The sequence below is a fragment of the Capra hircus genome, chromosome 28 (genome assembly GCF_001704415.2).
Source record: "Capra hircus breed San Clemente chromosome 28, ASM170441v1, whole genome shotgun sequence".
Taxonomy (NCBI): domain Eukaryota; kingdom Metazoa; phylum Chordata; class Mammalia; order Artiodactyla; family Bovidae; genus Capra; species Capra hircus.
In genome coordinates, this window is record NC_030835.1 from 34,808,323 (window position 1) to 35,845,974 (window position 1,037,652).

Below are 1,037,652 nucleotides of genomic sequence, written 5' to 3' on the forward strand. Positions count from 1 at the left end.
GAGAGGCAAGACAAAATCAGAGCAGAGTTGGGGCTGGGCAGTCAGGGCAGAGGGTTTGCTGACCAGGAAAGGAGGGAGGGAGGGAGTCAGAAGAAGACCTGGGGTTGAGACTCGTCACCTCTCAACTCACTCAGGCTCAAAATTTATTCCTGCTTGCTGAGAAGGAAAACCATGCAGTACTTACAGTACATTGTCTAATGTCCTCCTTCAGAAGCAAAGTGTCCTAATTTCCACCACACACCAAGAACAGCTGGTGCCCCCTACTGATTGGCACACAGAGTGGTCTAATTGGTCCTCCATATTTGAGGGGTAATTTTGATTATTGCCTTCCCACACTTGGCAAGGGCTTTGCTTATATGATACCCCACCCTCCAGCCAGGAGGGCACACTCCAGTCACAGCAAGGAAACTGCTGTCTGAAGCCAATCTGAAAAGAAATCATTGTGTGTGCCCATTTTCGATCAGGAACATAATAGTTAACCTGGCACAGCTTGTTCTTTAGTTTAAATTGAAACATTCATATGTAACTCAAAAAAGATAAGCCCAGACTTGATGCCGAAAGCTCAGTTCTCTATGCACTGGTGCTGGGTCAATTCTCAGAGACAGAGTTTTGGGTGAACTAGAAAAGGATAGCTTTGTTGTTTTGCTGGGAAAAGGGAGAGGGATATAGTAGGCTCTTGCCCTCAAAACCGTGTGTCCCCACTTGGGGAAAATATTGAGAGGTTTTATAGTAATAATTGTTCAAAGAAGACATGATCAGCTCATGGACATTCTTCTGATGGGTTGATAGTGAAGTAAGTGAGAGTCAGCATCATTAACCTTCAGATCCAACTGGTCTGGTCTACATGCTTGTGGGCAGCCTACCATCCTTAGTCACTAACTTCCCCACCTGAAGGGGGCTTCAGTATCTGCAGAATAACTCAAAGATATTGTTGTGTGTATCCCTTGATGGGAAACAGGACCTTGTCTGAAGCCTACTCTTGCCTGTTTCTCTTAGTCTCACATCCCCTCTCTCCCCTAATTAACAACTTCTTGAATCTGCCCATTGAAACTCAGAGAAGGTCATGGAGGCCGAATGAAGGCTGTTTCCTAAAGTTAAAGAAATGGGGGACACAGAAAGTCTCTGTGCCCAGGAACCCCAGAGGTCCCTGCATGGTATCATTCTGACCGAGATTTTTGGAAATCAGAGGTTGCTTTTCCATAGTGGTGAAGGTGCTGCCTAAAAACCTGGCTTCTGTTCACCAGAGCCAAGTAAAATGTGGAGACAGTGCTTTGGAGAAGTAGAAATGAGTAGCTTTATTAGTTTACTGGGGAATGGGGGACACAGTGGGCCCCTGCCTTGAAAAACTGTGTCCTGTGTCTCCACTTGAAGAGGACAGTGGGAAGTTTTATAGTAATGGTTTGAAGAGGGTTATCAGCTTGTGGACATTGTTCTGTTTGGGTGGTGGTGAGGTGAGTAGGAGTCAGCATCATCAATCTTCAGGTTCCAATTGGTCTAGGGTGGTCTTCGTGCTTATAAGTAGCATGCCATCATTAATCGTAAACTTCTCCCACCTGGAGGCATTTTCAATATCTGTGCAACATTCAAAGATATTGTTATGTGTATCCATTGATACGGAACTAGGACCTTGTCCCAAGGTTGCACTATTTCTCTTGACCATTTGTTTCTCCCTGGTCTCACATCCTCTCCTTTCCCTAATTAACAACTGTTTGATTCTGCCCACGGGGACCCAGGGAAGCTCATGAATGCTGAACGAAGGCTGTTTCCTGTAATCATAAAATGGGGGACACAGGAAGGCTTTGTGCCCAGGAGTCCCACAGGGCCCTGCTTGGTATCACAGGCTGTTCTTATCCTCCCATCTCTTGGGAACTCGCAGGGGCAAGACCAGTGAATGAGGAATGAGCAGTGTTTGTGTTAGGGTTCTCCAGAGAAACAGAACAAGTAGGGGATAGAGATATGTATTTATTACGAAGAATTTGCTCACGTGTTTATGGAGACTGAGAAATCCCATGAACTGCTGTCTACAAGCTAAAGACCCTGGATAGTCAGGGGTATAATCCAGTCCTCTGGTAGGTGACACAAAGTGGATCTAGATGAGTGTACCTAGAACATGCAAAGTGATGATGGGGCTTTCCATAAGTCTGCAATTTATGGTAATTTATATTCTACTTGTATGTAAGTGCCAAGTCACTTCAGTTGTGTCTGACTCTGTGCGACCCTCTGGACTGTAGCCTGCCAGGCTCCTCTGCCCATGGGATTCTCCAGGTAAGAATACTGGGTTGGGTTGCCACGCCCCTCTCCAGGAATCTTCCCGCCCCAGGGATTGAACCCAAGTCTCTTACATTTCCTGCATTGGCAGACAGCTTCTTCACCACTTGTGCCACCCGGGAAGACCATTCTACCTGTAGTCCTACTGAAATTATTTTCAAACGATTGGATGATTCTAGCAAAAGGAAAGACTAAGAACAGCATTTGCCCTTCCAGATCCCAAGGGCAGAGAGTTACTTTGGAAGTGATAGGGACTTCTCGAAGGGGATCACACACTATTAGTGCATTTTCTCTCAGGAAACCGAATCATGTCATTGAATAAAGATGTCCTTAGAGGATTTAGCACAGAAGTAAGTGTGAAATCACCTCATCTCAGCCCTGCTGGTGTATCTTAGGATTCACTGTTCATCATCAGGGTAGATGATTTACAATTTTCAAAAGTTTCATACCAATGATTTCATATATTTTCATAATAACCCTTTTCCCCCTACCCGTATGTTGTCCCTCTCCTTCCTCTCCCCACTGGTAACCACTAGCTTGTTCTCTATATCTGTGAGTCTGCTTCTTTTTTTGTTTTATTCACTAGTTTGTTGTATTCCTCTTTATTCTTATACTTAGAATCACATGTATAATGACTTGAAGAAAGAACACCTAAAGATTGTTATGAGTTTGAGACCGTCACAAAGTGAATCTATACCAATGAGGTTGGGAAACCACATTTTCAAGGGAGCTAGCCTTAGGACATGGCTACTAATGAAAGTGTGTTCATTGATCCATTCTTTCCTCAGGGAACACTGAGTACACACAGTCTAATGCGTTCAGGATGCAGTGAAAAATAAAACACAGTCCCTGCCCTCAAGTGCTTCTAATAGGGACACTGAGTCCATAAGAGGCCATTAAAATCCAATGTGGTAAGTCCTGTGAACAAGTAAATGGGATGTGATGGACTAGTGGCCAAACCCAATCCAGATGTTGGAAAGTCAGGTCCCATCCCTGAGGGCAGAGGCCAGCATTCCCTCAGTGTTGTTTGTCAGCCTGTGGTTAAATGAGTCATGCAGTTTCACTGGGAAGACACGTGCTTATTTGTTCTCTTTTATTGCTGTTGTTGTTAAGTTGCTCAGTTGTATCCAGCTCTTTGTAACCCATGGACTGCAGCACACCAGGCTTCCTTGTCCTTCACCATCTCCTAGAATTTGCTCAAACTCATGTCGATTGAGTTGGTGATGCCATCCAACCATCTCATCTTCTGCCGTCCCCTTCTCCTGCCTTCAATCTTTCCTAGTATCAGGGTCTTTTCTGATGAGTTGAAGAGAATTAAGAGACACCTGGTTATAAGTCCTCGATGCTTTGATTAAGATTCTTAGTCAACTTGGGAAAATTGTTCACATGATAAATATTAGGTTGAATACAATCAGATGAACATTCCTGCCAGGTGTGTGAGCACTCAGTCAGTTGTGTCTGGTTCTTTATGACCCCATGGACTGTAGCCTGCCAGCCTCCCTTGTCTGTGGAGTTTTCCAGGCCAAAATACTGGAGGGGGTTGCTATTTCCTATTCGAGGGGATCTTCCCGACCCAGGGATCTAACCTGCATTTCCTGTGTCTCCTGCATTGGTAGGCGAATCCTTTATCACTGCAACACCTGTGATGCCCTCTCCTGCTGGGAGATATTCCCAATTCACAGATGAGAAGACTGAGTTTCTGAGAGGTAGTGATTCACCAGTTCATACAACTTGTAAGTGGCAGAGCTATACCCAAATATGCAAGATTCTAAAGGAAAGTCATTAAACTAGTAAGATAGTGAGCAACTGTGAGGAAACCTATTTTAGCTAAAAAGCACCACATTGTTCCTGGCCTCTGAAGACTGCCTGATTTCAATATTAAAGTGGTGCAGCTGAAGACTGTGGCCTAAAGTGAGTGATGCTGGAGGACTCACCCTTTCCAAAGGAGTCCCACCTGCATACTACACAGACGTGCACCTGAAACCAGCTTTCTCTCTGTATTTAAGGGGCATAGGGAGCACAGGCTCTTGGGAAAGGAAGTGTAGGACCAGAGGAGTAGTCAGTAAGACTCCTAGCAGCACCATGTGGCTGCTGCTGCAATTTGTCTGGCTCTGTTTTCTCTTGTCTCTTGGTCTGAATAGCCAGTATGAGTCCGAGGTACCTGAGTATCCTGACGAACTACGCTGTGGGCTAAGGAGCTTTCAATTCACCATAAACCTTCTCAGTCAGGAGATGGAGACTCCTCCTGTGCTAGTAGCATGGGGTAAGTTTGAAGGCTGAGCTAGGCAATGGCATGTCTCCTCTACTGTGTAAAATTGGCCTCTGCTTTCTGTCCGAATGCCTCCCCATCTTTACTAAACTCTGCTCCTTCTCTATAGAAGTACTCTGAAGTATAACTTCACCTCTAAACCTGATTTCCCTGTTATTTCTCCTTTCTTGGCAGCTGCTCTTGAGTCTAAGGCAAAGCTGGCTGTCCCTTCCCAGCACTGGTGACTTGCATGACTGACCATATGTGTTTTCTCCCCCATCCCCACTCCTAGATAACCATGGGCTGCCACACAGCCTGCAGAATGACTCTGACTGTGGCACCTGGGTCAGTGAGGGCCCTGGCAGCTCCCTGGTGATGGAAGCCTCCTACAGTGGCTGCTATGTCACTGAGTGGGTAAGTATGACCTGTCCTTAGGAAGGCCGAGATGCGTGTGCCGCCATCCAGGCTGACTCCTTGGGCCTGTCTCTCCAGGACTCCTACTACATCATGACTGTTGGAATTGAAAGAGCAGGTGTGAGTGGACCTGGAATGGTTATGGAGACAAAGCTATTCAAGTGTCCTGTGAATTTCGCAGGTAAGGGCTGGATACTTCTGGGTTCTGGGTGGTGTGGAGCTGCCTGAAGTGTGTCCTTGGGTACTTTTTACCCATTCTGTGCAGTGATACCAGGCACCCATCGAGAACTGTGTTCCAGCTCTTCACAGGCGACCCTAGGATCAACACCACCTGAGCGATTACTCGGGGCTCAAGAACTGTGAGGGGTACTTCACATGTTACCTGTAATCCCAGCCCAGCGCTACTGCTAGCCCCAGCAGGGAGCTTTCCAAGCACCCCTGACTGGTAGGTGGCAGAGCTGAGATTCAACCAAGAGTTATCCCAGGACCAGAGATCTCCCTCTTGAAGGGTCCAGAAGGAAGCTGAAGTTATCAATGAGACTCAGCAAACACCTTCAAGAAGCAGACTGCATTGAGAACAGGGCTCAGTCCCTTCAGCTGGGGCTACTCGACTGCTTAGCTTGGTATTTAACTGGGTGATTAACAGGAAGGTACAATGCCAGCTCAACTCCAGTGAGTCTTGCCTTGCCCCTCAAGAGCCCTACCTCAGTCATGAAGAGTCAAACTTCTGTTCTTAAACTTTTAACCATACTGTGCAGCATGTGAGATCTTAGGTCCCAACCAGAGATCAAACCCAAAACCCCTGCAGTGGAAGCACACAGTCTTAACCACTGGACTCCAGAGAGGTCCCAAGACTTGAACCTACAATTCTTCACATCTGCATTGTTATGTGTTAGCCCAGTGGAGCAATACTGATAAAATACATAATCATAGGCCCCGCTCCCCGCTTACTGAACTGCATTCCAAAATGATGGTAATTTAGAGTACACGAAGATTTAACTACTTTTGAAAGAACAGAAGGAAGAATTCTTCAATAAAGTCTCACTGCTTCTACCAATCTTGTTCGTATTTCCTCTTCCCAAGAGTACTCATTTCAGGGCACTCTTAGAAGGTAACCAAATAGTGAACTTGATAATCCAGACTTAATTTCTAGTATGTAAATCTCTTCCAATCTCATGGCTATCTATGGGAACTTAATGTTTCTTAATGAAAATACCTCTTAAAGACTAGACTTTGTTACCTAGTTCAAGTTACTCTTCAATACCTATTCTAGATGTCCCAAATGCTGGCTTTTGTGACTCTGTCCCAGTGTGGGACAGACTGCCGTGTGCTCCTTCACCCACCACTCAAGGAGACTGCGAACAGCTAGGCTGCTGCTACAACTCTGAAGAGGTCATTTCCTGTTACTATGGAAATACAGGTGAGTCGCTATATTTTTGAAATCAGCTGAAGAGTACCTGCAATTACCATTAACTAAACCCAAAGGAGGGTTTTCTCCTTCACCCCCCCATCCGGAAGGCAAATACTGAAAGATGACCAAAGGTTAATGTATAAGATAATACCTCCTTAGGACACTTGACCTTCAGTGACACAGCTTACTATAGTCTTCCATTGCGTATTCTCCTAGAACCCAACAGAAAGCAAATAACATTCAATGAACTCAGGAAGCTAAGTCTATATGCAGGATGCTAATTGATAGAAACTTAACCAGTTTCAAGAAATAGCCAATCTGGCGGCTGATTGTGTGTATAAAGAGCTTTACTTCAGAAGATGAGCCTTATTTCAAAAGAACACTGTCCCAAATCATGCTCCAAGTCTTTCTCATGTAAAAATGACCTTCATGAAACAAGATGCTACATAATTCTAAGCTCTTAATCCTAGCTGATGAGTGAAAACAGCGGGTATGGCTATCTTCTTTCTACAGGTGAAGCTGATACAAGGAGGTTAAATACACAGTAAGTAGTGGAGGCAAGATTCAAACCCAAGTGCCCATCCAAAGCCCCATTTAAACTCCGGATGGCTGAACCTGCCTCAAGGTCATTAGCTGGAATGCCAGCTTTTCTAGCGGGAGAAGAGGAGGGTGGGGAATTTAAAATAATGAAACCATAATTTTTAGACTCTTGTCTGGCTGCATCAATCACTTGAGGTGACCTGCCTTCAGCACAGTTGCTCTGGTGTTTCAGTGACCTCACACTGTACCCAAGATGGCCACTTCTCTATTGCCGTGTCCCGGAATGTGACCTCGCCCCCACTGCTCTTGAATTCTCTACACTTGGCCTTCAGGAATGACAGTGAATGTAAACCTGTGATGGCAACACACACTTTTGTTCTGTTCCGGTTTCCATTTACTACCTGTGGTACTACAAAACAGGTGAGAAGAGCTGACCTTGGGCTCTGCTTAAGTTGGTCAGGAATGCCCTAGTGACTGGGGGAGAACTGGACTACCTTAGCTGTGAAAAATATACCTGACTTACTGCTTGTCATGTAGGATGGTCTCTAAGACAGAGGGGCCTTCACTAGTGAGAAAGCAGAAACCTCTGCTGGATACTTGGCTCTCATCCCACCTGCCCACTAGTGAGGAGCTAGTCCCCATTACCAAGGTGTAGAAGAACAAATAACAGGTTCCTCCCACCACACTGCCCTGGGAAAGGACCAGGAAAATCAGCTGAGATAAGTGGTGTTTCTGGTTTCCTCATTACTCAAAGCCCCTTCCTGTTCCTTTGCCCTGAAAGTAAGGTGAAGTGATAATTTCCCTGCTAGTCAATGGGCATCCTTTCTGAGTGCTGGATGAAAGCAAAATTGCGTGAAGCAGCATCTGGCTTGCAGGAGTGACAGGAATTCTTTACCTGCCCTTACAGATGACTGGGAAGCAGGCAGTATATGAAAATGAGCTAGTTGCAGCTCGGGATGTGAGAACTTGGAGCCGTGGTACTATTACCCGAGACAGTATCTTCAGGTAAAGGTCTTAGTTAACCTGACCTTGCTTGACCAGAATGCCTGAATTTCCTTCCATAAACAGGAGTTCTAGAGAAAACAGTCATAAATGACCATAAACAACCATCTTCTTCCGCATGATGGCAGAATCTCTTTTGCCTTGACTATCCAATCTCACAGACCATTATTGGATCTAGTAGCCCTGCATTATTACCACCAACTTGATCTAAGCCTCAGACTCGACCTGACTTCAATTTCGTTTCACTGGGTCTTTGTTTCTCACTCTAGTCTCTTCCTTCTACCTTCAATATCTAAGCTGTAGTAAAATGAATCTTTTTAAAAACCTTAGCTAGTATACTTAAAGTTTTATCTTTTGTCTTCCAGAGCTTAAACCTTATGAACATAACTTGCAGGGTCCTCCATGAAACCGCTGCTACTTCTTAAGCCAAAACTTTCCCAATGTTCTCAATCCTTCCCTAAATGTTCCCTAACCCCAGATTGTGCTTCCATAGAGTATTTAATGGACCTCAAACTTCTTGCTTCCATGCATTACCCTTCTCTCCTCTACTTCTCAGTTACTACTTTTCATTTTCCCTTATCAAATTACCTGCAACATCTTCCCTGACTACTGCCTCCAGAGAACACACATGTTTTGTCATAAAACCATATCTATCTCTTAAAATCTACTGAAGTATAGTTGGTTGATAATGTGTTAACTTCTGCTGTACAAAGTGACTTCAGTTACACATCTTTTTCATATTTCCATTATGGTTTATGACAGGATATTGAATAGACTCCTGTCCTATACGGTAGGTCTTTGTTTATCAATTCAGTATATAATAGTCTGTGCTTCCCTGGTGGCTCAGTGTTATATCAAACTCTCTAACATGGATCTTGTTTACCTGTTGGTCTCCCCAATGATAGCTTTCACAAGGCCAGAACCAAACTCCACTTTTTTATAAACTTGTTCCAACACCTGATACTTAAATGATTCCTCCAAACCTTAAAGAGAAGACATGGTCTACCCACTTAAGATAGTAGCTAAAATCTTTATTTTCTGCAGGCTCCAAGTCCGTTGTAGCTACTCTGCAAGTAGCAGTGCTCTCCCAGTTAATGTCCAGGTTCTTACTCCCCCACCACCCCTTCCGGAGACCCAGTCTGGAAACCTCACTCTGGAACTTAAGATTGCCAAAGGTAGGACCCTCTTGGGTAGACTATCTGGCCTCTAGTTTTAAGTCTTCTTCTGGGCAGAAAGACCCTAACTTGGTAACAAGATATTATTCCTTTCAAAGGCTGTTTATGTGGGTGGTGGTTTAATCCAAGCCACCTAGAGGTTCCAAGCTCTTTACTGCTTCAACTTGTTTTGGCCTGTTGCAGATAAACGCTATCGCTCCTACTACATGGCTAGTGACTACCCAGTGGTGAAGCTGCTTCGGGATCCCATCTATGTGGAAGTCTCCATCCATCAGAGAACAGACCCCAGTCTTGAGTTGCGCCTGGACCAGTGTTGGGCAACACCCAGCGCAGATGCCCTGCTCCAGCCCCAGTGGCCCTTGCTGGTGAATGGGTGAGTGTCTTTCCTTCACCTGTGTTACAGTCCCTCTAAGAAGCCCATCTTGACTGCTGGATATCCTTGCTTTAGGTGCCCCTACACAGGAGACAACTATCAGACAAAACTGATCCCTGTCTGGGAAGCCTCAGACCTGCTGTTTCCTTCTCACTACCAGCGCTTCAGCATTTCCACCTTCGGTTTTGTGGACTTGGCGGCAAAGCAGGCCCTCAAGGGACCGGTATGGTGCTGCCTCCTGTGCTCTTCAGCTGGGCTCTAAATACCCCCGGCTCAGTGTTTCCACACGGTGCCACTTTTCAGCTGAAGTGGCCCTGTGACACTGGCCTTTGGTATTGCCTCAGAGCCATCAAGGGATGCCTGTGGCATGTGTGACATGAGTCAGCCAGAGTCTGGTATCTTAGTGCTTCTGTGATGTCAGTTTGGTTTATGAATTTTCTGATAATACTTTGACTTCTTCCTGGGGTAGATAAAGCAGGTTTGAAGACTTAGGATGTGCTAGACCATGATCCCAATTCTTTTGGCTCCCAGGTTTATCTGCACTGCAGTGCATCAATCTGCCAGCCTGCCGGGACACCATCCTGTGTGACACCCTGTCCTGCCAGACGTGAGTATCCAACCTATCTATGCCAGAGGCCAAATTGAAGTGTTATTTGGAATCCAGTGCTAACCTTTGTCTGTGGCACATGAATCAAACTGAAGATTCATCTAATTAACGAGGCTTCTTTAAGTACTTTCATGATGCAATAGAATAGAAATATAACTAGTCTTCTAGAATTCCAGGCCTTCTAAATATTTCAGGATTAATAGCTTATATTTTCAGCTTAGTTTTTCCCCTTATAAATTTTTACTTAGCGGGGAGTCAAGTGCGTTCACAGCCTATAATCTAATAAAACACTTCTGTGGTATCGGATATAAATGTAGACTTTTATACTTAGATGGCAGGTCTGGCAACATGGCCTCAAGACTTATAGATGGCATAGGATTGCAGACTTTGTATGTGTTAATTGGTCAGGCCCTGTGCTCATACAGTCATATTCCACCTGATCCCACAACACTTACCTGGCTCCTGAATTAATTGGGAGTCATGACTCTTAATGATCCCTGGTTGGGAAGATCCCCTGGAAGAGGTCTTAGCAAACCACTCCAGTATTCTAGCCTGGAGAATCCACAGGAGCCTGGTGGACTACAGTCCATGGGGGTCACAATGAACTGGACACGACTGAGCGACTAAGCACAGCCCAGCATGACCCCTGAAGGTTTAAGCCTGTTCTGGTAGAAAAGACCTCATACTACTTTTCAAAACTATCATTTAGTAAACTAAATACTCAACATCTAACTGCAATGATTATTTATATATATAATTTTGAGAAGTATAGAGACCCTACAGTTAGCAATAGAAATAGGATTGTCTCAGTATTAAGACATTATTATTCAAGTACCTGTATTTAGGAAGGGTGACAGTTTGGGGATAGTCTAAAATCATAATTTCTCAAACCGCTAGCGTTAATACAAATGAGCAAGTCTGAGACTTTGTGTCTAATGCATTAAGGTTTTTCTTGAAGAAAAACTTAATGGAGCAGAGCTATCTGACAAGGGACCTAGCCCTGTTTTAGTACTCCACAACCACTCACATGTACAAAACTAACAAATCCTTAACTCTTCTCTCCAACAGGAAGAAGAAGCTCTGACATCCATTTTCAGAACAACACTGCTAGCATTTCTAGCAAGGGTCCCTTGATTCTACTCCAAGCCATTCAAGACTCTTCAGAAAAGCTCCACAAATACGCAAGTGAGTGGAAGGAGAATGATATCTGAACCACTGGTCAAACCAAAACTACTTGCACATCCCTACTTCTTAATTTTTACTGGTTTAGTCAATATGAACCTCAAAAGGAATTACCTAGCAATTTTCCCCCTATAGCTCAAGACTAGCAGTCTTTATTAGGATGTAATATCACTCGGCTTCAGCATACTAACCTACGTTTCCATCCTGCAGGGTCTCCTGTAGATTCTCAAGCTTTCTGGGTGGCTGGCCTATCTGGAGTCTTAATCGTTGGAGCCTTGTTCATGTCCTACCTGGCCATTAGGAAATGGAGATGAGTTGCTCAGACCAAATGTATTAATAAAACCAGATTGCACTACTAGTCTCCTCAGCTCCTCATTTGACAAGTAATTTCTTTAGACTAGTTCATCTCCTATTGGCCTCCCCTCCTTCCAACTTGTAATCTTCTTCAGCTCTTCCATCTTCTGAATAGAACATTTCAGTAGAATTTCCAAGTTGGTTAACAACTCAAGCAGAACCTACAAAAATAAATATCTCAGGCTTAGCAGACATATTTAGAAGCTCATGAGGTGTAAAACAGAACTCTTCCAGAAAATCAAACTAAGGAAGAACTAGTTTAGAGCTAGTCATGAATCTCCTAGACCATTGGTATTCTGACTTCAGTGTGCATCAGGGTCAAAGGAGAGCAGGTATAATCAGATTACCATCTCCACTCCTGGATGTGACATCTTCAAAGAAGTTTAAAGACTATTTGTCTTGCCTGTTATGCCTTAAAATCTCCCTAAACTGCAGTGGCCTAACATTAATCATTAAGTTGGTCTGGGCTGAGGCTTATGAAATTGCATTTGTAACTATTCCGCAGGTGATACTTAACTTTCTATTCAAGCGCCACACTTCAAAAACTAATGTCTAGGACAATGCCTAAAAAGCAGCATCTGATCATGGATTGATCAATTGGAAGTATCTTGCTCAGAAGAAGCTTGGTTTGAGCTAGAACCAACAAGTAATTTCCCAGTTTAGTTCCTAAGACTAATAGAACAAGACAGGGGGAGAATGAATTATTGTGAGTTCTTTATGTAAACATCCTACCCAAAGGACTCCAACAACTCAGCAGTCCCCAAACTTTGTTTTTAATTGGGATAATTGCTTTACAGTGTTGTGTTCCTCTCTGCCATACATCAACGTGAATTAGCCGTAGGTGTACATCTGTCCCCTCCCTTCCAGCCCCCACCCATCCCGCCCCTCTCGGTTGTCACAGAGCACCGGTTTGTGCTCCCTGTGTCATACAGCACATCCCCTCTGGCTGTCTACATGCGGCAGTGTATGTTCCAATGCTACTCATTTTCTCCCACCTTGTCCTTACCCCATTGTGTCCCCAAGTTTCCATTTTGTCTCTGTTGCTGCCCTGCAAAGAGATTCATCAGTACCATTTTTCCAGATTCTGTATATAAAAATACAGTATTTTCTTTTTGACTTCACTCTGTGTTTAGTTCAGTAACTCAGTTGTGTCTGATTCTTTGTGACCCCATGGATTGCAGCATACCAGGCTTCCCTCTCCATTACCAACTCCCAGGGCTTACTCAAACGTATGCCCATCAAGTCAGTGACACCATCCAACCATCTCATCCTCTGTCATCCCCTTCTCTTTCCTTCAGTCTTTCCCAGCATCAGGGTCTTTTCCAATGAGTCAGTTCTTCGCATAAGGTAGTTAAAGTACTGGAGCTCCAGCTTCAGCATCAATCCTTCCAGTGAATATTCAGGGTTGATTTTCTTTAGAGTTGACTGGCTTGATCTTCCTGAAATCCAAGGGACTCTCAAGAGTCTTCTCCAACACCACAGTTCAAAAGCATCAATTCACTGGCGCTCAGCTTTCTTTATAGTCCAACTATCGCATCCATACATGACTACTGAAAAAACCATGGCTTTGACTAGATGGACCTTTGTTGGCAAAGTAATGTCTCTGCTTTTTAATATGCTGTCTAGGTTGGTCATAACTTTTCTTCCAAGGAGCAAGCATCTTTTAATTTCATGGCTGCAGTCACCGTCTGCAGTGATTTTGAAGCCCACACAGGCTCTATATCTTTAACCTTTTTGGTACCAGAGACCATTTCAATGAAAGACAATTTTTCCACAGACTGGCATCAGAGGATTGTTTTGAGATGATTCAAGTGCATTATGTTTATTGTGCACTTTATTTCTGTTACATCAGTTCCAACTCATATCACCAGGTATTAGATCCTAGAGGTTGAGGATCCCTGCTATAACTAACACTGCTGGCCAAAGTCTGTGTATCTCCTCTCTTCCCAGAAGGAGGCTCTGAAAGTATGCCTCCATTAAATAAGATGCCACCATTTATCTTCCTGGAGCAACTTCCAGGTCTTTCTGAAATATGTTGTTGAGCATCGGAGTTGTTTCTAGCCTGGGGTGGTTGGTAATAAAGCTTCTATGAACATTGGGGAGTTCATCTTTCAGTGTGCTATTTTTTGCCTTTTCATTCTGTTCAAGGGGTTCTCAAGGCAAGAATACTGAAGTGGTTTGCCATTCGCTTCTCCAGTGGACACCTTTCGTCAGAAGAGGTGGCAAGAATACACAGAAGAACTATACAAAAAGATCTTCATGATCCAGATAATCATGGTGTGATCACTCACCTAGAGCCAGACATCCTGGAATGTGAAGTCAAGTGAGCCTCAGGAAGCATCACTACAAACAAAGCTAGTGGAGGTAATAGAATTCCAGTTGGGCTATTTCAAATCCTAAAAGATGATGCTGTGAAAGTGCTGCACTCAATATGCCAGCAAATTTGGAAAACTCAGCAGTGGCCACAGGACTGGAAAACGTCAGTTTTCTTTCCAATCCCAAATGAAGGGTTAATGCGGCCACAATAGGGAAAGTGGAGATGTGCTGCTTGCAAACAAGATGTTCTGCCAAGGAGACGGACACAGCCTTGAGATTGATGGTCCCTTGCAAATAAGGGAACATTCCCTTCTTGTGATAAGGGCTCTGGACAGACTCTGCAGAAGGCCGGAATTTCACTCCCCTTTGCTGGACGATAACATGTATGCACCTGTGCTGTACTGAAAAGGCTTATTCATGCAGTCTGGAATTCTGCCTAGGGGGGCTTTATAATAATAAAGCCCAAATAGTTTGGGCAGTTCTGTTCCGTTCCTCCAGCCAGAGTGTGTGTGTGTGTGGTCTGTCTCGTGTGTCTTGTTCTGTGTCATTTCACTTGTAATCTCCAACACCAAAGAAAGCCAGTGCCAAAGAATGTTCAAACTACTGCACAATTGCAATCATCTCACATGCTAGTAAAGTAATGCTCAAAATTCTCCAAGCCAGGCTTCAACAATACATGACCGTGAACTTCCTGATGTTCAAGCTGGTTCTAGAAAAAGCAGAGGAACCAGAGATCAAATTGCCAACATCCACTGGATTATCAAAAAAGCAAGAGAGTTCCAGAAAAACATCTATTTTTGCTTTATTGATTATGTCAAAGCCTTTGACTGTGTGGATCACAATAAACTATAGAAAATTCTGAAAGAGCTGGGAATACCAGACCACCTGACCTGCCTCTTAAGAAACCTGTATGAGGGTCAGGAAGCAACAGTTAGAACTGGACATGGAACAACAGACTGGTTCCAAATTGGGAAAGGAGTAGGTCAAGGCTGTATATTGTGACTCTGCTTATTTAACTTATATGCAGAGTACATCATGAGAAATGCTGGGCGGGAAGAAGCACAAGCTGGAATCATGACTGCCAGGAGAAATATCAATAACCTCAGATAAGCAGATGATACCACCCTTATGGCAGAAAGTGAAGAACTAAAGAGCCTCTTGATGAAAGTGAAAGAGGAGAGTGAAAAAGTTGGTTTAAAGCTCAACATTCAGAAAACGAAGATCATGGCATCCGGTCCCATCACTTCATGACAAATAGATGGAGAAACAGTGGAAACAGTGTCAGACTTTATTTTTTTGGGCTCCAAAATCACTGCAGATGGTGACTGCAGCCATGAAATTAAAAGAGTTGCTCCTTGGAAGAAAAGCTGTGACCAACATAGACAGCATATTAAAAAGCAGAGATATTACTTACCCAACAAAGGTCTGTCTCGTCAAGGCTATGGTTTTTCCTGTGGTCATGTATGGATGTGAGAAATAAGTAATAAAGAAAGCTTAATGCTGAAGAACTGATGCTTTTGAACTGTGTTAGAGAAGACTCTTGAGAGTCCCTTGGACTGCAAGGAGATCCAACCAGTCCATCCTAAAGGAGACCATTCCTGGGTGTTCATTGTAAGGACTGTTGAGGCTGAAACTCCAATACTTTGGCCACCTGATGTGAAGAGCTGACTCATTTGAAAAGACCCTGATGCTGGGAAAGATTGAAGATGGGAGGAGAAGTGGATGACAGAGGATGAGATGGTTGGATAGCATCACCGACTGGTTGAGCATGAGTTTCAGTAAACTCCGGGAGTTGGTGATGGACAGGGAGGCCTGGTGTGCTGCAGCCCATGGGGTTACAAAGAGTCGGACACGACTCAGCAACTGAACTGAACTGATGAACATTGGTAGCCAGCCTCCTCCTTGTGTACAACAAGCTTGTGCCATATCCTGCTTGCAATCAGAATGGCCTTGAATTACAATTACCATGGTAAGCATGATGTATTGCTGGCACTGGGTTATAAGAGATGTCACAGCTTCTGCCTTGGATCACTTTCTCTAGACAAGCTAGCTGTTATGCCACAGTAAGGATACAGAAGCTGCCCTGTGGAGAGGGTCTGAGGCTCCCTGGTTAACAGCCATGTCAACAGCCATGTGAATCTCCAGTGGCAGTCCACATCTAATCAAAACCTTAGGAAAGACTGCACCAGAACCACCCAGCTGAACCATTTCTGAATACCTGGTCCACCACAGCTGACGAAAGATGAATGTTGTTATGCCATCACAGTTTGGGATTTTAAGATAACTAAGACCAAGTCTTTAAACTTCTTAGATGTCCATCTAGTCAAGGCTATGGTTTTTCCTGTGGTCATGTATGGATGTGAGAGTTGGACTGTGAAGAAGGCTGAGCACCGAAGAATTGATGCTTTTGAACTGTGGTGTTGGAGAAGACTCTTCAGAGTCCCTTGGACTGCTAGGAGATCCAACCAGTCCATTCTGCAGGAGATCAACCCTGGGATTTCTTTGGAAGGAATGATGCTAAAGCTGAAGCTCCAGTACTTTGGCCACCTCACGCGAAGAGTTGACTCATTGGAAAAGACTCTGATGCTGGGAGAGATTGGGGGCAGGAGGAGAAGGGGACGACCGAGGATGAGATGGCTGGATGGCATCACTGACTCAATGGACGTGAGTCTGAGTGAACTCCGGGATATGGTGATGAACAGGGAGGCCTGGTGTGCTGCGATTCATGGGGTTGCAAAGAGTCGGACACGACTGAGTGATTGAACTGAAGACAAAGTCTTTAAACTTCTTAGATGTCATGTCATCTCTTGAATACCAAGGAGTAGAAGTGCTCAAAGCATGTTAACTTTATAAGCAACTGCCAAACCATTTTCCAAAGTATTTCTAATGTCTTTACATTCTTACTAGGTTTGTAAAGAGTTCTCGTAATTCTAAATCCCTTAAGGATAGGCTTAAGATTCCCTCTCAACTTCTTGTTGGGAGGAAAAACTTGCTAGAGTCAGGTATTGGCTCCTCCTTAGCTTTTACCTAGTTCAACCTATGGGGGCCCAGAGCTGTCTCACTTCCCCTGTGTCATTGCTCTAGTTTCTAACACTGCAAGTTTAACTGCATATTTTGTTAAGACTGTTTCCTTCTCTTCAGCGTTTGCAAGCTGAGGGGTGGGGGGTTACTGCTTATGTCTAAATGGCCAGCAAGCAAGGGAGCGTTTAAGCCAATGAGATATACTAGAATTCACAAAAATTACACGGCTGAGAGACAAAATTAATATGTTCAGTCATACGGATGAAAATCTACTAGTCATCAATCGTTTAGAGACTAAAGAAGTATCAAGTTTCCTTCAATTTCCAGGAGGACAGTTTTCTTAGGGTGAGTCTAAGAAAACCCAAAGCAGCTGGCAGCAGGCTAAAAACAATATCTTGACATCAGTCCCATAAATTGAAACATGACTTTATGTTCCTGTATCAAGAAGCATTTAACAGGAGGCTTCCTTAGTGCTGTTTTGGACCTATCAGGAATCCTCTGTTCCTTATTAATTCCTGAATATTCAGGGGTGGTAAACCATTCTCAGGGCTGAGAAATGCGTGCATTTCCTTTGTTAGTTTTTCCATACAGTGATAAGTAACTATTTACGACCCTCTTCCTTTTTATGAACCATATGGTAAAAGTGATTATTTACAACCCTCTGTTTTTGATATGGATTGCCTTATGTTTCCTTGATAATTTGTAAGTCTGGACTTTTGATCTTTATCTTTGCTGAAAATAGCTACCTTGTAAGACAGTATATATACCCACACTATGTTGAATAAAACACCCTTGTTCCATCAGAGCTTGGGTGCCTGTGTCTGTCTTTCTTTCTTTCTCTCTCTCTCCCCAGCTAATTATCTGGAGCGTAGAAACCCATCGTGCCTACTTCCTGCCCGGGCTTCTAAGAGCCTCTCGAGAAGGCGCACTGTGCCTTCACCCCCTCAAGAGGGTGCCCAGTGCCTTCACGAGCGACACAAGCTCTGTGTCAAGAGCTTTATTGGTTTTCTGCTTAAACTGAAGAATATCAGCCTCTTTCTCTCTCTCTTTTACTTTCTTATCATCGACTCTGGACCACCAGGTTCTGGTCCATTAAAGGACCTCAACATTCATGTTCTCAATATTCAGTGAAATAAGCTCCCTTTCATACTAGGAATTGACAGTAGAGGACTCTATTTTAGCAAACAGGAAACTTATGGATGTGGCCTGGGAACAGGAGAAGCAATAGGAAACCAGAAGTTTGATATCACAGTAGCTATTCAGGTGGAATCCTATGATTTTAATAGAGAATCTCAGCCTTCTGCTACTTCCATCTTCACCTGGAATATTTAGAACAGAAACGGCATGACTGCCAGACATTTAATCTCTACAGATTCAACCATCTCACTTCTGAAATAAGGACTAAATTATTTCTTTCTACCTTTAAATTCTTCATTCTTAGAATATTCTTAATCTCCAGTAATTTTCGGTCAGACCTTATTCCTAGCTCTTCCTTGGAAATTCTACTTCCCTGACTCCTTGCTCAGAATTTTCATGCTGTGAGCTGGTGATGTGCTTTTGTGTTTTAGACCATAGCATACTTCTGTCTTCAGAAAGCTAAAACTTAGCTTTTATTTAATATTAATAAAAGTCTCTACATGCCTTACTGCAATAGCCATCGGCCAGAGGGAGCAGAAATTAAGTAGTTCTGCCACTTACCAACTTCTCACTTTTTCCAAGAAGTATTGCTTTTTCACCCTTGCTAATATGAGACTGAGGACATTGCCACAGAAAAATAAATCACCTTCAAGCACACCCCAGTAGCCCAGTTCAGGTGTTGAAAAGTGGCCAAATCAAGTGAAGGCTCTCATTTTAAGCAAAGTGGTTAGGAAGGGAGGGGGCAGAGGAGAAAGGACTGCCTATATGAAGATTTATGGCTGTAAAATAAATAGGTTTCAATGAAACTGGATAAAAATATTATATGTACAGAATTTTGTCTTTTCATCTCAGTAAAGAGTTGGATCATAATAGCTGCTTCTTCTGGAGAAGGCAATGGCACCCACTCCAGTACTCTTGCCTGGAAAATCCCATGGATGGAGGAGCCTGGTAGGCTGCAGTCCATGGGGTCACTAAGAGTCAGACACGACTGAGTGACTTCACTTTTGCTTTTCACTTTCATGCATTGGAGAAGGGAATGGCAACCCACGCCAGTGTTCTTGCCTGGAAAATCCCAGGGATGGGGGAGCCTGGTGGGCTGCCATCTGTGGGGTCACACAGAGTCGGACACGACTGAAGCTACTTAGCAGCAGCTGCTGCTTCTTCAAGCGTACCAAGTGTTCGTATTATGTCCCTGGTCAGTTAACTTGTCCCCTCATAGCATAGAATTGCTGCTGTCTCAGAAGGCTAAATTTGTTTTACATGTGTCAGAAAAGCCTATGAGGTTAGTTTCAAATAAGGCATCTGCTTTTTACCCTTGGCCTTATTGTCCTCTGTGGGGTAATGGTAGGGATTAGGGGACAAGGAGTGGATGGAGGAAAATGAGAGAGGTGCCAACCTAGGGAGAGAGACCCATGTGTCCACCAGACACTGATTCCTCACCATGGTGAAGGTGTACATGAAAAGCAGTCCTGAGACTGAGGAGGTGGTTGTTGGGAGGTCTGGTTGTGTTGCCAGTGGCCTTCAGAGCTGGTTGTGCTACCTAAACTTCATCAAATTCAGACTTTCATCCAAAAAATTCCCTTGTCCTTGTCCAGGACAAAAGCCCTGGCACAGACCAGGAACTGAATGAATCACACCAAACTATGTCATAATTTAACCAGATTTAAAGGAGTCTTGAAAATTCCCAGAAATTGGATGGCCAGATATTAACGAGAACACACTGATCTCCCAGCACAAAAATCCTGACCTGGCAGGCCTTTTAGGGCATGCAGACTGTCTGCCTCTTCAGCAGCCCCTGGTGGTTCACAGAAATGTCAAAAGCTTCATGATAACTAAGGACTGTCCCTTTGCACATACTTAAATGTCTTTATTTTATAATAATTGGGAAAGCCACAGACTTCAGATTTCTCATTAAAACACTCACAACTCTTTTCTCCCCTTGAGGCAAAGTACTTAAGCAAGAAATAAAACTGCCACAACAAAACAAAAACACAAATCCAGTGAAAACTGTATCATGCTTTTCTCTTCAGAATCCTAGCCTTCATTTCTCATAGTTTAACAGCTTTCAGTTCAGTTCAGTCGCTCAGTCGTGTCCGACTCTTTGCGACCCTATGAATCACAGCATGCTAGGCCTCCCTGTCCATCACCAACTCCTGGAGTTCACCCAAACCCATGTCCATCAAGTCGGTGATGCCATCCAGCTATCTCATCCTCTGTCGTCCCCTTTTCTTCCTGCCCCCAATCCCTCCCAGCATCAGAGTCTTTTCCAATGAGTCAACGCTTCACATTCCAAAGTATTGGAATTTCAGCTCAGCATCAGTCCTTACAATGAATACCCAGGACTGATCTCCTTTAGGATGGACTGGTTGGATCTCCTTGCAGTCCAAGGGACTCTCAAGAGTCTTCTCCAACACCACAGTTCAAAAGCGTCAATTCTTCAGCGCTCAGCTTTCTTTATAGTCCAACTCTCACATGCATACATGACCACTGGAAAAACCATAGCCTTGATTAGATGGACCTTTGTTGGCAAAGTAATGTCTCTGCTTTTGAATATGCTATCTAGGTTGGTCATAACTTTCCTTCCAAGGAGTAAGTGTCTTTTAATTTCATGGTGGCAATAAACATCTGCAGTGATTTTGGAGCCCCCCAAAATAAAGTCTGACCCTGTTTCCACTGTTTCCCCATCTATTTTCCATGAAGTAGTGGGACCAGATGCCACGATCTTAGCATCATTTTTCAGGATTTGAAATAGCTCAACTGGAATTCCATCACCTCCACTAGCTTTAGTGACATATAACTCACATTAAATTCATCCATTTAAATTGTATAATTATTCAGTGGTTTTTTTTCTGGATAGTCAGAGTTATGCAACTATCACTACACTCAATTTTAGGACATTTTCTTCACCATCCTCAAAGAAACCCTATTAGAAGTCACTGCCAATTCCCATCTCTCCCCAGTCCCTGACATCCACTATCTATCTCTGTAGATCTGCCTGATTTGGAGCATCTCACATAAATGAAAGCATATAATATGTCGGCTTTTGTGAGTCACTTATTTCATTGCATGATACTTTCAAGATTCGTTTATGCTGTGAGGTGCGTCTGTACTTCAGTCTTTTAGGGTTGGATAATCACGATGGTGTAATCACTCACCTAGAGCCAGACATCCTGGAATGTGAAGTCAAGTGGGCCTTAGGAAGCATCACTACGAACAAAGCTAGTGGAGGTGATGGAATACCAGTTGAGCTATTTCAAATCCTGAAAGATGATGCTGTGAAAGTGCTGCACTCAATATGCCAGCAAATTTGGAAAACTCAGCAGTGGCCACAGAACTGGAAAAGGTCAGTTTTCATTCCAATCCCAAAGAAAGGCAATGCCAAAGAATGCTCAAACTACCACACAACTGCATTCATCTCACATGCTAGTAAAGTAAAGCTCAAAATTCTCCAAGCAAGGCTTCAGCAATACATGAACCATGAGCTTCCAGATGTTCAAGCTGGTTTTAGAAAAGGCAGAAGAACCAAAGATCAAATTGCCAACATCCACTGGATCATCAAAAAAACAAGAGGTTTTCAGAAAAACATCTATTTCTGCTTTATTGACTGTGCCAAAGCCTTTGACTATGTGGATCACAATAAACTGTAGAAAATTCTGAAAGAGATGGGAATACCAGACCACCTGACCCGCCTCTTGATAAACCTATATGCAGGTCAGAAAGCAACAGTTAGAACTGGACATGGAACAACAGACTGGTTCCAAATAGGAAAAGGAGTAGGTCAAGGCTGTATATTGTCACCCTGCTTATTTAATTTATATGCAGAGTACATCATGAGAAACACTGGGACGGAGGAAGCACAAGCTGGTATCAAGACTGCCAGGAGAAATATCAATAACCTCAGATGTGCTGAGGACACCACCTTTATGGCAGAAAGTGAAGAAAACTAAAAAGCCTCTTGATGAAAGTGAAAGAGGAGAGTGAAAAAGTTGGCTTAAAGCTCAACATTCAGAACAACTAAGATCATGGCATCTGGTCCCATCACTTCATGGGAAATAGATGGGGAAACAGTGAAAACAGTGGCAGACTTTATTTTGGGCGGGCTCCAAAATCACTGCAGATGGTGACTGCATCCATGAAATCAAAAGACACTTACTCCTTGGAAGGAAAGTTATGACCAACCTAGAAAGCATATTTAAAAGCAGAGACATTGCTTTGCCAACAAAGGTCCGTCTAGTCAAGGCTATGGTTTTTCCAGTGGTCATGTATGCATGTGAGAGTTGGACTATAAAGAAAGCTGAGTATTGAAGAATTGATGCTTTTGAACTGTGGTGTTGGAGAAGACTCTTGAGAGTCTCTTGGACTGCAAGGAGATCCAATCAATCCATCCTAAAGATCAGTCCTGGGTATTCATTGTAAAGACTGATGTTGAAGCTGAAACTCCAACACTTTGTCCACCTGATGTGAAGAGCTGACTCATTGGAAAAGACCCTGATGCTGGGAAAGATTGAGGGCAGGAGGAGAAGGGGATGACAGAGGATGAGATGGTTGGTTGGTATCACTGACTTGATGGACATGGGTTTGGGTGAACTCCAGGAGTTGGTGACGGACAGGGAGGACTGGAGTGCTGTGTTTCATGGGGTTGCAAAGAATTGGACACGACTGAGTGACTGAACTGAACTGAATGTCCCATTGTTACTTTTTGTGTGTCCATTTATCATGGGCATTTGCGTTGTTTCTACCTTTGATTATTAAGAATAATGCTGCTATAAAGTTGTATACAAGTCGTTGTATGAAAATATGTTTCTCTCTAGGTTATAGACCCAGGAGTAGAATTTCTGGGTCATGCAGTAACTTTATGTTTACAATTTTGAGAAACTTTGGAATCACTTTTTAAATTGTTCCACCATTTTACATTCCCACCCACAATGTATGTGTCCCAATTTCTCCGCATCTTCACCAACACTTACTATTTGCCTTTTTGTCTCATATTGCGAAGTAAGATAAAAATGATTTTTAAACATGAAAAAGGGGAAAATAAAGGCACCCATAGTTCTACCAGTAAAAATATTAATATGTATGACCAAATTAGAAAAAATTCAATGTGTGTAGAAAAGCACAAATAAAAGTTACTCCCATTTCCATTCCCAGTGAGTATGTCAAGCCAGAAGAAACAAGCCTTGTGTGTACATGGTATGCTTTTTATTTGGTATCAGTTTGATTTTGTTAGTGGTGTTCAGGCACTTAGTAATGCCTGACTCTTTGAAACCCCATATAGTGCAACACACCAGGGCTCCCTGTCCTGCACCATCTCCTGGAGCTTGCTCAGACTCATGTCCATTGAGTTGGTGATGTCAGCCGCTTCTCCTCCTGCCTTCAATGTTTCCCAGCATCAGGGTCTTTTCTAATGAGTAGACTCTTCGCATCAGGTGGCGAAAGTATTGGAACTTCAGCTTTAGCATCAGTACTTCAAATGAATATTCAGGAATGATTTCCTTTGGGATTGACTGGTTTGATCTCCTTGCAGCCCAAGGGACTCTCAATAGTCTTCTCTAACACAACACTTCAAAAGCATCAATTCTCCAGTGCTCAGCTTTCTTTATGGTCGTAGTCTCAAATCCATACATGACTACTGCAAAAACCATAGCTTTGACTAGATGGATCTTTGTTGGCAAAGTAATGTCTCTGCTTTTTAATACGCTATCTGGCTTTTCTTCCAAGGAGGAAGCATCTTTGAATTTCAAGGCTTCAGTCACCATATGCAGTGGTTTTGGAGCCCCCCAAAATAAAGTCTCTCTGTTTCCATTGTTTCCCCATCTATTTGCCATAAGATGATGGGACTGGATGCCATGATCTTAGTTTACTGATCTTAGTTTACTGAATGCTGAGATTTAAGCCAACTTTTTCACCCTCCTCTTTCACTTTCATCAAGAGGCTCTTTAGTTCTTCTTCGCTTTCTGCCATAAGGGGCGTGCCTTCTGCATATTTGAAGTTATTGATATTTCTCCTAGCAATCTTGATTCCAGTGTGTGCTTCATCCATATGGCATTTCACATGATGTACTCTGCATATAAGTTAAATAAGCAGGGTGACAATATACAGCCTTGACGTACTCCTTTCACAATTTGGAACCAGTCTGTTGTTCCATGTCCAGTTCTAACTGTTGTTTCTTGACCTGCATACAGCTTTATCAGGAGGTAGGTAAGGTGGTCTGGTATTCCCATCTCTTTAAGAATTTTCCACTGTTTGTTGTAATGGACACAGTCAACCAGGACTTTCCTGGTGGCTCAGACGGTAAAGCATCTGCCTACAATGTGGGAGATGCAGGTTCAAGCCATGGGTCAGGAAGATCCCCTGAAGAAGGAAATGGAATCCACTCCAGTACTCTTGACTGGAAAATCCCATGGACGGAGAAGCATGGTGGGCTACAGTCCATGGGGTCACAAAGAGTCAGACACAACTGAGTGTTTTCTGGAACTCTCTTGCTTTTTCAAGGATCCAATGGATGTTGGCAATTTGATCTCTGATGCCTCTGCCTTTTTGAAATCCAGCTTGAATATCTGGAATTTCACAGTTCATGTACTGTAGAACCTTGCTTGGAGAATTTTAAGCATTACTTTGCAAGCTTGTGACATGATTGCAATTGTGCAGTAGTTTGAACATTCTCTGGCATTGCCTTTCTTTGGAATTGGAATGAAAACTGACCATTTCCAGTCCTGTGGCCACTTCTGAGTTTTCCAAATTTGCTGGCATATGGAGTGCAGCACTTTCACAGCATCATCTTTTAGGATTTGAAATAGCTCAACTGGAATTCCATCACCTCACTAGCTTTGTTCATAGTGATGCTTCCAAAGACTCACTTGACTTCACATTCCAAGATGTCAGGCTCTAGGTCAGTGATTACACCATCGTGGTTTTCTGCATCATAAAGATCTTTTTTGTACAGTTCTGCTATGTATTCTTGCCACCTCTTCTTAATATCTTCTGCTTCTGTTAGGTCCATACCACTTCTGTCCTTTATTGTGCCCATCTTTGCATGAAATATCCCCTTGGTATCTCTAATTTTCTTGAAGAGATCTCTAGTCTTTCCCATTCTATTGTTTCCCTCTATTTCTTTGCATTGATCACTAAGGAAGGCTTTCTTATCTCTCTGCATTATTCTTTAGAGCCCTGCACTCAAATTGGTATATCATTCCTTTTCTCCTTTGCCTTTAGCTTCTCTTCTTTCTCAGCTATTTGTAAGGCCTCCTCAGACAATCATTATGCCTTTTTGCATTTCTTTTTCTTGGGGATGATCTTGATCCCTGCCTCCTATACAATGTCACAAACCTCCATCCATAGTTCTTCAGGCACTCTGTCTATCAGATCGAATCCCTTGAATCTATTTGTCACTTCCACTGTATAATCATAAGGAATTTGATTTAGTTCATACCTGAATGATCTAGTGGTTTTCCCTACTTTCTTCAATTTAAGTCTGAATTTGGCAATAAGGAGTTGGTTATCAGGGTCACAGTCAGTTCCCAGTCTTGTTTTTACTGACTGTATAGAGCTTCTCCATCTTTGGCTGCAAAGAATATAATCAATCTGATTTTGGTGTTGGCCATCTGGTGATGTCCATGTGTAGAGTCTTTTCTTGTGTTGTTGGAAGAGAGTGTTTGCTATGACCAATGTGTTCTCTTGGCAAAACTCTATTAACCTTTGCCCTGCTTCATTTTGTAGTCCAAGGCCAAACTTGCCTGTTACTCCAGGTATATCTTGACTTTCTGTTTTGAATTCCAGTCCCCTATAATGAAAAGGACATTTTGGGGGGTGTTAGTTCTAGATGGTTTTGTAAGTCTTCGTAGAACCATTCAACTTTAGCTTCTTCAGCATTACTGGTCGGGGCATAGATTGGATTTCTGTGATATTGAATGGTTTGCCTTAGAAACAGAGATCATTCTGTCATTTTTGAGATTGCACCCAAGAACTGCATTTCAGACTTTTGTTGCCTATGAGGGCTACTCCCATTTCTTCTAAAGGATTCTTACCCACAGTAGTAGATATAATGGTCATCTGAGTTAAATTCGCCCATTCCAGTCCATTTTAGTTCACTGATTACTAAAATGTCAAAGTTCACTCTTGCTCTCTCCTGTTTGACCACTTCCTATTTACCTTGATTCATGGACCTAACATTCCGGGTTCCTATGCAATATTGTTCTTTACAGCATCAGACTTTACTTCCAACACCAGTCTCATCCACAGCTGGGCATTGTTTCTGCTTTGGCTCTGTGTCTTCATTCTTTCTGGAGTTATTTCTCCACTCTTCTCCAGCAGCATATTGGGCACCTACTAACCTGGGGAGTTCATCTTTCAGTGTCCTATATTTTTGCCTTTTATACTGTTCATGGGGTTCTCAATGCAAGAATAATTAAGTGGGTTGCCATTCCCTTCTCTAGTGGGCCACATTTTGTCAGAACTCTCCACCCTATGAATCTTTGTGGGCAAAGTAATGTCTGTGCTTTTTAATACACTGTCTAGGTTTGTCATTGGAGAAGGCAATGGCACCCCACTCCAATGCTCTTGCCTGGAAAATCCCATGGATGGAGGAGCCTGGTGGGCTCCAGTCCATGGGGTCGCTAAGAGTCGGACACGACTGAGCGACTTCACTTTCACTTTTCACTTTCATGCACTGGAGAAGGAAATGGCAACCCACTCCTGTGTTCTTGCCTGGAGAATCCCAGGGACAGGGGAGCCTGGTGGGCTGCTGTCTCTGGGGTCACACAGAGTCGGACATGACTGACGCCACTTAGCAGCAGCAGCAGGTTGGTCGTAGCTTTTTTTCCAAGGAGCAAGTGTCTTTTAATTTCATGGTTGCAGTCACCATATGCAGTGATTTTGGAGCTCATGAAAATAAGTCTGTCACCGTTTTGATTGTTTCCCCATCTATTTGCCATGAAGTGATGGGACCGGATGTCATGGTCTTTGTTTTTTGAATGTTGAGTTTTAAGCAAGATTTTTCACTCTTCCCTTTTACCTTCATCAAGAAGCTCATTAGTTCTTCACTTTCTGCCATAAAGTTTGTGTCATCTGCATAACTGAGGTTATTGATATTTTTCTACGCAATCTTGATTCCAGCCTGGCATTTCACAAGATGTACTCTGCATTTATGTTAAATAAGCAGGGTGACATACAGACTTGATATATTATTTCCCCATTTTGAATCTGTCCACTGCTCCTTGTCTGGTTCTAACTTGCTTTTTGACCTGTATGCATGTTTCACAGAAGGCAGATGAGGTGGTCTGGGATTCTTAACTCTTTAAGAATTTTCCACAGTTTGTTGTGATTCTCAGAGTAAAAGGCTTTAGCACAGTCAGTGAAGCTAAAGTGTATGTTTTTCTGGAATTCTGCTTTTTCTATGATCCAACAAATGTTGGCAATTTGATCTCTGGTTCCTCTGCCTTTTCTAAATCTAACTTGAACATCTTTAAGTTCTTGGTTCGCATACTGATGAAGGTTAGCTTAGAGAATTTTGAGCATTACTTTGCTAACATGTGAAATGAGTGCAATCGTGTGGTAGTTTGAACAGTCTTTGGCATTGCTCTTCTTTAGGATTTGAGTGAAAACTGACCTTTTCCAGTCCCATGGCTACTGCTGAGTTTTCCAAATTTTCTGGCATATTGAATGCCACACTTTCACAGCATCATATTCTAGGATTTGAAATAGCTCATGTGGAATTCCATCACCTCTACTAGCTATACAGTTATATACCTGTATATGGTATCACTGTCATTTCTTGCTATACATGTATGTTATCCGTCTCTTGTCCAGAAGGCCTGTAGTCTCCAAAGAATAAGGACATGTCGGCTCAGGATAACCAGCCAGCCTTCAGGAGTCCTGGAGGGCAGAGCGGTGCCTTTTCCCTTTGTGTCTTCCCATGGGCTTACCGAAGTACTCTGTATGTAAGAAAAAACATTTTTACAAGCTGGCTTTTTATTTGGCTATGGCAGGAAGAAGACCCTAGTGTATGTGCTGGCTTTCTTTTTTTTTCTGAGTTTCCCAAAGTAAAGCCCAAGGGATGGGGAAGCTGAGGCCAGGGAAGCTGAGCCCAGCTGAGCCCAGGGCTGAGCCTCTTATGTGCCTGCATTGTACTCTGCACTAGGCGATTAGATCAGGCTCCATGCTCTTGATAACGCCGGCCTGCTCTCAACTGTATCTCCTTCAAATGGATTTTCCTGCAAGCATGCTGTTTCTGGCATTTGCTGTTGCCCAGGAAGCTACAGGGACAGGTGATGGGAAAGTATTCATAATTAAGTTTATTCATAATGATGGCTAGGGAAGAAGCTTTCTGTCAAAGTCACATTTAAATTCGATGAGTCAACCCTTTTTGCAATTACCATGCAGAAAAGCTTAATATAATCTATTGAAGTGGCCTCCGTAAAATGACACAGAAACCCGTAGACACCTCCGGGATGACTCGATGCCCTTGGTTTGGAACAATCAACTTAATGTTCTGTGTTTCCTGGGAATGAACTTTCCCTCATTTCACCCCATAGTCTACATTATAAGATTCCCTATGCTGTCTTTTGGCCAAACTATGGAAACAATTGAAATAGTGTAGCACAATGAAAATACTTCCCCAGCTCAGATATGATAAAAAAAATTTACTAGAATATATTAATGGAAAAGTGGAAAGAGCATAAAAGCAGTGGTATTTAAATATTATGATTATAATAAATATTTATTTCATGCTAATGATGCATTGGGTAAAATAAAAAACAAAATGAGATGCAGAATTAATCATGTGTCTACCCTGGTGAACTTAGCTAAGTGAAAGGTTATTCTATGAAACAGATGGTGTGGAAAGGAAAAGATTAATTTGTGCATTTTAACCTCTGAAATAAGTGTTTAGAAAGCATAAAATAATAAACATTTTTAGCATATATAACATTCCAGACACTGTGTGAGTGATTTCTATGGATTATTTAATGCTTACAATGCCAAAGAAGTGTATGTTTAATAAATGATGATGACCATGGTAATAATGGGGCTTCCAAGGTGTCACTACTGGCAAAGATTCTGCCTGCCAATGCAGGAGAAGCAAGAGATTGGGGTTTGACCCCTGAGTTGGGAAGATCCCCTGGAGGAGGAAATGGCAATCCACTCCAGTATTCTTGCCTGGAAAATTCCACACACAGAGGAGCCTGGCTGGCTACAATCTAGAGGTCACAAAGAGTCGGGCACTACTGAGCAACCAAGCACATGGTAATAGTAATAATAATGTTAATATAGAGAATATCTACCATTTTGTGCGCACTGTGCTAAGCTCATTAAATATATCATCATATTTAGTTCTCATAACTTTTCTACATATTGATGTAATTTGTGATATGACAGTTGTTAAATATATAGACACAGACAAAAATAGCAAAACTTGCTATTTCTAGTATGCTATATCCTACAAAAGAGAAAAACTCTTACTTATCTACATAAAGGTCTCTTTTTAATTTATCATGGGAGGTTGACAAAGATCGTTTTGGTTTCTCATCCATCTGAATGAGAGACAAACTCACTTGTGAAAGCAAAAGTAAAATTCATTGCTCACCTATATTTTCTTAAACACACTGTGCTGGGCTCTGTGCGAGGGAGATACTAAGGATCAGAACTCAGTGTCTAAAGAACAAAAACATATTAACTGTGGTACAAAGATAGAGACAAGAAAGGGCATTGACTATGGCCACATATAGGTACCAAAGTATGAAGAAATTGTGTAAGCCTGGGCTGTCTCTTCCACCAGCCATGAGGAGAGTTTAAATGCCAATTTATTGAAATAAAATTAAAAATACAGTTTCTCATTTACACTTGCTACCTTTCCAGTGCACAAAGCACACCTCCCTCCTCACCATCGGGCTGGGTGTATAGCCTAAACTAAAAGAAATGATCTCATTCTTCTGGACAGGGGCAGATTTGGGGTCATTGTTTGACTCAGGAAGGGTCACTTTTCCATGATTGATCTAGGTGCACACAGAGAGCTGTTTTGTCTTCGGAGAGCAGAAGCTCTGAGAATCATATTAGCCTAAATCTGCTACAGGCCATCACTACAACCAAGCGGAGAGAACACGACAGAGAACTGTGTCAAATCTCAAAACAGCAGAGAAAGGGAGAGAGAGGAGGCAGAAGAGAAAGAAGAAGTGAAAAGAAGCTTTAAGGTGATTTTTGTTTGTACTTCTGGGCTCACCTGTACATGAAGTGCCAGCCTCATAAACAGTCAGTATGCATCTACTTTGCTGGAAGGAGTCTAAGTTAGTTTATTTCATTTTCAGCCAAAGGACTTGGCTGAAATTCATTTTCTCCACATCCTGAAGCCAACTAAGTACAGGGAAGAAAATTAGCTGATAATGTAGTTTATGCTAAGCTGCAAGTTACTCATGGCTCAGTTTTCCATCTGCTGACAAAAACATCAGATTTTGAAAGGATCCTGAAGGAATGATGCCCTCTTTCCACAGTACTCTATGTTACCTGCTTCTTTCTTTTCTTCATACTCTGTTTTTTATTAGGAATTGGTTTTTTAGAACAGTTTAGGTTTATAGAAAAATTGAGGAGAAAGTATCCAGAATACCCCTATACTCCCTCCCTCCCCAACAATTTCCCCACTTATTAACATCTTGTATTAGTGTGGGGCATTTATTACAATTGATGAACACATATTGATACATTATTATTAACTTCTTGACAAATAGATGGGGAAAAAGGGAAAACAGTGTCAGATTTCATTTCCTCAGGCTCCAAAATCACTGTGGACATTGACTGCAGCCACAAATTTGAAAGACACTTGCTCCTTGGAAGAAAGTTATGACAAACATAGACACTGTAATAAAAAGCAGAGATATTACTCTGCTAACAAAAGTTACATCTAGTCAAAGCTATGGTTTTTCCAATAGTTGTGTATGGATATGAGAGTTGGACCGAAAAGAAGGCTGAGCACTGAAGAATTGATGCTTTCAAACTGTGGTGCTGGAAGAAAACTGAAAGTCCCTTGGACAGCAAGGAGCTCAAATCGGTCAATCATAAAGGAAAACAACCCTGTATATTCATTGAAACAATTGGTGCTGAAGCTGAAGCTCCAATACTTTGGCCACCTAATGTGAAAAGCCACCTCATTGGAAAAGACCCTGATGCTGGGAAAGATTGAGGGCAAGAGGAGAAGCGGGTTACAGAGGATGAGATGGTTGGATGGCAGCACTGACTCAATGAACGTTAGTTCAAGCAAACTCAGGGAGATGCTGAAGGACAGGGAAGCCTGGCATGCTGCAGTCCATGGGGTTGGAAAGAGTCGGAAATGACTTAGCAACTGAACAATAACAATGATAATTTACATTAGGGCTTCCCAGGTGGCACAGTGGTAAAGAATCCACCTGCCAACGCAGGACACTCAAGACTCGGGTTTGATCCCTGGGTAGGGAGGATCCCCTGGAGGAGGTTCATGGGGTCACAAAGAATCAGACATGACTGGGCAACTGAGCATCACAAGCATAATTTTTATTATGGGTCACTCTTATTCCACACCCTAAGGATTTTGAGAAATGCATCACAAGCATAATTTTTATTATGGGTCACTCTTATTGTTCCACACCCTAAGGATTTTGAGAAATGCATGGTATTGTGTATCCACAATTACAATATCACACAGAATTAATTTCACTGCCCTAAAAATCCCTTGCTTCACTTATTTATCCCTTTCTTCACTCAAATCCCTGGTAACCAGTGATCTTTCTACTGTCTCCATAGTTTTGCTTCTCCAGGATGTCATGTGGTTGAAGTCATGAAGTACAAAGAGTTTTCATGTTGGTTTCATTCACTGAGTAATAGTCATTAAAGTTTCCCCATGTCTTCTTGTGGCTTGTTAGTGCCTGTTTTAAGCAGTGAATAGTATTCTATTGTCTGGATGTACCACAGTTTCTTTATCCATCCAGCACTAAAGAACATCTTGGAAAGCTGTTGTAGATATATGACCTCTTTCTGTTATGGCTGCCTATTTTATTTTGAAAGCTGCTTCTCTTATTTCAAGGGCAACTCAAATGTCAGCTGCTTGACGAAAATTTCCAACTCCCCTGGATGATATAAATCACAGCAAATACTCTACCTATAACATTTCTTACATGCTTCTATAATAACTCTATTATCATATTATTGGATAGTTTCTTTGTCTCTCTACTCTTTATCAAGTGATCTCTTTTGTGATGTCTTACTCTCTACTGAATTACTTAATCTTTACTTCAGTTTCCTTGTCTGTAAAATAAAAATTGTCAGAATTAAATACATAGATACAATATATACTTGATATGTATTTATACATTTTGAATATATATTTAGAATAATATCTGACACAGAGTGTACACTATATAGTTCTTCCCTGTAGCTCTAATGGTAAGGAATCTGCTGGGTTTTATCAGACCCCAGTTTGATCCTTGGGTTGGGAAGATCCTTCGGAGAATGGCATGACAACCCACTCCAGTATTCTTGCCTGGAGAGTCCCATGGACAGAGGAGCCTGGCAGGCTATAGTCCATGGGATCACAAAGAGTCAGACACTACTGAGCAACTAACACGACTACGTACACTATATAAATTTTATTTCATTTATTTTTTACTACATTTGGGGCATGCAGGATCTTGATTCCATGCCCAGAATTGAGACTGTGTCCACTGCAGTGGAAGCACAGAATCTTAACCACTGGATCACAGGAAAGTCCCTGCAGTATATAAATTTTAACTGCTACTAGAGCAATCATCGGAGAAGGCAATGGCAACCCATTCCAGTATTCTTGCCTGGAAAGTCCCATCGACAGAGGAGCCTGGTAGGCTGCAGTCCATGGGGTCGCTAAGTCAAGACACAACTGAGCGGCTTCACTTTCACTTTTCACTTTCTTGCATTGGAGAAGGAAATGGCAACCCACTCCAGTGTTCTTGCCTGGAGAATCCCAGGGAGAGGGGAGCCTTGTAGGCTGCTGTCTATGGGGTCCCACAGAGTCGGACACGACTGACAGGACTTAGCAGCAGCAGCAGAGCAGCCATATCTGTTCACTTCAGTCACTCAGTCATGCCTGACACTTTGGTACCCCATGGACTGCAGCACACCAATCTCCCTGTCCATCACCATCTTCCGGAGCATGCTCAAACACACGTCCATCGAGTTGGTCATGCCATCCAACCATCTCATCCTCTGTTGTCCCCTTCTCCTCCTGCCTTCAATTTTTCTCAGCATCAGGGTCTTTTCCAATGAGTCAGGCTATTTCCTTCACATCAGGTGGCCAAAATATTGGACCTTCAGCTTTAGCATCAGTCCTTCCAATGAACCTTCAGGACTGATTTCCTTTAGGACTGACTGGTTTGATCTCCAAGGGATCCTGAACTCTCCAACAACACAGTTCAAAAGCATCAATTATTTGCTGCTCAGCTTTCTTTATAGTCCACATCTCACATGAATACATGACTACTGGAAAAACCATAGTTTTGACTAGACCTTTCTCAGCAATGTAATGTCTCTGCTTTTGAATATGCTATCTAGGTTGGTCATAACTTTTCTTCCAAGAAGCAAGTGTCTTTTAATTTTGTGGCTGTAGTCACCATCTGCAGTGATTTTGGAGTCCAAGAAAATAAAGTCTCTCACTGATTCCATTGTTTCCCCATCAATTTGCCATGAAATAATGATCTTAGTTTTTTGAATGTTGAGTTTTCAAACAGCTTTCGTGCTCCTCTTTCACTTTCATCAAGAGGCTCTTTAGTTCCTCATCACTTTCTGCTATAAGGGTGGTGTCATCTGAATATCTGAGGTTACTGATATTTCTCCTGGCAATTTTGATTCCAGTTTGGTCTTCATCCAGCCTGGCATTTCACATGATGTACTCTGCATATGAGTTACATAAGCAGGGTGACAACATACAGCCCTGACCTACTCCTTTCCCAATTTGGAACCAATCCATTGTTCCATGTCTCTTTCTAACTGTTACCTCTTGACCTGCTACAGATTTCTCAGGAGGCAGGCATGGTGGTCTGGTATTCCCATCTCTTTAAAAATTTTCCACAGTTTCTTGTGATCCACACAGTCAAAGGCTTTGGGGTAGTCCAAAAAGCAGAAGTAGGTGTTTTTCTGGAACTCTCTTGCTTTTTTGATGATCCAACAGATGTTGACAATTTGATCTCTCATTCCTCTGCCTTTTCTAAATCCAGCTTGAACATCTAAAGTTCACAGTTGGCAAACTGCTGAAGCCTGGCTTGGAGAATTTTGACCATTACTTTGCTAGTGTGTGAGATGAGTGCAATTGTGCAGTAGTCTGAACATTCTTTGGTATTGCCTTTCTTTGGGATTGGAATGAAAACTGACCTTTTCCAGTCCTATGGCCATTGCTGAGTTTTCCAAATTTGCTAGCATATGAAGTGCAGCACTTTCACAGCATCATCTTTTAGGACTTGAAATAGCTCAACTGGAATTTCATCACCTCCACTAGCTTTGTTCGTAGTGATGATTCCTAAGACCCACATGACTTCACATTCCAGGATGTCTGGCTCCAGGTGAGTGATCATACCATTGTGATTATCTGGGTCATGAAGATCTTTTTTGTACTGTTCTTCTGTGTATTCTTGACACCTCTTCTTAATATCTTCTGCTTCTGTTAGGTCCATACCATTTCTGTCCTTTATTGTGCCCATCTTTGCATGAAATGTTCCCTTGGTATCTGTAATTTTCTTGAAGAGATCTCTAGTCTTTGCCATTCTATTGTTTTCCTCTATTTCTTTGCACTGATCACAGAGGAAAGCTTTCTTATCTCTCCCTGCTATTCTTTGGAACTCTGCATTCAAATGGGTATATCATTCCTTTTCTCCTTTGCCTTTTACTCCTCTTCTTTCACAGCTATTTGTAAGGCCTCCTTAGACAATCATTTTGCCTTTTTGCATTTCTTTTATTGGGGATGGTCTTGATCACTGCCTCCTGTACAGTGTCATGAACCTCTGTGCATAGTTCTTCAAGCACTCTATCAGATAGAATCCCTTGAATCTATTTGTCACTTCCACTGTATAATCATAAGGGATTTGACTTAGGTTATACCTGAATGGTCTCGTGGTTCGTTATTGTTCAGTCACTGGCAAATGCTCTTGGCCAGTACCAATTTGTAGTTGACAGGCAAGTGGAAATTTGTAGTTGACAGTGTTAATCCCAACCTCCTAGTTTATGCCCCACTGCTTTCCCCTTTGGTAACCATAATCTTGTTTTTTATGTCTGTGCTTCTATTTCTGTTTTGTAAATAAGTTCATTTGTATCTCTTTATTTTTTGGATCCTGCATGTAAGTGCTGAGAAGGAAATGGCAACCCACTCCAATACTCTTGCCTGGAAAATCCCATTGAAGAAGGAGCCTGGTGGGCTGCAGTCCATGGGTCACTAAGGGTCAGACACAACTGAGCGACTTCACTTTCCCTTTTCACTTTCATGCATTGGTGAAGGAAATGGCAGCCTGCTCCAGTGTTCTTGCCTGGAGAATCCCAGGGACAGGGGAACCTGGTGGGCTACCATCTACAGGGTCGCACAGAGTCAGACAGGACTGAAGCGACTTAGCAGCAGCAGCAGCAGCATATGAGTGATACCATATGATATTTATTTCTATGTCTGACTTACTTCACTTAGTATAATAATCTTTAGGTCCATCTATGTGGCTGCAAATGGCATTGTTTCAATCTTTTGATGGCTGAGTAGTATTCCATTGTATATACGTACCACATCTTTTTCTAATCCATTCATCTTTTTTACCACGCCTTTTTTATGATGGACATTTAAGTTGTCTCTGTACATTGGCTTCTATTAATAGTGCTGCTGTGAACATTGCGGAGCATGTATCTTTTTGAATTAGAGGTTTTTTTCTGGATATATGCCCAGGAGTGGGATTGCTGGATATAGTAACTCTGTTTTTAGTTTTTTAAGGGATAGCTATTTCTAAGGGTTCTTGTGGAGTTAAAGGAGGAAGCACCAGGCAGAGAGCTGGCCACAAGTTCCCTTTCTTTTCCTTGTCCACCTGATTTGCCAGGACAGGAACATTCTGAGGATGCAAATACAGCTCTTGCTTCTAAGAACCCACTCACCAGTCCAGCTGGATTTCCAAGTATACCTCTGCCTCGTTCACAGCTGACTTGCCTTAAAGCTTGCTGCTGCCAGGTCACTTTAGCCATGTCTGACTCTGTGCGACCCCATAGACAGCAGCCTACAAGGCTCCCCCATCCCTGAGATTCTCCAGGCAAGAACACTGGAGTGGATTGCCATTTCCTTCTCCAATGCATGAAAGTGAAAAGTGAAAGTGAAGTCGCTCAGTCGTGTCCAACCCTCAGCGACCCCATGGACTGCAGCCCACCAGGCTCCTCTGTCCATGGGATTTTCCAGGCAAGAGTACTGGAGTGGGGTGCCATTGCCTTCTCCATACCTTAAGGCTTAGATATAACCAATTCTCAAAACTTGAGTCAAAGATTAAAATTTTAGAAAGATTAAATTCCTTTGAGCCAGAATAGCAATTGAAACTTACTTTATAAATGAGTTTTGATTCCTCAGTAGTGACAGTCTCTCCATCGTCCTTCCCTCCCACAGTTCAGTAGATGATGTCTAACTATCTGATCTTGCAAAGTTATTAAATATGCATTTGCTAAAGTCATTCCCTTATACCCCCACTCTCCCTGGAGATTTTGTCCTAATTACTGACTTGCTTTCCTTCATTAGACTATGATTTGTTTGTGAATTTTTTGTTCTGCTAACATGTCTAAATAGCTGGAGGGCTCTGGGAATTTTGTGTCTGGATGTCAGTTGTTTTTCCCCTCTTTCCCTCCAAAGGGATGAATTGCAAATACCTGCCATCTCTTCTCAGCCTTCATGGATTGGGCCCAATGTCAACCAGCAGTCTTATCAGTAAGGAGGTTTGTGCCATGAAGCAATGTTTGCTGCACCTAGATAGGGGAGATGAAGGGGAACACCAGGTTTGCCAATCTGTAGCTCAGATCATGCTTTGTTCTTTTGTAGGAAGTACCTGTGAGCACTTGAGACTTGTCCCCTCAACTGTTCTCTTCATGTTGGTTCTCAGGGATCAGCAGGCTGCTCTGAGAATGGACATTTGGAGGGAGTGCACTTGAGCAAGCAGGTAGAAGAGGGGTCACAACTATAATTGGTCTCAATGAGGATTTTGGAACTTCATAAGCAATTTATGCCTTGGCCTGAGTTCTCCTGAAAGCAAAGACTGAGACAACATCCTCTGGGCAGGTAGTTTGCTTGTTGGCAGGGCATGGAAACCTAGGAAGAGGAGCAAGGGACCAAGAGGAGAGAAACAGAAAGAGCAAGAGGTGATGCAAGAGGGTGGTGCCATGTTAGCAACTATTCCAACAGATGGGCTCCATGTCCTGGAATTATCTGAGGAGCTTTCTGACATGTGACTTCAAGCTTTCCCCTGGGGTGTAAGAAAAGGACATTATTTATCCATTGGCTCTGATTTCCCTATCAGTCAAGGTGAGATCCCTTAGGACAAAACTCCTTGAGTTGTACTTTTGGGCAACACATGCATGAGTAACCTCAAAGGTGATAGGAAACCTCAGGCATGGCCCACTGCAGCCCCAGAGAAACCGAGGATGGAGACAAGGGATGCACAGCACCAGCCAGACCCAGCACTGTTGGGGCAGCAGTCCAGAGCTGGCCAAAGGCCTACATGGAAGTATAGGGACCCACTAGTCCTTTCAATTGTCTACTCTCAATCTCATTTCACAAATGGCACAATGCTTTCTCAAATCCTGTATCTGATGTTACTCATTTCCAACTGAAGGTTAGAAGGCAAATTAAAGGTGATTCCCAGCATGGTTCAATGATACTCTGGGTGCTGTTAATTATTTTGAAGCACATTGTAAAACTCTCCAAAATAATTCAAATCTGCATATTAACATACCATAGAATATATTTCAGAGGAGTACTGAAGTGGGAAGGGCTGCATATTGTTAAGTCAAGCCATGGGGAGATGTCCCTGCTCATAAAACTTTAGAAGAGTTTTAAGGGCAACACTCATCTTAACACTGGAGCTGAGTGACTTCAAGTCCTCAAAGGTGTAGGCGGTGATGATTCAGGATGTATTCAGCAAAATAATTTCCTCCAGTAATAGAGGAAACCATTGTCTGATCCTGAAGTGTCTCAAATGTGATTCAAATGGAGCATCTTTATATCTTTTCTGTGTAACAAAAGTAAATTAGAGTCTAAATTTGAATGTGCAAAGTCCTAGAGGGCAGGGAGTTGATTTATATACTTATCACATTGTGACCAATCACATATTTGAAGGGCATGGGGAAATTATGCTAAGACAGGCAGGATGTAAAGGCCAGGGCGTCCTCAGAAATCAATTACTTGAGTCTGGTTCAAAATCACACCCATGGTAACTGACAGCAGGAGGTTTCTATTCAGACCTGTAGGGAAGCCATGTCCTTCACCATTTAAGTAGGGAAGCCATGTCCTTCACTATTTAAGTTAAGGAAAGAGCACTATGCATTACCTTGAGGAGCAGAACCAGCCCTCTAGCTGGTAGTAAGGTGAGCTACTTGGTTCACATGACTGTAGTCTTTGACTGTAATTTCTCATTCTGAGGATGTTTTCAGGAAGAAAGCATGACATTGGGACAACATGGCAGGATATTTGCCTAAAGAGTGGGTCTAAAGCCTTAAAAAATACATATATTTCAAATGTGTTACAATTTTTGGAGAACATGGGCTTATGGTATTTGTCTATGCTATTTCTAATTCAGAGCAATGGGAATTTGGGCAAAGTCACTATCCCAGACATCACTGTGGAGTATCAGTGGAGGCATGAGAAAGAGAAAGGGGGAAAGGAGATCCAATGGGAGAATGTTCCAGTGAAGTAAGTTGGTGTGGGTTAAAGATAATGTTGGAGACGGGACAGAAACTAGGAAGGACCGTTTATAAGCCTAGTTATCTTTAGACTGTGTGGGAAGTGAAGACAAAGTATTTTGAGAGGGACAGACAAGGTCAAGGCATTAAGAAACAATGGCAATTTATGAAGTTGATTTTAGAGGCTGAAGCAATATATTGAAAAGGTTATGTTAAAGGCACATTGGTATGAGTGAGGGATTTAGCTGCAAGCTATGGATATATTTGGCTGCAACTCAATAAAAATTATTAAGGATAAGAAAAGAAAGCCATGATTTGACTCTTCTGTTCCAATAATGACTGAAAAGTTTAACCTTTGCAGTTCTGGAATTGAAGACACAGCAAAAGTTCAAGGCTGAGCTTGACAATAACACAAAGAGATGGGGGAAGGAGAGAGAGGAAGAGAAAGAGCAATGCTCTGGAAGGCATCCACATGAAAGCAGCCTGCCAATGTGTTTATAAATGTGATCAACTTCCTTCTCTAAATTCTCATCAAGCCAGATTAAAACATTTTTAACATAAGATACTTTATAATTGGCTTGGGAAAATTAAGTGGAAGGCAAATGCAAATCAGATAGGAGACAAATTCCAGTTAAAGAACACAAGAGAAACGTTTAGATGTGATCAGCTTCCAGTAAGCAAATGAAATGGTAAATGAACAGAAAAGATCATAATCTTTCTCTTAAATGCCAAAGGAAAGTGTCATCTTGAGGCTTATCCAATTTATTGCAATCCCATTGTGAAGATTGCTATAATGCAGAAATCTTTGCCACAATTATATTCTGCAGTATTCTAAACTACTCAAGTAACTGAAAACACTAAAGAGAATTCAATGTATTTGATTTACCACACCCCTTAAGCATGGATGCAGAATATTAACAAATACGATAAAGACTAATAATATTTGCTGAGCACTGTTCAGACACACAGTAATGTTGGGTGCTTTATCTCATTTGATTCTCCTGACAGTGCAATGAGGTATGAAACTGTTATCCTCATTCTACAAGGGGAAAAACTGAGATTTAAAAGGGTTAGAAAATGTGCCATATTTGGTTTTGTTCAACCCTGTATTCATAGTACCTCCTAGCCTAGTGACTGGCAAATAAAGAGAGGCATTTAGTAACTATGAGTGATGAGTGAATGGATGAAAAAATGAATTGGTGATGCCTAAACTCATATCCTGAGCTGCCTAAGGCCAAATCTTTAAGAGTTCTGCTCTATTGTTTATTACTAATATGACTGTGAAATACGGTTTCAAATTGGTTTGATAATATTAATAACCTTCAGCAACCACCAAGACAAGTAAATCACATCCTTTCTTTGGCATTTTGATGGCTAATCTGATGGGATATCTACCAAAACAATTTAAACACCCCTGGAGACGGTAAACAAAAGTTGCAATTTAGCCCTTTCCTCATTTTCCAAACCAAAAATTTATCCCTAATTTCAGAGTAGGCTAAAAAAAATTCCAAAAAAATAAAATATACATTAACAAAAAAGTGAAGTAGCTGCCAAAAAACACCTATGCTTACAAGTAAATTCCAAAGTACTCAATAATCAGGTAGATATCACAGTGATTTTTTAAGAGCCTAAAAAGAGAGAGAGAGAGTTGGAGGGAAAGAAGGAAGGAAGGAAAGAGAGAGAAAAAGAGAAATCATGCTTACAGGAGACAACAGTGAAGACCTTTCAGAGAAGTTTCAAAACACTGAGAAGAAACAAAATCAAATTTGGGCAACATAGGTGATCCATGTCATGTTCACCGCAGCAAAGAGAAACCTTGTCCCACATCTACTTGTGAATCTCCTTCAATTCAGTAGTCGAGTTGTCTCAGCCTGATGCAACATGATTGTACAATAATTATATTAGGAGCAGAACACGCTGTGCTGATTCAAACTAGCGGCGGCATCAAACACACCTAGCAAGAGTGTTTTGCTGATGCTCCTCACTTGTCTCCTCTGTTAGTGATCCCCAGGGAGACATCCAGCCTGAAACTTGGTGCTAATATAAAAGCTGAGTATGTTTAGCTCAATTCAATTGCTTTTTCCCGGCTCTGATTATACCTTGCCTTCTCTGGTGGTATTAATTAGATTGCAAAGTTACACTGCCACGGCTGAAACAATTTCAGTATGATGGAAAGTTCCACCAGAATCTTGATCCAGCATAAAAAGTTGGGTCTGACAGTGAAAAGCCCCCCAGATCCAAAGCCTCGGTGAGATTAAACCAAGGCCTATTCAGTTGGGTGCTATGCAAAAATGTCGGAAGACTTAAATCAGTCAAAAAGTATTTTTGTAAAGGTGGAGCATAAAATTCCTCTCACAGCACTAACTCAAGAGGCAAACATTCATATAACAAACATTTACTGAAAAGCTGTAACTTACGGAAAATTGTTCTAGGCACTGGTGAATACAAGCAGAGTAAGGCAGCAAAGCTGACCTTCAAGAGTTCACCATCTAATAAAACAATAGAGATTTGCTTTTTAAAAAAGCATTTCAGTAAAGTGATATTTAAAAATCCATACAAATTACAGTAAGAAGAGACTTTGTTTCTTGTGGGCTATCATGATCCTCCTCTCCACTGGAAAATAAATAAAAACACTAAATGAGATACAAAAGCTGACTTTGGTTAAAAAAATTTTTTTATTAAAGCACAACATGCTTAGAGAAAAATGTGCTAATAACTACATAGTTGAATAAGCGCAGAGTGACACAGTAACCTCCCAGATCAACAAATGTAATCCTGTGTACATTTCAAAAGCAAGCCTGTGCCCTTTCTTAGCCACAGACCGCATGTTCTTCCCTCAAGTGGACTTTAAAACCATAGGTTACTTTTGCATATTTGTTATCATGCCGTATTTTTTGCTTTTGGATCTGACTTCTTTCATTCAACTGTGAGATTCATCCATATTGTTGCTTGTGTGGTAGCTCATTCATTTTCATTGGTGTATAGTAGGTCATTGCATAAATATGGCATATCAGTATAGAGTTTGTTCACTGAATTATTGAGGGGTATTTTCCTACTCTTTGGTCAGGCCACTCAAGGTGGCTGTTCTCTTGATCTCTGCACATCCCTGGCAGACCAATGCCTGCTTCACCTATACCTACTCACCTGACTGACCTTCCTAATCAGTAAACGCCTACCTACTTACTTAACCCAGCTGTTGATTGTTCTTGTCAAAGGGGTGTTGAAAGGTGAGCGCCTCTTCTGGTTTCCCTGGTAACTGATGGCCCAGCTTGATATCAATACGACCTGTAATTGGCAATCTCCCCTTCCCGCTGGAGCAGAGATTGCTGTAGTGTCCTGCCTGTGGTCTGCCACACACACAGTGGGGTGTTGCTCCAAGACCCTGCTTCAGACTGTCGAGCTCCGCCTCCTCATTAAGGCAGTGACATCTCTGTCACTGACTCTGGGTTCTTTCTTCAGCCTTGAAGTTGGTTGAGCACAGGACCTGCAGTCCTTCCATTGAAGCCCAACAGCTGGTGGACCAGCCAGGAGACGGAGGAAACTCCCGTGAGCGCCAAGATGTCAAGAAGTAAGGACGGGAATGAAAAGTTACAGGGGTCTCCACTAACATTTGGGGCCTGAAAGTTTGCAGGGATTAGCCCAGAGTGACTGTCCACTAATATGTGGGACCCCCAAAGTCACAGGAGTAACTGCAGCGTGGCCGTCCACTAACATGGTGCCAAAATGTTCCAGTGAAAGTGATATAAAAGTGAAAGTCGCTTAGTCCTGTCTGACTCTTTACAACCCCCAGGCCAGAATACTGGCGTGGGTAGCCTTTCCCTTCTCCAAGAGATCTTCCCAACCCAAGGATTGTACCCAGGTCTCCCACATTGCAGGCACATTCTTTACCAGCTGAGCCACAAGGGAAGCCCAAAATTTCCAGAGGTGATCCCAAAAGTTGCTGGGGTAACCCCGTGGCTGTCCATTAGTATGGGGGCCCTGTGGTGGCTGTCCTTGATAAATGGGGGCTGCCAAGAGATTTAAAGAGCAGCATTCCCCCAGTGTCTCTGCTGTTGAATCAAAGTGAGCCTTTTTATATTTAGTTAAGCTAGATTCTAGGGGAAATGGGTCTTTCTTTTCTTGTGCTTTTGAGATGTAAATGATCCACCTGGGCTTTCAGAAACTTTAATCAAATGTGATCTCTAAAAGTGGGGGAAAGAGAACCTCTAGGTAAACTCTATAGGAATGATTGTTTGGGGGACTATCTAAAATAATCTCTCCAGATTTGGGTAACTTGAAACTAAGTGAAATGAAGAGAACTCATTGACTATCTGGATCATTTCAAGTAGAATAAAATATTGGAACATTAATTGCTGGGCAGTCTGTTTACCTACCTTACCTTCTTGGGAGAGTTAGACTAAAGCATAAGTTTTCCAATCAGGAAGTGTTGGTATGACAAACAGTTTACAGTTACTTACTTCTTGGTTTTTGCCTGAGATTAAAGTTTTTAAGGGTTATAAGATTATAACCAGTCATAATTCTGGTTATTATAACCAAGTTTCTTTATTAAGTAAGTTGTAATTAGGTATTTAACTCTGTTGCTTTTGCAAATGTGCTTCATCTTCAAGAAGATTCATATGAAGGACCTTGACCAGTATGGGTCTCTGATAAATTTCAGATTACGCCACTGAACTGGGTAAAAAATTTAAAAGTCCTACTGGAAAACCTGATGCCTTCGTAAAAAGTTAACAAAAGGATTGTTCACCGAGTGAACTGGTGAATATGGTTATAATTTGTATGGTTTTAGTCTGGAGTGTTACTGATTTTGATCTGTGTTTTCCCCTTCCCTTCACGTTAATTGTGATTTACAGCAATTTGATAAACCACACCTGTGGGTAGAATTGAATCTCTCTCTCTGCCTGGTCCCTACATAGATTTGAGACTCGTTTTCTGAGCAGCCTTAGCAGGTAAGTAGGAAAGCATGTTTCCTGACACGTACAGAAATCTTGATATTTTTGAGAACTCCAGAGGTGGACCTGATGGCAGGCCTTTGGCACGGCTTTCCTGGCCTCCAGAGCCCTTTGCGGAATTCAGTCTGAGATTCCTTCTGAAGAATTCCTCCACAGCCAGTTTGGAGCCAATTGACCAGGCATGTTTTAAAGACAAATTAGTCTTGATTTGCTGGGTTTGGTAGAGAGTAAGGTAGCTTTAGAGAGGAAAGTATTGTTTCAGTGGATATTAAATTCTGGTTTTGCTAATTGAGATGTTTATTTATGAAAGTTTCTGCTTAACCATACTTTTACCCTGATGATCAGGAGGGGAAAAGTAATTATCTAGTGAAGTTGTCAGAGTATAACTACGCATGAAGTGTGATACAGCTTGCTTTTTGTCTGCTGTTAAAAGCACATGTACAATGCTTGTGTGACAACTGTCTATAGACGATAAGATGCATGATCACCATATCTGATTAGTTTTCCCCAGTGTGGATGAGTAGGTAAATATAAAGGAGGCCTAGTACTGAGGGACATGAGCTATACCCAGAGCAGGTAGCTGAACCACCCCAGCTTCTAGGGACAAATATTTTCATCATCAGTGCTTTCTATTAAATATTTGGAATCAAAAGGGGAAATGATGGGGGAAATCTGCATATATGGAGGTATGGGGAAGTCAGAGGGTTTGTGCATTGTTTAAGGTAAATTTTAGTGATCAGAGCAGCCTATTTAGACATGCACTGTGTATAGGCTTTGTCCACTAAGGAAGGGAACGCATTTGAAAGTCAAAACTGAATAGCTCTGGTTTCAGACATCCATGGTCAAACAAGATGGACCTTGCAGTTGTGATTTTTGGTTCATTTGTTTTTGACTTGATTCACTGTCTTTATTTTTTAATCAAAGCACAATTGATTGACAATGGTGTGCTAGTTTCAAGTCTACTGCACAGCGGCTCAATCATATAAATAACCTTTTGCAGATTTTTTTCCCTTATAGGTCATTATAGTTCCCTGTGCTACACAGAAGGTCCTTGTTGGTAATCTGTTTTATATATGGTAGTGTGTATATGTTAATCATAAACTCTTAATTTATCCCTCCCCGCTTTCTCATTTGGTAACCATACATTTGCTTTCTGTGTCTGTGGGTCTTTTTCTGTTTTGTATATTAAGTTCATTAGTATCTTTTTTTTTTTTTAAGATTCCACAAAAAAGTGTTTTCATGTGATATCAACTTTTCTCTCTCTGGCTTAGTACACTAATCTCTAGGTCTGTTCGTGTTGCTGAAAATGACAGTACTTCATTCTTTCTTATGGCTGAGTAATACTCTATTGTTTAAACATGTACATCTCCTTTTTCCATTCCTCTGTCGATGAACATTTAGGTTACTTCTATGTCTTGGCTGATGTAAATCTTGCAGCAGTGAACACTGGGGTGCAGGTATCTTTTTATTGGGATATAAGTAGTTTACAGTATTGTGTTGTTTCTGTTGTACAACATTGTGAATTGGCCATAGGTATACATATAGCCTCTCCCTCTTAAGCCTCCCTCCCACTCTTTCATTCCACCTGTCTAGGTCATCACAGAGCAACAAGCTAAGTTCCCTGTGCTATATACAGCAGCTTCCCAGTGAGCTATCTGTTTTACACGCGGTAGTGTATACTCCGGAGAAGGCAACAGCACCCCACTCCAGTACTCTTGCCTGGAGAATCCCAGGGACGGGGGAGCCTGGTGGGCTGCCATCTATGGGGTCACACGGAGTCAGACACGGCTGGAGCGACTTAGCAGCAGCAGCAGGGTATACTCTCAATTCATTGCCCCATCTCCTCTGTGTCCACAAGTCCATTTTCAACGTCTCTGCCTCTATTCCTGTGCTCTAAAAGGTTCAGTACCATTTTTCTAGATTCTATAGGTATGCATTAATATACAATATTTTATATGATATTTTTCTCTTTTCGGCTTCACTCAATATGACAGGCTCTAGATTCATTCACATCACTTTGACTCGATTTCATTCCTTTTTATGGCTGAGTAATATTCCATTGTATATGTGCACCACAACTTTTTTACCCGTTTTATCTCTCAGTGGACATCTAGGTTGATTCCATGTCCTGGCTATTGTAAGTTTTGCTACAGTGAACATTGGGATACATGTGTCTTTTTGAGTTATGGTTTTCTCAGGATATATGCCTAGTAGTGGGACTGCCGGGTCATTCTATGTTTAGTGCTTTAAGGAACACCCACACTGTTCTTCACAGTGGCTGTACAAAGTACATTCTGATGAGCAGTGTAATGTGATTCCCTTTTCTCCACTCCATGTCCAATATGTGTTGTTTGTAGATTTTTTGATGATTGATGGCCATTCTGGCTGGTGTGAGGTGATACCTCATTGCAGTTCTGATTTGCATTTCTCTAATAGTTAGTGATGTTGAGCATCTTTTCATGTGCCTCTTGGCCATTTGTTGTCTTCTTTGGAGAGATATCTATTTAGGTCTTCCATCCATTTTTTGATTGGGTTGTTTGTTGTTTTGATATTGAGCTCCATGAGCTGTTTGCATATTTTGTAGATTAATCCTTTGTCTGTTGCTTCATTTGCAAATATTTTCTCCCATTCTGAGGGTTGTCTTTTTGTCTTGTTTATGGTTTCTTTTGCTGGGCAAAAGCTTGTAAGTTTAATTAGGTCTTAATTATTTATTTTTGGTTTTGTTTTCATTATTTTAGTAGATGAATTACAAAAGATCTTGCTATGACTTATGTCAGAGAGTGTTTTTCCTATGTTTTCCTCTAAGAGTTTTATACCTTTTGGTCTTATATTTAGGTCTTTAATCCATTTTGAGTTTATTTTTGTGTATGGTGCTATGTAGTACTCTAGTTTCATTCTTTTACATATAGCTGTCCATGTAGCTGTCCAGATTTCCCAGCACCACCTACTGAAGAGGCTGTCTTTTTTCTATTTTATAATCTTGCTTCCTTTGTCACACATAGATTGTGACCATAGGTGTGTGAGTTTATCTCTGGGCTTTCTATCCTGTACCATTGGTCTATATTTCTGTTCTTGTACCAGTACCATTCTGTTTTGATTAGTGTAGTTTTAGAGTATGGTTTGAAGAAAGGAAGCCTGATTCCTCCTGCTTCATTTTTCTTTTTCAAGATTGCTTTGTCTATTTGGAACCTTTTGTATTTCCATACAAAGTAAAAAACATTTTTTTCTAGTTCTGTGAAAAATGCCATTGGGGATTTAATAGGAATTGCACTGAATCTGTAGATTGCCTTGGGTAGTATGGTCATTTTGATAACATTAATTTTTCCAGTCCAAGAACATAGTATATTTTTCCATCTGTGTGTGTCATCTCTGATTTCTTTCATCAGTGTCTTACAGTTTTCAGAGCATAGTTTTGCCTCCTTAGGTAGGTTTTTGCCTAGGTATTTTATTCTTTTTGATGTGATGGTAAACAGGAGTATTTCCTTATTTTCTCTTTCTATTCTTTTTATCATGAGTGTATAGAAATGCAACAGATTTCTGCATATTAATTCTGTATCCTGCAAACTTACTGAATTCATAAGCTTTGGAATTCATCCAAAACTCTAGAATCTTTGGATTCTTTTATTTCTTCTCTTATTGCTGTGGCTCAGACAAACAAAACTATGTTTGCTGGAAGTGGTGAGAGCAGGCATCCCTGTCTTGCTCCTGATCTTAGAGGAAATGCTTTCAGCTTTTCGCCATTGAGTCTGATGTTCCCTGTGGATTTGCCATATGTTGCCTTTATTCTGTTGAAGTAGGTTCCCTCTTTGACCACTTTCTGAAGAGTTTTTATCATAAATAGGTGTTGAATTCTATCAAAAGATTTTCTTGCATCTGTTGAGATGATCAATTTTTTTTTTAAACTCAGTTTGTTGAAGTGGTATATCACACTGACTGATTTGTGGATGGTGATACCATCCAACCATCTAATCCTCTGTTGTCCCCTTCACCTCCTGCCATCAGTCTTTCCCAGCATCAGGGTCTTTTCCAATGAGGCACAGTCTTTTCTTCACATCAGGTAGCCAAAGTATTGGAGCTTCAGCTTTAGCATCAGTCCTTCTGATGAATATTCAGGATTGATTTCCTTTAGGATTGACTGATTTGATCTCCTTGCAGTCCAAGGGACTCTCAAGAGCCTTCTCCAACACCACAGTTCAAAAGCATCAATTCTTTGGCATTCAGCCTTCTTTTCAGTCCAACTCTCACATCCATACATGACTACTGGAAAAACCATAGCTTTGACTAGATGGACCTTTGTTGGCAAACTAATGTCTCTGCTTTTTAATATGCTGTCTAGGTGGGTCATAGCTTTTCTTCCAAGGAGCAAGCATCATTTAATTTCATGGCTGCAGTCACCATCTGCAGTAATTTTGAAGCCCAAGAAAATAAAGTCTGTCACTGTTTCTATTGTTTCTCCATCTATTTCCCATAAAGTGATGGGACCAGAAGACATGATCTTAGTTTTTTGAATGTTGAGTTTTAAGCCAACTTTTTCAATTTTCCTTTTTCACCCTCATCAAGAAGCTCTTTAGTTGGAAAGTTGAAAGTGAAGTAGCTCAGTTGTGTCCAACTCTTTGCCACCCCAGGGACTATAGCCTACCACACTCCTCCATCCATGGGATTCTCCAGGCAACAGTACTAGAATGGGTTGTCATTTCCTTCTCCAGAGGATCTTCCTGATGCAGGGATCGAACCCAGGTCTCCCACATTGTAGGCAGACACTTTACCATCTGAGCCACCAGGGAAGCTGGACTTGATACTAGTTACCCAAGCAAGAAATCTACCTCCAATAAAAGTTAAAGTAGGTGAGCACATCCTGATATTTCTGCCACTAGCTTTGATGACCCCAGAGAGAGCCACAGTCACTCCTCATCTCCCCAGGAGACCATCAAGCAGACAGATTTGACACAGGCTCCTAGGAAGTCACTACTTTAGACTTGAGTCTTGTCACACTTGAGATCTTGTGTATGCCCTCCAAGTGTGGAGTCTCTATTCTTTCAGTTCAGTGAAGCTCTTGCATTCAAGCCCTGATGGCTTTCAAAACCAAATGCTCTGAGGGCTCCTCCTTCCAATGCCTGACCCCAAAGCTGGAGGTCCTGACATGGGGTTTAGAACTCTCACTCCTGTGAGAGAACTTATGCAATATAATTATTCTCCAATTTGTAGGTCACCCACTTGGTGAAGGGTGGTGTGGGATTTGATTGTATTGTGAGTGCACCCCTCCTGCCATCTCATTGAGGTTTCTTCTTGGTATTTGGATGTGGTATTGTTGGTTCCAGTCTTTTTAAAATCAGTATTGTTCAGCAATTCATTGTAATTTTTTGATGTATTCCTGGCAGAAGGTGAGCTCAAAGTCCTTTTACTTTGCCATCATGTCTGCAGTCTAGTAGATGTGCATTTTTTAGACACATTGTTTTGTATAAATGAAAAATTGGGTTTTCTACACTATATTGCCAGAGAAGGCAATGGCACCCCACTCCAGTACTCTTGCCTGGAAAATCTCATGGATGGAGGAGCCTGGTAGGCTGCAGTCCATGGGCTAAGAGTCGGGCACAACTAAGCTACTTCCCTTTCACTTTTCACTTTCATGCATTGGAGAAGGAAATGGCAACCCACTCCAGTGTTCTTACCTGGAGAATCACAGGGATGGGGGGAGCCTGGTGGGCTGCTGTCTACGGGGTCGCACAGAGTTGGACACGACAAGCAACTTAGCAGCAGCAGCAGCAGCATACTATATTGCAGACCTCAAAATCACAAGGAGCTGTGATACTATCTCGGAATGTGACTACTGCTTGTATTTTGCTTAATTGTCATGATCTCCCCTGTGTTGTGCCTGTTGGATGTCTTACATTTCGTCTCTGGCAGGAGGGAGGAAATCTATTTGGGGACTGAGTAGCAACACTGGTCTCACTACAGTGAATCTAATTGCTGGGTCTACAGCAAGATGCTGTAATCCTCTGGACTTCCATGAAAAATTGACCTGGCTAATGACTAATGACTATGTGAGGCAGCTGACCATGGGGAGAAAAGACCTCCACCATCTTCCTGTCCCACATGCCAATACATCAGAAAGACTCCTGTTGGTAGGTGTTTCTCTACAGCTGACTACACATAGCGCCTATGGGCTATGCTGTGTGGGATGGACTAGACTGACTTCTGGACACACCAGTCCAACTAGTGGGATTAACTGTTTTTGTTGTTGTTGTTTAGAAAGACCTAATCAGTCCACCCCTAATGGCATGCAACATAACTTGGGGTGGCAGACCTGTACTGTGACTGCTGACTTGTGCCTAGGCCACCAGAATGTTTCTTTTGGAACCAGAGCCTTCTCCCCATGGGGGTGGCTCTGCCCAACCAGTGCCTGCTTCACCTACGCCCTACTCACATGAATGAACTTCCTGTGTGCTTGCCCTCAGCCCCAGCTAAAGATTGCCCTTATGAAAGGGGCAGTGAGGGGTGTGCCCCTCAGCTAATCTCCTTGGTAACTGATGAGCCAACCTGACATCAATTCCCTGCATAAATGGCAATCTACCCTGCACCAGGAGCAGACTACCTCTATACTCTGCCCATCATGTGCCACACATGAAGGGGCATTGTTCCAGGGCCTTACTTGAGACACGTAAAACTCCCCATCCATTAAACTGTTGACATTTCTCTTGCTGACTACAGACTCTTTGTTTGGTTTTGAAGCTGGGGATGCACAGGGCTTAGTCTTAGTCATACATAGTTCAGACCAATAGCCACGGTGCTTAGCTATTATGGAAAATTTTTCTATGAAAATTACTGTACTTACTTTCTGGTGTACACATGTCACAATTGGATGAATACCAAGCAGTGGGATTTCTGGTTCACATAGTATGTATCTGATTACCTTTAGTAGATATCACTACACAGAAAATTATCTTATTAAACACCCTTTATGAATTAGCAAGGACATAAAGAATAGTCAAGGGACAAAGTTTCCCCTTTCCCATCCTGTCCTCCTCCTTCCCTTCCTTAAAAATTCAGCCTAAAAACCAGTAGGTGGGGCATCTGACAGGAAATGGCAATGGTAACAATCTGGTCTATGGAGTAGGAATCTCAGAGGAGTGAGGAGCACAGCTTCATGGGAGAGTGAGAGTGAACCTGGAAGGGAAGCCAGGAGAGGGCTGCTGAGGGATGAGAAGGGTGTCCAGATTGCAAGGAAGTGACCGAGCTGGTGGCAAAAGGGACTGGGTGTAGGTGGCTGCACAGTAGGAGCAGCCCAATGAAGATATCAAAGGCTAAGTGAGATACGGAGAAGGGACCAGATGCAGAATGATGTGGAAAAGGCAGTTTAGTTACATAGATGGAGTAATGGTCCAATGAGTAAACTTGTTTAAGATAAAGGGACCCAGGTTTCTAACTATTGGAGAAAGGAGTTACAAATATGGAAGAGGAAAAACTAGAATGAACTCTATGGTGTTGAAATGGACTTGGAGATATCAGTATGTATGGTCTCAATACATAGAAATAGGTATAAAACAGATATAGATGTAAGTGTGTATATATGGAAACATATATTCCCCAGCTCAGTGCACTGTGACTAGGGATAATTTTATACCTTGTTTGTCTCTCTGGGTGCCTTTTACTTTTTCTTGCCTAGTTTTCTTAGCCAGGACCTCTTAAATAAAGTTGAATAGAAATGGTGAGAGCAGAGTTTTATTGTTGTTCCTAATGTTAGAGGGGAAAACTTTCACCAATAATTATGATATTAGATGAATTTTTTTTTGGTAGATGCTATTATCAGGTTGAGGAAATTTCTCTCTTTCTTGTCCATTGAAAGTCTTTATCATGAAAAGGTATTGGGTTTTGTTAAGTATGTTTTTTTTGCCTCTGTTGAGATGATCATGTATACTTTGTGCTTTAATCAGTTAAAAAATTAACTCTATTTTCAGTCTTTTTTCTCTTTGTTTTATTTTGGGCAGTTTTGTGGGTTTTTTTTGTTTGTTTGTTTGTTTGCTATTTCTTCAAGTTCACTTTTCTCATGCATTCGAAACTTCTGTTAAAGTTAATCCCATCTCACATACCTGTCATCTCAGATACTGTGCTGTTGTATTATTTTGTCTCTACTGGTATTTGTTATCTATTACTGTCAAAACAAATTACCACAAATGTGGCATCTAGAACAAACAGTTGCTTATTACATCACAGTTCTGTAGGTCAGAAGTCTGTGTTCCATGTGACTTGGTTAATTCTATGCTTTGTGTTGTATAAGGTTGAACTCAAGGTGGCAGCAAGGCAGTTTCCTTCCTGGAGGCTCTGGGGATGAACACATGTCCAGGCTCATTCAGGTCATTGACAGGAAGTTCTGTGCTGCTGTAGATCAGAACTTCCTGTTCCCTCACTTGAGTGATTCTCGGCTTCTAGAGGCCACCCACATCCCCTGTCCCCTTTCCTCCATATTTAAAGCTAGCAACAGTGGTTCAAGTTCCTATCACACTTTCAATCTCTCTTACATTGCATTCTGACTCATGTCTTTTTTGCCTTCAGCCTGAGAAATTTTTTTTCAGGTACTTCCTTCTGTAGCTTCAGAGTTTCCTCACCTGCTTGTGTTGATCTATACTCAGCTGAATTTGAGAAGGGTACCTTTCTCACACTTGTAGAGCTCTCCAGTTCTCCCTCTCTTTGTGTATATTTCTTTTTTTCTGCTTCTCCTTCCACAGAACACCAACCAACTTTGGCCTCCCCAGAGTCCTAGCAATGTCTTGTTAACTTGGACAAGGTGTGGTGGTGGTTGTTTCAAGTCAGAGAAATTAACCAGCATTACCTTAAATAGTGGATTGATATTTACTTTGAAAGGAAATACAAAAAAACTTAAATTTTTATCACATAATTTTTAAATTGAGGTATAATATACATATAATAAATTGACAAATCCTAAAAATATAAGTTGATGAATTTTTACATATGTATATACCTATATAACCACAACCTTAATCAAGTTATAGAACAGTTTTAGTATCTTTTAATATGCTTGTTTCACAACTGTTTGTTTCCTTTTGCTACCCATAAGATAGCTGTCTGCCCAATTTTAAATTTTATTTTTATTTTATATTATTATATAGTATATTTATACTATTGTTTTAATTTCAGGTATACAGCAAAGAGATTGTTATACATATGTCCATCCATTATTTTTTCAGATTCTTTTCCCATATAGGTGATTACAGATTATTGAGTAGAGTTTCCTGTGCTATACAGTAGGTCCCTGTTGATTATCTATTTTTTATATAGTTATGTGTACATGCTAATCCTAAACTCTTGATTGTCCCTCTCCCTGCCTTTCTCCTTTTCATATCATGTTTGTTTCTGTTTGTTTTGTAGATAAGTTCTATTGTATCATTTTTTTTTAGATTCCACATGTAAGTGATAAATACATTTGTCTTTCTCTGACTTACTACACTTAGTATGATTAAACTCTAGGGCCAACCATGTTGCTGCAATGGAATTATTTCATTCTTATCTATGGCTGAGTAATATTTCATTGTATATATGTAATATATCTTATTTATCCATTCCTCTGTTGAATTTAAACTGCTTCCATGTCTTGGATATTTTAAGCAGTGTAGCAGTGAACATTGAGATAAATGTATCTTTTTGAATTATGGCTTTCTGCAGGTAATATGCCCAGGAGTGGGATCATATGGTAGTTCTATTTTAATTTTCTTAAGGAACCTCCATACTGTTCTCCATAAAAGTTGTACCAATTTACATTTCCACCAACAGTGTAGGAGGATTCTTTTTTCTCCACACCTTCTCCAGCATTTATGTTTGTGGGCATTTTGATAATGGCCCTTATGACTGGTATGAGGTAATAGTACCTCATTGTAGTTTTCATTTCCTTTTCTCTAATAGTGATGTTGAACAACTTTTCATGTGCTATTTGACCATCTGGATGTCTTCTTTTGACAAATGTCTATTTGTATGGATTTTATATATATATATATATATATATATATATATATATATATATATTAAGCTACTTGAGCTGTTTACATATTTTGGTGATTAATCCCTTATCAGTCACATGCTTTACAAATATTTTCTCCCATTCTGTGGTTTTGTTTATGCTTTTGCTATGCAAAAGCTTGCAAGTTTAATGAGGTCCTGTTTGGTTATTTTTGCTTTTGTTTTCATTATTCTAGAAAATGGATCCAAAAAGATATTACTGTGACTTATGTTTCTCTAAAGGTTTTGTAGTATCTGATCTTAGGTCTTTAATCCCTTTTGAATTTATTTTTGGGTATGGTGTTGGAGAATGTTCTGATTTCATTCTTCTACATGAAGCCTTCCATTTTTCCCAGCACCACTTATTGAAGAGACTGTCTTTTTTCCATTGTGTATTCTTGCCTCCTTTATTGTGGATTGGGTGACCAAAGGTGCATGGGCTTATCTCGAGTTTCTATCCTCTTCCATATCCTGTTACTCTCTGTGTCTATTCTTGTGCTAGTGTCATATTGCTATGTAGTAGAGTCTGAATTCAGGGAGCCTGATTCCTCCAGCTCCTTTTTTCTTTCCCTGGGTTGCTTTGGCTATTTGGGATTTTTGTGTTTCCATATAAATTTTTAAAACTTTTTGTTCTAGTCCTGTGAAAAACACCATTGGTGATTTGATAGGAGTTGCACTGAATCTGTAGATTGCCTTGGGTAGTAAAATCATTTTGACAATATAAATTTTTGTAGTCCAGGAATGTGGTATATTTTTCCACCTGTTTGTGTCATCTTTGATTTTTCTCATCAGCATCTTACAGTTTTCAGAATACAAGTTTTTGCCTCCCTAGGTACTTTTATACCTAAGTATTTGATACTTTCCAATGTGATGATAAATGGGATTGTTTCCTTAATTTATCTTTCTGATCTTTTCTTGCGAATGTATAGAAATGTAATAGATTTCTGTATATTAATTTTGTATCCTGCAACCTAGCTGAATTCACTGATGGGCTCTAGCAGTTTCCGGTAGCATCTTTAGAATCTTCTATGTATAGTATCACATCGTCTACAAATAGTGACGGTTTTGCTTCTTGTTTTCTAATTTCGATTTTTTAATTTCTTTTTCCTCTCTGTGTGGCTGTGGCTCAGACATACAAAACTATGTTGAAAGTACCAAGAGTAGACATCCTTTTCTTTTTCCTCATTGTAGAGGAAATGCTTTCAGCTTTCACCATCAAATATGTTGTTAGCTGTGGATTTGTCATATGTTGCCTTTATTATGTTGAGGTAGATTCTCTCTATACACACTTTCTGAGGATATTTAACAAATGGTGTTGATGTATATTTATGGCTGATTCATGTTGATGTATGGCAGAAACTAACACAATATTGTAAAGCAATTATCCTCTGATTAAAAATAAATTTATTTAAAAAACACTTTTTCTGCATCTATTGAGATGATCATATAGTTTTCATTCAATTTGTTAAAAGCTTTTCTGCATCTATTGAGATGATCATATAGCTTTTGTTCTTCAGTTTATTGATTTGGTGTATCATACTGACTGATCTACTTGATCATGGGGTATGGTCCTTTTAATGTATTATTGGATTCAGTTCACTCATATTTTGTTGAGGACTTTTGTGTCTGTATTCATCAGTGATATTGGGCTGTAATTTTCTTTGTGTGTGTGTGTGTGGTATTATTTTGGTACCAATACAAATACCAGACTTTGGTATCAAGGTGATGGTGATTTTGGTATCAGAGTGATTGATGGTGGGCTAATAGAATGTGTTTGGAAGTAGTGTTCCTTCAATTTTTTAGAATAGTTTCAGAAGGACAGGTGTGAACACTTCTCTAAATATTCGGTAGAATTCACCTGTGAAGCCATCTGGTCCTGGATTTTGTTTAGGAATTTTAAAATCACAGATTCATTTTCAGTGCATGACATTGGTCTGTTCATATTTCCTATTTCTTCCTGGTTTAGTCTTGGGAGATTGTACTTTTCTAATAGGTTGTACATTTTATTGATGTATAGTTGCTTGTAGTAATCTCTTAAGATCCCTTGTTTCTGTGATTCCAATTATAACTTTTTATTTCTAATTTATTGATTTCAGTTCTCTCCCTTTTTTCTTGATGAATCTGTGTAAAGGTATATCAATTGTGTGTATCTTTTCAGTGAATCAGCTTTTAGTTTCATTGATCTTTTCTATTGTGTTCTTCATCCCTGTTTCACTTATTTCTGCTTTGATTTTCATGATTTCTTTCCTTCCTCTCTGTTTAGGGGTTTTTGTTCTTCTCTCTAGTTGGTTCTAAGTGTAAGTTTAGGGTATTTATGGTTTTTCTTTTTTCCTGAGGTAAGATTGTTTCGCTATTAACATCCCTATTATAACTGCTTTGGCTGTGTCCCATAGGTTTTAGATTGTTGTCGTTTGTTCACTTATCTTTCAGTATTTTTTCATTTCCTCTGATTTCTTGATTGTTTAATAACATATTGGTTCACCTGCATGTTTGTCCCTTTTTGCAGTTTTTCTGGTAGTTGGTTTCTGATTTCATCGTGTGGTGTAAGAAGATGCTTGATTTGATTTCAATATTCTTAAATTTACCAAAGCTTGCTTTGTGGCCCAGCAAACCACAAGTGATCTGTCTTGGAGAATATTCCATGTGCACTTGAATGTGTATTCCACTGCTTTCAGATGGAATGTTCTATAAATATCAATTAAGTTCATTGGTCTAATGTGTCATTTAAGTCCCGATTTCCTGTCTGGATGATCTGTCCATTGATGCAAGTGGGGTGTTAAGGTCCCCATTATTATTGTTACTGTCCATTTCCCCTTTTATGGTGATTAGCAGTGCCTTATATATTGAGTTCCTCCTGTGTAGGATGCATATATTTATAACTGATATATCTTTTTCTTGTATTGATCTCTTGATTATTATGTAACGTTCTTCTCTGTCCCCTGTAACAGTCTTTATTTTAAAGGCTATTTTGTCTGTAATGAGTGTTTCTGCCTCAGCTTTCTTTTGATTTGTATTTACATGGAATACCTTTTTTCATCCCATCACTTTCAGTTTATATGTGTTCCTAGATCTGAAGTGGATCTCTCGTAGAGAGCCTATATTCAGGTCATGTTTTTGTATCCATTCAGTTGGTCTGTGTCATTTGGTTGGAGCATTTAATTCATTTCTGTTCAAGGTAATTATCAACGTGTACGTTCTTACTTTTATCTTGTTACTTATTTTACATTCATTTTTGTAAGTCTTTTTACTTCCCTTCCTCTGTTATTCTCCTGTGATTTGGTGGTATCTTTAGTGTTGTATTTAGATGCTTTTTATTTTCTTTATGTGTATCTATTGTAGATTTTTGATCTGCAAGTACATGAGGTTTTGATATAACAGTCTATATATCTACAAGATTGTTCTAAATTTCTGGTCTTTAGTTTCAAATACAATTTCAGTATCCTACATTTGTACTCTGTTCTCATGATTTCTGGTTAAGGTGTTGTATTTGTGTGTGGATGATTTTCTACCATTATGCATGATATGCTTTTACTGGTGAGCTTTTCCATTTCATAATTTTCTAGTTTCTAGTTGTGGCCTTTTCTTTTTTGCCAAGAGAATTTCCTTTAGCATCTGTTGTAAAGCTGACATGGTACTAAATTCTCTTAGCTTTTGCCTGTCTGTAAGGCTTTTGTTTTCTCTATCAAATCTGAACAAGAGCCTTGCTGAGTAGATTATTCTTGGTTATAGGCTTTTCCCTTTTATTACTTTATATATATCTTGCCACTCCCTTTTTGCTTACAGACATAACTGACATTTGCTTACAGATAGTCTTATGGGGAATCCCTTGTATGTTAGTTGTTGCTTTTCCTTTGTTGGTTTTAATATTTTTTCTGTCTTTAATTTTTGTCTATTTGAGTAGTATATGCTTTAGTGTGTTCCTCCTGGTGTTTATCCTTACTGGCACTCTGTGCTTCCTGTAATTTAGTTGAGTGTTTCCTTTGCCATGTTAGGGAATCTTTTGGCTCTTATCTCTTTAAATATTTTCTCTGGCCCTTTCTCTCTCTCCCCTCCTTCTAGGACTCCAATAATGTGAATGTTGGTGCATGTAATATTGTTCCAGAGGTCTCTTAGACCATCTTCATTTTTTTTCATTCTTGTTTCTTTCTTCTGTCCCATGGCAGTGTTTTCCACTGCTCTTGTCTTTCATCTCACTTATTCATTCTTCTACCTCATTTATTCTGCTATTGATTCCTTCCAGAGTACTTTTCATTTATTACATTGTTCATCTCTGCTCTTTAAAGCTTCTGTCTCTATTCAGCATTTCTTGTATCTTCTCAGTCTGTACCTCCATTCTTTTTCTGAGATCTTGGATCACCTTTTCTATTGTCTTTACCCTGAATTCTTTTTCAGTAGATTGCCTATATCCACTTCACTTAGTTGTTCTTACAGGGATTTATCTTGTTCCTTCTTCTGTAACAAGTCTCTGCCACCTCCTTTTGTCTAACTTTCTGTGTTTATGGTCTCTGCTCCTCAGGCTGCAGGATTGTAATTCTTCCTGGTTCTGGTGTCTGCTTCCTGATGGCTTAGGCTGGTCCAGGGGCTTGTGCAGGCTTTCTGTTATGATGCACAGGTGCCTGCCCACTGGTGGGTGGAGCTGGGTCTTTTCCTACTGGTGGACAGAGCTGTGTCAAAGGGTGTGTCTGTAGGCAGCTGTGGGCTCAGGATGACTTTAGGCATTGTGTCCACTGATAGGTGGGACTGTCTTCCTGCTCTATTGATTGATTGGCCTGAGGCACTTGAGCCTGTAGGCTGATGGGTGGGGCCAGTTCTCTGTGTCAAAACAACCACCTCCAGGAGAGCTGATGCCAGTGAGTTTCCCCTGGGGTGTCCACCAGCAGTGTCCTTGCACCCACAGTGAACTGTAGAAGACCCCTGCCTACCCCGGAGACCCTGAAAGACCTGCAGGTAGTTCTGATCCAGGCCCTTATGGAACCATTGCTTTGCCCTGGGTCCCATTGCACATGAAACCTTGCGTGTGCCCTCCAAGTGTGGAGTCTCTGTTTCCCTCTATCCTGTGGATCTCCTGCTCTCAATCCCTGTTGACATTCAAAGCCAAATGCTCTGGGGGTTCCTCCTCCTGATGCCAGAACCCCAGGTGGGTGAGCCTGACATCAGGCTCAGAACTGTCACTCCTGTGGGAGAACCTGTGTGATAGAATTATTTTCCAGTCTGTGGGTTGCCAACCCACCAGGCATGGGACTTGATTGTATCCTGAATGCTTCCCTCCTACTATCTTTTCATGGCATGACTTCTTATTTGAGTGCACAATATCTTATCTGGTATGCCCAAGTCTTTTTGGTTGACGATTGCTCAGCAGTTGTGAATTTTGATGTGCTCCTGAGAGGAGGTGAGCTCAAGTCCTTCTACTTCACCATCTTGTCTCTTTGTCTAAAATTTTAAATTCTTCTAGATAATTCCTTGATACTAAAGATTATACCCTTGAACATTAGTTTAAGAAATACTGATCTCTAGGAACAAATTCAAAGTCATCACCTCAGGACAGTTATGGATTGAGTTGTATCTTTAGCTCCCCATCTCTAACCTGAGAATGTGGTCTTAATTGAAGAGAGTCTTTACAGTGGTAATCAAGTTAAACTGAGGTCATTGGGGTGGGCCATAATCCAATATGACTGACTGCTTTATAAAAATGAGAAATATAGCCAAAGACACACACCCAGGGAGAATGCCACATAAAGGTTAGAGTTACTTTGCCGTAGTGAAGGATCTCCAAAGGTTACCAGAAAACATCAGAGTCGAGGAGAAAGGCATAGGACAGATCTCCCTTACAGCATCCTCTAGGACTAAGACAATAGATTTCTTTAAGCCACTCAATTTGTGGTGGTTTGTAACAGAACATAATATGAATAAATAGGCATTCAACTGGGCTTCACTCATAGCTCAGTCAGTGAAGAATCTTCCTACAATGCAGGAGAACCCTGGTTCGATTCCTGGGTTAGGAAGATTCCCTGGAGAAGGAAATGACAACCCACTCCAGGATTCTTGCCTGGAGAATCCCATGCCAGAGAAGACTTGTAGGCTACAGTCCATGAGGTCACAAGAGTTGGACATGACTTAGTGACTAACCCACAAGGCATTCAACAAGTTTCTAAATCAACAAACTATAAATATGTCCATTTTCTACAAATTAATCGATAATTTAACAAAATTATAACCAAAACCTCAAAGGATATTTTTTGGAACTTGAAGTGAAGTGAAGTCGCTCAGTCGTGTCTGACTCTTTGCGACCCCGTGGACTGTAGCCTATCAGGCTCCACCATCTATGGGATTTTCCAGGCAAGAGTGCTGGAGTGCATTGCCATTTCCTTCTCCAGAGGATCTTCCCGACCCAGGAATCGAACCCGGGTCTCCCACATTGCAGGCAGACACTTTACAGTCTGAGCCACCAGGGATGATTTAAAGTGGTATCTGAAAATAATTAAAGCATTAGAAATACAGTGAGGTTCAGTTCAGTTCAGTTCAGTCACTCAGTCGTGTCCTACTCTTTGCGACCCCATGAATTGCAGCACGCCAGGCCTCCCTGTCCATCACCATCTCCCAGAGTTCACTCAGACTCACGTCCATTGAGTCGGTGATGCCATCCAGCCATCTTATCCTCGGTCATCCCCTTCTCCTTCTGCCCCCAATCTCTCCCAGCATCAGAGTCTTTTCAAATGAGTCAACTCTTCACATGAGGTGGCCAAAGTACTGGAGCTTCAGCTTTAGCATCATTCCTTCCAAAGAAATCCCAGGGCTGATCTTCAGAATGGACTGGTTGGATCTCCTTGTGCCCAAGGGACCTTCAAGAGTCTTCTCCAACACCACAGTTCAAAAGCATCAATTCTTCAGCGCTCAGCCTTTTTCACAGTCCAACTCTCACTGAGGCGGACCTTAGTTAGCAAAGTAATGTCTCTGCTTTTGAATATACTATCTAGGTTGGTCATAACTTTTCTTCCAAGGAGTAAGCGCCTTTTAATTTAATGGCTGCAGTCACCATCTGCAGTGATTTTGGAGCCCAAGAAAATAAAGTCTGACACTGTTTCCACTGTTTCCCCATCTATTTCCCATGAAGTGATGGGACCAGATGCCATGATCTTCATTTTCTGAATATTGAGCTTTAAGCCAACTTTTTCACTCTCCTCTTTCACTTTCATCAAGAGGCTTTTTAGTTCCTCTTCACTTTCTGCCATAAGGGTGGTGTCATCTGCATATCTGAGGTTATTGATATTTCTCCCAGCAATCTTGATTCTAGCTTGTGTTTCTTCCAGTCCAGCGTTTCTCATGATGTACTCTGCATAGAAGTTAAATAAGCAGGGTGACAATATACAGTCTTGATGTACTCCTTTTCCTATTTGGAACCAGTCTGTTGTTCCATGTCCAGTTCTAACTGTTGCTGCCTGACCTGCATACAGATTTCTCAAGAGGCAGGTTAGGTGGTCTGGTATTCCCATCTCTTTTAGAATTTTCCACAGTTTATTGTGATCCACACAGTCAAAGGCTTTGGCATAGTCAATAAAGCAGAAATAGATGATTTTCTGGAACTCTTTTGCTTTTTCCATCATCCAGCGGATGTTGGCAATTTGATCTCTGGTTCCTCTGCCTGTCTAAAACCAGCTTGAACAGGGAGGTTAGAGAGGAAAAATAAGTTATGATAGAGGGCTGACTTTATTATTATTGAAACATACTTTAAAGTTAAGTACAGTGCTAAGGTAGAATTTGTTCAAATACTTATTATTGCCAGTAACAGAAAGCTACTTCAAATTAGTTTAAACAGTAATGTCATTGTTTAATATAAATGAAAAGTTGTATGGCAGGCTTCCTGTGATGGTTTAATTTGGAAGCTCATAATGACATCCAGGATTACAGCTCTGTTTCCCTGTTATTCTTTCTTCTGCCTTTCTCCTTCTGTCAACTTTATTTTCAGACTGTCTTCTCTACAGTAGTAAAATGAATATCTGACCTGCTAAAGCTTAATGCTTGTCATTCAAATCCAACAGGATAGATAGATTGATACATATATATAACTATCAAAAAAGAAAGTCCCAAGATTACTGCCTTTAACCACCTACCCTGTAACAATCACAAGGTCAGTAATATAATTACTTCATTGCTGACTGTCTTTGAACCATATGAAAAAGTTCTTCAGTTCAGTTCAGTTCAGTCACTCAGTCATGCCCGACTCTTTGCGACCCCATGAATCGCATCACGCCAGGCCTCCCTGTCCATCACCAAATCCCGGAGTTCACTCAAACTCATGTCCATCGAGTCGGTGATGCCATCCAGCCATCTCATCCTCTGTCGTCCCCTTCTCCTCCTGCCCACAATCCCTCCCAGCATCAGAGTCTTTTCCAATGAGTCAACTCTTCACATGAGGTGGCCAAAGTACTGGAGTTTCAGCTTTAGCATCATTCTTTCCAGAGATCACCCAGGGCTGATCTCCTTTAGAATGGACTGGTTGGATCTCCTTGCAGTCCAAGGGGACTTAGGCAATGAGAATTAGAATCAGAACAAAAGGACACTTGAAAATAATAGGGAAGAAACAAAATTTGTTAGAATTCACTAGTGAAATCACCTTTAAAGGAATGTTTTTAATAACAAATTCAATTACTTTGGTAAATTAAGGGCTTACTGACATTTTCAATTCATCTTTTCAATGTGGTATAGTGTTTTTCAGGAATCTGTCCATTTCATTTTAGAAAAAGGCTAAATTATCAAATTTATTGCTCTACAGTTGTTAATGTTCATTATGTGTTTAATATCTGTAGAATCTTTAATGATATCTTCTTTTATTCCTGAAATTAATAAGTTGTGCTTTTATTTCGTGCTCAAGTAATAATACTATAGATTTGTCAACTTTTTTAAGTTGTCAACTTCTTTTCAAGAACCAATCTTGACTTCATTAATCTTTTCTATTTGTCCACTTCTTTTCAAGAACCAATTTTGACTTCATTAATCTTTTCTATTTTTCTGTTTTCACTTTGTTGATTTTAGCTCTTATCTTATTTCATTTACTTTGGATTTAGTTCTCTTTTTTAAATGCTAGTTTCAAATATAGAAACCTGCACAATTGATTTTAAACCTTTCCTTTTTATTAATAAAAGAATTTTAAGCTAAACATTTAGCTACATCCCATAAACTTTGTTTAACTTTAATTATCATCTTTTCTTGAAATACTCTGTAATTTCTTTTTTCCTTTTAAAAGTTTTAATTTCAGCTATTAAAAGGGGAGCAGGACTAAAAAAGAGGGAGCAGCACTAACAACAAAAAAGAGAAAGTGGTGATGTCCTTATGTTAATAATTTTGGTCCCTGGTCACTAGTTATAACTGGCTTTTAGTCTTTGATTTTTATATTAGGCTTGGGAAGAAAGGGGTCATCAATCCCATCTCATCTTCCTCCCAACTTAGACCTTTAACCAAGACCTTGCTGTTTCCTTTTTTCATGATGGTTCCTTACCCAGTGCTACAGCCAAAGATAACTTTCAAAGCAAGTGATCACTGATTGACTTCCATCTGAACCTTAAACCTGAATGGATTCAGTCATCCTTACCCTTTCTGGTTCTCCCTTGGAAGAGCAATGTGTGTGCATGCTGTTGCCTCAATCATGACTGACTCTGTGTTTGTGGTCTCTGTAGTCTGCCAGGCCCTTCTGTCCATGGGATTCTCCAGGCAAGAATACTGGAGTGGGTTGCCATTTCTTTCTCCAGGCAGAAGAGCAATAGGAACCCTAGAAAAACCAAGCATGAAATTTACATGAAATAGTAAATATACAATCTAAATATTCTCTATTACAACCACAGAAAATGAAGTAGAAACAATCAGAATTACAGAAAAAAATAGACTATTTTAGATTTGCCTAATTATTCAAAAGTTTAAAGCACTGAATTTTACAATTATGAATACACTGAATTGATTAAAAATTTTTTCCTTGACCTTGGAAAATCTTTAGATTTGGGAGTGCTGATTATCTCCTGTGAAATATCATTTCATTATTTCAGGAAAATTTATAACATAAAATCCCTTTCTTCGAATTGTATTTTTCAGTTCTTAGCATTTACTTTGAGTTTTAGAATTCTGTCTTTAAGCATCAAGTAAAGTAATCTAGTCTTAGCCAGTTTAAATGACATCATCAATGCAGATTAAATGTGTATCACTAGCAAGTGCTAGAGCTGTGGCTGGAATCCAGGTTTCCTGACTCCTAGGCTAGTACACACTACGCTTGAAGACCAGTACATCACAACATCATAACATCATCAAATAATCTTAGGCTCTCAGGGGCCTCAAAATCATGTAAACTCCCTTAAATTATAATCTGTGAACCACTTGTATCAAAACACTGTGCATTGGCAGAGATTGGGTGCTGATTTTAAAAGCAGATTCCCTGACCTTATCAGACCTTCCAAATCAGAATACTTTGGGGTATGGCTGAGGAATTTGATAGATTTGTAAACTTACAGATTCTCAGATGATTGTTATATATCTATATTGAGCATACTTTTCTAGGAATGCTGAAAAATTATAGTCGCTACTTAAAATCTTATGATAGGCGCTCCCCTGGTGGCTCAGTGGTAAAGAATCCACCTGCCAGTGCAGAAGATACAGGTTCGATCCCTGATCCAGAAAGTTACCACATGCCTCTGCACCACAACTGTTGAGCCTGTGCTCTAGACCCCGGGAGCCAACTACTGAGCCCACATGCCCTAAAGTCCATGGTCTGCAGCAAGAGAGTAGCCCCCAGTCACCACAAGTAGAGAAAAGTCCCTGCAGCAATGTAGACCCAGCACAGGCAAAACTAAAATTTTTTTAAATTTTCACAGGAAGCACTTTACTTCTGAAATTATCACAGCCCACTGTTGGGGAAAAGCATTAAAAAGCCATTGGAAAGATGAACAAAATCCCTGTTTTTATTACTTCTAACAGTTGGTTCTAGCTTCCTGAAACAAAACAGAATAGATTTCTCCTTTTTTTTTTTTCCCTGGAACTTAAAATTTTCAAATTCAGTAAACAGACTCTGTACTTTCATTCAAGCAATCGATCATACCATTCTGCTTGTAGGAGAAAATGGAAGTAAATTAAATGTTAAGAAAATTTTGCACATTCCCCTACGATTTGAAGCTATTTTTTCTCATTCATTTTTGATTATTATATATTTCAAATGTATAATATTCCAACAAAAAAGTTACAGGATGGACACTTGTATCAGACCCAGATCTCATTTGCTTCCTTGGATCTCTTCCATGCCTCCTACTTCCTGGCCTCCAGGCACTGGCTATCCCTTAGCCTCCCCCACCAGACAATTTTGTTCATGTCCTTGTGGTTCTACTGCCTGGGGCTGTAGCACCCAGAGAATGTTGGCTCCTTTTCCTATTTACAGACTTGGACCACCCACCCATTGAGAGTATGGATCTGTTACCCAGAGTGTCCTCTTAGAGAAACCCTGGTGATTCAGTGGAGCAGGTGTTAGGAGGAGTTGATATGTCCCAGGGTGAACTCTGACCAAGGAGGACTGGGGATAGAAGAAAAGTAACAGATTCACTGCCTGCTCTATCTTCTCTCATCAACTATTACAAGACACAATTTCCTTTATAGAATGTCTTGTGAAGTCCTGGTGGGCCAACTACACAGCACCTGCCCAGCTGCTGTCTCACTCTTTGTGACTCATGGCAGAGTGGAGCCAGCGCATACATGGATTGATTTGCATTGCTGCGCAGCCTTCCTTGACTCACTCGTACTGCTTGACTGCCACAAGAAAGCATAATCACTTAATATCCTGTCTCAAGCTACATTCTAAGACAATGCCATGTTGGTGCAAGCCAAGATGAACAGGAAATAGTTCCTTTCATAATATTGGACTTAATGAATGACAGTGTGTATAGCATTTGGCCTCTGCTCATTTAAGTTGAACTTTCATGACAATTTCATACGCAGACAGTCATTTCATGATTTATACTTTTTAAGCAAAATGATAGAGTTTCTACCATTTACCTCTCTGGTGAGAAAACTTCTTGAATAATTGTGTTTCTTCTGTATATAATAAAAGATGAATAAGCTGTCAATCTATACATTTTTATTAATTGACATCTTGCCAAACCTTCTGCTCAATTCATCTTTTTAAATTTTATCAAAGTACAGTTGATTTACAGTGTGTTAATTTCTACTGTACAGCAAATGATTCAGTTACATAAATATATGCATTCTTTTTCTCATATTCTTTTCTATTATGGTTTATCAAAGGATATGGTATATGGTCTCCTGTGCTATACAGTAAAACTTTGTTATTGATTCAATATATAATATTTTGCACCTGCTAATCCCAAACTACCCACTTCAAGGATCACTGCCTTGTGGCAAAAGAGGCTTGCATAATTCAATGAAGCTATGAGAATAGAAGGATAGGAAGGCCTAGCGTGCTGCAGTCCATTGGACTGCAAAGAGTTGGACAGGATTGGGCAACTGATCAGCAACAACAACAATCCCAAACACCAAATCCATCCCTGCCCTACCCATCCTCCTCCAACCACATGTCTGTTCTCTGTGAATCTGTTTCTGTTTCACAGGTAAGTTTGTTTGTGCCATGTTTTAAATTCTACCTGTGAATGATATCATATGACATTTGTCTTTCTAACTTACTTAGCGCATTAATCTCTAGGTCCATCCATGTTGCTGCAAATGGCATTATTTTATCCTTTTTGTGGCTGAGTAATATTCCATTGTATATATGCACCACATCTTCATCTTCTTTATCCATTCATCTGTTAATGGACATTTATGTTGCTTCCAAGTCTTGGCTATTATAAATTGTGCTGCAGTGAACATTGGGGTGCATGTATCTTTGTGAATTATGGTTTTCTCTGGATATATGCCCAGAAGTGGGATTGCTAGATTCTAGATGGCACCTCTATATTTAGTTTTTTGAGGAATCTCCTTGCTGTTTTCCACAGTAGGGGCACCAATTTACATTCCCACCAACAGTGTAGGAGGATCCCTTTTTCTCCACACCCTCTCCAGCATTTGTTATTTGCACACTTTTAAATGATGGCCATTTTGACCAGTGTGAAATTGTACCTCATTTTAGGTTTGATTTTCGTTTCTCTAATAAATAGTGATGTTGAGCATCTTTTCATATGCCTGTTGGCCATGTATATGTTTTTTTTGGAGAAATGTCTATTTCAGTCTTCTGCCCATTTTTCAATTGGGTTGTTTGTTTTTCTGTTGTGTCATATGAGCTGTTTATTTATTTTGAAAATTAAGCCCTTATTGGTTGCATCATTTGCAAATATTTTCCCCCATTCTGTAGGTTGTCTTTTCATTTTGTTTATGGTTTCCTTTGCTATGCAAAAGCTTTTAATTTTGATTGTTTCTCATTTGTTTATTTCTGCTTTTATTTTTATTGACTTGGTAGAATAACCTCAGAAAATATTGGTACGATTGTCAGAGAATATTTTGCCTATGATGTCTTCTAGCAGTTTTATGTTATAATATTTTATGTTTAAGTCTTTCAGCCATTTTGCATTTATTCTTGTACAGGGTGTAAGGGTGTTTTCTAGCTTCATCGATTTACATGCAGCTGTCCAACTTTCCCAGCACCACTTGCAGAACAGACTCTTTTTCTCATATTGAACTGTTTCGGTTACTGTAGATTTGTAGTATTGTCAAGTCTAGGAAAGTTATTCCTTCTGTCTGTTTCGCCTCTACCCCTCAGGATTACTTCGGCAATTCTTGATATTTGTTCTAGTTCTTGGAAAAATGTCATGGGGTAATTTAATAAGGCTTGCATTAAATCTGTAGATTGCTTTGTGTAGTGTTGCCATTTTAATAATAGTAATGTACTTTCTATTTTTTTGAATCAACTTTAGTTTTATGTATTAATGTTTTATACTTCTAAGCATATGTCTTTCACCTCCTTGGTGAGGTTTATTCCTAAGTATTTTTTTGATGAAATTTTTAAAGGGATTGTTTACATTCCCTTTTTGATATTTTATTTTCAGTATAAAATTTTCTTTTTTGATAGTTTCTTTGTCTGATTTTGGTATCAGGGAGATGGTGGCTTCATAGAATGTCTCTGGGAGTGTTCCTTCCTCTAAAGTCTTTTGGAAGAGTTTGAGAAGGATGGGTATGGGTTCTTCATTGTATGCTTGGTGTAATCTGTGTACCAAACATTGTATGTGAAGCTATCTGGCCTTGGATTTTTGTCTGTAGGGAGGTTTTGTTTTTTGTCTTTTGGTTTTTTTTAATAACAGATTCTATTTCACTGCTAGTGACCAGTCTATTCAAATTATCTATTTCTTCTTGATTCAGTGTTGGTGGGTTGTGTTTCTAGAAACTTGTCCATTTCTTCTAGCTTGTCCAATTAGTATATAATTATTGATAACATTCTCTTATGGTGTTTTGTATTGCTGTAATATTGGTTGCTATGTTTCCTTTTTCATTTCTTATTTTGTTTATTGGGGCCCTCTCTTTTCTTCTTGATGAGTCTGGCCAGAGGCTTGTCAATTTTGTTTATCCTTTCATAGAACCACCTCTTAGTTTTACCATTTTTTTCTATTTTTTAATCTTTTATTTATTTCTTCTCTGATCTTTATTATTTTCTTCCTTCTGCTGACTTCTGATCTTTTTAAATTCTCTTAGGTGGTATGTTAGGTTGTTTATTTAAGAGTTTTGTTCTTGAAGAAAGTCTGTATTGCTATGAACTTTCTTCTACGAACTGCTTTTTTTGCATCCCATAGATTTTTGCGTGGTTGTGTTTTTATTGTCACTTGTATCAAAATACTTTTAAATTTCCTCTTTGATTTCACTGTTGACCTATTAATTTTTTCATAGCATGTTGCTTGTTGTCCTTGTGGTCATGTTTTTCTCATTTCTTTTTCTGTGGCTGATTTCTAGTTTTATGCCATTGTGGTCAGAAAAGATGCTTGAAATAATTTCTATACTCTTAAATTTGTTGAGTCTTGTTTCTGTGCCCTTATATATGGTCATTCCTAGAGAATGTTCCATGTGCACTTGAAAAGAATGTTTATTCTAGTTTTGGAGGGGAGGATGTAAGACCCTGAAAGTACCAATTAAGTCTAACTGTCCTATTGTATAATTTAGGATCTCCATTGCCTTATTGATTCACTGTCTTGAAAAATCTGCCCATTGATGTAAGTGCAGTGTTAAAATATCCTACTATTTTGTATTCCCATCGATTTCTTCCTTTATGTCTGTTAGTATTTGTTTTATATATGTGGATGTTCCTATATTGGGTACATATATGTTGACAAGTGTAATAGCCTCTTCTTGTATTGATCCTTTTAACACATTATTGACCAGAGACACATTAATATGTCTTTTGCTATCCAAATGCTATTGACTGGAGGATTTAAATATTCACTTACATAACAAATGGCTGGCCACAGACATTAGTTTCTGCAAAAATCCCCCAGTCAATAATGTGTTAACATTATATAGTATCTTGTCTTACGTTTCTTTATGGCCTATGTTCTAAAGTCTATTTTGTCTGAGTATTGTGACCCCCTACTTTCTTGTCATTTCCATTTACATGAAATATCTTTTTTTAACCCTCACCTTCATTCTATGTGTGTCCATTGTCCTAAGTGGGCCTCTTCTACACAGCATATTGTAGGCTTGTTGTTGTTGTTGTTAACCAATCTGTCACTCTGTCTTCTAACTGGAGCATTTAGTCCACTGACATTTAAGGTAGTTATTGATAGATTTATTGCCACTTAAATCTCTCTTTTTTTTTCCCATTGACTTTGTATTTCTTCTTTGTTCCTTCCTTTTTGTTTTTCCTTTTATGGTTTTCTTTTCTTTCATACTATGCTTGCATTATCTTCTTTTGTTCTTTTGTGAATCTGTTGTATGTTGTTGATTAGTGATTATCCTATTTTTCAAGTATGTTAACCCATTGCTGTATTTACTTGCTTTAAGCTGATAGTCATATAGGTTCAAACACATAAGAAAAAAGTCTACATTTCTTACTCTCCTCCCCAACATTTTATACTTTTGATGTCCTTCTTTGCCTCTTCATGCTTTTCTTTTTGCTGTTCATTTCAGTTATCATCACTTTTACAATTTTTTATTTTAATTTTTTAGTCTGTGTACTGTCTTATTTAAGTGATTTACTTTTTCATCCTATTGTTAAACATTCTTGCTTATCTTCTATTTTTTTCATTTCTTTTAGGATATTTTTAGTATCTCTGTAGCCTTTAATTTTTTGCTTGTCAGAGAAATTCTTTCTCCTTCTGTTGTAAATGATAAGCTTGCTGCATAGAGTATTCTAGGTTGCAGATTTTTCCCTTTCAGGATTTTGAATATATCTTGTCATTCCCTTCTGGTATGCAGTGTTTCTGTAGAGAAACCAACTGATGGCCTTATGGTGGTTACCTTGCGGTTAACTCCGATTTCTATTGTTGGACCTATAAAACTATGTTGGAAAAAAGTGGAGAGTGGACATCCTTGTCTTCTTTCTGATCTTAGAGGAAATGTTTTTAGTTTTTCACCACTGAGAATGGATTTGTCATATATGGCCTCCATTATGTTGATATAGTTTCCCTCTATGCCCACTTGCTGGAGAATTTTTATCATAAATGGACATTGAATTTTGTAAAACTATTTTTATGCATGTTTTTGAGATGATCATATGATTTCTAGTCTTTAATTTATTAATGTGGTGTATCATCTATTGATTTGGGGATGTTGAAAAGCCCTGTCATAGCTGGGCTAAATCACTTTAGATCATGGTGTATGATACTTTTAATGTATTTTTGGATTTGGTTTGCTAGTATTTTGTTTCAGATTTTTGCATCTGTGCTCATCAGTGATATTGGCCTGCAATTTGTGTGTGTGTGTGTGTGTGTGGGTGTGTGGGTGTGTGGGTGTGTGTGTGTGTGTGTGTGAGACATCTTTGGTTTTGGTGTCAGGTTGTTTGTGGCTTCATAGAATGAACTTAGGGGTGTTCCTTCCTCTGCAGGTTTTTGAAATAGTTTGAGAAGAGTAGGAGTTAACTCTCCTCTAACTGTTTCAGTTCAGTTCAGTTCAGTCACTCAGTCATGTCCGACTCTTTGCGACCCCATGAATTGCAGCACGCCAGGCCTCCCTGTCCATCACCAACTCCCGGAGTTCACTCAGACTCACGTCCATTGTGTCGGTGATGCCATCCAGCCATCTCATCCTCTGTCGTCCCCTTCTCTTCCTGCCCCCAATCCCTCCCAGCATCAGAGTCTTTTCCAATGAGTCAACTCTTCACATGAGGTGGCCAAAGTACTGGAGTTTCAGCTTCAGCATCATTCCTTCTAAAGAAATCCCAGGGTTGATCTCCTTCACAATGGACTGGTTGGATCTCCTTGCAGTCCAAGGGACTCTCAAGAGTCTTCTCCAACACCACACTTCAAAAGCATCAATTCTTCGGTGCTCAGCTTTCTTCACAGTCCAACTCTCACATCCATACATGACCACTGGAAAAACCATAGCCTTGACTAGATGGTTTAGTATAATAGAATTTGCCTATGAAGCCATCTGGTCCTGGACTTTGTCTGTTGGAAGTTTTTTAAATCATAGTTTTAATTTTAGTCTTGTGATTGATCTGTTCATATGTTCTATTTCTTCCTGGTTTAGTCTTGAAAGGTTGTACCTTTCTAAGAATTTGTCTATTTCTTTTTGTTTGTCCATTTTATTGGCATATAATTGCTCATTGTAGTCTCTTGTGATCCTTGATATTTCTGTGAAGTCAGTTGTATTTTCTCCTTTTCCATTTCTAATTTTATTGATTTAAGTTCTCTCAGTTTTTTTCTTAATGAGTCTGGATAAACATTTATCAATTTTGTTTATCTTCTCAGAGAAGCAGCTTTTAGTTTCGCTGATCTTTTCTATTGTTTTCTTCATCTCTATTTCATTTATTTCTGCTCTGATCTTTATGATTTCTTTCCTTTTACTAATTTTGGATTGTGTTTGTTTTTCTTTCTCTAATCACTTTAGGCATAAGGTATTTACTTGATATTTTTCTGGTTTCTTGAAGTAAGATTGTATTGCTATAAACTTCCCCCTCAGAACTATTTTTGCTGTGTCCCATAGGTTTTAGATTCTTGTTTTTGTTCATTTGTCTCGAGGTATTTTTTATTTCCTCTTTGAGTTCTTCAGTGATCCACTGGTTGTTTAGTAACATTGTTTATACTTCATGGGTTTGTGATTTTTACCATTTTTTCCCTATAATTGATTTCTAATGTCATAGAATTGTGGTTGGAAAAGGTACTTGATATTACTTCAGTTTTCCTAAATTTACTGAGACTTGAATTTTCACTCAAGATGTGATCTAACCTGAAGAATGTTCCATATGCTCTTGAGTAGAAAAGTGTACTTTGTTACTTTTGGATGGATTGTCCCATAAATATCAATTAAGAACACAACACTGCTAAGTAATTATCCTCCAATTAATAATAAAAATATCAATTAAGTCTGTCTGGTCTAATGTGTCTTTTACAGCTTTCATTTCCTTACTGACTTTCTGTTTGGATATCTGTCCATTGGTGTAAGTGGTTGTTAAAGTCCCCCACTTTTCTCCCCTTTTATGGCTCTTAGCATTTGCCTTATATGTTGAGGTGCTTCTATGTTGAGTGCATATATATTTATAATTACTATGTCTCCTTCTTGGATTGATCCCTTGGTCATTAGGTAGTGTCCTTTCTTGTCTCTTATTAAAATCTTTAAAGTCTATTTTGTTTGATATGAGTATTGCTACTCAAGCTTTATCTTGATTTCCATTTGTATGGAATATGTTTTTCCATCCCATTGCTTTCAGTCAGTATGTGTCTCCAGGTTTCAAGTAGATCTCCTATTAGAAAGAGCATATATACAGGTTTTTTGTATCCATTCAGCTAGTCACTGTCTTTTGGTGGAGCATTTAATTCATTTACATTTAAGGTAGCTATCAATATGTATGTTCCTATTGCATTGTTTTCAGTGTTTTGGGTGGTTTTCTCCTTTTGTTCTCTTATATTTTGATGAACATCTTTAGTGTTATGTTTGGGTTGCTTTTTCTTTTGTGTGCTTGTGTCTCTTGTAGTTTTTGGTTTGCATTTCCCATGAGGTTTTGGTAAAGCAGTCTATACATATGCAAGATTGTTTCAAGTTGCTGGTCTATTAATTTCAAATGCAGTTCTCATTCCCTGCATTTGTACTCTCCTCACGGTGGCTGGTTTTGATACCATATTTATGCGTGGATGATTTCTTATGCGTGGATGATTTCCTGCTTTTGCTGTAACAGTGAGCTTTCCCATTTGTTATTTTTTTGTTTCTAGTTATGGCCTCTTTTTTCCGCCATTCCTAGAGAAGTTTTTTAACATTTCCTGTAAAGCTGGTTTGATGGTGCTGAATTCTCTTAGGTTTGGGTTTTCTGTAAAACTTTTGATTTCTCCATTGAAGCTGAATGAAAGCCTTGCTGGGTAGAGTATTCTTGGTTGTAGATTTTTCTGTTTCATCACTTTAAAGATATCATGCCACTTCCTTCTGTCTGCAGAATTTCTGCTGAAAAATCAGCTGATAACATTATAGAGATTCCCTTGTATGTTATTTGTTGCCTTAAAAAAATGTACTTATTTTTGGTTGTGCTGGGTGTCTGTTGCTGCATGCAGGCTTTCTCTAGTTGTGGTGAGTAGAGACTACTCTGTGTTGCCGTGCACAGGCTTGTCATTGAGGTGGCTTCTCTTGTAGTGGAACACAGACTCTATGCACATGAACTTCAGTAGTTGCAGTATGGGGGCTCAGTAGTCATGTCTTGTGGGCCCTAGAGTTCAAGGGCTTCAGTCATGGTGCAAAGGCTCAGTTGTTGCAGCTTGTGGGCTCTAGAGCCTGGGCTCAGTTGTGGTACTTGGGTTTAGTTGCCCCACAGCATGTGGAATCTTTCTGGACTGGGGATCAAATCCATGCCCCCTGAACCCATATCCCCTGCATTGCAGGCAGATTCTTATTCAGTGTACCACCAGGAAAGTTCTCTTGTTGGTTTCAATCTACTTTTTATTAGTTTGATTAATTTGTATCTCAGCATGTTCCTCCTTGGCTCAGATGATAAAGAATTGCTAGCAAGGCAGCAAACCTGGGTTTGGTCCCTGGGTTGGGAAGATCCCCTGGAGAAGGGAATGGCCACCTGCTCCAGTATTCTTGCCTGGAAAATCCCATGGACAGATGCTACATGCGGGCTACAGTCCATGAGGTCGCAAAGAGATGGACACAACTAAGCAACTGAGTGTGCACACACATACACATATAATTCTTATTAAAAAGTATTGATCGTAATTCTCTGAACTATCCAGTAGGTCCTACTTGGTTATCTATTTTAAATATAGTAGTGTGTTTATGTTAATCCCAAACTTTTGTTAATCCCAAATTATTGCTCCTGCCTGCTTTCCCTTTTGGTAGTTATAAGTATGTTTTCTATGTCTATGGATCTATTTCTCTTTGGATATTAAGTACATTTGTATCTTAGAAAAATAAAAGGTTCCACATATAAGTGATAACCTATAATACCTGTCTTTCTCTCTGGCTTACTTGATATAGTAATTTCTAGGCCCATCCATGTTGCTGCAAATGGCATTATTTCATTCTTTTTTTATTGCTGAGTAATATTCCCTTGTATATATGTGCCACGTCTTTAACTATTCACCTGTTGATGGAGACTTTTTAGGTTGTTTTCATGTCTTGGCTAATGTGAATAGTGCTGCAATAAACACTGGAGTATGTATCTTTTTGTATGGTTTTCTCCAGGTATATGTCCAGGAGTGGGATTGCAGGATCATATGGTAGTTGCATTTTTAGTTTATCAAGGAACCTCCATTGTGTTCTCCAATTGCTGTACCAATTTGCATTCCTACAAAGATTGTAGGTGGGTTCATTTTTCTCCACACCCTCTCTAATATTTGTTATTTGTAGCCTTTCTATAATGGCCATTCTGACCAATGTAAGGTGATACCTCATTGGAGGTTTGATTTGCATTGCTCTAATAATTAGCAATGTTGAGCATCTTTTCATGTGCCTTTTCACTATCTTTATGTCTTCTTTGGAGCAATGTCTATTTAGGTCTTCTGCCCATTTTTTCATTGGATTTTTTAAAATTGATCTGAATAACTGTATATTTTGGAGATTAATCCCATGTCAGTCACATCATTTGCAAATATTTTATTCCATTGCATATGTTGTCTTTTTGTTTTGTTTATGGCTGCCTTTGCTGTGCAAAACTTATAAATTTAATTAGGTCCTATTTATTTTTTGAAAGAAATTGAAAAGATGACACAAATATGTGAAAATACATAGTGTTCTTATGTTGGAAGAATCTATATTGTCAAAATGACTAAAGTGCCCATGGCAATCTACAGATTTGATGCAATCTCTATCAAATCATCAATGCCATTTCTCACAGAATGAAGAAAAAAAAATTTATAGAAACACAGAAAGACCCCAAATAGCCAAAGCAATCATGAGAAAGAAAAATGGAGCTGGAAGAATCAGGATCCCTAAATTCAGACTATGCTACAAAGCTACATTAATCAAAACATTACCAACCTGGCATAAAAAAAAAAAAAAAAAACAGAAATATAGATCAGTGGAATAGGATAGAAAACCACAAATAAGCCACATATCTATGATCAATAAATCTACAACCAAGGAGGCAAGAATATACAGTGGAGAAAAGAGTCTCTTTAATAAGTAGTGCTTGGAAAACTAGACAGCTACATGTAAAATACTGAAATTAAAACATTCTCAATCACCACACACAAAAATAAACCCAAAGTGGATTGAAGATGTAAATATAAGACCAGACACTACAAAACTCCTAGAGGAAAACTTAGACAGAATTATTTTTAAAATAGATTTGTCCTTTCTCCTTTTCCCACTGATTAAGGCCTTCAGCTAGCATGGAGGTGGTAGCAAATGCCTAGGGCACTAGAGATTTGTTATATGACCTTAGCCACAAAAGAGGGGCAATTATCACTTTGTAAAAACTGTAGGATCTGAACTGAGGAATTATTTTCTTTCATAATGCCATTGTTACTTCCTGAGCTCGCTGAGTCCATGTTGGAAAGGCTTCACCAACCTATTAACTCTTTAACAACCAGGAAGTATTTATATCTCTGAGAATGGCATCTGTGAAAATTCTGCTTGTCAGTTTTCTATCAGATAAATTCCTCTTCTTTGGAAGGACTGGAGGAGGGGTGGAGACCTAAGTTTTCCCCTGGGTTGTTATGGTAGTATATATTACAGGCCTTTGTGATTTCTGAGACAGTCTGAGAAAGCCTATGCTGGAAAAACTTCTTCTACCAGGTTAGTCAAATTGTCCCTCCCCAGATGAGAGGAGTCATAGAGTGCCTTTAAAATTGTCCATGTAATGCTCTGGGCAGCATTATTGTTTGTTCCTCAGTCCACCATTCACTGGAGCTGTTTTGATATCCCCCAGTTCTGGCCTACTTTATTTCCTCGTTTGTATGCTGGGATGGTGAAAGCAGGTTAGTACATGAAAGAGTAAGGTGGCCCAAGTTGAAGGGATTTTAAGAGCTGCACTCTACTGTCTTGTCAGCCAGGTTACTTCCTGATACTGTAAATTTCCCTTCTGGTGTCTCTTACAGTGGATAACCAACACTTTCTTAGGGTCTTGTGCTGCCTCTAGGAGTTCTAGGAGAACTCCTGGCAGTGCCGGAGGGGAGAGCCCCATGCAGTCAGAGTCCTCTATGTTTTCAGATGGCAGCATGAGCATGTAACACAAAAAATGCAGACTTGGAATTTGTCTAATGTTGATCACAGCAGATGGTGATTGCAGCCATGAAATTAAAAGACGCTTACTCCTTGGGAGGAAAGTTATGACCAACCTAGATAGCATATTCAAAAGCAGAGACATTACTTTGCCAGCAAAGGTCCGTCTAGTCAAGGCTATGGTTTTTCCAGTAGTCATGTATGGATGTGAGAGTTGGACTGTGAAGAAAGCTGAGCACCGAAGAATTGATGCTTTTGAACTGTGGTGTTGGAGATGACTCTTGAGAGTCCCTTGGACTGCAAGGAGATCCAACCAGTCCATTCTAAAGATCAGCCCTGGGATTTCTTTGGAGGGAATGATGCTGAAGCTGAAACTCCAGTACTTTGGCCACCTCATGTGAAGAGTTGACTCATTGGAAAAGACTCTGATGCTGAGAGGGATTGGGGGCAGGAAGAGAAGGGGACGACAGAGGATGAGATGGCTGGATGGCATCACCAACTCGATGGACGTGAGTCTGAGTGAACTCCGGGATTTGGTGATGGACCAGGAGGCCTGGTGTGCTGCAGTCCATGGGGTCGCAGAGTCGGACACGACTGAGCGACTGAGCTAACTAATGTTGATCCTCTTGTCTTTTCCTAGGTTTTGAGCTAGAACTAGAGCTATAAGCTTGGGTTGTTTGTGTGTGTGTGTGTTTGTGCCAAGGTTTGAGTTGGCAGGGCATCAGTCTCTGTGAGCTTGTAGAAATCTACTCTGGCATACCTGGATTTCTGGATGCCATCATGTATGTAGCTAACTTCCATCAATAAACCAGAGAGCATCAGGGTCCTCCAGGGGCTGGTCCCTAAGATCAGGTCTGCTGGAATATTGTTCGATGGTCTCAGTACAAGAATGAGACCGCTCCCTTGGGCTTTCTACTTGCATAAATATAGCTGGATTTAAGGCATGTCATACTGTAAGGGTCACCTCACAAGAGTCAAGAAGGAGGGCTTGATATTTTGTGAGGCAGCCTCCAGTCAGCTCTTGTTGTCCTTCAATTTCTAATATTCCCTGTACCTGTGTGGGGTGGAAACCTCAGGGCTTGACCCTCTTGGGGCCTCTTCAACTAGCACAGCTGTGGCTGCTATGACTCAGACAGCCTGGCCATCTGGGGGCCACTGGGTCCAATTCCCTGGAGAGATGCTACTGGCCACAGAATTGGCCCTACTTTTTGGGTGAGAATTCTTAGTGTTATTCTGCTTTGAGGTCAATAGAGGGCTTGTTAAGATCTGGGATCCCTAGGGCTGGGGCACTAGTCAGGGATGTCTTAATATAATCACATGTTCTTTTATAAATTCCTTGTCTAATCTAGAGGTTCTATGTCTTGTCCCTTCAAGGCCTTATTGTGGATTTTGATTTCATTTTTTTGACTGCACTGGGTCTTCATTTTGGGATGCAGGCTTCTCTAGTTGCAGAGCACAGCAGTATGTGGGATCTTACTTCCCTGACCAGGGATTGAACTCAGGTCCTCTGCATTGGGAGTGAAGAGTGTTGTCCACTGGACCACCAGGAAAATACCCTCAGACAATGGTTTTTCCTTGAGACCAAATCCAGGGATCCAAATCTCTTAAAACCCAGCCATTCCTAAGAAGGGTCTAAGCTGTTTCTTTTTTTGTGGTGATTGTAAATGGACGGTTGCTTCCTTATGCTGGGTTGTAAGGGTGCACTTCCCTGGGCTTAGATCATGTCCCAATGAGGTGACTGTCTAGGGGGAAGTTTGGGCTTTTATTGGGGATACTTATACCCCTTGGAGCCCAGAAAATTGAGGATACAGAATGCAGTGTTTTGGCTTAGAGGGTAAAGTGTCTGCCTGCAATGCAGGAGACCTGGGTTCAATCCCTGGGTCGGGAAGATCCCCTGGAGAAGGAAATGGCAACCCACTCCAGTATTCTTGCCTGGAGAATCCCATGGGTGGAGGAGCCTGGTAGGCTACAGTCCATGGCATCACAAAGAGTCGGACATGACTGAGCAACTGAACTGAACTGATCTAACTTTAGTTCCCTTAATTCCAAGACACAACTAAGCGACTTCACTTTACACTTTACACAGTGTTTTAGTCTGAAGCTTTCTTTGAAGGGATACAGATAAGGACACTATCTACATATGATGATAATGGCCCTGTAATGGAAAAGACTCTGATGCTGGGAGGGATTGGGGGCAGGAGGAGAAGGGGATGACAGAGGATGAGATGGCTGGATGGCATCACTGACCTGATGGACGTGAGTCTGAGTGAACTCCGGGAGTTGGTGATGGACAGGGAGGCCTGGTGTGCTGTGATTCATGGGGCCGCAAAGAGTCGGACACGACTGAGCAACTGAACTGAACTGGTCTAACTTTAGTTCCCTTAATTCCAAGACCTTGCCAGGCAGGTGTGGACTATCCTGGAATCCATGAGGAAGGACATTATAGGTATATTGTTGGGTTTCCTCAATGTCTCTGTCAGTCCATTCAAAAGAGAAAAGGGGGTACTTTCCTGGTGGTCTCATGGTTGAGAATCTGCCTTCCAATGCAGGGGACATAGGTTTGATCCCAGATCCTGGTCCAGAAACTAAGATCCCACACGCCAAGGGGCAACTTAGCCCATGTGCCACAACTACTGACTGCCACAAGTACTGAGCCTGTGTGCTCTAGAGCCCGAGCTCTACAAGAGAAGCCACCACACTGAGAAGTCTGCTCAGCACAACTCGAGGGTATCCCTTCCCCTGCTGCAACTAGTGAAAGCCCACAAGCAGCAAGAGCCCATGAACTATAACAAAGACCCAGCACAGCCAAAAATAAGTAAAAATTTTAAAAATGGCATTTGGGCTTTCCTGATGGTCCAGAAATTAAGACTCTGCACTTCAAATGCAAGGGGCATGAGTTTGATCCCTGATCAAGGACTAACATCTCAAGTGTTGCAAGGTGTGGCCAAAAAAGAAAAAGAGTATTGAGAATCAGGGTGAGCTGGTTTGCAGAATGCATCTTTACGATCAAGGACTGTAAAGCAGGGTGTATCCTTGGGTATCTGAGAAGGGTTGTCTATGGATTGGGAACAACTGGATGGAGAGGTTACCGCCTCACTCAACATTCAGAGACCTTGAACCATTCTTTATTCCCCACTAGGTTTGAAGACAGGTAGAATTGAAGTATTGCAGGGAGATTGACATGGCACCAAAAGCCTATACTGAATCAGTTTTGAGATCAGGGGTTGAAGGCCTTGTTGAGCCTCTGGTTCTATGGAATATCGGTGCCTGGAGGAGAAGTTACTAGATTTTTTCAAGGTGATTTTTATAGGGATGACAAACTTAAACATCCCTGGGATTCTCTGATCCCAGTTTTTCAATTTCTTGGGGAATATTTTGGGGTGGACTGTCCATGTCTTGTATAATACATAGCACAGAGGAAAACATTTCTTGCTTTTGGTCTTCGTGGATAATAAGAGTCACCCTCAGGCTGAGAGAAAGTCCCTTCCTAATAGTGGGCTGGGACAGTCAGGTGTAACAAGAACTTGTGAGTTATAAGGGTCTTTGACCAGGTGCAAGATAGAGGGGTAATGAAGTGTTTTAGCTTTTATCTTCCTCCTACCCCAACAATAGAACAAGTTTTGGGAGCAAGGGGTCCAGTGTGAGAAGTCAGGACAGAGTAAGTGGCTCCTTTGTCCCCTGGAAACTGGATAGACTTACCTGCCATTTCATTGTTGTTCATTCGCTAAGTTGTGTCCAGTTCTTTGTAACCCCATGGACTGCAGCATGCCATGCTTCCATGTCCTTAACTAGCTCCTGGAGATTGCTCAAATTCATGTCCAGTGAGTTGATGATACCATCCAACCATCTCATCCTCTGTTGTTCCCTTCTCCTCCTGCCCTCAGTCTTGCCCAACATCAGGGTCTTTTCTAGTGATTTCACTCTGCATCAGATGGTCAAAGTATTGGAGCTTCAACATCAGTCCTTCCAATGAATATTCAAGGTTATTTCCTTTAGGATTGACTGGTTTGATATCCTTGCAGTCCAGGGGACTCTCAAGAGTCCTCTCTAGCACTACAGTTCGAAAACATCCATTTTTTGGTGCTCTGCCTTCTTTATGGTCCAACTTTCACATCCATACATGACTACTGGAAAAACCATAGCTTTGACTAGCTGGACCTTTGTCAGCAGAATTATATCTCTGCTTTTTAATATGCTGTCTAAGTTTATCATAGCTTTCCTTCCAAGGAGCAAGTGTCTTTTAATTTCATGGCTGCAGTCACTATCTGCACTGATTTTGGAGCCTAAGAAAATGTCACTGTTCCATATTTTTCTGCATCTATTTGCCATGAAGTGATGGAACTGGATGCCATGATCTTAGTTTTTTGAATGTTGAGTTTTAAGCCAGCATTTTCACTCTTCTCTTTCACCTTCGTCTCATTCTTCAGTTCCTCTTCCATTTCTTCCATTAGAATGGTATTATCTGCATATCTGAGGTTGTTGATAGTTCTCTCAGCAATATAAATTCCAGTTTGTGATTCATCAGTCCCAGCATTTCTCATGATGTATTCTGCATATAAGTTAAATAAATAAGCAAGGTGAAAATATACACCCTTGTTGTACTCCTCTTCTTATTTTGAACCAGCCTGTTGTTCCATGTTTGATTCTGACTGTTGCCTCTTGACTTGCATACAGGTTTCTCAGGAGATGGGTAAAGTGGTCTGGTATTCCCATCTCTTAAATAATTTTCCACAGTTTGTTGTTATCCACATAGCCAAAGGCTTTCGCATAGTCACCGAAGCAGCAGCAGATGTTTTCCTAGAATTCCCTTGCCTTCTCAAATGTTGGTAATTTGATCTCTGGTTCCTCTGCCATTTTTAAACCCAGCTTGTACATCTGGAAGTTCTCAATTCATGTGCTGCTTAAGCCTAGCTTGAGGGATTTTGAGCTAGCTTGTGAAATGAGTGCAATTGTACAGTAGTTTGAACATTCTTTGGTATTGTCCTTCTTAAGGGATTGAAAAGTGACCTTCCCCAGTACTGTGGCCACTGCTGAGTTTTCCAAATTTGCTGGCATACTGAGTGCAGCACTTTAACAGCATCATCTTTTAGGATTTTAAATAGCCATTTCAGTGGTATCCTGTAATTGTTCCTGTGTGAGAATGACTGTATTCTCAGGAGCATTGGGAGGTCCTGGGTCCTATCAACAACCATCACTAGCTTGGGGGAATTTCCTTCCTTCAGAGCTGGGGGCATTTCCTCCTCCAGTGGCCCACCTTCTTACAGTGTGGATGATGTCTGGGTGTATGCTGTGACCTGTTTCCTGGGCTCTAGGGTTAGGGCTCCCACAGTTTAACAAGGCTTCCTTTCCTGGCAACAGTCTCCTGGAAGTACTTTTAGGGTTTCCAGGGAGATGGGTGAGGCTTTGTTATGAGGGCTGCAGCCCTTCCTTTCATAAGTCACACTGTACCTTCCTTTCCTCCTCATCCTGGTCTCTGTTGTTAAAGATAGTGAAAGCTGTGTCAGTAAGAAGGTCACAAGGCATTTGGGGCCCCATAGCAAACTTTTGAAGCTCCCTACTAATGTGAGGGTCTGATTTGCTAATGAAGTGAGTTGCAAATAAAGGGAATCCTTCCAAAGATCTCGGTCTACATCTGTATAGTTTCTGATGGCATCTCCCAGTGAGGCCTGAAATAGGGCTGGATTTTCATCTTGATCTTGGGTGATCTCTTTAACCTTAGTATGGTTAACAGGTTTAGTTATGCATTGTTTCTTCCCTTCTATGAAGGATCATGGAAGGATCATGTGGTCCCTTCTCTTGATTCCAGGCTGGCCTGGCTGATAGTCCTATTGGGATCCATCAGAGGCACTACTGTCATGCCCATAGGGCATTGGTGAGGTTGGGTGAAGTGTCATCCATAAGCATATATTTGAGCCTGTGCCCAAATATAGGTCTTTCCTCTGGCACAGCAGTGGGAAGGGACAATATCTAGGTCCTCCAGGTAAAGTCAAAGGATAGAGTTAGTTCCCGGAGTTTGCCAGTGAGCCAACTGGGGTCCTCTGAGAATCAGCCTAAAAGATTGCTGCACTAGTTGGACAGAAAAAAAGGGGTGTCATCCTTGGGAATTCCCTGAGGCCCAGCTGCTACTTCCTGAAGGGGGCAGGGAAGCTCTGGCTGCACTTTTGGTTCCAAAGAGTGAAGAGGCTTATAGAGCAGGGAGGATATGAAATTGGTGGAAGAGTGTTGGGGCATGGGTCTTCTCTCTGGGGCTCGTGTTCCTCTGGAGATGCCACTAGAGAGGGCTTTTTTTGTAGCATGCATGGGTCCCAGGTGGCAGGTGGGCTGTCTAACATAGGACTTGCAGAGCTCTGGGTTCTCTCTTAGGGCTATAAAAGCCTGAATATGGAAAGTTCTGTCCATTTCCCCTGCCTTTTACAATAGATGTCTAACTGTAGGGTGATATTATAATCGAGGCTTTCATGTTCTGGCCAGGCTTCATTATCTTCAAGATTATATTCAGCCAAGCTATGTTACAAAAGAAAGTGAGCTTTTCTTATTTTAAAGAATCTAGATAAAACTTGTCCCAGGGACTCAGAACCACCTGAGGGGTGAGTCCTTGGGGATGGAAGAAGTGTTTCCCATTGTTCCTTCAGGGAGAAGGTGCTCCCATTACAGAGGAGCACTAACGTTAGGAGATCCAGAGGGCATTTCTGAAGACAGGACTGGCTCCCAATGTCCCCGTCCACTTAGTCCCATTGACACTGGCCACACCGGGGGTTAGCTTCTCCCCCATGTGGTCGTCCTACTCGCCCTAGCATCCTGAGGTCTCTGTCCTACCCTGGCACCTTCAGCATCCAAGATGAGTGATCTTCTTGAAGACTTCTCTATACTGGATCCTATGGCCATTTATTAACCTCTGTGTTCTGGGGGATGTTCTTCTAGAATTGCTGTTGTTGTTCCATTGCCCAGTCATGTCCAACTCTTTGCAACCCTATAGACTGCTGCACACCAGGCTTCCTTGTCCCTCACTATCTCCTGAAGTTTTCCCAAGTTCACTTCCATTGCACTGGTGACGCCACCCAGTCTTCTCATCCTCTGACGCCCTCTTCTCCTGTCCTCAATCTTTCCCAGCATCAGGGACTTTTCCAGTGAGTCGGCTATTCAAAAAGATGACCAAAATATTGGAGCTTTAGCTTCAGCATCAGTCCTTCCAACGAGTAGTCAGGGTTGATTTCCTTTAAGATTGACTGGTTTGATCTCCTTGCTGTCCAAGGGACTTTCAGGAATTTTCTCCAGCACTACAGTTTGAAGACATCAATTGTTTGGTGGTGTTCTGACTTCTTAATGGTCCAGCTTTCACAACCATATATGATCACTGGGAAGACCATAGCCTTGACTATATGTACCTTTGTCGGCAGAGTAATGTCTCTGCTTTTCAACACCCTGCCTAGGTTTGTCATAGCTTTCCTGCCAAGAAGCAGTCGTCTTCTGATTTCATGGCTGCAGTCACTGTCCACAGTGACTTTAGAGCCCAAGAAGAGGAAATCTGTCACTATTTCCACCTTTTACCCTTCTATTTGCCATGAAGTCATGGAGCCGGATGCCATGATCTTGATTTTTTTAATATTTAGTTTTAAGCCAGCTCTTTCACCCTCCTCCTTCACCCTTATCAAGAGGCTCTTTAGATTCTCTTTGCTTTCTGCCATTAGAGTGGTATCATCCACATATCTGAGGTTGTTGATGTTTCTCCTTCCTATCTTGATTCCAGCTCAAGATAGGAGCTCATCCAGCCCAGCATTTCTCATGATGTGCTCAGCATATTGGTTAAACAAACAGGGTAACAGCAGACAGCCCTGTCCTGCTTCTTTCTCGATCTTGAACCAATCAGTTGTTATATATTGGGTTCTAACTGTTGCTTCTTGATCTGCATACCAGTTTCTCAGGAGACAGATAAGATGGTCTGGCATTCCCATCTCTTTAAGAGCTTTTCACAATTTGTCATGATCCACACAGCCAAAGGCTTCAGCATAGTCAATGAAACAAAGGTAGATGTTTTTCTGGAATTCCCTAGCTTTCTCTATGATCCAGCAATGTTGGCAATTTGATCTCTGGTTCCTTTTCCTTTTTGAAACCCAGCTTGGACATCTGAAAATTCTTGGCTCACATAATGCTAAAGTCCAGCATGTAAGATTTTATGCATGACCTTCCTAGCATGGGAGATGAGGGCAACTGTCCGATAGTTAGCGCATTCTTTACATTCTTCAGTACTACCCTTCTTGGGACCTGGCCTTTTCCAGTCCTGTGGCCACTGCTGGGTCTTCCATACTTGCTGACATATTGAATGCAACACCTTAATGGCGTCATCCTTTAGCGCTTGAATAGTTCTACATGGAAGTCCATCGCATCCACTAGCTTTATTAACAGCAGCGCTTCCTAAGGCCTGCTTGACTTCACTCTCCAGAATATCTGGCCCTGGTGGCTGACCTCACCATAGTAGCGATTGGTTCCTTTGGATCTCTATTATACAGTTCTTCCATGCATCCTTTCCATGTTTTTTTGATCTCTTCAGTGTCTACTAGGTTGCTACTGTTGCTGTCCTTTATTGTGTCCATCTTTTGGAGGAATGTTCCCTTGATATCTCCAATCTTCCTGAAGAGATCTCTAGTCTTTCCCCAGGCTCCTATGGTTTAGGTCCTTCACTGCCTGTGAGAATGGTTGGAAACCTTTCCTGACATGCCTTGCACACAATGAGAGGTATAAGACCGAGTGGCAAGGTTAGGAAATGCCTGGTAGATTTTTCCCCATTTCCAGTGCAGTAAGGCATGAAATAAGAGTGGAAAGTAAGAGTGAGATAGAGACACAGAGAGAAGACAAGGATGTTCAGGCATAGGGAACCAGGAATAAGCTGCAAGGAGGAGGCAGTGTTATGCTTTTTACTGTGTGCCTAAAACCATTGCGTGGAAATTGCCTTGGGGTGGGTGGACAGACATCGTCTCTCTAGTCCGTCCCATGACCCAGTCATCTGGATCAGAGTGATCCATTGATGAGTGCCCTGATGGTCTTAAATGCTTGACTCACGCCTGCATATTTGCAGCAACAGGTCTGAAAATGGGAAATTAGAAAGTGAGGGGCAGGGAGAGGAGTGGGGTGGTGGGAGGTAGGGAGGAGAAATGAATGAATGGCAGGAAGTAAGACAGCCCCTGTCAAGTGCAAGGAAGGCAAGAGGCTAGTTTCTTGTCTCGAAGAAAAAATTCAGAGACAAAGCAGGCAGGTCAAGAAAGTAAAGTGAGGATTAATTTACGTGATAGTATGCCCTCAAGGGGCTTCCCAGGTGGGTCAGTGGCCAATGCAGGAGCCACAGGAGATGCGAGTTCAATCCCTGGGTCAGGAATTTCCCCTAGAGGAGGAAACGGCAACCCGCTCTAGTATTCTTGCCTAGAGAATCCCATGGACAGAGGAGCCTGGCAGGCTGCAGTCCATAGAGTCGCAGAGAGTCAGATGTGACTGAGCCTGCATGCTCATCTCTCAAGGGGAGAGCAGGCTGGCTCAGCTGAGTGGCTGCCATGTTTCTCTGGCAAACTGGTTATGTGGAGCATAGAAATGAAGAAGTGGACTATTCATTCAGGAGGGAGGGTTTTGGGGTTTGTTTTTACTGATTTTCATCCCAGCTCCACCTGTCTGAGGGGAGGAAGGATTTTTGATTTGACCTTGATCGGAAGTGTCATGGCATTGGTGCATGATGGGAACTTTTTATCTGCAAGGCTAATTTTATTATAATAAGGGCATAGTGAACAAAAGGTTGTATTTGGCCACCAGAAACTCCTGCCGTTTCCTACCTTTCTTTGTCTGCCTTCAGGACACTCAGGACAGGCCACACACCCCAAAATGTATGGTTTCCTGTCATTCTGGAAGTTCCTGCTTTTCATCAACCTAAGGATACTTGTTGTTTACAAAACGTGTGGTTTCCTGCCGTTTGGCCCATGGTCCCCTATTCTCTGCTCATAGCTAGCGAAGTGCTTGCTTTAGCACTACAACTATTTATTTTATGGAGTAGGATCAAGAGATGTTTCCCAAAGAAAGAGTGGTGGGAGTAGATAGGAAAGGGAGAAAAATGTTGAGAGTAGAAGTGGAGATGTGAAGATATGATATTACAGCACTCTTGGTGATTTTTTTGAATATTTGAAAATTCCTAAAGGGATTACATTTCTTGAGTTTGAGTCAGGCAGCCCTGAGTTTAATCAGAGAAATAAGAGAGTCTCGGTGTGTTTGTAATTCATGCAACATTTCCTGGGAGAATTAATAATGCTAAGGAAGAAAAGCCACCCTCCCTCCCTTTGAGGCCTTGAGAAGGGAGTAGAGAGATGCCCTCCTCTAAAGGTAGGCTACTGACACCACCAGAGACAGTTTCTAAAGTGAACGATTCAACTACTCTCCTCTTCTTCCAACCCTGATGCCAAGAGTCCACTAGTGGGAGGAAGCTGTTTCCTGAATTTAACCTTTCTCTGTTTCTCCCTGAGTACTTGTCACCTGCTAGGGATCTAAAGCCAGGAGCAGTCAACAAGGGGAATCTATAAGAATCTGCAGAATCCAGGTAACAGCTAGGAATTTGTTCACTCACCTCTCACCTGTACTATTGTTTCATGTAAATGCTTTGACATTATAAACAAAAGATCTGAATCTATCAGATTTTATATCCCAGAAAAACATTTATTCCTCTCCACTGTGTACTTACTTCCTCTGAAGTGTTTTGTGGCAAAGGAAACGTGGTCTTGGATGTTTCGCAGAGCTGATGTCATTTATTTTTATCCAAATTCCTCATTACATGGGGTCACCTCCCTAAGCAGGATTGGGGATGCAGACAGTACAAATTGACTCCCTCTCTTTAATGAAAATGTTACTGAGAGGTTTAGTATGAGCTTCTCCAGAATGTGTCACTATGATGTGTGAATTACTTTGAGCTAAAGTCAACCAAGCCTCAAAATACACAGGAAGAGCTTTTTACCTTCCCCTTAAGAGTCTAAAACAATTCAGACTGAAGACCTGGTCTTGGAAGAGAACTCACACCAGGCATAACTATAAAGAGTGTGGGCTGGTGTGGGAAGCTGTGGGCAGGACCCGTTTGTTCACTCCCCTTTGTGTCCCATTGTCTATACCTAGTGTGACAATCCATAAGTTTACCAAATATTTATGCACCAAATATTTGCTCTTCCCACTTTCCTGTGAATTATTTTCTTTCCCTTTGAGGGTCCAGACCCCTCCACACCCCTTCTAAGCTCAGGAAGGTATATAAGCCTCAATTGCCTTTCATGTCTTTTGTGGGGCTCATATACAATACACAGTTTGTTTTTTCTCCTGTGAATCTGTCTTATGTCAATTTAACAGCCAAAGAACCTAGAAAGGAAGAAGGGCAAAGTTTTCCTCCCTTACAGTATCAGAAAAGAAATGCAAAATCTAAGTACTACAACTCTGATGCTATGAGAGCTCCAATGAGGTGAAAAATGACAGCTGATACCCAGCACCATGCTTCCCACATGGCAAACGTTCAATCAACAACTGAATGTTGGAATACATCACTAACTTGTGGGCCAATCCTCTTTCAGATTAAGACACAAAATGAGTCCCTGGTTACAATATGGAAACAAATTTGCCCTGAACAGGAAGAGCTTTCTAAAATGAAAGAAAGTTGGATAAAAATTAAAATGATTTGGGAGACGATGGCATCCAGTCCCATCACTTCACGGGAAATAGATGGGGAAACAGTGGAAACAGGGTCAGACTTTATTTTTCTGGGCTCCAAAATCAGTGCAGATGGTGATTGCAGCCATGAAATTAAAAGACGCTTACTCCTTGGGAGTAAAGTTATGACCAACCTAGACAGCATATTGGAAAGCAGAGACATTACTTTGTAAACAAAGGTCCATCTAGTCAAGGTTATGGTTTTTCCAGTAGTCATGTATGGATGTGAGACTTGGACTGTGAAGAAAGCTGAGCGCCGAAGAATTGATGCTTTTGAACTGTGGTGTTGGAGAAGACTCTTGAGAGTCCCTTGGACTGCAAGGAGATCCAACCAGTCCATCCTATAGGAGATCAGTCCTTGGTTTTCATTGGAATGACAGATGTTGAAACTGAAACTCCAGTACTTTGGCCACCTGATGCGAAGAGCTGACTCATTTGAAAGGACCCTGATGTTGGGAAAGATTGAGGGCAGGAGGAGAAGGGGACGACAGAGGATAAGATAGTTGGATGGCATCACTGACTCAATGGACATGGGTTTGGGTAGACTCCAGGAGTTGGTGATGGACAGGAAGGCCTGGTGTGCTGTGGTTCATGGGGTCACAAAGAATTGAACACAACTGAGCAACTGAACTGAACTGATTTTTCTGTCATTGGTGGTTTCTAAGAAATCTGGATGACCCCAAAATAAAGAAATGATAGAGATGGGGATAGGTGATTCAAAATGCTAGATAGCTCTGAGGTTCCATAATCGTATGTGATGAAAACCTGCTTAGTTACAGGCAAGTATGATGGGCTTTAAGGCAGTGTTTAGATTGACCTAGACACACTCAACTGAAAGTTCAAGGCTTTTAGGATGAATCCCAGTTTATAAGTGAAATGGAAAAAGAAGGTGAGAAAGTTAGTTAAATAGTTTAATCAGAGCAGTTTTACAACTCTAAAATTAACAAGCAGACTTGTAATAAAAGAGCGCCAATATTTGCAAAATGACCTTGCTTCCATTCTGAATCTTTTTATTTGTAAAGATTCACATCACATTTAAAAGGACTCAAAATGGAGTGATTGATATTATCATCCATGTTTTTTGATGCAACTGGTGAAATCCCTGAATGGATATTGCTTCAGCTTTGATATTAAAAAAATGGCCTGAAAAGAAGTCCTTAATTCACAACTGATCACAGGTGGCTGAAAGAAAGAGAAAAACCCAAAACTACTGTCAAGTTCATAATGTATCATATTGTTAGTGGATGACACTGGCTCCAAATACACAATTAAGCCCACAACACTTTATTACTATGAATATAATTATCATGAAAATTCTCTCACGTGGATCAATTTGCTTCTGAAAGTTTTCTTGGTTTGTTTAAACTTGCATAATAAACATGCAATAAATTATTTCTTTTGAAAGTGTATTTTTTGCAGTCTTTTTGTTTTCATACAAAGATTTCATAAAGTTGCAATATTGCATCAGAGCATTACCAAAATAAGAGCAGGCGCACAGGGGGAGGGGAAGTGGGAATTTGGATGAATGAGAAGAACCTCCTCTCGTCCTGAGACAGGCCACCCGTCTTTTTCAAAAGGTGCACACAAACTGCTTTTCTTACCCTCCCCCACCGAAGAAAAGCATGAAAGAAAAAAAAAAACCTCACAAAAGTCACTCTAACTAAGAAAAAAAGTTGACATAAAGAAAATAAAGATTTTTTTTTTCATGCACATATCTTCTGCATAGCTCAACCCACATATAGTAAGGCACTATTTCCCTTCGTAAGTGGTGTCCACAGCAATCTGGTAAGTGCTACAGTGCTCTGTGACCATTAGAGAGTTCCTTTCCGGATGGTGAAATAAAGAAGCTGAATGAGTGTGGCTGCCACGCTTCCCTGTGAATGTCCAGAGTGCAAGCAGATTTCCAGGAGTCTCAGAAGGAAATCTGTCTGTATAATAATGATTGAGAATCTCCAAAATGTTTTTCTTTTCAAAATTCCCATTTTTTTCTGTGTATGAATTTAGATTATTCTTCAGTCATTATTCTTAAAGAAAATACCCTAGGTGGGGGGAAAAGCAGAGTCAGGTCTTCAGAAACACAGCTCCCAACGCTGGCAGTTCACAACATCAGCAAGATGTTTCCAAGAGAACAGAGAAAGACAGTCTAGAAACAGAAGGACAGAGACAAAGAGTGTGTGTGTGTGTGTGCATGTGTGTGTGTGTTGGTTTTTGGAGGTGATCTGGGACTGAGATTAATTTAGCTGGTCTTCATACTGTTTCCGGAAACAGTCTCCGGCTGGGAAAAATTCCCAGCACCTTTCTTGATACATCTTCCAAACATAAGATTCCTGTAAAAGAAAGGCAATGTGTTAACAACTTATCTTTCCTTAGGATCTGTGTGTTACCACAAAATACAAGATAGAAAGAAACTCAAATTTGTTATTAGATATATAACAAAGTATCATGGTGTATTATATATAGTTATTTAACTAGAGAGTTTCAGATTCATTTAGATGGTGCCTAAATACTCCAGGTTGTTTCTACCAATAATGGATCTTCATCCTGACCATAATAATGATAAAAAACTATTTGTGATATACAATTTTGAGAATTCCTTAAAATTAGTATTATTAATTTCACCATTCAAACTATTAACAGCAGGAGGTGAATATTTGAGGAGGGAGAATTTCAAGTAGCTTGATCAGAACCTTAAACATTTCACATGCAATTATTTCTTTTTTGTTTTTTTACTTGAAATATAGTTGACTTACAGTGTTGAGATAGTTTCAGGTGAATAGCAAAGTGATTCAGTTACACACACACATATGTGTGTGTATATATGTCTGTGTATTGTTTCCAGATTCATTTCCTTATAGGTTATTAGAAAATGTTGAGTACAGTTTCCTGTGTTGTACAATAGGCCCTTTTTGATTGTTTTACATATGGTAGTGTGTATATATTAATCCCCAAATCCTAATGTATCCTTCACCCCTCTCCCCTTGGGTAATTATAGATATGTTTTCTATGTATGTGGGTCAATTTCTGTTTTATATATAAATTTATATCATTTTTATAGATTCCTCATATAGGAGATATCATATGATATTTGTTCTTTCTGACTTCACTTAGTATGATCATCTCTAGGTTCATCCATGTTGCTGCAGATGGCATTAGTTCATTGTTTTTTTTTTAAGGCTGAGTAATAGTCCATTGTGTTTGTATGTGTGTGATATACATACAAAGGTTGTTTTCATTCTTGGCTATTGTAAATAGTGCTGTAATGAACACTGGGGTGCATGTATTTTTTCAAATTAATGGTTCTCTCGATATGCCCAGGAACAGAACTGCTGGATCACAGAGTAGCTCTAGTTTTAGTATTTTAAGAAACCCCCATACTGTTCTCCATCGTGGCTGGATGCATTGACAATCCCAACAACAGTGAAGGAGGGTTCCTTGGTCTCCACACCCTCCTAGCATTTATTTGTAGACTTTCTGATAGTCACTCTAACCAGTATGAGGTGATACCTCCAATGAGGTATCATTGATTTGCATTTCTCTAATACTTATCAATGTTGGGCATTTTTCATGTGCTTTTGGGCTATCTGTATGTCCTCTCTGGAGAAATGTCTATTTGGGTCTTCTGCCCATTCTTTGGTTGGGTTGTTTGTTTTTATAATATTGAGGTATATGAGCTGTTGAGTTTTTTGGAAATTAACTCCTTGCTGGTTGCATCATTTGCAAATATTTTCTCCCAGTCCACAGGTCATTTATTCATTTTGTTTATGGATCCTCTGCTGTCCAAAAATTTAATAAGGTTCAACTTATTTATTTTTGTTTTTACTTCCATTATACTAGGAAGCTGATCCAGAAAGACACTCCTGCAATTTATATCAAAGAGTGTTTGGCCCATTTCCTCCCCTAGAGATTTATAATATCAGGTCTTACATTTAGGTCTTGAATCGATTTTAGGTTTATTTTTGTGTGCAATGTTAATGTTCTGAATTCATTCTTTGACATGGAGCTCTCCAGTTTTCCCAGCACCACTTACTGAAGAGAATCTTTCTCCATCATGTATTGTGCCTTTCTGTAGATTAATTGACCATAGGTATGTGGGTTTATCTGTGTTTCCTATCTTGTTCCATCTGTATTTCTATTCTCGCACCAATAGCACTCTGTTTTATTGTAGCTTTGCAGTATAATCTGAAGTCAGGGAGTCTGATTCCTCTAATTCCATCTTTTTGTCTCCAGATTGCTTTGACTATGCGGGGTCTTTTGTGTTTTCACACAAATTAAAATTTTTATTGTTGTAGTTCTTTGAAAAATGCCACTGATAATTTCATAGGGATTACATTGCCTTGGGTGGTGTAGTCATTTTGACAATACTGATTCTTTCAATCTAAGAACATGATACATCTTTCCATCTGTTTGTGTCATCTTTGATTTCTTTCATCAGCATCTCATAGTTTTTAGAATAAAGGTCTTTGCCTCCTTAGGTAGGTTTATTCCTAGCTACTTTTATTCTTTTTGATGCAATGGTAAGTGGAGTTCTTTCCTTTTATTTTTTGTCTTTATGAAATTTTTATTTTTCTTTATTAGAGCTGATTTACAGTATTGTGTTAGGTTCTGCTGTACAGCAAAGTGAGTCAGTTTTATATATGTTCTGTATGCTCAGTAGCTTCTGACTCTCTTGCTACCCTGTGAATGCCTGCCAGGCTCCTCTGTCCATGGGATTATCCCAGCAAGAATATTGGAGTGGGTTGCCATTTCCTCCTCTAGGGGATCTTCCCGATCCAGGGATCAAAGCTTCATCTCTTCTATCTCCTGCATTGGCAGTCAGATTCTTTACCACTGAGCCACTGGGGAAGCCCTCATTTTACATACACATATATTCATTCTTTTTAGATTCTTTTCCCATATATTAGAGAGTTTCAGGTAGACTTCCCTGTGCTATACAGTAGGTATTTGTTGATTATCTATTTTATTTATAGTAATGTATATATGTCAACCCCAATCTCCCAATTTATCCCACCCCCCTTCTCCCTACTTGGTAGGGAGACTGTTCTCTACATTTGTGACAGTATTTCTATTTTGTAAATACTTTCATTTGTACCATTCTTTAGGTTCCATATATAAGTGATATCATATATTTGTCTTTCTCTGGCATATTTCACCCAGGATGACAATCTTTAGGTCCATCCATGTTGCTACGAATGTCATTATTTCATTATTTTTTTAAATAGCTGAGTCATATTCCATTGTATGTATGTACCCCGTCTCCTTTATCCATTTCTCTGTAGATGGACATTTAGGTTACTTCCATGTCCTGATGATTGAGACAGTACTGCAATGAACACTGGGGTACATGGATGCTTTCGAGTTGTTTTCTCTGCATATAAGCCCAGGCAATGGATTGCTGGATCATATGGTAGATGTATTTTTAGTTTTTTAAAGAAACATCCATAGTGTCCTGTACAACAGCTACACTAATTTACATTCCCATCAGTGTAGGAGGGTTCTATTTCTGCACACCCTCTCCTGCATTTGTTATTTGAAGATTTTTTGATGGCTGTTCCAAATGGTGTGAGTTAATACCTTGTTGTAGTTTTGATTTGCATTTCTCTATTAATTAGTGATGTTGATCATGTTTTCAAGAACCTCTTGTGCATCTTATGTCTTCTTTGGAGAAACATCTATTTAGATCTGCCACCCATTTTTTGATTGGGCTTTTTTTTCCTTTAGATTGAACCTCATGAGCTGAATCCCAGGATGGGGGAGCCTGGTGGGCTGCTGTCTATGGGGTCGCACAGAGTCGGATACAACTGAAGCGACTTAGCAGCAGCAGCAGCATGAGCTGTTTGTGTATTTAGGAGATTACTCCCTTGTCAGTTGCTTCATTTGCAAATAGTTGCTCCCATTCTGTGGGTTACCTTTTCATTTTTATTATGGTTTCCTTTGCTGTGCAAAAGCTTTTAAGATTAATAAGGCAATGGCACCCTACTCCAGTACTCTTGCCTGGAAAATCCCATGGACGGAGGAGCCTGGTGGGCTGCAGTCCATGGGGTCGCTAAGAGTCAGACACGATTGAGCGACTTCACTTTCACTTTTCACTTTCATGCACTGCAGAAGGAAATGGCAACCCACTCCAGTATTCCTGCCTAGAGAATCCCAGAGATGGGGGAGCCTGGCGGGCTGCCGTTTATGGGGTCGCACAGAGTCAGACACGACTGAAGCGACTTAGCAGCAGCAGCAGCAGGTCCTGATTGTTACTCTAGCAGGAGGACCAAAAAATACTTCCTGTGATTTTTGTCAGCAAGTGTGGTTCCTGTGCTTCCCTCTAAGGGTTTTACAGTATCTGGCCTTACATGTACATTTTTAACCCACTTTGAGTTTATTTTTAAGTGTGGTGTTAGAGAATGTTTTAATTTCATTCTTTTGCAGCAGTTCAGTCTTTTGCAGTTCTGTTCAGTCTTCCCAGCACCACGTATTGAAGAGACTGTCTTTTCTCCACTGTAGATTTTTGCCTCCTTTGTCATAGATTAGGTGACCATAGGTGCACGCTGTTTTGTTTTTTCCATTGGAATATAGCTGCTTTACAATGTTGTGTTAGTTTCTACTGTACAGCAAAGTGAATCAGCTATATATAGCTCTTTTTGGATTTCCCTCCCATTTAATTCACCTCAGAGCACTGAGTGGAGTTCCCTCTGCTAAACAGTAGGGTCTCATTAGATATAACTAATGTAACTAATTTTATACACAGTATCAGTGGAGTATATATGTCAATCCCAAGCTCCCAATTCATCCTACTCCCCCTTTCACCTTTGGTATCCATACATTTATTCTCTATATCTGTGTCTCTATTTCTGCTTTGTAAATAAGATCATTGATACCATTTTTTTCAGATTCCATATATATGCATTAATATAGAGTATTTGTTCTTCTCTTTCTGACCTACCTTACTCTGCATGACAGTCTCTAGGTCCATCCATGTCTCTACAAATGACCCAGTTTCATTCCCTTCTATGGCTGAGTAATATTCCATTGTATATACATACCACATCTTCTTTATCCATTCTTCTGCTGGTGGACATTTAGTGTCCTGTCTATTATAAATGGTGCTGCAGTGAACATTTGGGGACATGTATCTTTTCGAATTATGGCTTTTTGTGTATATGCCCAGTAATGAGATTACTGGTTAACATGGCAGTTTTCCTTTTAGTTTTTAAGGAACCTCCATACTATTCTCCATAGTGGCTGTATCAGTTTATATTCCCACCAACAGCGCAAGAGGGTTCTCTTTTTTCCATTCCCTCGCCAGCATTTATTGTTTATAGATTTTTCAATGATGCCCATGCCAACTGGTGTGAGGTTATGCCTCATCGTAGTTTTGATTTGCATTTCGCTAATAATTCGTGATGTTCAGCATCCTTTCTCGTGTCTGTTGGCCATCTGTATGTCTTTGAGAAATGTCTGTTTAGGCCTTATGTCAATTTTTTGATTGGGTGTTTTAAAAAATATATATATTGAGCTGCATGAGCTGCTTGTATATTTTAGAGTTTAATCCTTTGTCAGTTGCTTTGTTTTCAAATGTTTTCTCCCATTCTGAGAGTTATCTTTCCAACTTGTTTATAGTTTCCTTTGCTGTACAAAAGGTTTTGTGTTTAATTACGTCTCATTTGTTTATTTTTGTTTTTCTTTTCTTACTGTAGGAGGTGGGTCAGAAAGGATCTGCTGCAATTTACGTCAAAGAGTGTTCTGTTTGTTTTCCTCTAAGCGTTTTCTAGTTTCTGGTCTTACATTCTTTAACTTTATTAGAGCTGATTCACAATATTGTGTTAGGTTCTGCTGTAAGCAAAGTGAGTCAGTTTTATATTTGCTCTGTGAACTCAGTAGCATCTGACTCTTCTGCTGCCCCATGAACGCCTGCCAGGCTCTCCTGTCCATGAAATTTCCCAGGTAAGAATACTGGCGTGGGTTGCCATTTCCTTCTCCAGGGGATCTTCCTGACCCAGGGACTGAACCCATGTCTTCGGCATTACAAGCAGATTCTTTACCACTAAGCCACCAGGGAAGCCCTTTGTACCGGCAGCACACTGTTTATTGTAGCTTTGTAGCACAATTTGAAGTCAGGGAGCCTGATTCTTCCAGTTCCATTTTTCTTTTTTAAGATTTCTTTGGCTATTTGGGGTCTTTTGTGTTTCCATACAAATTGTAACATTTTTTTTCTAGTTCTGTGAAAAATGCTATTGGTATTTTGATAGAGATTGCATTGAATCTGAAGATTGCTTTGGGTAGTATAGTCAATTGCACAATATTGCTTCTTCCAGTCCAAGAAAAAGGTATATCTCTCTGTTTGTGTCATCTTTAATGTCTTTTATCAATATCTTACAGTTTTCTACATACAGCTCTTTTGCTTTCTTAAGTAGGTTTATTCCTAGGTATTTTATTTTTTCTGATGCAATGGTAAATGTGATTGTTTCCTTAATTTCTATTTCTCACCTTACTTTGTTAGTGTATAAGACTGCAAGAGATTTCTGTGTGCTAATTTGGCATCCTGCAAGTTTACCAAATTCATTGATGAGCTCTAGTAGTTTTCTGGTAGCAACTTTGGAATTTTCTATGCATAGTATCATGTCATCTGCAAACAGTGACAGTTTTATGTCTTTTCCAATTTGGATTCATTTTATTTATTTTTTTTCTTCACTGATTGTCATGGCTAAGATTTCCAAATCTATGTTGAATGAAAGTGGGGAGAGTGGACATCCTTATCTTCTTCATGATGTTGGAGGAAATACTTAGTTTTTCACCATAGAGAAAGATGTTTGCTGTGTTTGTTGCATATGGCCTTTATTATGTTGAGGTACCTTTCCCCTATGCCCACTTTCTAGGGAGTTTTTATCATAAATGAGTGTTGAATTTTGTCAAAAGATTTTTCTACATCTATTGAGATGATTACATGGTTTCTGTTCTTAAATCTGTTAACGTAGTGTATCACAGTGACTGCTTTGTGGATACCGAAAAACCACTGACATCACTGGGATAAATCCCTTTGGATCATGGTGTATGATCCTTTTAATGTATTGTTGGATTCAGTTTGCTAGTGTTTTGCTGAGAATTTTTGCATCTATGTTCATCAGTGATACTGGCCTGTAATTTCCTTTTTTATTCTATCTTTGAATGGTTTTGGTATCAGGGTGATTGTGTCCCTATAGAAGGTGCTTGGGACTGTTCCCTCCTATGTAGTTTTTTTTTTTTTTTTTTTTGGAATAGTTTGAGAAGAATAGGTATTAACTCTTCTGTAAATGTTAGATAGAATTTGCCTGTGAAGCCATCTTGCCTTGGACTTTTGTTTATTAGAAGTTTTTTAATCACAGTTTTAATTTCAGTACTTGTGATTTGTCTGTTCATATTTTCTATGTCTTCCTAGTCCAGGTTGGAAGGTTGTACTTTTCTAAGAATTTGTCCGTTTCTTCTAACTTTTCCATTTTATTGGTGTAAAGCTGCTTGTAGTCTCTTGTGATCCTTTGTATTTCTATGGTATCAGTTATAAGTTCTCCTTTTCTCACTTCTAATTTTATTGATTTGAGTTCTATCCCTTCTTTTATGAATCTCCCTAAAGGTTTATCAGTTTTATTTTCTGAAAGCAGCAGCTTTTAGTTTCATTGATTTTTGCTATTGTTTTCATCATCTCTTTTTCAATAAATTTTGCTCTAGGCATTGTGCCTTCTTTCCTTCCTCTAACTTTAGGTTTGTTTGTTCTTCTTTCTGGGGTTACTTTCGGTGTAATGTCAGGTTCTTTATTTCAAATTTTTGTTTCCTGAGGTAAAATCTTATTGCTATAAACCTCCCTCTTAGAATTGTTTCTGCTCCTTCCCACAGGTTTTGGATTGTCTGTTTTCATTTGTCTCTAGTATGTTTTTATTTCCTCATTGATCCATTGGTTGTTTAGTAAGGTATTGTTTACTTTTCATGTGTTTTTGTCTTTTACAGTTATATTCATATAATTTATTTTTAATCTCATAACCTTGTTGTCAGAAAAGATGCTTGACATGATTTCAATTTTCTTAAATTTACCAAGGCTTTCTTTGTGGCACAGAATGTGATCTATCCTGGAGAATATTGCATGTGCACCTAAAAAGAATGTGTGTTCTGCTGCTTTTGGATGAAATACTCATATTATCAATGAACTACATCTGGTCTAATATGTCATTTAAGGCCTATGTTTTCTTATTGATTTTCTGTCTGGATGATCTATCAATTGATGTAAGTGGGGTTTATATCATAATTATTGTGTTACTGTCAATTTCTGTCTGTTAACATTTATCTTCTATAGCGAGGTGCTCCCATGTTGGGTGCATAAATATTTATAATTGATCATAGGTAGTGTCATTCTTGGTCTCTTGTAATAGTCTCTATTTTGAAGTCTTTTTTGTCTGATGTAAGTATTGCTACTCCAGCTTTCTTTTGATTTTCATTTGCATGGAATTTTCCGTCCCCTCATTTTCAGTCTATATGTGTCCCAATTTCTCAAGTGGGTCTCTTGTAGACAACCTATATAGGCATCTTGTTTTTGTATCCATTCAGCTAGTCTGTCTTGGCTGGAGCATTTAACCCATTCATAGTCGTGTCAGACTCTTTGCAACCCTATGGATTGTAGCCTGCCAGGCTCCTCTCTTTGTGGGATCCTCCTGGCAAGAATACCGGAGTGGGTTGCCATTATCTTCTCTAAGGGATCTTCCCATCCCAGGGATTGAAACCGAGTCTCTTATTTCTCCTGCATTGGCAGGCAGGTTCTTTACCAGTAGTGCCACCTGGGAAGCCCCATTAATATGGTATTCTTATTACCATTTTGTTAATTGTTTTGAGTTTATTTTTATACATCTTTTCTTCCTTTCCTCTTCTGTTCTCTTTGATTTGATGATCATCTTTGGTGTTGTGTTTGGATTCCATTTTCTGTGTGTGTGTATCAATTATAGATTTGATTTGAGGTTGGCATGGTATTTTGATATAGCAGTCTGTGTGTATACTTGATTAGATTGGTGATCTCTTAATTTCAAATATCCTGCATTTGTACTCTCCTCCTCCCACAATTACTGACTTAGATATCATATATGTGTGAGAAGTATTTCCTACCTTTATTATATGTTTGCCTTATTTGTGAGCTTTCCCATTTTGTAATTTTGTTCCTAGTTTTGGCCTTTTCTTTTCCACCTAGAAAAGTTCCTTTAGCATCTATTGTAAAGTTGGTTTGGTGATGCTGAATTCTTTTAGCTTTTGCTTGTCGGTAAAGCTTTGATTTCTCCATCAAATCTGAATGACAGCCTTTCTGGGTAGAGTATTCTTGATTGTAGGGTTTAACTTTGCATCACTTAAAATATATCACACCACTCCCTTCTGGCCTGCAGAGTTTCTGCTGAGAAATCAGCTGTTAGTACTATTATATAGAACCCCTTTTATGTAACTTCTTGGTTTCCCATTGTTGCTTTTAATATTTACCCGCCTCCTGAGGAGACCCTCCAAAACTAGCAGGTAGGTCTGGCCCCGGCTCCTACGAAGTCACTGCTTTTGCCTTGGGTCTGAGGCACATGAGACCTTGTGTGCACCCACCAGCAATGGTGTCCTTGTTTCTTTCAGTTCTTTGGATCTCCTGCACTCAATCCCTGCTGGCCTTTAAAGTCAAATGCTCTGGGGGCTCTTCTTTCTGATGCTAGATCCTCAGGCTAGGAAACCTGACATCAGTTCAGAAGTCTCACTCCTGTGGGAGAACTTCTGTGATATAATTGTTCTCCAGTTCGTGGGTTGCTCACCTAGGGGTTACGGTATTTAATTATATTGCAAGTGCCCCCTTTATACCATCTCACTGTGGTTTCTTCTTTGTCTTTGGATATAGAATATCTTTTTTGGTAGGGTCCAGGCTGTTTCATCAGTGGTTGTTTAGCAGTTAGTTGTGATATTCGTGTGCTCCTGAGAGGATGTGAGCTCAGGGTCCATCTTCTCTGCCATCTTGTCCCAGGATATGCAATTATTTTCAAATGACAGTAATACTGTTGGATGAAGTTCATTTGAAATAATCTGCTATCTTATTAAGCAATCAAGTACATTATAATTATCAAAACTCAAGCTCCACATTTTCAGCTAATAAATGTTCAATTCTAATTTTACTTTTTTCTACTATGGCAATCTTTGTATACTCATCCAGAACAAAAGGAATTTTTATACTAAGATACCATGACCAATATCTGAGAGTAATTCTGATATTAATGTTTAATGTACACGTTTATTCCAGCAAGAAGATTCTTTTATCAATGTTTTCAGATGATGTAGGTCAGTGTTTACGTACCTGTCCTGTGTGCTCCGTTTCGTCTTTGTTTATGAGATACATCAGAAAAAACCTACAGATACAGAGAGAGTAATCAGAACTGGATTGTATGGAAATAGCATAAACAGATACCTCTGATCTTGCTATGGGCTATGGCAGAGCATAGAAATGTGTCAAACATGCAGGGCAAAAAAGAAACAAGAAATGCCATGGGGACCAAGAGCTTATCTTCTTTGAAAATATTTTTTCAAAAGAGCTAAAATGTATGCACCGGTCAAGTTATACTTCTTGGGAGCTGCTTTATGCCAGGTTTAGTGCCAGACCCTGCCTGCAACTATATCCTATTTATTCACTTATGGGGCAGGAACTGCAATCCTCATTTGGAAAATCAAGGATTAAAAAGGTTAAATAACTTCTAATAGCACATACTTTTGAATCCCAAAGTCCACTTCAATGCTATTCTGTATCTCTTCTTTTAGATATTAAAATCAGGTTAGAAACAGATTAAGAATTAATATTGTACCAAAGTACAGTTTCTGGCTAGTCTTGAATAATAGCTAGATTTCTATTTATTAAAAAAATGTCACTTTTATCTGCGTTTTCCAATAGTGCCTAAAGTGCTCTGTATTTTCTCAGGAAAGAAAAATGAAGATTCACATATCTCTAGGGAGCAGATGGAACATTCCTGTTCGAAATAGGAAACACAGACAAAGCTCTCTGAGAGGCTTGGTACACACTCTGCTCATCCTTTCCACCTTTTCATTTCATGTTCTAGAAGGTACCATTCACGTGGAGCATTGCAACTTCATTTCCTAAGTTAACCTACTCTTGAGGAAAAAGAACCACTAGCTGTGGGTGTTTCCCTCAGGGCAGCTTATAAGAAACCTGAGTCTGGTGATAATGAGAGGGGTTCTCTCTCCAGTTTCTCCAGCATGCTGAGTTGAGGGATGCCTGGGTATTGGGAGAGGCAAGGGAGTGAGTCAGGAATACTCACAGATAATTGGCCAAGTTGTGTTCCTGTAAAGTGTGGGTTTCAAAGCCATGTGGCACGGTGTCAAAGTAATCATTGCCTATCCCACAGATGAAGCACTTGGTCTAGAAGACAAAGGCAAATATTCAAAGGTCAGAGTTGAGAAAGGAAAACATAACTCACCACTCGGGGCAATTACTTGATTTACTCAGTCTACATAAAAGATCATCCCAGAAGGCTGCACCAAGTATTTGAATACCAGTTTAACCGCTGCCACAACTTTATCTTATTGTGGAGTTTCAGTGACACAGGAACCAGCAGCAAGAAGCAACAGAGACAGAAAGAGTACAGGGTGATGATGGCTGAAAAGCAATGTCTTCTTTTTTTCTCCAGGCTGAGCAAGCACACCCAGGCTTGGTGATCACTCTTGTTTATGACACTGGCTCAAGTTTATGTCACTGGCTCTAGCTAGGCATGACTAACTGTGTCCTCAGTGGAAACCACAAACTTGGTACCTATCCTAGCCATGTCTGATGACCAAGTTTGGTTTGGTGTCCCCCGCCCACCCAACTATGAGGTATAGTGGCAGATTCATGTTGCTGTATGGCAAAACCAATACAGTATTGTAAAGTAAAATAATAATAATTAAAAAAAGAATCAACAATTCAGAGAAGGTCGACCACGTGCCAGGTACACAATTAACCAGTGGCCATGTGTTGGGATGACAATCTACTCCAGAAATAGGATATGCCTTCTCTCCCTGCTTCCCTCCTGTCCCACCCCTCTCGTCACTTGCTAGGTCTGCCATCTGCAGGCCCAAAACCCAGGGAGAAGCAGGCTTTCCATTTTACCATTAGCACTGCCTATGTATCAACTCAAATGAGTTCAATAACTATTGTCCTCATGCAGCTCCAGATGCTCATCATCCCTGCAAATTAGAAGCTATTTTGTACCACTAGAGGCATGTTTCTGATGCCCTAGATGCTAGAGCCTAGAATCAAGATTATTAAGATATTTTATAATTCTCTTTGCCTTACTGATCAACAGCTGCTGATGACAGAAAGGCTCCATTCAGCGGTCCAGTCTTGGACACAATTCAATGTTTCTTATATAAATAGGTTCATGCTTAACAGCTTTCTCCAGGAACCTGCCCTTTGTTACCTCCCTTGGTCACTCTATGTTCAACTGAGCCAACATGCTTCTTTCTAGAGGCTCATGCTGGAACCTTGGTATCATTTCTGCTTGCTCCAAACTTCATCCTCTGCATATGGCCAATCACCAAGTTCTTTCCATGCCAGCTCCAAAGTACTCCTTGAGTCCATCTGGTTCCTGCCTCCTCAGTGGCACTTCTTTAGCAAGAGCCTCATCATCTCCTACCTAGAAAATGCTAACAGCTGCTTCCCTGTTCCTGGTCATGCCTTCATACCCATTTTAATCAATATATTTTTTTTAATTGTAAATCTGATCATGTCACTGCCCTGCTTAAAACCCTTTTCTTGTTTCCTAGCTTGTAAGTTATACTGTAAATTTCTCAAATGCATTTTTAGGCTCTTAATTAGTTGGCCTTCCTTGCCAGTCCTATTATTAGAATGTAATACTTCATCCTGCACCAATTATGCTTCCAAGGGAAAAATCTGCATATCAAATTCCTGAAAACCAGAGTCTTGGTATACAGAACCTCAGGCAGTGACATTCTCACAGAACCCAGTGGGCATAGTGGGGCACACAGTGGGGGTGAGAAGGTTCCCTAAACTATCCTGTGCGTTCTCTCTCTCACATCCACACCTCTGCAATCTTCAGGCCTCAGTTTGTGCATCTCTTCTTTTAAGAACTTCCCTGGTCATCCAAGATGAAATGAGACACAAGCCTCAAGGACCCCAGTACTCAGGGTTTCCTCCCGTAAGTGCTCATCACACTGCTCTGTGATTGCTTGTTTACTAATCTGTCAGTGAATCCGTCATTTAGAATGGATGGTCTTCCCACTCCGGGAGGGGTGGATGGTGCCATATTACTGTCTGTATGTACCTGGAGCCCACCACCTTGCTCAACTATACTTATTGCCTGAACCAAAAACAGGCCAATGAAGTTACGCATTGTTCATGTTCTTCCCCCTTCCTCCCACTGCCATAATTCTTTGATGAAGGCAGTGAAGACAGAGAGTGTCCACAACAAAAACGTAGAGTGAGAAACAGACTTACCTCCATGTCTTCTTTGACCTGTTCCTGTTGGTCTCTTAGTTCCCCAAAAGCATCGATGATTAAACCTAGTGTTAAATAAAGACAGGATTTAATCTTTAGCAACCAGAAAATGATAATGAAATTCACAGCCCTTTGGCTAATCCTCCTAAGGGACGGGACCATGTACAGCTACACTGGGAAATGTATACACTGGATACTCCTATGAAGGCAGTAGCGATATCTCCTTGGGGTGGGGGGTAGAAACACACGCAGTTACCAGGCCACACACTATCCAAAAAGGGGTTTAAAAATGAAGCAACAGAGCAGGGAAAACTGGTTACCTTGGCATCAATAAATGGTATGTTCATGCTAAGAAAGAGCAATTGAGATTTATGGTTGTAAAGTACAGAAAATGCCACCAATAAGTTTTCAAGTGCTAATTTGCAAATCAAACATGCTTATATTCATTGTGAGGAATTTGCCCCAAATCTTTTTTTTCCCACAAATTCCTTATCAATAAACTTCCCATAACGTTATTAACTGTGGCAATCAGCCAACTAACGGCTTCTTTCGGCTCTGTCCCCTTCTCTCCTGTGACTTGCCTGACTGTACACTGTCTTCCAAGTGTTTTATGACTTTCCCTTCTTATAAAACACATTGTTGTTGCACTCAAGAAAGACATAAAGGGGAAGATCATGAATCCTTTAAATGTGTTCCTGTGCTTTACTGAAAAAAAAAAAAAAAAGGTACCATTTTTGCCTGTGGAATTTAGAGGATAATGTGTCATTTATAGACATTTACTTCAAGGTAGGAAATATGTAAGCAGAAAAAGACAACATAAGTGATTTCTCTAAGGGGAAAAAAAAGTTACCTTGGAATAAAAGGAGGGGAGAAAAACCACCCACTCCAAGTTACCTTGGGGTGAAAGAAGGAACAAGTGGGTCAGCACGGTGCTGTGGTGGCATGTGAGGGGTTGGTTTCCAGCCCTGTGGGTTTGGATTCCAGCCCTGACACTTTGCAGCTGTGCACTTCAGCTGAATTACTTGACTTATTATGGCTCAGTTTCTTCAAAGGTACAGAACAATACTCTGTTCACGGGGCACATGGAACAGACATCATTTTTAAAGAAATATTTTCTATAATCCATGGCTTAGAGCTTTATGTAATTTCCATGTGATAGACCCAAAGATGTTAAATGGCTCACCCACTGTTAGTTGTAAAGGATGTCAGTGGCAGGGCTGGAAATCAGACCTGGGAAAGTGCTCTTTCCATTATGTTATTTGAAAGGAGTTCAAAGAAACCTGTATTCATCTCTTCCCCCAGCCCTAGACCAAGGTCCACTACTCTTTGTTTTTCCTTCTACAGATTTCCAATGAAGAAACACTGAAAGGAAGAGTTCTATTTGGCTTTTCTAGGAAACACTTGACAGTCTGACCCCATCTGTAATGTCAGCTTCAACAATAAGTAGGTCAGATTCTGGATCTTCTTGACCTTCAGTGGGCTTACCTTGTATTATGGCCAAGAGAATGACAATCACAAAAAAGAAGAAGGTGATGTCAAAGATGATTCGATATATCTCATACTCATCACCTGCTGGATCTTCAATTTCATCACCGATACCCCCTCCGGCACGTACTCCAACATACATGTGGAACATATAGCACTGGAAAAGAAAGGAATGGTATCACCTCCTGGAGGATCATTGCCCATTTTTATACTCACCACACCTAAGGTTCTCTCTAGCTCCTAATCTTCACTCTGGAAATGATGAGAATCTTTGCCTTCTACATCATCTCTCTTTGTTTCAATACTTGTAACTGTCATGCAAACACTTGACTCTGCTGTCTTTCAAACAAAACTCTGTACTGCATTCTCTGCTTAGCACCTGCTGACACACTTTGCAGGAAATGCATCTGGCATTAAGATCATACTAGGGGGCACAGAACTATATTTAATTGCATTGTTCAATTTTTTTTTGAGCATAACAGACAAAGGAATGGGGAAGTAAAAGTCCAATGTATAACTGGATAGAATGTTGGAAATAAAGCAAGGAAAAAAATCAGACTTAACACTTATCATCCCCTCATCTCTCATATGTGGAATATAATGCAAAAAGGTTTTTAACTTTAATTTCTAGAATAAGGAAAAATGAGAGAGGCAGGCAAGAAATAGCAGCTCATCATTAACATGCTGAAATTTTAAAGTAACCAACAATATGTACTGCTGCAAATGTCCACTGTCGGAAAAAGGGTGCAGTAAAATGCTTTGGGGTGGGGTTTCTCAGCCTCATCACTATTAACATTTCAGACCAGATAATTCTTGGTTGTGGGGTTTCCCCCCCTCCCCCATATTTCTGGTCATTCCTTCTCAGACCAGTCGGCTACTTCTTCCTCATCTCCCTATCTCTTCATAAACTAATCCCCAGGATTGGGTTCTCTGACGTTTTTTTTCTTTTAGGACATTCCCTTAGGAAACTTTTCTAGTTTCATACTTAAGCATCATCTGCGGTAATTATAAAATCTTTCTGTTTACACCCCAGGTCTCTTTCCTGAATCCCAGACTCGTATCTCCAACTTATTTTTCATTTGCTGTTTTATGACCTCATTTTATTATAATTAGTCCCATTGTAAGAAGAATTTCTTGGGTTGCTTCTTTGTCATCTTGCATGAGCCCTCAGTCGTGCCCAACTCTTTGTGGCCCTGGGGACTGTAGCCCACCAGGCTCCTCTGTCCATGGGATTTCCCAGGCAAGAGTGCTGGAGTGGGTTGCCATTTCCTTCTCCAGGGGATCTTCCTGAGCCAGGGATCAAACCCACGTATCTTGCATTTCCTGCCCTGGCAGGCAGATTCCTCTATCATCAGTGCCTAAACAATGTTCAGCACGTGATAGGCCCTTAAAACTCACTTGGGATGACTGAAGAGTGAAAAACTATGACTAGTCAGTTGTTTCCTGGAGAACAGCTCAGATACACCTCAAATTCTCAAGTAGTTTTACAGAGCACCAAATTCAAGCAAAGATTACAAGATAACACCAAAATGCTCATACAGACAGCCTGTGAGACCAGTGGTGTCTAAACTTAATTCCACATCCACATCTCCCAGAGGCTTAAACATTCTGAATTCCTAGTATCACCTACTGAATTAGTCTCTGGAAGTAAGATTTGAAGACACTTTAAAAAAGCCTTTCGGGAGATGCTCCAAGAGGCTCCTCAGTGTGGGTGAATATGCCCTGGATGTGAGAAACAGGCCCAGGCCATCTTGGCTGTGTGTTCAGATGTCCATGTATTTCTTCTAAGTTGATCAAAGTTGTTTTGGAACTATCAAGTATCTCAAAGAAATGTACTTCACTGAATAACTGTCAATCATGCATAAAAAGAAAGAACTGTTTTTTGGTGCAGCAAAGGAAAGGCTTGCAAAAACAACTGTTCTCCAGATTCCAAGTGTCCTGTCTGTTGTTCATTTTGGTTAAACAGTCAAGAGCTCTCCTGTTGTTGTTCAGTAGCTCAGCTGTGTCTGACTCTTTGTGACCCCATGGACTGCAGCACACCAGGCTTCCCTGTTGTTCACCAACTCCTAGAGCTTGCTCAAACTCAGAACTCAAGTCTATATTGATGTAAGAACACACACAATTTGCATTCTTGATGGTAGTGGTCCTGTATATAATGAATAGACAACTGAAAATCTGGATCACCCAGAGAGAGAAGAAGGAAGCTTCTTTAATGATTTTTGAAATCTACATGACAAATTTTAACCTTCTTTAAAAAGGATGTTCAATGCCTTTTTGGAATAAGGCAGTATTTTCCACAGTCAAGTTGCTGCCTGGCCAAATCCACCAACAGGGGTGTCATTAAAGAAAGTCCTCATTGGACTGTAGGTTTTAGAACACAAAATAACGGACCCCTGGTCAGTTAGTACAAGAGCACTGATATGGTTGTCAAGACAAGGAACTGTAATTAAGTGGGGGAGAGAGAGCAAGACGGCAGAGGAGCAAGTGGATGTGGAGTACATCTCTCTCCACGGATACCAGGAATACACCTTCAGACACAGAAGTGCATGCAGAACACCAGCTGAGAGCAGAGGAGGAGTACCTGACCAGTGGGAAAGAATATACAGAGCCACGCAAAACTCAGTAGGATGAAGAAACTAGGGGGGGAAACAGGAGTGTTAGTAGGATTGGACCTGCCCTCAGCGGGTGGGGGAACTGAAGCAGGGGTCCAATCCCCACATCAGGGCAACTGTCTGAGTCACAGGAGAAACATTTAACGCTGAGAGTGAAACAAATAATCTGTGGCAGCCTAAATGGAATGAGACTCACACAGTCCTTGCTGCAGCCATACATACCCTGGACAGGAACACTGGTCCCCTGGAAGGCACGGAGGCTGGGAGGTGGAGTTTAGGGATTGTGGAGTAATCCCAGTGTTAGGGCTGCTGGTGACTGCAGAGAGATGGATGGAGGGGATGTGAAGGAGGAGATCGTGGCAGGAAATGCCGGTGGAGGAAAGCCAGGCAGCCATGGAAGCAAGGGGATATTGCTGAGTCATGCATAGGGGGTGGAACCAGCACCAGCAGCTGAACAATAGAGAGGATGGCCCATCAGTCGCCTGATGCACTGAACTACAGAGCAGGACCCCACCCAGGGTGCCCCTTTAAGTGCCTGATGCTCCATTCTACACAGCAGGACCCCAGCCAGGGGGGCCCCCCTCTATATGCCGATGTGCCGAACAACAGAGAAGGACCCCAGGCAAGGGAGCCCGCTAAGCACCTGAATGGGCAGAGCTACAGAGAGACTGGCCAAAGAGGCCTTCTGATTGCCAGCTACAGGAGGCTCAAAAAAAGACTGACTGGGCGAAAAGTCCTGCAGGGGAGGCAGTCCATGTCCCTGCACACTTGGTGCCCCCAGGGTCCCCACAAGCCAAGCAACTGCGCCACCTCCACGCTCAATGGGGCAGAGCTGCCACAGACAAAAAAAGTCTTGCCTCTAAGCTTGAAGGGTCACTTTGGTCATGCCTGACTCTGCGACCCTGTAGACTGTGGCCTGCCAGGCTTCTCTGTCAGGGAGGGGGCTTCTCCAGGCAAGAATACTGGAGCGTATTGACCAATACTGGTTGCTATACCCTTCTAGAGCACTATATTTCCTGCTGCCCTAGCTTCCAATACCCCTGAGTACCTGGTGCTGCCAGAGCCCCTGCAACTCAAGCAGCTGCACCACCTCCACACCTGGCCCTCACAGGGCTAAACCCATGTCCTCCAGGGCAGCCTCAGGAGCAAAGCCCAGTGGATGACTCACACATAGAGTTAAAAATAAGACCACAGTTGAAACCCAGGGGCAGTGTGGCTAAGGAATAAGACCCAAAACCTTCCCATCAGCTGTACAACCTGCAGATTAAATCCACAAGATCAACTAGGCAGACTCTGTGTCCATGGAATATATAAAAGGCCATTGAGAGCTCCCACGAAAGAAAACACACTAGTTCTGATAGCTGTGGACATTGGAGGCAAGAACACACAGGAGTAGGACCAGATTAGAATCTGAACTGCCCCCACAACAGGTCCAGAGATCAGCACAGTGTGGAATGGCATCCTAGGGAGGTGAGGTGGACTGTGACTCCTAGTGAGGTCAAGGTCTCTGACAACACTGACTCAAGTAAAACATTCATTATTCTAAGTTTTTTATTTGTTCTGTGGATTCTTTTGGATTTTTTTTTTCATTTCTTATTTTCCTTTTGTCCCCCATATGTTGTAGTTGTCGATTTTATTGGCACCAAGAAATCCAATTAAGCTTTTTGAGCTTTTATTTTCTCAGTCACTTTTTTATTGTTATAAACCTCTGCCTCTATGTTGGGCTTTTGCAGTTCTGTGGAGTTTTTCTGTTTTTTTTTTTTTTTAAGTTTTTAAACCTATTATTTTTCTCTACATTTATTCCTTTGTTTGCTTTTCCTACTATTCTGTTCCCCCTGCGGTTCATCTTTAACATATATAAATCTTCTTTATCTACCTCTATTTAACTTTGCATTTCTATTCTTTCTTTCCTTTCTTGCCTATCCTCTTAACATATTTGTTAGTTCTCTTTTTATTGCTTTATTTCCCACTTAGCACCATGCTTTAGTTTTCCAGTTTGTGCTTTAGTTCTTAACTGGTAAATATAATTTTTTATATCCTTTGTTTGCTGGGTCAATCTACTGTACTTTATTTTTGTTGCACTATTTTGACTTTGCTCATGGGTGCATATGTATATATTCCATTATTTTAAATATTATTTGCCTGATTTTGTAACTGCCATTTGTCTGGGGTTCACCTTTGGTTTCTCGAATTGGATATTTCTTTTAATCTCACTAAATGCCATAACAAACCACTTGTGGAATCTTGTTCCTGACCAGAGATCAAGCCCTGAGCATTTGCAGTGGGAGCACTGACTCCAAGACCCTAGACTGCCAGAGAACTAACCCCAGGGAGCATCAAATAGTGAGAACTCACACAAAGGAAACCACGTGAATATAGGACCTGGCATCACCCAACCACCAGTAGCACCCTGTGCAGGATGCCTCGTGTAAACAACAAACAAAACAAAAATACAAACTCAATCATCAGCAGACAGGATTACCACCTCACTCAGCCTTTCCCATCAGAGGAAAAACAAACAAATAAACAAAAAATCACCAAAAATCTCACCTTATATGAAGCTTACACAAACCACTGGATCAACCTTAGGAGGGCAGAAACCAAAAGGAAGAAAGAATTCAACCTTCTTCAAGGAAATAATTCAACTTTCCTTGAAGTCTGGAAAAGGAGACCTCAAACAAAATCAGTAAAAAAAAAAAAAAAAACAACGAAAAGGCAGAGAAATACGACACAAATGAAGGAACAAACTAGAAACACATAAGTCCAAATAAATGAAGAGGAAATAGGCAAACTACCTGAAAAAGAATTCAGAATAATGATAGTAAAGATGATCAAAAACCTTGAAAAAAAATGGTGAAATGCAAGACTTAATCAACGAAGACCTAGAAGAATTAAAGAATAAACATAAAGAGAAAAACAACACAATTACTGAAATTAAAAATATTCTAGAAAGAATAAATAGCAGAATATCTGAAGCAGAAGAATGAATCAGTTAGCTGGAAGATGATAACATGGAGGAAATAACTTTTGAAGAGCAGAATAAAGTAAAAATAAAAGAACTGAGGACAGTCTCAGAGACTTCTGCTGCTGCTGCTAAGTCGCTTCAGTCGTGTCCAACTCTGTGCGACCCCATAGACGGCAGCCCACCAGGCTCACCCGTCCCTGAGATTCTCCAGGTAAGAACATTGGAGTGGGTTGCCATTTCCTTCTCCAATGCATGAAACCGAAAAGTGAAAGTGAAGTCGCTCAGTCGTGTCCAACTCATTGCGACCCCATGGACTGTAGCCTACCAGGCTCCTCTGTCAATGGGATTTTCCAGGCAAGAGTACTGGAGTGGGGTGCCATTGCCTTCTACCAGAGACCTCTGGGACCATATCAAATGTACCAACATTCGAATTATAGGGGTCCCAGAAGAAGAGCAATGGCACCCCACTCCAGTACTCTTGCCTGGAAAATCCCATGGACACAGGAGCCTGGCAGACTGCAGTCCATGGGGTCGTTAGGACTTGGACACGACTGAGCGACTTCACTTGCACTTTTCACTTTCATGCATTGGAGAAGGAAATGGCAACCCACTCCAGTGTTCTTGCCTGGAGAATCCCAGGGACGGGGGAGCCTGGTGGGCTGCCGTCAATGGGGTCGCACAGAGTCGGACATGACTGAAGCAACTTAGCAGCAGCAGCAGCAGAAGAAGAAGAGAAAAAGAAAGGGCATGAGAAAATTTTTGAAGAGATTATAGTTGAAAATTTCCCCAACATGGAAAAGGAAATAGTCAATCACGTCCAAGAGGCACAAAGAGTCCCATACAGGATAAACCCAAGGAGAAACACACCAAGACACATACAAATCAAACTAAGAAATACTAAACACAAAGAAAGAATATTAAAAGTGGCAAGGGAGGGAGAAGCAACAAGTAACATACAAGGGAAACCCCATATGCTTAACAGCTGGTCTTTCAGCAGAAACTCTGCAGGCCAGAAGGGAATGGCAGGATGTATTTAAAGTATTGAAAGGGAAAAATCTACAGCCAAGATTATTGTACCTGGCAAGGATCTCATTCAAAATTCATGCAGAAATAAAAAGCTTTTCAGACAAGCAAAAGTTAAGAGATTTCAGTACCGCAAAACCAGCTTTACAACAAATGTTAAAGGGACTTATGTAGTCAAGAAACACAAGAGAAGAAAAAAGATCTACAAAATCAACCCCAAACAATTAAGAAAATGGCAATAGGAACAAGTATATCAATAATTACTTTAAATGTAAATGGACTAAATGCTCCAACCAAAATACACAGACTGGCTGAATGGATAGAAAATCAAGGCCCACATAAATGCTGCTTACAAGAAGCCCACTTCAGACCTAAACACACATATAGACTGAAAGAGGATGGAAAAACATATTCCCTGCAAATGGGAAGCAAAAGAAAGCTGGAGTAGCAATCCTCATATCAGACAAAATAGACTTTAAAATAAAGAAGATTACAAGAGATAAGGAAGGACACTACATAATGGTCAAGGGATCAATCCAAGAGGAAGACATAACAATTGTAAATATCTATGCACCCAACATAGGAGCACCTCAATACATAAGACAAACACTAACAGACATAAAAGGAGAAACGGACAGTAACACAATAACAGGAGGCTTTACACCCCACTCACACCAATGGACAGATCATCAAAAGAAAATTAATAAGGAAACACAAGTCTTGAATGATACATTAGATGAGATGGATCTCATTGATATCTTCAGGACATTCCATCCAAATGCAGAAGCATACACCTTCTTCTCAAGTGCACATAGAACATTCTCCAGGATAGACCACATCTTGGGTCACAAATCAAACCTCAGTAAATTTAAGAAAACTGAAATACTATCAAGCATATTCTCTGACTACAACGCTATGAGACTAGATATCAATTAGAAGAAAAAACTGTAAGAAACACAAACACATGGAGATTAAGCAATGCATTTCTAAATAACCAAGAGGTTACTGAAGAAATCAAAAGGAAAATCAAAAAGTTTCTAGAAACAAATGACAATGAAAACATGACAACTCAAAACCTATGGGATGCAGCAAAAGTAGTTTTAAGAGGAAAGTTTATAGCGATACAATCCTACCTCAAGAAACAAGAAAAACATCAAAGAGACAACCTAACTTTACACCTAAAACAACTGGAAAAAGAAGAAGAAAAACCCAAAAGTTAGTAGAAGGAAAGAAATCATAAAGGTCTGAGCAGACATAAATGAAAAAGAAATGAAAGAAACAATAGTAAAGACTAATAAAACTAAAAGCTTATTTTTTGAGAAGATAAAGAAAATTGACAAACCTTTAGCCAGACTCATCAAGAAAAAAAGAATCAAATTAACAGTTAGAAATGAAAAAGGAGAGGTTATAACAGACAATGCAGAAATACAAAGGATTATAAGAAACTATTATGAACAACTATATGACAATAAAATGTATAACCTGGAAGAAATGGACAGATTCTTAGAAAAGTTCAATTTCCAAGACTGAACCAGGAAGAAATAGAAATTATGAACACCCAATTACAAGCACTGAAATTGAAGGTGTGATAAAAAATCTCCCAAAAAAACAAAACCCCAGGATCAGATACCTTCTCAGGAGAATTCTATCAAACATTCAGAGAAGAGCTAATGCCTATCCTTCTAAAACTCTTTCAAAAATTACAGAAGAAGGAACACTTCCAAACTCATTCTACGAGGCCACCATCACCCTGATAACAAAACCAGACAAAGACGACACACAAAAAGAGAAAACTACAGGCCAGCATCACTAATGAATGCAGATGCAAAAATCCTCAACAAAATTTTAGCAAACAGAATTCAGCAACACATCAAAAAGCTCATATACCATGTTCAAGTTTGGTTTATTCCAGGGATGCAAGGATTCTTCAATATAGACAAATCAATCAATGTGATAAAGCATATTAACAAATTGAAAGATAAAAACCATATGATAATCTCAATAGATGCCAAAAAAAGCCTTTGACAAAATTCAGCACCCATTTATGACTAAAACTCTTCAAAAAATGGGCATAGAAGGAACCTACCTCAACATAGTAATGGCCATATATGATGAGCCTACAGCAAACATTATTCTCAATGGTGAAAAACTGAAAGCATCCCTCCTAAGATTAGGAATGAGACAAGGGTATCCACTTTTATTGAATAATCCACTATTATTCAACATAGTTCTGGAAATCCTAGCTACAGTAATCAGAAGATAAAGAAATAAAAGTACTCCAGATCAGAAAAGAAGTAAAGCTCTCACTATTTGCAGATGACATAATACTGTACATAGAAAACCCTAAAGATAGTATCAGAAAATTACTAGAACTAATCAGTGAATTTAGCAAAGTTGCAGGATACAAAATCAATACACAGAAATCACTTATATTTCTATATACTAACAATGAAAAATCAGAAGGAAAAATTAAGGAATCAATCCCATTCACCACTGCAACAAAAAGAATTAAATATTTACGAATAAATTTACCTAAGGAGACCAAAGAACTGTACACATCGAAGATGACATAAACGGATGGAGAGATATTCCATATTCCTGGGTAGGAAGAATCAATATTGTGAAAATGACTATACTACCAAACCAAATCTACAGATTCAATGCAATCCCTTTCAGATTACCAATGGTATTTTTCACTGAACTAGAACAAAATATTTCACAATTCATATAGAAACACAAAAGACCCTGAATAGCCAAAGAAGCCCTGAGAAAGAAGAATGGAGCTGGAGGAATCGATCTTCTTGACGTCAGATTATACTACAAAGCTATAGTCATCAAGACAGTATGGTATTGGCACAAAAAACAGAAATATAGACCAACGGAACAAGATAGAAAGCCCAGAAATAAACCCATGCACCTATGGGTACCTTATTTTTGACAAAGGAGGCAAGAATATACAATGGGGCACAGATAGCCTCTTCAATAAATGGTGCTGGGCAAACTGGACAGCTACATGTAAAAGAATGAAATTAGAACACTTCCTAACACTATACACAAAGATAAACTCAAAATGGATTAAAGACCTAAATGGAAGACCAGAAACTATAAAACTCTTGGAGGAAAACATAGGCAGAACACTCGAGGACATAAATCAAAGCAACCTCCTCTGTGACCCACCTCCTAGACTAATGGAAATAAAAACAAAAGTAAACAAGTGGGAGATGATTAAATTTAAAAGCTTTTTCACAGCAAAGGAAACTCTAAGCAAGGTGAAAAGGCAACCCTCAGAATGGGAGAAAATAATAGCAAATGAAACAACTGACAAAGGATTAATTTCCAAAACATACAAGCAGCTCATACAACTCAATACCAGAAAAGCAAACAACCCAATCAAAAAGTGGGAAAAAGACCTAAAAAGACATTTCTCCAAAGAAGACATACAGATGGTTAACAAACAGATGCAAAGATGCTCAACATTGCTCATTATTAGAGAAATGCAAATCAAAATTACAATGAGATATTACCTTACACCAGTCAGAATGACCATCATCAAAAAGTCTACAAACAATAAATGCTGGAGAGAGTGTGGAGAAGAGGAAACACTCTTGCACTGTTGGTGGGAATGTAAACTGATACAGCCCCTATGGAAGATGGTATGGAGATTCCTTAAAAAACTAGGGATAAAACTACCATATGACCCAGCAATCCCACTCCCAGGCATATACCCTGAGGAAACCAAAATTGAAAGAGACACATGTATCCCATTGATCATTGCAGCACTATTTACAATAGCTGGAACATGGAAACAACCTAGATGTCCATCAACCAATGAACGGATAAAGAAGTTGTGGTACATATACACAATGGAACATTACTCAGCCATAAAAAGGAATGCATTTGTGTCAGTTCTAATGAAGTGGATGAACCTAGAACCTACTATACAGAGTGAAGTAAGTCAGAAAGAAAAAGATAAATATTGTGTTATAATGTGTATATACGGAATCTAGTAAAATGGTACTGAAGAACTTATTTACAGGGCAACAATGGAGAAACAGACATCGAGAATAGACTTATGGACATGGGGAGAGGGAAGGAGATGTATGGAAAGAGTAACATGGAAACTTACATTACCATATGTAAAATAGATAGCCAACAGGAATTTGCTGTGTGGCTCATGAAACTCAGACAGAGGTCTGTATCAACCTAGAGGGGTGAGGTGGGGAGGGAGATGGGAGGAAGGTTGAAACGGGAGGAGATATATGTATACCTATGGCTGAATCATGTTGAGGTTTGATGGAAAACAGCAAAATTCTGTAAAGCAATTATCCTTCAATAAAAAATTAATTTAAAAAACCCTTTGGATACTACATTAATTTCTTATAACTATGTGTCTAAAACAGTGCTTGAAACTGTTAACAGTGGATATGTGGGAAGAGAAAGTTTTATTTTCTCTTATATACTCTTACAGACTATCGGAATTATTTTTACCATATGAATTTCTTGCCTTTATTGAGAAAAACTGGGGGCTATATGTTTTTCTCCAAGTCTGTCTTCACATGTGCTCAACTGTGGCCACATGAAACAGAATTATTATTGCAGCTGCTCACTATTTACTTAATGAACTAGCACAGTCCTCCATTTCTGGCTTTTCCATCCTTGGGTTTGTTTGTAATGCATCCCTCCCCCTTGGGCTGGGGACTTAATTTGGACAATCTACCTGCCTATTGTCTGGCACTTCTCTGTGTCCAATTCTGGCCCTTTAACTCCTCACACTAATACCTATTGTGAGTCAACAGTGGATCAACTGCAGTTCCCCAGTCAGGTCCTAGAGTCCCAGCTCTCCAAGTCCTGCCTGTTTGACATGTATGTGACTAAGATTGAGAGGGTAACAGGCAGGAAGGCCAGGGGTCTCCAAATGGAGGAAATAGCCTGCAAGTGTCAGACATTTTTATCTCTCTTACGTGGCAGGAGGAAACTAGTGATATTTTTTCCTTCTCTATACAAATTTAAAAGGAGGTTTCTATTAAAATACCGTGTTGCCATAATGACACCTGGTTTCACCTGAAGTTAACTATTCTCAAACCCTGAGATAACCAATGCATCTTTCTTATGGAAATGTTTGTCTTAAGCTATGCTAATGTGCGATGCATTTACATCAAACTCTGTCTTCAAGTCAATCGCTCAGAACCTACTTGACAAACCAGTATGTTATACTCAGATATTGTTTCCCTAATGTATGTAAACAAAACTATTTGTATGGTAATCTGTCCTTCTACAAGATTCAAGTTAATCATTTTATGGCCCAGGATGAATCATCTGGTGCCAAGATTATCCCAAAATACATCTTATGGGTGAGGGGCATGGTGCCATTCTGAGTTTTAAGACATTGCTTTCTTTCATTAACAGACTGCTAGTGACTATATAACATCCAGCTGAAGACTAGCAGGGGGGTACTCTTTCTGCCCCCTTCTGATGCCTATGTCAGAAGCTTTCTCTATCTCCTTTATAGTTTAATAAAACTTTATTATACAAAAGCTCTAAGCAATCAAGCCTCGTTTCTGGCCCTGGATTGAATTCTCCTCCGGAGGCCAAGAATCCTGGGGTGTCTTTTCGTTCAACAACAACCTTTCAAGATCATCCAGCTAATTCCTGCTGATGAAGATTCTGGATTACAATTTGGCTCCCCAAATAGAGTTTTTCTATGGGAAAAAGACTATCAGCTTGTTATCTGAACTCTTAATGAGTGGAATGTGAGTACCCTGACTCATATGTCTGACTCAGGAGTCTGGTTAATGTGAGTCTGTCTTCAGGCGAATGATCCACTTCTACTTTCTAGATATTGAAGTTGAAAACAAGACCATGGGATGAGGCTAAATTACTGAGGTAAATATCTTCTTCTTTTTAGATTACTCTTCAGCCTCTCCAGCAGTATCCTTACCTCACTGCTCACCTTCATTCTATAATAGCACTAAGAATTTTAAGGAGGGAATTCTACCATATTTCATTAAAATGAAATATGGCCATTTTGTGAAGAGACAGGTAAGAGTTTTGTGGATGTGATCAGTTAGACTCAATAAGATACCACAGTTCTTAATAGGAAAACAAGTAAAATGCACAATTCAGCAATGGGATTTTGATACAGATTTTCCCAGCATTCTCCTTCATTATCAGCAGTTATCAACAGAAATATCAGAGAGATGGCTGCTGTGGTAGAATAGAAGGGAATGTGATCACCCACTCATATGGGGTGACAGGCTTTCAGCTATCAGATTATCATTCTGCTCCTGAAAAGGGAAATTCTTTCATTTACCTTCCTTCTCAGAGAATCACACTCATACGGGGTGACAGGCCTTCAGCTATCAGATTATCATTCTGCTCCTGAAAAGGGAAATTCTTTCATTTACCTTCCTGCTCAGAGAATCAGCTTCAACCTGATGATAACAGGAGCTGGAGGGGCAATGCTGGGCAGCAAAAAGATTTACTACTTCAGAAAATCTGAGTAATGAGGAAGGAAGATGTCTGGTGCTACACAAACCAGGCCAGGGCAGTTGTTAATTCTCAAGATTCAATGTTCAGTGACTTTCCCCCTTGATCTACCTCCTAAACTGATACATTCTGGGGTTAATCATTGTTTATGTTGCCTTTAGGGAACACTGAAAGAGTAGCAGTTTCTAGTGAACTGGTGGCTTGATCCCTGGATGGGGAAGATGCCCTGGAGGAGGGCATGGCAACCCACTCCAGTATTCTTGCCTGGAGGATCCCAAGGAGAGAGGAGCCTGGCAGGCTACAGTCCATAGGGTTGCAGACTCAGACATCACTGAAGCAAGCGACTAAGCACGTCCACACACACACATGCAAGAAAGATCCTTATAAGATCTTTATTTTGGAAAAAGAAAAAAAAGAAGGGCTAGGGATGAGCAATAGACACAGGGAGAGAAAATGAGAGACTGACTCTAGAGAAAAACAAATTATTCGTTGAGAAGATAAGGTAAAATAAGTAACTTAGAACAATCATCTAAGCAGGTTACTTCCCTAGGAGTATACTTTTTATCTCAACCACCTTGAAAGCTTTTTCTAAAATACATGGGTCTTTATATCTTCCCTGCAGTTTCTGACTCAAGGGATCTGGGGTTGGTCTTGAAGATCTGTGGAGTTACAAAGATTTTTCCTGGTGATTCCTCTAGGCATTTGAGGCTGAAAACCACTTCTTTTGTGATGAATGCCCTCATATATGACATGTCAGTCTCCCTAGCTACAATCTGCTTTTTGCTCTGAATTTAAAACTTTAGATTACTTTTCACTTTCTCCTCCTGCATTCATGGCAAAGAGGTTCAAATTCTATCAGGTTACTCCTGGTTTAATTAGATTCCTTGGCTCAAAACACCATGATCCTAAATAAATAAATAAAGAAGTAAAGAAAGAAGGCAAGAAATTTAAGTATGAATCATCACTAAACTCTGCAAAATTGCAGCCACAGTGCCACCTGCTGTAAGTTATGAAACACTGATGGGTGAATTAAATCCTTGGGAAAACCTGCAGTGTTCCTTGAGACCCAAAGAAGGGACCTGAAACAACAAAGGAGATGAAAACTCAGGGTGACAGCAATAAAGCAGGCTGTGAGTGAGGAAAATCTATCTCAGATGAGAATGCTAGATTCTACCTGTTGAAAAAGAAATGCGAAGGAGACAGGCGTAAAAAAAGGATTCTCTAGGGGAATTACAATAATTAAATCCAACTACTTCCTACTCTGTAGATATTTGGTTTTACTAAGCCTCCACTTTTAATAAACTCTACGGCTGTTGGCTTCTTCAAAATCTACCTGCACAAGCATTTGTAAGAGGCAAATTAAAAGGGGTTTTCAGATCTAAACAGTTCCCCTCTTAGCTCAGCTGGTAAAGAATTCACCTATAATGCAGGAGCCCCTGGTGTGATTCCTGCATTGGGAAGATCCCCTAGAGAAGGGAACGGCCCTGGAAAATGGAATGGCCCTGGAGAAGGGAACGGCTACTCACTCCAGTATTCTTGCCTGGAGAAGCCCATGGACAGCTGAGCCTGGCAGGTTATAGCCCATGGGGTTGCAAACAGTCAGACACAACTGAGCGACTTTCACTTTTCAGATCTAAAACTGAAAGGTTACTCTAGATAATGTGGCCTCTGACACAATAGTTATTAAGACCAGTCAGCTGGATTTGAACGTGTGCAAAACTACTCAGACTCTGGTCTGGTTCAACTGATTGACAGCAGTATGTAGTTATAAGACAGGTAGGAACTGAGGTATGGTTTGTATCTTGGAACTGAGTTTTCTTCTATAAGAAAGAAACACCTGAGATGAAAACTATGATGCCTCCAACCTCACCTCAGTCAAAGGCAAGGTACGTTTACTGTTAACATGTAGAGACAGAAATACCTACAACAGAGTTGGTCAGGGGTAGTCTATATGGACAGAAATTCTTCAAAATGAACAAAATCCAGGCTGTAGCTCAGTTCCAAGCCCATAGTTGAAAAGATCAACAAGCCTATTTCCTCATCTGCAGGTGAGGCAAACCCCTCTACCTTCTTTACACATATGTCATGTCATTGGGTAAAATCAGTCAAATAAAGGCAGTGGTCTTCCTAACCCAACTCTTATTCAAATAGTGCATGGATTCTTCTCATAATGAGTCCATTGACAAAATTTACAAAAGCAATGGAAATTCATTCCAAGAGCAAAATTCAAAATGTGGTCATCTAAGGATACCATTGACTTCCCTGGTGGCTCAGACGGTAAAGTCTCTGTCTACAATGAGAGCGACCCGGGTTCGATCCCTGGGTCGGCAAGATCCCCTGGAGAAGGAAATGGCAATCCACTCCAGTACTATCGCCTGGAAAATCCCATGGACAGAGGAGCTTGGTAGGCTACAGCCCATGGGGTTACAAAGAGTCGGACACGACTGAGCGACTTCACTTCAAGGACACCATTAGCACAACTTGAATAGGGTCAGATATGACTCATGATGTGACAAGGAGAGTCCAGGATATTTGGCAGCAGGGGTGGGAGGTGGTCTTCCTGTGGCGGGAGAGGGGAATCTAAGTCACATATTGTTCCCACTCTGTGACACGGGCCACTGCATATCCCCGTCTGAAACCATTCCTCCTTTCCATCAATCTTGAGGGGTTCACCAAGCATCACACCCGCTGGGACTGAATGACTCCAGAAAAACTTTATGACCCGAGGCTTGTGAATTTTGAGATTTAGAACCACTGTGGCGTTTCTCTTGGAATATTAATGAATCTCCCCTGGGTTAGTGTAGGCACAAATGCCTGCCCTTGATACTTATCCTCTGTGTCTTGTTGACTCCATCAGTCCTCCGCTTCCCTGCCTGCCTCTGGTCAGCCACTACCCCAAGTCTTCAGGGTCATGGGATACAGACACCAATGTGGTTTTAAAGGCAGCACACAGAAGAGGTGTTGTAGGATCTTTAAAGCACTTTCCTCCCTGGGCTTGGAATGGCAGGGTAGGGATGTGGAGAAGCAGGAAGGAGGTATTAGCGACTCTGGTGAAGGTTATTACTAGTGACTAGCCAGTACTTTGGCCACCTCATGCGAAGAGCTGACTGACTGGAAAAGACTCTGATGCTGGGAGAGACTGGGGGCAGGAGGAGAAGGGGACGACAGAGGATGGGACGGCTGGATGGCATCACTGATTCGATGGACGTGAGTCTGAGTGAACTCCGGGAGTTGGTGATGGACAGGGAGGCCTGGCGTGCTGCGATTCATGGGGTCGCAAAGAGTCGGACACGACTGAGCGACTGAAATGAACTGAGGCAGTCTACCAGCACCTAAGTTTTCTCTCTCCTTTATCTGTGTCCCTAATTCCTGTAAGAACCCTTGTTAACAGATTCTTATGTATCCTTCCAGAAAAATCATATACATAGTCCAACATATCTAATATATACATTTGTGTGAGTGGGTGATGTTGTATGTTAGGATTCTATCACAATACCGTTCAGGATCTTGCTTTTTTCCCCCACTTAAGTATAATTTGTATGTCTTTGCATATTAGCATATTCAAACTTATCTATTATTTGAAAAAGCTACATACTTTTCCATTATATGGATCTATCATAATATATTTAATTAGGACCCTATAGATGATAATTTATATTATTTTCAATTTGTGACAGCAACTAATATCCTTGGATATACAGACATATTTATGAATGAAATTAGATCAGTTAATACCAGTGGGACATAAGTACAAGTCAAAGATTAATACACTTAAAAATCTGATAGTCATTATAAAATTTCTCTAAAATTGTTAATTTAACTTCCTACTAGGAGAAGGCAATGGCAACCCACTCCAGTACTCTTGCCTGGAAAATCCCATGGACAGAGGAGCCTGGTGGGCTGCAATCCATGGGGTCACGACTGAGTGACTTCACTTTCACTTTTCACTTTCATGCATTGGAGAAGGAAATGGCAACCCACTCCAGTGTTCATGCCTGGAGAATCCCAGGGACGGCAGAGCCTGGTGGGCTGCCGTCTATGGAGTCGCATAGAGTCAGACACGACTGAAGCAAGTTAGCAGCACCAGCAGTGTTCATGAAGATGCCAGTTTTTCAATCAATTCAATAACTCTAGGTATTAACAGTTTTCAGGTGGCAACTGATTGTTTTGATTTGCATTCTTAATCTTTTCATAGAGCTGAGCATCTTTCCATATTTACAACCCCAATTTATTTTACAGTGAATTATCTAGTCATATAATTTGCTTGTTTTTCTTCTTCTGGATGTGATTAAGACCTTATAAATGAAGGAAACTGGCTCTTTGTTACAGTGTTGTGCTTTTCTTAGCTTGTCATCTGCCTTTGGAAAGAAACAACTATAAGGAAAATCTTAAAGTAATTTTCTATGCTTGCATGAGTCCTAGGTTTTATGTCATACAAACCCCTTTCCCCATTTAAAAATTGTTATTATTTCAAAAGTCAAATTCTGCTTTAACTTTCACTCATTTTTTCTTTCTTTTGCATTGAAGTTTATTTACTGATATGTCATTTGGGATTTATTTTGATGTAAAGAATTTGGCTGGCATTCATTTTTATCAATTTTTCCCCAAAAGCATATCCATGGTACTTACTTCTACCATTTATTGAATTATTTTTCACTTTATAATTTCTAAAGCCCCTTTTATCATTCTTTTAATTTCCATGTGTATCTAAATCTATTTCTAGACTATGCCATTGTTCTGTCATTCTCTAGTAAGAAAATTGTCTTCATACTAGTAAAGTAATGCTTAAAATTCTCCAAGCCAGGCTTCAGCAATATGTGAACCGTGAACTTACAGATGTTCAAGCTGGTTTTAGAAAAGGCAGAGGAACCAGAGATCAAATTGCTAACATCCGCTGGATCATCGAAAAAGCAAGAGAGTTCCAGAAAAACATCTATTTCTGCTTTTGTGACTATGCCAAAGCCTTTGATTGTGTGGATCACAATAAACTGTGGAACATTCTTCAAGAGATGGGAATACCAGAGCACCTGACCTGCCTCTTGAGAAACCTGTATGCAGGTCAGGAAGCAACAGTTAGAACTGGACATGGAACAACAGACTGGTTCCAAATAGGAAAGGAGTACATCAAGGCTGTATACTGTCACCCTGCTTATTTAACTTCTATGCAGAGTACATCATGAGAAACGCTGGACTGGAAGAAGCACAAGCTGGAATCAAGATTGCCGGGAGAAATATCAATAACCTCAGATATGCAGATGACACCCTTATGGCACAAAGTGAAGAAGAACTAAAGAACCTCTTGATGAAAGTGAAAGAGGAGAGTGAAAAAGTTGGCTTAAAGCTCAACACTCAGAAAACTAAGATCATGGCATCTAGTCCCATCACTTCATGGCAAATAGATGGGGAAACAGTGGAAACAATGGCTGACTTTTTTGGGGAGGGCTCCAGAATCAATGCAGATGGTGACTGCAGCCATGAAATTAAAAGACACTTACTCCTTGGAAGGAAAGTTAAGACCAACCTAGATAGCATACTGAAAAGCAGAGACATTACTTTGCCAACAAAGGTCCATCTAGTCAAAGCTATGGTTTTTCCAGTGGTCATGTATGGATGTGAGACTTGGACTGTGAAGAAAGCTGAGTGCCAAAGAATTGATGCTTTTGAACTGTGGTGTTGGAGAAGACTCTTGAGAGTCCCTTGGACTGCAAGGAGATCCAACCAGTCCATCCTAAAGGAGATCAGTCCTGGGTGTTCATTGGAAGGACTGACGTTGAAGCTGAAACTCCAATACTTTGGCCACCTGATGCAAAGAGCTGACTCATTTGAAAAGACCCTAATGCTGGGAAAGATTGGAGGTGGGAGGAGAAGGGGAAGACAGAGGATGAGATGGTTGGATGGCATCACCGACTCGATGGACATGGATTTGGGTGGATTCTGGGAGTTGGTGATGGACAGGGAGGCCTGGCATGCTGCGGTTCATGGGTCGTAAAGAGTCAGACACGACTGAGCTACTGAACTGAACTAGTCTTTTATATAATAAAAGACTAGTTCATAATAATTCTCATTATTCCTTTGAGATGTTTATTTTTTCCTAGAGTAATTTTAGCATCATTATATCTATCTCTAACTTATACCACCTCAGTGGTATAGGTGCTCAACTTGGAGCTCATTTACGGATTCATCTATTTCCAGGTAAAGGTTAATATTTTGTCTAATTTTTACTTCCTAGTCTAGGGTCCCATGTACGGTAATTTCTGATTTGCCAGTATCCGAAATGCAGGTTACAAAAGAGTGATAAAACCATATAAAAGCTTTAACATCTGTTGATTTTAAAATCAAGAGTAGGAGTAATTTAAGCCAGGATATTCAATATAAAAAGTATTTTTGGACATCAGTAATTTCAGCTAACATCATTAAGGTGAACAAATACCTAAGCTTTCAACATGTTCTACAAGGAAATAACTTTACCTGCTGTCCTAGAATATATGAACCTCAGGTTAAAGGGTTTGCATTAATTCTTCCAGTTCTAAGGACTTTGCTTGATATTCTATTAATTATCAGGCTGATGCAGATGTGCAAAGCTGGCAGAAATGCTTCATGTTCCACAAAACATGAGAATCTTTAAAAAGCCACACAGCTGTTTGCTGTGTACACTACTTTATATTACGCACTCTTAAGGAATAAGCATAGAATTCTTTGAACTGAATAAGCAGGAGAATTTTTTTCATTCATATGAGATCAAAGTGTGAACTTACTGTTAGCATGTCATCACACTTCATGTCTGGTGTATCGCCATCTTCACTTTTATTGTAGAATTTTCGGAAAAAATTGAATGCCACGACAGTATATAGGTATACAACGACAGCCAATAAGCCAACAGTTAATACAAGCTGGAAAGCAATGTGACATTGAACATATATTAGAAATACAAGTCAGTGGATTTACTGACTAAAAGCTAACGGAATCCACTCCTTATAATCATCCTTTACTTATACCCTCAGTGGGGAAATCTATTGTCATGGTCTGTTTATTTTATCAAGTTGTCAGATTACTTTATGTAAAACTTGACTGCTTGATTGAATAATAAATGCATACTATTGCTGGAATACGAGTAATTGCTGATTTAGTTTCCTATCCAAATTCAATTTGGATAATTATTAATTAATATTTATTTAAATAAAATTTATTCAAAATGATTAATTTAATAATATTAATAAGCAGCTTAATTCATTTTCTATTATCTAAATATTTGGTGGTAGATACTATACTAGATACTTCCTTTTCATAAGGTCAATTCCCTTTAAATAATTTACATGCCTAATAAAAACTATCTCATTTTTGTTATGATAGTAAGAGGGGTTGTAAATCATGTTTTCCTTCAATAACATCCTAAATTAAAATAGGAATTTCTTTTAACACCTGGAAATGCATAACTGTTAGTAGTATGTAATATAAAAAAAAATAAAACTAAGAAGTCTGGCTTTGTTACTATAAAGCAGTGATCAAAGGGAAAGACTCCTTTAATAATATATTTACTTTTTTGGCTGTGCCATGTAGCATGTAGGATCTTAATTTCTGCAGGGATTGAACCCACGCCCCTGCATTGGAAGATCAGAGTCTTAATCACTGGACTGCCAAGGAAGTACTGGGAAACACACTTCAAAATAGTGTTAGTTATTTGGTATTAAAGGCTAATTTTCTCATTGTATAAATAAAATTCACAGTTTGAAAGGTCTTCTTTCAGCTGTATGTAATTTTTAATTCCAAACTATACACTATATATATATGCATGTATATATAAACACATTTTATAGAATGTGTATACATATGAATATACACATAATTTGTATATGAATATTTTGGGGGCTACCCTGGGGGCTCAGATGGTAAAGATCTGCCTGTACTGCGGGAGACCCGGGTTCAATCCCTGGTTTGGGAAGATGCCCTGGAGAAGGGAAAGGCTACTCACTCCAGTATTCTTGCCTGGGGAATTCCACAGAGAGAGGAGCCTGGCGGGGTTGCAAAGAGTCGGACATGACTGAGCAACTAACACTTTCACTTTCATGTATATTTTTTAAATGTGCTTTCCACCAAGCTGGTGAAAATACTTTTCTGGTTCCATCACAGAAATTCTAAACACACTAAAATACATTATTTTTTATGTCAACTTCCTCTGATTACAACATACCCCTTATGTTGTGGTGGCATATATTAAGTCTTTTAAAATTCATTTTATAATTATCTGGAAAAAAACATGTCTTAATAGAGGGCTTAATTCACTCCTACCAATTAAGTACAAAGCCACTGTAAATTTTACATGTTTACTATAAGACTAAGCTCTCTATATCTCTGCAAATGGAAATGTGATACCTCAAGAAGAGAGGGAATGGAATTTAGAAACAAGGAAAAGTTTAGCAATTGAGAATAGTGCTAGATTTTTTGTGTGAAAATACTCCACAGATTTACCATCTCCAATTCTTTGAATATGCTTGGAGCTCAAAATTAATCCACTAACTGATCAACGAATAAGCACAGTATAGTTTTTGTCACTGGATTTATGCTGTGCCGTGCACACCATACTCATATGCAGAAACTAGAGTGACATATATAAGAACAGCATGCTGAAACTTAGAAAACTGAAGGTCATGATAATGTGAATTTAACTGTGGACATAGTTCAAGGTTTTAGGAAGGGTACCAATTTTAAAATATGCTGGATTATAAAATTCTGGAAAAAGAAGAACTCTTTTACTCCAAGTAAATAACATAGAATGTGTTACCTCTCAGTGGACACTTGATAAATAGAGAATGATTGATAAGTTTATTAATAATGAAAGTTTTAACATTACAAGTGTGTTGCATTAGAACATAAGCTGATTATCTGAAATTAAGCCAACTTTCCTCTAAGCAAGCATGACCTTGTCAAGTGTGAAAATTATTACTCTTTTTGCCTAATATAAAAGTGGAGAAGAGAGCCCAAGAATATCCGGTTTAAAATACTGTATTAAATTACAGATGCAGCATCTGTTTTGTTACTAATGCAACCAGTGTGTTAGGATGTTGCAGCTTACTTTGGTTTCCCCACAGTATCAAAAAAAGCAAATATTAGGAATAAAACAATAACTATTTTTCCTGAGAATTTACTGTGCCAGGGCCTGTGCTAAGACCTCCATATTTATGTTTTTATTTTAAATTCTCACAAAACCCTGGTATGGTAGGTACTTTTGTTGTTTTCATTCAAAATGAGGGAGTTGAGATTTAGGAATGGTAAATAATTTATCCAGGGTCACAAAGCTAAATCAGTCAAACCAAGACTTGAACGTAGGTCTAGGGGACTCTCAAACTACAAATCCTTATGGTTTCCAGGAGAAAAAGTACAGCTCCTCTATCCATAAAAGCTTTAAAACTGTACACTGTCATTTGAGGTTTGGTTTTACTTCTGTTGGAATATTTGTTAATTTTTTCAGTTTGTGCAGGGGAAAGAAAAGATAAACGTTTACCTGTTTGCCATTGTGAGTTACTGATGACAAGATGGTTCTTAACGTCTTGAATCCCATAGCGATGTCCAGAAGATGAGCAGCAAAAAAAAAGTTGTTGTAGTGTCCAAGAATGGACATGGTCATATACCAGGCAAGGTAGAGGAAGGACTATTAAGATGAAATCAGAGAAAAGAATGTCAGAAAATAGAATATATATTATGGTCAAAAGCAACTCTGATCTCATTCTAAATGCTCCATTGACTTTATCTTTTGATTATATATTCATATAATTCCAATTAGTTATATGAGTTTGTGTATTTTATTTTTATTTAGTTCATTCTGCAGAGTTCAATGCCACCCATTCTCTCCTTTATACCAGAGTGGTTGTTTTTATTTATCCTCCCACAGAGAAAAATGAATTGACTCACTATTCAGGAGCAGCTTATATCAGCCTCAGCGCTACTGATAGTTTGGGCCAGTTAACTCTTTGTCACGGGTGCCATCATGTGCATTGTAGGATGGTTTGCAAGCAGCATTCCTGGTCTCTACTCCCCAGCTGCCACCGGCATTCCCTTCTCCCAGTCATGACAACCCAAAATATCCTTATATGTTGCCATGTGTGGCTGAGCTGAGTGACCTTCTTTTTTTCAGGGAAGCTGCTTCCACTGTTAGATGAGAAGCTAGCTGAAAGACACCGTACTAGCAGTTGGCAAAAGATATTTCAGGACGAGTTTGAGCTCTTTGGAGGGTTCCCTAAGACACCCAGGATTCTGGGCCATGACTGGATGAGGCAGGGGTGGAGACAGAGGTTAAGAGTACGCGGGAGAAGGGTGTCACAGGTCTTTAGGAAAATGGAAGTAAGGTTCACTCTAAAAGTCAGTGCTAAGATTGGAGTGAGATTTTTTGAAACTAAATGAGATGTCCAAGGAAGAAAGCACAGAAGAGAGAACAGCAGAAGGCCTTAGGGGATATTCTTACATTCCTTTCTGAGTGGATGTGAGAAGATGGCAAAAAAATTAAGAAGCAAGAATGAGGGGATGAGCTGAGATCTACAGAAAAAATTGTAGTCAATGTGTTCAGCCATGTTTCAAGATTCTCTCTCACAACTCCCCAGCAGCAAATAGTAGCATTAAAAACAATGGACAGTAACAGTTATTTGAACTGAAAATTCTAAGATTCAAAAATGTCAAGCTATTGAACCAATGAGGTACTATAATGCGATTGTCTGCCTTGACAGCTGGTGGCTTTTAGTCATGGGTGATATTTTTCATAATATTTGTATATATATGTGGGTCCTATAGTTTAACTCATAGGCTCTTTGATAAAAGGAAGATCCATCAACAAAAAGAACACAATAATGTACTTAACTTGGCAGAAACAAATGGATTGCAATCAATGTTAAGAAAAACTTTAAACAACTTATTTAGAAGTTTCTAACATCTGTAAAAATTTTGAAGAATGCCATTGTTTAACTAAAACCTGAATGAAAATACACATGAATTTTCATGTTTCATTTTCTTATATAAATATATTTTCATTTTAATCTTTCAGCTATTGAAAGAAATGGAATGAAAGATGGGCTGATGAATCATGTATTTCTGTGGGGTTTTCTCAGATATGGTCAGTATTAAATGAACCGATATTTGAGTAACTTTCTTAAGCAGCCATCTTTCCACCGGCTGAAGCCCAGCAAACTCATCTAATCAGAGTGTGTTTTACTTTGTGGTATTGAAGGTAGCTTACGTTGTCAGTGAAAACGACTCCTAGTTTCCACATCTGATACTTCACATCAATAGAGTTCAGTCTGGAAAAACAAAAGAATTTGTAGATAGGTACATGAAGCAAAGGCTCACAGGCTTGCAAGAGCCTGCTGGCGTTCACTCCCCATGGGATGGGGTAGGGCTGGCAACCATCTCAGAAGATCAGTTCTAGCTCAGGCGCCCAGGGAAGAGGTTGAGAGCTCCGTTGGACAATGTATTCCAGAATTTTGTGATTTTTTTTAGAGGAATCTTAGAAAACGAAACAAAGCATCATTATATCTTCTATTATTTAAAAATAGGTTTTTTTGACCTTTTCTTTTCTCTACATTAAATGTAAGATAAACACTTTATGTCTATTCCTGAAAATTGTACAAATTAACCAACATAGGTATATCAAGACTTTCCTCCCTAACTTTTAGCTATACATTTGTAATTGCATACCAACAGAATTATTTTTAGTTTAATTAATAAAAACCTGCATAAATATCCACATTTACTTTATAACTGTACTGATTTTGCCAGTGAAAGGGCTTACTGGTTCTGTTTTTGTTTCCTTTTAATTTCAGAAATGCCCCTTCTCACATCCTTCTCTATCCATAAAGGAATTTAACCCTTCCCCTGCTTGGTTCCCACAGCACTTCGTAGTCACCTCCCTTTATAATCATTTCCCAGTTTTGTAGCTGTAGGTGTGTATGTATGTACATGTATTTACACCTCTCTCAGTAGTCTCTAAAATCCCCATCACCAAGCACATTATATGATACAGTCAGTGTATCATATAATATTGACTAATGTTGAATGAATGAATTGAAACATAAATATTTTTGATCTTTGCAGAATAAAATAGACATGTATTGAAATATACTTTTCAGCTTTCTTTTTTCAGAACTTGCATTGGTTTATAGGGCTAGAAATTATAATTTTGTTAGCCTTCCCATAATTCTAGGAATTGATATAATAATAAGATGTAATTTTTAGTGCTATTTTTAAAAGGGCTTCTCTAGAGATGATGTTTTAGTCTTTTTTGTTTGTTTTAGTCTTTAATTACTTTTTTAATCATTTCTTTAATTAGGCCAATCTTAAGTTATAAGTGCAGTGATAAATAGTTTATCATCTAAAGTTGATTTTTTTTTTAAGTTGATTTCACAGGAGGTTTTTCCCCTTGGAGTTAGGTTTAATTTACTTTAGCCTAGAATCTTTTACTTTTAAGGAAATAAAACTGTCTTTGAGTTGTAATTTTGTTATTTTAAGTAATCATTTTTAAAGTTTCATGAATATTTACAATAGGTTTCAATATAACAATACTTTTTCTTGAAAAGATCAACACACTGGGACAGTTTGCATGAGAGCATAATTGTATTCCATGAAACCAATCCAAAATAAAATAAAGGTTTTATCAGGATGTCTGAATTTCCCATGGTACTTTCGTGATTCAAAAATTTATTCTTATGATTAGTTCTTTTCCATCCCTATCATTATTTAGGGTAGCAAGTCCTACCAACTGCATGAAAAGCATTTTGCAGTACACAGTGCTCTCTTCTCACTAATGGTGGCAAGAATGCTCTTTGGGCAGAGCTGACGCCACCCTCAGGGATGGAGCACAGCTGATCTAGACCAGTCACAGCCTCCCCAGCCACAGGGTTTGGTTCCGAGGTAAACTAGAAGCCCGAGAGCTCTGAGATATAAGCGCCCCTCTCACTCCATGAAGACACAGTGAAGAAGCATGCAGGCTGTCTGGCTGTTGGAGGCCATTCTACCCCAGGAGGGCGGGTGGCCACCTATTTAAATGCGCATGTTTGTCGCTGCTGTTGTTTGGTCGCTAAGTCACTTCCAACTCTTTTGCTACCTCACGGACTAGCCCGCCAGGCTCCTCTGTCCATGGAATTTCCCAGGCAAGAATTCTGGAGCAGGTTGCCACTTCCTTCTTCAGGGGATCTTCCTGACCCAGGGATTGGACCCAGGTCTCCTGCATTAGCAGGTGGATTCTTTACCACTGAGCCACCAGGGAATCCCAAATGTGCACATACCAAGCCCTCTATATTTGATTGATAAATACATGCACACACAGATACATGAATCATCCTGCATGCAAATGTTCTCATTAAGATAATATTCATATAGAAACCAGATCATCTTTTAAAACTCCATCTTTTTAAACACTTTAATAAAGGAACACTACATGTAAATTTTTTCCTAGTGATGTGTGTTATTCACTAGCAAACTGTAATTTTATTATCCCTATTTAATGGTATTAATAAAATCCACATTAGTTTCTTGGTACTTTTCTAGCGGTCAAACCTGCAAATATTTACCATGTAAAACAGTGGAAAATTCCACTAATTTACAACTGTTCATAGTAAAACAGTAGTCTAAACTTTTCTGTTTTTTCAGACTTATTTTCCAGTCACAAATATGACCATGTAAAATGCATAATTCAGTGAAAGTGAAAGTTGCTCAGTTGTGTCCGACTCTGCAACCCCAAGGACTGTATAATCCATGGAATTCTCTAGGCCAGAATTCTGGAGTGGGTAGCCTTTCCCTTATCCAGGAGATCTTCCCAACCCAGGGATCGAACCCAGGTGTCCTGCATTGCAGGCACATTCTTTACCAGCTGAGCCACAAGGGAAGCCCATGTAAAATGCATAATTCAGTAAAACTATTTAATTCTACCTTGCTTATCAGGGATCTGAAAATGTTGGTGGGAAACTCAGCATACTTTTCACCACTGTCCTTGTTTCACATGATATTCTAACATAAAGGTCTTAATGCCTAAGGGTTATCAACTGTGTTTCTTCTTATATATAGTGATTTGGTCTTTAGGAAACGTATTTGTTTTCTTAAAGTACCAGATAATACTTTAAACTTAAGTTCATAATTTCTGTTACATATTTGCTTATTGAACTACTTTAAACTGGGTTCACATTATTTTTAGACTCAACTAGTTCTAACCAAGGCTTCAGAGAGAAAAAAAAAAAATGACCAAAAAGATAGGTCAGCCAAAGTGTCTTTTTTAATGCTAACTAAAATATTTATCTAAGACAATCTAACACTGCTCTACAGAACCTTAAATATTTATGTTTTCAAAGAAATCATCACATACCTAGTTGACTGACACCTTAAATGCACCTAAATAAGGGACAGTAACCACTGCTTTTTTCTAAAATTGTTGTGACTACAATAAGAAATTACTTTTTAAAAGCATGTGGGCTTTACATTTATTTTCAGATTATAGTTGATTAAATTTGTAAAATAGAAATAGATGTATATATACATATACTCACACTACACGTGTGTGTGAAAGTCAGTTTCTGGTGAAGTCAACCAGTTTACATTCTCCTAGTTATATCATAACATTCCATGCAAATACTATATAAGGGTGCCTCATTTTAATGTAAACTTTCTAAGTAATAGTATGATAACATGGTACCAAGTCTTTGCTATTTAAATAAAATAGAACAATTATAATAAAAGGATATGAACTTTGAACATTTCTAATAAAAGGCTTACATGACTCCCTTTTCCAAAATAAGAAAATTAACTTCTTTTCAAGTAGGAAGCTTTAAGAAAACATAGTCAAATATTATATTTTTGTACCTCTGACTTCGACTTAAGTGGCATTTAGGGGTAAAAAGGCAAATCAAATTAAGAACATAAATCTTTTTTTCTTGCTTTATATAAATAATAAAAAAAGACATGTTCAAAAGTTATAGATTAAATCTAATGATTCCAGAGCTCAGAAGTACAAAAGCAGATTTTGTGTATATACTGTTTCGCTCATCTCTCTGTTCTTCTGACATTGAAGGAAAGGAAATCAATGCACTAACAAATTTAGAAGTGTATTCATTTTTCCTCCTTTCTACCTACATCTTGAATAGAGCAGAATTAACACTCACACAGCTGACAGGGAGCTGTCTTTCTTTGGCTTCTTCTTTTCCCGGGCATCACTGAAGTCCAAGGCAGCTTTGTCCATGCCAAGTAACTCGCTGATTCTGTCTCGGCCATAGAACTCTCCATATTTATCCATAACCTGGGGCAAGAATAAAAGCATTTTACAGACCTCCACCATTAAGTAGTCTCATCTCTGTACACACATACAAGCATCAGAGGATTTTAACACATAATATATGTATTACTTTCAAGTTCACTTAAAAATCTAACTTACAGCTCATGTTCTATGATCATACTATTAAGGTCTAAGTGAATTTAACAGCATTTATTTATTTAGGGCAGGCTGCACCGCATGTGGGATCTTAGTTCCTCAACCAGGGATCGAACTTGCACCCCCTGCATTGGAAATGTGGGGTCTAAGCACTGGACTGCCAGGCAAGTCTACTTAAAGCATTTTAAATAATACCTAGCTGAAGAACATGATTTCCAAGGCAAGAGGAAGGCATGCAAATAGAAGATGGGCTGAAGGAAATGGGTAAAGGGGTGGTGGGAGGTAATGGAATAAGGTAACTTCAACCAAATTCATACTTTATGCCGGGAATTATGCTAAGAATTTTGACTTGTTTTCCATCATGGGGCTCTTATTAGCATCCTGCTCTGCAGACAAAGAAACTGTATCTTAGAGAATGTAACGTGCCCAGGGTTGGTAGGCCTGGCAAAAGAGCAGATGAGGAAGCATCCAGGAAAGGCTGACTCAGCAAAGGTCTCCTGCATAGAGCACAGCACGCCACTGGGACGGTCACGACATGCTGGTATTCCCTCTGTGGTCTCCACCTGAACCTGAAACCTCGTCACCATCCTCAGGTCTTCAGTTAATTCTAGTATAGATGTTTTATCCATCACTAGAATCACTTCTTAGCAACCCCCTTGATTTCCTTGCCCCTCTGTCCTGTCACATTGGCCTGGCTTTGCCCAAGTACTGGGTTTTTAAATCAATGCCTAGACATGGGCTCACAGATCACCTGTGAGCTCAGTACCTCTGTCTCTTATATAGCAACACTTGGCCTAGGGTTTATATACCATGAGGATCCTGCACATCAGTGAAAATGGAGGCAACAGCAAAAGTAATGAAAGAAGCCCAGAAGCAGAGAGAACTGGCAGCAAAGAGGGGTAAGAAAGCAAGAAAAAGGGATGCAGGAGAAACAAAGGCACTGGGAGCCAGAGAGAAAGGAGGGGGATTGTTAAATAAAAGATTAGAGTAGGTGATGGAAAAATATCTAAACAGAAAGAAATTTAGCAGAAATTAGCAGAAATTAAAATAAGCATTTCTGGAATGTGTACAAACAGGTAGAGTGAAATAAAACATAAAAGAGCAATGGTAGTTTAAAATCCTATGAATGTATACTATTCAGGTTCATTAGAACAATTTGTTTTGCATTATTCTCCCAGTACTGAAAAGGGGCTGGGCTGATCTGAGTGGGAGTTCTTTAGGGGTTATATTCTCACCCAGGAGCACAAATTGGATCCCAGAGCAGGAACGCCATGAAGAGTCTTAGCCGCAATTACAATTTGTCTACTTATTTGACTCTAGATATATCATTTCCTTTGGAGACAACTTAACGTTGCTTCTTTATACTGTTAAATAATTAATATGAATAAAATATTCAAATCATCTATTTTAAATTACTTAAAAATTATTCTTTCAAAGCTCTGGCCTAATTTGGATGACTCATTAGTGCAATGCTACTGCTTTGTGGTCACAAGGAGACAAAAAACTTGCACCGAAACGAAAATCAGCACACATTCCGCTCCTTCCAACTAGAAAGTCTTGAGGGTTTTTTGTGTTGTTCTGTTTTCTTTAATGCGCTTCATTTGAAATGATGTACTTGATTTAAATTCTTGGCAAACTCTCTTTCTCCCCTCAGACTGGTAACAAAAAATTTGCAGCTGCTAATCACCAAACACCCTCTGAGTCCCCCTAAACTGGTGGAATCAAAGGGGGAAAAGATCACTTCATTCAGCAGATATTTGTGGCCATTCTACCTCAGACCATATATATACATGAGAGCTACAACTCATTATGGTACATGGCATGAGTTGATTCAGCTTGGCAACTGGAGGGTTCAAGGAATAAGGAGGAGCTGCAAAATAATGTTGACTGTATTTTACAATACACAAGTACTATGTATGCATTATTATATTTTCTTTAAAAAGTGATCTACATTTGAAAATATGTGGTAGGAAGAGCATAGATAATGCTTGACTCTCAAAATCAGAGCTGATAGTCTTATTATCTGTCTTCTTTTTACCATCCTATGATGCATTGTGCATCAGAAGAAAAAAACTATCAAAATAAAAAGGTCTTTGAAGTTTATATAAAGTAAATAAAATTTAGTCATCTGTTGTTATACAACTTTACTTCTTTATTGTAAGGGAGGATCCCAGCCCTGGTAACTTAGCTGTCTTATCAGAAAAGAACCTTCAGTCAGTCACCCAATCTCAGAGAAAATTCTTACCAGTTCTTTTTAATGTACAGGCTGAGCATGTTTAATCGTCTGAGTCAGAGGATGGGTGGATGAGCAATGCTTCTTTAATTTTTAGCTGCAGAGTATGGATTTCTTGTGAAATTTTTGAAACTCATATTCAATCCTATTTCCATTTTGAAATGACACTGACAGATAAAGCATACCTCAATATCTCATTCTACATATGAGCCACAGCAAATTAAAATCTGAATTGCATTTTAGGAAAAAATAGAAAATTTAAAGTGCTCTAATTAGTATTACCTTTCTTTTAACAAATTTGTCCCAGTAGTTGTTGGGAAATGACCTAAAAGATACAAAAGCACAGAAGTAAAATATAGTATCATTTAAAAAAATGATAAATAACAATATATTGTTTGGAATAAACAAAATACTAAAAATAATATGTAAACATGTTTTTTCCACAGAAATTACAGTGTATTTTTCCCATCTTATTCCATAATTTTCTATAAGAATATTAAATATTATTTTAAATGTTAATATATCCATGTAAATCACAAAACATATGGACTAATATTGTTATGGATAAACATATGAACATGTTTATTAATAAGGAGTTATATTTTTATTTGTGTACAATATGTCAATATATACATTTCTTTGTCAATTGTCCTTAAAACATTAAAGTATCTAAAAATCTGTCCTTGTTTCTCTTATGAAGTTTAAAAAAAAAACTCATTCCCACCTTGAGAAAACTCAAGGAAACTGAGCATAGTATCATCACATGATGCTGGCATCTTGAGAATTCACCTAAGGGGACACACTTGATTGGATTTAGTATTAGTAAATAGAGTTGCTAAACAAAATATTGGGCTTCCCTGGTAGCTCAGAGGTTAAAGCGTCTGCCTGCAATGTGGGAGACCCAGGTTCAATCCCTGGGTTGGGAAGATCCCCTGGAGAAGGAAATGGCAACCCACTCCAGTATTCTTGCCTGGAGAATCCCATGGACTGTGGGCTACAGTCCACAGGGTTGCAAAGAGTCAGACGCAACTGAGTGACTTCACTTTCAAACAAAATACTGAGCATTTAGAGTAACTGTTTATATGGCTATGTGCTATGGCTGGTCGCTCAGTCGTGTCTGACTCTTTGCGACCCCGTGGACTGTGGCTCATCAGGCTCCTCTGTCCATGGGATTCTCCAGGCAAGAATACTGGAGTGGGTTGCCATTCCCTCCTCCAGAGGATCTTCCCAACCAAGGGATCGAACCTGGGTCTCCTGTATTGCAGACAGATTCTTTACCGTCTGAGCTACAGGGCTGCCCTTCAAATGTTAATAACACACATATAAATCATCCCCATTTGAACTTACTAGAAATCATAACTTTTTAAGAATAAAAAAAATAATTACAATTAAAAAGAATTTATTTCACTAAAGTAGTACAAACTACTAAAAAATATTGTATCATTAATACCTCTAATAGTGTATATTAGACTTCAATGATGGATTTATATCTGAAGCAACAGCTAGTCATTTGGATTTTGATCTTGTAAGGCTAAATAATTAGCACACAGAAAAAGCACTTGTTTTTTCCGTCATATTTTACATGTCATAATGCTTAGCTAGGTATATACCAGACTGCTGGATGATACCAATTAAAAACTTCCAACTCAGATTAAACAGGTGAAATTCAATATTCTTGCCTTTAATGCTACAACCCTTTCCTTAATGAATAATTTTGGCTTTCTCTATGCTTTTCTGTGAGATAACCTTGCATTGCAGGTTGTGTACACACTTCCCTGAACACTGAGTAATGGACGTTAAGTTCCATTACTGCTGTGGAAATGGACTTAAAGCCATTTTTGATGGAGGAAATCAGAACACACAGGGCAAAAATTGATGGCATCCATTAACAGGATGATGGAGCTCAGTCATTTGGTTTTCTTGGCTGAATATATAACTATTATTCACTTCTGCTAAACTTTTGACAAATCTGCAGGAACTCTGGCAACGTATTTTACGTCCTGAAATTTTCTGAGCACAGAAATGTCTCATCTAATTCTTTACTCACTGTGTGTTGATTACGAGTCTATCCCACTGGCCTTTAATATCATCTTCTGAAGGCTGTTCTGTAATATAAAGCCCATCAAATTCCAATTTTCGAGCTACTTCCTTTTCTCGCTTAAAAATAACCAGTGGGACCTACATTTGAAAAATAAACATGTTAAAATTAGTTTACATTAACTGGGATCTCTTGTGGTCACTATCTATACAAAACAGCTTTTGGAAAGAAATATTTCCCATGTTACTTCCAGGAAAGTAAAAAATGAGTGAAAATGAACCAGCTATATTTAGGCAGAAAGAAGCATCTAGAGGTTTCAGAAAAACAGAAGATAGTGTAGGTATATGTATGCATATGCTTTTAAACATAGAGAGGTTCATAGATAATTTGCATTAATGAAATAAATTTTAAATATTGAGAAAAAGATTATACAAAATTTCTTTTCTTTTGCATATAATATACACATATATATATATGGATGCAGTAAAAGATAGCACTTATAATGTTCCAAAATGCATACTTTAAAAAAATTTTAGAGCTTTGAAAAATCTCTTTAATAACTGCATGCTCAGCATGCTTATATGTTATTTTGAAATCAATTTTAATTTCAACATCAGCAAAAATGTTTGTCAATTTGCCAAAATGTCTCCAGAATTTACTGACACTCTTTTCATATGCACAGAGTTTACACACGACACAGATGCAAAAAAGATGCAAACACTGTGGAAATATCTAAGAACACCCCCCGTTCCCTCTCATAAAACAAGGGAAGGAAAGGGAGGTAGAGGTGTTTCTGAAGAAAACGTTACATTCTAATAATTTACTCTGGACCCTAGTTTTTCAAAAGTCTTGTATAAGCTTCCCAATCAGAAGCAGGGAACAGTGAAACAAAAGCCCTGCAGCGTAACAGTGCCATGTTAGGAAAAGATAAAAGAGGTTTGCAAAGTTACTGTGAAGCTCTGAGCACTTAGAGAGACAACCTTGAGTCCTGTTCACCAAACTACACTACTCCCTTCAACAAGGGTCTAGGGATGAAGCTACACTGTTTCCTGGGTGATGTGCGACAAACTGTGAAGCATTTCTGCCAAGGATGGTGAGAAATATGTGCCTAATATTATTGCAGAATAACTGAAACGACTTAGAGATTGAATATGATATATTTCTAGAAATTTTACTACATTGAACATTGCTAGTACATAGTGGGCTGGTCACTGCTGTGCTGTCAAGATATAGGTGAAATTCTCCATATGTGAATAATTACTGTGGGGGGAAAAAAAAAAATACAATGTGACAGCCACATCCCCCTTCCCAGGGCAGCCTGTAGCCAGTGACTGGTCAACACAGAGCTCTAAAGGCCAGGCTCCAATGTCCCCAGCCCAGCACCACCCTGAAGGGGTGTCTCAACCTCAGAACAGAGGCTGTGACATGCCCTGTTGGGTCTGTACTGTAGCCCCACTGTTCTCTCTTCCCCATGCTGCTTCTTCCCTTTGCCCCTCAGGTACTGATGGAACAGTCCCTAATAAACTAGGTGTCTGCAGTTTTCATCTCAGAATCTGCTGCCCCAGAACAACATGCACAAGTTCCTCAGTGGCTTACTATCTTACTTTCAAGCAGTAGTATCCAATGATGCAGAAGAAAGAGATGACCGTGTGCAGAATGGCTAATATCCGCAGTGTGGGCTCCATGTAGCCACTGCTCTCCTCCAGCACATAGTGCACTGCGATGATTCTAGGCGAGCTGCTGTCCAAGCTGCTAACTCTGGCATTTTCACTTGAACTGCGAGTGGGTAGTTCCTTTCCTTCAACCACAGAAGAAGTGGAGACCTGATTCAAACCATTTAGAGAACAGTCAGTTCATTTTCTCTAAGAGATGAGGGTAAACGAGAAACAATGGAAACTCTGCCTTATCAACAAAGAGCTGGATGCGAAGCCACTGCATGATGAAAAGAATAAAAGCATAGGCTGAAAGGATAGCTTTTTAAAAACCCAGCACAGGGAACTATATTCAATATCTTATAATAACCTATAATGAAAAAGAATCTAAGAAAGAAAATATATGTGTAGGCACACACACATAAATGAATTACTTTGCCATACAACTGAAACTTAGACAACATTATAAATCAACTAAAATTCAATAGAAAAAAAAAAAGGCAAACAATGACCATATTTTAAAAATTCCCTCTAGTCTAACCAGTTACCAGGGTTAAAATGCATGTAGGGGAAAATTAGATGGCTAAGCTGTCTTCTCAATGATCAAAAGCATTTAATGGAATACAAGTATGCCATACCAAGATACATGTGACATGTTCATACATGTGATATATCCAGCCAAATCAGGCTATAAGTACTGGGGGCAAACACTCTAAAATCCCATATTCTTCAGTGGGGGCATTTCTCAATGCGAAGGAGCTAATCTAGTCTTGCTGTCCTAGACAGTCAGCGATGTGCCTGAGATTCAGGTTTTCTCTTTCATCAAAATCCATTTCAGAAAAGGTGTTCATGTGCTTACTAGTGGATCCGTCAAATCATTACATTCAATTCAGTCAACTTGTGGTTTCATATTGGTTATTAAAAGACTAAGACATACATACCTTATAAAAGAGCAAGATGAAATTGATCGCAAATGCGACAAATAAGGCTAACATTCTCATATTGTAGAAGTTGCGAGCAAAATAGTTCTGAAGGTGAAAAAAATTATTAAAAGGTCATTGAATCAAGAGATTTGAAATTTGCAGGCAATTGAAATAAAGCATTCATACATTTACCAAAAACTGTTTCTTGAGGGCCTCCCATTTATTAAGTCCCATGATTGGTGCTGTCAACATAATAGTGAATAAGAAAACTTAAACCATCACAGAGTAGACAGATATAAAGAAGCACACTCACAGATAAAAAAATAGCCTAATTTCTGGGAATGGTAAACGCTATGAAGAAAAATCCATCAGACTAAGGACTTAGAGAAGGGGGTACTATCTGGATGGGTGGTCAGGGAAGGCTCTTAGGAGGTGACATTTGAGCTGAGGCCTAGATGCCACAGGACAATAATCAAGTGAACAGTGTGGGAAGGGAACGTCATAGAAAGAGCTTGGAGGGCAAAGGTCCTGAATTCTGAGTGATGCTGGTGTGTTTGATGGATAGTGAGGTGGTACCATAGTGAGAGGAAGAGAGAGTGAGAAGGAATGAGGTCAGAGAGGTGAGAGGGGGACACCGTTCTGTAGGCCTTTGATAAAAAGTCTGTGCTTTGTGCTGTGGATATTGGTCACTACACAGATGTTATGTGTGTGAACATTTATCCAGCTGAGCTGTACAATTGAAGTCTGCAGACTTAACTGTTGCTTGTAAGGTGTATCTCCAAAAACACAAAAGAAACGTTAGAAAAAGAAAAAGTGTTGCCCCTTAGAGTGCAGTGGTTCAGTATCTGATTGCTGGGACCATACTGCCTGGGTATGAAGCCTGATCCCACCACTTCCTCACTGCAGGATGTGGACAAGAGACTTAATCACTCTTGTAAGCATCACTTTTCTTACTTGTAAAGTGGGGATCCCTGGTGGCTCAGAGGTTAAAGCGTCTGCCTCCAATGCGGGAGACCTGGGTTTGATCCCTGGGTCGGGAAGATCCCCTGGAGAAGGAAATGGCAACCCACTCCAGTATTCTTGCCTGGAGAATCCCATGGACGGAGGAGCCTGGTGGGCTACAGTCCACGGGGTTGCAAAGAGTCGGACACGACTGAGCAACTTCACCACCACCACCACCAAAGTGGGGATAACAACAAAATCTGTCTCATAAGTTTGTTATGAGGATTAGATAAGTTACTATAGGGGAAGGTCATCATTAATCTTATTATTATAACTGGAATTACTACTTTACTGTAAATGAGATGGCAAGCTCTTGAAGGAGCTGAAGAGGGCTTGATGCGATCAGATAATGATTTGGGAAGATGATCCCAGCTACTGTGTACAGAGTAGACTGGAGGCATGGAAGGCAGGGGACCAGTTAGAAAGTTACTGCAGGATGCAGAAAGAGGATGTTGATGGTGGTGGTTTGAACCAGCGGTGACTGTGGGAACTGGGAAGATTCTGGATATATTTGAAAGAGAGAGAGCTGAGAATTATTCTTGGATTTATCTGAGGTAGGAAAGAGGAAAGGACTCAAGAGATGGAAACTTCTGGATTCTGGGGTCTGAGCAAGTAAGTAAATGCTTGGTGTCATTTATTGAGCTATGGGGGAAAAGTACAAAACACTTATTGGAGCAGAAGTGGGTTTAAGTGAAAAGATTTTGGGACATACCAAGAATTTGTTTTAATATTAAGTGCGAGATGACTGCTGCTGCTGCTAAGTCACTTCAGTCGTGTCTGACTCTGTGCGACCCTATAGACGGCAGCCCACCAGGCTCCCCTGTCCCTGGGATTCTCCAGGCAAGAACACTGAAATGGGTTGCCATTTCCTTCTCCAATGGGTGAAAGTGAAAAGTGAAAGGGAAGTTGCTCAGTCGTGCCCGACTCTTCGTGATCCCATGGACTGCAGCCCACCAGGCTCCTCCATCCATGGGACTTTCCAGGCAAGAGTACTGGAGTGGGGTGCCATTGCCTTCTCCGTGAGATTACTAGAAAGTATCTATCTGGATATATCAGGGGCTTTAGGATTCTAAGGCCAAATCAGAATGATACTTCATTAGTTATCCCTCTCCACGGCACACCCGACTTGGATGGTGTCATCTCCCCACATATGATCCTGACTGTTCTGCCACCATTTATAGGACCAAAGTTGGCCACCATGTCCAAACTGGGTCAGTCACACTGGTTCTCCTTAGAAGGTGGGACTGGGTTACAGGGGCTGGGTTAGTGACTTTGGTTATCTGAGCTGGAAGGTCACGAAGACTGGGGTCATGAGAGGCACTGTGGCACCTGATGTGGCCATGATTAGGCTTGTGCATGCAAACAGGTGAGCAAAGAAAGGGATGGTGCAAAGAGAAACAGGAAAGAAGGCACCTCTGGGACAGAAGGAAGGGGGAAAAAACCTCCACTACTTGTTTTGTTCAACTGTGGTTACACCAAGTCTTCAGGAACCCACTGGGGCTGCTACAGCTTATCATAGCACCTGTACAACTTCACACCCTAGCCAGACCACACCTGCCGCCATAGCTACGGTGACAGCAAACCAAACCGTGGATTATCCAGAGTTGCCTCAGAAACATTTGCATTCAGTCTACTCTGTATTAAATAATGCAGGAAACAGACAATGTAGTTTAAGAAAACATAGTTCTAACTATTAATAAAATATATATCTGTAAATTATTTAAAATATGTCATATATATCCATTTATGTACAAGCAGTTAGAATATATCATGACTGAGAACAATCCATTTTCCTTATAGGTGAAGTTCTATACTATATGAGTTTTTGGTCTTTTTTTTCCTCAAAGGTTAAATATGATTTTGCCTTTCAAATGGCTTTATTATGGAGTGCTGTTCTTAATTTCTAGGTCTGACATTTTTGGTCAGTACCTCATGTAGGTTTATTTGAGACATTAATCTCCTAATCTTTTCCTATTTATATGATACAAATATATAATATTTATACACATATACATACATACTTATATAAAGGGTCTTTCAGACAAAATTTTTAACAATTCCATCCTGTATGAATAGGAATATAGAACTACATCTTCCTTGTTTTCCACATTTAAGCAGATGTTTTATTAACTAAAGGAACATTTCTGAAAAATGTTTAGGATACTACATAAAGAACTATCTTCTCCCTCATCTTTCACTTTTTTACTTATTTCCATTTTAAGAAAAATTTTGAATAGATCTTCTTATCACTGGAGAGTTGGCTCACTGCATTAATATTTTTATAACTGGATTTTTAATAAAAGGGCAATTCAAGAAAGATTGACTACCCCCACTCTGAAACATCAAGATGAACTGCTTGTCCCCTAGAAGGTTTGTTTTGCTATCATGTATTGCAGAGCCTTACATAGCATCCTGCAAAGAGGGAGCCTTGGGGTATGTTAATTAACTTACCCTTAAAATGTCCTTTTGGGAAGATGCTGGCAGTCACTAAATCACATGGTCTCAGGTCACGGGAATGTGTGCAGAGATTATGGGTTTGACAATAGGGAGCCATGGACCAAGACATTGATTTCAACATATAAACACTAAGATGGGCAAATACAATATACGTTCAGGGCTGACTTGGTTCCCTGATTACCACCCGAGGGAAGGTCAGTGGATATTTACTGCACCCGAATGATTATGGTCTTACAATATATCAAAAACAATATGCATTTTAAAACATCTTACTAGAAGTTTCTGTTGATAGGCTATGATTTTCTTCCAGAATGCTGACTCAGGAACTTCTGGCTCTCCGTATCTGTGTGTGTGGAGCTGCCTCAGTTTTTGTTTACCCTTGTCTTCTTTGGCTTTTTCTTCTTTTTCTCCATCTTCTCCTCTATGAACGCAAATGAGGGAAATATAAACCATCCAGAAACCAAAGAACTGAACAAGTTTTATGCCAAAATATATAAACATACAAGTATTTAAATCATAGTATCAGTTTTAATAACTGAAACCTCTAATTTTAGAATTAGAGGTAGAATTTCTGGCTTATCATAGCCTCCTATATATGGATAATTCTGTGAAGTTCAGCTCTATAGGACATCTTACAGGCTTTAATTTTCTTTGAATCTCTGCCCAGCATATTCCTTTCCAAGTGTACAATGAAATAGTTAACTGAAAAAGGAATAATGGAGACTTTCTTTTGGTTGTGACTTTCAATATACAGAATTTACCAGCTGAGTTACCAGGGAAGCCCTTGTTAAAACTAGGTGATGGGTTTATGGGTGTACATTATAACCTTCTCTTTTTTGCATATGTTTGAAAATTTTACAGGCTTCAAGTATCTTTGTGTCTATATATTGCATATTCCTTTCAACGTGTATGATAAAATATTTAACTGAAAACAGAGTAATAATGATGACTTTTTTTGGCTGTGACTTTTCAACATACCTTGTTTTTAAATTCTGATTTTAATGTTCAGTCCTTAACAATGACTAGCTGTTAGGGCTTAAAACGCTTCTAAATTTTCTCAAATATCCTGGAAATTTAAAAATTTGTTTTTCCCTGCAAAAGTGTTAAATTACTCAAGAGGTTAACTCTAGCAATGTCAAGCATGCATGTGAGAAAGTTAAATAAAACTGTTTCCCCATGAAAATATTAGAAATAAGAATTCTTTCTGAATTATTCACTTTAATATTATTTTAATTTTATTAACACAATTCTAAACCAACATTTGTCTACTCTAGGGGGGAAAAAACAGACAATGAAAACAGGCCAAAGAAAATAACAGAACAGAGGAGAAAAGTAAAGTGCCATGTGAGAACAGTGGCACTATATACAGTTAAAAATTTGCTTTCCCCAATTTTAGAAAATATGCATATAAAACTGTGCAAACTGGGGGAATGATGTAGGTTTCCATTGTTAACAGGAAGCCAGTTTTATGGGAAATTACACATTTTCATTGTTTCATATCCAGCTCTTTATGTCTTAGTAATGCATTTATAACTGTGCTCTCGATAGCACCAAGACTGTTGGTGAAAATGAAGCTTCCTGGGCCCCACACCAGCCCTGCTGACTCAGTATCTGTGCGGGGGCCCAGGAAACTGTGTCTTTAACAGACTTTCCAGGTGGTTGATGTTGGAGAAGGCAATGGCAACCCACTCCAGTACTCTTGCCTGGAAAATCCCATGGACGGAGGAGCCTGGTAGGCTGCAGTCCATGGGGTAGCTAAGAGTCGGACATGACTGAGCGACTTCACTTTCACTTTTCACTTTCATGCACTGGAGAAGGAAATGGCAACCCATTCCAGTGTTCTTGCCTGGAGAATCCCAGGGATGGGGAGCCTGGTGGGCTGCCGTCTCTGGGGTCACACAGAGTCGGACACGACTGAAGTGACTTAGCAGCAGCAGCAGGAGCAGCAGCCAGGTGATTTTTCAGCAGGTGGCCCTGGGACAGTGCGTCGAGGACCACCACTCCCTAAGAGTCTATGCAATGGCATTCAGAATGCCTGTCCCCTCCCTTCTTTACAAGGACAGAATAGATGCTCAATTAAAAAAAAAATACAACAGTCATCTTGCAGAGAACATCACATGGAATTATAAAGTCGTTTCTGCTGAGAAACACACAAACAAAATCCTCATGGAACCAGAAAGAGATAGGAATACCCCCCACATCCCCCCAGGGAGGTGTTTACACTGATCCCCACCCACTGAGGATGGGGCCTTCCATTGAGATGACAGGTGTCACCTTGCAACCTGAGATTCTCCCCACAGCGTCCCCGGAGGGAGAGGATGAGTGAAAAACAGTGAAACAAAGGAAAGGGCGCAGAAATGACACATACTCAGCTTTCTCGGGTTCAGATTTGCTTTCTTCTTTTTCTTCCTTTTCTTCTTCGTTTGCCTTCTGTTCCTTCGATGAGTCCATGGGAAAAGAGAAGTGAGAAAACACGTCACCTTTGAATGAGTTCAGGAAGCTCTGTGACCCTGTGTCAAATTGTAACCTATAAATGATACCCTCCTGCCTCAATCGAGGGGATAAAACTGCCACGTGAGCCCTTCCTTCTGCTGGTTCATGCATTTCCCCTTCCCCACACTCACCTTCCAGGCCAGCAGGGAGCACCAACTTTCTAAGCTCCTTCCCGCTTATTTCACAACCATCTTCTTTCTCTCATTCACCTACTCAAATCTTACCCATCCTCCAAACCAACCTAAGTCCCACTTCTTCAGTCTCAACCAGCTACTCCAAGCCATACTGAGCTTTCCATTTTCTCACATAATCAACAGTCTGCGGCCTATGCTACTTACCACTTAATGATTTTCTAATTTTTTTCATGAGCGGTTTATCTTTCTAATAAACTCTTTAAGGCAACTTGAGAGCAATGATTACATATTACATTTCTTTAAATTCTGTATGATACCCAGGGGGACTAGACACATGGCCAATCCTTATAAAATACTTGTGGATGGAATGATTATTGATCAACTGCCTAATGTCTTGAGAGTGAGTACCAGAGTTTGTACCTTCACAGTTCAATGAAATAATTTGTAAAGGACCTTCAAAAGGCTGGCTGGCTCTGCCTTCTAAAAAACCATTACTCTTTGGAAAGTCAAGTCATCTACTGAACACCACTCTGGCACAAGCTAAACAGCTGATGTCAAGTTCACCTATCATGCCCACCTGAAGTCCAGAGAGCTGCTGTGACTGGAGGTAAGTTACCTGGAACTTTTCTTGCACCTCTGGGATAGGGACGGGGTTGCTCATGAGGTCACTCAGGCCAGCATTGGGATTGTGAGGAATCAGTTTGTACTGCCCCCCTTCTCGCTTCAGGTCCAAACCAAAGATATCGGAAAGCAGGTCACTCTCCTCTGTCAGTTCCTTCAAGTCCGTCAGATCTTCAGAGGGCAGGGCCCCTTCCAGGGTCTTCCTCTCCCCCTCCTCCCCGTCTCCTCGAACCTCATCTTGCGTGGGGTCTGGCATGTTGGCCAAGAGCTCCGCCACTTTGATCTTCTTTGCACCTTCGACCAGGCTTCCTCCCAGCAGGAGGCTGCCGATGATGCGAGAGAAGCCTCTGAAAACGCTGGCTACAAAGTGCAGGAGGCTCATCAAAATACTCCAGTAGGATGTGAAGAAGGCTGTGATCATGTCCTTCACTGTCATCTTCTTCACCTTCTTCACCTGCTTCTTCAAGCTTTTCAGGCTGAGCATCCGCATAAGGGTCAAGATATTGTACCTGAGGGCAAACAGGGCGGACTTGACCGTCATGATGGAAAAGAAACCCATCCTCGGACCCTGCTCCTCCGGCTTCTCCTTCTCACTCTCCTCTTTATTCGCTGACCTCTCATTCAGATCTGACTCTGATATCTGAGCCGCCAGCTGCATCTCAAAGATGGTATCCTCGCAGAAGTTCACGAAGAGCTCCATCTTCTCTTTCTCTCCCCCTTCATTGACCACGTCAAATATAAATTGCCTTTTGGATTCCTTGACCTGGGGCTTCTCCCACTGGGTTCGGCTGGACTCACTGATTTCAAAATACACCCTCTCGATGCGCTTGGCACTGCCCATGATCTCAATGCGGCCCAGGAAGGGCTGGAAGTAATTGAGCACGCTCTCGGCCAATTCCAGAAAAGTCTGCAGCCGGGTGTCATTGGGCATGTGTTCGGAGAGGTTTGTCAGAAGCACTGCCACGTTGAAGCCAATGTCTTTGGCAGGCTCGTGGAACCGTTTGACAAATTCTTCATAGTCCAGGGTTTCATTTTCATCTGTCTCTGCACAAGACAGGAGAAACTCAGTCTCGGACTGGGTGTAGTGTTTATGGCTCTCCATGGCTTTGTGAAAGTCCCTCTTGGAAATAACTCCCTTACCATCGGGGTCATACTCTTTGAAAGTATCAGAAGACGTCAAGTCCTTGAGCTTTAAGAACATGTCAAAAAACTTGAGAATCATCTCCACGTTGTTGGAAGATTCCACGAGCATATCCACCATCTGTTTGCCAATGGTGCCATTAACAACATTGCCTGGGGATAAAGAATTGCATTGGCTCAAAATGAACATTCCCAATAAAACCAGTGTTGATGGCAGATAGAAACCAATGTACGTTGAGTGTGTGTGCTTAGTTGTTGTACCCTGGTCCAACTGTGCAAGTTGCTGCTAACTTGTGCAAGTAAATAGTAAACATCTTAAAATGTCTTTAAAAAAAGTATCTATAGAGAAAATAACAATATAAATCTTTTATGACATCTGAATCAAAGATAGCTCTTTTCTCTTCCAATGTGTGAAGGAAAAGATGGATAATTACTTGTAAACTCTAATTTTAGAAAGTGATTACATGAACACATACAAAAGCATATTTACAAAGTAATTGGACTAATGCATGTAAAACAATATGTGATGAAAGGCTGACATTTTTTCCCTTTACTTGATCCTAGAAGCAACATGCTTTAGGATTTTTTTTAAAAAGAAAAAAGGCAGATATTTATATTATCCTAAGGCCTGAAACAGAAATCCAGCCTCATATCAATAATAAAAATGAGTGTATGCATAGCCCTTTGGGGATGAAAAATCACTGCTCACAGACATTACACCTAATTTCATGTTCATACCTGAAAATACCTGTGAGACAGGTACTTTTTATTATTAATTATGATTTTACTATTGAGGAAACTGTGTTTAGCAAGGTTAAATTAAAGTGCATGCTGTAACATGATTATTGAGAGCTAGGGCCAGGACTTCAAACGGAACCACTGAGGGCAAATTAGATGCTCTTTCTGATGTAAAATGTAAAAGACCTCCTTACATTTCTTCATGGTTCAGAATGTTTATAGCTAGAAAATGGCATATTATGAATAAGCCTAAGAAAATGAGATATTACCCTAAATTATAGAGTCATCATCCCTTAAACAGAATGTGACATGTAACACAGGCATCAGAAGAAAGATACATGATGATGGGTTTCTGGAGTTCATCTATGAGGCAGTAAACACCAGAGTTAAGAGCATGGGCCCAAGGGCTTTCCTGGCGGTCCAGTGGTTAAGATTCTGCCTGCTAATGAAGGGAACACGGGTTTGATCCCTGGCCCAGGAAGATCCCACCTGCCTCGGGGCAGCTAAGCCCATAGGCCACAACTACTGAAGTGGTACACCTAGAGCCCATGTTCGGCAAAGAGAGAAGCCCCCACAATGAGAAGCCTGAGCACTTCAACTCGAGAGTCGCCCCCACTCACCCCAATTAGAGAAAGCTCACACACAGCAGTGAAGACCTTGCACAGCCAAACAAACAAACAAACAAAAAAGGCATTGGCTCAGGAGCCATGCTGTTGGGGTTTGAATCCAGATCCCACCATCTGCTGGCACAGCAACCTGGACAGATTTCTTAGCCTCTCTGCAAAAGAGAGATAACGATACTATCCAATTCACAAACCTGGTATTCAGATGAAAAAGTACTTAAACGAGGTTAATTTTAACTCGTTATTCCTTCAGTTATTATGTCTGTGTTGCTACTGTTTAGACTAAAACTTGAATTGAGGTCCTGGGAAAAGGATCTGTGCTTGGAGGATATAGAGTGGCTGCCAACTAAGGGTTTCAAGCAAACACTGCATCTTTAAAGTCCTAGGGCAAGGCGTGTCTACTACCTTAGTTAGTTAACGCAGGGCAGACTAAGTGAGAGAGAGGAATTAGGAAGGACTTGAGAAAACAAGGATAGGGAACATGATAGCAAACATGGTGGCTCTGGTTGCAGTCACATGATTTCACAGAAATGCTCGCAGAAGCTGTTCTGAGCTCCGTCTCACAGAGGAGGGAAGTGAGAAACGGAGACGTTACTCACGGCAGGGTCACACTGCCTGGGTCAGAACGGGATAGGTGGGTGCTCGTGGCGGATCTCAGAACCCAATCTCTTACCCACTATATTTACTGCCTGAGATAGAAAGAAAACACAGTAGCAAAGGAAAATGAGGTGGAAAGAGAGAGAATGAAAACCCAAGAAACAGACATGTAGCAGGTAGAACTTAGGCTACCACCAGCCGTGGTGGGTGGGGTGCTCTCTACTGCCTTCTCCACCTGCAGAAATGTTAAGGACCCACAGGAGCTATAAGGCAGTCAGCTCAAAGCAGCAATTTACGCATTTGGAGTGTCCCCAAACATCTGTAATCCTTACTGCTTACAAACAAACAAAATGACAACAAACAAAACCCTCGTTAAGGTACTCTCCGAAGAGCATACCCTTTAAGATATCAGTGTGAAATGAAAAATACCACTATAAAATGAGGTACTACTGGTTTCGCTCCATAGCTTTGTGACCTGCGATTGGCAGGATTTCTTTTTTTTTAAATTAAAAAACAAAACAACAACAACAAAAAACTAACTTGGCAAAACCAATACAGTATTGTAAAGTAAAATAAAGTAAAAATAAAAATTTTTTAAAAAAATCCAAAATAAAAAAAAGAAAAGAGTAGTCAAGCCAGCAATAAGCCTGAGGTATCTGTCCCTTTTCAGCACTGATATTTTATCCTTTGCAGCAGGCTGATTCCCAGAACAAGCATATACGGAATCCTTCAAAGAATAAAGGGGATTCGAAGATATAAATCAAAACTACCTTCCAACATGGACAGCAACATGACCACCATGTCCTTCTGAAGATCCATCAATTCTTTTAGTAGCTCAATTTGACTGGAGTCCTGAAAGTATTAACACAGTGCATTTGAGATAACATGAGAAAATTATGCAGCAAGAATGTCATACTTATTCTCACAAAAGAATACCTTTTTACCAATAGCAGACTTTACAGCATTATACAGCTAGAAAGAAGCCAAATAAAAATCTGCAGCTTATTAAAAATACACACTTCAGAATGAAAGAGTATTTACTATTGACTCCAACTCATATTTTTTAAAGTATTCATAAGGACAATGAATAAATCTGACAAGAGTATGGAAGAGCTAAAGCAATGGTGGAGACCCTCGGGTCAGGTAGGCAAGACTCAGGTACTTTTGAACGCTGGGCGTCTTTCTTCTCCTTGAAAACACTAGACTTGTCTTTTCTTCTTTCTAACTTACTACACTGAGATGCTATACACGTTGTAAAAATTAACTTATTCTGGAAAACACAGGCATAACAGTGATATGAGATGAACTTACCCTACATAAATCTGGCCAAAAAATGTGCACACAGAATCTTATTTACCAACTTAGGCTCTTGGATATTTCTCTGTTTAAAATTTTCTGGGTTTTCTGTCTTTGATTTATCACCATGAAAAAAAAAATTTTATATAGATATGTTGTGTACAAACATCACTATGCTTAGATTCAGTGCCTGAAAACATGGAATATTGATATCTACATTATAACCCCATGCATCATCAGAGTCTTATTTTACAACTATACTTTTTTTCAAAAAAAAATACATACATATATATATATGTATATATATATATATACACACACACAAGGTAATGTTTTATTCACATGAATTTTTCTACACAGGAAGCCAAATTTCAACACTGTATGAAAGATGAGATTTATTTCTTTCTAAATAGTTGGTACCTCAACTAGGTCTACAAACTATGAACAACTGCTAGGTAGCACTGCTAGATGTTAACAAAATGATGGAAATACATCCAAGTAAGAACTCTCTTGTGATAAATTTGGTTCATGTTGATTTTCTTTATTTACTAAAATGTCACTAGCAATTAGATGAAAGCAATCACTGTATTTCCTTATTTGGTAGAAGTTACCAATAACTAGATACTGACAAAGATTCTCTCCTTGACCAATCCTCTGGGCCCTCTTCCCAAGTAGGTTTTAATCTTGGTTTATAAAGCCTTGAACAACTGGGAGATGGGATGAGCAGATGCAAACTATAGGATGGATAAACAAGATTCTACTGTGTAGCACAGGGAACTATATTCAATATCCTGTGATAAACCATAATGAAAAAGAATATTAAAAAGGAATGCCCATATGTATATAACTGAGCCATTTTACTGTATAGCAGAGATTGATACAACACTGAAAATCAACTATTTGTTGTTGTTCAATTGTGTCCAACTCTTTGTGACCCCAAGGACTGTAGCCTGCCAGATTCCCTTATTCTTCACTATCTCCAGGAGTTTGTTCAAATTCAAGTCCACTGAGTCAGTGATGCTATCTAACTGTCTCATCAGCAAATCAACTATACTTCAGTTAAAAAAAAAGAAAAAGAAAAAAAGACTAGAACAAAACACAACCATGGTTTCTAACAGCTCAAAGCTACTTCACTAGGAAGACCCCAAGCCCTCTTAGGGTGCTTGCCTGAGAAAACTCTAGGCTGCCAAAAAAATTTATTATTTGTTCCAGCCAACACCTGAGGATGCTAGAATCTGTCTTCCAGGCTCTGCAGGAGGTAGAATCCTAATGTCAATGCTTGCCAGCTAGCAGACACAGCTGGCCCATCATGTTTACACTGACCAACCTTTTATAGTTTTTCTCTTCCCTGAGCCCTGATCATCTGCCCCTCCTCCTCCCATCATCTCTGTACAAGTCCAAGTTGAGTTCAGCTCACACTAGATTTTTCTCCCTACAGTGACAGTTATCACTGATTAAATCTGTTCTTGCCACTTTAACCTGCACCTGGCTCTATCTGACAGTATTTTCCAGCTTGGAGAGCAGGGTGGACGTGTGAGTTTCCTCACTTTGCTACAGGCAAGGAGACTCAAGGAGGAGATGGACACATGAATGAAATTGTAGGGGCTGGAGTGGTGGTCCTTTGACTTTTAATCTAGCATTTTCTCCTCTCTTGACACCTGACAGATATCCACACTCCACAGGTATGTCAGGTCTCAGGACATCCCAGTAAAATTCCCTACATCAAAGGGACACATTTATTCAAGATTTATATTTAGAGTTCTTCTATTCATGTATCTCTGACTCCACATGCAATACAGGGGTGAGAAAACAGCATGCTCATGTTTCCAAGATTAACATTAAGCATGGTGAAAAATCTGTTTCTTCGCCGTTTGCCTAACTGTACTGCTATTTTTTTCTCTTTGACTTTCATGAAGTTAAATGTCCGCTTAATTGGTGAATGTCATCTTTTGAGAACAACTGCTTGTTTATGACCCTATAAGAAAACTCTCTCTCCTTAACCAGGGATTTGGAGCATATTACAAATCCTCTTCCAATTATATGCATGGATGAGAAAAATTCCAGCAAGTAATCATTGAGGTGTGGGTCTATGAAGGACTGTAAAATGCACAGTGTGTGGCAACTATACTGTTTTATTTCTCCACTAGAGTCAGTTCCTTTACCTTTTATTATCAAATTTGAATAATGGCTCCCACCTATTGTCAGTTTGCATACAATTCTTTTATTAAAAAAAAGGATTTTTTAAAAAATGCCATGTAAAAGATGTATAAAGAAGTCATCTAAGAAAAATAATATTCTGATATGGGAAAGTGTGTTTAATTTGCCAATGATCACAGTGTACAGCGTCTCACCTAGGCTGACAGAGGACAGTGACTTTACCTGAGACAGCTTCATCTGCATGTGGGCAAATACGTGAAGAAAACCCACCACAGCATCCCAGAGCCTGCTGTGAGCCAAACTCTGCTGGTTGCCAGTGCAAGGACCCTGGGCCAGAAACAGACAAACAACAGTCATTCCTGATAAATTAACTGCCAAATTAAACTTTACAATAATAGATTTTACTTCAGCAACAAGTGACTGGAAGAGAGGACTGCACTGAAGATACAAGATGTCAAAATGGAAGCTTCACTTAAGGACCTAGAGGTGAGGATAAAAGATATAACTGAGCAGGACCCTATGCTGCTGCTGCTGCTGCTGCTGCTGCTAAGTCACTTCAGTCGAGTTCGACTCTGTGCAACTCCATAGATGGCAGCCCACCAGGCTCCCCCATTCCTGGGATTCTCCAGGCAAGAACACTGGAGTGGGTTGCCATTTCCTTCTCCAAGCCATGAAAGTGAAAAGTGAAAGTGAAGTCGCTCAGTTGTGTCCGACTCTTAGAGACCCCATGGACTACAGCCTTCCAGGCTCCTCTGGGATTTTCCAGGCAAGAGTACTGGAGTGGGCTGCCATTGCCTTCTCCAAGGACCCTATGAGGCCCTCCCAAAACAGATCTCCACCTTCCTCGGCCTTCCTTTTGTCTGTAGGAAAACTTTAGTCAAAGAATAAATTTAATCAAAGAAGGGGAAAAATGCAGAAAGAAAGGAAAACAGGCAAGACAAAATAATAATACTTTAGCCATTAAACAAAGTCAAAGACCTTTAGTTCCTTCTCAAGGACAACAGCTAATACTCTGAAACATGTCCTCTGAGCTGTTTGGCAGAGACTGAAACTCCTACCAGGTGGGTGAAGTTAACTGTATACTGCCCACCAACATGTGGACCCAGACAGGTTGATAATGTTGACTCCCAATGACCTCACCACTAGCCCATCAGAAGAACATCCATCAGCTGATCACACACCCCACAAGCCCCCTCTCACAATCTGTCCATGAGTTGATCACACACCCCTCAAGCCCCTCTCTCAACCTGCCCACAAGCTGATCACACACCCCACAAGTCCCCTCTCTCAACCTGTCCATGAGCTGATCACACACCCCAAAAGACCCCTCCCTCATCCTGTCTTCCTAAACCTTTACCAGAAAGCCTTCAGGGACTTCAGGCCTTTTAAGTTCTAGCCGTCACAGACTCCTTATTTGGTGCCTGCAATAAATGCTGCACTCTCCTTCACCGGCACCAGGTGTCAGCTGATTGGCTTTATTGCACACAGACAACCAGACCCTAATTTGGTTCAGTAACAAAGCAGTAAGTGCCAAATATCTTCATATTCCACAAGTAAGGCGCTAGATTCAGTACCTGCGAAAGGAAACTAAATAGATCTTTCTAGCCTTAAGACATAAAGGTTTGGAAGCTGAAAAGGGACAGACTTTGCAAAGTGCTCTCCAACCTCCACGCCTGCAGCAGTGGGTGAGGACAGGGCCACCCTTGCCTTCCTTTACACCAAGAGAGAGACGAGGCCTCAAGAGAGCCATCAGGAGTGCTTGACTTCTGTCTTCTGAAGTAGGGCAGCAATATGATTTTGTAATCACATAGGTTAGGGGGTCCCCAGAGAAAGAGAACCAGGAATATCTTTTTTGACATAAGAGACGCCATTTTGGCCTGAGCCATTTTTGTGACCTCAGCCTGGTCACAATGCTTACCCTTGGAGAGATCTCAGTAATCAATGATCTTAGGGAAACAAAGGAACACGGGAATAGAGAAAGGGCAGTCAAATGATAGTGCAGTGAAAATAGAGTTTCAGTTCCTCCTCAAAGGAGGTACGTAATCTGATACAGTCCTTGAGTTTTGCTGGTGAGCGCTAAGGCCTTCACCCAGGTGGGGGACAGAATGAGGACATCCCTCCTGACTTCAGTCAACTCTGTCAACCTCTGTCTGAATTCTTCACTGCTGAAGCCTCTTCATGAATATGCATGTACCCTTAGCTTAAAACTTTCCCAATTTTGCTGTTTGGAGAGACACTGCTTTGGGAAAGAACCCTAGTGTTCTCCTTACTTGCTGCAAGTAATAATAAATCCTTCCTTCCCCCAATCTTTGGTTGTATCTATTGGCTCAACATCCATCAAGAGAAGAACCTAGTTTTTGGGTAGCAGCTTGCTATTAGAAAGTGTAAAAGATGGAAAGTGACAAAAAATTGATTTCTTAAGTGGGAGCTATTCTGTCCAAAAGGACTTTGAAATATTGCCAAGCAAACTTCTGAAAGGGTAATGTGATTTTCAGAGGTGGATGGGGGCCACCAGATGAACAGAGATTGTGGAATAATTTGAAACTGGAAGGGAAAAGACACCTTTCCAGGCACTGGAAGCAGTAGGAGAGTCAAGCCCCCTCACCAGAGGAAGAATATAATATACCACCCGGGTGGCCAGGCCACAGTGCAGTCCTGAATTCCATGTGCCTGGAGGAAAACCTCCCTCCCCTTACTCTTCCTCTTCACAGTTCCAACCCTGAGAAGGCCTAGGCTGGCTTGCAGCGGGAGGAGGAAGAACAGACGCCCCTTGGAGAGAAGGCAGAGAAGCCCAGAGCCTACTTCTTGCCCTCCACCCTCAGCCCACAAGGCCTTTCCAGCATAAAATCAGGCATGAGGGGAAGTGTTTCTTTGAGGGGGAGTTTTAAAGTGGGTAAGAGTTTAGTGGATGGTGTCACCATACAATGACTGAAGTGACACAATTCTTGTGACAAAGTGACTGAAGGAATTTTATTTATCTGAGAGTGGCTGGTGCACAAGATCCATTCAAAGAGGGGTAAAGAAATGGGCTACGGAGCAAGTTTGAAGAGACGGTGGGGAGAAGGAATCACTTAACTTAGAGGTTAACACGTTCAGTGTACCTGGCCAAACTGATTTTACAGTGTACATCAATCCTGTCTGGCTTCTGGGTCAAAGCAACAGATTCTCAGGATTTCACTGCGGTCCATTGTCGGCAATGTGCCCTGTGTGCTTGCTGTAGAGAGGAAGCCAATTCTGACTCCATGCTGGAACTGTGTCTTTGACTTGCTTTTTGTTGCTTTTGTTATTACTATCATGCATAATAGCCTGCCTAAAAGGATCCTGACCCTCTGCCTGACAGTAAAGTAAAATGCCTTTGTTCAACTCGAAAAGAGTTGAATGGAAGAGATCAGCACATCCCTTTCAAAGGCTGAACCTTCCTGGAGCTGTTGCCCAAGACTGAAGACCCTTTTTCTTTACTTCCTCACTGCCTCTCCCTCTCTGTTCTGCCCTTTGACTTCAGTTCCTCATTGCTTCTTTCTCTCTCTCTGATTCTATAAAAGAACCTGTCACCTGACCACAATAAGATGGTTACTTTGAGAAATTAGTCTGACATCTTCTTAGTCAGCTGGCTTTCCTGAAGGAGGAAACAGAACAGGCTGTATCTTGAAAGCAGGGCTCCATCTTGGGCCGGACTGTGGACTTTGAGCTATATGCCCAGTATCTATGAAAATGACATACCAACGGAAAACCAGACCCCCTCATTTATTCAGTGCCCGTAACATAAAATCCTTGCTACTATTATATAGAGAATGGATCAACAAGGTCCTACTATATATAGCACAGGGCACCATATTCAATATACTGTGTTAAATCATAATGGAAAAGAATATGAAAGAGTATATTTATACATACATATATGTGTCTATATGCGTGCACATATATGTACACATATGCATAAACATGTACACATGTATATACATATGCACACATGTACACGTATACATATGTACATGTATACACATGCACATATATACATATATACACATATTATATATGTGTGTATATATATATAAAATGCTGAAGAAGCTGAAGTTGAAGTTGAATGGTTCTATGAAGACCTACAAAAGCTTCTAGAACTAACACCCTTTTCATTATAGGAGACTGGAATGAAAAAGTAGGAATTCAATAAATACCTGGAGTAACAGGCAAATTTGGCCTTGGAGTACAGAATGAAGTAGGGCAAAACATAACAGAGTTTTGCCAAGAGAACGCACTGGTCATAGCAAACACCCTCTTCTAACAACACAAGAGAAGACTCTACACATGGACATCAACAGATGGTCAATACCAAAGTCAGACTGATCTTATTCTTCACAGCCAAAGATGGAGAAGCTATATACAGTCAGCAAAAACCAGACTGGGAGCTGACTGTGGCTCAGGTCATGATCTCCTTATTGCTGAATTCAGACTTAAATCGAAGAAAGTAGGGAAAACCACTAGACCATTCAGGTATGACTTAAATCAAATCCCTTATGATTATACACTGGACGTGACAAATAGATTCAAGGGATTAGATCTGATAGACAGAGTGCCTGAAAAATTATGGATGGAGTTTCATGACATTGTACCAGGAGGCAGTGATCAAAACCATACCCAAGAAAAAGAAATGCAAAAAGGCAAAATGGTTGTTGACAAGGCCTTACAAACAGCTAGAAAAGAAGAGAAACTAAAGGCAAAGGAAAAAAAGAAAGACACACCCATTTGAATTCAGAGTTCCAAAGAATAGCAAGGAGAGATAAGAAAGCCTTCCTCAGTGATCAGTGCAAAGAAATAGAGGAAAAAAATAAAATGGGAAGACTAGAGATCTCTTCAAGAAAATTAGACATACCAAGGGAATATTTCATGCAAAGATGGGCACAATAAATGACAGAAATGGTATGGACATAACAGAAGCAGAAAATATTAAGAATAGGGGGCAAGAATACACAGAGCTATACAAAAAAGATCTTCATGACCCAGATTATCATGATGGCGTGATCACTCACCTAGAGCCAGACATCCTGGAATGCAAAGTCAAGTGGGCCTTAGGAAGCATTACTGCGAACAAAGCTAGTGGAGGTAATGGAATTCCAGCTGAGCTAAATCCTAAAAAATGATGCTGTGAAAGTGCTGCACTCAATATGCCAGCAAATTTGGAAAACTCAGCAGTGACTGCAGGACTGGAAAAGGCCAGTTTTCATTTGAATCCCAAAGAAAGGCAATGCCCAAGAATGCTCAATTGCACTCATCTCACACACTAGCAAAGCAGCCAGGCTTCAACAGTATGTAAACTGTGAATTTCCAGATGCTCACGCTGGATTCCGAAAAGGCAGAGGAACCAAAGATCAAATTGTCAATATTTGTTGGATCATCGAAAAAGCAAAAGAGTGCCATAAAAACATCTATTTCTGCTTTATTGACTATGTCAAAGCCTTTGACTGTGTGGATCACAATAAACTGTGGGAAATTCTGAAAGAGATGGGAATACCAGACCACCTGACCTGCCTCTTGAAAAACCTGTATGCAGGTCAGGAAGCAACAGTTAAGAGCTGGACATGGAACAACAGACTTGTTCCAAATTGGGAAAGGAGTATGTCACCCTGCTTATTTAACTTATATGCAGAGTCCGTCATGAGAAACGCTGAGCTGGAGGAACAACAAGCTGGAATCAAGACTGCTGGGAGAAATATCAATAACCTCAGATATGCAGATGACACCACCCTTATGGCAGAAAGGGAAGAGGAACTAAAAAGCCTCCGGGTGAAAGTGGAGAGTGAAAAAAGTTGGCTTAAAGCTCAACATTCAGAAAATGAAAATCATGGCATCCGGTCCCATCACTTCATGGGAAATAGATGGGGAAACAGTGAAAAAAGTGGCAGACTTTATTTTTTGGGGCTCCAAAATCACTGCAGATGGTGATTGCAGCCATGAAATTAAAAGATGCTTACTCCTTGGAAGGAAAGTTATGACCAACCTAGATAGCATATTCAAAAGCAGAGACATTACTTTGCCAACAAAGGTCCGTCTAGTCAAGGCTACGGTGCTCAAAAGGCATTTATGTTTTAGTTCTTTTAAGAAGCCATTTGCTGTTTCTATAAAATTCACTTGCTTGTGAATGTCAATCAATAAGATCAATCAATCTTATTATTTAATCAGGACAGTTCACATCAAATGTGATATTGCTCTCTTTCTAGACACTGATGAGAATATTAAGGCAATAATGGAAGCCAAGAAGATAAGGAAATAGGAACACGAATGGTCTGGACTGGATTTAAAACTTCACTTGTGTTTGAATAAAGAAAAGTTATAAGAATTATCAAGTGTGGCTTTCCCATTTTGAAATGCTAAAATAAGAATCCTCTTCCCTGCCCAAGGAGAAAAGAGAAAAAGTGAGATCCTTCCAAGGCATGAATACAGAGGAGAGAGTGAACCTACGGGAGGTAAGGAGTAGCATGCTTCCATCTCTCCTCGGCACCACTCAGCCCTGGTGGCTTCACTTGGCCATGAAGAGTTCTCTCATTCAGTCATTCTACAGATACCTGCAAGTATGCCAGGCTTTAGAGACACAGTCTGTTATTTTTACTTAACCCTTTCCCCCTTAAGACTATGTTTTGCCTGACAAAACAAACTGCAAGTTTCTTCCTCCTATTTTACTTTTGTACATGACACTTCAATCACAGTGATGGAGTCAGAGTAATATTAGCCATGGACACAAGTCTTCTAGAAAATGGCAAAGTCTTGCTTGCTGAAGAAAGAAGCATTTTATAAACTCTCTTAAGAATCTGCAGGTCAAAACTAGAAGTCTACCCCAAGAAGAATATAAAGCAAATCAATGTAAAAAATGTATATTATTCATGGGACTTGAAAATTTTACCTATATTATAGTTATCACATTGTATTACTATATAATATATTCATATATACACACATATATGTACACACACACATACTGCATGGACAGAGAATGCAGCCTGCCATTTAATTAAACAAAGGATGCTGTTGCCATCAAGCCAGCAACCACTGCAGCCACCCAAACGATGTACCTGAGGGGATTCAGGATGGAGAAAAGCAAGATCCAGGCCCTGAGAGTTAAGGTGCGTATCAAAGGAATGATTTCAGGGAGACCAGACTCATGCATCTTCCCATACATAGAAAAGCACAAAATTCACTAACTTCAGATTTTAATGGTTTTCTTTAATTGTAATCTTTTGATGTTCTGACTACTTTATTTATTTATTGCAAAAAAAACTACATATCCTGGCTCCTCCCTTACCTTTTAGAACAGTTGCCCAGAACTGAGAGGCTGCTCCTGGGTTTAAGTCCTAAGTAAGTCCACCAAATAAAACACAACTTCCAACTTTTAGATTGTGCAATATTTTTTTTTTTCAGTTGACAACACACACACACATTAAAGTGAAGTTTTTAAATGCTCTTTCCCTTTTTATAAGGTTTCTAAAAAACTCCCTCCTCATTTTCACAAGAATACTGTAAAAAGTGGTTTAAAGTTCTGCCCTTTCTCCTTCACTTCTCTCTCCTTCTTCGTTAATATTTATTGAGTGCTTATTATATACACTAGGTATTGGAGATATGATGCATTCAACCTCATGGTTCATGCCTTGGTATCTTATGATAGATATCTCAATCCTGCCGGTGGTAAAGCAAGTTCATTCCATAAAACTTTACATCTCATTTTAAATGACCCATTGGCTAAGATTCTACAGAAGGGGTCATTAGGAAATGTGGCTGAGAGCAGGAAAATAGCCATGCTGCATTTTTCCAAGGAATTTAATGCTAACCAGTTGACTCTTTCTTCTCATTCTTTTTCAAATAACAGAAATGTTTAGAAGTTTACCTGAATGTACTCTGTAAGAGTGTTAAAGACTTGTTTTGCCACTTGAATAGCTTTGGAGAAATTCCTTTGTCCTTGTTCATCAATGACATCTTTCCCAGAGTAATACCAATAGAAATCACTAATTGATTCCTGAAAAAAAAGAGATGATAGGATTTAGGATTAAGGCACATTCAGAAACTATCAAAGACCTGTCCAGTTTTGGACTCTTTAAAGGAAATCATTTTAAATAACAGATTGGAAGCAAACAAAAATATCTGTGAAATAAACACTATTCTCAATGATTTTCCTAAGCACAAAATACAGCAAATCCTCCCTAGACACAAACAACATCTGGAGAGAAAACAAGCAGAAAACTTAGCTTTAAAAATGACTTTCTGTCCCTGATGACTTTGAAATTCGCAAACATAAGGATCCATAACACTAATGTGTATTTATCCATAGAGCAGTTAAATATTACTATGTGAACACAGAAATTAGATAAATCATAGAATATAAACATCTAGTCTACCTTTTCTCCAGTAAAGCCAGTAACATTTCTTTAATGAGAATTTCAGAATGTTCTTGACTTGTATTAAGGCCCTGGAAGAAACTGGTTAGATTCCTTATAAATACTGACAACAACTGTTAAATAAACATCTAAATATGATCGATCTGTCCAAACAGGATGTTTTCAACAATAGCTCACATTTTAAAGGAATTTTAGTTGCCTAAAAGAATAATATAATTTGGGCTACTGTGTAAACCACATTCAGGTCTTGAGATATGATTTTGAAAGTTACAGATACATTTTCAGCAAAGCTTCTTGATATATTTGCTTCAGAACTAGCCTTTTCTCCATTAGTTTTAGGTGAGAGTGTTGTGCTTTTACATATTCAAAGATTAAGCAAGAAACAGAGAGCTTGTGATTTTAAAAGTACTACACCTGATTTCCTTCTAAATGAAATGAAAATTAAAAGTATAAAATTTTATTAAGAGACCTACACCTTCAGATTCAGTTCTAGTAACATGGAGAACATTACTACAGTATTGAAGATATTTTTAAGTGATGGAGTGTTAGGCTGGATTTTTTCATCAGACATTTGGAGAGCTGCAAATAACTGACCTTAGGCTCTTATATTTAAGTGTGTGTTAGGTATTTTGAAAGCCTTTCTTTTGCATTTTTAGTAATATTTCAAATATTCTTCTCCCATTTATTTATCAGCCACAGAGGAAAGAAAAGAGCATGTTCATGCTTTACAAATTGAAAAGGAATTAAAAATGCCATCCAGCTAAAAACTGCAGGGAAAAAATATTCCCATTTATAGAAAGAAAATAAAGTAAGAGCCAGAATCAGAGGTAAAGACAATAGTGGCAGTTTCAGTCTAATATTTGGGGAAAGACTGCGACCAAAGACAAAATACCTCAATAAGTTTTGACCTCATAAGTCAAAACACATTATACCATGTCAGTTTCACAACTGCCATATCATGCCAACTAGCCAACGTTTTAATTGCTACTAATATAAAGCAACGTACCTGAACTCTCAGAAGGTAGTCTACAGTAGAGATGATTATGTTGACAGTTGTATTATTGCCAGTCTGAGTTCTCAGATAATTTTGAAAATCTACAGATCAAAAGATGTTATTAAAGTGCATTCAAAAATTTAAAATGAATTCTTTGAAATTCTAAGAGCAAATGAGGTCTACACCAAAATCACTGCAGCTTCTGTAGTGTTATATCTGATAGTTTGAATTATTTATATATTCCATAAAAAGTGAGCACGTCAAAAACAAACCCAGGTGCTTCACAGAATATCAATATTTAAATTTCACCTAAGAATTCACCTGTTTCCTGATTCCTTGTTCTAGAGCTCTGCGCATGTGAATGACTGAAAAGGACTTCCATCCTGGAGGGTGGAGTAATTAAATGATTTATTCCATAATCTCTTGTTCTTCAATACCGTGTTAAATGTTGGGGAAAGAAAAACTAAATCAAAATAAAGCTGCTGCCTTCACAGATGCACAAGCCTGATGGAAAGCTCAATAAATACGATACATAAACAACGAATGGAAATACACCGTGGCAAGTTACATAGTGAAGTAGCTTCCCCAGTTAAAGATAAGAGGTAAAAAAGAAATAAACCTACATATGTCTCCACAGCTATTTATTGTATTTAATCTACATCTTTCTTCACAATCTGAATCTTTCTATCAGCTGTCTGCTCCAGCATGAGCACAACTACTAAGAATTATGAAATTCATGTTTTGAAAGTCTACATTGTGAACAAAATTTCCTGAGATTTTCTTTATATCAAACATGCACACTACATTTTTAAAACCTAAAAATTGTCTTCAGGCAAGTCAATTTTAATTAAAAAAGAGCATATATGTGTAAAATGTACAAATCAATGCTATTCTAGAGCTTTGCTTTTCAAATTATTGATTGTACCCATATGCTATTCAAATGGGCTCCCTGGTGACTCAGATGGTAAAGAATCTGCCTGCAATGCCATTCAAGCAATAGTATATTAATTATTCCTTTAGAAAATTCAGCATTACCGTAGTTTTATCACTAAAAAAAATCTCTCTTTAGAATATCAACACCTTAAAAGGTTTTATTTAGAGGGGGAAAAAAAAGAAGTGAAATCACTAGCAAAGCAGAGGCTCCTGTTATTACTGGCTTCAAAATGCTTATTGCTGGGTACCATGAATGGTCTGGGGTCTCACAAACCTGAGTTGTGTCCCTCACAAAGCAGTTGCAAGAAGCGGAAGAGGTCACAGGTGAATTCGTCATCCTGCAGAACCTTTTCTCCTGCAGGAAGTCCAGAGGGACCCAATGTTATCAACCACTTTAGCCTCAACCTCCCTTTGTATCCCCACCTCCATCAAACTTGCATGTTCATCTAGCATCGTCTGAACCAAAAACAGTCACAAATCATAGCCACTTTTCTATCTGAAGCTCTTAAGATCATGCGCTTGACAGATAGATGCACTTTTTCTTGGTAAGAAAAGAACATTTGACTCTTAAAAACTCAGATCTCTCTCTGTTAAAAGTAGCAGCATGGGTTTGGCAACATTTTAGAAACAACCTGAAGAGGTTTATAGAGATTTGAACTTTTCCCCCCTTTCTTTCTATCTTTCTTTTTGTGTAGAATCTCTGCATCTCTTACAAATGTGGAAGTTAAATCTGCTTTGTTCCTAGAGTCTGACCAAATGTTTCAATACAAAGGCGTTCGGTATATACATAAAACAGGGCTATAAGTTTCTTGTATTCACATATTAATTAAGGGATTTCTGTGAAAATTCCAAATGACTAGAAAATGTTTCTTAACTCATTTCAATGAATTCTCTCATGAGCTTGTCCAAATAGAGCGCTCATTGGTTGCAGCATTCCTTCCAGAGGAGGAAGAACTGGTAAGCGGACCTAACTCCAAATACCAAACCAAAAGAAAGACTTTGCTGACTCTGGCTAAGAGAGCTAACCCTAACAAAGCAACGTGCAAAGGAGGACATCTCAGCCATTGGAGGTGTTCTGCATCATTCAACACTACCTACACGTGTGGGGGGCCAGGATGAAGCCTTAGGAAAGGGCTCAGATATTTCAGCTCTATTTCAATATAAATGTACCTTGATCACAAGTTACTCTGAAAGCAAAAACACAGAGAAGGAAACAAACAAAAAACCAGCACCACACAAATGAAAGCTGAGTTTAAAAGCATAGAGTATCCATGAAAAAAACACTGTCAACATTATGAGTGTATGCTCTGGAATCTCAATTTGTTTAGAAAGCAAAATGACAAAAAACATACAAATGTTGTTTGGCAAGTGAATGAATATACTCATGTATTTAAAAAATGATAATAATAACTTTTCAGACTGGAAATGCTTTGGGCTAGGAAAGAAAACTATGCAATGATCATGTGTTTACTAGAACTGAAATTATGAATGACCATAATGATAGAGAATTGATGGACTTACCAGTCTGCAGTCTGTGACTTTCAAAGTGAGAGGCTTCATATAATGGGAGGGTTAGGAAGCAAAACCATTTTGAAAACTAATATAAACATTAAAAAAAGTACATAAAATCACTGTACTGGTTTCCCTATGAGCCTGCAAGATATGATATTTGGTGACCAAACTAAGATCACCATGTCTATAAATGTGACACGGCAAATCTAAAGGTTTAAATGTGTGTTGTTTTGAATCTCGACACATGGCTGATAAGCCCATTTCTCAGTGTTTACATTCATGACAGGATAGGAAAAAAGGAACGGTCTAGACTAATAAACAAACTAAACTCTTCACTGATGACACTTTGTATCATTTCATACAGATACTTTAAAATGATATTTAAATCAAAATATTATGAGTTACGCAGACTTATTGACTTTTTCCTTGTTGAACCCATCTAAAATGTTTTGTTTTTTGATTTTCAGAAAATTGAATCAATAAAACCAAGGACATACTATCAATCTTCATAACTTCAATGTGGAATAAGTAACCCCTGGTAGAAAGTATTCAGAAAAGTTAAGACTGAAATAAATTAACGTGTAGTCTACCAGTGTACCTAGACATGCTCTGTACAATGCACATTAATTTATAACGCAACATTTTATTTTTTGTTGGCATGCACAGTATCTTTTAGACTGTACACCAAAACACACACAAGTGACTTCACTTACGGTGGACACGCTGCACACAGCAGAACAAGAGAGAGAAGGGAGGGGAAAGGGGGCAGGTCAAGCCTTCATTTGCCATCAGGCGGTACCAGGTTATTGACTAGGGTACTGCTGGTTAATGAATACATTCCTATCTGATTAAAATGCTGCCATTGCCCATGCTGCCTGTAGGTGGTGCAGGAACAAAGATGGAGGATGGCTTTATGTCTGCAGAAGGTACAGGAGCACCAGTCTATTTTGGGATGTGCGCAAAAGAAATTCCATTGTAAGATGGAAACTAAGGTTAATAAGAAATAACGAAATGGAGTAAAATGTAGTTGAAAGTGCTCTTACATTTTCAATATCTTATTTGCAATAGCTGCATGATGGCCAAATGTAGCTATTGTGAAGGGCACTCCTTTGGTTTTGTTTTCAATTATAAAGGGCTTATCATGTCTAACTCTGTAATAAAGGGGAAAGTTATTTCAATACTGTTGTGATGATGAGTTTGTTCCTAGTGCTTTAGGTTTCTCATCTATAAAATGAATGGAAAATGAATACTGTATACCTCACTGGCTCTACGTAATCTATCTGACCCCTTTTTTTTTTATCAATTGTAGAAAGGTTAATATTATTAGGAACAGTGGCAATGACACTAAATAAAGATGGGAACAACATCCCTATGTGATAAATACAGTTACGTGAACTTAGGTGTTAAGAATGTTTATATTTTCAAAAAGTTGCCTTAATTTTAATGGACCAAATATTATAAAAAATATAAATTTTCACCTGAAAATAATATTAGGGAGAGTTTATTTATTCAAGCTACCAATAAAAAGTGATTCCTCTTTTAGAGATTTAATAAAATTAAAATACTTTAAAAGGCTTTTCTACTCCCAAATAGTTTATCAATTAATAAAAAAGTACACAAAGCTTTGCTTAAGTTCAATTAGAACAAAGTTGTTTTTACTTAGACTGTCCATAGATATAGCTCAACATTTGCAGACCTAGCTCCAGAAAAGATTTAATTGTTAATAATTAATTATCAATAACTGTTACTAAAATTAGTGAAATAAATAAAAAGACTATTAAATATATAAACAATTGCATAAACATCAATAGACTCCAGAAGACTAAGATCTCCAGTGTTGTAGGGTCTTGCTATGTCAATATCTCTATAATGTGGAGATAAAAAAGTGAATAGTATGAAACATGGGACTGGCTGCATTGAACAATTCCCTAAAATCTACTATTAAGTGGATCTCAAGAGCCCCCATTGTCATGGGGGAAATAATTCTGATCACAGATCTTTAGAGAACTTAAGTATTTACCTTGTATATGGAAAAACTAAAGGATAAAGGCTAAAAATACTTTAAAATGGTGAAAAGTTAGGTATTTAATTCCATATGTGTAGGTTTAGTATCATTGCTTAAATGATCTAAATATAGCTGCTTAAATAATATTACAACTCAAATAGTAAAGAATAAAAAATTTATGATTTATTCATTTGGTCATGTTTTGTGGCTTTGGGGATCTTAATTCCCTGATCAGGGATCAAACTCCTGCCCCTTGTAGTGGGAGCACAGAGTCCTAACTACCGGGTCACCAGGGAATTCCCCAAGAATAAAAAACTTGAAACTGGATTTATAGCTAGCATTTAGTTAGTGACTATAGTGTGCTAGGCATTGTGCTAGACATAGTTTCTCATCATTTCATTTCATGTTTGCAATAATCCTAAAATGAGGTGATATGACCCCATTTTGTGGTTTGGGAAACAACTGAGAAATTAAGTAACTTGACTACTGTCGTAGAGCTATTAACAAGTAAAAGACTTGAATTCAGTAAACTTCAAGAAACACTCATTACATGTCCCCTGTGTGCTAGGCACTTTGTGAGATGCTGGGGATAAAAAAGACTAATGGACACAATTCCTAACCTCAAGAAGGTCACAGTCAGGCAGCAAACAGGTAATTTCTACACTGGATGGTCTCTCTAAATGCAGGGTGTCATAGTCCCTCCACTTCATAAGGTTCACAGCAGTAATCAATCTTTGACTAACAATCATTTTGCCTATTGTTTATCTTAAATTGTGGACTCCTAACTTGTTTTCAATTTTAGAACCCAGGGAAAACCATATTTTAGACATGTGGCTTTGGAAAAATCAATTCACCTTTCTGACTCTTTTTTCATTATTTTGAAATGAGACTTAACAATCTCCTGACTTCCATAATTCATAGGGCTGCTGCGAGAATCAAATTGGTTCAAACAAGTTCAACTGCTTTGAAATATGCAAAGCACAATAGGAATCAATGTGAAGTTTTAATGGCTTGAAGTAATTCCAGTGGGTTGTGAATATAATAAATCAGTTATAATTTGATTAAATGCATTTATTTAAACTAAGGTAACAACCTAATACCATGTATAAAATGCATTCCTAGATAATAAAAATGACCACTGTATGAAATAAATTAGATAATAGATAATATGGATAATAAAATTAAAGGCTAGCAGTGGAGAAAAAAATTTTTTGCTTTCAAACATGATTTTAGATTGTTTTTCTTACAGCCTTCTCTCTTCATTTTTTTCCTTTTTTTTAGCTGAAATATATATATATATATATATATATATATATATATATAGTCTATTTGGTATGCTAGCACTACTGAGAACGAGAAATCTGTGAATTTTAGTTAGTAGATTCTACTGGAAGCATTTTGAAGAGTGAATGTGGGAATTTAAATTCCAAGTGAATCAACACACAAACATAATATCACAGAAGTGTTACTTATATAATGGCTCTCCAAGGTCTCAGAAAGAAAGTGCAAGTTCCCTGTCAGGGTAAAGAAGGTCCTTTAGGGTCTCCCACAAACTACCTTTCCAACCTCTAGTGAGTTCATTTCTTTTCAATGACACCAGGTTACTGTTCTCCCATATGCTCTGTACCTTAAACTTGGCATATGGGGATCTCTTTCACTGGGATGCTTTTCTTTGCCTTCTTATCTACCAGATAAACTTCTACTTCAGGCTGTGTGTTACATCTATGATGATATATTTCCCCCAGCTCCGGCAGCTAAGTATCAGCTCAGTTTTCTTTTAAACAGAGGGCATTGCTCTGAAGTTGCTTATTTACAAGTCTCTCTACACAATACTCTGGATTTCCTATATAAATCCCATGTCTAGGACAGTATCTAGCACGTAATAGCCACTCAAATTTAAATGAGTGCTTCAAAGTTTAAAAACTATGCAAGGATGTTAAAAAAAAATCTATTTAGTGCCATGAACCATAGGCTTTCCTTGAAGAGAATATTTACACAGGAATGGAAGAGTAATATAGTTAGGATCCAGATGGATACCAGGGTCTACTGGATCCCATGTGGGAAAGTACCCTTGGGACAATCTGGGGTGGAAGATAGCCAATAAATAATTAAGCATGAAAAACACTAAAAAAAATTAGGGTGGGCAATATTTAAAGATTGCTACAATTATCTTTTTGATTAATTAATTAAAAGGAAACCTTTTCACTCAACTTCACATAGACTTCATGAGGTCACTATAAATATACAGGCAAGAACCTCCACGCAACACATTACCAAATACAGGTGGAAATGGAAGAAGCTTAACTTGTATTAATGTTTTATATAACATTTTAGAAAATCAAACAATTTCTGAGGAATCAGATCAGCTTCCAAATTTTAACTTGTTTATGAAGTCAAGGATCCCTGCAAAATGATTAAAAATATAATGCAGTGTCTTCAACTATATTCCAAGAAAATGTTTGAAAGAAGAAAAATTGCACTTTCAAGCTCATCATGAATTTGTAATGAGGATAAATGTTACTGAGGAGAAACAAATCAAAAATCCAAGGATGGAATGAAATTTCAAAAATTCATAGAAGTTTTTGGTTTTGAACTTCATTTCATATAGTAAAATAAAACACATAGGACTAAAAAATATACAGAGAAGACAACACTGAGCACATCACAAAATCTAAACACATCTGAAGACTTTTTTTTTTTTTTAACAAGCGGCAAGTCCAGACTTTTGTATTGAGTGGGCCAAAAAGTTCCTTCAGGTTTTTCTGTGAGATGTTATGGAAAAACCAGGTAGGACTTTTTGCCAACCCAAGGGAAATTTAATAAGGTGGGATAAGGATACATGGCAAACTTACATGACAATGACAGTATAGAAAAAGGAATATCAACAATTAGTCCGATAGTCTTATACAGCTGTCCTGTATTTGTGGAACAGAGGTATGACCATGCTATGCTGTTTTATATAAGGGTCTTGAGCATCTGTGGGCAGGAAGAGGGTCCTAGAACCAATCCCTCATGGATATCGAGGGACAGCTGTATACAAACCTTGAAGGAGCATGTATTTCCTAATGTTATCTCAACCCAGATGGGGAATATCATGTGTAATCATAAAAAGCTTAAAAGTGGTATTTAAACTTAACAGTGGATTCAAAAATTGGCAACAGAAGGGTTCCTTTGAAGGGAGACATTAGGGAGCCAATAATTTTAACCTAAGCCAATGTACTGGACACAAAATAAGTCCCCCAAAGACTACTAGAGATGGGAAGGAAAGGGGATTGGCTTGTGGAATTGGCAAATTAAAGACAGAAAGAATGCCTGCATTTTAGCCTTGATCCTGCCACATTGCTATGTGACCCTGGACAAGCCATAGAATCTCACTTTGCCTCACTCTATTTATAAAACAGGGAAAACACCATGGGAAAGTCATAGGTATGAAAAAGTTCATGTATTTAAGTAACACATTTTCCATAGTGATATAATTTATGGTCATTTCATCATCAGGAACAGATTTAGCTTAATAAAGACAATTGATTAGGATGGCGATTTGGCTCTATCAGATTATTTTCTCAGTCCTGAGCTTATACTGAGTAAGCCTCAAGCTCTGAAGCAATGAGATCACTAAGGGATTCAGATTTTTCAGTCTTTTCTACATTTTCCAAGAGGGATGACCTAGGTTCTTTCTCCTATAAGGGTATATACTTTTCTTAACAGTTGCAGAATCTTTAAAAGAAGGGCCACATAACAAAAATTTTTTAAATATGCCAAAGATAGAGTCAGTGTAGGTGTTCTCAATCTGGGAAATAGTATCGTAATCATTAAAGCCAATGAGTTGTCATTGCACGCTCTTGTAAGAGGCCTCTTGATGCAGGCAGCAGTGTGTATTGAGAAAGCACAACCTAATCTCTGAAGCAGTGCTGACACACAAAATACTGTTCAAGAAAATCTCATCCCTTCTTTATCACCATCATATGTCATGCCTTTTAGAGACTACCTTGCAATATCAATGCCATCTTTGTTATTATGCTAGCCTGAAGAGTAAATACTTGCTACTGTTACTAGTGTTCTTTAAATTTGATCTCAAGAATGAAAGTTCATTTCATGTTAGAAGGTTTTTAATATACGATATTTTCAAAGGCATAGAGAAAAACTGTAAATCTCTTAATAGTTGGAAGTGAACTGGAAGAGTCCAATGGCTAAAAGGAGACTCTACCATTCACCACCCACACTGGATCAGCTTTGATTTTCCCATGCACCACTTGGTGCAGCCATAAAGCCACAGTATGTCCAAAACAGAAACGCCACAGGGAAACTATTGCACACATTCAATCATTTACACAATAGTTGCAAACACTGGGTCCACCAGAACTTCTTTTAAATGAAAGAACAGAACCAAACAAATCCAAAACCATCATTTAAATGCTTGTTGCCCCTTCATGTCTACTATGTTAATAACTACACATCCTCATAGGAAGGGAAAAAAAAAAAGGAAAGCTTGATACATAAGTTTTAAAAGTAAAAGGATGCATAATGATGAAAAGTAAATAATTTACTTGCTAAAATGGTCTGGAAAAGGAAAAACACACAAAAACTGTCACTATCAAGACTATACATCAAGCTAACAACAAATAAAGGAGCAAATAAAGAAAAGGCAGTTGATTTTTAATAATTACCACGCTCATGAGTGATGACTGAGGAAGGGAGAATATACATGGACAGTTGTTGAAAGGAAAGGAAATGGGGAAAAAGAAAAGAAGTTGAGACATTGTTTTTGTTTTGCTGTTTGTAAGGAAATAAAATATAAACGTGTTAATCTATTTGGGCAATAACTTTTGTGTGCATCTTTAAAAAGAATAAACTAATCAAACCAATCTCATATTGAGAGACAGAACTAATTCTTACATCAGGGTGGCTGTTCTTATCAAGTTATTTCTGAATTGGGACTCAAGGTGTTATTCCAATCCAAATCTGGTTGATAAAAGTCTAGGAGGCCAGGAAAATACATCTGTGTGGTCACTATTTCTTTGTGGGAGCTGATATAAAGAGTGACACAGAACGATGAATAGAATTATGTTCAGAACCTCTGGTACATTAGGTAAAAACTGCAGGGGAAAATAAAATTGATTTCTAATTCCAAAACAAGGAAGTCAGACTTTACATAGAGAACTGACTCATTTTTAGGCACTTTATAGCTGGAAAAACCCTAGGACTTCTGTGAGACCTTAAAGGCAATGCAGTTAATGGGATGTGGGCTTTGTAGTGGCTCTGAATTCTCCAGACAGGTCCAATAGGCCAGGAGTTGTAACTGGTGACACAAATGTTAGTAATGAAGATATTTAGCTTGATGTTCCTTTTCAGAATATCTAAGTAAGTTCAGAATTCTGCTGGTGATTTTTCCTGAAGGTAGCTAACCCAATTAAATAACCAATAATAATCAAGTATTAACTTGATGTCTGAACTTCTACATTCAAATGCCAAGCAGAAAATAAAATTACACAGGTGATATAGAAGCAGCAGCATTAGAATATGTATAAATGATCATCTTTAAAATACAGGAAGAAAAATGCAACTAAATTATTTTTCCTATTGTGAGAACAAAAATATACAGAGATAATTAGAAAGATTTGTTAATTCTAAAATATTTCAGAAAGGCAAGCAGACTACCAATGGCAAAGGGGAGAAAATTTATTTTTTTTGCAGTAAGTGTAGTTTTTTAGAAGACCCAATGTTCTAAAACTAATAATACATTGATAAGATGACAACTCCAAACCAGACAAAACAAACAAAAACAGATAAACACACGGGGCCTTACTCAAACTAAAATAATTTAAAAATCAAACACAAAATAATAAAAACAAATCAAAACCAAAAATAGAGAAGATACTTTTTTCTTAATAGATACCAAAATGAATGTGAAGGAACAATTATTTCTGCTTTAAATGCACAGTGTCCTAAATTTTCTAGTTTATACATCTATTTAAAGAGAGAAAAACTCTATTATGTGGGTTATTTTTATGCACATGTATATTAAATGATCAGATTATTTAAACACAAAAATTACTTTTTAATTTATTTTCTTAAACAATTCGTACTTGCAAAGACATACGGATTTATCAAATAGAAGAATAACTGAGCTAAAAGGGATAGTGAAGTAAGAATACTGATGGCCTGAAGGCTCTGAAAGCATTACTATCCTAAGGAAACAGAATCTAGAAACTTGACAGTTTGCTAAAATGGCCAAAGGAAGTCAAACATTTTCTAATTTGGCTCATCCATGCACCTTATAATTTTAGATATAATTCTCTGATAAGGGTTCTTTATCTACTACCCAGCTAGGGGAAAAGTCACAGACAGTGGGTCTGGAATAAAAAGGAGTCAATTACCAACATGGAAGGTTAGGTCTGGGGTCTTGGATGTGACCTACGTGGGTGTCTAACTATGAACTTTTAAATGAGTCACATAAGCACGGTGTCCATTTAGATAACCTCACATCTCTCTGTACTGGAAAGGTAATTTCAGGGAAGAAGTGGGGACAGGTGATCTTTTTAATTTAAGTGAGCAGTACCTGATCCTTCCTCAGTCACCATCCCAAGTCCTTCAGCTTTGTTTTGCCGCTCAAATGCATTTAGGTCGAGGACGCTGCAATAACAGGGAGAAAAACATTTAGAGGACTAACAGAACCTTTCCTTTCTTCAGAAGGGCAAATGTATATCATGAAGTGTGAACCAAATGTTATTATGCATTGAAAACATACCCTGACTCAATGTCTACCAATAGTGTTTTTTCGTAGCAGACTACCTCTCCAGGGACCACACTGAAATGATCCATGTGAAAGTCAAGCATATGGCATAAATGGGTTTCAACTTGGTAGAACATTACAGAGTCAGCAGGCATACTGAAATATAATTATAATAATCATGTTCTTCCAGTTGGAATAGCTTCTCACACTAAGTATGTGTCAGGTTCTTTAGTCAAATGCTATCTGAATGATTTTAAATCCTGTAAAAACTACAAAATGATCATAAATTAGTTGGTTAAGGATCATTGTAGGGAAGATGAGATGTGATCTCAAAGCTCACAGATAAAATGAAATGGAATTTTATGGTTTTCAAAAATCATATAGTATTCATTTTCAAATATGGAGAATATACATTAATTCTCCAAGGTCCCTATTTAAGCACAAGGAAGACTATTTTAAAACATTATTAACATGATACAAGTTAGTAATGAAGACATTACTATCATTTAACAGCAAGATAGAATATAAGACACTTGCACATTTTTGCCCCACTTGAAAGTGTGCTTGACCATTAAAAAATCTTCTGTGAACACAACATTCTAAAACAACTATGTTCTCCAATAAAAATTAAATTTAAAAAGTTGTTTCAATAAAAAAATTTTCTGTGTATAAGTACTGTCAGTAATGTAAAACAAGTACTTTTGAAGATACAACCACTGAGTGGAACGAAAGCAAGGAGAGCAGGTGCTTACCTGCATGACTGCATCAGGCCAGCCAGGCTCTGAAAGAAGCCCACGTCCTTTTTCTCCTTGAGGTAGTCAAGCATTTTCTGCAGAAAATAGATAAACCACATGGTCACTGAACATAAATCTTATTTTTTGTCAAATAAGAAACAACAAAACATTCTTTCTATGCTAAAATAAAGATAAAAAATATCAGTCCATACAAACATGACCATGAAATAGTGACACGCATGTCACATCAAGAGGCTTGCACGTTTCTGTGCCTGTGCAGCAGGACATACCCATGGCTTGGAACAAGGGAGCTGCCTTACAAAACACCGGGAGCGGCATAAATATCGGGGAAAATAGTACCCTTAGTTCTCTTCAAGTCACTCTGTAAGTATTTGGAGATTCAGATAGTTCAAGTTTACTGGGAAGAAGGCCCATCTGAATGCTACTCACAGATTTCACTATGAAAGTGAGCTCCAGTGCAAGTCTGATGCATGACGCAGGGCACTCAAAGCTGGTGCTCTGGGACAACCCAGAGGGAGGGGTGGGGAGGGCGGTGGGAGGGGGGTTCAGGATGGTGGGACACATGTATACCCATGGCTGATTCATGTTGATGTATGGCAAAAATCACAATATTATAAAGTAATTAGCCTCCAATTAAAATAAACAGATTAATTTTAAAAAAAAGTGAGCTCCTTAAAAAGTAGTCATCCAAGAGCTCTAACTACCATATGCTGCTAAGACAGAAATTCAGTTTCCATTACCATGGTCTCTAAACTCAAGGAATGGTGGGAATCATTTGACTATTAATTTTTCTCCTCTGTTCTCAGAATGATGTTCAGATTCTGTAGTCAACATATTGGCTAAACATAAATGTAAAAAATACTAACGCAATGCATTGCTGTGAGTATATTGTTACATGCCATAGGGAAACAGCTACTTCGAATGTGAATAGGATGTGCTGGAGGTTTCAAATAAGAAGTACATTCAAGATGATAAGAGAAACACTAAGAAAATAAAGTCACTGCTCTTCTCTGCATCTTAAATAGTGGGGAACAATTCCTACTATCAGTGCTATTTAGACAGGGCTCAGCTAAGCAGTTAAAATGGTGGTAAGTAATCTTTTTCCAGAAATTGAGTTAAAGGTAATATAAAACTAAATATGTGAAGGCTGCATACACACGCACAAAGAGTAGTGTGTGTGTGTGCACACATATGGATACACCTAAACATGCGTAGATACATACAAATACAGACACATAACAACATAGCTGTTTTGGGGGTGTATGTGTGTGTGTGATAACTTACTGGTATAATTAACATGAAGCAGTTATTAATCATTGGTCTTTTAAAACAAAATGAACATGGCTTATATGACAAAGGAAGCTATATCTGAAGGTTTAGAGAGAAAATGAAAACATCTATACATACAGTGAGTATATTTATTACATGATATCATTATATCATTTAATTATTAATCATGTAATTATCATGGAATAATTATAATTATTACATGATATTTATCACATCATCTCTCCTTTTGACTCAAAGGATTCTGGAGAGAGATATATATATATATATATAATTAAGATCTTTTGAAGTAATACATAAGCTAAGGGAAACTATTTCTTGATCAGTATTGTGGAGAGATTAGGTAAGTTTTCTTTATTTTTCCTTACATTTTAAAAAAGTCATATAGTCTTTAACCATGGAAATCAAAAAAGAAAATCTGTAAATTGGATAGGAAAAAAATTCACTTTTATTTTTATTAAATTCTAACTGAAATTTAGCATTCCTTTCAACAAGTGATCTAAGCAACAAACACAAGTAGGATTAATAATGGCTATGATTTTGTTACCAATAAAGATTTTGGATACTTTCCTATCACATTACAGTTGTTATAGCTACTTAAAAGTATTTAATCTTTTCTTCTCAATAATTATTAGACTAAGCACTAGATCTTTTGCTTAATGAATTCATAAGGAAATACACAACTTAAAAAAAACCCTGTTACATAACATTTTGATAACCACATTTCAAAATACTTTATTTCTTTTGTCAACCTGTGTAATTTTACTTCGTGCACTTATAAACATTACACCAAGAAGAGGCCAGAGATTTCAGTCCAATTATAACATGGTATGATTATATTTACAGTAAAAAAGCACACAATTTGAGAACAAGGTAAAGATGAATTTTTCAGTTCTTCTACTACTAGTTTGGCCAAAAATATTGTTCATATTTTCCTATAAGAAATTACAGAAAATCCCAAATGAACTTTTTGGCCACCTCAATACTTCACCTAGTTCAAAACTTAGCCAATCCAAAAGAGGCCGTCAAAATCTTCTGTTTTTCTTTTCTTAGACTCCAAGGTCTTCTTGGGGCATATTCATGGCTTTGCCCCACCGTAGTGATTCCCACCTTAGTGATTCTGAGGTTCACAACAACTTGAAGTCAAACATTCTAAGGTTCTCACTAGCCTTCCTTTCCTTCAATGAGAGAAGCCCTTTAACCTGCCTCACTAATACTTAGCCAAGAAAGAATAGTTATTAGTTCTCTGTTCATCAACTGTTCTTTCTCATACAGAAGCCAAGATATAAAAATAAGAGGTCTTAGTTTTAGAATAACACAATCTGAAGTTTATGTTATATTTTTGGTTTTCAATGAGCATAAGAAGCTTTTCTGTGCTCAGAGCCACACTGTCAGGTGTGCCCCCAGAGTCATGCAGTACATGATTGTCAGTCTGTTCCTGGTTTTTTTTTCTTTCTAAGTCACTCAAAAAAAAATATATATATATATATATATATAAATATTTTAGTGAAGTAAACTTGATTTACAGTGTTGTATTAATTTTTGCTATATAGCAAAGAGACCCAGTTATACATACACATACCTTTGTTTTATATTCTTTTCCATTATGGTTTATTGCAGGATAGTGAATACAGTCCCCTGTGCTATAGAGTAGGATGGTGTTGGTTATCCACTCTGTATATGGTAGACTGCATCTTCTAATCCCAATTTCTATTTCCTCCCCTACTCTCCTCCCCCTTGGTAACCACAAGTCTCTACATCTGTGAGTCTGTTTTCACTCCGTTTGTGGAATATTTTAGATTTCGTATATAAGTGAAATATGGTGTTTGTCTTTCTCTTTCTGAGGTGCTTCACTTCTTATGGAAACCTCTAGTTGTATCCATGCTGATGTGAGTATCATGGCATTATTTCATTCTTTTTAATGGCTGAGTATTATTCCATTGTGTATATGTACCACTTCTTATTTATCCATTCATATGTCAAGGGGCATTTAAGTTGTTTCCATGTTTTAGCTATTGTAAATTGTGCTGCTATGAACACAGTAATACATGTTTCTTTTTCAAGTACAGTTTGCTCTGAATATATGTCCAGGAGTAGGATTGCTGGATTTTATCTTAATCCTATTTTTAGTTCTCTGAAGAATCTCCATACTGTACATACTTTTCATAGTGGTTGTACCAATTTACATTCCTACCAACAGTGTAGGAGGGTTCCTTTCACACACTCTCTCGCATTTATTATTTATAGTAAGTCACTCAGATACTCTTATTCTAACAAACTTACAGATCTTTGCATTCAGTTGTATAGAGACATTGCATTATCAAATCCCCAGTCCTGATAACGTCTAACTTTCAAACTGAATATAGTTATAAAACTTGGTTGGGAAGTGATTTTACCTTATTTTAGGAGAATGGAAAGATTTATAACTAGAAAAAATTCTGAACAGTGCATCCTATTTACATGTTAACCCAGGAGCCAGCTTCATACTAACAAAATCTCAAGCGTCAATTTATAGGAGGTATAACACTATAAGACGTGTTCCCAAACTAGGCTGCCTAGGTAAGGATATTTATATTTCACTGTTAAAACCAAACAGCTGCTTTATGCTGACTTAGCCACATGAAATGCAGCATTGCAAATAACACCATATGACATGACTTCAGACTTCTAAAGAGAAATATTATCTATTGTTGCACCTAGAAGCTGTGTTTATTGTGCTAACTAGAAGATATCTGGATACTAGGAGAAGACCATAAAATAAAGACATATTTTACATAGAAAGTGAAACAAATGTACAACCAATTGTTCTTTTAGGATGATTGTTCAACAGGATGACTATATGGTCCATCTATTTGAAAAGCACGTCATGTGAAAGGCTTCATGACATACCTGCTGTACTGTAGAGTTTCCTCCATTTAAGATAGCAATTCCAAGTTTCAAAGTAGCAGCCACCATGGGTCCAGTTTCACCTTAAAAATACAAAATATAGTGTTCCTTGTATCTCTTCACTTGCTACATTAACCAATTATATCTCAAAATGTGCACTTTTAAAGTCCTTATCAGCTTCCTACAAATGTGTGTCATGGTGGAGGAGGACAGATTGACTTATATACCAAAACAAAATTAAAGAGTCATAATGCATATTTTGCCATCAATGTTTTTACTAAATTCTGTGTAATATGTCCACGAACCGAAATTACATGAGAAAACAGAAAAAAAGAACAGGTAGAAACAAATGATTTTGAAATACTGATACTTAAAATTATTAAAATTTAAAACTATTCATGTGTAATAAAATAATATTGAAATGAACATAAGCCACTTAAAATTTTCTCCTTCCTCCCTCAAGTATGTTTGAACAACTTTTATGATCTCCATTTCATCACTTTTATCTTCATGTGTTTGTAGTATTGCTTTATTAAGATGACTAGTCATAATTTTAAGTTATTCAAGCAATAATGACCAAATTTAAAATCCAACTTGTTGTCTATAATTTAGCATACTGTGCTTTATTTTTAATGTAATTCACCTCCACTTATCTTAGAAATGAAACAATCCTTATATTTGGAGAGGAGTGTTTAATATCCACTATTACTTTTCCATTCCATTCAAATTAGAATAAAAAGTTTTCATAAAGAAGATGTTACTAATGGAAGAAAAAGCAGCTTGAATTGGCCGGCTTTTGAAAAATGTAATAGCACTTGAACTGCTAAAAATGACTCACTTTAAAAATCTAAACGTTTATATCAAGGGTCCTGGGGCCACATCCTGCTTGGCACCTATTTTTGTAAATAAAATGTTACTGAAACAAGGCCACACTGTTTATGTGTTGTCTCTAGATGGCAGACACTATGGCAGAGTTGAAGAGTTCCCCCTGAGACCCCAACGGCTTGAAAAACTGAAAATATTTACTACCTGGCCTCTCACAGAAAGTGTTTGCCCACCCCTGATTTACCTGATCAGTTTGTTAGCATTGTGTCCCAAAATAATTTCCAAAATGTAATGAACAGAGAAAAAATAGACCTTTCAGTAGGACTCTGATTGAAAATAATTAACATTGGATCTGGCAAAGAGAGTTGGCGACTTCATCATAAACATGAAATTCAGGGACTGAATAAATCAGTATAATACAAATAAGGGAGCTCCCAGGAGAGTCTGAAGAATCAACCCTTCCAAGGTAGGTAATGAGCCTCACCTTTGCTGGCACTGATGGTCTGCAGCACCATCTCAGCAGCACCGCGGTCGTGCAGCCTGGCTTGTTGGTATAGAAGCTTTTGCTTTTCCATTTCTTTTTCCTGAACACAAATCCCAACCATTTATGTTGCGACTATCATTAAGCAGAGTAGTTTTCTATAAACCATATTTTCATCATCTCTTCATGTATGGGCTCTATGACAACATTATGGACCATTTCAACACCAACAATGTTATTCAACAGATGTTAACATAGTCAGCTCTTGATTTTTTCCCTTTATATTTCTTGTGATAGACTTTTGGTACTTGTTTATCAGGATGAATTTTCTTAATTTTAATGACTGGATTAGTCCAAAGCCTGTATCATATTTTTGAAGTACTATACTTCATCATTACACTTGCACTTTCTGAATGATACATTTGTGCATCAGTTTGTCATGTTTTAATCATCTCCCAAGTCATGGCCATAACTTGATACTGCTCAGCAAATGGCTTGAGTTGCAAGTTATCACTGAGTAACAGAAAACCATCAACTGAGGACATGTTAGAGTTTAAGCAAAATTGAAAGCTGATATGGATAAAAAGGTAGGCTTCAACTAAGTAGTGAACTTATGATAACAGATCTCCCCAGTTCCCCCCAAAGAATAAAAGAAGCAATGTGCCTTTATATTTTGTATTCTCAGGTGGTAACAAACGATGCTGCATGGTACTGCTAGAGCAATGGCTGGAGATTATTCTTTTCTACTCAAACTACCACTGAAAATATACAGAAGGAAATCAAAATAAAATATAAAGGCACAGCAAGTTCAAGACTGGTAGGATCATTCACTTGAGCTATTCAGTTCGCTGGAGAATTGAGACGGAACCAAGCAGTATAAGTTGCAGAATGAAAGTTGCATAGAGCCCTATGACAGCGCGTCCATCAAATGGCGTGGTAGAGAAGCTTAGTCAATGGGACATGAAACAGTCAATTAGTATCATGTCCATAAACACAACGGCCAAAACATATATGACCTAAGAGCAGGAAGAGCTGCAGCAGAAGTAGCCAGAGTGACAGCTTTGCTGCCGTAAACTTTCCATCCAAAGTACGGAAAATAGACACTGGAAGATGGAAGAGGTTTAAAAAATGAAGGCTTGCTAGTTACAGAATATGAAAAAGAAAGTAAACTAAAAGGAGGGGGGGAAGAAATGGGCTCAAACAAATGAAAAAAGAAACCTTTAAATCAAAAGCAACCAACACAGACATTTATGCTGTTACCAGAGAGTTCTCGCCGAGGCTGGCAAATTTGTCTCTTAAATCTTTGATAATATCGTGCTGCGAAAACAAAATTGATCAGGGTTTTTTTCACACTATATAAGAGCTCCTGTGATTAAATTTTATTTTTTCTTAAATTATGTGATAGGCCTAAATGGAAGCAGAGAAAAGAAAAAAAAAAAGGCAGCTTTGCTTTATATGTAGCCATGCTAACATCTAAAAGGTTTGCCTTCATGTTTAAACCTCTTCCTGTGAAGTCAAAAACGAAACGAAAACAAAACCACACAGACACACAAAATCATACTGTCATTACAACACAGTTTGAGAAAAACTGAAAGAAGACCCTTTTGTCTGCTCTTCAGGTGTTTTATAAAATTAGTGAGCAACATTTGATTCTTCCTTTTAGACCCAACAATCTTTGACTTTCCTCCCATTGCCAGAGCTATTTATGGAACTTTTACTTCCCAGTTTTCCCTTTGTGAAAGACTTTGCCCATAAAACAATGATAAGAAATTATTGGCTTAAGGAACTGCACTATAATTTTTATCAACTAAAGAAGCAAGGGAGCTAGAAAGAGTGATTCTTCTATCGACTCAGTAGAACATACAAAGAAAGATAGTCATCAAGACATCCAAGAAGATGGAAGATGCCAGCATGCTGTATATTCTTGAGGAAACACAGCAACAAAAAACACAGGCCATTGCTGCTCCAAAAGTAGCTAGACCAACTCAAAGATCTGCCAGGGTCACTTGCACAACAGATTCTAAAGTCACAACATCCTCTTCAGTAACTGAATCACTCATGATGGATAGACCTCACGAGCACCAAGAAAGACAAGGTATCAAATGGCCTTCTTTACAAACTTAACTCCCTGAGCAAAGATTACTCATTTTTCTCACATAATATATAAAATCCAATAATAATACTTTGGGGGAGATGATGAGACTCATTTGAAAAAAAAAAAATGTTGAGCAAAAAAGATATGCTGATCTAGAAGTGGGAAAACTATTTCATAAAGAGGGATCGACCACCGTTTGAAGGCGTGCTGCGATTCATGGGGTCGCAAAGAGTCGGATACGACTAAGCGACTGAACTGAACTGAACTGAGATTGAATTGGAAGCTCTCTCTTCAGAATGTCTTTAATATTATTTATTTTTGTACTTTGTTGTCCTTTGAGGATTGCTTCTGGGTATATAAAGCTCCAGGAGTTGGTGATGGACAGGGAAGCCTGGAGTGCTGCACTCATGGGGTCGCAAAGAGTTGGACATGACTGAGCGACTGAACTGAACTGAACTCTGGATGTATAATTTAATCTCCTCATTAGAAATTTGATTACAACATAAAAAAAACTTTAAAAGGGAAAATAGAAAGTTTTCATACAATAAAATAATGGACTATGTGGAAAAAATCTTCCATCTTATATCTACTGCAGATTGGCTTTTCTAAGCATACTGGAGACAGATCTTTAAAAAGTATCTTACTTGGGGAAAACAGCAAGTATTTACTACAGCATTTCCCCAAGTAAGATATTTTTAAAAGGTCTATCTCCAAGGAAGTTTTAAAAAGTAGGGTTCCTTGTCCCTTTCCACTTCAAATTCCATTTGAACTGCCTAAGGGTGTTATACATGCACTATACCTTCAACCTGTAGTTTCAGTCTTTAGATTATTCCAAGGTCACAAAGAAAGGTTAAGGGGAAAAAAAAATAAACAGGAACAGCTCTACAATTTGAAGTTTCCCTTAGGCAAAAAGTGCTGATCACCAAAAACAACCAAGTATTATCATCTGTTTCCTAAATAAGATTGATATGAGTCTTTCAAGGTCAAGGGTGATCATATCTCAGACCTATGATAAAATCACAGTCATTGAATGGAAGCATTCAACATCATGATTTGCTTCTAATATAACTGAAGTCTGTAATAAAATTGCTAATAATCCTCCACTTTGTCTAAGAGTGGCTCAAGTCTTTAGCACTTGATGGAGGGGAGGGAGGGAGGAAGGAAGGAAGGAGAAAGATCTGAAGAAAAGAAAGCCATTTGATTCTTCAGAAATTTGCCTTATATGAGAAAAAATATTGAGATAAGAATAAATTATACCGTCCCTTGTTTCTTGATGGAGAAAACAGTTTATCCCCAAAATAGAGATGAAAATATGATGACAGCAAAGAAATTCACACTGTTTCTGAAGGACCCTCCTGATATCATGGACATTTGGAACATCACAGTTTGAGGACAACAATTCTATAGCCTACGCATGCTACTGGCTTGCATTTTGTTGCATATTCAAGTCTTCAGCAACTGGTGAAAAGGTTTTCACATGTTTTTCTCTTAAACTGAATGTGAAAGCTGATTACAAGTGAAGAGAAATTTCCAGGAGATGAACCCTCTCTAAAAAAGCCATAATGTAGTACTGGTACAAGTCAATACTAAATCATCTTATTTGGCATCTTAAATGTAGTCATAATCTACAAGGTGATGTCGAGACTTAGTATTTCAAGAAGAAAACATCAAAATACAGAAGATTTAATTAAATAACTAAGAGGACAAAATTGAAAGGCAGTGAAATAGTACTAACAGTTTGGTTTACAGCATAAACAGGCCAACTCAGAGTAACGAAAAAACAAAAGTGACAGATAACAGTCACATTTCCAGAGATTCATCTAATTCTGTTCTGTATTCCAGCTTCCAAAACTATGGATTAGCCATATTCATATATGGATGACTCCCAGTGCTAGGGAAACACTTATAAGATTATAATTTTACTCAACAATGGATGGTTCCCCAAATTTTTAAATTTTAACTTTTAAAAAAACCAAATGTACATGGAGGTTTCTAGAAGTAAAGCTTCATGAGGAAAAGGATCACTGCTCGCTTCTTTATATTAAACACGAACCAGTACACATACACTGTATAGCCAGTAGCTGCCTGCACATTAAAGATGTTCAAGAATGCATAAATGAATGATGGAACTGAATAATGTGATATCATTTAGTATGCAAAATTAATCTGAAACTTAACAAACATTTCCTTTCATCTGAAGAGCTACTAAGTTAGTGACATGTGAAAAGTTTAGTTTCCTTTTAGTACATGGTCTATGAAGTTGAATGATACACACACAAAAAAAGAATAATTCTCAAATTATAGTTTTTATTCATTTAGCAGCTTAATTTTTTCCCTGTACTACACTTCCTCTTTGTTGCTGAACTATCGAATGGTACAGTAATCTTCCAGAGTTGTTCTCAATAGGATGGTAAAAGTTTGTAATGTTCTCTTTAATTAAAAAAAGTGTCTTTACCCAAAATAAACTTTGTTTAAATGCCAAAAATTTACTAATATGTGATCAGCGACAACAAAATCACTAAACCAGAAAAATTTAGTTCAGATAATGTGTTGGAGGCTCTGAAAGTCAGACTTTATGTTTTACTTCTTCCTGTATCAGATATACTTGCATTTGTTAGAGTACCATTTTCACTAGATTTGGCATATTTAGAACTAATTAATACTACCGTGAACTTCCAGATGTTCAAGCTGGTTTTAGAAAAGGCAGAGCAACCAGAGATCAAATTGCCAACATCTGCTAGATCACTAAAAAAGCAAGAGAGTTCCAGAAAAACTACTGCTGCTTTGTTGACTATGCCAAAATCTCTGGCTGTGTGAATCACAATAAACTGTAGAAAACTCTGAAAGAGATGGGAATATCAGATCACTGGACCTGCCTCTTGAGAAATCTGTACGCAGGTTAGGAAGCAACAGTTAGAACTGGATATGGAACAACAGACTGGTTCCAAATAGGAAAAGGAGTACGTCAAGGCTGTATATTGTCACCTTGCTTATTTAACTTATATGCAAGAGTATATCATGAGAAATGCTGGGCTGGATGAAGCACAGCTGGTATCAAGATTGCCAGGAGAAATATCAATAACCTGATATGCAGATGACACCACCCTTACGGCAGAAAGTGAAGAAGAACGAAAGAGTCTCTTGATGAAACGGAAAGAGGAGAGTGAAGAAGTTGGCTTAAAACTCAACATTCAGAAAACGAAGATCATGGCACCTGGTCCCATCAGTTCATGGCAAATAGAGAAACAGGGGAAACAGTGGCAGACTTTATCTTTTTGGGCTCCACAATCACTACAGGTGGTGGCTGCAGCCATGGAATAAAAAGACGCTTGCTTCTTGGAAGAAAAGTTATGACCAACCTAGACAGCATGTTAAAAAGCAGAGACATTACTTCACCAACAAAGGTCTGTCTACTCAAAGCGATGGTTTTTCCAGTAGTCATGTGTGGATGTGAGAGGTGGACTATAAAAAAAAGCTGAGTGCTGAAGAATTGATGCTTTTGAACTGTGGTGTTGGAGAAGACTCTTGAGAGTCCCTTGGACTGCAAGGAGATCCAACCAGTCCCTCCTAAAGGAAATCAGTCCTGAATATTCATTGGAAGGACTGATGTTGAAGCTGAAACTCCAGTACTTTGGCCACCTGATGTGAAGAGCTGATTCATTTGAAAAGACCCTGATGCTGGGAAAGACTGAAGGCGAGAAAAGGGGACGACAGAGGATGAGATGGTTGGATGGCATCACCAACTCAATGGACATGAGTTTGAGTAAACTCCGAGAGCTAGTTATGGACAGGGAAGCCTGGCGTGCTGCAGTCTATGGGGTCACTAAGAGTCAGACATGACTGAGCGACTGAACTGAATACTATGCTGGGCTCAGTTGGTAAAGAATCTGCCTGCAATGCAGAAGATCTCGGTTGGATTCCTGGGTTGGGAAGATAAGGCTGGAGAAGGGATAGGCTACCCACTCCAGTATTCTTGGGCTTCCCTGGTGGCTCAGCTGGTAAAGAATCTGCCTACAATGCAGAAGGCCTGTATTTCATCCCTGGGTTGGGAAGATACCCTGGAGAAGGGAAAGGCTACCCACTCCAGTATTCTGGCCTGGAGAATTCCATGGACTGTCTAGTCCATCGGGTCACAAAGAGTTGGACATGACTGAGTGACTTTTACTACTATGCTAAAGCAATAAACCCAGCTGAGTTAAAATGATTTTCTAATTCAAGATCCTATTGACAAATTTATAATATGCAACAAAAAGCTCCAGTAACCAAGTACAAAATGAAAGGAAAGAATGAGTAACTCTAAAATCAGAGGTTATCAAATTAGCAATGTTACGCTGATTTATCATTAGAGGGCATGTAGTTTGTCCTGAGTACAATGTTGACTTAAAACAGGCTTCATCTACCTATTTGTTTAAGCCTTAAAAGCACTGGATACTGCCTTGACTACAGAGAATAAGTGTCTATGCAGTCTACTAAGATAGTCTGACAAAGGAGAGAATAAGGACAATAAGGTGATTTATGATCTCCCATAAATGCAAACAGCTGACCCATTGGAAAAGACCCTGATGTTGGGAAAGACTGAAGGCAGAGGGAGAAGAGGGTGACAGAGGATGAGATAGTTGGATGGCATCACTGATTCAATGGACATGAACTTGGGCAAATCTGGGGAGGTGGTGAAGGACAGGGAAGCCTAGCGTGCTGCAGTCCACGGGGTCACAAAGAGTTGGACACAACTTGGCAACTGAACAACAATATGACCTCCAATCATGGGAAGGAATGGTTAGATGAGAAGGTGCCAGAGGTTGGAATAATTAGAGAGAAGAAGCAGTTGGAAGAAATTGTATCATAGAATGATCACAGCAACTCATTATTTGGATTTTGAGCTCTCCTGATTCTAGTGGTTCAAGTACTAATATTTACAATTCTAAGTTTTCACAAATGGTTATTAATCCCACCCCAGACTAACTCTTAGCTGCACTTTAAGTACTTGACACAGTCTCAAATTCCCTTCCAGGTGTTCCCTGTTTAGCTGAGAGAAGGATTCTTGAGACTGTCTTGAGGATTCACAGACCTTCCATTCTTCAAGACACCTCGTGCTTATTCTACCTAAAACTCTATCATGATGGCATCTATACACCTGGACTTTATTGTATTAATTCTCAAATAATTACATTTACTAAATTACCAAGGACCTTTTTCATTATATCACACATTGTTATTCCCACAAAGATCCTCAGGAAGAAAAATGCTTCAGGTATTCTTTTTTTTTCCTGAAATAAGAAGATTGTCTCTGTATTTTATTGCTATAGCAAATTTTTACATTTATATGGTTTTATGTTAACTCCTAGAAACCTTGGAATCAGTAGTACTAACAACCTGCAGCAAATTAGCAACACTGTGGCATAAACTTCTGGATTACTCATATTCTTGGAAGACCCCTAAATGCTTTCCATCTCTCAATACATTTTTTTCCTTTATCTAACTGTATTATGTATAATTGTGTGGTATTTTAAATAACAAGCGAGGAAGTGACAGAGATACATATACATGTACAGAAGCTAGACATTTTCTATAAATCATTTTTATTGTGAAATCCCTACACTAAAAAAAATGGAGTTTTTCTTTTTCATTCCTTCAAAAAAGATCAGAAGAAAAATAATTAAAATTTGCATGCTTCTAATTGTTATTTATGTACCTAGAAATCTATAAGAGTTTTGAAATTGTCCTGAAAAATGAAAAAGAACTGCATAACCAGCAAATCAGACAGTTTTAAAGGTGGATATTACCCCTGAGAAAACAGCTCAAAGCTTTCAGTCCAAAGATGAAAATGCTGAGGTACCGGGCAATCAAATATGACCTGCTGGAGGTCATCCGGTTAGCACCCAGGTGAGAACCCAGATTTCCTACCTTGTGAGGTTCTGTGCTCACTATGCTGAAAAATTTCCTCTGTGGACTTCTCTGACTTGATTTTAGTAAAGAAGGGAAATTGATTAAATATAATGATAATAGCAAATACTTAGAGCTTGCTATGTGATATGCAATGTTCTGAGTGGAATATATATGACTCTGATGCTGGGAGGGATTGGGGGCAGGAGGAGAAGGGGACGACAGAGGATGAGATGGCTGGATGGCATCACTGACTCGATGGACGTGAATCTGAGTGAACTCTGGGAGTTGGTGATGGACAGGGAAGCCTGGCGTGCTGCGATCCATGGGGTCACAAAGAGTCGGACACGACTGAGTGACTGAACTGAACTGAAACATACATATATGTATATAAATTAATTTAACCCTCGTCACAATCCTATGAAGTAGAGACCTAATTAGCTCCATTTTATAGATAGGCAAATTGAGACTTAAGATTACATATCCATAAGGTGGAGCTGGGATTCAAACACAGGTGGTCCATTCAAGTGTCTATGTTCTTAATGATTCTGCTGTATCTCATTTCCTGTACATAATGTGGTCAAGCATAAGCTTCAACTGAGATTATTATTATTATTACTTTATTTTTATTTGATATTAGAGCATAGTTGATTAATGATGTTGTGTTAGTTTCAGGTATACAGCAAAGTGATTCAGTTATCTATTCTTTTTAAAATTCTTTTTTTCATTTAGGTTATTACAGAATATTGAGCAGAGTTCCCTGTGCTATATAGTAGGTCCTCGTTGGTTATCTATTTTAAATATAGCGGTGTACACATGTCAATCTCAACTGGGATTATTTTTAAAAACAATAGCACTGAAGTCAAATTATTGTGCATATCAAATGCACAATTAGATGCATAATTAATGTTTAAATATGTGTTGTCTACATATCATATGCTATTTAGGGCCACACATTTGTGTGTATAAATTGCTATATACAATATAGAGGACTGTACTTTTGGGGAATCTTCCTTGTATCAGGACCAGTACTCTAGCCTACCCTAAACCCCCTTCTCTCTAAGTCTTAGCAACATGTCTTGCTTCTGAAGTACAGTGGCCCTAGAGACGGTTTGTACCAGTTATTTGGTTATGAAAGCTAACTCTTAGCACCATGACCACTGTCTAAGGAGACCCCATACTGATGGAAATGGAGAGACAGCAGTGCCTGGACATTCAAGAGGCTGAACCCAAGTTGGTTCTGGTTTCCCCAGGGGTCTGCCTTCTGGAAGAGCTGATTAATATCAGCAGATATATGAACAAATTAACACCCGGTGACCAGAAGTGCCCCCCTTTCCCCAGGAAGTACCATTCCATGAGGCATATGGCTTCTTCGGGGCCATCTAACACAACCAGGCAAACAGCTATACTGCTGGTTTGCTGTGGTTAGCCAGTCAGCTCATGAATGCATTACTGTGCTCTCTCTGCCTCCAAGTATCAGTTCTCTCTTTCCTCACTCTTACTTCCCTAAGACAGTAACAACTCCAACAAAGTGCTAGCAAATAACCTCTCTGCGCTGTTTTCTACAGAACCTGGGCTAAGATGGGAGGGTGCTACTTGAGATCAACAATTTCAGTATATAAAAATGGAGTTGGCAGATTGCAACAATAAGCATGAGTGTTAGAGAACACTGGGCGTGAAAAGTCCTTCCCCCTTCCCCTTCAATCATTCAACAGGATGACAGCAACTCAACACACTAGAGTCCATATGTTGATACCACAGAGCTTCTGAGGAAGAAACTAGAGAAGTATACATTTTCTTAATAAAAGAGATAATTATTTCCATGTTTTATAACCATAGATGTATCTCAGTTTTTAAATATTTAGTGCTTCTCTTTGGTTAAGATTCATGAAGTTATTATAATTTAAATTACTGTGCTCTTATAAACAGAAGTAAATAAGCCCTTCAGAGATCAAATTATGAGTAGCTATTGGAAAGGGAACATCTTATAGTCAATTCATTACCAAAAAAATAAAAGTGTTTTTATCATGGTGTTTAGCTATAAAACATCAGTCCTTAAGACATTTTAGACCTAAATTGATTCCTCCACATGTAATCAAACATTCTTTGGAATGTGAGCTGGGTATTGCTCTAAGTATTGGGCGGGTATGATGTCACTTTAGTTATGTCTGAAGCCCATCAGGGAGAAACACAGATTAATCTAAATTTTTATTACAGAATATCAACTCTGCCACAGCCATATTTGGCACTGAAGACACAAGGAATTCTCCTTAATCAATAGTACAGAGTAATAGGACCTCGGGGACTCACCAGAGAATTCATCTGTGAAGTAGAAACTGGGCATTTGCCAAAAGATGATGCAACTTGCTTAATATTGTACTTGAGAAAGATGGTCTAGAAAGCAAGTTAATGGTCCATTCCTCTAGATTACTTAAGCTTCACTGTCATTAATTTAGGGTTTTCCATAAGTAATAAATCTATATTATAGCACTTAACATTCCACAGAAATGCTTTCATTGAATTATCACTGAACGCTGCACCCTCAGATTTGAAAGACTGGTACTAGGAGAAGTAAGCATTGGAACAATGTTTCTGTATGTTTTGAAAAATCTTAATTTAAAAATGTGGTCTGCTTTTGTTGTTCTAGGTGAGAAAAACCTGTCATGCTCAGAAAAGTTACTTGACTTGAAACATTATGATTTATTTCTTGTTATTATGTGTTTTGCTTATGAAAAATGCAAAGGCCAGAAAAGCACTGGACTGTAGTAATTAACACTCTGGGTCACTGCTAAAACATTTCTTTCCTTTCAGTTAATACTGGCTTCTTTAAAAGATTTAACTATCCCTTTTTTATAGTTTTAATATTAAAGTAGCCTGAAGTCAAATAAATATATAACTACTAATTATGCAATATAATTTTTAATAAGTAGTTGTAGGTAAATATACATATATTACAGATTAAGCTGGGAATTAAATTATCAACTTAAACCAGGCAAGTTTTAACAGAATCTCATCAGTAAAACACACATGTGACAGAAGAAAAGGGCTGGCTAATACCAGGCACTTTAGCCTCTACTCCTTGTTTTCCATATTTCTTGAGCTTTATTTAGTTTACTTTATTCCTCATGGAAATTTTCCTTATAATGCTACCTTTTTAATCTACTTCTTTCTTCTTCTCAGTATCTTTATAGACAGAGAATTTAAGTAGAAAGTACAGCAAATATTAATAATCAGCCAGTTATTGGGATAAAATTCAATAATCACACACACTATGTTATTCCCAAATTTATTTAATATAATTTGTTTAAAGAATTACTGAAACTGCCAAATGACCTTTCAAATTCATTAAAACTTGGATGAAAAATTCCACTATCAGACTATAGCTAAATGATGTTAGCCAACCAGACATCTCAAAGTCTAGTACGTTACTAAATTTATAAAGAGAAAGTAGTAATTCAGTTGTCTGGCCAAATTTTTTCAGTTGTGTTATTGGTATCAGAGAGTCAATTTCAGACAAAATTATCTTCATAGGTTGCTGACTCTGTCAACTCTCTGAAAACCATGGTTCTCTTTTTTCAACTTGGGAAGAGTTCAGGTTGTTTACTTACATAGTATATATTTTACAAATAGATTGTTACACCTATTAGGCATAAATGATTAGTTACAGTACAAAATTACATGAAGAATGAGTAAAGCACTGGTTAAGAAGTGAAAGTTTCCAAATCTTGTCTATTGTGTTATGTATACGAATAAAGGGCAACCATTAGTAACTTTAAACTCCTCTCCTGCTCAGACAGTCATATCTGGTGGCCTCTAGCCCCTCTGGGGGGATTAATTACCAGGTTTCACCACCATGTGAGCGTCTCTCCCAACATCCTAAATCCATGGCCTGCAGCCCATTCTCCCAGGTGGGGCTCCACAGTCTCCTGATTTCCTGTTCTCAGTATGACCTGAATCCTACACTCTAAATGCTAAGATTCCACTACTAGTTATTTCCATACTTTTTTTTTTTTTCTGAATAGGGAACCTTTCTAATGTCAGCAAATTCGATCCTATTTACCAAATTGTATTTGCCTTTAGTCCTTCCTGAAACTACATTCCTCTTCAGAGTAAAATGGTTTTCTTAACCAGCAACTTTCTTATCGCAGCCTTCCTTATCCACCCCCATTCCATGGATGTCAATATATACTCTGCGGCATGAACTGCAATGGTGTCTAACGAAGTCAAATCTTTGGAGAATGTTAGGAGGTCCCTTCATATTTTCCAACCCTCAACAAGCCACAGGAATTCTATCTGAGCTCATCAGTGATAAAACTATAAAATTTCACCAAATCAGGATTATATTCATTATACCTACTGATAATTATAATTTATAAATTTTATGCATATTATATGCCATTAAATTATATCCATCTGATTGGAGCTAAATCTAGTAGCATCTGCATGAAGTCAAATTTTAAAAAGACATAAGAAAAATATATTTCTCCAAATATGTGAGTAAAAAACATTATAATTTATTTCTTAAAAGTAGATTCTTTATGACATTTTAAATTCACTTTAACAGCAATAGTTCACTTTATAAAATAGAAGGCAAAAAAGGATACTCTACACTCAGAAAAGTTTTTTTTTTTTCTTTTCTTTAACTAAAGTCATTATAGGCATTTTATTTTGGGGATGTTTATGACTGTTTTTCGGAGAAGGCAATGGCAACCCACTCCAGTACTCTTGCCTGGAGAATCCCAAGGACAGAGGTGCCTGGTAGGCTACAGTCCATGGGGTCGCTAAGAGTCGGACAAGACTGAGCGACTGCATTTTCACTTTTCACTTTCATGCATTGGAGAAGGAAATGGCAACCCACTCCAGTATTCTTGCCTGGAGAATCCCAGGCACAGAGGAGCCTGTTGGGCTGCCGTCTATGGGGTCGCACAGAGTTAGACACGACTGATGCGACTTAGCAGCAGCAGCAGCAGCATGACCAATTTTCTGACTAAACAGTCTTATGAAAATAAAATGTAAGCTTAACAGGGTTCAAATGAAAGGCAAATTTGTGTGATTCTAAAGTATTTTCTCTTAGCAAACTTTCCACACACTTAGCTCTTCAGAATATTCAGAGATAGAAAAGGTCATCTAGCTCTTCCCTATAAGAAATACTAAATCAACACTGAAATCATGGAATATCCTCTCTAATTACCAGTTGAAGGTATTTCTAGCACAAAGGAAAAGAAGATTATTTCTAATTCCACCAGCAATACCATATATCATATCTCTTTTCTAGAAATGAGACCAGTATAAAAACTCTCAAGAGGGATAAGGCATGAAATGTTAACAATGAAAAGTCACCAGCTAAAATTTAATCACCTAAAGGGTAGACTTTTTCATCTCAGCACAGTACTCAGTTCAAATGCAACATGGAGGATAAAATGTCAAATTATGAGTCATTTAAATTGCAAGAAGAATAAACTTATGTCAAGGAAGGGATACGGAAGAGACCAATTGCACTGGAGCTACAAACTTGGTACAAAGATTGTAAGATCTTTTTTTTTTTAAACAAAAGAATCCAAGATGTTGGGTCTAACAAAGGTAAATGTCACAAGAAACTGAAACTCAGACCCAGACAAATACACACATATATATAGTTTTACCTTGCTGCGTTGGGATCCTGTGACCTTAAGGAAGGATGAGGACAAGAAGCAAAATTGCAATAAACAATTGCTCGGAAGACAACCGATAGAGTATATATGGTGTGCACTTCAGAAAAATAGTATGACTTGCCGCTCACAGCTCATTCTAACTTAGCTCACTTTCTTATCTTATGGAGACTAGAACACACATACATTAGAAAAGATTATAGTGTTATCCAGGAAATGAATCTTAAGGGATTTTTTTATCAGCCAGCAATAGTCATGGGTTATTCTCAAATTAGCCTGTTCCGGCATTTTTTTTTAACACAATGACTTCAGGGACACAATGCCACAGGGACGCTCTCTTTAAGTTGTTCCAGAAAGGGGTCCTATTCAGTATCTACTCCTCACCTACACGTTTTTTGTGGGTCCACTTTAATTAAAGACTTACAGCTGGCTACTAATGTATTTCCAAACTTTCAGCTCAAAGCAGACATGTAAATTAAAAGCAGGAAAGAAAAAAAAAGAGTCTAACCTATTTCATTTAATTTCTTTCTGAAAATTAAAAAAAAAAACAAACAATAAATAAGGATAGAGGTAGTTAGCAACAGCTAGTCTTTCTTAGATATATATATTAAAAAAAAGTGCAGCCTAAGCCAAGAGGGGAAATAATATTTGCTTTCTTTTGGCTAAAGAATATTTAGCAATATTTCAAATTATAAGGAAATTTAAAAGCTGAGAAGGTCTGAGGGAATAATCATATAATAGAACATAATTCTAGGAATATGCAATCCTGCCTCATGCAAGCAAAAGGTATGCCACCATTTACATATGTACAGGGAATGAGTGACCTAATTGGGCAGAAGTCGAAAGAGGCCAAATCTTTCGGACTTCATTGATTCAGAAAAAAATTCAAACCAAGGCTTTAATTAGAAACTTGATGTTGGGTTGCTCTTCCATAAATATTTTTCTCCCATGTCTGCTGGAAATTTCAGACCCCATCCTTCACCGAGATGAGAACAATGTGAAGCAACCTCATCTCCAAGGGCTCTCAGGAACACTCATCCTGAACATATGGGCTTTATTTAATTCTTTAACTAATCTATGTTCCTTGGCCTTAACTTCAGCAAATGTTAGGACTCAAATTTGTCCATCCAGCTTCTGACATGCAGTTCCTTGACACAATAAGCTGCAATAAGCCATGAAGCAAGAAACATAAATGTCAGTTATAAGCTATGAAACAATGTTTCAACATAGATAAAAGACAAATAGTGAAAGATCCATCTTACTTCAAAACTCTTCACTTCCTCTTCCCCATCATCATCTTCCTCATCATGACAACTCTGATACATGTAAAAAAAAAAATTGAGAAAAGGTCAACAGGATAAGAATATGCTGAGACAGAAAATATAAGTGAATTAGCACAGAATAATAAATCACAAATATTATTTGAATATATTCATTATACATAATAAGCTTATATGACATGATCAATGAATTTGTGAACTAAAAGAAAACTATACTGTGCAAATACTAAATTACCAATTTTATATATATCATAGAGATATTTATGAGGTCTGTATCATACTGTACATACTACTTATTCATGCATTTTCCTTGTTGAAATCAAGTTACAAACCTTAGAAAAGATCACTGTTTTCTCCTCTTTTATGCTTCCATTACAATGTGTTAATACAAACATATTTAATAGCTATGAATTAAAATTAACAGAAAGCAGTGTCTATTAATTAAAGTGAATCTTCCAATCTATTCTTTTTTGATAAATTCATGTTTTGTTATATTTGGTCTATAGGAGGAAGTAAAATTCCAACTGCTAGCAATATCCTTCTTTTACAGAAAAATTATAAAACTGACCATTGAATTATTTTATTTTTCCAGAAATAATAAAGGAGCTGTGCATATATTCTTAATTCATTCCCACAGCTGAGAGTTCTGGTTACTAAGGAAGAAGAGCTGTGAGGTGGTTAGGAACATGCCCTGAGGATGCAGAGTGCCCAATTCAAAAGTCTAGGGCAAATTCCTTAACCTTTCTGAGTCTCTGTTTTCTCATATTTAAAGTGGAAATAATAAAAACAGTAACAAGATTCCTAACAGGATCACATGATTTAACATATGGACAGAAGTTCCTAACACTGTACAGGAGGCAGTGATCAAGACCACCCCCAAGAAAAAGAAATGCAAATAAGGAAAATAGTTGTCTGAGAAGGACTTACAAATAGCTATGAAAAGAAGAGAAGCTAAAGGCAAAGGAAAAAAGGACAGATATATGCATTTGAATGCAGAGTTTCAAAGAAAAGCAAGGAGAGATAAGAAAGCTTTCCTCAGTGATCAGTGCAAAGAAATAGAGGAAAACAATAGAATGGGAAGGACTAGAGATCTCTTTAAGATAATTAGAGATATTTGGGAACTTTTCATGCAAAGTGAAAGTGAAGTCGCTCAGTCCTGTCTGACTCTTTGCCGACCCCGTGGACTGTAGCCCACCAGGCTCCTCCGTCCATGGGATTCTTCAGGCAAGAATACTGGAGTGGGTTGCCATTTCCTTCTCCAGGGGATCTTCCCGACCCAGGGATCAAACCCAGGTCTCCTGCACTGCGGGCAGACACTTTAACCTCTGAGCCACCAGGGAAGCCCAAAGATGGGCACAATAAAGGACAGAAATGGTATGCACCTAACAGAAGCAGAAGCTATTAAGAAGATGTTACAAGAATACACAGAAGAACTATATGAAAAAGATCTTCACGACCTAGATAATCATGATGGTGTGATCACTCACCTAGAGCCAGACATCCTGGAATGCGAAGAAGACAAATGAGCCTTAGGAAGCATCACTATGAACAAAGCTAGTGGAGGTGATGGAATTCCAGTTGAACTATTTCAAATCCTAAAAGATGATGCTGTGAAAGTGCTACACCTAATATGCCAGCAAATTTGGAAAACTCAGCAGCGGCCACAGGACTGGAAAAGGTCAGTTTTCATTCTAATCCCAAAGAAAGGCAATGCCAAAGAAGGCTCAAACTACACAACTACACTCATCTCACATGCTAGCAAAGTAATGCTCAAAATTCTCCAAGCCAGGCTTCAAACAGTACCTGAACAGTGAACTTCCAGATGTTCACTCAGGATTTAGAAAAGGCACAGGAACCAGAGATCAAATTGCCAACATCTGTTGGATCATCAAAAAAGCAAAAGAGTTCCAGAAAAACATTTACCTCTGCTTTATTAACTATGCCAAAGTCTTTGACTGTGTGGATCACAGCAAACTGTGGAAAATTCTTCAAGAGATAGGAATACCAGACCACTTAATCTGCCTCCTGAGAAATCTGTATGCAGGTCAGGAAGCAACAGTTAGAACTGGATATGGAACAACAGACTGGTTCCAAATAGGAAAAGGAGTATGTCAAGGCTGAATATTGTCACCCTGCTTATTTAACCTATATGCAGAGTACATCATGAGAAACGTTGGACTGGATGAAGCACAAGCTGGAATCAAGAGTGCCGGGAGAAATATCAGTAACCTCAGATATGCAGATGACACCACCCTTATGGCAGAAAGCAAAGAAGAACTAAAGAGCCTCTTGATGAAAGTGAAAGAGGAAAGTGAAGAAGTTGGCTTAAAACTCAACATTCAGAAAACTAAGATCATGGCATCTGGTCCCATTACTTCATGGCAAATAGATGGGAAAACAGCGGAAACAGTGACAGACTTTATTTTTCTGGGCTCCAAAATCACTGCAGATAGTGACTGCAGCCATGAAATCAGAAAACACCTGCTCCTTGGAAGAAAAGTTATGACCAACCTAGACAGCATATTAAAAAGCAGAGACATTACTTCACCAACAAAGGTCTGTCTACTCAAAGCGATGGTTTTTCCAGTAGTCATGTGTGGATGTGAGAGTTAGACTATAAAGAAAGCTGAGCACCGAAGAATTGATGCTTTTGAACTGTGGTGTTGGCGAAGACTCTTGAGAGTCCCTTGGACTGCAAGGAGATCCAACCAGTTCATCCTAAAGGAGACCAGTCCTGGATGTTCATTGGAAGGACTGATGCTGAGGCTGAAACTCCAATACTTTGATGTGAAGTTCTGAACACCAGATGTGAAGAACTTACTCATTGGAAAAGACCCTGATGCTGGGAAAGATAGAAGGTGGGAGGAGAAGGGGACGACAGAGGATGAGATGGTTGGATGGGATCACCGACTCAATGGACATGAGTTTGAGTAAACTCCAGGAGTTGGTGATGGACAGGGAGGCCTGGCATGCTGCAGTCCATGGGGTCACAAAGTTAGACACAACTGAGCAACTGAACTGAACTGAACAAACATGAATACTATTTATGCAAATGAGAATATGAATACAAAATGTCTCTTAGGATATAAAGTTGTACCTTTTCTCAAACACATCATCTCCTGTATGTATTTTGTTACCTTCAGAAACAATGGGTATGAACTAGGTTTGAGTTGAAGAATACATTTAGAGAAGTTGGCATTTAGTAAAAGATGTGCTTGCTCTTATATACAGGAATTTGGGACTCTTATCTGACAGGTATTTCAAAACAATCCTTTTTTTTTTTTCTTAAGAAAATATAGTGAGATTTGCTTCTAAAAAGGTTAAAATTTGTAATTTAAAAAAATCTATTAAGCTTGAACTACAGAATTCAACAAATCCATTAGCTAAACTTGTACTGATTGGCATGGGAAATGCTGGGGCCACAAGAAAACTATAGCAGATGTCTAGCCCTTTTTAATGTACTTAAGAGAAACTGAAAGATTTATAGGTATAGGAGATAAGTTTTTCAACAGCAAATTATATCCATGTAATATGATAATGCTAGATAAACAGTAGGTTGTATTAGATGGTCCTAAAATACAGAACTCAATTTTCTGGATCAAACTGATCATTTCTAGTCAAGGAAGAGTGATACTGTATGCCAGAAAGAAAAAAAAGTGAATAAAATCCATACATAATGGGGCAGAAGCATGACACAGAGAATTTGAAGAAAAAAATTAGAACCAAAGTAGAGGATACTTCTTCAGACCATGCAGATATCCAGAGCAAAACTCAAAACTAGCAATGAGGATTCATAAGCATAAAGTTTACATGGGATACTTCTCACCACCACCATCTGCTGGAAATTTCATTCTGCAAAACAAGTACATTGCATATCTTTTTCACTTGCCTTGCTGATTATGTCACTCCTCAGAAGACAGAGGATGCAAAAAGAAATTTTCAGGTTGAATTTCAAACTGAAATCCATTTTGGATGGATTTGGATGAGGCAGAAGAGAGAAATTTCATAACGAAGTGACCATTGCATTTTATAATTTTAACCAATGAAGAATGAAACACTGGGTATAACTTAATGTGTACCTTTCAATAAATTAGTAAGAGCAAGAAGAGAAAAAGTTTTTGTTAGCCAGAAACTCAAAAGAGTGTTTACTTTATGATGGTATTATTCTAGATACTTCTACGTGGTTATCTTATTTAAATTGGTAAAACCATTCCATTTGGACAGAACGGCTTGACAGTTTAGAAGGAATGATGGGATATAAAGAGACATTCTGAGAATCAAGCATGAGTGATCACAATGAGGAGAAAATGAAAGGGCAACAGCAAACCAACACGGATGAACTGGAAATTTTCTAAAATGTTCACAAGAAGAGATATATATGATAGAAGGAGGGTGCTGGGAAGATTCAAAAAAACCACACACATTAACCCAAGGTTTAAAATAAAGTGTGGCTTGAAGAATACAAAGATTTAAAATGAATTTTAAACATGCAGCCAAAGGAAGGAGAACAAGGAATACTAAGTTATGACTTAGTGCAGAAACTGTAGTAATAGTAAGAGAAAGTGAAGAACTCATCAGCTTAACCCTCACTGCTCATTAACTCATTAACTCATTGCTTCAGACTTAACCCCCAAAGAGAAGTGATTTTTAAATGTGAAAATTACCTACCCAAGAGAAATGAAAACTAAGACCCCAATGAAATGTCATGCCACATCCACCTGGTTGACAAAAATTAGTGACGCATAAAATATCAGATATTGGAGAAGATATGTATCACCAGAATCTCTCTTAAATGTAGCAAGGAGGAATGTAATTTGGGGCAGTAACTTTGGAAAATGGTTGGGCATCTCAAATTTAACATTCATACATCCTATGACCCATGGCTTTTGGACGTGAATAAGAATAGGCATTTCAAGCCCATTTTCACATAAGCAAAAAAAAAGAGATTCAACAGAAAAGGTTACACACAAAAAGGTAAATGGATAAGCTATGGTGTAGTTGCACAAGGGAATATAAGTCAAATCAAATGATCTCCAGTACACACAAGAGTATAGATGTATCTTGGAAAACAACAGTAAAACTATTAAGTACCCAAACTTTATACATAGCATCATGCCCTTTTGTTTTCTTTTTTTAATTTATTATTATTATTATTTTTTTACTTTACAATATTATATTGGTTTTGCCACACATCAACATGGAAGCAACCTAGCAGATTGCTTCCATCAGCAGATGAATGGATAAGAAAGCTGTGGCACACATCATGCCCTTTTAAAAGTTAAAACAACTAAAATCTTTAAAAATACATAATTATATATATATATTTATATGCACACATATATATAAAATGCATGTTTACATGTAATAGGGCTTTCTCAGGTGGCTCAAGGATAAAGAATCTACTTGCCAGTGCCAGAGACTCAGGAGATGTGGGTTCAGTCCCTGGGTTGGGAAGATCCTTTGGAGGAGGAAATGTCTACTCACTCCAGTATTCTTGCCTGGAGAATCCCATGGACAGAGCAGCCTGGTGGGCTTCAGTCCATAGGGTCTCAAAGAGTCGGACACAACTGAGTAACTGACAATGCACACATATATCATATATATAGTAATAAATCCATATAACTAATGAAAACTGTGTAAAGCTCCTTTGTCCATGGAATTCTCCAGGCAAGAATACTGGAATGGGTAGTCATTTCCTTTCCAGGGAATCTTCCCAACCCAAGGATCAAACCTGAATCTCCCACATTGCAGGTAAATTCTTTACTGTCTGAGTCTCCATGGAAGCCCCCAAAGGAAGCAAGGTTATCTTGAACAAGGGATACAAGATGATGATTTCCTCATATGGGGAGGCAGGGTATGGGTTAAAGAGAGAACCATTTTAATTAAGGTAGGTAATTATCAAGGTCTTAGCTTTTCTTGTGAGTAGGGAGTTTATGGGTATTTACTACATTATTAGAAATTGCTAAGTAACTACCAATAATGGGAACTTCCCTGGTATTCTAGTGTTTCCAATGCAGGGGGCGTGGGTTCAACCCCTATTCAGGGAACTAAGACTCACATACCATGCAGTGCTGAGGGGTAGAGAGGGATTAAAAAAAAAAGGAGTCAATAATGGGAGTGTATCATGGATCCAGAGTTCTAGTTAACCCAATTCTGGGCTTCAATTAAAAAAAAAAAAGAAAACTGAAATTTTAGAAAAACCAATTAAGATGTGAATGCTGCCGTCTTCCTACAATACTGAAGAAAGATAGGATGACATAAGTCTTTTGAATAGAGTTCAAGTGTCAAATTCAAGTCAAAAATCATCATACATGAATGTAAAATGACCACTAGTAAATTCTGAGAAACCATGATGTCCAAGAGAAATTTTCAGACTCCTGGGATGCTGGCTATCAAAGTGAAGAAAGGCAGCCTCCTGAAACTACTAACTCAATAGTTTGATGTGAATCACCAAAACTAGCAACTTAGGGAGACACTGGGATAGCACACTTACCAAGTCTGTGGGTAACATAAATGTAAAGAGATACTTAACACTGGATGAAAGAACTGAACTTTAAAACTATTTTGGCCTTGCACAATGAATGGTTCAGCTCCAATTAGAGAACAGATGACTTAACTAAAGCCTACAACAACTGCCAAAATAGAGATATGTATGATGAACCTCAGAAGAAATTCATAAATGACCTGGAATTGAGGTGAAAAGGCAAGCTCACAATGAGAGAAAAAATGCAACCTGGCTGTCAAAAAACTAGTGAGTTCTTATAATTTCTTGTAAATGTATAGAATCCCAGGGCAGAATAAGCCAGGATAAAGTCCCACTGTGCTCTCCACAGGTAAACTGATAGCCTGCAGAGTGTGTTCAAATAATTTCTAGGGGCACACATCTTGATTACTGATTGAGAGAAGAATGAAGTGATTAAAGCTGGCATTCCTGGGATACATTAAACAATAAATGGAAAGAGATTAATTTTGATGGGAAAATCTTGAAGAAAAGTGAGCATCAACAAATATGTGATCATTTCTCAAAAGAGATAAGATTTAACTGTAGGATGCAACCAGGACAAGTGTGGGGGCTGACTCTTCTCCCATCACAAGGAAGAATTTGAAGTTATCAGGAATCTTCTACTCTCAAAACAGGAGCCTTTCCCTTTCCAGACCTCTTGCTCATTGCTTCTTCAGCTGAAAGGAAAACAATCCATGGACTACTTTACAATCCCCTTACTTATCAGTTCCCTCTTGTCTCATTTCCTTATTTGTCTTATTCAGAATCCAAGATCGAACGCCTCAGCCACTCTCATAATGACAGAAAAAAACCCTATGATCCTCTGTCCTTCAGCAACAGTCTGGTAAAAATTGCCATCCTTGACGAATCTAACTTCTTGCCTTCTCTGACTCTGCATTTGGTTCTGGAACTGCTAGGGAAAAGCCACACAACCAGGAAGACTGGTACTGCCCAAATTCATAAAAACCGACATCAATGAGGCTTTGCACACTGTCTGGGGGTTCCATTTTAGTTTCTAGTCAATACTCAGTACCAATTTCCATAGAAGAAAATATCTTTCCTCTTTCATCTTTTAATCAAGTGTTTTTAAAAAATTTATCTTATTGAAGGATAGTTGATTTACAATGTTGTGTTAGTTTCTGGTGTATAGCAAAGCGATTCAGTTATACACACATGGCTCCCCAGGTGGTGCTAGTGGTAAAGAACCTGCCTGCCAGTGCAGCAGACATAAGAGACAAGGATTCGATCCCTGGGTGGGGAAGATCCCCTAGAGAAGGGCATGGCAGCCCACTCCAGTATTCTTGCCTGGAGCATCCCATGGACAGAGGAGCTTGGCATGCTACAGTCCACAGGGTCGCAAAGAGCTGGACATGACTCAAGTGACTTAATACAACTATCCCAAACTCCCAATCCATCCTTCTACTTTCCTGAAAACCACAAGTCTGTTTACTATGTCTGTGAATCTGTTTCTGTTTTATAGATAAGTTCTCTGTGTCATATTTTAGATTCCATACATAAGCAATATCATACAGTATTTGCGTTTCTCTTTCTGACTTACTAAGTATGATAATCTCTAATTCTATCTTATAATTCCATCTAGATGTTTATGACCTTGTATCTTTCGCCCCCTTCTCAGTCTTCTCAATAAAGAGACTTACGCCACATCTACTCACATGGAAATCTCTACTTCCCCACAATACACACTTGGACCATCCATGCTCCCTCAAAATTCTCTGCAATTATTCTCATCATGGTCACATGATGTCCATGGAATAAATCCTGGGGAATCTTCAATCCTTATGTTCAGTCCCTCAGCAGAGTAAGACCTTGTTGACCACACATTTCAACAGTTTCTATGTATGCTCACACTTGAGATTCTCTCCTATTTTTCCGGGGAGAAGTCCTTTTGTTCTAGCCATCTCTTAAGCATTCATGTCTTTAAAGGCTTGGTCCTCTGCTGACTGTTCTTCTCATGCTTCCTTTTCTGCCTAAGCAAGATTATGTACTACTGTGGCTTCAGTTTCCTTCTAATGCTGACAAATAACAAAGCTATATTTATAAGCCTTCCATGAGATACAGAATGTCAGAAATGACTATCTTACCACACACTGGACATTTCCGCTTAGATGTCTCACAGGCTTCTTTAACGAACATGTAGAAAATTTAATTTGCCATCTTGCCTCTTCACTCTAGGCCTGCATTGATTCTGGTGCTCCCCACCTTAGCATATGGTACTGCTGTCAACTCAGATGCCCAAGTCAGAAGCCTCAGAGAAACCTGACTCCTTTTTTATACTCATCGCCTCATTCATCTCCTTGTTCTAAGATTAAATGAAATAAGCACCCAGTAAATACTTAGCTATTACTATTTTTGCACGGTCAACTCATCATTCAACAGTCAAGGACTTCCTTAAAACTCAGTGCTATGCAGCCTGCTCCATATACTTCTAATTGCTCCTCTACCATTAAACTTGTCAGCATCTTTTGGGTAATCATTTGTTCAGAGTTTGCCCTTTCCATCAGATGATGAACTCTAAGAAGAGAGGATGTGTGTATTTCTCTCTGATTCACCATGTTATCTCCAGTATCTTGATGCCCAGTGAATATTTGTTGAATGAATGAATGTTTGGAAAATTAGTGAGATGCCCATAAATAAAATGTTAAATGAAGAAACAATGATTATCTGTCAAAAAAGTTAGAACAGATATTCAAGCAACAAGTGAAAAGTTGAGATTAATGCCCTTAAGTTTTCTAAAATTTAACAATATTTTATTTTAATTGAAAAATATGTATTTTTATATTTTACCATTAAAATCAAGACATTTATTTACCTTTGCCATAATATCTGCATAAGCCATATATAAAAAATCTTCCTCCAGTTTGCTATGAAAAATAAGAAAAAAAACAAGTTTTTAAGTAGGTTACATGAAAAATTACCATCACTATATAAAATAACCTTCTTTCAACAAGCGTGTCTTTTTCTAAATGAAACAAACACAAAACTTAGAGCAATCATTCAAAAATATTGTAGAATCAGAAAGCAAAGATATTAGACTTCCTCAAGAGTTGGCCCCATCTTACCTTACAGTCTAATATAATAAATATGTTTGTGTATAAATAAACAATTTACTGATTTACACACAAATGTAGTAACATTAATATTTTCTTAAAAATACAAACATTGAAACAAGAAAATTTACGTGATGTCAGGTATCTTGACAGCAGAAGTGATATCTGACATTTTTTGGAAAGACTCCCCAAATTATTACATGACTACATAGTGAAAAAATATTATGGTCATAAAGATTCTTAAAAATTAAAACAGGTTAAAATCTATTTATTATCTTCTTTTGAAAAAGCATGAAAATCACTAATTCACTGAAGAAAGACTTCCATCAAAAAATTCCTGATGTTTGCAAAATTATCTTAGCAGTTTTAAACTTACAGCCATCAGAAAAGTCCACTTATGAGAAATACCTCATTACCTGACAATGCCAGACAGGGAGCTGCTCTATGCTTAGGGATGAGATGGTTTTGTTAGTTAGGAAATAATAAGAGAGAGAGAGAGAGAGAGAGAAATAGTGAGAGAAAGATGGATCACATTAGCTAACAGGGAGAAATGTACATTATTATGACATGCACAGAGGTCAGATGAACTCATCAAGACTCATGTGAACAGGGATTTTTAATTAAATTCTTTTCCTGCTTTGCCTAGGGCAAAGCTGGCTTTCTTTCCCAAGACAGGGAAGCTGATGAGGGTTTAGAAACCTCTTCAAGGTCTCATCTGCGGAATGAATCTACGCCGTGCCCCTATAATGGGCAGATGCTGGCACACTTTAATTAGCAAGCCTATGAATGCATTTCTTATTTAATTCCATAGAGGTTTTGCCCTCTGTGGTTTCAATGAATTCAAAAGAACAAGAACCAAGAAAAATGGAGAAGGCCTGTAAAACAGATCTCAAAGAAACTTTGCATCGAGGGGATGGCTTAGCCATCTCCTCAAGTTTCCTAACACTCACTGCACACTGGAGATAATCAATCCAGGAAATTTGGGGTTACTGGTGGTCTCCAACACATTTGGTATTGAAATTTACTTTGGGCTCTTTTGTTTTAATTTCTAAAGGACATTTGTGATAAAGAGAAGATTATAAGAAGATTCAGAATCAACGCAACCAGCTAATTACAATATTGTTCAAAGAATTAGAGCTAGGTAAATATTAATATTTGATAGGTAAATATTAAAGCCTGAAGTTGAACGAGTGTTGGTTCATACATGTATACCAGACTGGTCCTGTGAAGTAAGTGAAATGAAACTCGTTCAGTCATGTCCAACTGTTTGCAACCCCATGGACTATAGTCCATGGAATTCTGCAGGCCAGAATACTGGAATAGGTAGCCGTTTCCTTCTCCAGGGGATCTTCCCAACCAACTTTGAACAATTTTCTCTCCTCTCAAGAAGAAGATGAAATTGAAACATGAACATGTGACGAACAGAACACTCAGACATGGGTTTCTGTTTGTTCCTCCTAGGTCTCCTGTGAACTCCCCAACCATACCATTTCTCCGTTAAAGCTGTTCGACTAAACAGAAGGATCAGCTGATGAAGAGGATCAACCCTCTTAGTTCCTTCATCTTCTTCTGGAGGTTCTGCTCCAGGTTTCTACAAAAAAGTCAAATTCATAAAATTTCACATTAAGGTGAAATGTTCACTCAAACCCAGGAGCTCTATGAAGGCTTGGAATAGCAAATAAAAAGAAAGCCATTTTCTTCCTATTGTGGTGCATGTCTGTGTCTATGTTATATGCATTGTACCTGGACATGTGTATTATATTATCAGTGCAAAAGTATACAGTTTTAAAGAAGAAAGTTGGCACTTCTATGGTAGTCCAGTGGTTAAGGCTCTGCACTCCCAATACAGGGGACGTGAGTTTGATCCCCGGTTAGGGTACTAAGATCTCACACGCCACACAGCACAGCCAAATAAAACAAAAAAATAAAATTAAACTTTAATTTAAAAAGTTGTTGAATAATGGGACAAAAAACACTGTGGGCAAGGATGATTTACACCATTTAAAAATTCTGAATACTATTCTCACAAGCAGCATCATAACTAACTGAAAAGTAAACTGCTACATGGATTTCAGCAGCTCTAGGGAGATCTCAAATACCAAAAAATTGCAATAAAATGCTGTCACTCCATGTATAAAAATTCAGTGCACCTAGCAAGGCAAACTGTTTTATCAAATGAAACATTTTTGTTGCCTATGTAGAGAGAGATAGGTAAAGAATGCTGAATGGGTTAATATTTGAACCACTTACACGTTGAAAACTTAAAAAAGTAATTTCATTTATTGAACATTTACCATAAAGAAAATTATTAAGCATATTTTACTGACTCAAGAATGAATTAATCCTGTTTGTTGAATGACTGATGAATTTTGTAGCTCTATTAGACTTACGAATTCAAACTGATATTCTTTCTATGTAAGTGATGGTCTTTCTTGGATTTAAGGCTTAATGTTGCAGCTAGTATGGTAAATCTGCAAGGTTAAAATATTCTAATATTCTAACGGTTTGATTCTAAAGAAAAATGAAACTCACTTACAATATATAGGATCATTGCACAGCAAAAACTAACACAACAGTGTAAATCAACTATACTCCAATAAAAATAATAACTAAATAAAATATATGGGAATAATCAGGGTTAAGGTTTTATGAATTAGATTAGTTTGTCCATTACATTCCCTGATTATTTGTGTGTTTTTTCAAAAAAAACTTTAGACCAAAGTTTTAACTTTGGAATTATGGAGCCTCTCAGTCTACAAAATGCAGTGGAACTACATGCTTGTAAATTTTCCTGAGAAGGTGGTTCTTGATCAAATTTTTAAATAGATCCACAGCTTATAAAAAATTGAGACAATGGCTCCCTGAGTGAAGCTTTCTCAGTAGCACAAGCCTCCTTATCGGCATGGTTGGATGAAAAATTCTACTTCTCCGTTTATTCTATATCTGCTGTGACTTTCTGCTCTTCCTGCATCCAATCCCTGCATACGTCTAACAACCAGCCACTTTTCATTGGCATTTGTTAAGCCTCAACTTATTTTTGGTGAATCATTCTTTATGGTTCAGCTTTGATAGTTCTATCCTGGTTCTGTGGTGTTTGAAGTTCCTTTGAGGAATAATTTAAAAGAACAATAGAGTCAAATTTTACTTAAATTCTGAATTACTAGCTGTTGATGAGATCTCTTTGAAATAAGAAGAGTGAATTTTCCCTAAACATTGCACGCAGTAATAATTCAGAATAAAGTTTCCTAAGCCCCATAGGCTGCAATAATGTTTCCTCTTTAATGCTATAAGATAAATGGCTCACACCAATGTTATTCCACCAAGCCCAGACCTTCTTTCATCTTTTAACCCAGTAAAAACATACCGCTAAGTCTTCTATCAATTTATCTTCAAAGTAATGTTCTTCTGTTTCAATCCAAGACTTTTCATATCCCTGAAGAAAGAGATTGACAGCCCGATGCCTAAAAGGTAAGCATAATTTCAAGAGCTTTTTAAAAAATAAATTGAAAAGGCACTCAGTAGCACTTAATCACTGGATTATCTGTGCACTAAAAGAACAAATAGAAATAAACTTTCCAATCTCGACTGGAGAGGCAAGACATTGCAGTAGATAGAGAAAGCTTTCTCAGATCACACACTGACCTGGATTCAGTTATTTCTAAGTTTTGTAACACTGGTCAAGATATCCAGCTTTGTCAACTTCTCTCATTTATAAAACTAGGATAACCCCATCTATGCTTCAGTTTTGTGAGACTCAAACTGAGATAAAGAAGATAAAACATGTTGGATAGATGCTCATTACATGGTAGCTCTTATGACATAAAGTGGCTCTGGATAAACAGTTGTGAGCATCAAGAGAGGAATTATTCAGTCTCCCTGTTAACATCAGATACAGCCTCTGAGGATTACAAAACTAAACGTATTAAGGGAACTTTATGGGCGTATATATCCAAAGATTAAATCCTAGAATACTGATGAAAATAGTTGCCTATGAAATAAAGAAGACTAGTAAAGACTAAAAGAATAAGTAGACTCATCTTGAAATTGATGCGATATATGGCTAAGGTTCCACTCTAAGAAAGTCACATCAATAAGGGAACACAAGAGCATATCAGATGTGTTAAAATGAGATGGTGCCACTGTAGAGTGGAATGCTACAACATTAACAGTATCAAAGGTAGACTAAGGAATCATGAGACATAAACTTCTGTTTATGAAGGGCCTTGAAATCCAGGGAGAAGAACTGACCAGGCACCTGGAATGGCCAGAACTCACCATCAATTCTTGTACAAGAGAGAAGCTCAACTCTACTGGTACATCAGAATCCCCTGGGGAGCTTTTACACAGTACATATGCTAAGCCCTCAGATATTCTGATTCAACAGGTTGAGGCTTGGATATTCCTCTAATGAATCTGAGTGTATTTCCTTAAAGTACCAGGTCTGAGAACCACTGGAATAAGGAATACAATTTTGAACAGGGTTATATCAGAGAAAGTGGAATAGCAGACTCTGTTGTATTGTAGAAACTAACTTGTAATTTGCTAGTTGATGGAACTGGATGTTGAGTCAATAAAGTGAGTTGAAGAGGTACCATGAAGGGTAATGCATCTGCATTATTCCCGTAAGTTAGTTCCCTATCAATTCTTTTCCCCAAAGATGAAATAATCACAAAAGTAACAATGATTAACATTATGTTATGTTCAGTTCTAAGCATTCTGTCTACCTCGACCCATTAAATAATCTAAACAACTCTATGAGCCAAACCTTATGGTACAGTTGAGAAAACTACAACAAAGTCAGGAAAGAACCTTGACCAAAATCATGCACTCAGAAGCTGTGAGGTCAGGATTCAAATCAAGGCAGTCTGACCCCAAAGACTGGTTCCTGATTACTCTGAAAGTGCAAGTTGCTTAGTTGTGTCCAATTCTTTGCAACCCCATGGACTAGACAGTCCATGGAATTCTCCAGGCCAGAATACTGGAGTGGGTAGCCTTTCTCTTCTTCAGGGGATCTTCTCAACCCCGGGATGGAACCCAGGTCTCCTGCATTGCAGGTGGATTCTTTACCAGCTGAGCCACAAGGGAAGCCCAAGAATACTGGAGTGGATATCCTATCCCTTCTCCAGAGGAACTTCCCAACCCAGGAATCGAACCAGGGTCTCCTGCATTGCAGGCAGCTTCTTTACCAGCTGAGCTATTAGGGAAGCTGATTTCTCTGTCCTGCCTCAAATATGTGAGCAGATCCTCCTAATTATGTAAAAGTAACAGATAACAAACTTATAGTTACCAAAGGGGAAAGGCTGGGGAGGGATAAGTTAGGAGTCTGAAATCAACATATATATGCTATTATATAGAAAACAGATAACCAGCAAGGACCTACTGTATAGCACAGCATCTATCTACTCAATACTTTCATAACCTATATAGGAAAAAAATCTGAAAAAGAAAAGATAAATGTATAAATCATTTTATTGTACATCTAAAGCTCAACTATACTTCAATAAAAAAGTAAACTCTATTCAATAATGACATTACAGGCCAATGAGAATAACCAACAAGGAAAAATGAAGTTAAGTATTACACAGAAGAGGCAATGAATCTCCTTCATCCTTCCTTGGACTACTATAACCATGTCAAGGTATATGTTAGCCTCCTATCACATCTTAGAGGAAGAGTGATTTTAATCTATTACCAACATTAAAGAAATTCTGACCTCGGCAGATTATATAAAGGAGCCATCCGGAAGCAGGCAACCACAGCACGTTTCCTCTGCTTAGAGAGCAGCTTGTGCCACACGGCCTTTTTCGATCTCTGAGGATGCTCAACCTGAGGTAGAAAGACAGAGACATACGTATTTAACCCCCCAAACATCTTCAGGAACATAGTACTAAACAGCTGTACCTTTTAGCTAATAACTTTCAGATTTTCAATTTTCCAAAAGTATCTTACAATTATTATGAAAATGTCTTCAAGTTACCCAATGCTACATTTGAAATAGTTTCAGATGTTATGTATTTTCCTTAGAAAAAACATCATATTTTCCCAACAATGTGTACTTTTGAAGCTATATCATTTTTAAAAACCAAAGAAATATGAAGCGATCCTATACGAAATAATTTTGCATCCTTTTTAAAATTCAGTTTTGGTGCCAAAACATAAGTAAAGAAAAATTAACCTATCCTGGCTTATGCATTTTCACTAATTTTATCCTAAGAGCTACAACAGTAAATATAAATAGATGCAGTTAAAGAAAATTCTAACAAAGTCTACTGTTTCTTAATATATTTAATAAGATGGAGAGAAGATGACAAGTCTTCGTGAACACATTAGTAGAAGTGAGTAAAAGAATTTAATTTTACAAAAATGTTAAACTATGTAATTATTTTGTTAGATAGGGACAAATAAGAATTTATAAGTTGCAGTAAATGATGCAAGCAAGCTATGTGTTTAGCTAATGGCATTTGGAATTTCAAGGAAGAGATTAATCATAAGTATTAGAGAGAAAAAAATCCCAACATGGAATTCTACATTCATTAGTAATTTCTAGGCAATTGAACACTGTACTTCCCAGATTGTAATATCTCCGGCGCATACATGTAGATTTCTGGAAGAAATAAAAATGTTATGTTAGCTAAAAAAAAGTAAAACTAAAGGCATTATCCTTTGCAGTAGAGAGTCAAAATATGAATGTAATACTAATGCCTGAAGAAAACATTTAGAATGTTTGGATAACAGTGGTTTGGAAATTTTAACAAAGCAATTTGTGTAATTTTAAAGCACTTATTTCTGTGATCCTCTTTCCTCTATAAGATCAAGAAACACTTTCTGATAACTATCCAGTTAGTTCAGTTTTCTTCTTGGTTATGTTAAGCAAAACAAAACATTGTTAAGACAGTGTAGGTGAAAACAGAATCAAGGATAATGCTATTCACCGAGAATAAGGCATTGTGATCAACATGGGAAACACTCAACAAACATAATTAAGTACCTAAGCACTGATGAACGTGCTAGAAAAGGTCTCCACTGTCATGAAGGCTGCCATTTGACAGAGCATTTTAATACCCAAAGGAAAGACCTTAAATAGTGAATTTTCCTATAAATGAAGCAAATAGATGTTGGTAAGATCTGTGATCCGAAAGTGAACATCAAGTTGTGTCTTGCAACCGTTTGAATGTCTGGCTGTGCTGATGCGTTAGCTTGTCTCGTGTTTGAGCATTAGAAAATCCCAAGGAGACAGCTCACTCTTCTGAGAAAGATGACCAGACGTACAGCACAAAAAGTCACTTGCATAGGTCACTGGCATTTGAGATAAATTAAGTCTTTCCTGTGCACCCACTGCTTTTGCAAGTGAAAATATTGTTTAGCAAGTGAAAATATTCTTAGCCAACTATTCTATGATTCACAAATTAACATAAGAATAGAGATGAAAGGAATGGATTCTGCACACAGATATTTCCCACTCTGTTCTGTTTTTTGATAATTCATGAGTTCTTTTATTCATATTCTTGACACTTTGAAGAATACTTGGCCATTAAAATCTGACCTGCGTACCTTTTCCTAGATATTCACACATCTTAAAGATTTACACAGGGATCACCCTCATCACAGCTAGAGAAAGTCAGGGTTCCTTTTAGTCCCTCTTCAGTAATTCTGTATCCTAGCACATCTAAACCATTACTTAGTTATCTATGAGTCTATATCTGCTCCTAGAGCACCAGCCACTTGAGTTGAGCGACAGAAGTCAAGCCCCAGGACCTGCAGAGTACAATGCTGTCGCACGGTAGTGCACACAACATTCATGGGGTCGATAGTTGCTCAGTAAAGTGAATCTCATTACTGTGCAAACGATATCATTCATTATTTCACATGTGTTTATGAATATATAACAGACTATAATAAAACATAGTTAGAGTTCAATAAATTTCATTTAATGTATCTAAAAGTCATTCAAGCAAACTTAGATATGTGCAGGAAAACCAGGAAGAATTAAAAACTCATGAGAGAGTAATGCCATTTAATTGGTGATGCTAGTGGTAAAGAACCCGCCTGCCAATGCAGGAGAGACAAGAGATGCAGGTTCAATCCCTGGGTCAGGAAGATCCCCTGGAGAAGGGAATGGCTACCCACTTCAGTATTCTTGCCTGGAGAATCCCAAGGACAGAGAAGCCTGGCCGGCTACAGTCCAAAGGGTCACAAAGAGTCAGACACAACTGAAGCGACTTAGCATGCACAGGCATATGTAGCACAATCTTCTTTAATATGCATATCATTTCAGATATACAATTCTATGACTTTCTTTTAGCTTTTCTATTTTTAAAAATTTTTGGTCAAGCTGCGTGGCATGTGGGATCCTGGTTCCCCAACCAGGAACAGAGCCTGTGCCCCTTCAAATGGAAGTACAGTGTCTCAACCACTGGACCACCAGGGAATCCTCTGTGACCTTATATATCACTTAACATTTCATTACTTCAGATCTTGTCATCTGCTGATATGATTATTTATATTTAATATTTCATGACAATATTTAGGGAAACATTGTCTAAATAATATTAAATAAGTCTTGAACTGAACTGAATATTTAATATTAATAAAGAAATAAAGTTGCCTAAATAATATTCTATTATCATATTATTAATATTACAGTGTTACACAGTGTGAATACATATTGACAGTCATATGGCATAAGAGTATCTTAGCCTAATTTCATCAGGTATAGTGATAAATTGCATGGCTTTTGAGAAGTTATTTGATTTCAGTAAACAAGAAGGAAATTAACAGATACTGCATTAGATGATATCTTTAGTTATTTAACTGGCTAGGGCAGAGATAGGAGATCATGAGATAAAATAGGAATCAAAGAAATATATTTATTATTGCAGGAACTGGGGGAGCCTGGTGGGCTGCCGTCTATGGGGTCGCACAGAGTTGGACACGACTGAAGCGACTTAGCAGCAGCAGCAGCCGTAGCAGCCGTGTGTTCTACAAAACATTCAGATAACAATATCCTGAGATGATACAGGGCATTTTATTATTTTATGTTTAATGTAAAATAACTGCCCCTCCATGTCAGGCAGGTACTGTCATGGAGACCCAGTGACAGTGCACTTTTGAGTTTGCACTAAACACCTTCAGTCTGGTGTTGGTTGGTTGAATGGGTCTCATGAGAAACAGAGAAAGTCTCTGTGTTGCAGATATTGTATGTAAGCTAGAAGATTCCTTATACAAAAACACAATCCACCAACTGATAACATTTCAGATATTATTGGTTTGGGAATTCTTGAGCAAAGGTAATAAATAAGAAAATAAGACACACAGTAAGCTTTGTAGTTTAAAATAGAAAACAACTGAAAAATGACATAAAACATTATTCTCACATGGTTTTAATATCAATGCATTGCTGCTGCTGCTGCTGCTGCTGCTGCTGCTGCTGCTGCTGCATCGCTTCAGTCGTGTCCAACTCTGTACGACCCCAGATTCGGCAGCCCACCAGGCTCGGCTGTCCCTGGGATTCTCCAGGCAAGAACACTGGAGTGGGTTGCCATTTCCTTCTCCAGTGTATGAAAGTGAAAAGTGAAAGTGAAGTCGCTCAGTCGTGTCCGACTCTTAGCAGCCCCATGGTCTGCAGCCTACCAGGCTCCTCCGTCCATGGGATTTCCCTTTTTGCTCTTCTCTAAATGTAATGTATTGCTGATCCTGAGAAAAATCAGCTCAAAAATATTAAAATGAAGGGTTAAACAAGTGACCTTAAATTCAAATATGAGACCAGGGAAAGACAGTATCTCAAATATGTTGCTTTGAGCAGTAATACAGGTAAAAAACATTTAAAGTCAGGAGTAACTCCTCAAATTTTTGTTAGAATGGTTTAAAATTAAGTATATAATCCTAATTATCTGTTTAATTTTAGAAATATTTTGGAAAAGACAATAAAACAGAGGCCTTGATCTCCCTCAATACATTATCTATCGATGGTTACAAAAATTATAAGCTTGGAAATAGTGTTGATTATATACTAAGCACTCCCCAGTCACAGATTATTTTTAACGAACATGCTGAACATGTATGCTTTTTGGCTCACAAGTTAGCACACGTCCTTTAAAAAAACATTCTTACAAGGTTAATGCAACTGTGACTGAATCAACACAAAAGCTAACCTGTTCAAGATGAAAGAGTACATTTGCTATATCCAAGACCCTTTCCACTGTCTTCTCAGGATCTGAAGTGTCTTCTGTCCTATTGGGTAAGTCTTTGTAAAGAGCCATTTGCCATCTAATAGCAGGATCCTCCAACTGCAGAAAAAAGAAAACCGTTCAAAAAATAGAGGAAAGAGAGGAACACCCACTTCTGAAGAGTCAATCTATAGCTACGTATAAAGCACAGGCACGGGGTGAAAACATGATGCAGAGATCAAGACAGAAGTATCTTGTACTCATGAAACCTGTTATCTGGTGAGACAGACAGACATCAAATAAATGTTTACAATGGTACAGGGCTGCTAGGAAGAAATATAAGGTACCCTGGGGACTTAACCTAATCTGTTGTGGTTAGGAAGATTTCTCTAAACAAGTGCAGTTTCAACTAGGATTTAAGGATGAACTGGAGATCATCAGGGAAAGAAAACAGGCAAAAGCTATTTTTTTTCTTTTCCTTTCACTCAAATCAGTGAAAGAGCTACTTTAGAGGCAATGATATAGGATCACATTCAATGTGACCCTATAAATATGAGTCCTATAAATAAAAGGACTCAACAACAGAGCCTAGACTCACTGAAATTAAGATACCAATGAATATAAATCAATGAAGGCATATTGAACCATATTCTGAGAAAGTAATCTACGGACTCTACTTTTTAATACTGTCAAATTTCTTGAGTTAAAGATATAACCAAATTCTGAAGGCTTTTTAAGAAAGATTATTTTAAACCATAGAAATGGACAAATATAAGCATCTTTCCAGGGACAGATCACTTCAAAGAAATAATTTAGAATAACTATGTCATTAAAAACAGGCAAAGCAATACTTTTATGTTTCTCCTCCCATCAAATATTTCCTTTGAACATGGGAGATGGAGAATAATGAAGCAGAATTGGATCAACAACATCCAAAGCTTTACAACTCCTAGCCAGAGAAAGCAGAGCCTGAATGTTTCAAAAAAAATAAACTCTTATCTAGTTGGAGACAGAATTTCGTACACTGAATGACTTGTCAACACCTACTTGTCCTTTGATAAAACAAAATGCTTTTTCTTCATATACTCCTTTCATTTGCGGACTATTGGACTTACAGATTCTTTTAATATAAAATTACCCCCTGTTGTCCCAGGATTACCAGTCCTACAATTTTAAGACAATGTGTTCAAGAAGGAGCTGAGAACAAAAGAACTCATTGCTTGTAAGTCCATATATATGGGGGCCCAACCCTTAGTATAAAAAGTATATAATGAAATGTCACAACGAATAAGTATTCATTATGTCTTTACTTTCAGGCTTCATTCATTGCAAGATGAAATGCTGATTATACATGTTCATCCTTCTCAGCTCTTCTCTTTCTTCCTGATACCACAATATACAGCATACATTGTCCAAAGTATTCCTATAAGTAACCGCTAGAATATAATGGAAGGATTTCCTCCTGCTTATTCAAGACATAACTTTTCATTTGCTGTTTCCTGAGAGTGGTATAAATACCTATATGAGAGGTACTGAATATTTCCTGTCTCTATTTGGGACCATGGTTCTCAAAGCATGGGCCCAAATTTCCTAGAAATCTTGAGATCCTTGCAGAGACCTATGATCTCCTCAAACACCCATGTATAAACTTGAGGTTAAGCAGGAGGCTTTATGAATATTTTGAATAATGTTCAAAATCTTTTTTATTTTGTCTGCAAAGACATCATGCTTGTATGGGAATTAACCTCCTACTCTGTTAAAATTAAATGAATGATGGACTTCATAAACATGTGCACATGAAATCTGTCCTAAATAATTTCTGTGCATTGCAAATACAGTAAAAGCATGTCACACCTTTATCACATTATAATCTGAAGTGTTAAAAAAATGAATATGGTTTGGATCGTTGGAAATAAACATTTTAATACCCAGAAAGGGACACACTATACTATAATCAATCCTTTTTGACATCTGGACATTTTCATAATTTAAAAAATCCTCAGGAAGGACATCTGAATAGAAGCAAATAGTTGAATCAAAATAATTAACTGCAAGACTTTTCATATTAAATAACTGGTCCAGTAAACAATGAGCGGCTTCACTCTGACTTTTCACTTTCATGCATTGGAGAAGGAAATGGCAACCCACTCCAGTATTCTTGCCTAGAGAATCCCAGGGATCGGGGAGCCTGGTGGGCTGCCATCTATGGGGTCACACAGAGTTGGACACGACTGAAGCGACTTAGCAGCAGCAGCAGCAAACAATTGAATACTTTATCCACTACTATGAAAGCATTTCCAAATAATGGAAAATACTTTGACTACAAAAACTACTTACAGCAAACATTTAACCCACAGTTAAAAAATAGATGTTATAATGGTATTCATTCATGTTTCTCTTCTAAATGTACACTGGCTTTCCTACTACAGTAATTCTTACTATCTCCTATGTGCTAATGACCCTTAAACTTATTTCATTTCTGAGAACTAGGTGTAAAATATCAAATTTTCATAGACAACTGTCTCCATGTCACAAAAGTCCTCAAATTCAGCTGTATGAAGGAAATTCCCAACCTTTATTTCAACTGGTGCCACCTTTTTTTTTTGTTTTTACAAAGTTTGACAGTCTTTGGTGATCTACTTTAGAAATATATCATTTGTTATCTTGAGAGTCATTAATTCATAAGGATTTGCAAGCAGAATAATGAATTATTAAAATGATATATTTTCACTACCTTGTTAAAGTAACATTATATGTAATATTTCTTCTAAAGAGAGATTAACTATATAGTTTATAGGTGCTAAGTATCCTTTTGAATATTGGGCTTACCTTGCCTTGTAAGTGAATATTACTGCGGATTATATCTCGAACTTCATCCTCAGTGTCTTTCTGTCAAGAAATAAATGTTAGCTAAAAGAAGTCTTACTTAAGTAAGTCATCCACGGTCACAAGTGAATAGAAATAATTCCAACTTCTTTTGAAATTGTCTGAACAAACATCTTTATAGGATTCAATACATGCCGTAAATCTGGGGGATTATCGCTCAGGTAGTGCTTTGATATTGCTGGGACCTGAAACAAGTCCATCACCTAACTGGACTTCACTGAAAGTTCACTAGATTTAATGCAACTGAATTTCCAGGTCACTAGAAGCAGAACAGAGGCAAAGTCCTTTAGGTTCAAACAGAAGGAGGTCTCCAGCATTCTCTAAAATCTCCATGAAGTCATTTTAGCCAATAACATCTACAAATGTCCAGTAATCATGAGGAGCATACCCTGAGAAGCAAATATTAAACAATACCCAGTGGGCCTGCATCCCTGTAGCCCCCTTGGCCCCAACCTCCCCTCAACTTGCTCACAGTAGGGCCTCAAACTGTGGATATATAGAGAGGTTCCTCAGTGTGGGAGGGAGAATATACCTTTTATTTTACATGTATATAACATAGCATGCCTATTTTCAAAAAACTGCATTCTCTCTGTATAGCCACAGAGGAAAGTTGAAGGCATCAAGAAATCTTGAAGAACTTCAATATTGATGCTCACAAAGGAGAAAAACTGATTTAAAAGTCAACATCCTATCCACCCACAATCAGCATAACACATTATGCAGCTAACCTTACACATTATGCATTTATGAAAAAATACCCATCATAAATCTGCAGATACCTCTCATCACAAATTTGATATAGGAGTTCATATGAAAACCATTTTTTTTCCCCACTACTAGTGACTTGTTGCCATCTTTCCATTTGGTGTGTGAATATACCCTTGAGGTGATTAACATAATTTAGAAATAAAAACAGCCTCCAAAAAAAATATTAGGCCATCTCTGTGTCTAAGTCTTAGGGCCTGTATACAAAAACTGGTTAATAAAGCCTTCAATGAAAAGAAGCACTGACACAGAACAGTGAGACAAAGGATTCCAAACGCCTGAGGAGCTGGAGGTCAAATGATCTTTCCCAATGGGAGGAACAGGAGCCTTACCAGACTAAAGCGATTTTTGGCCAGAGCAATGAGCTCCTGGTCCCCAGGGGCACAGATGTTCAACCCAATGGGCAGTAACCGCTTCAGAGCAGCCACAATAAGAGATGTCTGCATGGAATATCGGTCCCCTTTGCGCTTCATTTTCTTCCTTTCCTGATCAGAAACAGCTGCCTATGGAACAAAGATCAACATTGGAATCTGCAACAATTTCTTGTCTCAGGATTCATGAGCCTTTTCTAACTGACTGTTCCATCTAACAGATGAACTGACTGTTCATCTTCCTCATTTTTTGCTGGTCCCTGTTTTTGAAAATCCTAAGAATACCTCTTCTCTTTCTTTTCAGCATCTCTTGCTGATTTTAAGTCCTACTTCTCAGATTCCCAAGTCACTATAATTCCCTCGTAGGCATTTCTATATTTTTTAAGAAAAAAAAAAAAGGGTTATTATTTTGTTGGTTTGTTTTTGTTTTTAGTCTGGCCACATCATATAGCTTGAAGAATATTAGTTCCCTGGCCAGAGACTGAACTAAGCCCCTGCCGGTGGAAGCGTGGAGTCCTAACCACTGGACCAACAGGGAATTCGTCTATATAATTTCAGAAGGAAATTGCACATTGTGATTTTAGAGAGGCATATGGATGCATGAAAACTTCATGGTAATTTCAGATACTGTGTGTTATACAATTATCAATGCTTAAAAGGAAAAAAATGTAAGAATAAATGGTTTTTGCTTTGACAAATGCTTGCTTTGTCTCTCTCTCTCTCTCTCTCACACACACACACACACACACACACAGCATATATACAACTCTCAAAGATTTATTTGCCTTTTACATAGGCTGAACACTTGTCTCCCCAAGGCCTTAATCCCCATCTAACAGAAAGAGATATATTAATAATATACTAATCAGTGTTACTTAAATATTTAGGATTATCTCTGGATGACTTGCTTACAACCGAGCCCAGCCATGATACTTAAGTTCCCTTGTAATTCTGTTGAAAACCATGTCTGTGCTAGGGTTACCTCAAATTACAGAGTCTAATTTTCACTGGGTAGTGAGGATCCTTTTTTCTATTTAGAGGGCACATTCAAAGACTAAAATTAAAACTGTCCCATATACCTTTGTTCGTATATGTTAAATTTCTTTGTAGCAACAAATCAAACATTGAAGATACTTTTATGATAATGATATGGTGTATTAGTTTTGAGCTGAGAAAAAACAGAAGAGAATTTAATGCACAAATGATTTGTCTTCCCCAAAAGAAGGCAAAATATATCACAACATGATACTGAAAGAAGTTTTTTGCATAGTGAAAGTTTTGAAATAACTGAAATCATGTAGTGACAGTAGTTGATATGTTAATAATATCATATATATTATATAATGTATTATATCATTACATATATAGCATATATTGATATATATATATATCAAATCTATTAAATCTGAACCATAGTAATAAGAATCACATTCCCTTTCCAAAGAGATGTACTTATAGCTTCAGTCATGTCCAACTCTTTGTGACCCTGCAGACTATAACCCGCCAGGCTCCTCTGTCCATGGGGATTCTCCAGGCAAGAATACTAGAGTGGGTTGCCATTTCCTGCTCCAGGGATCTTTCTGGTCCAGGGATCAAACCTGTGTCTCTTACGTCTTTTGCATTGGCAGGCAGATTCTTTATCACTAATGCCACTTGGGAAGCCCACTTATTGCACAGATCCCACCTTCATCTGTACCAATTTGTAAGAGATTATTCTCATTAAGTTTCATTTAAAAAGTACCATGAATAGTTATTTGTACTCTTAAATTCATTAATCTAGAAAAATAATGAATTAGTGGTTTTGAATGAGCTCTTTGCTAAAAGGAAATATAGCCACAGTGATTAAAATCATCAACCCATATGAGGAACCACCATCCTAAAAAGCAAACGAATTATGCACACATATTTCAACCCAACACTGGTAATTCAGTCTTAGAAAAACAGTATTACTAAATATTAATACATTAAAACCTACATTGTATTGGTGTTGAAATTTTCTTTGATTTTAACTTCTAAAGCTCTTTCAGCTTTATGGTTGCATAAGTAAATGGAACTTAACCTTGGTTTGATATTTATAAATATTTAGGTGACCTTATAATAAAAATAATTTAAATCAACCCTAAAGGCAACTCTACATTGTTCAATTTTGAGAAATATTAGAAAAATTAATTCCACCTATGCTCAAAATATTATGTAAGCTTGTTTTCTATACCACAGAAAATCTGTAAACTGAAAAGAATAGTTAATATATCTTTGGACATCTATGGCTGATAATAGTCCACTATTGGTATGAAGAAATTAAATATACGCAAAACCAAATATCCTCATGGACATCTGTATGTGTTGGTTTTGCTTGTTCAATGCCTGTTTCCTCTCCAGACTTTGGAGCTCCATTAGGGAACTGGTCAAACCTATTTTGTTCCTTTCTGTATATAGAACTAAGCACTGTGCCTGACTCATAGGAGCTGTTCAATAATTTGAACAGAACTGCTACAGTTAATGAATGTGCATATTTTATTTTCAATCCATTACCTAACATTTGAATCAGACATGAATACACAATAACATGGTCAATATGTAGGTAATGATGGAAGAAAATTTCAGATATTGAGATCTGGGGAAGTCATTCTTGGGTCATACATTATTTAACTGAAATTTTACGCTAACCAGAACAGCCTGTTTTGTGACCCACCAAACACTCATTGCACATCTACTCTAACCACTAAAGAAAATAATACATTTAAAAAATTAAAATAGAGTAACAATCATTCAAGCATCCAAAATGGAGCTCAGTGGCCACTGTGACTGTGGTTGGAGGCACGATCCTGCATTACTGAGAACCTGAATTTTCTGAACTCTACCAGACTCAAGGACACTACCAGCCACCCTCAAAACAAGATCTGCTAGCAGCTTCCAGCTATAACCTTATAGTCTCAAGATCTCCTCTAGTAACTATGCAACTATTTCAGATTCCAATCAATCCTTACTTAACAAGCACACTTACTTCTTGCCAGTTCCAATCATAATTCTTGACAAACAACTTAAGTAATTTTCTGGTGTTTGCCTTTATTAGTCTCCCGCATTTTGCAGTATGGCAGAACATACCTCTGACAAGTGCTTCTTGAATCTGTGTCTCCCAGGTTACAGTTCTGTTTGGCTCTGTTTATTCCTATTAGTAGACTGTTTATTGATTATTCTGTCGACAGCATAGTTAAGGAGGAAACTAGGATAAACAAACTCTATCTTAAATAAATCTGTGTGTGTGTGTATTTCTATCTTTCTCTCAGACACACCACAAATATAGCTCCAACAAATTCACCTAAAGTGATCTAAAATTTAATAGAGGACCAAGAAAAAGGGAAGAATTTTCTAATATTCCCCCAATGAAAGGGCCTACAACTCTCCCAAAGTAGACACAAATAAAATCATAGATGATTTAAACAGTTTTAGATATACAAAGTATAAAAGTGACCCTATACGTCAAAAAGACAAAAGATACAAGTTTTGGTGACAAAGTGGAAGAAAGGGAACCCTTGTGCACTATTAGTGGGAATGCAAATTGGTTCAACCACTGTGGAAGTGCATGGAGGTTCCTCAAAAAATAAGAAAACTAGAACTACCCAAGTATTATGGCCAATTATCTATACACTGGCCTCCCTCTAGGCTACAGATATTTTGCTTTAGGTCAAACTGAGCTTCCCTATCCCAGATTACCTTACTCCACATTGGTCTGCTGGCCCACTTACAGTCTTCTTCTAATTTTAGAAATGATACTCCATATACATAGTGATTATCCCTGCTTGAGGGACTAGCTGAAGACTTGATATGTGACAATTTGTCTCTTGATTGGTGTTTGTATTGGTCTCAATCTCTGTTCAGAAGGAGTTCCTGACAATCTATTTCACATATGATAATATACATGTTTCAATGCTATTCTCTCAAATCATCCCACCTTCACCTTCTCCCACAGAGTCCAAAAGTCTGTTCTTTATCTCTGTATCTCTTTTGCTGTCTTGCATATAAGGTCATCGTTACCATCTTTCTAAATACCATATATATGCATTAATATACTGTATTGGTGTTTTTCTTTCTGACTTCCTTCACTCTGTATAATAGGCTCCAGTTTCATCCACCTCATTAGAACGGATTCAAATGCATTTTTTTAATAGCTGAGTAATACTCCACTGTGTATATGCACCACAGCTTTCTTATCCATTTGTCTACCGATGGACATCTAGGTTGCTTCCATGTCCTGGCTATTGTAAACAGTGCTGCGATGAACATTGGGGTACATGTGTCTCTTTCAATTCTGATTTCCTCGGTGTGTATGCCCAGCAGTGGGATTGCTGGGTCATAAGGCAGTTCTATTTCCAGTTTTTTAAGGAATCTCCACTCTGTTCTCCATAGTGGCTGTACTAGTTTTGCATCCCCATCAACAGTGTTACAGGGTTCCTTTTTTTCCATACCCTCTCTAGCATTTATTGTTTGTAGACTTTTTGATAGCAGCCATTCTGACCAGCGTGAGATGGTACTTCATTGTGGTTTTGACTTGCATTTCTCTGATAATGAGTGATGTTGAGCATCTTTTCATGTGTTTGTTAGCCATCTGTATGTCTTCTTTGGAGAAATGTCTGTTTAGTTCTTTGGCCCATTTTTTGATTGGGTCACTTATTTTTCTGGAATTGAACTGCAGGAATTGCTTGTATATTTTTAGATTAATTCTTTGTCAGTTGCTTCATTTGCTATTATTTCTCCCATTCTGAAGGCTGTCTTTTCACCTTGCTTGTAGTTTCCTTCATTGTGCAAAAGCTTTTAAGTTTAATTAGGTCCCATTTGTTTATTTTTGCTTTTATTTTCATTACTCTGGGAGGTGGGTCATAGAAGATCCTGCTATGATTTACGTCAGAGTGTTTTGCCTATGTTTTCCTCTAGGAGTTTTATAGTTTCTGGTCTTACATTTAGATTTTTAATCCAATTTGAGTTTATTTTTGTGTATGGTGTTAGAAAGTGTTCTAGTTTTATTCTTTTACAAGTGGTTGACCTGTTTTCCCAGCACCACTTTTTAAAGAGATTGACTTTTCTTCATTGTATATTCTTGCCTCCTTCGTCAAAGATAAGGGTGTCCATAGGTGCATGGATTTATCTCTGGGCTTTCTATTTTGTTCCATTGATCTATGTTTCTTTCTTTGTGGCAGTACCATACTGTCTTCATGACTGTTGCTTTGTATTATAGCCTGAAGCCAAGCAGGTTGATTCCTCCAGTTCCATTCTTCTTTCTCAAGATTGCTTTGGCTATTTGAGGTTTTTTGTATTTCCATACAAATTGTGAAATTCTTTATTCTAGTTCTCTGAAAAATACCGTCAGTAGCTGGATAGGGATTGCATTGAATCTATAGATTGCTTTGGGTAGTATCCTCATTTTCATTATATTGATTCTTCTGATCCTTGAACATGGTACATTTCTCCATCTATCTGTGTCATCTTTGATTTCTTTCACCAGTGTTTTATAGTTTTCTATATATAGGTCTTCTGTTTCTTTAGTAGATTTATTCCTAAGTATAGAGACTCCCCTGGTGGCTAAGATGGTAAAGCATCTGCCTACAATGCAGGAGATCCAGCTTCAATCCCTGGGGAGGGAAGATCTCCTGGAGAAGGAAATGGCAACCCACTCCAGTATTCTTGCCTGGAAAATCCCATGGATGGTGTAACCTGGTAGGCTACAGTCCATGGGGCTGCAAAGAGTCAGACACAACTGAGCAACTTCACTTTATTCCTAAGTATTTTATTCTTTTCATTGCAATGGTGAATGGAATTGTTTCCTTAATTTCTCTTTCTTTTTTCTCATTAATGTATAGGAATGCAAGGGATTTCTGTGTGTTAATTTTATATCCTGCAACTTGACTATACTCATTGATTAGCTCTAGTAATTTTCTGGTGGGGCGTTTAGGGTTTTCTATGTAGAGGATCATGTCATCTGCAAACAGGGAGAGTTTTACTTCTTCTTTTCCAATCTGGATTCCTTTTATCTCTTTTTCTTCTTTGATTGCTGTGGCTAAAACTTCCAAAACTATTTTGAATAGTAGTGGTGAGAGTGGGCATCATTGTCTTGTTCCTGACTTTAGGGGAAATGCTTTCAATTTTTCACCATTGAGGATAATGTTTGCTGTGAGTTTATCATATATGGCTTTTATTATGCTGAGGTATGTTCCTTCTATGCCTGCTTTCTGGAGGGTTTTTATCATAAATGGATGTTGAGTTTCGTCAAAGGATTTCTCTGCCTCTATTGAGATAATCATGATTTTATGTTTCAATTTGTCAATGTGGTGTATCACATTGATTGATTTGCAAATACTGAAGAATCCCTGACCTCTGATGGCCTCTCTCTATGCCTCTGTTAACACTGGTCTAAACTGACAACATAATGACAAAGCAAAGTGATTCACTAACAGTTTTCAGTCCAAAATACCCCTGTGAAATGTATACTCTTAGTACACCATCTTCCAAAGGAGCAACTCCTCACTCTTCAGGCTTATTGTCTTCCCAGAGAAAATAAAATTTATCATCGTTTTTGAGAGTTTCAATAACATAGACACACAAAATAATAGGCCATAGCAGTCAGACAACTAGGGATACAAAGCTTCAGCTAGCATTAGTTTCAAGTTCATGTCTAGTAGTGTCAAATACATGGCATTTACAACTCTAAACAGGACTAGAGTATTGGGTGATGCTGTTTTATTTTCCCAGTGATCATCAGCGAAACAAATTAGATGCACTCTTGGGGTTCAGTGGGGTACCATCTCCCTTCTACCAAGGCATCTCTCTTCAGTAATTTGTTGAGTTGGTAGAGATTGATATCCTTGGCTAGAGTGTCATACTATTTTGCATATTTGACCATTCTCTAGCATACCTTGTGTGCTATCCCATGTAATATATTCATCTTCTTATTTAGTGGTAATACAAATAATAAAAGCACATATTTTTCAGTGTTTTGAAAGGTCCTCTGCAGAGCTGGACATGACTGAGCATCTATGTGCACATGCCAGTCCTCAACTTGAGTGATAGAGAAAGCAAAAATTTCCATTTCATGTGTGAGAATTTGGAATTTCTCCATGTGGTTCTTTCTTAAACAACGCAGCTAATTATTTTGAGGTGTATATACGTACATATATTTACTCTTGATGAATATATATCATTGACTAATTATATGTACATCATACTGACTGGCAATCTTATGAATGTGTATGCCTATTAAGCATGTCTTATTATTCTGATGCTTTGACATCTTGGGCCTTGCTTATCTTTGATTGCTCCTCCCAGAGCTAGTCAATTCCTAGAGATACAAAATTACTTGCCTGTAAGCACATCTTTCACAGACAAACCAGTCAATCCAAAGTCCTTGTCCTCCAGTCACCTCCTTTACCTGAACCTCAGGCCACCTGCACTCATCACCAAGGACCAGGCACCAGACAACTAGGAACAGTCCCTACACCCCAGAGCCCGCTGAAATTATTCAAATCATCCAATTCTAAACCTTTTTACCCTACGTTGCCTGCTCCTTCCCACAGAAACCGTAATAAAGGTTCCTGTTCACATTCTCCCCTTCCTCCCTCTGCCTCATGACTTACCCTTCTGCTTCCAGGGAACAGTGAATAAAATCTTCTTCCTTCGTGATAGTCATTTCCATGTCTATATATCTTACCACACCTGATTACAAGTCCTGCTGCTGCTGCTAAGTCACGTCAGTCGTGTCCAACTCTGTGGGACCCCATAGATGGCAGCCCACCAGCCTCTTCCATCCCTGGGATTCTCCAGGTAAGAACACTGGAGTGGGTTGCCATTTCCTTCTCCAGTGCAAGAAAGTGAAAGTGAAAGTGAAGTTGCTCAGTCATGTCCGACTCTTCACGACCCCATGGACTGTAGCCTACCAGGCTCCTCCATCCATGGAATTTCCCAAGCAAGAGTACTGGAGTGGGTTGCCATTGCCTTCTTACAAGTCCTAGGTATCCTTAAATCTGTGTGGGTGTGTGTTTAGTCAGCAAACAATATTATCAAATCTATCAAATTCCAGGTATAAACCTTCAAAAGATCTAAAAGCCATTAACCTATTCAATTAATGGACATTATATTCAAACATTTTCTAGAACATAAAATGGATTATAGTCATACCTTTGACATCTTTGACTTGGTGTCCATAATAAGGAAAGACATATTGTTGATTTCATTCTGCACCACGAAGTTCTGTTCCTCCCTTTTGAAATTCTGAGAAGTTCCAAAGGAAGTTTCAATTAAAACCACAGAGATAAGAAGTTCAAATAACTAGAGATTACATAGGACCCCAAAGTTTCTACCAAGATAAGTAGTAATTTAATATATAAGACATAAAGAAAGGAAACAAATAGTTGTTGAATATCCAGTGAGGATGCCTGGCTGGGAACAACAATTTTGGGAACTAAGATAGAAACATGAATGCTTTAAAGATGGGAAAACTAATATTTAGGAAATTTAAGTAATCAAGTCACACAGCTACCAGGGGATAAAATGAATACTCGAACTCCAAATACCTGATGAGAAGCATATGCGCTGCTTTTGGAATAAACACAGATTTACTAAGGGCATGCACAACTATAACACAACATTCTGTCAGATATTTTAACTGCTTTTTCATGTACCCTAACATTATTTTATTCAATTTAAATTTAGGGACATAAAAACACTAGCAAAGTCAAGTGATTAAGCACTGGTAGTAGTTAAAGCAAATACAGAATAAAAGCAGAAGCCACAGAGTTTTAAAAGAGAGACTAACAATGTAACTGTATGTCCTTCTTTTTTAAAGAAGCATAACCTGAACAAAACAACTTCATAGTAAGCATCTACATATATTAATAATTGATAAGTAATTAAAGATTTCTATTGAGGACAGAGAATAGACTAAGCCTCAATTTTCATACAGCTCATATTAATATTCTAATTTTACTATTAATCTTATGGATACTTCTATAGTTTCACTTTTAAAAATCTGGGTTAGAATATATATGGGGAAACAAATAATGAGACTTTATTTTGGGGGGCTCCAAAATCACTGCAGGTTGACTGCAGCCATGAAATTAAAAGATGCTTGTACCTTGGGGAAAGAAAAAAAAAACTTTGACCAATTTAGACAGCATATTAAAAAGCAGAGATATTACTTTGCAAACAAAGGTCCATCTAGTCCAAGCTATGGTTTTTCCAGTAGTCATGTATGGATGTGAGAGTTGGACTATAAAAAAAAGCCGAGTGCCGAAGAATTGATGCTTTTGAACTGTGGTGTTGGAGAAGACTCTTGAGAGTCCCTTGGACTACAAGGAGATCCAACCAGTCCATCCTAAAGGAAATCAGTCCTGAATATTCATTGGAAGGACTAATGCCGAAGCTGAAACTCCAATACTTTGGCCACCTGATGCAAAGAACTGACTCATTGGAAAAGACCCTGATGCTGGGAAAGATTGAAGGCAGGAGGAGAAGGGGACAACAGAGGATGAGATGGTTGGATGGCATCACTGACTCTATGGACATGAGTTTGAGTAAGCTCTGGGAGTTGGTGATGGACAGGGAAGCCTGGTGTGCTGCAGTCCATGGGGTCACAGTCAGACACGACTGAGCAACTGAACTGAACAGATTCGTGTTTTAAATATATTCATGAAATTCAAAAGCACATGTTCAGATTTTTTCTTATTCTTAAAAGTATCATTGGGCATTCATCTAAAAACCTACTGATTACGATAAATCAGTATGATAACTCAGGGCAATTAAAAATCTCTGTGACTGAGGATAAGTTAAAAAAGTCAACAGAAGGCTTACACTGCCTCAAACTCCCCAGGGAAACCTTGTCTCTCTCCTCACCAGTTTAATGATACTTATGAGATAAGCTTAAGAAACTGTAATAGGTATTAACTAAGGGGAGTGGAAAATTGATTAAATTTTGTAAGTCCTTAACATATAAGAAACAGTAAGCATTGTCAGTATTTTTTCTACTTACATGGGATTTTGACCAGTAGATAAACACCTCAGCAACCATGCGGAAAAGATCTTCTGCTTCTTGGTTAGGCTCTTTCAGCCACTTTGCCCTGGATCATATAATAAAGTGGTGCCTCAGTTACTCTTAAAGTTAATTAAATAAAAAAAAATCACCTCTCAAAGTTTGAAACCAAGCAAACTGAGGGCAATTGTGCTTGCTCACAGAGCTCATAAATTGTTCAGTGTACAGTTGTAACCTTTAAAATAATTTAAACATTGTAACTGACAAACTGCTAGCTTTCAGGTGTGAGACATGGACTGCTCCAGAATGGAATCTCCAACTGTAATTTTTGCTTGGTGAAATTCACTTATCTACAAATAGCTGGTAATGTAATCCTCATGCAAAATCTCATTGCTAAGTAGTGAATGAAGCAATTCCACTGGGACATATGAACCCAGTAAAGTTATGACTGAATTACAGACATTAAATCACTTTTGAACATTCTACCTCAGGGGTCCCCAATCCACGGACTGTTACCAGTCCATGGCCTGTTAGGAACCAGGCTGCAAAGGAGGAGGTGAGCTGCAGGCAAGCGAGCAAAGATTCATCTGTATTTACAGTTGTTCCGCATCTTTATCGCCTGAGCTCTGCCTCCTGTCACAGCATGAGTGGCATTAGAACTCGACTGTAAACTGCACATACGAGAGATCTGTGTTGTGTTCTCCTTTTATGTTGTTGTTGTTTAGTCACTCAGTTGTGTCTGACTCTTTTGCGACCCCATGGACTGTAGCCCACCAGGATCCTCTGTCCATGGGATTTCCCAGGCAAGAATACTAGAGTGAATCGCCATTTCCTTTTCTAGGGGATATTCCCAACTCGTGGATCAAATCCATGTCTCCTGCATTAGCAGGCAGATTCTTCACCATGGGAAGTACCCCTTATTTGCAGAAAAACAAACTCAAGGCTCCCACTGATTGTGCATCATGGTGAGTTTCATAATTATTTCATTATATATCACAAAGCAATAGAAATAAAGTACACAATAAATGTAATGTGCTTGAATCATCCCAAAACCATCACCCTCAACCCAACCCCGGTCCATGGAAAAATTATTTCCTATGAAACCAGTCCCTGGTGCCAAAAAGGTTGGGGACTGCTGGTCTACCTGTTATAGTCCACAAATCTAATCAGGAGTGGATAGAAGGCATAGAGATCTCTGGCCAGGGTGGTGAACTCATCTAGGATGAGAAGTTCGGCTTCAGACATATCTCCCCTGGCCTCAGATTTCAGATGGTCCTCTTCTGATACCACCATCGCTGCCTTTTTCTTGAGCTTCTCCATTAATGGCAAGAAATGAGTTTTCAAAAGCTGAGGTTTCACTTTATTTATAATAGGCTGGGAAAACACTGTTTGAAGAAAGACATTAATATGCTGTTCTGCATAAACATTCATTAAATGAGGATTAGATGGTCATTTTAATTGTAGCATGATTAAGCCTCCCTCTCCTCCAGCACATGGCTTCCTTCAGAATTCAGCCCATGCCTCAGCCCCTTTTCTAGTCCCAAACCTAATTACATAGCTGCTGCTCAAAAATGATTACTGAATTGAATTTGATGTGCTTCCTTGTTTTCAAAAAAGAAACTGGTAGCTAACTGAGAATTAAAAAGAGACATTCATTCACTTTGGAAATCAATTACTTTCCCACAAAGAAGAAAAGTCCCCCAATGGAAAAAGTCCCCTGGGCCCCTCTTTTTTTTTTTTTTTTAAAGAAGAGAAACACACTGAATAATCCTATGAGACCACATGGCTACTACTACATAACCACTATGCCATTAGACTTTAACTATCTTCATCTTTGTTCCAAAGGAAGAGTTAGATTACATATAATATTGCCTTTTTATTTAATAAGAGTTGAAGCTGTTAACAACAGTTGTAAGCTTGATTAGGCCATTTTTTTAATCTAATTTTTATCTTCTATTGGAGTATAGTTGATTTACAATGTTGTATTAGTTTCAGGTGTACAGCAAAGTGATTCAGCTATACATATACATATATCCATCCTTTATCAGACTCCTTTCCTATATAGGTCATTACAGAATACTGTAGAGTTCCCTCTGCTATATAGTAGGTACTTATTGACTGTCTATTTTATATATAGTAGTATGTACACGTTAATCCCAAACTCCTGATTTATTCCTACCTCCCCCCACCCTGCCCCAAACCCCAGCAACCTTTCCCATTTGGTAATCATAAGCTTGTTTTTTAAGCCTTTTTTAAAATGAACTTTTTTTCCTGTAAGTGTAATATAGATGCATTGGGGGAATGTATAAAAGAGAAATGTTAAAAATGAACCAAAATCACCCTATCCAAATTAATAAGACATTGGTATATTTGGGGGGGGGGGGGCGAAATTCTGTCAATAAACAACTTTATACTTCCTAATTCAAGTTTTTAAAACTCTTCTTTTAATCCTCCATGATATTCTAAATATTCTGTAAGTCATGAAATATTGAAATCTTAACATTTAAAGAAAGCGTAATATTCTGGAATATGGATATACACAACCTATTTAACCATTCTCTAGTTCCTGGTCACTCAGATTGCTTCCAATTACTAAATATAAATAGCGCAATCCTCCCTGACTCCTGCAAAGATAGATTACTAAAAGTGGGTGAGTTCGAAATCCAGTGAGTTCAAAATTTTTGTCTCTGTCTACAGAATCATTAATTTTGATTGCTGTGTTATAATTAATCTTAGCAAGATTAATCTTCACAAGATTGGTCAAATTAAGAAAATGTTTTCTAACTTAAATGTACTAACTATATGGAAAGTTAAACAATGTCTGATTAAATCTAGTGTTTTTTTTTTTTTGAGAACAGCAAACAGCATGAAAGAAATAAGAATATTTTTGAGTACAGAAGCAAATATTAATCAAGACTGAGAGAGGAAGATTCTAGTCTTCTGCACTTCGAACCTTTCTGAAAACAAAACATAAATGGCACATTCCTTCTCAGTCTTACCTGCTAACCTCTTCATCCAGGCTCCCTCATCAATACCCAAGTTATTATATATGATTTTCAGGATATTGCCCAGCAGTGTGTTCATGTGCTCTGAGTTCAGAGCAGTACAGCACATCTCAGCCCTTCCTGGATTATTCTCAGGTCCATGCTCCCACCAACGAGACATGTAGCTACAAAGCATGGGCAGGATAACTTCCATCACGTGTGGCATCTGTGTGTAGCGAATACCGGACTCAGCCAAGTCCACAATTTCTTCCATGAGCTTCTCCAAAGACGGTATATTTGGACAAACATCTTCCACATTAGTAGGCAAATTAAGAGCTAGAGAAACATACAAATGACACGTGTTCGGTCAAAGAAGTGACCTGCAAGCCACGTGGGCCACTGTTAATAACAGACATGAGCAACCATTTCATGCTGAGCTTCAAAACTCAGCCAGACCTGGCATGTCTTCAGCTGGATCCCACTCCCTCTTTTCATGGTAGCTATTTCAAACTTTCTTTGCCCCCAAGTCCCGATTCCACCACCTGAAGATCAGCAAATGACCATCCCTTGTACTTCAGAGCAAACACGAGTATCAGATGTCTCTCCCTCCAACTGCCTGCTCTCATGTGGCCAGGATTTATGCATCTGGTTTCACATTCACCGTTATTCCCCTTTTCAGAGGAAGGAGTTCTGAGGTTCACTGTTCCACCTGTGACCTAATGTCAAGCCTACACTCCAGCAGATGCCTTGCTCAGGATTGCATCTTCAGCTCCTTCTCCACTGTCTCCTCCCTAGCAGCCTGTATATATGCTTAAGTCTCTCCCAGACCGTTCACTCTTCAGGTGCACTCCTAGCCACAGATGTGAATGCTCTGCTTTCTACCACTAAACAATTTTATTTTTTTAATCCTTATCTAAAGTAAAACTTCACATCACTGACCAAAATTCCCTTTTCCTAAAGTCCCCCTTTCCTTACCTTCAATGCATTCAGTCTTTCTGGACTCTTTTCTAAATTTTGCCAGTCTCTTTTTACTAAATCTTTTCACCTTGCTGAACTTTTATACGTGGGTTTTCTTTCGAGATTTGTGTTGACCTCACTTCTCTTAGCTTGTATGTTTGCCTAGGCAATTCTGGCCATTCCTATGAGATTCTGTTCAGGCAAATTAACTCTAAATCCCATATTTCCTAAAGCTTTGTGTGAGTGTGTGCTTCATAAGGAATGTGTTAAAAAGCCAACTGTAAATGGGTCTAAATTTAAACTTGACCTTTCCTCTCCAATCTACCTCTTCAGCCTGTACTAGTAATATCGCGGTGAGGACAACGTTGTCTGGTGAGTCACCCAGGCTAGAAACCTGGGAGAAATTCTAGGCCGGGAGGCTCCTTCATCTCCTATAGGGGATGCTTCTATCTCGAGGATTTCTCATAACCTCTGCACTACAAGCTTCATCCAAGGGGCCTTATCCAATCAGATCTCTTCTGAATCACCACAATCATTTTCTAATTGGTGACACACACTACTCCACCTCTCTTTCTTCTAGCATGATGGACTTCCACAATACAAACCTACTCATGTCACTCATGTCACTTTTCAAAGCCAGTGAAAGGGTCCGATTGCACTGGTACAGTCCCCGTTCCTTACCTGACCTGGAAAGCCTACCTCACCTCTTCTTGGTTTTCCAATACTTACCTCATCTTTTCTCTTTCTTCCTTGAAAGCTATCGCCACCTCAAAGTACTTAAAGTTTCCCCTAAGTACGACCGTTGCAGTGTCCCTAATTTCAAGGCTCATATTGTACCAACTTTGCTAAGTCTTCCCAGGTGCTCTTAGCTCAAACTGCTTTTTCACACCCCCAGTGTTCTTTATTGTGAATTCTATCACATATATTCATCAGTTTCTCTCCCTCAGTGCATCTAGAACCTCCCAGAGGAAAAGAACCAAGTCATATTCATCTTTGTATTCTGTCTCCTTCACCTACCAACAATCATATGCTGAATGGCTTGAGTAAAAAGTGAATGAAGGAGAATCATTAAATGCAGTTCCTTTGCTTTGTTATGAAAATGATGTATTATAAAAAATAAGCAGGTAAATTATTGGCTCTGGTTATTTGCTTATCTGTAATGAAACAGCAATGTGCTTCATTGCAAAAATATGAAAGGATCAAAAATCCTTAATAAGACAACTTAACAAGACATGCTTACACAGAAAATAATACAAATTTAACTGTGTTTTACTGTTTACAAATATATTGTGCAACTATCTAGAAAAATATTGCTAATTTATAGTCATCATATTTTCTTTTAGCTTCCTCTCTGTGATATGAAATTAGAATTACAAACTAGGTAAAGTAAATGATAATTATTCAACTTTTAAAAAGCATTCTTACTTGAAAAATTCACTATAAAATTAGTGTAACCAGTAACTCCCATACAAACATGAATTACACAAAATGATCTCATTAACTAAATGATCTCATTAATTAAATGCATACGTCTCATTAACAGAGACATATGCCTTTGTGAACAGCAAATATTCTTGTCCAAGTTTGGGGAGCTCAACATCTACTTCTGTTTAATTGACTATGCCAAAGTCTTTGACTGTGTGGATCACAACAAATTGGACAATTCTGAAAGATGGGAATAGCAGACCACATGACCTGCCTCTTGAGAAATCTGTATGCAGATCAGGAAGCAACAGTTAGAACTGGACATAGAACAACGGACTGGTTCAAAATAGGGAAAGGAGTACATCAAGGCTGTATATTGTCACCCTGCTTATTTAACTTCTATGCAGAGTACGTCATAAGAAACTTTGGGCTGGATGAGGAACAAGATGGAATCAAGACTGCTGGGAGAAATACCAATAACCTCAGATCTGCAGATGACACTACCCTTATGGCAGAAAGTGAAGAAGAACTAAAGAGGCTCTTCATGAAAGTGAAAGAGGAGAGGGGAAAAGTTGGCTTAAAAGTCAACATTGAGAAAACTAAGATCATGGCCTCTGGCCCATCACTTCATGGCAAATAGATGGAGAAACAGTGGAAACAGTGACCGACTTTATTTTTGGGTGCTCAAAAATCACTGCAGGTGGTGACTGCAGCCATGGAATTAAAAGACGCTTGTTCCTTGGAAGAAAAGTTATGACCAACCTAGACAACATTATTAAAAAGTAGAGACATTACCAACAAAGGTCTGTCTACTTATAGCTATGGTTTTTCCAGTAGTCATGTTTGGATGTGAGAGGTGGACTATAAAGAAAGCTGAGTGCCAAAGAATTGATGCTTTTGAGCCATGGTATTGGAGAAGACTCTTGAGAGTCCCTTGGACTGCAAGGAGATCCAACCAGTCCATCCTAAAGGAAATCAGTCTTGAACATTCGTTGGAAGGACTGATACTGAAGCTGAAACTCCAATACTTTGGCCACCTGATGTGAAGAACTGATTCATTTGAAAAGACCCCGGTGCTGGGAGAGATTGAAGGTGGGAGGATAAGGGGATCACATAGGATGAAATGGTTGGATGGCATCACAGACTCTATGGACATGAGTTTGAGTAAGCTCTGAGAGTTGGTGATGGACAGGGAGGCCTGGCATGCTGTAGTCCATGTTAGGTCGCAAAGAGTTGGACACGACTGAGTGACTGATTGCAAGGCTTTTTGGAAAACAACTAATATACAATATAGTTTATCAGACTTAGAGGACAATACTATTAGAAAAAATCACATGGAATAAAACTGTCCCAATAAGATGGATCTATCAAGTGAACTGAGAAAAAAGCAAAGTATGAATCCATGCTGCTGCTGCTAAGTCACCTCAGTCACGTTCAACTCTGCGAGACCCCATGGATGGCAGCCCACCTGGCTCCTCCATCCTGGGGATTTTCCAGGCAAGAACACTGGAGTGGGTTGCCATTTCCTTCTCCAATGCATGCATGCATGCTAAGCCGCTTCAGTCATGTCCAACTCTGTATTACCCCATGGAGAGCAGCCCACCAGGCTCCTCTGTCCACAGGATTCTCCATGCAAGAATACTGAAGTGGGTTGCCATTTCCTTCTCCAATGAATCCATAATCATAACAAATAAGAATAGTGTACATGTGCTGACTACCTATAAGAGATAACTGAATTAGAGCGACCTATTTTTTCCATACTGTTGATTATTCTGTCTTATTATTAAGAGGGTTAACTTGTCTGTGGTTCATTCATTTAAAAGAAACTAATTTTCTTTCATAAAAACAATGGAGATAGTATACAACACTCCAAAAACTTCCAAATAATAAGACTTAAGAACAAATAGCATTGGAGATAATAAATTAAAATAGCCCATTAAAAAAATCATGGTTGTAAAATACTACAAATATCACTCATTTTTAGCTTCAAATATCAAGTACCACACATGCTTCTTTGCTACCTGCTCTCTCTCTCGAAGACTTTGTATTGTAGATGGAGTAAATATTGTGCTTGTCCAGGTGAGTTTCCAAAAATGCTACAGGAAAGGCACCAGCAAAAGCAGCCAGACATTCTCCCAGTGCAGAACGTTGCCTGTAAATGGAAACTTTACATTTTTAAAGTCTTCTAAGTGAATAACTGAAGCAGTTAGATTAAAATTGGCAGTCAACCTACAAGAAGGACAATCATAGAGCTACTGATAAAAACTACCCCTCGGATCCAACCTCTATATTGTAAAATATCATATGCTTTCCATAGCAAGTTCCCTACCATTTTTTTAAAAGCTAAATTACCTGTCAGCTACAGAGAAGTTAAAAACGGTACAGCCAAAAATACCAGCAACAACAACAAACACACTTGTAAATGCCTCCACTAGTTTGGACATTTCATTTGGTTTCCTTTTCTTTCTTTTTTAACACAGTGCTCTAAGGAACAATTTTTGCCATATGAATAAATGGATTTTGGTAAAAAAATTTAAAAAAATAAAGTACTAATACTAACACACATATAACTTTCTGAAAATGTGCCATATATAATTAATTTCAGGGTTATATAAGTAATTTCAGGTTATTACTCAGTTATGAAATAGTAAGATACACTAGATGCTAAAGACTATTGATAACACTTAAAACTGATTTATCATTTTCAAGAGAAGGAGGTGCCTTGGGAATCAAACTGTGATCAATTTATTTAAGAATTCTCCTGCCACTGATATATTTAAATTCTCTCTCTCCCCAAGTTTTCTGGTTAATCCAAGGCTTTACTGGCACCTTAAAAGTTTATTAAATATAGAATAATATGAGAGTTCAGCAAATTATGAACTCTTTAAACGACTTTGTATATATATTTAATTTAAAAGTCAATAAAATGTATTGAGTTAAGACAAGATAACATAATTCTCTTGGGTAGTTTTAAATTTCTTACTAAGAAATAATAAATAATGCTTGATTATTTAATATTTTAATTAAAACGACTAGATACGTACTCTGCTAGGAGAAAATATCCCTTCACAGAAAGAAACTGAATAAGGTAAACTTCAGTTTAAACATTTAATAACATTGCATTACTAAAAATAAGACATCAAGAAGTTACAAAGAGCACAGGCTTTTATTCATACAGATCCAAGACCTGATCTTACTCCTAATGCTGTGTCACTCACTGCAGGAAAACTACTTATAGTTTTCAAGTTTTTCTTTCCTTACCTAAAAACGAGGACAGAATTGCAAAATATCTGGTATACGATATGGGTTCAATAAATGTTTTAAAATAATGAGACATACTTTAAGAAGTTAATAGCCTAAAATGTTTCATGTATGACCCTAAGGTAGGTATTCTATTTCCTGACATCTGATTCAAAGCGTGAAAGCAGTAGTTGTTCAGTTGTGTCTGACTCTTTGCAATCCCATCCATGGACTGTAGTCCACCAGGCTCCTCTGTCCATGGGATTCTCCAGGCAAGAATACTGGAGTGGGTTGCCATTCCCTTCTCCAGGGATCTTCCCAATCCAGGGATTGAACACTGGTCTCCCGCATTGCTGGCAGAATTTTTACCATCTGAGCCACCAGGATATTGAGCTAGTCCTTTTATTTCATTAATAATTCCTCTGAATTATTTAATGATTCACGTCAAAATACCAATTCAAATAATAATTCTCAGATTAATTTTGATCATTCGTATTGTTTTCTGGAAATAGTAACATTTCTTTAAATGATTTGTATAAAAACAACTACATTTTTTAGTATGCCATCATTTTTTCAAAATACCTTTTATTCACCTTCAAATTTTTATTTTTATATTCTCCCAGAATCACTTTACAATTGTGAAGTTAACTGAATAAAATGCACATATACTTTTTTTTTAGACTTTAAGAGAATGATCCAAATTTTATCAAGAAAAATATCCAGGCAAGAACAGCAAAAAACAATAACAGTAACTGCTGAGGTATAAGATAATTTTGACTACCAGATATTAAAATAAATTACAAAATATTGATAATTTAGGCTAAACGGTACTGCTCTTATCATTCAAAAAATCAAATAATAGAACAGAATTCTAGAAATATATATTCTAGAACACATTCTAGAAATATAACCTATCATATTTAGTGCATGACTGAGTTTATTTCAAATCAGTGAATGAAAGAAACATTTAATAAATCATTATGTTAGACATGATGGATGATTTAAAAATTGAATTTAAATTCTACATAACAAACGCCAAACAGACACATGAAATTCAGATGCATTTCTAGTAAATTCTCTTCTTAGCCCTGAGATAATCATTTCAGAAGAGGGCAACAGAGGATTAGATGTTTAGACACCATCACCAACTCAATGGACATGAATTTGAGCAAACTCCGGGAGGTAGTGAAGGACAGAGAAGCCTGGTGTGCTGCAGTCCATGGAGTCACAAAGAGACACAACTTAGCAACTGAAGAACAACAAACGATTTTGGACATTGCCTTACTCAAGCTTCTCACGCGTGTGTTTTCCACCATGAGTTGGCTAAAGACTTCAATCATACTTCACTGAGACAACAAAAGTTATTAGACACAAACCTAGACTTACCTTCTATTTATTTCCTATTGAGTAAAGAAAGTTTTGAGTCCAAAGAACCATGTTTTAAAAAATACATTCCTGATGACCCCATGTAATTCCCTGTATTATGTGCTCCTCACACACAATAACTTGCCACTATAACATTGATCAGCTTACTTGTTCTGTTTCGTTTCTTCCACTTGACATAAGCTCTTTGAGAGCAGGGATCTATCTGTTTACTGTTGTATCCCAGAATCTGACATTTAATAAATATTTACTGAATGAACAAAAGAATTAAAAAGTAAATCTAGACAAATGAAAATATGAAAAATCTAGGAGAGCAAATATTTTAATTTCTAGTTGTTAAGGTATAGTACAAACGTTTTAAAATCATGAAAATAAGAGGAAGACGCACATGATGTAATTGGTAGGTTTGATTATATAAAAGTTCAAAACTCTCATGACATAAAAACTATCTGTACATTATATCTTATATATAAGCACTATAAAGGTATAAAAATGTGAAAAAATCATAAAAACAGGAGAAATAACAGACAAGAGGTTAATTATTAATAAAAAGAAAGGTAAACTGATGAGTAACACAATAAACTAATAGAAAAATGGACAAAAAATGAGAAAAGGTAATTTATCAAATAAATAAAAATGGCAAAGTAAACATAACAAAGTAGCCCATATCAAGTAATCAGAGAAATGCATCTGAAAATAAAAATGATATCCCATTTTAACTATTAAATTTATAAATAGTGAAAAGGAATAATCAGAAATAAGAAACATGTGAGGAAGTAAGAATCCTCTTGCAAACTTTATAGTATAAAGTGAATCAGTTCTTATAAAGACAGTAAAATGTGTATCATAAACCTTTAATATATGCATACTTTTTAACCCAGATCTCCAAATTCTGATAAAGGAAAAGAAAATAAATACACAAAGAAAACTGTGAACATAGATTTAGCATTTTACATTTTTCATTCATAAATTGACATTTATTATATCAATAAATATCATATCAGTCAAATTTAGCATTTAGCTTAAAGACTGGCTAATTCCTCCCAAGGAATTCAACACATCAATTTGGTTGTTTAGTTTATAACTAAGGAAAAAGTTATAAAGTGAAACCCTTGAAATGAATAATTATAACATGTAATAAAACTATTAGTAAGATGTTAAACTCTTAAAATCTTACCTTTCCACATAAATACTCTTGCTGGTTCCCAAAGCATACAAGCTAGTCAGAATTCTATAACATGACACCTGTACATCTTCCACTAAGGAAAAAGAGAATTTCATTTAAAACACTTGTTATCAATACACTGTCCTGAGAAAGTTTAGGCTAAAAACAAAACTCTATATCAAAGACATACTAATATTTTAATATTTGACAAAATATAAGAACATATAAAACTGTTTAAATTCATGATTATATTTTAAAATACAAAATTTTAAAATTATATTTAAATTACATTTAAAACTTTTTTCTCAAATAAAAGTCTTTTCTTGAAGGAGCTAAAAGCATTCTAAAGACTCATGCTCTGATTATACAGACAGAATATTATCAGGAACAATTTATCATTTTTATTTAGGCATAAGAATAAGGATTTCTTCAAGAATAAAACTAAGCACAAGAATATCTGGGAGGACAGGTCCATTTTGACTCGGGTTTCAAAGGTATATAAAGGCAGTATCTTTTATTTTAACTCTCAAATGAATAAGAATGAGAATGCTGGAGAATGGGGTGTATCATTTATTTCTAAAACAACCTGCAATTCAAAGCATAAGAAAGTTACTCTTGTGGTTTCTAAAGCTAGAAAATAAAACTTCTAAGATGATCTCTGATTCAATAAACATGTTCAACAGGCAAAGAAATATAAGAACCTTGCATTTCTAATGCCAACTCTGTTGCCACTTTCTGGAGGACACACCATATCATGAATGGAGAAATCATTATCCTCTCCCATACTTGTTTCTATGTCAATATGGGATGGGAAGTAATGGTCCCACTGGTTCAAGTAGTGTCAATATTTTGAAACTAGTCTTTGCGTCATTCTCTGATTACAATGGTTTTTACCGAACTTTACCTGGGAGACCTACACCATTTGAGAGTCTGAGTGGGTGGGTCAGTGGGCAAGACCCACTTGACTGCTAGATACGGGCTTTTAGCTTCCTTCATGTTCATATAGGCAGAAGGGGAAGGAACTTAGGTCATGTGGCTCTCTTTCCACTCAAGCTTGGGCATTCTGTGGATATCTTTAATAACTACAGAATTCCAGAGAAAAGCAGCAGATGAAATCCCCTATGAAAACAGACTGAAATCTATAAACCAAAGACATTTGCGCCACCCTGGTAGATCAATTATTTAGACACAGACTTTGTCTCAGCAGTCTTCACATTTCGGTAGGAGAGCTTGCAGAAACAATTTGCATCAACTCAGAAATAATTTGAACACACTTAATGCTTTCCTATGGTGAAACTGCATTAGAAAATTTCCATGGAAAAAGACAACAATACAAAGAGTAAAATCTGTAACTTGGATGTCAACAGTGTGGGAGTGACTATCTATAACCACTACCTTACTGGTCCCTCCTGTGAATTCACGATCTATCTCTATAATAATGGTTTTGTAACTCAAATGTCAACCTAAAGTGTTCTGCCAAAAAAAAAAAAAAATTAATTAAGCAGTGTTTGAGTAATCTCTATGATGTGGCTGTTACAATTTCTGATTGTACTATTTAGATAATGAAACTGTAATAGATTTACATACATATTAGATCTTCTCCGAATTGATGCTGGCCAATATGCTCAAATAATGATGACAGCATTGGCAACAGTGCCACCGTGGTATAATTGATAATCTGAGTAACACCTTTGGGTTGGTTTCGGGTGTGGGTGAACTGGCCCTGCTTGAGATTCTCCATCGTCTTCTCCAGATCCTCTGCGGCATTGTCCAGGAAGGCTCTGAGCGCGCTTTTAACACTCTCCAGGCCAGTCTTCATCACAGTCCTAGGGAGGAAAGAAGGGACAACTTACATCTTGTGGTAGGAGCACGTGAAATATAAATAAAACATGCTTTTACATCATGTTTATTTGTTCATGACGATATTCAGTCAACTTAATTTTTTTAATCCACTTTCATATAATTTTTTTCTTATATACTTGAAGTTATAGTAATATCATTCCATAGATGCATAACCTTTCCTAAATGCCTTTAAAGTCAACTTAATTAGGATCTTGAAGCAAAATGTAGGTTGTTTTTTTTTTTTTAACATCCTCCCTACTCTCCCGACCCTCCCTGTGGCCGCACAAATGAGGAACCTTAATCCCCCAACCAGGGATCAAACCCCAAACCTGCCCTCTATGTTGGGAGCTCTGAGTCAACCACTGGACTTTTAGGGAAATCCCAAATGGCTCCCAAAGTTCTAATGATTTATGCTTTTCAACTGTCGTCTCAAATTTTGAGAATACTTATTTCATGACTAACAAAACTTAGGTCCTGAGCCAGTTTAGTTCATCTCAAATCCAACAAAACTAGACTGTTTTGTGAGGCAATGGGTGTGAAAGAAACATTTAATGGCGGTTAAACCAAGTTACCAACTTATACAGACTTTTTTTTTTTACTTTTAACAGTAGAAAATCAGTTTTTTTATAAATAAGTCTCTGAAGATTGAACTCTGTATGAAAGTGACATGCTAAAAGCCACTATTTCACATAGAAAATCAAGGTGCATAATTGTATCTTTTTTCTTCATTTATTATACAAAACATCTCAAATAAAATTTTAAACATTAAAAAGAATAATTCAAGGTATCACTGAATATTGTCTGTGGAAGACTTCTAGGAACTTTTATTTAGATATATCCTGGATAATTAATGAATTAAATGAATGGCTTAAAGGCTGAATCAAGCTAACCAAATTGGTTTTGTATTTGGATTTCTGGTCATGGTGATATTGGGGCAGGGTAGAAAGTGTATGTATTTGGAAATTGGCCTACTTCCACACTTGTTATGGAATTTTGAGCTTCACTTTACTCAACTGTAAAATGAGAATAAAACCCTCATGTTTCCTATAAAACTAAATATTATAACAAAATGGAGTACACTACCGTGCTTTGAAGTTAATAAGCTGTCTAGAGTTGTAGCTCGTTATTTTCATGTCACATGATACAGTCCCAATGCAACTCTCAATTATATACCTAGCCACTACAGAAATTACTTGAAATTTAAATAACAATCTGTATCTGATTATATATAAAAATAACATAATGCTCTTGTATTATTGGGCTTCCCTTGTAGCTCAGTTGGTAAAGAATCTGCCTGCAGTGCAGGAGACCTGGGTTCGATCCCTGGGTTAGAAAGATCCTTTGGAGAAGAAAATGGCGACCCACTCCAGTATCGTTGCCTGGAAAGTCTCATGGACAGAGGAGCCTGGTGGGCTGCAGTCCATGGGGTCACAAAGAGCTGGACATGACTGAGCGACTAACACTTACTTACTTGTATTAGTAATTTATAAAATATTTTCTTTTTCACCTGAAGTCTTCATTACAATTCCAACGAAAACACTAGCTTTTTCTTCAGATTCCTATATATCATTTTTACACTCATTGACTGAGATAAAAAACATATCCATTTACCTTGCATCCAAAGTCTGACCCAAAATATGAAGACAGTTGACAATTGATGTTGCATCATTCCCTAAAGAGGAAACAAATAGCTGTATAAACTGCTCTGAGAAATTCTCAATGTTCCTCTTTCTATTGACGCTTGTGTTCCAAAAAATTAGTCAAGGCACAACTCAATCAGGATAACTCAATTCAAGGGACTTTTTGATAATTAAGTTTAAAATCATGCAGTTTTTCTGCTTAAAAGTGGTTATGCAAATGTAAGTAGAAAAGCAATAAAGCATGTTTCATCAAATAGCTGACATACTCAAGAAGCATTCAAAGCACTGCACCATCCAAAGAATTTTAACTGGATTCTTCAAACGTATCCCCCTCCCAATACCAGTTCACATTATTTTTAAATCATACTGTATGTCAACTTTTATTAAAGTCAGCTGATATCCTCTGTGAAATGAGGTGAATTAAAGTCTAATAAATTTAATTCCCTTTTAATTACCCCAAGTATGTCTGCTTTCTTCTTGCATTCAACTGCATTAAGATGAGTTATTTTGCCTGAATTTAACTGCATTCGCATGAACTAACATGCCTGAATGTTGCTGGTCTTTGGTGGAAAAGAAGTACCAAACCATCATGTAAGAAAGTATCAGAGGCCGAAGAAGTTAGACATTACTTATGAGATATCTAAAATGGGGCAACTCCTCTTGAAAAATCAGATGAAACTCAGCCATTCTGATAGGAATGTACATCACTAAGTACAGAAATATGAATCATATAATACATGTATTTTACTTTATGATAAGGATAAAATAAAGACAATATGAATCCAAAGTAACACAGTGGCCACTCACAATATAGTCTGACACTCATCACTTCTTCATTTCATGCTTTCCTACATATAATATATACAGTAATTTCCTGGTCCTTAGGTTAACAACTCTTATTTGAATGTGAGGTTTTAAAACATTTGAGTATACTATATTCTTTACATACAAAGGTACCCTAAAATGAATGAATTAAACATACATGGAAATTAATAATTTCCTTAGTATGTGGGCATTCCAGTTTAGTGCTATAACACAAATACGAAAAAAATTAGGTATTCATTGCTGAGACTCTTGAGTTCTTTCAGTAAATGTTCCATTAATCTCATGCTTTGAATCTCAGAACTTCCAATAATAATGATGACAAAATCAGCAGAAAGGCAGAATTTGTCATGCCCCTGTCTATTGACTGGGGGCAGTGCTAGGGCTTCTGCTATGGCCCTTAGAAGTAGTATTCATTTAGTTATTCATTCACCCAATAAATACATGACAAATACCAGGTACTCTTAAACTTCCAGTAATAAGCTAGAGTTATGGTACTTGCATTTTAATGGGGGACACATAATGAACTATTAAGCTAAAAAAAATCAATATGTTACATAATATATAGCCAAGGTAAAAGTATATATAGCAAGGAATGGGGATTAGAGCAACTGGATAGAGTAACAGGGGGAATGGTCATTGGGTCCTCCCCAAGAAGATGGCATTTGAGCAGAGATTTAAATGAAGTGAAAGGACAAACCACGCATATATATGGGAGAAGAGCCCAGGTGGTACAAACAGATGTGCAAAGGCTCTGGGGCAGAAAATGAACCTAGTGTTCTTGGCAAGGAAGTGAAGATGGCTGCTGTGGACAAATTCAGGAGAAAGGAGGAGAATATATGGTGGAGACAAGGGAACCAGGTTCCAGAGTATCACAACCAGAGCAAGCACTTTGGACTTTTTTGCTAAGTGCAATAGGAAGACATTCTGAACACTAGATTAATTCCAGTGTGCCAAATTCTGGGAGGGCAAGAGTAGAAGAGAGTTAGGAAGCCCTTGCAGTAGTCTAGAACCAGTAGATTGAAGATGGCAGATTTGGCCCAGGATATTATTGGTGAAGCAATTAAGAATGTGTGTTCAGTTTTTGCTTGTGTGTTGCATGTTGGTGAGAGGGAAAGGAGACAAAGATAACTCCGCAACTGTTTCAGTGAGCAATTGTCTGAGCAGTTGGGTGAATGGTGGTAGGATTCAATGATGCGCAGAGAGCACAAGGTGGGGGTCAGAGAATGCAAGGGGAGGGGAGAGGTGGGAGTTGGGTATTTTGCTTTCAACAGGTGAAGTGCAATGGGCCTATTCGTCTCAGCTTGAGATATGGAATAGGCAACTGATACAAAAACCCGGAGTGCAGAAATGAGATCTAAGTTGGAGCTGTAATTCGGGGTCTCCTAAGTATATTGACATTTATTTGAATCACGGGGCTGAACGAAATGTTAGCATGAACATAAATATAGAAGCAGGAAGGTCCAATACCTCTAATGTTTAGAGGTAAAAACAATAAGGAGGATGGAGCACAGAAAATGACAGAGGGAAGGCCCGGGAGGCAGAGGGGATACAAAGCGATGCCTATGAATCTCATGCAACCAAAGTCAGCACCAATTCAGAGAGGCTGGCCTCTAACTCTTCCTAAAACTCACAGTTATATTGTCCCTTTATACAGATGATCAGTATTTGTACTTCACACTGAGCCTAGCAATGCCTTTTTACAAAACGAGGCTCAGGGCATTTTAAACTTCTATTTGTATAAGCTTGTGAGGTGTGATGTTCGTTTGCTTTGTGCCCTGATGTAGCCCAGCACCTAGACTAGTGCCTGACACATAGCAGGAGCTCAATTAGTATCTGCGGGATGACAAAGGGATGCTAGACAAGTTCTGTGGGTCAAGTGAACATTTGTATGGTGAATGTGAGATTTCTGTGATTATCAAAGTCACAAAACTATAAGCTCAGGCAGAATACACATTTTCGCACACTCCAGATCAGATAGAGTACAACTTTAAATGGAAACAGCCCTCTGTAAAAAATGGTGGGGAAAAGATCCTAAGGAATGAAAGAAAGTACTAACTGAACTTTAGTGTTATGGACCAAGCAAAAGAATCAATTTCATTGGCATGTATAGATGCCTAAACTAATGGTTAATTGTGAAGAGATAGAGTATGTAGTCAGACTTTTAAATAAAATAGCAACCTGGATATTGTCCTTCTGAAGGGGATCTAGATCACCATCATCAGCAATGTCAATCACACTATTAGTAAGAATCAGAAGGGCTAGTTCAGAACATAGTGAGATGTTAAAATTTTAGGTTGATGGCTGTATTTTTATGTACTTAACTGTATGCAATTTCTTAACTGCTCTAAGTAGTATAAAAACCAAAAGTTTGATACTTTCAACTCATGTTTTTTCAAAGTTCAAGCTACTTCCTCTGTCTTCAAACATAACTCTCATACCTCTAAACACTTAGGACAATACTTAAGGATTACCTATTATTTTTAAGATTGTGTGTTTGTGTATGTGTGTGTGTGTGTAACATCAAAGATACAAAGGTACAAAATTAAAATTACAGCTCATAGAATCTAATGACAACATACAGCAAGCATAGGGTTTTTGAAAACACTGTTAGCAGCTCATAAAATAAAACAACTCCCTAAATAATAATAATAACAAAGCTAAAGCTGTTAGAGTCAAAATATCATTTTTGCATTTTAATCTCAAACTGTTTTGTGGTTTTAAATATAAGGTTTCTATAGTTCAGGAGTTTTCAATGGTATCCAAAATTTGATACATGTAACTGCTGCTGTTTTATAAACTGATATACTGAGAATTCTCAGAATGTTGACTTTCTCTTAGGAAAACAGTCAACAGTTAATTCTAATTTTTATTCTTCTTTACTTTCCTAACATGGCTCCTGATACAATATCTCATTATACTATCTTCTCTGAAGAGATGATTAACCTTAGAAAAATCTTAATTAATAAGATGATATAAAATTATGCTAAAAGGTAAAAATTTCTCTCCAAATTATGAGTAGGTAGAAACTGAAGCATGCTGAAGATTCCATTACTTCTGAAGTCTGTGATATTGAAAAGATTAAAATTACTGAGTCTCTAACTTGGTGAAAAGTTTCAATTCAACTGAGAACACATATTATACATGCTATTCTTTTGCTCAAAGTCAGGAAATTCTCTCAGAGTGGCATTTTGAAATGAAAGAAGTATCTATCTATCTTCTGATATTATGTTCATTGAAATTTCTGAGTCTGATATTTACCCTCTATAAGAATTGGGCTATTTTTAATATAGCAAGTTTCCTTTATACAATGAAACTCTTGCTTTTCTCATACATACTGTCCGAAAACTACAGAATCTTTCAGTCATAGGAGTTAGACACAACTTAGTGACTAAACCACCATTCTTCATCAAGAGGATCCTTAAGGTCTTAATGCGACTGATTCTGTAGTTTTAGGACAGTATGTATGAGAAAAGCAAGAGTCTCCTAATGTATAAAGGAAACTTGCTCTATATTCAAAATAGATAACCAACAAGGACCCTACTATAGCACAGGGAACTCTGCTTAATATCCTCTAACAACCTAAAGGAGAAAATAACTTTAAAAAGAATAGATGCATGTGTATGACTGAATCACTTTGCTGCAGACATCAAACCAGTACAACACTGTTAACCAATTATACTCCAATAGAAAACTGAACTTTTTAAAAAGCAGCAGATTGTGCTACTTTTAAATTTTAATTTAAACCATTATATTCTTAGCATAATGACATAGTCAGTTCTCCCAGAGGCACTATCCTCAGGGATTCTTAGTGCTTCAAATGGCTTTCATTTCATTATATGGGGTCCAAACATGTTCCCTTAAACTTTTTTTAGAAACAAGGTGCCCCAGGCTTCAGAGCACTTCAATCTGTCCCTGGTCAGCTCCTTTCATAAAAAGTGAAAAAAAGAGGTACGGTGGCTCAGCTGGTAAAGAATCCTATTAAACAAACACATACACAATCTGAACCTTTTTAGGGACAATACAAACATTAACAGTCGTTCCTCAGTATCCGCAGGGGACTGGTCCAAGACCCTCCCCCAACACCAAAATTCAAGGATGCTTGAGTCCCTTGCATAAAATAGCATAGTATTTGCATATAGCATACACATCCTCCTTTATACATTAAATCATCTCTAGATTATTAATAATACAGAATATAATGTAAAAGTTATGCACAAATTTGTTGAGGTATGGTGAATTCGAGTGCTACTTTTGGGAACCTTCTGGAATTTTTTTTTTTAGTATTTTTGATCCCTGATTGGTTGAAATCATAGATGCAGAGCCTGCGGATATGGAAGGATGACTGTAACATTTCCTAATATCTCCTGATACAAGAAAACTCTTCATTTAAATACATGAGCAGGGTTTGGGGTGAGGGGGGTCACAGGGGAATCAACATAAACTTAATCCACTAATTTTTTATTCAGAGAAAGATACCAATGGATAGAATTCACAATATTACTCTATTTACTATTAAAACTCTTTTAAAAACAATATTAAGATTTTGGCACCAGTTTAAATCAGTCATACTCACCTAGAGGGAGAAAACAAGTATTTTAACAAAACCTGTTGTTTCATTTAAACATGTGATAATACTTGTCCAATACTCCTGAAGCTAATATTGGAGCTGTATTAATGATGTGAAAATGTTGAGTTCTAGGGTTATTGAGGTCAACCAGAAGAAATATTGCTGATAAGAAATATGTTGATTATGCTGCAAAATGCTTGCTCTACTCCAGGCATTCCTAGAAACCTGTCTGTCATCAAAGCTGGAAATTCTCCAGTAAATCCTAGGACTCTCTAGGCTGTCTTGCTAATTCACTATCTTGCTAAAGTGTTAAAAACTCAGCAGAAAACAGCAAAGTAGACAAACCCTCTAAATGGTAACTATTTTGTGCCAGCCTTCTGGAATACTTAACTTGAACTGAATAGATCATTGTTAGTAGAGTTTAATGATCTTGTTTTTTCAAGAGTCATTAGTTACAGTGTTACTTCCTTTCCAATGTAAGAGCTCTAAGTGGAAAGCTTTAAGAATTTTTTAAAAATGTGATTCTCACCGATTGTGAGATAAGTGGATACTATATTTTTCTTATTCTCAAGGGGAAAAAAATCTAAAGTTTGGGCTCTTTGTGAATGTAAGAAAATTCCAAACTGATAGCACTTATCTCATTGCTAAAAGCATCTGCTTACTTATCTACTCTTTAGACTGTAGTCTTCTTAAAGGTAAGACCTGGTTGGTTGATTCATTCCATCATAAGATATTTATAAAACAGCCACTATGTCCCAGACTTCCTCCTGGGCTCTGAGGATATAAAAATAAGCCTTCAAAGAGCTGAGTTTTGCACCAGAGAGAGAAGTTAATCTAGTAACTCACCAGTGAGATGAAGGAAAAGTACATAGAGCTAAGAGAATTTATAATAGTAGAGATAGTATAATCAAAGAGGTCAGCTATGAATTTCCAGAGAGAATACTACTTACGTTGAAATCTGAAAGGTGGGTAGTTCATCCCATTATAGGTATGAGGGACTGGAGAGGGGCGTATATAGGATCCCATTACAGACAGTAGTCACGGATGGTGCAAATGGCCTGAGCAGATATGAAAATGACACTTTCAAGAAGTAGAGGGAAGACCACTTAAGCTGAGGCATCGTGAGGAAGCAAGAATTCTCTGGGAAACAGGGATGGAGGGGTACACGGGGGGCAGACTATGAAACACTAACCAGATTAAATGGCCAGATTAAGAATTCTGATCTTAATTCTAGAGAAATGGGAAGCCACTGGCTACACAAGAGTATATTCAGTTTTGAGATCACTTTTTGCTTTGTCCTGTTTTTTGGAGGGGAAGCAAGAGATATGGTTCTGGAACACAGTTTAGAAAGGCAGGAGGGAGTTCAGAGAGCAGGGTTAGTATGTTCTTAGAGGCATACAGGTGAAAGATACCTGTAGATTGGCTCAGGTTGGGAGTAGTAAAGAGGTTAAGAAATCTTCATTTTTCTATCCTCAGAGCCTGAGAGAAGGCCTCACACACAGAAAATATTTACTGAATGAATGCATAAAATAAATGTCATTAAGGCATCTGATTTATTTCCACATGGAAAAAGAAAGCCGTTAAGAAGTCCTGCATCACCACTGCTATTCCTGTTGGAGTTATGGTTACCAGATTCCACTTCCTCTAAAAATAACTGAGAGCCTTAAATAGGCTATAATAGCAGAAGTTGAGTATTCTCTGCTGCTGCTGCTGCTAAGTCGCTTCAGTCGTGTCCAACTCTGTGCGACCCCATAGACGGTGGCCCACCAGGCTCCCCCATCCCTGGGATTCTTCAGGCAAGAACACTGGAGTGGGTTGCCATTTCCTTCTCCAATGCATGAAAGTGAAAAGTGAAAGTGAAGTTGCTCTCTAATTGCCTTAAAACTAGGCAGTTAAACATTCAGAATTTCCACTTAGCATAAGTGAGGGAAGATGGAGGCATTAAAAACAGTATTTCGTTAGTCAACAATATGTCCCTGAAAATGGCACATGGGGTCCTTATACCTTGTCAACCTGCCTGGGTCTTAGCCAGTTCTAACTGATTTTCCAAAGTACAAGAATTTATTTGTTCCAAAATACACCAACTTATAATTACTAGCAAGCATTTCAGAAGTCAAAAGGGAAGACTACATATAAAACTATTGCTGTTTAGTCGCTAAATTGTGTGCAACTCTTTGTGATCCTATGGACTGTAGCCCACCAGGCTCCTCTGTCCATGGGACTTCCCAGAAAAGAATACAGGAGTGGATTGCCTTTCTCTTCTCCAGGGATCTTCCCTACCCATGTATTGAACCCACATCTCCTGCCTTGGCAGGTGGATTCTTTACCACTGAGCCACCAGGGAAGCCCTGTATATAAAACAGATGCCACTGTACTTACTATTTTTTCCATAAAGTATTTTACAGGTATACCAGAACTACTGTTATGCTGGGAACATGGCTTGTTCCCCTTTTTTAAAATCCTACCTTTTTCTAAGATAAAATGAAGCGGTTTAAACACCTTCAAAAGCATATATGAGGCATAAAAACATGACTCATCTCTTTAATTCTTAGTGTGCTTCAATGTAGAGAAAATATTTTAAAGTGGGTAAAAGATAAAGCAAATATAGAAGTTTAAATCTGGGGAATCCTTACTTTATACATCATAAAAATTTCTGAACTAGAGATGAAGTTTTAGAGATATCATCATAATCTGGCAGCCACCTTGGAATAAATATTCCATTGCTGATCAAACTTAGCTCCCCGCAATTACCACCGTCATGACAAGAGTTTCGCCTCCTGGTGTTTTTTAATGCTAATCCCACCTTCCTGACATGTTTCGGGTTAATGTATTTCTTTCTATATTTTTTGCTACTTGACACAAGCCCAAGTATTTCTTTGTTAAACTCAACTTCCGTCTCACTTTATTCTTAAGTTAGGCGGTGAACAATTTTTTGAACTAAGTACAGGAAAAACATTTTGATCGTCAGTTGGTGTCTCCCAGAACACAGGAAAAAATAATGTAAAGATAGGGTGAAAGAAAAAAGTAAGAGATTAACATGTCCATATACAAAAGACCACTGTATCTATGCTGCTAGGTCTCTTTCCCTTTAGGAAAATCCACAGTGGTATAATTGATACATCAAATGGTCCTTACTTGGGACTTCCCAGATAGTTCAGTGGTTAAAACTCCATGCTATCACTGCAGGGGGCACAGGTTGATCCCTGGTTGGGTAACAAAGATCCCGCATGCCCCATGATATGGCCAAAAGATAATAAAAGTTAATTTTTTTTGAAGTAAATACTCGAATTATACCACTTCTGCTTTGATGTGAAAATGCCTAGATTTTAAAGACTTCATGGTCTTTAAATAGCTAACTGCCCTAGTTTAGTCTGTATGTAATTTGATTCATAGCTGTACAAATAAGACTAAGAATACCTTAGACTTGAAAGCGGTATGATTACAGTTTACAAAGCACTTTCACATTCATCATCTCATATGAGATTTTATATATACAATGGATCTCTAAAGTTAGTAGTTATTTTCATCTAGTTTCAAAATGAAAAACAAAAAATCATGCTCAAGAGAAGTTAAGTCCCTTGTCCAGATCATTCAACTGGTTCAGTTACAAAGAGGGGACTTACATACAGGTTTTCTGATCAAAGTCCATTATTTTCTTCAGGACATCATGTTAATGTCTAAAACCAAGCTATAGCTGTAATACGTAAAGTTTACAAGTCTAAGAACTAACATGCTAAAATGTTGACAAAATATATTAGAGTATTGTTGAATAATAAAGACTTCTTGACTTTGGTATTGTTTTACAAGCAAATGCCAAAGCAAATTTGAAAAAATAATGTGACATTAATAAAATGCACATTAAAATATGCTTTCCAGATAAAGACACACAGTTCTCCAATAAATTCCTGTTAAAAATAAAAATAGTTATATTTAAAGGCAAAGAGATATAATATACAATGCCTAGATGAAATATTAGAATCACAGATGAAATGAATGTTAAAATCCAGTTCTTCTCCTCTGATTACTACAACAAGCTACAGTATGCATTTATCTTCCACTACTGAGCCCTTAATATATTCAAAGGGAAAACAGAAGATTAAACAACAGGCAAAATTAATACATGGTAATGAAAGTCTATGTTAGTAGACCACTAGATTAGTTTAAATATAGTTCCTTTGCAGAGGGTTATAAATTGCAAAATGGCACGAGGTAGGCTTCTGGGATGCTGAAAATGTTCTATGCCTTGAACTGAGAAAATGGGCAAATACATGTAAAATTCCATCAAGCTATGTCATCATGCTGCTCTTAAGATTTGTGTACTTCACTGTATATATGGAATACCTCAAAAAATTTAAAATGTGAAGTTATAGAAAAATGTCACATAGGAAACCAAGAGGTTAAAATATGTAAGAAGCTAGAGATAAACAATAGAAAGTATTATGGGGTCCCCACCAGAGGGAGATATAATTAGACAGTATTCTCTGAAGACAGGTGGAGAATTTTTGAATACATAATTATTATGAGAAGGTTAAAGAGTACATGAAAGTTCTGTCTGAATAATTTACATGAAAGTTTTTCTAAGTTGAAGAGAAGTCAAAACAAAAGGCAGTCAACTGGAGATCATTCTGAAGGCAATTTCCCCATTAATTTTGGATAACTGAAACATTAATGAAAGAATCTAGGCAAGTTATGAGAACCATATATTAACAGTACCCAAATGTTGGATATAATAATATTAGAAACCAAATGTAGCATTAAGTAGTCATATCCAGAAGCTATCATTTCTCAAAAAAGTGTAAAGAATGTAAAAATTACTTGCATATATATATATATATATATATATATATACACACACACACACACATATACATGTGTACGTGTACCTATTTCTCAGTTTATCCTTTGTGGCTTTTACAGAAATAACATAATCCTTAGGTTTTTTTGGTGAATGGACTAGGACTTATAAATCTCTAAACACACTCAATGTTTTCTTACTGAAGTCACCACAACACTGTCTCAAAATCTAGAGAGCCCTGGGCTAAAATTTGCCTTGGAAGTTTATGAAAGCAGATGCAGGAAAGTGTAAAAAATAAACTCTGCCAACTGCTATAGAGTCTTAAAGCCCCACTGCAAGGAGAGTCTATGAAAAGTGAGTGACTGCCCTGCACGGCTATTGGAAAGCAGTGTTTGGGAACATGAACTTCAGCTACATGAATTCTCAGAAATGAACAAAAACTGACTGCTGTGGGGTTTGGAGGTACCAGAGAAGTTGCTTTTGGCAAATCCAGGCCTATCTCTATTATGAAGTTCCAATGTCTGAAATACAGTCAACATGCAAATTTGTAGTCAAGGGCACTGAAAAAGTAAGTGCAATTACAAACTGTGGATGGGTATTTAATCTATCAGAGATAACCAAACACAAACTCAGAGGCCCAGTTTCGCTTCACCCCTCTGAAATAAAATAAGGTAGAAACTGCCGTTTTCATTCATTTGATCTTTAATAATATAAGTTTGTGACTTTCAAGTGTGCTTTGGACTGGTATACAAAGTCACGGTCTTCAATTTTACTATCGGTAATGCTACTTATAAACAACCTTGAGGACCTTACCTTGGCCTATGACGACCATGCATGCAGCCATGCAAACATGCATTCATGCAACATAGCAGCTCACAACACAGTGCAAAGTGGCAAAGAAAACCAAGTGACGGCCATGCTAGTATTTGTTTAAGGGTCTCCTTACCAAATAGTGAAATCCTATGCCTGACAAGAACTCCAAGTTTGCAGAATAGGCTGAAGACAAAAGAAAAACAAAAGAGAAAAGGGAAAGGGGGAAGGGAAGGTAGAAAAAACAGGGAGAAATTAAATTCAAATGAAATAAAACCAAAAAAAAAAAAAGAAGAAGAAAAAAAGAAAAATAAACAGCTGATATATGAGCCGGAAAAAAGCAACATGATGTCACGCAGAAAGAATCAATTCTCTGAGCAGAATGTGGAGTAAAGGTATTAAATAAAGAGTCTTTGAGTGCATATCTTTAACAAACACGGTTAAAAAAGCACATATTATAAGTAAAGGAACCAAAAAAAATCAAAAGCAAAGCTAATTAATATAAAAGCAATCTATACAAACCCCACAAAAATATAACTACAGAAAACCATAAGGAAAAAATGTAATTTTATCTGTACCAAAGTACTACTGAAATTCTAGAATGTTGTTGTTGTTGTTGTTGTTATGGGCTTTATTTAACAATGGAAGTATGGTGCTTTGTGCACAAAATGCTACTTTTAGTATGTTTTCTCATTTGAACTTTCCTTCTTCTCGACCTTGACCATTACCCCATACACATATACAAAAGCATCCAGTGAATTTCACACAATGAACTAGAAAGAGAATTTAAACCATTTATAATCACTCAAAGAAAAACATTAGAGCTGCTATAACTTAAAGGACTTTGAATGCTGATGCACGAGTCAAAAATACATCTCCTCTACAGTGAGTTCCCAGGTCTTTGTGCCCTTCCTGGCACTCACCAACAGAAGACTCCAAATAAGGGTGCCCAGCACTCAGCATGGCATTGCTGAGCACTAATGCTCACATCAGAACCCAGAATCTGGGCAGTACCTGGTCTTGTCCTGTCTTGTCACCAGGCAGTCTGGTGACTTTCTTGTTGGGTCCTATTTTTAAGAACATCTCACTTCCATGTTACAACCCCTTTAAACATCCCTCAGGATTCAGCTCTGGACATGTTTACTCCAAGAAGCCTTTTCTAACACCTGGTGCTCCTTTAGCACTCCCAACCCAAGCTCACAGAAGTCCCCTCCCAGCCAGGGGCCATTTGCAAATATCTGTCATGACACTTAACCTCCCATCTTATACCTGCCATTTTCACATCTATCCACACTCTTCTGAACTCTCAGACACACAGCTGTTCCATAGCTAGAACTTGCCAAAGCTCTAATTTTGAAAATCCACTTGTATAGCAGCACCTACACTCAGCCTGATTTTTCCAGGCATGGTAGCAGCTATGTTCTGACAGCCCTGTCCTCTCTTGCCATCTTTGCCATCACTACCAGGGTACAGATATACATGCTCAGTACTGGGGATATAGACTACGCCATGGAATCCAGTGCTGGCAACTGCTCATGGCAGAATGGGAAAACGGAGACAGAATCACCTTTTTGATGTTGACCGCTTTCACAGTAAGTTTTGCCCATTATTTCTCACTTTAGTAACAATGTGATATAGTTTATTGGTGAAAAGTCATTATATAGGGAATAGGGTGGCTTTTCCAAGAAAATATTCATCCACAAGTGCTTAAATGACTTTGAAGTCTTAGGAAATCTCTTACCAGTGCTCTTTTTTTTTTTTTTTTCAAACAATGATCTTGCCAAGTAGACATTAGACACAAGATTCAACCTTAGTCCACTGAGCTGCATTATCTGTCTTTAGGCTCTAACTGAAACGAACAAAGACAATAAAACAAAAGCACCTTTCTCCAGGTATCCTCATTCACTGAGCTTTCTCTGTGTTAAGTCAATAAGGATCTGTCTCTGGGACTTCCCTTGCGGTCCAGCGGTTAAGACTCCAAGCTTCCACTGTAGGAGGCATGGGTCTGATCCCTAGTTGGGGAACTAAGGCTCCATATGCCAAGTCTCATGGCCAGGAAAAAAAAAAAAAAAAACCCACAAAGATATGTCTCCATCTGAAGAGAGTGTTTACAGCTTAGAACTGCATACATTTTGGGTTACTGGAAACTACTCTATTTTAAGCGGTATCTTTTACCTGTTACTCACCCTCTCTAGTATTAGGGTGAAGCATTCTGAGACGATGTTGAATTTGTAATACATGGATTATGTTGTAACCTGATTAATCTAAACCTGGGATGTTTTGTGATGATGGGAAACAGAATTGCTCTGTATCCCATCCCATCAGATCACATTCATGTCTGAGAATCTGTCACAGAAAAATGACTTCTTACGATATCAGCTGTTTCCTAACCCTGTTGTTAGCTGCTCACTCATGTCCAATTCTTTGCAACCCTGTGGACTGAAGTCTGCCAGGCTCCTCTGTCCATGGGGATTCTCCAGGCAAGAACACTGGAGTGGGTTGCCATGCCCTCCTCCATTCCTAGTAACCTAGTTAACCCTAGTTATTCCTAATTAGTAACAGATGTGTCACCAGAGAGACATACAGATATACGTTGCATTGGCCAAAAAGTTCATTCATTTTCCAGGACACATCATATAGATGGGAAAACCTGAATGAACTCTTTGGTAAACTCAATGGAAAGCTAGGTCCTCAAAAAAGACAAATCATCTCTCTCCCTTTCTGTGCTATCCCATTTCAGGGTGTAGTTCCCCTGCAAACTCTAGGTCTATTATCAGTGCTAACCAGTAGTTTCTTTAAAGCACTTTCCATAATCCTGTTACGCCCTTTCCCAGCACCTTTCACTACTAACATACTTAAGAAATCAAAATGCATCTGCAGCTTCCTCCCTGACTCTCTTGCCTTGTGAGTGTCCTTTCCACCCCTCATGGCTTCTCCTTGAAGTTCTCAACACCCTCCAAATAGTTCATCTAATAACCTCTTTTTCAGCCTCCATCCTGCAGAGCTCTCCACAGTACTTGGCATCATTAATTACTCACCTCTGTGAAACTCTGGCCTCTGTTTTATAGTATTATTTCCCACTTCTTTGCTAATGAATTGTTCTCTCTGTTCTTCAAATATCCACTTCTGAAAACCCTCCAAGTGTAACACTTCTCCAAGTTTTGGTGTTCAGCCTTTTCAGCTTCTCCATGCTTCTCCCTTGGTTTCCTCTTGCTTTCCAAGCTTCAAGCATTAGATGGGTCTAGATGGTCCCCAAATATGTCATTTCTTACCCTGATCTCTCCAATACCAAACACCTATTTCTCTCTTCCTGCTGTACACTTCCAGCTAAAATGACCTGTTAGTACTTACTACTTCTTCCAGAAGCACCAGTTTAACCAAACTCAACCTCTTCTCAAAACTGTGTTGTGCTGTGCTAAGTTGCTTCATTCATGTCCGACTCTTTGCAACCCCAACGACAGAAGCCCACCAGGCTCCTCAGTCCATGAGATTCTCCAGGCAAGAACACTGGAGTGGGTTGCCATTTCCTCCTCCAGGGGATCTTCCCCACCCAGGGACTGAACCCATCCCTCTTACATCTCCTTCTTTGGCAGACGGGTTCCTTACCACTAGCGCCACCTCAGTTCAGTCACTTAGTCATGTCCGACTCTGCGACCCCATGGACTGCAGCATGCCAGGCTTCCCTGTCCATCACCAACTCCTGGAGCTTACCCAAACTCATGTCCATAGAGTCGGTGCCATCCAACTATCTCATCCTCTATTATCCCCTTCTTCTCCTGCCGTCAATTTTTCCCAGCAACAGGGTCTTTTCAAATGAGTCAGCTTTTTGCATCAGGTGGCCAAAATATCGGAGCTTTAGTTTCAGCATCAGTCCTTCCAATGAACATTCAGGACTGATTTCCTTTAAGATGGACTGGCTGGATCTCCTTGCAATCCAAGAGACTCTCAAGAGTCTTCTCTAACACCACAGTTCAAAAGCATCAATTCTTCAGCGCTCAGCTTTCTTTATAGTCCAACTCTCACATCCATACATGACCACTGGAAAAACCATAGCCTTGACTAGATGGACCTTTGTTGGCAAAGTAATGTCTCTGCTTTTGAATATCCTGTCTAGGTTGGTCATAGCTTTTCTTCCAAGGAGCAAGTGTCTTTGAATTTCATGGCTGCAGTCACCATCTGCAGTGAGTTTGGAGCTCCCCCCTCAAAATAAAATGTCACTGTTTCCATTGTTTCCTCAAAACTAGTTCTTCTGAAGTATCTTGCTTTCATTAGTGACACCAGCATTGTTCCAACAACTCAGTACAGAAACTGCAGCCCCACATTGGCCTTGTCTTGTTTCCCTGCCACAAGACTCATTACTGAGGCACACCGGTCTCCTCCTCCTGTGCTTCTCACACCCAGCCTCTTTCTGTATTAATGTCTCCTCTGCATTCCCAGCACTTTATATTTTGCTCCACGGACACTCATCACAACGTAGTATATGGCCCATCTCTATGTGTATGTGTCTACTCAGCTGTACTTCTAAGTCCATTAAAGCTAGGAACTTGTGCCCTCGTACCTGTGTGTTTGTCCTCAGACCTAGGATAGCATCTGGTACCCAGTGGGCATTCAGAACACTTGCTGAACAAACCCAAGGGGAGCACCACCTACTGGAGGCATCACTTCTGTTACAACAGCCTGCATCCTTGTCATAGCTCTGAATGGCTGCTGTGGTCTCCTAGCCATGCTACTCTTTATCAATGCCACTTTGCTGCCAGGCTGTTCTCAATTCTTCTATTTAAAAAGCATTAATGTCTTCTTAGTGCTCATGAATTATTTAAAAAAAAATTTTTTTAAAGCAAAATCAAATTTTATTCTGGCAGTTACTATCAATTACAGTGTTCCATGCTGCTGGTAAGTTGCTTCGGTTGTGTCCGACTCTGTGCGACCCCATAGACGGCAGCCCACCAGGCTGCCCTGTCCCTGGGATTCTCCAGGCAAGAACACTGGAGTGGGTTGCCATTTCCTTCTCCAATGCATCAAAGTGAAAAGTGAAAGTGAAGTTGCTCAGTCGTGTCTGACTCTGTGTGACCCCATGGACAGTAGCCCACCAGGCTCCTCTGTCCCTGGGATTCTCCAGAAAAGAATACTGGAGTGGGTTGCCATTTCCTTCTCCAATGCATACATGCATGCTAAGTTGCTTCAGTCGTGTCCGACTCTGTGCGACCCTATGGACAGCAACCCACCAGGGTCCTCTGTCTACAGGATTCTCTAGGCAAGAATACCAGAGCGAGTTGCCATTTCCTTCTCCAACAGTGTTCCATAAGGAATCTATATAACCTACATTTCCCCTAACTGACCTAGCTTCTACTCTTTATGTTGTTTTCTAGAAAATATCTCCCTTTCTTAATCTCTGATCTGCATGTTTCTAAGATCATCTTTGACTGCCATGACTTCCATACATCTCTACGCCCATCCACACCCATCCAAAGCAGTATTACTTTATTTGGAATCCCATAGCACTGTTTGGCTTTCTGCTATTGGAACTGTCTGTATTCCCATACCCTTAGCCACTGCCATGTACACTCCTGGGGTACAGAGACTGTCGTCTAACACATCTTTGTGGATAGCAGAGCAAGAAATGCTCGATGTATAATTTCTAGTGCCAGAAGGTATCCAAACAACTAATGGGAACAACTTGGTTTCAACTGTGGAAAAGTTAACTTAGACCCACTCAACTACAGCTACATACAGCTATTAAATCATGACAGTGCTTACTGTATGTATAAAGCTATGCTCGTATGTTCACAGTAGCAGGGTCAGTTTTTTTTAATCTATTTTCTTCTTCTTTTTTTTTTATTTTACTTATTTTAGTCACTAAAGTAATACTTAGCTGAAGTGGTACAAAATCAGATTTATAAATTTCACTGATTCCACTTCAACATGCCAAACAAATTGTTTGTTTTCATTAATGTGGTAGTGATGTTGGTTATTTTAAAACATAGTTTTATGATTATTAAGGTAAGATTTTTTTTATTTTAAAAACTTAGAAAACACAGAAAAATAGTAATACAAAATCTACATGTACTACATAAAGAAAACTACCATTAACATTAAATTTATCCCTTACCACTACTTTTCTATACCTAAAAATTTAGTTAAAAAAAAATCCAGATCAATACTATTTGGACATGTATTTTATTTTTAAATAATTTCCCTAAGTTGTCACATAGTTATATCCATCATCATTTTAATGACTGGACAACATGTATCATAATTTGCTTATCATCACCTTATTCATTTTTGCACTCTTGATTTTTTTTCTCTCTGAGGTTAAGTTTGACCTATGTTTGGCACAAAAGTACTGTGAAGAAATCAGTTACTTTTCCTATTATGTCTCTCATTTCTGTGTGTTTGAATTTTAATGGCATATATTCCTTTTGGACGTGCTCACTGGAGAAGTAAAACTTAACCCTCTTTCCAAGAGGTGAAGAAAAATTTGAAGATGAAATCATTAAAAACTGGGGAAGTATTACTATAAGGACCCCAAACTACATCAATGGAGGCTAGCACAGATTCATGCTGTTCTTCTGATTTATTATATGAGGGATATATTTGTAAAGGAAAATTAGTTACTTCTATAGTTAGTGAATTATTCTCAGAGTAAGACTAAAACTGAAATGGTGATAACAAAACACAAAAAGGGAGGGGAAAGAGCAGAATTCACACATTTTTCCCCCTATATTCTCTAATTATATTGTGTTGACTTATGTAATGAATGTCATTAAATTAACACCACCTGTAAGAACAAAGCTTCTGTTACAAAAGGCTCACTGGCCAGAGGAGCTTGGTGACTGTGCAGTTGCCTTGGTTTCAGCGTTTAAGGGGAACTTGGTGCACTGGCGTTTCTCCAGCTACTGTGTGCACTCAAGTGTCCACAGGGGGACGTGGGGCCAGCGACATGGACAAGTGCATGTATGAAAAGAGGCGGGAAGGGTCCCTCTCTCTCCCAGAGAAGACCGAAAGAAGGCCAGGCCCAAGTGGGCAAGGGATGAAATTTGCATCCTGGAAGATAGTCCTTCCTTCTCTTTTCTTCCCGTAACAGAGTTGGGGGAAACAAAGAAAGCCACCAGGGTGCTCTGTTATCTTTATCAACTTTACAAGAATCTTATTATTTGAAGAAGTTTGGAAACATTTTTAATGCTGCTGCAATCCTACATCACATAACTGGCTACTTACTGGTTGGTAAAACAGACAATAAACAAACTCAAGAGATGAGCTTAAAATCCCACCCCCAGCGTTATGTAACAAAGGAATCTTATTTATTCTTTACCCTCTGGTGGCAGGCTATAGTCAATCTCATTTCATTCTGTTCAATAGGCTGATACTGCACTGCCATTCGGCACATTGTTAAAGTCAAGTCCATGCTATGACTCTAAAACTGCTCTAAAATGTCTTAAAAAAAAAAAAAAAAAGAGGCTTGTTTTCCAAGCAAGGTACTGTTTACAGATACACAGACACTGTGAGATAAATACATATTCTTTTAAAACATTAAACCTGTGATAACTTTGCTAAACAGCAATAGACAGATAAAAAGAAAGTGAAGTCCAAGGAAACCCTGTATTCTGCTTTATACAGCGTACTCATTTTCACAGAAATTTTTATTCAGTACAATCTAAAAGCTTGGTAGAGACTCCTGAGCAATGTAACACAGAGGCAGACTTTCTCAGGAATCGATTCTCATGCATCCTAACTTCTGGCAGAATTTTGAGGACCCAGACTTGAAATTGCCAGCAGAATCACAAAGCTAAAGAATACTTAGGTTTAAACATAAATGAGAAAGCACTGCTAGGATGTGGCTTGAGTGGTGTGAATGGAAAACCTCAGAAAGTATATATGTTTACATCATTTTATTCCAGGATTGGTCATAATTTCTTTCATTTAAAATTATAATTACTGTAAATGAGATCTTGCCCTCCTGAAAAATACAGGCTGGCAAAAATATTAGATTTGAAAAAAATTTAATGAAACTAATGTTAAGAGCATCATTTATCAAAAATTCTAATATGCTGATGTATCTCTAGCCTCTACTTGTGGATTCTGAACTGTGTATTTTATTCCCTCAACTCAGTATTATATTTAGCAGTAAAATATAAGAAAATTCAATACCTAGAACACATGTATTAACTTGCCTAAACCACCACCTTTGTAGTATTTGATTCCCAAGGGCCAAGGAAGATGGGTGAACACTCTGCATGCTCCTACTTCAAGATCCTGAGATACTCTTTCTCAAATGCAAATACACTTAAACAATAGTCTTTATTTTTATAGCTGTTTACCTAGTCACCATTTCTTTCTCTTTGTTTGATGCATGTCCTCCAGAACAGAGAGGTCTGCTTGCTGCAGATAAGAAGTATAAACGGTGGTTTTTGAAATACTGATCAATTAAAGGAAGAACGACCTGAAAGAAAGGAAAAGAAAACAGATCTACACAGTGGAATCTTTTGGGGGACCAATGCATGCTGAGTCTTTGGTGCAGCCAGAGCTCTGTTCACATGCAATGAGTCCCCAACATTCACAGCCATGCCAGTCAGCACCATTCAGATTATCCCTCTCTGCTCTCTCCAGTCCGTGCATGTGTGTGTGTGGAGGGGGGACGCAGGGGTAGGGTGGGGTGGGGTGTCATTTTGAAAAACACACTGAATTTTCAGTGTTTGAAATTAGTCTCAATACTTTCTCAAAATGAAATAGTCTTAATATTTTCACACACTGCAGTTCAGTGCCCGAAAGATTCAAAGGCAACCAAGGATGACCTTCTATGGGATCTCTACTATGTCTGAGGACTGTATCTGACATGCTATAATTTCATGTGTCCCAGTGACCACTTTGTACGGTAGGTGTTATCAACTCTGTTTTTGAGATTGAAGATGGAGATGAAGATAAATTGAGATGAAGACAGTGAATGATTTACTCAGCCACACCGCTGCTTACCGATTTACAAAGTTCTTCATCCCTGGCCTTGATCAAAGCCTACCTCTCAATTCTGCACTCTAATCCTGCTGGCCTTTGTCCAATCCTCCCCTCCCCCATTCACAGGCTGTATACATGCCACGCCCTCTGTCTGAAATGACCTTCCCACACCCTGAGTCACTCCACGCCTCCTGCAGGCCTCTCGCAGTAGCACTCCATCAGGTAAGCCTTTGCTGGCCTATCAACAACAGAAACTCCCCATATCCTCTGGTCCTCTAACATCATTTGCAATTTTATATTTTATTTGTGTGATTTTGGATTAGTCTGTCTCCCTAAGAGTCTATAAGGTGCATGAGAGATAAAAACATTTGGGGGATTGTTTAAACCCCTCTCTTTTCCCCTATGACTCCTGCTTGCTCTGTTTTATTTATCACTGATTTACTTGTGCCTAGGACTTTGCTGCAAGCCTGCAGCAAGCACTAGATATATATTCATTGAATAAATAAATGAAAAAGGTGATGATAATAATAGGCATTATCAGTATTTAGCCTCTAGTCTAAATCTAGTTTTTTCCTACATGGTATATTTTAAATAATATATTTATTATTTTTTAATAATAGGAATACACAAGTTTCCAGTGATCTGCCTAAAAAGTTGTGACTTTGCCTGAACTTAGTGATTGACATATAATAGGTGCTGAGTAAATATGTGAATGAATGAATCACAGAGTAAGTAGAAATTAAGCCTCTTTAGGCATCTGCAAACAAAATCACTAGGAGTGCTTAGCACGCTGGCAATGGTATACAAGAATGTATTCTAAATGCGTGATTAGAGGTCATGAATACATCATCTCTTGATCACTGGTTATCAAGGAAGATTACACCCTAGAAGAATAGATACCTAGCAATGTGCAGCCTAAGACAAACTTCAGATGACTGATACAGACTTTGGGTGCTATACTGAATGGAAAGAACAGACAAGAGAAATTTCCCTTATAATAAAGAATACAATTCTGAAAACATAATAGAAGCCAAATATTAATCAATCAAAATAACATGCCATTTTACAAATGACCACATACAAGTACTTTGAAAGGAACCTGACAGAAATAATCAGGTCTTCAGGTTAACTAAAACATGTTGTAAATAGGAAGGCTTCCCAAGGGAATTCTGTCTTTGTGACACTGAATCTACATCCTTGTAGGCTAATGCATGACACAGACCAGACACACATTAAACACCGAGTAAGTGAATGGACCCAACGTGGAGACTCTGCAACTCTTCATCTCTTTCCTGTACTGGCTGAAAGGGAGTCAGGAATGTTTCAGACACAGAGCAAAGTTTTGCTGAATTCATAGTAAGTGGAATAAATAAAAATGATAGGCTATACTCTAACTCTGAACAACTGATCCTGTCTGAGCTTCAGTTTTCCTTTTCTGAGTAGGACTCGGGCTTCACAATAAAGATTCTATAAGTTATAACATAATCATTAAAAATTAACTCAGGCTTTTCCTCTTTAATGAAGAAATATGCAGCTAAAATTTTAAAGTCAGATCAATATTCAAATGTTAGGAAGTAGCTATTTCTCTTTTATGTCATATGATGAAGCCAAAAAAAGAGAACTTTGAGTCAAACTTCATAGAGAACAAAGTCATTTGAGGAATACCGTATGGAGAGCAGAACAAGTTATTTTAAGTATGACCAAGGATGCTGGGAGCAAATTTATCCCACATGATTCATGCAGTTATTTTCGTGCCACAGAATATTTACTTAGAAGAGAATTCATATTTGTAGACAAGTGCATTCTGCAAAGAGGCGACTATCTAAAGAGTATATTTGGTAAACAAACATATTGAAGGAAAAACAAGACAGATTGTATACTGTACTTTAGCAAAGAACTTGATTTCTTGTTCATAAGGGAAATGTTCTCCTTTGCTTCTGCTGCCACCATCTGTAGACATGAAGAGTTTTTTAGGTACATGTTGCACTTCAAACACTGCAAAATATTCACCCAAAACGCAAAGTTTAGAACACACTGCTAAATGTGTTACCCTCCTAAACTGAACACAAAGAGAGAAAGGTTAACCTCAGCAGCGTCATTAACGGAAAAAAAAAAAAAAGATGAAAAATGTACCCAAGTCAAAATAAAAAGGCTTTTGAGACAGCCCACACATGTGGTTACAATCACAAACTTCTGATATAACTCTGAGATCTTATTAACATGTACTGAGAAAACTGGAATAAAGTAAAAAGTCCACATTTTAGCAGTAAAATCCCACATTTTCTTTCAGTGAGAAAGAAGCTCACAGGGGTAAGAAAAGTGAGTAGAAAATAAGTGAACAAAACCCTTTAGATTTTAACACTAGTCTCCAATAAAGATAGTTACTTCTTGGTGTGACAAAGCTAAAGCTATTAATATTAATATACCAATGGAAAAATTGCAGGAAGCCAGTGCCTGTGATGAGGGGGAGGACTACAGTTATAATACTAGGTTGGAAAATTAACATTCTGCTAAAGAACAAAGAAGTTCACCAAGGTCAAAAGATAACCTCCATAAGCAAAGCAAAAGTCCCCAAAGTTTCCCCATGGTATAGAAAATGAGTTCAAGGTTAAGAACTGATTAACCTAATGCATTTCGCTTAAAAGGTGGCCTTTCCTCATTCCCTCATGCATACAGAAGAGATTTCATGCATACTGAAGAGGTAGTAATAAACTATAATATTCACGATGATATGCAGAACAGATTGGAGAGCTAAGAATTTCAGAACTGGATATAAGGATTTAGTAAAATTTGTAAGCAGAGTTTCCATATTTTATAAGAATCAAACTGACTTTTCCTTGAAAAAGTTCTTTTGCAAACAGAAATAAAAATAATTGGAAATAGGCTTTTAAATTTTTAAAGATACAAATTTGGCATAAGTTTTAGATAACCTAGGTAATATTTTGTAAAATGAGACAATGATCTTCCCATGAATAGGTAAAAGAAAATTATGTATTTTTAACATTTAAGAATTTCATTTTTTAAATCAACTTGGCACTAAATCTCTCTCAAACATTTGCAGAATGGTTGGATCTACCTAAGGGGCTTCTCAAATAAATGTTATTCAGACAGAATGTTGTACCTATCTAAATCTTACCATATTTCAAAGCATTAAATAGGAAATATTTTTCCATTAATTATACATTTTAATAAAAATGCTTACACAGAAACTGTGAAAAGATTTGGAGGGAGTACGATCTATGACACAAAAATTAGAAAAGGCACACGCATATTCTTATCGGCATCATGAGTCTATGTTTAAGAACAGCTATATTAATGATGTGTTGCAAAGGCAATAAAGTGAAAAATCAAAGGAGGTATAAAAATCTGGGATTTTAGTAATGGTGGAAAATGAAAATAAATGACTGTACAGATAATCTCAGTTATGTCTGATCCTCTAACAGCGTTCTTATACATAACTTGCTTTGCAGTTACCTGAAAAACGAATGACTAACATCAGCAATTGTAAACAAACAAACAAACAAACAACTAATTTTGTTGGGCTCTATATTAATCTGACCTTGTTTCTCCCCAGAAGCCTATTTATAAGACCTTCTCCAATAGAAAAAAAGAAATGTGTGAAGTAGGTGAACTTGCCCTGTAGTAAGCTTCTCACCACTTCTTATACAGAAACACTATCCTAGGATGTTTCGTCAGAAACTTGAATATAGCATGATTAAAGTCTAAACAAATTTCATCCCTCAAAGTTCTATTTCTGTTATCCATAGGGAGGCAAAAGAAAAGTTTGCTTTTCTTGTTCCCTTCTCCAAATGATCACTCTTTTTTCCCCTCTTCCCCTTTCTCTGATCAAAAAGAAGGCTGGATGCCAGAATTGCTTTTCATTCATATACTCTTAAATGTGGATTAGAAATGTCAACATTTAAGTTTGTGCATAAAAGCTTCAAAAATTCACCATGGCCTCATACTTGTTCTTTGGTGAAGTACCATTGAGAGTAATTTGGCTGTTAGTCAGGAAGACTACCATATTTTTAAAAAATACTGATGGATGACATATAAAGAGATTGCACATTATGGATTAGTTTATATAATTGGTCTTTATGAAAAAGTTGGTTAAGAGGTCAAAAATATAGCATTTGTACCGTAGATAAGGAGGCAGGTTGAAAGACAGGAAGGTTCTCTAAGAGACTGATGCTCAAACTGAATATCTCTAATCACATGTGGGATCCATGGACCCAGGAACAAGAAAATATCAGAGGTCAAATTTCTGTAAACTTTAATCTGATGCTGTGCTGAAAACTAAGCATAAATCCTAAAATAACAGCAGCAAAAAGAGCCCCTGGTTAGGAGGGATCTTTTGCTGATGTATTGCTATGAGACCTAGGACTATGGACCCCAAGGAAAGGGGATGAAAACCGAAAGAATGTGGGTTAAAAAAAGTAAAATAAATAAAAACAGAAATACAACCTTAAAAGTGGAAAAGAAAATAAGATGACCACCAGCAGAGCACACAGTTTTTCAAAAAGGACAAAACTCTACTCTTAATACCTAATACCAACCAGTGGCTGGTAGGGGATCTGACACCAGGGTAAGTCATTAACAACTTGAATTGTAATTCAACAATGCTGAGGACAAACACACGTAAGAGAAGTGAGAGGAGGCTGTGTTGATGATTTGATCCAAATCTACGATTTAGATTAAGGAGTTCTTTTTGTATTCAAATGTCACTGAGCCAGATGGGGAAGAGGTCTTTCCTTTCACCCTAAGGGGATACTAAAGTATTCCGCATTGCTGATACTCTAGTATAAATGTGTGTTCCTGCAAAGGCTAAACTTGAGGGCTTTCCATTGTCTAGAAATTTGGAGAATCCATAGAGTTTTAGTTCCTTTTTTTAAAAGAGCAGAGCAGTTAATTTCATAAGGAAGGATTTAACTGTACCTTAAAATTTGATGTCCATCCAATGTATCTTTCAAAATGAAAAATCAATGCCAATATACATTTTAAGGAGAAAAGAATTGCATGTTAAAATTTTTTTAAAGTTCTCAAAATTTACCCATCCTTAAAAAAATGAGTTTTCCTATTGACTTTTAGACTCAAGTTAGTATTAGGATGGATATAAAAATGTTCACACCATCAGGGAACAGACCATAAGCATCCCAGTGGTCTATGCTGTTTTATATACTGATGTTGTAAATAACAAACATAACAAAAACTGGGCTGTTAGTAACAGGACCATGGTACCTACCAAACTCCAGGATATACTGATGGGCCTCGTCTACATAGCGAATGAGTTGCTGAAGGAAACTATAGGCAAATCGTTTCTCAATAGAAGGTGTATCCAGTTCCAGGTCTTTGAACCCTCTAGGATGGCAAAAACAAAAAATGGAAACCAACATCTAAAAAGACTATTAGAAGGCAAGGTAAAAACAAAATATATTTTGTTAAATATCTATATACAGAGAGGTATCTTAACATTTTACATATAGCAATATATACATTTATACACAGATATAGATACATTTGCAAAGTTAGCTAGTATTTTATAGCTAAAAATAAATTATAAAAAATACTTTGCATCTGATAAGAAGCTGTACTTAATAAATATTACTACACAATAAAATCTTGCAATTAAAAATACAGAGTGTCATTTCTGCCCAGAGATTTTGCCTAAATGATGAATGGGGACTTAACATAAAAAGTGTAGGGAACTCAGTTATATGGCAGCTAAGGGCATTAATGTTTCCAACATGTATATTTTGAGCACACTAAATAGTAGCTCTGACATTTAAAGAGGCCACGGAGCTCATTTTCAGCATTAAATCTGACACGGCTGTTTGAATCTTCAGTCTTATAACAAGAATGTGTAACTGGAGTAGGTGTGCTTTTACCTGGACACAGCATAGCCATTGATCTGCAGGAACTTGAGGATGTCCTGTGCTTTTTCCCTATCCTTGGCTTTCTCTTTGGCCGTCAGCGTATCATAAGGTACCAGCAGGGGATGGTTTCCACCTCCTAGGATGTCGAGAATACAGCATAGTATTTAGAAAATAATCTGAAATGAGACATGGGTGAATTTGGGCTTCCCTAGTAGTTGAGATGTAAAGAATCTGCCTGCAATTCAGGAGACCCAGGTTCAATCCCTGGGCTGGGAAGAATCCCCTAGAGAAGGGAATGGCTACCCACTCCAGTTCTCTTGGCTGAAAAAGGACAAGAGGAGCCTGGCAGGCTACAGTCCACAGGGTTGCAAAGAGTCAGACACAGCTGAGCGACTAACACTTTCACTACTTTGACAATAGAATTTTCATTTTCACTACAGAATTCCTGGTATCCTCTAATTATACATAGGATACATAGGACTCATCCAAGACTCTTTCCTCTCTAGTGCCTTTAATGCTCCAATTAATTTAGGAAACCTGTTCAAGAAAGACTATGCATATGCCTTCTAAGATGCAATTAAAACGAACATAAAGACAACTGTAGTATCAAGTGCCAAAGACATCTACAGTCACACAAGGAAGAAAAAGAGGCCGTGCTTTCCTTCCTACTCAAATGAACTCTGGATGCAGAGTGTACTATGCACTAAAATTTGCACAGCTGGATCCAGTAAAATTACAAGGTAGGTTTCAAGCAAAATGCTTCATTTTCTCATGCACAGAGAAAAGAGAAACAATTGTCCTAAATACGTAATTTTCACTATGCCTCCCAGATCAGAAAGTACTTTATTGTCTTTGTTGTTGTTTAGTCACAAAGTCTGACTCTTTTGTGCCCCATGGACTACAGCCCTGCAGGCTCCACTGTCTATGGAATTCTCCAGGCAAGAATACTGGAGTGGGTTGCCATTTCCTTCTTCAGGGGATCTTCCCGGTCCAGGGATCAAACCTGGGTCTTCTTCATTGCAGGCAGAGTCTGCCACGGAGCCACATGGAGCCTACTTTGCAGTCACATATTTCTAAACACACAAAACTCAGATTGTTAAGGTACGAGTTGATTGCTGTTAATTATCTAATAGAAGTAGCATATGTAATTGATTCACTTAGAATTCTGGCAAGAATCTAAGTTTCTAGCATACCTCTTCAGATAAATACTAAAATCATTCTTTTAGATTTAAAAATTCTGGGAAGCATTTAAATTTTAAAAATCCTGACCAAGAGAAAACCATTTATAAAATTATAAATTTTGTAAAAACGTTTGCAAAAATTATAAAAATTTCAAAAGATCGTAAAGATGTAAAGATCCGGTACAAGGAGCACTATTAACGTAGCAGCAAAAAGAATAGCTTGGTATGTCCCAGATTCAAAGTTTACCAAACACATAAAGGAATATATTTTATGTGGGATGCTGAAATTCCTTGAAATATCACTGCTAAGGAAACTCCAGAATAAAAATAACTGAAACGACTATTTTGTTTGAATTACAATGAAACATAAAGCCTATGAAGAGTCCAGTGGGGTTAAGTCAGGAGTTCCAGAACAATCAAAAATGTTGAATTGGCCCTCAAAAAAGAAATAAGCAAACAAAAGGACAAAGGAAAATATGCCATGCTCTCCTAGAGCTTGCTTGGACTGAGAGTGCCATCTAGAGAAATGTAATCACGCAATGAACCTTCTGACCATTAGGTGACACTATGTGATCGCAAATGCAGTCAGGTGCTACTACACTGATATGAAGCATATTAAGAAGCCATCAGTTATTTTACAGTCTGATATAATTATAACTGTCAATAGACTATAACTGTCATATGATAACACTAATAAACATTTTGGGACCAGCAAGAAGGATATGGAATAAATTACTAAGCCCGCTGAGAACAAATCTGACTTTTAGCATATTTTATGAAAAAAATTATAAAGCAAATATTTAATTTAATCACCCTGCAGTTATGACCTATTTTTGAATCTAGTTCTTTATTCCTAGGGAAACTGACAACTTAATTTGTAATCCCCAATGATTTAGGGATCAGACAGTAACAGATCATTTTGGGAAAGGTAGGGGGAAGGGGGAAAGAGAAAGAGAGAGACAGAGACAGGGAAAAAGAGAAAAAACTTAAATTTTAAAAATTCTAAGGACACAAAGGGATTCCATTGCAGCTCAATTGGTAAAGAATCTGCCTACAATGCAGGAGTCTGGGGTTCAATCCCTGGGTCAGAAAGATCCCCTGGAGAGGGAAATGGCAACCCACTCTAGTATTCTTGCCTGGAGAATCCCATGGAAAGAGGAGCCTGGTGGGCTACAGTCCATGGGGTCGCAAGAGTCTGACACAACTTAGCAACTAAACCACCACCAAAGACACAAAGAACCTTTGGCCTTAGATATGGCAGATACTTCAAAGTCAGCCAGCAGACTTGAAATTATGTCCTTTGCTGTGCCACTCAGCTAAAGGGAGTGGACTACCTTGATCTGGCCCATTTATAACAGATACTGTATGGAAGGGAAGTAAAGAAACTAGCTACACTTGAGAGGTGAATAGATGTTTAGTAATTTCTAGGACTCTGCCTCAAACATACAGCACCGGCCGAGTGCATTCATTCATGCTAAAGGGTCAAAACTGCTTGATACCTCTGCTTTTCTTGGCTTCACGACAGATCATCAGAGCTCAAAATACGTGTTAGTAGGAAACAAAGAATAAAAAGGAATGCCAGCTGTTTCCATTTTTCACTAATTGGGGAGCACAGATAAAATTTCTTGGACTTTCACTCCTTTATTCTATTCATGATATACTCCTTAAACTGCCTGGTTTCCCCAAACTCTGCTAGATTCTTCAAGGAGGTTGGGAAAGCACTAAGGAACAGACAGCCTGGGAGAGCAGAAGAGGAAACTTTCTCCAGATTTCTCTAAAGTGGATTCGTCTTCTGTGCATAGATGTAGGGATGATAAAAAGGGCCCTGGATGGGGCCGAAAGAAAAGTGGGCGGCTTCAACACTGATTTTCCTAATTGCCCCGGTATCTGAAAGACTAAAGGGGTATTTCAAGTTGTTTCCTTATTATCTCTCTCTCAATCACACACACAGACACACACACACACACACACACACACACACACACACACACACACTCACTTTAGAGAAATTTGGAGAATCCACTTTAGAGACCTCACGGACTATATAGTCCATGGAATTCTCCAGGACAGAATACTGGAGTGGGTAGCCTTTCCCTTCTCCAGGGAATCTTCCCAACGCAGGGACTGAACCCAGGTCTTCCACAAAGAATCTGAGGGCAGATTCTTTACCAGCTGAGCCACAAGGGAAGCCCAGCTATCTATTTTACATGTGGTCTGATTAATTACTTTTAATGATAATCAAACCATAGTGATAGAAACATACTTAGAATAGAATAAATTTATCCTGTAATTTGCTCATGGAACAAATACTAACTTTGTTAACTAGTTATGTGGACAATGCCCCTATAAGAACTTTACTAAGTGAAAATACTGTGACTCTGTGACTCTGCTCTCCATCCATCCTTCTGTCTATTCATACATCAGTCAACCAAAGAGCTGATCATTCATTTTACAAACATTTATAAGATGTTTCTGGAAAAATAGGCCTAGCCCTAAGCCAAATTCTGGAAGAGGCAATTTTGGTATATGAAATTCTCTCTGTTCATTCCTATGACCAATTCTAATTTGTGTGATTCTGTTTCCCAGTGCTTAGTACCCGGTACTATCCTCCAATGAAATCTATTCCTTTCATTATGAAATAGTCTCACTCTTCAAAATGATCTTCCTCCATACTTTTTCCTAGAGCTTCCTGGTATCCAGAACTATACAATAAGGATGACAAAAATCATAAAAGTTACATTGAATTATATTTTCATTGGGGAAAAGAAACGCACATAGAAGATAATAAGAGAACACACACAAATATAAACAACATGTGTATAACCTAATGCTGAATAAATAACAGTGAAAGAGATGATCAGTACAAGATGCATGTAACTGAACAAAAGATTTATGCAAATATTACATACTTATTTTCAGAAATATAATTTTCTTAACACATTAAGAAAAGATTTTAGAAATGACTAAGGGAATATTAGGTCATTTTAGTATTCAACAAAAACAGCAGGAAAGGGCAAGCAAAAGCATGTAACAGACAGTATACAACTGGACTGAAGTAAACAAGGAGGCTGAGGACAGGAGATACAATGAAATAAGAGAAACATTTAGCTAGGGGCGGAAGTCATTCAAGGAGGTCTAATTAATTAAAAGGATGAGGAATAAAGATATCTACGGGCTAAAAGGAGCAAAGAGACCATTTGATGGGCCATCAAAATTCTGGGACATGAGGAACTATATACTAGCAATAAGGAAATCAGGGAATAGCATTTCTACCTTGAAACTATTATAACTATATTTGAACCATTCTAATAAACTAAAGATATAATGAGCTCTTGTGTCAAAAAGACTACTTTATCCTTATCGTGTGTTCATGGACTCAACCTCTGGTCATTTTTTAATAAGGATTTTTAAAAATATTACCTTTGGCCTCTAGTTCCAGTTTCTTTTTCTTTGCCCATATATTATGGTAGTTTTCAGCCATCATTTCTGCCATAGCCTTAAACAAACAAAATATTTTGCAACTAAGTTACACTTTAAAAGGATACTAGAAAAAGATAATTTTGGTTTCCAATATGTAATATCAAACATGCTTTAAATGAATAAATTATAGTGTTAGTGCTAAAATATATCTAAAAGAAAATTATTTATAATTTCTTATTTATAACCTGAAATTTCAAAGGTTTCTAATGATCTGTGAAATTATAAAGTAGTAAATAGCCAGAGATGATTTGATGGGAAAGGTTATTGTTCTTTGACATGTTTAAAGACACGTGTTTTATTAATTTAATAATGAAACCTCAAACTAGCAATGGACTTTAAAAATATGTCTGTTTATAAGTTCTTATTTCAATTTCTAAAGCTTTACAAGATGATTAAACCTTACTGAATAAACAGTGAACACAGGGAACATCAAATGAACAGACTGAATAAATGTCTGTCCCAAACTAGGTGAGAGACCTTGGAGGCTCATTAACTTTTTCTGTGGCCTTTGGACTTTGACAAGATTACCTCTAAGATTCCTTTCACTTAAGACAAGTTTACTATGTCATTTTAACACATTCATACCAGAAAATGACAAAAGGGAAGCCCAAGATTTAATAATCTTAGATTTTTATCTTTATATACTTACTTCTCTTAGAATGATACTAACAATGCCAATATCATTGTGTGATCATTATATTGACTTATGTCAATATATGTCAACTTATGTCCTGTGGTAACAAATTTTATCTTTTCACTCAAATCAGGCATTTCACAGTAGGCTCCTTATTGACAAAAGAGAACCATGGCAGGAGCAAGCAAAATGTTGTCAGTTTGGTTAAATAAACAACTTATGGAGAAGACTCTTGAGAGTCCCTTGGACTGCAAGGAGATCCAACCAGTCCATCCTAAAGGAGATCAGTCCTGGGTGTTCATTGGAAGGACTGATGTTGAAGCTGAAAACTCCAATACTTTGGCCACCTGATGCGAAAAGCTGACTCATTGGAAAAGACCCTGATGCTGGGAAAGATTGAGGGCAGGAGGAGAAGGGGATGACAGAGGACGAGGACGGCATCACTGATTCAATGGACATGGGTTTGGGTGGACTCCGGGAGTTGGTGATGGACAGGGAGGCCTAGCATGCTGCAGTTCATGGGGTCCCAAAGAGTCGGACACGACTGAGCGACTGAACTGAACTGAACGGCAGTCTCCAGCCTTTTTGGCACCAGGGACTGGTTTCATGGAAGAAATTTTTCCATAGACTCTGGGGGTTCAGGATGATTTAAGCTCAATACATTTACTGTGCACTTTATTTCTATTATTATTATATCAGCTCCACCTCTGATCATCAGGCATCAGATCCCACAGGATAGAGACCCCTGACTTCTAACACATATTTTTTCATGAGTAATTAAAGTGATCTTTGAGTAGAGCATTATAAATCACTGATTTAGTTTCTTCTTCTTCTATATAATTACATAATTATATTAGGGTTTTAAAAAATAGATATGATCTTTAAAGAAAATATATTATTTGGAGAAAACACCCTGAAAAAGTTCTATCAACTTTCACCGCATTAAAAGCTTAGAGCAGATAATCAATAAATTCCATGGACCTTCTCTATGATCAGTACATTCAATAATTCATGCTGTAAAACACATGCAGGAAACGCATGCAACTCTTTAAAAATGAAATCTGCAGAGCATTTTCAAGAGCACTTACATGCAGATCTCTGGAGAGCGTGACGTTGCTCATGTCAATGGCTCGAGGGCTGTACCCATGGGCGGCATCTACAGAAACCTAGACAATTTGCAAAAAAATAACATCTCGTGAGAAAACCCAGGGGAGAGAGATTTAAGAGTTACTTTGAAGATATAAGGCAAGTGAATTCTCAAAACGTACCATCTCCTCAGATAAAATGGGCTAGCAGCTAAACAAGCTGATTTTGCAAATGTTATCTAGCAGATTACATTATATTTGGGTGTCTGAGAATTATTTCTGGTTGAATAATACATCCCAATATCCTAGGGTCTGCCGATCCAGAGAGCTAATGCTCAGGATATGCCCGATTCTGAAATATTACCCAAGTCAAAGGATAATTGATTTCTTGAGTTTCTTACAAATTCTTATCAGTTGGTAGTGAAATTTACTTCTCCTCACACAAATACTAGCTAATCATAGGTCAGATTTATAAATGTCTTTATAGGCCAAATAGCAAAGCCCCAGGAAAGCAACCATTCCAAAGAGGATGGTGACTGGGGATCATCTTTGGAAACCAAAATTGTGCCTAACACAAAATCTAAAATCAAAAGTATTACCTGCTCCTTGCTGGAGAATCCCAGGGATTCTCCCAGGGGGAGCCTGGTGGGCTGCCATCTATGGGGTCGCACAGAGTCGGACATGATGAAGCGACTTAGTAGTAGTAGTAGCTACCACCCCGCCCAGTACTAACCTCATTTTGCATCCATACCCAACCTGGTAGCCCAGCCCAGACCCATGGCAACCACCTCTGATTATTCCTCCTCAACTGCTATTATGGATCAGCCACAAAATTCTCTCCCTTCTACCACAAAAACATCTCTGCTATACAACTGCTTCCCTCCATATCCACTGTCTTTGCTCTAACTTAGATATTTAATGTTTTTGTTTTGTTTTGTGGGATGTATACAACCTCTTCTAAGGAGTTTCTTTCAGCCTTCTATCTCCCCCTTCTCTGACTCCTTCTCTACTCTGTTGTCAGAAATATACTTCCAAAATATTTACAGTGTTATTAAGCCTTTCCACAGCACAGTAAAAATCTGCAGGCCTGGACTAAGTCATATTTGTCTTAGTATTCCCAGAGTCTGGCACAGGCCATCTTTCATAAAATTAGGATTATAAAATGATTGCCAATCTCACAGATATTGAGATATAGCAATCATATGTCTTACAACTAATAAAAAAGTATTAGACTCTCTGAAACTTTTGTTGAATAAATGAATAAAATACAGCTGATGTCGATAACGTTAGTTGTTCCTAAAATAAAATTCTCAGTATTTAATATCCTCTTAGACCATGTTGCTTATATAACTGAAACGTATATCCTCTTGGTTTTACATTGAATTATTGAGACTGATTTAAAGAACTCAAGAAGACATCTCTTTATTCAGAGAGAGATTCTTTGAAAAGTTTTCATCACCTGTTTCTCCTCTTTATATATGCAGAAATCAGAAGACTGGCCAATTTCTTCTATAATCTCAAGTTACCTGGAATACATACCCTTTCAGAATTTAATTAACTCTAGTCTTCTTAGCAATAATAATAACAACAAATAACACTCACCATGTGAATGGCTATATGTAAAGCATATAGATTACCTCATTGAAGTTTTAGAACAACTTTGAAAAGGAGATATTGCTATTTGCCATTTTAAAATGAGAAAGAAAGTGATTCAAAATAATTAAATAATTTTAATGACCATCATGTGAATAGTAAACAGAAGAATCAAGGTTTTAAATTAATTATATCTGATTCCAAAGCACTTCTCAAATACCTTAAAACGGCCCGCAGTGTCCTGCCTGATTTGGCTCCTGAGACCTCTCCTCCCATCTTGTTAGGCCCCAGCTCCAACTTTATTGCATTCCTTGTTGTTTCTCACAAACGTCAGGCTACTCCCACACCTCAGAGCATGCGCATAACTCGTCACATTCTTCCCCTGGATGTGTCTAACTCTCCCAGCTCTATTCAATTTATCTTCTCCATGAAATCTATTCTAATATCACCATATAAAATTGCAAATCATCCCCACAGGTTGTTCAGCTCCTTCCTCTACACGCACAATCTGCCTTTCCATGCTGGTTTTTCTTTCCATAATATTGATCATATTGTGATATAACATGTAATTCACTTAAATCTATTGTTTACTTTCCCCATAAGCAGGAAACTCCATGAGAGCAGAGGTGTTTGTCTATTTTGCTCAGGGAACTATCTGAAAAGCTTAGGACAGTGCATGGAACATAGAAGGTGCTCAGGAAATATCTACTGAAAGAATGAATGAATCATTCCTCTATCTTAGCCTATATTTTAGTTCAATATAGGTAACAAAGCACAAGCTGGAATCAAGACTGCCAGGAGAAATATCAATAACCTCAGATATGCAGATGACACCACCCTTATGGCAGAAAGCGAAGAACTAAAGAGCCTCTTCATGAAAGTGAAAGAGGAGAGTGAAACGTTTGCTTAAAACTCAACATTCAGAAAACTAAGATCACGGCATCCAATCCCATCATTTCATGGCAAATAGATGGGTAAACAATGGAAACAGTGACAGACTTTATTTTCAGGGGCTCCAAACTCACTGCAGATGGTGACTGCAGCCATGAAATTCAAAGACACTTGCTCCTTGGAAGAAAAGTTATGACCAACCTAGATAGCATATTAAAAAGCAGAGACATTACTTTGCCAACAAAGGTCTGTCTAGTCAAAGCTATGGTTTTCCAATAGTCATGTATGGATGTGAGAGTTGGACTGTGAAGAAAGCTGAGCACCGAGGAATTGATGCTTTTGAACTGTGGTGTTGGAGAAGACTCTTGAGAGTCCCTTGGACTGCAAGGAGATCCAACCAGTCCATCCTAAAGGAGATCAGTCCTGAATATTCATTGAAAGGACTGATGGGTGCTGAAGCTAAAACTCTAATACCTTGGCCACCTGATGTGAAGAACTGACTCACTTGAAAAGACCCTGATGCTGGGAAAGATTGAAGGCAGGAGAAGGGGATGACAGAGGATGAGATGATTGGATGGCATCACTGACTCAATGGATACGAGTTTGAGTAAACTCCAGGGGTTGGTGATGGACAGGGAGGCCTGGCATGCTGCAATCCATGGGGTCACAAAGAGTCGGATATGACTGAGTGACTGAACTGAACTGAGGTAACAAATTTCACCCATCCTCTTCTCCTTCTTAGGTTAGAAGCATATTTTAAAAATTTGTTTAAATAATGTATATTTTACATGCGTGATAAAAACTAGATACAAGAAAATAAAATTGGGGGTAAAAAAGTAACAATTAAGAACCTGTGGGATACACCTTAAATTGCCAGAAATGTCCTCTTTCTCTGCTGACGTGCCTATTAAGTCAAATTTCACCAGTTTAGCCCCTCAAATCAGATCTCCCCACTTCCAATTCTGTCAGCATTGTTACACTCATTCCTTTTTATTTCATTAAAGTAGAGTTGATTTACACTGTTGCACTAATTTTTGCTGTTCAGCAGTGATTCAGTTACACACACACATTTATATATATTCTTTGTTCACATTCTTTTCCATTACAGCTTATCCCAGGATACTGAGTACAGTTCCCGTGCTGTAGAGTAGGACTGTGCTGTTTATCCATCCCCTCTATGTATAATAGTTTGCATCTGTTAGTGCAAACTCGCAGTCCTTCCCTTTCCCACTCCTTCCCCTTGGCAACCACAAATCTATTCTCTATGTTTGCACGGCTGTTTCCGTTTAATAGATAAGTTGATTTGTGTCATATTTTATTGATAGATTCTCCATTTAGGTATACACTCTATTCGATATTCTATCAAGTTATTGGCTTTGTCTATGCCCATATATTATGTTAATATGCAAATTATCTTAATATGCAAATTATAAAACTGCAATTGAGTAGTAAATTTCCTGAAATCATGCTTACAATGATCATAAGGTCCACTGTTGACTGCAATATATGCTCACCACACTCTTAAGTGATTTGTAAGCATTACGATGCAATCCTCACAATAACCTTGTAAATTAGATGCTCTTTGCTGTTTTATTTTTAAAAGGAGAAAACTGCAGCATAGAAAGGTTAAGCAGTGTGCCCAAGCTCATAAAAAAGCTATCTACTCCACGGCGAGGCCAGGATTTCAAACCCAGATCTTGCTGAGTTAAATACAGGCCACTTCTGCCTTGCAGATAGAGTGCTGAATCCCAGCAGAAGGAAATGAAGAGTACCGGCTCAGAATCATGTCAACAAGTGATCTCAATTCATCCAAGGATATAATCCTTAATATAAAGTGATGCCATCAAAAGTGTTCCTTAATTTATTCAAGAGTGTACCTATCACATAATAGAGGATATCTTTATAATCACAAGGGAAATCAACACTGGAGAGAAGAACAACATTAAGAAGTTCGGCAAGACGATAACTGAAAAAGATGATAATACTGTAAGGTTAGTAATTAAGAATGATAATCCATTTTAACATTTCAAATTATATTGGATTATGTTTCAGTAATGTTAGGGTGAAAATAATGACAAGGGTTATAAATATATTTGCAGCATTTGCTGCTTTCTGTTTCTGACACTGATAGAAATATTCTTTCTTTACTAAAAGTCAAAGTACCACAAACACAAACAAGCTCTTTTATTTACCTTTGAAAAAATGCTTCTTGGCATTAAAAATATATAAATAATAATGGTAATCATGTGTTACCATCTACTGAGGTAAATAGACTAAGTAATGTGCCCAGCAGTTTATTTCTACAGAGTGGAGGTCCCAGGATTGGGATGACCCTAGGGCTGTCCCTCTTAATCCATACATCTAGCATGGGCACCTCCTAAGATTTTTGAATGACACGGGGTTTAATAATACATGTCATATATCACACATGTCACTGAAAATCAGTAAGACTTGAGTGATGGTTATATGGGTATCATATAAAGTCATATTTATTGAGGGCTTAATGGGCACTGAAAACTACATTATGAGCTAAAGGGGAAGAAAGGAAAAAAGGAAATAAACACAACATTTTTTAGCACTCTCGAGAAAAGTTTAATTCAGCAAAACAATGAATTTTCCTGGGGTTAAAGAAAAAGGTAATCCTTTTCTGACAATGGATTGGTTATAGTTTACACCTTATAATTTACAGAGTCTGTAATGACTTTCAATGTTTTAGAATCAGTTTCTTAAATCTGGGGTAAGATTTTATATCTAACATGACCCAGAACCATTTTGGAGCTTGTTATGTTTCATCGTCAGTTACCTTTTTTTTTTTTCTTTTTCAGGGGTGTTTGCAAAAGTATGCAACCCATCAGTTACTTTAATCTTCAGGTGAGCATGGCTAAAACCATAGAATGACCCTTTGCTCCTCTTCCTTTGCTGGTACTCGAGAAATATTCTAGAGACAGGACAGGGAGAGGCTACTTAGCAGTCGGCCCTACCCACTCTGACAGCAGTGACGAGAAAGCATCTGGCAAAGGCAGCAACAAGGGAATGGAGTACCCCTCATTCTGCTGCAGCCCCTCCCCTGCCTTCTCTGGGCTGTGCTCCAGCATGCTATATAGGCCCAGTTTTTTCTGGCTAAGAGAAGGTCTTTTTCCTTATCTGCCTTCTACCATTTCTACTATTTAGTACTGACTCACAGAACTGGGACCATTATTATTTCAATGGGCATGCTCTCATTCAACACAAGCAGTTTTAAATTGCTGCTAATGCTGCTGCTAAGCCGCTTCAGTCGTGTCCAACTCTGTGCGACCCCATAGACAGCAGCCCATCAGGTTCCCCCGTCCCTGGGATTCTCCAGGCAAGAACACTGGAGTGGGCTGCCATTTCCTTCTCCAATGCATGAAAGTGAAAAGTCAAAGTGAAGTCGCTCAAGTCGTGCCCGACTCTTCGCGACTCCATGGACTGCAGCCTACCAGGCTCCTCCGTCCACGGGGTTTTCCAGGCAAGAGTACTGGAGTGGGTTGCCATTGCCTTCTCCAGTTTTTAGAGCCCATAATTTTTGCTATCAAGAGTGGGGGAGAATCTATGTTTCCTGGCAAAGCTTCACGTCACTTCCATTATGTAATAATTTCCTTATTTCCTATACAATTTAGAGGGAAAAAAAGAAAAACCCAGATAATTCCATTCTCTGCATTCTGAGTACCTTGTATGTATCACTAGCCTAAATCTTATCATTGGAGTAGGTTTAACCTGACTGTCTCTAACGCTTGTGAGTCTTTTGGAACAGAATCAGATTTTAATATCTTTATATTCCTATGGCCCAGGACTCAGTTTGTGCTCAATATTTGCTTAAACAGATTAAAACAAAATGGAATTTAGTTAGAAATATGTGCAATCATGGTAACAGGAAGAGCATGCTTTTACAAACTTCTATGTTCATGATACTTAAGAGAATTTGATGTAAAATATGCACCTGGCTACCAGATGGTGCTAGTTGTGGAGAATCTGCCTGCCAATGCAGGAGACAAAGAGACCCAGGTTCGATCCCTGGGTCAGGAAGATCCCCTAGAGCTGGAAATGGCACCCCACTCCAGTATTCTTGCCTGGAAAATTGCACGGGCAGAGGAGTCTGTTGGGCTGCATTCCACAGGGCCAGAAACAGTCGAACACGACTGAGTGGCTGAGCAGAGTAGGCCCAAATCAGAACTTAAATCTATTTAACAGTATATTGCAAATGTGCAGCATGCGAAACACATGCTTTGAGTGTCTTCATTTTCTTTTGTCAAAAATGTTATCCATATAAATGGCAACAAAAAACACAATATTTTGGCTAAACCAAATATAGTGACCCAAACAGTTTGAAAGGGACAAGGTCAGGTTTAGCGCCTAGGAGAAATCAAAAAGCCAGCTGGTATCTCGTCAAGGCTAGGTTCTCTTCCAACAACAAAGAGACAGCTCTACACACGGACATCACCAGATGGTCAAGACCAAAATAAGATTGATTAAATTCTTTGCAGAAGATGGAGAAGCTCTATATAGTCAACAAAAACAAGACCTGGAGCTAACTGTGGCTCATATCATGAGACCTTATTTAAAAATTCAGACTTAAATTGAAGAAAGTAGGGAAAATCACTCAGGCCATTCAGGTATCACCTAAATCAAATCCCTTAAGATTATACAGTAGAAGTGACAAACAGATTCAAAGGATTAGATCTGGTAGACAGAGCACCTGAAAAACTATGGATGGAGGTTCATGACACTGTACAGGAGGCAGTGACCAAAACCATTCCAAAGAAAAAGAAATTCAAGAAGGCAAAGTGTTTGGTACTTTGCCAACAAAGGTCCATATAATCAAAGCTATGGTTTTTCCAGTAGTCATGTATGGATGTGAGAGCTGGACCATAAAGAAGGTTGAGCGCAGAAGAATTGATGCTCTTAAACTATGGTGCTGGAGAAGACTCTTGAAAGTCCCCTGGACAGCAAGGAAATCAACCCAGAAGATTCACTGGAAGGACTGAGGCTGAAGCTGAAGCTCCAATACTCTGGCCACCTGAGGCAAAGAGCTGACTCACTGGGAAAGACCCTGATGCTGTGAAAGATTGAGGGCAGCAGGAGAAGTGGGAGACACAGGATAAGATGGTTGGATGGCATCACTGACTCAACGGACATGACTTTGAGCAAACTCTGGAATATAGTGAAGGACAAGGAAGCCATGGTGCAGTCCATGGGATTGCAAAGAGTCGGACACAACCTAGCAACTGAACAACAACAAAGGTTCTCAAGGTCAAGGCTGTCCTTACTGTGCCTCTTGAGCACAGAAGCCCCACAGCCACGCTCTGCTCAGTTGACTGACTTCCTTGACTTGGCCCACTAACAGTGTGCTCTTTCATGCCTGCTCTGCCTGTCCAGTTGTGTATCTTCCCTTTGCAAGTACATCCATGGACGTTTTAGATCCATACCACTACTGTCTGACCACTCCACTAGCCCCTAAGAACCAACCTGCAGTTCTTATTGGCAAGGAGACAAAATCTCTATAGACAACCTAATTGTAGGTAAGGAATACATTTATTAATATACCTTCAAGACTTTATCATCAGGTACTCCTTTATATACCATCAGGAGCAGTCCAACCTGACAGATAAACTCCAAGGCCTAAGCATACTTAAAGAAAAAGTAGACTTTCTGAACTTTATATTAGTCTTCAGAATTTTCACATTAGTTATTGTGAAAAACACAATAATTAAATGAAATACCCAAATTATTTTAAAGTGACACAAACATCACTGTGATATTTACCTGACTTGTCTGAGAAATACGACGAGTACGGTTATAAAGGGCCATGCTGTCTCCCTCTCGGGTCCTTTCAATTCTCCATCCCCAAGCCAGCATAGTTTTTAAAGATTCTTTGATTGGCCAGCGATAAATTTCTTTTTCCTAGAAAAAAAAAAAAGGATAGCATATTATGAACCTAAATAAAAGTTTAAAATATTGAATGCTTTGTTCTGAAATATTCTATCTTCACCTAAACATTTTTGATTAGCACTGTTTATTTAAAAATTAAAAAGGAAAGTAAAAATTCTGAAGAGCAGAGTGTGAGTTGAAATCTAGTTTGACTAATGCTGCTAAGAGGGATCCTGGCTTACTATAGCATGAGGTTAATTTTCTTTAGTTTCCCTAGAAAGCAGCAACACTATTAGGAAAAAGTTCCAGATTATATGACATGTGCTTGATGGCTTTTCTACAATCTGAATAAACAGAGAAGTAACTTATTCTATAAGCAGAGAGCCAGAAAATCCTTTACAGTTCATTTGTCAAGATACTGCTTTTCCCCCAAAAGAAGTAAAGCACATGAAAACATAAATAATAAAAATATTAAAATATATTACTTCATTATAACAACAAAAGACTCTTTAGATTGATAAGAATATTTTCTAAAGTTCTTAAAAATATGAGAGGCATAAAATTTTTTCTAATACAGAAAAATATTACATAGAAAGGAGAATAACCAGTTAAATACTGACAGAATATGGGATTATGAAGAAGAAGACAAAAAAATGTAAAAAGGAGACCTCTGAGAAAGGGTAAAAATAGTATGTATAAAGAAGACATTTTAATAAGAAATTTACATAGCAAAAACTTCCACCCCCAAATTAAAGCTACGTAAACTTAAAAAAAAGTCACCTTTTCAGATAATAGTTTATATGGCTTCATTAATGGTTGAACTTTAGATGAGTCTGAATATATTTCTCCATAAATCCATCCATTTGCCAACTAAAAAAAATCAAAATGGTTTTACATGCATTAATTTCAGAGTGTAGGTGCGCATGTGTTTAAGTATGTACTCGATAAATCTAAAATCAACCAAGATAAGCATTAAGGTTTGAAATTTTATCCAGTATAAGTCAATATAAAGATTTTCATCCTAGTCAATATTATTCTGAGTAATCACCCGGAACAATTTTTTGTTTGTTTGTTTCTCAGACCAATTTTGTTTGTTTGTTTTCCCGTAGCCTCTATAGGGAAAGTGGTGAGTTATAACAACTGCACCACCAGGGAATTTCCTGGAATACATTTTTTTTTATGCAGAGATGAATAGCATCTAGCCTTCCTTAGACAGATCTGTAATTATATCAATCGCCCTCCCCTAGGAGGAAGCTACAGGCTGCACAGCCAATGTGATATTCATTTTAGCTCATCCTGTTTAACTAAGGACCTCAACCTGTGACATGTGTATGTGAGACACTCATTTTAATCTGAAGTAGCTGTTTAATTTGGAAGCCTCCCTAAATAGTGCTATTTGTTTCGCTATTCCTATGTTCAGTGACCTATCAACACATTTGTCCCACATGCTTCTGCCCATGTAATTTGGCACACTTCACTGTTTCCCTGTATGTCTATGGAATCTGAGTAACTAAGCTGAAGCAGCTCAGGACTGCTTTCCTGTAAACTTCCTCTCCATCACCACCCCTCAACAGCTTAGTACCTTTAAATAGGGCAGACACTTTACTCTTACTGACTTACCTACTAACATGGTTAAATTACTGAACAAAGATAAGTCACATGCTTAACAAAACAAAAATGGGATTTCTGTACATGAGCTCCCAATCATGGAATTCATGTCAATGTATGGCAAAACCAAAACAGTATTGTAAAGTAAAATAAAGTAAAAATAAAAATTAAAAACAAAAAACAAAAAAACAAAAATGGGGTTTCTTAGAGGAAGGAAGGGACTGGTTGGCCAGGGCAAAGATTGAAACTGGGTAATACTGAATTGCCACATAACACAAGCATCTTTTGGAACCAATGCTGTTTGATTTTCCCTTCAGCAAAGCACTATATCCTCATTTTAGATTCCTGCATCATCTCAACTTAATTTCTCTGACAAACCTATTTTAACCATCTTCTCTCAAGTTTTACTAGGCTCAACTGAAATGCGACAACTGTGCATGATATTTCCTCTCAAAAAATCTCATAAAAGTATGTAGGACTTATGTCACACATTGGGACCACTTAGTTATCTCATTCGAGTTGCTCCTCTTTTATCGACAATGCAAATAAAACATGCCATCCTGCCCTGTAAGGGAACTGAAGATCTACTTAGTGATAAGAGATGCAACTGAAGACGAGAAGATGTAAATAATTACTAAATTCTGATTAAAAATTTTCAAGATCTTTTTGTAATGTAAAATTACACATAAAAGGTAAATTTTTCTTAAAAGATTTCTGGATGCAGAGTCACTATGTCTTACTGAATTTGTCTTCCCGAGTTTATTTTTGTGTATGACGTTAGGAAGTGTTCTAATATTATTCGTTTACATGTAGCCATCCAGTTTTCCCAGCACCATTTATTGAAAAGGCTGTCTCTGCCCCATTGTATTCTTGCCTCTATTGCCAAAAACAAGGTACCCATAGGTGCATGGATTTCTGGGCTTTCTATCTTGTTCCATTGGTTTATATTTCTGGTTTTGTGCCAGTACCATATTGTCTTGATGACTGTAGCTTTGTGGTATAATCGGAAATCAGGAAGGTTGATTTTCCTAGCTCCATTCTTCTTTCTCAACACTGCTTTGGCTATTGGGGTATTTTGTGTTTCCATATGAATTGTGAAATTTTTTGTTCTAGTTCTGTGAAAAATACCATTGGTAATTTGACAGGGATTGCATTGAATCTGTAGAGTGCATTTGGTAGTACAGTCATTTTCACAGCATTTATTCTTCCTACCCAAGAACATGGAATATCTCTCCATCTGTTTATGTCATCTTTGATTTCTTTCATTAGTGTCTTATACTTTTCTGTGTACAGTTCTTTTGTCTCCTTACATAAGTTTATTCCTAGATATTTAATTCTATTTGTTGCAATGGTGTGGGATTTACTCCTTAATTTTTCCTTCTGATTTTTCATGGTTAGTATATAGAAATGCAAGTCATTTCTGTGTATTCATTCTGCAACTTTGCTAAATTCACTGATTAGCTCTAGTAATTTTTTGATACTATCTTTAGAATCTTCTTCTTCTCTTGGCTTCCCTGGTGGCTCAGATGGTAAAGTGTCTGTCTACAATGCGGGAGACCTGGGTTCGATCGCTGGCTCGAGAAGATCCTCTGGAGAAGGAAATGGCAACCCACTCTAGTACTCTTGCCTGGAGAATCCCATGGACGGAGGAGTGTGGTAGGCTATAGTCCATGGGGTTGCAAAAAGTCAGACATGACTGAGCTACCTCACTTTCTTTAGAGTTTTCTATGTATAGAATCATGTCATCTGCAAACAGTGAGAGCTTTACTTCTTTTCTGATCTAGATTCCTTTCATTTTTCTTTGACTGCTGTAGCTAGGACTTCCAGACCTATGTTGCATAATAGTGGTGAAAGTGGACACCCTTGATCTTAGAGGGAATGCTTTCAGTTTTTCACCACTGAGAATAATGTTTGCCATAGGCTTATCATATATGGCCTTTACTATGTTGAGGTAGGTTCCTTCTATGCCCATTTTTTGAAGTTTTCATTATACATGGGTGCTGAATTTTGTCAAAGGCTTTTTTCTGCATCTATTGAGATTATCATAGGGTTTTTATCTTCAATCTGTCAATATGGTGTATCACACTGACCGATTTGCATATATTGAAGAATCTTTGCATCCCTGGAATAAACCAACTTGATCGTGGTGTATGAGCTTTTTGATGTGTTGCTGAATTCTGTTTGCAAAAATTTTGTTGAGGACTTTTGCACCTATGTTCATTAGTGATATTGGTAGTTTTCTTTTTTTGCGTTGTCTTTGTCTGGCTTTGGTTATCAGAGTGATGGTTACCTTGTAGAGCGAGTTTGGAAGTGTTCCTTCCCCTATAATTTATTGAAAGAGTTTTAGAAGAATAAGCATTAGCTATTCTCTACATGTTTGACAGAATTATCCTGTGAAGTCATCTGGTCCCAGGCTTTTGTTCTTTGGGAGATTTTTGATCATAGCTTCCATTTCAGTGCTTATAATTGGGTTGTTCATAATTTCTATTTCTTCTTGGTTCAGTCCTGGAAGACTGACCATTCCTAAGAATCTATCCATTTCTTCCAGGTTATCCATTCTATTGCCATATAGTTGTTCATAATAGTCTCTTAAAATCCTTTCTATTTCTGCACTGTCTGTTCTAACCTCTCCTTTTTCATTTCTAATTTTGTTGATCTTATTTCTTCTCTCTTCTTTTCTTGTTGAGTCTGGATAAGGCTTCTTCTTTGGTTCTTCTCAAAGAACTAGCTTTTAGTTTTATTAATCTTCAGTATACTTTAATTTCTTTTCCATTTATTTCTGCTCTGATCTTTATGATTTCTTTCCTTCTACTAATTTTGGGGGCTTTTTTGTTCTTATTTTCCCAGTTGTTTTAGGTGTAAAGTTAGGTTGTCTATTTGAAGCTTTGCTTGTTTCTTGAGGTAGGGTTGTATTGCTATAAACCTCCCTCTTAGAACTGCTTTTGCAGAATCCCATAGGTTTTGAGTTGTGTTTTCATTGTCATTTGTTTCTAGAAATTTTTTTATTTCCCCTTTGATTTCTTCAGTAACCTGTTGGTTACTTAGAAACATGTTGTTTGTGTCTCTTACAAGTTTTTTTTTTCTTATAATTTGTATCTAGTCTCACAGTGTTTTGGTTGGAGATGATGCTTGATACAACTTCAATCTTCTTAAATTTACTGAGGTTTGATTTGTGACCCAAGATGTGGTTAATCCTGGAGAATGTTCTATGTGCACTTGAGAAGAAGGTGTATTCTTCTGCATTTGGATGGAATGTCCTGATCCATCTCATCTAATGTATCATTTAAGACTTGTGTTTCCTTGTTAATTTTCTGTTTTGATGCTCTATCCATTGGTGTGAGTGGGGTGTTAATGTCTCCTACTGTTATTGTGTTAATCTCAATTTCTCCTTTTACGTCTGTTAGTATTTGCCTTATGTATTGAGGTGCTCCTATGTTGGGTTCATAGATATTTACAATTATTATGTCTTCCTCTTGGATTGATCCCTTGATCATTATGTAGTGTCCTTCCTTATCTCTTGTAATCTTCTTTACTTTAAGGTCTATTTTGTCTGATATGAGGATTGCTACTCCAGTTTTCTTTTGCTTCCCATTTGCAGGAAATATATTTTTCTATCCTCTCACTTTCAGCCTACATGTGTCTTTAGGTCTGAAGTGGGTTTCTTGTAGACAGCATATATTTATATGGGTCTTGATTTTGTATCCATTCAGCCAGCCTGTGTCTTTTGGTTGGAGCATTTAGTCCATTTACATTTAAAGTAATTATTGATATACATGTCCCTATTGGCATTTTCTTAATTGTTTGGGTGATTTTGTAGATCTTTTTTTCTTCTCTTGTATTTCTTGACTATATAAGTCCCTTTAACATTTGTTGTAAAGCTGGTTTGCTGGTACTGAATTCTCTTAGCTTTTGTTTGTCTGAAAAGCTTTTTATTCCTGCATCAATTTTGAATGAGATCCTTGCCAGGTACAGTAATCTTGGCTGTAGATTTTTCCCTTTCCGTACTTTAAATACTTCCTGCCATTCCCTTCTGGCCTACAGAGTTTCTGCTGAAAGATCAGTTGTTAAGAGTATGGGGTTTCCCTTGTATGTTACTTGTTGCTTCTCCCTTGCTGTTTTTAATATTCTTTCTTTGCATTTGGTCTTTGTTAGTTTGATTAGATTGTATGTCTCTTGGCATGTTTCTCCTTGTGTTTATCCTGTATGGGACTCTTTGTGCCTCTTGGACTTGATTTGACTGTTTGCTTTTCCATGTTGGGGATATTTTCAACTATAATCTCTTCAAAAATTTTCTCATACCCTTTCTTTTTCTCTTCATCTGTTGCGACCCCTATAATAGGTGTGTTTGATATTGTTTGATATTGTCCCAGAGGTTTCTGAGACTGCCCTCAGTTCTTTTCATTCTTTTCACTTTATTCTGCTCTTCAGAAGCTATTTTCACCATTTGATCTTCCAGCTCACTGATTTGTTCTTCTGCTTCAGATATTCTGCTACTGATTCCTTCCAGAGTATTTTTAATTTCAGTAATTGTGTTGTTTGTCTCTGTATGTTTATTTTTTAATTCTTCCGGGTCTTTGTTAATTGATTTTTGCATTTTCTCCATTTCGTTTTTGAGGGTTTCTTTTAACCATTTTTACTATCACTATTTTGAATTGTTTTTCAGGTAGTTTGCCTATTTCCTCTTCATTTATTTGGACTTCTGTGTTTCTAGTTTGTTCCTTCATTTGTATATTTCTCTGACTTTTCATTATTTTTTTTTTTAACTTATTGTGTTTGAGGTCTCCTTTTCCCAGGCTTCAAGGTTGAATTCTTTCTTCTTTTTTGTTTCTACCCTGCTAAGGTTGGCCCAAGGGTTTGTGTAAGCCACTTAGGGTGAGATTTGTGCTGATCTTTTGTTTGTTTGTTTTTCCTCTGATGGGCAAGGCTGAGTGAGGGGGTAATCCTGTCTGCCGATGACTTGGTTTACGTTTTGTTTGTTGTTTAGATGAGGGGTCCTACACAGGGTGCTAATGGTGGTTGGGTGATGCCAGGTCTTGTATTCAAGCAGTTTCCTTTGTGTGAGTTTTCCCTATTTGATACTCCCTAGGGCTACTTCTGGAGAAGGCGATGGCACCCTACTCCAGTACTCTTGCCTGGAAAATCCCATGGACGGAGAAGCCTGGTGGGCTGCAGTCCATGGGGTTGCTGAGTCAGACACAACTGAGCGACTTCACTTTCACTTTTCACTTTCATGCACTGGAGAAGGAAATGGCAACCCACTCCAGTGTTCTTGCCTGGAGAATCCCAGGGACGGGGGAGCCCAGTGGGCTGCCGTCTATGGGGTCGCACAGAGCCGGACACGGCTGAAGCGACTCAGCAGCAGCAGCAGCAGTGCTACTTCTCTGGCAGTCTAGAGTCCTGGAGTCAGTGCTCCCACTCCAAAGGCTCAGGGCTTGATCTCGAGTTTGCGTGGGTCTATATATTCTTTTCCTCTGGTCAAGTACTCCTGTCTGCTCTCAGCTGGTGTTCTTTATGTGCTTCTGTGTTTGAAGGTGTATTCCTGATGTATCCGTGGAGAGATGTACTCCACATCCACCTACTCCTTCATCATCTTATTCTCTCTAACACTGTGCTTTTTATGAACACAAATACTCTTATTCATAGGTGTATCCTACGTACATCAGTGGTAGAGCTAAATATTATATTAGCAAATCATAAGTAAATGTTCTTTCCTAATCTAATGCTCTTACTTGAAAGTAGAAGATCGGCATAGTCAGAAATATGTGAGCCAGAATCAGTCATTAGGCACATTCATTAATGATTTAGAATGTGATGTTCTGACTGTTACCTTATCCATTGACCACTTGTCATGTGCATGTTCTGCATATTTGTTAATGAAGTATTCCAACTTCTCAGGAATTGTAATACTATGAGAAAAACAAAGAAAAGAGGTTTGATTTTCATAGGATTTTCAGGGAATCATTCATAATTTATTCCACAGCTTATGACTGTTCATATTTCATTCAATGCAAAACTGTTAAAAAATTGGTTTAACAAGGTATTACTTTTCCATATGGTAGAAACAGTATGAGAAAAGTCAAGTGAATAAGGTTCTATCTGTTCATCTTATATTTATTCATACTTTATATCTTAATATAAATTATACACAATAAAAATTTTACATAGTATGAGAAAAATAATTTAAATGTATGCAAGAAAAGGACAATAGATGCACCAATTTTTTTTAATTTGAATAAAGATATAGTTAGATAACGAGCTTAAAGATATACTTTACTCTCACATTGGTTCTTTGAAGTTATTCTTTTTTGATTTTAATCTCTTCTGCAACAACTATAAATGGGTAAAAGTCTGCTGAAATCTGATCTGTTACATTTTTTAAATGTACTAAAATTAATTTTAAGTTAATTGAATACAACCAGTGATGTGTTAATGAGTTTAAATAATAATCATCTATATATAAATTCTAAAATATGAACTATCAGTTCAGTTCAGTTCAGTCACTCAGTCGTGTCCAGGGAAAAGCATTTAATCAATTCATGCTTTATGATTTTGATAACATTTCTTCTTGAGTTCATTCATGTTTAAATAAATATTTAATCTCTCAAACAGACATGAAGTCCATGCAGTTGGTGACCAAGTCTTATGGTAAATGAAAGACTTGGTACTACCACATATATCTATTAATGAAAAACTAAGTATGTACATAATTCGATTCACTGATGAAAATAACTTATTAATGCAGTTAACTTTGAGAATAGAATTATAAGTAAAACCTGATATAATGAGGTTTATGGTTCTTTTCTCGTATGTTATTAGTTAGTAATTGAACTTTATGACACACACATATTTAAAAAACAGTATGTAAAAATCATAGAGATGTAGACACTATTGACATCACTATGCAAACCTAATCTGTTACCCCCAAAGGGGTAAACTGAGGTAAATTAATATACATGCTCAGCATTTACTCATTAATTGGATTCAATTAATCAACATCAAAGCCATGACACAGTTCTGATGTTATTTGAAAATTCTGGATTACATTGTACGTTAGCAAACCACAAACTTACCCACGTAGGAATGTGAACATGTGACATTTTGGTCTACTTACTTTAGAAGAGATACAAAGGATCAATCAATCACATAAGCCAAATACTGGGGGGTAGAGTCTTTTCTCACAGGACTGTCATCAAATACCAAACATGCAAATTTAAGGCATTATCAAACTAACAGCATACCACTTGGGTCAAAATTTTGATCTGGTTATGGAAGCTAAACCAGCTGCGGGGACACAAGAGGCCTGAAAGTTGAACACCCAAGCAAATTCAGATGCTGTGGATGATAACTACCAAGTGACTACCTTGCTAATACTGATCTTGCTGAGTGACTACAGAATGGATAAGACAATGTGGCATGAAGAGCAGCCTCTTTGCAAGTGGAAAACCATGATTCTATTTAAAGATGGTAACAAAAACAAAAGTGCTAAGACCTCAAACACCTAACATACTCAAATACCTGATCTGCAGAACAATTTATGCAACCAGGTCCATGGAAGAACTTTCATAATGTTAGGTAACATTGTATCTGTAGTTGAGATTGTCACTCTGCACCCTCACTGCACGCTAAATTTTGCAAAGCTATTCTCATTTGATATTCCCTTCACTCTCATGCTGTACTTTATGAGGCTGAACACTGACTGCTAACCCCAGGCCTGGCTGAGATGTAGTGATGAAGGAGTGATGCCCCACTGCTCGTAGAAATAGCCTTGCCTGCATGCTGGAAGCATCCCAGTCAAAGACCCTACACAGAGGTTGACTGCAATTACTGATTTAACATTTAGGGTAGAACTTCAACTGAAAAGATAACTGATATCCTTTCTTGATTCTCATGATTATAGATATAACCATGTGGTTACATACAGAGAATCCTGGTGATGTTAAGAGCATATCTCTTAGGAGGTACATCTTATCTATTTCTGGTATTCATGTAACCATTATTATTACTACTATCATTTCATCACGTAAAGGGACCCCTATTAAAAGGATACCAATTCAAAGGGGGCATGGATGAGAGAAAGTTCACTTTAGTACCTTATTCAATTTCAGACTTCACACATCATTTACAATAAAAATCTGCTGCAATAGAAAGAGTCCATACTTTGAGGTATCAACAGGTTGTGGATTAAAGTTCCCTTCAGAATCCATTGATGACTGTTTTTCCATCATACTGACATAATTTGACTCCATGTAGTCTGGAGGCAAAGCTCCCGCAACTGCACTCAGGCAAGGCAGTGCCAGTTTGAAAAGTTCTTGTTCATATTTCTGGGAAGAAATGGAGGACCAAAGAAATAAATATCCCATTACAAGTTAGCAAAAGTTGTCAACATGAGCACTGCAACTGTCAGGATGTTGCAGGAGAAAATCTGAATTATCTTCAGCTAACTCAGTTCCCCCAAAGATTCTTTTTCTAGAAAATGGAAAATAAGGCCTTAAATCCCACCAAACATAAGAGAAACTAAAGCTTTTTACTGAAGTTGTATCATAAAACAAATAAAATATTCGTTTCTCTAAAAGTTTGTTTTCCAATATGTGAAGTGAGGTGAACTTGAATATTCAAAGTGTACTGTATGCTTTCACAACATAAAAATGATTTCAGTCGAGGACTACATTAATTATAGTTTATTACAGCTAGTTATAGATTATTGTTGTACCACACTATAAAGATTATATATAAAAAACACCCAAAGGATAACACCCAGAGAGTAAGAAATTTTAATTTTATACCTTGTATTTCAAAGTACCAAAAAAATTCTGAACAGAGAAGGAACTTTTACAGGAAAAATGCATCACCAAAACTTCCAGGAAAAGTATATTAGTTACATAGTTAAACTGTATTTACAGATTGTTTAAAAAATAAAAAATAATAATTATTTTAAAGTTATCTCAAAGTGCTAACTTTTAAAGTTGCAAATTCTTCTAAAAATACGTTCTACATATTGTTTTAAAAGGACTCAGTTTCCCAAACACAATTCAACAAGAAAAAGCATTCAGATGTAGCTACCACATGTTATCACAGATAAACTTCCTTTATTATGTAGCAAACTTCTGTTATACTATTTCAGTCATCTGATAATGTCTGTCTGGGAATTCAAACTGATTTTGATCAACGATTTAAGCATGAGAAGAGCAAGCATGTTCTGATTTTCACTGAAATACTATGCTTCAGTTTCCTGAAAAGTGTGCAAAACCATTCACTGCAAATATGGCAAATATTAGAGGATGTCATGCACATAAAGCAAGAGCGAATGCAGACACTTAAATCACCACAGCAGCAAAGTGTGAAAAGTCAATAAGGCTACTGGAATATTATAATTTTATGAGCTTTAACATTTAACATTTTTACATTTGACAAGATTTCTTCAGGCTTTATAAGATTGGGGAGGTGACTGATGAGGGAGGGTCTGAGTCCAAATAAGTCCGAAAATACCAGAAACTAATCAATCCATATGAACCATTTGCTACAATGCTTAGCCATTTTCAAGTCAAACAGTGTTGTAATTACAAGAAGCATGTTACCATCATGATTATGAAAAGTCAATATAAATTGCATTCTCAACATTTGTTATAAAGAGAAAAAAACAAAACTATGTCAAGTCTTGATAAGTAAAGGCAGCATTTCACTATTCTTCTAGGAACACTTTCTTACCAAGAATCTATGGTTTTTCAATAATTTTATGATACAAAGAAATCCACAAAAGATGAAATTACCTTTTGAGACAGGGTAAATTACCTTTTGAGACAGGGCATCAAAGATGCCCCAGAACAGCTTTCTTGATAAATGAAGTTCTTCTTCTGAGGCAGCTCCAAAGTTGCCCCACCCTCCAGGCAGGCAGTAATATTTCCAGCATCTTTCATAATGATTTGTCAGCAGCTAGGTAGGAAAACACTTATAAGAGCACTGAACTAAAGATACTTCAATTTTTTTTTTTTCCATTTCCTCCCAATGGCATTCTAATGCCATGTAACAAGGCCAAGTGAAAGGAAACTACTCAATTCCATATGAATTCTTTTGGAAAATACTATTACCTTACATAGGATATCTCTTTAAGATTTAACACTGATTACACGATAAAGACCAAACACCCAATTTCACAAATTATCTCGAAAAGAATTCTTTAGGAGGTTGTTGGGCTATCTGTGTACTGAGATCTACTTTAGTTGCTATCATTTACTTATAATTTTATGACTTGCTATCTCCTGGAATCCATGCATTTAACAAAGTGATTGATGTCAGGGTGACCCAGAGGATACAGCACCTAAGATGTGCATTCTCAGGGGACAATAACTCTGGATATTTTTGCTTCCTCTCTGCCTATCCTTAATCATTACACTTTATGATTCCATTATTTAGTAACTCTTTGGATAATGTATTCGTGATTAATATACTAGGAAATAATCACAACTAATTGCCAAATTAATAAAATAATCTTTATAAAGCAACTATACATTTTGGACTCTTACCTATATCTAACAAGGAAAATAAACTGATAAGAGTTACTCTTATTAAAACTAACTGCATATCTTACTGTAGACATATTTTTCTCACTTAGTATCCTTCTCAGTTACAAGACACACAAACACACAATTTAGGAATCTCAAATGATGAAATACTGAGATCTAATTTGCTTGGAATAACATAGAACTATCTATAATACAAAAGAGTTTTATCACATAAAGTCATCCTGTATCTTTTTTCAGGTATCTTCTAGCTCATTTGTATCAAGAAAATTCTACGTGACATGTACTATCCCAGGTAAAACTGGGATTTTCAGCAAGGCAGAACTTACTTTACAAAATTCATTAATTTCCCTAGGTTTATTAAACCAAAATTAATTTTCATAGAGAAAGAGTGTTTTTGTTAAATACCTAGGTGTGTTTAGTGAAACGGCAGCTCAAAAAATAGAGGCTCATTTTTATCTCAAACCTCTTTGTTTAGCACTTTTACTGTGTGGCCATGAGAAAAAAATATAATGCTTACCAGGTGGCAGAGCAGAGTGGTCACCTATAAAAAGTCCATTACAGGACAATGACCTCCATGCACAGACCATGCCACTAGACCATTTATTAGTATACGCCTAACATCTTAATCCTCAGTCTGGATTGGGATATTCAACGACAGGAAAATATTCCAAGTCAATAGACAGAATGAGACTTGATCATTTCCTGTTCAGAATAACCAAGCTGGGGAGCAAATATGTCAGGGAGTTTTCTCTACTCTATGGTAAACCAGAACTGCATATACATAAGGATTATCTTGAACCTTATGAGATGATATTTGGAAACTGTCATTTGATTACAGACTTAGAAAATGTTGTTTTTAAAGTCTATTCATGTTTGGGAACGCATGTAAGAATTAAAGATTTTAAAATTAAAAAAAAAATAAAAAAATTTAAAAAAAAAAATAAATAAATAAAGTCTATTCTTAATGCCTTGAGGTTGTTAATACTTTAGGCCAGGCCTATTACATGTTTCCATGGTATATTACAATATATTGGCTTAAGAATATATTGGCTCATCTTTTTCTTGTGGCCTGTTTTCTTTCCACTGATTTCTATTTCCACTGACATACAGTAAACCAATCTTAGGATTTCTCTGGCCTTTTATTACTTGTTTATTTAGGTTGATGTACACACAAATACAACTTACATGTCCATTTCAATAACTGGAAGAAATTTTCCAGCATCCAATATTAAACATGATAAATTTAAGAAATGTACATATTGTAATAGGAAACAAAGTCAGAGTACCCAGTAATCAAATAACTACAAACATTTCCTGTACTTACCTTAAGAGGCATCTTTGCATGTTCATTTAATAATGGGACATCAAATACTAATCTTCTGAGTAAGTGTTGCATCATAGAAGGTCTCAATTGGCTGGTGGAACAAAGCTAATTTTAATCATGAATATCTAATAATGTTTAAACTAAGTAGATAATTCATTAAACCAGATTATATACCCCAAGAACCTATACCTACACTTCTCTTCAGATGATGTTAATTTTAGGTGTTCCTAATTCAAAGATTAACTGAGAGTTACGTAATTTCATAAAAGGTTATATTTCAAACTCATCTCTAGCTCCCTGATCTGAAAATCAACCTTCATTTGCTACAGCAGATGTCCTCTTCAGCCCCTTCTATTCTCTTTTCAGTGAGTGGGAACGGTCTCAGTGAGTAGATCAGAAGCAGAAAGAGGAGGGAGTGGAGGAGCAAGAGGGAGAGAAAAAGACTAAGAAATTTTGCCAGAGGAGGAAGGGAAAGAAAACTAACACCCTGTTACCATTTATTATTCTGGTAATCCCGAGTGCTTCACCTCATTTAATATTTTGAAAAAATCAGTGAGACAGGTTTTGATTCCATTTCACAGAATTGTAGGGTCGGGGAACTAAGATTATGAACTAATCTGTAACCTCTCTCAGTCCCATCTGGCTCCTACACTCATACACTCATTCCATTGTGAGTGAAAACCCTTCCTTCACCAATGTTCTGGATAGACTGCAAGCTTTCACCTCCAAGAGCTCCTGTCTATTAGAAAGAAACCATTAACCTAGTTAGGGGTCTAAGAAACTGTCACTTGCACTTGTCAGAACTTCAAAAGAAGACACATGTTTCTGGTTTTCATAGTAATACCCTTGATTTTCATCACTGTCAAACATAGGTCATACTTTCCTATTATTACTATATCACTAGATTTTTTTTTTTTACCTTTAATAAGTCTCTTTTTTCTCTTTTCTCTTCTAGAAGAGGAGTTAAAACCATTACACACAGTTAAAAGGTTAATCCTACATACTAACACAGAAAGGGATTCCCCACACAACAACCTCACCCGCCAACATCCAGAACAGCATCATCGGTCCAACACCATATTCAATGGCTAGATACCTATAGAGTCTTGGAGGAACACTCCTGAATATGATCAGGAGCAAGAGTGCTCTGGTAAGACTCATAACTCGGTACATGACAATGACTAACATGAATTAATTTTTTGGTCCAAAATTGTTGCTAACATTCATAACAATTTGTCAAGGACCACAGAGTAAATTCTCTCATTTAAAGAAACATGAAATCGATTTCACAGTCCACTTACCCACAAATAGAGAGTAAACACACTTCTATGGAATCCCGTTGAGCTTTGGTAAGCGAGCAGCCCTTAGAAAGCCTGTACACAGTGTGAAGTAATGAGTCAATGAGAGAAGCATGGTGCTCGGTGCCAGCAAAAAGAGGGGCACACCTTGTTAACAAGGGTAACACGGCTGTGCACAGGTACCGATTGAGGGCCAGGGCCATGTCTGTAGCACTCAAAGCAGCCTGGAAGGGAGTTGGAGAGGAGACTGTCATTTGCGTTGGTCAGGAGACAACTTTCAAAGGGATCATACACGTTGACACGTTATTTCATGATCCAGAAATTGACGAAAGTATGTAATATGGAAATGGATTCCTCTGTTACAGCTTTAACTGTGGTTCATATGCTTTTTATTTACCACTAAAAACAACAGATTTTCAATTGCTCATCAATAGATAAAAATGAATGAAATAATAATCTATCTCTTCAAAAAGCCACAGAAGTTCATGTTCCATAATAAAATATCAAGGGTAGGATGGGTGAAAGAGGGAGATGCTAATGATATCAAAGAGTGGGAGAGTCCCCCTGTACTAGGAGAGGCAAAAGAAAGGAGTTTATTCTCACAGTAAATTTCAAACACTTTATACTCATGTCGTATTTATACTCATTGTATTTATACACATGTCGATCAGAATCAACAATCAAAGGTTGATTGTCTTACCATGTTATCATCTATAATACTTGGGTTCAGAAATTCACATGAACACAAGCAAAAAAAGAAAAAAGAATTCAGTTTCATTTTTCTGATTCTCCTCTCACGGTTTTCATGTGGGAGCTATTGCCAAGTCAGGATCTGATTTCCTCTGATATCAACAAGCAATATAATTGAGAATAAAACAAGGTATTATTACAACTACTAGACTAACATTTAGCATTCCAGCTTATTTTTAAGATGTTTCAAATAGTAGAACACTTACACTGATGGTGGCAGGTTCCTGACATGGGCTACCGATCTCACAAAATAGATTTTAATCTATATGTACATTAAAAAATGAATACACCAGGGTGATACTGTAGTTGGAAAGACTTAACAATGCTCACTAGACCTTTCTAATGCTTTAATTGCTTTTACTGAGATGCACAATTATTTATGTCGACTTAGAAGTTGAACAGGAACCACTGTGACCTCCCTAATTAGGGTTATATAAACTTCTTACTGTCTTCCATTGCAGTGATCAGAATTCTTACTGTACTCTTCAGGTTGTCCATTCTTCTCCACTCACTATTCAGTAAATTCCTTGAGGATATAGTCTATTTTATTTTCTATTTACTCTCTGCTACCCTAAAAAATTGGCACTCGATAACCATGTGGGGGCAATGAATGAATGATTGACTATATCTGTGAAAGAATATCAGATGGCAGAGACTGAAGAGTTAAAAGTTGCAGAAGTCATTTGTTCAAATCATTACCGTGTCTAAAGAAGCAGCAGCCCGGAGATCTGGCAGAAAGCCAACCTCGAGAAGATGGAGGAGGAAATCTTGAACCTCAATTCCATAGACCCTGTCAAGGAACAAAACCATGGCTGCCTTGTGATCTGGACAAAACCCTGCAGACATGTCAGGCTCCACCACATTCCCATCTAAAAGAGAGAAGGTGATACACTGTTGTTAATGGCCACGCCATCCATGAAAATTGATTACAAATGGCTACTTTCCAGCCTGCTCATGTTGTAAATAAAGTTATCAGTTGAATGGTTTTCTGTTCTTCTAATTTATTCAAGCAAGGGTAGCAGATATGGCAGTGCACTGTAAACCCAAGGTCATTTAAATGCTATTTTAGCATCTATTTGTTAATTGTATATGTGATTAGGACAGAGTATTATGCCAGATTCTGAGAAGGAAACAAATGGCATCCATAATCCAAATTAAAAATCTAGGGGAAAACATCCTAAAAGCTAATATGTAAAGCAAGGTTTGCAGTCTTTTCAAAGCAAGAGCCTCTTTAAAACATTAGTAAGACTCAGGTACTCTATGTGATAATCATGGTACATTTACATCATTTACATATACATGGCTTAAAGAATTATAAAATAATAAACAAAACTCTATGAACCAGTTTGGCTTTCAAATGAAGTATGTTTCATTAATCATAATAGCATTTAATAACATGTAAAACATATTTGAGAGCCATACTATTTTCTCTATCAACAGTCAACACTTGATGCCTATACAGTGGAGTGAATTCCTTAGTATAACTCCATAGATTCATAGATGGGATCAGTGCAATGAAGAATTAAGGAATTATGTGCCAGTTTAAAATACTGGAGAACAAACTTGTTTTCTGTTTGATGATGGGATAATTATGTCAAATTGCTGCTGAAATACACTGTAAGAGTCCACAAATTATATCACAGAATTTGTAACACTGATGCAAATGTTGAAAAAAAGCAGGCCCCTGAGAAAGATGATACATGACCACACCAACCTGAAATAACAAAGTCACAACATTTGTTTTCATTCATACTCAATGACTGAATCTGATCACAAAAATGAACAAAAGGTGTTTTAAAGAAACTTGGATTGAAGGCTAATACCAAATTATTTCCATCTGTTACAACAATATCTTCCTTCCTATAATTGTTAATACAATAATAACAACTCTTGACATTTGTGGTGTTGTCAGTTACTCTGTTAGGAATGTTCCAGACCCAATCTCATAAAATGTTCACAAGAGCAGTATGAAGGTGGTATTATTATCTTCCTTTCAGTTTAGTTCAATTCAGTTGATCAGTCGTGTCTGACTCTTTGCGACCCCATGAATCACAGCATGCCAGGCTTCCCTGTCCATCACCAACTCCCGGAGTTCACTCAGACTCAGGTCCATAGAGTCAGTGATGCCATCCAGCCATCTCATCCTCTGTCGTCCCCTTCTCTTCCTGCCCCCAATCCCTCCCAGCATCAGAGGCTTTTCCAATGAGTCAACTCTTCTCATGAGGTTGACAAAGTATTGGAGCTTCAGCTTTAGCATCATTCCTTCCAAAGAAATCCCAGGGTTGATATCCTTCAGAATGGACTTGTTGGATCTCCTTGCAGTCCAAGGGACTCTCAAGAGTCTTCTCCAACACCACAGTTCAAAAGCATCAATTCTTCGGCACTCAGCCTTCTTCACAGTCCAACTCTCACATCCATACATGACCACTGGAAAAACCATAGCCTTGACTAGATGGACCTGAGTCGGCAAAGTAATGTCTCTGCTTTTGAATATGCTATCTAGGTTGGTCATAACTTTTCTTCCAAGGAGTACGCGTCTTTTAATTTCATGGCTGCAGTCACCATCTGCAGTGATTTTGGAGCCCAAAAAACTAAAGTCTGACACTGTTTCCACTGTTTCTCCATCTATTTCCCATGAAGTGATGGGACCGGATGCCATGATCTTCGTTTTCTGAATGTTGAGCTTTAAGCCAACTTTTTCACTCTCCACTTTCAATTTCATTAAGAGGCTTTTTAGTTCCTCTTCACTTTCTGCCATAAAGGTGGTGTCATTTGCATATCTAGGGTGATTGATATTTCTCCCGGCAATCTTGATTCCAGCTTGTGCTTCTTCCAGCTCAGCATTTCTCATGATGTACTCTGTACAGAAGTTAAATAAGCAGAATGACAATATACAGCCTTGAGGTACTCCTTTTCCTATCTGGAAACAGTCTGTTGTTCCATGTCCAGTTCTAACTGTTGCTTCCTGACCTGCATATAGGTTTTTCAAGAGGCAGGTCAGGTGGTCTGGTATTCCCATCTCTTTCAGAATTTTCCACAGTTTATTGTGATCCACACAGTCAAAGGCTTTGTCATAGTCAATAAAGCAGAAATAGATGTTTTTCTAGAACTCTCTTGCTTTTTTGATGATCCAGCAGATGTTGGCTATTTGATCTCTGGTTCCTCTGCCTTTTCTAAAACCAGCTTGAACATCTGGAAGTTCACAGTTCACGTATTGCCAAAGCCTGGCTTGGAGAATTTTGAGCATTACTTTGCTAGTGTGTGAGATGAGTGCAATTGTGTGGTAGTTTGAGCATTCTTTGGCATTGCCTTTCTTTGGGATTGGAATGAAAAACTGACCTTTTCCAGTCCTGTGGCCACTGCTGAGTTTTCCAAATTTCTTGGCATATTGAGTGCTGCACTTTCACAGCATCATCTTTTAGAATTTGAAATAGCTCAACTGGAATTCCATCACCTCCACTAGCTTTGTTCATAGTGATGCTTTTTAAGGCCCACTTGACTTCACATTCCAGGATGTCTGGCTCTAGTTGAGTGATCACACCATCATGATTATCTGGGTCATGAAGATATTTTTTGTACAGTTCTTCTGTGTATTCTTCCCACCTCTTCTTAATATTTTCTGCTTCTATTAGGTCCATACCATTTCTGTCCTTTATCAAGCCCATCTTTGCATGAAATGTTCCCTTGGTATCTCTAGTTTTCTTGAAGAGACCTCTAGTCTTTTCCATTCTGTTGTTTTCCTCTATTTCTTTGCATTGATCACTGAGGAAGGCTTTCTTATCTCTTCTTGTTATTCTTTGGAACTCTGCATTCAGATGCTTATATCTTTCCTTTTCTCCTTTGCTTTTTACTTCTCTTCTTTTCACAGCTATTTGTAAGCCCTCCCCAGACAGCCATTTTGCTTTTTTGCATTTCTTTTCCATGGGGATGGTCTTGATCCCTGTCTCCTATACAATGTCATGAACCTTAGTCCATAGTCCATCTAATCCAATTTTCAGTCTAAAATTCATCAGTTCTGTTCAGTTCAGTCACTTAGTCATATCCAACTCTTTGTGACCCCATGAATCGCAGCATGCCAGGCCTCCCTGTCCATCACCAACTCCCGGAGTTTACTCAAACTTGTGTCCATTGAGTCGGTGATGCCATCCAACCATCTCATCCTCTGTCATCCCCTTCTTCTCCTGCTTTCAATCTTTCCCAGCATCAGGGTCTTTCCCAGTGAGTCTGTTCCTCCCAACAGGTGGCCAAAGTATTGGAGTTTCATCTTCAACATCAGTCTTTCCAATGAGTATCCAGGACTGATTTCCTTTAGGATGGGCTGGTTGGCTATAAAAGCAATATATAAAGCGACTTCTCTGGTGGTCTAGTAGTGATGAATCTGCCTTGCAACACAGTGGACGTGGGTTCAATTCCTGGTCCAGGAACTAGGATCACACATGCAGTGGAGCAACTAAGCCTGCACATCACAACTATTGAGCCCATGTGTCACAACTCAACAGTCCCTGCACCACAATGAAAGATCCCACACGACGCAACAGCGACCAGGCACCCTGCAACTAAGACCTGACCTGGGCAAATAAACAAATAAACACTTTTTTTAAATGACATATGTAAGAATATCTGATAAAGTCTTTAAAACTGAACAAAACTTCAATTGGAATAAGGGAAAATAAAGTATAATTTGGATCTAACATATCTTTTAGGTGCCTTCAGTAACCGCTTCTATCTTCTTATATCAGGCAGAGTGAATTATAATACCAACAGGGAATTCGGCCTTCGGCCCAGACCATGCGCCATTTGTGCTGTGGTCTGGGGCATGACAGAGGCTCAGTGTGAGGGAGGACTGGGACCTTATTACCACCCCCTCACTCCATCCCTCCTGGGCTGCCCCCTCCCATCCTCTCCTTAGACCCGGGCAGGGGCATGAGGAGCCATAGTTTCTCGGTATTTATATTCAGAGTCTGTTGATTTTATTTTGTATGCTTTTGAATTAATGCTGTAAACTAATCATGCTGCTGCTGCGAAGCTGCTTCAGTTGTGTCCGACTCTGTAAGACCCCAGAGACGGCAGCCCACCAGGCTCCCCCGTCCCTGGGATTCTCCAGGCAAGAACACTGGAGTGGGTTGCCATTTCCTTCTCCAATGCATGAAAGTGAAAAGTGAAAGTGAAGTCGCTCAGTCTTGTCCGATTCTTAGTGACCCCACAGACGGCAGCCCACCAGGCTCCTCTGCCCATGGGTTTTCCAGGCAAGGGTACTGAAGTGGGGTGCCATTGTCTAAGCAGCTTCTAAACCAAAAATGGCATGTTGTAAAAAAAAATAATAAATGTTGGGTCAAAATAGGGAAAATGAAATCTTTTTAAAATATGTTCTCCTTAGTCTTAAAAAGACTACTTCTTTGAACACACTGGGGATTTTTAAATCCCTAAGTCAAAAGCTATGACCATTGTTTTAGGGGAAAAAAAAAGCATTATGAGAAAGTGACCATGAATAGGATTTTCCTGGTGGTCCAGTGGTTAAGACTTCACCTTCCAATGCAGAGGGTACAGGTTCGATCCCTGGTCAGAGAGCTAAGATACCGTATGTCTCATGGCCCAAAACCCAAAACAGAAACAACAGAAGCAATATTGTAACAAGTTTAAGAAAGACTTTAAAAATGGTCCACATCAAAAAAAAAAAAATCTTTAAAAAAACAGAAATAAAGTGTCCATGAAAACTATCAAAAACAGTGAATTAAAGTATTTCTGTCAAGAACGACAGTAAAGAATGGAGGACCAAAGAACTCCAGGAGAAATATTAGACAGACAGGTGAGGTGTCCATTTTCTCTTCTCTGGAAACTGCAATGTCACATGAAAAAGAATAAAATCCCGTTGGAAACATAGCTGTTTAAAAACAAGGACTACAGAAAGTATTTTATAGAATAATGTACTTTGTGGCTCATGATTTAACAGAAACTTATGTAATGGTACTACGCTGCAAGGAAAGAAACTGTGAGTACTAATGACGTTATTGAAAACAACACATCATCCAATGTCCTGTGCTCTGTCATGGACTGCAGCCCGCCAGGCTCCTCTGTCCATGGGGATTCTCCAGGCAAGAATATGGGAGTGGGTTGCCATGCTCTTCTCCAGGGATCTTCCCAACCCAGGGACTGGACCCAGGTATCGTGCACTGCAGACAGATTCTTTACCATCTGAGCCCCCATCACATCATCCAATGTCCTACGGAATTACAAAGAATGGAAGACTGCCTTACCTTTGGCTATTGTGGGCATCTGAAAAGCAATGCTGATTACTCCCACCAAATCTCCCAATGGAATCAGAGATCTCAAAATAGACCTGATTCTGATGGCTTCTCCTTTGGCAGCATGAATCAACTACAGGCAGAAAAACAAAGGAATGAGGAATATTGTGTGAAATCAATGTTCTAACTGTATCTGAAAAAGAAAAAGAGTGGGAATCTAAGTCTGAAATAATTTTTTGTTAATTACACACAAAATTAGATCTCTTCCATAACAGAACCACTCTATGACCCAGCCATTTCACTCTTGGGTATATATCCAAAGCAAAAAACACCAATTTGAAGAGATATATGTACCCAAATGTTTACAGAAACATTATTTATAATTGTATAGATATAGAAGCAACCTAAGTGTCCATCCACAGATGAATGGATAAAGCTGTAGTGTATATATAATATATATATAAGATATATTATTGTATTATTATTATATATTATATATACCCTGGATACTCTAGACCATATTATCCTTAGTGAAATGAGTCAGACAGAAAAATATAAATACTGTATGTTATCATTGTATGTGGAATCCAAAAAAAAGAAAAACACAAATGAACAAACAACAAAAACAGAAAGAGACCACAGTTATAGAGACGTCTATAACTGTGGATTGTATAGCGATCTCTATCATTGTGGATTGGTATCCACAGTGGATACCAGTGGGAAGACAGAAGGGTGGAGGGGCAAGAGAGCATGAGGGAATCAAGAGACAAAATTGTTATATATAAAATAAATAAGATACAAGGATATATTATATAGCAAAGATAATATAGCCAGTATTTTATAATAACTTTAGAGTATAACCTGTAACAATCTTGAATTACTATGTTTCACATGTGAAACTAATATAATAATTATACTTTAACTTTTAAAATTTAATTAAAAATAAATAATGAAGTTGAACCTCTCTCAGAAATTGCCACTTCAGGCTTACAGACAGATATTTACTTGCCCACACCAGTTTCATTGACTTCAACACACACGAGTCATATACTGCAGTCTAGGCCAACAGGTACATCCATTAGAACAATAGCTTTTATCCTCTTTGGGGTATAAAATACTGGATTAGCCAAAAAGTTCATGGATTTTTCCATACCATCTTACAGAAAAACCCAAATGAACTTTTTGGCCAACCCAGTATTTTAAGCCTGATAAGTCTATGAATGCTTACCCCACAAAATTACATATACATATCTATCCATGAAATGAGCAATCATACAAAGGGAAAAATTATTATCTCTAGGCTCTGAACAAATATGAATATTTATGACTTCTTTAGTCTCTTCCTTGTTTTGTGATGAAAATGTAACTGTATCTGTACCTATGGTCCACACTGATTTCTCCCAGGAATGGGTTTTAATGGGGGAAGACGATGAACATGGATGCTAGCTGGTCTGTTAGACCTGGGGTCCCCAGTCTTCTACTGGTCCTTTAGGAACCGAGCTGCATGGCAGGAGGTGAGAGGAGGGGCAAGCCAGTGAAGTTTCACCTGTATTTACACTTGCTCCTCATTACTCACTTTAGGTGTCACCATCTCCCATGACCCCAGGATGGGACCATCTAGCTGCAGGAGAACAAGATCAAGGCTCCCACTGATTCTGCATTATGGTGAGTAGTATAATTATTTCCTTATATATCACAATGTAATAATAATAGAAATAAAGTATACTATAAATGCAATGAACCTGAATCATTCCCAAGCCATCCCTCTCTCCCCAATCCATGGAGAAACTGTCTTCCACGAAACCCATCCCTGGTGTCAAAAAGGTTGGGGACCACTGTGTTAGACCTCCACTGGCTAATAAAATACCTATGAAGAATGTGGATCTGTCATGGTTACAGGCCTCAACCAGTCTCTGAAACAGACTGGATGCTTCCAGAGCCAGGGAGTCATTTGTTCCTTCACTGTAGGGTGTGAAACACAGACAATTTCTAACACCTAGGAGACCCCTCAATTAATGGTTGCTGAAGATGAATAGCTTTCAGAAATGCCAAGAGTAGCCCCTTATTAAGTCATTTAGTCTTTCTTCCCTTTAATATAGCAGAATAAGAATCTTCTCTTTACTAGCATTATTTCTCTTGTGATTCCTTTGATCATCTACTTTAATAGGGAAAGAACACATATTGTCAGCATAAAGGTTTTTGTCTGAAATCACTCCCAACACACAATTTTTTAACAATCAAGTCCCATTTACTATAATGAAAAACTCACTGGCGGCAAGTTCGTACAAAAATTCAGACTCCAGGTTTTCCAACATTCTAATATTTCTTCACCCTGAGATTCCTCTCTATTCACAACAAAAGATTACATCCAGAAAGCAAGAACGTTTTAACTTATGGGTGTGAGAGAAAAAAGACAGAAACAAACAAAACTCGCCTGAAACCAGACATTTGAAGGGTAGGGAGAAAGGTGTTTTAACAGGCACTCTGGCTTCATGCTCAGAGCAGTCAGAAGTATATCTGCCTTCCTCCATAGCACTGGTCCATCTGCTACAAACTCTGGTTGTTTCCCACCCATCAACAGATCATGAAGCTAATTTCATGGACCCTGGCTAGCATTTTTAAAATTAATACAATGGGGAAAAACAGAAAAAAGTATGAAATATCAGAGTGTACCACAGAGAATCATTCCACAAACTTCAATTACATTTTGGTCAGAAAGTTTATGAAAACACTAATCAATAGCTCTTTCCTTTCCCCTAACCTGCTCCTATTCTCACTTTCCCTTAAAAAAGTGGTCAGCTCATAGCAGCTCCTTCAAAAGGACTAAATACTATATAGCAAGGAAATAATTCTTGAGAGGAGTGGTGTTTTATGCATATACTAAAACAGGAAAGGACATCATATAGGAAAAAATATGCTCTTTCCTTCTTAGAGAGTGGGAAGTCTTATATGAGTTTTAAAGATACATTAGAAACTGACAATTCTATTAATGAATCATACTGAAATCTCATTACTAATTTTTATAACCAAGGTACTTCCAACTAAATAAACACTTGTTCAGCAATTATGCTGCAGCCATTATTTTTAATGGAGCATGAAGATTACTGGTTTTGGATGTTTTGTGTTCTTTGTCAGTGACGGATCTCTTAACAGAGAGAGATAAGCCAGGATTTTTGTTCCTGGACTCCAAGACACTTACATGCATTTCAGGAGCACAGCGTCCTAACAGGTCAATCAAAGCTGCATAAAAGGTCATGATGGCATTTCCCATGTGAATGGTATCATCCTCTTCCTCTTCTGTATCACTTTCATGGATTTTTCAAAAGAAACAAAGAAAAGCAAACAGGATAATAAAGTAACATTTCAGACTTATTACATACTTTTCAAACAAAAGGGACCAGCATGGTAATTAGTTCTGCCTCCTCTGACACTTTTCACATATGTGTTTAATAAACAGCTTATCATTTCTAAAAGAAAAAAATGGGTTAAAGATATAATTTGAGATTCTATCACCAAGAACACATGTGTGGGAGCTTTAATATTAAACATCCTTTGAAAGGAAAAAGTAGACTTGTTAATTTGATGGTTTCTGCTTACTTCCACTGGTAAACAGGATATTAACAAAGAAAATAACTGATGGATGGAAATGGTAAATTTGATTTTCTATACAACACACAACTAGAGAAAGGGTGATAAAGATCTGTCCTACAAGACTCCCAGAACAGTGATTTTCCCAGAGTACTTCATAAACGTGATTTCATTTACTTACCTTTCTGTTTACTCTGCCCAACCACCCGCTCCCAAGTAATATGACATGAAAAACATAAATATTTCATTATCTCATTGATGAGAGATAAATCTGGATGGCCCTGGAAGATCATCTCATTCTTCCCTTTGGAGGCCTGGCAGACAGCTGCCTCAGCTGGACTTAACTGTCTGCAGAGTAACAGGAAGATTTGTTGACAATATTGTTCCTGGCCTGCCAAGGCTGTCTTCAAAGCTCTCCAGTGCACACCCACTCACATGATACTTGACCAGCAAGCTCTTGATGTACATTCTACTACTAGAAAAACTAAGGGATCCCTAGTTGGTCAACAACTAACCGATAAATACATAACATGATTTTGGAGTGCTCCCATCCTGGAACACTTGCCTTAGAGTGAATGGAACACTTATCCCAGAACTTTAAGTGGGAAAACCAGGATTTGCAGGACAACTTCTCTGCTTGGCAATTTTCCTCCACTAAGCCTATCTGTTATATCTCTACCAACTGTGCTAGCAGTGTGGATACATGTCCCCCAAGCAGGACACTCAACTCCACAGATTAAAAGAATAGGAAGCTGAAATTCCCTGATGGTCCAGTCATGAAGACTCCACACTCAACTGCAGGGAGACAGGTTCTAGATTTCAGGTGAGGAACTAAGATCCCAAATGTCATGTGATGTGGCAAAAAAAAAAGGTGGGGTAGGGGGGGCAACATGCCTGGGTGAACTTATTGCTGGAAGTGAGTTAACAACATATACTATGGAGAAATGTAAGTTAGTCACTGCCTCCCATTATCATCACCAAGACCTAAACAAAGCACTTTATTCCTCAAAATGACAACATCCCCTTTTCTTTACTTTGCCAATATACCAGTTTAATTAAGTCCCCATTCTCTTGCTAAAGGCCTCTTTCTCACTTACCAATATCAGGAAAACTCTTTCCAGGTATCCTCCCAGTAAACTCTAACTTTAAAGGCTCATCTGTCATCTTTTGTAATAACTCACTAAGCCATAGAGCCTTAAGAAAATTCACAAAATACATCTCCTTCCACAATCTCAATTTCTTATTTACTAAATCCACACAATATTCCTGATGTCTCTTTGTTCATTCACCCTATTCCAGCAGCAAATTCCATCCCTTCTCCCAAAACACATTTGATTTTCAGGGGGAGAAATCCTGAGTACTGGAGTATTATACTACAATTAAGAGAACAAAAATTTATTTTGTAAAACTAAAAATCAGGTAGTATCGGTGAACTTTAAGAAAGTGTATATTTGACCTACGGGGTCCTGCTGGATCCAGTAATTGGTGAACTGAAAGTCAAGTAGTATCAGTGAACTTTTTAAGAGTGTGTATGTATATTTGACCTACGGGGTCCTGCTGGATCCGGTAGTTGGTGAGGGACCATCTCTAGAGGGATCCTCAGCTATTTTTATGGCTTCTTCCATGGCTGAGAGGAGGCCATTCCCACCTTCCCCCCTCAGGGCGGGACCGAAACACTCAGGCCTCCGGATGAGCAATCTCACCACGACATTTGCATTCTCCTCCACGCTTTCCCCTGGGATCAAATGGGAAACAGGAGAAAAGAAGCATTGACTACATGGAAGTTCAGAGGAAACAACATTATACTAATTTATTTATATTTGAAGAAAAATAACTAAAATCAAATAAGGCAGGAGCAGAGCCAAAGTCCAATCCAAATGACTACGGTTCTATACATAAAACACAGGAAAGCTCTTTTCTTTCATTTAACATTTTCAAAGTAAAGAAAAGCATGATGGAGACAGAAACTATTCATTTTTGTTAATTTGTTACATGGAGTGAAGATCCTAGCTATTATTAGAATCTAATGATATAAACAGCAAAAATCTAAGTGCCTAAACTTTTTAATTTAATAATGAAAGCCTAGCATGTATCAAAATAAATATTTTAAAATAAATGATTACTGTGAAAAAACTTAATGATTATAAAATAGTCAGTATCTTTACTACTATTTACTTCCTTCATGAAAATGCTGGGATACCTCATTATTTTATACCTTTTTATTTTTTAAGTTTTAAAATAATGTTTTTAAAAGACCCTGCGAGATTCATCCTACCATTACAGAAGACAGCAAATCTGAGAAAGTCAAGATATCTCTCTCCTTCAACTGGATTCCACCCAATGTCTGGATAACCCTTTGACACTAGCATCTGGCAACTCTGCAGTCCACAACCAGCCAAATATCGAACCACCTAGAACAGAGAAGATAAGCATAAGCATCACCCATGGGGTGAGAACTCATATAGACGCTTGCACTGGACATGGTAAATCATATCCTCAAAGGATGGTTTGAAAATCACTTGCAGAAACACATTCATTTTAATCTCATGACCATCTACATGAACTCTCTGTAATAAAACCATAGAAATCAAGAAATACTGACAAATCATAACAAGGTACTGTCACAGTAAAAATGTTTACAAAGCAACTTCATGAAAGAAAAATATCCCTAAATTTCATATCATCAGAGACTTTTACCCACAAGAGTTATAATATTGATAAACTTTAAAAATGCCTAATGATCTCTGGCCCAATATAAAACCTGAATCATCTGAGATATTGAAAGTTCCACCTGAGATATAATGATGTTTTAAAGAAGTTAATTACTCCCAAACTAAAGTATCAGTTTAATGGGGGATGGGTGTGTGTGAGAGGACACCCTAGAGAGGTAGAGAAACCTAAAGCTTAGAGAAGCTTAGAGTCAAATATCCTTAGGTTCAAATCTGACCTGTATTAGCACTTGGTCTACCATGAGCCATGTATCATGGCCCAGTGTCCTGAGCCATGGGTTTGCTATCTATAAAGTTTGGGGTAACACCGCCTATCTTTCTGTTTTGTTAAATTTAACACATTAAAATTTCTGGTTAGCTTGGTCTTTTAAAATATTCCATCTCATGTGAATATTGATCCTCTACAAGATTTTATCACAGAATCAGTTTTAAAAAGAAATCCTTAAAGCAGATGGTAAGAGAAGCAACTTATCAAAAAAACCCAAAAAACCTACATCCAGCTCAGTCACAAGTGAAGTCAGTCTTAAAAATAAACACATAATACAGCTAAAAATATTTTAAATCATCCTTATTGAGGTATAATTTATGTACAATCAACTCATCTATTTAAAGTATAAATTCAATGAGCTTTAAGAGATTTATCCATCTGTAGGAACACCCACAGTCAAGATGCAGAGTGTTTCCATTACTTCTCAGATCCCATGCTTTTTGCAGTTCATCCCTCCCTACAAGTCTAGGTCTTGATCACCTGTTTTCTGCCACTACAGACTAGTTTGCATGTTCTAGGACACTGATACATGCAGTCACACACGTGGGTCTTTCTGAGTCTGGCTTCTTTCATTCAGAATAATGATTGAGACTCATTCTGTTAGAGTACATGTCAGCAATCCACTCCTTTTTAGAGCCAAATCATGGCATTTTGCTACTTATGGAAATACCCCAGTTTTGTTTTGTTTTGTTTTTTTTTCCCAGCTGATGGACATTTGAGTTGTCTCCAGTTTTGGGCTCAGGTGAGTAAAATCATTATCAATATTCATGTACACATCTTTGTAGAGACATACGTTTATATTTCTATTGAGTAAATACCTAGTACTGGAAAGGCTACACATATATTTATGATAAGTGAATATTTAATTTATTAAAAATAATGCCAAACTGCTTTCCAACTGACTAACCATTTTTCATCCCAACAGCACTAGATGAGCGTTCCAGTTGCTCCAAAGCCTACTCAGCATTCAGCACTGTCTACTTCAAAAAAAAAAATACTAGCCATTTTATCAGTGTGTAGATAGAAATATTTCAGATTATATATGGGAAAAAATGTTCCAGAGGTTATTCAGAGATGCAAAGCTACATGATGCTTGACTAGCACATCAGAAGGATTTGAGGAAGAATCCACTTTTTAATGCCTTCAACAGCTATGCACTGACTGGAAAAAAGTGGAGAGTGACAGAGGAAAAAAAAAAAAAGCCCTGTGCTCATTGGCCTTACGTTATACAAATAAGTCGATTTTGAAAAATACATATAGATTTTAAATATAACTTTAAGCCATAAATATTTAAACTATAGCACAGATATGGAAGAATAGAAAGGTGACTTTGGAGCAATGACTGGAAGGATGTCTGGAAAAGAGCGACAAGGACATCTGGTGAAAGAGTGCTACAGATGGAGGGAACAGCAAGTACCAAGGCCCTAGGGCAGGTGCAGAGACGGCACGTTCCAGTCACAGCAAGGGGACCAGTGTGGCTGGAGCAACGGTAACTGGAGAGTGGCAAGAAATGAAGATGGACAATACGTGATATTAAGATAGGGTAGGAGCTATTCAAATGCCTTTTACTGTTGCTCAAAGTGAGAAAGAAAGTCTAGAAGGTTCTGGGCAGAAGATTAACATGCAACGTTCAAGAGACTCACTCTGGCTGCAGGGGAGGCTCAGGTAGACTTATTTAGAATGTAACTGCAATTAAAATATAGGGGAAATCTATCCATATTTTGGTAAACATACATATGGCTTACTATGATTAGAGTGCACAGCCTTTAGTATACTAGTAATACCTTGCACTGTAATATGCAAACTTGTGTGATATAAATTATATACATGAGATGTTAAAACAACCTTTTAAGAAAGTAAAAATGCATAAAGTAAAAGTGACAGCAAATTATTGTGAAAGGACATAAACATCCAAGAATATAAAGTTGATTCTCTTTCCAAAGAAAAATGCATGTGATTGGAGAAAGTATCTTAAATTTCTTGTTCTTTATAACTTAAAATTATATTACATATAATAGTATGTATTATATATAATAACATAGTATATTAGTCATTCAATCGTGTCTGACTCTTTGCAACTCCAGGGACTCTAGCCCACCAGGTTACTTTGTCCATAGAATTCTCCAGGCAAGAATACTGGAGTGGGGAGCTAGTCCCTTCTCTAGGGAATCAAACCCATGTCTCCTGCAGCACAGATAGATTCTTTACTGTCTGAGCCACCAGGGAAGTCTATTACATATAAGTGTAACACATTTATAATACATAGTATATTATAGTTATAACAACATAATTATAACTATTTATACCTAAATATCTTGAGAAACAACTATAAACAACTGTAATTCACACAAGCACAGCAGGCAGAGATTGTGCCTACCTTTTCCAGATCTGGCTCCCGCAAAGCTAAAGCTAGTTCATTATTATCCATCACCGAGGCTGCTGCCACATCCAGTGGTGTTGAACCTCTCATAGCTGGTGAGGCTGTTAATTAAAGCAGAGACGGAACAAAACCTGAATTGTACTCTAACTCTGAGTCCCATATAAAGGTTTCACATAGAATTTCATTTCTAAATACAATGCACATTGTGCCGATCCAAAATAATTTAAAGTTTAGTTTTAAAATCCAGTTTGTATAACCATTTTATCTTAAAGATTCAATGAAAGTCATACATTTACTTACCAAGACCAACACTGCTGTTTTCCAGTAAATAACTGAGATGATCAAACATAGCTTTCTGATTCTGCCTACTTATACGACAGAAGTAACAGAGAAAACGGCAACAGTTGGCCACCATCTTCGGAAAAGTGATTTCCTACATAAAGAGCGTTTAGTTAGCTGGGAAAGTAAAGAATCTTTGTTAATAGTGAGTTCTGAAGTTGAGGTCTCAATCAGATTGAGCATCCATGTGTGCCCATGTCTACCAAGCCTCGGGTACTGAAGACCTCTGAATGTCCAGATGAGGGCTCACCTAGTCCTAGAGCTACCAAAAATCGAGCCTGGCACTAACAGGAAACCTAACTATTGTCAGTGGTTTGATATGGAATTAATCTACAGCCCTATACTTAAAGGTAGCATGAGCCTACTTTAGAATTCAGGCAGGCTCAACTGTTTAGCTGCGCTTCCTTGGAAAATTAAACAATCTCACTGATTCTGTTCTGCAAAATTGGAATAACATGGATAATAATATTTACTTTAGGCAAAGGAAGGACAGTTCCATGAGGCATTTTGTAAAAAATACCCAGTTTAATATTTGGAACCACATAATAGGATGTTCTTATCATCAGCGTTGTTGCGTATTAAGATTCCAGGAGTTCAGATCTTCCCTGACTGGCACATGACTTGTCTCCTGTGATGAACACCCTTTCTGGAAGGTCTGCCTGCTGGGCCCCAGCAAATATATCTCCCTTGACATCTAGATCTTATTCTAGTATACCACGGATAATCCTCAAAGACTCCAAGTTCGTATTAAACAGAATATTTTACAAATATCTTTATAAGTTTGTCTAACCAAGAGTCTGAACATGAAAAATATGGACTCAGGAATTCAGTGGAACCAACTGTTGTCTGAATCAAGGAAATGGTTGGGTCTGGAGAGCCTGTTTTTGTTATGGACTTTGAATGTGATGGAAATGTATTTATTATAAAAATTAGCATACAATTAACTTATAGTTTCTAAGTATCTTCTAAATGAGAATATTATAGAAAATAGCAAGTTACATGGCGTTAAACAAATTATCAGGTTTCCCTGGTGACTCAGATGGTGAAGAATCTGCCTGCAATGCAGGAGACCTGGGTTCGATCCCTGGGTCTGATCCCTGAGTCAGGAGATCCCCTGGGAAAGGGAATGGCAACCACTCCAGTATTCTTGCCTGGAGAATTCCATGGACAGAGAAGCCTGGTGGGCTATAGCCCATGGGATCACAAAGAGTCAGATACAACTAAGTGACTAACATGTTTACTTTTTCAAGCAAATTATCAATATCAAAGAAAAAACTTCAGTCAGACCTCTTTATCTGCAGGTTACACATCTGCAGATTCAACCAAAAAGCAAAAATTACAGAATGTTCTCAAAAGCAAAACCTGAGTTTGCTATGTGCCAGTAACTATTTAGATAGCATTTATATTAGGTATTATAAGTGATCTAGACATGATTCAGAGTATATGAGAGAATGTGCATAGGTTTTACACAAATACTAAGCATTTAACCTAAGGGACCAGAGAATCTGGATTTTGGTATCTGCGCTAAGGTCTTGGAACCAATCACCTGTGGATCCTGTCAGGGTGACACCCCCACAGGGGTAGAAGCACAGCCACCTCTCAATCTGTAAGGGATTGTTTAAAAAAACAGTCCTAAGAGGGTTTACAAAATCCACATCAAGAATACACACTGAATGTACTCTAGGAGGTTGTAGCAAATGGCATCCCAAGAATTAAAGGGTTTCCTTTACCTTGGACTCTCCGCCTCCAAGGACGTTCACCATGACCTCCATCACTGTCTCGTGCATCCCAAGTGCCCTCATGAGATTAGGATGCTGGTAAAACACTTTATTGTTCATGATATCCCTAGAAAGGACAACACAAGGATAGGCGAAGCAAAGAGTTACAGCAAAATTTAAACAAAAATTTATCTGAGATTATGATAAGTATTTTGGAAATAATTATTGGGACATATGGACAAGTAAGAGAAATGATCACCAAACCTTAAAAGTAAATAAGGCTAATTGGGCTTTCCTCAAAAATACAGAAAGTTTTCCAAAGATATTATACAAATTGTTTATTCTTTTTAATTGCAAGAAATGTACTAATTAAGTAAATATTCATTTATATGACATAGAGTTTGGGACACTTATCATTCCCAATTCCATGGATATCCAAATTCAACCTTATTTTGTAGAGAAATATGAAGCAGTGTTATTCCTACATTCTTATGAAAGTTCCTATATAAATAATTGCTGTATAAGTATCTCTCCTTTTCATATACACTGTTTTTAGAACTATATTAATGATTTGTATGTTTAAGAACAGTGGTGTTATTTCCTGCTACATTTATGTTATTATTCTGGTGAAATTCTTTTAAAGGTGATGTATTCTCTAAGAGATACCAAACTAAACTGAAGTCCAGGTACAAGTAATCCTTCTTATTAAAAGAGACATTTAATTTAAAAAAAAATGGCAGGAAATGATACCTAAAATGTTTTATTATTATTGTATTACATATTATAACATGCATATAAAGGCATTTTTAAAGATCTTAATGTTTAACAATCATTGCAAAAGAGAGCTCGGTTAATTTTTACATATATCAAATCATGCAAGAGTCTTTTTCATAAAACATCTTTCTGTCACAATCAAAGCAAGAAAACTACATACAACTGATAGGAAACTTGAAGTTTCCTTTTGAATCTGATTACCTTAACTGAGTTATTCATCTATTCATTTAGTCATATTCTGGCTATATCAAGAAAGTGGAATAGTATGATTATTTTCTTTTAGTTTTAGTTCTTCACTTTTAATTTATTAATCACTTTGTTCAGGTTGTGCTTATGAAGACAGCTTTTAGGTAGCACTATTCAGAAAAATGACTCGGGGGCCCAGGGCTAATTGTGTGTGTATTCAGCTGTGCAGTCGTGTCCGACTCTGCAGTCCCACAGACTGTAGCCCTCCAGGCTCCTCTGTACATGGAATTTTCCAGCCAAGAATACTGGAGTGGGTTGCCATTTCCTACTGCAGATCTTCCTGACCCAGGGACTGAACCAGCGTCTCTTGTGTCTCCTGCAATGGTAGGCAGATTCTTTACCACTGTGTCACCTGGAAAGCAACCCAGGGACATAGGTCTGATCTAATTCATGCAAGGACGAACGAGGTAAAGGCATCCTTTCCTTCACAAATGATGGCAGCGTATTTGCCAAGAGAACGTCAGCTCTCAAACCACAGATGTAATCATGAGATTTCTCCTCCTGCTAATTCAAATCCTTTTACATGACCTAACTTTGGAAGGCATCTAATTTAAAAATCTCGTTTGCTTTTAGTTCCAGGTAAATTAAATGGATCTTTAATTTTACCACCAGCAGGCAGGCTGTCACTCATCAAATGTGTCACTTTGGGATCTTTCTAATCCCACAAAAAAAGTAGCATTTTATCTTGTTTCATAATCATTTTGAGTTTTATCCCTATTGAGTGATGTATATGTTAATAGCACCTCTTACTGTTACATGGTCATTTAGGAAGAAAGTGCTCCCCATTTCCTGGAAGGCTTTCGTTCTCATTTAATTAAGAAGACTTCTCACCAGACACTCCCTCAGGTTAGATTTAAGCACTAATATTCCCAAAAAAGGCTCATGCACAGACAGTAATAAATAAAGAACATAAAATTAGCTTATGTTGTTTCAGTCTCTTTGTCCCAAAAGTATACTGATTTTCAGTATGCAGTCATTATAAGGATTTCTGGAATATAACCTCTCCAGTCTATCATTTCAAATATTTAATAGTCCCACAGGAAATATATAGTATAATGTTTTGAATTTAAAATGTACATAAATATCACGTAATTTGTGTCTTTCCATACTTTTTTTTTCTTCCCCCCTCAGAATACATTTTTTAGCCAGAGAAAACATCGGTTATTCTGTTTCCTTAGTTGTTTTTCAAAGAGCCAACTCCAAGGTTTTTTAATCCTATTTATCGATTACTTGTGGATGGTAAAGAATCTGCCTTCAGTGCAGGAGATTCCTGGAGAAGGGAATGCCTAGCCACTCCAGTATCCTTACCTGGGGCATTCCATGGACAGAGGAGCTTGGCAGGCTACAGTCCACAGTGTCACACAACACGACTGAGTGACTCACACACACACACATTAGTAGTATTTTATTTTACCTACGTCACTAGATATCATTATCTCTTTATCTGTTATTCATAGAACCAAATTAGCTTTTTTGGTAGTGAGGGGCCTAAGTATTTGTCTTTTGCATCACTTTTCAGCATTCTACATTCCAGATTTTTACATATTTACATTTAGGTATTTCTTTCTTATGAATATCATATAGCTTAATTTAAGCTTTTATTTTTCTCTGGTTATTTTAATTCGCTTATATTTTCTTTTTTAAAGATTTTTTTGATGCGGACCATTTTTAAGTCTTTGTTGAATTTATTACAATATTGCTTCTGTTTTATGTTTTAGATTTTGGCCATGAGGCATGTGGGATTAGCTCCCCAACCAGGGATTGAATCCACACTCTCCGCACTAGAAGATGAAGTCTTAATCACTGGACCACAGGGAAGTCCCTCTCTCATATTTTCTGATTCCCAAACCATGCAAGCTTGTTAATGATTGCTTACATATATGCATACATGTGCCACTAACAAACTCCCTGAAACAGATTACCTCCCACTCTTCTGAATTCCATTTTCTTTTTCATATATACATACAGCCTTTAGAAGGCCTTTCAATGAGGGACTATAAGTAAACATTCTGAAGTTTCTGTGTTTTGCCCTTACTCTTGAATATGGAATATAAACTCCAATATTCAAATCCACATGAAGCACAAGCTTATGATGATAAAATTGTAGTTGAGTAACACATTCTAAATAAAGATTTATTTTGTGGTCTGTTAGAACTTTGTGACCTTTTGTTGAATTATGATCACTAGTTTTGCAGTTGAGAATTCTAAATGTTATTTCTTTTCAAGTGTCTGAAATTGGCTTTTCAATTTGCTTTCAAAATATTCTATTTATCACTGGCTTTATGGAGTTTCACTACAATCTATCCAGCTGTCGATGTGGAACTATTTGTACTCTGCTGCTGCTGCTGCTAAGTCGCTTCAGTCGTGTTCGACTCTGTGCGACCCCATAGACGGCAGCCCACCAGGCTCCCCCGTCCCTGGGATTCTCCAGGCAAGAACACCGGAGTGGGTTGCCATTTCCTTCTCCAATGCATGAAAGTGAAAAGTGAAAGTGACGTCACTCAGTCGTGTCCGACTCTGTGCTCTAGGAATAGGTAAATTCATGTTTGTCATCAGTTCTGAAAAACTCAAGCCAACAGCTCCTCCAAGTTCTCCTGCTATAGGTCATCTATTCTGTCTTTTCCATAAACCCTACTCGGCATATGAAGGATCTTATACTATTCCCCAGGTTTCTTAACTTCTCCATCAGTGCTGCATTACTAATCTCCTCAGATCTAGGGTTCTATTTATTAATTCTCTTCAGTTTTATTTATCGACACTTTTGATACTTTTATTAATCACTGCTCTTAATGCCAACTATCATATTTTTCACTTCTAGAACTTCTCTGTGGATATTTTTCAATTTTTCAAGGACTTTTTGTGTGTCTCATTTTGAGGATTTCATTTGTTTCTTAGCATTTTTAAACATTTTAGATATAGTACCTTTGTGTTCTCTTTCTGGGTTTCTATGATTTGAAGTTCTTGGGGGAGGTGTTCTAACTCTACTCTTCATTGTATCTGCAGACCTGCCTATGGTGGACTGTTTCCTTAGGTGCTCTGCACTTTCTGACCGGGGGCTAATCTTTGGTAGCATGGAGGCTTTTCCTATTCACAGTGAACTGAGTTGAGAAAGCATAGCTTCAGGCCAAATTTTATGTTTTGTATTTTCTCAGCTAGTGGATGCTTAGACTATGCATGAGGCATAAATGCTAACCCTGTCTAAGGCAAGCAGATGTTAATTGCTACATATAGGATGGATAAACAAAAAGGTCCAATTGTATAGCACAGGGAACTATATTCAATATTTTGTGATAAACCATAAAGGAAAAAAACATGAAAAAGATAACAAAAACATATCTATATATAGAAGATACATAGATATATCTAAAGATATATATGTGTGTATATATATATATATATGTATGAATCACTTTATTGTATATCAGAAATTGAGACAACTTTGTAAATCAACTACAATTCAATAAAGAAAATGTTAACCCTGAAACTTACATAAAGTACAACCTATGATGTTGAATTTTCAGAATAGTTGTTTTATCCCCCGTTATTTTCTCAGGAGACATGGAGAAACTTCTTTATTATCTCCTGCTGGTAATATTTGTACCCCTATGGATTTTAATATGTTTTTATTAATCTGTATGTTTATATGTGATTTGATATCACTGAGAAACTAATAAAAAAAACAAATCTAAGATATTTGTTATGTACCACAGCCACCTTGGCATCTAGCTGTAAAATTAGTCATGCTTTATTATTGAGCAATTTTCCTATTTAGCTTTAAAACATAATCTCTAGAATCTCATGATCATAAAATCTAAATGGTGTATTTATGCTAAAGTGCCCACTGTATTACTACTGGGATAAACAATTAGAAAGAAGACATGTATAAGTCAAAGGTTATAATATCAACAGTTAAATAACTTACCCTAATCCACGAATCATAAGTTTCTCTTCCTCTTTGCCCATTCTCACACTTAGCAGAGAACGAATCTGACCAAGAGATGCCAACAGATTGATGGTATCCTCCACGGAAACACCATTTATAGTGTAGGTCTTTGGCAGAGCCCGTACCAGACCCCCAATGCCATCATACTGTCGATGGAGCAATACAAACATGGCCCTCACCAGCTCAGGGTCTTCAATTACAGACTCTTGAGCCCATCGGACCATGGTCTCAGATATCAACTGCTGAAGAGTGGCTGCAAAGTAATCATGGATACTTCTTAAGAAGAGAAAATAATAAGGCAGATTAGATGGGCATTTCAAACATATTTCAGATAACCTAAAAGTGAAAGTGAAGTCGCTCAGTCATGTCTGACTCTTTGCAACCCCATGAACTGTAGCCTACCACGCTCCTCTCTCCATGGGATTTTCCAGGCAAGAATACTGGAGTGGGTTGCCATTTCCTTCTCCAGGGTATCTTCCCGACCCAGGGATCAAACCCAGGTCTCCCACATTGAAGGCAGACGCTACCATCTGAGCCACCAGGATATAACCCAAACTGGCATCTATAATTGTACAAGAATTGAAAAGGAATAATTTTTGAAAAAATATATTCTTTAAACAATTATCAGTGACAGTATGTCAATAAAGATGAGTTAACAGGCATGCAAGGATAAAAATACACAAATCTTCTTTAAAAACTATTCTTATAACTAAGGCATTTAAGCTATTTCAAAATTATAGCAGCTTTTCCAGAACTACTATTGGCAATCCACAGGGCAATCAATGGGCTGTCTTATCACTTTCATTTTCTTTATTTCATTCATTTCCTCCCAAAAGATCTGACATCATATATCCTTATAAAGGTCAGTCATGGTCATTCAAGGAGCTTCTTTTTTAATCCAACTGTCTCCTCATTTAAGTACTTAGTAGTAGTGACCTCATGCAATTACATTTCTACTTCAATTTGTATCCCTAATTGTCACTTAAAGTGTCTTCAAAGGAGTTGACTGTGAAGCTGTATTAAGTTGAAAAGTTATTGCATATATAGATGATTACTTGCAGTGTGATCAGCAATAACACATTTAAAAGCAACAGAACTTTCAAACCTCTTAAAATATATAGCAAAATTATCAAAGCTAAGTAGGGTTGATGTGACTGACTCATGTTATTGTTGTTGTTCAGTCACCAAGACGTGTCTGACTCTTCGTAACCTCACAGGCTGCAGCATTCCAGGTTTCTCTGTCCCTCACCATCCCTGGAGTTTGCCCAAGATCATGTCCAGTGAATTGGTGGTTCCATCCAGCCATCTCATCCTCTGTTGCCCTTTTCTCTTTCTGCCTTTAATTTTTCCCAGATTAGGGTCTTTTCCAATGAGTCATCTGTTCACATCAGGTGGCCAGATTATTGAAGCTTCAGATTCAGCATCAGACCTTCCAATGAATATTCAGGGTTGATTTCCTTCAAGATTGACTGGTTTGATCTCCTTACTGTCCAAGGGACTCTCAAGGGTCTTAATTCATACATAGGTACTAAATTCTTATCATCAATACACTGGCTGATTTCTGTTTTAATCTAGGCCTTATTAAAGAAAACACACACACACACACGCACACACACACACACACACGCACGTACACACACACACACACACACACACGCACACACACACACACACAAAAACACACACACACACACACACACACAGCTCAGATTACCATCTGAGAACCTGCCTGCAATGCAGGAGACTCGGGTTTGATCCCTAGGTCAGGAAGATCCTCTGGAGAAGGAAATGGCTACCTGCTCTAGCATTCTTGCCCGGAGAATTTCATGAACAGAGAAGCTTGGCAGGCTACAGTCCAAACAGGGTTGCAAAGAGTCAGACACACTTTACTTTTCACCAATTTTAACCAAATATAAAATTTAGATAAAATGCCAGTATACTTCTACATATCTCAAAACCATGTAGTCATTGTTAATAGGTCAAAATCATAAACCTGATAATAACAGAAAATGCTTCATAAGAAACTTTGAACTCTGATTTTGAAGGCCTGACTCAAATGTGGTTGTGATACTGAAAAATAAATTTGGAAATAATTATATGGATAAAAGGTTTCCATTGTTTAGTTAGTGGGAAAAAAGACAAAATTTGCATGAGTTTGTTTTTTCCTTTCCATAAAAGTTGTTAATAAACTGACACTGCCTCTTAAATGAATGGAGTCTCAGAAGTGAGACAGTAAATCAGCTGATCTCATAGACCTACTTCATGAACCCTTTCTGGATGAGTGTGTAGGTCTGAGAGACCCGTTGCCTCAATGTGCTTTATTTGGTTTCACAGGATGAATCAGAAATGCATAAGGCTCTAGAAAATATTTCCAAACCAAAATATAGTTACAGACAATATCTATTTAAACTTTTAAAAAAAGGTTTATTTAACTTGATGTAAGAATATTTGAAGGTCAACAGTAAATATTTAGATATGAAGGCTAAATTACTCATTTTATACTTTCTCTTGATAGACTCTGATCCAATTCCTTTTTTAATTTATTTATTTTAATTGGAGGCTAATTACTTTATAATATTGTAGTGGTTTTTGTCATACATTGACATGAATCAGCCATGGGTATACATCTGTTCCCCTAAATCTTTCCTTCTCTAGGGATAGCCCATCCATCCTTACAAAACTGCCATCTCTCAATCTGTTCCTGCAAATATAGTCTGATGCTGCTATCTACTTCTGGTGGCTATGGGGATCTACTTAACAATCTGATTCTTGCAAGTTGCAAATTCAATTTTCTCACTGGTTCATCTAGTATGATATTTGTTCAAACAATGAATAAATGTCGTGGTGGAGTCATTTTGGCAGTGCCCTTTCATAGCTTACATGACTTCTTGGAGTCACTCTCAACTGGCTTTTCAGCTTGCTTCTTCTTCAGATATGTCACCTTTTCTACCAAGGACAGCAGGCGTCCTCTAATAGTTAAATCGTTGTTTCCGTCCAGAGACCTATCTTCATCCAGCTCAATTCCTAGTAGGAAGAAGACAAAGAGGAATAAGAAAAGAACAAATAATGTTTAAAAAATACATTGAGGGGAAAGAATTCTCAGGTTTTGCAATTTTTTCCCACTCATAGCTTAAAGCAATGCTGCCATGCCTAAAACATCTGAGGAAATCAAGTTGAGTGATCTTTTCCACTAGCATTCACAGGTAAGATTCATTCATTGCTCTCTTTTTCTGCTTTCTCTTTCCCCCTGTTTTTGTGAGACTGGAACTATCAGCAGCTAGCACAAAATATAAAGCCAAGCAGAGAGCAAAAATACTCTTTTAGTAGTTAAAATCCATTCTACTACTTAAGCTAACCTTAGACATCTCTTGACCTTGGGCACTGTCTAGACCTATGGTTCTGCCCTCCCTAAACACCCTGCTGGCTTTTTATCCTCCTTACTTGCCTTCAAAAATATCAATATTTTAATAATTTGAGAGACAGAGAGTGCATATCTAGTTAGACATCTAAAACTAAGGAATATTTTATGTCTGATGCAATAATTCTACCATTTTAGAGTATCCCTTTATTTATAGCATATGTGTGTATATATTTATTTATAGTATAACCTTCTGGCAGTAATTTAGTGGTTCTCATTCATAAGCTGAATTAATATACTTTTACTGTCTTCATTAAAATAAAATACCACTTAATATATGACTAATTTGTTTTCTTTCATCGAGACACAGACTTATTCATATCACTCCATAAAGAGAGGAAAAAACCAAATAACTGGATTCAGAACATCCAACCAATTCCATTTTTAAAGTTCTTAGAATCAAAAGAGGGGCATATGTGCTCAGTCAGGTCCAACTCTTTGCAACCCCATGGACTGTATAGCCCGCCAGGCTCCTCTGTCCATGAGATTATCCTGGTAAGAATACTGGAGAGGGTTGCCATTTCCTCCTCTAGGGGATCTTCCCGACCCAGGGACTAAATCTGTGTCTCTCACATTGCAGGCAGATTCTTTACCACTGAGTCATCTGAGAAGCCCCCAAAAGAGGGAATAATTGCCTCAACAGATTTGGGATACGGACCTACAACTTATCGAAGGAGTTCTTTAGGCATTAATTAATTTCAAACCTGCCAGATTTCCCATGTCAGTCCTTAAGAGGGGCCCCTCAACCAGTTGAAATATAACAGTCTATGAACAAACTTCTTAAGACTAAATCAACTTAAAACTTCCCTCTTTGACAAAAGTACCTGGTTACATGCCCCCATTCCCCAGGTCACTAAAGGAAGAAGACGGAACAAGAAAAGAACATTGGTCATGTTCTGCTTGGCCTTAATGCCTTTCTGATCTCTATACCCCTCAAGACTTTCCACATCAGAACTTCTGTACCAATATATGTGTACTAAAATATATATTCAGTAAGAGTTAGAGGTCAGGAAGACCCTACCACAATGTGTCATCAAATCTTCGTGAAAATCCAAGAGTTGGTCTCGGATTTCTTCAGGACACGGACATTCACTTTTGTCATCCTTAAAATTGAGAAGCATATTGATCTGAAAGTTTAGAAAAAACAAGAGGAAGAACTAGAGTAAAAGAAAAGTGAATCTAGGAATAGCATAATAAAGAAAATTATAAAAATCAAAAGCGTTCAAACTCTGCTTTTGAGTATTCGTGGACTCGTACCCAACAGATGAAAAATCACTGTCTATTTATTACTCAATCCAACAAATAACACAATCAAATAATTCAAAGCTTAGCATGCTAAAATAGTCATATTATTTGAGTCTTCTTTCTCAATTTCATAAAATGTTAGACCTGTGTATACTTAGTGTTCTTAAACCAATTACGACCTCAATTTACTTTTAAAATTTTTATTATCCTTCTAGATTTTTTTTCTAGCTAATTTCCATGCATTATTGACTATTTTAAAGAACTATTTGTTAGAAAGATACAGAAAAGAAGGAAAACCAAACAAAACTGAAGAGCTATATAATGGATCACTATGCCTTTTCTAATATTAATGGTTTAATTGAACAAACTGTAAGAAACTTTCTTCCATTTGTTTTGTTTTAGATACAATAGTATTAAATTCATGAAGGAAGAAAAGTCTGTTCCATAATTTTCTTTTATGAAACAATTGTAAGTTTTCCTTTTAGAGTTTTATGTATGTAAAATTTTTGTTACACTATTATTTTGAGAAAATTACAGATTCATATGCTATTATAAGAAATAACACAAAGAGATCCTATGTACTCTTTACTCTGTTACCCCACTATAGTGACATCTTGCAAAACAGTAGTGCAGAATCACAACCAGGATACTGGCTCTGATACAGTCAAAAGAGAGAACAAGTCCATCACTTCAGGAGCCCTTCTGTTAACCCTTTTATAACCACATCCTCTTCACTCTTGCTTGCTCTTCATCCCTAATTCCGATCAACCACTAATCTGTTCTCCATTTCTATATTATTGGCATTTCAAGAACATTATACAAACAGAATCATACAGTATGTATACATACTACATACATATATAATACATACATGTATTCCCATATTATCCTTTTGCCATCTGTAGTCTGTAGCGATATCTCATTTCATTTCTGATTTGGTAATTTGTGTCTTTTTTACTTGCTAATTCCTTTAGAATTTTATTGGTTTCACTAATTTTTTAAAATAACTAGCTTTTGGATTCACTGAGTTTTTTAATTGTCCTCTTTGCAGTTTCATTCATTTCTCCTCTGTTCTATATTACTGCCTTCTTTTCACTTATTTGGGGCTTATGTTGTTCTTTTTCTAAATTCTTGTGATGGCAGTTTAGATTATTATTTTGAGTCTTTTGCTCTTTTATATATAAGTATTTAATGCAATAAATTTCCCTCTCACACAGTTTCGGCTGTTTCCACAAAGTTTGATAAGTCATATTTTCACTTTCTTTCAGTTCAATGTATTTTTTATTTTTTTCTTGAGACTTGTTCCTTGAACTAAGTGTGTTGTTTAGTTTCCAAGTGTTCAGAGATTTGCCTGTTATATTTCTGTTACTAATTCTAATTTGATTTATGGTCAAAAACCATTCTGTATGAAAAAAAAATCAATTCTTCTCCATTTGTTGAGGTTGTTTCATGGCTCAGGCTATAATCTATCTTTGCAAATGTTTCAGACATTTCAAAATAAAACTGTATTCTATTATTGGGTGGAATGTCCCATAAATGTATAAATATAAATTTCTATAGTGATAACACTAGCATTCTTGCTGATCTTCTATCTTGTCCTTCAAATATTTAGAAAGAGGTGTTAAAGCCTCCAACCTCAATCCTGTATTTGTCTATTTCTCCTTTCAATTCTATGTTGACTTCACGTATTTCGCAGCTCTGCTGTCTAGGGCATACACATTTGTCTTCTTGGTGGACTGATCTCTTATTCTTATATAATGTTTCTATCTATGATGATTTCTTTGCTCTGATATAGTCATCTTACTTTAATTTTTTATAACATATATTTTTCATCCTTTTTACTTTCAACATATCATTACATTTTAAGTGAATTTCTCAAAGACAGCATATAGTTAAGCCAAGCTTTTAAAATTCACTGTCAATCTCTCTTGTGTATTTAAATTATTTATACTCATGAATTTATTGATATGTCTGTCATTTTACTTGTTTTCTGTTTGTTTTCTTTCATTTATTTTTCCAAAGTGCTTTGGGTTCCCTGAACTATTTTTAGGATCCTATTTTGAACTGTCCATGGTATTTTTTAGTGTATCCCTTTCCATAGCTATTTTGGTGGTTACACAGGATATTACATTAATATATACATAATTTATCTCAGTCTACTGGTATTAACACTCTATCAGTTTAAATGAAACACAGAGACTTTATCTTCCTTTATGTCTCTTATTCACCACCACTGAAAATACAATTGCCTTAAATATTTAGTAAGCATACATTGAGAATATATCAGAGTTACCATTTTTGCTTTGCCCATCAAGCATAGTTTAGAAGGCTCAAGAGGAGAAAAAAATTGTATTTACCCTTATTTTAACACTTTCTGTAGGGTAAGGGAGTTAGAGAAGGCAAGGTTCAGAAAAAGAACAAGACCAGCACTTTACAGAAACAGATCACCTTTAATGAAGCGAGAAGGGGCAGCAGTCAGATTGGTGAGCTGCTGCACTAACCCAAGAAAAGGGTAAGTATACATAGGCATATATGTGGAAAGCTACTGTCTTAAGGGCGCCCATTCTTCTCCAAGGTTGTTCAGAGTAGTTATCTCTTAAACGGCTGGGGCAAGGAATTCTGGAGATCAGCCAGAAGCTGGGACCGGCTTGAGAGGTAGGCTTAATCAACCTTAATGTCCATTTTTTTCCTTCTGGTGAGAGAGTTTTTGTTATGCATAACGGTGGAGAGGACCCGGAGGGGAGTTTTAACTCCAGGCTATTCTGAGCCTTGTAACTTTCCTTCACTGTCTGATGTTTTTTCTTCTTTCCTGATTTTTCAGATTTTCTTCTTTTATCATTTCCTTTCTGTTTAAAGGGCCTCCTTTAGGTATTCTTTCAGGATAACCCAACTCTGGTAGTTTTCCTTCATTTGAGAAAATCTTGATTTCCCCTCAATTCTGAAGGATATTTTCATTGCATATAGAATTATGGGTGACAGGCCTTTTCTCTCAGCACATGAAAAATGCTGTGCCACTTCCTTCTGTCCTCTGTATTTTCTGATGAGAAACTCATTGCCAATTGACTTGTTTTTCCCTTACAAGTTTCATTTGTTTCTTGGTGTTATCAAGATTTTTCTCTTTCATGTTCAGAAGTTTGACTACAATATGCTTTGACTTAGATTTGGGGTGTATCCCATTTGGAATTTACTCAGTTTCTTGAATCTCTATACCTTTTGCCAAATTTGAAATCTTTTCAACCATTATTTTTTCAAGAATGTTTTCATTTCACTCTCTCCTATCCCTCTGGAAATCTAATGCCATAAATGTTAGACCTTTTGCTATATTGGCACTGGTACCCCCAGCTCTATTTTTTCACTGTTATTTTCTATTTTGGGGGCTAAATAACATCTATTCTCTCTTCAGTGCAATAATTTTTTTTTCTTTTTCCCCTCCATTGTGCCTTTTAATCCATCTATTGATGATTTTTAATTCGGACATTGTATTTTTCAGTTGCAGAATTTCCATTTGGTTCTTCTTTGTAGCTTCTATTGTTTTTGCTGAAACTTTTTTATTTTTGTCATCACAGAGTTGGTCTCTATTGATTGCCATTTTTCTTTCAAGTGTTTGCTGGATCTTGGTGTGATGAGTGGTTTTTAACTGAAATCTGAACATTTTTGGTAGTACACTATGAGACTCTGGAGAGGGAAATGGAAACCCACTCCAGTATTCTTGCCTGGAGAATCCCATGGACAGAGGAGCCTAGCAGGCTACAGTCCATGGGATCACAAGAGTCGGACACGACTTAGCAACTAAACCAGGAGACTTTGTTTCTTATATAAACTTCTGACTTCTTCTGATACCATTACTGCTAGGTGGCATACAAGTCCATTTCACCACTTGACCTCCCTGAAGGAAAGAGGAGACCTCCTTTCTGCTGGGTGAGGCTGGGAACAGTGGACCTGGACTCACACAACCCTGGCTGGAAAGGGTAAGAGCACCTTGATACACCTCCCTCTGTGGCCTTATTGACCCTTTGGAAGGGATATGCCTCATTACCACTCAACCAGGATAAAGTCTCAGCTCCTCAGGGCCCCAGCTGGAGCACCTGTGTACAACCTGGTGAAAGCAGAAGTCCAAGCTCTCCACTCAGTGTCTGCTGGTTTGGGTGGGGGGGGGTGGCACAAGGTTTACTGTGGTTTTCGGCTGGAGTAGCATGGCCATTACCTAAAAGTCTTCCTTCTTGACAGAAAAACAGTTTTTCTGGTTCTTTGGCTAGACAGAGAAGGTATTTGTTGAGGCTTTTCTTGGTGTTTCTGAGTTGTTGGCTTCTTTAGCTCCAAGTTAGTCATAGATGAGGCAAAAAAAATAATAATAATAACAACCCAGGGCACTCACCACCATGTCATTCCTCAGCTCCCAAGTTCCAGAGCCAGTCTTTCCTCTGTCTTTCATAGCCTTCTTATGTTTCCTTTTGTGTAATGTCCAGGGGTATAGTTGTACTTAGAAGGAAGAATAGGCAAGAGGTATTCCATCTTTTCAGAAGCAGAAGTTTCCCAATAGTATTTTCACAAATGGAGTTACTCTGGGAGAAGCTGGATTTGTTCTCTGCTCAATAAATGTTAATTACAGCAATAAACACAATTCCATGCCCCTTCCCTCAAAGATTTTACATTCTGATGAGAAAAAGAGGAATTCTACAATTACTCCCTAAGTACCTCCATTCAGAGCTATCTTGGATACAGAGGGAAAGAGCAAGGTAAGATATTGAAGATGAGATCTGTATAAGTTATCCCTTTTGACCATCATAGCTACTGGCTGAGCATAAAGTTCATTTGGGTTTTTCTGTATCATCCTATGGAAAAACCCAAATAAACATTTTGACCAACACAATACATTTTGGTAATTTGTCACAGTCAGAGACCCATCCTGAGGCAGATGACAGAAAGCTCACAGCCCTAGAATCGCTCCTTCTTGGATTTAGGCATAGGCTTCTGACTTGGGAGACCTGGGTTTGGAGGTGAACAACCAGAGGAAGACCCACAAAGAGGTGATCAATATTCCTGCAAGATTGATGGCAGGGACATGGGGTTCTTCTAGGAGACAGAAAATGAAGAGTATTAAGTCTTAGAACCTGTCAAGGGTTCCTATTAGCTGGGGTGGTGCTGTACCAGCCGACGAAGACCCCCCTGTGCTTGGATACTTTTCCTACTTGAAGAGCTTCAGAATCTGGCACACTGGCTTCCTGCAAGGGTCCATAATATGCTTAATACCTTTTAATAAGTCTCTCACTTGTTTAAACTAATCAAGTAGATTCTATTGGTGAGACCTATGAATACTGACACAATGAACTTAGCCAGTATAAAGAAAAACAGGAGAAAAAAAAAATACACTTGCAACTTCTGGTAAAATTCTGCAACGTGTCAAATACGAATGAACTAAAACCCAAAGTAAGGAAGGAAGACTTTTCCGTTCATTCTTATACCTGTTCTTGAGGCGGGGATCTGAATTCCTTTGTTTTCCTGGCTGTGAGTGCAGCTGACATGTTTAAGGCTTGCATAACTTCATTATATCGGAATCGTTGATTGTCTTGGAGCTTGGCTACAAAGTCATCTGAAAAGGCCACAATGGCTTCTATCCGGTGCCGGACCTGGCAGTCACAGAGGTACTGAAGTAGCAGGCACATCTAAAGAGATGATTAAAAAGACACCAAGTTTAATTTCTGAAATTTTCAATAGTTAATATATATCAAATCAAAATTTGTGACAGACACACTTAGTTGTCAACTCTTCTCCTTTATTAACAGAATCCTGATTTTATGTAGACAGCAGTGTGCTCAGTCCAGGGGATGAAATACAATTTGTCTAAGCTCAAATGGCAAATACCCTTTGATGTTCCTTCGATGAACACTTACTGGCCATCCTCCTCTGCAGCTAGAGGGGCTATAGCAAATGAGGCAGATGAGGAAAAGTTTGCAAGCGGTCTTCTGGGAAAGCATTTTTACCATTAACAAAAGACTAGAATATCCTATTTTCAAAAACTGGCTAATGGCACTATCACTGATGGAAGAAGGAGGTAACACACTTTAGGATAAAAACCATAAACTGCGGATCACAGAAGGATATTACGGTCCAGGTTCCTGATGACACCATTAAACTACTACATTCATTCTAGAACTGTCTACCTCCAGACTCTGAATGTACGTTAACTAAGTGGTTCATTGCTTATTCATTAAATAGTCAGTTGGGTATTTTCTTACCAGAAGCCAAAAGGATTTTTAACTGATACAGTGCATCATAGAAACATGCCTTCCAGAGAATGTTCAGCCCAACTTTTGGGAAATATTTAAATATACTTTATACCAACTGTGATATAAATGCACAGCAGTGTTAGAGGACTTTAAATCCTCATATTCCACCATCCTAAATATAGCCATTTCTGTCAATGCTACCTCTAAGCTAGCCCTAGGGCCTAAGCCCCTCTCTCCACCTGCTTTGTCCTACTCCAGTGGAAACACTGTCTTTTCAGCCTTGACCCTGCATGTCAGCCTCCCAACTAGGTAGGCTCTGGACCACCCTCTGTTACTCCCTTATCTATCTTCCTCACAGCAGCTATGTTGAGATTTTTTAGAATAGACTTATCCTGCTAAAATTCTTCAATGGTTTTAACTGAACTTAGAATAAAAGTCAAAATTTACCATATGGCTAGCTTTAGCAAAGAGCTAGACTCTATATCAACTGCCCTCTGCCTATCTCACCCTCCCTCCTCAGCTCATCAAGCTGCAGCCACACTGGTCTCTTCTCATCTCAGAGCCTGTATGACAAGCTTCTAAAGCACTCTTCCCCTCCTTCTTCACAAGTGTTGAACTTCTGCTCATCAACCTGACCTCAGCAAAAACGCCTCAGAAAGGCCTCCTCTCACCTTTCTCACAGTATTCCAATATTTTCATTCTTCTAGAAATCCATTCTTTTCCTTCCAAGCATTTAATGTGATTAATTATAAGATATTCTAACAGAAGTACATAAATAAGCATGTATTTCCCCCAGGGACAGTGATCTTTCTTGAGCCAGCACCCAGTGCCTGGATCAGAGGAAGATGTCAATCAATGCTGACTGAAGAAGGAAGAGCAGAAAAGAGAATCAAGGATGTAAGCATCAAACTGATATTAATGGAAGCATCTGAACTGAACCAAAGCAGCATTAGGAACAAATCTTTCGGACGCCTGGATGAGCACGAAGGCAGGTACGGTCTTTGTTTCCTTAGAAACATAGATAGGAAGTCAAATCTTGCCATTTGAGAATAGACACACCTACTGGTGAACAAGTATCCTAAGGTTGGAAGGCTGGAGGTTGGGCAGAAAGGGGTACGAAAGCCTTGTGTTTCAGGCATTCCAACAGAAAGTCAGTGTAACACTGACACAGAATGCCAGTGAAGCTGCAGAAACAAGGAGAAACACAAGGAAACTGCTAATGAACAAGAAGTGCAATAGGGAAAGACAAATCTGACTCCATATTGGATCCATTTCTTTAACCTCTACACTCCATTGTTCTTGCTACAAGTTAACTGTAAAAGGTGCCAACCCGTTTGGCACCAGGGACCAGTTTTGCGGAAGACAATTTTCCCATGGATAGGGGCAGGGATGGTGGTTTGGGGATGATTCAAGCACTCATATGAGAATCTAATGTCACCACTAATCTAGCAAGAGGCAAAGGTCAGGCAGTAATGCAAGTGAGTGATTCAGAGCAGCTGCAAATACAGATGAAGCTATGCTTGCTTGCTGGCCTCTCACCTCCAGCTGTGTGACTGAGTTTCTCACAGGGGGTTAGGGATACCAGGCTTACAGTGTACATAATAGCCCATCTTCAGGGTCCTTGCCTCCCATGCCTGAACATTAAGCTAAAATATCTTTGTTTATGCTCACAGGAAACATCCCGGCCAGGCCCATCTGTGAAGGGCTGCAGGAAAGGAGAAATTAACATATCCCCTGCCAAATACAGGGCTTCTCTGGTGGCTCAGACCATAGAGAATCTGTCTGCAAGGCAGGAGATGCAGGTTCTACCCCTGGGTCAGGAAGATCCCCTGGAGAAGGGAAAGGCAACCCACTCCAGTTTTCTTATCTGGAAAATCCCATGGACCGAGCAGCTTGTTGGGCCACAGTCCATGGGGTCGCAAAGAGTTGGACATGACTGAGTGACTAACACACCCACATGTCTCCCAAATGTGGCCAGAAACAGGAAATACTTGCTATAACTTAACACCTTTTTTATTTAACCTCCACATCTCTCCCTATTCGTTCTAAAAAAGAAACTTAACATCCCAGCCTGGGCAAGATGGTTCTTTGGAACACAAGTGCACCATCTTCTCAGCCTGTGAACTTTCTGAATACAGTCACTATTCCTCATTCCAACACCTCAACTCCCAATTTATTGGAATGTCATATAGGAAGAAGATGAGCTGGGGCTCTGTAACACTGGCAGGACAAAAACCCATCTCCTGTGCTCCTTGCAGACAGACACACACATGCACACACACACACACACACACCAATACACATATACACATTCAGAGAAACAGTGACATGCCACATCACATATGTGTGTGACAGGCAGACACGTACTTGACCAAGAACATTTTGCCCTGATAAAAATTTGAAATGTATCTTTTACTAACTATGGTCAATTGACCTGATTAGAAAATTAATGGATTTCATTCCAAATGCCAGAAAATCAGATGGGCATGTTCCCAAGTCCAACAAGAAGCTGGTTAAGTTTATGAAGGAATATAATATTACCCAGAAACACAAATACACACAGGGAAAGAGACCAAGGTCATTGTTAACAGGTTGTGAATTCACTGCCATCTTTTTTCTCAGTTTACCTGCAATTTTACTGGCTCTGGCAGTTTCATTTGGAGCAGGCCCTCCTTGGGCCTCTTACCCCCTTTGTTTTCTTCTTCAGCGGCTCCTTCCAGCTTGGAGTCTTCCACAAAGGGTTCCTTCTCCGCCACCTCGCTCTCCTCCTCGGGGCTGGCGGCTTCCTTGAACACACTAGGCTCAATCAACTGCAAGACGTGTTTCAAGTCCTCGTTGTGGAAGACACCCATGATGAGCAGGGTATAGAACAGCTTGATGAGAGGCACGAAGAGGAACTCAGTGGTGCCCCCAACGGGGTCTCGGGCGTGAAGGCTGCCCTCTTTCACGGCTTCTGTCAGCATCTGTATGGTCTTGGCCTTCAGGATGTCCAGTGGGAACTCCGGGCTATACTGGTAACCCTCGGTATTAATGCTGACAAAACTCGGGGAGGAAAACTGCATCCGCGGCCTGAGGGAGGTGCTGAGGCCGATGCCCGGGAGCCCGTGCTTTTTCTTCTCATCTGGGAAAAGGGTGATGCTCTTCGTCTCCTCGGTCATGGGGACGATGAACTCGTTGTTCATCATGAGCCTGGCGGTGGCGTAGGAGCTGAGGTGGATGTCAATCAGCAGGTCGTAGTAGCCGGCGCGCAGCAAGCCGGGCATGTACTTGTTCTCGATGGCGTAGAGCAGCTGCGGCTCGTCCACGTGGCTGCACAAGGCGTGGGCCACCCGGTGGTTCCCGAGCGCGCAGACAGCCGAGTAGAGCCGGAGAGTGTGGTAGTGGAATTTCAGCAGTTCCTCCTGCTCTGTCAGTTCCAGTATGTCCACAGATCTGGAGACGGGAGAAGTCAAGCATGGACACTGAAAACGGTTCTCCATCAGAGGAGAAGACTGCCTATCTCCTAGGTTTTACAAGTTACAGAAACAGACACTTAAATAAGCATGTGTAACTGTTTATTTAAACATCTACCTGTATTTTCTGCATCCCCTTCCTTTTTATGGCTTTTTTTTTTTTTTTTGGTTGTTGTTGTTTTATTTTTATTTATTTTTTAGGCTGCACCATCTGGCATGCAGGATCTTAGCTCCCGGACCAGGGATGGATAGATAACCTGTGACCCCTTCACTGGCCCCCCCATGAAGTGGCCCCTTCACTTCACTGGATCACCGAAGAAGTCCCTACAGTGAATTTTTTAAAATTAGTTTTTTATGGTATGTTTGATGACAGCACAGTTTTGTTTTGTTTTTGTTTTAATCAATTCTAGATATTAAAAAATTTTTCTTCCAGATATAATTTTATGTAGAAAATAGTGCTTGGAGCTTTCTTCATGTCCCATCACCCCAAGATTCTGAGCATCACTTTTATTAATAGATATCTGGGTCTCAAGTTGAGCCTGGGGACTCCCCTCCTCTCAGAATTTAAACACTCTTTGGAATATGTGGAATCTCCTTTTCCAGTTTGGCTAACCAGCTTCAAGAAGCCAGAAAACTGCCTTAGGCTGACTTGACTCTGACTTTAAGATCAGCTATTAGCCTAATAATAGTCACAAGTCAGTCAATTTCACCAGTCAGTAGGTGAGACAGAGAGATAATTCTTTTGACATAATTGCCTACTTACGTGTCCCTCACAGACCCAAACATATCCCAGTGGCACCCTATTTCCACCAGGTATGTGCTGCTCATCAAACAAACACTATACATTTTCACTTAGGAAAGTTTCTATTGGGAATCTTGAGTTTACATCAGATCATTTTGCTCCTGCCATGCCTCATGACCTTTCAGCGCAATTACACTTTTAACATATGGCCAGAATATGCCTAAAGTCAAGTCATTCCTTTTAGAAGAGAGTCTATTTTAAAAGCACATAATTTCTTTAGAGATACTAAGTTTTCAAAACTATTTAAATTACATAGATTGTTCATGGACAACACTATAGCATTAAAGGTAGAAATTTGATACATTCATAATCAAGGAACTACTCATTCATCTCCAAAGGTGCCCTTGGTGTGACTGTAATATAATCTCATCAGGACAGGGGCTGTTATACACTTTGCTTATTAGTATTCACCCAGCACCCAGCCTAGCACACAGTAGATAATGAGCAATTATCTGTGATTCTTTATCATTAGGCTTTGTCACTATCTTCAGATGCCCTGTCATCCTGTCCATACTTATCCACTGTACGTGTCCTTTTCAGGTCCTAGGCATTCTGTCAAAAGCCACTATGATGTGATGCTGCTGATTGATTCCAGACCCCACATTCTGACTCACAGAGTAATCACCTACCCGTGTACCACCTAGGCTTCCAGGAAACCACGTATCTGCTGAGCCCAGCTACTAGCACCTCGCTCTTGGAAATGATGGAGTATGATTGAGTATGTCTTCCTTCAAAGTGTAGAAGAGGATTCCCACATCTTAGCTAGGCTCTTCAGTCTCCCAAGAAGACTGTTACCTCACCCCTCAGCCTAGCTGATGATTAAAATATATGAATCCATTCATTGTAGCAACACAGAGTATCTACACTCTAGGCTCTTACTGAAATCACTTAGAAATGATTTCTCTGGTTCCCTCTCTATTATCTTACAATTCTGTGATACTCTCTTACTCTGCTGCCTTAACTCAGATGGTGGCTGTACCTGTCTGAATTTTTACTTGCTGTTTTCTCATCAGCAAAACAAGAATGAGGAAAGAAATCACAGACTATTAAATCACAGACTATTAAACCTTTAGCTGTAATAGAATCATTTTCTTTCAGTAAGCAAAGAGTTGAGATATAGACTGAAAATTGGAATGTTCAAAATAATGTCTGCCTTGCCACATGGTATTAGCATTTTATAAAGCCCATTTTGTTTCCCCAGCAGCACCCCTGGCTCCTGGGCCAGGGTCTAATTTGATAGGTCCCCATTAGACAGTAAGCGATGTTTGGGCCTGACCTGTTCTCCTCTGGGATATGGAGTGACATGAACTGCAGAGGCTCCACGCACTGCACCAGCCAGCCCTGGCGTTCACTTATTCGAGAGACATCTACCTTCAAGAACTGGTTGGGCATTCTGCTCCACAGGACATGTGAGAGAAACTGCACATGGAGACGTGGGGGACACTGTGGTACAGGATTTTTGTGCTCACTCTTGAATAATCCCGCTGAGAGAGGCATCACATTCTAGGAAATGGGAAAGCAGAAAAGAATGAATGGATAACACACTCCTTGGGGTCAAAAAAGTGATGACTAGAGTTCTGTGCAGGAAAGAGAGAATGAAAGATACACTGTGTGTTGAGCAGAGTCAATACAAAAACTAACGAATTGGGTTGAGTTGTTCCTGAAAGGACCTGCAGAGAAAATTTGAGGATCTTTTCTCCCCCATACTAAGGGATACACTGAGAATGCAAGAGCAGCAAGTATAACCATGTATCTGCTCTACATCTTTACAAAGCCAGGTTCCCAGGACACCTGGCAAGGCTTTAGCTGCTTTCATCCAAAGGTCCTGAAAGATGGGTCGCATTCACTTGGCTTTCTTCCTCTCTCCTTGTCTATCCTTTGCCACCCGCCTCATTCATCCTTAAACTACTTACCACCTCACTCATCATCAGGTTTGCCAGGTTTGAGTAACCAACAAAATACCAGAGACAGCTCAACAGATAAACATGGTTACTAAATAAGAAAAGAGAATTAACCAGATATGAACCAACACAGCTTCTTTCTCCACCTTCCTCCACCTCCAATACATACCTTCAGCCATCCCAATTCCTGCACTTTGGTCTCAGGGAAAGAAAAGTCTCTACTTTGCCAAAGCTTAATGATTCATTTTTGACCATGATATCACCCTGCCTGCCTCTTCCGGGCCAATAAAACAATGGACTCATCTTTCTGCATTACCTTTGGTCTCTCCCTCTCTTCTAGAACCTTCTCTACTGCATTATTTACACTTCCTTATCCTCAAGCTACTTTCCTGTTCTCTTCTGCTAATGGAGAAGAGAAACGAGGCACTTGTATCAGACACTGAGAATGTATCAGTGAGCAAAACAAACTTCCTACCCTCATACAGCTTCTATTTTTTATTAGAGCTATAAAACAAACAAAATAAGCAATTAAATAGTTGATTAGGAAAAAAGTCATGGAGCGGAAAAAAGAATGAGGATGAGAGAATCATAATGCAGGACAGCAATAATACACAGGATTATCAGAATAGGTGTCACTGAGAAGACATTTAAAGAAAAATCCAAAGAAGAACCATGTAGATATGTAGAGAAAGAAACTTCTGTGCAAAGGAATCTGTGAATGCGAAGGACCCAAGGAGGGAATTTGCCTGGCAAGTCTGAGGAAGAGTCAAAGGACAGTGTGGCTGCAGTGAAGTGAAAGAGGAAAGATTAGGAGAAAATGAAGTCAGAGGGCAACAGGATGTCAGGTGGTTTAGAGCTTGTGAACCTTCATGAGACCTCTGAATTTTTGAGCAGTGAAGTGACATGATCTGATTTTCATTTTAAAATAATGACAGTCACTCAGATTGTTCTATGATAAACAGATGGGTGATGATGAATTAGAGGCTACTGAAGAAATCCAGATGGGAAATGATGCTGATGGAAAAAGTGTGGTGACTGGTGGTCATGGTGGTCAGCAGGTGGAGGATTTGCTGGGGGATAGAACTGGGATGCAGAATGCAAAGGAGGGAAGCCAAAGATGACTCTAAGGTTTGGGGTCTGAGTTATTAACTGACAGGAGGACTTAGGCAGGTCAGGAGGAGGCGGGTAGTGATGGTCAACAGTCTCGTTTTGGACATATCCATCCAGTATGTGATATCTATAGCGAAAAACGGAAAATGTCAAATAAACCAATATTAGAGTCTGGGTTCTGAGAAACTACCATTTTTCTGTCAAATTTTAACTTTCTTTCAATTGTTCAAACTTGCTGCCTTTCCTTCATGTTCAAACTTGAATACTATGAATTGAATAATCTTGAACCAAATAACATAGCTTCTTCCATCATTTTATTGAAATTTTTTGAAAGGTCACTAAAGCCCTCCTACTTAACCAAAGTCACAGATGCCTTTAGTCCATATTATATTGACTTTTCTATGGCAGCTGGAATCTCCTTTTACAAAAGCAGAAACTGAGTTCACACAGTTTAAGGAACATGTCCAAGGTAACCAAGCCAGCACGGTAAAGTCATCTATTAATTTCACTGTGGGGTGTGCCCAGCATCTCAATGTGTACAACTGCAAATTTCAACTAAATTCCTTTTTCCAAATTTCAACAGGCTCTTCTGCTTGTTGTATTAGTATCCATTATCTGGCCCAACTAAAATTATTTAAATTAATCCTTTTGGGATTAACATATACCTAATACTATATGTAAAATAGATAACTAATAATGATGTACTGCATAGCAAGGGAACTGTACCCAATATTTTGTGATAACCTATAAAGAAAGAGAATCTCAAAAAGAATATGTACATGTATAACTGAATCACTGTGATATGTTATACACTTGAAACACAACATTGTAAATCAACTATACTTTAATTTTAAAAAAAGAAACATCTCCCCCTCCACAAAAAAATAAAAACTTCTTCATTTCTCCTTGAGTGCTGAATCCAGTTCATCAACAAACTCTATTAATCCAATTTATTGACAAACTCAATTAATTTCTCCCCTAAAACATCTTCTCATGTATCACTCTCTCTCTATGACTTTCATGAATCTTATCATTCTTCTCCCACATGGATAGAATCAAATTGTGATATCTAATTATTACTGCCTGCTCTCATTTTTATAAGAGCAGATGTTTTCCATATTACTACCAACATGTTTTTCCAAAACAGGTTTGATTTACTCAGTCCCTTCTTTCAAACTTCCAGTGAATCACCACTGTCTATGAAATGCATGTCAACTTCTTAGTGTGGCAGTTAAAGCTGTTTCAACTTGAACTTGGTCTATCTTCCATCCATATTAACCTCTGGCCACATCCCAGAAGCATCCTTTGATACAGTAACACCGAATTCCTTAACCTGCAGCATTTTTCATGCCTTCAATTTTTTATTCTTTCACCTTCTGTATAGAATGTCTTCTCCAAGGAAACATACCTTAAGATCTGCTGTTCAGCTGTTAAAAATCAACCTAAATGTCACCTCCTCTTTCAGCTGCACCTGATCCACACCATCCTACTTAGCTGTTTTCTCAGTTATATTTCCAGAGTACTCAATACCTGCCACTCTTCTAGCACTTACCAGTATGTAGCACATTTCCAGCCTTTCAATCCCATTCACTAACTCACCTGTGAGTTCAATGATTACTAACTTGTATATAATGTGCCATATTTGTTCTGTGTAAGCCTAGTTTTATTGAATAATTTATTTATGATGACCAAAGAAAACCCTTTCTAATTAATGATGTTGCCCTAGGGACCAGAATTTTCAAACATGGCAACATTTTTCTTAGAGAGTGATTTATATGATTAATATCAGTACTAATAAAGAGGTGAATTCATTTAAGGAGAAGTAAATGCTATTTCCTAATGGAAAATAACCCAAATATAATAACAGGAATGGGTCTTTCTTACCTTTATTCTTCCCAACTCAAACTGAAAAACATTGGGACTTGTAGCTTGTGCAAAAACTGCAGGAAATAATTTTGTGCTTGGTTCCACCTTAAATAAGCAAATAAATTTCATAATATTAATAAAGGAAGAAACACAAAGAAAATATACTTTCTTCATAACACTTAGAGGACACTTTTACAGAAAAAGACTTCTCCTTCCTCTCATATGGATATTCTCTTTCAATAATTGTTTGGAATATTTCATTTCAGGACTGTGTGAACATTTTTGGAGAAATATACTGCTTACTCTGAAGGACTTATGGCACGGTTATTATTCAAAGAGAAGTAAAAATATAGAATCAAGTCATTTGTGTCCTCATGTCTTTCTAATTCCTAATTTGCTTTTTTTTTAATCTTTTTGGCCATACCACATGGCATGTGGGAACCTCGTTTCCCAACCAGAGATCAATCCTGTGCCCCTGTGTTGGCAGCATGGAGTCTCAACCACTGGACCACCATGAAGACCCCACAACTTCTAATTTACTTTTTGGTATTGCAAAATGTGTTTTCCTCTCTAACGAGGATAAAGGTTTCTTCTCTGGAGGCAAAAGGTCATCCCTGACCACACACCTGATAATAGGTGCTCAGCTCCTTGCCGTTGGCCGTGAAGGTGAGCAGCCCACTGGCAGCATCCACCACGCAGCCAATCTCCAGGCCATTGTTGTTGCGTCCTTGCCCCGGGCTCAGGCTCTCACCCGCACACACCATGTAGCAATTGCTGCGTTTGATGCTGAATTGCAAAAAGACATATTTATCTTTGAACAAGCAAAGACAGTGTGGAAAGCATGGAAGTCTGGCAGACTAAACCTAAGTTATGCTGTGCAAGCAACAAGCTCATGCTGAAATGGGACAGGTGCACAATGGGCCTGATTCTGTGATTCTGAGCACGATTCCACCGACTTCAGTGGACATTCTGAGTCAGGTCTTCCAGTCTCTCAATTTCACACCTAATGAAGACAGGTCAACTGGTAAGAACCAAGGTTAAGAACTGACCTGCACCTTCCCTCCAAAAACTCAAACCAAACTGGACCTTTTTCTGAGGTTCAAAAAAGTTTAAGTATGTAATAATCATCCAAATTGGTAGTTTTCTTTCTCATAGTTTTTATTTTAAACCACTTGTTCTGAGATAAGAAGCATCCATTTCCAGACACTATAGAGTCCTAGGCCAATTCTACATGAGCCGTCAATGACTCAACAGATGTAAACTTTGGCTAAAATTAAGCCCTTGGATAATTCCTGGTGATCTGTTATGAGAGATAGACTTAAGCTGGGATGTGCACCAGATCCATGATGTTAACAATAAACCCCACCTGAGTTTCAAGCTCACCAAAACCTTTATCAGAGATGGTAGCAAACTTAAATTCTTTGAGTTTTACTTTGTTTTCTTTCTCTGCCACTACACAGTGCATGTGTGAATGAAGCTAGAAAAAAGGCCAAATACAGACAAGGAGTAAGAAAAGAGTAAACAGGCCGAGATAAAGTCAGCTTCTGAATAATCAAAAGTTGGCTGTGTTTCTATGCCCTTTTTACATAAGTTTCAACAACCTTCCTTCGCCTGTATTTCCTACACCAAAATCATCAATCAGAAAACAAGGGTCCCGAACCGCTGGGATCTAAGGCCTGGTGATCTGAGGTGGATCTGATGCAATAATAATAGAAATAAAATGCACAAGTAAACATTGTGTGTTTGAATCATTCCCAAACCATGCCCTACCCCTGGCCCGTGGTAAAATTATCTTCCATGAAACTGGTCCTTAAGTGCTAAAAAGGTCTAGGGAGTGCTGATGTTATCACATCCCTATTCTGAGTTATCTCCTTTCATTGTTCCCATCTATGAAAATCAATATATATCCATCAGAATATGCCTGGAAAAAGGTAGTTTGGGCCCCCCTACTGAGGTACAGTACTCTTCATTGGAGGATTTTTTGCTAAGTCCTCTGTCTCCAGTGCTAAGTTCACTGCAGTTCAAGTGTTACAAACTGAAGGCAGGAGAGGGAGCTTCCGGTCACCAAAAATAATGACACAGGTAGAAAAGAGAAGTAATATTCTAGGGGAAGAGAGGCTCTTCCTATGAGAGCCATCACAGCAGATCAGAGAGGATGCATGGGCACAAAGGGCAGACGCAACCGGCCAGGTCTTCTCTTGTCTTATTCTGCAAGGAAGATAGCCTTCTTCACTTTTTTGAAGGTTTGGTTTGAGTTTCGTTTGTTTTACAAATGAGAAAGGATGGCACAGAAAGTGTAACTGACTTACCCAAAGCCACACAGCAAGTCAAGGGCAAAGCTGAGGAAAGAATCCACTGCTCCTCAGTTGGAGTTCAAATGCGTCCATCTGGTCTAATCCGCTAGCCCACACTGTCTTCACGCTTTTCTCCCCACCACCTAACCAGTTCCCAAGATACAGACCAGACTACAGGCTAAATGCCTCACATTCACCTGTCTCTTAATTCCTGGAACGAATGCTAAGTAACGGCAACCCAAGTCATTAGTCACGTGCAATGCCGCCAGAAGGAACATATGATTAGTGCCCCCAAAAGACACAATGCTCTTCCTTCATGATTTTGCGCTTGTAATATACTCAGATTCCTTACTGGCTTGTTTGAATAACAAAAAGGATACTAACATTAATGGTTTGGTTATGTTGTTCCTATAAATAGAATATTATTTTAGGTATAAAAATTCAAGCAAAAACGATGCCTAGGTTTATCAACATTTTTATCAGATATCATTTATGTAACAAAAAATGGAGGAAAAACCAACCTTTCGTGCACCTTTCCTTTTTCATCTCCCAGAGTCACGGTCACTGTACGAACTCTGTCCAAGTCAAAGCCTGTATCATACTGATGGAAATCGGATGTGATCCAGCCCACCCAGACATTGGCAGGTTCTTGTCCAGGAAAGATTCTCACTGAGTAATAGTACTGTCGAGATAGCAACACCAAGTATTGGCAAAGCAAAAAGAAACAAAACTTTGACTTTCAATGCCTTTAACTTGCCTATGAAGATATGTCTTTATTTAAAATCATTTGACCTATTTACAGCAACATCCATGCAACTAAAGATTATCATACTAAGTGAAATAAATCAGAAAGAAAAAGAAAAATACTTTATGATATCACTTATATGTGGAATCTAAAATATGACACAAATGAGCCTACCCATGAAACAAAAACAGAAACTCAGACACAGAGAACAGACTGGCGCTTACCACAGGGAAGGGGTTGGGAGAGGGATGGGCTGGGAGGTTGAGGTTAAGAGACAGAAGCTTTAATACACAGAATGCATAAAAAACAAGGTCCTACGGTATAGCACAGGAAATTATATTATCTTACAATAACCTGTAATGGAAAGGAATCTGAAAAATACAATATATATATGTACAACTGGATCACTTTGCTGTACATCTGAAATTAATACAACATTATAAATCAACTATACTTCAACAAAAAATAAAATAATAGTATATTCAATTAGGCTATAACAACAGCAACAAAACTCAAAGCTTAAAGCAGTAAAAGGAAAAATAACTTGGTAAAAAGAAAAAGCAATAAAAAGAAAAAAAACAATATAGGCACAAAGGACTGATGTGGCAAAATAAGAAAAGTCTTGAAACAGAGATCCGAAATTATTTCAGAAATAATGGGAAAAAGAGAAAGGACTATCTTGAGCAAAGATGATCTGGACCTTTTTATTAAAAATACTTTCAAGTATGAATGTATGGCGATATATATGTATGTGTATATACATATATGTATGTGTGTGTATCTATATATCTATATATCTATCTATCTATATATAATGTTTACATAATAAAATCATCAGTCCATTAGGCAGGTAAGCTTTGAATTCTTCAAGCTTATTCAAGAACATTAATCTATTCTAGAGTTTTCATATATGTTTTAGACTTGTTTCATATTGTTTTATACCCTAAATATGCTTTCCCTTAGCTATCACTAACATAAGATGCTTAAAATCATCCCTTAAAATCACTTTGAAATAGTTCAGATCTAATATGTGAAAGTCAAGTTCAAACACGGGGAACTTTACAAGGGACACAGCTACATATATTTTTTTTCCATTTGGAGTTTTATGAGGAGTGTTTTAAAATTTTTAAATGGCAGACAGCACAACTTGATGTCTAACAAAGTATGATAAGCGGTCTTATAGATACATCACTGAGATGAAGGAAAATACACAAGGTGCTTGGAAAACTTAGGTGGCAAATTAAAATGTTGCCAAGAAAGAAGATAGCAAAACCAGGACTGAGGGTGCCCTTAGGTGCTATTTTTCCTCAAGCAGCTTGCATAATATAGGGCATCCAGTCCCATCATTCAGGCAAATAGAAAGGGAAAAGGTGGAAACGGTGGAAGATTGTATTTTCTTGGGCTCCAAAATCACTGCAGACGGGGACTGCAGCCATGAAATTAAAAGATGCTTGCTCCTTGGAAGGAAAGCTTTGACCAACTTAGACAGCATATTAAAAAGCAGAGACATCACTTTGCTAACAGAGTTCCATATGGTCAAAGTTATGGCTTTTCCAGTAGTCATGTACAGATGTGAGAGCCAGACCATAAGTTCAATTATGACTGAACTTTGGCGGAGCATCAGAGAACTGATGCCTTCAATTGTGATGTGGGGGAAGACTCTGAGAGTCCCTTGGACTGCAAGGAGATCAAACCAGTCAATCATAAAGGTAATCAGCTCTGAATATTCATTGGAAGGACTGGTGGTGAAGCTGAAGCTCCAATACTTGGGCCACCTGATGTGAAGAGCCGCCTCAGTGGAAAAGACCATGATGCTGGGAGAGATTGAAGGTAAAAGGAGAAGAGGGTGGATGAGATGGTTAGAAAGTATCCCCAACACAATGGAGATGAGTCTGAGCAAACTCAGGGAGATAGTGAAGGACGGGGAAACCTGGTGTGCTGCAGTCCATGGGGTCACAAAGAGATGGACAGAACCTAGTGACTAAACAACAACAATCACCTCAGAAAATACATGTCTTTCAACTTTTTGGTCCCTAAAATATAAGTGAATAATTATTCTAAAAATACGCTTGCAAAATAGTGGGCTACCCTGGTGGCTCAGATGGTAAAGAATCAGCCTACGATGCAGGAGACCAGAATTGGATCTGAATCAAAGGTAACCGTTTGAAATGCAAAGCGTGATCACTGGGAAACAGAAACAAATGATGAAAGTGGGGACCTCATACCGTGGACGTTTGCATCAAGTAATCATAGTCATCCCTCTCATCTGCAAGGACATCTTCAGTGAGTCTTGCAGAATGGCTGGTGCTATAATCTGGCTTTGTTCTTCGAAGCAAAAACCTGAAATATATTAGAGGATTAGGAATAAGCAACTTTCAAATGTGCTGCCTATCTCAAACATAAACATATAACTAACTTAGTAGACTGGTTGTCAAACAGTATGATTAACCCCAAGAGGGCATCAGACAATATCTGGAGATATTTGGGGTTGTAACAACTGGCGGAGTGTGTCACTGGCATCTAGTGGTGGAGGCCAGGGATACTGCTAACCGCCCATCAATGCACAAGGCAGACTCTTACCAAAAAAATTTATATGACCCAGAGCACTGCAATAGTGCTGAGGTAGAGAAATTTGCATTTATTGTTAAGAAAGGATGCTAAAACCATTTGCCTTCTTCTCCATTAAAAAATACTATTTAAAATAAATACTAAAAATGCTATGTAGAATATAAAGATGGAATACTTCAACCAACGCTGTAAGTGGAAACATCTTAAAAATTAACTCTTGGGAGAAAGTACTTACAAATCATATATCTGAAGATAGATTAGTATCTAGAATATATAAAGAATTCCTACAAATCAGTAACAAAAAAGCAAATTACCCAATCAAAGAAAGAGAAAAAATGGCCAAGAAGTTGAATAGACATTTCTCTAAACATGATATACAAATGACCAATAAGCATATAAAAAGGTGTTCCCCATCACTAATCATCAGGGACATGGAAATTAAATCCACAATGAGATATCACTGCACACCGTTTAGGATGGCTACCAGCAAAAAACCCAGAAAGTAACAATGGTTGACAAGGATATGGAGAAACTGAGACCCTTGTGCAGTGGTGATGGAATTGTAAAATGGTACGACTACTGTGGAGTACGATAATTATTTTTCCTCAAGAATTTAAATACAGAACCACTAGGCACCCCACTTTTGAGTACATAACCAAAGGAACTGAAAGTAGGGTCATGAAAAGCTATTTGCACATCCATGTTCATAACAGCATAAATCACAAGAGCCAAGAGATGGAATCACTCTAAATGGCCATCAGTGGATGAATGCATAAACAAAATGTGGTGCATATACACACACTGGAATATTGTTCCGCCTTAAAAAGGAAGTGAATTCTGACAAATGCTGCAACACATATGACCCTTGAGGACAATATGCTACATAAGTCAGTCACAGAAAGACAGATACTGTATGACTTCATTTACATGAGGTATCTAAAGCAGCCAAATTCATAGAAACAAAAAGTGGAGATGAGCAGGGGTTGGTATAGGTTGGAAAGGGAACGCTGTTATATAGGTGTAGAGTTTCAGTTTTGCAAACTAAAAATGTTCCAGAGATCTGTTTCACAACAATGTGAATACACTTAGCACTACTGAACTATCACTTAAAAATGGTTATGATGGCAAATTTTAGTTTTGCCACAATAAAAAAAAAATCATAGGAAAAGTAACTCTTGAGATAGACGGTTAGTGCTAACAAATCAGAGGGCAAACAGGCTGTTTTATTCTTCTGTGGAATCCTTGGTCCATAAAGAAGGAAGAAGAGGTAGAACAAATTGATTTTGGATATCCCTTACCTCTCCCGCCCTCTCCTGTGACCCCACATAATAACTACATATTTAAAATCATTTAAAAAATTAAAATTACAAAAACTTTAAAAATCATTTTGCATATATCAATGACCTCTGTTTCAGACGAGAGGGTTTTTCCTGAGCATAATCTTTGTGGTTATTAAACTCTGGTTTTGTAGCTTCTTTGTCTTTGTCTCCTCGATCTGGCACCAGATGGCCGTGAGCTGTCTTCATGAGAACCTCAAAGTCTGAATCCACATCATAATCCTCCAGATCATTCTTGGGCCCAAAGAGGCCGGTGCCAGGGATCCCTCCAGCTGCAGTCTTGGAGAAGACCTCTGCACACTCGATGGGCATGCTCAGACGATAAAACATGATATCCGTGCTGCTGTTCTGAGAGCCAAAGGACTTCTGAGTGACTTTTAAACATGGGGAACTGTCTATGGTGCCATCTATTCTGGTCACCTAGCAAATGAAGAAGCAATCATTCAAATGCTCAGCACTGTTGACTTCTGATTCCAAAACCCCTTTAAAGGTGCATCAAACTTTTAAAACCCCAGACATGGCCCACTTGTGGCTTAATTTTATAAATGAGATCATTAAACATAGGGATGGCTGTGTAAGGATATGCTCACAGTTCTGCTTCTAACTCGGAAGACAATCTGGGAAATTCACGTTACAACAGTATATACTCAGATTGAGCTTGCCACTGCCGATATATATATATATATATATATATATTAAAAAAAGAATTACATACAGTTGACCCTGAACAATGAAGGTTTGAACTGCTTGGATCTACTAAGATGTGGATATTTTCAAGGGGAAACACTACCATGGGTATTACATAATCCATGGTTGGTTGAATCCGTAGAAGCAGAGGGACAACTATAAATTATATGCAAATTAACCACAAAGTTGTTCCAGGCTCAACCATAGTTAATCAGTCTAATCAGCCTCTCACACAGTACCTAAAACTAGAGGGTAATTCTATCCTTAGATTCCCCTATAATGGAACACATTAGAACCATCATTTTGAGTAAGTGACAGTAATTGTCTAAGTAGGAACTTCCCCTCCTGGTTTTGGCCAATGGTCCAAGTTTTAAAGAAAAAGCAAACCTCAATATGTTCATGGTTTGATGGAACTTGGAGAAATTGAGGAAGCCTCTTGCTCAGCCACATGGTAATATCCCTATTTGTGTTAACGGCAAATGGCTCATAGCCCTCTTGTAAGCCACAGATGGTGAAATATTTCAAGGTGCTGACATCCTTTCCAAAGTTCAGCCTGCCCACTTGAGCCACTCCCAGGCTACACACAGGTATGAATCCTAGGAAGAAAAAATACATATCAAAAATTTTAGGATCATTCATATAAAATCCTTTCAATATGGAATTACCAAAAGTATTGCTCCAGAACTCTTACCCCAAGGCAAAAACAAGAGTGGAGTAAAGAAACCATGGACACTAAGTCTTTTTTTTTCTTTTAATTGGAGGTTAATTACTTTATAATATTGTGGTGGTTTTTGCCATACATTTCACATGAATCAGCCATGGGTGTACATGTGTTACCTATCCTGACTCTCCTCCCACATCCCTCCCCATCCCATCCCTCAGGGTCATCCCAGTGAACCAGTCCTGAGCGCCCTGTCTCATGCATCAAACCTGGACTGGCGATCTATTTCACATATGATAAAATACATGTTTCAATGCTATTCTCTCAAACCATCCCATCCTCACCTTCTCCCACAGAGTCCAAAAGTCTGTTCTTTACATCTGTGTCTCTTTTGCTCTCTCGCACATAGAGTCTTAAATGTGATGATCAGAAGACCAGTATCTGCCCTTGGCATTGTAATTCAGTAAATGTGGGCTCTAGGTAAGTGCCTTCTTTCACTTTAAACTTCTGTAAAATGAGATAATGGCTAAGCATCCCCCAAGTCCTCCAGGGATCGTAGTGAGCAAAGTCCCCACCCCACAGTCTCCTAGTTCTGAGGTGCAGGTGACTCTTTTGCACAGGGAATGTGAGAAAGAAGAGCCAAACTGTGCTGCTACAGAGTCTGAGATGTGTAAACACAAAACACAACTAATAGATTTCTTTACATGTAATGCAAAGAAAAAAAAAAGGTTGGAGACAACATTTTTAAAGGTTTTCATTCACTGATGGCTGCTTTTGATCTTTGAAGAGAATTTTGTCTGTTTTCCTTCCTAGAGTTTCCTAGATCTAAGCATCGAAAATATACATATAAATAAAAATGTTGAAGCAGTTGCTAAAATCCTGCTGAAACTCGTTCATCTGTCCCTTTCCCTTCAATATCACTGTCAGTATAGCTTAAGAAGGGTAATGCACAATTAACATAAATAAGATATGAAATCAAAAAGTAAGTTAAAAATATACAAGCAACTCCTGCAGCTCAATTCCAGAAAAATAAACGACCCAATCAAAAAATGGGCCAAAGAACTAAATAGACATTTCTCCAAAGAAGACATATGGATGGCTAACAAACACATGAAAAGATGCTCAACATCACTCATTATTAGAGAAATGCACATCAAAACCACAATGAGGTACCACTTCATACCAGTCAGAATGGCTGTGATCCAAAAATCTGCAAGCATTAAATGCTGGAGAGGGTGTGGAGAAAAGGGAACCCTCCTACACTGTTGGTGGGAATGCAAACTAGTACAGCCACTATGGAGAACAGTATGGAGATTCCTTAAAAAATTGCAAATAGAACTGCCATATGACCCAGCAATCCCACTGCTGGGCATACACACCGAGGAAACCAGAATTGAAAGAGATACATGCACCCCAATGTTCATCGCAGCACTGTTTATAATAGCCAGGACATGGAAACAACCTAGATGTCCATCAACAGATGAATGGATAAGAAAGCTGTGGTACATATACACAATAGAGTATTACTCAGCCGTTAAAAAGAATTCATTTGAATCAGTTCTGATGAGATGGATGAAACTGGAGCCTATTATACAGAGTGAAGTAAGCCAGAAAGAAAAACACCAATACAGTATACTAACACATATATATGGAATTTAGAAAGATGGCAATGACGACCCTGTATGCAAGACAGCAAAAAAGACAAAGATATGTATAATGGACTTTTGGACTCAGAGGGAGAGGGAGAGGGTGGGATGATTTGGGAGAATGGCATTCTAACATGTATACTATCATGTAAGAATCGAATCGCCAGTCTATGTCTGACGCAGGATACAGCATGCTTGGGGCTGGTGCATGGGGATGACCCAGAGAGATGTTATGGGGAGGGAGGTGGGAGGGGGGTTCATGTTTGGGAACGCATGTAAGAATTAAAGATTTTAAAATTTAAAAAAAAAATGAAAAAAAATAAAAAAAAATTAAAATGGAAAAAAAATAATAAAGACAACAGGAAAATAAGTACTAAAAAAAAAGTTAACAAGAAACTAAATCAAAAGCAACAGCAATGAGAAATGAAGAAACAAACATTTTAATGTGTGGCAGGGTTAATCTTTTGACTATTAAAGAAAGAAAGGAAACCACATTAATTATGTTAATTTTTTAAATTCTTTAGAATTAACTGCCTGGTAAGGGGATGAGATGATGTATTTCAGCAGATGCAGCATTTATGTACTTTTAAAAACCTCATATATGCAGATGACACCACCCTTATGGCAGAAGGCGAAGAACAACTAAAGAGCCCCTTCATGAAAGTGAAAGAGGAGAGTGAAGAAGTTGGCTTAAAGATCAACATTCAGAAAACGAAGATCATGGCATCTGGTCGCATCAGTTCATGGCAAATAGATGGGGAAACAGTGGCTGACTTTATTTTGGGGGGGTCCAAAATCACTGCAGATGGTGACTGCAGCCATGAAATTAAAAGATTTTTACTCCTTGGAAGGAAAGTTATGTCCAACCTAGACAGCATATTAAAAAGCAGAGACATTACTCTGCCAACAAAGGTCAGTCTAGTCAAGGCTATATGTATGTAAACAAGGCTATAGTTTTTCCAGTAGTAATGTATGGATGTGAGAGTTGGACATAAAGAAAGCTAAGCACTGAAGAATTGATGCTTTTGAACTGTGGTGTTGGAGAAGACTCTCGAGAGTCCCTTGGACTGCAAGGAGATTCAAACAGTCCATCCTAAAGGAGATCAGTCCTGGGTGTTCATTGGAAGGACTGATGTTGAAGCTGAAACTCCAGTACTTTGGCCACCAGATGCGAAGAACTGACTCATTGGAAAACACCCTGATACTGGGGAAGATTGAGGGCAGGAGAAGAAGGAGACGACAGAGAATGAGATGGTTGGATGGCATCACCGACTCAATGGACATAGGTTTTGATGGACTCTGAGAGTTGGTGATGCACAGGGAGGCCTGGCATACTGCAGTCCATGGGGTCGTGAAGATTTAGACACGACTCAGAGACTAAACTGAACTGAATTTCTTTCTGCTATACTTTACATGAAATTTCAAACAGCCAGCACAATAAACAAGGTCAGTATTGGGATGTAGACTACAAATGAGACACTCTAACTTGTAGATCAAAGCAGCAGAGGATCCTATGAACAAAATACCAAATTTCTACCATTAAGATGTCCACTCCTTTCCTTGTTGAAATTAGTGTCAGTGAAAGCACTGTATTGGGCTTCCCAGGTTGTTTAGTAGTAAAGAATCTTCCTGCCAATGTAGGAGATGCAAGTTTGATCCCTGGGTCAGAAAGATCCCCTGGAGGAGGAAATGGCAACCCACTCCAGTATTCTTGTCTGGAGAATCCCATGGACAGAGGAGCCTGGCAGGCTACAGTCCAAAGGGTCACAAAGAGTTGGACATGACTGAGCAAGCACAAAAGCAATGTATAACTCTCCAAACAGCACAAGACAATAGAAATAACATCTGATAATTCATAAGGATTTCACCCACTGTGTATCATCAGTATATACTTAAATAAATGGTTGTATCACAGTGCTACCAACCAGGAAGCATGAACACATCCAGCTGGGTTCAAGGAAGTGTGAATGATGAGTTTCTAGTTAAAGCTAAAAAAGACACAGCTGTGTCTGTAGCTGTGCCAGTTCTTGATGATGTAGTCAAGGAAATAAGTGTCCCCAGAGGAGTCAAAAAAAAAAAGAACTGAATAAATACAATAGATCTGAGAGAGGTTAAACTACATGGGCACAAACTGGCAAACCTAACTAGGGGATATCAAGATAGAAATATCTCCTCTGATGCTTAACATTTCTTTCTTTCTAATCACTTTATGTGTAGATGGAGCTACTACCCTAAAAGTGAAGTTACTGAATACCTAAAAATATCTGTATAGATATTGGGTATTTATTAATATCTGAGCTTTTCTGTATGTCTGATATGTATGTAAACATTTGTATGCCTGATGTTTTCATCTAAAAAATCAAGTACTTACTGCTGTGTCCAAAGATTTATGTCCTAGACTGTTCACTATATTTAGAATCCTAGAATCGTTTGGACAATAAGTATGTTTTTTTCTTTTCCTTAAGATGGTATGCTACTTAACTTTTGAAAATCTGTTTTACAAAGGTTCATCAATATTTAGGAAATAGTCATAGTAAATATTACTTCAGTAAAGAAAGAGGTAACACATGACTTACTTTTAAAGATGCAAAAACACAATAAGGTTTTTTTAATCAAAAAAGTTTCAGAATTTTGGAAGTTTTAATACTTTTTTCTCTTTTTATGTCTCTCAATTACACAATTTTTAAATGAATACATATTTTATTATGAAAAGAAGTGATAGTGTATGTAAAAATATTCATTTAAGAAAATGGGATACAGAAATGTGGCAGAATGATGGGGATATAAGGTGGTTCAAATACATGCTCTTCAAGTTATTGAAGTTCAGATTCTCAATGCTAGTGAGTCTGCACTGAGCTCAGTACCAGAAATCCTGCTAACAAAATTATACTAGTACAAGAGAGATCAAGAGTGAGTTAGTAATATGCATTACTAACTGTACCCAATATTCTGTAATAACCTATATGGGAGAAGAATCTGAAAAAGAGTGAATATAACTGAATCATTTTGCTGTATACCTGAAACTATCACAATGTGTAAATCAACTATACTCCAGTAACTTTTTTTAAAAAAGACACTTTCAACTATTCATTTCTTTATCCACGTTTTTTGAGCAGCTACTGTGTGCCAGAAACCAGAAATGTTAAGTGACTAACACAGACCCAGCTAAAAGGTTCTCACAGTCTAATATGATGGGGAGACAAGTGAAGAAGTGAAGCCAAGATAGCCTACTGACCTGAAAAAGAGGGAGTGGCAAGAGACAGGAAGAGTAGAGAGATGGAGTCAGGAAAGGTTTTGCAGAAGACCTACCATCTAGCAGAGGGCAGACAGGCAGTACTAGGAAATGACTAAAAGCAGAGTTTGGAATCCAACAGACCTGGATTCCAGTTGCAGCTCGACTGCTTCTTGGCAAGTCACTTAAATTCTCCAAGCTCTAGTCTTTGCTTCTGTAATATCTATGCAATACGGTTATGGTTTTAAAAACAATATCCTGTATGTATAGTACTTGACATGTATGTTCATTAAACTAATTTTAAATGGAAAAAAAAAAAAGGTAAAAGAAACTAAATAGCCATAATAAGAGAATGGCTAATTATGACACACACACAAGATTAAACAGGTACAGTCACTAAAAATCATGTTTAGGACTCACAAAAATAAAACTGTAGGGGGAAATAAAACTAATCAGGCAACACTTAAAATGGGTTATTCCGGGTGAAGCATATACAGGTGTTCACTCACTGTTTTTGCACTTCTCGAAAAGGCTGACATTTCTTAAAATACAAAATCAGTAAAAATATCAAAAGTTATGCTTAAAATGTTTTTATGCCTTAGGACAATATTTATCAAATTAAGGTAGTAAAAGAAAATTATTTTTACACCTCCAACTTTTAAATGGGAGAAAACACATTAAAAATCAAATTTCTCTCTGGGTAGTGGAAACATAATTTTTAACCATTTTTATTATAATCCTTTATATTTTACAAATGTTGAAAAATGTATTAATCTTATGAAAGATACATGAAAATAATTTTTCATCAGCTTATAGCAGTAGGTTTTTTTTTTTTTTTTCTTTTTTTGCTTTAGTATTTTGGTCTCCTTTAGGGGAATATATTTGTGAAAGTACATCCACAAGTAGAAATTATGCTACTTCTTTCTCTTTTTAATTTAAATGAAGTAGAACCTAATAAAAATTAAATTGTATTCTGACCTCTGAAGATGCAGTTTCAGTAGCAACTATGAAGATCCCCTGGAGAAGGAAATGACAACCCACCCCAGTATTCATGCCTAGGAAATCCCATAGACGAAGGAGCCTGGCGGCTACAGTCCATGGGGTCGCAAAGAGTCAGACACGACTTGGCCACTACACAGCACAGCATTTCTGTTGTGGCTATTTCTAAAAACTATGTTTTTAAAATGCACATCTTACAGCAGGAATGACTAGATGACAATTGTATCAGAGCAAACAGACAGTGGAGAAAACCTCCAAGTACTTTCCAGTTGCCAGGCCTTGGTCACTTCCATTTGGCCAGTGTCCCACAAACAAATGCTTACCGCACAGGGCTCCCTAACAGCAGCTAATTCCAAGTGTTTATCTAACGCTTCATCTCAGTGACCATTAACAATCATTCATTGAGACAAGAATCATTATTATCTTTTCCCAGTGACTGAATTCCAATCTCAGTTTAAATCACAGCTGAGTGGTCAGAAAAGAACCCCAGGTGTGCCAGATCTCAGAGTCCACACTGTAAGTCAGGCCTATAAATTCCCAAAGAGTAGAGATTTTAGGTTTCACGGATCATACGGTCTCTGCCAAACTTACTCAAGCCTGAGTTGCAGCGCAACTGCAAATAGCCTGTGAACAAAGGGGCATGGGTGTGTTTAAATAAAACTTTACTCACAAAAACCAGAGGCAGGTGGACGTGGCCCTCAGGCCTCAGTCTGCCAACTCCTGCTCTGAGTTTTCAACATTCAAACACTGTATCCAGTCCCTCCATTTGGCAGATATGTAATGTATACTGACCACATGCCAACCACTGTTCTATGCACTGGAGATAGAGTTGTGAACAGGACAAAAAGGAGCCCTTGCCTTACCAAATCTTACCTTTATGTAGAGAAGGCAAATAGTAAGTAAATAAAGAGTTATCAATATACATAACGCCAGGAAGTCATAAAAGTTATCAAGACGGATGTTTTACCATAAATTACAGAAGTTGATAAATGACCTCACTCTTAATAATTGTCCACAGTAAAACATGACGGTTGAAGTTCATTTCTTTAATAATTGAGGTGAGCTGAACTCAAAAATATTCCAACCCAATGAAACCAATTTCCACAAATTCACACACACACCTCCCTCAGAACAGGTAAAATATCAGTCCTACCTTCCTCTCCTCTGTGCCCTCCCTCTTCTATTCCAGTTACCTTAACTGACATCCTGCAAATAACAAAGTCTGATGTATCTAAAGGAAGTTTTCTTCCTGGCAGTGGGTCTTAAATTAGTACACACCAGTCCAGTTGGTTACTTGGGCCTGTGCCAGACCCGCCCTAACTATTGGTAAATCTGTTAAAACAGTAGCTACAACTTATGGCTAAATTGCTTCCTCCAACGAAAGACAGATGGCTTCAGCAAATTTTAACTTTCTCCCTCGAAGAGCCACCTCACTCCTGAGCAGAGGGGTATGTTGGGAGCGTGCAAGTCCAGCAAAGAAATTGGCAGTCACAAGGGTGTGGGGGCAGGCTGTGGGTGTAAAATCTGTGGTGGGAGCCAGAATAAAAAAGAATATAAAGTAGATCAAGCCTACCAGCTTTTCCTAAGAATACACAATTTCAGATTTTGGAATTTCTGAAACTCAGGTAGAAATCCACATTTATAACCTAAACTAAACAGACAAAAGCAGATAAAAATGGCTAATATTATACTAATGTCTAAATCTGAATTATCTGATCAGAAGGAAGGGCAACATTTACTAATGGTCTACTATGTGCCCGATTATATAAGGCACCTTTCCATCTATTATTAAATATTAACTCCATTTTTCAAGGTGAGGAAACAACTAAGATGTTAAATTATTCTGTCTAAGGTCCTACAGTTAGTTAAATGGAATGCTAAAATTTGAATCAAGAATGTTGATAGGGAATGTAAAACAAAAATTATTTGCCTTAGATTTCTGAGATCTTTAGAACTTTGAAAGAGGTATGAAAAGACCATTTCCAATTAACGTTTCTTTTTTTTTTTAAGGAAACGAAAACAGAGGGCTATATGCCCGAGACCATATAGCAAGTATTATTTTTCAGAACTGGATCCAGAAGCCAGGATTTCAGACATGATATTTGTTGCTTCTATTCCATTTTGGCTTTGAAAATGAAAAAAAAATCATGCTACGTGAGGTCTTAGGGAATTTCCCGTGATGCAAATGCATCTTTATTTTTATTTTTTTTTAATTTTTATTTTTACTTTATTTTACAATACTATATTGGTCTTGCCATACATTGAAATGAATCCGCCACGGGTGTACGTGAGTTCCCAAACATGAACCCTCCCTCCCATCTTCCACCCCATATCATCTCTCTGGATCATCCCCGTGCACCAGCCCCGAGCATCCTGTATCCTGCATTGAACATAGACTGGCGATTCGTTTCTTACATGATAGTATACATGTTTCAATGCCAGCAAATGCATCTTTAGTGCAGGACATTGTAACACCAATGCTGGCACAACAGGGGCATTCCCATACCTTCTTTCTGGCTCTTGATTCAGCAGGATATTTATTTTTGACCTTGAAAGCCATCACAGGGCTTCCCTGGTGGCTCAGTGGTAACAAACCCACCTGCCAATGCAGGAGACACCGGTTTGATCCCTGATCTGGGGAGATCCCACATGGCGCAGAAATACTTAGTCTGTGTGCTGCAACTAATGCGCCTGAGCTCTAGAGCCTGGGAGTCACAACGACTGAGCCCTCATGCCCTAACTACTGAAGCCCGTGCACCCTAGCCTCTGCTCTGCTGCAGAAGAAGCCACCACAATGAGAAGCCCGCACACTGCAACTAGAGAGTAGCCCCTGCTTGCTGCAACTGGAGAAAGCTGCACAGGAACAAAGACCCAGCAGAGCCAAAAATAAATAAATAGTAAAATTATATACAAAAAAGTTCAGGGTTTTTGGTACCATCTTACAGAAAAAATGGAATGAACTTAAAAAAAATAAATAAAACCCTCCCATTCTCTCCATCAGTTCAAATCCAGAAAAAAAGAATGTTTAATATACACAAGGTCTGACATCATTTATCCTGACTCCTTGACCTTTTCTGTATAATTTAAACCCTAAATCTTGCTGTTTGGTTCTACTGTATTTACATATAATAAGCCTCTGGTGTTGTACTTCTATATAATTCCTTCCAGTACCTCCAAGTTATATTCACAATATGCAAAACTGCCAATTTTCACAGAGGTTAGTATGTATACAAGTTATTTTATACCACCAACTTTATTCATTCTCAAAATGCTCTGTAAGGTAGAGATTTCCTCTGTTTATCACTATATAAAATTTAAGTGTCAATTAACTGGTCAGCTTAGGTTTAACAGTTTGATTTTCACTGAATTAATCAATCATTTCACAATGAATTTCCCCAAATGACATGATGTTTAGATTACATACACACAGGCTCAAAATACATATTAAATAATAATCTGAAAAGTAACTGTAAAGATTAAAAATCTTACATTTAAAAAATTGTATTTTTTGGCCACAAGGCATATGGGATCTTCCCTGACCAGGGATTGAACTCATGTCCCCTGTGTTGGAAGCACAGAGTCTTAACCACTAGACCACCAGGGAAGTCCCAGAATCTCCTCAGTTCTTAAAGGTATTCCATGGAGGTACAACATATTTTAAGAGTTATTCCTGGAAAAATCCAGGGAGTTCAAGGATAGTGTCCCTTTCCGAGACTGTTTATTCTGGTTTCCAACATCTTCATATTCTTTAGAGTTTGTCTACCACTTTATAACTAAATGTCCTTATCTATACTCACAATATCTAGTATCCCATTCCATTATCTTAACTGTTTGGATTGCCCAACTGCAGTGATTCATAGTCCTAACTTCTTCCTTCTTTCAACAAGCACTTATTTTTAAGTGGAAAGTGAAAAAAAAAGTGAAAGTTGCTCAGTCGTGTCCCACTCTTTGTGGCCCCATGGATATACAGTCCATGGAATTCTCCAGGCCAGAATACTAGAGTGGGTAGCCATTCCCTTCTCCAGGGGATCTTCCCAACCCAGGGGTTGAACCCAGGTCTCCCACACTGCAGGCAGATTCTTTACCAGCTGAGCCACCAGGGAAGCCCAAGAATACTGGAGTGGGTAGCCCTTCCTTTCTCTAGGGGATCTTTGCAACCCAGGGATTAAACCAGGGTCTCTTACACTGCAGGTGGGTTCTTTAGTGGTGAGCTACAAGGGAAGTCCTATTTTTAAGTGGGGAGATTCCCAAAAATGTTACTTTCCCGGGTCTGTTGCGAACCTGGGTTCCAGTTCCGCATCAAGAAGAGGTTATACAGGGTGGTACTAGCTACAGAAAGGACAGATGTTATGGTGGAGTCAGAAAGTCAGTAGGTATTTGGGAAAGCACAGACCCAACCTTAATTCACACCATGTTGATAGCTACACTAGATAAGTCATACATATCCACCAAACAGTATGTACTTCAAATGAGGGTAAAATAATATTGTAAGATAGCTAACTTTCTATACTCTTTTTCTTTCTTTTTTTAAGGCAGCATAATAAAATCAATAATGGAAAGAGTGGTCCTTTCTGCCTAAAGCTATGCAGCTAGTTTAATTATTAAAAATATTCTTTCTGTTTTCTCCCGAGGAAAGGAATTCCATGCAGTCTCAGCACCAGGAATTGAGTTTTGCTCACTGTCCTTTCAAGAGTTAGATACAGAATCAAAAGCAGCCTTTATGGATTTGATTATAATCATTACAGGTATAAAACCTGAGGGCCCAGCGGTAAGTAACAGAAAAGCTGACAAACTTGAAAAAGCTCCAGTGTAATGAGACACTTACACAAGATACGTACTCATAGCTGACTTTGTAAAATGCAGGTAATCTCTAAACAAGATAACTATTCTTTCACCATCTGGCAAGATGTTAAATAATTCTCTTCCTTGCTTTAAATTAAGGATATGATTAGCTCTTCAAATTACTGGTAACATGAAGCTCTTGCACATTGAGTGTAAATTAAGAATGATACTAGGGATGTAAGTATGGAGGGGGGTCATGTATTCGTTTCCTAGAATTACCATAGCAAAATACCACAGACATTTTCTTTACTCATTCATCTATCCACAGGCATTTAGGTTGTTTGCATAACGTGGCTATTGTGAATAATCCTGCAGTGAACATGGGAGTACAGGGATCCCTTTGAGATCCTAATTTCTATTCCTTCAGGTCTATATCCCAAAGTGGGATTGCTAGATCGCATGGTATTATATTTTAAATTTTTTGAGGGACCTCCATACTCTTTTCCATAGAGGCTGCACCAACTTTCATTCCCACGAATTGTGTACCAGGGACTCCTTTTTCCCATACTCTCACCAACGTTTGTTATCTTTAGGGGTTTTTTTAACATATTTTTGCAGGTGTAAGGTGATATCTCATTGTGGTTTGATTTGTACTTCCCTGGTGATTAGTAACATAGAGTACCTCTTCCTATTTAGTCAGTTTCTTTGCTTATTCTTAAAATGGGTTATTTGGTTTTTGTTGGTTTGAGGTTTTATTAATGAGCTGCAGGAATTCTTTATTTTGGATTACCCTTTATCATATATGTGACTTGAAAATATTTTCTCCCATTCCAAAGGTTGCTTTTTCATTGTGTTAATAGTTTCCTTTGTTGTACAAAAAGTTTTTAGTTTAATTCCACTTCTTTATTTTTCCTTTTGTTGACTGTTCCTGTTGAAAAAAATCATTGCTAAGGCCACTATCAAAAAGCTTCTCTTTATGTTTTCCTCTTAAGAGTGTTAAAGTTTCAAGTCTTATGGTGAAGTCTTTAATCCATTTTGGGTTGATTTCTGTGTATAGCTCAAAATCATGTTGTGCACAGCCACAGAAACATTTTCCGTATGGTTCAGAATTACATAAAGGTCCAATTTCATTCTTTGCATATGAATATCCTATTATCCCAACACTGGTTATAGAAAAAATAAATCTTTTCTGACTCTGCGTTTTTGGTATCCTTATCAAAGATCAGCTGATTATATATGATCAATCTCACAATAAATTTTATCTCTCAATAAAGTTTAATGATCTTCTGTTTAAAGTACTGTAGACCTTATTAGAGTGATGACTAGTGGCTCCTGAAAACTTCTAATATTACTGTAAATGGAGTTTTCTATTTAGTTTGACAGGTTTTCTGTTAGTATAGAAATGATAGCTTGCTAAATCTTCCAATTATTCCTAGTAATATCTGTAGCTTCTTTTTAGGGCAGCGGTCCCCAACCTTTTTGCCACCAGGGACAAGTTTTGTGGACAACAATTTTTCCACAAAATATTGTGGAAAAGGGAGAGGGTGGTTCAGGCAGTGATGAGAACCACAGGGAACGACAGATGCAGCTTTGCTTGGTCGCCCCGCCACTCAGTTCCTGCTGTGCGGCCTGGTTCCTACCAGGTGGTGGGCAGGTACTAGTCATGGCCTGGGGGCTGGGGACCCCTGCTTTAGGGTTTTCCCTGCAAATGATTACCTTATCTGCAAATACAGATTGCTGTTCCTCTTATTCCAGTTCTTAACATTGCCAATTTCTTTTCCTTGTCATATTAAAAGTTTGAAAATCAGTTCAGGAATAGACACTTTTTAGCACAAGAATATATTAAAGTACTAAAAGAGTTCATAAATATTCTATATTTAAGTTTTTCTTACATCTACCTGTCTTTATATCTGTGCCATACTTGACTTGGGATTTTTTTCCATCTTCATAACTTCTTATTGCTATAGAGAATGTCAGCTCAGACATAAATATATTGGCTAGTAAAGCATCAAAAGAACAATGTTGTTAAGATATATAAAAATATATTTATTGTCCACTAGCCCTGTTCTTGTCCGTTATGGTAAGAATTACTTCCACTGGTCTCTGGAGGAAGTGTATTAAGAAACGCTCCATATAAAAATTATCACTTAAACAACAAACAAACAAAAAAACTTTAGTCCCAAATTTGATATGGAATAAACTCTGGCTTTGGTAAGATGAAACAGACTCTGGATGAGTCAGCAGAACTCCTTTCAGGTCCCTGCTATACAGCATGCATCTTAGTTTGATTGGCTACCAGGCCTCCGTGACTAAAAGTTAGAACGTCTTCTATGTTATGAGAAAGACAATTTGTGATAAAAATAACTCCTGATTAGTTAACTGCATATGGATAGGCGGAATATATCTAAAGATTCCTGATGAAGAGACACGCTTGAGGTGGAGCAGTGAGCAAGCATAAATTCCTGTTCTATTCTGAATAGACAGGCACCAAAGATGCCTTTTGATAGGTTCAGCTGAAACTAAAACTGTATTGGTCAATTAATTTGTTTTCCATTGCTGTGAAACAAATCACAACCAACAGCAGTTTAAAATAATGTCCATTTATCATTTCCTAGTTCTATAGGTCTTCCTGGTGGCTCAGATGGTAAAGAGTCTGCCTGCAATGCAGGAGACCTGGCACGATCCATGGGTGGGGGAAGATCCCCTGGAGGAGGGCATGGCAACCCACTCCAGTATTTTTGCCTGGAGAATCCCTATGGACAGAGGAGCCTGGTGGGCTACAGCCCATAGGGTCGCAAAGAGCTGGACACGACTGCGTGATTAAGCATAGCACAGTTCTATAGGTCAGCAAGTCTAGGTATGGCATAATTGGGGTTCTCTGGTCAGTGACATAAGAAGGTAATCAAGATACTGACTGGACTGTGTTCTCATATGAAGCTCAGAGTCCTCTTCCAAGCTCCTTGGTTGTTAAAGTAATTCAATTCTCTGTAGTTGTACGATCAAGATCGCCTTTTTCTTGTGAGTTAGCAATCATGGGCTGTTCTCAGATTTTTACCATGTGGCCCTCTCATATCAGAGCAGTTTGTTCCTTCAAGCCTGGGAGATTTTATCTCATACTTTGAATCTCTCCAACTTCAAGAAGCACCCAATCTCTTTTAAGGGCTGACTTGATTAGGTCGAGCTCATATGGTTAATCTCTGCTTGGTTAGCTTAAAGTCAACTGATTACTAACCTAATCACAAAGCTATACCTCATCACATTCAGATTTTGCCCACACTCAAGAAGAGAGGATTATACAAGGCATGTCTACCAGGGAGCAGGACTCTAAGAGGCCCTCTTAGAATTCTGTCTGCAATAGAGGGTATTGCTACCTCTTTCCCTGGTCTCTTCCCAATCTGGATCCTGAATGTCAGTCTAACAGTGAGAAGAGACCAGGAAGAACTCACAGAAAACCTTACCAGGGACAGCAATTGCACTTGCCAGCGCTGTTCCTTAGTTGACATTAAAGCCAGAGGACTCTTTGAAAAATGAAGATTCAATTAATCTCTTCGTTTTATCTACAGATGCTCTGAAGTGATGTTTTTTTTTTTAATCCAAATAGAAGGAAGAATCCTAAAAGAGGATCTGCCACATAGATGAAATAGCTTTTAAAGTCTGAAAACTCCACTCCAGGACTACAGCTCTGTAACACTCTTGCTCTTGACCATGTAAGTCCTGGTCCTTTGAGGGGAGTTAAAAGACTAACAGATCTTGTTCTTCTACCAGAGGCCAGTATATCTCAGCAATTAGTTCTTTGTTCAAATCACATATAAGCTTTAAGGTCAAGTCTGTGGTCACCGAGGGATAGTGCATTTCCTCTTTGGGAAAGAGATCTGTAGCCTTTTAGAGAAGCCTCAATTGCATCTTTATGAAATAACCAGATCCTCACCTCGAACTAACTGGATGGCTATATCTCCACCTGGATTGAACTGGATAACCCCATCAGTCTTTCAAAGATTTTTGTAAGTTTCCTTTTGATGTTATCTAGAAACAGTTTATACTGGTCAAGACATCATTTCAGTTATGTAAACTATACAAAAGGCAGAGACATCAAAATATATTTAGCCGTGTTGTCTACTGAGCTGATCAGATAGGGATGTGCAGAGTGTACATATGCATGTGTCTGTGTACATATGTGTATATGTTTTATAGAGAGAAAACTTTCTGTCCATTTTATTACATAGTCCTTTTGATTGCTTTACATATGCCTAAGCTATTTCTGCAGAAACAAAAAGGAATTATGGGATCTTTAAAAACATCAAATCAAGCATGGGACAGACACAAAGACAAGCTAGGTATAATAACAATCTGAAAAAGAGCACTTATGAACCTTTTTAATACTTTAGCAACCACAGCATATTTCAGTTGACCTAAATTAAAAGTGTTTTTAATATACTCCTTTGAGCTGTAGACATCCCAAGGGCTCACTCTCAATGGTGATGGGTAAGTTAGAGTGCTCAACTCAGGGCCTCATATTATACTTTTACCCAGAGCAGTTCCATTGTAGTTTTTTAAGAAGCTATGTATTGAGTAGAGTGCACTTTGTAAAGGCCCATATGGGAAAAGAATTTTTAAAAAGGGTGGATCTATGATTCATTTTGCTGTACACCAGGAACCAGCACAACACTGTAAATCAACTATACTCCAATAACAATTTTTTTAAAAAGAAGCAGCTATGTAAAGTAAATTGGAAGAGAAAGGGAAAATTCCACTTCCATAAAAAGGATTTGAAAGTCACAGGCATGGATAAGCTTTGTAGTCCTTTTAATGGCAGAAAGTTTATTTATTTTTTTAAATTTATTTATTTTAATTGGAGGTTAATTACTTTACAATATTGTATTGGTTTTGCCATACATCAACATGAATCCGCCACAGGTATACACGTGTTCCCCATCCTGAACCCCCCTCTCTCCTCCCTCCCCGTACCATCCCTCTGGGTCGTCTCAGTGCACCAGCCCCAAGCATCCAGAAAGTTTAAAATTATGACTAGCCCGTATAAAGTTAACAGTTAATGGTCATGGCTAAATAAAACTTATCACCTGCTTTGGAGACCAAAAGGATACTTTCTAACACATCCAATAATAATCCAATGAATGGACTACAGAATTTTAAGATAATTCATCAGAAAGCTCTTTATAATTCTAACATCATTCTATGAATCTATGTGGTATAAATTAAACATGCAAAACTTACAAAGTCATTTTAAAAATTTAACTTCAAAATAATAAAAGCATAATATGCAAGCATTTTAAAATAACAATTATAGAAATAAAACCTCAGGTTATATCTATAGTACTGGACAGTATAGACATTACACAGAAAAACACACCCTCTCTCACCTTCCCTGTGATATGCTGACACTCACATCCCAGAAACAAAACCAGCGGAGGGGAGATAGGTGATGGAGGGTTAAAGGGAAGGATGGGAGCACCCTGTAGGGCTCCTGAGCCAGAATCCTTTCCTTCTCCCCTATTTCTTGTTTGTAGGAAATAGACTGTGGCCTCCTTGAACTACCCCAAGTTCCACAGGGCAGATTTGAACAGTTGCTAATTACGAAAGGGAGGGATAGAGACAAGAGAGGAACAGCCAAGAAACAATAGTGCAGCCTTGGGACAGGGTCCAGGTTCTACCTCAAAAGATACACATAAAAATATCTTTAAACTCTTCAGAGAACCAAAACCCCCAGCAAATGGAGGATGCCAGCATTCTGCAATCCAGAATCAAGGAACCAGAAATACTCATCAGATTACCTGAGATCACATTGCAGAAATGCAGTCCTATGCACACACACCCTGATCTCAGTAACCCCACCCTTGAACCAATCACTATTAAACTCCTCACCAAATCCTTCTGATGGCAGGAACCCACTGTGCCCCCCTTTGCCTGCAAAGCAATAATGCTATTTTCTACTTCACCCCAAACTCTGTCTCTGAGGTTCAATTTGGCACCAGTACAGAGGCCAAACTTTCAACATCAGTTTTATCCACTATCCAGAGATACAGGTATTCAAAACAAGTTATAAAAAGGCAAAATTCCTACTATTTTCACAAATCTATGTTTGAAATCTATGGTCACACCTACTCAAATCCCTGGGTCATGCCTGCTTGAAAAATATGGGCTTACCTGTTCAATTCCTGGGCCAAGAACATTCCCTGGAGGAGGAAATGACAATAAGCTCCATTATTCTTGCCTGGGAAATCCCATGGACAGAGGAGCCTGGTAGGCTGCAATCCTTGGGGTCACAAAGAGTCTGACATGACTCAGCACACCTGCTCAAAAGCTCAGTTAATGAATAACTATAGAACTTCATGCAAATAATGAACTGGCTAAGGTTTTTTTAGGGTTGGTGAGAAATTTATAGACTTTTTAAAGTATTGACTGAGGTACATCTTAAAATCCAAGACTATATATACATATATTAATATAGTCAAGTAACAATTACTCAGTTATATCCAACTCTTCTTGATTGCATGGACTGTAGCCCTCCAGGCTTCTCTGTCCATGGGATTCTCCAGGCAAGAACACTGGAGTAGGTTGCCATACCTTCCTCCAGGGGACCTTCCAGACCCAGGAATCAAATCTGTATCTCTAACACCTCCTGCATTGGCAGGTAAGTTCTTTACAACCAGTATCACCTGAAAAGCCCCAATAGGATATATTCAGTCATTTTGAAAAAAAAAAAAGTGTTAAGTTATTTTGTTTATATGCTCTAGATTAACACGATTCAATAGAATTCAATGATTTAAATGTTCTGTATCTCTCCTGTTCAATTGGGCACCACTAACCATAGGCTCCTGTTGAGCATTTGAAATGAAGCAAGTGCCATTAAGAAACTCAAGTTTTAACTTTATTTCATTTAAATTAATGTAAATTCAAAGAACCTCATTTTATGACATGGCCACCCACTGGAAGTACTGTTCTATAAAACACCTACCCTCTCATTTCTTTTACAAACAGCTTTGTCTTTCTCTTACGCTTTTCAAGGTCATCTCAGAGCCCCACAGGCAGAGGTATCTTTACCCTGCACTGTGCTTCCATGGAATTTTCTGCATTTCTTTATTTTAGAACTTATCCACGGAATAGAAATTGTTCAGGTGCAAACTTGCCCTGCTAAACTATTGTCTGCATAACAGTAAGACAATGCTTCATTCCTGTCATCTCAGAATCCAGAGAGGGCCTGATATGCAGTAGGCTTTCGATATATTTTTTGAAATGAATGAAAGAAAAGAAGCTATAAGCAGCTGATTGAACAAAGAAGTTCTAAATGAACATTTAATATGTGTGGAAAACTATCCTTTGCCTGCCATTGTATTTTCTTACTCACATTCATAAAAACATTTATGCCTTAGCAGAATCCTAGCTCCGAAGTACAGAGAGAGTTTCTGCTTAAGTCATTTCAAGGCTTTTGGATCCAATAAGCCTTATGGGCACCACTGTGGTTTACAGCTGCAACTCATTTGCTTGCTCACCCTCAAACTGAGATGGGTGGTAAAGAGGCATCAGAACAAAGAGCTTCCCTGTATCCCAACGTGAACACAACACAAGACGCAGTACGCTTACCGTCACCAACATCAAAGTCCTTGAAAGCCAGTTCGGAACCTGAATCATCAAGAAGGATTTCGCCATTCAGTGTGAACATCATGGTGTGTTCTGTCATGTCAACCATACACCCCACAACATCGCCAGCTTGCCAGGAGCGCCCATAGTGCTCATTGCCCTGGTGCCACCGCTGGGCCTGGAGACAGAAGAGTCACTGTCACAGAAAAAGCCAGACCGGCGCCCGCCCACCGCGACTGGCACAATTCACAGCAGCCCTTGTGTTAACGTAGCAGGGGGAAGAAATGCAGTCAGCCCATCTGTCTGCAGCAACTCGCTAAGTGATGTGGAGGTACCCAGGGATTCTGAATCCTTGACATTAACATCATATGTCGTTGAATGTTGAGAAAAACTCAAATGCTACTTCATGATCTGAGTCTATTATTTTAAAAAATCGAACTCTATATCCTTTCTGTTAAAAGAAAAACTGTGCCTTTAGAAATTTATTTTTCTCACTACAATGAACACTTCCCAGGATATGAGTTGTTTTTCTCCACTCCCCCAAATACAGAGAATTATGAACAGAGAATCAGCTGGGAACTGATCACTGAAAATGACATTCTAATTTCCAACTCTTTCAAAATAAAATTCCATTTCTTGGAACCAGTGGCACTCACATTTTAGCAAAATAGAAAACTAGGAGCATTTTAGTATAGAAAGGGTTTGAATCAAACTTAAATATATTCTTCAGATATTTACTGAAATAATAAGCCAAAAATCATGTACATATATGTCAACACTGCTTTATCTATAACACAGGCGAAATCTCATAAGTACATTTGAAACATAGTCTTGATAAATGTGACCTTTGAATCTGTAAGTATATTACAATGATTTGCAGATACAAAATTATAGTATTTTATCAGATAAATCTTTTTATTTTTCCCTAATGTATCATCTTCATTGTAAACTGATATATAACAGAATATATTCACCAATGCAAAACAATGATTTTCCTAAAGTATAACACACTGTACTTTTTAAAAAATTATTTAACCAAATTAGGTACCAAAAGGTGTTAAATTTTTCTATCTATCTGATATAGAAAATAGGACTCAAGAAATGTAACATTTCAGAACAAAGTGGGTCAGTTGCCCTAGAAGACACAATACTGATTTCTAGTACAAAAAGGCTTTCCTAGACACACACCTGGCTACCCAAATGTCAAATATCTTCACAATTGCTGATTTATTTTAATTTTTTTTCTTTAATTAGGAAAAAAGCTCCCTCCAAAGGAATATAAATTTACTGAAAAAAAATTAGCAAATTAAAATAAGATAAAAGAATAAAATATCAATAACTTTATTACCAAAACTGACTATTACTATTCTAGTGTGGTTATGTTCATATATAAATATTTTTAATTTTAAAATATTTTATACAGAAAAAGTAAACATTCAATGTTTATATAATGTACAAATAAACAATGTACCAAAAAAGAAGAAACTTACCAGCTTTCATCAAACTGAAAAAATTAAAATTACTCATAACACTGAAAATGGAAACTTTTGGTGATTATAAACAACAAACAGCATTACTGTGGCTATTAAATGTTTATATCTATCATTAATTATTGCTTGAGGATAATGGACTTGCTATGTCAAATGGATATATTTTGCATTAGCATATAGAGTTTTAATGCTTTTGATAGATGAGGATGATTCACCCTTTTTATATGATAGAGAATATTTTACTTCTTAAACTTTGAATAGTCTTGAATTTTCACAGGGTGAGAGGTCTCAAAATGTCTCAAAACGTTTTGAGACTACAGACAGAAGTTCTCCTAGAAACTATATTCTGAGTTTGGGTTCAGGAAAGCACAATATTAATATTACGTGTGTGTGTATTCAGTTGGTGTTCGACACTTTGTGACCCCAAGTACTGTAGTCTGCCAGGCTCCTCTGTACATGGGGTTGCCCAGCCAATGATACAGGAAAGGGTCCCCATTTTCTCCTCCAGGGGATCTTCCCAACCCAGGGATTGAACCCACATCTCCTGCATTGGCAGGCAGATTCTTTACCCCAGAGCCACCTGGGAAGCCGGACCATCAAAAGGAAAACGAGTGGAGATGCAGGGAGGCAGTGTGGAGCTCACAGCACGCGGATGCTTTAGTGCACAGTAGCCTACAAAGGCAGGAACCTACAAACTGTGTCTGGCTCCCAGCAAATCGCACTCACCTTGAAGCCATCAAAAGCAAAGGCACGTTCATCTGAGCCAAGCTCCTGATCAGGTTGACACCCTGGCCTGCTCCAGCCAACTCGCATGTCTCCAGAAGTGATCGCCTCGAATTCAAAATACCACCTTCCAGCCTTCACAGCATACGTTTTCTCAGCACGGAAGATGCGGAACCTCTCTCCTGTGCCGCTGCACACTTCAGCTCTGGCAGCTGTGAATGTAAAGGGGTTCTGGTGATCACTGAATGGGAAATTGAAAGAGGAGGACAGATACCAGGTAACCTACAGGAACAATGCTAATGACACCTTCTCATCTTGATTCACATGTAACAAAGCGTTTCATATCAGATGGAACCAGCTGGGTCAAGTGCAAAGTATACAAAAGGCCTGCATTTGGAGGCACTGGTGGTTAAATGCCACTAACTCTGTAAGAGCAGATGATGTTAAGATTATTTTTTTTTCCTTTGGAAAAAAGTTTACCAAACACTTGGTGATTTGGTAATGGAAAGCAAAATGGTAGTGGAAAATGAGATGCACTTAAGGGCATGAACGGGAAGAAGACAATAAAAGAGGTGGGCATGGTGGGAGAAGAGGAGGCTGGAAGGAATGAGGAGAGTAACACTGCCATATATACACACTACTATGTGTAAAGCTGGCAGCTAGTGGGAAGCTGCTGTATCGCACAAGGAGGCCAGCACGATGCTCTGCGATGACCTAGGGGGTGGGATGGGGGTGTCATATGTAAACATATAGCTTACTGGCTTCATTGTTCAGCACAACTAACACAACATTGAAAAGCAATTGTACTCCAATTAAAAAAAGGAAGAAAGAAAGAAATAGAGATGGGTTGGAGAAAAGAGGGAAGAATCAGCCAGGAAGTGAGGAGGAAAGAGAGAAAACAAGAAGAAAGAGATCAACATTCACAGAGAACAGTAACCATTGATAAATTTCACAGACAGGATGGCTAAGTGCATTAAGTCTTCCCCTAATCTACACCCTCACTGTAATGTGCTACACATACCAAAGCTGTGTTTAAGAGATTTGAGGAAACAACAAAAGGGTCAAGTCCAACATCAGGATTAGTGCTGTGTGAAGGGGAAAAAAACATCTGTAGGAAATGAGATGTACATGACATGGATGTGCCAGTGAAAACTTCAGACCAGGGAACCTGGAGCCAGGATAGCTTTAAGATCATCACCCTCTAGGAATTCACATGCATGCGGACACCGGTCCCCTGAACAATATCAAAGGGTATGGTCAGCTCTGTGAAGACCAGGGTTAAATACAGAGGAGGGAATTTACGTGACTTGACCTACATCTCACAACTAACAAACGGCAGGATCTGGGAGCTGCCAAATGCTACAGCTGACATGGAATTAGTAGATACCAGCTACATATTAGTTCTCACCTGTTCTCAAGTTAGGAAAGACCTTATAACTAATAAAAGTTTAATAAGAACTTAACTATTGATATGGCTAAATAAACAAAAACACTCAAGATAAGCTCTAAAGGTTGCCAATTAACACACAGTTAGATCATCTTTAACAATTTAAGCTTATATTGAAGAAAAGAAAAATGGACTAAAGAGGTTCTAGCCCATAATAGGGGCTGGTTTAATGAAAGGATCAGTTATTGCTTTTTGCTGATTATGTGATTATAGGGGATATAGAGGAACTATATCTGATAAACCTTTTAAAAGCTGTGTTCAATTTGTGAATAAACAATATTTTGTTTTTTCACCTCAAGTACATACACACACATGCTCACACCTAACAGCCTAGTCTGCTCCAGGCAAATCTCCTGTATTCAACAGTGAAGCCTCAAAAGTCACACACTTGTATCATGCAAGACACTCAAGTATCTTCCTGAAAAAATAGATGCATTCAGGTCAGTCACTCAGTCATGTCCAACTCTTTGAGACCCCATGGACTGCAGCACGTCAGGCCTCCCTGTCCATCACCAAATCCTGCAGTTTACCCAAACTCGTGTCCATTGAGTCAATGATGCCATCCAGCCATCTAATCCTCTGTCGTCCCCTTCTCCTCCTGCCCTCAATCTTTCCCAGCATCAGAGTCTTTTCAAATGAGTCAGCTCTTTGCATGAGGTGGCCAAAGGATTGGAGTTTCAGCTTCAACATCAGTCCTTCCAATGAATATTCAGGACTGATTTCCTTTGGAAAGGACTAGCTGGATCTCTCTGCAGTCCAAGGGACCCTCAAGAGTCTTCTCCAACACCACAGTTCAAAAGCATCAATTCTGCACTCAGCTTTCTTTGTAGTCCAACTCTCACATCCATACATGATTACTGGAAAAACCATAGCTTTGAGTTTAAAAATGAGGCATTTATACTACTCTATAGAGCAGACAGCATGTATAACCTTCTCTGAAAAGAAAAGGTCTGCTTTTGATACATTCAAGTTAGGAGTGGAAAGGGACTTGAATGAGAAAAACCTTCACCTTTACCTTTTCGGTAAATGGAAAAAATTTCTCACATCTATTATTTAAAAACTGAATGATTTTTGAAAGATTGAATAGTAACCTACTTTTCAAGGGCAAGAAAATTTACTATTCAGAAGATAATTCTAAATGTCATGGTGCTAAAAAAAAAAAATAGGAAACGACACATTTCCAGTCAGTGTCTCCCCCAAAACAGGACACTGATCCATTGTTTCTTTAAGTCATGCTTGTAATCTTCCTGAAATGCGTCACAGAGGTACAGAATATGATCAAGGAACTACACGAACCTTGGGAGATTACGTGTCAGGAAAATAAAATGCCCTCAACATATTTATCCTTATTTTTAGTGATGCTGACATTTGTAAATACAATCATACTTATTACATTCTCATGTGGACTAACAGATTAAACTCCCGATTTGCTAAGTATGGAATATTCCGTTTTTTAGAAATCTAAATTACTGAAAAATTCATGGGTCCTTTTTCCTATTTTAAGTTTCCAGGATATCAGACTCCACAAAATGCAAAGTGTGCTCAAAGAGCCAAATAAATTTTAATATTAGTTTAAGTCCAAATACATTGGGAAATCTGATATAGAAATATAACCACTACATAATTTCCTTAAAATCCTACTACAAATTTCTCTTGATATTAAGATTCATCATTAATCTTCCCTACTAGTAACGGTAATAAAAATAGGGGGACTATAAAGAAGATCTGGGTCAGTAAGAGGCAATGATGAAGAATTTGTTCATCCTGGCTTTTTTCTCCTTGACCTCAAGCTGCTGTACTATTCTTTCTCTTATTGAAGTATAGTTGATGTACACCACTGTATATATGCACAACAGTGATTCACAATTTTAAAGGTTTTACCCCATTTATAATTATAAAAAATGGGTTCTATTACCTGTGTTGTGCAAAATATCATTGTACCTTATTTGATACATAGTAGTCTGTACCTCTTAATCACCTACGCCTATACCTTGCTCCCCCCGCCTTCTCTCTCTCCACTAGTAACTACTTCTTTCCTCTCTACTTCTGTGAGCATATTTCTTTTTCGTAAATATATTCACTACTTTCTTTTACTTTTTCAGATTCCAGACATTTGTTGTTGTTCAGTTGCTAAATTATGTTCGACTCTCTGTGACCCCATGGACTGTGTATAGTACGCCAGGCTCCTCTGTCCTCCATATCTCCGGAGTTTGCTCAGAATCATGTCTATAGAATTTGCGACATAACATCATCTAAGCATTTCATCCTCTGCTGTCCCTTTGTCCTTCTGCCTTCCATCTCTCCCAGCATCAGAGTCTTTTCTAGTGACCCAACTGTTTGCATCATGTGGCCAAAGTATTGGAACTTCAGCTTTAGCAACAGTCCTTCTAATGAACAGTTAGGGCTGATTTCCTTTAGGATGGACTTGTTGGATCTCCAGCAACACAGTTCGAAAACATCAATTCTTTGGCACTCATCTTTCTTTATTGTCCAACTCTCACATTAACACATGACTATTGGAAAAATCAAGCGGAGACATTACTTTGCCGACTAAGGTCCGTCTAGTCAAGGCTATGGTTTTTCCAGTAGTCATGTATGGATGTGAGAGTTGGACTGTGAAGAAGGCTGAGTGCCGAAGAATTGATGCTTTGAACTGTGGTGTTGGAGAAGACTCTTGAGAGTCCCTTGGACTGCACGGAGATCCAACCAGTCCATTCTAAAGGAGATCAGCCCTGGGATTTCTTTGAAAGGACTGCTGCTAAAGCTGAAACTCCAGTACTTTGGCCACCTCATGCGAAGAGTTGACTCATTGGAAAAGACTCTGATGCTGGGAGGGATTGGGGACAGGAGGACAAGGGGACGACAGAGGATGAGATGGCTGGATGGCATCACTGACTCGATGGACGCGAGTCTGAGTGAACTCTGGGAGTTGGTGATGGACAGGGAGGCCTGGCGTGCTGCGATTCATGAGGTCGCAAAGAGTTGGACACGACTGAGCGACTGAACTGAACTGAACTGGAAAAATCATAGCTTTGACTTTCTGAACTTCTGCTGTCAAAGTGACATCTCTGCTTTTTAATATGTTGTCCAGGTTTGTCACAGACATCCAAGAAGCAAGCTTCTTTTAATTTCATGGCTGTAGTCACTGTCCACAGAGATTCTGCAGCCCAACAAAATAACATCTGTCACTGCTTCCACTTTTCTACTTGCCATAAAGTGATGGGACCAGATGCCATGATCTTAGTTTTTTGAATGCTGAGTTTTAAGTCAGTTTTTTCACTCTCCTATTCCACCCTCATCAAGAGGCTCTTTAGTTCTTCTTCACTTTCTGCCGTAAGGGTGGTGTCATCTGCATATCTGAGGTTACTGATATTTCTCCTTGCAATCTTGATTCCAGCTTGTGATTCATCCAGCCTGGCATTTTGCATGATGTACTCTGCATAGAAGTTAAATAAGCAGGGTGACAATTTACACCCTTGTTGTACTCCCTCCCCAGTGTGGAACCAGTCTGTTGTTCCAAGTCCAGTTCTCACTGTTGCTTCTTGACCCACAGAGAGGTTTCTCAGGAGACAGGTAAGGCACTCTGTTACTCACATTTCTTTAAGAGTTTTCCACAATTCATTGCGATCCACACATACGTGATACCACACAGTATATGTCTTTCTGACTCATTTCACTTAGTATAATGCCCTTCAAATGCATCCATGTTGCTGTAAATGTCAAAATTTTCTTCTTTTTATGAGTAATATACCATTGCATGTCTATACCGTACCTTCTTTATCCACTCATGTGTTGATGGACACTTAGTTGCTCAGCCGTGTCAGACTCTTTGTGCTTCCATGGACTGTAGCCCACCAGGCCCTTCTGTCCATGGAATTCTCTACCAAGAATACTGGAGTGGGTAGCCAATCCCTTCTCCAGGGGATCTTCCCAACCCAGGGATTGAACCTGGGTCTCCTGCACTGCAGGCAGATTCTTTACCGTCTGAGTCAACAGGGACACTTAAGTTGCTTCCACACTGCAGGCAGATTCTTTACCAGCTGACCCACAAGGGAAGCCCCTAAGTTGCTTCCATATCTGGGCTACTGTAAATAATGCTGTTAGGAACACTGGGGTGCTTGTATCTTTTTGAGTTATTATTTTTATTCTTTCAGATATATACATCAGGAGTGGAATTTCTGGGTCATAATTGGTGCACTATTCTTACACTCATTGATGGCATTCAACTGAACTTGAAGTGAACATGCTGTTCATAGATATCATGAAAAGGACTTGCACGCTTCACGGATTTTCCTCCAAATGTCCACGAGGCTCAGTTTATATTCTAATTTTCTTACATTACTATAGAGTAGCTTGCAATCACGGTTTAAAGAAGAAACAGATCAGGATTCTGTTTCTTGATAAAATCACTAAGTGGAAATCTGAATCCACAGACATTAAAAAAAAAAAATACCCAGGCAATCTGCAACAAATTTCTGTTGCATATCCTAAAACATTGAGCAGCTGAACACAAAAGTAGGCCCTATAAGTACCTGCTGAATTGAATCTAAGAACAAAGACTCTCTTGAGCCCTGGACACAGGAACGCTGCCAAACAGGTAACCAGCAGCATCGCTGTCAAAATACAGAACTTTTCTCCAAACATGCAATTGTTATTCTTTGCTTGAATTTAAACACTCTATATTCGTATATTTCTAGCTCATGTAAGTATGTTACATAAATGATTTTTATACAGTTATAATAAGTGCAATAGTAACTGACATTTTAAAAACTGAACAGCAGATAAATTCCCATCGCACTCTATCAGGGCTACTCAAAGAAAAAATTCAGGATTTAGGCCTTTAAAAACCACTTTAAGATTAAGGGCAAGGTCTGATAATATACTGTGTTCCTTGTACCCCAGAGATCCTACCATCAAGAAGGCAAACACCAATGACCATTCAAATAGGACCTACAATAGCTACACTCACTGCATCTAAACCATACACCAAGAGACGCTTACCACTAGAGGGCAGTCAAGATCTAACTATAGATTAAAAGTATACGTTATTTATAATAAGCTGGAATGCAGGCTGCTAAGCCTATTCAGTTGTGTCCGACTCTGTGCGACCCCAGAGACGGCAGCCCACCAGGCTCCCCCGTCCCTGGGATTCTCCAGGCAAGAACACTGGAGTGGGCTGCTATTTCCTTCTCCAATGCATGAAAGTGAAAAGGGAAAGTGAAGTCACTCAGTCACGTCCGAATCTTCGAGACCCCATGGACTGCAGCCTACCAGGCTCCTCTGTCCATGGGATATTCCAGGCAAGAGTACTGGAGTGGGATGCCATTGCCTTCTCTGGGAAGGCAGACTAGTCTCTTGAAAAGTTTACACTTATCTAGAATCCTTTAGATCTAAAGTGATATTTGAGTGAACTCCGGGAGCTGGTGATGGACAGGGAGGCCTGGCGTGCTGCAATTCATGGGGTCACAAAGAGTCGGACACGACTGAACGACTGAACTGAACTGATAAGTAAGCAATTATAAAACCTTTTAATGAATAAGCATAGATGACTTTTCCAAATATCTTAAAATATTATTTAGGACAATTCTCCAAAGATAGCACAATTTCAACACTGAGTTCATATTCATCCTGGAATACATAAATCAGCATTCTGCTGACTAAGAGAAAATAAATTATAACCCTGATGAATTACATAAGGTCCAGTATTCTGGTCATCTGATGCAAACAGCCAACTCATTGAACAAGTCCCTGGTGCTGAGAAAGACTGAGGGCAGAAGGAGAAAAAGGGTGCCAGAGAATGATATTAGTGGACGGCATCACTGATGCAATGGATGTCATAAACTTGGGCAAACTTTGGGAGATAGTGAGGGACAGGGAGACCTGGTGTGCTGCAGTCCCTGGGGTCGCAAAGAGATGAACACGGCTGCGTGACTTAACAAAAACAGATTCAATTTTAACAAAAATATCAGGCCCTAAGATAAGCTACATAATCTATATTCAAAATGCATAACCAACAAGGACCTACTGTATAGCACATGGAACTCTACTCAATGTTATGTGGCAGCCTGCATGGGAGGGGAGTTTGAAGAATGGATACATGAAAATGTACGGTTGAGTCTCTTTGCTGTTCATCAGAAACTACCACAACATTGTTAACTGGCTATAACCCAATACAAAATAAAAAGTTTAAAGTTAAAAAAAAAATATGGTGTTAATTTTTCTGATGTCAGCAAAACAGTATAGCCAATTACAAACTAAAGTTTTAAATCGTATCTTAGTGATCACCAGACATTTTGCTTCATTCCACAAACCATCTCACATCTATCTTTTCATTTCCATTTTTCACCATCCTTCTTCTGAAGATCACATGTTTCCAAAAGCCTCGCAACTGGTCTCTCTATCCAAGCACTCTCCCCCTCCAATCTGTTCCTTTCCACCGTCGTCATAGTACTGCTACTGAACACTCTAACCACAAATCAAACTTTCGCTTTAAAACTTTCTGAGGCTAGAATTTCTCATACAAATTTACCAGACTTCTTAGCTGGGGCTTTCAAAATATTCCATATTTTATAGCCTAATCCTTCTATTTCCAACTATTGCTGTTCTCTCCCCACTTACACTCTGTATCTTAGCCTAACTTGATAATCAATTTTCCCTCATCTCTTTCTGTATTCAATTACATCAGGTACACTTCCCCCTCCGGCAAGAACGCTCTTTCTACCACCAATCCCTGCTTAGTATTTTGATCTCTCTAACAGCAAACTCAGACACACGAACTCAGACATGGAAAATGAGTCTTTCTTATGTATGTCCCATGGATTTCAGTGGCCACACATGATAAACAGAATAAACTCTACAGAACAAGTTAAGAACATTCATTAAACAAATAAGTAACAACAACTGTAACAACAATTACAACAAACATGATAACAAATCCTGGAGGAAGGGAGAATCCAGAGCTGCCTCATTTTATTGTTCAAAATGTTCAACTTTCAACAAAAATAGTGAGACATGCAAATAAGAGAGTATGTTTTATATATATGGAGGGGAAAAGTCAATAGAAACTGTCACTGAGGAATCCCAGATACTGGACTTTTAGACAAAAATGTTAAACTAGCTATTTCAAATATATCCAAAAAATTAAAAGAAACCTTGTCTAAAGAACTTAAGGCAAGTATGAGAAAAATGTCTTACCAAATAGAGATTATAAATAGAGACTGAAATTACTTTAAAAATAGACTCTGGAGTTAAAAATTATAATGACTGAAATTAAAAATTCTCTAGAGGGGCAAAACAACAGGTTTGAGCTTGAAGAAGAAAGAATCAATGAATCTGAATAAAGATCCACTGAGATTATTAAGTATGTAAAGCAGGGGGGGGGAAAAAGAGGAAAAATAAGCAGAGTCTTACAGACCTGCCAGATGCAGCAAGCCTAACAATGTACACATAATGAAAATCTCAGGAGAGGAGAGAAAGAGGCAGAAAGAATACTTAAATACTGACAAACCATTTTCCAACTTTGGTGAATAAAATTAATTTACAGATACAAGCAGCTCAACAAAATCCAAGTAAGATAAACTCAAAGAAACGCACAATGCACATCATAGTCAAACTACTGAAAGACAAAGAGAGGACCTTGGAAGCACCAAGAAAGCAGCAGCACATACATACAAAGCCCTTCATACGAGTAACAGCTGCTGTCTCATCTGAAAACATGGCGACCAGAAGGCAATGGGATGGATATACACAGTGCTGAAGGGAAACTCAACCAGAATTCTATATTCAGAAAATCTTTATTGGTCTCTCCAAGGCTTCTAACACACAGCATCACTCTCTCACTTTTCTCTCTGAGCAAACAGCCTCACTTAATATTTCAACAGAAAATTCTAACGAAACAGTAACAATTTCCCCAGCTTCTTCCTGATTTTCCATAACATAGTTTAGTGCATTTTTTAAATCCTGACTGCTCCGCCATCAAGCTTAGTGGTGCATGTGTTCTTCTTATGTAAGGCCAAATCTTTTATCTGTGTTGTAAATTTCATTTCCCCACCCCTAATCATCTTCATATCATGCTTCATCAAGTTCCTCTCCTTTATTTTCAACCTCTCCTTTCCACTGGTTCTTTTTCTTAGAACCAGAAACCGCTTCTTAAAAATGTCTAAATTTCTCCTATTTAAAGAAAGGAAAAATGTAATCCTCTCTTTCTCTCTAGCAATAGTCTCAGCTACACACACACAAACGTGTATATGTGTGTGTGTAAACTGAGTCTTGGTTGCTGTGTATAGTTGTCTCAAACACAACTCAAACTGAAATTCCAAACTCAGAATCTCTCCAATTTCCCATCTCTGACTGTTCCAAAACCATTCCAGACACCCCCTTCATCTTTCTACTGATTCTATTTCCAAATGTCAAACGAGTCTGTCCTATTCTTTCTATGCACAGTACTGGTTAAGTTCAGGCCAGAAAAAGTTCAGGAGTGCCAAAACACTCCTCATCACCACCACACTGCTGTCCCCACCTTTCAGTTTGTCCACATTCAGCCCATTCTCCAAAGAGAAATGGAGTGATTCTTTAAGCAGAAAAACCTTCTGTTTCAGTCTCTGCCTTCTCTCGTTCATTTCCTTCTACTTCTCAAACTCTACTTGATACTCAGCCATGCAAAGCCAACTGAAAGTTCCCAGGTGCAGTCTTTCCTGGACTGCCAAGCCTTCACACGCAATTCCCTCTGTCTGAACAAATGAACCTGACTGATTCCTACTGATTCTTCTAAGTAGATGGTTTGAGAACACATCTCCAAATATTTTGTCACACTTCTCTAAAAAACTGTGGGCTTAAGTGTGAGATGCATTGAGTGACTCACTTCCAACAAACAGAATATGGTAGAAGTCACTGCAATGAGCAGTGAGGCTTCTTTCTTGCACTATCTCTTAGATTACTCACTCTGGGGGAAGCCAGCTGCTATGCGAAGGAAGTATCTCTGTGAGGAGGTCTTCATGACAAGGAACCTGGATCTCTTGCCAATACACAGAGAAAATCTGAGTCCTTTAACCAACAATTATGCAATTGAACTGTCTTAGCAGCAAATCCCTCAGCCCCACTGAAGTCTTCAGATGACCACAGCCCTGGTGGACTTGACACAAACCTCAAGAGAGGCCATGATCCAGAAGTGAAGTCGCTCAGTCGTGTCCGACTCTTTGTGACCCTGTGGACTGTAGCCTACCATGCTCCTGTGTCCATGGGATTTTCCAGGCAAGAGTACTGGAGTGGGTTGCCATGCCCACCTCCAGGGGATCTTCCCAACCCAGGGATTGAACCTGGGTCTCCCGCATTGTAGGCAGATGCTTTACCATCTGAGCCACCATGATCCAGAATCACCTGACTAATCCACTTGTGTGTGCGGGCTAAGTCGCTTCAGTCACGTCTGACTCTTTGTGACCCTATGGACTTTAGCCTGCCAGGATCCTGTCCATGGGACTCTCCAGGCAAGAATACTGGAGTGGGCTGCATGCCAACCTCCAGGGGATCTTCCTAACCCAGGTATCAAACCCATGCCTCTTGTGTCTCCTGCATTGGCAAGTGAGTTCTTTACCACTAGCATCATCTGGGAAGCCAAATGAATCCATTCACAAATCCCTAAAAGATAGAAACTTTGAGATCAACAAATGTTTGTTGGTTTAAGCCATCAAATTTTAGGGAGGGATTTGTTACACAGCAGTAGATAACTAATACATCTCTTTAAGATTTTTCTGACAGCTCAGTTAAACCACTGCTGGGATACTTGGGGATTAATGCTTACATCACACAAAAGTGTGAAAAATTTAGTCTACCTTCCCTGCCTATAATGAAATCTACCTGTGGGCAAAACTTTTTCATTCATTGTTGAATATAAGCACAGTAGATGTTCAATAACTACATATTAAAATCAAATGGAAATGAGGATGATCTGAAATATGAAAGTAATATGAAACCCAAAGATGGCATCACTGATTTGATGGACAAGAGACTGAGCAAGCTCTGGGAGTTGGTGATGGACAGGGAAGCCTGGCATGCTGCAGTCCATGGGGTCACAGAGTTGGACACGACTGACCGACTGAACTGACCTGAACTGAAGCTGCTTTTCTTCCTTCTTGAAATTCATATAAGTCACAAGAAAGGGAAGCATAACTTACTAACACATTGCTTCACTGATGTGTTAAGCAAGATTATATTACACTTGTAAATAATATGTACGTAAATATGTACGTTATCAGAACAACACCTTATCCAGCATCCTCCTGAATATAATTCTCACTAAACGTGAATGTGTCAGATGTATCTGACATAATTTATGCCCATAATTATTAATGTCTATAAATATAATCATCATTATTTTCTCTAGCATATACTGCATGTTTCCTTATACAGGGTAAAATGTACTCTCCTCCCTGAATACTGCCTGCAATTAACTAATTCCTTGAAAACTCAAGGTTATTGTTACAGCCACGATTAATCATTTCTCTGAGCTGTAGTGGGTTTGTTTCTTTACTGTTTTCTCTTTAATTAGCTGGCTGTCATGTGTAACTTAAGAACTGAGTCAGCTTAACATTGGCAGTGCTCTATATAATTTTCAATGAATATCAGAAAAGTAATGGTATAGGAAATACATATAAATGTAGGGTAAATAACTTCCAAAAATGTTTAAAATAAAGCAGAGTTGGGGAAGAAAGTGGAGAACACACTACTAAGCGTCTAGATAGCCAAAATATAAATATTCATGTAGAAAGGAATAAAAATAAAATTGGAGGATATCAAGTGGTTGCTGTGTCAGGCTTTAAAACCATGGATGATTTTTTTCACTGAACCTTTACTATCATCATTATAAAATTTTTCCAGCAGAAAAGATATAGATTGTTATCTCTCCTATCTAATACTATCTAGGGAGACACAAAGGTAAGAAAATATAAAGTTAGAAGGAGGCTCAAAAATATCTATGACTATTGTATACTTGCTAGATATTTGTTGTATGCGTAATAGGTATACACCTAATAGAGTAGTTGAATCGAATATTTTTAAAGTATGGAAAATACTGGAAAATGGTATACTATCACAGGCATTCTTAATGAATATTTGTGTCCTTAATGTATCCAACTGCTCATTAAAGAGTGAATTTAATAGGTCGTCCCACTGCTGGGCATACACACCGCAGAAACCAGAATTTAAAGAGACACATGTACCCCAATGTTCGTCGCAGCACTGTTTATAATAGCCAGGACATGGAAGCAACCTAGATGTCCATCAGCAGATGAATGGATAAGAAAGCTGTGGTACATATACACAATGGAGTATTACTCAGCCATTAAAAAGAATACATTTGAATCCATTCTAATGAGGTGGATGAAACTGGAACCTATTATACAGAGTGAAGTAAGCCAGAAAGAAAAACACCAATACAGTATACTAACACATATATATGGAATTTAGAAAGATGGTAACGATAACCCTGTATGCGAGACAGCAAAAGAGACACAGATGTATAGAACGGACTTTAAGACTCTGTGGGAGAGGGCGAGGGTGGGATGATTTGGGAGAATGGCACTGAAACATGTATACTATCATATAAGAAATGAATCGCCAGTCCAGGTTCGACGCATGATACTGGACGCTTGGGGCTGGTGCACTGAGACGACCCAGAGGGATGGTACGGGGAGGGAGGTGGGGGGGGGTTCAGGATAGGGAACACGTGTATACCAGTGGCGGATTCATGTTGATGTATAGCAAAACCAATACTATATTGTAAAGTAATTAACCTCCAATTAAAATAAATAAATTTATATTAAAAACAAAGGTTTGTAGATTTTTGAAAGTAGGAGCTCTTAACACTATTACTAATGACTTAAGTTCTCCATAGGATACCACAGTCACTAAAAAGATGTAAGACAAAGACACTTGCAATTATGAGTTTACTCATAATAATTCATGAGTGGGTATTTGTAAGTCTTCCTCAGACAACCACTTTGCCTTATTGCATTCCTTTTTCTTGAGGATGGTTTTGGTTACCACCTCCTGTACAGTGTTACACACTCCCATCCATAGTTCTTCAGGCACTCTGTAATCCCTTGAATCGATTATTGGGAATAGATTGGGATTCCCTTGAATAGAATTCCTTGAATCTATTGGGAATATACATAAATGTCTGAAAGTATAACCAAAAAATGACAATAATTTATCTTTTTGCCAAAAAAACATGCTGGTCATAGCAAATATCCTCTTCCAACAACTAAAGAGATAACTCTACACATGGACATCACCAGATGGTCAATACTGCTCAGATTAACTACATTCTTTGCAACTGAAAATGAGGAAGTTCTGTTTATAGTCAGTCAAAACAGCTCTATACTGGAGCTGACTGGCTCAGATTATCAGCTCCTTATTGCAAAATTAAGACTTAAATTGAAGAAAGTAGGGGAAAGCACTAGGCCACTCAGGTACGACCTAAATCAAATCCCTTATGATTATACAATGGAGGTGATGAACAGATTCAAAGGGTTATGGAGTGCCTGAAGAACTATGGATGGAAGACTGCAACACTGTACAGGAGACGGTGACCAAAACCACCCCAAGAAAAAGAAATGCAATAAGGCAAAGTGGTTGTCTGAGGAGGCCTTACAAATAGTTGAGAAAAGAAGAGAAGAAAAAGCCAGAGGGAAAAGGGAAAGATCCAACTGAATGTAGAGTTCCAGAGAATAGCAAGGAGAGATAAGAAAGCCTTCTTAAATGAACAATGCAAAGAAATAGAGAAAAAACAATACAATGGGAAAGACTAGAGATCTCTTCAAGAAAACTGGAGATACCAAAGGAACATTTCATGCAAAGATGAGCACAATAAAGGGCAGAAACGGCAAGGACCTAACAGAAGCAGAAGAAATTAAGAAGAGGTGGCAAGAATACACAGAAGAACTGTAAAAAAAAAAAAGTGTTGTAATGATCTAGATAACCACAATGGTGTGGTCACTCACCTAGAGCCAGACCTCTTGGAGTGTGGGGTCAAGTGGGCCTTAAGAGAAGCATTACTACAAGTAAAGCTAGTGGAGGATGGAGTTCCAGCTGGGCTGTTTCAAATCCTAAAAGACAATGCTGTTAAAGTGCTGCATTCAATACGCCAGCAAATTTGGAAAACTCAGTAGTGGCCACGGGACTGGAAAAGGTCAGTTTTCATTCCAATCGCAAAGAAAGGCAATGACAAAGAATGTTCAAACTACCACACAATTGAACTTATTTCACATGCTAGCAAGGTCATGCTCAAAATCCTTCAAGCTAGGTTTCAGAAGCTCATGAACTGAGAACTTCCAGATGTATAAGCTGGATTGAGAAAAGGCAGAGGAACCAGAGATCAAATTGCCAACATCCGCTGAACCACAAAATAACCAAGGGAATTCCAAAAAAATTCTACTTCTGCTTCATTAACTACAACAAAGCCTTTGGGTGGATCACAACAAACTGGAAAATTCTTAAAAGAATGGGAATACCAGACCACCTTACCTATCTCTTAAGAAGCCTGTATATGAGACAAGAAGCAACAGTTAGAACTGGACATAGAACAACATATTGGTTCCAAATTGCAAAAGGAGTACATCAAGGCTGTATATCATCACCCTGCTTATCTAACTTATATGCAGAGTACATCTTGTGAAATACCAAGCTGGATGAATAACAAGCTGGAATCAAGATTGCTAGGAGAAATGTCATCAACCTCAGATATGCAGATGATACTTTTAATGGTAGAAAGAGAAGAGGAACTAAAGAGCCTCTAGATGAGGGTGAAGGAGGAGAGTGAAAGAGATGGCTTAAAACTAAATATTAAGAAAACTAAGAAGATGGTATCCAGACCCATTACTTCACGGCAAATAGAGGGGAAAGGGAGAAAGGTGGAAGTAGTGACAGATTCCCTCTTCTTGGGCTCTAAAACCACTGCGGATGGGACAGCAGCCATGAAATCAGGAGACAATTGCTTCTCGGCAGAAAAGCTGACAGACGTAGACAGTGTGTTGTAAAGCAGAGACATTACTCTGCCAACAAAAGTCCATAGAATCAAGGCTATGGTATTCCCAGTGTTCACATACAGTTCTGAGAGCTGGAGTATAAAAAAGGCAGAGTGCCAAAGAATCAACACCTTCAAACTATGGTGCTGGGGAAGACTCCTGAGAATCCATTGGACAGCAAGGAGATCAAACCAGTCAATTGTAAGGGAAATCAAACCTGAATACTCATTGGAAAGACTGATGCTGAAGCTGATGCTCCAGTATTTTGGTCACCTGATGCAAACAGCTGACTCTCTGGAAAAGTCCCTGATACTGGGAAAGATTGAGGGCAGAAGGAGAAGAGCCATCAGAGGATGAGACGGCTGGATGGCATCACCAGTGAACTTGGACAAACACTGGGAGATGGTGAGTGACAGGGAGGCCTCGTGTGCTGCAGTCCACGCAGTCAGACAGTCGGACATGCCTGGGCAACTGAACAGTGACACACGATAACCATGTATAAATATTCCCTTGTTACACATAGTAACATTATATAAATATTAGCAATCATTACTATTTAAGGTTGAATTTCTATGCAGAGATAATACACTAAAAATATTAGTCATTAGAGAATATTTGGCATAGATCTTAATAGTTTTCTACCAAGCAATATAGGCACTGCAATGAAACATACAACTCATGTCATTTTTGGCAATTTTAAAATATGGATGTTAACACAACTCAAACCACAGGAGCAAATGATTAAGGGGTTGACTATCTTAAGCCATATTCTTAAAAGGTATTATTCAAAGGAAATATGTTCTTCATAAACCCTTTAAAAATCCATATATTCAACACATTTATTGAGTGTCTGTTCTAGAGCGTTTTCCTTAAAGCAAAATATTGCGCTAATTAATTACTATGGCCTAAATGCGAGAGTCTAAATAATGAAGATTTAGAAAACACTAGCTCATCATCCTAGATTTACAGTAAGTTCCCCACATATGAATGAGCTCCATTCTGAAAACATCTTGACAAGTTTAATTTGTTCGTAAGTTCCACAAAATTAGCCTAGGCGCTTAAGTAACACAGTCAGCTATATAGTATTGTAATAGGTTTAGAATACTTTTCACACAAATAATACATAAAAACACAAAAAATAAAGAAAAGATTTTTACCCTTACGTTACAGAACTTTGAAAATTACAGTAGTGCAGTACAACGGCTGGATATAGGGGTTGGCATCAAGCGAACAGGCAAGAAGAATTACTGCTCAGGGAGGGAGAGCAGGTAGAAATGCTGGAGCTGAAGGATCGTCAGCAATAGGAGACGGGGGGCAAGCTGCAGCATCACTCGGGCCTGACATGATTGGACATGTAAACCCACATTCGCAACTTCGAAAGTTCACAACTTGAGGATTCATATGCAGAGGACTTACTGTTCTCCCATCAAAAACTAAAATCAGCTCTTCTGAAAGAGAGCTGGTGAGGTGAGTGGGATTGAGGGGCAATATCAGAATCACAGAATTAACTGTATCCTCAGACTCTTCGAGAAGGTAAACTCATTTCTCCCCCTCTGCAGAATCACCAAGGTCTTGAGTCCCTCTGCTGAGAGATGACCTAGTCCTTTAAGTGTCCTTCAGGACAAAAGTTCCCTAAATACCTGGCCTGAGTCACATACTTCAAATAAAGGACTCTTATCTCACACTCCCTTTTATTCATGCATTTGGCTTTAAAGAATTTACAATGTGATTTTGCAATGAGAGGAGAAGAAAGTGAAATGGAAATACCATGATCTTGATCAGGTGCCTCCAGGTTGTAGCCATATCCCAGCAGTGTGCGTACAGCCTCACGGAGGCTATCCTTATTGGATTTCTTAGTTCGGTCATCTAGAAGGGCATAGGGAACAAGCCGAGGGTTTCTTCTGTTCTTTACATCCTACAGGAAGGAAAAAAAAAAAAAAGGTATATGATCATTAAAGGACAAGCAACAGCATTTGGAAATGACACAGGCACCAAATACATCAAAATACAAAGTGTCTGAAGGTAGATATTGTGCCTTCTAATTTCCCTTTGTCTTTCCAGGTTGTAGGAGTTAGTGAAATACTCCCAGTATGAAGAATCTATCAAGTGAGTCACTGATCAATGTAAATTAGGCTCTCTCCATGAAAATAAAGTGTAAAAATAACAGCAATAACAGAAGTCAACTTTAATGATCTCAATAACCATCATCCACCTGTCAAGAATAAAAGGCAATGGGCTAACTTAAGAGAACCTACCATTTCCTTGCCAAGTTGACTGACAGGTCTTTGTTACAAAAAGAGCCTAATTAGTAACCATCATCTCTCTGACTTTTAAGTCAATGTACAACACAAGGCTGCTGTCCCTTCCTCAGAGAAAAGTCAGTGCGTGGATGGCCACCTCATGACTATAAATAGCTTAAAAAAATAATATTCTGACTCCATCAACTAGTGAACCTGGTAGTAGCGGGGGTATTAAAAGAACTGCAAACCTCACAATTTTCTTTTATAAAAGAGGCTCCAAGTTTAAAGCATGATTAAAATGGCAAGGACCAAGCAAGAAGACAGGCTATCTTAACAAAAGGATACATAATTTAAGAGTAAATACAAAATCTGGGCAGTGGAGATGCCCCAAGACTGCAAGTCTTTCTAACACTTAAGAAATTACTTCTTTGCATTCATTCACTGCTGCAGATTTTATCAAACTTTCCATATTCCAGGAGGCATGCTGCTGCTAAGTTGCTTCATTCGTGTCCGACTCTGTGCAACCCCATAGACGGCAGCCTACCAGGCTCCCCCGTCCCTGGGCTTCTCCAGGCAAGAACACTGGAGTGGGTTGCCATTTCCTTCTTCAATGCATGAAAGTGAAAAGTGAAAGTCAAGTCGCTCAGTCATGTCTGAGTCTTAGCGACCCCATGGACTGCAGCCCACCAGGCTTCACCATCCATGGGATTTTCCAGACAAGAGTACTGGAGTGGGGTGCCATTGCTGTCGCCACCAAGAGGCATATTCAATCTCAATTTATCTTAGCATGAAGAGCAATTTGGAGGCTGTATATATTCCCAAACATTCTCCAAAAAATATAAGCTATTTGGTGGACAGCATTTGTTCTGGCTGGGGAGAAACAAGGAAAACTATTTCTCAATTTCTTCTTCCCCTTCTCTAGAAAATCTGCAGTAAATACCTTATACTGACTACCTGACCATTTGGACCAGGGTTCAAATCATCTGGATTGCTTATTGGGTAATGCCACTCTAAAGCCACCCCGCAAAAAATAAGCACCATAAACAGCTTTACACCACATTACCCAGAACCCCTCTCTTTCAAAATGGTTGCTGCCCCCCAGCTTTTCCTAGAGAAAAATTAACAGGCCTCTGATGAATCACACTTTCTGGACATGGTGTTTTGGGGATCTGATTATACAAAGAAGCTGCTCCAGGGGTTTCCATGCACATGAGTGCTTGAAATCTAGTGTGCTGCGAACACAGAAGAAATTCAAGCAAACGCCTGCTCTCAAGGAGTTTACAATCCCATGCTGAACCAGATTATTTTAAACAGAGGGTGACGAAAAATTAAAGACAATGCTCATTCAGATAACCCAGCAAAACTGTGTTCTGTCAGTGGGGAATGGGGTGGAAGCTGGGAGAAAGGGTGGAGAAAGTTCCAAAGAGAGCTTTAGCCAACTCAGACAGAACTCGGTGCTTTTATAAGGAAGATCCACCTGCACAAGGAAGAGATGGAGAACAGAGGGGTCCTGGTTTGTCCCACAGACTCATGTGGTCTGCAAGGCAAGGGAGTACTCCTTTGGCAAAAAAACAGTGAGGACCCCCCAATCCCCCTGTGGCATATGGCTGAGGTTCACACGCACGCACGCACGCACGCACGCACGCACGCATGCACACACACACACAGTGCCGAAGCCGGCTGAGTATTGAATCTCCTCAGTTACAACAACTTGAATTCAATACAATAATAGCTTATTTTATGAAGTAAATCAAGGCTATGCAGTTTTCCTTAGCCTGTGAAATGACAAAAGTTGTGGGCTAAGAAGAATTTTGGAAATATCAGATCAACATTTAGTCTTCATCCTGCTGTTAAGTAACAATCCAGTTTAGTCCTGAAAAGCTTTAAGTAGAGGTACTGCCCACCATGAGCTGCCAAGAAGCACGGTGACAAGAAGAGGAGAATTTGAGCTCCGGACGCAAAAGGACTGATTCCCAGCCTGGTTCTGCCACCTGAGCAGCACTGGACAAACTGCTTTCAAGTTTCCTGTGTAACATGTGTGAATGGCGAATAAAAATTGTTCATCCTTCATGGAATTGTTCTAAGAAAACACACATAAAACTCTAGACATAGTAACTGCCATTTAATAATAATAGTTTTCTGTACTATTTGTTAAGTGCTAAGCCTTTCTCCAAAGAAGGCAATGGCATCCCACTCCAGTGCTCTTGCCTGGAAAATCCCATGGGCAGAGGAGCCTGGTAGGCTGCAGTCCAGGGGGTCACGAAGGGTCGGACATGACTGAGTGACTTCACTTTTCACTTTCATGCACTGGAGAAGGAAATGACAACCCACTCCAGTGTTCTTGCCTGAAATTCAATAATTTAGTGAGGAAACAGTGGCGCAGAGAGAATTTAAGTAGCCACTCCAAGGTCACACAGTCACTAAGAGACAGGCTAAAGTTTGCTCTGTTTTGCTACCCCCATACAGACCCAGGGACTGTTAGTTATTCTCACGAGTGTGGCCATTAATAGAGATCCATGGACTTGCCTGGTGGGCCGGCGGTTAAGAATCTGTATGCCAGTACAGCGAACATGGGTTTGATCCCTGGTCTGGGAAGATCCCACATGCCACAGGACAACTAAGCCTGCACATCACAACCGCTGCAGTCTGCGCCTCTAGAGCAGAGTAGTCCAGACAAAAGAAGTCACGGCAGTGAGAAGCTTGCGCACTGCAACTGGAGGATAGCACCCGCTCATCATAGGCATCGAAAGCCCAGGCACAGCAGCAAAGTCCCAGAGCAGCCACAAATAACATTTTTTAAAAAATTAAAAAAATAGAGATTCATGATTCTGAAATCTAGAAAAAGAATTTCTTTTTTAAACTAAGCTACACTGCTGTTAAATCACTTCAGTCGTGTGACCCCATAAATGGCAGCCCACCAGGCTCCGCTGTCCCTGGGATCCTCCAGGTAAGAACACTAGAGTGGGTTGCCATTCCCTTCTCCAATGCATGAAAGTGAAAAGTGAAAGTGAAGTCGCTCAGTCATATCCAATTTTTAGCAACCCCATGGACTGCAGCCTACCAGGCTCCTCCGTCCATAGGATTTTCCAGACAAGAGTACTGGAGTGGGGTGCCATTGCCTATCCAAAACTAAGCTACACTGCTACACTGCTAAAGAGTCTACACTGTTGAACAAAGAATAATTTATACGTAGTCTGCTGCTCTGCTGAGGGCACTATGGAACCACCTCATTTTACTACCATTCAAAAAATCTGGATTATGAAATTCATCTGAGGCGTTAAAGGTGAAATTATGGACCTCTTTTATTATTAATTTATCTTGATATTATCATATTTTACATACTTGTCCTAAAAAACAATCTCAGAGAAATGTCATAAAACCACATTATAAATCACTGGTCTGGAAACATTCCCTGGGTGCCTCATGATAAAAACCAGACTTGAGGAGGTCTAACTTCTTGAGTTCAGCAATAAACAAGTGTTTCAATGCATATGTACATTAAAGATATTTATATGATGTAAGTTTCAATATAGTCATTATTTAATCTCTTCTGTTACAAATCATAATAGTCCCCACTTTAAGTCAATCTCAGAGCATGTGCTGTAGAGCAAAGGTCCCACATACCTGTTGGATGCCGTAGGTCCAGCCCTGTCGAATTCGATCCCGAGCCCACACGTTATGAGCATTTTCCGCCAACTTGTCCACCATAGCCTCCTGAGACGGGGTGAGTTTGATAAAGCTCAGGTCCATTGGGGCAGGCTTGTATCCACTTGTCAGTTGGTAACTACAAAGCAAAGCCAAAGACATATAAAATAGGCCTGTCCAAAAAAAATCAAGGTTAATAAATTCCTCTATTAATCTTTTAACTCCAATTGTTTCTAATTTTAATTGTTCCATAGACCACAGTGGGCTTCCCTGGTAGCTCAGCTGGGAAAGAATCCACCTGCAACGCAGGAGACGCCGGTTCAATTCCTGGGTTGGGAAGATCTCCTGCAGAAGGGATAGCCTACCCACTCCAGTATTCTTGGGCTTCCCTGGTGGCTCAGATGGTAAAGAATCCACCTGCAATGTGGGAGACATGGGTTCGATCCCTGTGTTAGCATGATCCGCTGGAGGAGGGCATGGCAACCCACTCCAGTATTCTTGCCTGGAGAATTCCCATGAACAGTGGAACCTGGAGGGCTACAGTCCATGGGGTTGCAAAGAGTCGGATATGACTGAGTGACTAAGCACCGCACAGCCCACAGTGGTGACCCGTGGTGATGTGCCCGGTCAGCAAGCATGGACCCCTTTCACTTAAACTAAAAACTCGTCAGGTGGAAAAGCCACGTGATCTTCATGTTTTCATGTTTACATCACTAAAACAGGAATGAAGTAACACCTCTCTCTCAAATTTGAGAAGTATTTATCATTGTTTGTGTCCCAAACAGTTGATGCTTTGGTATAGCATAAATCAAAGTATCAATAATTAAAATATTTAATGAATTTCTCTTTCTGTTAAGTCCTCAGGTTTCAACATTTATATCTTATATTCATGTAATATTTATTTCAGAAATCTGTGTATCCTTTCAGACACAAGCTGTCCATTATTCTATAGGGGATTTCTAACACATTCATACATTATTTTTCTATTGCCATTCCAAGTTACATAATTTTACGAAGCCTCTAGATAAGACAGAGACTAGAAAATACCAGGCATGTAATCATCTAAAATATGATGAAGGCCTGGATTTTAGGGAATGTGTACCAGAGGCTATTTCCACACTTTGAGCTAGAGAAGAAAGGTATTAGGACAAGTATAATTTTTAATTTGGGGGGAGAAATAGAAAATTGAAAATATAAAAATTTTCAGACTTCCCTCATCGTCCAGTCATTAAGAATCCGCCTGCCAATGCAAGATACAGGTTCCATCCCTGTTCTGGGAGGACCATACACATCGCAGGCCAACTAAGCCTGTTTGCCACAGCTACTGAGCCTATGCTTTAGAGCCTGCGAGCCCCAGCTACTGAGGCCCACGTGCCCTTCAGCCCATGCAGCCAAAACTAAATAAATCAACAAATAAAATTTTAAAAAGAAAGAAAATATAAAATGTTACACACACATATACTAGGGCAATCTGACTGCTACACTACACACACACACACACACACACACACACAGATCTGTCTCATCTATTAGAGAGACTGGCACAGCCTACTGTACAGCTGGTTCTGTTTCATTCTCGGCCACTGTTCTGTCCCCTACCATCAACTATGCCTTCGGGTCAGGATCTGCTTCTGACCCATTTTTCTAATTATCATTATACTTAGATAAGTGCCTGGCAGAGAACAGCCTTTCAATCTATAGTTTTCACAAGGACTCACTTTATGTACAAAATGAATATAAAGAGATACACATCTTCATCTCAAAAATTCTCCTTTGGTGCAAACAAAGTAAAGAAAATTTGCCAGATGATTACACTAAGTTAAAAAAAATGTCCACAACATGAGAAAATGGTCTAACATAAACTATAAATAATTTTTATTCTTCTAATCATTCTGGCTTATGGCTAGCCAAATTAAAAGGGAAACTCCTTAATATCAGGGAGAAAACCTAAGATAGTGCCTGATATGTGGTAGAATTTCAATAAAAATCTGCTGATTTAATCTGTGTATGACAAAAATAAACAGTTTAAGGTTGAATAAAGTTGACTTTACCTTAAATAACTTCTACTTCATTATAAGACATCTTGCATTGTATAAAAGATTTATCTATAGGCAGAACTCTTAAAGAACATTTTGTTTTGTTTAAGTAGATCAGATTGGTCTGGCAATTGCAAAAGTTGTGGCTAATTATTACCTTATGTCACTTCATTTACATACAGAGTTGAATTTATTGGCATGAAATTTTGTTCTGTTTTAAATCAGAACTCTGCATGTTTGGGTAATTAATAATACATTTTATTTTTCTATGAAAAAGCCACATGGGACTTTTTAATCACTCATACAAATTACTGCCTTTTATAGAATCTGTACGTTTAAAAGGACACATCTGTAAACTGTAAGCACAGTCTATATTCAAGTTCTTACTTGGAAAATATTTTAAGAAAGCACTCAGTATATTTCAAATGTACCAAGAGGTGATCTAGCCCAGCATCATCTAATCTCCAAGTTTAACATTATTTGCTGGAAGAAGAGTTGGGGGCAATGATAAAGAACTTGGACTTTTGTACTCAACCCCTTCCCACTTCTGTTGCTCACCCCTCTCTCCTGAATTTCCCCAATATCACCCAGTACATAATTATCTTTCTTCTCTAATTTTCCCATCGTCCTGATCCCTCCTAGCTGTAACAGACATGGTCGAGTTTTGAAGGTACTCTGTGAAGAATTGATTACAACCTATGCCACCTGAGTGAGTGATATGTGTTTTCTAAAAAGAGGAAAGATACTTCTCTTGTGATCAATTCTAATAGTAGACTTGTCAGCAATGTCAACGGGAGAGGAATTTTTGAAGGGTATTTTCTATAAAAACTCGCAGATACACTCTACTAGTCTATAGTCTACTCAAATACACTCTGTAGAGCAGTATGACGTATACTGTATGTAGATGCCATAATTCTGGCATAAGTATTTCTCTTTACTTTCTAAATTTTTCTCTCACTATATAGGATATCTATTACAGTTGCTTTAGTTTGCAATCACAGTGAAAGCCTATGGAGATTCATTTGCACCTACTGATTTGAAATGACCCAATAATTAGTTCACATTCATTTTCAGAAGCAGACTACAATTCATTCTACCAGCTTTCCTTCATAGTCTTGTGTAAGAAAGAATTTAAAGTTTCAAGTAGTTCTTTAAAATGGCAAATAATCCCATTCAAATTAAAGTTATTAATTCCCACTTCACCTGAACCTTATTTCCACACTGCTGTACTTCATCTTTTACACTGAAAAATAAATACAAATGTCTGTGAAATTAAGACTTTAAACTCAGTATGTTAAAAATGGTAACATCATGAATGCTTTTATTAGTAGCATCAATAATGATTTACAAAATTATTCACAGGACATGACAAAGTTAGAATCAAAATCACTACACCAAAATGAGATTTTTAAAAGTACCTAAGTGTACATTAGCCAATCATGCCCATTTCATCTTATTAATACAATCTAATTAGGTACATAGAGATCACCCAACTACTAATAGAAACTATTTTCCTTTTGTGATTGGAAAAGGACAAAGAATGAAGCCTTTGAATAAAATGCAATCGAAGTCAATCTTGGAAGCTAAATGATTTCAAGTAAAGTTTCAGATTGATTTCCAGAAACTTTAAAGAAATAAAGGAAAGATTGCTACAATTCTTGGGAAAAGGAATTTTGTACCCAAATACTAGGGAAAAGGCATGTCATTAATAATTACACTAATAATGATCTCAGTATGTTTCCAAGGCAAACCATTCAATATCACGGCAATCCAAGCCTATGCCCCAACCAGTGACACTGAAGAAGTTGAAGTTGAATGGTTCTGTGAAGACCTACAAGACCTTTTAGAACTAACACCCAAAAAAGATGTCCTTTTCATTATAGGGGACTGGAATGCAAAAGTAGGAAGTCAAGAAACACCTGGAGTAACAGGAAAATTTGGCCTTGGAATGCAGAATAAAGCAGGGCAAAGCCTAATAGAGTTATGCCAAGAGAATGCACTGGTCATAGCAAACACCCTCTTCCAACAACACAAGAGAAGACTCTACACATGGACATCACCAGATGGTCAACACCGAAATCAGACTGATTGTATTCTCTGCAGCCAAAGATGGAGAGGCTCTATAAAGTCAGCAAAAACAAGACCAGGAGCTGACTGTGGCTCAGATCATGAATTCCTTATTACCAAATTCAGACTTAAATTGAAGAAAGTAGGGAAAACCACTAGACCATTCAGGTATGACCTAAATCAAATCCCTTATGATTATACAGTGGAAGAGAGAAATAGATTTAAGGACCTAGATCTGATAGAAAGAGTGCCTGATGAACTATGGAATGAGGTTCGTGACACTGTATAGCAGAAAGGGATCAAGACCACCCCCAAGAAAAAGAAATGCAAAAAAGCAAAATGGCTGTCTGAGGAAGCCTTACAAATAGCTGTGAAAAGAAGTGAAAAGCAAAGGACAAAAGGAAAAATATAAGCATTTGAATGCAGAGTTCCAAAGAATAGCAAGGAGAGATAAGCGATCAATGCAAAGAAATAGAGGAAAACAACAGAAGAGGAAACTAGAGATGTCTTCAAGAAAATGAGAGATACAAAGGGAACATTTCATACAAAGATGGGCTCGATAAACGACAGAAATGGTATGGACCTAAAAGAAGCAGAAGATATTAATAAGAGGTGGCAAGAATACACAGAAGAACAGTACAGAAAAGATCTTCATGACCAAGATAATCAATTGATGGTGTGATCACTCACCTAGAGCCAGACATCTTGGAATTGAAGTCAAGTGGGTCTTAGAAAGCATCACTATGAACAAAGCTAGTGGAAGTGATGGAATTCCAGTTGAGCTATTTCAAATCCTAAAAGATGATGCTGTGAAAGTGCTGCACTCAATATGCCAGGAAATTTGGAAAACTCAGCAGTGGCCACAGGACTGGAAAAGGTCAGTTTTCATTCCAATCCCAAACAAAGGCAATGCCAAAGAATGCTCAAACTACCACACAATTGCACTCATCTCACACACTAGTAAAGGTCAAAATTCTCCAAGCCAGGCTTCAGCAATACGTGAACCGTGAACTTCCAGATGTTCAAGCTGGTTTTAGAAAAGGCAGAGGAACCAGAAATCAAATGGCCAACATCCGCTGGATCATTGAAAAAGCAAGAGAGTTCCAGAAAAACATCTATTTCTGCTTTATTGACTATGCCAAAGCCTTTGACTGTGTGGATCACAATAAACTGTGAAAAATTCTGAAAGAGATGGGAATACCAGAGCACCTGACCTGCCTCTTGAGAAACCTATATGCAGGTCAAGAAGCAACAGTTAGAACTGGACATGGAACAACAGACTGGTTCCAAACAGGAAAAGGAGTACGTCAAGGCTGTATATTGTCACCCTGCTTACTTCACTTATATGCAGAGTACATAGAGAAACGCTGGGCTGGAAGAAGCACAAGCTGGAATCAAGATTGCTGGGAGAAATATCAATAACTTCAGATATGCAGATGACACCACCCTTATGGCAGAAAGTGAAGAGGAACTAAAAAGCCTCTTGATGAAAGTGAAGGAGGAGAGTGAAAAAGTTGGCTTAAAGCTCAACATTCAGAAAACAAAGATCACGGCATCCGGTCCCATCACTTTCATGGGAAATAGATGGGGAAACAGTGGAAACAGTGTCAGACTTTATTTTTTTGAGCTCCAAAATCACTGTAGATGGTCATTGCAGCCATGAAATTTAAGGACGCTTACTCCTTGGAAGGAAAGTTACGACCAACCTAGATAGTATATTCAAAAGCAGAGACAATACTTTGCCAACAAAGGTCCGTCTAGTCAAGGCTATGGTTTTTGCAGTGGTCATGTATGGATGTGAGAGTTGGACTGTGAAGAAAGCTGAGCACTGAAGAATTGATGCTTTTGAACTGTGGTGTTGGAGAAGACTCTTGAGAGTCCCTTGGACTGCAAGGAATCCAACCAGTCCTTCTAAAGGAGATCAGTCCTGGATGTTCACTGGAAGGACTGCTGCTAAAGCTGAAACTCCGATACTTTGGCTATCTCATGTGAAGAGTTGACTCATTGGAAAAGACCCTGATGCTGGGAGGAACTGGGGGCAGGAGAACAGCGCGACAGAGGATGAGATGGCTGGATGGCATCACCGACTCGATGGACATGAGTTTGAGTAAACTCTGGGAGTTGGTGATGGACAGGGAGGCCTGGTGTGCTGCGATTCATGGGTTCACGAAGAGTCGGACACGACTGAGCGATTGAACTGAACTAAAAACATACTTAGCTCATATTAAAGTCATCTATGTAACATATCCTACCTTTTCAAGCTTTCAGGGAAAATCTGCCAGAATCAGTCGATAGATCTCTTTCTTCTGTCATGTATTTGTCTAGTAGCTGTAGTTTTTAACTTCCTTTACTTTCATACTCTAAGATGCAGTACCATCAATCATTTTACAAAATTAGGTTATGAGGAATATATATGGTAGTAAACAAATACATTCAATATGGTCATTTTCAAAGTATCAAAGTTCTTTTGTAGTTACTAGCTGTTAGTTGGATGTAATATATAATATTACATCCATAATGTATATTACGTATATAATAAATATTTTTTAAAGTGAGATTAACAGGTTACATAAACTCTCTGAGCATCAGTTTCCTTACAGCAAAATTTCTTTTTAAAAACTTCTTTGCCTGGTGAGTGGGACCAGGGTGGGGGGTGGGGGAAGACTGACAAACTGCCAGTTTCATCTGCATGGAATTATCAAAGATGTAAACAAATAACTGATAATACTTGGCCCCAGGGGTGAATGGTCATATGAAGCAGCAATTCAATGCTGTGCTTCATTCCCACCTGATCCACGTTTCTTCCCCAAGCAGGAATTCTAAATGAGTTTTTTCCTTTAAAGTGTTCAGTATAATATCACTCAAGGGCCAATTAAAGTAGTGCAACAAAAACGTGGCAGAATAACAAAAACACTAAGGATAAGCCTTTTCTCTTTCTCCAGCCTCTCCCACCTCTCAAGCTTACTTGTTCAGTATGAATCAGAGTAAATGAAGCTTGGAAGTCATTACGTTGTGAAAGATGCACAGTAAACATGAAAAGATTATGTCCAAGTTCAGTGGATGTTAGCTGTAAATTTCAAAACCAAATCAGTCCTCCAAGTACCTTGGAACAAATAGGAAAATCTCAGATGACTGCACACCACAGATATTCAGAACAAGTTTTGCTAGAAGTACAGCTACTAAAAATGGTGCTGGGCTGACATTCTCAAAGAAAGGAGACAGAGAATATTAAAAAAGAAAAACAAAACAAACAAAAAAAAACCTTCTCCAGAAAACAAATACAGAGGAATAATCTCAGTTGAGAAATTAGGAGGGATCTGTTTCTTCTACTACTTCACTTCTTCTCTTTACATATATTCTAAAAAATAATTTATTTTCATATTTATTTGGTTGCCACTAAATGGAAACAGTGACAGACTTTATTTTCTTGGGCTCCAAAATCAATACAGATGGTGACTGCAGCCATGAAATTAAAAGAAGCTTGATCGTTTGAAGAAAAGCTATGACAAACCTAGATAGCATATTAAAAAGCAGAGACATTACTTTGACATTACAAAGGTCCATCTAGTCAAAGCTATGATTTCTCCAGTAGTCATGTATGGATGTGAGAGCTGGACCATAAAGAAGGCTGTGTGCTGAAGAATTGATTCTTTTGAACTGTGGTGTTGGAGAAGACTCTTGAGAGTCCCTTGGACTGCAAGGAGATCAAGCTAGTCAATCCTTAAGGAAATCAACCCTGAATATTCTTGGAAGGATTGATGCTGAAACAAAGCTCCAATACCTTGGCCACATGATGCAGAGAACTGACTCAATGGAATAGACCCTGATGCTGGGAACAACTGAAGACAGGAGAAGAAGGGGAGGACAGAAGATGAGACAATTGGATGACATCACCAACTCTATGGACCTGAGTTTGAGCAAGCTCTGGGAGTTGGCAATGGACAGGGAAGTCTGGTGTGTTGCAGTCTGTGGGGTTGCAAAGAGTCAGACACGACTGAGCAACTGAACTGAACTGATTTGGCTGCACTGGGTCTCAGTTGTTGTGGGATCTATTTCCCTGACCAGGGATTGAACCCAGGCTCCCTGGATTGGGAGCTCGGAGCTTAGCCCTTGGGCCACCAGGGAAATCTCCATTTTGCTTTTAAATAAACATGTAATATGACATGCCCTGTGCCTCCACCATCTTTAATCCCTTTTTCACTCCAAGTTCTTCTTGTATTCCATATCCCCTTTGAAACAAACCAAGAGACAATCATTTCAAGAAAGACCAAAAAAGCCATTCTTGGCTTTTGGGTTTTTAGACTAGGCTTTGAAAAGTCATAGCAGAGACAACAGTATTCAGAGAAAGGCCTTCTGATATGAATAGCTCTACTTTTGAATATTAAAAGAGAAAGGACCTGATGTGCTGGATGAAGGTTTCAGAGCCTAGAGGAGGAGAGAACTAGAAGAATTCAGCGTTCTCCACCCGCTTACCCAGATGGAGACCAGATAGATCCCACAGTCAAGGGAGCTTCTGGCTTAGCTACCAGATTAGACCCAGGAGAATGGCCAGTTTCCAGAATCTCCCACACCCACACCCCTGTGCAGCACAGATTCAGGAGAACAGATTTGGCACCAAACCAAGACTAGGCTGCCAGGCAACTTTCCCTCCTCCCTCTGCCAAGAGACTGAAGTCCTCAAGTTGCCGAAGACAGTGTTTCTAGGTTTCCAACCTCCGAAAGAGGCCTGAGTGGCAGTGAAAGCACAGCAAGGACCTGGAGGACTCAAAAGAGATGAGGAGGAAAGATCCAGTGTGTGGTCCAAAGATCAGTAGGGAAAACATGCATCCCAAAATGAGGCAGGAGATAGACGGACCCCAAGCTGAGTAGCTAGAGTTCGTCCCCTGTGGACAGATACTTCAAGATGAGGACAAGAGCAGGAGGATATTTAGAGGTGCTGAGCCCTGTCCAGATAAAAGATAAAGAGACTATAGCTGCCTCAATCTCAAAGTCAAAGAGACCTTCCCGACTATATATGTACAGAAGGGCTCCTTGGAGATCAAAAAGGAAGGGCTATCACTCCATAGTCAGTGATGTTACCCTGCCCACTAGAATTCATCCTGGCAAAGAGATGAGTACACACACACACACACACACACACACACACACACACACACACACACACACACACACACGGGAGGATCCTGAGAAATACTACAGACAGACCGAGAGCCAGGCAAAGCAAGAGGACTGTCTAGAGGAAACCCAGAAGAAATGTTCCATAAAAGTGATTCAAACTACCCAGAGGGCACAGCTCTCTCTCTGAATCTGTCCCGTGAGTATATTCACATGTACCTTTTTTCTCCTAATAAACACTTTGTTTCACTACTTTCTGTTTGTGGGGATTCATTTCAACAAAGCCGATGGGTCAGGGACCCTGTCACACTGGTCACCAGTCTGGTGGCTAGAATTCAGTGCTCTCACCACTGAGACCTGACTTTAATCTCTGGCTGGGAAACCAAAATACTGCTTCAAGCAGCTGCAGGCAAAGGCCATCCAAAATCAGTAAGAGGTCAGAAGAGGTAAATGTAGACAAATAATAAACAATCTCCTTTAACCAAACCTGACTCAAGCTCCTCTGAATCCTCTTTCTGATCGTAGGATTTGACCTTGTTTGCTTAGTCCAGTCTTAGCAAGACCCCTGCTTCGATCAGCCTGGTGGAAATCCCCCACTCATGATATCTGATCACATTCCTCATCCCCCACCTTTGACATCCTATCACTCTGATCTGCCATTAGCAACAATCCTACAAATTTTGTTTTACCAGAATCCCCCTTTTCCTTGATGTTTCCTCTTAGTAATTTTCCATCCACTGACCCCTAACTCTGCTCCTGTCTACAAATCCCCACTTGTCTTTGTTGTACTGGGTTTGCCAAAAATTCACTTGAGTTTTTCCATAATATCTCACGGAAAAACCCGAATTTTTTGGCCAACCCAGTGTATGACTACTGAGGTTTCTCTTTCCCTATTGTAATAGTTCTGGAATAAAATTTGTCTTTATGCCTTTAACTTCTGTCTGGCTCTGGTTTTCTTTGATGTAATTCAGTTCCTGACAGCAAACTCAAAAGAGAATGCCTTGATGACTGTGGCTTTGTAGTAGAGCCTGAAGTCAGAGGGAGAGGGAGAGGGTGGGATGATTTGGGAGAATGGCATTCTAACATGTATACTATCATGTAAGAATTGAATCACCAGTCTATGTCTGACGCAGGATACAGCATGCTTGGGGCTGGTGCATGGGGATGACCCAGGGAGATGTTATGGGGAGGGAGGTGGGAGGGGGGTTCATGTTTGGGAACGCATGTAAGAATTAAAGATTTTGGACACTAATAGATGGAGAAATATACCATGTTCATGGATCGGAAGAATCAATATAGTGAAAATGAGTATACTACCCAAAGCAATTTACAAATTCAATGCAATCCCTATCAAGCTACCAGCCACATTTTTCACAGAACTAGAACAAATAATTTCGAGATTTGTATGGAAATACAAAACACCTCGAATAGCCAAAGCAATCTTGAGAAAGAAGAATGGAACTGGAGGAATCAACTTGCCTGACTTCAGGCTCTACTACAAAGCCACACTCATCAAGACAGTATGGTACTGGCACAAAGACAGACATATAGATCAATGGAACAAAATAGAAAGCCCAGAGATAAATCCACACACGTATGGACACCTTATCTTTGACAAAGGAGGCAAGAATATACAATGGAGTAAAGACAATCTCTTTAACAAGTGGTGCTGGGAAAACTGGTCAACCACTTGTAAAAGAATGAAACTAGATCACTTTCTAACACCGCACACAAAAATAAACTCAAAATGGATTAAAGATCTACATGTAAGACCAGAAACTATAAAACTCCTAGAGGAGAACATAGGCAAAACACTCTCAGACATAAATCACAGCAGGATCCTCTATGATCCACCTCCCAGAATTCTGGAAATAAAAGCAAAAATAAACAAATGGGATCTAATTAAAATTAAAAGCTTCTGCACAACAAAGGAAAATATAAGCAAGGTGAAAAGACAGCCTTCTGAATGGGAGAAAATAATAGCAAATGAAGCAACGGACAAACAACTAATCTCAAAAATATATAAGCAACTTCTGCAGCTCAATTCCAGAAAAATAAACGACCCAATCAAAAAATGGGCCAAAGAACTAAATAGACATTTCTCCAAAGAAGACATACGGATGGCTAACAAACACATGAAAAGATGCTCAACATCACTCATTATTAGAGAAATGCAAATCAAAACCACAATGAGGTACCACTTCACACCAGTCAGAATGGCTGCGATCCAAAAATCTGCAAGCAATAAATGCTGGAGAGGGTGTGGAGAAAAGGGAACCCTCCTACACTGTTGGTGGGAATGCAAACTAGTACAGCCACTATGGAGAACAGTGTGGAGATTCCTTAAAAAATTGCAAATAGAACTACCTTATGACCCAGCAATCCCACTGCTGGGCATACACACCGAGGAAACCAGAATTGAAAGAGACACATGTACCCCAATGTTCATCGCAGCACTGTTTATAATAGCTAGGACATGGAAACAACCTAGATGTCCATCAGCAGATGAATGGATAAGAAAGCTGTGGTACATATACACAATGAAGTATTACTCAGCCGTTAAAAAGAATTCATTTGAATCAGTTCTGATGAGATGGATGAAACTGGAGCCGATTATACAGAGTGAAGTAAGCCAGAAAGAAAAACACCAATACAGTATACTAACACATATATATGGAATTTAGGAAGATGGCAATGACGACCCTGTATGCAAGACAGGGAAAGAGACACAGATGTGTATAATGGACTTTTGGACTCAGAGGGAGAGGGAGAGGGTGGGATGATTTGGGAGAATGACATTCTAACGTGTATACTATCATGTAAGAATTGAATCGCCAGTCTATGTCTGATGCAGGATACAGCATGCTTGGAGCTGGTGCATGGGGATGACCCAGAGAGGTGTTATGGGGAGGGAGGTGGGAGGGGGGTTCATGTTTGGGAACGCATGTAAGAATTAAAGATTTTAAAATTTTAAAAAAATAAAAAATTAAAAATTAAAAAAAAATTAAAATTAAAAAAAAAAAAACTATAAAAATAAATAAATAAATAAAATTTTAAAAAAAGAGAGAATGCCCAAGGACCCAGTGTTTCCTCCCCATCAGGTGAATGTCCCAAGGATACACAGCCCTGGGAGTAAGAAGGGGGTAACTTTGAATTCCAACATAACAACAAATATTTATCATGTACTCGAATGTGTCAGGTCCTGTTCTGGGAACTAATGATACAACATTGAATAATATGGATAAACAATCTATTTTTATAGATAATTATGTTTAGATGAGGACTAAGGCAGTAAGCAAAATAAACATAATATAATAGTATGTTGGACGATATTTAAATACTATCAGAAAAAAATCAAGTAGGAAAGGGGACAGGAGAGAAAGCACAATTTTAAATAGGCTGCAGTTTTAAGGAGGCAGAGAAAGACTGTTTTCAGAAGATGACCTTTGAAATCAAAACATTAAGGTGAGAATAAACAGAGAAAACAGTGATTTCAATTGAGTTTGCACTGATCAGACTAGGACTAGGTTTTCACTAACAAGCTGCAATCTGGCTGCAAGGCCCATTGGGTTTAAATAGGAAATTAAGTCCAATGAGAGCAAATGAAGAACATTACATGATGGCACATTTTAAAATTTGCGGTCTGTGAAATCTACTCACTACAAATAAAAAGAGCATATAAATATTTCTTTCTTCCCAATCACAGTGCCTCATACTTATGGAAAGAAAATCCAGCTGCATTTGTAACACTATTTTTCATTTAGGTAAATATTTATAGACAGTGAATTTTGTGTGTGGGCTTGTGTCTATATGCACTGTATAAATATGGGTCTGCATATTCTGGATCCATCTAAGCATTCATTTCTGAAAGTCATTTAAAATTTATACACATATATGAACACTGAGAATATCATTTTTAACCTTGTATCTGCCCCAATATGCCTGAGAGATACCAGTTACACCTCAACTTCACATCACTATAGTGGTCTTACAGCATCAGGGTAAGACTGTGGTGCAGGAGGGAGGGAATTTAGCACTAGTCTTAAATACTTTTCAAATAATTCTAATATACTTTTTCATAACTCAGCACTATCTCTTACTTCCCAGTGATATATAAAGCAACCAGGTTCTGACCTACTACATTTGGGGTTGACTTAACAGCAGATAAGTGCTAACAAAAAGTGTGAATAACAGGCATTGGTACTCAGATAAGAACTGCATTTTCATTTAAACTTTTAGATTTAAAAAAATTCTCAATTACTCAGGGATGTAGACATTGTGAACCACAATATTTGGGAATGTGTTCCTTTTCAGTTGTGTTTTACTTTATTCCTTCAGCAATTGGACCCTGCTCATCAAACTCTGCAGTGGGTCAAGAGTTTCATTTTATAACAAATGTGGCAAGATTTACAAAATTATGAATAGACAATCATGTGCTCTAGTATTCCGTTGCCTGCTGGTTTGTTGAGAGAGGAGGGTGAGGAAAAAGAGGGAGGAGAAGGAAAACAGAACTACAATGAATCACATATTCTATAAAAGTCCTCACAGATTTTTAGAGAGATGATCTGTATTATCAGGGAAGAAAACTAACACTCAGATTGCCTATTTCAAAAAGGGAATAAAGCACATCATTCTAACTACAGTTTGAATCTACATGTGTTCTTAAATCTGAAATGGATCTCCTGTAGGCAGTGTATAGTTCGGTCTTTTTTTTTAACCCATCCAACTGCTCTATCCTTTTTGAATGGTGAAATTAATCCATTTACATTTAGAGTAATTATTGACATGCAAAGGCATATTAATGCCATCTTATTAATTGCTCTCTGGTTACTTTATATTTCCACTGTTTCTTTTTCCTTCTGTCTATGTCAACATTCATAAATTATTTTCCATGTTGGTATGCTTTGTTTTCTCTTTCTTGGTCTTTGTGAATCCATTCTAGGTTTTTCTTTTGTGGTAACCTTGCAAATCACATAAAATATCATACAGATAAAACAGTCCTTTTTAGGCTAATAGCAACTCATCTTTGCAAACCTATAAAGGATCCAACTTTTTCTTCTCTCTTTTATATTACTGATGATACAATTTATTTCTTTTTATGTCCTGCATTCATTAATGATTCTTATTTACAGTATCTATAATTCTTTTTACAGGCTTCCCTTGTAGCTCAGTCGGTAAAGAGTCTGACTGCAATACAGGAGACCTGGGTTCAATCCCTGGGTCAGGAAGATCCCCTGGAGCAGGAAATGGCAACCCACTCCAGTATTCTGGCCTGGAGAATCCCATGGACAGAGAAGCCTGGCGGGCTACAGTCTGTGGGGTCGCAAGAGTCGTACACGACTGAGAGACTAGGCACACGTAATTCTTTTACTGTTTTCTTAACTTTTGTACTACAGGGAAGTGATTGATACACCACCGTAATACTTCTCTGCATCAGACTGTCTTTGTTTCTCTAACACCAGTGTAGTGTGTATTTTTGTATGTTGTCTTGTTGCTGATCAGCATCTTTTCATTTCAGTTTGAAGAATTCCTTTCAACATTTCCTGCAAGGCAGGTCTGCTGCTGCTGCTGCTAAGTTGCTTCAGTCGTGTCCGACTCTGCGCGAGCCCATAGATGGCAGCCCACCAGGCTTCCCCATCCCTGGGATTCTCCAGGCAAGAACACTGGAGTGGGTTGCCATTTCCTTCTCCAATGCATGAAAGTGAAAAGTGAAAGTGAAGTTGCTCAGTCGTGTCCGACTCCTAGCAACCCCATGGACTGCAGCCTACCAGGCTCCTCTGTCTGTAGGATTTTCCAGGCAAGAGTACTGGAGTGGGTTGCCATCGTCTAGTGGTGGTGAACTCCCTCAGCTTTTGTCTGGGAAAGGCTTTATGTCTCCTTGATATCTGTAAGGCAACTTTGTTGCATAAAGTATTCTTGGCTGGCAATTTTTATTTCTCAACACTATGAATATGTCATTCCATCCCCATAGAGTTTCTGTTGAGAAATCAACTAATAGCTTAAAGGGATCCCTCTGTAGGTTACTTTCTTTCCCCCTAGTTTTATGTAGGATGATTTCTTTCACATTGATTTTTGACAGTTTCACTGTAATGCATCTTGGAGAAGGTCTTTTTACACTGAGATAAGATTGCAGCCCTGAAATTAAAAGACACTTACTCCTTGGAAAAAAATTTATGACCAACCTAGATAGCATATTCAAAAGCAGAGACATTACTTTGCCGACTAAGGTCCATCTAGTCAGGGCTATGGTTTTTCCTGTGGTCATGTATGGATGTGAGAGTTGGACTGTGAAGAAGGCTGAGCACCGAAGAATTGATGCTTTTGAACTGTGGTGTTGGAGAAGAGTCTTGAGAGTGCCTTGGACTGCAAGGAGATCCAACCAATCCATTCTGAAGGAGATCAGACTTGGGATTTCTTTGGAAGGAATGATGCTAAAGCTGAAACTCCAATACTTTGGCCACCTCATGCGAAGAGTTGACTCATTGGAAAAGACTCTGATGCTGGGAGGGATTGGGGGCAGGAGGAGAAGGGGACAACAGAGGATGAGATGGCTGGATGGCATCACTGATTCAATGGATGTGAGTCTGAGTGAACTCTGGGAGTTGGTGATGGACAGGGAGGCCTGGCGTGCTGCAATTCATGGGGTCGCAAAGAGTCAGACATGACTGAGTGACTGAACTGAACTGAATAGGGCATTATTCTAGCTTTATGGACTTGTATGTCCAAGTCTTTCCCCAAGCCTGAGATGCTTTCAAATATAGTTTCTTTAAATGAATTCCCTGTCTCCTTCTCCCTCTCCTATCCTGAAACCCAATTATTCACATATTTGTGTTTCTGATAGAATATGATAGTTTTTATAGGCCTTCATCACTCTTTTAATCTTAAGTGTCCCCTCCTTTAGTAACTGCATTATCTCTTTATTCTTATCCTCCAGGTCATTTACTCTTTCTTCTACTTGGTCTGCTCTGCTACAGATGCTCTCTGTTACATCTGTCACTTGATTCATTGACTACTTTAATTACAGTGTTTCTGTTTGTTTCCTTTTATACAATCCGCCCTCTACATACAAATGAGTTCTATTAGGAGTGAGTTTGTAGCCCAAAAAATTTAGCCCAGGTATCTAATTAACACAATCACTATATGGTACTGTACTGTAATAATATTTTCACACTAATAATACATGAAAAGCAAACACAAAAATAAAGAAAAGGTTTTTAATCTCACAGTATCATACCTTGAGGGCTTCCCAGGTGGTGCTAGTGGTAAAGAACCTGCCTACCAAGACAGGAGACACGAGACACAGGTTTGATCCCTGGGTCAGGAAGATCCCCCAGAGAAGTGCATGGTAACCCACTCCAGTATTGTTGCCTGGAGAACCCCACAGACAGAGGAGCCCGGCAGGCCATGGTTCATAGAGCCATCATGAGCTGGACACGACTGAAGCGACTTAGCGATCAAGCATGCACAGTACCTTGAAAAGCATAGCCGTACAATGGTGGGCATAGAGGAGCTGGCATCGAGGGAACAGGCAAGAAGAGCTACTGACTGGAGGAGGGAGAGGGGCCAGGAGGCAGTGGAGCTGAATTGTCAGCAACAGGGGACAAGGGGGAGGGCATGCTGCAGTGTCACTAATGCCTGACATTTGATGGTTCTGGTTCCTTGCTGGAACTGGATGCACCTGCGCATCTTTGAAAATTTGCAACTTGAAGGTTTATATATGCGGGACTTACTGTATATGGTTTTGGTCTCAAAAATTAGTCCTACACTTTATACAACTTAGTGCAATGTGTTTTCAATACCTTTTTTAAAATGGAGGACCTGAGTAAAAATGTTTGTGGGCCTAAAGGATCTGCTAGAATTTGCATTTGCGTAGCAAGCACGCTATTTGTACTTTATGTTTATCTGGGGTGATGGAAGAAAATTATGGAATAGCTATGTGTACCTTGGTTTTCCCTTGTGGCTCAGCTGGTAAAGAACCCGCCTGCATTGTGGGGGACCTGGGTTTGATTCCTGGGTTGGGAATATCCCCTGGAGAAGGGAAAGGCTACCCACTTCAGTATTCTGGCCTGGAAAAGTCCACGGACTGTATAGTCTATGGGGTCGCAAAGAGTCGGACACGACTGAGCAACTTGCACTCATTCACTCATGTGTACTTTGCTTTCACCTCCATGATAGTACTTGGCAAACTTCCAGGCATGCTATTTACAACATATAGGCCCCCAAAGAGTGGTTTGAACACTTAACAAAAAAGTAACAAAATGAAACAGCTATAATTCATTAAGCACTTAACTTATTTAGTCCCTAAAACTTCCCTTATTAATACCTGTGAAGGGGTAAAAAAAGCTGAAGTTTTAAGAGGTTAAAACAAGGTCACAGAGGTTGCAGTACAGTAGGTGAAATAGCTCCCAGAGCATCTCATGGCTCAGTTTTCTCATCTTAAAGTGGCAGTGGTAACACTGACTTCATAACTCCTCCTAAAATCGACTTTCTTTGTGAAAATAAATAAAACAATACATTTTCTGATGAAAAGTGGGAAACCACACACAAGAAGGATGTGGACACATGTGCTCACACACACACAAGGAAAATAACCTACTCATAACATACTACCAAATATTTTGTGAGCCTGTTTCCCCTTGGGGCACTGTGATGGAAACTCACCCCACCACCACAAACTCGATGAAGCCCCTACATTAATGCAGCACGTTTCCATTCTGAATCTGAATTTTATAGCTTATGTGTAAGCAGGGAATCTAGGATTCCATTGAGAGTTATGCAGGTGCAGTAACACTAAAGTAATGCATGGACCATCTAACATTGCTTAGACATTCAACTTACTTCTTTGGCAGCTTCATTTTCTTCACCTTTTCTTCAGCGTGTTCATCTGATATACCCACATGACATCCTAAAGCCAACAACGTCCTGGAAAACAAAACCACACATAAGTTGCAATATTCCCTTCCCTATGTCCACAATAAACCAATATAACAGCAGCTGGGAATGAGGTACAACAGCCCACCTTAAATGCAGAGAGGTCTTTTGCTTTCAAGCAAAAGGAAAGCTTGCTGCTGCTGCTGCTGCTAAGTTGCTTCAGTCGTGTCCGACTCTGTGTGACCCCACAGACGGCAGCCCACCAGGCTCCGCTGCCCCTGGGATTCTCCAGGCAAGAACATAGGAGTGGGTTGCCATTTCCTTCTCCAGTGCATGAAAGTGAAAAGCGAAAGTGAGGTCACTGAGTCGTGTCCAACTCTCAGTGACCCCATGGACTGCAGCCTACCAGGCTCCTTCATCCATAGGATTTTCCAGGCAAGAGTACTGGAGTGGTTGTAAATTATTTACTACACAGTAATGTGTAGGACATTTGAAAATTGAATGTTTCAAAAACAAAAAGGAAAATATTGAAGTCTTTCTCCAATCCTGTCTCTGCAACTTCTGTTCCTTTCCCTAAAGGAACTGGTTGCTACTAATTATTGGCTGTCCTGCTAGAATCTATGCATATTCTAAAGCAGATTTGTGTGTGTGTGTGTGTGTGTTGTTGCCTTCCTTCTACTCAATGGTTAGCTGTAAGAGACAGTTTTCCACAATTTTCTATCTTGACTTCACAACGTAACTTGGATACACAATATGACTTTGATCACTATCCTTCATATACAGCTGGTTTATTTTTCAACAGTTCTGAAGTGCTCCATTATTGGATATGTCACAGTGTTTAACTCAATTTTCTGTTCACAATTTTTGTTATTACAAACAATGCTGCAATGAATAGCCTCATACATTGAACATATGCAGTGTAACCTACAAGAATGGAGTACAGAATGAAGCAGGGCAAAGGATAATAGAGTTTTGCCAAGAGAATGCACTGTTCATAGCAAACACCTCTGCCAACAACACAAGAGAAGACTACACATGGACATCACCAGATGGTCAATACCAAAATCAGGTTGATTATATTCTTTGCAGCCAAAGATGGAGAAGTTCTACACAGTCAGCAAAAATAAGAATGACAGCTGACTGTGGCTCAAATCATAAACTTCTTATTGGCAAATTCAGACTTAAATTGAAGAAAGTAAGGAAAACCACTAGACCATTCAGGTGGGACCTAAGTCAAATCCCTTACGACTATACAGCGGAAGTGAGAAATAGATTCAAGGGATTAGATCTGATAGAGTACCTGGAAGAACTATGGAAGGAGGTTCGTGCAACTGTACAGGAGGGAGGGATCAGCAACATCCCCAAGAAAAAGAAATGCAAAAAGGAAAATGGTTGTGAGAGAGTCAGTTCCTAGGCAGGTTGATAAGAAGTCTAGGGGTCCCCAAGGAGAGAGGGGTCTGGAATTCTCAAGGAGGAAGAAAGGACAAACGTTTTTTTTCCTTCTCTACTTAGGATTATATAACAACAATGTATTCTGCCTGAGGACAGTCTCTGGATTAAACCTTCTGGCTAATTCCGTTATCTTAAAATGTAAATTATGGGAGTAGGTCTGATGAGGTCTTTACAACCTCCAGACATTCTTTTGATTTACTGGAGAGTATATAACTCCGTTGTTAACACTAGCAAGGGGGTACTCTTTCTACCCCCTTCTGATGCCTATGTCAGAAGCTTTCTCTATATCCTTTATACTTTAATAAAACTTTATTACACAAAAGCTCTGAGCGATCAAGCCTCGTCTCTGGCCCCGGATTGAATTCTTCTCCTCCGGGGGCCAAGAATCCCAGCGTCGTGATTAAACAACAACCTTTCAGTTGTCTGAGGAGGCCTTACAAATAGCTGTGAGAAGAGAGAAGCAAAAGGCAAAGGAAAAGAGGAAAGACATACCCATTTGAAATGCAGATCTCCAAAGAAGAGCAAGGAGGAAGAGCAACGAAGAAAGTCTTCCTCAATGATCAATGCAAAGAAATAAAGGGAAACAACAGAATGGGGAAGACTAGAGATCTCTTCAAGAAAAGTAGAGATATGAAGGGAACATTTCATGCAAAGATGGGCACACTAAAGGACAGAAATGGTAGGGACCTAACAGAAGCAGAAGATATTAAGAGGTGGCAAGAATACACAGAAGAACTGTACAGAAAAGATCTTCATGACCCAGATAATCACAATGGTGTGATCACTCACCTAGAGCCAGCCATCCTGGAATGTGAAGTCAAGTGGGCCTTAGGACACATCACTACAAACAAAGCTAGTGGAGGTGATGGAATCCCAGTTGAGCGATTTCAAATCCTAAAAGATGATGCTGTAAAAGTGCTGCACTCAATAAGCCAACAAATTTGGAAGACTCAGCAGTGGCCACAGGACTGGAAAAGGTCAGTTTTCATTCCAATCCCAAAGAAAGGCAATGCCAAAGAATGCTCAAGCTAATGGACAACTGCACTCATCTCACACACTAGTAAAGTAATGGTCAAAATACTCCAAGCCAGGCTTCAACAGTAAATGAACTGTGAACTTCCAGATGTTCAAGATGGATTTAGAAAAGGCAGAGGAATCAGAGATCAAATTGCCAACAACCATTTGATCATCGTAAAAGCAAGAGAGTTCCAGAAAAACATGTACTTCTGCATCACTGACTATGCCAAAGCCTTTGACTGTGTGGATCACAATAAACTGTGGAAAATTCTTCAAGAGATGGAAATACCAGACCACCTGACCTGCCTCTTGAGAAATCTGTATGGAGGTCAGGAAGCAAATTAGAACTGGATATGGACCAACAGCCTGGTTCCAAATCAGGAAAGGAGTACATCAAGGCTGTATATTGTCACCCTGCTTATTCAATTTATATGCAGAGTACATCATGAGAAATGCTGGGCTGGAGGAAGCACAAGCTGGAATCAAGACTGCCGGGAGAAATATCAATAATCTCAGATATGCAGATGACACCACCCTTATGGCAGAAAGTGAAGAGGAACTAAAGAACCTCTTGATGAGGGTGAAAGATGAGAGTGAAAAAGCTGGCTTAAAACTCAACATTCAAAAAACTAAGATCATAGCATCTGGTCCCATCACTTCATGGCAAATAGATGGGGAAACAGTGGAAACAGTGACAGATTAGGGGACAACTGAGGGCGAGATGGCCAGATGGCATCACCGATTCAATAAAGAAAAATGAACGCCAAAGAATTGATGCTTTTGAACTGCGGTGTTGGAGAAAACTCTTAAGAGTCCCTTGGACTGCAAGGAGATCCAACCAGTCCATCTTAAAAGAAATCAGTCCTGAATATTCATTGGAAGGACTGATGCTGAAGCTGAAACTCCAATACTTTAGCAACTTGATGCGAAGAACTGACTCATTTGAAAAGACCCTGATGCTGGGACAGATTGAGGGCAGGAGAAGGGGACGACAGAAGATGAGATGGTTGGATGGCATCACCGACTCGATGGACATGGGTGTGGGTGGACTCCGGGAGTTGGTGATGGACAGGGAAACCTGGCGTGCTGCAGTCCATGGGGTCACAAAGAGTCGGACACGACTGAGCAACTGAACTAAACTGAAATGTAACCTTCATCTGTAGGATAAATTCCTAGACACACAATTACTGGGTCACAGGGGATATACATTTCCGAGTTTGACAAATATTGCCAAATGTCTTTAAAGCTGGTGATCATTTATATTCCCATTAGCAAAGGATGACACTGTCTATTTCCCATGCCTGTTCCAGCAGAGTTGTCTATTAATATGCTAATGAGATTTCATTTATAGTTTTAATTTGCATTTTCTTAATACAATTGCATTTGAGCACCTTTTTCCTCTGCTTCACCGATATCTGTACTTCCTTTCTTCTATGAAAATATTCCTTGTTCACTTTTCTGTTAGATTTGGGCTTTATTGTTGCAGTTTATAATCTCTTCAAATACACAAGATACAAGTTACAAATATTATATAATACTTGGAGATTGGGCTTCCCTGGTAGCTCAGTTAGTAAAGAAACCACCTGCAATGCAAGAATCTGCCTGCAATGCAGGAGACCTGGGTTTGATTCCTGGGTCAAAAATATCTCCTGGAGAAGGAAATGGCAACCCACTCCAGTATTCTTGCCTGGGAAATCTCATGGACAGAGAAATCTGGCAGGCTACATACAGTTCATGGGGTCACAAAGGGTCCAACACGACTGAGCTACTGAACCACCACCAGAAAGAGATTTCCCATTTGTTAAATTGTGTCAAGGAAATATCCATGCTTTTTAAACAACAAGGGTCATGGAGGTCATATGTATTAAGATTAAGCCTGTAACTTTATTTTCCAGATGGATACTTAGTTATCTATAATATATCTACTGAATAATCCATTTAAAAAATTTATTGGAGTATAGTTGCTTTACGTGTTAGCTCCTGCCATACAGCAAAATGAATCAGCTATATGTATATGCATAACCCCTCTTTATTGGATTTCCTTCTCATTTTGGCCACTATGGAGAACAGTATGGAAGTTTCCTTAAAAAAGTAAAATAGAACTTCCATATGACCCAGCAAACCCACTCCTGGGCATATACCAAGAGAAAACCTTAATTCCAAAAGATACATGCACCCCAAAGTTCACTGCAGTGCTATTTACAATAGCCAGGACATAAAAGCAATCTAAAAGTCCATCAACAGAGGAATGGATAAAGAAGATGCGATATATACACAGGGAAATTACTCAGCCATAAAAAAAGAATGAGATTGTGCCATTTGCAGAGACGTGGTGGACCAAGAGACTGTCATACAGAGTGACATAAGTCAGAAAGAGAAAAAAAAATTTCATATATTAATGCATATATATGGAATCCAGAAAAATGGTACAGATGAACAATTCATGTTTGCCACTGATTTGAAATGCTACTTTTCTGATATACTTAAGTCCCCTTATACTTTTAAATCCTTTTCTGGACTTTCCAGTCTAGAAAAATCTCCTTTTTGCATAATACACTGGGATGCCAATTTGCCAATAACAATTTTTCCATTGTTTAGACACTCTGTATTATTTTTTTACTCCCTTTAATGAATGACCTTTTGTTGATTTTCCCAAGAAAGACCATCATCATTCACATTTAGAGTTCACCCTTAAAAGTCCCCAGACTTAGGCAGAACCACAATCTTTAGTATTCCTGATAATGAGTGGTTCTACCTACTTCAATAGAATAAGATGCAATGGCAGAAATTCTTTGGATGACAATTTCTAACATCTGGTCAGTTCCAAAAGGAAAGGTCAAGTATCTAAAATCCATTTATACTTACCCTCCTTAACATTTAAAAAAGTGACAATCTGGAGATAGATATAGATACACACACTTAAATATCCTGTTATTAAGTTAAATTTTAGATTATATATGGCAAAAGTGAGATTGACTGTTAAAAACTGCAAGAGCAGGAACTAACTGAAGCTGTACACTTAGTTAAAACATGTGCCAAATAAGCGGCTTCCCTGGTGGCTCAGTGGTAAAGAATCTGCCTGCTAACGCAGGAGGCACGGGTTTGATCCCTGATCCAGGGAGATCCCACATGCTGCAGGGCAACTAAGCCTGTGGACCACAACTACTAATCCTGTGCACTAGAGCCCAGGAACCGTGACTACTGAAGCTTGTGTGCCTAGAGTTTGTGCTCCACAACAAGAGAAGCCACCTCAATGAGAAGACCACACAGCACAATTAGAGAAAGCCCATGCAACAACGAAGACCCTGCACAGCCAAAAATAAATAAATGAAATTATTAAAAAAACAATGTACAAATTAAAATGAGATAGATTAGCAAGAAAAATAGAAAGGTGACTCAGAACACAGGTTATGCTTGTTCTAACACTGCCCAAGGAACAGAAAGCTCCCTGCCATCATCTTCCATTCATTTATCTATTCGGTAAGTATTTTTGAATTCCACTGTGTACCAGGTCTCATGCTAAGTTCTGGGATGAACTAATAGGCCAGTGAGGACTAAGACAAAAGTTAATTATAAGGCAGTGTCTTGCTTGTGGTGACAAATATATAGGGCTATGAAAGGGTCAAGCAGGATACCAAACCAGCTCTTAGGGAACTCAAGGATGACAATAATATTGAGATTTATCTCAAATCCAGGTTACTAAACTTCCAAGTGCATGCCTACCAAGAAATCTGATTAGAACATAGAGAGCCCTACCTAATACATTAAGTAAGGGTAATGACTATCATTGAATGACCATCACTAGAATCCAGTTTTAGAATAGTTCCATGACTCCATCAGATTCTCCAAGTCTGTTTGCAGTCATTCATCATTCCCACTCCAAGCAATCATTAATCTGTTTTCTGTCTCTACAGAATTTCCTCTTCTGAATATTTCATATAGATAGAATAATATTAAATCTTTCATGCCGGGCTCTTTTGACTTAGCATAACGTCTTTCAGGTTTATCCATGTTGTAGTGTATATTAGCAGCATATTTCCTTTTATTACTCAATAGTATTACATTGTATGACTGTATCACAGTTCGTTTATCCATTCCTCAGTTTATTGAAATTTGCAGTTTCCAGTTTGGGGCTGTTAGGTATGATGATTCTATGCACACACTTTGATGAACATTCATGTACAAGTCTTTGTGTCAACATAGGGTTTTATTTCTCTTGTGTCGGTATGTAGGAGGGGAATTGCTTTGTAGTTGTTCAGTCACTCAGTCATGTCCGAGTCTTTGCGACCCCACAGACTGCAGCACACCAGACTTTCCTGTCCTTCACCATCTCCCAAGGCTTGCTCAAACTCATGTCCATTGAGTCAGTGATGCCATCCTGTCATCTTGTCCCCTAGTCTGTCACTGATTCCCCATCTATTTGCCATGAAGTGATGGGACCAGATGCTACAATCTTAGATTTCTGAATGTTCAGTTTTAAGCCAGCTTTTTCACTCTCCTCTTTGACCCTCATCAAGAGGCTCTTTAGTTCCTCTTCACTTTCTGCCATAAGGGTGGTATCATCTGCATTTCTGAGCTTATTGATATTTCTCCCACTAGGCTGTATCATAAATTTATGTTTAACCTTTAAGAAACCACCGAGTGGCAGGGCCATTTTACATACCCACCTGTAATACATGTAGATTTCAGTGTTTTTCTACATTTACAACAATACTGAGTGTATCTGTCACTTTGAATATGGCCATTCTAATATGTGTCAGAGAAGGAGATGGCACCCCACTCCAGTACTCTTGCCAGGAAAATCCCATGGACAGAGGAGCCTGGTAGGCTGCAGTCCATGGGGTCGCAAAGGGTCAGACACGACTGAGCGACTTCACTTTCACTTTTCACTTTCATGCACTGGAGAAGGAAATGGCAACCCACTCCAGTGTTCTTGCCTGGAGAATCCCAGGGCTGGGGGAGCCTGGTGGGCTGCCGTCTACGGGGTCACACCGAGTCGGACACAACTGAAGTGACTTAGCAGCATTCTAATATGTGTGGTTGTATCTCATTATGATTTAATTTGCATTTTCATAATGACTAATGATGTTGAGCATCTTTTCATGTGTGTATTAGGCATTTACATATCTTTATTAAAATATATTCTCAAATGTTTTGCCCATTTTTAACTGGGCTGTATGTATTCTTATTATGTAGTTGTAAGAGTTACCTATATATTCTGTGTACAAGTTCTTTATTGGCATATGTATGATTTACCACAAATTCAACAAACGTAAACTTACATGATTTATAACTATTTTCTCCCACTCTGTGCCCTATGTCTTTGTTTTCTACATGGTTTCTTTTGTAGTACAAAAGATTCTACTTTCAATGAGATCTAAAGTATTGATTTTGTTTCCTTTTACATATATTTTTGATACTATATCTAAGCACTTTATGTCTAATTCAAGGAGACTTTGAATGAGAACAATGAATCTTTTAAGAAATCTATTTAATACTATTAAGCACACCAAGTTCTTTGAGTAAGAACTCTTTTGTCTTTATATGATCTTTTTAAAAAATTGGGATATAGTTGCTTTACAATCTTGTGTTAATTTCTGCTGTACAACAAACGGAATCAGCTATATGTATACATATCTCCCCTCCCTCTTGGATCTCCCGCCCACATAACCCCCATTCATCCGATCCATCTGGGTCACCACAGAGCATTAAACTTAAAAGCTTTTGCACAGCAAAGAAAATCATAAATGAATTGAAAAGACAACCCTCAGAATGGGATCAAATATTTGCAAATGAAGCAACTAAAAAGGGATCAATCTTTAAAATGCATGAACAGCTCATGAAGTTCAATATCAAAGAAACAAACAACCGAATCAAAAAATGGGTGGAAGACCTAAATAGACATTTCTCCAAGGAAGACGTATAGATGGTCCTTCAGTTCAGTTACTCAGTCATGTCTGACTCTTTGCGACCCCATGAATTGCAGCACGCCAGGCCTCCCTGTTCATCACCATCTCCCAGAGTTCACTCAAACTCACATCCATTGAGTCAGTGATTCCATCCAGCCATCTCATCCTCTGTCATCCCCTTCTCCTCCTGCCCCCAATCCCTCCCAGCATCACAGTCTTTTCCAATGAATCAACTCTTCACATGAGGTGGCCAAAGTACTGGAGTTTCAGCTTTAGCATCAGTCCTTCCAAAGAACACCCAGGACTGATCTCCTTTAAAATGGACTGGTTGGATCTCCTTGCAGCCCAAGGGACTCTCAAGAGTCTTCTCCAACACCACAATTCTTTAGTGCTCAGCTGTCTTCACAGTCCAACTCTCACAACCATACATGACCACTGCAAAAACCATAGCCTTGACTAGACGGACATTTGTTGGCAAAGTAGTGTCTCTGCTTTTGAATACGCTATCTAGGTTGGTCATAACTTTCCTTCCAAGGAGTAAGCGTCTTTTAATTTCATGGCTGCAGTCACCATCTGCAGTGATTTTGGAGCCCCCCAAAATAAAGTCTGACACTGTTTTCACTGTTTCCCCATCTATTTCCCATGAAGTGATGGTCTTTTTTTTTTTTTTTTTTCAATTATTTATTTCATTGTGCTGTGTCTTAGTTGTGGCATGTGGGATCTAGTTCCCTGACCAGGGGTCGAACTCTTGCCCCCTGCATTGGATCATGGAGTTTCAGCCACTGGGCCACCAGAGGAGCCCCGAAGTAATGGTCTTTATGTAATCTTTATTAAGACAATTTTATTTGACTTAATACTGTTCAATTTACCCATTTTAAATGGTTTTAAGGTCTGCAGAAGATTGGGAGAGAGCAGTGTGAGCCGTGAAGCCTGTGCAGAGGTTAACAGACAGGAACAGAGTAGGGGAAGTGGAAAAGGACGTGCTAGGGGTCAGCTCACCATCTGATTCCTCTGTCTCCCACAGTAACTTACATATGCATTCAGTACATCTTGACTATAAGATTAAGTGGCAATAATAGGTTCATGTGGCGTTTTATTACTATAAGTATAAGGCCACCGACAAGAGAAGACAGACTGGCACAAAGCCACAGAGAGAACAGAAGGCACCCTGTTTCTATGATAAGCATTTGCTGTGTAAAAGCCTGCCTAGAGACTGAGCTTTATTGCCTATTTGTTGCCTCATTCATTTGACAAATATTACTGAGCTCTGTGTAAAGTCCAAATGATGGTGACTAAACGCAAGGGAGATGCCTGCCCTCAAGAAACTTAGGTCTGGGACTTCCCTGACGATCCAGTGGTTAAAAATCTGCCTTGCAATGCAAGGGGACAGGGGTTTGAGTCCTGATCAGGGAACTCAGGTTCCACATGCCTCAGAGCAAGTAAGCCCTTATGCTGTAACTGCAGAGCCCTCACACCACAATGAAAGATCTGCATGCTGCAACAAAGACTGCGCATGCTGCAACTACTAAGACCCGACTCAGCCGAATAAGTAAATGAATGAATAGAAAAAATTAAGAAACAAAGAAACTTACATAATAGGTCTGGTGGAGTACAGCAGCCATCCTGTGATTATACAAAGAAAGATTCTCTGCTGAGAGATACAAAAGGGCTGAGTGCCCATCAAAGGGGGCTTTATTGAGTCAAGCAGCTCAGCAAATGCTGCCTGAAGTGATGTGAGATCTAAAGGATAAGAATAGGGCCTGGAGGAGAGTATTACAGAAAGTGGACACAAAGGGGAAAGGAACGTGCATAGAGGCAAAACAAAGGCTAGTGTGATATCAAGCAAGGGAAAATAAAAGCAGCCTCCTTTAAGACGATGCTGGCTGGAAGGGAAGGACCTTGAAGGACCACTAAGCAAATTAGGGTATTGTCTTTATCTCAGGAGCAATAAGAAGGAATTCATAAAGTACAATTTAAAAAAAAGCTATCAAAACAAATAAAAAATTACATTGAACAGTTATGTGCTATACAATAGGTTTTTGTTGGTTATCCATTTTAAATAAAGCAATGTGCACCTAAAAAAAAAAGAATTCAAATAGGGAAAATGGTATAAACTAAATATTTGGAGAAAGTTCAGCAGGCTACAGAGGGCAGAATGGGTAAGAGAAGAGCTAGGTTAATATTTTAACTGTATCTGTCACGATAGTTTTATAGTTTCAGGTGGGGCATAGCGGTAGCTTAGGCTAAAGACATGGAAGCAACCTAAATGTCCATCAACAGATGAATGGATGGAGAAGATGTGATAAACACACACACACACATACACACTCTTACACAATGGAACAATTACTCAGCAATAAAAGAAGGGTGAAATAAGCTATTTGCAGCATCACAGATGGACCTAGAGATTATCACACTAAATGACATAAGTCAGAAAGACAACTACCTAACGGTATCACTTATATGTGGAATCTAAAATATGACACAGAGAAACAGCCCCACAGACATGGAAAAGAAACTTACGGTTAGCAAAGGGGAAAGCAGGGGAGGGATAAATTAGGAGGTTGGGATTCATGTATCACACTAATACACACAAAACAGATAACCAATAAGGACCTACTTATGGCACAGGGAACTGTACTTAATATTTTATAGTAACCTATAAAGGGAAAAATCTGAAAAAGACTGTGTGTGTGTGTGTGTGTGTGTGTGTGTGTGTAGATAACTGAATCACTGTGCCGTACTCCTGAAACTAATACAACATTGTACATCAAATATACCTCAATTTAAAAAAAAGGCGGCTTAGGCTAGGGTGGTACAATGCTGCTTTGAAAGAGGATGTCAGAATTTCTGCAGTGCTGTACAACATACAGATGACCATTCAAATCTGGAAGTTAGCTGTCTTTGTCAACAATTTACAACATAAAATCACATAAAGTGCAACCGGAAAAAATCATATTCACATGAAATCACCAAAAATCCAAAATAAGGAATATTCTGAAATAATCGTTTGCTTATTTGTTAATTGGCACTCCTCAGGATTTAATAAGTAAAGTTGCTAATCTCCCCCATAGTATATATAAAAAAGAAAAAACACCTAAACTGTATAGAGTGCTTCTTCTGTTAGACATGATAGTGCTAGAGGCTTTATCAGTTGTATGTCATTAAATCTTTACTACAGTTTCACGAAGTAGATATACTACGATCCTCATTTTAAACTGATGCTATTAATAGAAAGTCTAAGGTTCAGAGATACTAAGATTCCCTCTGGAGAAGCAAGTCCTTAAATCCTAACCATCCAATCATCTAGATTCCTTGTTCTTACCCAGTCTATCTAGTGCCTGTAACTAACCAAGTGAATAAAAGAAACACAGAAAGTACTAAACTTTCTTTAAATTACTGAAATTGGGCATAGTTTGAATTTTGGAAAATAGGAGCTCTATTTTAAATTTTAAAGAAACAAGTCAAATGAGTTCATCATAACACCATGTAAATATTAAGAGCGAGTTCTTGAAAAAGTTGATTAGCGTTCATCATTGGCAACAGCAACATGGTATGTGCAATCTCATGATTAATCAAACCAGCCGCCAGGAACTGAAAGGAATGACTCTAGATTACGTGTAGCAGTCAAAGGTCCAACATGCGAAATGTGAATATGCAGACCTCTACCTTACAAGTTACCGAGGATTTGCCTAGCTGGCTTAGCTGTCAATTGTTAAAATTACAGGGAAGGTACCACAAATTTAATGAAATTATCTTAGGCCATGAACTTTCAATAAAAGCATTTTGTTTCAAGAGATGGATAAATAACGGGCTGTCATGAATTACCAAGCTAAATGTGCAAGCTTCACATCAAGATCACAGAGGAAGACAGGAGATGCGAAAAGGAGGCACAAGGGTCACAGTGAGGTGTTCTGCGGTCCTTATTCCAGAAAAGCTTTGTCATTAGTTACCTGCAGTGCTTTCTCCATTTACTCGATTTGTATTCATATATTCCTTTCCCTTCTAAGTTACTAGTAGAGCCTAAACTCCAGAGAAGGAAATGGCACCCCACTCCAGTACTCTTGCCTGGAAAATTCCATGGATGGAGGAGCTTGGTGGGCTGCAGTCCATGAGGCTGCGAAGAGTCGGACATGACTGAGCGACTTCCCTTTCACTTTTCACTTTCATGCACTGGAGAAGGAAATGGCAACCCACTCCAATGTTCTTGCCTGGAGAATTCCAGGGACAGGGGAGCCTGGTGGGCTGCCGTCTGTGGGGGTCGCACAGAGTCGGACACGACTGAAGCGACTTAGCAGCAGCAGCAGCAGCAGAGCCTGAACTCAAGGCCCTATTTACTTATTTATTTTCATAATGAAAATCACTGCATCATTTTGCAGGTATATACCTGGGCTGAAGTCGTAGAACTTGAAACAATATTTATGTTCTAGATCTTTGGCAAAATAATTTCACTAGAAATAGCTCTTTATACTTAACAAAACTGAAACAAAACAAAAATAGGAAAAAAAGTATTGTTTCATTCCTAACATAAGCAGGTATTAGGATAAGTGATCTACTGGAACAAATCCAGTTCTTCAAGTTCAGCAAGGATGGAAAAGCACAAAACTATACACTTAGTAAGTACTTTGTAAGTACTTACTATTTGACAACTGTTTAACCATTACTCAGTTAGTGAAAGGATCCCGTTTTCTGATCATGTATCAGCAAGTCTTATAGTGAAAAACAGTTCTAGATGAGAAGCTAGAGAAACTGGATCCCTGTTCTAGTACAGCTACTAACTAACTGTCAAGGCATTTGACAACTCCATGAGAATCCCCAGCTGTGACATCACTGGTAAATCTGAAATAATAACACACAGCCCAGGGTGCTATTAGGAAGATTAACCCAATATCTGTAAGTGAAAAGAAAAAGCTCTAAATAAATAAATATAATAATTAGCATAAAGTAGCACATGGTATTACTACTAACACTAATAATGTGTGTCCTTATGCAAAGCTCAATGCAATACCTTAACTAGTATAAAAATTCTGAAATAGTCGTTTTCATATCTTCACTTATCTTGTCACCCACCAGTAATAATTTATGACTGACAATCTCAGAAGTACTGAATACAATGGCAAAATCCTTATATTCCCAAATACCCATAAACATTCATAGAGTACCCTTTAGGAAACACATAGAACACGAAGTCATAAAGTAACATGCTCAATGCCTAGTCCAAACAAATACTGATTCGATCCACCAATGCATTATGAAAAAAATCTAACTGGAGCTAAAATAAATTAAACGGTAATATCAACACCTTGTTTCCTTCAGGGAATCCAGAGAGGAAAATGAGAAATTTAAGAAACTCACTTCAGGGTCTCGAGTGACATCTGTAAATTGTAATTGCGTTCCTGTTCAGGCAGCTTGGAGAACTCCACCAGACACGGGTGCTGTCTCTTATTGTCGTCTCTAACCTGAAACAGAACAGGAAATCAGCATATAACAGTTTCTAAGATCATATACTAGGGATGGTTATCCAACTGCATGGAGGAAAGTGAAGTGGGAAGCAAGAAGGGAAACCGAGACCTTCATCTCAGCAAGGCTGCCTCTGTCATCCCTCAGGCATGGCTAATGCTCAGGGTCAGTGGTAAACCTGGCATTGTCTGGGCTGCCTTACATCTTCTCCTTGCCACCATTCCCAGTCAGTCCCAGCTTTCACATCTGCTCTGCCCTGAAACCCCCATGCCCACTCTCACAGCAACTCACAGCCTTTGCTTCAACCTTACTTTCTCAGTGTGGCTTGTCCTGCCCACCTTCCTAATCTGCCAATCTGCGACTCACCTATTCTTTTTTTCCATAACAGTTACCACTGGCTAACAGACCAGGGTCTTATTTATGGGGTTGTCTGTCTTCCTGCAACTGCAAGAATGTAAGACCAAAGGAATAGGGACTGGCCTCTTTTGTTCTTTTTTAATGTATTCTCAGCACCAAGAATATGCTTGGCACATGGCAGGCATGCAACAAACACTTTGTAAACTGAAACAAACTCTAGGTAAGAAGGTATGGTAATAACTCAGTTGTTATTGTTACATGTTTAGACACAGATTAGAGACATCAATTAATGTCATGACTGATTGATACAAACTCTTGGTGGTGGTTCTTTCCAGCTGTTCATTTCATCCCATGTAAGTTACTTCTGCTCTCACAAGTCACCCCAGTGCCTTACCAAAGCCAGGTAATATTCCACAGATACTTTTCATATTAATCCTTGAAAGTGCTAGCAATCAGAATAAACTAAATTCAAGATTTTAGGACTGAATTAATGAGAAAGATGTTCTATATCCTTGCATTAGTAATTAGATTTTTGTCTTCTTAGAGGCCTAAATTACACAAGCATTACTGCCGCGCTGACACCTCAATCACAGCCATATGCTCTCAGGGAACAAATTACTCCCTGGGAATAATTACCAGGTTTTATAAATGTCACATAAAAAAGTAGGAAAACACGAGCAAGAATTTTTTTAAGTACTCAGGAGCTGACAAGTTAAAAACAAGATAGTTATTCTTTTCTTTTTTGATCATTGCAAATGAACAGGACTTACAGAAGAGCACATAGCTTATTTACTTAAGGGTGTAAGTGAGGAAATGAAGCTGTGAGTTACAAAACCAAACAATAAATGCTAAATATAAAGGTAAAAATGAATGTGGCCAAGTTCAATGACAATTTACTCTGTATCTATATAATTTCCACTTACTCTCTACACCACAGAGTAACTGTCCCCAGCATCCTCTTGGGTGTCCAAGCTAAAACAAGAAATCTATCCAGATTTCCTTTCTTCTCTTAAACACTTCCCACACTTGAACTTCTTCAAAGCATCTGCGGTCATATCTCTCCATCCCTCCTGCCAGTACACAACTGGGAACCTCACCACCTCTCACCCGAGTCCTCTCCCTGACCTTCTTCCTGCCTCCAGGTTCACTGCTCTTCCACAGGAACAGCAGAGCTCAGATCAAGTATTTACCAGCCTCTGGAAGCCTGCCCTGATTTCACCAGGAGAGCTGGAAATATCCCTCGCTTACAGTTAGCATATCCATCATAGTTCTTAGTTTGTAATTGTTTGTGTGTCTATTACTCAGCTAAACCAGGAGCTCTTTAAAAAGGCAAACTCACTAAAACAAGGTCTGCTCAATTTGAGGACCAAATATAAGGTTAGGCAAATAGTATGCAAAGGGGACAGATGAAGGCTTGAATGGATCTGCCTGATGTTTTTCAATAAAATAGAGCTCCCAATCAAAAAGCGGGAAAAAGACCTGAACAGACACTTCTCCAAGGAAGATATACAGATGGCTAACAAACACATGAAAAGAAGCTCAACATCGCTCATTATTAGAGGAAATACAAATCAAAACTACAATGAGATATTACCTCATACCGGTCAGAATGGCCATCATCAAAAAGTCTACAAACAATAAGTGCTGGAGAGGGTGTAGAAAAAAGGGAACGCTCTTGCACTGTTGGTGGGAATATAAATTGATACAGCCACTATGGAGGACAGTATGGAGATTCCTTTTAAAAACTAGGAATAAAAGGACATATGACCCAGCAATCCCACTCCTAGGCATATACTCTGAGGAAACCAAAATTGAAAGAGACACATTCATCCCAGTGTTCACTGCAGCACTATTTACAATAGCTGGAACATGGAAGCAGCCTAGATGTCCACTGACAGATGAATAGATAGAGAAGCTGTAGTACATATACACAACGGAATATTACTCAGCCATAAGAAGGAACATACTTGAGTCAGTTCTGATGAGGTGGATGAACCTAGGTCCTATTATACAGAGTGAGGTAAGTGAGAAAGAGAAAGATAAATATTGTATTCTAACATACATATATGGAATCTAGAAAAATGTTCTGAAGAATTTTACAGGGAAGCAATGGAGAAACAGACATAAAGAACAGAATTATGGACAGGGGGAGGGGAGAAGAGGGTGAGATGTGTGGAAAGAGTAACATGGAAACTTACATTACCATATGTAAAATAGATAGCCAACGGGAATTTGCTGTGTGGCTCAGGAAACTCAAACAGGGCCCAATATCAACCTAGAGGTGTGGGATGGGGAGGGAGGTTCAAAAGGGAGGGGATATACGTATATCTATGGCTGATTCATTTTGAGGTTTTACAGAAAACAACAAAATTCTGTAAAGCAATTATCCGCCAATAAAAAATAAATAAATTTTTAAAAAAATAGAGCTCTCGCATGATGCTCCAGTGAAATACACCCTATAGACATTTAAAGAAACTAATTTCTTTGCAAAAAATAAAAACAAAAATCCACAATTTATTCAAGAGTTCAAACTACTCCAAAGAAAAACACAGTTGCTATACAATGGAATATTACTCAGCCATAAAAAGGAACCCATTTGAGTCAGTTATAATGAGGTGGATGACTCTATAGCCTATTATACAGAGTGAAGTCAGAAAAACAAATATTGTATATTAATGCATATATACGGCATCAAGAAAGACGGTACTGATAAATCAATTTGCAGGGTAGCAATGGAGATGCAGACATAGAGAAAAGACTTGTGGACACGGGGCAGGGGGGTATGAGAGCACGGGACGAATGGAGAGGGCAGCATGGAAACATACACAGTCCCACATGCAAAACAGCAATGGGAACTCACTGTATGATTCAGGGAGCTCAAACCACTGCTTTGTCACAACCTAGGGGGGTGGGATGGGGTAGGAAGGAGCGTCAAGAGGAAGGGGACATATGTATACCTATGGCTGATTCATGTTGCTGTATGGCAGAAAGCAATATAATATTGTAAATCAATTATCCTTCAATTTAAAATTAGTAAATTAAAAAATAAAAGGTAACTGACAGGGAAAAACAGTAACAACAAACATGGACCTGCACTCCTTAAACGGATGAATTGTGCAGCATGTGAACTATATCTCAATAAAGCTTCCAAAATATTAACTCAGAGAAAAACTGGAACACACCATTTAAAATGTTAAAGAATTTATGGAACTGGTCTCAGTAAGAGGCGTACCTAAGTCTAGAATAACAGAGATGATACAGTCAGGGATCAAAGACACTGATTGGAAAAGAGTTTCAGGAGAGCCCAAATCAAAGAAGACACAAGGTCAAGTATGAGATGGAAGGACAATGTGAAACCTCTTCACGTGTCAGTCTGAGACTCTCCCAAATTACTGATCTGATAGGATACTTGTGGTTGTGCTTGTCCAGCATAAGACCTAAGAAAAAAACCATTTCGTTCTTTCAGCAAGTATTTGGTCTATTCCCTGTCCCAGAAAAGGTGCCAGGTGCCAGCACCACAGCAACAGACTAAGTGCTTAATCTCCCCACTGGAGGCAGGTAAAACCCCACGTTGCTGTCATCAGTCTCAGACCAGGTAAAGCGTAACTGGCCACAGTTTGGCTCAGAAGCGCTGTGCTCCCTTTCAGCATCTGCAAACTAGTAGCAATAAAGCTACAGTGTGTGAATGAACTGAATTTCACTGCAAGAATAGATATTATATAATGAGACCTTTTATTTCCTCTTTTTTTAGAAGAAGAAACATAACGAAGTTCATTGTAGAATGCAATCATTTAGGCAACCTATAGAAGCTTGCAATAGAAATCATCTTTTTTGAGTGTAAAAACTATTAAACAATGCCTGTTACTATGCTTCTTTTTGGTGGGGGGTGAGTTATTTGTTTGTGTGAGATCTTTTTAAATCCTAGCCTCTAATTATCTTTCTCTGAATTTCGTGTGTAATTCAAATCTTTCCCTATCTCGAATCTTATGGTAAATTTTGTCTGTAATTCCTCTGTCAATTGACTAAGAATACTTTTACAATATCTCACCTCTTACTGACTTTAATTAATGATAAGTATCTTATTTCACACTCATTCACTTCCTCAATTTTTAAAAGTCAAAGAATATTGCATAAAACCACAGACTTAATAAGGTACTTTAAGTGCTTGCTGATTTGACAACTGTCTAACTATCACTGAATTAATGGAAGGATCCCATTTCTGATCATGCATCAGCAAGTCTTATAGTGAAAAACAGTTCTAGACTAGAAACTAGAGAATTTGGACCCTAGTTGCAGCACAGTAACTAGCTGTCAAGGCATTTGAATCATCGGCAGTGGCATCACTGGTAAATGTGAAATAATAACACACAGCCCAGGGTGCTATTAGGAAGGTTAGCCCACTACCTGTAAGTGAAAAGACAAAGCTCTAAATAAATAAACACACGAATCAGTACAAGTAGCATGGCATTCCCTGGTGACTCAGTGGTAAAAAATTTGCCTTCAACGCAGGAAACACGACTTCGATCCCTGGGTCAGGAAGATCCCCTGGAGAAGGAAATGGCATCCCACTCCAGTATTCTTGCCTGGGAAATCCTATAGACAAAGGAGCCTGGCTGTCTACAAGTCCATGGGGTCGTAAAGAGTCAGATGTGACTTAGCAATAATCAACAACAAGCATGGTATTACTACTAACACTAATACTAAATGTCAGTATTCAAAGCTTAATGCAATAAATTATGACTGGGCTGAACACATTCATTTCTATATTCAGTCAAATATAAGTGTTATAAACTTTGGGATAGTTGGACTATTAATATCATAAAAGTGAAAGCTCTGCCACAGTCCTGCTAAAAAAAGGTATATAATACACCGGTATTACACGGAAGTCGTTCTGGTTTTACCTAAATTTTATTGATAAACTATAAGTTCTCTAAACAATAATCATTTGGAAACATATGCAATGATTCTTTCTCAGCCTGTCTTCCACTTATGAAACCAACCATGAACCTCTGCTCTGAGGACTTACACTACTAAATACAACTGGACTAAAAGAAACATCAGTTAGGAGAGTAAGTTCCCTTCTTTCTTTCCAGTTTCAGTTTTCACTTTCAGTTTCAATGAAATTTCTTCCTAAGTTCCCTAGAAATCAATGCCTATTGTCTGTATATGTTAACTTTGATTTAAAAAATGTAACTTTCAACCTGAATACTAATAACTTTTCAATTGTCTAAGCAACTAAGCCATCCTTCAATGACCCCACCACTAACGTCATTCCCTCTCATAAAGAAAAACTGCACACAAGGTAAAGCTTAGGGTGAAAAAACTCAATCAGATCAATTCATGTCGCCATACAGCAGGATGAGTGAGAAGAAGCAATATTTTCAGAAAGAGATATTAACAGAATCTGAGAATAAATTTCAAAATTATGTACCGGACCATACTGCCAGCCAAGTTCAATTTTATTCATCACCCAGAGCTCATGGATATTCTCTGCCAGTTTTTCTCGTATCCTCTCCAGGTGGGGAGGCAACACAATCTAAAATTTTAAAAAGAGAAAAAAGAAAACATGCATCAGAAACAAATGCCAGAAAATGCAAAGTTAACTGTTGTGACTGTGAATTGAACTAAATAAAATCGTCTCCTCAACCATTAAAATGTAATCATACAACTAGGTTCCAGATAATCCATTCTAAATTTACAAAACTAGGTATCTACATAATTATTAGGTCAATTTGGGGAATTTAGGAACAAAATTTAGAAAGAAAGAAAACAGAGGAGTACTGAGGACAGCTATCATTAAAAGTCTTAATGGATGTGGGATAATCACTGGAATACGCATTATTCAAAAAGAGAAATCACTCCAGAGTTCTTAAACCAACAGGAGGAAGGCAATTCAGTGTCCAAAATATAATCTGCTGAGTTTAGAAATATCTGATGGCAATGATTTATCATCCCTTAACTCTGTTACTTTCAGTGGTTTCTAAATATAAGCCTCAGGGGGAAAAATCTGAACATGTTTCCATTAAAAAGGGGAAGTTTAATGGCCTCTTCATAAAGAACACAAAATGACTTTCAAGGTGAGGGGTTGGCTGTGCATGTCTGATGATGAACAGACATTGCCCCACAATCAGTCCCTCATCACAGATAGCAGGCAACTGCCTACAATGTCCATGGATGGGGTGGAGTTTCCATGGGGAGCAAGCCAGCATTGCCTCCTTCCCTTCGAAACAAGAGATTATCCAGGTTTCAGGAAATCCTAAATGCTAGAGACACCATGGAATCTCACTGTCTGTTCCAGCCCGTTTCCACCCTCTAATCATGCTTACTGCTCAACTCTGAAAGCACCATATACACCCTGCCTTGTTCCAGCAATGGCAATACACACAGAATGTGAGCCGTGAACAAAGCATGCTTATGTTATGCATCATATAAAAAGCTGGCAGGGAGAGATAGGAAATACGTTTCAAGGCACTAAACCACAGAGGTGTCTGAGGCCTGCTCTTAATTCTGTATCAGGCTTCAGGAGCAATGCCTCTGATCTTTGAAAGCTAATGAACAAACTATGGATATCTAACCAACTGGACTGAAATTACTTCACCATCAAAATAAAACAATATTTAATTCAGTGTCAGTGTCAGGATAATTTCACATCTATGAAAGAGAAGAGCATGAATAATATATCCAATATATAATAATAATACATTGGAATCAGCATTCCAATCAATGAGATGAACAATTTTTTCAAGTCTCAGAGCATGCACTGGATCCAAGACATTTTGACTCTAGAGTTTATGATCTCAAACTCTACCTGAGATAAAAGTCAGTTAAATCACTTTAAAGTGGCAACTGTATATAGGCAAGGAGAAGAAATTTAAAATTCCACTACCTTAGGTAAAAAACACTCTAAAATTAGTAAGCATTGACTTAGGTTGTGGTCCAATTGTACATTATCAAATCAATTTAGTGACTTAAAAACACTAAAAAAACAGAACAGACTCAGAGTGAGTAAGTGGAGACAGTAAAGGTAAGCATTATTTTATGAAACTTGCTCCACTTATACATATAAATTGTATTACTGTGAAATGCATTCCTATAGGTTGCAGTCCAAGGAGTCTGAAACCCACTGCATGTAGACTGGCTGTGATTCAAATGCTGCCATCACAGCTGACGAGCCGGTACCTGGCTGGTGTCCACTGGGATTGGTGTGAAGGCAGCTTGTGTCAGGGAAACCGTGGGGCCCAGGAGGTCCCGCGTGTAAGTCCTTTCTTGCTTGTACTCTCGGCTATGCTCCACTTTCAACTTCTCTTTTGGCAGAACAGCTTCATAACAAGGAGCATACCCAGGCGGAGGAAGGAATTTAAATTCTCCATGTCTCCCCCCAAGCAGAAAGCGTACTCTAAAAAGGATGCATGTCAGGGTAAGTTGTAGCTCTGGCATACAGAAAAGTCTCACAATCAACAAAATCCAAGGAATAAATTCTTAGTATAAAATTAACTTTGTCAGAAGTCACATCTTTTCCCCTAAGAACCATCATAAAGTCAGTAACAGAGTTTAAGAGCCTCTAATCATAAAAGTAAAACCTGATCAAATTATGTTAATTGCTCAGCAAAAACTTATCACTCTCTGGAGAAATAATAAAAGCACATACACCATATTCCTATGTGAATGAAACATATGTCTGTAGGATTTGGTCATTTAATACCTCAAGGTGCCCAAATAACCAACAGAGGAAGACAGACTTGATCTAAATACCTATATATATCAATACTTAAAATTACAGGGCTGGATGAGATCTGATAAAAAGAAAAAACAGTCACTTTGTAGCATTCAATTTCCCTGTGAAATTTCTTAGGGGAACTTAAATGACACTTCTTGATACTGAATTATCATTTCAATTACTCTTTCCTTCTGGTAGTAGCAAAAAAGCAAAGGGTTAGAGATAACCACCTTGACCCAACTAATTATAAGCAGATTATTTACAAGCATAACAAGTAGAGGGTGACAAGTAAAGGAGTCATCTTGACCTGATCACCCAAAAATGTGTCATTTCTCTAGAAATGAGGGGATTTGGAGTAGAGTCCAGATTATAATGAAAAGAAAAATGAATGAAAATAAATATGAAAAAATTAGTGACATTTTTAATCCAACATATGTATTTACCCTTAGTAAAGAAAAAAGTGAACTTAAGTGGACTGGAAATATTTCTGGATGCTGGATAAAGTAAGAGATATTAGACTGAGTTATTTAAATGGCTGGATATATGGACAAAGCACTCAGCCTCCTGAGATTCCCCTCTTGAATTAATCTTATCTCCAACCTTCAAGGAACAGGGTGCTTGTTGCTTCAAGGAACATTTTGCTACAGGGCAAAAATGCCCTGTAGACGGATGCCCAGGAGAGCAGGTTAGTGGGGCAAGCGTGACGGCAGTGCAGAGTCTTCTGTGAAAGAATGGGAAATGAGAAAGCAAACAGACCAAAAAAACAGCGATACTAACTTGATTCCTGCAGAGAAACTGACAACTGGAAAGAAGAGGCCATCAATGTTGAAATTCTCAAACATGCCTTGAACAGGTTGTCCATTAATTCGGAAGGAGATGCTTGGGGCACTTAGATCTAAACAGCAACTGATGACATCATCAGTTCTCAAGAGATGCTGGTTTGGTGAGCTGACAGTCCGGGCAATACAACCTGTGGGGAAACACATTTAAGGAGGACGATGTCTTTTTATCTCAGAGAAAATCATCGTCAGAGATCAAGTCAGAGATTTGAATAGGCAGTGACAATGAATAGTACTGGCCTAGAATAAATCTTGAATACATATTCATGTTATATGTCAGATCTTTAATAAAAAAAAAAACTGTTGCTTTTTCTAGGAACAATGCTACTTTTATCGTAAAATGGACCTTCTGATATGCAGAAAACTTTGCATGCAGATGGACGGTATTTGATACAGATATCACCCTAGAGTTGATAACATAATGATGTCAGGGGAAAACCTCTAGGGAAAGACTTGAAGTCAGATATCTACTTTACCATCAGCAAATTACTTAACCTCTATAAGCCTTGATTTCTTGTAAACCAAATGCCATTGCCTTGCAGAGTTGTTATGATGATTAAATTAATGTTATACAAGAACAGAGTCTCAGACATGAAAGGTATTCACTTCAGCCCCCCATCTCAAAGATTAAATTCCCTTTATTTTATAAAATAAACACATAAAAGGATACTGAAGAAAACAGAAAATATGATCATGTGTGCATTGATGGTTGAGAGACAATACACATCAGTTGGTTTGTTTCTGTTCTATAATTTATTTCCTACAAGACCTTGGTTGGCTTCTTAAGTAGGAAACAGCAGGATACAAGTTGAGCCATGAAAATGATACTGGATAAATGTCATTTCTTGCCCTGGCCAACCTATGATCTACACTCATTCTTGACTGTGTCAGAACTTCTTGGCCTATGAGTCCTATGGGCAAACTAGAAAACAAGAAGACAAGATTCTCCCAAACACACATGCTCACAAATGTAAACATACAGTATTTTTCAATTTGAGCAGAAACAAAAATAGATTTGATGATGCCAGCTTTGAATTTTTTATAACACCTATTTAAAATTTCTAGCATGTTCAGATTTTCACCAACAATATGTTGAAATGCCAAAAATAGGGCAGATCTACATGATAAAATATATAGATTTTTAATCTTACCAATACTCAAATTTGCAAGTAGTAAATTCATTATGAAGTGGTCCCTCTAGAATTTCCTCGATACAATAAAGGGAATTGTTTAAGAAAATCATGCAAAAAGCAACAGAACTCACAGACAAAGGTCTGTATTCCTGTATGTATCAAGATCTGTAGCTGATAATGCGGTTATACAGATATTTGTTACTGTTTAGTCATTAAGTCATGTCCGACTCATTTGCAAGCCCACGGACTATAGTCACCAAGCTCCCCTGTCCATGGGATTTCCCAGGCAAGAACATTAGAGTGGGTAGACATTTCCTCGACAGACTCCTTACCACTGAGCCACCTGGGAAGCAGTCAACAGATATTTACTATAATCCAAGTATATTGTTCAGTCTGAGGAATGAGTATGCCAAAACTAATGACTACCTACAAGTCCCCATGGTAAACTGTTTTGTAATGCCTGAAACAATTAGGTTAGAGGGGAAAGATCACTAGCAACCAACCTAAGCCCTTGGTTTCAGTGGCACTGACACTGCTGAATCTGCTGGGAAGCGTTCCTAGTTGCATTTATGACTTAACGGGCGCAGCAAATCAACATGAGAACTACATTCGTATTTTCTACATTAGCCAGAAAGGAAGACAGCAGTGGGCTTTTCACAGGTCCTATGAGAGAATCCTTACCTTTCTGTCCTCTCCTATTCTCTGACATTCCTTCACTCTGTTAGACCTAAATTCTTCAAAACACCGAGATTTTTTACACACTATTGACCCTAATACACAGAAGATGCAGATGCTAGAAACAGAATCATTCCACGAGGAGGAACACAGCAATGCCGTGCAAAGTTTAAGGTGGGAAGAAGAAACGAAAACAGAGATCAAAACTTTTGCTGACGAACCAAACTCTGGTACCAAGGAACAACTCTACTCTCCAATCACAAAAAGCTAAGTGTTTCCCCCCTGACTCCAGAAATCACAGATCCTTAATACTTTAAATTCTACCTCAACTATTAGAAAGAAAAGGAATAGGAGAGTGAACCTGAGAAGATTATGCAACTTAAAATGAATTTAACCATGGTAACTCAGTCAGAAGCCAATTCATTTAGATCTGCCTTTATTGATCATGAATCTAAAATTAACAAGCAATCCCAGTGGCTTAAGAGAACACAGCGATCAACTACAGGCATGGCAGAGCACATATTCTCTTGCCATTTGGAAAAACAGTCAAGTATGTTCTCTTGATGTAAATTAAAGTTTCAAGGTGACTTTCTCCTGAAATTCCACAACCTATCCTCCTTTCTGTGATAGATTCACAGAATGTTTCTGTTGCTCTTATTGCTTCCCTGGTGGCTCACATGGTAAAGCGTCTGCCTGCAATGCGGGAGACCTGGATTCGATCCCTGGGTTGGGAAGATCCCCTGGAGAAGGACATGGCAACCCATTTCTAGTACTCTTGCCTGGAAAATTCCATGGGCAGAGGAGCCTAGTAGGCTATAGTCGAAGGGGTCGCAAAGAGTCAGACATGACTGAGCGACTTCACTTTCTTTCTATCATTCTATTTAACAGACACTTAGTCATAAAAGGCATAATGGACACAGTCCAATTCCAGAAGCTCTGAGTTCTTCCCTGTATTGATAGAAAAAGCTTCAAACTAAATGCAAACTTCACTATTTAGTGAAGTTATATGGCTGAAATTAGATGCAATGCAGCATTAAAAGAAAATAAAAACAGAGTCATGTTTTGTTTTCCCCTAAATTCTATGTAATGAGAAAACAAGTGAACCTGTTTCATTCATCCACCTGAAGACCCATTTTGTGTGCAGTGATGTGTGAAGGTACACAGAGGATGACCTCTAAAGGACAATAGTTGAAATGTATTATAAAACAGACTTTAATTCTATTTTATGTTTGTCAGGTCTTCTGAATTAGGGCTCTTTGCCTTTTTGGTCAGTAGAAAAATTTTGGAACGAGCACTGTGACTCTTTCTGACCAGCACAGTACACAGTGTATAAGATGTAGCCTGGGCCCCAACCAGTGCCCCACAGGTTAGACAAAATATCCAAAATACAGCTTCATCTCTTCCAGGCTACTGAGCTGTTGGCACTGAATAAAGGGAAGATTTAGTAAACATTTCTGTTCAACACAAATATAGAGTGCTTTCATTTATAAACCCCCTTACCACAGACTTATAGGCTTTCATTAAATTTAAATTAAAATATCTTTTCATAATTTATGATTTATACAGCATTAATAAATGAATATCATTTGATTTGCCCATAAGAGGTAAAGTTTAACTTTTTGTAATGTAAGAAACCTCTGCATATTTTTGGTAGGTTGTGTGTTCTTAATCACGTCCAACTCTGTTGTAGTCCACCAGCTCCTCTGTCCACAGAGTTTTCCAGGCAAGAATACTAGAGCAGGTTGCCATTTCCTACCCAGGTGACCTTCCCAACCAAGGGATCGAACGTGCGTCTCTCAAGTCTCCTGTGTTGGCAACAGTCTTTACCACTAGCACCACCCAGGAGCCCCCTTCTATAGGTTAAATGTGTTATAAAACCAGTTTGGATTCATTCTAAATGCAGCTTTATGAATATAAGCATAAGTCTGCAGAATCCAGATAAAATCTAGTATCTATATAATTAAAAGCTAAACTTTTAAACAGAGCCAATCAAATCTTTTTAATAAATCAGAAAAGAGTATATTTTTATATATTACTAATTTTTAATATATGTTCAATCATTAAAGCTTAGGGTTGTTAGCTAGTGAAACGAGCTATACATTTATTTTTTAACAGCTCCACACTTCTGAAACAACACATCATTTGATTTTGGACTGTTTCCTCATAGTACAGTTAATAACTTACCCATTCCTGACATGAAACTATCAACCAAGAGATGAAACTTAGTCTTTTTATTATGATTATTTTCCAGGATTTTTTGTTGTTGTTGTTCCTGTTTATACTGGAAACTGAAGCGTTGCACTAAAGCATTCCAACTAAAGTAAGTAGGAAACACTTAAGTATTTGCATTCAATTCGTGAATCAGAATGCCACTTCTGATATACATCATTCATACACAATGAATTCTTTTGGAGATGTACTATAACTTTAAGAGTTTTCTTTTTCCTCTAGTGAAATTTTGCTTTTGACTTACTCGTACCTCTTTCATCACTTTAGTGTTGTATTTTTGAAATCAATGTATCTGACATGAGCCACACAAATAGGTTATGGAAATATATAGTAAGGGCAGACGATTTCCTTCAAGAATACTGTAAAGGAAAATGGATGGTACTTACCTGACCAGAGGTGAAGGCCATCAAATCCGTAGGAGAAGAGGTCATCTCCGACACCATTTCCACCCCACTCTTCACCCCCTCCAGGGTAGGGTGAGTACCCCTCTGTGGAAGCCCAGCCCACTCGCAGGTGAGTGGCTTCAGCAGTCACGAATGGCTCAGTGTGGTCCACCATCAACTCATAATACCACTTCTTATACTGTGCAGATCCTTCACTGACACCCAGAAAAATATTGGGTCTCATGCTTTGAAGAGATGGGAACAGCATGTGAGAAAATCCAAATAAACCTTTCATTGTCTCAATTTATTACATCATGCTATCCTGAATTAGTCCTGCTTCTCAAACATACATTCCATCGACCAAGAAGTTTGTTTGGGTTTCCAAAACATTGTACCGAAAAACCTCATTGACTTTTTTGGGCAACCCAATGTTTCCTTAAGTGCAACAAATTATTGAAACAATCACTGAAGTCTACTCTAACAAGCCAATCTTACAGTTAATGTTCAGTGACTTATGTTTGCTTTTGGGAAAATTTGGTTACATCACTCAACAGTCTACTACATTTTTTCTTAACTGTTCTTCAACCTATTTTTACATCATAAACCATATTTAAGGGGAGACACTCAGGGTAGCATCAGGCCCCAGAATTAATGGAGTTATCATTAATACAGGACATAGAGTGCTAAGAGTTCGGCACTAACGAGCAACTTCACTTTCAATTTTCACTTTTATGCATTGGAGAAGGAAATGGCAACCCACTCCAGTGTTCTTGCCTGGAGCATCCCAGGGACGGGGGAGCCTGGTGGGCTGCCGTCTATGGGGTCGCACAGAGTTGGACACGACTGACACGCCTTAGCAGCAGGACATAGAGACATTTTCCTAAGCTAAGCTTTTTTGTCATAGAGGGTTTGAGGCTGATGCAAGTTATAGCCTTGAGTGAAGGAACCAAAGTGAGGAATCATCTTCGTTATTCTCTATGTCTCGCTATGAAGAGTCTCTAGTTAGTTGTATTTTAATTGCATTTTATGAAGGGATCCTAACCCTAAATTAACATTATGGATTAGAGAAAGTCTCAGGAACACCACTCATTAACAACAGGTCTAGTGCAGAAAGAACAATAAAGGAAGTCTCAAATCAATCTTAAAAAAAAAACACACACACACACAATAAATTTGTGTTTAAAAAAAAAACACAGAGGAGAAATACATACTAAACCCCACATTTTTGTTTGAAACGTGGTGAAGTAGCAAGTGTTTCCTGGATAGCTGCTAAACACTATGCTAAGTGTATCAAAGTCATTGCTATCACACATAATGTCTTCTTAATTATATTCAATATTATCATTATTACATACGGAAGGCATTATAACATGGTGGTTAAGAGCTCAATCTTTGGAATTAGACTCAAGTCTCATTTTCAGTTCAAAAATTTTAATTTATAAAACATGCACACACAAACAGCAGAGAATGCTTATAAAGAATCTGACACTGTGGCTGGCACAGGGCACCCAAAAAAATGTCTGACCCCTTGGAAAGTAGATCTAACTGGAAATGTAGTTTCACTGATTTGTGGAATTTATTGTATTTTGGATATCTGAATTCTTGCTATACACCCAGTTTGGTGACACGGTCTATCTAAACCTACCTGCTCACATGGTTCACAAGGCGTGTCTGCAATAACAGGTCTCTTCCTGGCAGAAGATTGTCACAGATGAGATGCTGGTTAGAACGGACTGCTACTCCATGGCAAACACAGAGAGAGCATAGGACATCCAGAACCTGAAAAGTGAAATCCCTTTCAGCTGGCTCTCATTCCCTTTTCAGATTCAAGCATCAGCAGTAATTTCCACAAACAGAAACACATTCCCTCCAGGTACTGCTGACCCAGTCACTTTAAACATGATAGCAATGTGTCCACTTATTGTCCACAAACTGAGAACTGCTCCATTCTCCCACTGGTGCTATGCATAAGCTCTACACAGTATTATCTGATTGAAATTAAAAAGTGAAAAACATGGAAAATGACACATCTTTCAAAAATTATCTTTTTAAAGAGTATGTTTGAAATTATTCCCGAATTCATTTCAGGCAATAAAATGGTTCACTCACCTTGTGATTTCTTCCATGCTTGTCTAAAAGTGAGATAATGGATTTTATATGGCCTTCTTTAATAATATTTAGAGCTTCTGGACTTTCTACTAACACACAGTGTAAAACTTCAAGAATACCTAAACAGAAAAGAAAGAAAGGGGGAAAATATGATTAACTAGTCTACAATGATCAGTGACTTTCCTCTTCTCTATGTGTTTATTGAGGTGTTGACTGAATGTAGTATAATTATGTGCTCAATATGTTTGTCTCCGAATATCTGTGATAACGGACAGCTGGTGTCTGGGAGGCAGGGCTGATAACCAAATATGATAACAAATGAGAACAAGGCAAATATACAGTGTTCGGCTAAGTAAGCAGGTAACTCTGCCTATAGAGAAATGAAAGAAAGTAACATTTAAGTGGGGCCACAGAGAACTCACACATGACCATTTTCCAGATAGGAAACATGGGCTGACTGAAGTCTTGAATGTTGGGCAGAGCTGATGTGCCTGAGGTACAAAGCCAGTAGGAGATGGAAGAGGTAGATTATGGCCAGTTTAGGAAGATTTCAGATGCTAAAAGCATAATTCTGCACCAACGCATCTAACTCATGGAGATCATTACATTCTTCTGGAGATTGTTTCTTGGTGTACAGAATAAGAGATATATACAAGATTACACAAAAAGAAAAATATAGTATATAAAACCTGAATAAGAATGGTAATATTTTGGGGCATTAGTCATCAGAGAGGACAAAATAGAATATATATTTTCTTACAGTTTAAAATAGAAATAAGAAATTTATTTCATTATCAGAAATTTTAGTGTGAAATTGCAAAGCTAAATGTGTCCATGTGTATTTATACTTTCAAAGCAAGGCTGCCTGGTCAACAGTGAGAATGTAGTTCATTTGCAGCAATTAAACATAACATTTAGAACATGTGATCACTGTCTGAGAGCTACCTAGTACTAAGAAGGATCTCAAAGGAACCTTGTAGAAAGGTTTATTCATTTCAAATGGAGATCACTTTCTCAGAACAGAAATGTAAAGTACTCAGGTGTACAAATTGTATAGAAGTAATTCACTATAATTGTCACAAATGACACTTGATCTGAACCCCAATCCATTACAAGGGGTGTTAATGCTAATTTCTTCACCAATGACTTAATTCTTCAAAATATACAGATGTAAATTCAGTGAAAAAAAATACCCAAAAAGGTTAAATTAATTTTTGGTGTGGTTCAATATCTGTTGTCGTATCCCAAAAATCCATGCCAGCTGAAAATCAAAGAGACTAGAAAATAATTGTACAATAGACTAATGGATAAATTAAAGAAGATTTTTATGTAAAGTTATGGAAGTTATCTCTGCTATTAAAAAAGTAAGCAATAAAATAAACTCCTTTATTCTAAGCACAAAGAAACTAAAATAACAGGAAGGGAAAAGCATTTTTAATAGGTTAGTCATCCTGATGTCATATGTCATTCTGATGTTTTTTGTTTTCTTCCTATTTCATATTACTATAGAGCACATGGCTGTCTATATTTATAAATAAAGTTGTACTGTGTATACACATCCATTCATTGACACATCTTCTTGGCACTAAAAGTATGACTCTGCAGCAGTGCATCCTAACCAATGGAGCTCAATCACTCTCCTGGATGTTTACAGTAGAAAATGTTTCTTAGTCTCCAAAGCATGAGAAACATCAAATAATACAAAGGGTGCCTTTGCACTAAAAAGGCAGAGTTGAGTGGCTACAGCAACAAAGTCCTGTGATTCCAGAGCCTAAAATATTTACTATCTGGCCTTTTACATAAAAAGTTAACCCATCTCTGATATAAAATGTAACCCTTAAGAAAAAACAGGTACAAGATTTTAAAAAATCAATTATTTCTGTAAATAAACATTCATGAAAGCCAACAGCATTTACACACCTAAGTATATTAGAAAAGATTAAAGACTAAATTTTTGGAAAGAACAACACAAATCAAAAATGGAAGAATAGCAATGTGAAAAGAAATCTCTGATTTTTCTCCTGTTCAACCTATTTTAATGGGTTTTCAGAGTTTTGAGTTATCAAATTTTTTTTTTCCCAATGGAGCCATATCAGATCCAACAAATAAGCAAACAGTTGAAACGAACTAACTGCCACTGAGAAATGAAAATTTTCCTGCCATACCAATAAATAAGGATGTCACAGTCATCAGCAATTCCAGCCCTCCAAGATGAGCTGGTGAGCCCTAAGGGCACTCAGGAAGGAGAAGAATATCTGCGATACAACAGCCATGAGGCTGCAGCCACTCCCTAAGGTGAGCCCCAAGGGAGCTCAGGATGTGAAAAACCCAGAGAGGTGAGGTTACATATCAAAGGAATGATTTCATTAGCCCAGACTCTGGCACCTTCCCATGTATAGAAAAACTGTAAATTCCTTAAGTTGGTATATCTGGTTTTCTTTAATTAACAATAATATTTTAATGTTCAGACTGCCTGCCCTGGCTCCTCCCCTTGCCTCCTAGGAGCACTTCTCTCAGAGTTACTTGAGATGCTGTCTCCCAGGCCTGAAGTCCTACAAATTCCCACAAAACAAACATAACTCAGCTTCTAGGTTGTCATTAATTTTTAAGTCAAAAGCTCTGATTCTGAAAATAAACAGTGGAAGAAAACAGTTTTTAATTTCAAATGTTGGAATAAAATGCAGGTAAACTGTTTTTTTGTTTCACAATAAGAAATTTGTAAAGGGAAACAAATTAGAAACACCAAAAGCATAATTTTCAAAAAGTCAAGACTAGCAAGACTGACAGCTGCTGCTGCTGCTGCTGCTAAGTCACTTCAGTCGTGTCCACCTCTGTGACCCTGATATACGCCTCAAAAGCCTGTGTAAAAATCGAGAGGAAACAATGCTTAACATTATAATGGCAATAGTTGACAAAAGATGATTTAACATTTAAATTTTAAATTCACTGAATAAGACCCAGGAATGGCAATACCACATAAAATTTACGGTGAGCTTCTCAAAGAAAACCTTGAAACCTTGGTAGATTATAACAGAATTATTTAAATGAAAGAATTACGAGCATGCTACACAGTGTTAAAAAAAACAAACCCAAATAAGACAAAAATTTATTTCATAAATTTAACTGAAGAGGAAATTTAAAATGTTACCTGCTGTAACTGTTAAAACTTTGCCTCTGTAGCTCACCTTGCCCCTTGCAAAGTCTGGATCATGTAGGTCATGTAGTCTCAGAAAGTGGGGACTTGCAATACGAGGAACTAGAGTTTATCTCACTCACCCTTGTCCTGCTCTTTGCAATCGCCCAGCCCCTGCAAACCTGCTTAATTATGCCTGTCCAGGCCAGGCATCACCCACCCCATCTTGACCACTGTTCCCACACGTGCGAAAACCCCTTAGGTTAAACCAGCCTTAGTTTAAACGCCTTAGTTTAAAATAACTAGTGTTGCCCACTACAGTCTGTCTATAAAAACCCCGTACTCCCTTTGTTCAGGGCTCAGAGCTTGTGAACTCCTCTGGGCCTGCCGGCGTAATAAACCTGAGTTCTCCAACTCTCTGAGTGTGGTGCTTAGCTTCTCCAGTACTGGTTTCTGCAACATTTCTGGAGGCCCCAGCGAGATTCCAACCACGCCGGCCCCTTGAGCAGCCTGACTGGTGGCTCGGCCTGGCTGGAGTGAAGGAACCCTGAGACAAACAAGGAGGCGCCCCACCTGATGGTATTCAGGGTCTGTTTTGGACCAGTGTTCTGACTCTCCCAACAGCTGTGCCCCAACTGGACTCAGTGGAGGGACGGACCAACTCACCAGGAATGGCCACAGGATAAGGTGAGGCCCCAGGGCTGGTCCCCAAGCGGGAACCTACCCCAATGACTGATCACCTCCTTGGGGCTCTCAGGAAGAGAGCATTGGATAGGGAGACCTGGGGACTCAGGAGGAAGGGAGGCATCATGACTGATAACCTTGGGGCTCCCAGGAAGGGTGCAACAGTTAAGGAAACCTGGGGACTCAGGAGAATGGAGGCATTATGATAACCTCTGAATGATTGTGAGTGCCTGATTGCTAATTGAATGGAGTGAGAGAATTTTTTCTTTTTGGAAACTGCAAAACCAATTCTTCTTGCATATGCAATTAAAAACAACTAGCTGGTAAAAAGACCTGCCCAGGAAAAAGCTTGAAGTTAACCCTTTCCATGTCCTTGAAATACACAGCCAGCTTTGCCTGAGACCTCACCCTTGGGCAAATTAGAATGTGAAGTGGGGAAAAAAAAAAAGGGTGGGGGGGGGGTGGCCAAAGAGATATTTTAAATATCAAACAGAAAACTATAAGATCTCTGTCAGTCTGTCTGTCTGGATTTATGTATGTCTTAGTGTATGTCTTTTTTCTGATAATATTGTTGAAGTTGTAAATGAGTTCTAATTTAATTGGCCTAAAGAAAAGTAAGCACTTACAAATCAAACAATTCTAAATATAAGAAAAATTAACCTAAATAAATTTCAAATTCAAGTGAATTGGGAAATAGTCAATATTAAATATCAATATTAAATATTAGTATCAATGTTTGCTTGCTGATCTAATAAGAAAGTAGGATGTATGTTTTTAATAAAGAAGATATAAAAAATAAAATTACATTTTATAAAGGGAAAAGAAAGTAGGTCTGACTTACAGGTGGTTGTTACAGAAAGTGATTAAAAGGTTGGTGGAAGGTGAACCCTGAAAAAGTTTTGTACATGGTTAGGACTGACTAAGTTTAAAATAAATTTAATTAAGCTTACCTAAATGAGTTTAAAGTAAGCTGGTGCAAAAACCTAAATTCGGCCTTTCTCTCTGTTAAGAGGACATACTTTCTTCAGATGTTGAATGCTTTTAATAATAGATTTAAGTTTTTTTACCTCTTAATTGCTCTGTTCTATATTTACCTTTGAAATCTTTTGTTAATTTTGGCTAAGTAAATAACTATTATTTCACAGTAACTTATATGATCCTACGTGACTGTTATAAACCCTTTTGGTATTTACCAATAAAACTTCCTAAATAACTTGACTTCTAGCTAACTTTGGGATGCTTCAGAGGGCCCCTGAGCATCCCAAAGAGCTATTAAGCTACCTGGGTTCACTGAACATGTTAAATTACATGGGAAGAAGGGGTGAAAAATCTTTTCAGGTTATGTTGTATGGTTGATGTTACTGATATAGATATTCTAAAATTATGTGAAATTCATATAGATCTGATGGCTAGATCTTCAAGATTTGTGGAAAAGACTTTCTAAGATTAAACACATAAACAAATTTTGTTATTAACAGTAAGCTCGTACCAGACTGGAATTTGGTCTTCTTTCTGTTTAAAGAACAAAGTTTTCTTAAAATACAGCTTTCGATAACAGATTATGAATTTCTTTCCTTTAAGTGATATATATGTTTTTAAAGTCTTTTTGTTTCTTTGGTAAAGGAAATAAACATTATTTAAGATTATGCTACATGTAGACAAAGCTCATTCTGCTTCTACAAAAAATAACCCCACATGGTTAGACTTTTGCTATCTTGATGTCCTTAAAACATGGTGATAGCTTGCTCTTAAATCAGGAAATTAAAAATGGATAAACAACAGCTGAAAATCAACGAGCCAGGGCTATGGGAAATCCAAGACAGCCGCTTGGCTTTTCCCAGCTCCCTGACAGACCTCATTTTTAGTTGATGGGTTAAAGCCTTACATGGCTACACTGCTAATACCCTCACAGTGAGTTCTTCAAAAAAAGAAAAAATCATGTTTCACTAAATATTAAGTTCTAGTTTTGTTAATTAACGTCTGTGCTTACTATCTCACTTGTGAGATAGTTTCTTGTTATGTTATATTGCTAAAAGGTTTAATTAAGTTATTAAAAAGAACACTCTTAAGATCGTTTCTAAAGCTTATCTCAGTCTTTAGATAAAGGTCAGATGCTTCATGATGTACAACCAGGGGATTCAGTTCAATTCAGTTGCTCACTCGTGTCCAACTCTTTGTGACCCCATGAATCACAGCATGCCAGGCCTCCCTGTCATCACTAACTCCCAGAGTTCACTCAGATTCGCATCCATCGAGTCAGTGATGCCATCCAGCTATCTCATCCTCAGTCGTCCCCTTCTCTTCCTGCCCCCAATCCCTTCCAGCATCAGGGTCTTTTCTGTTGAGTCAATTCTTAGCATGAGGTGGCCAAAGTACTGGAGTTTCAGCTTCAGCATCATTCCTTCCAAAGAAATCCCAGGGTTTATCTCCTTCAGAATGGACTGACTGGACTCCTTGCAGTCCAAGGGACTCTCAAGAGTCTTATCCAACACCACAGTTCAAAAGCATCAATCCCTCGGCACTCAGCTTTCTTCACAGTCCAACTCTTGCATCCATACATGACCACAGGAAAAACCATAGCCTTGACTAGATGGACCTCTGTTGGCAAAGTAATGTCTCTGCTTTTGAATATGCTATCTAGGTTGGTCATAACTTTTCTTCCAAAGAGTAAACGTCTTTTAATTGATGGCTGCAGTCACCATCTGCAGTGATTTTGGAGCCCAAAAAATAAAGTCTTACACTGTTTCCACTGTTTCCCCATCTATTTCCCATGAAGTGATGGGACCAGATGCCATGATCTTCGTTTTCCAAATGTTGAGCTTTAAGCCAACTTTTTCACTCTCCTCTTTCACTTTCATCAAGAGGCTCTTTAGCTCCTCTACACTTTCTGCCATAAGGGTGGTGTCACCTGCATATCTGAGGTTATTAATATTTCTCCCGGAAATCTTGATTCCAGCTTGTGCTTCTTCCAGCCCAGCGTTTCTCATGATGTACTCTGCATAGAAGTTAAATAAGCAGGGTGACAATACACAGCCTTGACATACTCCTTTTCCTATTTGGAACCAGTCTGTTGTTCCATGTCCAGTTCTAACTGTTGCTTCCTGACCTACATATAGGTTTCTCAAGAGGGAGGTCAGGTGGTCTCGTATTCCCATCTCTTTCAGAATTTTCCACAGTTTCTTGTGATCCACACAGTCAAAGGCTTTGGCACAGTCAATAAAGCAGAAATAGATGTTTTTCTGGAACTCTCTTGCTTTTTCCATGATTCAGCAGATGTTGGCAATTTGATCTCTGGTTCCTCTGTCTTTTCTAAAACCAGCTTGAACATCAGGAAGTTCACGGTTCATGTATTGCTAAAGCCTGGCTTGGAGAATTTTGAGCATAACTTTACTAACGTGTGAGATGAGTGCAATTGTGTGGTAGTTTGAGCATTCTTCAGCATTGCCTTTGTTTGGGATTGGAATGAAAACTGACCTTTTCTAGTCCTGTGGCCACTACTGAGCTTTCCAAATTTCCTGGCATATTGAGTGCAGCACTTTCACAGCATCATCTTTCAGGATTTGAAATAGCTCAACCGGGATTCCATCACCTCCATTAGCTTTGTTCGTAGTGATGTTTTCTAAGGCCCACTTGACTTCACATTCCACGATGTCTGGCTCTAGGTGAGTGATCACACCATCATGATTATCTTGGTCATGAAGATCTTTTTTGTATAGTTCTTCTGTGTATCTTGCCACCTCTTCTTAATATCTTCTGCTTCTGTTAGGTCCATACCATTTCTGTCCTTTATTGAGCCCATCTTTGCATGAAATGTTCCCTTGGTATCTCTCATTTTCTTGAAGAGATCTCTAGTCCTTCCCATTCTGTTGTTTTCCTCTATTTCTTTGCATTAACACTTGGCTATAATCATTTAATGAAGACAGATGACCTGGAGTATACTGGGCTATACTCAATAAAAGTTCTTGACTTAAATTCTTGCTTGTGAACTTACTTATGACTGCTAGCTATATTATTTTCTATGTAGCTTGTTTCAGAAGATTATATCTTACGTTACCAAATGTGTGACTGAGCCTCTGATAAAATGCTGATATGCAGTTCCATATGAGATCAATAATTATAATAATGTAACTCGAGATATGGGAAGAAGCAACAAGAGGAAATATTTGCCTGGACCAAGAGGTTAGTAAGACAGGTACGATCCAGAGACTTTTGCTACTTACAAGGCCTGGTCTACTGACAACACATTGAGTGGCCTGTCAATGGAATCTTTGTTAGACCTGGGAAAGAGCCTTTCCAGCACCACGGGACACAATGACCATGAAATGCCCCCAAACATGGTCAAATATGTGGCTATAAAGGGGCCCTGCTGACTGGAAGTTAGCCCTTGCCAGCTACCTCTACAAAGATTAAGTCGTGACCACTACAAGATGCTGACCTTAAACATCCCCATGAAAGGAGTTCAGGGTGGAGACAAGAAATAAGGCACTCTGTGCTCTGAGAAAATCCAGAAAAACAGGCCTTCAGATAGTCAGATGTTTTCAGGTAAAGATTTGTATGAGTTCAAATTCTTGCATCTTCTCATACCTAGAGAAACACTAATATCGCAAACCAATGTCTGGACTGGTTCTCCTAGCTAGCACCTCAGCAGCTTTCCTAGGTCTATTAATCTTTGGGCAATATATCTTTAACTTTCTTGATAAGTTTGTTACTCCAAGTACTAGTACGACAAGGATATCCCCCAGCCAACACCTAGACAGTGCTAGAACAAGCTGTCTTATTCTGTGGACTCTCACTGCCCTCCGTAAATGAACCCCAAGGTCCTCAGGCTATTCTTCCTTTGAGATCTTATATGGGAGACCACCCCCGGTGATTAAAAACGCTCAAGGGAGACCACCACCAACTGACCTGGAGATGTTCCAACACCTCCAGGCACTGGGAGAAGCCTTCCACCATATTGCCCATTCCACTGGGCAACTGGGTTCACCCCTATCAGCCAGGAGATGAGGTATGGGTAAAGACGGGAAAAAGGAACCACTTCAGCCAGATTGGACAGGCCCTCACACGGTCATCCTGACAACCCCTACTGCTGATAAAGTTACAGATGTCATCCCTCAGACCCACCACACCAGAGTAAGAAGACAGCGACTTTCTGTGATCAGGACACCTGGAAAGCAGTTCAGGACCCCAAAAACCTCCTCAAGGGCTGGTTCCAAAAACCATGACCCTCACCCATGAAGGATGCTGAGCCCTGCTCTAGTCGCTCTGGGAGCTGACTAGTCAACGCACCACAGAAGCTTAAGGATTCTACAGCCTTGCTCCAGCCACACTCCAGCAGCCGGCTGGTCAGCACACGGTGGAAGCTTGAGGATCCGGCTATCAAAATATCAATGGATCAAAAAAAGGAGACAGGAACTAGCAAACTCCTGGGGTAACTGGAACAATAATATCTGGAGCTGAACATTGCGATTTCTCCCTTTAGCCAGTCCTCTCTTCATGTTCTTTGTGGCAGTCTTGTTTGGCCCTGTATTCTCAATGCAATTACCCACTTCACAACCTCTCGGATTGAATCCATAAAGTTACAAATGGTAATAGCTCAATATAGCCCCCTAAAGGAAGGGGAGCTCTGAATATCCTACCAAAACATGAGATGATGCTTTCTACAACAAGTGACAGAAGCATCAAGAGCAGGGAATGAAGAGGAATAGTTAAAATTTTACCTCCTTTTGCCTCTGTAACTCACCTTGCCCCTTGCAAAGTCTGGATCACGTAGGTCATGTAGTCTCAGAAAGTCAGGATTTGCAATCCTAGGAACTGGAGTTTATCTCACTCACCTTGCCCTACTCTTTGCAACCACCCAGCCCCTGCAAACCTGCTTAATCATGCCTGTCCAGGACAGGCATTCCCCTGCCCATCGTGACCACTGTTCCTGCGCACATGAGACCCCTTAGTTTAAATCAGCCTAGTAACAGCTAGTGCTGCCCACTACAGTCCATCTATAAAAACTCTGTAACCCCTTTGTTCAGGGCTCAGAGCTTGGAGTGTTACTCCTCTGGGCCTGCCTAAGTTCTCCAACTCTCTGAGTGTGGTGCTTGGTTTCTTGAGTACTGGTTTCTGCAACATAATAACTTTTATAGAAATGATTTGTGAAGTTTCTAATAATGACACAGAAATGTATAATATAAACTTTCAAGAGTAGATACAAAACTGGATATATATTAGGATTGCAACTATGTAAAGTATATTTATTGGTGTAATAATACATATATTTCAAAAAATATCAGAAGTTATCCCATCAGGATGTTAGTGCGAGTTATTGCTGGAGTATGTACAACTCAGTTTGAACTGGCAAGTCCACTTCTGTGTGGATTTTGTTCACTAAATATGTACTACAGTGGTACATGATCCAAGGCTGATTTAATCTGTGGATGTGGAACTGCACATACAGAGCCAACTGTAAAGTTACACGTGGATTTTCAATAGCACAGAGAGTCGGCAACCAGGAGCCCCATGATGTTCAAGGGTCAACTGTTCTTCTCTTCCAAAATCTTGTCCACTCAATGAAAGGAGCACACAAAACTTTCAAAGGAGAAAATATTTCAAGGTTCTGGTTCAAGGTAGTGACGTTGGCGTGCCTGGTGTGCTGCAGTCCATGGGGTCGCAAAGAGTTGGACATGACTGAGCGACTGAACTGACAGATTAAAAGTGACATTGGGAGATCCTGAACTCACCTCCTCCCAAGAACACACTACATCTACATGTATATACGGAACAGTTTCATTTTAAAGGAACTAAAAAACTGAGTGAATCCTATACATCAGGCAAACACACACATACACAAAAACCAGCCTTGAATCAGGTGTGAAAGGCTTTTACACGATCTTGCTGTAAACCCTACTCCCAGAGCCATTTGCCTTAAAATGTTTATGGCTGTAACTTCCTGAATTGTTTATATCCTCATGAGCAAGAAAAACCTTTGAGGATGTAACGAAGTGTCTAGAAAGAACTTAATGATATTGGAAGCGTCCACATGCTGGGATGGGGGAACATGCTCCTCACAGTTTGCTTTTTATCATGAGACTTACATGCTTCTTACTTGGCTTCTAAAACTTTGAGAGCTCCATCTGGGATCAAACTTAACTGTCCTACTTTCTGATCATGGCTCATGCCCAGGGCTTTCTAGGATTGAACCAAATTTGTTGAGGGTCTGCATGGAAAAACCAGAAATAAGCCACAGAGTAGAAGTCTTGTATTTGGTCTAACTTTACCTACCAGGAGGAATCTAATCAGGAGATTTTACCTTGTGCCAGCCAAGTAGGCACAAGGCCACTGGTGAACTTTCACCAGTCCATTTCAGAGAGGAGTGAAAAGAATCAGACTGGTAGCTACACCAACATAGAAGGCCCTTGGGGTCAGTTGTGAGAAATAATACATGCAATATTTTTAGAATAGGGCTTGGATCCAAGTATTGTTATATAAACACCTGTTATTATTTTATGGTTGTAACAAAATAACATAAAAGACAAATAAAGTGAAATAAAAAGGACCAGTAAGGAAACATTATAAACTATGTTTCACTTTAAACAGAGGATAAAAATTAAAAAATAGGAAAAGGTAGAGAAATGCTGAATGTACAACTCTGATTAGAAGAAAATTTCAGGAAAAAAAAAACCCATTGATTAGCAGCAACACAGAAAAGCTCATGTGTAAATCAACTATACTTCAATAAAATTAAAAATAAAAGGTGAAACTTCATTTTTGTCCATGGCAATGGGACAGAAGTTCAGTATCCAAGAGAACTAGAAACCAATCCTGTAAAATGTAAAGATCACTGTGATTTTGTTTTTAATTAGCAATTTTTATTAAGTAAGTCCTTCCTGGATTATCCAGCTATTCTAGGAAAAGATTTCCTCTTTTATTTCTCTAGTTAACCAGGATTCTGTAGAGTAGACAAGTGCTCAATCGTTCAGCTGTGTCCAACTTTTTGTGGTCCCATGGACTGTAGCCCACCAGGCTCCTCAATCCATGGGATTCTCCAGGCAAGAATACTGCCATTTCCTCCTCCATGGGGTCTTCCAGATCCAGTGACTGAACCTATGTCTCCTATGTCTCCTGCATTGGCAGGCAGATTCTTTACCACTGTGTCACCTGGGAAGTCTGGATTTTGTGGAAGCCACCCTAAAAGACTACATGCAGGGAGAAACAAAAACAGCAAAAGGAGTGAACACTCCCATCTTCATACCAACTTATGGAGACTCTAAGGAGGCAGGATGGAAACCTGAATTCTAGGAACTTCCCAAAAAACTCTGGGAGACAAAGGCTCTCTTGACTTGGTGGAGATAGTGGCTGCAGCCTGGATGGAGACCAGGCACCCAGGACAGGTGGGACAAGTATTAATATAAGGCTGCTGTAAGACAACTGCTTGCCCTTGGCTGCAAAATGGGTAGCAGCAGCCCAGGTGGCTGGAGCCAGTATAATTTTAGGAGAGTACTAGAATCCTCCAAGGATAGGGAAGTGACCATAACAGGTGCCAACTGACCACCCGCCCTTGTGAATTCGCTCGTTCACACGCTCCTCATCTAAATTTTTAGGTGGCTGGTTAGTTAGAGGCTAGGGAGACCACTTCTGTATATATGCTCCTTTCTGAGGTGTAAAGACCTGGCATACAAGCCATCTTTCTATAAAAGCCCCTAAAGTCAGGAACAAGACAAGGGTGCCCATTCTCAACAATACTATTCAACATAGTTTTGGAAGTTTTAGCCACAGCAATCAGAGAAGAAAAATAACTAAAAGGAATCCAGATTGAAAAAGAAGTAAAACCCTCACTGTTCCTCACATAGATCTCACATAGAGGATCCTCACATAGATTCCTCATATAGAGGATCTCACATGATCCTCTACATAGAAAACCCTAAAGACTCCACCAGAAAACTACTAGAGCTAATCAATGAATATAGTAAAGTTGCAGGATATAAAATTAACACACAGAAATCCCTTGCATTCCTATAAACTAACAATGAGAAAACAGAAAGAGAAATTAAGGAAATAATTCCATTCACCACTGCAACAAAAAGAATAAAATAATTAGGAATAAATCTACCTAAAGAAACAAAAGACCTATATATAGAAAACTATAAAACACTGATGAAAGAAATCAAAGAGGACACAAATAGATGGAGAAATATACCATGTTCATGGATCAAAAGAATCAATATAGTAAAAATGAGTAAAGTGCCCAAAGCAATCTATAGATTCAATGCAATCCCTATCAAGCCACCAATGGTATTTTTCACAGAATTAGGGCAAATAATTCCACAGTCTGTATGGAAATACAAAAAGCCTCGAATAGCCAAAGCAATCCTGAGAAAGAAGAATGGAATTGGAGGAATCGACCTGCCTGACTTCAGAATATACTACAGAGCTACAGTCATCAAGACAGTATGATATTGGCACAAAGATAGAAATATAGCTCAATGGAACAAAATAGAAAGCCCAGAGATAAATCTATGTACCTACAGACACCTTATCTTTGACACAGGAGGCAAGAATATATAATGGAGAAAAGACAATCTCTTTAAAAAGTGGTGCTGGGAAAACTGGTCAAAGAGTGGTCTGTAAAAGCGTGAAACTAGAACACTTTCTAACATCTTACACAAAAATAAACTCAAAATGGATTAAAGATCTAAATGTAAGACCATAAACTGTAAAACTCCTAGAGGAGAACATAGGCAAAACACTCTCTGACATAAATCACAGCAGGATCCACTATGACCCACACCTCCCAGCGTAATGGAAATAAAAGCAAAAATAAACAAATGGGACCTAATTAAACCTAAAAGCTTTTGCACAATGAAGGAAACTATAAGCAAGGTGAAAGGACAGCCTTCAGAATGGGAGAAAATAATACAAATGAAGCAACGGACAAAGAATTAATCTCAAAAATATACAAGCAACTCCTGCAGCTCAATTCCAGAGAAATAAGCAACCCAATAAAAAATGGGCCAAATAACTAAACAGACATTTCTCCAAAGAAGACATACAGCTGGCTAACAAACACATGAAAAGATGCTCAACATCACTCATTGTCAGAGAAATGCAAATCAAAACCACAATGAGGTACTATCTCACACCAATCAGAATGGCTGCTATCCAAAAGTCTACAAACAAAAAATGCTGCAGAGGGTGTGGAGAAATGGGAACCCTCTAACACTGTTGGTGGGAATGCAACCTAGTACACCCACTATGGAGTAGGGTGTGGAGATTCCTTAAAAAACTGGAAATAAAACTACCTTCAGTTCAGTTCAGTTTGTAAGTCGTATCCGACTCTTTGCGACCTCATGAATCACGGCACACCAGGCCTCCCTGTCCATCACCAACTCCCGGAGTTCACTCAAACTCATGTCCATCGAGTCAGTGATGCCATCCAGCCATCTCATCCTCTGTCGTCCCCTTCTCCTCCTGCCCCCAATCCCTCCCAGCATCAGGGTCTTTTCCAATGAGTCAACACTTCGCATGAGGTGGCCAAGAGTTTCAGCTTCAGCATCAATCCTTCCAATGATGACCCAACAATCCCACTGCTGGGCATACACACTGAGGAAACCAGAATTGAAAGAGACACATGTACCCCAGTGTTCATCACAACACTGTTTACAATAGCTAGGACATGGAAGCGACCTAGATGTCCATTCAGAGAAGGCAATAGCAACCCACTCCAGTACTCTTGCTTGGAAAATCCCATGGATGGAGGAACCTGGTAGGCTGCAGTCCACGGGGTCGCTAAGAGTCGGACACAACTAAGCGACTTCACTTTCCCTTTTCACTTTCATGCATCGGAGAAGGAGAAAATGGCAACCCACTCCAATGTTCTTGCCTGGAGAATCCCAGGGACGGTGGAGCCTCGTGAGCTGCTGTCTATGGGGTCGCACAGAGTTGAAAACCACTAAAGTGATTTAGTAACAGCAGCAGCAGATGTCCATTGGCAGACAAATGGATAAGAAAGCTGTGGTACACATACAGAATGGAATATTACTCAGCTATTAGAAAGAATCCATTTGAATCAGTTGTAATGAGGTGGATGAAACTGGAGCCTATTATACAGAGCGAAGTAAGTCAGAAAGAAAAACACCAATATAGTATATTAATGCATATATATGGAATTTAGAAAGATGATAACAATGACCCTATATGTGAGGCAGCAAAAGAGACACAGATATAAAGAACAGACTTTTGGACTCTGTGGGAGAAGGCAAGGGTAGGATGATTTGAGAAAATAGCATTGAAACATGTATATTACCATATGTGAAATCAATGACCAGTCCAAGATCGATGCATGAAACAGGGCACTCAAACACTGTGCACTGGGACAACCCTGAGGGATGGGATGAGGAGGGAGGTGGGAAAGGGGTTCAGGGTGGGGAAACATGTACACCCAAGGCTGATTCATGTCAATGTATGGCAAAAACCACTACAATATTGTAAATTAATTAAACCCCAATTAAATATTTTTTTTTTAAAAGCCAGGCATGCTCTCAGCCTAGTCACTTTCAGTTTTCCTTCACACTTTAATGCCTATTGTTAGAAATAAGTTATGCGGTTAAACAGTTAAGTATGAAAAATGATTATAAAATAAATTCTATGTGGCAAAGTGGTAATTTTTCTCTAATATGAGACAGTTGAAGATTTATGTTTCAAGAACTATTTTCTAGAAAAGTAGTTTGCCATCAATCCCATACACGGGCTTGTAGAAAGGCATTCTGAAATAGGATAAAGATTGTGGATAGCCCAGCAACTTGAATCATGTTTGCATTCAGAAAAGAATGTTCTTGTTCATTTGGACTTGACTTTGGGAGAATTCTTTTTTCATTTATCACATTCAAAATACAGGAAGCCCTCCAAATCCAGACTCCCCATTCTCTTCCCTCTTTTTCCTTTCCAGTTAGAACTTAATGCTTTACTACACACGGTAGGCTGTATACTGACTATTTTAGTGTCATTCAAAAATTACTAATTTTTGACAAGAGTCTTAGCTAACTATCAAATTAGTAATCTTTCACTTCTAAAGCATGATTTCAAACATTTACAGTGACTATCTTTGAAAAATATAGTTTCTGTTCCCCTATATTTAGTGACCCATCAGCATTAAACATCATTTACATATCTTGATGACCCAAGATCATTATTAAAAACATCAATCACTGTAATGTGCTCTAGGTGTAATCTCTGGATGCAAATAGATGATTACCCTGTGGTGTTACAGAGTCAAACATGTATTGATCCCCATAACTATCATAGAAGATTTTCTTTAAAAGGTCTCCAATATCACCATGATTCTGATTCAGTGTTTCTTATACGGTTCAGGTACATGATCTCCTGGGTTTAACATAAGTGACTTTCTGCAAAATCAAAAGCTTTCAATCAAGAGCTAAAGACACCTTTTCTATGGCCATCTCCTAGAAGATGGTCTCTTTCTCTGGTATCACTGGTGCTGCTTGGATTGCTAGTATCACTTCAGAAGGTTAGCTATATCTATGTCCCTAATACTGGATCTCATACAATATCCTGTGAGCCCATATTCTAAGTCAACTGATTATACCTAAGTAGATATTAAGGGGGAGGAGTTTCCTAAACACAATCTTCTGTGACAAAGTATTCCAGTAGCTACAAAGCTTTTCCTTTGAAAAATGACTGGTTTATGCCCTGTAAGAAATAGCTGTGACATCTTTGGATGCTTTAAATTGTCCTGTTTCCAGGTAACAAAAACCACACTGTATGTTAGTGCAAAGCTCTGGAAATTCAGGACCACTCTCAGCCCCTTATTCTGCTTAAACCCAGAAGGAACACCATTCATGGCACTTGCTAAGTATAGGAGGAATTAGCAGGAATCCAGAAGAAGCCCACTTTGATCCCTGCAAAACTATCTGGGGGAAGTGACTATATAAAAAACAAGAAAAAAACAGTCAGCCTCCTGACCAGCTGATTGTTCTTAACCACCTTCTGAAAAAGTATCTTAAGGACTGAAAAAAATTCTAAAGTCTAAAGGAACACACAGCCTGAGTGGATTACATCAACTCAATCAATAGTATTTTTTATACAAATCTTTTGTCTTTTCAATTAAATTTGGCCCAGGCACAGAATCACACATGAAGTTTGGGACATTGTCTAATTTATTCCCCCACACCCCACCAAAAAATTCATAGTGGATATTCTTATAAATTGATTAGACAGTCTAATAAGGCTTTATGCAGTGGTGATATTGGTCAACTTTAGATAATGCAGAACATTAAAAAAAAGAAGAAAGCTGCCTATTTCCATCATACAATGAAATAGCAGTTGCCTGGGTAGTGGATGCTGCCCTGGTCAGACTCTTCACCTTCTCCATTTGGTGAACGCTGCCTGACTTCCAGCTGCCAGAGTCTGCATTTCTTTGTTTTAAGGTTTGCTCTGACTCCAGCAGCAGCTAGAGGAGCCCTACAATTAACATCCTCAGGAGATAGCACCATTCAACTACAGAAGACAAACTGGTTACAAATACTCCAACTCCACTGCCTCTCGGGAGGGATAATGCTAATGCAGGTGTTTGCAGAATTCCTCCTCACACCAGAAAAATAAAAGCTTCAAGTACCCATTGGTGTAAACTGCTTTATCAACATACCCTCTCTACCTGTCTCACATCCACTTAAATCATAAATAAACTTGCCTTTCGATCCTTGTCTCAAGGTCTACTTCTGGTGGAACCTAAACTAAGGTAAGCTTTTTGCATTAACACATCCTCTTGCTGACTCTTCTCAAGACTTCACAGCTTTCTACTTAATTGCAAAAAAGTTTATTATGAGTTTTGTCCACTGCCCTTTTCTGAAGGCAACTGAGAGCTGTCAGACCCCCAGCTCTGCTCTGCTGCTCATACTCTGATACAGAAGCTACTAACACAGTTGGGAGACTGACAAGCAGCAGAGCATGTGTGTTCAGCAATCCCAGATAGAGAGAAAATTTGATGCTTGTGGAAGCACTCAGTAAACAACACAGCATGACTGAAATATATTTATATTATTTCTGTGTGAGTGCACACATATATATGCAGAGCTTTATTGTTACTGTCTATTTTAAAAACTGAGTAACATTGTACGTCCTCCGAGGGGGGAAAAAAGAGTTCACTGAAACTTGTACTGTACTCTCTACAGTAGAGAAACCTGTTTTGTGAAAAATATTTTAAATACTTAAAAAATAGGAGGCTATCAGGCATAGTGAACATATTAACATACCAAGCCTGATATGAGGGAGCTGGTTTTCATCTTGGCTATAAAAGTTAATTCTAGCATTTCAAAGCAGTCGTTTCAAGGTTTTGTGCCTCAGTTTTCTTCCTCCGAAGTGAGAATGTGAGGGGAAGCATTCTCTAAGGACCCTTCCTACTCCTGACTTTCAATCTGCCTTCTCTGAGCACAAGGCTTCTGTTTGAAGCAGAAATATCTGCTACTAGCAGCTGGATTGGGAAATGATCATATCAGGTAGGGATGTGCAGCCAACAGATCTGTGCCTTTAACTGACTGAACTGAATACTAAACAGTGGACTCTGTGTGGCTGAGCTTGAAACCATATACCAGCCTCGGTGTCGCTGCTCTCTGAAGTAAAAAGGCCTTTGCTTTAGTCTCTCAGGCATCCATTAAGTCTTAAAAGAGTTAATGATTGGAATCAAGTAGTATTTGTCTGTAACTAATGTATACTTGAATGCATTTTTAAGGTTAACTTAATATATGTCCTAAAAAGAGATTGTATTTTTTCCACCTCTGCTATTCAGCAGACCCTCACCAGCCATCCACTTCATACATAGTAGTGTACACAGGTCAATCCCAATCTCCAATCCATCCCCCGCACAGCTGCTTGGTGTCCACACATTTGTTCTCTACATCTGTGTCTCTGCTTCTGCTTTGCAGTAATAGATTCACCAGCAAGAGTCAAATTCATAAAAGCACATTGGTAAATGTCAGGAGCCAGAGGCTAGGGGTGGGGTGGAGAGGGGAGATGGGGAGCTAAGTGTTTAATGGGGCAGAATTTCAGCTTAGGAAGGTGAAAAATTTGGGAGATGAATAATGCTGAGAGTTTCACCATTTGTATGAACTTAATGCCACTGAATTGTACAGTAAAATATGGTTAAAACTGTATATTATGTGACTTTTATCACAGTAAAAAATAACATTAATAAAAGAGTTAATGATTCTGAAATGTGAAGATGTAAAAATTAAAAAAAGAATAGCACTGAATTGGGAAACTGGTAACACTTTAGACTACAAACCCTTCACATGGCTGAATCACCAAACTCCCAGGTCCCAAAAGATATAGATAAAGACCTGACATGCATTCTTAAGTTGTTTGCAAAGGAAGCAGACACCAACCAGATGAAAACTGCAGACCACAAGCACACAGACTCTACCCTGTTTGAAACTAGAAGGTTGATGATGCTGGAAACTTCCCCTTGATGCCAACCAATCTGACAGCTGTGCACGAGCTGATCATGCACCCTGCAGCTCCGACCCCCACTTTTTTGATGGCTTCCCTGAAAGCCATCACACTCACGCTTTGGAGTGTGAGCTGCCCATTCCACCAGCCTGGCATCCTGCAATAAATGCTGCACTTTCCTTCAACACCACCCAGTGTCAGTAGACTGGCTTTACTGTGGGAGGACAAGTGGACCCAAGCTTTGTTTGTTAACAAGGTCAAAGGATGCTCTGCTCTGTTTTTTCCTTCTCTTTCTGCTCTTTCCCTTTGAGCTTTTTTTGCTTTTTTTATTTTCGCTGTGCATATTTTTAAAAAGTGAAGCAACGTATAGAACCCATACTTCATCCGGAAGGTTGCTCTGTTCCTTTCTCTTTCTAGATACTCCCTGGGCCAGTGAAAGAGACCACCATACTCTTTTTTGTATACACTGGAACTTGCCTACAACTCTAGATGCTTTGAATCAAGAATTTATCCATTTTTGCAATCCCTGCCATCATCTTACTACTATCTGATCATTTCCTCATAGTAGCTATTCAGTTTTTCCATAATGAATATATTCTATATTGATTCATGGTCATCTCACTCACACTGCAGTACCCTGAAAATCTTTGTCTCATAATTATTACACCTTTTTTTTACTCTCAACAATCCGCTTTTTTATTTTCGTCACCCAATGATCCACCAATGCCTTAGAACTCAAGTGTTACTCAAATTTCTCTTACATTAGATTTCTAAGTTATTCAATCTTAAACTCTGAAATTCTGTTCTCTGACTTAAAACCAAACTGCTTTGATCACAACCATCTGCACTTCTCTCTCTATAGTCATTCAATTCCAACAAACATGTCCCTGAATGGGTCTCTATCATGCACAGTCATGGAATTATTTCTGTATTGACAAGTATTTTCTTAAGTGAATTTAAACATTCATCACTCATTCAACAAATGCTATAAAGTACCTTCTAGGTGCCAGACAGTATGGTGGATGCAAAGAACACAAAGATGAATAAAACTGAGCCCCTGACTTGAAGGAGTTCACCACTAGTATAGGCAATGGAGAGGAAAAATAAGTAACAGAAATAGGCATTAGTACTAGAGAAGAGCAACTAAGGGAATACTATGTGAACTGATGTAGGAGCAATAGACTCAGCTTGGCATGTCCTTGAGACAAACTGCTGTGCCACAGGATGCACGGGTACATCTCCACAACATCAATACAAAAGTAGCATTCTTGTTAGATACAGACATATCTGATTTTATGGTCTTTAACTATTTTACAATGATGCAGACTTTTATTTGTATTTACTAAATCCCTTTAAAATAAATTACTGTGACTGAATCTCACAAATACACTGAATGAAAGAAACAAGACACACAAAAATTTACTCTGCATGATTTCAGTTACATAGCATTCAAAAATTGGCAGAATAAATCTATGACGGTAATACTTAGGTGCTGGAGCAGAGGAGTGGATGAGTGGAAGAAGGCTCCAGGGTATGTTTCTGATAGGTGATAATATTCTGTTTGGTAACAGGTTGTTACACAAATACATCCTATATGTGAAAATGAACTGATCTGTATACTTATACTTACAAACTTTTCTATAGAAATATAATATTTCAATAAAAAGTAAAGGGAATGAAGACTTGGAATAGCACAGGTTAAAATGCTAACAGTAAATATATCTGGTTGATGGGAACATGATTAACCTTTGAAACAACATTTCTATGCTTTTGTATCTTCCAACTTAGTAACAATAATCACATCTTATGATTTGACTCTGAATAAAAATACTATTATTTAAAAAATTAAAAAATAAACTATTTTCCTATATGATTTAGAAAACCATTTTCCCCCAAATCTGTCCACATAATTATTTAAAGAAAAATTAAAAATGAGAATTCCAAACCAATGCATTTTTTCAAATTAAATTCACTTAAACTAAAAAACAAAAACACTCCACCCAAACAAATCTTTTTATCTGTAGAGTATTGTAAGGTGCTACATTGGAAAAGGAAATGGGGAGAATTCCATGGACAGAGGAGCCTGGCAGGCTAGAGTCCATGGGGTCACAAGAGTCGGACACCACTTAATGACTCAACCACCAATGTATTAGTACATTAGGAAGAATTGATTTGAAAAATAATGGGGATTCTGGCACTTCCGTGGCTTTCTGAACTTCATTCTTTTATAAATGTAAATGAAGAAGATACTCTTACATTGCTTTTCAGAAATAATGAAAATACCAATGACTTCAGCCATCAGTAAAAATTTTAACCTAGTAACAGGAAAACATTTAAATTGCACTGAATCTGTTTTTATGTCTTAAAGGACATAAAATAGAAACAAAGGAATATTATATCACAAAAAAGGAGACGCTGGAAAACATACCAGAAGAAGCTTCCAGTCTTTCCAGTCGGCTGATTAACCAGTCAAGCGAGCCAGAAAATTGAGCACAGTTTTTACGATTTCCTCTAATTAATGCCGCTGCAAAAGAAAAAGCAGATTTTACAGTTATGTGATTTTCTAATTTGAAACCAAAGTAAGCCCATAGTAGGCACAAAATATTGGATCTAAAACACAATACATTAATCTTATACCAAAAACACATACAAATACACACACATACATATATATCATATACACATAAAATTGAACTGATATTTTAATAAATATGTTTATTAATATGGGGACTGTAAAAACACTGCTTATTAGGAGAAATACGTTTTTGAGAAAGTAACATTTCATATTTCAAGTAATAATGAAGGAAAACGGAAAAGCTAGTGTCCTGGGATTTTCCTCAGTTCAGTTCAGTTCAGTTGCTCAGTCATGTCCGACCCCATGAATTTTCCTCACTTGGGTTCTAATACTTATTGCTTTTAATTAGCTGTGAGAATAAATTATTTAATTTCCCTAGAGTTCAATTTTCTCACCTGTATAATGAAGACATTAAGAGAACATCAGTTTTTCTGAAAATGTAGCACAAGATACTAGGAGATACAACAGGTAAGTGTAACAAACGTACAAAGATGTCTCATCAAATTGTTATAGGAAAAAACAGGGTGTGAGGGCATATGGCTAATGAGTTTGAAAACCTTCCCCGCCGCCCCAGTATCTCTTCTTTCCATTTACAGATTCACAATGCATATGAAAGACTCTAGAAACTAATCTCTGCAGTAAAGTTACCTATTTCAACCTTTTTTTTTTAAACCTAGTAGTGTTTTCAACACCTCTTGAACCAAAGAACCCATTTTATCTGAAATGCCTATGTTACCTTTATGATATCTTTCAACCTAATTGATAAACTCAATTTAAAACTCATGTTTCTAAATCATTCAGTTATTTCAAAGCAAATATGGTAAATATTTTATGTAAATTCTACTCTTATGCCCGTAAGATTGTTCAGAAACTGTATAACTTCTTAAAAATGGCAAATGACATTTTTATATAATATATTTAATGTGAAAAATATGTTCCTTTAAGAAAAAAAATCACAATTTTAAAATCTGGTAGTGCCAGGAGGTAGTTTAAAGAACTGAAGTTTGAGAATGCCACCTGTTCATCTTGTTAAGAGCAACAGGGCTCAATGAAACTAAAACTCTTCCTTCATATTTCCTCTTTCTTCCTCCCAAAAGCTGTTACCTGGACTGAGAGGAAGAAAAGCAATAGTGACACAAAAGACAAGAAGGCTTAGGTTTGTTCAACTACATAAGAAAAGCTCTTTCGTGAATGGAGCCCACATAACATTTGTACAAATATTACAAGGTAATACATTCAATTACTTAGGCTTTCCTCCAGCTCTGGAACCAATAAGAGCCAGTAACCAGGTACACACACACACGCAGACACATAAAATGATAAGTGCCAGGGACAAGAGTGTTGAGGATGAGTTGTGGTAAAGGAGTCTGACATGCTCAGTGGGACTTCCACTTTTAACCTGTAAGAATATCTTTTCCTGACCAAGAAAAATAGCAACCGACAGAAAGTATATGGTGAAGAGTCTCAATCTTAAAGGGTCATTTGCTTAATATTTAACCCCCTCCTTTAATTCTGCCTCAGGCTGTTAAAATTAAAGATATCAACAATTTTCTAGAGGTCAAAAGTGAGAGATAAGGTAATTCTTGAGGAAACTAGGACTTCTCTAGTGGTCCAGTGGTGAAACTCCGTGCTCCCAACACAAGGGGCATGGGTTTGATCCCTGGACAGGGAAGATCCCACATGCTGCAGCGAAAAAAAAAAAAAAAAACCTACCAATGCACAAATAAACGCTTTTAATAACCCATGGAATATTTAAGAAAATCATACAGCAAGCCACTGAGAAAATGTCATTAAAGTTACTGCAAACAAAGATGGTATATAAACTATGCTCTCAGACAACAATGTTAATGAAATTAGTAGAAAAGCAGAAACAAAACTGATCCGCCCAAAATCAGAAATAAAAAACAAACATAAAACTTGAAATTAGTAAGAAAAGCAGGAACGAAAATAAAACCTACATACAAGCTTAAAATTTTTCCAAAATAATACTTTTAATCAATGAGGGAATCAATACCATAATTTTAGAATCTAGCAAATATCAAACATAGGCACTGGCTTACATAACCAACAGTAGATGGTCAAAACTGTACTTAAGGTTTTCTTTTATTTTTTATAAACATTCTAATTGTAAGAAAAAGAAATGCAAAAAAGTGAATGATCGTCTGAGGAGGCCTTACAAATAGCTGAGAAAAGAAGAGAAGCTAAAGGCAAAGGAGACAAGGAAAGATATACCTATCTGAATGCAGAGTTCCAAAGAATAGCAAGGAGAGAGAAGAAAGTTCCTCAGTGATCAATGCAAAGAAATAGAGGAAAACAACTGAATGGGAAACACTAGAGATCTCTTCAAAAAAATTAGAGATACCAAGGGAACTTTTTATGCAAAGAGGGACACAATAAAGCACAGAAATGGTACAGACACACAGAAGCAGAAGATATTAAGAAGAGGTGGCAAGAATACACAGAAGAACTGTATCAAAAAGATCTTCCTGACCCAGATAACCATGCTGGTGTGATCACTCACCTAAAGCCAGACATCCTGGAATGTGAAGTCAAGTGGGCCATAGGAAACATCACTACGAACAAAACTAGTGAAGGTGATGGAATTCCAGTGAAGCTATTTCAGATCCTACAAGATGATGTTGTGAAAGTGATGCATTCAATATGCCAGCAAATTTGGAAAACTCAGCAGTAGCCACAGGACTGGAAAAAGGTCAGTTTTCATTCCAATCCCAAAGAAAGGCAATGCAAAAGAATGTTCAAACTACCACACAATTGCACTCATCTCAAACACTAGCAAAGAAATGCTCAAAATTCTCCATGGCAGGCTTCAACAGTACACAAACTGTGAACCTCCAGGTGTTCAAGCTGGATTTGGAAAAGGCAGAGGAACCAGAGAGCAAATTGCCAACATAGGCTGGATCATCAAAAGGCAAGAGAGTTCCAGAAAAACATCTGCTTCTGCATCACTGACTACACCAAAGTCTTAGACTGTGTGGATCACAACAAACTGGAAAATTCTTCAAGAGATGGGAATACCAGACCACTTAACCTGCCTCTTAAGAAATCTGTATGCAGGTCAAGAAGCAACACTTAGAACTGAATAGGAACAACAGACTGGTTCCAAATCAGGAAAGGAGTATGTCAACCTTGTATACTGTCACCCTGCTAATTTAACTTATATGCAGAGTACATCATGAGAAATGCCAGGCTGGATGGAGCACAAGCTGGAATCAACATTGCTGGGAGAAATATCAATAACCTCAGATATGCAGATGACACCCTCCTTATGACAGAAAGCGAAGAACTAAAGAGCCTCTTGATGAAATTGAAACAGGAGAGTGAAAAAGTTGGCTTAAAATTCAACATTCAAAAAACAAAGATCATGGCATCCGGTCCCATAGCTTCACGGCAAATAGATGGGGAAACAATGGAAACAGTGGCAAACTTTATTTTTTGGGGGGCCTCTACAATCACTGCAGATGGGGACTGTAGCCATGAAATTCAAAGACATTTGCTCCTTGGAAGAAAACTTATGAACAACCTAGACAGAATATTAAAAAGCAAAGACCCTACTTTGCCAACAAAGGTCAATCTAGTCAAAGCTATGGTTTTTCCAGTAGTCATGTATGGATGGAGTGTTGGACTATAAAGAAAGCTGAGCGCTGAAGAATTGTTTTTGAACTGTGGTGCTGGAGAAGACTCTTGAGAGTCCCTTGGACTGCAAGGAGATCAAACCAGTCAATGGTAAAGGAAATCAGTCCTGAATATTCATTGGAAGGACTGATGCTGAAGCTTAAGTTCCAATACTTTAGGCCACCTGATGCAAAAAGCTGACTCATTTGAAAAGACCCTGATGCTGGAAAAGATTGAATGCAGGAGAAGGGGATGGCAGAGGATTAGACGGTTGGGTGCCATCACCGACTCGATGGACATGAGTTTGAGTAAGCGCCAGGAGCTGATGGTGGACAGGGAAGTCTGGCGTGCTCCAGTCCGTGGGGTCACAAAGATTCTGACATGACTGAGTGACTGAACAGAGTTGCTATTAACAGAGTGAAAAATGTTAACTAAACATTCCTTCCAAAATATTCAAAGAGAATATAAAAAATAAGTAGAACAGAAAAAAGAAAAGAAATAGAGCAATAAAAGTAGACATTAATAAGTTAGAAATAGTAGAAGTGATCTATGTAATAAATTGAAAAAAACAGGACTGATCAACACTGTCAAGGATCCCTCCCTTTAAATATAAGCTGAATGCCAACAACTTTAATCAAGAAAAAAAAGGACATAATTAAGAAGAACAGGAATCATACACAGCCACTTATTGCTGTACTGAAATTTTTAAACATTTAGGAAAAAGGATGACTTCCAAATATTTTTTTCATGAAAATTGAACCAAAGAAGAAAATCTAAATAGAATTAACAAAAAGTGAGTAACATTGAAAAGTATGTCAAAGTCAAAAACATTTATTCTAAATTCAGGAAACAAGTCATTGCTATGTTAAACTGTTCCAAAGTAAAGAAACTAAGAAAACTCTTCTAATATATTTTATCAAGACAGTATAACTTTGCTATCTACACCTAATAAAGAGAGCATGCATATCAGAAAACTAAAGGAAACTCTTGGTTATGAATACAGATCCCCAAATCTTATACAAGGAGGCAATTCATAAATCACTATCAGCAGTGCACTCAGTTCACTTCAGTTGCTCTTTGCGACCCCATGGACTGCAGCACGCCAGGCCTCCCTGTCCATCACCAATTCCCAGAGTTTACTCAACATCATGTCCATCAAGACAGTGATACCATTTAATTATCTCATCCTCTGTCGTCCCTTTCTCCTCCTACCCTCAATCTTTCCCAGCATCAGGGTCTTCAAATGAGTCAGTTCTTTGCATCAGGTGGCCAAAGTATTGGAACTTCAGCTTCAGTTATTAGTCCTTTCAATGAATATTCAGGATTGATTTCCTTTACCAACGATAGGTTTGATCTCCTTGCAGTCCAAGGGATTTTCAGGAGTCTTCTCCAACACCACAGTTTAAAGCACCAATTCTTCAGTGCTCAGCTTTCTTTATAGTCCAACACTCACATCTATTGGAAAAACCATAGCTTTGACTAGGTGGCCCTTTGTTGGCAAAGTAATGTCTCTGCTTTTGAATATGCTGTTTAGGTTGGTCATAAGTTTTCTTCCAAGGAGCAAGCATCTTTGAATTTCACAGTTGCAGTCACCATCTTCACTGATTTTGAAGCCCCAAAATATAAAGTCTGTCACTGTCTCCACTGTTTCCCCATCTATTTGTCATGAAGTAAAGGGACCAGATACCATGATGTTAGTTTTTCTGAATGTTGAGTTTTAACTCAACTTTTTCACTCTCCTCTTCAATTTCATCAAGAGGCTCTTCTGTTCTTCTTCACTTTCTGCTATAAGGGTGGTGTCATCTGCATTTCTGAGGTTATTGAGATTTCTCCCGGCAATCTTGATTCCAGCTTTTGCTTTATCCAGCCCAGTGTGTCTCATGATGTACTCTGCATATAAGTTAAATAAGCAGGGTGGCAATATACAGCCTTGATGTACTTCTTTTCCTATTTGGAATCAGTCTGTTGTTCCATGTCCAGTTCTAACTGTTGCTTCCTGACCTGCATACAGATTTCTCAGGAGGCAGGTCAGGTGGTCTGGTATTTCTATCTTTTTAAGAATTTCCCACAGTTTGTTGTGGGTTCATTACTCCAATGAGAGAGAAATATGCTAGAATAAGTCAAAGGTGAAACATATGATGATCACCGTAGGTTCTGAAAATGGATGTACTTCTAATTAAAAAAAAAAAACACTTAACTCTAATAGAATGCCTCTGGAACATTATCCAAGCAAGTGTACATGTGTGTGCATGTGCAGAGTATGTTTTACAGATAAAGTGTGATCTACTATAATTCAGCACGTTAGTCTTGAAGAAATCAGTTAAGGGAGTTTCTTAAGTAATGAAAAAGTATACAGAGAAATGCAAGAACACTCATTCTAACACTGTTTATAATAGCAAAGCTTTGAAAACAGCTTGAATGTGGGCTAAATAAATGATGACACATCCCATCAGTAGGGTAGAATACATCCACTAAAGCCTGATGACAGCTATAGTTACTGCCAAGGAAAGATGCCCACAATATAGAAGTCAGTGGAAACAAATGCTATATAAGGATATGGAGAATATGAGCCCATTTTGGTGTAAGTATATACACAGAATGAAGGAATATTATTTTTTAGAATGTTCCTTAGATTTTTTGAGAAAGATTCTGGTAGGTGCCTGGGATAGAAACAGACTTTGATTGATAAGTGTGGGACTCCCTGGGTCAAAGGGGGAAATTATCTTATTCTAAAACGGGGGGAAAGGATAGACCTGGTGGTCCAGTGGTTAAGACTCTGCACTTCCACTTCAGGGAGCAGGGTTTCAATCCCTGGTTGAAGAACCAAGATCCCACGTGTCCCATATGTGGCCAAAAAATAAGAAATAAAATGGGGGAGGGGAGATGAATGAAGTTAGAAGGAAAATGGCATGCCCTGTGATATGATCCTGCACAGGGACTTTCTGAAGGTGCAATAAATTCTGTAAATAAATAAATGATTTACAATTGTTCAATAGAATGGGAGTTTATATCAGCGAGGGGGTGATAGTCTGCTACAAAGATACTATGTAACCTCAGAGAAACATTAGATAATAAGGAAGAAGCAGGAAAGTGGGAGACAGTGTAACCAAATAACCCCCACAAAGTGTACAGATATCAAAGGCAAGTCTTAGACCCATCTCAGCTCATGAAGCTGGAACTTGGACCAAGCCAACTAAACCTCAGGGATCAGGCCACAGCTGAAGTCCAATAGCAGGGATTTGCTATTGTTTATGTGTGCACGTGGATGTGTAAAGTGGTTTACATGTGTTTAATGCTATAGTGAAAGTGAAAGTCGCTCAGTCACGTCCAACTCTTTGCGACCCCATGGACTATACAGTCCACGGAATTCTCCAGGCCAGAATACAGGAGTGGAGTGGGTAGCCTTTCCCTTCCCCAGGGGATCTACCCAACCCAGAGATCAAACCCAGGTCTCCCGCACTGCAGGAGGATTCTTTACCAGCTGAGCCACAAGGGAAGCCCAGAGAACCACTCTCCAGGGCAAAGAACAATGGCAACTTTACAAGGTGCTTCTAAGTACAGAAACAAGCAAACTCAAGACAAATGTTGTTTCTTCAAAGCAAGATATGCATGCTATACCTTAAAATACTCTGCCATTGTTGGCTAACTGGCCTGAAGGAAAGTTAAAACCTTTCACCCATCAGACTACTTTTCCTCATTTATTTAAGAAATATTAACATAAGTACATCAGGCACTATGGTTGGTGCTGCAAATATAATTTAAATAAAGTGTGAATATAATAAAATTGTCTGCAGGTCTTCTTTGAGCACATTTTAAGCTCCTTTAGATCAGACACTCTGTCTTATTATAACCTTGAGCATTCTCTGAAACTTATACAATGTATGTTATCTCTTAAGGAATAGATAGCATTTAGTCTCTTATGGAATAAGATCAGTGGTTAAGTACAGTAAAACTTAAATACTATAAGCACACTTTGAACCAAGTTTCATAAAGGACATGCATGTTCACTGAATTTTTTCTGATGTTGACTAAATCAATAAAAAGTTTATGGGGAAACAACGGAAACAGTGACAGATTTTGGGGGGCTCCAAAATCACTGCAGATGGTGACCGCAGCCACGAAATTAAAAGACACTTGTTCCTTGAAAGAAAACTTATGACCAACCTGGATAGCATATTCAAAGGCAGAGGCATTACTTTGCCAAAAAAGGTCAGTCTAGTCAAAGCTATGGTTTTTCCAGTAGTTATGTATGGATGTGAGAGTTGGACCATAAAGACAGCTGAGCACCGAAGAACTGATGCTTTTGAACTGTGGTGTTGGAGAAGACTCTTGAGAGTCCCTTGGACTACAAGAAGATCAAACCAGTCAATAGTAAAGGAAATCAGTCACAAATATTTATTGGAAGGACTGATGCTGAAGCTGAAGTTCCAATACTTTGGCCACCTGATATAAGGAGCCAACTCATTAGAAAAGACCTTGATGCTGGAAAAGATTAAAGACAGGAGGAGAAGGGAATGACATAGGAGATGGTTGGATGGCATCACCGACTCAATGGACATGAGTTTGAGCAAGCTCTGGGAGATGGTGAAGGCCAGGGAAGCCTGATGTGTTGCAGTCCATGGGGCCACAAAAAGTTGGACATGACTGAACAACAAAAATCATCAAATCTTTAAACTGTTATTCACTCAGAATATGAAATACAAGTAACACTTGCAGGTATTGAAAGACCATGATTAACAATATTCTGCATTGCTTGTTAGTATCCTCCCCCATGTCCTCACACTTTTGTATTTTAAACTCTAATTCATAATTTCTCAAAATATAAAATCAGAAAATTACAGATGGATTAAGATTTATAGAGTTCCAAGAAAACGCTCACTTTAAACAACAAAATTCTGTAAGGCAATTATCCTTCAATAAAATATAATAAATTTTTAAAAATTATTCAATAAATACTATCTGCTTTGTATCAAGGACTATTCTAGGTGCTGGAGACACAACAAAAAACCAAACTATATTCCTTCTTGGAATTTACATTCAAAACCTAGAAATTCTATGAGAACAGGCCTTAAACAGCATCGACAAATGGGGAGGAAATAGAACTAGAATCCACAAGGATATTTAAAATGTTCAGGTGCTCTTAAGTCTTGTCAACCATAAACAAACAAACAAAAAACCCATCAGAATGTTGTTGGAGAATTTAAGAGAGTAGTCTGTGAGGGCCCAGAGCAGGCTGCGCCAAAACGTGCCTCCACGGCAGACTGAGTATTTTGAATTAAAGTTACTTAAGAAATGGCCAAAGCAAGACAGACACTCTGATTCTCCCATCTGTCTTCCTAAAAGCAGGAAATAAATCTCTCACAAGAAAGATTCACCTCCATTCCCTGCATGTGGAGGTAGAAGGGCACCCTTATTGCTGGAGATGGGGAATTTGCTATCTTCTCCCCTCTCTCTACCCTGAGGGGTGAGAACAGCAACTTCCTTATATAATTTTAATATTAATTAATTTTAATATCAACTAATTAATTAATAATACTAATTAATTGATAATTAATTAATAATTAATTAATAATACTAATTAATTAATTGGCTGTGCCGGATCTTTGTTGCAGCACATGGGATCTTCAGTCTTCGCTGCAGCATGTGAGATCTTTAGTTACAGGATGTAGGATTACGTCCCTGACCAGGGATAGACCTCCTGCATTGGAAACATGGAGTCTTAATCACCAGACCACCAGGGAAGTCCCCAGCTTTCCTGTAAAGGAGAAGGAAAAGCTCTTCGCACACACACAGCTCACGGTGGAGCCAAGACTTAAAGCCAGACAATTTTGATGCCTGAGTCTGTGCTCAGGTCCTGAGCTATGCAGCCCCCATCCCCCACAATCTTTTCCTGCTGGAATTCTGTCTAGAAAGTTTAGCAGGGCAGGGTCATGGTAGTGTGTAAGCAAATTAAGTAAACAGGTATCTCACAAGCTTGATTAGATAATGAATTCCCATCAAAATTAATGACTTTCATTTCATAGCCATGAGATCTTTACCAAGTTGGAAAAAAAGTAATGTGTCTTGGTAATGAAATGCCTTTTTAGGGTTTCCTGGAGAACAAGATGAGAAAAAACTGTAAATACGATTGTCAGGGTAATATCCGGTATGAGCGTGTCTAAAGCCAATGCCCTTCTTTTCTACCCTTAACTGCCTTCCCACAGTGTTTTAGGGCATTTAGGAAAATCTGTGTCCCTAAGATACTGGGAAAATAATCTGGATTTGCAAAAATCTTTCCTTGCTCTATCCTTTCTCAGTCTTTAAAGATTCAGAAACTGGAAACTTACGCCTTCCTAGAAGAGAAGATGTCTACCCTGTTTGTTTTATACTTTGAATTTTCATAAAATGAGTATTCACAGAGAGTTTGCCAAAGAGCATTTTTAAGACATCTTTAGAAAATTTTCCTGGCCTGCAAGCCTCCTGCAGATTAATTGTGTGGATGCGAGAAAAGATGTATGAAAGCATGTCCCAGTGATGCTTTTCAAACTATGAATACCGGTGTCTCTAAGATCCCCAGGTCTTCCAGATGGCAAGCTCATAAATCTATTTTTGTCATTCTGTACCTAAAACACATATTAAATATATTCACATCAAATTTTTAAATTGTTATAGATTATCATTCCCTCCATCTCCCTTTTCTCTCCATGCTAAATAAAACTGCTGAAGTAAAAGAAGGAAAAGGTGAATTTTACATATAACTACATGAGCGACTCTACTGTCTACCTTTCTGCAATGAGGAGGAGGCTTCATTAAGCTGAAGTTGCTGATGGTTGAACCAAACTTTCTGATAGTAGGGTAAAGAGGGACAATGACATAAATATATTGTTGAACTCAAAGTATTGCTGACAATCTAAGAATTCTCCAGCCAATGTAAAATAAACAGTTACATATACATGTCTACCTATTATATGATTACATCAACTTCAGTAAAAACTTTTGGTATCAAATGGTTCTTATGTCAAATAAGCTTTTATTCACTGTTTTTCCTGATCATGAAATCCGTGTTCACTATAATAAAAACAGAAAATGAAGAGTAGTCAAAGGAACAAAAAGTAGTCGAACAAAGTGACAAATCTCATAATTCTATTCACCTGAAACAACCATTACTAAACCATGTGTACACTGAGAATATTCTATTTATATGCAGTGACATAAATATTCTGTCTTTTAACTCAACTAGAAAGAATAAATTAGCTTTCCTTTCATAATCAATTATCTAGCATTGTATATTTCTGTTAATCTATCTTTTCAACAATAAAAGTAATACATATAGCACTTCCCTGAGTGATAAAGAGTCTGCCTGCCAATGCAGGAGACATGGGCTCAATTTCTGATCCAGAAGGATCCCGCATGACATGGAGCAACTAAGCCCGTGCATCACAGCTATTGAGCCTGTGCCCCAAAGCCAGTGTCCCACAGTGGGAGAGGTCGCCACAATGAGAAGGCCTCTCACAGCCAACCAGAGAGTAGCTCCCATTTGCTGCCATCATTGAAAGTTTACGCAGCAATGGAGAACCAGCACAGCCAAAAACAAATGAATAACACATGCGGACAGATAATAACATGTTTATTATTACACAGAGACAAGCAAAAGATCTCTCTCCCAAGGAGCAGCTACCGAACAGTTTTCTGGGCATCCTTTCAGAAATATCCACTGTATACAAATGAATGTATCTTACTCTACATATTTTTAATTGTATGTAATTGGAATCAACTATACATACAATAAGCAGCTTGCTTTTTTTTCACTTAATATCATATCCTACTTTGCCATACTAAAAGGATCAGCAGTCTAGCCTGTTTCACACAATTTTTCAAACGGTATACTTATCTCAATTTTCAATGATAACACAGTTTTATACTCTATAGGTATATTATTACTTATATAACCAAGTCCCTGTTGATAGAAAAATTGTTTTCAATTTTATGCTATTTATAAATAATTTTTCAATAGATATCCTTTCCACACTTGTAGAAATATGTCTCTAGACTGTATTTCTTAAAGTGGAAATTCTGAGAGTAAAAGGATATACATATTTAAAGTTTTGTATATACTGCTGACTGAGGCTTGCTTGGTGTTTTAAATTTTCATCAATTTATACTCCCACCAAGCAGATTCTACTCAACATTTTCCCCAGTGATGGGTATTACCATTTAGTCTATGCCAATCTTATAAATGAAAGATGATCTCTGCTTATTTTAATTTCCATTTCCTTATTTGTCATGTTGAAAATCTGTTATTATTTTATTCATTGTTCTATAAACTATCCATTGATATTAGTTGTCTGTTTTTCTGTTACATGATATTCTCTTATAGATTTATGAAAATTATATTACAGAAACTAAGCCTTTGTCTTTCATATACACTGCATATTTTATAAAATTCCCACCTGTTTATTTTTAATGATATGATTTATCCTATAAGTTTTCATTCTTATGTAGTCAAATTTATCAGTCTCTTACTAATCACTAACAAAGATTAACAGTAACATATATAGAGATGGTCAAGGCATTAAATGCAGTAACTACACGGCACTGTGTCTAGCTTTCTATTTATACCACCTGTCTCTCTCTTACTCAACCATAAGATTCACGACAGCAGAGAACATATGCTGCTCACAACTGTACCTCACTTCCCCGATGAGAATACTTCCCATAGCAGGCATCCAATTAATCTCTGATGAATGAATGAAGCTTCTACTGAAACCCACATCCACTGTATTCCACGTTCCCCCAACAGGACACAGTCTCTGTTACCAAGGATGCCCCCTCAGGATACTGTATAAGGAATTAAGAGGCAAGACACTTGTGAAAATATGCAAAAGGGAAAAGGAATATATACATGTGTGTGTGTGTGTGTATGTGTGTGAATATTCAGAAGATCCTTCTTAATTTTATATATATATATATACACACACATGCATAGGAGAAGGCAATGGCACCCCACTCCAGTACATGGAAAATCCCATGGACGGAGGAGCCTGGTGGGCTGCAGTCCACGGGGTCGCTAAGAGTCGGGCACAACTGAGCATTGGCACTTTCACTTTTCACTTTCATGCATTGGAAAAGGAAATGGCAACCCACTCCAGCATTCTTGCCTGGAGAATCCCAGGGATGGGGGAGTCTGGTGGGCTGCCGTCTATGGGGTCGCACAGAGTCGGACACGACTGAAGTGACTTAGCAGCAGCATATACATGCACGCATATATAGCTTCAGAAAAGCTTCCTTAATTATACACACATACCCACACATATATCCACACACAGGAGTAGCAGATTAACAAAAACCCTCTCAGGAATAGCAGTGTGAAAATATAAGTTATAGTCAAGAGTGAGTGTGTGTGTATGTGTGTGTATGTGTGTGTACGAATAGAAAGTATATTGAGAATTTATGTCTCTTGTTGCATGAAGAAATCAATTTGAAAGCCACAAAGCATGCATTGCCTGAAATCATTGTACGCTATCTTAGTTGCATATGTTATCATGTTATTTTTTTCCATTATGATGTGAGTTTTAGGGGTTCTAGTTATGTCAGTTTTAAGTCCCTTAAATGGATTCAATGTAGCTCCCTTAAATCCTCCCTTAATCAAAAAGGATGCAAAGAATTGAGGAAATAAATGCACATATTCAAGAAATACATACTATATATATGCACATGTAATGTATAACATATATTACAAATAAGTATACATTTACTGCATATCAAATCTCTGATATAAAAAAATTCTAAACAGTCTGAAAGGACAGTGCTGGATTAAAGATAAAGACCTAGGCAGGACTGAGAGACTAGAGATAAAATGACTGAGGTCACAGGGGAACAGGAAGGGACAGACCAGCCATGGGGCTTGAGGATTTCAAGAATGTTCAAATATTCTTCTTATTCTAGAATAAGAAGTTGTATTTCAAGTATTAGAGAGTCAATGAAAATGCTGACTGTGTGTGTGAGGGCTTCCTGGAGTCTAAAATAAGTATCAGTGGAGAGAAGAGGAAGAACTTAGAAATTAACCAGAAACCTATAATACCAGGTTCTCAACATGACCTTGAGGTTTACATCTCAAATATCTACTGAACACCAGCGATGCACCAGACGTGTAGGCTACCAGTGTATGAGATGTGTGATGCTGTGTTCAGAGAATGAGTAAAATAATAGAATATAGCATTTCAACCTGGAGGGAACTACAAAGAAAACTTTGTTTCCTCCATCTTTGATAAAGAAACCAAAAGGAAGGTGTATCTGCAATAATCATGATGCTATGACCTTCTACCAGCTGATCTGGAACTTTCTTGCTATACTCAACAGTTACAAGTAAAGTTTATTTTCTTAGACACATTTAAAAGGCAAAAACAACATAAATAAAGAAGTGGAAGAAGACAGTATTACTATGAGAGAGAAGATGACAACAACAGTATCCAAAATAAGTGAAAGTATATGATAAGAATAATATGTTATGCTAAGCCTGTGACATAAATCACCATGTTAAAGCCATCCAACCACATTATGTTTGTAAAGAGCAAAGAGGAACACAGCATAAACTACTGCAATTTTTGCTGAGTGTATGCCAAGAGCACCTAGGAGGTGCAAATACAGATCTCCACAAGCTTAAAGGAGATCCCTGACAAGATGGAAGGTGAGAAAATGGGCTCATGTGGGACTAACTTCAGAATCAAAAAGGAAGTATTTAATATGCATCCCTGTAGAGTCCCCTCACTCAGAAACTATACCCTAGATGACTCTCCTCTTTTAATCAAAGGTAAATCTACAGCTATGGCCATCTTTCATGCTCAGAAATAGATTTAAATATTAATACTAAACATCATTTACTTTAGTGCAATAATAAAACATGAAAAGCCTCAATTAAGAAGTAAGTTATAAAGCTGCTGTAACTGTTACATGATCATGTTGAATAGACAAACTCAGTTGCCTTGAAAAGCCAATCATACTTCTTACCCAGCAACTCATACAGAGAATTCAGAATCGATTTCCAAGATTCCCCTGCTTCTCTCCCAGCAACATCAGCGAAGTGTGCAGCACTGCTATACACATGCAGCCTGTCTATACACTCGAGCACAAGGTTGATCATTCCCTGGAAAGGCAGAAAGATAACCATCAGAAACTATGGTTCTGCTCACAGGCCAAAAAAAGAAAAGAAAGAAATTGCTAAGTTGATTTTTTTTAAAGTATAGCTTAAAGTAAGTCTGTTAATCATAAAGAACATTGAGATCATTTATTCAAAGAACAGGAAGAAACACACTTGCATGTGAAATAAAATGTTCTTGAAATAATTCAAGTGGTTTTTAAATCCTGAGTGCTATTCTCAAATAGAAACAGAATAATATAAAATATGTATTTCTTATTGTAATAAATTGCAAGGTTGAATAGTAGGTTGATTAACCACATCAAAAAAGCATTCTACTGTGAGTGAAGAGGTTCAGAGAGTGCCACTCCAAAATAAGCCACTTCAGCATAAGGAATATTGCGGCTGAAGGCCATTGAGAAAAATCAGACATGAATAATTCCTACCCTTCTCCACTTCACCAGGAAAGACAGGAGGATGTCTGAGACAATGCCAGTCTATTATCAGTCCAAAGCCTGCACAGAATAATCTACGCATCAAACTAATCATTATTACCCATTAGTTTCCACCTTATATTTACCTTCTGACAATTTGCTGCTCCCAGAAGCTCAAAATTCCTTTCCTTCGTCTTATCACTTCTCTACAAATTGTTTTTTTTTTAATTAGCATGCTACATAAACCTGAGTTCTAACCACTTCTTGTGAGACAGGCTGGGACCTGGGACCCTTTGCCACAATGCTTGCTTGCACCTGGACACACCTCTTCTAGACAACAAAATACAAGGAAACTGTATGGGACTAAAAATAACTGCCTACATGCACAGAGAGGACAAATTCTGGACAAAAGATACGAAGAGACCAAAAAACTCAACTGCCACTTTTGAACAGCCTGAAGCAAAATCAAGGTGCTGTACATGTCCCCGACATGCAATATCCCTTAAGAGGTGGGCAAACCATCTAAGCCAACCCTCCCACCTGACTCCTGGATACAACGCTACCTCGCCCCATGTAAGGAATCAGGTTGCCCCCCTCCTTGATGGCGTGAGCAAGCAAAGGAATCTGCTGCTTGTTCTCCCTTTCCCTGTGCTACAGAAGGGACCCCAATAAAGCCTGGCCTGAATTCCTCGTTTGGCCTCTGATCAATTTCTACTGATGGGAAGGCCAAGAACTCTGGTTGGTGATATTTGGAGTTACTCATCACTAAGTGCGGAGGAGCCTGGTAGGCTGCAGTCCATGGGGTCACGAAGAGTCGGATACAACTGAGTGACTTGACTTTCACTTTTCACTTTCATGCATTGGAGAAGGAAATGGCAACCCACTCCAGCGTTCTTGCCTGGAGAATCCCAGGGACGGGGGAGCCTGGTGGGCTGCGGTCTATGGGATCGCACAGAGCCGGACACGACTGAAGCGACTTAGCAGCAGCAGCAGCATCACTAAGTACTTCCATGTACACACACATTAGTAATTTTCTATTTGTTCTTCACTTGTACATCTGTCTTTTGTTGGTACAACCTGCAGGGCCCCAACCAATGAAGTTGAACAGAAGAAAATGATTTTTTTCCTCCCCTATATAAGCATAAGAGGAGACCCTTACTCTTAGGATAGAAATCATCACAACCACCACCACCATCATCATCCCTTTTTAATAGTAAACTGAAGATGTACTAAATACAGGAAAGCTCATGGAAAGATATTTAAGGCAAATCAAAAATTCATTCTAGAAACTTTGTAAGAAGTTATCTACATTTCAAATTATACTTTTATTAATATTTCTAGATCAAGATTGTCAAAATGAGGCAAAGCACATGAATGGAAAAGCTATAAGGAGTTGGCAAACTAACTTACTTCACACAAAGAATTTAAGAGGCAATATGGCCCTAAGAACACTTCTAGGTTCCCATCCAGAGTGTGTTATATGAGAAACTGAAAAAAAAAAAATACACTAATCCAAATTAATATTTTAAATTTTCACATCTCAGTATTTCATTCTAGTTCTTCTAGATATAAAATAAGTGTGGTATGCCCAGCAGTTTGGCATGTACAAAAATAAATAATCCCAGGCAACTATTCCATGTTGCTATTATATGTTTATTTGACATTTCCTGTGCTTTCTTGCCATTATGGTCTCTAAGTGGTTTATTTCTTTTGTACACAGTGAAAAAAATTCTCAAAAATTAGTGATCAGTTTCAATGGCTTTTGATGGAAAATTAGGAAACAGTTTTAAAACTAGAAGAATATAGACCTGGGGACTATGGGAACTCAGTAATGTCCACTAATCTTTTTTTTTTTTTTTTCCTTAGTTACTTTTACTCAGAAAAATGCACTAATCTACACAGTCCATTAGTACAGGGAAAACTGAGAAGACAGGGAACAGAGGCTGATCTGGCCTGATCTGCCAGCTCAGCTCTGACACCCTCCCACTGAAATTCTTGAATACTAGTTCTAACATTAGCATTAGGACCATTAGATACATCACATGGTCCTTTTGTTCCTTGCCTATAAATTATGGCTTAGCAGTGGAACTTCCATAAAATATAATCATATATAGCATCTGAACACATACAAAAGAAAAAGAGGGATTGCTCTGTCTGAGCAGGGAGCCTAGAGCTGGCCTCCCCAGGTGGCCCTCTCCCAGACAGCTTCCATCCCCAGTACAAAGCTCCAGTGAGTCCTGAGGCATTTCCGGGGAGCCCCAATGAACATGCTTAACAGTGTGAAAACCCCCATGCTTTCCAAAGTCTGTGTTCATTTAGACACGTTGAGAGTCTCTTTTCATATGATGACCATAAAGCAAACTATAGCACAACAATGATCAGAGTGAAGGCTGAGCAGACAGTGAAATTAAAATGCCTTTTGCCAGAGGAGTGAAGAGTGGCATCTTTTAAAATTAATACTTATTGAGAGAGAAATAAAAGCCATTGCAGGATTCCTCCAAGGCCTGATCCTCTTCTCCCTTTGTACAGTAGCACATCTGCTCATATGTACCTCAATATGCAGATCGTCAAACAGACAGAGAAGGTCCCCACCAAGAATTGTTTCCCCAAGACGACGGCAGAAATGTGTGTTGGTAGAAACTCACCTCTTCCTGGAAGAGATTCTGCCTATTCTTCAGAGCTCGTAATCTGTTCTGCTTATCTTCATGCTCTAAATGCTCATCTGGTGGGTGGAAGTAGCCAATAAGGTCCTGCAGACTCAGACTTACAGACTCTATAGGTAAGTCCACTGTGGAAGCCTTCACCTTTTTGCTGAGAGCATCAAGGCCCCTAAAATGAATAACAAATATTTCTCCATATCAGTGAACCACAATTTTATTACTTTTTAATCTGTAGATGATTGAAGCTTTACTTTCTCTCCCTAAATGCCTGTAAAAGGAACAGTAAGAAAGGCCTTGTGCTCTGCTTAGTTACTGTCATGTCTGATTCTTTTGAGACCCCATGGACTGTAGCCTGCCAGGCTCCTCTGTCCATGGAATTCTTCACCAAGAATACTGGAATGGGTTGCCATGTCCACCTCCATGGTATCTTTCCAACCCAGGAATCAAACCCAGGTCTCCCACATTGCAGGTGGATTCTTTACCATCTGAGCTACCAGGAAAGCCCTAGAAAGGCCCTAGTTTTTCTCAAACAAAAATAATGAATATTTTTAAATTAGAAATGTTATATTCTATCAAGTATATACAATGCTATGTTAAAGGCACCAGTATCAAGAAAAACTCATCTAGAAGAAAATCTAAAGGATCTGGAGAACTGATACCTACAAAACCATAGTCTAAATAATCAGAAACCAGTCGATTTTCATTTTAAAGCACAACATACTTTAAGTATTGAGATGCAATTTCCCAGGTTTCTAATTCTGAAATTTACTTGTTTTTGGCATAGGAACTGTTTACTGCTATCCCATCACTAATACACACTGTCATCCTGCCTAATTTCTGCCAATTTAAAATTTATCCCCACAATAAAAAATTAGAAAATTCACTCAATCAGAAAACAAAATATTAACATGCTTTTCCATTGTCTGAAAGAGATATATTTTAAAAGTAGGATAAGAAACAGCATCAAGTTGTATTTTCTAGACTTTGAAAAAAATACGACTGCAATTTAAATGTGATAATTTGCTGTGCTTTGAGACGCTGAATTTAAAACTCATAGCTGTGTATCTTAAAAGAATTTTAAACAATAGTGTTTGTAAATAAAGAGTATTTCAAAATAAAATGCTTAGTAAAACAATATCCAACAGGTAGCATAAAGAATGGGAGAGTGTCTATACTATAGTTGATATAGCAATATTCACATTGGTCATGACAAAACTTGATACCTAAAAATATTACACTTCCTTCCCTACCCTCTGCATTAGCAAAACTGTAAGACAATATTTTATTTCAAGGAAATATGTCTTTTGAGTTATCTGACTGTACAATTTATATTTAAAAAAAATTATTGGTTCAGTCACTAAGTCATGTCTGACTCCTAGTGACCTCACGGACTATAGCACGCCTGGCTCCTCTGTCCTCCACTATCTCCCAAAGTGAAAGTGTTAGTCACTAAGTCATGTCCAGTTGTTTGCAATCCCATGGACTATAGCCTACAAGGCTCCTCTGACCATAGGAGGCTATAGGCAAGAATACTGTGGTGGGTAGCCATTTCCGTCTCCATGGGATCTTCTGACCCAGAATTTTGACCTGGGTCTCCTACATTGGCAGGCAGATTCTTTACCCTCTAAGCCACCCAGAATTACCACTATCTTCCATGGTTTGCTCAAATTCATGTCCATTTAGTCAGTGATGGTATATAACCATCTTATCCTCTGCCTCCCCTTTTTCCTTTTTGCCTTCAATCTTTCAATCATTAGGGTCTTTGCCAATGATTCATCTCTTCACATTAGGCGGCCTAAGTATTAAAGCTTCAGCTTTACCTTCAATACTTCCAATAAATATTCATGGTTGATTTCTTTTTGCAATGACTGGTTTGATCTCCTAGGAGTAAAAGGGACTCTCAAGAGTCTTCTCCAGCATCACAGTTTGAAAGCATCAATTCTTTGGCACTCAGCCTTCTTCACAATCCAACTCTCACATCCTTACATGACTACTGCAAAAACCATAGCTATGACTATATGGACATATGTGGGCAAAGTGATGTCTCTGCTTTTTAATAAACTGTCCAAGTTTATCATTGCTTTCCTTCCAAGAAGCAAATGTCACAGCTACAGTCACCATCCACAGTGATTTTGGAGCCCCCCAAAATAAAATATGTCACCGCTGTAACTTTTTTCCCTTCTATTTTCCATGAAGTCATGGGACCAGATGTCTGATCTTAAGTTTTTTGAATGCTGAGTTTCAAGCCAGCTTTTTCACTCTCCTCTTTCACCCTCATCAAGGGGCTCTTTGTCCCTCTTTACTTTCTGCCATTAGAGTGGTAGCATCCACATATCTGAGGTTGCTAATATTTCTCCCATCAATCTTGAGTCCTGCTTGTGATTCATCCAGTCCAGCATTTCACATGATGTACTCTGCATATAAATTAGATAAGCAAGGTAACAATATACAGCTTTGTTGTACTATTTTCTCAGTTTTCAACCAGTCAGTAGTTCATGTCTACTTCTAACTGTTGTATCTTGACCCATATATAGGTTTCTCAGAAGATAGGTAAGGTGGGGTCTGATACTCATATCTTTAAGAATTTTCCAGTTTTTTGTGATTTACACAGTCAAAGGCTTTAATGAAGTCAATGAAGCCGAAGTAGATGTTTTTCTGGAATTCCCTGCTTTCTCAGTGATACAACAAACGTTGGCAATTTGATCTCTGGTTCCTCTGCCTATTTGAAACTCAGTTTGTACATCTGGAAGTTCTCAATTCATGTACTGCTAAAGACTTACTTGAAGGATTTTTAGTATAATCTTGCTAACATGTGAAATGAGTGCAATCATATGGTAGTTTAAACATTTGGCATTACCTTTCTTTGGGAATGGAATTAAGAGTGACCTTTTCCAATCCTGTGGCCACTGCTGTTTTCCAAATTTGCTGACATGTTGAATGTAGCACTTTAATAGCATCATCCTTTAGGATTTTAAATAGCTCATCTAGAATTTCATCACCTGCACTAGCTTTGGTTGTAGTAATGCTTCCTAAGGCCCACTTGACTTCACAATCCAGGATGTCTGGCTCTAATTGAGTGACCACACCATCATGGTTTTCTGGGTCATTAAGATCTTTGCATAGTTCTTCTGTATATTTTTTCCAATTCTTCTTAACCTCTTCTGCTTCTGTTAGCTCCTTACCATTATTGTCCTTTATTGTGCCCATCCTTGCATGAAGTATTCCCTTGATAGTCTTTCCCATTGTATTGTTTTCCTCTGTTTCTTTGTCCTGTTCACTTAAGAAGGACTTCTTATCTCTCCTTGCTATCCTCTGGAACTCTGCATTAAAATGGGTTTATCTTTCCTTTTCTTACTTGTCTTTTGCTTCTCTTCATTGCTCAGCTATTTGTGAAGCCTCCTCAGACAACCACTTTGCCTTCTTGGGTTTCTTTTTCCTTGAGATGATTTTGGTCACTGCCTCCTCCTGTACAAGGTTAAGAACCCCTGTTCACAGTTCTTCAGACACTCTGTCTACCAGATCTAATCCCTTGAGTCTGTCCATCACCTCCACTGTATAATCATGAGGGATTTGATTTAGGTCATACCTGAATGGCCCAGTAGTTTTCCCTACTTTTCTTCAATTTAAGCCTGAATTTTGTAATAAGGAGCATCTCTGTAATCAAAGATGGAGAAGCTCTATACAGTCAGTAAAAACAAGATCTGGAATTGACTATGACTCAGATCATGAGCTTCTTAAAAAAAGAAAAAAGAGAAGAAAAAAAATGTTTCAAATTAAAAATTTGAACTTATGATGCTCAAAAACATAATTTTAAATATATCATCATTTACTTTAAATATTACTAATGATTTTGGAATATTTGACTTAAACCTTATAAACAAATGAAATAGTTAAACTGCATGACTATCCTAAAGTTTCTACCTGAACTTCCAAATCAGATACATCAATGAAATTCATCTATTACCTTGTCTTGTTATCTCTGTAAGTTCTTTCTACGCTAAAAAAAGCAACAGAAATGATTTGGCAGGAGAAAATTTTTTCTTCCTTTTTAAAATGAACACGTATATACAATGAAATATTGCTGTTTTAAATATTTTAACCCGTCAATTCTAGCTGAATGATAAATATAACAAAGTCAAATTTAAATCTCATCTACAAATGTAAATAAAATTCAAAAATAACTCAAATATAACATCTACATTTTCAAACTTAAAGGGAAATAATAGCAAATGTCAGTTTTTAGATTATTAGGTTGAATATATCTGTTACAAAAAATGTAAGCATTTAATTGCTTTCTAGGAGAAACTTGTCAGAAAATGCTGTCCAAGACTCTTAAAATTGTTTATCATGCATAGTTTTAGAACTTCTATCCAATATAAGGACGTTTTTCATCTTAATTTATCAAGGACAAAAGAATGAAAAAAAAAAAAAAAAAACTAGGGGAAACCAAAGGTGGTAGAATCACATTATATCAAAACAAAAATCAAAGTTATGAATTCTGTCCCTACATTTCATAAGTTAAAGATTAAACCATATTACAAACAGATTTATCCCTTGTCCCATTTACTTCAAGAATACATTTATTAATATATACCTACAGGGAATTAATACACTTTAAAAAAATAGTCCAGAAAAATAAAATACATTCCCCTATCAGTTCAGTTCAGTCGCTTAGTCGTGTCCGACTCTCTGCGACCCCATGTATTGCAGCACGCCAGGCCTCCCTGTCCATCACCAGCTCCCGGAGTTCACTCAGACTCACGTCCATTGAGTCCGTGATGCCATCCAGCCATCTCATCCTCTGTCGTCCCCTTCTCCTCATAGAAACAAATGCAAACACCCACCCTCACACACACTCTATGACCACTACCTTAACCTTGGTGACAGAGACCAGAATGATCACAGAAAATAAACTACATTAGAAAAATACAAATGTATAAACACAAAATAGATTTGACTTTCACTCTATGAAATAAAAAAGGTCTGAGTTTATATATATTTTAAATAAGGCTTTTAATAGTATATGAATCTATATTAATAAAATGAATATCTAAAAAATTACCTTGAAAAATATCTGAATATTGTACAGATATTGAGGATTTTTAGTGATTTTATAAATGTGATAGAAGGATCAAATTATGTTACTTAACATACCCTTTACAATTTCTATAATCATGTAAAATTTTTCAGTTTCTAAGGGATATTAAAGAAGCCATATTAAATTATATCAGGCTACATTAAAGCTATATAAATTCAGGAATTCAAATAATTCAGTAATATTAACAAGCATATAAATAAATCTATATATATAGATACACATATATAGATATGATGAACAATATAACCAGCAGGTAAGTATTCCAGAAAGAAGAGGGAAAAACCTAAATTAAATTGCAATTTTTTTTAAAAATGAATACACAATTAAGGTTAGGTAATGTATGGATGTGAGAGTTGGACTGTGAAGAAAGCTGAGTGCCAAAGAATTGACGCTTTTAAACTGTGGTGTTGGAGAAGAGTCTTGAGAGTCCCTTGGACTGCAAGGAGATCCAACCAGTCCATTCTGAAGGAGATCAGTCCTGGGATTTCTTTGGAAGGAATGTTGCTAAAGCTGAAGCTCCAGTACTTTGGCCACCTCATGAGAAGAGTGGACTCATTGGAAAAGACTCTGATGCTGGGAGGGATTGGGGGCAGGAGGAGAAGGGGACGACAGAGGATGAGATGGCTGAATGGCATCACAGACTTGATGGACATGAGTCTGAGTGAACTCCGGGAGTTAGTGATGGACAGGGAGGCCTGGCGTGCTGCGATTCATGGGGTCGGAAAGAGTCGGACACGACTGAGCGACTTTACTGAACTGAACTGAAGTGTAAAAAAAAAAGGGAAATAGACTCATTATGTTCATCCATGGCACCTGTTGCATGATCACAGTAGAGAGAGATTTCAAAAGGAGATGCTGGGTAACTCAGGAAAAGACAGTAGCTTAGTGATAGGCTTGAGGTGAGAAATCAAAAGGAGAATAAATATAAAGACAGAAGTAGAAAAGATTAGACTACATTTGCCAGAGGAAACATGGAATCTCATCCTGAAGTAAGAATTACGTGTCAACTTGTGAATTACTTTTGGACAAGATAAAGTGAACAGGGACAGCATTTACTCTCTTCTGAAACAATTCCTCCCTCCCTCCACCCCCCCAAAAATACCAGAAAAACACATTTCAAGACACTGAACATCAAGATACAAAGGATAGACAGGGTAACAACCAAGGTGAGCTGTACAATTGTTCCAGTTTGCCTTAGAAGAATTCCTAAGCTATGATGTAGGTAGGTAAGGGAACCCAAGTGAGGCACAGAAGACTCACTGAGTTGAGGAGACATTGCTGAGAGTTGGGAATACCTAGGGTGCTAGAGTTTGCAGGACACAGTCCCAGAGAGGAGATAGCTTTACAAGAGTGGACTCTAGAGGACTAAAGAGGATCCCTTTCAAATACTCAGCCGACTACTGATCAACATGTACACATGAGAAAACTGCCTTCAGCAGGGAACAGAACCCCCTGAAATGATTAGAGGGGACAGTAGTCAACCCTTACACAGGTTCTGAAGTCAACCTCCTTCTATCAGCGAGACTAGAAGTCCTCATAACTCATGGGGCACCAAGTTGAGGATACAGATGGGCTTGCTTCAGTAGCAGAGACTAGCCCTAGATTCAACCCTGCTCTGCTCCCACCCCAAAAACTCAAAAAGCAAATTCCAGAAGAATCAAACTTGACTGAGTAACTTAACTGGCTCCCAGAAAAATCTCAAAAACATTGACAGGAAGACAAAAATATACAGTATCCAACAAATTTACAATGTCTGACAACTAAACAAAAATGACCAGATATATAAAGCATAAAAGATAATCACAAGTAAAAAGAAAAACCAATGAACCAAAAAAACTCAGCTGACAATATTATACCCAGGGGAAAAAAAAATCACTTAAAATGAAGGTAAAATAAGAACATTTCAGAAATAAGTACAGTGGCCAAAAATGCTCATCTCCAACTGACCTGCACCATAAGAAATGTAAAAAGAATTTTGGGAATAAAGATAAACTACCTAAAGGAAATGCAAATCCTCAATAAAATAATGAAGACAAAAACAACTGAAATGGTAAGTCTGGGCACAAAACGTTTAGTGTTTTTTGTGTATTTAAATCTCTTTTAAAAAATATAACCTTAAATGAAAATTATAAAAATGTATTTTGGGGTTTATAATATTAAACAAAGCCAAATGTATGACAAAAACATAACAAAGACTGGAAGAGAAGTATTCTATTGAAGTGTTCTTACATTACTCATAGAGATGAAATAACTTGAAATTACAAGTTAATGACATATGCTAAAAATCTTAAGCAACCATGAAAATGACAAAAAATTATAACTAATAAGCCAAAAAAAAAGATTAAGATAGAATTGCAGAAAATATTCAAACAACACAAAAGAAGGCAGGAAAAGAAGGAAAAGGGACAAAGATGACATAGGACAAATACAAAAGGAATAATAAGATGGCAGGCAAAACTATGTATCAATAATCATACAAATATAAATGGACTAAATTTTACAGTTAAAAGGAAGTGATTGTCAAAGTGGATAATAATTCAAGATCTAACTACATACTGCAAAAAAGAAATGCCCTGTAAAGATGCAAATTAGTTAAAAGTTCTTTAAAAAATATACAACACTAACACCAAGAAAAGCAAGAAAGCAGGAGTTCAATATTAACATCATACAAATTTGATGTCATAGCAAATATCAGGGAAAAAAAAAAGTGAAAGAGGAGAGTGAAAAAGTTGGCTTAAAGCTCAACATTCAGAAAACGAAGATCATGGCATCTGGTCCATCACTTCATGGGAAATAGATGGGGAAACAGTGGAAACAGTGTCAGACTTTATTTTTGTGGGCTCCAAAATCACTGCAGATGGTGACTGCAGCAAAGAAATTAAAAGATGCTTGTTCCTTTGATGAAAAGCTATGACCAACATAGACAGAGTATTAAAAAGCAGAGACATTACTTTGCCAACTAAGGTCCATCTAGTCAAGGCTATGGTTTTTCCTGTGGTCATGTATGGATGTGAGAGTTGGACTATAAAGAAAGCTGAGTGCTGAAGAATTGATGCTTTTGAAATATGGTGTTGGGCAAGACTCTTGAGAGGCCCTTGGACTGCAAGGAGATCCAACCAGTCCATTCTAAAAGAGATCAGTCCTGGGGGTTCTTTGGAAGGACTGATGCTAAAGCTGAAACTCCAATACTTCGGCCACCTCATGCGAAGTGTTGACTCATTGGAAAAGACTTCGATGCTGGGAGGGATTGGGGGCAGGAGGAGAAGGGGACGACAGAGGATGAGATGGCTGGATGGCATAACCGACTCGATGGACATGAGTTTAAGTGAACTCCGGGAGATGGTGACGGACAGGGAGGCCTGGCGTGCTGCAGTTCATGGGGTCGCAAAGAGTTGGACACGACTAAGTGACTGAACTGAACTGAGTCTTAGTATGTTGTATTTTTCTAGGATATATCCACTTCTTCTAGGTTATCCAATTTGTTGGCATATAATTGTTCACGGTAGTCCCTTATGATCCTTTGTATTTCTGCACTATCATTTGTAATGACTCTCTTTTAACTTCTGATTTTATGAGTCCTCTCTTTTTAGTCTAACTAAAGATTTATAAATTTTAATTATTTTTAAAAAGCCAGAAAAAAAAGGTAATTTCATAGTAAAGGTGCCAGTTTATTATATTCTAAGTTTTTATGAATCTAACAACAGAGCTTCAAAATACATGAAGAAAAAGAACTTCCAGGAAGAAGTAGAAAGATCCAATTATAGCCCAAAATTTCAATACCCTTCTCTCAATAATGAATAGAACATACAGACTGAAAATCAGTAGGGAAACAGACAATCTAAACAACATTATCAGCCAACTAGACCAAATGGACATTTGTCAGTACTCTACGCAATCAAAGGAAAACGCGCACATGGAACATTTATTTCCCAGTGCACACAGAATACTTAGCAAGACTGAACATTTCCTCAGAAAGCAACTAACAACAAACATTATGAAAATGTCTGAAAGGACTTGTGACTGAGTTGATTTGTACGATCTTGGTTATAAAGCTAACAAAAGAGGGATCCATTCTTAGACTGAGTTATAACACTCTTCCTGGTTCAGTGACAGTGAGGGATATAATTGTTTCAGGTTGAACTGAAGTAGTCATGCCTGCCTCTGCATCAACCTATGCACATCCTCCACTGTACCTAAACCATCTCTAGATTACTTAGGATAGACACTATAATGTAAATACTGTGTAAATAGCTCCCAGCATGCAGCAAATTCAAGTTTTGCTTTTTTGGAACTTCCTGGGCCATAAGTCACATCTGGATAAATTTAAAAGCACTCAGTCTTTTAAGTATGTTTTCTGACCTCAAAGATATTAAATTAGAAATCAGTAACAGAAGGATCTTTGGAAAATCCCAAATATGTCGAAGAGGAGGGCATGGCAACCCACTTCAGTATTCTTGCCTGGAGAATCCCCATGGAAAGAGGAGGCTGGCAGGCTACAGTCCATGGGGTCGCAAAGAGTTGGACATGACTGAGCAACTAAGCACAACACAAATATTTGAATACTAAACAACCTATTGGTCAAAGAAGCAATTAAAAGAAAACACAGCACAACAAAAAGTGACAGGGGACACTAAGGACAGATATTTTAGCACTAAAGGACATTGGAAAGGTCTCAAATTAATGATATCAGCCTTCATCTTCTGAAAGCAAAAAAAAGAAGAGAAATTAAACCCAAGGGAAGCAGAAAAAAGAAAGATTACAGATCAGACTGGGAATCAGATAATCTTTTTAACTGATTATCCCTCCCTCAGTTCCAGGATCTCCCTCAGATATCAAAATTTATGCTCAAGTCACTTATGTAATAATGGTATAGTATGGGTTTCCTGGTGGCTCAGAAGATAAGAATCCACCTGCATTGGGAAGGCCCAGGTTCAATCCCTGCATTCCTTCCCCTAGAGAAGGAAATGGCTACCCACTTCAGTATTCTTGACTGGAGATTCCAATGGACAGAGGAGCCTAGTGGGCTACAGTCCATGGGGTCACAAAGAGTTGGGTATGCCTAAGCAACTGAGCGTGTGTGCTCATGCGTGCGCACACACACACACATATAATTATTACTAAAAAATATTGAGTATAGTCCCCTGAACTATCCAGTAGGTCCTACTTCTTTATTTTAAATACAGTAGTGTGTTTTTGTTAATCCCAAACTCCTAATTAATTGCTCCTGTCCTCTTTCACTTTTGGTAGTCGTAAGTTTGTTTCTATGTCTATGGATCTATTTCTGTTTGGATATTAAGTATATTTGTATCTTAAAAAAAAAAGATCCCACATACAAGTGAAATTTCACTTTCATATAACCTACTAATATTCTTTTGTATACTTTAAATCATCTCTAGATTACCTACATAATACTATGTAAATAGTTATAAATACAATATAATATTATGCAAATAGTTGCCACCATGCTTCAAATTCAAGTTTTGCTTTTTTGAAACACTCTGGAATTTTTTCCTAATATTTTTGATCCATGGTTGGTTGAATCTATAGATGCAAAATTCTTGGATATAGAGAACGATCTAAAGTTAAATATGGGTTATATAACTAACCTATTTTATCAAGAGAAGTCTAATGAATGAATTTCATTCAAATAACCCAAATAAAAATTGAATTTTATTATGCAGCAGCAAATACCTAGTAAGTACTTTTGCCACAGAACCCAAATTTCACGTTTGGTTCTCTAATCAATTAAGCAAGAATTAAGATTCTAAAATTAATCTTCCAAATCACAGGTTCTTTAAAAAAAAATATGAGTACTCTTGAGCAAAGAGCAAATGTGTAAAAGTCAATCACATCCAAGATGAATTTTCGTATCTTGATCAACATAGAAAACATCACTTACGGCATAGCATCACAACATTGAGTCTAAACACTGATACAGTATCTTTCCGACCAAATATACTTTAAAACAAATAATTTTTTTCTGTTATTAAGCTAGCTCTTTCTTGCCAAATGGAATCTCAACAGTGCCTCTGAAAACACCACACAAGTCACACTGTAATAAAAACTTCTATAGTTGAAGAAATCAGTACTGATGGATAGACTACAAAGAAAATAGGCTATTTTAAAGATTTATGGTTATTTTCCTCAATAGAACTGATTGGGCAGTATTAAAGAAGAACTATGGAAAGGACAAGCTGGAAAACGTCTAAGTTGAATTGATCCTAAATAAGTCACAATTTCACAAAATGTTGTTATAAAACATAAGAATCTGATGATGCCTACTCCAGCAAGCATTACTCCATCTGAAAAGGGTTAGGATTTATATGAGACAGAGAATTGAGATAAATACTAGGCATACGATGAAGATGAATGCTCTGCACATGCTTTGATTTCATGAAAGTATGCACAGAAATGGACACACAGTGCAATGGTTTATAAAAGAAGCAGAGAATAATTAACATTCATATAATCTTAGGTGGTAAAGGTCTTTTATATGCTATAAAACCAAGACATGATTTATTGAGCAAACCACGATGGAAAAAGCACTTTAAGATCTTTTCCAAACCAAAAAAAATGGGGAAATATTTAAAATGTATATAGGAAATTAATATCTCTAACATAGAAGAAGCTCATAATGGCCTAATATAATATAAATATTATCAAATAATAGGGCAAATCGCAAAGAAAACATAAATGAAGAAACTTGGCCAAAAATTATGGAATATACTCATTGGTTTTTTAGTGCAAATTGTTAAAACACTAAATATCATTATAAATAAATATGTGGAGAAGGAAACGGCAACCCGCTCCAGTATTCTTGCCTGGGAAGTCCCATGGACAGAGGAGCCTGGTGGGCTGCAGTCCATGGGGTCTTCAAGAGTTGGACATGACTGAGTGACTAAACAGTAACAAATAAATATGTATATACTATAAATATATACATGCATGCACGCATGTTCAGTTGCTTCGGTCATGTCTGACTGTGCGATCCTATGGACTATAGCCCTCCAGACTCATCTGTTCATGGGGATTCTCCACGGAAAAACTGGAATGACTTGCCATTTCCTCCTCCAGGGATCCTTCCGATCCAGGGAACGAACCCGTATCTCTTATGTTTCCTGTGTCGGCAGGCGGGTTCTTTACCACCTGTGCCACTTGGGAAGAGCATATACACATATTTATCAGTTTTGCCCATCTTTAAATTGGCAAGTGTAAAAATAGATATAATACCTATCACCAATCAGAGTATTTAGTGGTATAAGGTTCCCAGAAAACACTCTGGACACAAATTAGACTTAGTTTTGTAGATATGCAATTGTTTCCATTATTACATGGGAAAACTTACTCATTACAAGAATCACTTAAAAAAAAACGTTCAAAATTCACCAAGTATCTAGGCAGTACCACCGTCAGTGTGAAAATGCTAGCACAAGGGTATGTTATAGAATAATTCTCACATACAGCTAACAATTATAAGTTACCTATAAAATTCCTAAAACCACAGTCATTTCTTAAAAAATCATTTAAAGGAAATATACTCAACACTCTATAAGAATCTATAAGGGAACAGAATTTGAAAAAGCACAGATATATGAATATGTATAACTAAGTCACTTGGCTATATACCTGAAACTAACACATTGTAAATCAACTATATTCCAATTTAAAAAAGAAAAACACAAAATCATTTAACTAGCATTTCCTAATGTGTTCAGCAGAATTGCCAAACTGTATGAGATTTACCAACATAATATGTTTTAGAATTGTTTATCTGTAATCTGAAATTGAAATAAAATATCAAGCAACCACAACAAAGAAGGAAAATGTACCTAATAAATCTATTAAAAAGGAAGACTGTGCTCCGGATGACACGTGCTGTCCGTGATTCTTCATGCTGAGATCTGGATAAATTTAGGCCATCATCCATGTGTCCTTCATGATGCATAATAGCCTGCATGAAAACAAAAATAACTCCATTACTCCCAACATCCTTTTTTCAATTGGGTGTTAGGAAGGTGTGCACTCAAAAAGGTGAACCATGACAATACACAGAGTCTAAAGACAGGTGAAACAGGCTGTACGCAGTCATGGTCAGGAAAAGTGATATGCACAGTCCCTGTACAAATTCATCCTTCAATATATTTATTCAGCTGTTGCTTCAAACATGAATCAGTTGTTGTTTAAAGCACAAATCAATAAATGTATTGATTTGAAAACCAAATATTAGAGTGCTTTCACATATCTATATTCAATAATTCATCCAGTCTAAACAAACTCTGAACAAAGAAGCAAAGGAAAACATTACATGGGATACCAGTTATACAGTAATTCTGAACACAGCAGGGTTAATTTATAAGCACTGAACAATGCTTCTAAGGTATCTCAGTTCTTTTTAAAAATGTATTTTATTGTATTATATCTTTTGTTAGGCTTTATATTTCTTAATATACAACATAAAGAGATAATTGAACAGCTGAATGAATTTTACAAAGTGCAACAACTCTGTAACACCCAATCAAGAAAGACAATGTTATGGCACCTTAAAACTGCCCCTAGTGCTCACTTCCTGTCCCTGTTCTTCAAGGTATTTCCCATCTTCAGGACTTTCAACAGCAAAGATGTCTTGTGTACTGTATGTAAATGGAACCATTTGTGCCTAACTCCCTTCAGTCAACACCAACAGCAAGATGTCTTCAGAACATTTAACCAGATAAACTGAACAAAATTAGCAACTAGAACTAACGTCACAAACTACCTAAAAAGCAATGTAGAGAGGATTTTCCCTATACCAAAACCCATGAGACAGAGATACAAAGTCTTTTTTCTTCTATTCAAAGTGGTTTTTTATTTTTGCCATTCCAAAGAACACCTGGGATCTTAGACTAAACCAAACTGGGTTTAGTCTATGAATATAACGATTCTTAAGTATTGTGATGTCTTCTACCAGAGATTGAATCTTTGCCCCCTACAGTGGAAACTGTGAGTCTTAACCACTGGACCATCAGGGCAGTCCTAAAGTCAATCACAAACCTTAAATGCATTCACTGACAAAGAAAAAAATGACCATAATGGAGCAATATATTACTCATTTTAAGACCCTAAAAAACAAAAACAAAATTGAAAAGAAGAATTAATTAAGATAAAAAGAGAATTCAATGAACCAGAAAGAAAATGATATAGTAGGTAAGGATGAATAAACCCCAAATGTTTATTTTTTGAGAAGATAAATGAAAGAGATTAACCTCTCACAAAGCAGGCCAAAGACAAAATTGAAAGAAAGAAATAAACACAGGAAATAAGATATAAGATACAAAAGACATTAAAATTATAAAATACAATAAATCAATGCCGTATGAGACTTAATGCCCCCTCCGATTTTTTTTTTTAAGAACATAACTGACTAGCCCAGAGGACATGGATAACTTCCTAGCAAATTTGAAAAATCATCAAAAGAAATCTCCTTCATGTAGAAAATTTGGTGATATCAACTTATTTAACAGAGATTGCAAAGGAAATTTAAGATCCAATATTTAAAAGATCATAGGACTAGAAAATTTCACAAGTGAGCTCTGATGGACCTTCAAAGATAACATACTCTTTTAATAGTAGACTAGTAAATGAACAATGACTGCTGCCTGTCTTTACACAGTCTGTCACCTATGAACTGGTCTCTATTTTCCAATGGTTGAAAAAAGACAAAGGAAAGAATACTTTGTAAAATTTGAAAACTGTATGAATTTCAAATTTCAATATCCATAAACAAAGAAAAATTAATGCATAAATTTATCAAGTGAATATATGTGGCAATTCTAGGTAAGTTCTAAAATAAAATATAAGTAGAAACCAATAAGATTTAAGAAGAATAATAAACTTGGCCAAACTGGGTTTAATCTATGAATATAAGGATTCTTAAATATTGTGATGTCTATTAACTTATCTATCAACAAAGTAGAAAACACTAAATCATGATTTTTATCTCCGTTCAACTGATAAAATTTAGCAATCATATCCAATTTTATTAAAGTCAGATAAAATGAAATAGCAGAATATTATTTAAGTATATAAACTAGTTTAATTGTCTACAGGATGCAAGAAGGCATAACTTCAGTGAAAGAGGAGTGAAAATTCACAATCAGAAGTCATACTGAGATGAACAACCAGAAGAGATGAAATGACAGCAAGTTGAGATAAACGTGACTTGGGTGCGATAACAAAAAACACAAAAACACTAAAATTTCAACCCTTTCATGGTTCACAGCCTTGTTGTGGCAAAGGGGCTATGTAACTCAATGAAGCTATGAGCCACACTCCGTGCAGGGACACCCAAAAGTGATGGATCGAAGTGGAGAGTTCTGACAAAACATGGTCTACTGGAGGAGGAAATGGTAACCCACTTCAGTATTCTGTCCAGAGGAGCCTGGCAGGCCATGGGGTCGAAAAAAGTCAAACAGGACTGAGCAACTAAACAACAACAACAAAGCAACATCTGAAACTGCTCACCATACAAAAACCAGAGAGTTCATCAGGGTGGGACTGGACCTCTAGCATGCAAATAACATAGCAAGAGGCTGAGAGGGTAGCTACTTGTTTTGGCCTTGCATTCGTGGTTTTCACTCATTAAGAATGGCTGCCATACACAGTGGTTTTGTGCATTCTTACCTTACGTTGTATGGATCCCATTCTCACCGATTTCACATCCACAGACTGGTAAGTGAGCCACAAGCCTGTATTGATATGCTGTATATAACATACCGAGTCTCCATATTTTATTTCAGAGGTTCCCATGCCATCAACTTCTTTTCTCACTCCTACATCCAATTTTTCCTGAGAGAGGGAAAAAAGAGAGAAGCAAAGGCTGTAAAAAATACTGGTTTAATATCAAAAGAACTTTGCCTTGTTGTAAATCACGTTCCCTGAAAAATATAGCCCTCTGAAATAATAATGGTCAAATGTTCTATTGTAGCAGTTCAACCTCTACTGGAAGCTGAGTAGGAGATTGCAAAGATGAATAACATACTCCTGAATTATTCATACACGTAGAAAATTATTTCAGCCGTAACACAAAATTTTATATTGTTTCATGGCGAACTCCAAACTAGGGACCTTAAAATCAATAATTTAGGTTTCATATTCTTTCCAGATTATTATTTTTATGATTGATGACAAAGAGTATAGGTTGGAGGGACAGAAAATCCAATCTTGAGCCTAATCTCTGCCACTTAGTACCTCTGAGGCCTTAGGATAAGTTAATTAAACCTTTTAAGCCTCTGTTTTCTCATCTGTAAATAAAGTTAACAAGAGAACCTCCCCCACAGTATCAGAAAAAACGAGATAATGAATGCAACACTTTCAGCACAGTATCTGGGATAAAATAAACACTTTAATAAACTTTCATGATTTTGACCATGAATCTGTTATTTATAATGGTAATGATAAATTTTGTTTTAATGAAGGTGTTAGGAATAATGATGATTTCTTTTAAACACTAATCAAGGATATAATTCAGTTTTAATATAGTTTTTGGACTACAGAGCTCCCTATGCTAGGAAGAAACAATCAATCCTATGATACCAACTAAATATTTCCTTTCAATCCTTATTTGTTTTAATGCTTCTTCCTTCAATTTTCCCTTCCATGTTTCATTCTGGTCTTCGAAAACTCACTATATCTTGAAGTTCTGTATGATTCTTAAAATAACAGGAAAAAAATCTAATATTCTTTCGGTAACAATATCTTTTTTCTGGTTTCTTATTGTTCTTGTTCTAATTTTCTTGTTAAATTTAAGTTTTGTCTATCTCTTTGGCTGTCTGAGCATTGTTTGAAATCAGTACTAGTTATATAAATGTTTCTGAAAATTAGGTTGGAATCAATTTTATGTCTGTTAAACCACCAAAAGGAACAATTCAAGTGAAACAGAAATTTTGATTTCTTATGGCATTATTGCTGCTGCTGCTGCTGCTGCTGCTGAGTCGCTTCAGTCACGTCCGACTCTGTGCGACCCCATAGACGGCAGCCCACCAGGCTCCCCCGTCCCTGGGATTCTCCAGGCAAGAACACTGGAGGGGGTTTATTACACCACACTAATAATTAACAACTCCAAAATAATTATGGACACTCTGTCAACAATTGAAAATTAAAACTTAAATGAGTTTAGATTCTTAATGCAAAAAGGCTCAAGGTCATATAAGAAAGTGAATGCAATTTTAAGTTAAGTTGATTTAACCATTATGCAAATAACCTGAAACACTATGCTAAGAATGTGCAATAAAACAGATAATAAACCATTCCAATTTCATTCTATCAAACCAGATAAACTACAAGTCTACTTAAACCAATCCTCTAAATAGAAAATTTAAATTCTAGGGAAAATATTTAACAATGCAATTATCTCCTCAAAATGAAACAAGGAGCTTCTAACATGCTTTTTCTTTTTCCTTTATCCCAGGAAATTGGCTTCTAGTCTATTTATAGGCTTGTGGATTGGGCTTTGAAAAACTGCAGCTACTAAGTGCAAAGGTATGCTGTGCTTGCTTTTTACTGAAGTGCTTCACATCACTCTCTGGATTAGAACTTTAATTTCAAAACTTCATGATGACCATGTTTTTGTAATTATTCTGATTCCCAAGTCAAGTAAGAACTGCTAAAGTGACATTAGAGGGAAAAAAAAAACACACCTGATTATTTGCTGTTTAAAAGAACAAAAGCCAGTCATGTCCTTTCCTTCTTTTATTTCCTATCATTTTCTGTAGTTCAAGTTTAGGAGACATTCAGGTAAAAATAATCTGGATGATCTGACCCATCACCATGTTAAGAACATGATAGCTGGTAAAAGCATCTAATAGAAAACTAGTCTGTCTTACCAGAAATAAAGTGTCCAAGTTAGGTGAGAAGTCAGATTCCTAAAACCCTGTATTAGCTAACCTATATCTAAATTAGTGATCTTTAGTTTTAGCGTTACTTTGATATATTACATAAATCATCTATATTTAGTTTTGTTTTTAGTTATTCTGGCTTTGGGAAATGATTGTGGTTTAGTTAGGCTAATCACCCCATAGACAACCGTTAGAATACTGGAAAAAAAATATTTTTTAGAATCTGTTTTTAGGCATTTCAGAGAGACCAAAAGCAGAAAGTGAACAGCAGACTTCTCTATAAAGACAAGTGATCTGTAAGATGTAGCCTTTGCCTAGGGGCTTGCCCTGTCCAATCTGCTTAGAGCTCAAGCAGAAGAAAAGCTGCTGCCTTATTTGATACTTAAGGTATCAAAGGACACAATTTTGGGCTCACAAGCAGACAAAAAAATTAGACGAGCTAAATCCTGGATGAGAAAAGTAGCCACAAAATCTGTTTATGCAATCTGCCAATTCTTGTTAACCATTATACTATGCACACCCAGGGGAGGCCTAGTAAATAGCAGCAGCTAGACTCCAAAATAACTGAGCACAAACTGTACAAGCAACAGCCCACTGCCAAAGAAAGAAGAAACTGGAGCTTCAGTTCAGCAAGATTCACTGCTTGAAAAAACCAAAGTCACTCTTCAGAAAAAATAAAGTAACCCCAATCCCAGCATTCAAATAATCCTACTCATGAATGCTTGGAAAATCTAATTTCCAAATGAATATTCATATGGTTCCAGAAGTTTAAAAGCTCAGCCTGAAAAATAAAAAGTGATGTTTTGGCATTGGGTATGTCAATCTCGCTCATGACCAAGTCACAACTATGTCTGAACAACTGTTCTCCTTAAATTATATATACTGGACATACTATTGGAAATCAGACTCATTAGGAGATTTAAGCTAGTCCTAATAGCATTATGTTTTAATTATACGGACCAGGTAGTCAAAGAGATTCTTCTAGCATTAACTGAAATTTTCCTTAAATGTCCCCAAATTATTCTGTCAAGTGGCTGAGAGAAAGAAGACAAGGCCTACATCCTTAGATGATGGAGTATTTTGGTACAAGCCAGTTCTCCTTAAGACAAATAGTGGCTAAAGTTATGAGAGTTAAAAGGTCAAAACCTAATTTATTTGCTTCTATACAGGGGCACATTTTGGCAAAGAATAGCTGGTCACTGTGAAATATGAGTCTAATAATACTACAGGTTAAGAGAAATTGCTGAGATGGACAGGCCAGGTCAAGCTTAGCCCATCCAGGGCACAACTGCAAAAAAAACACACAGCTGACCTTAGTCCTGATGTTCAGAAGCTTCATGAGGAAAAATTCCAGCAGGTGGGTTTGTAGAGAGAAGGGCTTAAAACTTTTCCTGTATTGGGAGATGTAAGCAGCTTGTAGAAGGCCCCTCTATTGTCTTTTCACTAACCTTAAACCAGGTACCCCCATGCTCTACTCATTTTTGGCCCTAGCTCACCTTTCAAATCTTTTCATCACACAATAGTTTGCAACTTGTTGGTTCTTTCCCTAAATCAAAGAAGCAGAAATGAATAAGTAATTAACAGATGACCAGATCACTTCCCTAACTTCCCCTTTGGAAATCTCACAAATAAATTGTGTGAACAAGAAAAAGAAAGTGAAGGCGCTCAGTCATGTCCAACTCTTTGCAACGCCATGGACTATAGCCTACCAGGCTCCTCCATCCATGGGATTTTCCAGGCAAGAATACTGGAGTGGGGTGCCATTTCCTTCTCCAGGAATCTCACAAATAAACTGTGTCAACAAGCCAGTATCTAAAGAAAGATCATGAGAAGCCGATGAGCCTGCACACTGTTGGGGATGGCCAAGACTCTGACTCCCTATCTCAATGATTCACTAGATTACTTCCTGGTCTCCCTTTAAAAGCTTTCACTGCCATGCAGAATCTTCAGAGGTGATTTTGGGGGTTGCTGAGTCCACCATAACCCCAGATGGCTAGTTATTCTGATTCAAGACAACCTTCCTTTCTATCAGCGTTTGTGGCTATTGATTTTGTGAGCGAAGAGCAGCACACCTGATTCAATAACAGAGGGTCTTTGAGGAGCTTCCATGGGGACAGGGAAACAAGGACACAGAGCCTTAGAAGAAGCCCTCTAAAATCTTGTACTATATTTTCCCTCCCCTGGAGTGTGGGCAGAACCAATGAACATGATGGGGTATCACTTCTACGGTTAGATTGTGTTACACCACGAAGGCGAAGACCCAGCAGATGTAGTCAGGGTCTCTATTCAAGTGACCTGGAGCAAATAAAATGGGAGGCTTCCCAGGGTGAGTCATACTTAATCTGATGCGGTATTTTTTTTTTAATTTTAATTTTTACTTTATTTTACAATACTGTATTGGTTTTGCCATACATTGACATGAATCCACCACAGGTGTACATGCGTTCCCAAACATGAACTCCCCTCCCACCTCCCTCCCCATAACATCTCTCTGGGTCATCCCCGTGCACCAGCCCCAAGCATGCTGTATCCTGCATCAGACATAGACTGGCAATTCGTTTCTTACATGATAGTGTACATGTTTCAATGCCATTCTCCCAAATCATCCCACCTTCTCCTTCCTCTGAGTCCAAGAGTCTGCTCTACACATCTGTGTCTCTTTTGCTGTCCTGCATACAGGGTCATCATTGCCATCTTTCTAAATTCCATATATATGTGTTAGCATACTGTATTGGTGTTTTTCTTTCTGGCTTACTCCACTCTGTATAATCGGCTCCAGTTTCATCCATCTCATTAGAACTGATTCAAATGATTTCTTTTTAACGGCTGAGTAATACTCCATTGTGTATATGTACCACAGCTTTCTTATCCATTCATCTGCTGATGGACATCTAGGTTGCTTCCATGTCCTGGCTATTATAAACAGTGCTGCGGCGCAGTCTTTAAAAGAGGATTTAGGCTTTCCTTAAGCACAGAGACTACAGTGAGTCCCATCGATTCCATTCTGCTTACAATCTTCCTCTTCAGGACATTTGCACTAATAGACCCCTCGGCCAGCTTTCCAATCTCAGAAAGCAAGTCCATATAAAACATCCCTTCATATATATGTCTCTCATTCTGGCACTATCTCTCTGGTTAAACTCTGACTGATATACCTCATCTTTTTTTTCATTTTTGTTGTTGTTGTTGTCTTTTCTTACTTCATTTTTAAGGGTGTTGTTTTCTTTCTAATTTTACAAGAAAAATCTGTTCATTGCAGACACCTACAAATACCTAAAGGTATCAAAAATTAAAGATCACCTATAGTCCTCATCTCTTGCAGACATAACCATCATTAACATCTTGTTGCATTTCTTTCCAGCATCTCCATTTTTAAACTTGAAGTATAATTGGTCTACATGATGTTAGCTCCAGGTATACAACACAGTGATTCAATCATAATGCTATGCATTACAAAATCATTACTATGATGTCTAATTACCATGTGTCATCTAAGAAAGTACAATATTATTAATTATATTCCCCATGCTGAACATTTCATTCCTATGACTTATTGATTTGTAACTGGAGGTTTGTACCTTTTAGTCTCTCTCCCTTCTGGCAACCAATAGTGTTTGTTCTCTGTATCTATGAGTCTGTTTTGTTATGCTTGTTCATTGGTTTGTGTTTTAAATTCTGCATACATATATATATATATGTGTGTGTGTGTGTGTGAAATTATGCAGTGTGTGTCTTTCTCTGACTCAGCAGCATACCCTCTATGTCCATCCACACTGTTGTCAATGGCGAGATTTCTTTTTTCAGATGAGTAACATTTCATCATATATATTTGTATGTATACCATATCTTCTTTATCCATTCACCTATCGATGGGCACTAACCAATCTTAATGTAAACAATGATGCAATGAACACAAAAATGCATATATCCTTTCAAATTAGTGAAACACCTCATCTTAACCACAGATGGTTTCACCAAGCTCACTATCAGGCTTAATGCTATTTAAAGTTACTATAAAAACTAAAACAGAATTTCTCTTATGTTCTGTAAAACCATAGTGGGCATTACTTTCTACTATACTATCAAAACCCTTTGAGAAACACCACTTGAATGCAAGAATTTATTCTGAATTTAATCCTGATTAAAAGCAAAAATCCATCTGCATTGATAAACATCATATAACTATTTTGGTAACAAAAAAAAGCCCAAGTTATCCATTTTGATTTTAATTTTTAGATATTTAATCAATCACTAAGCAACCATAATATGCAGGTGATCACAGATGAGCAACATTTCTTTTTATCTGCTACTCATTACTATTAAATCACAAGTTTTATCATTAAAGGGGGCTTTAGATTTACTATTAATACTTAGGTTCAGAGTCTAGATCTGCCACTTAACTAACCTAGCCTAAATATAGTCATCTACATAATGAAGATTAAAAACAGTATCTAAGCTTCATTGAACTAGGATTAAATGTGGAGAAGTTAATGGCCACCCACTCCAGTACTCTTGCCGGGAGAATTCCATGGACGGAGGAGCCTGGTGGGCTGCAGTCCATGGGGTCGCTAAGAGTTGGGCACGACTGAGCGACTTCACTTTTACTTTCATGCATTGGAGAAGGAAATGGCAACCCACTCCAGTGTTCTTGCCTGGAGAATCCCAGGGACAGAGGAGCCTAGTGGGCTGCCATCTATGGGGTCGCACAGAGTCAGACACAACTGAAGCAACTTAGCAGCAGCAGCAGCAGCAGAATTAAATAAGAAAACACATAAAAGGACTTAGCACATTACTTGACACATTGTAAACTGTTAGCTTGACTCTTATTTTTATTGTGTGGGTCTATACATTTTAAAACATATTAAACATTTTTTTGAGCCAAGAATAAAAATGTCAAATAAAAACATGCTAAAACTATGTCCTAAAAATATTTTGTTCTATTTTTACAATTTGCTCCATAATCCTTGTAATCTCATTGGAAGTCTTATTTGAGGTTGGTATTCCATCATTTCAATAGCCAAAGGTTTCTATTCATGGTTCATGAGAGGAAAAAGACTGGATAAAATCACCCACAGAGGAACATTTTAGTGGCATTTTAAGCTAAAAAAAAAAATGACATCTTGGGGGCAGTGTAATACATGGGTAATTGTCAACCTACCTTATGATTAAAACTGACATTTCAATACCCTAATGTAATGGTTTAAAATTCTAGGAGTAGAGAAAGTGAAGAAAAGGTCTATGAAAACCTGCATTAATCAAATGGAATTTTTCATGATATAAAATGCTTTCTTTAAAAAAAAGACCAAGGATTTCACAATATATATGTGCATCAAAACATCACATTGTAAATCTTATTTTCACACATTATTAAATGTCAGTTATATCTCCCTAAAGCTGAGGGGGAAAAGGGGACAACATCGGTGATGTTATAAATTGTCTTTTGCTTTATTGTGTTTATTCTGAATACATCCAATCATCAACAACTGTTGATTATTCTGCAAATCCTGAATATGAGAATGGCTAGTGAGTATTCTCATTAGTACAAAGATATCCCAATGACAATTTTAAAAATCGCTCCTTATATTAACTGGTAGAACAGGTTTTTAAAGCTGTTCTCAAAATTTTAAGTAAGAATGATCTTGAAGTGAAGTGAAGTGAAAGTCGCTCAGTCATGTCCAACTCTTTGGGACCCCACAAACGATACAGTCCATGGAATTCTCCAGGCCAGTATACTGGAGTGGGTAGCCTTTCCCTTCTCCAGGAGATGTTCCCAATCTAGGGATCGAACCCAGGTCTCCCACATTACAAGTGGATTCTTTCACAAGTCCAAGAATACTGGAGTGGGTAGCCTATCCCTTCTCCAGGAGATGTTCCCAATCTAGGGATCGAACCCAGGTCTCCCACATTACAAGTGGATTCTTTTACAAGCCCAAGAATACTGGAGTGCATAGCCTATCCCTTCTTCAGCAGATCTTCCTGACCCAGGAATTGAACTGGGGTCTCCTGCATCACAGGTGGATTATTTACCAACTGAGCTATGAGGGAAGCCCAGAATGATCTTAATGTTTTCTTAAAATATATATATTTTAAGAAATATATATATGTTATATATAAATATAAATGTTTATATATATTTTGAATACATATTTATTTATATATATTTAAATATATATGTTTTAAGAATATACTTTCAGAGCAGTTTCACACAATCATAGGTAAGGGAATGCTAATGTAAAATAAGGGTCCTTAAGAGGTGATTTTCACTTCAGAATTTCTAAAACCATACCCTTGATTCTAAGATAAAAGTTGGCATTTTCAACTGTTCTAAAAAAGGTCTAATTTTTCACCAGTAATAAAAATTTGGCTTACAACACAGTAATTATGTCAACCAATAGTCATTTATGAATTGTATACTCAAAGTACACCAAGAACGAAAGAAATATCTTACACACATATCTTTGCCTTCCAGAAATATAAGTACTCATTATTTTCACTGGATATAGTATAGCAAAAATATGTAAAAATATAGCAAGCATTTTCAGCTTGTCAGTGGCATTAAGGGAAAACAAGAATGAGATACATCTTTAAGAAAACATGATGATTTATTCAAAGGCCAGGGACCATGACCAAGTATGATGCTTACCAAAAGGATGAAAGAAATTGTTTACCTATATCATCTTCTCTAAAATGTTAACAGTATAAAAACAGTATTTTATTTTAAAAACATGTCATCTATAATTATGAACTGTACTTTTACTCTATTTTAGTTAGTTCTAAGTTCAATGCTTTTTTATTATGTAATTGCACCTTTCATCACGAATAATTTTTAATTTTAAGAATTAGCCCTATTAGTAGAAAAATATGTATATAGTTGTTAAAGACTGAAATACATACACTCAATAGTTGTTTCTGAGTGAAGGATAGTACACAATTTTAATTTACCCCTCCCATATTTTTGCATTATTTCTTTTTAAAATCTTCTATAATGATTACACATTATATATAATAGAACAAAGTAATTTTAGAAATAATAGAGTTACTGCCTTTACTTCATAGAAAACACTTTATTACCTTATATGTCAGTGATTTTAAAATAAAAATTCTGTGATTTTAACAATAAGATTTCCCCAAAAAATTAAAAATAGAGTTTCCATGTGCTCAATTGCTTCAGATATAACCGATTCTTTGAGACCCTATGGACTATAGCCTGCCAGGCTACTCTGTCCATGGGATTCTCCAGGCAAGAATACTGCAGTGGGTTGCTGTGCCCTCCTCTAAGGGATCTTCCCAACCCAGGAATCAAACCCGCCTCTCCTGCATTGCAGATGGATTCTTTACTGCTGAGCCACCAGAGAAGCCTCCAGAGTTACCATACCATCCAGCAATCCCACTTCTGGGTATTTATCCAGAAAAACTCTAATTCAAAAAGATACAGGGACTCTTATTTTCATAGCAGCACTATGAAAATTGTGCTATTGAGTTCACAATAGCCAAGATATGGGAACAACCCAAATGTCCCTCAATAGTTGAATAGATAAAAAAGATGTGGTACACACACACATACACACACACACACACACACACACACACACACAATGGAATACTACTCAGCCATAAAAACAATGAATGCCATTTGCAGCAACATGGATGGCCCTAGAGATTATCATACTAATAGAAGTAAGTCAGAAAGAGAAAGTAAATGCCATATGATATTACTTACATGTGGAATCTAAAATATGATACAAATGAACTTATTTATGGGACAAAAACAGACTCATAGACATAGAGACAAACTTGTGGTTGCCAAGGGGGAGGGGACAGGGGAGGGATGAATTGGTAGTTTGGGATTAGCAAGTGCAAACTATTATACATAGGATGGACAAACAATAAAGCCCTACTGTGTAGCACAAGGAACTGTATTCTATAAATCATAATGGAAAAGAATATGGAAAATAATGTATATGACATGTACAACGGAATCATTTTCCCATACAGCATAAAATAACATAACACTAAGTCAACTATACTTCAATAAAATAAATTAAAATGTTTTCCTTTATTTCACCTCTGTTTTCATGACTCTCAACCATGTTCTACACAAATTGATAGTGTGTTATTAGCAACCTGTGTATTAGAGTGGTTCCATGAATGTGAGCTCCATACAGGAGACCAGTTTTAGAGAAATCAAACAGTTCACTGGGTTTCCCGTGTGGTTCTAGGGGTAAAGAACCCACATGTCAGTGCAGGATACTTAAGAGACCTCAGCGTGATCCCTGGGTTGGGAAGATCCCCTGGAGGAGGGCTTGGAAACTAACTCCAGTATTTTTGCCTAGAGAATCCCATGGACAGAGGAGCCTCACAGGCTACAGTCCATGGGACTGCAGAGAGTCAAACATGACTGAAGCAACTTAGCGTGCATGTATGCAGGCAAACAGTTCATTAAAAGGCAATACTGAAATTCCAGTTCTCTGTGCTTTCAATGTCAGCTATGACAGTATAAAATCACCAAAAGCCAGAAACAGAACCTCTGAGCAGAGACCACGGAAGAATCTGGTCAGTAAAACTTCTTCATATGTAAACTATAACACTGAGAGCACAGAAGCAGAGATATTTATGGGGAAATGTTTCAAAAGCTATTGCCTTGTGTGAGAACTGTCTCGAGATTTTAAAAATATTCATAGCTTTTGAGTCAGTATTTCTGCTTCGAGGTCGCCCCATGAAGAAAGAAATTTAAAATGTGCACAAGACATATGTCCAAGTATGTCAGTGCAATGGTTGAATTTTTTAACTTATTTTTTTGTTACAATGGAAAAATGGCTATCATAACAGGCAAAACAGAGATTTTCTTTTAAATAAAAATGTTCCCCTTGCACTCATATTCTCATATATCTTCCATTTTGATCTGTTTTTTAGGTTTATTTTTTATATTTTATTAAAGTATAGTTGATTTACAATGTTGTGTTAATTCTCACTGTATAGCAAAATGATTCAGTTGCATATATATGCACATTTTTCTCAAATTCTTTTCCATTATGGTTTATCACGATATTAAGTATAGTTCCCTGTTGTACAATAAGACCTTGTTTATCCATTCTCTACATAATAGTTTGCATTTGCTAATCTCAACCTCCCAATCCTTTCTTCTCTCTCCTGCCTACTCCATTTTGATCTTTCTAAAGCAGCCAAATTAAAAGATTAGTGCAGATTTTTCACATCTAACATATAATCATATCCAAACACACACACTCAGGTCTTTTTCTTCAGTTACAAAAAAAAGTAAGATTTTAAAATTGCTTTATAATTTGCTTTTTTTTAACTCAACAATATTATGATGGATATCTTTCCAAGTCAATATATTCTCATAGTTAATGCGACTAAGTTACCAACTCTATTAATATTTGTTAAACATTTGAGTCTTTACTTCATTTTTTTTTTTTTTGGCCATGGCAAGGAATGATAAAGGTAATGTGCACAGTTTTATTTCTATAAGAAAACCCCTCTCATTTAAAATGCACTTATATAGAATGTTGCTAGATCAATGGAGAAATGTATGCAAGACATTTTGAAATGTAAATATACGTGTCTGTTTTGCATTTGCATTTCCATTGGAATAACCCAGCCCCTGTTTTGCTCAGTTCAGTTCAGTTCAGTCGCTCAGTCACATCCAACTCTTTGCAACCCCATGGACTGCAGCACACCAGGTCTCCATGTCCATCACCAACTCCTGGAGTCTACCCAAACTCATGTCCATTGAGTTGGTGATGCCATCCAACCATCTTATCCTCTGTTGCCCCCTTCTTCTCCCACCTTCAATCTTTCCAAGCATCAGGGTCTTTCAAATGAGTCAGCTCTTCGGATCAGGTGGCCAAAGTATTGGAGTTGCAGCTTCAACATCAATCCTTCCAATGAACACCCAGGACTGATTTCCTTTAGGATGGACTGGTTGGATCTCCTTGCAGTCCAAGGGACTCTCAAGAGTCTTCTCCAACACCACAGTTCAAAAGCATCAGTTATTCAGCGCTCAGCTTTCTTTATAGTTCAACTCTCACATCCATACATGACCACTGGAAAAACCATAGCTTTGACTAGACGGACCTTTGTTGACAAAGTAATGCCTCTGCTTTTTAATATGCAGTCTAGGTTGGTCATAACTTTCCTGCCAAGGAGTAAGCGTCTTTTAATTTCATGGCTGCAGTCACCATCTGCAGTGATTCTGGAGCCTAAAAAAGCTAGAGGCATCCATTTACCTCCTGGAGAAGTAGGACTGTTATAGCAGAAAGAATGAAAAGAGACAGATTGTGGAGGTATTCAGCTTTCTATAGTAAAATAATATTTCTGAAGACTTTAGGAATGTGATTGTTACAGAAATAATGAAAAGAGAAAGATGAATGTCAGATTTCTCCAGCAATAACAGGAACTGAGGAGACCACAATCAGACAATAGTGTCAGGCAGCTGGCTGGGAGCCTGTAGAGCGGGTAGGAGGGTGCTTCACTACATGAGGTCCTGGGGAGCTCTGACAGCCTTGAGGGTGAATGAGTGACGAGCCAGTCCAGGGTTCCAGACCTGGAGATCAGGCCTGGTTACTGAAACCCACCCTGGGCAGTGGTTTGGAGCAGAGATAACCTCATGTTTACCAGCTCTTCTATACACCCAGCTAAGTGACTATCCATAGAAGGTAGGCAAGTGACTCATCTCTCCTGCCTTTAGTTTTTCCATCTGTAAAATGGGGATTCTGTTTCCTAGTGAGATCACTTACGGAAAATACTCAGCTCAAACTGTAGACTTACCAAGAATCACTGAATGGTAGCAACTGTCATCTTTAAAAGGTGAAGGATTTAGGGAAGAAGGGGTCCCTGCTTCCCAGTGCCCGTAACAAGATTTAGGAAGGCATGGACTATCAGCATCTTCCCTACCCCCAGCTGAGATCAAGTGAATCCTCATACGTTCTGGGTGAATAAATGTCCATTTCCCTTCTTTTACAGACTTTCCTTTCTTCCACTACCTTAGTTCAGCAAATTTTATTACAGTTGAATGTTTGGCTTTTTACTCAGAAATATCTTCTTTGTTACTTGATTTTGAAACTTTTAGAAAATACTATTTGACTTATCACTGTTTTACTAGAAGCAATCAGAGCACCTTTTACTTTTCCTCTTTCACCTCCAGTTTTTGTTAGATATATATTTACCTTTTTAAATGCCATGCCTTGAAAAAATTTCTAATGTTATTTCAATGTGATATGCCTGTTCATATTTTTCCCCTTCTCTGAGATTTTATTTCAGAAGCTTTATTTTGCTGGGATGTCATGCATTTCTTTGCACTTTTCCAATTTTCTGCCATCTTTTTTTCTTGAAATGGGCTTTCACCATCAGATAACTGATCGTCTTTGGCAGATTGAATTTTTTTGTCTTTCTGGACTGAGGGATTATCAGTGGACAAACTAGTAAATTCCCACCTCTGCGGTTAAAGTCTTGAGGAAGAAGCCCACTGGCACGAAGTCTCTTTACGATGTGATCAACTGCACTATCCAACTATAGAGACAAGGAGCAACTAACTGCCCACCTGAAGTCCAGCCAAGTACTCCCCGCTTCAGAGCTCCCCCATGGGTCCCTATAACAACTACAAATGCTGATCCTGTCTCAGATTATCCACTGGAACTGACCAGCCTTGTCTGTTTCCACCAGAATGAATAGGGACCTACACAGGCTGTCGTTCCTGGAAAACTTGGGAGAACTCATCAAATCAGAAGCATCTTCCACCATTCTATCTTCCAAAGCAAGAGACCTGAGAGCATGGCATTAGGGATGTAAACTCAGATACTATCTTTTCAGAGTTACTTCTGGTCTTGTTCAAACATACCTTTGTCTGTACCTTGGGCATATGTATCTCTGGGACAAAGCTAACCAGTAATTCAATACCATTTCAGACACAATGCCCAAATTTCACAATAATCATTAAATTAAGGACAGAAATATACAATTATCTTAAAAAGGCACACAACAGACACTTGGCATGTGTCAAATGAACAAGTGATTTTCAGAGACACCTGACTATTCCTGAGACACTTGACTATTCAGGACATGTGCTGTTTTGCTGAGGCATGGTTAGCAGGTGAGCTGGGAATCTCTTATCCGGTACTGCAGCTTCCTAGGTGGCGCTAGTGGTAAAGAACCCGTCTGCCAATGCAGGAGATGTAAGAGATCCAGATAAGAGACACAGGTTTGATCCCTGGGTTGAGAAGATCCCTTGAAGCAGGAGATGGCAATCCACTCCATTATTCTTGCCTGGAGATTTCCATGGACAAAGGAGCCTGGTGGAGTACAGTCTCTGGGCCCACAGGAAGTCAGACACGACTCAGCGACAGTCTATAGGCTCACAAAGAGTCAGACATGACTCAGCTCACACACACACACACACACACACACACATCAGGTATTGAGAGAGTATAACTGTGCACCAGCATTTCAACCTGACTTTGATGTACACTTATTTTGTCTATTCTACTCAACATCTACTTCAGAGGAATTCTCAAGAAAGATCTAAGGACATTCTTAGATGTTTTAATGCAGGAGACCCGGGTTTGATCCCTGGGTTGGGAAGATCCCCTGGAGAAGGAAATGGCAACCCACTCCAGTACTCTTGCCTGGACAATCCCATGGATGGAGAAGCCTGGTGGGCTACAGTCCATGGGGTCGCAAAGAGTCGGACACAACCGAGCGACTTCACTCACTCACTCACGCAGGATGCAGCGACATAAGAAGAAAGGTCTGTATATAAGAGCACGTGTAAGTGAGCCTGTGAGGAACAGCTTCTGCTGATGCACCCCTCACACTGCTCTGCAACAGCAGCACGAGGTCTGTGCTCACTGCACTCTCAATGTCTAAGAAAACTAAAAGGAGCCGGATGGATATGCTACATGAAAATAACCAAAGAACGACAAACCAAGTGAAACACCTGGGCAGGTTTTAGTGGTTTAGGAAATGGGTTTGACTGAAGAGGAATGAATAGAAGAGAAACTGGGAATTTAGAAATTTGTGTAAAGCATACATCATTTTTCTTTGTATTTCTAACACCAAAGCAAATGCAGTGGGAAATCCAAAATTGTATCTCTGTCTTACCTTGGAAGATCGGAAGGTAAATGCAGTTGATTTGACATCAGCTTTTTCTTTGTCCATGAGCAGAAGGCTTTTGTCTTCCATGAGACTCAAGTATTTTCCCGTTGTGACATGGCGTAGTCGAAAAGGTTGTCCCCACCTTATGTGGCTTCCACTCCACCTAACAAGAAATGTTAAGACTTGATCCAATAGCAAACACAATGACAAGAGAAACAACAATTAAAATGTATGCGTCAGACAATGAACAAGGAGGTTTTACAAATACTGTCTTCTTGAGTGTTTCCAAAAACCTTATGATGGTGGTACAGTTTTATTTCACAAATAACAAAATGGTTATTTGCAATGGTTATAGGTAATCTTCAATGTCATGTAGATAATAATAAGTAGAAGCAAAATTTATCTCAAGGTCTTCTGACATCAAATATAATACTATCCACACCAAACACTACTAAGATGACAAAAACTTGTGTTCTGAGTTAATTTCTAATCACCAGTCCCAAATAAAGACATTATGAGATTAAAATGACACTTTAAACTTATAAAACTCATAAACTAGGATTGACTGGTTTTTTCTTGGATTTGAACAGATTTGAAGGCAAGTGGTATTAGAGTCAATGCCTAATTATGTTAACTAGAATTCATATATACAAACTGAATTAGATATTTATCTGAAAAAAAGAAATCCCATCCTATGCTTTAAATTTTAATAATATGGAACAATGATATCAATAAAAACCAAGGAACAAAAGAGACAAAGGAAGAAACTAAATTTGAATAGGGTCAAGAGAAAAAAATCGTGAGAAAAATTACATGCAGAACACAGAAAATGCAAACTAAAGCTGCACAAAAAAGATAAAAAGCAAAGTTGTGATCATCAAAATCTGCTTTTAAAAATAGTGGATTTCAGATAGAGAAGAAAAGAAAAATGAAGATACAGACCATTCTGGCATTGTATAGAACTGTGTTAACTGAAAACTATACATAAGAGAACCTTGTCCTCACTATGGTAAAGAGTGGAAAGAAGGTTTCAATAATGGAAACTTTCAGTTATCATGCTACTGTGCAAAGTAAGGACAGCCTCTTATCAATGATAAGAAATGTGCTAAAAATCAAATACATTTTTTTCCAATAAAGTAAAAATAAAAAAGATTCACCATGCCCATAAAGCCGAGAGAAAATAATGATAGTAAAATTGCTATCAGACAAATTAAAATTCAAGGCAAAAAGTATAAAGGAGATATTATTGTCATTGTGGAGTTATTAAGTCATGTCCAACTCATTTGTGATCCCACGGACAGTAACCCGCCAGGCTCCTCTGTCCACAGAATTTCCCAGGCAAGATTACTGGAGTGGGTTGTCACTTCCTTCTCTAGGGAATCTTCCTGAGCCAGGGATCAAACTCACATCTCCTGCTTGGCAGGCAGGTTCTTTACTACTGAGCCACCTGGGAAGCCCATAAAAGGATACAGTTGATTACTTTACAATGAGAAAGGTAGACTCTAAAAAGAATGCACTGCCTATGTCATGAAGCTTCACATGCCAATGGCAAACAGGAAATGAAACACAAGACACACAAGCGTAAATATTTAAAAGATAATTACAGTAGAGGCTCTTACCACTACAAAACTAATCAAACAGATAAAAAGAAATATTACAGGATTCCAACATGATTTATTAGTTAATAAACTTCTTTTCATATAGAATCATTAAAAACTTTAAGATTCTATAAATTACGAACACTATTTTTATCTTTTTTAGATTTGCAGTAGATTTATTAATGCCAATTTCAACAAATTATCTTTAAGTCAATTTTATGCTGTTGTTGCACTATAAAGAAAGCGGAGCACCGAAGAATTGATGTTTTTAAACTGTGGTGTTGGAGAAGACTCTTGAGAGTCCCTTGGACTGCAAGGAGATCCAACCAGTCCATCCTAAAGGAAATTGGAAGGACTGATGTTGAAGCTAAAACTCCAATACTTTGGCCACCTCATGCAAAGAGCTGAAAAGACCCTAATGCTGGGAGAGATTGAGGGCAGGAGGAGAAGGGGACAACAGAGGATGAGATGGTTGGATGGCATCACCGACTCAAAGGACATGAATTTGGGTAAACTTCAGGAGTTGGTGATGGACAGGGAGGCCTGGCGTGCTGCGGTTCATGGGGTCACAAACAGTCGGACACAACTGAGTGACTGAACTGAACTGAATGCTGTTTCCCTAACCTGGATTTTTTCTTAACCTGAAGTATTAGCCTGGAAAATTAATACTAGAATGATACTGTAATAAGTTCAAGTTTTACATGGAAATGTTTATAAAGATAATTACTTTGGATAAGTCCTCCTACTAAAATAATAACCATGTACCAATAAATCCTGATAATAACACTGCTCTGCTAAGTCACTTCAGTTGTGTCCAACTCTGTGCGACCCCATAGACGGCAGCCCACCAGGCTCCCCAGTCCCTGGGATTCTCCAGGCAAGAACACTGGAGTGGGTTGCCATTTCCTTCTCCAGATAATAACACAGTAGTGCCTTAAAAATGAAATTTAATTTTGTTTACCAACAATAGCATGTTAAAGCATTTCTACTCTGGTAATAGAAAAGCTTTGTGTATTCCCCTCATAAAATTAAGTATAGTGTTTGCAGATGCTATAAAAAAGCAATTATTTTTAATACCGTTCTATTATTTCAAGGAGCATTTGAATATTTTATCAAATAATGACTCCTTCTAACCAGAGAAAACAACTTCATTTTCAAATAGTCCATAAGTATGTCCAAATACATACTTTTCACCAGAACTTCTAGAGAGTATTCTGGATCCCATGTTCAAATCTATCTGGGCTCAAATCTAATAGGGTTCATATACATAAGCACTCTTCTCAATCCACCAAGGGAATTCTGTTAGAAATGGAATGAACTTGTCCAATTCTCAGTCATTGTGAAGTCTAAGCACATTTTCTTTAGCTCACAAGTGCTCAAATTAGCTCATCTCATGTGTCCATGGTCCAAAAGAAAAGAGGACAAGGCCAGGAGAATCAAGAGTAAGAAACTAATATTTCAGTAAAAACTGAAAACAGTTGAAATAAAGTAGTTATATGAACCAGTTTCCTATGTTAACATATTAGACAACTGTTCCCCATGTATTAACTACATTTACTTGTAAATATCTCAAAGGAATGAGGATATTAATTATTAAAAACATTGTAACATAAAAAAGTAGAATTGTAAGTATACATCATGTGTATTTATAATTGCAGTGATCATTCCTATTACAGAAGCCAACATATATCCTACATATAATAGTCTTAAACTTTGCATTGGGGTATAATACAGGAATGTGTTTTCTATTACATCTGACTCCCCAAATTAAAGCTTACTTCATTAAAAAGTTCATGATACTGAAAAACTTTTAACACAATTAATGTTATTTGTAAGAGATTGCAATATAAAATATATAATTACTGGACTACATAAATTATAACAAATATATAGTTTGGCACCTCACTGGAGGAAAAAACCATATGGTATCCCAAAGATTACAATATAAACATTGACCTTTGGAATATAGTTCTGTTATACACATAAACAGAAATTTGAGTATCACTTTCAAAGTAAAAGAAAAGTAAGTAATAATGTGACCACTGACTATAAAAAGAACACATGCAAATTCAATGCAATCTAATTTATATATTTACAGTGATGCCAAAGGAGGTCAAAGATGCAACCAAATCTTTAAAAAAAAAACTTCAATGAAGAAATCCATTGGGATACTTTCAAGAGTATTTCTGTAATTAGAGCTCATCAATAACATGCTGACAATGAAAAAGAAGTTTCGTCAGGCTTTCAGGAGCTCTTATCCTGTTTTTTAAAACAAGTGATAGACAGATTTAGGACCTGACTTCCTCAAAAAAAAAAAAAAAGATAACATGATAATTTAAGTACACGATTTGTGAAGGGTAGGTAGATCTACAAATGTGAAAAAACATTGAAATCTGTTTTATAAAGGTGCTATTTCATCTCTAATTAAGCTGTCATTTTTAATAATACATAAGGCAAATTATAGAAATATATGTATATATTTGGAATTCTTTTCCCTAGATTCTCTATATAATTTATGAAGCACATAAACGCTATGAGCTTTCTTCCTTTTGCTTTATAAGTCATCTCTTCTATTTCCATCCCATTAATAGATTCACTGTCCATAAAATTTTACTTTAAAGTTCAAGATTTATCAGCTTTAATATTTCAGTGGGTTTGACCAACTGTGAATTTGTATAGAAAGAAACTTAGCATTATCAATTAATTGATTGAAACAGTATTATCAATATAGAGCACTTTTAAAAGTTGCATACTTACAGTAAGAAAATATAGAAATAAATTTAATTTACATGCATATTTTTGTTGAGTAGGAGTAGAGAGTGTGAGCAGAAAATCAATCATAAAAAATCTGTTTGGGGTAAAATTCTGTCATGGGAGAGTAAGCGAATATGATTTCAATGAGAAAGATGAACAACATATTTTTTCACTGTTAAAGAGACCATGTTCATGCATTTTTAAATAAATAAAGATGGGTATTAAATTGCAGCAGTACACAAGTTCAATGGGATATTTTTATGAGTATAGTTTACCCATGTTATCGTAAAATATCACTACTTACAATACACTGTAAGTTATATTCCAAGCATCTATTTAAACTGATAAGGAAAAAAATTCTATGATGAGCCTAGCAATGTTCAAGGAAATACAAAGTATTTGAAATTATTACACAGAGTACATAAGCAAAAAAAAAAAAAAGTGAGGACCACTGAACTATTTTAATCATTAATCTCAAAATATCAAGTTAATAAAATACAGCAATTCCATAATAAGACAGTTCTCTACACACATCCATGGAAGTCTATTACCCTAAAGCAATAAAATTTTAAAGTGTAATGTAACAGGGAACAAATACATTGAAAACTCTGATTTCTGGACAAAAATGACCTTCTAATCTTTTATTTTAATTTGATTGATATTTAAATTCTATTTAAAATAGTTCAAAATGACACCTTTATCATCAGTATTGCATTTACTTAGAGTAACTAAAAGTCAATCTCTGGACAGCTGTTTGAAGTCATCAGAAAAAAAAAAGATAATCATTATTTGTATAATGAATACACAGTGAGTCTGTTTTCAATTCACATTTCTCAGTCGGTTATCAAGCTAGTTTTAAGTAAAGATAGTGACTGCTAGTGATGACTCTCACACCTCATTCGGGTTCAAGTTTCCACTTTTTTACATATGCCTTTGTAATCTGAAATGTGAAATGTAATCTGAAATGCGATTCAGATCAAGCCCGGATCTGAAATGTGTGACAGGCCTGCAAACTATTTGTCCTGATTCCAAACCTCACATTACTCTGCACTGGGAGCTCTTCCTGCCAGGAGAGGCATAGACTGGGATGAATCGATAACATAAAACCAAATGAGGCTAAAAATTAGCAGATGGTATAAAACCATTGCTTACTACCTGGTGAATGTAGGCTGCTGCTGCTGCTGCTAAGTCGCTTCAGTCGTGTCCGACTCTGTGCGACCCCATAGACGGCAGCCCACCAGGCTCCCCCGTCCCTGGGATTCTCCAGGCAAGAACACTGGAGTGGATTGCCATTTCCTTCTCCAGTGCATGAAAGTGAAAAGTGAAAGTGAAGTCGCTCAGTCGTGTCTGACTCTTTGCGACCCCATGGACTGCAGCCCACCAGGCTCCTCCATCCATGGGATTTTCCAGGCAAGAGTACTACTGTGGGATGCCATCACCTTCTCCAGAATGTAGGCTAGTGAAAGGTAAATAAATGCAGGGGGAAGGTAAAAAATGAGAGTGTTTCATCTATGTGTTGTTTGTTAGCATGACCATTTTGCAGAAAAGTTCAACAGCACTAGATATATGGGGTTGGCCAAAAAGTTCATTGAGGCCATTTCCGTAAGACGTTACAGAAATGAACATCTTGGCCAGCCCAATCTTTTGTACCCAAACCGTCGGGAGGTATTCAGAAGTTCTACTTACGCAACTCTTAGTGTCTCTAGTCGCCACAGGGAACGTGCATGAACAGATACAGCACCACCTTCGTAATGAACAGTTCTGTAAAAAAAAAAAAAAAATGACTATAAAAAGCCCAATTTTAACGTTGTACTCTTAGACTCTATTTTTCAAGTCAATTAAGAAAGACAGTAAACGGGAAAGCTTTGGATAAACAGTAAAAGCTATACTTTTTGGTTGGAGAGAATATAGCTGGAAATATAAATAACAGTGATAACAGTGATCTGAATCAACAATTGATTCAAACACATTTCTTTGTCATTTACTCCCTGTAATCCCATTCATCCTCTCTCCCTCACCCTGGCCATTGTTTTCTCTCTCCCAGTGAATACTTTCACTATTAAACTTCAGTCTATAAAAGTACTCTGTTCAGAGTTTAAGTGCTGTTGGAGTGTAATATATTATAGCTTCCCAGGTGGCTTGGTGGTAAAGAATCCACCTGCCAAGCAGAAGATGCAAGTTCGATCTCTGTGTCGGGAAGATCCCCTGGAGAAGGGAATGGCTACCCACTCTATTATTCATGGCTGGGAAACCCCAAAGACAGAGAAACCAGGTGGATTACAGTCCACAGGGTCACCAAAGAGTCAGACATGACTTAGCAACTAAATGACAACAAAGAACAGTTCTCCTATTTTTTTTTTCCTTCTTACTATTTATTTGTTGGGTAAAAAAAGTTATCATTTGTCCTGGAGTACTTTCTACCTTCTGATTTTGCTGATGACATCTTCACAGTGTTTTTTTAACATCTGCCTCTAAGTTGGTAGTTAGATTAAAACATCTAGAAACTTGCTCATGTTTAAGATTGAGATATTTTGGCAAGAACACTTCAGAAAATGGTGTTTGCCTTCCTATTACATCACATCAGGAGGTTAACAATGACTACTTTTTAACTTTTTATAGTAAAATTAACTCAAGATCACCCTGACCCATCCACTAGAACTTAATAATTTTAGGTACCTCAATGACCAGGGTCCTCAGCAGGAATTTTCAACTGTGGTTGTGAATATAATCATGGGGATAGCTTTTAGAATCCTGACATATTGCCCTTAACACTGGCCAAATTAAACTAAATTTGGAATCCCCAGCTGGTCATAAGAGGGAGCCAAAGTTGGGAAACTACAATCTGCATCAGTTTCTACCCAGAAGCACTACTGACACTTTGGTCCGGGTGATTCTCTGCTGTGAGGGGCTATCCCCTGCACTGTAGGGTAGCTGACACATCCCTGGCCTCTATCAACTACACACAAACACAAGCCATCCAAGTCGCGACCCACAACTTGAGTCACAACTTGTATGAGATCACCCAAGTTGTGACAATCTAAAATGCTTCCAGATAAGATGAACTGACTTCTGGGGACAAGATTACTCGTAATGTCAAAACACTGTTATATATCAGTAGTACTCATTCTTTAGTGAATACTGGAATCATCTTTCAAGTTTTTTAAAATACAGATTACTGGAGGGAAGCAACCTAAATGTCCATCAAAAAATGAATGGATAAGGAAGTTGTGGTACATATACACAAAGGAATATTACTCAGTGATATAAAGGAACAAAATTGAGTCATTTTTTAGTGATGTAGAGGGACCTAGAGTCTGTCACACAGAGTGAAGTGAGTCAGAAAAACAATATGTATATTAAGGCAGGTATACGGGACTCTAGAAAAATGTTACCAATAAATCAATTTGCAGGGCAGGAATTTGACACCGACACAGAAAACAGACATGTGGACACAAGGGGAAGAGGAGGGTGGGGCAAACAGAGGGAATCAACACTGATATATATACCCTATGGGCTTCCCTGGTAGCTCAGACAGCAGAGCATTCACCTGCAATGCAGGAGAAGCGGGTTTGACCCCTGGGTTGGGAAGATCCCCTGGAGAAGGGAATGGCAATACATTCTAGTATTCTTGCCGGGAGAATTCCATGGACAGAGGAGGCTGCTGGGCTACAATCCACGGGGTCCCAAAGAATTGGACATGACTAAGCAACTAACACTTTCACTTTTTTATCTACACTATCATGTGTAAACTAGATGTGGGAAGTGGGAAGCTGCTGAATAGCACAAGAAGCTCAGACTGGTGCTCTGTAATGACCTAGAGGGGTGGGATGGGGGTAGGTGGGCGGGATGCTTCAGAAGGAAGGGATTATGTGTATACAGATTGCTGACTCACTTCACTGTACCGAAGAAACTAACACAAACAGTGTAAAGCAATTATAATCTAATAAAAACATAAAAACAGACTCCTGGGCCCACAGAGTTTCCAGTTTAGTAAGATCAATAATTTGTATTTTTAACAAGTTCCCAGGCAATGTTGGTACAGCCAGTCCATACTCTGAGAATCACTAGATTAAAATCATTATTTCATTAGGATAGTGATTCTTAGTATTGGTTGTATGTTATAATCACATGGAAATCTTCTTTAAAAACCCCCAGACAATTCTCAGACCATTAAATTAGAATCTCTGGGTACGAACTTGAAAAGTAATGAGTGACAAAATATAGATATATGTTCACGTGCATTTGTGCACAATATATATTGTACATAGTGATAGATACACACAAACGTAGATTTTTTTAAATTTGTTTCTAATTGGAGGATAATAGCTTTATAATATTGTGTTTGTTTCTCCCAGACTTTTAATAAAGATCTCATACTCGGCCATAAAGAAAATTTTATAAGATTTTTTCTTTTGCTTTTTTTTTTAATTTTTATTTTTACTTTGTTTTACTTTACAATACTGTATTGGTTTTGCCATACATTGACATGAATCCACCATGGGTTAAGATTTTTTTAAGTGTAGCTATTTACTCATATATTTTCTGATCATAACAAATAAAACGGGAATAAATACTAACATGATGAAAACAACAATTCAGAAAAGTAAGAAACTCTTCTAAATTACTTATAGGTCAAAGAGGAAATAGAAATTATACCCTAACCAGAACATAATTTATAAAAGAAAACTTCATAACACATTTATGATGGACAGGTAAACATTTAGAGATTGAACACTACAATCCTTAATTATTGAAGAAATAATGAAATCCAACAAACCAAAGAATTGTCTGAAGAGACTAGAGAATGCAAAAGCAAGTGTACAGCTTTCTGTTCACTACCTCTATTGAACTAATGAACCAAAACAATGTTACAGCTACAGAGAAAAAAAGAAAGTGTGTGACAATATTATTTGTAATGAAATTTTTAAAGAGTTTTCTACTTCACAAATCAGAAGTCACTGAAATTTTACTGAATAGGAATTTTTAAAATATGCACACCTGTTAACCAACAATATGTGCCTTGTTCAACAATACTTTAAAAAATCCCAGGATTCAGGCTGTAAATTATGGCCTACAAAAAAACATTATCCTCCAATATAACAAACTTCATTAACAAACTCATATTTCAGGCTGATCACATAAAACTGCCCAAAGAAGTCCTTTAAAGTTATTCTTTTAATAAGGACAAATTATTCCTGTCATCAATTCCACTTCTCAAAGTGTTATAATATTGTTCACTGAATGAAAGTAGTGAGCTATTTTTGTATTTTCAGCTATAGAATACTCTTTAAGCCTATCTCACTATCTCAGATGTCAAACCACTTATTTCTCAGCAAAAAGCAGGCACTTTGACAGTTGGGATAGCTCATCTTCAGAGTCTAAGCCCCCAAAAAATCTAGCATTAGCATACGGATAAAAGCATATGTCCTTACAAAGATTTCACAGCCTGACAGTTTGGCATTTATCAGCATGTACTTATCCCAAAATTTTACAGGATACACAGTTCCAATTAGTGGGCTTCAGCACAGAATCATAAAACACATTGTTAACAAAAGATTCAAGGCTTAAAGAGACCCCTCCCTTCTGCAGAGAAACTAGAAACATCCAGAATAATTTGATCATATAGTTTTATCAAATATTTGGGTACTTGGTGACCCACACAAGTTGACACATAAAATTAAACATCACAATAACTAATTCAGAGAAAATTCAATTCATCTATCTATATTTCTGAATCTGTAATTAATATCCACATTGCAAGGGATTCCTATTTTCCTCTCCAAGATAATAATAGATAAATTCAGTGTTTCAGAACAGGTCTATGTGCAGGTCTATGTCCCAATAAAACTTTATTTAGAAAAACAAGTAGTGGGCCAGATTTAAGCCACAAGTTGAGTTTGCTGACACCAATCCAAAAGATCATACCCGTATTATTGTTAATTTTAATCTCAGAGAGAGGCAGCTATATGAAATTCAAGGTCTAAAGTTCTCATAATTGTTTTAGTCAGGGTCCCTCAGAGAAATAGAACTATTCATATATATATATATATATATATGCCCATATGTACATACATATGCATATATGTATGTATATATATATATATATGCACCTATAAATACATGCAATTTTATATAAAGAGTTTACTATAAGTAGACTGTTCTTGAAATTATGGAGGCTGACAAGTTTTAAGATATGCTATAGACCCAAAGAGATGATGATTTAAGTTCCAGTCCATGTTTGAGAACCAGCAAAGCCAATGGCATAGTCCTAGTCCAAAGATCACAGGTTCAGATCTCAGTTCGGTTCAAAGGGAGGATAATATTGATGTCTCAGCTCAAAGACAGTAAGCAGAAAGAGTTCCCTCTGATTCATGAAGAGTCAGCCTTTTTGTTCTATTCAGGTCTTTACCTGATTAGATTAGGACTACCCACATAAGGGAAGGCAATTTTGAAGAAGTAAAGTGAAGTCGCTCAGTTGTGTCTGACTCTTTGCGACCCTGTGGACTGTAGCCCACCAGACTCCTCCATCCATGGGATTCTCCTGGCAAGAATACTGGAGTGGGTTGCCATTTCCTTCTCCAGGGGATCTTCCCAACCCAGGAATTGAACCAAGTCTCCCACATTGCAGGCAGGTGCTTTAACCTCTGAGCCACCAGGGAGGCAATTTTACTCTTCTGTAAATTTCAATGTTAAACTCATCTAAAAGCACTCACATGAAACACCCAGAATAATTTGATCAAATAGTTTGATCAAATATTTAGGTACTTGATGACGCACTCAAGTTGACACATAAAATTCAGTTCAGTACAGTCGCTCAGTCGTGTCTGACTCTGCAACACCATGGACTGCAGCACAGCAGGCCTCCGTGTCCATCACCAACTCCTGGAGTTTACTCAAACTCATGTCCATTGAGTCGGTGATGCCATCAAACCATCTCATCTTCTGTCATCCCCTTCTCCTCCTGACTTCAATCTTTACCATCATCAGGGTCTTTTCTAATAAGTCAGCTCTTCACATCAGGTGGCCAAAGTACTGGAGTTTCAGCTTCAACATCAGTCCTTTCAATGAACACTCAGGATTGATGTCCTTTAGGATGGACTAGTTGGATCTCCTTGCAGTCCAAGGGACTCTCAAGAGTCTTCTCCAACACCACAGTACAAAAGCATCAATTGTTCGGTGCTCAGCTTTCTTCATAGTCCAACTCTCACATCCATACATGACCACAGGAAAAACCATAGTCTTGACTAGATGGACCTTTGTGGACAAAGTAATGTCTTCGCTTTTTAATATGCTGTCTAGGTTGGTCATAACTTCCAAGGAGTAAGTGTCTTTTAATTTCATGGCTGCAGTCATCATCTGCAGTGATTTTGGAGCCCCCCAAAATAAAGTCTGCCATTGTTTCCACTGTTTCTCCACCTATTTGCCATGAAGTGATGGGACCAGATGCCATGATCTTTGTTTCCTGAATGTTGAACTTTAAGCCAACTTTTTCACTCTCTTCTTTCACTTTCATCAAGAGGCCCTTTAGTTCTTTTATACTTTCTGCCATAAGGGTGGTGTCATCTGCATATCTGAGGCGACTGATATTTCTCCCTGCAATCTTGATTCCAGCTTGTTCTTCATCTAGCTCAGCATTTCTCATGATGTACTCTGCATATAAGTTAATTAAGCACAGTGACAATATACAGCCTTGACATAATCCTTTTCCTGTTTGGAACCAGTCTGTTGTTCCATGTCCAGTTCTAACTGTTGCTTCCTGACCTGCATACAAATTTCTCAAGAAGCAGGTCAGGTGGTCTGATATTCCTATCTCTTTCAGAATTTTCTATATAAAATTAAACATCACAATAACTGAAAGAAAATCCAATTTATCTATCTATATTTCTAAATCTGAAATTAATATCCACATTGCAAGGGAATCCTTCTTTCCATGATAATGATGGGTAAAATCAGTGTTTCAGAGCACTTGAAGTATCCCCCTAAAAATTTCTGTTTGATCAGTAAAGCATGAGCAACAGTACTATCTTCTGACTGAATTACAAAAACATCAGTTAGGTCGTTTTCAATTTACTTTTGTTTCCTCAACACAGGGAAGCCCTAAATTTAGTACATTATTTTAACACTGAACAGCTTATAGTCAATTATTACTGCAATACCACAGACATCACCTTTTTTCTTCCAACTGAACTTTTTTCTTAACATTTACCATATGACCTTAAAGCATGGGGATAAGAAATGTTGCTATTAGAGTTCTATTTTTGAACACATTTTGGTTTCATTTTTGTCTTAATAGCAGCTGGAGTGTGTAACAAATCCTGAACAACAAAAGAACAAAAAAATAATAAAAGGAAATTTACTCAGTCACATTCAATTTTGATAATGAATCAGTTACACAAATTAAAAATAGAGAAAAGCAGTTTACTGACTTCTGAAGATTGCCTTGCCATTTCAGATGTTTATGATATGTTTATGTAGAATTTAGTAGGGACAAAAAAAGTCATTATCACTGTATTTTAGTTACCACAATGCAGGACAGTAAGAATAAATAGCAGAATTCTTTATTTTTCCAAACTTAATGTTCAATAAATGAATGACTGACCACAGAATTAACTTTTAAAAAATGATTTTTTTTATGCTAACAAAATAGAGTTTAAAAGACACAATTGGTATCCACAGTAACTACCACTATTTATTTATCTCAAAAGAAATGTACTGCTTTAATATAAGTATGTAGCAAAAATGATTGCTTTTCTCCCTTTTTTACACACAAGTTTATAAATTTAAATAATTGAATATTCATACAATCCATCACAGCCACAGGCTAAAGAATAAAAAACAATACAGTTACATGAACAAATGAAAAAGGAATTTGAGAGAATCCAACATCCGTTCACAATGAACACTCTGTCAACTAGGAATAGAAGGCAACTTCCTCAACTTGATAAAGATTACCTACAATTAACATCTTACTTAATGGTAAGAAACTAGATGCTTTTCCCCTAAGATCAAGAACAAGGCAAGAATTTCCCCTCTTATCATTCCTTTTCAACACTGTACTGGAAATTCTAGCTAATGCAATAAGAGAAGAAAAGGAAAGGAAAAGTATGCGGATTGAAAAAGAAAATTTTAAACTGTTTTTGTTATTAGGTAACATGATTGTCTACGTAGAAAATTCTAGAGAATCAACAACAACAAAAATAAAACTCCTGGAACTAAGTAGCAATTATAGGAAAGCTGTAGGATATAAAATTAAGGCACAAACTGGACTTCTTACACACCAGTGATGAACAACAGGAATTTGAAATTAAAACACAAGACATTTATATATCAACCAAAAAGAAAATGTACATTTCTTAGGTATATATCTAACAAAATATGTACAAGATTTTTTCCTAAATGTCCTATATTTTACATTTATGCCTATGATCCATTTTAATTAGATTTCATATAAAGTGTGAGGTTTGGACTGTGGTTCATTTCGGGTGTGGGCATATGGTTATCCATGTGCTTCATCTGAGTGTCTTAAGTTAGGGAAAAAGTTCTTCTTCTCTTCTTTTCCTGTTCTCCCTTGTGTATAAGACACTAAGCATAATGACTTCTTTGGATTTAGTCTTTAGGGAATAAAAGTCAGGAAGGGTAGTACCCTGTAGAAACCTTAAGCTTTCTGCCAACTCTCAAATCTTCCCTGAGAAGAAAAGTGCACTGGGACTGCTAGTTGCTTCATTGGGGAAAAAATAATAGAAAAAGTACCAGGAGAAATCATAAAATAACATCACAAAAATCACCTCACAGGCAAAAGTTCTGCATGTTGGCAAGTGTATGAATTTTCTCTGAAGAAACTATAAGATACATCAGATTGTCAAAACACCCACAAACCACCCCACTATTTTTTTTTAATCACTGCCTTTAAGCCTCAGATTCACGCTATAGGAACAGGGATTCTTCCCTGTAGAGTGATGTGAAGTTGAGATGCTTCCTCGTAACCAAGGGTGTGGGACTCACTGTCCTCAAAATAGTGTTCTATTCACTCAGGTTGGTAGGCTGGTTTAGTTATGATGGCATTTCTTCCCCTCCTGGAATTGCAAGTGGATGATAATCTTTTAGGAGTCACCAAAATCAGGCAAGTGAGGGCGTCAAGCCCTCCTGAGTTAATCAGAGTGGTTCTCCATGCAGGCATCCCACTGTTCTTAACCTACAAAAAATGCATGCCTTTTTTTTCTCCATTTTTTATTTTCACAAATACAAGATCATCAGCACTTGTATGCAAACTCCCATATACACATAACTATATAAAAGGGGTAAGGAATGAATAATACAACCCTGGATGAAAACTAAACAGAGAGATGAACACACACACCAATAAGGACAGTATGTGACACAGGGCACTTATCTGGGGCAGTTAAAGACAATTCTACCACCAACACATCTTCAACCAAATTGAGTTCTGTGTAGTAATGTATTACCAGACCCTAGATACTGAGGCAAATCACTCACACACAATTTCCCCTGAGAGCTGACACTATCTGAATGGCAGTTTCAAAGTACTTATTAGGAAGAAAAGTTTGTTTTATTAACTTATAGGCTAACAAAAGTATCACCTTAAAATCAAGGGCAACAGAGATTCCTCCTTGCCTGAGCTTCCTCAGTGGGTAAAATAGTAAAATATGTTTTCCAACCTAAGCTACCCTCTTTTGACCTGAGCCCTGGATATCCTCTACCCTCACCCAGTGTAAGGAATAAGCCTGACGCCCACCCGCCCCCACAATGAAGCAAACACGGGAAACTGTTACTTGATCTTGTTCCCTCCTGCTACAGCAGAGGCCCCAATAAAGCCTTGCCTGAAAAAATTTTTTAAAAGATATATTTTCCACAATCTCCTACAATCTCATTTTTTTACAGTCAGCACACACACACCAAATGCCTAGAACCTACAAGCCCTCAATAAACATTAAATGAATTGAATTAAAGTGACTGAAAGACAGACCTAAGATTAAAAGATTACTACATATTTCCTCAGTAGAATTTCTGCTTGGACCCCATCTACTATGCATGTGCCTAAGAGAGTGTTTGACTGATCAGCTCAGCCCCAGGCAGGTGCTAAGGCAAGCTGTCAAGAATCTCTTCATCTAACAGAGAAATCAAGAAGTATATGCCTATACAGCACTTAAAGAAGTATTGCATATTTACTCAGGGCGGAGTTTGTGAGATTTCTATTGAAGTTATTTCACAAGCAGAAAGGTCATGTTTTGAGATAACACATCTATATAAAATGTAAATGAATTACAGTGGATTAAAAACAATAACATCCTTACACTCTGATTCCATATTAAAAGGATCATATAAATACAACTGGAGCAGGAAAATAACTAAATACATGCTGCCCCTTTTACTTTTCGGTCTGTACAGAATAAAATACAACCACAAAGTCATGGAAACTAAAAAGAAGATGAAGCTTGTCTTGTCTTTTCTTCCTGAAAGATATTGCTTACACTTGGATTAAGTTAAAAAACTAAATGTGAGCCAGTGAAAATGGTCTTAAATTTTCACTGAGAAAATAACTGGGAGATTTTTCTTTTTTTCTCAGTGTTGATGTTTAATCTATTGTCTCTTGTAATTCACTCACATTCAGTGAAAACACCTCAATTGCTTTTTAATTTTTACTGAAATCAAATGGCTCCAATTTTTATATTTTCAATCCTTTGCCTTCAAAGTCTGTATTTTTAATAATTTTAAAGAATTATATAAAATTTTTTTGGTGCTCTGCAGCCTGTGGGATCTTAGGCCCTGACAAGGGATAGAACCCATGTCCCCTGCATTCGAAGCCAAAGTCTTAACCTCTGGACTACCAGGGAAATACCAAAGCCTGTGTTTTCGTAAATACTGTCTTCTAGCTCAGTCATTCACTGAGAGTTTCACTCTAGACCAAGTCAGGCTCCTAAAGGATGACAGGCCAAAGCAAGATCAGGTTGCTCTCTGCAATCAGCAAAAAGGGTAAGTTTAGCTGAAAGACTGAAGTTCTTTCCAGGGAGAAGAGACAAAGAATCAAGAATAGCTCTTCTTCATGTGCTTACTCTTCTAGTAAAACTATTTGACAAACCTATCTTATTTCCAGACCAAGGCTAAAGAGGTACTCACAGGACAGGAAGGAGAAGAGAAGAAAGGAAAGTTCTTGTGTGATAACCTGACCATTTTGGAGCAAAACAGCCGCTTTGGAAGCTTGCTCCAAGGTAGTGACTGAGGGCATACATACCCTGCAGGATATTAGTCATCCAACTGTGTACTCAGATATAAACCATGCATCTTCTGCTAAGCCAGAGAGACATTTAATTCATTAGATCAGACCCATCTCATGCCTTAATCAATTATTTACCAAGTAAAGCTCATTAGGTCATAATATTAAAAGGGGCATGAAGGTGAAAATATTCTCATGCATACATACAGCAAGGCTTTTGCCAGCTGAGTCACTTCTGGAAAGCAAATGTAGCATTTATCTCCAGACACTGTCAGAAACAATGACTTAACAGTTCTGAATTTGAAAGCAACAGGACAAAGCAAGTATTGCATGCAAACAGTGATACCTGCTAAGATGGAAACAGGACAACCTCTCTTTCACCCTCCCCCTCTCTCCCCTCAACCTCAAGACATACACACATCACTGGGTGTACTTTATCTACACACGCATGTATATGTGTGTGCATTTATAGACAAGCATTTTAAGCTTTTACTGTCAAATATCTCCACTAGGATGGAAACTCCTTGAGAAAAGAGACTTGGTATCTTTTTAGATACTATTATAACCCCAACACCCAGAACATGGCAGTCTTTTCACAAATTTTTATTGAGTGAATAAAACTACTTATGAGCTATGTGGTAAAACATGTTTTAATATATCAATAATACTTTGCAAAAAAGAGTTCCCCTAATAATGGTTTGCACATTAGAGATACCAAACAATAATTCTGAATAATATTCTCTTAACTGATCCCTTTTAAAATTTATTCATTTAAAAGTATGACATAATTCAGAGAATGTATATTTAATCCATTAGTAAAAGTGTCAGCACATAAAAGAAATGCTTTTGTTGATATTTTATTATATTCACATAAAAAATGGACAGAAGTAAATAAGGTAAAATCCAGACACAGAATCTACAATAGAAAATATCCTCATGTAAAAGATTCCATGCTTGAAATAAAAACTGGCGATCAAATTTCAAGCCTCAAGAATGAAATCTTATTTTAAAAGCAATAATTAAAAACTGTGTTGCATCTGACAAATCTCTTGCCAAGCACCAGAACTTGTTCATCCTTAATTTATTCTATCTCACTATTTGAAGAGTTTGAAGAACTAAGAAACTACAATTCTACAGTTAATCTTCATTGCGTTTCTCCCTTTCACCTGACTGCTCACAACTCTCATTGATGATACTTTTATGACTCTTATTGTTGTTCAGACAAGTTGGATACTGGTGGTTTTAGAGCCATATATCTTTCTGAAAAATTCTTGAGAAATTTAAAATAAAACCACAGTGATGCTATATTTTACGAACATGTCAATAATCAATCCATAAAAGCAACATGAACAGGAAGCATGGGGAAAAAAACAAACTATATATATATATATATTTTAACTTTGCTAAGCCTCATTCTCCAATTCAATTACACTTAATTGAATGGGACAATATATGCTCTTCGTTCTGGGACTCTGATTAAAACTCCCATGAGAATGCACAGTAAACACCATACAAACACAAATTTAAATGTGAATAGGATTTATCCATCAGATACAGAACAGATTTGTGACTGCCAAGGCAGGCAGGGTAACAGATGAAAGGATTGGGAGTTCGGGATTAGCAGAGGCAAACTATTATATATAGGATGGGTAAACAACAAGATCCTAATGCATTATGATTTATCACAGCAATTTCAATATAGTTCCCTATACCATTGGTATAGGGAACCATTGGTATAGGGAACTATATACCATTCATTGGTATAGGGAACTATATTGAAATTCCTGTGATAAATCATAATGGAAAAGAATATGAAAAAGAACATATCTATGTATAACTGAACCACTGTGCTGTACCCCTGAAATTAACACAACAATGGAAATCAACATACTTGAAAAAGTGTAAAGATAATAAAAAGATCAATGCATCAGTATTTAGAACTGCAGTACTCATCACTGAATTGCATCTTAAATTGCTACAAGTAAGAGTCGTATTATGTATATTCAAAAACTGTCAGTGGAACAAGGCATGAGCAGATAGAGTAATTTATTTACTAACCAGGATTTACAACCAGAAATGGTCTTAAATTGCTCAGAACTAACTGTAATTTACGGTGATCTCCTTAATCAATTCAACTACTTCTCATAACAAACCAGATGTGACCTTAGTTATTAAACTTTAATACCAGAATATAATTGTGTATCAGTTCAGTTCAATTGCTCAGTCATGTACGACTCTTGTGACCCCATGGACTGTAGCATGCCAGGCTTCACTGTCCATCACCAACTCCCAGAGCTTGCTCAAACTCATGTCCATCGAGTTGGTGATACCATCCAACCATCTCATCTTCTGTCAGCCCCTTCTGCTCCTGACTTCAATCTTTCCCAGCATCAGAGTCTTTTCCAATGAGGCAGTTCTTCACATCAGGTGGCCAAAGTATTGGAGTTTCAACTTCAGCATCAGTACTTCCAATGAATATTCAGGACTGATTTCCTTTAGGATGGACTGGTTGGATCTCCACGCAGTCCAAGGGACTCTCAAGAGTCTTCTCCAACACCAGCTCAGAAGCATCTCCAACAGTTCAGAAGCATCAATTCTTCACCGCTTGGCTCTCTTCATAGTACAACTCTCACATCCACACGTGACTACTGGAAAAATAGCTTTGCCTAGCCAGACTTTTGTCAGCAAAGTAATGTAACTGCTTTTTAGCATGCTGTCTAGATTGGACATAGCTTTTGTCCAAGGAGAAACTGTCTTTTAATTTCATGGCTGCAATAACCATCTGCAGTGATTTTGGAGCTCAAAAAAATAAAGTCTGTCACTGGTTCCATTGTTTCCCCATCTAGTTGCCATGAAGTGATGGGGCTGGGTGAAAATGATCTTAGTTTCTTAAATGTTGAGTTTTGAGCCAGCTTTTCACTCTCCTCTTTCAGTTTCATCAAGAGGCTCTTTAGTTCTTCTTCACTTTCACTCATAACAGTGGTTTCATTTGTGTATCTGAGGTTATTGATATTTCTCCCAGCAGACTTGATTCCAGCTTGTGTTTCATCCAGGCCAGCATTTCCTATGATGTAGTCTGCACAGAAGTTAAATAAACAGGATGACAATATACAACCTTCTTGTACTCCTTTCCCAACTTGGAACCAGTCCATTGTTCCATGTCTGGTTCTAACTATTGCTGCTTGACCTGCATATAGATTTCTCACAAGGCAAGTAAAGGGGTCTGGTATTCCCATCTCTTTCAGAATTTTACACAGTCAGTTGTGATATACACAAAGCTTTTAGTGTAATCAATAAAGCAGAAGTAGATGTTTTTCTGGAAATCTCTTGCTTTTTTGATGATACAGCTGCTGCTGCTAAGTCGTTTCAGTCGTGTCCGACTCTGTGCAACCCCATAGATGGCAGCCCACCAAGCTCCTCTGTCCCTGGGATTCTCCAGGCAAGAACACTGGAGTGGGTTGCCATTTCCTTCTCCAGAGCATGAAAGTGAAGAGTGAAAGTGAAGTTGCTCAGTCATGTCCGATACAGCAGATGTTGCCAATTTGATCTCTGGTTCCTCTGCCTTTTCTAGATCCAGCTTGAACATCTGGAAGTTCAAGAATCATGTACTGGTGAAGCCTGGCTTGGAGAATTTTGAGCATTATTTTTCTAGTGTGTGAGATGAGTGCAATTGTGCAGTAATTTGAGCACTCTTTGGCATTGCTTTTCTTGGGGATCGGAATGAAAACTACCTTTTCCAGTCCTGTGGCCACTGCTGAGTCTTCCAAATTTGCTGGCATATTGAGTGCAGCACTTTCACAGCATCATCTTTCAGGATTTGAAACAGCTCAACTGGAATTCCATCACCTCCCCTAGCTTTGTTGGTAGTGATGCTTCCTAATGTCCACTTGACTTCACATTCCAGGATGGCTGGCTCTAGGTGAATGATCACACCAGCATAGTTATCTGGATCATGATGATCTTTTTTGTATAGTTCTTCTGTGTATTCTTGTCACTTCTTCTTAATATCTTCTGCTTCTGTTAGGTCCATACCATTTCTGTCCTTTATTATGCCCATCTTTGAATATCTTTGGTATCTCTAGTTTTCTTGAAGAGATCTCTAGTCATTCCCATTCTGTTGTTTTCCTCTATTTCTTTGCATTGATCACTGAGGAAGGTTTTCTTATCTCCCCCTGCTGTTCTTTGGAACTCTGCAGTCAATTGGGTATATCTTTCCTTTTCTCTGTCGCCTTTAGTGTCTTTTCTTTCCTCAGCTATTTGCAAGTCCTGCTCAGACAACCATTTTGTCTTTTTTGCATTTTTCTTGGGCATGGCCTTGATCACTGCCTCCTATACAATGTCATGAACTTCCATCCATAGCTCTTCAGTTACTCTGTCCATCAGATCTAATCCCTTGAATCTACTTGTCACCTCCACTGTATAATCATAAGGGGTTTGATTTAGGTCATACCTGAATGGTCTAGTGGTTTTCCCTACTTCCTTCAATTTAATTCTGAGTTTGGCAATAAGGAGTTCATGATTTGAGCCACAGTCAGCTCCCAGTCTTGTTTTTGCTGACTGTATAGAGCTTCTTCATCTTTGGCTGCAAGGAATATAACAAATATGAATTCGGAATTGACCATCTGGTGATGTCCATGTGTAGAGTCTTCTCTTGTGCTGCTGGAAGAGGGTATTTGCTATAACCAGTGCATTCTCTTGGCAAAATTCTGTTAGCCTTGCCTGGCTTCATTTTGTACTCCAAGGCCAAATTTGCCTGTTACTCCAGGTACCTCTTGACTTCCTCCTTTTTCATTCCAGTTCCCTATAAAGAAAAGGATATCTTTTTTGGGTGTTAGTTCTAGAAGGTCTTGTAAGCCTTCATAGAACTGTTCAATTTCAGCTTCTTCAGCCTACTGGTTTCAGGACAGACTTGGACTACTGTGATATTGAACAGTTTGCCTTGGAAACAAACAGAGATCTTTCTGTCATTTTTGAGATCACACCCAAGTACTGCATTTCAGACTCTTTTGTTGACTATGAGGGCTACGCCATTTCTTCTAAGGGATTCTTGAACACAGTAGTACATATAATGGTCATCTGAATTAAATTTGCCCATTCTGGTCCATTTTATTTCAGTGATTCCTAAAATGTTGATGTTTACTCTTGCCATCTCTTGTTTGACCACTTCCTATTTACCTTGAGTCATGGACCTAACATTCCAGGTTCCTATGCAATATTGTTCTTTAGAGCATCAGACTTTACTTCCATCACCAGTCACATCCACAACTGGGTGTTGTTTTCATTTTGGCTTTGTCTCTTCATTCTTTCTGGAGTTATTTCTCCACTCTTCTCCAGTAGCATATCAGGCACCTACCAACTTGGGGAGTTCATCTTTCAGTGTCATATCTTTTTGCCTTTTCATACTGGGTATACATATATTTCATACATATAGTTGTGTATAGCCTGGCTATAAGAGTTATAAGTTAAAAGAAAGGTCTACATATTACCCTGGAACTTCTCCAACTCTCACATTGCTGTCAAAAGTCAATTTTTACTTCTTTTTAAAAAGTGAATCAAAATATATTTTTTAGGTTGTTACTATGTGTTTCTCATACAGAGTCCTACCAATTAAAGAAAAGTTGCCTCCTGGCTGTGCTTTCCTTTGCCATCCCCTCATTCTGTAAGACATTGAAATTGACTTATGGTAAGGATAGAGGGAGAGAAAGACATTTATAAACAAACATGTGAAAAGAAACAGTGCTCTGTAAACATAAAATTTAAGGACTACTTTTATCATTATTTGCAAGTAATCGCTCAATTTCACTGTGTAATCAAGATATTAGATAACCCTCCTTCTTAAGCAAGACCCTTCATGCCTATTCCTGACTTATTTTCTCCCTCAATTCACGACTTGATATCCATTTTCATTTAATTTTACCCCTGTAAACATCCTGTACAAGGGGCATTAGAAATGTGCTCTTACTGACATCACTACCTAAAGAGAGCAATATGTTGATCGGAATGCATGTTGAGATTAATTTGACACAGAAATAATCAACATTAAATCAAGAATAATACTGGAAGTACATTTAGAATGGATAAACAACAAGGTCCTACTGTATACACCATATAGGAAACTATATTGAATATCCTATTATAAAATATAATGGAAAAGAATATAGAAAAGAAGATGTATATATGTATACAAAAAGTTATATGTATATAACCAAGTCACATTCTTACAGGAAGATTGGCACAACACTGTACATCAACTACAATTAAATAAGAAATTTAAAAAAGAATAATACCAGGATGGGGGAGTAGTCTTCAGGAAGGATGCAATGGAAAACTGGACCCAGAACAATATCAAAATGTCTTTGACATTTCCCCAAGTTCTCTCAGAAATGATTAATAACTAACAATCTAAAGAATTAGCAGGAGACATTCTCATTCTAAGTGAACTAAGTCAGACAGAGAAAGACAAATTTAATATGACATCCCTTATATATGGAATCTAAAAAAATGATACAATCGAAGTTATTTACAAAACAGAAACAGACTCACAAAATAAACTTATGGTTACCAAATGGAAAAGGTAGAGGAGGGGATGGACAAATTAGAAGGTTGAGATTAACACTCACACGATATAAAATAATCAACAAGGACCTACTGTATAGCATAGGGAACTCTACTCAATACTCTGCAATAACCTACATGGGAAAAGAATCTGAAAAAGAATAGATACATATATATGTACAACTGAATCACTTTGGTCCATATCTGAAAACTAACACGACATTGTAAATCAACTATATCCCAATATAAAATGATAATTAAAAAAACAAAGGACTCGGTTCTCCCAAAAAATGAGTTAGCAGGAAATCTGCTCTATAAGTATCATGTTTCATAAAACACCTCTTTAACATACAGATTCTCTGGAATTCCTGGTGGTCCAGGAGTCAAAACTCTGCATTCACTGCAGGGGCATGGGTTTGACATAACTGTGCAATGCAATAAAAAAAAAAAAATTCTCTAACATCCAAGAGAGGTGGAAAACTGAAGTCACTGCCAGTGAGCTTAGTCCAGGAAATCTAGGATGTATCTGATGCTGAATATTCTCATTTGAAAATGAGAATTAAAACAAAAACTACACTCATCCATTCCTGGGTTCTAAATCTGATCAAGAAAGGGGTCCTTCTCCACCACATACCTACCACATTCAGTTCGGAGGATTTTCTTTGATATAGTTTAGCTTCTCTTTCTCTAAAATCTATGCTCTACCATTCTTTATGCTTCCATATCTGACTAAATGCTGTTCTTCTAAATAACAGTGATAACAGTAACAACAAAACCAATAATACATTTGTTGATCTCTTAATATGCATCAAGATTTTATGTGCATTTTCTTATTGAATCTTCACAACCATCCCATGAAGTAGCAGGTAGTATTTAAACTGCATTTTATAGAGAAGAAAAATCATGTTTACAGAAATTTAGTCATCTTCATGAGTCACACAACTACTAAGGGGCAGAGGAGAGGCCCACTCCTAGGTCTGTCTAATTCTACATCCCTAATCTCTACAGTGATTGTACAAACAGTAGAAGGGCTCAAAAAATCACTTGGCTTAAGTGCTTGATTTAACAAATCAGAAATTAAGACTCCAAAGACTATGGCAGTGTCTCTTTGCTCCTAAGTTTCTATGATTATATCATAGCATCGAACACATCTACACCAACAATCCTCCTTTGGACTCCATAACTTCCCTGGTTCTCCACTTAACTTCCATTCAGGCTTTCTAGCAACTCTCCTTTGCCTGCCCATGTTCTAAGTGTCAGCCATCTCTAGGACTCCATCCTCAGCCTCCTCCCTGGTTTGTCTATGTCAAGGTTTTGCAGACTGCAAAAGCATTTATTTTTTTAATTGGAGTATAATTGCCCTAAAATATTGTGTTGGTTTCTGCTGTACAACAATGTAAATCAGCTATAAATATACATATATTCCCTCCTTTTTGAGCCTCCCTCCCTCCTCCCCATTCCACTACTCTAGGTCATCACAGAGCACCAGGCGGAGCTCCCTTTGATATACACAGCAGCTTCCCGCTCTCTATCTCTTTTACACTGTAGTATATACACGTTAATGCTACTCTCTAAATTCTCCCCACCTTCTCCCACGTTATATCCATAAGTCCGTTCTCTATGTCTGCATCTCTATTCCTGCCCTGCAAATTGGTTAATCAGTACCATTTTTCTAGAGTCTCATACAACAGTCTTCTCTTTCTGACTTACTTCATTCTGTATGACAGACTCTAGCTTCATCCACATCATTATAAATGGCATAATTTCATTCTTTTTTATGAAAAGAAAGTAAAGTCGCTCAGCTGTGTCTGACTCTTTTTGACCCCATGGACTGTCGCCTACCAGGCTCCTCCATCCATGGAATTCTCCAGGCAAGAGTACTGGAGTGGGTTGCCATTTCCTTCTCCAGGGCATCTTCCCAACCCAGGGATCGAACCCAGGTCTCCCGCACTGCAGGCAGACGCTTTACCATCTGACCCACCAGGGAAGCCCTATTCTTTTTTATGGCTGACTAATATTGCATTGTATATATGTAACATAACTTCTTTATCCATTCATCTGTCGATGGACATCTAGGTTGCTCTTAGCATACTTTTTAAAGCTATGCCCAAGTTGCTCAACATACCCCTCTAATTACAGTTCCTTACTCTCTATATAGGGCTTCCATTTCTTCAACTACCCTACATGCACTTGTGATTCATATCCAACCCAAGCTTTGTCTAAGTTAAAGATTCAAAAATTTCAATTTCGCATAGACCCTTTATTTCCCACGACCCTTTTACTCACCAGTGTCCAAAATCTCATTCAGTCCTTCATACCATATTTGTATATCCCCTACAATCTTTAACATCATCTCTCTTCCTTTGAATCAGAGACATCAGCTCACCCTTAAATCTGATACACTCTCTCAGCGACCACATTGAGTTCATCCTTAAACCAGTCAATCAATCTGACCTGAAATGTCTCTGGACCAGGCCATCCTATTCTAATGGCCACTGTCCAAGCTAAGCTTCTCCTTTTCTCTCACATGAATGACTATATCAGCCTTCTGACTTAATTGGGTTGGTTTCCCCGATCCACAATCTCTCTACCTTTGGTCTAAGGTCCTCTTGTTCATCACAGCAACACTTTTCAAAGATATTGACTATGTTATCCCTGCTCATCCCCACACACTCCTTCCCAACTCACTCAGAGTAAGAGCCAGCCCATGATTATGGCACTAAGGAGCCTTCAAAAGCTGATCCAACTCCTCCCTCCTGTCTAGTTTCTATCCTCCTTCCATCCTGCCCCTCATCACTCCACAATAATTACTATTTCCAGGACACACTTCTGTTCATATTTTTCTTTGGAATTAATCCCTCAAAACAACAGCTTTTTTAAGTCCCTCTCATTTTCATACAAACCCTAATCAACACCATCAACATCTCCTTCCAAGCCTACTATAAGCGGCACGTTTTAGTTTGGGGAATTTTTCCAGGCTCTGCATTTCACACTTCACCATAACTAGCTCTGTCTGGCAAGAGAGGTTAAGACCAGTATCCAGGTCTCAGATGGATTTTTCCCAAAGTTAAACAGCTAGTTAAATGATGGCTATTAATTTTCTAAATGTTTTCATTTCTAAATATTCATATGTTATTAGAAATCTCCACCAAAAGAGATGTAATAAAATTACATTATTTAATTTAATAAAATTAAAGCCATGTAATAAATCACCCAGATCATGCCTTCTCTCACAGTTATCTCTTATGCATCCTACCATATCCATTCATTAATTTGTGAGGCAAATGAAACATTCAAATCACCCTTAATGTTTTTATGGGTTTTTTTAATTACTTGTGCATTTTCTCCTGTGATCCAGACTACTTCTATCTTGGCCCAGTGCCAAATAATATTAACACAAGAGCAGTGTTAAAATCACATAAAATATTAGGGGAAATGATTAACTTTTTTACTTATGTCAGGTGGCACTGGTGGTAAAGAGCCCACCTGCCAATGTAGGAGACATAAGGGACGTAGGTTCGATCCCTGGGTCAGGAAGATCCCCTGGAAGAGGGCATGGCAACCCACTCCAGTATTCTTACCTAGAGAATCCCATGGACAGAGGAGCCTCGTGGGCTACAGTCCATAAGATCACAAAGAGTAGGACATGACCAAAGCAACTTAGCACACACATCAGTCAATGGGAGGTAACATAAAAAGGTCCCAAACTTCTGGGCACTTTGAGAATGCTGACTTTGAAACTGAATTTGAGACTAAACATTCCAGAAAGAGAATTCATAAAAAAAAAAAAAAAGAACATTTAATGAAGCCCTAAGTAATTAAATGTGTTCCCTCTTCCCACTCAATTTCTTGTATTCAATGCTTCTAACCATGTTTTCATTATACAAAAATTTTCAGCAACTCTACTGATAGGCAGTGAAAACCTAATATGAGAAAAAACTTCAGAGGAGATCAACAAATGGATCACCTCAGTGGACAGACAAACCATAGTGGCCTACTTTCTATTATATAAATGGCCTGAACAGACATATCCTTAATTTATAAAAGTTATATCAAAACATGGAAATGCAAGGCTTAAAGCACTGGGCCCAGGTACCAACCTCCGCTGCTCTTCACCATGTTCTCCTGAAGGGACAGTGAGGCATTCATCCAAGTGTCCATGAAGCAACCTGAGGACGTCACCACCAATCAGATACCCTAGAAGGATCGAAACACAGTCACATTTGAACTGTCATCATATATCGAAAGCTAAACAGATCATCTGATCTGATTTCCTATTTTCATAGACAGAGACACAGATATCTGGTAAGGAGTAAGTACTGGACTGAAATAGCAGAGATGGGTGGGGTCACCTGCCTTCCACCCCTGGGCCCTGGGTTTCCAGGTCCCACAGTCAGTGATATTCCCACTACTATACATGACCTCAGCCTCATAAAAGCCTCCACTAAACATACAAGCCTGAATAGGCTCAGATTTGAACTTATGTAAGTGAGAAGAATCAGAACAAACTGATACATCCCAAGAAAATCCTAATGCCCAAGCACTGCTGTGATCCAGCACTAAGTCACACACCCTGGAAGATGAAAAATCTTGACGTTAGCCTAACCAAGCAATACCCTGAGGCCAAAACATAGAGAAAATAACCCCTAGAAAGCTACAACTCAAAGTACTAAAGTTGACAATAGCGTAAAAATAAGGAGAGCTAAATCTTAACACAAACTTCACTTTTAAGTAGCAATTAAAATCAGTTTTATTAAATGTCAAGTATCTTCATTATAGAATATTTTGACACAAACAGCTCTAATTTATTTGCTCATTATCACAGTTCCAAAGATGACTCTCAACTCTGTATCAGGGACCAGCCTCCTAATGGAAGTGCAGTCTTTACCTTGGGCTGCTTCACTTCCTGAGCTGATGGGCGCCACGCTCCAGAGGGTCTGCTGGAAAGCAGCATCCACGTGCAAGCTGCCGTTACCGTAAGACAAGTGCTGCAGTAGAGGCAAAAGGAGGCATCACTACAGGCTCTGGGTGCATCTTAACAGGCAAGTGCTTCTGGCCACTCTAACTGCACGCTGCAGATTTGGAAATGTCCACAGAGAACCTCTGCTTCAATCCTGCCACTGAAAAATGAAGAGACTAGTAGAATAAAAGCTAAGAGTTTATATCTGACTTTGGGTATTTTTCAGCTTCCTTCTAAGCATTACTAACTCAAGTCACTAATTGGAAAACATACAAAGCAATAAAATAAATTTGTGAAAATGGATTATTCTGTTGTAAAGGCCTACTGTACAGACAGAGGGCATTTATCATTAAAACTACAATAAAGTTTTTACATATCACACCATGAGAGTGTTTTGACAGTGAAGTAGGTGAAATCTATAGGACTGATATGTCTTGGTTTTACAGGGTCCTTTAGGAAACTTTTATCTACAATTGACATAATGGCCCTTAGATGGCAATACTTCCTAATAGGTATCAAAAATCAGGACAGTAAATGTCCTTCAAAATTCATTCATTTCAAATTTCAGATGTTCCTGCTTAAAATCAAATGTATTAAAAGATGGTCATAGTTTACATCTTTAAGAGCCATAATTGATAAACTCCAAAACGATAAGTAAAGAAAAACAAAATTATGAGTATAACCTTAATGAAATGCCATGCTTATTTCATTAACCATTACCTGGCTGCTGCTGGAACAACCACCTCTTCTCTCAGAATCATCTCAGTAAACATCACCAACATTCCTATAATATTCCTGCAACACTTTCCAATTTTGACAACAGCTTAAGCTTTGAAAGATTTTAATTGCACTAGAACTTTTTCAGAAATCTGACTCTCCTAGTTAAATAAAGAGCAGCCACAGCATGAAAAGTCACACTGGTATATGTCACAGGTCCTTTTAATACCCAAAGGTCTCTCCAGCCTAAGTATACAAATATTTATTATATATATAATATTTATATTAAATACACTAAGTCACCAGCACACATAGGTACTTCATTTCCTTTCTCTTAAAAACAAAACCAAGGAAATTTGTGACATCTGACATTTATGTAATTATCTAGAAAATAACTTTTTCAGTCAGTAAGATTAAGAATGAATGCATCAGATTCAGCAATAACATGCTCTTACCCCTCACCCCACACCCTCCTATTCACCTGAACCTGTCACTCTTTAGCAAAATTTCAGCTGAAATGCCTTTACTGAATTTATTTCTTCTCTGATATGTTAAAATTCTTAACTGTTTACAAAGAAATCATATTCCAGCTGCATATACTTAGAAACAGAATGAGACATATGCCTACAGATAAGGCAGGTGCCAGATCAAGGACGTTACTGGGAATAAGGAGCCACTGCAATGAAATAAATGAGAGGAAGGAGCACTACAATGTAATTTTCAAACCATTTCTAAGCCTGAAAGTCAAAGTGTTAATTGCTTAGTTCTGTCTGACTCTCTTTGTTACTCAATGGTCTGTCCATAGAATTCTCTAGGCAAGAATACTGGAGTCGGTAGACATTCCCTTCTCCAAGGGATCTTCCCAACCCAGGGATCGAACTAGGGTCTCCTCCATTGCAGGCATGTTCTTTGCCGTCTGAGCTACTAGGGAAGCCCAAGATACACGATAAATATAAGCATACAAATAGGAAAACCTCAGCCTGTTGGAAAAAAGTTTTTAAAAAATGTCCTTAAGATTATATTACACCATTTAAAGTTATCTAAATAATGTCCACTCTTCTCAAAGAAATATTTTCTAGGCATAACTCTTTTGGATGCCTCTGTTTAATTTTGCCCTTCACCAAAAAGGTAAATCTGCACGAGAACCACACTGTTTGTGAATTCACAGGTCTGTGATGTTAAATATTCAAGGCAGTAACAGTTTCAGGAACTAACACCAAGATGAGTTATCCTTAAAGCAAAAACAGATGTCCAAGGTTGAAAGCACAGTTGGCCTTAGGCTGAAACATGTACACACCCTCCAGGGACTTGGGAGAGTCATCTGCTCCCTTCTATCACCTTGATTCGCATGTTAGTGACTCAAGAGTTCTCAGACACATGAATCATCTGAGGAGCTTGCCCAAAAAAGGAAGATTTGGGGAATTTCCTTGGCAATTCAGTGGTTAAAACTTCACCTTCCAATGCAGGGGGTTGCAGGTTTGATTCCTGGTCTGGGAGCTACGATCCCACATGTCTCATGACCAAAAAAGCAAAACAAAAGAGAAGCAATACTGTAACAAAATCAATAAAGACATTTAAAATGGTCTATATTAAAAATCTTATTAAAAAGACAAATTTGAATTCATGAGGTGGGACCAGTGTAGGGGAGGTGGGGGGTTGGGCAACCAAAGCCACTAATCCAAGAAGCATGCTTTGAGTAACAAGACTTTGTTTGTTAGAAGCACACAATCTCAGGCTTAGAGAAGATGCTATAAATCCCCTCCCGGAGTTCTCAATCTGGACTCCACTTTGATATTTTCTGTTTCCTTTGTAATCCAGTGTATATATTGTATGCATTTTAAAAGCTAATGAGACAAGGAATATCTGACTGCCCAAAAGGTCCAAAGCACAAAAATTTTTAAGAATATCCAAAATTAACCTTTATCCGAGGCCTTCATTCACTCATTTATTTCTCTCTCATTAAGGGCCAGGCACTTGGGCCCTACTGACATGACACTCTGGAAAAATGATCCTCCAGCGACAGGGAACACAAGTAAACAAGATATATCACCCTTCAGACTTCATTTTTTTAATTCTGAGAAAAATAAAAAATGAGAGACACAGTCTATGTTTTCATTACCTGTGCCACAGAGGGGAAAAAAAATAGGTGATTGCTGTTTTTCTAGCTATCAATATTTTTATGCAGCTTGAGACAACTCGGTAACTTATACAGTCAAACCACCTAGCATTTCTTATCAGAAATAAAGAGGTTGGTATGAGAGAAGGAAATTTTTATGAGCCTTAGAATAGCTTTCTTTTAAGCATTTTTCATCAGTCTTTCGATTGTGAGGTTCTGCTTTTCCCAATTTACTTTTAGACAGTTGTTTGGTAATATTTTCATGGATTTTTTAAAAAATCTGTTGCTATAGGTAACAGAGAAAATTATTTAAAAATCAATGTTTCAAATGAGAGCAATCCAATCCATGGGTTGAAAATTCATGTGCATACCAGGGTGATTTTATCTCTTTCTAACACAAGTAAGAGTTGTTTTACATGCTTTACTTTATTCTGTTCAGTTTGAAATAGATTCACAGTAATAGCTATGTGATCATGTTTCCTCTCTTTTAAATTGTATCATTCTCTTATAATTTAAGCTGCTTTGCTAAAGCCTTCTTTTTTAAAAATTAAATCATTCCAATGGAGAAAAAGAATTCCATATCCCACCCAACCCACACCCCCCCCACCTTGGATATTCCTGAAAAGAGGATGAAGGTATCATTTTTTATATTAAAATATGAAACAGCAAGCTTAGAAAAACATTATTTTGGATAAGGGGTTTACAATCTTTTCTGGAGATCAGATCCTTTGTTCCTAGGAAATCCTGTAAATACGTTCAACCCTTCAAGCAGAAGGTGGAGCACCCCAGGAGAAGCCTGGGGCTCCAGGAGTCCAGCACAGTGCCCTCTTCCATCCAAAGACAGAGCAGAGAGAAAAATCAGTCCTTCAATCAGTTTCAATCAATTTACCATCCCAACAGATGTAACCTTGACTAGAGCAGCAAGTAAAAAATTAGATAGTTTAACCTTAGCTTAACAAAACTGTTAGTGAAGGGAAATTAAATCAAAGGCCAACTGACAGCAATGACTTAAAAAAAAAATCAACAACTGGCAATGTTTATTTTCAGTGTGTGTGTTAGTCGCTCAGTTGTGTCCGACTCTTTGCGACCCCATGGACTGTAGCCCACCAGGGTCCTTTGTCCATGGGATTCTCCAGGCAAGAATACTGGAGTGGGTTGCCATTTCCTTCCCCAAAAGGGCTGATGAAAGTGTGTAAAATCAAGATGAGATTTATTTTCAGTAGTTATACCAGTTGTGTTTTCAGTCAAATTTCTCAACTAATTTTTAACCATATCAGAACCTTCTCAGCATATGACTCTTGCTTACACACAATAGATCTTTATTTAAAATCAACTGTTACATCAGAGTCTGTTTGCTACTTACTTCCCCTCTTTCTCTTCTTCTGGTTAAATATCTAAAGATCATTTAACTATAGGTACAAATCTCCCAGGTAAATAATGATAACAATTTTTAGAAGTGTCATAGAGCTAAAAGTCTTGTCTGGATTAAGCATTCAATTCTCTTGATATCCCTGTGAATGGAGCTATTACCTGGATCCAGAAGATGAAGAAACAGAGTTTGAAGAGGTTATGTGATTGGCCCAAGCTCATGCTTACCGGACTCTGTACTAACAAACAAGTGTGTATATGTGAGAATATATGCAATCCATTTTCAGTTATTTCAGGTTCAGTATGTGGATTATTCCACCGCTACTGTTTATTCCAACGTCTTTTATTGCCTCACTTTTTACCCCTTCACTTGCTCCAGATCCTTCTAACTAAGCACCATGTGGTCCTTGAATCCATGAACATAAGACTTCATATTCTTACTATAATCACCCACCTGGAAATGGAAGGTAATAATAAACTATGCCTAAATCCATTCAAACATCTGTAACCTAAACTCGAACACTAAGTTCCTGTCTTAACGGTATTCTCCTATAGTTCCATGGGCTTAGTCTGTTTTTTCACTACTTTTTCAAGAGCAGAAACCATGTGTAATATGTGGTTGTTCCTCTGGGTTCTATTATTATATGTGAGGTCCACAAAGATAATCACTAAAATCACTGAATGAAAGTAACTGAAATTTTAACAATCTGCCTGGTCGACTATCTGTAGTTTTTTTTTTTTTTAATTTACCTATTTTTTTAATTGAAGGATAATTGCTTTAAAGAATTTTATTGTTTTCTATCAAACCTCAACATGAATCAGCCATAGGTATACCTATATCCCCTCCCTCTTGAACCTCCCTCCCATCTTCCTCCCCATCCCACCCTTCTAGGTTGATACAGAGCTCCTGTTTGAGTTTCCTGAGCCATACAGCAAATTCCACTTGGCTTTCCATTTTACATATGGTAATGTAAGTTTCCATGTTACTCTTTCCATACCTCTCACCCTCTCCTCCCCTCTCCCCATGTCCATAAGTCTGTTTTCTATGTCTGTTTCTCCATTGCTCCCCTACAAATAAATTGCTCAGTACCATCTTTCTAGATTCTGTATACATGCACTCAGTTCAGTTCAGTTCAGTTGCTCAACGATATTTATCTTTCTCAAGGTTATCAGAGGAACCATCCTGGAAGTGCAGTGGTTGAGACTCCACCCTTCTATGCAGGGAGTGCAGATTTAATTCCTGATTGGGGAACTAAGATCCTGCATGAAGGGCAGTGTGACCCAAAAACATATATATATATATATATATATATTTTTTTTTTTTTAAGGTTATCAGAAAAGGAATGTAAATAAACTGGCTAAAATGTAGCTTGACCTGTAAATGTAATTAGTCATGAAGCTCATTTATTTTCCAAGGTAACAGAGGGGAACCTCATGCATTACAATTACTACCATTGTTTGTACAGTGGTCTTTAATTCCAAGAATGTTCAAAATTATCCTCTCATTGCTTCATCACAGTAACTGTGATGTTAGGGATAACTGTCACCATTTTGCAATGAGGAAGCCAGAATTCATGGAACTATGTGATTCAAGAACTAGTGGTAGAATTGACACATGAAAGCCCTGGCCCCAGTGAGATTCTGAATTTTCTACTCCTATGCATACTGATGCCGTCCTTTCAAACTCTGCTCTGTAGTGGAAAGAACAAGTCGTACAGCAAAAACATGCATAGTTACGCACAAATAGAAATAAGATAGATGTAGAATTTATACACTGAGAAGCAAGCATGAATTATTTTTATTACTGCTATTGGTTTCCAAGTAAAACGACAATTCGAAATGTCTGCCTCCTGATCAAACTACATCACCACATACACAGCACAGGCACACAGCAAGCGCTTAATAGAAGCTTATTTGACAAGCTGGTACACTTGCGTTGTCCTAGAAATGTGCGTGGCGTCTGTTTCCACCTATACTGGTTAAAAAAAAGGAGAGCGATGCTCCAGGCCTCCCTTTAGCTCTGCATTATTAGCTGCTTCGTTCAATAGTTCTTGTCAGTTACATGAGGCCTCGTTTTACCACTTCCCAGTCTTCCTCATTACTTCTTCCCTCGAAATCAAGTAAAACTACACCCTTCCTCCTAGCAATGTTTTGAAAATTGGAATTAATTGTGTTGGTTAGCAAAAACTTAACCCACAAGACCCACTCTATTTAGAGCCTCATAGAGCCAAGGGGTACCAACTACTTCCTTAATTCAAAATCACACGCAAATATTTTGATTTAAGGAAGTGGAAATAAACTCATGCTAACTGATAGGAAGTGTAACTGTAACAATGCTCTATTTCCGATTTTCGTTTCGGTCATCATCCACTATGATGTCTGGGATTTTTTTATGTGGATATTCATGTAGAGTTTGTAATACTCCATTTTATATTTGTTTACTTTCTCAACTTTAAAATAAAAACTATTTTGCCCTGATATCTTATGTACTTCCACTCAGTGTAATCTTTTGTGAACTTCTGCATATGATTATTTTTACCAAAAATACAATTTACTAAATAAGTTAAATTAAATAGATATTGGCTTTACCACAAAAATAAAATAAAATTAAAAAACACCTCCTCTGATTAAACATAAACTTCTTTCTTTAATCTTTCATTTCCAGCCCTTTTCCTCTGGAACAATGCAATGTCAATGAGAGAATTAAACTGCATCTTGTTTATTTCTCCTTTCTTAGCATGACAAGTGTTTCCCCTATAATAATTTGCTTTCATAAATATCAAAATAGGTAATCACAGCCTCATTAATACAGCCTTCTCTTTGGGCACAAAATAACGTCTGTGGAATTTCAAATTCCTGATTGGATTGTGTTTACATGCTATTGATAAAATAATCCAAGAACAGGCTCTATCAATGTCATGAACATACATATCCAGGGCATGAGGAAAGTCTGAGTAAATAATCCTGCTAAGCCTCACTTCCACACGTCACATCATTCCCTCTACTTACGGAGTTACTTATAACTCATCAAATAGAGATACAGGTTTGTTTCTAAGCAATTTTCCTAGATAATTGGCAATCTCAGCTTTAAAGGATCATTTTATTGACCTGTCACTTATCTGATTCCCAAGTACACGATCTCACTTTCCACACTTACCAGGTACCTTTCAGAGGACACGCTCACTAAGATGAGGTCATCTCCAACCCGCACTTTTTCTCCTTCTGAGCGCTGCTTAGAGGCAGGATGGATGGTCCACCAACAAGCTTCACCTGCACAATGATTGACAAGGGAAACACAAAGAAGTGCCTTAGTTTAAAACTTGATGTTCTTGGCCAGTGACTCCAAAATGAGAGAGAGAAATGAAATAAATCTTCAAAATTAGTCTCCTGAAAATAAAACTGTCCTGTTTACACAAACTTTAGAGATTTGAAATAGAATGCAAATTCACCTCACAGACCATGAAAATCAAAAGAATTAGGACAAATTAGCTTTAGAATCTAAAAAAGAGTGAATATACATTTAAATGACTCAGTGTGCTCCACACCTGAAACTAACACATCATTGCAAATCAACTGTGCTTCAGTGAAAATGTAAAAGGAAGAAGGAAGAAAGGGAGGGAGACACAGTGACACGCAGAGTCTGCTCATAGCAAGTGACTGTGACATTTGGGGAAGCGTGGAGTCTCTTTCCCCCACCAAGAACTCCTTTGAAAGGATATTTATTTATGCCAACATAAGACCAAATTCACCAGCCACACTGATTCAACTCCGTTCCTTAGACAATCACATGTCACTAAGCAGCTCACATGGCTCCTTCCAATTATATCCAGTTTTTTACCACTTGATTTTCAAAAGGATTTGGGGTTTTGTTATGTGACAGTTATACTGTGATAATTAAAAAGCTTCTAATTTGGGTGGATAGTGATTCAAACTGAGTTCAAATACTGTCACTTAAGTTTTACTAACTACCCTGTGCCTGATTTTAAAATATAGCAGTTTCTATTAATTTAGAAGTAAAATAAAAGAGAATCCTACAGAATTGTCTGGGATACATTCTAAAAAGACACATTATAAAGCTATCTGAGTAAACACAAAATTAAATAATTTCTTCTAGAACAAGTCAAGCATAAGCCTCATGAACCATATAACTGTTCTCCATTCTTCGGTCCCATCATCAAGGATTTAAGTGTAAGCAGGCAATTCTTCAATCGGTTCATGGTTCCTTTTAAACCTAAATACACGTTCTATTGCAAAAAGTGAATAGTTTTAGTGATGCATTCGTGTTTGTGTGCTAAGTTGCTTCAGTTGTGTCCGACTCTTTGAGACCCTATCAACTGTAATCCATCAGGCTCCTCTGTCCATAAGATTCTCCAGGCAAGAATACTGGTGTGGGTAAGCCAAGCTCTCCTCTTGGGGATCTTCCTGAGCTAGGGATCAAATCCATGTCTCTTACGTCTCCTGCATTGGGAGGTGGGATTTTTTTACCACTAGTGTTACCTGGGAAGCCCCATCTAATAATTATCACTCTCTTTCTCTGTGCCTCCAACTTTATTATTTCTCCATAACACTTATGTTTAGCTTTTTTTTTACTAATTACCAAATGCCAGAATGTAAATTCTACAATAGCAGGGAATTTGTATGTTTGATTTACTAGGGTTTTGTCAGCTCCTGCTAGCATTTTGGAGGCATTTGCTCAATATTTTCTTATATAAACCAGTCTTACTTGACTGTCACCTTGCAGAATTCCTTATCTTCATTCACTCAATTCACATTTTTAGAGTTGTAGGAAGTTTTTCATTCATTCACTCAAACATTGATAAAGCACATGCTATTTGTCAACCACTGCTTTAGTAGCTGGAGATATATTAACAAATATGGGAAACAATGTATCTGCCTTATGAGTTTCATTCTGATTGAGGCAGACACACAACAAACAATAAATACAGTAAATAGTTTGGTAATTCACAATTAATACAGAGTTACAGGGAAAATAAAGTAGCATAAGGGAATCAGGGCACAGAGACAGAGATGGCCTTGTTTGTTGAGTTTCACTATTATATAAAAGTATCAGTGAATGAAGACAAGTTATAGATCATGCACATGGTTTTACCTGTTTTGAGAGAGAGAACTGAAGACCTTTTTTTACATAACTATGTGCTGAAGTAAATTATGGTGAAAAAACTGAAAAAAACAATAGCTAAAACACAGAGGAATGGCTGAGAATATATAGAATTAAATAAAAATGAGAGAGTATATTTATCTTTTTGGTGCCTGGGATTCTCAGAATTCCCTATATAAGGTAATGCGTTTGTCTATTAAAAACTTAATTAGGTTGGTAACTAGAACTTTATTTTATCCATTTGTTATTCGTCACATTTTTAGAGTATGGGAAAGTATTTCAAAAAGGAGGGCAGGTGTGAGTTTCATGTCACCAATAAAAGCAACAACCTGATACAGGTTGATCTATTTCCTTCCATTTCTTTTTCTACTTGGTCCTTAATCTTTAATTCCAAAGGCAGACATGCTCATTGTAAAAAAATAAAAGAATCAAATCATACAGAGGTGGATATAGTGTAAAGTCTTCAAAGCATTGAGAAGAAAAACACAATAAAATCTATACTCTCCTATTTTAAGTCTTCAAAAGGACAAATATATTAATATATGTAAATAAACATATATATATATAGTGTGATGACCCATGGACAAGGAAATGAAGATTTTCATTTTCTGTCATTTTGGTTGAATGTTGACACTGATTATGTTGTATTTTCACACTTAAAAATGTTTTTAAGATGAAATATAAAAGAAAGAAATATGCAGTAATACTTTGCAAACTAATCAGTGCACGTTAATATGGTTATCAGACAGCAAAGCATGTTGCAAGTACTGTTTTCCTACCCAACTCCATCAAAAGAATAAAGTTTAAAGTCTAGTTTGCAAATCAAGCTAATTGTCGGGATGACCTACCAATAGAAACAAGGCACATTTCCTCCTTGTAATAAAACCTTTCCATAGTTAGTCACTGGTTTCATCTTGAAACCATTCCTAAGAACATTCAGCCAATATATCTTCCATCAGGTCTCATGATGTCTCCCAATCCAGTTCCTGGCATGCTCTTCTGAGCAAGCTTCATCACAGACCAAGGTGCTCACCTGTTGTATCCTCTTGCAAGCCAACATCAAAAGCCAGCTTATCAGTTGAAGACCGAGAGGTGGACAGGCAGCACAGATACTAAAAGACACAGAATCAGTAGTCGTCACTAAACATATCCCGTTGCTTCCAAGTCTAATTCTGAACACTTAGCATTCACTGGGAGCAATGTTCTAGAGGAAATGTGGGGTTTTTTTCCCACTCAGAAAAATATTGCAGAAATATGTCCTGTAGACAAAACAAGATGAGTAACTGGGGATATGTCTCTACATCTCTCACTTTATGTGATATTCATGATCATAAGCAAAAGAACAACCTGATCTGTCAGAAATCTTTATTTCAAGCAGAAATTTGAACACTATTCACTTTTATCTTCTAGTTTTATTTTCAAATTTTTAAACTCTTTAAAATTCATCTAGAATTGATTGTGGTGTATAGCATATTGCTTCACTGCAATGAGGCTTTGTCACGTGTACACCTGTGTGTGTTTTCCCAGGAAGAATGCAACTCTGCCCAACACCATCATCTCTGACTCCTCTCCCTGCTTCAAGTTTTCCTAACTGGATATTCTTGGACATAAAGTTTAGGATCATTTTTCTGGCCAACTCCCCTACTCCCATGCTAACCTCAAAATCTGCACTAAGTGCTACAAGACTGAGAACACAGAGATGAATCTAGTATGAGCTCAAGATACACTGTCATCTACCCCAACCAAGTGCAGTGCCTGAAAGAACAGGAACCCTGCCAACAGGACTCAGGAACAGCTCTGGGGATTAGGCCAGCCCAGACTTCCCAGAATCACTGGACAAGTAATGCAAGACCTAGACAATCCCTACAATGGAAAAACGTCCACCCAGCTCAGCGGGTGTCTGAGTGTAAGGAGGCAGGTGATAAATGGATTGGGGATAGAAATCAAGTGGAATTTGGTGCCATGAGGGTGTAAATTCAATGAATCAGGAAAATCTGTTAACTGACTGTAAACCACTGACTCCCAAAGATATAGAAAAGATGCTTCAAAGATCCTCAAACATATTCCTAGCTAGTTAGGAGTAGTAGTCTTATCTCAAGACACTGTGGTCTCTGAGGTTTACAGACTTTAGATCTGGCCTTTTAAATATCAATGTTAATTTGAGAAAAAGTACCAATGTTGTAATACTGACTTCCCAGAAAAAAATGTAGAGTGAATCCTATTAAAGTGTTCTGTGATATTTTAAAATAATATTACAGTACCAGGCACTGGAGTTGTTAATGTACATTCTCTCTTCCTTTAATGTTCACTGCAACTGCTAGGTAGAGACTGTCATTATTCAACTAACTGTTAATTAAATTTTATATGGCAAAGACTAGTCTTTCTTACTCTATCTAGCACCCAGAACAGCATCTAGCACACAAGCGGTGCTGATAATATCTAATGACTGAATGAGCAAAATATTCAGATGCATTTACAGGCTTAGAGAGGTTCAGCAAGGTACCCAAAGCAGCACAGCATATAGGGAAGTAAGCCTGAACCCAGATCTACCAAACAAGTTGGGCAGCTATTTAAAAACAGACTCTCATATTTATTATTTCATGTGTTCTGATGGCTCCTGAAAGTGAAATCTTTCCATGAAGTTTTAATGTATCAATGCTATATGCAAAAAGGCTATTTTTATACATCTGTCTTATATCCAGTCACTTGAAGTGTTTTCCTTTATTTTACTTCATATCTTAGTAAGTCAGTCAAGATTTCCAGAACAATGTTAGACAGCATATTCTTGGGGTTTGTTTTTGTTTTGTCAAGAATGGACTTGGTGTTTGACAATTCACTATGAGGTTGGCCATTGATTTAACATAAATATTTTCCTCATCATTGAGGAACTAATCATAAATGATCAATTTTTATTAGGAATTGATACTTTTATTAAAAACCTGCTTCAGTACCTGTTAAGATGATCACATTTTTTTCATCTGACGTACTAACGTGATGTAGGCCATTAATAGCAATGATATTATTAAGTCATCATTAAAATCATATCTATACTTTTCCTATACTTCTCTTCCTATACTTCTCAATTCCATTAACCAGATTTTTCACATCAGTATTCACGATGATGAAGACTGATGATTTTTTTCTGTTTTGAGGGGTTTAGCTATAGAGACTATGCTTAAGCTTTTGCTCAGAAACAGTCTACATATTTAGGGAATTATCTCCTTCTTAAAAGTAGTGATTATTTTATATCTCCAAGTACTAGACTATCATGTAGTCACTAAAATAAATCTGATAAAAATTTAAATAACATAGATAGTACTTGTACTGTGACAATACGTTAAAAAAAAAACCTGTATAAAATTTGGTTATGTAACAAGATATCAATTATACAAAAAAATTAAGAGAATATTGAAATTTTTTTAAAAGTTCCCAAGAATTTTGTCATTGGTATGATCATGAAGATTTCATTCTTCTGTTATTTCCAAATCTTACAGAATGAATATGTATTGTTTGAACAACTTAATAAAGCTTTGAAGAGAATGTTTATATATTTTATAATACTTTATACCTATAAGAATATATATACACACATATATAAATGATAATGAGTAAACTGTGTCTGAGAAGAACCCAGTAGATAAATGGATAATTGGATGTAAGAAGGAGCTGATATGGGGGAAAAAAAGAAACTCTCCTCCTAAACCTACTCTTTCAAAATAAGATACAAAGACAGAAGTCACACAGTGATAGAACTGAAGGACCTTAAAGGTCCTCTAAGCTAACCATATTATAAATGAGAAAATAAACAGTGCTCAAAGATATTTAAAAAACACATACAATTCAAGCTTATTAAAGCCGTCAGTGGAATGGGATTACCAAATATTTCTTTGCCCTGTATGCACAAATAGATCAGCGTGACCATAGGGGAGATGAAGTCCACACATGCACTCACCATGCCGCTGTAGGAATGCCGCAGCAGTATTGCATGACCGTAGAGGAGCGTTCGGTGGCCACCACCTTGAGCAGTCTGCATAGGGCAAAGAAAGAGTCAGCAAAGAAAAAAAAAAAAAAAAAAGAGTAAATTTAACTAAGTGTATAAAATGCTCTCTTATTCTCATGAAAAGTTTAATGGGAACAAAATAAGAGCTAATGCAAATGTAGTCGAGAATCCTCTTCCCAATGCAGGAGAGATTTAAGGGAAATGGGCTTGATTTCTGGGTCAGGAAGATTCCCCGGAGGAGGAAATGGCAATCCACTCCTGTATTCTTGCCTGGAAAATTCCACACAAAGAGGAGTCTGGTGGGCTAGAGTCCATGGGGCTGCAAAGAGACAGATATAACTGAGCATGCGTGCACGCAGATGAGCAAAGTGCTATGGAAAGTATCCTTAAATCGGGAAAAAGCTACCAAGGGAGTAGCTGGGTGGCAGGAAGCTAGCAGTTTAATTAGTTCTTAAAGAATGAACTTGAGTTCAAAAATATCATGATTTGTAATTACTGATTCCCAGTTGTTTATTATCTGTATTTCCCATTATACTCTGGTCCATGTTTATAGGGACTGTGGTACTTTCAGGTACCTTGCAAAATGCCTGGTACATAGTAAGGACTAAATAAGCATTTCTTCAATGACTAAGTCTGATTAAAACACAAAGATCATCAAATGAATCTTCAGGCTTAAAAACCTTTCATACCTTCCAAATGTTTCTAAGAAAAACATCTAAATTCCTTTATATGAGATAGAAAGTGGGTGCTCACTCATTCAGTCATGTCCAACTCTTTGTGACCCCCATCGATTGCAGCCTGCCAGGCTCCTCTGTCCATAGAATTCTCCAGGCAAGAATATTGGAATGAGTAGCCATTCCCTTCTCCAGGGGATCTTCCCAACCCAGGTATCAAACCAAGGTCACCTGCACTGCAGGCAGATTCTTCACCGTCTGAACTACCAGGGAAGCCCACGCGAGATAGAAGAGTGCTTCTTAAATTCTAGCATGCTTAAAAATCACCTGGAGAGCTTGTGAAAACACAGAATCCTTGGCGTGTCCCTGAGATTCGGTTCCAGTAGGTCTGAGATAAATACAGAGATGCTGCATTTCAAAAATTTCCCAGTGGTGCAGGTGCTATTGTTTTGGGGACAACATTGAGTAGCACAAGCGTCAAGGACATTTAGTCTCAGCCCTTTCTAACCTTGCCCCCAAATCCCTTTGTGCTCCAAAGAGACACGCTTTCCCTGCCCTGAGCTATCTTGCTGCTCTTAACACAATACCAGTGGCATGTGAGGGTAAGTGCCTTAAAAAACAACCGCAGGGTATTAAGAAAGAGGAAGAGACAACGTGATTGAAGGACTGGGTCACAGATCAGGTTAAGATCATGGGAAGTAGAGAACATTATACTAAGGAGTTTTTACCTGTTTCTATAGGGAAAAGAGATCTTGAAGGATGAAGATACTGACTTAAACATACTTCAAGAAGTACAGAAGAAAGCACTTTAATATTCAGTATCATTACACCTTTTTTACTAAAAATATATCTCCTTCCTATTATTCCAATTAATTTCCTCTTTAAATTTATTTTTTTATTGAAGGATAATTTCTTTAAAGAATTTTGTTGTTTTCTGTCAAACTTCAACATGAATCAGCCATCAATTCAGTAGCTCAGTCCATCTCATCTCATCTCATCAGCCATAGGTATACATATATCCCCGCCCTTCTGAACCTCCCTCTCATCTCCCTCCCCACCCTACCCCTCTAGGTTGATACAGAGCTCCTGTTTGAGTTTCCTGAGACATACAGCGAATTCCCTTGGGCTATCTCTTTTACATATGGTAATGTAAGTTTCCATCTTGCTCTTTCCATACAACTCACCCTCTCCTCCCCTCTCCCCATGTCTATAAGTCTATTCTCTATGTCTGTTTCTCCATTGTTGCCCTGTAAATAAATTATTCAGAACCATTTTTCTACATTCGATATATGGGCATTAGAATACAATATTTATCTTTCTCTTTCAGACTCACTTCACTCTGTATAATAGGTTCTATGTTCATTCACCTTATCAGAACTGACCCAAATGTGTTCCTTTCTCTGGCTGAGTAATATTCCATTGTGTATATGTACTGCAGCTTCTTTATCCACTCATCTACTGGACATCTAGGTTGCTCCCACGTTCCAGCTATTGTAACAGTGCTGCAGTGAACAATGGGATACATGTGTCTCTGTCAATTTTGGTTTCCTCAGTGTATATGCCTAGGAGTGGGATTGCTGGGTCATAGGGTGGTTTTATTCCTAGTTTTCTAAGGAATCTCCCACCATATCCTCTTTCATAGTGGATGTTATCAATTTACACTCCACCAACAGTGCAAGAGCATTCCCTTTTCTCCACAACCTCTCCAGCATTTATTGTTTGCAGACTTTTTGATGAGGGCCACTCTGACTGGTGTGAGGTGATATCTCATTGTGGTTTTGATTTGCGTTTCTCTAATAATGAGTGATGTTGAGCATCTTTTCATGTGTTTGTTAGCCCTCTGTATGTCTTCTTTGGAGAAATGTCTGTTTAGTTCTTTTTCCCACTTTTTGATCGGGTTGTTTACTTTCCTGCTATTGAGTTGTATGAACTGCTTGTATATTTTGGAAATTAATTATTTGTCAGTTGTTTCATTTGTCATTATTTTCTCCCGTTCTGAGGATTGTCTTTTCATCTTGCTTATAGTTTCCTTTGCTATACAAAAGCTTTTAAGTTTAATCAAGTCCCACCTGTTTACTTTTGTTTTTATTTCCATTACTATAGGAGGTGGGTCATAGAGGATCTCCCTTTGATTTACGTCATCAAGTGGTCTGCCTATGTTTTCCTCTAAGAGTTTTATAGTGTCTGGTCTTACGTTTAGGTTTTTTTTTTTTAACCATTTTGAGTTCATCTTTTTGTATGGTGTTAGGAAGTGTTCTCATTTCATTCTTTTACATGTAGCTGTCCAGTTTTCCCAGCACCATTTATTGAAGTGGCTGTCTTTGCCCCATTGTATATTCTTGCCTTCTTTTTCAAAAATAAGGTATCCATAGGTGCATGGGTTTATCCCTGGGCTTTCTATCTTGTTCCATTGGTCTATATTTCTGTTTTTATGCCAGTACCATACTGTCTTGATGACTATAGCTTTGTAGTATAATCTGAAATCAGGAAGGTTGAGTCCTCCAGCTCCATTTTTCTTTCTCAAGACTGCTTTGGCTATTCAGGGTCTTTTGTGTTTCCATATGAATTATGAAATTTTTTGTTCTAGTTCTGTGAAAAATGCCATTGGTAATTTGATATGGATTGCATTGAATCTATAGATTGTGTTTGGTAGTATAGTCATTTTCAGAACACCGATTCTTCCTACCCAGGAACATGGAATATCTCTCCATCTGTTTATGTTGTCTTTGATTTCTTTCATCAGTGTCTTATAATTTTCTCTGTATGGTTCTTTTGTCTCCTTAGGTAAGTTTATTCCTAGATATTTAATTCTTTGTGTTACAGTGGTGAATGGGATTGATTTCTTAATTTCTCTTTCTGATTTTTCCATTGTTAGTATATAGAAAAGAAAGTGATTTCTGTATATTGATTTTGTATCCTGCTACTTCGCTAGATTCACTGATTAGCTCTAGTAATTTTCTAATACTATCTTTAAGGTTTTCTATGTACAGTATTATGTCATCTAAAAACAGTGAGAGCTTTACTTCTTTTCTGATCTGGATTCCTTTTCTTTTTCTTCTAGATTTGCTGCATTTAATTTCTTAAAATAACTTTATTTATAGATTATGTTTAAAACACTTCCAACCATTTAAAAACTGATATTAAAAGGCATTAAAATTATCAGAAAAAGTGTTTCATCATAAAATGAAAACAACTTCATGCCCTGAGTGAGAAAGGGAAAAATCAACTTTGCAAAATTATATTCCTACTAAGAATGAGGACCTGTTTAGAGAGTACTTTGATTTTCTATAATACATTTGATTTATTGTGGCCAAGAAAAAGTTATTTACCTTGTCTGATCTGTACTACTTGATAGGACCTTACCTTTTCCTATCATACATATGTTCCAGAGTTACAGATCCAGTTGAAGTTTAATGACCCTACACATTCAAGGTACTTTGACTTGTCTTTTTGACCAAAACAAGGTATTCCTAAATGAAGAACAAGGCTGCAGATTTAATTAGAATAGTATTGAGTGCCCTTTTTTCTATAAAGCTTTGCTATACACTTCATATATTCATATGCACGTATCAACTGTACTGTGCTCAGTAACTCAGTCATGTCCAAGTCTTTGTGACCCCAAGGAACTGTAGCCTGCCAGGATCCTCTGTTCATGGGGATTCTCCAGTTAAGAATACTGGAGTGGGTTGCCATGCCCTCCTCCAGGAGATCTTCCAACCCAGGGATCAAACCCAGGTCTCCCTCATTGAAGCTACCGTCTGAGCCACCAGGGAAGTCCATGAATACTAGAGTGGGTGGCCTGTCCCTTCTCTAATGGATCTTCCTGACCCAGCAATCAAACCGGGGTCTCCTGAATTGCAGGTGGATTCTTTTCCAACTGAAAGTATAGGTTAGCCACTACATATTTTTTTAAATATGTTTGTATCATATAGTTGCTTATTAACACATCTAATGTAATTGCTGTTTTAAAATAATTTAACTTATTAAGTATATAACATCTGTATATTTTGAGGTTTCTCATTTTAATAATATTTGCTGGACAAAAATGCTGTGCTAATCAGTTTAGGTCATTTCTCGCAATTTCAGGCATTTGTTATTCAAGAGGTCTTTTTTAAAAAAATAAATCAGACTCTACAGGAGAACTTTTCTATGTCCCTTGACTGTTATAAAACACTATTTCAGAAGAAACACAAGGAGATCTTAAAAAGAGCTTACTGCTTAGGTAATACTAAGCTATACAGTTCATTCAGTTCAGTCGCTCAGTCCTGTCCGACTCTTTGTGACCCCATGAATCACAGCACGCAAGGCCTCCCTGTCCATCACCATCTCCCGGAGTTCACTCAGACTCACGTCCATTGAGTCCATGATGCCATCCACCCATCTCATCCTCTGTCGTCCCCTTCTCCTCCTGCCCCCAATCCCTCCCAGCATCAGAGTCTTTTCCAATGAGTCAACTCTTCGTATGAGGTGGCCAAAGTACTGGAGCTTCAGCATCATTCCCTCCAAATAAATCCCAGGGCTGGTCTCCTTCAGAATGGACTGGTTGGATCTCCTTGCAGTCCAAGGGACTCTCAAGAGTCTTCTCCAACACCACAGTTCAAAAGCATCAATTCCTCGGTGCTCAGCTTTCTTCACAGTCCAACTCTCACATCCATACATGACCACTGGAAAAACCAAAGCCTTGACTAGACGGACCTTAGTTGGCAAAGTAATGTCTCTGCTTTCTAATATGCTGTCTAGGTTGGTCATAACTTTTCTTCCAAGGAGTAAGCGTCTTTTAATTTCATGGCTGCAGTCACCATCTGCAGTGATTTTGGAGCCCCCAAAAATAAAGTCTGACACTGCTTCCACTGTTTCCCCATCTAGTTCCCATGAAGTGATGGGACCAGATGCCATGATCTTCGTTTTCTGAATGTTGAGCTTTAAGCCAACTTTTTCACTCTCCACTTTCACTTTCATCAACCAAGGTTTATAACAATAGACAACAACAAAAAGAAATCTGCCTTAGAGCACTTTCATAGCGCTCAGATACTAAAGCAGAGAAGCTTTTAAGTTTTGGCTTTAAACACAAATAATAATAGTGGGCAAAGAGTGGTTTCAGGGAGAAAAACAAGTATCTCTATGTGCAAGTCTATACATAACCTGAAACTAAGTTTCATACGAACGTGAACAGTACTAACTGGACAGGAGCAGCACAGAATTGCTGATCTTGGCATCTGGTCCACCTGCAGCTTGAAACTTGCAAACATGCCTGCCATCTTCAATAATGAATCATATAACAGATTCACAGGATGATTATAATAATTAATGAGATATCTGGCTTCAGTGCAAAATCAATATGCCTGACAAAGCCAGTTGACCACTGTCAAGACAGCCACTTAGCAGCAGATGGCCAGCTTGTGATGGTGACTTAATGAAAAGTCTCCAGAGGGAAGAGACCAGGACCAGGACAATTCAGTTCAGTTCATTTCAGTGGCTCAGTCGTGTCTGACTCTTTGCAACACATGGACTGCAGCACGCCAGGCTACCCTGTCTGTCACCAACTCCCGGAGTTTACTCAAACTCATTTCCATTGAGTCAGTGATTCCATCCAACAACCATCTCATCCTCTATCATTCCCTTCTCCTCTGACCTTCAATCAGGGTCTTTTCAAATGAGTCAGTTCTTCACATCAGGTGACCAAAGTATTGGGAGTTTCAGCTTCAACATCAGTCCTTCCAATGAATATTGAGGACTGATTTTCTTTAGGATGAACTGGTTGGATCCCTTTGCTGTCCAAGGGACTCTCAAGAGGCTTCTCCAACACCACAGTTCAAAAGCATCAACTCTTCAGCACTCAGCCCTCTTCATAGTCCAAGTCTCACATCCATACATGACTACTAGAAAAACCATAGTTTTGACTAGATGAACCCTTGCTGGCAAGGAAATGTCTCTGCTTTTTAATACGCTATCTAGGTTGATCATAACTTTCCTTCCAAGGAGCAAGCGTCTTTGAATTTTATGGCTGCAGTCAGCATCTGCAGTGATTTTGGAGCCCCCCAAAAAAGAAAGTCTGTCACTGTTTCCATCATTTCCCCATCTATTTGCCATGAAGTGATGAGACCAGATGCCATGATCTTAGTTTTCTGAATGTTGAGTTTTAAGCCAACTTTTTCATTCTCCTCTTTCACATCCATCAAGAGGCTCTTTAGTTCTTCTTTGCCTTTTGTCAGAACGGTGGTGTCATCTGCATATCTGAGGTTATTGATATTTCTCCCAGCAATCTTGATTCCAGTTTGAGCTTCATCCAATCCAGCACTTCCTATGATGTAGTCTGCATATAAGTTAAATAAGCAGGGTGACAATATACAGCCTTGATGTACTACTTTCCCAATGTGGAACCAGTCTGTTGTTCCATGTCCCGTTCTAACTGTTGCTTCTTGACCTGCATACAGATTTCTCAGGAGGCAGATCAGATGGTCTGGTATTCCCATCTCTTGAAGAACTTTCCACAGTTTTTTTGTGATCAACACAGTCAAAAGCTTTGGGGAAGTCAATAAAGCAGAAGTAGATGTATTTCTGGAACTCTCTTGCTTTTATGATGATCCAACAGATGTTGGCAATTTAATCTCTGGTTCCTCTTTGCAGCCAAAGATGAAGAAGCTCTATACAGTCAGCAAAAACAAGACCAGGAACTGACTGTCGCTCAGATCATGAAGTCCTTATTGCCAAATTCAGACTTAAATTGAAGAAAGCAAGGAAAACCACTAGACCGTTCAGGTATGACCTAAATCAAATCCCTTATGGATATACACTGGAAGTGACAAATAAATTCAAGGGATTAGATCTGATGGACAGAGTGCCTGAAGAACCATGGACAGAGGTTGGTAACATTATACAGGAGACAGTGATCAAGACCATCCCCAAGAAATGAAAAAGCCACAATGGTTGTCTGAGGAGGACTTACAATCAACTATGCTATGCAATGAAGAGAAGCAAAAGGCAAAGGAGCAAAGAAAAGATATACCCATTTGAATGCAGAGTTCTAAAGAACAGCAAGGAGACAGATAAGAAAGCCTTCCTCAGTGATCAATGGCAAAGAGATAGAGGAAAACAATAGAATGGGAAACACGACAGATCTCTTCAAGAAAATTAGAGACACCAAGGGAACATTTCATGCAAAGATGGGCACAATAAAGGACAGAAATGGTACAGACCTAACAGAAGCAGAAGATATTAAGAAGAGATGGTAAGAATAAAAAGAAGAACTATACAAAAAAGATCTTCATCACTCAGATAACCACGATGGTGTGATCTCTCACCTAGAGCCAGACATCCTGGAGTGCAAACTGGGCCTTAGGAAGCATCACTGTGAACAAAACTAGTGGAGGTGAAGGAATTCAAGCTGAGCTGTTTCAAATCCTAAAAGATGATGCTATGAAAGTGTAGCACTCAATATGTCAGCAAATTTGGAAAACTCGGCAGTGGCCACAGGACTGGAAAAGGTCAGTTTTCATTCCAATCCCAAAGGCAATGACGAAGAATGCTCAAACTACGGCACAACTGCACTCATCTCACATGCTAGCAAAGTAATGCTCAAAATTCTCTAAGACAGGCTTCAACAGTACATGAACCATGAACTTCCAGATGTTCAAGCTGGATTTAGAAAAGGCAGAGGAACCAGGACCAGGACAGTACTAACTAATCACTGTTCAGTGCCAACCAGCAGAAATGGCTTCTGTTTCAAGGAAGCATCTGGCTGGTTCTAGGAAGTTATTAACAGTGTGTGTCCAGGCCTGAAACCCAAAGCCAAGTCATGATTGAAAAGTGAAAGTTGAAAAAAATTTAGCATCCTTTTCCTTGTAAGTGGCTTACATTATTATAGTTATTGCATATGCCTTCACTCAGTTAAATTCTAACCTTTCTAGATGATTCAATGCAGGTATAAAAATAAGTCATTGAGTTTCTGACCTTGCAATTAAATGAAATCACAGCCTAACTAAATTATTTTAGGTATGCCACCTGGTTTAAAATAAATGGACATCATTTTGCTATTGGCATTGATTTTTGTATGAATCTGCTCATGAAAGAACTGGAGGTACATGCTTCAGGGAACTACCCCATTCATCATCCTCCAAGGAAGCGTAGATATGAAACTGACCAGAGATTTGGATAGGGGTGAGATAGTATTAATAAAATGAGTACAATAAATGCAGATTTAGTGAGCAAAACTGCTAATTAAAAAAAATCAAACCCAAATTTATTATTTATTAATATTTGCAAAGAGAGAACATATTCATGTTTCCCACTATAGATGACATTTTCCAACCAAATCCTTCATTTCATGATATGTTTCATTGAGCAGTTCATTTCTTCTCTTTGCAAGGTATAATATTTTTTACTGAAAATAATAGCTGGAACTATTTGAAATTCTGGGATATGTTTTGGGTCCTTGTTGACAGGGACTTCAAATAAAGACTCTGCTCTGTCATTCTATTGAAACTGTTAAATTCTTAAGGCTAATGAATAGATCCATGTGTCAACAGAATGCCCCCTTCACAGTTTTGTTAAATAAGAATGTAACTCCACAGACAGACACGGATACTTTGCTTTCTTTTTTTCTAAGCAACCATTTAAATCTACATTCAGAATTTTAATTTCATACTTTTCAGAGTTTCCATCTTTTGAAGTGATATTCTTTTAACATCTCAAAATATATGAAGCCATCATTACCTGAACACAGCTTCTCTATACATTGTTCCTCAGCTTTTAGGATAAAAAATAAATTTTGTTAAAGTTATAGGGAAATGTGGTAGGTATATAAAAATGAAAACATTTCTACATTTTGCCTCAAACAACAACATTCTGCTGTTCCACTTTTTCCCCTACACGCGTCCTTCAATGACACGACGATGGATTTTACTCTGCCATTTTAGTTTGTCTCTTTTTAAAATGTTTTCATTTTTCTAATTTGATAGAGGAATAAAAAGAAGCTGAGGGGCTCCCCTGGTGGTTCAGTGGAAAAGAATCTGCCTGCCAGGCCAGGAGATATCAGGTCCATCCTTGATCTGTGAAGATCCCACATGCCACAGAGCAACTTAGCCAATGCACCACAATTACTGAGCCTGTGGTCAAGAGCCTGTACTACAGAGCCCAGGGGTAACTGAGCCCAATGCCACAGCTACTGAAATCTGTGTGCCCCAGAGCCTGTGCTCTACAACAACAGAAGCCACTGCAATGAGAAGTCCATGCACTGCAGCTAGAGAGTAGCCCCACTCGCTGCAACTAGAGAAAGCTCGTGTAGCAGCCAAGACCCAGCACAGCCATAAATAAATAAATAAATACGAGGTTGAGTTATTTTCACTTCTCCTGGAGTAAGTAATTCACTAGGAGTTTCTTGGTGTCACTTGTAATTTTCCAGTGTATGAATTTCCTATTACATTCATGCAATAGTGTATAAACATGTAACAATCTATACAGCCCCCACAGTAAAAATTCTAAATGGAGCACTGTAGAAAAAACAACTGCTTCAATGGAAGAAATTCCTGACATTGGCTAAGTAAGACCTAATATGTCACAATGTGACCCAAAGATATAAAATGCCATTTTTGAAAAATCTAAATGTGGGACGTACTTACTTAAAGTTCAAAAGTTTGGTTTAATTTTTTTAAACTTGAAAAAGTGAAGAAAAAAAGCCACAAATCTAAAAATTAAACAAATGTGACCAACCAAACATTAAACATACAGAGTAATACACGTACAGGAGATGATCCAATGTCTTACCTTCATCATGAATTTCTGTAGAGGCATAAGGAAAAAAGAGAAAATATTAAATACACATCAAAGACATTTAAAAACCTCCAATTTATAAAGACTACATTGTTGTAAGTGGAGTAACATGAATAATAAACAAAAAATATCCACTGTGTTGTCACAACAAAACTCAATATCAACTACATGCTAGAGAAAAGCTGTAGCAAGCAAAACTCTCTTTTAATGTTTTTAGATTAGTTCATTCTTTTTCCGTGAAAACATGCTGTTTGACTTTAATGCGTGATTCAATTTTCAACATTTCTAAGCATCTCAAAAAAGGTATACTCTTAAAATTATACTCTGAACATGGTCTAGATTTTTTTTTCATCTGTTACATAAAAATGCAGTAATATAAACAGCAACTCAGCTAACTCGAGTAAAATAGTGGATTAGAAACAGGTACAGTAAACAATCAATTAGTATGCTGTGATGGGCTGCCCATATTTCATGCAAAAAATGACCAAAAGCAATTCCTTAGGCACTGCATATTATTATATGTGAAATTCAGAGAAAAAAGTCACGCAATTTTTCTTTTTCTCTTGACTCAGCCACCTCTAATGATTTATATTATAACAGCCCTTTTTCATCTACAAAATATAACATGTACATATATTCCTTTCTTTTTCTTAAGACTCATAAAGTTTCTTTGACTTCTTATTCCTGGGAGATATACACAAATGAGAAAGAGTGAAGAAGGAAAAATATTATATTTGACAACTTAGGGCAAAATCTAGTTGCCAGGAGCATGTAAGTCCTACAGAGGAAAACACACACATATCCACATTAGTTTTAAACAAAACAAGGGAGAGTTTTCTAACACAGATGTTAAATACCACACTTGCTTCCCTGAAACATAAAAACAGAGTAATATGTATATGACTAAACGGCAATTCTATAATGATTGATTCTTTCATTTTCAGTATTATAATTTTAAGGAAAAATTGTAAAGAACCCTTTCATTCTCATCTCAGAAAACACAGCCTGAAGAGTTACATTTTTGTAGTTAATATTCATGGTAAACAATATCCTGGAACTTATTTTCCATGTTGAAACTGACTAATCACATGCCTACAAATGATCACCAGTGATACAGAATATCACTGAGGGATTACAAAAAATCATTTTAAGTCCTAATTCAAAGGAAAAACTTCAAAACCATGTTACAGAACATGGTTTGTAATAGATACTTTCTTCATGAGATTTTTGGTTTTTTAATTTATCTAAGTTTTGGAGATATTTCTTTCAGAAATGGTCTCAGTTTGTTTTTGTCAGTTATTTAGGTTGAACTACTTCAGAATTGTTTCTGAAGTCTGCTCGTCATAATTTTTAGCTGTGTGTCAAGGCAGCATGAGCAAGCCAGGGAAGAGAGTAATCTGTATAAATGAGTAAATAAAAATGAGCCCTGTAAATAAGCAAAAGCTAAAATAGTCATCATACAAAGAGAAAGAAGAACAGATGTAACAGACACACATTATTTTCAAAAGATAAGAACATGAAAGGTTACTTCTGGCATTACTGACATTAACTTTTTGTACAAATCATCTATTGGTTCATTTGGCTTATTTCTTTATGAGCTATCCAAAAGGGATCATTCAGGGCAAGAAAGAACGTAAAACACATTAAAATATAAAGGACAAATATATTATTTTAATCTCAATGTCAATGGCATAAGTACGATAAAAAGCAACAGAAAAAGAATAAAAATAAAAATTCCTTACAAGTTGAAAATGATAGGGGAAAAAAAAGAAAACTCATGAATGATAATACTGAAACAAATAGCTCTGATTTAGGTGAAAAGAATTATCATTTTTACGCATGCAGTAAGTGTAATTATTTAAGAAATAAAATATTAGACAACATATGGAGATGGACAACTATAAAGACAGAGGCCAGACATGGTGCTTTCTGTCTTAGAAGAAATTTGAGGATGAAAATCAACTCACACAGAAACACAAAGAGGGAAATTCTAGTTCTTCAGGGTAAAATTCCAAGTGGCAGCAATTCAGTGCCTCAGGTTTAGTTTAATTACTCCAGAATGGACAAGTCAGATGAAGAGTCAAATGTGAGCAAGAGATGGGGACATATTCCCTCTTCCCATTATGCTACATTAACATAAAAACCAGGAAAAGAAATAGCAATTCTTACATTTTAACTCAAACAAATATTGCCCTGGGAGTCTAATGGATAATAAAAACAAGCAGGAGCCTTTGATCTATAAGCTTATGAAACTTGATTTAATAGATCTAAAAGCCCTAAGGGGTTTTCTTAGCATATGCCAATGATTACAAGCAGAAAAACAAATCAAACAGCAATACTTTATTCTAAAAATTGCAACCAAATATCAGAGTTCAAGAGAATGCATAATTATATTCAATCTCTTCCTGATACAAAAAGAAACAGTGATGTACAAAGCTTTTCCACCATAATTATGCCTTTCACCTCAACACTGGATTTTTTTAACTCTTATTTTAGTTTTGTGAGATGATAACTGATTATAAAACTTTACACCTCTATAAATGGACTTTTATTAGAAGTTTTAAAAGAACCTTTACTGAGGTGTCTTCTTAAAAATTACACAGGTAAGGGATTAGCAACAAAATTAACACAAGAATATAAAGTGGAACTGACAGACAGATTCAAGGGCTTAAATCTGATAAAGGAGTGCCTGAAGGATGGAGGTTCATGACATTGTAGAGGAAGCAATGATCAAGACCATCCCCAAGAAAGAGAAAAGCAAGAAGGCAAATGGTTGTCTGAGGAAGGCTTACAAATAGCTGAGAAAAGAAGAGAAGCTAAGGGCAAGGAGAAAAGGAAAGATGCACCCATCTGAATGCGGAGTTCCAAAGAATGGCAAGGAGAGATAAGAAAGCCTTCCTCAGTGACCAGTGCAAAACATGAGGAAATCAACAGAATGGGAAAGACTAGTAGAGAGATCTCTTCAAGAAAATTAGAGCTACCAAGGGAACATTTCATGCAAAGATGGGCACAATAAAGGACAGAAATGGTATGGACCTAACAGAAGCAGAAGATATTAAGAAGAGGTGGCAAGAATACACAGAAGAACTGTACAAAAAGATCTTCATGACCCAGATAATCATTCACCTAGAGCCAGATATCCTGGAATGTGAAGTTAAGTGGGCCTTAGGAAGCATCACTACAAAGCTAGTGGAGAAGATGGAATTGAGTTGAGCTATTTCAAATCCTGAAAGATGATGCTGTGAAAGTGCTACACTCAATATGCCAGCAAATTTGGAAAACTCAGCAGTGGCCACAGGACTGGAAAAGGTCAGTTTTCATTTCAATCTCAAAGAAAGGGAATGCCAAGGAAAGTTCAAACTGTCTCACAATTGCACTCATGTCACACGCTAGCAAAGTAATGCTCAAAATTCTCAAGCCAGGCTTCAACAGTACATGAACCGTGAATTTCCAGATGTTCAAGCTGGTTTTAGAAATGGCAGAGGAACTAGCGATTAAATTGCCAATATCCGTTGGCTCACCAAAAAAGCAAGAGAGTTCCAGAAAAACATGTATTTCTGCTTTATTGACTACACCAAAGCCTTCAACTGTGTAGATCATAACAAACTTCAGAAAATTCTTCAAAAGATGGGAATACCAGAACACCTTACCTGCCTCAAGAGAAATCCATATGCAGCAACATACAGAGAAATCTGTATGAAGCAACAGTTAGAACTGGACATGGAACTGGTTCCAAGCAAGGAAAGGAGTACATCAAGGCTGTATATTGTCACCCAGCTTCTTTAACTTCTATGCAGAGTACATAGAAATGTCAGGCGGGATGAAGCACTAGCTGGAATCAAGATTTCCAGGAGAAATATCAATAACCTCAGACATGTAGATGATTCCACCCTGATGGCAGAATGTGAAGAGGAATTAAAGAGCCTCCTGATGAAGATGAAAGAGGAGAGGGAAAAGGTGGCTTAAAACTCAACATTCAAAAAACAAAGACCATGGCATCCAGTCCCATCACTTCATGGCAAATAGATGGGGAAACAATGACAGACTTTATTTTCTTGGGCTCCAAAATCACTGCAGATGGTGACTCTAGCCATGAAATTGAAAGACACTTACTCCTTGGAAGAAAAGCTATGATAAACCCAGACACCATATTAAAAAGCAGAGACAATGCTTTGCCAACAAAGGTCCATCTAGTCAAGGCTATGGTTTTTCCAGTGGTCATGTATGGATGTGAGAGTTGGACTGTGAAGAAAGCTGAGTGCTAAAGAATTGACTTGAAACGGCTGTGGAGTATCTATGAGAAAGGCCCTGGAACCCTTCTTAATTTAACCCAAGCGGACAGCACAAGGAACCCCGAAGCAGGCTGGTAGGCAGAGGGTTGAACTGTTTTCTGTTATTCTTCAAGTGACAGAAAAAGGGAACACATTCTACCTGTGACAGCAGACTCAAAATTCCTAGAGCAAGTGCATACAATTTGACCTCTATGGGTTTTCAAAGAAAGAAATAACTCACATCTCACATTTACTGAGACCTACACGTAAGTTACAAATTGATTTACTGGCAAAACTAAGCGGCGTGGCTGTCAGCTCAGTGTTATCTCCAATACTTTCTCATAACTAGAAAGTTAAGTCACTCAGTCGTGTCTGACTCTTTGTGACCCCGGGAACTGTAGCCCCCCAGGCTCCTCCATCCATGAGATTCTCCAGGCAAGAATACTAGAGTGGGTTGCCATTTCCTTCTCCAGGGAACTAGAAAGCAACCACTAACTTAAAGGTTTGCAAATAAACATACCAGGAATAAGTTTTGAGATGAGAAATTATTATGAAAATGAGAGAGAAAAACTACACAACAAGGCAGGATCAAGAAAGCAACCAAATGCACAGAGGAAAAATGGGAATACTTCCAGATGATAGTAAAAAGGGGTTTTATTCATTTACACACTCTATTTCCAAAGGAATTAAAAGTTGCTTGAGTGGTTGGTTTAAGAAATACTGGTTTGGATACAGCAAAGAAATACTGGAATGTAAGTGAAGGGACAAAAAGATGAGAGAGGGACTTATCTTAGGATGGCTGATCTTGGGGAAGGAGCACAAAAAGGTGAAACACACGTGCTTAGAAAAAAACAGGCTTCCATTTCCAAGATAAGAATTTGGATCAGAATTTTAACTACAGGCAAAGAAGAGAAGACATTTCAAAAGGAAAGGATTGAACAAAATTAGTAATAGACTAGTTATGAAGAAACAGATGAAGAATTAAAATTATTTCCAGAGTTATAACATTGAATTAGTAGTTCTCCAAAATCCACACAAGGGTGTCATCATCAAGGAAATGGTAAATTTAATAAACAAAACGTCCCTTAAATAAAGGGCTGAAAAAAATGAAAACAGAGCAAAGAGACATTTCTTTTCAGACAAAAGTCCCCCTAGTCAAAGTTATGGTTTTTCCAGTAGTCATGTATGGTTGTAAGAGCTGGACTATGAAGAGGGCTGAGCACTGAAGAGTTGATGCTTTTGAACTGTGGTGTTGGAGAAGACTCTTGAGAGTCCCTTGGACAGCAAGGAGATCCAACCAGTTCATCCTTAAGGAGATTAGTCCTGAATATTCACTGGAAGGACTGTGCTGAAGCTGAAACTCCAGTACTTTACCCACTTGATGCGAAGAATAGACTCACTGGAAAAAACCCGGATGCTCGCAAAGATTAAAGGCAGGAGGAGAAGGGACTCACAGAGGATGTTATGGCTGGACGCATCACCAACTCGATGGACGTGAGTTTGAGCAAGCTCAGGTAGAGTTGGTGATGGACAGGGAAACCTGGGGTGCTGCAGTTCATGGGGTCAAAAAGAGTCAAACACGACTGAGTGACTGAACTGAAATGAATGTTCTAGTAATAGAGAATATTTGAATAGATCCCATTTTCGAAGAAATAAAACTAGAAATTTGGAAAGTTCCAACTGAAGCCTGGTAAAATATGTATTAATTACAACATAGCAGTTACTTTAAATACTAATAGTACCAGCCACACCAGGAAGCCAAACAAAAAGATTAGAGGCAACAGCAGACATGCAGCCATTCAGATCACAATCTCTTAGAAAACACATACCCATTTTTCCACATCAACCTTCTGTGGAAAGAAAAAGCCAAGATAAATAATAAGCAAACAAATAAATAGCTAGAAAGGTTTTAATTAGAGTCATTTAAATAAAATAAAATGTAGTCCCTGCACCAAAACCTATCTCCAATTCTGAAGGACAGGTAACAGTATTCAAACTTTCAATTTATGGCATTTAATCTCAAACAAACAAAAAAAAATTTCAATTAATTTAGTTATCAGAACTTCAAAAGGCATTGGGCTGAATATGTACCAGGTACATGAAATAAAAATAACCTAATATATTCAGAAGCAAACGTGAACATTTATCACAGTCTCAAACCTAAAAACCTTTGATTCAGGAACCACTATTCTCCTCTACCTAAAAGAATCTATTTAATAAAAAAGATCTATTTAGAAACACAGCATCTAACTGTACATCTCTGACATAATAAAATTTCTCTTAGCCAAATCTTTCCACTCTTATTAAAAATTTACAATATAACAAATGGTATACGCTGCCAAATAATTCTGAAACTGCATCAAAATATTACTTAAAACATATTTATTAATGAATGTATGTTAGTCTCATAACCATTATGACTCTTTAAAAAATAAGTGAATATAATTATATCCAAAGGGTAAAACAGAACAAATCACAAAGCCATATGTTAACAAAAACTGCCTTCTCCTGCTCAATCCATCAGAATTTTAAAATCTCGACACTCTCACCTTAAAGGTTAAGTTTTCATAACCAACCTCCCTTCTTTAGCACATATGATTGGTAATCAGTGAAACTTGAGGTGTGCTTCAAACTCCTCATTCATTTAAGTTTATTTGCAATTTTTTCCTTAGAAAATTCATTAATTGAGTCAAAAGCTCACACTATCTAGGCAGGAATATTTGCCATAACTAAGAACCTCCATTCCTTAGTAAACAAGCTTCAAGAAGGAAATGTGCATAATATTCACATACATACTAAATATTTTAAAATGTTATATAGTGATATAAAAATATCAACCTAAGTATACAGGTAGGATTGTTTTGAAGGCCCAGTGAAATTCAATAAATTCAACAGACTGCTTGTAACAGAGCATTTCGGCTTCTTCAGTAATTTACCTCATCTTCAGAAAAATCTCTTCTAAGCCTGCTCCCAACCTCTGAACTTAAGAATACATTGTCATTTAAGAAAGAACACTTTACTGAAGGGAAAGTCCTGGTTTTCACTATATACTTTCAAGATATTTAGCTGTTATCTAAAATTCAAGCCCTTATGTGAAGCATGAAACCTAATAGAATAATGAATATATTTCTTTACATCCTGAGTCACAGGAAAGCAATCTAATCATGACAAGTATAACGTAATTATTACTCACTTTTCTACCTTTAAAAGAACAAATTCTTATATTTATTCCTTTCATGAAAAATAAGGAAATGTGAAATGATTTCCCTTTCATGTTTACCAGGAAAATAGGATATGTCAAATTTTTCAATGATTAACAAAGACACTGCATTATCCCATCATTATTTTCACATCTCAGTTTTAACATACACACACACACATTTGCATCAGCATAAAGTGCTGTGGGATTTTTCTAGAAGAAAGAGAACCTGTAATCAAGAGTCATAGTTACTAGTTATTAGTAATAAATGGTCTTTAAAGATCTATATTATAAAACAGAAACAGTCTCTTAAGAAGCAGGAATTAGTTAGCAATACTATAACAGACTCAGCATCCAAATAGCCAAAGAAAGGCATAGCAACAGCATGTGCTGGAGGTGAAATTTCAGCTAAACATAAAAGACAAGACAAATGATCCAGAGTTAAAAGACTGATAAAGTGCAAAAGCTGTAACTATGCATAAGTGATGCAGAGAGATTTCATGACATTTATGAATGTTAATAAGAACTATTTAATTAAATGCCTATTAACAGTGAAAAACAGAATGATTTATATAGCTCCTCAAGGAAGGAAAATATAAAGCGCACAATGAACTGGACCAATTTTATAGTTTAAACAATTACCAAATCCATTAAGCACATAAGATAAATGAATATTCCAATAATTTTTTATCCAAGTATGTGGGATTTTTTTTAATGTGTCAACTCCATTAATCTAGAGAAAATAAATATGTTACCATCTGTAGAAAGCTGCCTTACATATTTTAAGACCAAAAATGAGCAATCTTATTTTCAAATAAAAACAAAATTTCCATTAAAGAAAATAAAACAGTCATTTAAGGAACAGCTTGATTTAGCAAAAAGGACATAAGTTAAGAATATAATACAAAAGTAGTTAATTCTAAATTTTATTATAGAATCATACAAAAGCTGAAACATCCACATGACATCTCCATTTTTGTATTCGTATTTTATTCAATAGGTACAATTAGCATGTTTCAATAATTTTATATATGTTTAATGGACAAATAAATTATAAATTAGGGTACATAAATATGAACTATTCAATAATCTACAAAAACAAATTTGGTTGTTTCTTCCAAGTTGCTTAACTTATTTTACTGTTTAAGGTAAAACATGTTATTATTATTAAACTGATAGGTCATATAGTTAGAAGTTACTATGTACCAGACTTTGAGCTAAACACTTTACATGTAATCTTACTGCCTGCATTTTATATATGAGGAAACAAATGACATGCAAATGTTTTACAAATTTTCCTCAACAACAACAAAGGTGTTGGAAAAAAACGATTGGATTTGATCTTGAAATCGGGGTTTTAACTTCAAAGTCGCATTCTCATAAGCACTTCTCTGTATGCCAGTACCAAGACACCTCATTTTTCTGCTTCTCTTTTGCTTCAAACTTTTAGTCTCCATCTAATTTGGAAGTTTTCACCCGGTATTTCTTATGGTTAAGTGTCACCTAAATACAATGTGTTAACATCAAGATGAGAGAATATAAAATGAACCTAGAGATTCTTATTATATCAAATATTTTACTTAGTTTCAGTTATTCAAACAGCAGGTCTGCTTTTTCACCTAAAGTTCACCTAGATAATTACAACACAACAATAAAACATCCATCATGAATATAACATTTTTAATATCAAGGCATAACATAAGAAAAAGTATTTGAAATATTTAATACATGCCTGCAATCCATTACCCTTTTTAAAAATAGACACACGTGTAAAACAAAAAACTACCCTATAAATAATTCTCCACTGCACATGTTTATTATTAAGATTGAGAAGAAGAACATGAATAATTTGCACGGTGTGTTCAAGGATTCAAAAGACAATAAAGTCATTTCCATTTTTTAAAGTAAAATTACAGTTTGGAGGGCCCACATTTTTAATAAATATAACAAATTCAGAAAAATATATAAATCCTGAATATATAACTTCATAAAACTTTATTTCATAAAATACATAACTTTATAAAACTTCAAGTAAATAAACAAACCCATGTAATCATCACCCAGATCTAATAATAGGACAGAACCTACAACCTAGACGCTGCCTTCACGCCCTCTCCAAAGGTAACTACTATTTCTACCTCCATTGATTATTTTTCTAATTTGGAAATACAGCCTGTGTTCTCTTATCTAGCTTCTTTAGCTGTCATTAGGTCTCTAAGATACACCATGGTGTTGCATGTATTGGTAAGTAATTCATCTTCTCTGCTTATAATATTCCACCATATGAATAGGTCACAATTTATTTACCCATTCAACAGTTGAATGTGCTTCCCTTGTGGCTCAGCTGTTAAAGAAACCGCCTGCAATGCAGGAGACCTGGGTTCTATCCCTGGGTTGGGAAGATCCCCTGGGGAAGAGAATGGCTACCCACTCCAGTATTCTGACCTGGACAATTCCATACTCTGTTTAGTTCATGGGGTCGCAGAGAGTCGGATATGACTTAGTGACTTTGACTCACCGAACAGTTGAACAGTTGGGTTGTTTCCTGCTTGGGGCTATTACAAAAAAATTTTGTGGTGAACATTCTTGTACATATATTTTGGTGAATATAGGAATACATGTATATATATATATATCCACTGGTATATACCAAGAATGGAATTTCTTGATCATGGATTTATAAATGTTTAGCTATAGTTGATACAGCCAAAGAGATTTCCAAAATGGTGGCATGCATTTAATTCTCATCAGAAGTATAGTAGTTTCACTTGCTCCCCGTCTTGCCAATACTTGGTATTACTAGTCTTTTCAATTTTAGCTCTTCTGGGGAATGTGATATCTCATCACAGTTTTCAGCTGCATTTCCCTGACATATGATGAAGCACTTTTTCATATGCTTTGGAAATCTGGAATATCTCCATTGTGAAACATTTGTTCAGGTCTTTTACCCATTTTTTGCCATTAGTTGATCTGCTTTTGTTCTTACTGATTTGTCAGAACTGTTGATACTTTCCAAATATCCTCTCCACATCTGTGTCCTGCCTTTTCCATTTTTTTAATGGTAACTCTGAGGACAGACATTCTTAGTTTGGGCATAATTTCTGAATCTTTTCCTTCATTGCTGGTGCTTTTTGTCCTGAAAAGACCCTTCTACATTATTTTTGAGACAATTTATTATCTTAACTCTTACCTGAGACCTACCATCTGTTTGGTATTGATTTGGGGAGTATATGGTACTATGGAGAGAATTTAGATTCATTTTCCCTTCATTTAGCTATTCAACTGACCTGATTATCTTTAACAAAAAGATAACTCTTGAGCCCACTGCACTGCACTGCCACCTCCGTAATAAGTCAAGTTACTAACCTGTAGAGGTACTGATGAACTCTATTCTATTCTGGCCTATTTTTCTATTCCTGTTGTAACCACTATTCCATCAAAATAATTTTTGATATCTGGTAGCCAAAGGCTCCAATTTTGTTCTTCAACATTATATTTGTTAATATTGACCCTCTTTACTTCCTGTAATATGAGAACAAACTTATAAATTTTCATGCACACACACACACACACACAAACACCTGTTGGGATTTTGATTTTGATTGCACTGGTTAACTGATAAACTTTGAGAGAACTGCCATCTTTATTATATACTGCCTTCCAACATCATATATCCCTTTTTATTTTAGGTCATCTTTAGTTTCCTTCAAAATGTTTTCCAATTTTCTATAGAAAGGTTTGCATATCTTTCATTATAATTATTCTGAGGCATATATTGTGGAATTATACTAAGATAAGTGAACTCATTTTGAAAATTTTATGTTATTTTTGCTAATATAAAAAAGGCAGCTGAAAATTTATACTGAGTTCTAACTTTGCTAAATACACTTTTTAATTCCAAAAGTGCCTACCATCACTCCTTTAATCTACTAAAATACTTCAATATTTCACTGGTTTTCCATTTTATAGTTTCTATCAGGTTAAAGAGTTCCTTACAAATTTACTAAGTTTGCAACAAATTATGTTTTAAATGTTTTGAAGCTATCAATTAAAATACACAATCTTTCCCTTTTCATCTTTTAATATGGTCAAAGACATTAATCGGTTTTGCAGATACATTAACTACTTTTGAATTCCATGTTAGCTATAATATGCTATAGATTTTATATGTCCATAAATTTGATAAATTTGTCTATTACTTTGATGAATATTAACGTATAACAACTTTTTTCTGGCAAGATCTTTCTCATGGTTTAGGACCATGGCTATGTTGACATCCTATAATTAGTTGAGAAGGATTCTGAAACAGGTTAAGATTAAGATTACTGCCCGCTCAAATGTTTTTTAGAATTGACCAGAGAAGCCATCTGGGTCTGGACTTCTCCATGGTAATGTGAATTTCAATAGTACTTATTTTTTTAATATTTTAAATCTGAGATATAATTGACATAACTTTATATTAAATGAATTTGATATTTGCATATATTGTGAAATGATCATTACAATAAATCTAGTTAATATCCATGACCACACATATTACAATTTTTTTCTTGTAATGAGAACTTTTTGGATCTCCTATCTTAACTTATAATATAGCATACAGTGTCCTTAACTATAGCAAACATGCTGTACATTATATTTCCAGGGATTACTCACTTTATAACCAGAAAGTTGTATATTTTGACCACCTTCACCCATTTTGCCTCTTCCAATACCCTGCCCCTGCAACCACCAATCTGTTCTCTGGAACTGCAGGTTCAGTTTTTCTGATTCCATCCAAAAGTGAAATTATACAGTTTTCATCTTTCTCTGTTTCACTTGTTCCAGCATAATCCCTTCAAGGTCCATCCATGTTGTCAAAAATTGTTTCTTTTGGGCTGTATAATATTCCACGGTGTGTATATACCACAATTTCTTTATGAATTCCTCCACTAGTGTTCACTTAGGTTGTTTCCATGTCTTGGCTACTGAAAATAATGCTGTAATAAATATGGGGAGCACATATCTTTCCAAGTTAGTATTTTCCCGTCCTTTGGATAAATACCCAGAAGTGGAATTGCTGGATCATACGATAGTTCAATTGTAGCTTTTCGAGGATCTTCCATAATGTTTTCTGCAGTGGATTCATGAATTTACATTCCAACCAACAGTGCTCAAGGATTCTCTTCTCTCCACATACTTGTCAACACTTGGATTTTTTTTATTATATCCATCCAACAGTCAAAAAGTTAGATTTCACCAAAGTTTTGATTTGCATTTCTCTGATGATTAGAGATCTTGAGCATCATTTTATGTACACTTTGGCCTTTATACGTCTTTAGGAAAATATCTATTCAGATTCTCTGCCCATAGTTTAATCAGATTGCTTCGTTTTGTTATTGAGTTGTATGTGTTCTTTATATATTTGGATATTAACACCTTACCAGAGATGTAATTTGCAAATATTTCCTATTCCATAGGTTACGTTTTCATTTGTTCATGATTTCCTTTTCTATCTGAAAGCTTTTAGGTTTGATGCAGTCTCAATTGTTGATTTTTGCTTTTGTGGTCTTTGCTTTTGGTATTAAATCCAGAAAACCTTCATCAACACTGATGTCAAGAAGCTTACTGCCTGTGTTTTCTTGCAAAAGTTTTATGGTTTCAGGTCATAGAACTTCAAGTCTTTAACCATTATCAATTGATTTTGTGCATGGCCTAAAATAGTAGTCCCTTTTCATTCTTTTGGGAGACTCTGTCCAGTTTTCTCAGTACCATATTTTGAAAAGACTGTCCTTTTCCCATTGTTTACACTGGCACCTTTATTATAAGTCAATGGACCATCGATGTATAGGTATATTTCTGGGCTCTCTGCTATGTTCCACTGATCTAGGTGTATTTATTTTTTTTTTTTTTTTTGCTAATACCATACTGTTCTCATTACTATAAGCACAGAATATCTTTCCATTTATTTGTTTCTCATTCAATTTCTTTCACCAATGTCATAGTTTTCAGTGTAAAGGCTCTTCACCACTGTGGTTAAATGGATTCCTATTCTTTTTAATCCAATTGTAAATGGCACTGTTTCTTTAATTTCTCTTTCTGATAGTTTCTCTTAGTGTAGAGAAATGCAACAAATTTTTGTATATTGATTTTTTTTAACCTGCAGGCTTACTGAATTCATTTCTCTATACAACATCATATCACCTGTGAAGTGTGACAGTTTTAATTCCTCCTTTCAAATTTCATACCTTTCTTTTTCTCTGGTTAAGACTTTCAGTACTATGTTGAATAGACATGGGAAGAGTGGGTAACCTTGTCTTGTTCCTGATCTTAAAGAAAAAGGCTTCAGCTTTTCACTGTTGAGTATAATGTTAGCTGTGGACCTGTGAGATACGACCTTTAATAAGTTGAGTTATGCTCCCGCTATACCCACTTTATGGAGGGTTTTTCAATCATAAATGGATGTTGAACTTTGTCAAATGGTCTTTCTGCCTCTGTTAAGACGGTCATGATTTTTATCCTTTGTCTTGTTAATGAGGCGTATCACATTGACTAATTTGTGAATGATAAACCATCCTCGCATCACTGGAAAAAACCCCAGTTGGTCATGGCATTGATCCTTTTAATGTATTGTTGAATTCAGTTTTATGCAGAATTTTCTCCTCTATATTAATCAGAGGATCAGTTCAGTTCAGTTAAGTCACTCAGTAGTGTCCGACTCTCTGCGACCCCATGAATTGCAGCACACCAGGCCTCCCTGTTCATCACCAACTCCCAGAGTTCACTCAGACTCACGTCCATCAAGTCCATGATGCCATCCAGCCATCTCATCCTCGGTCGTCCCCTTCTCCTCCTGCCCCCAATCCCTCCCAGCATCAGAGTCATTTCCAATGAGTCAACTCTTCCCATGAGGTGGCCAAAGTACTGGAGTTTCAGCTTTAGCATCATTCCTTCCAAACAAATCCCAGGGTTGATCTCCTTCAGAATGGACTGGTTGGATCTCCTTGCAGTCCAAGAGACTCTCAAGAATCTTCTCCAACACCACACTTCAAAAGCATGAATTCTTCGGCGCTCTGCCTTCTTCACAGTCCAACTCTCACATCCATACTTGACCACAGGAAAAATCATAGCCTTGAATAGACAGACCTTAATCGGCAAAGTAATGTCTCTGCTTTTGAATATACTATCTAGGTTGGTCATAACTTTTCTTCCAAGGAGTAAGCATCTTTTGATTTCATGGCTGCAATCACCATCTGCAGTGATTCTGGAGCCCAAAAAATTAAGTCTGACATTGTTTCCACTGTTTCCCATCTATCTCCCATGAAGTGATGGGGCCAGATGCCATGATCTTCATTTTCTGAATGTTGAACTTTAAGCCAACTTTTTTGCTCTCCTCTTTCACTTTCATCAGAGGCTTTTTAGTTCCTCTTCACTTTCTGCCATAAGGGTGGTGTCATCTGCATATCTGAGGTGATTGATATTTCTCCCGGCAATCTTGATTCCAGCTTGTGTTTCTTCCAATCCACTGTTTCTCATGATGTACTCTGCATATAAGTTAAATAAGCAGGGTGATAATATACAGCCTTGACGTAGTCCTTTTCCTATTTGGACCCAGTCTGTTGTTCCATGTCCAGTTCTAACTGTTGCTTCCTGACCTGCATACAGATTTCTCAAGAGGCAGGTTAGCTGGTCTGGTATTCCAATCTCTTTCAGAATTTTCCAAAGTTTTTTGTGATCCACACAGTCAAAGGCTTTGGCATAGTCAATAAAGCAGAAATAGATGTTTTCCTGGAACTCTCTTGCTTTTTCCATGATCCGGTGGATGGTGGCAATTTGATCTCTGGTTCCTCTGCCTTTTCTAAAACCAGCTTGAACATCAGGGAGTTCACGGTTTACGTATTGCTGAAGCCTGGCTTGGAGAATTTTTTGTGTATTACTTTACTAGCGTGTGAGATGAGTGAAATTGTGCGGTAGTTTGAGCATTCCTTTGCATTTCCTTTCTTTGGAATTGGAATGAAAACTGACGTTTTCCAGTCCTGTGGCCACTGCTGAGTTCTCCAAATTTGCTGGCATATTGAGTGCAGCACTTTCACAGCATCATCTTTCAGGATTTGAAACAGCTCAACTGGAATTCCATCACCTCCACTAGCTTTGTTCGTAGTGATGCTTTCTAAGGCCCACTTGACTTCACATTCCAGGATGTCTGGCTCTAGATGAGTGATCACATCATCATGATTATCTGGGTCGTGAAGATCTTTTTTGGACAGTTCTTCTGTGTATTCTTGCCACCTCTTCTTAATAGCTTCTGCTTCTGTTAGGTCCATACCATTTCTGTCCTTTATTGAGCCCATCTTTGCGTAAAATGTTCCCTTGGTATCTCTAATTTTCTTGAAGAGATCTCTCATCTTTCCCATTCTGTTTTTTTGCTCTATTTCTTTGCATTTATCGCTGAAGAAGGCTTTCTTATCTCTTCTTGCTATTCTTTGGAACTCTGCATTCAGATGCTTATATCTTTCCTTTTCTCCTTTGCTTTTCGCCTCTCTTCTTTTCACAGCTATTTGTAAGTCCTCCCCAGACAGCCATTTTGCTTTTTTGCATTTCTCTTCCATGGGGATGGTCTCGATCCCTGTCTCGTATACAATGTCATGAACTTCATTCCATAGTTCATCAGGCACTCTATCTATCAGATCTAGGCCCTTAAATCTATTTCTCACTTCCACTGTATAACCATAAGGGATTTGATTTAGGTCATATCTGAATGGTCTAGCAGTTTTCCCTACTTTCTTCGGTTTAAGTCTGAATTTGTCAATAAGGAGTTCATGATTTGAGCCACAGTCAGCTCCTGGTCTTGTTTTTGTTGACTGTATAGAGCTTCTCCATCTTTGGCTGCATAGAATATAGTCAATCTGATTTCGGTGTTGACCATCTGGTGATGTCCATGTGTAGAGTCTTCTCTTGTGTTGTTGGAAGAGGGTGTTTGTTATGACCATTATTGACCTATAATTTTCTTTTCTGTGGTATTCTTGTCTGGTTTTGGCTTCAGGTAATGCTGGCCTCAATGATTATGTTTAGAAGTATTTCTCCTCTTCTATTGTTTCAGTTCAGTTGCGTCTGACTCTTCGTGAACCCAGGGACTGCAGTGCGCAGGCTTCCCTGTCCATTGCCAACTCCTGGAGTTTACTCAAACTCATGTCCATTGAGTCGGTGATGCCATCCAACCATCTCATCTTCTGTCATACTCTTCTCTCTCCACCTTCAATCTTACCCAGCATCTGGGTCTTTTCAAATGAGTCAGTTCTTCGCATCAGGTGGCAAGAGTATTGGAGTTTCAGCTTCAGTATCAGTCCTTCCAATGAATATTGAGGACTGATTTCCTTTAGAATGGACTGGCTGGATCCCTTTGCTGTCCAAGGGACTCTCAAGAGGCTTCTCCAACACCACACTTCAAAAGCATCAACTCTTCAGTGCTCAGCACTCTTCATAGTCCAACTCTCACATCCATACATGACTACTGGAAAAACCATAGCTTTGACTAGACGAACCCTTGTTGGCAAGGTAATGTCTCTGCTTTTTAATATGCTGTCTAGGTTGGTCACAACTTTTCTTCCAAAGAGCAAGCATCTTTGAATTTCATGGCTGCAGTCACCTTCTGCAGTGATTTTGGAGCCCAAGAAAATAACGTCTGTTACTGTTTCCACTATTTCCCCATCTATTTGCCATGAAGTGATGGGACCAGGTGCCATGATATTAATTTTCTGAATGTTGAGTTTTAAGCCAACTTTTTCACTCTCCTCTTTCATTTTCATCAAGAGGTTCTTTAGTTCTTCTTCACCTTCTATTGTTTTGAAGAGTTTAAGAAGAATTGGTATTAATTCTCCTTTAAATGTTTAGTAGAATTTATTACTGATACCATCTCATTCTTAAACATAAGACCACCAAGTTCTTCCTGCCTTCAATTTGGGAGAAAAACTCACCATAAATTTAAACAAATGAAGTCACCAAGTAAGTCCAATAATGCACTGAATTATACTTTAGCCCAATTTCTTGTCTTTATTCTTATTTTTGTATTAAACAGAATGTTATTTTGTCAAATAATATCAAACAATGAAACTGACTTATACAATAAACTTGGCCATCTCCCACAATATTATATTCAACTTAGTAAGGAAAAGACTTAGAATTTTCACTGGGAAGTTTGAATTTTTTTCTTTTAAAATTTAAACTGAGTAATAGAAGACAAAGATCTACTGCTTCCTAAGTTATTCCTCTTTTAGAATAGGAAAAGTTCCTGTAATACTCTTTACATTGCTTCCTGAGTATATACACTCTCTAACTCAAAACTACCAATATCTCCATTTTCAAACATAGAATATATTAAAATGGGGCGTGTACATAAAGTTTAATGTTAACAAATTCAAACTGATGGGTGCTAAGGAAATACAGTAATTCTCTTCTGCATAAGCTCTTACCAGAATTACTAAGTTTGATTAAATACCACAAGTAAATCCATCTGGGAAAATAAATACTTAAGAAGAATATGAACAATTAGTGAGGGGAAAAAGAGAAGAAACTAACCTTATTAAATATTAAAATGTTCCTAAAATAGAGTGATTAAATCAATACTGGTTTGGTATAATAGTAGACAGACATGTGTTACAGAATATTCAGCTTAGAATAACCCATCTGGGAATGTATGAAGTTAATGTATGATATCACAATAAATAAGGAAAGGAATCATCAGTCATGGAAAATGATGGGCATTCTTCTTAGCCACTGGGGGAAATAAAATCAAGTTAAACAGTAATCTTAAATGAACTCTGGATGAATCTACTATGAATAATAATAAACTCTTAAATAAATTCTACATCCATTTACTATTTTAAAAAGGGATGGGTATAACAAAGGGTATGCTGCAGCTAAGTCACTTCAGTCGTGTTCGACTCTGTGCAGCCCCATAGATGGCAGCCCACCAGGCTCCCCCATCCCTGGGATTCTCCAGGCGAGAACACTGGAGTGGGTTGCCATTTCCTTCTCCAATGCATGAAAGTGAAAAGTAAAACTGAAGTCGCTCAGTCGTGTCCAACCCTCAGCGACCCCATGGACTGCAGCCTTCCAGGCTCCTCCATCCATGGGATCTTCCAGGCAAGGATACTGGAGTGGGGTGCCATTGCCTTCTCCAACAAAGGGTATACAATGATTTAAACAAAACAATTCAGTGCAATCTCAATCAAAATATCAGCAAGTTATTTTGTGGATACTGACAGAAACTTACTCTAAAGCTTCTATGGGGAAACAAAAGACCCAGAAAAGCCAAAACAACATTCAAGGAGAAGAATAAGTAAGAGAACTGACACTACCTAACGTTAAGACTTAGCTGTAAAGTTACAGTAGTCAAGACAGTGTGGTACTCATGAAAGAACAGACAAATGGACCAATAGAAAGGAACAGACAGCATAGAAATAGACCCACACAAATAGAACCAATGTATCTTTCACAAAGGTAATTCAATGAAAAGAGGACAGTCTTTTCATCAAGTAGTGCTGGAACAACTTGATGTCTGTATACAAAAAAAAAGAAAGAACGAAAAAAGGAAAAGAAAAAAAGTCTAGATATGGATTTTAAGACTTTCACTAAAATGAGCTCTAAACAGGTCACAGCCTTAAAATAATATATGAACTATGAAAGTCCTAAAAGATAACATGGGAGGCTATCTGGGTGACCTTGGGTTTGGTAATGACTTTTATAGATATAACGACAAAAGCATGATCCATGAAAGGAAAATTGTTGAGCTGGACTTCATTAAAATTAAATCATCTTCTCTGTGAAAGACCCTGGCAGCCAAATGAAAAGTCAACTCACAAGTGGGAAGAAAAAAACTGTAGAAAACATATATGTTATAAAATTCTGGTATTCAAAATCTACAAAAAACTCTTAAAATGCAAAAATATGATATACAATAGAATACTATTCACCCCAAAAAAGAATGAAATAATGCCATCTGCAACAGCATGGATGGACCTACAGAATATCATACTAACTGAAGTCAAACAGAAAGATAAACATAATCTCCCTTATATGTGAAATCCAAAATATGACACTAATGAACTTATTTACAAAACAGACTCACAGACACAGAGAACAGACTTGTGGTTGCCAAGGGGAAGAGGGGATGGGGAGGGATGAATTCGAAGTTTGGGATTAGCAGATGCCAACTATTATATAGACAATCGATAAACAAGGTCCTACTCTATAGCAAGGAAACAATATTCACATCCTGTGATAAGCCATAATTGAACAAAATATGGAAAAGGAAACATATGTATATGTGCATGTGTGTATATAGGCATCCCTGGTGGCTCAGTGGTAAAGAATCAGCCTGCTAAGCAGGAGATGTGGGTTTGATCACTGGGTTGGGAAGATCCCCTGGAGAAGGAAACTACAACCCTCTTCAGTATTCTTGTCTGGAAAATCTCATGGACAGAAGAAACTGGCAGGCTACAGTTCATGGGGTCACAAAACAGCTGGGCATGACATAGTGACTACAGAACAGCCATACACACACACACACACACACACACACACACACACACACATGCACACGCACACACACGCACATACATGTATAACTGAATCACTTTGCTGCACAGTAGAAATTAATATGACATTGTAAATCAACTATATTTCAATGTAAAAACTGACCAGTATGAAAATAAACAACCCAATTTAAAATTTGGCAAAAGGTATCATCAATAGATACTTCACAAAAAAGATATCAGAGAGCATGTAAGTATATGAAAAGATGGTGCGCATCATATGTCATCAGGAGCTTTCAAATTAAAACAACAGTAAGATACAACTACACAACTATGAGAATGGCCAAAATCCGAAACTGACACCACCAAATGCTGATGATGAGGTGCAGCAATAGGAACTTATTAGCTGGAATGCCACAAGGTACACACTCTAGAAAAGGCAGTTTGGCAGTCTCACAAAAATAAACACAATTTTAACATATGATCCAGCAATCTCTTTCCTTTATATTTACCCAAAGGAGCTGGAAGCTTATGTCTACATCAAAGTCTACACATGAGTTTATAGCAGCTTTATTCATAATTACCAAAACTTAGAAGCAATCAAAATGTTCTTCAATAGATAGATAGACAAGCTACTCTATATCCAGGTGATGGAATATTGTTGTTGTTCAGTTGCTCAGTCGTATCCAAATCTTTGCAACCCAATAGAATGCAGCACACTAGACTTTCCTGTTCTTCACCATCTCCCAGAACTTGCTCAAACTCATGTCCATTAAGTCAGTAATGCCAACTCAGTAATAAAAAGAAATGAGCTCTTGAGCTAAGGAAAGACATAGAGAAACATTAAACGCATCTCACTATGTGAAAGAAGCCAGAATGAAAAGGCAGCATACTGAATGATTCTAAGTTTATAACATTATGGAAAATGTAAAACTATGGAGCCAATAAAAAAGATCAGTGGTTAGAAGGGAGGAAGGCATGAAAAGGTGAAGTTCAGGGGACTTTTAGAGTAGCGAAACTATTCTGTCTCATACCAGGAATAGTGGATACAAAGCATAATATAGTAACTTAAAAAAAAATTTGGCCATGCTGCATGGCACGTGGGATCTCAGTTCCCTTACCAGGGATCAAACTCTCATCCTGTGCATTGTTAGCACAGAGTCTTAACCACTGGACCATCAGTGAAGTCCATGCGAGAATTTTTAGATTGTTCAGTACAAAGAGTGAACTGTAATATTAACTGTGAAATTTAAATAATGATTTGTCAATATTGGCCCTAATGTAAACTATGAACTTGGGGTGGTAATATTTGTGAGTTATAACAAATGTACCACATTAATGCAAGATTTTATAATAATAAGGGATGTGGGGAAGGAAAAAGGCTATGGGACATTTTCAATCAATTTTCTGTAAATTTGAAATTGCTTTCAAAAATTAAGTGAAATAAAAACATCTTCAGAAATTAAAAACATATCCTAATGTAAAGAAATTATATAATGTATACCAAATTATTATGAGAGAAATGAAAAATTTTAAAATCCAGTGATATGGATCTCTGAGTAAAATATTACTTCTGGCTGGGAGGATTATGAAAATATTCAAGGAAGACACTTTCTTGGACATAAGCATAGAAGGACAGGGTAAAATTCTGAAAGATGCGGAACTGCAGGTTGAGGAATTAAGTGTGGTAAGAATATGAGAAATGTATCAGGGGGAAATAGAGCTTATCCAGGGAGTGAATCCAACCTAGATAGAGAGTGGACAGTATGAAAAACTAGCTAATGGATAAAGAAGATCTGGTACATATATTCAGTGGAATATTAGCTATCAAAAAGAATGACATAATGCCATTTGCAGCAATATGGATGGACCTAGAAATTGTTACACTGAGTGAAATAAGTCATACAGAAAAAGATAAATTCATTTTACGTCCTTTGTATGTAAAATCTAAAAGGAAATTATACCAATGAACTTATTTACAAAACAGGAACAGACTTACAGACTTATGGTTACGGGGCAGGGGAAGAAGGATGAGGAGAAGGGATAGTTAAGGAATTTGGGATTGTACAAATTGTACATACAATTTGTGTACATACAGTTGGGATTGTATGTACACATTGCTACATTTAAAATGGATAACCAACAAGGGCCTAATGTACAGCACAGGGAAATCTGCTCAATGTTACATGGCAGCCTGGATGGGAGGGGAGTTTCTGGGAGGGTGGACACATACATATGTATGTATGGCTAAGCCCCTTTGCTGGCTACCTGAAATTATCACAACACTATTAATCTGCTACACTTCAATATAAAATTAAAAGTTTAAGAAAAAAACAATAACTAAAGCTATACAGAGAGAGAAACTAAAACCTCAAGTCCCCTCATAAAACTGATTGTTCACTTGGCAACAATTAAATTAATGAAATTAGGAACAGTCTGCTCAGGGAACAGTTCATTCAACAGTTACAGGCAAGTTAAATACTTAAAAAGAAGCCATAATCTGGTTGTGTTGACAAAACACAACCAGAGTCATCTAATCATTGGCTGAATCCCCTGTTCACAGGTTTCTTCCTAAGCAATTCTTGAACAATTTTCAAAGGAACGAAAACCTCTTTATGGTGAAACGAACTACAAATTTACTGAATTTAAATACCTATGTAGCATTTACCTCAAACCCGTACTGGAGGCATAGAGATTATACCTCATGAATAAATAACACAATATCACTCATTTTCCTACTCATAATTGTTAGACACACTAATACCATTAGAAATAAAACAGTCTCCAGGCCATGGGTGTGTAAACAAAATCCCAGTTTTTTTCTCTGGCATCTTGTTTTTATTTCTTCACCCTCCTCACTCAAACATTTATAGTTTATAAGGCATAGATTCCACTTATGCCCTATTCTGGAAAAAACATTCCTAGCTCTTTAGGCTCTACCTAACCATTTACTGTTCACAGAACTTGGAACATAGTTATTCATAAGTCTATAGAACAAACAAATGCAAGTAACTCCAGCTAATGAAGTATTAAATTTTGCGGCTGACAATTGCTTCTTCTATTGTCTCTGCTGTGATCTATCTCTGACTTCTCACTTCCTTTCCACTGTCTGATCTCACTGGGACACTTCTCTCTCATGTCAGATCATGCAGTGATTTCAGTAGGTTCTTCTGATCTCACACCAGGCTCACTGCCTCCAAAACCATGGACATCAGCTGCCTACAAGGCAGAGCCCATTCTGTGTGCCTTTGGCGTGCTGCTCTCTGTTCTCTGTCAATGGTCTAAGGACAGTTTCAAGGTTTCCTATTCCCATAAAGAACTCGACCCCAGCTCTGCTGGGGTCTTAAGGGACAACTGCTTCACTGTTATCTCAGAAGTCACACCTGGTCATATTGCCCACATTGGCCTTTCCTTGTCCAGATGGTCCATCTGGTCTCTAAGTAACACACAGCCCCTGGATTCTGTTTTGCTCTCACAGGTCTGAGGTTAGTTGCAAAAAAGTATAGATTCTGCCACTATGCAGCTACAAGTCAAAAGAGTTGCTTAATTTCCACGTAAGTCCTTAAATCCGAAATTATAGGGAAGATTCTGTATGTGTACAAATTATCCTTTTTTTTCCCCCCCTTGGGGAATAGCTTTGTAATTTTTATCTGATTCATCAAGATACCACAACAGGGGACGGCCAAATAATTTCTCACCTGGACTGGAGCACTATGGACAGTGAAGGAGGGATAACAGGAATTGAGTTGTGACATGTGTTAACCTGACCTGGGCAGGCAAACACGGATGCATGCTGTTCTAACCCCCAAGGTTTACTCTCACGTCCTCTTCTGAATAGAGTTCTTTTCTCTCAGAGTAGAGCAGGGCAAGGAGAAAAATAGCTGTGCTTAACAGTCAATGTTATACTTAGGTTCAAAACTGCTACCATAGTAGTAGGCACAAAATTGTTGGCACTTTTCAGCCCCTTAATTCTTAGGTTTCTAAAACCTATTTTTCAATGCCTCAAGTCAGCAAATATTTACTGGCTATCTGATTCATTACATGCTTTGTCCTAGGTGTTCATGCTAAAACCAGTGAACACAACAGATCAAAAGCTCTGCATTCATGGATTTACACTCTAACAGAGATAGTTTATTTAAAAATAAAAATAACCCAGAGAAAATCATAAATCAAAAAGACATACACACCCCAGTGTTCACTGCAGCACCACATACAACAGGCGGGACATGGGAACAACTTATATGTCCATCAACAAATGAATGACTGAAGAGATGCGGTACATATGGAATAATATCAACCGTGAAAGGGAACAAAATCCAGTCATCTGGAGAGACATGGATGGACCTGGAGACTATTGGACAGAGTGAAGTAAGTCAGAAAGAGAAAAACAAATACTGTATATTAACACATAAATATGGAATCTAAAACAAAAATGGTGTGAATGATCTTATCGCAAAAGAAATAGAGACAAATGTATGAATACCAAGGGTGAATGGAGGGGGGATGAACTGGGAGATGGGATTGACATATACACACTACAGAAACTATATATAGAAACTATTAATAGAGAACTGGAGAAAGCCTACTGCAGAGGACCGGGAACTCTACTCAGTGCTTCGCGATGACCCGAATAATCACCAAAAGAGAGGGTGTGTGTATATATATACACACACAGCTAAGTGAATACAGCTATATACATGTATATATGCAAGCAAACAGCACGCATCCCTGTTTGCGTGCCCAGGTCAGGTTAACACGTGTCACAACTAATCTATAGACATACAGCTGTATTCACTTAGCTGCACTGCAGAGACTAACACAACCTTGTAAAGTAACTATACTCCAATGAAAATTAATAAATACAAAAAAATAAAACCACAAATGCACAATATTAATATGACAGAAGGAAAAGAAATGCTTTGGAGAAAACTCAAGTGAGGTAAGAAATGGTGCTAGTGAGGGTATGGGGGAAGTAAGGAGAAGTAGTATTTGATAAAACAATAGTTTAAAAGGATATATTCTGTCAAATTAGACTGTAATTTTTTAAGAAAATAAAGTATAAGAGAATAAAAATAAGAAGTCATTTAGTTCAACAGGTCATGAATCTCTTTAAATTACTGGTAAATTCAGAATCATCTATCACAAATACTTGCTTGATTCACTTGCTCTATCAAATATTGACACATGAAAAATTTTTTACTTTAAATACAAAAAATCTGAGGAAGATGTTCAAATTGAATGACACTAACAGAATAAATTAATCTATACATTCAAGAGTCATAATCTAAAACAGTGCATAAATCTGGCATGGTGATTCAATTACATGCTGACGAAACTGACCTCCTTATTGAGTTTGGTGCTGGTATCTCTGGAAACCACATCATTCAAACACATAGAAATATGTAGTATACTTTGCTTGAGTAGAAAGTTGTCTTTTCAGAGACAAAAAGACAATAAAACAAAGCGTCTACAAATAGCGGGTATATATTTCAAACATAGACAAATGTCCACTTTCTTCTAAGTGGTAGACAAATAGTTCTGCTCAGTGAATATTTTTAGCTATAAGCCGTTTAAGAAGTTATAATCATGTTCACCTTCTAAATCACTGCACTAATTTCACAGATGAAAAACAGGTGCATTGTTATATACAGAGGCTTTAGACAAGATGCTGCCTAACAAACACATTAGTCAGTAACATGTTGGTTCATTTATTAGCATCACAGAGCCATTCCCAAAGCAGTATTTTACCAGGGACGCTCCTGAACAGCAAGCTATATAGTACCCAGCTTCTTAAAGTAAAATGTTATTAGTAGTTAATTGGGAATTTCAGTTTCAATATAAATAGCTAGTAACATCATTTTGTCTATAATATAAACAGACTAATCTGTTAAGTTTTTCACTGTTTTTAACCTGTAGAAGACCTCAGCCATTTATGAAGGGATGTGTGTCTTTATGCAGGGAAGGTAGTGCTGGGTAAGTAATTAAGACTTCCCTCCTCTGGACTCTCAATGGACTTCACTATCAAAGCATATTTCACCCATGTTCAATCATTATTTACTTTTACTTTTCACTATTAGATCACTAAATTCCTCATGAACAAGGTGCATTCTTATTTATTCCTGCGTTACTAGCTTGGAATTCACAATAGCATCTCAACGTACTTTTGTGGAACAAATACTACATGAATCAGTTGGGTGAAGAAGTAAGCAAGGGTTTAACATTCCCCAGATACAGAAACAACTGAGCACAGACTTTGACTTTTCTTTCTGGATAAGGATTTACTGACAACTTGCTACACCTAGTTTGGCTCAAGAAGCTGGAGGATCTCAAATATAAATAACGTTCGAAATAAGGCTTAAGGATAACGCCATGTCTGCTCAACATTCATTTACATATATAACCCTCCTCTTTCTTGCAAAAAAATCCCTGATTTTGTAAAGGTATCCTCTCTCCCTCTTACCCCTCTAAGCCCGTTGTGTTGGCCACATTTCCTCTTGCTAGTTAGTAATCTGGGCAACGACTATGTGACAATGGATATAAGGGGAAGTCCACCAAGTCGCTTCTGGAAAATCTCATTAGTCTCATAAACAAAAGCAAAGAAAGTCAGCTGCTTTGTGTGCCTATGGATGATGCTGAATTTGGGTATCATCCCTGAAATTGCTGTAGCCCTGCTGTAACTAGAAAAACTAATCTAAGGACCAAAGAACAGAGCCAAGAGAACTCAAGAAAATCTGTGCCAGAGCCCTAATCAATTAAGCCTGGATTCTCTTGCTTTTTTAGTGTCTTAATATTTTTAAATGGAATATAATAGCTTTACAATGTTCTGTTAGTTTTTGCTGCACAGCAAAGTGAATCAGCTATACTTATACATGTATTTCCTCTTTTTTGGGTTTCCTTCCTAGTCCGGTCACCACAAAGCACTGAGGTCCACTGAGCCATACAGTAGGTTCTCACTAGCTGTCTATTTTATACATATTAGTGTACATATGTCAGTTCCAATCTCCAAATGCCAAGTTCCACATTCCACCCGTCCTTCCACCCTTGGCATCCATACATGTATTCTCTATGTCTGTGTCTCTATTTCTGCTTTGCAAACAACTTTCATCTACACCATTTTTCTAGATACACATAAATGTATCAATATGATATTTCTCCTGACATCACTCTGTATGACAGTCTCTAGGTCCATCCACATCTCTGCAAATGGAATAATTACATTCCGTTTTATGGCTGAGTAATATTCCACTGTATATTTATATACAACATCTTCTTTCTCTAATCTTCTGTTGATGGACATTTAGGTTGCTTCCATATTTTGGCTACTGTAAATAGTGCTGCAGTAAACCCTGGGGTGCATGTATCTTTTTGATTTTTTTTCCTCCTGATAGATGCCCAGGCATGGGATTACATGGTAGCTCTATTTTTCACTTTTTAAGGAACCTCCATACTGTTCTCCATATTGGCTATACCAATCTACATTCCTACCAACAGTGTAAGAGGGTTCCCTTTTCTCCACACGATTTCTAACATCTATGGTTTGTAGATTTTTTTTGATGACCATTTTAACTGGTTTTAGGAGAAATTCACTGTAGTTTTGATTATCATTTCTCTGATATTTTTAACCATATATGATTAAATTATAAAAGATGATACAACAGTCCATGGAAAAATTTTTTATACATAATGTTCTAGACAGATATAAACCAATATTAGCTGTGATTATCTTCAGGGGGAAAATGGACTATGAAGAAACTATCTTCAGTTTACACTCTTCTATATTACTGTTATGAAACCAGAAGATGGAAACGGCTCTGGAATTTAAACTTAAGCTGAAATTTAAGTGTACTTTTATATTGCATGCGTGGAAGGCATCACTTTTTCCTAGTTTTATTGAGATATAATTGATAAATCTCATGGTATAAGTTTAAGGTGTAGAGCATAATGATTTGACTTATAAATATTGTACAATGATGACCCAATAATTTTAGATAGCATCTGTCATCTTAGGTAGATAAAATGAAAAGAGAATGCAAAAAAAAAAAGAAAACATTTTTCCTTGAGATGAAACTCTTACAATTTAATCTCTTAACATTTTTCCTATATATCATATAGCAGTGTTAACTACAGTCACCATGATGTACATTACATCCCTAGTACTTACTTAGAACTGAAGGCTTGTAATTTTGACCCCTCCTCCAATTTCCCTCTTCTCCACCTCTGATAACCACAAAGCTGATCTCTTTTCCTGAGTTTCTTTTTGTTGTTGTTGTTTCAGATTCCACAAATAAATGAGATCATACAGTATTTGTCTTTCTCTGTTGGACTTAGCTAATACCCTGAAGGTCCATCCATGTTGTCTCAAATGGCAGAATCTCATTTTTATAGCTGAAGAGTATTCCACTGTACACAGGTAACACAATTTCTCTATCACTCATCCATCAATGGTTGTTTCGATTGTTGTGGTTATCATAATGCTGCTCTGAAAATGGGCCTGCAGATATCTTTTCTCATTAATGTTTTCATTTCCTTTGGATATATTCCCCAAATTGCTGGATCATGTGGTGGTTCTGGATCATATCCAGTGGATCATGCGGTAGCTCTGGATCATATCCAGTGGATCATGCGGTGGTTCTGGATCACATCCAGTGGATCATGTGGTAGCTCTGGATCACATCCAGTGGATCATGCAGTAGCTCTGGATCACATCCAGTGGATCATGCGGTAGCTCTGGATCACATCCAGTGGATCATGCGGTAGCTCTGGATCATATCCAGTGGATCATGCGGTAGCTCTGGATCACATCCAGTGGATCATGTGGTGGTTCTGGATCACATCCAGTGGATCATGCGGTAGCTCTGGATCACATCCAGTGGATCATGCGGTAGCTCTGGATCACATCCAGTGGATCATGCGGTAGCTCTGGATCACATCCAGTGGATCATGCGGTGGCTCTGGATCACATCCAGTGGATCATGCGGTGGCTCTGGATCACATCCAGTGGATCATGCGGCGGCTCTGGATCACATCCAGTGGATCATGCGGCGGCTCTGGATCACATCCAGTGGATCATGCGGTAGTTCTGGATCACATCCAGTGGATCATGCGGTGGCTCTGGATCACATCCAGTGGATCATGCGGTGGCTCTGGATCACATCCAGTGGATCATGCGGTGGCTCTGGATCACATCCAGTGGATCATGCGGTGGTTCTGGATCACATCCAGTGGATCATGCGGTGGTTCTGGATCACATCCAGTGGATCATGCGGCAGCTCTGGATCACATCCAGTGGATCATGCGGTAGCTCTGGATCACATCCAGTGGACCATGCGGTAGCTCTGGATCACATCCAGTGGATCATGCGGTAGCTCTGGATCACATCCAGTGGATCATGCGGTAGCTCTGGATCATATCCAGTGGATCATGCGGTAGCTCTGGATCACATCCAGTGGATCATGCGGTAGCTCTGGATCACATCCAGTGGATCATGCGGTAGCTCTGGATCACATCCAGTGGATCATGCGGTAGCTCTGGATCACATCCAGTGGATCATGCGGTAGCTCTGGATCATATCCAGTGGATCATGCGGCAGCTCTGGATCACATCCAGTGGATCATGCGGTAGCTCTGGATCATATCCAGTGGATCATGCGGTAGTTCTGGATCACATCCAGTGGATCATGCGGTGGTTCTGGATCACATCCAGTGGATCATGCGGTAGCTCTGGATCATATCCAGTGGATCATGCGGTAGCTCTGGATCACATCCAGTGGATCATGCGGTAGCTCTGGATCACATCCAGTGGATCATGCGGTGGCTCTGGATCACATCCAGTGGATCATGCGGTGGCTCTGGATCACATCCAGTGGATCATGCGGTAGCTCTGGATCACATCCAGTGGATCATGCGGCTGGCTCTGGATCACATCCAGTGGATCATGCGGTAGGCTCTGGATCACATCCAGTGGATCATGCGGTGGCTCTGGATCACATCCAGTGGATCTTGCGGTGGCTCTGGATCACATCCAGTGGATCATGCGGTGGCTCTGGATCACATCCAGTGGATCATGCGGTGGTTCTGGATCACATCCAGTGGATCATGCGGTAGTTCTGGATCACATCCAGTGGATCATGCGGCAGCTCTGGATCACATCCAGTGGATCATGCGGTAGCTCTGGATCATATCCAGTGGACCATGCGGTAGCTCTGGATCACATCCAGTGGATCATGCGGTGGTTCTGGATCACATCCAGTGGATCATGCGGTGGTTCTGGATCACATCCAGTGGATCATGCGGCGGCTCTGGATCATATCCAGTGGATCATGCGGTAGCTCTGGATCACATCCAGTGGATCATGCGGTAGCTCTGGATCATATCCAGTGAATCATGCAGTGGTTCTGGATCATATCCAGTGGATCATGCGGTGGCTCTGGATCATATCCAGTGGATCATGCGGTAGCTCTGGATCATATCCAGTGGATCATGCGGTAGTTCTATTTTTCCTTTCTGAGGATCCTCTACACTGTTTCCCACAGTGGCTCTACTAGTTTACAATCCCACTGAGAGGACAGGATTCCCTTTGCTCTGCAACCTCATCAGCATTTGTTACCTTTTGTCTTTTTGATGATGACCATTTTAAAAGGTATGAGATGATATCTCAGTGTGGGTTTGACTTGCATTTCACTAATGACTAGCGGTGCTGAGCATCTTTTCATGTACCTGTTTGCCCTTCACACATCTTTGGGAAAATGTCTATTCAGTTCTTTTGTCTGTTTGGATTGGATTGTTTGAGGTTTCGCTATTGCTATTTGTTATTTTGGAATTGCATGAGCTTGTTATGTATTTCGGACATTAACCCCTTATCACACACTACGGTCTGCATAATGTGGTTTCCCGTCCCATAGGCCGCCTTTCCATTCTGCTAACCGTTTCCTGGCAGTGCAGAAGCTTCTTAGCTTGCTGGAGTCCCACTCGCTTATCTTTTATTTTGCTGCTTGTGCTTTTCGTGTCGCTGATGACTTTGAGCAATACCGATGTATAAAATTTATTGACTCCCTACCATGGTTCAGAAGGCATCTTCCTGACACAAAAATAAAAATTGTGAGTGTGGTTATTATTTTTCTTTATCAAAAAGGAGCCTTGTTTCAGTCTTTTGTCTCTTCAGAGGCAGATTTCTACTGCCCTGAGAATATTTAAAAGTATAATCACAGTTTCATACCCTAATTGTTTGAGTCAGTGTTTTAAGGAGGCTTAGAATATGTAGAGCAGTAACATATTTGACATGATGAACAATAGCAAGTGTTTAAGTAAACTTCATTTTTCTATCCAGTGAATCATTAGCCCAATCATCTGAGTAACTTATTTTTAATAACATTCAGAACACCACCTATCTTTTATGAACCACAAGCAAGATGTGCCAACGCTTCCTTTTTCCTTCACACTACTCCAATTCACTTTAATAAGTGAGAAAGCAAACTGAAAAATATTCAATATGAAAATAAAACTCAACCAGGGTAGATACAACATTAATTATTCTTTAAATATAAATTTATTTTAATTGGAAGTTAATTACTTTACAATATTGTATTATTAATTTTTGATCCTTGGCCGAAATGCCCAAGAGCATGAACAAATAAGCCTTTTAGATATACTGAACATGTACCAAAATCTACTTAAATACAAAAGAAATATTGAGCACCAATTTTGGAATGACAAATACTAAAAACTCTTTAGAGAATAAAGTCTTTTTAATTTAAAATGTGTGTGAACCTATTAATTCATGTGTGTGTGTGTGTGTGTGCATGTATATATACACACACATAGGATAGACTGACATTAATATTGACTGGTTTGCAGGAAAGCCAGGCTCCTATGAAATCACACTTTTCAGCCCTTATTTAACTAGATATCTCTGATTTTCATCTCATCTTATCAACAACATCTTACTCAAACTCTATTTCCATGATGTAGAAGGGCAAATAGTGGCACCTCAAGGCCATCTGCATCCTAATACACAGAAGCTATGAATATGTAACGTTGCTGGCTTTGAAGATGAAAGAGGGGCCACCACCCAAGAAGAGAAGCTAGAAAAGGCAATGAAGTGTAATAGAGTCCTCCTTAGAGCTATCATAATTAATGGAGTCCTGCTGACACCTTGATTTAGCCCAGTGAGACTAATTTTCAGAATTCTTATCTGAAGAACCTGAAGATAATTAGTTCCTGGTGTTTTAATCCATCAGGCTTGGAGCATAATCTGTTAACAACAACCAGGGAAATGAATATATATGTGGCTTCTGTAGCTATTTTCTCTTGGCTTTCCCATTATTGTCCCGGCTCTTTCTTGCCAGAGCCTTCCATGGGGTGCTCCTCCTCTTGTGTCCCACGTTTAGTATTGATATCCCCTTAGGCTCTTCCACTGCTCCCCTCTTATGACATGAATATTCCATAGTAAATAGCTAAAAAGCATAGACTTCAGACTCCCAGTGAGACTAACTTGTATCCTAGTTCACTTACTAAGTAAACTTTGCACATAACATAGTTTTCCATTTTATAGAAACCCCATTTTGTTACTTGAATCATTTTTATATGTTGATTTTTTAATTCTTTTGTTGACAGTAAACGTATTTTCCTTGATTTCACTGAATATAGCCATAATAGCGGCTTTAAATCTTCATCTGCTAAGTCTGTCCCTCTGTTGTTCTTGGTAGTCATTTACCTTGAGATTGGGTCACATTTGATCATTTCCTAAGCAATTGTGAATTGTGTCCTGTCCTTTTATATTGTTGCGGTTCTACTATACACCACTGAAGAACACTGATGTATTTGTTTTAACGAGCAATCCACTTGGTAGGACTCAAACTGCAAAGTGCTTGGTGGCAGTGCAGATCTCAGAGCAGTAATAACGTTAGCAGTGGTAACTGAATTGACGTCTGTCCCCCATACAGATGGTTAAGCATCAGCCAGAAACCTGGGCAGAGTTTATGCACAAAATTTGCGTCTCCCTCTCTCTGGATTTCTCTTTCCTAGAACTACTCCTTGACTTCCAAAAGGGCCTGAATTTTGTCTTTGCAGAGACTGTGCTTGTTCTTTCAAAGTTTTAGTGACCACAATCTTCAGGCTAAAAACCTTAAAAATGTAAAACCAATCTGCCCCAATTCTACTTTCCAAGGCTGGCTTCTCTCCAGAATCTTCCTGCTTTTGTTAAACTCTCTGGAGCCCTCAGGTAATTGCTGTTTGCTTTGCTTTTATTATTTGGACCAGATATTTATTTGGTCTGGAGAAGACATTTACATTCCCAAAGCAAATACAGTAACAATAAGATATAAGATACAGGCTTCCCAGGTGGCGCTACTGGTAAGAAATAGCCTCCCCATGCAGGAGACGTAAGAGAGGCGGGTTCAATACCTGGTTCTTGAAGTTCCCCTGGAGGAGGACATGGCAACTTACTTCCGTATTCTTGCCTGGAGAATGCTATGGACAAAGGAGCCTGGCAGGCTACAGTCCATGAGCTCACTGAGAGTCGGACATAACTGAAGCGGCTTTTCGTGCATGCAACCACACAGCTGTCGTGTGCTTCCTATGTGCTAGGACTGTTCTATACACTTCATGATGTATTAGATCCTCACAACAATACAATGAGAGGACACCATTATCTGCCCCTACTTTACAGACGAGAAACCAGAGGGACAGAAAGTTTAAGCAGTTTTCCAAAGACTACCAGAAATTTAACTCATGGAGTTTCTCTATAATCTATATGCCTAATAACTACGGAATATAGCACGCATCTTGAACTTCAACTTCTGCTCTTGCATTTATATAAAATGATCTTAAATGCAATTACTTGCCTGAAATTAGTTCTTCATTTTTTGATAAATGTATTTTTTAAAAACTGATTTATGGTGCTTTAATGTTTATACTGCTACTGCTACTGCTAAGTCACTTCAGTCATGTCCGACTCTGTGCGACCCCATAGACGGCAGCCCACCAGGCTCCCCCGTCCCTGGGATTCTCCAGGCAAGAACACAGGAGTGGGTTGCCATTTCCTTCTCCAATGTATGAAAGTGAAAAGTGAAAATGAAGTCGCTCAGTCCTGTCTGACTCTTAGCAACCCCATGGACTGTTTAAAAAAAACGACACCTCATTTACCAGTTAACTTAAATGGCTACTTCATGATGCATTTTGAATACTTTCAGAATATATGCTTCCATAAAAAGCAGAGATTTTCATTAAAAGAGTGGCACATTTGTATTAATAATACTCCCTATTCTATAACTTCATTTTTCATAAAAACTGAAAGTGTCAGAGTCTGATATATCTCTCTATTGATAACTAAGTCTATTGATAACTGTGGCATAAAAGATTATATAATTTAGAAATATGAAACACTCAGGATTTCATATAAAATAATAAACTATTTCAGTAAATAGAAACATAAAAATCATATTAAGAATATCCCTGAACATGTTGTGTATAGTCCTCTTGTCACGTACCAGTTTCTAATAGAATTCTAAAGAACACCATAATGAGATTAAATTGTTCCCTGGAGAAAAAATTTAAGTGACTTTTATATTAATAGCTTTAATATCATTTCCATTTGTCTTAGAAATGATGTAGTAATAGAAAGTCCAAAGAAAAGTCAAAAGAATGCCAAGTTCCACAAAGTCAAACCCTTCCTCCTGATAATACAATAATTATATCTACTCTTCTATGATAACACACATCATATGGTACTATAATTATCCTTCCATTCTTGCATTAGACTGTGCACCCATTGATGGCAAAACTCACTTATTATTTATCTTTCTATCCACAGAAGTTTATAAAGCATATCTTCTAAATATTCAAAATTTGCATTAAATATATGAATGATTAGAACTGACATTCATACTAAGCAATATTTATAATTACACTGTAATTTTATAGATATTTAAAGTATCATTTATAATTTAAATTATAGGAAACTACCTAAAAAAACCCTACCAATTACCTATAGTATGAGGAAAATATGACATGAATGAATGATATTAATCGGAACCATTGAAATTAAAAATTTTAATCTCCTTCCCCACCAAAAAGCAGGATATAAGGGACAAATATTGGCTTAATTTTAGTTTTTGTTTCTTGGTTCAAGATACCAATAGTCTAACAATAAGGCACCAATAGTCAAGCAGCTACAAGCAAAAGTCAAAAGGGAAAGGACCCTACAATTCTCCTGCTGCTGCCGCTTCGGTCATGTCTGACTCTGTGCAACCCCATAGACGGCAGCCCCCCATCCCTGGGATACTTCAGGCAAGAGTACTGGAGTGGGTTGCCAGTGACTTCTCTGACAATTCTCCTAGAAACAGCTAAACCAAAAGATAGAAAGGACAGTCTATGTTATTTTTGTATATACCCTCCTAAACACTAATATAAGGAAGTCACTTCATATATTCATGATGTTAAAACAAAAGCAATGCATTGTCAACAAGTGAAACTATTAAAAATAGTATTTGAAAAAAAATCAATAAATTTCACAGATTGCAAAACAAAAGCCCTTTCCACTATATTGTTTCACTTCTCAATTCATATCTGTGCTTCTATGAAACAATCCTAAGTTACACTAGATATTACAAAAATATATTGAATGGAGAAAGAGTTCATTGAAAACGCTTCTGAACTAAGGTATAATTAAACAAATGGCCAAAAGCATAGGAACAGCTAAATTATTAAAGTTTATTAATTAGAACACACACAAAAATAAGCAAATATTATCACTGACACATATTATTATTTCAAAATCATAAAAAGTCATCAGATTTAGTGATTGCAACCCACCCCAGTATTCGTGCCTGGAGAATCCCAGGGATGGGGGAGCCTGGTAGGCTGCCGTCTTTGGGGCCGCACAGAGTCAGACATGACTGAAGCGACTTAGCAGCAGTAGCAGCAGCAAATGATAGTATATAACGAATATTTAGCATCCATTTAACAGTGGCTGTTTTTATTGTTTTACTTATTCCTTTTCTCATACCTGTATAAGCCTTTGACTGAACTGCTACTAATCCCTGACTGCCTTTTCCAGGCCGGGGCAATTTGCTTCTCTGCAACCATGGCTATTTAAGGAACCCCTCCCCACTCCCTCCAGTATCCCAGCCAGCCAGTCCTGCCATGTGATCCTGCCAGTTTGATGATGGCACAGATAGGTTAAAATATAGTCAGTGATATTCCTTGCTTATTTGTGTGTGTGATCTAGTTAATAAGATTTAATAATTTAGATGGTCCTATGCTTTCGGCCATTTGTTTCATTATACCTGAATTAATTCAGAAGCATTTTCAATGAACATTTTCTCCATTCAATTTTATTTTGTAATGTCTAATTTAATTTAGGACTCCATTTCACAGAAGCACACATATAAAGTGAGAAATGACATGGCATAATAGAGAGGGCTTTGGTTTTGCAACCTGTGAAATTTATTGATAATTCTTTTTTTCAAATACTATTTTTCACTAAACTTGATGACTGGGGCTTCCCAGGTGGCACTAGGGGTAAAGAGCCTGCCTACCAATGCAGGAGACGCAAGAGATGCAGGTTCCATCCCTGGGTGGGGAAGATCCCCTGAAGAAGGGCATGGCAGCCCACTCCAGTATTCTTGCCTGGAGAATCCCACGGACAGAGGAGCCTGGCGGGCTACAGCCCACGGGTTCACACAGAGTCAGACACAACTGAAGTGACTCAGCACGCACAAACCTGATGATAAAGACTGATCTTCCTTAAAGCCACAGAGTGAGTATGTGGCACAACTGGTATTCTTAACCAGTTCTCAAATTCTAGAAAGCCTAGCTTTTATCCTACGCTATATCAATAATATGCAAAATAAATCTGAAGAATGACAGGCTATGGACAGAAGTGGATATAGAAGCAGACCAGTGATCCAGAGCCACCTAAAACCTGGGGGGCAGGGAACAAAAAATTAACAGAAGCAAGGAAGTGCATATACAGAGGATACAAGAAAATTTGGCCAAAGGGATGGGCATTGATCCTGCAGTCATTTTCTCCTTGTTTTATTTGTATCGTCTCCACTCTCAGGATTTTAAAGGCCCTGTGAGCAGCTATTCAGATAAAGCTAAAAAGCTCTTGGCCTGTTTACTACTGGTATGCTTTAAATAAGAAAAAAAGATGAATTATGTTCAATGGAATTACATAGTTAGTTAGTTAGTTCAGTCGCTCAATTGTGTGCGACTCTTTGTGACCCCATGAATCGCAGCACGCCAGGCCTCCCTGTCCATCACCATCTCCCAGAGTTCACTCAGACTCACGTCCATCGAGTCCGTGATGCCATCCAGCCACCTCATCCTCAGTCGTCCCCTTCTCCTCCTGCCCCCAATCCCTCCAGGCATCACAGTCTTTTCCAATGAGTCAACTCTTTGCATGAGGTGCCCAAAGTACTGGAGCTTCAGGGTTAGCATGATTCCTTCCAAAGAAATCCCAGGGTTGATCTCCTTCAGAATGGACTGGTTGGATCTCCTTACAGTGCAAGGGACTCTCAAGAGTCTTCTCCAACACCACACATTAAAAGCATCAATTCTTCGGTGCTCAGCCTTCTTCACAGTCCAAATCTCACATCCATACTTTTCCACTGGAAAAATCATAGCCTTGACTAGACGGACCTTAGTCAGCAAAGTAATGTCTCTGCTTTTGAATATACTATCTAGGTTGGTCATAACTTTTCTTCCAAGGAGTAAGCGTCTTTAAATTTCATGGCTGCAGTCACCATCTGCAGTGATTTTGGAGCCCCCCCAAATAAAGTCTGACAGTGTTTCCACTGTTTCCCCATCTATTTCCCATGAAGTGATGGGACCAGATGCCATGATCTTCGTTTTCTGTATGTTGAGCTTTAAGTCAACTTTTTCACTCTCCTCTTTCACTTTCATCAAGAGGCTTTTTAGCTCCTCTTCACTTTCTGCCATAAGGGTGGTGTCATCTGCATATCTGAGGTTATTAATATTTCTCCCAGCAATCTTGATTCCAGCTTGTGCTTCTTCCAGCCCAGCGTTTCTCATGATGTACTCTGCATAGAAGTTCAATAACCAGGGTGATGATATACAGCCTTGACGTACTCCTCTTCCTAGTTGGAACCAGTCTGTTGTTCCATGTCCAGTTCTAACTGTTGCTTCCTGACCTGCATACAGGTTTCTCAAGAGGCAGGTCAGGTGGTCTGGTATTTCAATCTCTTTCAGAATTTTCCATAGTTTTTTGTGATCCACACAGTCAAAGGCTTTGGCATAGTCAATAAAGCAGAAATAGATGTTTTTCTGGAACTCTCTTGCTTTATCCATGATCCAGCGGATATTGGCAATTTGATATCTGGTTCCTCTGCCTTTTCTAAAACCAGCTTGAACATCAGGGAGTTCACGGTTCATGTATTGCTGAAACCTGGCTTGGAGAATTTTAAGCATTACTTTACTAGCATGTGAGATGAGTGCAATTGTGTGGTAGTTTGAGCATTCTTTTGCATTGCCTTTCTTTGGGATTGGAATGAAAACTGACTTTTTCCAGTCCTGTGGCCACTGCTGAGTTTTCCAAATGTGCTGGCATATTGAGTGCAGCACTTTCACAGCATCATCTTTCAGGATTTGAAACAGCTCAACTGGAATTCCATCACCTCCACTAGCTTTGTTCATAGTGATGCTTTCTAAGGCCCACTTGACTTCACATTCCAAGATGTCTGGCTCTAGATTAGTGATCACATCATCATGATTATCTGGGTCGTGAAGATCTTTTTTGGACAGTTCTTCCGTGTATTCTTGCCACCTCTTCTTAATATCTTCTGCTTCTGTTAGGGCCATACCATTTCTGTGCTTTATCGAGCCCATCTTTGCATGAAATGTTCCCTTGGTATCTCTAATTTTCTTGAAGAGATCTGGAATTACATATAATTAAAATGGCAACCCACTCCAATGTTCTTGCCTGGAAAATCCCAGGGACAGGGGAGCCTGGTGGGCTGCCATCTATGGGGTCGCTCAGAGTCGGATACGACTGAAGTGACTTAGCAGCAGCAAACTGATCTGGATCAGTTTAATCATACTGTTTTAAATAGTAGATATTTCAGAAAACCTCTTTTAATAAAATATTGCAGAAGGCTTCTTATGCTACTTATACTACTAGCTCCCTCTTCCCTGGTGGCTCAGCTAGTCAAGAATCTGCCTACAATGCGGGAGGAACTGAGTTCCGTCCCCGAGTTGGGAAGATCACCTGGAGAAGGGAACATCTACCCACTCCAGTATTCTGGCCTAGAGAATGCCACGGACTGTATAAAATCCCTGGGGTCACAAAGAGTTGGACATGACTGAGCGACTTTCACTTTCGTTTTGTATTCTAGTTATTTTACTAATAAGCCACAATAATCAATTCTGTGGAATTAAAACTTCATTAAATTAGTAATATTTTTCCTGTTTCATCTTACACATCAGTTTTTGCTATCAATAATCTTCATGATCTGTTTGACACAAATGATGTTGGGGATTTCCCATTAAATTCCCTGCAACTTTATAAAAAACATGCATATATTTGGTGGGACCTAAAGAATACAAGTCAAATGGTGCTTAACCACAAAAAAGAAAAGGCATGATCTAAGTTAAATTTTTTTTCATTATCATCAAGTGTGTTTGTATTGCTATGTGCATTTCTGGATAATAAATAGTATCAATATTATTAATAGTATTGAATTACATAAGGGAGTTTAGAATTATTTTTTAAAAAACAAGGCTTCTTAAAGTTGATCATAAGAGAGTGGGGGAATTGGGTAATATACAAGATTCTTTTTGATACACTCTTCAACGTGTAGGGAGAGAAACGATCTCTAGCACTGACATATACACACTACCATGTGTAAAGCAGATAGCTGCTGTATAGCACAAGGGGTTCCATGAGACCTAGAGGGGTAGGATGAGGGTGCGGTGGGCACAGGGAAGTGAGAGGGAGGCTCAAGGAGGGGACACATGTATACCTAGAGCCGATTCACGTTGTTGTACGGCAAAAACTTGCACAACACTGGAAAGCAATCACATTCCAATTAAAAAAATAAAGCAGATGCTCAAAAAATTAAAAAATAAACATATCACAAAAAAGAAATGATTTCAAGAAAATTAGCATCTCCTTGCTGACACACTTCATCTAAGACAAAGTGGATCTTTATAAGCATATCTACTGCATATAACTTATTGTTAGAGACGACAGTTTGCTTGCCAAAAGTATTTGCTATTGATTCTCATGAGTTTAAGGAAGACACATGAGGGGCTAGTAAAGACGGTATGGATACCTATGGAGTCCAAAGACTTGACTCCTACGAGTGCCAGCAGCATCCACTGATGACATGTAATCAGATATGATCTTTTGCTGTTTCCACTATTATGATGAAGACGGTTGTTAGGTGGCAAACTAGGTCTCCTAGTAAATAACCTCAGCCCCAAGTCCCTATTGTCCCTAATTCTGTCCAGCCCATGACTCCTCCAGAATACCCCCAAATTGCTCAGACTAACCCCCAAATCTTGCCAGAACCTTGACTCAAGCATGCTGGCTGAGTTCTACTCTGAATAATTGATGCCTGTGCCAAACTAGTTGTGAAATATTTTGAATATCACTCTTGCATCTCCTGCGTTGGCAGGCAGGTTCTTTACCACTAGCGCCATCTGGGTAGCCCGAACATCACTCCCAGGTACAATCAAAACTCTCCTGTAGTCTAAGAGAGCATTTTCTTTCCCCCAAATATAACATCCTCTGAGTCACTGCACAGTGGTTCTTCCTAGTCTGAAAGTGAGATTTGGCTCAATGAAATATTTTCCTTTTCTGAAGCTGTTTTTTCTCACTTATCACTTAAGAATTAATGTCTAGTGGTAGCTACACTGGGCTTTATAAATGATGTTCCACATATCACATAAATTATCATGTTATCTCTGACAGAAGCTTTCTAGAGGAGAACAACTCAAAATTAAGCTAACTAAATATATTTGGGGGGCAGAAATTCTAACTACTAAGTATCTTCAATAAGTCCAAAAACAGGATTTTCAACACTTTCTATATACACAGATAATTTGAGAGCTTGCCTAATCCATTGCCCAGATTCTGGGGAGATAAAACCTCTTATCAAGAGTTTAAATTTAGAAAAAGCAGCTTAGCAACCTGAAAATTTTATGGTAATTTAATCATAAGTTGGTATCTACAAAGATAAGTGAAATGACAATACACACTTTTCTAGATGCTCGTGCAAAAGGAAAAGAATGTTCCTTCATAAAGCCAGATTGAAATTTCAAAGCAGATATGCCTCAGTGAGTGGAGAGGGCAATGGCAACCCACTGCAGTACTCTTGCCTGGAAAATTCTATGATCGGAGGAGCCTGGTAAGCTGCAGTCCATGGGGTCGCTGAGAGTCAGACACTACTGAGAGGCTTCACTTTCACTTTTCACTTTCATGCATTGGAGAAGGAAATGGCAACCCACTCCGGTGTTCTTGCCTGGAGAATCCCAGGGACAGGGGAGCCTGGTGGGCTGCCATCTATGGGGTCGCACAGAGTTGGACACGACTGAAGCGACTTAGCAGCAGCAGGAGCATGCCTCAGTGATGTTTAAAATCCAAGAGGGGTTGGTTATCCAGGCAGAAAGAAAACTCGTTGAGTTGAGAAAGGCTTTAATTCAACCCTACTCCAAAAGCACTGCATTAATATAAAGAAAAACAACTTTTTAAATTTCATGTAGTTTAATACTGTAATTTCAAACTGTTGTAACCAAAAATGTACTTGAAAAATTAAATATGCATAACATAGTTGGATCTTTTAAAAAATAAGCTGTTACTCTAATATCAAATAAAAATCACTAAAGTATCTCTTCCATATATACATACATGTGATATAGTATTAAAATTTTAAACTAATTTAAAATTAATGCACAAGGCAATTAAAGTCCTAACCTGAGTGATACTAAAATTTAAAAAACTACAAGGCTAATGAAAATACATCACATCAGAATTTATCATTCATTTCCTGTTAAATGGTTTATTATCATTTTTTAATCTCTTTACTTATCCAAACCACAGCAATGATTAACAACAAAAACAGCAACACATGGACCAGTAATGGCAAATAAATATGTTCAGTTCCATTCCTGGAAATAGTATAGTTTATTAAAATATATACTGCAGTAATTATAGCAACAGGCAAACACATAACTAGGAAACAAAAATTTGACCAACACCCTCCTGCTTCACTCTAAAATTTAATGAATTAGCTAAGAATGGGTAGTAGCCCAGAATCACTCAACATAGAATGGAACATAATTTAAATTACCAAATAAGCTTTCAAAGAAAAATGTCTGCATTTGGCAACAGAATAAAAATCTCAATTTTCAGAAGAAAATGATTAGCTATTTGCAAAATTACAACTGATTAAAGCTATAACACCATAATTTCGTTACTGCAAATACATGAGTGCCATGAAATTTTACTTGCCATAAAGAAGTTTAGAACATGGTCACAAGGTTAGAGGCATTTGAGAATGAAATAAAGATTAATGACAGCCATGCATAAAGCAATTAATTGAAAGAGTCACAATAACAGCTCTGAAAATGTAAGAAAGCACAGAAATGCTCAAAGAAAGAGATTCTGCTTTAACTACTGAAATAAGCATGAGGTTCAAGGACACAGATTACCCTGAGGATGGGTTTGTGTTTTTTTTTGGCTTTTTTTTAAAGTTACTTAAGACATCAACAGATCTCCTGGATAAAGCAGAAAGGCAAACTTAAGAAAATCAGAACTAAACGGCATTGACTTATTTCAGTCAAAAGAACATCTCCAAAACCTGTGAAGAAAGCATTTATATAATAGCTTAGTTCTTTAAAACACTGCCAGCCTACAGAAATTAAGTACTTGCCCCTTCAGACTTTTCCACAGTGTTAGCCAGCATCTCCTGCAGGGCCCGGACAGACAGGGACTGCTCCAGCACGAAGGTGCAGATGGAGAGGTCTGGAGGGACATTCTGTGCAGAAAGAGGGAAAGTCACCATCACCATCACCATCACCATCACCATCACCATCACCATCACCATCACCTTCATTCATCCAGACCCAAACTTACCTTATGATACTTCAGTTTCTTTCACAGAAAGAAAGAATACTTGTCAGTTCTCTGACATGAGCTCCCAAATCATGCAAATATACTCTCTATACCACTCACACTTAAACCGTGTTTTAACTAGTGGATAACTCTAGCTACCATTTACAGAGTGCCTACTCGGATTAGGCGCTGCACTCAAAGCTTTCTCAATAATGCTCATGGTCATCTACAACACTACGTTACTGTGTGGATAAGAAACTACAGAAGTTACATTACTTTTCCAAGTCACAATTACTAGATTTTTCAAGCTGGGACCAAAAAGCCAGACTTCTCTGACTCTCAAGCATTCATTTCTAATTTACCAAGTAGTTTGTTGATAAAAACTAAAAGGACAGAAAAACACTTCACTTAATAGTGAAGTTCAGTTCAGTTCAGTCACTCAGTCGTGTCCGACTCTTTGCGACCCCATGAATCACAGCACGCCAGGCCTCCCTGTCCATCACCAACTCCCGGACTTCACTCAGATTCTTGTCCATCGAGTCAGTGATGCCATCCAGCCATCTCATCCTCTGTCGTCCCCTTCTCCTCCTGCCCCCAATCCCTCCCAGCATCAGAGTCTTTTCCAATGAGTCAACTCTTTGCATGAGGTGGCCAGAGTACTGGAGTTTCAGCTTTAGCATCAGTCCTTCCAATGAGCAAATATAAAAACCAACTGGTATAAAATATTTGTTTACACAGGCTTTTTCTTATCCACAAAGATAACAATTACGCCGTCTTACTCAAGTTGGATATCATATCTAGCTTCTAACACTGTATGCAATAGTCTGACTTTTATTTGGTGTGTATGTATCGCTTTATTTGGTCAATCATTCTTTTTTTCTATTTCCTTCCATAAACTTCCACTTCAATCAAGTAATAACCCCATAAATTCTGAAACTCCCAAAAAGTAACTACCAAGGAGACAAACAAAACAGTGTGGGAAGTGACTGCCAAGTTAGACAATACTATCCCAATCAGAAACAAATATGTTATCACCCATGCAGGCCTTTGTTTTAGACAAGCAGGATCCAGCAGGCAATGCAGCTGTTCAATTAAGATGTTCAAGCTAGCCTTTTCTTAGCAGAAGAACATTATAAATACATTAAACACGAAACACAAGCAAGAATATGTCTTTCTAAAAAGAATATTAGGAAGATAAATTGATAACCTGATTCAGTGCCTCAAAATTACAATTTACACTGTTGAAGTATTTATTAAATTGCATCACTACCAATAAAAATATCCTTGTCAGCAGAGAATGATGCTTCAAGGGTTCAAGGAAAGATTAAGTACTACAGTTCTAGGAGTTTAAATTATTTTATGGAAAAAAGAAACATAACCACTAGGTTTACTCATACCCCACAAGCCTTCTTGGCACCCATGTTTTATTTTTGAATGAACTTTTCTGAATTCCTCTACCCTTTATCACAAGTTTCTGTGCACCTCCCTTCCAGCCCAACTTCCTTTCATTTCTCCTCAGACTATCTCGGCTGGTAGTCAAAAGAATCTCTCAAATCTGGGTGCAGCCACTGCTTTTATACTCCACAGTAACTGAAAGAAGTCTTCCTCACTGAGGTACGGGGAAGTCATTCTGGTTTATGCAACATTTGGCTTGAACTTTATTTTAACCAGAACGGCTTGTCTTATGGTCTACTAAACAGGCACTGTACATCTGCTTTAACCATTTTTAAAAATCGCATTTACCAGATTGCTTAGATAAGGATAAATGTCCATTTTGAAGACAGAGATAAATGTCCCCACTTCCTACATTCCTAACGCTAGTACTCCTTCCGTGATGAGCTTTGTGGCCCAGACACCAAGGTTCATGCTGATTTGCTGTGTGTGAGCTAATCATTCTCTTTAGAAACCTGGAAGGGTTGTATCCCCTGTCTTATTTGGTGTTTGTCTTTTGTTCTGACAAGATATAAAACTGTGGTTCAGGCATTCAAAATGGGGCTAGTTGGCCACTGTGGCTGTGGTTTCAGACACATTCCTGTATTACTGAGGACCTGAATTTTCTGAACTGTATCAGATTCAGGGTGTCACCAGTCATGGTCAAACAAGATCTATTAGTAGCTGCCAGCTGCACCTTTATGGTCTCCTCATGTAACCATTCAACCATCTCAGCCCTTAACCCATTCTGGTTTAACAGGCATCCTTACTTTTTGCCAATCCAATTATAGCTGACAAACAACTTATGTAACTTTGTCGGGTTTGCCTATATAAGCCTCCCCTACTTTGTAGTCTACCAGAAGACAGTTCAGATGCTTCTTGAATCTATGGCTTCCAAGCTATAGTCCTCAGTGTGACTCAACTAAAACTCTTATCTACTTCTATTATGGACAGTTTACTGATTATTTCCATTGACAGCAGTCAGCTAGACAAGGGCTTTTTTTTCCAAAAATCCTCAGATGAAAGACTGGAAGCTAGGAAACAGACTCTCTTCCACCCTGAAATTCAGGATAAGGTCTTTTAAATTTAATATTCTCAGTTATAACTATATTAATAACAACTTATCACACTAAAACAAATGCTACTGGAAAAAACTGATTGGTTATTCCATTCATATCCACTTAAACTCTCAGAGTTTGGAAGTTACATTTTGACAAATAGCACTAATAGAGAACTATGTTAAGGAATGGTGTGCTGGTGAACTAATGTCTCAAAAAAAAAAAAAAGTCTTGATTTGCCCATTTCTGCGGTGTAAGTACTCCAATGATGGCTGATTTCAAAGTATCAAAGTTTACTAATCAGCTCACAAACTTGCTAAATATGTAATAGTCAGCTCTCAGAAATCTGTAAGCACCATTGCCAACATACCACTGAACTGATTTCAGACACATATTCATGAATTGCTTTAGAATCAGTATATTATAATAGTTAGAAGACTGGATTCTATAAACAGACAACCAAAGCTGAAATCTAGGCCTTACTACTTAAGAGCTCTTAACTTTTATAATTTTTACCTTCCTTCCCTGAGAAATGGGGTAGTAATTTTATCATCCTCATACAGATGCTGGGAAAAAATAATTGAGATAATCTAAGCAAAGAGCTTATTGTAGGGTCAACACCATAACAAGAACACAAAATAAGTGAGCTACCGTCATTAGTTTTGCATACTGTCATTTCTCCCCATTTATGAAGCACCACTCATTTCTTAAAATTGGTTCTTAAGTGAATTCTGCTTTAGAGAAATAGTGTTTGAAAACACAAAGTATTAACTATGCACCTGTTCATAACACCTAAAGTGTTCCAGTATTTTCAAGAAAAGGCACTTTCTGGTCATATTGAAAAGTTTACATCTTGGGTATATTTAAATTGTTTCCTGTTTCACTTTAATCAAAATGTTAAAGTACGAATCACTGAAATATCTTACATTTATTTTAAAGAAACTTGAAAATCACATGAATTTGCAATAAAATAATCCTGCCAACCAAATTCATATTTTTAGACTGGCATGCTCGTAACAGATAGTGAGCGTTAACAGGAATAAATGAACAGACAATCAGCAAAGAAAGTTCTCTCTCACAAACTCTAGCCTTTTCTTGCTCTGGAGCATCTTTCTTTCTCTCTCTCTGCCTCCCCCCACAACTCCCCATCAAAACACACAACTGTAACAGAAAGGCTGAGCAGTGTAGAAACAAAAAATGTTTCCTTACAGGAAAATTTTGAGCAATACAAAGGAATCATTACCAAAACTTGAATACTTTTTCAAGTAAACTACTAAAAATATTCCTTCATTTAGATGCATATTTCTTCAAATAACCCTGAAGTTTTTAAATCATACTATAGCATTTATATTAAGACCTTTTACCACTTCCCCAAAATGAAATTGTCAGAGGAAAATAAATGGTCTCATCCATGAATTAAAGATCAACTAAATGGCCCAAATCAAAATGAATCCTAACATCCAGCACAAGAGATAAAGTAAAACAGTCAATATATCTGTACTGGGAACTTCAATTCACAAGCATTTGCAAGTCACCATCTTTTCCTTAGTCTTTTTTTTTTTTTTTTTTTAAACTCAAGTCTAATTACTGAGACAATTAATGTTTAGAACTTCAGTTTGAAAGAACTTTACTTGCCCTCTCAATGAGTATGCACCCAAATCATAAAATAAATCCTTCTGCAACATATGCTTCACCTTCTAGGTGCTTCAAAACAGACCACATGGGAACATGAAGGAGAACTACCACTCGGTCTGTACAGCTCCCTGCCTCTTAAGCATACACTTATTTGTCATACAAAACTAAACCAGAGAAAAGTATACACTTCAGCCTTTCTTAATGCCTATCTAGGCTGCCCAGAACCCCAAGTAGGCAGACAGTAGGCTCATAATGCTTTTCATATAGAGACAAGATCAGTTCCATCAGGATAGGTGTTCTCTGGCAAAAGTAACAAGCCAGCAAGCAGCATAGCTGTGTACCTTTTGTTCTTTTTAAAACACAAACTGGTCCCCATTCTCCTCCACCTGACAAACAGTACATGTTCTTACGGGAGAAAACCAATTTCTAAGAATAACCACAACAGAGCATCTGGCTTTGCTGGCAGTGGAGAGTGAATGCAAAATCAATTAGGTTTTTAACAGAGGTATACATCAAACCATCTGGCATCCATGGATGTATCTGCCTAACTCACTAATTACAAGCCTATTGAAACATGTCACTGCCTTGACTTAACCGTAACCAATACTTTGGGACTAAATAAGCCATGGGAGGGGGCTCCCCAGGTCGCTCAGCAGGTACAGAATGTGCCTGCAATGCCGCAGACACAGGAAACACCGGTTCTATCCCTGGGTCAGGAAGATCTCCTGGAGAAGAGAATGGCAACCCACTCCAGTATGCTTGCCTGGAGACCCCCACGGTCAAAGGAGCCTGGCCAGATACAGTTCAAGTCTCAGAGAGTCAGACACGACCAAAGCAACGAGCACAGGCCACCTGTAGACTGCCTCTCTTGTTATCACCATGTAAAAATTGCATACTAAAAAATCACTCCATTTAAAGACATTGATTCCTTTGCTTATATTTTCTTCCTTAGTGTGAAATATCCAGCTCCAGGTGTCCATCAATGGAAAACAATAAAATCAAATATAAAAGCATTTTTGGTGAAAATTCAAATACTGATTTTTTTTTTTTTAATTCTCTCTTTCCAAACTTAATTGTTCATAAACTCCCTCCTATACAGGAACTGGATGAGGTTTTGGATGTTATCTTTCCAAGCCGTTTTCTATACATTTACATACAAGTGTATGTTCGCATAGAACTATATAGACGGGGGACTTTCTCAGAGCCCAGTTGTTGAGAATCTGCCTTGCAGTACAAGAGGTAGAAGTTCGATTCTTGGTTGGGGATTGAAGAGCCCACATGTTGTGGAGCAACTGAGCCAGCGCCACAACTACTGAGACCACGTGCCACAACCAGACAGCCCACGTGCCATAAGGAGAGTTCATGCACCACAATGAAAGCTCCCTTATAACGCAACAAAGATCCCATACGGTGTAACTAAGGAACTAGTAACTGATGCAGCCAAATAAACAATGTTTTTTTACAAAAATAAAATTCTTAAAGAGATGGGAGTACCAGATTAGCTTCATGCTTCCTGTGAAACCTGTATGCAGGTCAAGAAACAAGAGTTAGAACCGGACATGCAACAATGGACTGGTTCCAAGTTGGGAAAAGAATACGTCAAGGCTGTATATTGTCACCCTGCTTATTTAACTTATATGCAGAGGACATCAGGTAAAATGCCAACCTGGATGAAGCACAGCTGGAATCAAGATTGCAGGGAGAAATATCAATAACTTTAGACTGGCAGATGATACCACTCTTATGGCAGAAAGCAGAGAGGAATTAAAGAGTCTCATGAAGAAGATGAAAGAGGAGATTGAAAAAAGTTGGCTTAAAATTCAGCATTCAAAAAATGAAGATCATGGCATTTGGTCCCATCACTTCATGGCAAATGGATGGGGAAACAATGGAAACAGTGACAGACTTTATTTTATTGGGCTCCAAAATCAATGTGGATGGTGACTGCAGCCATGAAATTAAAAGATGCTTGCTCCTTTTGAGAAAAGCAATGACAAATCTAGAGAGCAAATTAAAAAGTAGACATATTACTTTGCCAACAAAAGTCCGTCTGGTCAAAGCTATGGTTTTTCCAGTAGTCATGTATGGATATGATAGTTGGGCCATAAGGAAGGCTGAGTGCCAAAAAATTGATGCTTTCGAACCGTGGTGCTACATAAGACTCTTGAGAATTCTCTTGGGCAGCAAGGAGATCAAACCAGTCAATCCTAAAGGAAATCAACCCTGAATATTCATTGGAATGATTGATGCTGAATTTCCAATACTTGGGCTACCTGATGTGAAGAGTCGACTCTAGAAAATACCTTGATGATGGGAAAGACTGAAGGGGACGTGAAAGGATGACATGGTTGGATGGCATCAATGGACATGAGTTTGAGCAAACTCCAGAAGGGAAGCCTGGCATGCTTCAGTACACGGGGCTGCAAATAGTCAAGATATGACTGAGCAACTAAACAACAAAGATTGGCTTTATCCATTAATGGGCTCACTTTATGTCAATTACATATTTTAACTTACTAATATGTATTGAAGATCACTGGTCAGTTCAGTCGCTCACTCGTGTCCGACTCTTTCCGACCCCATGAATCGCAGCACGCCAGGCCTCCCTGTCCATCACCAACTCCCAGAGTTCACTCAGACTCACGTCCATCGAGTCAGTGATGCCATCCAGCCATCTAATCCTCTGTTGTCCCCTTCTCCTCCTGCCCCCAATCCCTCCCAGCATCAGAGTCTTTTCCAATGAGTCAGCTCTTCACATGAGGTGGCCAAAGTACTGGAGTTTCAGCTTTAGCATCATTCCTTCCAAAGAAATCCCAGGGCTGATCTCCTTGGGCTGGTTGGATCTCCTTGCAGTCCAAGGAACTCTCAAGAGTCTTCTCCAACACCACACTTCAAAAACACCAATTCTTCGACGCTCAGCCTTCTTCACAATCCAACTCTCGCATCCATACATGACCGCAGGAAAAACCATAGCCTTGACTAGACAGACCTTAGTTGGCAAAGTAATGTCTCTGCTTTTGAATATGCTGTCTAGGTTGGTCATAACTTTTCTTCCAAGGAGTAAGTATCTTTCAATTTCACTGTTACTAGATCTCTATTTACTTCGTTCTTCATGACCACTAAAGAATCTAGATAAACCATATTCCTCCTGAAGACTGGTTCAAGTTTAATATGATGTAACATTGTTATTCAGCTTGGACCTTCACCCTCGCACCCTGCACGACCAGCCTAAAACAGTGACTTACAAAAGAAAGTGCTCAGTTGACCTCAAGCTACGATTTTACCTCTTTCCGGAAAACTAAGCAAACGTCTAGACAGAGACACAGTAGTTACAGCCCTAATGGCAGATCTTTACTTTGGTTTGTTTTGTTTTGTTTTGTTTTTTTCATAATCTTAGGATTCTAATTATGAAAACAAGCAAATTTACCTTTCTGTGTCACACAATTAACCAAAGTCATGCACCAGATAACTGGTAATGCAGAGATATATCAAAATGCATTTTGAAAATTAATGAGGTATTAAATTTTGATAGTTTAATAATATAAGAAAATAGGCAGGGCACCATACCAAAGAACATGGATTCTGACTCCATGCATAACCAGGCAAAGGATCCGAGCCTGAGCTTCCCCAACCCTAAGTGGCAATATACTCAACCATGCTTCGAAGAACAGTTCTGAAGCAAATCAGAAAATCAATGCACTGCAAACAGAAAATGTCAATAAAATCATTTTCTCAGCCTAATTAAAAATGTATCTCACAATGGAAACTCAGAAACACAGAGATATAAATTAAGACAAAAGTTGATCTTCTACCAAGAAATGTGAAGACAGTATTCTCCGGAGTGGAACAGATGGTCTGAGGTTGATGCAGGTTTGTGTTTTCTCAGCCACCCATCTGCTGAGTGGCCTTTGGCAAGACACAATCACCACTGAGGGCCAACTCATCCACCAACTATGGAGATAACAAATTTCTCTAAAAAATAGAGTTGTCATTGCTGTTGTTTAAGTTGCTATCTGAAGACAAGAACCAAGCAAAATTACATCTTCCATATGGGGCAAAATAGTCTCTAAAATGTTTACATATCCTACAATTCTAATATAATTATGGTGCTGTATTACACTAACTTACTAATACATGGAATACTGTAGAAAATAAATAGCAAATTGGATATAAGGAAAATCTTAGTTCACATTTTCCACTTTATGTTTTCAAAATTCTAATCACAACATTTCCCCAGACTAGGAAAGTGAATATTGCCAGACTTTCACACATTCCATGGGAGTCCATAGTTCTGGGTAGTCATCCTTGTCATATTCTTTTTCTCTTCATCATTTTGCACCCAACATTAACAGAATATTTGTTTAAAGAAGGAAATATGCACCCTGTCTCAATCACAGGATAAATTCTTTCAGAGATCAGCTTTTTCAAAGACAAGGTTAAACGTGACCGTAAGAAATGAAACTAATGTGTCTGGGTTTCCACAGGTCTCAAGCCTTTGGATCCCTTCAGAAAAGCTCAAGTCATTCCAAGTAGCATTGCAAAGAACACAGGTCCACATGGGAAAGGTTCTATTAGCAGGTAAAACAGGTTAATGGATAGTACATCACCATGAGAAAGAGTCACAGCCTGCAAATTCAGCAGTTAATTATGAAAATCCCTAGTGAATTAATAGGGGTTCATACGATTTGCTCAATGTTCATATTTTCTCCATGGCATACATCTTTTGTAGTATAATCTTATTAAACATAATATTAAGTAGATATGCCAGTCTATCTTATTTTTCCAATTGTTTTAACATCCAGCTGACTCAAATACGACAGTGCAAATCTAAAGGTATACTAGTTTGACATTCCACCCCGCACGAGTTCTCTCTTTATGTATAGTGAAACAGGAATGTTGTATTAGGTCAATCCTGTTCATATGTGTCTTTTAATGTTTTAAATTATGGAAGTATGACAACACATTTACAGGAGATTTGTAAAATACAGAACAAAGTTACACATAGTTTTACTATATATTACAATTATTTTTTAAATAGATAAATTAAGATTTTGGAGTTTCAATATTAAACTCTCAAAAATTAATAGAATGAATAGAGAAGAAACTAGAAGGATACGGTAGACCTGAAAAGCACTATGAACCTATTCAGCACAATTAAGATTTATATAATTTTCACACAACAGCAGGATATAAATTCTAAGTTCCCATAGACTACAAACCAGGAAACACTGTAACTAAAACCAGGGATATAAAACAAGATGCAAAAATTTCATGGTCTGAGGGCATTGAAATCATACAGAGTGTGTTCTCTTATCACTGCTGTTCACACGTATCTTAAGTAGAAGTCATTGTTGGTGAAAACCACATATAAGGCATTCTGAAAGCAAGCCATTCAAAGAAAAACTGAGGCAAGACTTCTGCTATGAATTAAGCCTCAAAATGATATGCAAAGTCTATTAAAATTCACATGTGCTACTAATGATTCATTGGATACAGCCTCCTGCTTTCGAACACTGATAAGTCAAACCTATATCTGTCACAAGCTCAATAAAAACTTAATAAACCAACTCTCCACACTCTAGATAATGGCCCACTTATCTAATTTACATGTAAAGCACATAACTTCCAGTCATATATGTCAATGATGTTCCATGAAGTTGGGCTCAAATTTGAGAAATCTGACGTTAAAAAGCTATGGAGCTTCACCATTAAATTCCGAGTTTAGAGCTGAGTAACCAGCTAAACAAATGGATGAAAAAAGAAACCACAAAAACAAATCAATCAGTGGAAGTATCCACAGATTACTTTGGAGCAATGTTTCCATCTATTCAAGAGTCTTTTTTTAAGAATTAGCGAAATACATACATGTTTATTACATATGTACACAGTAAATAATTGGCAGAGTCATGATAGCAAGTATACAAAAATAATTATGGCAGAAATAACGTATGTCCTAAGCATTTGTCAGATATCAGAGTCTGTGACATCTCAGCCTTACTCCCTGCAAGAGCCCAGTGTGCCACAGACAATGATCAAACTTGGCAGATTCCAATGAAAATTTCCAATGATCCATAGAGATGTTCCTGCAGAGATTTGCAAAAAATAAAAATAAATAATAAAAAAATAAATAAAATTTAAAAAATATATATATATAAAAAAATAAAAAAAAAAAAGAAACTCCAAAAAAAATAAAAAATAAAGAGAGAGAGATTTGGGTAGAACCTATTTATTAGCTTATTTCTGAAATTTTTGGGAAAAAAATAATTTTTACTGTAACCTGGCCAACCTAATCATCTGACATTTGACTTCTGTCACAAAATCCATACTGCTTTATCTCATAATCTGCTTAAAGAAAAGGGAACAACTCACACTAACTTGTGGCTAAGGGAAATCAACAAGTTCTAATTTAGCTAGAGCACTAAAAAAAGCCAGAGGAGGGTGGGAAGTGAAAACAATAATCAGGGCTTCCACATCAAGTAATGCAGGTGATGAGATGATGTCTTCAAATTTAATTAACAATGTAATACAGTGCAGATTTATTCAGGCATAATCATACAGCCATCTCACTCTTTGCAGGCATCTCATTCTGTGAAAGTGTGCTGGATAATTTCATCTAAATTAATTTAAAATGGCAAGGGCTAACTTAATTACTCAGTATCAGTCTGAACAAATTAAGCTGGAATCAAGTCAGTAATATCACTCGAAGTCTCAAAACTGAAAAAGAATACGTGTGTGTGTCTGTGTGTGTGTATGGAACTGAATCCCTTTGCTGTACACCTAAAACTGACACAGCATTATAAAATTAAACACCAATACAGTATATTAATACATATATATGGAATTTAGAAAGATGGTAACGATAACCCTGTATGCAAGACAGCAAAAGAGACACAGATGTATAGAACAGACTTTTGGAGTCTATGGGAGAGGGAGAGGGTGGGATGATTTGGGAGAATGGCATTGAAACATGTATAATATCATGTAAGAAACAAATCGCCAGTCTAGGTCTGATGCAGGATACAGGATGCTTGGAGCTGGTGCACGGGGATGACCCAGAGAGATGGTATGGGGAGGGAGGTGGTAGGGGGGTTCAGGATTGGGAACTCATGTACACCCGTGGTGGATTCATGTTGATGTACGGCAAAACCAATACACTATTGTAAAGTAAAATAAAGTAAAATTAAAAAAAAAATAAAACAGTTATCCTCCTTAGGTGATGCCCTGTGGGTATATCCGGATAAAGGGATCACTCCCTTGTTGTCTGAAGATATGAGGCATTATGTCAATGGGTGATGTAGTACTTTCTGGTTGAAAAATCTTGACATGAGAGAGGCATATAGTAGAGTTAAAAAACTAAGTAGATACTTCAGCTGTATTTGTGATACCTAACCTGAAATACTGTTAGGTGATCTGGACATACTGCAGAATCCTATTAATCCATGTAATTTACAAGCATGTAGCTTAAGATAAAAGGATACCAATACAATTTGAGTAATCAAAAATTCCATTCACCCCAGTACATAATTTAGACCAGAAGTGGGCTACTGGTAACACAAATAATACTTTAAGAATGATAACTAGAGCAGCTGTGTATATGACGTACAAAAGCAGACTTATGACACTTTTTAGTGACACTTTCTATGTTCAAGGATGAAATTTGGGAAAGATAAAAAGATTTATAAGCTACATTTATAAAATCATCCTCACTCAGCTGTAAGGAGAAATTCTCATAATTTCTTTTAAAAATGTAGGCGAAAGTGTAACCTATAGTTACTGAGAGAAAAAATATTCAAGAGAAAAGGTCAGTGAGTGTCCCCTGATACAGGAGTTAGCAGATAAAGACTTCAAAGAAAACTTTAAACATAAATACATTTAAAGTCTGGAGAAGAAAATGACAACCCACTCCAGTATTCTTGCCTGGTGGACTACAGTCCAAGGAGTCACAAAGAGTTGGACACAACTTAGTGACTACACAGTAACATATTTAAAGAACTGAAAGAAAAAAAAAATGTTTTAAGAAATAAAGTATGATAATATTGAATCAATGAATAGAAATGCTCAATAAAGACATGAATTATACAAATAAGAGTAAATGGAAATTCTATATTTGAGTATAATAACTTAAATGATAAATATATTAGAGGGGCCCAGCATCAGATTTAAAATGAAAGGAACAAAATAGAAAGCCCAGAGATAAATCCACACACATATGGACACCTTATCTTTGACAAAGGAGGCAAGAATATACAATGGATTAAAGACAATCTCTTTAACAAGTGGTGCTGGGAAAACTGGTCAGCCACTTGTAAAAGAATGAAACTAGATCACTTTCTAACACCACACACAATAAACTCAAAATGGATTAAAGATCTAAACGTAAGACCAGAAACTATAAAACTCCTAGAGGAGAACATAGGCAAAACACTCTCAGACATAAATCACAGCAGGATCCCCTATGACCCACCTCCCAGAATACTGGAAATAAAAGCAAAAATAAACAAATGGGATCTAATTAAAATTAAAAGCTTCTGCACAACACAGGAAACTCTAAGCAAGGTGAAAAGACAGCCTTTTGAATGGGAGAAAATAATAGCAAATGAAGCAACTGACAAACAACTAATCTCAAAAATACACAAGCAACTTATGCAGCTCAATTCCAGAAAAATAAATGACTCAATCAAAAAATGGGCCAAAGAACTAAATAGACATTTCTCCAAAGAAGACATACAGATGGCTAACAAACACATGAAAAGATGCTCAACATCACTCATTATCAGAGAAATGCAAATCAAAACCACAATGAGGTACCACTTCACACCAGTCAGAATGGCTGTGATCCAAAAGTCTGCAAGCAATAAATGCTGGAGAGGGTGTGGAGAAAAGGGAACCCTCTTACACTGTTGGTGGGAATGCAAACTAGTACAGCCACTATGAAGAACAGTGTGGAGATCCCTTAAAAAATTGCAAATAGTACTACCTTATGACCCAGCAATCCCACTGCTGGGCCTACACACTGAGGAAACCAGAATTGAAAGAGACACATGTACCCCAATGTTCATCGCAGCACTGTTTATAACAGCCAGGACATGGAAGCAACCTAGATGTCCATCAGCAGATGAATGGATAAGAAAGCTGTGGTACATATACACAATGGAGTATTACTCAGCCATTAAAAAGAATACATTTGAATCAGTTCTAATGAGATGGATAAAACTGGAGCCGATTATACAGAGTGAAGTAAGCCAGAAAGAAAAACACCAATACAGTATACTAACACATATATATGGAATTTAGAAAGATGGTAATGATGACCCAGTATGCGAGACAGCAAAAGAGACACAGATGTGTAGAGCAGACTTTTGGACTCTGAGGGAGAGGGAGAGGGTGTGATGATTTGGGAGAATGGCATTGAAACATGTATACTATCATGTAAGAAATGACTCGCCAGTCTATGTCCGATGCAGGATACAGGATGCTTGGGGCTGGTGCACAGGGATGATCCAGAGAGATGTTATGGGGTGGGAGGTGGGAGGGGGGTTCATGTTTGGGAACTCATGTATACCCATGGCGGATTCATGTCAATGTGTGGCAAAATCAATACAGTATTGTAAAGTAAAATAAAGTAAAAATAAAAATTAAAAAAAATTTTAAATAAAAATAAAATGAAAGGAAACAGTGAACATCAGTGAACTTAAAGATCATTCAACAAAAATTATTCAACTGGAAGTATAAAGTGGGAAAAAAATATTAAGCCTCAAAACCCTATGGAATAATATCAATGTAAATGTAATGGGACTCCCAGAAGAATAGGAAAGAAATAAAAGAATAGAAAATATATTTGAATAAATAAAGCTGCCAGAAGCTGCCAAAATTTAATGAAAAACATTCATACTGCTGAAAGTCAAAGAGAAAAACAAAAAGGAAATATTTAAAGCAGCAAGACAAAAAATTACTCATCACAACATGATTAATTGCTGACTTCTCATTTGAATCAAGAGAGAACAGACAGCAGTTGACGACTTATTCAAAGAATTGAAAGAAAAAAGTCGTCAACCCAAAATTAACTATAGAGCTAAACAAGTTTTCAAACATTAATTAAAATGAAGACATTCCAAGATAAAAAACTATGGAGAATTTATTGCTACCACAGTTGCCTTACAAGAATGTCCACTCTCACCACTTTTATTCATAATAATACTGGAAGTCCTAACCAAAGCAAGAAGGAAAGAAAAATAAAAGGCACTCAAGCCGAAAAGAAAAAGAAAAACTCATTCTATAAGCAGGTGACCTAATATTATACATCAAAAATAGTAAAATGCACACCAAAACTCTTCTAATAAAGAGAAAGATATTCTAGGCTCAAAGATTGGAAGAAGTATCTTATAAAAATATCTACACTACCTAACGTGATCTCCAGGTTCAATACAAGCAATGTCAAAATTCCAATTCCATTTTTCACACAAATAGAACAAACAACCCTAAAACTTATATGTAACCACAAAAGATCTCAAATAGCCAAGGTTATCCTGAAAAAGAAGAAAGCTGAAGGCTTCATGCTTCCTAAATTTAATGTACATTACAAAGTTATAGTACTCAAAACATGAAAAGACACATAGACCAATAAAACATTACAGAAATCCAGAAATAAATCCATGCACATATAGTCAATTCATCTACAGCACTGAAGCCAAGAATACAAAATAGGGAAGGATAACCTCTTCAATAAGTGGTGCTAAGAAAATTGTATGGTCACATGTAAAAGAATGAAACTGAACCACTATCTTACACACCACACATGAAAATCAACTCAGTTCTAATGAGGTAGGTGAAACTGGAGCCTATTATACAGAGTGAAGTAAGCCAGAAAGAAAAACACTAACACAGTATACTAATGCATATATATATGGAATTTAGAAAGAAGGTAACGATAACCCTGGATGCAAGAGAACAAAAGAGACACAGATGTATTGAACAGTCTTTTGGACTCTGTGGGAGAGGGTGGGATGATATGGGAGAATGGCATTAAAATATGTAAAATATCATATGTGAAACAAGTCACCAGTCCAGGTTTGATGCATGATACAGGGTGTTCGGGGCTGGTGCACTGGGATGACCCAGAGGGATGGGATGGGGAGGGAGCAGGGAGGGGGGTTCAGGATGTGGAACACATGTACACTCATGGTGGATTCAAGTCAATGTACGGCAGAACCAATACAATTTTGTAAAGTAAAAATAAATTAATTAATTTTAAAAAAGAAAAAGTAAATAATTTTTTTTAAAATCAACTCAAGACCATTTAAAGACTTGCAGGTAAGACCTGAAGGTATAATACTCCTAGAAGAGTATGGGGGCAGGGGAGCTCCTTGACATTACAGTTGGCAATATTTTTTTTTAATTTGACACCAAAAGCAAAGGCAACAACTGAATAAGTGGTACTACATCAAAGCAAAAAGCGTCTATACAGTAAATACAAACACCAACAAAATGAAAAGGTAAATCATATCTCTGGCAAGGGATACATACCCAAAATGTAAAATGAATGTATGTGACTCAAGAGCAAACAACCTGGTTTAAAAACTGGCAGAGAAAGTGAACATTTTCCCAAAGAACACAAACAAATGGCCAACACGTATAAGAAAAAGTGTTCTACCTCACTAATTTTCAGGAAAATGCAAATCAAAACCACAATGAGATATTACCTCACACAGGTTAAAATGGTTATTATAAAAAAATAAGAAATAACAAGCACTCAGCTGGAGGAAAGGAAACACATTAACACTCTTGTAGAAACTTAAACAGATGTAACTACTATGGAAAACAGTATAAAGAAAAATTAAAAATAAATCTACCATATGATCCAGTAATTCTACTTCTGGATATAGATCTAAATTCTTCAAAGAGATTTCTGCAGTCCTATGTTTACTGCAACATTTTTTAAAATAGCCAAGATAAGGGAACAATCTAAGTGTCTATCAAAGAATAAACGATAAACAGAGACAGAAGATGTGAAATATATATATATACACATATACATATATATACACATATACATATATACGTGTGTATTTATACACACACACACATACACACATGCACCAACCATGGAGAATTATTCAGCCATGAGAAAGAAGGAAATAATGCCATTTATGGCAATATGGAGTTTGAGGTGGTTGTGCTAAATGAGACATCAGACAAAGAAAAGTAGTATATGATATGAATGTTTTAAAAAGCCAGAGACTCAGAACCAAGAGACTAGAGTGTTGATTACCAGGGGAAAGGGGGAAATGTTTACAAAGAGTACAAGCTTCCAGTTTAAGATGAGTAAATTCTGAGGATATAACTATATTATATACCTTAAAGTTGATAAAGGGGAAAGTCTTAAATGTTCTCATAAAAAAAAGAATAGTAATTATGTGAGGTAATGCATTTATATATATGTACATATATAATAAATAGACATATATATGATAACAGTACAAAGTGAACGAAGCTATGTGGAGTAGTTTCTATATTTTACTGAGATTAAATTAGTATTAATCTGAAGTAGACTTGGAAGTTACAATGATGATTTAAATTAAGGCATATTATAATCCCTACAGTAACTCTTAAGAGCACAGCTGAACAGATATAAACTTAAAAAAAAAAAAAGTTTTCCAAATGCCACACTAACCATTAACAAAAGAAAATTAAGAAACAGAAGAACAACAAAAGAGGCATACTAAAAAAAAAAAAAATGTGAGGTGTGAATCCAACCATCTCCTGTTTATTTTAAAAACACAATGGAGTATTACTCAGCCATTAAAAAGAATACATTTGAATCAGTTCTGATGAGATGGATGAAACTGGAGCCAATTATACAGAGTGAAGTTAGCCAGAAAGAAAAACCCCAACACAGTATACTAACACATATATATCGAATTTAGAAAGATGGCAATGATGACCCTGCATGCAAGACAGCCAAAGAGACACAGATGTGTAGAGCAGACTTTTGGACTCAGGGGGAGAGGGAGAGGATGGGATGATTTGGGAGAATGGCATTGAAACATGTATACTATCATGTAAGAATTGAATCGCCAGTCTATGTCCGATGCAGGATACAGCATTCTTGGGGCTGGTGCACGGGGATGACCCAGAGGGATGTTGCGGGGAGGGAAGTAGGAGGGGGGTTCATGTTTGGGAATGCATGTACATCCATGGTGGATTCATGTCAATGTATGGCAAAACCAATACAGTATTGTAAAGTAAAATGAAGTAAAAATAAAAATTAAAAAAAATAAAATAAAATAAAGAAAAAGAAAATGTGTTATATAGAATGGAAATCATTCAGTCTTTGATGTATAGAAAAACCAACACAATATTGTAAAGTAATTAGCCTCCAATTAAAATAAATATATATTAAAAAAATAAAAAATAGATAAAAAGAAATGCTGACATTAAACAACAACATCAATGAACCTGGAATTATGCTGAGTGAAATAAACTGGATTTAGAAAGACAAATACTGTATCATCTCATTTATATGTGGAATCAAAAACAGTCAAAGTCATAAAAGAAGGGGAATGGTTGTTGCTAAGGGGTGGGAGTTAGAGGAAAAGAGATGCTGGGCAAGGAGTACAAAGTTGCAGTTATCCAAAATGAATGATTCTGCAGATCTAATGCACAGCATAGTAAGGATAGTTCATAATATTAATAATATAATAGTTCATAAGACTGCATACTTGAAATTTACTGACAGTTAATCTTAAGTGCTCTCAGCACCTAAAAAACAATTGTAACATGTGAGTAATGGATATGTTAACTAGCCTGATTGTTGTAACATTTCCCATGTATATACATATATGAAAACATCACATTTTATACCTCAAATATCTACAATGTTTGTCAATTACAACCTCAATAAAGCTAGGGGTAAGGGAATCTCAAGTCTATGGTTTTTCCAGTGGTCATGTATGGATGCAAGAGTTGGACTGTGAAGAAAGCGGAGCGCCGAAGAATTGATGATGCTTTTGAACTGTGGTGTTGGAGAAGACTCTTGAGGGTCCCTTGGACTGAAGGAGATCCAACCAGTCCATTCTGAAGAAGATCAACCCTGGGATTTCTTTGGAAGGAATGATGCTAAAGCTGAAACTCCAGTACTTTGGCCACCTCATGCAAAGAGTTGACTCATTGAGAAAGACTCTGATGCTGGGAGGGAATAGGAGCAGGAGGAAAAGGGGACAACAGAGGATGAGACAGCTGGATGGCATCACCGACTTGATGGACATGAGTCTGAGTGAACTCCGGGAGATGGTGATGGACAGGGAGGCCTGCAGTGCTGCGATTCATGGGGTCACAAAGAGTCAGACACGACTGAGAGACTGAACCGAACTGAACTGAAGGGAATCTCATTGTCTAATAAATTAAGACCTATCTTCCCTATCTGGTATTCATATTTTGGACCCAACCTAATTTTCCAGCCTACACGAAACGCTTACTGCTGCTGCTGCTAAGTCGCTTCAGTCGTGTCCAACTCTGTGCGACCCCATAGATGGCAGCCCACCAAGCTCCCCTGTCCCTGGGATTCTCCAGGCAACAGCACTGGAGTGGGTTGCCATTTCCTTCTCCAATGCATGAAAGTGAAAAGTGAAAGTGAAGTTGCTCAGTCATGTCCGACCCTTAGCGACCCCATGGACTGCAGCCTACCAGGCTCCTCCATTCATGGGATTTTCCAGGCAAGAGTACTGGAGTGGGTTGCCATTGCCTTCTCCGAAATGCTTACTACAATACACTAAATTAGATAATTCTCTAATTTTCACAAATACATCTAATTTTCCTATCTTTGGCCTTTGTCCAATTTCTACTCATCATTCAACTCCAACTTCAACTACAATCCCATCCATGAAGCAGCTCCTGATGACCCAAATTGCCACATATTATACCTATTTGTATACAACATATCATTCATGCTACTTCGTAACTTAATGAGACTTTGTTACTGTCCATAACACCTTACTTCTTATGTGCTTTGTTGAATATTCTTAATAGTCTTAAAGAGATGGGAGTACCAGGCCATATTACCTGCCTCTTGAGAAATCCATACACAGGTGAAGAAGCAACAGTCAGAACCAAACATGGAACAACGAACTGGTTCAAAATAGAGAAAGGAGTACGTCAATGCTGTATGCGGTCACCCTGATTATTTCACTTATGTGCAGAGTACATCAGGCAAAATGCCAGGCTGGATGCGGCACAAGCTGGAAACAAGATTGCAGGGAGAAATCTCAATAACCTCGGATAAGCAGACGACACCATCCTCATGGCAGAAAGCGAAAAGGAACTAAAGAGCCTCTGGATGAAGGTGAAAGAGGAGAGTGAAAAAGTTGGCTTAAAATTCAACATTCAGGAAATGAAGATCATGGCATCCGGTCTCAGCAGTTCATGGCAAATAGATGGGGAAACGATGGAAACAGTGACAGACTACTCTCTTGGGGTACAAAATTAATGCAGATGGTGACTGCAGCTATGTAATTAAAAGATGCTTGCTCCTTGGAAGAAAGCTATGACAAAGCATATTGTCTAGCATACCTAGACAGTGTATTAAACAACAGAGACATTACTTTGCAAACAAAGGTCCATCTAGCTATGGTTTTTCCAGTAGTCATGTATGGATGTGAGAGTTGGACCATAAAGAAGGCTGAGTGCTGAAGAATTGATGCTTTCGAACTGTGGTGTTGGAGAAGACTCCTGAAAGTCCCTCGGACTTTCAGTCAATTCTAAAGGAAATCAACACGGAATATTCATTGGAAGGATTGATGCTGAAGCTCCAATACTTTGGCCACCTGATGAGAAGAACTGACTCACTGGAAAAGACCCTGATGCTGGAAAAGATTGAGGGCAGGAGGAGAAGGGGGCGACAGAGGATGAGATGGTTGGATGCTATCATCGACTCGATGGACATGAGTTTGAGCAAACTCTAGGAGACAGTAAAGGGCAGGGAAGCCTGGCATGCTGCAGCCCATGGAATCACAGAGTCGGACAAGACGGAGCAACTGAACAACAAATAGCGCTGGCTGTGCCTCATGTAAATGTCTACTGAAGAAAAACAATTCTGTGACATCGTACATGTACCATCTCATTGCAAACAGACCAGTGAAAAAATATTTGTATGTATGTCCTAGAAATATTTTTAAATTACTTTTTAAATATTGACTGATAAGTTTTAAATAATGAAGGGTATGAGTTTTCAATAATACAGGTATGACTCCTCAAAGATAAACATATGTTAAAATAATGTAAAAACTAACATTTTGATATTATGATGGCCCCAAAATTCAAATTTATGCTTACTGGAAAAAATATCTTCATAGGATTGAATATTAAGCAAACAAAAATATCTATACAGAATTTAATTTCATTATTTCAGGATCCTTTATTGTAGGAAATGAAATAAAATTGATACATACCCAATCCATTCACATGTAGGTTACTGACCTGAAAGATTCATTGGCTTTTCCAGGAATAAATTCTTTACTAATAAAAATTACAGCCTTCTAAATCTTTTATTTGGCAAGTACCATAATAGACTTGAAGGTCTGACGCCAGATTTAATCCCAGTAAAGAGACTTAATGATAAAATCACCTCATCAAAATAACCATCCATCTATTTTCTACAAGCTAATCCCAGTTTACATTAATTTCATCCACATTAACCACAGCTTATGTTTATACCCATAAGCGGTTAAAGAATGAATGACCTACTTAAATGTTGGTGTCTGCTGAAATGCATCTTTGTTAGACTGATCTCATTTCCTGCAGAAACCAATTTCACTTTCTTTATGACAGAGCACCAGATCATAATGATAAGTGAAAAGCAAGCAACATAAAGTACCAGGGACTCCAGGAAAACCTTCATCTCTGTTCAGCAAAACATTCCCTTCTTCAAGCACTGAATAGCCCAAACTTTTACAAGCTATACCTGTAACACTAACCAACTTAAATAATTCACATTGAATTGATACACACTCAGTAAAGGGCTTCCCCAGTAGCTAAGTGATTGAAGAATCCCCTGCAATGAAGGAGCTGCAGGAGTTGCTGGTTCAATCTCTGAGTTGGAAAGATCCCCTGGAAGAGGGCATGCAACCACTCCAGTATTCTTGCCTGGAGAATCCGACGGGCAGTATTCTCCCCTGGAGAACCCCATGGAAAGAGGAGCCTGGCACGCTACAGTCCATGAGGTGACAGAGAGATGGACACTACAGAAGTGACTCAGCACAAACACATGTACACATATTCAATAAAACTAGCAATTAATTTGTCATAGTGTACTCAAATTCAGATTAGCAGTCTGACCACCTATAAGGCTAGTATCACATTTTACCTATATAACTTTAAACCTCTAGCTAGAAACAGGTTTTTAAAGGACAGTATAAAAATTCAACTTAAGTAAAGCTTTATTTTCAAGGATGCCTAATTGTGATGTGTAAATCTTTCATACATGTTATAAAAGATTAAAAATGAAAATTAATAACACAAACAGCATTTTCTATAGTACAAATCTGTTTTATTATAACTGCAATAGAATACATTAATTTTTTCTTGGGTTATGAATAAAATATCACCAAATATGTTTCCTTATTTTTAAAATCTTATGACAGAAATTCTGTGAAACAATAATATGAAAGGCGGGCTTTCAAGTTCAGTTTCTCCCAATAATTTGTTTTAATGGTTTTCAAAACAGGAAAAACATGCACAGATCCGAATGAAAAAGGATTTCTGGTTTTCATTCTAATCCACCAATTATTAAAGGATTTTCGTTGAAATTTAGCTAGTAACTCTCCATATTCCCTGCTGTCAACCAGTTCTTAAACTAATTATGTTTTTTTTATATTTTTAACAAACTGATTCTAATTTCACTTTACCTTAAACAATTAGAAATTTTTACATTCATATTTTTTAAAGTCTGCTTATGCTGAAGTGACTTAGCAGTAGCAGTATGTCAAAGCTTATATACCTGACAGATTTAGATCATTTTCGGCACATACTGATGCAATGTAAAAACACACTCAAATATCCATTTTCAAAATGTTCTCTCCATGGTAAGATTACTTAGAGAGCAGGTACTTTTTCAGTGTAAAAATGTCATCTTCACCTTGGAAATATCTCCAAGGGAACTATGTCATGAAAAGCTCCTGATTATGTCACTGCAATTCTAGAACAGTTAAATTTTTGTAAAAATAAACATTAAAATGAAGTAAATTCAAATTAAATACTCTGCAACAAAATTACAAGACTGTCCATAGTATAAATATAGTATAAACAGTAAAAATGAGATGTGCACATCTCATTTTAAAGAATTGTGAAGAATTTATATTGTAGCTCCAACTTCTGCTACAATAGTGTGCCTAAGAAAGACAGTATGAATCAATCCCATGTAAGGAGCTAATTCTCTGAATTTACCCAAGATTCTTGATATACCCAAGATTTGCCCAAGTGTTTTCCGCCCAAAATGTGATGTTTTGTCTTTTATTATTAAAGAAGACAAAATAAGAAGCTGCTAAATATTTTTCAGGGATATCTGAAGTCATGAAACTCAAACTTCATGTTCTAAATACTTAGTTCTTAAATATCTTACTGCAATGATGACATACTCTCATTACCTTATATTAAAGGAACAACTGATCCACAGAGTAAGATTTGCAATTAACAATAATGTAAATCCCTACATATCCCCTGACAGATTTAAATGGTTTGAGCCATTTTCTTTTCAGAGCTAATTACTATCATTGTTTCACTCTCATAACACAGCTAGCAAAGAGTTTATGGAAATAAAAATATCAGCTATTCTAATTTTTTTTCATTTGTACTTAACATTACTAGCATAGTTTTCAATTTGTGTCTCTCTGCAGAACACCTTAATGCCAGTTGTCCACTTTTCAAGCTAATTTAAGCACAACTAAAAGATTTATAATAATGATGGTAAGAATAACATTCACCTAATGCCTATACTTACCCTCTTCTTTAAGCACTTGATATTTATTAACTCAATTCATCTATAAAGGTATATAAGATAGATATCTAATAAACTAAATTAATGTTACATGATGAGATAATGTATCAAACAAATCTTAACTGTGGGACGCCCACTCATCTCCAGGATACCTTGCATTCATTAGGCAACAAATGATGATGATATGAAACCAAATGGCATTGAAACCAACAGAAGGAGAAACAAATTGTGCCATAATTATCAGTGAAATTTCATTGTTTTCTTTCCTGTTTTTGGCTAAAAATAGTATTAAAAATGTTACATTATCTTTCCACACTCCATTGAATTGCCATATCTAACCCCTAGAGGCAATACTTTAGATTGGAAACTACCACAAGAAATATTAGGAGTCTACTATTTTGTTATTTTGTAGACTACAATAGAATAATAATACTGGGCAGACAGTACAGTTAAACTGAAAGGTCATACTCAAGGTAACTATTAAAAACTTAAAAATAACTTACACATATATATATATTATATAGTAATAAAGTGTATTTAGTATTGGGAATAATAATTTCCATGATCTGTATAAATATCACAGAAATGGAATAGACTCTGGTTAAAGCACTGGATATATCAGGAGTCATGAAATTTGATAGAACACTAACAAATAAGGAACAAATTTCAAAGGAGTTTAATAAATAAGACACATGAAAAAGTTCAATAAGCAAATAAACCAACAAATATACATAGAGGATAAAATCATAATGAATGCATTATGACAGTAATTTCAGATTTACTGTAGAAGTTTTCCTTCTATTCCATATCTTTTTCACCATTATACTTTGAAAATCAAGACCAGTATTCCCTGTTGCTTTTCAGTGTTTTAAGAATACCTATAAATTCACTACAGTCAAATGCTTAGTTCATGCCAAAGATAGTTTATCACATGGTAGTTAGAAAGAAGTGTGTAGGATCCTGACTTTGCTATTTAGCCGCGTGTGCAGGGCTATGCTTAGTCTTTCAGTCACGTCTGACTCTTTGCAACCCCATGGACTGCAGCTCACCAGGCTTCTCTGTCCATGGGCATTCTCCAGACAAGAATACTGGAGTGGATTGCCATGCCCTCCTCCAGGGGATCTTCTCAACCCAGGGATTGAATCCAGGTCTCTGGCACTGCAGGTGGATTTTTTACCATCTCAGCCACCACGGAAGCCCCAGCCGCTGTGTGATCCTGGATAAATCACATAAACTCTCTGAACTTCAGATTCTCCTCAGGATGAAAAGTGTGTAATATCTAGGAGAATCTCTGATAATCATGTGCATATTAAAAAATGGTAATTATGTTATGATTCTAAAGCTTTCAAGGTAGAAAAGAAAATACTGTCTGGATTCAATTGCAGTAGACAAAATGGTATCTTAAGTTAGGGAAAATATATTAAAGAAACTGAATATGTCTCATACTGTTATTTTCTTAGGTACAAGTTACTGAAAGTGTTGGGATGTAACTCTTCATCTCATAAGGGTTAAATTTATCTTCCCACTGATTAAACTGTATATTTTTATTGTAATGAGGCCCTATAATAATGTAGAATGCATACCAAAGAAATGATAATGAAAGTTTTAGTATTAAGTTGACCAATATGAGGACCAACTCTTATTAAGTTACTTAATCTAAATGCCTCAGTTCCTCACAAGAAACAAGCAAGAGGGGTAAAATCATTTTAAAGTGATTTCAAGTTCATTTTCTAAATGCCAGTCACAGTCACCACTTGCTTGGTTTGGTCACATCCTTAACAGATCTGTTTCTGCAGTTTTTAATACAATGGAAACAATTTAAATCAAGGAAACAAAAACCCACACAGAAAACCCAAAGCATTAGATAAAAGAGAAGGGTAAATAATTACTTTCGGTGTCAATCAAATGAAGTATAACCACGAGAACAATGTTAAATAGTTATCCTCCATTTTCATTAATTTCAAAAGAAATCCATTTAAATGTCCTCAACAGGTTCACATGCAAGTAAATGGAACTTGATAGTGTAAAAAGATTAAATGATGGAAGAGCTCACAGACTCTTCATACACAAATATTTAAAACAATGCTAGATTATAATCTAGTTATAGAAGGCAATGGCACCCCACTCCAGTACTCTTGCCTGGAAAATCCCATGGATGGAGGAGCCTGGTGGGCTGCAGTCCATGGGGTCGCTAAGAGTCAGACACGACTGAGAGATTTCACTTTCACTTTTCACTTTCATGCACTGGAGAAGGCAATGGCAACCCACTCCAGTGTTCTTGCCTGGAGAATCCCAGGGACGGGGGAGCTTGGTGGGCTGCCGTCTATGGGGTCGCACAGAGTCGGACACGACTGAAGCGACTTAGCAGCAGCATAGTCTAATTATAGTGAAAGTCGCTCAATTGTGTCCAACTCTTTGCAACCCCTTGGACTATACAGTCCATGGAATTCTCCAGGCCAGAATACTGGAGTGGGTAGTCTTTCCCTTCTCCAACCCAGGGATCGAACCCAGGTCTCCTGCATTGCAGGCGGTTTCTTTATCAACTGAGCTATCAGAGAAGCCCAATGTTAGATTACCATAATTGACTGTTAAATCATTGACCAATCTGAGGATTAAAAAACTGTGAAACTATATAACTGAATGTTTAATAAGCACAAATATTACCTTAAATTCAGATACAGCAAAATTTACATTTTGTGATAGGACACAAGACTTCATTAGGTTAATTCTTAGCATGGTAAATAGACGATCAGATAATTATAAAAATAATCCCATTAGCTACTGTATGACTATTCAATACTCCAGTCTTAGCAAATATTTTAAGTTTCTCTCCTCAGATTGAGTTGTTAATTTCCTTATCCACATAGCTGCTCTCTTGCTTACTAATACAGCAAAGATTAAGAGAAATCTTTTCATTTATTACCAGCATTTTCTCTAGGTTATAGCCAAGTTTGCAGACTGGGCCTCAAGCACAGTTTTATTAAAAAGGTATCATATACTCAAAATTATATAAAGAAATGCATGTTTTAAATAAAATGAACACCCATGAATCATCAAGCAATTTAAAAATATTAACACAACAGTATGAGTAATTTTGAAGGTCCCTATATCCCTCTACTCAATATCTGCTTCCTGTTGTTTATAATATTATCACAAATTTATAAATATACTGTTTAAATTTGCTAGGGTTTGCCTTTTATGTAATCTGTAACAAAGTATATATTCTTCTGTAACTTTTTTTGGTGGAACAATATTACATTATTGAGAATCATCTATGCTGATATAAATAACTATAGCTCATTTTTACTGCTGTAGAGTACTCCATGTATAAAAACTTTTCCATTTTTTTTCTTATCAACAATACTGCAACAGATGTTCTTGTATGTGTTTCCTTCTGAACGTGTGCAAAAAATCTCACTAGGAAAGAATACTTTAAATTACAGTGTACACACATCTTCAAGTTTATTAAACAGCCAATTTTCTAGCATTTATTCCTACTAGAGGTAAGTGGAAATTCCTAACGCTCCACATTCCCACCAACAATGATATGCCCCTGTGAGATGATCCTTTATTGTGCTTTTAATTTTCATTTTCCCAATTAATAATGAGGGTTGAGGGTTTTCATGGTGACCCGGTGGTAAAGAGTCTGCCTGCCAATGCAGGAGACACAGGTTCCATCGCTGGTCCAGGAGGATCCCACATCGCACGGAGCAACTAAGCCTGTGGGTACCACTACCGAGCCTGTGGGTACCACTACCGAGCCTGTGTTCCGGAGCCCAGGAACTGCAACTACTGAGCCCACACACAACAGCTACTGAAGCCCACATGCCCTAGAGTTCATGCTCTGCAGCAGGAGAGTCACCACAGTAAAAAGCCCAAGAACCACAACCTCAGAGTGGCCTCCAGGTCACCACAACTACAGAAAACGTCACACAGCAATGAAGACCTAGCACAGCCACAAATAAACAAATGAGGGTTGATGATGTTTTTATATCACAATGGCCCATCTGTATTTCCTCTTCTGTGAAATGCCTATTCACGTGTATCTGTTTTCTCTTTGGTTGTCATTCTCATATTTATGGACAGCAATATTCTATGTATTCCGATACTTCTAGAGTCTATGTTTCATCTTTTGGTATGCAACAAACCAAATACTACTTTTGGGTTTTCCTTCTATGGTCTACACATTTTACTTAATTGGTAAAATACATTTCCATAAAATACATAGCACTTTAATGGTTGATGTTATTTTCCTTTTTCATTATATCTATGTATATCTCTATATATAGATATATGAATAATATACATATATAAATATAAACCAAGAGAAAACCTTCATCACTTTTATTTTGAAACTTGATCCCAAGTTTCCCACACCTAGAAATGGAAGAGGGCATAAAGTATAGCCAAGTAAACTTTTGGGGCCATGGAAATTTATATTAATAAGTAGCCTTTAAAACAGGCAGCACTTTTTTTACGCATCTTCTGGACACTGAGCTTATGCACAGAGATTCAGGATAATCAGAGTGGAGATTTTTCTCTTTTCTTAACAGTACCTTATATATGTGTAGCATGTTAGCTATTTTTAGTGTTCTTTATATACTTTATATGATGCTCAGAACAACTAAAATGGATGAGGAAAAGAAATTATTGTTGCCACTTCAGAACTGAAAAAAGTACAGGAGGTGAAGGAATTTGCCTAAAATGGGAAAACCTTGGATGCAAGTCTAGGCCTCCTGCCCTCCTGTACTACTTTTCAAGGTAAGGAATGAACACTGTCAAAGCTGAGGACATGGGGACATCCCTGGCACTAATGTGGTTGAGACTCTGCACTTTTAAGGCAGTTCAGTCCCTGGTAAGGGAAATAAGATCCCACAGGCTAGGGGGCACGGCCAAAAAAAAAAAAATTTCTAATTAAAAAAATAATAATAAAGTCCCAGTCTTTAAAAGAAAAAGAAAATAAAAGCTGAAGAGATGGCATTTTTTTAAAGTATCAGTCAGTGTAGTCAACTCATACTTACTGATTATGAAAGGATTATATTGTCCTCAGAAAGAATTCTGCTGTAGAGTACAGCTGGGACACGGTAGAAAGAGATGGAGAGCAGTCATCTGCTCCCTCCTATGCCACACAAACCTAGCTTCCTATGCAGTCAAGATTTTCCCTAAACACAGATCTCTTAGCCATCACAGAAAATTTATGCAAAAAGAAGTAAAACATGCTGATGGTGGTTGAGATTATTTTCTAAAAACTAGGAACATATACATAGATAAAGGATACTTAGATGTGGCCTCGTGAGTCTATGTTCCCTAGCAGGATGATAACCACAAACAGTGCATCCAAATGTATCTGAATAATCACCAAAACTGTTTTTAAAACTTGCAGACAAAGAATGTCAGCTGCCCTATCAGTAGGCAAAGGATGTTGCTGCCATCAAGACATCAGCTACTGCCATACGAAGTGAAGTAAATCAGAAAGAGAAATAAATATATTAACACGTGGAATCTACAAAACTGGTACAGATAAGCTTATCTGCAAAGCACAAATAGAGACAAAGATATAGAGAACAAACGTTTGAACAGCAAGGGGGAGAAAGCAGGGATTGGAAGATAGGGAATGAAACATATACACAATTGATGCTCTGCATAAAACAGATAACCCCAGTGAGAACCTACTGTGTGGCACAGGGGACTCTACTTGATGCTCTGTGGTGACCTAAATGGTGAGGAAATCCAAGAAAGAGGGGTTGTATGTATATATATTAAGTGATTCAATTTGCTCCTCAGCAAAAACGAACACAACTGTAAAGCAACTATACCACACACACACACACACAAACACACACACACACAAAGACATCAACTCCTGCAGTCACCCCCACCCACCAACACAACCCTGATGGTGCACAAACAGGGGGTTTAAGATGGGAAAAAAAAAAACCAAAAGCAAAAGATAGTATAGGTCCTAAATATCTAAAGTGAATATCAAAAGAACGATTTCAATGAGCTCATTTATTTTCCTATACATAGAAAAGCACTAAATTCATTAACATGTCTGGTTTTTCTTTAACCTTAATTTTTTGATGTTCCAACTACTTGGTTTTTGTTGCAAGAACTCCCATATATCCTGGCTCCTTCCTTACCTCTTCATAACAGTCCCACAGAGCTATATAAGAGGGTCCCCCCTGGGCTTAAGTCCTCAGCAAATCTGCCGAATAAAACATATTTCTCAAATTTTAGGTTGTTTACTTTTTTCAGTCAACTGGGGAAAATCTCTACTTAGTGTGTTTGTGAAGACTAGCATAAGTCATATGATGGGCAAGAAAAAGTAAGGAACAGGCACCTATGTATCTGTAGTATCACAAATGCAGTAAGTTTTCAGGTCATATAAACACAGCTTTTAAAAAAAAAAAAACTTTTTACTTTGTATTGGGGTATAGCCAATGTATAAACAATGTTGTGACAATTTTAAGTGAACAGTGAAGGGACTCAGACATACATATACATGTATCCATACTCCTCCAAACGTTTTTTCTTTTAAAAATAAAATTTAAAGGATAACCACAGGACCATTTTTGTACGACTACAAACAAAAGAATGCATGGTTATTAAATAAGAATTAAACTCTTCGGAAATTTAATATAGTGATATTCACATTCGTCAGGGGTAGGAGGAAAATGATCATTGTATTGTTTGAATTTTGTCGCAAGCAAATATATCGCTTGTTCAGAAAACACATATGATTCAAATCTCTATGTCTTATACCAAAATTCACTCCCTAAAGATTAAGAACATAAAAAAAACACGTAGAAATTTTTATAATAAATCTGATAGGAAAGAATTCTTAAAGACCTTCCTAAAGGCAGAAATATTAAAAATAAAATAGTTTACTAAACACACTTTTTAAACTTCAATGTAACAAAAAAATTATAACCAAAGCAATATGTTAGCAAGAAAACTGAAAATTTTAATATGTATATGGTAAGTGTGTGTTTGTGTATGCTGCTGTCGTTGAGTCACTAAGTCATGTCCAACTCTTTGCAACCCCATGGGATTGTCCAGCCAGGAATACTGGAGTAGGTTGACATTTCCTTCTCCAGGGGATCTTCCCAATCCAGGGATCAAATCTGAGTCTCCTGTTTGGCAGGTGGATTCTTTACCACTGAGCTACCTAGGAAGCCCATGTATTTCTGTATGTGTGTGTATAAATGGTAACTATTCACCAAAAAGAAAAACACTCTAATAGGAAAAAAAAAAGGGCCATAGATATAAACAGGAAATTCACACAAACACAATAAATATGAGAAATTGTCTACCTGATCAGTAATCAAAGTACAACTTTACAAAACAGAGAACTTCTGCCTTTCAGATTAGCATACTTCATATTTTAAATAAAAATGTTTGGAGGGGATGAGAGAATAGGAAAAAGGAATGCTCAGAAACATAGCTCATGGGATTGTAAACTATCCTGGAGGGTCATATGGTAGTTAACTATCAAAAGCCCTAAAAAACTGTATGCCTTTAGCTTAGGAATTCTGTTTCTAGGAATTTATTCCATGAAAACAAATGAATACTGCCCAGAGATGCTAATAGTTGTATGTGATATTCACTGCAGTGATGTTTATAACAAAAAATAATTGAAAACTACGCATAAAAGACAGAGCTGGGATTGTAAATGAAGACCTTTCTGCCTTCAGCATCTGTGCCCCCGATCAAGTTAGATTCCATTCTCTTGGTCTAAAAGTATTCCTGTTATGTCCTAACCCTGTTGCAACCAACATATAACGCAGCTACATTCTGAAGGAGACCTTGACTTTGGGCATCTGATGCGAAGACTACTCATTGAAAAGACTGATGCTGGAAGACTGGGGGGGGGGGGAGGGGGGATGGGGGGCACGACCGATGGCATGAGTGAATAGCTCTGGAGGGGTGATGGCTACCCTATAACAGGGGAACAAGCTGTGTAACCAAGGGAGCCTTGTAAACACAATTAACCACTGTAAATACACTAAGAATGGTATTCTAAGCCTCTCTTAGAATCTGTTAGTGTAATAAATGCACCTTGGTCCATATTTCTGAAGCTCTTAAAGGAGGTATTTTTTTTAATTCCTTACCGTAACTGTAGCCACACTGATCCATTTTCTATCATATTAAAAAGTTATGTTGGGACTTCCCTAGAGGTCCACTGGTTATGACTTTGCTTTCCAATGCAGGGTGCGAGAGTTCGATACCTGGTCAGGGAGCTAAGATCTCACATGCCTCAGGACACAATGATGGATCGCGGATGACACAATGAAGATCCCACATGCTGTAACTAAGACCCAATTCAGCCAAATACAAATGAAAATTTTAAAAAAGTCTCTGTGCTCTCAATGCAAGGGGCACAGGTTCAACCCCTGGTTGGAAAACTAAGAGTTCACATACCTCACAGGGTGGCAAAAAAAGAAAAAACAAAAAACAACCCTGTTAAGTATTCAATTTAATCAGTGTTTAAAGAACATATGGTAATTGACTGGTCACTACAAAGTTTATATTTAAATCAAAGTCATGTTTCACAAGAAACATTCTCATTTCCTATAACATTTAAATGTTCATTACATATTTCCTTTGGGGAACAGAAGTTCTTATCAATTCAATTACACAAATATTTAGTGAGTAATCACTATTGAAGTTACTTCATGGCAAACAGATTGGGAAACAATGGAAACAGTGACAGAGTTTATTTTGGGGGACTTCAAAATCACTGCAGATGGTAACTACAGCCATGAAATTAAAAGACGCTGGCTCCTTGGAAGAAAAGTTATGACCAACCTAGACAGCATGTTAAAAAGCAGAGACATTACTTTGATATTCAAAGGTCCGTCTAGTAAAAGCTATGGTTTTTCCAGTAGTCATGTATGGATGTGAGAGTTGGACTATAAAGAAAGCTGAGCACCGAAGAACTGATGCTTTTGAACTGTGGTGTCGGAGAAGACTCTTGAGAGTCCCTTGGACTGCAAGGAGATCCAACCAGTCCATCCTAAAGGAAATCAGTCCTGAATATTCATTGGAAGGACTGATGCTGAAGCTGAAACTCCAATACTTTGGCCATCTGATGCGAAGGACTACTCATTTGAAAAGACCTTGATGCTGGGAAAGACTGAAGGAGGGAGCAAAAGGGGACGACAGAGGAGGAGATGGTTGGATGGCATCACCGACTCGATGGACATGAGTTTGAATAAGCTCTGGGAGTGGGTGATGGACAGTCAAGCCTAGCGCGCTGCAGTCCATAGGGTCGCAAAGAGTCGGACACAATTAATCAACTAAACTGAACTGAATTACTATGTGCCAGAAACTCTAGTTTTCCATTAAATTCGTTTCCATTATTTATAAGACAGTTACAAAGACTTGGTTATATCTTGGACTGATAGGCAGAAAATTCAACAGGTAACACTCATTCCATGATGTCTTTAGAACTGAGAGAATAAAGCTGGAACTCATCAGCAAGCTCATAAATGTTTATTTTATCAAAAGTGTGGAAAAGTCACATGTATCTCTTCTGAAGTGAAAGTGTTAGTCGCTCAGTCATGTCTGACTCTTTTCAACCCGGTGGACTTTAGCCTGCCAGGCTCCTCTATCTTTGGAATTCTCCAGGCAAGAATACTAGGGTGGGTTCCCATTCTCTTCTCCAGGGATCTTCCTGACCCAGGAATAGAACCTAGGTCTCCCACACTGCAGGCAGATTCTTTATCATCAGAGCCACCGTGGAAGTCCTTTATCAATTCTGGCATCAATTAATTCTCTCCCATCACTCTAACTACTTTCTGATGATGAACTGTTAAGAGGATTATCAGAAAAATTAGGAGAGAAGCACTTTTTCTAACTCAACATTGAAGATGTTGTGTGAGTTGCCAACAACTCATTGATGACAGTCAGTGAACATACAGGATCATGGAAACATTTACAGTGGAGCAGGGTTACACTCAATATGTTAGCAACAAGGGTAGCATTTAAGCCTCACTCACTTTTAGTAGAGGGATTCCCTGATAGCTCAGTTGGTAAAGAATCTGCCTGCAATGCAGGAAACCCCAGTTCATTTCCTGTATCAGGAAGATCTGCTGGAGAAGTGATAGGTTACCCACTCCAGTATTCTTAGGCTTCCCTTGTGGCTTAGCTGGTAAAGGATCTGCCTACAATGTGGGAGACCTAGGTTCAATTCCTGGGTAAGGAAGATCCCCTGGAGAAGGGAAAGGCTATCCACTCCAGTAATCTGGCCTGGAGAATTCCATGGACATTATATCACTTTCATTTTTAGAAATAGAGGAGATCAGACAAATATTAACATATATGTACATGTTAACTGGGATACAAAGGAAAGTACAACTGATGCCCCCCAACCTCACAGACAGCCATGTTTAAAAGACTAAGAGTTTGCAGAAAATGAAAAGTATAATAAAATCAAGCAGGAAAAACATTAACAGAAGTAACCAGATTGCCAGTCAGGCAGAGGAAACCCAATGTCTCTATTAGTTAAACGCCTTCTCCCAAACCAAAATAGGGAAGAGATCGCTTAAATATTCACTGTCCATATATCACCTTATTATAATTTCTCAATAATCCTCAGTGAGCCTCCCCTATGTGACGGCTCTTACCCATAATATAGCCAAGGCAAAGGAAGTGCTTCTTGTTTGATGACTTGCTCAAATCCAAACAGAAAGGAAGTGAGAACCTTCACCTAAAATCCAGGTCTCCCAAAGTCAAGGGCAACACCCTCTCCTCCAACCTTGCAGATGTGAATGCCACAAGTCAACCGTACTCTTTGACCAGAAAACAAATGTGAGAGGTGGCATCTCAGCCAAAGAAATTATTTTCCAAACATTATTCCAGGCTAAACCTTTGGTTTGTGCTTTCCATTCTAGCAATTTAAAACACATTATGAATTTGTCAGCAGCTCCACAGCCTTTAGCATAATTAAAACCCATTTGTCTGGTTCACTGCATAACGGCACCACATGTGCTGTGAAAACATATTCACCTAAAAGCTCCTAGGAGGACATTAAACATTCACAACCCACAATAAAAACTTAGCAGAACATATCAAGGATGAAACTTTTTATTAGCAGATGTGGTAACTCACCACTCAGGAATACTATACTTAGGTTCAGCCAGTACTAGTTTATGACTGTGAACTATTAGAGGTGGGGGAAGTATCTGGGATGCCTCAGAAAAGCTTTTCTGGTTCTGAAAGCCACCACATCACGTCATTTCAATGCTGAGGATTTCCTACCGCAGAATTCTGAAAGAAGTAACATGTTCAAAGATCCACCCTAACCTAATAATCTCATTTTATAGAATTCCTTCTGTTTATTATTAACCTTTCATGATTTAAAACTTACACTTTTCTTCTTCCATACTCAGGGTAAGTTTCATCCCCAGATCCTTTCCTTCAGCAAAAGATCACCTTCTGAAAGCCACATTAGGTTAAAAACATTCTAACCAATGATTACAATTCCACCAGCAGACTAAAGAGGAGGAAACAGAAAAGTTGACAATATTTTAAGAATTTAAGCTAAGATCAACTCTGAGTTTACAGTAAAACCTATGTAGAGCACATGATAAAAAAAATAAAACTTTAAGAACTATACTTTAAGTGTTTATGATTTTGACTAAAAGAAATATCTTTTTTCCCCCAAATTTTAAAGGGGTTTTCAGGTTTTATTTATACCCGTAAAGGTTATATGAAAACCCCAATCACTGAAATGAAATGAAAACCACAATCACAGAAAACTAATCAAACTGATCACACGGACCACTGCCTTGTCCAACTCAATGAAACCATGAGCCATGCCACGTAGGGCCACCCAAGACGGATGGGTCATGGTGGAGAGTTCTGACAAAATGTGGTCCACTGGAGAAGGGAATGACAAACCACTTCAGTATTCTTGCCTTGAGAACCCCATGAACAGTATATCTCTGAGTGCATTTATGCAAATGCTGAATTATTTATCAGAGGCACTCAAATATGACACAAAAACAAGATAAAAGTGAATCTTAGAAAAATATTTTTCCTTCTATCTATATGAAAATTATCGTCATTCACTCTGTTACGTTGCTGTTATATTGGTGCTGATGGATGCCCTCAAGGAAACAGAATGAAGCCAATCAAGCAAAGATTAAGAATTCTGATTCCCTTAGGTTAGAAGAACTGAAAAACAAAACCTAAAATAACAGCGTGTCACCAAGTCAGTCACATATTACATCTGTAAGGCCGAGAACAAATGGCTCTTAGTATTTCCTGGCACAGACCCCATCATTTACCTGATGAAAAACGTATGCATTTGTAATTGTGGCTACAACTTCCACAGATTTTGAGTCCTCATAGGTCAGCCCTGGATGATTAGAATCCCTGCTGGGAACCATCTGCTCCTGAGGTCAGGAATCTCACCTTTATCTTTCTGCACTCGTACGCAGCACTGCGCCTGCATCCAGACGGGGGCAGAGCTGATGAATGAATGTGTGCACCCATGGTCAGGTGACCACAAAGAAGAATTTGATTGGTTAAGGGAATGATATAACATGTTCAATATAACGTATATTGAAAAGCAGAGACATTATTTTGCCAACTAAGGTCCGTCTAGTCAAGGCTATGGTTTTTCCTGTGGTCATGTATGGATGTGAGAGTTGGACTGTGAAGAAGGCTGAGTGCCGAAGAATTGATGCTTTTGAACTGTGGTGTTGGAGAAGACTCTTGAGAGTCCCTTGGACTGCAAGGAGATCCAACCAGTCCATTCTGAAGGAGATCAGCCCTGGGATTTCTTTGGAAGGAATGATGCTAAAGCTGAAACTCCAGTACTTTGGCCACCTCATGAGAAGAGCTGACTCATTGGAAAAGACCCTGATGCTGGGAAGGATTGGGGGCAGGAGGAAAAGAGGACAACAAAGGATGAGATGGCTGGATGGCATCACTGACTCGATGGACGTGAGTCTGGGTTAACTCCAGGAGTTGGTGATGGACAGGGAGGCCTGGCGTGCTGTGATTCATGGGGTCGCAAAGAGTCGGACATGACTAAGCGACTGAACTGAACCGATAACGTGCTCCTGAAGGATAAATGATTCAAAGGCATCAGAAGCATTGTTGTTTTACATATACGTGTGTGTGTGTGTGTGTGTGTGTGTGTGTGTGCGCATTACTAAACTTGGGGCTTCTCAGGTGGCTCTAGTAGTAAAGAATATGCCTGCCAATGCAGGAGACAAAAGAGATTCAGGTTCGATCCCTGGGCTGGGAAGATCCTCTAGTGGAAGAAATGGCTACCCACTCCAGTATTCTTGCCGGGAGAATCCCGTGTGCTAAGGAACCTGGCAGGCTGCAGTCCACAGGCTTGCGAACAGTCAGACATGACTAAAGCGACTTAGCACACAATTATTACACCTATATTTGAGTGCTTCCAATTAATTACAAGTACTTGTTTCATATTGAGAATTCACAGTGAAATTCTCAATATGAGTTCCAGAATACTTTTTTTAAACTAAGGAACTTCAAAATTAAAGTTATTGTTGATATTTGCGGGTGACTATCATGCTTTAACCTTATTCTAAATCAAACCATTATTATATACTCCCAACTGATATGATTCTCCTAAAAATGCTTTAAAATTGCTTGAAGTACTTATTTTTCCTGGGTTCACCCACGTCTTTCAACCTAATGCCTCCCTTTACCTTACTTTTCTGTAGGGAGGCTATTCTAAAAATGACATGTGGTTTCAACCTATATGTAATCATCAGTCGGTGTTAAGACACACTGAAAAGTTTACGCCATGTCTGTTCCTGCAGTTTGTTAGAGCAGAGCACAAAGATTACTTCCATCCCTCCTCCAGTTTTTAAATCTAAGGACCAGCCTCATGGGTTTGTCTTCTTTTATTCATTTCCCTCCTTTTCTTTGCACATCAATGTTCTTCCCCCCTCAAGTATTTCTATTTCCGGATAGAATGTTCTATTAGTTTCCTTTCTCTTTCCTCTCCCACAAAGGAAATAGGACTATTAATTATATCTTTCATTTTATCATTTGTATTTCTTGACAACTGTATTGTTCCTTTCACATTCTTTACTTTTTCCAAATATGTGCATTTCTTCAATAATTTCTAAAGGTGTGATTTTATTTTCATGTTCATCACTCACTTTTCCAGCAATAAAACAGCTACCACTAAAATTCAACTATATATGGTATTTATATTTTAGTCCTCTGTGACTTGGTACACTATTAAACTCACAGCTATTCTAGTTTGTTTCGATGAAAAAGATTCCAAGAAAGAGTTTTATATTCTTAGAAGACCGGAAAAACTCTCTCCTTTGCTGAGCCATTCTTTTCTGATCTACTCAACATGAGAGCCCTTTCTTCTATATTCACAAATCCCTCAGGGAATTTTCACCCAAACCCATGGTTTTGAATATCATAATATAACCCAATGACTCCCAAATCTATTAATATGTCATGAGACGTGATCTCTCCTTAGGACTCCAGGCTGACATTAAGCTGCTTATGTGACACCTCTACTTGATGTCATAAATGCAACAGTCAAAATAAAACTCTTAATATTAATGTCTTCCTTTCTCTATGCCTTCCACCAATCTTCCTCATCTCAACAATATACTCAAATACAAACATCTTTCAAACCCAATGCAATAAAGATTCTGAATCCAATGACTCCTATTGTCTTTACCCAAATCTTATTCCCTAGCTTGCAAAGCCCATGATGATCTGGTCCTTGCCTATCTCTCTGACATTTTCTCATGTCACTTACCCACTTGACCTGCTAGAGTCAAAACATACTAGCCTCTTTCTGTCCCTGGAACAGTCCATGCTCATTCTCACCTTAGAGTCCTTGAACCATCTCATCCATCTGCCTACACTGCTCCTCCTCCTACATCCAAAGCATGGTTCCTTCTAGCTATTCAGCAGAGAGGCCTTCTATGATCAAACCAATCTCAGAGAGCTATCCTCTCAATTACTACTATGTCATCTTCCATAGCACATATCACTGCTATTGCTGATTGTTAACTAAATTATTTATTTTCTGTCTTCATCCACCAGAATGAAAGATCACAAGATGAGAAACTCTATTTCAATCCCACTCTATCACCATGATTCCGGATATTGCTGAGCACAAAGTAGGCACTCAACAAAGTCTTAACTAAAGGAATGAATTTAAAGAATTTAAACACAATTAAATTCTATGAATTTCATGGCATTGACATTTTTCCTTTTTACAGAAAATTATCACATTTACTGAAAGATCTCAAGCAAACATTCATTTTAGACAATTTTCTTGGAAATTCTTGGCAGTAAAGAATATTAACATATTACACTACAATGTTTAAAATGTTCCAGAAATTATAGTACCTCCAAATTCTACCTGGTGTTAATTATACAGAATACATTTTGACATTTTCAATAATTAAAATGCAAATAACCCATACTTCAATGTTGCTTCATGTTATCTAAAATATCACATTTTATGTTTCTCTGAGTTTAAGGAATTTAATTTCAACTTCATGTGAATTTTTCTAGCAATGTGAAAGATACCATCAAGATCTGCTATAGTTCATTTTTTCCAGTTTTTCTGTACCCCAACCCTCTTGTACTAATGCAGATTAAGACTTTTCATTGCATTATACTCAAGATGACTCTAAGAAGTAATCCTCCCTCCCTTCTTCTGGCTCTTCGGCCTCCATTTTTATTCCAAACACTGTAAGTACAATTTTTAGAAGAACATTTTTTAAGGTCATTTCCATGTCCAGTCCCCCTCCCCACCTGAAAAGTCTCATACTCTGTAATACTATTTCACTAACTCTTCTCACAAAGACTTTGTGCCCCAGGTTAATCAACCCTTCTTAAAATCTCCAACACATAATTCAATGGTTGCCCACTTGTGAGCCTGGGATTAGGGATTATAAAAAGGAATAAGTGTAACTGCTATACATTTCTGATTCTAAATAACTTACACATCTTGGACATGTATGCTTATGCATATATGTGTGTGCATAAGAATTGCATATACTATATTTAAATGTATTTGATTAATCAAATAAAATATTTTATTTAAATATCCAATAGTGCTTCCAAGTTCATAGTTTAGTCATGTTCCATCTTCATAATAGACACTTTAAGCTACTATAAGCTTAAAGTCCTAAAAGTTCTATTGAAAGTTAAAGGTGGCTCCATATTTGAGTTTTATTATATTCTATTGCATTGGTTGAATTTATAATACAAATACTATACTGCCAACCCATGTGCCTGTCACACCAAAGCAAGATCAACAAACACTGCCTTAGAAGTCTCCTTAATAAAGTAAGCTTTAGCTTTAAACATTAATGAGCCATCAATTTCATCCAACTAAGGTAAATAATATTTATATTTTAATTCAACTCACTTTTTAATCATCAAATATTAAATAAGAAAATGTATTAAAGTTATTTCTGAAAGCCTCTATCATTTTACTCAGCTAGGTCTGAAAATTGCCAATTCTATAATATATTCAGTACTGAGGAAAAATTACTTGAGCATGTCTCTACACCAAAAATGAACAAAAAAATTAAACTTGAAACAAATTTTTATTTATTTTTTAAAATATAAATTTATTTATTTTAATTGGAGGTTAATTACTTTACAATATTGTATTGGTTTTGCCATACATCAACATGCATCCGCCCACAGGTATACACGTGGTCCCCATCCTGAACCTCCCTCCCTCCTCTCTCCCTCTGGGTTGTCTCAGTGCACCAGTCCCAGGCATCCAGTATCATGCATCGAACCTGGACTGGCGATTCATGAAACAAATTTTTAGAAAATAGGGCTCATCATCTCTTACGGGTAGATCCATAAGGAGAGCCATCAAACTGAATACTAGTAAACTCACTACCTTAATTTACTGATTTTAACCTATTTAACTTATTGCTTATTCATATTACCTATTTCACTTTATCCGAAATAAAAAGAGGAGACATTCAATGCAGAGGAGACATTAAATGCAAGCAGTCAACTCCTTGAGTGAAATGGAATATATTACATTTTAAATATGCAAAATGACATTTTATAATGTCAACATTTTTTTAAAAAAGCATATCTCAGTGATATGGGGAGAGAGGTGGGAGGGGGGTTCAGGATTGGGAACTCATGTACACCCGTTGGAGGATTCATGTCAATGTATGGCAAAATCAATACAGTATTGTAAAGTAAAATAAAAAATAAATAAATAAATATTTTAAAAATAGACAAAAAAAAAAAACATATCTCAGAAGTTGACCGCATTATAAAATCATTCCAAATGTGTCCGATTACCTTTAGAAAACAGACTTAAACCTTAAGAATGCATCTCAGATAGTAGGTAAGTATATATTTATGAGAAACGAACCTACTACTACATTTCTGAGTTTGTCCAAAGAGCAAACTGAAGGATAACACAAACACATTTAGGTACTGTTTCTTTCTTAGGGATGAACTATCCTCTATGTACCTCTAAAAATTATGCTTTCTGTATAGCCATGGTCTACTAGTCTCCAGGTTCTTCCTCCAAATGAGTGGACTTACCCTGCAGGGTTTACGTTGGCATCTCTTTATCATTGAGCAAGATGACCTTCCTATAGTTCCATAAACATCACATACTGGACCCTAGAAAGCACTTATGATGCGAAAATAAAGACTGACTTCCTGTCTCCACATGCGTGCGTGCTAAGTCACTTCAGTTGTGTCCAACTCTTCGCAACTACGGACTGTAGCCCGCCAGACTCCTCTGTCTATAGGATTCTTCAGGCAAGAATACTGGAGTGAGTTGCCATGCCTTCCTCCAGGGGATCTTCCTGACCCAGAGACTGAGTCTGTGTCTCTAAAGTCTCCTGCATTGGCAGGTGGGTTCTTTACCACTAGTGCAACCTGGGAAGGTCAGCTCATTAGCCGTGAGCAATTAGCTGTAAGCAGACTTGACATATGTCTCTTTAAAAAAAAAAAAAATCAAAACAGGAAGTCAGTCCTCTATACTCTTTCCTTCCCTGCCATCGTAAATAAAGTCATTCTAGAGGTGGAATGGTAGTTACCTGGGGCTACTAAGTGACCAACTGGAGTAGAACTCCTAACCAGTGTTGGACATGTACACGAACTAAACCACTGAAGCTTGGGGGTTCATATTTTTTTCTTACAAAAGCATAACTTAGCTTAACTAACCCAGGATGGTAAATCAGTTTCATTTCAGGTGCAATTGACTGGCAGCAGCTTCCTGGAATAGGGCATTGGAAAAAATAATGAGACACTTTGGAAAAATTAGAAATGAAAGCAATGCACAGTCAGCATCTCCTTAATTATGGGAGACTGGATGAATCCTGAAATCCAACGTAGGTCATATGTTTTATGAAAAATGAGGCTTATGTACTTTAGTTACTAATGGCCTAAACAGTGAGCCCAAACCACAGCTGGTTATTTCTCATAGTTGCAATATAGTTCTCTAGTACAAACAGCCTTAGTTTTTCCTCTGCTCCTAAGACTTTATTTTTTTGAGCTCCAAAATCATTGCAGATGTTGACTGCAGCCATGAAATTAAAAGACGCCTACTCCTTGGAAGAAAAGTTATGACCAACCTAGACAGCATATTAAAAAGTAGAGACATTACTTTGCTGACTAAGGTCCATCCAGTCAAGGCTATGGTTTTTCCAGTGGTCATGTGTGGATGCGAGAGGTGGACTGTGAAGAAGGCTGAGTGCTGAAGAATTGATGCTTTTCAACTGTGGTGTTGGAGAAGACTCTTGAGAGTCCCTTGGACTGCAAGGAGATCCAACCAGTCCATTCTGAAGGAGATCAGCCCTGGGATTTCTTTGGAAGGAATGAGGCTAAAGCTGAAACTCCAGTACTTTGGCCACCTCATGCGAAGAGTTGACTCATTGGAAAAGACTGTGATGCTGGAAGGGATTGGGGACAGGAGGAGAAGGGGACGACAGAGGATGAGATGGCTGGATGGCATCACTGACTCGATGGACGTGAGTCTGAGTGAACTCCAGGAGTTGGTGATGGACAGGGAGGCCTGGCGTGCTGCAATTCATGGCATTGCAAAGAGTCGGACACGACTGAGCAACTGAACTGAACTGAACTGATATTCCTCTTCACCAAGTTGAATGTCTTACTCCCACACTAAACCATGAGTTACAGTAATTTCCAGTAAGGCAAGTGCTGCTGCATGCTTCTAAGGCATAACCTTGAAAATGTAAATCTAACAAGACAAAAAATTATTATTCATGACATCAAATCCCAGTTTAATTACTTGAGTGTTTACTGAGCATTTTAAAAATGTTCTGGCTATGAATCAACAATAATCTTCCATAAGCTATTTTCTAATGGAAACTTCAGAAATGCAAAATAGTATAAAAGTATTACAATAAACAAGAAATGTTTCAACACCCAGCTAAAAGATAAATTATTACAAATACAGATGAAATCAACCAGGTACCCAGCCCAGATTTTATTCTATTTGTTCCCCTAAAGAAGTAGTAGGTTACACAGAAGTAGTGGGTTCCCCTACAGGAGCGGTAACACTTGTTACAATCAGCGAATCTATACTGAAATGCTAAATTTATCACTAGACGTCCATAGTTACACAGTAGATTTCACTCTCAGTGCTGTACATTTTATGAGTTTTGGCAAATGATTTGTATCCACCATTATAGTATCATACAGAGTAGTTTTGTAAGGAAACCACTGACCAAAACCACCTGCCTGGCCAAACATGATGATAACCACTTGCAGGAGTTGACTCACAACAGGGGGTCCCAGTAAGAAACATGGTCCTGCTGCCAAAAATTAACGAAAACTTTGGGCACAGTCAAATGGAGGGAGGACACGCCAGCCTGTAATATGTCCTCCCAACTCTCAAGACCTCTTCACGCTGCAGTCCATCTTGGCTGAGAGATGCACATGCCAACAAGAAGGCCCTGAGTCAGACCAAATCCAGGCCAAGCAAGACGACTGGCCAGAAACAACCCAGAAGCTCATCTCATTACTATAAAATCTGAGACTGAGAGCTACAAGCTATGTGTCAGAGCAGTGTTCTTGAGGTCCGTTACCCTGCTGCTCTCTGCCAGGGCGTCCCTTCCCAATCAAGTGTCTTGCTTTGTCAGCACGTGTGTCTCCTTAGACAACTCATTTCGGGAGTGTTAGACAAGAGCTCACTCTAAAGCCCTTGAAGGGCTCCCTCTTCCTGCAGGTTCTCTGTGTTTCATGTATTCACCCATTCTCCCCATAACACCTGGCAACCACTGATCCTCTCACCGTCTCCATAGTTTTGCCTTTTCCAGAATGTCATATAGTTGAAATCCTATAGTAGGGAGCCTTTTCAGATAGGCTTAAACATTAATTTCTGGCAGCAGGAAGACTATGTATTCATTGGAAGGTAAAATAGGATTAAAAAAAAAAGCCAAATGAATTGGTGCACTGTCAAAATAGATAACATCAGTAGTAATTAGGTCATCAGTCCAAAGAAGGAAAAACCAGTTAAAACAAAATCAACCAACATTTATTAACCATCTACTTCCTGCAAAAATGTATTATGAACTTGAGATATAAGATGGATGGGATATTGCCTCCTTCTGCAGCTTTTTTCCTGATTATTAATCAACAGGTTCAAAAAGTAAAGGGCCAAATGATTTAGCAGCAAGAGGGTCAGTAGAAGGAATACATGAATAAGAGAGAAAGGAGGTGGAGAAAGGGAGGGAGGGAGGGGAGGAGGTGCTGGAGAGGGAGAGAAAGAAGGGAGGGAAGATAGTGAGAAAAGAAAAAGAGATATCTTTTCAGGGAGGAGGGGATGCAAATAAATGCAGGAGAGCTTCACATATTTGAGAGCTGCCTAAAGGCTGAGCAGGCTTCCTTTAGGTGAAGAATTATGCAAGGATGTTTCAGGTAGAGAACTGAGCATATTCAAAGGCAAGCTGTCTTTTAGTAAACTCAATCAGGCTGGACTGATTATACCTCCAGGGAAGTTTATGCCTGTCTAAATACACAAATCAGTACAAAACAACAAAGATTCACTCTTTGACCAAATTCTCCCCAGGCGCCTCTATACCCTCTTTTCAACTAGGCCTCAACCTTGGCCTGTAAAAACCAAAGACTCAAAGATGATTTTGTTCATCCCTGCCCCCGCCAAACTCACATTCCTGCATTGGGCATGTAGAGTCCTGACCACTGGATTACCAGCGAAGTCTCAAACACAGTTTCTAACGGCTCAGTGCCACTCTAGACCCCCTAAAAGGGCCTTCACGAGAAAGCTCAGGGCTACTAAAAGTATTTAGCTTGTTTTAGCCAACACCTGACAATAGACCCCACCACCCTTTCTTAAAGCATATAGTAAAAGACCTTACAAATATGAATCATTCTTCTGTCCTTTTCAGATATACTAGTATCTTCAACAGCTCAAGACTACATTGATTCTCAAGTACCTGGAAGCTATCCCTTTGAAATGCAATCATCAGGAAGGATGGCATCCCTGTCTCCCAGTCTCTCTGGAAGCAGGCAATCCTGCCTTCAGTACTTGCCAGCTAGCAGACACAGCAGGCCTAATCAGTATTTACACTGAAAAACCCTTTGCAATTCTTCACTTTCCTTACTCAATTGACACCCTATTTGCCCCTATCTATTCCCTCATCCTCCCCTTAAAATACCCAGATACAGAGAGAATGAGATGGCGGAGGAGTAGGTGGATGTGGAGTACATCTCTCCCCATGGACACAGCAGGAATACACCTTCAGACACAGAAGTGCATGCAGAACACCAGCTGAGAGCAGAGGAGTACCTGACCAGTGGAAAAGAATATACAGACCCATGCAAAACCCGGTAGGATGAAGGGACTAGGGGGGAAAACAGGAGTGTTAGTAGGACTGGACCTGCCCTTGGCGGGTGGGGGAACTGAAGCAGGGGTCCGATCCCCACATCGGGGCAATTCTGAGTAAGAGGAGAAAGGCTGAGAGTGAAACAGGTGATCTGTGGCAGCCTAAACGGAATAAGAATCAGACAGTCCTTGCCGCAGCCATACATAGCCCAGACAGGTATGCAGGTCCCCGAGAAGGCACAGCAGCTGGGAGCTGGAGTTTAGGGATTGTGGAGCAATGCCAGGGTGAGGGCTGCTATTGACTGTACAGAGACGGATGGGGGGATGTGAGGGAGGAGACTATGGTGGAAACTGCCAGTGGAGGAAAGCCAGGCAGCCATGGAAGCAAGGCGATGCTGCTGAGTCACACGCAGAGGGTGGAGCCATCGCCATAGCCTCTCTCTCCCCACATGCCAGCACCAGCAGCTGAACAATAGAGAGGCTGGCCCATCAAACACCTGATGCACTGAACTACAGAGTAGGACCTCCCAGGGTACCCTTTTAAGTGCCTGATGTGCCAATCTACAAAGTAGGAGCCCAGCCAAGGTGGCTCCTCTATGTGCCTGACGCGCCTAACAATAGAGAACGATCCCAGGCAAGGGAGCCCTGTAAGTTCCTGAATGGGCAGAGCTATAGAGAAAGACTGGCCAAAGAGACCTTCTGATCACCAGCTACAAGAGACTCGAAAAAAGAGTCTGAGGGCCACAACTCCTGCAGCAGAGGCAGTCTGTGTCCCTGCACACTTGGTGCCGCCAGGATCCCTGCAAGCCAAGCAGCTGTGCCACCTTCAGAACTACCACAGGCAAAAAAAAAAAAAAAAGCCTTGGGTCTATGCACGCAGGGTCACTTCGGTCATGTCCAACTCTTTGCGACCCTGTGGACTGTGGCCTGCCAGGCTTCTGCATCAGCGGGGTCCTCCAGGCAAGAATAATGGAGCGTATTGGCCAGCACTGATTGCCAAACCCTTCTAAAGCACTATATTTCATGCTGCCCTAGCTATCAACTCCCCTGAGTACAGGGTGCGGCCAGAACCCCTGCAACCCAAGCAGCTGCACCACCTCCAAACCTGGCCCGCACTGGGGCAAACACAAGCCCTCCAGGGCAGCCTCAGGAGCAAACCTTAGTAGACGACCCACATGCAGAGGTGGAAATGAACCCACAATTGAAACTCAGGGGCAGTGCAGCTAAGGAAGAAGACCCAAAACCTTCCCACCAGCTATACAAGCTGCAGATTAAAACCACACAATCAACTAGGCAGACTCTGTGTCTAAGGTATATAGAAAAGGACACTGAGAGCTCCCACAAAAGAAAACGCCCCAGTTCTGATAGCTGTGGACACTGGAGGTAAGAACACACAAGAGTAGAACCAGATTAGAATCTGAGCTGCCCCCAAAGCAGGTCCAGAGACCAATCCAGAGACCAGTACAGTGTTGGAGGGCATCCTAGGGAGGAGAGATGGACCGTGACTCCCAGTGAGGGGAAGGACTCTGACGGCAGTGACTCAAGAGAAATATTTATTATTCTTATGTTTTGAAATATTCTATAGATTCTTTGGGATTTTTTAAATTTTCTTTTTTTTTCTTTTCTCCCCCCTACCACTACTGTAGTTGTCGATTTTACTGGCAGTATGAAATCTAATTAAGCTTTTGAGCTTTTCTTTTTTCTCAGTCACTTTTTTACTGTTATAAACCTCTGCCTCTACATAGGGCTTTTGCACTTCTGTGCAGTTTTCCTTTTTTTCCTTTCTTCTTCCATTTTTTTTCTTCATTCTTTTTTTAATTCTAATATTTTTAAACCTATTACTATTTTTCTACATTTATTCCTTTGTTTGCTTTTCCTACTATTCTTTGCCCCTTGGAGTTAATCTGTAACATATATAAATCTTTTTTAAGTACCTCCATCTAACTTTGCATGTCTATTCTTCCTTTCCTTTCCTCTCAAAACATGTTAGTTTTGTTTTTATTGCTTTATTCCCCACTTGGCACCTTGCTTTAGTTTTCTTTTCCAGTTTGTGCTACAGTTAGTTTTGTTCTTAACTGGTAGATATAATTTTTGGTTTCCTTTGTATGCCGGGTCAATCTATTGTACTTTATTTTTGTGGGACTGTTTTAATTTTGCTATAAGTGTATATGTATATGGGTGTGAAAGTGAAGTAGCTCAGTCGTGTCTGACTCTTTGCAACCCCCGTGGACTACAGCCTACCAGGCTCCTCTGTCCATGGGATTCTTCAGGCAAGGATACTGGACTGGGTTGCCATTTCCTTCTCCAGGGATCTTCCCGACCCAGGGATCAAACGGCATATGCTTTACTGTCTGAGCCAGCAGGGAAGCCGTATATGGGTATATGCAGTCACAATTTTTATTGTCATTATAAAACTCTGCCTCTACATTGGGCTTCTGCAGTTCTGTGGAGTCTTCCTTTTTTTTTTCCTTTTTACATCCTTCCATTTTTTCTTTTCTCTTTTCTATCATTTTTAATTTTTAATCCTATTGTATTTTTTCTACATTTATGCCTTTGTATGCCTTTTCTACTGTTCTTTTCTCCTTGTGGTTAATCTTTAATTTATATAAATCTTCTTTATCTATATCTGTTCAACCTTACGTATCTATTTGTTCTTTCTTTTCTTTCTTTCCTTTCTTCTGAACATATTTGTTAGTTTTGTTTTCATTGCTTTATTCCCCACTTGGCACTTTGCTTTAGTTTTGTTTTCCAGTTTGTGCTTTAGGTAGTTTTGTATCTAAGTGGTAGATATAAATGTTGATTTCCTTTGTTCACTGGGTCAATCTACTGTACCTTATTTTTGCTGGACTGCTTTGATTTTGCTTATGGGTATATATGTGTATATTCCATTATTTTAATTATTATTTGCCTGATTTCATAACAGCCATTTGTCTGGGGTTCATCTTTGCTTTCTTGTTTGCAGGAATTTGTTTTAATATCATTTAATGCCAAAACAGAACACTTGTGGAATCTTTGTTCCTGACCAGAGATCAAGCCCTGAGCCTTTAGAGTGGGACCACTGACTCCAAGACTCTAGACTACCAGAGAACTAACTCTGCTGCTGCTGCTAAGTCACTTCAGTCGTGTCTGACTCTGTGTGACCCCAGAGACAGCAGCCCACCAGGCCAGGCAAGAACACTGGAGTGGGTTGCCATTTCCTTCTCCAATGCATGAAAGTGAAAAGTGAAAGGGAAGTCGCTCAGTCGTGCCCGACTCTTAGCGACCCCATGGACTGTAGCCTAACAGGCTCCTCTGTCCATGGGATTTGCCAGGCAAAAGTACTGGAGTGGGGTGCCATTGCCTTCTCCGGAGAACTAACTCTAGGTAGTATCAAATAGTGAGAACTCACACGAAGGAAACCACGTGAATACAACACCTGGCATCACCCAACCACCAGTAGCACCCTGTGCAGGACGCCTCATCTAAATAACAAACAAAACAAAAATACAAACTCAATCATCAGCAGACAGGATTACCACCTCACTCAGCCTTGCCCATCAGGGGAAAAACAAGCAAACAAATAAACAAACAAAAAAAAACTCAGCAAAAATCTCATCCTATAGGAAGCTTATACAAACTACTGGATCAAACTTAGGAGAGCAAAAACCAAAAGGAAGAAAGAACTCAACCTTGAAGCCTGGGAAAAGGAGACCTAAAAAACAATTAGTTAAAAAAAAATAATGAAAAGGCAAAGAAATGCTACACAAATCAGAGAACAAGCCGGAAACACAGAAGTCCAAATAAATGAAGAGGAAATAGGCAAGCTACCTGAAAAAGAATTCAGAATAATCATAGTAAAGATGATCAGAAACCTTGAAAACAAAATGGAGAAAATGCAAGAATCAATTAAGAAAGACCTAGAAGAATTAAAGAATAAACATACGAAGACAAACAACACAATTACTGAAATTAAAAATACTCTAGAAGGAATCAATAGCAGAATATCTGAAGTAGAAGAATGATTCAGTGAGCTGGAAGATAAAATGGTATAAATAACTTCTCAAGAGAAGAATAAAATAGAAAGAACGAAGAGAATTGAGGATAGTCTCAAAGACCTCTGGGACAATATCAAAAAGGCCAACATTCAAATCACACAGGCCCCAAAAGAAGAAGAGAGAAAGGTATGAGAAAAATTTTGAAGAGATTATAGTTGAAAATTCCCCCAACATGGAAAAGAAAATAGCCAATCAAGTCCAAGAGGCACAAAGAGTCCCATACAGGATAAACCCCTAGGAGAAATACGCCAAGACACATACGAATTAAACTAACAAAGACTAAACACAAAGAAAGAATATTTAAAGCAGCAAGGGAGAAGCAGCAAGTAAGCCAGAAAGAAAAACACCAATACAGTACACTATCAAATATATATGGAATTTAGAAAGATGGTAACGATAACCCTGTATGTGAGACAGCAAAAGAGACACAGATGTATAGAACAGTCTTTTGGACTCTGTGGGAGAGGGCGAGGGTGGTATGATTTGGGAGAATGACATTGAAAACATGTATAATATCACATATGAAACAAATCGCCAGTCCAGGTTTGATGCATGAGACAGGGTGCTCAGGGCTGGTGCACTGGGATGATCCAGAGGGATGAGATGGGGAGGTAAGTGGGAGGGGGGTTCAGGATGGAGAACACGTGTACACCCGTGGTGGATTCATGTCAATGTATGGCAGAACCACTACAATATTGTAAAGTAATTAGCCTCCAATTAAAATAAATAAATTTATATTTAAAAAAAAAAAGAAGCAGCAAAAAAAAGATAAAGTTAAAAAAGGTGGGGCATAGAAGGAACCTACCTCAACATAGTAATGCCCATATATGATAAGCCTACAGCAAATATTATTCTCAATGGTGAAAAACTGAAAGCATTCCCCCTAACATCAGGAACAAGACAAGGGTGTGCACTTTCACCACTAGTATTCAACATAGTTCTGGAAGTCCTAGCTACAGCAATCAGAGAAGAAAAGGAAATAGAAGGAATCCAGATTGGAAAGGAAGTAAAGCTCTCACTGCTTGCAGATGACATGATACTGTACATAGAAAACCCTAAAGATAGTATCAGAAAGTTACTAGAGCTAATCAGTGAATTTAGCAAAGCCATAGGATAGAAAATCAATACACAGAAATCATCCGCATTTCTATATATTAACAATGAAATATCAGAAAGAGAAATTAGGGAATCAATCCTATTCACCACTGCAACAAAAAGAGTTAAATATCTAGGAATATACTTACCTAAGGAGACAACCTGCGGCTCAGATGGTAAAGCGTCTGCCTACAATGTGGGAGACCCGGGTTCGATCCCTGGGTCAGGAAGTTCCCCTGGAGAAGGAAACGGCAACCCACTCCAGTATTCTTGCCTGGAGAATCCCATGGACAGAGGAGCCCAGTAGGCTACAGTTGGACACGACTGAGCAACTTCACTTCACTTCAAGAAGACAAAATAACTGTACACAGAAAATTATAGAACACTGATGAAAGATGACATAAACAGATGAGAGATATTCCATGTTCCTGGGTAGGCAGAATCAATATTGTGAAAATGAGTATACTACCAAACATGCAATCCCTATCAAATGGCATTTTTCACAGAATTAGAACAAAAAATTTTCCAATTCATATGGAAACACCAAAGACCCTGAATAGCCAAAGAAGTCTTGAGAAAGAAGAATGGAGCTGGAGGAACCATCCTTCCTGTTTTCAGATTATACTACAAAGCTACAGTCATCAAGACAGTATGGTACTGGCACAAAAACAGAAATACAGATCAATGGAACAAGATAGAAAGCCCAGAAATAAACCCATGCACCTATGGGTGCCTTATTTTTTACACAAGAGGCAAGAATATACAATAGGGCAAAGACATCCTCTTCAATAAATGGGGCTGGGAAAACTGGACAGCTACATGTAAAAGAATGAAATTAGAACACTTTCTAACACCATACACAAAGATAAACTCAAAATGGATTAAAGACCTAAATGGAAGACCAGAAACTTAACTTAGAGGAAAACACAGGCAGAACACTCGGTGACATAAATCAAAGCAAGATCCTCTATGACCCACCTCCTAGAGTAATGGAAATAAAAACAAAAGTAAACAAGTGGGCCCTGATTAAACTTATAAGGTTTTTCACAGCAAAGGAAACTACAAACAAGGTGAAAAGACAACCCTCAGAATGGGAGAAAATAACAGCAAATGAAACAACTGACAAAGGGTTAATTTCCAAAATATACGAACAGCCCATACAACTCAATGCCAGAAAAAACAAACAACCCAATCAAAAAGTGGGAAAAAGATCTACACAGACATTTCTCCAAAGAAGACATACAGACGGCTAACAGACACATGAAAAGATGCTCAACATCACTCATTCTCAGAGAAATGCAAATCAAAGTCACAATGAGATATCACCTCACACCAGTCAGAACGACTATCATCAAAAAATCTACAAACAATAAATGCCGGAGAGGGTGTGGAGCAAAGGGAACTCTTTGAACTGTTTGTGAGAATCTAAATAGATACAGCCATTATGGAAGACGGTATGGAAATTCCCTAAAAAACTAGGGATAAAACCACCATATGACTCAGCAATCCCACTCCTAGGCATATACCCTGAGGAAACCAAAATTGAAAGAGACACGTGTATCCCATTGTTCACTGCAGCACTATTTACAATAGCTGGAACATGGAAGCAACCTAGATGTCCATCGACAGATGAGTGGATAAAGAAGCTGTAGAACATATACACAATGGAATATTTCTCAGCCACAAAAGGGAACGCATTTGAGTCAGTTCTGATGAGGTGGATGAACCTAGAACCTATTATACAGTGTAAGGTAAGGAAGAAAGATAAATATTGTATTCTAACACATATATACGGAATCTACAAAAATAGTACTGAAGAATTTATTTACAGGGCAGAGGATGAGATGTATAGAAAGAGTAACATGGAAACTTACATTACTGTATGTAAAATAGATAACCAACACGAATTTGCTTTATGGCTCAGGAAACAGGGGCTCTATATAAACCTAGAGAGGTGGGATGGGGAGAGAGATGGGAGGGAGGTTCAAAAGGGAGGGGATATATGTATACCTATTACTGATTCATGTTGAGGTTTGACAGAAAACAACAAAATTTTGTAAAACATTTACCCTTCAATTAAAAAATAAATAAATTTTTTAAAATGTACCCAGTTAACATCCTTACAACCTGACAATGAATCAAGCTCACACTGGGCTCTCTTGCCACGAGCAGCCTCTGCGGTGAATCTGTGTGTGTCAGAGGTGAACTCCAGGTAGGTTTTTCTCCAGCTGGCTCGATCTGTCTTAGAATTAGTGGGTATTTCTCCCAGATTTTTGATTCAATTGTTTTTAAGTCTAATATCTCAGTGTTTTTATGAAGTTTTCATTTCATCTCAAGAAACACTGATCAGAAGCTCATCTCTGACCACAATGAGAATTCTTTAAAATCTTTAAAATATTCCAAGAATGAGTTTTAGTTTCTATGACAATTTATTGATGCTATATTACTCACATAGTCCATAAAGTGCTTCCTACTTAGCGGATTTCAATTATGTCATCCTTGTCCTTGTGAATCACCACCCTTTCCTAACTGGGCAGCAGCATCATTGTATGTTTAAAAAATAAATTATTTCCACACAGCTTATAAACTGTAATTTAGGAAACACTTCCATTCTGGCCAATATAATTATCTACTGAAAATATTAGACATTCAGTAGACAAATGTCTACTGCAAATTAGACATTTTCTTATAACTTCTATGAGAACTTTAACTATGCAATCGCTTATTCTTTATTTACTGGGTATTCATACATCATTAGGGTATTTCCTTTCTGCCTTACTTGTATTTTGCTTTGCTCCAATGTATTGGGAAAAAAATAATTACATAACTAAAACACAAGGTTTTAAGAAACAAATATATAATATTATTATTATATGCTCTATCCTAAACAACTGGTCTGTCTTTTACCTCCCTTTTGCTCAAAATTCTGTGAATATCACAATGAATAACAGAATAAAAGAGCAACAATGTTAATATTTATTTTCCAATAATTATGCTTTATTACTATAAATTTTATGAAAAGACTAAAAAGTATCTGATATTTATGCTTCATAAACTTGATTTTTAAGGTGAATGTTTCTCATATCATCCAGCATTTATCATATACTGACATTTTTATTATTCAAAAATTCTCACATGAGAACAGTTCATCTGGAATATTGCAACTATTATGCATCATTAATACACGAATGCATTATTTATCATTGTGAATGATGTTCTGAAATGAGAGTCAGTGAAGATAAAACATTGCTCTATCATGTTTCATTATGGGAAGAAATACTTTTAATTACAGTGATGTCACAGAAATTGGAAGAGACAGAATTCTTGATACTGTTCTACCCACCAGTAGGGAAAAATCAACAGTGTTATTTCATAGGTACAGTACATACAGAACAGTCATAGAAATAGAGAACCACTGGAGTGCTGGGCTGAAATAAATCTTAAAAGATCCTATTACTGTATCTGCCCTGAGCCCACAAAACGAGTAACACCAGAAAGTCATGTGTGAAGCAACAAACCATTAAACAAGAATCCTGTTTTTTTTACCAAATTTTCCTTTTTGAGGGACCACTTCATTACTATTGATAAATGATTGGTCTAAGACAATCATTGGTCTCCTTTGAACTTGACATAAATTCGAGTTTGTATGTGTGTATGTATGTGTACAAAAGCATCATTCCATAGATGTGGAAGTTTCAGTGGAAGTGAAGATGTGGAAGTTTAGACCCTATAACTGGTCTAAATATATGAAGGCTGTGGATACACTGCTTTTATAACCCACTATTTTATAGATGTCTCTCATAAATTCATTTTGGGTAGTTTTTCCCTCGATTCATTTGAGACTCAGATATATCATCAGATCATCTGCAACTAGAAATGTAATATGCAAACTTAACTCTATATGCCTAATAACACTGGCCTGTTCCTCCAGCCCACACATGCAGAGCAGAGATACTGAAACTGAGGATGCGTGTTTAACTTATATCCACCTCAAACCACTAGCATCTCCCCTGTAAATATAAGGTGCTGAGTTTTGAACTGAAGTGTGTGAGTATATGTGAGAGTGTGAGTGTGTTTGTAAAATAAATATTCAGGAGATATCCAACAATTCTTATTTTATTATTTTTTTAAAAATAGATTGTAAGTTTTGTAAAGTGATTTTTCCCTATTTTCAGAGATGTCAAAAGGATTTTTCTCCTGAGCTCTACAAATATGAAGAACTAAACTAATTGAGTTTTTGGTATTGAGCCATTCTTGAATTCCTGGAATAAACCCCACTTGGTTATGATGTATGTCTTAAGGCAACACTGTTTTCTGTTAAAACATTTTACTTTGGATTTGTGTGTCAATATTCATATTTTAAATTGTTATACAATTTTTCAAAATAATTTTTTAAGATTTTAGAATCCATGTTATACTTACTTAACAAAATAAATTTGAAAATTTCCCACTTTCCCTATCTTTGGAATAATTTAAGCTGCATAGTTAAATTGGGGTTTATCTAATGCTGGTGCATTTTTTTATCAGGAAATTCTTTCATTTATGACAAGTAGTCTGTTAAGGCTTTCTGTAGTGTATTTAATTTTTCTACAGAATGATTCATTTCATGAAGATTTCTAAATCTAGTTGCATATAATTGAGCAAATGGTCCTTTAGGATTTAATTTACTAAATTTATACAAAATTTTGACTGTTCCCCCTTTCATATCCTTATGTAACCTCTAATGTTTTAATATTTGTACTTTCTCTGTTGATTTTTTTCAAGAAATCAATTTTAAATTAATTCGTTTTTATCTTTATTAATCCTATCCTGTTGCTTTTTCTTATTTACTTTGCTCTTCTAGTTTCTATCTGCTTGCTTAATTCATTTTATTTTCTTTTTAATTTTTATTAACACATGCATTAGATGCTAAAAGTTTTCTCCTGGTAACCTTCTTAGCTATGCCTACACATTCTAAAATATCCTGTATTCATTTTTACTATATTCAAGAAATTCTTCCATTTTAGTTTCTTTTTCCTTTGACCTAACATTTATTTAATAGTGTGCTTTGCAATTTTCAAGTAAAAGGAACATAAAAGTCCCTTTGGGAGCTTCTTTTTTAATTTTTAGTTTTGTTTTTAAAGGTCCTGTTTGTTTTATTGCTGTTCTTTGGAACTGACTGAGCTTTTCTATGTGGGCTAAAACGGGGTCAGTATTCTTTAATGTTGTATCATGTTTTGATACGAGAGTGTCATGTTGGTCTCATAAATAAGTTAGGAAATATTCCTTCTGCATCAATCAACTGAAGAAGATTATAAAGAATTAGTATAGTGTCTTCCTTAAATGTTTGATAGAATTCACCAGTGAATAATCCACTGGGCCCGATGCTTTCAGTCTGGAACGTTATTGAATGAATGCATATAAATATATCTGGATACAGTATTGCTTTTATTATTTCCAAAGATCTGCTAGGGAAATTAAGAACAAGAAAAATAAAACTTTTTATTTTCACTTATTCATTCTCTGATCCTCTTCCTTTCTTGCTAAAAATCTGAGTTGCTGACCTATATATTTTCCTTATTACTAAAGAACTTATTTAACATTTCTTACAAAGCAGGTCTACTGGCAAAAAAAAGCTCCCTGAATTTCTGTTTGTCTGAGAAACTCTATCTAATCTTCACTTTTGATGAGCAGTTTTGCAGGATACTGAATTCTAGGTTGGTAGAGTGTTGTTGTTGTTTTCCCTCAACACTAAATACTTCACTACTGTCTCTTCTTGTTTCCAATGGTGTTTTGAGAAGTTGAGTATAATGCTTATCTTTGCTCCTCTACAGGGACATCTGGCATCTCTCTGGGCTTTTTAATTTTCTGTACACTGAAAATGATACACCTACATGTAGGGGTTTTTCATTTATTCTGCTTATTATTCTCTGAACTTCCTGTATCTGTGGCTGTCTGACATTAATTTGCCTAAATCATCAGTCTTTATTATTTCATATATTTCTTCTATTCCTTTCTTCATGATCCTAGAGAACTTCTGTAGTTGCCCTATAGTTCTTAGATACTCTATTCTGTTTGGTTTTTCTTTCAGTAATTTTCCTTTTTGTTACCAGTCTTGCAGGCTTCTTTTGAAGTACTCGCAAGCTCAGAAATTGTTTGCTCGGCAAATTCCCATTTATTCATAAGCCTATCAAAGGCATTCTTGATTTTGGTTCCAATGTCTTGGATCTCCAGCATTTCTTTTCCATCATTTCCTGGAATTTCCACCTCTTTGCTTACATTGCCCATCTGTCCTTGCAGGCTATCTACCTTATTCATTGAAACCATTAGCACAGTAATCATGTTTCTTATAAACTCCTGGTTTAACAGTTGTAAGGCTGATGGATAGATATTATGCTGTTCCTTACCCTCTCTCTGACACAGAAAATTACATTGATATACATAAAGTAAAATTGTAAATGATTATATAAATAAATGTAATTAGATTGCTCCACTTATATAGTATATATAAATTATACATGATTATTTATAAATTATACATGGTTATATACAAATTATGTATGATTACATATATAATTATATTCATATATATAACTCTGTGTGTGTGTGTATAGTTAAAAAGCAAAGAGACAAATAAGGAGCAGAATTAAGTCTATAGGCAACAAATAAACAGATAAAGATTGAAACGACCTTTCTTGTATCCTGGGGAAAGGAGGGTGGGACAGCACAGCTTTTGTAACTTCATGGTCCAATAGCAACTTGTTCCGCGGTTTTCACCCATTGGTCAAAGCAAGGACTTTTTGATATGAGATCTATTGGTTGTCTCCCTGCCCTGCTTTTACCTGGCCCTTCTCTATCCTTTGCGCCAACAACCTTGCTCCATCTGAACTGGATTGCCAACAATTTTCCCTCAGAGGAGGACTCGGTCATTGGAAGAGCCTTACTGGTTAGTTTCACAAGTCTACAGGCCAAGATTGCTCTAGAAACATCCCTCCATAGCACAATTCCTTTGCTTCTTTCTAGTTTTAGCTGCCAGTTTCACGTAGCCCCCCATGATTTCTAGTTAATACTTGTTACCAGTTTCCAAAGATGGCAGAAATCATGTTGCCTTCCCTGTACTACCTCGCTTCACTTACTGACACCAGATTTGGGATAACTTGTCACCTAGGTTTTCTCAGATATTATATTGTCTGTGGGTTTCATGTTTTGCCATCAGCATAGGTCTGTTTTTATGGAGAGATTCAAAAAGAGTAACAACTATGCCTCCTTAATAACTTCTATTTTCTCCATAAACTTTTAATAATAATAAGATGGGTATCTCTGAAAATCACTAAAATACAGAAACAAAAATGTATTTCATATAAAGAGTGCACAGTAAGTATCCATAATTGTGAATTACAAATAACCAATTAAACATATCAGACATGTGTTAACATTTTTTGCAAGAAAATCTATGCTGGAATTATGAAACATTCTCTTTCAGGAAGAGATTAGCCTGAATAAGTATCCTAGGAGACTGAAACAGTCTTTTGAAAAAGTCAGTCTTGCATTGATTGATTAGAAGATTCTGTAGCTTAAGATATTTCTGGGATCATTTCCAGGAACACATACATAATTTACAGTGACTGACCACTCAATGCTAACAATAATTCTGTTCTCCCAACCTTTATAATAAATGCAGGAGAACCAATTTGAGAGGATAAAAAAAAGGCAATCTCTCATTTTCTACCAATGAATGTCAAATTCAAATGCATCTGCCTCAAACATATCAGTATCTAAGTTTGATAGTTTAAACATGAAATGAAATCTACAACTTTGACTCTTTGTTATTATAGAAAATTAGAAGTGTATTTTATAAAAAGTATGTCCTAAGACTAGTGGTTCCCTTTCAAATTTAATAATCTATTAAATGTTATAACTCACTTACTTCTGCTTCGTACTAAGAAATAAGAACATAAATGATCTATACCCAGGGTCCTCAGAGAATTCAGAAGCTGCTACGTGTAGCTGGGAGTATACATGCTTACAATTTCAGGGAGAGAAGGTGCTGTGGATATTACACAGAATTAAGCCCAACTGACAATATAATAGCAACATAAACAAATTCTTTGAGAAAAACAGTCCATAAGAGGGACTACTGTAGATAGACTTTGAAGGACAAGCAGTATTTCACCAGCAGGAAAACTAAAGAAAGGATATACAATTTAGTGAGAACAAAGTAAAATGGAAGTATGAAAAAAGCAAAATACTGACATAGAAGGGAATTGTCAAGTAACCTGAGTAGGGCAAAGAAAAGAGGATGTATGCTGTAAGAAATATAAAAAAAAAAAAAGTTCAGATCAGTTTACTAGACTTCAACTGCTATTTTAGTCTATGCTTGATAATTTCAGTGTCTCATCCTAAACACAAGTTTTCAGATAAACCAAAAAGAATAAGGGAGCACAACAAGAACAAAAAAATGGCTGAAATGGTCAGTGCACCATGTCATCAGTCACAACTAATAGCCAAGTAGCCCTTGATGTACATAACTGTGTAAGTTTTTGCTGAAGTATCAGTGATTACAGTATTATATTTGTTTCAGGTACACTAACAGAGTATATTTGATGGCAATGAGGAGATACCCCTCATCCAAGGTAAGGAGCAGCGGTTGCACTTTGCTGGAGCAGCTGTGAAGAGATACCCCACATCCAAGGTAAGAGAAACCCAAGTAAGATGGTAGGTGTTGCAAGAGGGCATCAGAGGGCAGACACACTGAAACCATAATCACAGAAAACTAGTCAGTCTAATCACACTAGGACCACAGCCTTGTCTAACTCAATGAAACTAAGCCATGCCCTGTGGGGCCACCCAAGATGGGCAGGTCGTGGTGGAGAGGTCTGACACAATGTGGTCCACTGGAGAAGGAAATGGCAAACCACTGTAGTATTCTTGCCTTGAGAACCCCATGAACAGTATGAAAAAGCTAAATGATAGGATACTGAGAGAGGAACTCCCCAGCTTGGTAGGTGCCCAATATGCTACTGGAGATCAGTGGAGAAATAACTCCAGAAAGAAAGAAGGGATGGAGCCAGAGCAAAAACAATACCCAGCTGTGGATGTGACTGGTGATAGAAGCAAGATCCGATGCTGTAAAGGGCAATAGTGCATAGGAACCTGGAATGTTAGGTCCATGAATCAAGGCAAATTGGAAGTGGTCAAACGAGAGATGGAAAGAGTGAACGTTGACATTCTAGGAATCAGCGAACTAAAATGGACTGGAATGGGTGAATTTAACTCAGATGACCATTATATCTACTACTGTGGGCAGGAATCCCTTAGAAGAAATGGAGTAGCCATCATGGTCAACAAAAGAGTCTGAAATGCAGTACTTGGATGCAATCTCAAAAACGACAGAATGATCTCTGTTCGTTTCCAAGGCAAACCATTCAATATCACAGTAATCCAAGTCTATGCCCCAACCAGTAACGCTGAAGAAACTGAAGTTGAATAGTTCTATGAAGACCTACAAGACCTTTTGGAACTAACACCCAAAAAAGATGCCCTTTTCATTATAGGGGACTGGAATGCAAAAGTAGGAAGTCAAGAAACACCTGGAGTAACAGGCAAATTTGGCCTAGGAATGCGGAATGAAGCAGGGCAAAGGTTAATAGAGTTTTGCAAAGAGAACGCACTGGTCATAGCAAACACCCTCTTCCAACAACACAAGAGAAGACTCTACACATGGACATCACCAGATGGTCAACACCAAAATCAGATTGATTATATTCTTTGCAGCCAAAGATGGAGAAGCTCTATACAGTCAGCAAAACAAGACCGGGAGCTGACTGTGGCTCAGATCATGAGCTCTTTATTGTCAAATTCAGACTCAAATTGAAGAAAGTAGGGAAAACCACTAGACCATTCAGGTATGACCTAAATCAAACCCCTTGTGATTATACAGTGGAAGTGAGAAATAGATTTAAGGGACTAGATCTGATAGATAGAGTGCCTGATGAAATATGGACAGAGGTTCGTGACATTGTACAGGAGACAGGGATCAAGACCATCCCCATGGAAAAGAAATGCAAAAAAGCAAAATGGATGTCTGGGGAGACCTTACAAATAGCTGTGAGTGAACTCCAGGAGTTGGTGATGGACAGGGAGGCCTGGCGTGCTGCGATTCATGGGGTCGCAAAGAGTCGGACACGACTGAGCGACTGAACTGAACAGAGTATATTAAACAGAATGTTCTGCTTATGTTCACTTCTAGGATTTTATGGCTTCAGGTCTAAGATTTAGCTCTTTTATCCACTTTGAATTTAGTTTGTATATGGTGTATGGAAACATTCTAATCTCATTCTTTTACAAGTAACTGTCCAGTAGTCCCAGCACCACATAGTGAAGAGACTGTTTTTAATCCATTGTATATTCTTATCTCATTTGTCATAGACTACTTGACAGTAGGTGCCTGGCTTTATCTGTGGGCTCTCTATTCTATTCCATGATGCTATTGCTGCTGCTAAGTCACTTTGGTCGTGTCTGACTCTGTGCGACCCCAGAGACAGCAGCCCACCAGGCTCCCCCATCCCTGGGATTCTCCAGGCAAGAACACTGGAGTGGGCTGCCATTTCCTTCTCCAATGCATGAAAGTAAAAAGTGAAAGTGAAGTCACTCAGTCACGTCCGACTGCTAGCGACCCCATGGACTGCAGCCTACCAGGCTCCTCCGTCCATGGGATTTGCCTGCCAAGAGTACTGGAGTGGATTGCCATTGCCTTCTCTGATTCTGCTCCGTAGATCTATGTATTTCTTTTTATGCCAGTACCACGTTGTTTTGATTACTAAAGCTTTGTAGTCTAGTCTGAACTCAGGAGCATAATACCGCCAGCTTTATTCTTTTTTCTCAAAACTGCTTTGGCAATTCAGGGCTCTTTGTGTTTCCATATACATTTTAGGATTATTTTTTCTAGCTCTGTGGTAAATGTCATGGGTATGTGACAGGGATTCAGTTTAGTTGCTCAGTCATGTCCGACTCTTTGTGACTCCCATGGACTGCAGCACACCAGGCCTCCCTGTCTATCACCAACTCCTGGAGTTTAGTCAAACTCATGTCCATTGAGACAGTGATGCCACCCAACAATCTTATCCTCTGTCATTCCCTTCTCCTCCTACCTTCAATCTTTCCCAGCATCACGTGGCCAAAGTATTGAAGTTTCAGTTTCAGCATCAGTCCTTCCAATGAATGTTTAGGACTGATTTCCTTTAGGATTGACTGGTTAGATCTCCTTTCAGTCCAAGGGACTCTCAAGAGTCTTCTCCAACACCACAGTTCAAAAGCATCAACTTTTTGGCACTCAGCTTTCTTTATACTCCAACTCTCACATCCATACATGCTACTGCTGCTGTTGCTAAGTCGCTTCAGTCGTGTCCAACATGACTACTGGAAAAACCATAGCCTTGACTAGATGGACCTTTGTGGGCAAAGTCATGTCTCTGCTTTTTAATATGCTATCTAGGTTGGTCATAACTTTCCTTCCAAGGAGTAAGCGTCTTTTAATTTCATGGTTGTAGTCACCATCTGCAGTGATTTTGGAGCCCAAGAAAATAAAGTCTGTCACTGTTTCCACTGTTTCCCCATCTATTTGCCATGAAGTGACGGGACCAGATGCCGTGTAGATTGCTTTAGGTAGAAGAGACATTTACCAATATTATTTCTTCCAATTTATGAATGAAATATATTTCTTTGTATCATCTTCAATTTCCTTCAACAAATTTTTATAGTTTTCATTGCAAAGGTCTTTTACCTCCTTAGTTTATTCCTGGGTATTTTATAATTTTTGATGCAATTTTAGAGAGGATTGTTTCTATGTCTTCTGTTTCTGACATTTGATCATTAGCAAACAGTAAACAGGGCTGGAGTGTTCACTGGGCTCAGGCTGTGGCATGCAATAGGGAAGGTAAGGGAAACTAAGCAGCCAGCTCCACAGTTTTCAATCTGCCCTCTCCACCCTGCTTTAGGAGCAAGCTAGTGCAGGCCCACAGCTCACAAGCAAAATCTGGGCTTCCCATAGCCCTCTAGTGAGTCCCACCAGCTCTCCAACCAGCAAAAGAGCTCAAGTTCCCTGTGCCAGACCCCTGGGCACACCCAACATGTGGCTGGAACTGCTCACTCCCCAGGACAAATCCCCACCTGTATCATTTCTCTTTTCCTCTGAGTCCCCTTCCAAAGGCACAGGTCTCCACCTGATCACTTCTCTTCCCTTCATACAAGATTCCATGTGTATCTTCTTACACCCTTGGTTGTATAGGACCCTTTGAGCCAGTTTCTAGTTAGTTTTCAGTGAGAAATGTTCCACATGTAAATGTATTTTTGATGTGCTTGTCGGGAGAAGTGAGCTCCACCTCCTTCTACTCCATCTTGATTGATCTCAACATTAACTGAATGCCTAGCCTATTTCAGTGCCTTGACTACTACATAACACACCTGCTAGAGAATCGGGAGAATTTATTTTTAGTACTGGAAATCAGCTCTTAAAGACCAAGGCAATGACAGCCAGTACACTGAAAAATCAAAACCTAGCTAACTGGCCTGCCTGGTTCTAGCCACTACAAAATACCAGCAACCACAGGGAATGTACTAAATATTAAATTCTTGATATGCTTTCTAGAATAGAAGAATATTTTTCACAACTGATATCTAGCACAGTAATTTTCACAAAGAGAATGCTCAATAAACATTTGTCAAATTAAAAATAAATCAAGGCAGGACTATAAAATGCATAATGTTATGTCACCCATCATTGTAATATTGGAAACATGACTTGGTACTAAATTATTTTAATAAATCATATATAGACATTGTTCACAGAATAATCAAAGGGGTACTATGTCATTAAGAATCAGGGATTCAGGTTTCCTGGGCTTGGAACGGAGACCAGGTTTGTGGCTGGGGGGCTTGAGCTGGTGCGGTTCCTGGGCAATGGCAATTTCCAAGTGCACGCCAGTGCCCGGTAGGGGACTGGGGAGCCTGGGTCTGCGGCTGGCCTTCTTGGGGGGTGGTCGTGGCATCTCAGCCGAGTTCATCTGCGGGGGGGCGGGGGGAGCATCAGGTGGTGGTGAGATGCAGACCATTTAATTTCGCAGAGCAGAAAGCTAATGCCCACTCGGTAGTAGAATGTGATCATGTGTGGAAGGAAGTTAGTGTTCAAACTGGAGGACCGGAGGACAAAAGCTCAAGGAAAACATACACTTTTGATATGGTTTTTGGAGCAAATACTAAGTAAATCGACGTTTCCTGAAGTAGTGTTTGTCCAATTCTGGATGAAGTTATTATGGGCAATAGTTGCACTATTTTTGCATGTGGCCAAACCGGCCACTGGAAAAACCTTTACAACGGAAGGTGAAAGTTCCCCTAATGAAGAGTATACCTGGGAACAGGATCCTCTGGCTGGTATAATCCCACTTACTCTTCATGAGATTTTTGAGAAACTTACGATAATGGTACTGAATTTTCAGCAAAAGTGTCGCTATTGGAAATCTATAATGAAGAGGTCTTTGATCTCCTTAATCCGTCTTCTGATGCTTCTGACAGACTGCAGATGTTTGATGGTCCCCGTAACAAGAGGGGAGTAATAATCAAAGGTTTAGAAGAAATTACAGTACACAACAAGGATCAAGTCTATCAAACTTTGGAGAAGGGGGCAGCAAAAAGGACAGCCGCAGCAACTTTGATGAATGCCTACTCTAGTCGATCCCACTCAGTTTTCTCTGTTAAAATACATACGAAAGAAACTACAGTTGATGGAGAGGCGCTTGTTAAAACTGGAAAGTTGAACTTGGTTGATCTTGCAGGCAGTGAGAACATTGGCCGTTCTGGAGCAGTTGGCAAGAGAGCTCGGGAAGCTGGAAATATCAGTCACCCCTGTTGACTCTGGGAAGGCCATTACTGCTCTTGTGGAAAGAACACCTCATGCTCCTTATCGAGAATCTAAACTGCCTAGAATCCTCCAGGACTCTCTTGGAGGATGTACACGAACATCTATCGTTGCAAGAGTTTCTCCTGCACCTCTCAACCTGGAGGAAACTCTGAGTCCACTGGAATATGCTCATCGAGCAAAGAACATACTCAATAAGCCTGAGGGTACCCAGAAACTCACCAAGGAAGTTCTGATTAAGGAATATACAGAAGAGATACAGCGTCTGAAACAGGATCTTGCTGCAACTCGTGAAAAAAAAATGGAGTGTACATTTCTGAAGAAAATTTTAGAGCTATGAGTGGAAAACTAACTGTTCAAGAGGAAGAAATTATAAAATTGGTTGACAAAATTGCTGCTGTTGAGGAAGAGCTAAATAGGGTTACAGAATTGTTTATGGAGAGTAAAAATGAACTTATCCAGCGCAAATCTGACCTGCAAAGTAAGACACAGGAACTTGAAGCCACTCAAAGACATGTGCAGGAAATGAAATTACAGCTTGTCGAAGAAGAATGTATCACCTCGGCGGCTTTGGAAACTACTGAGGAGAGACTTCATGATGCTGCCAACAGGCTGCTTAACACAGTGGAAGAAGCTAGAAAAGATGTATTTGGTCTCCATTCTAAACTGGATCGTAAGAAGGCAGTTGATAAGCATAATGCAGAAGACGTTTTTGGCAAAAACGAATAGTCTGTTTAATAACATGGAAGAATTAATTAAGGATGGCAGCATGAAACAAAAGGCCATGCTAGAAGTTCACGAGACCCCGTTCGGCACCCTGCTGACTTCCAGTGCGTCTGCATTAGACGCTATTAGTGCAGCGGCACTTGGATCTCTCACACTGATTCCGGAAAATGTGTCTACACTTGTTTCTCAGATGTCTAATATGATATTGAAAGAACAGTCGTTAGCAGCAAAAAGTAAAACTGTACTTCAGGAAGTGATTAACACAGGAAGCTATGAAACAGGAAGGGCTGGTTCCTTCAGAAAATTGCAAACAAAATCCCTCTCCTTGGACTGTACAGGAAGGAGCCCGGCAGCAAAGCCCAGGGCTCAGAACCCTGCAAGCTCCCCCTACCTGAGTCTTGCCACGACCTGGATGTTCTTCCCCTTTGCGTCAGCTGGCTGGATGGCATCACTGACTCAATGGACATGAGTCTGAGTGAACTCCGGGAATTGGTGACGGACAGGGAGGCCTGGCGTGCTACGATTCATGGGGTCGCAAAGAGCTGGACACGACTGAGCGACTGAACTGAACTGAAGATAGTGCTGTGGAAGCACAGAAAAGAGAGGTCCAAAGCAAGCCCCTTTCTCGGAGGAAGCACCCAGAATCGTCTTGAAGAATAATTAGGAAATGTTAAGGCTACCACAGGTACTAAATCGTGATGAAAAAGACAATGAATGTTACTTTAGGACTGAATTTATCCTTTGAGTGATGAGAACTCGTCCTCGCCAAATGATTCCAAGCAAGAAAGCAAGGTCAGATTTGCGTTTTCCGACCACGGTCCTGCAGTAGCTGTTGCAGGCTCAATCTACGTGGCTCAGCATCCCGCAGGCCTCTCTAGGAGGTTCTGCAAACACCCAAGACCATCAGCCTATAACTCCCTGCAGGCGACGCTACCCGGCTTTTCTCATGCTCAGTGACTGCCTGCTTCCATAGGAGTAGTACTCTGGGCGTTTTGGCAGTGTTTACGGTTACTCAACCTGATTAGATGTGGGTCGCAGACCCAGGGAATAAAGAATCATGGGCCTGTGCTTAAAAAAAAAAAAAAGAATCAGAGAATCAAAAGACTGAGGTGTTAAATGTGAAAATTTGCCATTATCAATGCTGCGGCATCAAGTCCCAGGAATCGTCTGGTCTAATACATGTCGTCTCTCAGCTATCCATGCCCTCAAGTGTACAGTGGATAGAACAGCAATAGCTATGCATAACATACTCTCATTGTGACAATCAGATGCGATCATGCATGTCAAATGACTCTGTAATCTAAAAAGAGCTACCCAAAGATTAATAAACTGTTTTCTGATTGACTGCCTGCCTGCAGAGATATCTGCCTTTTCTCTCTTTCCTTTATTCTATACACTCTGATCTATCAGCACACCCTCTAAATCCTCCAAGCATATTCCCCAACCCCTCACTAAGTTTCCTCACTATCATTGCTTCTTATCAGCAGACCCAGCAGTTGCCCTGCAAACTTCTGGAGGCACCTTCCACTGCTCTCCACGCTTTTAATCTTAATCTTTCCACATTCTCAAATCCAATGGTCCGCAACCTTTTTGGAACCTGGGACCAGTCTCACGGAATACAATTTTTCCACCAACGAAGGGGCAGGGATGGTTCAGGTGGTAATGCAGGCAATGGGGAGGGGTAGATGAAGCTTAGCTATCTCACCCACCGCTCACCTCTTGCGGTGAGGCCCAGTTTCCTAAGAGGCCACAGACTGGTCTGCAGACCAGAAGTTGGTGACCCCTGCTCGAATCCACAAAAAAGTCATATCAATCTTTTAAATATTACATAGAATTGCATTGTTCACCTGATCCAATGGCCTCCTTTCTTACTAGGAAAGAGTATCAACTATGGGGTTGGCCAATAAGTTTGCCTGGGTTTTCCCATAAGATGGGAAGATAAAAACCCAAACCTTTTGGTCAATCCAATACTACCAAGGGCTGGTCGGCCCTTCACCTCCCCTAACTAGTGGCCCCATTCATGGTACCAGAGCTGCAGTGCCTACTGGTCCTTCCTTCAAGAGACTGGAAGCACATTCCTAATGAGGGGCCCTTGCATTGCCTGGTCCCTCTTTCCAGAATGGTCAGGAACTTACTACTTCTCCCTTTCTCACCTCATTCAGCTCAAACGTCCCTGTCTCAGAATGGCCTTCCCTCCATATTCTTTGCAAAAGGGTGAGTCCTTACCTCAGCACTCTCTACCTTGTCACTCTGCTCTTCTTCAGAGCCCTTATTGCTTCTGAAATTATTAACATGTTTACTTATTCCCTGGGATTTAAATAGCATGGGAGCAAAAGGACTCTGTCTGTTCCTGCTATCAACTGCATCTGAGTTATTTACATGGATTAGGGGCTCAATTGAAATGGGCTTAATGGATAGTGAAAAGACTGTTCAATTTCCTTTAGTTGATGGATGTGTTCCGCAGAAAACAAAAGTGTGCCCATAAATAACTTCAATGCTACTAGTAAAACCTGAATGTTTGAATGGCCTGGAAAGGCTTTATCTCACCTTGGAATTCGAAGTGGACTCCAAGAAGCAAAGTCTGTTGCCAAATCCTTCTGCCGCCAAACATAGTTTCTGTTGTTCTTTGTGGATGGTTGCAGTACACTGTAGGACCACTTCATCATCCTGCAAAAGGGAGAAAAAGAGGAAAACAGTGAAATTTAGCATGACTCAGCCTAAATCAGATCTCGAAGACTGTTATTTTAGTGCATTTTAAAAATCAGAGCAAAATGAATCTAAGAACTGTCCTTCCCAAATCCACACAATCAAGTCCTAGAGCATTTTTATTTTCCAAAAAAAGATAACTGGGTGGCAGGAGTTGGAAAAAGTTACTACCATTGAAGAAAATTAACAGCTTTTTGCAATCAGCAGAGGCAATCTGAATAGAAAATGGTAAAATACAGGATTTCTATGCTAGAGTTCTTACACACTGCTTTAAATCATCAAAATTATCAAGAAATGGTCTGACATATTCCTTGGACATCAAGTATCATCAAAAACAGAACAGAGCCTACTAGCAGCTCACATTGTTCCAAAACTGACTCAGGAAAACAGGCCAATAACAGAGCTTCTAGGTTCAAATCAATCCAAAAAATCATCTTAGTTCATCTGTGGCAACTTGATCAAGTGCCAGTTCATCAACTGGCAACTTGATCATCTGCGAAATAATCCTGGATTGCTTAAAAATGTACAGAGAGGTGATTTGTTAGTTCAGTCCTCTGAGATCCAACACTTGGTTTCCAATCAATTAAGTTCACAGAATTAGAGGGAAAACTGTACAAGGGAAGGATGATCCACAGGATGACTCAGTACAGGCAGTATGATCACAGCAAGAAGCATGGGCTTTAGAATTCGCAATAGCTGGGTTCCTATTCCAGTTCTGCCATCAACAAAGCGAGGAGAGAAGTGAGATAAACTTACACAGTGACTGACATACAAAAGGCCCTACATCAACAAGAAATGGGAAATGGCATCATCATTTTTAAACAACATATCTCAATTTAACAGGTTCTAAGTGATAAATACCTAAAAAGTCTAACCATTTATATGTTGATATTTCAGTCTCAAAGAAACAGTATACCTAACAGGGAAATAAAAACAAACAAATATACTCATCAACCCTTTTAATTAGAATCCAGGTGAAAAGGGAATATGAGTACACGCTAGAAGACCCATGGTAGAATGGTAGAGAAGAGGTACTGTGACAAATACCTAAAAGCAGAAAACAAGCACTTTTGGTTAACCTCAGGAAAATGCTATATCCATTGGGAAAGTACAGCTCTAATTTAAAAACCTTTATCAATGCCATGTACTTGCTTTATTTCCTGTGTGGTAGCAGCAGTACCTAATAGCTGGCTTATAGCATCAGTCATAGCCAAGTCCAATCTCTTAATAATTACCTTCCAACTATCCCCCCAGCGCTCATTAATTTCCAGTGAGCATTCAATTGTTGCATTTCAAAAGTCAATTGCTTTAAAAAAAAAAAGCCTTATTTTCATATAATGAGTACATCTGAAGATTACTTCATGTTCAGCATAGCTATAATAAAAAATAATGAAGTATCTTTGTTGCTTATATAATCTGCAAGATCAAAGATACATTGTGTTTGCCAAATAGATGGTGCTAATAACAAAGTGCTGAATTGTGCTGATGTGTTCAATGCCTTCCCAAATCCCCAATGTCTTTGCTATCTTATCTCAGTGCCTCTGTGGAGTGAACTCCAGCGTGGAAACTACACTCTTGGGTAAGACAGACTTCTTTGGACACTAGAGGTGATCTAAATACCAGTTAGGGGTCTTCCCTGGTGGTCCAATGGTTAAGTATCCACCTTCCAATGCAGGGGATACAGGTTTGATCCCTGGTGGGAGAACTAAGATCCCACATGTCACAGGCAACTAAGCCTCTGTGCTACAATTCGAGAAGCCCGGGAGCTGCAAGAAGGAAAGCCTGTGAGCCTCAACAAAGAGCCCACGGAGTCAGAAATCTTTAATAAATACCCCTTAATAAGTAATTACTGCAGTGGACTAACTAAAGACATTTTAGGAATGAGAGTAAGAAAATACAGCAAGGTACAGGGCAGGTAAGAATGAACAGTGCTACCCAGTAAGCTCCAAAAGAAGAGAAGGCACATCACATTTACCAAAAATGCAGCGTATACCAGTCCTGGCATTAATTTAATCCTCCCAATATTCCAGCAATATACTGATCATTCATACAAACAGTTGAGGAAAACGAGGCTCAAAGTAACCTGTCACTCACAAAGGTCTGACCATACTTATTTCCAAGAATTGGTGATGAAACCTAATTTATCTGAAAGTCCTCGGCCGCACATTGGTTCTGAAGGCTCAGGTGACTTTTACTACTGCTGGTATCTAAAGACGTACTTCTCTATCTTTACCATGCCTCCTCTCACTCATGGGTCTTGGGTAGATTCTGCACTTCCAACAAGTGCTCAAGTATGAGGGAGATTCAGAATGGATCCCAGAAAGGACACTGATCCCAGAAAAGATGTGATAAGCCTTTTATAGGAGTTTAGAGGCAAATCAGTAACAGTTGAATGTTAAAATACATCATGAATTTTGGACAGAACTAGAAATGAGAGCACATGTAGAGATGCTCATTAGTATGTGGTACAAACCAGCTTATATAAGGGAAAGGAGCAAAGTACTGAACTACTCCATCAAACCAGTAAAACCAGCTTACTATGCAGTCGGTACTCCTTCCGACTGAGTACCTCGACATTGTGTGATGAAGCGCCTAGTCATGAAATAACATTGAATTCAGGGAGCTCCACCACCCCACCAACAAAGCAGTCTGTGGCTACAACTTTCAACCACAATCCCACCCTGATGGATAGAACCCAGCTTGACACACACAATAAGATTTTCTTAAGTTTATCTGGGAGCTGTTTCTATTTTAATTCCTATAAGCAAAGGGTTCCTTTTTGACAAAAAGTAAAATATACTGAGCATTGATGGACCAAAGACCAATTCACAAACACCTTCAAAGTCCCTTTAATTAACCCATCATTCATCTCAATGCACGGTTTTTCTCCAGAACCACTGAGGTTTGAGAGCCTACTGACTATACATTTGAAAAGTTTTGACAAGTAGCTATGTTTTTAATTATTATAACCAATGTACAACAAATAAATCTGGCTATGGTTGACACATACATATGTGTATATGATATTGGTACACACATTCACACACGAAATCTATCCAAAAAGAAAGATTAAACAGTGCCTGATACTGATCGGATTCAGACAGTTAACACTGCTCAGGTAACAGACAATAAGGATAAATTAAAACATGACTTTGGGGGTCATATGGCATCTTCTAATTCAGTCTTTACTACCCAGGCCTTGGGGTCCAGAGTGCTAACTTAACTATCATTTCTTGTGTTCTCATTTTGGTTGCATGTGCCACTGGTATGCCTCAACCTGTAAAAACTAAAATCACCCTTCAATACTCACCACCTTTTGGTATACTTTGTTTTTCGAGTTCCTAGCACCTAGGGCAACAGATTTTGACTCAACTCACAAGAAATCACATTGCAGGAAAAAAATTCTACAAAAATGAATTGTTCTTCTGTTTTATTATTTCACTTTTTAAAATTTCAAAGTCTGTTAATTCCTCAACCATGAATGACGAGCCTTAGAAGATACTAATATCTTGCTGTTCCCAGAAATACTTGAACCTACACCAATCCCAAAACAAACATGAAGAAACAAAATTACTAATCTTGTTTTATAACATTCTGAATAATGAATTGTGAATAAAGAAATCTTTTAGAAGAAACTTCATGAACAGATAGATAAATAGCAGGGCTTAAGTTAGAGAGACATCCAGCATATAGTCGCCAAGTCCTATGACATCTGCACCATCAATATCTTTCGACTCCATTACTCTCTCACCACCTTAGCTACAATCAGATCTTACTTAGACATCTTCAAAATCTTCAGAAGAGCTTTCCACACTGCAAACTCCCTTACAACAGTGCTTCACCTTGAAGTCTCATCATCAGCCCAACCATACTGTTTCCTGGCTTACAACCTTTTACTGGCTTCTCACTGGTCTAAGGAAAAAGAGCAAAACCAACCTCTAGCCTAAAAGGCTTTGCACTGCATGGCCTATGCAAGCCCAACATTTCTTCCTACCAACCTTCCTTCATTCCTATGCTCCTACATGATCCTTGTCACTAAACCCATTCTTGACCCTCTAGCTAAGACAATCATCTTTCAATCATCAATTCAAACATCTCTTCCAGAGGGCAGCCTTCCCTTCCTTCAGTTTCCTTTATGTAATTATGAGAGTATACAGTGTCTAACACTGTGCCTGGCAAATATATACAATAAATGATTATTTATCATAATCTACTTTACGATTACTCAGAAACATGAACTGCAATGCTAACAACTGGAGTTGCTTTCTAAAGTTGCCAAGGTAAGAGACTATTTAATTTCCCAAATTAAGGTGAGCATTATACAATCCCATTAAATGATTTCATAGTTACATGTGCGAGGAAATAGGGCATCATTAGGGAAAATCACTGATCCTATCACATTCATGAGAAATTTTAATGTATCACAACTATACATTGGATCACTGAAAAAAAGCAATTGAGTCCTTCATTTCCCCCCTATTTCCACATAAACACCATAAAAATTAGACTACAACTCTTTCCATATACAATCTAAGCTATCCAAGCATATTGTACTCTTGAAAAGTCAAAAAATGCTCTTAATAACTCTGGTCATTAAAAAGTCCCTCATCACACCAAGTACTTCCCTTAGGCTCTGATTAGGCTTATCTTTCAAAATGCCTATCCAGGTTTAAACCTTCCATAACTGATCCTCTCCTTTAGTTACATCCTGATAATTTTGCCACAGTTAGCTCTAACTCAAAAAGTTCACCATCAGTATTGGATCCAATGCTATCTGTCAAGCAGATCAGATTAAACGCCATGAAAACCAGGAATCCAATGAAAATAAACAGCTTAGTTAAAACCTGAGGGAATCATAACACCATTCAATTTACACCACTGCACATAGTAAATACTTCATAAATGTATGTTGGATTGAATTCCTTATGTTAAATGCTTCTGTATTTTTCCTGTGATCTTTCTTACAGCTCTTAAGCGTAGAGATCAATTATTTACAGGGGGAAAGCCAGCACTACAATACTGCATTCCAGGCAATTTTACAATGAGTAAATAAGACATGATTTCTACAACAAATGCTGCCAAGTCTGCTGGAATGGTACAAGATGGAAAATAATTATCAAATACCACCACCAACAGCTTCTTTCAAACATTCATAACTGAAATATTTTCTGAGGACATAATGTATGCTAGGAAATGTTCTAAGCCCTTGAGAAAATTTAGTAAAATAAATCAAAGAACTCTGAACTTATTAGGCTTACCTCCTGACAGGGAAGAGAGACAATAAACAATAAGTTCACAAATTATGTTAAAGGTGAAAAGTCTGTGGGAAAAAATGGAACAGGATAAGGGGATCGCACAGAGTCGGACATGACTGAAGCGACTTAGCAGCAGCAGCTGCAGCAAGGGGATTGTAGTGACGTTGCAGTCAGGGTGATTAAAATTGTGAATAAAGTTATGAGGCTTCACTTGGGCAAAGACTTGAAGCAGGGAAAAGGAATCAGTCAGATGAGTACTTGCAGAAGGGGCATTCCAGGCAGAAGGAAGGCCTGTGAAAGCCTCTCGGGCAGAAGGGTACCTGGCGCGTCCAAGAAACGGGGCTGATGTCACTGCAGATGGATTGGAGTAAGCCAGCAGGAGGGTGGTGGGAGATGAGGGTCCAGATCAATACAAACCCTGAGCCCAGTGAAAAGCCTCTGGCTTTTTCTGAGGGACAGGGGAGCCTGTGCCATGTACTAAATGCAACCTACAGGGAGGCAAGGAAGAAGCAGGGTGACCTCACAGGATCACTGCAACCATTCAGCAGACATGAAGGTGACTCAGACCACAGTGGGAACAGTGGAGGTAGAGACAAATGATCAAATCCTGGATATGCTTTGCACTGATCGAGGGCGTATTATGTTCCAGAAGCTGTGATAAGCAGTCACAAGTTCATTTCTTTTGTTCCCATCATCATGTCTACATCTTCTAGCCTACTGCCAAATAAAATGTTAACCATACTATTTTGTTTTCTTACAGCAAATATGTCGATAGCAGAACAAATGAGCTAAAAGAATCCAAAGAAAACCAGTCCATATCTGTGGTCTCACACTGAGTCTACATTTATTCATTTTAAAAAAGCAGGCAGTCCTCAGTTTGCACATAAGTACAGGACTCTAAAAATGACCATGCAAAGCAATATCTGGGAGAATTACTTATGAATTGTTCCTTGATCTTTAAAAGTTTTCATTCAAACATTAAAACTCTCCCTAGTGCCAGTTATAAAAGTACAGAAAATAAAATAGTAAAACTAATACTGGTTTCAGTTCAGTCGCTCAGTCGTGTCTGACTCTTTGTGACCCCATGAATTGCAGCACGCCAGGCCTCCCTGTCCATCACCATCTGCCGGAGTTCACTCAGACTCACGTCCACCGAGTCAGTGATGCCATCCAGCCATCTCATCCTCTGTCGTCCCCTTCTCCTCCTGCCCCTAATCCCTCCCAGCATCAGGGTCTTTTCCAATGAGTGAACTCTTCATGTGAGGTGGCCAAAGTACTGGAACTTCAGCTTTAGCATCATTCCTTCCAAAGAAATCCCAGGGCTGATCTCCTTCAGAATGGACTGGTTGGATCTCCTTGCAGTCCAAGGGACTCTCAAGAGTCTTCTCCAACACCTCAGTTCAAAAGCATCAATTCTTCAGTGCTCAGCTTTCTTCACAGTCCAACTCTCACATCCATACATGACCACAGGAAAAATCATAGCCTTGACTAGACGGACCTTTGTTGGCAAAGTAATGTCTCTGCTTTTCAATATGCTATCTAGGTTGGTCATAACTTTCATTCCAAGAAGTAAGCGTCTTTTAATTTCATGGCTGCAGTCACCATCTGCAGTGATTTTAGAGCCCCCCAAAATAAAGTCTGACACTGTTTCCACTGTTTCTTCATCTATTTCCCATGAAGTGATGGGACCAGATGCCATGATCTTTGTTTTCTGAATGTTGAGCTTCAAGCCAACTTTTTCACTCTCCTCGTTCCCTTTCATCAAGAGGCTTTTTAGTTCCTCTTCACTTTCTGCCACAAGGGTGGTGTCATCTGCATAATACTGGTTTAGCATGCTGTAGTTGACTACATTAGAAACATGGAAAATGGAAAGTGTTTTATTTCTTCAGAAAACACTTATCAAGAGTAGTCTGAACAGTGCTTGCTTTATCCTTCTCATGCTAACTTTCCCTCGGGAACGTACGTTTATTCAAATGTCATGGCCAATGGTCATGATCCCACATCTTCCAGCATCTTCAATGTGTAAAGCATCACAGAGTTCTTTAATGCGAACGCCTTGTCACTGCCACCTCCTCGGGGACATCTTCGTCCTTTCGTCACATCTGCTTCCCTCACTATGTCAGTGAGCACACCTTCACTCCCTTCTCTGGCTGGATGGCTGTATTTTCTCAAGCAGCTACAGTGGCCACACTCCTGCATCCAGAGGTTGCCTCTACAGCTCTATGTTTAATTAGAATTTCATTTTCACCACCTTTTGTCTCACTACCAGACCTTCATCTTTGTTAGGCAATCCCCATGCATCCATTTGTGTAAAATGTCCTGTGCCGTGATCACAGGCAGACAAGGAGGGAATGCAACAACACGCTTGCTGTCTGTGTGTGAAACAAAGAACAGACGGGCAGTGACCGATCACCACAGCCTCTGAGAGAAGCGCTGTGACTGGCCGTGGATCACAATAGGCAACTGGTATCTAGCAGGAACTCACAAACTCGAGAGCCAGCAGTGGAGTCTGCACTTCATGCAATGACTCATACTGAATAAATGATGCTACATGAATAAGCCATTAAGTTGGGGTATCTGTGCTATTTAGTTCAATGATGTTAACGGCAAGTTGTACACATCACAACCATGCCAGGTGCAGGCCACCTATGTTTATTGAGAACCTGCTAAAGACAAAGCAATTGGAACGTAATATATTTTGAATGTAGAAGTTGGAAAAAAACTGCTGACAACTTATATGAAAGAAAAAAAACCAGAAAGCTTTGTTTAATAAATTGTGCAATTGTGCAACTGGAAAAAATACAACTGTCACACTGGAGAGAAACCCTGTAAATGGAGTAAATTTGAAAGAGCCTTTAGAAACAGCTTTAACTTTTATAGACACTGAAAAACTCACAAAAGATACTCTATGAATGTGTTCCCTGTGGAAGAGCTTTCAGTTACCACATATCCTATTAAGTACATGAGCAAATTCACACTGGTGAAAAAAATATAAGAATGTCATTTCTCTGGAAAAGTCTTTAATACATATTCTGTCCTTAAATAACATCAGATCCTTCACACTAGAGAGAAACCCTATAAATGCAATGAATATGAAAGAGCCTGCAGGCAGAGCACACACCTTTATAGAAATCAGATAATCCACACAGAGGGGTGAATTGCATTAATATAACAATTATGAGAGAAGTGTTGGCCAAAGTACCAACCTTTGTGCACAACTTAAGTAAATGAGCATACCTTGAATGCAAGTAAAAATGCAGGCTACAAAAAAATACACCTTAACTACTGTATGTCAAAATGTGTAAGTATATGACAAGAATGAATGGAAATACAGATAAATAAGTAATTTATTAATTAAAATTACACATGAAAAATCAACCCCAAGGTTCAAAGATTATAAATTGTGAAAGGCAAATTTTAAGACTTTTAGAAGAAAATATGAGCAAATATCAGTATTAGCTTATAATTAGAAAGGATTTTTCAAGCAAGACTCAACACAAAAGACTAATAAATACACCTTCATTAAAATTAAGAACTTCTGTTCAATAAAAGCCACAAAATAAAATGAAAAACCAAACACTATGGAGATATTTGAAATATATATATAAGATAAATGAATATATAAAGAAATTATTAAAATCACTGAGGAAACTAAAATAATAGGAAAAAGGCATAAAGAGCGTTTCACAGTAGAAAAAATATAAATGGTGAATTAACACATGAAAAAAGGTTCAGTTCAGTTCAGTCACTCAGTCGTGGCCAGCTCTTTGTGACCCCATGAATCGCAGCATGCCAGGCCTCCCTGTCCATCACCAACTCCCGGAGTTCACTCAGACTCACGTCCACAGAGTCAGTGATGCCATCCAGCCATCTCATCCTTTGTCGTCCCCTTCTCCTCCTGCCCCCAGTCCCTCCCAGCATCAGAGTCTTTTCCAATGAGTCATCTCTTCCCATGAGATGGCCAAAGTACTGGAGCTTCAGCTTTAGCATCATTCCTTCCAAAGAAATCCCAGGGCTGATCTTCAGAATGGATTGGTTGGATCTCCTTGCAGTCCAAGGGACTCTCAAGAGTCTTCTCCAACACCACAGTTCAAAAGCATCAATTCTTCGGCGCTCAGCCTTCTTCACAGTCCAACTCTCACATCCAACTATAGCCCTGACTAGACAAACCTTAGTCGGAAAAGTAATGTCTCTGCTTTTGAATATGCTATCTAGGTTGGTCATAACTTTCATTCCAAGGAGTAAGCGTCTTTTAATTTCATGGCTGCAATCACCATCTGCAGTGATTTTGGAGCCCAAAAAATAAAGTCTGACACTGTTTCCACTATTTCCCATGAAGCGATGAGACCAGATGCCATGATCTTCGTTTTCTGAATGTTGAGCTTCAGGCCAACTTTTTCACTCTCCACTTTCACTTTCATCAAGAGGCTTTTTAGCTTCTCTTCACTTTCTGCCATAAGGGTGGCATCATCTGCATATCTCAGGTTATTGATATTTCTCCCAGCAATCTTGATTTCAGCTTGTGTTTCTTCCATTCCAGCGTATCTCATGATGTACTCTGCATATATGTTAAATAAGCAGGGTGACAATATACAGCCTTGACGTACTCCTTTTCCTATTTGGAACCAGTCTGTTGTTCCATGTCCAGTTCTAACTCTTGCTTCCTGACCTGCATACAGGTTTCTCAGGAGGCAGGTCAGGTGGTCTGGTATTCCCATCTCTTTCAGAATTTTCCACGGTTTATTGTGATCCACACAGTCAAAGGCTTTGGCATAGTCAATAAAGCAGAAATAGATGTTTTTCTGGAACTCTCTTGCTTTTTCCATAATCCAGCGGATGTTGGCAATTTGATCTCTGGTTCCTCTGCCTTTTCTAAAGCAGCTTGAATGTCAGGAAGTTTACGGTTCATGAATTGCTGAAGCCTGGCTTGGATAATTTTGAGCATTACTTTACTAGCATGTGAGATGAGTGCAATTGTGCAGTAGTTTAAGCATTCTTTGGCATTGCCTTTCTTTGGGATTGGAATGAAAACTGACCTTTTCCAGTCCTGTGACTGGAAAAGAGGTTACAAGTGACTAGAGTATTAGTAGTTCAAGAAATATAGGTACTAGCAATTGAAGAAATAGAGAATAAAAGCAAAATAAAATCTATTTTCTACTCTATTCTACTCTACAGAGTGGAATAAAAAAAGTCTGACAGTACTAAGTGTTGACAAAAACATGGAAAAATAGGAACTTTTGTGCCCTCCTAATAGGAAAGTAAATTATTTATATTAAAAAAAAAAAACCTTTAGAAAACAACTTGACATAGAAGTTGAAAATTGGAATACCCTTTAACCTGGAAGTTCCATTCCTAGATAAATTCACTATAAGAAAATTTTATTTATATGAGAAAGCTTGTATAAGAATGTTAATTATGGCACCAAAATCATGAATAATAAAATGGTGCTAACTATTAAATTCAGCAAAAGAAGCAAGAAGAATAAGTCAGCAATAAGATGGATAACATCTGCAAGGAATAAGCTGAGGTAAGCATTTCAGAACTCAGGCCACAGTCAATATGCACTGGAAGAGCTCTCTTTTGTGGTGCCTAACACAAGATGCGGTGTTGGAGAAGACTCTTGAGAGTCCCTTGGACTGCAAGGAGATCCAACCAGTCCATTCTAAAGGAGATCAGTCCTGGGTGTTCATTGGAAGGACTGATCTAAAGCTGAAACTCCAATACTTTGGCTACCTCATGCAAAGAGCTGACTCATTGAAAAAGACTCTGATGCTGGGAGGGATTGGGGGCAGGAGGAGAAGGGGACGACAGAGGATGAAATGGCTGGACGGCATCACCAACTCGATGGACGTGAGTGTGAGTGAACTCCAGGACTTGGTGATGGACAGGGAGGCCTGGCGTGCTGTGATTCATGGGGTCGCAGAGAGTCGGACACAACTGAGCGACTGAACTGAACTGAACACAAGATGCAGGGGCACACACCGTGACCAAGGATCAAAGCAGAGCTGGACACTCATAGAAGTGGTCACAAGTCTTCGAAAAAGATAGGAACCATGACATCAAATGCTACTGAAGGATGCCAGATTCCACAAGTTACTAGTTCAAAACTTCCAGACAAAAGACATGCTTTGCAATAAAACTAAAGGCATTGAAGACAAAAGGAAAGACGTAATATCCCAGTAACGCACAACAAGAAGGTCCATGAAAGATTCCTGAAACATAGAAGGGACCCATGAACTGACACTACAGACGCTTCAGGAAAAATCTATTTTTAGCAATATTCTTATTTACGATGATATGATCCCATCTGAGCTACAATGTGACTGTCCAGTCTGCAGTTCCTCACTAGCAAATGAACCAAATATCCTTCAAGGTCCCTTCCAGCCTTCATATTCAATGGTTTTTGGAAAAAGGCAAAAGGATAAAAGGGAATCTCTCTCCCATACAAATTAAAAGAGAGAAATTAAATGTACCTTTCACACTTTTACTGTACATGCCTGTCTCGTGAGCCACCACCATTTTCTGGTGAGAGAAAACTAGAGGCTATATCATTAGTATCCTTATGTGTTTGAGTTGTGCAGGTGTTTTTTAAATGTAAGACCATAGTAATATCTTTTTTTATCTCATAAAAAAATACAGTTACAGAAGTAATCTATTGCTCTGTTAAGCAAAAGAATATATACAAAATGTCACATAAGAGTTTACAGCCTGTGATGACAGCATTAGCCATGTGTCTGGGTAATGTCAGCTGGACATTGTCTTGAAAGGAGTCAGAGATAAAAATACAAATATCAGAGATGATCAAGACATCAGACCTCTCAATTTCCAATAGTCACAAGAGGCATCTATCTAAACAGCAGGTAGAAGGCAGAATGCTTCCTCTGAGCAAATAAACATGTCATTAATGCCTTTCGATTCTCAGTTTAGTAGGAAATATCACTTCCATCAGAAAGGAACTTTACCTCTTTCACCTGTAATACCCTAAATTAAGAACTGCATCAGGGTAGGATAAATTTATGTCACCAATAATCTCTAAGTAGACCTTTTGGTATTCTCTAATAGTTTCACTGTTACCAACCACCTAAGCCAAAGTCAGACTCTGCTGGTCTTGCCACAGGCCAGTAGCAGTCTTATCACTGACAAGAGTCTTTAGCTTCCTGCCAACTGAGACTTAACAAAAATAAAAGCTGGAAAAATTTCTAAAGAGGTCTTAAATTCCTATCTTGAATGTCATAGAAACGAATAAAAACATAAAACATGATATAGATAAGCCTTTTTTTCTTATGAAGAGCCACAAATAATGATCATATTTTAATAGGTCTATATTCTGCTTGAATTTAATATGCACAAAATGTGAATTTTTCTTCCTCAAAATTTTACTATTTTCCATTGTTCCTTATCTCCATAAGTAGCACTGCCAATCAAAGTAATTAAAATCAGACAACTTTGGAAGTCAGAAAAAGAAAGACAAATATATATCACATATATGGAAGGTAAAACAGGACACAAATGAACACGTCTATGAAACAGAAACAGACTCAAACACAGGGAACAGATTTGTGGTTGCCAAGGGGGACAGGGTGGGGGGATGGATTGGGAGTTCAGGATTAGTAGGTGCAAACTATTGTATACAGAATGGATAAAAAACAAGGTCCTACTGTATGCCAGAGAGGACTATATTCAATATCCTGTGATAAACCATAAATATGGAAAAGAATGTTTATGTGAGTCACTTTGCTTTACGGCAGTAATTAATACAACATTGCCATTAAATTAAACTTCAATCAAAAATACTAATAAACTAAAAAGAAATCAGACAGTTACACACTATCTTTATCATTTCCTTCTACTCACTGGCCATGTTCCTTTCACGTGGCCCACCATCACACCAGGCCCCATGCAACTGACCTTTCTCATGGTTCATTAGACCCGGCACAATCTATTTTCTCCCATCTCTACAGTATCTCACAACTTCCCCCACTTTCTTTGTCACAATCCAGATATATATATTACCTTCTGGTTTCTCCAATGCAGAAAGCTATTTTATATCTTAAATTTTTTGCTTGTTTTTCCCTTTACCAGAAATATTCTTCCTCAGGACCTTGGCAAAGCCTGCTCTTTCCCATCCTTGAGGTCTTCACTTACAGTACTCTCCTCTCCTCTCCTTATCACCCTGCCCAGCCTCTTTCTCGTTCCTTTATAACATGAATCACACTCTGTAACTTCTTTATTTAACTGTTTTCTGGCCCACTGTCTTCCGTATATTCCATGAAGAAAGGGACTCTGTCTGCCTTGTTCATACTGCATCCCGAGAACCCAAGGCATAGAAGATATTCATAAAGGACATCTGAAGAGTAAAAGAATACATGTATTACTCCTAGGTCTTTCAAAGAAAAGGGAGTTGCCATTTATTATATGCTAGGACTACCTCCTCTCTAGGGGCAGCTAACAGCCATCAAGCACCTCTGTTCTAAGAACAATGCATTTTCTCAATGACACATTAAGGGAAGGTCCATGTCAGTTCTGTTCATTAACTTCTTTCCAACACAGAGCACAGCATCTGGCACAATACAGTCACAATACAATACATAAATACATGAAGAGATATATGAGTTGAGTATTGATTAACTTAAAGAGATGGGAATACCAGACCATCAGACCTGCCTCTTGAGAAATCTGCATGCAGGCCAGGAAGCAACAGTTAGAACTGGACATGGAATTACAGACTGGTTGCAAATAGGGAAAGGAATACATCAAGGCTGTATATTGTCACCCTGCTTATTTAACATATATGCAGAGTACACCATGAGAAATGCTGGACTGGAAGAAGCACAAGCTGGAATCAAGATTAGGGGAGAAATATTAATAACCTCAGATATGCAGATAACACCACCCTTATGGGGGAAAATGAAGAACTAAAGAGCCTTTTGATGAAAGTGAAAGAAGAGAGTGAAAAAGTTGGCTTAACATTCAACATTCAGAAAACTAAGATTATGGCATCTGGTCCCAGCACTTCATGGGAAATAGATGGGGAAACAGTGGAAACAGTGACAGACTTTATTTTCTTGGGCTCCAAAATCATTGCAGATGGTGACTGCAACCATGAAATTAAAAGACGCTTGCTCCTTGGAAGAAAAGTTATGACTAACCTAGATAGCATATTAAAAAGCAGAGACATTACTTTGCCAACAAAGGTCTATCTTAGTCAAAGCTATGGTTTTTCCAGTAGTCATGTATGGATGTGAGAGTTGGACTGTGAAGAAAGCTGAGCACTGAAGAACTGATGCTTTTGAACTGTAGTGTTGAAGAAGACTCTTGAGAGTCCCTTGGAATGCAAGGAGATCCAACCAGTTCATCCTAAAGGAAATCAGTCCTGGGTGTTCACTGGAAGGATTAATATTGAAGATGAAACTCCAACACTTTGGCCACCTGATGCAAAGAACAGACTCATTTGAAAAGACCTTGATGCTGGGAAAGACTGATGGTGGGAGGAAAAGGGGACGACAGAGGATGAGATGGCTGGATGGCATCACCGACTCGATGGACATGAGTTTGAGTGAACTCCGGGAGTTGGTGATGGACAGGGAGGCCTGACATGCTGCAGTCCATGTGGTCACAAAGAGTCGGACATGACTGAGTGACTGAACTGAACTGATTGATATTGTGTTTATTGGTATGAGTAGGTGACATTATTACGGCTACTTTACAGATGAGCAAAACAGGCCTTGTGAGAATAAATCATTTGCCCATGTTTACTAGAAAAGCGGTTGAGCAGAATTCAAACCTGGGTCCACCTGACTCTGTGTTAGACTCCTAACCTTTGCGCTATACATCCTCCTGCAATGATACAAAATCACCGCACTAACCGTCTAGCTAGGAATCTACCCAGAAATTAACCCTAGTATAATTCCCTGGTTCTTTTTTATCAAATGCTTTAACAATGAGGCTATAGGTATAGTGAATATAGTTACTGTATGTATCCAGAGTTAATTGTGTTAAAAACAAAACCAAATAAAAAAAAAAATCACACGAGGAGTTTACATAAAATAACAAGCTAAATTTCTTTGAAAAGAGGAGCAGCCGGCAATGGTGAGATGAGAAATAAGGTTGTGTGTTTCATTAGTACATAATTAAAATTTAGCCAATAATTAAATTTTAAATTGAGAAAGGGCTATCCAAAGTAGTGCTACTTAATGGGTTTTTAGGTAAGGGGAGAAAAAGGCAATGTAGAAAACAAAGATCAATATAGACAAAAGAGGAGGAAGGGACCTTGGTAACTTCCACATTAGAGATGGAAAAATACCTATTTTCTGGACTATTGTAATGTATTAATATCGCCATATCCTTTGAAACTCATTAAAATACTTGATAAAATGAAGTTGTTGGCTTAGAACTCAGCAGAGCATCTTTCTTTTCAATTACAGCTGCCCCACATTTCCTTGTTATTTTAAAACTTAGCAAAGAGGAGCTGCAGTAAATCAAGCTGGCAAAGGGTCACGGCCCCAGCAGCAGGCAAAGGAGGCGGCACTGTGCAGGGAGCTTCCAAACTGTAATGAGACCACCCACAGGGTTGGCCTGATTTTTACTACCACCGTGTTCAAGTGATTCTAAACACTGTAGGGGATACAGTTCTATCCACCTGGGTAACTGCTCCTTCTACCACACCCTTTCCTCCACACGTAGAGCTCACACAGAGTTGCTGAAGCATCAGGAAATCTACACACATACACACTCACACACACATGCACAGAAGCTGGTATATTAAACAGCATAACTAGATACTGCACAAATAATTTCGGATGCAGACACAATCCTAGAATCTGATTCCAACTACAGAAGAACAGATGTAGATCAGGACTGATGTACCTGTAAGACCAAGCAAAAAAGCCACTTCAGTATCCTAATATGATAGACCCCATGTATTCCCTAGTGAAATTTTATTTCAAAATATGAAAAAAAACCCACTGAAACTGCCCTCATGAATATCACCTAAGATACAGAGATGGCAAACTATACTTTTTAATAAGACAGTAAGTAAGAAGAAAAAAAGTTTCCCAGAGATCATGAGGTAAAAAATAATGTTTTTGTTCCCACATTATAAATCCTTGAAATCAGTTTCTGAAGTATTCTAAATATTTTTGTAAATGGAATTTTAAAATGATAAAGAGTCTAAAATCATTTGGATAGCACATGAGGTCATAAAGGTAGAATCACAAAAACAGAAGCAGTTACAAAAATTAAGCATTTAATTTGACCTTTGTAACGTGAATTGACATGCAAAGAAAAAAAATCATATCTAGAAAGGCTGAACATACTTCAGACACTCTTGGTAATTGTTTCATGTGAGATAAAGATTAAGGTTGACACACAACGCCACTAACAATAACATCAACGGAAAGGTATCCTTACCACTTTTTCCGCTTCAAAAATAGCATGCATGCTATCTACACCTGTGTTCCCAGCCCAGATTTGATCTGAATGTCCTACTTGAAGATGACCTCATACATAAGGCTGAAACTGTTAAAATTCACCTGAACATATGTGCTGAGTATGAGACTGTCATTCTGACCTTCTCACACCTGCCTACATGGAATACAGCCACAGAAACAGCCAGTAAAGAAAGGAGTGCTCCTATTTGTACCTAGAGCACTGACATCACACAGAGAGACAAGGAGAGTAACTGAGCACTGAATAATGTCTCCCTGTCACCAGGAAGACGCTCAAGCATAAAGTATCAAGAGACCAAAGGGAGCGCCAGATGCGCTGGGCCCTTAGGAGTCATTCTGCAACACACAACAAGTCTTAACTATCGTACAAAGTGTTACTGAGATGTTACGCTTCTATGAAAAATTAAATGTACTTATTCATATTACTTTCAAATATTCAGTAGCTATACAGAGCAGATAAGACTCACATTTAAGTATAAATATATGGCACCCCACTCCAGTACTCTTGCCTGGAAAATTCCATGGACGGAGGAGCCTGGTAGGCTGCAGTCCATGAGGTCGCGAAGAGTCGGACTGGACTGAGCGACTTCCCTTTCACTTTTCACTTTCATGCATTGGAGAAGGAAATGGCAACCCACTCCAGTGTTCTTGCCTGGAGACTCCCAGGGACGGGGGAGCCTGGTGGGCTGCCGTCTCTGGGGTCGCACAGAGTCGGACACGACGGAAGCGACTTAGCAGCAGCAGCAGCATATGTGTATACTATACATAATATATTGGTTGAGATTGCATGCATATTTTAGAACATTCAAAGTCCTCTTTCTCTTCCTCTTCTAAGCAGAATGGCTGAGACCAGAGGGATAAAGCAGGAGAGCTTCTCAAAGATACATGCCATACTTGGATTACAGAAACCATGGTAAGTCCTGAAGAGAAAACAACTGTATATAAATCACCACAACATTTTAAGGATGGATAGTGAAAAGACTGTTAAGGAAGAATGCTGAAAACATGAAGAAGTAATTTCAGAGGCAATTTTTAAGATCTGAATCTATACATCAAAAACTGTTTCAAGACAGGCAATTTCTGACTCTTGAGGACACTACACTTTCCTGATTACATATATAGAAAGACTTTACCTTGCTCTCACATGTGCAAGCCTATGACCTCCAGTAAGTGTATTTTTCCTGTACTGCACAACATGGACAAATTTTTAAGACTAATCAAAAAAATAATTAACAATGGTCTGGATATATATACAATTATACCATCCACAGAAGAATAAACATCAAAGAGGTTTTAGTAAAAATACCAAGTATGAGAAAATATTACTCATAGAAACTGTTTAATCTTCTTTCTGGAATATGTTTTGATATGTATCTCCCCATTTACATGTCTGTGCAAGGGTTCACAGCCTAGAATGTATGGATGTAACATGTATTTATGGATTCATATAACTGCTTTTGAAAAACATAGTGAAATGAGTTTGCAGTTTCAGCCTCCAATTTACTTTTGTCATTGGCAATCTTATTAAATTCTCTTCCTGCTAATTACAATTCTTTAATTCAAATGGAGATTACCATCCAGTGTACCAAAACATACATATTTTTACATGCTTTCAGTAAATTACCTCAACTTTTCTTGCAATTTGTAAGTATTTCCACTGAGGGCTTTTATCTGACCTGGGAATGAATCAATGAACCAACAAATTATATCTGACCATTAAACTGTTTCTGATAAGAGTCAGGTTGTACATTTGTACTCTAGAAAGTGAGCATAAGCAAAGTAGCAAATTTCAGCTTTTCTGTTGTTTTCACTCAGCTTGACACCAGTATTAACACAGATCAGCAAAAGGTTACTGTGTACATGAAGCAAAGTCCTGATAAAGTATTAGGACCAGCCCTTGAAAATCTTAGTATTGAACTCTCAAATGCCAGTTTACAAAGGCTCAAATATAATGGATGGAAAACATAAAAGTTACCCCAATAAAGTGAGACACACAAAGTATCTGTTACAGAAATCTCTGTACAAAAAGAGCCCACTAGGGCCCAGTCAGAAACCCAGGAGCTACAGCCCATGTTCAGCACTTCTAGCTGTGATCCTAGGTGATTTACTTATTATTCTGTCTCCAGTGTTTTCATCTGTTAGATGGAAGTCACATAATGTTATATAATAAGCTTTATAATAAGAGTTAATATGATAAGTTATATAAGAACTAAGTTATGTGATTATTATTAACTTGTCCACTATACATAACTATTCCTTAACACTTGGAATACTAAATAATATGAATTAAGTATAAAGCATTACTGTAGCTTTTTTGGGCTTTTTTTGTTTGTTTATTTTTGCCAGGCCATGTGGCTTGTGGGATCTTAATTTCCTAACCAGAAACTGAACACCCTGGCACCTTGGCATGAGAGCACCGAGTCCTAAGCACTGGACCATCAGGGAATTCCCAGACAGTATTACTTTTGGACTAGACTCAGAGTTTAAATCCCTGATCTCCAGGTTTCCTTTTACAAGTCACAGTGATTGTCTGTATCTTCATCTATAAAATGAGATAACACCTACCTTACAGGATTGCTGCAAGAGATTAAATTAATCAAGAATATAATATTTACAAAGTGAACAAGAAAGGGTGCCAGAATATAAAAGATTAGTAAGTATTAATTCATCATTCCTATTTTTCTAAGCAGTAAATTTGCTTATTCATGACATGACCAGAACACAGCAGAACCAGTTTTCACACATGGGGCTTACACTCAGGAATACATAACTAAGTGAAAGAATGATTTATAAAATTTAATATCAGATAGTGACAAAAGCCAATACAAAAGGACAAGGTCAAATGTTCAAGAGTAACGAAGGGGATTAAATTAGAAGCTGGTCAGATTCGTACTCTGATGAGACAACAATGAACAGAGATCAAAATGAACCCGGGAGAGACTTCCCTGGAAGCCCACTACAGGAGGCATATGTTCAACCCCTGGTCTGGGAACGAAGACCCCCCAAGCCATGCAGCAGGGCCAAAAAGAATAAACTCGGGGAAGAACATGTGGAATATTTCAGGGAGGGAAGAACCCATGCACGAGGAAAGGGTCTGATGAGCAAAGGGCTCTGGGGACGATAGAAGAAACGAGGGCGGAAAATTAGTCGAGTTGGATCAAGCGGGGCTTATAGGTCATGGGAAGGATTTTGGAGTTTAGTCCAAGTATGATAGTAGCAACCTATACATTTAATGCAACCCTTATCATCATTATCCAACATTTTTCACAGAAAATAATTCTAGAATTTATATGGAATCACAAAAGAGAATTACCACAGTAATCCTGAGGGAAAATAAAGAACAATTCTGGCGGTATAACCCTCCCTGACTTCAGACTATGCTGCAAGCAACAGTAATCAAAATAGCATGGTTTTAACACGCAAAAAAAAAACAGCAACATATACTATGAAACAGAAATAGAGAGCCCAGAAGTAGACCATACACCTACATACAATCTATAAAGACAAAGGAGACAAGAATACAATATAAAGATAGTGTCTTCAACAAGCAGTGGTGAGGCTGCTGGTCAGATACATATAAAAGAATGACACTATAACTGTCTCCAGTACCATATACAAAAATAAACTGGTTTAAAGATCTAAATGCAAGACATCATAAAACTCCTATAAGAGGACATAAATGAAACATTCTTTAATATATTCCACAGCAATATTTTCTTAGACCAGTATCCCACGGCAAAAGAAATAAAAGCAAAAATAAACAGATGGGACCTAATCAAACTAAAATGCTCCTGCACAGCAAAAGAAACCATCAACAAAATTAAAAGACAACCTGTGGAATGGGAGAAAACATTTGCAAACAATGAGACCAACAAGGGGTTACTATCAAAACATAAACAACTTATACAATTCAACATCAACAAAACAAACAACCCAATCCGAAAATATGCAGAAGACCTGAATAGCCATTTTTCCAAAGATTTACAGGCAGCTAACAAGTACATGACAAGATGCTCAACATTGCTAATTATTAGAGAAATGGAAATAAAAAACCGCAATGAGGTATCATCTTATATAGGTCAGAATGGCTATCGTCAAAAGCTCTACAAGTATTAAAAGCTTGAGAGGATATGGAGGAAAAAAAAGCCTCATTCACTGTTAATGGGAAATTGGTGCAACTACTAAGTGAGAGTTATTGATATTTCTCCCGGCAATCTTGATTCCAGCTTATGCTTCTTCCAGCCCAGCATTTATCATGATGTACCCTGCATATAAGTTAAATAAGCAGGGTGACAATATACAGCCTTGATGTACTCCTTTTCTATTTGGAAACAGTCTGTTCTTCTACATCCAGTTCTAACTGTTGCTTCCTGACCTGCATATAGGTTTCTCAAGAGGCAGGACAGGTGGTCTGGCATTCCCATCTCTTTCAGAATTTTCTACAGTTTATTGTGATCCACACAGTCAAACACTTAGGCATAGTCAATAAAGCAGAAACAGATGTTTTTCTGGAACTCTCTTGCTTTTTCCATGATCCAGTGGATGTTGGCAATTTGATCTCTGGTTCCTCTGCCTTTTCTAAAACCAGCTTGAACATCTGGAAGTTCACGGTTCACGTATTGCTGAAGCCTGGCTTGGAGAATTTTGAGCATTACTTTACTAGCGTGTGAGTGAGTGAGTGAAGTCGCTCAGTCGTGTCCGACTCTTTGTGACTCCATGGACTGTAGCCTATCAGGCTCCTCCATCCATGGGATTTTCCAGGCAAGAGTGCTGGAGTGGATTGCCATTTCTTTCTCCAGGGGATCTTCCCAACCCAGGAATTGAACCCGGGTCTCCCACATTGCAGGCAGACGCTTTGCTGTCTGAGCCACGTGTGAGATGAGTGCAAACGTGCGGTAGTTTGAGCATTCTTTGCTATTGCCTTTCTTTGGGATTGGAGAAATATCAATAACCTCAGATATGCAGATAACACCACCCTTATGGCAGAAAGTGAAGAGGAACTCAAAAGCCTCTTGATGAAAGTGAAAGAGGAGAGTGAAAAAGTTGGCTTAAAGCTCAACATTCAGAAAACGAAGATCATGGCATCTGATCCCATCACTTCATGGGAAATAGATGGGGAAACAGTGGAAACAGTGTCAGACTTTATTTTCTTGGGCTCCAAAATCACTGCAGATGGTGACTGCAGCCATGAAATTAAAAGACACTTACTCCTTGGAAGAAAAGTTATGACCAACCTAGATAGCATATTCAAAAGCAGAGACATTACTTTGCCAACAAAGGTCCATCTAGTCAAGGCTATGGTTTTTCCAGTAGTCATGTATGGATGTGAGAGTTGGACTGTGAAGAAAGCTGAGCACCAAAGAATTGATGCTTTTGAACTGTGGTGTTGGAGAAGACTCTTGAGAGTCCCTTGGACTGCAAGGAGATCCAACCAGTCCATTCTGAAGGAGATCAGCCCTGGGATTTCTTTGGAAGGAATGATGCTGAGGCTGAAACTCCAGTACTTTGGCCACCTCATGAGAAGAGTTGACTCATTGGAAAAGACTGTGATGCTGGGAGGGATTGGGGGAAGGAGGAGAAGGGGACGACAGAGGATGAGATGGCTGGATGGCATCACTGACTCGATGGACGCGAGTCTGAGTGAACTCCAGGAGTTGGTGATGGACAGCGAGGCCTGGCGTGCTGCAATTCATGGGGTCGCAAAGAGTCCAACACGACTGAACGACTGAACTGAACTGAACTAAGTCAGAATATGAAGATTCCTTGAAAAATTAAAAACAGAATTACCATATGATCCAGCAATTCTACTTCTGGGTATATATCCAACAAAAATTCTAATTCAAAAAGATATCTTTACCCCCACTGCTCACTTATGCATTAGCCAAGACATGGAAACAACTCAAATGCCCATCAATAGACTACTGGCTTAAGAATGTGTGGTACATATATACAATAGCATATTAATCATAAAAAAGAATGAAATACTGCCATTGGCAGCAACATGGATGGACCAAGAGAAAATTATGCTTAGTGAAATAAGTCTGACAGAGAAGGACAAATACTATAAACTTACATGTGGAATCTAATGGCATTGAAACATGTATACTATCATGTAAGAAACAAATCGCCAGTCTATGTTCGATGCAGGATGCAGGATGCTTGGGGCTGGTGCACGGGGATGATCCGGAGGGATGATGTGGGGTGGAAAGTGGGGGGTTCATGTTTGGGAGCTCATGTACACCCGTGGCAGATTCATGTCAATGTATGCCAAAACCAATACAGTATTGTAAAGTAAAGTAAAGTAAAAATAAAAATTAAAAACATAAATAAATAATACAAATGAATCTCTATACAATACAGAAACAGACACAGAAAACAAAGCTATGGTTACCGAGAGAGAGAGAGAGAGAGAGAGAGAGAGAGAGGACAGATTAGCAGTATGGGATTCACAGATTAAAAACTAGTATACACAAATGGATATGCAACAAGGATTCACTACACAGTACAGGGAATTATACACCATATCTTATAACAATCAATAATGGAATAATACAATATGCAAAAAAGAATCATTGTGCCGTACACCTGCAACTAATACAATACTGTAAATCAATAATACTTCTTAATCAATCAATCAGATGGTATCCATGGAGGGTTGTAAGCAGAGGAGAGATATGACTAATTTCCACTTTAAAAGAATCACTCTGTCTGCCATGTCGGCAGCACAAATACCATTTGAATGGTTGTCATTATAGCAAAACAAAAGATAATGGTGGTTTCTATTAAGAGTGTTGCCTGTGCAAGTGCTGGGAAGTGGTTAGAATCTGGATATAACTTCAAAGTAGAGTTGACAGGATTAAGCATGGAGATAGAGAAGAGAATGATTTTAAGGTTTCAGGCCTGAACACCTGGTTAAATGCTGGTACCATGTCATGAAAGACAGAACACTAGGGGAAAGGCATATTCAGCAGGGGAGGGGCTTGTGAATGCAAGTTTGGACATATCAGGTTTCCGATGACTTTCATCTAAATGAGATCTTAAGTAGGCAGCTGAGATATAACTCAAATTCAGGAAAGATACCATGGCTGAAGTCAGGAGTCACCAGTATTAAAATGTATTTAAAGATGATCATATTTGTCAAGGGAAATGAATGGGTAAGTAATAATGAGAGAATCTGAAGATGAATCCTGACCCTGGTGCACACTGATATTATGAATTTCAGATGAGAGAATTCAATAAAGGAGAATTATAGTGAATTATAGTTAATGGGCTATAAGGGAGGAGGAAAATCAGGAGCCAAATGAAATAAATGTGTTACAAAGGAAAAATCAGTCAACTAAGCAGAATACTGTGCCGACGCCAAGTGAGAAAAAGGCTTAGGATTACCATAATGGTTGGCAATGTTGTGTTCATTGGTGGCCTTGCCAAAGGTTGATGCAGTGGAACAGTGGGGTCAGATTCAGAATAGAGGGGATTTAACCTAGTTCCAGGGTATGAAGAGACGCAGACAAAGAGACCAGACACGTGGACATAGGGCGTAAGGGGACACGGGGCCTGTATGGGGGTGGGGGGGGGGCGGTGCTAAGAGGGAGAGGAGGGTGGGATGAATCAGGAGACTAGGAAGGACACGGACGGACACACACACACACATACACACACACACACACACACGCGCGCTATCACGTATAAAACAGATAGCTAATGGAAATCTTCTGTATGGCACAGGGAGCTACTGGTGGCTCAGATGGTAAAGAATGCGCCTGCAATGCACAAGACCTGGGTTCAACCCCTAGGTCAGGAAAAAAACCCTGGAGAAGGGAATGGCAACCCACTCCAGTATTCTTGCCTGGAGAATCTCATGGACAGAGGAGCCATGAGGTCTCCAGACAGAGTCCCTGCAATCTCCAAGAGTTGGACACGACTGAGCGACTAACACACAGGGAGCTCAGCTCAATGCTCTGGATGACCTAAATGGGTAGGAGGGAGGAGGTGGGAGGTTCCAGAGGGAGGGGACATATGTGGACATGTGGTTGATTCATTGCATTGTACAGCAGAAGCTAACACAACACTGCAAAGCAACTGTTGTTGTCCAGTCCTGTCCGATTCGTTGTGATCCCATGGACTGCAGCACACCAGGCTTCCCTGTCCTTCACCATCTCCCAGAGTTTGCGCAAAGTCATGTCCATGGAGTCAGTGATGCCATCCAGCCATCTCATCCTCTGTCCAATTATACTCCAATTAAAAAATTAAATTAAATTTTAAAAAGAAAATGAGAGGAGAGGATATGGACCAACAGGAATAGACAACTCTTGAATTGTGCTAAAAAGAGGTAGAGAAATGATACAGTAACTGGAGGGGAATATGGAGTTAAGGGAAATACTGGGGAGCTTCTGTAATATTTCAGGTATTCTTCTCAGCATTATGCAGACTGGTGATCAAAACAGACAAAACTCTTAACTCTCCCGGGGAGGTATAATAGGAGAAACAGACAACACACAAATATATATACAGGTTGGGGAAATTATATAAAATAAAGCAGCCTAGGACAAAGAAATGATGGGCATTGATATTTTAAATGGCTACACGTGGAAAATGCCATTTGTGTGAATGAAGTGACAGAGCAAGTCATGAAGATATATGAGAAGAAAGATGCTCTTGATATATGTTTGAGAAATATATTACCATACTGATAGGAATAATGCTGAAAAAAAAAAAACCAATAAAGTACAAAGGCTTGCAATTCAGGGAGAGATGGGGTCAGTGACTCTCCACCTGGGGTCGAGAGCACAAGAGGAGGTAGTGGCCTCAAGCAGGAGGGAAGGTGGAGATCCTGGAAGGGTGGCTGACTCAGCAGTGGGAGGATGCAGAGGTTCTCTTCCAAGGGCTTCAGTTTTCTCAGGGAAATAAGGTCATTAGCAGCTGGAAGCAAGAGTTTGAGGAATGCAAGACAGCATGCTTGGCTGAATAGTGAGGATAAAATGCACTATGGTCGTGGACACAAGCTGGACGTGGTAGGTCAAGAATTCCCGAAGTGCTAGGACAAGTATCCTCAAAGCACTCAGAGTCCATTAAGAAGAGGAAGTAGTTAGTTGATCGCTGATACTAGAGTAAGTGTGGAGTACAGCACGGTGAGTGAAAACAAGACCCAGTGGCAGAGAAGCAGACAGACACCCGGAAAAGTCATACTGGGAGAGTCGCCAAGGCTGTTCCTCCTCCTGTGCCTTAGTCTAGCTTTTAATTTTTTTTTTATTATTTTTACTGCAGGATAGTGGCTTTGCAATGTTGTGTTGGCTTTTATTTCATAGCAAAACGAACTGGCTCTATGTATACATATGTTGTTTACTAACTTGGGTCTGATTCTTTTGAGACCGCATGGAGTCCTCTGTCCATGGGATTTCCCAGGCAAGAACACTGGAGTGGGTTGACATTTCCTTTTCCAGGGGATCTTCCCGATCCAGGGATCGAACCCACGTTTCTTGTCTGGCAGGCAGATTCTTTACCACTGAGTCCCCAGTAAGCCCATGTATATACATATATCCCCTCCCTTTTGGATTTGCCTTCCACTTAGGGCACAACAGTGCATTAAGTAGAGTTTCCTGTACTATACAATATGTTCTCATCAGTTGTCTATTTTATACATAGAATCAATAGTTTATATACATAATTTTTAAATTGAAGTATAGTTGATTTACAATTTTTCAGGTGTACTGCAAAGTGATTCAGTTTCTATATATATATATATATATATATATAGAGAGAGAGAGAGAGAGAGAGAGAGACATACATTCTTTTTCAGATTCTTCTCCATTGCAGACTATTCCAAGGTATTGAAAATAGCACCCTTTCTATAGGAGGTCCTTGTTTATCTATTATATACAGTAGTGTGTGTCTGTTAATTCTACCTTCTAATGCAACATTTCTTTAGAGCTCTTCCCTGCTTTCTGCCCAGCTTACTTCATCCCAGTACAACTTGAGGCGCATTAGGAAAGGCTGTTACGGTCACCTAAAAAAAGGTACACAGGGTCAAAGCATAAACTGCCCTCTGTAAATCTTGATGTTGACAGATGGGATTCCTCATGGAGACCACGACCTCACATTCATCACACTTTCTCTTTACATCTTTCTTTTCCTAGACTACACTCCTGAGACACAAGGACCATGTTTCATTCTTGTGACACTTGTGTCAGCAATCATACCCAGAATATAACAGATGTTCAACAAATGTTTGATGGATGAGTGGATGAATTAGAAGGTACAAAATATTTTTTAAAACCTCTAACAAACAAGAGTAAAAGAGAAATTCCCTCGTTTTCTAGCTGCTTAACCTTGGAATAGTCTACCTCAAGGAGATTCAAGTATCTCATTCATTAAAAAAAAATTAAAAACTACCCTTACCTATATCATTGGATTATTATAAAGATTAATTAAATGAAACACATGAAGTCCTTTGCAAACTGCCAAGTACCATATAATAGTTGGCTATTACTAACATCCACATACCTGGTAACTTGGACTAGCAGCAGAGGTCACAAACAAGGTCATAATGTGTTTTAGCAGCATGGCGAACCAGTCAAGATCTATCACCCCTGAGAACCTTGCCCTAGGTCAGTATCATCCAAAATTGACAGACACTCGTGCTAAGCAACACAAAACTTAAAAGAAAATGTAAAAAGGTATTTACTATAAGAAATGCAGAAACCACACTGATTAGGACAAAGAAAGTATTAACTTCCCAAAAGTACTCATCAAAAATTTCATCTAAAAAGAAAGTGGCACTTTAAATTCCACTGGTTTCTGATATCTGATGAAGGATGTTTAATTCAGCAACTTGTTAAATCTCCAGATTTAAAAAATTATCTAAGAGGATATTCACTGTCATCTTTTTATGTAATTTAAAAATCCAAATTGGATTTTTTAGAAATTTCTCACTGTTAAAATAATGTCACAACTCTATCTTCTTAAATTTTATTATCCTGAAAACTGGCTTCATTCCTTCATTGCTTTACATGCCTCTCAGAACAAATATGCAGTTACATTAAAATATCCTTTTCTAGCAAAAGATGTAATGACTATATTACAAGCAAAAACTACATTTTTTAAGAATAAAGAAAGAAGGAATATCCTGCCTGGGATTCTCTGGATGATTATTGATAAGGAGAAATAAAAGCAAAGAAAATATCATCCCAGTTCTTGCGAAAGATATCTTGGTAAATTGATGATTTAGTCAAATACTGACTGAAACACACCTGAATAAATGGATTTTTCCTAATTATGTATCACCTTCATATGATTCTAATCAGATTCTACAAAAAACCAAAATGCTGGGATTTGTAGTAAAGATTTGGGAAGTATTATGAAAACATTTTAACTGGAGAAGGCAATGGCAACCCACTCCAGTACTCTTGCCTAGAAAGTACCATGGACAAAGGAGCCTGGTAGGCTCAGTCCACGGGATCGCTAAGAGTCAGGCATGACTGAGTGACTTCACTTTCACTTTCATGGAAACATTTGAATTTTTGGCTTATTCTTTCCATATGTCAATTACAGGGTAAATTTCAAGTTTAAAAGACCCATCTAAGATATCCTGGACTCTATCTTCTATTTTTGCTTTTAACATAACCAGCAACAGGTTTCCCTTTCAAAACAATCATTTCTCCCCTTCCCCTCCACTGCCATAGGTTCCATCCACCTTTCTCCAGCTACCGCAATACCCCATGGAGGGGTCGCTGTTCTGCAGAATGTTTCTCTTTAAAGAGCCTCTTGATGAAAGTGAAAGAGGAGAGTGAAAACCCTGGCTTAAAATTCAACATTCAAAAGACTAAGATCATGGCATCTGGTCCCATCACTTCATGGCAAATAGTTGCGAAAACAATGGAAACAGTGACAGACTTTATTTTGGGGGGGCTCCAAAAATCACTGTAGATGGTGAATGTAGCCATGAAATTAAAACATGCTTGCTCCTTGGAAGAAAAGCCATGTCCAACCTAGGCAGCGTATTAAAAAGCAGAAACATTATTTTGCCAACAAAGGTCCGTCTAGTCAAAGCTATGGTTTTTCCAGTAGTCATGTATGGATGTGACAGCTGGACTGCGAAGAAAGCTGAGTGCCAAAGAATTGATGCTTTTGAACTGTGGAGTTGGAGGACTCTTGAGAGTCCCTTGGACTCCAACCTGTCCATACTAAAGGAGGTCAGTCCTGAGTACTCATTGGAAGGACTGATGCTGAAGCCGAAGCCCCAGTACTTTGGCCACCTGATGCAAAAAACTGACTCATTTTAAAAGATGCTGATGCTGAGAAAGACTGAAGGAGGGAGGAGAAGGGGACAACAGAGGATGAGATGGTTGGATGGCATCACCGATTTGATGGACATGGGTTTGAGCAAGCTTCGGGAGTTGGTGGTGGACAGGGAAGCCTGGAATGCTGCCACCCATGGGGTCACAAAGAGTCAGACACAACTGGGCAAGTAAACTGAACTGAACAGGGTGCAGAGCACTCCTGATTAATCTACAATGGCCAGCTAGGGGCAGCTTATCCAGCAATCATCAGAGCCCCCTTACCTGAGCAACTCAGGAAAAGAAGTTTCTTGTGCAGCTGAACATAAAGAAACTACTAGCAGCATCTCAAAGTTTCTATGACCTCTGAGTGGGTTTCCTTCACCCTGTGGTTACCATAAGTCTTTTATTAAACATTATCCCCAACAGGAGCCCTTCCACAAGGAACGGGCCAGAGAGGGAGGGTGGTGAGCTGAACATCAAAGTCTGTGTAATTTAAAACTCCATAGCCAAAGGAAATTACAAGAAAAGTGGAGCTGCAGCTCAAAAGCTGATTTTACAGAAACAACTTTTTTTAAGAAGCTCAAATGCTCCTTCTTCCTGCGTTATTTAATAGTTTTGAGGTCTTTCACTTTTCCCTTCTTCTGAAACAACCTCAGGAAAAAATCAGAAAAGATACGGTTATACAACTATAAAAAATTATGAATCACTGAAAGCTGTTTTCTTCCAAATTAAAATAAAAAGGAGATAAACGTAACAATTAAGCAAATGCCAGTCCTAGACAAAATTCAAAAAGATATCTTTCAACTAGTACCAATAATCACTTGCACAATAATACACAGGCCTGCAAAAAAAAACAGAATAATAACAAGGATAACAATTTATCTCCCACTAAAATTGACTATCAAATGTCTTAAAGTATCCATTGCTTGGTTGAATTTATAAATTAGAGAGGAAAACGGCAACCCACTCCGGTATTCTTACCTGGGGACGCAGGAGCCTGGCAGGTTACAGTCCATGGGGTCGCAAAGAGTCAGACACAACTTGGCGACTAAATAACAGTTGCAAGGCTGAATTTATAAATTAAGCTAGTGGTCACTGAATCACAGAATCAAACTGTTAGAAGCGAATGTCACTTAAAAAGTAAAAATCATCATGCATACTCTTATTTCTGAGGGAAAACCAATCAAATACGAAGACAAAAGCTGCAAATGACCAAACCAAAAAAATAGGAAAATAGAGGAAGTTTCAGGTATTTTGAAAATGAGTAAGAAGTTATCAATATTACTTGAGGAACCAAAGATTTCAGAAATAATGCCAGTATTCAAAAAGCAAATATGTCTGCCTAAAATTGAATAGGACTGACAATTCCATAATGCTGCTGGCATAGAGGGGGTCACCTAGAGTGATAAAAAAGCAGTAAAACAAAGAAAGAAAACAGATCTAAACATTTATGGTAGGGGTTCCCTGGTGGTTCAGTGGTCAAGAATCTGCCTGCCAAAGGAGCTCAGTTCAGTTCAGTCGCTCGGTCGTGTCCGACTCTTTGGACCCCATGAATCACAGCACGCCGGGCCTCCCTGTCCATCACCAACTCCCGGAGTTCACTCAGACTTGTGTGCATCGAGTCAGTGATGCCATCCAGCCATCTCATCCTCTGTCGTCCCCTTCTCCTCCTGCCCCCAATCCCTCCCAGCATCAGAGTCTTTCCAATGAGTCAACTCTTCACATGAGGTGGCCAAAATATTGGAGTTTCAGCCTCAGCCTCAATCCTTCCAATGAACACTCAGGACTGGTCTCCTTTAGGATGGACTGGTTGGATCTCCTTGCAGTCCAAGGGACTCGCAAGAGTCTCCTCCAGCACCATAGTTCAAAAGCATCAATTCTTTGGCGCTCAGCCTTCTTCACAGTCCAACTCTCACATCCATACATGACCACTGGAAAAACCAGAGCCTTGACTAGATGGACCTTTGTTGGCAAAGTAATATCTCTTTTTAATATGCTATCCAGGTCGGTCATAACTTTTCTTCCAAGGAGTAAGTGTCTTTTAATTTCATGGCTGCAGTCACCATCTGCAGTGATTTTGGAGCCCCAAAAATAAAGTCTGACACTGTTTCCCCATCTATTTCCCATGAAGTGATGGGACCAGATGCCATGATCTTCGTTTTCTGAATGTTGAGCTTTAAGCCAACTTTTTTACTCTCCTCTTTCACTTTCATCAAGAGGCTTTTGAGTTCCTCTTCACTTTCTGCCATAAGGGTGGTGTCATCTGCATATCTGAGGTTCTTTTTTATTTTTTTTTTTTAATTTTTTTTTTATTTTTTTTTTTTTTAAATTTTAAAATTTTTAATTCTTACATGCGTTCCCAAACATGAACCCCCCTCCCACCTCCCTCCCCACAACATCTCTCTGGGTCATCCCCATGCACCTGCCCCAAGCAAGCTGCACCCTACGTCAGACATGGACTGGCGATTCAATTCTTACATGACAGTATACATGTTAGAATTCCCATTCTCCCAAATCATCCCACCCTCTCCCTCTCCCTCTGAGTCCAAAAGTCCGGTATACACATCTGTGTCTTTTTTCCTGTCTTGCATACAGGGTCGTCATTGCCATCTTCCTAAATTCCATATATATGTGTTAGTATACTGTATTGGTGTTTTTCTTTCTGGCTTACTTCACTCTGTATAATTGGCTCCAGTTTCATCCATCTCATCAGAACTGATTCAAATGAATTCTTTTTAATGGCTGAGTAATACTCCATTGTGTATATGTACCACAGCTTTCTTATCCATTCATCTGCTGATGGACATCTAGGTTGTTTCCATGTCCTGGCTATTATAAACAGTGCTGCGATGAACATTGGGGTACATGTGTCTCTTTCAATTCTGGTTTCCTCCGTGTGTATGCCCAGAAGTGGGATTGCTGGGTCATAAGGTAGTTCTATTTGCAATTTTTTAAGGAATCTCCACACTGTTCTCCATAGTGGCTGTACTAGTTTGCATTCCCACCAACAGTGTAGGAGGGTTCCCTTTTCTCCACACCCTCTCCAGCATTTATTGCTTGCAGATTTTTGGATCGCAGCCATTCTGACTGGTGTGAAGTGGTACCTCATTGTGGTTTTGATTTGCATTTCTCTAATAATGAGTGATGTTGAGCATCTTTTCATGTGTTTGTTAGCCATCCGTATGTCTTCTTTGGAGAAATGTCTATTTAGTTCTTTGGCCCATTTTTTGATTGGGTCATTTATTTTTCTGGAATTGAGCTGCAGAAGTTGCTTGTATATTTTTGAGATTAGTTGTTTGTCAGTTGTTTCATTTGCTATTATTTTCTCCCATTCAGAAGGCTGTCTTTTCACCTTGCTTATATTTTCTTTTGTTGTACAGAAGCTTTTAATTTTAATTAGATCCCATTTGTTTATTTTTGCTTTTATTTCCAGAATTCTGGGAGGTGGATCATAGAGGATCCTGCTGTGATTTATGTCTGAGAGTGTTTTGCCTATGTTCTCCTCTAGGAGTTTTATAGTTTCTGATCTTACATTTAGATCTTTAATCCATTTTGAGTTTATTTTTGTGTACGGTGTTAGAAAGTGATCTAGTTTATATCTGAGGTTCTTGATATTTCTCCCGGCAATCTTGATTCCAGCTTGTGCTTCTTCCAGCACAGCGTTTCTCATGATGTACTCTGCATTGTGGATGTGACTGGTGATAGAAGCAAGGTCCGATGCTGTAAAGAGCAATACTGCATAGGAACCTGGAATGTCAGGTCCATGAATCAAGGCAAATTGGAAGTGGTCAAACAGGAGATGGCAAGAGTGAAGGTCGACATTCTAGGAATCAGCGAACTAAAATGGACTGGAATGGGTGAATTTAACTCAGATGACCATTATATCTACTACTGTGGGCAGGAATCCCTCAGAAGAAATGGAGTAGCCATCACGGTCAACAAAAGAGTCTGAAATGCAGTACTTGGATGCAATCTCAAAAACGACAAAATGATTTCTGTTCATTTCCAAGGCAAACCATTCAATGTCACGGTCATCAAGTCTATGCCCCAACCAGTAACGCTGAAGAAGCTGAAGTTGAACAAGCAAGACCTTTTAGAACTAACACCCAAAAAAGATGTTCTTTTCATTATAGGGGACTGGAATGCAAAAGTAGGAAGTCAAGAAACACCTGGAGTAACAGGCAAATTTAGCCTTGGAATATGGAATGAAGCAGGGCAAAGGCTAATAGAGTTTTGCCAAGAGAACGCACTGGTCATAGCCAAAGGAGACTTGGGTTCAATTCCTGATCTGGGGAGATCCCACATCCCTTGGAGCAAATAAGCCCATGCTCCACCACTGCTGAGTCTGTGCTCTAGAGCCTGGGAGCCACAACTACTGAGCCCAGGAGCTGCAAGTACTGAAGCCTGCACACCCGAAAGCCTGCAATGAGAAACCCGCACAGAGCAAGTAGAGAGCAGCCCCTGCTTAGCTCAACTAAAGAAAAGCCTTCTCAGCAACAAAGCAACCTCAGAAAAATCAGGAAAGACCTGGTTACAGAACTATGATAAATTATGAATCACAGTTCATAAAAACATAAAATAAACCGATACCCAGCACAACCAAAAATACATAAAGTTATATTAAAAAAAAAAAAACTCTTGGTAAAGGGTCATTTCACATTAGATACACTTCTGCAATCAAATAAAGGTTCAACAAGTACTGATTGATAAACCTGTTTAAGAATCTATGAAGTGACAGAGATATCCTCAGTTAAACTTCATCTGCAGATTTTCTCTAATCAGCACTGCCCTTCTGTGACATTATCTCTGTTGAGTTTCTCCTGCCACTTTGATACATTATTTAAGACTCTTTAATCACAACTTCCCTGGTGGTCCAGTGGTTAAGACTTCACCTTCCAGGGCAGGAGAGCGGTGGGTTGATCCCCCTCTTGGGAAACTAAGATCCCACATGCCTGGAGGCCAAAAACACAAAACATAAAACAGAAGCAATATTGTAACAAATTCAGTAAAGACTTTGAAAATGGCCCACATTAAAAAAAAAAAAATCTTAAAAAAAGAAACAAAAACAGACATCAAACCTGAGCCCGAATTTGTAGAAAACATTTTTCAGAGCTCTGTGATTTCCATCTATTTAGATGTTTGAATGAAAATGAGCTTCCCCCTACACATGCTGACCCTACATCCTTACTGTTCTTGGACCCTGACAAATCAGGAAATAGAGCTGAATTCTATTTCTAGTGAAAGGTTCATGTTTGCCTGCACAAGCTTATGTAGAAACTGTCAAGAGCTGTTCAGTTCATGGTGAGCTATGCCCTCACCAAGCTCCGAAGTCCAAAGAGAGACGTTCCAACAGAACCAAACGGCCAATCATAACACAAACACAAGTTATCTTTCACAAGCGCTGACAAAACAGGAAACACTGAGTGAATATATGATCCAGCAAACTAATTCCTGGACATATATCCAGACAAAACTGTAATTCAGTAAGATACATGCACCCCAACGTCCACTGGAGCACTGTTTATTATTCAAAAAGATGCATGTACCCCTATGTTCATAGCAGCACTGTTCACAAAAGCCAAGACGTGGAAACAACCTAAATGCTCACTGGACAGATAAATGGATAGAGAAGAAGTATTCCATACATACAGTGGAATACTACTCAGCCATTAAAAAGAATACGCTGTTTGCAGCAACATGGACCTAGAGGTTATCATACTAAGCAAAGTAGGTCTGAAAGATACAGACAAATACTGTGTCATATCACTTATATGCAGAATCTAAAATACAATACAAATGAACTTATCTATGAAAAAGACTCGCAGACATAAAGACTTGTGGTTGCCAAGAGAAAGTGGGATAGGAAAGGGATGGATGTGGAGTTTGGGATTAACAGGTGCAAACTATTATGTAGAGAATGGATAAACAACAAGGTCCTAATGTACAGAACAGGGGACTAGATTCAATATCCTGTGATAAACCATAATGGAAACAATGTGAAAAAGAATACATATATATATACATATTCAGCTATATCAGCTGAATCATTCTGCTGTATAGCAGAAATCAGCACATTGTAAATCAATTATACTTCAATAAAATTTTTAAAAATTGATTTTCAATAAAACCATGAATCTATTGGTTTTTATGAGACATACTTTAAAAAGCCTTTTCTATAAATGGATTTGAGAAAGGGAGTCTCTATTGGAACTAGTCAGATCAGACTGGAAACACTAAATGTGGAAAGATTATTTTTTTCTAAATACCACCTTATGCATGAGCGTAAACGGGTGGTAACATTTTAGCAGAAGGGAGAGGCAATCTGTTGTTTGGACAGCCCAGTCATCACTGCCGCTTTTCTGGTGAGATGCTGATATTCCTCTGCGGAGGGACTTTCTTCGCCCAGACACTCAGTCCAGGTGGTTTGGGTACAGCTGATTATGCCCTTTCTCCCCTCTGAGGGGCAGGGAGCACACACATGACCAGGACCTTCCATCTTCCCAGTGACATGACCCAAGTTGGCGCAGTGACATTCAATCCCAGCAATGGAACTCTTAGGAAGGAGACATCTCTATCTGCCAGAATCAAAGCTAGTAGAATATGGGCCTGGAGCTGCTGGTGACCATGCTGTCACCTCGTGGAAAAAACCTGTCTGCATACAAAGCCAACCAAGAAGAAAACAGACCCAAGAAACAAGACGATCCCTCAAAACAGCATCATTTGAATCCCTGGAAAGTGCTATGCTTGTTTAAATCTACCCTGAACCTGTCAATAACATGAGTCAACAACACATCCCTTCTGTATTTTGACTAGAACCAGTGTGAGGGGGATTTCTGCACATACATCCAGAAGAGCTTCTCCCGGAACCTGAGTAAATCAATACCGCCCTGACAACACTAGAACATGAAACTGGAAGCCCTTCAAACTTAAAGCTTTTTCAAGGAAAGGAAGTCATTTTCTGTAGGAAATTTCCATGCGGACCTTGTGCTGAAGTGATTTCCATGAGGTCACTATTCATCTTTAAGACATATGGATGGCTAACAAACACATGAAAAGATGCTCAACATCACTCATTATTAGAGAAATGCAAATCAAAACCACAATGAGGTACCACTTCACACCAGTCAGAATGGCTGCGATCCAAAAATCTGTAAGCAATAAATGCTGGAGAGGGTGTGGAGAAAAGGGAACCCTCCTACACTGTTGGTGGGAATGCAAACTAGTACAGCCACTATGGAGAACAGTGGGGAGATTCCTTAAAAAATTGCAAATAGAACTACCTTATGACCCAGCAATCCCACTGCTGGGCATACACACTGAGGAAACCAGAATTGAAAGAGACACATGTACCCCAATGTTCATCGCAGCATTGTTTATAATAGCCAGGACATGGAAACAACCTAGATGTCCATCAGCAGATGAATGGATAAGAAAGCTGTGGTACATATACACAATAGAGTATTACTCAGCCTGTTAAAAAGAATTCATTTGAATCAGTTCTGATGAGATGGATGAAACTGGAGCCAATTATACAGAGTGAAGTAAGCCAGAAAGAAAAACACCAATACAGTATACTAACACATATATATGGAATTTAGGAAGATGGCAATGACGACCCTGTATGCAAGACAGGAAAAAAGACACAGATGTGTATAACAGACTTTTGGACTCAGAGGGAGAGGGAGAGGGTGGGATGATTTGGGAGAATGGGAATTCTAACATGTATACTGTCATGTAAGAATTGAATCGCCAGTCCATGTCTGACGTAGGGTGCAGCATGCTTGGGGCTGGTGCATGGGGATGACCCAGAGAGATGTTGTGGGGAGGGAGGTGGGAGGGGGGTTCATGTTTGGGAACGCATGTAAGAATTAAAGATTTTAAAATTTAAAAAAAAAAAAAAAAAGACATCATGGTATTTATCTTCTTAATCCCTTATGGCGTTTAGTCGCTCAGTCGTGTCTGACTCTTCATGACCCCATGGACTGTAGTCCACCAGACTCCTCTGCCCATGGGATTCTCCAGGCAAGAATACTGGAGTGGGTTGCCATGCCCTCCTCCAGGGGATTTTCCCAACCCAGGGATTGAACCCAGGTCTCCAGCATTGCAGGGAGCTTCTTTACCATCTGAGCCACCAGGAAAGCCCACACTTCACAGTAACAGGACAATGGCGACTTCACACTAGCAGCAGAACATCGAAGCTTCTTAAAAAATTCAGGACTCAAATTCTTTTTATGATACCAGAAAATTAAACCCCAAGTGAAAACAACGACTGGAAGAGGCAGAAACTTGTGACGTTTTTGTGTGCTGAAGCACTAATGGCAGCTTTAATGAGCAAGCAAATTATCTTCTCTAATGATAAAATCCTAAGAGAGAAAGAGAAAAATGTCCTTTTATCCAAACTCCCTCCCTCCAAGCTGGGAATATTTAAATCTGAATTATTCCTCAGAGTCCTTGCACTCATGCAGAGTACACCGATGATGAAAAAGTGACATGTTCTCATGACACATATACTACATTGCAGAGCACCAGCTAAGAAAAGAAAATTAAGAGCCTTGTTCAAGTGCACTGCTGCATGAGCACTGAATGCTGAGCACCTCCCAACTGGATATGCTCGGAAACATTTTTCAAAAGAATAAAAACACATGTATTTCCATGTATGGGTTTCCTATCGTTTGCATTAAAAATTTTTGCATTTATATATGTCTAGTTGAAAGGGGAAGCAAGAGAAGCTTCACTGGGAAAAGTGTATTAGGTTGATGATGACCCGCCTTCCTAATTGGTTTAGATCCCTTTACTGTTATTTTCCCAATCAACTTACAGACGCTAGTCAATAAGTTAGAGAATATCTCATTATCCAATTCATAACAAAGCTGAACGTTAATTGCAAAGGTCAGCTGTAAATCTATTATAGATCTTTGGTGAATCACAGGTCTGTGATCAACCTGCATATCCAGGGCAGCTACAAATCAAAATAACAGAACTCCGGTACAGCCCCTCTGGCCGATGGTTCCACAGTTCCTCCTGCTGGAGAAGTTCAAGACCAGATGATCAAGAGAGAGATTAAAATCATCAATATTCGAATATCAGTATTTTCCCTCTCTGAACTACAGGATCATCATAAAACCACAGGATAAAAGGATACTCATCAGGCCTTCAACCATTCCGCTCCTACTTTTAGAAAAGGACCACACAAAAACATATTAGACTGCAGATCTCCTCAAAACAATACCTCAAAGCACTCCATTCCATTTTCTACAACTAAAACGATCTTAAATTACTTAAACTTAATCTAAGTTCTTTCTGTCTTGTTGACTGCTCAAAGGATAAAAAAAGATTGCTGCCTGCTATCTTAATTATTGTATTGTTTCTTACTTTTAATACTGAAAAGAACCTCAGACTTCTTTTCTCTACCATTCACTATGCATGCGACCTTGGCTAGATCATTGAATTTTCCTAGATCTAAATTTCCTCCTCTACAAAATAAACTATCAGGACAAATCTGCAGATTCTTAAGGCTTTCTCTAAGTTAAAATTCATCATGTAACTGTGGATTGATTATTGTTCCCTAGACTCTGCTCAGAGAAGGCAATGGCACCCCACTCCAGTCTTCTTGCCTGGAAAATCCCACGGATGGAGGAGCGACTCTTAGGTCGCTAAGAGTCGGACATGACTGAGCGACTTCACTTTCACTTTTCACTTTCATGCACTGGAGAAGGAAATGGCAACCCACTCCAGTGTCCTTGCCTGGAGTATCCCAGGGACGGGGGAGCCTGGTGGGCTGCCGTCTATGGGGTCGCACAGAGTCGGACACGACTGAAGTGACTCAGCAGTAGCAGCAGCCTCTGTTCTACCTCTTAAACACATGCCTCATTTGCATTTTTCCTAAATCCCTGGCTGCTTCTTGTCAATTCCCAAAGGGAAGAAAATGATAATAATAAAGTAAAAAGAGTTCAAAACGAGAACACTTCAATGCTATTCACTGATCCCCTACGTCACAATAACACCCCTGGAGAACAGGAGGTGAGCTAACTCAGCAAACAGTAAACATCCAAAACACAGCAGGTATGTATCAGGGGCAATAACAGTCATCTCTTTGTCATCAGAAATAACTCTCTCCAATTTGTAAATGAGGTTTTCGGTGTTTCATTGTTGTTGTTATTTTTGAAAATGGATGTGTGATAAGATGCTGTGGAGGGGAGGGAAGAACTTTGTGCACATGAGTTCATGGTAGTTCCTCAGAACATGCTGGAATGAATGAAGGGTTGGAAAAATTCCTAGTCACAGAATTCAAAATAACACTGGGACAAAGGCAACTGTGTGTTGGACACCAAGGCTTATTTCACATTCCCACTCAACTATACCTACATGTGACACACTAAAAGTTAGCATGTGCCCATTTAAATAAGGGCACATCTATACCCCACCCTTTGCCCTAAAAACTATCTTAAGAGAGCTGGTGCCCAGCCTTAAAGGATGATGGGGAAATAGCTCAACAGTCTCTCATTCTCTTAGACACTTATTACTTTGATGGTATCAATAATCATAACTTTGTTATCTTCACATCTGCTTGGGGAGCATCAATGTTCCAACTGCAGTAGCCGAACTCAAACTTTTCCAACTGTTTAAAAAACCACACCATAAGTAGCTCACTCCACAATCTCTACTTGGAATGAACTGTGCCCCAGTTCAGGTTATTCCGGGTTAATACCCAGGAACCACTTTGAGAAGCAGCCGTACAACGGATATAAGCCATAAAACCAAGCAAGATAAAGAATCTGACTGCTGATGTCAAGATCATAAACTGCATGGACTCCATATGGTCTTATCAGACGCTCCCAATTCCACTTCTGGGACTGCTCCCAGGAGGTCTGATGTCATATCAAGAGCAAATGTCCATCACTGACCAGGAGAAGGTGAGTCAGGAAGGCCTAGATAGTGACTTCCACACAACGGGCAGGGGCTTTGGCTAAAAGTAGGAAAACTCCTTGTATTTACAACTCTCTAGAACCGTTAATTCTGCTTTTTGCAAATACTATACAAAGAGGAAACGTCAACACATATGGACTGGGGTAGAGGAAAGAGATCTAATGGTAACATCTAATCCTTTATCAATCAGTCAGAATTGTGGAGAGTATCCATGGGCTTCTAAATCAAGACCTTTCTAAGAAGATACCAAGTGGACCCTGAATCTCAAGGAGGGCTAAGTAGTGCTTTCAACCACCTCTATCATTAAAAGTAGAGAGGATATATTTTTCACAGCATCCATAAGCTACTTTAAAAATTAACAAGATTCTTGAGCATTTTTAAAAATTCACAAAACTAAGCTTCTTCATGATAGTGATGAACATCTACCTCAACTTTGAGTCCCCTATATTCACTCCAATTTTAAGAAATAACTTGCTGTGGTTTAGTGTTGCTTGCCAACGCAGAAGACACAGGTTTGATCCCTGAGTCAGAAAGATCCCCTGAAGAAGGAAATGGCAACCCACTCCAGTATTCTAGACTGGGAAATCCCACGGACAGAGGAGCCTGACTGGCTAGAGTCTATGGCAAAAGAGTCAGTCATGACTTAGCAAGTAAACAACAGTAATGTGCTTAGCAACCCATCTACCTACAGTTAGAACAGTCAATGGTTTAAAGAGTTATTAACACATTTAAACTGAAGTTTGCATTTGCAAAATTTCTAAACAGGTTACACTTAAAAGGGCATATCACTCCAAGGTACACTCTAAAATATATATGTAAATAAGATGTGGGGTGTGTGTGTGTATATAATGGAATATTAGCCACAGAAAATGAAATAATGCCATTTGCAGCAGCATGCAGGGACCTAGAGAGTATCACAGTAAATAAATCAGGGAGAGGAAGACAGACATACAGTATCACTTACATGCAGAATCTAAAAAATTATACAAATGAATTTATTCATAAAATAGAAACAAACACAGAAAACAAACTTACAGTTACCATAGCAGATAGAGTGGGAGAGATAAATTAGGAATTTGGGATTAACATGTATGCAATACTATATATAAAAAAATAGGAAAACAAGGATCTACTATATAGCACTGGGAACTACGCGCAATATCTTATAATAATCTATAATGGAGAAGAATCTGAGAAAAAATAGATACAAAAGTATATGTATAACATAATCATTTTGCTATTCACCTGAAACTAACACATTATAAGTTAACTGCAGCTCAATAAAAAATATATATAGTATAGAAAAAAATATTTAAGTATATTTTGCTTTACAATACTGTATTGGTTTTGCCATACACTGACATGAATCCACCACAGGTGTACATGAGTTCCCAATCCTAAAGCAAAATAAAGTAAAAATAAATTTAAAAAATAAAAATAAATGTCTATTAAAAAAAAATTTAGTATATAAAAGTACCAAGTTGGGAACGGCAAGACTAACAGCCATCACACTTGAGTAATGCTTCCACGTGCTAAGTTCTAGACATGTAACATGAATAAAAATGCAGTAAAGATTAATCAGAAATTTATCCAATGGAAGGAGAGTACAGAAAGTCACCTAAAAAGACTCCATCAGTAACTAATACAAAATCACTGAATAAGATCAAGAGGAAAAAAAAGGAGAAAAGCTCCCTACGTACCAAAATTATCATTTGTGTCATAAACTTCTTTCTCCAAAAGTACAAAAGAAGATGTTCAACCAATAGAGTTATTCTCAGACAAGGGGGAATTTCAAGATGGATAAAGCCATCTGTGACCCTCTAAAAAAGTCCAAGTTCCAGTCTAGTAATATGTTCTCACAGCATAATTAAGTACATTTGGGGTATTAAAATTAATTGGAGCCCAGACACTCAAACAGTAATTTACAGTATTCATAGGAATATTCACAGGGCTTCCCTGGTGGCTCAGTTGGTAAAGAATCTGCCTGCAACGCAGGAGACCAAAGTTCGATCCCTGGGTTGGGATGATCCCCTGGAGAAGGGAATGGCAGCCCACTCCAGTATTGCCTGGAGAATTCAATGAACAGAGGAGCCTGGTGGGCTACAGTCCATGGGGCTGCAAAGAATCGGACACGACTGAGCAAATAACATATATACATGCACACACACAGAGGAATATAAGAATAATCTCAGAGCATTTATTTTTAACGCATGTGCCTTCCTAGCTGCAAGGTGGTGTTTTTTCAATCTTCACACTCTTCTGTAAGTTTTCTTCTTTCTCCTTCAATATCCTAGCCTGCCATGAAAGGTAAAGAAAATAAGAAAAAAAGTGATGCATGGCTTACCCCAAACATACTGTGAATGATGCAATAAATAAAAATGTCTTCTGTGTTGAAATACATCCAAAAATTATTTCCTATTATTCCAGCATTCAAAACTTTTTTGCCCCTCTTCAAATTTTCTCATGTACTATGTATGGTCTGATGTGTCCCCAGGAAATTCACCCAACTACACTGGCACGGCACACTGATCTCAGAATTCCAGCCTCCAATATCGTGAGAAATAAATGTCTGTGCGATTTTATTATGGCAGCCCAGATGGACTAAGATGTCATGTGGAATACAGAGGCTGCTACCTAAAATTAATTAGACCACATCTTGTTTGGCACCTCTTGCAGTAAACAGGCCTCATCACAGCATTAACCCACAGGAATCCCAAAGATGCTAGGAAATTGGTCCACCTCCACCTGGATCCTTGGCAAAAGAAACAGGTATTGATGGTGGTTCCTTTGAAGAAGTCAGGGGGAACAAGACTGGCGGGAGGGGGATATCCTTCACAGTCCAGTAGTTACGACGCCTCGCTTCCAACGCAAGGGGTCAGAGAACTAAGATCCCACATGTAGTGCAGCACAGCCAAGAAAATATTTTTTTAGTTGAAGAAGAAAAGATTAGTGGGAGCTGCAAAGCCTGAATGACATGTAACTACTCACTTAGGCCATGACTACGATGCTATGGACACAAGCCTCAGGTGGGACATTTAGGTCTGCGCCGCTTGGCTGTGCATTCTGCTAGTGCCGCATACATCACCCTTCACTGGGCGACATGGAGAACCACTCTCTGCATTTATAACCACGTACTATATTCTGTAGAGATCTACAAAGTCTCAGCCTCTATATGGGTAAAACAAAAAGGTATGATATTAATTAATTAACCATCTCCACTCCCTAGTGCTAATAACAGGTTCCCCAGCATGAACTCACAAATATTTCATCAACATGAATTACATTTGTTCTAGAAGTTTTAAAAAGCACCCATTCACTTTAACCACTGCTGTTCAGAAAGGCATTTAACTGGCTTAAAAAATAAGCAGGGAAAAGCAGATTTTAAAAATGATCAACATACACAATTCTTTGATTTTTTTTAATATAAAGCTGATTAGAGACAAATCAATTCTATCAGCCACATAAACAAATCTCATAATCCCCAATCATTATGCTAAAATCAAGATCATCTTAAAATTACCACAGGTTTAACTTGTGTACAAAGAAAACCAAGTGTGCCCTAAATTAAAATCAGTCATAATTTTTGGAGCAGCTTTTAAAAAATAAAAACATCTCAGTGAACAATTGACTTATATTAAGCCAACCATCAGGAGTAGGACTAAATCCACATTTGGTATAAAGATAAGCTCGCTTTTTAAAAGCTGAGTATGTCTCTACTTTAATGACAATTCCTTAAAAATATCTTCATTTGGAAAAAAAACGTAAGTATAATTCTGAGAGGCTTCTTTATTAACTTCAAGTGACTATAGGGTGCTGCTTTTATTGTATTTTTCTAAAGCTATTTGCTGTTACATGATTTGATAAGTCTAAAACTACAATTGTGATTTATAAAGGAGAGATTTAAGTTAACACTCTCAAATAAATCAAGTTGTATTAAGGATAATATCAGAAATATTTATTTTAAAAGGTTTTGAACCGATCACTAAGGTTACATTTTCCCTCTCTGCTTATGCCAACCACAATTTAAGTTTCATTTTATTCAATTCAGTTTTTCATTTGGCATAAATAAAAGACAGTTGCTTTTTATGACTAGTTTCAGTTATTTTCCTTAAAGAAATATGACATTTCAACATTTTGTCTATCTATAAAATTAACAAAATATATTATGACACTAAAGATTGCATTGTCCAGGCAGAGGGCAGAGCTCTATAAAAATGAAAGGTATTTTGCTAGACTACTATTCTTATATATGAGCAAAGAGAGATGGAACCGGGAAAAATGTTCTGTGACACCCAGCAAGTTCATCTGCCCAGTGTGTGGGATGAAGAAATGGTGATTAGGTTTGGAATCCATGGAGGTACACCGAGGCACTTCAGTTTACATGATAAGGCTTAGCCATAAGAAAGAATGAAATAATACTATTTGAAGCAACACAGACGACCTAGAGATTATCATACTAAGTGATGTAAGTAAAAAAAAAAAAGACAAATATCATGTATTAATTCATCTATGTAGAATCTGAAAAAAAAAAGGTACAGATGATCTTATTTGCAAAGCAGAAATAGAGACACAGATCTAACAGTAATGTTAATTTTTTGCTAGATTCCAGACTTGATCAACTCATATCCCTAACATTAGAGGACAGCCCTTTCTCACCATTCCAGAGGATTCTCCTTGACCACCCACTCTAGCCTTCTACCCCCAGGAGATGGCCTGACCTCGCTGACTGGTAAACTTGGGGAAAAGCAGGCACGTTGGGCTCAGCTCTGGCTTTTATTCTTCTTGGGAACATGAGGCTCACAAGGATGGGTCCCCTATCAGGAACTAATATTATATTTTAAGCTTTCATATGCTTTACTCTTGTGTTTCCCACATTCTGCAGAACTGAGGCAAGCAACCAGATGCTACTGACTGGCTGTACTCAGAGACCCAAACACAGAAACCACCTGAGAAGGTGCAAAGAAAACCAAAGCTCTCACTGATAATGCAACAAGCACATGTTCTGAAATCATTAGGACCTCTGAAAGCAGGGCATAGTGGTTAACAGTGAGATATCTACAGCTTCAATGCCATATTTGAATCCCTCTTTGCCAACTATAAAACTGAGGGCAAATTTCTTAACTTCTCTGGGCCTCAGTTTCCTCACCTGTCAAATAGGGATAACAACAGCAATCCTTATGATTACTAATATATGCAAACAGAAAGAACAATGTCTGAACAGAAGCTAAGTAAATGTTAGCTATTACTGATACTACCATTTTTCTTATTTCTTTTTCACCATTATCACTATTACTATTTTCATCACAAGATAAGACTTGAGAAGAAGTACTCATCCACAATAGGATAGATTACATTTTGCAAGTTCATATTTGCAGTAGAACTCCAAGAAAAAAATGAACTCCAATGGAAAAGTTGTAGGAAAAAGAATCAAATTCGTCTATCATGAGTGCTGTCGACTAAAAAAACACTTGTGCCTTACAACAAGAAGGCTTTCTTGTAGCTCAGATGGTAAAGAATCTGCCTGCAATGCAGGAGACCCAGGAAGATCCCCTGGAGGAGGAAATGGCAACCCACTCCAGTATTCTTGCCTGGAGAATTGCATGGACAGAGGACCTTGGCGGGCTACAATCCATGGGGTTGCAGAGAGTCAGACATGACTGAGTGACTTTCATACACAAACACACCCACAACAAGAAGAGGAAATTCCGTGAGAGTACACCATTTGATACACACACACAATTCCCTGAGTTTCTGTGTTTGTTTACTTGTGTGTCTACTCTTGTTTTTCAAGTCAGTAACTGCTCCTCAGCTGCTACCCAAATTTGTGATGTGGGTGAATCTGCCTGATGATAGACTGATAGGGGCAAATCTGTGGTGTGGCCGACTTTTTTCTGGAAGACAGAAGAAAAGTCACACATACATCCTTTGCTCAGGGTTTTTATGACCCAAGACAAGTTACTTCTCTCTACTACGTACCTTAAGAAAATAGGAGGAGAAAAGTAAATTTTGTTACTTGACTCACCAGTGTGCATCTTAACTGACCAAATACGCCTGCAGCTAAAATATGAGCTCCGAGAAGAAAGCTAGGTTCTCAGAGTCTTTTCATCATATTAGGAAGCAAAATGGACTTTATGCCTTAGCTTAGCATTACTGAGGAACGCAGGAGACATAGAGCCCTGTAAATGGGCTCAGATGAATCACCAGCACTGGGCTTTGGGACACACGTTATCGTAAGGGGTCAGTTAGCTCTGGCAGCAAGCACCCCAAACCTAGGGTCAGATGGAAGATAGGCAGATAGGCAGCACAGAGACATCCCATTTATAGAAAAGCACAGAGTGTTTTGAGTTACTTTTGGAAAAGTTAATCCACTCTGTCTTCATGAGACAAGGCACATGCCAGAGGTTCTAAAATTCTCATCTTCTAATGTAGACAAATGGGTGCTATAAACAAAATGTTGAACGTTGTAGATCTTTTCATTATCTTAACTTTTATCTATTATTATACTATAGTTCTCACCAAACCTGTATCATTTTTTTTAGGTTAAAATATATATTTTTTTAATATAAATTTATATAATTGGAGGCTTATTGCTTTACAATTTTGTATTGGTTTGGCCATACACTGACATGAATCCACCACGGGTGTACATGTGTTCCCCATCCTGAACCCCCCTCCCACCTAACTCCCTATCCCATCCCTCTGGGTCATCCCAGTGCACCAGCCCTGAGCACCCTGACTCATGTATCAAACCTGGACTGGCGATTCGCTTCACATATGATAATACACGTTTCAATGTTATTCTCCCAAATCATCACACCCTCTCCCTCTCCCACAGGGTGCAAAAGACTGTTCTATACGTCTGTGTCTCTTTGCTGTCTCACATACAGTGTTATTGTTACCATCTTTCTAAATTCCATATATATGTCTTAGTATACTGTGTTGGTGTTTTTCTTTCTGGCTTACTTCACTCTGTATAATAGGCTCCAGTTTCACCCACCTCGTTAGAACTGATTCAAATGTGTTCTTTTTAATGGCTGAGTAATACTCCATTGTGTATATGTACCACAGCTTTCTTATCCATTCGTCTGCTGATGGACATCTAGGTTGTTTCCATGTCCTGGCTATTATAAACAGTGCTGTGATGAACACTGAATACACGTGTATCTTTCAATTCTGGTTTCCTCGGTGTGTATGCCCAGCAAGTGGGATTGCTGGGTCGAATGGCAGTTCTATTTCCAGTTTTTTAAGGAATCTCCACACTGTTCTCCATAGTGGCTGTACTAGTTTGCATTCCCACCAACAGCGTAAGAGGGTTCCCTTTTCTCCATGCCCTCTCCAGCATTTATTGCTTGTAGACTTTTGATAGCAGCCATTCTGACTGGCGTGAAATGGTACCTCATTGTGGTTTTGATTTGCATTTCTCTGATGATGAGTGATGTCGAGCATCTTTTCATGTGTTTGTTAGCCATCTGTATGTCTTCTTTGGAGAAAAGTCTGTTTAGTTCTTTGGCCCATTTTTTGATTGCATCATTTATTTTTCTGGAATTGAGCTGCTTAGAGTTAGGACCAGGCCTGAATGCCTGCAGGGAAATCTGAGGGAACTAACTTCAGATAGCAAACCTGTATCATTTTAAACCAACTTGTATATGGGAAAAAGGAAGACCTTAAGTAAAATGTTGACCAGAGTAATACAGACAAGCCTACCTTCTTATTTATCCTGAAAACAATAATTTGCTTTCAAGTACATATATCACAAGTATCATAAAACTTTAAATATAGACTGAAAACCTCAAGGAAGAAGAAAAACATTTCTCTGCAGAGTACTACCAAATATCTGAGGAAAGAGAGGATAGATATAGCCAAAAGAAAGAACTCCAGGTAGAAAAAATAAGAAGTTTGACTATGTTTCAAGAACAGTAACATTTACAGCAGCTCTCTGGATTATTTTTGCACCAACAAATCCACTGGCCCTAAGCTTCCATTTTGATATATTCTGAAAAATGACACAAAATGTCACACAAATGTAACCGTCCCAGGATAAAACAGTCACACAGGTCATCGTGTAGCTACTTCAGTTAAGTTCAGTTGCTCAGTCATGTCTGACACTGCAAACCCATGGACTGCAGCATGTCAAGGTTCCCTGTCCATCACCAACTCCCGGAGCTTACTCAAACTCATGACCATCAAGTCACTGATGCCATCCAACCATCTAATCCTCCGCCATCCCCTTCTCCTCTCACCTTCAATCGCTCACAGCATCAGGGTCTTTTCAAATGAGTCAGTGCTTCGCATCAGGTGGCCAAAGTATTGAAGTTTCAGTTTCAGCATCAGTCCTTCCAATGAATATTCAGGACTCATTTCCTTCAGGATAGACTGATAGGATCTTCTTGTGGTCCAAGGGACTCTCAAGAGTCTTCTCCAATACCACAGTTCGAAAGCATCAATTCTTTGCTGCTCAGCTTTCTTCATAGTTCAGTTCTCATATCTATACATGACTACTGTAAAAACCATAGCCTTGAGTAGACGGACCTTTGTTGGCAAAGTAACGTCTCTGCTTTTTAATATGCTGTCTAGCTTGGTCATAACTTTTCTTCCATGGAGAAAGAATCTTTTAACTTCATGGTGGCACTCACCATCTGCAGTGATTTTGGAGCCCAAAAAATAAAGTCAGCCACTGTTTCAACTGTTTCCCTATCTATTTGCCATGAAGTGATGGGACTGGATGCCGTGATCTTCGTTTCCTGAATGTTGAGCTTTAAGCCAACAGTTTCACTCTCCACTTTCACTTTCATCAAGAGGCTCTTTAGCTCCTCTTCACTTTCTGCCATAAGGGTGGTGTCATCTGCATATCTGAGGTTATCTGAGGTTATATTTCTCCCGGTAATCTTGATTCCAGCTTGTGCTTCATCCAGTGCAGCATTTCGCATAATGTACTCTACATCAAGTTAAATAAGCGGGGTGACAATGTACAGCCTTGATATACTCCTTTCCTGATTTGGAACCCATCTGTTGTTCCATGTCTGGTTCTAACTGTTGCTTCCTGACTTGCAAGCAGATTTCTCAGGAGGCAGGTAAGGTGGTCTCATATTCCCATCTCTTGAAGAATTTTCCAGTTTGCTGTGATCCACACAGTCAAAGGCTTTGGCATAGTCAATAAAGCAGAAATAGATGTTTTTCTGAAACTCTCTTGCTTTCTCAATGATCCAATGGACGTTGACAATTTGATCTTGGTTCCTCTGCCTTTTCTAAATCCAACTTGAACATATGCAAGTTCACAATTCACGTACTGTTGAAGCCTGGCTTCAAGAACTTTGAGCATTAATTTGTTAGCATGTGAGATGAGTGCAACTGTGCAGTAGTTTGAGCACTCTTTGGCACTGTCTTTCTTCGGGAATGGAATGAAAGCTGACCTTTTCCAGTCCTATGGCCACAGGAGAGTTTTCCAGATTTGCTGGCATATTGAGTACAGCACTTTCACAGCATCATCTTTCAGGATTTGAAATAGCTCAACTAGAATTCCATCACCTCCACTAGCTTTGTTCATAGTGATGCTTCCTAAGGCCCACTTGACTTCACATTCCAGGATGTCTGCTTTAGGTGAGTGATCACACCATCGTGGTTATCTGGGTCATGAAGATCTTTTTTTGTATAGTTCTTCGGTATATTCTTGCCACCTTTTCTTCATTTCTACTCCTTCTATTAGGTCCATATCATTTCTGTTCTTTATTGTGCCCATCTTTGAATGTTTCCTTGGTATCTATAATTTTCTTGAAGAGATCTCTAGTCTTTCCCAATATATTGTTTTCCTCTATTTCTTTGCATTGATCACAGATCAAATGCCAAAGAATGCTCAAACTACCACACAATTGCACTCATCTCACACACTAGTAAAGTAATGCTCAAAACTCTCCAAGCCAGGCTTCAGCAATACGTGAACCATGAACTTCCTGATGTTCAAGCTGGTTTTAGAAAAGGCAGAGGGACCAGAGATCAAATTGCCAACATTTGCTGGATCATGGAAAAAGCAAGAAAGTTCCAGAAAAACATCTATTTCTGCTTTATTGACTATGCCAAAGCCTTTGACTGTGTGGATCACAAGAAACTGTGGAAAATTCTGAAAGAGATGGGAATACCAGACCACCTGACCTGCCTCTTGAGAAACCTATATGCAGGTCAGGAAGCAACAGTTAGAACCAGACATGGAACAACAGACTGGTTCCAAATAGCAAAAGGAGTACGTCAAGGCTGTATATTCGTCACCCTGCTTATTTAACTTATATGAAGATCACATCATGAGAAATGCTGGGCTGCAAGAAACTTAAGCTGGAATTAAGATTACCGGGAGAAATATCAATAAACTCATATATGCAAATGACACCACCCTTATGGCAGAAAGTGAAGAAGAACAAAAGAGCCTCTTGATGAAAGTGAAAGTGGAGAGTGAAAAAGTTGGCTTAAAGCTCAACATTCAGAAAATGAAGATCATGGCATCCAGTCCCATCACTTCATGGCAAATAGTGGAAATAATGGCTGACTTTATTTGGGGGGGCTCCAAAATCACTGCAGATGGTGAGTGCCACCATGAAGTTAAAAGACCCTTACTCCTTGGAAGGAAAGTTATGACCAACCTACAGAGCATATTAAAAAGTACAGACATTACTTTGGCAACAAAGGTCCATCTAGTCAAGGCTATGGTTTTTCCAGTAGTCATGTATGGAAGTGAGAGTCGGACTATAAAGAAAGCTGAGTACAAAAGAATTGATGCTTTTGAACTGCGGTGTTGGAGAAGACTCTTGAGAGCCCTTTGGACAGCAAGGAGATCCAACCTGTCCATCCTAAAGGAGATCAGTCCTGGGTGTTCATTGGATGGACTGATGTTGAAGCTGAAACTCCAATACTTTGGCCATCTCATGCGAAGAGCTGACTCATTAGAAAAGACCCTGATGCTGGGAAAGATTGGGGGCAGGAGGACAAGGAGATGACAGAGGATGAGATAGTTGGATGGCATCACCGACTCAATGGACATGGGTCGGTGGACTCTGGGAGTTGGTTATGGACAGGGAGGCCTGGCGTGCTGCATTTCATGGGGTCGCAAAGAGTTGGACATGATTGAGTGACTGAACTGAACTGATCACTGAGAGAGGCTTTCTTATCTCTCCTTGCTATTCTTTGGAACTGTGCATTCAAATGAGTGTATCTTTCCTTTTCTCATTTGCCTGTAGCTACTTAGCCTCCCTTTTCTATGATTCCTACCAATGGTTATTTGTAAACCTCTCACACTATCTGCTCTGGAGCAAGCTGTTGCTTACATTTCAAGCATCTGTCTTACCAAAAAAAATAAAAAACAAACAAAAAAAAACCCCACAAGTAGGGTGCCTAACATTCAATTAAAATGTCATTTATAAAATGGAACACATCATCCCCCCAGGGTCCAGGCTGAAATGGTAGGTACTGACTCGCTGACACGGAAAAGAAAACCCATGTCTGTGCTGAACTTGACCACCACCCAGAAAAGGTCACTTCAATGAGCTAATGAGCTACTTGAAAAACACATAAAAGCATCTCTTTCCTTGTTAAATACACAAATGCTTTATATGTGTTTAAATCAAGAAACAGGTAAAGTACCAGCTACTGATTCTACATAAGCGTGCTGCAACTCATGGAGTCACAAAGAGTCGGACACGACTGAGCGACTGAACTGAACCGAACTGAACTGATGTATCTTCCAAAAAGTAAAGTAAAAGATTTTTCTTTTTAAACAATTGATAGTGTAACATACCTAAATCAATATAGGTGTTATCAGCGAAATGTATGGGATGGCCTGAATTTTCCCAGGATCTTCCAGGCCCTTCTCTTTCTAAATCATATCTTTCTTGTACAGACTAACTCTATTACTTGTTAAAATTGCCTCTGAATCTACAATTATCTTAAAAATAAAACCTGGATTACAAATAAATCAATCAATCACATTTTCTCCCATCATCTTAATACCTATAAAGTATACTGTGTAAGAAATGCCATGTCTATGACCAAAGCAAAGTTAAGTCAAATTGCTATTTCTACTACTATTTTCTTTAAAAAAATATATCACCCTTCTTTTTGCACATCTCATAAACTAAACATCTTAAGTGAGCAAAAGTGAGCTTCTGTTTCACTGTTTCATCAAATCAAGTCCTTCATTCAAGTCTTTCACTCAACAAAATAATAGTAAATGAACATTTTTCCAGTAAAGCAATGGGTTTAAAGAATATAAATGTGCAAGATATTGATGTTAGCATGGAGGCATATCTCCAATGCTGATGAATGAAAGAGACAAGCAGACTAATCCACTGGACTATTTTCAAATACTGAGAATAGTTTTGTCCTCTGAGGTGGTTTCCCCAACCACTACTTGTTGATAATATTCACTTGACATTCCTAGATGCATTTCAACTATACAGTACCTGCTCGGAGAAGATATTATGAGTACTGAAGATAAAGCATATGGAATAAACAGTGCAGTGTGGGACACAACAGGTGTTCCACATACAGAATCAGTCACACATGCTATGCAGCACGCAATCACAGTTATAAGCACAGACACACATGCGGGGCAGGTATGTCCTGGATCTGCTGCTCAGCACAATGCTTTCCACGTGGCAGGTCTCAAAAGCTAACTGTTGAGTAAATGGAAAATAGAGATTCCAAGATTGTTTAAAATTGCACAGCTTTAAGAAACTAAGCATATGTAGCGACTGGAACCTATGGCCCTGGTCTCCTGATTCTTCACACTCACGCCGGGTCCTTGTTCTGATTCTGGCCTTTGGTGCCTGGCTTATTTAACAACCATGTGAGGTTAGGTGCTGTGCTCCCCTATTTATACGTGAGAAAATAAAAGCTGAGAAAGGAGATAAACATCTCTTCCTTCCTTTTGCCTTTCTACAAGATGTCATTTTGTGCAGAGTCTCAAGGGGCCACCCTACTCTGAGGTGCAGAGATTGTTTTCTCCTTGTCAGAAATTATTACAGAAACAGGCTCTGGACCATTTTCTGGTTGGAGAGATCTAAGAGAAATATCTTTGGGAAAAGGATTCTGGGAAAATGCTCTGCTCTATCAGGAAAGGGTCACAAGACAAAATGGTCTTTTTTCTTCCTCTGGTCATTGTCACATCCGGATATGACGCCCAGCAATCCTGCAGTCGACTTGCTCAGTTAATCAATAGGCTAACATCAAGTATCACAAATGAGAGACGGACTACTTGGATCAGCCAACTCTCAATGGGCCTGATCTGTGGATTTGACTGAATAATTCCCTTTGGTATAAGGTACTTGAAAATAAGAGTCTCTTACTTGTAGTCAAAAGCACCCCAAGTGGTCTCCTGCCCAAAGTCAGACAGCGCCCCATGCAGACTCAGGTCTCTCTGAAGCCCTGGTTTGTTCCATTATGGTCACACTTCACTGGATGGTGGGTACCCCACCCAGAGTTCATGAGAAGAGAAAGCATTATGTGACTGGTCCCTTCTAGATACTTCACATACATTATATAATTTCATCCCCATAACCCAGCCTTTGAATCTAGGGCTCAAATACCAAATTCACCATCATGAATTGCCTTCTGCAGAAGGCTAGATTTTACTAAAGTAGAAAAAAATTTCTCTTAATAAGCCATCAGTTGCATCAGAAGCCTTGATTTGCAAACCATGGCAGAAAGAAACTGTACTTAAGAAGTGAAATCTGTAACGTCTTGGGTAGTTATTCAACCTCCCCGAGCCTGCACTTCCTCACCCATAGAATGCCTTTTTGGAGAAGCTCATGTGAGACAGCAAGTGCTCAATACTCAAAAAATACTCTTAGTTAACAGCCCTCCTGAATCTATCCATAGTAGCGCTGGAAAAGAACCCATGAGCAGGGAAATGTCTGAGTGGTTACTTATTAATCCTGTAATCATAATCAATAAATCACAGTTTTCATTCAGCAAGGGTTCCTCTTACTGTTTATCCACCATCAAAATGAAAAATAACCCTTAACAATCTATAATCTTATTTATCTTTCCAGAGATGACAGAGAATTATTAAACCCTATTGATGTTTCCTCAATGGAAGAACAAAGATGAAAAATGAAGGTGTAACAAAAAAATCCAACCAGCTTCTAAATAGCTTAGAAATATTCATAGGAGAGTCACCCTGCATATCAAGATACAGATTTCATAGGCCACCAAGTTATTAGTCACTAAGTGATTTTAAATTCTGCCATTAATTACCTTGCCCCCATTAACTATTATTTCACATTCTGAACCCCACAGTAACAAGCCCTCTGAGCCAAACCAACACAGCTAAGTCTCTGTATGCAGACTACCAGTCTCAAAGTAAAAATCCCTTCTCTCCCTCAGTAGGTACTCATGGGGCCTCAGAGAGAACAGAGGTCTCTCCCCGTGGGCACAGGAGAACGGCAGTCAGCAGTCCCTGTTCCCATTTAATCATACGCGCATGCTCAGGCGTTCAGTTGTGTCTGACTTTCTGCTACCCTATGGATTGTAGCCCAGCAGGCTCCTCTGTACATGAGATTTTCCAGGCAAGAATACTGGTGCGGGTTGCCAGACATTGCTTAAGTACCAATACTGTGCAATCCTATCAACTCGGTGTTTTTATTATTCCCATTTGACAGAGAAGAAAACAGAGGCACAGAGAAATAACAAGGCCAGGGTTGCATGGTTAGTATGTAGTCTGCAGCTAGGATTCAAAGCCAGGCCAACTGACACCAAAACCTCAACTTTAAACCACTGCCCCCTTGGTAACAACTAGTCAGTATCCCAAACTCAATCTTCCCATCACTTAAGGTACATTTCACTTTCCACCCACTGTCTTAAAAAATGTATCTTTTTGACTCTTAACATCAAAAAGACAAGTAGCTCAACAAGTCACCTGAAGCCTGAATCGCCAAAAGGGAAAAGGTTTGTGTTTTTATTTAAGTATAGTTGATTTACAATGTTATGATAGTTTCTGGTGTATAGCAAAGTGATTCAGTTATAGATATATGTCTCTGTGTGTGTGTTCTTTCTCATATTCTTTTCCATGATGTTTTATCACGGGATACTTAATATAGCTTCCTGTGCTATACAGCAGACTTTTGTTTATCCATCCTATATATACGCTGCTGCTGCTACTGCTGCCAAGTCGCTTCAGTCGTGTCTGACTCTGCGCGACCCCATAGATGGCAGCCCACCAGGCTCCCCTGTCCCTGGGATTCTCCAGGCAACAACACTGGAGTGGGTTACCATTTCCTTCTCCAATGCATGAAAGTGAAAAGTGAAAGTCAAGTCGCTCAGTCGTGTCCGACTCTTCGTGACCCCATGGACTGCAGCCTACCAGGCTCCTCCGCCCATGGGATTTTCCAGGTAAGAGTACTGGAGAGGGTTACCATTGCCTTCTCCATATATATATATATACATACACATATATATATATATATATATATGCGATAATTTCACCAAAAAGTTTTATTATAATGTCACCAGGAACTAGCAACACACAGAACAGAGAAAGAGAGCAAAAGATCACCAAAGATTTCTTTGAAAGAAAAACCAAGTAAAACCAAGTATATAAGACACATCAGTGTGGACTGAAGATGATCTTTTTAAGGCCACTTGTCTGCTCAGGATGCTCAGTGAATTGCCAATCAAGTTCCCCATTGGGAAAGGCTCCCCCAGGGTAAGGAGCCTCCTTGGACAGAGGTGCAAGAAGCCTTATTCCACCAGCCCACTGTAAGAACTGTAAATACTATACTGTCCAGTAGGGAATTTCTGGTACCCTGAAGGAGCAGGACAGAGGTAAGACAGAGTTCTCCACTTCCACAAATAGTAAGTAAATACCCACTATGCACAAGGCATTAGGCCACCAAGCACTGGGCACGCGCTATGCTGAAGCCTAGAGTAAATGCTTCAAATTACGGTATCTGAGTAATATACTGAATTCATTACAGGTTTTAAAACATAATCAGTTTAACCCCAGCACCAGGTTTATAATCTTATATTTTAGATTCCTAAAATATTTTATCATTTTTTTGAAATAAGCAGAGAAATTTTTGTTTTGAAAGCTAATAGTCAAGGATAAATTTGCGTTTAACGTACCTACTGAAACAGGTGTATACTTGGAAAAGACTGAATTCATAGTAATTCAGATGTCATATGGAATCTAAATTCCATCTATAAATCAAAAAAGTCTTCAAAAATCAAAAGGGAATTTAAAGGCAAGATGTTCTAAAGCATGATCTTACTGGACTGATAATGTTCATTCCATGTGTTGTTACAGGATTTGTACTGAGGATGATATAACTTGTTAAATACTTTTAATTTATATTTAACTTGAAATACTAGCTTATTAACTTGCACAAACTGGAGTGCCAATAATACTATCATGAGATGACATAGTGACAGGTCCAAATTTTTAATTCCTTAAAGTTTGTGACCTAACACAATCTTAAAAATATAATTACTAGAATATACTAGAACATATTCAGAGGATTCTCAAGGAGCAATCTGTAAAGTTCAGTCCATATTTCCACTAAAATGTTACTCTACAATGGAGCCACTATGGAGAACTGCATGGAAGTTCCTTAAAAAACTAAAAATAGAATTACTATATGATTCTGCAATCCCACTCCTGGGCGTATATCCAGAGAAAACTCTAGCATGAAAAGATAGATGCCTCTCAGTGTTCACAGCAGCACTGTTTACAATAGCCAAGACATGGAAACAACCTAAATGCCCATCAACAGGCAAATGGATAAAGAAGGTATGGTACGTGTACACAGTGAAATATTACTTAGCCATAAAAAAGAATGAAATAATGCCATAATAATGCAGCAACACAGATACACCTAGAGACTGGGCAAAGACATATACCATATGATATCACGTATTTGTGGAATCTTTAAAAATTAAACACATAAACTTAGTTATGAAACAGAAATAGGCTCGCAGACATAAAAAACAAACTTATGGTTACCAAAGGAGATATACCTGAGTGGGGGTGGAGTGGGTAAATTAGGAGTCTGGGATTAACATACACACACTACTGGATATAAAATAGGTGAACAACAAAAACATACTGTACAGCCCATGGAACTATACTCAGTACCTTGTAATAACCTATAAGGGAAAAGAATCTGAGAAAGAATATACATGTATGTAAAACGGAATTACTTTACTGTACACTTAACTAACACAACATTATAAGTTATCATACCTCAAGTTAAAAAAAAATAAAATGTTACTCCATTAAAATATGACACTTTGGCAACATGAGGCTACAAGGAAATAGTATGAACCCATCAAACTGTTTGTTGTTATAAATTAACAAAGAAGCTCTTTATCATGGAATGCACCTGCAGTATCCTAAGAACTGAGCTAAATGGTTTACATGTACATCTAATATAATCCTCATTTTAAAGATGAAGATAGAGCAACTTCCCAGGGTCACAAAACTAGGAAACCCATATCTTCCAGCCTTCAAAACCTAGTTTCCGTCTTCATCTGTGTATGAATATAATAAAAGTATTTAATATGTTTACAATGATTACTATACATCAAAAATGCCCACTTAGGAGGCAAATACAGTCAGCCCTTGGTATCTTGACAGAGACGGATTCCAGAACCCTCCCTCTCCCAGGTACCAAAATCTGCAGATGCTCAAGGCCCTTACAGGGCCCACACTCTATCAGTGGGTTCTGCATCCATCCCATTCAAACAACTATGGATCCACCCAAGTTTATTCAATCTGCAGATGCAACACTGGCTGATACAAAGGGGAAATGTGGCAACATAAATATGTGAAGAAAAGCATTCCATATGTTTTCAGGAGTACCAGTAAACAGAAATCCTCATTTATAGCACCTTACTTTTAGAAAAAAGAGACCAATAAGTAATAAATACATGCTCCTGAGAATGAGATTCAACTATCTTGAGAGCCATATCAGTGTTAATCCATATTTAAGAGACTTAGAACTCACAAAAACAGCATTCTGAAATATTTTAATATATATATTGGTTTTCTGTACCAAATATGCTTCTAACCTGTAAGCTTACAAATTATCAAAAATGACTATATGTTTCAGAGTAAGATGAGCCCTGGCTATTTCATTTTCCAAATTTAAAATCAACTATATTTTCTCTATCAGCTTTTGATTTTCACATGAAAAAGATTTTAAATGGCAACAATATGGAAGTCCTAAAGGAAAAAGAATGACAATGGGAAACACTATCTAACTTTTAACTTCCAGTTAAATCTCTACATAATAAATGGAAACAAATTCTGAAGAATATTATACAACCAAAAATATTAAATATGTTCAGAGAGGTGAAATAAAGGTCTTATAAATATAAGAGTAATAACGACTCAACAAACACAGGGGCCTAAAATGTAAGCTTGAAGAAAGTACCAGTGGGAAGAGTTGGCAAGATGGTAACATAATAGAGACGTTAGTTTAATTTTAATTAGTTAGTACGTCATACATTAAAAGTGATGTTCTTTTCTAAGCACTGAAGTATAGATGCCTAGGAAACCAATCAGATCTGAACACTGAAGGTTGATGAACCAGAGGCTATCTATGCACTTTACAAGGAAAAAGCAGTATTCCACTCAAATCTTGCCAGTGCTACAGATTTTCTTCCTGGAAAGTTTTTCAAATGCTTCTGGGAAGGAAGAAAAAAAAATTGTTTTCAAGGTTTCTTTACCCTGGGATTGCTGGCTCAATTCCTGGGCCCGATGAAAGTATGATGGGTGCCAGCACTAAGACACCAGTTTTGTTTACAGAACAGAAGGAACTTAACCCATATTCACCCTCACCTTCCCTGAGCTGACTTCATCTAATGTGCAGAACACATCACTTGGGCTCTTTTCTTTCTCCTGCCCAAAAACTGCAAATCCTTGTAAAATGTCTAATGTCAAACTCCTTGGCATACATGTTTCAAAAGACTTTAAAAAGTGCATGTCTTTGGTCTAGCAATGTTATTTCTAGCCATTTTTCTTAAGAATTTAGTATGTTCAAACAGGAGCATATAAAAGGATTTTCCCTGTAATATTATTTATAATGGTGAAAAATTGGGAACTCTTAGATGTTCATTAGTAATTTTTTTTTACATTTCATTGACATATCATATTTACTGGCAGAATGGAATTTCAGTTCAGTTCAGTCGCTTAGTCGTGTCCGACTCTTTGTGACCCCATGAATCGCAGCATGCCAGGCCTCCCTGTCCATCACCAACTCCCGGAGTTCACTCAAACTCATGTCCATCGAGTAGATGATGCCATCCAGCCATCTCATCCTCTGTCGTCCCCTTCTCCTCCTGCCCCCAATCCCTCCCAGCATCAGAGTCTTTTCCAATGAGTCAACTCTTCTCATGAGGTGGCCAAAGTATTGGAGTTTCAGCTTCAGCATCATTCCTTCCAAAGAACACCCAGGACTGATCTCCTTTAGGATGGACCGGTTGGATCTCCTTGCAGTCCAAGGGACTTTCAAGAGTCTTCTCCAACATCACAGTTCAAAAGCATCAATTCTTTGGCGCTCAGCTTTCTTCACAGTCCAACTCTCACATCCATACATGACCACTGGAAAAACCATAGCCTTAACTAGACGAACCTTTGTTGGCAAGGTAATATTTCTGCTTTTCAATTTAAAGGGATATTAAAAACACCAAATGCAGTTTGTCCCAGACCAAAAGTACTGAAAGATTCTAGGGCTCACTTTACATTTCCCCAACACCTCTTATGTGCTCCCTTTAGGAAGGAGACAAACCCGCTACACTCAGGTCAAAAGCTTGCTTTTTATAACCCTCTAGTATTATCAAAGTATTTTATTTTATTTTATTTTTTTTTTTAACATCTTTAATTCTTACATGCGTTCCCAAACATGAACCCCCCTCCCACCTCCCTCCCCACAACATCTCTCTGGGTCATCCCCACGCACCAGCCCCAAGCAAGCTGCACCCTACGTCAGACATGGACTGGCGATTCAATTCTTACATGACAGTATACATGTTAGAATTCCCATTCTCCCAAATCATCCCACCCTCTCCCTCTCCCTCTGAGTCCAAAAGTCCGGTATACACATCTGTGTCTTTTTTCCTGTCTTGCATACAGGGTCGTCATTGCCATCTTCCTAAATTCCATATATATGTGTTAGTATACTGTATTGGTGTTTTTCTTTCTGGCTTACTTCACTCTGTATAATTGGCTCCAGTTTCATCCATCTCATCAGAACTGATTCAAATGAATTCTTTTTAACGGCTGAGTAATACTCCATTGTGTATATGTACCACAGCTTTCTTATCCATTCATCTGCTGATGGACATCTAGGTTGTTTCCGTGTCCTGGCTATTATAAACAGTGCTGCGATGAACATTGGGGTACATGTGTCTCTTTCAATTCTGGTTTCCTCGGTGTGTATGCCCAGCAGTGGGATTGCTGGGTCATAAGGTAGTTCTATTTGCAATTTTTTAAGGAATCTCCACACTGTTCTCCATAGTGGCTGTACTAGTTTGCATTCCCACCAACAGTGTAGGAGGGTTCCCTTTTCTCCACACCCTCTCCAGCATTTATTGCTTGCAGATTTTTGGATCGCAGCCATTCTGACTGGTGTGAAGTGGTACCTCATTGTGGTTTTGATTTGCATTTCTCTAATAATGAGTGATGTTGAGTATCTTTTCACGTGTTTGTTAGCCATCCGTATGTCTTCTTTGGAGAAATGTCTATTTAGTTCTTTGGCCCATTTTTTGATTGGGTCGTTTATTTTTCTGGAATTGAGCTGCAGAAGTTGCTTGTATATTTTTGAGATTAGTTGTTTGTCAGTTGTTTCATTTGCTATTATTTTCTCCCATTCAGAAGGCTGTCTTTTCACCTTGCTTATATTTTCCTTTGTTGTACAGAAGCTTTTATCGAAATCATTCCAAGCATCTTTTCTGACCATAATGCATTAAGATTAGATCTCAATTACAGGAGAAAAACTATTAAAAATTCCAACATATGGAGGTTGAACAACACACTTCTGAATAACCAACAAATCACAGAAGAAATCAAAAAAGAAATCAAAATATGCATAGAAACTAATGAAAATGAAAACACAACAACCCAAAACCTGTGGGACACTATAAAAGCAGTGCTAAGAGGAAAGTTCATAGCAATACAGGCATACCTCAAGAAACAAGAAAAAAGTCAAATAAATAACCTAACTCTGCAACTAAAGCAACTAGAAAAGGAAGAGTTGGAGAACCCCAGAGTTAGTAGAAGGAAAGAAATCTTAAAAATTAGGACAGAAATAAATGCAAAAGAAACAAAAGAGACCATAGCAAAAATCAACAAAGCCAAAAGCTGGTTCTTTGAAAGGATAAATAAAATTGACAAACCATTAGCCAGACTCATCAAGAAGCAAAGAGAGAAAAATCAAATCAATAAAGTTAGAAATGAAAATGGAGAGATCACAACAGACAACACAGAAATACAAAGGATCATAAGAGACTACTATCAGCAGTTGTATGCCAATAAAATGGACAACGTGGAAGAAATGGACAAATTCTTAGAAAAGTACAATTTTCCAAAACTGAACCAGGAAGAAATAGAAAATCTTAACAGACCCATCACAAGCACGGAAATTGAAACGGTAATCAGAAATCTTCCAGCAAACAAAAGCCCAGGTCCAGACGGCTTCACAGCTGAATTCTACCAAAAATTTCGAGAAGAGCTAACACCTATCCTCCTCAAACTCTTCCAGAAAATTGCAGAGGAAGGTAAACTTCCAAACTCATTCTATGAGGCCACCATCACCCTAATACCAAAACCTGACAAAGATGTCACAAAAAAGGAAAACTACAGGCCAATATCACTGATGAACATAGATGCAAAAATCCTCAACAAAATTCTAGCAATCAGAATCCAACAACACATTAAAAAGATCATACACCATGACCAAGTGGGCTTTATCCCAGGGATGCAAGGATTCTTCAATATCCGCAAATCAATCAATGTAATTCACCACATTAACAAATTGAAAAATAAAAACCATATGATTATCTCAATAGATGCAGAGAAGGCCTTTGACAAAATTCAACATCCATTTATGATAAAAACTCTCCAGAAAGCAGGAATAGAAGGAACATACCTCAACATAATAAAAGCTATATATGACAAACCCACAGCAAACATTATCCTCAATGGTGAAAAATTGAAAGCATTTCCCCTAAAGTCAGGAACAAGACAAGGGTGTCCACTTTCACCGCTACTATTCAACATAGTTCTGGAAGTTTTGGCCACAGCAATCAGAGCAGAAAAAGAAATAAAAGGAATCCAAATTGGAAAAGAAGAAGTAAAACTCTCACTGTTTGCAGATGACATGATCCTCTACATGGAAAACCCTAAAGACTCCACCAGAAAATTACTAGAGCTCATCAATGAATATAGTAAAGTTGCAGGATATAAAATCAACACACAGAAATCCCTTGCATTCCTATACACAAATAATGAGAAAGTAGAAAAAGAAATTAAGGAAACAATTCCATTCACCATTGCAATGAAAAGAATAAAATACTTAGGAATATATCTACCTAAAGAAACTAAAGACCTATATATAGAAAACTATAAAACACTGATGAAAGAAATCAAAGAGGACACTAATAGATGGAGAAATATACCATGTTCATGGATCGGAAGAATCAATATAGTGAAAATGAGTATACTACCCAAAGCAATTTACAAATTCAATGCAATCCCTATCAAGCTACCAGCCACATTTTTCACAGAACTAGAACAAATAATTTCAAGATTTGTATGGAAATACAAAAAACCTCGAATAGCCAAAGCAATCTTGAGAAAGAAGAATGGAACTGGAGGAATCAACTTGCCTGACTTCAGGCTCTACTACAAAGCCACAGTCATCAAGACAGTATGGTACTGGCACAAAGACAGACATATAGATCAATGGAACAAAATAGAAAGCCCAGAGATAAATCCACACACATATGGACACCTTATCTTTGACAAAGGAGGCAAGAATATACAATGGAGTAAAGACAATCTCTTTAACAAGTGGTGCTGGGAAAACTGGTCAACCACTTGTAAAAGAATGAAACTAGATCACTTTCTATCACCGTACACAAAACTAAACTCAAAATGGATTAAAGATCTAAATGTAAGATCAGAAACTATAAAACTCCTAGAGGAGAACATAGGCAAAACACTCAGACATAAATCACAGCAGGATCCTCTATGATCCACCTCCCAGAATTCTGGAAATAAAAGCAAAAATAAACAAAGTATTTTATAAATCTATAGTATAAACAAAGAATTATGGGAGTATTCATCTCTATAGAAATAAATTGAACTTAATTTTTTCCTGTATTGTTTTTACTATTTCCTGAGCTTTTTTCCCCAAAGAACATTCTTTGTTAAAAAAAAAAAAAAAGAAAATACATTGCAAGAGGCAGTCAATAACAGGACAGATGTCTGCAATTTTTTCAATGCTTAGTCATCTGCCAAACAGATTTAAGATGGCACTATCATAACATTAGCAAATATCTTTGATGCTCTGTGCAAATCTGACTTCAAATATTTTATCTATTTGATTTCTCTCATCTAATTAACTCCATTTGTTTCCATCATCAATTTTCTCTTAAGTATGTTCCACATAAAAGGTGACAATTCCCTCAAGTGGATCCTACTTATCAACCATCCTCAGGAGTAATAAATCACACTAGACGGAGTGAAAGTAAGGGAGTTAGTCACTAAGAATAATCTTTAAACACACAATGCAATTATTCAGTACACATGGAAAGCACTTTGGCATTCAGGTAAATTAGGCATGGTGTTGTTGATATATATTTCTTAAAAGTGGGGCAACCACAGTTCAGAGGCCTGTTAAATGGATAAATGATAAAGCAAAAAGTAAATCCATTGCAATGAAACTGTCTTCTGGAAAATAAATGATTCATTCCTTTGACTTAAAAATTGGTACAATGGTGACTTCCCTGGTGGTCCAGGGGCTGGGAGTCAACCCTTCGGTGCAGGGGGTGTGGGTTTGACCCCTGGTTGGGGAACTTAGATCCCACGTGTGCACCACCACTGGAGAGAAGCCCATGCACCTCAGTGAGACTCGACACAGCCAAATAAAGAAATAATTTTTTAAAGAAAAAGAAGAGTTGGTACAATGGCAGAAAAACTCTCAGACTTGGTAGAGAGAAAACCAAATTTTCATCCCAGCTGTACTACTTACTAGCTATGATAACTCTGGCAAATTTAAGTTAAAGGTTTCATTTCCTCACCTGAAAATTAATGCTGAAAAAATGTCCAAAGTACAGGTACAAACGCAAAATTATCTAGCTAAAAAGGATGACTCAAAAAGCATAACCAATTCGTAGCCTCTCTAGCATCAATGTAGAGTAAATCGATTTAGCTATACACAGGTAAACTCAAACATGGCAATGAATGAGACCTGCTCCCTCAGTAGCGTGTAGATTTCTCTGTGGGATGAAAACCATCTCCATTTGCTCTCCCACAGTTCCCAGCAGAAATATCTAGGACAACACATAAAGGCTGCAAAGAGAACAGCACCGGAAGATAAGTAAATCAACTACATCGTTTTCAGCCTCTGAGGAATTATCCAGAACCTTGGTCCAGGTAGTCCTTGTCCTGCCTTGCTCAGGCTGGACTGCTGATCCCAGAGCCTACTTTCAGAGGTGGTGGAGCAGTTTCCTTCATCCAGCAGCCCTCAGCAGGCATCAGAACCTCTCTGCACAGACTCTCCTGAAACTGTCACACTTAGGGATGCTAATGGTAGGGGGAACTGAGCCTGGGGAAGCTGATGTACCTCAGGACAGAATATAATCAAGAAGACGGGGGAAAAACAAGGAGCAGGCCTGCACCAGCGGAGCAGGGGGAAATGCTGACTCAGTGCAAGGTCAACCACTCATGCTGGACATCAGAAAGGCTACACATAACCAATTTACCTCCAGATCCAAGGGAAAGTTTTAGGATCACTTAAAAACAAAGAGACTACTGATGAAAGATGGGCTCTTTTAATTCAGTGATGGGCACACAGGGGGAAATGGTGCCCCAAACAAGACTCTGTGACATACAATAGAGAATCCCCAACATTTCAGAAGGAAAACATACTATTAACTGAAATATGGCACAGTCTTGGTAAAAACCATTTTTACAAAGAGCTTATTGGCACAGAAGTGATATGAGATAAAAAGTGAAGAAGAACAGGATATGCATGATGTAAGTAAGATAATTCCAAACTTATTTTTAAAAAGGAAAGAATATACACAAAACAGAGAAAAAATAAAATATATTAAATATTAACAGCAGTTTATCTCTGAATAGCAGAATTATAGGTAGGTTTTGTTTTCTTACATATTTATATTTCTCTACACATTTTCTCCATGTTAAACACATTCCTAATAAAAATATCATTATAAATTAAGAAAAAAAGAAGTGCAATCTTTCAGAAATCCTAAGGATGTTTCAGGTGTAACACACTCCCCTCTCTGGTATTTTTAATTCACTTTGATTCATATTTCCCGAAGGAAAAAATATATAAGGAAAATTAGAGCATCAGAATAAAACTTAAATATATGTAAACACATACATATATGGAATTTCTAAAGACTTGATCAGTTGTAATATAAAGTAAAAATTTAAGATGATGGCATTTCCAAAAGCATGTGCATTCAACGAAATGCTCTATGTGCGTGTGTGTGTGCGTGCGTGTGTGTGTGTGTGTAGCATCTAAAGAAGCAAGTACTACTCAGCACTTCTAGTCCACCCACTGTATTATTCAAGCATTTTCCAAAAGAAATCACATTACATATGCATCTCAACACATTTTATGTAATAGAATACAGACTGTGTTTCAACTGAGCAAAACACACACAAACACCCATACAGAAGGAAATCACTGAGCTCCTCATGATATCATAGTCTTGGACATTCAAAATCATCACTGCTGTAAGCCAACAGTAGAGTCAGCATACTCCATAATGATGCCACCTGGTTTTGTCACCGGCTCAAGGGCTACCAGTGAGAACTGTGATTCGATTAGCTACGTCACACATATTGTAATACCGAAAGATGACAATCATTGCAAAGATGCACACCCATGTGCACCAGTAGTGTTTGCACTAGAGCTAAGGTGCCCTAACGTGTGAGCTTCTGCCCATGGTATTCACTGGTCAACCTAACATCGGCTCACCGCAGGCAGTAGGGCTGGTGAAGGCCACATGGGTCTCACTTTGAGCAAATCTGAATCTTTGTATTGTTCTAAACCTAATACTCTACTGCGTTCAAAGATCCTTTCTAAGGTGAAAAATAAGAAAAAAAGTAATATTCTATAATAGAACTGTAATTATGTCAAAAGCTGGAAAGGATGGGACTCTTTTACAGTGTTGGGATCCTAGAGTGGAAGGTGGATTTATATGTATATATAGCTCATGTTTGAAAAATTTTGAAAAGATAATCATTCAGTTGGGTGAAATAACATAAACTACTTCACAAAAACAATTTTTACCCTAACAGATATTCCTACAGGATTCATCAACACTGACCTTTCAAATATTCGGCTTTATCATGAAAATACAATGTCCAGGAAAAGCATCCAACAGTGAATTGATGGGTCAAATAAGAGTTTTTGGAATAAACTAATGTGCCTCATTTATAACAGAAAAAGAATGGACACTACCTAAATAACTCACAGTAAGGGAATAACTTCATAAAATATGGTACATCTACTTGAAACAATATTACTTAATATTTAAATTATGAGACAAATATAATAGGACATAACATTAACTGTAAAAGTCAACATATGCAAATATCTATTATTATTACACCTACATGGGCTATAATTAAACACACATGGAAAATACAGCTGATCTATTAGGATGAAAGGACTGTGGAAAACTTTATCTTTTAAGAAAATGTTCATTGTGGTGCTTTATAAAGTTGTTCCCATGGTAACAATTTCATTTAGAAAAGTTTCACACTCACAGTATTACTCTCCTCGCCTACCTGCCTGCTCCCTTCTCTACATTTCCCCATCACAGGGCTAAGAGATCAGAGTTGAGAGAAAACCTTTGAGTAGGAATGACATTCAAAAGATATAGATGGCCAGGGGCCTACCTGGTGGCCCACTGGTTAAAGACTCTGCACTCTCAGTGAAGGGGGCACGGGTTTGATCCCTGGCCAGGGAACATGCCACGCACTTGGCCAAATAAATATCACTATTTCAAAAAATCTATTAAAAAAAAAAAAGGTGTAGATAGCCATCTTCAAAATTTCTAAATGAGTGCTATTCAGTGAAAGTCTCCAGTTAACAAGTTATTTTTTAAAGAATACTCATGCTTAAAGGACACTCTGTGCATACTTTGCAAAGGAAATGCACTATCAGGTTGTGTGATCATCAAATCTGTTGAAGTCTTTTCTAAGCAAAATCTGGTGAGATAAAGTGTTGCAAATAGAAATGAGTGGCAAAGATATGAGAGCAGAGTGTCATCAGACACAAACAGCAGATCCATCAGATCAGACACGCCTACTTTGAGAACAAATTTAACTCAAAATTCATAAGTAAATATAAGATTTGGATGATGTGCGGATGAAAAACTTTTCTTGTGTATGATGAAACTGATAATAGTTGACACTACCACCTTCTAGGTCTTACACTACGGTTTTTTCCTGCCCTAACTCCTCTCACCAACTCCTCTATTATCACTGTGTCCTACACTCAAGTTTATCCAGAGCTGCCCTCTCCTAGAAAATCCAGACAAATTATGATAACTGATCTGTCAATCATCTAGCAGGAAACGCAACAGATCAGTAGATAATGATGAAATAATTCAGATAGACCCAATGGTGTTTATCACACTAACTTTGAACATACTCTATCTTCCCACCCATCACCTAGTAGATAATGTTAACACAAACAGGTCTACTATAACACTTCCCCATAACCTAGCACCAGAGTCATCATGTAACCAAGGGAGGATTTAGACACCAGAGCCTCCAGAGTCTGTCATGCAATGAGAACTACCCATGGCAAGTTGGACCTTCCTGTAAACCCCCGTGAGGGTGTCTGAAGACAGGGGGACAGGAGGCTGCCAATTCAGTGTGTATAAAGGGGCTGGTCCAAATTATTACAAACACGGAACCTATAGACTAAGAATTACTTCATTTTTAATGCATCAGCTTTTAGGAAAAGGACATCCTACTCATGGTTGCATGTAATCTTCCTACAAACAGTCAGAAAAACAAATGAGATTTCACAGCAAGAATCACAAAGCTATTTTTGTCTGAACTGACAAGTGTGCATCTCATCTGAAGCTACAAATCAACATATCTGTCCAGAACTATTAGGAAAAATAACGGACAGCTGTCAAGACCGATTTTCCCAGTGAAACAAGACCTTGAATAACAGCAAGGGCAGTGTCAGGACCTCACAGTGACAGTAATAGTCTGCAGAAGTAACCAGGCATCGAGCCAAGCTGATTTCTTTCCTTTGGTTCCTGGCGACACGAACAATGACAGACACAGGTCACACATGGCTTGGTCCAGTCAACTTGAATTCTTGGCTAAAAGAGGCTTATGTGAAACACACAACTCAAGAAAATGCTACTCTGATATTACTTATCATTAAAATTACATCTTTCCATAAATGTCCTCCTGTATCATTAAACTCCATGTAGGAAGGCTGGGTGGAGAGGGCAATGGCACCCTACGCCAGTACTCTTGCCTGGAAAATCCCATGGATGGAGGAGCCTGGTGGGCTGCAATCCATGGGGTTGCTAAGAGCCGGGCATGACTGAGCGACTTCACTTTCACTTTTCACCTTCATGCATTGGAGAAGGAAATGGCAACCCACTCCAGTGTTCTTGCCTGGAGAATCCCAGGGACGGGGGAGCCTGGTGGGCTGCCGTTTATGGGGTTGCACAGAGTCGGACATGACTGAAGCAACTTAGCAGCAAGAAGGCTGGGGAAAAGGAAGAAAAATGATCAGAGGTGGGAACCCTACATTGAGCCCTCTTATATGGTTGACACACAGAGAGTGACATTCCTGAATGATTGACATCACCATATTCCAAACTGCAACTAATTCAGGGAAAAAGATTAAAACAAGTTGTCACAGAATGCGTTAACTTTAGCAATAATTGGAGAAGTGAGGTTCCTTTGAACCAAATTCAGAGAAGGAAAAACTCAAAATTATATTAACACTATATAACAAAACTGCTGTTTTCTATAGTTTGTATCTTTCCAGCTTCTTTTGGAGAGGAGGGATGAAGAAGGTATAAACCCAAAATATCATACTGACAAACATTTAAAATATGTCCCAGAACAACAAGTCACACCCTAAAAATCTGCAAAATCTTATTTTCTGATGAGTATCTATTTCTACTTCAGTCATTAAAGGATAACACTGAGAATAGGTGGTAAAGAATAAAACAGAATAAACCGAAAATAAAGAGGCACGGTGATGCTACACTGCAAGGATTCAAACCCTAACTCTACCACACATGAGCTCTGTAACTCTGGGCAAATTACTTAACCTCTCTGGTTTCCTTATCGTTGAAAGAAATATTGTAGTCACAGGCCTATTTCATAGGGTTCCTAACCAGATAAAGGAGTTATCAGTTGCAAAACACTTAAGACAGGTACAGAGCAAGTGCTAGAGAAATATTTATTACAGGACTTGCCTGGAAGAAGCCCCTTGTTCCCTACAGGTTCAGAATCCACTTGCCCAGGCAGGGCATGAGTTTGAGCCCTACTTCAGGAGGCTCCACGTGCTGCAGGGCGACTGAGCCCGCGTCCCACAGCCAGTGAGCTGGCACACCGGAGCCCGGTAGCCACAACTAGGGCCACGTGCCTGGAGCCTGTGCTCTGGAGCAAGAGAAGCTACCACGATGAGAAACACAGGCACCACCACTGGACAGCAGCCCCTCCACACCCCAACGAAAGAAAGCCCTCAAGCTCCAACGAAGACATGATGCAGCCCCCCCAAAGTAAAACATGTAATTTCATTTTAAAAGACTTTAAGAAATATTTATGACAGTCAACAAAAATCAGATCATTAACAAAGTTTCTGGAGTAAATTCACATTAGCATAATTTTAAATTTAATTATAGCTGTAACTATTGATGTATTACTGAATTTTTACTAGAAAATGATTTTATATTGCATTTTTCCATGAATCAAAAATGACTGCAGACATGAAATTCTTTTTCATGATCCACAGAGCTGAGAGAACCCTAGAACTATTGTGACTCTGTGCTGTTCTGTATTATTATTTCTCAAGCCAAAAATTTCTTGCCTCAGTTATGGAAGCAAAATTTCCTTGAAGGCAAAGACCACATCAGACTTTCTTTTTATAAACTCTGCAGAACTTTGCAACCTACTAGGCATGAAGTCTGCACTCATCAAGTTAATTGGATTAATCTGACAATTTTTTTTTTTTTACCTTACAAACCTGGCATTTAATTCAGTTTATTAAATTCTTAGTGTAAATATGGAAAGCTTGGTCAATCTTGTTTGGTTAGACTATAACCCTTCAATTTGTTGAAAACTTTCTTAGGGCATACATGAACTACCATTTCTTCAGAAAGAAAGAAAACAGCAAATATACTTCCAGAAATAACTTCTACAGTAATTTTTGGAATCCTTTTTCCAATTTTCCAAGACCTAAATATTGTGGATTGCAACATAAATTCTGGACGTTGGCCCATTCCAAAACAACAGGAACCAATCAATCCTCCAAGCTAAAAACCTGCTCTTGCCACATTTTTCAATATTTCTCAGAGTGGGAGCCTATTTGAGAAAACAGAAGATTTATTCCTTATTTATAAATGCCAGAGATAGAAACCAGCACAGAACAGAGAATTCTAAGAAAAAGATTCCACCCCCAAAAAAATGTTTATGTTATATTCAAACATATTTAATAAATATCATTAAAAATCTAATTCCCAGACGTTTCCGGGTGGTCCAGTGGTTAGGACCCTGTGCTTCCACTCAAGGGGTATGGGTTAGATCCCTAGTTCTGGAACTAAGATCCTGCAAGCTGTATTGCACGGCTAAAAAAAAAAAAAAAAAAGCATTAAAAAAAATCTGATTCCCTTAAAATGCAAGGATTAAGCACACCACATTTCATGAAAATGCAATGCTGTTCAGATGGTAATACATTCATATAATGACAGAAAAATGCTAACACTTTTGTAGACTCAACACATAAACTATAGTCCTATAGTAATAAAAAATATATTTATTACAGATAGGAACAAGTGGATCATTTCATTCGCAGGCAATTTGATGAGCAGTGACTCATCTGCAGTACTTTCTGGGAACCATTCTATCAAAAACTCTGAAATGTATGGCCATAACCTAGACCTAATATATGACCTAATGAAAGTCATTACCTCAATACAATTCTCCTGTGAAATCATATACTCTAATTTCCCCACTGGACAATCTTCCTTCTCTCTCCCACTGCCTCTTTGCCAAAAATTTGTCCAGGTGTATCAGACAGTGTTCCTGACTTCTTTTCCTTCTTTAAGCAGCAACCCCACTCACCCATGATTGATCAAATCAACTATACTTTAAACCCAGTTCCCTCAGTAATTCCCTACTTCCCTTGTCATTCTGCTGCAACCACCTTGCATCTCACATCCTCAGATCAATACAGCTACTTCAGTTCTTGCACTTTACCCTCAAACTCTAGTTCTGGAGCATTACTGCATAAAAGTCGTAAGATTCTGCTATGCAGTGCTCCAAGAAATCTAATTTTCCTCTTAGCTGAAGTGGATTACTATTTCTCTTTCTGTTCCCCCAGCTACAATTCTAGAAATTGACCATTCTAGTATTCTGTTCAGTCCTTATCATTCTCATTTCTACAAGATGACATTACGTTCCATCTCATCATCAACTCCAAGACGCTGCCACATGTCCAGGTCTACACAAATCCATCTTTTAGAAATTCGCTTGATATATTATGTTTTCCCACTTTCCTCACTGAGATAAAAATAGTCAAGTCCTTTTTATCTGAGTCTTTACATCAGTATTGTTAGCTCATTACATAATTAAGGGATATATAAAGAGATTCAGAGAAAGAAAAATATGATTGAGCAATAAAAGCAGAAGTGTATTTAATAAAATTCAAGACCAATTTAAAAAACAGCAAAGTCAGGATGAATGGGAACTTCCTTAATCTGAGATGTTACCAAACATCATCGTTAATGTCTATTTACAACGCTCTTCATGAGCCCTGTACTAAAAATCTAAGCTTCTGCAAGGGGACAAGAAAAAGAAAAAAAAAAGTATGAAGATTACAAAAGACAATATTCACAGACAATATGATTGGCTACAGAAACTTTAGTCAATTTATCTAAATGAGAGTTCACTAAAGTGCCTAATATAAGATCAGTATATAAAACAATTTATTTCACACATACTGAGAATAAACAGAACATGAAAATTCTAAAAAGGTTTTATTTACTACAATAAGAAAAAATATAACTACCTGGTAATACATGTAACTGACTTTATTTTGGGGGCTCAAAAATCACTGCAGATGGTGACTGCAGCCATGAAACTAAAGACACTTACTCCTGGAAGGAGAGTTATGACCAACCTAGACAGATTATTAAAAGGCAGAGACATCACTTTATCAACAAAGGTCCATCTAGTCAAGGCTATGGTTTTTCCAGTGGTCATGTATGGATGTGAGAGTTGGACTGTGAAGAAGGCTGAGAGCCGAAGAATTGATGCTTTTGAACTGTGGTGTTGGAGAAGACTCTTGAGAGTCCCTTGGACTGCAAGGAGATCCAACCAGTCCATTCTGAAGGAGATCAACCCTGGGATTTCTTTGGAAGGAATGATGCTAAAGCTGAAGCTCCAGTACTTTGGCCACCTGATGCAAAGAGCTGACTCATTTGAAAAGACCCTGGAGCTGGGAAAGATTGAGGGCAGGAAGAGAAGGGGACGACAGAGGATGAGATAGCTGGAGGGCATCACCGACTCGATGGACATGAGTTTGGGTAAACTCTGGGAGCTGGTGATGGACAGGGAGGCCTGGCGTGCTGTAGTTCATGGGGTCGCAAAGAGTCGGACACGACTGAGTAAAACTGACTGAAACTGAAATACACGTAACAAAGGATATCTACACATTTCTGAAGAGAATTATAAAACTTTGAAGATATATATTAATGGAAAGCAAAATTTATGGGGAGAGATACCATATTCATAGGTGGGGAGACTCAATATTTTAAAGATATAAACTTTTCTGAAATAATTCATAAATTCAGTATCATTCCAATTAAAATACCAAGTGCACCTCACAGACTTTGATGAGCTAATTCTTCTTAGATCTACATAAAAATCCAAAGTGTCTAAAGAAGCTATAGACATGTTAAAATGAAGACCAAAGTAGAAGACTTATTATCAAGACTTAGTATAAAGCCAGAGGTAAGACATTGATGATAATGGCACAGAACTGGGACAGCCTTGGTAGGACCAAAAGAAATCCACAAGCATATCAGAAATGTGAAATATGTCAAAGCTGACACAATAATTGCAGTAAAGATGAACAACAACAAATCAGTATTAATATGGAAAACAGAAACTTGCAAGAAAAATTCCAGATGAATCAAATACACAACTGTGAAAAGCAAAACTTAGAAACTTAGAAGATAATACAAGAAGGTGAAAAAAAAACATGACTTCAAGAGTAAATATATATATATATATCTTTAATAAAAGAAAAAGCACAACATCCATAAAAAGAAAAGGCTAAAAATTCCAACTTTATGAAAATCTTAAAATTCTGTGTATCAGAAAACATCATAGGGCCTCCCTGGTGGCTCAGTGGTAAAGAATCTGCCTGTCAATACAGGAGACATGGGTTCGATCCCTCATGGAAGGAACTTCCCTCAGGAAGTTCCCACACGCCTGAGAGCAACGAAACCCTTGTGCCACAACAACTGAGCCTGCACTCCACAGCCTGGGAGCCGCAACTGAGCCCAGATTCCAAAACTACTAAAACACAGGTGCCCAGGATCCATGCTCCACAACAAGAGAAGGCAACAAAATGAGAAGCCTGCACGCCGCACCTGCAGCAGACCCCCACGTGCTGCAACTGAAGAAAGCCTGCACTGCAACGAAGGGCCTGACAGCCAAAAATAAACCTATAATGTTTTAAAAAACAAAACATCATAACATTAAACAGCAAATAAAAGACTGGAAGAAACATCAACCATACAGAAAAAAATTCTATCCACAGTATAAAATGAACCAAGGAAAACAGCTCAATGATAAAGGGACGGAGAACATAAATAGGTAATTCACAGAAGAGGGAACCCAAATGTCCAATAAATACACAAAAAGATAGTCAAGCCTCCTAATCATCGGAAAATTTAATTTTCAAATGTTGTCACAGTATCCTTTAGATTGGCAAAAAACGAAAAAAATTTAACTCAAAGTCTGACAATCCGAACAACTGAGACTCAGGAACTCATTCACTACAGACAAAAGAATTAATTGGAATAATCATTCAGAACTGTACTTTGTCATAGTTGGAAAAACTGAAAACACATAAACCCTCAGACTTAGCAATTCCTACACCAAGTTTATGCTCTAGACAGCTCTAGACAGTTTCTCTAGATATGCTCAAAGTGACATGGGCAAGAATTCTAACCAGAGCAGTATCTCAAAAAAAAAAAACAGTAACACCTAAAAATAATATAAATACATAAAGACAGGAGAATGAATTAATAAACTGTGGCATATATATGCAATATGATTACAATGGAATATTTCACAATCTATAAATTGTTGAATCAACCTAGAGAAATCTCAAAACAGTACTGAAAGAAACAAAGTTACAGAAGACGAAATATATCATTTTATGTTTTAAAAAATACAGAAGAATATCATTTATGGCTTATGTATGGATGGAAGGGAAACATGCAGGAAAATGATAGACATCCAAAGGAGAAAGATTCTCTCTGGGCAGGCAGGGAAGGAACGAGACCCGGGAGGAGCACATAGGAAGTGTCAGCAACATCTGTAAGTTTTCTTCTTAATCTGAATAGTGAGTACATGACTGTTTGTTATAATATTCTTCATGTTTTTTGGTAAACCTAAAAAAATGTTCAAATTATTTTTTTAAGTGTTTAAAAAACAGAGAAATTTGCAGGTAGAACACATGGGTATACTTTTTTAAATGGAGGCATTTAATTTTATGTAAATTATACCTCAATAAAAGTTTCTTTCAAAAAAGGGAAAAAACTTACAACCTGTGTTTAAGGAATTGTGATATAGAACATGATCCAAATATTTTAAATGCAGCTCCAATCGCTTTTCCTAAAGACAGAACCTACGCTAGATATGGGTGAAATATTTTAAAGTAATAAAAATGAGGAATAATTTTTAGAAGTAAACAACAGTTCATTTAGAAGTCAAGAACTATTTTTAATACATTAAATTTCAAATTAGTAATTTAGATAAATTAAGCTTGTAAAGTTTACATGTATTAAATTTTATTAACTTAATAATTATTAGAGAAAAGAAAAGAAGTAAAAGGCAAAGGAGAAATATACCTATCTGAAGACAGAGTTGCAAAGAAGAGCAAGGAGAGGGAAGAAAGACTTTTTAAGCAAACAAAACAAAGAAAAAGAGGAAAACAAGAGAACAAGAAAGACTAGAGACTTCTTCAACAAAATTAGAGATACCAAGGGAACATTTCATGCAAAAATGGGCACAATAAGGACCCATCTTATTATGTTGGAAACAGTAAGGACCTAACATAAGCAGAAGATATTGAGAAGAGGTGGCAGAATAATAACCCGAATAACCATGACGGTGTGATCACTAACCTAAAGCCAGGCACCCGAGAGTGTGAAGCCAAGTGGACTTTAGGAAGCATCAATACGAACGAAGCTAGTGGAGGTGCTGGAATCACAGCTGAGCTCTTTCAAATCCTAAAAGATGATGCTGTTAAAGTGCTACGCTCAATAGGCCAGCAAATTGGAAAATTCAGCAGAAGCCACAGGAGGTCAGTTTTCATTTCAATCCCAAAGAAGGGCAATGCTGAAGAACGTTCAATCTACTGCACAATTGCACTGATTTCACATGCCAGCAAGGTCATGTTCAAAATCCTTCAAGCTAGGACTGAGCAACTGAACTGAACTGAGGCTTCAACAGTACATGAACCAAGAACTTCCAGCTGTAATGGCTGGATTTAGAAAAGGCAGAGGAACCAGAGATCAAATTGCCAACATTCATTGGACCATAGGAAAAGCAACGGAATTCCAGAAAAACATCTGCTTCATTCAGTTCAGTTGCTCAGTTGTGTCTGACTCTTTGCGACCCCATGGACTGCAGCACTCCATGCCTCCCTGTCCATCACCAACTCCTGGAGTTTACTCAAACTGATGCCCACTGAATCAGTGATGCAATCCAACCATCTCATCCTCTGTCATCCCCTTCTCCTCCCGCCTTCAATCCTTCACAGCATCAGGGTCTTTTCAAATGAATCAGCTCCTCACATCAGGTGGCCAAAGTATTGAAGTTTCAGCTTCAACATCAGTCCTTCCAATGAATATTCAGGACTGATTTCCTTTAGGATGGACTGGTTGGATATACTTGCAGTCCAAGGGACTCTCAAGAGTCTTCTTCAACACCACAGTGCAAAAGCATCAATTCTTTGGCATTCAGCTTTCTTTATAGTCCAACTCTCACATCCATACATGACCACTGGAAAAACCACAGCCTTGACTAGACGGACCTTTGTTGACAAAGGAATGTCTCTGCTTTTTAACATGCTGTCTAGGTTGCTCATAACTTTCCTTCCAAGGAGTAAGCATCTTTTAATTTCATGGCCACAGAAACCATCTGCAGTGATTTTGGAGCCCCCCAAATATAAAGTCTGACACTGTTTCCACTGTTTCCCCATCTATTTCCCATGAAGTGATGGAAATGGATGCCATGATCTTTGTTTTCTCAATGTTGAGCTCTAAGCCAACTTTTTCACTCTCCTCTTTCACTTTCATCGCCAATCTTGATTCCAGCTTGTGTTTCTTCCAGTCCTTCATTTCTCATGATGTACTCTGCATAGAAGTTAAATAAGCAGGGTGTCAATATACAGCCTTGACGTACTCCTTTTCCTATTTGGAACCAGTCTGTTGTTCCATGTCCAGTTCTAACTGTTGCTTCCTGACCTGCATACAGATTTCTCAAGAGACAGGTTAGGTGGTCTGGTATTCCCATCACTTTCAGAATTTTCCACAGTTTATTGTGATCCACACAATCAAAGGCTTTGGAATAGTCAATAAAGCAGAAATAGATGTTTTTCTGGAACTCTCTTGCATTTTCAATGATCCAGCAAATGTTGACAATTTGATCTCTGGTTCCTCTGCCTTTTCTAAACCAGCTTGAACATCTGGAAGTTCACAGTTCACATACTGTTGAAGCCTGGTTTGGAGAATTTTGAGCATTACTTTACTAGCAACTACTCTTTACCAGCTGAGCCATGACTGTGTGGATCACAACACACTGTGGAAAATTCTTCAAGAGATGGGAATACCAGACCACCTGACCTGCCTCCTGGGAAATCTGTATTCAGGTCAAGAAACAACAGTTAGAACCAGATATGGAACAAAAGACTGGTTCAAAATTGGGAACTTCATGGCTGTATATTGAAGGCAAAAGAGGAGACCTTTTGTTCCCATCACTTCATGGCAAATAGATAGGGAAAAAAAATGGAAACAGTGACAGACTTTATTCTCTTTGGCTCCAAAATCACTGCAGACGGTGACTGAAGCCATGAAATTAAAAGAAACTTACTCCTTGGAAAAAAAGCTATGACAAACCTAGAGAACATATTAAAAAGCAGAGACATTACTTCGCCTGCAAAGGTCCATATAGTCAAAGCTACTGTTTTTCCACTACTCAAGTACAGGTGTGAAAGTTGGACCATAAAGTCAGCTGAGTGCCAAAGAATTGATGCTTTTGAACTGTGGTGCTGGAGAAGACTCTTGAGAGTCCCTTGGACTGCAAGGAGATCAAAACAGTCGACCCTAAAGGAAACCAACCCTGAATATTCATTGGAAGGACTGATACTGAAATTCCATTACTCTGGCCTCTTATGCAAAGAGGCCACCCACTGGAAAGACTCTGATGCTTGGAAAGATTCAGGGCAGAAGGAGAAGGGGGCAGCAGAGGATGAGTTGGTTGGACAGCATCATCAGCTCAGTGGCCATGAGTCTGAGCAAAGTCCCAGAAGATAGTGAAGGACAGGGAAGCCTGGCATGCTGCAGTCCATGGAGTCGCAAAGAGTTAGACATGACTGAGTAACTGAACAACAATCAGAAAATATTTCTTTGTTTTTCAAGACAGAAGTTTTTCTCCATGTAGGCAAGTCCCAGTAGCCAATGATAAACAGGCTATCATGCATGATCACAGATAACAGTTTCACTAAAAGCCTACTGGATTAGAAATGAAGTCTTCTTGTTCTAATCTAGCTAACTAGCAGAATTTTGTAGAAAATCTAAAAGATAATGTGTATGACAACATTTTGAAAGGTATGAGCTATATAATTAAAAATATAAGGCAATATTATTATCATCATAAAGTCAGATGAGTATGTTTCCATGTGTTATTATTCTACCCAGGCTATCCAAATGAAATTTTTTTTTTTCATTTTTCCTTGTGTTGGTCAATGTATTCAATATGGCTAAAATGCAAGTAAAAACATTAGAACAGTAAAATCTACCAAAATTGCATTTTACTAAGTATTCTTAGATCATAACATACTCAGTTGTTCCTTAAGCTGCCATTTATTTTACACTTAAAATTAATTATTTCTTAGCTTATCATGACCTTTGCATTATGAAAAAGGAAAGCACTGTTCTGATATCCTTGAAAGGGTAGCCTTGAGATTGGAAAAGAAATGAACAGATTCATTTAGGTACCCAATGCAGTAAATAATGTGCCAGACAAGAGGTACTATTAGACAATTAGCTACCTTAAGACTGAAATTACAGGGAACTTCTCCCAAAGAATTGTTTCTGTTTCTTCATTAATGTTCACAATTCAATAATAAGAAGCAGAGTTAACACTTGATGACCGCTTCTGTGACAGTATATGAAGCCCTGTGGTCTCATGTATTACCTGATTTATTCCTCACATTCACACAATGCAACGGGCAATATTATGTCCTTTCACTGGGAGGAAACAGCATAAACAGATCAAATAGCTAACTAAAGATTACATAATTACAAGTAGTAATTGGAACCAGTAATTTGGAACCAGAATACAGATCTGTCCAGTGCCACACCTGGTATTTTTAATCACTGTTCCACACTGCCTCAGTACATAAACACACATGTATAAATGGCGAGAGAGTCCACTTCTTAATTAAAGACTGAAGGAGACCTATCAGATTCTAATACTGGTTCTTCCTAAGTGCCAGAATTTTAGGTGACCTAATTTTTAAGTCAAATAAATTTTAATCATTGGAGTTTGAAATTCAGCCTTCTGTATTTTTCAAAATGTATAATGTTCAACTTTATTATAAAAATAAACATACTGGGAAAATAACAAGAAAATAGGTTTATATGTATGAACCTAGCAGCTTAAATAATCATTCAAAAGAGTTCAAAGAGTTGGGAGAAATTTTTAAATATTTATTCACACATCAGATTTAATTCAGACATGTAGATAACTTGATAGGTGCCAAGCTCTGCATGAGGCACTTACTTGTGCAAACACCATCTTATTATGTGCTTACCAAGAAGACCTCTAGCTATGAAAAAACTGGGGTTCAGAGGATTCTCAGAGGAAACATGATTCCAGCCCCATGCTCCTCAGCTGCCTTCCAAGTATATCAAAGAAAGCATCAGAGGGGGACAAGATGATGTTTAGAAACTAGAAGCTTCAAGTTCCTGGCTCTCCTAGACAGATTCAAGGAGTAGCAGGGGTCCAGGAGTCAAGACTGTGCTTCCACTGCAGGGGCACAGGTCTGATCCCTGACTTGGGGAACCAAGATCTCTTACATGCTGTGGTACAGTAAAAAAAAAAAAAAAAAAAGGAAAAGTGGAGGGAGAGTAGCAGTGATGCTCTCTCATCTTTGTCTCCAACAACTGTGAGTCCTGCTCACTCTCCCTAATTCCATATACAAGAATGTGGTCCTGCTTCTGTGTGGGCAGGGGCAGGGTCTACATGAATGGTCGGTATTCATTTCCTTAACTCTCCAACCTCAGCACTTGCCTGCCTAATGCCCTAGACCCCACTGGTACCCTGCTGTTTCTGCCAAATACCTCCCCTTCTCCAGGATTCGCCACACACACTTGATCTTCCAGACTTCTCCCTCCTGTACAGCAATTTCAGGGACTGGCACACTGGCAGTTTGAGCTCTGTGTCTCATTCATGTGTAACACACAATGGGTGGGCTTCAAAGGAATTAGGAATCGTTTACTCATTAATGATCTTGACTTTGTGCATGAAAGAACTATCACTGCCACCTTTCTTCTCTGGATCTCTATTCCAGGTCCCTCTTGGCCAGCCCTGCTGGTGTTTGGGATAAGAAAGGAACTCGGCAGATGCCAAGAAACTATAAAGTCATATCTGTACGCTGCTAGCAGTGTCATCAAGGTCAAGAGAAGGAGAAGAAGAAATTAAATGCATTTATGCAAAGAATGTATTTGAGAATGTGGAAGAAAGACATTTCCAAGCAAAATTTCTTTTTGAGTGCTCCAATCTATGGCAAGTACTCAGAGATATTAAAAGGATTCTGCTTGCTCAAAGGTTTGGAGGAAGAAAGAGAAGTTAAAGATGGCATAACAGTTATGAAATAATGTTTGGCTCAAAAGAAAGAAAATCTCTTCATTAGAATTTTTCATTTAACTGCCAGAAATACAGTGAGAGGGGGGAAAAAGTGATAGAGAGATAATAAATACATTCTTCTTGACTTTGATCAAAGTCTTAATGTTTATGATTTTGTTTTAGAGTGCTTTTTTGTGCTTTTTAAAAGTATTTGTCAGCTTTGACATGAGAAGAAAACACACATTTCACTTCTTCAAAGTTCTATGAATTTCTAGAAAAATAAGAACCAAATACAAATACATAAAAGTAAGAGCCAAATACACTGGCAATTTACAACAGCTTCTTCCCCGTAAAGCAATATTCAATACCTAGCGCTGAAGGAAATGAGGCTACTGATCTCTGGAGGGCAATGAACTCCCTCAGGGTTGATCATTTTAATCAGTTAACATTATCACTGTGACTAGTTACAAGAAGTCATTCAAAAACGTGCAAGATACTTTTCAAAGGCAGAGAAAGGCAATTTTAGGAGAAACTCCAAACAGGTACTGTCTTATGCACAGATTTTTGGATTTGAGACAATATAGAACAATGCCTGCTTCATCTATGTTTGGGTTCTAAATAATATCAAATAATTTAATTACATATAATATCTATACTACTATTATAACTAATGTCTATTAATGACTATTCTTTTCAATTTTTATTTTATACTAATATAGTTGATTTATAATGTATTAGTTTCAGGAGCACAGCAAAGTGATTAGTCATATATATATATATGTATGTATGTATGTATACATATATATTCTTTCAGATTATTTTCCCATATAGGTTATTATGGAGTACTGAGTAGAGTCTCCTGTACTCTACAGTAGGTCCTTGTTGGTTGATTATTTTATATAGGAGTGGTATATGTTAATCCCAAACTCCTAATGTATCTACACACACACCCCGGCCACCTTCCTCTGCCGGTAATCCTAAGTTTGTTTTTGGAGTCTGTTTCTCTTTTGTACAGTTAGTCTTCATTTGAAAAGGCACACTAAAGTGGAGTAAAATAAAAAATAAATCAAGAAAACTGGCTTTTGTAAGTTTTACTTACCTTATTTCATTGCTCTGCTCTAGCTGAGAATAATTGCCCTTGGCCTTCCTCCCTTTCTAGAATTTTAAGATGATTAGCGTCTTCCAAGATCTTTAGACTTCCATGTAAAGCACTGTCCAAAGGCTAATTAATTAGCTGAGCAGTTCAATGTGCAGCTTCTGTAACATAAGTGAGTTCACAGAATTTGGAATGACTAACCAATGTACTAAATGATTCTGTTCAGTCAAGTTTTGCCTCTGCCCTCTGGAGCCACCAGGCCTTAGACAATTCACCCCATTCCTCAAAGTTTAGTCTCTTCAAACTGAATATTCTTCAGAAACTCCTGCCTCATCTCTATCACTGTGGTGTTGGCACAAGGCCATGGAAGAAATTCAAAAGCTATGGCCATAGTTAATCAGGAACTTGCATACACAAAGTCCATTTATTCTCACTTAAGGCATCTGACTCAGAAATGGAGCAGATATTACTCAGCAAATAATAACCACAGGGCAACAACAACAGAAAAATCCTATCACCTATTTCTTCCTCTATAAGAAATTTCCATCAGTCATTTGCTATTTGAAACAGTTAACTGAGAATGTCTCACATAATGCTAACATCTGTCAGCAAGTGTAATTAAATGCTCCCTGTGTCTACCAATAAATCAGATCAGAAGTGGTTAAGATCATCTTTTCATCAGTTAGAGCTGGAGAATACTTGCTTACTGAAGGGTTTGATTGTGCTGCTCCTTTAATCTGGCCTCGGTCAGAACACAAACACGGCAACACAAGCTGCCCTGAAGCAAAAGAAATGTTTTATAGCCAAGAGCTCATTTTCTTGTTAAGACTGGTGAACAGTTTTGTCTGATAAAATCTAAGGCAGTCAAGATTCAATGCATGCCCTATCAAAATCTCCATGTTATTCTTTGCAGAAAGAGAAAAAAATATCCTAAAATTCATACAGAAACTCAAGAGATCCTGAATAACGAAAAAAAATTCTGAAAAAGAACAAAAAAGGAGGAGGCCTTGCATTTCGTGATTTCAAAACATACTACAATACAAAGGGCATCAAGATGGTATGATACAGGCATAAAGACAGACATACAGATCAATGAAACAGAACAAAGTCTAGAAAAAAAAAAAACCTTTGTGTATATGGTCAAACGATTGTGAATAAGAGTGTTCACAACAGGAAAAAAAAAATAGTCCCTTCAACAACAGTGTTGGAAAAACTGGATATCCACGTGACCACCTGCAAAAGAACAAAGCTGGACCTCTACCTTATACTATACACAGAATTAACTAAAAAACAGCTAAAAAGTAATTCAAATGAATCAATATACAAAACAGACTCACAGACACAGAAAACAATCTTACTGGTTACCAAACAGAAAAGGAGAAAGGGAGGGACAAATTAGGAGTATGGGATTGAGAGATACAAACTACTGTATATGAAAGAGATAAGCAACAAAGATTCAGTTTAGCACAGGGAATTATATCCAACATCTTATAATAACATAACGGAATATAATTTGCCAAAAATAACAACTGAGTCACTATGTGGTACACCTGAAACTAAGGCAATATTGCGAATCATCTGTGTCCTCAGTTGCTCCTTTGCGTCCAACTCTTCGCCCCACTTTGCAGCCCATCAGGTTCCTCTCTCCATGGGATTTTTCAGGTAAGAATACTGGAGCGGGTTGCCATTTCCTCCTCAGGGGGATATTTCAAACCCAGGAATCGAACCCACGTCTCCTGCATCTCCTCCACTGCAGGTGGATTCTTTACCATTGAGTCACCAGGGATGCCCCTATACATCAATAAAAAGTTTTTATGAATACATCAGTAAACATGGATGAGAGACCTACACCAAAGACCTAAAACTAAAACCCTCCTAGAGGAAAATAAGATGCAAGTTTCATGACACTGAATTTGGCAGTGATTTCTTAAATGAGACATCAAAAGCACAGACAACCAAAGAAAAAAATAAACTGGACTATATCAAATTTTAAAACTTCTGCTCATCAAAGAAAACAATCAACAGAATGGAGAGGCAACCTATATAATGGGATAAAATATCTGTAAATCATATCTCTGTTAAGGGGACAATATCCAGAATATATAAAGAATTTCTACAACCGAACAACATAAAAACTTTCACAATAGGCAAAAGACTTAAATAAACAGTTCTCCAAAGAGGATGAAAAGATGCTCAATACCACAAAACAAATACAAATCAAAACCAGATGAAGTACCACATCACACCCCTGCAGATGGTCGTTAACAAAATAACAAGTGTCAGCAAGGATATATGGAGAAATTAGAACCTTTGTGCACTGTTGGTGGGAATGTGAAGTGGTGCAGCCATTATAGAAAAAAATGTAAGTTCCTCAGAAATTTAAAAATAGAATTACTATACTATCTGGCAATCCCACTTCTAGATATTTACCCAAAAGAATCCAAAGCAGGATCTTGAAAAGATATTTGCGCTGTTTACCGCAGCACTATTCACAATACAAGAGATGGAAGAAACCCAAATATCCACCCAAAGATGGATGAGTAGAGAAAATGTGATATATACATACAATGTATATATACATACAATGTGATATATATACATACATACATATGATGCAGCCATGAAAAAGTAAATCCTGTCACATGATACAACCTAGGTAAGCCTGGAAAACATTACGCTAAATAAAGTCAGTCACAAAAAAGCAAAATACTCTGCGATTCCATTATATACCGAATGTCAGCAAAATCACAAAAACAGAAAGCTGAAACATGTTAGCCAAGGAGGTGGGAGGAGGTGAAGGAATTAACTTTTAAAAGGCATAGTGTTTCAGTTTTGTAAGATTAAAAAGTCCTGGAGATCTGTTAGGACGATGTGAATATACTGAAAGCTACTGAACTATATATTGAATAATGATGAAGATGGAAATTTTAATGTTATATTTTCATTGTCATAATAAAAAAAATGGAAAAAAACAAAATGCAAAATAAAAACTTTAAAAATCTAAGGCAGTTGATATTGAGACTAAAGAATAATACTGCCACACTAGAATCCCCAGGAAAAAAATCACCTAATAATTCATTTTAAATAACATAATAAGTGCTAACAATTAGTGAGTATATAGACCATATGCTATGATAGGAGCTTTACACGTATTTTCTGATTTAATAATCCCAATAGTTAGATCAGAATTACTGTCTCCATTTCCTGTAAAGTACTAAGGCTTAGAGAGGTCTCACTCTAACAAAAACCAAGTGACTCCCAGTGTGTACTCTGAGTGTTCTGTTGTACGTTACATGACCTCCTTACCGTCTCTGAACACTTACCCAAACTAGAGAATAAAATCCTCAAAGGATACCATCTTTTCCAAATCAAAGAGCAATGAACAGCCAAAAGAGCAATGCTGAGCTTTAAAAAACTGAAGCACAATGTCCCATGTGAATATCTCATTTTTATTAGAGAGAGCTTACAATACCTAACCCAGGTAAGAGTCGCTCACCCTTTTTTTTTTTTAACTTTTTATGTTGGAGTACAATTAACAATGTTATATTAGTTTCAAGTGTACAGCAAAGACATAGATGCCTTTTTCAAATTCTTTTCCCTTTTGTCTTATTACACAGTATTGAGTACAGTTCTCTGTGCTACATAGTAGGTCCTAATCGGTTATCTATTTTAAACATAACAGTGTCTACATGTCAATTTCCAGCTCTCAATCTATCCTTCCCCACAACCCTCCCCTCTGATAACCATAAATTCACTCTCTTAATCTGTGAGTCTGTTTGTTTTGCAACTAAGTTCATTTGTATCATTTTTGACCTAAATTTCTAAGTAAATGCGAGACAACCATCTTTGGGGAAATATATTTACAGCAGAAGCAAGCTCACTTAGCAACCCTGCACAGACAAATCACAGCAGGCATATGTCATGACATCCCTTTATTAAGAGCAGCAGTCGATGGGTCCCATCGATGGCAGGTTTCTCACCTCAAATTAGCTGCTTACGGACTGGGGACCATGAGACACAGCCAGTACTGCTGTCTCAGCCACACAGCTTTAGTGATCTTGGCAAAGGGGAGAATTTAAATTCAAGTATGAAAAGAAACGATTCTTCAGACGTATGCATAACGCGACAGACAGCAAAGAGCTTTAAGATTTTTCAAGAGCAGGACAACTAAAAAGCAAATCGCAAATAAAAATTCAAACACAAGAAATCCCACCCTTCATAGACAGTCTGGAGAAGGCCTTGGGTTCTTAAAATAGTCCCCCAAATCTCTCTTCCCATAGGAGACTGTGCAATTTTTCATCTGCCTCTTGCCAAGGGAGCAATGTCAAAGTGAAAGCCTCTAGGATGTTCTTATCACTGGATTTCTATTACAACTCTAATCTGAATTCAGAGGGTGGGGCTCTGAAGGACCCACGGATTGACTTTGTGAACTCAGCATGGAGCCAGACTTCAGCAGGCTGCAGGGAGCTCTGGCTCTAGCTTTTGGAGGTGGATGGAAAGCTGAGCTCCCTTCCCCGGGTCCCTCTCAGAGCTCCTCAAAACCCTGCAGTGGCACAGAGGTGGCCATCAGAGCCGGGCTCTCTGGGGGCCTCGCAGCAGGCTGCATCCTGCACAACCTAGGAGTTCTATAGTCATTTGACAAAGTATGTTTGGCTGCAAACTCATTGCAGGTTTCGAAGACACAACCACAGGAAAAATAATTACTTAAAAAAAAAAAAAAAAAAAGCCTTTCCCCTTTGTTTTCATCAGTAAATCAAGATAATGCAAGGAACAGAAACGAAAGAACACAGTGATGCAGGTCTGTTATGCAAGTGGGCCTTACTCTGCTCCTGTTGCCGCATTAGAAGGAATGGCCACAACAGTCATCCAGAATATAGCCTTCAATCTTGGTAATAAAGCTGAAATCAGACAACTATAAATCAGAGTATCTAACCAAACACTGAACATTGCAGATACCTTACAAGTCAAAAAATCAAAACAGCATCAATATTCAGAGCCTCACACTCCACATGGTTCAGTTAAACTGAAATTGATGCCACTGCAACAGTCTGACAGTGGGATCCAAACTTCCCATCACATAATAAGGATCTCATAGAACCATGTATTTGTTTTTCATATGTAACCAGGTATGCTATAGAAGAGGCAAACATGACTATGCTTGCATTAAAATAGTTCTAAATGTACTAACTGAGTTAACGGGGAGACTTTGCCACAGATAGAAATTATGTCTGGAAACTATATACAGAGAAATGCAATACAGAAAAAAGTGCTTTTCTAATTCACAGTGATCGAGTCCTGCAAGACAAGCGCTCATCTCCAATGAGGATGCGAAATCAAGATGCATGATTCACCCACAAGAGGGCTTTGAATTTCCCGGGGCGGGGGGGGGGGTGCAGCTCCCAGGCTACAAACCCATGAGGTGCTGGAGCTACAGCACGTAGACCTCTGAAACCTAAGAAAACAAGGGCCTGAGACCCAGAGAGAGATTTTTGCCAGGACAATCCTGGCAATGAAACCCTCTGACCAGGCACCAAAGGAGCAGGCACTCCTGTTTTCCAAGCTGTACAAACTTCAGGCAAACTGAAGACCACAGGACACACCTATCAGAAGCTCTGCTGCGTCTCACCGTGGTACAAAGCAGCAGCAAAAAGAAGAGCTGAATGCTGATGTCTTCTTAGCTTTCGGCAGCCTTGTTATCTACCGAAGTCTAATTGTCCCAGGAAGATGAATCTTGACCACTGCCTGTGAACTTCCACTCACGTTATACACTATCATGCACCTTCCCAGCTGGACCCTGAGTTACGGAGGCAACTGTGTCTTTGGCATAGCTGGATCCCCAGTATGTATGGTAAGGACTCAGAGGTGTGTTGTTTCTTCTTGGACTGAGAAAGGGCCTGAGAGACCTCTTCTGAATTCAAGGGGTACCAACCTAAGGATGAACCACAGGTGAAGAAGCTGGTGACTGGGGGATCTGTGGAGTAAAGAAGTGCTCTAGGGTATGATAACCAGCTCTGTTTAGATAAATAGAGCATGTGTTGGTCCATTTGAGTTACTATAACAAAGAACCCTAGACTGAGTGGTCTGTAAACAGCAGACGTTTACTCCTAGTGGGTCTGCAGGCTGCAAGTTCCAAGTCAGGTGACAGGAGAGTTCTGATGAGAACCCTCTTCAGGTCGCAGACTGCTGACTTCTCACTGTGCCCTCACAGGGCAGAGAGCAGAGGGAGCTCTAGGGGGCCTCATAAGGGCACTAATCCCATTCATGAGGGCGCCACCCTCATGACCTAATCACCTCCTAACACCATCCCCTTAGGGATAATGTTTCGACACATGAATTTTGAGTAGGAGGCAAACATTCAGCCCATAACAGGGCAACAAATCCTAACTAAAGTAAATTTGGAGAAATATGCCAAAATCTAAATATATTATGCTAACTATACCTGTCAAAGAGTGATGGTCAGGACTTCTTTGCATAAAGACTTCTCCAAATGGGAATACAGTAGGTTCTACATACTTAATAATCAAAATTTAAAAATAAAAAAACCATAACGAAATGTATGAGTCTGGAGAAACAAAAGCAGTGTCAAATGATAAACAATAATAAAGTACAAAAATAAGATTGTGAACATCGAAGTTCACTTACGGACTACCATCAAACACCAATGGCGCTTCAGAGATAGCTGAAGTCAATCATTATCTAATTTATAAATAAAAGCAGATTACATAAGTATTATTTTTGTCACAAACTAACTGTTCTGTAACCATGCCTGTAATTTAACAAAAAATAAATTATGTAAGCCTCCAGGAGAAAGAAAATGCATCCTTGTTGAAATTAATGGTTCCTGGAAAGTTGTTCTTTTCTTGTAAATTGTATTCCATAATTTGAGAAAACTTGCATCATCTAGAGTAGATAAAGCTGAGTTGGCATCTTCCCCTCCCATAATTGGGAGAAAGAAGAGGAGCCTCATGCCCTTCCAAGACTGCAGCAAGATGAATCAGCCATCAGTCACCTGCTCAGCCCAGTCCTGCCTGCTCCTTTGCATCCAATACCCTTCTTCAGAGCCATGGAGTCCTGGAACATAGGCTTTTTCTGGAGATGCAGGTTGCCCGTTGAGACCACACACACCGCGCCAGGCAGTCTGCCGCAGTATCCCTGATGCCCCACCACCCCACTCCCAGTACACCCTCTTCAAGGCACTTCCAGAAGGTGAAAGTGACACAGGCTGCTTCCTAAAGCAGCAAATTATGTGAAAAGGATTGTCATAACCCTGATCCATTTAGCAGCAAGATCGTACAGTGTCTAGAACGTCCTTCCTTAAGTATCTGGGGTTTCAGAGTTCTCATCACTGACTACCCCAGAAAACTGGTATGCAGTATGAAGCTTTATATTCAGTTGTCAAACTCAACGCGATCAGGGAAAATCTGACTAGTACCAGTCACCCTCTTTCACAGAGAAAAGCCCTCCCCCTTCTCTTCCGCCCCTGCCCCATGTCACTGGTATTTTAGCAAAGGGAATAAAAAATGAGACATAATACTGGATCTAAGTTCAGGAAGAGCACTGAAAGGTCACCAAGTCCATCCCCCTGTCTCTCCACCAGCCCAAATCTCAACTGTAACACTTTACTTTCTTTCTAAGGTAACCCCAATAGTGTCTCCACAACACGTTTCTATGTGCATCCCTTGCCTGCACTATCTGGAAATTCTCTTTTCTCCTAATCTGAATATGTCATGTTAATATTTAAAGACCTGTCCCTTCATTAGCTACTTGGTGGTTTTCACTCCTACGTCTTTCCTAAAACTGCCATCAAAAGTCACCTATGGCCTCCCAACTGGTAACTCCACAGGTCTGTTTATAGTTCTAAACCTAGCAGACTTCATTCGATTCTGCTGGTTGCTGTCTTAATAAACTGAGTATATATATATGCCCTCCTCTAAATTTTTCTTTCCTGGTTCTATTGCTTTCCCTCTAACTTATCTTTCCCAGACCATGTTCACAGGTTCTCTTCCTGCACCAAACTTTTATATAGGAATTGCCTAGGATTTCATGTACCAAGAGGACAGATAAATGCAAAGTAGATTCTTTGAAAGTAGGATGGTGTATTTTTGAAAAGGAGAAGAATTAGTGGTGATTGTTCAAATCGGTAATTCTTGTAACAGCCAACTTGTTATGTGGGGACTGATTCAGAAGCACCAGAGTCAGGATTTTTCCATCAAAGAACAGCCACTTGCCTTCAACAGGATCTGTGTGCAGTAAATTGAATTGCAGTCTGGTTGACCCACTAATGTTTTCACTTATCCTACTACAGAGAGCTCTCAGTTTTCACGGTTGTTTCCTCAGATAATAAGCATATTATAAAAGATAACACCAAGGTCATTCATTATAAATTCCTCCATATCAGGTCACTACTTAGCACCCCTTGATGGAATGTCACTAGATTTAGAATAAAATTACACTCCTTATGCTGCTCCAGAATGCCTAAATGTTGGGTCCCTGCCTACTTTTCAAATCTTCCTGGCCGCCTTTGTGGGTCCCTCAAATATACCCATCCGAATCCAACCTCTGCAAACAGAAAGGTTAGATAATAACATATGTTCACAGCATGTAATATAATCAAATCACCCAATAATATATATATAGTAGATGATACTATTTTTATGAAGTTTAAAACTCTAAAAATATATTGTTTAGGAATATATTTGTGCTTCTTCCAGTAAAAAATAAAGGAAAGCAAGAGAATGAAAAAAAACTAAGAGCAAGATGGCAGCAGTTTCCAGGAGAGGGAGGCGACTCCTGGGAAGGGATCGGGAAGAACAGGGAGCTTTATTTTTGTTTAAGCCACATAACCTCTGCTGGGTGTACCAAACGTGTCATAATTCAAAAGGCAAGTCTGCAGTGCCAGACCACAGATGCCAGCAACCCAACTACAATTTACTGTGTACCAAATTCCAGGGATAATAAGCCACTGCTCTTTGCTGGCAAGATCCTGACTCTAGTCCTTCTGAATGAAAACTGAAATGAAGTCGCTCAGTCATGTCCGACTCTTAACAACCCCATGGACTGCACTAACCCTTCTCTTTTTCAAAACTGTATTAGCCAGTTTCTTAATGCTTTGCATACAGAATCTACTCTGCATCCATGCAGCCTATGTATGAGACCTATGCTTACATTCAGTAGCCATCCTGCAGTGGTTATTTTTCTACAGCACTGAGGCTGGGGGGCTGGCTGGTTTGGTGGTCCTTTGTACCACACTGTTCCTAGTTGAGGCATACCAGAGCCAACTACGTAAATACAAGCCCCAGCAGTCCCCAGTTCTGCCACATTATCTAAACCAAATCACTGACATAGCCTGGCAGTTCTGACATCCCTGGACTGTCTCTTGAGGACTCCCTGGATGGGAAAAAGCCCTCCGGAGCTCCCAGCCTGAATTCAAATCTTGGCTCCTCTGCTCACCAACAAGTTTGACCTTGTTACTCAAGAACTTAACCCAGGAATAATCACTAGACTCTCTCTCTCAAGCTATTGTGAGGATTGGATGAAATAATTCACAGAAGCATCTTAGAGCAAGGGCTGAATCTGCTTACTGTGGGTCAGCAATACTTCTTATTACTATAACTGTTGATGTGGTGGTGGTTTTTATTATTACTATTATTATCACCATTGTCGTCATCTGACATGACAGATGATGACGATGATGGTGGTGATCTGATCTGACCAGAAAGACAAAGCAGAAAAAGAAGGGTTGCACTAAAACATCAAGAGTTGGAAAAGTAAGTCCCAGAAGACATAAGTCAAGTTCTGTATTAGAAATGACATAGCAAAGGTCAGTTACCAGAGGACAATCAATAGAGAAACCAAGGTCCAAAAATTAAAAGAAAAAAAGAGTAAAACTCAGGCCACACAAAGGAGTTCAGGGTCTCCCACTGAAAGAGGAGGGGAACAGACAAGGGCTGAGGCTGGGTGGGCAGTCTGGAATCTTCCAGTGTCACTCCAACAACACACCTGTGCTATTCCCACCTCTCAGCCCCATAAGAGTCTTGCTTTCTAGATCAGGGGGCTGAAATGCAGCATTCACCCATGCCAAGGATGTGGCTCAGTAAGCGGGATCCCCTATCAACAGACCGCCTAGAATCAAAGCCCTATCACCTGCAGTGTCCCAGACCTGAAACCTGGTTAGAAAGCTGGAGTCTGGCACTTTGCCCTATCCTCCAGCGCACAAAAGGATATTCCCTTCACTCTCTTCTGCTGCTTCTTGGTCAAGCAAGCAGAATTCAGTCCCAGCACAGAGCTCTGTGAGATCATGAGAATCCGGAGACCCACAGTGAATGGGAAGAGCTGTCCTACCTCTCAGTACCTCCGTCTGTATGCCCAGTCTCGGAGCCCATATCGTGGTCGGGGCAGCTGGTGTGAGTGGGAATTATGGGGGCTCTTGACATCGAGGCGTGGAGCCCTGATCAGACATCTGGGAGCCACGTGACCGCCACTAAATTATTTATTTCCTCCTTGAATCAGTTTTCTCAGCTATAGGACAAGAGGAATAATCCTATCAGTGAGATGTTAGAACTTAACTGAAATCATATGACAAAGAGTTTCAGAAAGTTAGAATCTGTAAGTTCTGATAAATATTGGCTCTTCCTCTCTGCTTCTCCCTCCTCCCCTCTTATGGGGGACCAATTCAAGGGCTTCCGAAGGTTATTCCTGGTCTCCTAAATTTACAGAATTTCTGAGGTATTACAAGGAGATTCTAATACAAGCTTCTAAATGTATTGCTCAATCTTCAAAGTTGCCATAAAAAATACAGTGAGAAAGACTGGGTTAACTACGATGTGATTAACCTCATCATCAGAGAAGAGTTTAAGTGAATCTTTGTCCAATAAGCTTTATGTCTCTTAACTACTGGAAATATTTCAAAGGATGAGTGAAAGCGACGTAGAAATCCCAGTACTATTTCTGTTCCTCTGTGACTTGCAATGGGGCAGAGATAACACTTGCTCATCAAGATATTTTTAAAGCCAGAAGAACATGGGCTGCCCTAGAAGATATCATATCACAACACCTACTGTAATTCAGGCAGGATAGTGTTGAAACAGGATAGAGACGCTTAACAGAATAAAGCTCAGAAACATGCCGGTAACAACGATGGCAATGAGCAAAGACAGTCTGCTGGATAAATAGGACGCAAATGTACATACACAGTAAAAAATGAGGTATCTACCTGAAACCCCCGAGCACATACCAGTAAAAATTGATGCTTATCAAGAACCTAAAAGGTTGAAAGCAAAACTTCAAGGCTTTGAGAAGGAAATTTTTTATAATCTTTTTCTAATCTTGGAGGAGAGGATTTCTAAAGTGAAATACAAAAAAAGTTCTAAATATAACGAAAAATGATAGACATATTTTCCTCCTCTAAGAATTTAGAGTTCCTGTTCACCGCAGTGCTCTAAAGAGAGTGTAGAAAAGACAAGTCAGAATTGAAGGAAGACAGACATTCCCAGCATGTCATGGGCAAGGAACTGGCTCTTGAAAATATAAAGAAAATGAGGAAAATGACAACTGAATACACAAAGTATTTCCAGAAGATGAAAGGTAAAGAGCCAATAATCATATGAAAAGATACTTGAGCACATCAGAAATCAGAGAAATGCTAACTAAGGCCATAGTGAGATTTTATTTTACAACCATAACTGGCAAAAATTAATGTCTGATGATATCAAGTATGGCAATGATATTGGACATGTAGAATTCTTACATCTGAGAGTATACACTGTAAGACTAGAAAACAATTTGGCTTGGTCATATAATATATTGTACATTTGTGACCCTGGAAAACATTTACCCAATATATAAACATTACATATGTGTAACATTACACACACATATATATATACATATATTTCTTTGAAAACTCTGGAAAACAACTTGCCATTATCTTATGAATATGAATATGTCCATACCCTACAACCCAGTAATTTCCCGTCTAGGCATAAATCCTAAAAAATTCTTGCACCTGTACATCAGAAGACATACACAAGATGGTTCATAAGACCTTTTTTTTTTTTTTAAAGAAAATCCAATCTCCATCAGCAGCAGTTTGTATAAATAAACTGCTATATATATGCATATACTTATAAATGGAATACCATACACTTGTGAAAATAAATAATCTATAGCTATGAGCATCAATGCGGATCAATCAGAAACATAATGTTAACTGAAAATAGCAAGTTTCAATAGATTACATTTATAGCATGAGAAATCATTTTTAAATTTAAAAAAAAGCAAATAACTCATATGTGGCTTTTAAAAACAGGAAAGCAAGTAAACACGAACAAAATTCAAGATAGGGTTATTGCTTGAGAACTAGTGTAATAGGGAAGAACAAATCCGATTCCATATCAGACCTGTTTCTTTTACTCTAACCTTTGTATTCTATTGCTTCTAATACAAATTAAGAATGCTGCTTATAGCCTGAAATATACAGACTAGCCCATTCTCAAGGCTCTGACTTTTAAAGGCATAACATTTTCCCATTTATATGGAGATAAAAAGTTGGAGAACAGAGGATAACATTTGTCTTGTTGCAGGTTTACAGAACATTTTGACCTATGTGGACAGATGCAAGAACAAAGGATTCCCACACCAACAGGTCTGGAACAACCATATCCCCTCTACTTTTAGTACAAAAGAAGCCTGAATTCTAACTTGGGGAAGATGGCTCTTTGGGACGTTAGTCCATCATTTCTCAGTCTTCTAGCTTTCCAAATGAAGTCACTGATCCTTGACTTTACGACCTGTTTCTCAACTTACTGGCCTGTCATGTAGTAAGCAGAATGAACGTGGACTCACTCAGTAACACTAGGAATTCCAATCAAGAAAATGCTCACAGGGAACTAGTGAAGCTGAAAATGCTTCTTACACAGAGGAGTGTATTCACATACTTTTAGTTTATTCCTAGCTTTTATAATCTACATAACTGCAACATGACTTTAAGTATCTGAATTTTAATAACTTTGAAAAGAATTTTAAGATCAAATTTGCTATGTAGGTTGCATCATATCCTAAAATCACAGAACAATTCTAAAGTAGACAGCTGACTTTATAAAGCAGGGCTTTCCTGGGGGCTCAAATGGTAAAGAACCTGCCTGGTCTGCCAGGGTTTGATCCCTGGGTAAGGAAGAACCCTGGAGAAGGAAATGGCTGCCCACTCCAGTACTCTTGCCTGGAGAATTCCATGGACAGAGCAGACTAATGGGCTACAGACGTGGGGTCACAAAAAGTCAGACATGACTGAGCGACTAATACTTTCATTTTTTTCTTTTTCAACCAATTCAGAAGGATCCAGGCAAAGACAGTGGCAGCAAGAGAGCTTAAAAATACAGTCAGAGCCACAGCCAATTTCCATGCTCTGGGAGATTCAGAAGAAGGTACTATTTTGAAGGACAACCCATCTATTTATTTACAAAAAGATCTAATCATTCTATCTGCAAAAGCACTGATAATCTCAGTAAATATCAATATATCATTTCCTCCCCCATAAGTAAGCATCTGTCCCCCTTATTAACTTGTTTCAGGGACACGATTTTCTGGAAATACTATGTGCTCTTGAACCTTCTAATAAGCTTCCATACAAAGTTAAGGAGCATATTCACCATATACACACAGCAACATGCAAATGAAGGATTTTCTATCAACTCTATCAAATCAAGTGTCAATATTTTCACTGCCATCCCAAGCAATGCTCAACGCCTGCAGTGTTGACGACTGTTTACTTTTTAAAGAACACAGTTCACAAGGTACTTCAGTACTGACAGTTTAATCACAAGTTCAGGAAAACAATAATGTTCATGTAGTTCTAACAAAACCCATGATACTAAAATTGGGCTTTTTTAATCAGCAAGATTTCCAAGTCAAAACCAAGGGTTTCCTTATATGAAACAATACTCACTGCAACTAGGTGACAGAACCCCAGAAAATACTCTTTCAATGACTTTATGTGATTTTATAACTATGGATGTTTATATTTGATAGTGCATTTTAACGTAAAGAAGGAATGATTGTCAATTATAACTAGAGAAAATCATTTGAGAAAATTTTACAATGCGGATATGAGTGCTAGAACACTGGCCGTTTGTCTGAGTTAACAGGAAATTATTATAATTTAAAAACGAACTGTCGGGCTTCCCCGGCATCTGCCTGCAATGCGGGAGACCCGGGTTCGATTCCTGGCTCGGGAAGATCCCCTGGAGAAGGAAATGGCAATCCACTCCAGCACTCTTGCCTGGAAAATCCCATGGATGGAAGAGCCTGATAGGCTACAGTCTCTGGGGTGGTAAAGAGTTGCATACGACTGAGCGCTTCACTTTCACTTTCAACCGATCACATCTGCAGTGCGCTCGAGACTGACAATGCCAGTGCTGTGGGGTGGGAAAGCAGAAGGCCTGCTCTGGGTTTTCCAAATTATAGTAGTCAATATAGGAAAGAACCTTATTACAGGTCCTTCCGTCTGTAAATGAGGAATGCAGGATGAACCTGGAACTCAGCGGAGGCTGTGCTGGCTGGGATTGTCTTAGCACACTCTGCTGGCAATCAGAGATAAGTTTAGTTTCAAAGTCATTCAAAATCATACATAAGATACGCCATAGTAACATACCAAAGGAATCATATCAGTAGTTCAATGACCTCCACTAAAGTAAGTACAACACAATCAATTTTCAAATAGATTACAGACACACACATACACATGAACACATGGGTATGTAAGTATGTAGGTACAGAGAGCCACACACTGAAAGGACGTAAGTCACATATGCAGTTATGGTGAAAGTGAAAGTCACTCAGTCGTGTCCAACTCTTCGCAACCCCATGGAATTCTCCAGGCCAGAATACTGGAGTAGGTAGCCGTTCCCTTCTCCAGGGGATCTTCCCAACCCAAGGATCGAATCCAGGTCTCCCGCATTGCAGGAGGATTCTTTACCAGCTGAGCCACAAGGGAAGCCCTGGGGTTATAGATAAGACTCTAAAAGTAATACAAAATGTCATAAAGGCCAAAAAAGAAAATAAATCTCCTAGAAAACTGACATCTATAACAGCAGGTTCCAGAGCAACTATTTTTGCTATTTTAAGATCCATTGTAAGAAAAATAACGAGAAGAAATTATTTCTGAAAAATACATAAAAGAACTCAAGAACTAAAGCATATAATTAAAGTGCCCTCAGGGGACACAAACTAGATAGAATGTGACACGTAGAGATTATATAGAACATAATAGAGCTATAAAATGCAATGCAAATGAGACCTAACACTTTTAAATAAACAGAAAAATATGAGCCTCAGATTAGGAGTATTATAAAATTTGCATACTCAAGTGCTATGCATAAGCTCATGATTCATTTGAAGTTATACATTATTAACAAGACCGAGGCTTTGCAATCATAAGGCTGACTCATGATAAGACAGTTAAAATCTGGAGAAAAATATCTGTTAAGAACTTCTGCAAACAGAAAACTTTATTAACAAAGTGTTTTTCTTTTTTATCCTTCACTGGATATCCCCAAACTTACATAACTCAGTGACTTAGTGTTTTTAAAATATGGAGTTGATCACATGGATCATCTTTCCTCACTAGTAACTGAAATCTTTTACAAATAATCCTGAATCCTGATCCTGGGTCATTGTTGGAGTATTTATAACAGCAGAGTCCAAAAGAGTTCCATTATGAAAGCATTCCTAAATACTTAGCATGATTTAAATGTATTCCCCACACTCTGCAGACTGCTCTTTGAAAAGGCAATAGGTATATCAGGAAGAAGATGAGATTGGAAATTTTCAGATTCAGTCAAGGGGAAAAAAAGAACTAAATACATAATTGCAACTGACTGTCTTGAGTGCCTCCAAAGAAGACACTGTATTGCAGGGAGGAAGGGCAACCTCCACTAGGGCAATAGGGTCAGTGAAGGCTGAGGTTAAGGGTAGGGGGCAGCAGGTGGGCAGTGGAAGAGACAAGGTTTATCAATGGGAAAGATCATCTAGAGAGAACAGGAGCATCCAGAACCCAAGGGAGCCCAGTTTGGGAGGCAGAGACCAAAGATGGTGCCTTAGAGCTGGGCAAGAAACTAGCTCACAAAAGGAAAGTCAGGTGGACGGTAACAAGACCATACTGGTTGCTACAATTTTTTTTAACATTGCCACTAATCTGAGGACAGATTAAAAGTTAAAAATCCTTGAGGAAAACTCTGAGCTGCCCTTAGATTTATTATAAATGCACCACTCTCTAAATTCATTTAATGCCTTGTTTAAATATTAAACTAGAGTGAATGAAGAAAAATGAAATGTTTTTAATTCTTGTAATATCATAATCAAGTACCCTTGGAATTATCTCTTCTAAATTAAATAAAATTAAGTACACTAATCTTTTACCATCAAAGGTCAAACACTCTTTGAATGACTCTGGCTGATTTTTCAATGCCAAAACAGGAAATGGAAAAATCATGCATAAAAACTGCCTTTGCACATTATATAGACGTGTATTACAGTGTGGATGAGCCAGCCTATCTTTCTGGAAAATTTTAAATGCAGAAAAAGAGACCAATCACTCTCCCTACTGCATGACCTAGCTACTCTCTCCTGTAATTCTGAGCTGGTGGTCAGTGGGTCCTCTCAAAGAAGTAACCATCACAATTAGCAGATGCAAACTATTACATATAAAATGGATTAACAACAAAAGTCCTGCTGTATAGCACTGAGAACTATATTCAATACCCGATGATAAAATATAATGGAAAAGAATATGAAGAGGGATATATGTGTGTGTGTGTGTACATATATATGAATCATTTCACTGTATAGCATAAATTAACAACACTTTAAATCAAATATATTCAAAAAATGTTTTAAAAAAGAAGTAACCACCACAATATCACTAGTTAACAGTCAGGGAGAACTGGCATGATTTTTACACATATCTCCCGCAACGCTTCCCAAAACCCACTGAGATGGATTCTATTTTGTGACTGCCCTTTTTTTTACAAATGAAGAAATTCAGATTTGGACAGATTAAGTAATTTTCCCAAGACACAGAGCTAATAAACCACCATGACAGGCCTCCAACCAATTGTCTTCAGCCCCAAAGCCCGACAGAAGTAGTCAGCTGCAAAGCAGGACACACACAAGAATTGTTAAGGCGCTTCGTTTTTATTTTCAGAGTTGCATCTAACCCTGTCTGGATGCACTGAGCTGCTTAGCCAAAGGGTCATTAGTTGAATCTATAGCAACGTACCTGGTTCCCAATTAATCTTTCCACATCTTTCTTTCCTCATCTGAAAAGCCGGGTCAATAACACCTTAGTAGTAATAATAACAATCTTAACATGTTTCTATGAAGATGAAGTAGTTGATATGATTAACCAGGTGCATACCAGCCAAGCGCTCATATTCTCAGCCTTCTGGCATTTGATATCCCAAGCATGTGAACATAAGCAAACAACCTTACAAGGGATCTAACACCCACCACTCTGTGGATATGATACGGCGTATACAAACCGCTGTTCCCGAAAGGGGAAAGTCTGGGGTCCTCAAGAACGCCCATGGGCGCCCCAGAGGGTGACAGCACTTCCTCCTCCAACATTCTATGGACAAAGACTCCTTAAAGAAAATAGGTAAATAAAACTGGTTTTGCCAGAAGCATCTGAGGGCAAAAGAAAATTTGGTAAGTTTCCGAAAATATTTTCTTGCTTTTCACGTATCTTTTTACACCTCCTAACACAAATATTATATTTTGCCACTGGCTTTATGAGGATGTGGTACTCATTGGGGCACTGGCTTTCCTCTTTAAATAGGTAGTGAAGACAAAAGAACGCAGTTTGTAAATTATCATCTCTTCTGTTTCCTCTGCACACTGGTCTATGAAATGCTGCTGCTGCTGCTGCTAAGTCGCTTCAGTCGTGTCCGACTCTGTGAGAACCCATAGACGGCAGCCCACCAGGCTCCCCTGTCCCCGGGATTCTCCAGGCAAGAACACTGGAGTGGGTTGCCATTTTCTTCTCCAGTGCATGAAAGTGAAAAGTGAAAGTGAAGCCGCTCAGTCATTTCTGACTCTTAGCGACCCCAGGGACTGCAGCCTACCAGGCTCCTCCACCCATGGGATTTTCCAGGCAAGAGTACTGGAGTGGGGTGCCATTGCCTTCTCCAGGTCTATGAACTAGGTGACATTAATTTTCTGGATCTCACCTCTGACCTCTTAATAACGCCGCTCACAAGTGGTAACTGGTTGGCACATTGCTCCCTTGCTGACAATTAGGTTAAGAATAAAAAGCTAGTCTGAATCCAAACCTGGGAAGCAAAAGGAGCTTCACACACCCAACAACAAATGAAATTCAAAGTGTAGGGAGAGAACCTACTGATAAAATTCATCTATTATGACCATACATTAAGAACTAGGTTAAAGAGGAATAAGAGCTCCTTAAAGGGGAGAATGAAACAGTGGTTTAGCAGTAGTATAGTGTTAGTCGCTCAGTCATGTCTGACTCTTTGTGTCCCCGTGGACTGTAGCCTTCCAGGCTCCTCTGTCCATGGGATTCTCCAGGAAGAATACTGGAGAGGTTTGCCATTCCCTTCTCCAGAAGATCTTCCCAACCCAGGAATTGAATCGGACTCTCCTGCACTGTGGGCTTCCCTGGTAGCTCAGCTGGTAAAAAAAAATCTGCCTGCAATGCAGGAGACCCAATTTGATTCCTAGGTCGGGAAGATCCACTGGAGAAGGGATAGGCTACCCACTCCAGTATTCTTGAGCCTCCCTGGTGGCTCAACTGGTAGAGAATCTGCCCACAATGTGGGAGACCTGAGTTCGAATCCTGGGTTGCAAACATCCTCTGAAGAAGGGAATGGCTACCCACTCCAGTACTCTGGCCTGGAAAATTCCATGGACTGTATTGTCCATGGGGTCGCAGTCAGACACAACTGAGCAACTTTCACTCCTGCATTGCAGACAGATTCTTTATCATCTGAGCCACAGGGAAGCCCAAAATAGTGGTTTAATTATGTCCGAATAGCAGTGGCGAGAGCATTTAAGCCAGACTCTGATTAACTTACTACTCTCTTCTCAAAGAGAGCAGGACAAGTTCAAGGGCACAGCCAAGAGAACTTGCTATTTAGCAGACACTGAAGTGAACACCAACAGAGTCTGGTTCAGGGAACACGATGGAAACAAAAATGAAAGGTTTTTCACCTCTTGGAAGCAAAGCAGAGAACTCATGAGTCAAAACACTGATAGTCCAGCTAAGAAACTACTTGCGTTTGCACAGAGCTCTGCGGCAGTCAACCTGTTGGGGAAGCACAGGCACACTTCTCACTGACAGCACAGAGAGCCTTCTGAAGAAACAAGGCGAGTGCAAAGGAATCTACCGCAGGCTCTTTCTAAACCACTACGCTGAATAATCAGAGAAGCTCTGATGAAAGCCAGTTTTGAATAATAACTTCCAGGGGAATCTTTTGCTCTTCCCTAGATAATAACTGATAATATTTCAATACCAGCCAATGTATCAATATACGATACCTATGTCAATACCTATGACAATATCAATACCCATGACTTTCTAAAGCCTAGTAAGGAAATGAGTATATGCAAGTGAGATAACCTAAACCACAGGCATCCTGATCCTGGTATTAACATAACTGCTGTGTTTTCTCTGGAGGCGGTCAGCACAGTACAGGCTTCGTGGGTTGTAAACTGTATGACCCACAGACGTGATTATCGGTTCCACTTTTTTGGCAAGTGCTTCATTCCACATTTCATATTGTAATTAACATTTTAAAGCATTACATTTTAAAACTTTTTTTTGTCAATGGGAAGACCTATTTTCAATGAAAGTCCACCTATTTGACCTCTCTCTCCTATTTACCATAACCAACACCCTCGAGAAACCTCCCAGAAATCCTAGAACTACTGAGAACACAGATTAAAATTGCTGGTGTGATGCATTTGCACACTCCTCCTCCACCTACCCCAGGTCCTACACCCACTCATACTGCTACCTCAGTTCCTACTCCTATTTTCACAACTGCCCCGACTCCAGTTTCTACTTTACCTGCTGCTAATCTACTACTTCTAAACCTAGATCTCTACCTCTCCATCTAAAGCTGCACCTACTCCTGATCCTGTACCTCCGTCTACTCCCCCATCTCTATATAATTATATATGTAATTATACCTACACTTTGTTGATGCCTCAGACGGTAAAGAATCTGCCTGCAATGTAGGAAATGAAGGTTCGACCCCTGGGTTGGGAAGATCCCTGGACAAGGGAATGGCTATCCACTCCAGGACTTGTGCCTAGAGAATTGAGAGGAGTCTGGCAGGCTACAGTTCGTGGGGTCACGAAGAGTCGGATACCATTGAGTGACTAACACTTTCACTTTCACCTAGACCTTTTCTTCCTTCTACATCTACACCTACTCCTCATCCTGTATCTAGACCTGTATCTATAACTACGTCTGAGGTGAAGCGAAGTGAAGTCGCTCAGTCGTGTCCGACTCTTTGCAACCCCATGGACTGTAGCCCGCCAGGCTCCCCCGTCCATGGGATTCTCCAGGCAAGAATACTGGAGTGGGTTGCCATTTCCTTCTCCAGGGGATCTTCCAGACCCAGGGATCAAACCCATGTATCCTACATTGCAGGCAGACACTTTAACCTCTGAGCCACCAGGGAAGCCTGCGTCTACATCTACACATATACTCACACCTACTCCTACACGTCAGAGAAGGCAATGGCACCCCACACTCCAGTACTCTTGCCTGGGAAATCCCATGGACGGAGGAGCCTGGAAGGCTGCAGTCCACAGGGTCGCTGAGGGTCAGACATGACTGAGCGGCTTCACTTTCACTTTTCACTTTCATGCATTGGAGAAGGAAATGGCAACCCACTCCAGTGTTCTTGCCTGGAGAATCCCAGGGACAGGGGAGCCTGGTGGGCTGCCATCTATGGAGTCGCACAGAGTCGGACACGACTGAAGTGACTCAGCAGCAGCAACTCCTACACATACACTTATACCTACAAGTATTCTGTTTTCTAGAATGACTTTTAAGGCAGGTACTACTGTGCTTTGCATCAGCTATATCTTCATCCAGCTCTGCAACACAGCAGTTCAACATGTGACCATAAGTCATATATGTGCCTTTCTCAATCCGTAGCATAGTAATCTCTCTTAGTTCCTAATCTCTTTCTAGTATCGTAGCTTCCCTGGTGGCTCAAAAGGTAAGGTGTCTGCCTGCAATTTGGGAGACCCAGGTTCGAGTCCTGGGTCGGGAAGATCCCCTGGAGAAGGAAATGGCAATCCACTCCAGCACTCTTGCCTGGAAAATCCCACGGACAGAGGAGCCTGATAGGCTACAGTCCATGGGGTCGCACAGAGTCCAGACACGACTGAAGTGACTCAGCAGCAGCAACTCCTACACATACACTTATACCTACAAGTATTCTGTTTTCTAGAATGACTTTTAAGGCAGGTACTACTGTGCTTTGCATCAGCTGTATCTTCATCCAGCTCTACAACACAGCAGTTCAACATGTGACCGTAAGTCATACATGTGCCTTTCTCAATCCATAGGATAATAATCTCTCTTAGTTCCTAATCTCTTTCTAGTATCATTACAAAGCACTGTAACAAATATTTATTTTAAACATTAAAAAAACACATAGGCTTGTGATGAGGGTGAAATGAAATGAAATATATATTTCATGACCAAATTATTTCTCTTCAGTTTCATTTTATAACTAGTCCACCAGTCTTCTGAGTCATTGGCACCCCCAGACCACCTGGCAGAGACGGATGAGATGTGCTATGCGGGTTCGAGTCCTCATCTGAACCCTGCCTCCCCCTTCCCTCCACCTTATGTACCAGCTGCACTCCTGCCACAATGCCCTCCAACCTGCCAAGCCTCCCCTGCCTAAGAGCTTGGCCCTGGCTGCTTCTCTGTGGGGAAGGCTCTTCCCTAGTTCTGTCCATAGCTGGCTCCTTTCCATCTTTCATGACTCAACCCAAGTGGCACATCCATAGAGAAAGAATACTTAGACCAAACCTGCCTAACATGCCCTCCCTCTGACCCTCAAATACCATATCGCTGTCTTTCCCATTACTGCCTGGTTGTTTTCTTCTTGAAAGCAACATCCCTATCTGAAATCATCTTGCTTGCTTATCTTGCTTTTATCAGTATCTCTCCATCTTCCAAGGTACGTGAGATAAGGATGTTTATCTTGTTCTCCACTGAATCCCCAGCACCTAGAATAATGACTCTACACAATAAGCACTCAAGGAAATGAATAGAGGAGGGAAAACATGTCCAAACTACAGCTAAGTCAATATTAAATAGCTAATTTTAGAGGAGTTTTTAGATATGAAGTTTTATGTGGTGTCTAAGGGCTCATAAAAGATACAAGCTTAAGTAGTACCCACTCTTAGAAGTTTCACTAAACAACGTGTCATTCCTCCAGTATGTGAATTATCCATACAACAAAAACTTAGTTAGGTGCAAATGGTACAATTATTTCTAGAGCTCCAAACAGATCTGTTTGCTTTATCATTTATTGCTTAAAATATTCCAATTATGCTATATGTTTAGAAACGCGAAAGTAAAATTCCCGTCATATTTATTTTTAAAACAGGGCGAGAAATTAGAAGCATATTTCACCTGGCAAGAAAGCAATTATTGTGCAGCAGCCTATTCACACCATAAGCCAAAACAAAAACAAGATGATCTTTTGGTGTGTGGGGGAAAGCAATTTCTAAGTAATAGATGACATTTAGAAATGATGAATGCATGTTCACAGTAACTACAACTTAGTAACCATTTAATATTTTATGAAATCACAGACATCTCATTCGATCACTATCAGAAGGAAAAAAAAAGAAATCACCATGGCCTACCAAAGCTAGTCAAAGTTTCCTATTATTAGGGAAAACCCAAAGATGAAGAAAAGCAAGTCATAGGATAAAATATCTCACATGAAACATTTAATCAATTCTTTTCTTTTGGGTTGGTTACCAAGAATAAAGCAAAAACAGAAAAATCAATAGCCAAATTGTTTCCAATGCCATACACTCCATGGGAATGAACTTAATAAAAGAGACTTAAATATTCCTAGTATATGTAGGTCAACATCCTAAAAGATCAAAACCCAAAACTCCTTCTGACCATCAAATTAAATGGACAGCCAGAGTAGAGCATTTAACATCTGAAAGTTGGGATGTATCTAATGGCAGATAGTTCTGCTGTTTCGTGTAGTGGCATTAAAAAAAAATAATAAGAAAAACAGATCACTGAAATCTAAAAAATTACTCCCATCCTTAAATTTTCCCCAAACTATTATTCACATATTATGCAGTACACAGTTCTTCATCTCCATTCTCCAAAGAAACAGATGTTTCTCTCAGAGAAAGGATCGAGAATACATGGCATAGATGAGCAGAAGGCTTGGAAATCTATCAAGTGATAATCCATCTCTAAAGAAATAACAGACTCCACTCTTAACAGGCAAGGATAAGAGAAGACATGTAACACCAAAGTTCATAGGCCTCAAATAATTGACCCCCAGGAAAAATAGGAGGCCAAAAATGCAGCTATGAAGTTTTCAAACCAGTCTCTCCCTCTGCACCCAGATCAAACCCATTTTTCGTAAAGCTTTGTCCCAAACAAAACATCTAACCAGTAATGCCCAGGAAGAGAAGGTCATTACAGGCACAGAGCGAGGTCAGCAGTCACCCTCTGCTTGGCAGCTGGCCAGGCCTACCACTCCCATATGGGATCCACATAGAGTGTTTACAGGTGAACTGAGTGAGACGGAAGGCCATCTATAAGACACACTGTGGCAGCCATAGGTTCCAGCCAGTGCTAAGGACCAGGTCTACTGGACTCCTGAGATCAGGGTCCCAGTAAATCAGTTTCCCTTTGGCTGGGTATCCAGCAAAAGAAGGGACTGTTATTGCTGTTTGCTTTTTTGTTTGTTTGCTTAAGAAAAGCAAAAATGATCTTATTTGCAAAGCAGAAATAGAGACACAGACCCAGAGAACAAACGTATGGACACCAAGAGGGAAGGAGGCGGGGTGGGATGAATTGGGAGAGCGGGGTTGACACGTATACACGACTGCTGCTATGCATGAAATAGGCAACTAAAGAGAATACAGTGTAAACCTCAGGTAAGTCTACTCAGCGCTCCGTGACAACCTAAACAGGAAGCAAACCCAAACAAGAAGGGCTATATGGACACAAACAGCTGATTCACTCTGCTGTACAGCAGCAACTAACACAACGTTGTAAAGCAACTATATTCCAATAAAGTTTAATTTAAAAACAGAAAACGTCTGCCTAAACTAGAATCCCAACTTTCCCCTAAGGGCTCATGACATCCTGGAACTACAATGATGCCCTTCCAAATCCTGTAACATAACCGAGAATGATCATGCTATCACATCCATCAAGTAAAAATTTATAGCAGACAAAATAAAATCCCCACCATCACAGCCACAAATACTACTCAGCAATATTGCTGAGTCTTCACTGGAGACAAAACTCCTGAAAAGTCTTTGTTCTTCTAAGAAAAGCTGGACCCTTATTGTTTGATATGAGAACCACTACTCCCACCACTCATGGAATTTTTATCGGAAGGCAGGAAATTCTGAGTGTTCGCATCTCATTCTGGTGCCTCCCCACTGACAGGAATTACCATGCCACCCTTCTCTGTTCTCCAGATTGAGAGCCGACCCCTGGAAATTGCCGAGAGGGCGGACGTCTCGGCTGCCAGCAGGGAATCACCCAAAATGCCACTGCAGTTATCTGCAGTCTGCCTCATCAAATATTCAACAAAGCACAACTGTGGAAATCAAAAAGCTTTGGTTATGACATTTGGAAGACGATCTTAAATCGTCAAGCCACAGTGAAGAGGTAGGTTCTGTTAGTATACTGCTGCTTCATTATTCTTCAGCATATTTTTGTTCAAAACCAAACAAAACATGTAGCCTCATCTAAGGTAATTTAATGGCAAGTACATGCTCTGGTCGGAGAAGGCAATGGCAACCCACTCCAGCATTCTTGCCTGGAGAACCCCAGGGAAGGGGGAGCCTCGTGGGCTGCCGTCTATGGGGTCGCACAGAGTCGGACACGACTGAAGCGACTTAGCAGCAGCAGCATACTCTCTGGTGACTACTGATTTTCTTGTTAAGTTGTGCTGTACAGAGATTGAACCGAAACCCCAGAACTTAACAAGTACATCCATATGCTTCTATTTCCTTGCCGCTAAACTGGTGGAGGCAACAGAAATAGAGGAAAACAATAGAATGAGAAAGACTAGAGATCTCTTAAAGAAAATTAGAGATACCAAGGGAACATTTCATGCAAAGATGGGCTCAATAAAGGACTGAAATGGTAGGAACAAAGTTATGACCACCCTAGATAGCATATTCAAAAGCAGAGAAATTACTTTGCCAACAAAGGTCCATCTAGTCAAGGCTATGGTTTATCCAGTAGTCATGTATGGATGTGAGAGTTGGACTGTGAAGAAAGCTGAGTGCCGAAGAATTGATGCTTTTGAACTGTGGTGTTGGAGAAGACTCTTGAGAGTCCCTTGGACTGCAAGGAGGTCCAACCAGTCCATCCTAAAGGAGATCAGTCCTGGGTGTTCTTTGGAAGGAATGATGCTAAAGCTGAAACTCCAGTACTTTGGCCACCTCATGCAAAGAGCTGACTCATTGGAAAAGACTCTGATGCTGGGAGGGATTGGGGGCAGGGGGAGAAGGGGACGACAGAGGATGAAATGGCTGGATGGCATCACCAACTCAATGGACATGAGTTTGAGTGAACTCCGGGAGATGGTGATGGACAGGGAGGCCTGGCGTGCTGCCATTCGTGGGATAGCAAAGAGTCAGACATGACTGAGCGACTGAACTGAAGAGAAGCAGAAGATATTAAGAAGAGGTGGCAAGAATATACAGAAGAACTGTACAAAAAAGATCTTCATGACCCGGATAATCATGATGGTGTGATCACTCACCTAGAGCCAGATATCCTGGAATGTGAAGTCAAGTGGGCCTTAGGAAGCATCACTACGAACAAAGCTAGTGGAGGTGATGGAATTCCAGTGGAGCTATTTCAAATCCTGAAAGATGATGCTGTGAAAGTGCTGCACTCAACACGTCAGCAAATTTGGAAAACTCAGCAGTGGCCACAGGACTGGAAAAGGTGAGTTTTCATTCCAATCCCAAACAAAGGCAATGCCAAAGAATGCTCAAACTACCACACAATTGTACTCATCTCACATGCTGGTAAAGTAATGCTCAAAACTCTCCAAGCCAGGCTTCAGCAATATGTGAACCATGAACTTCCAGATGTTCAAGCTGGTTTTAGAAAAGGCAGAGGAACCAGAGATCAAATTGCCAACATCTGCTGGATCATCGAAAAAGCAAGAAAGTTCCAGAAAAACATCTATTTCTGCTTTATTGACTATGCCAAAGCCTTTGACTGTGTGGATCACAAAAAACTATGGAAAACTCTGAAAGAGATGGGAATACCAGACCACCTAACCTGCCTCTTAAGAAACCTATATGCAGGTCAGGAAGCAACAGTTAGAACTGGACATGGACCAAACAACAGACTGGTTCCAAATAGGAAAAGGAGTACGTCAAGGCTGTATATTGTCATTCTGCTTATTCAACTTCTATGCAAAGTACATCATGAGAAATGCTGGGCTGGAAGAAGCACAAGCTGGAATCAAGATCGCCGGGAGAAATATCAATAACCTCAGCTATGCAGATGACATCACCCTTATGGCACAGAGTGAAGAAGAACTAAAGAGCCCCTTGATGAAAGTGAAAGGAGAGTGAAAAAGTTGGCTTCAAGCTCAACATTCAGAAAACGAAGATCATGGCATCTGGTTCCATCACTTCATGGCAAATAGATGTGGACACAGTGGAAACAGTGGCTGACTTTATTTTTCTGGGCTCCAAAATCACTGCAGATGGTGATTGCAGCCATAAAATTAAAAGACACTTGCTCCTTGGAAGGAAAGTTATGACCAACCTAGACAGCATATTGAAAAGCAAAGACATTACTTTGCCAACAAAGTCCGTCTAATCAAGGCTATGGTTTTTCCACTGGTCATGTATGGATGTGAGAGTTGGACTATAAAGAAAGCTGAGCAGCAAAGAATTGATGCTATTGAACTGTGGTGTTGGAGAAGACTCTTGAGAGTCCCTTGGACTGCAAGCAGATTCAACCAGTCCATCCTAAAGGAGATCAGTCCTGAGTGTTCACTGGAGGGACTGATGCTAAAGCTGAAACTCCAATACTTTGGCCACCTGATGCGGAGAGCTGACTCATTTGAAAAGACCCTGATGCTGGGAAAGATTGAGGGCAGGAGGAGAAGGGGATGACAGAGATGAGATAGTTGGATGGCATCAGCGACTCAATGGACATGGGTTTGGGTAGGCTCCAGGAGCTGGTGATGGACAGGGAGGCCTGGCGTGCTGTGGTTCATGGGGTCGCAAAGAGTTAGACCTGACTGAGAGACTGAACTGAACTGAAACTGGTGTGAGAGGCAGCAAGTGCTCTGAGCTCAATGAGACCTTCTGGAAGTCAGTACAATTTGTAACTAGAATTCCAATTGCTCTATTGTATCCAGTTGCCAACAGGAAACTTAGGTGTGCCAGAGAATTATTTTGTTTTCTTGAATACTCATACCATGACTCAATGACATAACATGTCTAAAGAATAAAAAAAATATTGTAGATTTTACCTGCTTTTCAACAATGAATGGTTACATTCATTCATTTTAAAACATAGGGCTAATTTTACTTACTAAAAAAGTTTTTCCAAATAATTTGAAAATCTGTGCTCCAGCCCTGAGAGATTTCAGTCTAAATATCACTGTAAACAGTGGCAAGTCACATATTTCAAAAAGATCATCCATGTGTACAAATGTTACATATGCATCAGAAAACAAAATGTTTAATTGGCTTATCTTCCTGCCTCCAAAAACATTCATGTAGAAAGTATCTCTCTTATTGCTGGTGCTGCCTAATATTATTTTCAGGAGGCTACTCACAAATAATTTCAGAGAAGCAGAGGGAAGCCAGCAAAACCTTCAGGTCAGATGACAGAAAACTGTCCTCAAGAAGCAAAATTCCCAGATTCAACTGAACTTAACAGAACCAGCCCCGTAGGAACACACCTCCGTTATACTCAGAGAGATACTCGCCCTGCCGTGGTAGGTAGAGCACTAAGATCACCATCACACAGTTTTTCATTTTGAAGTTCCAATAACAAATGAAAGAAGAGCATTTAAAATGAAGTCAACACACTGTGTAATGGAGGGACAGGCAGGTCATTATTTACCCCAACCTTAGGGTTTCCCTGGACTTCCCTGGTGGCTCAGACAGTAAAGCATCTGTCTACAATGCGGGAGACCCGGGTTCGATCCCTGGGTAGGGAAGATCCCCTGGAGAAGGAAATGGCAACCCACTCCAGTACTCTTGCCTGGAGAATCCCATGGACAGAGGAGCCTGGCAGGCTACACTCAGTGGGGTCACAAAGAGTTAGACATGAGCAACTAACATTACTACTATCGCTGCTAGGAAAACCAGGGCCCAATTTTTGCCAGTCTCAAAAATTTGTATTTCACAAATCAGTGTTTTCAGTGAAGCAAATCAAAAGCAAACAGATTCTCACTCACTTGAAGAAATTTCATCCTTTTTGAGTTCAGCAGGAATTTGCATATGAATTTGTCAATAATTCTTAAGCAGGTCTCCTGAAAATCTGTTTCATTCTTTCCTGTCACTGATTTTTCAGCCCTCTATCACTTGACCTGCCTCTTCTGCCTTCCCCATCAGCACCCTCATTCCAGGCATAAAAACCAAAATGAGTAATAAATAACATGAGCTCTAAAAGCATGAACTTTGCAAATATTTCTCTAAAACACATTCCTACAGGGGGCTGGATTCTTAAATCCATCAGAGCAGGTACATGGGATATGGAAAGGAACTAGAGAGGGCCCCAGTGATTCTGGAAAAAGGACAAGACTGTCTTTTGAGACTGAGTATAGTACAGACACGCTGCTATACATAAAACAGATAACCAACAAGGATCTACTGTATAGCATAGGGAACTCTACCCAGTATTTGGTAGTAACCTATAAGGGAAGAGAACCTGAAGAATAGGCATATAAGGACATAAAATATCAATATATATGTATAAATGAATCACTGTGCTATACACCTGAAACATGATATTTTAAATCAACTACACTTCAACTAAAAAATAACAAAAAGAAAGGAAAGAAAGCAAGTAGCAGAAACAAAATTGTAAACGAAGACAAGCAAAATCAACTCGGAGAGCTCTGGCCTGAACTGGGTTGCATTTACAAATGTTTAACAATAAAAAGCTTATGTTAAAAAGGTAGAGAGTCACGGGAGGAGGAGGACCTGAATTCCAAGCTCCTCGAGTGCCCTTTGGCTTACAGTTATCAAGTCTTCGGCCTGCCAGCCCCTGTAAGCCAGCAAGCTGGCCACTCGCTGTCACAGCTTCCCACTGTCACCTTCTGTTCCTATCATTATCTATAGTTTTCCTGGTCTTATTTTTGCCTGCCTATGCTCCCTCACCCGACCTCCCTCTCAGCACAACGTAGAGCATGTGTCCTGTCCACACTGTACTCTAAGAGCCAAGAAATACTGCTTGATGAACAAATAAGTAACATGGCTCACCAAGGTTACAGCCCAGCAACTGCAAAAACCAGCCCCGCTGACAAAGCATTTCTCAGCATCAGTTAACAAATCAGTGCTCGAGTGTGACTTCTTGCTTTGGGGAGCTTTCTGAATTCGAGGCAGGGAATCTGATTCACTCCAGGACATGAATGAAATTACTTTTCAGGTCCGGCAAAAAACAGAGTCTGACTTCATCTCCTCCTCCCTCCATCAAAAACCTGGGTGGGACTTCCCTGGTGGCCCAATGGTTAAGACTCCATGCTTCCTCTGCCAGGGCTGCTGGATAGATCCCTGGTCAGGGAACTAAGATCCCACATGCCTTGCAATGGTGGGGGGGGGGGGGGGCGGGCGGAATCTGGGTGGGTAGGAGATTGGCTGAGACAGTCCCTCTGCCCCTTAGCTTGCCTCCTCCATTTCGTCTGTGTTTTATATCCAGTGGCCTGAAAGTGAAAGTGAAGTCACTCAGTCATGTCCAACTCTTTGGGACCCCATGGACTGTAGACTACCAGGTTCCACTGTCCATGGGATTTTCCAGGCAAGAATACTGGAGTGGGTTGCCATTTCCTTCTCCAGGAGATCTTCCCGACCCAGGGATTGAACCCAGGTCTCCCGCATTTTAGGCAGACGCTTTACCGTCCGAGCCACCAGGGAAATCTCATATGGCAAATTCTAGAGCTCATAAAAGCTAGTCAAATCTTTGTAAATTAACATACCCTCGAGCAATAAAAAGAGGTGTCTCCAGCTTCCTCCTGTTGTCTCAAGTTTTCAAAAGGAAAGATCAGTTTGCCAATCCCTGTGGTCAATCCAAAACACAGTGAGATCAAAGAAACCAAAACACGGAATGTGAAGAAGAGAAAGGTTTATTGCAAGGGCCAAGCAGAGAGGACAGGCAGCTCATGCTCATGAAGCCCAAACTCCCCAGTGGTTTTCAGGGAAGAGTTATCAAAGGCAAATTTTGTGAGGATGGCTGCAGGCTATGGGAATGGTTATTCTCAAATTTTCCTAAACTTGTGATTTCATTTCTTCTCAAAATTCTACCATACAACAAGTCGTTTTCATACAATCCAAACATTAAAAGAAAACAATAGCAACTAATAATCAGAAACTGCCAGCCTTGATGCTTGCTAAGTTTAAATATGCTTTTGGTCAGGTATTTGTTGAGTTTATTTATGTTTGTTAACTCTAAAATGGCTTTTAGTCATCACGTCTCTATTTACCTCCATGTGGGGAGAATCCCAGGGGCGGGGGAGCCTGGGGGGCTGCCGTCTATGGGGTCGCACAGAGTCGGACACGACTGAAGCGACTTAGCAGCAGCAGCAGCAATCTTTTTTAGCTTCTTGATGATAGAGGTTAAGATCATGGGACAGAGACAACAGGGGGAAGGGGAGCTGAACCCGACACACCAAAGTCCAGTGAAGATTTGATGAGTGAATTAGGTAATTACATGACGGCATGATGATTCTATATTAATTTACAGTATACACTTAGAAATGCTAGACTCACAAATGCTCCACAAAAAGAGTAAAAAGCTGGGTAACCTGCTTCCAAACCTCCTCTCCCCAGAAGGAAACTCTGTACCAGTTCATAATACAATCCAAACATAATATGGCACTGGGGACTATCCTATGGAAAATGCAGAAAAACAAATCTTGCCATATAATAGATGTTCCACAAGTGAACAGACCTATTTACCATCCTTGTTGGAGTGGAAAGAATGTGGCTTTTGGAACCAATAGACTTTCATTTGAAACCTAGTTACTGTATCACCAGCACCTAAGATCCACAATGTTTACATTAGAAAAAGAATCTCTTTAACAAGGATACTCATATGTATCTATGAAAAAGTGAAGGAATAAATATATGAAATGAGTATTACTGTCATCCAAAACTACTACTTCTATAGTATGCAAAGGAAGATATCCATTTGTAATTTCTCAATTTAAAATATTCTGGTGGATATTGACATGGAAGAGGTATCTAATGATTTATATATTTTGCTTCAAATTCAAGTAGAGAACATTATTAGAGTCAGGACTTTTTTAATTAAAAATAATGCACTGATCAACAAACTGAAAAAAACTGCCAGCTGATGTACTTACTTTAGTTATATTTAAACTAGTTATCAAGACTATATACAAGGTTTACTTCTCTTTTTCCAAAAAATTTGTTAGCTAACAGCGCATATAGGAGTATCTTACACAGTGTGAAAGGTACAAAAATCTAAAAAGTAATTGAAATTATTTGAGATTGTCATTAGAAAAGTATGTCTCAAATTCATCTTGTTTTTTCTAGCCAAAAGTAAAATCCTGGTGACTCAATTGGTAAAGAAACTGCCTGCAATGCAGAAGACCCAAGTTCATCCCTGGGTCAGAAAGATCCTCTGGAGAAAGAAATGGCATCCCACTCCAGTATTCTTGCTTGGAGAACTCCATAGACAGAGGAGCCTGGTGGGCTACAGTCCATGGGTGGGCGGGGGGGCACAAAGAACTGGACAAGGACTGAGTGACTTTCACTTCACTTCAAAGTCCTAGTCAAATACACTTTATAACCACAAATTCCTCTGGACATACTTGATTTTTCAGATGCTTGAAAAGTGAAAGTCACTCAGTCATGGCCACCTCTTTGTGACCCCATGGATTTCTCCAGTCCATGGGATTCTCCAGGCCAGAATACTGGTGTGGGTAGCCTTTCCCTTCTCCAGGTTATCTTCCCAACCCAGGGACTGAACCCAGGTCTCCCGCATTGCGGGTGGATTCTTTAACCAGCTGAGCCACAAGGGAAGCCCAAGAATACTGGAGTGGGTAGCCTATCACTTCTCCAGCAGATCTTTCTGACCCAGGAATCAAACCCAGGTCTCCTGCATGCAGGCAGATTCTTTACCAACTGAGCTATCAGGGAAGTCCAGGCTTACATGATTCTTTTTAACAGTAATATCTGCATGTATAGCCCACAGTTCAAACAAATGATTCCTAATCTATAAATAAAAGAATCGCCTAACACAGTACTCCATTCAATGTATAACTTAATTATCTAGTAAGCAAGTTTAAATTACATGATTTTTTAAATGGCTGTAAAGAAAACAAGTACAGAGGGGAGTAAAACTCTGAACAAAATCCCACCATAGGCCTAACATCTAGGAATGCATTACCCCTTTATGGAAACTTATTACGGTTCTACATGTACAAATAATTAAGTACAAATTACAATGGTTTATAATTTAATTGCAAAGAGCAATTTTTTCTTTTATCAATTTTCAGAATCAATTTTTAGTTCCTCGTTTCACTTTCTTTACCATCTATTGGGTAGGGGGAATCCAAGTTTAAGCCCATCACCTTGAGCCTGCAGAATTTCACCTTCCTGGAAAAGAACTATAAAGATCAATGAGAAGCTGTCAGTAGACATTAGTAAAATGGACAACTCCATTACAAGCAGAATGAATGTACATCCAATTAGAACTAAATTCTCAAACATCTCTTCTGATTAAAAAATTAAAAAAAAAAATCCACAAACATTTCTTCCAAGCCCAAAACAAGCACAGAGACAGAAACAAACAACAACAAAAAACAACATTAAATTTTGACGTCTTCCAGGATGGCATAATCTGAGTAACCTAGTAGAAAAGAGCATCACTTGGTATTATTGACCAATAGAACTTAATTTAGAAATAATATTAAACACATAAGGAAGAAATGTAATGGGAGACCATAAAAAACTTGTTGAACTAGATTGACACATTTGAAAACTATTTTCTCTAAAAAAGAAAATGGACAAACTTTTGTTTTCAAAATATATAATTAATGTGAATACTCCAGATTCTAATGAAATTAATGAAATAGATACTTGTTTTCTAAATTGGACAGTATTAAGCGCTTCCCACGTGGCTCAGTAGTAAAGAATCTGTCTGTCAATGCAAGAGACATGGGTTTGAGCCCTGGGTCAGGAAGATGCCCTGGAGAAGGGAATGGAAACCCACTCCGGTATCTTGCCTGGGAAATCCCATGGACAGAGGAGCCTGGCAGGTTACAGTGCATGGGGTCAGTGGCAAAAGAGTCAGTCACAACTCAGCAACTAAACAGCAACAACACCTGTATTAAGGTCTACTTCTTCAGTACCAGGACAAGTAATCCAAAGATTTCACTGTTTATATCATATGCGTTTGTCAGATACAGACTTCAGGGATTATAACATTATTCTATTAACCTGTCTTATTTATCATTCCATTAGTAAGTCATGGTCCCTGACCTCAAATATTTAATCTGGAGGGAAAAATAAAACTCATGCTCACATAGGAAGCAATCAGTGTTAAGTTTTCAAATGCAAATTAATAATTTCATAGGACTCTATTTTCATTAGGGGAGGATTTCATGGTGATTGATATGGGCCTGGATTTCAATATTTTATTGCTCTGCAAGACTGAAATTTTCCAGGAGGATCTATCTCCACAAGCTCTTTGCATCCCTGATTTCCAGTCCTTGCTGAGTACACAATCAAGTAAGTATTTAATGAAACGAATCTTAAGTGCCACAAAAATGTAAGTGTTCTCATCAAAGCACTGATACGGAACCTCTATCTTCACGTTTTAAACACAACTCTGCCATCCACTGGATCACCTTTTCCTTTCTAGGTACACTGCCCTCAGACCACATTGTCCTGGGCCCAACATGAGAATCTATGAATTAGTTCTCATTTCTCTTCCTGCGTTTTTCTCAACACTTTCTACCACCAATGAATAACCTGGATTATGCATGTACAAATAGGATGCTGCTCTCTGCCAGATCACATCAAGTCTGAGCGAAAACACAGTCTTCTAAGACTGACTACCACCAGGCACGTCATATAAACTCTTCAGCGCTCCTCAGCCTCATCTTAGACACACAGGATTAGATCTATTTCTTATTCATTCATTCATCCATCCATTTACTCATACAGCTGACTATCATTTAAATCTTTTGTTGTTGTTGTTATTGTTGGCCATGCTGCCCAGAATGTGGGATCTTAGTTCCTCAACCAGGGATTGAACCCACGCCCCTTGCATGGAAGCATGAAGTCAACAAAGGGCCCTGGAGTCAATGCTATGGTTTTTCACATATGGATGTGAGAGTTGGACCATAAAGAAGGCTGAGGACCAAAGAACTGATGCTTTTGAATTGTGGTGCTAGAGAAGACTCTTGAGAGTCCCTTAGACTGCAAAGAGATCAAACCAGTCAATCTTTTTTTTTTTTTTCAAACCAGTCAATCTTAAAATAAATAAACTCTGAATATTCATTGGAAGAAATGACGTTAAAGATCCAATACTTTGGCCACCTGATGCAAAGAGACAACTCACTGGGAAAGACCCTGATGCTGGGAAAGTCTGAAGGCAAAAGAAGGGGATGGCTGAGGATGAGATGGTTAGATAGCATCGCTGACTCAAGAGACATGATTTTGCGCAAACTCTGGGAGATAATGAAGGTCAGGGAGGACTGGCATGTTGCAGTTCATGGAGCTGTAAAGAGTCACACAAAACTTAGTGACTGAACAACAATAGTAAATGTGTAAAATACTCTCTTGATTCCAGATGTTTATTCATCTTGTTCTCTCTCATTAACGTCCTTTCCTCTACCCTATGTGTTCAAATCCTGTCAACCTTTTTTAACTTATATGATTTCAAATCCTTTCCCTCTTTACTAAAGACTTAATCTGACTTCTGTTCTAGGACTACAGAGGGGTCTTCTCCACACCTTCAAGATCACCATTTAGTGTGGATATAAGTGGGCAACTGCAATTTAACATCCAAGAGAATATTAATTAGCTGGACATTAAATAGGAAATTGTGCCTTTTTTAAAGCCCCAGCTTTGCAAACTCTGAGTCAGGAAAGTCAAACAGGGTTTTAAGATTTCTCAGATTCTTTAATGTAAAATCAGGAGGTGAATATGAGTGCTTCCCAGACATTTTTGATTTATTACAGTTAGAATATAATTAACAAATTTTACCATTTTAACTATTTTTCAGTGTACAGTTCAGTGACCTTAAGTATATTCACAATGCTATGCAACTATCAACACCATCCACTCCAGAACTTTCTGATCATGGGTTTTGTGGAGAATACTATCAATGTAAGGTGCCAGAGAACACATTTTAAGAACTATGCGACATGGTATCAGGGCTAAGGAAGGGAATACATAGGAGGCTGTGAGCACTCAGGATCCAAGCTGCTACTGAAGGACTGGGGCAGGTCTCTCCAACACAGAAGGGCCTGAATGTCTACCCAGGCATTTGCAGCCCACGAGTTAGGCAGAATCGATGCTTTTGAACTGTGGTGTTGGAGAAGATTCTTCAGAGTCCCCTGGACTGCAAGATCCAACCAGTCCATTCTGAAGGAGATCAGCCCTGGGATTTCCTTGGAAGGAATGATGCTAAAGCTGAAACTCCAGTACTTTGGCCACCTCATGAGAAGAGTTGACTCATTGGAAAAGACTCTGATGCTGGGAGGGATTGGGGGCAGGAGGAGAAGGGGACGACAGAGGATGAGATGGCTGGATGGCATCACTGACTCGATGGACATGAATCTGAGTGAACTCCGGGAGTTGGTGATGGACAGGGAGGCCTGGCGTGCTGCGATTCATGGGATCGCAAAGAGTCGGACACGACTGAGCAACTGAACTGAAGCAGTAAAGGCCCACCTTGAAACAGATACTTCACCCTCAGGCCCATGAAAATTACTCAGAGGCCCTCAGAGACAGAGGCACATCATATAAGTAAATGGCTGGTTAAATGTCAAGGAGACTGGCCAAGGAGAAGAAAACATGAAGCCTGTGCTCCTTTCCTCAATGCAGTGGTGATGGTAATCTCATATAACTCCTGGAGACATGGAATTCAACTTCTGCTCTCAGCGGGGAGGAGTAGCCCCAGTATCAACCATTCGCATTCAGCCCAATCAGATCTGCTGCTGCTGCTGCTGCTAAGTCACAGCCAGATCTAGAACTCCATAAATCACAGAACAGCTGGCCATGCACGGAACACTAAACCATGGAGAAATAAGCCACAGGCACATTTACAGGAACATTTACACTATTATCCAGTGGACCACCAGGGAAGTCCCAACTAACACATTGTTATTAAAAATTTAATAAATGTTCTTCCACTACAAAACTAGAAATATCTACCTTCAGTTTCACATCAAGTCATTTATTCTTCCCCTTCAATAAAATTCTAAAATCAAACCTAATGTCCTTTCTCTAGTTTCACATATTTCATATTTCACTGTCTGATTAAGGTTGTTCATTTCTTTCACATGTTGATTTGATCCGCCCCCCCCCCTTTTTTAAATCTGGGAATTAGGCTTGAGAAAACAGAGATGACTGTAAATCCCAAAAGGCATAAAGACCACTCAGACTTGGGAGTCCAGCTGCTCCCCCATCTCCCACCATGACGCCTGAGACTTAGGAAATGCAGCAGGAAAGCATGAACAGTGATAAGTATTCGATTTTACTCTGAAAACCAGTAAGAACAAAGTCTAGGAAAACACATACAAGCATAACATACTTTAAACTGTGCACATTAGGTACTGAAGTCTATAAAATGTCTCTAGAGATAGGGAGAAGGTTCAAATCCACACAGGTCATTACTAAGTTCTTTCATTTAAACACTATATTATTTTCAGAAAACAGGATAAGCAGTTCCGAAGTGTCTCACTGGCCAATCAAAAACTGTAAATAACTTTAATGCAGAATCTAAAAAAGCTTCAATTTAAATAAAAACAAGCTCATAGACCCAGACAACAGATTGGTAGTTGCCAGAGGCAGGGAGATGTTATGTAATGCATGGTGACTGTAGTTAATAATACTGCACTCCTACTTGAAAGTTGCTAATAATAGTAAATCTTCAAAGTTCTCAGCACAAGAAAAAAAAGTGCTCTAACTATACATGATGCCAGATGTTAACTCAACTTGCAGTAGTGATTACTCTGCAACACATATAGATATTGAATCTTGTGGTACACCGGGAACTAATGGATGCCAACTATATCAATAAAAAAGAAAAATCCTAAATTAAAAAAAAAGAATAAAATCAACTTCATAGAAAGCTATCCACTATATTTCCCAGTTGTAGATTCATGCTGTGCATACTAAAACACTCTAAAAACTTCCACAATAACGAAACATCGATTTTTTTCCTCTAGGGGAAAAACTGAAAATAAGCTGCAACTCACTTTCCTTAGCCCATAGATCTTCAGCCTCACACAGAGGATAACATCATACTGGAAGAGCTGGATAACTTCATCATCAAACCTCTGCAAGTCTAAATAGATCTCAGGCTGCTCACCAGCCACAATTTGCTCATGGATCTTCAGAGAAGCAAAAAATCACCCACTTATTCAACGCAGCTAGGAATGTTTAGAAATACAAAGCTAAACTGAAGAAAAAGCCAGAATCTTTTTCGCAGAGAACACTGCAGAATTCATAATCTACAGTTCCTGTGACTGCTTCCTTTCAGGGCTATAATCGGAAATTAGCAACGTCCTCTTGGGACAGCAATGTCACTGAAAGCCCCTCTCTCAGGCTGCAGTTTTTACTCCTATTCATCCTTCTCTTACATGGTATTTATCTCCCCAAGGTTATCCACCCATTACATCTACTATACTGTAGAACAGAAATATTTTTAAAGCAATTACATCTTTTAAATTTTTCAAACAAGAATATTTTAAAAGGCATTATTATTTTCATCTGTTTTTTCCCAAAAACACTCTTTGCCCAGTGATGAAACAGTATTTCTATAGTAGAAGACTACTTCTTTATTTCCAACACAAACATAGCCTTGGGGTTATTTAAACGAAAATTATGCAACAACTCACAGAAGATTCACCTATATTTATGATGTTCATTTCCTACCCATGGCCTAACAAATGGTTTTGCGCACTGTCTACAAACTTATTGGAAAAACTAAAAGATATTTATTGAGTTGTGGTTTATAACTTTCCAGAATCACCAAAAAAGAAAAAAAAAAAAAAGCAATGCTCTGCATACACATCCGTCTGTCTGTAACTATTCCAGGCCTGCTGACTCAACAGTAAATTCATTACTCCAAATGCATTGCATTGGCACACTAGAATTAATTCACGTAAATATGATCACCTAATTTGAACTGTAAGAATATGGATGGGCAGCAAAGGCTCAAAGCTTCAACAACAACAACAAAGAATCAACTGTTTCCAATTAAAGAATTCTTAGGAAAAACACTGTCTTTCTTCCAATCCCCTACCAACTTGTTCCTTTCCACCTATATGCCCTGTCTCCACTTACAAAGTCACCATTTACCCACTTAGCAATGCTAGAAACCTTTATCTCACCCACAATTCATTTTCCCTCCCTTACCATGTCTTCCTGGAGAAGGAAATGGCAACCCACTCCAGTATTCTTGCCTGGAGAATCCCATGAACAGGGGAGCCTAGCGGGCTGCGTTCCATGAGTTTGCAAAGAGTCAGATATGACTGAGCAACTAACACTCTAACATGTCTTCAGTTAAATTCTTAACCATCCAACTTCTGTCCATTCTTGCTCCAAATAATCTCTCATATCTGTCTACTTCTTTTTTGTCCTGACCTTCTTCCACAAAAGGATCCTAAATTATTCACTCTGATTCCAGTCATTCTACATACACCCTAAATCACCTTTCAGAAATGCAAACGTGATCCAACAACTACCACAGTGACCACTATAAACGTCCTCAGTAAACTTATGCCCTAAAGTCCTATAAAAGTCCTTAGTAAACCTTATGTGCTGGATCAATGGCCATATCATGGCCCAGTAATTAAAAATCACTGCCTCCACATCTAGCCCACCTCCATTTCCTAAAGGGCTTGGATTATAAGGATCACCCAGCTTCATCAACAACTTGACGTTCTATTATTACACACAACAATAATATAGCGATAGAGATCACGCATGTTGCACGGAATATCACCCACTGCATTTTATTTAATTTCACCTTGAAATTTTTTATAATTTCTATCTTCACTTAGCAGATGAAAAAAGAAAGCAAAGACAGAAAGAGTTCAAGTAACAAAACTAGAATTTAGGTCTTTCTAACTGAACTCTACAATCCTGCCATTATCCTGCCTAAAGCTTGGTGGTAACAGTAAACACCATTTACCTTGTTATTTCTAAATAACCTGTAGAAGCAATCATTCAAGGGGCATTTTGAGAGATGTTGTATGTATTACTGAAAGTCACTTTCATGAGAGTCAAAACACCAAAGTTTGGGTGGCTGCCTCTTTTAGGATAATTATTTCACTCTGGTATATCCATCACCATCACCTTTCAGAAGAAGCATGCTTTGGTCCCTGGACAGTTCTGGTAACTGCAGGATTGCACCTGAATATTAATGTTTTTGTATGCCAATTTTAAAATTAAAATCAGGCAGAGTACAATCTTAATGCAAAATTCAATAGCCCCCAAAACTATTTTCCTGACAGCACAATATTCCTAGAGCTAAAATTAATCAGAAGTAAAAATCAAGATGAAAATTAACCAACCCAGTCTACTTTCTCCTGTGATTCCTATTTGCTTCAAAAATCTTGCCTTCAAAATCATGACCCTCTAATCTAAAAGAAGAGAGATCATGTAAAACTAAAGCCACTGAGTTAAATCCTAGCCCCTCATGTTAGAAAATTAGAATTCTCTTCTTCCAGCAGCATATGGAGTTAAGTAGACCCCTGACAATCAGAAGCAAAATTAAACACTTTGAAGCCAAAATCTACGGGATTTTGTATTAATTCCTTCAGACTTGAAATCCAGGAGGATTTCCAGAATCCTCCAGTTGAAAGACTCAAGAGTTTCATCCCTGCATTTTTAAATTCCCCAAATCTCTTATTGAAACTCTGTAAAATGTATCATAGACTTGATTTCCATTTTCTACTGGTAATGTTTTTCTTTGACAGAATAAAGAAGATAGCTGTTTAGACTATGTTGTTTTAAAAAAAAAAAACAGAAAAAACTTCCCAACTGCTAATACAAGAAAATACCTACCTGCCTGACCTATACTCAGGGGCTTTCCACATGCTGATGCTGTGGTAAGTACTGAGGATACAAACATGAAAGACTTGGTCCCAGCCCCATGCTGAGGCTGGCTTTCCAAGACCCTTCCAGCCTATGACCTGGGTGCATCACTAACACTGCAACCTGAGGGCCAAGCGACGCCAGTACATGCAAAATCAGTAGATGTTGCTTCTTGACATGGGAGTAGAATAACAGTAGTTTTTGTTGTAAACTGAGCCTTCAAATTTGTTACATAACACAAAGTCCCACAAATGAGCTTTCTTGAGTGAAAAACAGGCCAATGTACATATCAAAATGCCAATGTCTCTTACGTTAGAGACACTGGTATCTGGCTTTCTCACCTAAAAGTTCCCAGAAGGGCAACATTTCAAGATACCACTGAGGTTGTCTGGGCTTCCTTTCACATGAAAACAAGCTAATATGATAATCTAAGGCCAGCCATGAAATAGTTTGATGTTCCAATTCAGTTCCTGGAGAAGTCAGAATAAAAGTTAAACCAGTTCATAAATGGTGGTATTCTATAAGGGAGGTGGGGAAAACTTTCATTTCATTTCTGTCTCACAGGAGAATAACAATACCCTCTGCTAAGTCGCTTCAGCCATGTCCGACTCTGTGACCCCACAGACGGCAGCCCACCAGGCTCCCCCATCCCTGGGATTCTCCAGGCAAGAACACTGGAGTGGGTTGCCATTTCCTTCTCCAATGCATGAAAGTGAAAAGTGACAGTGAAGTCACTCAATCATTTTGGACTCTTTGCGACCCCATGGACTGTAGCCTACCAGGCTCCTCCATCCATGCGATTTTCCAGGCAAGAGTACTGGAGTGGGGTGCCATTGCCTTCTCCAAATAATACCCTCAGGTTCCTTGTAATGAGAGCTAACAATATTATTCTGCTTCTGTCTTGCACGCTTCCCCTCAATTTCAGAAAGCTGCCTATGATTAATCTTAAGCCGTCTGTCATTTTTTTGTTTACAGTACTTCATTGGCAAGTACGTTTGGGAGACCTAACAGCTAAATCTCACCAAAACAGCCTTGTAAACTAACTCTCCATTTCAAGTGCTTCTCATATGCCCCTACTCCAGTTCCTTTAAAATTTTCTTGCAATTTTCAAATGTCTCAAGAATACAGACAAGCATAGAAAATAATGTAAGTGGCATCTTTCAGACTACCCAGATCTAAAAAAAATGTGTCCTCTACCACATGTGGTATCAATTATTGCCTTCATTTTGGAGGTGCTATCTCACAGTACGTTTGACCCTCTGAACACCCACCAATGCTTTGAACAATGCTTCCAAGCTGATATGCTCACTCTAAAGGAAAAGTCGATCTGGAAGAAGCTAGAGCTTGGAGCCAGAAGTGAACACAAAAACTAAAAAACTTTAAGAGTGTACAACATTTGAGTAGGGTACTAGATATCTCCAAATTCTGAAAAATAAGGCAACCTTATCTAGAGCTTACAGAATAAGGCAATTCCAATGATAATAAAAATGATTTCTACCGTTTAATACTTACTGCATACTGGGCTTTTTTATATTCACCATCTCTATCTTTGTAACAATTCTACAACGTAGGCATAATGGTCATGTTTATGTAAGGAAATGGAGGTTCGCAGTGAACTGTCCAAGAATACACAGTCAGAACCAGGATTCAAACACAAATCAGTTGGCTTCAAAATGCTTTTTTTTTTTACACTCTTCCATGATAGAAATGGACCACCCATTTTCCAATAAACTCTGGCTTGCAGTAAGCATACCACATACACAGATTTCAATGGAAACCAATCTTCCAAAAAAAGGAAATTTAGACAAGAGAAGCTATTTTTTATTACCTACCTATCTCACTGAATATTATTAGACTCTGGACACTTAAGCCAAAGTCCATGTACATGCCCACGTCATCTACACTACAATCCATATGTGACCCAACACATGGTAAAGTTCAGGAGAGAACCAGCCTGTTACATCAAATTTTCAGATGACCCAACCACAGGGCTTGCTAACTATAATTAAGTCTGTCCTCCTGAATAAAGCCAGAGAGGAGTGATATAAGAAGGCCAAGGTCAAGGCCAAGGAAAGGAGCAGAAGTGTGTTTAAGGAAATATTGAAACTGGTCATTTGCTTGGTTATTATCCCAACAGCAGAAGACTTGGCAATAGCTACCTACACGTCCCTGTTCTCTTTGGGTAAAACTGATTCTCCGATGCCACACGGTTCCAAGATTCCAAAATGTCCACACACTCAGGACACAAGGACTATGTACCAGAATGCTATGAGGATGATACACAACAAATTAGGAAATTACTCCCCTAATCCAGGAGCTCATTTTACACTATTTATTGTGTAAGGGGCAGAAAGAGACCTCATAGTGAAGCTACTCACACTGAAACATAAAAACATGATCAGCAATGAAATCTCAAAATTCCATGACTGCTCCTAAACAAATCCAAACTGTTGAAAGCGTAAGATGGATATTGTTTGAGCAAGAGGAAGATGGATTCATGAGGAAATAAAGTTTAAAATGAACAAAATCAAGAAAGAACACCCTAAACAGGTGATTTGTGTGTCTGTCCCACCCCTGTCTCCATGCCCTTAAACTGTACTTTGTTGGGTATTGTTAGTGTTACCAGAATAGCTGCAGACTCCTTTCCTTTCAAAGAGGAATATAGAAATTTATCAAAATTAGCAAGACCGAAAAGGTGTTCACTGGTTGTTCAATTATTACACTAAATTTAAAATGCTCTATAAGTCTTTTTATCTCTCAGTCAAAAAAGAAATATAATTCAGTACGTCATCCATCTTTTCTGGCACAATATATTATTACATAAAAAGACTTTCCTGGAACTGCAAATCTACATTTTAAAGTTTCTGGTTGACCCCAAAGACTTCTTTCTATGAGTTCTGTTTAGGCATTAATCATCCCCACCCTAGAAAAAATGGCATTTACAGCCCCCCAAATTTTAAAGCTTGTATAAAATGAAAGGCAAATTCAGATTTTAAAAGATTATGTTTGATGCCAAACTAATTATAAATAGGTGATTATTCTAGAATTGAAGGGGAAAGAACTCCAAGAGAACTCCAAATCATTCTCTTTTTTCAAAGATTTAACATGATATATCTGTATTTTAAAACTCAGAAATTAAACTACTAGAACAGATGAAGGGATTACTTAAGATGTGATCTGGAAATAGATTAACACATTCTCCAAGAGAAAGAAAAAACTGGCAAAATGACAATTCAAACAAGTCCAACTCCCAGAAAGGTTCAGAAGTGTTTTTACTGGTGAACAGAAACCAGCTAAAGAAAAAAAAAATGCATTTTAAAGGGATTTAAACTGTCTCGATTGTCAATGAAAATAGCTGGCAATACAGCACACTGCTATGAGGAGAAACGCATCTTATAAACAGTGGGAATTGTTGGCTCCGGGAATGCTGAATGCTATGTTATCTACATATTTGTTGAAGTGGGTTCCCAGGAGAATCATCTCAGTGATTCTTGGAACTTTCCCATGCATTCCTCTCCATGTCAACTTAACAACATTCTTGAAGACACAAACCACACACTCAATTCAGCAGCGCCCCTTTCCAGTACCAGCGTATTCTTTGGATAGACAATACACAGCCTAGAGGTGTCACATTAAACTAAAATATGGGATTAAAAATAGTGCAATCCTTGACGTTAGATTTTTAATCATACTTGGACATCTCCCTAAATTTTCCAAATTCTACCCTCTGATATGTTTTTTCCTTCATTCTAAAAAGACGGCTTTTTTACGAAAAATTCAACAATTGATTGCATTTTCATTATACCAAAGACAACACTGCGTGTCAAATTTGTTATCCAAATGGATGCTAACCTCCAATCTCTCCTCAATCGGTTATGATCTATTATCAGCACACCGATCTTGGCAAATTTTACTCAAAAATTCTCATCAATAGTGACATTACCTTGTTTACTAAACATTCAAAGCTTTGAACATGATTTTTGTTTACTCACAGTGGCAGCTGGAAGAGAAAACCCCTTCAGTTTTAGCTAATAATAGATCTTGACAGTCAAAACACCCCACATTTAAAAATACAGATGAGGCATATACTTTCTTCCTTAAAAATCCTATCTTTAGACTAGCAACCATCCGTTTCCTAGTGTCCTCGTTTTTTTTTTTTTTTTTTTTCCTTTACTGCCTTCACCAGAATGGAGAGCTAGTGCTCTCTGGTCTATTTAGAAAAGCCAGATTCGGGTCACCAGAGTTCACATGTACAGCAGGTCTAGACACAGTGTGTATATAAAAGGAGATGCAGCCAAAGGCCTGGGCTCGTAGAGCTCACACTGCGGCAAGAGGGGAGGAGGCAGACAGCATGGAAACACACAGATAAATAAGATATTTTCAGATGCTTGAGTGCTGTAAGGAAAACAAAATGTGGTACCCAGCAATTCCACTCCTGGTATACACCAGAGACGCCTGCATATGGCAGCAGGAGACAGACCAAGAAAGTTCACAGGCTGTCTGTCACAAGACAGTGTACCCACAGGAAGGAGAGTGAATAAGTATATGCTTCTAAGTACATGTAACGGAATATTAGCAACTGGCAAAATCAGTGTGCACAGGTGCAGGCAACACTACGTGAATCCCAGGAACATAACGCCTAAGGAAAAAACGAAACAAAGGAATTTAGTTACGAAACAGGAACAGACTCACAGATCTCAAAATCAAACTTATGGTTATCAAAGGGAAATGTAGGGGAAACTGATAAATTAGGATACTGGGATTAACATATATACACTACTATATATAAAATAGATAACGAACAGGACCTACACTATTTCACAGGAAATGCTACCCAATATTCTATAACAACATATGTGGGAAAAGAATCTGAAAAAGAATGGCCATATATGTGTGTGTATATGTCCAAGGCTTCCCTGGTGACTCAGTGATAAAGAATCTGTCTGCAATGCAGGAAATCCCTGGGTCAAAAAGATCCCCTGGAGAAGGAAATGGCAACCAACTCCAGTATTCTTGCCTGGAAAAATCCCAGGGACCGAGGAGCCTGGTGGGCTACATTCCATGGGGTCACAAGAGTGGACCTTCACTTAGCAACTACACCACCACCAGCACACGTATACATATACATATAACTGTAAAACTATAAAAAATAAATAGAATGATGCAAATTTTAACAAAAGAAGAAAAATAAGCACAATGCTAACTGGAAGAGGCTAGTCCCAAAGGACTATAGTGCACCTTTTTTAAGTCCAAAACTAAGCAGAGCTAAACTATTAGTTTAGTTTAGAACTACTGGTTAAGAAAACGTGCATATGCGGTATAAGCAAGGAAATAATAAACAGAAAATTCAGGAGAGACAGAAATTCCTCTGGGAGGAAGTCAGGGGGTCAAATAGAGGGAACTCAAAGTTAGTTCTCAAGCTGAACACCAGGTACACAAATATTTACTTTATTACTAGACTTTATAACTTAGGTATGTGTTACATACATTATTGTGTATGTATCAAATATTACATTCCAAAAGCTATGAAGGAAGATAAGAGTCTAGAGCAGCTAGGACTGAACCGTGATTTAAAGGCAAATGAAAAGTAAGGATAAGAAGTTTAATTTTCACTGTTAAAAATAAGGGAAGTGATGTCCTCCTTCCTTTTTCTTCAAGTATTTACTTTGCAAAATTTGTAACTGTGGGTTTTTCTAGCCTCTTTGAAACATATATAAATTCTTGTAAAGGTAACTAAGGCTTCTGCCAGCTTCCTGAGTCAGAAGTCTTTCTTCAGGACCTAAGAACCAACTCTTTGGAAAAGAAACATCTCCCGGTTTCTGTGGGAGGGTAGGAGTCACACTTATCTGGGCTGCACCCGGCTCCCAGATGCAAAACGATCTCCTGTCATACAGAGAGAAAAAATTGCTCCCAGAGGCAAAATGATCTCCTGTCATACAGAGAGAAAAAATTTTTCCTGAGTGCATGAAACCAATCAATTAACAGTGACAGTCAATCCAACGACCAGGTGAGCTTAAGACGAACTATGTATAATAAATGGTGCCCTCAAATCTTCTTACCTGAGGACAAGTTACTGTCTGTTCTGAGAACATGTTTGCAGTGGGTTGTGGCTACTTGGCTACATAAAAGGGTGAGATTTCTTTGTCCTTACTAACTCTTAGCAGATAGCCTATAAAGCTCTTCACATTCTGGTTTAATGCTTGTGTGCGTGCTCAGTTGCTAAGTCATGTCCAACTCTTTGCGACCCCATGGACTGTAGCCTGCCAAGATCCTCTGGCCTTAGAGTTTTCCAGGCAAGAAAACTTGGATGGGTGGCCATTACCTCCTCTGGAGGATGTTCCCAACCCAGAGATCAAACCCTGCATCTCCTGCCTTGGACAAGCCGCTTCTTCTCCACTGAGATACCTGGGTTTAATGCTTATTCAAATAGTAAAACTGTGTTCTCTGTTTCCTTTGTACAAAGGATTTCTAGGTTGAAAGCAGATTTGAGTGAATTCTATTTCCCCGATAGTGCTTGGCAAGGGGTTATTGAATTTGGGTCTTAGGTCAGATTCCCATGGAGCAGATCCTAGAAGGAGGAGTCACGTGCAAGAGGATTAGTAAGGACATGCTCCCAGGAAGCTAGTAAGGTGGTAAACAGCAAAATAGAGATGGCGGAGCGGTGCAGAGGAAGCCAACCAAAGGGACCACGGAAGCCAACATCCCTGATTTCACAGGGGAACTTGGGAGTGTAAATTCTGCCTCAACAGAGTCCTGTCTTTCAAGACCACACAGTGGATAGTTTTCAGGGGGTGTAGGCAGCAGACAGGGACATAAACTCACAGCCACTGGCTCTTCAGCCAAAGCAGCTATGGTAACTGAAGGAATCTCTCCCAAAGAAATGCTGCAGGAGTCCACATCAGGAAGCAAAAGCTCTCCCATGCTGAGACAGGTAAGCTTTAGAGAAAGGTAGTGAGTCAAGGCAGAACCAAATGAGATCAGACACACGAGCAGGACCCAGAGGCTGGGGTTACCTTAGCACATGTGAGGGAGTTTGGGTTTTATCCTAAATGCAGTGAGAAGCCACTGGAAACCTTAATGAGCTGATTTATGTTTTAGATAATGATTTCCATTTCTGAACCATCAAATCAGAACAACAAAACAATAGGGAAATGTGGTTACTCTGGTGCTTCAGCAGATTTACAAATGTCTTGTCACAGACCTAGAGAGTTATTCACCAAGACAAACTGTGAATGTTAAATTTAAGCACATCAAGGAGCTATGGAACCATCCCTCTTCGAGGAAGAAAGAATCCGGAACACAGTCTCAGTCTATTTAGAGCTGGTGGGTGTCTTCACCCGCAAGGAGCTGGTAAGAGGAAGAGGCAGAGAGAAATCAGCAGTGCCACTGGTTCCCATATGTGTGGCAGGGACAGAATGCCTATAACATCCTCTCCCCAGTCTCAGCTTCCAGGGAAACAGGGAGAAGATAAAATGTCAGTAGGGAGCCTCTTCTGTGTGTCTGACCTTGAGCTCAGTTGTATTCTCTTACAAGTTATAGTCACTAACAGGATTTAAGCCTAGAAACTTAAATTATACATAATTGCCCATCTCTGCGAATCCAGCCTCCCAGGTAATGAGCATTAAGCTAAAATACCTTTGTTGAGCTCACAAGAAACCTCCTGACCAAGCCCACCAGGGAATGACTGCAGGGAGGAAGAAATTAACACATTCCCCCCAGGGGCAGACAGGAACCAGGAAATGTTTGCCTTCACGCCCTCCTCTTTAAGTACAAAAGGAAGCTGAATTTTAACTCAGGCAAGATCCTTCTTTGGGACATGAGTTCACCATCTTAACAGTCTACTGGCTTTCAGAATAAAGCTGCAATCCCTTGTCCCAGCAACTTGTCTCTCGATTTATTGGCCTTTTAAGACAGGTGAGCAGCACAAGCTTGGACTCGGTAACAACAGAACAGGTGAGACCAAAGACCCCATGTTGAGAAACCTCTTTACTGCAAAGATCAGCATGCTCCTCTCCGTTATCACAGGGCAGTGGGATCCCTAGCAGTGTGCTTTCCTCCACACTCTACGAAGTACCCGAGAAATCTGAGTATTACTCTTAATCCTACCACATTGCTTTCTTCCTGGAGTTCACACCCAGAAATACTATTTAACTTCACCTGAGTGAACTCCTCCAGGAGTCGGTGATGGACAGGGAGGCCTGGCATGCTGTGATTCATGGGGTCGCAAAGAGTCGGACACGACTGAGCGACTGAACTGAACTGAACTGAAGATATATGGAGCATGAGGCCATTTTTCTAATGCATGGTTCAGCCTTGTGTGGCTTTCTTTTGGAGAAAATATGGCATTGAGACATGAAATACTGCAAAAGACACAGCTTCCACTCTGTGTCCACATCCAACATTTTGGTTTCTTACAAACACCTGAATAATTGTCTGACTACACTAGAGGGTAAGAAAGGAGAAGGGAGCTTGGAGCTCTCGGGGGCACACATCTCTCCTGTAGGTTGCTAGCCCATCCTACAAGCCCATAGGCTAAGGACAAGGCTCAGAGGATCAGTCAATGCAATGCAGGGAGGTTAGGGGAGCTAACTTGTAAGAAGCTATCCCCATGAAGGAGCTTCTTTGATAAGAGTGTATCTGATTGGCCTCCTGTAAGGAAGGATCTGATGGCAAATTCCACAAGTGCTCAGGGCTTCCCTGGTGGCTCAGACAGTAAAGAATCTACCTGCAACATGAGAGACCCAGGTTCGATCCCTGGGCCGGAAAGATCCCCTGGAGAAGGAATGGCTATCCACTTCAGTATTCTTGCCTGGAGAATCCCACGGACAGAGGAGCCTAGCGGGCTACAGTCCATGGGGTTACAAAGAATCGGACACAATGGAGCAACTAACACTTTCATACTTTCCGCAAGATATAAAGGGGGCTTTCCAGGTGGTGCTAGAGGTAAAGAATTCCGCCTGCAGAATGCAGACCTGGGTTCGATCCCTGGGTTGGTAAGATCCCCTGGAGGAGGAAATGGCAATCCACTCCAGTATTCTTGCCTGCGAAATTCCATGGACAAAGGAGCCTGGTGGGCTACAGTCCACAGGGCCTCAAAGACTTAGCACAAGGATGACCGCAAGATATAAAGGGTATATTTAAGTCACTAGAGGTCACCAGACTACCCCATAAATCTAGGGACAGTAGGGAATTGGGGATGCCTCCATCTGAAACATCTTGGAGGACTGGATTAAGAAAAAATTGACTAAAAAGTATTTCACAAAACTCTACCACCATTCCTAATTTAAAAAAAAAAAAAAAAATCTTACTGAACAAGGAATAAGAGAATTTCCTTTACCTGCTGAATTCTATCAAAAACCAACAACAAACATCTTACTTAATGGAGGAAGATCAGAAATTCATACCCCTTCAAGTAAAAAATAAGACAAGGATTCTCAGCAACACTGTGTCATTCACCATGGTACTAGAAATTCTAGAAGGTATAATCAGGCAATAAAAATGTGTGCATGCTTTATTACTCAACCATTCCTAAGCATGTCTGCAAGGTGTTCTCATTCTGCGCACAAAGAGACATGAACAAGATTGTGAACTGCAAAACTGTTTTGTAAGAGGAAGTTTTTTAAGAGAAAATAATCTAAATGTCCATCAACAGAAGGAAATTTAAATCTTGCAATCTATTTCTACAGGGGAGAGCAACACACACGAGTTTCCAGAACCTTTCTATTAAAATATATCTATATACATGCGGTCGCAGAGTCGGACACAACTGAGCTACTGAACTGAATATACATATTGAGAGATATATAGATATACCTTAAATTCAAATTTTTAAAATCATCCTACATACTACAAGAAATTCCACCAGCTAGGAGGGCCTACTTTCAAACTATTTATTTGGGAAAAAAATCTGAACAAGACCAGCTCTAACAGCCTCCTCTGCCTGCTCCTCTATAAGAAGACTATAAATAATCCTGTGGGTGACTGGATTTTGTGCTGGGGTGTGTCAGACACCCTCAGATGGAACATCAGTGTTCTATGTTTTCTGAGAGAGATTCAGGTTCACAAAGTACTGTGGAAAAAATTAATCACAACCTCATCTGTGATAACTGACTTAATAATAAATCAGCATGTGCTTCTTTTAAAAGTTTGCATATCAGTTCATTTCAATCGCTCAGTCATGTCCAACTCTCTGCGACCCCATGAACCGCAGCACACCAGGCCTCCCTGTCCATCACCAACTCCCGAAGTCCACTCAAACCCGTGTCCATTGATCAAGTCAGTGATGCCATCCAACCATCTCATCTTCTGTCGTCCCCTTCTCCTCCCGCCCTCAATCTTTCCCAGCATCAGGGTCTTTACAAATGAATCACCTCTTCGCATCAGGTGGCCAAAGTATTGGAGTTTCAGCTTCAACATCAGTCCTTCCAGTGAACACCCAGGACTGATCTCCTCTAGGATGGACTGGTTGGATCTCCTTGCAGTCCAAGGGACTCTCAAGAATCTTCTCCAACACCACAGTTCAAACGCATCAATTCTTCGGTGCTCAGCTTTCTTTATAGTCCAACTCTCACATCCATACATGACCACAGGAAAAACCATAGCCTTGACTAGACGGACTTTTGTTGGCAAAGAAATGTCTTTGCTTTTGAATATACTATCTAGGTTGGTCATAACTTTTCTTCCAAGGAGTAAGCGTCTTTTAATTTCATGGCTGCAGTCACCATCTGCAGTGATTTTGGAGCCCAGAAAAATAAAGTCTGACACTGTTTCCACTGTTTCCCCATCTATCTCCCATGAAGTGATGGGACTGGATGCCATGATCTTCGTTTTCTGAATGTTGAGCTTTAAGCCAACTTTTTCACTCTCCTCTTCCACTTTCATCAAGAGGCTTTTTAGCTCCTCTTCACTTTCTGCCATAAGGGTGGTGTCATCTGCATATCTGAGGTTATTGATATTTCTGCTGGCAATTCTGATTCCAGCTTGTGCTTCCTCCAGCCCAGCATTTCTGACGATGTACTCTGCATATAAGTTAAATAAGCAGGATGATAATATACAGCCTTGATGTACTCCTTTTCCTATTTGGAACCAGTCTACTGTTTCATGTCCAGTTCTAACTGTTGCTTCCTGACCTGCATACGGTTTCTCAAGAGGCAGGTCAGGTGGTCTGGTATTCCCTTCCCTTTGAGAATTTTCCATAGTTTTTTGTGATCCACACAGTCAAAGGCTTGGCATAGTCAATAAAGCAGAAACAGATGTTTTTCTAGAACTCTCTTGCTTTTTCCATGATCCAGCAGATGTTGGCAATTTGATCTCTAGTTCCTCTGCCTTTTCTAAAACCAGCTTGAACATCTGGAAGTTCATGGTTCACGTATTGCTGAAGCCTGGCTTGGAGAATTTTGAGCATTACTTTACTAGTGTGTGAGATGAGTGCAACTGTGCGGTAGTTTGATCATTCTTTGGCATTGCCTTTCTTTGGGATTGGAATGAAAATTGACCTTTTCCAGTCCTGTGGCCACTGCTGAGTTTTGCAAATTTGCTGGCATATTGAGTGCAGCACTTTCACAGCATCATCTTTTAGGATTTGGAATAGCTCAACTGGAATTCCATCACCTCGACTAGCTTTGTTCGTAGTGATGCTTTCTAAGGCCCACTTGACTTCACATTCCAAGATGTCTGGCTCTAGATTAGTGATCACATCATCATGATTATCTGGGTCGTGAAGATCTTTTTTGTACAGTTCTGTATATTCTTGCCGCCTCTTAATATCTTCTGCTTCTGTTAGGTCCATACCATTTCTGTCCTTTACTGAGCCCATCTTTCCCTTGGTATCTCTAATTTTCTTAAAGAGATCTCTAGTCTTTCCCATTCTGTTGTTTTCCTCTATTTCTTTCCATTGATCACTGAGGAAGGCTTTCTTATCTCTCCTTGCTAGTCTTTGCAACTCTGCACTCAAATAGGTATATATTTCCTTTACTCCTTTGCTTTCTCTTCTTTTCACAGCTATTTGTAAGGCCTCCTCAGACAACCATTTTGCTTTTTTGCATTTCTTTTTCTTGGGGATGGTCTTGATCCCTGTCTCCTGTACAATGTCAGGAACCTCTGTCCATAGTTCATCAGGCACTCTGTCACATCTAGTCCCTGAAATCTGTTTCTCACTTCCACTGTATAATTATGCAAATAGTCAAGCACAACTTCTTATTCTACTTAGCTGGCACATATCAATACATCAAATTTTTTTGGATCAAAGTAAATAAATACTCATGTGCAGCTTTAAACTAAAATAATAAAGTATGGAAGTTGTGAAATATGATCTAATCTAGTGATTCATAAATTACATTCTACAAAAGTGCTTCAGTCTTCTATGAACTTTTGGTTCTAATTTCTTTTCCTAGTAAATTTCAAATGTATCAAAATTCTTATTAAAGAAACACACACGTTCAAATGTATATTGTAATCAAGCAAATGTATACTGTAACTTTTCTTATCTCTAGCTTTTGAACAAACCTAACTCAAACACAAACACAGTCTTTTCCTCCCCAAGTGTGAGCTTGGGAGCATCTTTGTACACATGTTTTGAGATATAACATCACCACGCCATGCATGCCAGCCAGCAAGTTCTACTTGTAAAGGCTGCCATACTTACAAAGAAGTATCAGAGCAGTTGAAATTATTAGAAAATGTTAGTGCTTTTTGCTCTTATTTATAAAAAAGGAATATAAACAGATATTTTGAAAACACAATTGCTAGTGATAAGTGAGACAGAAGGTCATTAGGCGTTAGGCATATATGATTTACACTTAAAGTATACAACTGACTGGCTTTAAGTATATTCACAGTTGGGCAAGCATCACCACACTCCATTTCAGAATATTTTTACCACTCCCCAAAATGAATACTGTACCCCTTAGCTGCCGCTCAAACGTCCCATCACCCTCAGGCCCTGGCAGCCACTCATCTACTTTCTATCTCTACAGGTGTGCTTACTTTAGGCCTTTCATATATGTGAAATCAAACAACACAGGGTCTTGCGCATCCAGCTTCTTTCACTCAGCAACGTATTTTCAAGGTTCATCCACAGTGTCGTATACATCAGCACTTCACTCTGTTTCACAACCACATAACCCTCCACTGTGTGGACCTGCCACATTTTGTTTATCCATCCATTAACTCATGGATACTTGGGCTGCTCCTACTTTTTGGCTATTATGAATAGTGCTGCTCTGAACATTTGTGTACAAGTTTGCATGCAGATGTGTGTTTTCATTTCTCTTGTGTATACAGCTGGGAGTATAACTGCTGAGTTGTATGTTAAGTCTATGTTTAAACTATTTTCAACAGCTTCATAACCTTACATTGTCTCCAGCATGTGTAAGGCTTCTGATTTCCTCCTGTCCTCACCAACACGTTTCTCTTTTTTAGTAGGATTAACCTAATGAGTGTGAAGTAGTAGCTCATTGTGGTTTTCATGTGCATTTCCTTAATAATTAAGGATGTTGAGTATCTTTTCATGTGCTTATTGGCTACTGCATATTCAATTTTTATACACCTTTAAAATAAGATTACATCCAAAATAGGGGATCTCCTAATTACAATTTTTTTAATTCATTTTTTTATTGAAGGATAATTGCTTTAAAGAATTATGTTGTTTTCTGTCAAACCTCAACATGAATCAGCCATAGGTATACAAAATTACAAATCTTAACACACCAATATTGCCAATGTGCTGATGTGTTCTCATTTACAGATTCATACTGAGTATATTTTAGAAATATGAACTTACAAAATAATACTAAATTATTTTTATATGTGGTTCATAAACAACTTTATCTTTAAAAAGGACTGTGAAACTATTCACGTGTACATGCTCAGTCATGTCTGACTCTTTGTGACACCATGAACTATATCCACTAGGCTCCTCTGTCACAGGATTTCCCAGGCAAGAGTAGTGGAGTGGGTTGCCATTTCTTCCAACAGGTGATCTTCCTGACCCAGGGATCAAACCCGTGCCTCTTGCGTCTCCTGCACTGAGCAGGCCGATTCTTTACCAACTGCACCACCTGGGCCCACTAGCCTAATCAAAGCTCATATGCTTATTTCTACATACAAATATCTAAGTGGCAAAACTAGACTGGGATGGAGAAGTAACAACGTCTTATCTCTGAGACTGCCTACTCTTTCTATCAGAATTAGATGAATAAGAACAGCAGTATTAATAAAACACCTTAGGGATATATTTGGAGAAGGCAATGGCACCCCACTCCAGGACTCTTGCCTGGAGAGTCCCATGGATGGAGGAGCCTGGTGGGCTGCAGTCCATGGGGTCGCTAAGAGTCAGACACGACTGAGCAACTTCACTTTCACTTTTCACTTTCATGCATTGGAGAAGGAAATGGCAACCCACTCCAGTGTTCCTTACCTGGAGAATCCCAGGGACGGGGGAGCCTGGTGGGCTGCCGTCTATGGGGTTGCACAGAGTCGGACACGACTGAAGTGACTTAGCAGCAGCAGCAGGGATATATTGTACCATACCCTAACACAAAAGTGGTAAAACTAGGAAGTTAAGCAATAAACTATTATTACTAAAGTCCAGTGGAGAAGGAAACAGCAACTCAATCCAGTATTCTTGCCTGGGAATCCCATGAACAGATGAGCCTGGTGAGACACAGTCTATAGGGTTGCAAAGAGTCAGACATGGCTTAGCCACTAAACCACCACCACCAAAGTCAGGAGGGTGGTTATCCAGGAAGGGCATAGCACACTTAGGGGTTTCTGTAGTGCCCCGACAATGTCCTATTTCAGGCATTGATTAAACAAGTGTTCACTACTTATTTAACTGCTAACAGACTTTATACATCACAATAAAAACTTAAACAGAAATTTTTGCTCATGCAAACTTCCCAGTAATTTAGAGATTTTACTTCAGAAAAGAAACTGCTTAAAATCCTTAAAATTCACTCAAAGTTAACAATTAAAAAGAGAACATTATCTTCCTTTGATCCTTCAGCCTTATTTGGAGACCACATATACATCTTAATTTATACTATAAAGAGATTGCTTTAAAACAATAATCCATTTTTCCAAATAAACTCCCCTTTGGTAAATATTATTTGTTGCCAATTTACTGAAAACTATGTGAACTGGAAAAGACTCTGATGCTGGGAGGGATTGGGGGCAGGAGGAGAAGGGGACAACAGAGGATGAGAGGTCTGGATGGCATCACCGACTCGACAGACATGAGTTTGGGTGAACTCCAGGAGCTGGTGATGGACAGGGAGGCCTGGCATGCTGCAGTACCTGGGGTCACAAAGAATCGGACACGACTGAGCGACTGAACTGATGTGAACTGCAAGATCATCAACTCTTTGACATCTGTCAACTCTAAACTGAGCACGACCCCAGGATCACACCTGTTCTTTCTCTTCTTTGAGAAATCATTAGCAGCAGAAAGGACATCTCACATTAGCCACTAAAAGCCTTACTATTTACACTGTGTAGCAGCCCAGAGCCTGCTCTCTAGTCAATTATTTCAGAGCTGAGAACTAACTAGAGGTCAGTCCAGCAAAACAAACATAGGCAACAAGGTGCTAAAAATAATGGCAGGCAGAAGTGAGGCCACAGTCCCCAGTCAGACGCCTACTACTGGCGAAGAACTGTTTTTTAGGGGAAATGAAACTAGAGGTTATAATGAAGACCCTCCGGACATACACACAAAGCTTTGTTACTTGGTCATTTATGAAGCAAAGTAAAAATCTGTAAGGTCCCTAGTACAGACTGTCAGCATTAGGTTAAAACCACTGGCTGGCAGGAGCTAATGGAGAAGGAAATGGCAACCCACTCCAGTATTCTTGCCTAGAGAATCCTGTGGACAGAGGAGCCTGGTGGGCTGCTGTCCATAGGGTCACACAGAGTAGGACCCGACTGAAGCGACTTAGCATGCACACATGCATTGGAGAAGGAAATGGCAACCCACTGCAGTGTTCTTGCCTGGAGAATCCCAGGGACAGGGAAGCCTGGTGGGCTGCCATCTATGGGGTTGCACAAAGTCAAACACGACTAAAGCGACTTAGCAGCAGCAGGATCTAAAATATTCTAGAGAGGTCTAGAATATTCTACTCAGCATCCTTTTTTAGCCACCAAACTATACCACTGATGCACTGAGAACCGTAACTTGGCTTTCATGCTGCAGTATATTTGAACAGGCAAACCCTCTGCCTCCCCTCAGGATTTCTCCCTCCCACACACAGCCTGCTCTAGAAAGATCCAACGCATAGAGCACACATCCTAAATAACCACCACTCTGCAAGATGCCAGGCCTGCCCAGGACCTGCCAGAGGAAGCAGGGTGAGTGTGTTACAAACTTCTTGGGAGTCTGACAACCCAGATGGTAGGGAAAAGCAAGGGAGGAAGAAAGAGGGAAAGGTTGGATCTGGCCCTGGAGCTCACCGAGGCCCTCCTGATCAGCATGGACCTTGTCGCACAGCCCAGGTGACGGCAGGAAACGGATGGCAGCAGGAATAATTCAAGGGTATTGAGCACTTTATGTAACTCTGCCCTGCACTAGATAGTTTCCCAAGAACCTCTGCGTTACAGCACATCACAGGCCACATCACTTTTTTTTTGGCCCTGCCAGGTCTTAGTTCCCCGACTGGGGATGGAACCCATGCCCTCTGCACTGGAAGGGCAGAGTCATCACAGCAGACCGTCAGAGAAGTCCCTCCACATCACTTTTTACATGGCAACTGCATTCTAGACACGTCACAGAGCATTGCGTCTGCTTCACTGCACCAAACAGCATTAATTAAATTCACTTGGCAAAGCTGGTGGTTTGGGTCGGGGTAGAAGGGTAGTTTGTCATGGACGTTCAAGTTATGGACGTTGTTTTTGCAACCCTCCTTCCCAAGAACCAGGAGGAGCACAGCAGCACAAACTGAGTGGGGCTCCTGCTGCCCACCCTCTGCCAGGGAAGCTTCCCCAGCACCCCCAGAACCCAGTGACCAAACGGAGAAGCCATTCAAGCTGGTACAGCTGCAGGTCCCACCTCCAGGGCAGAGGCTCTGCTCGCTCTCTGCCTCATGCTGTCACCTCCAAAGCCTGCATTCACTTTTCGAAAGATCCTCCAGAAGTATCCATACAGGTAAAGGCTTTGAAAGCAAAAGCTGTACAAAAGACAAACCCATCAAAATTGAGGATCCTCCATAAGCCATCAATCCAAACTCAATGTAAAATACAAGTGGCAGAATGAACCTGGCTGAGAGAGCGCCTTTGGAATTGGTCAGCCAGAGGGCAATGAGAAACCTCGGTTCCCCGTGAAGTTCTATTAAAGGAACTGTTTTTTTTTTGTTTTTTTTTTTTTTTTCACTTTCCTCTGTGGTATTATACCACAAAGATAACTGAGAAGTGATGCAACATCATCCTTGGCTGCTGTTGCTAAGATTTCTTGGAGATACCTGAAAATAAACTAAATGTAACTGAGTAACCTTACATAAGGCATTGAAAGCATGAGTCATCTACCAGGGACAGTGTGCATACTAAATATGTTGCAAACAGCTCACTTGGTAAGGAAAAGGGATCTAACTTTTCTGTTTTCCAAACTCCGCCTCTACTTTTCAAGTTCGACTTCATTATTTCCATTTGTCATTCCGCGATGCAATACAGTGGAGGGCAAAGTGTTCAGAGCCCAACTACCTGGGTTGGAGCCCCAGACCTCGCCTTTTTTCAGCTCTATAACTCAGTTTCCCCATCTGTGAAAGAGGGATGATAACAAAGCTATCACAGAATGTCCTGAGGACTGAAGAAGTTTATCAGTGTGGAGTACATAGAACAATCCCCAGCACTTTTTACAACTGTTTACTAGCATATTGTCACCGAAATTCAACTCCAAGTGTCCAACACACAGTGAGGCCAACTGATACCAAAACATCAGAGTTTGGAGCAAAGAAAGGTTTACTGCAGGGCCTTGCAAGGGAGACGGGCAGCTCAACCTTAAAATATCCAAACTCCCAGAAAGCCCTTTTCTAGAAAAGGTGAAGGAGGGGCATGGTTGCTGCTGCTGGTAAGTTGCTTCAGTCGTGTCTGACTCTGTGCAACCCCAAAGACAGCAGCCCACAAGGCTCCACCATCCCTGGGATTCTCCAGGCAAGAACACTGGAGTGGGTTGCCATTTCCTCCAATGCATGAAAGTGAAAAGCGAAAGTGAAGTCGCTCAGTCGTGTCCACGCATTGTTATTACAATGCAGGAGATCCCAGTTCGATTCTTTGGTTGGGAAGATGCCCTGGAAAAGGATATGGCAACCCACCTCAGTATTCTTCTTTCCTGGAGAATCCCCAGGGACAGAGGAGCCTGGTAGGCTGCAGTCCATGGGTTCACAAAGAGTTCACGACTGAGTGACTAAGCACAGAGCACATCAGATCTCAAGTTAAAGAAGTAACTGGGAAACACATCCTAAACCAATGGTCTAAATCACATAGAATAATGCCTGAGAAAACTTTTGATTTCTAAAACTTTTATTTCTTCCCTTCTAATGATCTTGTTCTCCATTAGATTCCATCCTCCAGGCCTAGGGTCACCCCCTAGGCCTTACTAAGTATAATTCCTCCACAACCTCACTTTCAAGCATCGCACTTACAGCCCTGCTAGTACTCTGTGACTTGTGTGACCCTTGACATCTACAATCCTGATCCTGCCTCCATCCAACTGTCTCTCAAGCCCATCCCCACTCCTCCAAAATCCTCACTCTGCTCATCACCCAGCTTCCGTCTATAAGCCACGATCACACTCCTCCCTGGTATGCACCCTCACTTCCCTGTCCTCTCTACCTTCCCTCTCCCTACCTGACAAGATCATCCCTGGGAACAGCCCAAATGTACCTGGAACACCAAGTGGGACCAGATGGAATCACTGAACTTGTCCCTGTTGAATCTCACATCATCCTAGACTATTTCCCTTTTCTTCTCTCTTTATACCTCCAGCATCTTCCCAACTCTTACCCTCAATGGAAGACAAGGCCATCTATTTCATTGAGAAAATAGAAGCAATGGGAAAAACCACACAAGCTCCCACCACACTCACTCACCTAGCTGTATCTGTGTCCATATTCCCTTGCCTTCTCCCCAGGTTATATAAATGACTCGTACTCACTCCTGGCTACGGCAAATCAACCCTCAGCTAGAAACATACAGCCCTGTCCCCTCCTTTGTCCTATTCAATGACATTAGTCCTCTATCTCCTGCATCAGCAAGTGTTCCCTATCGACTACACCCTTCACATTAGCATATGTATGTGCTTTGATTGGAGAAGGCAATGGCACCCCACTCCAGTACTCTTGCCTGGAAAATCCCATGGTCAGAGGAGCCCGGTAGGCTGCAGTCCATGGGGTCGCTCCCGCTAACAGTCGGACACGACTGAGCGACTTCACTTTCACTTTTCACTTTCATGCATTGGAGAAGGAAATGGCAACCCACTGCAGTGTTCTTGCCTGGAGAAGCCCAGGGACGGGGGAGCCTGGTGGGTTGCCGTCTATGGGGTCGCACAGAGTCGGACACGACTGAAGCGACTTAGCAGCAGCAGCGCTTTGATTCCTTCTGTCTTAAAATCCTCTCGATCCTGCTTCCCAATCGTTACCCACCCATTCTTCTCCTTTCCTTTAGAGACACATTTTATAAGAGTCGTCCACACTCACTGCTTCTTCCACGGCTCTTGTACCACTGTAAACAGTTCAGAAAATGACCCCATGTCAAGATCATGAAGAAGCTCCATAGTGATAAAGCCAATTCTCAATCACATCTTTTACTTCATAGCACAGCAAAGTGGTTAGGAGTCTAGACTCTGGAGCCAGCCCACCTGAGTTCCAATCTCGGCTCCCCCACTTACCTCTTGGGCGACTCTGGGTAAGTCAGTTGATCTCTCATCCTTAAAACGATTCCCATGGTGGTGGTGGTGGTGGTGTAGTTGCTCAGTCGAGTGCACCTCTTTGTGACCCTATGGACTACAGTCTGGTCTGCCGGGCTCCTCCATCCATGGGATTTCCCAGGCACGAATACTGGAGTGGACTGCCATTTCCTTCTGCAGAGGAACTTCCCGAATCAGGGATTGAACCCGGGTCTCCTGCATTGTAGGTGGACTCTTTATTGATTGAGCCACCAGGGGAGGCCCCCTTAAAACGAAGGTGATAATAATCGCTCACGGAAATTGTTGTTAGGATGAAATCAGTTATTGCATATGAAGAGTACAGGAAAACTGGCTCAAACTATGTGACTAACATCAGCGACATCTTCTGTGAAGGATTTTCTTCAGTAGGTTTTCGGCACACCATGATCTCTTGCTTTTCCTCCAGCTGTCTGTTGGGTCCTCTTCATCTCCAGGATTCCACCGTTCATCCTCTCATTTTTTTTTCCTCAGTGCTCTCCATCAAGCCTAATGCCCTAACGCATCTTCAGCCCAGGCTGCTCCTCTCATCTCCAGATTCATTAATATCATCCATGTTTTCATTCTGGCTTTCCAGGTGGTGCTAGTAATAAAGAATCCGACTGCCAATGCAGGAGACACAAGAGATGTACCCTTCATCCCTGGGAAAGGAAGATCCCCTGGAGGAGGAAATGACAACCCACCCCAGTATTCTTGCCGGGATAATCTCATGGACAGAGGAGCCAGATGAGCTACAGTCCATGGGGTCACAAAGAGTCGGATATGACTGAGTACACGTGCACACACACGTTTTCATTCCGTCATATTTTCAAGCATGTATTTTAGGCCAGGCTAGTCACAGAACTGTGGCGCTAGAGAAGATTCTTGCGAGTCCCTTGGACAGCAGTGAGATCAAACCAGTCAATACTAAAGGAAATCAACCCTGAATATTTGCTGGAAGGACTGATGCTGAAGCTCCAATACTTCAGCCACCTAACGTGAAGAACCGACTCACTGGAAAATACCCTGATGCTGGGAAAGATTGAGGGTAGGGGGAGAAGGGGGCAACAGAGGATGAGATAGCTGGATGGCATCACCGACTCAATGGACATGAGTCTGAGCAAACTCAGGCAGACAGTGAAGGAAAGCAGTCCTTGGGGTCACAAAGAGTCGGACACGACTGAGCAAATGAACAACAACAAGGCATTAAAGGTACAGCAGAAAATAAAACAGTAAAAGAAAAAAAGAAGAATCCTGCCTCATGGGGCTATTCGATAAATGAAGGAGACAGGAAGCAAAATGAAAGAAACATACTATGGATTTAAACAGGAGAATTCTTATAATCATTCCACTTCACAGAAGGGGCAGCACACTTCTCTCTGCAACCTCCTGTTCTTTGTGTCATTGGTGTCACGTATTTTACTTCTATATATGCTACAAACCCCACGATACACTGTTGTTATTTTTCTTCAGACAACCAATTATTGATCAAGGAGAGCAAAAATTAGAGGGAAATGTCTGTTTTTATTCACCCACATAGTTACTATTTCCAGCACTCTTGATTTCTGTGTAAACTGAAATGCTCATCTGTTATTATTTTCTATCTGCCTGATGAGCTTCATTTAAACTTACACTCTGTTGGTAATGAGTTTTAGCAGCTTTTGTCTGAATTTCATCTTCATTTCCGAAAGACATTCTGTCTAGGTAAAGCATCTGGGTTGGCAGGGGGTTTTGTGTTTTTTTGTTCTTTCAGTACTTTAAAGTTATAACTCCACTGTCTTCTGGCTTGGCTGGTTTATGAGAAGGCAGATGTTGTTATTACCCTTATTCCTCTGTTGAAATAGTTCTGCTTTTTCTGTTCACTCTGAAGTCTTTCCCCTTACCCTTGGTTCTGAACAGTTTGACTATTACGTGCCTAGGTGTCTTTTCCTACGCACTTCCTTTGCTTGAGGCTCTCTAAACTCCTTGGACTTGTGGTTTGCTGTCTTTCATTACCTTTGGAAAGGTCTTACCCATTATTTTTAAGCATTTTTTTTTTTTTTTGCATCTTTGTCTCTCTTCCCCCTCTATGAGTTCACCTGTATGTGTTAAACATGTGTCTACCCATCTCAGATATGCTGTTCTCTTCTCTTTCTCCACAGTTTTCATCCTTTGTGCTCTGGCTTGACTTTTATCAGACCTATCTTCAAGTTTACTAATCCTCTTGATTCCTCTGAAGTGTCCAGTCTGCCGATATGCCCATCTGTATTAGTTATCTATTGATGTGATTAAATCAACTCAAACTGAATGACTTAATGCACAGTCTCTGTGGATCAGAAATCTTAAAAAAACCAGAGCTGATGGTTCTGGCTCAAGATCTCTCATGAGGTTGCTATCAATGTCATGAAACCATAGTGTGGCTTCTGCCTTGCTCTCTGACTGGTTCCATGTTCTAGGGGAAGCCATCCCACCTTGTGATGAAGACCTATTCAAGCAATCTATACAGGGGCCCATGTAAAGAGGAATTACAGTCTTCCAGTTCCACTAGAACAACTAGCTCTGCGTGAGTTCAACACACTAGTTCAACTAGTTCAGCAACTAGTACTGTGTGAGTGAGTCAATGCAGAAGCAGATCCTCCAGTTCCAACCAGTCCTTCAAATGATTGCAGCCCCTTGCATGCACTGATACAAACCAAAAAAAGAAAAAAATTCATACTTAAAACAGACACTTGTCTGTGTTTCACCATTCTGCTATTACATCTGTCATTTAAAGTACATTTTGAGGGCATTAACTAACTATCTTTAATAGGAGGGCCTATCTTTAATAGTCTGTCTTGTAACTTTGAGCCTGTTTCTTGTTCTCTGAGATCTACTTTTCTAAGAGACAAGACAGCCACTCCTTCTGGTGCGCAAAGCTTATTCCCTGGGTAATTCTTGATAAGGACAACACTATTAATTGTATTTCATTAGCTAAGAACCTCATAAAGCCAGCACTGCTACAGCACACCTAAATATCCTATCTTTGGTTTTTAAGGGCCGCATGAAAAAAATTTTTGCATTTACTGAAGAACGACTGCCAAGAACATTGTTTACATTACTCGCTGTCCTTATATGAAGTCCCATGAGAAATTCCTCTAAGAATTCAAAGCCAACAAAAACAAAGTGTCTCTAAAATAGATCTGTGCTGGTGGTTAGACATTTGCTTCCTTTGCTTGATTCTGATTCATTATTTAAATTTTATTAATGTTAATTTATGTGAGCCTCTGACTGATAGCTACTCCAAATTCTTTGGGAGAAATATTAGAAACGTCATTTATTAGATACATAAGACATACCACAACTAGGGTGAATAACTGTCCTGGTTTGCCCAGGACTGGGTATGTTAGACATGAGACATTCAGTGCTAAAACGTGGACAGTCCATGGGGACCTCTCAGACTCTGCACTTCCAATGCAGGGGGCCTGGGCTCAATCCCTGGTCAGAGAAATCAGACCCTGCATGCCACGTGGTACAGCCAAAACTACACAAATAAATGCAACCTGGAAGGCCTCAGGCAGACTCGGATGAGCTGGTCAACCATAGCCCAAGGGAAAAAATGCAACAACTTCCAGAAGGGATCTTGAAATTCGTTCAATCAGATTCTCTCCTATAGCATTCAGGCATGCAGCCCTGCAAACACCTTGATTTTAGCTCAATGAGACCCAGTTCAAACTATGAAATTATAACAGAAGAAATGTACAAAAAAGATCTTCATGACCAAGATAATCACGATGGTGTGATCACTCACCTAGAGCCAGATATCCTGGAATGGGAAGTCAAGTGGGCCTTAGAAAGCATCACTATGAACAAAGCTAGTGGAGGTGATGGAATTCCAGTGGAGCTATTTCAAATCCTGAAAGATGATGCTGTGAAAGTGCTGCACTCAATATGCCAGCAAATTTGGAAAACTCAGCAGTGGCCACAGGACTGGAAAAGGTCAGTTTTCATTCCAATCCCAAACAAAGGCAATGCCAAAGAATGCTCAAACTACCACACAATTGCACTCATCTCACACACTAGTAAAGTAATGCTCAAAATTCTCCAAGCCAGGCTTCAGCAATACATGAACCATGAGCTTCCAGATGTTCAAGCCAGTTTTGGAAAAGGCAGAGGAACCAGAGATCAAATTGCCAACATCCGCTGGATCATTTGAAAAAAACAAGAAAGTTCCAGAAAAACATCTGTTTCTGCTTTACTGACTATGCCAAAGCCTTTGACTGTGTGGATCCCAACAAACTGTGGAAAATTCTGAGAGAGATGGGAATACTAGACCACCTGACCTGTCTCTTGAGAAATCTGTATGCAGGTCAGGAAGCAACAGTTAGAACTGGACATAGAACAACAGACTGGTTCCAAATAGGAAAAGGAGTACGTCAAGGCTGTATGTTGTCACCCTGCTTATTTAACTTCTATGCAGAGTACATCATGAGAAATGCTGGGCTGGAAGAAGCACAAGCTGGAATCAAGATTGCCAGAAGAAATATCAATAACCTCAGCTACGCAGATGACACCACCCTTATGGCAGAAAGTAAAGAGGAACTCAAAAGCCTCTTGATGAAAGTGAAAGAGGAGAGTGAAAAAGTTGGCTTAAAGCTCAACATTCAGAAAATGAAGATCATGCCATCTGGTCCCACCACTTCATGGCAAAGAGATAGGGAAACAGTGGAAACAGTGTCAGACTTTATTTGGGGGGGCTCCAAAATCACTGCAGATGGTGACTGCAGCCATGAAATTAAAAGACACTTACTCTTTGGAAGGAAAGTTATGACCAACCTACATAGCATATTGAAAAGCAGAGATAATACTTTGCCAACAAAGGTGCATCTATTCAAGGCTATGGTTTTTCCAGTGGTCATGTATGGATGTGAGAGTTGGACTGTGAAGAAGGCTGAGTGCCGAAGAATTGATGCTTTTGAACTGTGGTGTTGGAGAAGACTCTTGAGAGTCCCTTGGACTGCAAGGAGATCCAACCAGTCCATTCTGAAGGAGATCAGCCCTGGGTATTCTTTGGAAGGAATGATGCTAAAGCTGAAACTCCAGTACTTTGGCCACCTCATGTGAAGAGTTGACTCATTGGAAAAGACTCTGATGCTGGGAGGGATTGGGGGCAGGAGAAGAAGGGGACGACAGAGGATGAGATGGCTGGATGGCATCACCGACTCGATGGACGTGAGTCTGAGTGAACTCCGGGAGTTGGTGATGTACAGGGAGGCTTGGTGTGCTGTGATTCATGGGGTCGCAAAGAGTCGGACACGACTGAGCGACTGAACTGAACTGAAGATAACAAATTTAAGCCCCTCAATCTGCGGTCATTCCTTACAGCTACAATAGAAACCTAAGGGCGTGAACTCTCCATCTCAGAAGGTAATCAAGCAGAAGTTGACTGGGCTATTGTGAACATACCACAGAATTGGGCCTTAAACTGGGAGAGGAGTTATAACAGGTGACCTCTATGACTCCCTCCAACCTAAGACTCTGTAGTAAATATTTCCTCCGAATTTGCAGACATACGGTGGCTGAGAGGTTTAGGGCAACTCATTACAAATGGGCCATAAACCAGTGACCAGACTCCATCTTGTTTCCCATCTATGAGTCAACACTCACTGTAACTGCTCTCCATCTGTAAAATCCTTGCTCTCCGGAAGTATTTCACTTGACATCATTATAATGACACACTATGAGATGATTATATACAAGTTCCTCCTTGGAAGAAAGAACGATTATAGCATTAAAATATGGTTTGCGGCTCTGCTAGGTCAGGGCTTTAAAAACAGTGATAAAAATCAATAGAGAAGGTCTTCATCAGTATTTATAAACAACAACAATAGAATCAAATACAGAAAAATATATGAAAAGTTTTTCACAAGTGTTTGTGTCAGTTCTCTGTAAAGTGTGTGTGTGTGTGTACTGAATCACCATGCAAAATGTTGGTCTCACTTTGGGTCACAGCCCCAAAAGTTTGAAAGTACTGTACTATAGTAAATCAAAGACATGGGTTAGTAGAAAACAAACATACACACACACAAACTACACTATTATATACAACTGTCACAACACTGACACTTGTTCATTAAGTAACTTCCAGGAAGATACAAAAGTCTTTTGATTGCAGACTCTCTAGAAAATTTAGTTTAGCCTTTACATACATAAGCTTTTCACTGTAAAAAACATTTAAAGAGAAAACCTGTTAACTTGCAATAGAAACTATTTGATAAAGTGATGGCACATTCACAAATAGCTCAAACTTGGCTGCAATTACAAAAATGGCTACTTCTGCAAACCCTATCAAGTATCAGGCAGCTGGCCTAAAAGTCAGCTAACTGCTTCTCCTACCATTTAATGAGGATCACAGAATTTGCTGAATAAGCCTTTACTCACCCTACATATGCCATCATTTCTGTGCTTGTTCCCTTTCAGCTTTCATCTTTTGAAAAGGAAAGGTCATAATCCTGTTAAGTCCTTCCGTATTTAGAAACCCAACAATCGTTGCAAATCAGCAAAAAGTTGATGTGAAGGGACTTCACTGCTAAAATGACTCTCTTCTCTCAAATTCTTCCCTCCTGACTGGGATCATCACCACCAACATCAACATCCCTGACCTTCAACTGCAACCCCATTTTTCTGGCAGCTAACATGAATGAATCCTGAATTTTTCATAAACATGATCAGCTTATCAATAACTCATTCAAGGCACTGATGAAAATGTTGACCCCCCCAAAGGGACTAAGGCAGGCTTCCTCCTGGAGGGTCACCAACGCGCCAATGACTGCTTTCAGGAAACAGCCACTGACAAACTTCTTTTGTCTCCACGTTAATGAGCCATCGTCCAACATACTTTCTGTGGTTGTCATTATTTAGCCACTAAGTCTCGTCCAACTCTTTGGGACCCTATGTGCTGTAGCCCACCAGGCTCCTCTATCCATGGGATTTCCCACACAAGAATTCTGGAGTGAGCTGCCATTTCCTTCTCCAGGGGATCTTCCCCAACCAGGGATCAAACCCAGGTCTTCTGCATCTTGGCAGGTGGATTCTTTACCCCTGAGCCACCTGGGAAGCCCATCCCTTCTCCAACACCTCACTCCTTTCTTCCAAAAGGGTACCAAAAGGCCTTGTCAAGTCTAACATGTCCAAATCCATACATCCCATCGCTACAGCATTCAGCAAATGTTTCCCAAGGTAATGATGGCTAATTACAAACCCAACAAGCTCACCCGCCATACTTGTTGGAATGAACCCATGATGGGCTTTTGGTGATTGACGCTTCCCCTTCTCAAATAATATACATCTATGTTAATACTGATTAACAGTCCAGAATTCATCTGAGACTAAAACTAAAGTTTAAAATCTAAAGTCTGTGGGACTCAGTTCTCTGTCCTCTGCCACCTCTTTCTATAGCTCCTCAATGACTAAGGACAATGATTCAACAATCACCACAATACAGACTAGAAAAATTCTGGGAATTAATTTGTTCAGGTCAGGAAACCAACTCATCTGGAGTTCACTTTCACCTTGTTTTTCCTGGGCTTCAAATCTCTTACAAGTAAGCTTTTCCAGCCTTCTCCTTGACCAAGAAAACGGAAGCAGCAGGGGAGCTACATGTTTTCTCTACCTTCAGTGACTCAGACTAAAGGAGAGAATTTTTTTAATTTTTATTTCATATCGGGGTATAGTTGATTTACCGTATATGCAGAGTACACTATGAAACACGCTGGGCTGGATGAAGCATACGCTGGAATCAAGATTGCCAGGAGAAATATCAATAACCTCAGATATGCAGATGACACCACCCTTATGGCAGAAAGTGAAGAGGAACTAAAGAGTCCCTTGATGAAAGTGAAAGAGGACAGTGAAAAAGTTGGCTTAAAGCTCAAAATTCAGAAAACCCATCACTTCATGGCAAGTAGATGGGAAAACAGTGGAAATAGTGGCTGACTTTATTTTTTTGGGCTCCAAAATCACTGCAGATGGTGATTGCAGCCATGAAATTAAAAGATGCTTACTCCTTGGAAGGAAAGTTATGAGCAACCTAGACAGCATATTGAAAAGCAGAGACGTAACTTTGCCAACAAAGGTCCATCTAGTCAAGCCTATGGTTTTTCCGGTGGTCATGTATGGATGTGAGAGTTGGACTATAAAGAGAGCTGAGTGCCAAAGAATTGATGCTTTTGAACTGTGGTGTTGGAGAAGACTCTTGAGAGTCCCTTGGACTGCAAGGAGGTCCAACCAGTCCATCCTAAAGGAGATCAGTCCTGGGTATTCATTGGAAGGACGGATGTTGAAGCTGAAACTCCAATACTTTGGCCACCTGATGTGAAGAGCTGATTCATTTGAAAAGACCCGGGTGCTGGGAAAGATTGAAAGTGAGAGGAGAAGGGGATGAGAGAACATGAGACGGTTGGATGGCATCACTGACCCAATGGACATGAGTTTGAGCAAACTCTGGGAGCTGGTGATAGACAGGGAGGCCTGGCGTGCCGCAGTTCACAGGGTCGCAAAGAGTCAGACACGACAGAGACTGAATTGAACTGATGACTGATTTACAATGTTGTATTATTAGTTTCAGGTGTGCAGCAAAGTGATTTAGTTATACATATACATTTATCTGTTCTTTTTAAAATTATTTTCCCATTTGGTATTACAGAATATTGAGCAGACTTCCCCGTGTGCTACGCAACAGGTCTTGCTTGGCTATCTATTCTAAACATAGCAGTGTGTTCATGTCAATCCCAATTTCCCCCCTGGTAACCATAAGTCTGTTCTCTAGGTCTGTGAGTCTGTTTCTGTTGTGTAGATCAGTTCAACGGTATCATTTTTTTTGAGTCCACATATATGCGATACACAGTATTTATCTGTCTCTGACTTACTTCACTTAGCGTGATCATCTCCAGGTCCATCCACGTTGTTGCAAATGGCATTATTTATGAATGAGGGAATTTCTGTAAAATGCCAGCCATAGTACTTGGCTCTAAGCTAATACTCAAGAACCCTTGCTTTCTTCCTGCTTCACCAGGAGCTGAATAATTGCTCTTCATTTTTCTCCTTGACCTAAATACAAACCCCAAAAGATGGTGCTTGTGGCTTTGTCTGCATTTTGCAAACTGCAGCAGCCTCACCTCTCTAAGTTATTCGTTTTTTCTGTTGCCACATTTACAAGTCAGTACCATGCTTTCTACACACCACCGGTAGGTGTTACAGTGTTCTAACTATGCACACACACACACACACACAGACAGAGCAGTTGAAGTCTATAGTGTGTGTTCCGACAGGAGAAGGAAGCGCCTTTTTCTTTGCCCTTCTGTCTAGGAAGGTCACTGGCTTGGCTGCAGCCCACAGCATCAGGAGGGGTGTGCCTGGCATGAGGGCAGAGAGAGCTGCACACAGAGCCAGGTCACCTGGCCATCAGTGGGATCACAGATGAGCCACACAGACTGTTCTCACAGCCACTCAGAACTCCATTCTGGAAAGCCTCATCCCTCATCAGCCATTATGTATTTTAGAAAACCAATCATGGAAAACAACAACAATGGCAACAACAGGAGTAACACAAATCTGTATAAAGCACACTGAGCTTCATAGCAAACCTAAGGGGGTAAGTTCTGCCATTGTTCACCTTTTACCAACGAGACAACTGGGGCTTAAAGAGCTTCAGAGACTTACTTAAGGTCATGGAGTCACTCAGTGGAGGAGGTGGACCCAAACCAATCTCAGACCCACCTTGATGCTGTATGTTTACCATTCATGAGCACTGACAAGATTCCATGCATGTGTTAAACTCCTTACAAGCACTGCCTCTTGTCAGACTCATAAGAACTTTGCATTTTAAAGATGAATCACCTACTATTTTCAATTTAAGTATCCAGTGTTATCGGAATTCGAAGTGCAATTCCTGACCTCCATAATTCCTCGGGTACTTAATGACGGGGTGTTTAAATAATATAAGAACAGGGCTTACTACATGTCAGGCAATGGGATATGGGCCATGAAGAAAGACCTCATTAATCCTCCCAATGTCCCTATGATGAAAAAACTTTTATTAAACCATTCTATAGATGAGGAAACGAAAGGTAAGGGAGGCTGATAAGTTTGTTGAAGGATACAAAGCAAGGGATTCCCTAGTGGCTCTGACGGTAAAGAATCTACCCACAACATGGGAGATCTGGGTTCGATCCCTAGGTCAGGAAGATCTCCTGGAGAAGGGAATAGCTACCCACTCCAGTATTCTTGCCTGGAGAATCCCATGGACAGAGGAGCCTGGTGAGCTACAGTCCATGGGGTTGCAAAGAGTCAGACATGACTAAGCAACTCACCCACACACAAAGCGAAGTGGAATGACAGGACTCAGAGACCATAAAAATAAACATTGCCCTGGCATAGCCTCTGCTTTTAAGAACAAGTATATGGATATTTGGCCTAACGCATCTGCCTGTACTCTTGGGGAAAAGGTGATGCTCTGTCCTTTATTACAACATGTTAGGATAAATAAGTAACATCACTTACTAACCTACAGAAGGTCAACTAAGTACCAAATATGAGCAAAAGTGATCATAGGTGAGCTCCAGTGAGGAGATGTGGTTCCAAGAAACAGACCTTAGGGATCCAGGGACCTGGTGGCGGAAGGCAGCAGGGCTTCATTTCAGGAACATTCCTTCTCTCACCCTGACTTCAACCCATGAAACGTGCACAGAGGAACACCACCAGGGCCACAGGGCCCAATCCAGCATTCGCCTCCATTCATCAGCTGTGTGTGGGTCTCCCACACTGACCGTCCTGAAAAAGAGGGGCTCACTGGACCCTGGATGGCCCTCTCTGCACACACGGGGTCCAGCCTGTCACAACTAGCCCACCCGGGGGCATCAGGATGAGACTCAAGACAACCTTGCAGGCACACACGTGTTTCAACAAGCACCCGCCATCTTGGTTTCCCAGGGCAGCCGGAACAAAGGCCTACAGCTGGCTGGCTCACACCACAGCAATTACTCAAGCTGTGGAGGCTGGAGGAGGTCACAGCTGGCTTCCTCGGAGGCCTCTCCCCTTGGCTTATCCATGGCCTCCATCACCCTGTGTCTTCACACATCTTCCCTCCATCTGTATCTTCATCTCTTCTCACATGGGCACCAACTCTCATAATCTCATTTTAGCATAATTACCTCTTTAGACACGTTGTCTCCAAACACGCAATTTTGAGGTTAGCATTTCAACATACGAATTTAAGGAGACACAACTCAGCCTGTAACACTCACACTGGAAACAAACTTCTTTACCACTAAAGTCAGAACAATTTCATGCTAAATTCATTTTCACACTTTTTACATGGGAATTAGTTTCAAAAATAGTAATGAACTTAGGTGCCTTTAAATATTTAACCATAACTAATTGAATAATGTTAATAACAAGTAGAGAGTAAAATAATGCCATTTGCAGCTACATGGATGGACCTAGAGATTATCATACTAAGCAAAGGAAGTCAGACGAGAAAGACAAAGACCATCTGGTATCATTTACAGGACTTCCCTGCAGTTCAGACAGTAAGAATCTGCCTGCAATGCAGGAGACCTGGGTGCAATCCCTGGGTCGGGAAAATCCTCTGGAGGAGGGAATGACAATCCACAGCAGTATTCCTGCCTGGAGAATCCCACGGATAGAGGAGCCTGACAGGCTACAAGTCCACGGGGTCGCAAAGAGTCGGCCACAACTGGGCGACTAACTCTACTACTACTACATGTGGGATCCAAAAAAATGAGACAGATGAACTTACTCATAAAACATAAACAGACTTACAGACATAGAAGACAAAATTATGATTACCAAAGGGGAAAGGGGGTGGAGGAGGGATAAATCAGGAGCCTGGGATTAGAAGACACAAACTACTATATATAAACCAGATCAACAAGGCCCTATTGTGCAGCACAGGGAACTGTCTATATTCAGCATCTTGTGATAACCTCTAATGAAAAAGAACCAGCATATACACACAAGTATATAACTGAATCACTCTGCTCCCCACCAGAAACAGAACACTGCAAATCAACTATACTCCAATTTAAAAAAAAAAACAACAAAGAATCCCTTTTAAAGAAATGCCTGGCTGGCCATGCATAAGTTGGGCAAATAGCTCAGAGAGGAAGATGCAAGCTGTGTGTATTTGGAGTAAGAAAGACCCCAAATGGGCATTATGTCCAGGGCTACCTGTTCTCACTGAGCTAAGGGCCCATGCTGAGTTTTCATTTCACTTCAATAAAAGTGTTAACTAACATATCAGGACTTCCCGGGTGGCTCAGTGGTAAAAAATTCACCTGCCAAGGCAGGAGACTCAGAAGATGTGGATCTGATCCCTCGTTCAGAAAGATCCCCTGGAGAAGGAAATGGCAACCCACCCTAGTGTTCTTGCCTGGAGAATTCCATAGACAGAGGAGCCTGGCGGGCTACAGTCCATGGGGTTGCAAAGAGTTGGACACAATTGAGTGACTAACACACACACACACACACACACACACACACACACAACTAGCATATCAATATTACAACTTTAAGAAGTATTTACTCTTGCTGCTGCTGCTAAGTCGCTTCAGTCGTTTCCGACTCTGTGAGACCCCAGAGACAACAGCCCACCAGGTTCCCCCATCCCTGGGATTCTCTTACACCATCTTAAAAATAATGCCCTCAGAGATGCTGAAACTGACCGATGGAAACTCACCTCTTTATCACCCAACAGGTATTTGTTGGTCTACTGAATTCAACCGTCCAGCTCTCTATTCCTCTGCCTGCAAAACTCTGGTTCTTCTCTCTGTTGTCACAAGGGTGCTACACAGCTTCTCTACCCTAGTCTGTGGCAGTTTAAGTCACTCCACAAACATTTAGGAAGTGCCCTCTCCAGACCAGGAACTGTGCGAGGTGCTGGGTGACACATTTGTTCGCCCTACAGGCAAGAGGAAGGGAAAAGGCCCCTTTCCAGGCTTATAAAAGCTGAACCCCAGAACTGATTAGTACCTAAAGATCAAGGATTTATTCTTGATTCCTGCAGAGTACTATGTCTTGGACACAGAAAAGGGGTAGCACATTCTGCTGGGATGTGTGAATACAGCCCCTGGTAAGAGTCTGTGAAGCATATTTAATAAATATTTATATAATGCTAAGGCTTTGTGAGGTTGGGCACTTAGGGATAAGAAAGCAAACAACCAAGACACGGGATTAAGAAAACACCTGCTAAACCCAAGAATGACAGCAAATTACACAATGGACCATAAGCTAACCAGGAGACAGAAACTCAGTCGTTATTTTTAAAGTCAGCTGCATGTCATGGAATAATCACGGCCCCCACTCCTGAGAGGCTTACAGCCGCCTCCTCGAGAGATAAATGCACCTGGATCCCCAGCAACGAGAAGCTAATTGGGATGCTATGGAGGTTGGAAAGGTGAGCCTTGCATCAAAGGAAGAAAACAGTAACTCATTTAATCCTCTAAGTTTGCCGGAAGGCGTAAGCCATGAGTCAATTTTGTTGTTGTTGTTGTAGCTTAGAAAGAAAAGGAGAGTTGAGGTTCTCCCTGGCTAAGGCACAGACTAGGCAAAAACAATTTTAATGGAAAAGGTCAATAAACTTTAAAAAGAAATCACTTAAATGAAAAAAGAAGGGAACAGTTGGAAAGAATTGACTCACAGGGGTCCGACTCCCCTCCATCCATGTATCACCTCCTGATCATCCACCGGGGGTCACCCCACTTCCAAGAGAATCATCAACTGCGTGTCCATCTGCAGTGCAACAAGGGGACGCCACAAAGGTTCCTGACACGGTGCCCACTTTCGTGGCGCTCGCTGTGGACTAAATTACATTTCATCATCTTGTTTTTACAGGCTCTCAGACAGCTCTCCCAGGAGCCAATGCTAGAGTTCCGACAGGGCAGAATCAGGCTGCAGGCAGGCAGGCAGCTTTATCTGGCCTCAAAATCACAAGCTTTCTGTTACCCTGAACGGTTCCCAACAAGAAGGCAAAAATGACCAAAACACTGAGAGCTTCCCAAGGGCGGCAGTCTCCTCCACGTGACACTTCTGGCTCGTTTCCTGCCCTGAAGCACCCTTCACACCCAGGACCTCAAACCTCCACGTTCCCTCAAAACCTACCTCTTGGGCTACATTCTCAAAGCAAGGGCCACTGCCTAGGACACCCAATTCTCTGTGGGAAGTTGGCAGAGGAGAGGATAGAACTATCATTTCCTCTGAGAAGCAAAGAGATTGATCTCTCCTCCATCCTCTGCGACTCTCAAGAGAAAGAAAAGAAAGCAAAATACAACCATTGGCATGGGCCAGCCTATAACTAATTCAACAAGGACAGTGCTGCAAACGTCCTGCTAACCAGACTTCTTTCCCTCGCTCAGCAGCCTGACCAGTGTCAGAAATCTCACCAAGCAGACATGCATTTATTTCGTCTCACGCCCAGCCTCCAAGCAACCGCCTCCAGGACACAAATGCTCCTGAAAAGGACTGCACAGCAAAGGGACAAACAGTGGGCTCTGCATCCAACGCCTGAGACCCATCATCACACTGGACCTTGCTGAAGTCATTTAACTCCAGAATCTCCATGAAGGGAGGCTACACAAGCTAGCTTGGGGGGGCATGAAGAGCAGATAACACATGGAAGGACCCTGCAGCACAGCCAGCGGCTCAGCAGAAAGTAGGCAGGTGTTAGTGGATGCTGACTGGCCATCCCAGTTCCAATAAATCAAGCTGAAAGCTGGAGTCCCCAACAGAAGGTTCCAGAGCACTGGCCCCCAGAAAAAGGAATGGAGCTGTGAGATATGGAGTAATGCAGGAGCAGAGCGTACCGCGGAAGTTAGGAACTGCTAACCTAGACGAACTGAACCTGCCAACTTTGCCGAGAGCAGCGGTTTTCAATGTATGGCCAGACCAGCAGCATCAGCATCATCTGGGATCTCGTAGAGACTCCTCAGGCCCAGCCCCAGACCCACCTGGTCAGAAATCTGGGCTTTCCTAAGCCTTCCAGGGGATTCTGAGGCTGGCTAATATTTGAGAACCATTAGCCAGGAAAGCCAAGTGCACAGAACATGCAGTTCTATGGTTCTGTAGTTCTAGAAGGAAAATTAATACAGGACATAGCACAGTCCAACATTTCTACTGTTGAAAAGCACAGCCAGAGGATTAGACTTTCCAAGTGTAGCACAAAGGGGGCAGTCGGCCACGTGTGTCTAGGGACTGAACATCGGAACCTGTTACAGGAGGCAGTGCTCTCAGAGCCAGGTCACGTGCTCAGTGACCACAGTGAAACAGAGCAGGACCCTATGGTCCTTGCCCCCCCACCACCCCCCACAAAGTTCTCAGCCTGCCTTTTGTCTGTGGAAAACTTTAGTCAAAGAATAAGTTTAGTCAGAGAAGTGAGAATGTGGAAACAAAGGAAAACAGTCAAAGGGGACTAAATAATTATAATCTAGTCACTCAGCACAATCAAGGACCTTTAGCTCTTTCTCTCTCCCTTGGGCTATAGGCAATATTCTGAGCCAGATCCCATGAGCTGTCTATAGGTACTGAAACCTCACCAGGAGGAAGACGTTAACTACATAATGACCAGACTGTACCCAGGACATGAGCTGCCACAATTCCATGAATTAGCCCCAACGAAATGGGAAATAACAGACCCTAGAACTGAAGATTAACTGTACCTAAAACAACCAAAATGATGCTGGTCAGACCACCGATGACCAGTTTGAAGATGACAGAAGGTTCCAGAACACAGGCCCCCAGAAAAAGGAACGGAGTTGAGATGACACAGAGTATCGGAGGGGCAGAGCTTACCTGGGAAGGGAGGGACTGACTGTGCTGTTTCTGCATGCAGCCCCCTCCTTCTGTCTATAAACGCTCTTGCCCCACTGGCTGCCAGTCAGGAGGAGTCAGCCTTTGAACAGATGACCACCCTCCCCTCCACAGTCGCCAGCATCTGAAATAAAGCAAACTTTCCCTTCCACCAATCTGTCCTGTTTATTGGCTTTTGGGCGACAAACATCCGAATCCCACACCTTTCGGTAACAATGGCACAGCAGAGATGACAGTTAAAGCAAAAAGCCCTACAGAGGTCATCCTACCTGGAAAATATCAGCAGTTGGATCAGCAATCATCTAGCTTTCTGTATTTCCCCCACCTGCCTTAGCACAGATTTTTTTTTAACTTTCCCAAATCAATCGAGTGGTACTCCTGCAGCTGAGAGGGCGCTGCAGGCAAAGAGGGCGTCACACGGCCGGCTGCAGACACTCCCATCCACAAGCCCGCACGGAGGCCGTTCTGCATGACCCAGGGTCTCAGCTGATTTTAGGGTCTCAAACTAGATAATCAGTTACTGGTTTTCAATTTTCTAAAACCTACAGTTACCATCACAGACAAAAATTAAGGCACAAAACCAAAATCACTCGTTTCAAGGCAATTTACTCTCCAAGCAAATCTATGCCTGAATTTAACTGCACATAATTTGCCAGCTTAGAAAAATAGTTTTCAATTTAAAATATATATATATATATAAATTAGAAGTGCACAGACATTCCTCTAGACCTTTCTTTGCAACCTGAGAATCTTTGTTGTAGTTTTTAGTAGCTCAGTCATGTCCAACTCTTTTTCAACCCCATAGACTGTAGCCCGCCAGGCTCCACTGTCTATGGGATTTCCTAGGCAAGAATACTGGAGTGGGTTGCCATCTCCTACCCCAGGGGATCTTCCTGACCCAGGGATCGAACCCGTATCTCCTGCTCTGGCAGGCAGATTCTTTACCCATGGGCTACCCCCTATCTAATTATTCCAAAATAATATAATTAGGTTTTCCCACTGGTTATTTTGGTGTACAACACACACGCAGGCCACACACCCCAAGAGACCGGTCTGTTCAAGACTCTGGCAAGTAAGCCTCAAAGGCAAGAGATCACAGACTAAAACTTTTAGTGATTTCAGAATTAAAGCCACTTGCTCAGGCCTGTGTACAACAGTGGAATCGCCAGTGTGGGCCCCACAGAGACAAACCAGTGAGTAGATCCTTGTCATCACCATCAGGCACGCACTCCAGACGCTCTCTGGAGCCAGCACCCTCAAAGCACAGCAGTAAGTCAGAAAGAGAAAAACATCATATATTAACACATACAGGTAGAAAAATGGTACACATGAACTGATCTGCACAGGAGAAATACAGGCATAGATGTAGAGGACAAATGTATGGATACCAAGGTGGAAAGGTGGGGGGGTGGACTGGGAGATTGGGACTGGCCTATACACACTACTGATGCTATGGATAAAATAGATAACTAATGAGAAGCCACTGAGAGCACAGGAAACTCTCCTCGGCGCTCTGTGATGACCTAAACAGGAAAGAACTCCAATAAAGAACTGATATATGTGTCCATATCGCTGACTCACTTTCCTGTACAGCAGAAACTAACCCAACATTGTAAAGCAGCTATACTTTAGTAAAAACATTTTTTTTAAGTGAGCTTTCCCAGTTAAAAAAAAAAAAGAGAGAGAGAGAGAAAAGAAGTCACAGACAACAAGAGATAATACTGCAAAAGTCCTAAGACCTGCTTCACAGATTTTCCCGGCCATGCCTATCACCTGAAGTGTTGAAGGGAGACGGCTCACCAGGAGGAGGGCTTCTCCCCCGATACACAGCCCTGGTCTCCCCAGGTCCTCCCCTCACCACCCTGCTACCGGGGAAGGATGCAGCTTCTCAGGGAAACTGACCTACCGGGAGAGCTGCTGCAGGCAGCGCGGCGTGGGGCGGGGTGGGCAGGGGGCGGTTTCCCCGGCTCCCTCTGGGGGTGAGCTTCTGCAGGCTCTGCTACGCTCTAGGGCCTCAGCCACAAGGGAAGGGTCAGCTCGAGGCTCTGAGACAAGTCAGCCTCCATCCACGAATGCCTCACAGTCCAGCCTCTGGGAGGGAATAAGTGACGTTCTGACCTCTTTTTTGCCCTAGTCACTGTTTCTCTTCTTGGTGTGCTCAGAACCTGGGCGGCTATGAGGACCAGGCTCCCTGGGCCTCTTGGGATACCTGCCCCAGGTGTGTCTAATGGTGCAGATGGCTGCCCCCCTCACGCCCCGACTCGCCAGCTCCATGAGGCCACATCAGAGCCCGGGGCTCCCACAAGGAGCCCAGGAGACCCTTGTTATCTGGACAATTAGGGAAACACTGTCTGAAAGAATGTTCTAGCATTGTGTTCCCTGTGCCGCCAGACTGGAGTCTATGGGGGCCAGTTTCTGCAGAGGTTTGCAGCACTTTCTAGAAGTTTTGCTCTAATCACACTCATGGGAGAAAATTACAGAGAAATTACAGAGACCATGAGCTCAGGACTGGAACATTTTATCTGAAGGTTAAGCAGCCCGGCAAAGGAGTAGAGGCTTTCCAAGGATGACTCCTAAAGAATAAAGCAAGATTAGGGAAAGCACAGGGGCTTCTCCGGGGGTTCAGAAGGCCCAGTGGCTAAGACTCCACCCACCCAATGCAGCGGGCCTGGGTTTGATCCCTGGTCAGGGAATTAGATCCCACATGCCCCAATGCAGATCAAAGATCTCGTGGGCCACAACCAAGACCTGGTGCAGCCAAATAAATAAATACATTTTTTAAAGGTAAAAGAGCAAGTTACCGCCTCTGCTTAACACCCTGCATCTGCCTAACACCCTGATCACTGCTAGCAAGAAGGCAAGTCCTTCTAACAGCCCTCGAATTCTTGCTGCCTCTGCCCCAGCCCCTCTGTCTTCCTCCGCCGTCCTACCCTGCTGGAACTCTCCAGGCACACTCTGTCTCCGGTCTTCGCACTGGCTGTTCCTTCTACCTGGAGGCTCCTGCACTGATCCCCTCCCCGCTTCAAGACTGCTCAGACGGCGTCATCCAAAGAAGACCCACCCCAACGACTGCCTTTAAAACCATCCCTGGTCCCTTCTTCAACCCCTTCATCCTGCTCTACTTCTCATTTTTTCCCCAGAGGACCTTCTAACATACCATGCAATTCACTCCCTAGGTTCATTTTTTATTATGTGTCCCCCACCACGGGGCTTCCCAGGTGGCTCAGTGGTAAAGCATCTGCCTGCCAATGCAGGAGACATGAGTTCTACCCCTGGGTTGGGAAGATCCCTGGAGAAGGAAATGGCAAGGCAGTCCAGTGTTCTTGCCTGGAAAATCCCATGGACAGAGGAACCTGGTGGACTACAGCTCAGACATGACTTCGCGACTGAGCAAGCATGCATGCCCTCACCACAACCTAAGCTCTGTGAAGTCAGAGGATCTGTTCAACACAAACACTAGAAATGTGCCTGGAACACAGTGGCCAAGGCAGCTGGGCTGGCTCGGCCTCCTGCTCCTCACCCAACTGTGTTTGCCAGAACAGAGAATCTTCAGTTGGGAGGAGGGCTGATGTGCAAGCAGCCACCATTACTTGAGATCTTATTTGCAAGGTTCCGGAAGGAGCTTCTGCATCAAAATGCCCTCCCACCCCCACCTCAAAAGTCAGCCAGCATGCCTGAATTTGCCAGCATCATCCCCAAACCTCAGCAGAGGGCCTGCAGGGAGGAGAGAGCATGGTGAGACCTTCACATCATTAGCACCTGGGCGTGAAGCAGTATGTTCGAATATCCATCATCTGAAAGGGGTTCCCTGGTAGCTCAGATGTTGAATCTGCCTGCAATATGGGAGACCCAGGTTCGATTCCTGGGTCAGGAAGGTCCCCTGGAGAAGGGACCAGATACCCAAACCAGTATTCTTGCCTGGAGAATTCCATGGACAGAGGAGCCTGGTGGGCTAGAGTCCATGGGGTTGCAAAGACTTGGACACGACTGAGCAGCTAACACTTTCACTTTCAAAAGTAAACCTAGAGAGGGCCTGTCATGCCCAAGCACTGTGCTTAGAAACTCAGAACTAAGTTAAGGGGCGACTCCATCCCTACCAACAAGGATGCTAGGCTCTCAGCAGAGACAGAAGCGTGTACACAGACAGCTGTGTGCTCAAAGCTGCAGGGAAAACATGCACAGCCTTCCCGGGAAAGGCGGACTGGAGAGAGGAGAGCTCCTTTCTAGTCCATGTGAGACACGCTGAGGGGCCAATCTGGTGGTCCAGTGGTTAAGAATCAGAGAGGAGAGACGGCCTGGCAAAGGAGGAAGAGGGAACAGCACTTTCAAAGTCACAAAACTGTAAAAGGCACAGCATGTGTAAACAATGGCGCTGCTAAACTCCCTGGGCTAGAGAATTACAGGCAAGGGGCAGTGAAGAGGTGGAGGGCAGGGAAGATGCTTTGTCTTGTGGGAGGGGGTAGGCGGCAGGAGTGAGGATAGCACAGATTTCCAGGAAAATGGCCCTTAAGGCAAGCAGTGGAGGTGCCCAAGGGAAGAGGCCTTGCTGCCGGGGGCTGTGATGAAAAGGCTCTGGGAAGTGAGAAAAGGCACAGGTGGCTGAACGAAGGAAAGGGTCTGAAGTGTGGGGCAGAGCTCCCGGAGAGCAGGGACAGCTGGTGGCCTCAGAAGCAGCCACCGATCACTGAGAGTGATGCAAGAGAGACTCAGCCAGACTCCCCCAGGTCCGAGCCAGAAGCAGGCACCTCCCAGTGGTGACAGACATTGGCTGGTCCCTCCAGGTACTACTACAACAAAAAGGAGGGTGGAAGATGGACTGGAGAGAGGAGAGTCCCTTCCTAGTCCAGGTGAAACACACAGAGGGGCCGACATGGTGATTCAGTGGTTAAGAATCTGCCTCGCAAGGCAGGGGTTGCAGGTTCAATCCCTGGTCGGGAACTAAGATCCCACATGCCACAGAGCAACTAAGACCCAATGCAGCCAAATAAATAAACAGTTTTTTGAGTGCAGTTATGGCCACAGGAGATTAAAAAAACCTTAAGGAACCACAGCCCAGGATGATGGAAGCAAGAAACGCCTAGATGACCACAGAGAGACAACCAGACCAAAGGGAGCCAGTCAGAGTTCATGGTTACAAACAACAGAAAACCACTAGGTTGGAATGCTGATGGGTGCTCCCAGAATTTTAATGGGAGAAGTGGAGAATCAGACTTGAAAAGTGGGCAGGAACCAAAGGAAGCTGGCGGCCAGAACAAGGCTCATGGCCAAGGCCCACACAGGAGCAGTTAGGAGAGCCCGGTACCAACACCTGAGTTAGCTCTGATCTGCACCCCCTGCCCCCGTCAGAGTCTAATCAGGTGTGGTCAAATGGGTCCCGTGTCATGGGCAGTGATATTAACCTACTTTCCTGTGTGTGCAGGAAGCGTAAATCTCCTGAATGCACCTGCATTAGGAAGCAGCATTGCTATTAACAATAGACAAGATATAGAAACAGTGTAAATGTCCATCAGAATGGACTTAAAAAAATGTGATACACACACACAGTGGAATACTACTTGCTGCTGCTAAGTCGCTTCAGTCATGTCCGACTCTGTGCGACCCCAGAGACGGCAGCCTACCAGGCTCCCCCGTCCCTGGGATGCTCCAGGCAAAACACTGGAGTGGGTTGCCATTGCCTTCTCCAATACTACTCAGCCATAAAAAATGAAATACTGTCATTTGCAGCAATATGGATGGACTTAGAGATTATCATCTTAAGTGAAATAAGTCAGAGAAAGACAAATATCATATATCACTTACATGTGCAATCTAAAACAGGACACAAATGAATCTATCTATGAAACAGAAACCGATTAACAGACACAGAGAACGGATTTGTGGTTGCCAGCGGCCAGAGGAGGAGGGAGAGGGATGGATTGGGGATTGGGGTTAGCAGATGCAAACTATTATACAGAAAATGGATAAACAACAAGGCCCCACTGTATAGCATAGGGAACTGTATTCAATATCCTGTGATAAACCATAATGGAAAAGAATACGAAAAAGAATGTGTATATATGTATAACTGAATCACTTTGCTGTTCAGCAGAAATTAACATTGTAAATCAACTGTACTTCAGAAAAATAAATCCAAACAGAAAGAAGAGGGTTAACCATATGTGTGCATATGTGCAGGGTGGGAGGCAGGGACAGAAATCTCTTTTGACCTTCCCGGGTGCTTCTGCAGGCTAAGCAGTACCTACCACTCTCCCCTAAATAGAGCCTCCGCTCAGGCTGAGTGATCTGGTCCCTCTGCCAACCCTTGTTCCTTCCGGACATTCTCCCCACCTGCCTGTCCTGCCCCCTACCTGCCTCCCTTCTCCCCCTGCTGTCCATCTTTACAGGCTCATCTCAGGCCCAGAGCTCCTCCAGCCCAGAGCTCCCTGACCTCATCTCAGGCCCAGAGCTCCAGCCCGCCCCTCCAGCCCAGAGCTCCTTGACCTCAAAATTCCTACAACAGTCACAGTCAGGAGAGATTCGTCTGATATCACCTTATTTCAGTAACTCACCTCTGATGAATACACAGACTTTAAACAAGATTGAAATCATAAACGTAGAAATAATCTTCCCTGTCTTTCTTCACCTTAGCTTAGAAGACATCTCCATAAATGTTAAGTGACTGATAAACCAAAACAGTTGAAAACAGAAAAAAAAAAAAAAAAGAAACAGATGAAAAGTGCATATTGCGTTAATTCTTTAAGAGCTTCCTTGGTAGTGGGGCAATAATTACTCAGTTAACAATGAGGTACCTGCTGTTTTGTTTTTCTACAAATAAAGGTTTGTAATATTTACAAAACCTGTCTGGAGATCCATCTAGCACTTACTTGATACTGCCTTATACTATTAATTACCCTCTTCTGCACACATTGATTTTAAATAAGATTGAAAACATTATACAAGTAAGAATTCTCACTCTCTATGTGTGTGGTGGGAATGGGGGTTGCTCTGACCTCTTGAGCTCAGTGTTATTTGCCTGACTGTGGGGGTTAGCAGATGCAAACAATTATATAAAGGACAGATAAACATAAAGTCCTTACTGTATAGCACAAGGAACTATATTCAATATTCTGTGATCAACCATAATGGAAAAGAATGTATGTATAACTGAATCACTTTGTACAGCAGAAACTAACATAGCATTGTAAATCAACTGTACTTCAATAAAATAAACTTCAAAAAGTAAAAATTATTTGACTGATTACCTAAAAGGATAAAAAATACATTACAGATAAGTTTGTTTTCTGTATAATCACTGATCTAAAGAGATAGTTTCCCTTACTAATAGTAAGACCACATATTACTGTACCTGTACCAAAAAAAAAAAAAAAGGCTGGGGGCCTCCCTGGTGGCTCAATGGTAAAGAATCCACCTGCCAACGCAAGAGACATGGGTTCGATCCTTGATCGCGAAAGAAACTATACGCCACAGAACAGCTAAACCTGTGCACCACCACACTGCTCTAGAGCCCGGAAGCCACGGCTGGGCCCACCTGCCCCGGAGCCCAGGCTCTGCAACAAGAGAACCCAGCACAACTAGAGAGCAGTCCTCACTCTTCACAACTAGCAAACAGCTCGAGCAGCAGTGAAGACCCAGCACAGAGAAAAATAAATAAATAAGCACATTTTAAATATATATATAAAAATATAATGGCTGGAATCTAGTCGGTAATTTCCCTGGAGGCATTAAAGGGATGGTCTATGAAAATAAAAACGGCCAGAGCCAAGCATCAAAACTGCTGATTCATGGAACCTGGGACTCAGAAGTCACATCAGCTCTGCCCATCAGCTAAAAGGGAGAGCTGTCCCTCAGATGGACCACTGGGTCCTTAGGAGATATCTCAATCTTAGCAGCACTAAAAGGGAAGCTTCCTGGACCCCACAAGGGAGCGCCATCACGCCACCCCCTGAGAGACCCCCAACATCAGCTTAGGAAGCGAGACGGCCAACAAACCATCTGAACAATCACTTCTGGACAGACCAAGCAGGGCAGATGGAATCAGCCTGGGCTAAGCGGGAAGTTCTCAGGAGAGAAAGGAGGCAAGGGGGCACTGACAGAGCCACAGGAGAAATAATCTCTGTTTTCAGGGCCAGGATAACCTCAGAGGGACCTCGAGGAACCCATACAGAAGGGAAAAAAGAATCAGTGGCTAAACTGAACATCCCATGAACTGCAGGCACACATAAGCCTCTCTGGCCCTGGCTTCTGCTGACTCAGCAACTGCCCATTTCAACTCTGAATCAAAACTCCTCAGACGCCCAGACACAGTAGGAGATACTCAAGGAGTAACGTTAAGGATGAAAGAAAGAAATTCAGGCTCTTTCACTTGATCTCTTTCCTTATCTGCTTTTCCACCTTCTTTTTTCTAATTTCAAACCATCTTCCCAGGCTTCCCAGGCGGCACTGGGGATAAAGAAACCATCGGCCAATGCAGGAGACATAAGAGACGTGGGTTCGATCCCTGGGTCAGGAAGATCCCCTGGAAAAGGGCATGGCAACCCACTGCAGTATTCTTGCCTAGAGAATCCCATGGACAGAGGAGCGTGGCAGGCTACGGTCCATGGGGTCGCAAAAAGCCTGAGAGCACACACGCACACCATCTTCTCACCCCTTAGTTTTTGGTAAGCGTTCCCTCAAAAGCTCTAACTAGTCCCAACAGGGACCCAAGAAGAATGGAAACAAACCTATTTTAATGTAAGAGGAGAGTGAGGGCAGGCAGAAGAGTGCAAGAAGGGAGGTATGAGGGCAGCAGTGACTATCACTCCGGAACCAAGGCTGAGAGCAGGCAGAACTGGGGCAGGTATCTCCCAGGGCTAAGCATGGCTCTGAGGCCAGGGAGCTTGGGTTCACATCCCGGTTCTGCCTTTTTTTTTTTGCCTTCCCCGCACGGCATGTTCCCTGACCAAGGGCTGAACCCTCACCCCTTTAATTGGAAGAGCAGAGTCTTAGTCACCAGACTACGAGGGAAGTCCCCCTAGTGCTGCTTCTTATGGGCTGATTCGCCTGGAGAAGTTTCAAAATTCCTTTCTGCCTCAGTGTCCATATTTGTAAAATGGAAAAAATAAGAGTGCCTCCTTTATATCTGGGGGAAAGCTGGTAAGTATTTAGAATAGGGACTGGCACTGAATACCCACCTCTTCCTTCCTTGCTTCTTCCTCCCAAGTAAATACCAAAATGTTTTTCAAAAGAAGGTTCCACTGATCCACCCTGGGCCATGTGGTACTAAACAATTTCCTAGTACAGAGCAGGATTTTTAGTTTATGTGTGTGCGCTCAGCTGTGTCCAACTCTTTGTGACTCCATGGACTGCAGCCCACTAGGCTCCGCTGTCCAGGAGATTTTCCGGGCAAGAATACTGGAGTGGGTTGCCACTTCCTTCTTTAGGGGATCTTCCCAAATCAGGGACTGAACCCGGGTCTCTTCCATTGCAGGCGAATTCTTTACCTACTGAGCCACCAGGGAAGCCCAATAATTCGTCCTTATAAATCTGCACCCTGTCCTTGGATTCACCTTGAAACCACTGAGGCTGGCCGGCTGTCTGTGGACCTGAAGCACAAAGAAAACAACCACTCTGCTGACCAGAGTGCCTGAGTAAACCTAAATAGTAAATTTATTGATATTGTATTTTCTGGTTTTCTATTATACTTAACACTCATATATTTTCTGCAGTTTTTTCCTTAATGGTCACATTATTTTCTCAGTGAAAGATGACTGTTAAGAGCCATTCATCTGGGACTGTCCTGGTGGTCCAGTGGTGAAGACGCTGCACTCCCAATGCAGAGGGTCCAGATTCAAGCCTGGCCAGGGAACCAGATCCCACATGCTGCCACTGACAGTTCGAGTGCTACATCTAAACATCTCACGTGCAAATCAGAACCACAACCTCACTCATGATCAGAGAAATGCAAATCAAGACCACACCGAGGTACCATCTCACGCCAGTCAGAATGGCTGCAATCCAAAAGTCTACAAGCAATAAATGCTGGAGAGGGTGTGGAGAAAAGGGAACCCTCTTACACTGTTGGTGGGAATGCAAACTAGTACAGCCACTATGGAGAACAGTGTGGAGATTCCTTAAAAAACTGGAAATAGAACTGCCTTATGACCCAGCAATCCCACTACTGGGCATACACACCGAGGAAACCAGAATTGAAAGAGACACGTGGACCCCAATGTTCATCGCAGCACTGTTTATAATAGCCAGGACATGGAAGCAACCTAGATGTCCATCAGCAGATGAATGGATGAGAAAGCTGTGGTACATATACACAATGGAGTATTACTCAGCCATTAAGAAGAATACATTTGAATCAGTTCTAATGAGGTGGATGAAACTGGAACCTAGTATACAGAGTGAAGTAAGCCAGAAAGAAAAATACTAATACAGTATACTAATGCATATATGTGGAATTTAGAAAGATGGTAACGATAACCCTGTATGCGAGACAGCAAAAGAGACACAGATGTATAGAACAGTCTTTTGGACTCTGTGGGAAAGGGAGAGGGTGGGATGATTTGGGAGAATGGTGTTGAAACGTGTATAATATCATGTAGGAAACAAATCACCAGTCCAGGTTCAATGCATGATACAGGATGCTTGGGGCTGGTGCACTAAGATGACCCAGAGGGATGGAACAGGGAGGAAGGTGGGAGGGGGATTCAGGATGGGGAACACATGTACACCCATGGTGAATTCACGTTGATGTATGGCAAAACCAATACAATATTGTAAAGTAATTAGCCTCCAATTAAAATAAATAAATTTATATTAAAAAATATATAATTATATTCTGCCAATGGTTGCACACCTATGTGACTACACTAAAAACCACTGAGCTATAAACTTTAAATGGGTAAATTTTATGGTACTGATATACAAAGTATATCTCAATAAAGCTATAAAAAAGAAAAAACTAATAAAAGAGATTGTCTTTTCAAAAAAATAAATAAATAAAGATCTTGCATGCCACAGTTAAGACCTGGTACAGCAAAGTAAATTTTAAACTTATTTAAAAATTTTTTAAACTCTGAAAATCCATTAGTTTATTGGGGGAGTGGCGGCTATGTGACTTAGGGTACAAGCAGGTGAGGAACTCGGGATTCCTTTGGCATCATATGTATGGGGTACACTGACCTTTGGTATTGAATGTAACAGGGCACACAGACCTTTGGCATCATATGTAACAGGGCATACTGACCTATGGCCTCAGATGTAACAGGGCACTGTGATATTCAGGAGCAGAGACGGCCGAGATGTGTCTTGGGAAGACACTCCCTTGGGTCCTGCATGAATATTTAGTAGGGTCTGCTGCTCGAAGCCTCATGAACTTCTTTCAGTCAAGACTGAGTCACACACTGGCCCTTCTGTGTTCAAGAATCGGATAGCACGAGTGCCTTTCTCTTCCAAACTGTCTACATTTTGAAGGTCTTAAATCCCCCTTTTATACCTGAAGAGCTGACTGCTTCCCACTGTGTGGGAAATGAGCTGGGAGTAAAAGAAATCATCAGAATCAATCTTGATTTTTATATTCAAGTACAATTTTAATGTGTACATTTGAAGACAGAAAACAATAAAGCAAAGTGCGCTGGAAATTCAGATCATGATCCAAGGCATTTCTCTGACACACAAATGTGCATCAATCAAAAGCAGTGCAGATGGATCACAGGAAGGAAGTCCAGCTTCTCAAAAGACAAGTCAGACTAGCTCGGACATAAAAAGATTTTGCCAACAGAGCTGTAGGCAGAGACAGGAATACTCAACACTGGAGAAAGCAGAGTGCATGCCAATGGTAGGAACAGGAGGAACTTGAAGCTCAATGTCTGCAAAGATGACCAACTAACCAGATCTTGTGACAGACCCCATCAGCCTGTCAGGGATATGCCAAGAGATCAAGCCCTGAGCTTTGGAGTGGAAGCACTGACTCCAAGACCCTAGACTACAGATAGCTAACCCTGAAAGAAAGTGAAAGAAAGCTGCTCAGTCGTGGCCAACTCGTTGTGACCCCATGGACTGTAGGCTACCAGGATCTTCTATCCCTGGAATCCTCCAGGTAGGAATAGTGGAGTAAGTTGCCATTCCCTTCTCCATAACTAACCCTGCTGCTGCTCCTGCTGCTGCTAAGTCGCTTCAGTCGTGTCCGACTCTGTGCAACCCCATAGATGGCAGCCCAACAGGCTCCCCCATCCCTGGGATTCTCCAGGCAAGAACACTGGAGTGGGATGCCATTTCCTTCTCCAATGCGTGAAAGTGAAAAGTGAAAGTGAAGTCGCTCAGTCGTTCCCGACTCTTAGTGACCCCACAGTCTGCAGCCTACCAGGCTCCTCCATCCATGGGATTTTCCAGGCAAGAGTACTGGAGTGGGGTGCCACTGCCTTCTCTGATAACTAGCCCTAGGGAGTATCAAATAGTGAGAACTCACACTAAGAAAACCACTTGAATAGAAGACCCAACATCACCCAACCACCAGTAACATGCTGTGCAGGACGCCTCATCTAAACAACAAACAAAAGAAAAATACAAACCCAAGTATCAGCAGACACGATTACTATCTCACTCAGCCTTCACGAGAAGAAAAACAAGAAACAAACAAACAAAAGAAAAACCAAAAAAAAAGCACAAATCTCACTCTATATGAAGCTTACACAAACCACTAGACCAGGAGGGCAGAAACCAAACTAAACCACTAAACTTAGGAGGGCAGAAACCAAAAGAAAGAAAGAATTAACTTGAAGCCTGGCAAAAGGAGACACATTAGTTAAAAAAATAATGAAAAGGCAGAGAAATACTACACAAGTGAAGGAACAAACTAGAAACACAGAAGTCCAAATAAATGAAGAGAAAATAGGCAAACTACCTGAAAAACAATTCAGAATAATCATACTAAAGATGATTAAAAAGCTTGAAAACAAAATGAAAATACAAGAATCAAAGACCTAGAAGAATTAAAGAATAAACATACAAACAACACAGTTACTGAAATTAAAAATACTCTAGAAGGAATCAATAGCAGAATATCTGAAGAAGAACAAATCGGTGAGCAGGAAGATTAAATGGTGGAAGTAACTTCTTAAGAGCAGAATAAAGTAAAAAGAGTGAAAACAACTGACGATAGTCTCAGAGACCTCTGGGACAATAGCAAACACACCAACATTTGAATTACAGGGGTCTCAGGGAAATAGATGGGGAAACAGTGGAAACAGTGTCAGACTTTATTTTGGGGGGGGCTCCAAAATCACTGCAGATGGTGATTGCAGCCATGAAATTAAAAGACACTTACTCCTTGGAAGAAAAGTTATGACCAACCTAGACAGCATATTCAAAAGCAGACACATTACTTTGCCAACTAAGGTCCATCTAGTCAAGGCTATGGTTTTTCCTGTGGTCATGTATGGATGTGAGAGTTGGACTGTGAAGAAGGCTGAGTGCCGAAGAATTGATGCTTTTGAACTGTGGTGTTGGAGAAGACTCTTGAGACTCTCTTGGACTGCAAGGAGATCCAACCAGTCAATTCTGAAGATCAGCCCTGGGATTTCTTTGGAAGGAATGATGCTAAAGCTGAAACTCCAGTACTTTGGCCACCTCATGCCAAGAGTTGACTCATTGGAAAAGACTCTGATGCTGGGAGGGATTGGGAGCAGGAGGAGAAGGGGACGACAGAGGATGAGATGGCTGGATGTCCATAGGGACATGAATCTGAGTGAACTCCGGGAGTTGGTGATGGACAGGGAGGCCTGGCGTGCTGCGATTCATGGGGTCGCAAAGAGTTGGACACGACTGAGCAACTGAACTGAACTGATGGAAGAAGAAGAGAAAAAGAAAGAATATGAGAAAATTTTTGAAGAGATTATAGTTGAAAATTTCCCCAACATGGAAAAGGTAATAGTCAATCAAGTTCAAGAGGCACAAAGAGTCACATACAGGATAAACCCAAGAAGAAACACACCGAGACACATAATAATCAAACTAACAAAGACTAAACACAAAGAAAGAATATTAAACGCAGCAAGGGAGAAGCAACAAGTAACATGCAAGGGTTCAACAGCGGATCTTTCAGCAGAAACTCTGCAGGCCAGAGGGGAATGGCAGGATATATTTAAAATACTGAAAGGGAAAAATCTACAACCAAGATTACAGAATCCAGCAAGGATCTCATTCAAAATTGATGGAGAAATAAAAAGCTTTTCAGACAAGCAAAAGTTAACAGAATTCAGTAACACCAAACCAGCTTTGCAACAAATATTAATGGGATTTATGTAGTCAAGAAATACAAGAGAAGAAAAAAGATCTACCAAATCAACCCCAAACAATTAAGAAAATGGCAATAGGAACATATACATAGCAATAATTACTTTAAATGTAAATGGATTAAATGCTCCAACCAAAAGACACAGGCTGGCTGAATGGATACAAAAACCAGACCCATATGCTGTCTACCAGAAACTCACTTCAGACCTAAAGATACATATAGACTGAAAGTGAGAGGATGGAAAAATATATTCCATGCAAATGGGAAACAAAGGAAAGCTGGAGTAGCAATCCTCATATCAGACAAAATAGACCATAAAATAAAGAAGATTACAAGAGATAAGGAAGGACACTACATAATGGTCAAGGGATCAATCCAAGAGGAAGACAGAACAGTTGTAAATATCTATGCACCCAACATAGGAGCACCTCAATACATAAGACAAACACTAACAGACATAAAAGGAGAAATTGACAGTAACACAATAACAGTAGGAGACTTTACACCCCACTCACATCAATGGACAGATCATCAAAACAAAATTAATAAGGAAACACAAGTCTTAAACGATACATTAGACGAGATGGCTCTCACCGATATCTTTGGGACATTCCATCCAAATGCAGAAGCATACACCTTCTTCTCAAGTGCATATGGAACATTCTCCAGGATAGACCACATCTTGGGTCACAAATCAAACCTCAGTAAATTTAAGAACACTGAAATCGTATCAAGCCTCTTCTCCGACCACAACGCTATGAGACTAGATATCAATTACAATAAAAAACTGTAAGAAACACAAACACGTGGAGATTAAACAACATGCTTCTAAATAACCAACAGGTTACTGAAGAAATCAAAAGGAAAATCAAAAAATTTCTAGAAGCAAATGACAATGAAATCACAACAACTCAAAACGTATGGGATGCAGCCAAAGCAGGTTTAAGAGGGAAGTTTACAGCAATACAATCCTACCTCAAGAAACAAGAAAAACATCGAACAGACAACCTAACTTTACACCTACAACAACTGGAAAAAGAAGAACCAAAAAAAAACAAAATTAGTAGAAGGAAAGAAATCATAAAGATCCGAGCAGAAATAAATGAAAAAGAAATGAAAGAATTGGTTCTTTGAGAAGATAAACAAAATTGACAGGCAATTTTGACAAAATTTAGCCAGACTCAAGAAAAAAAGGAGAGAAGAATCAAATCAACAAAATTGGAAATGAAAAGGGAGAGGTTACAACAGACAGTGCAGAAATACAAAGGATTATAAGAGACTGTTATGAACAACTACATGGCAATACAGTGGATAACCTGAAAGAAATGGACAGATTCTTAGATAAGGTCAATCTTCCAAGACTGAACTAAGGAGAGACAGAAATTATGAACAACCCAATCACAAGCACTGAAATTGAAGCTGTGATCAAACATCTCCCAAAAAACAAAAGCTCAGGACTAGATGGCTTCACAAGAGAATTCCATCAAACATTTAGAGAAGAGCTAATATCTATCCTTCTAGAACTCTTTCATAAAATTGCAGAGGAAGGAACACTTCCAAACTCATTCTATGAGGCCACCATCATGCTGACACCAAAACCAGACAAAGACAACACAAAAAAAGAAAACTGCAGGGCAATATCACTGATGAACATAGATGCAAAAATCCTCAACAAAATTTTAGCAAACAGAATTCAGCAATACATCAAAAAGCTCATACACCATGATCAAGGTGGGTTTATTCCAGGAATGCAAGGATTCTTCAATATATGCAAAGCAATCAATGTGAAATACCATATTAATAACTTGAAAGATAAAAATCATATGATCATTTCAATAGATGCAGAAAAAGCCTTTGACAAAATTCAGCCCCCTTTTATGATTAAATCTCTTCAAAAACTGTGCATAGAAGAAACCTCCCTCAACACAGTAAAGGCCATATATGACAAGCCTACAGCAAACATTATTCTCAGTGGTGAAAAACTGAAAGCATTCCCCCTAACATCAGGAACATGACAAGGGTGTCTACTTTCACCACTAGTATTCAACATAGCTCTGGAAGTCCTAGCTACAGCAATCATAGAAGAAAAAGAAATAAAATGAATCCAGATCAGAAAAGAAGTAAAGCTCCCACTGTTTGTAGATGACATGATACTGTACATAGAAAACCCTAAAGATAGTATCAGAAAATTACTAGAGCTAATCAGTGAATTTAGCAAAGTCACAGGATACAAAATTAATACACAGAAATCACTTGCATTTCTATATACTAACAATGAAAAATCAGAAAGAGAAATTAAGGAATCAGTCCCATTCACCATTGCAACAAAAAGAATTAAATATCTAGGAATAAACTTACCTAAGGAAACAGAAGAACTGTACACAGAGAATTATAAGACCCTGGTGAAAGAAATCAAAGATGACATAAACAGATGGAGAGATAGTCCATGTTCCTGGGTAGGGAGAATATTCTGAAAATGACTATACTACCAAATGCACTATACAGATTCAATGGGATCTCTACCAAATTACCAATGGCATTTTTCACAGAACTAGAACAAAAATTTAACAATTCATATGGAAACACGGAAGACCCCAAATAGCCAAAGCAGTCTTGAGAAAGAAGAATGGAGCTGGAGGAATCAACCTTCCTGACCTCAGATTACACTCCAAAGCTATAGTCATCAAGACAGTATGGTACTCGCACAAAAACAGAAAAAAAAAGACCAATGGAACAAGATAGAAAGCCCAGAAATAAACCCATGCAACTATGGGTACCTTATTTTTGACAAAGGAGGCAAGAATATACAATGGGGCAAAGACAGCCTCTTCAATAAATGGGGCTGGGAAAACTGGACAGCTACATGTAAAAGAATGAAATTAGAACACTTTCATACACCATACACAAAGGTTAACTCAAAATGGATTCAAGACCTAAATGGAAGACCAGAAACTATAAAACTCTTAGAGGAAAACACAGGCAGAACACGTGATGACATAAATCAAAGCAAGATCCTCTATGACCAACCTCCTAGAGTAATGGAAATAAAAACAAAAGTAAACAAGTGGGACCTGATTAAACGTAAAAGTTTTTGCACAGCAAAGGAAACTACAAGCAAGGTGAAAAGACAACCCTCAGAATGGGAGGAAACAGTAGCAAACGAAACAACTGACAAAGAATTAATTTCTAAAATATACAAGCAGTTCATAAAACTCAATGCCAGAAAAACAAAGAGCCCAATCAAAAAGTGGAAAAAAGACCTAAACAGACATTTCTCCAAAGAAGACATACAGATTGTTAACAAACACATGAAAGGAAACTCAACATTGCTCATTATTAGAGAAATACAAATCAAAACTACAATGAGGTATCACCGCACACCAGTCAGAATGGCCATCATCAAAAAGTCTACAAACAATAAATGCCGGAGAGGGTGTGGAGAAAAGGGTGTGCTCTTGCACTGTTGGTGGGAATATAAATGGATACACCAACTATGGAACATGGTATAGAGATTCCTTAAAAAAATAGGAATAAAACCACCCTATGACCCAGCAATCCCACTCCTAGGCATATACTCTGAGGAAACCAAAATTGACAGAGACACATGTATCCCATTGTTCACTGCAGCACTATTTACAATAGCTGGAACATGGAAGCAACCTAGATATCCACGGACAGATGAATGGATAAAGAAGCTGTAGTACATATACACAATGGAATATTACTCAGCCATAAAAAAGAACACATTTGAGTCAGTTCTGATGAGGTGGATGAACCTAGAACCTATTATACAGAGTAAAGTGAGTCAGAAAGAAAAAGATAAATATTGTATTCTAATGCATATATATGGAATCTAGTAAAATGGTACTGAAGAACTTATTTACAAGGCAACAATAGAAAAACAGACATAGAGAACAGACTTATGGACATGGGGAGAGGGAAGGAGAGGGTGAGACATATGGAAAGAGTAACATGGAAACTTACATTACCATATGTAAAATAGGGAGCGAACGGGAATTTGCTGTGTGGCTCAGGAAACTCAGACAGGGGCTCTGTATCAACCTAGAGGGGTGGGATGGGGAGGGAGACGGGAGGCAGGTTCAAAAGGGAGGGGATATGTGTCTACCTATGGCTGATTCATGTTGAGGTTTGACAGAAAACAACAAAATGTTTTAAAGCAATTATCCTACAATAAAAAAATAAATTAAAAAAAAGAAACAGCAATGCAATATAAAGGCAAATACAACTGGGGCATCCACTGGCCGGGAGATCACAGAACGGAAATCTTGGTTTGTCCCTCTGCACATCTGCAGCCCAACTACTGACTATTAACATCACTGGTCTTAGACATACATGGAATATTATCACGGTTGGTTTAAAAAAGTAAATTTCCAGAAGGAGTAAACTAAAATATTTTACTTAAACCCATATCTTCCCTGCCAAAAGAATTTAAAGTTGCTTTAACGGTATTATAAAAGACATTTTCAAAAAAAAAAAAAGAAGACATTTCCTTCTGTCTTATCCTTTGCACTCTTATACCAGAGTGTCATGAGGATCCCTGAAAAACAGAAATAAGGATTAAGAAGCAATCTATGTAAATATACCAGAGACCCAGAGGCCAGACTTCCAAAACATAAGTCCTTCTTTTTTAACCTGATTTAAATAATGGAATAGATTTCAGCAGTCACCCAATAAGAGAAAGTCAGTCCTGTCATCTGGGGTTCATTTCCTTATTAACAGTTAATACACAAGAACAAAGAAACCAGACAGGATAGATTCTCCCAGATTCCTTAACTCAAAAAGCTCAGCCTCTTCCCAACTCCAGGCCTGTACCATTTTTCAGAGTTTAGCAATGATGGAAAAGGGCAATCTGGCAGCTCTAAAGAATTCCACTCTCTATTTATTTATCTACATAAGGGACATAGTTTGGATCCTTTATACACCGGAATACTTGAATCATACGGGTTGAAATACAAGTCATCCATAAGTTGAGAAAGAAAAGAAAATATATATTCAAGCTAAAATGGATCCAATTTTAAGAAGGCCATTAGCCCCAAGTTTAGTAAAGTTTTGAACAAACAGGCTGGACTAAAATAGAATAAAGTCACAGGGCACGTGAAAAGCTTTCACTTGGAGACACCACCCCACAGCAGACTGCAGGACAGATCTTCCATCCAATTCCTTCTGGGTGGAAGACCTCTGATGCAACACAGTTTAGGAGAAAGGCTTTCTGGACCACAGCCTGCAGATTTAAAGGGGGCATGAGACACTGCACTCTAGTGGCAAGGTCACAAAGGACAAGTTCCAAACAGACTGGAGAGCTCGTCTGCGCTCCTGGGGGAACAATCACCTCCTGGCCAAGAGGTGAACTCTTTTTTTCATTATTTTTAAGGATTTTCTTGAGGTGGGACATTTTTAAAGTCTTTATTGAATCTGTTACAATATTGCTTCTGCTGTTTACGTTTCAGCTTTTTGGCTACCAGGCATGTGGAATCTTAGAGCTGCCTGACCAGGGATCAAACCCACATTCCTTGCACTAGAAGGTGAAGTCTAACTAGACAGCCAGGGAAGTCGCTAAGTGGGACTTAAGTAGCCTTTGTTTTACAGTTAATTATCTTCAATTTTTTTTTTTTTCTGAAGCAGGTTACAGATCGTAAGACAGCTAGCACAAAAGTCAAACTCCTCCCAGATACCATTACAAAACATGGTTAGAAAAATAAGACGCCAAGTACTAAATATCTTCCTTTGCCAAAGGCAAAGCTGCTCAGAGAAATGAGAATTAGAATTGAAAATAATGCAGTCTCAAATATTTGTTTCAGAGGGTGTAAAAAATCCATTCCCACAGAAAGAAACCATAAACTCCAAGTGTTCACTTCTGTTTAAAAAAAAAAAAAAAGAGGAAGAAGAAGAAAAGGTTCACAGTTTAGAAATAACACATGTTCACCCATGGCTGATTCATGTCATGTATGGCAAAAACCACTACAATATTGTAATTAGCCTCCAATTAAATAAATTTAAAAAACAAATGACAGGGAAGAAGCAGGAGCATCTCAAGAATAATGACAGGAGCTAGAAAAGAGTTCCATGTGATTTAACCCCGAAAAAAACAAGTCCAGGGAGAGACTTCCCAGGATGGCAAGTGGACAGCAAAGGGCACTGTTCCTTCAGTGGAAAGTATTTGAAACAGGCATTGCTTAATGTCATAAACCAAAAGGTCTGTCCCTTCTGTTGCAGGAAGAGACTATCAAATTCGGTTTTTATGCTTCCATCCCATAAATCCAAGACTGTGGAAGTCTATGAAAACACAAAATAATTTTCAGGATTCCAGGAGCCATGACCTTGACCATTTTCCCGTGACAGTTTATAAGTCCAATGCTTCATGATAATTTATTTGAAGACACAGACCTCTGCATGAAAAAGGAAAACTATTCTAAGTACAACAACTCATGTGAAACCCAGTTTTCTCAGGGCACATGCTGTCCCTCCTGCCCACAATGCTCGGGGTTCAAGGTCAACCCCAAGTCTACTTCCCTGTATAAATGTAGCTGATACCCTTATCTCTTGTGCTAACTCCTCTTGCCTGAGTTGCTGCCTGAGCCAGACTAAACCATGCAATGAGTAGCTTGTTTCATGTCTATTTCATACCCATCCTGTTTTCTGATTGGTCTCCTTGGTATATAACTTCTCCCCAGCTGAGAACACTGTGGGGCCATGGTTAGTTGTTAAAATTTCCCAGAGCGTTCACAGATAGAACACAAAAGGTTAGCTCTTTGATCTCCAGTTACCAGCCAGCGGGTTGCACTAAGTTTGCAGACTGGTAATTTCCTTTTAGTGAGAAAGAAGATTTCGGTGGTCCTGCTGTCAGCTGAAAGTATGATAAATAATCCTTTCATTTTCAATAACATGTCTCGGCTACAGAGTGATTTCAGGCATGGTCCTAGTAAAATGTTACACTTCTCTTCCATGCATGGAAGAAAGAGGGACCCTTAATTTCTAGGTTGAAAGAGGGCTGCCCGGCTCCACAGAAGCTGCTATGGAAGTATGTGGTATAAGCTTAAGAGTATTTACAGTATTCAGTGGGAGACCAAATGCTAGAATTATGCAGTGTTCAACTCTGACTTACATAATTCCAAGTTCCATAGCTGAAGCCAAGGCTTGGCTTCCCTTTACAAGACAAAATGATTAAATGTATAAACTAGATCTTAGACATTCTTGATACACCCTCGTCTCTTTATTGTCTCTAAAACATTTTTAAGAAATACATACTGGCAGAAGAGGCTCGCTACCTGTATGGTGTATCTAACACTGCAGTCTCCTAAAGACATGCTCCAGTGGCAGCCCTACCTCACTTGCCATCTTGACTGTGTGTGATGGTTCTCTTTCTGGGTCTGTTTCTTCTCTCAGCCCCAGCCTCACAGTGGGGTCTCTCCTGCCCCCCAAAACTTCCATTACATAATGCCCTCAGCTTGCCCCCCCACAGTGAGCCCCTGACACACTCCACTCGACTGCTCTCCAACTAAGGAAAGCTGGACCACCACTCTGCTTCCTTTCTCCACTGCCAGCCCACTGAAACCACCCGTCCAGTCCCTGAATCCACAGGGTGGGGAAGAAGAACAAGGGCTGTGGAGTGAAACAAGTCTGAAGGGAACTCCACCTCCCCCATCCTTTCTCTAGAATTTGGGGTGCAGGGTATTTAGGAAAGTGAGAAATGTTGGCAGTATTTCCAACATTTTCATTTGCAACTAGAATCTGAAGAACGTACTTAACCCCTCTGATTCTCCGAAGTCTCACCTATAAAACTAGGAGAACATTTAACCTCAGGAAGTTGTCTGAGGTTCACGCAACCTAAGCCCTATGCCATGCTTAGCACATCATAGGGTTTTACTGCAAGGCACCCAGGAAGAGCTCAGTACATGGCATCTGAGGTTATGTGCTACTGTCGTTTGGAAAGACAAAAACAAATGATACATTTCTAAAACTGTAGGATGCTTGATATAAAATGAAGTCACTCTGTTAATTAATCTGTACTGGGCACCTTCACTGCTATGGTTTGATGTTTGCATTCCCCTCAATTCAGTTTGAAATCCTAACCCCCAAAGGTGACAGTATTAGGAGGTGGAGGTGATCAAGTCATGAGGGTGGAGCCACTATGAATGGGAGTTGTTGTTGTTGTTGTTGTTGTTGTTGTTGTTGTACAGTCACAAAGTCATGTCTGACTCTTTGCCACCCCATGGACTGCAGCACGCCAGGCTTCCCTGTCCCTCACTATCTCCCAGAGTTTGCTCAGATTCATGTCCATTGAGTCAGTAATGCTATCTAACCATCTCATCCTCTGCTACCTCCTTCTCCTTTTGCCTTCAATCTTTCCCAGCATCAGCCTTTTCCAGTGAACTGGCTTTTTGCATCAGGTAGCGAAAGTATTGGAGCTTCACCTTCAGCATCAGTCCTTAGGATTAGCACCCTTATCAAAGAGACTTCAGAAGTTCCCTCACCCTGTGACAACACAGTGAGAAGGCCCTACCTACGAATCAGGAAGCAGGTCCTCACCAGACACCACTATCTGCAGGAGCCTTGATCACGGACTCATCAGCCTCCCAAACGGCAAGAAACAAACTCCTGTTGTTTACAACCCACCCAGTCAGGAGTGTTCTGTTACAGCAGCCGAGATGGACTAAGTCTTTTACATTCAAGGCGTGTTATCAAGAAACAGTAGGAGCCAATACAGTATTGTAAAGTAAAATATTGTAAAAATAAAAATTTTTTAAAAAAAAAAAGCTAAAAAAAAAAAAAAAAAAGACACAGTAGGAGCGACAGAGTGACTCTTAGGAACTGGAGCTTCAAGAGCAGCCAGAGTCTTGACAGGCAAGGAACCCCTGTGGTCAAAGAGAGGATTCAGTTCTTCTGTTGAGGGAAATTAATTGTGAGGACGTCCCTGTAAGTGAGATAATTTGTGTGTGGCTTGTGTTTGTCCCGACCTGTCCTCAAGAAAGGAAAAGTTACCTGTATTCCTTGCTCATAAGGAATTTATTCCCTAGTAGGTCTGTGACATACAGAATACACTTTAAAAAGTGCACAAGAGCATTTAGAGATCATACAAAAGTTAAAGCACAAACTCAGTACAGCTGAGCACCCACAGAACCAGTATTAGGTGGCAATTACTTGCAATAACAAAAGAACTTTCCACAGGGTTCCGGTATGTAGCAAGCTTCCTCCTAAGTGCATTTCAGCTGTATGTTGGTTTTTTGTCATTCAGTGCACCCTCTCAGGAATAGGCTGTCTGTAAAGCCAGCTGCATTCTTCTCCATGCAAAGCCACAGAAGTAGAAGCAGAAGAATCACAGAAGGGGGTTGCCCAGCTCCCCTGTCCCACCAGCCTCTCCAAACACAGGCTCCCGCAGCTGCTCTCCCTGCTGTTGACCAAGACTCATTCACTCCTATCTCTACCTGGAGTCCACAGACTCACCCTGCAAACATTCAGGACTCCTGCTTTCCCCGCTGCTTCCATATCCACACCCTGCCCTGCCCCAACCCTGGTACAACACACTTCACGTTGAACTAGTCTGCAGTGGGGTGAGGAGGAGAATCGCAGAAAACCATCACAGACAGATTATCCAACTTTCAGGGAAGTCATGACAATCAGTGTTGCTCAGCAAAAGAACTGAATCATCTCTCCGGCCACTGGGATTCCCTGCCTGCCAAGACTCTGGCTGGTCTTGAAGTTGTGATTTCTAAGAGTCACTCTGCCCCCCGTACTCCCCACTCCAAACCCCAAAGCTAATTTCCACTTCCACCTCCAGTACAAGACTGAGCACTCCCCCAGAGTCCATGGTCCTGGTGAAGCAAGGTGATGGTTCTATATGACCCCTGACCTCAGGGCTGACACTGCTCTCTTCCCAGTCACCGACGCCCAGCTCAGAGTCAGCCCAGGCTCCCTACAGAAGCTCCCTGGGGCGGTCGCTCTATTATGTCTCTCTGAAGTGCTTTTGATCTCCCATATCCTTCATCTCTCTCCTGACTGACTGCCCAGGCAGCTCCATGTCATGAATGAATCATATTCCCTCATTTTATGTTCTGAAGTCTTAAAGTCTCAGTTTTTTCTTAGCTCCCTCCCCAGGGCACCAGCATCATGAGCTCCGACTGCAACAGGAAAGAACAAATCAGACTCCATATTAGACCTGTTTCTTTCTCTTTAACCTCTGTATGCTATTGCTTTTGCTACAAGTTAAGAATGTTGCCTACAGGGCTTCCCAGGTGGTGCCGTGGCAAAGAAGCCACCTGCTAAGTGGGAGATGCCGGTTTGATCTCTGGGTCAGGCAGATCCCCTGGAAATAGCAATCCACTCCAGTATTCTTGCCTGGAAAATCCCAAGGACAGAGGAGCCTGGCAGGCTAGTCCACGGGGTCTCAAAGAGTTGGATACCACTGAGCATGCACACATATCCCCACCAAGAAGGCTGCCTATAGTTTGAAATATACAGGATAACCCATTCTCAAGGCTTTGACCTTTAAGGGTATGACACTTTTCCATTCACACAGAGATTAAAAGTTGCAGGACACAGAATAACGTTTCTCTTGTTGAAGGTTCACAGGAACATCATGACCAGGCCCACATGGGATAGCTGCAAGAACAAAGGATTACCATACCAAGATGTTTGCAACAACCAACCACACCTCTCCCTCACTTTACATTTAAAAGTTCTTTGCTAAAACCCTTTGGGGAGTCCAGGGCTTGGAAGGACATGAACCACCTGTTCTCCATGCACTTCCTGCAATAAACCTTTCTCTGCCTCTATTGTTTGGCTTCACTGTGGGTTAGGCATGCAAACTCGCATTCATCTTAACACTAACATCTAATCCAAAACCACTACAATTTCTTAAAGAGCCTCCAGTTCAGCTGTTGGATCATTTCTACTCAAATTATCTTAGAGAACAGCACAGCCTAATATGGTAGCCACTAGCCTAATGTAGCTATTTAAATTCAAATTAATTCAAGTTAAATAAAATTTTAAAATGCAGGTCTTCAGTGGCATTTGCCACATGTCAAGGACTTAATAACCACGGGAGGCTAGTGGCCACAGTACTGGACAGTTCAGATAAAGGACATTCCAGTCATCACAGAGAGTCACAGAACATTGGAATAGACCCATATACTGCTATTCTGCCACAGTCACATGGAGGGAAGTGTCCAATTTGTTTACAGTGGGATTTATCCAAAAATGTGAAGGAAGGGAGTTGTGAACTAGGTTTTAAATCATTATAACACTATTTTATGTCTGTATGATACTTTGCATATACAAAATTTTTTTACATATATATTTTAAAGAATATGATTTCAAATGGAGTAACATTTTCTATGACATACTTCCCTGGTGGCTCAGACGGTAAAGTGTCTGTCTACAATGCGGGAGACCAGGGTTCAATCCTTGGTTTGGGAAGATCCCCTGGAGAAGGAAATGGCAATCCACTCCAGTACTATTGCCTGGAAAATCCCATGGACAGAGGAGCCTGGTAGGGTACAGTCCATGGGTCGCAGAGAGTCGGACATGACTGAGCGACTTCACTTTCACTTTCAATCACATATACAAAGACACACATGAGGAAATGCAAAGTCTGAGAAGTCAGCAGAACTTCTCTCTCAAGAAAAAAATCTTCTTTGATTTGCAGGGCTTTTAAGGTTTCAAAAAGGCCAGTTAGATTCTGTCTAAAGACACTTCAACTTACTTTTACATTCCTTAATTTGACCTTAACAACACTCTATGCTGCTTTTGGATGACACTAAAACCATTGTCAACCCAGACATGGATAGACCACATCCCATTACACAAATCTTAATGGCCCATCTTTTCTATAGGACTCCCTTCCCAGGAAATCAGTCTTATAAAGGTGCTTCAGGACATTTTAATCAAGCAGCTGTCATTTCAGCTATATTCATACGTCAAATCAAGACCAGAGAGGGCAAGGGAAAAAAACAGTACAAAATAAAAGGAAAAAAAATACATATACCAAAAACATATCTCCATTTTTAATCCATCCCCTCTCCATATTTCCATCCTCTTAGCCAAAAACCAAAGTACATTTAAAAGTCAGATCACAAACTGCACTTCACCTGAAGATCAGAGGAAACAGTCCTTTTTAACCAAAGGTACACAGAGTCTCAGCCATTCAAGCAGGTGGCATTGACTATACCTATCACAATATCCTACTTCTGTACCCAGCTATAGGTTCTCATTGTCTCTGTAGCAAATCACCACAAACACCGTCACTTAAAACAATGCAAATTTATTGTCTTACCATTCTGGAGGTTGAAAGTCGAAAATGGGTTGGCAGGGCTGCATTCCCTCTCAAGACTCCAACAGAGAATCTGCTGGCTCACGGAGCTTCCTCCACCTTCCAAGCCAGCAGCGCAGCACCTTCTCATCTCTCTCTCCAGCTTCTGCTTCCATGATCACACCTTCCCTAACTCTGATCCTCCTGCTCCTCTCTTACAAGGAACCTGGCAATTACACTGGACTCACCCAAATAATCCAGGATAATCTTCCTACTGTAAAATCCTTAACTTAATCACATTTGCAAAATCCCCTTGGTCTATAAGGTAATATTCACAGGTTCCATAGATTAGGACATGGATTTTGGGGTGGGGGCCATCATTGTGTCTACCATATGCTACCTAATTAAGAACAACCTTCTAAAGTACTATGGATTAATTACAAGTTCTTTATACAGTCTCACCAACTGAAGTTTCATATCTGCATTAGGTACTTGAATATCAGAGAGCATACAATGGGAATAGATACAGAATAATGTTAATTATTTTACTAAACTATTGACTAGTCCCCTTTTTATATTTCTTAATAAGACAATATGCAATTATCATTTGCAAGAACTAGTGTGGATTGGGAATGGAAGACTCCGCTGGTAAAAAGGGCACAAAACAAGAGGGTGCTTCTCCAGGCATTTGGGGCTGTCTCTAACCCAAGGATGAGCAGTTCAGCTTCATAGGATCCACACAGGTTTGGTTGGCTCAGTTCAGTTCAGTTCATTCACTCAGTTGTGTCCGACTCTTTGAGACCCCATGAATCGCAGCATGCCAGGCCTCCCTGTCGATCACCAACTCCCGGAGTTCACCCAAACTCATGTCCATCAAGTTGGTGATGCCATCGAGCCATCTCATCCTCTGTTGTCTCCTTCTCCTCCTGCCCCCAATCCCTCCCAGCAACAGGGTCTCTTTCAATGAGTCAACTCTTCGCATGAGGTGGCCAAAGTATTGGAGTTTCAGCTTTAGCATCAGTCCTTCCAAAGAACACCCAGGGCTGATCTCCTTTAGAATGGACTGGTTGATTCTCCCTGCAGTCCAAGGGACTCTCAAGAGTCTTCTCCAACAACACAGTTCAAAAGCATCAATTCTTTGGTGCTCAGCTTTCTTCACAGTCCAAATCTCACATCCATACATGACCACTGGAAAAACCATAGACTTGACTAGATAGACCTTTGCTGGCAAAGTAATGTTTCTTCTTTTGAATATACTATCTAGGTTGGTCATAACTTTTCTTCCAAGGAGTAAGCGTCTTTTAATTTCAGTGGCTAAAGTCACCATCTGCAGTGATTCTGGAGCCCAAAAATTAAAGTCTGACACTGTTTCCACTGTTTCCGCATCTATTTCCCATGAAGCGATGGGACCAGATGCCATGATCTTCGTTTTCTGAATGTTGCGCTTTAAGCCTACTTTTTCATTCTCCTCTTTCACTTTCATCAAGAGGCTTTTTAGTTCCTCTTCACTTTCTGCCATAAGGATGGTGTCATCTGCATATCTGAGGTTACTGGCTGCTGCTGCTGCTGCTGCTGCTGCTGCTAAGTCGCTTTAGTTGTGTCCAACTCCTAGCGGCCCCATGGACTGCAGCCTACCAGGCTCCTCCATCCATGGGATTTTCTAGGCAAGAGTACTGGACTGGGTTGCCATTGTCTTCTCCGGAGGTTATTGGCTAGACGGGAGCAAAAAAAAAGGCTTTTCCTGTTATAGTATAAACTCAGGCAAGAAAGGGTTATTCTGGCTTTATAAATAATAGAAACACTTAACTGAAATTCAATGAAAAGCTGTCTTACAACACTGTCCTGTTACCTCTTTCAAATGTAAGATAATATGAGCCTTATCTTTATTATCACATGACAGCTTAATCTAAACATGTCTAAGTACCATGAGAAAAACATTACCTACCACAGATTCAAGACTGGAGAGAATTAACTTGAAGCGTAGAAAACTTACTTTACCCCCTGAATATTTCCTACAACTTAAAACCAGTGCAGGTTAATTTGTGAGGTCCTAGTGTCATCTTTTGCAAGTAATGGAACCCCAAAACATGAAAGAATGATAAGTCACTGATTCACAGCCTCAGAAAAATCAGGTACAACAACAATGCCCCTGGTTTGGGTTTTAGTTTGGTTTTATCTTATATGGCACAGGAGTTTGGGGTGAGAGGTTGTGAAAAGCATTTATTTCAGCAGCCATCCAACATCTACTGACATATTTGTTGAAGGAACCTATGAAGAGGGTCCACTCTTGCAAGGAAAGTTCACGAAGGAAGGGACAAGACAGGTACCTGCTCCCTATCTCTCCTGATCAGGCATTGAGACTTAAAAGCAATGCTCAAAAAGCATGAGATGGCGGCCAGGAGGACCTCACTAACTACCTGCATTTTGCCCAAATATCAAAGGACTGCACACATGCCAGGCACAGAAGCCAGGCAAGGCTTTGGACATGGCTCCTCCCAAGCACCTTTCAGCTGGGAAGAATAAACTCAGTGAGTAGCATGTCTCCCATCTACTTGCATCAATCTCTAGCATTCTCTGGAAAACTGAAAGAGCAAACCTGGCCATCACGGCATTTCTAAACTTGAAGGTGGACATACTTCTCAGCCGGTGCCAACAGATACCGAATATACCATATACAAGTACATATACAGAAGACTTGAGCCAACATGCACAGAGAAACAGGGGGTGAAGAGTGTCTTTTTAAAGTGCTCTAAACCTGGATGGGGGCTTCCCAGGTGGCTCAGTGATAAAGAATCCGCCTGTCAAACAGGAGATGTGGGTTCGATCGCTAGGTGGGGAAGATCCCCTGGAGAAGGAAATGGCTACCCACTCCAGGATTCTTCTCTGGAAAATCCCAAGGGCAGAGGAGCCTGGCGGGCTACAGTCCATAGGGTCGAAAAGAGTAAGACACGACTTAGCAACTAAAGCAACAATAACAACGGAACATGGATGGACCCAGAGCATGTCATACTGAAGGAAGTAAGTCAAAGAGAGAAGGTCAAATATATGACATCACTTACCTGTGGGATCTGTAAAAAATGGTACAATGAACTTATTTACAAAGCAGAGTCACAGATGTAGAAAACAATGATGGTTACTGAGGGAGGGGAAGTGAGGAGGGCTAAACTGGGAGACTGGCATTGACAGGTACGCACGACTCTATATAAAATAGATAACCAAAAAGGACCTATTGTACAGCACAGGGAACTCTACTCAATACTCTGCAATGACCTATAGGGGGAAAGAATCCAAAAGAGTAGATAGGTGTGTATGTATAACGCAATCACTTTGCAGAACAAGCAGAAAGGAGCAGAACACTTTAAATCAACTACACTTGAATAAAAAAATTTTTTTAAGAAAACCTCATAAACTACATGAGAATCTCAAACTTTCATTAAGGCTCCTTTGTAAAACACAACCAAGCCGACTGTGGGAGGAGGAAAGTGAGAAGAGAAACCCAAGACGGCCACCCCGATGTGGAGACAGACATCAATCCTGCCGGCATCTCCAATCTGAGAATGTGGGGAGATGCAGTTCAGTTTCCCTTGTGTGTGCTGGGTCTCTGACAAAATATGTGAATGCCAATTCTGCTTTACTGACATCTCCAGGGGTTGCAAAGAACAAACGCATCCTGGCGCATCTGGGATTAGGAATAAATCTACATCCACAAAGGGCACTTGAAGAGTGAATCATTACTCATTACGCTTCTCACAGTGTGCCTCTCCATTTAAACAAAAACATTTACATTTTTTTATCCTGATGTCACTAGACTATAACATCAGGTGATTCATCACAGGTAGGTAACCAGGCTTGCAAAGCAGCAGAGGAAAACCAAATGAGCACAGATCATAAACCTGGGATTGAAGCTGTTATCAGAACAGTGGGTGAGAGAGAGGCTGCTGCCAATACATTCGATAAAAACCAAGTCTGATGAAAGGCTGGTCAGTACCCTGCTCTCTTTTCTCAGCTGGTTCAGGCGCTATTTGGGAAGCAAAAGTTAACATGTCAGGGAAGACAAGAAATCTGGCAAAAGGTTCTCCCTGAAGCCATTCTTCTTGCAGGGAATACAAGCTGTAATGTGAAAGCAGCCCTCCTATCTTTCTCAAGTACAAGTTGAGAATAATGTTTTCATGGCCAGTGGCCATGAAAACATACTAGGCAGCCTGACAAGAAAAGAATTCACATACCACAACAAGCCACAGACACTATAATTTGAGCTTTCTAGGTATAAACACAAAAATAGAGGCAAGTCAAACTTTTCCACGCTCAGTATTAACTTGTGCATTATTACCAAGTCCATCTTAATCGAAAAGGCATAATTGTCACTGCTTTCAGACAACCTGGTTTCACTGCTGCTGCAGAATCAAGGCCCTACATGTTTACACCTCAAACCATAACACCGCCCATGACCTCTCCTCCCAAAGCCTCTACACTCCCAGCATCACAAGATGAAGTGATGTGCCCCCCCAGTACCTCATGCCACCCCACCATCATCACCACCCTGCACTGGGTACCAGTGATATTACAGGAAATAAAATTCCCCTAAGTAAGGCTTAGCTTGGATCAGCTAACCAACAGCCTTAAGCTCCCTCTTGAGGTCAGCACTCCTTCCTTTTCCACCAAGAAATCTTAGTAAGACAGAAGTAACAGGCATGAAGGAAAGGATGATCCATGACAGAGGAATTTAAAAATCACGGTTGCTAAGAAGTGTTATGGACTGAACGGCCTCTCCAAAATTCGTATGTTGAAGTGCTAACCCTCCTGGACTTCAGAATGTGAAATTATTTGGAGACAAGATCCTTAAGGAAGTAATTAAGGTTAAACGAGGTCATTAGGGTGGGTCCTGAATCTAATGTGACCTGCGTACTTGTAAGAAGAGAAAAGTAGGACATAGACACACACACGGAGGAAAGACCACGTGAGGAGGCAGTGAGCAGACAGCCGCCGACAAGCCAAGCAGAGAGGCCTCTAGGGAAACCAAACCTCCCAATATCTTGACCTTGGACTTCTAACCTCCAGAACTGGGAGAAAAGAAGTGTCTGTTGTTTAAGACATCCAACCTGTAGTATTTTGTTATGGCAGCCCGAGCAAACTAATACAGGAAGAAACAAAGCATCTTAATGTATCAGAAGTTGAGTCTTCCTATCCATTTCCAGACAGCGGTCTTCCCCCTGGTGATCTCTCTCCTCAAGTCCCTAGAGCTTGGGAACCTTATAGAGTCCCGCAGCAGAAATTAAGTAACAGAGCATTTCACTGCAAATGCTTTTGGTTCCTGATATTAGGAAAGCAATCTGATTTAAAACGCGCACACACACAATGACACTACTCTAAAAATGGCTGAGGAATATCCCATGGCTTCAGGCTACTGTTCTTTTCCTTTGCTTCCTTCTCCCCTTCCCAGCTCCCAGAAACAGAAGAGAAGATACTTAAGATTTATTGAGCAAGTTAAGAATTGCGACAAGCCAACTCACTGGAAAAGACCCTGATGCTGGGAAAGACTGAAGGCAGGAGGAGAAGGGGGCGACAGAGGATGAGACGGTTGGGTGGCATCACCGACTCGATGGACATGAGTCTAAGCAAACTCTGGGAGACGGCGAAGGACAGGGAAGCTTGGCATGCTTCAGTCCATGGAGCTGCAAAGAATCAGACATGACTGAGCAACTGAACAACAAATCTTACGAAGTAGATTTCATTTTGTGCAGAAGCGAAGTGACTCAGAGGCTAAAGCAACTTTTCGAAGAGTGGAACCAGAAACTTAACTCAGATATTTCTCAATTCAAAGCCCTTATTTTCCCCACAAAGCCAGTTTCTTTCATGCAGTCAAGATGGTTGAATGTTTTATAAAATAGTTCTGTTAGGGGCACAGCGGGGAGCCACTGTAAACACTCCTAATAGCCCTAGAGATTAATTTTAAATTGGTATTAATTCGATGCTGTTTACTACCTAAGCCTGCAGAACTAAAATTTTACTTCAATCTTCACAAATCATGCTAAAACTGAATGTAAATGACAATTAACACACTTGAGTGGTTATTATGGAAAGATAAACCAATGAAATACCTACTTTTAAAATTTAGCATAATGACCCTAAGAAGGTACGGTGACTTCTGTGCTTTATACCTTTTTTTTTTTTTTCAGCCTTTGGGGACACAGCTCCGGTGACCAGCCTATGCCGAGCTCACAGAGGCGAAGTGCCATGAGGCGGCCAGCCCTGCCCCTCCAGGCAGGCGCTTTTCACACTTTCTGCCTGGGTGTAGCAGATGAAATCAGCAGTTCACTTCGCCTTATAATGAGCCCAAATCAGCTTAATTTAATTTTCTTTCCCAAGAACTGAAAAGGGACGAATATCTTCAGGAACTGCCTGACTATAAGCCAAGTCCACGAGTAGTAAAACTGGGAACAGCAAAGACGCCCCAAACTGCAAGACCAGCTCCCAGGGACAGAAGAGGGGTGAGAGAGGATGAAAACAGAGCTCCAACCCCTCCTGGCAGCAGGGAGAGGAATTAGGGGTGGTTAAAGGACCCCCTCCCCAACTTTTACATTTGTTCCTGGAAAGGCTTTCTCTGCCCATGAATAAAAGCAACAACCACCTTCATGTTCATCAATAGCTCTATAAGCCCAGTCACCTTGCTGCCTGGAAGAATTACGTGCATCGTTAAAGCTCCTGGCCCTTCCCATGTGAGTGCCATTCAATTTTCACCATACTCTCAGCTCCTGGGTTCTGAGTATTCACAGCTTCTGGCTTACACAGCATCATCACTCCCTTCCTGATTTAGAAAATTAAAGGCAACATTAGAAGCCAGGAAAATTAAAGAAGCATGGACAAAAAAGAGAAGCCAGCTTCCTACAGATGACTCTGACTGGGGACAAGCTGAGGGTGAGGAAATAACGGGGCATCTGGTGCAATGGTGAAGAGGTGCCAGGTAGTCCTCAGCACAGTGAGCTGGTGGCTGGCTGTGAACAAACAGGAGGATGCGTGGGAAGATGGGGAGGATGGAGGACCAGATTCTTGGGTATCCACATGCACGCCGTGGGAGAACACTGGAAGCCAAGGGAAACCAGGGAGGGGAGTGAGGTAACCACTGCTGAGGGCCCACCATCCAGTGTGGCCCGTCCTGTGTGCCTATAGGAACTTGAGGCTGGTCCACACTGAGATGCACTGTAAGCATAACACACACACTCACAGACAGAGAGAGCAGACTTGTGGTTGCCAAGGGCAAGGGTGAGGGACAGCGGATGGACTGGGAATTTGGGATTGGCAGATGCAAACTAGAGTAAGTCCCCTACATAGGAACCTTTAAGTTATGAACTTTCAATTTGTTTGCAGGTCCAACAAAGTTAGCCTAGGTAGGTACCCAACTAATACAATGGGCTATATAGTACCATACTATAATAGCATCCACTATCAGGCTATAATTCTGGATGGGCTACAAGTCACTATGTGTTTGTCACTCAGTCGTGCTTGACTCTTTGCAACCACATGGACTGTAGCCCGCCAGGCTCTTCTGTCCATGGGATTCTCCAGGTAAGAATACTTGAGTGGGTAGCCATTCCTTTCTCCAGGGGACCTTCCTGACCCCAGGATCAAACCCAGTCTCTTGCATGGCAGGCAGATTCTTTACCATCTGAGCCACCAGGGAAGCCCACGTCACTACGGACATTCACACACCAAAAAGACGCATAAAGAAAAGATGCAAAGTAGTTATTTTCCTCTGGCAAAATTTTGAAACATCCAACCTTCGTTTCATAAACAACTAGACACTATTCAAGCTTTTGTAACCCTCTCTCCCTGGCAACCCACTCTAGTGTTCTTGCCTGGAGCATCCCAGGGACAGGGGAGCCCGATGGGCTGCCGTCTATGGGGTCGCAGAGTCGGACATGACTGAAGCGACAGCAGCAGCAGCAACTCCCTTGCAAGAAGAAGCAAGAATTAAGGTCATCTGACACTGTTAGTGTGGATGGAAACATTTATTTCCCATGCAAATTGTATCACAAACTTGCCCTATTAAATTCCTCAAATAATGAACTTTAACAATAGCAGAGTCCAATCTGACAGTCTTTCCATATAGCAGAAACTCACCGTGAAAGTAACAGGCACACAACCCACACACATCTGTTTGCCCAAGCACTTGGTGGTGCCTTATGGTACTGCGAACTTGGAAACACTACAAGATTGCACAAGAGGCAATTTACATGGCACTCATCTCTTTGGTATAAGACCAATATAATTTTCCCCCTAATTGGAAGTACTTAATACTAGGGTTTTTTGAGGGGGATAGGACTAAAATTTTATTATATTTTACACTGGAGCATACTCAAATAACAACATTATGTTAGTTTCAGGTGTACAGCAAAGTGAATCAGTTATACACGTTGCTCAGTCGTGTCCAACTCTTTGTGACCCATGGATTGGGGGCTGCCAGGCTCCTCCGTCCATGGGGTTTTCCAGGCAAGAATACCGGAGTGGGTTGCCATTCCCTTCTCCAGGGGATCTTCCCTACCCAGGGATTGAACCCAGGTCGCTCACACTGCAGGCAGACTTTGCTGTGAGCCATTAGAGAAGGCTATGTGTAAATCTATTCTTTTTCAAATTATTTTCCTATGTAGGTGAATCGAAAATATTAAGCAGCATTCCTGTGCTATACATTAGGTCCTTGTTAGCTATTTTAAATACAGCAGTGTGTACATGTCAATTCCAAAACTCTCTAACTATCCCTACCTCCCCCAACATCATTTCCCACTTAATTCAGCTCAGTTCAGTTACTCAGTCATGTCTGACTCTTTGTGATCTCATGAATCACAGCACCCCAGGCCTCCCTGTCCGCCACCAACTCCCGAAGTTCACCCAAACTCATGTCCATCCAGTCGGTAATGCCATCCAGCCATCTCATCCTCTGTTGTCCCCTTCTCCTCCTGCCCCCAATCCCTCCCAGCAACAGGGTCTTTACCAATGAGTCAACTCTTCGCATGAGGTGGCCAAAGTACTGGAGTTTCAGCCTCAGCATCAGTCCTTCCAAAGAACACCCAGGAGTGATCTCCTTTAGAATGGACTGGGTGGATCTCCTTGCAGTCCGAGGGACTTGTAAGAGTCTTCTCCAACACCACACTTCAAAAGCATCAATTCTTCGGTGCTCAGCTTTCTTCACAGTCCAACTCTCACATCCATACATGACCACTGGGAAAACCATAGCCTTGACTAGACGGACTTTTGTTGGCAAAGTAATGTCTCTGGTTTTCAATATGCTCTCCAGGTTGGTCATAACTTTCCTTCCAAGGAGTAAGCGTCTTTTAATTTCATGGCTGCAATCACCACCTGCAGTGATTCTGGAGCCCCAAAAAATAAAGTCTGACACTGTTTCCACTGTTTCCCCAACTATTTCCCATGAAAGGATGGGACCAGATGCCATGATCTTCATTTTCTGAATGTTGAGCTTTAAGCCAACTTTTTCACTCTCCTCTTTCACTTTCATCAAGAGGCTTTTGAGTTCCTCTTCACTTTCTGCCGTAAGGGTGGTATCACCTGCATATCTGAGGTTATTGATATTTCTCCCAGCAATCTTGATTCCAGCTTGCGCTTCTTCCTACCCAGTGTTTCTCATGATGTACTCTGCATATAAGTTAAATAAGCAGGGTGACAAGATACAGCCTTGACGTACTCCTTTTCCTATTTGGAACCAATCTGTTGTTCCAAACAGTCAGTTCTAACTGTTGCTTCTTGACCTGCATATAGGTTTCTCAAGAGGCAAGTCAGCTGGTCTGGTATTCCCATCTCTTTCAGAATTTTTCACAGTTTATTGTGATCCACACAGTCAAAGGCTTTGGCATAGTCAATAAGGCAGAAATAGATGTTTTTCTGGAACTCTCTTGCTTTTTCGATGATCCAGCGGATGTTGGCAATTTGATCTCTGGTTCCTCTGCCTCTCCTAGAACCAGCTGAACATCTGGAAGTTCACAGCTCACGTATTGCTGAAGCTTGGCTTGGAGAATAATTCCACAAGATAACAGGGCAGTGCATGCAAGTGGCACCACCAAATTAAAACAGAGGTGCGCTGACAGTAACAATGCTAATATTCCATTTCCAGGTCTCTAGAAATATTTAGCGTGAAGGTTCATTGATGTCTCCTACCAAAGATCTCTGTTTTAAAGCAGAGTAGTGTAGCTATTGGCAGACAGGCTCTGGCACATGTTGAAGCTCTGAATCCAAATGAAGAGCATTGTTATTTAGCCTCTTTGTGCTTCAGTCAAAATGAAGATAAAAAACAGTATAGACTTCACATGTCCTGTGAAGAGAAGATCACTTAATACACAAATGTAACAGGGAAGAACAAATCTGACTCCATATTACATGTTTCTTTTACTTTAACCTTTGTATTCCATCTCTTGGCCTACAAGAATGTTGCCTGTAGCCTGAAAGATACGCATCAGCGCATTTCTGAAGACTCTGACCTTTAACAGTATAACACTTTTTCATTCTTTATAAAGATTAAAAATTGCAAAGATAGGCTGGGAGTTTGGGATGGACATGTACACACCACTGTATCTAAAACAGATAACCAACAAGGATGTATTGTATAGCACAGGGAATGCTGTTCAACATTCTGTAATAACCTAAATGGGAGAATTTTAAAAAGAACAGATTCATGTATATGCATAACTGAAACACTTTGCTATATACCTGAACTAACACAAGATTGAATTAATCAACTATATCCCAATAGAAAATTTTAAAAAAATTTAAGTTGCAGAACAGAGAATAATCTTTGTGTTGTTGGAAGTATACAGGAACATCATGACCTGACCTAGGTGAACAGCTGCAGGAGCAAAGGATTCCCACACCAAGTCTGGAGCAATCAACCACACCCCTCCTCTTTTGGTATAAAATAAGCCTGAACTCTAACTTAGGTAAGATGGTTCTTTGGGACACAAGTCTACCATCTGCTGGTTTTCTGAATAAAGTGGCTATTCCTTGCCCCAACAACTTTCGATTTATTGGCCTGTCTTGAGGTGAGCAGTCCACGCTTGGACTCAGAACTAAAACACTGATTTACAATAGGACCTGATGCCTACTAAGTCTCAATGATGTCACCTACTATTTCAATTGATTAATGCTTATCAGCACCTTGATCAGATGAAACCAAAATCCCAGATGGTGACTTCATAGACACAAACAGTGTGTGACCAGAACTGGAAGTTTCACCTCTAAAGACGTCTTTGTCTCCTTTAAAAATTCACAGTGATCTTGGAGCTGTTAATTCTTCCCTTAACAAAGATCCTGACAATTCCTGCCTTCCAGGGAGTATTTCCAAATAGCACCTGCTGGAGTTTAAAAGAAGGAAGAACTAACCAATGGCAGCCAGGGGAGGAAAAGCTGCTCTGTGAGAAGAAGCTAATGATTTTCCATGAGTAAAGCTTTTGTGCCTTTAGCTCTTGGATGTCTATCTCCTGCAACATAAATAATGGGAGCCTCTGGGAAGTACAAGATTCCTATTAAGACGGGACTTCGCGGGTGGTCCAGTGATTAAGACCAAGCATCCACTTCAGGGGAGGTGGGTTCAATTCCTGATTGGGGAACTAAGATGCTGCAGTGCTAAGTGGAACAACCAAATAAAAGAAAATAAAAATATTCCTGATAAGAACCAATAAAAATATCTTTCAGTTCTGATGGGTCATTGGGGCTGGGTCTCACAATGAAAGATGTGAGTGACATATACGTTATATATGTACAACATGCATGTAACATATATTTTGCACATAAATTGAGAAAGTTTTACACTGTCATGAGGAATTTTATTTAGTGGCCAAGTTTAAGCAACCAACTTCGAGCATATGCGCGTGTATATATGTATGGCTTGTTGCTGTTCAGTCACTCAGTCATATCCAACTCTTTTCGATACCATGGACTGCAGGACACCAGGCTTCCCTGTCCTTCACCATCTCCCAAAGATGGTTCAAACTCATGTCCGTTGAGTCAGTGATGCCATCCAACCATCAATTTTTCCTTGCATCAGGGTCTTTTCCAATGAGTCGGCTCTTCACATCAGGTGGCCAATGTATTGGAGCTTCAACTTCAGCATCAGTCCTTTCAATGAATATTCAGGGTTGATTTCCTTCAGGATTAACTGGCTTGATCTCCTTGCAGTCCAAGAGACTCTCAAGAGTCTTCTCCAACACCACAGTTAGCAAGCATCAATTCTTCAATGCTCAGCCTTTTTATGGGTGTGTATACATGCATATGTATATGCACATATGCATGTTTAAACAGAGGGACCTCTCACAGGTCCACATTGTCCCTTTAGAATCTGCAGTCCCAGGCTTCCCAGTGGCACCAGTGGTAAAGAACCCGCCTGCCAATGCAGGAGACATAAGAGACATGGGTTTGATCCCCAAGTCAGGAAGATATCCTGGAGGAGGAAATGGCTAGCCACTCCAGTATTCTTGCCTGGAGAATCCCCATGGACAGAGGAGCCTTGCGAGCTACAGTCCATAGGGTCGCATAGAGTCAGACACAACTGAAGCGACCTAGCATGCACGCATGCTAACATTTCCAAATACAAAGACGAAAAGACAATATAATCTACAGTCCTAACCTGAAGAATGGGCCTTGGGTGTCAACACAAGAGGACTGAGGAGCACAAACCTGTGGGCATCCTGGACCAAAGCAAAGATCGATACATCACATCTATAGCTCAGGGCCTTTGCTGACATCCTTTCCCATAAACTGGATTTCATATTTGACTTGATTCTCTTCTGAAGGTAGAGAAAAATACAGGAGCATAAAGGGTGAAGAAGCAGAATTATGAAACACATTTTCCCAAATTTTGCATATAGCCTCAGATTTTAAAATCACAGCACTACCATCCAAGCACAAAACCTAGATCAGCAAGGTTGATTCTTAGGTCTCTAGGTTAATGATGATGATAAGACTTCCATACACCAATCTATGAACATGGCTCTCCAATGCAGCATCAGCTCTGACCCCAGGGCTAAGACCTGCCCTACAATTCCAGCTTTATCAGTATCTCTACCTACACATACACCAGCCTGAAAATCAATGACATCATCCTGACCTGCAAATCACCTCCACCCACTGATGTCCCTCTATTAATAATGCAACAGGGAAGAATAAAATCTGACTCCATACTGGATCTGTTTCTTTTACTTTAACCTTTGCTTTCCCTTGCTTTTGTTATTATAACCACACATAAAGGCTCGCCTCTGGGAACCCTGCCCCTTTGCCTGAAGGTGAAACTGAAGTGCCTTTGTTCAGTTGTGAATGGCTGCAGGAAAGAAGAAATCAACACATCCCCTCCCCTATGCTGGCCAAATCAGGAGATATTTTGCAAAATCTATGGCTTTTTTACTTCACTTCCTCTCTTCCTCCCCCTATCTGTTCTATAAATGAAACTACCATCCAGACCCCAATAAGATGGTACTCTAGGACAGTAGTCGGCCATCTCTCAAAGGCCTGGCTTTCCAAATCAAGCCACTAGTCCTTGCCTCAACACCTCATTTCCCGATTACTGCCCTGCTGTGCAGCGAGCAAAAGGAGCTTGAACTCAGGAACAATAATAACAATCATAGTTCCAGTCACACAAACATAAAACCTCTTGATTCATCTCTGATAAACTGTTCTCACATGTCCAGGAATAGGTCAGAGTCTGCAAGGGCAAAAAGATGGCTGCCCCGGGTTAACACTGGTCACAGCCTAGATGGTACTTGAATGCGCATTGTACTTAAGGCTCGTTCATTAAACCAACCGTAACACACACCATAAATCTATTTGTGCAGGCAGCGGTTGTGGTAAGGGCAGACTACACATACAGGTTTTGTAAAAAGACAGAAGCAAGCGACTCTGGATGAATACAAATGACGTCATGGTGACTCCTGTTCAAGGTCGGTTCCGTTGAAGCAGCCTCTACGTGTCTCCCTCCATGACCACGCCTTCCTCCCTAAGCATCTACCGGTTCCTCGCCCTCCTGACAACTGTCACAGTTTACGGCAGCGCTGCCTGATAAATTATACACAAATCACATGTATAATTTTAAGCTGTCTGGTAGCCACACTGAATGGTTACCAAAGAGGGGAAGGGGGAAAGAGACAAATAGGAGCTTGGGATTAAAATATATGCACTTCTATATATAAAATAGACAACTAACAAGGACCTATTGTCTAGTACAGGGAACTATACTCAATAGCTTTTAGTAATGGAACAGAATCTGAAAAAATAATATATATATGTATACCTGAATCAGTTTGCTGCATACCTGAAACTAACACAACATTGTCAATGAACTATATTTCAGTAAAAAAGCTTTTTAAAAGATAGAAAAAAAGGAGCCAGATCTGGAGATTATCATACTAAGTGAACTAAGTCAGAGAAAGAAAAATATATCATATCACATATATACAGAATCCAAAAAAAAATTTTTTTAATGTTACAAATGAACTTATTTACAAAACAGAAACAGACTCACAGACTTACAGAATGAACTTACGGTTATCAAGGGGGAAGGGTAGAAGGGAGGGATATATATATCGCTGATTCACTTTGCTGTACACCTGAAACTAATACAACATTGTTAATCAACAGTACTCTAATATAAGTTAATTTTTAAAGTTTTTATTCAACTATAATTGATTTACAGTGTTGTGTTAGTTTCTGCTATACAGCAAAGTGAATCAGTTACACGTATATCAATACATATATCTACTCTTTTGTAGATGCTATTCCCATATAGGTCGTTGCAGAGTACTGAAGAGAGTTCCCTGTGCCATAGAGCAGATTCTTATCAGTTATCTATTTTATATACAGCAGTGCACGTAGGTCAATCCCAATGTCCCATTTATCCCTTCCTCTCCTCTCTCAGTAACTCTAAGTTTATTTTCTACATCTGTGACTGTTTTGTAAACAGGTTCATTTGCATCATCTTTTTAGATTCCACATGTAACTGATATCACATGACACTTGTCTTTCTCTATCAGGCTTCCTCTGTTCAGTATGACAATCTCTAGGTATCTCTATGTCACTCCAAACGGCATTTCATTCCTTTTTATGGCTGAGTAACATTCCATTAAGAAAAAAAGATAAACGTACTCAGCTCAGTCGGTACAGAATCTGCCTGCAGTGCAGGAGACCCGGATTTGATCCCTGGGTTGGGAAGATCCCCTGGAGAAGGAAATGGCAACCCACTCTAGCATCCTTCCTGGAAAATCTCATGGACAGAGGAGCCTGGTGGGCTGCAGTCCATGGGGTCGCAAAGAGTCGGGCACAACTGAGCGACTAACTCTTACTTACACTAAAGCTCACTGCAGCACTATTTACGATAGCCAGGACATGGAAGCAGCCTAGACGTCCACTGAGGGAGGAATGAAGAATGGAAATTAATTTCAACCATATATTTGATATCATCTAAGACATTTAAAGTAGTATCATTTCAACATGTAATCAATACTGAAAAACCACTAATGAAACAATTTTACATTCTTTCTGCCACATTAAGTCTTTGAGATCTGGTATATATTTTACACTCACAAAACATCTCAGTTCCCACGAGCCATGTTTCAGGTGTTCAAAACCCATGTGTGGTGAGAGGGGCTACCATGGTGGACACAAATCCCTCCAAATAATGATTATTTCGAATACAGCCCCGTGTGCTCCACAGGCCCCTTCTCTTTCTGAGATTCTTCACTGGCCCTTGCCTACTCTTTCCACCCACATTCTATGTTGCAGTTAGACTAATCTACCCAAACAATCTGACTCACTTGCCCAAAGTATCAGCCATATTTGTACTGTCAACACTTACCACAAACCAGACATTCCACGAATGTTAAATAACCAATTGATTAAATACACCAGGATGAAACCCAGGTCCCTTAAAATGACATTCGGGTTGAGCCTTTAACTCTTCCACCTTCTTCTTTGTAAATTCTCTACCCGCATTTCCAAAATTTCAGTGAAGGTAGAACGTGAACATTCCGTGTCTTCAGGAGTACCAGCTCCACTACATGGTGAATATATTTAAATATGTTCACGTTAAAAATGCTCTGATACAGGGACTCCCTGGTGGTCCCCTGGCTGAGACTCTACCCTCTCAATGCAGGGGGCCGGGTTCAAGCCCTGGTCAGGGAACCAGATCCCACCTGCCACAACTAAGAGTCTCCGTGACCCAACAAAGATCGAAGGCCTTGCATGCTACAACTAAGACCCAGTGCAGCCAAAATAAATAATTTTAAGGACTTTAGAAAACTAAAGGAAAACGCTCTGATACATACTGAAAGGAAAGGTCAGACCCCTATCAGTTGTTAAGATTAAATACAACTCTCCAAATACATTCAGAGCACATAGCAAGCAGCGTTAAAGAGGATGCTGCAGAAAATCTCTAACCATGCCCACCGGTACTCACTCCCACTCTGGCTGGTCGGCACACTGATGGAGACAAACGTTTGATGCTACCTGGTCACAGCCTCATGCCTCCTTATCTCTACCCCACCAGGACTCCCTTCACCTGTCTCTTTCACACCCCCTCTCCCATCTCAGATGCCAGGAAGCCCACCCTGACTGGTGAGAAGGAGAATTCCTGGAAAGTGGCACAGCTCTCCTGGCATCGATTACACCCACTCACCACCGTTAGGCGGCCAGTTTTCTCTCTGCCCCTACAGCACAGAGTCCTTGAGGGCAGGGACTCTATTTCCTACAGCTTCCACCCCCCTAGTGTGATTTTCCGCAGACAGATGGACGAACAGAATGTGCAGCCAATTCTGCTTCAGGCCACACAGTGTGCAGGAGAAAACATAAAAAAATGAAAAAGTAAAAAGTTCAATGCAAACAGAAGTATGTAAAATCATCCCACAATGACTTCATCATGCAAACACGTTTCCCTTCTCTGTGGGTGATGAGTTTATAATAATATGATAAGCAATGGAAAACAATTACAAATTTAGGGTGAGGAGAACAGAGGAAAATGTTTACTAACATCATGCCTTACTCTACGTTCATTTCAATGTTGAATGTAAATGTTTAAGAAAAGCTTACTAATAAAAGCATAGTTAGGGGAAACCAGTATTCCAGTGAAAAATCATAAAGTAAAACATATGGCCTAATAAAATAAGCTGAAATAAATAACTCTTAAAATAAAGCATCATTTTAAAAGTCTAAATTCTTGCTTGACACTAGTTAGAATTTAAAAAATGGACCTTGCCAAAACATTGAAGGAAACCATTCAGTCCTGATAATTCAGTCCTTCACTTAGGTTTTTACAAAACGGTGAAAGTCAAAAGTATTGACTGGTAAAAAGCATCATCGACGATTTTCTTTGAGAAATATTTCTCTCGTAAGTTAAACATTATATAAACATTCCTGATCTCTTTGGACTACTTTAGCCATTTGGATGACAGACATTAATAATTAAGTCCAGTACAAAAGTGCACTCTGTACCCATCATACAAGCTATAAATGTCCAAGTTGTTGCTCTTGTTTTGAAATGTATTACATACACTAGATGCAAATAAATTTTTAAATTATTAAATCCTCAAGGATTTCCCTGGTGGTCCAGTGGTTAAGACTTCACCTTCCAACGCAGAGGGTGCAGGTTCGATCCTTGGTCAGTGAGCTAACATGTCTTGCAGCCAAAATAAATAAATAAAACAGGAGCAATATTGTAACAAATTTAATAAAGACTTTAAAATGGACCACATCAAAAAAAAAACATTTTAAGTAAATAAATAAATTGCTAAAAAAGTTAAATTTATATATTAATACACATTTTAAAATCACCCTGTTAAAATCACTCTCTTCAAATTCCATTGCTAAATATTTGAGTGGTTCTCTTCATGCTTCCTCCTGCTTTCTCTTTATCATCACAGAATACAACCAGATTATCAGGAAAAGATGCATAACTGGGATAGACTGCAATTTATTACATGGCTTTTTCTAGAACCAAGAATACATTAACCAACACTCCATTAAAAATAAAAAACCACAGTCAAGTTCATACATCCTAAGAAGCCATTTTCTCTCATCCATCATTACATTTTTCTTATTTTAATAAGCTCTTTTCAGAAAAAAGATCATTCTCCTAAAGTGCCTGTAACGCTAAATTTTAAGAGGTAAGGTATGAGAGGTGTCTCCATTGTGTATACTTTTTCTTCAACTGGCTCACCTAGGAGCACGTTAGAAGAAAATGTCAGTAAAAGGTCACAGCACAAAGAGATTCTATTAACAGTAACAGGAAGTTCATTCCATACATCAAAAGCCAGAAAACAGAATCAGGGAAGCCACTTATGCACAGAGTATTTGGGTGAATAAGAATTCATTTAAATATTGGCTTCAGCCATAACAGAGTAAGAACTTGCCTACAGAAATTCCCATACCCAAGCCCATTTTTGCAAAAGTCAGAGCAAATGTAGTTATGATAGGAATATAGGGTTGCTGCTGATGCTAAGTCGCTTCAGTCGTGTCCGACTCTGTGCGACCCCATAGGTGGCAGCCCACCAGGCTCCGCCACCCCTGGGATTCTCCAGGCAAGAACACTGGAGTGGGTTGCCATTTCCTTTTCCAATGCATGAAAGTGAAGTCACTCAGTCGTGCCCGACCCTCAGCGACCCCATGCACTTCAGCCTTCCAGGCTCCTCCATCCATGGGATTTTCCAGGCAAGAGTACTGGAGTGGGGTGCCATTGCCTTCTCCAAGGAATATAGGGTAGATGACACCAAATTAACAAATGGGAAGCCTTTTTTTAATCCCTAAGAATAGAGAACATCCAACCAACAGCAAAAACAGAGAAACTGTTTATGCAATTGGCTACATTGGCAGAGGACAGGACAGCCAACATTTTATCCATCATAATAAAAGTTTCAACAGCACATGTGAAACAACAGCAATTTAACTGTTCTGAAGCCATGTTAAAGGTTCACGATGTATAAAACTAGTATTTTTGCCAAGACACAAATTTTGCTGATTGGTAAGTGAGACCCAGTCAGTCACCCAGTCTCTGTCAGTGTGGTTCTGCTGTAATCACCATACTATATATGCTGATTTTCAAGAAGCAATAAAAAAGAGAAAAAAGAAGAAATTTTGTTTCCCTGAGAAATGAGAAAAATGGCCCCAGAAAGAAAGCCAAGTACTGTGAAGAGATCTTTTTCGAACTTGTTATATATAACAAATTCAATTCAACATTTTATGCCTTACTTTATCCAAAACTTTGAATTTTTTGGTTAAGAAATATATATATTTATAATTTTATATAAATAATATGTTATATATAATAATAGCATATATATAATATGTTATATTTTATATCTATTAAGAACATATATTATATATAAATGGAATTTTCCAAGCAAATACTAGAGTAGGTTGCCATATCCTCCTCCAGGAGATCTTCCTGCCCCAGGGATTGAATCTGCATCTCCTGGGGCTTCTGCATTGACAGGTGGATTCTTTACTGCTTAGCCACCTGGACTGAGCCATTATATATAAATATATATAATATGTTTATATATTATATAAATTTGGTGGTGGTTTAGTCACTAAGTCTTGTCCGACTCTTGCGATCCCATGGACTGTAGCCTGTCAGGCTCCTCTGTCCATGGGATTCTCCAGGCAAGAATACTGGAATGGGTTGCCATTTCCTTCTCCAGGGGATCTTCCTGACCTAGGAATTGAACCCAGGTTTCCTGCATTGCAGGCAGATGATTTGTCAACTGAGCTATGAGGGAAGCCACATATAAAGCCCCATATAAAGCCCCATATACAGCCCCATATATATATAAATATATATAATACACATATTATATACAAACATATATTTATATAATATATAAGTATATATGTTTTATATATATAATATATAAGTGTCTATATTATAAATATATATATTTCTTAACCAAAAAAATCAAAATGATTAAGCCATGGAATGTTGAATTTGTTAGTGACCTAGTTGTATGATGTGACCAATTACACCACAAACTGTATGTAAAACAAGGCAACGGAGGTTCATGGTCATCATTAAGGAGAAAGGATGTGAAATTAACATGCTTGCAGGATTAAAAAAAAACTCAGTTAAAGGAAATAAAGAAACACGATGCACTGAGTAAAACAGGGAATGTAAACAGAAGTCAGTTAGGCAGGAAGAACCTTCATAATGGCCCAGTAAGCCAGATCAAAAACACCTGGTACAAGGGTCATGGATTGGAAGAGCCAATATAGTCAAGATGCCTATTCACGCCAAATTCGTACACAGGTTTAATGCAGTTCTTTTCAAAATCCCAGTGAGCTATACTGGCAAATACAGACAAGACTATTCTAAAATGCATATGGCGAGGCAAAGGAACTACAATGATAAAGCAATACTGAAAAGAGGAGTACGGTGGGGGGAAACATTTCAGTACTTGTTAAGTGGCTATAGTGTTCAAGACCATGTAGTGAAGAAGGAATTCACAGGGCCTGGACTCCATCTTAGGCCTGTTCATGCTAATCATGCTCGGCCACCTTTCCAATGGACTCTGACCTCTGTGTTTAGTGCCTATGAAAACAACCACAGAAGGATAAGACCCCCTCCAGACAGGGGAACCTTGAAGATCGTATCTAGGTTACTCATCGCCTAAGAGAAAACATACACTAATCCCCCCTTCCTCCAGACAGGCCATAAATTTTTCTGTATCTATCGGAGTGTAACCTCGCATTTATTGATTATTGGCTAATTATTTGACTGTTTGAGCACATGAGCACATAGCACGTGAATGACAAGGTTATTTGGACTGTATTTTCCTTGGTTTATATAAGTCTCAAGGAATTTGGAGTGGTGGGTTCAGACACGTACACATGGGGTATAAATGATTTTCACAAATGCTGGTCGGGGTCCTTGGCTAAGAGGAGACTCTGCCTTGGGCCCGCCGGTGTAATAAACTGCCCTCCACTATCTGCACCGTCCTTCTGAGTGAGTTTGTTTCCCGGAACGCGTGGCTACAACAGCAGGAGAATTACCTGGTGGTCCAGTGGTTAAGACTCTATGCGTCCAAGATAGTGGGCACAAGTTTGATCCCTAGTCAGGGAAGATCCTGTATGCCACCAAATAAATTGGAAAAAAAAAAAAGGACTGTAGTATCAATGAACAGAAAAATAGATGATGGAGCAGATTACAGAACCCAGAAATAGTCCCATACAAGATGGCCAAGTGATGAAAACAGGAAGAATATCACAAGAGAATCTGCATGGAGAAAATGAATCAACTGCAAATTTTATTACTAAAAAATGAATACTGAAAATTCAAGAATTCAGTAGATGGGTTCACCAGCTAACTGGACAAAGCAGAAGAGATTTGTGAACTGGTAGAAAGGTGAGAAGGAATCTCCGTATTGAAGCACACAGAGATGAAGGAGAAAAATACAGAAGAGAATACAAAAACAGACATGGATAAAAAGAGCAAAATACAAACTGGAGTCCCAAAAGTGGAAGAGAGAGAAAACGAGACAGAAGCAACTGTTTGAATAAATAGTGGCCAAGAATTTTCCAAAAGGGATGAACAATATCAAGCCACAAATCCCAAACAGAATAAAAAGAATGACAATATCTCCTTTAAAAATTAAAAAACACTAAACAAATTAAAAAAACAAGACTTAAAAATAAGACTTACAGCTAATCTCTCAAATAGAAACAATGAAACCCAGAAGAGCTGAAAGAAAAACCACCAGCAACTGTCAATCCTATACTCAAACAAGAAGAAATAGATGTTTTCAAACAAAAACTGAGCAGATTTATCGTTAGTAGACTCAGGATAAAGGAAATCTTAAGAAAGTTCTTCAGACATGTAAGCATGGTAATGCAGGAAGGAATGGAAGGTATAAACCAGTGTAACATACTGGTAAATCTAAATGAATAGTGACTGTTTAAAAAAAAAAGTAACAAACTTATGGTTACCAAAGGGGATAGTATCGGAAGGGTATATACATTAGGAGTTTGGGATTAACATATACACACCACCTTACATAAAACAGGCTTCCCGAATTACAGGCGACCTGGCTAGGAGGGCTCCCCCAAGTCTCCACCTCGCACACTAGAGCTCCAGGTTTAGAGGCTCGGAAAAGTGATTTAGCCCCTGGCAGCCACCATTCTACTCTGTTTCCACGAATACAACTTTTTGAAATTCCACATACAGAGAATCAATGGCTCTTCTAAGGGGAACCTGTGCAGTGAAAACAATCACTGGACTGGAAATTGAGAGCTGGGTGCCCATTTTCATCTCTTCCACTAAATTACCTTGTGACACAGGAGATCAAGCCCTGAGATTTTGGAGTGGGAGCACTGACTCCAAGACCCTAGGCTGCCAGAAAACTAACCCTAGGGAGTATCAAATAGCGAGAACTCACACAAAGGAAACCACTTGAATACTAGAGCCAGCATCACCCAACCACCAGTAGCACCCTGTACAGGATGCCTCACCTAAACAAGAAACGAAACAAAAATACAGACCCAACCATCAGCAGACAGGATCACCCCCTCACTCAGCCTTGGCCGTCACAGGAAAAACAAACAACAAAAACTCAGCACAAATCTCACCCTATATGAAGCTTACACAAACCACTAGACCAAACTTAGGAGGGCAGAAACCAAAAGGAAGACGAATTCAACCTTGAAGCCTGGGAAAAGGAGACCAAAACGAAGACCAAAGGAAGACCAAACCTCAATCTCATTAAGTTTAAAAAAAAATGAAAAGGCAGAGAAACACTATACAAATGAAGGAACAAACTAGAAACACAGAAGTCCAAATAAATGAAGAGGAAATAGGCAAACTATCTGAAAAAGAATTCAGAATAATGATAGTAAAGATGATCAAAAACCTTGAAAACAAAATGGAGAAAATGCAAGAATCAATCAACAAAGACCTAGAAGAATTTAAAGAATAAACATAGAGAGATAAAATGGGCTTCCCTGGTGGCTCAGCTGGTAAAGAACCCACCTGCAATGCAGGAGACCTGGGTTCGATCCCTGGGTTGGGAAGATCCCCTGGAGAAGGGAACAGCTACCCACTCCAGCATTCTGGCCTGCCTGGAGAATTCTATAGACTGTATAGTCCATGGGGTCGCAAAGAGTCACACAGGACTGAGCGAGTTTCACTTTCACTTTTCATACATAAAACGGAAAAACAACAAGGACCTACTGTATAGCACAGGGTTCAATATCTTGTAATAACCTATAATGGGAAGAATCTGAAAAAGAACAGATACACATATACACATACATGTATAAATGAATCACCATTCTGAATATCTGAAGCTAATACAACATTGTAAATTAACTGCTTCAATTTTTTTAAATGGTTTTCAAAAGCTTGAACATATGTATACTCTAGTCAGCAATTTCACTCACAGGTGTACACCAACTAGAAAGTACGCATGCCTATATTTAATGGGTTCATCTAACTATTTAATATTTGAGAATACCGATACCAGTTTTATTCCTAATAGAGAAAGCGGCAATGTCTATCCACAAACTGTGGCATTGTTATTGTTGCTCTTGCTGTTGAGCAGCTAAGCCGTGTCTCTTTGCAACCCCGTGGACTGCAGCATACTAGGTATCCCTCTCTTTCATTATCTCGTGGAGTTTTCTGAAACTCATGTTTATTGAGTCAGTGATGCTATTTAACCATCTTCTTGTCTGCCACCCCCTTCTTCTTTTGCCTTCAATCCGTCCTAGCATCAGAGTCTTTTCCAGTGAGCTGACTCTTTACAACAGGTGACCAAAGCATTGGAGTTTTAGCATCCGTCCTTCCACTGAATATCTGGATTGATTTCCTTTAGGATTGACTGGTTTGATCTCCTTGTAGTCCAAGGGACTCTCAAGAGTCTTCTCCAGCCCCACAATTCAAATGCATCAGTTCTTCAGTACTCAGCCTTCTTTGTGGTCCACTGGAAAAACCACAGCTTTGACATACATGGATCTTTGTCACCAAAGTGATATCTTTGCTATTTAATATGCTGTCTAGGTTTGTCATAGCTTCCTTTCAAGGAGCAAGCATCTTTTAATTTCATGGCTACAGTCACCATCTGCAGTGATTTTGGAGCCCAAGAAAAATAAAATCTGCCACTATTTCCACTTTTTCCCCTGCTACTTGCCATGAAATGATGGGACCAGATGCCATGATCTTAGTTTTTAGAATGTTTAATTTTAAGCCAGCTTTTTTACTCTCAAAGGGCTCTTTAGTTCCTCTGCACTTCCTGCATTGGAGTGGTATCATCTGGGTGTCTGAGGTTGTTGATAGTTCTCCTGGAAATCTTGATTCCAGCTTGTGATTATACAGCCTGACATTTCACATAAGAGATGTGGGTTTGATCACCTGATAGAGAAGCTCCCCTGGAGGAGAAAATGGCAACCCACTCCAGTATCCTTGCCTGGAGAATCCCATGGACAGAGGTGCCTGGCAGGCTACAGTCCATGGGGTCACAAAGAGTTGGACACGACTGAAGGGACTTAGCACTGAAGCATGATCATTCTACTTGACTCCACAGACATAATCAGATATATAACACATAGTCCTGTCTGCTAGTAGCTCTTCCTAAGACTTAATTTGCCTCTCATAGACTCTTTTTTTCCTATTAAAGTTTTAAGTACATTAAAAAAAAACTTTTAAAATTAAAGCGTAGTATAAAACATTCATGTACAGTAAGGTACATATATCTGAAAAGTACAGCTTGGAGAACTTCTGCAATGTGAACACACGTGTGCTACCACCACTCAGATCAGACCTAGAAGCCTCCCTCAGACTCCTGCACAGTAAGTACCTGCATCTCCAAAGGTACCAATATTCTGGCTTCTAGCAAAATAGACTTGTTCTGCCTGTTTTTAGTTTATGTAAGTAGGATGATATCATATATGCTCTTTTGTGGTTGTTTTCTTTGGCTTAATATTGTGTCTGTGAGATGCATCTGATGCTGGCTCATAATTGACATCGCTCAATGCTGCAAAAGTAGGAAGAGATACCTGGAGTGAACAGCAAGTTTTGCCTTGGAGGACAAAATGAAGCAGGGCAAAGGCGAAGGAAGAGTTTCGTTAAGAGAACACACAACACAAGAGACGACTCTACACATGGACATCACCAGATGGTCAACACCGAAATCAGATTGATTATATTCTTTACAGCCGAAGATGGAGAAGCTCTATACAGTCAGCAAAAACAAGACCAGGAGTTGACTGTGGCTCAGATCATGAGCTCCTTATTGCAAATTCAGGCTTAAATTGAAGAAAGTAGGGAAAATCATTCAGACATTCAAGTATGACCTAAATCAAACTCTTTATGATTATACAGGCTTCCCTGATAGCTCAGTCAGTCAAGAGTCTGCCTGCAATGCAAGAGACCCCAGTTCGATTACTGAGTTGGCGAGATCTGCTGGAGAAGGGATAGGCTACCCACTCCAGTATCCTCAGGCTTCCCTGGTGTCTCAGCTGGTAAAGAATCTGCCCACAATGCGGGAGACCTGGGTTTGATCCCTGGGCTAGGAAGATCCCATGGAAAAGGGAAAGGCTACCCACACCAGTATTCTGGCCTGGAGAATTCTATGGACTGTATAGTTCATGGAGTCGCAAAGAGTTGGACACCACTGAGTGACTTTTACTTCACTTCACTATGATTATACAGTGGATGTGACGAATACATTCAAGGGACTAGATATGATAGAGAGCCTGAAGAACTATGGACAGAGGTTCATAACATTGTACAGAAGGTGGTGACCAAAACCATCCCAAAGAAAAAGAAATGTAAGAAAGTAAAGTGGTTTTCTGAGGAGGCTTAACAAATAGCTGAGGAAAGAAGAGAAGTGAAAAGCAAGGGAGAAAGGGAAAGATATACCCAACAGAATGCAGAGTTCCAGAGAAAAGCAAGGAGACACAAGAAGGCCTTCTTAAATGAACAATGCAAAGAACTAGAGGAAAACAACAGAATCAGAAAAACTAGAGATCTCTTCAAGAAAATTGGAGGGATCAAGGGAACATTTCATGCAAGGATGGGCGCAATAAAGGACAGGAACAGCAAGGACCTAAGAGAAGCAGAAGAGATTAAGAAGAGGTGGCAAGAATACACAGGAGAACTATACAAAGAGGGCTTAGTGACCAGGATAACCACGATGGTGTGGTCACTCACCTAGAGCCAGACATCCTGGAGTGTGAAGTCAAGCGGGCCTTAGGAAGCATCACTACAAACAAAGCTAGTGGAGGTGACGGAATTCCAGCTGAGCTTTTTCCAATCCTAAAAGGGGATGCTATGGAAGTGCTGCACTAAATGTATCAGCAAATTTGGAAAATTCAGCAGTGGCACTAGTGGTAAATAACCCTCCCGCCAATGCAGGAGCGCCACCTAGGAAGCCCCATCTGGGCAAAAGGGGGCAAGGAAGCTGCAGAACAGGATGGTGAAAAGAAAAAATAAAGTGCTGCTGGCAACTGAGATAAAAAAATACAAAAGAAGAAAGGTTTAAGATAAGCTTAGCCCCTCACAAATACTTGACACACAGGAGGTAGTAAATATTAATCCGTCGTTGGTAAATGCAGGAATATGCATACATACTGCGGTCCCATCCAATACATTCATAATATCCCCATTCAATGAAAACATCAGTTTAACATATGGTCAATCCAATATTTATAGCCTTCATAATGAACTGGAGAAACCACAAATCAATTAAATAAAAATGTAGTTAAATAAAAATGAGAGCCCGAACACTTAATTCATCACCTACCTCAAAAAATATAGCCTCTGTCTCCTATAATTTACAGTAACTTTTCTCTCTTCCTCACCCACATGAAAAACTGCTACACTTGTGATATTTCAGTTCATGACACAGAAGAATCTTATCAAAAAGACTTGAGCAATCATTTTCCCCTACCCATAAAAATTGGCTGAATTTATCTAACCTTAAAGCTAGACTCCATTTATCCACAGTACCAGGCCCTTCTTTGGAAGTTGTCCCACTAAATTAAGCAGAGTTCTTGACTCTGATGGTCTGAACAAGCGGAAGAGGGTGCCATTATTCATTTTCTCTTTTACCCAAAGATCTGCAAATCCTTCCCTTTGATTTATTTAGCAGGCTCTTTTGGTCAGACTTTAGTTTGCTCCATTATTCATATCAGAAGGCAACAGCATAAACCATCACTAATGCTAAGATCTGAAAATCCATTTCTGTATCCTGAGTTTATCCTCAGTCATCCAGCTTGCCTACATACACACCACCCCCTCTTACAAAACTCTGGGCTTCAGACTGCTCACATGCATAGCGAAACAGACACGGGATGGCCCTGCTCTGTCCCTACTGTGTGCCTGCATGAAGCCGGTGTCCTGTACTGAATCGTCAGTACCATTCTCTACCAACATTCATGGCTTTGCTGGAGGCCTCTCCAGAGCCGTACTTCTGTTTGTGAGATCTTATGCTCGATTTCTTGTTCTGCCAATCAAATGAAATTCTCAAAATGTTGTTCTGTTGAAAAAGTCCTTGGCAGGACCAAAACTGGAAGATGTTCTACTCACAGCAGACACAGTACTGTTATCATTCTACAGTGAAAACGTTGGGAAGCTGTCTCACCATCTTCTAATTTGTGCCTGACTGTTACCACCCTCATCTCCCCTTCTTTCGACCAGGATCCGGAAGCAGCAGAACCAGGCAAAAAGACGATAGAGTCCCAGGGGTAGAGAGGAAGAAGTCTCTAGATTATACGGCCCAACACCTCTTTCCCTTCCATTAATTTCCAAAATCCTCTTTTACATTTGCACAAGAGTAGTTTCCTTCTCTAGGAAAGCAGGCAGAGCTGGACAGGTGTGATTGGGTAAGTCTGAGTGAGAGCCCATTCTAACATTTAATTCTGGCATGGAGAAGAGTGAAAGGTAGAGTCCTTGACCTTTAAACTCCGAGGATCTCCCAAGCCCAGCAAATCCTGGCAGTCCTGGGCCTAGGTGGGCAAGACCAAGAAACAGATAGCATGACTGAACACTTCACCTAGTGCATTACTGGTTGAAGAACGTTCTTAAAAAAGTACAGACTACGCAAATTTAACTAACACTTGGAGTACACATATACATCACTTGGGCTTAACTAACACTTGGAGTACACATATACATCACTTGGGCTTAACTAACACTTGGAGTACACATATACATCACTTGGGCTTAACTAACACTTGGAGTACACATATACATCACTTGGGACTTCCCCGGTGACTCAGACGGTAAACCGTCTGCCTACAACGCAGGAGACCTGGGTTCGATCCCTGGGTTGGGAAGATCTCCTGGAGAAGGAAATGGCAACCCACTCCAGTACTCTTGCCTGGAAAATCCCATGGACGGAGGAACCTGGTAGGCTACAGTCCACGGGGTCGCAAAGAGTCGGGCACGACTGAGCACCATCGACTTTTACTTGACTATACATCACGTACCTGTGTCTGCTGCAGTGTGCTAAGTCGCTTCAGTTGTGTCCCGTTCTGTGCGATCCTATGGTCAGAGCCCACCAGGTTCCTCTGTCCGTGGTATTCTCCAGGCAAGAATACTGGAGAGGGTTGCCACGCCCTCCTGCAGGGGATCTCCCCAACCCAGGAATCGAACCCACGTCCCTTACATCTCCTGCATTGGCAGGAGGGTTCTTTGCCACTAACACCACCACTAGAAAAGGTAAGATGTGCTGTATCTAACTTGATAGAGGCAAAGGTGATGTGTCTTTATCTTAATTATGTGTGTGATACATGGTCAGCATGCAGTTTGGCTAGTTGAGAAGATCCTATAACAACCATCATCTCAAAAGGAGTTTTCTTTTCAGACCTTGTTGTGAGCAATGATTGAGGCCCTGAAGAGATTAAGACAATTCTTTGTTGTTAAGTGCAGACCTCTGTTGAAAGCTTTTACTTTTATATCACTGATGTTAAGTATGAAACCCACTGGGATTTGCACACTTAAATGCTATATATACTTACCGCTCAAATTTTTTTTTTCAAAACAGATCTTTGCAAGCTATAAATTGTATCTGTGGTGTGCTGCCAATTAAATTAACATGTAAGCTTTATGGGAATTAAAATATCTCAGAAAAATGTAAATTGCTTAATTCTCTGAAAAATTACTGAAATTGACATAGCCAGCTAAACTATATAACACAGTAGGAGAGCCAAGGGCAGTTGTTACCAGAAGAACCATTTTGTATTCTAAGATATTTTGACATGTTCCCCTGATCTGAGCTGTCAGAAAACCGTTCTAACATATTCCATTTGCTGAAAACTATTTGTAAAAATGTACATATACCCTGAAATCTTTTTGAATCAGTAGCTATGGAAAAAAATAAATAAAGCCGCTAGCGAGATGAACTTCTCCCACTCGTCCTAATGGATATGCTAGGCTGGATTATTTAATCACCAGCACCATGCAACATCCAAACAAAACACGCCCAGCTTAGGATCAATGAAGCTCTAAGTTTAATTGCTTACTGCAAGGTTCCCAGCAGAAAATGAAAGCTTGCAAAGCTAACCTAAAACCAAATGAAGATAGTGTGTGCGCTCAAACGAGGCAAAGCAGTACGTAATTCTCTGCTAAAAGAGAGGATGTGTCCATGTATTTGTGTGCACAATTATGGCAGCAGGTGGAGGGTGGGGCAGTCTCTAGCCTGACCCGTATCTAGGCCGTTGCTCCACTGATACCATCAATAGATTACGGGCTCTCCCGTAAGGAAAAAAAAGGGGGTAGGAATAATCAGTAGCTTTCTGTCAACCTTGCTTCCCCTTCAAGCTACCACCTCTCCTCCTCATCCTCCTCATCAATCGGTAATATCTACCTGTGTCTTCTAACTCTGCTTCCCACGCCCTCCTTGTCTGAGAACCCATCCATTTCCGTGGCTTTGCTATCACACCAGCGGTATCCAAATCTTAGGTCTCGGCGAGGCTGTGAGGGAGCACCCGTTCCCAGCCTCACTCCTGGCTGCTGGCGGCCCTCGGCGTCCCCCAGCTCAGAGAGGCATCGCTCCAGTGCACCTGTCTTCCCGTGGTCTGCTCCCTGTATACCTTCACATCAGCTTCCCTCTGCACGTGTCTGAGCCCAAATTTCCCCTTTTTTATAAAGACACCAGGTCATAATGGAGTAGAGCCTACCCTTGCAGCTGTGCATGCTCAGCCATGTCCAACTCTTCGTGAAACCATGGACTGTAGCCCACCAGGCTCCACGGGATTCTCCAGGCAAGAATACTGGAGCAGGTTGCCATTTCCTCCTCTAGGGGATCTTCCTGACCCAAGGATTGAACCTGCGTCTCCTGTGTCTCCTGCATTAGCAGGCAGATTCTTCACCACTGCACTACCTGGGAAGCCCCAGAGCCCACCCTTGTGACCTCATTTTAGCTTCGCTACCTCTGTAAAGACCCTGTCTCCACGTAAGACCACATTCTGCGGTCCTGAGGGCTAAGACTCCTATTGAAACATTTGGAGAGGGATGGAAATCTAACCATAACATACCTTAAAATCAGGATGTCTCAAACCAACCCACCACCTTCCCCTAAAACGTCCACTTGGACCATGTCTGTTTGAGTCCTAGGCTCATCCCTATCTCTTGCTTCTCCTCACATCGAATCCGTTACCACTCAATCCTGTACACCCTTTCTCCAGGACAGCCTCTCTTAAGTCTTCCCCCTCTTTTTCATTCCCACAACCACCACACAAATTCAGGCTGAATTATCTTGCACTGAGTACATGGTGACTGTCCTTAATAGGCTTCTTAGCTCCGGTCGCTCTCTGATCTCGCTATATCCCAATTTATTTTATAAATTGCTGCCACATTAATCTTCCTAACAGACAGCTCTGACCCATTTCCCTCATGAGAGAGGAGAAAAAATAATAATAATAACTTCAAGAGCCTTTCTTACCTTATAAATTCAGCATAAATCCCTGTCCCTGGTGGTCTCAAGTTCCCACCCTTCAGGGATTAGCCCAGCCCACACTCTCACATCATCTCTTTCCCAAACATGGCCCCACGTATTTCTGGCTGTTTCCATCAGAATCCTGCCAAGAAAAGAAACAGCAATCTCAAAGGGCTCCTTTTAAAGGCACTGAATGAAGAGATCAAGGAGTGAGCGTGGAGGGTACTGGAGCCGAACAGAGAGGGAGAGACACCCAGCGACCAGCCACAGTGGGAAGCTGGTACCAGGCCTCCATCTGAAGCAATGAGCAGAAGTGATGAGAGCTCCCTGGCACTCAGCAGAAACAAGCGCCTCCCGGACACAAAGCAGGTCAGAGACGAGTGAAAAAAAAGCACCAAGGATGAGAAAACAGACAGTACCAACCCACTGCCTCTACTTACATCCCTTCCCCCCCGGGATCCTGTCTGCCCACCTGCCCAGACCAATTCACCAGAATCCTATCCATCTTTAAAGGGCATATGAGTGACATGAAAGATAATTTTTTCCTGGGAAAAGCAGCACTCAAACAGAAAACACACATATGTTTAAAATTTTACTGAATTCATAATTAAATGAAAGCACCAGTGTGACATTACCACACGTTCAAAGGAAAATCCAAAGAACATATGAATATATGCATCCATCAGGAAACCTGAAATGAATTTGCTTGCTGAGTGCAAAACTGCTCAGTATCCACACCTGCATGCCACCAAATACAATCTGAATTTTCTCTGAATAAGAATCCAAGATCCAGGAACCATTACCATCAGTTTTCTACAACTTAAGAGTTGTAAAATAGCTCAAAGTTGAATGAAAGGTCAAGATAACTCAAATGAGGGACTGATGGAGAACAGGGCACCCACGATTCTTTTCATTATTGGCCAAATTTAGTCTTTCACAGTGTTCCCTGACTACTGGAAGGGAGGAAGGAAGGAGGAACGGAAAGAAAAGGGTTTTGGCATCAGAAAGACCTTGGGCTCACCACCAGCATCGCTTACTCGTGAACTGACCTGAAGTAAGTCATTTCACTACCTACAGCTCAGTTTCTTGATCTGTACAACAGCAATTAACTGCTTTATGGACTAAATGAATTGCTCTGGGAGTCAGATGAATGGTGGCAATCCTGAGCCAAATAAATGGTAGCCAAAGATTACTTTCATGTTCCATCACTACAAATCACAGAGTTAGACCAAAGCTCCTTTTCAATCTGAAAATTGTGTGACTGTAAATGCTGTCTCCTCCATGAAGACTTAGACCACCTTCATTACAGACGTGGACCCCTGCTTCCTCAGCATCGTCTCCCATACCAGCTCTCTGTCTCATGCCTACTCTGTAGCAGAACATTTCCTCTCTCCTGATTCCCCATCCAACCCACCAAACGTAAGAGACTCAGGCCAAGGGGGAGAGAAGGGATGGACTGGGAGTTGGGGATTAGCAGATGCAAAGTATTACACACAGGACGGATAAACAATGAGGCCCCACTGTATAGCGCAGGGGACTGTATTCAATATCCTGTGATAAATCACAATGGAAAAGAATATGAAAAAGAATGTATGTATGTATGACTGAGTCACTCTGCTATACGGCAGAAATTAATACAACACTGTAAATCAACTATACTTTAATACAATAATCTTTAAAAAAAAGAAACTCAGGAACAAGCTCAGATATATTGGAGTTCTAGCACACAGAACGGCCCCTGGTACACAGTAGGTACTCCAAAAATATTTCAAAATGAACTCAAAGAAAAGATTAATCAAAACCACAGTGAGCTAAATCAAAAAGGAAGATATGTACAATGGCAAAAAAAAAAAAAAACATAGAACTATCACATAACCCCAGTAGAATGGCTTTTCTCAAAAAGATAAGAAATAATAAGTGTTGGTAAAAATACAAAGAAAAGAAAACTCTTGTGTGATGTTGGTTGGAATATAAACTGGTTCAGCCACTATGGAAAACAGTACTGAGAATCCTCAAAAAAATTAAAATAGAAAGAACTACCATATGATCCAAAATCCCACTTCTGAGTATTTATATGAATGAATCAAATACACACACAAGGAAGTATCATTCAGCCATAAAAAAGAATGAAACCTTGCCATCTGCAACAATACAAATGGACCATGAGGGTATTAAGCTAAGTGAAACAAGTCAGACAAAGACAATACTGTACGATCTCACTTATAATGGGAAACTAAAAACAAAACCACCAGACTCACAGAGAACAAATTGGTGGTTGCTAGGGAGGAAGGGGGGGGCGGTGGCAAAATGGATGAAGGAAGTCAAAAGGTACAAAACTCCTTGATTTTAGTTATAAAATAAATAAGTCCTAGGAATATAATACTAGGGGCTTCCCTAGTAGTTCAGAGGGTAAAGCACCTGTCTGCAATGCAGGATACCCGGGTTCAATCCCGGGGTTGGGAAGATTCCCTGGAGGAGGAAATGGCAACCCACTCCAGTACTCTTGCCTGGAGAATTCCACGGGCAGAGGAGCCTTGGCGGGCTACAGTCCATGGGGTTGCTGAGAGTTGGACACGACCGAGCAACTAACACAGGAATATTATGTAAGGCATGGTGATTACAGTCAGTATGATATTACTGTATTGTGTGTGTGGAAGTTGCTAAGACAGAAGATCTTAAAAGTACCTGTTGCTGTTGTTCAGTCATGCCTGTCTGCGACCCCAATGGACTGCAGCACACCAGGCTTTCCTGTCCTTCACTATTTCCTGGAATTGGATCAAACCTGTCCATTGAGTCGGTGATGCCATCCAACCATCTCATCCTCAGTCACCCCCTTCTCCTGCCTTCAATCTTTCCCAGCATCATGGTCTTTTCCAATGAGTCAGTGGCCAAAGTCTTGGAGCTTCAGCTCCATCCGGTGGCCAAAGTATTGAAGCTTCAGCTTCGACGTCAGTCCTTTCAATGAATATTCAGGGTTCATTTCTTTCAGGATTAACTGGTTTGACCTCCTTGCAGTCCAAGGAACCCTCAAGAGTCTTCTCCAGCACCACAGTTCAAAAGCATCAGTTCTTTAGCAAGCAGCCTTCTTTATGGTCCAACTCTCACATCCATACCTGACTACTGGAAAAACAACAGCTTTGAGTAAATGGATCTTTGTTGGCGAAGTGACATCTTTGCTATTTAAACGCTGTCTAGCTTTGTTGTAGCTTTTCTTTCCAGGAGCAAGCATCTTTTCATTTCCTGGCTGCAGTCACTGTCCATAGTGATAATGGAGTCCAAGAAGATAAAATCTGTCACTGTTTACACTTTTTCCCTATCTATTTGCCATTAAGTGATGGGATTGGATGCCATGATCTTAGTGTTTTTAATGTTGAGTTTTAAGCCAGCTTTTTCACTCTCCTCTTTCATTCTCATCAAGAGGCTCTTTAGCTCCTCTTCACTTTCTGCCATTAAGAGTGGTATCATCTGCATATCTGAGGTTGTTGATATTTCTCCAGCAATCTTGATTCCAGCTTGTGAGTCATACAGCCTGACATTTCACATAATGTACTCTGCATATAAGTTAAATAAGCAGGGTAATGATACACAGCCTTTACATAGTACTTTCCAAATTCTGAACTAGTCTTTTGTTCCATGTCCAGTTCTAACTGTTCTTCACCTGCAGACAGGTTTCTCAGGAGGCAGGTAAAATGATCTCGCATTCCCATCTCTTTAAGAATTTTCCACAGTTTGTTGTGATCCACACAGTCAAAGGATTGAGCATAGTCAATGAAGCAGAAATAGATGTTTTTCTGGAATTCCGTTGCCTTTTCTGTGATCCAGCGGATGTTGGCAATTTGATCTCTGATTCCTCTGCCTTTTCTAAATCCAGCTTGTATATCTGGAAATTCTCAGTTCACATGCTATTGAAACCTAGCTTGAAGGATTTTGAGATTACCTTGCTAGCATGTGAAATGAGTGCAAAAATGTTCCTACCACAGGAAAGATCCTATCACAGAAAAAAATATAAAATCTTTACATGTGGTGACGGATGTTCAACCAAACATGCTGACCATTTTGCAATATATATACAAATATCACTATCATTATGTTGCACATCTGAAACTAATAAAATGGTATTTGTGAACTGTACCTCAAACAGATAGACAGACGGATGGATGGATACTAAAGCAGCCTCACAGGGTAAAAAATACAGACAAGACAGGACACTGGAGCAGAAAGGGATGGGACCACAACTACTGCTTCTCCTTTCCCAGTTCATTCATCCTCTTTTGCATGAGAAGGACTCAAGCTGGGCTGCTGTTTGCAGGCTTTCCTGAGCGATGCACTTGTCTGAAGCAGCAGCGAGACGAGACTTTTAAACTCAGTAGTAATACCCCGTCTTCAGGAGATGATGGTCCCCTTTGCCGTCACAGAGAAGACAGCAGCAGAACTGAAGGCTTTAAGCTTCTTTGACAGCCATCAATCAGAAACAGCTCATTCCAGCTCTTCAGTCGTCTGTGACTCAAGAGGAAATGTTCTCCTGACACATCACTGAACCTACAAGCCAGAACTTGTAAGCCGATCATAACTCCCAACAACGGGCACCGTCTTAAAAGACAAATCACGTCAGATGTGTCCAGGACCAGAGGGGATGGAGGGAATATTCTATATGATAACAAGGAGAGAGAGAAAAGAGCGCTGAGGATTCAATTCAGTGAGTGTGGGCGAGGATCTGTCCCTGCTAACGTTTTCAAGTACCCTAATCATCCTTCAGCGTGCCGTTCTCTAAAACGACTGTCTTCTACCCGAGGGGATCATAATTGCACGTGTCCCTGAAGTACTTTATGATCAAAATTTGGTGAAAAGAAATATGGAGTATCTTTCTTTCGTGTGTGTGACCAAAATTTCCTCATGAACATGTCTTTGTGGTGTAAAATAAACACACACTTCAGTAAAATTTAAAAGAGGTCATATTTTGATCACCATAAATCCACTGTGGAAAACAAGTGAGCACAACTTTTAATGACTAGAAGCTCAGCGTGACATTCAGTACCTATTTAACAATGGCCCAATTTACTCAACATCAATGATTTGATTTTTTTTTCCTGGATTTTTTTCTTTTTTCTTATCTCTTTTTCTTTGTGCTCTTAAAAATATCTTTTACTTTGTGGCTTTGGTTGTGTATTAAAAACGAGTGAAACTCATGAGTTCATGCAAACTATATGAGTCTGATTCTAAATCCAGGGGGAAAGGAGATTAGGGTTGATATATGTATTATATATATATACACTAGGATATATGAATATATTAGGATTGGTATATATATATATCATTTCATATTGATATATATGTATTAGGATATATATATATATATACTCTGATACTATGTATAAAATAGATTGGGCTTTTGGGCTTCCCAGGTGCCTCAGTGGTAAAGAACCCACCTGCCAAGCAGAGGACTTGAGTTCAACCGCTGTGTCGAGCAGAGCCCCTGAAGAAGGAAATGGCAACCCACTCCAGTATTCTAGTCTGGGAAATCCCATGAACAGAGGAGCCATGGGGTCACAAACATTCAGACACAACTTAGCAACTAAACCACCACCACCACATAAAACAGATACTTAATGAGAACCTACTGTACAGCTCAGAGAACTCTACTCAGTGCTCCGTGGTGACCTAAATGGGAAGGAAATCCAAAACAGAAGGGGTATATGTATATGTCTAGCTAATTCACTTTGATACACAGTAGAACTAACACAGCACTGTAAAGCAACTATATTTCAATACAAAGCAATTTTAAAAAGCAATAAAGTTCACAAAAACAACCTTCAAAAAAAAAAAAAAAACTGTTGCAATAGCATTAGACGTGGAACCAACGCGCAAAGACAAAGTTTTTAAGATCACAAACTCCTTTAAGGGGAAAAATAAAAGTGCCTGCCGTAGGAGAACAAATATCAATAAATAGACAACAAAGGTTTGTTCCTCCTCCCAGGCGGATGAGGATTCTGAACCTGTGTCCCCTGCTCTCCGACCACACTAGGAAGCGTTTATCCCTGTGGAAAAGGAGTGCTCACAGCACCTAGGAGGTAAGTCCTGCCTCAACCCTCTCCAGACCCAGCAAGGCCCATCATTCTCTGAGCTCCTACGGTACTTTCTAGGGTTCCCCTCACTGTGCCCTGCGTCCGCCTTGGCTCCCCAGCGAGAGTTAAGGTCTTCTTCAGGAAACTGGCAAATACTGATCACTGCCTGGGGACAGGAGGTGCCAGGCATCGTCGCCTAGTGGAGGTCTCATCTGGGCACACGTGTCAGTGGTTCTTGCTCTGTGGACAGAACTCTGCTTGGATAATGGGCATGGAGGCAACTCTGTGCCAGTCCCCTGAACACCCCAAGTCAGCAACATGGAAAACTTCAAGTTTCGATTTCCAGAAGTAACATCATTGTAGGACTCTTACTGGGCCACTGGAAGCACGAAGAGCAGCTTTTTAATCTGGGCTTTGAGGCCACCTATCTATACTGTTTAGGAAACCCCAGAAATATGGGTCAATTCTTCACCAGCCCAAGAGAAAAAAGGGAAACCAGAAAAGTGCTTCAAAGCTGAGAGGCTGGAGAGCGAGACATCACTACGAGTTTAGTTGCTGATGCTGTAATCCACAAAGGTGAAAATACCCAGGGACCCCCAGAATCACCCAAAGTATGCATGTCCAATATTTGTTCACAGAATGTATTATTAACATATGGTGTTCTCTGCTTGCGCTAAAGGGCCCTTTATTTGTCTATGAACTTCTAAGCAGCCAATGCTCATATGAAATTTTTTTTAATCCACAATAATAGCTGATGTGCTTGTTATATATAGCGTATCATAGGTACAAAATATATATTTGTTGAAAGCATAAGGGAAAAAATATATAGAAGAAACTATCCTTCAGCTTCCAGATTCTGAATCTAATGCATTTGTGTGACTGCTTATTACAAATAAATGACAATGGATGATATTGTGAAAAAAAAAAAAATGTGATGTCCAGTCCCAGGGCAAGCTTTTATTACACTCATTCTTCTAAATGGTTTGAGTCTGGCTGACCCCAGGACTCTTAACAAGACAATGAGCCGCTCAGAGGTAAACAATTCCCCATTTTTCAGTTCCCGAAAGAATTTTTATGGGACCCTCTCCAATCCCAAGGTTATCCAATCACTTACTGGCTAAGTCCCCATCCCAACATTCTTCCCATAATTAATAAAGACGAAAGTAAATGGGTAACATCTCTCCACTGGATGCCCCTGTGATGCCCAGGAAATCACCTCACCATCTAGAAGCTTGTCATTTGAAGAACAGATTGGGAAATGAGCCCAGGGTCTCTCCTGGGCAGCCCCTATCACTTAGCCCTTCCTTTATGCCCCTTCTTGCTTCAGTCACTTGTCTCGGTCACTTTGCTCTCATTATTTCCTCACAAGGGTGAGACCTTGCATGATGGGGAACCCAAGTAAGGTGTCAAGAATCAGATCATTCAGATTCGACGAGAGAAGTCAGACTGTGTGTGCCAGGAATTCAGAACCAAGGAGTGGTGGCAGGAACACAAGGGGGTTAAGGGGCCGCAAAGGCAGGAGGATTCAAGGTGAGCTGCAGTGGCTGGGAAAGGGGGAATGATGAGGGCTAGCACAAGTGCTGGGGTGTGAAAGAAACCTAAACCTGAGCCAGGTGGCCAGGGAGACAGTGACAGGAGGTGATGACAAGAAAGAATGGGAGGAACAAAAAGAACTGAGCTAATGCACGTAGCACCTTTAGGTTTCAAGGAAAACTTTTAGAAACTTTCCTGAGTCCCTAAACTAGGTCCTGGTGGATTCAGGTGCTTTTCTGGAGATTAGGAGCACACTGTTATGTTTCAGCCAGACCCACTGGCCAGTGCACAGCCCCTGGGAAGGAGAGCCACTGGGCCAGAGAATGCACACATACTCAGGATGGTGTGCGCAGGGCAGGAGGGGAGTCAAACAGGCCGCAGGCAGCTGGAGACGAGAGTGCAAAGGCCAGCAGATCTGGGAGGGTTTCTTCTATGCAAAGAAACAGCATTGGGAAGGTTCGTGTCATTCCTCCGCTTCCCAGAGCTGGATGAAGCCACCGTTATGCTTTTCAAACTCTATTCCTCCAAGGATCCCAGACGGTGAGGCACAGATAAGCTCACGAAGGCAGAAGAGTGAGAACTGGAAATAGGACGGCATCTTTGGGGACAACTGAAGATTTGGAGTAGACAAAGTGAAAAGAACCCAAAAAAAGTGTGACCAGAACTGTAGAAAAATAACTTAGAACGTATCCTAGCTCCAGAGGCAGACAGAGGAGCTTCCAAAAGGAGAGCCAGGTTAGTAGAGTTGGTGAGGTCTCCATGAACAGGGGTGGGGGGAACATTTAGATTTGGCACAGAGGAGGTTACCGTCATATCATCTACTCAGGTGATTTTAACAGAAGTGAGCTAACAATTACCTGGAGTGGTGGAGACAAGCAGTGGGTGGAGACCACATCTTAAGGAGTTGAGCGGTGAAAGAAGGCTAGGGTCAAACAAAGGAATTTTAAGACAGAGGAACTTAGCCTGATTCAAGATTGACCAGAGGGAACAAGTGGAGAGGGAGGCAGAGAAAGGATGGAATGCAGGCAAGATTCGCATCGTGTACCAGCGAGCAAGTACTGTACTGAGATCTGGGACACAAGCGGGATTGCAACTTTAGAAAGGAAGAAAGAAATGTCCTTGTCAGCAGCTAGGACAAGAAGCCCAGATTTAGACAATGAACCCTCTGAAGGTGACGATAAGTATAAAATGGAACAGGTGGACTTAGATCTCCGGTACAAAGAATGCTGTGCTAATACTCCAGAATTATGAGCGATTCTTCAGAGATTTTCACATCCTTTGCATTACTCTAATGCTGCTGTTATGGGCTGAATGTTTGCATACCCCCAAGTCTCCTGTGTTGAAATCCTAACTCCCAAGGGGACAGTATCAGGAAGTAGGAGAGGTTGGAACCCTTATTAATGGTGTTAGTGCCCTTATAAGAAACAACAGACTCACAGACTTGGAGAATGAATTTATGGTTACCAGGAGGGAAAGGATGAGGGGAAAGGATAATTAGGGAGTTGGGGATCAACATGTACACACTGCTGTATTTTAAGTGGATAATCAACAAGTATAGCACGGGGAAACTGTGCTCACTGTTATATGGCAGCCTGGATGTGAGAGGAGTTTGGGAGAGAGGATACATGTGTATGTATGGCTGAGTCACTTTGGTGTGCACCTGAACCCATCACAACACTGTGAATCTGCTAAACTCTAATATAAAATGTTTCCGTTCAGTTCAGTCGCTGACTCTTTGCAACCCCATGAATCGCAGCACGCCAGGCCTCCCTGTCCATCACCAACTCCCGGAGTTCACTCGGACTCACGTCCATCGAGTCAGTGAGGCCATCCAGCCATCTCATCCTCTGTCGTCCCCTTCTCCTCCTGCCCCCAATCCCTCCCAGCATCAGAGTCTTTTCCAATGTTTAACAATAAATAAATAGAAGAAACATAAGAGAGATGGCTTTTCTCTCAGCTATATGAGGATACAACAAGAAAACAGACATCTCAAACCAGGAAGAGCATCCTCACCACAGACTAGATCTGCTGGCACCTTAATCTTGGCTCCACCAAACTCCAGACCCATAAGAAACAAATGTGTGTTGTTTAAACCACCCAGTCCGTGGTATTCTATTATAGGGGCCTGAACCAAGACGGTCACTCCAAACCATTTCACCTCTCTGAGCTTTTCTTTATCTGCATAATGACAGGGGAAAGAGACACAGGGGAAGACAGGGTAATGTTTTCCAACGGTCTCTTCCTACCCAAGTATCTCAGCGTTTCTACATCTGCTTTTTCCAAATAACTGTTCCATGCCAGCCTCTAAATCTTTGCTTTGCAATTATAAGTGCAGACCACTTGTTTTCCTTACGTTGAATCCTTAACACCCAGCATCATGCCACGCACATAGAAGGTGTTCAACAAATTTTTTTTCAATTAAAAAAAATCTCCATAATGTCAGAGTTTCAGGAGACAAATGTGTGCCTTGTCATCACTCCCTCTTCCCCAAGGGCTATTTACAGAAGCACAGTCACCCAGAAGTTGTAATCCTTTCTCTGGCAATTCAGCCTTGATAAAAACACTTATCTAAAGCCAAAGGACAAACAAGATGGAATGTCAAGTAAATTAGTGCCCTAAGTGTTTCAGATCCTGCCCTTCCTGCCAATGTGCACACACCAATTTCTAGATTAAGAAAAATAAGCAAAAAAAAAATAAGCCTGGGTCGGCTTTCCAACAGTTCCTTGGGAAAAAAAAGAAAATACCACAGTGCATATCTACTGATAGCTCCTCATGCCTTCATTATCAAGGGAGCAAAAAGTGCTCACCCAGAATCTTGTTTGTACTCTGTGATATTCCCATAGCCAAGAAAACTGACTGTGTCTCCTGTTTGCTATAAACCAAAAACACGCTTCAGCAGCTGATAAAGCAGGCTTTCTCTCCTGGAAAAGACATCCACCCTAAGATCTGAGTTTTAGTCTTGGTTCCACACCACTGAGCAGCTGACTTTGTACAATTAACCTGCCTGGACCTCTACAAACTGGGGCTACACATTCCAGTCTGATCTATTTCCCTGTGTTCCACTGGCAATTACACCTTATAATCACTCTTGTGGCTCAGCTGGTAAAGAATCCGCCTGCAGTGCGGGAGACCTGGGTTTGATCCCTGGGTTGGGAAGATCCCCTGGAGGAGGGAAAGGCTACCCACTCCAGTACTGCGGCCTGGAGAATGCCCTGGACTACACAGTCCATGCAGTCACAGAGTCGGACACGACTAAGCGACTTTCACTTTCTTTCACCAATTAATCGCTGAATCCTTTCTGAGAAGCTTCCTATCAACAGCAAGCCAGATATGGAAGCATTGAGAAGAAATCTATGGTGAATATTTCATTCTGCAAAGGAGGACACATTCCTACCAGAAGAACTTCTGCAGCCTGGATTAAGTCTGAAGTCTCAACCTTTGCATAAATGCAAAACTACAAGCCACAGCACACCCCCAGATAACTCCTCTGTGCTTACACAAAAGGAAAGAAAAGCGAGTACTTAGGAAAAATCAACTCCGGTGTGTTACATCACAGTTTGCTTACAGTTAAGGGATTCCATCATCGCTATTCTGGTAAGCTAAGGATATTTTTAAAATAAAATAAACAACCCGTCCGAAATCATGGTTGTGTGTGGAAATGACAGTGAATAAAATCCATTATGGGCTGAAGGTGTATTTCACGATAGGATTCTTCTAAGTGTCCAGCACATTCAGCGTTTACACGTATATTCTTAATTTCTCTCACAGATAAACACATCAGAGTAGGCTTGCTTCTAGCTGGTGGGAAAGTCACTGAATGGATGATAATCTTTCATCTGTGTAAGCGTTTAAAAGGAATATTAGCAAACTCACAACTGCATAACGGAAAAGAGCTAGGAGAGAGACCAACAGGGGCTAAACAGTGACAAAACTCCCCGTTACAAATGAAGAATTAATTAACTGATTAATTAACAGCAGCAGACATAACTCAGGGACGGAATCCATTCAAGGCTTCACTTTTGCTTCTTTTACAGTGATCATGAACCTCTGCAAGAAGATGATGGAAGAAGAAAATCTTTCTGTGGACACAAAGGTGCCGAAGACTCAACAATGCACTGCAGTGCTTGAATAAAAACCCAAGAAAATATTTAAGGTGCTCTACTCAGAATATACGATGCTGCTGCTGCTGCTGCTTCAGTCGTGTCCGACTCTGTGCGACCCCATAGACGGAAGCCCACCAGGCTCCCCGGTCCCTGGGACTCTCCAGGCAGGAAAACTGGAGTGGGTTGCCATTTCCTTCTCCAAGGCATAAAAGTGAAAAGTGAAAAGGAAGTCATTTAGTCGTGTCCAACTCTTAGCAACCCCATGGGCTACAGCCTACCAGTCTCCTCCATCCATGGGATTTTCCAGGCAAGAGTACTGGAGTGGGGTGCCATTGCTATATGTCTGGTCAAATTCACCATTATGGCCTTTTAATGACTAACAGTTTGACATTTTTTTTAAAGCAGGACAGTTATCCATAATCTGTAACCATTTTATGTAGGTGTGCAGGTTAATACTCCCTGGGCTACCAAAAAAACAGAGAAAAAAATGCTCCCCCTCCCAAAAAAAGGTAAGAACTACATTCTCTCCATTCCTAATTCCATTAACATTTCTGAACCAACAACATTCTCGGATTAAGTGAATAAAACAGAAAGGAGCAAGGGCAGACAGAGGAGTGATAAAGGGTTTGAGAGTTTCTGTATTAAAACTAAAATTTAGAGGGAAAGGCATGTTTTCCTTTTAGATGTTCATGTCATGCCACACCACACCAAAAAAATTCCCCTGCTCCATCAAGCTACCTCCTTCAAGGTCATTTATCATCAGCACAACAGCCTACGGATGTTTTATTAAAAGAAAAATCCCAGCCTAGGACTGCCAGATCTCTGCCCACGACCCACTTATCAAAGGTGTCACTGGGGCTGACAGGCAGCTGTCCAGGGGCACAGACTTAACATTACTTTATATGTACAGAAGCCCATCAGCAAGCACATTACCTCGGTCCCCATTAAGTATTCTGATAACACCACCTCCATGAGCTCCGCTAACATTTAAGCCTGCAGGAAGCCCTTGAGTGCACAGAGCCTTCCAAAATTTTCTAGCTAATTTTAACCCTATGGAGTATGAAAAAAAATTGAATTTAGAGATTACACAGCAACTAAATACTTTACCCACCCAAACAAAAGCTTTCACAGTACTGAGAAACATCTTTTCATGTGGCTTTTTATTAGTTATTAGAAAACGATATAGATAGTTTTTCACTAAAAAATAAATAAATAAATAAAGGTAAACTGTCTTCCTAGCAGGCTTAAAATACTCCTGATGAGCAAGGTTTTCCTGAACTGGTTCTTTAGAGCTGGGTGGTGGAGCAGTAGTACCACCAACAGCATATATAATGGTGCATGACTCGCAGCTATTAGATCAAATCACTGGCCAATCTGATGTGTACCCTGGATTTTATTCTTTCTAAAGCCCCTACCCCCAAGCAAAAATGAGTGCAAAAAAAAAAAAAAATTAGAAGAGCTAAATGGAAAAACAGGCCACTTAGAATGCTCTTGAACAAATGTACTGTTTTCACTCGTTCGGGACCCAAATACATCATCTAGGCTCTTTTCGCACCTAAAAGTTGCTATCTGGTTAATATTTCAAAACCTAAGTCTCGCTCTAATTGTCTGTGACTGTGGGATAATTGCAAGTGGGCACCGACAGCTTTTTCACTGTTGGGGAAAGAAGAGACACGAGAAGCTGCAGTCTTTGGCGGGGGGATGGGAGGTGGAGGGAATCCTGGAAGGGAATATCCTTCGGAGAGGAGGAGGCAAGTGCAGGGAAAGGAAAGACCGAGAGGATGCTGTAAACGCTAACACGGCGATTCTTAACCAGAAGTTACGACATTTTCTTTTGCCAAGGGGCTCTCCAGTCCCAGCTTCGAGGGGACCAAAGCCTCAGCCAGGGAAGTATCTGCAGCGTTCGAACAAATCGGCGACAGGAAGGAGCAGTGCCAAGGGGTACTTAAGGAGAAAAAACTGTATTAGTGTGAAGCCAACCTTTGCCTGCTGCCACTCAGTGTGGAAATTCCAGGCAGCCTCCCTGCCCTTACACACACGCGAACACACACACACACTTTGCTGCACTCAGCGTTCAATAAGCCAACATTTAGAGAACGACGCGTTCGCGGGGTCCCTCGCCGCCCCCGCGTGCGCGTGCACAGACACTCACTTCCCATCCCTTCCACGTTCTGCGAGCAGTCTCAGCACCACCAACGGCCCGAACCCAGGCACCGCGAGGTCCACGGAGACGACGCTCTCTCCCCTGAGCAGCACCTCGGCTTGGGGGCAGTCTCGGGGCACGTCCTGCACCCGCTTCCCCGACCCCGGCAACGCCAACTGCGCGAATCCCCGGGTTGGGTGACTGCTCGCGGGTCTAACCCGAAAGCCGAGAAACCGCGCCGCGGCGGGATTCCGGGCAACAACCGCGTCCCCGCTGGTCCCCGCTGGTCCCCGCTTCGCACCGCGCACTCAGTCTGCACTGCGCCCCGGCTGCCCCGAAGGTCCCAGCCTCGCCGACCGGATCGGCAGCCCCCGAGTCTCCAGACTCCCGCTGCTCCGGGGCTCCCGATCTCAGCGCCCCGGGACCAAGCCGGTGCGCCGCCGGCCGCTCTTCGCGCTCCGGCCACGCTCCGTCTCCGGGCTTTACACACGGGCGCACAGACACGCACCCTCCCTTCCCTCGCCCCAGCACGCACACTTGCGCCCCCCGGGAGTTGCCCGCCTCCTCCCGCACCGCCAGAGGCAGCCCCCTACGCGCCCGCGCGTCCCACTGCCGGGGGCCGGCCAGTGGATGCCCCGGCTCCCTCTAGCCGCCCCCCCTCCGGGGAACCCGAGACGCTCGGCGCTTACAGTTCGCAGGAACTGGATCTCATCCTCGCCCTCGCCCCCATCGGCCATGGCTCTGCTCCTTCTCGCAGGGGCCGGCTCCCGAACCCCGCGGAGCCCGGCGTCGTTGGCGGTGGCGGTCCCTCGCTCTGTCTGCTGCTGCTGCTGTTTCTGCTGCCGGGAGCCGGGGGCGGGAGGGGTCCGAGGCTGCTGGGTGCCGAGCGCCAGGCGGTCCCCGCCTGCAGAGCGGAGGAGGAGGCCGGCGGGCGGGGGCGGCGGAGGCGGGAGCCTCCCTGCGCCGCACTGTGCGGGAGGAGGGCGACCCGGCCCGGAGGACGCGGGCAAGCGGCCCCGCAGCCCCGCCGCGCTGGCTTCGCGCGCCCCGCCTGCCGCAGGCGGACTGCTCGGCCCCGGCTCCTCCGAGCGAGTGCGCTGAGCTGGCGGAGCCCGGGTGAGTGCCGCGGTGGGGGCGGGGAGTGGGGGCGGACGGCGGGGAGGAGCTCGCCGGCTCCCCTCTGCTGCAGGTAATCCGCAGCCCGCTCCTCGGGGCCACCAAATCCGAGGCCCAGCGCCGCTTACTGGCCGCTCCCGGTATCGGAGCCGGAGCACACCCGATGAGCGCGCAACCTTCCCGCTGCGCCCTTCTTGTTTCCCTGGGCTCCTGCACCTGCGGCTTCTGACCTTAAACCAGCTCTCACGATTGCTTCTCCTGTGCGAGCGGAAGGGACTCCCACAGTACTTTCCGCGGCACTTCAGATCTCAGGCAAGAATCATCTTTCACCCGGATGCCCGGAGTGGATCACCTCCAAGTAAAGGTGATTTTAGACTTAGATTAGCTCTGTTCCCGGATCATCATGAGAATTCATTAGGATCTAGTGTCGGTGCACCATGCTCCTCACAGATCAGACACACAAAATGCATGGTACACAGAACTGTAACAAACTCATTCAACAAATACATGGTGAATCCCTGTGCCAGATACTGGAGAATAAACAGACCGGAGTTTACACTCTATTAGAAGTGCTTAACTATGGATTGCGATAAGCTATGAGATATCAGTATGAATCATTGAGGCCGTCTAAAGTCGGAATATGGTACTCTCTGTCCTCACTATACAGCCATTTACTTCTGAAGAAAGTCGAGCATTTCACCACAAGTATCAATATGTAGTTCCCGCAATCCTCCGTGCAATTACCCACCAAATTGCCGTTTAACAAAATTGCTGTAAGAAAACGCAGGGTCTGAGAGAATTTGGACAGGAAAGCACTTATCTCTTGTTCCTAGTGCACGATTCCTTCATTTAGGATACTTTAAGTATATACAAACCAAAGACTGCAAATGTCAATCCTCCAAAGATTCAGACGCTGTCAGGTGAAGGTTTGTCATCAGTTTACCTACATTGCACATTTTGTAGCATATAACTGGTTACTAAAATCTGCATAGTAGATTCTATGCACCTTATATCCTATTTTCAGCTTTCATGAACTTTATGCTTACTGAGCCAGTTTTGCATATTTCCAGTAGAATGAATAACATAAAGAATATGCTTATAAATACTGTCCCTCTTGGTGAGATTAACAATGCTCTGCTCTATTTTATGATACTAATCATATTACCAAAGTTCTTGACATATTTTTGTATATGGACCCATAATGACTAGCCAATTCTTTCTTTTTTTTAAGATTTTTTTTTAATGTGGGCCATTTTTGAAGTCTTCATTGAATTTGTTACAATACTGTTTCTGTTGTTTATGTTGTGGTTTTTCCACCCAGAGGCATGTGAGATCCTAGCTACCCCACCAGGGATTGAACACACACCTCTGCATTAGAAGGCAAAGTCCCAACCACTGGACCATCAGGAAAGTCCCAAAGACTAACCAATTCTTAAAACATAATTTACATGATTTTCACACCTCAGTTCAGTTCCACTCAGTCACTCAGTCGTGTCCAACTCTTTGCTAGCCCATGAATTGCAGGACACCAGGCCTCCCTGTCCATCACCAACTCTTGGAGTTCACCCAAACTCATGTCCATCGAGTAGGTGATACTATCCAGCCATCTCATCCTCTAACGTCCCCTTCTCCTCCTGCCCCCAATCCCTCCCAGCATCAGGGTCTTTTCAAATGAGCCAACTCTTCGCATGAGGTGGCCAAAGTATTGGAGTTTCAGCTTCAACATCAGTTCTTCCAGTGAACACCCAGGACTGATCTCCTTTAGGATGGACTGGTTGAATCTCCTTGCAGTCCAAGGGACTCTCAAGAGTCTTCAACACCACAGTTCAAAAGCATCAATTCTTTGGCACTCAGCTTTCTTCACAGTCCAACTCACATCCCTACATGACCACTGGAAAAACCACAGCCTTGACTAGATGGACCTTTGTTGGCAAAGTAATGTCTCTGCTTTTGAATATGCTATCTAGGTTGGACATAACTTTCCTTCCTAGGAACCACTAAATAAACAATCAGGGAATCTCACAAAAGATAAAGTTCTCCATGACAAATGGCTTTATTCTGAAATTGGCTCTTCACTTTATGCTGAATAGTTTGATCTTCCGAATTGTTGACATATCAAATAACCCTTTCCCAAGTATTTTATGCAAAGCTATGCATAGACAGTTTCTTAAAACAAACATCCATAGTTTATGTCCCTTCTATACATATGTTCAGTAAAATACTAGAAAAACTCTAACTCACCAGGTTTTCATTTCGGCATTTTAACTAGGCTGTAAACTTTTCTAACAAGAGCTATATTTAGTATTTCACTACTTCTCTCAACATAAGTGATATATAATGCTAAATGGCCTAAGTACCCAATGATTATCATTCACCATATAAAGTCTTCAGCAGAAATAGAGAAGGGGATGGTTATAAAATGGAACATTTGAAAGAGAAACACATATCCCATTGTTCACTGCAGCACTATTTACAATAGCTAGAACACGGAAACAACCTAGATGTCCATCGACAGATGAATGGATAAGGAAGTTGTGGTACATACACACAGTGCAATATTACTCAGCCATAAAAAGGAACACATTTAAGTCAGTTTCTAATGAGGTGGATGAACCTAGAACCTATTATACAGAGTGAAGTGAATCAGAAAGAGAAAGATAAATACCATATTCTAATGCATATATATGGAATCTAGAAAAATGGTTCTGAAGAATTTATTTACAGGGCAGCAGTGGAGAAACAGACAGAGAGAATAGACTTAAGGACATGCAGAGAGGGTGAAATGTATGGAAAGAGTAACGTGGAAACTCACCATATGTAAAATAGAATAGATAGCCAATGGGAATTTGCTGTATGGCTCAGGCTCTATATCAACCCTAGAGGGGTGGGATGGGGAGGGAGATGGGAGAGAGGTTCAAAACAGAGGGGATATATGTATACCTATGGCTGATTCATGTTGAGGTTTGACAGAAAACAGCAAAATTCTACAAAGCAATTATCCTTCAATAAAAAATTCATTCTTTCTGAAGACCTGCCTCTTGAGAAATCTATATGGAGGTCAGCAAGCAACAGTTAGAACTGCACATGGAACAACAGACGGGTTCCAAATAGGAAAAGGAGTACGTCAAGGCTGTATCTTGTCACCCTGCTTATTTAACTTATATGCAGAGGACATCATGAGAAACGGTGGGCTGGAAGAAGCACAACCTGGAAATCAAGATTGTTGGGAAAAATATCAATAACCTCAGATATGCAGATGACACCACCCTTATGGCAGAAAGTGAAGAACTAAAGAGCCTCTTGATGAAAGTGAAAGTGGAGAGTGAAAAAGTTGACTTAAAGCTCAACATTCAGAAAACAAAGATCATGGCATCTGGTCCCATCACTTCATGGGAAATAGGTGGGGAAACAGTGGAAACAGTAGCAGACTTTATTTTGGGGGTCTCCAAAATCACTGTAGATGGTGACTGCAGCCATGAAATTAAAAGACGCTTACTCTCTGGAAGGAAAGTTATGACCAACCTAGATAGCATATTGAAAAGCAGAGACATTACTTTGCCAACAAAGGTCCATCTAGTCAAGGGTATGGTTTTTCCAGTGGTCATGTATGGATGTGAGAGTTGGACTATATAGAAAGCTGAGCGCCAAAGAATTGATGCTTTTGAACTGTGGTGCTGGAGAAGACTGTTGAGAGTCCCTTGGACTGCAAGGAGATCCAACCAGTCCATCCTTAAGGAGATCAATGCTGGGCATTCATTGGAAGGACTGATGTTGAAGCTGAAACTCCAATACTTTGGCCACCTGATGTGAAAAACTGACTCTTTGGAAAAGACTGTGATGCTGGGAAAGATTGAGGGCAGGAGGAAAAGGGGACGACAGAGGATGAGATGTTTGGATGGCATCACCGACTCAATGGACATGAGTTTGGGTAAACTCCGGGAGTTGGTGATGGACAGCGAGGTCTGGCGTGCTGCAGTCCATGTGGTCACAGAGTCGGACACAAATGAGCAACTGAACTGAACTGAAAAAATACATAAATAAATAAACAACATTTTTGTGAACTGTAAAGCACAAAAATAGAATACTGTAAGGTTTATGGGCCTCTAATCCTCCATTAAGTATATAAATACATGTTTGAGAGAGATCCATATTTATTTTTAAGGAAAACTGAAGCAAACATAGCACCCAAGTGGTGGTGAGTATATGTGTTTAATACTATTTGGGATACTCTGATTTTTTAATATATTTGATAATCATAAAAATAGAAATAATTTTTAGGAGAAAACTACTAAAGCTGTTAAAAACTATGGGAAATTTTTACTTACAGTATTGTTAAAATTTGACTGTCCTGGTTGGTTTCGTTTGTGTATAATTTTCTAGTTTCTTCTGATCAATTGTAGCAAGAAAAAAATTTTTGATGGAAAAGGTCATGGAATGATAGCATGAGAACTAATCTCAATTTTAAGTATAACTTTTTTAGCATTTTGTTTTGGAGTATAGACAATTAACAGTGTTACGGTAGTTTCAGGTGAACAGGAAGAGACTCAGTCATACATATACATGTATCCATTACATACATGTACATACATACACACATGTAGCCATACATGCACATGTATCCCAAATCCTCCTCCCATCCAGGCTGGCACATAACAATGAGCAGAGTTCCATGTGTTATACAATAGGTCTTTGTTGGTTTTCCATTTTAAATATAGTAGTGTGTACATGACTTTCCCAAAGTCCCTAACTATCCCTTCCCTCTGGTAATGATAAGTTCATTTTCTAAGTCTGAGTCTCTGTTTTGTAAGTGGAAATAAATATAATTCAGATACAGCTTAACGTTTATGTTCCATGTCTTTAATTCTTATTATAGACTTAAGTTACAAGAGATTAGCTAGTATACATTTTCACAGACACAGAACTCTGGTTCATAAAATAGAAAAAATATCTTGTTTATGTAGAACATTCATAAGTGTCCAATACTTGATGTCTATGAGATTTGGAATTTTTATAAAACATTTCTTTTTTAAAAATGCATATTACATGTAGGAGTCTATTTTGCTTTTTGCTACTGAAATTTATTATCTTAGAATTGCTTTATTGGAACTGATGTTGTGTTTCCCATAACACTCCATTTCAGGTCTTTATTAATTATAATATAACACAGTTTAGAGGCTAATGTTTCCATATTTGTAGTCCAAATTTAGGGAGTGTTTTTCTCTATGACCCATTTTATGTCCTATAAGAGAAGGGGAGAAAACCATATTTCTTTTTATTTTTTTAATTACGTTTTTTTTTCCCCTACAGTCACCTAATTAACAATGAGCCAGCACACCTCACTGTTCACTTGGCAGAACTCTAAACATCCTTAAAGGAGAAAAAACTGAAACAAATGTAAATTTTTCATTTTGCCTTCCAATTTAACAAAGCTCACTGGTGATGTATAGAGGCATTAGAAAATTAATTTCTTCAAGGTTTCTATTAAAATCAGCTAAGATACTCAGTATTATTTCAGTTCAACTTCTTTCCTTAAGATCATAAAAATTAAAGACCTTAATGTGGAAGTGAAAGTCTCTGGGATTTCAGTAGGTCGTTATAAATTTAGGGTTGGAGAGGGCCTCTCACCTTAAGGTTTAGCCCTTTCTGCATTAACTCAGATTTCCAGTTTCAATATTTCCAGAAAAGGTCTCATAGCATTTCTTCTAATCTCCTTTCAGAGTTTAACAGACCAAAATTTCAGAAAATGGCCCCTTTATTTACATCTTTATTCTATGTATTCTAAAATACTATTGTCCCCATGTGTACCTGAACTAGAAAATAAACACCAGTAGACACCAGGTACTCACCGCAAACTGGCCTCCGGGGACAGCAGAGCTGGGAGTGACATCGAAGATAATGACGGTGATGGTGATGATAAAGATCAATGACTACTGCACTCCAGGCATTTTATTTTTATTGTTTCTTTTCATCAGCAACATCATTTTAGAGAAAAGGAGGCCAAGATTTACGAAAGTTAAGTACCCTGACCAAAATCACAATGCAGGGGTCTGAGGATGCCCAACCTGAGCTCTTTATCACTGTTTTGGTTTGATACTCCTCCCAGATCCCAGGGTAGAAAACAAAGAAGAGTCTAGACTAGCAGGAACTAAAAAAGGCTCTGGAAGTCCCAGGATATTTATTGCTGGTTTCCAGCCAACGTTAAGGGTCTTGCTAGCTCTTGGAGTGCTGAGTAAATTCTCGAGGAGACAAGGATTACTATATGCTCAGAAATAAAATCCAACTCATGACCTTCTCCATAGTTTGGATATTTAGGGGAAATCTGTTTTTGAAGATTTGGAAGTTATTCATCACCATCTCATCAGCTCCCTAGATTGAGTTTAAGATTATGATCGAAAAATTATGAACTTCCAAACTATAATCAGTATTCTGATATCCAGGGTCAGGATTGAACTGAATATGGATGACAATAGTGAAGGCTGACCCTACATGACAGAAAGTTTACTAATCAATCACCTTCTCTATTGAAAGAAGTGCTCCTGAGGAGGTGTGGGCACCCTAAAGACATTCCTAACCCAAATCACCTCAGTGGCTTCACAAGTAGGTCACTGTGACTACTGCATACTCCCCAAGAGCAGATCTTCCTCCTGGTTTGACTATTTACCTTGTACCATAACTCGGATCCAAAACCTAATCATCCTCTTTGATGCCCCCACCTAGTTTTGGGCTACATGTGTGTGTGTCCATACATTTAAGCCATACATTAAATCCATACATTTAAGCCTACCCTTCAAGTGATGCCATTTGGAGGTGGGACCTTTGGGAAGTAATTAAGTTTAGACAGGTCATCAGTGTGGGGCCCCCATGATGGGATCAGTGCTCTTATAAGAAAAGGGGAAAAATAATAAATAAATTAAAGGTCATCCCATTACACAGTGAGGTGGCAACCTTCTACAAGCCAAAAGAAGAGGACTCAGAATGACCTACTTTCAAACACCTTAATCTTGGACTTCTCAGCCTCTAGAACTGAGAGAAATAATTTTCTATTGTTTAAACTATGCAGTCTATGGGGTTTTATTAAGGCCATTCAAGCAAACTAAGGTACTTCCTCACATTCACCACCCAACATCTCTTATGGGTAAAAAGATGTCTTCCTGATTCTTGTCTTTATATCCCAAATTATTTCACCAACTTTGCAACCAGTCTTCCTGGATTTTGTCTTTTATTGCTGAGTCATTGTCCAGACTCCCATGGAGATAACCTCCTATAACAACGTTTCCATCTTGTCACTTCCTGGCTTGGAACTGGAGCCACTGAAGAATGGCTCCCAGACACCTACCATATTACATTCAAACCCCTCAGTTTGGCATTTGAGACCCACTGAGATACAGCCTCCTACAAACCTTTTCAATATTTATTTCCAAGTATCTTCCTCTTTTTGGCTCCAAACCAAACTACTGATTCCCAGATAAAATGTGCGCATTAATCAACCATGCTTTTTCTTATTCTGTTTCTTCTGCCACGGGGGCCAGAAAATCCTGTTAATATCTGTTCCATCCTCCAAGGAGTAATTCAAAACCTACTTCTGGGCTTTGGGTTACTCTGGCCAGAGACTGTAACTCTCTCTGGTGAAACACAGCCCTTCATCCTGCATCGCCCAGGATTATAGTTATGTGTCTAAGACTAGTATCCTCCCAAATCCACTAGCAAGCACCTGGAGGCAGACATAGTGTATCTGCTTATCATGCTCATTCTTCCTAGGTAGTAATTAAGAATCAATTTCTTCTTAGATGCAAAGTGGCTTCTAGTTAGTGCTACCATTTTTAAAAGTACTTATTTATTTGGCTGTGTCGGGTCTTAGCTGTGGCACGTGGGTTCTTTGATAGAGCACGTGGGCTTCTCTAGTGGTGGCATAAGTCCTAGAGCATGAGGCTCAGTAGTTGCCACATGCGGGCTTAGTTCCCCGACAAGGAATCAGACCCGCATCTCCTGTATTGGAAGGTGAATCCTTAACCACTAGGCCACCAGGGAAGTCCCACTGCAACCATTTCCACACGACTTTCCAGTTTCACTTTCCTTTTAAGAAGAGTCTATCTTAAAACACCGTTCATTCTTCCATCTATCACTTCCTCTGCATGGACATCATTTATTAACTGCTCACAAAACAGAAGTAAACCCAAAGCCTATGAATACAGAGTCTATTCTAGAGTACAACTCATCCTTCTAGTGCCTTCTAGGTTTTCATGTAATAACACAGGACAATAGTAGGTTCTTTGAACTCACTCTCCATTCATTCAGTCCATCAGCAAATATTTATTGAGCACCTACTATGTGCCAGGCACCTACATAGCACCTACTATGTCCTAGTGAATAAAGCACAGGCCCCATACACATAGGGCTTATTCTGGGGAAGGAGGTAGATACATACAAATAAATCTATACATCAAGTGCTTTCGGTGCTCTGAAGAAATGTAAGGCAGGGTAAGGGAATCGAAAGTAGTGAAAGGGAGAATTTTATAGATATAATAGTCAAGGAAGGCATCTCTGATGAAGCTTCGCCTCATGGCAGTAGAGACTTCAATCAAGCGAGGGAATGAGCCTCCTGAGATCTAGAGGAAGTGCATTCCACATAGAGGGACTGGTATATGAAAGATCTGTGAGGTCAGATGGCATGTTCAAAGAACAGCGAGAAGGGCAGTGTTATGGGCAGAGGAAGGGAGCGGGAAGATGGCGGGCAAGGAAGTCAGGGAGGCAGTGAACACAATACATATCCTGCCTCATTCCAAGTGGGAAGAGCCATCACTTCTTTTCAGGAAAAGGGTTTAGTGTCTGCTTTGAACAAGATCAGGTGGGTATCCATTTTAACATTTACCCTGAATGTCCCTGCTCTACACATCTCAAATTTCTGGCTATTGGAATCTTCTATCTGAGTATCAATTCTCTTTATCTGCTGAGCTCTTCTAGGAAGTCCAACTGGATGGATTATATTTATTCCTTGTTATACTGCCCTTGGTAAATGGCCAAAACAAACAGACCTATGCATTGTTCCTATCCCAGGAAATAGGGCATAAATGTGAGCTTTGAAGCTAAATAAACTCAGTTCCAATCCCTTCTTTACCATTTACTATGAAGTTACCTGACTGTCTAAACCTCTATTTCTCCATGTATCAGATGAGGGCAATACCTCACAAGATTGCTATTAACATTAAAGGAGATAGTGCATATAAATTGCGAGCACAGTACCTAGAATATGGACTCACTCATTAAATTGTGAGTGCCTGTGTATGTAATTTACATTTAGAATTGCTAAATTTAAAACTTAAATTATCTATGTTCTCAAAAATCAATCAGATGGTATGCTTAGTGAAACAACTTCAAAAATAAGAATTTGTCTTATTAGTAGTATAAAGAGTTTCTCTGGAAAGTTTTCATCTCTGACACAAATGCACTAATTTTCCCCAAACAGTCCATTATCTTTTAAGTTTTTTTTTAGCTACAAGTAATAAAGACCTAAAAAGAAAGACCTTAAACAACATAGGAATTTCTCTTGTGTACACTGTCTAAAATCAGGCAGTCCAAAACTGGTATAGCAACTCCACAATTTTATTAATGTGCCATCCTTCTATCCTTTAGCTCCATCATCCTTAGTTCATAAAATAAAGTCTCATTGCTGCAAAATGGCTGTTTAGTACCAGCCATCAGGTCCAAGTTCAAGATGGGAATGAGGGTACAATAGGCCAAAAGCCATATGAATCAATCTACCATTTAAGAAGCTTTCCTGGGATGCACACCAAAAACCTTGACTTCTATCTCATTGGCCAGAATTTACTTACCTCTCTTTATAAGAGATGCTATGAAATACATGTTCTAGCTGGTTACATTGCAGTCCTCAAGACAATCAGGGTTCTGTTGGTAAGAAAAAAAAAAAAATGAAAGTGAATATTGAGCAGGCCACCAGCAGATTTGGCCTCAACCTCCATACAAAGAATCCTCCTGCAATGCAGGAGACCCTGGTTCAACTACTAGGTCAGGAAGATCTGCTAGAAAAGGGATAGATAGGCTACCCACTCTAGTGTTCTTGGGCTTCCCTTGTAGCTCAGCTGATAAAGAATCTGCCCACAATGTGGGAGACTAGGGTTCGATCCCTGGGTTGGGAAGATCCCCTGGAGAAGGGAAAGGCTACCCACTCCAGTATTCTGGCCTGAAGAATTCCATGGACTGTATGGTCCATGGGGTCACAAAGAGTTGGACTCCACTGAGTGACTTTCACTTTTCCATACAATTGTCTTTTCATATGACATATGTACATAATGTTACAATTTTATGGTTAAGAGGGTGGTCTCAAGAATGTCTACAATTCCTTAAGAAAAGAAATACATTTTATGTCATCAAATCAGGTCATCGTTTGCTTAATCCCTCAAATAGAAATTACTTTAGGTAATTCTCAAAAGCCTGAAAAAGCTTCTGGAATTTACTAAAATAGACTTTTCCCTGTTTTCATCACCAGTTTATTCATATTTTTCCCGTCACACCTACTGAATGTATTTTACATATAATGTATTGGATTTTTTTTTTAACCACAAGTTGCACCCCACTCCAGGACTCTTGCCTGAAAAATCCCATGGACGGAGGAGCCTGGTGGGCTGCAGTCCATGCGGTCTCTAAGAGTTGGACACGACTGAGTGACTTCACTTTCACTTTTCACTTTCATGCACTGGAGAAGGAAATGGCAACCCACTCCAGTGTTCTTGCCTGGAGAATCCCAGGGACAGGGAAGCCTGGTGGGGTCGCACAGAGTCGGACATGACTGAAGCGACTTAGCAAGAGCAGCAGCAGCAATACCATATTCTAGCTTCAATTTGATCTGAACATAAGAGATCCGCTTGTCTGGGGTGGGACTGTTGGTGAGAAAAGAGTAGGTTACACACACATCCAACATCGTAATACTTTTGGAAGAGTGTAAAATTCAGGAGCATTTTAATACTGACTTCTACAGGGCTTAACTGGATACATATTAAATATGCTGTTATGATACAAGCAGATATTTTTTATTTTGTCACTGGATATCATGAACACAGTGAAATTTCTAAAGTTGATGGACTAAAGAATGTGAGTTTAAGAAAAGGAGCTAGGTACATCATGACCAAAATGATTTGCCAGCCTCTGTGATATGATACTTGGGCACAATTCTACATTTATACTTCAGGTAGCAGCTATACTGACCCAGTAAAAGGAGCTTGTTTTTCTTTTTGCACCTTGTGGCACGTGAGATCTTAGTTTCCCAACCACAGATCAAACTCTGCATTGGGAGCACAGAGTTGCAGTCACTGGACCACTAGGGAAGTTCCTAACAGGAGCTTAATTCAGCCATGAAGGGTGAAGTTGCCAGAAAAGGCACCTCCCTTTGATATAGGTGTGCTCTAATGAAAGCTGAAGGCCATTCAGACCCACCTCTGAAGCCCAACCTAGGAGGTTTTACAAACGGTTAGTGCAAGTTGCTCAGTTGTGCCTGACTCTTTGCGACCCCGTGGACCATCCAGTCCATGGAATTCTCCAGGCCAGAATACTGGAGTGGGTAGCCTTTCCCTTCTCCAGGGGATCTTCCCAACCCAGGGATCAAACCCTGGTCTCCTGCATTGCAGGCAGATTCTTCACCAACTGAGCCATGAGGGAAGCCCTTTACAGCTGGTGCTCTGGTGCCAACCCACCCATTCACTGGCTCAGTCATTCACTCACCCACCATGCATTCATTCATGATTCCTTACTGCCTGGCACTGGGCTCTCTCCTCAGAACACAGAGTGAACCAGGCAGAGCCAGCCTTCCTGGAGCTTACTCCATGCTGCGTCAGGTACTTAGGGTGGAGGGTGTTGAGGAGACAAACCAACAGGGGCAATAAGTAAGGAACGGCTTGTAAACTGAATAATGAAGAGGTATCATCCAGGTTTGTAGAGGGCGTAGGTATAGGAAGAACAGTGATCCTCATGATTAAGGAGCATAGGAAAAACCTTACTGTAGTTTCTTGTTTATAATTAAATTGCTCAAAAACCTGTTATCAAGTGTCTACCATATACCAGGCACTGAGCTAGGTGCTAAAAACACAAATAAAACAAAACATGGGAAGATGATACTTTTTTGTCTCAGCTTCCACTAAGGCACCAGAGCCAAAACCAACAAAAGAAGTGGCAAAGACTCCCACATTTCAAGAGAAATTCTAGAACATTTACATAGGAATTGCAGAGGGAGGTGCTGGAAACTGATTTTGAAGCCCTTAGTCCTAAAGGATATAAAAGGGCAGAGGTTTAAGGAGCTAAGAGACAATTTCTTTGGAGAAAACTGGAGGGCTGTCCTATTTCTGAACCTACCCACCCAGTCTGGGGGAAGAGAGGCAGGGAGGAAAGACAAGGGCATTCCTCTCATCTCAAGCCAGAGGCTAGAAGGTACTGCTCAGAAGGTGTGAAATAGGTTCCCTGGAGATTCCTGTCTGATTCCTGCCTGAGAAAGGCAAATAGTGAGAGACTTTCCCCGGGGGAGACCCAGCCACACAAGCAGGTAACTGCCTACCTACAGACCACAGGTCTATTTTCCTGCAACTTAGCATCCTGTATTGAAGGAGCCTGGAGAAATGCAAATCACACTACAATGAGGTATCACCTCTCCCCAGTCACAGTGGCCATCATCAAAACGGCTACAAACAGTAAATGCCGGGGAGGGTATGGAGAAAAAGGAATCTTTCGACTCTGCTGGTGGGAATGAAAGACCGGGCCCGTGGCCGGGCCCGCGGCCGGGCCCCCAGGAACACCAGCGCGGGGTCCCACCGCCACCAGCACGCGAGGGCGGTCCCGCGACGCCTGGGGCGCCGGTCGGCCCCGGCCATCCCTGGAGCGTGGCCCACGACCCGGCCCCACCGCCAGGGCCGGCGAGCTGTCCACCCGTCTTCCGCCATCCATCCGCGACAGGTCCGTCTTCCATCTGAGTCTGAACCCCGAGGCTCGACATCCCGGGGATGGAAAACTGTATGGAGGTTCCTTAAAAAACTAAAAATAGAGTTACCATACGATCCTGCAATTGCACTCCTGGGCATATATTTGGAGAAAATAGGCTTCCTTGGTGGTTCAGACAGTAAAGAATCTGCCTACATTGTGGGAGACCAGAGTTCGATCCCTGGGTTAGGAAGATCCCCTGGAGGAGGGCATGGCAACCGACTCCAATATTCTTGCCTGGAGAATCCCAATAGACAGAAATGCCTGGAGGGCTGCAGTCCATGGGGTTGCAGAGTCAGAGACAACTGAACAACTAAGCTCAGAAACTGCGGGTTTCTCTTGTTGCTCAGTCGGTAAAGAATCTGCCTGTGATGCGGGAGACCCTGGTTCAATTCCTGGATCAGGAAGATCCCCTGGAGAAGGAAATGGCAAGCCACTCCAGTATTCTTTCCTGGATAATCGCATGGACAGAGGAGCCTTGAAGACTATAGTCCATGAGGTCACAAGAGTCAGAAATAACTTAGTGACTAAGCCACCACCACCATATAAATATATATATATATAGTTGTTGTATACACAGTGGAATATTACTCAGCCACGAAACGAATGAAATTATGCCATTTGCAGCAACATGGATAGGTCTAGATATTATCACACAAAATGAAGTAAGCCAGACAGAGAAATATTGTGTTATATCACTTATATGTAGGACCTGTTTTTTTTAAAGGATACAAATGAATTTATTTACAAAACAGAAGTAGACTCACAGACATAGAAAACAACAAACTTATGGTTACAAAGGGGAAGAGGCAGGGAAAGAATAAATGAGGAGTTTGGGATTAACATATACACACTAGTATGTATAAACTCGGAAAAGGCAATGGCACCCCACTCCAGGACTCTTGCCTGGAAAATCCCATGGACAGAGGAGCCTGGTGGGCTGCAGCCCATGGGGTGGCTAAGAGTCAGACATGACTGAGCAACTTCACTTTCACTTTTCACTTTCATGCATTGGAGAAGGAAATGGCAACCTACTCCAGTGTTCTTGCCTGGAGAATCCCAGGGATGGAGGAGCCTGGTGAGCTGCCATCTGGGTCGCACAGAGTCGGACACGACTGAAGTGACTTAGCAGCAGCAGCAGCATGTATAAACTAGATAATCAACAAGGACCTACTATGTAAAACAGCGAACTATACTCAGTATTTTGTAATAACCTATAAGGAAAAAGAACCTGAAAAAAGAATAGATTGTAATACATGTAACTCAGTCATTGTGCGGTACACCTGAACTAACATGAAATTGTAAATTAACTATGTGTGTGCTTCGTGGGTCAGCCGTGCACAACTCTTTGCGACCCCATGGACTGTAGCCTGCCAGGCTCCACTGTCCATGGGGATTCTCCAAGCAAGAACACTGGAGTTGGTGGCCATGCCCTTCTCCAGGGGATCTTCCAAGCCAGGGATCGAATTCTGGTCTCCCACACTGCAGGCAGATTCTTTACCATCTGAGCCACCAGGAAAGCTCAAAATTAACTATACCTCAACAAATAGTTTATTTTTCTTTTTGTTGTTGTTGTTGAAATTAACTATACTTCAACAAAAAAATAAAACTAAAATAAAATAAAGGAACCTGACCAACAGGGCTTCCTGCCCAGCACAAAGAGGCCAGAGATTGGGGGAGCGTGGGGAGGGGAGGAGAGAGTGTCGTTTAACGAACTGCCAAGTGCAATAACTCAGCTCCATCTTTCCAACCTGGAGGGGGAGAGGCTGCCTGTGGGGAGAAGGGGAGTGGAGGAGAGGACTGAATTAGAGAAATGAGAAGCTAACCTCACGGTCCATCAGCTTGAGGCTTCTCAGCCAGCTGCCCCCACGCTCCTGGAGAGAGGAAACTTTTAACGATGTTGAAAATCATGACGGTCACACCGGACTACGCATTCTAGCATTGAACCAACTCTCTCCTGCAACTGAAAGGGACAGGAGAGTCCTCTAAATTACAGGGTCAAGATTTCATTCATGGAAACAGGCCCAAAGCAAGCCTTTAAACAGTTTTAAAGAGAGTGAGAAAAAAGAATAAAGTTGCTTTCCATGGGTTTCTAGTCAGCTCTGGCCTTTCAACATAACAGTTGTACAAAGATATATGATACACAGCCTTGCCTTCAGGAAGCACACAGAGCTTAAAAGGAAAAAGGGATTTAAATCAATTATAACCCAACATGCTAAATTTAGAACCACAATTGTGGGGCATATGGAATAGAGAAAAAAGAAAGATAAATGGAAGTTTTTGATTTTTTGCATATGTTGAAGTAGGGTTATCAGACAAAATACAGGCCCTCTGATGAAATGTGAATTTTAGATAAACAAAAAAAAAGGAAATTTGTTAGTATAACTTATGTCCAATGCAATATTTTTACTTGCTAAATCTGGTAAGGTTATGCTAAAGAGACAGAGATTGGCCCTGGGATCCCTCTTAATTGATGTAATCTGTTCTCCTCATTGCTCTTGTCCATCCTGGACTCTGGGTTCTACACACATGCCTGTCACACCTGGACCACAACATACCTGCCACTTATCTACTGTTCTATTTATAACTACTGCTCTGAGAAATTGTGAGGATTCCAAGGAAGTCATCTCAATATTGTCTCTGTGCTGTGATTTCTCACTGGTTTCTCTCCAATGCCAACCTCTCTGCCTAAATTCTTAAATTATAATTCAACTACCTAATCAATTAGGTGACACGGTGGTAAAGAATCTGCCTGCCAATGCAGGAGATGCAAAGGCCTGCAGGTTCGATCCCTGGGTTGGGAAGATCCCCTGGAATAGGAAATTGCAACCTGCTCTAATAGTCTTGCCTAGAAAATCCCATAGACAGAGGAGCCTGGCAGTCTACAGTCCTTGGGGTCACAAAGAGTCAGATGCTATTGAGCAACTAAGCACACACAACTACTCAATCCCTCCATGTGGATGGATAGCAGGCTATCAGATTCAGTGTCTCCCATGCAGAGACGGCAACTCCCAAGTTTCTTTCCCAAACTTGTCCTTCTTAAGACTTCTCCCACTTCAGTTTATGGTTCTTAGTTGATCGGTCCCCAAAGACCCACCCATCATCCTTGGATCAACTCTTTTTCCTTATTCTCTGCATCTTATCCATTGCCAAGTCCTACTTCTAAAGATATTCCAGATTTGGTGCTCCTAACAATGCCCACTGGAGGCATCTTTGGCCAAGTCTCCCCCCTCTCCTCTATGTCAACACCCTCTCTGCTTCCCCTCTTGCTCACTCTGCTCCACCCTGTACCACAGCCATGGAATCTTTTACAAACAAAAATTGGACTGTCATTCCCCTGCCCCCAAACCCCTCAGCCCTCTTCCCTTTGCCCATAAAGAAAATCCATACCCTTTGTCACATATCCTCAGGGTCCAGCATTCTCTGTCCTTTCTGTCTCCTCTCATCATACTTACCCTCCTCTTTATTCAGTGCCTTTCAACCCCACTAGCCTTCTCTACCCATCAGAGAGGCCAAGGTCACCCACTAGCTGCTCCCTCCTATGGGGCATTCTCTCCCGGATTGATACATGACTGGCTACTCACCACTATTCAGATCTCAGCTCAAGCATCTTCTTCAAGAATCCCCTTGATTACCATTTCTAAGGCACCAGCCATCACCCCCATCACATCTTTCCTCATTCTTCTCCTTTATTTCCTTTGCAGCTACTTATCACTACCTGAAATTATCTTATGTATTTTCTTCCCAAGCAGAAATCAGAATCCTTGCTGAAGTCATGATAACTAATATCTATTCCCTCTCCCTCAACCCAACAGACTTGTCATTCTGTCAGAGGAGAAGATAATTTTAGTTTGACAGGATTTGTTCTTTACAAAGCCATGCTGTTTACTATTGCTCTTATTAAAATATTTATAAAATAGTTTCACAATTATTTTCTTCCACCCTCTTTCCATTTAGGGAGGTTATATTTATCAGTCTAAAGACATCTAGATTATTCTTTTCATAAACGTGTGACATTATTTTTGTTAATGTCCAAACTTCTCCTCTGCAGATTCTTTAACATGGAACCAATGCTTACTCAGTACTTTAAACTGTAAATAACCGAACTTGTGAATACATATGACTCAGATTTTTTCCTTACTTTAGATTCAATTTATACCTCCGAAGTAAAACCACACAGTACTATTCCAATACAGAAACACAGATGGATAGATAAGGTGATAGGGTTCTTTTTTAATACTTCTGTCCTATAGGTATCATTTAAAATTTTACCTAATAAATTGGGACTTTCTGGATTGTCCAGTCGTTAAGGCTCTGCTTTCTGATGCAGGGTTCCTGGGTTTGATCCCTGGTTGGGGAACTAAGATCCCACATGCCACATGGCCAAAAATTAAGAAATAAATAGAAATTAACTAATTGTGAAGGGACTTCCCTGATAGCTCAGTTGGAAAAGAATCCACCTGCAAGGAGATGCTGGTTCAGTTCCTGGGTCGGGAAGATCTGCTGGAGAAGGGATAGGCCACCCACTCCAGTACTCTTGGGCTTCCCTCGTGGCTCAGCTGGTAAAGAATCTGCCTGCAATGGGGGAGACCTGGGTTCAATACCTGGGTTGGGAAGATCCCCTAGAGAAGGGAATGACTACCCACTCCAGTATTCTGGCCTGGAGAATTCCATGCAATTTACCTAATAAGTAAAAATACTTTTGTTTATATATCTCATTACTAAGATATTTAGTCTTTCAATTTTCCTGTAGGAACTTTGCTTTAGTTTTCTCCTTTTACCTACTAACTTCTAAACAAACTACTGCATGTTTCTCTTGGTAAACCACCTCACTTTCATTCCTGTAAGATTCTCATTTATATTCCATGTACTAGAAAGTATTTTGCTTAGTCAATTTGTTTTCATTTTACATTCTTCTGTTTCCAAGTATGGAAATTACTCTTTTGTTCTTAATAAAGCATATGCAAAAATGTCCAGTCTTCTTGCTCTGGCTTCAATTTTTATTTCTTTTTCGGTCTATAGTAATCCAATTTGCATATCCTAAAAAATGCATTTTAATTATTTGCTCATCAATCTTAATCTGTTTAGTATAAAATACCTTTAGATAGAAAAAAAAAAATCCTTGTTTCCAACAATCAGCAGCAGCAAAAACAGCTTATTATTTAGGGAACTACAGCCTCATAGTAGGAATCATTTAACCCCAAATGGATGCTGGTCCTTTCACTGCTTCCCTAAATCAATCTGTCTTAGTTGGTTCAGGCTGCTATCACAAAAACACCATAGATGGGGTGCTTAAACAACAAACACTTGTTTCTCACAGTTATGGATGCTGGAAGTTCAAGGCCAAGGTACCAGCAGATCCCATATCTCTAAGTGCCCTCTTCCTGGTTTGCAGATGGCTGCCTTCCCACTGTGTTTTCAAATGGTGGAAAGAAAGAGGAAGCTCTCTGGGATCTCTTTAAAGGGCACTAATCCCATCCAAGAGGGCCCCACCCTCATGACTTAATCATCTCTTAAAGGACCCTCCTCCTAATGTCATCACATTGAGGCTTAGGATTTCAGCACATGAACTTGGAGAGGAAAGCAAACATCCAGTCCATCACAAGCCTAAGACAAGAAGCACTTGGCAGCTATGGCTTCGCAGTCTGGAGCAAACCTCCAGTCACTAAGGTTCTGGGTCATTCTGGGCTCAGCAGCTTGGGGCCTGCTTCTGAATTCTATTCTGACCCTTCCTTGTCTCTTTCTAGACTGATATTGTGCCTCACGTTTTTCAGGCTCTACTCGGGCATGGGAGCTCTGCCCGAGACTCCAGCTGGCTGGCTGTGCTGATGATCTCCCTACCGATGCTTCCAGTTGCTACCAACCCCACTCGTTCTCTCCTCTCTCTTCTGTTAGAACTTCTGTTTATGTGTTGATCCTCTCCGTTCTCTGTCTCCTCTCTCCACTGCACCACCCCCAGTCCTTGGCAATAACTGCCACCATCACCTTTGGCTGGACTCTAATGCCAAAGAAGAGAAGAGCCATCAATCAGCTGGAACCACTCGCTTCCAGTCTGCCTATGAGACAGACAATTTCTATTTTATTTAGGCAATTGAAGTTTTGGGGCCTCTGTGTCACAGAAACTTGAGCATGGCCCCTAAATTATCCAATCTCTTAATCCTAAATAAGAATTCAAAGCTATGGATAAGTAGATATTTTAGCAAAGCCACAACTGGAATAAACAGCAAAAAAAAAAAAAGACTTTGAAAATGAAAGAAAATACAGGGTGCAAAATTAAGCTAAATAATGACAATAACAGCAACAATAAACATCACACCAGAGATAAAATGTTGCACCCCTAAAACAAAAACAGGCACTTCTGCAAAAAAAATAACAAGAAAACAAGTAAGAGTTCTTAGAAATTCTAGCTCCAGTATCATTATCCACACTTGACAAAGAAAATAATAAAGGAAGAGAATAACAACAACAACAACAACTAAACAGTCCTTACAAATTAAAAATGTTAACAAAAATAAAAATTTCAATAGAAATGTTGCAAGTGAAAATGAGATTTCCTAGAACATATACAGAGATAGAAAATAGGAGAGAAATCGTGGGATGATTTGAGAGAATACAACTTAAACACATACATTACCATATGTAAAATAGATAGCCAGTGGGAATTTGCTCTGTGATGGAGAAAGCTCAAATTTGGTGCTCTGTGACAATATGAAGGAGTGGGATGGGGTGGGAAATGAGAGGGAGATTCAAGAGAGAGGGGGCACAGTTATACCTATGGCTGATTCATATTGATGTATGGCAGAAATCAACACAATATTATAAAGCAACTATCCTTCCATTCAGTTCAGTTCAGTTCAGTCGCTCAGTCATGTCCGACTCTTTGTGACCCCATGAACCGCAGCACGCCAGGCCTCCTTGTCCATCACCATCTCCCAGAGTTCACTCAGACTCGTGCCCATTCAAGTCAGTGATGCCATCCAGCCATCTCATCCTCTGTCGTCCCTTCTCCTCCTGCTCCCAATCCCTCCCAGCATCAGAGTCTTTTCCAATGAGTCAACTCTTCACATGAGGTGGCCAAAGTATTGGAGTTTCAGCTTCAGCATCATTCCTTCCAAAGAAATCCCAGGGCTGATCTCCTTCAGAATGGACTGGTTGGATCTCCTTGCAGTCCAAGGGACTCACAAGAGTCTTCTCCAACACCACAGTTCAAACACATCAATTCTTCGGTGCTCAGCTTTCTTCACAGTCCAACTCTCACATCCATACATGACCACTGGAAAAACCATAGCCTGGACTAGATGGACCTTTGTTGGCAAAGTAATGTCTCTGTTTTTGAATATGCTATCTAGGTTGGTCATAACTTTTCTTCCAAGGAGTAAGTGTCTTTTAATTTCATGGCTGCAGTCACCATCTGCAGTGATTTTGGAGCCCAAGAAAATAAAGCCTGACATTGTTTCCAATGTTTCCCCATCTATTTCCCATGAAGTGATGGGACCAGATGCCGTGATCTTCGTTTTCTGAATGTTGAGCTTTAAGCCAACTTTTTCACTCTCTACATTCACTTTCATCAGGAGGCTTTTTAGTTCCTCTTCAGTTTTCTGCCATAAGGGTGGTGTCATTTGCATATCTGAGGTTATTGATATTTCTCCTTCAATTAAAATAAAATAAATCCTTCAATTAAAAATAAAAATTTAAAAAGAAAAAAAAGAAAACAACAAAAATAAAATTAATAAATTTTAAAAAAGAAAATAGGAAAGATAAAACTTTGACTCAAAGATTAGGCATCTTGTTCAAAATAGTTTTACAAAGAGAGAGATAAACAATAAGGTCTACTGAATAGCACAAAGAACTGTATCCAATATCCTGTGATAAACAATAATGGAAAATAATCTAGAAAAGAATGTATATATATATATAATATATATGCACATATATATTATATAATATATACACATAATATATATGTACACATATATTATATAATGTATATGTACACATATATTATATAATGTATATGTATATATAGCTTCCCTCGTGGTTCAGTGGTAAAGAATCCACCTGCCAGTGCAGAAGATGCAGGAGACACGGGTTTGATCCCTGGACTGGGAAGACCCCTGGAGGAGAAAATGGCAACCCGTTCCAATATTCTTGTCTGGAGAATCCCATGGACAGAGGTGCCTGGCGGGCTACAGTCCATAGGGTCGCAAAGAGTTGGCTAGTGCTGAGTGACTGAACACTTTCGCATGCAATGTATAACTGAATCACTTTGCCATACAGCAGAAATTAGCACAGCATCATAAGTCAACTATCCTTCAACAAAGAAAATGTTGAGTCAAGAGAGAGAGAGAACAGAGGAGATAAAAGGGACAAATTGTCAAACAATAATACAGAACTGAAGCCTTCACGTAGAAATTCTGAAATGGCATGAGGAACCTTTTCTCTACCCTATATGTAATCTCTATCTGAGTTTCTGGGAGAACAAAGTGTTTGCTATTAATAAAATGTGCTGATTAAGCAGCCTAGGTCCCAGTGGGCAGAAAGTATTGGGGGAAACCAGCAGTCCAAACAGACCAAGCAGGACCAATACACAGACTGACATGAGAGTTGCAAAACCATTGAGGAGTAGATCCTTACCACATAGCATCATCAGTAACGGGAGACGTGGGGACCTAGCCCTGTTCTCATAGTTAGAAGAGGCAGAATCAAGTTAGAACACCAGTGATAACCCCTGAAAGGCCAGCAGGTTGTTGAGAGGTATCTACTTCTTTGTACTCGAAGGATCCCCGTTCCCCCCAAGACCTGGCACATAGGAGGAAGTCAACAGACATTGACTGAAAGAAGGAGCAAATGAGTGATCAAGGAAACAAAGAACTCTCCTGGAATGGCATTATGGGGGGCGGGGTGCTGTTTGGAAGGAGGATCAGGTCATCCAGGGTAAAGATGTTTGTGCTCTTAAAAGTCAGTGGGTAGCTGGAAAGGCTGGACAGACAGGGGACAGGGGCAGGTCAGAGCACCGTGAGGGGTAAACCAAACCCCAGGAGGGCAACCTCCAGACTGAACAGGGGAAACCCTAGGGAAATGGCAAACCAGGTCAGTAAGTGTCAATGGTGAACTTCAATAGCCCACACATGGACTGGCGGACCGCCTCCTCTAGAGCAGGGGTAGATGAGGTTTGGGATAAGAAGCAATCATTTCAGAGCCCACAAGGAAAGATACTGGGCTGTTCACTGAACTGGTAAGAGAAACGGGTACTGAGTAGCTCTGCACAACAGCAATCACAAGACAATTAAATTCAGTGTTCTGAAGACAGGAACAAACCAATCCCTCCCACCAGAAAACACAGCACTGACGGTGAAGAAAGCAGCCTTGGGGAACAAAAGAGCAAATGACTTGCAGAAAATCTCTACCTTTTCCAAAGCACCTTATTAAAAACACAAGACAAATGAGATACATCAAAGTCCAAAAGATCATATTTTTTCAACAAAAATCCGACATAAATAGGTGGCAGAGTGATTTTTTTTCATTTGTTTGTCTTTTTCTGGAAGATAACAGAAAAGGGGTCGGGGTGGGGAAACAGAAAAGAATAATAAAAGGGAAGAAGGAAGGAAGGGAGTTTTTTTGGGTTTTTGTGTTTATTTTTTTTTTTTTGCTAGGTACTCATTTAGGTTAATTACTCCTCTTTGGGGCATATAAATTACACAGAGAGAAATTAAGTTAATAATGAAACTAGCTACCATGTCTTGAGAACCACATAAAATGGGCCTGGAACTAGATACTGAAACATGTTCCCTTCCCCTGATTAGATTTAAGTTGTGAGACATGTTGGATTTGGATTTAATTCCAAGGGCAAAAGGAAACAGTTGAAAGGTCTCAAGCAACGAAGTAACATGATCTGATTTTTTGTGTAATAAGAAACATCTTTTCTTATTTTTCTCCTTTTTAAATTGCTTTAAGTGATAGTTGGCCATTTAAAGCAAAACTAAGAACAAGCTATTGTGGAGTTTATAATATATTACAATGTGATATAAAATGTTTGATAAAAATAAAGGATGACTAGAGGCAGGGTGGGGGAGGGAAGGATGGAAGTTACTGCTACATGGTTCTTATCCTAAGTGCCAAATGCTAGGATACTATTTTGACGGTTTGGGCGTCCCAGGTGGTGCTAGTGGTAAAGAACCTGCCTGCCAATACAGGAGATGTGAAAAATTGTGTGTTCAATCTCTGGGTCAGGAAGATCCCCTGGAAGAGGGCACAGCAACCCACTCCAGTACTCTTGGCTGGCGAATCCCAAGGACAGAGGAGCCTGGCAAGCTACAGTCCATGGGTTGCAAAGAGTCAGACACGACTGAAGCAACTTAGCAGGCAGGCATTTGAAGGTTTGAACTGTGATAAATTAAAGATGTATCTTTTTGATCCTAGAGCAAAAATTAATAAGTATATAAAAAGTAATAATAATAAGATGGAGGTATAACTAATGAGCAAAAAATGTAGGGGAGGAGGGGAGAGTGAGAGAAACAATACAATACGCAAAATCGGTTTAAAGGAAGGAATAAAAGCGGAAAGAGAAACAAGGGAGAAGCTGAGACAATGTCATTGCTAGACAGAGGTTTAGGCTCTCTTAACAAGCCTGAGTCCCTTTGCTACTCCTGAGCTCTTCATACTGCATTTATAGCTCTCCTGTTTGCCAGTAAGAGAATTTCTTCCAGGCTGGAGTTATATTAAACACTTAAGTTTTTAAATTAAAACAATAGTAGAGTGCCCTGACATTTTGTTCCTAGAGCATGTGGAGCAATATTTTCACAGTTACTCTGGCAACCACAGAGGCAAGAGTGGGCAGGAAGAGAGCAGCAGAAGGGCAGGCATGGGTGGCGGGGAGGGAGCAGGAGCCCCTCGCTGCGGCGTGCTGGCTCGGGTCCTAACAGGATGGGGCCAGAAGTCCAGCTACTGCCCAAAAGGTGGCCCGGATCCCTGGCCTGAGTCATCATCCTGTGATGGGAGAAATCTTGACAGACTATTTTTTCAGGAAACTAGCGACAAACCAAGGGATGCAGGAATTAAGAGCCAGTTCTAAAAAAGAAATGTTTACACAGGGCTAAACGTCTGCCTAGGAAGGGCAGTTGTTGGTTGAACCGCTGTTTGTATGCAATAGGTACAGGCATGGCCACGTCCACAGATACTGATGAGCTGTCAAGGACGTGATTTTGCCAACGGGACCAGGGTCCGGGGCAGAGTCTGAGCTGGGTTCCATTATCTCTGCTACCTCTGTGTTTATGAAACATGGCTCCATCAGTATTTCGTCAGCCACTACTGTGGACCAGCTGTGCACAGCACTGAACCAAAGACTTTGGAAATATTAAAAAAAACAAAAGCAATCAAACAAACAAAACCTCTACCCTACCCTGGCCAAGATACAACGCAAATAAGGCAAATAAACTCATGCTTACATGACCCACACATTTTAACTCTTGAATCTTAAAAAAAATAAAAAAGAAAAAAAAAAGGAGTGTTAGAAAGGAAAGAAAATCCAAAACTCCTCAAGGAAGTCAACACATCTTAATATTGGGTTGACCATAAAGGCCATTTGAATTTTTCCATAACATCTTATGGAAAAACCTGAATGAACTTTTTGGCCAACCCAATAGTTCACAGTATTGGCTTGGCTCCATGTGGCCCTGGATTTGAATTTCAACTTTTACTTACTTTGTTATAGATCCTTGCCAAGTACCTATACTTACTGACCTTGATTTTGCAAATGTGAAAAGGAGAGGGAAGTTCTTACCTCATGAGTTTGTTCAGTCATCGGTTGGGAACCATTCAATGGGATGCCTGGCTCTAACCAATTATCCTGGGATTTACTAGGTCCCAACAACTATAACAAACACCTCATCCAGAGGGCAGAGACCATGGCCTGGGTAGGGTGAGCCAAAATCTACTCCAGAGAATTCTCCAATATCGGGAGGGAAAGGGGTGAGTCCAGGGAGTAGTTACTACTGAAGGAAGCGGCCTGGTTTCCCCCAGGGGCCCTGCTGTCACTCAGGACCTCCTCTCACCACCTTCATTCTGAATTGTGCTGGGACTCAAGAAGCACAGAACTAGTCACACCTTCCTGCCTCGGGTGTGGATTAGTTGAGAAACAGAAGCTGTGGTGGGCCTTCAAGAGAACGGTCCAGGGCCCAGCTGTAGGAGACTGGGCGAAAGAAAAGTGGGGGGACCGGCAATGAGATGAGGAAGCTTGTCACTGCCTCTATAAAGCAGCAGAATCCACTTAGGCTGAAGCTGTTTCACCCCTCTTGGATTAGTCACTCAGTTCAAAGTATTTTTAAGATAGTGTTCTATTTATATACCCAACAGCTAAGTATGGACCTCTATGACTCCACAAATACTCAAAATTATTCCACAGAGACTAAAATGAAAGCATGATTGATAAATGAAACCAGACCAGATTACCTCAACTTTCAGACGATTGTATCTAGAAAGCAGACAATATTAACATTTAGATGACTTTTAATCACAGTCAGAACCAGAGAAGAAGTTTCCATTTGTCAATCTCTTTTTCAAAAAAGAAAAAAGCCTCAGATATCTTGTAAGTATTAATGTAAGAAGTGATTTTGAATGCAAATAATCTCTTTTTCCAAATGTGGTCAAATTGGTTATAGGAACAGCTGAAGTCAAACTAGTTTCCTTGAGTCGAATGATTCTCCTTGACTAATAGAATTGTCACATTGTCTGGTTAAACAAAGAAAATATCACAGTATGGGGGCATACGTGCTGTCACTTCTAGAATAGTGGCTTTGTGGAAAGAGAACTGGAGGCCTGAGTTCTGATCTCCTGCTTTGGACAAGTCAGTTAAAATGTGTTAAGCCTTCATCACAGCACAATTCAGAGTAAACAAGGGAAGAAGAGGAGGTTGGTCCTTTCCTTCAAGCGACTTAGCATCTAGTCGGTGTCACAAAATTAAAACCAAAGGTCCAGAGGCACCCAGTAAGACCATTTGTGATGAGGTTCCACACTGATAGATGATTTGGAGAAATGGCAGGCATGAAATTTAAATGAGCCTGGGTGAGCAGGTGGTCCTTAGTCCCAAAGATGGAGATAGTTGTCAGGTGACCTGGGCAGGGCCTTTCACAGAGATCTACTGGACAAATGAGGGTGGGAATAATTTCCCTCCTGCTTTATAGGACTGTTGTCAGATGATGTGAGAAATTGTTTTAAAAATAATTGCAGGGACTTCCCTGGTGGTCCAGCAGCTAAGACTCTGTGCTCCCAATGCAGCGGGCCAGGGTTCAATCCCTGGTCCCGGAACTAGATCCCACATGCTGCAACTAAGCGTTCACAGCTAAAGATCCCCCGTGCCACAGCTAAGACCCAGTGCAGCCAAATAAATAAATATTTTAAAAATAATAATGGGAAGTTAAAACACATATCGACATAGAATCAGACAATGTTTTATTTGGTATGCTGATGAACAGGCTGCTGTCCTTTTGGTTGTAATTTCATTTCTTTATGCTTCATTTCAGCATATTTTTTTTTTCTGACTCTAGATGACACCATTTTGGGGAACACGAACAATATATGCCAACACTTCAGCCACAGCCCCACTGCTAATGTGCTGAGACTCTTCTCTGGGCAGTGGCAACAATAACTACGTGTGAAGCCCTTTCTATTTGTAGCCTTATCACTTTGCCTGTGGATCCCTAATCTCAACAAGGTCTTCTCTAGCCCCCTATGGACAAAGTCAAGTTGCTCAGCCTAATTCTGCTACTTACCCGCAGGATAAAGCCAGCCACTCAATGAATGCTGATTGCCATTTGCGGCGTTTCTCCCTTCCCTGACTGTAGTCCTCAGGTAGCTAGAGAGTGAGCATCCAGTTTACGTCACAGACCTATTTTGCATAGACAAACTGACTTCCAACGACTAGATTGTTAATGCTATGTTAAAGAGCCTCTGGGCTTGTACTCGCAGAAGCTGGCAGTGTGGGAAAAAGAAAAAGACACATAAAGACAGCAGAGAGAGACGGTAGTGAATAATTGGAGTGAGAAAAAACGGTACAGATGAACCTAGTTCCAGGGCAGGAATAGAGACGCAGACATAGAGAAACAGACACGCGGACACTGTGTGTGTGTCGGGGCGGGGGGCGGGGGGATGAGCTGGGAGATCAGAGCTGACATGTGTGCTGCCACGTGTGAAACAGCTGGTAGGAACCTGCGGTAGGGCGCACGGAGCTCAGCTCGGTGCTCTGTGACGACCTAGAGGGGTGGGATGGGCGGTGGGGCCAACAAGAGGGAGGGGATATATGTATACATATAGCTGATTCGTCTCGTCATACATCCAGAAACTAACACAATATTGTAAAGCAATTATACTCCAATTTTAAAAATAGAGAAAAATAAGAACCAAGCCTTCCCTGCGGCCTCCTGTACTTTGGTATCTCAACCCTCAGTAGCTCTTCTGTCCCAATTTCCCTTTCCTGTTATTGGAAAGAGGGAGGCAGCGGAGAGAGGGAACGTAAAGGTACCATGCTAAGAGGCGTTAGGGAAACTAAGGGGGGCGGTGGCACGCCCCAGCACCTTCCTGCCCATCCTGCTTTTGCTCTCTCCCTGTATCATTTCCAGTTAAGTTTTATCTTTTGCTCAGCAGCTTAAGCCCTGAGAAGGTGATTTCTCTAACCCCTTCAGTGCTGTGGAGTTCAGGAGGGGATTCAGAAACTAAAGTCACTTTCACCTTTTCCTCTGTTCTCTTAGTGTTGAAGGAGTCCCAGACCACTGTAGGGAGTTTAAAACCCAGTATGTGTGCTGTGGCCTCAAAGAAGCTGAGACTCACTCCTTGAGGGGTTAAAAGAACAGTCTAGCTCAACCTTGCCTTGAAAAAAGAACGAAAGTCAAAGAAAAGACAAACATAGTTGCTTGACAAAATGGATGGGCTAGAAATTCCAGGATTGTCATAGCAGTTCATAATATTTGCACTATAACCTTCCATTTTCCCGAATTTTTAGCCCTCTACTTTTATGGCAAATCATGTACTATCTGAGACATTTATTACCATCAGGCTACAGTGTTTAGTTCCCAAGAATGCTATGCAGATTAACAATACATGGTCACGTGTTTTCCTGAGAGGAATGACCTGAAGTGAACTAACAAAGAATTAATCATATCATGCTTAACCAATATTGGGTGCTGCACACAAACTGGTATTACTAACACCAGTAATTATTGTATTACCTATGTCTTAAATACATCCAAAAAATCTACATAACTTTTTATATCAGCTTAAATAATGATTGTTAAATTGCCGTGAGGATCCTAAAGCATTAAGAACTGTACAAAGAAAAATTCAGTGCGTTTTTCTAAATTTCAAAAATTCACTAGCATTCTTAAAATTCATTTTCCAACCTTTTCATAAAATTGAAAGCCAGCACATGGAAAGGGAGAATTAACCTGAACTATAAACCAGGTGAAAATGAAGACAACCTTCCAAAGAATGGAGCAACAATGCCCTTTACAACAGTATGTAATTATGGCTTGGCTAGGAGATGAAGTCTATCCAAGGCCATGCATTCTAACAGATTTGGGTTTCTCTACATAGACCACTTTTTAGCAATAAGCCAGAAGTAGAGAACGTGTGTGTGTGTGTGTGTGTGTGTGTGTGTGTGTGTGTGTGTGTAAAATTTACTCATTCATTCACTTAATTAATGTTGATTGAGCACCTAGTTTCTAACAGGCACTGGGGATAGGATAATGAATAAAAAAGACAAAAATCCCTGCTTTCATAATATTTACATGCTGGAGGACTGTACATAAGCAAATGTACAAGTCACCTAATTATTTATATAGACTCAAAGCTATATGTGTACATTGACATACATATTCTAATAAGATATGTATTCCTTCCTATTTGCAGCAATATCTTAATAGTACAATCACTATAATCCATGTTCCTAATTGTTTTCTGCTTCTATGAATCTTTCAACCTCTCCTAGGTGGGTACCTGAATAAAATGCTGAAAACATCAACCAAATCAGAAAAATAGCTCTCATATGCTGGCCCTTGAGTTAAACCAAGACAATATTCAAAAGTGAATTTGTGGTTTTAGTTTCAGGATGGAAAACAAATGGAATGGAATAACTACTGTCCTTCGCTCCCAAATCCCACTCCCTGGAGAGCAAAGGAAAGTGACAAAAATGGAAGAAAAACAAGACAGCACAACAAATGGGGAGAGTTAGCTATCAGTGAAGTAGAACTGTTGACAGATTCTGGAATATGGAATATTTGAACAGAAAAAAGAGAGAGAGAGAGGAAGGTACAGTCTGGAACTTGCATTAAAGAAGACTGACTTGGATGCCAGGGAGACAGCTCCATCAAGTCTCCAAAATCAAGAGGTGATGGGGCAGGGGTGACACCTCCTAGATGGTGGAGTGGGAGATTCCAGTCACTGTCCCCCAAAAGATCCAAAATTAGACAGCCATCACAAATGAAAGCACCTCTGAGAGAGCTCTGGAGTCGACTTAAGGAACCTCAGCAAGCAACACAAAGGGACAAAAAGCCTGAGAGTAACCACACAAGAAGAGAAGGAAGAAGCTACCTTTTACTGCATCATCTCATCCTCCAAGCCAGCATTGCTTGTGCCAAGAGGGAGCTCCCAGTTACAAAGAGTTCCCAGAGCAGGGTGAGTGACTAGTTTCCCCAGCGTTTAGGGGCACAGCCCAAACGTCTCACTTTGAGTTCATCCCACCCAGACTGGCCCAACTGAGATGCAGAGAGATGGCTAGGAACAAGGAAGAAGAGCAGCACTGGGATCAATTCCAAAGAAAAGTGACCAGAGTTCCCAGTTATCTGCTCTGCAGAGGACCCCAGCAGCTTCTGCCTCCAGGGAAACCAGCAACCAGCTGCAGATTTCACTGGTTTGGGACCATAGGTATTCATACTCACTAATGTCGGCTGCCTGAGTCCCTCTGTGCCCACCCCTAAGCCCACCCCAGCCTCCACGAAGACCATGTGCACCAGCAGCCAGCTCGGGCCGGTGGAAGGGCAGGATGCCAGCCGAGAGCCCCTGCAGTCCTACTTCCTCCACTGCGCACTAGCGCACCTGACACTTGGCACAATCTCCAAGGCCGTGTGTGCACTGATGCCAAGATTTTACCACAGAAAGGTACTCTGATAGCCAAGGCCTACAAAGCATGTGTGGGCCAGGATTTGACTCCTTTCCCTATCATTAGCCTACACCACTGGGCTCATCTATAACTAGCTCCCCCATCTGCACTCCTACACACGTCAAGCCCACTCTGCCCATTTCTGGCCTTCACTACTATGTACATGCTGGTGGGGAGATTGTGCGGCCAGAGGAGGGCACAATGATAGCCAGGGGCCTGCAACTTCCACAGGCCCAAATCCAGGCCAGTGTCCTGTCACTGGATTTATCTGTAGACAGTCCCTCAGGCTGTATACCTGCATGCCCCTAACTTGACTCCTGACACTAGCCTGCACTGCTGAACACCCATGATGAGAACCAGCATTCACAGGCAGGATATCAATATGAAAACACTGGATTTGAACTATACTTTAGATGAAATGAACCTAGCACGCATACGGATCATTCCATCTAACAGTAGCAGAAGACATATCCATCCCAGGTACCCACAGACCACTCTCTGGGATAGAGCATATGATAGGTCACAAGACAAGATTTGGCAAATTTAAGAAGACTGAAATCACAAGTATCATTTCCAACCAAACACAATGGTATGAAACTGGAAATCAATCATAGAAGGAAAATTGGAAATTTTTCAAATATTTGGAGATTAAACAACACTCTCCCAAACAACTAATGGGTCAAAGATGAAATTAAAAGAGAATCTTGAAACAATAATGGAAACATAACATACCAAAACTTATGGGATAGAGCAAAAGCAGTGCTAAGGAGGAGTTGTATAATGAGAAATGCCTATACTAAGAAAAAAGAAAAACTCCAACAATTCGAAGAACTAGACAAACAAGAACAAACCAAGCACAAAGATAGCAAAAGAACCCCAAACCTAGTAGCTCAATTAAACAACCCCATGTAATTTACATCTCACAGTCTTGTGGGCCAGGAATTCCAGCAGGGCTCTGTCAGACAGTCTCCCGTTCCACCTGGCAATGACTAAGGTCTCTTGGTGGTCCTCAGTTGGCAGGTGGCCTGATCTGAGACGGCTTCCATCATCTGTCCAGTGCTTTGGTGACAGCGGCGAGAAAGTTCACCTGGGACTCTGGATTGAACCCCCAGCACACAGCCTCTCCAGTATGATGGATTCAGGGTCACTGGACTTCTTATGTGACAGCTTAGCACTCCTTGAGACTTGCCATTCACACTTGAGACAGAGTGATCACAGGTTGAGATTCATGCCTGGAATTTAACCAAAAAAGGAACCAAAACCAGGGGAAGGTCATAAGCTAAACCACAGAACCAAAATGGATAGAGGTGAGTGGATTTTTATTGTGCTAAAATATATATAACATAAAATTTGCCATTTTAACCATTTTTAAGTGCATGGTTCACTGGCAGTGCATACATTCACAGTGTTGTGCAACAATCACCACCAATCATCAGAAATTTTTCATCTTCCTAAACCTTTAAGTTTAGGGAATGTATCCATTGAACACTAACTCCCCATTCCAGCTTCTCCTCCAGTCCCTGGAAACCACCATTCAGCTTTCTGTCTGGATGAATTTGACTATTCTGGGTACCTCATAAAAGTAGAATCATACGATATTTGTACTTTTGTGTCTGGCTTATTTCACTTAGCATAATGTTCTCAAGGTTCATCCATGATGTAGCCTGTGTCAAAATTTCCTTCCTTTTTCAGTTCAGTTCAGTCACTCAGTTGTATCCAACTCTTTGCAACCCCATGAACTGCAGCACACCAGGCCTCCCTGTCCATCACCAACTCCCAGAGTTCACTCAGACTCATGTTCATCGAGTCAGTGATGCCATCCAGCCATCTCATCCTCCGTCGTCCCCTTCTCCTCATGCCCCCAATCCCTCCCAGCATCAGAGTCTTTTCCAATGAGTCAACTCTTTGCATGAGGTGGCCAAAGTACTGGAGTTTCAGCTTTAGCATCATTCCTTCCAAAGAATACCCAGGGCTGATCTCCTTCAAAATGGACTGGTTGGATCTCCTTGCAGTCCAAGGGACTCTCAAGAGTCTTATCCAACACCACAGTTCAAAAGCATCAATTCTTCAGCACTCAGCTTTCTTCACAGTCCAACTCTCACATCCATACATGACCACAGGAAAAACCATAGCCTTGACTAGACGGACCTTAGTCAGCAAAGTAATGTCTCTGCTTTTGAATATGCTATCTAGGTTGGTCATAACTTTTCTTCCAAGGAGTAAGCATCTTTTAATTCCATTGTATATATACCACATTTATTTAACCATGCATCCATCGATGGACACCTGGGTTGCTTCTAACTTTGGCTTAAGATATTAAGAGATTAAATTCTTAAAGAGATGAGGATACCAGACCACCTGACCTGCCTCCTGAGAATCTGTATGCAGGTCAAGAAGCAACAGTTAGAACTGGACATGGAAAAACACACTGGTTCCAAATTGGCAAAGGAGTATGTCAAGGATATATATTGTCACCCTGATTATTTCACTTCTATGCAGAGTGTATTATGTGAAATGCCAGCCTGGATGAAGCACACGCTGGAATCAAGATTGCCAGGAGAAATATCAATATCCTCAGATATGCAGATGACACCACCCTTCTGGCAGAAAGTGAAGAACTAAAGAGCCTCTTGATGAAAGTGAAAGAAGAGAGTGAAAAAATTGGCTTAAAACTCAATATTCAAAAAACAAATATCATGGCATCCAGTTCCATCACTTCATAGGAAATAGATGGGGAGACAATGGAAACAGTGACAGACTTTATTTTGGGGGCTCCAAAATCACTGCAGATGGAGACCGCAGCCATGAAGTTAACAAGACACTTGCTCCTTGGAAGAAAAGCTATAACCAACCTAGACAGCATATTAAAAAGCAGAGACATTATTTTTCCGACAAAGGTCCATCTAGTCAAAGTTATGATTTTTCCAGTAGTCATGTGTGGATGTGAGAGTTGACCATAAAGAAGGCTGAGTGCCAAAGAATGGATGCTTTTGAAATGTAGTGTTGAGAAGATTCTTGAGAGTCCCTTGGGACTGAGGAATCAAAAAGTGAGAAATCCAAAGTGAGAAACTTCAAAACAAATAAATCACAGATGATCTAGAAGAGTTCCTAACAACTATAAACACACACACACACACACACACACACACACACACACACACACACACTGCCTTTCACACATGCCCAACAAGGGCTCCCATGGGCAGCCTACAGTTGTATAAAGTGAGCAAGGAAGAGTGGGCAATCTGTTCTCATACTTGAACACATTTAAAATATTTCTCCCAACTCCCTTTGTCACCAAAGGTATAGGTTTAAAAATTGTCTGGCTGAACCATTTACAATAGCCAAGACAGGGAAGCAACCTATACGTCCATTGACAGATGAATGTTTAAGGAAGACGTCACACATATACACAATGGAATATTACTCAGCCACTAAAAAATAATAAAATAATGCCATTTGCAGCAACATGAATGGACCTAGAGACTGTCATAATGATTGATGTAAGTCAGGCAGAGAATGAGAAATATCATACGATATACGATACAAATGAACTTGTTTACCAAAGAGAAACAGTTGCACAGACTTTGATTATGAAATTCTGGTTACCAGGGGGAAAAGGTGGGGGGAAGGAATAATTAGGGAGTTTCAGATCAATATGAACACACTCTTATATTTAAAATGGATAACCAACAAGGCCCTACTGTATAGCACAGAGAGCTCTGCTCAGTGTTATGTGGCAGACTGAATGGGAGGGGAGTTTGGGGGAGAATGGATACACGTATACGTATGACTGAGTCACTCGTGTGTGCACCTGGAACCGTCACGTGCTGACTCACTTCATTCTTGTCTGACTCTTGGCAACCCCCTGGACTGTAGATTGCCAGGCTCCTCTGTCCATGGAATTCTCCAGGCAAGAAATAATGGAGTGGGTTGCCATGCTCTTCTCCAGGTGGTCTTTCCAACCCAGGGATCAAACTCACATCTCTTTTTGTCTCCAGCATTGGCAGGTGAATTCTTTACCACTGGCTCCACCTGGGAAGCCCTGAAACCACCACAGTACTGTTCATTCGCTATACTCCAATATAAAATAAAAAGTTAAGCAAATAAATAAACTACACAGCAATGTGAATATACTTAATGCTGAACTGTACAATTTAAAATGGTCAAGATGTTAAATTTTATGTTATGTGTATTTTATCACAATTTAAAATAAAAATGTTTAAGTTATTAAAAAAAATGGAATAATGCCATTTGCAGCAACCGAGATGGACCTAGAGATTATAATACTAAGTGAAGTAAGTCAGAAAGAGAAAAAGAAATACCATATCATATCACTTACATGTGGAATCTAAAACAGGACACAAATAAACTTGTCTACAAAATAGAAATGGACTAATACACTTGTAGCTGCCAAGGGAGGCAGGGTAGGAAAGACTGGGAGTTTGGGATTCAGTTCAGTTCGGTTGCTTCAGTCATGTCCGACTCTTTGCGACACCATGAACCTCAGCACGCCAGACCTCCCTGTCCATTACCAACTGCTGGAGTCCACCCAAACCCATGTCCATTGTGTTGGTGATGCCATCCAACCATCTCATCCTCTGTGGTCCCCTTCTCATCCTGCCCTCAATCTTTCCCAGCATCAGGGTCTTTTCAAATGAGTCAGCTCTTCGTATCAGGTGGCCAAAGTATTGGAGTTTCAGCCTCAACATCAGTCCTTCCACTGAACACCCAGGACTGATCTCCCTTAGGATGGACTGGTTGGATGTCCTTGCAGTCCAAGGGACTCTCAAGAGTCTTCTCCAACACCACAGTTCAAACACATCAATTCTTCTGTGCTCAGCTTTCTTTATAGTCCAACTCTCACATCCATACATGACTACTGGAAAAAACCATACCCTTGACTAGACGGACCTTTGTTGGCAAAGTAATGTCTCTGCTTTTGAATATGCTGTCTAGGTTGGTCATAACTTTCCTTCCAAGGAGTAAGTGTCTTTTAATTTCATGGCTGCAATCACCATCTGCAGTGATTTCAGAGCCCAGAAAAATAAAGTCAGCCATTGTTTCCACTGTTTCCCCATCTGTTTGCCATGAACTGATGGGAGTGGATGCCATGATCTTAGTTTTCTGAATGTTGAGCTTTAAGCCAACTTTTTCACTCTGTTCTTTCACTTTCATCAAGAGGCTCTTTAGTTCTTCACTTTCTGCCATAAGGGTGGTGTCATCTGCATATCTGAGGTTATTGATATTTCTCCCAGCAATCCTGATTCCACCTTGTGCTTCCTCTAGCCCAGAGTTTCTCATGATGTGCCTTGCATATAAGCTAAATAAGCAGAGTGACAATATGCAGCCTTGATGTACTCCTTTCCCTATTTGGAACCAGTCTGTTTTTCCATGTCCAGTTCTAACTGTTGCTTCCTGACCTGCATACAGGTTTCTTAAGAGGCAGGTCAGGTGGTCTGGTATTCCCATCTCTTTCAGAATTTCCCACAGTTTATTGTGATCCACACAGTCAAAGGCTTTGGCATAGTCAATAAAGCAGAAATAGATGTTTTTCTGGAACTCTCTTGCTTTTTCCATGATCCAGCGGATGTTGGCAATTTGACCTCTGGTTCCTCTGCCCGATTAGCAGAGGCAAACTATTATTTGTCTGTATAACTAAATCACTTTGCTGTATACCTAACACACCATTGTAACTAACACACCATTGTAAATCAACTATACCTCAATAAAAAAAGAATCTTAAAAAAAAGAATCTTTTTAAAAAGAATAATCTAGCTTAGATGAGGTGGATGTAACCTGTGGCGATAGCCCCAGATTCATAAATTGTTCAAGCAGTGTTTACTGAGTGTCTTCTAGGCACTCTGCATAAACCTGTGACTGAATCAGACAAAAGTCCCCGCCTCACCCTAGAGCACAAAAATACAGTTAAAAGTAAATATCATAATTAAGTGACTTATCTAATGTTTTATATCACCATCATTGTATATATTAACTTATTCATTTATTTATTTAATTACTCAACAAATATACATGGAATGTTTTATCAGCAGGCCCTGGGGTAGAGCTGAACATGGGATGCCATTCTGTTCTGTTTCAGAGCTGAATTAACCAGCATTCTGGGTGTGAAATATGATGTGTTGTATTTTATTGTTTAGCACTGCAAATAGATGGGGAAACAGTGGAAACAGTGTCAGACTTTATTTTGGGGGGCTCCAAAATCACTGCAGCCATGAAATTAAAAGACACTTAATCCTTGGAAGGAAAGTTATGACCAACCTAGACAGCATATTCAAAAGCAGAGACATTACTTTTCCAACAAAGGTCTGTCTAGTCAAGGCTATGGGCTTTCCAGTAGTCATGTATGGATGTGAGAGTTGGACTATAAAGAAAGCTGAGCACAGAAGAATTGATGTGTTTGAACTGTGGTGCTGGAGAAGACTCTTGAGAGTCCCTTGGACTGCACGGAGATCCAACCAGTCCATCCTAAGGGAGATCAGTCCTGGGTGTTCAGTGGAAGGATTGATGTTGAGGCTGAAACTCCAATACTTTGGCCACCTGATGCGAAGAGCTGACTCATTTGAAAAGACCCTGATGCTGGGAAAGATTGAGGGCAGGAGGAGAAGGGGACGACAGAGGATGAGATGGTTGGATGGCATCACTGACTTGATGGACATGGGTTTGGGTGAACTCTGGGAGTTGGTGATGGACAGGGAGGCCTGGCATACTGTGGCTCATGGGGTCACAAAGAGTCAGAGATGACTGAGTGACTGAACTGAACTGAACTGAAATATATATTTTAAAAGCCATGAAATAAAGATTTGAACTAAAGAGAAGACTAACAAGTCTGTTCAGTAAAATAAATTAGAGTCTCCATGATAAGAGGATTTAATAGCATTAAAAACGAGGATAAAATAAACTCAGTGTGCTAGTTGGGGCATTCATGCATAATTTCAGATTCATCCTTCAGTTATGTTGCAAAAGCAAGAGGCAAGACTTCCCAGAAGCCTGACAAAAATCACTGGATTCTAAAGTGTTTATATATATTTAGCATCTCAGTGGTAACAACTCTCTTGCATGCCTTTCACTTAAGAATATTACTAATATCTGGTCAGAAGGCATAGCCACAGAATTATACATGGGAGCTTATATGTGTCAAAATGATGAGAAATATTTTTTTGGGTAAAGTGATTTGACATTCCTTAAAGAATGGTATGTCATTCCAGAGCTGCAAGAGAGAAAGGAACATTTATGAACTGTCAAGAGATTAAAGAGTAGAAACTGAGACCAACCATCCTGTGTGGGTAAAAAACACAGCTAATTCATCCTCCAGCCCAGAAGGGGGCGGTGAGTGGGAAACTCTCAGAGCTGCCTCCATGCTCCCCTTTGTGGCTCTGCTTGGAGGCCATCAGAGGCTTCCCCCATAAGGCCTCAGTCTATCCTTGGAAGAGGGGAGCCCCAGACAGGCAGACAGGAGGCTTTCATAGAGCCCTGGCTCTCCTCCCCCAACTTCCCTTCTTCCCTCCCTGCAGGTCCTCTCAAGCGTCCTCTCTATCACAAAAAGCCACCGAGCACGTTACCGCTCCTGTTAGATCTCCGATGCAGCGCAGCTTTGAATAGTAGTGTAACTGCCTGATATTAAGCTTTTTGATTATAGTTTAAGTGCCTGACATTAAGACACTGATTGTAGAGGCACCCCTTCCCAAAGACATCGCTTCAAATAAACACCCTGCCAGCTGTGGGACACAGCTCCCAGCCAAACCACCAGAGGGGGCGTTAGGCCAAGAAGCCCCCTCTCAGAAAACCCTGGGAACCCAGATACTTAATAGGGGGCCCACTTCTCCCTGCCTGCATCCTCATTCCCACTCTTGGGCCTTAAATTAGCCAATAAAGAGTGCACTCCTTTAACCCTGGACACCCACCCTTGGATCCTGACAAAGACAGACCCCAGGTCCATGCTCTTTCTCTCTGCCTGTGACCTCACTCTGGGGGTCCCGGGCATGCTGTGTACCTTCCATGGCCTGTGAGTGACAGATCTTGGTCCTCGAAGTTCCGTGATGGTTGCTGAGGGGCGTCCTGCAATTATACTAAGAACCACAAGGAAGGGCTGGTCCAGCTACCACCTTGGCTCTGGAAATGCCAGTGGGAGTCACAGAGGCCCAGGCGAGCACCACAGACCTTGCCAGCTGAGAGCATTGCTACCTATAGGCTGAGAGCCACACAAGGCAACTGCTGTATAAAGCACAAGGAGCCTCAGTCCCTTCCTGTGGCCTAAGCATCAGGCAGTCAGATCCCCAGACTCCCTTGAGAGCTCATCTCTCAAGTTGTCATAGATCCTAAATGCCTGAACAGGGAGAAACTCTGCTGTTTCTGAGAGTGCTGTCTCCAGATGCAGGTCATAATGAAGTCTCCACCAGTCCATCACGGAAGGAGAAAAAGGAGGGCAATTTGGTGGGTGTCTGTGGAAGGTGCCACTTTACAGCTAAAGACTACCCTTTGCTCCATTGTTCTTAACCCCAGGCCAGTCCAGAGCTTGAGGCTGTTACTGCACACCTCCCGGGGGCTCCACACATCTTCACAACAATAACGGTGTTCCCAGGAGCCACACGGCCTGGCAGCCTGGCCTGCTCATATGGTGGCAGTGGATGGGGCTTGGTTTTCTTCTCTCTCCTCTCTTCCCTCTCCTCATCTTTCTCCTCCTCACTGGTGATCAGAGGAAGACGGGAAGGATGTAGCTCAAGGGCCAGACTTCCCCTGGAGAGCAGAGACCCAGTCTGGGGAAGCATGGAGAAAAAAGAGAGAGAGGACTAGTTTACTTTGTTTCCCAAAAAGCAAAGTATGAGAGAATAGACTTGCGGTTGCCAAAGGGGAAGGGGCTAGGGAAGGGATGGATTGGAAATTCGAGATTAGCAGGGGCAGACTGGTACACCCAGAATAGATAAACAACAAGGTCCTACTGCATAGCACAGAGAATGAGATTCAACACCATGGGATAAACCGTAATGGAAAAGAATATGTTCATATGTACAGCAGAAATTAACACAACATTGTAATTCAACTATACTTTGATAAAAAATAAATTTTTAAAAAACGGGGGGAAAAATGAATATAACAAACTTAACAAAGCAGTCAAACAAAAACTTTCCAGGAATTCAGAAGCATAAGAGAAAGAAATGAGGAGATACAGGAATATAGACATATGTCTCCTTTGTCCTATAGAGAAAAATTTCAGCTGTAAGGCCCACCTGGATCCAGTAGAAGACACAAAGGTGAGTACTTGCATTCTGAAGCAAGTCGTTACGTATTTTCCCGACTACCCACTCACTACATTTGTCTTTCAATGTCTAGTCTTTAAAGTCCATATCATTTCTATTCTCTAAAGAAGCAAGTCAACAGGGAGTCGGGGTAAGAAGGTGAAAGGAAAATAGGACTGCAAAGCAGGATTCCTCGAAAGCAGTTAGTTGGGGCCCTTACCAGTGGGGAACTTGATAAATTATTTTCTCTGGGCCTGCTTATTTGAGAAAATGAGGGAACTGTACTAGCTGATCTTCTTCAAAAGAAGATCATTTTGAAGTCCACTTTGGTCTTTCCCAGTTACAGTCAAAAGGCCAGAAATGGAGCTCAGGGCAGTTCATATGCGGAAGGATCATCATTTGGCTCCCCCGTTCCCCTTTCCCTATGCTCAGATGCCACAGTCCTATAGAATCAATTTCTATGAGCTGTAACAATTCAGTCCACACATTGGAGCTCAGCACCCCCAGGGAAGATACCAGCAAGGCTCAAATTTACCTTCCTTCATTTCCCACCCTTTGGACAACTATTTAATGGCCACTTCTGTGTGCCAGGCTCTGGAGGAGATCCTGGGAACCAAATAATGCAGATTTCTCTCTAAAGTTCACAGCCTAGGGTGGGGAATTCAACGCCTGCATTGTCACGACAGGGAAACTGGTGCTTTGACAACACCTGAAGAGTGTGGGGCGGGCACCAGCACAGGTGTGCCCCCTGCCAACCGCATCCTCCCTAGCCCCGGGCACAAGACCCACATAACTTCCCAATAAGGGAAAACAATCTGATTATAGCAAACACTGACACACATCACTATCTCCAGTGACGATCTGGAAAGGTTAAAACTAGGCAGCTCTGCCTAGTGAAGGAAACCAATAGGAATTCAAGGGGCAAGGAGGCCTTTTGCTACTCAGAGGAAGCCTTGGGCCACCTGGGGCCTCAGAAGTTCTCTGTTGGGAAAAGATCATCACCTCTGAGCCTAGGAAGGTGGGTGGGGCTTCATCTCAGGAAAGTCAGTAACAATTCAACTATTCCAGACATTGTCCCTCCCCCTCCCACCACCTCCAGGTCCCTCCTCCACCACCACCTCCCTCCCCAGTTCCTCTCAGCCACACCATCTCTGAGAACACAGAGGGACCCCTGTGTCCCCACTCCAGACACCCCTGGGACCCTAGGACCAGTAGACAGGGGAGCTCTACTGATAACTGATGCTCAAAAGCCTCAGAGAGTTGGCTGCCCGGCCTCCTCCCTTGTGGGAGGGATGGCTGCCTGGGGAACATGAAACATTAATGAGGAGAATCTGAGCGGCTGGGCTTCTTTTCTCCCCAGACCAAACCCAATCAATAAAATTGTCTCGGCTCCTGCCAATAAAAGGCAAGATAGAGTATGCATTACCCCTGGATGGCCAGAGAGCCATGAGAACTACAGAATATTTGGAGCTAGAAGGCCCCTCAAGTCCCCCTAACCGTGCAGAGAGGGAAACGGGTGTTCCGAGTTTCAGTGATGTACTCACTGGCACCGCGGGGTGAGTGGCAGAGCTTGGCTGAGACCCACCCCTCGGGATAAGCTCTGACCCTACCAGTCAGGATCAGGAAGCCCTCCAGCCTCACAAAGCCCATGAGGAGGTGGGTGACATGTGGCAGCTCCTTTTTGTTTGAAGAAAAGCCCCAAGGGGGAATAGAAAAAAGCTATCCCAGGCTCACCCACTGCCTGGTTTCTGCTTGGCCCCCTGGGCACACTGGTATCCTCTGGGCCTCGGGAGTAAACAGAACAGGCCTGGATTCCTGCTCGGTGGTGGTCGCCAGGAGAGCCCGGGAGGCGGAGTCGGGCCAGGGTGCCCTGGGGCTGCTCCAAGCCTGCAGTTCTGAGCACTCTGGGTGGCAGGGCACGTCCATGGCCAGTCTGGGCTAATTCACTCACCAATGAGGTAATAATGACAAAACTCTTCTGAGCCATTTGAGTTTTCTAGGCACGGAGTCAGGTAGCCTTATTTAGTCTTATAAATTTAACTGTTTTTTAAATCCTGCTTTGGGAATTGACCATGCTTTGGAAAATGCAGATTTTACTTTTTTTAAACAGTTTTAGGTTCACAACAAAATTGCAAAGAAGGTGCAGAGTTTTCCCATATGCCCCCTGCCCCCACACATGCACAACTGCCCCTCCCCTACTTGTCAACAATCCCCCTGCAAGGGCGGGACATTTGTTCAGGGGGTAGATCTACACTGGCCCATCAGTACCACTCAGAATCCAGAGTTTTCATTAGGGTTCAGTCTTGCTGCTCTATTGAAGGTGATTTCTGAGGCTTCCCTGGTGGCCCAGACAGTAAAGAGTCTGCTGCACTTCAGGAGACCCAGGTTCAATCCCTGGGTCGGGAAGATCCCCTGGAGAAGGGAATGACAACCCACTCCAGTATTCTTGCCTGGAGAATCCCATGAACAGAGGAGCCTGGTGGGCTACAGTCCATGGGGTCACAAAGAATTGGACACAACTGAGTGACTAACACACACTCTGAGGCTTTTTTATTGAACCAGCAGTGTTTTCTTCCCCGTGAGTTTGGGGAAAATTATTTTTTTCTGCGAAGTGTTCTGATGGCGAAAGTTCAGCCCCGAAGTTAGAAAGAACCCAGCATGATGGACCCTGTTCCCCTGCTCATGCCATATGAGGTCACCGAGTGCCATGGGATGCCAGCCATCCTGAGGTCCACGGGAGAAATGAGGACAGTGACTTATCACAAGGGTCGCAGCCAGGGAGGGACAGAGGCCACCCCACAGAGGTGCTGCCTCCATGTCCAAGGGCGAAGAAGCTCTTCTCTCCTCGTCAGCTTTGTAAGAGCTTGTGAGCACAGCGCTGTCAGCAGGGGAGAGTGACAGAAGACGCAGAGCAGGTGACGGCCACAAGAGGGGCCAGGCACTCCCGACACTGGCTGCTCTGCGGCTCCATTCAGGGAAGCTGGGCATGGGGTCATCAGAGTGGGGTGGCTGACTTGGCCAGAAAGACTGTCAGGAGGATGCAAGGACATCTGAGGGTCACAGACGGTTTCTCACTGCTGGGCCTTTCATAATATTCCACCCCCAAACCTCTGCCTACAACGGCCTCATCACCAGTTACGATGAGTGATAGGTGACTCCCCATCTGTCCTGTGTCCCCAGCATACTCACTCCTCAGAGCACCTTGAGGAATCTGGAGCAGCTCCAGAGGAGACTGATGACCCCGAAACACCTATGTGTCTGTTCTGGGAGCTTGTTCATCCTACAAGAGAGAACCATGACCTTCATCCTACTAGAGACTCCATGATGGCCAAATGCACTGGGCTCCAGCCTGGACATCTGTCTCACCTCCCAGTAGAAAGGCCATCAGGACTGCCCCACAAGGGCCCTTGGCCCTGCCTAGTTCTCTGTGATGTCAGAGGAGGAATTACAGAAGCACATGACCCAGAAGGGCAGAGAGGGGGTCCTGGAGAAGAATCTGAGAAGGCTCGAGGGATGAACTGGTCACCCAAGTAAAGACAGGTGGCTGGAGACTTTGTGACAAGATGGTAGTTTGATTTTAAAATCTACAAATAATATTGCTGGAGAGAGTGTGCAGAAAACAGAACCCTCCTACACCGTTGGTGGGAATGTAAATTGGTGCAACCAATATGGGCAACAGTATGGAGGTTACTCAAAAATTTAAAAATAGAGTTGCCATATGATCCAGCAATCCCACTCCTGGGCATCTATCTGGTGAAAAGTATAATTCAAAAAGATCCATGAACCCGTGGTCACAGCAGCACTGTTCACAATAGTCAAAGCATGGAAGCAACCTAAATGTCCATCAGCAGATGAGTGGGTAAAGAAGATATAGTGCATAGACTCTGGAATATCACTCAGCCAGTAAAAAGAATGAATAATGCCATTTGCAGCGATATGGATGGACTTAGAGATTATTATACTAAGCACATTATGCGAAGTGAAGTATTATATTAGTGTAAGTCAGAAAGAGAAAGACAAGTAACATGATGCCACTTATATGTGGAATCTAAAATATGACACAGATGAACTTATCTACAGAACAGAAACAGACTCCCAGAGCAGACTTGTGGTTGCCAAGGAGGAGGAGGTGGGAGAAAAGGATTAGGAGGTTGGGATTAGCAGATGCAAACTATTATATATAGACTAGATAAACAACAAGGACTGACTCAATGGATGTGAATTAGCAAACTCTGGGAGACAGTGGAGGACAGAGGAGCCTGGCGTGCTGCAGTCCATGGGGTGGCAAAGAGGCAGACATAACTTAGCAACTGAACAACAAAACCTATGTATAGCACAGGGAACTACTCAATACCCTGTGATTAATCATAATGGAAAACAATTGATAAAAGAATGTATGCATATGTATAACTGCACGGCAGAAATTAACACAACATTGTAAATCAACTGTATATCTACTTTTTTAAAAAAAAGATGGCAGTTTGAACCTACACATTTACCTTTGTTCTCATCTACAGTGATAGGAGGGGAATGTTGAAGGTAAAAACTCCCATTAAAAGGTGGGAGAAGAGAGGTAGCTGGAAGGCTGTTGGAAGGGTGGTGTAACTACACAGAAGACCTAAGAAAGCTGAGCCTTAAACCAGTAGTGAAGAAAGTTAAAAGCATCCAGTTAACATCAGAGCATCCTCAAAGGCTCAGGAGCTGGTGTCACTGGGTACCTCCAGAAGACAGGGATGTGAGGGGGCTGTAGGGCGTGAAGTAGATCTAAACAGAATGGCACCAAATCGCTTACCGAGAAGAGCCTGAGATCTAGTCCCAACTCCCCACCTTAGGAAAAAACTGAACCCTTTTCTCTGAAGAAGGTCTCTAGACTGGCGAATCCAGGTCAGCCATGGGTGAGAGCACCATACTGAAAGCAAGGGAATTTAGGTGAGCATTTATTAATAGTTGCTGAGATTCCCAGCTCTCTTTCCCAAATCAGTTCTCAGGATACTGGAAGAAGAAGACAGGAAGATCCTTGAGGAACCAGCCTCTCTGTAAGACATGCTTAACAGAATTTCTCAATGAAACCACCAGGTACATTCCCTACGGTGAATCCCACAATTTCACAAGCCCTACCAACAAACCTAGAGCTGTCAGTGGTCTTCTTAGTACCCCATTCTTCAATGTGAACAACCAAGAGTCACTGGATATTTGATAAAAGCCTCTAGAATAGGTGCAAGAAACCAAACATTCTAAAGATAGCAGAAAAGAACTCAAAGGAAACAGAAGAGAACTTGAAAGAAACAAAGACTATATGAGGGGAATAAACTTTAACAATTTTTCTTTAATGTCAACAGACAGAGAAGATAATTGCTTCCATAAAACAAAAACAAAATGTTCTCAAAAAGGAACAAGCAGATAATAAAAAAGAACTCTTAGAAATTAAAAATATGAGAGAAAAATGAGGAACTGAGCAGAAGCAGTGAGAGATAAAGTTGAGGCAGTCTTTCAGAAAGTGAAGCAGAAAGAAAAAGAGAGGGATTACAGGAGAGAAATGATAAGAAATCTGAAGTCTCAATTTAGAAAGTCTACCACCCAAATAGCAGTCACAGAAGAAGAGAAGAGGGGAAAAGGAAGAAATTATGAACAAAGTAATATAATTTTTCCAAACTGAAGGATATGAGTCTCCATTTGAAAGGAAGTACCAAGGATAATAAAGTTGGACCATAAAGAAAGCACTGGAGAATTGATGCTTTTGAACTGTGGTGTTGGAGAAGATGATTGAGAATCCCATGGACTGCAAGGAGATCCAACCAGTCCATCCTAAAAGAGATCAGTCCTGAATATTCATTGGAAGGACTGGTGCTGAAGCTGAAGCTCCAATACTTTGGCCTCCTGATGCTGGGAAAGATTGAAGGCAAGAGGGGAAGGGGATGACAGAGGATGAGATGTTTGGATGGTGTCACCGACTCAGGGGACATGAGTTGGAGCAAACTCCAAGACTTGATGAAAGACAGGGAAGCCTGGTGTGCTGCAGTCCATGGGGTCACAAAAAGTCAGACATAACTGAGCAACTGAACTGACTGACTGACCAAAGATAATATAACATTTCAGAATGCAAAGGACAAAAAATGGCACAGAAATTAAAATGGCACCAGAAACTAAAGACAATGTCAAACTGTCTTAAAAATGTGAAAGGAATATTATTCCCCACATAGAACATGATATCAAGTCAAGTGATCAGTCAGATAACAGGGTAGAAAAAAAGACATATTTCAGTGAACAAAGTCTTAGAAATTTATCTGGCATAAACCCTGAAGGCATCAATTTGAGGACACTATTTGATTTTGTGTTTCATCAACATACTGAAATAAACCAAAAAATAAAAAGACATGGGAAACAGGGAATTCAACAGGTTGTTGGATAGTGAAGCAAGATTCAAGCAAGTCCAGCTAGTCACCAGGCATGGAACAGAGCCAGTCAGTCCAGACCGGAGCACATCAGAAAGAAGATGGAATTGATATAATACATACTGCATCTAAATATGTTGAAAAGAACTGAGATATTTGGCACAGTTTAGGGAAGGCAGTGGCACCCCACTCCAGCACTCTTGCCTGGAATATCCCATGGGCGGAGGAGCCTGGTGGGCTGCCGTCTATGGGGTCGCACAGAGTCGGACACGACTGAGCGACTTCACTTTCACTTTTCACTTTCATGCACTGGAGAAGGAAATGGCAACCCACTCCAGTGTTCTTGCCTGGAGAATCCCAGGGACGGGGGAGCCTGGTGGGCTGCCGTCTATGGGGTCGCACAGAGTCAGACACGACTGAAGCGACTTAGCAGCAGCAGCAGCAGGGTTACATTAATGATTAGTATTGAATTAGAGACAGAAACTAAGAAAACAAGAGGATTATTTACTCTGGGGCTTCCATCTGGGCTCACATGGTAAAGAATCTGCCTTCAGTGCAGAAGACCCAAGCTTGCTCACTGGATCAGGAAGATTCCCTGGAGAAGGGAATGGTTACTCATGCCAGCACTCGTGCCTGGAAGATTCCATGGACAGAGGAGCATGCTGGGGCTACAGTCCATGGGGTGCCAAAGAGTGGCACACTCCTGAACAGCTAACACTTTCATCTTCACTTTTCATTTACTCTAAGGAAAGCAAAATATTTTAGAGGAAAGTTTAAATCATTACCATTTACTTCATGGCTCAGCTTGGAGTAGCATTTAAAAGGTCACATTAAAGTAAACTCTAAATATTGATCTGACCAAAGTTTATAAGTAGATAGTTTTAGAAGTGGGGTAGAGGAACCAAATAGGTGGATGTCTGTCATGGAGGAAAGGGTGAAAGAGAGATAAGTCCTTATCTTCCATAAAAGAATATAAATTGATATTATCTAAAACTGAAAAATCAAAAAGTTGCCATCTAACAATGTTATGAAGTCACATACCCAAAGAGTCATCTGAAAGAGTTGAAAGCATTATCCTCTAGGAAAGAAGGAAAAGGAAACCTCTGTGTTTGGCAGTAAGTCTTTTAAAATAATTGCTTTTAAACTATGTTGTAAAAAAATTTTTTTTAAAAACAATTACAAAAATCAAGGCAAGAGAATGCTGGGCAGGGCATTCTCCACAGAGGGAATGGACTGGCATTGCCTTAGCATCATAGAATGTTCTGTTTGTTATAGCACTTAGAATGCAGAGCAAAAGGCAGGGTCTTTTTTTCCATTTCATATTTAATACTTAAGTGCTTAAAGTGACATAAATTGTTTTTTTGTTTCTGAATGAAAAGAAACAGATGGCTCTGTAAAAGTCAGAAAATACCAGTGTCCCTTTGATCTCATCCTAGATTTTTCTGCTTTCAGCTGAATCCACTGTTACCAGTGAAGGATGCATTTCTGAACCTCATTCCAGATATTTGAAAGTAGAGGACATGATCACATATTTAATAATGCAAGCACAATCTAAAGGGCATGTGTCCTTCTGACACAGGGCAAATATTAAGAGAAAGTCACCATATTTACAAACAAGATTTAATAGTGCTCACAAGAATAGAGTTTGCCACCAAACAGGAAAACTATACATGGTTTTGTTTCAAAAGTTTACAAATTCAGTGCCTGAAAAATCCAGCAGGTAAGCAGCAAGACTAAATGGGAGTCCCACTTCCATTTACATTGTGCAAAGAAAGCCCCAAGACAATGCCGCTCCTATCCTAATAATGAGAAAAGGTTAGACAGTCTACAAAACCATAACTTGTCTTGAACCCAGCAGAGAGAAAAGATTTCAAGGCAAACAAAGGCATTGAATTCCTCAAAGAGTCACAAGCCCTTCCAAGGACAACTGGGACAGTCACTCTCACCATTGAAGGAGCACATGAGGAAAGAGACTGAGTCAGAAGTGGGTAACAAGAAAGTAGCTAGAAAGTGAACAAATCCCTAAAGGCCACATGCAGCTAGTCCATCAGTTTAGAACTTGTAGCTTGCCTGGAAAATCCCATGGATGGAGGAGCCTGGTAGACTGCAGCCCATAGGGTCGCTAAGAGTCGGACACGACCGAGCGACTTCACTTTCACTTTTCACTTTCATGCATTGGAGAAGGAAATGGCAACCCACTCCAGTGTTCTTGCCTGGAGAATCCCAGGGACAGGGGAGCCTGGTGGGCTGCCATCTATGGGGTCACACGGAGTCAGACACGACTGAAGCGACTTAGCAGCAGCAGCAGCTCCAGGTACACAGAAAGTTTGCTGGAACTGACAGGCACCCAGAGGACCTGGGTGAGCTCCCCTCTTTAGCACAGATGTGGCAGGTGAATGCAGCTTCTAGAGGACAGGCACAAAACACCACCTGCTTCCCAAGGCGTTCTCTTGTGAAATAAAAGCCTTAAGTTGTGGGAAAGCAGCAACAGACCTCCCCTCTCCTCCTAGCTCTGCTGAGGAAGAGGAAAAAGAAACCCGTCTGCTTCTTGGGGACAGGGTGTGCGTTGGTCGCTCAGTCGTGTCCAACTCTTTGCAACCCCATGGACTGTAGCCCGCCAGGCTCCTCTGTCCATGGGATTCTCCAGGCAAGAATACTGGAGTGGGCTCCCATTCCCTTCTCCAGGGATCTTCCTGACCCAGGGACTGAACCCAGGCCTCCTGCACTGCAAGCAGATTCTTCACCATCTGAGCCACCAGGGAAGCCCTTCTCCTGTTCATACATGAAGCCTATCATTCAATAACAGATTATAAGACACACAGTAAAGCAAAGAGGAAATGAAACATTGCTAGGAGACAAAGCAATCAGTAGAATCAGACTCAGAGATGACCCAGATGTTGTAACTCATAGACAGGGAATTTAAGGTGACTGATTAATATGTGAAAGGATCTAGTAGAAAAGATGGAACAAGGCATAAACATACTGGAAATTTAAGCAGAAAGATGGAAACTATATTTTAAAAATCAAATGGAAATGTTAACAATGGAAAACACAACATCAGATATGAAGAGTTTCTTTGATGAATTTATTAGCAAATCAAACACAGAAGAAAGGAGAAAATTAATGAACTTGCATTTATATTTTTAAAAAATGGTCCAAAATGAAACAAAAAGAGAAAATAGAGTTGAGGGGGGAAAAGAAGAGGCTATCCAAGAACAGTTGGACAATATCAAATTGTCTAAAACATTAGAAACTGGAGTCTCGGGGGAAAAGAATACAGAGAAAGAGGAGGAAGAGAAATTTAAAGACAGTGAATGCCAGTTTTCCATAATGAAAAAACAACAAACTATGACTTCAAGAAACTCAGAGAACTCAGGAAGTATAAATAAAATACACATACACACAAATACACATTGGGCATTTTGAGCTGCTGATAGATAAGGGGAAATCCTGAAAGCAGCCAGACAAAGAGATGAGCCAGAAGAGGTAACGAGGAAGCAGATCACAAGGAGTTTTATACCCTATATAAACAAGTTTGACCTTTTTTTCCCCTGGTGACAAAGAGAGGCCACTAAAGGATTTTAAACAGAGAAATGATTTGAGTGAATTTACACTTACAAGGGGCTTCCCTGGTAGCTCAGCTGGTAAAGAATCTGCTTGCAATGCAGGAGACCCCAGTTCGATTCCTGAGTCGGGAATATCCCCAGAGAAGGGATAGGCCACCCATTCCAGTATTCTTGGGCTTCCCGGGTGGCTCAGAGGGTAAAGAATCTGCCTGCAATGTGGAAGACCTGGATTCAATACCTGGGTTGGGAAGATCCCCTGGAGAAGGGTATGGCTACCCACTCCAGTATTCTGGCCTGGAGAATTCCATTGACAGAGGAGCCTGGCAGACTACAGTCCATGCGGTCGCAAAGAGTTGGACGTGACTAAGCGACTTTCATTTCACTTTCACGCTTTACAAAGAACTCTCTAGCAGTAGTGTGGAGAGGTACTTGGAGGAGGCAAATCAGAAGAATGGATAAATGTATTGTGGTGTGTTTCCATAGTGAAATAACAGACAGCAGTAAAAATAAACGAACTAAACATACTACCATGGATGAATTTCAGTTCAGTCGCTCAGTCGTGTCTGACTCTTTGCAACCCCACGAATCGCAGCATGCCAGGCCTCCCTGTCCATCACCAACTAAATATCAACTTGTTTAAGAAAACATATGATACAACCGAAATAAAGTTTTGAAGTGATACTGCTAAGAAATTAGAAACATAAAAATAATATTCATAAAAATTCTAAAGTAAAATAGCCTGGGGAAAGAGTAGAGTATATAGAAAAGGGTAATCAGTCATAAGAGTTTTAAAGATATTAGTGATATTTTATTTCTTATTTGCAAATCATATATTTGATGAAAGGTTAAATCCATAATACATAAAGAACTCTCATAGCCAAATAGCAAAAATCCAAACAATCTGATTAAAAAATGATCAGAGGATTTGAATAGACATTTTTCTAAGGAAGCATACAGATGACCAACAGGTACATGAAAAAGTAATATCAATAATCATCAGGAAAATACAAATCAGAACCACAGTGAGATATCCCCTCTCACCTGTTAGAATGGCTATTATCAAAAAGATAAGAAATAACAAGGGTTGGCAAGGATGTTGACAACAGGGGAAATTTCTGCACTGTTGGTAGGAATGTAAATCAGTGCAGCTGCCATGAAAAGCAACGTGGAGGTTCCTGAAGAAATTAAAAATAGAACTATCATATGATTCAGCAATTTTGTTTCTCTACCATATGAGTCAGCAATCCAGTTTCTGGGTATCTCTCCAAAGGATATAAAAACACTAACTCAAAAAGATGTATGCACTCTCACATTCATTGTAGCATTATATACAATAGCTGAGACATGGAAGCAACCTGAATGGCCGCTGATGGGTGAATGGATAAAGAAAATGTGAGATACACACACAGAGAAGAATATCTTTCAGCCATAACAGATCAAATCTTGTCATTTGCAACAACATGGATGGACAATGAGGGCATTATGCTAAATGAAATAAGTCAGACAGAGAAAGACATATGCTGTATTATCTCATTTTATGTAGAATCCAAAAAAAAAAACCAAAAACCTGAACTCATAGATACAGGGGATAGATTGGTGGTTGTCAGAGGTAGGGAGTGAGGGATGGGTGAAACGGCTGAGGGTGGTCAAAAGGCACAAACTTCCAGCTATAAAAGAAATAAGTCCTGGGGATGTTATGTACTGCATTGTGACATAGTCGGTAATACTGTAGCGTACATTTGAAGGTTGCTGAGGGAGTAGGCCTTAAAAGTTCTCATCACAAAAGAAAAAAATGTAACTATGTATCACGATGGATATCAACTAGACCTATTGTGGTGATCATTTTCTATCACGTTGTATAATAGTGAATAATTATATTGAAACTAATATAAAGCTAAATGTCAAATTATATGTCAATTCAAGAAAAGAAAAAGGAAAATCAGGTTTAAGATTTTAAACTTAAAAAAGAAAAAATGGACAAAGAATTTAAATAAACATTTTCCCAAAGACATAAAAATGGACAAAGAACTTGGACATTTTTCCAAAGATATAAAAATGGCTAATATACACATGAAAACATACTCAGTATCATTAGTTGTTAGGGAAATGTGAATCAAAACCCCAATAACATACCACTTTATACTCATTAAGATGTCCAGAATAAAAAAAAGACAATAATAAGTGTTACCAAGGAGGCAGAGAAATTGGACCCCTCATACAGTGATTGTAGGGATATAAAATGGCACAAACACTTTGAAAAACAGCAGAAAGTTCCTCAAAAAGTTGAACATAATCCCAACAATTCCACTTCCATGTTAGCTATATACCCAAGAGAACTGAAAACACTTCAGACAAACACTTCTACATGAATATTTATAGCGGCATTATTCATAATATCCAAAAGATGGAAACAACCCAAATGTCTGTCAATGAACAGATAAGTAAACAAAATATGGTATATTCAAACAATGGAATGTGAGTAGGCCATAAAATAGAAATGAAATCCTGATACACACTACAACATTGGATGAACCTTGGCAACATTATGCTAAGTGAATTTGAAGCCGTCACAAAAAACTATGGAGTGTATCACTATATTTACATGAAATGTCCAGAAGAGGCAAATCCATGGGAACAGAAAGTAGATTAGTGCTCACCAGGAACTGGGTAAGGAAAAGAATAGGGAGTGACCTCTGAAGGGTATGACATTTCTTTCAGGGTACTGAAAATATTCTGGAATTAGATAGGAATGATTGTTGCACAACCCTGTGAAAGTAGTAAAAAACCACTAAACTGTATGCTTTTAAAAGGTGAATTTTATAGCATGTGAATTACATCTGAATTAAAAGTAAATTAATGAGAAGAAGGGACTTCTCTGGTGGCTCAGACGGTAAAGCGTCTGTCTACAATGCGGGAGACCTGAGTTCGATCCCTGGGTCGGAAAGATCCGCTGGAGAAGGAAATGGCAATCCACTCTAGTGCTATTGCCTGGAAAATCCCATGGACAGAGGAGCCCGATAGGTTACAGTCCATGGGGTCGCAAAAAGTCGGACACGACTGAGCGACCTCACTTTACCTTCACTTTCACTTAATGAGAAGAAAATGTTGATAAAGATAATGTTAGCAACTCTTTCTCCATAGCTTTGAAGGATGTTACAATACTGACAGAAAGAAAGTTTGAAGACCGACCAAAGAAAGGACTCAGATGGAGGAAGTGGTGGAGAAAGTCTGTTAAAGGCTGATGGGACAGAATCTAGACCAGCACCAGAGAAACTAACTATATATAGCAAGAATAATGCCTCCCACCCATGGGCATGAGAGGGGAAAAGGGATGAGAACTGCAAGTACACAGCTGAGTGGATCTGCGGAAGGTCTAGAAGTTGAGAAGTTTGCCAAGACGCTGTAGCGGCCAGATTGGATGTGGGGCTTGAAGGGAAGGGAGCTATCAAGGGTAACTGATAGATGCCTTCAAAGTTTTGAAACTTAGTGCCTGAAGAACCCTGGTTAGAAAACAGAACTGCTTTGGGGGATATTGATGATGCCCATTTTGAATACGTTGAATTCAATGTATTGATAAGACATTTGGGTGAAGATACTTAGAAAGCCACTAGAAATTCAGAAAAGTGGTCACAGGTAGAGATGGGTTCTGGGAGAGAGAGACACACAGGTAAGAGCTGGAGTCGCAATAAGCGAATCATCTCCTTAGGAGTCAATGGGGAAGGGAGAGATAGAGGCCGAGGGCAAAAGTTTGAGGAATGTGTACTTTTACGGACAGAAGAATTCAGAGGGATCCATGGAGACTGAAAAGGAGTGACCCAGAGTAAGCAGGATAATAGAAAGCAAAAAGCATCATAAAGCCACTGAATGGAAAAGCTTCAAGGACGAACTGGGGTGTGATGGCATAAAATGTTGCTCAAAAGACAATAATAACTACTAGAATGCTATTGAAAATTATGAGAACGTCAGTAATTCTGAAGCAACAGCTCTTTAGGAAAAGTTGGAGTGGGATCCAGAGTCCTAAGATCAAAGTTTAAATGCTGGGACTACAGAATGTGACAACTCACTGCTCTTGGCTTTACATGAGGACAAAGCCAGAAGGAACTTTTTGACAGATAACACTCAACACAGTCTTACAATATGACTCTAGACTACAGGGTAGGGCACCACACACAAGTATTTCAGCCTGAGAGCCGACATCAGACAAAAATATTCTCTACTACTACTAAGCCACTTCAGTTGTGTCCGACTCTGCGACCCCACGAACTGTAGCCCACCAGGCTCCTCCGTCCATGGGATTTTCCAGGCAAGAGTACTGCAGTGGGGTGCCATTGCCTTCTCTGAAAATATTCTCTGGTACTTCATAAAACAGAAGAGAATATCATTGCCAAAAGGGGCTAGGATACCACATGGTCCTATCCTCTCCACTGTTAGATAAGGAAAACCAAAAATCTTAACTAAGAATTTTCCTAAGAATCTGAAGCTTTTTGGTGGCAGAGCCAACTTCATAACTAAGGATCTCTGCTTTCCTTATTATTGTGTCTCTCGAGAAAATACCACTCATTTCTATAAAATAACCTCCAGTGGCCTTTAAGAAGTGAGAAGGGAAGGCAGTAGAGACACATGATGCCCAGAAAAATCTGTTTCTTAGGCTGGCCTGTTGGAAATCTGTTCAGCCTGTTTTGCAGAGGTCATCCAGCTGTGAAAGCAGATATTTGTTCCTTTTTGTCATTGATTTGGTGAGTCTAGCAGAAGATTCCCTTTCTTTCTCTCTCACAATGCATCTTACTGCCCTGTGTCATCCAGGATGCCAGTAAATGACAGCATTCACCCAACAATATAATCAGATCACCTTTAGACAGCGCTTGATGCCCACCTGGAGGAATAAGTCCCTCTGTCCCATACCTGCTTATTTCACTCAAGATCAGAGCTATGTCTCAATCTTAGAAGTCCTCTTTCTCTCTCTCTCTCTCTCTCTCTCTCTTTTTTTAGTTCTGTAAGCTGTCTATATCTAAATTTTCTTGCCTTTACTTTTTAAAATAACTCCACTGAGATAGAATTCATACACCATGCAATTCATCCATTTTAAGGGTATCAATACAATTCAATGGTTTTTAGTACATTCACAGAGTTATACAACCATCACCACAGTCAATATTGGAACATTTCCATCGCCTCAAAAATAAACCCTACAGCTGCCATTCTCCCATCCCTCCTACTCCACCCCACCCCACCCCAGCCTTGGGCAACCATTAACCTACTTTCTGTCCCTATAGATTTCCCTATTCTGGACTTTCACATGAATAGAATCATATAACATGTGCACTGTGGCTGGCTTATTTCACTTAGCACAACTTTTCCAAGATCATGATGCAGCCTGTATAAGGACTTCATTTCTATTCTAAGACCAAATGTTATTCCATTGTATGGCTGGCCACATTTCGTTTATCCTCCTGTCTACTGATAGACGTTTGAGTTGTTTTGGTGCTGTGCTGTGCTTAATTGCTCAGTCGTGTCCAATTCTTTGCAGCCCCATGGACTGTAGCCTGCCAGGTTCCTCTGTCCATGGGGATTCTCCAGACAAGCATATTGGAGTGGGTTGCCATGCCCTCCTCCAGGGAATCTTCCCAACAAACCCAGGTCTCTCTCATTGCAGGCAGATTCTTTACTGTCTGAGCCACCAGGGAAACCAAAGACTATTGGAGTGGGTAGCCTCTCCCTTCTCCAGGGGATCTTCCTAACCCAGGAGTCAAACCAGGGTCTGCTGCATTGCAGGCAGAGTCTTTACCAGCTGAGCTAACAAGAAGCCCTTGGGTTGTTTCTACCTTTTGGCTATTATGAATAATATTGCTGTGAACACTTGTGCACAGGTTTTTCTGTGGACATGTTCTAATTTCTTTTGGGTATATGCCTAAGAGTAGAATTGCTGGGTCATAAAGTAACTCTATGTTTAATCATATGAAGAACTGCCAGACTCTTTTCCAAAGCAGCTGGAGAATCTCTTTTTTAAAGCTATAGATTTTAAGAAAAATTATTTTTCAGATACATGTTTTGACAACTGGCAAAAATTTGGAGGAAAAAATAAAACTCTAAGCTGAAATAAAAATAAATAAATTTTTAAAAAGCTCACACTGAAAATCCTATAAAACATCAAACAAGCTCTAAAATTAAACAATTAAAGAAAATATGGATGGATATTTTTATCATCTCCAGATATGAAAATCTCTGTAATCTTGGTATAAAAAGAAAAAAAGAAGAATCATAATTTGACAATATAAAAATTAAACAGTATTAACTGGAAAAACAAATAAACTTTTTTTAAACTGAGACAAACAACAAACTAGGGAAATCTCCCTGTTATATATAATAATCTGAGGACTGATATCCATAATAAAAAAGAGACTTCTTACAAATCAATTTAATATTATCACCTAACTCCAGTACTTTGGCCACCTCATGTGAAGAGTTGACTCATTGGAAAAGACTCTGATGGTGGGAGGGATTGGGGGCAGGAGGAAAAGGGGACGACAGAGGATGAGATGGCTGGATGGCATCACTGACTCGATGGACGTGAGTCTGAGTGAACTCCGGGAGTTGGTGATGGACAGGGAAGCCTGGCGTGCTGTGATTCATGGGGCCAGAAAGAGTCGGACACGACTGAGCGACTGAACCGAACTGAACTCCCATATGCCCTCACTCAAACAGGGGGCCCATGATGACAGCTTAGGTCTTTGAGTATCAGTGCTGTCTTAGCTTCCTGGGGCTGCCATAACAAAGTAACACAGACTGGGTGGCTTAACCAATAGAAAAAAAATTTACCCCTTGTTCTGGGGACTGGAAGTCCAAAATCAAGGTGTCAGCATGGCTGGGTTCTGGGGAAGGCTCTCTGCCTGGCTTGCAGACAGCCACCTTCTGGCTATGTCTTCACACGGCAGAGAGAGGACACACACCCTGGAGTCTCTTCTTATAAGAACACTAGTCCCCTACCTCATGACCTCATATAACCTGAATTACCTCTCAAAGTCTTCCAACACCATCATATTCGGGTTTAGGATTTCAACATATAGACTCAGGGGTGGGGGTGTGGGGACAAACATCTAATCCATCACAAATGCCAAGTAGGGCTCCATGTCCAACAGTCATTTATTGAAATATCTGGCATTTTCCCCTTGATCACTCCCTACGGGTTGGATGTGCCATGTACCTCTGTCATGATGTTCTGGGTCCTTCCTTTTGAAGATGCAGATTCTCTTTCAGCTAACGGGTTTCAGATCCAAGATCTGGTCAGGTCTGGGAACTGGCAAGGAGTGTGATTTTTTTTACTGGGATGATTTCTTCTGATGGTATAAACTGAGTGGTATCCTTGTTGTTTGCCCATCTCTTTTTCTTCCAGGGTCTCATGTTCCAGTAACCATCTCCTTAACTCTCTTCAATCTACTTTTGTCACCAAAGCCTACCTTATCTAATGATATGTCCAGACCTCCTTGATCAGACACTCTCAGAACACAGTGCCACATGTAATCAGTAAGTTCCTCCTGGGGAGCTAGGAGCTGCAAGATGCTGGGAAGACCTTACAGCCTCTTTGGGACCTAGTCCTTTTCCCATGTGGATCCAAACTGGTCACATCTTTCTGTCTGTACCCTAAAACTTCACTAGAGGTGAGCCACGTAGGAAGGCTATGACCCTGGTCGAGGCAGTTCTCTTGGGGCTCAGATTGTCTGCCCACAAACCCCTAGTGACTACAACCGAAATCCTTCCTCAAGTGGGGTTCTGGTGATGCATCTACAGCTCTGTCACAATGTTTCATTGGAAGGAGTTTCCAGGACATTTTTCAAAGCAGAAACCCTCGTATTTAATCTCCTCCCCATGAGAAAGGACAATATTCCCTTCAGGGCCTCCTTAGGCTTAACACCTACCTTCTCCTGCTCTTTGAAAAAGCTTGAGTGATAGGGGTAGGGTAGGATAATTAGTTAGTTTTGAAATCCCACTAGGAGATTAAAGACAGAAAAGGAATTTTAAGGGAGTTTGGGAGACTGTCCTAAGCTAATGACCCCTCAAGAAAAGAATCCAGTAACCTAGCAACAATCTAGTCTACCCTGAAGGTGGATCCAAGTGTCAACACACTCAAGCCACAGGTCCTGATAGTTAAAAAACAGACAATAGATCTGGGATCTGAATCTTGTTACATGAAGTCAGAGAGTTAATGGTCCTTGAAGAGTAGCATTTCAATACAGGTGAACAGCGAAAGAAACTGTGAAAGTGAAAGAGGACAGTATACTGAAACCTGAGATGAATTACCATATGTTAGTACATGTCATCAGTTCAGTTCAGTCGCTCAGTCATGTACGACTCTTTGCAACCCATGGACTACAGCACACCAGGCTATCCTGTCCATCACTAACTTCCAAAGCTTACTCAAACTCATGTCCATTGAATTGGTGATGTCATCCAACCATCTCATCCTCTGTCATCCCCTTCTCCTCCTGCCTTCAATCTTTTCCAGCATCAGGGTCTTTTCAAATAAGTCAGCTCTTTGCATCAAGTGGCCAAAGTATTGGAGTTTCAGCTTCCGCATCAGTCCTTCCAATGACTATTCAAGACTGATCTCCTTCAGAATGGACTGGTTGTATCTCCTTGCCGTCCAAGGGACTCTCAAGAGTCTTCTCCAACCCCACAGCTCAAAAGCATCAATCACCCTTTTGCTAATATACATGATTTAAATAGCATCTAACAGTTCCAGAAAGACCATATGGAGTTAAAGGAGGAGCTAATGATGTAAGCCTTGATGTCTACCTAAAAATGAGGAAGAAGGTGGCCTTCTCCCCCTCACAGTGTTTCTTTGATCATAGAAACATAGCCCTCTTTGTTCTCGGGGCTGCACTACCTTGCCTGCCTGTTTGTGTCTCTCACCAGCACCCTATGCTAACAAACTCATTCTTCACCTGCCACTTTGCCTCATGCTGAATTCTTTCTGCATTGAGACAAAGGAACCTGAGCTTCAGTTAAGAGCTGATACCAAGCAAGTGGTTTTAATTAAGAGACAGTGGGTTGTGGATTTCCCCGATAATCCAGTGGCTAAGACTCCGTGCTCCCAATGCAGGGGGCCCAGGTTCGATCCCTAGTCAGAAAACTAGATGCCAGATGCAGCAACGAAGGTCAAAGATCCTGCATGCCACAACAAAGACCTGGCACAGCCAAAGAAATACAGCGGGTTCAAGGCCCTCATAAGTCAGAAATTGTGGGCTCAAGTCCCAGTCTCAGGTGCTCCTGGATCTGAGTCACTTCCGAGGAGGAGAGCAGCTTCATGAGGATGAAAAGCCACCCGTCTGTGACCACAGCACTTCTTTTCTCCTTCAAAACACTGGCTGTTCAACTTCCAGGACAGAAGCAAAAACAAAGTCCTTAAGTCAAGATCTGGTATAGGGGAAGCAATGTGGGAGGCTGGATGCAAGGAGAGGAAGAAAAGAAAAGCCCAGTCTTCATCTCATGGGAACCTGCAAGCCCTCCGCATCAGCCACATAGAAGCTGCTTAATAAATATTATTTGATGGTGATAATGGTGCAGCAGTTCTCAGCAGCATATATTCCCTTGTCACTTTTTCCTTGCTCAAAATGACAGAGAATGATCATAAAATACACACACACAACACGCGCACACACACGCACACACATGCACATGTATATTTTTAGCTTCAGCATTTGGCAAGCTGAAAATTCCTGCACCAGCTACCTGCAAGGACCATCTTGCAGCTCACAGAAATGCAGCCTGCTTGGAAATAGCAGCTGTTCAGCAGTCCAGGATGATGCCACAGAGGAGCGCAGGCAGGACCTTGAAGACAAATGACCTAGCAGGTGAACCAGCAGGTGCAATTCTAAGTAGCTGAAATATATATAAGAAGCAGATGATAGAAGCTGAGTAGCGGGAAAGGGACTTCAGAGTCTTACCTTTACCCAAAGAGTTCTGGATTCTCTTCTGACCCAAAATGCCTAAAACCTGGAACAGACAACTGCCAGATCTAGAAAACAATCAAAAATATATTTTAATCCCAAATTCCTAAAATATACATACTAGTACATATAAAACATACATACATATAAAGTACATATAAAACTTGTTCGATAACCAACAAGGACCTACTGTATAGCACAGGAAACTATACTCAATATCTTGCAATAATACATAATAAAAAATAATCTAAAAGAGAATATTATATATATGTATATATGTGTATTCTATCCATAATGGAAAAATCCAAATGAACATTTTGGCCAACTCAATATATATGTATGAATATACATATATATAATCGTGTCTGACTCTTTGAGACTTCATGGACTATATAGTCCATGGAATTCTCCAGGCCAGAATCCTGGAGTGGGTAGCCTTTCCCTTCTCCAGAGGATCTTCCCAACCCAGGGATCAAACTCAGGTCTCCCACACTGCAGGTGGATTCTTTACCAGCTGAGCCACCAGGGAAGCCCAAGAATACTGGAGTGGGTAGCCTATCCCTTCTCCAGCAGCTCTTCCTGACCCAGGTATCACACTGGGGTCTCTTGCATTGCAGGTGGATTCTTTACCAAATGAGCTATCAGGGAAGCCTGCATATATATGCATATATATGTATACACACACACACACACACACACACACACACACACACACACACACGGGGCTTCCCAGCTGTGGCTCAGCTGGTAAAGAATCCACCTGCAATGCAGGAGACCCAAGTTTGATTCCTGAGTCGGGAAGAGCTGCTGGAGAAGGGATAGGCTACCCACTCCAGTATTCTTGGGCTTCCCTGGTGGCTCAGCTGGTAAAGAATCTGCCTGCAGTGCAGGAGACCTGGGTTCGATCCCTGGGTTGAAAAGATCCTCTGGAGAAGGGAAAGGTTACCCACTCCAGGATTCTGGCCTGGAGAATTCCATGGACTGTATAGTCCAGTTCAGTTGCTCAGTCATGTCTGACTCTTTGCAAGCCCATGGACTGCAGCACACCAGGCTTCCCTGTCCATCACCAGCTCCCAGAGCTTGCTCAGATTCATGTCCCTCTAGTTGGTGATGCTATCCAACCATCTCATCCTCTGTTGTCTGTCCATGGGGTCCCAAAGAGTCGGACATGACTGAGTGACTTTCACTTTCACACACAAACACACACACACACACACACATATATATAAATTATTCATTCACATTGCTGCACAGCAGAAACTAACACAACATTGTAAATCAACCATATTCCCATAAAATTTTTTTAAATTAAAAAATTATCTATTTTAAAGAAACACACATCACAGCCATCCAAGACCAACAGTCAAGTCTACCTAGGGTCATCTGTGCCAAGGTGGCTGAATGGCTGAGGCTAGGACAAGAGGAACTCGTGAAAACAAACACAACTTCCATAGTTAGGGTTACACTTGCAACTTAAAGGTCGTGACCAAATTTGGTTGCAAATCATCACAAAATGCTGGCTAAGTTTACAGTTGCTTGGAAACCTTGCTTTTACTGGACTTCACGAGTTCACTACAGTGGTTGTTGTTCAGTTGCTAAGTCAGGTCCAGCTCTGACCCCATGAACTGCACCAGGCTCCTCTGTCCTCCACTATCTCCTGGAATTTGCTCAAACTCATGTCCACTGAGTCTGCGATGCTATCTAACCATCTCAACCTCTGCTGCTCCCTTCTCCTCCTGCCCTCGATCTTTCCCACCATTAGGGTCTTTTCCAGTGAGTCAGTTCTTTGCATCAGGTGGCCAAAGTACTGGAGCTGCAGCTTCAGCCTCAGACCTTCTAAAGAATATTCAGGGTTTATATTGATTCAAACAAATCAGAATTTAAGTCAGGATGACATTTTAGATCTTTCACTTCAGTGTCATGGACTGGGAGCCTCAAAAGACAAGGGTGAAGCAAAGGTGCGTTCTGATTAAAGCCAGAAAAAGTATAAAAGCTGCATATGTTCTCTCTCCCTCTCTCTTTTCTCTCCCTCCTGCTCTCTCTTTTCTTCCTTCCTCAAACATGTTCTTGTTATATTTTTTCTTTGACCTCTACAAAGTTAGACACCTTTCTTTTGAAATATGGGAGTGCAAATGCTAAAAGTATCAGATGATTTTTGTCCCCATTTTGATTTTTAAAAAATATTATACTAAAAACACTGGAACAGCAACGAAGGAAAGAAATGTTCACAACTGCATTATCCCGTCAGCTTTATTTCTTGCTTCCTTCCATTGTTGTTCATAGAATTGAATGCATGGCACAGCAAGAATCATACTTTTTAAATTTTTATTGGAGTAGAGTTGATTTACAATGATGTGGTAGCTTCTGCAGTGCAGCATTGTGAATCAGTTATACACACACACACACCCATATACACACACACATATATATATCCATTCTTTTTTAGATTCTTTTCCCATATAAGCCATTACAGAATATTGAGTAGAGTTTCCTGTGCTATACAGTAGGAAGAATAACATTATGCATATCATTTTTCTCTTCTGCATTTTTCACTTTATTCTGAATCATCACCTTTTTTCTTGTTGCTTCAGCTCCCCTTCACCAAACATACTAGAGGATAAACTGTGTAGAAGCAGGTATTCAGTCTGTTTTGCTCACTGTTTCACTGTCTAAAATAGTGCTTGGCATATTGTAGGCATTCAATAAATATTTTTAAATGAATCATCATCTTTATGGTTATACTTTTTAACAGATGCTTAGATCCCGTTGAGTAGATAATGTGGCTATTTCCTGCTGCTGAACATTCAGGGGGCTTCCAACTCTTCACTCCCACATGAGTAATAAAACAGCAGCTATCACCAGACCTATAGCTTCTTTCTTTTACTTGAGTTATTTCCTTTCTATGAAGTCTCATGAGTGGGGTCCATGGTTGAAATGACTTTAAGATTTTTATGCTTCTTGACATGAAAAAGAATTTTCCAGTGTAGGCTGTCACTAGCAATGCCTGGGTGCATTATCAGATAGTTTTCCAGCTGATTCCTAGGGGTGAAGACCAGGTCTGAGGACCAGATGGGAAGCGATAACAAGACATTTGTAGGTTGTACATCCTGGGAGCTCTCACTGCCTTCAATCCTCTGTTTTAAAGTCACCTAAGGCTTCCCTGGTTTATGTGTTCCCAAGTACTTCCTTAAAGCCATCAGTCAGTCAGTTCAGTGACTCAGTCATGTCTGACTCTTTGCAATCCCATGCTTTGCAGCACACCAGGCCTCACTCTCCATCACCAAGTCCCAGAGTTTAGTCAAACTCGTGTCCATTGAGTCAGTGATGCCATCCAACCATCTCATCCTCTGTCATCCCCTTCTCCTCCCACCTTCAATCTTTCCCAGCATCAGGGTCTTTTCCAATGAGTCAGTTCTTCACATCAGGTGGCCAAAGTATTGGAGTTTCAGCTTCAGCATCAGTTCTTCCAATGAATAGCCAGGACCGATCTCCTTTAGAATGGACTGGTTGGATCTCCTTGCTGTCCAAGGGACTCTCAAGAGTCTTCAACACCACAGTTCATCAACTCTTTGGTGCTCAGCTTTCTTTACAGTCCAACTCTCACATCCATACATGACTACTGGAAAAACCATAGCTTTGACTAAACAGACCTTTGTTGGCAAAGTAACGTCTCTCTTTTTTCATAAGCTGTCTAGGTTGGTCATACCTTTTCTTCCAAGGAGTAAGCATCTTTAAATTTCATGGTTGCAGTCACCATCTGCAGTGATTTTGGAGCCCCCCCAAAATAAAGTCTGTCACTGTTTCCACTGCTTCCCCTCTACTTGCCATGATAGAGCCATCACCCATATCTTATTGGGTTTAAATCATTAAGTGTAAACCAGGAGCTGGATCCTGTTGAGCAGCTGAATCTGACAGAGAGTTGGACTGCCCAGACGCCTTTTGAAGCTCTTGGATTTCATGTGGGCTGGACGCAGGCTTCACACAATTGCAACCTCCATCTGCTCCTCTGTTACGGGCTACCATACTCTGCGTGGGCATTGCTTACTCTGCACAAGACGCGTCTATGTAAAAACTTTGCCTTGCCACCTACTCCTTCACCACAACTGCACCTGCACTCAGTCAAACTGCCCATCACTCTATATCTGCTGGGAGCACACGGGCCACTGGCCTGTAGAGGAAATTCATACAGAACTTACAGTCCAGTTCTTTCTATGAGTTGCCAGTTACCCTGAAATGGGCTGGGAAGATATTGGACGTTCGCGTGAGAAACACCTGCTTGATTTCCAGCTCTGAGAAGCTGTAAGAGCACAAGGGAATCACTCACCACTCAGCACCCTCAGTCTCCCTTTCTGTCACATCCCTTTCAGAGATATGCCTGCATCTCTCCTGGTTGGGCCAGAATCGCATGAAACCAGGTATGTGAATGCTTTGCAAACTGTGAAGTACTATGAGACACAGAGCATTGTTACCACTATGGTGCCAACTGTGAAGTACACAGCCCTCGGGCAGCAGAGGGTGTTGTTTGCCCTCCCAGCATCCATGCCAGGCTCCGTCCTTGCTCACTGAATCCCAGTCGTGTTCAGGCAGCAGGTGACTTTCTGTCTGGTACCCAGGAATGATCATGACTGATTTAAAGGAGTCCTGGAAACCTTGTCACTTCTTTGCTGGTTTGAGACAAGCATGTGAGCTGAGTCACACTTATGACACCAGAAGTGAAGCATTGCAGGGAATGGTAGCCAGTCTCTCTGACGGGATATTCCTCACTGATATAAGAAGGGAGCTTTAGGGGGAAACACACTTCTCCTCCTTCCAGCTCAGGTGTTGCCAAGGGAGACTGTGGTGCTGGGCACTGCAGCTATCTTCTGGCACAGAAAGGGAGAGCCAAAAGCAACACAGAGAGGCTGATCCAGGGTCCTGATTTGGTTGAACCAGTGCACTAACCACCTCTGGAACTGCCAATATCCAATTCCTTGTTATGATCAATTTGTTGGGAAAAAAAAAAAAATCCAATCTTCTCTTACCCAAAGGCACAAGGTGAGAAACGTGATCAGGCTGAGGGGGTCTTGGCCAGCAAGCTTAGTTCCTTGCCTTCTTGCTTTTACCTACTTTGCTTGATTGTGGGTCACTCTGAAAACTACAATAATTAGTAAAGCTCTGAGGCAAAACCAAAGTCATATGGGAACTCAGAAGTAAGTGGCTGCAGGGAAATAAAACGGTGATATGAGGAATGAGTGAACTGCAGACACTGAGGGCAAGCAGTGCACTGGGAGGTCTGCCACGACGGGCACTGAGGAGCAAGGACAGAGAACAGAGCTGGGCAAAGAGTGAGTTAAGGGGAGCTTGGGGCTAGACGGGCAACTCTGAGGAGAAGAAAGGCCTCCACCTGGAATGCTACTGCACACCCCTCTATCTGCGTGAATGACTGGATGCTAACCCCCAATGCAACTCTTATTTTCTTGACGAGGCTGGATATTTTGTCTCCACGCTCATAAAAACATTCAGTGTAACCTTCTGCTTTGTACAGTGCTGTACCTTAAGTTCATGGAACTGTGCTAAGTATATTCCTTGGCTCATGACATGAAATCACCCTGGGTCCTTACTAGTCCTTCCTACTTGTGTTACTTAATTACATTACATAACAAACACTGCTAAGCCAATCTCACCCAAGAGTTAAAAATTAAAAAAACAAAAAAATGTACCAGTGATACACACCTATCTGTGTGCTTACCTGTTATCATCTCACTCTCCGGCTTGCCTTCTACAGGCAGTCAGCACCTTGAATTTGTATTTATCATTCCTACCCTTCATACTTCTCTTTTGCTTTATCCTATTATGTATATATATAAGTATATAATCAATATGCTTTTTAATTTTCCTGGTTAATTAACATCACATAGCTAAGCGTCACTCAAGTTGTGGCATGTGGCTGGAGTTCAGCTATTTCTCTGTGGTATGACATTCCATTGTGTGGATATGCCTCAATTAATCTACTTTCTTATCAAAAGTCATTGGTGTTTTTTTTTAAATATCTAGAACAGAAATTTCTATAAAGAAACTCCATCTTTTCAAACACAAGTGAGAAAAATACCCTCAAAATACAGAAGAGGCAGATCTCAGTCACATACACAACGGATAAACAAATAACTAGGAGCTCTTTGGATAGTTAGACAAAGATTTTAACACATGAATAGGATTACTCAAGACTTAAAAAACTCTCTGTTTAAATAATTTGGGGTATATACATTCAGTTGAAGTACATGAACAGCTATGAGAATAAATCTAAGGTTTCATCTTAAAAAGAGATAAAATGGAAATGTCGTTTATTTATCATTAGTTAGGCCAGTGATCCATGACTGCATTTTGCTGAAAACTAATTTATCTTGGAAAAGTAGGGCGTGGCTGTCACAGATGAAATGAGGAAGAAAATTGAAGCAGTTCTTGTTATATTTGGGTCAAAATATAGTTTGATCTCAATTTTCTAGGTCATCTAGGTAAAACTTGTCCCTGGAATGGAAAGGCTCAGTAATTACTTTATTTCACACTGCTTTTTATGATGGAAAATAAGTACATATTGGTTTTCCTCTGAGGAAACATAAAGCACAACTTTGATGCATCTGAGCATTAATAGTGTATATATTATATATTAATTATTCATCCATTTTTTTAATCAACAAGATGTATTGAGCACTGTTTTAGGCTCAAAAGAAATATATGTTCTGAAGAGAAATAGAACAAAGAAGGGAGAGAGGGTGGAAGATCTGGCATAGCTTCTCTTAGAAGTGACATTGGAGGACATGTAAAAAGGATAAAAGAGGTGGGTTTTGGGTTTTTTTTTTACATTTAAATGTATTAGCTTTTTTATAGGGGCTTTCCTGGTGGCTCAGTGGTAAAGAAACCGCCTGCCAATGCAGGAGATGCGGGTTCAATGATCCTTGGATTGGGAAGATCCCCTGGAGAAAGAAATGGCAACCCACTCCAGTATTCTTGCCTGGAAAATCCCATGGACAGAGAAGCCTGTCAGGCTAGAGTCCATGGGGTCACAAAAAAGTTGGACATGACTCAGCAACTAAACAACAACAAATAGTTGCTTTACAATGTTGTACAACAAAGTGACTTAGCTATAAGTATACATAAGTATCCCTCTTGTCCCTCCCTCCCACCTAGCCCTATCCCACCCTTCTAGGTCATCACAGAGCACCAAGTGACGTGCTAGACAGCAGCTTCCCACTAGCTCTCTGTTTTACACATGGCAGTGCACATACTTCATTCCAGTCTCCCAATTTATACCCCTGTGCCCACACATCCATTCTCTACATCTGCAGCTCTATTCCTTCCCTACAAATAGGTTTCAGTTCAGTTCAGTTCACTCGCTCAATCGTGTCCGACTCTTTGCGACCCCATGAATCACAGCACGCCAGGCCTCCCTGTTCATCACCAACTCCCGGAGTTTACCCAAACTCATGTCCATCGAGTCAGCAATGCCATCCAGCCATCCTGTCCTCTGTCGTCCCCTTCTCCTCCTGCCCCCAATCCCTCCCAGCATCAGGGTCTTTTCCAATGAGTCAACTCTTCGCATGAGGTAGCCAAAGTATTGGAATTTCAGCTTCAGCATCAGTCCTTCCAATGAACACCCAGGACTGATCTCGTTCAGGATGGACTGGTTGGATCTCCTTGCAGTCCAAGGGACTCTCAAGAGTCTTCTCCAACACCACAGTTCAAAAGCATCAATTCTTCAGTGCTCAGCTTTCTATATAGTTCAGCTCTCACATCCATACATGACCACTGGAAAAACCATAGCCTTGACTAGATGGACCTTTGTTGGCAAAGTCATGTCTCTGCTTTTGAATATGCTATCTAGGTTGGCCATAACTTTCCTTCCAAGGAGTAAGCGTCTTTTAATTTCATGGTGGCAATCACCATCTGCAGTGACTTTGGAGCCCAAAAAAATAAAGTTGGACACTGTTCCCACTATTTCCCCATCTATTTGCCATGAATGATGGGACCGGATGCCATGATCTTTGTTTTCTGAATGTTGAGCTTTAAGCCAACTTTTTCACTCTCCTCTTTCATTTTCATCAAGAGGCTTTTTAGTTCCTCTTCACTTTCTGCCATAAGGGTGGTGTCATCTGCATATCTGAGATTATTGATGTTTCTTCTGTCAGTCTTGACTCCAGCTTGTGCTTCTTCCAGCCCAGCGTTTCTCATGATGTACTCTGCATAGAAGTTAAATAAGCAAGGTGACAATATACAGCCTTGATGTACTCCTTTTCCTATTTAGAAAACAAATAGGTTTACTGTTCCATTTTTCTAGATTCCACATATCTGCCTCAATATGAGATATTTATTTTTCTCTTTCTGAGAGGGAGATATTTAGAGGAAAATATTTTGAGGTAGAAAAAGACAAGCACAAAGATAGGAGCATCCCAGGGGCTCTGAAGAAAACAAGGAGGGCAGAAGAGGAGGGTGTAGGCGGAAATGAGGAGGAGATAGCATCAGAGTGAACACTAGGGTCTTGCAGGACTTGGTGAGGACCCCTGGAGGTTTCTGAGCAAGAGAAAGAAGTGATCTAACTTCCATCTTCAGAGGCTCACTTGGCCTGCTTTACACCTGTGGTCAACAAAATGAAGGCGTGAAAGCAGATGCAGGCAGACCGAGTAGGAGACTGCTGTGTAGCCCAGAGAAGTGATGCCTAAATTACCATAGGTGATAAGAGATGGGATTGGGGATATTTTTTTAATGTAGAGACCGAAGCATTTGCAGATGGCTTAATGAGGTGTGGGAGATGGAGATTCAGTTACAACCAACAGGATCACCCATGGGGTCTCTGCAACTTGAACAGTCAACACCTAATTCCAATAAGTGGGTTTTCCCAAAATACCTCCACCTTTATAGGTTCCTGAGTGAGGTCAGAGCATCTGAGTGGGAATAGGAAGCACCCCAGAGGAGACAGCCACTTACTTATTTTCTGTGTTTCTTACTGTCCCTGTCCATGTTAGAAGCACTTAGTAAGTGTACATGTTTATTTGAGAAAATTTGGAAAACAGAGAAAGAAAAATAAAAACAACCATCCTTCCACCACTGAGCAATTGTAAAGCCATGTTGACATTCAATGTAGGTTCCTCCACGCTTTGCAAATAGGGACTCACAGTGATTCTCACATTAAAAAATGAGAGCAGGATCACACTCCTTTGCAATTTTTTTCTTTTTAGCAATCTGACATCATCTCTATTTTGTCACTGATCCATTGCAGTTTTGCTTAAACTTGTCTCCTACCCAAAATTATCCTTATAATTTTTGAAACAAATATGAACTGGGAGATGATTTCACTCTCATTGATCTCTTAAAAATATGAAACTGATCTAACAGATTGACATTATTCTCCACTTTAGTCCTAAAAGGGAGGGCATTCAATCATCAGATGGGAGAATGGGGCCAGGGCTCTCTAAAGGGCCTTAAACTCTTCCACTGTATGACTTTCAGACACAGGAATCTTGCTTTATATATGTATATATATATATATATAGAGAGAGAGAGAGGCAGGGGGGACTTCCCTGCTGGCTCTCAGTGGATAAGAATCCACCTGCCAATGCAGGAGACACAGGTTTGATCCCTGGTCCAGGAAGATTCCATGTGCTGTGGAGCAACTAACCTTGCGCACCCCAACCACTGAGTCTGCGAGCCGCGCCTACTGAAGCCCGTTCAGCCTAGAGCCTGCATGCCGCGGCCACTGAGCCCGCGTGCCTAGGGCCTGTGCTCTGCAACAAGAGAAGCTGCCACAACGAGAAGGCCATGCACCACAACTAGAGAAAGCCTTGCACAGTGACGCAGCCAAAAACTAAAATAAAATAAATAAAAAACAAACATAATGAAATTGTGCCATTTGCAGAGATGTGGATGGACTGTCATACAGAGTGAAGTAAATCAGAAAGGGAAAAACAAGTATCGCATATTAATGCATGTACTAATACATGGAATCTAGAAGAGTGGTATAGATGAACTTATCTGCAACGCACAAATAGAGACAGACATGGAGAACAAACATATGGATACCAAGGTGGTAAGAGGTGGTGACGGGAGGAAATGGAAGATTAGGATCGACATATACACACTACTGATACTGTGTATAAAATAGATAAGTAATGAGAACCTACTGTATAGTACGGGGGACTCTACTCCATGCTCTCTGGTGATCTAAATGGGAAGGAAATCTGAAAAAGAGGGGATATATGTATGCATATCGCTGATTCACTTGGCTGTACAGTAGAAACTAACACAACACTGTAAAGCAACTTTACTTCAATTTATAAAAAGGAAAACACCCAAATTTGGTCTCTCCCATTTCTGTCTAAATCATAAATCCACATTAAAAGCATTTATCTTTAAAATGAGAAATTAAGAATGGATTAAACAAACAAAAAAATACCATATTCTGAGAGGCTTTAAAGTCTAACAGTCTAAAATTTCCAGGCTCACAGCACTTAGGCCTGAGGCCACTTGGGTTCCTCATTTCCTTCCTTTACGCTGTAATAGAAGCCTTTTCTCCCACCCGTGTACTAAGTGCTAACCAGGCCCAACTGTGCTTAGCTTCTGAGATCAGATGAGATTGGGCACATTCAGGGCAGTATGCCCATAGACTAGAAGGCTTTTCTAACAGCCAAAGCTAGTAAGAGCCCAGGGCTCAGCTTTGTCATATGCTTCCCTGGCGGCTCAGATGGTAAAGAATCCACCTGCAATGCTGGAGACCTGGGTTCAATCCCTGGGTTGGAAAGATCCCCTTGAGGAGGGTATGGCAACCCCCTCCAGCATTCTTGCCTAGAGAATCCCCAGGGACAGAGGAGCCTGGCAGGCTACAGTCCATGGGGTCGCAAAGAGTCAGACATGACTGAGCGACTAAGCTCTGGAGTGGGTCAGAGGCAGATCTGGAAACAAGACAAAGTTACATTCCAGGACCTCAACCACAGGATGCCAGTAAGTCATTTCCCAATAAATGTTACTTATTAGTATTAGTCTTAGCAGCATTATTTTATTCTTATATATGAAGACTTTTATACTCCCTTGTGCATGCATGCATGCTAAGTCACTTCAGTCATGTCCAAATCTTCGTGATGCTATGAACAGCCAGGCTCCTCTGTCCATGGGATTCTCCAGGCAAGAATACTGCAGTGGGCTGCCATACCCTCCTCCAGGGCACCTTCCCAACCGAGGATCAAACCCATGTTTCCTGTGTCTCCTGCACTGGCAGTCAGGTTCTTTACCATTAGTGCCACTTGGGAAGCCCTCTACACTCCCTTACTGATAAGAAAAAGTGATGCTTGCAGAGCCAATAGCGTTTTATAGCTCTGCAGATGTGGGCTTCTACTTTCCTTAATGATTTGTGGAATTTCATTGTTTGCCTTAAGTTCAGTTCAGTTGCTAATCATGTCCGACTCTTTGCGACCCCATGAATCGCAGCACGCCAGGCCTCCCTGTCCATCACCAACTCCTGGAGTTCACTCAGACTCACGTCCATTGAGTCAGTGATGCCATCCAGCCATCTCATCCTCTGTTGTCCGCTTCTCCTGCCCCCAATCCCTCCCAGCATCAGAGTCTTTTCCAATGAATCAACTCTTCGCATGAGGTGGCCAAAGTGCTAGAGTTTCAGCTTTAGCATCATTCCTTCCAAAGAACACCCAGGGCTGATTTCCTTTAGGATGGACTGGTTGGATCTCTTTGCAGTCCAAGTGACTCTCAAGAGTCTTCTCCAACACCACATGAAGCATCAATTCTTCAGTGCTCAGCCTTCTTCACAGTCCAACTCTCATATCCATACATGACCACTGGAAAAACCATAGCCTTGACTAGATGGACCTTTGTTGGCAAAGTAATGTCTCTGCTTTTGAATATACTATCTAGGTTGGTCATAACTTTTCTTCCAAGGAGTAAGCGTCTTTTAATTTCATGGCTGCAGTCACCATCTGCAGTGATTTTGGAGCCCCCCAAAAATAAAGCCTGACACTGTTTCCACTGTTTCCCCATCTATTTCCCATGAAGTGATGGGACCAGATGCCATGATCTTTGTTTTCTGAATGTTGAGCTTTAAGCCAACTTTTTCACCCTCCACTTTACTTTCATCAAGAGGCTTTTTAGTTCCTCTTCACTTTCTGCCACAAGGGTGGTATCATCTGCATATCTGAGGTTATTGATATTTCGCCTGGCAATCTTGATTCCAGCTTGTGCTTCTTCCAGCCCAGCATTTCTCATGATGTACTCTGCATAGAAGTTAAATAAGCAGGGTGACACCTTTTCCTATTGTTTGCCTTAGAGGAGCTTAAACACTCAGGATGAAAAAAAGCAGTAAGTTCAGAGCTTCAGCGGGAATACTGGATGAGTTGTACCCATTATCACATCATTAAAGGGCTTCCCAGGTTCCTGGAACCTATCAAGACAGTGAGGAAAATATTTGGATCAGTCAGCTACACGTGCTAAGCAAAACAGTGGCTTTCATAGGAAACCAATATTCTTCATAATTAGCCAATAAGTACAGTCTATGGAAAGACACAAATCTTAGTGCCAAGCCTTGTTCTGCCTTATTAATTGAGCAACCTTGAGTAAATTACTTAGTCTTTCTGAGTCTTTTCTCTTCTGTAAAAATGAGAAGTTCTGATGATGAACCAAGGACAAGCTTACAGAAATATTTAGCATAGTGTATAGTAATAATTAATAGTCAATATCTGGTAGGTGCTGTTATTATTGCTATTATTGTTGTCATCATCATTACTATCTTCCTGTCATTATCCCAATTCATCCATCCTACGTAACTGTCATCCATGCTGGCTTGTTTTCCAGCACCTTCAAGGATCAATAGGCTAGCACATGGCAGGGTCTTTCAGTCTTTCTATAGTTCAGTCTTTTTCTATCACTTCTCAGCTCATATAGTTCTTGGCTGACCCGAGTAAGCCAAACAAGCTCTCCAAGTTGTTTTCTGTGGCCAGAAAGGGTCAGGGTCAGTCTGTTTGGGAGTCTGATTCTTTTGGAGGAATAAACAGTGGAGAATGGAGACAGGGCTTGCAGTGGAGAAACTAGGCTCTGCAGAAAGATCTCTGAGACTGAATAGGGGAGCGAGAGTGGAGTTTTCTTAAGTATCAGGGATCCGGAATGTCAGGATACTAAAACAAAGGCTTAGGAGAGCTCTGTGTGCAAGCTTTGAAAAGGACATGCCCTCTGGCACAGTGTTGCATCTCAACAGTGCAAAACAGGACTAAAAAGCAGAAGGTCCTTGTGGTGGGCTGAAAAATGGCTCTCCAAAAGACATCCCAGTTAAATCCTTGGAGCCTGTGAATGTTACCTTAATTGGAAAGAGGATCCTTGCTAATGTGGTTAAGGATCTTGAGATGGGGAGATAATCTGAGACTATCATCAGTTCAGTTCAGTTCAGTCACTCAGTCGTGTCCAACTCTTTGCAACCCCATGAATCGCAGCACACCAGGCCTCCCTGGCCTCCCTGTCCATCACCATGCTGCTATTGCTAAGTCGCTTCAGTCATGTCCGACTCTGTGCGACCCCATAGATGGCAGCCCACCAGGATTCCCCGTCTCCGGGATTCTCCAGGCAAGAACACTGGAGTGGGTTGCCATTTCCTTCTCCAATGCATGAAAGTGAAAAGTGAAAGTGAAGTCGCTCAGTCGTGTCCGACTCTTAGCGACCCCATGGACTGCAGCCTACCAGGTTCCTCCGTCCATGGATTTTCCAGGCAAGAGTACTGGAGTGGGGTGCCATTGCCTTCTCCATCACCATGGTGAGACCTAAATGCCAACCCAAGAATGCTTATAAGAGAAATAGAGAAGACAGAAAAGAGAAGATACAGAGGAGAAGGTGATAAAAAGATGGAGGTAGAGACCGGAGTGACGCTACATGTTAAGGAATGCCAACAGCCATCAGAAGCTGGAAGAGGCAAGAAAGAACTCTCCCTTAGAGCCTTCAGAGGAAACACAGTCCTGCCGACAACTTTGTTTTAGGACTCCCAGTTACAAGAACTGTGAAGAAAACTGTGCTTTTCTTCTTAAGCCACGAAGTGTGTGTTAATTTGTAACAGCAGCTACAGGAAACTTACACAATCTTCCTTTCAATGTCCTGGGAAGCATACGCCTTAACCCTCAAGAACTCCTGAATGATTTTAGAAAGTGGTGAACTCCCCCACAATCTTTCTTGCCCTCCAAACACACAATTGAGATTGAATTATTCACAAGCCTGATAAACAGGACTTGGAGCTAAACCTAAAAGTAATTAAAAAAAAAATAAACCTAGGTGCCTTTTCTTGGACCTAACTATTGTGAAGTAAACCCTTTCCTGCTGCGTCTAGGGATGCTTACAGACAGGTTGCTGTCATTAGGTTTCCCCTCCCCTCCTGCCATTGTCCCTACCTCCATGGCTGCAGGAAATTCCAGGGAAATGCGAAGAAAAGCAACAGTCTCTTCCCAGGGATCTTAAGGTAGCATACCTCATTCCCGGAGGACCCCATGTATCAAGAAGTCAGGAATAGCTCCTCCTCCCTGCAAAGGATAAGGCTTTTCTATGGAATCAGCGAATGCATGCATGTTAGGAAGGTAACTCCATCTCACCTTGGTTCCCAGTTCTCCAAGAAATTAATCCCACCAGCTCTTCCCTCTCCAACCCAGCATGATCAAGGAAGATCTCCAGGAGTTTAGGTGCTTGTGCTATGATGCAAAGTCTGTGCAAAACCTTCCTCATTTATTAATTTATCAACATCCTGCCCACATCTCTACTCAGTGATCTTTGAAGCACTAATGCATTCTGTACAAAATTTACAATTAAATTAGTTTTCCTGGTTTCATCCTTTCTTGTTATTTCCTGCCCAGTGATCACCAAACATCCTAACCTTTTGGAGTCTGTCTTTGATCTCTCCAGTGATGGGAGCTCCTCTGCCGGTACCACCTACATCTACTCTGCCATTGATTCTCTTCTTAGGTATTTTTTTTCTAAAAATGCCAAGTTATCCTAGAGCTAAGCTAACAGCCTTATGAAACTCAGCTCAAAATCCATTTCTCATTTTTATTCCCTGGAACCCAGTGGCTGTTCTCTCACTTCTCATATCTAACTGGCTTTTTTTCCCTGATGGGAACATCTTTACTAAATTCTAAGCCCTTCTTCCTCACTGGAGCTTTTCGGCAGATCCTACTAGGAGATCAGAAAGCTAATTTTATACTCATTGATACACCTTTCATTCTTTCCCTACCTAATGATATAAAGAATAATGGCAACTTGAGCTGGTATGTCTTTCCTTCCTATAAATATAAAGCTCTTGAAATGAATATGGGGAAAATAATATGGAGATGAGAGGATGGGGCTTAATGCAAACCAGTGTGCCCTAACCCTTCCCTTTCTTCCTCATAACCAGGAAGGGTCCATGTGAAGAGCTTCACAAAGGAAGCAGACAGCAAAAGCAGCTCCTTTCCTTAATTTACAACTGATACCATTTGCACAGGATAACCATGCACAGTAGATTTGGTTGAGGTACAGGGGGCTAGGACCTGGTTTGCATTGTAATCCAGGGCACCAGATAATTGAGAGTAGAATTTTAGACCCCTTTCTTCAGAGCTCCTTAGCTCTTCCCACCATTTGTGGCCTTTTCTACCCAGGGTCCAGCATTCTGCCATATTTCTGGGCCCCATCTTCTCTTCAGACCTTCTATATCCCGTCTGAAACACCTCCCACTAGCACTCTGAAAAAAAGTTTTAATTGGAGTCTAGGTTACTTTACAATGTTGTGCTAGTTTCTGCTGTATAGCAAAGTGATTCAGCTACACCTATACATATATCCCCTCTTTGCACCACAGAGCATGGAGTAGAGCTCTCTGTGCCATCCAGCAGGTTCTCATTAGTTACCTATTTTATACATAGTATCAATAGTGTACATATGTCAATCTCAATCTCCCAATTCATCCCATCACCTCCTTTCTCCCCTTGGTGTCCATATATGTGTTCCCTACATCTGTATCTCTATTTCCGCTTTGCAAATAGGTTCATCAGTTCCATTTTTCTAGATTCCACCTATGTGCATGAATGTGCAATATTTGTTTTGTCTTTCTGACTTATTCTGCATGAGTCTCTAGGTTCATCCACATCTCTGCAAATGACACAATTTCATTCCTGAAATTAGATTTTTTCCTACTGAAATACAGTTAATTTTATAATGCTGTGTTAGTTTCAGGTGTACAGCAAAGTGATTCAGTTCCACACACACACACACACACACACACACACACACACACACATATTCTTTTTCAGATTCTTTTCCTATATAGGTCATTACAAAATACTGAGTAAAGTTCCTTGTGCTGTATAGCAGATCCTTCTTGCTTATCTATTTTCTGAATAGTAATGTGTACCTTCTATTCAGAGACTTTCAAAGTGTCTTTCTCTCTCTCTTATTCTATTCAAGTCATACTCTGAGAGCTGTCATTTCACAGGCCAAATGGTTTAGGCAGGTTTGCTAAACAATGTTTCCTCTCCTACAAGGAACTCTGCCCCAAGGTGTGTCTATCTTTCCATCACTTCATCTTCATGATTCTATGTTTGTGGAATATAGGGTTCCCTTCTCCCAGCTTTTGTTGCTTCCTCCTCTTATGCCAGAATGAGGAAAAGGGAACCCTCAAAGAGTGTAACCAACTGACAACAGCCAGGAAAGCAAAGAACTCAACAGATGTGAGCTGTGAGCTGTGGAGTGGTACCAGATGATGGAATTCCTCTTTTCATCGCTGTGAACACTCCACACCAGGGGGCCACAGATGGGCCTGGCTTACCATCCAGGTGGGCCAGCTAGTCTAGCAATTAACTCGCTGAGTCCTCCTACCTTCTCGCTGAGCATGTGAATCCCAGGTAGGGAGGGAGGGAGGCTGGGAGGGAAAGAGGGAAGGAAGGAGAAATGGGAGAGAGGAGGTTAGGAGGGGAGGGGAGAGGAGAAGAAAGGGAGGAAAGAGGATGGGAGAGTGTCCAGAATTCCGGGGAGGCATTGGGCCCAGAAGAGAAAAACTGCACAGTAGAACAACATAGCTCCACTACTGTGAACTCCTGATGGTCTGTGAGAAGGAACTTTCCCTTTTCTGAAATCTTGACATCCTGGGGCTGCAGGAAGAGAGTTCTGACAACAAATTCCCAGAGCAAATCAGACCGGAGAGGACGCTGCCCCTTCCTGTCGGGAATTTGTACAAACAAAAAATCCGCAGGAGGCAGGGAGAGCTTGAGATCTACCAGCAGATCCCGACCTGTGTTTAGCAGAGGTTCTTACGTGGAACTATCCCCTGGGGCACTGTGCCCTAATCCCACAGTGGCCGCTGCATGCTTCCTAAATCACCCAAATGCGAGAGGAAAGCTGGGCTGGAGAGTGGCGCAAGAGTAGACAGGATTTCTCTCTACTCTATACAACTCTTCTGTAAATCTAAAGTTATTTCAAAATAAAGAATTAAATTAAAAATCAAAAGTGTCCTTCCAGGCCTAAAGCCCCATTGGATGCACACTGCACCCCAGATACCCCACCTGGTCCTCTGTGACCTGCCTGGCCTCTCTTTTTGACCTCGTCTCCTAGTTCTTTCCGTCTTAGTAACTCTCTTGGCCTTCTTTCTGTTCCTCGAATCTCAGAGCCCTCGGCATGTAGGTTCTTTCCCCCAGGCATTCTCATATCTTCACAAGGCTGGTCCCACTGCTTCATCTGGGTTTCTGCTCTGGCACTGCGCCCCTCCACAGAGAAGCTTTCCTATGCAAAATAACACTCCATCTAATCCCTGTCACTCTGAATCCCTCAATGCTGCTTCACTTTTAAAATGACATCATCCTATAATTTTATATATCAGTGTTTGTTCATTGTCTGTCTTCTCCATTTGACTTAACCCCCATTAAAGCAGGAAATGTGTCTGTCTTCTTTGCTGCATCCAGAGCCTAGAGAAGTCCCTGAAGAACAGCTGTTTCATAAATATTTATTGACTAATAAATGAAAGAATGGAAACTTATGAAAAAATGAAGTGCCAGGAATGATCACGGTATCTTTGAAGAAGAGGAAGTTTGGGCTGGGGTGGTCGGCTTGCCCTGTAATATCCAGACATTCTACCACTACAGTAATTTATAATGTCATAGGAACTTCCCTGGTGGTCCAGTGGCTAAGACTCCAAGCTCCCCATGCAGGGGGTCCAGGTTTGAACCCTGGTCCGGGAACTCTATCCCACACGACACAACTAAGAGTCTGCATGCCGTCATTAAAGATACCACATGCATCAGCGAAGACGGAAGATCCTTCGTGCTGCAACTAAGGCCCAGTGAGGCCAAACACATAAACAAATAAACATGTTCAAAATGTAACATACAATGTCATGAACCCGCATTCATCTTTTCTCAGGCAGATCCTCTCGGAGGATAGGTTCTACCAAAACAAGGCAATAGGGATTCCCCTGGTGGTCCAGTGATTAAGAACCTGCCTCCCAGTGCAGGGGACTCAGGTTCAATCCTTGGTCGGGGAACTAAGATTCCACATGCCTCAGAGCAACGAAGCCTGCGTGCCTCAACTACCGACCCCCAGGCCACAACTAGAGCACATGCACCACAGCAAAAGATCTGCGTGCGACAAGGAAGATGCTGCGTGCTGCAGCCAAGACCCGAGGCAGCCACGTTTTTAAAAAGGCAATAGACCAACCAAAAGAAATACAATGGAAAACGAGGGCATGGCTCAAGAAAGAGGATGGAGAAAACCAAGCATGGGATACTAGGAGCCCCGAGGGGAGGAAGGTCAGTAGGATCCTCAGAACGATGGTTCATGGAGCTGATCAGCCTACCCAAACTGGAAGATGCCTACAGCAGGGACTCATTCAAGGAGAACACACTGACAGACTATCTGATGTGGGTAAATGCTTTTAAGAGGAGATTTAGATAATTGCCATGGACTACGAGATTGGATTACTAAAAGTACTTAGAAAAATAAGCAAATGAATAAAAAGTACTCAAAACAATGAATTAGTTGCATATATATATATGTATGTATATATAAGTGAAAGTGACAATGTTACTCACTCAGTCGTGTCTGACTCTTTGCAACCCCGTGAACTGTAGCCCAACAGGCTCCTCTGTCCATGGAATTCTCCAGGCAAGAATCCTGGAGAGGTTAGCTATTCCCTTCTCCAGGGGATCTTCCTGACCCAGGGATCAAACCCAGGTCTCCTGCATTGCAGGCAGATTCTTTACTGTCTGAGCCACCAGGGAAGCCCCTTCATACATATACATGTCACATTTTCTTTATCCACTCATCCACTGATAGATACTTGGGTTATTTGTGTATTTTGGCTATTGTGAGTAGTGCTGGAATAACATGAGAGTGACGATATCTCTTCAATATTCTATTTTCATTTCTTTTGGGTACGTACCAGAATTGGGATTGCTGGATCATATAGTAGTTCTCTTTTTAATATTTTGAAAAATTAGTTTTATACTGCTTTCCATAGTGGATGCACTAATTTACTTGCACTAACAGTGCACAGGGATTCCCTTTTCTTCACATCCTCATCAACATTCATCTCTTGTCTCCTTAATGGTAGCCATTCTACAAGGTGAGAGATGATATCCCATTGTGGCTTTGATTTGCATTTCCCTGATGATTAGTGATGTTGAGCATCTTTCTCATGGACCTATTGGCCATTTGTATGTCTTCTCTGGAAAAAAATGTCTGCTCAGTTTCTCTACCCATTTTCAAATCTGATTTTTTTTCTATTGAGTTGTATGAGTCCTTGTATATTTTGCATATTAACCCCTTAATGGATATGTGGTTTGCAAGTATTCTCTCTCATTCATAGATCGTCATTCCGTTTTGTTGATGGTTTCCTCTGCTGTACAGAAGCTTTTTCATCTGATGTAGTCCCACTTGCTTATTTTTGTTTTGGTTGCCTTTGCTTTGGTGTCCCTTACATAAATATCATTGCCAAAATCCAGGTCAAGGAGCCTACCAAAAATCACCAAGAGTCTCCTTCATGCTAGAGCAATGGAAAACTTTTCTGCTCCCATCTTATTTAGTCTCACAGCAGCTCCACACTCAGAGGACCCCTTCTGCTTCTTGAAAAACTATTCTTTCAGCTTCTGTGATGTTCTCCTGGGGTGTTACTTTGTTGGTGACAGTAAGTGGTAAGCTGAAAATAGCCTCCCAAATATATCTGTGTCCTAATCCCCAGACTCTGAGTATGTTACTTTATGTGGCAAAAGTGACTTTGTGGGTGTGATTAAGTTAGGGATCTTGAGATAGAGGAGATTTTCCTGGATTAGCTAAGTGAGCCCTAAATGTAATCACAAGTATCCTTATGGGAGGGAAGGAAAAGGGATATGACTACTGAAGAATATGGTGAAGTCACAGCTCAGCAAGACGCTACACCGCTAACCTCAAAGATGGAAAAAAGGACCACGAGCCAAGGAGTGCAGCTCTAGGAGCTAAAAAAGACAAGGAAACAAGTCTCCCCTAGAGCCTCACCACCCAAGGAATACGATCCAGCAGACAGTATGGTTTAAGCCCCGTGACACTGATTTGAGACTTTCCACCTCCAGAACCGAAAGAACCTAACTGTGTATTATTGTCAACACCATGTCTGCAGTAATTTGTTAGGGTGCAATAGGAATCCAGTATACTTGCAGTCACCCTGTGGCTTTCTCTTCCCCGTAAGTCCTTTAAACTCTAAGTGCTACAGGGCTCAGCCCTGAGCGGATGTAACCTTTCCCATTACACTTCCTCCCTGATGGTCTAGTTGATTCCCCTCCCCCAACACACAAACTGTTGAATGAACTGATGAATCAGCTCCCTTAAGTGCTAGCTGACAGCAGGTTTGCATATCTCGACCTTGGGGAATAGGAAGTCCGGTTTTTCCAGAAATATTGGGCACTAACGTGTAAAGGGATCTTGAGTAAGTCAGTTTGCCTCTCACTGTCCACTTGTTCCCCACGAGACATCGCGCACCTTTCCATCCTGTGAAGGAAGGCAGTCAGTCTGAAGAGCCTCAGCCTCACAGATACAAGACGTCTGTCTGCAGGCGCTTCCTGTGCAGCGGCTGCTTTACTCTAGAGCCTAGAATTCGATTTAAGAATGCACCCAGGAGGGCCTCGTGTTCTTCTGCCATCTGGGATCGTCACTGCCTGAGCTGGAGCCATGGGGATGAAAAGCAGCACCGTTTCTGGAGCCCAGAGCTGCTGTCCTTGAAAATTTCTGCCACTCAGTTCCCTTGTCATAGGGCTCAGTGTTGAGACATTCCTGGTAAATCTGGAATGACATGGTCAGCATGCTGCCCAGCTCACCTAACATGTCACAGGGAAAAACGAAACAGGAGGAAAGTCTTCGACAAAGGGCACTGGTGTGCGAATGAGTGAGCACTTTGAGAGAACAGCGGGTTGCACGTGTGGGCATGTTGAGGGCACATCATTATGAAAAGGGGAACCCCCAGCTCAGCATGGCAAGGCACACTGGACCCCTCAGATGGATGGGTTGCATTATTTGCTGAATTTGGATTTGTAAGCGCAGAAACTTTTCACTTTCGGTGGGATATGCCTAAAGGATGCATTGTTAGAAAACTCCATTTGAGAAAACATTAATTAAAAAGGAGACACAGACATTTTGGACACAGTGGGATAAGGAGAGGGTGGGATGATATGAGAGAATAGCATTGAAACATATACACTATCATAAGAAAACAGCAAATGGGAGTTCAATGTATGATGCAGGGAACCCAGTCAGTGCCCTATAACAACTTAAAGGGGTGGGGTGGAGATGGAGGTGGGAGGGGGGTTCAAGAGGGAGGGGACATATGTATACCTAATGCCAATTCATGTTGACGTAGGCAAAAACCATCACAATATTGTAAAGTAATTATCTTCTAATAAAAAAAAGATACTTTCATTTTTTTCTTCTTCTCATTCTGCAAATATCTGTTCCTGTATTTAGACCCATTGCTCTCACTGTATGAAAGGGAGATCTCAAGCATGTAAAAGATCGGCCCTGCTGAGCATCACCTGATAAACATCAGCAGGACCTTAGGGGCGCAAGCCAAGGAGGCGGGTTCTCTGATGTCTGGCCTGCCAGGTGTGGCTTCTGCTGTTCTGTGTATCCGTATGTTTGGATGGAATTAAGCTGCTTGGTTTGTGGATAAGCCTAAAACTGAGGAGTCTTGAAGGTCTTCACTCTAGGACTTTCGGATCATTGATTTCAAGCTCCTATGAGCTGAATGCAGTGTGTGAGTCCCTTGTGTTCCTGGAGACCTGATTCCCAATTTTGAATGTTTTAGTGCCTACCTTCCCACACCAAAGCCTCTCCCCAGAAGTAGTAACCTTTGTTTCTCGAGCTTTGGGAGGCACTGAGCCACTTTCAAATGGTGCTGGGGGTGGGGGGAGGGGGAGGCAGAAGGAGTTAAAATAACTTAATGGTTTTGTGCTGAGAACAGGCCCTGAAAGATTCCTGAGAAAAAGACAAACAATTTGAAGTCCTGCTCAAAATTAGCTCCCATACGTCATCTTGCGCTTGTGCTAAGTCGCTCAGTTGTGTCCAACTCTTTGCAACCCCATGGACTATAGCCCACCAGGCTCCTGTGTCCATGGGATTTCCCAGGCAAGAATACTAGAGTGGGTTGCCATTGCCTTCTCCGAGGAATCTTCCCAACCCCAAGGATTGAACCTGAGTCTCCTGTATTGGCAAGTGGGTTCTTTACCACTGAGCCACCTAGGAATGATAAATTCATTAGGGTAAAGACATTCCCTCCAGAGCATACAGTCTAGTAGGTTTTTTGTGAATTACTTTGTACAGATATTCACTCACTCATTTATTCAGTGTATATTTACTAGCTTTCAAGGCAGAGGTCCATAAGTAAAGGGGGCTCACAGTACTCAGGGCAAGGGAGTCTTGGCTTGGGCTTCCTGGAAGGCCTGGACACGGTGGGGACTCTGAATGGCACACTCAATGGCATGAAAGCAGTAGGCACTGGAAAGGAAGAAGGCGGAGAAGACAGGAGGAGAGTGGGAAAGCACCCAGCTGACGGCCATCTACCGTTTGCGGATGAACGACGTTCTTAAGTTTGTTTCCATTTGCTGAGCTGCTCTGTAGTATCAATAGGCCCTGATGCAGGTAAGCTGTCTGGTTTATGGATACACCAAAAACTTAGGAATCTTGGTTAGTTTTCATATCTACAAGCAGGCCCTCTGGATCATTTGTTTCAAGCTCCTGTGACCTGAACACAGTCCATGACCCTCTCTACAATGAGAGCTCCATGAAGGGACCAGCTCAACAAATGCATACGGTGCTCTGTGTCCACTTCCCTGTGACTCTTCTCTAAGACGAGAACCATGCTCTTTCCCACACCTCCAGCAGCTCCCACTCTGGCTCTGCGTCCTTGCCACCCTCTGTCTCATCCGTGGCCACTCGTGGCCATCCACCACGGCCTGGCTGCTCCTTATCACGTGTTCACTCACCACAAGATATTTTATTTCCCCTACCGTGGATATTCTTCCCTAAGATTTTGATAACTTTCCCACTCAGGTCTCAGTCCCAATGTCGCTTCCTGGATTCACACTTCTGGAAATGGCTCTTCCCCTGAGAGCAACTGCAAAGACTGGTAAAGATAGAACTGCATCTCTGTGGAAGCAGCAAAAAGCTACCAAGGCTTAGAACTGCAGGTCTAAGAGGGAAAAGTGGCTACAGATGAGTCTGGCATCTGGGACCACTGTTTCTCAGAGGCATACAAGAATTCAGAACGTGGAAGCTGAGCGCCTGACAAGCTGAGTAGAGTTCACATACCGAGAAACTCAAGATCATTTAAGAGTATATTCTTTTTTTTTTTTATAATATTCCTTCTATTTTATTTTTTTAATATGTTTATTTATTTTAATTGGAGGTTAATTACTTTACAATACTGTTATTCTTTTAGATACATGCCGTTGTTCATTGCAACACTATTTGAGTAGCCAAGACATGGAAACAACCTCAATTTCCATCAACAGATGAATGGATAAAGAAGATGTGGTCCATACATATAAATGAAATACTAGTCGACCACAAAAAGAATGAAATAACACCATTTGCAGCTACATGGATAGGACCTAGAGAGCATCATACTAAGTGAAGTTAGACAGAGAAAGACAAATCTCAAATGACATCACTTACACGTGGAATCTTTAAAAACAATGATATGAAAGAACCTATTTACAAACCAGAGGCAGACTCAGACAGAAAACAAACCTACGGTTACCAAAGGGGAAAGGGAAGAGGGATAAACCAGGAGTTTGGGCTCAGCATATACAGACTACTGTATATAAAACAGATGAACAACAAGGACCTACTCTATTGCCCAAGGAACTATACTCAATATTTTGCAATAATCTACAAGGAAAAAGAATCTGAAAAAGGATAGATATAGATACAGATACGGATAACTGAATCACTTTGCTGTACACCGGAAACTAACACGACATTGTAAATCAATGATACTTCAATTAAAAAATAAAATTAAAAGAAATTATAGGCTTCCTTCATTCAATTAAAAAATAATAAATAAAAAATTTAATAAAATTTAACCCACAGCAATGAGCAGGATGTATCAACAAATCAGTCTTTTTATGTTTCTTCCTTAAAACATACACTGCTACTTTATGAATAGTTTTTAAGAAAGAAAGAAAGGGGAAAACACTATGGGCTTCAGAGACTGCTGAGGAGGAGGGGTCTAGGAAATATCCTGAGCTATTAGTTACTTTGGGAATAAGTGTGAACCAAGAGACCAGGCTTCACAAGATCTGAAGGTCAGCTTCAAATAATTTAAATCCGTGATTCAATTAAGGCAATCTGGAATTATGAGTGTTTGTAATTTAGATGCCTGCCAGAAGCAGTACATCCTCTCTGGAAGGCTATAACAGCATTAAAAGTCCCAAATTAGCTCTCTATATTTTCATGTATAATATCTGGCACTTATTAAAACATAATTAGATGGTATGGTGATGGATGGAAACTAAATTTTTGGTGGTAAGTACACTGTCGTATAGAAGCAGAAATATAATGTGCGTGTGAAACATGTAATTTAATAAGTCAAAGCTATCTTATATCTATACACAACACACATATATATAATTAACCATGTAGGAAGATACAGCATGACCCACAATAAAGGGAAAAATAGAAACAGACATACAACAGGTCCGTTTAATAAAGCAGATACAAATGTTAAACTAACCATGATAAATATATTTAAGAATGTAAGAGACAGGATTAAGAATTCTGATGATTAAGTGGAAATCATGATTCAAAACTATAAAAGATGAACCAAATATAAATTCTAAAATGGAAAACTACTATGACTGAGATTAACACCATATTGGATGGGTTTAACATTGGATTCAACATAAAAAGAGAGAGAATTTATAAAGTAAAACCAGGCCAAAAAATGTATACTTAGAATGAAAAACAGACAAAAAGAGAATACAAAAAATAAAAAACAAAAAGACATGGTGAAAAGTTCTAACATAGTCCAACTTTAGTCCCAGATAGGAAAGACAGAAGGAACGTTGCAAAAGTAATGCTTGAAGAGATATTACTTAGCTGATGAGAATCCATAGCTCTGTGTGTGTGTGTGTGTGTGTGTGTGTGTGTGTGTGTGTGAGAGAGAGAGAGAGAGAGAGAGAGAGAGAGAATTCCTATGGCATGGGGCTTCCTTGATGGTCCAATAGTTAAGAATTCACCTTCCAATGCAGGGGACACGGATTTGATCCCTGGTAAGTGAATTAAGATCCCACATGATTTGGGGCAATTAAGCCCATGCTCCTTGGAAGAAAAGTTATGACCACACTAGACAGCATATTAAAAAGATATTAAAAAGCAGAGACATTACTTTGCCAACAAAAGTCCATCTAGTCAAGGCTATGGTTTTAAAGTCATATATGGATGTGAGAATTGGGCTAGAAAGAAAGCTGAGTGCTGAAGAATTGATGCTTTTGAACTGTGGTGTTGGAGAAGACTCTTGAGAGTCCCTTGGACTGCAAGGAGATCCAACCAGTCCATCCTTAAGGAGATCAGTCCTGAATATTCATTGGAAGGATTGATGCTGAAGCTGAAACTCCAATACTTTGGCCACCTGATGTGAAGAACTGACTCATTTGAAAAGACCATGATGCTAGGAAAGATTGAAGGTGGGAGAAGGGGACGACAGAGGATGAGATGGTTGGATGGCATCACTGTCTCAATGGACATGAGTTTGAGTAAACCCCAGGAGTTGGTGATGGACAGGGTGGCCTGGCGTGCTGCAGTCCATGGGGTCACAAAGAGTTGGACACGACTGAGCAACTGAACTGAACTGCAATTACTGAGCCCATGCTCCACAGAGAAGCCCCCATATGCCGCAACTAGAGAAAGCCAGCTCAATTAAAAAAAAAAAAAATTCTATGGCTGTGCAATAGCCTATAGGAGCAAGGCTATACTGACCCCAAGATTTTAGCCCCCATCCAAAGTCCACCCCCACCCCCCAGTCATCAGAGTCACCCACGTCTCCCTCCTATCCTTCTCTCAGTCTGGGGTGTTTGCTGTGGGAGTCAATAGTGCTCTTCACCAGAATTTCTGGCTCTCCTTCTAAGCACGGTAGGGTTGCACTTCCCTGTCCCTTGGAAGTCAGATGTGAGCAGGTGCCTTGCCTTGGAAATGACATGTGACCGTCTCTTGTCTTAAGGATAAATTCAACATACGTTCTTGTTTCCTTTTCTCAGTGCGAATGTAGAGCCTCCATCAGCCCTGTTTCCAGGTGATCACAGAGGCAGAGCTTGGTGTCGATCTGTGAGGAACACTTCACACACATAGGAAACCTGTGCTGTTTGAAGCCACTGAAACCCTGGGGTTTTTGCCACTACATAACGCAGCCTAGCCAGGCACTGTAGAACACTGCCTTTTCCATCTCGTCCTCACTATTTCCTTCCTCTTTCAACCCAAGCCATCAGGATATCTTTTCTTTCTTAGTTTAGGCAATAGAATATTTCTTTCCCTTCAGGACCTTTTCTATATACATATCCCTTTTTAAAAAAAATTATATGTTTGGCTGCACTGGGTCTTAGTTGAGGCATGCAAGCTGAGTCACCCTGTGGTATATGGGATCTTAGTTCCCTGACCAGGAATTGAACCTGCATCCCCTGCACTGAAAGGTGAATTCTAAACCACTGGAGAAACCAGGGAAGTCTCTCTATTCTTATTTCCTATTCCTCTTTACTGAAGGTGGAAATCTCTTTCATTTCTAAGAATGCACCTTTTATCTACTTCCTTTGTTACAGATAGCTGTAGCTTGACACAGCAATGGAAATGTCTCAGGCAAATGACTAAAAATCCCATCTTAGGGAAAAATCTAACTTCGTCATCTCTCTGGCTGGCTGAAGCCCAGCCGTCTCTGAACTTCAAGCTTTCTGCAGCAGTTCTGGTTGCCACTGCTGGCAGATGGAGAGGCGCTGCTCCAGGTTTTGTGTGAGTGGGGAGTTCAGCCGGAGAATCCTACTGGCAGAGGCTGCATGCAGTCAGTTAAGGATTCTGGGCCATCACCTAGCAGGCTGCTGGCATGTGATAAATGTAAACAAACAAACCACAGGCTTTGGACGATAGCTTGAGAACTGTATGAAAACAAAGAAGAAATCTAAAACAGAGGGGACAGATGTATACATATAGCTGATCCACTTTTCTGTACCGCACAAACCAGCACAACATTATAAAGCAACTATCAGTTCAGTTCAGTCGCTCAGTCACGTCCAATTCTTTGTGACCCCATGGACTGCAGCACGCCAGGCTTCCCTGTCCATCACAATTCCCGGAGCTTACTAAAACATGTCCATCCAGTCAGTAATGCCATCCAACCATCTCATCCTCTGTCATCCCCTTCTCCTCCTGCCTACAATCTTTCCCAGCATCAGGGTCTTTTCCAATGAGTCAGTTCTTCGCAACTATATTCCAAGGAAAAATTTTTTTAATGTCAAGAAAAAGGTAATTTTTTTTAAAAAAGGATTATACTATAAGCATTGTTTTATAATCTAATATTTTAAACATGAAAATATACTATGGCTACTTCAATGTAATTAAATATTTTTCTACTGTAAAAAAAAAAAAAAAAGAAGAAGAAGAAGAAGAAAACTGAGAAGAAAGAATCCTTCTTATGATGGCCTGGTTGTGTGGTGAGCATCCTGTTCCGTGGACAAGGACAGAGGCTGAGGCAAAAGGCTTCATCCGTTTTTTTTTTTTAAATGCCCAAAATTAGCAGCCTGGATGTGTATCTAGATATGAAAAGGCATTTCTCTCGGATCAGCAAGGGTGAAGGAAATCCTTTCTGATTTTCCAGAGAAGATGATTTTGTATTTGTCAAGTATTGTGTTTTTAAAAGCTCCAGTGGGTCTCTGAATTCTAGCACTTACAGTTGCTAAACACACAGACCCATTTTCTACAAACAAGAGGATAATGAAAGGCTTCTGTCCTTTCCAGGCACGAGGATGAGTCACAGAGAGCGTCTGAGGAAGTCCAGTCTCCAAGGGGGACAGGTGGAGTTCTTCCCCCGAAGGGAACTGGTCCCTGCTGGGCTCAGTTGGCTGTTTTCTGCCTACAATTCTATATCCCATCTCCCAGCACTCAGCCTCTGAATGCCCCACAGCAGGAACCCTGCTCTTTCCACACAAAAGTTCAAAATCCCCTTTCTTTCTCTCTTCCCCACATGCACCTAGCAGCAATTTATCTCCACAGCATGCCACAGCTGGAGCGCAGGAGGGGTTCTGACTCTGAGGAGAGGCAGCTGTTTTAGGCTGGGCCCTGCCCTGGAGAACACTCCGGCACCCTTACCTCCCCGGGGCCACATCCTGTCTCTCTCTGTAACACTCCACAGTTGGTGAGGATGGTGGCTCAGTTCTCCAGGCAGAACTGAAACAGCTGCCATTCAATGAACTATTTTAAAATACACTGGTGTTCCTTAGAGGCAGGGAGGTGAGACCGGGAGATTTCTTTGGAATCCGGGAAGAAAATGAAATGTGGTCTGTCTGCCCAGCACCAGCCGTGTTCGTGGGCAGAGCAGGTGGCTGCCTATATGTTGGTCTGTGAAGGGTGCCAGGAAGATTCCCAGCCAAAAACCCAGCCCTCCCCCCAAGCACCCAACTGGTCCTGAGATGCTGAAATCTACCATCCTTCATTCTGTCCTTTCCTTTACAGGGTTCCCTCCTTCTGTGTCCTCTTTACAAATGCAAGGAATTTTAGGGGGTGAAGATCCTTTCTCATTAACTCTGTTATGGACTAAACTGTGTCCCTCCAAATGCATATGCTGAAGCTCTAACTCCCAGAACCTCAGGATATGATGGTGTTTCAAGAATGGGCTTTCAGGGAGGTAATGAACGTTAAACGAGGCCATGTGGGCGGGCGCTATCCAATCTGACTGGCGTCCCTGTAAGAAGAGGACATTTGGAGATACAGAAAGATGCCAGGGATGTGCATGAACAAAGACAACATGAAAAGGCTGCCAGAGGGTGGCCATCCCCAAGCCTAGGAGAGAGGCCTCAGGAGCCTACCCTATCTGCACCTTGATCTTGGACTTCCCGCCCCCAGAGCTATGCAAAAATAAATCTCTGCTGTTTAAGTCACTCCATCTGTGGTATTTTATTACGGCAGCCCTAGCAAATGAATACAGTCCTTAATGTAAATTAGTTTATCCACAGAAACAGACTCAGACTTAGAGAATAGACTTCTGGTTGCCAAGGGGGAGAGGTGGTCGGGGAGGGGGATGGATTGAGAGTTTGGGATTAGCAGATGCAAACTGTTACATGAAGGATGGATAAACAGCATGATTCGACTGTACAGCACATGGAACTACATTAAATATCCTTTTCCATAGTGGAAAAGAATATGAAAAAGAATACATATATATAACTGAGTCACTTTGCTGTACAGCAGAAATTAATACAACATTGTCAATCAACTATACTTCAGTAAAATACATTTTTTTAAAATCCCTAAATTAGTTTATCCAACTCTCTTCTCTTTGCCAACTCATTGAGGTTTGGAGTGGAAAAGGGAAATAGGGTCTTCCCCAGAAGAGAAGGTCTGGAGAAGATTCCCAAAGGAATAAGGGAGTTGAGCAGGTGGGAGGCTGACGTCTTGGACTGGAGGGAGGGAAAGGTAAAGTGTCACCCCAGAGCTTAGATGCAAACATAATACCATTGAGTCCCGCTAAAGACAAACATCTTTGTCTTCCCAAGTTTGCTGCATCTGACCCTGTACATCTCACTGGCTCCCCCACAGTGTACGGCTCACCTTCCCTCTCCACCCACCCCCCAGGTGTGTGATCTGCCTTTTCCCAGGAACAAAGAGACAAACCACCCTCCACCCCATCAGGTTTGCATTGCAGCCTGCTGAGGTGCAGCTGGGCCACCCTCAGAGACGAGGCTATGTCTTAGACCTTCTGTAACCATGCAGCACCCATAGGTCCTTCTAAGGGGCAGACCCCTTCTCCTGCCTCTTGTTTGTAGAAAAGCTTTTGCGTCCCGGACCTCCCCTTAGCCACAAAAGGCTGGCTCAGGATTTGAGGACTGGAAGAATATGAGCATGTAGTAATAGTATCAAAAGGTGGCATTGGGCCAGGAGAACTGGTAATAATTTAAGTAATCGATCAGCCATATAGCAGAATCACAGAATCTTTAGTTCTTCCCTGAAGGACATAGATAACAATGTCTGATACACATTCCCGATTTGATTTACAGATATTAAAATCCTCATCAGATGGAAGAAATTAACTACATGATGACCATGAGCTCATAGCCCCCAGGCTCCTGGAGCCTGAGGATTGATGATGTTAACCTCGGTGACAGCACCCTGTGACCTCGCCAACCAAGCAGAGAACTGTGCACAAGCACTCCCTGTGCAGTCTCCCTCATCTTCCCTTTAAAAACTCTCGCCTGGAGTCCATCAGGGTGTTCCGGCCTTTTGAGCACTAGCTACTCTGTACTCCTTGCTTGCTGCCCTGGAGTAAATGCTGCTCTTTCCTACACTACAACCAGTGTCAGTAAATTGGCTTTACTGCACAGGTGAGAGGGCTCCCCGGGTAGTGCTAGTGGTAAAGAATCCGCCCACCAATGCAGGCAGATGCAAGAGACGCGGATTCGATTCCTGGGTCGGGAAGATCTCCTGGAGAAGGGCATGGCAACTCACGCCAGTATTCTTGTCTGGAGAAGCCCACAGACAGAGGAGCCAGGTGGGCTACAGTCCGTGGGGTAGCAAAGAGTCAAACACGACCGAGGCAACTTAGCACACACAACGGGTAAGAGGACCCAAGGTGGTTTAGCAACATTCATTTTAGTCCTTGTATAATCATGTATGGATGTGAGCGTTGGACTATGATGAAAGCTGAGCGCCGAAGAATTGATGCTTTTGAACTGTGGTGTTGGAGAAGACTCTTGAGAGTCCCTTGGACTGCAAGGAGATCCAACCAGTCCATTCCGAAGGAGATCAGCCCTGGGATTTCTTTGGAAGGAATGATGCTGAAGCTGAAGCTCCAGTACTTTGGCCACCTCATGTGATGAGTTGACTCATTGGAAAAGACTCTGATGCTGGGAGGGATTGGGGGCAGGAGGAGAAGGGGACGACCGAGGATGAGATGGCTGGATGGCATCACTGACTCGATGGACGTGAGTCTGAGTGAACTCCGGGAGTTGGTGATGGACAGGGAGGCCTGGCGTGCTGTGATTCATGGGGTCACAAAGGGTCGGACACGACTGAGCGACTGAACTGAACTGAATACCTAATATCTATCCCTGGGTCACGAAGGTCTCCTGGAGAAGGGAATGGCAACCCATTCCAGTATTCTTGCCTGAGAAATATTCCCTGGATGAGAGGAATATCTGCTGATTGAGTCAATATGACCGTGCTTTATTTCTTGCCAAAGTGAGATCTGGATTAATTCAAAGCACATTCAAGGACTTACTCCAAATATCCTTCAAATTACAGCTTGAAGATCATCAGTGACCTGGCCACCCATCTGGCCAGTTTCCTCCTGTGTTGGTCAAGAATTAGGGTGGCTACTCAGCCAGCCCGCCCGCAACAGAAATTCTGTCACAACTGTGTTCGGAGCCACCCAATGTAGGCCCTTCACTGTAACAATAATCTGAAGACGTTCTTCAACACAGGGCTTCCAGTCACAGCAACAAAGCTAGTTACTAAAGGCAAGATCCTTTAGTATACCTTTTAATAAACTTATCATAAGTGTACAGTCACAGACACACACACACAACACTCAACGCTAAAGAACAGGCGATCACCGTGTGGTGTGGTTTTGGATACAGTTCTGATTCAGCCCCTGGACGAGGCTTTGTCCTCCTCCTTCAGGGAGGCCAGGGCTGGCTCAGAAGGGCCCAGCGCTTGTTTCCTACTCTATTCTATCTTGAAATTATTTATAATTTTTGAGCAAGGAACCCCACTCTTTCACCTTGCCCTGGGCCTCACAAGTTACATCCCTGGTCCTGAGAGAGGCCCCGGTGTTTTTCTGTGTTGGCGTGTCCAGTTGTGTCCGACTCTATGCAAACCGCGTGGACTGTGGTCTGTCAGGCTCCTCCGTCCATGGGATTCTGCCGGCAAGAATACTGGGGGTCAGGGGGTCGGGGGGTCGGGGTTGGGGGGTTGCCATTTCCCCCTCCAGGGGATCTTCCTGATTCAGGGATAGCACACGACTCTTCCGTGTCTCCTGCGTTGGTAGGCGGATTCTTTACCGCTGAACCACCTGGGAAGCCTTATCTGTGTATGAGCTGATACATAAATTGTAGAGAATTCTCAGACTTAGGGTCTGTAACTCGGAAGCGCACAGGGGGTTTCCGTGGTGAGGCAGGAGCACTGACCTGAACGCGGGCGCCTCCTCCTCTAGGAGGGCCCGAAGCTGCAGTGAATGCATCCAGCGGGGTAGCTAACCAGGAATCATGCTCAAGGCCACAGTCAACAGAGGAGGGTCTGGAAAGAGGCCTGGCCAGCAGCCGCAGAGCGTTTCACTGTCACTGGAGGGCCGGGGTGAGAAGCCAGGAAGTTTGGTGCAAAACAGCCGCAGGACTCCTGGGAGCAGTGCGCAGACCCCACGGAACAGGAGCTGCCCGAAACTGGTGGAAGAGCTCAGGGACCTGATCAACCCGGCTGGGCTTAGGAGCCGACTCCCTTTCCCGCTGAGAAACCGGAAGAAAACTGGTAGCAGGGAACTCAGAAAGCGAGAGGACGGATCTCTGTAGAGCCCCTTAGGGGCTGCCGGACAAGGATCTAACCTCCCGGGTTAACTAGCGCCCTCTGGCGGCCGGTGCGGAAGAACCCAAACCTGTTACGGTAGAGCTGGCGGCCAGGAAGAGACCAGTGACAGAGCCCAGCCGACAGGTGCATGTCTTTATGCTAAATCTCGAATTTCTATCAACAGCACATCCGTAGCTCTGGCTGTATCTGCTCTTATTTGCTGCAAATTTTGACCAAAATCCTGGAGTTTAAGAAGGTTCATGGTCATTCTAAAGGAGATCAGTCCTGGGGAAGGAATGATGCTAAAGCTGAAACTCCAGTACTTTGGCCACCTCATGCGAAGAGTTGACTCATTGGAAAAGACTCTGATGCTGGGAGGGACTGGGGGCAGGAGAAGGGGACAACAGAGGATGAGATGGCTGGATGGCATCACCGACTCGATGGACGTGAGTCTGAGTGAACTCCGGAGTTGGTGATGGACAGGGAGGCCTGGGGTGCTGTGATTCATGGGGTCGCAAAGAGTTGGACACGACTGAGCGACTGAACTGAGCTGAACTGATGGTCATCTTCCGTGTTTGTACTGCAAACTTCTCTCCTCAGCGCGGTAAAATCAATCTTTCTCCTCCTCTCCCTTCCCCTCTGTTTTTCCGTCTCCCTTTCCCTCCCTGCCCCAGATCTTGTTGGCAATGAATTGTAGCCTGAAGGCTACAGGAATAATCTCTTGACTTACAAGACCTGTGTCCACCCACAGAGTGTCCTGTGCTTGTCACAACCACCCGCACAGCTGCAGCAGCTGGCTTGAGAACTGCCCACCTCCTGGTCGTTGGGGCTTGCTCTTCAACCATTGCATGTCCATGTGTGCTATGTATTCACTGCCAATGCAAAGACTTGCTTTGTATAAGAAATACAAATAGAGACACATGCATTATATTCTGAATTCATTCTCTAAGATTCCTGCCAGAATCTATTATAAATAAACCAAAATCTGATGGATAAAAATCTCCCTGAAAATTGTCTGAGATCTAAGGCCTGTGGTCAACATATCCACACGTGAACTGTGAATCAGTCTGGTAATCTGACCACAGCTCGTGGGTTTTTTTGTCCTAACTGAGTGCCAGGCACTGTGCCAACCGTGCAATCACATCATCCTCACAACAACCTAAGAGGAATGTTCCTTAACATCTCTGTGTTATGAAAGAAGCAGTTGAAGCTCTGAGCTTGAAGGACTCGCTAAACTCTCACAGCTAGTAAGTTGGGGGAGCCAGGACTTGATGCCCGAATCATACCTGTCTGAGCATCTCGACAGAGATGGAGGGAATGTCTGACTCAGAGGGAATCAGTCCCAGGGAAGCTAACTCTATTGTCACCCTCCCAGGACAAGCGTGGAGAGGGCAATGGCACCCCACTCCAGTACTCTTGCCTGGGAAATCCCATGGACGGAGGAGCCTGGTGGGCTGCAGTCCATGGGGTCGTGAAGAGTCGGACACGACGGAGCAACTTCGCTTTTACTTTTCACTTTCATGCACTGGAGAGGGAAATGGCAACCCACTCCATATTCTTGCCTGGAGAATCCCAGGAATGGAAGCCTGGTGGGCTGCCGTCTATGGGGTCACACAGAGTCGGACACGACTGACGCGACTTAGCAGCAGCGGCAGCAGGACCAGCACTTGGACCCAGCCATGGTAACTGGACCCGGAGCTGCTTAGCTCACAGGCTTCTCTGCTGCCGAGGTGGATTCTGACCGCTTATTACATTCCCTTTATCTCTGTACTGTTTCACTGCTTCCTGGCATTGGCTGTGTGTTCAGGCAGATTTCCCTGACTGCTTGGAAAATGTGCTGCTTGAGATCATTGAATCAAAGGCAATGGTCCGCAGCCTCTTGAAGGGAATGCCCAGTTGTCGTTAACCCCTGGTTGTGTCTCTGTATGGACCTACCCACCGTTATCTGCTTCAATGACTCAAACTCTAGGGGTTGTATTTGGCTAGATTCACTTTCCAGTTTGTGAATCTGATGAGCCAGGCTATTGCAGAATCAGATCTCATTGCCTTAAAACGTGTTCCACTAGGGTGGTAAATGGTTTAGTGTCAGATCAGTGAGTGTATGTGTGCATGAGTGTGTGTGTGTGTCCTGCCCACCCCATCTTCCCTGTCACCCAGATTACAAACTGGGGTCATCTTCAGTTTGCCCGCACACACACACATACCACAAGCCTGCATCCTTTCCTCAGGTTCCCAAGTGTCCTTTTTGGAGTCTCCCCCTTTCCTCTGATCCCAAACTACTCTATGAGCCTCCTGCCCTATCTGCCTTCATCATATTAGGGCTGAGTCAGCATCCAGAAATAAGGTCAGCCATGTGACAGGTCTTCCCAGAACCCCACAGGACCGGGTCCCTGGTCAATACTCAGTAGCTCTGCATCCTAAGTCCTGCAAAATCTGTCTCCAGATTTACCCCCAACCCCATCACCTTATAATTCATCCCACCAACCCTATTTAAAACCAACATTTATTGAGCCTCTGCTAAAGCCAGGGGCCCTGCACCTGGTAGGGCATGCTGGTCATGGGACAGGAGCCTGTGAAGTCATGGTCCCAGAGCCCCTGTGTCCTCCCGTGACTCTGCCCAGGGCTGGCTCTGTTCCACCCGCTGTCTTTCTTGCCCATTAAAATCATTCTCATTTTCCAAGCCAGGGGTCTACTCTCTGTGACATTGACCCTAATCACTTTGAAATTCCCTCCTGAAGCCCGAGTACTTGGGTTTTAGTCCTAATTTGCTACTAACTAGGTGTGTAAATCTGAGGAATTTAAAAAATCTCACGGAGTCAGTTTCCTCATCCTGAAAAACTGCAATAATTAAAAACACTTCCTCGCAGAGATGTTGAGAGGATTACATTACAATGAGTACAAATGAATACAAGTGAGATTTTGTCCTTAAAGTATTGAAAACGGGGGAAGAGATGATTTTTAGAATCTTGGTTCCCACATGTTGCTTTGATTGCTATTTACCCTCAGATCATTCTGCCTTCCCTTTCTATCTGCTTCCTCTGGTTGATTTTTAGTTTCTTGAGGCCAGAGGCTGTCATTTATCTTTGTATTACAGTGTCACTGAATGGCAAACTTTAACCATAATGTTGACTTACTTGAGTTTGATTGCTACACGATTATAGATATGTTGGGAAATTTTAAGGTCATTTTACCCATTCCCCTGGTTCAAGTAGGACTTTCCTAATTCTAGGCAGAGGAAAGTCTGGCCCATTGGCAACCTATTCCACATTTTTTTTATTGTAAACAAACTGAGAACCTTAGACATTATTTTGTGCAGGCATAACAAATGGATGCCCTTTTATGTGCTGACTCCAATCAATTAATAATGGCTTACTTGAGTGTCGGCAGTGCTACAGTTGATTAGTCATGTCTGCTCCTTGTGCGAGTTGGGCAGTTAGTGATGTGCACCAAATCTTGCCCTGATTTAGTCCATTGTTCTCACTTGCACACAAGGAAATGAATGTCCAGAGAAGTTGGCTGTGATCCTCAAGGCCACAGAGTTAGTCAGAATCAAGGTATAAACTGGAGGAGCTCAGCTCTTCAAATCCTGCGGACTTTGTGCATCACCAGGTGTGAAAGTGTTAGTTGCTCAGTCATGTCCAACCCTTTGCAACTTTCAGTGTGTTTTAGAGAGACCAGAGTTTGGAAAAAGAAAAAGATTCAGCTGTGAGTCGATGGCCCACTTACCCGTGGATTTACCTGTCACCTGTGGCCTGGGGATTGTGTCGCTGAATCACAGCACATGAGAGCACTGGCCTAGGGGAGGAGTTGCTCCTTCAAACCGTGGGCATGTCCTTCTCTCACACCGCCTGTCTCAACCTGGAATTGCCAGATGGAGCCTGCCCGAACCACAGGAAGGCCAGGCTGAGTCCTGGCTACTTCAGAAGCAGAGGGGAACTCAAATAAATAACTGAGAATGTTAAACTCTTACAAAATAAGATTAGGTGCTTGGTATCCCCCTGAGGGAAAATATCCTTTTCTTCATAATGTTGAGTTGGTGATTTCAAACTCAAAATGGCATTATTGAAAGGAATTCTTGGTGAGTTATGTGGTACGGGGTGGTTGCAGGGGAGCCAGGGATTATTCTGAAAGATTTAAAAAAAAAAAAAAGTTGGAGAATTTAGGATTTCCAAAGAAGCTGAAATTTCTAAAAGAATTCAAAATACATACTTTATGTCAATAGGATTTAGACTCTTGATATACAGACTAAAAGGAGATAGGGGAAGAAGGAAGCACCAATACACACACACACAAAAGAGCACTAAGAGGCCAAATGGGGCTTCCCAGGTGGCACTAGTGGTAAAGAACCTGCGGGTTTGATCTCTGGGTGGGGAAGATCCCCTGGAGGAGGGCATGGCAATCCAATCCAGGATTCTTGCCTGGAGAATCCCATGGACAGAGGAGCCTGGGGGGCTACAGTCCACAGGGTTGCAAAGAGTTGGACATGACTGAAGCAATTTAGCACACTTGCACGCAAGAGGCAAAACTCATTAATAATCTGCATCTGCTCTCAGGAATAGTTAATATTGCAGCTTCAGACCGTGCAGTCCTATTGCTGAGTCACATTGCATTACAGCTCTCACCTACACACGGCTTGATGCCAACCATCAGATGACATGCTTCAGTGTTTATTTTAGAATGTGAACAGCTGTTTGTAGCATTGTGGTATATTACATCTGGAGAGGAAGTTAAAGATAATGGCCCCCAGATGTCCCCAAAAGGTGAAAGTCTTTAGCTGAGGCCACACTGCCAGTCAAGGCAAAGTTCGCCCATAAACCTAGGCATCTCCATTCAAAGTCTTTCTGCTGTCCAGTATACACATCCCAGAGCTACACGTTTTCCGTGGAGACAGGGATAGACCATCGAAAAGAAAATCTCCAAAGAAATTTTGTTCATCCCCAAAGACCAATATTTATATCACCTGAATTAACAATTCTGTGTGTTACCTTTTTCCTTGATACAGCCAAATAATTTTCATGGACCCACCATTGGGCCCCAGAGAGCTCTCCTAGCCTTCCTTGCAGATAAGTGGAAGACCTGGCACTTGTTGATTGCCTATTTTGTGCCAGGGACCACCCATATTATCTTACTAAACCTCCCCATTTATTTTTAATAACCTGATTCTTTGAGAGATTTGGTCACTTACTCAAGATCGTAAGACTAATTAATAGTGGAGATGGGATTGAAAGCCAGGTCTCCAAATCCTGTGGACTTTGTGCATCGCGAAGTGTGAAAGTGCTAGTTGCTCAGTCACATCTGACTCTTTGCAACCTCATAGACTACATGCCAGGCTCCTCCGTCCATGGGATTCTCCTGGCAAGAACACTGGAGTGGGTTGCAGTGCCCTTCTCCAGGGGATCTTCTCGACTCAGGGATCAAACCTGGGTCTCCTGCACTGCAGGCAGATTCTTTACCATTTGAGCCATCTCCTGATGGCTACCTCCTAAAACCTGTGTGGTTAAAGGACATTTGCTGTGTTCTATCAGAAAAGGCAGGGAGGATGGGAAGGAGGTGGGAGGCAGGGTCAGGCACTCTCGGTACTCAGGTTCTCATGTAAGATCTCAAGAGCATGACTGGCAAGCTTTGATTCTCACCTTCCTGCTTTCTGCAGCCTTGGAGTGACAAGGAGCATGGGAAATGTTTATCTGACTTCTCCCCTGATGAACTGGAACCAACCATAAGGTGATGGTTAATTTTATGAATCAACCTGGCTGAGTCGCAGTGCCAAGATATTCGGTCATCTGTTGTGATGCCCCGTGAAGGAATCTTTTTTAGCTGAGATTTACATTTAAATCAGTAGACACTGAGTTAATCAGATTCCCACTTATAATGTAGGTGGGCCATTCAGTCAGTTGACAGCCTCAGGAAAGAGACTGAGGGGCCCCAAAGAGGAAGGAATCCTGCTTCCAGACTGTCTTTGAGGTATAGCAAGTCCTCCCTGGGTCTCCAGCCTCCCCGCCCACCCTGAAGATTTCAGACTTGCCAGCCTCCATAAGCTTGTAAGCCAATTCCTTAAGGTCGCCCTCTCTCTCTCTCTCCAACCCCACCCCACCCCCAATCTATATTTCCTACCGGTTCTGTTTTTCTGCAGAACCCCCTTGCTTGTGCACACGGAGTGAGCCCCCTGGAGCACCTTAGGTCTCCAGCAAAGGCCTCCTCGGGGCCTGCCCAGACCTCTCTTCTCCAGGCCCCACCCTGATCTCCATTTGGCCTTTCTTGGTTCGGGTGGGAGGTGGGGGGTGGAGGGCCACTTCTGCCCAAACCAGGGCTGCTTCTGCCTGTTCAGAGCAGCTGAGAGCACGAGATGGGGGGCTGACAGTCCAACTCCTCCCACAAGAAGCTCCAGCCCTTTGTCTGTGGGGCTAGGGGGATGGTCTGTAACCAAAGATTCCATTTTGCCTCTCCTGCAGATCTGCGCTTCTGCCCCTTGGACAGCAGAGGGGAGGGAACCCGAGGTTAGGGTGTATGACCAGCTCCTCAATCCGCACCACTCACACATTTCTGGTTGCCAAAGGAGAAACATCAGGGTCCATATGAACCACCAGGGGGTGCTTCTTGGCACCAAAGGCATAAGTTCCAGTGGGAATGTGGGACCTAGAGGTCTCATGTGGGACCTGGGCCAGGGTTCCATCGAAAGCAACTTAAACTTCTTTGTTTCCTTCTCTGTGAAATCCTCTCATCTCTCCCTCTGTTGATTTGAAAAGTCATCCATTACATTTCTAATCTTTTCATCTACAGAGTAAAGCAGTATTGACTCAGTTGAACCACGTGAAACTGCCAGTATTGGGACATTTTTAATTTATAAAAACTGGTAATTTCATGTGGTCGAACAGGTTCCCCCAGCATAAACCAGGATCTGTAACACATTTCTTATCTCCCTCATGTACACAGATTTTAAGCCCCACTTCCTTCACCTCGACATTGTACGTTGAATATTATCTGCAAATTTAGGCCCATGTTTCTAATAAAAGGCTATTTTTGAAGCATGAGTACACTTGCTGATTCTCACCGTTACCTCTTGTATGACCCTTGCTGTTGCTGCGTTCTTCCATCTTCTAACAGGAACACAACCTCTAGTAGTTTTTTCAGTGGAAAATATGGGTGATAACTTCTCAAAGGCTTCATGTGACTTAAAACATCTTTATTTTGCTCCCACTTTTAAATGATTATTTGGCTAGATATACAAGTATACTTGGTGGCTCAGACGGTAAAGCGTCTGTCTACAATGCAAGAGACCCGGGTTTGATCCCTGGGTCGGGAAGATCCCCTGGAGAAGGAAATGGCAATCCACTCCAGTACTATTGCCTGGAAAATCCCATGGACAGAAGAGCCTGGTAGGCTACAGTCCATGGGGTCGCAAAGAGTTGGACACGACTGAGCTACTTCACTCCCAAGTACACTTCAAGCTTTTTCCCTCAGGTATTCTTCCCTCATGTCCTGACTTCCAAAGTTCCCAATAAAGAATCTGGGGCTTTTGCAAAATTGTTTCTGTGTTCAAGACATCCAAATAGTCTCTTTTCAAAGCTACATGTTCTTATTTCATCATCACCAACTTTAGGGATATGACACCGTCCTTTATTTCTTTAAAAATTGTGTTTGTTTTCAAAGGTTTTATTTGTAATAGCTTTAATTCATGTCCCCCTATGATCATAGCTACACTAGTCACAATAGCCAAGACATGGAGACCACCTAAGGGTCCATCAACAAAGGAGATGTGGTATGTATACATAATGGCCGATTACTCAGCCATGAAAAGGGTGAAATAATGCCGCATAGCAACACAGAGGGACCTAGAGATTATCATCCAAAGCGAAAAAGTCAGAAAGAGAAAGACAAGCACCATATGATACCGTCTATATGCGGAATCTAAAATATGACCCAAATGAACGTATCCTTGGAACAGACTCACATACACAGAGAACAGACTTGTGGTTGCCAAGGGGGAGCAGGAGGTGGGAGGCAAAGATTAGGAGGTTGGGGTTAGCAGATGAACACTGTTATACACAGGATGGATAAACAACGAGGTCTTACTGTATAGCGCAGGGAGCCATATACCAATACCCTGTGATAAACTGTAAGGGAAAAGAATTGTTTAAAAAAGACATGGCCACTTCTTTAACAGAGCCAAGCCTAGCCTCAAGCCAAGCCCAGACTCACCACCTACCACTTCAGGATGAACAACAGAATTTTCCTTCCACAGCTGATTAGAAAACAGATGCCATCCTGTGAGGCCAGCCCCTGCTTCCATCCCTCCCTGGCTCCTACTCTGGCTTCCAGATTAAGTTAATCTTAGTTGGTAGAGGCTGGGAGAGAGCAGGCTACCAATATGTAGCTCCAGGGAGGGGCCTGGAAGCTGGAACTTGATCTTTGCTCCTTATAAAGCTACACATCTTGTTCTGAAGCATAATGTTCGGATTTTTTTTTTTTTTAATGTTTCAGAAAGGAAAGAGAAAGATAAAAAAGAAAGGCAGGCAGGCCGGCAAGAAAGAGCCATTTCCGTCTTCCTTCTCTTTTAAATCCATCTCTGGACGCATTCGCTGGCAGCCCTGCCAGCTGCTGAGAGTTGGCAGCAGGCTACAGTGAGGAAATCAAATCTCTGCTCTCCAGAGATATTTAAATTGTGGCTTCACCTGAAAGAGGAGAGACAGCAGCCCACAAGGCAACCTCCCCACTTCTTACAGAGCTCTGAGAAGCAGCTGGGTCCTGTTTCTCAGGCCTTGACAACACTTCCTACTCCTTCCGCCTACAGGAATATTCCGGAAAAAGACGTTAGTGCACCACCTCTCTTTCCCTGCAACCAGAACCCAGCGAGGTGCGTTCACTGGTGTTCTCAGTAGGCTGAGAGTGTCCCAGGAACTGAAAGGGGATGGAGGAGAATAGGAATCCTGCCCTCATGCATAATATTATAGCTCCCCACTGCTAAGAATACACTCTTCATAAGAAGACTGATGAATTTGGCTTATTTGTACACAGAAGTATACATTTACATAGTATGAACATAATACAGAATAGCCAATATATATTTTAAAACCAGAAAGCTGATTTGTGTGGCAGTTTGGAAAACTCAGCATTCATTTTCCAATTAAATACGTGATGTAAAATACATATCAAAAGGCATGCAAGTGTTTTTAATCATTCACCCCAGAATAGCACTGCAAGGAATGTGCCCTAAAACCACCAATTCAGTGAGAAAAAGAGCCAGGATGTTCAATGATTGTTGTTGTTAAACTGCAGAACTGGATATTGTCAAATTGTGCCGCAAAGAAAAACGGTTAATTAAGAGAAATCAGTGTGTTGTGACATTATGCAAATATTAAACAATGATTATGATTTACTATGATGTTATGGCATGTCAGTTGTGATTATTAGGATATCACAATGGAAATATTTGTGATATTCTGTTAAGTGAAAGAACTGGAAAATATATCTGGTATGTGGCCCAACCTGACTATTTTACAGCAATTTTTCTGCAGACGGGCATGCCGGGAGGGTGTTGCAGAAAAATGAAATTAGGTGTTTTAAAGTAGTAGGAATATGAACAAAAGCTTTCTTCTGATGGTGCCACCTTATTTTTAAAATTAAAATGAAAACAAAAAGCAATGCAAATTTTGGTTAGCTCTCTGCATTGATGCATTAAAAAAAAACAACCACTTTTAACTCATAGGTAGTTCATCTAAGTACTAATCATTTCTATCCTTGGTTCTAGGGCCTGAAGAAAGGCTCTGTAGAAGGAAAATCAAACTGAGAGAAGCGGCAGGGAGGAAAGAAGAGAAAATTGAGGAAGTGGGGGTGCAGGGGAGAAAATGGTAAGGAAAGATATCCAACCACCTCATCTTTGGTCTCTATTTGCTTTTAAAGTTTTGTCTTAAGCTGAGCTTATTTCTTTAACTCCCTCAAGCGATTCCTCCCTCAAATTACTTTTTTTTTTTTCTGATTTCGTAGCTACCTCTCTCCATCCTGAATATCAGATTCTCTCTTCAATTAATATTATTGTAAACAAAGATCTGTGTGTGTGTGTACTTAGTTGCTCAGTTGTGTCCAACTCTTTGGAACCCTTTGGACTATTGCTCCTCTGTCCATGGGATTTTCCAAGCAAGAATACTGGAGTGGGTTGCCACCTTTTCTCCAGGGGATCTTCCCAACCCAGGGATCAAACCTGCATCTCCTGTGTCTCCTGCATTGGTAGGAAGATCCTTTACCCACTGAGCCATCAGGGAAGCCCAAACCAAGATCTATGGATTTTAGTAAATACTCATAAAATCAGCCTGGCAAATGAAAGAGCAAAATGATTGTCTTCTTTTCAAAGATGACTGCCATCAGCCATCAGTTTCTTGCAATAGAGATGATGCTTCAAAACTTGGCAACGGTTGTTCTCTTACCTTTCTAATTGCATGGCCTTCTCCCAGCGGGTCCAGAGCATCCAGGCACAAATTGGAAGAAGGAAATGTTTGGGGGAAGATGAACAATGCCACAGAAAAAAGTGCAGAGAGAAAGACTTAGTTAATATTCAGCTTTTGACATGTAAAGTAGGATTAACTACTAAGGCAATGGTGTTGCAACTAGGCTACAGCTTTAATAAAGAATTTAAAAAATACCTTCCTCTCATCCACTGGCATATTAACCATCAAGCCTGGATGACTTGGATAATAGAGTCATCCGTCTAATGAAGAAAAGACAAATCCATTCGTCCATAACAGTTACTGGATGGGAATAACTTGAGAACCTGCATTCCTCTCTGGTTGAAGCAGAATATGACCATTGTAAGTTGAATTGTGTCCCCCCTCCAAATTCAGGTTTTGAAGCCCTTAAACCCGTTTATAACTCAGAATGTGATCTTATTTAGAAATAAGATCTTTGCAGAGGTAATCATGTTAAAATGAGGTAACAGGGTGAACCCTGATCTAATGTGTATGTGTGAGCAGCTCAGTCATGTCCACTCTTTCTGACCCCATAGACTGCAGCCCACCAGGCTCCCCTGTCCTTGGGATTTCCCATGCAAGAATACAGGAGTGAGTAGCAATTCCCTGCTATGGGGGATCCTCCACACCCAGGGATTGAACCCAGATGTCCTGTATAACGGGCAGATTCTTTACCATCTAAGCCACCAGGGCAGCCCAATCTCATATGACTGGTGTTCTTTTATAGAAGGAAAGCTGTGCAGACAGCTCTACGAGGCCATAGGAGCATGAAGATGGTTATCTATAAGCCAAGGAGACAGGCTGAGGACAGACCCTTCCCCCACAGCTCTCAAAAAGAACTGCTTCTGCCAACACCTTGGTCTCGGACTTATTCTAGCCCCCAGAAGTGGGAGGCAATAGATGTTCCGTTGTTTCAGCTACTCAGTTTGCGGGGCTTTGTTACGGCAAACCAGCAAACTGAAACAATGACAAAGGAAGGGAGAAAGACGATCCCTTCTTTCCGCTGTGAAGGGCCAGTGGAAGAAGAAAGGGATGCTCCTCTGCTCTTCTGGTCCGGGGCTCCAGAAGAAGGCCCAGCAAGAGGCCTCCCTGGACCAGACTATCTGCTACCACAGTCAGGCAGACTTGCCACTCAGGATGGTCAGGTGAGCAGGCCTCGGGCACCTGTTGTCTGGGCTTTCCCCGCTTCTAGTGAGGTATGCTGTAGGGGAGGAAAAATAAGCCTACCCTTCTAGGTTCCAGGCTATGTCCCCATAATAAAAAGACAGATTAGCAGGAACAAAACAAATAGAAGCTTAGTAACAGGTTTGCTGGATACCTCCCTGAAATGGCCCAAACCAAGCAGCTTAAATATCATCTCCAGTTAAAGATGCAAGGAGATACTGGGGGTACAGGGCAGGGGGTGCCGGTTATGGGAGGTTATCAAGCAGAGCACGGTAAACTGGGCTATGGAAGTTAATGCAGGTTACGCTGCTGTCATCTCCACTGATGACAGTTTCCAGATACTGGGTCATTCTTCTCTTCCCGGTACAATCTTACAAATGGAGATGTCCCTTAGAAATATAAACATCTCTTCCTAAAAGGGTCGCAAAGATTTGGACACGACTTAGCAACTGAACACCACCACCAAAAAGGTAAGTTTTCATTTTCAGAGATTTTCCTATGCCTGCTGTTCCTTAAAAACAAACAGCTCAGGAATTCCCTGGTGGTCTGGTGGTTGGGACTCTATAATCTCACTGCCCAGGGTCTGGGTCCGATTCCTGGTAGTGAAACTAAGAACCTAGTCAGTACAAGCCACACAGTGTGGCCAAAAAACAAACAAACAAAGAAAAACCAGCTCAAGTTAATCTTTATGCCAAAGAGACACATTTGGGGTAGTATATTTTATTCTTCTTCAATATACGAGATCCCCACAGCTGACAGCATCTGTAGGGAGAGGGGTGAGCAGAGGATGTCCCAATAGCAGGGATGAGGAGGCTCTGAAAGGTTATCTCGATGCCCAGGCCAGTGGGAAGCATAGCCAAGCTTCAGAAGGGATATGTCCAGACTGGGCTCTAACCAGATAGAGACCAATTCACAAGTTAAATTTCAGCCGCAGACAACAGCAGCTCCCAGATGGATAAGAAACATCACCCCTCAAAGAAGAGAGCACTGCTAAGCACCCCCAAAACCCTCCCCACCACACGAGAGGCATGTACGCCTCACCCGCTCCATATACTATCTCAGAGAAAGAAGGGGGGAGAAAATATATCTGAGAGTATGAGCATTTTTAATCAAGAGGCACTGGGCAAAAGCAAATGATCAACAAGCCGGGATGGACATTTAATTATTTTTCCCTGTCCCCACACCACCAAGTTGTATTGTGAGTATAAATTCTCCAGTGTGTACACAAAATGTCTCATGATCAGAGGACTTGGGGACTGTGGGAATGATAGAGAGGGACCGTTCAGCACCAAGGTCACCATTTCAACAAAACAACTTCAGAACACACACACCGGGGATGGTTACAGTGGCCCCTCTTGTGCTTTCAAGAAGGGATTGGATGGATTTGAAGATTCTCAGAGCATTTTGGTGTCACTAGCTTCAAGCCATGGGGTTTCACAGCCTGGAGGAGTGCTAATGAAAGTCAATATCAGCTCCCCAGACCGGCTGCCACTCCACCGTCCACCGTCCAATCAACCAAGGCCCTTCCTGGTCTATCAGCCACATTAGAGTCTCAGGCAAGGGACTGGTTTGTCAGCGAGAAACTGTCAGGGCTGAAACTGAAGTGTGCAGAGTGGTGAAGGGCTACTGAATCCTGAGCCGGGGTGTGCCAGATGAGGAGGCTCCCCTGTGAACCTGGACACCATCCAGCTGGTACTCTTCCTACCTGGGAGGAGGAAACCCCTCGCAAGAGGAAACCCACCAACCCAAAGCCTTTTTAGGTTGAGGAGGCGAGTCTTTAACTATGAAATGTTCACTGTAAAGAAATGGTTCTTCAGATTTGAAACCAAAGTGAACAGTGTGACGGGTCTTCAGGAGTCCTGGGTATCACAGCTCTTAATAGAAGCTTTTCCCTTCATGCAGCCCCAAGAACTAGCTGCCCATCACCCAGTCTCACCCAGCAGCCAGTAGACATGGTCATGGGCTTCCCCAACCGCTCAGTGGTAAAGAATCTGCCTGCAATGCAGGGGATGAAGGTTCGATCCCTTGTTCAGGAAGATCCCCGAGAAGGAAATGGCAACCCACTCCAGTGTTCTTACCTGGGAAATCCTATGGACAGAGGAGCCTGGCGGGCTGCAGACCGAAGGGTCACTAGAGTCACAACTGGGTGACTGAGCAGCAGCAGACAGGTTCATTAACCAAGTAATTATTAAGCAACTGCTAACAGTTCAAAAGGCCGTTCTCAGCGGCTGACACACAGAAGGAGCCTCTAAGGCAACAGGTGCTTTTCTTCCTGGGCGTTTGGACCTCCCCAAGTGGGAGGCACTGTGTGGGGCATGAGAGGGGAGAGAGCGGCACGCAGATGTTCAGACACAAAACCCAAGGGAAAGAGAAGCAGCCGTGCACACTGCAGTGACCCATTCACACATCCAGTCAAAATGCATGGGTGGGACACTGGTCGGGCGGCCGATACGATGGAGGTGTGGAAAGCACGACAGCAGGCAGAGCATCCTTGCCCTTGGGTAGCTGATGCTCTAGTACAGGAGACAGACTGAACCTACGTGGACTAGAATATCAGGTAGCGATGTGCGTTAGCTGAAACCTGGTTAGCAGGCTAGGTGGGGATGGGGTGGAGGAGAGACGAGCTGCCCTTTTATGAGACAGGCAGTAACGTCTCTCTAAGCCAGGACATTCGAGCAGGGACCTGAGTCACGCTGGGGAGTGCGTCACAGGACTCTATGTGGAGAACATTGCGGCAGGGGCGAGCAGGACCAGGAGGAGGCTGGGGGACCAGGAGGGCAAGCAGGAGGCTGAGGGCACAGTGGGAGACGAGGACAGACAAGCACCCAGGGCCCAAGTCACATGGGGTTTAGACCTGATTCTCAAGGAGAGAAGTCACTGAAGGGTTTTGAGCAACGAGATCGATGGATGAGATGTGGGTGTGAGAGTAAAGGGGGGCAGGATTGGGGCCTGACCTTGGAGGGGCATCTGTTGGTGCGGGGATGGGTGGGGTTCGGGGGGGATGGGTATAGCGCCTCCAGTGAAGATCGCTGAGCATTCAGAGGCAGAGAGAGAAAAGGAATTGCATCCGTGTCTGCTCCCGCTCTTCTCCCCCTTCTGCACAAACTCCTCTCCCTTCATCGTTTGTCTTCATTAGCTTATACTCTCCTTGCTCTCTTGCTCCTGTGGCATGCGTTTCCCGTACCCCACTCCATGGGGTGCCTCCTACGGTATTTTCACAATCACATAAGCAAATTTCTTCTTGCTGATGAAGTACAAATGTCAGAATTTGAAATATTATTAACATGAACACTGTTCCTCTCTGCACACAAAGCCCCTTCCCTCAATCTTCCCGATGTGTTGCTAAGTCTTAAGGTTTTGAGGAAGACTTCATGCCTGCTGTCAAAGCATGAAGTTTACATAGGAGAGAAGACAGGAGGACTAATTCCTTTGCCCCACCCACAAGACATCAGTCTTCTGATTTTCCTTTATCACCTGTTTCTGTATTTATCCCTTTATTCCTTCATCTCCATGTCAGCATTCAACAGGAACAAGACTGAGTCATGAAGTTTACTTCCATTTCCAAAACTTTGAAATGAAGAGGAGAGGAAAAAATAAATTTTTTTTTTTTTTCCTGAGCTCACAGTGTAAACCAGCCGGACTGGTTTGTAAAATGATCACATCTCTCGACACTCTGGCGGCTGATTTGCCTGGTGCCAGATGAGTGTCTTTTCCTCTCTTTCAGTCAACTCAAGTAAATATACAACACTCAGTTAAATTACATCCCTGAGCAGGAGGAGAGGCTTTGAGATGTTTTCTTGTTAACTATTTACCTTCATCTCTCTGAGCAGTTTCGGAGACAGGAGAGGTGAACCATCAGAATACAGTTACTAAAAGGATTTTCAGGGGCTGGCAGGGGACAGGCTGCAGCTGGAGGCTTGTTATATAACTTCTGTTGCATGTCTCTTTTCAATTTCAAGGTGTTCAGCAGACACTGACTAATTAAGATAGGAATTGATTTATGTGCTTGGGTATCCCACTCTGCTGTGATAAGAATTACATGCTCTGAGCTGGAAAACATTCTTATTGCTTCTTTGGTAATGCTGAACCCTCATTGGATGATAACAAGAGTCCTCTGTTGTCAGTCTGTGAATAATGCAGTAAATGAGAACATGACCCATGGAGCCTTCACGCTCACATAATCCTGTGAATGGAGGGACTCTGGGCCAGTGGCTTCGACACATCTCGACTTTCCCTGGACACGTCCAGTGACAGCCAGTTCAGGACTGTTGGGCAGCTGTTTGCTGTAGTTCGGCTGGGTCTGAGTCAAAGGGATTTATTCACACAGGTAATTCCCCTTTGGGGGATTCCAGTGGGAGACGTGTAACTCCAGGTGGTACCTGGAAAGACTCTCATCCAAATCTGTTCTTGTCCAAGTTCAGAACTCTCCCATCAGAGCTTGCTCTTTTGAGGTTAAGAGATTGTCATCATTTTTCTCTTTATTATCTTTTGGCAACCATTTTGTGCCAGCCATTGTGTTTTCCTCCAGAACCCAACTTCAGTAAGATCTATTTTTTGTCCATCAGGAGCTTACAATCTAGTTCATTATATTTTAATTACTTTGAAATGGGCGAAACAGTACTGGTCATAAATAGTTATATTTATTTGGCTGTGTTGGGTCTTAGTTTGCAGTGCGTGGTGTCTTGAGTTGTGGCACATGGACTACTGAGCACCTGGGCTCAGTAGTCATGGTGTGCAGGCTTAGTTGCAGCATGTGGGATCTTAGTTCCCCAACCAGGGATTGAACCCATGTCAACTGCATTGCAAGGCAGATTCTTAACCACTGGACCACCAGGTAAGTCCCGATGTTGGTCAATTTATAACTTTCATCAATCACACATTAATTTATTCAATGAAGATTTATTGACTAGAAGTTATAGTCTAGTAAGAAGCGAATCCTGAATAAATCATTGTAACAGAAAGTTACAAGTGCTGTAATAAAACCCCACTTAATACACGATCCTTCTTAAGGTAACTGGGCAAGGAGAGCTGTAGAAATGCTACTGCAGAAGACCTAAGGGCACTGAACACCTGTGGAGAGGGGAGAAGGACGCTGCCAGAAAGGTCGCTAACTCTCTGATCCTGGTCAAGAGTAGCGCAGCCTGATGACAGCTGATTGACCCCAGGAGTCTTTGCACAAGAGCTATAATCATTTTCACCCATGAAGATGAGAGGTCTTGTGGTATTGCCTTAATGAGGTGAAACAAGCTGTAATTAGCACATTTATTATTTTCATACGAATCAATGTTTCTAAAGCCCCTGAAAAGAATTTAATCTCAAAAATAAATTAAGCCCTTTTGCCAAGCCTCTTCATACTATTAAACATGCCAATTTTTTTTTTTCTTGGTATAAATCACAAACTTCATCCTTCAAATAGTCTGAAGCATATAAACAGCCAGGCTAAAAGTAATTACGTTTTATTGTAAATTGTTCCCTGGGCTTTTCTGAAAATCCAAAGGCAAGGCAAGGAAGAGTAGATATCCTGCTAGAATTGAATTCTGATGAATCAGGATGAAGGAATTATGTTTTTGGTAAAACCGGAGATGATGCTTTCTGGCCAGAATTCCTGCCTGAACCAGCCCAATGCAGGCAGGCAGGCAGGCTTGTGTTTTCTCCAATCACTTGTTGCCTTTGCACATTCATCCATCAGGCTGAACAGAGAATCAATAACTAGTTGCCTAGCAGGATTTTTTAAGGTTATCACTCCCAATCCTTCATTTGATGGATGCTTAATGTTGATCATATTGACTGAGAGGTGAAGAGTTGCCTTCTACTGCAGGTTTGATGAGTTACCATTTTCTGCCAGATAAAGAAGTTTCTACAAAGGAAGAAAAATTACTTTTCTGGGATCTGCTCTTGCTCTACAGAAACAGAAATGTAGCTAAGAGGCTTAAAGTGGAAACACCAGACAATTCTGGCTGCTCCGAGGACTGCCTACTTCTGACAGAAAATTCCTCTTGTTTTGTGCATACATTTTGAAAATCACTGTTCCTTTTCACTGGAAAGAATTTTTTAAAGACATTTTCTTTGAAAATTCTAAAGCAAAGCAAAATCTACTAGATACCTGGGTTATGGTCTCAGAATAATTCTAAGTAAGAATCGGAGTATATCCAAAGATGTAACTATTGAGATTCTGATTAATTTTACAATGAATTCTCATTTATCCTAAATGTTTCCAAATATTGGGATTTTTTAAAAAATTCAGATTAAAAAGAGATACCAGAGAGTGCCAGCTTTGGCGATGATCATGCCTCCTTTCCATATTTGTAACTGCTTTCTCCAACAGTGAGAAATGTGTATTTTATTAACAAAAGTCAATTTATTTCAGTTTTATTGAGGTATAATTGACAATTACAATTTATCCGCATTTCCCCCACTTCTGAGCCCCTGGGTACCACCATTCTACTCCGTTACTATGAGCCTGATCTTTTTTTTTTTTTTTTTTTAACATTCCACTAGACTGAGCGACTTCACTTTCACTTTTCACTTTTATGCATTGGAGAAGGAAATGGCAACCTACTCCAGTGTTCTTGCCCGGAGAATCCCAGGGACGGAGGAGCCTGGTGGGCTGCCGTCTATGGGGTCCCACAGTCGGACACGACTGAGGCGACTTAGCAGCAGCAGCAGCAGCAACAGCAGTAAGCAATATCATGCAGTATTTGTCTTTCTCTGCCTGGCTTATTTCACTAAGCACAATTTTTGTCTATGTTGCTGCAAATGGCAGAATTTCCTTCTTTTTATGGGCGAATAATATTCCTGTGTGTGTGTGTGTATTCTATTCATTCTTCACTCAGCAGAAACGTACGTTGTTTCCATATATTGACTCTTTTAAACAACGCTGCAGTAAACATAAGGACATGGAGGTACAGATATTTCTTCAAGATAATGATTTTATTTCCTTTGGCTGATTACCCAGAAATAAGACTGTTGACTCATATATGAGTTCTATTTTTAAATTTTTTGAGGAGCTTCCACACTTTTCCATAGCGGCTGGACCAGTTTGCATCCCCTCTCCTAGTGTCCTAGGGTTCCCTTTTCACCACGTCCTTGCCAACACTTCTTGACTTTTTGATGCTACATATTCCAGCAAGTACAAAGTGATATCTCATTGTGGTTTTCACTTGCATTTCCCTGATAATTCATGATGTTAAACACCTTTTTAGGTGCTTGTTGTCCATTTGTATGCCTTCTTTGGAAAATGTTTATTCAGGTCTTCTGGCTATTTTTTAATTGGTTTATATTTTTGATACTGAGTTGTTTGAGTATTTATGTATTTTACATACTATTAATCTCTTATCAGATATAGATCATTTGCAAATATTTTCTCTCATTTAGTATGTTGTCTTCCATTTTGTTGGTGGTTTCCTCCACTGTGCAAAAACTTTTAAGGTTCCATTTGTTTATTTTTACTTTTGTTTCCCTTGCTTGAGGAGACAAATCCAAAAAAACAGTGCTAAAATTTACATAAACGACTGTACTGCCTATGCCTGTATCTAGGAGTTTTATGCTTATTGCTTTACATTTTGGTCTTTGGTCCATTTAAAATTTATTTTTGTATGTAATGAGAAAAAATGTTCTAATTTCATTTTTTACATGTAGCTGTCCAGTTTTCCCAATACCAACTATGGAAAAAACTGCTATTTCCTCATTGTATACTTTAGCCTCTTTTGTTGTAAATTAATTGACCATATGTACATGGATTTTTAGCCTTTTCATACTGTCTGTGGGGTTCAGGCAAGAATACTGGACTGGGTTACCATTTTCTTCTCCAGGAAATGGATCATGCAAAAAGCGAGGGAATGCCAGAAAAATATCTACTTCTGTTTCATTGACTATGATAAAGCCTTTGACTGTGTAAATCACAACAAACTGTGGAAAATTCTTAAAGAGAAGGGAATACTAGATTACCTTACCTGTAGTCTTACCTGTCTGTCTTACCTTACCTGTCTGTCTCCCAAGAAAGCTGTACATGGGTCAAGAAGCAACAGTTAGAAGTGAACATGGAACAGTGGACAGGTTCACAACTGGGAGAGGAGTATGACTAGGCTGTATCTTGTCACCCTGTTTATTTAACTTCTATGCAGAACACATGATGTGAAATGCTAGGCTGGATGAATCACAGGCTGGAATCAAGATTGCTGGGAGAAATCTCAACAACCTTAGATATGCAGCTGATACCATTCTAGCAGCAGAAAGTGAGGAGGAACAAAAGAGCAAGAGGCTCTTGATGAGGGTGAAAGAGGAGAGTGAAAAAGCTCACTTCAGCCCCCATGGAGCCCTGCCTGGTACCCCGATGCCCTTCCCAGGGGCCCACTTGGACCTGGAAGCCAGGCCTTTCGTTAAGAAGTTGCTGGAGCAGAGCAAGACTTCTTCCTTTGTGGCAACTTCTTGCATGCTACCCCGACCTGCCCTGCAAACCCTTGGGTCAACCTCCTACCTTGGGTCAACCATGTTCCCTGCCCTGGGGATGCTAAGCTTGGTGGCCACCTGGAAAGACAGTGAGACTAGGGCAGCAGATGCAGACACCTGAAGTTACAAGGGAATATTGGGCTATCTCCAACCAGGAAGCGATCCCTCACCAGAACCTGACCTGCTGTCACCCTGATGGTGAACATCCGGCCTCCAGACCCAGATCAAGCCCTGAGCCTTTGGAGTGGGAGCACTGACTCTAAGACCCTAGACTACCAGAGAACTAACCCTAGGGAGTATAAAATAGTGAGAACTCACACAAAGGAAACCACGCGAATACAAGACCCAGAATCACCCAACCACCAGTAGCACCCTGAGCAGGACGCCTCATCTAAGCAACAAACAAAACAAAAATATGAACCCAATCATCAGCAGACAGGATCACCCCCTCACTCAGCCTTGGCCATCAGAGGAAAAACAAACAAACAAACAAAAACTCAGCACAAATCTCACCCTATATGAAGCTCACAGAAACCGCTGGACCAAGCTTAGGAGGGCAGAAACCAAAAGGAAGAAAGAATTCAACCTTGAAGGCTGGGAAAAGGAGACCTCAAACTCAATAAGTTTAAAAAAAAAATGATGAAAAGGCAGAGAAACACAGCACAAATGAAGAAACAACTTAGAAACACAGAAGTCCAAATAAATGAAGAGAAAAGAGGCAAACTACTGGAAAAAGAATTCAGAATAGTCATAGTAACGATGATAAAAAACCTTGAAAACAAAATGGAGAAAATGCAAGAAACAATTAACAAAGACCTAGAAGAATTAAAGAATAAACATACAGAGACAAACAACACAATTACTGAAATTAAAAATACTCTAGAATGAATCAACAGAAGAGTATCTGAAGCAGAAGAACAAATCAGTAAGCTGGAAGATAAAATGATAGAAACAACTTCTGAAGAGCAGAATAAAGTAAAAAGAATGAAAACAACTGAGGATAGTCTCAGAGACCTCTGGGACAATATCAAAAGCACCAACATTCAAATTATAGCTGTCCCAGAAGAAGAAGAGAAAAAGAAAGGGTATGAGAAAATTTTTGAAGAGATTATAGTTGAAAATTTCCCCAGCATGAAAAAGGAAATAGTCAATTAAGCCCAAGAGGCACAAAGAGTCGCATACAGGATAAACCCAAGAAGAAACACACCGAGACACATAACAATCAAACTAACAAAGACTAAACACAAAGAAAGAATATTAAACGCAGCAAGGGAGAAGCAACAAGTAATATGCAAGGGCTCAACAGCTGATCTTTCAGCAGAAACTCTGCAGGCCAGAGGGGAATGGCAGGATATATTTAAAATACTGAAAGGGAAAAATCTACAACCAAGATTACGGAATCCAGCAAGGATCTCATTCAAAATTGATGGAGAAATAAAAAGCTTTTCAGACAAGCAAAAGTTAACAGAATTCAGTAACACCAAACCAGCTTTACAACAAATATTAATGGGATTTATATAGTCAAGAAATACAAGAAAAGAAAACAGATCTACCAAATCAACCCCAAACAATTAAGAAAATGGCAATAGGGACATATATATCAATAATTACTTTTAATGTAAATGGAGTAAATGCTCCAACCAAAAGATACAAGCTGTCTGAATGGATACAAAACAAGACCCATATATATGCTGTCTACAAGAAACCCACTTCAGACTTAAAGACACACATACATTGAAAATAAGAGGATGAAAAAATATATTCCATGCAAATGGGAAACAAAGGAAAGCTGGAGTAGCAATCCTCATATCAGACAAAACAGACCTTAAAATACAGAAGATTACAAGAGATAAGGAAGGACACTACATAATGGTCAAGGGATCAATCCAAGAGGAAGACTTAGCAATTGTAAATATCTACGCACCCAACATAGGAGCACCTCAATACATAAGACAAACATTAACAGACATAAAAGGAGAAACTGACAGTAACACAATAATAGTAGGAGACTTTATCACCCCACTCACACCAATGGACAGATCATCAAAACAGAAAATTAATAAGGAAACACAGCCTTAGATGATACATTAGATGAGATGGCTCTCACCGATATCTTCAGGACATTCCATCCAAATGCAGAAGAATACACCTTCTTCTCAAGTGCATATGGAACATTTTCCAGGATAGACCACATCTTGGGTCACAAATCAAACCTCAGTAAATTTAAGAAAACTGAAATCGTATCAAGCCTCTTCTCTGACCACAACGCTGTGAGACTAGATATCAATTACAAGAAAAAACTGTAAGAAACACAAACACATGGAGATTAAACAACATGCTTCTAAATAGCCAACAGGTTACTGAAGAAATCAAAAGGAAAATCAAAAAGTTTCTAGAAACAAATGACAATGAAAACATGACAACTCAAAACCTATGGGATGCAGCAAAAGCAGTTTTAAGAGGGAAGTTTATAACAATAAATCCTACCTCAAGAAACAAGAAAAACATCGAACAGACAACCTAACTTTACACCTAAAACAACTGGAAAAAGAAGAACAAAAAAAACCCCCAAAATTAGTAGAAGGAAAAAAATCATAAAGATCTGAGCAGAAATAAATGAAAAAGAAATGAAAGAAATAATAGTAAAGATTAATAAAACTAAAAGCTGGTTCTTTGAGAAGATAAACAAAATTGACAAACCTTCAGCCAGAGTCATCAAGAACAAAAAACAAAAGGATCAAATCAGCAAAATTAGAGAAGAAAAAGGAGAGGTTACAACAGACAATGCAGAAATACGAAGGATTATAAGAGACTATTATGAACAACTACATGGTGATAAAATGGATAACCTGGAAGAAATGGACAGATTCTTAGACAAGTTCAGTCTCCCAAGACTGAACCAGGAAGAAATAGAAATTATGAACAACCCAATTACAAGCACTGAAATTGAAGCTGTGATCAAAAAATCTCCTAAAAAACAAAAGCCCAGGACCTGATGGTTTCACAGGAGAATTCTATCAAACGTTTAGAAAAGAGCTAATGCCTATCCTTCTAAAACTCTTTCAAAAAATTGCAGAGGAAGGAACACTTCCAAACTCATTCTATGAGGGCACCATTACCCTGATACCAAAACCAGACAAAGACAACACAAAAAAGAAAACTACAGGCCAATATCACCGATGAACATAGATGCAAAAACCCTCAACAAAATTTTAGCAAACAGAATTCAGCAATACATCAAAAAGCTCATACAACATGATCAAGTTGGGTTTATTCTAGGAATGCAAGGATTCTTCGATATACGTAAATCAATCAATGTGATATACTACATTAACAAATTGAAAGATAAAAACCATATGATTATCTCAATAGATGCAGAAAAAGCCTCTGACAATATTCAGTACCCATTTTTGATTAAAACTCTTCAAAAAATGGGCATAGAAGGAACCTCTCTCAAAATAGTAAAGGCCATATATGATAAGCCTACAGCAAACATTATTCTCAGTGGTGAAAAACTGAAAGCATTCCCCCTAACATCAGGAACATGACAAGGGTGTCTACTTTCACCACTAGTATTCAACATAGTTCTGGAAGTCCTAGCTACAGCAATCATAGAAGAAAAAGAAATAAAATGAATCCAGATCGGAAAAGAAGTAAAACACTGCTTGCAGATGACATGATACTGTACATAGAAAACCCTAAAGGTAATATCAGAAAATTACTAGAGCTAATCAGTGAATTTAGCAAAGTTGCAGGATACAAAATCAATACACAGAAGTCACATGCATTTCTATATACTAACAATGAAAAATCAGAAAGAGAAATTAAGGAATCAGTCCCATTCACCGTTGCAACAAAAAGAATTATATATCTAGGAGTAAACTTACCTAAGGAGACAAAAGAACTGTACACAGAGAATTATAAGACCCTGGTGAAAGAAATCAAAGATGACATAAACAGATGGGGAGATAGACCATGTTCCTGGGTAGGAAGAATCAATATTCTGAAAATGACTATACTACCAAATGCACTATACAGATTCAATGTGATCTCTACCAAATTACCAATGGCATTTTTCACAGAACAAGAACAAAAATTTCACAATTCATATGGAAACACAAAAGACCCCCAAATAGCCAAAGCAATCTTGAGAAAGAAGAATGGAGCTGGAGGAATCAACCTTCCTGACCTCAGATTATACTCCAAAGCTACAGTCATCAAGAGAGTATAGTACTGGCACAAAAACAGAAATATAGACCAATGGAACAAGATAGAAAGCCCAGAAATAAACCCATGCACTTATAGGTACCTTATTTTTGACAAAGGAGGCAAGAATATACAATGGGGCAAAGACAGCCTCTTCAATAAATGGGGCTGGGAAAACTGGATAGCTACATGTAAAAGAATGAAATTAGAACACTTCCTAACACCATACACAAAGGTAAACTCAAAATGGATTAAAGACCTAAATGGAAGACCAGAAACTATAAACCTCTTTAAGGAAAACACAGGCAGAACACGTGATGACATAAATCAAAGCAAGATCCTCTATGACCCATCTCCTAGACTAAGGGAAATAAAAACAAAAGTAAACAAGTGGGACCTGATTAAATGTAAAAGCTTTTGCACAGCAAAGGTAACTCTAAGCAAGGTGAAAAGACAACCTCAGAATTGGAGAGAATAATGGCAAATGAAACAATTGACAAAGGTTTAATTTTAAAATATACAAGCAGCTCATACAACTCAATGCCAGAAAAACAAACAACCCAATCACAAAGTGGGAAAAAGACCTAAACAGACGTTTCTCCAAGAAGATATACCGATGGCTAAAAAAAGCATGAAAAGATGCTTGACATTACTCATTATTAGAGAAATGCAAATCAAAACCGCAATGAGATATCGCCTCACACTGGTCAGAATGACCATCATCAAAAAGCCTACAAACAATAAATGCTGGAGAGGGTGTGGAGAAAGGGGAGTGCTCTTGCACTGTTGGTGGGAATGTAAATGGATACAGACACTATGGAAGACGGTATAGAGATTCCTTAAAAAACTAGGAATAAAACCACCATCAGTTCAGTAAGGTTCAGTAGTTCAGCTGTGTCCAACTCTTTGCGACCCCATGAATCGCAGCACGCCAGGCCTCCCTGTCCATCACCAACTCCTGGAGTTCACTCAGACTCACTTCCATCGAGTCAGTGATGCCATCCAGCCATCTCATCCTCTGTCGTCCCCTTCTCCTCCTGCTCCCAATCCCTCCCAGCATCAAAGTCTTTTCCAATGAGTCAACTCTTCGCATGAGGTGGCCAAAGTACTGGAGTTTCAGCTTTAGCATCATTCCTTCCAAAGAAATCCCAGGGCTGATCTTTAGAATGGACTGGTTGGATCTCCTTGCAGTCCAAGGGACTCTCAAGATTCTTCTCCAACACCACAGTTCAAAAGCATCAATTCTTTGGCACTCAGCCTTCTTCACAGTCCAACTCTCACATCCATACATGACCACTGGAAAAACCATAGCCTTGACTAGACAGACCTTAGTCAGCAAAGTAATGTCTCTGCTTTTGAATATGCTATCTAGGTTGGTCATAACTTTTCTTCCAAGGAGTAAGTGAAGATCATGGCATCCAGTCCCATCACTTCATGGGAAATAGATGGGGAAACAATGGATACAGTGTCAGACTTTATTTTTTGGGGCTCCCAAATCACTGCAGATGGTGATTGCAGCCATGAAATTAAAACCAGCATAAGACCCAGCAATCCCACTCCTAGGCATATATCCTGAGGAAATAAAAACTGAAAGAGACACGTGTATCCCATTGTTCACTGCAGCACTATTTACAAAAGCTAGAACATGGAAGCAACCTAGATGTCCATCAACAGATGAATGGATAAAGAGTTGTGGTACAAATACACAATGGAATATTACTCAGCCATAAAAAGAAATGCATTTGAGTCAGTTCTGATGAGGTGGATGAAACTAGAACACATTATACAAAGTGAAGTGTGTCAGAAAAAAAAAGATAAATATCATATTCTAATGTACATATACGGAATCTAGAGAAATGGTTCTGAAGAATTTATTTACAGGGCAGCAATGGAGAAACAGACATAGAGAATAGAATTATGGACTTGGCGGGGGGAGAGGATGAGATGTATGGAAAGAGTAACATGGAAACTCACATTACCATATGTAAAATAGATAGCCAAGGGGAATTTGCTGTATGGCTCAGGAAACTCAAACAGGGGCTCTGTATCAACCTAGAGGGGTGGGATGGGGAAGGAGATGGGAGGGAGGTTCAAAAGGGAGGGGATACATGTATACCTACGGTTGATTCATGTTGAGGTTTGAAGAAGACAACAAAATTCTGTAAAGTTATTTTCCTTCAATAAAAAAAATTTTTTTAAAGAAAAGGCATTTTAAAAAATAATTAAAGAAAAAACTCACTTCACTTGAAACTCAACATTTAAAAAACTAAGATCATGGCATCCAGTTCCATCACTTCATGACAAATAGAAGGGGAAAAAGTGGAAGCAGTGACAGATTTTATTTTCTTGGGCTCCAAAATCACTGTGGATGGTGACTGCAGCCATGAAATTAAAAGAAATTTGCTACTTAGAAGAAAAGGTATGACAAACCCATTACAAACCTATTAAGATGGAATCTAATTAAGCTTAAAAGGTTTTGCACAACAAAGGAAACTATAAGCAATGTGAAAAGACATCCCTCAGGATGAGAGAAAATAATACAATCCCACTACTGGGCATATACCCGAAGAAACCAAAATTGAAAAAGACACATGTACCTCAATGTTCATTGCACCACTCTTTAAAAAATTGTCTTTAAAATGAACAATCTAACCCAACATCAAACAATGAGACTTTTGCACCCAAAGAAGCAAGTGGGTTCTGCTCATATGGATGTTCAAGTTCATAGGTATTTTCATCTGTATTCTAAATATACCCTGTACCAAAAAAGGGGGATTGAAAAATGTGCTATTCAGCACTCTCTTTGTCTGCAGATCAGAACAGCCTTTTGAAAAGTAATTTGGTTAAACATACCAATAGTTTTCAATGTAATGTTTCTTTGAGTAATTTATCCTTAGGACATACTAAGACATGGGGACAGAGGTGTAGTGTTCATTTAGCCTCTTACTTTTGTAACCTACAATGGCAAAGTTAGCAAGAGCCAAATGTTCTATAAGGAGAAATGGTTTTATAAGCTATAGTATCTATTTAGAACAGTTTGTTATGTAGGCTTCAAAAAATCTTTGAAGACTTTGATTTAAAATAAAAAAAATGATTTGATTATTTTCGATAATACAAAAATAGATATGTATAAACCACAATAAGATACCACTGTATACCCATGACGATGGCTATTATCAACAATAAAATAACATGTTGGTGAGAAATTGGAACCCTTGTGCACTGGAGGTGATAATGAAAAATGGAATAGCAGTATGGAAATTCCTCAAAAAACTAAAGACAGAACTACCAAATGATTCAGCAATTCCACTTGTGGTTGTATAACAAACAGAAATGAAAGCAGGGATGCAATCAGATATTTGTACACCCACGTTCATGGTAGCATTATTCAAAATAGCCAAAAGGTGGAACAAACCCTAGTCTCTATCAATTTACAAATGGATATATAAAGTATGGTATGTTTATACAATTAATTATTATTCTGCTTTAAAAGGGAAGAAAATTCTGACATATGTTACAACATAGATGAACCTTCTGGACATCACTTTAAGTGAGATAAGTCACAGTGGGACAGAGACTGTATGATTCCAAATACTTGAGGTACCTAGAGGAGCCAGATTCATAGAAACAGGAAGTGAATGGTGATCGCCAAGGGTCAGGAGCAGGGGGAGAGGAAACGAGGAGTGTTTAGTGTGTATAGAGAATCAGCTGGGGAAGATAAAAAAGTTCAGAAGATGGATGGTAATGATGGTCACAGCATGAATGTTCTGAGTGCCACAGAGCTGTACAGTTAAAAATGTAAAATGGTAAATTTTATGTTGTGCATATTTTAACAAAATGAAAAAAAAACTGGTACATGGATATATATATATATATAATATTTGTATGTGTATTATGTATTGGGCTTCCCTGATAGCTAAGTTGGTAAAGAATCTGCCTGCAATGCAGGAGACCCCTGTTCGGTTCCTGGGGAGGAAAGATTCCCTGGAGAAGGGAAAGGCCACCCACTCCAGTACTCTGGCCTGGAGAATTCCATGGACACGACTGAGTGACTTTCACTTTCACTATGTATATATATAGGGGCTTCCCTGGTAACTCAGGCAGTGCAGGAGACCCAGATTCAATCTCTGGGTCAGGAAGATCCCCTGGAAAAGGGAATGGGAACCCACTCCAGTATTCTTGCCTGGAGAATTCCACGGACAGAGGAGGCTGGCAAGCTATAGTCCATGGAGCATATATAATATGAATGTATAGTTACATATACAGAAATACATGTCATATTTAAAAAGATATGTGGTAAGTAGGTTGATGGATACAGAATTGATAGATTCATGGTATATCCATCTCCTCTCACTGCTATAACAAATAACCATGAACTTGGTAGCTTAAACAACACATATTTATTCTCTTACAGTTCTCTGTGTGGTCAGAAATCAGCATAACTGGGCCAGAATCAAGGTGTCAGCAGGGCTGCCCTCTCTCCAGAGGCTCTGGAGAGAATCCATTTCTCGTTTCTTTCACAGCTGCTGGAATCTGCCTCTGTTCCATGACTCACGGCCCTTTCCGCTACCCTCAAAGCCAGAGGAACAGTAACTTGCTGCAGTGGTGACTTTGCTTCCTCTTCTGTCAAATCTTTGCCTTTGTCCCTCTTCTAAGGATACACGTGATTGCACATAGGCCCCACTGGATTATCCAGAATAATCTCTCCATTTCAATGTTTTTAACTTAATTCCATCATTTGTCTTATAAGGTAATATTCACAGGTTCTGGGATTACAACATGGATATCTTTGAGGGCCATTATTATCAACAACCTCAGATATGCAGATGACAACACCCTTATGGCAGAAAGTGAAGAGGAACTAAAAAGCCTCTTGATGAAAGTGAAAGAGGAGTGAAAAAGTTGGCTTAAAGCTCAACATTCAGAAAACAAAGATCACGGCATCCAGTCCCATCACTTCATGGGAAATAGATGGGGAAAAAGTGGAAACAGTGTCAGACTTTATTTTTTTGGGCTCCAAAATCACTGCAGATGGTGATTGCAGCCATGAAATTAAAAGACGCTTACTCCTTGGAAGGAAAGTTATGACCGACCTAGATAGCATATTAAAAAGCAGAGACATGACTTTGCCAACTAAGGTCTGTCTAGTCAAGGCTATGGTTTTTCCAGTAGTCACGTATGGATGTGAGAGTTGGACTATAAAGAAAGATGAATGCAGAAGAATTGATGCTTTTGAACTGTGGTGTTGGAGAAGAATCTTGAGAGTCCCTTGGACTGCAAGGAGATCCAACCAGTCCATCCTAAAGGAGATCACTCTTGGGTGTTCATTGGAAGGACTGATGCTGAAGCTGAAATTCCAATACTTTGGCCACCTCATGTGAAGAGTCAGCTCCTTGGAAAAGACTCTGATGCTGGAGGGATTGGGGGCAGGAAGAGAAGGGAACGACAGAGGATGAGATGGCTGGATGGCATCACTGACTTGATGGACATGAATTTGGGTGAACTCCGGGAGTCAGTGATGGACAGGGAGGCACGGCGTGCTGCGGTTCATGGGGTCGCAGAGTCGGACATGACTGAGCGACTGAACTGAACTGAACTGAGTCAGCTTACCCACACATGGATGGACAGAAGGAAAGAAAGAAGTAAAGATGATGAAAAGAAATATAATAAAACATTACTAGTAGCTAAGTAGGGATTATAGACATGAATTGTTCTCCTCTGCATACCTTTATATAGTTTACAAGCTTTCAGCAATGAGCAAATTTGATAAGGAAACATGCTACCTATTTTTGGACTTCCCTGATGGTCCAGTGATTAAGATTCTGTGCTTCCAATGCAAGGAAACTAAGGTCCCACATGCTGTGTTGCGTGGCCAAAAAAAGGAATAAATGCTACCTATTTTTAAGTGGACTTTAGCTAATTCAAACATAGCTTAGTGTATCTGAGGAACTTTTCCAGGTGTGGGATGGATTTTAAGAACCTACCCATCATTCTTATGACTGGAATAATTCACTTGTAAAATGTCAATCCTGTAACAGGAACATTGTCTATAACTGTAGACAAAAGTAAGTTTCTGACTTATGTCTATTCAATCTGGTCAAAATTAAAATGAAATTTCTATAAAGAGAAGATTAATATACAAAAATGCAAGGCTACATTTGATAAATAACTTGACAAAACTCAAATCACCTCCTCTTAATCCACAGTGGCCTTGACTGGCACCCAGCTGGCTCATCCACGGCACTTATAGCTCCCTCTGGAAAATTCCCAGTGTCACCAAGATTACGTTTCTTGTCCCTGGACTTCCCTTGTGCCTCCAGCATTCATAACTAGATTCACATGCATCGTCTATAAATGAGGTATGTTTGACGTGGTGTCATATTCATTTCTCCATAAAGCATGGAAAAAAATCAAACATCCCAAGCATCTTTCTCATCATTCGTTAGTTAATGAACATTTTTTGTGTTAAGCCAGGCACAACGCTGGGTGCCTTCTGCAGAGGACTTCATCCCAGCTCCTGTTCTGTCCTGCAAGGTGAAGGCCAGCATCACGGTCATCTTACAGAGAGAGAAGTTGCAGCCTACAGAGGCCGTGTAAGTTGCCCATTGTCACTCGGCTAGTAATTGTTGGAAGTGCGGGGCTGGGGGAGGCATGGGTGAAGAACATAGAACTTACATGACAGCTAATCACACACTTGTCCACTGAGAGACAAAACTGTTCATCGCAGGTCAGACAGTCCATTAACAAACACCTAATATCTGTTCTCCTCAAACTCTTCAAAGTTTCAAAACACATGAAGAAAGCAGAGGAGATGGTTCTTGCCCTTTTCAATATCCTACAGTCGAACTGGAGACATAATACATATACCCTATGACGGGAGTAGAGTTACAAAGCGATGCTGTAAACCCTCGGAAAAGCCACACGTGCCTGACAGAGGAAGGACAAAGCTCTGCAGACTGAAGCAGTGATGACTGTGGAGTCCTGCCCCAAGGCCACCAAAGCGGAGCCCAGAACAAAGATCACCTCTGAAGCTGACTGAGTCCCCTTGTAACCATTGCCGAAAGCCCCCCTGAACATCACTAGCAGGCTTCCTGACCCCAAATTAGGCAAAAGTGCCCACCCTAATAGTCACCCTCGAGTGCTCTAACCAATCACCGAATGCCAACCTTCTTCAGGAATTTTCTTTGTCTTGAGGCCAAAAAAATTGGCTACTAACCCATGAAAATCGTCACCTCTCCCTGGTCTGTCAGGATGTCAGCTTGCTGTACTCACAGAGAACTGCGACACGTTATCTCTGCTCTTTGTTCTTAATAAACTCACTCCCTTCTGAAATGCCCTGTGTCTGGAAATTCTTTTCCAACCCATGTTTGGACTCTGCCTCAACACGAACAAGGGACTTTATAGTGGGTAGTTGGTAGTTAGAGGCATTTATCTCTACCAGGCATGTGAGGGCACAGGGGTTTAATGTGATAAGCCAGGGTTCTTCAGTTGATTTTACTCATCATAAATATCCTTGAATGACTGAACAGAAATGATGTTTTAAAGTAAGGTGGAACTTTTACAAATTTATGTTACCGTGAAATGACTGACGTTTTGGTGCACCAAGTCTCAAAAAGCAAATTTTTAGAAAAGAGAAATAGAGGAAGACAAGAAGGGAGCCGTGATTTAGGGCAATGGCAGGAAGGCGAGGTGCGTCTATAAGTATCTGAAGAGCAGTTTGTTGAATAAATGCTTTCCCTTTGGAAGGCAGATGTTTATTGATAAATACTTGTCAACACTGTGGCTAGCTCATCTGCAAGGGGAGACGTCTGGGTACTTTTGTTCCCCAAAGATCATGATCAGATAAGGAGAAGGGAAACTTGACAGCAGGCTTCCCTGTGGCTCAAATGGTAAAGAATCTGTCAGCAAGGTAGGAGACCAGGGTTCGATCCCTGGGTTGGGAAGATCCCCTGGAGAAGGGAATGGCACCCCACTCCAGTACTCTTGCCTGGAGAATTCCAGGGATAGAGGAGCCTGGTGGGCTACAGCCAATGGGGTTGCAAAGATTTGGACACGACTGATGAACTATCACACCACACCAAGCTTGACAGCAGCTCTTGGACCTGTATTCACAAAGCAATGCTGAGCGGACAATGAGCAGTGTAGGCTCACGGCTCATCCCAGACCTTTCCTTCTAAGATAGGGTGATGCTTATACACATGTGAAGCACACATGCACACACTCCTCTTATCTGATTCTGGCGTAGCAATTAGATTAATGTTCAGAAACAGTTCTGTCCCCAGGGCTTTGTACCAGTGGTTTCCACAGTCGAACACAGCATACTGATTTCAATCTGGGTTAAGCAAGGAGAAATAAAACCAGGCTTGGTTGATGAAGCCTAAAACTTGAGGTGGTTAGGGTGACACAGTGTAAGGAAGGTTACAGTTCCCTAACTGCTGGGAGTTGCATTCAGAAACTGCAGTCAAATCTTGGCAAAGAGCCCAACTGAAAACATGGGTTACAGAGACATGGATGGACCCAGAGACTGTAATACAGAGTGAAGCAGTCAGAAGGAGAAAAACAAATGTCAACTATTAATACACATATATGGAATCTAGAAAAACAGTACAGATGAACCTATTTGCAGGGCAGAAATTGAGACAAAGATGTAGAGGACAAGTGTATGGACACTAAGGAGGGTAAGAGGGAGGGGTGAATCGGGAGATTGTGATTGACATACATACACGATTTATATATATATATAATAGATAACTAATGAGAACCTATTATATAGCTCAGGGAACTCTACTCAGTGCCCTGCAGTGACCTAAATGGGAAGGAAATCCAAAGCAGAGGGTATATATTTAAATATACAGCTGATTCACTTTGCTGTGCAGCAGAATTCAATACAACATTATAAAGCAGCTATATCCCAATAAAAATTAAAAAATTAAAAAACATGAGTGGTGAATATTCCTCAAAATAATATATTTGAATCTGCAGTGGAAGGTATTCAAAACTTAAATGATATAGGCACCACACCTTAGCCCCAAAAAGGAACAAAATTGAGTCCTAATTCCTTAGAACAGGGTGAAGTAAGTCAGAAAGAGAAAAACAAATATCGTATATTAACACATATATGTGGAATCTAGAAAAATGGTCCTAGGGAACCTATTTGTAGGCGGGAATAGAGGTGAAGACAGAGGACAGACTTGCAGACATCGCAGGGAAGGGAGTGGGTGGGGCAAATCGAGACAGTAGCTGAAGCATATGCATTACCACGCGCAGAAGAGCCAGTGGGGGGTTGCTGTGTAACGCAGGGAGCTCAGCTCTGTGTTCTAGAAGGGTGGGATGAGGGGTGGAGGTGGGAGGGAAGCTCAAGAGAGAAGGGATATATGTGTATATATATGGCTGATTCAAGATGTTGTATAGCAGAATCGAATACAACATTGTAAAGAAATTATATTCCAATAAAAACAAAAACTGAATGATACAAAGTACTGGTGATATAGTCGCTCTAAGCTCTGCAGAGAATGTTACGCTCTAGGAGGCCAGGGAATTTGACTCATTGCAACCTAGCCCTTAGAACAGGACCTGGCCCAATAAATGCTTGATAAATGAACAAATAGATGAATGGACTGAATGAATAGAAGTATCTTCCCTCTTGGGGATCTCAGCCAAAGCAAAAGGAGAGGTGATTTGCCCAAACAGCCTTTTCTCTAACAACACAAGCACTGTTTGAGCTCATGGGAAGAGAAGTTTACAAGGTAGATGTAAGTGGGTTTTCCCCTGTTGCAGCAAATCTTAGCAGGACCTTGATAGCAAGGTTCCAATTAAATCTACAAAATAAGCAAGCTTTTTCAGATTCTTACCTGAGTCATCCAAGTGGCCTGTATTCATAAAATCAAAGTTGATTGGCCACATACCCATCCCACTAGAAGAAGCACCCACATCTTTTTTTCTACAGAAGGCTTTGTCCCTCTAAATTCTTTCTACTCTCCCTGCATTTCTCTGCTTTAAATGGAGCATTACTCTTTCCTACTTCCCCCCTCCTCCTTGCCCTCAGTATGCCCACAAATATTGGCTACTTACATGACCCAACCCTTTGTAAAACTCATTCTTGCTTCCCACCACCCAGAAATCTTAACATTCCCCCACCACACACTTTGCAAGTCAAAATTTAAGGGTGGCATCTAAAGTCAAACCTCACTTTTCACTTAATCAAACCCAATAATTACTCTGCTTTCTGAAGTCAGAGCCTACTGCAAATTCAATACAAACCATCTAAAATTAGCATTTGCCTTCCCCTCAATGCGAGCGGCGCCAAGTGACTCAGCCCTGCCAGGCACCAGCCCCTTCAGCTTCCAGGGTCTGAGCTGACACCCTTGTCATGACCCATTCCTTGGTTTTGTAACCACGTTCCTTCTCCATCTTTTCATTCACCCCAGTGAACCTCCTTGACTTCAGCACCTCTCTTTCTAGTTTAAACCATGTCAGGCCTGGCTCTTCTGCCACGGATGAGAGCAAAGATAAACTCTGTTTTCTGACAACAGGGGAGGGAAGGATTTCTCCTCATCTACCTTCTGCGTAAAGGAAAGGAATCACACTATCATCCTTGGGGGGGCCAGCCTTCAGATATAGTAATGCATACGGTAAAATGTACTTAATACTGAGTGCCACTGGAGTCTTGGATGATGAAGAAAGAGAGTGACGGAATATTACAATACTTACGACTCATCATTATGGATATCAGTGATCACTGAATTGTAGGCTTTGGAAAGGTCACTGATGGATGCAGCTTTGCTTTCTGCTCGTTTCTTTGCGCCGGTCACGTACAGCATGTCTCTGGATGCTGGAAGAGCTCTCTGGAGCTAGCTGCTTTTTAAAAAAATATATAATTGACATATAATCTTGCGTAACTTTAAGATGTATAATGTGTTGGTTTGATACACTTCTATATTGTGATGTGATTACTACAGCAGTGAGCTAAGGCCTTTATCACATCACATATTTATCATTTCTGTGTTGAGAACAGTTATGTTTAGTCTCTTAGCAACTCTGAAACTTATAATACAGTATGGTTGACTATAATCACTGTGTGTTGCCTTAGATCTTCAAAACTTATCTAGTTGCAAAGTACCCTTAAACATCACCCCAATTCCCACTCCATCTGCACCCTAGCCCCAGATCCTGATAACAACCATCCAATTCTGTTTTTATAGAAAAGTTGTTCTTTTTCTAGGGGGATGGGGATTCTACTTTTTCTCTAGATTCCTCACATAAGTGATATCACACAGTATTTGTTTCTTCTCTCACTTCCTAGCTGGTTTCTTGGTGTTTAGTCCTCTAGTATGATTTCATCCATTCAACAAATATTTAAGTTTTCTACTATGTGTTTAGTAGAATTTCTAAATTTGGGTTCTGACATTGAGACGGGCAGGGACCTGGGCACTAAACTGCAGTGGCTGCACCTGGACAAGCTACTTCTGGAGCAACAAAATACAAAGAAACTATAAGGGACTAAAAATAACTGCGTGCATATGCAGTTGGGGCAAATTATGGACGAAAAGAAAAAACAAAAACAAAAACCCAGTAACTGCCACTTCTGAAGAGCCAGGAGCAAAAGCAGGGTGTCAGGAATGAAAGCAGGCATGTGCCCCCTGCACTCAACACCACCAAAGGGGTGGGCAAACCATCTAAGCCACCCCTCTGACCCGACCCACGGACATACCCTACCATCACCCCCTATAAGGAACCAGCTCGCTCCCAGGTGGAATGAGCAAGGGAGCCTGTTACTTGCTATTGCTCCCCCGTTGCTGCAGCAGGGTCCGAGTAAAGCTTTGCCTGAATTTCTTGTCTGGCCTCTAGTCGATTTCTATTGACTGGGGAAGGCCAAGAACCCGGCTGCTATCAGCATTAACTATTACAAATGATCAAGGAAGTTCACTGAGTACCTTATCAAATAGAATAAATAATAAAGCTATACTTCAACTCTCTGGTAAAGTTTTGGTTTTGTCTGTTTCCCCACAATGGTTAATTGTAGTCGATGCAGTAGAAGTCTCACAAGGTCTTTCTCTGGTCTCATCTGTCTGTTGGATGATAACACACAAAGTGTGAAGCAGGATTAGGTTTTTAAATTATTTTCACCTTACTGATCATTCTTCTAACCACGAAAGAGAATTTTACCCAAACGCATCCCTCTGCTAGGTGAAATGGACTCAAGAATTTATATAGGGGTAAAAAAAAAAGTTGTATAGAGATGCCCCACCTCTTTCCTTCTATAACTCAAATTTTTTTGGAGGGGGTGAAGGTAGGATGTATCTACTCATTAGTATTTGACTCCTAATTTTATTCAAGATGATTAATTTGAATGCACAGTGGAGGGAAATAGAACTCTACAGACTAAGAACCAGTCTTTGTTCTACTAAAGACCAAGCTAGTCCTTCAGCTTCCTCAACAGTTTTAAAGTGCATGTGTTAGTACTTGCTCATAGCAATGTTAGAAGAAATCAGACGATGACCAGATGGAAGGCTTTATATAAGACAAGCCATTGAGATATGTCTCAAAGCTAATTGCTACTTTTCGGTAAAGAGTTATGTTATTTTTAAAATAACCAAGTACTTTTGACACTAAGAATCTTCTCACTGGAACTTTTGAAATGTTCTTGATGTGTTCATTTCAGCAGAGTCAAACACCAGCAACAATCTTTCATATCAGGCTAAACATTTCTTTACTTAATATTTTAAATTTATTGAAATGGCAATGCCACTAAGCCAAAGTATCACAATTGAAAAATTAAGCCAATTACACCTAATACCTTATTTTAAAAAATTTCTAAAAACATAAAATGGTATTTTAGTTGTATCATGTAGGAATGTTTAATATGCTGATCAAAAAACTTCAGGGGCTCTGGAGTGATATACTTTATAGTTAATGATGTCCTTTATGCTGTAATCAACTTTGGACAGTTGATCCTTCTGAGAAAAGCAGAATATAACATTCATACATTTCCTTTTGTTTTTAACTTGAAAATTATAAGTTTTGTAATCTTATTTGTATAGTTCTATTCTGGTTTTATACCAGTATAGGTGAAATAAGCTTGAAGAATTTGTCCCTGATTTTATAACAATACACATGCCAGCAATGTTGTAATAAATAAACTAGTATAACTCATATTGGGGGAGATGGGGTGGGTGGGGTTGTCTGTCAGAATATGTGCCTTTTAAAAGGGGTACAGGCTTGAAAGACACTGATCTATACATACATTTCCTTTTTAAAATAAATTTGCTACTTTTGAATCTTATCACTGATTTAACAGCAATATTTACAGTTTCATCCTAAATACACTGAGGTTAGCATCTTAATAGCAACTAATTCTAAGAAGAGTTAAAATAAAGACAATGATTTTAATGTGCACTATGTAGCTTATGTTGGCTGAATTTTATAGATTACAGTACGGGCTTCCCTGGTGGCTCAGATGGTAAAGAATCTGCATGCAAGGCAGGAGACATAAGAAACGTGGGTTCGATCCCTGCGTTGGGAAGATCCCCTGAAGAAGGAAATGGAAACCCACTCCAGTATTCTTATCTGGAGAATCCCATGGACAGACGAGCCTGGCATGCTACAGTCCATGGGGTTGCAAAGAGTCGAACACGAGTGAAGTGACTTAGCACGCACGCATATATAATTTCAAAATGAACCTGTTTTGCTGTGTTTACGTATATTCATGTATACGTGCATTTAAGTAAATGAAAAGGAGAATCGGGATTTTTAGATTCATTAATCAAATACAATCAAATTCAGAAGCCAAATTATACAAAACTAAAGCAAATTTCAGGAAAAGTATAGAGTTTTACAATATTACTCTGCTCTAGATTTCAGTACAAGTAGATCTCTGTCACCAGGTTCTTGGGTTTCTTTCAAATCCCACCCCCCTGAAAAGCAGCTGATCTTGCTTTAGGATGTAACAATCCTACACTTTACACTAGAAGACTTTACATGAGGAGGAAGAAATCCACTCATCACGCTCCAGGAGAGGCCTCGTACATAGAAAGCTCCACCTCTGTATCATCTTCTCTTGCTTCTGCTAAGATCCGCCCAGCCAATCTTCCACCATCAAAGGCTTGCGTAAAATATACTTCTCCTCTAGGTTGAGGTGTTTTATATTTAATCTCTGAGGAGGGTTCACCTTTGTTAATATCAATCTCTCCCAAGTTTCCCTCAGTCTTTCATCTCAAACACTATCCATAAATTCTGCATACATTGAGAGGAGACACAAATGTATTCAAAAGCCTTGGACACATTTATTATCCGTCTTGTGGGCCCATTTTCAGCAGTGGTAGCTCAGATGTCTGAGTTGCTGCCACTTGGTCCCCATGTCTTCCCAGATCTTAAAATACTTTTCACTAATGATATTTAGCACTATTCACCAAGACAACTGGATTTCACATATTTTCACTGAAAACATGCACAAAACAAATGCCTATTCTTGTTTTTGGCCACGCCAACTGGCACGTTGAATCTTAGTCCCTTCATCAGGGATTGAACCCACGACTCCTGTATTGGAAGCGTGGAGTCCCAACCCCTGGACCACCAGGGAAGTTCCAGCCTCTTCTTTTCTATAAAAGGATAATGTCTCATGATTAAAGAGAAGTAAGTATTGGAATTCTTTCAGATAATCTGGAACGAAATGTCACTTTATTCTGGTTTCTCTCTGGATGAAATAAAACAGAATTGTAAAAAGTTCAAAGTCCTTTTCTCAGCAGCTGCAAGCTTCACACTGTAGGTTGCCATATGTATCTGCACTGCGGAAGACAGGCACTGTGATAAATACCAGTCATGGGTCTGACTGGTTGTTGTTTCTTCCACTTCATGGGATATCTACTCTCAAGGTTCTCAAAAACCATTTAATCTGTAATCCTTTCCTAGACAACAGTTCTAGAGATTGCTTGCTTTGTGAGTCTCCAAAAGACTATCATAACACCTAAAAGCAAGGGATGAGGCAAAATATATCTTTGAAAGTTACATTTGAAGATGGGAGAATGTAAATGGAATTAGATAGAAATTCTAAGTGTTGAGAAATGACACTGAATTTAGGGGCTAATTCACTTAAATGCAAAAAATTTTCATTCAGATTCAAAATAGCATTTATTTCAAGCTGGATTTTGTTGCCAAGCTAATCTTTCTTACAGTATCTTCATTGTAAACATTCGGAACGGTGCAGAAAGTGAGACATATCTAAACCATGAGGTCCTCATCCCTTCTTCCTATCCCTCAGAGAGGTTTAAGAATTTTGTATATCCTGGTGGATATTTTCATTGCATACATTTCTTGAAAACACGCACACACATGGAATCATGATATACTTTCTGTTCTGCAGTCTGACAACACACAGAGCTGATCTACAGCAAGAAGCTACAGTGAGGCGGTTTTCCTGCAAGGTTGCCAGTGTGCCATCTTTACTGGTGGTTTAAAGAGTTTAAGTTGGGTGTGGAAGGTGCTAGGGCTCTGATGTCCCAGTCTCCTTCTGAGCAAAAGAAATCATCACTACTTCCCTCTGCTCATTTAGAAAACTCTGTAGCAAAGTACATGGCAGGTGCTGAGTGAGGCTCTGGGTACTCTGAGCCCAGTCAGAGGCATGGCCCTTGCCCTCCAGGAACTTCTCACTCTGCTCTCCTCACAAACCAATGTCCCCGGAAAGCATCTGCTTCTCTTTGTACTGAGCACCTGTCACAAATCAAGAGCTATATTAGACACGGCACAGATGAACAAGGTTCCAAACCTGCCCTTCAGAGAGCAGGGTTAGAGTCTAGTGGAGACATATATTATTGCTATCATGAGAACACTGTGAAATATGCAGCCTGCTGTTAAGGAGGTAAGACGCGATGTCATTTCACTTAGCTCTAAGGAGGAGGGGAGCAGAGGGTTGGGAAGCTTTCCTGAAGTTCAAGGGTGGGATAATTTCAGGCAGAGGGGACAACGCAAGCAGACACCTTCAGGACAGGTGGGGAAACTGCAGCAGTTTAGGGCTGCAGGGGCATGTGGAGCAGGTCAGAACATGGCAGCTTTTTCCACACGCGTGTATCTGAGACACTGAGGGGTGGAGGGGGCACTGGTTTAGGCAGAGGGATTGGTGTGGGCATAAAGCATCAGAGCATTCACATTTACAGCTAAAGGGAGCCGGGAAACTAACCCAGAGACGGTGGCAGAGGGGTCCAGAGGAGAATTATGAGACCCTAAACCAGGCATGGATATTTAGTGGGTAAAACCATCTGGGTATGAGAATGAATTGGATGTGAAGTTTGAAAGAAAAAAAAGGCAGGTTTTGGAATAACCCCCAGGTTTAAAATGTTGATGATCGGTAGATGATAGTCTTTTTTTTTTTTTTTTGCATTACCTGGTACTTACTCCGCAGCATAAAAGCCTTTTTCTATCTTGAAAGTGAAAGTGAAGTCGCTCAATCATGTCTCTTTGCAACCCCATGGACTGTAGCTACCAGGCTCCTCTGTCCATGGGATTTTCCAGGCAACAGTATTGGAATGGATTGCCATTTCCTTCTCCAGGGGATATTCCCAACCCAGGGATTGAACCCCGGTCTCCGGCATTGTAGACAGATGCTTTACCGTCCGAGCCACCAGCGAAGTCTTTTTCTATCTTACACACTTTCAATTCTATCTTCCCATCCCATCTTAAGACAATGGAGTAACCTGCCTCACCTCCCACTGTCTCCAACCTAGCACAGTGTGCCCCGGTACCCACAGCGCCCCCAACTGCTCCACGAGGATCAGCCGGGAGGGGTCCTGTTCCCAGAGCTCTTGGCAGCAGCAGGCTCTGTGATCAGATCTTGAACTCCCTCTTCCTTTGCTTTGCCCAATGTCGCCCCCTCTCCCGGCCTCCTTTACTCCACGTCAGCTCCTCCACTGGCTCTCCCTGGTCCCTGGTCCCAAAATCAAGCTCATCTTCTCTTCAGATTCTCCAGATGCCATCCCATCCACACCTCCATCTCCGTGACGAAGCTTTCCAGCCGCTCTTCCAATTCCAAAGTCAGGTGTCCAAGCGTCCTAGGCCGTCAGGGCCCATTTGCCCAGAATGCCTCTCTCCTTGTCTGCATTCTCCGCTTGTGCACAGGTACCCCCAGTGATTGTCCTTCAAAGCCTTTATCTGCAGCCACACTTGGCTCTAGCTGGACACAGGCACAGATGCTCAGTTCTCAGCTCCCATCCCCCACCTTTGCATTGCTGTGCTCTTTGTCCTTCGTTTAAAAAACATATTTG

The 1,037,652-nt window shown here is 39.6% G+C and overlaps 2 protein-coding genes and 1 pseudogene across 3 annotated transcripts; 2 read left to right on the forward strand and 1 right to left on the reverse strand.

Moving 5' to 3' along the window:
• ZP4 (zona pellucida glycoprotein 4) lies at positions 4,350-11,581 on the forward strand. Of its 2 annotated transcripts, none has more exons than XM_005699001.2 (12): positions 4,350-4,531; positions 4,809-4,930; positions 5,009-5,111; positions 6,204-6,350; positions 7,114-7,301; positions 7,789-7,886; positions 8,928-9,058; positions 9,242-9,431; positions 9,507-9,654; positions 9,963-10,038; positions 11,107-11,223; positions 11,431-11,581. In XM_005699001.2, the coding sequence occupies exons 1-12, from the start codon at positions 4,351-4,353 to the stop codon at positions 11,532-11,534; spliced, it is 1,605 nt and encodes a 534-aa protein (XP_005699058.1). In that variant the 5' UTR covers position 4,350; the 3' UTR covers positions 11,535-11,581. The 2 variants fall into 2 exon arrangements, with proteins under 2 accessions (XP_005699058.1, XP_005699059.1); XM_005699002.3 differs by having other exon boundaries at positions 4,351-4,531; positions 5,009-5,117; positions 11,431-11,578.
• Positions 89,271-903,526, reverse strand: RYR2 (ryanodine receptor 2). Its single transcript, XM_018042460.1, has 105 exons — positions 903,179-903,526; positions 672,720-672,839; positions 605,304-605,408; positions 568,531-568,551; positions 562,425-562,439; positions 551,941-552,015; positions 549,022-549,100; positions 546,027-546,139; positions 538,597-538,696; positions 537,809-537,905; positions 516,608-516,682; positions 510,576-510,732; positions 495,247-495,411; positions 492,417-492,538; positions 479,475-479,658; positions 476,269-476,404; positions 461,503-461,598; positions 439,811-439,929; positions 439,347-439,480; positions 437,705-437,946; positions 433,220-433,412; positions 431,905-432,121; positions 430,157-430,261; positions 424,264-424,367; positions 410,498-410,581; positions 392,422-392,581; positions 388,325-388,472; positions 371,096-371,304; positions 368,883-369,057; positions 350,351-350,559; positions 349,344-349,696; positions 347,597-347,711; positions 345,148-345,308; positions 342,959-343,118; positions 342,351-342,437; positions 338,732-338,958; positions 335,829-336,633; positions 332,437-332,637; positions 326,751-326,856; positions 325,192-325,335; positions 322,291-322,564; positions 317,361-317,475; positions 315,592-315,724; positions 315,289-315,392; positions 312,190-312,325; positions 311,463-311,649; positions 309,526-309,631; positions 306,339-306,459; positions 300,784-300,953; positions 299,338-299,558; positions 298,037-298,127; positions 295,982-296,122; positions 294,350-294,513; positions 292,020-292,098; positions 285,365-285,454; positions 284,480-284,617; positions 276,218-276,295; positions 274,436-274,511; positions 269,847-269,970; positions 269,204-269,319; positions 265,847-265,911; positions 263,331-263,452; positions 255,149-255,198; positions 243,987-244,047; positions 242,121-242,359; positions 240,546-240,627; positions 236,767-236,897; positions 232,379-232,699; positions 230,524-230,764; positions 229,380-229,467; positions 227,531-227,623; positions 219,326-219,496; positions 218,172-218,231; positions 215,328-215,462; positions 211,736-211,780; positions 210,890-211,002; positions 208,541-208,637; positions 206,664-206,767; positions 204,939-204,990; positions 195,589-195,642; positions 180,704-180,803; positions 179,398-179,477; positions 175,219-175,295; positions 174,293-174,366; positions 164,491-164,571; positions 163,296-163,384; positions 161,782-161,910; positions 154,131-154,235; positions 151,226-151,307; positions 147,353-148,650; positions 146,478-146,545; positions 144,383-144,530; positions 140,669-140,755; positions 139,680-139,898; positions 138,085-138,215; positions 136,320-136,362; positions 133,539-133,672; positions 129,629-129,689; positions 127,907-128,053; positions 125,163-125,297; positions 105,322-105,478; positions 103,837-103,901; positions 101,663-101,763; positions 100,690-100,741; positions 89,271-90,700 (listed from the first exon to the last, which is right to left on the reverse strand). The coding sequence occupies exons 1-105, from the start codon at positions 903,224-903,226 to the stop codon at positions 90,605-90,607; spliced, it is 14,913 nt and encodes a 4,970-aa protein (XP_017897949.1). The 5' UTR covers positions 903,227-903,526; the 3' UTR covers positions 89,271-90,604.
• On the forward strand, positions 668,399-671,129 carry LOC102173638 (annotated as a pseudogene).

Excerpts from the sequence above, each read along its gene's own strand:
- ZP4 (XM_005699002.3), top strand. The coding sequence starts at position 4,351 with ATGTGGCTGCTGCTGCAATTTGTCTGGCTCTGTTTTCTCTTGTCTCTT. Across the intron at positions 4,931-5,008 it reads GCTGCTATGTCACTGAGTGG|GACTCCTACTACATCATGAC; the intron begins GTAAGTATGACC and ends CTGTCTCTCCAG. Across the intron at positions 7,887-8,927 it reads ACCCGAGACAGTATCTTCAG|GCTCCAAGTCCGTTGTAGCT; the intron begins GTAAAGGTCTTA and ends TATTTTCTGCAG.
- RYR2 (XM_018042460.1), bottom strand. The coding sequence starts at position 903,226 with ATGGCCGATGGGGGCGAGGGCGAGGATGAGATCCAGTTCCTGCGAACT. Across the intron at positions 510,733-516,607 it reads CTAGAGACACTAAGAGTTGC|GTGGAGTGGAAGCCACATAA; the intron begins GTAAGTAGAACT and ends ATTTCTTGTTAG. Across the intron at positions 432,122-433,219 it reads AGTTTCTCTGCAGGAATCAA|AGTACGCTTTCTGCTTGGGG; the intron begins GTTAGTATCGCT and ends CATCCTTTTTAG.